General features: G+C 38.9%; 10 protein-coding genes, 2 long non-coding RNA genes, 3 other non-coding genes and 1 pseudogene across 26 annotated transcripts; 9 read left to right on the top strand and 7 right to left on the bottom strand.

The window, feature by feature from the left end:
• Positions 1-6382: 6382 nt before the first annotated feature.
• RSBN1L (round spermatid basic protein 1 like) lies at positions 6383-93609 on the bottom strand. Its single transcript, XM_027539766.1, has 8 exons — positions 93004-93609; positions 52429-52545; positions 44239-44879; positions 26109-26246; positions 22022-22164; positions 15674-15841; positions 10327-10435; positions 6383-10247 (listed from the first exon to the last, which is right to left on the bottom strand). Exons 1-8 carry the CDS (start codon positions 93566-93568, stop codon positions 9606-9608), a joined length of 2523 nt encoding a protein of 840 aa, XP_027395567.1. The 5' UTR covers positions 93569-93609; the 3' UTR covers positions 6383-9605.
• Positions 93610-93665: 56 nt separating this feature from the next.
• Positions 93666-132159, top strand: LOC113891576. Its single transcript, XR_003510801.1, has 3 exons — positions 93666-94223; positions 129706-129824; positions 131327-132159. It is a non-coding gene; the product is annotated as an uncharacterized LOC113891576 (long non-coding RNA).
• Positions 115169-117231, top strand: LOC113891575. The gene is made up of 2 exons (XR_003510800.1): positions 115169-116636; positions 116813-117231. It is a non-coding gene; the product is annotated as an uncharacterized LOC113891575 (long non-coding RNA).
• Positions 130844-130988, top strand: LOC113891931. The gene has a single exon (XR_003510910.1). It is a non-coding gene; the product is annotated as a small nucleolar RNA SNORA57 (small nucleolar RNA).
• A 12472-nt stretch (positions 132160-144631) lies between the features above and the next one.
• PTPN12 (protein tyrosine phosphatase, non-receptor type 12) lies at positions 144632-236198 on the bottom strand. Its single transcript, XM_027539765.1, has 18 exons — positions 235783-236198; positions 195443-195551; positions 185064-185140; positions 183417-183512; positions 182636-182674; positions 177272-177343; positions 173889-173948; positions 171428-171570; positions 169449-169515; positions 167276-167353; positions 167081-167179; positions 159312-159397; positions 154389-155365; positions 150371-150448; positions 149470-149537; positions 148525-148555; positions 146042-146149; positions 144632-145510 (listed from the first exon to the last, which is right to left on the bottom strand). Exons 1-18 carry the CDS (start codon positions 235879-235881, stop codon positions 145449-145451), a joined length of 2349 nt encoding a protein of 782 aa, XP_027395566.1. The 5' UTR covers positions 235882-236198; the 3' UTR covers positions 144632-145448.
• A 63458-nt stretch (positions 236199-299656) lies between these two features.
• Positions 299657-299820, bottom strand: LOC113891947. Its single transcript, XR_003510925.1, has one exon. It is a non-coding gene; the product is annotated as a U1 spliceosomal RNA (small nuclear RNA).
• A 6065-nt stretch (positions 299821-305885) lies between these two features.
• Positions 305886-306501, bottom strand: LOC113891890 (annotated as a pseudogene).
• A 56082-nt stretch (positions 306502-362583) lies between these two features.
• GSAP (gamma-secretase activating protein) lies at positions 362584-463691 on the top strand. Of its 4 annotated transcripts, XM_027539759.1 has the most exons (31): positions 362585-362778; positions 373258-373334; positions 375089-375145; positions 377052-377121; positions 377417-377470; positions 381582-381670; positions 386338-386407; positions 387871-387920; positions 391083-391187; positions 391409-391468; positions 392761-392804; positions 393929-394014; positions 404056-404133; positions 405547-405624; positions 410251-410343; positions 410464-410681; positions 422881-422950; positions 423472-423554; positions 427749-427802; positions 436856-436984; positions 438664-438722; positions 439407-439438; positions 441158-441219; positions 444963-445058; positions 447864-447934; positions 448409-448503; positions 457272-457391; positions 458217-458278; positions 459807-459908; positions 460080-460179; positions 460602-463691. In XM_027539759.1, exons 1-31 carry the CDS (start codon positions 362670-362672, stop codon positions 460691-460693), a joined length of 2565 nt encoding a protein of 854 aa, XP_027395560.1. In that variant the 5' UTR covers positions 362585-362669; the 3' UTR covers positions 460694-463691. The 4 variants fall into 4 exon arrangements, with proteins under 4 accessions (XP_027395561.1, XP_027395560.1, XP_027395562.1 ...); XM_027539760.1 differs by lacking the exon at positions 427749-427802 and having other exon boundaries at positions 362584-362778; positions 460602-461122; XM_027539761.1 differs by lacking the exon at positions 375089-375145.
• On the bottom strand, positions 462504-604742 carry CCDC146 (coiled-coil domain containing 146). The gene is made up of 19 exons (XM_027539758.1): positions 604553-604742; positions 581321-581490; positions 510056-510138; positions 506737-506946; positions 501450-501507; positions 499429-499605; positions 497327-497400; positions 496217-496444; positions 495390-495576; positions 481737-481832; positions 480670-480840; positions 477424-477512; positions 477073-477237; positions 475570-475794; positions 473783-474011; positions 470369-470497; positions 469691-469828; positions 465471-465719; positions 462504-464160 (listed from the first exon to the last, which is right to left on the bottom strand). The coding sequence occupies exons 2-19, from the start codon at positions 581477-581479 to the stop codon at positions 463957-463959; spliced, it is 2871 nt and encodes a 956-aa protein (XP_027395559.1). The 5' UTR covers positions 581480-581490; positions 604553-604742; the 3' UTR covers positions 462504-463956.
• On the top strand, positions 547592-554012 carry FGL2 (fibrinogen like 2). The gene is made up of 2 exons (XM_027539763.1): positions 547592-548406; positions 550869-554012. Exons 1-2 carry the CDS (start codon positions 547791-547793, stop codon positions 551576-551578), a joined length of 1326 nt encoding a protein of 441 aa, XP_027395564.1. The 5' UTR covers positions 547592-547790; the 3' UTR covers positions 551579-554012.
• Positions 604743-604946: 204 nt separating the features above from the next.
• FAM185A (family with sequence similarity 185 member A) lies at positions 604947-695687 on the top strand. Of its 4 annotated transcripts, none has more exons than XM_027539753.1 (8): positions 604948-605655; positions 610639-610748; positions 615390-615482; positions 620972-621110; positions 642977-643018; positions 654135-654230; positions 658140-658274; positions 695058-695687. In XM_027539753.1, exons 1-8 carry the CDS (start codon positions 605226-605228, stop codon positions 695087-695089), a joined length of 1077 nt encoding a protein of 358 aa, XP_027395554.1. In that variant the 5' UTR covers positions 604948-605225; the 3' UTR covers positions 695090-695687. The 4 variants fall into 4 exon arrangements, with proteins under 4 accessions (XP_027395557.1, XP_027395554.1, XP_027395555.1 ...); XM_027539754.1 differs by lacking the exon at positions 695058-695687 and adding an exon at positions 668469-669386; XM_027539752.1 differs by lacking the exon at positions 695058-695687 and adding an exon at positions 679676-681150 and having other exon boundaries at positions 604949-605655.
• Positions 693174-910446, bottom strand: FBXL13 (F-box and leucine rich repeat protein 13). The gene is made up of 21 exons (XM_027539757.1): positions 910320-910446; positions 893606-893709; positions 893055-893145; positions 881811-881878; positions 880845-880999; positions 879429-879538; positions 877285-877449; positions 838690-838785; positions 835849-835981; positions 806997-807049; positions 803473-803573; positions 790729-790858; positions 770172-770270; positions 769506-769623; positions 769249-769411; positions 762284-762403; positions 761427-761553; positions 729065-729148; positions 708211-708345; positions 702851-703014; positions 693174-693507 (listed from the first exon to the last, which is right to left on the bottom strand). Exons 1-21 carry the CDS (start codon positions 910392-910394, stop codon positions 693324-693326), a joined length of 2475 nt encoding a protein of 824 aa, XP_027395558.1. The 5' UTR covers positions 910395-910446; the 3' UTR covers positions 693174-693323.
• LRRC17 (leucine rich repeat containing 17) lies at positions 787343-826200 on the top strand. Of its 2 annotated transcripts, none has more exons than XM_027539751.1 (4): positions 787343-787472; positions 809549-810454; positions 819936-820091; positions 825454-826200. In XM_027539751.1, the coding sequence occupies exons 2-4, from the start codon at positions 809683-809685 to the stop codon at positions 825849-825851; spliced, it is 1326 nt and encodes a 441-aa protein (XP_027395552.1). In that variant the 5' UTR covers positions 787343-787472; positions 809549-809682; the 3' UTR covers positions 825852-826200. The 2 variants fall into 2 exon arrangements, with proteins under 2 accessions (XP_027395552.1, XP_027395551.1); XM_027539750.1 differs by lacking the exon at positions 787343-787472 and adding an exon at positions 790416-790788.
• Positions 910447-910500: 54 nt separating the features above from the next.
• On the top strand, positions 910501-1034147 carry ARMC10 (armadillo repeat containing 10). 4 transcript variants are annotated; one of them, XM_027539744.1, is made up of 9 exons: positions 910551-911006; positions 941217-941365; positions 943893-944027; positions 947002-947178; positions 969627-969698; positions 970552-970779; positions 1019210-1019297; positions 1031295-1031425; positions 1034050-1034147. In XM_027539744.1, the coding sequence occupies exons 1-9, from the start codon at positions 910868-910870 to the stop codon at positions 1034113-1034115; spliced, it is 1185 nt and encodes a 394-aa protein (XP_027395545.1). In that variant the 5' UTR covers positions 910551-910867; the 3' UTR covers positions 1034116-1034147. The 4 variants fall into 4 exon arrangements, with proteins under 4 accessions (XP_027395549.1, XP_027395545.1, XP_027395546.1 ...); XM_027539745.1 differs by lacking the exon at positions 1034050-1034147 and adding an exon at positions 1031795-1031851; XM_027539747.1 differs by lacking the exons at positions 1019210-1019297; positions 1031295-1031425; positions 1034050-1034147 and adding an exon at positions 970886-975639 and having other exon boundaries at positions 910556-911006.
• NAPEPLD (N-acyl phosphatidylethanolamine phospholipase D) lies at positions 971779-1029615 on the bottom strand. 2 transcript variants are annotated; one of them, XM_027539742.1, is made up of 5 exons: positions 1029541-1029615; positions 997361-997667; positions 983523-984166; positions 980567-980681; positions 971779-974909 (listed from the first exon to the last, which is right to left on the bottom strand). In XM_027539742.1, the coding sequence occupies exons 2-5, from the start codon at positions 997649-997651 to the stop codon at positions 974781-974783; spliced, it is 1179 nt and encodes a 392-aa protein (XP_027395543.1). In that variant the 5' UTR covers positions 997652-997667; positions 1029541-1029615; the 3' UTR covers positions 971779-974780. The 2 variants fall into 2 exon arrangements, with proteins under 2 accessions (XP_027395543.1, XP_027395544.1); XM_027539743.1 differs by having other exon boundaries at positions 1029332-1029548.
• Positions 1004721-1004827, top strand: LOC113891959. Its single transcript, XR_003510933.1, has one exon. It is a non-coding gene; the product is annotated as a U6 spliceosomal RNA (small nuclear RNA).
• Positions 1034148-1040614: the final 6467 nt, after the last annotated feature.

Genomic DNA, 1040614 nt, shown 5'->3' with positions numbered 1-1040614 from the left:
GGGCTTCCCCAGTGGCTCAGAATCTGCCTGCAGTGCAAGAGCTGCAAGAGATGCAGGGTTGGATCCCTGGGTCAGGGAATATCCCCTGGAGAAGGAAATGGCAATTCACTCCAGTATTCTTGCCTGGAGAATCCCATGGAAGCAACTTAGCAGGCACATAGGTGGCAGTACTTAAAAGAATTCCGGAGTCCACAACCCTAAAGCAGGGTCAGGGTGATTATTTTTGCCTTATACAGCCCTCTTAGCTTTGGGAGTCTTTAAAGTAGTATTATGTTCATTTTAAAAATATCTAACAAGAAAATGATTTCTGGCTGCTAGTACTTGAGGGTGTTACTAGCTCAGTCGTGCCCAACTCTTTGTGACCCCATGGACAGTAGCCTGCAAGTCTACTCTGTCCATGGAATTGTCCATGCAAGAATACTGGATTGGGCTGCCATTCCCTTCTCCAGGGGATCTTCCTGACCCAGGGATCAAGCCCAGGTCTCCGCATTGCAGGCAGATTGTGTACCATCTGAGCCACCAAGGAAGCTTGAGAAGATTGCTTAGAGAATTTTGATCTAGTTCTCCCTGGTGGTTTAGAGGGTAAAGCGTCAGCCTGCAATGCAGAAGACCCAGGTTCGATCTCTGAGTCACGAAGATTCCCTGGAGAAGGCAATGGCAACCCACTCCAGTACTCTTGCCTGGAAAATCCCCTGGACGGAATAGCCTGGGAGGCTGCAGTCCATGGGGGTCGCAAAGAGTCAGACACGACTGAGGGAGTTCACTTTCCTTTCCTTTCTTCTTTGTGGACCGATAACGTGACAAAGTTTCAGACACAACACTACAAATTAATACTGCTTAACTCTTCATTTGAAACTACAGAGCTAGGTTAAATAAAAAAAAAACTGATTACAAATGTTTTCCTATCTTATAATTGGTATATATTAGTATTTTGGATATGTAAAAATAGGATTAAGAAGGATAGTTAATATGGGGAACATAATGTTCCAAGACTTAACTAGGTATTCCTAATTCAGTTGAGAGATCTAAACTATTTGTCCCTGGAATCTATTAATTGGGTACATTCGAAGTAGAAGAAAGCTTTTGTGTATGAGAAACCAGATAAGATTTTGTAGTTTAGGAAAACCTGTATTTGTGAAAGCATCACAAAGTATAATCTCTCATAGAGAAAAGGAGAAGAAACAGCATCACATGCAAAGAATCAGCTAGGCCAGGAGTCAGTAAGGTTATTTTGTAAAGGGCTGTATAGTAAATACTTAAACCTTTTGTAGGCCATATAGGTTTGTCACACCTATTCAGCTTAGTTCATGTGGTAAGAAAGCAGCCAGACCCTAGCTCTGTTCCAATAAAACAGTTTATGGACAATGAAATTTAACATTCTATGATTGCCACATATCAAAATATTCTTTTGATTTTTGTTTCAACTATTTAAAACTGCAAAAACCATTCTTACCTTACAGGCTATACAAAAAGCAGGTAGTGCTCTAGATGTGACCCATGGGCAAAGTAGTTTGCTAACCTCTGAGCTATAGGCCATAAAATAAGCAAAAGTAGAAATTTTTATGACACTACTAAGAGGAGAGGTGGGGCTGGTCTCCAAGGAAAGGAAAAGAGGTTTAGGTAAGATTTGTATGTAAAAGGCAGCACAATAAGCAACTTGTTTACACTTAAGTATCAACCAATCTTAAAGTGTCTGAAAGAATCCCAGAAAGTAGAACTCCTCTTTCTTAATTTGCTCAGTCATGTCTAACTCTTTGCAACTCCATGGAGTGGAGGCTGCCAGGCTCCTCTGTCCATGGAATTCTCCAGGCAAGAATATTGGAGTGGGTTGCCATTTCCTTCTCCATAATTTGGTGTACTGCCACACTAAATAAGCAACTTGACATAGCAGTATTATTGATGTGTGCCTCCCTGATCTGGACACCAGATATTTTTGTTTTTTCCCCATACCACCAAGGAATTAACTCAGTTCTGACACTATGTGGAGACAGAAGATAGAATCATATCCCATAAGCTAAGGTTCAGTCTCAGAAGACTGCACATTTTCCTTCCCCTCCCAACTTCAGATGCCAATCACATTCAGGTTGTCACCTTGCTTCTGACCTACTTGCTCTAAATTGCAGGTTCCCATGACCCTCTCAAGTTTAATTAATTTACCAGAACAGCTCATGTAACTCAGAAAAACATTTTACTTACTAGAACACCAGTTTATTATAGGATATTAACTCAGGAACAGCCAGATGGAAGAGATTCACCGGGCAAGGTATGGAGAAGGGGTGCAGAGTTTCCATGCTCTCTGTGCAGACTACTCTTCCCCCATCTCTTCATGTTCACCAACCTAGAAGCATTCTGAACCCTGTACTTTTTGGGATGTTATGGAAGCTTGATTACATAGGCATGATTAATTAAATCATTAGCCACTGGTGATTGAAATCATCTCCAGCCCTGGGGGAGAGAAGGGGACTGAAAGTTTCAACTCTAATCACTAGGTTGGTTCCCCTGGCAACTGGCCTCAAACCTAGGACCTTTCCAAAAGTCTTCTCATTAACATCAATTCAAAAGACACATTATTTACAGTTATCACTTAGGAAATTACAAGGGTGTCCAATTCCTGTGCAAGGAACAGGGATGAAAACTAGATATATATTACTTCTTAAAAGTCATATCACCACAGTCTCAGTAATTGGGATATACTTTAAAACATTAATGAAAGACACAGACATGAAATTATACTTAAAGGAAAAGCAAAACTAATGTAGTAATACAGTAAGTATTGCAGAAAGCTATCTTCTAGATTTTAGCTACAGGATACTTTATAGTAGAGATGTTTACTGATGGTATTTATAAAAAGAACACACTTTGCTTTGAGAAAGAAGCTTGAAATAGTGAAGCCATTAATTACCAGGTGGTGACATAACAGGTTTGGAGAAGGCAATGGCACACCACTCCAGTACTGTTGCCTGGAGAATCCCATGGATGGAGGAGCCTGGTGGGCTACAGTCCATGGGGTTGTGAAGAGTCGGACACGACTGAGCGACTTCGCTTTCACTTTTCACTTTAATGCATTGGAGAAGAAAATGGCAACCCACTCCAGTGTTCTTGCCTGGAGAATCCCAGGGATGGAGGAGCCTGGTGGGCTGCCATCTATGGGACTGCTAAGTCACGACTGAAGTGACTTAGCAGCAACCTAACAGGTTGGAATAGGGGTAGAGGCAGAGGACTGCAGGCAGCCTAGAACAGTTTATGCTATTTTAAGAATCTAGATGAGATGAAGATCTGTGACTGTGAACATCTACTATAACAAAGAGCAGACAAATTATAAACAGTTCTGGGGTCAACACAAGAAAATATTTAAGGATACATTGTAGAGCTGATCCTTGAACAATGTGGGGTTTGGAGCACTGACCTCCATGCTGGCAAATCCACCTATAATTTACAGTTGGCTCTCTGGCCCTCCACATCCAAGATTCCACATTCTTGGATACAATAACAGGTTGTGTAGGAATATGGTACAGGTTGAAAAATGTGTATTAGTGGACCCTCACAGTTCAAACCTGTATTGTCCAAGAATCAACTGTACACAGAGAAAAAAATATAGAAATCAGATTACCATGAGATGACTGTGTAGAGTGATACAACAGCAAAACTAGGAGGGAATGAAACAGCTAATTCTTGGGGACAAGGGTAAAGAGAATTTAGATTTGATAGCATGGATCATTAGGTAGCTCAGATGGTAAAGCGTCTGCCTGCAATTCGGGAGACCCAGGTTCAATCCCTGAGTCGGGAAGATCCTCTGGAGAAGGAAATGGCAAATCACTCCAGTATTATTGCCTGGAAAAATCTCATGGTTGGAGCCTGGTAGGCTACAGCCTACGGGGTTGCAAAGAGTCGAACACGACTGAGCGACTTCACTTCAAGAAACCAAGGCTGACTGAAGTCACGGTGTCATGAAGATAGTTCAAGGACATAACCTAAAGACCTAAAGGGAAGAATCACAGAGACCCCCTTAAATGGTGGTGGTGGTTTAGTTGCTCAGTCATGTCTGACTCTTGCAAACCCATGGACTGTAGCCCACCAGGCTCCTCTGTCCATGGGGTTCTCCAGGCAAGAATACTGGGGAGGGTTGCCATTTCCTTCTCTAGGGGCTTTAAATAGTAGTGGATAGGTAAAAGACGCCATCCAAAAAAACCAATGAAAAACCCCACAACGGGTCATGAAGAGTTTTACTGAGTAAATGATCAATAACAAGTGTTACAGGGGTTAAATGGAAGTATTAAGACATGGAGCCACTGGATTTGATAGTCAACAGTTGGGAGAATCACTTCGGTTGAACAATTAAGAGAATTAAAATGAAATTGTAGTGAGATGAGGAAGTGAAGCAGAAGATTTCCAAAAACGTTGTTAGGAAGACAGAGGGAACAAGAGCATAAAGTCAGACTCAAAGTTTTTTTTGTTTAAGACAGACTTGAGATTTTTCACATAAGAATCTAATACAGTTAAAAACCAAAATTTCGGGATTTCCCTGTCATTCCAGTGGTTGAGAATCTGCCTTGCAATGCAGAGGACGCAGGTTCGGTCCCTGATCAGGTAACTAAGATCCCACATGCCTTGAGGCAACTAAGCCTGTGCACCACAACTACTGAACCCAAGCACCACAACAAAGACCAATGTAGTCAAATAAATAAATGTTTTTTTAAAAAAAATTCAACCAAAGAAGAAACTGGGCAGAGTGGAGTGGGGATCGAACTGTCTAAAAATTTTAAAACACTGTTAACATAAAATATTAGCAAGTATATTGACTTGCCTCTGAGTCTGCACACTTAGTAGTATTCAGCAGTACAGTAGCAATGAACTTTATAGGGAAGTGTAAAGATTTAACATTTTAGGGACTCCCATGGTGGTCCAGTGACTAAGACCCCACATTCCCAATGCAGGGGCCCCAGCTTTGATCCCTGGTCAGGGAACTAGATCCAACATGCTACAACTAAGGTTCACAGTCTGCAACTAAAAAGAAAACAAACAAAAAAAAAATCGTACATGCCACAGCTTAAAGATCCTGCATGCCCTGCAATGAAGACTGATGGCAACTAAAAGCTGGGGGAGCCAAATAAACATAAAAATATTTTTTAATTAACATTTAAAAACACAAATGCGTAAAATCTAAATCTCAAAATGTGTTGAAGATCCAGTTTCATATTTTAACAGTACAGTTCTTAGAAGGTAGAAAATAGTAATAGAGCATACAAGGTGTACAATTTCTACTTTTAATTTCTAGTTAACATAATTCAGTTTCCTACATTTTGTTCTCAGGTCATTCACATTCCCTGTTTGGGTCTGAAGTCCTGAAGGGAAGATATATGTAAAATTTTTAGCAAGATGTATTCCCCTTTCTTTCCCTGTTCTCCCAGTAGAGATGATACACATCTGTAAACTTAAAGGAGACATCACTGCTTTTAGGTTCCTTGTGCTTAACATTCTAAAAAACTCATTCCCATCTGCAGTATGCAGTGGGTTACAGGAAGAGCTGAACAGAAAAGCCAGGACAGAGATAGGATTTTATAGCTCTCCTGAGTTGTCCTCCTCGGAGAGGGCAATGGCACTCCACTCCAGTACTCTCGCCTGGAAAATCCCATGGACAGAGGAGCCTGGTAGGCTGCAGTCCATGGGTTACCTAAGAGTCGGACACGACTGAGTGACTTCACTTTCACTTTTCACTTTCATGCATTGGAGAAGGAAATGGCAACCCACTCCAGTGTTCTTGCCTGGAGAATCCCAGGGACGGGGGAGCCTGGTGGGCTGCCATCTATGGGGTCGCACAGAGTCGGACATGACTGAAGGGACTTAGCAGCAGCAGAGTTGTCCTCCTTTCTTATTTGAGGTATACTGTCAGAGCCAAATCTTACCAAACATAACTCTTTCTTATGCACATTCTAATATAACTCTTTCATAGGACATTCTAAAACCAGTAAAATTTTGTTTACATACCAACAGAAGTTAAACAAGAGGAAAGAAGATTAAGAATGAGCTACATATAAAACCCATCAAGTAACACTTTACCAGGCTAAAAGTATTTTGAAAACAATGGCACTTTTGTCCTTTCTGCCTGAAGATAAAAACAATCATGTCTACAGGAAAGAGAGGCAATTTACCATTACACCCCAGCACCCATACCTTCCTAGTTTAGCAACCTTTTTTAAAGTGAGCTTTACTATTCTTTTCTCTGTTGACAGAAGTCAGCTTTTCATAGTTTTTAAGAGAAAAAACAGTTTTCAGATTTGAATCACTTTCAAGATCTTACGGTTTCTGTTGAAGATAAACAAGAACTTTCAAATATGGTAAGATGAAAATGAAATGTCAAATATAAGAATAATTACAAAACAAATTTAAAATATTACAATTATCAATTTTAGTATTTATTAAAAGATGGAAGACAAGGAAAATTCCTCTCCAACTTCAAAAATAAATCCTGCACCTTTGCTAAATGCAAAATAAACTGATATTTGCTTTACATGACAATGAAATTACCCCAAAAAATAACCCAAGTATACCAGAAGAGTGCTAATCTATTATTTACAAAGACGATCTTACCTGCTCTAAGTATTCAAGAAAAACCTGTTTACATTCAGGAACACTAATGAAATAACCTTGAATACTTAACCCAAGAAATAAAATATTTCCTACCTTCCATGACCAACCCTCCCCACAGTTACAGAATGGATAAAAAAATGAATATATGTGGAAGCATAACAGTATTTCCAATAACTTTATAACACATGCACGCACACACACAACCACACACACACAGTGCTGTGCTAGATCAACCTAATCTTTAAGGTCAATAGCTGTAGCGACAAAGAAGATAATAAATATGGCTTTAGTAAAAGTTTTCAACCAAAGATCACAAATGCTTAATTCTTTTGATAGCTAACCTGAGTATGGAATATATATTACTTACCAAAAAGGATATGACCAAAAATAATTAAAAAGAAAAAAAAAAATCTCTGTAGCAGACACCATTGAGGTACCTTAGTTTTGCTTTTTTTTTTTGTAAAGGTCTGTATAGCAATTTAATAATTTACATAATAACATTTATTCCATATAGTGTAGTTCATATAGAAACTATCTTATGTGCTTTATTGTTCTGGTCCAAGAAACTGGAAATAATAGCAGAAAAGTTTTGTTCCGATAAAGAACTGGAGTGGACTAGCTAGGAACACTTTAATACAATATTGAAATAAGAATTATTTGTGTGTAGCAAATGGAGCCAGTAAACTCTCAGGTTGCGTCTGGAGAGAATTTTAAAATTATAATCTGTAAGACAGGAAGATAAGCATGACTCAACGTAACAAGGCTGAATCTTGAAAATCTGGGTTCACTGACTTGTATTTCACCTCTAAGGGGATGTATGCATTTTACAGAACAATTAAATTTTCAAAATATGGAGAAGTTTGACAATAGGTTAAATAGGAAACTACACTTAAAAAGTAACCACTCTGGTTGTTTTACATATGTCTTTAAAAGTTTAAGGCTCATATATTTTGGAGGGATATCCTAAAGACATTTTCTTACAGTATGGTCTCATGCATCTATGCATGTGACACTGGAAAAGTGGAGCTAAAACAAACCTTGTTAAATATGCCACCCTTCACTTAAAAAAAGAAAAACCTAAACATTTTAATCACATTCTCTCTCAATTTTCAATACTGGTTTATTATAAATTTCTGTCTCTCCCCAAAGTAGATGTAAATACATAAATTTAGCTTAAAACTGAAGATAAAGGTAGCGAGAAGCAAGATAAGAAAGTTATAAAACAAAAACCCTATTTACATTTTGATGATTTACATTTGATGATTACATTTGATGATTCCTTCCTCCATGAAAATTCATATGCTGCAAATAGATTGATTTCTTACAAACCACTGATACTTCTGTATAATATTTGCCTGCCCTTTTAAATTGGAGGTCAGAAATGACACCATTGCTACAGTTTATGATTTCTAGCGAAATGCCTTTAAGTGGCTTCTCCCTAATCAGAGAGATAAGCAGCTTTATGGGCCAGAGTAGAAGCCACTGAATGGGAATAGCTACACAAGCTCAAAAGGCAGCAGCACAAAGAACTCCAGCTGAAAGTAATCAACCAAAGCATGTGCCCAGAAAAATACCAAATTCAAATAGAAGAAAATAAATTGCAAATGCAGAGTTCTTAACATCAAAGCAAACAATAGAGACATTTGCTTGACTTTTATTACAATAATGAAAGCAATTTGAAACAGTGCTAAAGTCCATCATTGAAGAGATTTGTTTTAATCATCTTTGGCGAGGCACTGGCAATCTTGTTTCCTATGCCAGTTTTACTTTCCAGAGCTTCTTTTCAAAGAAAAAAAATCTAAGTTGTTTACTTTAGTAAGGTAGGGAGAGGGATGCTTAGAAAGATCAGGTAACAAATTTTATTTTGTTAATTATACTTCTGTATATGGTAGTTAAGTCACTGCTCTTATTTTAATATGCTATATTTGCCATCTTTTTCTCCTGTTCCTCAAGAAATATGTAATAAAATATTTTAACTGCACACAATTAAACTTTCTGTAACTGAACATTTTTTCCCAGCTACTATTAGATACAGTATAGGTGCTGATTAATAAGAAAATTTTCTCAACTTCTTATTCCACACACTACAAAGAAAATTCACGTTAATAGGGCTATATAATCTGGCCACATAACTTCATTAGTTAGAAGGGTTAGATACCACTAAAATACCTTTTTTCTCCCAACTTATAACATTTTTCTATTACCTAAACTGCTTTCTTAACATTGAAATATTTTAAAATATATTCCAGAGAGTATAGGAAGTTTCACATACTCATTCAGCAATTTAAGAAGTTATGCAAAATATGGTAACATATATATATATTCCCATACATACACACACACACATAAATATACTTTCATAACTGAATCTTGGTTTTAAAAATGCTTGCACAGTGTGGGAAACTTAAATATTAACTAGATTTGAATACATACACTTGCATTCCATTAGCACTTGATATACCAGCAAAAACGTAACAGGTGAAATAAATGATTTAAATGAATGGGTTTTTTTTTTTTGGCAGACTCAACAGAAAACATATTTATTGTTATGAACCTTTATTAAGTGGCTCACATTTCAGTATAAATCACACTAAAAAGATTTTTTAAAAGCTATTTACACTACAGTGCTGACACATTTAAAGTGAAAAAAAAAAAAAAAACTGGTATAAATAAACTCTATGGAAAAGGCTTAATTGTCAAAAAAGAATTCTGGCTCATATTACAAAATATATATATATATATATATGGTAATGTCAGCTCTATTCTAAAACCTACAACTCCACTCAAATGATTTTTCAAAGACTGCTTTTGTTTAAACCTGCAGTGTTTTCAGTGCATCTGGCCCTAAGTGCTTTGCTACTTCACAGTTATGGACAGGCACTGAGGAATGTTACAAAGCTACTTAAACTATATTTTGTAACAGACTTGGGAGCAAGTCCTTGGCTTGCTTTCAGAATTCATGAATCTTTATTACACCATTCAGTTTAAGAAAAAAATTTTAAATGGTATGTACAAATTTAACACAAAATGTCATCGTCTTTTCTCTCTTGATTTGAACGTGTTGAACTATGTTGCCTTGTATCAACCAGACTTATGAGACTTCCAGGACACAATTCTTCCTTTAAATCTTTGTTGCTATTTTCAAATTTAGAGTCCACTTCAACCTTAAATTCTGTAAATTGAACATGATCCAATTTTGCTTTAACGTTCTTGCTATCCATATTATTCGGTGCTCCAGTCTTTTCAGGAATATAAACATTCACAGGTTCTTCCTTGATTCTTACAGATGCAACAGGTTCATGTTTAATCTGCTGTAATTCATATTTAGAATGAAGTTTGTCTGAAAAAATAGAATCCAAGGAGGTTTTGCTTACAGCACAAATCGTGCTGTCAGTGTGAGGTCCAAGAACTGATGATGTAGAATCTGGTGATGTGCCTGTTTCATGAGTAACTGTATTCTGAGCAGGGTCCTCCTCTGAATGATACAACTTGAGCCGAACATGCCATGCTAAACTGCATACGGCTGAAACTGTCTTGAACTGATGAACAACATTTCTTGGAATAAAATAAATGTCATTATCATACAGCTGAATCCTGGCATAGCGAATGCCTTCCCTCCTCAGTTGATTAAGTTTTGCATCATCAACCCATTGGACACACTAAAACAAAACACAAAATACCAATAAGTCTTTTCCACAATAAAAATTAAATTGAGGATAATAATAGTTTTAAATATACCTGGGACAGTGGAGGTTCATGTAAATCTAACTGCATTCGTTGAACTACTTCTAAGAAATCTTCAGCATGAAAACAGATTACATCTTTGGTTATTCGGGGTTGATCAGGCCTAAAAAAGAACAAGAGATAATGAAGAGTCTGCCATTAATGTTTCACTCGGCTAAGTCCTTATTAAATTCAAAGCAAAAGGGACTTCCGTGGTGGTCCACTGCTTAAGAAGAATCCACCTGGCAATGCAGGAGACGTGAGTTCCATTCATAGTCAGGATCCCACATGCCATGGAGCAACTAAGCCCGCATACCACAACTACTGAGCCCACACACTCCGGAGCCTATGTGCCACAACTCCTGAGCCCGTGCACCACAACTAGAGAGTCTATGTGCGGAGATGAAGGATCCTGCATGATCCAAAAGATCCTGCTTGCTGCAACTCAATGCAGCCATATATATATATACACATACATGTGTATATATATGTGTGTGTGTGTGTGTGTCCATATATATAGAGACACACACATTTATATATTAATTCAAAGCAAAACTAGTTTAGGTCAAAAATCAAAGTATTATCTTAGAAATAAATTGTAATTAGAAGACCACTTTACATATTTAAACAAAGGATAACACTATGAGATTTAACCTAAATATGGATAAAAACAACTCATTTTATTATTTCTATAATATACAGGCATAACAGAGCAGAAACTTTATTCATTGATCAAGGAAAGGAGAAGAACAAAGGAAATTTTAAGGGGTAGAAGGAAGACATGTCATCAGGACTCTTGGAAAGAGGTGGGGATTTCCAGGAGCAGCCTCATCTCATTTTATTATGGCTATATGTAACGATGTTTTGAAAAATTAAATTGACTTGACTTGGTTAAATTATGCAAATCAAAAACCTAAGTGTTTATAGTTAAGGTCAGTACTTCAACAAATTAAGTATGAAATTAAAAACACAACACAGAAGTCAGAGGTAAATATGGAGAGGAAGGGAATACATTCTTTCAATCTAGACGTATAACTGCAATGATACAGTAAATCCCTAAACTCTTTTTAGTGCTTATAAAATAAACTGTTACCATTCTACTTGCGGAGGTTAATAGTATCTTTAATTATACTTCTAAAAACCCCCAAACTCTTCAATTAATTAAGAATATACACATACATGTTTATAAAAGATGCTCAAAATGGATTCTGGAATAAAATTCCAAGCAAAATAAATACCACCCCCCCAATCATACTGAGGCAAATCATAACCAATTTATTTTAATAAACTAGTGATAAAGAGAATATCTAAAACTTATGTGTCATATTAATATACAGGGAAAGAGCGTAAGAATGATTGCAGGCTACGTCAGAGACAATGCAAACCAGAAGAAAGCTGACTATCTTTAAAGTATTTGAAATAAAAGGTAAATCTAGAATTCTATACCCCAAAAAATATCCTTAAGAAAGTCTGAGATAAAATCATTTTCAGATAAGGACAAAGAATCTGTCACCAGAAGACTGCACAACAAAGAATGTTAAAGAACTTCTTCAGGCTGAAGGAAAATGATATTTCAATGAAAATGTAGATCTATTCAAAGGAATGTAGAATGCAAGTAACAGTAAATATAAAGTTATTTTATTCTTTTTTAAAAATATTTTCAGAAATATATCCTTAATGCCAAAGTAAGCAACATATGGGGGGGGTGGTGATGTTATAGAATATAGAAAGCAAAATGTATAATAATAATTAGCACAGAGACCATAATTGGGGGCATGGAAAGATGGCAGTACACTGTTGAAAATTCTTACACATTACATAGAAAGGTATAATATTATTTAAAGATACACTATGATAACTTTAGGGCAACCACTACTAAACAAATAGTGGAAGTATAACAGTGCATGCTCAGTTGTGTCCAACTGTTTGCAGCTCCATGGACTGAAGCCCACAAGGTTCCTCTGTCCATGGAATTTTCCAGGCAAGAATACTGGAGCAGGTTGCCATTTCCTACTCCATGGGATCTTCTCAACCCAGAGATGGAACCCACGGCTCTTGTGTCTCCTGCCTTGGCAGGTGGATTCTTTACCACTGTACCACCTGCAAAGTCAGTGGAGGTATAATGAAAACACTAAAAAAGGTAAGAAAGAAAAGTGGGGAAAAAGAATGAACTGACATATAATATGGAGTCTTTCAATCCATAAACAAGGTATATCTTTAACATTTCTATAAATCTTATTTTTCTCATTGGTTCTTTGTAGTTTTTAGTGTAAGTCACTTATTTAAAAAAATTAATCTAAGTATTTTATAATTTTTATTTTACTATACGCTGGCATTTTTTCTTTTCATTTTCAAAATGTTTCCAAGTATTTACTGCTAAAATATAGTTATATACAACTAACTTTTCAATATTGTCTTATTTTATGACTTAGATAAATTCTAGTACTTCTTTTGTAGACTTAGTATTATCTCTACACACAATTATTTTACCTTATTCTAAGACCCTGTAATTCCATGTCTATGTATTTACTGAAATGAAGTTATATGTGCACACAAAGTCTTGTAAGGAAATGTTCATAAGAACTTTATTCATAAAAACCCCAAACTGGAAACAATTCAAATGTGTATCATCAGGTGACTGGATAAATCAATTGTGATATATCCATACAATGATATACCACTCAGCAATAAGAAGGAATGAACTACTAAGACACCTAACACTAAATTTTAGATTTTAGATAAATCTAAAAACCATCATGATGAGTGAAAGAAGTCAGACAATATATGATTCTATTTACATGAGATTCTAGACTAGGCAATGCTAACCTACAAAGACAAAAAATAGGTTAATAAATGTCTCAAGTTCGAGTAAGAATGGGGAGAGATTAACTGTCAAGGGATACAAGAAAAACAAAATGGTCTATATTTCAGTTCTGAAAGTGGTTAACATGGCTGTATATATTAGTGAAAACACATCTAACTGTATATTTATAACAAGTTTTGTATTATTGAATATAAATTATATTCCAGTAGTTAATTTTTCAAAAAACTGAATTCAAAGAGGCAACCTTAAATTTATAAATCTATGTGAATTCTGTCTTCCTAATACTAAAAAGTGATATAAAATTGACCAACACTTCACAAGTCTATCTAGTTTAAGATCTCTTTATGCAAGTGAAAGTGAAGTCGCTAAGTCGTGTCAGACTCTTTGCGACCCCATGGACTGTAGCCTACCAGGCTTCTCCATCCATGGGATTTTCCAAGCAAGAATACTGGAGTGGGTTACCATTTCCTTCTCCAAAGATCTCTTTATAGTCTAAATCAATTGAAGTCTTTTATCTCAAATTCGTGTTAAGCCAGGCTCTAAGATAAAATCAAGAATCTAATACCTAATGTCTCCTTGAGAAAAAAAGAACTCAGAATGCTAAGTTAAGAACACTAAGACAGTGCTCCAATTTCCTTAGTATAGCTTAAGTTAACAGCAAGAATCAATAATAAAGCGATCATAAACCGTGTTTGCATCAGAGCCATGAAACCATCTTAAAAGTATCAACCAAATTATTTTCTTACCATCTTTAGTATAATACTAAGAGATCAAAGCAGCACTGGTAGATAAAGTAAACTGTATTTTACAAAAGTGAGAAAATTCATAACTAGCAACATCTCATTCCAAAATCTATCTCAAGAATATTCTTAAATCTGGTCCCTAATATATTTATAATTTGACAATAGGCTTTTTCACTGTGAAATTGCTAGATTCAAGTACTTTTTAGTTCAGTCACTATAGTGAACTATGATGGACCTATGAAGGACAGGAAACAATCTCCAACATCAAATCACATATAAAGTGGAGAAAAAGCAAACACGAACAATAATTAAACTTGAAAGAGATTTAAATAAAGTTAAGGCCAAGAAGCAAGAACATTTATCTCTGAGGAAAAATATAAATATGTGGCTAACTTTATTGAGTACTATCTATAAATCAGATTTCACTCTAATAAATTTTGATGCCACTCTTAAATCTTTTTACCAAACATTCAAGAAAAATCCCGTTAATTTGAAATGGGTTTGTTGTAATGATTTCCACAAACAAATTTGCCTTTACTCTTTGACAAAATTAGCATTTTAAACCAGATTATAGTAAGAGCTTTGAAACTGTATGGGAATCACCATAGATATTACCATTTAACTTAAACACAATTATAAATTATTATTATTATTGAATCATAAACTAATAAATTATTAACATCATTTTCCTAAAGAACTCATAGTGTTAGCTTGGTACTAGCTACTTTGCATATCTGAAATTGATAAAGCTTCCTTCATTTATGTTAAGGAAAAAAGTCAGTTTACACTGGCTTCCCCATTCAGTATTAATTTATAACACATTACTTTAAATTTTCTCTTTTGAACATAGGGTCAATTTTGTATTCACAACTCCTGAAAATACAATTTCCTCATGTAGAAAATACAGGCCATATTATTCAAAACATCTTAGAAATCTATGCAACAATATTGACACTTTATATTTTCAGAATTAGTTTCTTTTTACTTAGAAAACGTTCTTACATTCTAATTATTTAATTCAACTGCTTTAATAAGCAAAATAGCATATTTCAACTTAAGTTTCATACCCAAACAATACCCAATTTGAAAATAAAACCTAATTGACCAAAGTTACCTTACAGTATAAATATAGCTTTGCTCTACAGGTTTGATCAATTTAGTAAATGGAAATTCTCTTAATGTATGAGACAACCACCTTAAGTATATTACCCATTTTCCTTAAGAAAATTATCCATTTTTTCTAATCTATCAAAAGATTTAGTGACATTTGCAAGCAAAGCTGGAAAAATATTAATATACTAAGGTAAACAAACACTTAATAGATACCAAACCTGAAAAAGACAGCAAGTTAAAACAGTATAAAGAAAAAACACAAGAAGCTGGAGTCAGTTCTGAAATCAGACTGAGCTCTACCACTTATGAGCTATATGACTATGATACTACTTGATAGTCCTGAGTCCTTAGTCTCTTTGTGTAAAAACTATGAGCCAAAAAGCAGAGAAAATTAACTGAACATTTGTAAATGGACATATAGTAAGCACCAAGTGAACCTTGGGTTTTCCATTACTGTAAGACAACTGTTTTCAACTCCAGTCAGGTAGAAAATCAAACTATTTCAGTCAAATCCAAAAGACAGAATCTAGATTCTATCAGCTGAAAATCTTTAGTGCAATTACACAAAAACAATATCCAAATACAGGAAAATTAAATCTTTTTCCCCACATTAGGAAGAATTACTGAAAAACTTCTCAAGAAAAAGTTTCGAAGCCATTAAATAGCAGTAGTTAACATATACCACTCTCCGCAGTGCACAGCCTTCAACACTCCAACAGCAGCTGTAGTCTGTCGTTCAAAACCTTGTCCTATATGATCTGCATGAGCTCTTGTTCTGTCTTCAAAGAGCATTTCACGGGGCTCACTAGTTCGAGGTAGGTACTGCAGGTTTTTTATTTCATTGGTAGTTCTGTTTAAAAAAAAATTACATATATATATGTAGATAAAGAGACAGAGGTAGGCTTAAATATTAAGGCTTAACTGCCTTCAAACGTTTGTATTAAGGCATTCACAGGTTTAACTTTTTAAAATGCATTAATATTTACCTACTGTAAGTCAGGTACTACCTGGGCACTAGACCTAGTCAACAAAACAGCAGTGAATAAGACAAATTCCTTACTCTTGAGGGAGTTTATATTCTTATGGGAGAAATACCAAAATATAAACAGCAAGAAAACACTTGGCAATAAGTGCTTCCATAAAACACACACAGTTTACCAGAAGTAGGAGGGAACAGAAAACACTTTAGCTCCACTGTGGAGAACAGACATCTTCCACTGGCCCTCTCCTCCACCACGCACCTTCTAGAATCCATACGTATACAAAAACTGTTTACCACCTAGCCTCACGCACTGCAGAAACCCTCTCAAATTTTGCTGCAGAAGGGGAACAGGGTGAGAAGAATTTACTTTGGGAGTCATCATCTTATTTATCAGCCTGTATGATTTTTCTTTTGCTTACACAGACAAATCAGGATTGCCCCCATTATTTTCTTATCTCATCCTAGTCTATCCCCTAGAGTCACTCTTCCTTTTGTTTCTCTTTATTTCCCACCCTCAATCTCTACTACTTCACTGCTCTTTGCGCACTCTTGTCTTAAAAGTTTTATACAAACATTCACAGAGACACACAGACACATACGCAATGCTTTAATATCCTTTTTTCCTGTTTGTGATTAATGTTTTACAGATATCAGAAAGCTAGACGATGATGTTGCTTTCTGTGAAAAGCTAACAGGTTTTCAAACAAGCAAGTCTGCTCTCATTATACCACATTCTAATGAATTGAGACTTATTAAAAGCATTTGCAAAAAACAAAAGCATTTGGCACAGTGCCTAAGGCAATGTTCTCATTAGTTGGTAAGACTATAATGTGATGGGAAATGACCATATATACCATGGATTTTAATCCTTGAGTTCCTCAAGGGGCTGGTGAACTCCCTTAAATTACATGTAACAGTCTATGTACATCTGCATTGTTCTGGGGAGAGGCCTTTGGATTCTCTAAATGATTGATAAATTTAAATTAACCATTGAAATACATACCAAGTTTACCATTTACTCCCAACTTAAAAATGAACTTGTAAAAATTTGATTCAACAAAAATTTATTTATTAACCACCAGGCATTTTGTTTTGGTGCTAGAGACATTAGTAACAAGCACAACATTGTCCATGCTCTCACGTAACCTACATTTCACTCTATCACCATTTTTCCCTATTTTTTTTTAAATAATAAAGAGAGATCATCTTTACATATGTAAAAAAAAAAAAAGATATTACTTCCCCCAGGATCACCTACTCCATTCCCAACAATGTTAACCTAATGTACATTTTTCTACACTTTTCTCTGTGCTTACATATATATACTCTTATACACGTTTTTTATTTCTTTTCATAACAATAGACTCATACTTAACATATACTCTACATTTAGCTCTTTTCATCAGATATTCTTTCAGCGCAAAAGACAAAATTCATACTATGAAATTAACTATTTCATTGCGTTCTTCTATAAGTGAAAGTGAAAGTTACTCAGTTGTGTCCGACTCTTTGCAACCCCATGACTATATACAGTCCATGGAATTCTCCAGGCCAGAATACCAGAGTGGGTAGCTGTTCCCTTCTCCACGGGAATCTTCCCAACCCAGCAATCAAACCCAGGTCTCCCGCATTGCAGGCAGATTCTTTACCAGCTGAACCACCAGGGAAGCCCCATTCTTTCATAGGAATATACCAAAATGAATTCAACCATTCTAATAATGGACAATGAGATCATTTTATACTCAATCTCACTATAATAAATGGTGCAACTAACATTCTTATATATTTACCTTTAGTGCATTTATTTTTGGGGACAGAGTCCCAAAAGTACGGATCGTAGTTCAAAGAGAAAGAGAGAGAGAGTGTGTGTGTGTATGTGTTAAGCTTTATGAGCTATTTTACTTTTAAAAAATGATTTAAAAAAATTATTACAGAAGCTCACCCATTGACCAATAATATATATGACCCTGTTTCCTCACATACCTACCACCCTGTAATATAATCTCTATTAATAGTTTCTGCCAATGTAATGGGTAAAAACAATATCCCATAATTCTCTTAACATACACTTAATATACAATTGAAGAAGTAACTCCACACTTGATCTTAGCCAAAAGGCCGAGAAGCGATGAGAAATAACTCCAGAAAGAATGAAGGGATGGAGCCAAAGCAAAAACAATAGCCAGCTGTGGATGTGACTGGTGATAGAAGCAAGGTCCAATGCTCTAAAGAGCAATATTGCATAGGAACCTGGAATGTCAGGTCCATGAATCAAGGCAAATTGGAAGTGGTCAAACAGGAGATGCCAAGAGTGAACGTTGACATTCTAGGATCAGCACACTAAAATGGACTGGAATCGGTCATTTTAACTCAGATGACTATTATATCTACTACTGTGGGCAGGAATCCCTTAGAAGAAATGGAGTAGCCATCATGGTCAACAAAAGAGTCTGAAATGCAGTACTTTAATGCAATCTCAAAAATGACTGAATCATCTGTTCATTTCCAAGGCAAACCATTCAATATCACAGTAATCCAAGCCTATGCCCCAACTAGTACACTGAAGAAGCTGAAGTTGAAAACCTACCTACAAGACCTTTTAGAACGAACGCCCAAAAAACTGTCCTTTTCATTATAGGGGACTGGAATGCAAAAGTAGGAAGTCAAGAAACACCTGGAATAAAAGGCAATTTTGGCCTTGGAGTACGGAATGAAGCAGGGCAAAGGCTAATAGAGTTTTGCCAAGAGAATGCACTGGTCATAGCAAACACACTCTTTCAACAACACAAGAGAAGACTCTACACATGGACATCACCAGATGGTCAACACCAAAATCAGCTTGATTATATTCTTTGCAGCCAAAGATGGAAAAGCTCTATACCGTCAGCAAACACAAGACCGGGAGTTGACTGTGGCTCAGATCATGAACTCCTTATTGCCAAATCAGACTTAAAAAAGTGGGGAAAACCACTAGACCATTCAGGTATGACCTAAATCAAATCCCTTATGATCATACAGTGGAAGTGAGAAATAGATTTAAGGGACTGGATCTGATAGATAGAGTGCCAGATGAACCATAGACAGAGGTTTGTGACATTGTACAGGAGACAGGGATCAAGACCATCCCCATGGAAAAGAAATGCAAAAAAGAAAAATGGCTGTCTGGGAAGGCCTTACAAATAGCTGTGAAAATAAGGGAAGCGAAAAGCAAAGGAGAAAAGGAAAGACATACCCATTTGAATGCAGAGTTCCAAAGAATAGCAAGGAGAGATAAGAAAGCCTTCCTCAGCGATCAATGCAAAGAAATAGAGGAAAACAACAGAATGGGAAAGACTAAAGGTCTCTTCAAGAAAATTAGAGATACCAAGGGAACATTTCATGCAAAGATGGGCTTGATAAGGACAGAAATGGTATGGCCTAACAGAAGCAGAAGATATTAAGAAGAGGTAGCAAGAATACACAAAAGAACTGTACAAAAAAGAGCTTCATGACCCAGATAATCACAATGGTATGATCACTCACCTAGAGCCAGACATCCTGGAATGTGAAGTCAAGTGGGCCTTAGAAAGCATCACTACGAACAAAGCTAGTGGAGGTGATGGAATTCCAGTTGAGCTATTTCAAATCCTGAAAGATGATGCTGTGAAAATAAGGGAAGCGAAAAGCAAAGCAATATGCCAGCAAATCTGGAAAACTCAGCAGTGGCCACAGGACTGGAAAAGGTCAGTTTTCATTCCAATCCCAAAGAAAGGCAATGCTAAAGAATGCTTAAACTACTGCACAATTGCATTCATCTCACACTCTAGTAAAGTAATGCTCAAAATTCTCCAAGCCAGGCTTCAGCAATACGTGAACCATGAACTTCCAGATGTTCAAGCTGGTTTTAGAAAAGGCAGAGGAACCAGAGATCAAATTGCCAACATCTGCTGGATCATCGAAAAAGCAAGACAGTTCCAGAAAAACATCTATTTCTGCTTTATTGACTATGCCAAAGCCTTTGACTGTGTGGATGGATCACAATAAACTGTGGAAAATTCTGAAAGAGATGGGAATACCAGACCACCTGATCTGCCTCTTGAGAAACCTATATGTAGGTCAGGAAGCAACAGTTAGAACTTGACATGGAACAACACACTGGTTCCAAATAGGAAAAGGAGTATATCAAGGCTGTATATTGTCACCCTGCTTATTTAACTTATATGTGGAGTACATCATGAGAAACACTGGACTGGAAGAAGCACAAGCTGGAATCAAGATTGCTGGGAGAAATATCAATAAGCTCAGATATGCAGATGACACCACCCTTATGGCAGAGAGTCAAGAGGAACTAAAAAGCCTCTTGATGAAAGTGAAAGAGGAGAGTGATAAAGCTCAACATTCAGAAAACTAAGATCATAGCATCTGGTCCCATGACTTCATGGGAAATAGATGGGGAAACAGTGGAAACAGTGTCAGACTTTATCTTTGGGGGCTCCAAAATCACTGCAGACGGTGACTGCAGCCATGAAATTAAAAGACGCTTACTGCTTGGAAGGAAACTTATGACCAACCTAGATAGCATATTCAAAAGCAGAGACATTACTTTGCCAACAAAGGTCCATCTAGTCAAGGCTATGGTTTTTCCTGTGGTCATGTATGGATGTGAGAGTTGGACTGCGAAGAAAGCTGAGCGCTGAAGAATTGATGGTTTTGAACTGTGGTGTTGGAGAAGACTCTTAAAAGTCCCCTGGACTGCAAGGAGATCCAAACAGTCCATCCTAAAGGAGACTAGTCCTGGGTGTTCAATGGAAAGACTGATGCTAAAGCTGAAACTCCAATATTTTGGCCACCTCATGCAAAAAGCTGACTCATTGGAAAAGACCCTGATGCTCTGAGGGATTGGGGGCAGGAGGAGAAGGGGACGACAGAGGATGAGATGGCTGGATGGCATCACTGACTCGATGGACGTGAGTCTGAGTGAACTCCGGGAGCTGGTGATGGACAGGGAGGCCTGGCATGCTGCGATTCATGGGGTCGCAAGGAGTCTGACACGACTGAGCGACTGAACTGAAGTGAATATACGATTGACTACCTAGGGCCTATTTATCTATTGGGTTTTTTTTTTTCCCCCACATTTTTCTTCTCATTTAGAAATGCTCTTTGTATATTATCTTTAGTCTGTCACGTTACAAATATCCAGTTTTGAGCTTTGTTGTGTTGATGTCTTTTTTCTCACAATAGTATCACCATTACATTCTTGCATCTTTGTTTAGGAAGGTCTCTCTTAAGCTTTTTATTCTGATATTTTTATTCTTTTTTACTTATTATGTTCAAGTCCCTTACTTGCTATATAACACTGGGGTTATGGCTTGGTTTCCCTTCAAATGGACTTCCAATTATGCCAGCATTATTCATTAAATAAACCTTTTTTTCCCATTTATCTTTTTTTAAGTTCCCATTATACTTTGATCTATTTGTGTACTCTATCCTATTCCAGTGATCTTTTTGACCTTTATGGTAATTTTTAATGTTGAGTAAGATAAGGTCCCCCCTCACATGTATCTTCTCTTTCACAGCTTTCTAGACTATTTGCTGACTTTGTTATTCCATATGAATTTTAAAATTATTTTATCCAGTGCTGGAAGTGTGAGTCCAAATGAATCCTAAAATTCTAAAGGACTACCATTTGTATTCAATTCAGAGTACAGATCTAAACATCTGCTTAGATCTTTTTTTATATTCTCCATAGATGTTTTATTTTCTTAAAATATTATTTAAATTTGTTTCTGAATATTTATTCAATTTATTCCAATACAGGTTATAATGTCCCTGTTGTGAATGACATTTTTTCCCATCTCTGGTTACAATTTGTCATTTACCTGTATTTTTCATGTTTTATTTATATTTGATATTTATAAGAAATTATATCAGCATGGATAACCATTTTTGAATTTACATTTCAATTATGCTCTAAACTTTCCCTATCTTCTTCCTCCAACTTTAAACAAATGCATACATAACAATGTATAACCACTCATTCCCAGCAATAAACATTTGTATCCAACATACCTTTTCCTTTTGAAAGGTGACTTTGGCATGTCAGCCACAGGGATCATCTGTTCTCCCGGGCGCACCCACATGATGGGACCATCATCACTATCTTTCCGACTCTCTAATTTTAAACTAGATAGTGTCCCCCAGGGCAGTGTACACTAGAGGCAAATAATGACATAGAAATCGATTATTTTTTAAAACAAATCTTCAAATATACATTAAAGACTACTGTGTCCTTCACAAAATTTCATATATACATTTGAATTAGGTACCTGTTTTAAATATATTTCTATATATTCATAAGTTTGCCTTCAAAATATTCTATTTCAGATACATCAAGAGAGTAATTATTCTTGGATGGTTTCCCCCACTTCTCCAATTCTGCAAGAGGTATGATTCACTGTATTCATCATTTGTTACTCTTTTTACCAAATATATGGGTCATATTGTTAAGCAGGAAGTTAAGCATGAGCACAAGGGGTGGCCTGGCTGAAAGGGATACAAGCTGATCTCTAAAACCCATACTCTTGCCTGGAAAATCCCACGGATGGAGGAGCCTGGTAGGCAGCAGTCCATGGGGTCGCTAAGAGTCGGACATGACTGAGCGACTTCGCTTTCACTTTTCACTTTCACGCACTGGAGAAGGAAATGGCAACCCACTCCAGTGTTCTTGCCTGGAGAATCCCAGGGACGGGGGAGCCTGGTGGCTGCCGTCTATGGGGTCGCACAGAGTCGGACACAACTGAAGTGACTTAGCATAGCATAGCATAGCATAGACACACATAGGCGAGTGTACAGATATGCTACAAAATTAACAAGAGACTTTTCCAACTCCTGCACATGGGCACTAGGCCCACAGTGGATACAAAATAACCACAGGGTCTTCCCCAAGTAATCTTAGGCAGTTAGGAGCTCATTAAGGGTTCATAAAAATACTATATCTGATTTTAAGGGACTGAATTTTGGAAAGATATCAACAACACAGCCCACTGTTATATGACTTGCAATTGTCAATCGGCCTTGCGTTGTGTTGTATGCCCATTTGCATTCCCTTTCATTGATTGGTGGTGAGTACAAGCCCTATTTTGCAGAGGGCATAACCCAAAGGAAGAAACTGGAAGTATAAAAAGGGGGAACCCAGATGGAAAAGGAAGACTCCTTTGGGGTGGGCCTGCTCTCATGTTTTGGGGGTGTCTGTCTAATAAAAGATCTGCCTGCTTGAGCTGAACTGAGCTGTAACTTGTCAGTTGTCTTAAACCCTTTACTCAGTCGTTACAAATTTTTGTTGCAACGAGGCAAGAACCAAGGAAGAAAAATAAACCAACCTGACAATATAATGTTAACAAATTGGCAAAATAAGCAAGTTATCTTCCATGACAATCTATAAAAATGACCAACTGAGTTTTAAAAAATGGATACCTCAGATAAAAGAGGGCTACCTCTTTGAGTAGTTAAAACCTAACAGAACAAAGAGGAAAACTAAACCAAAATTAAAATTTATTTCTATGTAGTAGTTTCTTGAAGAGGTTGCTGGTCTAAAACCAGGGATTAAAATCTTTGAAAACAGGAGCAACCGAGAAATGACCAAGAGTCACTGTCCATTGAATGGTGAAAAAATGGGTATTTATAAACTTTACCCCCCTTTTCAAAAAGGGGAGGTTGTCAAATTACATCTCTCCAGAAAGAATGCATTTATTTAGCTCATTTACTTTTAAAATTAAAATCTGAAATATAAATATTTAAATGATTTTTTTCTTCTTTATTTCTTAAATTATGAAAGTATGATAACATTTACAGGAGACTTGGAAAATACAGAACAAAGTTACATATAGTTCTAGTATATATTATAGTTTTTTAAGTAAACAAAGATTTTTAGTTGTAGTTTCAATATCAAACTCTCAAAAATTAATAAAATTAATAGAAAAGTAGAAGAATACAGGAGACCTGAAAAGCACCATGAACCAATTCAAAATAATTAAGATTTATTGAATTTTCACACAACGAGATACAAATCCTATTCAAGTTCCCATAGACTATATAAACCAGGAGAAACTGGAACATATCCCAAGACATAAAACAGTGCAAAAATTTCATCATCTGAAAGTATTGAAATCATACATAATCTGTTCTCTTATCACTGTGGAATTATGTTAGAAATCAATATCAAAAGATATCTGAAAATAACTCACATATTTTCAAGTACAATGTGATATTTACCAAGAGAAATCTTTGACTTACCATTGGAAAAGCCTCAATAAAGTTAAAAGATGGTGATTATAGGAAAAAAAGCATTTAAGTGAGAAATTAACATCAAACATACTTTTAAAAACCCATCTATTTGGAAATTAAGCATCCACTTTTAAATGACAGGTGTATCTAAGAAGCCATAACAAGGAAAATTAGAAAACATCTGTAACAAAATAAAAATGAAAAAAAGAATTTATCAGAATTTGCTGCATGCAGCGGTAGCTGCTCAATGCAATTAAATATGATGTGGACTCTTAAAAATAACGCATGAAAACAAATAATGGACACTAGCTTAAAATGTTCTGAAATTAGAACAAAATCTGTACTTTAGTTAAAAAAAACTGTATCGCATGTTAATTTCCTGTTTTCCAGATGCACAACTGAATTATCTTGTAATTTTTTTGTCAAATATAAATGCCCAGGCATTTTTTTCCCCCTTCTCCAAAGTTCCAAATGTGATTCTAATGAAGCAGCCATATTTAAAAACAATAGTATGATGATCTTTAATTTTTATTTAGCTTGTTTCACTTTTTCTATTTCACATTTGGTGCTCCCATTTCAGTTTATGTTTCTAAACTATGTATATATATATTTTAGAAAACTTATGAATTTTTGCTTAACTAAAAGTTTCATGGCATTTTGGTTCCACTTGTTTGACTAAGTATGAATAGAATGCTAGGTCTAATTTATAGTCACTCAAAACTCTGATATAGTTCCATTTATTCTAGCATCTTGCATTGCAGCTACAAGTCTAGAAAGCTTATTATCTTAAGAAATTTGATAAATTTGAACGAGGCTTGAAACTTCTAATTCAATTCTGAGAATATAAAGGAAATGCTATGTTGTAAAAGAAATGATGGTATTTTTAAAATACCACTCAAATGCAACCAAATTCCATGTCCCTAGCTGGGAGAAACAGACAAGGAACCAATGGTTTAAAAGGAACAAAAAAGGAAATAAAAGGAAAATGGAGTAGGATGAAAAAGGAAAAGATATATATACACACATAGGCTAGAAAATTGAGTGAGAAGTTAAAAAGACAGAGAGAGAGAGAGAAATGTTCTACAGAATATGTAGCAAGTATTAGAGATAAACTAATCTTGTCACACTTTGACCTCTGAATTACTGATTAAATAACTGACCTAACTACATAGTTCAGAGATTTTTCTCTCAATAGGACAGTGCTAGCAGCCCATAAGAAGAAATATTTTCTGGAATGTAGGAACTGCTGGGAAAAGAAAGAAAAAGGAAGAAAGGGAGGAAAAAATAAAGGAGGAAGGGAAAAAAGGAAGGGAGGAAAGGAAGAAAGAAAACAGAATCCAGCTCAAAATCATTTAAAGAATTTAAAGCGGTCTTAAAGCTGCATTGTTTAAATACCTTATTTTATTGATGAGGACACTGAAGCCCAGAAAGTTTAACTGGTTTGCCCAACCCAGCTAGGATCTCCAAAGCTGAAATACAGTTATACAACTTGCCAGGCCAGTTTTCCACACACCCAAACTGTCACTCCCCAGTTGCAAACACTGTGGGAAGCATCTATCCTGTACTTTTAAATCCTCTGGCACTCAAGTTTATAAAAAGGTGATAAACCAATGGAACTTATTTTCCTAAAGTGGCAGCTACAGGCAAGTATTATTTTCTGATCTACCACTCAGCTTTGCTATTAGAATTAGTACCTGAGAGTTACACACACACACACACAAGAATTACTTTTAGTTTCTCACCTCTTCTTCCCTTCCTGCCAAATCAACTGAAATCAAAAATTTTATAATTCTGAAGAAGCCATGATTTGAATCACTTGTAGCATGAAAGTTAACACCCATGACTTAGACTGCTTCACACTGTTTTCTCTTACTTTTAAAAATGGTGAATCTTCCAACATGTCAAGGAACTCAGGGAAGTAATCTCCCACTTCTTCATCAACTGCTCCCACCAAGCTGATTTGTCTCATTGGGCCAGCTCTATAAGTACCGTGAGAATATGTTCTTTTTACCTGAAGGATATGGATTTAATTACATTAAACATAAGACAATTCCTGTTACCACTGCATAATCCTAAATTATGTATGCTATCTCAGATTTTTAAAACAAAATGTGAGGCAAGCAAAATAAAACAAAAAAGCCTGTTACAAACAGTAAAACAAACAACAAAAAAAAATCTGCACAAAATTGAGGCATTTTACCTTCTCTAGTTATTACTACACACTGCTTATGAAAACAGAGTTGAGATAAACAGCATACTTCCCGACAATATAGTTCCTCCTTTCAACAGTTTATTATTTGATCTATAATGCTACTGAAATTATATTCAAAAGTTCCTATACCTATATTTTCCTAAATGGTTCATACCTTTTTGTTAGAATTTTCAAAAACAGACCCTCTGAAAACAGTGCATCATCAGTACTTTGAATGTCAAAAAGGAATTATGTTCCTTTCTAGATCTCAGCATATTAATCTAAGATTCAGTTTATACTTCTCTGATGAAAACCTACTAGAGCTGGAGAACCAAAAGTCCTAGGCTCCAAATCTACATTTGCTATCTACCAGTTATGCTGGTAGAAATCAGTTAAATTCCTTCAGTTTTAGTTTCTTTAACTGGAAAGACTGATCTCAGATTTCCAAAGAAAACAGTAATTATGTAAAGCCACCTGTACAGTGTAAGCAAATGGTTATCATTCAAATTTAAACCAAAATAAAAGAGGCTATACCTCAAGAATCATTGGTCCTAAATTTCAAAAGTACATCCAGACCTTACAGAGAACCCTCACATGCTAACGCTAGTAAACACAAGTATCTTTAAAGCAAAACAAATTCCTTTCATAAATAAACATCTTTTTCTCTGGATTAGCCTTTATGGCCACTAACTTTAGGGAAATAACACTGTCTCAGTTTACCTGGGTCTATTCCAGTTTTAAAATGTGAAGTCCCATACACCAGGTAAATCTAGATGAGTAAATTTTCATCACATCAGGGACACAGACTCTAAAATATGTTCAGATCACAAGATGAATCCCTACACCCGCAGTTGGTAAACACATTATGTATCAAAATATCTAAGCCCCCACCTACATCAAAAACGGGACAATTAAAGTTCTATCTTAACAAAATATTTGACTAAAACACTAGATAATTTTATTTTTTAGAATAATAAGCAAACCGGTGTTATCAATGATACATTATTTCCTTAATAAGTTCATTTACCAGAATTTCAAAGTTAAGTTTTCATGAAGTGCCATAAATTCACTTCTCAGAAATATAAAACGTTAGCCAAATTCTTCAAGTTACAAAAAAAAAAAAAAAAAAAAAGCTGGGGTCTGTGTGCCCATTTTGTACTCATGGTCTGATCTTTCTCCTGCCTCCCAAAAGTTCCTAGCATCTCCAATACTGACAGAACTGAAAGTGAGTATCTGACGTTACAACAATATTTAGGCTCTAGATGTTTAGATATACTAACATACCACAAAAGTAAAATTAATCACTGTTATGCATTTCTGTAATGCAGTCTAACAAAGCTAAAAATATCAACTTAAAATTTAGCAAAATTATCAGGATTGGTATCAATTTTGTTAGCTGATTCTGAGATCGTGGCTTCAGTACTGGATCTGCAAATGAGCATGATTTTCTGAGAGACTGATTAAAATTAAAAGACTTGTATTAAAATTCATAAATACCTCACTGAAATCAAACACCTTCTGTTGTTAAACACAAGTTTTCAAGTGCTTTGAAATGTATCATTTGATTTACAAGACATATTTGAGAGGCAGGATTTACACTTCACACAATTAAGTTAATTTTCTGTGATTCAAACATCTTCGTCTTGTGTAAATTTCGATTACTGTCTAAACTGTTAACCAGTTCTAGAAAACCCAGAATCCAGTCTTTGCCATCCATCTGGGTCATTCTACTGTATCACAGTATCAACAATGATCAACTTAATGATTTGCGCAGTGACTCAATTATCAACGAATTAACTTGAAGAAGGAGGAATTTCCAGTGAGAGAATCCTTCTGCAACACAACTGAATATAAGACCTCTTACAAGGAAATGGGTACTTTTAACATACTCTTAAAACAAAAGTCAAATGAATGGATGGCCTGCTGGACTCTTTTCTTTCCAAGAGAGTATATGTAAGAATACACACATTCAGACCTGGAATACACACACTAGACCATTCAGGTATGACCTAAATAAAATCCCTTCTGTTTCTACGGTGAAAGTGAGAAATAGATTTAAGGGACTAGATCTGACAGACAGAGTGCCTGATGAATTATGGACAGATGTTCATGACATTGTACAGGAGACAGGGATCAAGACCATTCCCATGGAAAAGAAATGCAAAAGAGCAAAATAGCTGTCTGAGAAGGCCTTGCAAATAGCTGTGAAGAGAAGAGAAGCAAAAGGCAAAGGAGAAAACTAAAGATATACCCATTTGAACGCAGAGTTCCAAAGAATAGCAAGGAGAGATAAGAAAGCCTTCCTCAGTGATCAGTGCATAGAAACAGAGGAAAACAATAGAATGGGAAAGATTAAAGATCTCTTCAAGAAAATTAGAGATACCAAGGGAACATTTCATGCAAAGATGGGCTCGATAAAGGACAGAAATGGTATGGACCTAACAGAAGCAGAAGATATTAAGAAGAGGTGGCAAGAATACACAGAAGAACTGTACAAAAGGGATCTTCATGACCCAGATGATCACGATGGTGTTATCACTCACCTAGAGCCAGAAATCCTGGAATGTGAAGTCAAGTGGACCTTAGGAAGCATCACTACGAACAAAGATAGTGGAGGAGATAGAATTCCAGTTGAGCTATTTCAAATCCTAAAAGACGATGCTGTCAAAGTGCTGCACTCCATATGCCAGCAAATTTGGAAAACTCAGCAGTGGCCACAGGACTGGAAAAGGTCCGTTTTCATTCCAATCCCTAAGAAAGGCAATGCCAAAGAATGCTCAAACTACTGCACAATTGCACTCATCTCACATGCTGGTAAAGTAATGCTCAAAATTCTCCAAGCCAGGCCTCAACAATACATGAGCCAAGAACTTCTAGATGTTCAAGATGGTTTTAGAAAAGGCAGAGGAACCAGAGATCAAACTGCCAACATTCGGTGAATCATCAAAAAAGCAAGAGAGTTCTAGGAAAACTTCTATTTCTGCTTTATTGACTATGCCAAAGCCTTCACTGTGACAATCACAATAAACTGTGGAAAATTCTGAAAGAGATGGGAATACCAGACCACCTGACCTTCCTCTTGAGAAATCTGTATGGAGGTCAGGAAGCAACAGTTAGAAGTGGACATGGAACAACAGACTGGTTCCAAATAGGAAAAGGAGTACGTCAAGGCTGGATATTGTCACCCTGCTTATTTAACTTATATGCAGAATACATCATGAGAAACGCTGGGCTGGAAGAAGCACAAGCTGGAATCAAGATTGCCAGGAGAAATATCAATAAGCTCAGATATGCAGATAACACCACCCTTATGGCAGAAAGTGAAGAACTAAAGAGCCTCTTGATGAAAGAGTGAAAAAGTTGGCTTAAAACTCAACATTCAGAAAACGAAGATCATGGCATCCGGTCCCATCACTTCATAGTAAATGATGGGGAAACAGTGGAACAGTGACAGACTTTATTTTTGGGCTCCAAAATCACTGCAGATGGTGGAAGAAAAGTTACAACCGGTTTAACCTAGACAGCACATTAAAAAGCAGAGATATTACTTTGCCAACAAAGGTCCGTCTACTCAAGGCGATGGTTTTTCCAGTAGTCATGTATGGATGTGAGAGTTGGACTATAAAGAAAGCTGAGTGCCAAAGAATTGATGTTTTTGAACTGTGGTGTTGGAGAAGATTCTTGAGAGTCCCTTGGACTGCAAGGAGATCCAACCAGTCCATCCTAAAGAGATCAGTCCTGACTGTTCATTGGAAGGACTGATGTTGAAGCTGCAACTCCAATACTTTGGCCACCTGATGAGAAGAACTGACTCATTTGAAAAGACCCTGATGCTGGGAAAGACTGAAGGCAGGAGGAGAAGGGGACGACAGAGGAAGAGATAGTTGGATGGCATCACCAACTCAATGGACATGAGTTTGAGTAAACTCCTGAAGCTGGTGATGGACAGGGAGGCCTGGGATGGTCATAGAGAGTCGGACACGACTCAGCGACTGAACTGAACTGACACACATTCAAAAGACAGACTAATAAGGAAAGGATGCTCTTTAGTGCTTGGAGAGATTTAGGAGTCAGAGACAATCTTCTCTGAGGAAATATTAATCTGAAATATTACAGTTTATTTAATAGGTAAAAACAGGCCAAACTATACATGAAATAATTTATTTCTCTAACTGAAATAGACTTTGGAGTCTACCAAGTGGTTTCCATGCAATTCAAATTACTTCCATTCTAAAACATTAAAAAAAGAACCTACTATAACATTACTTAACTGTAGAGGAGGATAAATACTGTTAATAATTAGAAAAACAGAGCTACTATTAACAAGTTTAACATTCAGCCCTCTTTGAATAAAATTTCTGTGTTTAAATGTTAAGTAAAAACATGCAACATTTAGTAACAGCAAGAATGGGTAAAGCTTCTTTGGTGGTAATATTAAAGATATATTTTATAACTTAAGTACTTTACTTTGATTTATCCAGATGTTGCTATTTTAGATTGGAATGATTATTTCACTGACTGAAGAGAACATTACTGACCTAGCCATCTCATTTCATTCAAATTTCCACTTTTACATTAATTTCCAAGTTCACATACGTTGTTCTTTGTTTGAAAGTAAAATAAAAGGAAACACATGTCTAAATTAGTACAGATCTAAATGTTAAAAACTTTAACACAATAGATTAAAACAAATTTGATTTTTCCTCCTCTCCTATGTTTGACACCCCTAAAACAACACTATATTTGTTGATGATTTTTTGAAGTCTGTCCTATTAAAATTCATAAATATTTCAAAGGATATATGGAAAAAACTAAATTTTAAAGAATAAAATAAATACAGACTCTACATGTTGGATTATAATGTTAAATATGGTACTTGAATCTTCATATTTCTTGTCATCTCATGGAAAAATACATATATATGTAAAATTCATTTACACATATAATTTGCTATAATAAAAGCACAAGTCCCTTCCCTTTTCACCAAAATGTGCTAAAACTGTAAAGTACTTTTGTTTGTCCACTACTAAAACCACAGATAAGTAATTCTCTGGTGGTCCAGTGGTTAGACTCCATGATCTCTCACTGCCAAGGGTCCAGGTTCAGTCCCTGATAGGGGAACCAAGACCCCTCACGTGAAACAGTTCACAGCAAAACCAAACAAACAAAAAGCAATCCACACATACATTCCACTAGAAAGTATGGTCTCTATATAAATTGCACATACTTAGCTATCGGGTTTAAAACAAAAAAGAATTTTCTTCTAAACATTGATTCTCCAAATATTAAAGACAATAATCTGATGCCTCAATAGAATGGATATAAATATATTTAAATTTAAAACTAAATTTTAAAAATTAAATTCATCACAATCTTAGCTTGAGAAAGTAATCCGCATTTTAAAATACAGTGTAACTCAATTAAAAAATGCCCAGACCTGAACTTACAAAAAAGATATATAGATGGCCAACAGGCACAAGAAAAGATGTTCAACATCACTAATCATCAGGAAAAAGCAAATCAAAACTCCAGTGAAACATCACTTCACACCTGTCAAAAGGGCTATCATCAAAAAGATCAAAAATAACAAATGTTGGAGAGGATGTGAAGAAAAAGGAACCTTTGTACACTATTAATGTGAATGTAAATTGGTGTAGCCACTGTGGAAAACAGCAGAGGTTCCTCAAAAAACTAGCAATTTCATTCATGGGTATATATTAAAAAAAAATGAAAACGCTAATTCAAAAAAATAAATGCATCCCAAGGTTGAAAGCAGCTTTATTTACAACAGCCAAGATATGAATGCAACCCAAGTGTCCAACAACAGATGAATGGGTAACAAAGACATGGTGTGTGTGTGTATATATATACACATTCAAAGACACACACACTGAACGCTATTCAGCTATAAAAAGAATACATTTTTTTCTATTTGCAACAACATGGATAGACTTGAGTGATATTACTAAGTAAAATAAGTCAGAGAAAGATAAATACTATGTATGTTATTAGTTATATAAGGAATCTAAAAAATTAATGAATATAACAAAAAAGAAAGACTCATAGATACAGAAAACTAGTGGTTACCTATGGAAAGAGGGGTGGGGGGGGAGGGGGACGAGCAAGACTGAGGCAGGGAGTTAAGTACAAACTACTATGTATAAAATAAATAAGCTACAAGGAAATAATGTACACCATGTGCAATACAGACAATACTTTATAAGAGCTTTAAAATGGAGTATAATCTAAAGAAACTGAAGCACTATTTTGTCACTTGAAACTAATAATAATATAAATCAACTATACCCCAATTAGGGGCTTCCTAGGTGGCACTAGTGGTAAAGAAACCACCTGCCAATGCAGGAGACATTAAAAGATGCGAGTTCAATCCCTGGGTCAAGAAGATCCCTTGGAGGAGGGCATGGCAACTCACTCCAGTATTCTTGCCTGGAGAATCCCATGTCAGAGAAGCCTGACAGGCTACAGTCCACAGGGTCAAAAACAGTCAGACACGACTGAAGTGACTTAGCATTCATGCATGCACACCGCCAATTAAAATAAAACACAGTGTGATGTAACTTTTAATAACATACCATTTAATACACACCATTTAATTCCTTCCTGGAGAAGGAAATGGCAACCCACTCCAATACTCTTGCCTAGAAAATGCTATGGACAGAGGAGCCTGATAGGCTCAGTCCATGGGTTCAGAACACAAAGAGTTGCACAAGACTGAGCAACTTCATATTAATACAACTTTTAATACTAATTGGGTAAAGAATCTACCTACAGAGCAGGAAATACAGGTTCAATCCCTGGGTTGGGAAGATCCCCTGGAAGGGGAAATAGCAACTCACTCTAATATTCTTGTGGCTTCCCTGGTGGCTCAGAATAATAAAGAACCATTATATCTATTACTGCGGGCAGGAATCCCTCAGAATGGAGTAGCCATCATGGTCAACAAAAGAGTCCGAAATGCAGTACTTGGATGCAATCTCAAAAACGACAGAATGATCTCTGTTCATTTCCAAGGCAAACCATTCAATATGACAGTAATCCAAGTCTGTGTCCCAACCAGTAACGCTGAAGAAGCTGAACGGTTCTATGAAGACCTACAAGACCTTTTAGAACTAACACCCAAAAAAGATGTCCTTTTCATTATAAGGGACTGGAATGCAAAAGTAGGAAGTCAAGAAACACCTGGAGTAACAGGCAAATTTGACCTTGGAATACGTAATGAAGCAGGGCAAACTCTAATAGAGTTTTGCCAAGAAAATGCACTGGTCATAACAAACACCCTCTTCCAAAAACACAAGAGAAGACGCTATACATGGACATCACCAGATGGTCAACACCGAAATCAGACTGATTATATTCTTTGCAGCCAAAGATGGAGAAGCTCTATACAGTCAGCAAAAACAAGACCAGGAGCTGACTGTGGCTCAGACCATGAACTCCTTATTGCCAAATTCAGACTTAAATTGAAGAAAGTAGGGAAAACCACTAGACCATTCAGGTATGACCTAAACCAAATCCCTTATGATTATACAGTGGAAGTAAGAAATAGATTTAAGGGCCTAGATCTGATAGATAGAGTGCCTGATGAACTATGGACTGAGGTTCGTGACATTGTACAGGAGACAGGGATCAAGACCATCCCCATGGAAAAGAAATGCAAAAAAGAAAAATGACAGTCTGGGGAGGCCTTACAAATAGCTGTGAAAAGAAGAGAAGCGAAAAGCAAAGGAGAAAAGGAAAGATAAAACATCTGAATGCAGAGTTCCAAAGAATAGCAAGGAGAGATAAGAAAGCCTTCTTCAGTGATCAATGCAAAGAAATAGAGGAAAACAACAGAATGGGAAAGACTAGAGATCTCTTCAAGAAAATTAGAGATACCAAAGGCACATTTCATTCAAAGATGGGCTCGATAAAGGACAGAAATGATATGGACCTAACAGAAGCAGAAGATATTAAGAAGAGGTGGCAAGAATACACAGAAGAACTGTACAAAAAAGAGCTTCATGACCCAGATAATCACTTTGGTGTGATCACTGACCTAGAGCCAGACATCCTGGAATGTGAAGTCAAGTGGGCCTTAGAAAGCATCATTACAAACAAAGCTAGTGGAGGTGATGGAATTCCAGTTGAGCTATTCCAAATCCTGAAAGATGATGCTGTGAAAGTGTTGCACTCCAAATGCCAGCAAATGTGGAAAACGCAGCAGTGGCCACAGGACTGGAAAAAGTCAGTTTTCATTCCAATCCCAAAGAAAGGCAATGCCAAAGAATGCTCAAACTACCGCACAATTGCACTCATCTCACACGCTAGTAAAGTAATGCTCAAAATTCTCCAAGAGCAATATGTGAACCGTGAACTTCCTGATGCTCAAGCTGGTTTTAGAAAAGGCAGAGGAACCAGAGATCAAATTGCCAACATCTGCTGGATCATCGAAAAAGCAAGAGAGTTCCAGAAAAACATCTATTTCTGCTTGACTGACTATGCCAAAGCCTTTGACTGTGTGGATCACAATAAACTGTGGAAAATTCTGAAAGAGATGGGAATACCAGACCACCTGACCTGCCTCTTGAAAAATTTGTATGGAGGTCAGGAAGCAACAGATAGAACTGGACGTGGAACAACAGACTGGTTCCAAATAGGAAAAGGACTACGTCAAGGCTGTATATTGTCACCCTCTTTATTTAACTTATATGCAGAGTACATCATGAGAAACGCTGGACTGGAAGAAACACAAGCTGGAATCAATATTGCCGGGAGAAATATCAATAAACTCAGATATGCAGATGATACCACCCTTATGGCAGAAAGTGAAGAGGAACTAAAACGCCTCTTGATGAAAGTGAAAGTGGAGAGTGAAAAAGTTGGCTTAAAGCTCAACATTCAGAAAACGAAGATCATGGCATCCGGTCCCATCACTTCATGGGAAATAGATGGGGAAACAGTGGAAACGGTGTCAGACTTTATTTTTTGGGGCTCCAAAATCACTGCAGATGGTGACTGCAGCCATGAAATTAAAAGATGCTTACTCCTTGGAAGGAAAGTTATGACCAACCTAGATAGCGTACTGAAAAGCAGAGACATTACTTTGCCAACAAAGGTCCGTTTAGTCAAGGCTATGGTTTTTCCTGTGGTCATGTACGGATGTGAGAGTTGGACCATAAAGAAGGCTGAATGCCAAAGAATGGACGCTTTTGGACTGTGGTGCTGGAGAGGACTCTTGAGAGTCCCTTGGACTGCAAGGAGATCCAACCAGTCCATTCTAAAGGAGATCAGCCCTGGGATTTCTTTGGAAGGAATGATGCTAAAGCTGAAACTCCAGTACTTCGGCCACCTCATGCGAAGAGTTGACTCATTGGAAAAGACTCTGATGCTGGGAGGGATTGGGGGCAGAATGAGAAGGGGACGACAGAGGATGAGATGGCTGGTTGGCATCACTGACTCGATGGACGTCAGTCTGAGTGAACTCCAGGAGTTGGTGATGGACAGGGAGGCCTGGCGTGCTGCGATTCATGGGGTCGCAAAGAGTCGGACACGACTGAGCAACTGATCTGATCTGATATGATTACTGGTAAAGAATTTATAATTTGCAATTGGTAAATAATTACCAATTATTAATCGTAAAAAACTTGCACTGCAGGAGACCCGGGGTTTGATTCCTGGGTGGGGAAGATCCCCTGGAGAAGGGCATGGCAACTCACTCCAGTATTCTTGCCTGGAGAATTCCATAGACAGAGGGGCCTGGCGGGCTACAGTCAATAGGGTCAAGGAGTGGGACATGACTGAGCAACTAACACTTACACTTTCTAGATTAATAACCCAATAATTCAAACATACACTAAATTTATTTGAACAATTAATTTTCAAACATGGAAATCTACACATATTCAAACTCAAACATATATACTTCTTGATGAAACTTGAGATATAAGAATATAATCACACACTTCTCACAAAAAAAATAGTATGCTTTGATTTACATGACATCTGTAATAATGAAATATTATACAGCAAATAATTAAGTTTCCTCTGTAGCATGGAACAAAAAGAAATCTACAATAATCATTAGGAAAAAAGTCTCAATTATCCAAAAATAATTTATCCAACAGTTACAATTCAAGAGCAGTGGGATGGGAAAAGGAAAAAGGTAAGAGCTGAAAGAATATCTAAATAGTTAAAATAAATGTCACAAAGGCCATGATTCATATGAGGATACTCTTCTTACATATATGTTTCTACACTTGGCATAATTCCAGTTAATATCAAAAATCATAAAGGATAAGAAACCACAATTACAAGGGAAAGGAGTGGCAAGAGGTATACACAACTGCAGCTGCCCTAGCTCATCGAAATTACAATACCATAAGGACAAATCTAAATGGAAACAAAAACATAAATTATGTTGAATATGCTCAGTCATGAAATTAAAAGACACTTGCTCCTTGGAAGAAAATGACAAGCCTAGACAGCGTATTAAAAAGCAGTGACATCACTTTGCTGACAAAGGTCCCCACAGTCAAAGGTATGGTTTTTCCAGTAGTCATGTATGGATGTGGGAGTTGGACCATAAAGAAGGCTGAATGCCAAAGAATGGACGCTTTTGGACTGTGGTGCTGGAGAAGAGTCCCTTGGACTGCAAGGAGATCAAACCAGTCAATCCTAAAGGAAATCAACCCTGAATATTCACTGGAAGGACTGATGCTGATGCTGAAGCTGAAGCTCCAATACTTTGGCCACCTAATGTGTAGAGCTGACTCATTGGAAAAGACCCTGATGCTGGAAAAGACTGAAGGCAGGAGGAGAAGAGGGCGACAGAGGATGAGATGGTTGGATGACATCACTGACTCAGAGAGTCTGAGCAAGCTCCGGCAGACAGTGAAGCACAGAGAAGCCTAGCATGCTGCAGTCCTTAGGGTCTCAAAGAGTCAGACTCAACTTAGTAACTGAACAACAATCCTCAGTCAAAAGGGTATCTTCAATAAAATCTTGGTCCTTAAAACTGTATGCTTCCATTATTCAAAAAATCCACTTATCTGGAAATACTCACATCCTGATGACACTTTGCATAAGATCACTGTATTTGCTTCAGTAAACATTAATCAAATTATTAGTTTTCTGATGCAGTTAAAAAATTGAAAATATGAACATACACCACTGCATTAAAACATATCCTATATGCTTCCTTAAAAGGTATACCTTAAAAGGTATATATATATTCCTTAAAAGGTATACCTCTCAGAAGACAACATAATAAAAGGCAGAAAGGATACTTATTTTTATATTTGTAAAAGCTATCAACAGATGTAACATTTTTAACCTAAACCTCCCCTAGAGTCCTCCACTCCACAAAAAACCTACCACCATCATGACTACACTTTCATACTTCCCTTTATTTACTCCATTTATTCTCTATAAATGTTATGAAGGGAAGTAAAGGGAATGGGAGAGGAGGAAATAGTAGACTTTTCTTACCCACTGTCAGTAACTGTCAATAACATAATCTCAGTTTTGGTTAATGGGAAAGGGACTGTTCAATTAGATTATGTTTAAAAGCCTATTCATTATTCCTCACATAATCTTTAAAAACAAAAACAAAAAACACATTTCGCTTGCTACAAAAGAAAAAAGTAGCCTTTATGACAGGAAATACATTGCCAAAAATATACTGCTTTCTCTTATTTTAGTTATAAAAATTGCTGCAACAAGGGAAGCAAATTGGACGTATGTAATTAAAAAAACCACTAGGAATGACTCACTTGAAATAATGCTGTTTCCCAAAATGTGCTCCCTGATATGCCAGTTCCTGAAGAGAAGGCTCTATAGTCCAGTAAGTTTGGAAAGCTCTTCTGGTTGGGAGGTTCACCACACACTATTAAATGCTATAAAGGCTGTGAGAAGACTCAAAATAAACAAACTTATTTCGCCCAGCATTAGACAAACTGTTTTAATTTCAAAATCTGTTTCTCTTATTTACCTGTTTTCTTTTAGTGTGCCTATCAACATCCCAAGATATTAAAAATTCCACAGAATACTTTACAGTATGTGCTTAGTCGCTCAATTGTGTATGACTCTTTGCAACCTTTTGGACTGGAGCCCGCGAGGTTACCTGTCCATGGAATTCTCCAGGCAAGCACACTGGAGTGCACTGTCATTTCCTTCTCCAGGGTACAGTATATATTATAGTTAACTCATGCTAAATAGAGAAGATATAATAGATGCTTCTAGCAAGTATCATCATCAATCCAAAACAAACAAACAAACAAACGAGGATAGTTACTATAGTAAAAAAAAAAAATGTGGGAGTGAGAGCAGAAGAAGCTACTGGTTCAATTCTGGTGAATTTTTATTAAAAAAAAAAACAAAAAGTCGAGCTCACCATGGCAATCTAAGCATCTAACAAAAATAAATGTGCCACAAGAGGGAGCTATTCCCCATCACATCTAGTATATATCCTTCCAAAGTAAAACATGTAACAGGTAATAACATTTAATCAATATTTTATTTCAAAAATATCCTTATAACTAAAATAAGAATAAAAGTGTTATTATTTATTATTTAAATTAGTACAATAAAGGAAAAAGTCTCCGTTCTCAATTAGAGCATCTGATACCTGCCACCTGCCATAACAGATCAGGTCAAACATTTAAGTTGTATATGTCAAGCACAATTGGTCAAAATGAAAATTCAGTACAAAGGAAGGCAATGGTCAAAGATGCCATGATGAATCATTTTCATCGGCCTAGCACGATAAATGAATGACCCCAGATGAATTCAATAATTGTTAGTTTTCTCCCCTCATTTTGAAGAGCCAAGGCTAAGATTCAAATTAGATTTAATAACTTGACTTTCAGATGTTGAAGCTGGTTTTAGAAAAGGAAGAGGAACCAGAGATCAAATTGCCAGTATCTGCTGGATCATCGAAAAAGCAAGAGAGTTCCAGAAAAACATCTATTTCTGCTTTATTGACTATGCCAAAGCCTTTGACTGTGTGGATCACAATAAACTGTGGAAAATTCTGAAAGAGATGGGAATACCAGACCACCTGACCTGCCTCTTGAGAAACCTGTATGCAGGTGAGGAACCAACAGTCAGTCAGAACTGGACATGGTTCCAAATAGGAAAAGGAGTACATCAAGGCTGGATATTGTCACCCTGCTTATTTAACTTACATGCAGAGTACATCATGAGAAACGCTGGGCTGGAAGAAGCACAAGCTGGAATCAAGATTGCCGGGAGAAATATCAATAACCTCAGATATGCAGATGATACCACCCTTATGGCAGAAAGTGAAGAAGAACTAAAGAGCCACTTGATGAAAGTGAAAGAGGAGAGTGAAAAAGTTGGCTTAACACTCAACATTCTGAAAACTAAGATCATGTTATCCGGTCCCATCACTTCATGGCAAATAGATGGGGAAACACTGGAAACAGTGACTGACTGACTTTATTTTGGGGACTCCAAAATCACTGCAGATGGTGACTGCAGACATGAAATTAAAAGATGCTTGCTCCTTGGAAGGCAAGTTATGACCAACCTAGACAGCATATTAAAAAGCAGAGACATTACTTTGCCAACAAAGGTCCATCTACTCAAGGCTATGGTTTTTCCAATAGTCATGTATGGATGTGAGAGTTGGACTATAAAGAAAGCTGAGCGCCAAAGAATTGATGCTTTTGACTGTGGTGTTGGAGAGGACTCTTGAGAGTCCCTTGGACTGCAAAGAGATCCAACCAGCCCATCCTAAAGGAAATCGGTCATGAGTGTTCACTGGAAGGACTGATGCTGAAGCTGAAACTCCAATATGTTGGCCACCTGATGAGAAGAGCTGACTCATTTGAAAAGACCCTGATGCTGGGAAAGACTGAAGGTGGGAGAAGGGGATGACATGAGATGGTTGGATGGCATCACTGACTCAATGGACATGAGTCTGAGTAAACTCTGGGAGCTGGTGATGGACAGGGAGGCCTGGCGTGCTACAGTCCATGGGGTTGCAAAGAGTTGGACACAACTGACCAACTGAACTGAACTCGCTATTAAAATATTGGTAGATTTAATCATGAGTTAACAGCTGATGTAAGTTATTTGCCTTCAGTAACTCAGAACCAGGTTTGAGGGAGGGAAAAAGGTGACTGGAAGATAACTGCCCCAGTTTTCATATTCTTACAGTAGTAAGTTCTTACTACAGGGTTTGGAGTGCACACTGATTAAATACTGTGTGTCAAGACAGAAATCTCAATTATTCCTTGACAGATAAAAATCCTGTCTTACTTGCCTTTCTGTTCCCCTACCATGAAAAACAGGAGAATGATAAATGTCCAAATGACTATTTGAACAAAATAGAGATGGTAGACTAAGACAGATGTGAAAAAGTGAAAGTGTTAGCCACTCAGTCGTGTCTTACTCTTTGTGACCCCACAGACTGTAGCCCTCCAGGGTCCTCACCGTTCAATCCTCCAGTCAAGAACCCTGGAGTAGGTAGCCATTCCCTTCTTTAGGGGATCTTTTTGACCCAGGCATCAAACCCGGGTCCTCCTGCCTTGCAGGCAGATTCTTTACTGTCTGAGACACAAGGGAAGCCCGAGAGAGATGTGGGTGATTGCACATGGCCAAAATCCCTTCCCAAGCATGTAACTCACTTCTGAGCAACATGACTCTGCCACTCCCACTATCAAGAAGTGAATCTGGGTGTGGCTTCATGACTTCCTTTGGCCAATGGGACATTAGCAAACACAAAACAAGCAGAGGCTCACTCTTTCTGCTCTATAAATCCTACAACTACCACCATGGATACAAGCCCAAGTTAACTTGCAAAAACGTGATCATCACCCCAACTGACACTGCCTCACAACACCAGACATATAAGCAAGGTCTCCTAAGAACAACTGATCTGAAAACCGCAAGACATGAATGAAGCTATCCAGTCACCAATAGAGCTGACAAAGACTTTCCAGAGAGGCCAATGAATTGTGAGAAATACCTTTAAGCCACTTACTTCTGAGGCTTTTTGATCTGATCTGTGGCAAAATATCTGATATAGATAGGTTACAAGCTTTCCATAAAAATCCATTTTTATTCTCAAACAGAATTCTATCATACAGTTTGACTGATATTATATCACTAACCTCAGAGTCACATCAGAAAAATGACATAACCTATAAGACAATACGTAATTCCACCATATTTTCAAATTTTTCAGGCAATCTGCAGGGATATAGATGAAGATGAGAAACAGAATTATACAAGTAAAAAGAATTCCAAAACCAATGAGCAAAGAACAGGATGTCTTGTGCCTTGATCCGTTTTGGCAGTGCCATGTGTCTGTGTGTGTCTGTGTGTGTACACAGATATACACCGATACATACACCAAAAAATCTTTAAATTAACATGATTCAAGAATAAAGGCTAAACAGATATAAAAATGAAGTTTTGTGAAAACTACAGAGTAATATTACAAAGATAAACCTTATCACTATAAAGATCATAGAAATAGCTACATCTTACTTACATTGTCATCGTTTAGTGTCTACAGATATAGGGCAAATGATTTTGGCTGCTCTGATTTTAATTAAATATTCAGAAAACTAGTCTGCAGAAAACAACTTCCTCAGTCTTCTAAGCTCTTAAAAAAACAAAGAATCTGGTTTGGCGAAACATCAAATGAGCAGCTCAGGGAAGCTTTTTGCTAAATATTCTTTCTCACACCACGGGAATGGCTGGATCTGGAGGACCATGGGGTAAAGGCACATGGACCTTGCACAGGCAATTTCCTGCCACCCATCTAAAATTAAAGAGGTAAAAGCAGTCCCTGTAGCTGGCGAATCACACAGATACAGGGCCAGAGGCACAACTGGTAACAAAGGCTGCAACTGTATGTGGTATCCAAGAGCTCTAACAGGTAATGGCAATCAGGGTAGGTGGCTCTACAAGGACTTGAGACTCACTACATAGTCACACACCGGCCTGATTAACAAGTCCCAGCAAAATATTGCATTAGCAACAGAAGTATGGTTTCGTGTTGTATGTATTACACAAGTTAGGATGAAAATGCTTATCATTTAATAAATAACAAGGAATAAAAAATTAATACTTCCTAACCTTAAAAGCTATCTGAAAAGCAAATATATGTATTGTGACATTTAAAAGATGATTGAAATAACTTGCATTGTATGGCAAAAGAAAGTTTATGATACAGTGGAAATAAATTACATTGGAAGCTAAGAGGTCTATCATAAAACCTAGCACTTAGCAGACATAAAATAAATGAAAAACAAATCAATGATCTAATACCAAAGGTTTCTGGGTAGTTATTTCTTCTCTGTCCTCATTGCTAAAATTAAATGGTAATGGAGATTAAATGGGTTATTACATATAAAGTACTTAAAACAGTTCCTGGTAGTCAATAGGCAGTACTCAATAAATAGTAGACACTATTACTAGATGCCAGTCTACTAACCATTATGAAATTTATAAAATGACAGAGCAAGTGACAAATGCTCTACAGCTCCCTTTCAGCTCTAAAAAATATTTAAATTCTAATTCTCCAACAGTAAGTAGCCCCCCCCCCCAACACACACATATTAAAATGTTAAATACAAGCACATTATCCAGACTTCAGTATATTATAGAATACACATCAAACATACTGTGGGGTGGGGAGGTTGGTATGTGAGGGTGTGACTGAATGTCCAGACTATCATTTAAAGTGGAAACTATAACTTGAACAGATATTAAACAAACACACAAAAAAGATACACACTCAAAATAAGGAAAAGGGTCTTGGGTGAAGATAAAGGAGACTGTTCTACTTCTGGCACTGCTGCCAACCTTAAAATCTTAAATGGCTCCTATCTGTGTTTGTTTAAGTTGAGAAAGATTAGGACAGATGATCACTAAGATCTCTCTGAAACTTTCTTCACTTTTTTTCCTTTTTTCAAACCAGAATATCAATTATTACTTAGAATACTGGAAACTTTAGCACAGATAAACATGAAAATTGCTGATCTTCGGCCTAAGCAGTCTCTGATCTGAGAATGAATAATGATGCACCAGCCTTTAGATGGGCCTACATTCACTTCTAAAAGCCAGTGGACTGGATTCTGCCTCTGCTTTCTAAAATAATGTATATTCAGGAATTCTCTGGCGGTCCAATGGTTAGCATTCCAGTCTTTCACTGTTCAATCCTAGTCAGGGAACTAAGACCCCACAAGTTGCATGATGCAGCCAAAATTAATTAATTAATTAATTTAAAATAATGTATATTCTACAATGAGAAGGGTAGGAAATAGAAATTAGCTCAATATATGCACTGATATGCTAATATTCTCACATAATCACATATTTAACTAATGATTCCTTTGGACCACAATATATTGAATACCCAACATTTATTCAGCACCTTCCATATGATGAATCCAATGCTATGCACTTTTAAAGCACTATTTCATAAAGCAAGAAGACAATTTTAAGTGATGTTCAGGCAGGAGAACTAGTATATGGACTGGAATAATAAATAGGCAAATTCATTTCACTCGCAAAATAAATCCAAGGAAAAAAGGACAACAGAATCTTAATTATTTCACTATCTTTAAGAAAATACAGACAAATAGAAGCTGAAATTTAAACTCTAGTGTTCACATCCAGAGAGTAATTTATTCTTAATATCTCCAAGAGGTTTCATTATATCCTTACCTTTTTTTATTGCAAACCTGTAAGAAAATGAGGATCAAAGAACATAATAAACTTGTCTAAAACATATAATTAAAAGTTAAATTAAACTTTAACAACTAAAACCTCTTACCTGAGCATGAAAATTGGACATAGTCGTTGTCTCTATATCCTTCTTTCCCAATATCTCCATTTTCACTGGTGAATTGGGAAAATTAAATGAAAAGTAGTCTAAAAAATCAGGTAAATAAGTAGCTGCCCCATGAACAATACCCATTACATAGAAAGCTGCAGAGTTCTCATTTTCACTGAACACCAGATCCACAAACTCTTCTGCAAACCTCTCCATCTCCACAGGAGACAGATGGGAGAGTTCATTGCTGTAGGCATGGATAACTGATGCACCTCCGTTAGGCTGGTGCTCAATATGAATGAGCTGTTTGAACCGCAAAGTGTCCAGCCTTCTGAGGTTGTTCTGAACCCGTGGCTCCTTTAATGAGACAAATGGAAACTCACTGTTTTCTGGAATTTTGGAATCATAATTCTTGGTATCCAAACTCTTTCCACTGTAATCCTTTATGGTATCATTTAGGATACCTCTGGCTTCTTGATCTTCAACATCAGACAGCAATCCTGAGCAGATAGTTTGAATAGATTTGCTATACATTTTTGGACGCTTCCGTTTTTCATTCTCTTTGTGTTTCTTTTTCTTTTTCTTCTTTACCTTCTTAATTTGTAAGTCTTCTACACTTGTTTTTGGTTTCTCCTTCCCACCTGTTGGGAAAAATTTTTTTTGAAACTACGCATTTTAGTTTCTTTTAATATCATGCTTCAGGAACTGTTTTATAACAAATAAGCAAAGTTTACACAAAATGAAGTTTATATTTGGGACTTGTTTTACACAGTATTGATAATCATAATTTAGTCAGGCTCTTTCCCTCTCTCCACACACATAGGCACACATACACACAGAGGAAGACTTAAGACAGTTATGCTTACAGTGAGTAGTACCATTCTAACATGAAGTAGATGCTCAATCAGTATTTAATGAAGTAATGAAATTAGTGTTTTAGAAATCATAGTCTTCAAATTTTAAATACAGAAAATCAGAAATGGAAAGCTGAACAAAAGTCAATGTGAACAATGAATGCCCTGCAGATATTTCCCATTGATATGTATCTTTTTTACTTTAAGTTCTTACACATTATATACAGGTGTCAAGATTTACAAATCAGCAAAGGAGAAAAACACTTGCATAGTATATAAGCAACAAACACAGAAATTCTCCTTAGCTCTTTACATACTTCCTTTTCCATAAACTACTCTTTAATCTAAAATGGGCTATTCTAGATCTACTAGAGTCTACAAAATTCCCAGTGAAAACTCAGCAACGTATCATAAGAGATGACAAAATCAGAATAATTTCTCATGTCCTAAGTACAAATGATATCCATGTACTGGTAAAGAGAGAAATTAAAGAAAAGAAAAAGAAATGGGTCAATAATAAGTTTATATATTAATGAACCTCTGTAACCAAAGGTAAGTAGACACTAGGCTCAGAAATTTAGAAATTCAAAGAATTAAAGATTAATCTACAGTGGCTATACAGCTATAGAATTTAAGTGTACATATTAAATACAATATTATCACAGTATATTTATTTCTAGACAATAAAAAAACACAGAAAAGAACAAACATCCTCACAAGAAAATACTGTGGTTCCTAAGACAAAATAAAAAAAGTTATTAAAATGACAATTGAGAAAAACAAGCATTCACTGTTTCCGTCTGTTATTTCACCTTTACAGATAACCAGTCATGAATTAAATCTTCGCAACCTGCTTCTTTATCTAAATTTTCCCATCTTCACATATCTCTAGTATTCTTTTCTGTCTCTGGTGAATGAGATGCCCTGCCTACTTTCCAAAAACAAGTCACTCCCACCAACTCCAAAACCCTTGCTTAAAGTTCTCTCCTCTTCTTTTGACCATCAAACTTCTCATAAAGAACCACTATACCCACCAGTGTCTTATCTTTATTACATGACTATTTCTATCCTTTAAATTCTGGGTCTGTTTCCAGTCTACTCTATCCCAGATTGTTCAAATATCAAATCCAATGATATTCTCTCAAATCATTTTTCCTGATCTCTTCAAGGTTCTATGTAATCACCCACATCATCCTTGATTATTTTTAACTTCCATGATACTACTACTGCCTTAGCTTCTGATCTAAGCTTCTGTTCATCCCTTGATTCAACTGTTTTCAAGGGTTCTCAATGACTACCAAGTAAAATACAGTCTCTTCAGTCTGGAATCCAAACTCAGTGTCCTCAAGTACCCCCATGCTCTGGTCAACTACACTACTTACAATTTCTTATGAAACATACCTAATCCTACTTTATTTTTCTACTACTAGTAAAGTTATTTCCTTTCCCCAAAACATCTTTGCCTTGCCCCAGTACTCACTACTGGACTTTCTTACCCATCCTATAAAGACAACTCTTAGGTTATTTTCATTTTTCTTTGGAACTGAAATATCTTCACTCTAAATTAATAAACTGTTATTATATATTCTATATATATGAATACATATGATATAGTCATACAAAGTTATTATTTTTTTCATTCACAGGATGTCTGTATAACATATATCCTTCAGGATAATGTATGAGTGAAACAAATAACTTTAATGAATTCATAGTGAAACCCTTTTTTCCACCAATTATTGAATCCCTCCTGGCATTTCTGGCATCTAGTACATTGCTATATATGAACATTTAACAAATACAAAGATTTCTCTCACCAACAGACTACCTGACGTTTACAGGCTTATCCCCTGTTTGCAGTTCAGTCAGTTTTTCACCACATCCTAACCTTGAAACAAAAAGCATAAAAATTCTCTCAAGTTCACAGCAATTCTTAAAAATGGAAAGTTTAATGTTAATAATTAACCATCTCTTCTGAAAATTCATAAGTATGAAATGAAGGCCAAACTGGTGTCACTGTGAAAAGCAAAACTAAAAATCTGCTAACATTATTGATTGCACAAGTTTGCAAATTCATAAAATGCAAAGTGTTAATTTTCTCAAGAGTCTATATGTAAGTTAAAAATATATTAACAAATTCATACTTGCTACCCAAGTATAAATGATCAAAACATCAGATTCAGTTAATAGCAACAAAATTAGTAATAAAAAAGTTAAAACAGGGAGTTAATCAAAATGAAAGATAAAAATAAGTTTATATATGTAAGCGAAATCCAAATGAGTCAAGGAAAAAAGACAGTAGTGAATTAGAAGAGAACTTAAAAAAAATAAAATCAATAATGAAAAAAAAAACCTAGAACTTAAAACAGTTTAATTGTTCTAGGTATAATTAATAACTAAACTAGAAACAAATGTAAAATTGCACAAATTAAATAGCTTGCCAATACAAGCAAAATTTCATTTGAATGAAAATATAACCTTAATACCCTATTACATTTACAGCTAATACATTTTTTAAAAGTTAAAATAGAAAATATTCAAATACATGTTACATTAAAATAAAACAGGTACAATAGTTCATTTCTTAGTCATAAAGATGGATGAAAATAGTTGTAGTATAATAGTCAGAAACTGAGAAAGGCTAGCTAATAACAAATTAGTCAAAAGATTATTATATTGAAAATCAAATAATTAAACTTATATGAAAAATTATAATTAAATACTAAAGTGAGCACCATGAGCAGAAGAGAATTAACATAAAATGCCCAAGAGTGCTATCCTTAGAAAGGCCTGCTTGCAAGGTTGGCCCTTGGTTGGCACCTGAGAACTTGTATTTTGGGAAGGTTATTACTATTCTCTGATAAAAGTGGCTCATTGTGCCTAAACTGTTTCTGCAAATAATATGGTTTACATTGAGCACCTGTTTTCCTTCTGGGAGCCTTGGATTTTGCTACAACTAGACAGGGGGTGGGAGAAGGCAATGGCACCCCACTCCAGTACTTTTGCCTGGAAAATCCTATAGACGGAGGAGCCTAGTAGGCTGCAGCCCATGGGATCGCCAAGAGTCGATTACGACTGAGCGACTTCACTTTCACTTTTCACTTTCATGCATTGGAGAAAGAACTGGCAACCCACTCCAGTGTTCTTGCCTGGAGAATCCCAGGGATGGTGGAGCCTGGTGGGCTGCCGTCTATGGGGTCACACAGAGTCGGACACGACTGAAGTGACTTAGCAGACAGGGGGTGCCTACGTGACCAGTTCCCAACAGAAACCTTAATTATTGAGTTTCTAATGAGCTTCCCTGGTAGACAACATTTCATATATGTTGTCACAATTCACTGCTGGAAGAACTAAGTGCATCCTGTGTGACTCCACTACGAGAGAACTCTTAGAAGCTTGTGCCTAGCTTCCTCCAGAAATTGCCACATGTGCCTTTTGTCCTTACTGATTGTACTTTGTATCCTCTACCATAATAAGTCATAGCCATGAGTACAAATTTATGCCGAGTTCTATGAGTCCTCCTAGCAAATCATCAAATCTGGGGGCAGTCTTTGGGACCCCTCCCCTCCAATGGATACAGATAAAATGCATTCTTTACATTTAAAACAAATCAAACACTAGCCTTCACTAGATAGATTTTTAAGTTTTATATAATCATGCATTTCCTGTCTTGGAATGATGCATGAAATGCAATAGATACATATGTAGGAAATTTTTAAATACTTAAGGTGGTAAGACTATTTTGAATATCAATGTTCTTCTCTTATACTAAAAGGTATTTAAAGTACATATTTACTCTAAATTCATAATTCTTCGAACAGAGCCTAATACATCAGAACTGTAGTGTTTTACTAGAGGATCCTGGTAAATACCCGCAACAGAAAGAATTGCTAAGTAATTTGGACCCTCAAAAAGTATAGAAATGTAGTTGATGGGAGACCCTCCCCTTGAAGATCCATAGACATATGAACAGTAGATCTCAAACACACATTCCCCGCCCCCTCCCCACATGCACAGATAGCCAAAGGGAGAATCGGACACAAAGAGAAATGGAGATACACACACAGCCAGAAGAGACACTCTGATAGAGACAGGAAAAAAATCACAAACACAGATAAAAAAGAAAAACCAGTATGTGTTACTAATGGCAAGTTATTTTTTAAAAATCTTTAAAAATTACAAAATCACTAGAATTCCCATTCCTAACCTTAGTATATTTTTAGTGTTAATAAAGGTTGCCAGAAACATTGGATCTGATTTCATATTTAATATGTGAAGTAATAGGGGCTTCCCTGGTGGCTCAGAGGTTAAAGCGTCTGCCTCCAATGCAGGAGACCCGGGTTCAATCCCTGGGTTGGGAAGATCCCCTGGAGAAGGAAATGGTAACCCACTCCAGTATTCTTGCCTGGAAAATCCCATGGATGGAGAAGCCTGGTAGGCTACAGTCCACAGGGTTGCAAAGAGTCAGACGCGACTATGGGAAGTAATACACATAATTTCATTATCATACACAGAAACAAAGTAGTAATTAGCTTAGCTATTTTCAGCCTGTGGTCTCTGGGAATGACTTTCCTTTTATGCACAGCAATATTTTCACTCTTCCTTTCAAGAATTACCTACCCGTGACCTTTAGTACACTAACAATAACCTTGAACACTGGCTTCTTTTAATGCCCTTTTCACCTGCTCACCATCAAGCTCCTTGATATGCTATAATGACAAAATTTACTCTCAAAAATACTATACTGGTAACATCCATGTTCTTATACCTTTATCAATAAAGAACATAAAAATGACTAGAACATATAAGTATATTCAGAAAAAGTAATTGGTAGACATTAGAAATTTTAAAAAATGAGCTAAATAAGCTTATGTTTCACATTTATTTGTTCCTTTAAACTGTTTCTAATAAAGCAAACTCCTATTTTATCAGTGAAAAACACTTATAAGATTTCTCCATTAATAATACCTTTCTGCTATGTATATAATCATGTATGTAACTCTAGTCATACTCGATGCAGTTTTAATGAAAATCTGGAGGAAATAAGATTGGTGTGGAGAAACAGTTAGCATCTATTTCAGATATTCAAGGGTCATTACCCACTCCATGCCTGCGTCTGCCATAAGTTGCAATGTTAGCATCATCAGAAGGAGAAACTTATAAAGAGAAGAAAAGTTAAAAACCATAAAACGGGGCACAAGGCAGTAAAGAACAGCATACTTACTCCCCAACCTAACTGATTTTCCTGTTGCTTCAGGTCACCAATGACAAAGGATGCCTTTCCCTGGTCATAACGCTCACTTGGCAAATGGCTGGCCACACATGCAGGACAAACTGTGCTGATAATAACAACAGCTAATACTCACTCACTGCTTACCATGGGAAAGGCACAATCTCACAAGTTAATCATGTTTTTATTCCAGCTGGTAAAGAATCCGCCTGCAGTGCAGGAAACCTGGGTTCGATCCCTGGGTTGGGAAGATCCCCTGGAGAAGGGAACGGCTACCCACTCCAGCATTCTGGCCTGGAGAATTCCATGGATTGTATAGACCGTGGGGTCCCAGAGTCAGACACAACTGAGCGACTTTCACTTTCACTTTTTTTTACCCTCCGAGGAGAGATAAGTTTTCTCATTGTTTTTAAGCACAAGAGTTCATCTTTCGTACAAGTTAACAAGAAAGATTCCTATCTGTTTACTGAATATCTGTGGACTAGACACTGTACTTGGTACTTCCCCTATACTTAACGTCATTTAATCTCCACAACCCTGAAAGGCAGTAATTATTATTTACCTCCATTTCACAGGAAGTATATTTTCCTACGTCATCCCAGAGATCAATTTATTTCCAAATGTCTTTTATTCCCCTCTATCATCACTAGGTTTCAGTTTAGCTTAATTATCTCTTAAGCTTTTCATTTATTTCAAAATCAAGGTTACCATTGTATATTACTAGAAAAATCTCCACTTCTTAGGTTATTTAAAATTCTGCTTGCATATGTAATTTCCAGGTTCACATATTTCACATTAATGGTATGAAAGCAATTTAACATTCAACCCAGTCATAGGAATTTACAACACTGTACACTCAAACGAATAATAAAATGACTATGTGACTAAAGCAATTTAAAAAATGAGAAAACCAACATGGTAAAGAAAAGAAAACTTTTCAAGTGTTAATCATAAGCTGCTGTACAGCACTAGTGTGATTATATTCAATTCCTGCCTCAGAGGCTTACAATCTATTTGGACAACACACATCAAACACACTGGCAAAGAAACAAGACGAAGGCCCGTGAGCGTTAACCAAGTAGTCACCAATCTTAGCTCTGTCGTGTTTCTTCAGGGTCTAAAGAAATTTTTAAAAAATAAAGTTCTGACAAGTAGAAAATAAGAGCTTAGCCAAAGTGCACCAAAGAACATGTGGAAACAGGACAAAGAGTTAAATGAAATCACAGAATCTAAAAGTCTATGTACCTTAAATTATGTAATTAATTTCATTGCACCTACAGTGCTACGGACTTCTCTCCCATATGTAGACAGAAAGGCTTATGCACATGTAAACTCAATATGAAATTAATAAAAGTCAACGTGTTATGATCAACAAATTGTTGACTTGATGAGGCAGTTAATGAATTTGCTAGCTATCAAGCAAGCAAATGCCATTAATTCTTCTTACCTCCTATCTGAGTGAATTTAAAACTATCTATCACAAATTCTCCCTCGAAGAGTTCATATTTATTGATAGGATCTATATTATTACCTAACCATCCACCCCCACATAATAACTAACTAAAACAGTTATTTTAGTTATTTAGTTATTTTTCTCATTTTTTTATGAGAAAAAAATAGGAAACAAAAAGAGGATATTCTTCAGCTTGCAAAAACATACAGTAAAACAGAACATCTTGTTATTTAGCTCAGAGTAAAATACTCCCTGTAAACTATGCATAGCGATTATCATCAAACACTGGTAAGATCACTGCCTCTGCCATACCTCTCTATCATGGTTAAAATTGCTTTAGTCTCTTCTTTTAGATTATCCAAATACCCATAAACTAGTAATGTAAACACAGAATTACATAACCTATTTTTAAATGATTCAAGGAACCTAATAATTACCTTTACTACTTCCAATAACTCACTAAATAAATATACTAAAGACATATTACTAAACAGATTAGAAAAGTCCACTATTAACTTTTCATATCTTGACCACAAATGTTTATTCTCAGTAAAATTCAGCACCAAGTAACATTTCTTATTTTAATCACTAAGCCAATAAGTACACTGAACAATATAATATCGTACAACTGAAATCACTGAATATATACTTACTTTTCAGTAAAATCTTTACTTCTCCATTTTCTTTCTTGATCTCATTCATTACTTTATGCTTCTTTTTTTCTCTCTCCTTTTCTTTATCTCTCTCTTTAATTTTGTCTTTGATTTTATCTAAAAGACAAAATAAATACTTCAAAACATTATACAATTTTCTTTCATGAACTACAGTCCAATTTCTCAAATTACAATACACCAAGGAAATCAGAAAGAAAAAAAGATGTAATTGTTCTTTCTCTAAGTTTTTAGGAAGTATTTTTAAATTTCCTTTCATACATTAAACACTGGAATATATACATCATAAGCTGTCAAAATGTAGCATTACAAATTTTATTCTACAGATTATTCTTCACCTACTTCATTTCCAACACAACATCAGCCTAACTTCAAATCACTTAAAATAACTGGCTAACTTTAATCAGGAGAGTAAACTACAGTGGAAAAAGGGCTAGTTTTGAAGTTGGGCATATTTGTTACAACACTGGAAAAAATACTCATTCTCAATGGCCTAATGTATAAAATAATGAAATTGATGATAAATTTTCATAGGTTACACCAGGGCTAAATGAAGGAAGATATAAAAAGACTACCCAGAGTTTGATATATCTATATAATATATACATATATATGTATCTATATACATATATATGTGTGTACATATACATGTACACATATATATATGTGTGTATATATATATATATAAAAGACTAGATATTAAGTTGCCTTACCCTTGTATCTTTTAAAAAAGACATGACTGACTTGGCTAACTAGTGATACTATGATATTAAAATAAAGCATATAGGAACGCAAAGAATCATTGGTTCACATTCTAAAATTCAAACTTTGTATCTGCAAAATTATTTGATGTCCTTTTAATTCTTGTTTGTTCAACCAAGCTCCTATGCACTCAGCAACAACAATGTAGAGGAGAATTTTAAAATAGTGATGAAGTCCTTGTCCTCAAAAAGCTCACTACAATTACAAAGTTATGACACAAAACTTCACACAAAACTGCAAAATATCCTGTAACAGCCAAGATTATACACCACATATGCCAATAGCATAATTCCTTCAAATCCCTTCATACTTCTCTTTCTATAAGTACTACTCTAAATTCAGGTATTAATCATCTAATGTCTATTTAGATTACTGTCTAGATCAGTTTTGTCAAATAGAAATATAAGGGTTACCACATAAGTAAATTTACATTTTTAGCAGTCACACTAGAAACAAAAGGAAACTAGTGAAATTAATTTTAATAATATATTTTTCAACAGGGAACCAATACTAAAAAACTGTTATTGAGATATTTCACATTCTTTTATTCATAATAAGATTAAAAATTCAGTCTACAGTTTAAACTTATGGCACATCTCAATACAAAGTAGCTCAACTTTAACTGTTCAATAGCTATGTGAGACTAGGAGCTACCATACCGAACCACTCTCTGGACTACTAAAACAGATAATTCCTAAAAAACATCAAATCTATGTACTTAACAAATATTTTGAAACGTATTAATTTTAAAAATACCAATTTGAGGACTTCCCTGGTAGCTCATTGGTAAAGAATCCACTTGTAAATCCAGGAGATACAAGTTTGATCCCTCATCTGGGAAGATCCCACACGCCACGGAGCAACTAAGCTCAAGTGCCACAACTATCGAGCCTCTGCTCTAGAGTCTGGGAGTGCAGCTACTGAACCCTGTGCACCCTGGAGCCCGTGCTCTGCAGCAAGAGAAGCCATGGCAATTAGAAGCCTGTGTGCTGCAACTACAGAAAGCCCGTGCACAGCAACAAAGACCCAACACGGCCAAAAATAAATAAATAAAACTACTTTTTAAAAAGAATCAATGTCTTTTCCAAGGAGTCGGCTCTTTGAATCAGGTGGCCGAAGTATTGGAGCTTCACCTTCAGCATGAGTCCTTCCAGTGAATATTCTGGGTTGACTTCCTTTAGGATTGATTGGTCTGATCTCCTTGCAGTCCAAGGGACTCTGATGAGTCTTCTCCAGCATCACAGTTTGCAAGCATCAATTCTTTAGCACTTAGCCTTCTTTATGGACCAACTCTCACATCCATTAAATGACTACTGGGAAGACCACAGCTTTGACTATACAGACATGTGTGGGCAAAGTGATGTCTTTACTTTTTAATACACTAAGTCTGTCATAGTTTTTTTTTTTCCTAAGGAGCAAGCGTCTTTTAATTTCATGGCTGCAGTCACCATCGGCTTTATTTTGCAGCCCAAGAAAATAAAGTCTGTCACTGTTTCCATTATTTCCCCATTTACTTGCCATGAAGTGACAGGACCAGATGCCGTGATCTTCGTTTTTTGAATGCTGAATTTTAAGCCAACTTTTTCAGTCTCCTCTTTCACCTTCATCAAGAGGCTCCTTAGTTTCTCTTTGCTTTCTGCCATTAGGGTGGTTTCATTTGTGTATCTGAGGTTGTTGACATTTCTCCCTAAAATCTTCATTCCAGCTTGTGATTTACCCAGCCCGGTATATCACATGATACATTCTGCACATAAGTTAAATAAACAGGTTGACAATGTACAGCCTTAACATACTCCTTTCCCAATTTTCAACCAGTCCATTGTTGCACGTCCGGTCCTAACAGTTTTCTCAGGAGACAGGTAAGTTGGTCTGGTATTCCTATCTCTTGAAGAATTTTCCAGTTTGTTGTGATCTACAGTCAAAGGCTCTAGCATACCCAATGAAACGCATGTTTTTTCTGGAATTCCCTTGCTTTTTCCATTTGATCAATGGCTATTGGAATTTGATCTCTGATTCCCGTGCCTTGTCTAAATCCAGCTTGAAGGATCTTGAGTATTGCCTTGCTAGCATGTGAAATGAGGACAATTATGCGGTAGTTCGAATATTCTATGTCATTGCCCTTCCTTAGGTTTGGAATGAAAACTAACCTTTTCTAGTTCTGATATATGCTCATATACAACTTATTCTAAAGTTCTAGAATTGATTAAACTGTTCTCATACTTCAGATTAGCTCACTACTCTTACTTTTTGATGTTTTAAAATCCTTGAAATCATATCACAGGCTGTCATTCAGCCATAAAATGTCAGCACAAATAGCTGGAGCCTAGAAACATATATAAGTTAATATTGCGTAAGTAATCACACTTTTTTTAAATGAACTAGTTACATATCACTTAAAATCACAACTGAAGAAAACACTTATCTGTAATGTCTCCACATTTCTTTTCCCAATTACCCCTAAATATTTATTAACCTAAAAGTATTTTTCAATAACTATTAAACTTTTAAAAGCTTATTAAAGTATAATATACATACAGGAAAAAAAGCATGTAAGTACCATAAACTGCTCAATTTTCACAAAAATAAACAGCACCCAGTACCCCTGTGTTCCCTTCAGTCTTTATGCAGTACTGCAAAGGGTAACCATGATCCTGACTTCTAACACCAAAGATTAAAACAACTATAGAATTTTAATGGCAAAAAAAGAATATGAAAAAAAAAAAAAAAAAGAATATGAGCTATAAACCTACAACAGAATATATTTTTGCAAAGTAAAATTAAACTAGTTTGCAGGAAATAAAACTGTAATATAGCATGATCCAATTTTTATAGACTTTATAAATATATTTTCTTACTGATTTTTTAAGTAGTTTTCTGTTCAAAGAAAAATGGAACAGAAGGCAAAGAGATTTCTCTATGTACCTCCTGCCTCTAAACATCACAATTTTTAAGAATTTATAATTAATATACATACATTCAAAAAACAGACTGAAAGATAATAATGCAAATCATTAAAAGCCATTACTTTAAAGTGGCAAAAAGTTTCTAAGCTTCTGCAGTAGGAGTATATCAGTTGTGTAATACAGGAAATGGCAAGAGTGAACATTGACATTTTAGGAATCAGTGAACTAAAATGGACTGGAATGGGCAAATTTAATTCAAATGACCATTATCTCTACTACTGTGGGCAAGAATACCTTATCAGAAATGGAGTAGCCCTCACTGTCAACAAAAGAGTCCAAAATGCAGTACTTGGGTGCAATTTCAAAAATGACAGAATGATCTCTGTTCGTTTCCAAGGCAAACCATTCAATATCACAGTAATCCAAGTCTATGCGCCAACCAGTAATGCTGAAGAAGCTGAAGTTGAAAGGTTCTATGAAGACCTACAAGACCTTCTAGGACTAACACCCAAAAAAGATGTCCTTTTCATTATAGGGGACTGGAATGCAGAAGTAGGAAGTCAAGTGATACCTGGAGTAACAGGCAAATTTGGCCTTGGAGTACAAAATGAAGCAGGGCAAAGGCAAACAGTGTTTGCCAAGAGAACTCACTGGTCATAGCAAACACCCTCTTCCAACAACACAAGAGAAGACTCACATGTGGACATCACCAGATGGTCAACACCGAAATCAGACTGATTATATTCTTTGCAGCTAAAGATGGAGAAGCTCTATACAGTCAGCAAAAACAAGACCAGGAGCTGACTGTGGCTCAAATCATGAACTCCTTATTGTCAAATTCAGACTTAAATTGAAGAAAGTAGGCAAAACCACTAGACCATTCAGGTATGACCTAAATCAAAATCCTTATGATTATATAGTGGAAGTGACAAATAGATTCAAGGTATTAGATCTGACAGACACAGTGCCTGAAGAACTATGGATGGAAGTTCATGACACTGTACAGGAGACAGTGATCAAGACCATCCCCAAGAAAAAGAAATGCAAAAAGATAATATGGTTGTCTGAAGAGGCCTTACAAATAGCTGAGAAAAGAAGAGAAGCAAAAGGCAAAGGAGAAAAGGAAAGACATACCCATTTGAATGCAGAGTTCCAAAGAATAGCAAGGAAAGATAAGAAAGCCTTCCTCAGTGATCAATGCAAAGAATAGAGGAAAACAATAGAATGGGAAGGACTAGAGATCTCTTCAAGAAAATTAGAGATACCAAGGGAATATTTCATGCAAAGATGGGCACAATAAAGGACAGAAATGGTATGGATCTAACAGAAGTAGAAGATATTAAGAAGAGGTGGCATGAATACACAGAAGAACTATACAAAAAATATCTGCATGACCCAGATAACCATGATGATGTGATCACTAACCTGGAGCCAGACATCCTGGAGTGCAAAGTCAAGTGGGCCTTAGGAAGCATCACTACGAACAAAGCTAGGGGAGGTGACAGAATTCCAGTTGAGCTATTTCAAATCCTAAAAGATGCTGCTGTGCTGCACTCAATATGCCAGCAAATTTGGAAAACTCAGCAGTGGCCACAGGTCTGGAAGAGGTCAGTTTTCATTCCAAACCTAAAGAAGAGCAATGCCAAAGAATGTTCAAACTACCGGACAATTGCACTCATCTCACATGCTAGCAAAGTAATGCTCAAAATTCTCTAAGCCAGGCTTCAACAGTACGTGAAACATGAACTTCCGGATGTTCAAGCTGGATTTAGAAAAGACAGAGGAACCAGAGACCAAATTGTTAACATCTGCTGGATCATTGAAAAAGCAAGAGAGTTCCAGAAAAAGCCTTTGATTGTGCAGATCACAATAAAATGTGGAAAATTCTGAAAGAGATGGGAATACCAGACCACCTGACCTGCCTCTTGAGAAATCTGTATACAGGTTAAGAAGCAACAGTTAGAACCAGACATGGAACAACAGCCTGTTCTCAAATTAAGGAAGGAGAACGTCAAGGCTGCATATTGTCACCCTGCTTATTTAACTTACATGCACAAGCTGGAATCAAGACTGCTGGAGAAATATCAGTAACTTCAGATACGCAGATGACACCACCCTTATGGCAGAAAGTGAAGAGGAACTAAAGAGTTTCTTGATGAAAGTGAAAGAGAGTGAAAAAACTTGCTTAAAACTCAACATTGAAAAAACTAAGATCATGGCATCTGGTCCCATCACTTCATGGCAAATAGATGGGGAAACAATGGAAACAGTGAGAGACTATTTTTGGGGGCTCCAATATCACTGCAGATGGGGACTGCAGCCATGAAATTAGAAGATGTTTGCTTCCTGGAAGAAAAGCTATGACCACCCTAGACAGCATGTTTAAAAGCAGACATTACTTTGCTAACCACGGTCCATCCAGTCAAAGCTATGATTTTTCCAGTAGTCATGTATGGATGCGAGAGTTGGACTATAAAGAAAGCTGAGCGCCAAAGAACTGATGAACTGTGGGGTTGGAGAAGATTCTTGAGAGTCCCTTGGACTGCAAGGAGGTCCAACCAGTCAATGCTCAAGGAAATCAGTCCTGAATATTCAGTGGAAGGACTGATGCTGAAGCTGAAGTTCTAATACTTTGGCTACCTGATGCAAAGAACTGACTCATCAGAAAAGACCCTGATTCTGGGAAAGACTGAAGGCAGGAGAAGGGGGCAAGAGGATGAGATGGCTGGATGGTACCACCGACTTGATGGACACAAGTTTGAGCAAGCTCCAGGAGTTGGTGATGTACAGGGAAGCCTGGCATGCTGCAGTCCATGGGGTTGCAAAAAGTTGTACATGACTGAGCGACTGAACTGAACTGAATACACAAAAAGGGGTCTTGAAATATGCCCTCAAGTACAGTATTAAATAGTTCAAGTAAAAGTAAGGTAAGTGTGAAGTCATTATATGAAAGACACCTATGGAAACAAAACAATGACATAGCCAAGAGAGCAAGAGTGACTGACAACCTAACTGCATTTACCGCCTATCCTATACCCTCAAAACAAAGGAAACAAAAAAACAAATAAGCCTATATATACACAGTAGAAAAGCATTTTTGTGGCATAACTGTTGTCCCAACATACACATCTATCTCAGTCTCGACCTCACTCACTCTTCCAGGAATTTTTTGCTTCCTGTCAGAGCACATCCTTTTTTCAAAATCCAACTTAAAGTACATTCATTAAATTTTCTGTAGTCATATTACAGATAGTATAAAGATGCTATGTTAGGTATTTACTTGTTACAGGCAAACATGTAACAGCTATGAGAAAGTGGGAAACCCACAAGCTAAGAAGACCCAGGTTCAAATTTAAGCTCTATGCTGCTGCTGCTGCTAAGTCGCTTCAGTCGTGTCCGACTCTGTGCGACCCCATAGACGGCAGCCCACCAGGCTCCCCCGTCCCTGGGATTCTCCAGGCAAGAATACTGGAGTGGGTTGCCATTTCCTTCTCCAATGCATGAAAGTGAAAAGTGAAAGTGAAGTCGCTCAGTCATGTCTGACTCTCAGCGACCCCATGGACTGCAGAGCACCAGGCTCCTCCATCCATGGGATTTTCCAGGCAAGAGTACTGGAGTGGGTTGCCATTGCCTTCTCCGTAAGCTCTGTAACCCTGATAACTAACATACTTTCAGATCTCCAGTTTCAGCTGTAAAATGGAGTTTAGGTAAGATTAAATAGAAGTATATACAAAAACATTTTATAAAATAAATATGCCTTATAAATATAGACTACTATTATCTATCTACCCATACTACTGAGGTATAATAAACATTTCGGACCATAACAATTGAGAACTCCACTGTCTATACAACCTCAAGTCTGCTGCTACTACACAGTAATGCATTTTTATTTATAAAGGCCACTTCTAGGTCTTTTCACACACACACAAAAAAGACTCCCTGGCATCTAGTTTACTGAATAGGTTGTTCTTTAACGATCATCATTCTTAAGTTTTTATTTCTTTCCATGACCAAGAATTTGTACAGTTTTAACCTTCAGGGTTTAATCTAAGGCTTGGAAAGAATTTCTAGCTCACCTTCCCATCACAATTCTTAGAATAAAAGTAAGAATTATTCCATCATAAGAACAACAAAAGTATTTGTTTAGCAAAGTCCAATTTAACATAAGGACAAGTTTTATTTTAAAATAAAAAGGGGGAATACAGGACAGATGGAACACAGATGCTAAGAGACCCACAAAAACAATTTAAACCTAAAGAGGCCAAAGGAATAGAAGAATGAAGGAAAAAAGAAGGAATAAGTAAGTCATTATCAACTCACAACATACTATAAATTATGTATGTGGGAAAACACACATGGGCTAAAGACATTTCTCATATGGAAAAGTTAAGACATAAAAAGGAAAGCTAATGAAAATAGTTTCAAACAAAATATAAATGGGATTCGTTAAACATATGGTCAACTTATGGTTTATTCACATAAACCATATATGCGCAATGTATAATAACATACATTTCATTCACCCAATACATTTCTATTGAGCACTTATGTTTAAGAGGCAAAAACGAATTCTAGTGCTTGACTAAAGAACCTTAAAACTGATAAGGTATCAGTTGATTCTTACGTTAAGCACCAGTTTGGAAATGCGTCTTTTTTTTTTAAAGCTTTTACTGAATTTGCCACAATACTGTTTCTGTTCTACATTTTTTGGCCACAAGACATATGGGAAGCCAGCTCCCCAAACAGGAATCGAACCCACACCCCCTGCATTGGAAGGTGAAGTCTCAACCACTGGACCTCTAGGGAAGTCCCCTGGAAACCAGCTCTTAAATAATAAAATGACTGTTTTCGCCTGGTTATAATCAAATTCAGTAGTCTCCACAAGTATTGATGTTATTATAATAATGTAAGGATGAAAACACACACACACACACACACACAAATATTACATGAACTGCTCCAGTAAGAAAGCAAAACTTAGAAAAAGCACTGTGAATACCTTTAAGAAACTGATCAAATATATCAATAAGCTATTCACCTGGAATCTTCAAATTAATTCACAGATTTCCAGATAACACACAATTGCCACCTATGTTTTAACAGTTCTAATTACATTTCTACATACATCACTGCTTTCAAAAATACAATTCATTTTAACTTTCACTGTCATATTCATACTGACTTCAAAAACAGAAGAAAAAACAGCAATCGAGAATCATTTTTATTGTTTCACCTGTCATTTATCACCCAGGGAAAAGAGGTGGCAGCTCTAACTTCGGGCAGTCACTGATGGGCTCATTCTCATTTGTTCTGTGCTAAGAAACTAGACCAGGTCCACTAACACTATACTGAATAATACCGCAAGCAGGTTCTCGATCTCATGCTGTATTCTAGTTAGCTACAAGCATATCTTTCTTCTCAGCATCATTCCTGCTCCCACCAGTGTACATTCCTTGAGGCAGAGATGGTTCTCCCTCAATAAATGCTTGTTTGATGCTGAAAGAAGTCCTGTAATAAAGTGAGATATTACTGTTATTTTCTATGGTTTACCACGACTTTCTCTCCAGTAAGGTACTCTAGGTTGATCTTTGTTAACTCTTCCTTCTCTTCTACGGCAAGAAAGGGAATTCTTAGTCCTGAAAACCTTTCAGGATTAGTTCTTCAAATGTATATATATCCCTTTTCTAAGTGACCTGGTCATTTTTGACAAACAGTTTTAAGATTTAATGAAGCTATTCTTCAACAACAGCAGGAATCCAAAACTTTTCTGGATTAGCCTCAATAAAGACAAATAATTTTTCCCAAAAGACAATGGGGTTATTTCTTTTTTACAAAAAGCTGCTTTTACACAAAGAACTCTTACACTTTAACACCAAGAAAAGAAAATATTATAAACAGAAAAATAAAAATCTTAAAAAGAAAATAGTAAACAGAAAAAGGTACAAAGCACATAAAACAAGCACATTTCAAACAATGTTAATGTCCCATAAACATGAAGAAAAACTCAATTAAAATAATGTAAAATCATTTTTTTCACCTATCAAACTGACCGGTTTTATTGGGATATTCATATATCACTGAATAGTAAGTTTAAGGTGTATACAGCATAATGATTTGATTTACATGTATCACAAACTGTCCATCATCTTATATAAACACAAAATTTTTTCTTAACTAGTGCTGCTTGGCAAAGGTGAAGTAAATAGGTACTTCTGCACAATGATAATGAGCATAAACTGACAGCCTTCAGTTCAGTTCAGTCACTCAGTCGTGTCCGACTCTTTGCGACCCCATGAATCGCAGCACGCCAGGCCTCCCTGTCCATCACCAACTCCCGGAGTTCACTGAGACTCACGTCCATCGAGTCGGTGATGCCATCCAGCCATCTCATCCTCTGTCGTCCCCTTCTCCTCCTGCCCGCAATCCCTCCCAGCATCAGAGTCTTTTCAATGAGTCAACTGGAGGGCAATTTAACAACACACTGAACAAATATTAAAACCCATCATTCCTTTTATCCCACAATTCCACAACTAGGATTTATTAAAAAGAAAGCCAAGTTTGCACAAAAATGCTCATGCAAGGGCCTTCACCCCATATTATTCTTTTCCTATATTATTTTTAATAGTAAAAACCTATAAATAACATGTTTAATAATGAAAATTAGTTAAATTTGGGTATATTAAGAAATGGAAGATTATGAAGTCATTAAAAATTATGTTTGTGTGCATACATGCTAAGTCACTTTAGTCATGTGCGACTCTGCAACTCCACGGACTGTAGCCCACCAGGCTCCTCTGTCCATGGGATTCTCCAGGTAAAAACAATGGAGTGGGTTGCCATGCCCTCCTCCAGAGAGTCTTGCCAAGCCAAGGACTGAACTCATGTCTCTTATATCTGCTGCATTGGCAAGTGGGTTCTTTACGACCAGCGCCACCTGGGAAGCCCCCCCAAAATCATATTTAAATAATAGTTAACTTCACAGGCAAAATTTTCAAGATACGTTAGAGGAAAACTGCAAGTTGATATATATGTGTAAACCTATAAAAGAATCCCAAGTTTGACATATAATATACTGTGTGTATATATATATGTAAACACACACATTTATGTGTATATATCTGTATATGTATGTATGTATTCACACAAATACAAACATAAAGGATCTTAAAACAAGAGAAATTGTTTATAAGTTTATATAAGAAAGAGTTTGATTTCCCAGTTCTCTTACCCTCACCCCAAACATTCAAGTGATCATTTCAATCTCACCCCTTAAGGCAAACACAGAACATTCATTTTCTGAAGAAAGTGAACAGGCCTAAGACTCGGAGATCCTGCTGCTGCTGCTGCTGCTGCTGCTGCTAAGTCGCTCAGTCGTGTCCGACTTTTTGTGACCCCATGGACTGCAGCCTACCAGGCTCCTCTGCCCATGAGATTTTCTAGGCAAGAGTACTGGAGTGGGGTGCCATTGCCTTCTCCCAGGTACCCTAGGCAAGGTAAATATAAGCTGATTGTACTTACCTAAAATACTTTCTGAACTGCATCAGAAATTTTTTAAAAAGAGAACTTTTGAAAATTAAAAATACAACAGCAAAACTGATAGGCTTAATTAAAAGGCTAAAAGAGATCAAGTTTAGATATTCTTCCAGAAAGCAGAGCAACAGCAAAAGAAGTAAAAAATAGCAAAAAATAAAGCAACCCAAAGGATCTATTCAGGAGCTCCAATATCAAACGAACTGAAATTGCACAAAAAAGAAACAACTGTATAAGGAAGAAAAATATCAATCAATCAATAAATCCTCCCCCCCCAAAAATCAGTCTCCAAAATGCAGATTCTTTAACGGATGAGTACAAAGAATGGCATTCAGCACTGTAGCCCCCTTACCCTCACACCCTACCCCCCTTGCAGCAGCACACCCTCATGAAATTTCAGTACACTGGGGATAAAGAAAGATTCTAAAAGCCTCCAGAGTAGGAGAAAAGAAAAAAAAAAAAAATATATATATATATATATATATCAGGTAACAATGTGTAACTGGACTCCAACGTAACACTAGACGCTAGAAAGCAGTACTGCAGCAGTGCCTTCACAATTCAGAATGAAAATGTTTTCTAACCTAGAACTTTTGAATCTGCAAAACTATGAATCAAGTATGTAGGAAGACATTTTCAGACAAGCAAAAGTTCAAAATTTTTATCATGTGTGCATCCTTTCTTAGGAAGTTACTTGAGGGTATACTGAAGTAAACGAGTACACAAAGAAGGAAGAAGACTTGAGACATAGGAAACAGGACCCAGAGCACAGAAGAGCAACACGAGAAAGTATCAGTATGAAAGCTGTGCAGTAAGCTCCAAGGGTAACAGGATGGGTCAGAAATAAGAATGGAGAACTGTAGAAAAACTATTCCCAGGAATAAAGGAGAATCACCAGATTACCTCATCACAGAACAGAGAAGACAGAAAATGAAGTAATAAGTATGTGTGTAAATGAAAAAGAGGCAATTTTTAGCTTTCTGAAAACCAAGAAAGAACTTCTGATCTGCACTGAACAGTATTTGCAAAGTCAATAAGGCCTGATTATTGCTTAATAATCTTAATAACCTTAGATAGGTTTATGAAATTATTAGAGATAAGAAGGAAGCTAAATTATAGAAGTGATCAATTCGTATTTATCCTAACAAGAATAACCTCAGATATGCAGATGACACCACACTTGATGAAAGTGAAAGAGGAGAGTGAAAAAGTTGGCTTAAAGGTCAACATTCAGAAAAGGAAGATCATGACATCCGGTCCCATCAATGCATGGCAAATAGATGGGGAAAGAGTGGAAACAGTGGCTGACTTTGTTTTCCTGGGCTCCAAAATCACTGTGGATGGTGACTGCAGCCATGAAATTAAAAGACGCTTACTCCTTGGAAGCAAAGTTATGACCAACCTAGATAGCATATTGAAAAGCAGAGACATTACTTTGTCAACAAAGGTCCGTCTACTCAAGGCTATGGTTTTTCCAGTAGTCATGTATGGATGTGAGAGTTGGACTATAAAGAAAGCTGAGCACCGAAGAATTCATGCTTTTGAACTGTGGTGTTGGAGAGGACTCCTGAGAGCCCCTTGGACTGCAAGGAGATCCAACCAGTCCCTCCTAAAGGAGATCAGTCCCGGGTGTTCATTGGAGGGACTGATGCTGAAGCTGAAACTCCAATACTTTGGCCACTTCATGCAAAGAGCTGACTCATTTGAAAAGACCCTGATGCTGGGAAAGATTGAGGGCAGGAGGAGAAGGGGACGACAGAGGATGAGAAGGTTGGATGGCATCACCGACACAATGGACATGGGTTTGGGTGAACTCCGGGAGATGGTAATGGACAGGGAGGCCTGGCATACTGAAGTTCATGGGGTCACAAAGAGTTGGACACGACTGAGCAACTGAACTGAACTGAATGCAATGTATGTCTAAAACTGATCAATTAAAAAATAAAAGGTAATGAACATTTTATTCAGAAGTTTGAAATTAAAAGGAGATGAGAATTAAGAATTACACCTGTGGGAGAGATGAATCAGGAGTTTGGATTAGTACATGCAGATTATTATGGATAGAATGGATAAACAACAAAGTCCCACCATATAACACAGGGAACTATATTCAACATCTTATAATAAGCATTAATGGACAGAATATGAAAAAATATATATATCTATATCTGAATCACACATCTGTATAGCAGAAATTAACACAACATTGTAAATGAGCTATATGGCAATAAAAAAAATTTTTTAAAGAGTTACAGCTGGACAGGGACAATGGAGAGAGCCTTGGCCATTTTTTATTATAAACTTTTCAGTACTGTGTTTTTTTAAACTGGAGGATGGTTCTTTTATAAAATACTGTGCTGGTTTCTTCCATATATCAACATTATTTGATTTTTTTAATTAAACTTCATTTTTAAAACTTACAAAGTCATGATCTTCCTCCCATACCCATTGTTGTTGTTGTTCATTCGCTAAGTTGCGTCCAACTCTTTGTGACCCCGTGGACTGCAGAGCGCCAGGCTTCCCTGTCCTTCACTATCTCTTAAGAGTTTGCGCACACTCATGTCCATTGAGTCAGTGATGCTATTCAATCTCATCCTCTGTCGTCCCCTTCTCCTCCTGCCCTCAATCTTTCCAGCATCAGGGTCTTTTCCAATGAGTCAGGTAATTACCTTAGTCTAACTATGAGGAAGACATCAGACAAATCCCACATGAGGGACATTTTACAAAATACCTAACCAATATTCCTCGAACTGTCAAGGTCATCAAAAGCAATAAAAGCCTAAGAAACTATCATAGCCAAGAGCAACCTAAATAGACATGACAACTAAATATAATGTGGTATCTTCAAGCACTCCAACGTTCACTGCAGTGCTGTTTACCATAGCCAAGACATGGAAGCAACCTAAATATCAACAGAAGAATGGATAAAGATGTGGTACAGATTTACAATGGAATATTAGCCATAAAAAGAGGTAAAACTGTGCCATTTGCAGAAATTTGGATGGACCTAGAGAATTTCACACAGAGTGAAATCAGAAAGAGAAAAACAAATACCATATATTAACTTATATATGTGGAATCTAGAGAAAACCAGAAATAGACACAGCTGTATGAATACCAAAGCGGAAGAGGGGGGTTGGATGAATTAGGACAGTGGGGTTCACATAAATACACTATTGATATTATGTATGAAATAAATAACTAAGGAGAACCTACTATACAGCACAGGAACTCTACTCAACGCTCTACGATGACCTACCTGGGAAGGAAATCTAAAAAAGAGGAGATATACGTAAAAATAGAGAATACTGGCAAAAAAAGAATGAAGTAATGCCATCTGCAGCAACATGGATGAATCTGGAGATTATTAAATGAAGTAAGTCAGACAAAGACAAACATCATGATACTGCTTATATGAGGAATCTAAAAGACAAAATGATACAAAAAAAAAAAACTTATTTACAAACTGAAACAGACACAGGCTTAGAGAAGGAATTTATGGTTATGGTGGGGGGCAGAGAGGGAGCGAGGATTAGATTGGGAGTTTAGGATTGACATAAACACACTGCTATATTTAAAATAAATAATCAAAAAGGACCTGCTGTATAGCACAGAGAACCTGCTCAATAAATTATATGGGAAAAGAATTTGGGAAAAAAAGATATATGTATAACTAGAAAAAAAAACAGAGTAAAATTTTAAAAATAAACATCTCTAGATAGCAAATATTAATTTTTAAAATGTAATATCCTAAATAGGATCCTTGAACAGAAAAAGGAAATCAGGTAAAAAATAAGGATCTGGGACTTCCCTGGTAGTCAAGTGGTTAAGATTCTGCACTTCAAATGCAGGCGGCCCAGGTGTGATTCCTGGTCAAGGAACTAGATTCCACACATTGCAGCGAAGATTCTTTGTGCCACAACTAACACCAGATGCAGCCAAGTAAACAAATATTTAAAAAAAAAAACTAAGGAAATCCGAATAAAATATGGACTTTAGTTAATGTATCGATAATGGTTCATTAATTATGACAAATATACTATACAAGTTTAAGATTTTAATAATACAAGAAAGTGATACAGTGTATATGGGAACTCGTCCCCAACATGCCTGTGCATTTAAAACTGCTCTAAAATTAAAAGCTTATTGAAATTTAGACTTCATATAAGTATATAACAACAAAACCTAGTTAATTAAAAGAAAAACACACAGTCACACACAAGTTGTGTACATGTGTACATAAACTGAACACTATGTAATGGACAGAGCTCCAAGACACACTATTAAGTTAAAAAGTACAAGTTACAGAAAAATGTAGATAGAATGTATGTTTAGGCTTTTAAAAATAAACTACATATTCTTTTCTGTAAGTGTGTATGTATGTAAAAATGCATATATGTAAATGCATAGAAAAAGGTCTGGAAGGACAGACACAAACACCCAAGGAACAAAGGGAGCTCCTGGTTTTTATTTCATGCATTTTGAAATTATTTAACATTCCTGCAACAGGAACAGATTCATATTTATGCATTACATGTGTAAGTTGTTAAGCCTAAACCATGTCTCCCTGAAAGAACAACTGATAATTATTTTCAAACAAATTATTTCTTAAGAAAAACTTAGAATCATTCCGGCATATTAGAAGGAAAGAGAAAAGAACACTTCAAAGTAAAACAATGAATTAATATGTGATGAAGTAATAAACATACATACAAATAATCTTACTTTTTTCAAAGTCCTCCCTTCATTATAACTATTCAAATGCATTTCTGTCTTACTTTACACACATTACCTCAAGATAACGTTATACTTCAAAAAGAGAATAAAAGGTGAAAACACAATACAATTATATTTATATATATATATTCTGAATATGTAAACATATATACACAATTTGTTAAATTTAAGGTTTTAACCAAAAAGAAATGCCATTCATTATGACTCATTAAAAGACACGGTTTGTGGTATAAAGAAGGATCTTCATACAGGCTCATTAGTTTTGTTTTTTTCTTTTAGTAGAAAAGTCATAAAAATACACCAAAGTAGTTCTTATGAAATGCTGGGAGAAATTCATACTAAAGCTATCAGCCACAATACATTCTTGTAGCACAAACCTCAAACAAGCTTCATGTAATGTTTTATTTGCTTTTAATATGTGCCATAATTCACAGCGCAATAATGCAGTCCACGAGATTGACTGGTCTGAGCAGTAACTGTCATCTCCTCCCCTATGACCATTCCCCACCCAGGGATAAGTATAGCTGGAAATAAGATCTGAGAAGCAGGAAGCAGAAGAGAAATGATACAGAATTGAAGGGGGGAAGCAGAAGGGAAAGTAAATTACAAAAATTATAAGAACATAAATGGAAAGAAAAAGGATACAATAAAGAGAAAATACTGTACATACAGTGGGATGGGAAAGAAGACATTTATCACACCCTCTCCCCAACAAAGTCAATCAAGACCACAGAATCCAGTGTCTTCTCAGCCCTTTTTCCTTAGCCCTTACTGCAACAGACATTATTAACCTCTTCCTCAAAAATTCTACTGAAGTTTCAGTGAAACTGAACTATCCTAATTCACTAACTCACGAATTCACAATTCACCATCCCAAATCAAATCTGCACATTCCCCTAGGGTCTATCCTAGGCATGCTTCCTCTCTTGGTTCTCTGTGTTTCCTCTAAAATGTAATCCTATAATTTAAACTATAACTTTAGGTAAAGAAACTCCAAATTAATGTCAATCCAACTCTTCTACCAAGCCCCTGGCGCCTTCATCTCTATAAAAAGTACTTAACAACAAAATTATCATCTTTCTCATATAAGTAAAGCTTAACCTCTTTTAATTCTCTCTTTATACTAATGGCACAACATCCTCCAACACTCAAATTCAAAAAATTCTCAGAAACCTTTGTAACGTGTCCTTCTTCCATTTCCCCTTAACATTATGTCGCCTGCTCAGTTCAGTCTATTTTTCTATTAAAATATGTCTATCTTTCTTCCCTTTCCATAGCTACCACAAACCCTGATTCATTACCTTCTGAAAACAGTGATCTTCCTACCTAGAGTTTCTTTTCACTCCACCAATCCACTTAGCACAGAGTGGCCAAATATTCTTTGAAATTAGTTTTTCACTAATTTCACTTGTCACTCTCTTCTGCTTTAAACAAACAAATCCTACCAAAAAAAGAAAATTTCCAATCTATGGCATTCCAGAACCTTAGTCAAAGCTCATTTTATCTTTTAATAACTTATTCTACTACTCAACCACATGCAAGATTCCAGAATGTCTGATTCATTATTATTCAAATGTCTTACTCTAATATTTTTGCTAATACCATTTAGCTGGAATGTCTTCGCCCATTCCATCTCTGCCTAAAAATCCTATATGTCCTGTAAGATCTAGGTGAAATTCAGCTTCTTTGATTAAGCCCTCCTAGATCCCCACAACTATTAATAAAAATTATCACTGCCTCTCTGTCTTATGATTCAAATTCTGACTATGTAGCTACTCCATCTGCCCTGCTGGATTATAAACTTTTTTGTAGTTATCACATGTTACTCATCTTTGTTATCTTCTACAGAACCTAGAAATGTTTTGCATACAAACAATGTTCAATATGAATGAAGTTTCCAGTGGGCAAAAGAAGAAAACGGTTCAATAGAAACAAGTTACTAGTGATAAGCATCTAAACGATCAGCAGTCACAGAAGACCAAAAAAAAAAGGTCAATATGCAGAAAAAGAAATAAACAAGATGAATAACAAATGCAGAGTGTCATTTACATTACAGCTAATTATCTCTCCAATTAAATTATAAATATTCTAATAAAAACAAGTAATATATACAGTTTTCCTCTTTGCATCCCCCCCCACTGGACCAAGGGTACAGCAAGCAGTAAATGCTTGTTGAATCCACGTAAGAAAGCAGTAGAGGATAAATTAGAGAAACAATGATGTAATATAAGAATGTACATACACTATTTTATAAAAAGCAATAAATATAAACAGAATTATTTACCACAAATGTTTTTTTGGTACTTAAACCTGCACATATAAAAGCACTGGTTCTAGCTCTTCTGCATCGTCTTCCCCAGTAGATAGAGTTGTATGATAAGGCAAGAAATGTATAAATAGGCTTCAGAAACTTGGAAGGAAAAGAAGAAAACTTTTCCTTCCTGATTAAGGGATGACTGAGATCTGACAGACATGAGGCAGATGGTATTTAAACACCTGACTCCTCTAGAGTTGTTGACCCATCCACACTGAGGGAAATTCCTGAAATCAGGGTGAACTGTCCTTATGGGTGTAACTGTAAACACTGATATGTTAAAAATCCTGAGATTTGAAAGAAACACGAAGATCCAGTCAACTAAGAACACAGGGACTTGTGAACTGCTGAACTGAGGGAGAGCTGTGGAGCTTCTGCTGCTTCTTACATAATCAGGGGCAATAAAAACTGATCTCTGAAGACTCCTCCTTTTCTGGTATTCCTTAATTCTATGTTTCTTTTTTTTTTCCATAAAGGGAAAATATTTAGTACAATGACTTATACAGTAACAACATCCTATGTTTTGTACAATAATGCAAAAAATGTTTCTACATGAAGATACTAAGAGGAAGTTCAAACTACAATTCTTACGTCTCCTTCAGGAGGGGATTAAGAAACTTCAAAGAGATTATCATACGGTAGTCTCCCCATATCCTGGGGGCTGTGGTACAAAACCAGTTGGATACCTGAAATCACAGATAGTACTGAACTCTATATATACGATGTTTTTCCTATATGTACATACATATCTACAATGAAGTTTAATTTATAAATTAGCGAGAGAGCATGTGAATTGCCAGCTCACTACTCTTATACTTTGGGGCCATTGTTAAGTAAAATAAGGGCTACTTGAACACAAGTACCGTGATACCACGAGAGTAGATCTGATAAATGAGATGGCTGCTAAGTGACTAACAGGTGGGTAGTGAGTGTGGTGTGTGGATATGCTGGACAAAAGCATGATTCACCATCTAGGAGGGATGCAGCAGGATGCTGCAAGATTTCATCACACTACTCAGAACAGCACACAATTAAAACTTATCAATTGTTTATTTCTGGAATTTTCCATTTAACATTTTCAGACGGTGGTTGACCACAAGTAACTGAAACTGCAGAAACTGAAACCTCAAACAGAGTGGTCTGCTATACAGTCAAAACGGCTCAGGCTTTGCCGTTAGACATATTAAGTTCAAATGCCAGCTCTACCACCAACTGACCAAGGCATATAAAACAAACTACTGAATTGTGTTGTCACAGCATTCTCATCTGTCAAAGGTAACAGCACTTATCTTTTAGACTGCTTTTGGAAGAATTAAAGGCAACATGTGCTTATTTCCAACACTATGCCCAGTATATTAAAGGCACTTGATAAATTTAGCCATTATTATTAAAGGCAAATAGTGGAATTTTATTAGGGAAGCATCTAGTAACATGCGTGTGTGTGTGTGTTAAGTCACTTCAGTTGTGTCTGACTCTTTGCGACCCTAGGATTATAGCCCGCCAAGCTCCTCTGTCCATGGGATTCCCCAGGCACCGGAGAATTCTGGTATTCTTTAGAATACCAGAGTGGTTGCCATGCCTTCCTCTAGGGGATCTTCCCAACCCAGGGATCAAACCCGTCCCTCTTCTGTCTCTGCACTGGCAGACGGGTTCTTTACCACAGAATGTATGCTACATTCTGTGTAGCATACACAGAATGACAAATTAGTATAGCAACAGCAGTCCCAAGAACACCAAAAGAAAAATAACAGGAAAGAAAAATAAATACTTATATACCTACATGAAAGCCAAGCCAGGCATACCATGGAAAAGAAATTTGGGCCTCCTTTTCTTCCATTAAAAGAAAAAAAATTCAGGTCAAGGTTTCTTCAATGACCTAGCAGGAAAAATTTGCTTCTAAAGCAGTATAGTCACTTCTTTTTTCCAATATATTGTAAAACAAAGATATGAAGTAGTGAGATATTATAATTGGTACCTAGGTGACAGAATTAAATCACTCTAGTCACTGAATCTTATACTACAGCTGTCATATAAAATGTGACACACAGAACCTGGGACATTCTAGACCTCTTAAGTCAACATTATACAATCATTTAATAAAAATTATACTCCATAATGCAAATAGTAAATTCTATAGTTCTTTCTGGTTAATGTAATAACATGTGGGAACAACTGCTCTAATTATATTTTTTCATACAATCAACCAATTAAGGTTCTAAATTTTTTAAGTTATACAGTTAGCTAATACCACTAAATACTGTCCTATAGGTATTTTATGTATTTCAGTTCAATGTAGGATATCCTCTAAATAAAATTTTACAAAACAAATTTATCTATTAAGGTCCTTATAAGTACACAGGGTGGAACTGTTTCAGACTTTCAAAGCTATGTTAGAAAAGCTTGCTGTTTCTACCCAGGTGTCTTGGTCTCTTTCTGCCATGTAAAAATCCTACTATCCTGATGCAGAGAAGATCATGTAAAATGGCTCTGAGAGGACAAGAGAGGGGGCCCAGCTCAGCATCTCATTATCCCTCACAAAGCAACAGGTACATTACTAAATCATCTTGGATTCACCAGATGAATAACTACCAAATAAACACAACTAAACAACCCCAGTCAGCCCTGAAGGTAATAAAAGTAGGCAATCCTGCTGAATTCCTAACCCACAACATCATTAGACTCACTAAAACAACTGTTCTTTTAAGTCTGCAAGTTTTAGGTTTGTTACACAGCAATAGCTACTGCAGCCTTCACAAAATCTTATGGTCAAGAGAGTTCAGTAAATTACGAATATACAAGACATGCACTGGCTTCACAGAAATGCTGAGGCAGAATATCATACAAACACACTGATATTTTAAAATCCAAGATGAAGGGCTAGGATATAAAGACGCTTAGCAGTATACAATGTCAAAGCTATGAAGAGAACCAAACATCTAGAAATTATCTCCTGCTTCAGTATCTGTGACACTGCATAGTTCAGTTTGCCTACAGAGCTCCATAAACATTATACTTCATATAATGCTCTACCTAGAGCTTCTTTTTCTCTTTATTGAAATCCTACCACTTTGTCTTTCGAAGTTTCTCTCAAACATCCCTCCCTCCCTCCTGCATCTTCTCTCCCTTTCTTAATATCTGCCTGCCCCCACTCCCACTAGGTACCACCATTACTTTTCATATGTCTTGTGGTATTTAACTTATTGTACTAAATTCTATAATTACTTTTTCTAGTACCCTGATAGAGAGTTTAAGCTACTTGAAGGCAGAGATTATGTGTTACTGATTTAGTCATTTTTCTTAACACCTGCCATAGCATATAAATACTAAAAATGTTTAAGCTGAAGAGTTATAATCTATTACTAGAGATCTCAGATTTAAAGACAAACACAATGCTTGATGTACCACAATGAAATCATTCTGAACATTACAAAGCAATCCTATTGTAATTCAATCTGTTCCTAATTATAAATAGTTGATAACCTTTCACTGCTACAAAACTATATACCCAGTTATCAAGTACATGTAGGAAAATCAAGTTTTCTATATATACCAGTAATAATCTGGAAAAAACTCCCCAAAATAAAGCAAAATACAAGAAAACTCATAGACTGTATTAACTATCAAAAAATTTTACAGAGACAGAAAAGAATATAATAGGTAAAAATACACATATATCTTTAAAAAAAAATTACTTGGCTGCTCTGGGTCTTAGTTGCAACAGCATGTGGGATCTACCTAGTTCCCTAAGCAGGGATTGAACCCGAGACCTCTGCATTGGCAGTGCAGACTCAGCCACTGGACACCAGGGAAGTTCCCACATGTAGCTTTTAAGTATAAAGGTAGTTCTGTAATAATTACAATTTGCCCTTATTTGATTAAAATCTCTATGAGATTAGGGTGGGAGGGAGAAGGATTCTTAACAAAATAATTCTCTAGTTATTCAAAAAGGAAAGATAAGAGTAAACGAACCGTGATCCGATCCAAACCTCACATACAAAAATTTTTCAATTGCATCACAGACCCAAATGTAAAACCTAAAATTATAAAGTATCTAAAAGAAAACACAGGAGAAAACCTGGATGACCTTGGGTTAGGCAAAGCTCCCTTAGTTAAGACACAAAAAGCACAAAATATAAAAGAAATAAATTATAAAGTGAACCTCATCAAAACTATCATGTTTTGCTGTGAAAAAGTGTAAAGGACAGTGTTAAGAGAATGAAAAGCCACAGAACTGGAGAACACATTTGCAAAAATACATATCTCATAAAGAACTTGTTCACAGAATACATAGAGAACTTTCACAATTCAGTAAGAAGAGAACACCCAATAACAGACAATTTGAACAGACAGTGCACCAAAAAGAGATAGGGATGGAAAATAAGCACATGAAAAGATGTTCAACATCACGAGTCATCAGGAATTGCAAATTAAAACCACAATGAAACACTACCACATGTCCACCAGGATGACTAAAATTTAGTAAACTGACAATAGCAACGGGCTGTGGGAATGAAAAATGAATGGTACAACCACTTTACAAAAGTCTGACAGTTCCTTATGAAGTCAAACATACACCGAGCCATGTGTGTGTATGCTCAGTCGTGTCTGACTCTTTGAGATCCCATGGACTGTCACCCACCAGGCTCTTCTGTCCATGGGATTTCCCAGGCAAGAATACTGGAGTGGGTTTCCCTTTCCTTTTCCAGGGGATTTTCTTGACCTGAGGATCCAACTTGTGTCTCTTGTGTTTCCTGCACTGACAGGTGGATTCTTCAGCACTGTACCACCTGGGACACCTGCACTTAGCCACACAACCAGAAAGTCTACTTCTAGGTATTTACTGAAGAGAAAGGAAACATATGCCCATTCCAAGATTTGTATGTGAATGTTTACAGTAGGCTTATTCATAATTATCAAAAACCAGGAATAATCCAAATGTCCATCAACTGGCAAATGGAAAAACAAAGTGCAGTGTATCCATTCAATGGACTGCTAGAAACAGAAAAAGATTGAATAGATTAATGGAACACCTCAAAAGGAATATACTAAGTGAAAAAAGCCAAATATGAAAAAATTAGATAGTTCAATTTAAATGACATTCTGGAAAAGGCAAAATCATTGGAACATAAAACAGATCAGTCCCAGACTGGAAGAAGTGGGAGAGTACTGAGTGGCAACAAGGAACTTTTTTTCTTAACTGAAGTGGAGTTGCTCTACAGTGTTGTGTTAATTTCACAACTGTTGTTGCTGTACTTTGTGTACAGCAAAGAGACTCAATTTTATATATATGTATATATATTTTCATATTCTTTCCCATTATGGTCTAATCACAGAATACTGAATATAGTTACTTTCCTGTGCTATACAGCAGGACCTTGTTTATCCATCTCGCACAGAACAGTCTGTTTCTGCTAATCCCAAACTCATCCCTTCCCCCTGGCAACCACAAGTCTGTTCTCCGTCTATTAAGTCTGTTTCTCTTTGAGAGATATTCATTTGTGTCATATGTTAGATTCCACATATAAATGACATCATATGCTATTTGTCTTTCAGATTAACTTCACTTAGTATAATCCTTACATCCACCCATGTTGCTGCAAATGGCATTATTTCGTTCTTTCTAATGGCTGAGTAATATTCCATTGTAGTTACATACCATATCTTCTTTATCTAATCATCTGCTGATGGACATTTAGGTTGTTTCCAATCCTTAGCTATTGTAAATAGTGCTTCTATGAACATAAGGGTGCATTTATCTTTTCTAATTACAATTTTGTTATAATATGGTAATTGTGATCATTCAAGGTTAGTCCAACATTAAATCAGTATCACCCACACAGTTCATCTTTTCTGTTTCTCACGCCACCAATACCTGTCTCTTGTGCTCATCTGACAACCTACCCATTGTTGGCGAGCTGCTCGTCAACTTCTCATCTCATTATCACTTTTCTGCTGTTTTCACATTTGAAATAACCTGCCAAAACTTTCCTAAACTACAATCAGACATCTCTTCTGAGCAGGCAAAAACCGCTGAAATGTAGTGCAACTCATTCATTTCCCAAATTACAGAGTACCCAGAGGTTGAAGGCCTGACCTGAAACAAGATAATCACAGCCCCAGATTCCAGAGAGCTTACAGTCCAGTGAAGAAGACAATTAAACAAGAAACTGAAAACACAACCCTCAGATTGGGAAAAAAAAATATTTGCAAATGAAGTAACTGACAAGGGGATTAATCTCCAAATCACACAAACATCCCAGGCAGCTCAGTATCACGAAAAGAAACAATCCAATCAAAAAAAAAAATGGACGAAAGGTCCAAACAGACATTTCTCCAGAGAAGACATACAGATGATTAAAAAGCATATGAAAAGATGCTCAACGTCACTATTACAGAAATGCAAATCAAAACTGCAATGAAGTATTAATATTACCTCACATTGGTCAGAATGTCCATCACTAAAAAATCTAAAAACAATAAACACTGGAGAGGGTCTGGAGAAAAGGGAACCCTCCTACACTGTTGGTGGGAATGTAGAGCGATACAAGCAGTACGGAGGATAGTATGGAGGTTCCTCAAAAAGCGAAAAATAGGGCTACCACAGGATCCAGCAATCCGACTCCTGGGCATATATTGGGAGAAAACCGTAATTTGCAAATCTGAAAAGATGCAAGCACCACAGTGTTCACAGTAGCCAGGACATGGAAGCAACATTTAAATGTGCATCAAAAGAGGAATGGATAAAGAAGACATGGTACATATATACAATGGAGTATTATTCATCCATTAAAAAAAATGAAAGAATGCCATTTGCAGCATCATGGATAGATCTAGAGATTATGACAGTAAGTGAAGTCAGACAGAGAAAAACAAATACATGATATTGCTTAATGTAGAATCTAAAGGCTACAAATGAACTTACCTACAAAACAGAAACAGAAATACAATTACAGAAAACAAACTTATGGTTATTAGGAGGTAAGTGGGGTAGGGGGAGGAATACATTGGAAAATGGACTGACAGGCACACACTGCTATATGTAAAACAGAAAACTAATGAGGACCGACTGTAGAGCACAGGGCACTCTATTCAATACCTCTCTTAATGGTCTATATGGGAAAAAAAATCTAAAAAAGTGGATATACGTAAAACAGATTCACATATACCTGAAATTAACACCAAACTGTAAACCAACTATACTCCAATAAAAATTAAAAAAAAAAAAATAAAGTGAAGAAACTCAGGACAGGATGCAAAGAGACATGAGAAGCGACAGCAAGGAAACCTAATGTGGTTTAGAGTAGCAAAGGCATCTCTTTCAAGTTGAGTCTGAAAAGATGAGTATGTGGAGTAGAAGTGTGGAACTAGGGATGGAAGGATAATGGATGGAGAAAGTTCTAGGCAGCAAGGAGCACAGAGCAGAAGCTAAAGATTAAATGAGAATATAAATTATCCAGAACCTTAGAAGACATTTTAAAGAATTTTAACATTATCTTATAAACAAGAAAGTGACATGATCAAACACGCATTTAGATCCCTAGTTATAACTTAGGCTGTAGAATGAAGAATGAATTCAAATATCATAGATGTGAGGTACAGAACCCAATGAGGAAGGAGTTATACAATAATTTAGGTTAGAGCTAATTAGGTTTGAGATTAATTAGCCTTCAACTAATTCTAATAGAAAGGAAGGAGTAAAAGTAGATAGATGTGAAAGAGTGGCTAGAAGTGAAAAGACTTATCTTCAAGTCTGATAAAGGAGAAGTGCAGAATCAAGTTTTCAAACTTGAGCATTAAGATAAGGTGCATACACAGAAAGACAAATGTGGGTAAGGAAAAAAACTGAGGTGTGAACATATTACTCTTACAGTTAGTTCTATGGAACATCTAATAGTGGTGATGTGAAGGAGACAACTGAATACACATATCTAAAACTCTGGACTAAGCTAAAATTTGAGGAGTGCCAACAAGAGACACTAGAAAACTAACAGGGTCATGAACAAAGCCAGAGAGATTACTGTAAAACGGTTTTACATTAAGTAAAAAAGATAACTGTAAAAACTAAAGCAAATGTTAAAACGGCTACAGCAGAGATAAGGAAAATGGCAGGGGAGGCTAAAACGGGAAGGACAAATGGAACGTAAATGGTTAAACTGAGGACCAGAGTAAAGGTAAAGGGACCATGTCTAATCTTGGGGTCTTCAGAAGCCTTTTCAAAACTGGACAGCTGGTTACCTGAGATCTAATGATCTTAGATTATTTACTCCTCACAGAAAAAGCCCTCCACGTACATATACAAAAGCACACACATGCTAACTGGACAAACTCTCCAATCTGCATAACAACATTTTTAAACCTTATTCATGGACTCACTACTAATTTGAGATGCATCTGATAACAGAACTCTAACAGGGTACTTGCCTGCATCTTAAACTCACATCCATCTTTGTGGACCAGTTCTGTTACAGGGGTACCCAACATTTTTCAATAAATGCTCATTCTCTTCATCTGAAACCATATAACAACATGTAAATCCTCCTTTCTTGCTATATATTTGAAAACCATGATGTCCTATCACACATTCCCTCTTAAACTTTTTTTTGCTTTTTCATGTCCAGGAGTACCAATCATTTTACCACTAAAGTCACTTCAATTCTCTACTACAATTGTCTCAAATATTCCTGACTCTAATTTTCCCAGCTGACCCATCCTATACAATGCTACCAAATTAATGTCCCTAAAATACCAATTTGAATATATTATCCTCCTACTTAAACAATTTTTCATCAAAACCCAGTTCATTTACTTGGCAAACTATCTCAACAATGCAAAGTACAATTCTGGATCAAGGAGATATTGAAAACATAAACACAGTTTACACAGTAGTTTAGAGCTACATCTTTGAAGTCAAACTATCTAAAGACCTATTTTATATTCCTCAGCAAGTTACTTACTCTGAGCTTCCATAAAGCACTTTCAAAAGGTTACTATCTAACTAAACTCTAAAAATGTAAAATTTAAATCTATGTAAAGTATAGTATGGAGAAGGCAATGGCATCCCACTCCAGTGCTCTTGCCTGGAGAGTACAGTATAGTTCTAAGTTGCTAAGTATAGTTCTATAAATGGTAACTCTTGTCCTTATTACTGTTGTTTCTGTACTCAAGAAGTTTATATTCTAGCTCAAATTGCACCTAAGTACTCATTGCATCAGCTTGCAGCCTGTCTCAAAAAAGGCAGACAGAATTTATTAATTCTGATATTTTCATTATCCTCAAAAGAGAAAACTGAAAAATGCTATTTATTCCCTTAAGATATAAAGTTCATCAGCAAATTATGCCAGAAAATAAATCAAGGACATGCACTTTCCAGAATATTACTTCACATGTCAAAGCAGACAAAGTGGCTCTGAATTAAATAATATGTAAAGAAAATATATATATCTGTTCTTTAAAAAAGCTGACAAGAGCAGCTACTGAAATTTACACTGCGAAGAGGACAGATAAAATCAATTTCTTAATGAAAAAGTACTATTTACTTTCTTTAATCAGATACAAGGCAAAGATCATAAAATGGCTAAAACAATAGCTGTTGTGAAGGAACTAACATAATCCAATTAATAAACAGGAACTCATATAGGCATATACTCAATTCATATTAACCCAAAGAGGACATAATGGAATAGAGATTATAATTTTGAAATATATGTATTTAACCCTATTAATGTTACAGTTATTATGTTTAAAAAAACAGGGCTTTTCTACTATACTTGATAAAGGCTTGAAAAGAACAAAAAAGACAGAGAAATTGGAAAACATAAACTAAATGAAATGCAAGCACTAAATATAAAAAGGAAAAAGGCAAACAAACTACACTCATCATAGTCTAATTGCCTTTAAGTAGGGTTGTTCATTAGAAATCACATCTGGAGCTTTAGAGAAAAAAACACCACCACCACCGGGGCATTTGTTATTTTTCAGAAAATTCCAAGATAACTCGAATGTGCATCTGGAAAATAGGAAACTAAGATGTATATAGTATTACTGACTAAACTCCAGATTTTGTTCAAATTTCACAACTTTTTATGCTACTGTCCATTATTTTGTTCTCATAACTTGACCAAGTTTCCACATTTTATTTAGTTGCATTGAGCAGCTTCAGCTGCATGCAACAAATGCTGATAAAACTCGTTTTATTTTTATCCTGTTAACAAACATTTTCTGATTTTCTTTGTTATGGCTTCTTAGATACAGACATCATTTAAAGGTGGACATTTAATTTCCAAACACATGGGTTTTTTAAGCATCTTTGGTGTTAATTTCACATTTAAATGCTTTCATTTTTATAATCACCCTCTGTGGTTTTTGGTCTTTTAACTTTACTGAGGTTTTTTTCAATAGCTAAGTCAAAGATCTCTCTGGGTAAATGTCACATTGCTGGAAAAATGTGGGTTTATTTCAAATATCTTTTGATACTGATTTCTAACATAATTCCACAGTGATATGAGAAGCAGGCTCTGTATGATATCAATACCTTTAGACCATGAAATATTTGCACCTTGCTTTATGTCCCTGGATATGTTTCAGTGTCTCCTGGTTTACAGTCAATGGGAACTTGAATAGAATTTGTATCCTGCTGTTGTGTGAAAATTCTATACATCTTAATTATGTTGAATTGGGTCCTAGTGCTTTTACTATATCCTTCTACTTTTCTATTCATATCTATTACCTTTGGAGAGTCTGATATTGAAACTCCGACTAAAAATCTTTATTTGTCTACTTAAAAATATTGTAATATATACTGGAACTATATGTAACTTTGTTCTGTATGTTCCAAGTTTCCTGTAAATGTGTTATCAAACTTTCATAATTTAAAAAATAATTTTTATAAAGTCAATAGGGGCTGTTTATTTTTGGTTCATTTACCAATACTGTAACAGATTATCAATTACAGTAACCAGATGATAACAATCAATATTTAAATAAAAGCATTCTGAAAGCAGTTTTCCAAAATTTAAACTATTATGAATTAAGAATTCAAGAAAGGTATTTACCATAAGATTCTATTCATATCGACGGATTTACAGTATTTACCTTGGCACACAAAGCACCCAAAGTATATAAAAATAGACAGCCAAATTTTAACCTAAATATAAGAGTAGCAATTTACTCTGAATTTACCACCCCCAAAACTAATTTATTTTTTATTTAGAAATAGTTTGGCATCATTTTAACCCCCAATGAAATGGCTAAAAAATAGAGGAAAACAATAGAATGGGAAAGACTACAGATCTCTTCAAGAAAATAAGACATACCAAGGGAACTTTTCATGCAAAGATGGGCTCAATAAAGGACAGAAATGGTATGGACCGCACAGAAGCAGAAGATATTAAGAAGAGGTGACAAGAATACACAGAAGAACTGTACAAAAAAGATCTCACAACCCAGATATTCACAATGGTGTGATCACTCACCTAGAGCCAGACATCCTGGAATGTGAAATCAAGTGGGCCTTAGAAAGCATCACTACGAACAAAGCTAGTGGAGGTGATGGAATTCCAGTTGAGCTATTTCAAATCCTAAAAGATGATGCTGTCAAAGTGCTGTACTCAATATGCCAGCAAATTTGGAAAACTCAACAGTGGCCACAGGACTGGAAAAAGTCAGTTTTCATTCCAATCCCAAAGAAAGGCAATGCCAAAGAATGCTCAAACTACCGCACAATTCCACTCATCTCACATGCTAGTAAAGTAATGCTCAAAATTCTCCAAGCCAGGCTTCAGCAATACGTGAACCATGAACTTCCAGATGTTCAAGATGGTTTTAGAAAAGGCAGAGGAACCAGAGATCAAATTGCCAACATCCACTGGATCACTGAAAAAGCAAAAGAGTTCCAGAAAAACATCTATTTCTGCTTTATTGACTATGCCAAAGCCTTTGACTGTGTGGATCACCACAAACTGTGGAAAATTCTGAAAGAGATGGGAATACCAGACCACCTGGCCTGCCTCTTGAGAAACCTGTATGCAGGTCAGGAAGCAACAGTTAGAACTGGACATGGAACAACAGACTGGTTCCAAATAGGAAAAGGGGTATGTCAAGGCTGTATATTGTCACCCTGCTTATTTAACTTATATGCAGAGTACATCATGAGAAACACTGGGCTGGATGAAGCACAAGCTGGAATCAAATTGCCAGGAGAAATATCAATAACCTCAGATATGCAGATGACACCACCCTTATGGCAGAAAGTGAAGAGGAACTAAAGAGCCTCTTGATGAAAGTGAAAGAGGAGAGTGAAAAAGTTGGCTTAAAGCTCAACATTCAGAAAACTAGGAAAATGGCATCCAGTCCCATCACTTCATGGCAAATAGATGGGGAAACAGTGGAAACAGTGGCTGACTTTATTTTTTAGGGCTCCAAAATCACTGCAGATGGTGACTTGAGCCATGAAATTAAAAGACGCTTGCTCCTTGGAAGGAAAGTTATGACCAACCTAGATAGCATATTGAAAAGCAGAGACATTACTTTGTCAACAAAGGTCCATCTAGTCAAGGCTATGGTTTTTCCAATAGTCGTGTATGGATGTGAGAGTTGGACTATAAAGAAAGCTGAGTGCCAAAGAATTGATGCTTTTCAACTGTGGTATTGGAGAAGACTCTTGAGAGTCCCCTGGACTGCAAGGAGATCTGACCAGTCCATCTAAAGGAGATCAGTCCTGGGTGTTCATTGGAAGCTGAGGTTGAAGCTGAAAACTCCAATATTTTAGCCACCTGATGTGAAGAGCTGACTCCTTTGAAAAGACCCTGATGCTGGGAAAGACTGAGGGCAGGAGGAGAAGGGGACAACAGAGGATGAGATGGTTGGATGGCATCACCGACTCAATGGACATCAGTTTGGGTAAACTCCGGGAGATGGTGATGGACAGGGAGGCCTGGCGTGTTGCAGTTCATGGGATCACAAAGAATTGGACACGACTGAGAGACTGAACTGAACTGAAATGGCTAATTCAAGCAGGGATCATGAAGTAATACTAAAGTCATTAGGTAAAAGACAATTGGCAAAGTAAGTATTTGCAAAGTTTCACCCCACAGATTATAAACTAAATACAAGGTGAAAAATAAACGATTAAAATGGTGACACTGGTCATCTCAACCAAGTGATTAAATGTAACATGATTACTTACAGCAAAATCTGAATATTGCAGGCCTCCTGATGGGCTACAATACGAAGCACATCTGTGAAATATGCTTACCAAATCTATTTAATCTGAAATCAATCATGCCTTTAAACCTCACTTTCAGTTTATAAGAAATACAAAGGAACAAATTCAATACTACCACAATAAAGCAACTCTTTAAAAATCATAAAAATAGAAAAATCTATAACAAATATCTTAAACTAGTATTTTCAAAAAGTCAACTTATCATATAAAAAAGTAACCAGAATAATTTTAGATTAAAAAAAGAAAACAGAAAATGTTTCAGTACAATGAGGGGTTTGAGGGAAATTGGAAGAATTTATAAATGGACTGGCTATATTAAGTTTCTTAACTGTTCTATTATTATGGTTATGTAGTTAATTGTAGGACATGAGGGCTGGAATATTTAAGAATGTAGTGTCATGATGTCTACAATTCAGTTTCAAATGATTCAGTGAAAATATATGATAAAATATTAACAGAAGGAACGCAGTAAGGAAAATCTATACAATATCATCATGTTGTTCTTTCAACTTCTCTGAATTCTAAATTTTTTCATAATAAAAAGTTAGGGGAAAAATAATTTGTAAAAATAAAGTTCATCTTTACTCTCTTCCTGTTATCACAGTCTAAAAGGAAAAAAAATCAAGTTAACTGTGTAAAAAAGTAGGCTCAGATCTTAGCAGAGACAGGGTTGATTCAAATTCTTCACACATTAGCTATGCAATTCTGAAAAAGATAAACAAATCTCCAAGTATTAATGGAAAAATATTAAGCTAACACCATGGTACCCGATATGCACTCAGTAAAAGCCTTTTCTTTCTCCCACCAAACCCCTCATTTTTTTTCCCCCTATACTGATGTGGTTGAATGCACACTGACTTTGCAGGTATCTACATCAATTAGCTGTTATTGGAGTTTGTTTTCTTACTTATTTAGTTTTCAGATACTACAGAGTTAACCTTAAAAATAACAACAATAAAACAACAAACCTAACCTAACATCTGGGGACTGCTGATGAAAATGTAAAATGGTGCGACTGATATAAAAAATACTTATGGGCAAATATAAATGTAACAATAATAATAATAAAATTATTATAGCATTCAACAATTCTACTTCTGAGGTATACACCCAAAAGAATTGAAAGCAGAGATTCAATTGGGTATCTGTACACCCTGCTCATAGCAGCATTATTCATTATAGCCAAAAAAACAGAAGAACTCAGGCATCTATCAAAGAATGAATGCATAAACCAAATGTGGTATATACATATAATGGAATATTACTCAGCCTTCAGAAAGGAAATTCTGACACATGCTGCAACATGGATGAACTCTGAAGACATTATGCTAAATGAAGTAAGTCTGTCACAAAAGGACAAATACTTCGATTCCACTCATACGAGGTACTTAAGAGTTATCACATTCAGACAGACACAAAGTAGAATGGTGGTGGGCTGGGGCTGGGGTGAGCAGTGGGGAAGAGAAAGAGGAGTAATTCTTTAAAGGGTATGGAGTTTCAATTTGGCAAGAAGAAAAAAGTTCTGAAAATGGCTGGTGCAGTGGTGGTAGTTGTATAACAATTTGAGTGTACTTAATGCAGTAAACTATACACTTAAGTATGACTAAAACTCTTGTATGCAAGACAGCAAATGAGACACAGATGTATAGAACAGTCTTCTGGACTCCGTGGGAGAGGGCGAGGGCGGGATGGTTTGGGAGAACAGCACTGAAACATGTAGAATATCATATGTGAAACAAATCGCCAGTCCAGGTTCGATGCAGGATACAGGATGCTCGGGGCTGGTGCACTGGGATGACTCAGAGGGATGGTATGGGGAGGGACGTGGGAGGGGGATTCAGGATGGGGAACACGTGTACACCCGTGGCAGATTCATGTCAACGTATGGCAAAACCAATACAATATTGTAAAGTAATTAGCCTCCAAAAATTAAATTATTAATTTAGAAAAAAGAATGTTAATTTCATGTTCTGTGTATTTTACTAGAATTTTTAAAAATAATTTTTGAAAAAGAATCTAAAAAATACATAAGCTTATTTATTTCAGGAGATACTGAAATACTGTTTCTGATAGTTTAGGAGTGGAAGAAAACTGCAGTCTTTAAAGTATTTGTTAAGTCACTCAGTCATGTCCAACTCTTTGCAGCCCCAGGGACTGTAATCCGCCAGGCTCCTGTGCCTATGGAATTTTCCAGGCAAGAATACTGGAGTGGCTTGCCATTTCCTACTCCAGAGTATCTTCCTGACCCAGAGATCCAATCCACATCTCTTAGGACTCCTGCATTGGCAGGCAGATTCTTTACCACTAGCACCACCTAGGAAGCCCCTCTTTAAAGTACCAATATATATACTGAATTGTTGAAATTTTACAAGCATTATTCTATAATGAAAAGAAAATTCAATGCTAATTATCTGGGGGTCAATGATATATATTCAGCATATGCTTTAAAATACTTGAGCAAAAAACAAACAGAAGTAGAGGAGAAGTAACAAAGCATGAATTGTAAATTGTTGGTAATTGTTGAAAACAGGACGATGGATAGACCCAGAAGACATATGGCTCTGGTTTCCTTAGTATTAAATTTTTTCATGATAAAAAGTTAAATATTTTCAACCTACAATTCAAAAAAATAATATGTATAAAGTTTAAAGTATTTAAAATAATGTTTAAAGAAATAAAAAATTACTTTTGTTGGTAAGAATGTACTTTTATTATTAATTCTCCTTAATGACACACACACAAAAATTTTACAGAAGCCACAATTATTTCATCAGAATTCTTTTTACTGTAGCTCAGTCGCTCATTCATGTCTGACTCTTTGCAACTCCATGGACTGCAGCAAGCCAGGCCTCCCTGTCTATCACCAACTCCCAGAGCTTACTCAAACTCATGTCCATTGAGTCGGTGACACCATCCAACCATCTCATCCTCTGTCATCCCCTTCTCTTCCTGCCTTCAATCTTTCCCAGCATCAGGGTCTTTTCCAACAAATCCGTTCTTCACATCAAGGGGCCAAAGTATTGGAGTTTCAGCTTCAGCATCAGTCCTTCCAATGAATATTCAGGACTGATCTCCTTTAGGATGGACTGGTTGGATCTCCTTGCAGTCCAAGGGACTCTCAAGAGTCTTCTCCAACACCACAGTTCAAAAGGATCAATTCTTCGGTGCTCAGCTTTCTTTATAGTCCAACTCTCACATCCATACATGACTACTGGAAAAACCATAGCTTTGACTAGACAGACCTTTGTTGGCAAAGTAATGTCTCTGCTTTTTAATATACCAAGTTGGTCATAGCTTTTCTTCCAAGGAGTAAACGTCTTTAATTTCATGGCTGCAGTCACCATCTGCAATGATTTTGGAGCCCCCAAAAATAGTCTCTCATTGTTTCCATTGTTTCCCCATCTATTTGCCATGAAGTGATGGGACCAGATGCCATGATCTTAGTTCTCTGAATGTTGAGTTTTAAACCAACTTTTTCACTCCCCTCTTTCACTTTTATCAAGAGGCTCTTTAGTTCTTCTTTGCTTTCTGCCATAAGGGTGGTGTCATCTGCATATCTGAGATTATTGATATTTCTCCTGGCAATCTTGATTTACTCTAAAACCAAGTACTATTTTTTCAATATCCTATTTATATAGTTTATCTGTAATTTGAATTTTTTTTTTGATAGAAATGTGTTTATTTGAAATTTAAATTACACTGGTGAACCTGTATTTAATCTAGCTATCTTGCTGCTGTTGCTGCTAAGTCGCTTCAGTCATGTCCGACTCTGTGCAGCCCCATAGATCGCAGCCCACCAGGCTCCCCCATCCCTGGGATTCTCCAGGCAAAAACACTGGAGTGGGTTACCATTTCCTTCTCTAATGCATGAAAGTGAAAAGTGAAAGTGAAGTCGCTCAGTCGTGTCTGACTCTTAGCGACCCCATGGACTGTAGCCCACCAGGCCCCTCCATCCATGGGATTTTCCAGGTAAGAGTACTGGAGTGGAGTGCCATTGCCTTCTCCATAATTTGAAATTTTTAATTCATTTGAGGATGGTGAAAAATGAATGAGTTACTGTTAACTGTAATATAAACTTCTGAAATATAAACTTCTTTGAACAAGTTAGTACGGCTCATACTAATACCAAAAATTCTCAGAAACCTGGATACCAATGGGAAAACTATATAGGTTATACCTACCCATGAATTAAGTGAAACTAAATGTCTCCAATGTCTTCTATAGGAAAGAAGAGTTAGGGACTAACATCCCTATAAATGCCTACAATATGCCAGGTTCATGTAATTTCACACTGAAAAGGAATATCTATAGTAACAGAAGAGTATGAGCTCAAAAAGATTAAGTCATTTCACTAGTGTCCCACAAATAGGCACAAATCAAAATTAAGGCTAAAATTTAAGATCTTTTCTTGAAAAACAGACCCTAACGATAAAGGGAAGAAAAAAAAATTCGAAAATATAAATTCCATTTTTAATATAACTATGTGAAATTATAATTGTAACCTGAAATACAACTTACAAAGATAGAAAGCCGATGGTGGAATAAATGACCTGGCATAATGAAAGAAGGTTAATACAAATCCCTATAGAAAGAAATAATAAGAAACAACTCTGTTTACACCACAGTACCTCAGAAAGGCTTAGAAATTTGAGGTGCTGGGAGAGGCAAGATGACAGAACCATACTGCCTCACCCTCCCACCTCTCCACACGCCCCCCTCCCCCTCACACACACACTCCTAAGGGAATGAGAGGCATTCCGCAAAACTGAATCAAGAGTGTGGCTCCAGTCTCAGGGATGCCACACACAGAAAAAGGGAAAAATGACATGCTGGTATGAAAACAAGCAGATAAACTGAAAATTTATAAATCAGTGAGATTTGTAGCTTTCTTCTCATATCCAGCATTAGAACCCTAACATCAAAACTCATTACTTCTGCCAATCCTCTCCTCTCTCCATTATCCCATTTATATAGATGAACAGAAAAATGAAGGAAGAAACTGAAAAAGCCTTCTTACCCACCACCTAGAGGAAAACAGACAAAGAAAAGATAAAAAACAAGGGAGTTCATTAGTCACTAAGCTATGAGAGGGCTTCCCAGGTGGCTCAACAGTAAAAAAAATTCTGCCTGCGAATGCTAGAGACACAGATTCAATCCCTGGATCGGGAAGAACCCCTGTAGGAGCAAATGGCAACTCACTCCAGTATTCTTGCCTGGAAAATCCCATGGACAGAGAAGCCTGGGGGGCTACACAGTCTATGGGTTGCAAAGAGTCAGACAGGACTTAGTGACTGGGCACTCACACATGCTCATGCGTGCCCAGTGAGCTTTCAATCATTCTCCTGATTATAAAGGAACTGCTAAGGATCATACAGATCTGAAGAAAGCTCTGAGCAAAAAGAAAGAGACCAAAACAAACAGAAAAAAAAGTTAGAGGAAGCAGATACAATGCAAGGCATGGAAGAACATGCCAAAGAAACTGTAATTAATATCCTTCAAGAGGTAACAGAAGATGCTGTACCTGTGAAAAAGAAATAAAATGCTATAATACGGACAGAGAAGAGTTCATAAAACATTTTTTTAAAAAAAGACATCTGAAATTTTAAAACTTGGTTAAAGGATTGAAATCTCCCAAATAGAACAGATGACAGCTGTTTGGAGATCAAAGTTCTCAACGTCAATACTGGAAGCCAGGCAATAAGGTAACACTTCCAAACTTTTAAGGGAAAATAATTTCCAATACAGAAATCTCTCAACAGTCCAACAGTCAAGTGTGAGGGTAGAAATAAACCTTCCCAAGCCAAAATGAAGGAACAAACCAAAAGGAAGGCATGGGATCCAGGAAAAAAGGACTCAACAAAAGTGAAACAAACTCCCAGAATGTCCCAAGATGACAGCTTTGAGGCAGGCTTAAACACAGAACAAACCAGAAAAAAGCGGGAAGAAAGACAGCTATAAGAAGGGATGACTACAGGAATAAATGGAACTGCTAAGTTTATCTGACAGATTTGACCATGTGGAAAATTGTACTGAGAAGCATTTTATAGAGTTGCTAGAGGGCAGAGAGAGACAAAACTTAGCAAATGAAAAAACAAAGTATGGAAAACAAAAGGTTACACGATAAAATAAAAATCACAGTAAACTACTATCTCACCCGTGACAAATATTTGGTCAGAATAATTCAGGTTAAGAGTATATAAGAATACTCTTAACCTGAATTTAATCTAAAATTGCAGAATAAGAGTATTAGAAAGATAAAGAAAAAGCCTAGTTTGAAAAATCTTTGAACATCTATCCCTTTAAAATCACTGATATTTACATGTATCAAATTATTCAATTCTAAGGAAAGCCTCTATTTTCATTAAATTCTGTAACTACACTTTCAAGGCAAAAAATTAGTGAAATGCCCTGATTTTGTCTTGGGATCCTTTGCAAGGTCATTCTTAAGGAAGTAAGTTAATAAAGGCAAAGCAAAAATGCTAACAAAAATCAGAAAATTAATACAAGTTTTATTGGTTACCAGATTCAGTTAAAGCAGCTTACTATCTAGTAATATGCCTGTTCTATTTTTTGCTATAAGTTAAATGGCGGACACCAGCAAATATTCACTTTTATCTTCTACGCTTATCAGTTAATAATTTATTCAGTCTTACAGGAAAATGGGCTGTGACCTCTTTAGTAGATTACATCTTTATACAGCAAAACTTGGTTATTCATAGTTTTAAAAATCTAAGATGTTTTCCACTTTTTCTTTTTATAAGAAAGAAATTTAACTTTTACTTGATGACTCAGGCTATCATGCAAGTCAGCTCCAGCACTATGACAAGATGGCCTCAGAGTTTTTAGGTGTGTGAGGCATCAGTCCTTATACTTAATGGACCTAGACTGGTAAATTTTTATAATCCCCCTGTCCATCACTTTTAACTTTCAGATATGCTGTCAACGGATATGTCCTCAATCTGGACTGACCCATCTTTTATAAAGGGTTTAAAAAAAAATCATGCTTCTGACTCAAGTAACATTAAAATGCCCTACTTTTCACACACACACATACACACCCTTTCATTTAATCCAAATAACTTCTGCTGGAATGGTAGCCAATGTGAAAATGCAGCAGTTCTGACTGAAAACTTATAAAAAAAAAAATTCTACTAATAAATACAGGAGCTTAATTGTTTAATGGAGTTTGGGGGCTCGATCAGATTTTCATCATGAAATTTACCATCAAGACACTAAAAGCAATCCTCCTCACTGACTTAGTTTTTTCTCTATAAAAACAGCATTTCCATCCAAGAAAGAGAAGAAAATTTTACCATAGTGTTACTATCTAGTCACTACTCAAAAAACCTATAAATCATGAAAAAACATCTTAATGTAAAAGCTATCATTGCTTATATTCAGGCTTAACAATGTAAGCTATAGCCTTCAACAGAGGATTCTAAATGCAATTTAAGATTAGAAAACATTTTCTTTAACAGCCATTTCACTTTAAAAGTGATTTATGTGCTCCATTTTTTGAATCAGAATTATTAAAGAATGCTTATTTATTTTCAGCCATTCCATGTTATATCCATATTCACTTCCTCAAAAAACTTAGAAGTGCAATTACACTGTTGACACATTACAAGTAAGACTAATATTGAGCTGTAAACGCGGACTTCCAGGCACTTTCAACTTTTAAACATAATTATTCAAACAAAATTGCTTTAAAACAAAAATCACCTAAAATCTCAGACTAAAAGTAGTATAAATCCCATCCTCAAAACCACTTTTCTAGAAACAAAACTCTCCAAAGCTGTGAGATCCTTTATCTTGTGCCAGAGTACCTGATGGCTATGCTGAGATATCAAAAATTTACTACAGGCAGACCATCGACGTAACACTGTTGTTACATACTCATGTGCAGCATTTTGTAAAACTGTGAAAAAATACAGAGAACTTTTCATGATCTAAGGTACCATTAGATTAGTAATGTTAAAAGTGCTTGACATTTCATTTTTTTCCTAAAACATACTTTGACAATACCGTGTATCAATGTACATTTATAATAAAGATCATTACATGCTTTCAGCTTTTGATCACATAAAAACCTAATTTTCAACCAGTCTCCACGTGTACCACTCTCAAAACATTGTGCATGAAATGGCTAAACGGGACTATCTATTTTACAAAAATACTTTCTGAAAATTATATATGTTTAGCCTACATTTTAAAAGAAGACAGTGTAGTCCTGTCTGCAAAGACTGCTTAAGAATGTGCCTTTCTCACAAGAGCGTAAAGCAATTATCCTCCATTTAAAAATAAATTAAAAAAAAAAATAAAGAGTAAAGAATCTGCCATTCTCTGATGCTAAAACATTCTGCAGCCAAGAATATGGTCTGGCCAAAAAAAAGTCAATGTTCCTGATTTTATCACTTGCTGCAAGAAAGGGGAAAAAAAAAGAATATGGCTGAAAATTCTTTTTGAAGGGTGGTATTTCAAACAGGACCACTCAAAATACTCAAGGGAGAGGAGTGTGGAGGGAGGGTACCTTATGAAACAGCACACTCCAGGCCCTGCACACTACCTCATTTCCCTAATAGGGATGAAAAGCTCAGGCCTCTGGTAGCTTCCAGCTGACGCCAATGCTCTCCACACCCCTTTTCTTGATAGGATTTTCTGGCGTTGGGAGCCAGTGTCACAAATATAAATTCGTGACCATGTCTAAACGGTCTAATAATCAAGCACATCTTTTACAAAACTAAACCTTTCCCGATCCCGTTCCCTCAAATCTCCCTCCATAGCCAAACACACCCAGGCGGGTCCTCTAAATCGAGTTCTACAAACCCTGCCGCGCATTAACTAGGAGGCAAAAACGATACAGAAAATGAGTTTCGGCCATTCCCCACTCTGCGACCGAAATTACAGGCTCCATTTCCTGTCCCCACGGGGACCGCAAAACAGCCTGCAGTGAACGGGAAGCCCCCCGCCCGCTCCCGGCTGGCGCACGCGACCCCCGCACGCCCCCAGCCCGCGCCCCGCGGGCGCGAGCTCGTGCCTGGGACCCCGGGCGCCCTCCCCTCCCCCCTGCCGGCTTCGGCACCCACCTCGCGGCAGCGCCTTCATCTCCCCGTTCTCCTCGCGGGAGGCCCCGCCAGCTTCGCCCGCCCCGCCGAGACCGTGCCTCCTTCTTTCCTTCTCTCGCTTCTCCTTGGGTCTGCGCGGCTTGGCGCTGGCCGAGGCGGCGGCGGCGGGCACCAGGAGATGGTGAGGCTGAGCGTGTAGCAGCGTAGGAGGCACCAGCAGTTTGCGCGGCACCGGCTGAGAGGAGGAAGCAGAGACAGAGGAGGGGACGGCCGTGCCAGCGGAGAAGGAGAAATTGCTCCGAGCAGACGACGGGGAGGGGGCAGCGGACAGAGCGGCAAAGCTCCAAGACCCAGGGCTGCCATAGCTCTGAGGCGAAGGTGCGGCAGGAGACTGCAGCTGCCTGCTGTTACCGCTGCTCGCTCCTTCTCCGTTCAGTCTACGCGGCGCCTTCTTCTCCTCAGTCCGGATCTTCTTGGCGGACAGAGGACCCGGCGGGTCCCGGGATGGGGCTTGCAGTTTGCCAAACGATTCTTTCTCCGAGACGGCGGCGGGGGTGCCTTGCATTAGGCTCGGCGGTTCCGCCATTTTGCGCTCCTGTTGTATTTACTCTCCTCCGCTCCCGGGCGCGGGGCAGGGGCGGGCTCTCCTTGGGGGGCGGGGAAGGGGCGGAGCGGTCTGGCCCTCCATTGGGCGAGCCACGCTGAGGGATATCTCCACGAACCAATCAAAAGCTCGAATTTCTAGCCGAAGTTGTGTGGGGAATCGCCTAGCATACCCGTTTTGGAGGTCACAGGTCCTTCGGGCGTAGTTAGTGGCGGAGCAAGCTGTGAGGGGAGGGTCTTCGAGTTGTCGCCCGCGTGAACTCGGGGGCCCAGTGAATGTCTGAGAGGAACCTTCACTCCAGACACCGAGTCAGTCCGAACCCAGGTCTCGCTCGTCTCTGCCTCGACGACTCTGTCTTGTACCGCTTTCCCCTCCTTTTCCCCTGGGGTCCTTTTGGTCCCTCCCCTCTTTTTTCCCCCTCTAAAAGCCGAATTTCGCAGATTCTCAGCTGTGAGGAGAAAATTTTGCCGGAAATTAAAACCCTTCCTTCTATTAGGCAGTAGTCGGTTGATGGGAGGGGCTAAAGATCGCTTGGTGTCCTGACAAGATGCGTTACTGTTTTGCTATGATCATCTTTAATGCTTTGAGGGAAATAACTTGCAAGCCTAGAAGTTTCGGATTACTATCCAGCTTGAAGGTAAGACTCTCCTAGAGAAATTTATTTTTTAACTATTATAATTCAGATACCCTTAAAACTTCAATAGCGATGTTTGAAAAGAAAGAGGATTTTGTGTGTATTTTAGCGTTTAGTTAGCATTCTGAGTGTTTGATGTTTTGTAAGTGTGTGCTTTGATTTGTAGCTTAGAAGATAAAGAATTTGAGGAGATGAGTTACAGTAATTGCAACCAAAGTGAATAGCACGATTATGAGACCCAAAAGTCAAAGAAATATATATATATATATATATATATAAAAGTAGTCAAATGAGTAGATGACCAGAGAATATATTGAATCCCAAAAGGTGCCCTAAGTTGCCTGTAACTTTGTAGAAAACAAAAGTAACTTTCCAGAATTCCCACTTCTTGTGAGTTCATGAAGTTGGAATTCTTAATTTTGTGTTCACTTTTGAGGGATAAAGGGGGTTGGTTTTAAGAATATTTTGGAGTCAAAACTTAATAGTGCTTTATAGACTTTTTTGAGGTACCTCGAATTTTTAAAGTAATGAAAAGTATTTACTGTACTTTTTAAAAATGCAAAACAATAAAAGCAAGTGTAAACTTTTGGAGTTGACTGGCAGTAGATATCTACCTGAAAACTGACATTGGTGCAAGAGTGGACAAAGAGTATGGGACTGGAAATGATGTGGTATTGACTAGCTTTGTGATTTCTGTCAGGGTGCTCGTTTTCTGTCAGAACTTCTGGTTTATTTATTAAGTGAGAAAATTTTATTGGACCACCAAGATCGCTTCTGCACTCTAAACTTCTGCGATATTTAAGAAGCTTTTCAAAATCACATTGAAATCACTACAATTAAAATAACTGTTGGCCCTCCAGAAATAGGAAAGGGTCTCTTATATACATTAATATAGCACCTAGAAATTTATACCCATGCAAAAGTCTGGAAAGTCTTATCTCTTAAAGGGTCCAGCTAAAGTGAACTGTCATCTGAATATGTTACTGCTTGCACTATACTCTTTTATACTGTTAAACTCTCTTATCAGTTCTACCCTAAATTTGTAGAGCCTGAGTATGGTTACAGAGGCCCAAAGACCGTGTGTCTAAATATTTAAGTTATGAATCATCAAACTATTGTTAAAAATATATTCTATTCTACTACCTTCACAAATCTCCATAAATAATAATCTGGAAGGCCAAGTTTACATTTAGAATTCTCAGACTTCTAGAGTCCTCAGACTGACACTATTCTTTTCCCATTCCAAGCTTCTTCACCCACCTCACTCAACATGTTCAAGCCATGTCCACATCCCTAAGTGAAGTCACTCAGTCGTGTCCAACTCTTTGCGACCCTGTGGACTGTAGCCCACCAGGCTCCTCCGTCCATGGGATTCTCCAGGCAAGAATACTGGAGTGGGTTGCCATTTCCTTCTCCAGGGGATCTTCCCGACCCAGGGATCGAACCTAGGTCTCCATCATTGCAGGCAGATGCTTTAACCTCTGAGCCACCAGGGAAGCCTGCCCCTCCCTAAACCCCCTGCAAATAGTGATGGGTAATCAGCTATTCCATCTGCCCTCAAATCTAGCCACTCTGAAAGAGGTGTGCAGACATGGCCCCTTGACCTCATGGACTCCCTGCCCTTTGTAGCAGGAGGAGGGTCCTTACCCAAGTCTAAGGGCAGTACTGTTACAAAACATGCTCAGTTATCTCTTCTCTCCCCTGGAATCAGTCATTCCCTCACAACTAGATAATTCCTAACAACATTGAACTAGGAGAGAATTCCTACTTAATTAACACCAAATCCTACTGGCTTAATCTCTACTGCTGCTGCTGCTGCTAAGTCACTTCAGTCATGTCTGACTCTGTGCAACCCCAGAGACAGCAGCCCACCAGGCTCCCCGGTCCCTGGGATTCTCCAGGCAAGAACACTGGAGTGGGTTGCCATTTCCTTCTCCAATGCATGAAAGTGAAAAGTGAAAGTGAAGTCACTCAGTCCTGTCTGACTCTTAGCAACACCATGTACTGCAGCCCACCAGGCTCCTCCATCCATGGGATTTTCCAGGCAAGAGTACTGGAGTGGGGTGCCATCACCTTCTCCTTAATCTCTACTAGCACTAAGTATTAAGTGTTAGTTGCTCAGTTGTGTCCAACTCTTTGTGACCCCATGGACCATAGCCTGCCAGACTCCCCTGTCCATGGAATCCTCTAGGCAAGAATACTGAAGTAGGTAGCCATTCCCTTCTCCAGGGTATCTTCCCGACCCAGGGATTGAACCCAGGTCTCCTGCATTGCAGCTGAATTCTTTATTGTCTGAGCCACCAGGTCTCAGCAACTAGCACTAGTTGCTAGCAACTAGCACTGAAACCATCCACTTCTCTCCATGTCCAGTGTTGGTACCCTGTTTCAAGTACCACCCCTCTCACCTGGATAATTGCACTAGCCTTTTATCTGGTCGTCTTCTTTTCTAAGTTTCTCAAATCTGCTGGCCATTCTACCCAGAATACACTTTTCAAAACATAAATCTGAACATGTCACTTTCCTGCTTCAGACCTGTGTATGGCTTCCATTGATCTTAAACAACAAAATCCTTAATTGACCTACAAAACCCATCATAATCTAGCCCCTTCCTCTTCTATTTCAAAGTAAATGGTCTTTAATTTCCAGAATGCACCATACTATCTTTCAATTTAGGAATATTGCATATGTTGTTTCCTCTACATAGAATGCTTTTCTCTTTGCCTGATGCTTATGTGATGATTTGGATAATGGATGTAATGGAGGCAGATATCACCAATACCTCCTATATTTCTAACCTGCATGACTTGACAGACAGTGGAACCATTCATTGAGCTAGGAAACACTGAAAATATGACAAGTGTGGGATGCTCTTTGATCTTGCAGCTGATGAAGATGAGATACCTGTAAGACATCACATCCTTTGGATCTCAGCTCAAGCTATGCTTCATTTATTTGGAAAAGCCTTCCCTCCCTGTCAGGACTAGATTAGTAACTTGTTTGTTCCTTTGCTTCTCATCCCCATTTCTTTCTGCCTGTTGTTTTTAACTCATATCTCTCCCATCTCTTTTACTCCTCTACAACAGCAGTTCTATGAAAACATACTCCCTTTATCCAATTTCTCCATCTTCTTGTCTGACACTTGGCTGTCATGTGTCAGACAAGAATACAGACTATATATATATTTTTTTAATCTCTCCCATATTCTACTTTATTTTTTAATTATTAAAGACTTTGCTACATATTCATCCCCTTTATCCTCCAGCCATCATTTTAACTGAAGTCAGTGTCCATACTAATGAACCATGTACTGTTTCTCCTTGGACTTACAGTTCCATTCTGTTTCAGCCACAAATTCCAATGGACCCCTTCTTGATCCTTTTCATCACTCTTCCATCTCTGAAATTCTGAACTGCAGTGTTTTAATATTCTGCTTTCTCAGTCCTCTACAATATGCCCTTGCCTTGTAACCTCAGAGAACTCCCATCTCTACATGTTTCCTTTTCAATTAATTATGATTGCCAGATAAAATACAGGACACTCAGTTAAATTTTCAGATATCCAGCAAGCAGTTAATCCCCTGCCCCCAGTTAATTTTGAATTCAATTAAACAGTGAATAAATTTTTAGTATAAGTATGTATTATACAATATTTGGGATATGTATACTTGAAAAAGTATTCTTTGTTTATCTGAAATTCAAATCTAGCTGAATGTCTCTTTTTTAGTTTCCAGTAAATCTGGCAACCCTACACAAATTCATCCTTTCTATATTTTCTTCTCTATCCAGCCTAAAATCTAGGTATATAATCTGCACCACACCTTTGCCATCACCTCAATTCCTGGTACTCTGATTCTCTTCATCTTTATACTGCTACCCCTGCCCCACATCTACCTGCTTCTCTGCTAAGCATTGCTCCCTCTCTTCCATGTAAGTGTTGGGGATTCTTAGGAATATGTAGTTGCTCTTTATCTAACTCTACACACCCCTCTATGATAGTATGCATCTTGGTGTCTTCTGATTTATCATAAATGCTGACAGTTTCCTAGTCTTTGTCTCCTGCCTTGGCGTTCCACATGATTCCTGACTCTTATCCAGATGCCAAATGGGTATCGCCACATTTGTAGCCACTTACACCTCAGATTTTATACCACCCATTTTCATCCTCCCATGCATTAATTCTCCTGCATTTTTTTTTATACACCTCATCATTCAAGTACAAGCTTGCGAGTAGTCTTTATTGACATTTTCCCCCCTTCATCTTCCTCATTAGTCAGCCACTGTCTCTAGCCAGTTTCTCTTTTCCATTCCTATTGCTGCCTCTTGCCTTCAGGCCTCAAACCAGTTTGGATTTTGTCATTGATACCTTCCTAACTGGAAGTCTTCCATTAGAAACTGTCCTCCATGCTGCTTCCAAAATTATATTTCTGAAACATAAACCTGATTATGCCACAGTCTCTTCACTAATTCCTTTTGGCATATGGGATAAAAGTCACTCTTCCTAGTGTAAATACAAGCCATCCTTGATATAACCTTAGCACTCCTATCGCTCTCAACCCTCCTGCATCTTTCCACTGACTGATCTATTCTGAACTATGCGTAATTGCCAAAAGAGTAGCATTCCTTGTTGCTCTGTCTATCTGCCTGGAATACCCCTCCAAGGTTGGGTCCAAGCATCTCCCTAGTACTGTGCTTCCTGACCTGCCGGAGTAGAGTTGATTGTTCCTTTGTGCTGTCATCATTCTGCCTAGGATCATTTAACGCATTGGTCTCAGCTTCTAGCCTGAGAGCTCCTCAAGGGCAGGGATGATGTGTTATTTGTATTTGTATGCATAGTATCTGGGACATGGTTAGAAAATAAATGTTGAAAAGAATTATATAAAGAACAGATTTATGATCTTTATGAAAAGATGAGGACCAGAGATTACAGACAAATGTTCTTGATAGGTTAAAAAAATAATAAGGCAGGCTGAATGTAATATAATAGGAAGTAGTGAAGACTGGAAACTGAGAATTATATGCCTTATCTATATCTACAAGGTACATTGCTGATTGTAGCAATATAGAAATGAAGCAAGCCTACTTGCTAAATATCTAGATTTTTTTCAAAATGTTTTAATGAATGGGAGTGTGCATTTATTTTTATTCATTTATATATATTTTTGGCCACACCATGCAGCATGTAGGATCTTAGTTCCTCAACCAGGGATCAAACCTGCACTCCCTGTGTTGGGAGCACAGAATCTACCACTGGACCACCAGGAAAGTCCCTTAATTTTTTTTTTTTATTATGAGGTATCCTAAGAAACTACCCAAGACAAGGTAAACATATCTGTGGGTCAGATAACTTCGTCTGACTTCTGACCTAAAAAAAAGTGAGTTGCTTTGGTTAAGGTAGCTTGGTTCCAAATAGGAAAAGGAGTATGTCAAGGCTGTATATTGTCACACTGCTTATTTAACTTCTATGCAGAGTACATCATGAGAAACACTGGGCTGGAAGAAGCACAAGCTGGAATCAAGATTGCCGGGAGAAATATCAATAACCTCAGATATGCAGATGACACCACCCTTATGCCAGAAAGTGAAGAGGAACTAAAAAGCCTCTTGATGAAAGTGAAAGAGGAGAGTGAAAAAGTTGGCTTAAAGCTCAACATTCAGAAAACGAAGATCATGGCCTCTGGTCCCAAAACTTCATGGGAAATAGATGGGGAAACAGTGGAAACAGTGTCAGACTTTATCTTTTTGGGCTCCAAAATCACTGCAGATGGTGATTGCAGCCATGAAATTAAAAGACACTTATTCCTTGGAAGGAAAGTTATGACCAACCTAGATAGCATATTAAAAAGCCGAGACATTACTTTGTCAACAAAGGTCCGTTTAGTCAAGGCTGTGGTTTTTCCAGTGGTCATGTATGGATGTGAGAGTTGGACTGTGAAGAAAGCTGAGCGCCGAAGAATTGATGCTTTTGAACTGTGGTGTTGGAGAAGACTCTTGAGAGTGCCTTGGACTGCAAGGAGATCCAACCAGTCCATTCTAAAGCATATCAGCCCTTGGATTTCTTTGGATGGAATGAAGCTAAAGCTGAAACTCCAGTACTTTGGCCACCTCATGCGAAGAGTTGACTCATTGGAAAAGACTCTGATGCTGGGAGGGATTGGGGGCAGGAGGAAAAGGGGACAACAGAGGATCAGATGGCTGGATGGCATCACTGACTTGATGGACGTGAGTTTGAGTGAACTCCGGGAGTTGGTGATGAACAGGGAGGCCTGGCGTGCTGCTGTTCATGGGGTCACAAAGAGTCGGACATGACTGATCGACTGAACTGAAGAGTTTTATTCATTTTTTAACTCACAGCCCTACCTTTGTCAGTTGCTAAAAATGATAGATGCTAAGCAAATAAATGGGCTTCTCAGGTGGCTCGGTGGGTAAAGAATCTGCCTGTAATGAAGGAGATGCTGGAGCTGTGGGTTCGAGCCCGGGTCGGGACAATCCCATGGAGAAGAGCATGGCAGGCAACCTACTCCAGTATACTTGCCTGGAGAATCCCATGGACAGAGGAGCCTGGCGGGCTGTAGTTCAGGGAATCACAAAGAGGATACAACTGAAGTGACTGAGCACATATGCATGCAAAGAAATACATGCAAACTTCTAGCTGTAATAAATATATGTTAGCAGTGCTTAGTGTGTTTTCCTAGAATCTGATTTTTTCTTTATATAATGTCCTCCAGTACTCCTGAGCCTAACTGCATTTTTACTTTGCAGGTATACTATCCTCAGGCCTTGTCCAGGTTCTTGACCCGCTTGGATAAAAGGTCCTTGTGCTTTATGAAACCCTGTATTAATCTTAAAGACATCTCTTCTACCCTTCTGGAATGGAAATCTTAAAGCCCTACCTCTATAACATTAACCTGCTCATCTTTATGTGTTTTTCTTATGTGAATCAGCATATAAAGAGTGGTTCTATGCTTTAGGAAAGCCTGACTTTTTCAACTTTCATATTGTCAGTTGTAATTTACTCCACACTTAGTACAGGAGGCAGTAGACTTGTTCCATAAAGTGCCAGAGAGTAAATATTTCAGGCTTTGCATACTGCATGTCTCTGTAGCAACTACTGCTTGTTGCACAAAAGCACCATAGGCAATATATAAATGAATGGGCAGGGCAGTGTTCCAGTAAAACTATAAAAACAGGCAGGATAGATTTGACCTGCAATATATAGTTTGCTGACTCTTGGCTTTAGGATGTTGATTTGTACCTTTATACCATGTGAAAGGGTAAACGTCTCTTCCACACTCACCTTTGCTCCTGCTACATCAGTCACACGACTTTCTCTCTGATCCCTAATCATTCCCAGTCCTGCTTCAGTCCCTTGGCCCAGGCTGTTTCCTTGCCTGGAATGCTTCCTCCCTCCCACCCCTACTCTCTTCTTTCAGATGTCATGACAGGCCTTCCTCTGTTCATTATTTTCTGACATTGCATTCTCTTTCTTTCTATCACAGATTATAACTATTTTACAGTTGTTACCTTTTTATCATCCGTCTCCTTCAGTAAACAGTAAGCTCTCTGGGGGCAAGGACCATGTCTTTCTTATTTACTTTTATTCACCAGTGTATCTCTGCCATTTAGCAATATCATGATCATATAGTGATTAGTACTCTGTGTTGTGGCTCTAGCAAAATGCCTTGTATGCATTAGACACTCACCAAATGTTTATTGAATGGATAAATCAATTAATGACTCAGCCTGAATTTTGATTAACCAACTTAGTTGTTCACCAGGAACTGATAGAATAGTTCTGTGATGATGCAATGGTATGTACACAAAGAAGTAAAAAATTTAGCTTTCTGATGAATCTGATTATACCTACATGTACATTTCAGTCATAGTGACTTTCTTAGTAAATGTTTCACTCTTTCTCAATGTGTTAGCACACTGATGCATTGCAAGTTTATACAACTCAGAATACCTTTCTATAACTCATTTCCAAAAGTGCAGAATAGCTCTAGCTGCAGATCTGAATAGGTCAAACAATGCCAAGTTTATACCGTGAGATTTTATGGATGTTTACCTCATATAAGGAAGGTCAGGACTCTAAGAAAAATACTGACATAGTTTTGTCTTTTAGGAGAAAAGGTCTATTTGGATAGTAGAGTAGTAAATAGGACTAAGAGGGTCAATTTTGATCCTTCCGTAACTATCTTCAGAATCTTGGCAGTTAAGCAACTCTGAATAAATTTCAAAAAGTTTTTTGTTTTTTTTGTTTTGTTTTTTTTTAGAAGTAAATCCCAATTTATAAGCATCAACAAATAATATAATAGATGAAATTATCTAGTTAAAAGATAAAGATTGTCAAATTCAAAAAGTTTTTTGAACTGGAACAAAACATAATATCTAAGACCAGTTTCTTTGTATTCATCTGAAAGCCTTCTGTTATACTACTGAAGTAAAAAAAAAAAAACTATTGACAAGCATTGCATCCATCCACACCTAACCTGTTAAAAGGACTATTGGAATTAATTACAGAACAGGAAACTTGTTAAGTTGTATAACATTACATTATTGCCTTTTCTGTTGACAAATAAGATTGTTATCAAGTTTGCATCCATATAAATATATGACAAGAGAACACATTGAACCACAGATTCACTATTAATTTCTCAGGCATGCATCAGCACTAGGCTTTGTGATGATTATGTAAATCCTTTCCCTTACCCTGATTATAATCTTTCTTAAATTTAAGAAGTAGAAAAGAACCTATTCGAGGTCCCAGGGTTGAGATATACCATATATTATAAGTAGAGTTGTTGCATATATAAATAATTAAAATAACTTTAAAAAATAAAAGACAATTATTATGAGATTGGATTACATGAAAAAGTTAAAATACCCTAACAGCATTTGTTTAGCTGTATAGTTTATAACACCCTTGTGGCTTAGATGGTAAAGAATTTTCCTGCACTGCAGGAGACCTGGGTTCAATCACTGGGTTGGGAAGATCCCCTTGAAAAGGGAATGGCTACCTACTCCAGTATTCTTGCCTAGAGAATTCCATGGACAGAGGAGCCTGGAGGGCTGTAGTCTTGTGGGGTCTCAGATATGATTGAGTGACTAACACTTTCACTACTTTTACTTTCATAGTATCCAAAATAAAATTTTTTAATAAATAGAAGATGGATATAGGCACATCAGGAGAGAATTATCATTCAAATTCAGTTCAGTAACTCAATCATGTCCAACTCTTTGCGACCCCAAGGACTGCAGCACACCAGGCCTCCCTATGACCAACTCCCAGAGTTTACTCAGACTCATGTCCATTGAGTCGGTGATGCCATCCAACCATCTCATCCTCTGTTTTCCCCTTGTCATCCCGCCTTCAGTCTTTCCCAGCATCAGGGTCTTTTTAAATGAATCAGTTCTTCGCATCAGGTGGCCAAAGTATTGGAGTTTCAGCTTCAACATCAGTCCTTCAGTGAACATTCAGGATTGATTTCCTTTAGGATGGACTGGTTGGATTTCCTTGCACTCTCAAGAGTCTTCTCCAACACCACAGTTCAAAAATATCAATTCTTCTGCACTCAACTTTCTTAATAGTCCAACTCTTACATCTATACATGACCACTGGAAAAACCGTAGCTTTGACTAGACGGACCTTTGTTAGCAAAGTAATGTCTCTGCTTTTTAATATGGTATCTAGGTTGGTCATATCTTTTCTTCCAAGGAGTAAGCGTCTTTTAATTTCATGGCTGCAGTCACCATCTGCAGTGATTTTGGAGCCCCCAAAAATAAAGTCTGTCACTGTTTCCACTGTTTCCCCATCTGTTTCCCATGAAGTGATGGGACCGGATGCCATGATCTTAGTTTCATTCGAATTGAACTGCCTCTATTCACTTGTGTATCTCAAGAACAGTTCAGGCTCATTATATCAGCTCCTTCTCATGATAGTTTATAGGTGCCTCCTCTAGAGACTCTCAAGTTTCAATTTAAGGGTCTTTTTTTCCCTCACATTATTCCTCTTCCTTATTGTTGTTTAGTCACTCAGTTGTGTCTGACTCTTTGAGACCCCATGAACTGGAGCATGCCAGGCTTCCCTGTCCTTCGCCATCTCCTGGAGCTTGCTCAAACTCAGGTCCATTGAGTCAGTGATGCTATCAAACCATCTCGTCCTCTGTCATCCCCTTCTCCTCCTGCCTTCAGTGTTTCCCAGCATCCTGGTCTTTTCTAATAAGTGAGCTCTTTGCATCAGGTGGCCAAAGTATTGGAGCTTCAGCTTCAGTATCAGTCCTTCCAATGACTCTTCAGGGTTGATTTCCTTTAGGATTGACTGGTCTGATCTCCTTGCAGTCCAAGGGACAAAAATGGCCATAATGTCAATAAATTATTTTTATAGTAACAGCTCCCCAGTGTATATCTGTAAACCTCCTGGTCCTCTTGTGTTTGTGACCTAACCACTTTAGCATCTTCCACAGGTATGTCAAAAGCACCTCAAATTCAGTATGTCTGTAGTAGAGATGGCTAATATTTGTTCCCCTTTTTTCCTTACTACCCTAACTTTATTTCATTCAGGTGCAATGTGCCTAGTTTGAAAACAAAAAAAGCTTAGACTGCCCAACCTTCCTTATTCCTAGGGATACAGTGAGTATCCTGGGAAGTCTGGGCAAGGCTTTCAGGATAGCTATTTAAGAGGAGGAGAGGGCATTTAGCCTCTTTGCCCTTCCCCCTTTCTCTCCTGCCTGAAACTTGGATGTGAGGAAAAAGAAAGACCCTCAACTATCAAAATGTAAAACTTTCAGCCCATATTTTACTTACTCTACATTGTAGGCGAGTTGAACTCTTAACCATTAATATCACTTTACAACAAATGTGGCTTAACTGCTTGCCCAATCATGGTCTTTCCAGTTTGAGTATGTTCTTAAGTTTGGGGGAAGCTGATAATTGTAGATGAGAGAGTGCCCTCTGTTTAAAGGCTTCGTTGGGAGAGCCAGCAGCAACCACCAAGCAGGGAGAATGTAGAATAAAATGTAGAATAAAAGGGGCCAAATAGAGTAACTGAAAACCATCCATAACGTCTCTTGGGAGATTAATTTTGCTGCCAGAATTCTTGTTGGAAAGACATCAGATCATTTTGATGCTTATTTTTAGGAAAAGGATGGGAAGCCTGTAAAATGTATGACAGGAGCCTTACTCAGTGTTGTAAATCTCTGAAAAGAAAAGCATAAGTTTTGTAGTACTAGTCAGTTTTCTGAAAAGAGGGAACTTTTTAGCTAAGAATTGGTGGGTAGAGCATAAGGTATATATTATAACCTTGAAACCTAAGTGTGGCAAAGAGGTGTAAAGGTGATAAACTCATAGAATTTCTAGATTGGAAATCCAACCCTGTATCCAATTCATGAGTCCTTTGCCACTTATCCTTTGCTTTGTTCTTGAACAGGGAAACTTTACCTCCAAAGTAAGTATGCTCTGCTTCATAAGTTTCAGCCACACTTTGAGACCATCACTGTAGGTAGGGGGATGATGTTTACTTAGTGTCTTGTGTAAGCCTCATGTTTGTACACGTTTCATGTCAGCCTGTGTTTTGAAAATCCTTACAAGGTGTTTTTCAAAACTGAACTGGATTCTATATTTATTCTGACACTGAACTAATTTTCTAATGTGTGCTATCTTGTAAGAGGAAACAGAAGTCTTAAAACATCTTTTAAAAAAGTCTTTTAAACCTAAACATTGATCATACCATTTTAGAAATTTCGGTTACTTATGTTTAGGAAATAACACATTCAGAAAAGATGCAGTGTTTCTTTGGTTGCTGGTAGACACAAGTGCTTTTATCTCATACGAGGCCAAGAATATTTTTAGGAGAAGGAGTGAGAGTGGGAGAGGGTGTGGACAAACAGATCTATAAAAACAGTGGCTTGAACTCTCAAGACACTTTATGATTCAGTAGCAAAGTCCGGGTAACCTGAACATCCTGAAGCAGGTCTAACAGATTCCCAGAAGAGATGACCCACGGAAGAGCAGTTTTGTGCGTATGTCAGTAGAGCTAGAAAATTGCAAAACTTTGACTGCCATAAAGTGATCTTACTTTTTAGTTTCACAGATTCTAATTTGAAAAGCTTTTCTGAATATTTAATGAACAGAGCCATGAAGCAACATGTATCTTGCCTCAGATGCCACCACTGCTGGCTTTTCTTGATTCCCGTCAGATGAACTCTTGCTTCTGTATACCATTAGATTGAAAAATAGATGCATAACTGAAACAGCTAAACTAAAAATTAAAAAAAACCATAAAATGCCCACTTTAAAGTTAACTTTTAAATCCAACACAAGCTCTAATTAAGTCTATTATAATTGCTATTTTTGATCCTAGTCTTTCTCGTGTTTAATCCCTATATTTGATTCCAATGAGTAGAAAACACTAAGTTGTAAAATAATGTCACTGGGTGTTAGTGAAGGAGGACAGAAAAAGAAGGTACAAATCAGGTACCTGGAAACCTTGAATACCAAGGCATGAAACCTTGCCAGCATAGATGGACAAGTCCAAGTGCCAAGCAAAGAGGGTAAGCTCTCCTTGTATAATTCTTGTAACCTTGGGTTGAGTTCGTCCTGTAGTCTTTATCTTGCCATCTGAGTTTACAAACTACCAGCGTAGCTTGCCCATTACCTTGATATATGAAAAGTGTGAGTGATACAGACATTCAGTGATTTCTGTTTCTTCACAGTGGACTGTCAGTACATGGGGATCAATATTAGAGGTACACAGATCCTCTTAAATATTGTTTGATGATGATACTAAGTTAAGTGCTTCAGTATATCATAGGAAAGCAAGCCTAAAATAATGCAGCAGCAGTATAAAGTACAGGTATGCTGTCATGGGCTTCCCTGGTGGTTCAGATAGTAAAGAATCAGCCTGCAATGTGGGAAACCTGGATTCGATCCCTGGGTTGGGAAGATCCCCTGGAGAAGGGAATGGCTACCCATTTCAGTATTCATGCCTAGAGAATTCCATGGACAGAGGAGCCTGGCAGGCTGCAGTCCCTGGGATCGCAAAGGGTTGGACACGAGTGGTATGGTATGCTTGTAAATGAACAACTAACTCCATTTGGAGATTAAGTGCCATTTTGATGCCCAAAATAGAGGCATTAAGCAGGAAAACATAAATACATTAGTGGCAAAAGATACAGAATTTTTTGCAGATGTAAAGAACTGTTATTTATGTGGGCATGCTAATGTCTTTGACCACTCTAATTGAAAACATAAATCATATTTACATGAACTTATATTGACTCTTCCCCCAGTTCCTGTGTATATTTAGTAACTTTTTTGTGAAAATTTTGCTAATCAATGATCTATCTTATTATTTTTTACAGCTTTTTTTTTTTTTACAGCTTCTTTATTCCTTGATATAACTACCTCTTAAACTAGAGATACTTCTCTTACTACTTGTTTATAGATGCCCTTCTTCAGTTTATCTTCCATTATTAGATAGTCTGCTCTTTCTTATTTTCCATGTGTTTTAAGTATTTAGTTAGTGAATACTTACAGGCTCTGAAGGCAATCTGGCTGCAACATCTGTCACTCCTTTAATTGCCGAGGTTGTTTCAGCTGATCTGACTAGCTCGGCAAGTGTCCACTTCCTACTTCACCTCTCCGTGTGTGTCCCTCCCAAAGCTGCACACTCAGTCAAAGAGGACCACCTTCCCTAGTCAGGAAGACCATTCTTTGGTCAGGGGTATATGAGTAGTTACACTCCCCTGCTAGAACCTCCAAAGCACCCACATGGTACCAAGCAGTAGACTTAAATGCTAGGAATATAGCAATAGACAAGGTGGACTTCACTCTGTAGTCACAATTTCTGTTTCCAAATAAGCTTTTCATCAGTGCCTTGTTATTCCAGACTCTCACTTCATTTCTTACTAATTTATTTGTGTAACAAATGGCAGTAAGTATCTAGTGTACCCAGAACTGTGTGATAATATAATTGAGAAGATAAATGTCAACATTTAAATTATCACACTGTGGTTAAAATAATGCAATGATGGCATGCACTGGATACAGTGAAAATGCAGAAGACAGATCATCAACTCTAGCTGGAGGAGTGAGGGAGAAAATCCCAGAGATGATGATATTTGAGCTGAATTTTTAAAAATTAGAAGGCAAAAAGATGGAAAAAGACTTGAGGCTGAGCAAAGAGCACTTAGAAGAAGACATGAAATAATGACATGTTTAATGTGGTTTTATTTGCAACAAGTGTTTTGTAATTTGAGTATAAGAAACATGAAGTGCCATAAAAGGAGAAGAGTCTCTACAGTGGATGAGAGCCAGACTCTCTGAACTGTGTTGCCCTTGACTGCCTTGGCATGCTGAAGACTCACTGCATGCATTTTGTTAACTTAAGTGCTTAATGAGGAAGCATGGAAAATGTTTATCTCTGTCTCACTTCCTGCTAATTTCTCCCAGGCTTCACCACGTCTTGCTTCCTAACTCTAGCTGAACACTTCTCCGTACCTTGCCTTTTAACTCTCCATGTAATACTTAAATGCTATTTCAGTTATCACAGCTTTTCTACAAACCAAATAATATGAAAATTTTGATATTCTGAAATTAGATTTATATTAGCTCTTACTAAAATATTGTTGGAATTTAAAATACCACACTTTATATAACTAATATCTTTATTTAGCTCTCCTGTTTATATTCCTTTTTTATGATTATGTTTTTTTCAAAAGCATAAAAGTATTTTGAAAGTAAAACAGTAAAGTTGTGAAATGTTTTTATATTGGCTTCAAACAAAACTTATATAGCTGCTTCTTTTTTTAAAAAAAAAGTGTTTCTCTTGAAGAGATTTCTGCATATACAGAGATACAAAAGCAAGGGAAAGTAACTTAAAATACTATTAACTAAATAAAGCCAATGAAACTCATATAGGATCAAGTCAATATCTACCCATTCTTGAATAGAAAAATCTGAAAATGGAAGGGGTGTGTAAGCCTTTCCTTAATTTCGAGAAGCATGTACTAAGGATATATATGCTTTTGTCAAACTCCATTATAGTCACTGGAAATATAAAAATGAAAAATACAGTCCATACTCTCAGTGGATTTGTTGTCAAGTATTAAGTTGAACCACATGAAATTGCATCTTTTTTAGGTCAAAATGTTCAAATATCAGTTCAATCTAAATATATGTGTGTGTTACATGTATATTAAATAGAAATTTACAATAATAGAGATATGAACAATGTGCCCTGAAAAAGTGCTTTGTGCTGTCCAGAACAGTCTGGGAAAGCTTTCCAGAGATGACATTTGAGCTGAATTTCAGAAAATGACTGGGAGTTCACTGTGTGTTCATGTGAAGTGAAGAGAATGAGCACATTTAACAATAGGAAAGCCTGTGCAGAGTTGTTGAACCTCTAGAGAAAGGGTCTAGCTCATGCAAATACTTCAGATTGGTTGGAATGCCAGGTATGTGGTAGGTGACAGAAGAGGCAGGCTAAGTAAGCAGAGGGAAGATGTTAGAAGGTAGGAGGTACCAAGCCAAAGAGATGATGCTGTCCTTGAAATTGGTGAACTGTGTATAATCCACAGAATGTGCAACACCACATGTTAGGGTTCATAAAGGAAATACTATTTATATCTATATTTTACCTGTCTTGTCTTTTCAAATTTTCTAATTGTATAAGGACTACAGTGTATATAATTCTTACTGCAGTACTGAATGTAAATAATTTCTAAATAAATAAATATATATGTATTACGGTGTGTTAGAGGCTGAATTGTGTCCCCCTCCCCACACACATACAGAATTTATGTTGAAATCCTAACCTCTAGTATTTCAGAATGTGACCTCAATTGAAAATAGAGTCATTACTGATGTAACTGGTCAAGATGAGGTCATATTAGTGTCAGTCACTCAGTCGTGCGACTTTGCGACCCCATGGACTGTAGCCAGTCACACCTCTCTGTCCATGGAATTCTCCAGGCAAGAATACTAATGTGGATAGCTGTTGCCTTCTCCAGGGAATCTTCCCTACCCAGGGACTGAACCCGAGTCTCCTGCTTTGCCGGCAGATTCTTTACCACATGAGCTACCAAGGGAAGCCTCCATATTACAGTAGAGTGGGCCCCTAATTCACTTCGTTACAGCAACCCTAGAAAATGAGTACACGCTATGTGATCAGAAAGTTTAGAGGCTCTATACACTACTGCGTATAAAACAGGTAACTAATGATAACTTATTATATAGAGCTTTCTCAGTATTCTCCGTGGTACCCTAAATGGGAAGGAAATCCCAATAAGGGCAGATATACATGTAGCTGATTCACTTTCCTGTACAGCAGAAACTAACACTTTGTGAAACAACTATACTCCAATAAAAATTTATTTAAAAAAGGTTTAGAGGCCTTGATTAGATTATGAAAAGCAATAGAAGAGTTGGTTTATATTTTAAGATTTCAAATTATTTATGTCCTATAATTATTCAGTCTCAGGATTCAATAATTTACTTATGTTGAATTGATTTATTGACTTCCAGTACTTTACTTCTTTAAAACATTAAACTTTGCAAATAACTTTTTTTCATTTGTGTTTGGTATGCTGCTGCTGCTGCTGCTAAGTCGCTTCAGTCGTGTCCGACTCTGGGCAACCCCAGAGACGGCAGCCCACCAGGCTCCCCTGTCCCTGGGATTGGTATAGTTTATGTTAAAGGCAGAAGGAATTAGGAAATACTTAACCTGTAGCTCAAAATAGATACGGTGATAATTTTGCAGCAGTTTTAGGGGAAAAAAATATATTTAAGGAAAGTATTTAATCCCATTAGGCAGAAGTGGAACTAAAATCAGAAACAGGATCCTACCAAAAGAAGTCATAGCTGTGAAGAGTTTAACACTATATCATAATTGCAAGGAGTAATGCAGGTAAAACATGCCTTATTATAGCTACATAATCTTCAAGTATTAAGGACAACCAGTCCTTTTTATATATGACATATGTTAGTCACTTGCCTGAGGTTCCAAAACAGTTTTTAAGGTCAGGAATGATACCCTAAATTCAAATTACGCATTTGAAGCCTGTTTATACGTCAGCAAGATCCAAAAGTCAGCAATACATTGATTAATGAATATGTCAGTACAAAGTAGATATGTATATTTTATTTTGGGCATTTTAGATCTTTATGGGACATGGAATATTTGATAATTTTTGGCCTTATTTATGCAAATCAATAGTAGCACTTTGAAATGCTACTTTTTAAAAAAAATCTGTATCATTGTAATAGTTTTTCTGTCCTTTAGACAAGTAGTTTTCAGACTTTCTAAAAGAATTCTTTCTTCAAATGAATTATTATGTGGAAGCCCATTATACAATAATTATGCAGTTCACTCCATCAAAGAATACTTTATAGACCTTTTTTTGGTTTTGTTTTAAGATTGGAGGGGTGTGGTGGATCTTTGTTGCTGCATAGTTTTATCGAGTTTTCTCTAGTCACTAGGAGCAGGGTCTACTCTTTTTGTGGTGTGCGAACTTACTGTGGTGACTTCTGTAGGGAAGCACGGGCTCTAAGCCACAGGCTTCAGTAGTTGCGGCTCAGGCTCTAGAACGCTGCTGGCTCAGTAGTTGTAACGCAGGGACTTAATTGCTTCCTGGCATGTGGGATCTTCCTGGGCCAGGGATTGAACCAATGTTCCTTGCATTGCAAAGTGAATTCTTAACCGCTGGACCACCAGGGTAGCGTGACTTTTGATGTTTTAAATCTTTGATTCTTATATCTAGCCTGGAAGTTCTGTATTTTGTGAATGTATGTTTTATATTCACTGTGTAATGTTAGAAGAATGAAAAGGAATTTACGTGATAGGAATAAAAAAATACGCTACTGACCTATCTATGATCATAGGGCCTATACCTGAAGTTGCTTTCCCACAGGGTAATTGGAATATAAGAATATATCTATTGTCTCTAATGTGGTCCCCTGGTTTGTGACCAGCACAGCAGTCTGCAACCTGTATCTACTTGGTCAAGGATATAATGTCCTCTGTTCTCATTAAGAGACTTCCCTTTCTCTGCATTTACCCCAGTTCTTTTAACAGTTTTTGGTTTTGCTCTCTATTCATTTGACTACACCTTTGCTACCTTTGGACTCAAAAACCTGTTTGTCCAGTTGAGTATCTGGTTATTTTTTCCCTCACCCATGACTTATAATCATATTGCTGTAAGCTGGTAAATATTTGAAACTATGTATACTTTTTATATGCTTACCTTGTTATAAAAATTAGCACCGTATAGAAAGGGGATAGCATTGGAGACTCAGAATTACAGTTTTTACATTCATAGCATTAGACGACTAATGTTTTTAAGATCAAGATGTCAGGTGGTCAATCTGATAACACATAAATCACAATTTATTCTTTTAGCTAGTGCTTATTGAACCCCTATGATATGCTAACAGTCATTATGAAAAGTTTTAAGTGTATTTGTTATTTAGTCGCTAAGTCATGTCCGACTCTTTTGCTATCCCACGGACTGTACCCGCCAGGCTCTTCTGCCTGGTGAACTAAGTGAACATGATCCAGCTTTACAAAACAGATGTATTACACACAAAGAAACCTCTGTATGCACACACACACACACACACACTCCCTGGTATAAGCTATGAAAGAAACAAATGGAGTTCCACTGCACAAGTAGAGAAACTACTTTAAATAGAACAGTCAGAAAAGGAACAGGAAGTGAAAAGAAAAGCATTCTAGGCAGGGAAGAGCTTGGGCAAAGGCCCTTGAGATGGGCTCAGGAGGGAGCTGGGCTTGTTCAAGCAACAAAAGACATTAAGTTCTATGAGGAAAAGATCTTTCTCTTTTGTCTAAAACTGTGTTTTAGGACTTCTCTGGTGTCGCAGTGGGTTAAGAATCTGCCTGCCAGTGCAGGGGACATGAATTCAGTCCCGGGTCTGAGAAGATTCCACATAGCATGAAGCAGCTAACCCCGAGCACCACAGCTACTGAGCCTGTGTGCCTCAGCTACGGAAGCCCACACACCCTAGAGCCCACACAGCACAGCTGCGGAGCCCACATGCCTACAGCCTGTGCTCTGCCACAAGAAGAGCCCCTGCAGTGAGAAGGCTGCACACTGCAACAGAGGAGCCTCCACTCACCACTAGAGAAAGCCCAAGTGCAGCAACAAAGACAATAAATTTTTAAAAAAATAATATAGAATAATGTGTTTAAAATTAAATAATAGGCACTGCAGAAATACTTGTGTGTGAATGAATAAATATCTGTATACCTATAAATAAATATCTGTATATAGGATGTAATGAGGACAGCTGAAGTTCAAAAAGTAGGTAAAGGACTAGACCTCACAAACCCTGTTTAAAAAAAAAAATGGGGGATCTGATTTCATAAAGCCTCACTCACAGCCATGTGAGGAATTGTTTGCTGGGGATTAAAAATGGAAGAAGGGAAACCCAGATTCATGAGTGCAGCAGAGGTGGAGAAAGTAGACCACAGAAATCACTAACTGTATGTTAGGGCCAGGCCAGTGGGCCAATCTTGTTTCTTCAGCATCTTAGCAAAGGAAATGTATCTGATTTCTCTTTTTATCCCTAGAACTACCATAGCCCCTCAACCCCCAGACCAAGCCTGGAAAGAAATTAACCTTTTGAGAATTTAATCAAGCCCTTGAGGAAAGTAATTTCAGAGTTTCTCCTAGGTCTTTGTATTATTGAGGAAGTGACTATCTTAAATGAAGTCACAAAGAAAATGAAAAATACAGATTATTCTACAAGATAGTAGACTTGGTCATATAAAAAAAGTCAATACCATGGAGAAAAAAGGCAGAGAAACATGCTGGTTATGTACTACAGTATAGCAACTGACTCCCAGTGAATATCCCTTTTGAAGACATTTTACCACATGTACAGAAGCACAAATGAGGGGAAAAATTTTTTTTAAATATGCTCAATAAAACCATTCAACTTAAACTAAAAAAAAAAAACTTTTTTTTAAAGAAGGCTTGCCTCTCTCATACCTCCTCTGGCGTGATTGTGAGGGGATAGCTTCTATTGTGAGGACTCTACCTCCAGTTCTAGGGGGTGAGTTGAGTAGGTACTCACAGGGAAGTCTTTGGGAAGCTAAAGAGTGATTGCTTGGTAGAGAACTCAGAAGGACATTAAGACAAAACTCTCTCTTCCCCAGCGTATACTGAAAAGAACCTTGAGTGTAGCTATGAGTCTTAATGGTTGTTTTATATAACATTGATCAGCACATAGGTTCTCAATGAATGGAGATTTGTTACCTCCCAGAGGAGTCTGTTCTACTTTTGAATTCCCCCTAATTGTTAGGAAGTTATTTCTCTTAACCGAACCAAACATTTTCCCCATGTTATTCCCACCCTTGTATGTAGTTTTACCCTCTAGAATCTTGGCAAATAAAGCTGATTTCTTTTGTTGATTTTAATTTAATTTGGCATGGCTGCCTGGACCTCTTAATCTGTAAGAGAAAATGAAGCTGTAGCAAGAGTTAAATTTATTTGATGCAGCAGACCAAATTTTCCATGTGGAGGCAAATTTTGTCTTGGGATGTGCCAGTCACTAAAGCTTTTTTAATGAGGCAACTCAGTCTGTTCCTATAAACTGTCAATTTATTCTCCTGGATCTTAAAGGAACACTAGCTCCAGGTGGGCAGGCCTCTTCTGGAATAATAATAATAACCAAAATAATTAAAAACCAGATTACTGCCCTAGTCCCTTCCCGCTCCCCCATTCCTAAGCCATCTACATAGCTAGTAGAGGAGTATCGAGATCATCCTTCTGAGTTTTAGGGTACTCATCCTTTCACTGGGCTTCCCTGCTGGTTCAGTTGATAAAGAATCTGCCTGCAATGCAGGAGACAGAGGTTCAATCCCTGGGTTGGGAAGATCCCCCGGAGAAGGAAATGGCAACCCACTCCAGCATTCTTGCCTGAGAAATCCCGTGGACAGAGGAGCTTGGCAGGCTACAGTCCATGGGGTCACAGGAGCAGGACATGACTTAGTGACTAAACTACCACATACTGAGATACTTCCAGGTTCTGCAGAAAGTGTGGCTGTCCCCTCGACCACACTCTGCTTTTCTCTACTGTACTGTTCCCTGCCCTGTTGTTTCAGTAGCTAACGTCTCCACAAGTTTTCCTTCTCCTAGAAATGTACTTTCTCAGACATGTATGACCTCTAGCATTCTCTTCATACTGTGGTTTTACGAATTTTTATTATCATTGTGCTATGGCCTCTTGAGGGGAAAGAGATAAATATGCATTATCAGCTAATTTGAATCAGAATTGTGGTTGACGTATTTTAATATAAATCATACTCTATAGAGATTTTTGGCATATTAACAATTCAGTGATTTTTAGCATATTCACAAAGTTGTGTAACCATCCCAACAATCTAATTGCAGAACATTTTCATCACACCAGAGAAGTCACATACCATTAGCAGTCACCTCCTATTTCCTCTACTCTCCTGCCAGCCCTAATCAATCACTAATCTACTTTCTGTCCATAGATTTGTCATTATTGCTGTTTGTAGAGGGGACGATACCAACAGGGAGAAAGGTGAGCTCTGGTCTGAGGGGAGCTTCTACTTCTGATCTCTGCTTATCAGCCATCAGAAAATTTGAAGTTAAAAATCCGATTCTTTGAAGATTAATTTCTCCAAAGGTATTCACATACATTACCCATAAACATAGGTAGGTAGGTATGTAGGTAGATACCTAATCGTATTTCATAACTTTAATCTTATTTTGGGGGAATGAGTGACCCTAGTGTGCACACACATGCACACACACCCATCTTATCCTGAGTTGTGTTTCAAAGCCTTCCTGTTTGGACTGACAATGATGGACACCATGGCTCAAACACTTTCCTCCAATTCCCTAATTCCTAGGTTTTTCAGATCAGGCTGCCCTACCTGTATCTTGCTGGTTTTAGGTAAGATATCCAAATACTAGGTGATGATAAAGGGTGGGAGTCAGTAGAATGAACCATAGGGAATGACTTAGAGAAAACATCCCTCTCTGCCTTGTGTACAACCAGAACATGGAGAGAGAAAGAGGGGTAGCAGGTCAGTGAGGAATGGCTCTTTACTGGGTACTTTTTCTAGCCAGGGCATGTGGGCCTCCCAGCACCTCTACCCCTCAGGAGTGGTCCTTTATGATGTATCAGCTCCCCAGAGCCGCCATTGGCTGTCGGGAGTGTCCTGATGACCAAATAAAGCAGAACAGGTGTGACTCCTCATTGTCCTGGGGAGAGGTATATATACAGAGGGCAGGCCTGGCAGACAGGCAGACAACTGAGTGGCTTCAACATGGCAAAAGTGACTGATCAATCTTGGGAGCCAAAAACCACAAGCACCAAGCGGTGGAAGAAAAGGAAGACCCTCTCTCAGCCTGGATCAAGAGGCAAGGTGAGATGACCCTACCCAAGCTCCTCCTCTTCTTTCCCATTTACACCCTCTGCCCCCTTCCCTCACCTCGAGATAATCCTGCCCCAGCCTGGCACAAACTTCCTCCTTAGTCCCTCACCCTTTCCCCCCACCCTTCTCCCAACCAGTGACCTCTGGGCTCACCGTTGCCTTAACAGGTGGTGAAGATATATAAGAAGGTAAAAAGACCACTCCATGTGTGTTCAAGAAAAAAATACTCCCCAAAAGTTATAACTACAAGAAGACAAAGGAGAACAAGAAGGGCCAAGCTTCAGCCAGTTCCATAGACTGAGCCAAAAGCAGCCAGGCCAGGCCTAACAGCCCCTGTAGAACGACACCACTCTGAGATAAGACCTAAGCAAATAGCGCCTGCAGAGCAAGCTTCAGAGACCTGAGAACAATCTGCTATATCGAGAGTCCTGGCTGCGGAGAAATGGCCAACCGCGTAGACACTGGCTCAGACACTGATGTGAAACATGGGACACAAATGCTGGTTATTAAAATCAGCAAAGTGTGAGAAGCCCCTCAAAAACAAAAACAAAAAACAATAAAATTAGGCGCTCTGCACAGAAATGAATCGTGTCACTTTGGTGTTGTCTGAGATTATTTCTTAAAGTGAGAGAGTGATGATAGAGAAGCTTAGCATCTTTGGTTCCCCCGTATCTACCTGAGGAGAAAATGTACATGCAGCTCTCCAAGAGTGGAAAATACCCTTTCTGCCAGGTTCTCCAGCTCTGGCAGACCAGTTTTTTTTTACCATTTCTGTACTTGGTGGTCAACACTCATTTTCAAGTGTGAGTGAAGTCAGCAGAACACAGCAGTGCCAAATTCACTCTAGTAGGTTAAAGGCAATGGAAAGGGAACGGGGGAGAAACAACAAGGAGAAGGCTCTGACTTTCTCAGTCATAACACAGAACTGAACTGCGCTGGTTGCCTGGGATAATTCGGTTGTGAGTTGAAGGCCCCTGATCCTCACAGCTCCCTCATCCTTTGCTGGCCTCGTGGTGAGTTTTGTAACAAAGGACAGGATGGCAGCAGTTCCAGCCACTAGGATGGGTAGTCACAAGGCCACACTGAGCAGGGCCTTCAGCAGATACTCGTTGCTGGCCTAGTTCTGCCTACCTTCCTTCGTCTCACCGTCCCACCAGTCTCTCCCACCCCCACCTCCCGCTTTAAGCCCAGAATGGAGTGCTCAAAGTCGCCCACAGAGGTGGAGATGATTGAGAGTCCAGTATTTATTGATTAGAAAGTGATTCTCAGGCATGTGTGTGTCTCTAAAAGAATTTGAAAAACTATTCACCTCCTTAGGGCTTCCCTGGTGGCTCAGAGGATAAAGCGTCTGCCTGCAATGCAGGAGACCCGGCTTCGATCCCTGGGTTGGGAAGATCCCCTGGAGAAGGAAATGGCAACCCACTCCAGTATTCTTGCCTGGAGAATCCCATGGACAGAGGAGCCTGGCGGGCTACAGTCCATGGGGTCTCAAAGAGTCGGACACGACTGAGCGACTTCACTTATTCACCTCCTTACATAACTTTTAAGTTGAAATTCAAAATTTCTATTTCATAAGTTTAAATATTTATTAAGGATATAATTTGTAATTTGTTGTAAACATTGCTATTGAAAATAAAACTGTTACATCAGTCTTTTTTAAATTTTTGTCTTCATAAATTCCACCCCAGAATTTATGCTATAGAATTAGACTAGAGAAGTGTCACTAGACAGGGTTATTATTTGGCCTGTATTTTTGCTCTCAAAAGCTTTGAATCTGAACCAGCACATGGTTGAGACTCAGTTCTTTGCCATGCCATATGAATGAGATGATTTTTCTTCTGTACATTTTTAAAATACCATGTGATATTGGCCTGAACTGTAAGGACAAGTGCCTATCTGACCCCTCTTTACTCTGTAGCTGTGGAACACATTAGCTACAGGCTATACTCCAGCAGTGGAGAAGGTGATGGCACCCCACTCCAGTACCCTTGCCTGGAAAATCCCATGGACGGAGGAGCCTAGTAGGCTGCAGTCCATGGGGTTGCAAAGAGTCGGACATGACTGAGCGACTTCACTTTCACTTTTCACTTTCATGCACTGGAGAAGGAAATGGTAATCCACTCCAGTGTTCTTGCCTGGAGAATCCCAGGGATGGGGGGAGCCTAGTGGGCTGCCGTCTATGGGGTCACACAGAGTCAGACATGACTGAAGTGACTTAGCAGCAGCAGCAGCATACTCCAGCAGTGGAGCCAGTGAACTGATTGTAGGCGGTTGTTCAGGGGTGTTCACTTAAAAACCAGATGTCCAGCATTGCACAGCTTCTTTTGTAAACAGGAATGTCCTGACCACATTTTGGTAGTGAAAAATACAATGAAGGTGTATCTCTCTGGATCTGCTGAAATTTGACATGTTTACAGCATAACACTGAAAACAGTCCTAAATTATCTTTTGGCTCTTCCTATATCTTTTTATTAAATTTAAACAAGTACTTTTGTCCCCGGGAAGATGATCCAAAGAAAATGATAGCATTAACTGTCTCTGGGAGGAGGAACTGAATAGCCAGGACCAGCATGAAAGGGAAACTTCTATTGTATGTCCTCTTGTATCTGTGGAATGTTAAGCCATGTGAATGTACTGCATGTTCATATTTAAAGTCTTAATTTAAAAAATGAGTTAACTATTTGCTTGCCTGAATTGTTAAAAAGATGTATTTATTTTGATTTTCAGTCATTAAAACATTTCTCTGGTTCCTAAAGATTTATTTATCCAATAAGCATACATAGTAATAACATAATAGCAACAAGAAAATTACTGTCAGGAAGATATCAAAACAGTATAATGAAGCCAGATTAGGGAGGAAAGGGGGCCCAATAGGAAATTAAGATTCAATACCCCAACTTTTTCTTTTGAACAAAGGGAATTCCCTGGCTGTCCAGTGGTTAGGACTCCACACTTTGACTGACGGCTGCCCAGGTTCAATTCACGGTCGGGTAAGATCCTGCAAGCCATGCTGCTGCTGCTGCTGCTGCTAAGTCGCTTCAGTCGTGTCTGACTCTGTGCGACCCCACAGACGGCAGCTCACCAGGCTCCTCCGTCCCTGGGATTATCCAGGCAAGAACACTGGAGTGGGTTGCCATTTCCTTCTCCAATGCATGAAAGGGAAAAGGGAAAGTGACACGACTCTTAGCGACCCCATGGACTTCAGCCTACTAGACTCCTCCGTCCATGGGATTTTCCAGGCAAGAGTACTGGAGTGGGGTGCCAGTGCCTTCTCCATGGTCAAATAAAATAAAAAACTAAAAGATTAATACAATGAAATTTGTATGAACACTCTTAACTTCGATGTCATGAGTTAAATATGTTACAGATACCAGGTTTTCTTTTCACCACTGATCACACGCTCCAGTGCTGGTCTTCCACACTCCAGTGCTATCTGGAACCTTTTTGATCTTGTTAACAGCTTCATCAGACTGTCCTGTCAGGACTTTGCCCTGTGATACTGGATAGCATATTCTATCACAGAGTTGCTGGTCTTGTTTTTTCAAAGATACTGCAGACCTGAGGGTACTACCTAATTTTACAACTTGAATCTAGGCTCATTTATGTCTAAGAGAATCGTGGGAACGTGCACTAATTAATCATTAACTTTTGTCAGGTGTGTTGTAAGGGGGTGCTGTGGAACTGGCATAAGGCAAGGAAAGAATTGGCACTCTTTGAAAGAGTTAAATCCTTTCATGATAGACCAGAGACCTCATAGTAAAATGTTTCCGTGGGTACTAGGAACAAATTAATCAAACCCTGGGAAGGGGTTGTGGGAACCTTTTTTTTATAGCCAGTTAGTTAAAAGCACAGATAACCACTGGGATCTCTGATTTCTGTCTGCGGTAGAGGGTGTCCTGATGGGACTGAACCTTAACCAGTGGGATCGGATGCTATCTCCTGGTAGATAGTGTCAGAACTGAATTAAGTAGTAGGACACCCAGTTGGTAACTGAGAATTGATTGATGGGGGGGGGGGGGGAAGAAAACCTACACACTGTAATTGGTATCAAAGTTGTAGTAAACAAACAAATAGGTGCAGGATTCAGGTGCCAAACCTAAAGAGGAAACAAGAACACTTCAATGAGATTACTGTTAGAATGTCTGCATCTAAGTTAAAAACTAAATTATGAGGCTGGTAAAACAACTTTAAAGTAAAAGAAAGTGGTTCAAATTTCCTGGTTTCATCTCCTTCTGTATTTAAGAAGTAAAGAGTACAATGGGGTTTATATGTGTCCTTTTGAATTATGATTTTCTCAGAGAATATGCCCAGTAGTGGGATTGCTATGTCATACAATAATTCTGTTTTTAGTTTTTTAAGGAACCTCCATGCTGTTCTCCACAGTCAGTTCAGTTCAGTCACTCAGTCGTGTCCGACTCTTTGCGGCCCCATGAACTGCAGCACACCAAGCTTCCCTGTCCATCACCAACTCTGGTAGCTGTATCAATTTACATTCCCAACAGTACAACACTGTTCCTTTTTCTCCATACCCTCTCCAGTATTTTTTATTTATAGATTTTTTTTGATGATGGCCATTCTGACCAGTGTAAAGTGATACCTCATTGTAGTTTTGATTTACATTTCTCTAATGATTAGTGATGTTGAGCATCTTTTCATGTGGCTCTTGGCCATTTATGTGTCTTCTTTGGACAGATGTCTATTTAGGTCTTCCATCCATTTTTTGATTGGTTTGTTTTCTTTGATTTTGAGCTCCATCAGTTCATTTCAGTCACTCAGTTGTGTCCAACACTCTGCGACCCCATGAACTGCAGCACACCAGGCCTCACTGTCCATCTCCAACTCCCAGAGTCTACCCAAACCCATGTCCATTGAGTCAGTGATGCCATCCAACCATCTCATCCTCTGTCATCCCCTTCTCCTCCTGCCTTCAATCTTTCCCACCATCAGGGTCTTTTCAAATGAGTCAGCTCTAAGCATCAGGTGGCCAAAGTATTGGAGTTTCAGCTTCAACATCAGTCCTACCAGTGAACACCCAGTACTGATCTTTAGGATGGACTAGTTGGATCTCCTTGCAGTCCAAGGGACTCTCAAGAGTCTTCTCCAACACCACAGTTCAAAAGCATCAATTCTTCTGTGCTCAGCTTTCTTTATAGTCCAACACTCACATCCATACATGACCACTGGAAAAACCATAGCCTTGACTAGATGGACCTTGTGGACAAAATAATGTCTCTGCTTTTCAATATGCTGTCTAGGTTGGTCATAACTTTCCTTCCAAGGAGTAAGTGTCATCTAATTTCATGGCTGCAGTCACGGTCTGCAGTGATTTTGGAGCCCAGAAAAATAAAGTCAGCCACTGTTTCCACTGTTTCCCCATCTATTTGCCATGAAGTGATGGGACTGCATGCCATGATCTTAGTTTTCTGAATGTTGAGCTTTAAGCCAACTTTTTCACTCTCCTCTTTCACTTTCATCAAGAGGCTCTTTAGTTCTTCACTTTCTGCCGTAAGGGTGGTGTCATCTGAGGTTATTGATATTTCTCCTGGCAATCTTGATTCCAGCTTGTACTTCCTCCAGCCCAGTGTTTCTCATGATGTACTCTGCGTATAAGTTAAATAAGCAAGGTGACAATATACAGCCTTGATTTACTCCTTTTCCTGGACTACGTACTCTGGTTCCTTTGGGAACCGGTGTGTTGTTCCATGTCCAGTTCTAACTATTGCTTCCTGTCCTGCATACAGGTTTCTCAAGAGGCAGGTCAGCTCAGTTGTTTGTATATTCTGGAGAATCCTTTGTCCATTGCTTCATTTGCAAATATTTTCTCCCATTCTGAAGGTTGTCTTTTTGGAGGGAAGTCCAAGAGGGAGGCAACATATGTAGACATATCACTGATCCACTTCATTGTACTGTAGAAACGAACACAATATTGTAAAGCAATTATATTCTAATTTTTTTTAAGAAGTAGAGGGTATAAACTGGAGAACAAATAGTTTTCTACTTGCTTTGCCCAACAAGACCTCCAAATAGCAGAAGTTACTTCAGAGAAGGAACTGTTTCTATTTGACAAAGAGAAAGGATAATTAACAGGGACCATCTGGAGAGAATCATGTATCTTGGTGGGCGTTTCTGGGAGTCTCTTTTTTTATCTTGTTCTTTTTTTTTAAGTACTTATTTACCTGTGTCGGGTCTTAGTTACAGCATGCAGGATGTGGTTCCCTGGCCAGGGACCAAACCCAGGCCTCCTGCATTGGGTGTGTGGAGTGGGAGAGCAGAATCTCGGCCACTGTACCCTCAGGGAAGTCCATGGGGAATCTTTAATGAGGGTTCCTCTAGACGCCAGACAAGCTGCTCACTACACTGCACCTGTTCCCAAAACCACACACATGAGGGAATTATCCTCATTCAGGAGCTGATACACTTAGTATCAGGGCTTCTCTCTCTTATGATAAACCTGGATCCCAAAGAAGGCTCCCAGGTAGACCATTTTTTTCTTAAAAAACGTTCTTCATATTTGATCTGAAAATTTTCCCTTTTTAAATGCAACCCATCAAAATATGTTTTCTCTCCATTTTCTAGATTATTTCTATTTAAGCCTAAAATTGAATTTGTTTTAATAGTGGTATGTGAAGAATTCTGACAAATACATCCATTCATCACTTTCTTTAAAGCTTTTTCGTTTGTTTTCACAATATTTACTCCACATTTAACATTGCTCTGTTTTATGTTCTTAATCCCATGATTTTCAACTGTCTGTTTAACCTAAACCTCAGACTTGGGAACCATCTTTTCATATACTTGTACTTAATTGTTCATCCTGCCTAAATGTTTTGCATTTGACTGAACATGCCCAGTTCTTTTGACAATTTCTCATAGGTCTAATTTAGCCAAACTTTAATCAGTTCTGTTCTCTGAACACTCTCCAAGTTGTTTTGTTTTGTTTTGTTCCTACAGCCTGGCATGTAAAATTGAATATAGCTTGATCCAGCTGAAGCCTGGCCAGTGCCAAATCAAACAAAAATAATTGCTTTTATCTTTTTTTCTCATATATGTCTTAATATAGTCCTATTAAGTATTTCTCTCTCATTTCAGTACAGAGTCTCATTCACTTGACACCCATCTTAATCATCAGATCTCACTTGACTTTGTTTCATCTGTAGCTGTCTTAGCTGGTATTTCTATGTTTGTTGCAACTTAGTAAAAGTTAGCATTAAAAGTTAAATGTTAAATCCACAGAAGGATTCCTTGTATTTTTATTTCCAAGATTGTTCCATGAACATTTGGTATAAATGTGAATTACTTATCATTCACTACACTAAGGCTTGTATAATTCTGAATCTTTCTGTTACACAAACTGGAAAGGATTCAGATGGCTAGGTACCAGGAAAGGTTACTGAAAACTGCAGAAAGAACAAGCTGCTTTTGCTTTCTCCTGTCAGAGTTCATCTGTAAGCATTATAAACCAGTTTCAGCCAACTTAAGCAAAGGGGAAAGATACCAGTATTTTGAGTAGGCTGGAGAATCATGCTTAGAAACTAGCAAACATCATGAGTGCTCCAAAAAGCAAGACTCTCAGCCACGCTCTGAAGAAGAGCATTAGCATCCCCTTGAGATTGCTGTTTGGTTCTTCCCTAGTCCTTCAGCATTCTAAACCCTGTAGTTGCAGGAAAAATGGGGTGCGAGAGGGTAGTCACACCCCAGGTCTCAGGTGAATTGCTGGGATGGGCCACCAAGTGAGGATCCTTGGCTTTACTCAAGGAAGAATTCAAAAGACAGCCACAGTAAAGTGAAAGCAGTTTTATTTAGAGAGTACATATGCCATAGACAAAGTGCAGTCCATCTCAGAAGACAGAGTTACCCCAAAATATGGGGTGGTTGGTTAATCTCATAGGCTAAGACGTAAGAGTATATTCCACCTATTTGGGGGAAGAGATGGGGATTTCCAGGAACTGGCTCACCACCCACTTTTTTGACAGTCAGCCTCAGAACAGTCCTATGGCCAGTGAGTGTGTCTTTAGCCTGCTAAATGTATTATAGTGAGTCTCAAGGTCTACTGAAGTCAGCTTTTCTACCATCTTGGGCCTAATTGGTTCTAACTACCTTATGTCTTATCCTTAATGGATATATAGTTTAAAGATTATGTCCTACTTCCCTGTTTTATTGGGCCCTGATCTTAGACACTGTGAGGATCCTAAAAGCAACAAGACTCAACCAGTGCCCTTTAGGACATTACAGACTAGAGAGGAGAGAAAGATACACAAATAGTGAAGTATAAAACCAAGTGTTTAACTTGATTTATGGAAAGTATAATGTGCTAAAATTGAAGTCTTGGAAGGTCCTGGACACAGCTTTCACACCCTCTACCCGCAGAATCAAGGCACGTCATCCTTCCAGAATATCAGTATGTTCACCACAGGAAACTCCACTGAGCCTTAGTTTCCAGAGTTTTTACTACATTTTCATTATTTAGGAACTAACATTGGTCATATGATTGAACTCTATCTCCAGCCTTCCTTCCTTTTCTGAAGGTCTAGGTGACTCAAAGCTCAACCCTCTTAACACTTGGTTGGTCTTTCTGGTAACTAAGCCCCATCCTGAGCCATGTCATTAGATAAAATCAGTGTGATCCAAGACGCTTATGAATAACACAGATACTCTTATCATTCAGAAAATTCCCCTAGAGGCCAAGTGACAGGAACTCAGAACAAAGACCAGAGAAATTCTTTATTATTACAACAGAGTAGAATGAGAAAACAGATATTTTTTTGTAATAGTGAGTTAGCCAGTGGCAAGTTAAATAGCATGATTGCAGGGTTTTACTTAACCCCTAAGAAGTTGTATAATGGTCAAGTTACTTTCCCCTTAACTTCATATGATCTCTGTAGCCCTTATGCTAGTAATTACATCCCTCACTTCTGTCTACAGAGATGAGAGAACTGAATGTGCCTTCATTTAGCTGATCATCACTTTTCACAGTGAAGTAGAGATGTGTGATATTCCTCATGCTAGTACTATTATTTTTAACATATTAGGACACCACTTCATTCATCCTTTAACTCTTGCCATTCTTCAAAAAAAAATTTTTTTTTAATCTTTGGGTGATGATATACATTTGTTATTTGTTGAAGACATAATCTAAGACTCACTTTCTTCACATTTTTTCATCCTTCCTTTTTTCTTTTTCCCCTTTCCATGGACCTGTTTATCCAACTTTAGTACCAGCAATCAGTCTAGTGTTATAATTCTCTTTGGAAGTTAAGATTGATCTGTGCCAGTTATGATGCTTTCAGCTACAAGTGATCTGGTTAAACGCCAATTGGTCTAAACCATAAGAAATTTTATTGGCTAACATGAGTTTCCTGGAGCTGGGAGTTTGGCTAGCATCTATAAATCTCATGGGCTGTAAGGACAAGAGGTAGGTATTTGAACAAAGGAGCAGTTAGGAAGGAGAAGGAACAAAATGGACATTGGGTGGGCAGCTAATATTATTCGTTATACCTGAAATATTGAACTGACAAACTGATAGATAATAACAAAAACAGCATTTATATTGTATAGTATTTAAATTTATGTAGTACTTAAAAGGTGGATACTTTTATTGTTCTTCCTGGCAGGTTAAGACTCAGTGTTTTCACTGTGATAGCTGGGATTCAATCCCTGTTTGGGGAATTAAGAGCCTGCAAGCTGCAAGGCATGGCCAAAAACAAAACAACATAATTCACCATTTTTTTCACTTCCCACCCCCTACCTCTGGCAACCGCCAGTCTGTTCTCTGTGTCTATACACTTGGCTTCGTATACAATTCCACATTTAAGAGAGATCATACAGTATTTGTCTTTCTCTGACTTTTTCACTTAGCATGATACCCTTGAGCTTGTAAATGGTAAGATTTCATTCTTTTATGGCTGAATAATATTCCATTGTGTATGTGTGTATATGTATATATCACAGTTCTTAATCCATTCATCCATCAGTGGACACTTGGGTTGTTTCCACATCTCGGTTGCTGTAACAAAAGGCTGTCTTGATTGGGGTGCGTTCATCTTTTTCAATTAATGGATAAATAAATGGCAACCCACTCCAGTGTTCTTGCCTGGAGAATCCCAGGGACAGGGGCACCTGGTGGGCTGCCGTCTCTGGGGTCGCACAGAGTCGGACATGACTGAAGCGACTTAGCAGCAGCAGCAGCAGCAGCAGCAGCAGCAGCAGAATTGTTAGAGGAAACACAATGATTAAAACTGCCCACCCTGTCCAGGCACCATAGTAACAATTTGTGTGAGTTATTTTACAACAGGAGGGCCTGGTAAGGAACACGGCACTAACAAGCCACCACCGACTGGAAGAAATTTGAGAAAGGTCAAAAGGAAATGCCATGTGGCCGTGTGTCCTGAGTCCTACCACCTCCACAAATCCTTCTTGTTGGCACCCATCTTGGCTGAGCAGTGCATGCCCACCCCTTCACCACAGAACCCGAGATTGCAAGCCACCTGACAGAGCAGTCTCCCTGGGTTCCCTTACCCTCCTGCCCTCTGCCCAGGCGCCCCTTCCCAATAAAGCATCATGCTTTGTCAGCATGTGTGTCTCCTCAGACAGTTCATTTCTGAGTGTTAGACAAGTGCCCACTCGGGCCCTGGAAAGGGTCCCCCTGATTGCAACAGAATTTCTGGATCATATGGTAGTTTTATTCTCAATTTTTTAAGGAATCTAAGTACTGTTTCCCATAGTGATTGCACCAATTGACATTTCCACCAACAATGCAGAAGGGTTCCCTTGCTCTGCATCCTTTTCAACACTTCTAGTCTTTTTGATAACAGCCACTCTAACAGATATGAGGCGATATCTCACTGTGATTTTGATTTGCATTTTCCTGAAGATTAATGACATAGAGCGTCTTTTCATGTACCTGCTAACCAGTTATCTGTATGTCTTTGGGGAAAAGCTTGTGCTATCTTCTGTGCTGTGCTGTGCTTAGTCACTCAGTCATGTCCAACTCTTGTGACCCCATGAACTGTAGCCCACCAGGCTCCTCTGTCCATGGGGGAATTCTCCAGACAAGAATACTGGAGTGAGTTGTCATGCCCTCCTCCAGGGGATCTTCCCAACCCAGGGATCGAACACAGGTCTCTGCATTGCAGGCAGACCCTTTACCATCTGAGCCACCAGGGAAGCCCAGGAATATTGGAGTGGGTAGCCTATCCCTTCTCCATGGGATCTTCCTGACCCAGGAATTGAACTGGGGTCTCCGGCATTGCAGACGAATTCTTTACCAGCTGAGCTTCCAGGGAAGCCTATTCAGGGAAAACTGTTCTATGCAGTTTTTAATCTGATTATTTGTTTTCTGATATTGAATTATATGAGTTCATTATATTTTTAGATATTAACCACTTATCAGGTATATGATTCACAAATATTTTCTCCCGTTTGAGTAGATTGCCTTTTCATTTTATTGATGGTTTCCTTTGCTGTGCAGAAGTTTTTTAATTTGATATAGCCCCACTTGTTTATTTTTGCTTTTGTTGCTTTTGATGTCTATTATTCTTATTCTACAGATGATGAAATTAAGAGAGCTTAAGTGACTTGCAATGATATTGCAGAAAGATGAATTACCTACTACATGTGTGTGCTTAGTCACGCAATCATGTCCAGGTCTCCCACATTGCAGGCAGGTTCTTTACCACCTGAGCCACCAGAGAAGCCCATCACAGTAATTTTATCAACACAGTCCAATTATTTGGTGGTGATGAGATATGAAACTCAGAGTAAATTGTTGTTTGATTTTGTGTCTTGCATATTAGATCCTCTCAAAAGTAGTAAGTTTTATTTTAAGGAATAATTCAAGTAATTTATTAAGGATATATAATATGACAATAGCCAAAAGGTGGAAACAACCTAAGTTTTTATTGATAAATGAACAAAATGTGGTATATCCATAGAGGTGAATATTTTAACCTTAAAAAGTTCTGATACATACTACAACATGAGTAAAGCTTGGAAACTTTATGCTAACTGAAGTAAGGCAGACACAGAAGGCAAATATTGTATGACTGCACTTATTTAAGGTGCCTGGATTAGTCAGATTCATAGAGATGAAAAGTAGAATGGTGTTTACCAAGCGGCTGGGGGATGGGGTTGTTGTTGTTTACTTGGTAAGTCGTGTCCAACTCTTTGCCATCTATGGACTGTAGCCCTCCAGGCTCTTCTATCCATGGGATTTTCCCAGCAAGAATACTGGAATGGATTGCCATTTCCTTAACCAGGGGATCTTTCTGACTCAGGGGTCGAGCCTGTGAACCCACATCTCCTGCATTGGCGGGTGGATTCTTTATCATTGAGCCATTAGGGAAGCCCAGGGAATGAGGTAATGGGTGCTGCTAAGCTGCTAAGTCGCTTCAGTCGTGTCCGACTCTGCACGACCCCGTAGACAGCAGCCCACAAGGCTCCCCCGTCCCTGGGATTCTCCAGGCAAGGACACTGGAGTGGGTTGCCCTTGCCTTCTCCAATGCAGGAAAGTGAAAAGTGAAAGTGAAGTCGCTGAGTCTTGTCCGACTCTTGGTGACCCCATGGACTGCGGCCCACCAGGCTCCTGCATCCATGGGATTTTCCAGGCAAGAGTACTGGAGTGGGGTGCCATTACCTTCTCCAGAGGTAATGGGTAGTTATTGTTTAATCGGTACAGAGTTTCAGTTTATGATGATAAAAAAGTGATGATGAAATCTTTTTTAAGTTCCCTGATTTAATATTCACAACAGCCCTGTGATGTAGACACTATTATTATCTTCATTCTATGCATAAAGAAATTAAGGCACAAACTGGGTTAAGTAGTTTGACCAAGATAATGCAATTGGTAAATGTCAGAGCTTAGGCAGTTGACTTCAGAAGCTATGTTGTATTAGTTAATTTTATTACATTCCTTGAGGGAATTTCAGATGCTTTACGGGGCTGAAAATGGAGGAACTCCTGCCCTAACAACCAATAGTTTTCTATTTATTCAGTTTCATGTCCAGTACCTGAATAGGGAAGATGAATTCATAGAGTTGTTGAGTATTTGATTTTTGCATTACAGAATCTTAATTTGGAAGAGACTTTTTGACTTTTCCAGACATTGGACTTTTCATGTACAATTAAATTTTCAAGATAATTTTGGAGACTAACACGGAGTTTTTTACTTTCATTTTTACTCAGGTAAGTACAATGAAAACATGAAGCTATCATTCATTACCACTATTAACAAAAAGGATATCTTAACACCAAAATAAATAGGAAGGTCGTAAAGACACCGTAGGACTTCCTCAGTGGTTCAGATGGTAAAGCGTTTGTCTACAATGCGGGAGACCTGGGTTTGATCCCTGGGTCAGGAAGATTCCCTGGAGAAGGAAATGGCAACCCACTCCAGTACTCTTGCCTAGAAAATCCCATGGATGGAGGAGCCTGGTGCAGGCTACTGCCCATGAGGTCGCAAAGAATTGGACACGACTGAGCGACTTTACTAAAGACAGAAAAGGAATCCAATTCAGTTGGATGAATTTACCTTTATGAAAATGACGCTTGCTACTTGTTTCTTATTTCACTGAATGTACCTGTGGTTAGTGTAAACCTTGACATAGAGAAGCAACATTCTGAGAAAGAACAAATGAATATTTGGTCTCAGTCAACCACCTCCCACCAATATCCAATTGCTTGGATTCTATCACATTATACCAAGTGGCAGGGAGCCTCTGATGGCTCACTTGGAAGAATGTGGTTTTTCTAAAGTATGTTTTAATGACCGTCTTCATTGGGCTATTTGAAAATCTATAGGGGCCTGCAGATCTTACCTACCTTTAGTGCGAGGGTAGCACTTGCTGTAGCAGATTACTTTGGACATTTAACCTTTTATAGCTTATGCCATGAAATTTCTCTAAATACCTATTTTGAGTATAAAATACAAGGTGATTTTATGGATTTTAAATCTTGTTTGTCCTTGATTCCCATCTAGGTAGGCCACCAACTGTGATCTCTAACAGGAAAACGGATAGATCTGAAATTATTATTTATTTATGTTGCCCTCTATATAGACACATTAAGAAACAATTTGTCTCTCATTCTCTTAAAGAGACAAAAATATATGTTTGTTTGTTTGTTTTTAAAAACTGAGTGAGTGTGGCCAAGTAAACGTGGGGGTTGGGCTGGGGATCTCAGGGAGGGAGACGGTGCCTGTGGACCCTCCTTTTCTTGGCGGGGGCCGGGCGCGCAGTCCTGATCTGCATAAGGTACAGATGAGGGATGGGCTCTGGCCCCCTCGGAGTCATGTCTTCAGTAACAGAGGCCACAAGTCTACTGGTTCTATCCTCAAGCGCTGGGACACAGAGGGAAAAAAAGATGGGGGTGGGGGCGGAGAAAAAAAAAAGAAAAAGAGAAAGGAAAAAAGAAAAAGGAAGAAAAAAAGAAAAAAAAATCACAGTAGCTGTTGAGATGTGTGCTAGCTTGATGAACTTGTGCTGAATATGGAAATACTCTTCCAGGCCAAGGAAATCTCAAAGAAAATGATCACCTTAACAAGGTAATTTTAAAGTTGCAGCACATTTGAATTTCCTCAGGTATCACCAGTCTAAAAGCCCAAAAGGAGAATAACATCAATAGCAATAATTCAGATTCCACTGACTCGTCCCCACTGGTTCACAAACAGACTTCATATTTGTTTCTAGGAAGTCCCAGGGTGTGTTTGAGAAGTGCCCTAACAATTCTGTGAAGCTTTCCTGTGGTCTCCATCAAAAGGCAGTGCGGCTTCTGCCCAGCCAGGGGCTTCGGCAAAACCTGCTCACCAGTCAGGTGAGCCTCAGTGGTGGATACACTATAGGCTTGCGCCGAAGTTCCCACTGCATATGGAAAACGTGTCATTTCTGTATAATTGCAGCTCTAGCTCTAGATAATCAACCTATGTGCTTATTTTTAATTTGAGGCTTATTTTTATTTTAGAAAAACCTCTTTGATTAGTAATGACAGGAAATATATGAATATTTTATTTTGAATTAAGCATTTGAATTCACCCACTCCTTCAGTGTATATTTATTGAGCACTAGTATGTGTTCTACATGCTAGGGATAAATGATAAACTAAGCTCCTGCCCTCATGGAAAGTTAGCATTGAGTTCATGATGCCAGCTCATTTCTGCAAATATAACATCTTGATTTCCATCAAGTTTTCTGAGATTCTGATTTAAAGAGTTTCTACCTTCAGTAGCACAAATCATTTGAGTGGGAGAGGGGCCAGTTATGTGTTTTCTCTTTTATAACTGAAGGAGCTGTAAAAAGAGGAGGAGAGGTATGAGGGTAAAAATAAAAAATGTTGCAGTTTTGCTGGATTTCAGATTGGGTCTCTCTGTTTGATTGATGCCCTTTACACTCCATGCAGCTTCTTGCCTAGACCTTCCCCAGGACGGGACAACTTAAACACTATAGACTAATTTGGACTTCCCTGATAGCTCAGTTGGTAAAGAGTCCGCCAGCAATGCAGGAGGACCCAGTTTGATTCTTGGGTCAAGAAGATACCCTGGAGAAGGGAAAGGTTACCCACTCCTGTATTCTGGCCAAGAGAATTCCAGGGACTGTATAGTCCATGGGGTTGCAGAATTGCACGACTGAGCGACTTTCACTTCCATAATTTACTTTCTAATGCATTTTATGGCATTTGGAAGCCCTCCAGTGGCCATATACTATACTTGAAAAAAAATTTTTTTGCTATTCTGAAGTATTTAGGTGTGAAGTGTACTCATGTTTCCAGCTTCCCAGGTGACACAGTTGGTAAAGAATCTGCCTGCCATGCAGGAGACTCAAGAGATGTAGGCTTGATCCCTGGGTTGGGAAGATCCCCTGGAGTAGGAAATGGCAACCCACTTTAGTATTCTTGCCTGGGAAATTCCATGGATAGAGGAGCCTGGCGGGCTATAGTCCATGGGGTCACAAAGAGTCAGACAGGGCATGACTGAGCATGCATGCACTGTACTCATGCTTACAACTTACTTTGAAATGTATCGAAAAATAAGATGGATTAATGTATGATAGAGAGATGTATAGATGGTTAGATGTGTGGTAAAACAAATACAACTGTTAATTTTAGAGTTCCAGTGACAGGTATAATTTGGTCACTGGATAGGTCATGGTATAGTTTCTTTCAACTTCTGTTTTACATTTATGTAATAAAATATTGAATAAAAATCTCTTTGCCAGACTCTGAAGATTTATACCTATTGCTTCATATTATAGAATTAAAATTTTGTAAAGATAATATTTAAATTCCTTTTCAATAAAATTGTCATTAATGTATGTGGATTAATTTTTCTTAACATGGATTAATTTTTAAATGTTTAAAAAACACTGGGAGGAGGGTAATTGGAGGAAGCTGGTCAAATGGTACAAGTTTTCAGTTATAAATATGTACAAGGATGTAATGTATAATATGGTGACTGTAGCTAACACTGCTGTGTGACATGGAAAAGTTATTGGGAGAGTAAATCCTAAGCTCTCGTCACAAGGGAAAAAACTTTTTTTTTCTTTTCTTTTTATCGCATCTACAAGATAATAGATGTTAACTGAACCTATCGTGGTAATCATTTCACAATATATGTAAATCAAGCCATCATACTGTATGCCTGAGCCTTGTACAGCAATTTGGTTATTTCTCAGTAAAACTGGCAGGGAAGGCACTTCTGTGTTTTTTTTAGAAAGTTTATACAATGTTAATGTGAAATTGCTATATGATTTTTTTCTTTTAAAAAGGCTTATCTTCCTAGGATATCTATTTTACATACTCAGGCAATTGTTAACAAGCTTAACTAAATTCACTCTTTTAAAAAAGTGAGCGGCAACTGCTTGACAATTGCTGAAAATATTTTTTCTTAGTGGAGCTATATTAGTCAGGATTCAAAGCAGAAAACAAAATCCACTCTGGTAATTTAAGCCAAAAGGGATGTATTACATGGTCTTATCACAGATGGTTGGCAGGGTTGAAGAAACAGCCAGTGGATTGAGCTTCAGGAGTAACTCACAAATCCACGCTAAAGAATTGAGGTGTCAAAGGACTGTTGATCAGGCCATACTCAGGAGGTTACCTACTGAATGGAGAAGACACCCCTACAACCACTGTTTCAACAGCCACGTGTCTTTCACTATAACACACCCTGTCATGAAGGTGCCTCACAACCTGACCCTCCACAACTCAGTTCACTATACACAACTGCCTATAGTTGATGGAATTCAAATCACATCAGTAACTCTAGCTGCAAGGCAGTTTGAGAAATACATTTTTAGCTTTCTAGATACTAAAGCCCAGGAAGGCATATTAATAGGAGGAAGGCATATTCAGAGGAGGATGGTATTATATGAAACATTGAACATTTTTGATGAATAAATCAGCCTGACAGCACTCATTGATCAGTATTACCACTGAGACTACTAGACACTATGACTGGGTATAATGAGTAGATGACAGCGTGTACGAGGCATTCTTGCCCCAAACATCAAACCTGAATCTGAGAAGCTCACTAGATCCAGCTATCAAGTTCACAAGAATTAGAAGCATAGAGGCACATGTTCTGAAACACCACAGGGATGCAGTTAGCAAAATCGTGCGGGAAACTATATAGGAAAAGTGACACAATTCAACAAATAAATGGCAAGGGGAAAAAAAGGGAGGGGAACCTAAAATTAAGAAATTTAAAAGATGGATCAAATAAATGCAGTGTGTGAATATTGTATGTATCTTCATTCAAACAAAACAATTGTCAAAAACATTTTATGAGACTCTCAGGGAAATTTGAACATGTAAACTTGGAAAACTAATCATATTAATAATTATTTTTAATTTTTTAGATTTGATAATATTGTGGTTATGTCAACAGCCATTTTATTCACTTACACAGTAAGATCTTTGCTTTTTCATTTGATTATATGTTGTTTCTTTCATAATTTATGGCTTTGTGTTTTATACTAAGAAGAAACTATATTATGCTAGGCGTTTATGTATATTAAATAATTTAATCCTTGTAGCAGTCCTTTGGTAAAAGGAAATTATAGTGTTCATTAAGGGAAACACACCTATTATAGCCTTTCTGGATGTGGATGAAAACAAATGTCTATTTTAAAGTACACTTGTCAATAGTATGTTTAGGAAGGAACAAGGAGGCAGAGTCAGGGAAGGAACACTATTAGCATTTTAGCTAATTAATGGGTAAGGCACATTATCAGATGTCTCCATTCAAGAGAATGGATTTGTTAGATTCCATAAAATAAATATTAGATTCAGTGGTCAAAGTATTTTCAGATTGTTCCCTTGGCCCTGAAACTATAAGAGGGCATGAAACTACTGTCTCATTTTAAAGATGGAGACAAACCTGAAACATCATCCCAGCAGGGTGATAGAAGGGTGAGTAGCACATTGAGAGTCTTAATGTTATCAGCCAAGGAGATTGACACCTGGACCACCAGTGACTCTAAAACTAGTTGGCTGCAATATTGAGTTTGCAGTTTTCTGTTAATGGGCTTATACCATGCATTCTGAAACTTTCTTAAAGGCAAAAAAACTCTTGGATCCCTTCAAACCTCAACTCTACCCAACAAAATCATATTCTTATCACTCTCACTAGGGAGAATTTAAATTTAATTTAAATATTCTCCTGTAGGGGTAGAACAATAATGGAAAAAAGTTTCAGAAACACTGGCTTAGACCAAAAGGCTTTATTTAGAATACAGTAATTTTTTTAAAGTATAGTTGATTTAAAAAGTTTCATGTACATAACACAGTGATTCAGTTGTATATATATATATACACACACACATATATATAATGGAAAATAATATATATAGGAAAATACATATATAATGGGAAATAATCCAAAAAGTATACATCTATGTACAGGTACATGTATATTCTTTTTCAGATTATTTTCCATTATTGGTTATTACAAGACACTGAATATAGTTCTTTCTGCTGTATAGTAGATCCTTGTTGTTTATCTATTTATATATCATACTGTGTTTCAGTTCAGTTCAGTTCAGTCGCTCAGTTGTGTCTGACTCTTTGCGACCCCATGAATCATAGCACGCCAGGCCTCCCTGTCCATCACCAACTCCCGGAGATCACTCAAACTCATGTCCATCGAGTCGGTGATGCCATCCAGCCATCTCATCCTCTGTCGTCCCCTTCTCCTCCTGCCCCCAATCCCTCCCAGCATCAGAGTCTTTTCCAATGAGTCAACTCTTCGCATGAGGTGGCCAAAGTATTGGAGTTTCAGCTTTAGAATCAGTCCTTCCAAAGAACACCTAGGGCTGATCTCCTTTAGAATGGACTGGTTGGATCTCCTTGCAGACCAAGGGACTCTCAGGAGTCTTCCCCAACACCACAGTTCAACAGCATCAATTCTTCAGTGCTCAGCTTTCTTCACAGTCCAACTCTCACATCCATACATGACCACTGGAAAAACCATAGCCTTGACTAGACAGACCTTTGTTGGCAAAGTAATGTCTCTGCTTTTGAATATGCTATCTAGGTTGGTCAATAACTTTTCTTCCAAGGAGTAAGCATCTTTTAATTTCATGGCTGCAGTCACTATCTGCAGTGATTTTGGAACCCAAAAAAATAAAGTCAGACACTGTTTCCACATCTATTTGCCATGAAGTGATGGGACCAGATGCCATGATCTTTGTTTTCTGAATATTGAGCTTTAAGCCAACTTTTTCACTCTCCTCTTTCACTTTCATTTAATCCCAAATTCCTAATTATCCATCCACCACTTTCCCTTTTGATAATTGTAAGTTTGTTTTCTATGTCTGAGTCCATTTCTGTTTTATAAATAACTTCATTTGCATCATTTTTTAGATTCTGCATGTAAGTGATGTCATATACATGTCTTTGTCTGACTGCATTTAGGAGGGTAATCTCTACATCTATCCATGTTGCTGCAAATGACATTATTTCATTCTTTTTTGTAGCTGAGTAATATTCCATCGCAGAATACAGTGATTTTTAAATCATGGTTTCATGTTCTTAGAAATGGATATCATTACATTTAATTAATTTTAAAAGCAAATACTCAAGCACATATAGGTGTTTTTTCCCTAGATTCCAAGTGACTTAGGAAATCAAAGTACTACCTTGTCTTCCTAAAAATGATTCACCAAAATTGTGGCTTCTCTGCCTAATGGAAAATTAGTATTAATTGATTAAAAGAATGACCAGATAGCTCCTTGAAGGAACTGCAGCCCCATTTGACTTGGGTTGTCTGTCAGTGAGCTTATCTATCAGTGAAACTAGTAGTAAATGCTAGTTTCCACTAAACTTTGTGCTTCATAAACAGTCTAAAATTTGTTGGTGGGTTGACTGTTTAGTGTCCTCTGCTTCTAGATTTTGTCCCCTGAAAGTGAAACTCACCCAGTCACGTCCAATTCTTTGTAACCCCATGGACTATTCAGTCCATGGAATTCTCCAGGCCAGAATACTGAGTGGTAACCTTTCCCTTCTCCAAGGGATCTTCCCAACCCAGGGATCGAACCCAGATCTCCTGCACAGTAGGCAGATTCTTTACCAGCTGAGCTACCAGGGAATCCCCGATTTTGACCGCTACTCTTGCTTATTTATATGAAATTGCTGTGGAATAGTCTAACTTGAACTGAAAATAAGAGATTGCTATTCTTTACCCTGAAACTGACAGTGCCTTGAGGCAATATCAGAAATGTCACCTCTACTTGTCTCTAAAGTTTATATTACAGTAACTGAGTCTGGAAAAGATGCCCTCTTCACCCTGACTGAATGCCACCTCTATTCAGATAATATCATTACAATGAATGTTTTCAGATATACACTGTAATCAGAAAAGTGGGTTAGGCACTCAAGAAAATTGCAAGTTACTATGGAAGATATATTTTATGAACAACTAAAGTGATGTAGGAGGAACTTCCCTGGTGGTGTGGTATTTAGGATTTGGTGCTTCTACTGCAGGGGGCATAGGTTTGATCCCTGGGCAGGAAACTAAGATCCCACATCCTGCAGAGTGTGGCCATAGAATTTAAAAAAAGAAAATTTTTTTAAAGTGATGTTAAAAAATTGCTTAGAATTCTGGAACTAAAGAAACATGATGGGAGGAGCAATTGATTCTGCTGGAAGTCTAGAGAGTAATATTAACATATTGAGAATTTGGAAGGCTTTGTGGGAAAAGTACTTACTGGTGGACTTTGAAAGGTACGTGATTCCACTTATACATTTGAAGAAGGTTCTGTGTAGTGTGTTGCTGTTGGATGGAGCCAAATGAGCAAAACAGAGAAAAATTCCAAGGTATATTTAGGCACTGTTTTCTATAGCTATAGGGTGGAGGGGGCCATGGTGGTGGACAAAAGCTGGAAATACTGGAGACACATCATGGACCTCAAATGACATGCAACAGCCTCCTTGCTCTCATGGTTACTTCCCTGGGAAGAATTACTTACACGGAGCTGTTACTTGAATACATAATACCATCTAACTCCATTTCTGCTTTCTACCCTTCCCCCTTCATCCCTCAGAGAGCAAAATTTCCCTGCATTGTAACCTTGGACAACTTACATAACTTCTCTCTGTACCCTGATTTCCTCATTTATAAATGGATATAAAGATAGTGCCTTCTTATTGAGTGACAGCAATATATGGACATAGTAACACAGTGTTTGTTACATAAATAATGTATATAGTTTTACTTAGTAGAAAGTCTCAATTGTTCTGAAGCATATAAGGAAAGGGTTTCAGCTCTGTCTGGATCTCTGCTAACTTGCAACCTTGAACTTAAGACCTTTCACATTACAGATTATTTATGTGTATCATTATAGCCTTAAAGAATGTAATTGCTAAAAGAACTACTGGTGTGCCCTTTTATTTTAGAGCTCAGAGAAATGCTTTTCCAGCCCTTGGAGCTGCTTACAGTTTCATTATGGGTACATTTCTAATTATGTAAGGCATAATTTAAGATTTTGGAAAGTCCTTGGCTTTTAGCTGCAGCCTTTTGACATTTTCAGTTCATTACCAACTCTATATTATAAAAAGGAAAAGAACACATAGGGATATTTTATACCTTTATGAAAAGTGGAAAAGTGATAGTAATTAGGAAAAAAAGTAGAATCTACATTAAATATTTTGAGATTTAACTTATGCATTTTTTGTTCCCCATTTTTGTTTTGGTTACATACTACATAATAAACTTTATGGTAAAATATAATGTCTTTAAAACATCACTTTGTTTCTCACGGTCCTGGTGATTAGGAAGTCCTTCTAGATGCTCCTCCATATGGTGTCAGCTGTATTAGCTCTCCATATAGTTTCTCATCATTCTCTTATTGTTCAGTGTTTTAGCCTGAGTGTCTATACATGCCATCAGGACCCCAAGAGATTGAAGTAGCCTGCCCTCTCAAGGTCTAGATAAGGAGTCAGCCGAGAAAACACATCTGCTGCATTTTATAGGTCAAAGCAAAGCACAAGTCCAGCCCAGATACTCGGGGTGGGAAAACAAACTTCACCTTGATGGGAGGAGCTGGAAATATCGTGGCCGTGGTTTCCAACCTGCCACAGTATCTGACCAAGTTAACTATAAAGTTAAAATTGACCAAGTTGGTAAAACTCCAGATTCTGAATTCTATCCCATACTTTTGCCCTAGAATTACTCTACTGCAGGAAACGATATAAACAGAGACACCAAGAAAAAGCAGGCAAATGGACTTCTGGTTTTAATTTTTTTTCCCCCCTTTTTGGGATCTTAGCTCTGGGATGCCCCCTGCCATGGGAGCTCAAGTCTTAACCACTGGACCACGATCAGTTTTCAAGCCATGTATTTTAAAGTCTATTAGTGACGTTTGACTTAAGAAACTAATCCCTTTTCTAGTCAACTAACATATCCACGTTTCTTGCCTGCTAGAGCCTACACTCCTAGCTTCTCTGAAAACTAGGGCATATAGTAGTGTCAGTAGTTAAACGCAAGGGCTTTGTAATAGGAGCTAGGCTTAAATCCTGGCTTTGCTACTTTTTGTGACTTTGAGTCTGTGTTCCCCAGATTAACAGGAATGTCCATTCAGCAAGGTTTTTGTGAAGATTAAGAAAGGTAATGTATTCAGAGACTAGCAGGTCTGGCACTTGGTAAGCATTCTGCAAGGTTAATAATTTTTATTAATAGGCCTGAGTCTGCATGAACGTGTATTGATGCCTGAAGATTTGCTTATGGGGGGGTGGGCACTTGGCTTTAGGGACTTGACACTCTGAAACAGTGAAGCCACCCCAAGAAGCTTTGGGGTGTACCTTTCTGAATTTTGAGTGCCTTTCCTAAGTCTTTTTTTTTTCAGCGGGGGTGGGGCGGGGAAGTTTTCCTATAAATTTCCTTTGCTTGCTTTGCTTGCCCCCTTCTGGCAGAATGGGGAAGAGTTCAATGATGAACACCCCTGCAACCACTAAAACTGCTAAAAGCTATTAAGGTTAAAGAATCCAACTTTCAAAAACCTTTAGCCCTAAATTCAAGTGAATTCACATGAAAGCAAAGTCTAAATGTACAATCTCTACATATAGATTTTTGTTTTTATCTGTTACATGGATATTGATATTGATAGATGAAATAATATGAAAATGGACAACTCATTTTAAGTTGAAAAAATGTTGAGACTATTTTGTTCTTCTAAATAGTAATAGTAAATTTCCTATAAACTTCATTTTACATTTTTGACAACAAAATGTTTATCATATATAATTTTAATTAAAAAAAGTTTTCCTAGGGAATTCCCTGGCAGTCCACTAGTTATGCCTCAGTACTTTCACTGTGTGACCAGGGTTCAATGCCTGGTCAGGGAACTGACATCTTGGAAGCCAAATGGTGCAGTGCCAGTAAAAAAATTAAAAATAACAAAAAAAGATTTTCTAATGTTAACCTCAGCTAATCACTATATCCTTCAAACTACACAATATATGTAGTATCCTCAGGTTGGTGTTTAAAAGTGTTTGTATAGAAGCTGCATGAAAATGTTTTTGTGTACTTATTTCAAATACAAAGAGAAAAGTAAATACTTTGATTTTTATATTTAATACAGTAAATTCTTTCTCACATTTTATTTTAGAAATATTGAAAATGACAAGTTTACATACAAGTAGATAAAGACAAAATTTTAAAACCACAATATTTTAAAACATCACAGATATATTGCATGTTTGTATACTTAAATGTTTTGGCTGAAATGCTGGCAAGAGATTTAAGTCACAACTGCTATTACATTAAATCATGATTTTAGTACATAAGGCATTTTATCTCTAAAAAATGAAAAGTGGCTGGAATCTTTGGAATTCTCTTCCCCCACTAACTCAACAAAGCCCAGATTTGTTGTAGTTTAGAACACTGAGACACATCTTGAGCTACTCAAGCATAGCTGCTGTTTCACTGGTTAAATTGTTCATGATCTAATTGGTCATTTGCCTATCATATAAGACTTGTGCACCTTAAAGACAGATAGCAGGGAAAACAGACTGCAGCAAATCTGTTAAGAAAATAGTTTGTATTAAAAACTAGAGCTACTTTTAGCTATTGTTGAATGGATATATACAAAAACCTTTTTTCAATATCTAAAATAACATTACTGAAAGCAGGAAGGCTTCCCTGGTGGCTCAGTGGGTAAAGAAACCACCTGCAATGCATGAGATCCAGGTATGGTCCCTGGGTTGGGAAGATCCCCTGGAGAAGGGAATGGCAACCCGCTCCAGTATTCTTGCCTGGAGAATCCCATGGACAGAGGAGGGTGGTAGACTACAGTAGCCCATGGGCTCGCAGAGAGTTGAACACGAATAAGTGACTAACACATTTACTTTCACTTTCAAAACTGCAGGCAATTAGAGGAGGTATCTGTGTAAGAAAACAAAAACAGCAAAAATTTTTCCAAATCTAGCACAAGTGATTTAATTAAAATTGATTCTATATTTAAGATTAAACTAAAAGAGTGACTTCATGGATTGCAATCAAGACTACCAAATATGTACTTAAACAAAAATATCATAATCAGAACACATTTTAAGACTAAATATAGTCATTCTTCACTTGAATTTCTCTCAAACCTTCAGATTGCATTATTTTTATTGCTCCCCATCACGTTTAGCACAAAATTGTCTCTTTTTAGTTAACTAATTATGTGCCCATCAATAGACAAATGGATAAACATGTGGTGTATATATACAATGAAATATATGTTACCCAGCCCTGAAAAAGAATGAAATTTTGCCATTTGCAACCAAAAGAATGGAACTAGAGTGTATTATGCTAAATCAGACAAAGGAAGAGAGATACTGTACAATTTCACTTATATGTGGAACTTAAAAAACAGAACAAGTGAATCTAAAAAAAAAAAAACAGAAACAGATTCATAGATGATAAAACTGGTTGTTGCGAGGGAAAAGGTGGGGAAATGAGTGAAATAGGTGATAAAGATTAAGAGGTACAAACTTCGAGTAGGTATGTAATGTACAACATAGGAAATAGAGTCACTACTGTAATAACTCTGTCTAGTTACAGATAGTGACTACAGTTACTATGGCGATAATTTTGTAATGTATAAAAATACTGGATCACTATGTGGTACACCTGAAGCTAACACTATAAGTCAATTATACTTCAATTTTAAAAAATGACACAGGCCATAGCATTAAGAAATGTTTTAAACAACTAAAAAATAAAGAATTTCATAGATTCAGCTATTTTAAGTGACCACAGGGGTTTAGGATATACAGTTATATAAATTTGCTCAGGCAAAAACATAACCACATGTCCTACGAGGCTGTTACCTGTGAGGAAGTCACTTAACTATTGTCTGAGCCTAGCTCACCACTCACATACAACTATGGCTTTATTGCTCTGTTTATTAATATAAGGAAAAAATATCCATACAGTGAAAAATACTACAGTAAAAAATACTATTTGTGAAAAATTGCTTCCAAAAGAAAGGTAACTGATAGTGTTACAATGCAAAAGGGAAGATTAAAAGTCTTTGTAGTATGAGCTACAAGGTAGAGGTTTCAGATAAAGCGGCAGGATGAATTTGGCAATAATTTATCTCAGATACAAATAAAATTATTATATGCTTTATATAAGAAATAAAAATGAATAAGAATTTTATGGACTGTCTAGGCACTATAAAAATCACTGGGAGAAAGCTAAAGATGGAAAAAGGCAGAATTTAAAACATAAAGATAGGCAATGGAATAGAAAGAAAAAAATCCAGTAATTGACTAAGATCAATGAATATATAACTTATGCTGATAAGAGTATATATATTTAATGGAGAAAGGACATTAAATAGTGATTCATCAAGGAAAAAGAAATCTACCTCATACTCTATACAAAAATTAATTCTGCAGTTTTAGATAAAAACATAACATAAAATAAAAATATAAATAAAAAATTAAGCTTCTAGAAAACTGAAGAACATCTTCGTGATCTTGGGGTGGGCAAACATTTCTAAAAGAGAACAAAAAAGAATAATTATAAAATAAAACATTCATAAATTGGATTTAATTAAATTTAGGAACTCCTTTTATTAAAAATAAAAAAACACCATTAATAGAGTGAAAAGGCAAAGCCCAAGCAAACCCACAAGGACTAAAATGTGGAATATATAAATAATTCCAACAAATGAATATGAAAGACAAATAACTATGAGAAAAACAGGTACAGAGTTGTCAGATGATAGAATATGTGTGTACTCAGCTTTAGTAGATATGCCAAACAGTATCTTTTTGAGACTTGAACAGGTCCTTCACAAAAGTGAACAGCCATATGGTCCTAAGCACCTAAGAATGTACTCAACCTCATTAGTCAGGAGAGAAATACGTAACAATCAGAACAACCAATTTTGAAAACTGGCCGTATCTACAGAGCTGAATATATATGCATACTCTATAAAAACTGCATTCCTGAATTATATACCCAATAGATGCATATATAGAAGTACACCAAAACACATTAAAAGTATTTGTAACAACAAAATTTTTATAATTTTCCGAAGCTGAAAACAACACAAATGTCTGTTAGTAGCAGAACAGACAAACTGTGCTATATTCACACAATACAAAACTCTAGCAAAGAAAAATGAATAAAGGAACTGCTGCACATAATGAACAAATCTTACACGGCCAGAGGGAAGCTTCTCAGTGACTAGTCTATTCTACTGCTTGAGGGTGGTCACACTCATAGGAGTGTGTACTTTGTGATGGTTAGCATACTTTCTGCACCCTCTGAATACATGTATACTTCAATGAAGGTGTTCCAAAGCAACTCCTTCCCAAAAGAAGTCCTTACAAACGATTTCAGTGCCATATTATACAAGTCATAAAGTGGAGACTTAAGTATTTTTTTCAGTTAAACTTTATTTCAGTTTAAATTTTATTAAGAAAATGACATGCTATAGAGGTGTGTGTTTCTTGTGAATATCAAAGGTCCACTGGATTCACAATTTTTTTTACCAAATATATGAGCAAAATGTGAAATTCTAAGACTATTGAACTTTGAAAAATTTTTGACATGAAATTATAGTAGTATTTTCTCTTCCACAATGATCCTTCTTCTATTCATACATGATTACTTTATCTCACCTTAGTCTTGTAATTTCTTCCCTCTTTTGTATGCAGAGGGAAAGTACAGATGTTTATCAACTTCAATCCACGATGTCAAAATTCAAACTTGGTACTTATGGACAGGACCTCTGCTGCAGTGCAGGATGGGAAGAAACCAGTTCCCTTTATCCAACCGCACCTTTGTTTGGAGCTTTCCTGGATCCCAGTAGGCAATAATGATAAGGCTGAGATAAATATTTAGAACTGCACAGCCATGTTGCTGCAGAAGGTGTTCCCTATTTTTTAATCAAGAGATTAAACCCCATTCACAACATGACTTAAAGATAAGATTGAGCTGGCAGGAAGGTGGATATAAAGTCTAATTTTCTAAAAATAAGGAATGAAAAACCAGAACAAATAGGCACTGTAAAATTGTTTTTGTTTTTTTAATGGCAGGTCAAATATCCTGAAACATACATATAGTTTGATAGTCTTCTAATCCCAGTTGAGTTCAAATATTAAAGTAACACACACAAGCTAAGAGAATTCAATATTGTTCCAAGGCACTTACTGAATCTCCATGACTAGATGAAAACAAAGACAATTAGGATGGACAATTAGACAGTATATAATATAAAAATAACTTTTTGCTTACAATTTACAAAATGTATTATTATTACAATCTTTGATCTCTGATAACCTGTAAAGCTGGCTGCATGAATCCAGCAATTTTAAAAATCAGAAACTATTTTCTAAAACTTCAGGGCAAATAATTTACAAATAAGGTACACAAAGATTTAGACCATGCAGAAATTTCTTACATCTTCTGTTAATAATATTTTATAACTGCAACTTTATCAAATTATATACCTACTTGCCCTGTACATATACAAAATAATGCATACATGATAAAACATTAGCAAAAAAGAGTAGTCCTTAAACTCAATTTATCATAAAAAGTATTACTATATTAACATGTCTACAAGCAGCGTGTAACAGGGTTAAGAGACATTAAGGCAATAATACTTGAAGTTACAAAATAAACCAAACGTAATACTTTTCCTAAGTGTTATATAAGGCAGGTAGATGGTCCCAGAAAAAAAAAAAAGAAAAAAATCACTAAGGTAACAATCTACACTGCTGCTAGTCCCACATTTTTAAGATGGAATACTATAAATCTGGCTTTCAGTGGCACTTGAATTTTCCAGTATAATTTAAAGTGTCTTTTAGTTCCCTGAATCATGTCCATTCTGAAGGTGGATCTCTTGGTCCTTTGGGTTTTCCACAGCGATTACCAAAACCTATAATCAAAATACCACAATAGTTGGCTAGAGTTCAGAAATACTTTTACACTACTAAACTGTATCTGTAGACATTCTTCTTTTCTGGAACAAATAAATTTCCATATGGGAATTTAGCATTTAAACAAATATCTACAAACATAAACCAACTCTTAATTTCTTCTGTATAGTTGAGAAAATAACTGCTTCTTTTATAAAAATAAAATCAATTCTATAAAAATGTAAGAGAAACATTTAGGATAGTCTTTTCAACACAAAAGTAAAATTTGTTTACATGCTGCATTTTATATTTTAGTTTTTAATCTCAGTATGAAACAGGATAAATTTATTTTACAATTAATTCCAAGCAACTTTGATGGTATATGTTTTATCCTTACCAAGTATCGTTTAAAAACCTGAAGAAATCATAGCACAAAGTTTGATAAACTTTGCCTTAAGGAAATTCTGGAGATATGGCAAATAATTGTTTTTCATTCTTGCCAGCATTAACTACACAATTATAGTTTAAAAATTATTTTGTAAACAAATTACCAATCTCTGTGGCTTCTGTTGGACCTTCTGATAGTTGATCTTTCTTGTTACTAACAGTAGGTGGACATTCTGTACAGGTCTCTGTATGAATACCTTGTGCTGGATGATCTAAAATGCAAACCAAAGCCATGCAAACCAAAGCCATTATTAATCACAGTCATTTGTAGTATAATATGTAAAAAATTCCTCTAATTGCTTTTAATGTGGGCAAATCGTTAAAAGAGCAGTTTTCTCTTGAGCATCATAATTTTAGAGGCTCAGGCAAATGCAAGGGTAATGAACACAGGAAACCATGTTAGGTGTGCTTACAGGCACCTAGAAATCTGCAGCGAGTACTTCTGCTATGTGAGACTTCTTATACTCTTACTTTAACTTCAACTGAAATGCCTTACTGTGGAAATCAATAGCAAATAAGTTCATAGTTTATTAATGGAGTTAATATTTGCACCTAAAAAAGTAGTAATTCTTTTAAGGTTTAGCATTGTTTAAATTATGGTTTACTTATTTAACTGCCAGTGCATAAGACTAGTAACAAAAGAAATCAACCACTATGATTCATTCTTTCACCACTCACCACCTTCATCACATTCTCTGTACCCCTGTAAGGAGCTTTTCTAGAAACTTGGAATACAAGTCAAATGACAGACTATCCTTGTCATCAGGTACTCATAGTCTAGAAAGAGGCTGACAGACTTTTTCTATATATGGCTAGACTATAAATATTTTAGGCTTTGTAAGCCACATATGGTCTCTGTCCCATATTCTTCATTGATTTTTATTTTCTAAAGTTAATTTTGGTTTAAAAAATAATAAAATTTATTTTATTTTTTAATTTTACTGGAGTATAGGTGATTTACAATGTTGTGTTTCTTTGTTTTTATGTTTAAACAACTCTTTAAAATGTAAAAACCATTTATTCAGCTCAAGGGCAGAATAAGAAAACAAGCCAAGAGCAGAATTAGGCCTATGGGATACAGTTTGCCAACCCTTGGTGTAGTAGGAGAAAACAGACAAGAACATTAATTATTATAGCAGTGTGGTAAGTACAGGCACAGAGAAGAGAAGCATGTAGATGACACTAGTGGTGGTCATGTATTCATGGTTGCCGTCCCATGGGAAATGATGATTTAGATTAAAAGCCTCAATTTTCTGAATGAAGTAAAAGGTTAGATGAAGTAAGAGTTAGTGGGATTCATGATTTTAGAAAAAAATAAATGCTGAGGGCTCAATTGTGGATCAATTCCAGAATGGTATGCTCAATCTATAAAACTGAACAATGTCCCCCAGCAGTATTGAGTAATCTTGAGGGATAAAATAAAATGGCAAGGGAGTCAGGGACAAGAAAGTTAAGGATAACTATGTGTGTGATTAAAGTGATGGATGATAGTATCTAGACTGAGTAGAGGAGAAAGAGAAACCAGAAAGGAGTTAACAGATACAAAGAAAATAAAAGACCCAGGGATCTAGCAGTAGTAATATAATACAGATAATAATAACAGCACCGCTACCACTTCAATGCCCACCATGTGCTGGGCACTGTGTATATATGATTTAATTTAATTAAACCTTCATGACAATCATAACCTCCTCTAGAGTAGGTTACTATTATTATCTGCATTTCACAGAGAAGAAAATTGAGGCCTAGAAAGATTAGGTCACTTCCCAAAACCCCATCATAAGTAAAATGGCAAAAATAAGATTCCAGTCTCGGTAGGCTTGACCCTAAAACTTCTGCTCTTTTTCCTTATATGTTGCCTCAGAAAAGTAAATAGAGATTAATAAAGAGTTTATGTGATGGAATGAGCCCCATTAGGCACAGATTCAGGGTAACAGCAGCTGAGGCAGAAGAGAGGTTAGGGCAGAGATGATAGATAAATTGAGGGAATTGTACAGGCTAGGATGTTTGGTGAGCCGCTCACATGGTTACTCCTTTAAAGGAATGAACAATAACTTGACCTATTTTATTATGATAGTAAAAGTAATGCAATGCAAACATTTTCTAACTTGGCATTATAACACTGGGTTGAGCTAACATAATCTTACAGGCCTTCACAAATGTGAAAGTCCTAAAAAGAAAATTTCCAAAAAACAACCCAATTCAATCATCTAGGCTAATTTTGGGCATTTATTCAAATCACTGTCACATCTAGATTCTAGGTATTTTTATAAATAACAGAAATAAAATATAAGAAAATATTCTAAAAATGATTTCCTTCCTATCAGCCATTAATGACTGATAATAAATGCTGTTATGCTCCTGACCCATAATAATACCTGATACAATAATAAATTTAAAAGAATTACACTACATAATTCAGGTTTCAGAAAAGTCATCCTACATATTTTTTCACATGGAGAAATAACCAAATAATAACAACAAAAACACCAAAAACAAATAACTAAATGTGTATACCATGAGACATGCTATTTTATGTAACTTAATCTATATAATTTATAGCAGAAAAGAACACAATCCAACTTACCACATGTTTCACTTCCAGAGGTTATCAAGCCCTATAAGGAAGACATTCAAAAACTATTATAGTATATCCCTTTCATGCACAAAGTATAGAAAATGTGGTGTTATGAGTATATATACCAATAAATCAAGATCTATCAAGACTCTCAGTATCAAAGGAAAAGAAAACAATGGTGTTTTCAATTAAGAGTTAAAAAATTTTAACGTGGTGTTTTTATATTGGGAATAAAAAGACAAGGATATTCATTTTTCGTTCTGGATGAAAAGTGAACTTGCAGCATTTACTGATGAGATAATATCCATACAAGTGCATTTTGCCAAGCCTCTACTATATTCATCAAATTATATTACTGACTGTAAGACATATCTTTATTATTATGTTACCAATACTTTATGCACCAGTTGAAGTATATTACAATTTTTTTAACCAATTTTAAGATAAGCTCCAATTTTGGAGATATTCAAATATGAGGAAAATATGCAAAATATTAATGTTGACAAAAATAGCATTCCCGTTGCTAAAATATTGAGCTACCAAAACATTTCCTGAATGTGAAAGGAAAACTCCCATAACCAGAAGAAACAAAGGGAGAGACTATATACCTGATTTTATAATAGAAAGAACAAAATCTAGGATGTACTATGACCCTGAAAATAGTAACTCCTGTTCTGTTCATACCTCCAAAATGGTTTTAAACAAGGCATAATTTACAAATTTCAAAAGCAGCTTGGAAAATAATACTCTGAAATGATTATCATGTTCTTTAAAAAAATTTCTGATCTGGCATTTTATACAGGCTTTTTATCTGAAATCATAGCATAACATACAGTTATCAAAAATTATATTTAATAGTCTTAAGGTAACAGTTATTATAATAAACTGTTAAGATCAATTAATAAAAGAACAAAAATACTGAGCTATAGCTGTTCTAATCCCCAAAAGACTCACTTCAGGGTTTTTTTGTTCAGATTGTTCCTGATTTTGAAGTTCACTCCACTCAGCTCTTACAGATGTATCTGAGAAAAACAAAATCTTACAATTAAAATTAACATCTTTAATTCTTGAAATTTCTTGCATTCAGGTAATATTTAAAAATAGATACTACAGATATTTAGCAATGATCACTTCCACTAAATTTTTTCCCAGTTTTTATTAACTGAAGAATATTCCTTCAATTTTTTCTTCCTTAAAATTTAAAAATTCCATTATCAGAGCTTATATAAGCACATTGTAATCTACAGGTTACAGGTATGACAGATTTATTTATTTAGTATTAGTGAAGTTTACAGCTTCACTATTTTTTAAAAATTCCTAAAATCAGTTAAAATTAAAAAATACTGGTAAAATGCAACAGATAAGATTGGTAGTGAGCACCTCCACTGAGCACAAGACACTGCAAATATAGTAAAGTTGTTTCTGTACTCTTTTTCAGGATGAGGAGGAGAAATATGTATGTGATCACTTCCTCCCACTTTTCATTGATATTCTTGTGGACTTAAGTGTCACTCAACATCACCTGAGTGACGCTGCCAACAACAGAATTTAAATGTATGTCTTTTAATATGTAAGTGCTATTTTTATTGAATGAAAGACAAATTATAGTTATAATTACATTTAACTGAATTATAGTATTTGACATAAATGCAACCATTTTATTAGCAGTCTTAGTAAATAAAAACACCATTTTAAGGTATTTTTCATATAAAGTATTAAAAACACTTATCAGTATAAATTCAAACCTGTTTTTGAATTTAATTATGCAGCTCAAGAGCAACAGATTATAATTAGCCATGTTTTTCAGGGCTTATTATTAGAGTATAAAATATGTAAAATCAGAAGATACACTCACTGTGTTCATTTGCTAGTACAAATGATTCAGGAGTTCTTTCAGGTAGGGGAGGAGGAGAATCTTCACTAACATCAACATCTATATTAAATACATAAAATTTAGACAAATTATGAACTTGTTAGAAATGTTAACTCATTTAAAAATGAACTTGTTATCTAAACAAAATGAGAACTTTTTTGACATTCTTAAAGATCACTGTCACTCGTATCTAAGAGAACCAGTCTTTAAAAGTGCAAAAAATAAACAAGATATCCTTATCACTAGACTCATTATCAAAAAGAATTAGGAGGCTTACTGAGCAAAAAAGCTCCATCATTGTTGCACAGAGGAAATGTCAATGATTCTCCTGACACCCTCTAGGCATCAACCACACTGTCCTCTGAGTTTGAAGGCATCTCCAACAGAGAAGCCAGCAAGCACGTGCCTTTTCTACTGGGCTTGCTGATGATCCTTTGAGTCCACAAAGGGAAGCTTTGTCATTTGAAGTCAGTGTTTCCCAAACTATAATCAACTGCTTAACTCCTTTTATGAGTTTTGCCATACGGTGTGGACCATGTAAATATGTATTTAAATCCCACTCATTTTCAACTTAATGATGTACTTCAGTCATGTTTTAAATAAATATTCATGACTAAAATAGATTGATAGTGCTAGTTATTTTTCTAATACACAAAATATAACCATTATAAATTTTAGAAAAAATAAATAAATTTTAGGGCAAGAGAGGGGACTTATGTATACCTATGGCTGATCCATGTTGATGTAGAAACTAACATAATATTGATAAGCAATTATCCTCCAATTAAAAATAATTTTTAAAAAGGGTCCAGTAAAATGATTCACATGAAAAAAAAAATTTGAATGTTCATTTATTCAGTGCCTAAAATCTTGTCAACAGTGCATATGACCATACTTTGAAGATACATTTCTGTGTATCCCTAACCCTTAAAATATTAACAACTGTTCTATGATACTTTGCTGTTTTACATTTGACAGGACATGCATTAAAAAGACAGTGAAAATCAAGAAAAGCCTTTTCAATTCTCAACATGCATGAGGCCAGGTATGATTACTCTGGTCCTTCCTACCTTTATTTAACTGAAGCCAAAGAAAATACAGCCCCCTGGATTCTCCTGAGAAAAGTTCCAGTCCAGTATTTTATATATATATATAAAACATCAGTATTGTAAGTCTTTCTTGCATGTAAAGTTAAAGCAAGTAAAAGAATTATCCACCTTGCCTGGCAGTAATAGTCTGGAGTATTAATCCTATTTCCCCTTGCCCCTTTGTTACTAACAGCTCACAGTGAAGAGATAGGTACTGGAAGGAAGGAATGCACAATCTTGGCATTGTGGTGTCATTTCTTAATTAAGTGAACAAATGAGGAAGTAGTCTGGTTGTTTACATCAAGTATCAAGTATCTTTTGGAAACTCTATACCTCTTCTGTTGTAACAGTCCTCATTTTTAAGACTTTATTTTCTAACTGTATACTTGGCTTCTCAATTGCATGTTTCTCCCTGGATCTTTGAACTGCTTTTTCTGTGTAATAAAATTCTGTTTCAAATGTTAGCTAACCAGAGATGCACATTTTCATAGGCTTTTGTAAATAATACACTTTATGGGAGCCTAGTGTAGCCATGTTTGAGAAATCTTTCAGGAGGCCTGAGTCAATATTAAAATCAGAATTCATAGCCAGGAATTTGTCTTCAGGCAATAACTTAGGCAAAAGGTTGTTTCAGGCATCAAAATTATTCCATAACAAATTTTAAAACAAACAAGCTAACAATAATCTAATCCTGGTGCCAATGGTTCATCTACAAGGTAAAGAATGAGTAACATTAAGATTTAGGACTGCTTGAGGGACTTCCCCGGCAATCCAGTGGTTAAGAATCCACACTTCCACTGCAGGGTATATAAGTTCGAGCCCTGATTAGGGAACTACAATCCCAGTACAGTGTGGTCAAAACAAACAAAAAAAGAACTGCCTGTAGTTATGTTGCAACACAGAATGTTCTACAGGAAACTCTTTAATGCCAAAGTCATTTAAGCATAGTTTTGGTCACACTGTACTGCCTGATAACTCTAAAACAAACAAAATGACAATTTCTTGTCTATGTATTTTCTTGTGTAGCTATAACCTAGCAGTTATTTTTCAAATCCTGAAGTTGAGGGAAAAAATATTGACAATTTTAAATTATGCCAAACTTTTATTTATTATGGCAACCAGTATCTTCTAAAGATCCCTCAAATAAAATGCAGGAGAATCAAGAACTAGCTTAGTTCTTTGTAAATTTAAGAAACTAGCTTAGACTCTCATCTACTCTATCATATACATCCCCCAAATAAAGAAAATGATAAAGAATGTTTGAGATGAGGAAAACAGGAACCACAGTATGGGTGAACTTATCAGGTCAGAATTAGAAAAAGTCATCTTTCATGTTCACAGTACTAATTTTGCCTGGACATAATAAACAGCAGTCTGTATGTGTCACTACCAAAGTTCATGGACAAGTAAAAGACCATTGATAATCTATCAGTAAATAGCTTTTGTGTTTATATATTTGCTCTCAACTTTATGGTCTGTTTAAGATAGCAATCATGGTAATTTTTATCAGATTAAAGAGGAGTTTCAAGACCCAATAATACATCGTGGAACTTAGGGCATATGTTATCTTGAGATGCTTAGATTGCTTAAAGAGTCATTAATTCAACAGTAGTAGCACTGATGACTAGATATGGAAGTATCCCATTTTTTACTGACTGAATTAAACTTCCCATATTCTGTTAAGCAGTTGCAATATTGCTCCTTGGTTAAACTCATTGTTGAAAGGAGTCTTTACTAAGAACAATTTTAAAAAGGTATGTTGTAGTTAAAAGTGGAGAAGGCAATGGCACCCCACTCCAGTACTCTTGCCTGGAAAATCCCATGGGTGGAGGAGCCTGGTAGGCTGCAGTCCATGGGGTCGCTAAGAGTCGGACATGACTGAGCGACTTCCCTTTCACTTTTCACTTTCATGCATTGGAGAAGGAAATGGCACCCCACTCCAGTGTTCTTGCCTGGAGAATCCCAGGGACGGGGGAGCCTGGTGGGCTGCCGTCTATGGGGTTGCACAGAGTCGGACACGACTGAAGTGACTTAGCAGTAGCAGTAGTTAAAAGATCATAAAAGATAATGAAATAGATATGTTATGTTTTTGTTGTTTAGTTACTAAGTCATGTCCAACTCTGCAGACTGTAGCCCACTCCTCTGTCGATGGAATTTTCCATGCAAGAATACTGGAGTGGGTTGCCACTTCTTTCTCCTGAGGATCTTCTCAACCCAGGGATAGAACCCTCATTTCCTGCACTGGTAGGCTGATTCTTTACCCCTGAGCCAACTGGGAACCCCTTACTCTCTGTACATACATGGGTGAAATTAAATAGCCAATATGTCAGTGTCACTTTAAGTAATTCTACCTTCTCTGAATTATTTCCCCAACTATTCAATCATAGAAACTTTGACCCATTTATACTAAGAATTGTAAGATGTAAGAAGAGAAAGTTTACAGTTACAACAATTTTGAAATATTTTGGAAACACAAAGTCTGGTAATGCAATGTGATCAAACTAAGGTAACAATAAAAACTGTTGTTTACTGTTCAGTTGCTAAGTCATGTTTGACTCTTTTGTGACCCCATGGACTGTAGCCCACCAGGTTCCTCTGTCCATGGGATTTCCCAGGCAAGAATACTAGAGTGGGATGCTATTTCCTTCTCCAAGAGATCTTCCTGACCCAAGGATTGAGCCCATGTCTCCTGAACTGACAGGCCGATTCTTTACCACTGAGCCACCAGGAAAGCCAACAGTAAAGGCTTACTTAAAAAAAAAAAATTAGCATCAAAAAATAATTGAATTTTGCTGTATGTTCCGGAGTAATATGTGGAATAAAACATAATGAATTAATATAACAAAACTGCTTAGAACAGTGACTGACTGGCACAGAGTAAAATTTTTAAGTGTAGATACTATTATTATTACCTTTTTCAGCACCTGAATGTATTGTTCCCGCTATATCATGTCTAGCAATGGACATTGGTAATACTTTCCTTGTAGAAATGCTACTAGTGGCAGCAGAAACAGTGGCACTTGCTGTTGAAATACTGGTTTTATTCTTGGTCACAGAACCATCAGAGTTCCTTTCATCTGAGTCAGAGTCATCAGAGTGAAGAGGATTAGTAAAACTGAGGGGTGCTCTGAATAGAGGGGAACTGTCATGATGATCTGCAAGATCATGGGTTTCAACTTGTATTGTGGGGCTTGGTGTTGAACTCACAGTTTTCATTGTTTGACAGTGGATATCTGAGGATTTGCCTTCAGATGAATCAGGCATGGGTAGAGTGTTCTCAGGTCCATGAAATGACCACGTTAAATGTCCTTTTCCATCAAGAGGTAAGTGGTCTGGCCTTGGAGGTGTGTCTGAATTCTTCTGTGATGCTTCTGGTAGAATAATCGGATCTTTATTTGACTGTGTTGCATTGCAGTCCACACAAGAATTCTGGGAAATATCATCAACTTTTAGATCTCTTGAACTCAATTCCTGTGACTTCGAGATTTTATCAACTGTACACGGCGAAGCCGAAGCAGATTTAATTTTAATTGCATGTCCCCTATTTAAGAGTGTGTTCCCATCAAAACTTCTTGGTCCTTCTTGAAGAGGAACCTTCTTAATCTCAAAACTTAAATTTCGCTCCAATTTTTTATCTATCTGGTCAATAGTCGATTCATTTTTCCCTGTAGGTTCCATTGATTTACTATAGTTTCTGTTGAGGTCTGTTGAAGGTTGCTCTGATGAAACCATGTGCAACACTGGCTTTGGATGGTATCTGTCATTGTCCTGCCACACTGTAGTGACTGTTGGAAAAGCTGAAGGGGGAGAAGGTGTCAAGATGGGGGGCACTGGGTGAGGTTCTGGAGGCTGCAGTATTTCTTCCTTAGCATCCCCTTCTACAAGGCAACTGGAAGACATGAAAAAAAAGGTATTATAAGAATGTTCATCCTTTTAAAAAATAAGTTGATAGGTAAGTTATGTAGCTTAGCCTCTTATGTTAAAAGTCAGCAAATAAAGTCTGTGGTTATGAATAAAAAATTAAAATTTGCCCAATTAAGAAAATCAAATATTTAACAAGATAGTAATATATGAACATTGTTTCAAGAAGTCAAATAATATTAAGAATTTTAATAAAAAACCAGCGGTCCCCTCCCGGCCCTCCAGTTACCCTGAAACATCAAGTTTCAACTTTCTTTTTTTTTCAACTTAAAAAAAAAAAATTTAATTGAAGGATAACCACTTTACAATATTGTGTTAGTTTCTGCCATACATCAACATGAATCACCCATAGGTATACATATGTCCCCTCCCTCTTGAATTTCCCTCCCACCTCTCACTCCATGCCACCCCTCTAGGTTGTCACAGAGCCCCAGTTTAAGTTCCCTGAGTCATACAGCAAATCCCCACTGGTATCCAGTTTACATACGGTAGTGTATTACATGCTATTCTCTCCATTTCTCCCTCCCTAAAGTTTCAACTTTTTTAAAACTGCTCTTTATAAGATTTACATCCATATTTCAAAATATTTATAAAATGCACAAACTTATTCTGGATCTTTCTATTTCACACATACTTTACTGTCTTCCAGCTATGTAAATGTCTTCTCCATCTTCCTAAGACTACTAATGTTTGACTAGTTCAGTCTTATGACTAAAGCTATCATTCATAGCAATGACAGCATCATTTCCTATTTTTTCTTATATAACTCTTGTTTTCCCCTAATAATTGCCTTGGGTTTCCTATATATTATCAGTAATTCAGTCCTTCAAAATTTCCTGCAGATTTGAACACCTCCTCTCAACTGGTCAATAACCACCAAGAGAGGCCAGTAACTGGCCATATAACCATCAATACCACAGACATCCCTCTTAGAAACCTTGAGCTTCCCACTTCAGTTTGGACCACTGGCCCCTGAGGCCACCGCAGAGCAGACGATCCTGTTTCCCAGATCCCATCTTCCTTTTTCTAGGTACACACACTTGATTTAGTGGGTTATACCCTCCAATTGCTTCTTAAAAACTATAAACAGGAAACAAATTTCCCGAGGCCTACATAATTATTATATTTTCAAGGTTACTGACTTTTGGAAAAGGAATATAATTCTAGACTAGATATAACTTTCCTTTAGAATTTTATATCAGAATTATGATTCCTGTTCCTTTGAATGTGAGCTGTGTTTTCTCCCTCTTGGAGCTTTCAGGTTCTCTCTTTTTTTAAAAAAAACCTTTGATGTTCTATAATCTCATGCATGCTAAATTGCTCAGTTGTGTCTGACTCTGCAATCCAATGGACTGCAGGCCCCCAGGCTCCTCTGTCCATGCAGATTCCCCAGGCCTCCAGGGGATCTTCCCAACTCAGGGATCAAACCCAGGTCTCCTGTATTGCAGGTGGATTCTTTACCATCTGAGCCACCAGGGAAGCCCACAATCTCATGTGTTAACTTTTTAAAATCCAATATATTACAGTTTTTAATCCATTATATTGAGAACTTTCTGTATAAATATTTATGTTAATACTAGGGACTTACTTTGCTAATTTATTCTCTTCCAGTCTCCTTCCAGACTATGGCTAGGTTTAGTTATTGTTACTACTATTACTATGTGACATAACTTCCTAGTTTGATTCTCTAATATCTTTTCTCCACATTTTCTCTTTTTGTTCATTTTCTTGGGAAATTTCCTTATCTTCGAGCCTTCCTTAATTAAAATTAAATTTTAAAAACTTATGCTATTATTTTTAATTTCCAAGAGTATCTTCTTTATTATGATCTGGCTCTCTGGTTCTGATTTCATGCTTGTAGTATTAAGCACTGAGAAAATAGACAGGCCCCTCCCCCCATTGTGTGTTATCTCTATTTCATCCATGTCCCCTTTTTCCCTGCTTATTGGATATGTCTTTCATGTTAGAATCTTTTATCAAATGTCTGATAATTCCTGGCTCTGTTCATTTTAAATCTACAATTTAAATATTTATAAACCAGAATCATATGACTGACTAAATCTAATACAACAAACAGGCCTTCTTCTCCAATAACTCCAATATAATCTACACAATAGATTAACTTGCTTACTGCAGCCATACTAAAAAACAAAATATACTGTTTTTTTTTAATCAGTCTTATGCTATTTGGATTTTATTTTCAGTTAACAAAGTATTCTTTGTGGAACACAATGGAATTCTGCCAATTTACTCTACTGCATGAATAAGAAAGAAGATGACCTAAGTGTGTTATACAAAATCACACACACACACATAAAAATTTGAGTATATATCCCCAAATAAAACCCTGACATAAGCTGAATGAACATTTTTCTGTTAACATTCATTTAGTACTTTTAAAAATTACCTTTTCATTTGTTGAAAAAAAAACAGGAGTCAAAGTTTTAAAAAAGGTATGTAAGAAGGGTTTAAAATTCAGAACACTCTACTCATTTTTTTCTCCTTCAAAATTAGGAAGAGGCTACCATTATTTGTTGTTGGAGGTAGATGACCATATAAATCACAAATATCAGTGCACACTTTGAGGACCTCTACCTTGGCTCAATCTCAAAATCCAAATGAAAAGATTTTACTGTAGCAAAACAATGTTTATTAATTTCCTTTAAGGTCATTATAGTGTCTTTAGGACTCTAAAGAACTGATATGGGAGACAAAAAAGTTAGAGAACTCACAATCTATATAGGTTTAAACTGGCTACTTTCCACAGCAAATACGAAAATGAAAATCAAACAAGAACTGCTGAGAAGTGCTAGTGGGCAGTTGACAGCCTGAGCATTTAAACACTGATGCCTAAAACCATCTGTATAGGCTTCCTGATCTTCCTTATAGAAGCATGCAAAGGAATTCTAGAGACTATAATATATAACTATTACATCTTTTCTTATTGTAAGCTTTTACTTTTGTAAAGAAGGATCTCATAAAGTACAGTAACTCAATGCCAAGACACAATCATAGTTGCCTCACCCAACTTTAGTCAACTACTATCAAAGTTTTAAGGGGAAAAAAATTGGTGAATCCTATACAAAGAAGTTCTACTTTGAGGAAGGTCTAGCTGTTTAGGCAGATCTATGCTTGGGATAAGACACAGTAAAGTCATCCCAACATTATTACAAATCTTCCACTGTGCCTCCTTTTAATTCAGTAACTCAATCTTAACTCCACACTGTAAAGAGAAAACCAACATTTGGTGAAAACCAAGTATGTTCCATGTCCTATACGTAGCATTTTCATATATTTCATTTCATTTACTCCTCAGGAAAATACGTAAAAAGAAACCAACGAACCAACCAAACAAACAGAAAACAAAAAATCAAATAAATTAAGTGACTTACAACTTCAAAGCTTGTAAGCATCTGAAAAGGATTTGTAACAAAATCATTTTGACTACCTATATTCTTTCCAAACTACCATCTACCTGACCTAGCACTAACCTGAAAGAAACAGGAGAGAAAAGGGGTAACAGGAATATATATTTTTATCTATTATAAATGAGCACTTGGTATGAAAGTAAGATCACATGCAAATAATTTGACAGTTTTATTGTTATTAGAAAACTGAAATAAATCTTTAGAATAGCTAAAATTTTAGTTGTACTGTATCAAAAGATGAAGTATAATCAATTCATGATTATGCTCACTGTTCTGGTATACTACTGAAAATTTATCTAAATTGAAAATAATTTTTTATATTATACCATTAGAAGATCAACTGCCATACATATGCTACATTCTAAACAAAAGAATGATAAGAGAAGTTATTAAAAAAAAAAACTTAGTAATATTCAGATTTTTGTTGTTTTAGTAACAGTAAGTAAAAGGTAAGTATCCTTTCAAACAAAACATGACATACAATACCTGCGGGTCCTTGGTGGTTTTGGAGGGGGAGAATCTTGTTTGTCATGATCTGTGGAGCTGATCATATTTTCAGTGTTAACTTCATTCTGCCAAGAGGAAAAAAAGCTTCATTAACTTTAAGGGAAAAATAATTTTCCTTCCTCATGTTTCAGATAAACTTTTTTATTGGGCTTTTGAATTTTTAAAACAATGCTAATTTTGCTAAATAATAAAATAGGTATTATATCTTCTATATTTAAGAAGGAAAAGCCACATTCAATGAGAAAATTATATATAAAAAAGTCCATCTCCAGTTACTAAAAAAGTCAGTCGTATACAGCAGCATTTCAACATAGTTCAAATGCTGCTGCAAAGAAACAGATGTTTCAAGAAAATGAAGATCAAATAAGATGTTTTTTTTTAAGGCATCACTACCACTAGATTTGTAATATGCAGATTTTGGGGGAGGGGAAACCACAAAGTAAGTCTTATGTCCTAAACTTCTTGGAGACATATATTGCTACCTACTATTTTTAAACAGGTCCTGAAACGAACTTTAATCATTCATTGCTCCACCATCCTCTGTCAACACAGAATGCCTACTCCATTAGGGTACACAACCCCTATATCACTGCCTAACCAAATGGACCCAAAAAAGGGCAGGCAGAGCCTCCAGGGATATACTCGGTTCTTGCTGGTGACATGGACCAGTGAAGTCATTAAAAGGGATGATCCAGAGTTAGCACAGCTTTAGGTTGTATTTGGGGGCTTCCCTTGTGGCTCAGAGGTTAAAGCGTCTGCCTGCATTGTGGGAGACCTGGGTTTGATCCCTGGGTCAGGAAGATCCCCTGGAGAAGGAAATGGCAACCCACTCCAGTATTCTTGCCTGGAGAATCCCATGGATGGAGGAGCCTAGTGGTCCATGGGATCGCAGAGTCGGACACGACTGAGCAACTTAACTAACTAACTAGGTTGTATTTAGTTATGATTGTGAATAGAGATGTGCAATTATTATATAAAACATTGTCTTGAATTAGTTTATAGCTTCAGAAAGTACCTCATTTTTATATAGCTAGGCTGTGTTAATTCTGGGCCAGAAGACAAGAATGATTTTCACCCTTGCCTACATCTTAGATAATTTTAGAAAACAAATAACAAACAAACATCTTTCTAGATACTATAATCAACTAAAAAGTTAGTCACTCAGTTGTGTCTGTCTCTTTGTGACCCGATGAACTGTGTCAACTAAAAACTCTGAAACTGTAGTTTGCTTTTTTTTAAAATCAAATGAACCTCTTCCATGTCCATCATGGCATCTTCTTTATATAACAGTTTCTTGCCAATGTCCTTTTTTACTAAGTATTCCCAACAAAAGGAATCAGAGACTTTAACTCTACAGCAAATTTTAGTGTACCCGTCTCCTAATATCAGATGCATTTGAAGTGTCTTACACATCTTACTATGTATCTTGTTCTAATCAAAACAAGAGTTACATTATGAGATGAAAGTTTTCATCCTTCATGAGCCACCTCTCAAATTGGAGGCTTCTGTTTTAGGAATATCTGCTATAGATAGGGTGACCATACAATTTATTGTCCAAATTAGGACTTGTACACCTATACAACGAGTATAAACTGGTTTTGCTTCAAGTAAATCATGACTTTTCATTACCACACTTTTAGATCCTCGACTATCACCAGAATTTAGATTCTGCATCATAAAGATTCCTCTAATATGGTAGTGATTCATTTGCTTATTATTTCTATTAAACAGTCATACACCCACAATAATACTCTAATATTTTTGTACCAAAATCTATATAAATATTCTCACTAAGTAGGTTAAATAACTGTTTCTAACCTACAAAAACACGGCAATTTGTAATAATTAAAACATAAATAGCCTCATGTCGTGTCAAGTCAGGTTTTGCTGCCAAATACCAAACACACACACACACAAACACACCAACCGTACGTTCTCAGCGCATTTTCAATTTTAGAACAGCAAGCACTGGAAAGGATACAAGAATGCAAAGGACATGGCCCCTAACTTCAAGAATTGTATAACCATCCAAGAAAAAAGTGAAAGGGCAGTAAATCATGAAGTGGTAAAATCTGTACACTGAAGCTAGGAAATCAGAGAAAGGAAATGTTATAGATGAGAATATTAAGGATATAGTTGGGAAAATAATAAGAAGTTGAAAATATGAATGTACCACGCAGAATGGCATTAAGAGGTGGATAAGACATTGACAAGGAGAACAGAGGCACGAGGTATAGAACATGTGGGACTGGAACAGGAAGAGAAAGTAAGGGTATTTGCAGGCAAATGACTATATGTGACAAAGGAAAGAAGGTGTCATTAAAGACTCCTTATTCTGGGTGAAAAAGTGCCATTGAGAAAAACGCACAAAAGAGGAAAAGACCTTCTAGGGGAGGTCAGATTTTGAGCATGTTGAATTTCCAATAATTAAAGGAATCCATATGGCAATGCAGAAATGCAACTCAAGAGAGCCACTGCCCACACTGCAAGAACAAAACCTCCTACTCACTGGACTTAAGAATGGAACAATGTTCTTGGACTCCTAGTTTTTACCTACAATAATGTTTGCTGTACTTTTATATCTCCTGATCCTCTTATATATACACCTTTTGTCGCCACATTTGTCCTAATGTATACTGCTCTCTTTGGCTGCTTTTATTACCAGTTAAAACAATCACCAACTTTTGAAGTTGAAAGGTATTTTAGAAATTAAAGAATCTACCAGAGATTAGGTTCTAGTGTATTGTTTGTTTCAAACAGAGATTACTAAAATTACTTTTTAAAAAACTTCTGACCACCTTCACCCATTTCACTAGAGTTATTTTATGTATTAATATTTCCACATAGCAGAACTGTATCAAGGGCCACAAAAAAAAAAAAAAATTCAAACCTAATAAATACTTAAGGATGACACCACTCTTATGGCAGAAATAGAAAAACTAAAGAGCCTCTTGATGAAACTGAAAGAGGAGAGTGAAAAAGTTGGCTTAAAATTCAACATTCAGAAAACCAAGATCATGGCATTCAGTCCCATTGTTTCATGGCAAATAGATGGGGAGACAGTGGAAACAGTGAGACTTTATTTTTTTGGGCTCCAAAATCACTGCAGCCATGAAATTAAAAGACGCTTGCTCCTTGGAACAAAAGCTATGACCAACATAGACAGTGTATTAAAAAGCAAAGATATTACTTTGCCAACAAAGGTCTGTCTAGTCAAGGCTATGGTTTTTCCAGTAAGTCATGTATGGATGTGAGAGTTGGGTTATAAAGAAAGCTGAGTGCTAAACAATTGATGCTTTTGAACTGTAGTGTTGGAGAAGACTCTTGAGAGTCCCTTTGACTGAAGGAGATCCAACCAGTCCATCCTAAAGGAAATCAGTCTTGAATTAGAAGGACTGATGCTGAAGCTGAAACTCCAATACTTTGGCCACCTGATGAGAAGAACCGACTCACTGGAAAGACTCTGATGCTGGGAAAGATTGAAGGCAGGAGAAGGGGACAACATAGGATGAGATGGTTGGATGGCATCACCAACTTGATAGACATGAGTTTGAGCAAACTCCGGGAGCTGGTGATGGACAGGGAGGCCTGGCATGCTGCAGTCCATGGGGTCGCAAAGAGTTGGACATGACTGAGCGACTGAACTGAACTGAACTAAGGATGTATTGGAGAAGGAAATGGCAAACCACTTCAGTGTTCTTGCCTGGAGAATCCCAGGAAGGGGAAGCCTAATGGGCTGCCGTCTCTGGGGTCCCACAGAGTCGGACACGACTGAAGTGACTTAGCAGCAGCAGCAAGGATGTATTATCAGGTGCAGGACAAAATAAATACTAAAACAAGGTGCTTAAAAAAAATGTGAGGAAAAAATTCAGAATTCAATAATATCTCTCCTAAAATGTACAACATAAACATAACAAGGATCCTAACACAAATTAACAATAATTGTTAACAACACTGTTGTTACTCAATAATCCTAAAACCGAAAATTCTGGCATCAACTGATGGTAGTAGCTTTTACATACAAGAAAAAAGGCATGTGTGCACACCTTAGAGATACTTGCTTACTGAGGTATTTCTATATCCCAAGTCCATGCTACTGAATCTGAAAATAAACTTTCTCTTTAGATCTCCTACTCTTGGAAGTGATCTTAGTTGTAGTTTTAAGTATCTCTAACAAATACTATTTATTAAAGAGTCATATTGTTGACTAGCATTTCAAACTAAAATCTCTACAAAAATAATTCCAGAACATAGAGCTTTAAGTTTTTTTTTTAATTCCTCAACTTCCATATTAAGTAGTTAGAGAAATAATAAATGGAGATTTATGATTATTTCTCAGAGCATAGGTTCAAAAACATAAGTAATATATTTCAAATCATTTTACTCATCATACAATTCTAAGATAATTTCCCCCAATTTTTTAGATCCCACATTTCTCCGACTGGGATTTGTGGCTTCCAACCATATATAAACATGTTTAAAAAACAGGTCATTTATATTTTAAAGTACCTAGAAAACAAGATTTCTTAAGAGGAAAACATTAAAAAATTATCTAAAATGATAAGCTATCTTATCTTCTACCCACTTGTCTTTCCAGTTTTTTATCCATTCATCCACTGAAAAATATAGTTCCAGACATTATGGTATACAACCTTTGGCAAAGCTTTCTTAGAATGGATTCTATAGAAAATTATTTTTCCCTCTTGAAAAATAGGAAAACCCACCTGTTCAATGGCAAATTCAGCAGTCACCCTGTCAGCTTTAACAGACGTTAAAGTTGCAAGCATGTAGTATGTGTCTCCTATATAACCAGGCAATGAGATGAGAGACTAGGACTGAAATAACTACTATTTCTATTGTATGGTATTTCACCTAATCTCATATTATGTATGATTTTTCTTGTATTCCTTGGGGATTTGTAAACCTTTGAGCTACTAGGCAGAAACTATAACAAAATTATACTTGTAATGTGGAGTTCAGGATAGTAAAAAGGAAGTTTAATTTCAGGAATAAAATCTAAAGAAAAATCAGGTAATGAGAAAAACAAAGATGAAAATAAAGCAATATTTATCACATATTTTCTGGAGATAACTTAAATACAGTTAAAAGCTTGAAAAAATACAACACTGAACACTGTATTTTTTTTTCCTAGCAAAGGCAACAAAAGCAAAGTTAAGCAAGTGGGATTATATCAAACTAAAAAGCTTCTGGATAGCAAAGCAAACAATCAGGAAAATGAAAAGGCGACCTACCAAATGGGAAACAATATTTGCAAACCATGTATCTGATAAGGGGTTAATACCTTAAAAAATTTAAGGAACTCACATAACACTGTAGCAAAAAAAAAAAAAAAAAACCCCACAAACAAGTCAATTAAAAAATGGGGGAAGATTTGAAAAGATATTTTTTCCAAAGAAGACACGAGGATGGCCAACAGGTATGTGAAAAGGTGCTCAACATCACTAATCTTAAGGAAGATGAAAATCAAAACCATACTAAGACCTCATACCTGTCAAAATGGCAATTATCAAAAAGACAAGGAAAAAACAAAAGGGAACCTTTGTGTACTGTTGGTGGGAATGCAAACTGATGCAGCCATTATATAAAACAGCACAGAGGTTCCTCAAAAAATTAAGAATAGAACTACCATATGATCCAGCAATTGCACTTCCTTCCATATATTTATCTGAAGAAAACAAAACACTAAGTTGAAGATACACACATACACACACACACAAATGGAATATCATTTGGTCTTAAAAAAGAATGAAATCTTGCCATTTGCAACAACATGAATGGAACTTGAGGGCATTATACCAAGTGAATTAAGTCAGAGAAAAGACAAATAGCGTATGATCTCATATGTGGAAAAAGAAAACAAAAAACCAAACCCAAAGATACAGAAAACAGAGGTGGTGTCAGTGGTAGACCCAAAGTGAGTGAAACAGGGTCAAAGTTTGCAAATTTCCTCTTGTAAGTCAGTCACGGGATATAATATACAGTTTGGTGACTATAATTAATAATACTGTATTTTATATTTGAAGGTTCCTAAGAGTAAATGGGCTTCCCAGGTGGTGCCAGTAGTAACGTATCTGCCTGCCAGTGCAGGAGACATAAGAGACATGGGTTCACCCTGGGACAGAAAGATCCTCTGGAGAAGGGCATGGCAAGCCACTCCAGTATTCTTGCCTGGAGAATCCCATGGATAGAGGAGCCTAGCAGGCTACAATCCAAAGGGTCACACAGAGTCAGACACCACTAAAATGACTTAGCACATAAGAGAATACATATTAACAGTTCTAACCACAAGAAAAAAATTCTGTTAACTATGTATGATGATGGATATTAACTAGACTTATTATAGTGATAATTTCACAATATATGCAAATGTTGAATCACAGTGGTGTACACCTGAAAGTAATGCTACATGTTAATTATATCTCAACAAAAATTAATGTAAATAATTTCTATACATTAAAAATATTTTTGTTTCTAGGAATAAGGAACTCTGAAATTCAAAAACTTTAACCTTGAAATTAATATTGCATTTACGGAAAAAAACAAAAATATTTTTCAAATAAAGTTTAAAGAAGAATGTAGCCTACTTAGTTTTTGTAAATTTAAAGGAGTCTCAAGTTAGGTAAAATTATACGCAGTAATATACAGACATTCTACTCTATATTATAAAATATTTGGCTATGTTGAGCACAGGCTATAACAGGCTTTAATTAAACTAAAGATAAAACAGATGTGATAATATATGAGGCATAGTTGCACAATGATTCCTTTGTTGATGAAGGAAATAATAATAAGGTCACATATATCAATCTTAAAAATCTGAAACTATCACATGTCTAATAAAGGAAATACACTATCCCCGAAATCCATGGGTCAATATTACTTCACACATTGAGGTAATATGCATTTGGTTAACTAATCTCTCATAACACCAAGATATTTCAAACAAATAGTCTCGGAAATTGCCAAAACCACATAAAAGGGGAAAAAAATTAAAACAAAGGTTATAAATGTTGCCAGTAATATCTTCATTTTATTTAAGTTATTGGAGCTAAATTAGTTTATCAAGTGACAGTTAACTTAGGTTCAATAATAAAGATGTAAAGAAATTTATCCAAAAACACTCCAAAAAATAGCCCAATACCTTCAAGGATAGAATAATTACAGAGAGGAAGTAAGAGGAGTACTTTTTTAAAAGGCAGAAAGAGAGCACTGTGAGAAAACAGTACTTTTGTCAATAAAATCTTTTAACACTAAAATGACAACTAAAGCCCCAAAGGGACATAATCGTGGTCTTATAATTCTACTTAATTAAAAAGCACATACAAAATAATGACAAAACTGTATATCATGATGACCAAAACCAAAATAAAATTCATGAAGAATCAACTTAGACTTACTTTGGTTGGATGGAAGGGGAGACAAAAATGCAGTTAATTTGTTAAAAGTAATCTATACTTGAAATGATATTGAATTATATAATTTTAAAGATCTAAATTCATAAATATATTTTATTTAGAATATTATTTAACTTTTATTAGAGTCATTAAATTATTCATCACAGGAGAGATTGAACTAGGGAGAAGAAAAGGAATTTAAAAATAACAAATAAAACTAATAACTAACAGATATTTATTATTAGATAAAACACAGGATGAAAATTAAAAAGCTAAATGTCACATCTTGGTAAAAAGTAAATTTTCTAAAATTAATATGCAAAGAACACCTACCACTCCATCAGTAATTTTCTGGGTGCCATGAATTTCATACAGTTGTAGCTGTTTTTCAAACAGTTGGGCGATAGCTCTATGAACAAGCTCATATTGCTCCTATTAAGGAGATGAAGTGATAAACAAGGGAAAAGACATTAAAAAGTGAAAGCAATTATAAAAATACACTTCATAAAGTGAAACAGAAAAACATACCTTAGTTTGTACTGCAGAATGCCTCTGTGTTCTCATTTCTTGTATTAAGTTAAAAACATTAAATTCTTCTGGTATTTTCTAAAACAAAGAATTTAATACATGAACTCTGGACAACCATTCAGAAAAACAGTGTAACAGTGCTCAACTTTTCATACAGACGTTATATATAGCTGGATAACTAAAAACATTTATTAAGCACTACCTATCATGTATCAGTGACTGTCTAGAGCCAAGAACTAATCTTGACTCTCAGCAGTCAAGTTAGTGAGCCAGATACGGAGACAGATAAATGTCCAGCCAACGTATGGTTGCAGTACAGTTGGAGTAAATATGCTGTGACCAACACTGATTGGTATGTGAGTGAAAAATTAAAGAAATATACACAAACATGGCAGATAGAATGTATAATCTATTTGGGGAATAGAGAAGTTTGATGTAGATAAAACCGACTAAAAGACTGAAAGAAGGAGAGCTGTTCAAAAGAGAAAAGATAAGGCTACTTGTCAGAATACAAACATGATAGAGTTTGAATTCATTCTATAGGCTAGTGTTTTCTTGGCTGTCTCTATAAGGACCAGTTAAGACAGCTACATCTCTGGAGACTGATTGTGAATCCTACACAATTAGTTTCTACACCTGGTATTTTAACTACTACAATAGGCAATTGTAGACATGAGCAGAAATATAGACATGAGCAGATCTAATATCTGGGTAACTTTTGTAGCAGGGAAAATAAAAGAGTGAAAAGGGGAGAAACTGGTGGAGGTTTACTGAAGCATTCCAAAAAGAAAAACCAATGGATTTGAGACATATTGCTGAGGCAGAATTATTAGAACTTGGTCATCAGCAAGAATATTTTGGAGAGATAAAAGAGATAGAAAAGTTAAAATGTGATTTCTAGGTTCACTGCTTAGGAGTCTTGACATATATCAAAATATTTTTATATCAATTCCTAACCTAAGCCTTAAGAGTATAGTTGTTATGTTAAACTCAATCAAATGGGGACTATATTCAAGATACACAACCCTTCTGAAATGACAAGATGTTTGCCTGCTTGTATTCATCCAAATGCTTCCCGCCCGGATTTTAATCCCTGATTTTTATGTTAAAATGTGTTACAAAGCCACTTAAATTTTATTCATTTCATATGAGTATCAGGAAATGATTAGAATGGGGGAATACAAAAATAAAATTTAACAGCAGGCTTTTTGAAAAACTATTGAAAATTTAAATATTCCTTATGCAAAAGTACAAAATAGAAAGGCAGAGAAAAAAAAGGAAAATGAATAAAAGGAAGAAGGAAAAGAAAATAAATATTTTATTGTTCATATTTTATATAACAGATTGACATATTCATAGAAACTATAAAGCTATGAAGAATAAAACTTCCTAATTCATAGAAAATGAATGTACTATAGAACCAGCAAATAAACCAAATCTACATATAATAAGGAGACTTATGCTTTTTAAATCTGTAATGAAGGCTATTTCTTTATATCCTCCATGGTATCAAAACCAATTTTTTGGAAACAGAAGTAGTAGCAACAATAACAACAAGGATTATAATAAAAACTAACAGTAAATGGAACACTTGCTACCTGCCACATAGTAGTGATGAACTTTACAAGTTTCTTAAGAACTTACTTAATTCTTCAATTATTAATGTTATGATTCCCACTTCCAAATAAAGAAATTATGGTACAATGAGATCAAGTAATTCGACCAAGATCCCACAACTAGTAAATGACAGAGCCAAGAATTTTAACCTTGGAGGTCTAGCTCCAGTCAGCATTCTTAACCCTATACTATATAATGTTTCCAGTTAGACATAAATATTCACTGAATTGATTATATTTATACATAGATAAATATAAAAGGCAACAGAGGTGCAGTATTTGGAAAAGTCAATGCAGAGCGTACATGTCTAATGTAGGTATAAATTCATTCAGAACAAATGAGTGACAATATGTTTATTTTGCTGCCCAGTGTATTACCCTCAAGCTAATATGCATCATTTATACCTTTCACTGCCTTTATCTCTTACATAGCAAAGCTACTTCTAAAAAAGTAGTAACATGTATAACAAAACATATGGTATAATTTACTGCAATTAGTCATAAGTTTAAAAATCATAACAGATGAATTAGATATAACACTATATAAAAATTCTTACCCCAGCTTTTAGTAAATTCCACGTATAATCTATGGCACAAATGGCACCCGTTCTTCCACAGCCTGCACTATGGATATAAAATTTGAAAAAACAATTTGATTTTTGTAATAAAAGAACTATAAGATAAATGTGGATAAATATGTTAATACTCAGAAGCAAAAAATCATTTAAGAAAGCTGATAAAATTCTACTTACTTAGTAAGTAAACTACAACTTAAGATGTGTGCAGGGCAAAGATCCTTAACATTATGATTTATATATTGTTTTCCTTTAATTTAAGGAACTTGCAAGAGTAATACCTAGAAGCCTTCACTCTGAAAGTCTGTCTACCTTGTGAAACCTTGTCTAGCTAACAAAACACCTTGCAGAGATAAATTTATACTATGTTCTAGATAGCTCTGGTAGAGGAAGAAATCTATATCATTTCAATCTGCAAAAGGTACAGGAAAGGTGAAGATTAACAAGCCCCAGAAACTGGTTTGAACATGAGCAGTTACACTAAAGAAAGGCCACTAATGCTTTCTAATCTTCTGAAGAACAGAACCTAAAGAATGTAAAATAAAATATCAAAGTTAGTTATTTTAAAACATGACAAAAATACTTTGAAGTAACTAGTTTTCAGCTAGAGGGAGGCAAATGCACCCAAAGGCTGGAAATCACTATGAGTAAAAAGATGTTACTGACATCTTTAATAATTTTAGGCGGAAAAAAATTTGGGCAGCACTTTCATATGTATTTTGAAACTTTTAGAAATATCATGTAATCTAAGAATCCATGATACAGTACCTTATAAGCAATTTAGTATGGTTTTCTAAAAAGCTCTTAACAATAGACATCAATAATATTAATTTTAAATCACTGATTTATTTGTCAATTCCACACATCAAAACACTTATAAAATTTTAGTGTTAAGGGTTTACTAGAGCTAAATGATATATATGTAAAACTTGGTGGTTAAAAGTGTGATATTACAAAGACAGAGACTATATCAATGAAACATTACAGTTAACATAATATTTTGGTTGTTCAAAAACATTAAATGATCAACTTTATTTTATTAAAAGAAAATCTTCACATCAAATTGGGTTTATGACCTATATACATTGGCTGGACAATATGAATACAACAGGAAATAATTTCAGTTAACGTGTAAAGAAGTCAAGCCAAAGCAATTTATCTTATAATTCTACAATTAAACAGACCCTTCTCTTTTAAACCAGTTAACTACTTAGACTCAGCTAATCACAGACGAACTAAAGAAAAATCATTTTAATTAAGCAGGTTGCTAACTGATTCCCACGTCTACATCAGCAGGTCACCTTTCTGGTTCATAAAGAAAAAGTAGCCCTTTCACTTCACTAATACAGGCATTACAATCCAACCAACTGGCTAAGTAAACTATCTTTGGTGCTCCATCACCACTAATGTTTTTTTTTAACTTTTTATTTTTATATTCGAGTCAATTAACAATGAGGTGACAGTTTCAGGTGGAAAGCAAAGAGACTCAGCCATCTGTTCTTCCCCAAACTCCCCTCCCATCCATGCTGCCACATAACATGGAGCAGAGTTCCCTGTGCTATAGAGTAGGCCCCTGTTGGCTATCCATTTTAAATATAACTCCACTAATATCTTTTAACTATTGAATTAACCTGAGTTAATTAACCTCTGAGTCCAAAAAATTTCATTTACTTTTTATAACAAATGTGAATACAGGTATAAGTCACTTAAAAAATAAATTGCTATTTTATGAAATAAGTACTATGATTTTAAGTCTTTTGGAAGGATCTAATGTAAAATAAAAAATTAAGAGAAGGAAAACTGCCTCAGGATTCAAGTCACTTTTACTATTTAGAAACCCATATAATGACCAATCTAATGAAATTCCAAACTTATGTTTCAAAATGCTATACATTACCCACATTATAATGCCATCTATACTGAAAAATATTTAATTAAATATTTAGAAAATTCTTTTGTACCTGCAATGAATACAAATAGGCACATCTTCATGTTCCTGGTATTTCCTCATTAAGCTTATCATGTCCAGAATAGAATCAAATGATGAAGGAACATCATGGTCTGGCCAGTTCACATAATGAAACTGATATAGCCTACGAGATTCCTTGAAGAATAACAGAAATTCAATCATATGAAAATACAGTTACAAATTTTAAACCACACAGAAAAGCTGCACATTTCACTTTGCTGCCATTTCTAAGATATGTATGTCATATTCAGCACTTTGTTAAAAAAAAAAAGATAGCCTACATTTATCACATACCTTTTCTTAATCCTGCATGTAATACGATGGGGAAGGTACTGTTAGTACTATCCTAATTTTATAGGTAAGGAAATTGAGACAGAAAGAATAACCTGCGTAATGTTTCATAGCAAATGACAGTATGGGGTCTGAAAGCAGGCAGTCTTACTTCCAAAACCTGCACTTTAACCAGAATACTATATAGTTAATCTACAGTAGTAAATGGATAAGCAATATACCATAAGCATTGTTTTAGAATCCATTACAGTTAGAAGGCTAGTAGACTATTTAAATGAAAAAGAAAATTAGAAATGAAAATTTCCGAACCCAAACCTACTCAAATTATGGTGCAGGCTGCCATCCATCTCCCTACCCTTTCAAGGGGTTTGTGAAATAGCTTTCACGTTATTTCACGCTATAATAATACTAAGGTGTTATTTGCCATTTCCACTCTCATTCTCTCATCAGTGTACAGCAGTCTTCTCAAGGCTACAAGACTTAAGATGATGTCATCACTTTGAGAGCTTGTGCAATGTCTGCTTGTGTATTAAAAAAAAAAAACTCAGTTTTCATTTCAAATATAGTAAATAATAAAAGATATAACCCACATAAACAAGAGCTCTTTGGAAACTTCTGTAATTTTTAAGAACCTGAAGAATGGCTATTCTAGGTGTTAAGCAGAAAAAGCACTGCTTGGCATTCAGGCAAAACTGTATTCAAATTCTACTTCTGTCATTTACTGAATAACTTTAGGTAAGTTACCTAATTTCTCAAAGACTCTATCTTCATCAGTGGGCAATGGAGAAAACAGTATCTACCACTATACAAGTTAGGAGGACTGAAATGCCTGATATACTACTGAAATTCCATAAAGTACCTATTATTAGTAGTACAGATTAAAAAATAGCAACCAAAGTGATAATAATTGAGTCAACTAAAGGGAAATGATTAGTCGGGAGAAGGGTTGCTACAACTACTGGAACCATGTCTACTTATCATCAGGAAGGAATTAAGTATGTTTATAAATGCACTGGTTGAAGAAGAAATGGTAAGCTTTATGGCCAAGCTTATTTACTTTATTTTTTACTTATTTATTTTGGTTATTTACTTTAAAGTGATTTAAATTTAAGACTGAGGAAGAACTGATAGGCCTTCTCTCATATCCATCAGATTTTTTATTCATTCCTGAAGAAACTTCATTTTATATAGTTCTGTTGAAGTCACAGGCCTCAAGTGAAAACGAGATACATCTAAATGAAGACTTAGCTTTTTTTTTTTTTTTTTTTAAATTTTTGAATGCACTGTGTCTTCATTGCTGCACACAGGCTTTCTCTGCTGCTGCTAAGTCGCTTTAGTCGTGTCCGACTCTGTGCGATCCCATAGACGGCAGCCCACCAGGCTCCCCCGTCCCTGGGATTCTCCAGGCAAGAACACTGGAGTGGGGTGCCATTTCCTTCTCCAATGCATGAAAGTGAAAAGTGAAAGTGAAGTCGCTCAGTCGTGTCCGACTCTTAGCAACCCCATGGACTGCAGCCTACCAGGCTCCTCCGTCCATGGGATTTTCCAGGCAAGAGTACTGGAGTTGGGTGCCATAGTTGTGGTGAATGGGGGCTACTCTTCGTTGTTGTTCAACAGCTTCTCATTGTGGTAGCTTCTCTTGTTGCAGAGCACAGGCTCTAGACAAGTAGGCTCAGTAGTCGTGGCACATGGGCTTAGTTTCCTCAAGGCACATGGGATCTTCTGGGACCAGGGATCCCTTGCACTGGCAGACAAATTCTTAACCACTGGACCACCACAGAAGTCCGAAGACTAGCTTTAATGGTGGTTTGTCGCTGTCTAAAACATTGTAAACTAGTAAAAGTGGGTAATAATTATGTAAATAATAACCTAATCTGTTTATTGCAATAGAGGAAAAATATCTACAGCAAAGAAACCAGTTATTCCATAGTGTAAATTTAACTTAGGGAAAGATTCTAAGTGAGTTAAAGTTTATATTACTTTAAATATAAGGCTTAAGATAATAAAATATTACATCTGATTTTCTTCTTTGTTACACTACATAACAACAACAAAAAATACATCTCCTTAACTAATGTAAGATAAGATAGTATACTGTTTACACATATCGTCTCTTTAGGGTACATATTCTTAGAAACTATCTCTAAATGGAAAATACTTACATTTTGAAATTCAAGTAAGAGTGTCCTAATGAAGTAGTCTGTTCTTGCTTGTTCAGCTTCCTAAATAAAGAGAAACACTTGTGAGTCAGTGAGAACATTAAAACAAAAATATTTACATGCCAAAACAATAATTTCTTACAATATGAAATTACCTTTAAAATTCTAGGTATGTCTAATCATTATAAAAACAACCATTCCAAAAGTCATCAATTTGGTTATTTAAGTTTTATTTAGAAGTTTTTTAAACAGAAGTGTCTGTCAACCAATTACTAAGCTAGGAGTGGATCATCCAACAAAATACTTGCAAGGTGACAACCATCACCAGAATCATGTAACAGAAATAACACCTACAAACAAAACGTCACTCCTAAATACTACAAACTCCTTCAATCATTTTATCTATTAAGCTTGATTTTTCTCTACCTAACACTTAAACTCTGAGTTAAATGGATGCCAAATGGGTAAGGAAAAAGATGCATTCAGAAAATCCCAAATTATTATTTTGGTTGATGACAAAATAGTCACTTTAAAAGTCTCTTACTGTTATTTGTCAGTGTATTAGAATGAAGCCTCTTCATCAATTTGTCACTAAGTAAACTTATTTTTGCCTTTTTTAACTAAAACTACAGATAGGTGAGGACATCAATTGTCAAGAGCAACAGATATGCTGCTTTACTAATTAAAAAAAAATCAACATTATTCCGGCTTTAATGTTATAAACCATAATAATTTATTTTGAACTTTTTAAATAACATTAGGGGGAAAGTTATGTTTTTAAAACACAGAATAAATGAAAACACTGGTCCAAGATAATGTTTGCTCACCTATAAAAGGTGAGATAAATATTTTTGACTTTGTAGGCCGTGAAGTCTCTGTTGTGCTGTGATAGGCAAATATGTAAATTAGTGGGCAAGGCTGTACATCAATAAAACTTCACTCACAAAACAGGCAGTGGGCTAGACTGACCCATGGACAGTGCTGATCGAAGTGGCTGTAAGCAGCAACATGCTTCTGAGCTCCGGCTAGCCAGGCCCTCACTCCTCACCAACACTCTACCCTCTTTCCCATCCCCAAATCGAGAGAGCTTCTAATACTCTCAGTCTTAAACACTGTGATTGCCAAGTCGAGTCAAATCACTTACTATGGTTATTTTCACTACCTTGCTTTCTATTCATACATTTGATTTGTGTTTTACAACAGTGATAACAAATCCTGAGTTCTCTGAAACAATCACATGACATACAAATTACTTCCATTTTGAAATTTTGAAAAGAAAAATTCTGCTGCTTCAGCAATCCCATCACTGACAAATCAAACCAGCTCTTATTGATCAAATCAAACTTTTTATTAACAGGACTTTTAAAAATTACTCATTAGTGCAATTGAAAAACCAATCCTCAAATCAATTCATCTTTTCCCAAATTTCAAACTATTTCCTACTTTTCTCTATTGATTATGATAAATTGTTTACTATTCCTGATCCCTGCCTGTTAAAATTTTGTTTTGTTGTTGACCATTAATCACTATATGCTGTCACCTAAACTGTGACATTCATTACAGTTAGTACATTTAAATTTACAAATTTTCAACATAACCACATTGCATAGAACTAGATTTCCTGAACTGTCCAGGTATTTAATACTGTAGAATACTCTCTAAACTGGTGGTGGGGGTGGGGGTGGTAGGTAGGGGTGGGGTTAGGAAGTGTTCCATCACAGAAGTACAATATGGTTATATACTGTTTTTTACTCATTGCAAATAATATGAAATGCAATAGGATTTTAATTTTTTAAATATTTAATCCACAGTTAATTCTAACCAGGACTTTAGAGAATTGACTATACATTAAATGCAGGCTGTTATAATTATGAGTTAAAGTTAAGATTCTAACAATCACACTGCATTATAAAGGAAGACTGTGGAACACAGTTTGAGTCCTTATCTTAATCAACCTAGAAAGCACTAAATTCCTGGTAGCATCAGAGGAATTCAGAAGTCCTAAATACAAATAAGTCATAAAATTAAGGACTTCTTGAATACAGCAATGACGAGTAAGATCACAGAAATTATATTTCATTTAACCATGGAAAACAAAATAAAAAACAGTTTTGAGATGGGTAATGCAATGGTCAATTTTATTTGTCAATTTGGCTTGGCCACGGTGTGCTCTGATTCTCAGTCATACGTTATTCTTCGTGTTCCTGTGAGGGAGTTTTGGGGTGAAATGAACATTTAAATCAGTAGATTTTGAGTAGAGTGGTTGGCCCTCATCCAATCAGTTAATCCATGAATAGAACGAAAGGATCAGACTCCTCCAAGTAAGAGAGAATTCTCCAGGAGACTGCTTTCAGCACTGGCTCTTCGTGGTTCTACAGCTGACTGTCTTTGGACTGGAGCTGAAATGTTAGTTTGTCTGGGTCTCAGCCTTCCCACCTTCAGACTAGAATTGCAGTATTGGCTCTCGGTCTCCAGGCTGTGGGTCTTCAGCCTGAAACCGAAGCATCAGCTCCTCCTGGATCTCCAGCTTGCCCACCCTGACTGCAGATTTTGGACTTGCCAGCTTCCATAGTCACGTGAGTCAATTCTGACAAATCTCTTTTCTGTATATACACATTCTACTGCTTCTGTTCTCTGGAAAACCCTGATTAATATGGGGAAATTATTTTAAGTGATTATAAAAAGACACCATCATATGTAATCCAAAGCAAAGTGTTGGTTCTATTCTAAAGCTCACTATTTCTTTTTCCCCTCACTGTTTTTATTTTTTAATTAATCTTCTCAGATTTATGCTTTGTTAGTTTTAGGACTTGAATTTAATTCGTTTCCAAAGCTCATCAAATAGGTATCTATTTTAAGTTTCATGTCAAGTTTTCTGCCATAAAGGGTCAATCTCTGCTATTAGGATGGAGGTTCTCAAACCTATCTTTGTATATAATTATAAGGGGAGAATAACATGGTTATGAAAGATTAACATCATAAACTATGCTTCAGCATCAAGGATCTTTCCCATTAGTTGAATAAGAGCATAGTTATTTGTTTATTCTTAGATATGTAACACTTACAATCAACTTACATGCAAAGACTAAGACAGAATTAACATAATAAGGAAATTATACATTTAAGAAAAGTCATTCTTAAAGTTCCTTAATTTATATACACTATGCAACACAATACTGTAAAACAATTATAGTCAAATTTTAAAAAGCATTGTAAAACAAGCATTATTAATATTTGTTTATTATAATTAAGTATAGATTCACATGAAAACACTGAGTGCTTGGCTTATATAACCCATAAGATTCAACACAATTATAAGTTAACTATTCATCAGTCTGACATACCCACTGCCTGATTAAATAATGTTTATGAATATAGGTACTTACACAAGAAATTTTAAATGGTGCAAATGTTATAGGGTCTTCTCCAAACAAAGGCCAATACCGTTCACATTTTTTCTGTTGTCCAAAAAGAGGTTAGTAAATAACTGATAATTTGTTTTATTTGAACTTTTACAAATATTTTGTGTTCCGCTTGTTCTTCATTCCCAGAAAACAAACTGCCATCAGTAGGCAGGGACTAAGAGCTTAGATTTATCCAACTCTTTAAAGGTGGGCTACTAATTGCTCTTCAAGATTAGTAATAGGAACTTTATTAACCTAAGTGTATAAGCTGTTCATTTCTACCTGCTTGTTATACAGACTCCAAAGATCCTCCTCTAGAAAAGAAAAATTGCTTTTTTTTTTTAAATGCCTAGCACAAGGAGGTAAATTTAGTGTAAGAAGTTGTTCAATTTAGTGTAAGAAATTTAGCATATGAGTTTTAATGGTTCTAAAATGACAATATCTATAATACCTAGTTGAATTCTCATTAAGTATAAAATCTGTGGCACAGTGGAAACAGCACTCCACTCAGTATAAGAAAATGGCACAGGTAGCAATTTTACCATTTGTTTACATTTAGTTCCTTTACCTATAAAAACAGGGATGGTAATACTTATCTTACATGATTGTTTCAAGGAATTTGAGTATATTTCAAATGTTCTACTGTTGGTAAAAAACACTATTCAAGAACTGGAGAAGGAAATGGCAACCCACTCCAGTATTCCTGCGTGGAGCATCCCATGGATGGAGGAGCCTGGTGGGCTACAGTCCACGGGGTGGCAAAGAGTCAGACACGACTGAGCGACTTCACTCACTCACTCACTATACAAGAATAATGTATTAAACTATTCACTTTTATTTGAGATTAGAGAAGGTATAATCAAACAGTATCCTTATTTTCCCATAATACATAGGTATAGAAATAGTGTAGAATATTCATTTACATTGGTTTCTAGTATCAAGCCTCATTATTTTAAAAATTTAGGTAAGTGAATAAAAGCCTAACTTCATAAAAGACCCAGTGATTCTGATACAAGAAATAATGTAATTTTGCCAGTAAGACCCAATAAAATTGAAGTCTTTATAACTGACAATCTAGCTTAAAATACACATTTTAGCAGTGGGAAATATATCAGTTCTTACTAAATCCTCATAGTTCTACATACAGTAAGTGGAACTGTTACCTATAGGCTGGAATTAACTGTAAGTTGACAATACTGCTCTCAGGGCAAAAAGTAGAACTGCCTAGTATGTCACTTTAACTTAGAGTAAATACTACTAAAATTTTAGAAGGCTTAAAGTCACAAACTTAATTTCCTAGTAGAAGTTTATAGAAAATGATAAATTATTTTGAAGGTTATTTGTTTTTCTTCTTGGTCTTTCACTTAGTAAAGCTTTAATATCTTGAAACAGAAAACAAGTTTATAGGAGATTAGCAAGAACTGAAAGTTTGTGACTTAACATGCCTCTCTTCAGAGCAATGTTGAGTAAAGTTTATATTGGTATTTATATTTCAGGTATGAACTAATTACTGATACAATTGATACCAAAATGTATGTGTTAAACATAATACGTGAATTTTATTGTTGTTCAGTTGCTAAGTTGTGTCCAACTCTTTTGTGACCCTTTGGACCACAACAGACAGGCTTCCCTGCCCTTTGCTATCTCCTAAAGTTTGCTCAAACTCATATTCATTGAGTTGATGATGCCATCCGACCATCTCATCCTCTGTCACCCCCTTCTCCTCCTGCCCTCAATCTTTCCCAGCATCAGGGTCTTTAATCTATAGTAATTTGTCATTGGTTTCAGAGATGAGGAAGCTGAAGCTCAGAGGGGGCAGTTCACTGCACCATGTCCAAATGCCAGTAAGTGTAGGTTTGTTTGATTTCATTACCTGTGCTCTTTCCATTAGGTCACACTCTAAGTCAAAGTGGAGATTATCAAAAGAATTCATAGCCTTGACCGATAAAACAACAAAACCAACTAACAAAACACTATGAATCCAAAAAATCATTAGGTTCAAAAAGTTTTAGCATTCAATACAACTTTATCTTTTAAGCATTATTACTGATACACAATGTGAGCTTATTAACAGAAAGAAGAGAAACAAATCCCAAATCTTAAAAGTAACTTAAAAAAAGTTAGGAAGGTGAAATTTAAATTTCGTCATGGAATTCCAGGTGAGCTATTTCAAATCCTGAAAGATGATGCTGTGAAAATGCTGCACTCCATGTGCCAGCAAATTTGGAAAACTCAGCAGTGGCCACAGGACTGGAAAAGGTCAGTTTTCATTCCAATCCCAAAGAAAGGCAATGCCAAAGAATGTTCAAACTACCGCACAATTGCACTCATCTCAGCTAGTAAAGTAATACTCAAAATTCTCCAAGCCAGGACTCTGTGGGAGGGGGAGAGGGTGGGATGATTTGGGAGAATGGCATTGAAATATGTATAATATCATACATGAAATGAGTCGCCAGTCCAGATTCGATGCACAATACTGGATGCTTGGGGCTGGTGCACTGGGACGACCCAGAGGGATGGTATGGGGAGGGAGGAGGGAGGAGGGATCAGGATGGGAACATATGTATGCCTGTGGCGGATTCATTTCGATATATGGCAGAACCAATACAATATTGTAAAGTTTAAAAATAAAATAAAATTTAAAAAAAAAAAAATTCTCCAAGCCAGGCTTCAGTAATACGTGAACCGTGAACTACCAGATGTTCAAGCTGGTTTTAGAAAAGGCAGAGGAACTAGAGATCAAATTGCCAACATCCACTGCTGCTGCTGCTGCTGCTAAGTCGCTTCAGTCGTGTCCAACTCTGTGCGACCCCATGGACTGCAGCCTACCAGGCTTCTCCGTCCATGGGATTCTCCAGGCAAGAACACTGGAGTGGGTTGCCATTTCCTTCTCCAATGCATGAAAGTGGAAAGTGAAAGTGAAGTCGCTGAGTCGTGTCTGACTCTTAGTGACCACATGGACTGCAGCCCACCAGGCTCCTCCATCCATGGGATTTTCCAGGCAACAGTACTGGAGTGGGGTGCCATTGCCTTCTCCCCAACATCCACTGGATCATTGAAAAAGCAAGAGAGTTCCAGAAAAAGATCTATTTTTGCTTTATTGACTATGCCAAAGCCTTTGACTGTGTGGATCACCACAAACTGTGGAAAATTCTGAAAGAGATGGGAATACCAGACTACCTGACCAGCCTCTTGAGAAACCTATATGCAGGTCAGGAAGCAACAGTTAGAACTGGACATGGAACAACAGACTGGTTCCAAATAGGAAAAGGAGTACGTCAAGGCTGTATACTGTCACCCTGCTTATTTAACTTACATGCAGAGTACATCATGAGAAACGCTGGGCTGAAAGAAGCACAAGCTGGAATCAAGACTGCCGGGAGAAATATCAATAACCTCAGATATGCAGATGATACCACCCTTATGGCAGAAAGTGAAGAGGAAGTAAAAAGCCTATTGATGAAAGTGAAAGTGGAGAGTGAAGAAGTTGGCTTAAAGCTCAACATTCAGAAAACAAAGATCATGGCATCTGGTCCCATCACTTCATGGCAAATAGATGGGGAAACGGTGTCAGACTTTATTTTTGGGGGCTCCAAAATCATTGCAGATGGTGACTGCAGCCATGAAATTAAAAGACTCCTTGGAAGGAAACTTATGACCAACCTAGATAGCATATTCAAAAGCAGAGACATTACTTTGCCAACAAAGGTCCGTCTAGTCAAGGCTATGGTTTTTCCTGTGGTCACGTATGGATGTGAGAGTTGGACTGTGAAGAAAGCTGAGCGAGGAAGAATTGATGCTTTTGAACTGTGGTGTTGGAGAAGACTCCTGAGAGTCCCTCGGACTGCAAGGAGATCCAACCAGTCCATTCTGAAGGAGATCAGCCCTGGGATTTCTTTGGAAGGAATGATGCTAAAGTTGAAACTCCAGGACTTTGGCCACCTCATGCGATGAGTTGACTCATTGGAAAAGACTCTGATGCTGGGAGGGATTGGGGGCAGGAGGAGAAGGGGACGACAGAGGATGAGATGGCTGGATGGCATCACCGACTCAATGCATGTGGGTCTGAGTGAACTCCAGGAGTTGGTGATGGACAGGGAGGCCTGGCGTGCTGCAATTCATGGGGTTGCAAAGAGTCGGACACGACTGGGCGACTGAACTGAACACAACTAATAATAATAATGGTACCGAAGTACATACTGACAATATTTAAACAGGTAATTACTTAACAGTATCTCAGTCTGTATATTAATCTTACACTGTTCATTTTCTGTCCAATATTGCTAATGTTTCCACTACTGGTAACTGATGTAGTTGGGAGGAATGACAAAATTACTAGTAAAAATAAGGCTTTCTAATGATTTATATATAATAATATTTCACATAACTGAAAGATGAGTATCTTGTTTTATGCAATGTATCCTTGACTGAAAATTTTAATAAGAAGTTTTACAACTTTTAAATCATTTCTTAGTTTAACTATAATGCAATTAATGAACTATACTTGCATGCTGCTGCTAAGTAGCTTCAGTCGTGTCCAACTCTGTGCGACCCCATGGACGGCAGCCCATCAGGCTCCCCTGTCCCCGGGATTCTCCAGGCAAGAACACTGGAGTGGGTTGGCATTTCCTTCTCCAATGCATGAAAGTGAAAAGTGAAAGTGAAGTCGCCCAGTCGTGTCTGACTCTTCGCGACCCCATGGACTGCAGCTTACCAGGCTCCTCCGTCCATGGGATTTTCCAGGCAAGAGTACTTGCATAAGGATACTTCAAATTATCAGATAATTTATTTGTCACATTTATAGATGCTCACGCTTAAACTGAAGATTTAGGAATCAGTTCTACAGGAGATCAGAATGGTTTTGATACTAATTTCATTTGTACATGTTTTTTACCTATGTTAAAAAATTTCAGATTAAGGAATTTTCTTCTCTTCATTTTGGAGATACCATTACAAAAATGTAGTGTAATTGGCAGACAGAAATTAGAAATTTCAAGCTGTAAATTAATCAGAATTATTTTAAATCATTTTTATTGTCCATAAGCAGTGTTCTACTTACAACACCATTAAATATTGGAAGACTACTAAGTAACAATACAGACTCTATTGCTTTAAACATATCATAAAATGTACCTATAAAATATAAAAGTATTTTATGTGTTTAGGGATGATTTGGCTCCTTTTGTTAAAATGAAAGCAATAGCAGAACACACAAAAAAGAGAAGAATTAACTATTTTAACAACTAAGGCTAAGAATATAATAAAAGACCAAGAATATATATCCCTAGAAATGAAGTAATAAAAAAAAATTCTACAATTACTTTAAATGTTAACAGTTATACGTACCCTTCCCATCTCGAATTCACGACAGGCCATTACAATGATCTAAAAATAAGGGGGAAGGGGTGGGATAAGATTGATAATATATCAGTTAAATACAATTTTACTTTTCTAACAAAATGTACATTTCAAGAATTATTTTTATTCTGAGAAGAAGTATACCTGGCCTGTCAAAAAAAGTACGTTTAATATTAAAAGTATGAGTTAAACTGGCTTCAAATAACAAGATGTATTTGATTTTAACTGAATTTTTTGAATCTTACAGATATATCTTTTGTAATTAAAATAATGCATTCAGGATATTTACTGAATAGAATAGCACTATTAAATACTTTGCTTACTAAAGGTTGAATGTAACTGTCTTTAAACATGAAGGTTATTACATGTGCTTTCCCATCCCAACAGTTTTATAATGTAATGTTTCAAACATACAGCAAAGTTGAAATAATTTTACACTAAACACTGTATAGCTACCATCTATGTTCTACCATTAACATTTGACAATATTTGTTTTTAATCACATAGATGTCCTTCCACCCATCTATCAGTGTTTGGTAGTTGTCTTATACTACCAACTTAAACCAAGATTTAAAGTACTGCCATACTCTATTCTTGAAATATTTCAACAAATTTCTCAAAATTTAACAAGACAACCTAGCCATCAGTTTCTGTCTTTTTAATAAACTAACTATAGTTAACATAACATTATGGCTCAAAAGTCATATTGTAGGATATAGTTAACACATCATTATGGCTAGAAAATCATGCCATTTCATACAATACTTACTACAACATTGTACTCCCATATCATCCTCCAAAAATCTATTACCGTATTTGCTAAAGGTCCTTGGGTTGCCACATATGCTTTTGGCCCATAAACACCCTAAAAAAGTTAAAAGCATACAAATTATGATTACCAAAAATATTTTCTACCTAAATTTTAAGTTTTCAAATGTTATTAGCATTAATGCTGTTTTCAGCTAAACAATTTCCAAATAATTTTTCTTTAATAACGTATAAAAGCATGACAAAATATATTTCACTTCAGCTTCTGGTGAAACATGGTTCATAGAATTCAAAAGTAAACCTCCTTATGCTATTTTAAAAATTATTAGTTACCTAGGAATTGAAAGCCCTAGTCAACAAAACTAACTAGCAGAAACTTAAAAGCATGCATCAATTCTAAAAAATAAGACTAGAACTAGCTAATAGTTCTTTCTTAGCTAGATTCTTCCATAGCTGTCTTTGGTTTAAGCACCTACTAAATATACTTTTAATAGTAAACCCAAGAATATATCAAACAAACTAGCAGACTAAAATGTTAAACCAGTACATTCAGTGAGCCAGTGTTATTAGGTGCAATTAAAAACTAGAACTTTTAACAAATGTCCTTATAAAAGAACATAAGCCTCAATTATATCTGAAAGAATGAACTATGTATTAGTTTTTTTTTTCCATATTTATTTGTTTATGTGGTTATGCCAGGTCTTAGTTGCAACACTCAAGATCTTTGTTACTGCATGTGGGAGCTTTCTGTTTGTTTTTTAGTTGCAGTATGTAGGATCTAGTTCCCTGACCAGGGAATGAACCCCTGCATTAGGAGTGGGAAGTCTTAGCCACTGGACCACCAGGGAAGTCCCTATGTATTAGTTTTTGTTTAACTATTAGTTTTGGGCTCTGCCATATTTGTAATAAAATTGACTTTTCAGGAAAAGCTTTTATTTAGAACCATAATTCTTCAATGTTGACATTAATTCTACCATATAACTCTTACCACCTTAATATTTTTCTCAACAAAATACTGTAAAATAGATTCAAAAGCACAGAGTAACAGAACAAAATAGTCTTATTTACTCAAGTAGCAGTCTGAATCTCTCTACTGATAAATACCCTATATGGTTCATTAACAGAAATGACTAAGTACATTTGTGTACATAACAAACGAGACAATTTAGCAATCAGTAAAGGCTTCCCAGGTGGCTTGGTGGTAAAGAACCTGCCTGCCAATGCAGGAGATGTGGATTCGATCCCTGGGTCTGGAAGATCCCCTGGAGAAGGAAACGGCAACCCACTCCAATATTCTTGCCTGGGGAAATCTCACGAACAGAAGAACCTGGCAGGCTACACAGTCCATGGGGGTCAACAAAAGTTGGACATGACTTAGCAACTAATCAGCAACAAAGGTGTTTATAATAAGCCTTCAATACAAAAGAAGAAACACACAAACAAAAAAACTTTATCTCCACTATCATAAAATTAAGCAAAAATCTTTAATAAGGATGCTAGACAGAAAACATAAAAATACGTCATGGCTGTGACTTTACTTCTTTCACCGTTGGCATCACATTAGGCAATTTAAAATTTTTTAATAAAACTAGTATTGTAGGAAGTCATTAAATATGGCAGAGAAACACCATTTAAAATTAATACATACCTTAATAAAATTTGCATTGATATAGTCTGAATCTTGAGAAGGAGTCTTTAAAGTCAACTTAACTCGGCTATGATCAACTACAGGGAAAAAAAGGGATTTTTAAAATAACGTCCTATAAGCAGACAAGTTTTTTTCCCTAATGAACCATAAATAAGATTAAATAACTAAAATTATTTACTTAAAATGAATGAAAACTGACTTTTAAGTATAAGCAGGGTAATTTCTAACATCATATTGATAGGAAGTGGGTCTCATTGTAAAGCTGTGTTTCAAAGTAGGAATCAGAATATTCAGGACCTCTTTTAAAAATATAAAGTCCTGAGCATCATCTTAGATTTACTATACAAGAGTTTAGGATTTACATGTCTACAGTTTTTAATAAGCACTAAAACTTAATACATTAGTTTGTCAAAATTCTTTTAAGGAACTCTAACTTTCATATTTTATAAGAAATTATGAAAATTAAGTTTAAAAAATTAGGTAAAAGTGACAAATAAATTAGATGACGTATGAAAAGTGCTGAATACTTCACTTGACAAATAATATTTATTATTGGGTAGTGTTCACTCAGCTAATTTGGTGTCAGCTGGTACCTCCACCATTAAATTACTATCTTTTCTTTTGTACTTAGTAAGTATCTGGGGCTAGACTTTGAGCCTATGAAATCCTACTAAAGTAGTAGGATCACCTAATTTCATGGTCCTAATTAATAGATGCTTACTCCTTGGAAGGAAAGTTATGACCAACCTAGATAGCATATTGAAAGCAGAGACATTACTTTGCCAACAAAGGTCCGTCTAGTCAAGGCTATGGTTTTTCCTGTGGTCACGTATGGATGTGAGAGTTGGACTGTGAAGAAAGCTGAGCGCCGAAGAATTGATGCTTTTGAACTGTGGTGCTGGAAAAGACTCTTGAGAGTTCCTTGGACTGCAAGGAGATCCAACCAGTCCATTCCAAAGGAGACCAGTCCTAGGTGTTCTTTGGAAGGACTGATGCTGAAGCTGAAACTCCAGTACTTTGGCCACCTCATGTGAAGAGTTGACTCATTGGAAAAGACTCTGATGCTGGGAGGGATTGGGGGCGGAAGGAGAAGGGGACGACAGAGGATGAGATGGCTGGATGGCATCACCGACTCAATGGACTTGAGTTTGAGTGAACTCCGGAAGTTGGTGATGGACAGGGAGGCCTGGCGGGCTGCAATTCATGGGGTTGCAAAGAGTCAGACACGACTGAGCGACTGAACTGAACTGAACTAAACTGAATAACATGTAACATGCCACAATCATTTCAGTTGTTTCTAATCCAGGGACAATTATTAAAGGCAATTAAAATACAAAAAGACATACAGAAATGGTAACAAATACAAATAAACTTAAACTTTTTGTTTTTTGGCCTCGCTGCATGGCATGCAGGATCTTAATTCCTCAACTAGGAATTGAACCTGTGACCCTGCAGTGAAAGTGTGGAGTCCTAACCACTGGAATGTCAAAAAAGTCCCCTAGCAAACATTTTAAGAAGAATAATTAATTTATTAGTCAACAAACTGAATTTATACATTAATATAAAGGTCCAGTTCTGCTAATTTTATTTATTTATTTTTGGTGAAATCTTCTTTGGAAATATGTAGGAAGAGATATATAAGAAAGACATACTAGTTTCCAATTAAAATTATTTATCCCCTTCCCATGTTTCCAGGAAAGAGAATACATACATGTGTATCAATGCTTTGTTTCTTGTTTCATTACATCCTACATGTCTTTTTTAAAAAGCCATTTTAGATCAGAAATGTACATATAAAAAATGCTATGCTTTGGGTAAATGATAATAGAACAATTCTGAAGTTAGTACAATGGCAGTTAAATAACCATATGATGCTTCTTCTTACCATGTTGATACCATGTTGAACCAATAATGATAGGTTCCAATTAATACAAAGTATCTCAAAGACAAAGACTTTGTACAATAGTTGGCTGACCATTGAATCCTTAGTAAATGTTTCTGGGGACTGTGAATCCAGATGAGAACAGTGGCTCCCAAATGATAGCCAATACTGGTGCCAAGCTGCTTGCTACATACAAGTTGGGAAATTTTTTTAAAAAATTCTCTGGAAAATTTTATGTGTATATAAAAATAAAACAGTATAATGAACTTCATCTATCTACTACCCATCTTCAACATTTTGCCACTCTCATTTCATCTATTGCTGATCATACAGCAATGAGGGGCTGGGGAAAATAACTTAGAAAGCAAGATTTCTGAGTCCCATATTCTGCAGTAAGTCTGATTCAGTCAGTTCAAGATGGGGCACAGAAATGTGATTTTTTTTTTTTTTTAATGAAATAACGCCATTAGAAACAACATGATGGACCTAGAGACTATCATACCAAGTGAAGTCAGAAAGAGAAAAATACTGTAGGACATCACTTATATTTGGAATATAAAACAGGACACAAATGAACATATCTATGATACAGAAACAGATTGACAGACATAGAAAACAGACTTCTGGTTGCCAAGGGGGAGAGTGGAAGGGGAAAGAAGGATTGGGAATTTGAGATCAGCAGATGCAGACTATTATATATAGGATGGATAAACAATAAGGACCTACTATATAGCACAGGAAACTATTCAATATCCTGTGATAAGCCATAATGAAAAGGATTATGAAAATGTATATGTATTACTAAATTACTCTATTGTACAGCAAAAACTAACACAACATTGTAAATCAACTATACTTGAATAAGAATTTTTTAATGGCTTTTTTTTTAAACACTCTAAGGCACAGGCAAATTTTCTAGTCACTACTAGATTGAGAATATAAAAATCAATATTATGCTGTGTATAACATAGTATGTGTATTTTAATACTCTTTATCAGTGGTTCTATTAAGCATAAACATGAAGAGAAATAACTTAAAGAATATGAAAGAAATTATTGTTTTCATTTCATGGTTTTGCTGCCTGCTTCTGCAGTCTCCCAGGAGCCATTTCCAAATAGATAAAACCAGTATTCGCTACACAGGAGGCTCTTTAAAGTAGTAGCTTTTTTCTTCTTCAACAAACATCTATTCCAACGACAAATAAACACACACACATCAAACAATATATAAATATATTGTTGCCTCCAAGAAAACACACACCTATTGATAAATCCTAGGTGTGAAAAATAAAAGAATCTTCATAATAACATTGGAATAGGCAGAATACCCTGATCCATCACTTCTAAAGGCTAGCCAGCTCAGTTTTAGCCCTTTCAACAAACAAAAGCAACAGGTCATCCTTGACACAGGAGTATCCAGAAATTTCTTAATTATAGGCCTGGTCTCAGTGGTCTAGCATAAAATAAACCAAATCTCCCAGATAGCCTGAGAAAAACCTAAGTGATCTTTGAATAGTGATGAAATTACTTTTAATGGATCAAACGCAATAATGTCTGCTCTTGCCACTTCAAGTCAACATTATACTAGAGGTTTTAGCCAGTGAAATAAGTCAAAACAGACACTCAGATTGGAAAGAAAGGAGTAAAACTATCATTATTTGTAAATGACATGATTCTGATATGTAAAAAATCCTAACATTTCCACAGAAAAATTACTAAGATAAATGAGTCCAGGAAGGTCGTGGTCGTTTAGTCACTAAGTCATGTCTGACTCTTGTGACCCCAGGGACTGTGGCCTGGAAGGCTTCTCTCTCCGAAGGTCAGTGGATTAAAAAAAATATATATATATATCGATGTGCAAATATGAACTATATTTCTATATACTAGTAACAAAAATCTTGAAAATAAAATTAAAATAATTCCATTCACAACAGCATAAAAACTTTTTACAAGAAGAAATACAAGATTTGTACACTGAAAACCATAAAACACTGCTGAGAGAAATTAAAGATTTAAATAAACAGAGTTGTCTTATATATATGGTTCCCTGGTGGCTTAGATGGTCAAGAATCCACCTACAGTGCAGGAGACCTGGGTTCGATCCCTGGGTTGGGAAGATCCCTTGGAGAAGGGCATGGCAACCCACTCTAGTATTCTTGCCTGGAGAATCCCCATGGACAGAGGAGCCTGATGGGGTTGCAAAGAGTCGGATACGACTGAGCGACTAAGCACAGCACATACACAGACATAAACACTTTCTTTATCCATTCATCTGTTGATGAACACTTAGATTCAAAGAGTCAATATGGTTTAAAATTGCAATTATCCTTAAACTGATCCATAGATTCAACACAATCCTTATTAAAATTCCAGTAGGAATTTTTGCAGAAATTGACAAGCTTATCTCAGAATTTATATGGAAATGCAAAGGACTGAGAATAACCAAACCAATTTTTTAGGAGAACACTTCTTGCCTTTAAAACTTACTATAAAGCTACAACGATCAAGATACTGTGATCTGGTGTCAATGAAATAGAATTAAGGGTTCAGAAATAAACTCTTACATTTACAGTCAAATTATTTCCAACAGAAGAGCTAAGGCAATTCAGAGGAGAAAGGATAATTTTCAACAAATGGTGCTGGAACAATGCCACGTGCTGAAAGATTATTTTAGATCCTTACCTGACACCATATTAAAAATTAACTCAAAATAGACTATACACTTAAATGCAACAGCTAAGACTATAATATTTACAGGAATGAAATGAAAAATCACAGAAGAAAATCTTTGTCATTCTGGATTAGGCAAAGAGTTCTTGGACTGAACATGAAAAGCATGACCCATAAAACGGATAAACTGGACTTCATGAAAATTAAAAGTGTGCATTAAGACACCACTAAGAAAATGAAAAGACAAACCATAAACTGGAGAGGGGGCGGGGGCCGGGTGGGGGGGAGAGGTGCAAATCATAATATCTGAAAAAAGACTTGTATCTGGGGTATATAGAAAACTTTTATAACTAAATAGGATAAAAAATCAATTAAAAAAATACTGCGAACGCTTTGAAGAGACTGTTCACACCTTCTTTATCCATTAATCTGCTGATGGACACTTAGGTTGCTTGGCAACTGTGAATAATGCTGATATGAATACTGGGATGCATGTATCTCTTTAAATTAGTGTTTTTGTTTTTTTGTGTATATACAGCCAGGAGCAAAACTGTTGGATCATATGATAGTTCTATTTTTTTTTGTTTCTTGAGAAAACTCCATACTGTTTTCCACAGTGGCTGAATGAATTGACATTCCCATCAACAGTATAAAGAGTCCCCATCTTAAAAACGGGTCAACTTTATGATACGTAAATTATACCACAATAAGGCTGTTTAAAAAAACAAAAAAATAAACTGCAAGCACTGGTCATGCTAAATACTCGAAATTGTCCATTTGCACTATTCTTATGACAGAAGGAAAATATGTATCTCTAAAAACTATTACTATTAATTTAACTTTCCAAATTAAAATGATTAGAAATTTATTGGAAACTGACCTATCAAACCTTAAATAATTTAAAGTAAAAAGGTACTGCTACTCTGCCTATAGCACAATGTTTAAGAGCTCAGACGCTAGGGCAAGGTTCCTCAACCTCAGCGCTAATTTTTATTTGACCTTGGCTAATTCTCTGTTGTGAGGAGGCTGTGGCCTCCAGATTGTAGGATGCTGTAGCTTCCCTGTCCTCTACCCACTAGATGCCAGTAGCAGCCTGCTCACTCCACATCCTAGTTGTAATAACCAAACAACCAAACCACGTCTAGCATTGCTAAATGTCTGTCCCTTTAGGAGCAAAATCACTGTGGCTGAAAACCAATGCTTTGGATACAAACTGCCCGGGTTTAAATTCTCACCACACTATTAGCTGTGTGGCAAGCTATTTAAGTTGGTGATGGACAGGGAGGCCTGACGTGCTGCAGTCCACGTGGTCTCAGAGTCGGACACAACTAAGCGACTGAACTGAACTGAACTGAACTGAAGCTGTTTAACCTTTGTCTCAATTTTTTATCTGCAAAATGGCATACAATAGTACCTCCCTCAGTTTTGTTTTGATGATTATGGTAAATAATTCATTTCCTAAAGAAACTGGCAAACAATACAAAGCAAGGCTTTTATTTTTCAGAGGACCAGTGGAACAGCACTGAACTTCCCCATCTATCTCTAGTTAAAATTAATAAAGCTTCCTCCTATTCTCAGTTTTCTCTCTGTAACTCCTGCTACATTATTATCAATAGCACTAACCACTCTGAGAGACCACACATGTTATTTGACTTGTTCATTGCCTTGCCTACACTATAAGCTCTACAAGGGCAGGGTATTTGGTCAGGTTGTTTTCTGCAGCACATAGTATATGTTCAAAGCTTCTTGTAAAACGAATGAATGAAACAACATATGAAAACAGAAACCTGAAGCTGTTTGAGATTCATTTCCTCAGATGGTAAAAAAACAAGGTGGAAACACTGTTTCTTTAAGAGTGTGCACATTAATTCCCTCTCTTCATTCCAAAGCAAAAACCACAACCCAGTTGTGGATGTGACTAGTGACAGAAGCAAGGTCCGATGCTGTAAAGAGCAATATTGCATAGGAACCTGGAATGTTACGTCCACAAATCAATGCAAATTGGACATGGTCACAGTAGATGGCAGGAATGAATGTCACCATTTTAGGAATCAGAAAACTAAAATGAACTGCAATGGGTGAATATAACTCAGATGACCATTACATCTACTACTGTGGGCAGGAATCCCTTAGAAGAAATGGAGTAGCCTTCATAGTCAACAAGAGTCGGAAATGCAGTACTCGGATGCAATCTCAAAAACGACAGAATGATCTCTGTTCATTTCCAAGGCAAACCATTCAATATCATGGTAATTCAAGTCTATGCCCTGACCAGTAATGCTGAAGAAGCTGAAGTTGAATGGTTCTATGAAGACCTACAAGACCTTCTAGAACTTACATCCAAAAAAGATGTCCTTTTCATTATAGGGGACTGGAATGCAAAAGTAGGAACTCAAGAAACACCTGGAGTAACAGGCAAATTTGGCACTGGAGTACAGAATGAAGCGGGGCAAAGGCTAATAGAGTTTTGCCAAGAGAATGCATTGCTTATAGCAAACTCCCTCTTCCAACAACACAAGAGAAGACTCTACACATGGACATCATCAGATGGCCAACACTGAAATCAGACTGATTACATTTTTTGCAGCCAAAGATGGAGAAGCTCTACACAGTCAGCAAAAACAAGACCAGGAGCTGACTGGCTCAGATCAGGAACTCCTCATTGCCAAATTTAGACTTAAATTGAAGAAAGTAGGGAAAACCACTAGACCATTCAGGTATGACCTAAATCAAATCCCTTACGATTATACAGTGGAAGTGAAAAATAGATTTAAGGGACTAGATCTGATAGACAGAGTGCCTGATGAACTATGGATGGAGGTTCATGACATTGTACAGGAGACAGGGATCAAGACCATCCCTAAGAAAAAGAAATGCAAAAAAGGAAAACGTGTGTCTGAGGAGGCCTTACAAATAGCTGTGAAAAGAAGAGAAGCCAAAAGCAAAGAAGAAAAGGAAAGCTACCCATTTGAATGCAGAGTTCCAAAGAACAGCAAGGAGAGATAAGAAAGCCTTCCTCAGTGATCGACGCAAAGAAACCGAGGAAAACAACAGAATGGGAAAGACTAGAGATCTCTTCAAGAAAATTAGAGATACCAAGGGAATATTTCAGGCAAAGATGGGCTCAATAAAGGACAGAAATGGTATGGACCCAACAGAAGCAGAAGATATTAAGAAGACGTGGGAAGAATACACAGAGGAACTATACAAAAAAGATCTTCACAACACAAAATCACGATGGTGTGATCACTCACCTAGAGCCAGACATCCTAGAATGTGAAGTCAAGTGGGCCTTAGGAAGCATCACTACGAACAAAGTTAGTGGAGGTGATGGAATTCCATTTGAGCTATTTCAGCTATATATGCAGAGTACATCATGAGAAATGCTGGGCTGGATGAAGCACAAGCTGGAATCATGATTGCTGGGAGAAATATCAATAACCTCAGATATGCACATGGAGAAGGAAATGGCAACCCATTCCAGTATTCTTGCCTGGAGAATCCCAGGGACAGAGGAGCCTGGTGGGCTGCCATCTATGGGATCACACAGAGTCAGACATGACTGAAGCGACTGAGCAGCAGCAGCAGCAGCAGCAGATATGCAGATGACACCACCCTTATCACAGAAAGTGAAGAAGAACTAAAGAGCCTATTGATGAAAGTGAAAGAGGTGAGTGAAAACATCAGCTTTAAACTCAACATTCAGAAAACTAAGATTATGGCATCCGGTCCCATCACTTCATGGCAAACAAATGGGGAAACAGTGGAAACAGTGTCAGACTTTATTTTTCTGGGCTCCAAAATCACTGCCAATGGTGACTGCAGCCATGAAATTAAAAGATGCATGCTCCTTAGAAGGAATGTTATGACCAACCTAGACAGCATATTAAAAGGCAGAGACATTACTTTGCCAACAGAGGTCTGTCTAGTCAAGGCTATGGTTTTCCAATAGTCATGTATGGATGTGAGAGTTGGACTATAAAGAAAGTTGAGGACTGAAGAACTGATGCTTTTGAACTGTGGTGTTGGAGAAGACTCTTGAGAGTCCCTTGGACTGCAAGGAGATCCAACCAGTCCATCCTAAAGGAGATCAGTCCTGAGTGTTCATTGGAAGAACTAATATTGAAGCTGAAACTCCAATACTTTGGCCACCTGATGTGAAGAGCTGACTGATTTGAAAAGACCCTGATAGTGGGAAAGATTGAAGGAAGGAGGAGGAGACAGACACAGAGGATGAGACGGTTGGATGGCATCACTGACTCGATGGACATGAGCTTGGGTCAACTCCAAGAACTGGTGTTGGACAGGGAGGCCTGGCGTGCTGTGGTCCATGGGGTTGCAAAGAGTTGGACACGACTGAACTGAACTGAACATTAATTCCAGAGCATAATAAGAGTACCTCAAAATTATATTGCTTAATTTAAAAGAACTGTTCAGAAACCCATACTATTCACTACTCTGAAGTGGTTTGGTAAGAAAAGTGAATTTATTTTCCAAAACCTTAATGAGTGGTTACTATGTGCTAGGGACAACTGTAAGCATTGTACATGCACAAAATAATCTTTTAAGGTAATTATTATTTTAATCTCCATTTTGAAGATGAAGAAACCAAAGCACAGAAAGGATACATCCAAAATTACATAGATAACAGTTGACAGAGGCAGGATTTGAACTTCCAGTCAGAGCTCTTTATTATGCTCTGTTGCCACTTTATAACTGTGCTGCTACCAGCCACCCACAGATCCCATATCTGAAAGTAAAGCTGAATAACAACAGAAAGATGAAGGATTAAATTTATGCAAAGAGGACAGTAAGAAAGAAGGAAGAAGACAAGTGCGGGATGAGGCAATTTGAAAAAGGGTTATTATAGAAGAAGGAAATTTAAAAAATAGTGACTGGTCAACAACATCAAAACAGTTAACAGAAAAGAATAAGCACTAATTAACAACAACAACAATAGTAATAAAAGACTACCGAATATGATAATTAAAGTCACTGGAAAATTTATCAAGGACATTTTAGAGAGAATAAACTTTAGGAATGAATGAAATTTTGTCAATTATACTTCAATAAAGCTAGAAAAAAAAGGATGAAAGGAGAGTTGAGAGAATCGTATCCTGGAATGTACAGATTTCTAGATAAGAAGGAAAAGAGAAAGACTATTGGCAGCTTTAAAAGACAGCAGGTATGATATAAATTTTTAACTTTTACAGTTAAAGGCATTCTGATAGAAAACTATACTGTTTAAGAATATAATTATATTATCATTATTAGAATATAATGCTATCAGTCTTAGGCATGCCCTCAGAGATACATACCATGCTCTTAGACTAGTAAGAACAGCAGACACACAAGCATGAATCATGGTTCATTTTTTTTTTCATGGTTCATTTTTAATGCTCAATTAATCAATTATAGTTCTTATGAATAGAAAATAGATGAGTTAATATTTTTAGCATTTTATAAAATGTATTATACTTATTGAATTATGTCTGTATTATTTTATTTTTTATAAAAAATTTCTCTGAACAGGGAGTCCACAAAAGATATTTTTACTTGGATTTTTCAGATTTGAAAGTGGGGCAGTATCAGAGTAATTATGACACTTAAAGGGAAAAAAATGAACAGTAAAATAACAACAACAAAATCTACTATCATAAGGAAAGGCAAGCACAACCACAAATTATTATCTTGTAGTGTAACTTGAAAGAAAAGCTCATCATTATTTTCTTAACAAATGAACTCATTAGGAAGAAGAAAGCTAGTTTAAGGTATAAAACTATTAATTAGCATATCCATTTGTTCCTTTAATGGCATTTTAAACTTACATGGCAGTATGTCCTTATATCTGTTCTTTTTAACATTTTCTTCTTTTTCTCCAGTGGCTGTGGGATAAATCTTTTCTGTTCTATATTTGGTTGACAATCTTCTTAGTCGCTTAAAATCAAAAGAAAAGAAGATTCAAATTCAGAAAAAATCAGTATTTCAAAATGTTAATGAAAATTTGAATGATAATAAGCTCTTCATTGAATTTTGCTAACCCCAATTTCTCACAACTCATTTTCTTATTTTTCTAAATTCACAGTATCTCCCTAACCCTTTGTAATTAAACCCTTAATAATTAACCCTAATTTTTTTTTCTTAGCATAAGAGCAAACATACGATTAATATTCCAAGTAGCAATTTTAAAAGGAGGGCAGTAGAATAAAAGTGGTAAAGAATCCCCCTGACAATGCAGGACTCAAGAGACTGGGTTTGATCTCTGGGTGAGGAAGATCCCCTGGAGTAGGAAATGGAAACCCGGTCCAGTATTCCTGCCTGGAAAGTTCCATGGACAGAGAAGCCTGGCGGGTTACAGTCCATGGAGTCACAAACAGTTGCACATGACTGAGCAACTGAGCACAACACGGCACCAGATATAAATAATTTTATTTAAAGAAACCATTAATAAGCTGAGTCAGAATATTTAACTCAGCATCCGAAAAACAAACTTTACAATCACACCTAAAAGATTATATAGAAGTTGTTATTTCTTCTCTCAATAAACCTTGAGCACCCATGATGTGCCAGGCTCCTTCCAAGGCATAAGCTAATAATTACTTATAAGACACTGCAAAACAAAGTTCTTTGATACTCAATTGGAAATGTTCAACAAAGACCAATTCTGCTTATTCAGTGTATTACAGAAGTGGCTTGTGAGTTGGTGAGAAATTCTTACCACATACGGCAGTAGGGATGTTCTTGGGCTGGAATATTTCTGCATGTCAGGAATACACTTCCTGCTTTCAGAAGCACTGAAAGTCAGCATTGTGAATTGTTTAAATTCACTACTCAACCACATTGCTGAAATCTAATTTCAAAGGAACCTACTTTCTTCCAGGCTTAAAAACATATCGAAGGCATTCTGGTTTTACTATTGAACAAAAGTATTAAATACAAATGAAAAAGATGCCTGGTAACATTTAATTTTTTCACCATTTTATTTTTGTTCCTTGTGATACTGATAATTAAGCAACTAAGAATAGTATGTCTATATTTTTACAGACAGAACTTTAATTGAAGATCTTTAACTTATTCTTGTATTGACATACTTAACATTTAACATTTGAAATAATCTTAAAGTAGACCCTCACATACAGAATGGTAAGCTTTTTTGTTCTTCTCTGAAAAACTCCTAAATTTTATCATCCCAATCTTAAAGACCTAAAGCAGGAATATATGTTTTTTAAAATGAAAAATCTTAACTAGAATTCTGTTTTGCACAGGCACAATGCCAAAGCAAAACTGTTCACTTTTATGATGTTATTTCCTGTAGTAATAAAGTTTTCAAAGTATGTAAGTGCATGGGGGGGGGGGGGGGGCAGGGAATTGTAGTTATTTAGAAAGTAATGACCAACCTAGATAGCATATTGAAAGCAGAGACATTACTTTGCCAACAAAGGTCCGTCTAGTCAAGGCTATGGTTTTTCCTGTGGTCATGTATGGATGTGAGAGTTGGACTGTAAAGAAGGCTGAGCACCGAAGAATTGATGCTTTTGAACTGGTGTTGGAGAAGACTCTTGAGAGTCCCTTGGACTGCAAGGAGATCCAACAAGTCCATTCTAAAGGAGATCAGCCCTGGGATTTCTTCGGAAGGAATGATGCTAAAGCTGAAACTCCAGTACTTTGGCCACCTCATGCGAAGAGTTGACTCATTGGAAAAGACTCTGATGCTGGGAGAGATTGGGGGCAGGAGGAGAAGGGGACGACAGAGGATGAGATGGCTGGATGGCATCACTGACTCGATGGACTTGAGCTTGGGTGAACTCCGGGAGCTGGTGATGGACAGGGAGGCCTGGCGTGCTGCAATTCATGGGGTCGCAAAGAGTCGGATACGACTGAGCGACTGGAATGAACTGAACTGAGAAAGTAAATGGGCGGGTTGGTGAGGGTGTGGGAAAACCAGAACTTTGACACAACACTGTTAGAAAACAATATTAGCACAACCCCTAAGGAGGGTAATTTGGCAATTACAAATACACATAACCTCTTTACCTAGGAACTGCACTTCTACAAAGTTGTTCTCTAGATTAATGGCACACGCTCATGAAATGAAGTACACATAAAGTTATTTATGGCAGAATTATTTATAATAGGAAAAGAACACAAAATTGGAAAAGACAGTAGAGGCCTGGCTAAAAAGATTTGTTTCATTTACAGAAGCAGATATGATAGGGTTGAAAACAAATGACGAAGCTCTTAATATACAGTGATATGGAAAGATCTCAAAAATATATATGAAGTGTAAAAAAGCAGAACACAGTAGTGTATATATTAGTGTCAAAAATATTTATTTGTATATGCTTGTACATGTATAAAACATCTCTGAAACTATTTACAAAGGTTGTTGTCTATGGGGAAGAGAATGATATGGATGAGAAGGAAACATTACTACACATTCTTTCTTACATTCTGGATTATATGAATGCATTACCTATTCAAAAATAAAATTGTTTAAAAAAATAAAAGCAAAAAAGATTATTCACGATTTCTTTATTCTACATTAACAAAGATCTCCTAGTTACTTACATATTTATCTTGCATATTTAGTCAGAGTTTTCGTATTTTCTCTGCTCGAAGATTCTCAAATATAGTATCAATGTATTACAAAATAGAATGTGACTAACAGAAAGACAGCAATCCAAACATTAGCAGAAACACAGGGGTAAGAGAATATAACTTAGGTAACTATCATTGAAAAAAAAATAAGCACACACTAAAAAAACAAAACAAACAAACAAAAAAACTACAAGGAAAAGGAAAGAGGGGATGAATTTAATTGTAAAATGTAAATGTACTTCTGGAATACCTGCTCCAGTCACTCCAAGCATTTCTTTTTTTTATAAGATAAATTATGTTATTTAAATGTGCAAATTAAAATTTTTATAGGAAATTACTTTTCATTTCTCATATAATGAAACTTTAAGAACACTTTTGTGTACAAGTAAATATCTAATTTGAGTCTGAATTTTTATAGATCCAGTTTTCTTAAAGACTAACACAACATGGGATGTTTTTCTACAGTCATGCTTCCAACAAATCTATGTAAGTAGCATACTTAGAAATTTTCTTACCTCTTAGAGATACTAACCTATGTTCTAACCTCTTAGAGATACTAATCTATGATATAGTATAAATAAAACCATGGTGCTTCGTTAAACATAAAAAATTGACATAAAAAATTCTACCCAACTACATTAAAAAATATATCTTCAAATAGGAACTTATTTCCTAACAAAAAGTCAGCTTTATAGTTAGTTGGTTGAATTAAAATTCTTGATCTGAAACTCTAGCTATAAGACACTGAATATATTTAACCTGTGTCTCCTCCTCTGCCATCTGAGGACAATAACTACTCGCAGCAAAGAGCCTGGCACGAACAAAAGGGGCTCATTAATTGTTAACAAGTACTTGTTAACAAGTAGTTAACAACTACTTACATATTTCTGAAATTCTTTAAATGTTATTTGCTACTACAATTTTCTTTCTTTCTTTAAATAAAGCCTTTTCTAGATCAGAGATCAAAAGGCATCATCATATATTCTAGGCAATTTGTTTTCCTGGGAGTGTTGCATATTATAAAGCATGCTTCATTCATACTGTCAATTTCGAGCATGCTTCACAATCACCTGGAGGGCTTGTTAGACGAGAGACTGCAGGGACCCATCCTCTGAATTTGTATTTAATGAGTTCCCCAGTGATGCTGCTGCTGCTGTCTGGAGTCTGTGCTTAAGAACCCCTGGTGTAAAGTATGTTCATGAAGGAGTATAGTGACTGAACTACATGATACATACATAAAGAGAATGCATGCTATTTACTAAACTTTAAACTCTATGAGTACAAGATTACTGTCAGATTAAAAAATATAATGCCCTGTATTACTAGAGCATACTTAATGCTTATATGTTAAATAGGTTAATTTTAGAATAAGATCTGAATGCTGGGCTAAACAAAAGAAAATGGTTTCATTCTTTTAATACCACATAAAATGTAATGTCTCAGTAGTGCTTGGAGGAAACATAGCACCACCAAGGTTTATTTAACTATATGAAATGGAAAGTACTTACACATATAATGTAATTTTAACTTCCTGACCACCATTTCCATTATCTGTAGTGATGTTGTCACTATGAAATTGAGAAACAGGCCATAACGTACAAAGGAACGTTATTTTTAAGTACAGTGCTATGTGACAGTTGTATGAGAACAGCACTGAACCAAACATGAATAAAAATTATTTATTTATGAAGTTACACATAATTATACTAAAGCAAGAAAATCATTGTCCTAACTGAGCAAAAATATAGCTAAATGGTATATTTACATAAACTGTACTATTCACACCCTTTACAATGTGTGGCTTTTTAACTAAGCAAAGGAAAAAACCTTTAAGAAAGACATTTTCAGCTACCCTTAAGAGTCTTGAGAAAAATCACATAATAAACTCATATGATTCCACTCTCGAGTTTCTATTCTATGAAGCAAGTCTGGTCATTTTAAATCCCACACCTGAAAATTCTCCAATGCGTCTATCATGCCCTAGATAAATTACCAAATCCTTTAATTTTAACATATTTTGAAAGCTGCCTGTCTAATTTCCCATCTTCTTTTTATAACACTCTCTCACACAGAGTATGACACTTCAGACATATAGATTTACCACCACCGCCGCCGCCACCAGCAAACCGTCCACCCCTCATCACAGTTCTACAGGTTTTACTCTTTCTGGTGAGTTAACAGGAGGACTCTGGCTAGAGTGTTATTTCCTTTCTGAACCCTCTCTTAAACCTTCCCTTCCTCATTGCTCCCAATTCCCAGAACTAAGTAGTCAAGAATTCATTGCTGTATTACCACTTGTGAAAAGTATTTATAGTTTAATGTCTCACCCATTAGACTATAATACTGAAGACAGAGACGGGGTATTTTATTGTACTTTATAAACTAGTGCAGTGCAAATCACATTAAAACGAGTGATTTCAAGAACTGTTTAATTAGACTTCTCAGGCAAGTCACAGAGATGTCTTTGATATGTTAGAATTTGTGATGCAAACAAAAATAGGGTTTAACAATCACTGTGTTTTAACGTTTCAAACAAATCACTTTCTCTTTACTTTTTAAAAACACAAAAGGTTTACTCCCCAATCCTAAATCAGTAACTGATTCTCAGAGGCCTCTAAAGCCATATACAATATGACTAACCTCTTTAAGGTATCCAGTTGTGTGTCAAGACTTGGTTCTTTAAAAGGGTACTTTCCTTGTTTATCTAAGGACCAAAGCTAATGAGAATGTGTTTGTGACGCTTGTTGACTCCAGAACTGTCTACTCGATTGTCCACTGGGTGTCCTACAGGCATCACAAAATGTCCAAAGCACATGTCCAAACAGCACCACCATTCAACAGTTGCTCAAGCCTAAAACCTGGGAATCATCCTGACTCCTACATTTACCTCCTCTCACCTCAACATCCAATCAATCCATTGGCAAGCTGTGTTAGCTCCACCCCTCAAATTTATCTAATTCTCTTCATATTAACCAAACAGACTTAGAATTCAGAGTACATGTAGACAAGAACAAGTATTAAATTTGATTCTTACCTGGATTTTCAATCAGGACAATTAAGAAAACAAATTGACAGAAAAACAGTAGAGCTTAAATAAAATTAAGGTAATTCAAATTCTTACTGGTGTAAGATGGAAAATAGATAAATTAGGTATTGGAGATCAAGCTTTCTCATACTCTGTTATTGGGCCATACGCTACTGACTCCAATTCCTGCTGCTATGTTGCTTCAGTCGTGTCCGACTCTGTGCGACCCCATAGACAGCAGCCCACCAGGCTCCCCTGTCCCTGGGATTCTTCAGGCAAGAATACTGGAGTGGGTTGTCATTTCCTCCTCCAGTGCATGAAGGTGAAGTGAAAGTGAAGTCGCTCAGTTGTGTCTGACTCTTAGCAACCCCATGGACTGCAGCCTACCAGGCTCCTCCATCCGTGGGATTTTCCAGGCAAGAGTACTGGAGTGGGGTTGCCATTGCCTTCTCCCCAATTCCTAAATGTCCCCAACAATTGAAAAAAAACAGTATCAACTTCATAAGACATTAATTTTAGTAAATATGCACACAAGAATATGCAAATCATAATAATGTACCTTAAAGTTAAATAAAATGAAATTACTTACTTTAAGCTTTAGTTATACTGTAGCAAAATATAAGAATAACTAAACAGTACTGCTTTTGCCATTGCTCTGAAATATTTCTGAACCAATTATCAGGAAAATTCATCTGAAGTTTTAAAAATCAGAAAAGTTTTAAAATTCATCTATGTGTACTGTGGCACATAGTTGGCACACAGTAACAACAGTCAGATGAAAAATTCATCTGGTTTTATGCCTAAAATATTAATGTTTTCAGTCACAAAAAGCCACTGAATCATAATACTACTGAGTTAACCCAACAACAATAAGAGGAAGATTATTAAGAGAAAATTCAAAAATTTAAAACCTCAAATACAAAGTAACAGCAGCAAGTAGGAAAATAAGAGTATAATTTCCATAAAACATATATGATCTCTAACTGGCTATTCTTTATATATTTACAAATATGTTTATGTGAAAATATGTATGCTACTAATAATAACTGTTATAAGCAATTAAAATAACAGGTCTTTCAACTACACAACTGCAATGTTTACCTTTAGTTGCAAATTATGCAGCTCTGCCTTTCAAAATTCATATTCCTATCTTTGCTGACCCTTTTACCTACTGCTGCATGACAGACTAACTTATCTGTCATTCTTCTTCAGAACAGCATAGCTATGCCTTCTCATTAAAGCTAAGTCAGGCCCATACAGCTGATTCATTTTGCTGTACAGTAGAAACTAACATAACATTGTGAGGCCACTATACTCCAATGAAAATTTTTAAAAAAGAAAAAGTCTAAGTCAGGGCTGGTACTTAAAAGACATACTTTGAAGTAAATAGGGGCCAATCGTGGGCTTCCCAGGTAACACAGCAATATAAAAAAATTCACCTGCCCATGCAGGAGATGTAGGTTTGATCTGTAGGTCAGGAAGATCCCCTGGAGGAGGAAATAGCAACCCACTCCAGTATTCTTGCCTGGAGAATCCCATAGACAGATGAGCCTGGTGGGCTACAGTTCACAGGGTCACAAAGAATCAGACACAAATGAACACGCATGCATAAAAGGGGCCAATCTTACCAGTCTTTAGGTAATAAAACAATTTTACTCTTTGTTCACGTAAATTTCAATGCTTCAGTTATCTTCAATTGGCCAAGCAAACTCCTTGCTTCTTTACAGTTAAGTACAGAAATCATCTTGTTGAAACATTTCCTGAGAACAGTACTGGCACCCAACCCCATCTTCCACTTCCTCCCATATTGCTTCCTCATTTCTACTCACAGCACTTGATATTTATCTCTCATCTAGGACATATCCCAATTTGTAATAATTATTTATATGTGTACATATACCATCCCTGATAGAATACGAGTTCCCTGAAGATAGAGACCATGTCTTATTCTATTAATAACAGCTACTACCAGTGTAACCTGTGACAAACTCCATCAAGTCAGTAACGCTGTTTAGGTCTTCTCAGGTGGTAATATTCTGGGGGAAAGGATGCAAATCAGAATTGGCCAGCAAACTTAGGAAGTGATTTTCCTTCCCTCCTTAAACTTCATTATCACTTCATAATGAGACAGCTTTGAGTCGAAGAAGCTAGGGTTCAATTCCTAGTTCCATTAAACACTAGCAAAGGAGATCTCTTCAACATAGTAGTTGTATAATCCTCCATGAATGGATGAAGCAATAGATCTTCATTATGAGAATTAGTTTTTAAATAAAACTTTGTACTGCAGGCTTTATTTTAAAACAATAAATATGGCAAAGCACAAAAGCTAACAGAAAAAAAAGTAGTAAAAAACTTCACAAGCCTATAATCATTTTTTGCATACCCTAGACAACAAGCAAATGGCTTCCTTTTCTTAAAGGAAAGACTCCAGTTCTCTAGTTGGAAAAGAAAATATAGTACTTTCTCAAGATCAAAATATTAGAAGAATATAATTCAAGTTTATCCTTTGCCTACCTCTAGGCTATTTTTTTTTAATGGAATAAACTAGAATCCTATTTGAACTAAGAGGACAATACAATTGTTTTGTTAATACAGCAAATGGAGGGAGGTCCGTTGAGGTTCAGTGGTTAAGATTCTGCGGCTACTGCAAAGGTCATGGGTTCAATCCCTGGTGAGGGAACTAACATCCCACATGCCACGTGGTTTAGTCTAAAAATAAATGTAAAAAACAATTAATAATTTAAATACAGCAAATGGGAAAAAAATGGGTTCTCAAGTTTATTTTTGTTTCTGCTCACAAAGTCCTCACCTTCTCTTTCATCTGTTTTTCATCATCCTTTATCTCATGCCCCTCTAACCATTTAACTCATGCAATTATTGATTCCATATTTTCTATGTCAATCCCAACTTCAAATATTTTCTTCCACTGCCCCCACAGCAAACTGCTCAAAACTTTCCAAAATCTACGTATTAATACTCCAGCTTCTGACTATGCCTCCTTTCATCTGGTTATGTCTTGATTTAAGAAAACACAATCACTATAGTCCTCTTTACTCTGTAGTTTAAACTGAGAAATACTCTAAGCCCAGACTCTCAAAGTATTCCAAAGCAATTCGTTACTAATCTCATTATTCCAAAATATATAATATAAATATACAGTAAACTTGAAGATTTTTAGTCCCAGGGTCAACACATTAAGTTACAATAATTGTCCAGCTAAAAAATAAAGACCCTTCAAATTAATAGTGTGGATGCAAAATTCCTATTTTCATCTTTGCAGAAACAAATGTAGCACAGGAAGAGTCACCTGCTGTTTAAGAAAGCTCAATTCATATTTACCACTATATGGAAATGAAACGTATACTTCTGGTAAACCATTAACTCTTGAACTCCCTGAAAATTTCATTCTTCTCTTTACCACTTGTACTGAAAACTACTTCTATGAAGTCACCAATAATCTCCAAAAGGCATCAAAATTAATAGCCTCAATTCCTATAAAGTGTTTACCAAATGATCTACCTCTTTTTAAAACTCTTTTCTTTGATTCCATGAAACAACTGTCTCTTGACTTTCCTCTTACCCTTTCGGGTCCTTTAAGTATATTTTCTCTATTCAACTATTGTCTCCTCAAATTTTGTCTTTTAGCAAGTCTATCCCCTGCTCCTTACTACTCCTTTAACTATTACATTGGGCTTCATTGGTGGCTCAGTGGTAAAGAATCTGCCTGACAATGTACGATACCCAGGGTATCTTCCCTGGGTTGGGAAGATACCCTGAGGAAGGAAATGGCAACCCACTGCAGTATTCTTGCCTAGAATCCCAAGGACAAGAGGAGCCTGGCAGGCTATAGTCCATGGTGTCAAAAAACAGCAGGATACAACTTAATGACTAAACAACAAACAACTATTATATGACACAATCCCCAAATCTGTGTTTTCTGGAACATTCACAACAGCCTCTCAAATCTAACTAGATACAAAGAAATTGACTGATTTTTTCAAATGTTTCTATGTCCCTTTTGATTTTCATGGCACCTCTGCCCTCCTTAGCCATTAAATCTCCCAGTAGTTTTGGACTTTCCCCACTTATCTGTCCACTTGCTTCCTCTCACATCCAACCAGTTTCAAGTTCTAGTGTGAATACCTCAGTAAACAGCTACCAAACCTGGCCCTTAACTTTCTAGTCCCACTACCAATGAAGAAAGACAGTTGTTTTACGGACAGAATGATGGGTAACTTAATTTTCTTTCCTTTAATTATATTAAAGGAATTGTATTGTCTTTTCAATTAAAAATATTTAAGAAACCCTTTGAATGACTAATAAAAAATGGGAAATTTGGTGGCATAACAAAATAATAAATAACTGATAATTAATATATGCAAAGGAGTAGAGACAGAAAAATGCATTTGTGTTCATCATCATGCATGCAAAGCACCCTACCCAACATTTACCATAGAGCTTGCCTTTAAATATGTAAAGTCTGAGAAAAGCATATAAGATCAACAGATGAGGAATTTAAGGAACATTTTTAATTACCTGCCTCAGATTAGCGGACTTCTTAGGGTGGTGGTTTAGTCGCTAAGCCGTGTCTGATTCTTGCAACCCGATAGACTGTAGCTCGTCAGGCTCCTCTGTCCATGAGATTTTCCAGGCAAGAATACTGGAGTGGGTTGCCATTTCCTTCTCCAGGGGATCTTCCCAACCCAGGAATTGAACCTGGGTCTCCTGCACTGCAGGCAGATTCTTTCCCAACTGAGCTATAAGGGAAGCACCTGACTTCTTATAGAAACTAGTAAATACCAAAATATCTTTATTTGTATATTCAAATAGTGTCTTTTTTTTTCTTAAAGACACTAAGAGATTTTAATCTCTTTTTGTGTGTACCCTAAGATTTGATGCCATACCAGAATAGAATACGTGAGACCACATTGCTCAGTACCAGCTACAATTTCTATTTCAAATTCAGAAAGCAATTTCCAACTGTACATTATAAGTCTATTTAGGCAGCATCAGACAAAATAAATTACAGACAAAATTCCAGAATGGCTCAATGATATTCTCCCTAATCCTTCCATTATGGATCTATGCAGACACCACATATATCCTTTAATTTACCTAAAAGCTTGAAAATTACCTAGCAAACCAGGCTTAAGTTTACAAGTCATATTTTTGTGTCTTCTCACTCCATTCCCCAAGTCTAGTTACATATAAGGAACTAGACTATCCTCCTATTAAAGGCTATGCTCTGCCAATTTTCCCTATCAATACATAAAAATGCTTTGATTAATATGAAGTATTTATGTTTTTAAGATATTAAAAAATAAGTATAATAAAGGATCTACTTGCACACAATCATTTCATTTTTCAAAAAGGAGACCAAGTAGAGATAAAGTCAAGTTAGGTTGCCAAACTTCTGTTTGTAAATTTAAATTTTAAATTCTTATTAGAGACAGTTTGGTAATTCCTTGAAAGGTTAAATATAGAATTACCATGTAATCCAGTGATTCCACCCCTAGGTATATACTCATGAGAACTGAAAACATATGCCCACACAAAAAACTAAACACAAATGATCATAGTAGTATTACTCATAAGAGTCAAAAAGTGGCAACAACCCAAATGTCCATTGACTGATAAATATAAACAAAATGTAATCTAGTCAAACAATGGAATATTATTTGGCCATAGAAAAGGAATTAAGTATTGATACATCCTTAACTAATGAAAGTTGAAAACATTATGCTAAGTAAAAGAAGGCAGACAAAAAAGCCACATGTCATTCCATTTATATGAAATGTCCAGACTAGGCAAATTTATAATCAGAAAATAGATTAGTAATTTCTACGATGCTAGGATGAGGAGGAATGAGGTGTGACAGGTAATGGGCGTGAGGTTTCTTTTTGTAGTGATTTCTGATGTTAGATACCGATGATTTCTTGCAAAAAGTATTTCATTCCGGCATTATTTTAGACTTGGTCCAGAAAAGGCCACATTATACTACTGTGAAGGTACGTCCACCCAGAGTTACCAAGGGCATGATTTTGTCTTCACATATCTCTTTGTAATAAAGATAAATATTACTCCTCTTCAGACAAAAAGCCAGACTTCAATCATGAAAAACTAGGACCCACTTACATACAATTATCAAGATTTCTGCAATATTTTAAATAAAAACAAACTTGCAGTTACAGAGTAAATACACAACAAAAATAATTTACAAATAAAATCTAGAATGTGTTTCTTAGTTTTAGAATCCTTGAATCAAAATAACCCAAGATTTTAAATAAAAGATGTGACATTTGATGACTTTCAAAACCATGGTCAAAGTCACTGAACAGAATTTACTAATATTTCCTCTAGTAAAACCTTTACTAATACAGGCAGAAGATAATGTCAATCTGTATAGCAATCTTGGTAGAAAAAATTATAACTGAAACTTCAGCTGACTTTAAGAATTGTTAATTAAACTGAATTATGAGTCCATATTAACTGTTCTGAGAGAATTTTACTTTGAAAACGAATCACAAGTTTTATTTTATTATGACTGTTAAATTTTCATAAACTGTCCTTTTTGTGCAAAAGATGAATATATAGAAACACTATAAAAGGACTCCTACAACTCAAAAAAAAAAAACCACACAATTTAAAAAGAGGCAAAGGACTTAAATACTTCTCAAAAATATATATAAAAAGCATATGAAAAGATGCTCAACATCACTAATCAGCACAGAAATACAAATCAAAATTACAATGAGATGCCACCTTACCAGTGCAATGGCTACTATCAAACAAACACCCCCCACAAACACACACAAAAACGAGTGTTGGTGAGGATGTGTAGAAACTGTATCCTCTGTGTACTGTTGGTGGGATTGTAAAATGGTGTAGCCACTGTGGAAAAGAGCACAGTAATTCAAAAAATTAAAATTTGAATCCAACAAGTCCACTTATGGATATGTACCCCAAGTAACTGAAAGCTGACTCTGAGACAGGTATACTCAGGTTCATAACAACAGGAGTCACAATAGCCAAAAGGTGAAAACAATCCAACTGTCCATGGATGGGCCAATGGATAAATAGAACATGGTATACAGACCAGTGAAATACTAATTGACCTTAAATAGGAAGGAAATTCTGACACATGTTGCAGCATGGATGAAACGTAAAAATATGTTAAGTGAAATAAACCAGCCACAAAAGAACAAATTCTTTTTGGGTATGAAGACTAGTTAAACTCATACAGATAGAAAGTAGAACGGTAGTTGCTAAGGGCAGACTGGGAGAAGGGCAATAGGAGTTAGTTGTTTAATGGGTGTAGAATTCTGGTTTTGCAAGATGAAGAGTTCCAGAGATTGGCCGCACAACAATGTGAATATACTTAGAACTACTAAACTGTACACTTACCACAATTAAAACTTCTTTTAAAAAAAGTAACAAAGACACTGAAAAAAAAAACTTTTAGTAACAAAGAAACCCTCTGTAGTTGTTTGAATAGAAATTAAATGCCCTAACCAAGGTAATGGCACCCCACTCCAGTACTCTTGCCTGGAAAATCCCTCGGACGGAGGAGCCTGGTGGGCTGCAGTCCATGGGGTCACTAAGAGTCAGACACGACTGAGAGACTTCACTTTCACTTTTCACTTTCATGCATTGGAGAAGGAAATGGCAACCCACTCCAGTGTTCTTGCCTGGAGGATCCCAGGGATGGGGGAGCCTGGTGGGCTGCCGTCTATGGGGTCGCACAGAGTCGGACACGACTGAAGCGACTTAGCAGCAGCAACCAATATAGGAAAGGGACCAGCTAGCTGTTGGGAAGTGACTTTAAAGTGTCTCACATTACCAAGTCATACAATATTCATGTAAGATTAGATAGCTCTGCTCTACTAATGACTTTTTGTCTTTTCATACTGCTCATGGAGTTCTCAAGGGAAGAATACTGAAGTGGTTTGCCATTCCCTTCTCCAGTGAACCACATTTTGTCAGAACTCTCCACCATGACCCGTCCCTCTTAGGTGGCCCTACACGGCATGGCTCAGTTTCATTGAGTTAGACAAGGCTGTGGTCCATGTGATTAGATTGGTTAGTTTTCTGTGACTGTGGTTTTCTGTCTGTCTGCCCTCTGATGGAGAAGGATAAGAGGCTTATGGAAGCTTCCTGATGGGAGAGACTGACTGAGGGGGAAATTGGGTCTTGAACCCACTCCAGTACTCTTGCCTGGAAAATCCCATGGATGGAGGAGCCTGGCAGACTACAGTCCATGTGGTCGCAAAAGTTGGACACGACTGAGCGACTTCACTTTCACTTTTCTGATGGGCGGGGCCATGCTCAATAAATCTTTAATCCAATTTTCTGTTGATAGGCAGGGCTGTGTTCCTTCCCTGCTATTTACCTGGGGCCAAACTATGGTGGAGGTAATGAAGATAATGGGGACCTCCTTCAACAGATCCCATGAGTGTACTGCTACACTCAGTGCCCCCAACCCTGCACCGACCCATGCCTCTGCTGGAGACTCCTGGACACTCACAGGCAAGTCTGGGTCAGTCTCCTGTGGGGTCACTGCTCCTTATTCCTGGGTGCTGGTGCACACAAGGTTCTGTTTGTGCCCTCCAAGAGCCTATTTTCCAGTCCTGTGTAAGTTCTGGCAGCTCTATGGTGGGGTTAGTGGTGACCTCCTCCAAGAAGGCTTATGCCATACCCAAGTCTGCTGCTCCCAGAGCCCGTGTCCCTGTGGCAGTCCACTGCTGACCCGTACCTCCACAGGAGGTACACAAACACAGTTCTGTCTCAAGTTCTGTCTATGGGGTCCCTGGGTCCCGGGGCACACAAGGTTTGTTTGAGCCCTCTTAGCATCCCTGGCAGGCGGTTTGATTCTAACCGTGAATTCGCCCCTCCTACTATAAAGGGCAATATCGCATAGGAACCTGGAATGTTAGGTCCATGATTCAATACAAATTGGAAGTGGTCAAACAGGAGATGCCAAGAGTGAACGTCAACATTTTAGGAATCAGCTAACTAAAATGGATGGAAATGGGTGAATTTAACTCAGATGACCATTATATCTACTATTGCGGGCAGGAATCCCTTAGAAGAAATAGAGTAGCCATCACAGTCAAGAGTCCAAAATGCAGTACTTGGATGCAATCTCAACAATGCCAGCATGATCTCTGTTCATTTCCAAGGCTAACCATTCAATAGCACGATAATCCAAGTCTATGCCCTGACCAGTAATGCTGAAGAAGCTGAAGTTGAATGGTTCTATGAAGATCTACAGGACCTTCTAGAACTAACAACCAAAAAAGAAGTCCTTTTCATTATAGGGGACTGGAATGCAAAAGTAGGAAGTCAAGAACAGGAGTAACAGGAGTTACTTTGCCAGGAGTAACAGGCAAATTTGGCCTTTGAATACGGAATGAAGCAGGTTTGCCAAGAGAACGCACTGGTCATAGCAAACACCCTCTTCCAGCAACACAAGAGAAGACTCTACCATGCACATCACCAGATAGATAGGCAACACTGAAATCAGACTGATTATATTCTTTGCAGCCAAAGATGGAGAAGCTCTATACAGTCAGCAAAAACTGACCAGGAGCTGATTGTGGCTCAGATCATGAACCCTCATTGCCAAATTCAGACTTAAATTGAACAAAGTAGGGAAAACCACTAGACCATTCAGGTATGACCTAAATCAAATCCCTTACGATTGTACAATGGAAGTGAGAAATAGATTTAAGGGACTAGATTTCATAGACAAGAGTGCCTGCTGAACTATGGATGGAGGTTCGTGACATTGTAAAGGAGACAGGGATCCACCATCCCCAAGAAAAAGAAATGCAAAAAAGGAAAATGGCTGTCTGAGGAGGCCTTACAAATAGCTGTGAAAAGAAGAGAAGTGAAAAAGCAAGCAGAAAAGAAAAGCTACCCATTTGAATGCAGAGTTACAAAGAATAGCAAGGAGAGAAAAGAAAGCCTTTCTCAGTAATCAGTGCAAAGAAATCAAGGAAAACAATAGAATGGGAAAGACTATAGATCTCTTCAAGAAAATTAGAGAAACCAAGGGAACATTTCAGGCAAAGATGGGCTCAATAAAGGACAGAAACGGTATGGACCTAACAGAAGCAGAAGATATTAAGAAGAGGTGACGAGAATACAAAGAACTGTACAAAAAAGATCTTCAGGACCCAGATAATCACAATGGTGCGATCAGTCACCTAGAGCTGGACATCCTGGAATGTGAAGTCAAGTGGGCCTTAAGAAGCATCACTACACACAAAGCTAACGGAGGTGATGGAATTCCAGTTGAGCTATTTCAAGTCCTAAAAGACGATGCTGTGAAAGTGCTGCACTCAATATGCCAGCAAATTTGGAAAACTCAGCAGTGGCCACAGCACTGGTAAAGGTCAGTTTTCATTCCAATCCCAAAGAAAGGCGATGCCAAAGAATGCTCAAACTACTGCACAATTGCTCATCTCACACGCAAGTAAAGTAATACTCAAAATTGTTCAAGCCAGGCTTCAGCAATCTGTGAACCAGGAACTTCCAGATGTTCAAGCTGGATTTAGAAAAGGCAGAGGAACCAGAGTTCAAATTGCCAACATCCATTGGATCATGGAAAAAGCAAGAGAGTTCCAGAAAAAACATCTATTTCTAATTTATTGACCATGCCAAAGCCTTTGAGTGTGTGGATGACAATAAACTGTAGGAAATTCTGAAAGAGATGAGAATACCAGACCTCCTGACCTGCCTCTTGAGAAATCTTGTATGTAGGTCAGGAAGCAACAGTTAGAACTGGTCAGGGAACAACAGACTGGTTCCAAATAGGAAAAGGAGGACGTCAAGGCTGTATATTATCACCCTGCTTATTTAACTTATATGCAGAGTACATCAAGAGAAACGCTGGGCTGGAGGAAGCACAAGCTGGAATCAAGATTGCCGGGAGAAATATCAATAACCTCAGATGTGCAGGTGACACCACCTTTATGGCAGAAAGTGAAGAACTAAAGAACCTCTTGATGACAGTGAACAAAGAGAGTGAAAAAGTTGGCTTAAAGCTCAACATTCAGAAAAGATCATGGCATCCAGTCCCATCATTTCATGGCAAATAGATGGGGAAACAGTGGAAACCGTGGCAGACTTATTTTGGGGGGGGGGGTCCAAAATCACTGCAAATGGTGATTGCAGCCATGAAATTAAAAGACGCTTACTCCTTGGAAGAAAAGTTATGACCAAGCTAGACAGCATATTAAAAAGCAGCGACATTGCCAACAAAGGTCCGTCTAGTCAAGGCTATGGTTTTTCCAGTAGTCATGTATGGATGTGAGAGTTGGACTATAAAGAAAGCTGAGTGCTGAAGAACTGAACTGCTGTGTTGGAGAAGACTCCTGAGAGTCCCTTGGACTGCAAGGAGATCCAACCAGTCTATCCTAAAGGAAATCAGTCCAGAATATTCATTGGAAGGACTGATGTTGAAGCTGCAACTCCAATACTTTGGCCACCTGATGCAAAGAACTGACTCATTTGAAAAGACCCTGATGCTGGGAAAGATTGAAGTGGGGGAGGAGAAGGGGACGACAGAGGATGAGATGGTCGGATGGCATCACAGACTCCATGGATATGAGTCTGAGTAAACTCCGGGTGCTGATGATGGACAAGGAGCGCTGGCGTGCTGCAGTCCATGGGGTCACAAAGAGTAGGACATGACTGAGCAACTGAACTGACTAGTGAATTAACTTCTATACTTGGGAAAAAAAAAGAAAACCACTTTCTCAGTTTGTTGACATACTGTATCTGGACACTTATTATCAAAGGAAAAAGTAAGAATCAATTATCACCTCATGAGGATATGTCGTATATCATTTTTTTCCTAACCTACTCTCTGCGTCAGGTATTCTTTTAGGTGGTACAGATAAACCTGCCCTTATGTAGCATATATTCCAAAAGTAGATCCTAGTCATGTATTTCATTCCTTCTTCTATCCATCATTTGTTTATAAGTTTTATCTCATCACTACTACTACTGCTGCCACCCAAGATTTTAATTTTCTATCTGCCAAAGATAATCTGCTCTATTTATTTTAATTCCTCCACAATACGTAGGGTCTTCCATGTATCACATATACAATGAAATATGACAAGTCTTTTAAACAAAACTGGCACTGATAATCACATTCAGAGCATCACATAGTCAATGAATTGGCACCCTATTATCACACTTATAACTTACTCAGTTCAGTAAGTTGAGATAATATAGTCTGTATAACTGGAGAGTATACATTTAAAATGCTACTTGAGGGACTTCCCTGGTGGCTCAGTGGTAAAGAATTCCACCCTTGCACCACAACTACTGCACGTGTGCTCGAGAGCCCACGAGCCACAACTACTGAAGCCCGCACGCCTAGAGCCTGGGCTCAGCAACAAGAGAAGCCACTGTAATGAGATGCCACACACGACAACTAGAGAGGAGCCCCCGCTGGCCACAGCCGGAGAAAAGCCCATGTAGCAGTGAAGACCCAGCACAGTCATAAACAAAATGATACTTGAAATTTCATCTGTGTTGTTTACCATTATACTGATATATGAAACGGATAGAAAATGAAGTGTAATTTAAAGTAATTATTTAAATGGAATAAGATAGAAAGTCCAGAGATAAATCCACACACCTATGAGTAACTTATCTTTGACAAAGGCAGCAAAAATACACAATGGAGAAAAGACAGTCTCTTCAGTAAGTGGTGCTGGGGAAACTGAACAACTATGTGTAAAAGAATGAAATTAGAACACTTCCTAACGGCATACACAAAGATCAAGTCAAAATGGAGTAAAGATCTAAATGTAAGGCCAGAAGCTATAAAACTCTTAGAGGAAAACACAGGCAGAACATTCTATGACATAAATCAGAGCAAGATCCTCTATGACCCACCTCCTAGAGTAATGGAAGTAGAAACAAAACTAAGCAAGTAGGACCTAATTGAGTTTAAAGCTTTTTTGCACAGTAAAGGAAACTATAAAAAAGATGAAAAGACAGCCCTTAAAATCGGAGAAAAGACCAGCAAATGAAACAACTGATAAAAGTGTACGTGCGTGCGCGCTCAGTCGTGTCCGACTCTGCAACCCCGTGGGCTGTAGCCCGCCAGGCTCCTCTGTCCATGGGATTGCCCAGGCAAGAATGCTGGAGCGGGTTGCCATTTCCTTCTCCAGGGGATCTTCCCAACCCAGAGATTGAACCTGTGTCTCGAGTCTCCTGAACTGGCAGGCAGGTTGTTTACCACTAGTGCCACCTGAGCAGCCCAACTGACAAAGGATTAATTTCCAAAATATACAAGGAGCTCATGCAACTCGATATCAGAAAACAAAAAACCCAATCGAAAAAAGCAGGCACAAGTTCATTTAACAGACATTTCACCAAAGAAGACAGATGGCTAATAAACACATGAAAAGATGCTAATCATCACTCATTATTAGAGGAATGCAAATCAAAACTACAATGACAGATCACCTCACACGTGTCAGGATGGCCATCATCAAAACATCTGTAACAAGAAAGGCTGGAGAAGGTGTGGAAAAAAGGGAACCCTCTGGCACCGTTGGTGGGAATATAAATTGATACACCCACTATGGAGGACAGTATAGAGATACCTTAAAAAACTAGCAATAAAACTATCGTATGACCCAACGATCCCACTATTGGTCATCTATCCTGAGAAAATCAGGATGAAATGAAAATGACATATGTACCTCAATGTTCACTGCAGCTCTATTTACAATAGCCAGGACATGGAAGCAAACCTAGGTGTCCACTGACAGATGAATGGATAAAAAAGCTGTGGTACATACATATAATGGAGTATTATTTGGCCATAAAAAGGAATGCATTCAAGTCAGTGCTAACGAGGTGGATGAATATAGAGCCTTAATTACACAGAGTAAAGTCAGAAAGAAAACAACAAATGTCGTATATTAACACACATATATGGGATCTAGAAAGATGGTGCTGATGAACCTATTTGAAGGACAGCAACGGAGACACAGAAATAGAGAGCAGATATGTGGACACAGTGGGAGAAGGGTCATGGAAACATTCGCATTACCATATGTAAAGCAAATAGCTGTAGGAATTTGCTGTATGCCTCAGGGAGCTAAAACCAGGTGCTCTGTGACAACATAGAGGCGTAGGATGGGGTGAGAGATGTGGGGGAGCTTCAAGAGGAAGGGAACACATATATACCTATGGCTAATTCATTGATGTATGGCAGAAACCAACACAATATTGTAAAGCAATCATCATCCAGTTTAAAATAAATGTAAAAATAAATCAAATAAAGTAATAAGTCCCTTGTCCTAAATAACATACCTGAAAACACTTTGTTTGTGATTTGTTTCTATATTTTATTACCTACAATGTCACCAAAGAAAGTTTTCAATCTTTCATCGCCAAGGGGGAAAATGTGTAAATGGGTGTTAATACATACATATAAAAACCTATCCACAGAGTCTTAGAAATGAATATATATGTGTGCCTGCGTATACACACAGTTTCCCAGATGACACAGTGGTAAAGAACTCGCTTGCTAATGCAGGGGATGTAAGAGGCTTGGGTTCAATCCCTGGGTAGCGAAGATCCTCTGGAGTAGAAAATGGCCACCTACTCCAGTATTCTTGCCTGGCAAATCCCATGGAGAGAGGACCTGGTGGGCTACAGTTTATGGGGTCGCAAAAGAGTCTGACACGACTTAGTGCTAAACAACAACAACATATTTGTACAGTAAGAGCAAAGGGAGCCATTCTCGTGGAATGATAGAAGCCTCTCAAAAGTCCAAGTTCCCAGATACCTACCAAGGGCAAATCTTGCAAACTGGCTTTTCTGAGGATAGCAGTCCCAAACTTGTTAACTTTTTCTGCACATAATTATAAATGAAAAAGGAATCACCTCTCCTCCATCTCTCTCCCCTTTGAAGTAATCAACCAAGTTAAGCTTCTTGCCTTCCAAAAAGAGTCTTACCTATCAACAGATCTAGAAAGCTAGTTTTTCTCTATCCTGGCTGACATTTGCTATTATCAATTTCTGAATTGCCATAATTACCAATTTTTGAATTTTACCAAGTTTGGTGGGATCTGATGGACCTGTCTCCAAAGTAACTGCTAAAATAATTTGTAATTCTCTGATTATTGAATAGGTTGGTGACTTTTTCCCCATGTTTAGTAATTATTTACATTTTCCTTCTGTTAATTTTCTTAGCATTTTTAAATTTTCCTACTGGAGTATTCTTTTTATTTATATAGAGAAGCTACTTATATTTTAGATAATAATCCTCCAACTATCAAATGTGTTAAAAGTGTTTTATCTTAATCCACTGCTTATCTCTGCATTACCTTTCATATTGCAGTTTTTTTGGTGAGGTCAAATTTGAGCTTTATTATTGTAATGTCTGTGCTTTAAATACAAGTCAGGAGAAAAAGCACTCTAATCAGATTGGCTTTGTCCCTAAATGTTTCACCAGTCTCTTTACATGGCATACTCACTCCTTTAGTGAACTATTTAAAAAGTTTGCCCAAATATGATGGATCTTTTTGAACTTACTTATTTGAAAATAAAATGAAAAACTCTTGTAATTCAGCTACTATTTTAGACTACAAAGGGAAATCTCATGAAAAGCAGTCTTCTCTTGCCTCACTTTGTAAAGTAACTATTCTTAGGTACTAGCTAATTTCTAATAGGATGAGGCCATCAGCATCTGGTCCCATCACTTCATGGCAAATAGATGGGGAAACAATGGAAAACAGTGACAGACCTGATTTTCTTGGGCTCTAAAATCACTGCAGAAAGTGTCTGTCACCATGAAATTAAAAGACATTTGCTCCTTGGAAGAAAAGTTATGACCAATCTAGACAGCATATTAAAAAGCAGAGATATTACTTCGCCAACAAATGTCCATGTAGTCAAAGCTTTGGTTTTTTCCAGTAGTAATGTATGGATTGAGAGTTGGACTATAAAGAAAGGTGAGTGCCGAAGAACTGAACTGCTGTGTCAGAGAAGACTCTTGAGTCCCTTGGACAGCAAGGAGATCCAACCAGTCCATCCTAGAAGAAATCAGTACTGAATATTCACTGGAAGGACTGATGCTGAAACTCCAATACTCTGGCCACCTGATGCGAAGAACTGACTCATTTGAAAAGACCCTGATGCTGGGAATGATTGAAGGAAGGAGGAGAAAGGGACAACAGAGGATGAGATGGTTGGATGGCATCACCGACTCCACAGACATGAGTTTGGGTAAACTCCAGGAATTGGTGATAGACAGAGGAGCCTGGCATACTGCAATCCATGGGATCGCAAAGAGTTGGACACGACTGAGCAACTGAACTGAACTGAAGGGAGGCCATTAGGGTGATTTGGCACTTTACTGTCAGCTTCATTTCTCTGAGTCATACAAAACCTCCTGTCATAATACTTAATGTGTAGTGTAGTTACACTGACAATCTCTGGGAGTACATTATTTTAGAGCATATCCCCTATAATCAAACACTTATTGTTTAAATTATAAATATTCTGCTACCTAGAACACTTCCTCTAAATCTACTTTTACTACTTCTACTGTGGAAAACTGATTTAGTATTCATTCTAAAAATTCATAGTATTTTTAAGCAATTCCTTGATTATTATGTCTTAATACTTATGAATCACTAACAGCTCTACTATATTAGTTATTTCTATAAATGTTCTTTTTGACTGTGCTTGTTTAGTTAATAATTCTACAAATTGGTGTTCTCTGTGCTTGCTTAGTCACTCAGTGGTGTCCAACGCTTTGTGACCCCATCGACTGTAGCCCGCCAGGCTCCTCTGTCCATGGGACTTTCAGGTAAGAATACTGGAGTGGATAGCCATTTCCTTCTCCAGGGGAATCTTCCTGACTCAGGGATCAAACCTGTGTCTCCTGCATTGCACGCAGATTCTTTACCACTGACCTACAGTGGTAAAGCCCATCATACCCAAAAGTAAACTCATGTCATTTCGAGTAAAAACCCAAGTTCTAACAATGACCTACAAGAACCTGGATGGTTTGCCGTAACTCCCAACACTATCCCAAATCTACTAAATCTACTACTACTCTCTTCCTCGTTCTGCTCAAGCACACTAGATTCCCTGATATCCCAACACACTCTTAACTCAGATACTTGGGCACTTAATGCTCTTTCTGTCTGGAATACTCTTCTCCCAGGTAAATGCATGGCTTACTCCTTATTTCAAGTCCCAGTTCTATGTCTTAACTACTTTATGTAATAATAATATCTCCTACACTTGTCATATGGTGAAGGTGAAAGTGAAAGTGAAGTCACTCAGTCATGTCCGACTCTTTGCGACCCTGTGAACTGTAGCCCACCAGGCTCCTCCGTCCATGGGATTCTCCAGGTAAGAATACTGGAGTGGGTTGCCATTTCCGTCTCCAGGGGATCTTCCTGACCGAGGGATCGAACCTAGGTCTCCTGCATTGCAGGAAGATGCTTTAACCTCTGAGCCACCAGGGAAGCTGTAGATTTATCATATTAAAAACCTGTTTTTCGGAGAAGGAAATGGCAATCCACTCCAGTATTCTTGCCTGGAGAATCCCACGGACAGAGAAGCCTGGTGGGCTACAGTCCATGGGGTCACAAAAGTCAGATACGACTTAGTGACTAAAGCACCACCACCACCAGTAACAGTTTGCAGACAAGCACGTCCAATAATACTGACTGACCTAAGGTCCTTCTGAATTTCAACGCTCCACACAGTCCTTCCTTTGAGAAGGAAAAAAAACTTACTCTTCTTAGTCCTCTCACTACATTATTACTATTATCAGCATATTTAAATGCTTTATTGAAATATGACTGAAATAAACTACACATATTTAAAGTGGACAGTCTGAGCAGTTTTGACATACACGTACCCAGGAAAGCTTCTGGAGTAGGAAATGGCAACCCACTCCAGTATTCTTGCCTGGGAAATACGACAGGTAGAGGAACCTGGTGGGCTACAGTCCACAGGGCTGCAAAGAGTCGGAGACGACAGATCACGTGAGCACAGGAAAGCATCATATCACTCAAGATGGTGAGCAACCAGTCATTCCTGAAAGTGTCATCCTATTTTGTTGTAATCCTTGCTTCTTGCCCACTTTGTTCCTAGACAACCACTAATCTACTTCCTGCCACTATAGATTAGTTCACATTTTCCAGAATTTAAATAGAATCATAGAGCATGTTCTTTTTTGTGTGTAATCTGGCTTCTTCCATTATGATTTTGAGTTCATCCATATTGCAACATTTATCAGTAGTTGATTTCCATTTTATTTTTGAGAACTATTCTGTTGTAGAATTCCACCATCATTTGTTTATCTGTTCACCTGTTAATGGATATTTTCGTTGTTTACAATCTTTGGCTATTAAAATACACAGAATGCTGTAAAAAAAAAAAAAAAAAAAAAAAACCCTGTTTTTCAGCTCTTCCTATATTAAAGTTGCACAAGACTTTGTAGTCCTTCCAACTTAAAGGGTATAATCTATTTCCTGAACCTTTGAGGTTGAGGTGGCATTATAACTTGCCTTGGCCAATAGAATGTAAGAGCACTTAGAACATATTTTAAAATATTAGATATGGCATAAACAATAAATATATGCACACAAAACATGGCTTATAAACAATATAAAAACTGGTATATAATAAAGCAACAATGGGAAAATTAAATGTGCTGGTTAAATATTCATCTATACTTCTGGTCTAGATTAAATTGCATTTTCCAGAAATACTTAAAAAAGAATCCACCGGCCATCGTAAGAAGGTAGAGTATGAAAAAATACCAATGTTTTATTATTGTCTGAGACTCTTAATATGCAGCATTAGAACTGATGACACTGGAGAAGGAAATGGCAACCCACTCCAGTGTTCTTGCCTGGAGAATCCCAGGGACAGGAGAGCCCGGTGGGCTGCCGTCTATGGGGTAGCACAGAGTCAGACACGACTGAAGCGACTTAGCAGCAGCAGTAGCAGCAAGGCCGTGATAAAAAATAGATTCCATTTGTGTTCTTTTGTTATTTAGCATCATCATCATATTTAAAAAATACTTTACGTATTAAAGTCGTAAAAATTCCAAATATAGTATTAAAAATAATACATGGAAGGCTGATTTATTCCCCCTTCCCTTAAAGCAGCAGAGAAGCAGTTTTCTAGGCGTTGAAGAAATGGCTGGCGATTTACCAAGTGTATAATTTGAAATAATTTTAATATAAGTTCTAGTGGAAATGGAAACTTGGTCAAAGTGCTACCACTCCATCCTCTAGCTAGAGTAATAATGCCATTTTTCAAAATGAAATAGAACAGCAAAAACTGTGTCTTGCTGTGTCTCTTAGAAAGCTAGCTTTGAGACTAGCATTGTATTATGAGAATAACTTTTAATATTGATGACCATGCAGTATCAATTTGTTAAATGCTTTGAACAAAATTCATACTTTATTTTTACATGTAAGAAAAAAATAAAAAGAAATTTTATATATAAAAAAATAACTGATGTCACTGTAATATTTTATAAGATTTGTAAGATTATTTTCTATTTTTTAAATATTCAAGTATTCAATTATACTTCCCTTAAGACCTAAGAGCACAAAAAACAGGAAATATGCTGCATCTGAGCCAATAATAGAGGAGAGAGACTAAAGAGGTAGGTGAAAAACTAGGTATAATAATATTTCATCGTCTAGGAAAGAAGAGGCCAAGAAAGTAAAGTCAGCCAGTGCCTACTTAATTACCCATTCAAGAAAACTTAGTTTAAGCATATATCTTATAATTAATAATAACTTCTTTGAATGCTCTTTTTCACACAAAGTATTTCTGTTTCTAGCTTTTGAACTATTAAAATACCCATCCTCTTTACTTTTCCATAAAATGAAAAGATCAAAACATCTGGCATGTTAAACATTAAAACTGTATTTCTTACCTTAATGATTAATTTTCTACTACCTAAATTATACAGTTATGAAAAAATAAAATTTATTATTTTGTGCAACATCGACTAATGCCAGTGAATAGGTTTAGAGATAAACATTTAAACATATTCAATTTCTTCAAATAGTTGCAAAATCCTAATATTAGTATCTATCTGCACTATGTTCTTCCTTGGCATTTATAACCTATTTGCAGCACTAAAAGTAAAGAATTATTAACAACTAGGCATAAATTACAGGAAATTTCTAAATTATACAGTACATCCAAATCTACCTCTAATACCCATTAATGAATCTTTGGCACAGATAAGCCAATGGACAGAGTAGATAAAGATAAGAGGTACACAGTTAGGCAGACAGACTGCACAGAGACAGACACACTGACAACCAGGCAACACACAGTATTAAAGTACTTAAATTTTAGATGAATCTAACTATATTTAGATTTATTCATGCAAAATCTACTGGGGAGAAAATATATTAGTCTTTCAGACAGTGATAAATTTCAGATGTATATTTAGAGAGAGAATAAAAAATGACTAGATATAATACTCTGGTAAATCTGATCTTTAGAATTATACTTTCATCTAGAAGGTAATGTTCTGGTTTCATATTTTAACACTGAAAAATTATAGCTTAAATCTTAAGTACCATAAATAAGCAGCTTATAGATTATCTTACTTTTATAGTTTCTACACAGTTTAAGGTTTAGTATGTACTGTATATGTGAAATTATGCTCTGCCAGAGCCAAGAGAGTTCTCTCAAGTCACAAGGACTCCATGCTTCTTTGTCCCTTCTCTGAAAGAAGGTGGGTGGAGTTTACTTGGGACTGAAACCTTAAAATAGAAGCTCATTTTTCCCCTCCAGTTTTGCTTCAAAGGTTTTTGTATTAGATACATCTTGGGCTGCCAGTCTAGTTAAGCTAAGGAACTATAACTTTCTTTCCCTAAGAAAAGTCCCTACCAATCACATCTGAACAAACTTCCCATCCTGGTCAACTTCACACATTTATACTACACAGTACCTATCTCACTGGAAGCAGGTTGACTGATGGGATGTGAATTTCAGGAATGTGAACGTGAGACAGCAATTCTAACTATTCTGAGCTATTCATCTAAACAGAGATAAAGTGAGGAACATAAGTTAGCTCACTTAAGAGATGCCTTTATTCAACAGCACGTGTAGTGAAAGTCAAATGTGGAGAGCTAAGAGTAAAGCAGGTGCACAGAGAAGCAAAGACAAGTGTCCAAGCCGCTCTAGATGGAGAAACTGATAAATATGCAGAACCACAAAGAGCTGAAATAGTCACCCAGGTTATGGATGGCTGCCATTTCTTGGTTCCTGTCCTTAAAGCAGTAGAATACTCAAGGGCAGTATTCTACTGTGAGATATATATGCTGCTGCTGCTAAGTCGCTTCAGTCATGTCCGACTCTGTGCGACCCCATAGACGGCAGCCCACCAGGCTTCCCTGTCTCTGGGATTCTCCAGGCAAGAACACTGGAGTGAGTTGCCATTTCCTTCTCCAATGCATGAAAGTAAAAAGTGAAAGTGAAGTCACTCAGTCATGTCCAACTCTTAGCGACCCCATGGACTGCAGCCTACCAGGCTCCTCCATCCATGGATTTTCCAGGCAAGAGTACTGGAGTGGGGTGCCATTGCCTTCTCCAGTGAGATATATATATACACATATATTCCCCCTGCCCAACTTAAACTGGTTTCTTGGAGAAGGAAATGGCAATCCACTCCAGTATTCTTGCCTGGAGAATCCTATGGACAGAGGAGTCTGCAGGCTACAATCCATGGGGTCGCAAATGGTCAGACACGACTAAAGCGACTTAGCACGCAAACTGGTTTGCAAGTAGGCTACAACCAAAAATCTATACCAACAAAGAATTTTTCTATAATTTGAAGGATATTTATGCCCCACTTTTTTCCTTTTATTAACTTTTCCCCTAAATAATAATAAGACAACCGTTGGTCTCAGCAACATCATGCTACAGAAAAAACATCTGCCATGATCTTGGGACAAACTTAGCTCTGGCAACTTCTAACTGTAAAACCTGTAACAAGCTCCTTAGTTTCTAAATACCGTTCATGTTTCCTTTAACATCAAAGGGTCTATGACTTATAACTCCAGTGTACAATGAGGGGAGAAGGTGTCCAAAAAAAGCCACTCTCTACATTTTCACAGAATGGGAGCTGACTTTTTTCCATTCTCACTATAGTTGTGGTCCCAAATGTATTGTCTCAAAATATCAGTCATCACCTGCCACTGCTGCTGCTAAGTCGCTTCAGTCGTGTCAGACTATGCGACCCCATAGACGGCAGCCCACCAGGCTCCCCCATCCCTGGGATTCTCCAGGCAAGAACACTGGAGTGGGCTGCCATTTCCTTCTCCAATGCATGAAAGTGAAAAGTGAAAGTGAAGTTTCTCAGTCATGTCCGATTCTTAGCGACCCCATGGACTGCAGCCCACCAGGCTCCGCTGTCCATGGGATTTTCCAGGCAAGAGTACTAGAGTGGGGCGCCATTGCCTTCTCCCAGTCATCACCTAGAAAACTCAAATATACTGAGGAATCTAAACTAAACAGAGGCTTACCACTATAAATAACTTGCTGAGGTTCTATAGATTCTTTTTTACTGTAATTTTTTTACAGGGCATTTTTAACAGAAGCTAATGAAAACCACTTATCTGGCCAATTAAGAACTTTATAAACTGAGAGTACTACTTTATATATCTGGGATAAGGTAAAATTACCAGAGTAAAAAACACTGGCTTTGTGGAACTCCATTTTAAAAAGATCCTTCATAACAACCAAACCATATATTGTAACGAAGAGTAGTAAACAACTATGCCACAATTATGAGACATCAACACTCCTCACCAAAACATTCAGGAATGCTGAGTGAGGCCAATACTATATGCATCTCATACTCAGCATTTAGGCTGTTCTCCCTTTGGGAATCTCTTCCTGTTTATGTGGTTGTATCAGCTTTGCTCATTTTTTACACTGCCAGCCACCCTGTTCCTCTCATCTACAACCCACAGTTCTTATCTCTGTGTCTTTGCAAACGCTGTTTGTTTTCTCTCTCTGAAATGCCTTTTATCCTAGTCCACCTGACAAACTCTCCCTTCAAGAGCCAAGTCAAATGTGGCCTCTGTGCTAAAACCGTCCATGTTCTCTTCAGGCAGGTTTAGGCTCTCCCTCTATGGTTTTAATCTTGAATATACTTCCCTTAGAGTAATAACACATCTTAAACTACTATTGAGTACCTTCTATGTACTACACTAGAAGCTTTATTTTGGTCCTTAGGTAAGTATTATAGCCCCAATTTCCCTACTGCTACTGCTGCTGCTAAGTCACTTCAGTCGTGTCCAACTCTGTGCAACCCCATAGATGGCAGCCCACTAGGCTCCTCTGTCCCTGGGATTCTCCAGGCAAGAATACTGGAGTGGGTTGCCATTTCCTTCTCCAATGCATGAAAGTAAAAAGTGAAAGTGAAGTTGCTCAGTCGTGCCCTTAGCGACCCCATGGACTGCAGCCTACCAGGCTCCTCCGTCCATGGGATTTGCCAGGCAAGAGTACTGGAGTGGGTTGCCATTGCCTTCTCCGAATTTCCCTACATAACCTGCCTATATGCATAACAGGGCCAGGACAGAAATTACTGTATGATTCCAAAGCTGATTATCTTTCTACTAGTCTAGAGTTTCTAAGATTTTTTGGAACCCTTGAGAATCTAAGAACCTTCACCCCTCTCTCAACAGGTTTACACACAAAACATTAAGTATAATTTGAAAGGGTTTACAGACCCCCTGAAGCCCATCCACTGCTCCCAGGACAACTTCTTGCTGCTTCTCACAAGTCTATTCACAGCCAGTAAATTTCTTAAGCGAAACAACTGTCATATTTTCAGTTGCCAGTTCTAAACACAGTGCCTAGGGTGTAGTGAGTAGATGGGAGGAATCATGACAGACCTGCATTTTTGCATTTCTTCAGAGCCTACCAGCAGAACTACTCAAATGTTGTTAAAAAGCTTTTCAAATGTAGATTACAACTAAAAACACTTATTACAGGAACTGTAGGTATTAGCATGCATCCCAAAGCCTCTGAGATTAACATGATCCACATTCCACATTCTCTAGGAAAAGCTTTTAGGGAACAACTACTTATATCTCCCATAAGCCAGTTCACTGACACTCTAATCTTATACAAATGGAAACGATATCTGTGTTATTTCACAGGGAAGGAGGTAACTGTCAAGGTTTGAATGCATGAATCCAAAAAAATTAAATACTACAGGAAATATGAAATGCTGGGAGAGGGGTTCAATTCTTGTTTGGAAGACTAGTGATTTAGAACAAGTGCGTTTATCACCGAACTTGCCTTAACAAGTCTTCAACTCAAATCTAATGAAAGGCTTTTTCTCCACAGTATTAAAATTCAAATTTGCAAAGGAGAGCAAGTGCTTTAAGATAAACTGGACTAATGGATTTATCTCAGAAAGTGAGAGTTAATTACGATTCTCGCTTCTGAGTTCTGGGTGAATGTGGTTAAGTTATTCTAAATTTTTAGTGTCCTGATCTTCAAAGTACTGGACTATAAAATAGAAGGAAAGTTTTCTAAGAAAGCGGAAAAAATATGTTCAGCAGTACAAACACAGATAAGCATTTTTCAAGGATGAGAAACAGCTCATTCCAGAGGAAAGAAAGGACACACACTGCAGAGTACACGAGTTTAACACTGGAAAGGTATGAGAGACTCTGTTAAAGGCTCTGGAAGGCCAGGTTAAGGAGCATAAACTTTATCCTATTGGCCTGTGATTCTAAACCAGGACAAAAACTACATAAAGGGGTAGGGAGAAGGAGGAAGGGAAATTTGTAAGAGGGACATATAATTACAATTTGAAGAAAAGCAGAGCTTGGGTTTAATGCTTTGAGTTGCCTTGCTGCTGCTGCTGAGTCGCTTCAGTAGTGTCCAACTCTGTGCAACCCCATAGATGGCAGCCCACCAGGCTCCCCCATCCCTAGGATTCTCCAGGCAAGCCTTAGGCATTTAAAATTCCAATACTTTTAATGATCATCAAAAGAAGCCTTGAGGGTTCCTGTGAAGTCACATTTTTCTGTGATAAAAATAAAACCAATAAAAAATAAAACCAACTTATGTTTCCAATACGGTTCTATATAAATATTAAATTAAACAAAAGTAGGCAGCAAACAGTGGGACTCAAACCCACATCTGATTTTTTTTTTTTTTTTTCACATCTGATTTTAAAACCAGTATGCCTTCCATTATCCTACAGATGCCAGCACTTGAAAGCGGTATTTTAGGAAAGTGAGCATGATATATGGAAGGAATTACTTAAGGCAAGAAACTACAGGCAAGGAGAGAACAACAGCTATTGCTGGAATCACTCCTAAGACACCCACAACTTACAAGATACCGCTACTGTTGAAGAGATGCCAGTGAACTGATATCTGGATTTTCTTAATGAAATCTAAAACCAAAAGTTAAAAATGGACATTTTATTAAAATTAACAGTCTATGATAATATACCCAGAGTATGATTCACAGAGTACAGGATACACAGGTAGTTACTTTAAGTGCTTCCCTCAGTCCTTATGACAACAACCAGTGTCCAGAGGAAAATATGTACCACACTATTTTCCACATTTATGTAGAAGATATTACAATCAATAAATACATACTTATTTAGGGCTTCTCTGGTGGCTCGGAGGTTAAAGCGTCTGCCTGCAATGTGGGAGACCTGAGTTCGTTCCCTGGGTTGGGAAGATCCCCTGGAGAAGGAAATGGCAACCCACTCCAGTATTCTTCCCTGGAGAATCCCATGGACAGAGGAGCCTGGTCAGCTACAGTCCACAGGGTCGCAAAGAGTTGGACACGACTGAGCGACTTCACTTACTTATTTAAAAGTTTTACTAAATTCACTCCAGTACTTAATCTTTTATTTTTTTCTTTTTTCTTGGGTACTGAAAATAAAAACATCTGTGCAAGCATGCCTGTAGGCAGATGGAGGAAAAAGCAACTCTCATGCTGGTCTAAGAGACAAGCCTCTTGGACCACTTGAAGAATCCACCTGAAGAATAAATCTGTCTTACAGCATTAAGCTCGCTACAATTTCTGCTCACGCGACAGCCATTAATGCCTAAATGCCAGGCACTACATTAAGCAGTGGGGATACAGAGATAATTAAGTCCCAGTCTCTAGCCTCAGAGGCTTTCAGTACAGGGCAGTCAGAAATGTAAATGTTTATGAATCTAATGAACTGAGTATTATAGAAACTCAGAAGTGTTTAACATATGAACAAAAAACTTTAATCTATTTAAATGTTAATATCTTACTTTCAGTTTCAATCTTTCAAAACCCTTTTCCAAATTAAATGTCAAATATTGACAGAAAAAAAGCTAACAATATTCTAAAAGTAAATATAGTAAAACAACCTTGAGAATTAACACTTCAGGTAAATTTTTAGTGTTCTAGCTCAGTGAGACATGTATGGAAAGTTACTTAAAAGTTCACTTCCAATTGTGAAGTTAGTTAAAAGATAAATACATTTGGCTGGACACTCATCAGAGTAAGAAAATCTTAACTAAACCAGTGGCAATGGAAAAGGACTAAGATTAGCTCAAATGCTAGGACTGCAAAATATTGCTAATCATTCTAGTTTTAAAGACATTTTAGACATACCACACCATGTTTATAAGCTTACTGAGATATACCTGCAAGCCAACCACAAAATAGAACTTTACACCCTCTTAGGTGTTATAACCACCTAAGACAGACAGACAGACAATAACAAGTATTGGTAAGGATGTAAAGAAAGTAATGGGAGTGGAAAACGTGCATTTTCCTGGTAGAACCATAAAATGTACAGCAGCTTTGGATAACAATCTGTCAGTTCCCTCAAAATGTTAAAGGTATTTACAGGTATATATCCAAGATGATCGAAAACAGATATCCTAACAAAAACTTATGTATAGATTCACAGTAGCAGCATTCATAAAATAATACAAAATGTGTTATATTTCATGTATTATTATTATACAATACAAAATATTCCAAAAAGTGGAAACAACTCAAATGTCTATCAAGAATTGAATGAGTGAACAAAATGTGATATATCCATACAACAGAAAATTATTCAGTCATAAAACAGGATGAAGTCTCTCTGACCACGCAACAGCACAGAGGAATCTTGAAAACATGTTAAGTCAATGGGGTCAGTCACAAAACACCACCTATTATGATTCCATTCATATGAAATGTCTAGATGAGGCAAATCTATGGAGACAGAAGGTAGATTAGTGGTTGCCGAGGTCTGGGAGGAGGAGAGAGGGTGGGAGGAATGACTACTAAGGGGTATGGGGTTTCTTTTTGGGCTAAGAAAAATTGACTGTGGTAACAACTACACATTTTTGTGAACATATTAAAAACTATTAAACTGCACAGCTTAAAATGAATGAATTTTATGCTAAATAAATTATATCTCAATAAAGCTGTTATTAATTTTTAAAACACTACAAGCCACAATATTGAACAGTTTAACAAACAATGAAATTTTTAATACTTTCTAGTGTGTGCAGCATAAGCTCTTGCCAGGCTTTCAATCTTTCCTCTCCCATTTTTTAGCAAATCAAATTCAAACCTTAAATTAAAACTTCAGAAGTCTTATTTGACAAGTTCTTGTTATCTGTATTTTTATGTGTGTGCTCATTCGCACCCAACTGTTTTGTTACTCTATGGGCTGTAGCCCACCAGGATCCTCTGTCCATGGGATTTCCCTGGTAAGAATACTGGAGTTGGTGGCCATTTCCTATTTCCGGGAATCCTGCCAACCCAGGGATCGAACCCACGTCTCCTGCACTACTGGCAAGCAGAATCTTTATCACAGAGCCACCATTTGTCTTTTAAAATTATACTGAAATAGCAATCATTTTACCAAAAGATATACATACAGATAAGAAATACATGTATGAAAAATGCTGTCCCTATCTTATTTTTTTTTTTTTTTTAAGCAGAAGGCAGGAGGGGATCTGTGTCTTCCTCTGGCTTCAGCCATCTACATTCAGAATGCTAAAGTAAATGGAAGGAATTTATACTACTTCAACTATTTCCTCTTCAGCCTATGACAATCTGGCTTTTTCCCATACCCCAACTCCAAACAGCTTTTTCTAGTCACCAAATCACTCCTACTTAGCAAACTCCTACTTTCTTAAGCTCACCTTACCGGTCCTCCAAGAATTATCTGACTTTGGTAATGTCTTCCCTGAAACTCTCCCAGGCCTTTCTGACATCCTCTAGGTTCCTTTCCATCCTCTTTGACCACACCTACCCAGGAGCAATCACCAATATTTTCATTTAGAGGCTGCTCTTTAAATGTTGTTGCTTTTCAACCTTAGGTTGGCCACACCATACACTTGTCTGAATGTGTTCATGACTCTCATGCTTTCAAATACCTCTTACATGCTTTAATTCTGTCCCAGTAGCTCTCTTGAGCTCTACATTTCTACAAGATGTCTCACAGGCACCTCAGCTGTAACATGTCCAAAACTAAACTCATTCTCTTTAATTCTGAAGTTTCCTCCAACCATCGTCTCCCTGGTCTCCTCTGCTTTTGTCCTTCCTTCCTCCTTACCTTACCAAATGGAACGTTCCAACTTGGGTGACAGTATACCAAGCTAGAAACTCTAGAGTCATACTACAATATTCCTCTCTCCTTCACTACTCACATGTAGTGAGTCATGAAGACTTCTTTCTTAATCCTTATCAGATCCTTTGTATATTCTCTGTCCCACTGTCTTAAGTTTGGCTCAGGCCATCATATCTCACTTCCTATTGTTCAACAACTTCAAAAATGCTCTCCTTCATCTGGTCATCCATTCATCCATCAGAATCAACTTTCTGCAACACCAATCTGTCAAATGACTGCTTACTTTCCCTGTAACGCTGAGACCTATAGTGTATAAACTGCTCAAAATTACTATTACTGATCTATAGAATAAAATATCGGAGAAGGCGATGGCACCCCACTCCAGTGTTCTTGCCTGGAGAATCCCAGGGATGGGTGAGCCTGGTGGGCTGCTGTCTGTGGGGTCACACAGAGTCAGACACAACTGAAGTGACTTAGCAGCAGAATAAAATACAGCACAGATTCAAGAACCTTCACAACCTGATCCCTAACTGGCTTTCTCAGCATCCCATTAACCTTTACCATGCTAATACCATTGTTTCACTGGTTCTCAAAATATGGTCCAGAGATGGCCCACACCTAGACCATTTTAAAGAATTCACGAGGTTAAAACTCTTTTCTAAGTTATGCTTCCTCACCTGCAAATATACAAATGCACAGACTTTAGTACAATATTTTTATCATATTCATTCTCTTTAGGAGTGTACACTGGGTTTTTCTAGAGGATACATGACACTTGATACTGTGAAATATGACACTGCATCAGTATGAATGCAACAGATATGAGAATCCAGATCTCTTCTATTAAGCTGCTGCTGCTGCTGCTAAGTCGCTTTAGTCGTGTCCAACTGTGTGTGACCCCAGAGACGGCAGCCCACCAGGCTCCCCTGTCCCTGGGATTCTCCAGGCAAGAACACTGGAGTGGGTTGCCATTTCCTTCTCCAATGCATGAAAGTGAAAAGTGAAAGTGAAGTCACTCAGTCGTGTCCGACTCCTAGCAACTCCATGGACTGCAGCCTTCCAGGCTCCTCCGTCCATGGGATTTGCCAGGCAAGAGTATTGGAGTGGGTTGCCATTGCTAGATGGTAAAAAAAATTTGCAAAAGTATAAAAATAATGCTTCTTTCCACCAGTAGTTTCTTTGAAAAATCACTTGTTATAAAATACAGTATATGAATGGAATGGTTTTATCACCATTATTTTAAAGTAAATTATTTTTTAAAATATTTTTTAATTTCTAATACAGTACAAACAAACAAACCTCTTTGGAGTCCTCAGTAATTTTGAGAATGTAAAAGACTCCTGAGATCAAAATGTGTGAGAACCGCTACATTAGTTATAGCAGATTATCTACTACTCTCTAAACATGCTCAGCTCTAAAACCCCTATCCTTCTGCATGGAAATGCACCCTCCGCTACCTGCCAAGTTCCAGCTAGGTCCAAAGAGACCTCGGATGCATTCTGGAGGATAGAAAGATAAGGTTTTGAAGTCAAGCAGGATACTTTACTTCTCAGAGTGCGTTTCCTTATCTCTAAAATTTAGGTTATAGCCACCTCATAAACGGCAGATATGTTAAATAAGACAGTGTAAAATGTATGGCACAGTGTTTAACAAATAGAAGGGATAAAAAATGTTAATCTTTTTTCTACTTAATTTATAACATCACAAACACTACTGTAGTAAGATAAAAACAGCATAACAATTATTTAATCATAACAAAGCAAGCAAATTGGTTGCTTTGCGCAGTTCTGTCAAAATTACTATTTGTAGAGCAGATGGTTTTATATAATAAACTCCTTGAATGCATAACTACTAAGGTACTTCTGCAGTTACCTGTGATTGATAAATTTAGATTAATTTAAAATATCAGTTAGTTTAAATGGCATTTTAACACAGGAATGCTTGCTATAATGCCTGTTTAGCCTTAAAAAAAAAATCCATAAATCTTCTCCTTCATGTTTCACAAAAGTACTGTAATTCACACCTCTGCTGCATCCTGTTTTTGAAATACTCCATTGACTCTACTTACTAAGGTATTGTTTTTATCGTAACGAGAATGGGTTTTTAAACTGAAACTGCCATATTTATATGCAGCTTTACTGTCATCTTTTACAATCTTTAAATATACAAATGTCTAGTGTATATCACATAAACTTTAGCCTAATTAGAATAAATTTACTTCTTGTTTCAATACTTTAATTATACATGACAAAGCTTTAAACAGCAAAAGAAAATTACTGGAACACCAAAGCCCAGACATCTCTTTTTCCTTCTATCTCATCTTTTTTTCCTTCTACCTCTAGTTATATGAGTCAGCCATTTGAGAATATTGAAGACAGCACGATCGTTTGTTAGATGAAGATCCTAAATATCAGTCCCATACTTCAGTCTTGTGAAGTAGGTAGCATTTATCTTCTTTTGAAGTTGAAAGAACTCGGTCAATTCATTTTCTTGCAAGTGGCCAAGGTCAGAAAACTAACCAGTGGCAGATATGTAGTAAAACCTACACATGTCAAACATAAATGGGCATCACCCTATGTACACATTTACTTCTCATGATCACTATCTGCAATTTCATAAAGATGACACGCTGAGATAGTTGTGATCAAGTTCTGGATCTGACACAGATTATCAGTTTAGCTATCAACTTGAAATCATTTTGGTGCTGTCGTTTACACCATCTCAATACCTTAGTATTCTCCTCTTTCACAGATGGGGCACACAAAAGGCCAATGCCAGGAATAGACAACTCACAGAATGACGACAGGCAGAAAAGTCTCTACCCTTACTAGTCATCGTGATATTAAAATTAAAACAACATACTATTCTTCAACCTCGAATTATCAAAGATCCAAGATTATTATATGAACACTCATACATTACTGTTAGTTGTAAAAAGTGATACAACTTCAAAAAGTTATGCATTTACATATATCAGACGTTTACATCCTTTTATCTAGTACTTCCAACACCACTGGAAGATATCTTATACAATAATTCAAAATAAAGAAATTTTATGCTTAAGTGTTCTCCACAGAATTATGACACATAATAGCAGAAAATCAGCAGCCTAAACTTTCAACTATAAGAAAATGGTTAAGCTATGACAGTGGCTAGGTGAAATATTATATAGCCACCTAAAATTATTTTTACAAAGGAAAAACACCTAAATATGAAGTTGGAAAAAACCCTAAGAATATTAAATGGTACATGCAGTATGGTCACAGAGAAGCATTAAAGACATTAACAACGACAGCCTTTGGGTGATGGGACTATAGGAAGACCGAACAGAATAATGGAAAAACCACAGTATGAATGCCTATTCCACGTTCCTAAAGGTAAGGCATTCTTAATTACTGTTCTATAATTTCCAAATTTGAAACAATGAACATTATCACTTCATAACTGAATAGGGTTATAATAGCTAGATTATCCCTAAGGCTCAGTTCTCAAATGCTAAAAATGCATTTTTAACCCATGTGAGAATTTAAGAATAACAGAAGAGTTTATTACTAGAAGAATCTATTAGCCAATATATTTTCTTTTAGTGGCAGAAGGGACAAAGTTTTCCTCCAGCTTTCTAGTCAAGAGAAAAAGAGGCATAACTGGCAGACTTAATTATACCTATTACTTATCAAGTCACAGAATAAAAAAAGCAAGCACTGTAAAAGAACAGCCTTAGTCATCAAATCTTAAATGCAGAATCACCTAGCTATCCCTAGGTATTAGGAAGAAAAAGAAAATTCATTTAGTCCTGGAGAAATGAAATCTCCAATAGGAATCCCTGACTCATCCCCAAAGCATGAACCCGAAGGCTACTTCCCCTGTACAGGAGTTCAGAGACTGGGCACTTGTCCTGATGGCCTGCATCAGCAAACAATGCCCTTTCCTGACAGGATATGCCCATAGAGAACAAGAGGACCAACATGCCAAGTGGACAGGGGTCACACACCTCTCCTTCCACAACCAAAGTAAGACTGTATAAGACTAGTTTTAAACATTTTAAATCTAAGTAAATATTTTCTTTTATGTCTGCTAGAGAGTAATAAAATGGGGACTCTGTCCAATTACTGTGATATCATTTCAAAGATACCTAACACATTCAAAATTCCCAATAGGAAGAAGGATATATCTTCTTTAACTTTTTCAGATAAAAGGGTAATGGGGTGGGGGTGGGGGAATACATGGGCTAAGTATCAAGAGGAAATGTTTAAAATAAACTATAAATGATTTAATCAACATTTTTTACACTTTCAAAAGATACTAAGAAAACCAAACTCCTCTCTTCTATTACTGGTTTAGGGAGGCGGGAATCACAAAGCTCAACTATACTGTTATGACACTGAGTAAAGTCAAGGGTTAAGAATTTTAACGCTAAAGTTTTACTAGACCGAAGTCTCTTTAAAATGTGAAAAGTATTTCTTATTTCAGTGCGAAAAGCCATTTCACCTGCACTTTGTAAACAATTAAACTGTACTTTGAAACAAAAACTAGCCAATGTTTGCGACTCATTTTTATACACATTAACTGTGTATCCTTTTCACAATCCAGAATTTCAGAGTTAGGTGACTACTCTTGGAGGTGAATCTTGCCCAGAAGCAAAATTTTCCCTAGCTTATTTCCCATTTCCAAACCCCGCCAAGACTAAGGAACAACCACTTCCCAAAGTCCCACTTCCTTTTCCATTCCCCAGACCTCCAGGGTTTCCAACGCCCCAGTCTTGCGCAATATCCGTAGGAGCAGCGCCGCAACCACCGCCTCCTAAGCCGAGAAACAACCCTAAAGGGAACATTGTCCAGCAGAAAAATAAAGGAGGGGGGGTGGCAATGGAGGAAGTCGACTTCTGGTCCCACGCCTTCGGATCTGACCCCCTTGTAGTGATGGCTCGAGAGCAATTCCACGACCAAGACTTTTAACCTCCTCTCCAGCCCGCCAGTACCAGCAAAGGGCGGAAGGGGGAGGGGGGATGTCGGAAGGGGGGTGGGGAGACTACGAAGGTTATCTCCCAGTTCAGGGCTTCAGCCCGTACAGTCGCCTCCGCCCCACCAGGACTATTGTTCCCAAGTTCCCCACCCCCACCCCGGATAGGAAGTGATAGTCACATCCCCTCCGCCTTCGGCAGTATCCCCTAGGGAGTCTGAAGTAGGCTTCCTTCGGGATAACCACGCACCCTCCACCCCCGCGTCCTGCCTCTACACACACTTTTCCCTCAACCTCAAATCACGTTGACCCCTACACCATCTAAAACCTGGGTCTCAAGAGACAAGAGACAGGACGGCAGTAAATGGAAATCGAACATTCCACGAGATTTTCTATGGACTATCCTTTCTCTTGCATTGGAGATAATACTGCGAACCCAGATTAAAGAGCAAAAAGTCCTACCGTGCCCTCTTTTGAGACCAGCTTGAGCAAAGGGACCCCACGAGTTAAATGCATCCGTAATAGCCCCGTTCCTCAGTCGGCGCTATCCGCTCTCCTTCCTGCCTCGACCCTCCCAGGAGGAGCAGACTGGATGGGGAGATGAGAAGAGCCCACCGGACTGCACCTCATTCGCCTCCCGCTCCCAGCCCGAGAAACAATAGGTGGTCGCGGGCGGCGGCGCTAAGTGCGGGCTTGGCCAGCGGCCTCTCTCTTTGCGTCCCGGACGCGGGCGGAAAGGGGCCGCGATCGCAGGACGAGAGGAAAGGAGGATGAGGGGCGATCTCACCTCCCAGCCTCCGAGTCCACCCCGGCCCTTGGGGTTGGCGCGCGCCCCCTCCGCCCCTCTCCTTACAGCCACACACAAAGCGCTGGCGGCCGGGCCGGGCGGGCGAAGCGGCAGTGGGCTTGGATGCCGGTGAGAGGAGGCAACAGCGAGGGGAGGGACTCACCATGAAGTCCCGGGCGAAGTTGTCCTCCCCATTATGGTCCGGACTCTTCATGGCCTGGACCCTCTGGATGAATTTCCTCAGGATCTCCACTTGCTCCATCCTCCCGCGTCCCCCCGGCTGCGGTCGCTGGCCCCCCCGCCGCCCGCCCGCCCGGCGCAGAGCCCGCTCAGTCTTCCCCAGCTCGCCCCCCCTACCCGTCCCGTCTTTCCCGACCCCTGACGCTCCCTGCTCCTCCCCACCGTCCAAGGCAGCGGCGGTACCGGCGGCACCAGCCCGGCTCCCGATCCTACAACTTCCAGGAGCAGCCACTCTCCCACAGTAGTAGCCGAGCTGCAGCGGCTAGCGCCAACCCCAACCCCCAGCTTGCTCCATCCTCCTTCCCCGCCCTGCTCCTGCTCCGTCGGAGACGCAGCCACCGCCTTAGGAACACGGCTCTCCGATCGCCCTGCCCCCCCACCCCCACCCCTTCCCGGTTCCTCCTTCCCTCCCTCCAGACTAGCAACCGCAGCCGCCACTCTCCACGGGCGCGCCCCCGCCGCCACTCAGACGCGCGGCCCCGCGCAGCGGCTAGATCCCCGGGGCTACGCCGAGCTGAGCCGCGCCCGCTTGCCACGCCCTCAAGCCCGCCCCGCCGGTCCTAGCCCGGCTAGGACTGGCTGGAAGGCGCTTCAGCCGTCAGCTGGGAGACTTGACCTCATTTCCGGGGCGTGGTTCCGCCCCAGCAGTTTGCCGGTCTGAAGAGAGCTGGTTGGAGGGAATTTGACTCCGCCGGGCAGACCCTAGTCAGTGGAAGTAGGACTTGAGTTGGAAACTGCGGTCTCACCGCCTTTTTATGGGAAAAGCACATTTCTAGACTGCTTTCGCGCTGCCGCCAGCTGTGGGCTGGGACTGCCTAGTCCCGGCCGGCAAGAGTCCAGGAGTAGGGGCGGGAGAGGGCGGCGGTGGGAAGAGAGGCATGCTGGGAACTGTAGTGTCTTCACGTTCACAGCAGGTACGTCTTCATCTTAATGTTGACGGCAATTAGATCTTGGCGCTTTGGGCAATGGCTACGGCCAAGAGAAACGAAACGCTTCTTCAGTGAGAGGACTTTTTTGCAAATCAGTCTAAAACCTGGCGAATGAGCGCCTGAGATTCGCAGTGTGTCCTAATACATACCACACATGTTTGCTGAATTGGAGAGAATTTGTCTTCTTGCCTTTAGATTCGAAGCAACTCAGAACTGAATAATAGATTTTTCACCGTAGAATGCATCTTTGTAAGTCTTCTAGTAATCAAAGAAATCTTAGTTTAATTCACCATTTTACAGTCAAAGTGTTTGCTCATGGTCCCCCAGTATATTCTTATATATTCTTAGCAGAGCCCAAACTAGAACTCAGATCCTTTTTCTCTCACCGGCACCATGATACCTCTCACTAAGGAGCGTAAACGTGATAATGTGACTCAAGTGAAAGACCTGATCCATGAACTTCTCTAGGTCACTTTCTTTTGTTCACTATACCCACAAACAATGCTTTTTCCGGATAAGATTGGCTAGGCAATTTGGTTAAAATAAATATCAGTAGCAGGCCCCGTTTCCCAGATGAATGTGTAGAAGAACCGTGGAATTTAATAATAAACTTGAAGAAAACAGGTGTGAGTAGCAAGGTCCAATTTCCTATTTGTTTTAAAGAAAAATATTTCTTTTTAAAATAATACAACTGATACATACCAATCTACTCTTCTCAGAAAGAACCACTTCCAGATGTGTCCTTCCAGTTGTCTTCCTGTGCATTTGTGTACAGGTATGTGCATATAAAAAGATACAATTTTGTCCAATATTTAAAAAAAGAGTCCCCTTAGAGGAATAGTTTAATTTCTGAGGTGAGCTTTTAAAACAAGGATCTGGAGTATTTTACTTTAATCAGATTATTGAGACTCACTGGATATGAGAAAAGATTAAGATCTGGATTCGCTCACCCACCAGTATCACTGTAGGGTACCCTTTTTCCCTAGAACTAGGTGAAAAACAGTATACCTGCCTATCAAAAGGGCACTGGTTAAAAAAAAAAAATCGCATATTTAAGTTCTGTGAAGCCATTAAAAAATGAAAAAAATAGTCTATATGTGTTGAGGTCAAATAGGTTTCAGAATCTGCTTATTAAGTGAGAAAAGCTTGGCACACACTGTGTTCATGTTATTCTCCCATTTATGTAAAATGGAATGTGGATAAAATATGAATAAAATGCTTGAACATGCATAGAATTTTTCTGAAGTATACTTCAAAAACTGTTAGTTGTGATAGCCTCTAGGAGGACCTTGAGAATCTTGGTAGAAAGGATACAACTTCCAACGAGCATACTCTGTTATATTCTGAGTATTTTAGGATGTGTGTGCATTACTTTTCAAACAAAGTTAAATCTATTTCATTAAAAAATGTTTAGACTTTCAGTCTAGGCAGTAGGAAGAATGGGAATATCTTTAATAGAAACACACAAAAAAAGGAGAAAGCAAATCTTGTCTGGGTGATGTTTTAAAATGGCACAGGCTCTTTCAGAATTTCCACCTACTTATACCACAGTTCCCAAGGAATGTGACTGCTCTACCCATCCACAGCCAAGGATTTGGGTGCTTGACCCAGATTAACCAACCCCTGTTGACTGGCCAGCAGCCTTGACCTGATGTAGGAATGTGATCTGGGAGTGTCAGTTCTCACTGTTAAGAACTGGAATTTAAAACCTAGAGAGAGTAAGTCATTAAGCTCAAGGCCAGAAGCTGAATGCCCTGGGGTAGAATTAGGGATTTGACAAGGGAAGCCCTGTGAGAAGAGTAGGAAGTATGGAGAATCCGGTTAGTCAAGAAAGGAGCATCAAGTAAGCATACAGAAATAGGTAAAGATGTCACCTTATATGCGTGTGGCCATGGGAGAGATGGGGAGAATCTCTGGGGCAACTTAATTTCCTTGTAACTTTCTAAGATAGGTTCTGTTAACATTTATTCCAGGGGTCAATTCTGCTTTTCCTGAAATACATTAGGGCAGTAATAAAGATCATAGGCTCTGAAATGAGAGAGGTGAAGATTCAAAAACCCATTCCATTTCTTAAGTCAGGGCAAATCACTTATCCTTGACTTTAAGCCTTAGTTTCATCTTCTAGAAATGCTAGCTGGTGCTGTCTTAACACGATGTGTTTCAGAATTAATGTACTACACCTTATACTTACTTATAGAAAACACAAAATAAGAACTGGTTAAACAAGGGAACAACAGGGTGAGGTGGTTGGGTGGCATCATCGACTGGATGGACATGAGTTTGAGTAAGCTCTGGGAGTTGGGGATGAACAGGGAAGCCTGGCATGCTGCAGTCCATGGGTCACAAAGAGTTTGGACAGAACTGAACAACTGAACTAAACTGAAAGACAGAATTAATGATTTCCATATCTTTTACTTTTTTGCCCCAACCTCTCTTCTTTGGCTCTTTCCCTTCACTGTTGGTAAATATGTGAGGGGTGAGAAGAAAGCCAAATAATGTTTTAAAAGATCTCCCTTATTACTTCCTTACTACTTTTGTGAAGATTTTAGTGGGAGTTTAAAACTAATAATCTGAAAGAGAGTTCAGGATTATATATCTATTTCATATTCATAGTATTCCTTCCAAGCTCAGGTAGAAGTAATAATGCTTTATATCTATATAGAAATTTAAACTTTTGTAGTATTGTCACATCTATTCTCATAAAAACTGCCCTTATAGCTTTCATAGTTATAGCTCTATGTGAGTTCTGTTTTTTTTCTATTACCTGGAAAGTTATTTGGCATCTTTGATTCATTAATAGATGAAAAACTAAGTAAAACATGGGAGTGAACCTGAGTAGCTCATGTGAAAGACAAATGTCAGGTCCATGACCAGAAGCCACAGGTCCTGAGTTTCCAGCTTGTTGCATAAACCACTGAGTCACAGTGCTTTTATACCTGGTATAAGTGAAACTACAGATAAAGAATCAAACCCATTCCTAAGAGTCTCCTAAAGTAGCACTTCTAATATTAACCTTTCATTTCATGCTCCAGTCCTCAGTCTTCTCCCTACTCTCAAACTTAAGGACTGATAGCTGATAGCTTTCGGGAGCATGGATAAGAAAGGAGAGAGGGAAATTCTTCTCTACTTTATTTCTGGTATTCTTTACTCCCCTATTCCTAGACCTAGTTATAGCAACAAAGCTCTTTACCTCTTTTTTTTTGCTTTTTTGATTGAACTGGGTCTTCATTGCTACATGCAGTCTTTCTCTAGTTGTGGCAAGCAAGAGCCACTCTCTAGCTGAGGTGTGCGAATTTCTCACTGTGGTGGCTTCTCTTGTTGCAGCGCATGGGCTCTAGGTGCACTTCAGTCGTCGCGGCACACGGCTTAGTTGCTCTGCAGCGTGTAGGGTATTCCCAGACCAGGGGTCAAACCCGTGTTCCCTGCATCGGTGAGCAGATTCTCAGCCACTGGACCACCAGGGAAGTCCTGTGTGCACCATTTTTTAACATGTGAATTTATTACTGAAATAAGAAATCCAGTTTATAGGGAACTGGATGCAAAAGCAGCATATCTTCTTTAGTCTATAGTAGAATAAGACTTTTAGAAAAAAGAGATATAAAAATGGAAAGAAGTTTGGAAAGGATGAAATTTTTAAATAAAATACATTTCTAAAGTTATAAGTCAAAAGGTTTTGTTTGTTTTTTTTAATACTGTACTCCTTGTTTATTCTCATAACTCTGCCCTAAAGTAAGCAAGCTGGATAATATCATCTCCATCCCTATTTATACATTAGAATACTAGTAACAATATTAATGCCTAAGCTTAAAGAAATGAAATGATTTGCCCAAAATCATATAGATGGCAGAAATGAAATCAAAACCCAGATGATTCTCAACTCTCTTGAAGCTTCAGAGTTAGGCAACAAAGGTTGATTAGGATAACAATAAATGCTAACTACAGTAGAATACTGTAATTAAATCCACTCTCTTCTCTAAATTTTCTATCTCATATTTCTCATGCTATTTCATTTAACATTCAAAGAAAAATTAAAATTTTATAAATAACTTCAAAGTCAAGTACTACCTGAGCATCTAGTTAGTGATCCTTTAATGTGGTGACTTTTAGTTCCTGTATTCAGGAATGGCTTGTTAACAAGGACTGTAACACATGACTGCACCATATATAAAATCCATCCAGTATATTGGTTGGACTCAGGTTCAACTGTCAGCAAAAAACAAGCAAAAACATCCCTTTTATTCAGTGACTGCTATTATTTTAAATTAAAGGTAAATTGTGGACAGAAACACAGAAATACTGTATTATTTCACTTATATATGGAATCTAAAACAAACTCATAGAAAAAGAGATCATACTTGTGGTTACCAGAGGCAGAGGTGTGGGGAGGGGAGACTAGAGGAAAGTATTCAAACTGTACAAACTTCCAGTTACAACATAAATAAGTACTAGAAATATGATATGCAATATGATGACTATAGTTAACACTTTGATGATATACAGGAAAATTGTAGAAAGAAGAGTAGATCCTAAGAGTTCTCATCACAGGGAGAAAAGCTGTTTTCTTCTTTCTTTTTATTGTATTTATGAGATGATGGATGTTAGCTAAACCTTGTGGTGCTCATTTCACAATACATATACATCAGACTATCATGCTATACACCTTAAACCTACACAGTGATGCATGTCACTATTTCTCAATAAAACTAGAAAGAATAAATAGTGATTCCACTTATATGAGGTATCTAAAATTGTCAGATTCGTAGAAACATAAACTATAATGGTGCTTACTTGGGTCTAGGAGTAGGGGGAAGGGTAGTTGTTTATTGGGTTTAAGTTTTGATTTGCAAGATTTTTTTTTAACAACAATGTAAATATACCTAATATCACTTAACTGTACACTTTAAAGTGTTTTACTGTCTCCTGGAGGGAAGAGACACTTAATATATACTTAGTACCCTGATTTTTATGTTTGTTGCCCCAGTTGGGTGGCTGCTGTTTGGGATGTCTCTTCATTGCCTGGCTTTGATAGCCAGGAAGCTTCCATTTCTGGGTCCCATGGCACTGTGGCAATTCTTTGGCAAGTTATACCCCAAGGCACTGTACAGACAGTAGACTGAGGCACACCCCCCAGCATTTCTGTGAAGGAGGCCTCTCGTTTATTTTGGATTTTCAGTCTGAGGAGCAGTCTTCAGGTTTGGCCACACTTGGTGGCATGTAGATCTGCTCTCAAGGAACACAGGCCTTGCCTTGCCATGCCATCTGTACTTGTTTCCCTTTGCCTTGCTTCAGTTAATCAGTATCATCCAGGAAAGACTTCATACACTTATCTGGAGCCCTGATATTTGCAAGTGCCACCTAGGGACCCCTCCAGATCATCTGGTTATGGTGGCCAGTGGGGCTTACACTTACAGTCCTACAGGACTGTATACATTTGCATACATTTAAAAACTGATACTTGAATGTCTGACTTCCAAACAGCCTGAATCTAGGTGCTGAGATCTTCCACTTTGGGACACTGGCAGATCTTGTCACATACTTAACAACTGGGAGCTATTAGAAATATAACAAGTCTGCTTGGTCAAGCACAAAGATTTGAGAGATAGGCAAGAGGAAATGAAACAGCAAATTTCATGTCCTACTTGAGGCCACACCTTCAAGACTGGGAGAGATGGTTTCATCTGCTATTAGAAACCAACACACAGAGTGACACAAAATGAAGAAACAGGAATATGTTCCAAATGAAAGAAAAAGATGAACCCTCAGGAAAACAAAACATTAATGAAGTGGAGATAAGTAGTTTTTATGATAAAAAGTTGAAATTAATGGTCATAAAGGTGCTCACTGATCTGGGGAGAACACAGTGAAAATGTCAACAAAGAGATGGCAAGTACCAAAAAAGGCCACAGAGCAAAGAATCCAATGACTGAGCTGAAAAATACACTATCTGGGTTTAAGAGCAGACTAGATGAAGCAGGGAAAAAGATCAGTCAACTCAAAGATAGAGCAGCGAAACTCACCCAATCAGAGAAGCACAGTGAATATAGCTTAAGGGACTAATGGTACATCAAACAGACTAACATTTGTATCATTGAGCTCCCAGAGGAGAAGAGAGAAAGGGGCAGAAATCTTACTTGAAGAAATAATGGCTAAATACTTCTCTAACCTGAGGCAGGAAACAGACATTTAGATCCAGAAATCCCAGAGTTCCAAATGAGGGGAAATCAAGAGACCCACAAACCAAGACATGCTATACTTTAAATGTCAAAAATAAAGGTAAGAGTATCTTAAATGTAGCAAGAGAAAACTAACTTGCTACACACAAGGAAACCCCCCTAAGACTTACCAGAGTTTTCAACAAAAACTTAGCAGGCCATAAAGGAATAGCACAATATATTCAAAGTGCTGAAAGAAAAATACTTCTAACCAAGAATACTATACATGGCAGCAGAGCTCACTCAGAAGTGAAGGAGAGAGAAGGCGTTTTCCAGATGTGCAAAAGCTAGAGTTCATCACCATTAAACTGGTCTTAAAATAAATGCCAGTGGAAATTCTTTGAGCTAAAAAGAAAAGGTGCTAATTAATAACAAGAACACATGAAAATAAATCTCACTGGAAATTCAAATATATAGTAAAGATAGTGAATTAATCACTTATAAAACTAGTGTGAAGGTTAAAAGACAAAAGTAGTAAAAAAAATTAGTTATAAGGGATACATAAGAGAAAAAGATGTAAAATGGGACGTCAAAAACATTAAAATGTGGTGGGAGAAATAATAGCAACAAGCTTTACAGTTGGATCAAACGAGTTGTTTTTACTTAGAATGTTATAGATACAAGTTGTTATGTATAAGCTTCATGGTAACCACAAAGCAAAAATCTTTAGTAAATACACAAAAGATAAACAGAAATGAATATAAACATACCATTAAAGAAATTTAACCACAGTCTAAGAGAGCAGGAGAAGAATAAAGGCACAGAAAGGAACTACAAAAACAGCCAGAAAATAATTTACAAAATGGCACTAAGCACATACCTTTCAATAATTACTTTGAAAATGGACTAAATGCTCCAATCAAAAGACCGAATGGCTGAATGGATTTCTTTTTTTAAGATCCATCTATATACTCTACAAAAGACTCACTTTAAATGTTGAGAATCACACAGACTGAAAGTGAAGGTATATTTTCCATGCAAATGAAAACCAAAAGTAAGGTGAAATATCTATCCTTATATCAGACAAAATAGAGTTTAAAACAAAGAATGTGATAAGAGACAAAGAAAGACATTGCATAATGATAAGGGTCAATCCAACAGAAAGATAAAACATTTTATAAATATTTATGCACCAAGCATAGGTCACCTAAATTTTGGAAGCAAATATTAGCATAGCTAAAGGTACAACAGTGCAATAATAGTAGGGGACTTTAGTATCCCACTTACATCAATGGATAAATCTTTTAGACAAAACATCAATAAATAAACACATTGGCCTTGAACAGCATATTAGACCAGATAGACTTAACAGGTGTTTACATATGATCTGTAGTCCATCCAAAAGCAACAGAATACATTCTTAAGTGCACATGGAATACTTTCTAATATAGATCTTATGTTAGGGTGCAAAACAAGTCTTGATGCATTTAAGAGAATTGAAATCATATCGAGCATTTTCTCCAGCCACAGTTGTACAAAAGTGAAAGTGTTAGTTGCTCAGTCATATCCAACTGTTTGTAACCTCGTGGACTGTAGCCCACCAGGCTCCTCTGTCCGTGGGATTTCCTAAGCGAGTATACTGGAGTGGGTTCCCATTCCCTTCTCCAGGGGATCTCAAACCCAGGTCTTCTGCATTATATGCAATTCTTTACTATTTGAGCAACCAGGGAAGCCCTCGAAACTAGAATAAATAACATGAAGAAAACTGTAAGATTTGCAAAAATGTAGAGGTTAAACAACATGCTACTGAACAACCAATGGGGCAAAGAAGAAATAAAAAAATACATAAACATATACCTTGAGACAAATGAAAATGGAAAAGGAATACACCAAAATGTATAGGATGCAGCAAGAGTAGTTCTAAGACAAGCAGTTCAAAGCAATAAATGCCTTTCTCAAGAATTAAGAAAAGTCTGAAACAACTAACTTTTTTTCTTTTTCATTATGGTTTATTATAGCATATTCAATATAGTTCCCATGCTATATAGTAGGACCTTATTATTCATCCATTCTATATGTAATAGTTTGCATCTGCTAATCCCAAACTCCCAGTCCATCCCTACACCACCCCCGCATCCCATTGGCAACCACAAATTTGTTCTTTATATCTTTGAGCCTCTTTCTGTTTCATAGTGAAAGGGAAAGTCGCTCAGTCGTGTCTGACTCTTTGCAACCCCATGGCGATACAGTCTTGGAATTCTGCAGGCCAGTAGCCTTTTCCTCCTCTAGAGGATCTTCCCAACCCAGGGATTGAACCCAGGTCTCCCGCATTGCAGGCAGATTCTCTACCAGTTGAGCCACAAGAGAAACCCAAGACTACTGGAGTGGGTAGCCCATTCCTTCTCCAGGAAATCTTACCCAGGAACTGAATCAGGGACTCCTGCATTGCAGGTAGATTCTTTACCAACTGAGCTTTGAGGGAAGCCCTGCCCTTCTGAAATCTAAAATATTACACAGATGAACTTGTGTCATATTTTAAATTCCAGATATGAGTAATATGGTAGTTGTCAAACAATGTAATCTACCCTTCAAACTAGAAAAAGAAGAATGAACAAACCTCAAAGTTAGTAGAAGGAAGGAAATACAATTAGAACAGGAGTAAATTAAAATGAGACTAAAAAGACAATAGAGGGAGATGGCAGGGAGGTTCAAAAGGAAAGGGATATATGTATACCTATGGCTGATACTGATTCATCTTGAGGTTTGATAGAAAACAACAAAATTATGTAGTGCGATTCTCCTTTAATAAAGAAATAAATTTAAAAAAACAATAGAAAAGATCAATGAAATGAAGCACTGGTTATTTGAAAAGATAAACAAAACTGAGAAGTCCTTAGAGACTTACCAAGGAAAAAAGGACTCAAAATCAGATATGAAAGAGGAGTTAATATGATCAATACAACAGAAACAGAGTGGATCATCAGTTCAGTTCAGTTCAGTCGTGTCCAATTCTTTGCAACCTCATGGACTGCAGCACGACAGGCCTCCCTGTCCATCACCAACTTCCAGAGTTTACCCAAACTCATATTCATCGAGTCGGTGATGCCATCCAACCATCTCATCCTCTGTCGTCCTCCTCTCCTCCTACCTCAATCTTTCCCAGCATCAGGGCCTTTTCAAATGAGTCAGCTCTTCACAACAGGCGGCCAAAGTATTGGAGTTTCAGCTTCAACATCAGTCCTTCCAATGAACACTCAGGACTGGTCCCTTTAGGCTGGACTGGTTGGATCTCCTTGCAGACCGAGGGACTCTCAAGAGTCTTCTCCAACACCATAGTTGAAATGCATCAGTTCTTCAGCACTCAGCTTTCTTTATAGTCCAACTCTCACATCCATACTTGACTACTGGAAAAACCATAGCTTTGACTAGACGAACCTTTGTTGGCAAAGTAATGTCTTTGCTTTTTAATATCCTGTCTAGGTTGGTCATAGCTTTCCTTCCAAGGAGCAAGCATCTTTTAATTTCATGGCTGCAGTCACCATCTGCAGTGATTTTGGAGCCCCCTAGAATGAAGTCTCTCACTGTTTCCATTGTTTCCCCATCTATTTGCCATGAAGTGATTGGACCAGATGCCATGATCTTCGTTTTCTGAATGTTGAGTTTTAAGCCAACTTTTTCACTCTCCTTTTTCACTTTCATCAATAGGCTCTTTAGTTCTTCTTCACCTTCTGCCATAGGGTGGTGTCATCTGCATATCTGAAGTTATTGATATTTCTCCCAGCAATCTTGATTCCAGCTTGTGCTTCATCCAGCCCAGCATTACCAATGATGTACTCTGCATAAAAGTTAAATAAGCAGGTGACAATATGCAGCCTTGACATACTCCTTTCCTGATTTGGAACCAGTCTGTTGTTCCATGTCCAGTTGTAACTGTTGCTTCATGACCTGCATACAGATTTCTCAAGAGGCAGGTCGGGTGGTCTGGTATTCCCATCTCTTTCAGAATTTTCCACAGTCTGTTGTGATCCACATAATCAGGGCTTTGGCATAGTCAATAAAGCACAAATAGATGTTTTTCTGGAATTCTCTTGCTTTTTCGATGATCCAGCAGATGTTAGCAATTTGATCTCTGGTTCCTCTGCCTTTTCTAAATCCAGCTTGAACATCTGGAAGTTCATGGTTCACATATTGCTGAAGCCTGGCTTGGAGAATTTTGAGCATTACTTTACTAGTGTGTGAGATGAGTACAATTGTGCAGTAGTTTGAGCATTCTTTGGCATTGCCTTTCTTTGGGATTGGAATGAAAACTGACCTTTTCCAGTCCTGTGGCCACTGCTGAGTTTTCCAAATTTGCTGGCATATTGAGTGCAGCACTTTCACAGCATCATCTTTTAGAACTTGAAATAGCTCAACTGGAATTCCAGCACCTTCATTAGCTTTGTGTATAGTGATGCTTCCTAAGGCCCACTTGACTTTGCACTCCAGGTTGTCTGGCTCTAGGTGAGTGATCACACCATTGTGATTATCTGGGTCCTGAAGATCTTTTTTGCATAGTTCCTCTGTGTATTCTTGCTACCTCTTCTTAATATCTTCTGCTTCTGTTAGGTCCATACCATTTCTGTCCTTTATTGAGCCCATCTTTGCATGAAATCTTCCCTTGGTATCTCTAATTTTCTTGAAGAGATCTCTGGTCTTTCCCATTCTATTATTTTCCTGTTTCTTTGCCTATATCATAAAAGACTGAAAAAGTGAAAGTGTTAGTTGCTCAGTTGTGTCTGGCTCTTTGCAAGCCTGCCAAGCTCCTCTGTCCATGGGATTCTTCAGTCAAGAATACTGGAGTGGGTTGCCATTCCCTTCTCCAGAAGCCTACAGACACACACACACACACACACACACACACACACACACACACACAAGTGGAATCACATAATATTTGTCTTTGTGACTGATTCATTATAATACAGCACATTTTCTTTATTCATTCATCTGAGGACTGGCTGTTTCTACCTTTGGCCATTGTGAGTGGTGCTGCTGTGAACATGTGTGTATGTGTATGTAGAGCAATATTGCTAGGTCATATGGTACTTCTGTGTTAAACTTTCAGAGGAACCACTAACCTATTTTCTACAATGGCTGTACCATTTTATATTCTCACCAGAAATGTACAAGTGTTTCAATTTCTCCATATCCTTGCCAGCACTTGCTATTTTCCTTAAAACATTTTTTTCTTTTGCTAATTTCTAGCCATCTTAGTGGGTTTGAAGTGGTACCTTGTGGTTTTGATTTGCATTTTCCAAAGATCATCCATGTTGAGCATCTTTTCTTACGCTTTTTGACTATTCATATATCTTCTTTGAAAACATGTCTATTCATGTCTTTTGCTCACTTTTTAGTTATATTCTTTGTCTTTTTACTGGTGAGTGATAGCAGTTCTTTCTGTCTTATAGTTACTAGACCCCTATCAGATATATATGAGTTGTAGATACTTTTTCCCATCCTGTGGGTTGTCTTTTCCCTTGGGTTTTAAAACACTGCTCTCTGCTATTTTCATCCTATCTCTTTTTCAAACAATGAATTTATTCAGTAGGATAATTTTGAATACCTAATATATTGTTAGTCACTGTTTTAGGTACTAGCAGTAAAAATACAACAATCGCTTACTCTCCTCACACACTTTTTTATTTTTTTCACTGTCTGTTGTTTTTCTCTTAATGCCTTAATGTGAGCATTTTCTTGAGTTATGTTGCCTTCTTTGTGGAGACTTCTTTCCCCTTTTTTTGTCCCAGATAAAGCATATTTAACCTTCAGGGCCCAATCTAAACATCAGTTCTCTGGGAAGATTCTGTGATTTCACCAGGAACAATCAATCACTCCTTCTTTGCTCCTATAGCACTTTATACATTTAAAACAATATTCTAGTCTTTACATTGTTTCATAACTGTTTGTTTATATCTCTGGGATGTGAGCTCTTTAACATAGAGATCTTATCCTCATAATTAATAAATTTCTCCCAAGCTCCAGTAGAAGTCAGACACATAGAGATTATTCAACAAATATTGACTAAATTATCAGACCCTGATTTTTTTAAACTTTTCATTATGAAAAATTTTAAATTTATTCAAAAATAAAGACAACAGTGAGCTGAATCACTGTTACTTATCTGTCAGCTTTGACAGTTATCAGCCTATGGCCAGTCTCATCTCATCTACTTCCTTTCCATTCTCTCTCTCCAATGAATTATTTTGAAGCAAATCTCAGAAATCGTTTCAGTCAAAAATGCTTTTCTGATATTTTAAAAGGAAATGTTTAAATATTAAATATAAAACTTTAGTGTACATGGAGTCAGCTAACTAGAACCCTCAATTAACTGTCCCCCAATTTTAACAGAACAAGACAAATAAGAAATTATCTGTGATCTCAAAGATATAATTTGGTTTAGTAGGTTCTAATCTTATAACCAACAAAGGTCCGTCTATTCAAGGCTATGGTTTTTCCAGTGGTCATGTATGGACGTGAGAGTTGGACTGTGAAGAAAGCTGAGCACCGAAGAATTGATGCTTTTGAACTGTGGTATTGGAGAAGACTCTTGAGAGTCCCTTGGACTGCAAGGAGATCCAACCAGTCCATTCTGAAGGAGATCAGCCCTGGGATTTCTTTGGAAGGAATGATGCTAAAGCTGAAACTCCAGTACTTTGGCCACTTCATGCGAAAAGTTGACTCATTGGAAAAGACTCTGATGCTGGGAGGGATTGGGGGCAGGAGGAGAAGGGGACGACAGAGGATGAGATGGCTGGATGGCATCACTGACTCGATGCATGTGGGTCTGAGTGAACTCCGGGAGTTGGTGATGGACGATGAGGCCTGGCGTGCTGCGATTCATGGGGTCACAAAGAGTCGGACACGACTGAGCGACTGAACTGAGCTGAACTGAATCTTATAACAAATCCAGCATAACCTTCTAAATTTCTATACTTAGAAAAACTCTCAGATTTCACCAAGCTTAATAGTATTGCAAGACCTAAATTAGCATAGAAATAGCCAAGTTAAAGTATTTCACTTAGGCAGGAAATACACTTTTTTATGGTAAAGTTAAAAAAATTTTTTTTATTAAATCTCATTTCATCAGAAACATGTTTCATTACATTTAGATATAAAATGATAAAGCTGGAGGCACAATTTTTTTTTAATTGCATTGCATAATGAAGTGTGGAGTGTTATATGAGTATGGTTAAGAAATACTACCCTTAAAAAAAAAAAAAAAAAAAAAAGAAATACTACCCTTTACTTCTTTTAATCTACGGAACATTTTTTGAGCTCTTTCTATTTCCTGCATTACCTTTGGGGGTCTGTTGGAAACTTGTGAAGGTTTTTTCTAATGTATCTAATGATTTACCACTTTGCTAAGCTACTATCCTCTCTTGCCTGCCTTTTATGATAGTTTCTAATTGGTCTTTCTGCATCGGCCCTTGCCTGTCTGCCTCAAAGGTCAGAACAATCCTTTATAAAATATGTCAGACTGCATCACTGCTCAGCTCAAAACCTCCTTGTTACTTCCCATCCCACTAAGATAGCATGCTGTATTCTCAGTGTATGTGGTATTGCTCACTAGGGTGTGTTTTGGAAATTTGTGCAAACCTTTTGGGTTGTACCTTGATTGAGTGAGATTTAGTGTGTTTCGGCCTGCTAGTCCATCCTACAGCTTCCCTTAAACAATCATTTCTCATACTGTATGATTTTTAAATCAATTTTAGAGGTAAAATTTATATAAAATAAGATGGGCCATTTTAACTGTGCAGTTTGATCAGTTTTGACACATGTATACACCCTTGTAACCACCACAACAATCAAAGTATAAAGCATTCTCCCCCAAAAGTCCCCTTGTGTGTCTTCTGCATGACTTTTGGATGTCCTTTGGACATTCTTGAAGGTGAAAAACCTGTTTATAATGATTTGAACCTAGACCTAACTCCATTTATATAAACATACAAAATGTTTTTGCATGGTTTTAAAGTACATTTGATTTTCCAGAAATGCAACCATCATATGATTTGAGGGAAGATGACACTATAGAGTGTTCAGAATTTTACCAGAGGTTTGTCATTTAGAATGGCATTTTAAAGCTTGAATCAGCATCACCATCGGTGACTTTTGAGGCTTAAAGAAAACACACCTTTATCATTCTGCATTTGTACCTGTCATGTTTACAGTGGTTAGAAAGGTGACATTTTTATCTTTTACAGTAAAGTGTCTAAACATTTACCTATTGAAATAGATTAATTTTGTTATAACTTCCATTTATTTCTCATTTGTATTACAGGTTCAGTATTGTATTAGTTCTTTTGAAGTTAGGTGTGTAGATAAGTTGTATCACCAGTGAGGTTAATTTCAGGATATAAGGGAAGAATATAAAACATTTGTTATAAAAAGAGAGCACTGGACCTTCAGATTAGAGGACTGTCCTATATATTCCAATCCTGCCTCTTTCTTCCCTTAGATTACCTCTCTCTTTGAATCTGCCATTCTCCTCCCTGCCCCTTTGCTCTAGCTACACTGGCCACTGACTTCCTTGCTGTTCCATGAAATTTCCAGGCATGTCTGGACCAGTGTCCTCATTTGCTGTTGCTTCCTCTGCTGGAATGCCTTGCTACCACATATCCATATGGCCCTCTCCCTCCCTTTCTTCAGCTCTTTACTTAAATGCCACTTTCTCAGTGAGGCTTTCCCTGGCCGCCGTATTTTAAATTGTGTTTCTACCACTCAGCACTCCTCATGACTCTTCCCTGATTTATTTCTCTTACAGACTTATTACTCTCTAGACAGACTTTGTATTTTGCTTTTTTATTTTTTTTTGTTAACTGTTGACCTGCCCTATGCCCTCCCCCTCCCCCTCGCCCCCCAAAACACACTCTAAAATCTAAATTTGATGAAGCTAGCTGCAAAATGTGGATTGGTGCAAAGTGGAAAAAAAAAATCATCCAGTTCCCCAGCCAATTGAAATTTGTTTTTGATATGCTACAAAGTCAGTCCTGGGCTCCCTTTATCTTCCAACCTGGTGTATTGTACTGGCTTCCCCAACCTTTAGTCTTATTTATAAAGGCATCAGTATCCCTAAAGTTTAGAACAGTGCCCAGTTCACAGTAGGTACTCAATAAATATTATTGAATGAATAACTGTCTTTATAATTCCAAGAGAGGTGTTTTTGTGTGATTTTATCTAAAAATTTAGAGCCTTAAATACCTTTAGTTTTATATTAATATGGCTTTCTAGAGAGTAATACAAAGTATATTACCTGGAGATGTGCCATTTGCATTCTCTTTATATTGTAAAAGTTAGTTGATTCATAATTCGTTCTCTAAAGGTCGTATTGTATTTTTTTCCTCATTAAGAAGATTGATAGCTATAACCTAGTGTTATTTATAAACTATACCCATAAGGCACATTGATGTGTGTCCTACATATGGTATAATTAATCTGAATCATAAATTACTTACCAATCATTTGCCTCCAGGTGTCAGAGGCAATATATGGTATCTTTCTTAAGAATAATACTGGGGAAACGTTGTTAATACAAATCTACCTCATTGATGTGAGCTCCTACTATTTTAGAAATTGAATTAATTTTCTTGAACTAAGCTAAAAATTTTAACCCTTGAATAATCTCCAGATAAAAGCAAATCAGTGGTTTAAAGAGAATTATAGGTGGATGATAAACCTGTTTAAGAGAACAGCCTACCTATAGATAATCATTTGATGTAATCATTTGTTTATTCATTCAGGCCAATATTTATTAAGCAGCTGTATGCAGGAAGCATGGGTCTGGAAATATAAGGGCAAATGAGGCAGACTCCCAGTCTAATACAAGCAAGTATTGACACAAGAATAGACAAGAATAAAATGTCGTGGTCATCAATATAGCAGTCTTACGGGGGACAGAAAGGAATAGATGTGGGCCTGCAATGGTCATATCTGCCTGCAGAGTTGAGAATTAGATTGAAAAGTCTTCAAAAAGAAGTTAATGGTTGAACGGAATCTCTGGAGTTACGAATGTGGTTGTGTGGGTTGAATGATGAGATGAAAATATTGTAGACATAAAGAGCATCAGGATCTAGAGGACGGAAACAATCCACCTGGTTAGCAGAACTGTTTGAAAGTATTGGAGTATTGACTACTGTGGGAGCAAAATGAGTTAAGACTGGAGTGGTGGGTAGAGATCAGGAATGAATGGCCTGGTACCATGTACTAGAGGAATTTGAACTTTATCATTGCATCACTTTACTTCACTGGAGTTTGGGAATTCATTAGACAGATGGAACAGGAGGTATTTCAACTGTTAACAGCAGTCCAGATGAGCATTGTTTGAGATCCCCCAGTGAGAATGTAGCAATTGAGATGAAGAAGAGGGAAACGGATTGGAGAAATGCTAGAATCTGTAGGACTGGCTGATGGTTTTGGTGGAGGTATAGAGGGGAGAAAGAATTTAGCACAAGTCATAATATCAGATGCCTCAAGCCAAACAGTTGACAAAAATGAATCAAAGAAACCTCAGCACCCATTGTGGCTGTTATGAATACTAGCTGAAATGAGAGCTTACCTGAGTCTAAAAGGGACATCTACTCTTCAGTTTTAGCCCATTGTTCTGTGTAAGTGGAGCCTGATATTGCATCTTCTGATTTTTAAAGAGAATCCTAAATCTTTTATTTTTCTGTGACATATCCCAAATCTTAAATGTTGATTCAAAGTTGTTTGTTTTTTTTTTAAGTTCTGTCTGAACCAAAATAAACAACTTCAGTAAATAAGCAGCTAGGTTGCAGCCTCTGTCCTAAGATGATGCCTATTTTTTTTTTTAATGATTAGACGTACGATGCTAGTCACTAAATAGGAAGTAGAGGGAGAGAAGCAGATTAGGGAGATGATATGGAGAAGACTAATGAGATTTTGAACATGTTGAGTTTGAGGTACATCAATTAACAGCAAGCTACAAATGCAGGTCTGGAACACAAGTGAAAAGTCTGAACTGGAAAATAAAGACCTGGGAGTTATTAGTAAATGAATGGGAGGTGAAATTATTAGCCAGTTTGCTTTAAACAACATTTCAAGAAACCTTTGTTTTCCTATTCTTGCTCACTGGCAACAATTGTTAGGGACACCTCTCTCCTGGCCCATTTAGGAACCCTCCATAGTACCTGACACAGTCAAGGGCTTCAGAAGAATTCACTTTCTGACAAAAACAAGGATTTTTCTTGAGGATAGTTTCTGTAACACTACCCTTATTCCTATGTCTGTTTGCCTTTTGTTTCTAAGCAAGATTCTTCTGTCATTGATGGAACCAGAAGAACTGACTTGTGGTAGTCTCTCTGAAGGCAAAAATCAAATATCTCCAAATGCCACTGTTTGTTTGTTTTTTTTAATATTACAGATTGTAAGTACATCATGAGATGTACATGAGAAACGCTGGACTGGAAGAAACACAGGCTGGAATCAAGATTGCCAGGAGAAATATCAATAACCTCAGATCTGCAGAGGACACCACCCTTATGGCAGAAAGTGAAGAGGAACTCAAAAGCCTCTTGATGAAAGTGAAAGTGGAGAGTGAAAAAGTTGGCTTAAAGCTCAACATTCAGAAAACGAAGATCATGGCATCCGGTCCCATGACTTCATGGGAAATAGATGGGGAAACAGTGGAAACAGTGTCAGACTTTATTTTTGGGGGCTCCAAAATCACTGCAGATGGTGACTGCAGCCATGAAATTAAAAGACGCTTACTCCTTGGAAGGAAAGTTATGACCAACCTAGATAGCATATTCAAAAGCAGAGACATCACTTTGCCAACAAAGGTTCGTCTAGTCAAGGCTATGGTTTTTCCTGTGGTCATGTATGGATGTGAGAGTTGGGCTGTGAAGAAGGCTGAGCACCGAAGAATTGATGCTTCTGAACAGTGAAGTTGGAGAAGACTCTTGAGAGTCCCTTGGACTGCAAGGAGATCCAGCCAGTCTATCCTAAAGGAGATCAGTCCTGGGTGTTCTTTGGAAGGAATGATGCTAAAGGTGAAACTCCAGTACTTTGGCCACCTCATGCAAAGAGTTGACTCATTGGAAAAGACTCTGATGCTGGGAGGGATTGGGGGCAGGAGGAGAAGGGGACGACAGAGGATGAGATGGCTGGATGGCATCACCGACTCGATGGAGGTGAGTCTGAGTGAACTCCGGGAGTTGGTGATGGACAGGGAGGCCTGGCGTGCTGTGATTCATGGGGTAGCAAAGAGTCGGAGACGACTGAGCAACTGAACTGAACTGAAGACCTTAGAAAATAGAGATTCTTCTTTCTTTCACAGTTCCTCATTAGCAGCTAATTTTCTTCCGTGAATACTTAGAAATAAGAATTGAGTGACATTATTCAGAGTTTGAATGCCATGTGAAGATAAACTCATTTCCCAAGGTGGTAATCTTAGTAGCTTGCTCATATTACACGCAGGATGTGAGTTACTTGCAGCTCTATCAGCCTTCAAGTAGGTGTAAGGTGTGTGCTCATTTCAGGACCTAGGCTGAAGGAGCATTGCTTTTGGGGATAGCAGGTAAAGATGGCTGGTGGAAACTTACTGTCTTTTAAAGCTTCTGCTCAGATATTATGTATATCATATCTGTTCACATTCCATTGGCTAAACCTGACATCTGTGGGGGGGAAATACATAATCCTCTTGGGGATAATCACCACAGTCTGCAGTAGTAGGCAAGTGTATTTTCTGTGCTGGGGTGTGATGAGATGATGAAAAGAAAGGAAGTACCATAACTGAGATCTTACTCTTCTGATAGGTTAGGAAAAGTGCTTATAAATAATTCGATATCTGTGTGGGAGAGTAAAGGATTTATTTTTATTAACATCGTGAAAGAAAGAGCCAGATTCTAGGTACTATTAAAAAAAAAAATAAAAGGGCCAGATTCCAGTGAAGTGAGTCTACAGTCAGATGACATGCTGGGTGCTGATGACAGCCACCAAAGTGGAATTAAGTAAAAGCAATACTGACACTACAGTTGCAGTAGCGATGCATTCCTGGCGTTCAGTTCTCTGCTGGCCTCTCTGATTTTAGACTCTGTGTTTTTATGGACTGTGACCACCTGGAGAGCCTCTGTCCCAGCTATAGGGAGCAGCTGCCATTTCTCAATCCCAACAGATATTGCCACGTGGGGACACTAACGACACTGTTGCCACCTTCTATATTTGAAATCTCACTATTTTTCAGTGTTGGATCAAATTTTAAAAAAACACACCGTGGGCCAAACAAAATATTCCTGTGGGTTAAATCAATCTTAGTTTGTGACTGCTTATCTAGAGGAGTGGATTGATTTCATATCCTTCAGATAATCTCCCATGAACACGCTTCTCTCAACATATGTATTTGTTCTAGTTGTCTTACAGGTTGGAGGTATGATTGACTTCCTTTTGCAAGAATAGAGTTGCTTAAATGACATGTGTTCCTGAATAAAAGGCCAAAAAGGAAGAGAAGGTAATTTCATCACTTCTTGATTTTTATGCCATGATCAAATTATCAGCATAATATTAATTTTAGAGCTGGCTTTTTTCCATGGTTTACTTGGAACCATCCCAGGAGAGGCCTGATTTATCGCACCGAGGCTGAAAATGATCTGATAGCAGCACCTGGAGGGTGCTTCCTTCTCAGTTCTATTCTTGTATTTGTTCTTTCCACCACTGGCATTAGTGCTTGATGTTCTCCTCACACATAGGCAATTCAGAGTTCATAGATGATGGTGACTAGAAGAAGGTTTTACCCCAAATTTTGTTAGAACCAAAGAGTAATATTGAAATGGCTGTATTGGGGTGTGTGGGTGTCCCAGTTGTTTCATAGTGGCTTCCACAGCTAAGCCCTTCTGTTGCATGCTGCTGCTGCTGCTAAGTCACTTCAGTCGTGTCCAACTCTGTGCGACCCCATAGAGGGCAGCCTACCAGGCTTCCCCATCCCTGGGATTCTCCAGGCAAGAACACTGGAGTGGGTTGCCATTTCCTTCTCCAATTCATGAAAGTGAAAAGTGAAAGTGAAGTCGCTCAGTCACGTCCAACTCTTTGCGACCCCGTGGACTGCAACCTATCAGGCTCCTCCACCCATGGGATTTTCCAGGCAAGAGTACTGGAGTGGGGTGCCATTGCCTTCTCCATTCTCTTGCATGAATAAGGCTAATTCACAGAGAATAAATACTCTGCCACAGTGATCTTCATTGGGGTCTTCTCAAGAACAAGTACAAGATTTCCATAACCCCTGACTGACAAGATTCATATTTCAAGATGACCTCAAATATTCATCTAATCAAAGGGGATAAAAACTTTAGAAACCACACCCAGAAATATGTCAGACTTGTTTCTTTTCTGACTATAAATTCAGAGAACAATTGAGATTCTTTAAATTTAAGTATAAAGCCCTATGGTTTATAGAATTAAAGGAATTTTTCAGAGTATTAGGAGTGCATAGCATTGTACCAATAGCGTTTCCTGCATCTCCTGCATTGTAGGTGGATTCTTTACCTCTGAGCCACTTAGGAAGCCCGTACTAATAGTGTACATATTTCTATTTGGAGCAGTTTGACGTAGTTAGAGGTAACAACCACATATATTTGCCACTACAGTATGTTAATAGATTATGTCTAAATAAACACATATTCATAGCATTTGCCTCTTGTGACCGAGTACTGTTTAGAAAGAGATAAATTTAAGCTTTCGTGTTATATACTCAAATGCATTAGCTTTAATTACACTAATGGTTTAAATTAAGAAAAAAAGTTATATTAAGTTTGACAATGTAAAGTTATTTATCTGTACTCTTTAAAAAATATTTGAATTTGAATTACCATATAATAAAGTACAGAGGCACTTAAAAATGAGAAAAAACAAAAGCTAGTTTATGAATGAGTTTGTGGGAGTGAAAACAATGGGTAGAGATGGTGAATAATTTACCTGAAACCTTAAAAATGACTAGATGTTAAAACTGAGTAGAAAACTTAACTCAGGATTTCTTGGTAAAAGGGGAAATGTAAGTTGCATAGTCTTACTAACCACTAAACTGAAATATATCAGTTGCTCAGAAGAAACAACTATTGCTTAACATTGAACTCAAAGGAAATTTACCTCACAGATCTTATTATGAAGGATACTGTACAAACAAAAATGTCACCAAATTGCAATTTAATGGAAGATGCCACAATATTCTTTTCATGGTCATTTCAACATAGGCTTTTGGCAGAAGTCCAGAGATAGAGTGTTCAATAGATTTCTATGAAAGCTGAAAAAATGTACATTAATTTTGTAATTTGGGGGTGATGAATGAGGATAGATTAAATAATTGCTTTGCCCTTTAAAGTGTCCACTTAGCAAAAAATGAAAGAAATATTGAGGATGACATATTGTAAAACAGACCTCCTGAGATCTTTTTGTTTTCATTAATTCTAAAAGTATTTATTGATGTCACAATGTATATACTTGTTCTGCATGTGGCCTAAAAATGTTCACAAAGATCATATCTTTAGATGATCCTTAAGTATTTATATACAATTATATAACCACTTGTTTTAAGGATTTTCACCTGTGCTGAGGTGAGGGTATATAATTAAAAAGAAAAAAATCAATAAAATAGTTCATGGGTCTAATTTGGACAAAATATTTTGAATTGTTAATAAGACAAATAGTTCAAATAATGAGCAAAGGATTTTTAAAAATCCAGAAAAATTTGAGATTCTGATAAATTTTATCTGTCTCTTTGACCTAGTCATTTGTATTTCTGTTAAATAAGTGTTTCAGGTCATGTTCATATGCATTTATTTTGAGCCTTGACTTTGAGAACACAGATAGCTAATGTATGTGCCAGGTGATTTTGATCATAATGAGTGATAAAAGATGAAAGAGAAAATGTGGTAATACAAACCCTATATCAAACTCCAAAGCATAAAATCTAATAGTTTTTTCACCCTCTGCCCTTTTTTCCCAAGGGAAATTGTGTGTGACATTAGTTTGAAATGGGTGAGGAAACTCTCCAAAGGTAGCAGAAAGGATGGGATTAACTTTATTAAGTCTCTCCTATGAGAGACATTGTGAGGTTTTATGTTGTGTTTTTTTTACAGGTATTATATGTCTTCAGCTCCTGTCCATAGCATCTTGTACACAGGTTAAGTAATTTGACCAAGAAAGTGTACCGAGTGAGGATTGTAATGGCAGTAACCCAAGGAAGCTGGTTCCACAGGGGGTTAGGTAACCTGCCCAAAGTCCCACACTGAGGAGAGGGCAGAGCTGGGGTCTGACTCCATAGTACATAAGCAGCAGTATCAGCCTAGAGAGACCATAGGAACAGATACTTTTAAAATGGAAAGAGACTTCATAGATCATCTAGTTATTTCATTGTCCTTTAGCATACCCATTTTACACACAAGGAAAGAGGGATACAATAACATTTATAGTCTTTCAGATGGAAATAAAGTGTGAAATTATTGAAAGTGACAGTGAAAGTTGCTGAGTCGTGTCCGACTCTTGGTGAACCACAGTCCATGAAATTCCCCAGGCCAGAATACTGGAGTGGATAGCCTATCCCTTCTCCAGCAGGTCTTCCTGACCCAGGAATCGAACCAGGGTCTCCTGCATTGGAGGTGGATTCTTTACCAACTGAGCTATCAGGGAAGCGTGAAATTATTGGATCAATTTAATTCTTTGCCTAGTACATAATTTATTGTTGTTGTTTTAGTTATTAAGTCATGTCCAGCTCTTTTTCAAGCTCCTGGACTGTAGCCCAGCTGGTTCCTCTGTCCATGGGATTTTCCAGGCCAGACTACTGGAGTGGGTTGCCGTTTCCCTCTCTAGGGGATCTTCCTGACCTGGGGTTTGAACCTGCATCTCCTGCATTGGCAAGAGGATTCTTTACCACTGAGCCACCAGGGAAGCCACTCATATTTTAATAAGTAAATAAGAGGACAATGTGGTAATAATTATTAACTTTTTTGTGACGAGAAAGACATTGCTAGCAGTAAGACAAGCAGACTGAACTGAATAAATTAAACCTAGGTGCCTGAACTTTCCTGAGATCCCCACCCAGACCTTCCCCCACGTCCCCCACTATTTTCCTGCCAAATGCTTATAAGCTGGTTTAGGACAACATAGGAGTTTAGAAAAATCATAAGAGCATATTTTCATGTTTGAAGTTCACCCAAATCAATTAGCCTGCCCTTTACCAATTCCTGAATTTGGCAATAAGGAGTTCCTGATCTGAGCCACAGTCAGCTCCCAGTCTTGTTTTTGCTGACTGTATAGAGCTTTTCCATCTTTGGCTGCAAAGAATATAATCAGTCTGATTTAGGTGTTGACATCTGGTGATGACCATGTGTAGAGTCTTCTCTTGTGTTGTTGGAAGAGGGTGTTTGCTATGACCAGTGCGTTCTCTTGGCAAAACTCAGTTAGTCTTTGCCCTGCTTCATTTCGTATTCCAAGGCCAAATTTGCCTGTTACCCCAGGTTTCTTGACTTCCCACTTTCGCATTCCAGTCCCCTATAATGAAAAGGACATCCTTTTGGGTGTTAGCTCTAAAAGGTCTTGTAGGTCTTCATAGAACCATTCAACCCCAGCTTCTTCAGCATTACTGGTTGGGGCATAGACTTGGATTACTGTGATATTGAATAGTTTGCCTTGGAAATGAACAGAGATCATTCTGTCATTTTTGAGATTGCATCCAAGTACTGCATTTCGGACTCTTTTGTTGACCATGATGGCTACTCCATTGTTTCCAAGGAATTCCTGCCCACAGTAGTAGATGTGATGATCATCTGAGTTAAATTCACCCATTCCAGTCCATTTTAGTTCACTGATTCCTAGAATGTCGATGTTCACTCTTGCCATCTCCTGTTTGACCACTTCCAATTTGCCTTGATTCATGGATCTGACATTCCAGGTTCCTATGCAATATTGCTCTTTACAGCATCAGACCTTGCTTCTATCACCAGTCACATCCACAACTGGGTATTCTTTTTGCTTTGGCTCCATCCCTTCATTCTTTCTGGAGTTATTTCTCCACTGGTCTCCAGTAGCATATTGGGCACCTACCGACCTAGGGAGTTTCTCTTTCAGTATCCTATCATTTTGCCTTTTAATTCTGGTCATGGGGTTCTCAAGGCAAGAATACTGAAGTGGTTTGCCATTTCCTTCTCCAGTGAACCACATTCTATCAGACCTCTCCACCATGACCCACCCATCTTGGGTGGCCCCACATGGCATGGCTTAGTTTCATTGCGTTAGACAAGGCTGTGGTCCGTGTGATTAGATTGACTAGTTTTCTGTGATTATGATTTCAGTGTGTCTGCTCTCTGATGCCCTCTTGCAACACCTACCATATTTTGGGGGGCTCCAGAATCACTGCAGATGGTGACTGCAGCCATGAAATTAAAAGACGCTTACTCCTTGAAAGGAAAGTTATGACCAACTTAGATAGCATATTCAAAAGCAGAGACATCACTTTGCCAACAAACATCTGTCTAGTCAAGGCTATGGTTTTTCCAGTGGTCATGTATGGATGTGAGAGTTGGACTGTGAAGAAAGCTGAGCGCCGAAGAATTGATGCTTTTGAACTGTGGTGTTGGAGAAGACTCCTGAGAGTCCCTTGGACTGCAAGGAGATCCAACCAGGCCATTCTAAAGGAGATCAGTCCTGGGTGTTCTTTGGAAGGAATGATGCTAAAGCTGAAACTCCAGTACTTTGGCCACCTCATGCGAAGAGTTGACTCATTGGAAAAGACTCTGATGCTGGGAGGGATCAGGGGCAGGAGGAGAAGGGGATGACAGAGGATGAGATGGCTGGATGACATCACCAACTCGACGGACGTGAGTTTGGGTGAACTCCGGGAGTTGGTGATGGACAGGGAGGCCTGACATGCTGCAATTCATGGGGTCTCAAAGAGTCGGACACGACTAAACGACTGAACTGAACTGAACTGAAGTTACCAATTCCTGGCTTCCCTGGTGGCTCAGTGGTAAAAGAATCTGCCTGTCAATGCAGAAGATACAGGAGACACAGGTTTGATTCCTGGGTTAGGAAGATCCCCTGGAGGAGGAAATAGCAACCCATTCCAGTATTCTTGCCTGGGAAATCCTATGGACAGAGGAGCCTGGTGGGTTACAGTCCATGGAGTCACAAAGAATTAGACACAACTGAGGACATGCACAGCATAGTCACCGATTTCTAATTGGAAGTATTTCTGAAAATTAGGAGAGGTGACCTATTTAAAAAAAGTAGTGGTTCTGAAAACCTGAATTCTGTGGTTCTCCAGATAAAATGTTTTTGTAATGTGGTAACTGTCTGTTTTTGCTTTGGATAGAAATAACTACTTTACTCATCACATGTAATTTTTTTTTTTTCTTACCAGACTGCAGCAGGTTTAATAGGGGCCCCAAGGGTATGCCCAAGTTATAACCCACAGAACCTACAAAGAGGACATTATTTGCAAAAACAATCTTTGTACATGTGATTGTGCATTTTGAGATGCGATCAGTCTGGATTAAGGTGGGCCCTTGTTTGTGCTTAGCTGCTCAGTTGTGTTAACTCTTTGCAACCCCATGGGCTGTAGCCTGCCAAGCTCCTCTGTCCATAGACTTTTCCAGACAACAATACTGGAGTGGGTTGCCATTTCCTACTGCAACATTTAATTTTTTTTTTAAAACAACTACTCCTTTGCCTCTTATTCAGAGCCATGCTTGTCCTCCCTCAGTGTGTCTCAGTTCAGTTCAGTCGCTCAGTCGTGTCTGACTCTTTGCGGTCCCATGAATTGCAGCGTGCCAGGCAATGAACTCCTTATTGCCAAATTCAGACTTAAATTGAAGAAAGTAGGAAAAACCACTAGACCATTCAGGTATGACCTAAATCAAATCCCTTCTGATTGTACAGTGGAAGTGAGAAATAGATTTAAGGGCCTAGATCCGATAGATAGAGTGCCTGATGAACTATGGAATGAGGTTCATGACATTGTACAGGAGACAGGGATCAAGACCATCCCCATGGAAAAGAAATGCAAAAAAGCAAAATGGCTGTCTGGGGAGGCCTTACAAATAGCTGTGAAAAGAAGAGAAGCGAAAAGCAAAGGAGAAAAGGAAAGATATAAGCATCTGAATGCAGAGTTCCAAAGAATAGCAAGAAGAGATAAGAAAGCCTTCTTCAGCGGTCGATGCAAAGAAATAGAGGAAAACAACAGAATAGAAAAGACTAGAGATCTCTTCAAGAAAATTAGAGATACCAAGGGAACATTTCATGCAAAGATGGGCTCGATAAAGGACAGAAATGGCATGGACCTAACAGAAGCAGAAGATATTAAGAAGATGTGGCAAGAATACACAGAAGAACTGTACAAAAAAGATCTTCATGACCCAGATAATCACGATGGTGTGATCACTGACCTAGAGCCAGACATCCTGGAATGTGAAGTCAAGTGGGCCTTAGAAAGCATCACTATGAACAAAGCTAGTGGAGGTGATGGAATTCCAGTTGAGCTCTTTCAAATCCTGAAAGATGATGCTGTGAAGGTGCTGCACTCAATATGCCAGCAAATTTGGAAAACTCAGCAGTGGCCACAGGACTGGAAAAGGTCAATGTTCATTCCAATCCCAAAGAAAGGCAATGCCAAAGAATGCTCAAACTACTGCACAATTGCACTCATCTCACACACTAGTAAAGTAATGCTCAAAATTCTCAAGCCAGGCTTCAGCAATATGTGAACTGTGAACTTCCTGATGTTCAAGCAGGTTTTAGAAAAGGCAGAGGAACCAGAGTTCAAATTGCCAACATCCGCTGGATCATGGAAAAAGCAAGAGAGTCCCAGAAAAACATCTATTTGTGCTTTATTGACTATGCCAAACCCCTGAATATGTGGATCACAACAGACTGTGGAAAATTCTGAAAGAGATGAGAATACCAGACCACCTGGCCTGCCTCTTGAGAAATCTGTATGCAGGTCAGGAAGCAACAGTTAGAACTGGACATGGAACAACAGACTGGTTCCAAATAGGAAAAGAAGTACATCAAGGCTGTATATTGTCACCCTGCTTATTTAACTTATATGCAGAGTACATCATGAGAAACGCTAGACTGGAAGAAACACAAGCTGGAATCAAGATTGCTGGGAAAAATATCAATAACCTCAGATCTGCAGATGACACCACCCTTATGGCAGAAAGTGAAGAGGACTCAAAAGCCTCTTGATGAAAGTGAAAGTGGAGAGTGAAAAAGTTGGCTTAAAGGTCAACATTCAGAAAACGAAGATCATGGCATCCGGTCCCATGACTTCATGGGAAATAGATGGGGAAACAGTGGAAACAGTGTCAGACTTTATTTTTGGGGGCTCCAAAATCACTGCAGATGGTGACTGCAGCCATGAAATTAAAAGACGCTTACTCCTTGGAAGGAAAGTTATGACCAACCTAGATAGCATATTCAAAAGCAGAGACATCACTTTGCCAACAAAGGTTTGTCTAGTCAAGGCTATGGTTTTTCCAGTGGTCATGTATGGATGAGAGAGTTGGACTGTGAAGAAAGCTGAGCGCTGAAGAATTGATGCTTTTAAACTGTGGTGTTGGAGAAGACTCTTGAGAATCCCTTGGACTGCAAGGAGATCCAACCAGTCCATTCTGAAGGAGATCAGCCCTGGGATTCCTTTGGAAGGAATGATGCTAAAGGTGAAACTCCAGTACTTTGGCCACCTCATGCAAAGAGTTGACTCATTGGAAAAGACTCTGATGCTGGGAGGGATTAGGGGCAGGAGGAGAAGGGGACGACAGAGGATGAGATGGCTGGATGGCATCACTGACTCGATGGACGTGAGTCTGGGTGAACTCCAGGAGTCGGTGATGGACAGGGAGGCCTGGCGTACTGCGATTCATGGGATCGCAAAGAGTGGGACACGACTGAGCGACTGAACTGAACTGAGGCCTCCCTGTCCATCACTAACTCCCGGAGTTCACCCAGACTCACGTCCATCGAGTCAGTGATGCCATCCAGCCATCTCATCCTCTGTCGTCTCCTTCTCCTCCTGCCCACAGGGATATGTGGTCCACAGAGGTTTTACCCGTAAGAGAACTTGGAGACTGCAACCTCTCTTTCTCTGAGTAGCTGGTTCCAGTGTTTATTCAGCCTTATAATTAGGGTATTCATTTTCCATCTACTATGCATGACTCCTGCATTTTCTCTGGCTCTGCTTGCTATGCTGATTGGGACAACCTGGACAGTAATTCTCTTCTCAGGGAACCTTCCCAAATGCAGGCAGATGATGCTCAGTGCAGTGGTTGTTGCCATGTGAGATGCAAAACAAATTGTAATGTGCCCATCATATCCTTTAAATCACAATAATCCTACTCTAATGCTCAGCTCAAACAAGTCACCCTGGTAAATCTCAGTATCCCGAAATTATTGTATCTTCTCCTCCCTTTCCTCCATCAAAACAGCTACTTTTTAGATATTGAGTGCAACAAAATAATTATCTGATGAAATGTTTTTCATTCGGTAAGACTGAAGGAAAAGACTGTTTTTTTCAACAGCCATTTGCTTTTTAAAGTAAGCACCTATTGATTAAGGAATAAAATGCTTATTACTAGTAATTATTAGAACTTGAAGCTAATGTTACTTCCTTTCAGACTTGTGCAAAGTTTAGAAATAATGAAGTGTTTAGCAAGTTGTATTCATCCCCCAAAGTAATACCGATTATTATTAGATCCTGTAGTCCAAACAGTTCTTTGATTCTATAAATAATACTTCCATGCCCTTAATCTGAAAAGTTTTCTGCTTTAATACAGTCCATATTAATAGTTCTGAAATAGACAGTAGGTTAATAAACTCATTTTCTTAAATTTGTCCTTATAGGTCTCATTATATGTCCTTCAAAGCTTTAGGTTGCTTTTCCCTGGAATCTAAGTAATTTGTAATGTATCTATAAGCATTTATTTTTCCCATATTCCTATAATATGCACACTTTAAAAAATGTAAACAGCCAAAATAGAAACACTACTGTAACTTAGAATTAACCCATCCTGGGAACAAAGGAAAAGTAGCTTCCTGGTTAGTATATTTTGTAGTATTGCTCATACATAACAATGTTAGACACAGTTTCAAATGCGTTACTTTCTTGACTCACATTTACAATGAAAATCACCCTAATCCTCTATTCTCTTCTATTCTCTCCTGGTATACTTGTATAAACCCCATCCTGTGCCCCCAGGGATATGTGGTCCACAGAGGTTTTACCCATAAGAGAACTTGGAGACTGCAACCTCTCTCTCTCTGAGTAGCTGGTTCCAGTGTTTATTCATCCTTATAATTAGGGCATTCATCTTTACATCTACTATGCATGTAGTAGATGTAAAGATCGTTTTTAGAAAAAAACGAGTTTTTTTTTCCTTAGGAAACAAAAAACAGATCATTTTCTTTCCTAAAGTAATTACACTACTGTGTTGTTCAGTCACTAAGTTGTGCCCGATTCTTTGCGACTGCATGGACTGCAGCACGCCAGACTTCCCTGTCCTTCACTATCTGCCAGAGTTTGCTCAAACTCATGTCCATTGATTTGGTAATGCCGTCCAACTATTTCACCCTCTGCGGCTCTCTTCTTCTCCTGCCCTCCTGCCCTTTCCCAGCATCAGGGTCTTTTCCAGTGAGTTGGCTGCTTGCCTCAGGTGGCCAAAGTATTGGAGCTTCAGCATCAGTCCATCCAATGAATATTAAGGGTTGATTTCCTTAAGATTAACTGGTTTAATCTCCTTGCAGTCCAAGGGCCTCTCAAGAGGCCTCCAGGACCACAATTCAGAAGCACTCAGTGCTCAGCCTTCTTTATGGACCAACTCACATCTGTACCTGACTCTTGGAAAAAATGGTAGCTTTGACTATATGGACCTTTGTCAGCAAAGTAATGTCTATGCTTTTTAATATGCTGTCTAGATTTGTCATAGCTTTGCTTCCAAGGAGCAAGTGTCTTAATTTTGTGGCTTCAGTCACCATCTGCAGTGATTCTGGAGCCCAAGAAAATGAAATCTGTCCCTGTTTCTACTTTTTCCCCATCTATTTGCCAGTAAGTGATGGGAACAGATGCCATGCTGTTAGTTTTTTAAACATTGAGTTTTAAGCCAGCTTTTTCACTCTCCTCTTTCACCCTCATCAGGAGGCTCTTTAATTCTTCTTCACTTTCTGCCATAAAGGTGGTATCATCTGCATATCTGAGCTTATTGACATTTCTCCTGGGAATTTTGATTCCAGCCTGGCATTTCACAAGATGTACTCTTCAAATAAGTAAAATAAGCAGGGTGACAATGTACAGCCCTGACATACTTTTTTCCAATTTTGAATCAGCCCATTGTTCCTCGTCTGGTTCTAACTGCTGCTTCTTGATCTGCATGCCCATTTCTCAGGAGACTGGTAAGGTGATCTGGTATTCCCATCTCTTTGAAGAATTTTCCAAAGTCTGTTGTGACACACACAATCAAAGGCTTTAGTGTTGTCAGTGAACCAGAAGTAGATGTTTTTCTGGAATTCTCTTCCTTTTTCTATGATCCAACAGATGTTAGCAATCTGTCCTCTGGTACCCCTGCCTTTTTAAAAGGATGTTTAAAAAGGCACATCTGTACATTAAAAAGGCACAAATTGTACATCTGGATGTTCTCGGTTCACATACTGCTGAAGCCTAGCTTGAAAGATTTTGAGCATCACCTTGCTAGCATGTGAAATGAGCTCACTTGTATGGTAGTTTGAACATTCTTTGGCATTGCCTTTCTTTCGGGTTGGGATGACAACTGACCTTTTCTAGTCCTGTGGCGATTGCTGAATTTTCCAGATTTGCTGGCATATTGAGTGCAGCACTTTAATAGCACCATCTTTTAGGATTTGAAATAGCTCAGCTGGAATTCCATCACCTCCACTAGCTTTGTCCTTTAGTAATGCTTCCTGAGGCCCACTTGACTACACACTCCAGAATGTCTGGTTCTAGGTGAGTGACCACACCATTGTGGTTATCCAGGTCATTAAGGCATTTTTGGTATAGTTCTTTTGTGTATTCTTGCCACCTCTTCTTAATCTCTTCTGCTTCTTTTAGGTCCTGGCTGTTTCTGTGCTTTATAGTGCTCACCTTTGCATGAAATGTTCCTTTGGTATCTCCAGTTTTCTTGAGGAGATCTCTAGTCTTTCCCATCCTTTATTTTCCTCTCTTTCTTTGCATTGTTCACTAAGAAAGCTTTCTTATCTCTCCTTGCTATTCTTTGGACCTCTGCATTCACTTGGGTATGTCTTTCCCTTTCTCTTTTGCTTTTCTCTTCTTTTCTCAGCTATTTGTAAGGCTTCCTCCGACAGGCACTTTGCCTTCTTGCATTTCTTTTTCTTTGGGATGGTTTTGGTCATTGTGTCCTGTACAGTGTTATGAACCTCCATCCATAATTCTTCAGGCAGTCTGCCTACTAGATCCAAATGCTTGAATCTATTTGTCACCTCCACTGTATAATCATTAAGGGATTTGATTTAGGTCATACCTGAATGGTCTAGTGGTCTTCCCTACTTTCTTCAGTTTAAGCCAGAATTTTGCAATAAGCAGTTCATGATCTGAGCCACCGTCAGCTCCTGTGTTGAGCTTCTGACTGTGTTGAGCTTCTCCATCTTTGGCTGCAAAGAACATAATCAGTCTGATTTTGGTATTGACCAGCTGGTGATGTCCATGTGTAGAATTGTCATCTCTTGTATTGTTGGAAGAGTGTTTACTGTAACCAGTGTGTTCTCTTGGCAAAACTCTGTTAGCTTTTGCTGTACTTCATTTCGTACTCTAAGGCCAAACTTGCCTGTTATTCCAGGTATCTCTTGACTTCCTACTTTTGCATTCCAATCCCCTATGATGAAAAGAATATATTTTTTTGGTGTTAGTTCTAGAAGGTCTTATAGGTCTTCATAGAATCATTCAACTATAGATTCTTTGGCATTAATGGTTGGGGCATAGATTTGGATTACTGTGATGTTGAATGGGTTTGTCTTGGAAACAAACTGAGATCATTTTGTCATTTTTTGAGATTAGACCCAACTACTGCATTTTGGACTCTTTTGTTGACTGTGAGGGCTACTCCATTTCTTATAAGGTATTCTTGCCCACAGTAGTAGGTATAATGATCATCTGAATTTAATTCACCCATTCCTGTCTATTTTAGTTCACTGATTCCTAATATATTGATATTGACTCTTGCCATCTCCTGCTTGACCATATCCAATTTCTCTTAGATTCATGGACCTAACATTCCATGTTCCTATGCAGCGTTGTTCTTTATAGCATCACACTTTACTTTCATCACCACACACATCCACAACTGAGCATCATTTCTGCTTTGGCCTAGCCTCTTCATTCTTTGTGGAGCTATGTCTCCATTCTTCCCCAGCAGCATATTGGACACCTACTGACCTAGGAGGCACTTCTTTCAGTGTCATGTCTTTTTTGCTTTTTCATACTGTTCATGGGGTTCTCAGAGCAAGAATACGGGAGTGGTTTGCCATTCCTTTCTCCAGTAGACCACGTTTTGTCAGAATTTTCCACCATGACCTGTCCATCTTGGGTGGCCCTGCACAACATAGCTCATAGCTTCATTGAGTTACACAAGGCAGTTATCCATGTGATCATTTTGGTTAGCTTCCTGCAAGTGTGGTTTTTGTTCTGGATGCTGTGGGATTATACTTCTTGCTTCTGTCTGCCCTCTGATGGATGAGGATAAGAGGCTTGTGCACGCTTCCTAATGGGAAGGACTGGCTGTGGGGAAAACTGGGTCTTGCTCTGGTGGACAGAGCCATGCTCAGTAAATCTTTAATCCAGTTGTCTGCTGATGGGTGGAGCTGTGCTCTCTGTTAGTCGTTTCGCCTGAGACAACCCAGTCCTAGAGTCTGCAGGCCCTGTGGTAGATAATGGTGACCTCCGAGAAGACTTATGCCAATACGCACCTCCCGGGACTGCTGCTGCCTGTCCCCCTGTCTATGCGGCAGACCACTGCTGACCCACGCCTCCTTGGGAGACCCTCAAACAGACAGGCAGGTCTGGCTCAGTCTCTTGTGAGATCACATTAGTGGTATCCCACTAAGCATCTCCTGTTCTTATTCATCCATTTTTCTGTCTTGTCAGAAATTTTAGTTTTAATGCAAATTTCCTTGATGGCAGCCACCTCTTTCAGTTTGAAATTACTGTTAGCCATCATCATTAAAATTGCTAATGAGAATGCTTATGGCATAGGGTTTAAGATGGATCCCTTGAGATGATCTTCAGTGCCCACATCCCTGTTAGCTGTGATAATACAATGGAAATAAGGAAACACTGAAAAGATGAAGATAAAAAAATTTTTTGAAAGGGGAAAGAGGCCATAATGTCAGAGAAGTCTAGAGAGTCAAATATATAGAAAGAAAGATACAGATGAATAATATGACTAAATGGGAAGATGTGGGAACAGGGGGAAAGTATGTGATCAAGAGAGAAACATATGGCAAATAAAGTTCAGTAAGTAGATAAAAGTTCAATATATACAGCAAGACTTACTTAAAACTGGCACAACAGATTTCCATTATTCTCAATGCTTGTTTTAAGATATACTTCTAAGGTAATTTTTAAAATTTACCATTGGCTAGAGGAGAACATAGGCAAAACACTCTCTGACATACATCACAGCAGGATCCTCTATGACCCACCTCCCAGAATATTGAAAATAAAAGCAAAAATAAACAAATGGGACCTAATTAACCTTAAAAGCTTCTGCACATCAAAGGAAACTATTAGCAAGGTGAAAAGACAGCCTTCAGAATGGGAGAAAATAATAGCAAATGAAGCAACTGACAATTAATCTCAAAAATATATAAGCAACTCCTACAGCTCAACTCCAGAAAAATAAATGACCCAATCAAAAATGGGCCAAAGAACTAAATAGAGATTTCTCCAAAGAAGACATACAGATGGCTAACAAACACATGAAAAGATGCTCAACATCACTCATTATCAGAGAAATGCAAATCAAAACCACTATGAGGTACCATTTCACACCAGTCAGAATGGCTGCAATCCAAAAGTCTACAAATAATAAATGCTGGAGAGGGTGTGGAGAAAAGGGAACCCTCTTACACTGTTGGTGGGAATGCAAACTAGTACAGCCACTATGGAGAACAGTGTGGAGATTCCTTAAAAAGCTGGAAATAGAACTGCCTTATGATCCAGCAATCCCACTGCTGGGCATACACACTGAGGAAACCAGAAGGGAAAGAGACGCGTGTACCCCAATGTTCATCGCAGCACTGTTTATAATAGCCAGGACATGGAAGCAACCTAGATGTCCATCAGCAGATGAATGGATAAGAAAGCAGTGGTACATATACACAATGGAGTATTACTCAGCCATTAAAAAGAATACATTTGAATCAGTTCTAATGAGGTGGATGAAACTGGAGCCTATTATACAGAGTGAAGTAAGCCAGAAGGAAAAACACCAATACAGTATAGTAACTCATATATATGGAATTTAGAAAGATAGTAACAATAACCCTGTGTACAAGACAGCAAAAGAGACACTGATGTATAGAACAGTCTTATGGACTCTGAGGGAGAGGGAGAGGGTGGGAAGATTTGGGAGAATAGCATTGAAACATGTAAAATATCATGTATGAAACGAGATGCCAGTCCAGGTTTGATGCACGATACTGGATGCTTGGGGCTAGTGCACTGGGACGACCCAGAGGGATGGTATGGGGAGGGAGGAGGGAGGAGGGTTCAGGATGGGGAACACATGTATACCTGTGGCAGATTCATTTTGATATTTGGCAAAACTAATACAATTATATAAAGTTTAAAAATAAAATAAAATTTTTAAAAAAATAAAAAAATAAAATTTACCATTGGCATTTAAAATTCTCTTCAAAGGTTAATCTACTTTTTTATATGGAGAAAAATCAATAACATTTATATTTGATTTTGGCTAACATAGAAACTTAGATTTTGCATTTAGTAGAACTGCAGTATGAAATGCAAGAGTAAGCAGAGCTTTGAGATCCAGGTAGATTTGAGTTCAAATCTTGTTTTTTCCATTTACTACTTGTTAATTCCAAAAGAACCACTGAATTTTCTTGCCTCGTAGGCAGAATGGAGCCAAAATTAAAAATGTTCAAGTCTATAATAAAGTTTGGAAATTATAACTGCTAAAGTGTATTTCAGGTAGTGTACATAAAATATATCAAAGCTATTTTTATTAAGTCATGTAGTCCCATTAGTCATTGATATAATAAGTAATATTTCTTGTTTGGATTCCTCGCATTTCATTTAACAAGTCTTGTATATTTTCTTATTTTTGTGTGCTTGGTATTGTGTCATTAAATGTGAAATTTTAATATTCAAAACCAATCCATACAAAATAACTCTAAAATTTAATATAATTATTTCCTATTTGCAACCAGAATTCATATTGTTTTGCTAATGGGTATCACCTTAACCAAGTAATCAAGTTAAAATCACTAATGAGAAAATCTTCTCAGTGTGTGTCCCTAATGCAATGCACCAAAGACACAGCATCACTTATTGCGCATTCTTGCCAATGATACATACTTTGATCTCATAATGAGGAAACTTCAAAGAAATGCAAATTGGAGGATATTCTGTAAAAACAAATAGACTGTATTTTTAAAAAACATTTAAGAGGAAGGCTGGGCAACTTTCCAGATTAATGGAGATTGAAACCATTAATTGAAACCATTAACACACTGAAACCATGCTCACAGAAAACTAGTCAATCTAATCACACTAGGACCACAGCCTTGTCTAACTCAATGAAACTAAGCCATGCCCATGGGACAACCCAAGACCGGCGGGTCATTGTGGAGAGATCTGACAGAATGTGGTCCACTGGAGAAGGGAATGGCAAACCACTTCAGTATTCTTGCCTTGAGAACCCCATGAACAATATGAAAAGGCAAAATGATAGGATACTGAAAGAGAAACTCCCCAGGTCAGTAGGTGCTCAATATGCTACTGGAGATCAGTGGAGAAATAACTCCAGAAAGAATGAAGGGATGGAGCCAAAGCAAAAAGAATACCCAGCTGTGAATGTGACTGGTGATAGAAGCAAGGTCCGATGCTGTAAAGAGCAATATTGCATAGGAACCTGGAATGTCAGGTCCATGAATCAAGGCAAATTGGAAGTGGTCAAACGAGATGGCAAGAGTGAATGTCGACATTCTAGGAATCAGCGAACTGAAATGGACTGGAATGGGTGAATTTAACTCAGATGACCATTATATCTACTACTGCGGGCAGGAATCCCTCAGAAGAAATGGAGTGGCCATCATGGTCAACAAAAGAGTCCAAAATGCAGTACTTGGATGCAATCTCAAAAACGACAGAATGATCTCTGATCGTTTCCAGGGCAAACCATTCAATATCACAGTAATCCAAGTCTATGCCCCAACCAGTAACACTGAAGAAGCTGAAGTTGAACGGTTCTATGAAGACCTACAAGACTTTTTAGAACTAACACCCAAAAAGGATGTCCTTTTGATTATAGGAGACTGGAATGCAAAAGTAGGAAGTCAAGAAACACCTGGAGTAACAGGCAAATTTGGCCTTGGAATATGGAATGAAGCAGGGCAAACCCTAATAGAGTTTTGCCAAGAAAATGCACTGGTCATAACAAACACCCTCTTCCAACAACACAAGAGAAGACTCTATACATGGACAACACCGAAATCAGATTGATTATATTCTTTGTAGCCAAAGATGGAGAAGCGTTATACAGTCAGCAAAAACAAGACCAGGAGCTGACTGTGGCTCAGACCATGAACTCCTCATTGCCAAATTCAGACTTAAATTGAAGAAAGTAGGGAAAACTACTAGACCATTCAGGTATGACCTAAATCAAATCCCTTCTGATTATAAAGTGGAAGTGAGAAATAGATTTAAGGGCCTAGATCCGATAGATAGAGTGCCTGATGAGCTATGGAATGAGGTTCGTGACATTGTACAGGAGACAGGGATCAAGACCATCCCCATGGAAAAGAAATGCAAAAAAGCAAAATGGCTGTCTGGGGAGGCCTTACAAATAGCTGTGAAAAGAAGAGAAGCGAAAAGCAAAGGAGAAAAGGAAAGATATAAACATCTGAATGCAGAGTTCCAAAGAATAGCAAGAAGAGATAAGAAAGCCTTCTTCAGCGGTCAATGCAAAGAAACAGAGGAAAACAACAGAATGGGAAAAACTAGGGATCTCTTCAAGAAAATCAGAGATACCAAAGGAACGTTTCATGCAAAGATGGGCACGATAAAGGACAGAAATGGTATGGACCTAACAGAAGCAGAAGATATTAAGAAGAGATGGCAAAAATACACAGAAGAACTGTACAAAAAAGATCTTCACGACCCAGATAATCACAATGGTGTGATCACTCACCTAGAGCCAGACATCCTGGAATGTGAAGTCAAGTGGGCCTTAGAAAGCATCACTTCGAACAAAGCTAGTGGAGGTGATGGAATTCCAGTTGAGCTCTTTCAAATCCTGACAGATGATGCTGTGAAGGTGCTGCACTCAATATGCCAGCAAATTTGGAAAACTCAGCAGTGGCCACAGGACTGGAAAGGTCAGTTTTCATTCCAATCCCAAAGAAAGGCAATGCCAAAGAATGCTCAAACTACCGCACAATTGCACTCATCTCACACGCTAGTAAAGTAATGCTCAAAATTCTCCAAGCCAGGCTTCAGCAATATGTGAACTGTGAACTTCCTGATGTTCAAGCAGGTTTTAGAAAAGGCAGAGGAACCAGAGTTCAAATTGCCAACATCCTCTGGATCATGGAAAAAGCAAGAGAGTTCCAGAAAAGCATCTATTTCTGCTTTATTGACTATGCCAAAGCCTTTGACTGTGTGGATCACAATAAACTGTGGGAAATTCTTCAAGAGATGGGGATACCAGACCACCCGATCTGCCTCTTGAGAAATCTGTATACAGGTCAGGAAGCAACAGTTAGAACTGGACATGGAACAACAGACTGGTTCTAAATAGGAAAAGGAGTTCATCAAGGCTGTATATTGTCACCCCGTTTATTTAACTTCTATGCAGAGTAAGTCATGAGAAACGCTGGGCTGGAAGAAACACAAGCTGGAATCAAGATTGCCGGGAGAAATATCAATAACCTCAGATCTGCAGATGACACCACCCTTATGGCAGAAAGTGAAGAGGACTCAAAAGCCTCTTGATGAAAGTGAAAGTGGAGAGTGAAAAAGTTGACTTAAAGGTCAACATTCAGAAAACGAAGATCATGGCATCCGGTCCCATCACTTCGTGGGAAATAGATGGGGAAACAGTGAAAACAGTGTCAGACTATATTTTTCTGGGCTCCAAAATCACTGCAGATGGTGACTGCAGCCATGAAATTAAAAGACGCTTACTCTTTGGAAGGAAAGTTATGACCAACCTAGATAGCATATTCAAAAGCAGAGACATTACTTTGCCAACAAAGGTTCATCTAGTCAAAGCTATGGTTTTTCCTGTGGTCGTGTATGGATGTGAGAGTTGAACTGTGAAGAAGGCTGAGTGCCGAAGAATTGATGCTTTTGAACTGTGATGTTGGAGAAGACTGTTGAGAGTCCCTTGGACTGCAAGGAGATCCAACCAGTCCATTCTAAAGGAGATCAGCCCTGGGATTTCTTTGAAAGGAATCATGCTAAAGCTGAAACTCCAGTACTTTGGCCACCTCATGCGAAAAGTTGACTCATTGGAAAAGACTCTGATGCTGGGAGGGATTGGGGGCAGGAGGAGAAGGGGATGACAGAGGATGAGATGGCTGGATGGCATCACTGACTCGATGGAACGTGAGTCTGGGTGAACTCCGGGAGTTGGTGATGGACAGGGAGGCCTGGCGTGCTGCGATTCATGGGGTCTCAAAGAGTCGGACACGACTGAGCGACTGATCTGATCTGGAGATTGAAAGCTGTAACAACTAAATGCAGTGAGTAATCCTTGATTGGGTTCTCAATTTAGGAGAAAGGTTGCTATAAAGATCATTACTGGTGAAGTTGACTATGGGCAGTATATTAGATAATAATATAATATTGTATTAGTCTTGAAATCCCTGAACATGTAAAATAATAACTATAAATACATACATAGATAGATAGGCAGAGAAAGAGAGAAAGCAAATGCTAAAGCAAGTGTGACAGACTGATAAAGCTGGTGAAACTGAATGAAAAATATCAGGAATTGTATGTCCTATTTTTGCAGTTCTTATGTAAGTTTTGTAAATTACTTAATACAAAAAAGTTCAAAAATTACGTATCTTGTTTTATAGAAAGTAATTGATTTCTTGATGCAACTAGTTAACTTTTTAAATAGAATTTATTTAGAAAAGGCTTACAAGTCCAAATCACAGGTATAGGTCTGCCCTTAGCAATCTACTTGTCATAATTGATGCATTATTCTCATGAATGTACTTAAAAGAAGTAATGAGAGTGATGAATTCTCTCTCATCCTTTTTAATGTGTGGTTCCTCCAGGCTAGCATAATGACATAGATAGATCTGCAAGTAGAAGTTTGCATTATTAATGTGAACCAAATCGATGATTAAGTAGGAAGCAGCAGTTACAATGAACAGTTTTAAAGTTTATTTTTTTTAATATTTTTACCTTTTTATATATGAATATGTAAAAGTTGGACCTAGCAAAAAAAATAAACTTCTTTTGGGAAAAATAATCTCAACCTAGCCACTGATTTTCAGGGAAGATCATTAATATATATGTTTTAAAGAATCATTTTAAATATTTTAGATTTGTTTTCTTTGAGAATCAAAAAAGATGTGTCTCATATAACTTTCTCTGAAATCTGGAAACAAATTACATCTTACTTTTTAGTATTTGGTATTTCAAAATGTAAAAGAGAATCTTGAATGTTTGATTGTTTCCTCTATTAGGAATGAGAAATTCTTTGTATGTGACAGTCAAAATATGCAGTTTTCAAACAAAAAAAATGGTACTATTATTTGGATTAGCATCATTTCTGTATTCTCAAGTTTGTGTGCATGCATTCATTTTAGGTTATAATTTTTGATTCTATTTTTCTTTAAAAAATAGATTTTCTTTATAAAACTAGCAAAAAGCAAGTGCCAATTTATTTCATATGTTCTCCAGTTCAGAGTGGCCACAGGATCCAAGAGGCCATGTGTCATGATGTCAGTGTTGTGGGGGCTGAGGGGCTTTTGTAAGCCCCTGGTTGGTCTGGCTAGATTTCCAGGGTGAGCTAGAACAGTCTTTTATATCATGGGATACCTTTCCCAGGTTGTGCAATGTAACCTTTAAAACCAAGCAAACCTGTTGCTCAACTACTTCAGTCCTGTTTCTTCTGTATCCAAATCAGGTTATTTCCATACAAACGTGGTTCATTCAGTAGGATATTTATACCACCTGACAAGAACGACTGGAAAATTTCTGTGGACTTCTTGAAATTTTTTTAAATTAATTTGAAAATATGCTGTAAGCCAACTGGGGTTTGGAACACAGTCTGAAAAGCAGGCTTTATTGTCTGGATAAAATTCAGGTTCAACCAATAAGAGGTGATATCAGATGTAATTATTGTTTATGGGTGGCTCTCCCCCTTCTCCTTTCTAACCAGCTGGGCTACCACTGGGCTATCCTTTATTTCTCATCCTAGGACTATGCCACAGGTGTGGCAGGTGTGGCACTGCCAAGAGTCACTTCCCACCAAGACCTAAGACCAGGTCACTGGAGTAGGAACGGACATGCATGTTCTTGTTCTGGGACAGAAGGTGGGAGAGAAAGTGAGAAGGGTATATGAATCGTCCTGACAAGAGAGCATACTTAGTAGTTTTAATCATTACAGATTTCTTTAGTTTTCACAGTGACTTTAAGAGTCCGTCATCTATTCCCTTTGAAGTAGATGATTCATTTCTTACACTTTGTGTTCTGCCTTCCAAATTTATTTTGAGAAAAATGTGCATCAACCAAGTTTGAACTCAGTTTAATTGGTACTTAATTTGTTCATTCCACAAGTATCAATCCCTCAAAGAAAAAGAAAACAACGTGATCCCAAGAAATGAATTTGGAAATTTTATTTTTAAAAAGAGGAAAAGAGATTGCTAACATTTCTTTGGGTGGTTCTATGCTGTAACTTTCCACTGTCAACATCTGAAACTTCCAGAGTTTTCTGTTACAAAAGCTGCTCTTGCATAAGGCTCTCTTCTTCACTTTATTCTATAATATTTCAAGCCCACAACTACTTTGTTGCATTAGGAGGATATTTCAATGTCTACCCCATGTAAAAATGCACATATCATTAATTTTATCCAGGTATTCAACAAATGATTACTGAAGGCCTTGTTGTTGTTGTTCGGTTGCTCAATTGTGTCCAACTCTTTGCGATCCCATGGACTGCAATACACCAGGCTTCCCTGTCCTTCACCAGCTCCCAAAGCTTGCTCAAACTCATGTCCATTGAGTCGGCGATTCCATCCAACCATCACTGTCTGTGAGCCAAAGATACAAAATGAAGCCCCCAGCCTAATAGGAGAAATGTATACAGAATAATTATAGTCACAAAAATGTTAGAAAAAATACCTACAAAATGCAACTGGGACCAGACAATGGAACAGCTAATTGTGCCAGAGAGAGTCAAGGAATGTGGTAATATTTTATCAAGGTCTTAAAGGATGACTAGAGATTCACCCAGTGGGTCCACCCAGTGGGAGTAGGCATTCCAATCACAGGAAACATTGTTTGCAAAAGCACGGAGGCCTGAAATGCAAAATAAATCCTGAAAGTGGCCTGGAATCACTGGAATTTAGGGTACAAAAATTAAGAATAACTTCCTTTCACCAGTTGGCTGGCTCTCTCTCAGCTGCCTCTCACATTATCCTCTTGATTTCACTCTGGCTTCTGCTCCCAATACAACAGAGCTCTTATTAGCACTCAGCATCTCTGGTCGTTGAGGGTAATTTCTGAGCTAGTTTATGAGCATCAGACTCCTTTCATGAAAGGGACACACCTTGTGCCTCTGCATATATTACTCTCTTTAACAAAACCAGTCCTGCCCAGTCTAATTATTCCCCCTATTTGTTGGGGTTTATTCCCAAAGACTTTTGACCATTTTCAAGTCAAGTCTACCCTTGAAGAGTAAAGATTTGTCATCATTTGGGATAATTAACTAAGGAATACAATGCAAATCCTGGAAATAATCCTGAGAAGTATTCCAAAGTGCTTCTAAAAAGTATTTAGAAATGCTAGCATCTTTATAGCCCTTTAAGATGGTTCTTTGGAGACAGATACATCCAGAAATAATAAGGTAAAACTGTGGTGGGGAGCAGAGAAGGCAATGGCACCCAACTCCAGTACTCTTGCCTGGAAAATCCCATGGACGGAGGAGCCTGGTAGGCTGCAGTCCATGCTAAAGGTCGGACATGACTGAGCGACTTCGCTTTCACTTTTCACTTTCATGCATTGGAGAAGGAAATGGCAACCCACTCCAGTGTTCTTGCCTGGAGAATCCCAGGGACAGGAGAGCCTCGTGGGCTGCCATCTATGGAGTCGCAGAGAGTCGGACACGACTGAAGTGACTTAGCAGCAGCAGTGGTGGGGAGGGGAGGGCAGTGTGGAGAGTTCAGATGAAATAATATTAGTGAATAGACATTTGAGGTTCATTGTAATAATCCATTTTACATATGTTTGAAACTTTTAATAATAAAAAGTTTAGAAAGTCACCTTACATTATAGTCATACTTTCTCTGTTTTATAGGTTGGGAAGGAATAATCATTTTCATAAACATCAAGATACATGGTACACTTTAATGTCATCAGTTCATTACTTCCCCCACCCAAGTTGAGAGAATCTTAAGTTCTCTGTAAGGACCTCTGGTACCTTTCGCTATAAATTTTTTAAATATCTATTCATATATAGATAAATAATCTTTTATCAATTTCAAAGATAATTAAGTAGGAAACTAAGTATGTACTGTAAATCCAGTAGATTGTTCAGTCGTGAAATCATGCCCAACTCTGTAACCATGTACACTAAAAATTCTACCTTTTACCTCAAGAGTGCATTACTTCTTATTTTAGCTTGTCATTTTTTTTTAAATTTTATAGTACAACTGCACTATGAACGCTAATGAAAAATATTATCAAATGTAAAAGTAGAGTTATTTTCCCCTCTGTTATTTCAAGTTATATTGATTTATTTGCCCCCTTTATAATGCCCTCCTCACATATTAAAAAAAAAAACAAACCTTTTTTTGAGAATTGGAGGCATTCTTAGAGAATTCAAATCATGTTCAAATCAGACTCTATTTCAAATTGCCTAGTCGGAGAAGGCAATGGCACCCCACTCCAGTACTCTTGCCTGGAAAATCCCATGGACGGAGGAGCCTGGTAGGCTGCAGTCCATGGGGTCGCTAGAGTCAGACATGACTGAGCAACTTCACTCTTACTTTTCACTTTCATGCATTGGAGAAGGAAATGGCAACCCACTCCAGTGTTCTTGCCTGGAGAATCCCAGGGACAGGAGAGCCTCGTGGGCTGCCGTCTCTGGGGTCACACAGAGTTGGACACGACTGAAGGAACTTAGCAGCCTGTAAAGTAGCTTATAGATGTCTTCAGCCTATTTCCAGAATATAAAATGTTTTGTTACAGGAATGGTAAAGTGACTCAGTGGGTCCTGTTGTACCCTGGGAGAACCCACAGACTCCAGAGCACAGGGCGAGCTTGCCAGTCCAGCTCACCTTTCGACCCAGAGAGCCTGTGGAGATGAATGATGACCGCAAGCAAGGTTGTGCTCTTCCTGTTCAAGTCAATCCTGAACTCACAGTATGTGTGTTTTGTCATGGTTCTCTTTGCTCCAAATCCAGCTATATTAACACACCCCTGGTTCTTAACTTTTTCATTTTATAAATCACCTCTACAAATTTAAATTTATGTATTTTCTAGAACACTCCCTTTAGGTGATGGTTGCCCAAAGTGTCTCACACTAAAAGCGCTCAGAGCGCTGCCCCCTCCACAGACATTCTGGATGAGAAACTCTGGAGGTGGGGCCTGGGAATGGGACTCCAGTACACGTTAATGACTGACAGCTAAGTCTTTGGAGGAAGTTTTCATTTGGCTATGGAATGGCAGGACCGAGAACAATAAACCACCTCTCTGTTCCTGCGCACCCCTCATCTTGAGAAGTGTATTTCCTCAAGTTGTAAAATGCACTGTTGATTTAACAACACCTTTTCATGCAAAAAAAAAAAAAAAAAAGCCTTCTGGGTAAAATCTTAGAAATAATTGCAAAAATATCCATCAGTTCTAGAAATGGTGACATTACACCTGTATTTATCAGTTGTCAAGTCACTTAATAGTGAGCTCTTTTAAAATACATGTTTAAGTGATTAAGAATCACTTAAACTTGAAATTTTTATTTTCAAATTGTGCGTATTTTTGGTAGTTCAGATGGTAAAGCATCTGCCTACAATGTGGGAGACCCGGGTTCGATACCTGGGTTGGGAAGATCCTCTAGAGAAGGAAATGGCAACCCACTCTAGTATTCTTGCCTGGAAAATCCCATGAACTGAGGAGCCTGTAGGCTACAGTCCATGGGGTTGCAAAGAGTCGGACACGACTGAGCGAATTCACTTATGCCAATGAGAAGATACTACTGAGGCAAGTTGTGCTGTTTTGCAGTAGCAGTCTTCAAACTGTACCTATGCCTAAACTATGATATAAATACTTTGCAAGAAATATGAAGGCCAGAAAAAAAGAGTTTTAGGAGAATTAGGATTATGTATATTTAGTTTCTCTTTGCACTCCTTAATAGTGATTGGAAAAAGAAATTTCTGGAGAGAGGACCAAGATGACAACCTAAGAGGCTCCCGAGCTACCCTCCTCCCATGGATGCACTAAAAGTTGCACATGGAGCAGATACCTCTGAAAGATCCAGAAACTAGCCAGGCAACTCCTACACGCTGGATAAGTAAGAAAATACCCACATAAAAACAGGCAGGAGAGAATGAGACATTCTCTCACCATAAATCTTACTCCTGGCACGACCATACAGTAAGGACTAAACCCCCAACTCCCGCTTTTCCCTTCAGTGAAAGGCTTGCACCCTACATGAAGCACCCTGAGTTTTAGGACTCCCATTTAACTAGTTCCCCAAACACCTAGCTCTGAAAGCTGATAGGACTTACATTGACAAGGCCATAGCAAACAAAAATAATATTGTTAATAAACTGTGTTGGCAAATTGGATGCTTATTTAACATCCCACACATAAGTCAAAGTGAATTAAAGACCTGAATACAATGATTCCATAAAATTCCTCGAAGAAATCATAAGGGGGAGAAGGCAATGGCACCCCACTCCAGTGCTCTTGCCTGGAAAATCCTATGGATGGAGGAGCCTGGTGGGCTGCTGTCCATGAGGTCCCGAAGAGTCGGACACAACTGAGCAACTTCGATTTCACTTTTCACTTTCATGCATTGGAGAAGGAAATGGCAAGCCACTCCAGTGTTCTTGCCTGGAGAATCCCAGGGATGGGGGAGCCTAGTGGGCTGCCATCTATGGGGTCACACAGAGTCGAACACTACTGAAGTGACTTAGCAGCAGCAGGCTTTTGAACACCTGGGCTTCCCCAGTGACTCAGCAGGTAAAGAACCCGCCTACAAGGCAGCAGACACAGGAGACACGGGTTCAATCCTTGGGTTGTGAAGATCCTTGGCGGAGGAAATGGCAACCCACTCCAGTATTCTCTCCTGAAAAAAACCCCATGGATAGAGGAGACTGGTGGACTACAGTTCACAGGGTAACAGAGTCAGACACAACTGAGTGACTAAGCATGCATGCAAGCTCTTTGACGTTGGTCTTGACAGTGATTTTTTTGGATTTGATACCAAAAGTAAAGTTAACAAAAGCAAAAATAAAGAAATGAGGTAACATCAAACTAAAAATAAAAAGCTGCACAGCACAGGAAATCATCAATAAGATGAAAAGGAAATCTGTGGAATGGAAGAAAATATTTGCACACCACATATTCATAAGGGGTTACGATGCAGAATATACAAGGAACTCATAGAGCCCAGTAGCAAAAAAGGAAATAACCCAATTAAAAAACAGGCAAAGTATCTGAATAGACATTTTTCCAAGGAAGACATACAAATGGCCAGCAGGTACATGAAAAGGTGCTCAGTAGGTAAATGCAAATCCAAATCATGATAAGGTATCACCTCACACCTTCTAGAATGGCCATCCTCTGAAAGACAAGAGATAGCAAGTATTGGCAAGGCTGTGGAGAAAAGGGAACCCTTGTGTCTTGCAGGTAGAAATGTAAATTGGTTCAGCCAGTATGGAAAACAGTATGGAGAGTCCTCAAAAAATGAAAAATAGAACCGCAGGATGATCCAGCAATCCCACTTCTGGGTATATATCTGAAGGAAGCTAAATCACTATCTCGAGGAGACAGCTGTACTCTCCTCTTCATAGCAGCAATATTCAGAGTAGCCAAGATGTAAAAAAACCTAAGTGCCTGTCTTCATGTGAACAGATAAAGAAAATGTGGTTTTATATATACACATATAATGGAATTTTATCCTGCCTTAAAAAGGAAGGGTATCTTGTCATATGCATTGATAAGGGTAAAGCTGGAGAGCATTATACTAAGTGAAATAACCCAGACAAAGACAAATACTGCATGGTATTACTTATATGTGGAATCTGAAGGGAAAAAAAAGTTCATACACATAAAAACATCGAGTAGAAAAGTAGCTTCCTGTGTGGCAAGGGTGGGGAGCTGGGTACAGTGAAGGAAATAGGGAGAGGTTGGTAAAGTGTTGTACAAAAAAAGATGAATAACATCTGAGGATCTAAGTATAATGTGACTATGGTTGTTAACAGTGTATTTATTGTATGGCTGAATTTGGTAAAAGAGTAGAAGCTGTTCTCACCCAAAAAAAAGTAAATATGTGAGGTGCTTGTTATGTTAATTAACTCAATAGGACCAATTATTTTACAGTGTATGCTATGCTATGCTATGCTACGTCACTTCAGTCCTGTCCAACTCTGTGTGACCCCGTAGACGGCAGCCCACGAGGCTCCCCCATCCCTGGGATTCTCCAGGCAAGAACACTGGAGTGGGTTGCCATTTCCTTCTCCATTTACAATGTATACATATATCAAATCATCACATAGTACACTTTAGATGCTTTATAGTTTTGTCAATTATACATCAAAAAAAACTGAAAAAACTTTTTTTTAGCTAATCTGCCTGAGGATACAACATTTCCACCTCTTCTTTCACACAGTCCTTCCCCATTATTTTATTTTAAAGAAGCAAGGCCTTTTCTTACTCTAATCTTTCCATAGTGTATTACCCTACAGTAGAAAAACCTCTGTAACACACTGGGGTAATATAGAATAGATATTGGTATTGTTGTTGAGAAAGGGAGTCACACTAAAGAATTAATAATACATCCTTTTCCTAATTTTACTATGTTTTACATATATTTTCCTAGTTTGCTTTTAGTAAAATCAGAGGAAGATGTCAACTATTTGGTGCTAGGTTTCCCCTGATTTTTGGCATATGTTTCTAACAGAGTGCAAAGAAATGAGGACATTGCTATAACAAAACTCCCTTTATTCCCACCTTTTTATTTATATGAACAAATTTTTCTCAATGTCTATGTTAATAATAAAATGCAAAATGGTGGGGAGATAATACTGAGGTTGAAGCCTATCTCAATTTAGTCATAAGACATTACTTTGCCAACAAAGGTCCATCTAGTCAAGGCTATGGTTTTTCCAGTACTCATGTATGGATGTGAGAGTTGGACTGTGAAGAAAGCTGAGCACCGAAGAACTGATGCTTTTGAACTGTGGTGTTGGAGAAGATTCTTGAGAGTCCCTTGGACTGCAAGGAGATCCAACCAGTCCATTCTAAAGGAAATCAGCCCTGGGTGTTCTTTGGAAGGAATGATGCTAAAGTTGAAACTCCAGTACTTTGGCTACCTCATGCGAAGAGTTGACTCATTGGAAAAGACTCTGATGCTGGGAGGGATTGGGGGCAGGAGGAGAAGGGGACAACAGAGGATGAGATGGCTGGATGGCATCACCAACTCGATGGACGTGAGTTTGAGTGAACTCCAGGAGTTGGTAATGGACAAGGAGGCCTGGCGTGCTGCAATTCATGGGGTCACAAAGAGTCGGACACGACTGAGCGACTGAACTGAACTGAACTGAATGCATAATTATCTCTAAGTTGATACCTGACCTAATTTTAGCAAAAGTTAAATGCTTGACCTAACTTTAACAAAACTATTCAGTCCTCATCTGGCTCATTAAGAGACATGTTTAAAATAAAATTTTGTTTTTTCTGTTTAATAATCAATATTTATATTATCTTTATGAATAGTATACTAGTAGTAATAGAAATGATAACTCAATCCAGAATAATTTTTAAACACAGCTGCATGGTCACTGATATAAAAGATGAAGTTTCAACATTTATGCCTTTTGTTGTGATAATTAAGATAATTGACAAAAGACAATAATCAGAATATGTCATATTAGGACCAAAATTTTTAATAGAAGCAGAGTGAAAGTACAAGTTTAAGGAGAAAAAGGAAACATGTAAAATCTCATTATTAAAGAACAGCTTGTTCATATATTTTTTAAAAAATAGATGTTGTGGTACTTAGATTCTATTGGTTATATTTTTCACAGTGCTGTATTACTTTTTTAGAGACAATATTTACAGTAGACTGGAAGTTACATCCTTTGCAACTATTTTAACTTCGGATGAAAAATTTTAGATGTCAGCTTAATAATATTCAAGAGAATACAAAGTTCTACAAGATTCTTTTGGAAACGTTTGCAAGTAAAAAATTTGAAGACTGCTATTTTAGGAAACTCTGTCAGTGATCAATGTGTAGAATGGAATAGAATAGGGAGAAATTGGGCAGGATCCCAGTTAGGGAACAATTGATTTTTTCCAGACATAAGGAATTTGAACTGTATTAAGTTTATAGTCATGGAAATAAAGATAAACAGACTGAAAGCAAAAGCTACTATGAAATAAGAATTGTTAGTGTCAGTCCCTGCTTCATTTCACCTTAAGTTTTAAATATTGTCAAAACTGAATTCCCCAGTGTTTTCCACCTATGGCTTCTGCACAACTTGGTCTTGAGCTCTTTCCTATCTTCTCTTCCCCCCTCTCCTCCTTCCTCCCTTCCTTTTCTCCTCTCTTCTTTTCTTCCTTCACCCATTGTTCATTAGATACTCTGCAAAGTGCTGGGACTTCTGAAACAGTTAAAATTCCAAGTCCCTCGCCTATAGTAGGGAAACTTACAGCTGAGTGTGGTGGTGAGAGAGATGCCTTATGTGGCTCACATAACTCCACCTCTCTCCCGTTTGTAACACACTGAAGGATAGGGAACATAAGGGTCCATTTCCCAGATTTCCTGTGTGCCCAGCCTCTACCCTAGCAGACATATGAATGTCATATTTGGAAAACAAAAGTGAGACAGAGGTGGCACATCTGCTCTGTGCAATAGCAAGCAGGGATGTGGAGAATTTGGTTTTCTATGGCAATTGTAGTGGAGGCCCCAGGGTCTGGTACCTACTTCTGTGGGTGCCAGGGACATCCATTTTGATGACGTGGACCTGGACTGATGCCATGTGCCTGGTACCAGCAACTGGGGCTCCCATTTCCTTATTCCCCAGCTTTCTGATCATTGCCTAGTTTTCTGATCATGGCACAGGCAATAGCTACCTTGATTGACAATCATTCCTGGAAGCTCAGACTGGAGCCTGTTTCCCCAGACTTTCTAACAATTTTATTAACATCCAATTCATTATATTAAATCTCTTTAGTTTCAGTGAGCTAGAGTGGCTTCTTTTATTAGCACCCAAATTCTGAATGACACAAATGAAGCCCATCATTTCTCCCAGCCTTCTACCAGCCTCTTGTATTGTTTCCTAGGTCTCTTTTTGTTGTCAGAGCTGTTACCCTACAAGCCAGGGATAACCCTGGAATGGATACATTGTTGCCTGAGTTGCTACTGTTCCTCTCCTGTGTATTTTAATTCTGAGAACTAGTCTCTGACATGACTTGTTGATCCTCTTTTTGGTGAACTAGAGTCTCTCCTGCCCTATCCTCGTGACAGCTATTCGTGAATAGGTGTCATGTTTAATACTTCCAAAAGGTGACTTTGGAAGTATTAAACACTCACAGGCTGTTTCTCTGTCTCTGTGTTCCACCCACCTGCTTGGGACTCCTTTACTTCCTCTTGTGCCCTTTGGACAGTATGCCTTGCTCACATGGCTGCGTCTTCATGGTGTATCTTCCTGTAACTGGGTAATTAAATTTATTTTAGAGCACTGACTCTGTTTAGCTCAGATGATAAAGGATCCACCTGCAGTGCAAGAGACCAGGGTTCTATTCCTGAGTCAGGAAGATCCCCTGGAGAAGGGAATGGCTACTCACTCCAGTATTCTGGCCTGGAAAATTCCATGGACAGAGAAGCCAGGTGGTTTAGGGGCTTCCTTGGTAGCTCAACTGGTAAAGAATCTGCCATCAATACGGGAGACCAGAGTTCAATCCCTGGGTCGGGAAGATCCCCTGGAGAAGAGAACGGCTACCCACTCCAGTAATCTGGCCTGGAGAATTCCATGGACAGAGAAGTCTGGCAGGCTACACAAAGTCCATGGGGTCACAAAGAGTAGGACAGGACGGATCAACTTTCTGTTTAGTTGACCTAAGAAGTTCCCTGGAGAGCTCATTTAAAATGCAGATTGCCCAACCCAACTCTGATTCTGTAGGTTTGAGGTGTGTCTGGTAGTCTGCATTTTAAACAAATGTAGCAGGGCTCTCTGACCCACCCTGACCTTGCATTGCACCCTGACAACCCTCTGATGTCAGTGGCTACCCCACTTTGACATCAGAGAGTTATCAGGGTGCAATGCAAGGTCAGGGTGGGTCACAGAGCCCTGTTGAGAAATCTGTACGCAGGTCAAGAAGCAACAGTTGGAACTGGACATGGAACAACAGACTGGTTCCAAATAGGAAAAGGAGTACGTCAAGGCTGTATTTAGTCACCCTGCTTATTTAACTTATATACAGAATACATCATGAGAAATGCTGGACTGGAAGAAGCACAAGCTGGAATTAAGATTGCTGGGAAAAATATCAGTAACCTCTGATATGCAGATGACACCACCCTTGTGACAGAAAGCAAAGAACTAAAGAGCCTCTTGATGCAAGTGGAAGAGGAAAGTGAAAAAGTTGGCTTAAAAGTCAACATTCAGAAAACTAAGATCATGGCATCCGGTCCCATCACTTCATGGCAAATAGATGGGGAAACAATGGAAACAGTGACAGACTATTTTTTGGGGTTCCAAAGTCACTGCAGATGGTGACTGCAGCCATGAAATTAAAAGACACTTGCTCCTTGGAAGAAAAGTTATGACCAACCTAGATAGCATATTAAAAAGCAGAGACATTACTTTTCCAACAAAGGCCCATTTAGTCAAAGCTATGGTTTTTTTAGTAGTTATGTATGGATGTGAGAGTTGGACTATAAAGAAAGCTGAGTGCAGAAGAATTGATGCTTTTCAACTGTGGTGTTGGAGAAGACCCTTGAGAGTCCCTTGGACTGCAAGGAGATCCAACCAGTCCATCCTAAAGGAGACCAGTCCTGGGTGTTCAATGGAAGGACTGATGCTGAAGCTGAAATTCCAATACTTTGGCCTCCTGATGTGAAGAACTGACTTGTTGGAAAAGACCCTGATGCTGGGAAAGATTGAAGGTGGAAGGAGAAGGGGGACGACAAGGATGAGATGGTTGGATGGTATCACCAAGTCAATGGACATGAGTTTGAGTAAACTCCGGGAGTTGGTGATGGACAGGGAGGCCAGGTGTGCTGCAGTCCATGGGATCGCAAAGAGTTGGACATGACAGCAACTCACTTTCACTCACCCCACTTTAGTGGGTTAGAGCAGAGACTGGGTCCTAGCTCCTTCTCTCTTCCATGTACCATGAGGAATGAGGGAAGAGAGAGGTTAAAGGTAGCCCATAGGTTGTAAATTTGAATGAGTAGGATTATGATGGAGCACTGATTCAAACAGGGAAATGAAGAAGGAAAGCTGGTTTGTAGAGGAAATAATGAATTCCATGTGAGACATGTTGGTTTTGACATCCAATTGAAGATCGTGATTATATTGTTGGCAGCTTGTAATTGATTGATGACTCAAGTCTTGAGGTTGAGTAGTGACATAAATTCTCTGTTGGGTGAACTTCAGAGAATTGCTGCTGTAGCTATATTATTTCTTTAATGTGATGCAACCATGATTGTCCTGAAGATGACATACATCTATTGGTGTCATTCCAATATGACATGGCGTCAAATACAATGTATTTTGTGTTTTCTGTTGGGTTGTAGAATATGAAAAGTTAGAGGATTCATGGTGGGATACTCAGTATTATATGTTGCTTAGGAGATGCCTAGGGCCTAGCTCTTTCCCTTAGAGCTCTCCTCCTCTCCCTCAATCCTTCCTTTGCTTTGCCCCAGCTAACTGACAGACATATCTCTGTTTTATAAATTGGGGGAGGCAAAATTATGTAGGATAATTGTAAGAGAAGAGAATAAAACCCAAAACTGCAGTTATTATTGTAAATTTTTCAACTGGGCACAAAACTAGGTAATATGAAATAATACTTTTCCTATAGATGTCTCACAGGTCTGTATCTAGGCTCCATCCAACCTATTGTAGAAGTTCTTTTTCATCACTCGGACTTAAAGCCATTATTGAAAAGTGGCTTTCAAGCTCTCTTTTCAAGTGAAATCTTTTGTAGAAATAGTATATCAGAAATGTAACTGTATTGATTGAGTTCAAATATATACCATTTATTCATTCTAAAGTTGTTGCCAAAGTTTCATGAGAACAGTGAGGTTATTTTGATGAAGATAAAAATTTTAAACTAGGATGTATGGATGATGGTTGTATATGAGCAAACAGATTTCTTTCCATATATAGATATATAGTTTAAAATCCTGATTCAGTAAGAAAAGTGGATTCAAATTGAACGCTTAAAAAAATGTTTTGGAATTACAGGACACTATAGATAAACAGATATGGTGCCATAACCCTAACTGTGAAATCTACCCTAAAATGATTTGACCTTGGCAGTGGGTCAGTCATAAATAGTCATTGAACACTTAATATGTACTAGATACTGAGACTGCATTAGAGAAAACAGACACATGGAATTTATAGCCTAACAAGGAGGATAGTCACTAAACAAATAATTCTAAGTGATTATAAGTACTTAAACTGCAAGGTGAAAGGAATTCTAAGTATGCTGGGGAGGTATGACAGGAGACCTAACCTTGTACAAAAGTGATCAGAGATGTTCTTCTTAAGGGACATGATGTTTAAGTTGAAACATGAAAAGTGAATAGGCAAAGGGAAGAGCAAAAAAGTATTCCAAGTAGATAAGCTACTATGTGTGATGGCCTAAAGGTGGGAGAATCATGGTTTATATGAGAAACTAAAACTTGTCATGGCTTTTCTCCAACAAAGCTGGAGAGACTAGTGAGCTGTTCATTAGAGGCTGGAGAGTATAAGACTTTCTAGCCAATGCAGTGGAGTAATTTATAAACTATTAATTGATGTGTTTTTAGTGCCTGTACTGTATTAACCATCAACCCTCCACCACTTTGGCTATAGGCAAAAAAGTATTTCTTCAAGATGTAAAAAGAATACCACAAAGAAAACAAAAAACAGAAGCTTCAAATTTTGACTTTTAAATCTAAACAACAAAAAAATAATAGTAAGAGGCCAGAAACTAGAAGACATTGGGCACTGTAGTTGCTGAGTAAGGTTATAGTACAGGACCGTCATAGGGTGCCTAAAAGGACTGGCAGAGACTTACAGATAAAGATGACCTCCCGCAGGCTGTGGGGAACAGTCAGATACTATCCTACGTGGCCAGAAAGTGACACATAAGCGTAGGCTGACCTTGAGGGTACTGGGGATGCAATGCAAACACTGACTAAGCAGGTGACTAGAGGAGGAAGGACCAGGGATCATTACATTGGGGTGGTGTTGAAGTCCATCAGTTAATATTTCCTATATCGTCCTGACATATCTATGTTAAATATTTGGGCATTATTTGAAAGATAATGGAAAGCTGCTGAAGGATTTTAAATAAAAACCTGATTTGATATTGTCTCTGTAGCTGGGTATAGAAAATGATTTGAAGCAGGTAAGGCACATCTAGAAGGATGTTACAGTCATTTAGGTAAGAGATGATAGTGGTCTGTGCAAGAATGGTAGCAATTGGAATAAGAAGAAATGAACAGCTCACAGACATTTGTTTTAGTTGGCTCAGGCTACTGTAATAAAATATATAATAAATACTGGGTGTCTTAAACAATAGAAACTTACCTTCTCACAGTTATGGAGGCTGAAAGTCTCAGATTAAGGTCCCACCAGGGCTGGTTTCTGGTGAAAGTGCTCTTCCTGACTTTCAGATGGCCACCTTCTTACCATGTCCTCAAAAGGAAGAGAGATCTCTATTCTCTTTCCCTCTCTTCCTCCTCTTATAAAATCACAGTCCTAGCTAGAAGAGGGTAGGAGGAATCAAAGATGACACTTAGTTTTCTTGAGTAGAAATGATAGTAATGTTTATGGAGATTAGAATCACTGGAGGTAGAGAATATTTGGGGAAGAAATGTCTGAACCTAATTTTAAATGTGTTTATTTTGAGGTGCTATGAGATATGAGAAAGGAAATGCCAAGAGAGTAAGTTGATTGTATGGCTTTGGAATTCAGAAAAGACATCTGGGGTACAGATGTTGATTTAGGACTTATCTCTCTACAGATGGTCAGTAGCCATGGGAGTGGGTGAGAGCCCATAGGGCAGTGGTTCTTCATATTATACATGTATCAGAATCACTTGGTTAGCTTAAGACACAGATCACTTGGCCACACCCCCCAAGTTTCTGATACCACTGTACTTTCAGAGGCATATAAACAGTTTAAGACTTTTGAAATTTTGACTTTCAAGAGAGCTCACAGCAATTTATATTTCTAATCAGTTGAGTATGAGAAAGCCTACCCCACTGTACCCTTTATTTCATTCAATATTGTGATTTTTTGATGTTAGGGGCAAAAAATGTGAACTAATTGCAGGGTTTTTTTTGTTGTTGTTGCTGTTGTTTTCTTGGCCACTCCACACATCATGAGGGAATCTTAGTTTCCTGATGAGGGACTGAACCCATGCCTTCTGCAGTGGTAGCTTGAAGTCAACCAGTGGACCACCAGGGAAGTCTCTAATTGCAACTTTATTTCACACATCTTGGGTATTTTTTTTAATTGTCTTTGTTTTATTTATTTATTTTTTATTTCTGTCAGTGAGCAGCATTTCCCAGTTTTGCCTCCCCCAAAAAATTCTTGGTAACTTCATCACATGGGATTATAGGATGCCTCTGTGATGGTGAACATTTTTTTCCCCATATTTTAAAATGCTGTTTGCGTGTCCTTCAGTTTTTGGTAAAAACCTTTCTGTTTTTACATATTTATCTTTTAGCACATCTATCTATTCTTTGGCCCCTTCAATACACCATCACATTTTGTGACTGGCATATTTAGGAGATAACTCACGCTGATGAAATGTACCCTAATGTGTGTGGATCATCACAATTAGGCAGGTCTTTAATACTCATCTCTATGAATATGATGAAAATACTCTGCTACTGATACTTTTCCAAGTTGAATAATACAAAAATGTGACCTAGATGGTGCTGGAGACAGTTTCCATGTAGGGTAAGTAAAACCAAGACAGTCATTCTGACTGACCCTAGGTTGTCCTATAGCCAATTAAGGAGGTAGGGCCCAGAAAGTCTTCCTCTTCGTCTAAATGTAGATCACACTTGACTGGCTCTGGTAAACTGGCCATGACTTAATGTTTCATTTTACACAATCCCACTGCATGTGAAAGCCAGCCCACATGCTTAGCAATGAAGCTACTGATGACAAAACCAGATCCTGCTAGGAGCTCAGCTATCTTGTCTCTGTGGCTCTTCCAGTCAAAACTGGGTTTACTTTTCTGACAACCTCTTTTAGGCGCCATGTTAGATGACTTGAAATTGTTCTTCAGTGTATTCTTCAAACAGTTTATGACTTTCCTGACCGGCAGCCTCCCTTGTTAATTTGTCATAATATCTGCCCAGGCTCCCTGTTATCACTTCCTTTGGCACTTGACAATCTCAGTGCAGTGAAGCTGGGATTAGGTCTGGTTTCATGGCTGTGAAGCAAACGTTCCTGCAGTCATCATCAAGTTGCATTTCTTAAATCCCTACCCTAGTGTTAGTTAATCATAGAGATACTTTCTGGCTCTTTGAAGTGAAGGATAGTCTGCAGATTTTGCAGAAAGTGAACAGAGACATAATATGGCCTCAAAGCAAGGCAATTCTCTCCAAATCCAAGGGACATTGGATTTTACAATATATTTTTACTCCAAATGGAGATTTGGAGATCCTCTACCTTCTTAGATGGGGAAAGAACAGAACATAGTGGAATGGACTTGAATTTTGAGTTTAGCAGGTCAGTCCTCTGGCTGTATGATCTTGAGCAACTTTGCTTATTTCTTAGAACTTGTTCCTTCATTTGTGAAGTGGGGTAATACATTTCTTACAGGGCTGTTGTGAGAATGTGGAAACATGTAAAACACATTGCAGGTGCTCAGATGTTAGTTCCCTTCCCTTATTGACTAGGAATAGCTATGAATCTGTGAAACAGGTTTTCAGTACATACTAGGACTCAGAAAGTAAGTTCTTTAATAATAGCCTGAATCTTGGTCAATACTGGCTCAGCCACAAGGGCTTGGGTAATTGTTTTATTGCCTTGAACTTCCTTTGGCACAGGGCCCCACCCACCCCACATGAAAATGAATACTGCTGAGCAGCCAAGTGTTCCTCAGTTGTAAGCACTCTCAACACAAAGGTGTACAAAGGAATTTAATGACCAGAAAGCAAAGGACTGCAATTGAGTATTTCATGTGAAGAGCAAGATTCCCAGTAAATCCAAGGACTCTCATATGCCATGTGCTTAGCATGACTATCTTCCCTTCTCTTTTTATAGTCCGCAATGATAGGAGGAGACAAGGAGGTAGATACAGAATGTTCCTGTTTGGGGCTCATTGAAAGCCTCTGATGCAGCTTCCTGCCAGACCGTTACTTTCTTTTTGCTGGAGATTTTTCACAACTACAATAACACCGTAACTTGAACTTCTGAAAATCACAAATTAGATAGAAGCTGGCTGGGCTTTAGATCCCACCTATGCAGAGGGAGATGAACCATCCAACTTAGACTTGAGATATGCTGATCACTATCATCCATATCAGTTACTAAAACAGAATCTTTAATCTTTATGAGCAAGACATGGTGGACTCATAGTCTCATGGCTGTGTTTACTCCAAAGAACATATTCTTATAAATTTTTTAAAATTTCAATCTTTTGATTAATTTGGGCTGTTGTCCACACAACCTCCCTTCTAATCCAAATTCGACAGGTATAACCATTTGAATATATTTTACTTTAAGCATACTGAATAGAGATATGAAAATCAGAATTTGTGTAAAATATAATGTAATTTAGAGGCTGGTTATTAACTTTATAGAAAAGAGTTCCTTCTCTAGTTGAAACTTCCTTAGCTCAATGGAAAAGATAGGCAGGGCTACATGGGAAGAGCTCTAATCTAGAGCGATCCTAGGGCCATCACCAACTATTTTTATCTTGTTAGTTATATCAGATAATTCTTTGGCCCTCAAAGAATTTCTTAATATTGGAAAGTTTAGCAAGATATTCTCCATTGTTTCTCCTGTAAATTCAAGTTATAGGAACTCATTTCTTGTGTCAATCAAGGCCCAGATTTCTTTCTTGGACATTGAGTTATGTCCAATAACTCATGGAATTCTTAGTGGAGTCAGGAATTTCCCAAGCTCTATTTCCCATAATTCCTGAGTTCTACCATTAAGCTTCACTGGTAATCGAGTTCTAAATATTTTAACAACAGCAATATAACATTAAATTTAATGGCATATGGAGAAAAAACAGTTCAAATTAAAAACATGCTAATATGTTTCATATGATAATAAGCTTATTCAGTAAACTTGCAGTTTCTAACAATGTTATATGTTACAACTAATATTTGTATCTATTTGTTTCCAACTAATGCAGTATTATGTTTTACATTTGTATCTATAAAATCCATTGAGCAGTGCCCTTCCCATTTGATTCAAATGTGTGTAAGTTGACACTAGTGAGATCACTTTCCTTTAAATCACACCTACCATAATACATGATTTGAGACCTCAATTTAAATTCATACTGCATTACAATTCCCTTGCCTTTTTCTGATTGATTTAAGAAGGTTGATAGTATTACTCAAATTTTTTAACATTTTGGATAACTCATTATTTAAAACAAATTTGAGAACCGAAACTCCACTAATCATTAGAATGACTTTAAAAGTGACTCACCGAGTTTGGTGGTCAGCCTGTTTTTTAAAAACTTGGTTCGAATGGAAAATTGAAAAAGCAAAGGGCTATTAATAATGACAGGAGGTGGGTGTATGAACAGGTGTAGTAGATTGTGGTGAGAAAGATGTGAAATTGCTGCATTTCTAAAGAACCACATCCCCATCCCCATTTTTTTTGTCACCTTCTTCGCAAATAGTGGTTTTATGATTCAGAAAAATATGTACTGAATATTGAGACTACACCATCAAAATATTTTTCATTCAAGAGGCTGAAAAGCTTTCAGTATAAAGTTTTAGTACTCAAAAGTAAGAAATAGTATTATTTGTTTTAACCTGAACTTAATACCAATAAAGGAGATCAAACATTTTCATAAGTATTTACAATGACCATGACCAGAAGGTCCTTCATTTCCTACATCCATGCAGTTATTAGATCTTACTGGCTCTATGTCCTAAACATCTTCAGTTTCATCCTCTTTTCTCTGTCTTTACTGTCACCACCTATTCTCATGCCATTATCATTTCTCATAATTCCATCAGCTCCCAACTATTTTATTTCCAATATTGAGTCTTCATTCTATGAAAAATTACTGACCTTCTAAAATACAAGTCTGATTATGGCTGTCTTCTGTTAAAAAGGTTTCAGTGAATTCCCATTGCCTTAAAAATAAAATTCAAACCTTCAGCGTGACATGGAAGATTCTTTATGATCTGACATTTGTGCTTCTGTTCAGCCTTATCCTCTCTGTTCCACTCTCCAACTTAACTTCTTGGTCATGCTAAACCAAAATTAACTTCCTAACTGCACCCTGTTTTCTCACCATACTTCTCTGCACGTACTGCTCCTCTTGCTTGCAATGGCGTCCTCACTTTTTCATCTGGGAAACTCTTACTCATACTTTAAGACTCAGCCACCATCTCCTTTCTTCACCTCTAATCAGTCTTGCAGTCTGGTGTTCCTCCAGTGCGTTCCCGCAGGTGCCCCACTGCCTTCTTCGTTCTGCTCTGAATTGTGCCTCGTCACAGCACTGTAGTGCAGTTGTCCACGTTGTCTATATTGAGATCTCTTAGAGGGAGAAGATTGTATCTTGTTTATCCTTTTCTCTCAGCACTTAGCATAATGCCTGGCACAGAGTAGGCCTTCTGTAAATGTATGTTAAGATAACCAATGTATAAATACCCTGGGAAAGAAAAATTCAACACGGAGCAGCTTTAAAATGGGATAATTATGACAGTTGTTCAGGTTGTTTTCAGTGCTATTGAAACTGCTGTGTTTTACAATAGAAAGGCTAAAAAAGTATAAAAACTCTGAGTAAACATTATTTTTACTTGACTAGAAAGAACCACATTAAAACCTTTCTTGATACACTTTTATTTTACTTAGAAAAAGAAGCTTTTTCTCCCCCTCCATAATTTTGTAAATTCATAATTCCCTTTCTCAAACTGCAGTTGTCACTGGCATCTTAAATCTGTGAAACCTTACCAATCCCAGTTAAAATAGTAGAGGTAACTATTGTTTGCACTTCAACAACCACTCTCTAGAGTAACTAGAAATTCTTCTAGTTGTATTTTCACAATATAATTCTGTGAAAAACCCAAGTCCCAAAACAATATACTTTCATAGGGAGAAACAGTAGGCACAGCAAGGATGAATCTTCATAAACTTGGGCATCCAGGAAGTATTATCTTATTTTTTTTTAATATGATGGTCATTCTAAGAACTTAATTTCTACATAAGCAACCCACTCCAGTATTCTTGCCTGGGAAATTCCATGGACAGAGGAACCTGGCGGGCTACAGTCCAGTGGGTCACAAGAGTTGGACACAACTTAGTGACTAAACCACCACCACCAAGATACTGAAAACGAAAGTTGAAGCATATAGCTTTCTACCAGAACCAAGTGATGGAAATTATTGTCTAAGCTCCAAAGCACATAATATGCCTTCTGGGGAGTTCAAACCAATTTCAAGTGAGTTAAGAATGTTATACAAGGTTAATGCATGTAATGAATTCTGTGTAAATTAAAATACTGTATAAGGTTCAAAGTGTGTAATATTGTGTTGAACAATAAAAATTTTCAATGTCAAAAATAAATTATTTTAAAATTGTCAACACTGTATCTGCCAAACCAAGGATGTCTGCAGGACAGATTCAGCTTCCTGGTAATACGTTTGGACCTGTTGATCCGTACTTTGATTAATCAGTTTCCAGTGTTTCCTAACATATTTGATACCAGTATACAAGTAAAAGTATGAAAATATTTGTACAGCATATTCAAAGCTTCTTGTTGCCTAGAGGTATCTCAGATGTGGCCTCCTAATGCTTAGTTCTCAGCCCTCCCCCCTGGAATTATTGAGGGGTTGAAGAGCTATGTTGGGTACCCCTTCATTGCATCTCTTTGCAGTGCCCACTAGGTGTGGCCCAACCTACAGTAGAAAGTATTGAGTAGTGTTTGGAGAAAATGAGATGACAGTAACTTTTGGTGATGGTGTAATAGGGAAGAGGGGATGGTGGGAGGAGAAATCCGAAAATGTGGAGAAGTATTTGGTAGGAAGTAGGGAGGGTGGCTGGCTAGAGCACCTCAGTGAACAACCTGAGTCCTGAGTGGTGGTGTAATTCCCTCAAAGGTCGTTGTACCTCTGAGGCCTGGCACAGAAGCTGACATAGTGAAAGTCACTCAGTTGCGCCTGACTCTTTGTGACCCCATGGACTATATGGTCCATGTAATTCTGTAGGCCAGAGTACTGGAGTGGGTAGCCTTTCCCTTCTCCAGGAGATATTCCCAACCCAGGGATCAAACCCAGGTCTCACACATTGCAGGTGGATTCTTCACCAGCTGAGCCACAAGCGAAACCCAAGAATACTGGAGTGGGTTGCTTATCTCACCAGAGGATCTTCCCAACCCAGGAATCAAACTGGAGTCCCCTGCATTGCGGCAGACTCTTTACCACTGAGCTGTCAGGGAAGCTGACATAAAAGTGCCTAAAAAATGTTTGTTCAATAAATGAAATACAATACCAAATTGTTGATTCCAGGAATGGCCTCAACTCTACCTTGGGGGGAATAGGGTAAAAGTAGTTCCTTATCCCACCCATGAATACTTAACCTCTTCCTCCTTCTCCTCACCACACCCTCTTCCCTGGAGAATTCTTTATCCTTAGGGATCAGACTCTTTTTCTATAACCCTCAAAAAATAATTCCCAGATTTATGTTTTCTTTCCTCTCTCTCCACCACTGCCCCCCCCCCCCCCCCCATGATAGGGTTAAATGAAAGAAAGGAAATACTAGTTGGTTAAACCAAGTAAGGGTACGCAAAAGGATAAGGGTATTCTAAAGGATAAGAAAGCCAAAAGACAGAATTACTGGATGGACCCAGCTTCTGGATTTCAACTTCCTTCATTCTGCTTAAAACTGATCTGCTCCAGGACACCCCCTCACTGCACTCTTTTCTCCTTTCTCATCTCCGCTTGCATAATCTCCACCCCTCCACCTCCCACATTAAGAAAAAAAAGACTTCCCTCCCTCTGAGATGTTACAGCTCTTTGCCTTGGGGTAGAGGAACTTCTGAAGTGCCAGGCAATTCAAATTATTGCTGTGGACAGTAAGCAAGAGGAATAATTATAATAATCCTTTTGAAACTCGGAAGTTTTCACTACTTTCTACAAAATTAAAGGAGAAATTAATTGAGTGGTCAGTTGGTGACTCATTAAAGATAATTTTTAATTATCTATTACTATGTGATTGTAATTATATAACTCTTAGAGGTTCAAATAATTGTAGGTTATTCCTATAATAAAACTCCTTTCAGTCCCATCTTCTGATTTATGTGAATAAGTTTTTTCACAGTTTCGCTAGTGGTCCAGTGGCTGGGACTCTACACTCCCTGTGCACGGCTCCTGGGTTCCATCCTTGGTTGGAAAACTGGATCCCACATGCTGCAACTAACTCCTGACACAGTTAAATAAATTAAGTAGTTTAAAAAATAGAAAAGAACAAAATATATATCTAAATTCTGGCAATATGTAGTATTAGTCCATAGATGCATGTTGTTGTACAGTCTCTTAAGTTGTATCTGACTCTGCAACCCCATGGACTGTGGCACACTGGGCTTCCCTGTCCTTCACTGCCTTGCAGAGTTTGCTCGAATTCTTTTTTTTTTTTACAGGGGAAAGCGCGAACGCAGTCCCCCACTACCACAAATTATGCAGTTGAGTTTCCCACATTTGGGGAAATCGCAGGGATCAGCACATCCGGAGTGCAATGGATAAGCCTCGCCCTGGGAAAACCACCTTCGTGATCATGGTATCTCCCCTGCCAGGTAAGTATTCGAATTCTTGTCCATTGAGTCGGTGATGCTATCTAACCATCTCATCCTCTGCTGCCACAAACTCATACACTAATTGAAGAAAGGCCCCTTCATGGTAGGTGGTGGTAGTGGTGGTGGTGGTTTGGTCACTAAATCTTTTCTGACTCTGACCCCATGTACGGTAGCCCACCAGGGTCCTCTGTCCATGGGATCTCCCAGGCAAGAATACTGGAGTGGATTGCCATTTTCTTCTCCAGAGGATCTTCCCGACCCAGGGATTTAACCTGGGTCTCCTGCATTGCAGGCAGATTCTTTACCACTGAGCCACAGGGAAGCTCCTCAGGGTGTATAGAGGGTGGCAAAATAGGTGAAGGAGATTAAGAGGTACAAATCTCCAGTTATAAAATCAATAAGCCACAGGGATGCAATATTCAGAATTAGGTATATAGTCACTAATACTGTAATAATTTTATGTGGAGAAAGATGATTCCTAGATTTATCATGGTAATCATTTTATAATGTATGCAAATGTCAAATCACTATGCAGTATACCTGAAATCAACATGATATTGTACACTAACTGTATTTCAGCTTTAAAAAGTGAAACCTCATCTGCTTCCAGGGAGTATCAATAAATAATGACTAAAACTTTTTTAATCAACAAGTAGCAATATAAGTATGTTATTTGGACATATGGAGGTAAAAATAGAAGTAGTTGCCTGTTGAAAATGGGAAGTGGGGGGAAGGCATGTAATACTTTGTTATATGTCTTCTAGGGCAATTTGATGCTGTTGAAACCATAAAGAAGGCTTCCCTGGTGGCTCAGATGGTGAAAAACCCACCTGTTCACCTGCAAAGCAGGAGACTTGGGTTCGATCCCTGGATTGGGAAGATTTGCTGGAGGAGGGCATGGCAACCGACTCCAGTATTCTTGCCTGGAGAATCCCCATGGACAGAGGAGCCTTGTGGGCTACAGTCCATGGGGTTGCAAAGAGTCAGACATGACTGAGCAACTAACCATGCAAACCATAAGATGTGTAACTTTAATATTAGAAAAGCTAATTAAATAACATGCTTATCATACCTTTATTGGAGTAGTAAATAAATAACAGAATCTTGAATTCATACACACAAAAAAAGACCCATTATCTCATTAAAGCATATATTTATAATAAAATTTTAACTTTGCACATTTAACAGTTATTTGTGTTGTTTATGTTCTTTGATCATTTTAATCTGTTTATTAACTGTAATGGTAATTAAATACAAAAGAAGAAGTAACACAGCTTTATAGAACCAGAGAATATATCAATTTGCATTCAGATTGTTATTGAAAAAAAATTGATAGTGATCAATCAAAGATTTTCAAACATCAAAACATGGCATAAGGGCTTCCCTGATGGCTCATTGGTAAAGAATCCACCTGCCAATGCAGGAGACACGGGTTCAGTCCTTGATCCAGGAAGATCCCACATGCTGAGAAGCAACAAACCTGTGTGCTATAGCTGTTGGGTCTGTGCTCTAGACCCGGGGAACCGCAACTACTGAGCCCACATGCTGCAACTCCTGAAGCCTGTGTGTCCTAGAGCCTGTGATCTGCAACAAGAGAAGCTTGTGCACCGGAAGTAGAGAACAAAGTCTGAGCAGCAACAAAGACCTAGCACAGCCAAAACAAAAAGAAATGAATAAATAAATAATTTTAAATGGTCAATTAAAAGAAACATATCAATAGTTATGATACTCTGAATCATATCTTTTGCCATTATTTAAATTTGATGAAAAAATATATGCAAATTTTAAAAGATATTAGAGAATATAAAGTTTTTCAAAGTTATTTTAGGGATGTTGCAAGCAGAGTCTTAAACACTGCTGTTCTAGGAGCCAGGCACCAAATCTTGGGACCAAATAAAACCCTATGTCCTTTTTTCAGTGGTTGGAGAGAATCCATCTTTAGTATTGTAATAAATGGTCTTATTTTTCACTTTGGCAGTGAAGCAAATACTGAAGAATGCTGCAAGAAAATCTCAGTAATTAACTGTCATTCAAATAGGAGAAAATGTCTAGGGTATTTAGCTTTAAATAACTTGTAAATGCAGATGATTCACGAACTTATAATTCTACCCCAGACCTCTTTTCTGAGTTCTAGATTTACGTTTCTAGCTACCTGTGACATATCCACATGGTATCTTCTCACAGGCAATTTGCCAATGTCATGTCCACAGTTACAATTCTGGTACCATGATTACCCTCCCTGGAGCCCCACACTGGTTTCTCTTCTCAATAAACATCCTTTCCATCAGAGTTTCAGGCACTGTTATCCCTTCTTCTGTCACAGTGACAGCTGCCACCACTGATACTCCTAGATTACTTGGAGTCTAAAATGGGAAAAAAAGAAATGGAAAAAAAAAATTAAAACACTAGGTGATTTCTTCTGTCTTCTTTGAGCATTAGAGATCCTCTTTCTTTTTCTTGGGCCAGAACTAGAGGCTTCTGGAGTCTCTCTGTCCAGGACCAGGTCCCAGTTCTGGTTTCAGTCTTCCCCAAGTCCAGACTAGGAGATACTGGGAGGGAAAAAAAGAAAACAAAACACAGGAAACTCCCTGCTGATTTAGCAGGATTTCACATTCTCATCTTCTTTTCCAACCTGACTACTATATTTCATTTTAGAGCAGTCGTTTATTCTGTCCACGTTATATCTCCATTCAGTGGGAAAGACAGGAGGGAGTCACTTACCCTCAGCTAGAACCTCTGTATTCTGCATCTTCACTTCTTTTTCATAAGCATTTTCCATTTTATAAAATAGTTAATAGGCACCTACCACACTCTTGATCAGACATTTAAGCTGCTTTCAGTTTCTCCATATTATAAACTATAGTGAATGTATACTTAGAACTCAGGAGAATCTTTTTTATGGGGCTTAGGTCTCCCAAGCAGATTTGTGCTATAATGAGACTTCTTCTATTCACCATCAGGATCTCTATTCTATTAAATGAATCCGCTGCTAAGTCACTTCTGTCATGTCTGACTCTGTGCAACCCCATAGACGGCAGCCCACCAGGCACCACCGTCCTTGGGATTCTCCAGGCAAGAACACACTGGAGTGGGTTGCCATTTCCTTCTCCAATGCATGAAAGTGAAAAGTGAAAGTGAAGTCACTCAGTCATGTCCAACTCTTCGCAATCCCATGGACGGAAGAGCCTGTTGGGCTGAAGTCCACCAGGCTTTTCCGTCCATGGGATTTTCCAGGCAAGAGTACTGGAGTGGGGTGCCATTGTCTTCTCCATTAAATGAATCTAGCAGGTATTAATTTATAAACAAGATCAAGGAACTCTGTTATGGTACAATAGTTCGCATTTAGGGACAAATGTTGTATGTGACCTTTAAGACCACAACTGTCTTTTTGCAATGTAATTTGAAGGTGTAGTAGTGGCCAACTGCAAGTCTGACCATTGTTGATAAGACCCTCGGGTGCTGGATAGTGCCATAAAAAGATCAGTCTCCCCCTGACTCTCTCTGTCTCTCCAGGGCAGCCTGGCGCAATAGGCTGCAGGTCAGCGTGATGTGTTACACCTTCTAAAACCTAGAGAAAGCGCTGCTTTCCTCTCCTATGTGTCTGAGGCAGCCCCTGTGATCTTGAGAGACATCCAGATGCTCCCAGTTCTCTCCACTGTCAGGATGCTCTGCCTCTGTTGCTGGAGTGGTGACAGTTACAGACCTTTCTCTCTCTCGGGGTAGAGGTTCTCATCTTTCCATCCCACTGAGTCAGCCAAGGGCTAGAGGTGGCATAAAGCTTGCTTTTTGTTTTATCATATATCATGATTCTGTATTGTCCATGTAAGGACTCACTTGATTAGAGGAAAAAGAACCAGATTTTAGTTCCAACTTGAGTAGTAGGAAATTTCTCTGATTTTCTTCTGTCAGATTAATCTCTCTATATGGTTAGATTTCTCTCCAGAAAGATGGTACCAACTTTTCATTTGTACTAATCATATATGAAAATGCCTGTCTCACCATACCCTTGCACATAATTATAATTTTTAATATTCATTAACTTGACAGAAGAAAGGTGGCAGTTTCTTACTTTAAGTGTGTATTTCTTTAATTGCCTGTGGAATGGAATATTTTCTGATATTCATTGCCAGTTGAATTCCTTTTGTGAATTTTCTATTCTTGTTTATTGCCTGTCTATTTGTACACATTTTTTTGTTATATTTTTAATGATTTAACACTTTATATTGATCATTCAGAAAAATCAGAGTGAAAATATAGAGAAACATAGGTGGTAGAATTTGACTGCCAATGCAGGAGACATAAAAGCCGTGGATTCATTCCCTGGATCAGCAAGATCCCCTGGAGGAAGGCATAGCAACCCACTCCAGCATTCTTGCCTGGAGAATCCCATGGACAAAGGAGCCTGGTGAGCTACAGTCCATGGGGTTGCAAAGAGTCAGACATGACTGAAGCGACTGCACGCAATGCAATCCTGGTCTCCAGTTCTGATCATTTTGCTGCATTGTTTATTCTGTGGTGGCAAAGTTTCCATTCATAACTGAAATCTAGAAAGACTCCAAAACTCTAAGTTGAGGTAGTGGTCTTAAGTTTTCTTCTTCCAACTCTTTGATCAAGCAGGTTACCAATGCTCTTCTTCCTGCTCTGCCTGCCCTCTGGTGGAGGTGCCAAAGAGCAGACTAGGAGAGCAAGCCAACTATAAAAGGGGGTGGGTGTGGGGAGAAGACCGTGTTATGCCTAAATGGCATCCAGCCCCTGAATCTTTAAAGAACCAGTGTTTGACTTAATAAACCTCTGTTCCTTGGCTTCTCTAACCTCAAATCGTGTCCCCACAATAAAATCTATCATAAGGCAATTATTCCCAAACTGGTACTTCTCCATAGATACTGCTCTGCACCTTTGGTTTTGTTGACCTGATAATTCTTGCACAGGGAAAACATTCTCTTTCCCAATTTTATATCAGGAGAAAACACAAGTTGGTGAATTAGAAAGAGCTAGGAAGTGAGGGTTCCGTTCCCAGCTCTGTTGTTGTTCAGTCACCCAGTCATGTCCAACTCTTTGCGACCCCATGGACTGCAGCATGCCAGGTGTCACTGTCCTTCACTATCTCCCAGAATTTGCCCAAGTTCACGTTCATTGCATTTGTGATACCATCCAGCCATTTCATCCTCTGATGCCCTCGATCTTTTCCAGCATCAGGGCCTTTTCCAATGACTCTTCTGTGTGCATCAGAGACCAAAATAATGGAGCTTCAGCTTCAGGATCAGTCCTTCCAGTGAATATTCAGGGTTGATCTCCATTAAGATTGACTGGTTTTATCTCCTTGCTGTCCATAGGACTTTCAGAAGCCTTCTCCAGCACAACAGTACGAAGACATCAATTCTTTGGCATTCTGACTTCTTTACAGTCTGTCTCTCACAGCTGTATGTGACCACTTGGAAGACCATAGCCTTGATTTTATGAACCTTTGCTGGCAGAGTAATGTCTCTGCTCTTCAACATACTGTCTAGGTTTGTCATCACTTTCCTGCCAAGAAGCATTTGTCTTCTGATTTCATGGCTGCAGTCACCATCCACAGTGATTTTGGAGCCCAAGAAGAAATCTGTCACTGCTTCCACCTTTTCCCCTTCTATTTGCCATGCAGTAATGGGGGCGGATGCCGTGATCTTATTTTTTTTAGTATTTAGTCTTAAGCTGGCTCTTTCACTCTCCTCCTTCACCCTCATCAAGAGGCTCTTTAGTTCCTCTTCACTTTCTGCCATTTAAAGTGATATCACCTGGATATCTGAGGTTGTTGATGATTCTCTCTCCTATCTTGATTCCAGCTCATAACTCATCCAGCCCAGCATTTCTCATGATGTGCTCAGCATATACGTTAAACAAACAGAATGACAGCAGATAGCCCTGTCATACTCCTTTCTCCATCTTGAACCAATCAGTTGTTCCATACAGGGTTCTAACTGTTGCTTCTTCTTTTTTTTTTTTAATTGTTTAGTTTTTATTTCATAATCATAAATTTAACTTTGCAATCCAGCTAAACTTGGAGGGAGATAAGGAAAATATAGAACCCAAAGAACTATAGCAAAAGCACAAAGATTATAGGATATTTGGAGCAGATGGGGGTGAAGGGGTGCTCTCCTGGGCTACAGAAGGAATGGTCTGGTGGTTAAGTAAAACACAAGTAAAATTTATTAGATTTGTCCACAGTCAGTAATGGTGATTTTCCTGCTGGTCTTGCCATTCCTGGACCCAAAGCGCTCCATGGTTTCCATAATATCCATGCCCTCTTTCATCTTGCCCAAGACCACATGCTTGCCATCCAACCACTCAGTCTTGGCAGTGCAGATGAAAAACTGGGAACCGTTTGTGTTGGGGCCAGCATTTGCCGTGGACAAGATGCCAGGACCTGTATGCTTCAGAATGAAATTCTCATCATCAAATTTCTCGCCATAGATGGGCTTGCCACCAGTACCATTATGGCATGCGGAGTCACCACCCTGGCACATAAATCCCGGAATTATTCTGTGAAAGCAGAAACCTTTATAACCAAATCCTTTCTTCCCAGTGCTCAGAGCATGGAAGTCTTCTGCTGTCTTTGGAACTTTGCAAACAGCTTGAAAGAGACGCAGCCCAAGGGCTCACCATCAACAGCGATGTCGAAGAACACTGTGGGGTTGACCATGGCTAGACAGCACGGGAGGCTCTGGGGTGGCAGCATCTGCAAGGCCTAACTGTTGCTTCTTGACCCACATTCAGGTTTCTCAGGAGACAAGTAAGATGGTCTGCTATTCCCATCTCTCTAAGAACTTTCCACAGTTTGTCATGATCCAAGCAGTCAAAGGCCTTAGTGTAGTCGATGAAACAGAGGTAGATGTTTTTGAAATTCCCTTGCTTTCTCTAATCCAGAAAATGTTGGCAATTTGATCTCTAGTTCTTCTTTCTTTTCTAAACACAGCTTGAACATCTGGAAGTTTGGTTCATATAATGCTGAAGCCTAGCATACAAAATTTTAAGCATGATCTTACTAGCATGGGAGATCAGTGCAATTGTCTGATGGTTAGCACATTCTTTCGCACTGCCCTTCTTGGGAATTGGAATGAGGATTGACCTTTTCCAGCCCTGTGGCCACTGCTGGGTCTTCCAGATTTGCTGATATAATGAATGCAAAACCTTGATGGCATCATCCTTTAGGGATTTGAATAGTTCTGCTGGAATTTCATTGCATCCACTAGTTTTATTAACAGCAGTGCTTCTTAAGGCCCACTTGACTTCACACTTCAGAATGTCTGGCTCTTGGAGACTAACCACACCATTGTAATAATCCTATTCATGAAGATCTTTTTTTCTACAGTTCTTCCATGTATTCTTTCCATCTCTTCTTGATCTCTTCAGTGTCTACTAGGTCTCTACCATTTTTGTCCTTTATTGTGTCCATCTTTGGGTGAAATGCTCACTTGATGTTTCCAGTTTTCCTGAAGAGATCTCTAGTCTTTCACTTTTTTATTGTTTTCTTCTATTATTAACCATTATTCACTGAAGAAGACCTTCTTGTCTCTTCTAGCTATTTTTTGGAACTTTGCATTTTAATTGATGTACCTTTCTCTCTCTTGCTTTTCGCTTCTCTTCATTATTATGCTATTTGTAAAGACTCCTCAGATAACCACTTTGCCTTCTTGCGTTTCTTTTTCTTGATTCAGATGGTAAAGAATCCCAGCTCTAGTACTGCCAATTAGTTGCATACTCTTGGACCAGTCCCCTGAACTCTCCTAGTCTGGGTTTCTTTATTTGTAAATTAAGAACAATGTTACTAATGGGTCTATTGTGAGGATCAAATGAGGTAATGGTAGTGAGAGTGCTTTGTAAACAATAACCACTCCACACATCTAGGATAATACTAAGTGTCCACAGCTCTTCTCCTTCTGAGTCAATGTTTGACTTGACTTAGTTGCCTTTTTATTTTAAAGCAAGAAAAAAAAATCACTTTATCCTTTTAATCTTTAGCAAATAAATGAAGCCTTTGGGCTTAGATCTGTAGAAGAGGCAAATTGTGTGTCCTGAGGTGACCCAGGTCTTTGTGTGTACTCTCTAGATCTCATGTTCATTTCGCTTTTAATTACAGCATTACAGAGTGGAAACTTTAAAATGACATCTTTTAGAACTAGTCATTATTTAATGACTCTACATTTCAAAAATATTTCTCATGTCTTTAAAATAACTTGTCAAGTTCTTTTATTATTCACTTCAGTTTAGTTGCTCAGTTGTGTCCAACTCTTTGCGACCCTATGAACACCAGGGTTCCCTGTCCATCACCAATTCCCAAACTATGCTCAATCTCATGTCCATTGAGTCAGTGATACCATCCAACCATCTCATCCTCTGTCATCTGCTTCTCCTTCTGCCTTCAATCTTTCCCAGCATCGGGGTCTTTTCAAATGAGTCAGTTCTTCACATCAAGTGGCTAAAGTATTGGAACTTCAGCTTCAGCATCGGTCCTTCCAGTGAATATTCAGAACTGATCTCCTTTATGATGGACTGATTGGATCTCCTTGCAGTCCATGGGACACTCAAGAGTCTTCTCCAACACCACAGTTCGAAAGAATCAATTCTTCAGCACTCAGCTTTCTTTATGGTCCAACTCTCACATCCATACATGACTAGTGGAAAAACCATAGCTTTGACTGGACAGACCTTTGTTGGCAAAGTAATGTCTTTGCTTTTTAATATGCTGTCTAGGTTGGTCATAGCTTTTCTTCCAATGAGCAAGCATTTCTTTTAATTTCATGGCTACTGTCACCATCTGCAGTGATTTTGAAGCCCAAGAAAATCAAGTCTGTCACTGTTTCCGTTGTTTTCCCATCTATTTGCCATGAAGTGATGGGACTGGATACCATGATTTAGTTTTTTGAATGTTGAGTTTTAAGCCAGCTTTTTCACTTTCTTTGTTCACTTTCATCAAGAGGCTTTTTAATTCCTTTTCACTTTGGGTAGTATCATCTGCAAATCTGAGGTTATTGATATTTCCTCTGGCAATCTTGATTCCAGCTTGTGCTTCATCCAGCCCAGCATTTTGCATTGTTAATCCCCGGCATAATGCCCAGCGTTATTACTACCTTGGCCTAAATATAAATTTATTGACAGGGTGATGATAATGGTTTTTGGTTTAGTTTTATTTTTTAAAACATTTCCTTGAAATTGTAATAATTTAAAAGATTTACTTATTTAAACATATTACATGTTTAAGTTAAATTTAAATGTTTAAATTGTATATACATTTTGTTCTGTGTGGCTGAAGATAAATGTGAAATTATATAATTTTAAAATTTTTATTTATTTATTTAATATTGGGAAAGTGTGTAGTTTCCTTGGTTCTGTCTTGCTGCAACAAAGATTTGAAACTGCAGACCAGTGTATATAGCTCGGTTATGGCTCAGAGTTTTTTTCAGTAAGCAAAGAACAGTACACCCTGGAGGCGTGAGGGCTGGCCGACCAGGTGAGGGCCGACCCCAGAGGAGAGGACTCAAACCGCCTTGGCTCCTTCTTTTTATAGGTTTTGTTTCCTCCCCTCGAGCCTGTCCAATGCAAATTAGGCCCAGCCAGGAAGGGGGCGTGTTTGTTTCACCTTAGGTTCCTACTCAGGTCTGTGGATTTTCTTTTGCTCTGTTTTTCGCGGATTTTTCCCTTTCTTTGTCTTTTAGCCACCACCATGTTGGACTCCTTTTTCCTATTCTAACTACCTAACATTTAATCATTTGTTTCTGGCTGTGCTGGGTCTTCACTGGTGTTCCGGTTTTTCTCTCGCTGCAGCGAGCAGGGGCACGCTCTAGTTGCCGCACATGTACAGCTTCCCATCATGGTGGCTCCCGTGTTGTGACGCGCAGACTCCAGGGCGTGCAGGTCTCAGTGGCTGTGGCACACGGGCTCCATCGTTGGCGCCCAGGCTCTGGAGCACAGGCTCAACAGTTGTTGCACTCGGGCTTAGTTGCTCTGTGGCATGTGGAATCTTCCCAGACCAGGGACGAACCCATGTCTCCTGCATCGGCAGGTGGATTCTTTACCACTGAGCCACCAGGGAAGCCCTGGTGGAATTATATAACTATATGTTTTATATATATATATATATATAACTATTATATAACTATAATTATGTAACTATATTCCATATACTATAACTATATAATATATGGAATTATATAACTAGAATAATTGGGAGTTCTGTACTCCTTTCCCTTCTATGCACACAATCTCTCCACCCTCTTGCATCATACTAGAAGAAAAACAGAAAAGGTAGTTATTTGAAAAGAGAAAACTGTCAAAGGTACCTGGTCTGAGTCACCATTATTCTTGCCTCGGTATTCACAATAGCCACCTATCTGGTTTTCCAGCTTCAATCTGTTCATAAAATAGCAGTTAAACGATTCTGTTAACATCCAAGTCAAATAATGCCACTTATATGTTCAGAAACATCCGATGGCCTTTACTCCTCAGTCTTCTTTTCCTGCCTCAGTCCTTCTTGACCCCCAGATCCACTTCAGCCTTGACCTGAAAGATGCTTCCCTCAGGTATCTACAGGAGTGGTTTCCTCACCTCCTTCAGGTCTGTTCACCTTAGTGGCAACTTCCTTGTCATCTCTTAAAATTCCAATTCTCACCCCACTCCTATGTTCCTTACTTTTCTAACAGTTATTACTGAATAACATAACAATATGTTTACTTATTTCTTTTGTTTATTATCTATCTTCCCCTCCTTGTAAGTCCCAGGAGTGCAAAGGTTTTTTTTGCCTATTTTGTTAACTACTGTATCCTCGAAACCCAGAAGAGTGCCTGGCTCTTAGTAAGTGCTCAATAAATGTTTGCTCAATGAATGGATGAATAAAACAAAGATGAGTCATGGTCTTACTTGATTTGCAGCACTTACTTGAAAAATTACAAAGTTTTCATTAAAAACTTTTTTAAAATGACACAGAAGCTTTGAATATCTCCTGATGATATGACCTATGACTATAACATCCAAAGCATCAGTGTTCTTTTCCAAGTATTTTGGACATTCTATGTCTCAAGAATTAAGATCTCCTTTAATCTATCACTGTCAAGTCTAATGTAAGTATAACTATGTAAACCACTCCTAATTTGTCATAAAAGGAGAGAAGAATTGAATTATAATGAAACATCTGCCCTTTGTTTTCTTTTTTTTTTTACCTGTTCATTTTTTTCTTTTTTAAAAAAAATATTTATTTATTTTAATTGAAGGATAGTTACTTTATAGTATTGTGATGGTTTTTGCCATACATCAGTATGAATCAGCCATAGGTGTACATGTGTCCCCTCCATCCTGATGTCCTTTGTTTTCTTTGGCTCTGTAATTTCCCAATGATCTTAATTTTGGCCATCCATTTTCTGACTTCTGTTTCTCTCCTATTTCCAAGATACAGATATTAACAAAGACTCTTGCTTGGATTTCTTCTCTTGCTTGGCATGCTCTTATCTATTTTTATGGCTTCTGTTACCTCCTTTTTTAGACTGCTCTCAAATATGAAAGTCCAATCTTGACATTTCTTTTCTTTTTTTAAAAATTTGTTTGTGTATTTATTTGGCTGTGCTGGGTCCCAGTTGTGGCACACGGGATCTTTAGTCACAGCATGTGGGATCTAGTTCCCTGACCAGGGATAGAACCTGGGCCCCCTGCATTGGAAGTTCAGAGTCCTAGCCATTGGACCACAGGGAAGTCCCCAATCTTGACATTTCTTATTGGCTCCCAGTTCTACATTGTCCAGGATGGTTACATCCATCTGGCCATCTTTCAAGTTCTCAAACCTCTCATATCTAAAATCACATTTACCTTTTTCCTTTGAAACTCTTTCCTATTCCAGTAATCCGTTTCTGTTAATGACTCTACATTCTTCCAAGTTTGTAACTGTTTCCAAGTATTGTAATCATTTGTGACTCTTTTTTTTTTCACATTGTCAGGTGTCAAGTCTTGCTACTTATACTTTTAGAATATCATTTTAACCATCCTCTTCTTTGCTTTCAGTAGATCAGGGTGGGGACCTGAGATTCTGCATTTCTAATATGCTTCTGAATCAAGCTGATGGTGCTGCTGTATTGACTGCACTTTGATAAACAAGGCCCTCCTCTAGGCCGACAGTGGCCACCTGACCTAGTTCCCACTTCCCAGCCCATGGCCAGATCTGAGGCTCAATTCTCTTTCAAAAATAGAGATCAAATATTGCCTAGTCTTGCTTGAAAAGAAAAAAGATCTTTTCTGTGTCATAGAAGATTTGGAAAGTTACAGAGTCAGAAAATAAAAAATTCAAATCAGCTACATGGTCATTAATACTTTGAGATATATTAATATATATGTATTTCCTTTTAGTTGTTTCTATATTGTAAATGTATGTTCAGTTTATATCTGTGTTTTTCAAACCCTAAAAGGATTGTTTACAGCTTTCTTTTGTTTCCCAGTGTAAAAATTTGCTAAGTGTATTGAATCCCCTGACTTACAAAGTAGAATCTGCCTTTTCTATATGACAAAATGCTCCTTTGCTCAATCTCCCTTACAGCTGGGAACTGAGGACTTGGTGCAGCCAAGCAGATGCATCCTCTAGGCTTTGATTCAGGACCTGGTGACTCAAAGCAGCAGGGATGACGCAGAATCCGTTCTGGCCAGGGCACAGCAGTGATGGCAGCTGCATCCGGTTTCCAGTGGCAGCAGAGACAGCTGTTCTGGGGCAGTGTGCAGTGTCCGGCATCTGAAGACTTGGCAGTGCAAGCCATGGGGTCAGTGCTTGGCAGCTGCCGTGATGACTTCACAGGAACAGCTCTGCAGGGTGTGTTGGGTGTGATTCTTGCCCCATGGTTTGTCTTCCCACCTTTACTTCTTAAATTAGTTTAAAAGTTGAATTAATTTCCTGGCAATGAGCACTAATGATGTTAATAATAACTAACTCTTAGATACTAACAATAACTGACTCTTAGATATTAGCAATAACTAGCTTCGGATAGTACTTACTGTGTGCCAGGCAGATTTCAAAGTGCTTTATGTATATTATGTACTGGTATAATTTCGAGTTTACAGATGATGAAACTGAGCTGCAGAGAGGACAGGTTACATGTTCAAGGTCATATGGCTAAATAGCAGCTCTGAAACTAATTTAGTCTTAACCTAGCTCTTAAGAGGTCTGATACATATAACATTTTATATCCTAATTTTTTCATATAATAGAAATTTTGTGAGCATTTCCATGTTCCTCTGAATATTTAAAGTAGTTGTATACTGTTCACTTATAAGGCTGATTCATGATTCATTTAACCAACTTGCTGTTGTTGGACATTAAGTATATCCTGGTGGCAAAACGTTTTTTCTTGTTTCAGTTAATACCCTTGACTGTTTCTCTAAGATAAAGTTCTACGAGTGAAATGCTTGGTCAAAGGGTATTCCGATTGCCTTCCAGAAATATTATTCCAGTTTACACATACAGCAGTGTGTGGGAGCATCCTGTTTTCCTTGAGACCTTATTAGCACTGAATATTATTAACTTTTTTAAATTTGTGGTACTGAAAATGATACATAGTTTTCTTTTAAATCCAAAATTCTTTAAATATTTAAAAATAAATTTATTGACCATTTGTTTAGAGTTCTTTTTGTGAATTGACTGCCTCCATCACATGTGGGACAAAGTTGAAACTTAGAAGGCAATTCAAGGCCTTTCTACTCTGACCCCAACTACTTTCGTAACTAGTTCTCCTAAACATTCACCCAACACACCAGTGGGGATTATTTTGTGTTAGTTGAAACCATATGAGGATACTATGTCTGTAGACCAGAAAGTGATTGACTATTGGCAGTTGTATGTGGGTACACCTTATAAATCTCCAGACATTTGCTCTCCCACTAGTATTTTCACGAACGTCCTCTGCCTGTCTCTGCTTGGTGACATCCTTCGTGTTATTGATGAGGCTGAGTTCACTGGCATGTCCCCTGCTCCTTTGCCATCCGTATCCTGTTCGCCTCTCACTGTAGCTGAGGTTACTGTAAATCATCCTTCTTCAGAATTTCCACTCTGTGTCTTTCCTGTCAGAGCTGTAGGATGGTCCCAGGGTACTGCAGCTGAATAATGTGTTTGCATCTGTGTGGCAGAGGCCAAGCCCTCTGCTGCTTTTTGCCAGCGGAGACTCTGTCTTATTTATTTTGGCAAAGCTAGCAGAGTTTCAGGCTCATAGCAGATACACAACAAATTTCTGTTGACTTGAAGAACCAGTAACACTAGGGCCCAGAAGGTGCCTTCTTAGCCACATATTCATTGTGATTTCCTTCCACATTAAGTAAGGAAGAACATGTGTAACACTCTCTTCTAATAATAATATCTTCTTATTTGACCAGTTAGTATTGTATTTGGAATCAGTCCTCCTTATTTTGAATCCTCCATCCTTATAATTTTTTTCCTGTATTTTCAGATGTGACCATTATATTGGAAATTGTTGGTCATTATATTGGAAGCAAGATTCTCAGGGATGAAAGAACACAGTTCTCTTGCTAGCTAAATAAGTAATCTATGTGCTTCTTAGTTTTTCCCTTTTAACCATATTCACCTTTTTCTCTTGGGTTAACTTTCAGGAACTTTTAGTGACTTCCAGGAAATACTAATGCTAAAGTTACTATAACAAGATTCAGGATCATCAAAGGTAAAAATGTTTTTAAATAAACATGAAAAGCATTTCAACTGAGCCTTAAGATTAAGGCTTCTGTTTATAAAAGAGATACATAGTGCATTCAGTTTAAATTGTACTTCAGGAAAAAAATCATGGAATCATATAACTTTAAAGGTAGAGAAGAACTCCCAAATATGTACTCAATGTGTACTGTCTGGTGGAAGAATCCAAGTGAGAGTGGAGGAGAGAAGATAACTTTGGCTCCATGTTCCCCCACCCAGTTAATTTTCAAATGATGTTTCAACCTTTGTTCTTATCTTACCTACATATCCTGCCCTTGCCATGCCTTGAATAAGTTCAGTTAGAAGCAGTGTCAATGCCAGGCCTTGTGGTTTTTTTTTTTTTGGCTGTGCTCAGTCCTCATTGCTGTGATGGGTCCTCATTGCTGTGCATGGGCTTTCTCTAGTTGGGGTGAGCAGGGGCTACTCTCTAGTTGCAGTGCACGGGCTTCTCATTGCAGTGGCTTCTCTTGTCGCCAGCTCTGGCAGGCTCTAGAGTGTGGGCTCAGTAGTTGTGGCAGAGAGGCCTAGTTGCTCCGAGGCATGTGGAATCTTCCTGGACCAGGGATGGAACCTGTGACCCCTGCATAGGCAGGCATATTTTTAACCATTGGACCACCAGGGAAGTCCTCCTTTGTGTTTATACTCAGAAGGGACTGGGTGCCCTGACATTGGCCTTTTCTTTCCTGCTTGCTCATTGGCATATGTGTGTTCAGCCTTTTACCTTTTGTAAGTGGGCTCCTCTAACCAGGGAGCTGGTTCAGTTACCAGACCCAAAGATCCAAAAGGTCTGTTTAAGATTTAATATAGGGGATAGAATGTTACAATGAAGAAGACAGATATTAATAAAAGCAGCTACTGACAAGAGTATAGAGAAACTGGAACCCTTCTGTACTGCCGTGGGAATGAAAAATGGTACAGCTGCTTTGGAAAACAGTCTGGCAGTTTGTCAAATAGTTAAACATAGAGTTACCATGTGATTAAACAATTCCACTTCTAGGTATACAGAAGAGAAATGAAAATATATGTCCACACTGGAGCTTATGCTGGTACATGAATGTTCTTTGCAGTATTATTCAGAATAGCCAAAAAGTAGAAAAAAAACTAAATAATCATTAACTAATGAATAGATAAATAAAATGTGGAATGTTATTCAGCAATTAATAGGAATAAAGTAGTGATACATGCTACAGAATGGATAACCTTGAAAAGAGGCTGAGTGAAAGAAGCCAGGCATAAAGGACCACACATTGTGCGATTCTGTGTGGAATTTCCACGTAGGCAATTCTCTACAGATAGGAAGTCGATTAGTGGTTGCCCAGGGGTGGGGTTTCTTTTTGGTATAATGAAACGTTCTAAAATTGATTGTGGTAATAGATATACAAGTTTGTTAATATACTAGAAGCCATTAAATTATATACTTTAAATAGGTGAATTGTACAGTATGTGAATTATATGTTAATAAAGTTGTAAAAAGGAAACAATGTGTGTTCTTTTCTTTTAATTTTGTCTCCTATTACTTCTCTGACTAGCTGGACATTCCCAGTGTAATTTCACATTTGCTTTGCCCTTTAATTCCGCTTGAAGTCCAGCCAATAGCTAATGTAACAGGGTAGAAGTTTAACTCACACTACAGTTCAGACGCAAAGAGAAAATGGAAGTTCTTTATTTAGTCTATAATTAGTCTGGCTTTCCTCCTGAAGCCCAACTAATGCATAGTGGGAAAAATGAGTGGCATGTTTTGTTACCAGTCTCTGGGAGGCTGCTGGTATGGAAGGGAAGGCTGGAACTCATCTACCTGCTGTTAACACATACTATTCTTGCTGCAACTAGATCCACTCAAATGACCAGTGGACAGTGTGGTGCTCCATATGTATGATTCTGAATTCTTGTCTTGATTCTTGATTCCGTGCCTTACTTTGGCCTCTGTTTTTTATGTGATTCAAGACTTGCTTTGAACTCTGGTTGTGTGTGCTCCATAACTCATGATGGCTCTTCTGATTACTGGCTCTGTTTTGAGCACAGGCTACCAGTCAGTGCCTGTGATCTGGGTTTGCTGTAGCTGGTCACAGAGATTCATTGTTTTATTCTCCTAGTCATGGCTTCTTATGCCACCTCTATGATCAGTAGGAGCTCAAGTGATGAAATGAGCATTTTGTGGTTCTCTGAAGCATTAGAGCTTAATAGAATAGAATGTGCGAGTGCGTGCCAAATCACTTCAGTCGTGTCTGACTCTGTGACCCCATGGATGTAGCCCTCCAGGCTCCTCTGTCCATGGGATTCTCCAGGCAAGAATATTGGAGTGGGTTGCCATGCCCTCCTCCAGGGGATCTTCCCTATCTAGGGATCGAATCTGTGTCTCTTAGGTCTTCTGCATTGACAGGCGGGTTCTTACCATTAGCGCTGCCTGGGAAGCCCCAGTAGAATAGAATACATACACGTATTCCCTTCTTTTGAAACTGTATTTAAAAGCACTCTAAAGTGTTTTAAATAAAATTTGCCATGTGTTTGTAATTTTGTATTAATGATGGTGTGAGTACTTTTTTTAGTAATCTTTCTCTCTTTATCTACATCTATATCCATATTTTTTTGGCAAGAGGGCTATTGCAATTTGAATGGAGGGAAGTATAGAATAGTAACATATTTGTTGGTCTGGAGGGAGATAGCCTATGATGTACATGTGTTTTTTTGTGGTTGTTGTCCTTGCAGTATTATTATTTTAAAATTTATTTTTCATTGGATGTTAATTGCTTTACAATGTTGTGTTGGTTTCTGCCATAGAACAATGTGAATCAGCCATAAGTATACATATATCCCCTCCCTCTTGAATCTTCCTCCCAGCACTACCCATGCCACCCCTCTAGGTTATATGTACTTTAAAAATTGTTTTAGCTTGGCCAACCCAAGTCAGTGATGTGACGGTTTGGAAAGCAGTTTGAAGTAATATATTAATTGAAAAAAGTATGTGTATAAGTGGACTCAAGCAGTTGAAACCTATATTGTTCAAGGGTTAACTATTTACTGGCTATTTTGAGAACTTTTTTTCTGAATATTATTTTGTTATATAAACAACCAAAAACAAAAAGGAAATAAAGAGCTTCTTGATGAAAGTGAATGAAGAGAGTGAAAAAGCTGGCTTAAAACTCAACATTCAAAAAATGAAAATCATGGTATCTGGTCCCATTACTTTATGGTAAATAGATGGGGAAACAATGGAAACAGTGACTTTATTTTCTTGGGCTCCAAAATCACTGCAGATGGTGACTGCAGCCATGAAATTAAAAGATGTTTACTCCTTGGAAGAAAAGCTGTGACCAACCTAGACAGCATATTAAAAAACAGAGACATTACTTTGCCAACAAAGATCCATCTAGTCAAAGCTATGGTTTTTCCAGTAGTCATGTATGGATGTGAGAGTTAGACCAGAAAGAAAGCTTAGCACTGAAGAATTGATGCTTTTGAACTGTGGTGTTGGAGAAGACTCTTGAGAGTCCCTTCAACTGCAAGAAGATCCAACCAGTCAACTCTAAAGGAAATCAGTGCTAAATATTCATTGGAAGGACTGATGCTGAAGCTGAAACTCCAATACTTTGGCCACCTGATGGGAAGAACTGACTCCTTAGAAAAGACCCTGATGCTGGGAAAGATTGAAGGCAGGAGGAGAAGGGGACAACAGAGGAGAAGATGCTTGGATGGTATCAGTGACTCGATGGACATGAGTTTGAGAAAGCCCCAGAAATTGGTGATGGACAGGGAGGCCTGGTGTGCTGCAGTCCACGGGGTCACAAAGAGTTGAGTCGATTGAACTGAACTGATAAACAACCAAAAATATTTCAAAAATGATATTTATTTAGGACTGAATAGTGTCCTACAGTCTGAGAGCCAAAGAGAGGACAGTCATTTTTTTTTTTTTTTCTTACCAAATAATATTTTGTTTTGGGAAGGAAAATTCAAATTTAAAAATATTTAAGAGACTTTCCTGGAAGTTCAGTGGTTAAGACTCCATGCTTCCTCTGTAGGGGGCATGGGCTGATCTCTGGTCAGAAAACTAAGATTCCACATGCCACATGGTGTATGGCCCCCCCAAAAGCTAAACATTTAAAAATATATAACATGTAAATGCAAATTTTTTTGGCTTTGCCCTGCGGCACACAGGATTTTAATCTCCCAACCAGGGATTGAACCTGCACCCCTTGCAGTGAAAGCACAGCTTTCACTTAACCACTTAACCACTGGACCACTAGGGAAGTCCTGCATACTGAGTTTACAAAAAGACAAACTTGATTAAAATACTTGATTACTAAATGAATAGGGATTTGAGAATGTATTTTTTTTAAGTAGTTATTTATTTATTTGGCTGTGCCATGACACATGGGATCTTAGATCTTCTTTGAAGCATGCTGGATCTTTAGTTGCAGCATGTGGGATCTAGTTCCCTGACCAGGGATCAAACCCAGGCCCTCTCCATTGGGATCATGAAGTCTTAGCCACTGAAACACCAGGGAAGTTTTGAGAATGTATTTTTTTTTGAGAATGTACTTTATAAGATCTTTTATTCAATAGAAGCTATCTATGTGTCTAATATGTACATATATGTAAATTTAAAATTCATGGATATGTATGTAAAGATATAAAATAAATATGCATATATAAATAAATAATAAATGCATGTATATATTCTTAGGTATATTGCCTAAGATTCAACTGGACATAATTTTCACATTATCACTTAATCAAAATCATACCTGTTAATTCATAAATTATACCTGTTAATTCACACAAAAAATGAAAGGTTGATAATGACAATGTAAAACAGGTGTACTCTTTTGAGTATTTATTGCTTATTCAGATATTCAAAAGTATTCCTGCTGCTAAGTCGCTTCAATTGTGTCCGACTCTGTGCGACCCCAGAGACGGTAGCCCCCCAGGCTCCCCCGTCCCTGGGATTCTCCAGGCAAGAACACTAGAGTGGGTTGCCATTTCCTTCTCCAATTCAAAAGTATTAAGGAGGTATAAAAAAAATGCCCAAGTCATTTCTAACAACACTAAAGCAGTTAGAAGTAACACTAATAAAACATGTGAAATTACATAGGTCACTAGACCTAAAAAACTGTTATAATGGAAGACAAAGAACAGCCAAGCAAGAAAAGGAAAATGAGAAGAGGGAAAAGAGGGACTGAGCTAACCAAAGCCCTGGAAGGATCACTGGCAATCAGCATGGAAGAGTATAACATAGGAAAAATGTGCTTGTACAAGTTAACCGCTGATTGCAAGGACTTTCTTTATGTACTGTTCTTACACAGCTCATACCTCTCATTCCATTTGTACTGATTGGGATACAGATTAGACTGCTGTATCCAAAGGGCCCAACATATAATGACAGCAGGTAAAATCCAGGGTCTGTAAGGTGGCTTGACTTAGTCCTCAGTGTCCGGGACTGAGGCTCCCTCTATTTTGTGGCTTTGCCATTCTTAAAGATGTTGCCTTTATCATTCACACCACTGAAAATGGCTCATTATCATACCAACTGAGTCCACATTCCAGCCAGTAGGAAAAGGAAAAGAGGGCAGAGAAGGCCTTATGAAACCTGGCATGGTTATTAGAAAGGGAAATGAAAGAGAAAGACTCCTGACAGTGTGTCCAATGCAATTTAAGAATAGTTCGATTTGGAAATTTAAACAGTCCCGGTAGGCAACACTGTATCTTTCTAGGAAAAAATTATCAATCTCTGAGGTACCCCCATCCATCCTGTTTCTCTCCTGGAGGTTCCTGGTGTAAATGGAAGAGGGATGTGGTTTCTGTGTCCCCATTGATGTGGGACGGATTGGCTCACCAGTTTCAGCAGGGTACAGTCATCAAGAGGATCTCTTTCCAGGTCACTGTAACAATCACGGACAAACTCCTCTGCCCTTGGTTTTACTTTCACTTGTTCAATACAGTGATTCCTGGACCAGCAGCCTCAGTACCACCTGGGAACTTGTGAGAAATGCAAATTATTGAGCCCTAATCTAGACCTACTGAATCAGGAACTCTAGGGGTGGAGCCCAGCAACTGTGTTTTAACAAATACTCTAGGTGATTTGAGGCTTATTACATTTTGAGAGACATGATTTAATGCAATTCACTGAAAGGACAAATCAGAATACATACTTAACTGACTGACTCTGTTTTTGTCTTGGTCTCTCTGGTTTTTACAATTCCCTGGATCTAAGTGAAGTAAGTGTTTTGTTTACTTCCCCTAATGTAATAGGCTACTACTGTAAAACACCAACTTTCAGATCAACATCCCACAACAAAACAAACTGTCACGCGAGTGTATGTTCCTCGGTTCTTTGTCTCGTCACAACAAAGATTTGGAGCAACGGACATTAAAGCCCTCGGCGCATCACAGCTCTCTCAGGTCTTGGACAAACCATGTTACAGCTCTTAGGCAAATCAGTGTTACAGCTCCATTTTATTTAGAAGATAGCAGGAGAATCCAAGACTCGAAGAGAAGGGAGTGGAGGAGTGCATGGGGAGGGAGAAAAAGAGAGAGAGAAAGAGAGAGAGAGAGCGCGCGCATGCACGCGGGAGAGAGAGTCCGAGAAAAAGCGCTTTGGCTCCTCCTTTTACATGTTTTTTCCTCCACCTGGGCCTGCCCTATGCAAATTGGGCTTAGCCAGGAGTGCTGTTTGTTCTGTTTGTTCTGCCTGAAGTCTTCACTCTGGTCCTCGGACCTTCATTGTCTTTTAGCCACCGCCATTTTGGACTCCTTTTCCCTATTCTACCTACCTAACAAAACCAACAAACAAAACTCTTTGAGTTTGGTTGGAATAAGTTACGTGGAAAATAACCTGGATTGCTGCATGATTCTATTTTGAGTACCAGAAGCTATTACATTTGCCTTTGCATTCCTTCTTTAAGATACACTAATTTCCAGCTCCCTCCCCTGCTGGATACCATGAACTGACCTTGTCAAGTTGTCCTGTTCTCAGAGCAGTAAGAGAAAAGCATATTATTTTTCCAAGTATTGCATTAACCAGTTGCACATACTCACTTTTGCCAAGAGTCTACACCTAAATTTGATGAGAATGATGAAGAGGACTGGCTGCCTGCTCCTACATACTCCACAGGAAGAAATAGTACAAGGCAACAAAAACAGAGAAATAGCCAACATAGAGAATGTCTAATTCTGGCTCTGTTTCCATCCCAGCATTCTCAGTGAAGTGCAGAGTTTCCCCAGATTATAAAATAGAGATAATGTTCTGAATGCAACATTACATAAAAAGGCATTTGTTTTGATTCATTCTGTGGATAGGAATAATCATTTGTCTTCCTTCTCAGTGTGAGTTAGAATTTATACTGCCTGAATAGAAAACAGTTCAGTTTTCATTCATTTAACAGTAGTATGTTTCCTTCAGAAAGAATTCTAGTAATGCCTAGTAAATAAACAAACAAAAATGTGGAATATTAAACTTTTATAAGTATTTAAAAACAATAACTCTATGCTACATTAATATTGTTGTAAATTGGAAAGTTGTCATTTTTGTGAATAGGGGATTTAGAGAAAAAGATGATTCTTCTCTCTACCTAAGCTCTTCTCCATATCTAACCTTTTGAATAATTGTTTCAAAAATGTAAATTGCACACTCCCCTATTTTGGGGCTTCCCATTGCATTTAGAGTCCCCTTCAGTTTTCAGTGCTCCACGGGTTCTGCCCTTGTGCTCTTTTGTGTTCCTCCCCAGTGTCACATCAGGGATTTTCTCCTTAGCCCCCAGCCCCCCACTCCTGCCTTTTGCTCATTTTGGCTTTCTTGCCATTTCTTGAAGGAACCACATTCTTTCCCACCCCAGAGCTTTGGGATACGCCCTTTGCCAGGAATGTCCTTTCTCTAATCCTTCACAAGGTTAACTCTCACTTACTCTTAATTTCTCAGAGAATTGTCTCTTAACGAGAAATGTCTCTTCCTATGTAATTTTAGGAGTCTCTCTTACTAACCCTCTGCCTTCATATTGATTGTCACAATTTGTAGTTATGTGGTAATTTGCTGCTTTTTACTGTCTCAATTAGATTATAAATCCTGTACCATCAGAGATCTTTTCTATTTTGCTTCCAGCATAGTGCCTTGCACACAGGAGGTGTTCAATAATTTTTTTTCGCAAACCTTTCACTTTTATGTATTTACTTTTGGCTGTACCTCGAGGCATGTGAGATTAGTTTCCTGATCAGGGATCCCACCTGTGCCCTCTGCATTGGAAGGTGACGTCTTAACCACTGGACCACCAGGAAAGTCCCTAGGAGGTATTCAATAAATATTTGATGATTAAATTACCAAGTATGATACAGCAAAATTGACACTGTAGTTTGAAATGTAGATGATAAATTATCCATAAATTTTAACATTATAATGAGTTGAATTTGATTGTTCACAAATGGGTTGAATTTCAGAATTTGCAGACTGGTTATTTAACACTCAGATTACATTTCTCTAATGGAAAAGCTGTCATTGTCAATTCAGGTCTGCATCCACTGAAAACAACAGTTACAGATCTTCTGCAAGATCAGGACCTTGGTTTCCAATCAGGATTCCTGGTTTTCAGCCCGTACATAATTTTTAAGGCCTTTGATTTTGTGAAATTAAGATAAGAATGTCAGATTCAAAAGGTGATTTTTAGTTTTTTTTTCTCCCTCAGTGTCTCTTTCATGATCTGATTGTTGGCACAAGGAGAAATATTGCTGTCAAGCTGTGCTCAGGATAAGGGATAGCCTTAAGAAGCTAGACAAAAGGATCACTTCCAGAAGTAGTTTGGAAGGAGATCTGTCAGCACACCACTGTAGCTCCAGGAGTAGAAATATGTTTGTGTGTGAGTGAACAAGGGGTAGGGAGTGGGGGAGGAAGAGGACGACTGCTCCAAGGAGGGGGGTGACCCTGGAATCAGTCCCTGGTACCGTAGGGCTGGAGTATCACACTGTTTAGTCACAGTGGCAGCTGCACAGCCCTAACTACTGTCGGAATGCTGGCTATCAAAGACCTCGCCAGTGGCACGAAACGGCCACCCACAAGTGCAGTTGTATTACTAAAAGGGTCTAATATTGCAGCTCTCTTCCCTTGAGGTCAGTTCACATCAAACTCAGTTTTGTTTTTCAATCTGTCCCACACCTATAGATGCATAACAAGCTTGCAAAGACCCAGCTAAAAATTTCCTGATCAGAACAGGAATTTCCACTAAAAACACGCCTGACAGGTGTTCCTCTGGCCTTGTTTGAATCAGTTAGTCAGTTCAGCCACTCAGTCGTGTCCAACTCTGCAACCCCATTGACTGTAGCACGCCAGGCTTTCCTGTCCATCACCAACTCCTGGAGCATACTCAAAATCATGGCCATTGAGTCGGTGATGCTATCCAACCATCTCATTCTCTGTCCCCTTCTCCTACCACCTTCAATCTTTCCCAGCATCAGGGCCTTTTCCAATGAGTCAGTTCTTCATGTCAGGTAGCCAAAGTATTGGAGTTTCAGCTTCAGCATCAGTCCTTCCAATAAATATTCAGGACTGATTTCCTTTAGAATGGACTGGTTGAATCTCCTTGCTGTCTGGGGACTCTCAAGAGTCTTCTCCAACACCACAGTTTAAAAGAATCAGTTCTTCGGCACTCAGTTTTCTTTATAGTCCAACTCTTACAGCCATATATGACTACTGGAAAAACCATAGCCTTGACTAGAGGGACCTTTGTTGGCAAAGTAATGTCTCTGCTTTTTAATACGCTGTATAGGTTGTTCATAGCTTTTCTTCCAAGGAGTGTCTTTTAATTTCATTGGGTCACCATCTGCAGTGATTTTGGAGCCCAAGAAAATCAAGTCTGTCACTGTTTCCATTGTTTCCCCATCTATTTGCATGAAGTGATGGGACCGGATACCATGATTTAGTTTTTTGAAAGTTTTAAGCCAAGTTTTTCACTCTGCTCTTTCACTTTCATCAAGAGTCTCTTTAGTTCTTCATTTCTGCCAGAAAGGTGATGTTATCTGCATATCTGAGGTTATTGATATTTCTCCTGACAGCTTTGATTCCAACTTATGCTTCATCCAGCCTGGCATTTCTCATGATGTACTCTGCATAAAAGTTAAATGAGCAGGGTGACAATATGCAGCCTTGACGTACTCCTCTCCCGATTTGGAACCAGTTTATTGTTTCACATCCAGTTCTAACTGTTGCTTCTTGACCTGCATACAGATTTCTAAGGAGGCAGGTCGGGCGGTCTGGTATTCTCATCTTTTTCAGAATTTTCCAGTTGGTTGTGATCCACACAGTTAAAGGCTTTGGCATAGTCAATAAAGCAGAAATAGATGTTTTTCTGGAACTCTCTTGCTTTTTTGATGATCCAGAGGATGTTGGCAATTTGATCTCTGGTTCCTCTGCCTTTTCTAAATCCAGCTCGAACATCTGGAAGTTCATAGGTCATGTACTGTTGAAGCCTGGCTTGGAGAATTTTGAGCATTACTTTACTAGCGTGTGAGGTGGGTGCAATTGTGTGGTATTTTGAGCATTCTTTGGCATTGCCTTTCTTTGGAATTAGAATGAAAACTGACCTTTTCCAGTCCTGTGGCCACTGCTGAGTTTTCCAAATTTGCTGACATACTGAGTGCAGCACTTTCACAGCATCATCTTTTAGGACTTGAAATAGCTCAACTGGAATTCCATTACCTCCACTAGCTTTGTTCATAGTGATGCTTCCTAAGCCCACTTGACTTTGCGCTCCAGGATGTCTAGCTCTAGGTGAGTGATCACACCATCGTGATTATCTGGGTCCTAAAGATCTTTTTTGTATAGTTCTGTGTCTTCTTGCCACCTCTTCTTAATATCTTCTGCTTCTGTTAGGTCCATACCATTTTTGTCCTTTATTGTGCCCATCTTTGCATGAAAGTTCCCTTGGTATCTCTAATTTTCTTGAAGAGATCTCTAGTCTTTCCCATTTTATTGTTTTCCTTGATCTTTGCATTAATCACTGAGGAAGGCTTTCTTATCTCTCCTTTCTCTTCTTTGGAACTCTGCATTCAAATGAATATGTCTTTCCTTTTCTCCTTTGCCTTTTGCATCTTTTCTTTTCTCAGCTATTAGTAAGTCCTCCTCAGGCAACCATTTTGTCTTTTTGCATTTCTTTTTCTTGGGGATGGTCTTGATCCCTGTCTCCTGTACAATGTCACAAACCTCGGTTTATAGTTCTTCAGGCACTCTGTCAGATCTAATCCCTTGAATCTATTTGTTTGAATACTCACCTCCTTTACAGTCAGTCCACTTCATATTTGGACAGGTCTCATTGTTACATCTTTCACTTCCTTATACTGTAATGAAATCTGCCTCCCTGGACTTTCACCTCATTTGTCTTTGTTCCGCCCTTGGGAACTATGCGGAATATGTCTAATCTGTCTTCAACATGATCGTTCTTTAGAGGTTTGAAGACAGCTGTCAGATCCTCTTCCCTAAATTCTCTTTTTACCCAGGTAAAATAGCTTTCAGATCTTTCAGGTATACCTTTTATAAATAGTGTATTAATGTGGAAAATATTTGAGCAGTTGCCTTAGGCAGAGCTGAGTTCTGTCAATTTGTTTATTCAATTATTTATTCTCTTTGCACTTATTTGCATTAATAAGTAGAATAAACATGATAAATCCAGTAAAGAAGAGGTACACTAGGGAGGACTCTAACCACAGCAGGGGAGTTCAGCTAAGGTTGTTTTTGGAAGTCATGACTGACTTCATGACAGATAGTCGTTAACAAGGTGAAGAAGAGAGAAAGTGCATTTCTGACAGAAGAAGCAATATGGACAAAGGCCCTGTGTGGGGTAGGGCATGTGATGGAGGCATCACTTATCCTCTTGATTTAAGTTCTGTATATGTGCATATAGATTAAAATAATGTCTTCCCTTATTGTCCCTATGAAATCATTCATAATAAGTTAATCCGTTAACCCAGTCAGGCTTGTTCCTTCACTGTTCCACCAACAGTCATTCCCACTTCTGGCTTTTTCCTTCTGTTCTCTTTCTAGAAAGGTCACTCCTTTTCTGTATATCCAGTTCCTACAATCTTTACAGTCCATCTCCGGTTCTGTTTCCTCTGGGAAGTTTCCCTGGGTTCAGCCTCAGGTCTGTTTTGTGGTATTATGGTTAAATGCAGGATTTTTAGTCCTGGGGCTGTGAGTCTAGGTTTGATTACTGACTACTTGGTGGCCTTAGGCAAATTACTTAGCTTCTCTGATATTTGATTTTCATATCTGTGCAAAAGAGGTAATGACAGTAATTGCTTCATTAAAGTACTGGTGAGGATTAAGTGAGATTATATGTATATATATCTGGAAGCCCTTCCTAGTGGTTTTTACTTCCTTGTTCTGTATGGTCTCTGTTCTTGTTCAGTCGCTAAGTCCTGTCTGACTCTGTGACTCCATGGACTGCAGCACACCAGACTTCCTTGTGCTTCACTGTCTCCCAGGGTTTGCTCAAGTGATGCTATCTAACCATCTTATCCTCTGCCTCCACCTTCTCCTTTTGTTAATAAGACTGACTCTAAGGGTATAGGATAGGGAGGAAGCCATGTGCCTTGCTCCTGGGTATTTGAAGTCTCTGGTTCCCCAGCTGTCCTTGCTGCCCACCCAGTGGAAGTGCTCTCACAGTTAGCCCAGAGCATGAGTATGCACACAGAGCCTCTGAGCTATTCATTGGCTGATCTACTGAGCTGACAGCTCCCCAGGTGCAATGCCATCATGCACAACCAAAAGAGCCCAGGAAATTACAGAAGGAAGTTATAGTCATGCTTTAAATGGCAAGCAAAAGTATTTAGCAGACTGTCATATCTAAGACTTTTTTGACTTAATAATTCTTTTGCAGAATCTTATAAGTATAGCCTGATGATTTTTAATAACAGAAAAACAAATTATTTAATTAATGAACCAACAAGTTTTTAAAGAACTTAAATTCAAATGAGGTTAACTAGGTGAAATTCTAGTATTATCTTTAAAAAGATAGCAACCTGTTTGTCAAGACTGCAGTCAAAGTTGTAGTGGAAGAATATTGAATTTCTGTCTCAAAAAAAGGAATGGAAGTATGCCAAATTGATTAAGTCCATTGATTTAAGATTTTTGTCTGTTTACAGACTACAGACAATTGTGATTCAGTATTGCAAGTAATTTTCTTTGTAGAGTTAAAAGAATCTGCAAAATAGAAACTAAATCAGTGCTGCATTTGCAGTTTAAAATGCAACCCCTTACCAGTATCACTCTGCATTTATTTCATACTTCAGATATTTCTCATACCTTGCTAGGTCAGGGACTATAAAAGACATTTTCATGCATATCTAGTCCTGCAATCAATCAAGCTAGTTTAAACTATCCTCTAACAGGTGAGGTAACAGATTAGTATTAAGGTCTGGGATTAACAAGTGGAAATAACTCATTCTGGGAGATCCTCAGGGACATAGCACAGTTCAGGGTTTAAGGCTCAAAGAAAATCTATTTTGAGAAAGGCATGAGTCAAAAACTCTGTTGTGGACAGCTTTGTGTCCTATTAAAGATTTTATCTTTAGCTTTTGTTTCCAAAACATCATCTCTTTATTGTGATATAACACATATTTACCCCACGGCCCTCAATTCTATCAACTGAAATTTTCGGCCCTTCCCTTTGTGAAACAGAGCCTCTAGTCACATTTACTTTGATTATTGTTTTAACAGATACTAAAACCAAGATCAGTGTGCCTGTTTTTCTGTTGCAACTATTTTGAATGTAAGTATTCAAACAGTATGTAAAATCTTACTAAAGCACGTAATTCAGAATTTAAAGCCCCAATTTTTGTTGTTCCACATTCTTGTCAACATTTATTGTTGTCAGTCGTTTGAATATTAGTCATTTTGGTGGGTATATAATGATGTCTCATATAGGTACTCATTGGCATTTCCTAGTAACTAATAGTGTTCAGTACTTTTCATATGCTTCTTGGTCATTCATAGGCTTTTATTTGTGAAATTTCTCTTTAAATCTTTGTCTACTTTTTTATTAGATGGCTTATATTTTTGTCATTGGGTTGTAGTTCTTTATATGTCCTGGATACCAATCCTTTGTCAGGCATCTGTCTGTGAACCCATTTCTTCTCTGATTTCATCCATCTTGGTCTCCTTTCTGTAGCATAACTGAACCAGTGTCAAGTATTGTCTACGTATCTTGTCCAAAGACCCTTATAGGTCTGTAAAATAAATACCTGCCAGGTGGTATCCTTCTTTAATGCCACAGGAAGGCAAAAGTGGAGTTTCAGAAAACGATCGAATGTCAGGGGCTGTTTATTCTATTTGTCATTCTATAGTATCAATGGTTATTTTCAGAATGGAAATTAGCATTTTTAGTTTACTTTCAAAAAATAATTTCATCTAGTTTTTTTCTTTTTTGGTTATTGTACATATTTTTTTATTAATTTATTTATTTTTAATTGGAGGATAATTGCTCTAGAATATTGTTTTGGTTTCCGACATACATCAACATGAATCAGCCGTAGTATACTTATATCCCCTCCTTCTTGAGCTCCCTTCCCACTAGGTTGTTTTTTTTTTTTTCTGTTCATAAAGTAACACAAAGTAAAATAAATATAAGGGTAATTGTAAAATAAATAAATAAATAAAACTAATGTTTTAATGTTACTTTATTGATAGTTATCTAGGGGAAAAAGTAGCTAGTGCTATCTGTGATTTCATGGTAATAAAGTTGATGATGATATTGCAAGTTTGTGAAGACATCTTTTCCCCCCTCAAAGTACTTTCACACCTTTTTTCAAATCTTTAAAATCAAGAAATAAACTTTAGAATTAATCTTTAAGAGAGGAATTAGTACTGCAACTAGTGTAACTGTTATGGCAAATTATTGTATTCAGTATTTGTTCTTAAAACCAAGATGCAAGTGAAAATCTTGGCATGTTAAAGTACTTTTGCACCATGCATCACCACACTGATAATGATGCAAAAGAGTAAAAACACTTCAAGCATCCCCCTATAGGAGACCAATTCAGATAAACTGTTCATGCAGATGGTGGGATACTTCCCCTTCTATGTCTCCGCCTAATGGGTATATCACTTATGTTGTTTTATTTTTCCTTCATTATTTCATAACCATAGAATTTTACAGATAGAAAGCACTTTGAAGTCTTCTGACTCTATTCCCTCATTTAATAGAGGAAGAAAAAACAGATACTTTAAAAAAAAAAAGTCCAAAACAATAGAACTCACAATTTTGGAAGCTGGGACTAGACATAAGTCTTTTTTTGATTTCATAATCAAATCTTTTCATTATTTGAATAATCTTTTGATTTCATCTTTCTCCTCTGTTATCAAACCCTATGGATTTGTGCTTTAAGATGACATATTTACCCCTTTCTTTCTACTGTGTTTGCCAATATGGTGTCTATATCTAAACTGGATTGTCACTCAGACTGATCTTTTTTTCCTCAGGTGCATCTTGCTCTCTTTTGTCTCACTGATTTTCCTAATGTAGACCTTTCATCAGTTATCCTTGAATACTCCAGAAACTTCGGTAATCGCCACTGAATCATGTCCTAAATTCTCAAGGATCTCCATACTCTAATCCCATCCTGCCTCTGCATCCTTATTTCCCACTCCCCCCAACCTGCACCTGCCCATCAAAATGGTCTCACTGTGCCCTGGCTGTATGTGAACTCCTCCTGTGGTTCCTGTGTTGGTTCCTTACACTGGTAAACTGCTTACTCTTCTCTCCATTTAGCTACTTACATATAGTTCATAGTTCAACATCTAGCTCAAGCTGTACCTTCTCCAGTTTTCTAAATTTTCTCAATTGTGGTGATTTCTAACCCCTACATATACACTACAACATCTCACTTAGCAACTGATACCTGTACCGGCTTTATAACTGATAAAACGCAAAATCTCAGTGGCTTAATATCATAGATCTATTTGTTGTTCAGTGAAGATAGTGTAAGTGTTCGTGTATTGCTCATGGTGGTGGTAGGGGTGCTGTGCTTTTCACAGCCTTTTAGGGGTCCCGGGTGATGCAGGCTCTGTCATATTGAATGCAAAGTTCCCAGAGTTGCCCAGGCATTGGAGAAGAGTGGAGAAGGTACATCTGCTTCTTGGGCACCTCAGTCAAGCTGGGACAAGTCAACACTTTTGGTTATGAGGACTAATCACCTTTGCTGGGAAATGTACCCCCTGACTGGGCAACTGCATCCTTGAAACTACTCTACTCTTACCCTGTTGTATGATGGGAAGCACAAATCTCAGAGAGGGGACTAACCATCTGGCTTTGTTACAGTGGTATCCTGCACTGATTTTAATTGCTTGGTGTCTTTGTATTCCCAGCTGGATTTTACACTGTAACTAAAATTCCACAAATGTATATAACAAAATGAGAGTCTGGCACATAGTGTATGCTTAGGGAATGATTGTTAAATAACAGAATAATTCATGCAGTCTTCTTTTTCTTTGAGTTTCTAATTCCTAAATTAAACCAGAAAGAAAAACAAAATAACAAATCTCTAGAGGTTCTGTCTTTGTCTTTTTAAAGAACACATTTGCATTGGATTCTTCACAGGCAGAAAGTGAAATTTAGCGAGTTGTATGTGTTAATCGCTCAGTCGTGTCAGACTCTTCGCGACCCCATGGACTGTAGCCCGCCAGGCTCCTCTGTCCATGAAATTCTCCAGGCAAGAATACCAAGTGGGTTGCCATTCCCTTCTCCAGAGGGTCTTCCCAACCCAGGGATTGAACCTGGATCTCCTGCATTGCAGGTGGATTCTTTACTGTCTGAGTCACCAGGGAAGCCTTAGCTGAGCTATCTTCACTTTAAGAATAATAAGATTCTGTGCAGCTTCAAAAACTGTTTTCAGTTGGTGTATTGTGTTTCTCTTTCTTTTCCTAAACCTGTTCTGTTATTGAAAAATTGACACATATACAAAATAGAGTGAATGTTATAACTAAACCCTATGTACACACCGCCTGCCTTCAGTGATGACTGAGGATCCAAACCCTATTTTAGACATCCCTTTAAAATATAGGTTTTTAATTACAGTTCTTCTCTCTCCCTCACTTTTTTCTTGGAATTTGTTTATTGAAGAAACCAACTCATTTGTCTTATAATGGTTCTCACATTCTGAATTTGGCTGAATCCATCCTTATGGTTCCTTTCACAGTTTAGTGTACCTCTGTCCCCAGAATTTCCTGTAAACTGAAGTTAGATCTAGAATCTTAATCAGATTCTGGTTTGATTTTTATCATAGATGAGGTTATGTATATCCACCAGAAAAGACATAATGTCTCGTTATCTCTCTTTTTTGCTGCTAACATTTGTCAATGGGTTTAAGCGTTGTCACCCTCATCCATCCATTATAAAGTCCTCCCTTAGCTTTCACCTTTGGTCTCGGCTGCCACTGATGATCCATTATTTCATTATGCACATCCTGTGTTTGTTTACAATAAGATCTTCCAGAATTTTGAAATGTTTTATTATTTTTTTCATCTTTTATTATTAAATATATTTTAGAGATGTAAACCCCACCACCCCATCATAAATATGGTAATTAAGATCTGTTTGACACAAAGTACTTTCACATACACTGTTTCACAGATACCATCTAATTATCTCAAAACACCTTGGTGTTAAACTGGCTCTGTGACCTTGGGCAAAGGTCCTCATCTTAGAGATGAAGAAAACAATAATAGCCACCTCTAGAATTATTATGAAAATTAAACAAGTTAAATACAGTCAAGTTGTTTAGAATAGTGCTCACCATATTATAGTAAGAGTGAAATAAAAATTTGCAGTTGTTATTATGTTGCTATTGTCAAAATTTCTTTCAATTTTAATCTATTATGTTACAGTTTTAACTAATGTTTCTTTGACATTTTTATTTTAGTTTTTATGAAGATTAATAGAAACAATTTAATTACTCTGTTTCCATGTAGTTTCATAGTCTCTGATCCTCCGAGTCATAACCTTGATTACCTTACTTGTGATAACAACTTAGCTTTTACTGTTGCTTACTGTTAAATATTATTTAAATGCTCTGTTTTCTTTATTTATAGAAGACCAATGAACAATCATTTTCTAGCCCTGATCACTCCCTCACCACCCCCCAAAAAAACAATTAAAAAAAAGATAATATTTAACTTGTACTATTTAGGCTATCTATACCATATACCCGGAGAAGGCAATGGCATCCCACTCCAGTACTCTTGCCTGGAGAATCCCATGGACGGAGGAGCCTGGTAGGCTGTAGTTCATGGGGTCACTAAGAGTCAGACACGACTGAGCAACTTCACTTTCACTTTTCACTTTCCTGCATTGGAGAAGGAAATGGCAACCCACTCCAATGTTCTTGCCTGGAGAATCCCAGGGACGGGGGAGCCTGGTGGGCTGCTGTCTATGGGATCACACAGAGTCGGACACGACTGAAGTGATTTAGTAGTAGTAGTAGTATACCATATACCTATATCTGTATCATTATGAGATTAAAAAAGCAGCATGCTTTCACTATTTTGTATGATAAGATTTTAACACATTTTAGAATAAACCTTAATGAAATCATAGCATCAGAGCTTAGAGGATTTTGGAGAGCATTTCATTTGCAGGTGAAGAAGCTGAGGACTAACTAGGTTAATGACTCATCCCAGTTGTCCAGCTGCAACACAACCAACCAATGGCAGAGCCAGGACTAATATCCAGATCTTAAGTCAAAGCCAGCCCAGGTCTCCAAACTCTCCATTATACTGCATGATGCCCAACTATTTTTACTGTTCCTCCATTAATGCTCACAATACCTTTCTACAGGCAACAATATTAATATTTAGAGTTAAAACTGCACGCTTGAAGACACACATGTCTGTGGAAGTTAGCAATGTAGAACCCAGAAACCCCTCTCTGTTTCATGACACCTGAGTGATAACAGATGGTAAATGTAAGTAAGACTGAGTATAATGTGTATGTACATTAATGCTTAGACGTAAAGAGAAAGGACAGCTCCTTTCCACCGACTTTGTGGAAAGGTGACACACTCGTGACACATAGTCATATATGAGGCTAGAATTGCAAGGCAGATTTTAGGTAATTTTTAATTTTTTTTTTTTTTTTGGTTTTACCTTTAATTGTGGAGAATTTTAAATATACACAAAAGTAGACATTATAGTCTGATGAATTCTTATCTTCCCGTCACTCAGCCCCAGTCTACATTAACCTATTAAGGTCAATCTTATCCCATTCCTTCCCTCATCCACTCCCTGTTTTGTGTTATTTTTTTAGCATATTTTTCTAGAAGACAGAAACAGTTTTCTTTTTTTTAATAGTTTAATTTATTTATTTGGCTGCGCTGGGTCTTAGTTGCGACGTGCAGGATCTTCATTGCAGCGTGCTCGAACCTTTTTTAGTTTCGGCCTGTGGGATCTAGTTCCTTGACTAGGAATTGAACCCGGGCCCCCTGCATTGAGAGCTCAGAGTCAACTGCTGGACCACCAGGGAAGTCCCCAAAAACAGTTTTAAAATAATTACCACATGACCAATTATCATGCCTAAAATTTCTTACTATAATTAAACAGGCAATTGGTATTCAGGTTTCTCATTGTTTTATTGATACAAACATCAGCTTTCTTAGTTTGTTTTTTGAATCAGAATCTAATCCCTCACACTGTGATTATTTCTTTATATGTTACCTCTCTGTTTCTTTACTCTTTGCAATTTACTTGTTGAAGAAAACAGATTTTGTTTTTAACCTGTCACTTTCCTCATAGACTGGACTTCGCTGCTTACATGCCTGCAGTGTAGTTACAAGACAGCTTAAAACATTAAAGAAAGGTTTGCATGTAATTATTATCAGGTTTCACCAGTTTGGTGGTAATATCTTGGGCACCGATGACGACAACCAGAGGTCTGGGCTTTGATGCTGCTGGCTGTGAGTGCCTGGTGACAGTGTGAGGTGGGCTTCTTCAAATGAGCAGCTGCGGCCAGGCTGAGAAAGCTTGGCTAGTGCCCCAGTCCCTTCCTCCTCTCTAATCTGAATCGGGCATTTTTTATAGTTTCAGAGCATCCCTTTTCCTTCACAGTAGTTGTCACAATGTGTAATTGTAGTGGTCTTTGAAGATTTATAGTCAGAAAAGTCAGGGGTGCATGAATGTGACAGTGTATATAACTTTACTTCTTTATAACACACAAAGCATGGTTTCCAGCTCAGCATGGGAAAATATACATTTGACAATTCATGCTAATAATTTCCACATTGGAATTTTTTTCTCTTGTGATTAAGCACCAAGTCAGATTCCATTCTTCCTTCCTCTTCTTTTCTTCCCAGGGTTGACTGTGTTCTTAGGCCAGGTCATCCAGTGTATATGCTGTTCTTAACTTGGTCCTCACCTTTAACTGAGTTTAACTGAGTTGGGGGCTATTTCTTCAGCTTTCATTTTTCCTAATTTCCTAGGCTTGTTGTAAAAACTCTATGGTGAGTCAGTCTTCCAGACAAGAAGAGGAGATTCAGAGGATGTAGGAGTAGACTATAGATGCTAAGGGGCCCTGAGAAGGGTGCTAGCATCCTGTCCTCTGCTGGAGCAAAACTGAGGAGGTAGTTTCAATACCCAGATTTACTTAGTTTAATCTCAGGTTTGGCCACACCCAGCTAATAGGACCTGGCCAGCAAGGACTGAATGAGTCTTGGCAGATGGGCTGCGGCCCCTTTATAGAACCTTGTACATGCCAGGGTGCTGTGAGGAAACTGTTTTAAGCCTCTGAAGGGTTTGAGGGCAGTGGCAAACTGCCAAGAGGCCCAGCAAATCAAGAGAGACTGAGTACGTGGACCTTGAGGCCAGAAGCATGGCAGGGACCAAGGCCACCAGAGTGGATGCCAAACACCACTTGTGACAAACCGTACCTGCTGGTGCGTGTTCGTGACCACCAAGGACTGCAGGTGTCCCGTGCTGGACGGTAGTTAAAATTTCTTGGGGAAGTTGGCTCATTCTCAAGAAAAAAGGAAGCAGAAGGAGGAGGAAAACTTTGAATCATAATGAATATTTGTGCTGTGCTCTGTTGCTCAGTCATGTCCGACTCTTTTCGACCCCATGGACTATAGCCTGCCAGGCTCCTCTGTCCATGGGGATTCTCCAGGCAAGAATACTGGAGTGGGTTGCCTCTCTCAATGAATATTTAGTAGTTTTAAACAAAAAGGAACCGAGTTATCTTCAAGTGGCAAGGTTGAGTCAATTTTTTTTTCTTCGTCAGCAGAAAGGGGACTAAAAAGCTAAGTTTGAGAAAGATAGATAAAGGTAAATTCCAGCACGTCTGGATGATTATAAATTTTATTTCTTTTTTTAAAAAATATAAATTTATTTATTTTAATTGGAAGCTAATTACTTTACAATATTGTAGTGGTTTTGCCATACATTGACATGAATCCGCCACGGGTGTACACGTGTTCCCCATCCTGAACCCCCCTCCCACCTCTCTCCCCATCACATCCCTCAGGGTCATCCCAGTGCACCAGTCCCGAGCACCCTGTCTCATGCATTGAACCTGGACTGGCGATCCGTTTCACATATGATATTATACATGTTTCAATGCCATTCTCCCAAATCATCCCACCCTCGCCCTCTCCCACGGAGTCCAAAAGACTGTTCTATACATCTGTGTCTCTTTTGCTGTCTTGCATGTGGGGTTATCGTTACCATCTTTCTAAAATTCCATATATATGTGTTAGTGTACTGTATTAGGGTGACTATAAATTTTAAACTCACTACACAACTTGGATTTATGTGTTAATTTTTAAATGTCTGTCTTCACTATAATGTAAGTTTCATGAGGGCACAAACCATCCCTTTTATTATTCTTCTGCGTTCTTAGAACCTAACCCAGTGCTCAGCACTTGACAGGTACTGAAGAGGAATTTACTCTATGAATATTAGGCCCACACATCTGAGCTCCTTCCAAAGTACTTAATACAGAGCAAGCACATAATAAATGATCTTTTCTCTTCCTTCCTGGAAGAATATATATTTCTTTGGGCACAGTCCATCTTGCTGTTGAAAGCCAATTCTGCCTTGGGTGGCTCTGAAGGTAAACTGGCTTTGGTATTGTATACGGGAGTTACTTAAGAAACGGAAGACACAGTGTTTGTGTTTTCTAACCTTTTTCTATAGCCAAAGGGCGCACTGGATATAGCAGCAGCTGTAGCTACAACTATAAAGGGTCTATCCTGTGGAAGATGCTGAATACTCCATAGTCATTTCCCCACCACAACACAGTCCTGGCCTCTTAATTCCAAAATTTCCTCTCCTTTCCCTCTCAGCCTGAGATCGGATCTGTTCTGATTTTCCTCTCCTTTTTCTGTGCTTTTCTCCTCTCCTTTCTCTTGTGTGCTTTTCCTCATTTACACACCTAAGCTTCACTCCTTTTCAGGGTAGAACTCCCAGCCAGACAGGATATCCTAGATGCTTCACATTTCAGGCAGAGTCATCTTGTTCTTTGGGAAAACCAACAACACATTTTATAAAATATTTCAGTACACAACTTAGTATCTAAATTTTCAGTTGCTCAGGCGTGTCTGACTCTTTGCAACCCCATGGACTGCAGTACACCAGTCTTCCTGGTCTATCAACTCCCGGAGCTTACTCAAACTCATGTCCATCGAGTCAGTGATACCATCCAACCATCTCATTCTCTGTCGTCCCCTTCTCCTCCCGCCTTCAGTCTTTCCCAGCATCTTCCTTGCAGAAGGTAGCCAAAATACTGGAGTTTCAGCTTCAGCATCAGTCCTTCCAATGAATATTCAGGACTAATTTCCTTTAGGAAGGACTAGTTGGATCTCCTTGTAGTCCAAGGGATTCTCAAGAGTCTTCTCCAACACCACGGTTCAAAAGCATCAATTCTACGGCACTCAGCTTTCTTTCTAGTCCAACTCTTACATCCATACACGACAAGTGGAAAAACCATAGCTTTGACTAGAGGGACTTTTATGGCAAAGTAATGTCTCTGCTTTTTAATATGCTGTCTAGGTTGAGCATAGCTTTTCTTCCAAAGAGTAAGTGTCTTTTAATTTCATGGCTGCAGTCACCATCTGCAGTGATTTTGGAGCCCAAGAAAATCAAGTCTGTCACTGTTTCCATCGTTTCCCCATCTATTTGCCATGAAGTGATTGGACCGGATGCCATGCTCTTAGTTTTCTGAATGTTGAGTTTTAAGCCAATTTTTTCACTCTCCTCTTTTACTTTCAAGAGGCTCTTTAGTCCTTCTTCGCTTTCTTCCATAAGGGTGGTGTCATTTGCATATCTGAAGTTATTAATATTTCTCCCGGCAATCTTGATTCCAACTTGTGCTTCATCCAGCCCAGCATTTCGCATGATGTACTCTGCATATAAGTTAAATAAGCAGGGTGACAATATGCAGCCTTGACGTACTCCTTTCCCGATTTGGAACCAGTCTCTTGTTCCACATCCAGTTGCTTCTTGACCTACATACAGATTTCTCAGGAGGCAGGTCAGGTGGTCTGGTATTCCCATCTCTTTCAGAATTTTCCACAGTTGGTTGTGATCCACACAGTCAAAGGCTTTGGCATAGTTAATAAAGCAGAAGTATATGTTTTTCTGGAACTCTCTTGCTTTCTTGATGATCCAATGGATGTTGGCAATTTGATCTCTGGTTCCTCTGCCTTTTCTAAATCCAGCTCGAACATCTGGAAGTTCATGTTTCACGTACTGTTGAAGCCTGGCTTGGAGAATTTTGAGCATTACTTTGCTAGCGTGTGAGATCAGTGCAATTGTGTGGTAGTTTGAACATTCTTTGGCATTGCCTTTCTTTGGAATTAGAATGAAAACTGACCTTTTCCAGTCCTGTGGCCACTGCTGAGTTTTCCAAATTTGCTGGCATATTGAGTGCAGCACTTTCACAGCATCATCTTTTAGGACTTGAAATAGCTCAACTGGAATTCCATCACCTCCACTAGCTTTGTTCATAGTCATGCTTCCTAAGCCCACTTGACTTCACATTCCAGGATGTCTAGCTCTAGGTGAGAGATCACACCATCTTGGTTATCTTAGTCATGAAGATCTTTTTTGTATAGTTCTGTGTATTCTTGCCATCTCTTCTTAATATCTTCTGCTTCTGTTGGGCCCATATCATTTCTGTCCTTTATTATTGTGCCCATATTTGCATGAAATGTTCCCTTGGTATCTCTGATTTTCTTGAAGAGATCTCTAGTCTTTCCCATTCTATTGTTTTCCTTGATTTCTTTGCATTGTTCACTGAGGAAGGCTTTTGAGCCATTGTGTTGGAGAAGACTCTTGAGAGTCCCTTGGACTGCAAGGAGATCCAACTAGTCCATCCTAATGGAAATAAATCAGTCTTGAATATTCATTGGAAGGACTGATGCTGAAGCTGAAACTCCAATACCTGATGCAAAGAACTGACTCTTCCCTGATGCTGGGAAAGATTGACGGTGGGAGGAAAAGGGGATGATAGAGGATGAGATGGTTGGATGGCATCACCAACTTGATGGACATGATTTTGAGTAAGCTCCAGGAGTTGGTGGTGGACAGGGAAGCCTGGAGTGCTGCTGTCCATGGGGTCACAAAGAGTGGGACAAGACTGAGCAACTGATCTGACTGAACCAGTAAGAAAAAAATCTATGAGCTCAGTTTTAGACTTGGAAAATATGGACCCCACTGTATAGTATTCCTGTACTTGCCTGCAGCTTGTTAAATATGCCGATTCCCTCAGCGATTTACCTAGAGACAAGTGGGTTGGCCTGAAACCTTTTAATTTTCTTTCATTCTTTGCATCTGTTAAGTTTAAGAAAAATTTCCAATGTACATAGCAAGGACTAGAAGGGTGAAGACATATGACAAGTAGGGACATAAGTGGCAGAGAGCAGAGACAAGGAAACTTTTGAGTGAAAAGGAATTTGACCCAACATCTTTGTTCTTTCCCCAGTACTAATATATCTGCATGAATGCTGATATGAAAAAAAAAGAAAACTGGAACTTCCCTGGCAGTCCAGTGGTTGACTCCACACTGCCAGTGCAGCGGGGGGAGGTGTTCGATTATCCTTGGTCAGAGAGCTAAGATCCAACATGCTGTGCAGCCTAGGGGTTTTGGGGGAACCTCATGGAATTATGGAAAACTGATAATAGTGTTGGTAGCTTAAGATGTTGAACTATCCAAAAAATACTGAAAATGTTGGTCAAGCTTGCCAAACAATATTAATCACAGTCATTTCAATGACCTTGTTTCTGTTGTGTCTTACTACTATGCAGCACAAACAGTGACATATAGCATCAAATGTGTGTCTAAGCTGTAAGCTTTATTTGATTAGAACAGTAACCTACCTCCCTCTGAATACCTGTTTGTATCTTTATATAGTCAGTGTTCATAGGTAGTTGTATATGAGCATGTTATCTTCTCAACTGTAAAGTGCTAGAAAGAACACTGCATAGATAAAGCACTCTTTATTCTCATTTTTTGGAAATTCAAGGCAAACTCCTGTTAGAATAGTAGTTTACCCTTGTTATGATCTCTGCCTCTTTTGAGAATTTTATTTCTGCCCCATTCTACCTTGAATAGGAGAATTTCACACTTCAAACTTACTCCACTTGGTAAAGAACAGCACTTACAGAAAGGAGACCCTGGAGCTTCGTACTCTGAGACCTCCACCCACCCACCTTCACCACTGAAGGCATTCTCAGTCATCTCTCATTCCCTGCAGTCTCAGGATCAGGGGAGGAGAGCTACCTCCTTTCTTTGGGTGTGTGCCGGCGGCGGGTATGGAGAAGAGTAGAGAGTGGGAGTGGGATGGTGATGCCTGGAGACCTCAGCACTGGGGGTTTGAATGGCCTTGAGAAGCTGGAGCTGGCTAGGCCTTCTGGTTCGTGATCATGTCACTGTGTCCATTCCTTAAAAAGTGAGAATATTAGGCTAATAATTCTTAAAGGAAACAGTTTTGTAGTATGAATCTCTTCTTAACAAAGCACATGAAAGAGGATTCATTGCGTGGGCTTTCAGGCTGTTGTAGTCTCCTCTCCCCAGAATCTGTGGCTCTGCTGTTTCGTGTCAGCAATCTGGCTTGTGGCCAGAGACAGCATAATTTCCAAGCCTGTTGCTCTGAAAACTATTGTCATTCAGAAAAATTCCCCCTTGCTTCATAAACTAGTACTTCCCAAATGTTGGATACTTTGAGAGGTTTGTAGATTAGCAATCATGTCATTTAGTTTTGTATTAGCCTCTCTTCCTGTGATATTATGCAACTAAAACCATTGTGCTAGCTGATCAGGTACTGATGGAATTCAGCATTGAAGGACCTTGACTCTATTACTCAGGAAAATTAAACCTTGGTTCCCCGAGACTTGCACTCCTGTTCCTCACTTCCTGTCTTTAGATGTCCCTACAGAGTTGAGGACATCACTGAAGAATGAAAAAACAGTGCCTTCTGAGTTTCCCACAACCCATTGTCATGAATCAAAGGAAAATGGCACTGAAAAGGAGAGGCAGGTTGTATTAGAATTATTTGAGTCCTTAGCTGGATTTCCTTACTGTCTGATTCAGTCCCTTCCTTTGTGTCTGCCTATCCATCTGTGAAGAGGGGATAATTACACCTGTTTCTTAGAGGGATGTTACAGAGATTCGTTTTAGAAGCCTGTAAAGCTTTGTGAGCATAGAAAAGTATAATTACGAGAAAATGTATTGTCATTGCAGTGGTCCTGGCAAGTCTTAATTCCAGTCATTAATATATCGATGAATATGCATTATTCATTTTCATTATATAGAAGCTGGCTTTTCATGCTCCATGTTTCCTGATGCATGTATGTCTAAGAGGAGGACATTGGGAGAATGGAGAATCAGCCACAAATGTGGGTTTTAAAAGATACATTTTCTTTTCACTCACTCATGTTCAGGCTTTAAGCTAAAGGAGATGAGTTAAAGAAATGGCATGAAGAAAGTGGCGATCCTGAATGCCACTGTGCAGATTCTAATATTTTTCTAGCTTATGATCAAAAGGGATCACTTGAGTCAGAAAAGATTTCTTCAGGTCAGAAATGTTTATTCTGGAAAAAAGCATCCTGTGTAAATCTTGGCAAATCACCTGAACCATTTTAATTAAGTTTCCCTAAAGATTTGAAAGAAAAAGTCAATGAACAGAATCCCTGTAATGGCAGTTGTCGATTATACCAGAGACAAGGCTATCACAGATATATAGGAAATGCTAGTTCCTTCCCAAACACCATTTAACCTATTATTAAATTTCCATTGTCTTTTAAGGAGGAAAGCAACAGCTGTTTCCTGAAAATTGTTCAAATTGCAGTAACAATGCTAAAATTGCATCAACAGTGTGGTCAACTGAGGAAAAGTGCAAACAAATCCATGCTAACTCAGAAACCCAGAATGGAACAATTGCTCTTTTTCTTCTATCCCACAGCACTCATCCCTCACCTCTCATTATGCAGATCCACAACAAATGTTGGTTAACTGCCTGCTATGTGGTGGAATGGCAGTTCTCAAGTGTGGTTCCTCAGACCAGCAACCACAGCATCATCTGAGATCTCTCATTAGAAATGCAAACCAGAAACTGGCTGTGGAGCCCAGGGATCCTTATTTTAACAGTTGCTGCAGGAGATGCCCATTCATATTAGAGGCGCCTCTTAGAGCTGGAATTTCACAGGGTAACAGTGAGGTAGACTGGGCTGTGCATCATATGGGCAGTGTGTCCGATGGGCGGTGCAGGTAGTGGCTGATCACCAGGGCAGAGCCCATCCCTCGCACTCCTTACAGGGTACTCCTCTGTCTGAGCCAGCTCAGAACTTGTATTTTGGGAGGGAAATTATTCTCTGGGATTCCAGTCTCATTCCAAGTAAAAAGCTCACACGGGAGCTATTCCAACTTGTGGTTAATACTGCATACGATGAAAAACAAAGCTTTTCTCTACTGCTCTCATAACATCGCTTACAGAGATGGAGGAGGGGCCCATAATGGAGGAAAAAACGGACGCAAAGGCCTGAAAAGGACTTAATCCTTACCATTACTATCTCTTGTCTCTATTATTCCCTACCACAACTCTTCTCCCCTTCTCCTCTTAACTTCCCCATGTCTAGCATGCTCTCCAGTGAGTATTGGGAGAGGAGAAAAAGTGACGAGGAGAAATGTTAGAGAAAGCTCAGAGAGAGAGGATGCCCAGGCCAGTCCCCTGCCTACCCATTCAGCTGGGATTCTCATTCCAAGGGGCTGGTTGCACGTTGCTAACTGAAGCAATCCAGTACCCAACGCTACTTCCTTCTCCCTCTCCTCAGACAAAAAGCAGTTTCTGGAAATAGAACTTGTCTTTCACTTAAACAGGATGTGACTATGATGTATGTTCCAGTTTCAGCTTTTGGTGACCCGACTCTCAGTAGAAGCGCCATCCCCACCCCAGGCTTTGGTGGAGAGTGGTGGGCAGTGTGGCCAAATTCCTGAGGCCGACAGAGCACTTCAGTCCTCACACTGACTTAGCAGTCAGATTCAGGGGACCAATCATACTTGGAATCAATATTCCCTGCAAGAAACCTTCCCTTAGGAAGCCTTTGATCTTTGCAACATCAAAGAGAGACTGGGAGAGAGCAGACTTGACTTTACACCTATGGTTTAAAATTAATATGTAAATATATGAAAGAGAAAGAGGAACAGTAGATCCAGCTGTCTGAGGCATCTGGGTCTTTATTTACTCCAATCTATGTTTTTTTAATGAGATGATTATTTACAGAATACACTGCAGACTTCTGAAGGACAGGACAGCAGGGTTGGATTCAATATCATCAGTACACAGGGAGTTAAGATTTTCTTAACAACGAAACAAACTTCAAAGAAGGCATTTTTTAATTTTCTTTTTTCTTTCAATCTTTTTTTTTTAGTTGAAGAAATTTTAAAGAAAAAATTAGCAACATTGCTTGAATTTTAGAAGGGATTAACTACCCCTAAAGGATTCTCAGGCATTTATCCACTTCAGTTCAGTTCCGACTCAGTCGTGTCCGACTCTCTGTGACCCCATGAACTGCAGCATGCCAGGCCTCTCTGTCCATCACCAATTCCCGGAGTTCACCCAAACTCATGTCCATCGAGTTGGTAATGCCATCCAGCCATCTCATCCTCTGTCGTCCCCTTCTCCTGCCTCCAATCCTTCCCAGAATCAGGGTCTTTTCCAATGAGTCAGCTCTTTGCATCAGGTGGCCAAAGTATTGGACTTTCAGCTTCAACATCAGTCCTTCCAATGAACACCCAGGACTGATCTCCTTTAGGATGGACTGGTTGGATCTCCCTGGAGTCCAAGGGACTCTCAAGAGTCTTCTCCAACACCACAGTTCAAAAGCATCAATTCTTCGGTGCTCAGCTTTCTTCACAGTCCAACTCTCACATCCATACATGACCACTGGAAAAACCATGGCCTTGACTAGACAGACCTTTGCTGGCAAAGTAATGTCTTTGCTTTTGAATATGCTATCTAGGTTGGTCATAACTTTCCTTCCAAGGAGTAAGCGTCATTTATCCAGTGGTATGTGGTAAACCTACAGTTTGCTTTTTGAGTGGGAATTAGGGAGTGTAAGTAAACTGTTTTTTAAAACTCCCTAATATTCCTTAATCTTCTATTCCATTTTCCTGATTGGCTTTGCAGGATGTGTCTTACCTGGCTATACAGGGTATCTTTCACTGTTAAAATTTTTGTGTTTCCTTGGTTACTCAGTTCAGTTCAGTTCAGTCACTCAGTCATGTCCGGCTCTTCACAACCCCATGGACTGCAGCATGCCAGGCCTTCCTGTCCATCACCAACTCCCGGAGTTCACTCAAACTCATCTCCATTGAGTCAGTGATGCTATCCAACCATCTCATCCTCTGTTGTCCCCTTCTCCTCCTGCCTTCAATCTTTCCCAGCATCAGGGTCTTTTCAGATGAGTCACTTCTTCGCATCAGGTGGCCAAAGTATTGGTTACTAGAGTTGCACTATTTCTCATAAGCCTCTCTCCACATATATACTTAGTGACAGAGGTTGGTGTGTGAATATCCTTTTTAGATTATCTTATTGCCACTACAGTTAATAATCATAGAACTGTTTATAAAAAGAGACTTTGGGGATCATGGTCCAACTTCTTTTATTTTACAAACAAGAGAACCAAGTCCAGGAAGTTTGAGAGACTTGCCCAAAGTCACGGAGCCACCTGACGCCAGGGCTGTAGCAAGAATTCAGGCTTCTTAACTCAGTTGAGTACTGTGTAGGTCACCCTTTTGCATTTTTTTAAAGTTAATTTTTACTGGAGTATAGTTGCTTTACAGTGTTGTGTTGGTTTTTGCTGTACAGCAAAGTGAATCACTTATACGTATGTGTGGTGGTGGTGGTTTATTCACTAAGTCCATGTCCAACTCTTTGCAACCCATCAGGCTCCTCTGTCAATGAGATTTCCCAGGCAAGAATACTGGAGTGGGTTGCCATTTCCTTCTCCAGGGGATCTTCCCCACCCAGGGACCCAACCCAGGTCTCCTACATTGTAGGCAGTCTCTTGCATTGCAGGCAGAAAGTGTTAGTAGCTTAGTCATGTCCGACTCTCTGCGACCCCATGGACTGTAGCCTGCCAAACTCCTCTGCCCATGGAATTCTCCAGGCAAGAATACTGGAGTGAGTTGCCATCTTCCTGACCTAGGGATTGAACCTGGGTCTCCTGAATTGCAGGCAGATTCTTTGCCATCTGAGCGGCCAGGGAAGCCCCTATTGCAGGCAGATTCTTTACCAGTTGATCTACTAAGGAAGCCCGTACATATGCATATATTCCCTCTTTTTGGATTTCCTTCCCATTTAGGTCACCACTGAGCATCGAGTAGGATTGCCTGTGCTATACCTAGAGACTATCAGACAGAGTGAAGTAAGTCAGAAAGAGAAAAACAAATACCATTTGTATGTGGAATCTAGAAAAATGATACTTATGAACTTATTTGCAGAGCAGAAATAGAGACACAGATGTAGAAAATAAACGTATGCTTTTTTTTTTTTTTAATATCTGAAATTCTTCACCCTCTTGAGACTCAGCTGAGCTTTTGGCCAACCTGGAGTAGATATCAGGCTTTTTTTTTTAAGCAGTGAGTTTTGATACTATCAGAGAACACCCTGACTGGGAACTGTACTGTCTGCTCCCAAGGGTGGACCCAGATTAGATGGGCGTTTGGAAAGGTGGAGTCTGTGAAGGAAAAGGTGGAGCATTACAGGCTTCAGGCTGCCATTAGTACCAGGCATTCCATGGTGTTCAATTCCACGCAGGACAAAAAGATACCTCTTTTACATTGGCTTGTATTTTTCTCTCTAGTCTCTCTTCCAGTGAAGGCCCAGAGACCAGCCTTCACTATAATGACACAGATACAGATCATCTTTTTAAAGAAAAATTCTGCAGTGTGAGGAGGTATAATCTCAAAATTTGGAAAAGGTTTGGATTTTTGAGAATGAAGAGGGTTTAAATTACATATTTCAAAAACCTAAATGGACATATGTGGGAACATTCATGGACTCTTCAATAAACATTTTTTTTTAACTACCTGCAGATCTCACTGCTTCCACCTATTAAATTATTTTCAGTAAATAACAAGGATTTTAAAGAGGACTAATGCCTTGTCATTTTAGTGATTAACTGCTTGGATTCTCTTTTGAATGTGCTGGGCTTGTTTCTGTTTCTCTGAATTAATCTGTATTATTAGCATGCACACAAAGAAAGGATCAGAGGCTTCCTTTTTTTTCTTTTTTTTTTGGCACAGTAAAATCTTTTTCAAAAAGATTTTCTATGATATGGATTTTTTCTGTCAAGTCATGTTCCCTTTGTATATTGTGATTCATGGTAAGGAAAAAAAAAAAAAGCCATCACCAAAATTTAAAAAGAAGCTACTTAATGAAGAAGATCTTCAAGCAGTTAATGAGTCAGTGTGTATTCATAGAACTTTGATCAATGCTTTCAGGGACTATTTTGTACTGAGAACAAAGACACTAAAGAGATAGGCCACTGGGAGGAAACTGGAGGGAGGGAAAAGGCTACCACGGAGGGCTGGAATCAGGAAATTCCCAGCCGTAATTACCAAAGCCCAGTAGAGGGGACAGTAGCAAGAATAAAAACAAAAACAAAACCAGAACCACAAACAGGTAAAAAATCTTTCATTTTAGATCACTTACAGCGTATTTTCACTGTGGAATCTTGTCCAGGAAAAGAGGTTCGTCTGATTCGACAGCTGAAAGACAGCCTGTCATGTCCCTTCCCCCTACAGCTGACACTTACTTGAATCCACTGAATTGGAGCTTCACATCGTACGGCAAGAATATTTCATTTTCATTAAATTTATTTTCCCAGGAACATTCAAAAGAGCACACTAAACCACCGCTTTTCGAGATGGTAATTTATTTATGTAGTTTTTATTTATTCAAGACCCTGGACTGGCTGAAGCAGTCCCTGCAGGAGTTGCCCCTCCAAAGGCAGTGACAATAGGCTTCTGTGGAGGGAACTGCAGCTCCAGTAAAGGCAGCTTTCAGGGAAACAGGAGCTGCAGGCTCTGCTGCCAAGATTTTAATGAATCGCTTCAGATATTCTCTCTTGTGGCTTCCACTGTGCTTAGAAATCTGAAGGAAAAAAAAATCTACGTACAGAACACATGGCAGTTGGACATTAAAAATCTGCTACACACACAAATATCTGTTATACATTTCTTTTTAAATGGGTAAGTGTTGTTAATGAAATTCAATGTGTGCATTCTTAGTGAAAATGTATTTGTAATATATATTTATTCTTTTTATGTATTTATTATATTTATGCCACCAGTTTCCCTATGAAATAAAGTCATCTGATTGCTCTGAAAAAAATGTTTAATTTTAGGAATTTTTTTTCCCCTGAGAATAGTTAATGGAAGATTCCTATTAAGGAAAAAAAGATAGTCATGTAAGAGGTGAAAATTTTTTCATCATACTTCTCCTTTTATTTGACTATGGTTTCTTTTCAGCTAGTTTTGGAGAATTCACTTCATAGAGCACAAGAGCTACTAAGTTTAGTAATTTTCTTTGCATTTCTGTCAATGCAATCTAACTAGAAATCTTCGCATCTTCTGATAATTCAATGTTTTAAATCAAATCCATTCATGTCACTATTTAAAGTTTGTTCTTAAGACAATAGATGGTATTTCCTTCTATAGAAAATAATGAGACTTTTGAAACACCAATCATTCTGATAGCATTTATGCTTTTTAAAATATTTTTCATCTTCAAAACAATCACAAACTTACAGAAAAGTTGCAAGTATCACCAAAATAATTTTTTTTTTCCTGAACCATTTGGGAGTAATTGCTGATCTGATGGGCTTCTCAGGTGGCAAAGTGGTAAAGAATCCGCCTGCAATGGAGACATAGGAGACATGGTTTCCATCCCTGTGTCGGGAAGATCCCTTGGAAGAGGAAATGGCAACCCACTCCAGTACTCTTGTCTGAAAAATCCCATGAACAGAGGAGCCTGATGGGCTACAGTCCAAAAGGTTGCAAAGAGTTGAACACTACTGATCGACTAAGCATGCACAAACGCTGATCTGATGTCTCATTATTCCCAAATACTTTGGTATGTATCTTCTACAAATAAGAATATCCTCCTACATAACTACAGTACAATAATCAAAATGAGAAAATTAATTTTGAAACATCACTACTGCTTAATTCTCAGACCTGTTCAAGTTTATTCAGTTGACCCAATAATGAACTTTATTTTTTTTTATTGAAGTACAGTTGATTTACAGTGTTGTATTAGTTTCAGGTGTACAGCAGAGTGATTCTGTTATAATTTCATATATATGTAATTTTTCAGATTCTTTTCCATCATAACTTCTTATATTGATTATAGTTCCCTGTGCTATTCAGTTGGTCCTTGCTATTTATATATTGTACACATAGTACTGTGTATCTGTTAATGCCAAACTCCTAATTTACCCCTCCCCTCTTCCCCTTTGGTAACCATAAGTTTGTTTTCTGTGAGTCTATTTCTGTTTCATAGATAAGTTCATTTGTATCACTTTTTTTAGATTCTACATATAAGTGAAATCATATGATATTTGTCTTCCTATGCCTGACTTCACTTATTATGATAATCTCTAAGTCCATGCATGTTGCTGCAAATGGCATTATTTGATTCTTTTTTTTTTTTATATTTGTACCACATCTTCTTTATCCATTCATATGTCCATGCACAGTTAGGTTGCTTCCATGTCTTGGCTATTATAAATAGTGCTGCTATAAACGTTGGGGTGCATGTATCTTTTCAGATTTTCTGAATATATGCCCAGGAATGGGATTGCTGCATCATATGCTCTCTGTTTTTAGTTTTTGTTTTTTTTTTTAAGGAAGCTTCAGACTGCTTGCACCAATTTACATTCCCACCAACAGTGTAGGGGTGTTCCCTTTCCTTCACATCCTCTCTAGCATTTAGACCCAATAATGAATTTTATAGCGAAGTATCCAGGTTACAGTCTTGTGCAGCATTTAGCTGTCATGTTTCTTCAGCCACCTGCCGTCTGGAACAGTTCCTCAGTTTTCCAGTGTTCTTCATGACTTTGACACTTTCAAAGATAACAGTCCAGTTATTTCTTTTTTGTTGTTGTTGTTGCCAAATTTATTTGACGTGAACTTACAAAAACCAAACAAAGCCTTTCTTAGGATTTCTAAACTGTGACTAACGGGTTTTGGATGGACCTGATTAAGTAACCAATTATTGACCAATTACTGTGTATCAGCTTTAAGATAGTGCCATTTGCACTAACCTTTGTCAGCATCTGTCAAAGTAGACATCATTATCCATTATCCATAATTTATAAATCAGGAAACAAGACAAGCACAGGTTAGTGATCAGCCAGAGGCACCATGGACAGTATGTGGCAGAAGTGGTTTGAACCCAGCTTCTTCTGGCCCCAAAGACAAGAAACAGTGCTGTTTCCTTACTGTTTGGTCAAGACGTTTGTTTAGTATGACTGTCTGTCCCTGTTGCTTAATAGTTCAAAAATAATAATATTACTGCCTTGAAAACATGGGATTTCCCTCCTTTTTTTTTTTTTTGACTAAAACAACTAACATTTATTTTCTTACAGCTGTGGAGGCCAGCCCAAGATAGAGGTGTCAGCAGGTTGGTTTCTTCTGAGGCTTCTTTCCTTGGCTTTAGATGGCCATCTTTCCCCTGTGTCTTCACATGATCATCCCTTTGTAAATATCTTTCTTCTAACCTCCTCTTTTTTTTTTTTTCCCCAAATCTTCCCACCCTCTCCCTCTCCCACAGAGTCCATAAGACTGTTCTATACATCAGTGTCTCTTTTGCTGTCTCGTATACAGGGTTATTGTTACCATCTTTCTAAATTCCATATATATCATTAGTATACTGTATTGGTGTTTTTCCTTCTGGCTTACTTCACTCTGTATAATAGACTCCAGTTTCATCCACCTCATTAGAACTGATTCAAATGTATTCTTTTTAATGGCTGAGTAATACTCCATTGTGTATATGTACCACTGCTTTCTTATCCATTCATCTGCTGATGGACATCTAGGTTGCTTCCATGTCCTGGCTATTATAAACAGTGCTGCGATGAACACTGGGGTACACGTGTCTCTTTCCCTTCTGGTTTCCTCAGTGTGTATGCCCAGCAGTGGGATTGCTGGATCATAAGGCAGTTCTATTTCCAGCTTTTTAAGGAATCTCCACACTGTTCTCCATAGTGGCTGTACTAGTTTGCATTCCCACCAACAGTGTAAGAGGGTTCCCTTTTCTCCACACCCTCTCCAGCATTTATTATTTGTAGACTTTTGGATCGCGGCCATTCTGACTGGTGTGAAATGGTACCTCATAGTGGTTTTGATTTGCATTTCTCTGATAATGAGTGATGTTGAGCATCTTTTCATGTGTTTGTTAGCCATCTGTATGTCTTCTTTGGAGAAATGTCTATTTAGATCTTTGGCCCATTTTTTGATTGGGTCATTTATTTTTCTGGAGTTGAGCTGTAGGAGTTGTGAAGTGAAGTTGTGAAGTGAAGTTGTGAAGTTGTGAGCTGTAGGAGTTGTGAAGTGAAGTTGTGAAGTTGTAAAGTGAAGAAGAAAGTGAAGGGCTGGAAAAAGATTTTCCACGCAAATAGGGACCAAAAGAAAGCAGGAGTAGCAATACTCATATCAGATAAAATAGACTTTAAAACAAAGGCTGTGAAAAGAGACAAAGAAGGTCACTGCATAATGATCAAAGGATCAATCCAAGAAGAAGATATAACAATTATAAATATATATGCACCCAACACGGGAGCACCGCAGTATGTAAGACAAATGCTAACAAGCATGAAAGGAGAAATTAACAATAACACAATAATAGTGGGAGACTTTAATACCCCACTCACACCTATGGATAGATCAACTAAACAGAAAATTAACAAGGAAACACAAACTTTAAACGATACAATAGACCAGTTAGACCTAATTGATATCTATAGGACATTTCATCCCAAAACAATGAATTTCACCTTTTTCTCAAGCGCACATGGAACCTTCTCCAGGATAGATCACATCCTGGGCCATAAAGCTAGCCTTGGTAAATTCAAAAAAATAGAAATCATTCCAAGCATCTTTTCTGACCACAATGCAGTAAGATTAGATCTCAATTACAGGAGAAAAACTATTAAAAATTCCAACATATGGAGGCTGAACAACACGCTGCTGAATAACCAACAAATCACAGAAGAAATCAAAAAAGAAATCAAAATTTGCATAGAAACGAATGAAAATGAAAACACAACAATCCAAAACCTGTGGGACACAGTAAAAGCAGTCCTAAGGGGAAAGTTCATAGCAATACAGGCACACCTCAAGAAACAAGAAAAAGTCAAATAAATAACCTAACTCTACACCTAAAGCAACTAGAAAAGGAAGAAATGAAGAACCCCAGGGTTAATAGAAGGAAAGAAATCTTAAAAATTAGAGCAGAAATAAATGCAAAAGAAACAAAAGAGACCATAGCAAAAATCAACAAAGCCAAAAGCTGGTTCTTTGAAAGGATAAATAAAATTGACAAAGCATTAGCCATACTCATCAAGAAACAAAGGGAGAAAAATCAAATCAATAAAATTAGAAACGAAAATGGAGAGATCACAACAGACAACACAGAAATACAAAGGATCATAAGAGACTACTATCAACAATTATATGCCAATAAAATGGACAACGAGGAAGAAATGGACAAATTCTTAGAAAAGTACAACTTTCCAGTTATTTCATAGAACATTCTTCTATTGGGTTTGTCTGATGTTTTCTCATGATTAAAGTTACAATTTTTGGAAATGATTTTATCCTATAATTTCTGTTTGTATTATTACCGATATTGTTTTACTTTGATCCCTTGATTTTGGTGATATATTTGAGGCTTAACCAGTATTTTGTGGAGTGATACTCAGAAACTACCTAGATATCTTGTTCTACATTAAACTTTATTTATGTGTATTAAGGTGTGTGTGTATATTCCTGCTTTATTTGATTTGTTACATTAATTAAACAGAGAGATCATTGGACTGCAGTGAATCTAATGCTGTGGCAGCCTATGTAAGCAAACCAGAATCTAAGCCCATATATCCGTCAAGATTATGAAATCAAAAGTTAAGGGTTACCAGTCACAAAGAGCCAACCAAGTTGAAGCTAGAGCCAATCAATAATTTCTTTATGTTGTTCCCTAGTGGAGTGCTCTTAACCAGTTTCAATTTGGTGTTGCCCAATTCAAATGGAATTTTGTTCAAATAAACTCTTTAATTTTTAATATGTCTTTTATCTTTTAACAGTTCACAATCCTTTATTATCAATATTATTTCGACGCTCAAATTGTCCCAGGTGTGGCCAGTGGGAACCTCCTTCACATGTCCTGACACGTTGCCATCATTCTCGGAGCACATTGTTGCTTTCTGGCACTAAGAGGTGTTTCCAGCTCATCGTCTTCTTTCTCGTACCAGACAGGTAAACTGGCATTGGAGGTATTGCTGCTCCCAGGCTTTCAATGGATGGAACTAGTGTATGTGTATATGTATATCTAACACATACACGCATTTATATCACATCTACATTTCTATCTATCATCACCATCATCTCTCTAAAGAAAATTGTAAGTTTATACTAATATTTCCAAGTCCTGTCCAATACTACAGTTTACTTAAGCCTTTTTCTCTTTTCTGGTTACACCTCTGCATGCCAATGAGAAACATGACTTATATCATTCTTAATATACTTACTTATCTGATACAATCCCCATGGTAAGTAGCCAGTCTCCTAACTTGGCTGCCATAGCCACCCCTGTGCAGATGCCCTCCCCAAACCACGTGAAAGCTGATATCCCCTACTGAGCAACCACCCCCACCTGCCTGCCCAGGTCACCTTGATTGGATTCTGACACCACATGCTAGGTGACACCTTCCACCCCCCCATGAACACCCTCTTCATCCTGCTTGGGCCCCGAAATATAAATCTTGGCCAACATCCTGCCCTCAACTCTAGCTATGTGAATGCTTTGCCCCACCTGATGGTTAGAGGATGGAATTGTTTGGGATCAAAAAGGGAAAGGGCTTTGAAGGAGGAAGGGAAAAGAATGAGAGAAAAGGAAGAAGAAGAAGGGAGGGGGAAAGCACATCTTTGTTTAAATAAATCACAAATAAGCAGATTAAGTTTCTGTTAAAATGATACAGTTGAAATAAGAGAACTCTAAGAAGCCCCTTAGAAATGGAGTGCTTTCTGACTGAGGTAGAATATAACAACTTTTTTTCCCCCTGGTCGTTACAAGTAATACAAAGTCCAGATATTAGAGATGGCAACCTAACTTTCACATGATTGTATACTTCTTAGATGATCTTTTTATGTGTTGTACATACCACTGTTCTTCCTATTTGAGAAATAGTAATTCCACACAGATGATACTTACTCATCAGCTAAACTTCAAAAGGGAATTGGGGAAGCATTCTTGCTGTCAGAAGTATTTGCTGCTGCTGCTGCTGCTAAGTCGCTTCAGTCGTGTCCAAATCTGTGCAACCAAGTATTTAGCACTGTTCTGATAATTTCAGCCCAATTCTTCCCCATGACCTGATTAAATCAGGTATAATTCCTTTAGAATGGGTTCCAACTGTTGTCTAGTCCATCTTGTTAAATGTCAGAGGGCTATTATTGTCCAGAGCATTTCCTTACAAGATTTATGTCAGTCTTTTCAACAAACTGCAGGGAAATTACTCTCACACTAACATTGTAAATGATAAGCAAGCAGATTTAAACAGTTATTGTATGAATCACTGCTGCGAAACAGTGTCAGCTCTCTAAGAAAACCTGTAAAAACATATACGATGTCCCTAAACATACAGCCATCTCCACAACACACAGGACAAAGATTTGCACATAATATCAGGAAGAAGTTCCTTAAAGCTTGAACAATAATTTTATTACCAAAGTCAGAGTGAAGGTGATCTTTTAAAAATTTAAACTAGCTTTTAAAATTTAAAAAATCCATGTGTGGCTAAGGTTTTAAAAAAACTTTACCTAATTATATTTCCCAGAGTTGACTATTGTTAACAGTTGAGACAATCTTTAGAATTCCATTTGGTAAATGGTAAAGAAATAGGACTATGTCTTTTGTCTCTTTTTAAATACAGAGAAATAGGATAACTTTTTTTAGATGAAGAAGTGTGTTGGATGTCAATGTGCCTCACTTTCACGTTTATGACAGAATTTTAACATGACTGCAAAAACATTCTATCAAAACAGAATTTGGAATTGATTTAGGTACATACAAATTATCCACCTTGAACATCTTGTATATTTTTAAAGATTCCCTAGAAAAGCCACATCTTTGTTCATTTCCTGTTGTGTAGATCTCTAATATTGCTGAAGCCACATTCAGTAAAACAGTGTAAAGTATGAACACAAAGAAGGAAATCCCTTTATTTCTTTCAGGGTCACTGTGTTGTGATATGCACAGAGTAGGTGTACCTTGCAAGGAGTCTTGTAATTCTGAACCACTTGTCTCCTGTTTCTTGGAGTGAGATCTCTACTTCTGTACCAAATCCACACACACTTGGAACTCAATAACTCAGTCACAAAGAGAGAGAGAAAACAACTCTTATTTAAAGCATATAGTAGCTAGAACACTGCTTCTCAAACTTTAACAGGCACATGAATCATTTGGGGTCTTGTTAAAAGGCACAGTCTGATCCACTCTTTACCTCTTTTCTTGCCCGTGTTTGCATCTCTCCTGTGAAGTGTTAGCACTTTACTCTTTCTCCACGCTCTACTTTCTAAAAGTCCTGGGCTAAGATCCTTTTCTGTTTCCTAAAATTTCCTCCCTTCAGTTTCTGATTTCTGCAATTTGCTGCTAGAACTTGTGGCCCATGGTCTGGTTCTAATTTATGGAATCAGTTCAGTTCAGTTCAGTTCAGTTGCTCAGTCATGTCCGACTCTTTGTGACCCCATGAATCGCAGCACACCAGGCCTCCCTGTCCATCACCAACTCCCAGAGTTCACTCAGACTCACGTCCCTTGAGTCAGTGATGCCATCCAGCCATCTCATCCTCTGTCGTCCCCTTCTCCTCCTGCCCCCAATCCCTCCCAGCATCAGAGTCTTTTCCAATGAGTCAACCCTTTGCATGAGGTGTCCAAAGTACTGGAGTTTCAGCTTTAGCATCATTCCCTCCAAAGAAATCCCAGGGCTGATCTCCTTCAGAATGGGCTGGTTGGATCTCCTTGCAGTCCAAGGGACTCTCAAGAGTCTTCTCCAACACCACAGTTCAAAAGCATCAATTCTTTGGCGCTCAGCCTTCTTCACAGTCCAACTCTCACATCCATACATGACTACTGGAAAAACCATAGCCTTGATTAGACGAACCTTTGTTGGCAAAGTGTCTCTGCTTTTGAATATGCTATCTAGGTTGGTCATAAGTTTCCTTCCAAGGAGTAAGTGTCGTTTAATTTCATGGCTGCAGTCACCATCTGTAGTGATTTTGGAGCCCAGAAAAATAAGGTCAGCCACTGTTTCCACTGTTTCCCCATCTATTTCCCATGAAGTGATGGGACCGGATTTTTAGTTCTGCAGTGTCACCACAGCTAACCCATCCAAGCCTTTTCCTACCTGGCCCCCTCTGTGGTGAAAGTAAGGTAGCAGTGCACAAATGGAAAGATCCTTGCGTGAGGTAGTAGGACTTTGCTATTCAAAGTGTCAGCTGTGGACCACCAGCATCGGCATCACCTCTGAACTTGTTAAACTGGAGACTCCAGCCTGCTGAATCAGAATCTACAGTTTTCCAAGATCCTCAGGTGATTTGTATGCTCATTAAATTTAGAGAATCTCCACTTGGGGTGCTTTTAGCAGAAATAACTGAGAATTCAGTCCAAACTGGCTTACATAATAAAGGAGATGTATTGGCTCTTATAATTAAAAAGTCTGTTGAGTGAGTTTTAAGTGTGATCTGATCCAGAGGTTCTTAAGTTATCATACATCTGAAACTAAGGTTTTGCTTATCTGGGTTTTTTCCTCCAAGCCTACTCCCTTAATATTATTTCATTTTATTTGAATAAGAACAATACAAAAATATAGGACAATTTGTCCTAATGTGTTCAAAACCTGTTATGACTGTAAGATTCTTTGATGGAAGTTACGAAAATTGCAAAATGACAGGCCTTTAAAATTGAGAGCCTTGGCCTCAAGTAATATAAAAGTCTGATTCAACTTTGTTTAAACAATAGGGAAATTTGTTATCTCTAATATCAAGAAGGCCAGAGATAGGGCTGGCATCAAGAATGAGAGGCCATGGCCCTCTTTCTCTGCAGTTCTCTGGGCTCTACCCAGTTCTATCTGTTGACTCCCTCTTCAGACTCGTAGCAGGACTGATGAAGTTCCAGGAATCATATCCAGGCCTTAAAATAGATAAAGGCTTTTATAGATTTCTCATGTCTTTTTTTTTCTTGTTTTTTTTCTTGGTTTTCTTTTTTTTTTAGGAATAGAGAAATCTTTCCCTGAAATACCATATTAGAGGTTTCCTTACAACCCATTGTCCAGAATCGGATTTCATGCCATGACAGAGACCTCTAGTTGCTTCTAAGTATCTGTTCTCCCCATTTTCTTTAATATTATCCTGATTTTTATCAGAGCTTATGACTAGTCATTTAAATTTAAATATAATTCCTTGTAAATTATTTCCATGTAAATGTAAATAAAAATGTTATGTAGAACTTGTGGGAAGTATTTTTTAAAAGGAAGGCAGCATCCTCTTTTATCTTTCATTCTGATTTCTTTAATGCAGACATGATGGCTGAAGCTTTCACATTCACCTTGGACCATGATGACAAAGACATACTCAAAAAACTGGAAGAAGCCTGGGTCCCTGATGATTTCAGAGACCTGCCCTTAACGAGCATTGGACTACCTACCTCCAGATAGGTGAGAAAGTAAGATCTGTATCTTTAATTCATTTTTAATTTGGGTTTGCATTGACTTCTGGTGAATCTAATCCTGACTAGTATGCATGCCCATTGCCGATCAGTCACTGGCAAGAGGAACTGTCACCACCTGACTGGGGGCAAGTGAATGGGGTTGGGGTCGTAATGATTACCACAGTAAATACTACTTAAAAATATATTAAGTACTTCTGCTAGAAACAGATTACTATAGGAAAGCAGCATTCTCAATATCTACATAAGAAGCCACCTTATTGTAAGTACTTCATCATCTGAGTTACAAAACTTAGATGATTATTTCCTAGAAAGTTCAGAAGAATCTTCAGTTCAGTCCAGTCTCTTAAGTTGTGTCTGACTCTTTGCGACCCCTGGATTATAGCACTCCAAGCTTCCCAGAGCTTGTTCAAACTCATGTCCGTTGACTGGGTGATGCCATCCAACCCTCTCATTCTCTGTAATCCCCTTCTCCTCCTGCCTTTAATCTTTTCCAGCATCAGGGTCTTTTCCAATGAGTTGGCTTGTCTCGTCAGGTGGCCAAAGTATCGAATGGAGCTTCAGCATCAGTCCTTCCAATGAATATTCTGGGTTGATTTCTTTAGGATTGACTGGTTTGATCTCCTTGAAGTCCAATGAACTCTCAAGAGTTTTCTCCAGCACCACAGTTCGAAAGCATCAATTCTTCGGTACTCAGTCTTCTTTATGGTCCAACTCTCACATCTATACATAACTACTGGAAAAACCATAGCTTTGTCTATATGGACCTTTGTTGGCAAAGTAATGTCTCTGCTTTTTAATAGGCTGTCTAGGTTTGTCATAGCTTTTCTTCCAAGGAGTTCAGTTCAGTTCAGTTCAGTTCAGTTGCTCAGTCGTGTCCTACTCTTTGCGACCCCATGAACCACAGCACGCCAGTCCTCCCTGTCCAGCACCAACTTCCGGAGTCCACCCAAGCCCATGTCCATTGAGTCGGTGATGCCATCCAACCATCTCATCCTCTCTCATCCCGTTCTCTTCTTGCCCTCAATCTTTCCCACATCAGGGTCTTTGCCAATGAGTCAGCTCTTCACATCAGGTGGCCAAAGTATTGGACTTTCAGTTTCAACATCAGTCCTTCCAATGAACACCTAGCACTGATCTCCTTTAGGATGGACTGGTTGGATCTCCTTGCAGTCCAAGGGACTCTCAAGAGTCTTCTCCAACACCACAGTTCAAAAGCATCAGTTCTTCAGCACTCAGCTTTATAGTCCAACTCTCACATCCATACATGACCACTGGAAGAACCATAGCCTTGACTAGACGGACCTTTGTTGACAAAGTAATTAGGCATCTTTGGCTCAGACGGTACCTGCAATACGGGAGACCCGGGTTCGATTCCTGGGTGGGGAAGATCTCCTGGAGAAGGAAATGGCAATCCACTCCAGCACTCTTGCCTGGAAAATCCCATGGACGGAAGATCCTGATAGGCTACAGTCCATGGGGTCGAAAAGAGTTGGACACGACTGAGCGACTTCACGATTTTCACAAATAATTTCATGACTGCAGTCACCATCTGCAGTGATTTTGGAGCCCAAGAAAATTAAGTCTGTCACTGTTTCCATTGTTTCCCCGTCTATTTGCCATGAAGTGATGGGACTGGATGTCATGATCTTAGTTTTTGAATGTTGACTTGTAAGCCAGCTTTTTCATTCTCCTTTTTCATCCTCATCAAGAGAATCTTTTGTTCTTTGCTTGCTGCCATTGGGGTGGTATTATCTGCATATCAGAGATTGTTGACATTTCTCCCAGCAGTCTTGATTCCAGCTTGTGATTCATCCAGCCTGGCATTTTGCATGATGTACTTTGCATAGAAGTTCAATAAGCAAGGTGACAATATACAGCCTTGATGTACTCATTTCCCAGTTTGGAATGAGTCTGTTGTTCCGTGTCTGGTTCTAACTGTTGAGGAAGAGGAAACTTACTTATGCATTACTTAGATTCTAATGGGTTTTCTGATAACCTCTATTAATTTTCATGAAAAAATTATCAGCTGTGCTTTCAAAGGATTAGCCTCCAAACTATGAAGTTTGGATTTTAGTTGATTCACTTCTACTTAATTTCAACCACTTGAGCTTACAAATAAAAATGTTCTTTTAGCACATTTATTGCTCCAATGAATGCCAGTTTCAAACCTAGTATCTATAGTCCTTTCCTTAAAATCCTTTCAATTTTAAAATTTTTGGTTAGATTTGTTAAATAGGCCATTTTCTAACTTCTTCAAAATCAACATGTGTAGTTTTCCACTTTCAGAAGTTCTTTCTGGGTTAGGAGAATGGTGTGAAACTTTTAATTTTAACATCTCTATTAGATAAACTATTTTTATTTACAAATGAATCACTCATCCCACATCTTAAATTCCTTTAGTTTTCTTCAACTCTAAAACTCAAGATGAAACTACAGAGAACCTAGGCTATTTTGAGGAAGTTATGTGGTTCAAATTCTGTGATTTCTCAGTGTGGTCCCAGAATTCCACTCCAGTTAGGGTGTGGTATTTGTATAACTAGGAATCCTCAGGCTGAATGGTAATTGAGTCTTCTAAGTCACTGGACATAATCAACACAAACACCAGTTGCCGTAGCCCTGTGTTCTGATCCCAACCTTGTGCTTAACTACTAGCTTTGCTTCTTGAGACCAGACACTAATTTCACCTTCTTAAGCCTGTGTTCTCATCTATAAAATAAAGGTCTTGATTATAAGATCTTTAAATCTCCAACTCTATCCTATGCTCTGATATTTAGAAAGATGATGGTTAGTTCTTAAACTCCCCCAAAAGCAGAATATCCCTACTCTATCCAAAAGACAGTTCCAGTACCTAATGATTCTAAGGCAGCTTTCTTTTCTTTTTTTTTTGGAGGTAATATTTAAAGTGTGCAATGTGAGGTTTAATGTAAATATAAATTATGAAATGATTACCACAGTCAAGTTAACACATCCATCAAAGAAGCAGCTTTTTAACTAAAGAAGATAGGACATTATCCAGTTCTGCCTTCTCTAGAGCTGAAGGATAATCCATCAGCATTCTTTTCCTATTTACCTTCCACAGATTGTAAACCAGTAAGTCACCTTTCAGGGCTTCCCTAGTGGCTCAGTGGTAGAGAATCCCCCTGTCAATGCAGGGTTCCATCCCTGTGTCTGGAAGATTCCCTGGAGGAGAGCATGGCAACCCACTCCAATATTCTTGCTTGGAGAATCCCATGGACTGCGGAGCCTGGTAGGCTAGAGTCCAAGAGTCGGACCCGACTTAGTGACTAAGCAATTACAAAAACCTCACCATTCACTAGTCTTTTCCTTAGTGAATTACCTCTAAAGCTCAGCTATTTGTATACTGTTTTTATGACATTGGCTGTATCTTTCTGGTATCTTTGTTATTATTTCTCAGCTTCTCTATGTTCTTTTTTTATTTTATTTTATTTTTTGGTGGTTTTTGCCATACATTCACATGAATCAGCCATGGGTGTACATGTGTTCCCCATCCTGAACTCTGTTCTTTTTTACTTAAATTTATTTTGAGGGGAATTTTTATATAATCACTGCTTGATGAGGACTGTAAAATCAATCTTGCTTCACAAAAATAGAGGTTAACAGAAAAAAAAATCAGGAACCTACTGAGTTTTTAAAATAGGAAAGTGAAGATGTTTCTGTATGACAAAGGCAACCTGCTCCATTTACTATGAAGGTTCAGCGTAGTATCTCCCCATGATTTCAGTGATCTCACTTTTATGCACTCCCAATATTATCAGCCTGAGTAAGCATTTCTGTTGAGTTTCATGCACTTTACAGGTAGGATGATTTTCTTATGAATATGGTGTTGAGAGTGGAGAACTACCTGAAATCAACCACTAGTTCAACTGGAGAAACAGGTCTGTATGAGAAAATCAAGAGTTTCTTTTATCTTTATTTACAGAGGAAGTTTTCAAATCTTAGCAAGCCTAAAAAAAATCACCTTAAAAAAAAAAGTGAAGCTGTTAGTCGCTCAGTCGTGTCCAGCTCTTTGCAACCTAAGACTCTGGTTAAAATGCACATTTTCTGTGCCTTGCCCAGGTCTAGACTAGAGCCCAGGAGTCCACATTGTAAAACAGCTTCCCAGATGACTGCAATGCAGGTATTTTCAGACCTTCACTTTGAGAAATGTGACACAGAGCTCCTTGGTCTGTTACTGCATTTACTCATCCTTCAGTAAAGGACAAGCAACTTCTGGGTGCTGCTGCAGAGAAGTGTGCCAAGAGGCAAGATTCAGTTCATGTCTCCATGTGGTATTTGATTGTCAAATGAGGTGTACTAGCAACACTTCTCTAGAGGTTCAGGGTTAGGAAGGTCACTAGGGGCTGAAGCTGTGAGAGGACTTTGTGGATCCAGCTTGGAAGGCTCTGGTGATCTTTCTTTCTTTCTTTCTGTCTTTTTTTTTTTTTTTTGAGAGGGAAGATGGTGGAATCAGAGGGTTTCTGGAGTCAGGCCAACGTGGAACTGAAGGTCTAGGTGAAAAGGCTGGAAGGGTCAGGTAAAGCATAGGCACTTGTTCCTGGGGTCGGCTTTCCTCCAGGTCTTTACATAGGGACATGAAGACAGCTTTGAGGGAGAGTAATAACTTGGCATTCATGTTCAGGATGGGTTGGATCTGCAGTGCCAAAGGTACAGCAAGCAGTAGTGACAGAACACTCTCAGTTGGAAAGAAAGCTGAGTGGCACGATTAAAAACAAAACAAACAAACAAAAAACCATACTGGACTTGTTTGTACTTGTATGGGGGTGAGATGGTGTCCCGAGTGACGGTGACCTTGGAGGAAGGAGAGCACTTGTAAAAGACAAAGTGCAAAGGGAGCCTTAATTCAGCTTCCTTCAAGCCAATGTAGGGAACGATCTGGTAAACAGGCAGAGGACCTGTTTGTGTTGAGCCAACTGACCCTTTCCAGCGTCTCCACGTCTCTCTTAAAATAGAATCATCTTCTTCACACACTCCTCGCTGCTACTGACTACCTAAATAATACTAATAAAACACCGTCACCCTGAAATTGGGTCGAATAGGCCCGAATCGCCAGCCGCTTTGGCCCTGGCGATGGACCTGAAACTTCTCAGGTGAACCAGCTATTACCTCTCTCTAGCCAACTGGTTTCTGAACTTTGTTGCACAATGGACTCACCTGGGCATTAAAAGAGACAAAAACAACAAAACCCCAAACACCTAGTGCCCACATGTAACGTGCAGCATAATTTGGGAACCATCGGTCCAGCCACATCTCCACAGCTTTTTTTTTTTTTTTAATTGGAGGCTAATTACTTTACAATATTGTAGTGGTTTTTGCCATACATTGACATCCACAGCTCTTAAAAGACCAAATCCTCCTTCTCTGCCTTCAGCCTGGAGGGTGCCAGCGGCGGGTTTGGGGTCGGGTGGGGTCTGATCCCCGCGCCGCAGTCTCCCTTCCCCCCAGCCGGGTGTGCACAGCTCGAGGCTCGCGTGCGCGGCGCGGGCCGGGAGGAGGCGGTGCTGGGGCTTCTCGGGCCCCGGAGGCGGCGGAACCGAAAGTGGCGGCGAGGGGGGGCGGGGGGGTTGGCGGGGGGGACTGGGGAGGGGAGAGAAGGAGGGGCGGGAGTCCGGCGCGGTGGTGCGCGGAGGGCCGGGAATGCCCGCGGTGCGGGCCGCTCCGTGGCCGTGTCCAGGCTATGGCTCTCCGTCTGATCGCCGACTTCGATCTCGAGAAGGACGTGCTCCCGTGGCTGCGGGTGCAGCTGGCGGCGTCAGCGGCCGCCGGGGCCCGAGGCGGCGGCCCAGGTGCTGTAGGCGCGCGTCCGGCCGGGGGGCGGGGCGGGGGGCGCGTCCGGCCGGGGGGCCGTGGGGGGAGTGGAGGCGGGACAGTCATTCATATCTAGGGATTCCCGGGCTGCGCTCAAGTGGTGAGCACCGACCCAAAGCGGCAGCCTGTGCCCCCTGCCAGCCTGTGAAGTTTGGTCCTGAAAGGGGAACGTTGCCCTCTTTAGAGTCTGGGCTTTGTCATCCTCACCCCGGGCCGCTGGGTGAAGGTTGGAGGGGCAGCTCCCGGGCAAAGTCTCGGCCGAGCTATACCGCTTCTTCTGGCGAGTCCTCCATCTTCTGGCTTACTGATTGCCCACAGTAAGTCACCTTAAGCAGAAAGGCAGGGGACACTCGTGGTACCCTAAGCATCATCTCATCAGGCGGAGGAACAGCTGCCCAGGCTCTGTTCCCCTGGCGCAAGGCTGTGGGGAGTGGGAGAGGGTGGTTCTCTATGCTTCATTCACATCTCACCTGTTTTAAAAAGATTTGTCACCCGGGTAGGGGATCTAGCAAGACTAGGGGCTGGAAGGTCTTACTTTATGAGAAAGAAAAGATGCTCAGGTGTCCTGCCCTACTTTCTCAGGGTGGATTGGAATACATTCCCTGCACTTGAGGCTTTGGTTTTCATATGTCTCAGAAATCCTTTGATTTTGAGGGAGTGAAAAGTGACTTTTGAGCCTTCCCAGCATTGATCAATTGAAACTTTAAAGAAGGGGAACTCCGTGATTTCTCAGGTTATTTTGTAAGAAGAGAAGTTTGCTTCACATAATGTTGCATCTTCAGGGCTTGGGTTCAGGTTCTAAGCAATGTACCCTGGAATCCCAGTTGTGCACAGGGAGCTAGCCACTTCAGTGTATTCCCCCCACTTCTGGTTTTCCTTAAGCACTGTAGACTGCTGGAAGGCATTTTTTGGGACACAGCTATCAAATTACCGGTATCTACAACTCCTTTCCCCTCATCACTGGAGAAAGTTTTCTGTCCTGTGGTTTTAGCTGAATATTTGTAGGGTTCCTTGTTTTGGCATGTTGGCTGTCTTGGTTCCAAATACATAGTCATCTTTGTCTAGCTCAAGACTCCAGTTTGACTAGTGAGTTTGACTAACGACTAGTGTCATTATTAGTAAAGGCTAACTTTGGCGGGGTAGGGGGTGGGAAGGTGCTGCATTTAAAAAAGTCTCCTGGATGTCTAAAGAGTTTCTGAAGGTTTGTGCTTTTCAACACAAAAGTCCTTTCTCTGGCATGTGTTCTCAATCATGTACGACTCTTTGTGACTCGGTGAACTATAGCCTACCAGGCTCCTCTGTCCATGTAATTTTCCAGGCAAGAATATGGAGCTGGTTGCCATTTCCAAGGGATCTGCCCAATCCAGGGGTCAAACCTGTGTCTCTTGAGTCTCCTGTATTGGCAGGCAGATTCTTTACCACTGCGCCACCTGGGAAGCCCCTTTTCTCTGGACCATCTCCTTATATAGCTAAGTGGCAGGTGCTCGAGAATGAGAAGTTAGATGAAGTGTGAAATGCCACAGCCTTATGTTTCAGTAATGTGATTGAAAAGCAGTGTGTGAGCCAGTTAGATTTTGGCTTCCTTGTGTCTTTAATCCATCTGTGAAGACACATAGACTTGTACATTGACATTCCACCAAACAGCAGATACCCTTGGGTCCTCAGAAAGTAAACTTACTAGGAATACCAGCTTTTTCTCATATTGGTAGTATTTTGCTCCTACAGAGCAGCTTGGCAAAAATATTAGCCCTGTTATCCTAAAAGACATTGTTACTTCTGATAATCACTAGTGGCAGCTTAAAAAACCCCACAAGTTAATTCTTCTGCTGCTGTAATTTGTAGCACTGGCAGAGGAATCTGGAATTCTATTTTATCTCTAGCACAGCTCTGACTCCACACATTTGTGTAAATTATTTTCCTTTCAAAGTCGCAGCTGTTCAAATGTAAATTATGAATAATTATACCATTGTAAGTCTCCTCTCTGCACACTTACTCTCTAAATTTGAAGCCTTAATGTTCTTACATAAATAAATACAGTTGAAGATTTCTTAGTGGTGCTAAGTAGTACACCTGATGTATGACATATTTCTGGCAAAATAGCCAGAGAGCTAGGCTAAGTTAGCCAGGCAGAAATTCAGTGGGATAGCATTTTAGTCAATAAGGGTTAAGAAATAAGGAGACCAGATTTGGTTACTGCCTCTGTTCCTGGTTCTGAGTTGAACTTTGGGGAAATTATTTCTCCTGAAATAAATGAAGAAAATATTTTTTCTTTAAAAAAAAATTAAAACAGTTATACAAAAGAATATTTTAACACATGTAAGCTATAAATAATATAAAAGCAAAACCATATACCTGTCTTAAAAATAGAACAAGAGCAAGACTTTTGACGGTTCTTGGTTCTCCCTATTTGATCCTATTTCTCTTCATATGTCTCATCTATATGTTGTTGCCTACAACCATGTAAACTTTTATATTTTCACATTCCTTCAATCTTATTGGTAGTTTTAACCTGTATCTATCTCCCTAAGCAAAATATCATTTCATTTTCTTGTTTGTGAACTTTAAGTAAGTGAAAGAATATCATATGTATTCTTTCTGCTTTTTTTTCCTGATCAGTATTGTAAGATTTATCCATGTTGACTGGTATGTGATGTGTGATGAATTGCTTCAGTGATGTCTGACTCTTTGCGATACCATGGACTGTAGCCTGCCAGGCTCCTCTGTCCGTGGGATTCTCCAGGCAAGAATACTGGAGTGGGTTACCATGCCCTCCTCCAGGGGATCTTCCAAACCCAGGGATCAAACCTGGATCTCTTATATCTCGTGCATTGGCAAGCAGGTTCTTTACCACTAGTGCCATGTTGACTGCTACAGGGCATTACTTTTCACTGCTGTATAGTATTCCTTTTGTGTGCCTATACAATATCGTAAACATGGAGATGCACTGCTTAGATCTTTGTTTCAAGGAAGGGCTTGTCCCAGGTGCTGTGAACGTGGCAGCAGAGCCCTCAGCTTTCAGCATCTTCAGGGATGGCCTCGGCAGAGGGCTGTATCACCCAAGTTTATGCCCCTTTAGGTGTGCCCTCCTCTAATAAGGGGTTCAGGTAGGATATAAAAGCCTGGGCATTTTGACTCACGTGGGACAACGGTGGCAATTCATTTCAATTCTGGAGCGTTCTTGATGGAAGACCTCAACGTCATCTGAGGCCACTGGACCTTTATTACAGCTTGACTTCTTCCCCCCACCCCGATCCTGCTTCTCCTTCCTGTTACAGACATTAATCCCACTTTAATAAGCACAATCTAGTAAATATACTGTGTACTAAAGTGTCTCAGGGTGTTTCCTACGGAACCCATCTTACTTATCCTTTTCCTGATGGTGACATTTGGGAGGTTTCTGGGGTTTGCTGTTATATTCAAGGCTTTTACTAACCTTGTGCACATCACCTGGTTCAAGTTTCTCTAGGATAGATGTCTGACAGTGAGGTTGCTGAGTCACAGGCTATGCACACCTTCACTTTTCCTATGTGCTCAATTGCTGCAGTTGTGTCTGACTCTTTGTGACCCTATGGACTGAAGCCTGTCGGGCTTCTCTGTCCATGGGATTCTCCAGGCAAGAATGCTGAAGTGGTTGCCATGCCCTTTTCTATGGGATCTTCCTGACCCAGAGATAGAACCTGTGTCTCCTGCATCTAAGACATTGAAGACAGATTCTTTATCCACTGGGTTACCTCCTGGGTAGTACCAAATTGCTATCCACAATACTTGTATCATTTGTGTTATCAAAATATTTTTGGTACTCAATATCTTTACAAGCTCTTGATTTTTCCAAGTGTTTAATTTCTTGTCAGACTGGTGGGTCTAAATAATACATCTTTATGGTCTGAGGTTGAGCATCTCTCTATATATACTTAACTGGCTATTTGTGTTTCTTCTGTAGGGTGTTCATCCTTTTGTCTATTTTTCTGTTATGGGTTTTTTTTTTTTTTTCATATAGACTTTAAGGCATTCTTCACTCTGGATTCTAGTCCTTTGTTTATCATATATGTTCCAAGTATCTGTTTTTTTTTTTTTTTTTCAGTTTGTAATTACCTTGAATAAATAAGAGTTCTTGATTATAATGTAGTCTAATTTGTGAGTGTTTTTCCTTTATGGTTTGTGCTTTTGGAATATTTTAAAGAAACTTAGAAGCCATTAAGACATTTTTATATTAACTTCTAAAAGCTTTAAAGCTTTTCTTTTTGAATTTTGTTATTTTTTAAATTTACCTGGAATGTATTTCTGTATGTAATGTGATATAGGAATCAGGGGAACACTGGAGCCTTTAGAAGTAGTCTTGATATCTGTTACTTTTAAGCTGGGTGGTCGTTACATGGTTTTATTTTGTTATTATCTATAGCTTACATGTGTTAAAATATTCTTTTGTCTACTGCATTGTTTTTCTCTGTTAATAGCTAGTAGTTCTACGGTCATTAACCAGATAGCCCTACCTTTTCTCATTGACAGCAAAACCACTTCCTTTAAACATCATGTTTCCGTATGCATGTGAGTCTTCTTTTCTGGGTTTTAAATTTTGTTCCATTGGTCAATATAAGGTGAAGACACCTTAGTAACTATCTTTCTGTTAAGTCTTGGTAATTGGTACGTCTCCTCACCTCAGTCTCTGTTGGGGTCCTCTTGGCTATTTTATGCTCCTTGTTCTTACATTTAGATTTTGGAATCACCCTGTCAGATTTCACCAAAAAGTCTGTTGGATTTTTTAATTTGAGTTACATTGAATCTATAGATCAGCTAGGGGAGAAGTTGCATCTTTACGATATTAAATCTTCCCAATTGTGAACAAAGTATATAGCCTGTTATTTATTTAGAGCCTTTTTATGACTCTTAACAAGTTTTAGAATTTTCTCCATGAAAATTTACTAGATTTACTCCTGGGCTATTATTAGTTTTTGTTGCTCTCATAAATGGCACATTTAAAAACATTATATGTACTATTACTGGTATGTAGCAATATAATAGATTTTATATATTAATTTTTGTGTCTAATGCTTAATCTCTTGGAATACATCAGATCCTCAGGAAACTTAAGAAAAAGTCTGTGGTATGTGAATTTTCTGAGGTTTCAATGTCACATATACTTAAGACCAGGAAGAATGTGGGTTTCCATTTCTGTGTCTCCTTGTCTGCTTCAATTAGCACTAGATTTGTGAATTTGTTAGAATTTAGTAATATTCCAGACTGATTATTCTTTCTAATATTGTAATTATTCATCTTTTCCAGGGAAGTGATATATTGTACCAGGTGACTGCCTCAAGGGTAGTGCTTTTGTTGTTGCCTCCTAGATACCCCCAAACAGATTCGGGGGCTAGAGGATTGGCTTTGCCACGTTATTTTTCTTTATTGTTTCAGTCTTCTCTTGCCACTGTCCTTCCTGTTCACTGTTCCTCCCCCTACTTTCCTAGTCTCCTTTTCTGAGTCTCTTCTCTTTCTGGCTTCATCACCCCACCCTTGATTTTCCTCATTTTATCCAGAATATGAAATATAAATCACATAATGATGTTTACTTCATAAGTTTAGGAATTATAGCACCTAGTCATGTTGAGCAGGAGGATTTATGTGAATTATTTACAGAATAGAAATGTCATAGGTATAATCATATTTTAACACTCCTTGATCTGTGTTTTAGAAACTAGTTCAAATTTTTGTATAAGGCTGTGAGACTCCCCATGCTCCAATAGTCATTAGAAAGAAAAGAAATACTTTTATATGAGATTTATCTTATTTCATAGCAGTTGGAGACCAAATCTGCATACTTGGTAAACATCTTCTTTTAAAGTGAAATCACTGGTGTTTAGCACAGAATACACTGAGCTGGATGAGACTATGTGGCAAACCAGCTTAAATTTCACATGAGCTGTAACTTTGCCAACACCCTTAGTATCTACTTATTTTTTTTTATAATAGATTTACTTTTATGCAAGTAACTATCAAAATGCTACATTTTTTCTTCATGAACTCTGATTTAACTAACTGTAAAACTAAACCACATTTCCTCATTTGAAATTGCTAAACTTCCTCCTGGACTTTCCAATGATGAACTGTGGGAGAATAGTCAGAATGAATAAGCAAAGAGGTTATTGAATAAGTCTTTTAAAAGGGTGTGTCTAAACCATGAGCAGCTAATCTGAAGAGGAAGGGCTAGCAGGTTTATAGTGTGTGGTGAGATGCCAGTGTCTGGATTTCCAGTATTACCAAATTTATCTAATGCAAATGTCATAGAGATGAGAACCATGTGCTTAACTGCAGAATTATTTAAGACTGCAATCATTGCTCCCTAATAGACCCATGAAGGCATAATTTTTATTATTTCCTTCAAATCTGTATGTAATGATTACATTGTAAGCTGGTTATAATTGTGCTGTCTAATAAATATTGTTTAATGTATATTGTAAATATGTACTTCAGTGGTTCTCAGTTCTGGCTGCCCATTGGAGTAACAAAGCGAACTTAAAAACACACACAGGAGAGAGCAGGACCTTTACCAGCTCAAAAAAATCAGAATATTTGGGGGCAGGATTTGGGAATCCATGTTCTTTCAAAATTTCCCCTGATGATTCTGACACAACCAGCCTTGAGAACCCCTGAGTTAATGGAATAAGCATATATCATTTGTAATCTGCACTTGTTGAAGACTTTTTTTTTCTCTTAATATTATAGTGATTTGAAAATAGGTGTGCTTTTGCAAGGAAATTGGATTTTCTTAGCAAGATTCTTATAAAGGAGTTTCTTATCTTAGTTAAAACCTTTTAAGTGTACTTTTGAGAAAGTCCCAGCATCCTTATAATCTGGAAAGAAAAAAAAAATACTTTGCAAAATATTGACACATTACATTCCAGGAGTTTTGAGTCATATGCAGGATGAAAAATAACTCACAGAAATTCTCTTTAGATGTCTGCAAAATCTACCTTAAAGGATTTTTCAGTAATTACCCATTTTCCTATTATAAGTATGATAGAGGAAACAGTTCATTCTGTTTACCTTTTCTTTGCTATTCAGCAGTAAGCCAACTGAATCATACTATTATCCTAAGAGACCAAGGGATTATTTTTTTTTAATCCTTGAGAAGTGTTTCTGATACCTCACTAGACATTGAAAGTTGTATATACACATATATAAGCAACACTTGCCCCTCCCTTTGCCTTGTCTGCAGACAATCCACGTAGTTTCTTTCTGTAAAGAGTTTGGAAGAGAGATTGCAGGATGATTCCTGGGTTCTCAGTGAACCTGCTCTTTGCCTTTCTAAATGTTTCCCACTGCCAGCTCCAGTGCAGGGATTGAGCTCACCAATTATCCTGATTTTGTATCTTGATTTTTCCTTTTTAATCAGGAATACAGGCTGAAGTTTGCTCTGATTTATAGGGTATTTTGCATATTTTTTTTCTGAATATTGGTATTTGTCATAATCAACATGATATTTTAACATCAAAAACACTATTCTTGTGTGGGGAAGATGAGTCAAGTTTAAGCAATTTATTTTGAGGAAATTGGGGAAATATGCATTTCTCTCTGATTAATGATGATAATTATTGATGCTGTTTCTAACCAGTGTTTAAATCCTTTAACTGTAGAATTCAGAGGAATATCCTAAAATTTTAGAAGAAAGGTGATGATCAGTTAACTTACAAGTTAAATGTTTTGTGTAAACAATCTTTATATCTGTCATTGAAGATGGCCTTCATACAGAAAAGTATACAGATCACAGAGCACAGGTCAGTTAATTGTCACAAAGTAAGGCACCTCCGTGGAACCAGCACTCAGAGCAGGAAGGAGAACATTAATAGAACCCCAAAGATCCCCTTCATATTCCTTTTCAGCTGTCATTCATCTAGCACCATAGATTCTTTTTGCCAGTTTTTGAAACTTGTGTATAAATTAAATCATACAGTTTGTGCCTTTTGGGGAGGAATGAAAATATGAGTTTCCTTTACTCAATTATTTATGTATGTATGTATTTTATAGCAAGTTAATTAATTCTTATTGTTACATAACATTCCATTGTTTGAATATATCATGATTTATTAGTTCTTTGCTTGATGAATATTTTGGGTTTCCAGTTTTGGCTATTATGAATCATAGTGCTGTATATTTCATATGTGTCATTTGCCAAATTATGTATATACTTCTGATGAGATATAAGTACACAGACAATTGTTGAGCCATATATATTCAGCCTTAGTAGATTCTGCTAGTTTTGTCCAATGTACACTTCCATTAGCAAGATTTCCTTGAGATACTTGATAATCACTACTTTCCTCTTCCTTAAAGGTCATTACTAATCTGATCTCCAGTAAAATAGATTAGCTTTGCCTGTTTTTAAGCTCTATATGAGGGAATTATCAGTGTTCTTTTGTATTTGGCTTTTAAAATCTAATGCAAATATATTTTTGTTAGATATGTTTTTTTTTAATTTTTTAATTTTATTATTTTTTTTCTTATATGATATTATATATGTTTTAATGCCATTGTCCCAAATCATCCCCCACCTCCCTCTCCCACAGAGTCCAAAAGACTGTTCTATACATCTGTGTCTCTTTTGCTGTCTCACATACAAGGTTGTCGTTACCATCTTTCTAAATTCCTTATGTATGCGTTAGTATACTATATTGGTGTTTTTCCTTCTGGCTTACTTCACTCTGTATAATAGGCTCCAGTTTCATCCACCTCATTAAAACTGATTCAAATGTATTCTTTTTAATGGCTGAGTAATATTCCATTGTGTATATGTACCACAGCTTTCTTATCCATTCATCTGCTGATGGACATCTAGGTTGCTTCCATGGCCTGGCTATTATAAACAGTGCTGCGATGAACATTGGGGTACACGTGTCTCTTTCAATTCTGGTTTCCTCGATGTGTATGCCCAGCAGTGGGATTGCTGGGTTGTATGGCAGTTCTATTTCCAGTATTTTAAGGAATCTCCACACTGTTCTCCATAGTGGCTGTACTAGTTTGCATTCCCACCAACAGTGTAAGAGGGTTCCCTTTTCTCCACACCCTCTCCAGCATTTATTGCTTGTAGACTTTTGGATCGCAGCCATTCTGACTGGTGTGAAATGGTACCTCATAGTGGTTTTGATTTGCATTTCTCTGATAATAAGTGATGTTGAGCATCTTTTCATGTGTTTGTTAGCCATCTGTATGTCTTCTTTGGAGAAATGTCTATTTAGATCTTTGGCCCATTTTTTGATTGGGTCATTTATTTTTCTGGAATTGAGCTGCAGGAGTTGCTTATATATTTTTGAGATTAGTTGTCAGTTGCTTCATTTGCTATTATTTTCTCCCATTCTGAAGGCTGTCTTTTCACCTTGCTTATAGTTTCTTTTGTTGTGCGGAAGCTTTTAATTTTAATTAGGTCCCATTTCTTTATTTTTGCTTTTATTTCCAGTATTCTGGGAGGTGGATCATAGAGGATCCTGCTGTGATGTATGTCGGAGAGTGTTTTGCCTATGTTCTCCTCTAAGATTTTTATAGTTTCTGGTCTTACGTTTAGATCTTTAATCCATTTTGAATTTATTTTTGTGTAAGGTGTTAGAAAGTGTTCTAGTTTCATTCTTTTACAAGTGGTTGACCAGTTTTCCCAGCACCACTTGTTAAAGAGATTGTCTTTTCTCCACTGTATATTTTTGCCTCCTTTGTCAAAGATAAGGTGTCCATAGGTGTGTGGGTTTATCTCTGGGCTTTCTATTTTGTTCCACTGATCTATATTTCTGTCTTTGTGCCAGTACCATACTGTCTTGATGACTGTGGCTTTGTAGTAGAGGCTGAAGTCAGGCAGGTTGATTCCTCCAGTTCCATTCTTCTTTCTCAAGATCGCTTTGGCTATTCGAGCTTTTTTGTATTTCCATACAAATTGTGAAATTATTTGTTCTAGCTCTGTGAAAAATACCATTGGTAGCTTGATAGGGATTGCATTGAATCTATAGATTGTTTTGGGTAGTATACTCATTTTCACTATATTGATTCTTCCGATCCATGAACATGGTATATTTCTCCATCTATTAGTGTCCTCTTTGATTTCTTTCATCAGTGTTTTATAGTTTTCTATATATAGGTCTTTAGTTTCTTTAGGTAGATATATTCTTAAGTATTTTATTCTTTTCGTTGCAATGGTGAATGGAATCCAAATTGGAAAAGAAGTCAAACTCTCACTGTTTGCAGATGACATGATCCTCTACATAGAAAACCCTAAAGACTCCACCATAAAATTACTAGAGCTAATCAATGAATATAGTAAAGTTGCAGGATATAAAATCAACACACAGAAATCCCTTGCATTCCTATACACTAATAATGAGAAAATAGAAAGAGAAATTAAGGAAACAGTTCCATTCACCATTGTTAGATATGTTTTTAAACATCTCCTTCTAGATATTAATTTATGATTATTTCTGTTTTAGGTGTTTTAGAAAACAATTATGAGTGCTTACGTGTACTAAATGTTGAACGAAACAGAAATATTATTTATACCTATAAGGTAAGTCTATATTCTTTTTTAAATTGAGGTAGAATATACATAACACGAGGAGGGTATGACAACCCACTCCAGTATTCTTGCCTGGAGAATCTCCATGGATAAAGGAGCAAAGCAGTCATGGGATCACAAAGCATTGAACACAAAGAGCAGCTAAGCACACACACATATACTTAACATAAAATTTACTCTTTAACCATTTATATATATATGTATTTTTTTTCAACAGACTTTTATGCTTTATCTTTAGAAGGTATAGTGAATAAGACTTGTTGGCATTTAATCTTTAACATATGACTTTTTTTTTATTTTGTGAGATTGAATAGGGTAATTGAAATTCAGTCTTATGTAATATTTTTTCTTTTTTAAATAAAATAAAACTATACCCAATGTCTGATACAGTGCTCAAAGGTTTTGAATAAATGAACAGTTTCATCCTCTAGAGGAAAAATGCCAAGTAAGAGATATTTAAACTTAATCAATATGTTAAGTTTTTATCTTTGAGAAAACATTAAATATTATTACTGTACATCATCTGTTCAGATTTCTGTATACTCAGGGTTTTGAGGCATTATTATTTAACAGTGTGTTTTCAATGTTAACTGTTCTAAGGAAAGAAAATTTAACTTCGTGGATAATTTTACCGTAATAGTGAAACATGAAAGAATAATTGGTGGCCAGTTTGCTTTGCAAGTTGTATTACTGTACTTTTTTTGCTTAAAGAAGTTATTTTAAGTTGTATCCATGAGGATGCTACATTCAAGGAATTCTATGATTCATGAAGTTTTTGGTTGTTGTTCAGTCGCTTAGTCATGTCTGACTCTTTGCCAAGCTTCCCTGTCTTTTGCCATCTCCCAGAGTTTGCTCAAACTCATGTCCATTGAGTTGGTAATGCCATCCAACCATCTCATCCTCTGCCATCCCCTTCTCTTCCTGCCTTCAGTCTTTCCCGGCATCAGGGTCTTTTCTAATAAGTCAGTTCTTCTCATCAGGTGGCCAGAGTATTGGAGCTTCAGCTTCAACATCAGTCTTCCCAATGAATATTCAGGGTTGATTTCTTTTAGGATTGACTGGTTTTGATCTCCTTTCAGTCCAAGGGGCTCTCAAGAGTCTTCTCCAACACCACAGTTTGAAGGCATCAATTCTTCGGTGCTCAGCCTTTATTATTGTCCAGCTCTCACATCTGTACATGACAACTGGAAAAACCATAGCTTTGACTGTACAGACCTTTGTCAGCAAAGTAATGTCTCTGCTTTTTAATACACTGTCTTGACTTGTTATAGCTTTTCTTCCAAGGAGCAAGCATCTTTTTATTTCATGGCTGCAGTCACCATTCACAGTGATTTTGGAGCCCAAGAAAATAAAATCTGTCCCTGTTTTCCATTGTTTTGCCATCTATTTGCAAAGAAGTTTTACTTCTAAGACTATCATGGACTTATTCTACCTACTTTCAGTATCCATCATTCATATTCTTTTACAGAAATAAATGAAAGTAGAAAAAGATTTGCTCCTTCACTATGCTGTGTCCTGTAGACAGGCTCCCTCAAACTCACTGAGCTGTGTGTTCATGGTTCCCTTTCACCGCTTGACCTGTGTTGCCATCGGAAACGTGTTCAGTCCTTCTCTGACATGCACAGCAGGCTACCTTTAGAGTGCTTATTGCTAATACTGGTTGAATTATTGCAGATTTCTTTTAAAACTAGTAAATTCCTAAACAATGACCTTTAATAAACATCTAGTTAATTTTTTCTTTTCAGGACAATAAGGGAAATGTCTTCTTTGGATTGTATGATTACCAAACCAAACAAAATGAGGTAAAAATCACCATAAATTATACATTAGTTTTCAGTTACTTTACTGCCTTTGGTTTTCCTTTTTTTAAGATACAAATTTATTTTATATTTCTTTGTCTTCCTTCTCTTGTCCTTTTATACTATCTTTAAAAAAAAAAAACAACATGTGAGGACTCCTGGACCAAATGTCAACTGTAGTCTTTTAGTCCTTTGAGATTTAAGCTGAACAGGTTCAAACCAATTATCCAGTATTCTGTAGGAATGTAGGAAGTCCAGTGGCCTCCCTAGGATGTGTGTTTCCCAGAAGCTTAGAATGTCAGAATGACCTCTGAGTTCTGCTTCTGCAGAACTTCACTGATTTTCTTCTCATTACTTCTCAAAGATCCAGTTGTAGAACCAGCTTCTTTTTCTTAATCTTTCCTCAGACAGCTCACATAAGACATTGGTTAATGTGACAGGCTTGTCTAATTCTTGAGGCAAGTGGGAGGAGGTCCCTTTGTGTCTATGTAAAAATAATTTGTAAATATCAAGAGACTGAGAAGTCTATAAATGTACACTGTCACAGTCATTCCAAAACACATTATTACATGAAAAAGCAAGTTGCCAGGATAATGCATTCCATTTATGTTTTATAAAAAACTTGCAAGAAAATAACATAATATATATGTGTGTGAATATATTAAAAACTCATTTTGAATGATCTGAAAGACTACAGAGTAAATTACAAAATGTTTCTTTTTCAAAAGGGTTTGGGATAGGGTGAATATAATGGAGAACTTAGACTTTTTGTTTGGTAGTGTTTGCATGTTTTAAACACTTATTAGACTATGTGTGTTACTACATAATTAAAAGGATGAAGCAGTTACAATTAAGTATATACATTCATGCCTCTTCTTACTTATAAATAAGAATCCCTCAGAGCAAGAATAAAGGAAACCATAATTTGTCACATGAATTCAGAGCTATCTTATTAACTCAAGTTTACTTTTCCTGACTTCTTTTTATCAACTTTTGGCCATTGCATTCTAGTATGTTTTCAGTGCTTTGTTAGTCTGCAAGTACTATTTACCTTCGTAATAGTTCTGCTAGTCACTGTTTCTCTTAACTTATTCTCTCCTGAAGTCTAAGATTCTATCTTTCCTTATACCCTGAATATGTTTTAAGAGAGTTTGCTTAATATAACTGTGATTGTCTCCATTTCCTCAGTCTGCATCTCACATCCTCCTTCTGCATGACCGTTTTAATTTTCTTTGATATTCCAGGAAATAGAATCTTGCAACATTTAAACAGTAAGAAAATAAAATACAGGTTAAATAAAAATAGCAGATTACTTTGCCAGTGTTCTAAATATGGGCATCCTTTAGGAGATGCACTTGTGACAGTCACTTAGGCATAGTTAATGATGTCATAGTTATGTAATTTGATTAAAATGCTAACTTGCCTTCATAATCCTAATTGCTCACCCTTGAGTGCTTATTATGTGTGGCAGACATTGTAGTAAGTATTCTCACATGGATTATTTAACTTAGCACTTCTAAGAATCTCCCAAGATAGGTAGTAACATGATTCCTATTTTGCTGATGGGAGGATAAAATGGTTGAGTAATTCATCCAAAGTCACACAGCTAGCAAGTGACAGAATTAGGATTTGAGCCTGGGTCTAGCTTGACTTCAAGGTCTGTGCTTTTAACCACTACACTGTGTTGTCTCCTGGTTAAATTTCAGTGCCAAACATGGCCTACAATAGCAAACTTTTTTCTTAAAAAATAATCTGAAACTTCTCAGTATAGATAAACTGGTTCATTGGTGGTCCTTTAATAAAATGCTTGCCACAGTGATACTTGCTAAAGAGCTGAGTGGGGATTTGCATTCATAAAATTGTTATTTAACATGAAACTCCAAATTAAAAAATACTTCTGTTTTAATAGCATCTCTATACATTTGAGAAAGATTTGCAAGTTGTCAGTTGCTCAGTCAACAAGGAGAAAACTTTGCTGGGTAAGTTGAACTCTTTTATTGCTACAAGTCGAGAACTAAGCTATATTTTTTGAGTTTCAAAGTATTGAATTTTTACCATAGTTGATTATTCTGGGAAAAGATGTACTTTAGAGATAAGATTTGAAATAAAGAATCTGTAGAGTCTACCTACAATAAAGGGTGCTTTGTATTTTACTTTGATCATCCACTGACAGATCCTTTGAGCCCTCACTGATTCTGGGTATTATCTGGTAAACTTTAACAAGCCATTGCATAGATTGTTTGCTAATGGATTTTTTTTTTCTTTTTCCATTAGCTACAAGTTTAGTTCAAGCTGCTAAAGAAGGAAGGAGTAATGAGCTTCAACCAGGTAATGAAATTATACTTTTTAGTACTTGATAGATGAAGATTTATTGAACTACTAAGTCAAACTGCAAGCATATTTACAAATAGCTTTATCTCAGAATACAAAGGCAAAGGTCATGTCAGGCATGTTCTTTGCATTTTTTCCAAGTAAACAAGAAAGTACAGAAAATAATATAACAGTGAATAACAAAAATATTAAAAAAAGGCAGTTAGCACCTGCAGACTAAACAGGTGCTACAGGCAGAAAGAAGCTGGTACCAAAGGTCGGGAAGAGGTTAGTATTTGAGCCCAGATAGTTTGAGGGATGATCCTAGGAGTTTTTAAACAGAGACCTGAAAGGAGGGGGGCAGCAAGCATGCATCTATGCAATGCAAGAGACCCAGGTTTGATCCCTGGGTCAGGAAGATCCCCTGGAGGAGGGTATGGCAACCTACTCTTGCCTAGAGAATCCCATGGACAGAGGAGCCTGGCAGGCTGCAGTCCATAGGGTCGCAGAGTCAGACACCACTGAAGCAACTAAGCAGCGGCAGCATGGGGAAGCGCATTTCTGGCAGAAGGAACAGCCAGCATGAAGGCCCTGAGGCCAGAGTGCTTGGTAGACTCCCTGGCTGTTCCAGGATAGTGAGGTCAGTGAGGCTGGACTGGAGTGAACAAGGGCAGAGTGGTGGGAAATAAGGCCAGCAGGAAATGAACGTGAGTTGCAGACAGATCATGGAAGCCCTTAGGAGGTCTTTTGTTCAGCTACAATTTCAGAAATTGTGTGACCAGAAAGTACTATAGGATCTGTTTTAATGATTAGTCCTTTGAACAAATATTATGTAAATATTTTCCTTTTGCTGAAGGCTGATTTTTTGTTTGTGAATAACTTGATAAGCCAGTTGATTATAAAATGTAGTTTGCCTCAAGGTGTTAACACTGTTGCTTATCATGAGATTTTTCCATTGCAAATGAGACAGACTATAATGTATCTCATATAAGCAAGATAGAGTTCCTTGGTCTACAAACTTTATGACAAAATTTTTGTCAGCAGTGCTTCTCTTCTTGACCAAGGCCATGCAAACTTGTTTCATTTGGGAAATGGTTTTACGCAGGAAGCCAGGCCCAGCTGCCCCTCTCACCCTTCCTGGGGTATGACATTTTCCCTAAGGCATAGCAGGTCCCTGTGGGCAGTGTCGTGGGCCCCACTGCTGCTCCAGGACCCCAGGAGCCTTTGTGGTCAGTTAAGTGCTGCAGATGCTCCATGGGGCTGCTTTAATTGCAAAGTTCTAATAACCAGAGCTTCTAAACAACCAGACTTGACTGAATTCTTCCAAGCTTTTCACTATTTTGCAATATGTACCTTTACCTGCATCAGACCAGGTTCTTTCTTTTTCTCATTCTTCACCCTCCCTGTGCCATGCCTATCCTTGTGCTTTTTTTCTTTTTTTAATTTAAATTCAGTTTAAACAAAGCAAAAATATTCACTCATTTCTCCCCTTACCTCCTACCCTCTGCCTCCTGCAACCACCGATCTGTTCTCTGTATCTATAAACCTGGTTTTGGTTTTGGTTTGATTTGGTTTTTAGATTCCACATATAAAAGAGATCATATGGTATTTGTCTTTTATTTTAGTTGATTTACTATATTGTGTTAGTTTCTGGTGTACAGAAAAGTGATTCAGTTACACACATATGTATTTTTCTTTTCAGATTCTTTTCTATTATGGTTTATTACAAGGTATTGAATATAGTTCCCTGTGCTCAACACTAAGAACTTGTTATCTATTTTATATATAGTAGTGCATATCTGTTAATCCCAACTCCTAATTTATCCTTCCCTAACCCTTTCCCCTTTTAGTAAAGTTTGTTTTCTATGTCTGTGAGTCTGTGTCTGTTATATAAATAAGTTCATTGGTATATATTTTTTTAGATTCCATGTATAAATGATATCTTGATATTTGTCTTTCTCTGACTTAACTTCATTAGGTCCATCCATATTGCTGCAAATGGCATTATTTCACTCTTAGTATGACTTACTTCACTTAGCATAACACCTTGAGGTCCATCCAGCTGTCCCTTTTGGGCCTGCTGCTCTACTCCCTACAGCTTTGGTGTCCTGCCGGGTCTGTCTTGCCTTTCAGTGATGTACTTCCAGGCTCCATTGATACCTGGATTCTCTGAATTGTTAAGACAACTTTAAGCACGTAATGGAATCACTGTGGATTTTAGGGCTAAAAGTGATTGTAGAAATAATCTGATTCTGTAGTTCTTCACTTTATTTTTTAAATAACAAAACACTGGCAATTCCCTGGCAGTCCAGTGGTTAGGACTTGGCTCTTTCACTGCTGGGGCCCGGGTTCATTCCCTGGTTGGGAAACTAAGATCCTGCAAGCTGCACTCAGTATGGCCAAAAAAAAAAAGCAAAAATAAACTAAAAACAAAGCACCAAGGCCTAGGAAAGCTTCGTGATTTATTGAAGTATAAATATCAGGTTAGCGACAGATTTTAAACTAGAATTGATATCTCTAGTATCCTATTCCAGAGTGCTTCCCGTTACACTATGAAAGCACATGGTATGTTATCGAGAGACATTTCTGTTTGTCCAATTACTCTTTTCATTAAGCTACTTATATTAAGCATCTGAGCTGCCCTAAAGAAATGAAAAATTAGTGTAGGAAGATGAATTTTGCCCTGCCCTCGATAAGCCTCGCATTTTAAAGGTAAGTGAAATTAGCTGATAATCTCATCTGGGAACAGATTCATTGACAAAAAAGCTGAATATAGGTGATTTGTTATTTTTCCAATGAGAATATTCCCCCGCCTGCCCCCTAAAAAGATTTTTCCCCTAGTTGGAATCTATAAACTTTTTGGGCAAGAGATGAAATAGTCAAACATCAACTTGTACTATTTACTGTATTAAATTAGTTATATATACTTAAGACAATAAGGAAAATTGCTTTTTTTTTTTTTGTCATTCCCACATTTCACAGTCTATTTTTCTTCACAAGTATCTTTGACATCAATATTTCTTATTCTTAGAGCCATTTTTTTGAGCCATCAAGCAGACTCCCTAGGCATCTCACTTTACCTTGTCTCAGTTATTAGAAGTATATAGCCCTTTTGAATCGTGAATGACCTGTCACTGGAATTTTAATTCTAAGTACCCATCGACCAAACAACATTTGCTTTTGATTTTATTTTGTTGTTGTGTATTTGTGACCCCATATAATAACTCACTCACTGTTTTGCTTTCAGTAAACTCTAAAAGGTATTTTTATAGAAATATCCAGTTCTTGAAAATGTGAGGCAATATCCCAGAAAATATTTTATATTCTTTACATTTTTTTTTTCTTGACATAAAGCAATACTGTTAGGTTGTTTTCTTAAATAGTGAAAACTGGCATTGATTCAATTCCAGGCTGCTGTACCATCCCCAAATTGTAAATGATTACTCAAAGTCAAGTCATTGAGGAACCACATGAGAATATTAGAGCTGTTATAAGAACTCAAATATAAGGCAACTCCTTTTCTGAGAAGGGAAACTCTTGGTCTAACTTTGAATATCTGTGGTAACCCCATTCTAGCCTGTGTCCAAAACTTCCTCCTAATTACTATCTTTAACGACATTTGCTCAGATGTGACACTAAGGAAATAAGTGAGTCTTTATCCATGCAGCTCCAGCCTTCCTGAGGGAAGCCCAGTCCCTGTGCTAGTTGCTGTCAACCCTAACACATTCATTCATCAGAAATCTTTATATTTTCCTACACAAACAGTATTTGCCATTGTGCTACAGAATTGTAGTGACACTGAACTGAGATGTATTTATTTAGACTTAAAAGCTGAGAGGGCCTGTGAAGTGATGGTAAAAATAGCTGAGAAATGGGTGGGAACGTGTTTCTCACTCCATGTACATTGACTCCTCCTTTATGATGTTTTCTGTATCTATTTGCGTTTTTTGGGGGTTTTTTTTTTTTTGCGGTTTTAAGAAGTCTCAATTTTAACATAACTGCTTTTGTTTGTGGAGTAACTAATACAGTAAGTAATGCATTTTACATTTTCAAAGTTCAGGCCTATGTGGAAGAGTAATGTGTAATATTCTGGGCTTTGCTACTATTAAAAGCATCCTTTACTTTATAGGATCAAAGTGTTTAACTTTGTTGGTCGAGATCCACCCCATTAACAATGTGAAGGTTCTAAAAGCAGTGGATAGCTATATTTGGGTACAGGTAAGTGATCTCTTTAATCAAAAGGCATGAAACCTAGAGACAGTGGTGTTAAAAGTGTTTTCATACACATTATCACATATAATCCTCAGAATAATCCAGTGAATGGGTATGGCTGGAATGAACACCTCTTCCCTCACAAACATGGAAATCAAAATTCAAACCTAGCTCTCTGTCTCTATTACATCATGGTTGTTTGATATAATAGATGTTTTTACATGATAAAATATTGAATATCAAAACACATTGAAAGGAACTTTGAAAATGGCTTATCTAATGTTTCATAGAGTTGACAGGTTAAATGCCTGTGTTTAAATGACATAATTAATCCCTGAATTTCTCAACTCCATGCACTGATGCAGAAGCACTGTGTGTATAACACAAATAGACTTAGATATAGTCAATCCTCATTGCTTGCACATAGAATTTGCAAATTCTGCTACCCACTAAAATTCATTTGCAACCCCCAAATCGGTCATTGGTAGACACGTGAAAATTTGTCACCCAATGTACATGTTCCCAGCTGAGGTAGAACAAGGTGACCCTGCCTTTCAGAGTCAGTTCTCAGACTATAAACAAACATTGTTTTCATAGTCAACTTAATGCCATGTTTTTCACTCTTTGGCAGTTGATTTCATGTTTAAAATGTCCTCCAAGTGTATTGCTGAAGTAGTGTTTCATGTTTCTAAGTGCAAAAAGGCTGCTATATACTTTACAGAGAAAATATGTGTGTTCATTAGATAAACTTCATTTAGGCATTATAGTGCAGCTGACTGAGTTCACTGCTAACGAATCAACAGTATCTTTAGTTGTGGCACGCCAAATCTTTTGATCATTGATGCAGCATACGGAATCTTTTTAGCGTGCACACTCTTAGTTGCGACATGTGGGACCTGGTTCCCTGACCAGGGATCAAACCTGGTCCCCCTACAGTGGGAGTGCGGAGTCATAGCCACTGGACCACCAGGGAAGTCCCACAATGTCTTTAAATAGGGACACACATTAGACCAAGTTTTGTTTTATTTTGTTGACAAAAATATTGTAGCTAGAGGCTCATAGGAGCGTGTATCACTATTTCCCTTGGGAACAGTGGTTCAGAGTTCAGTGTTTGTGGTGACCTTATGGAACACAGGGCTTCCACGGTAGCTTAGAAAGTAGAGAATCTGCCTGCAATGCAGGAGAGTCGGGCTTGATCCCTGGGTTGGGAAGATCCCCTGGAGAAGGGCATGGCTACCCACTCCAGTATTCTTGCCTGGAGAATCCCATGGACAGAGGAGCCTAGCGAACTACAGTCCATGGAGTCAAAAAAGAATTGAAAACGATTAAGCACTGATGCCGGCACAGATGGAAGGTAACTATCACTGAGAACAAGAATCGATTACCCTTGTTCCTGCTGGGTTGCATGAACAATTACCTCGTGTAGCCTCCCCCTACCCTACCTATCCTCAGCCTCTGACCTTGGGTCTCCCTCTGGCAGTATGTGTTGGGAGAACGGCCTGTCTCTCATGTGCCTGGTTGGCCACTGTCAGCCAGTCCTTCCGGCTGTGCATTTCACCACCACTCCTGGCTTCTCTCCGGGCCGCTGCTTGCTGCCAGACAGGGCCTGGCCTGGAACTTCTAAGCTACATTCCCTCCCCCAGGAATCCACTCTGTTTATTTACACTGTCCTCAGTGCAGGGGTGACTGTGGGACACTTCCCTTTTCTGGCATGTTCTTTTGGTTTCTTTACCATTTTTATCCAGGGCTGTGTAGGCAATGATGATGTTATTGAAGGATGGGTAATCAGAGTGTAGGAAGGAAAAAGGTTTTACAAATATACAGTTGCATAACACTCTGAATATATTTTAAAGATATTAAATTGTATTATTAATAGTGAAAACTGTGAATAGTGAATGTTGTTATGTGCATTTTATCTTAATTAAAAAAATTAAAAATGCAAGGTGCATGATTGCACCCCCATCCATGTGAAGTAGACCCACACTCATCTTGGTCCATCCAGTTCCAAGCCCTGCTCCGTGCTCTCATGCTCAGGCCTCTGAAGAAATAAACTCCTCCAAGCCTCCACCCATGGCAAATCCCCACCTTCACCCTCTCTTCATTCTGCTCTCCTTTAGAGAAACACCATTCATTGTCCACAAAATTTGGTCTTACCCTGTGATCTATTTCCTTTTTCTTTCCAAAACACCCATGATGATTTCCAGTAGTACATTTTCCCTCTACCTGTGCAGCCTTCGTGAAGAAACTTCTTCAGGACAGTAGTGAGCGGAGTCCGGATCTCAGTCTGGGACCCTTGTAGAGTTCCCCACCAGCATGATTGTACCTTCCAGATAGTTCGTTGGATAATTACACACTGTCCACGTCCACATGCCTATAGTATGACCTTCCATCAGTGAATATTAATGATCACAATCCAGCTCAATATTTACAAAAATAATTATTTTCCTAACATAGTCTATATCGGAGAAGGCAATGGCACCCCACTCCAGTACTTTTGCCTGGAGAATCCCATGGACAGAGGAGCCTGGTAGGCTGCAGTCCATAGGGTCGCTAGAGTCAGACATGACTGAGCGACTTCACTTTCATTTTTCACTTTCATGCATTGGAGAAGGAAATGGCAACCTAGTGCCATTGCCTGGAGAATGCCTCCAGTGCTCTTGCCTGGAGAATCCCAAGGACGGGGAAGCCTGGTGGGCTGCCGTCTGTGGGGTCGCACAGAGTAGGACACGACTGAAGCGACTTAGCAGCAGCAGCAGCAGCAGCAGCAACATAGTCTATATAGATTCCTACTCACAAAACAAACAAAACAAAATCTCTAAAATCGTTGCATGCTTTTGTAGATCTGTGTCTGAAGCCTGCCTTATGTATATTCTCACTTGTAGGCCTTGCTCCAGGGTTGCCTCAAATTCGAAAGAAAAACAACCACCTGAATGAAACTTTTAAAATCGTGATTGCCTCACAGAGACCAGGCAAAGGTTTAGAACTGATCATCAGTTTAGGTCACAGCCCTAAGCCAGCGGGCCCTGGTCACCTCCGGAGACCCAGGGAACACCAAATCTGTAGTTTCTCCTTATTTTGAGGCATTGGGTATTTGCTCTTCCATTATCTGTGTGAAAACTCATCATTGCTTCTCCGCAACTCCAGTACACAAAGTATCCTTTTTGGTGTACACAGTTTCACAAATCAGCAGAAATAAGTTCTATATTCTTCTCATAGCTGAATTTTGCATTTCTTTCTATTTTACAGTTTTGAGTTAATTGCAGTGAAGAATGCGGGTATGTGTGTGTGCTTATTTGCTCGGTCGTGTTCGACTCTTTGCTATCCCGTGGCCTGTAGCCCGCAAGGCTCCTCTGCCCATGGGCTTTTTCCCAGGCAAGAATACTGGAGTGAGTTGCCATTTCCTCCTCCAGAAGATCTTCCCTACCCAGGGATCAAACCTGGGTCTCCTGCCTCTGAGCCATTGGGGAAGCCCTGCTGTGAAGAATGGTATAGAGTTAATGCTTTGCTTTTCTCAAAGGGAAATGACTACAAGCAGTTTTAAAAGTTAACCGATTCTAGGGACTTCACTGGTGATCCAGTGGTTAAAATGCCAAGCTTCCACTGCAAGGGGCACAACTACAATTCCTGGTTGGATAACTAAGATCCTGTATGCCAACAGTGTGGACAAAAAAAAAAAAGATAAATCTTTTTAAAAGTTGACGAGATCTATTCTAATTTGGCATTATGAAAAGTTAGGATACCGTGTAATATATTTTGTCAGAAATTTCCCTAGTCTTTAGAAAGGCTGTAGGCTGTAAAACAGGGACTTGAAAAGTTCTGTTCTTTTATTATGCTTTCAAGTTTGGAGAGAAAACCCAAAATTAGCCAGTGGACCTAGTGAGCTGTCTTTCATATTACAAAGTGAAACTTCAGATTTATAGTTACTCTTATAATGATGAAGGACTTAAGTCACTGGAGTCATCCCATGGCCAGGTTCCCCTCAGTATCACAGCTGATGGTGTCAGGCCTGTGTTTCTGGCTGCCCGCTTTGTCCTGTGGGCTGACAAATAAGGGCAGGCACAGAGGAGGAGGAAGGGCTGGATCAGGCCTTTTCTTCCAGTGGCAGTCGTTGAATACTTTGAGGTAAACCCTCCACCACATGCCACACTGTGACTCACTGTCCTTTCCTGGAAAGTCCCTGGTTCTGTTGTGCTTTGTCTCTCGGATGTGGGACTTTGGAAGTCGTCGTGGAGAGTTTGTTTACTTGGGTCTCAAATTAAACACTAGGTTTAGCTGCATAAGAAACTGTTATCGATCACTCTTTTTTTGGTGCTTGTGAAATGGAACTTTCTGTTCAAATGTTGTTTATTGATATTGTTTTTGATTGACTTCAGAATCACATATTCCAAATAAAAAGCACCATCCCTAGGAATGGCTTACAATTTAGCCTTACTGTTTAAAGGAATTGTGTTGGACCTGCCATCAATCCCCTCCTGCAAAACCGAGCTCCTGAAAGTGTTCCTTTTCCTCCCTTGCTTCCATCTATAGTGTATGTGTATGAATGTGATTTTCCTAAACTATTTTGCGGTTCTCATTCCCTTCTATGGTATGTAGTAGTACAGTAATTGAACATAGCTTTTGAAATAATCGTGTAAGCAAGGTAGTTGCTTATGACTTTAATTTCTTTTTTATAGTTCCTCTACCCACATGTTGAAAGTTGCCCTCAACCAAAGAATCATCTGTTACTGCTTTCAGAAGAGAAATGTAAGTATATCTTTAGGTTTTCTATAGGGACTTCATGAACAGCATGTCTCCTAGTGAAGCATAGAATGTGAGGAAGCTTCTAACTGTCCACTCGTCAATCCAAAAGTCCACTGACTTTGATGTCCATTGGAGACCTAGGACTCCTGTGGAAGGACTTTCTCTCTGCCTCACTTGTTGTTCTCTTGGGCTCTGTCTCCATATGTGATGGGCTTCTGCAAATATGGATTTCCAGTTTGGCACATGGTAGAATGCTTGTAGAACAGTCATTTTTGTCTTCTGTAGCCCATCCTTCTTTAGGATGTCTGTCACAGTTGAAACTATAAAGTAAGGAGAGAGGATCGGATGGACAGAGGGAACGGTATTAGAAGCTAGAAGAAATCCATGGCAGAACTCGAGGATACATAGTGACTTGGTCAAATTCAGGTAGAGGGAGATAAGATTGGGACATCCTTTAATGATGATTTCAAGTAGAAGGAGGGATAGAGAAAGGACAAAATTCACTGGTGCATCTTATATAGGAAGCTGTCTTTCTTGTTATGAGGTGAAGCAGCTGGTTTGTAATTGGAGGGACAAGACTGAAGATTTGGTTTGTGTTCACTTCCTATGCTGCTACTGCTGCTAAGTCGCATCAGTCGTTTCCAACTCTGTGTGACCCCATAGACGGCAGCCCACAAGGCTCCCCCGTCCCTGGGATTCTCCAGGCAAGAACACTGGAGTGGGTTGCCATTTCCTTCTCCAGTGCATGAAAGTGAAAAGTGAAAGTGAAGTCGCTGAGTTGTATCTGACTCTTCGCAACCCCATGGACTTCAGCCTACCAGGCTCCTCTGTCTATGGGATTTTCCAGGCAAGAGTACTGGAGTGAGTTGCCATTGCCCTCTCCAATACTCTTGCCCAATTACGTATCTCACATCTTTGTAACTAGAACCAACAGAAGATACATATGGCTCAATGTAAACTTCTTACTGAGAAAAATGGTCCATCTATACATCAATAAGGTGTTTATAGTGTTCTGTTAATGACCCCTATAAAAATAACCCCCCCCTAATATCTGGCATAATGAGTTTTCTATATGATGTTTTCATATAAAGAGGTATTTGGTATTTGGAAATTGAAGATAAACCCTGCCAAATGAGCCCTATATAAGACTGATGGTATTGGGGAGGGAAACATTTGTTCAGCTAACCCAGGGGAGTAGCAGAGTTAAATGCTTCATGTGTTGTTGGTATTGAGAAGCAGAGTAAATGCTGGACTTGACACAGACTGTAAAGGGAGGGTGGAGAAAGGTGGGTTGTTGTTTTGAACCTTTCTTGTGAGATTGCCATCTGTGATAGTACTATTTTTCAGCCAATTGTTTAATCTGCTTTGCTTTTATATATTAAAAAAAAGTTCACAACTGTTGGGTGAAAAAAAGTACTCATATTTTTCATGAAGGTTAAGCTGTCTTTGTTTTCTTTTTTTTAAAGATATTGAACAGTTTCATATCCAAGTTGTCCAAGAAGATGGAAATCGAGTGGTAAATATTTGAAATTCCTTTTGCTTCAGAGTTTTTTCCCATAAAGAGTAGCATTTCTAGACTATTAAGGATGTATTAATGTTATGGAAACATTCTACTTTATTTGGTGTCAAGTTATAGATTGGTTGTTATAACATGTGAAATAATATAAGATATATAAAGGAGTTGATTATCTCCTTCATATCTATCTCACCGCCCACCCCCACCCCCCACCCCACCACGATCAGTCTCCTGAGATAACTGATGACAGCCTTGAGTGATGCTTCCATGCTTTGTACCTCGCCCAGGGTTCGATGCACAGATACTGGGATTCAGTTGCTTTTACTAAAATAGATTCATAGTATAGATATTAATTTGCTGCCTTTGCTTTTGCTTAACATATCAGGGGTATCCCTGTAGGTTTCTAAACAGAGATACGATTTCTCTTAATTTGTATACGTGTATACATAAGCATGCATATAATAAATGAGATCATAGCATATATACTGAGGTTCTATATAGTTCAGTTTTCTTTTCTTTTTTGCTTGTTTTCCACAACCCCCTTGACTCTTCACCTCTAACTTTTGTTCACAACCATGTGTATTGTGTATCTTTTCATACTTTTCTCCATACCTCTGTGTCTCACATCCCCACCCTGATACACCCAGAGGTTTGTTTATTATTCACTCTTTCCTTATTGAACTTTGTGGAGTTACTGCCGAGCAACCTAGAGTAGCTTAGTGCATTGTCCTCAGAAATGCAGATGGTCCCTGGCATAGATGTACACAATTTTGTCACCATTCTTCCGTGGATGTATATTCACTTGATTGCCTTTTCCCCCCTTTTATTTGTTTACATTACAAATCGTTTCAAATGTTTTTAACTTTACATGTTTGGTACACATGTTTCTTTGAGTTAAACCCTCAGGGATGGATAAGTGGGTTGATGGTTATATGCATTTAATAAACTTCAACACATTTTGCCAGATTACTTTCCAGAAGACTTGTAACAATTTAGTTTTGCAAGCAAAATATAAAAGTACCCTTTCCCTGTATCCATACCAATAATAGATGTGTTTCCCTTTTTAAAAAATCCAGTTTGATAGGTTTGTTACTGAGCGACTGAACTGAACTGAACTGAACATTATTATTTGAGTTTGTATTTCCTTTAGTATTGTTGAGTTTGAACATTTTCTACACTTATTGGGTATGTGAATTTGTTTTTCTGAAAATTGTTTAGTTATATTCTTGTGTATATTTTTGCTAGGTTGTCTTTTTTCTTGACAGTTTTTGTGATGTTACTGATATTAAAATGATTTCCTTCAATATTTAAATGGTCTACATCAGAATACTCTTTCTCTGATTTTAATTTTAAATTCTGTGAACAAAATTGAAATGAGAAATGGCATTTGTTAATTGTGTATCTATGATCGAAAGCCTCAAATCAAGACGCCTGGCTGGGAAATGACGAGAAAGTGTGTGACTAAAGCTCTGAGCCCCAGATGGATGGGAGGGCAAAGATAAGGCCAGTGGTTGGAAATGGTCAGGCCAGAGAGGAACGACCAAGGTGCGAAATCCCAAAACCATCAGTGAGGATTTGGAGATAGTTAAATAAACAGATTGGAGTCAGGAACTGGGAATGGACAGAGGACTGCTGGTGAGAAGAGGGGTTGGGAGTCGTGAGAGACATTGCTGGGAGAGTGAGGCCAGGAGGCACTTGTCAGAAGCCCAGGAAAGATTCTCCTGGCCAAGATGATACAGCCCCAGCAAACCTTCATCCACGTGTGCCCTTCTGTGAGGCACTGCTAACATCCCTATAACAACCTATAACAACCTATAACCCCTATAACAACCCTAACATCCCTATATAAAAGTGATGGTATTATATTTATCCCAGCATTTTCAGGAAACACAACAATGTGGACTCACACAGGTGAGGTAACTCTGGAGAGGAAAGAACTGCTATATGAACCTTGGTTGCCATCAGATGGAAACAAGATGGGTTTCCCAAAGTTAAGAGTCAGATAAGTACCCTTAGATCTTTTTCCAGCAAATGTGATGGAACCAGGCAAACAGAAATAGAGGTGTATGATTCTGCTTGCCCTGTGCCTCCCTTGAGTTCCAACTTAGCCTCAGGGGAGAAATCCTGTTTGAGATTAGAGAGGGTTTAGGTACAAATATGGACCATTCTGATGGTCCATCAGACCATCAAAAAAAGGTCCATCCCTTTTTTTCCTTATTCTCCTACATCAACTTGTCTTCATTCTTTACTTACCTGTTCCAGTATAGCTTTTGCTTGTTGAGCATTTTGAGGAAAATGAACTCTGAATTCCTTGTGTTACATTTAGCATTTCTTTCAATTTACCCTTGCATACCTTATTTCCTTTCCCTTTAGTTGACAAGTATTTCTTGAGTACTACTACGTACTAGAAACAGTCAAGTCACTGAAAATATAAAGGTGCTGTAGAAGAGTGCATAATCATTGGAGTAGACTTATAGCATTAATTAAAGTATAAATGTGATAGAAGCATGCCAAAGTGACAGAAATACAGAGATGGGGAGCTTTGCCTTCATATTAGGAGGTGAAATTGGGCTTTGTACAGGAGGCAGTGCTTCAGCTGGATCTTAAAGGATGAATAAGTATTGCTGAGAAATGGGCAGTATCATCATACTCATTGTAGAAGGTGGACAGGTAAGAACTATGACCAAAGCCACATGAAGTGTTTATGGCAGATCTAGGATTGTTGCCCAGTACTCCCCTCTCCTAGGCTTGAGTATTCCCTTGTCCTCACAGTCGACCTTTGGTAGTAAAGCCCTCTAGACTGCAGATACTTGAGTGTGTTATGTCCAAAACAGGAAACTTTGAATCTTCTATTTGCCTACCTGTTGATTTGTGATAGGTGTGGCCTTGGCTTCAACAGCCCCAGCCTATCTGTCTAACTAAGAACAAGAATAAAATAGTTTATTGCAGAGTGTTGTGAAGAGCAAGTAATGAAATGATACCTTAAATCTTTTTTTGGAAAGAGTTTCCATGTGTATGTGTTGGAGGTAGGTGGCAACTAAAAATTAACTGTGGAAATATTTACATGTACTATAAAGATAGAATATTCAAAATAACTATGAAACCCAGATATGTTCTCCTTTAAAATAGTTATTTATTTCTAAAATCTCTTTGCCTCCTTAGGTAATTAAAAATTCTGGCCATCTCCCAAGAGAGAGAATAGCCGAAGATTTTGTTTGGGCTCAGTGGGATATGTCAGAGCAGAGATTATACTATATTGATCTGAAGGTAAAAACTAGTCCACTGGCTCTCTTTTTTATGGGAGTGTTTTAATTTTGAAATTATCATTATTGTAATTTATTAGTTATTTCATTTTCATTGATGAGAGCAGTCAAAGTTTATTACAAATAATGAAGATTTTCATTACTGTTTGCTTTTTTGTTGCTTCCTTTTCTCTCTCTCTAGTGTTTTTTTTCCCCCTTTGTTACTTACTTTGTTTTCTCTTTTAGAAATCAAGGAGTGTCTTAAAATGCATCCAGTTTTATGCTGAAGAGCACTTTAACTTAATGGTACGTCCGGAAAATGACTGGGCTATATGGTGAAATTTTATACCCATTTTGTGATTTGTGTGAAAGTCGCTCAGTCACACCCGACTCTATGACCCTGTGGACTACACAGTCCATGGCATTCTCCAGGCCAGAATATTGGAGTGGGTAGCCTTTCCCTGGAAGATCTCCAGGGGATCTTCCCAACCCAGGGATCGAACCCAGGTCTCCCGCATTGCAGGTGGATTCTTTATCAGCTGAGTCACAAGGGAAACCCTTATACTAACCATTACTCCTTTTTAATGAAAGTTATCATAAAGAGCATTTTAGCATTCTCGATCATGTATTAATAGCTTGTATGAGCAAGTAATATAGTTTCTGTCAGCTCAAAGCTTCAGCCTTATAGTAGATGCAGTTAATATAGGTGATTAGAAGAGCACACACAGGGAATTTCTGCTAACTGAATGCTTCACAATAAAGAAACGAGTGAGGGTTTGTAGGAGGTAGTATTTATTAGAAGGTAGTATATGGCAACCCACTCCAGTATTCTTGCCTGGAGAATCCCAGGGACGGGGGAGCCTGGTGGGCTGCTGTCTATGGGGTCGTCGGACACGACTGAAGTGACTTAGCAGCAGCAGCAGCAGTATGTGGTAGGTGTGGTCAGTAGTACGTGATTACACGTCATTTGACCCAAAAGGATGTGTGAGGATGGTGGATTGAGTCTAAAGTCGATGGGAGGATATAGTTTAATTAGTAAAAATCTAGAATCACTCCTGGAAAAGTATTTGGAGTATAGTGAGAAGTATCATTGTAGTGAGGAGTCATAAGTATCTTTATCTGTGATGGACAGAACATTATTCTTCCTGGCTAGGATTAATATTGCTATCTAATGCAGATTGACATCATACCATTATAAGAATTTCATTTACTCCTCCTGCCCGCCCCCTTTTTTGGACTCACACTCATTCTTTTTCTAAAGATACCATTTCCTACACAGTCATCTGTGTCCTATAAAAGCCTACTCCTTCCAATTGACTTATTACACAACCCATCTACAGTAGTCAAATCTGAAGCAAAATCTTGATGTATATTTATGATTGGTAAATATACATCAAGTTTGTGATTTATGTAGACTCCAGAATATTCCCAGTGGACTTTCTCTATGTAGATTTGTGAAATAACCTCTAAAGATAATGCTCGTTAAAGGACCTCTTCATCATTATGTAAGCACAGTGTCGTCAGGTTTGCTCTGGTTTCCAGAACTATCACTTAACTAATGTCATCTTTTGCTTTGTTATCACCTGATTTTTTGACAGTTTGAAGCACCCTTGGATATATCATTAAGTGACTCAGGATTCAAGTAGGTTACTCCTAAATTATTATTATTTTTTATAGACACTTCTGGACAGAATGATTATATTTAAACATAATCTGTGATATACTGCTAAAAGGATAATTTGATGTTCTGTTTATGTGAGGGAGTGTTTGTTATCTTTTCTGTTTCTGTTTCTATAGGGAATATAAGCAATGTTATCAAGTATGAACACAGGGTTTTTCCATGTAAAGGCAATCATATTGATTTTCTTAGCCATTTATTTCTACAGGGCATCTTCATTTTTTTTTGATATGTGGAAGTGCTCTGTAATTCAATAAAAAGATTCAGAGTCAGAGTCAGAGAGCTCTATGTTTAGAATGAAGCATCAGAACCCTTTTCTTGTTGCCATGAAAGAGGATGTCTCAGGTCAATCCACTTATAGCTCAGCTGAGTCTATTGCTTTTTTTTTCCCCCCAGACTATTTTACATTTAGTAAAAACAGGAGATACTTTTGAAAAAATAGACTTAAAGCCATAAGTGCACAGAAGAAATGAAAGTCTTCCTGAATTAATGATAATTGCAAAATGCTACATTTCACTAGCTTTATCATATATGAATATTCAGTTCTGTTTATTTTGAAATGTAGCATCAACATTATTTTAAAATTAGAAAAAAGTTGAAATATTGTGTATCCTTTTCCCTATTGCCATTTATGTACCATGTATTTTAAAAAATTACTGTTTTTTAAAAAATAATTCTATTTATTTATTTTTTGGCTGTGTTGGGTCTTCATTGCTGTGTGGGCTTTCCTCTAGTTGTGGCAAGCGGGGACTACCCTCTAGTAGCTTCTCATTATGGTGGCTTCTCTTGTGGAGCATGGACTCTGGGGCATGAAGGCTTCAGTGGTTGTGGCACGAGGGCTCAGGAGTCGGGGTTCCTGGGCTGTAGACCAGAAGCTCAGTATTTGTGGCACATGGGCTTAGTTGCTGTCTGCAGTGTATGGGATCTTCCTGGACTAAGGATTGAAAAATTATTATTTTAATTATTTATTTTAACAAAAAGACATGTTGTCTACTTAAATTTCTCAAGACATGTGGATAAATTATAGTGGTTACTCACATCTTTTATGAGGGAACTTATTTGTAAATTCCTATCCTTTATGTTCTTAGACTTGTCAACTTTGGATATAGTGATCTTCAAGACAAAGAGGAATTATCCGAACACCTGACCTTATGTGTTTTTACCAACCATACAGGTAGAACTGGGTTGTATTTGTCAGTTTACTTAATTTTACTTGAGTTCCATATATTTAGGTGTTGTTCAGCTATATGGATCCTGAACATAAGTGATTATGTGGATATTTACATACCAAATTAACTTCTCCACTGTAATTTTATATATTTGCTGTCTGTATAAAAGAAGCCACAGTCCAGCTATTGTTCTAAAAGTTTTTCTTTGTATTATTTCTCTAGTAGAGGGGATGGGTTCATATTTAATCAAGCTACATTTTCTCACCTGCTTCATTGTAAAGAAATAACATACTTTTTGTGTCTGGCTTACTGATGTTGAAGTTCTAAACCAATGTGATTCGCTACTTTCAGAGCCATGCTATAACCTACTGAGCTGACAATCAAATCTTCACATACAAGTTATGAGGGTACAGTATTCCATCTCTTAAGACCTGTTTATTATAGATAGAAAAAATATGGAAGGGGAAAAATAATGCCTGAAAATGAGAGGAGAGGAGTATGATTACAGTCAATGAATCTCATAAAAAACTGCTCATTAACTTTAATAATCATCTAAGTAATCAACTCTAATAACTAAATCTAATAGCCATATTTAATACTCCAACTTGAGTGGACAGTTACTATTAGAGTTAAGTAGTGCTTGGACTAAAATTACATTCATTTAAAGCCATATTATGTGGTATTCATTGATCTATCACTTATGAGCATTAATAGAAAGTTACTACTTAGTACAGATGTTGGACATTAAGTGCACACAAAATATTTGAATAGAATCATGGTACATTTTATGAATGAGAATTATAGGGAGCCATGAGAGCATATAGTGGAGGTTTAATAGAAGATACTGTTATAGTATGTTCAAATATGTACAAGTATGTTCTGCCTCAGCCAATGCATTCTTAGTCCTGAAAATTGCTTCCTTTTCCACCTCACTTTTTCAAAATGCAGCCCATAGTTTTCTCTCCATTTCGGGTCTCCTTCAAGCCCACAAGTCCCTCTATAAACCAGTCTTGGGGAATTTAGGGCAGGAAATAATATTTCCCTTGATACTTGAAGGATGTATGTGAGCTAAGAACAGGGTGACTAGTTGCAGTAGAGTGAGCAATAGGAAAAGTATTGGTAGAGAGATCTGAAGAGGTAGGCAGGGCCCAGGTCATGGAGGGCCTCGCAGACCATGGGAGGATTTTAGCAAGAGATGAGGGTGGCTTCTCTTATGTTGTTGGAAGAGGGTGCTTGCTATGACCAGTGTGTTCTCTTGGCAAAGCTCCATTAGCCTTTGCCCTGCTTCATTCTGCAAGGCCAAATTTGCCTGTTATTCCAGGTGTATCTTCACTTCCTACTTTTGCATTCCAGTCCCCTATAATGAAAAGGACATTTTTCTTGGGTGTTAGTTCTAGAAGGTCTTGTAGGTCTTCATAGAACCATTTAGCTTCAGCTGCTTCAGCATTACTGGTCAGTGCATAGACTTGGATTACTGTGATATTGAATGGTTTGCCTTGGAAATGGCAGAGATCATTCTGTCGTTTTTGAGATTGCATCCAAGTACTGCATTTCAGACTCTTTTGTTGACTGTGAAGGCAACTCAATTTCTTCTGAGGGATTCTTGCCCACAGTGGTAGATACAATGGTCATCTGAGTTAAATTCACACATTCCAGTCCATTTTAGTTCACTGATTCCTAAAATGTCGATGTTCACTCTTGCCATCTCCTGTTTGACCACTTCCAATTTGCCTTGATTCATGGACCTAACATTCCAGGTTCCTATGCAATATGGCTCTTTATAGCTTCGGACTTTACTTACATCACCAGTCACATCCACAACTGTGTGTTGTTTTTGCTTTGGCTCTGTCTCTTCTTTCTGGACTTATTTCTCCACTGATCTCCAGTGGCATATTGGGCACCTACCGACCTGAGGAGTTCATCTTTCAGTCTCCTATCTTTCTGCCTTTTCATACTGTTCATGGGGTTCTCAAGGCAAGAATATTAAAGTGGTTTACCATTCCCTTCTCCAGTGGACCACGTTTTGTCAGAACTCTCCACCATGACCCCTCCGTCTTGGGTAGCACTTGGGTAGCTCATAGTTTTTTTGACTTAGACAAGGCTGTGGTCCATGTGATCAGATTGGTTAGTTTTCTGTGATTGTGGTTTTCAGTCTGTCTGCCCTCTGATGAAGAAGGATAAGAGGCTTATGTAAGCTTCCTGATGGGAGAGACTGACTGAGGTGGAAACTGGGTCTTGTTTTGATGGGCAGAGCCATACTCAGCAAATCTTTAATCCAATTTTCTGTCAGTGGGTGGGGCTGTGTTCCCTCCCTGTTATTTGGCCTGAGGCCAAACTATGGTGGAGGTAACAAAGATAATGGCGACCTCCTTCAAAAGGTCCCATGCACACACTGCTGCACTCAGTGCCCCCAACCCTGCAGCAGGCCACAGCTGACCCACACCTCTGCCAGAGACTCCTGGATACTCACGGGCAAGTCTGGGTCAGTCTCTTGTGAGTCCATGGAATTCTCCAGGCCAGAATACTGGAGTGGATAGCCTTTCCCTTCTCCAGGGTATCTTCCCAACCCAGGGATCGAACCCAGGTCTCCCGCATTGCAGGCGGATTCTTTACCAACTGAGCCATCAGGAAATCCCAAGAGAAAACACAAGAGAAGACTCTACACATGGACATCACCAGATGGTCAATACCGAAATCAGATTGATTATATTCTTTGCAGCCGAAGTTGGAGAAGCTCTATACAGTCAGCAGAAACAGGACTGGGAGCTGAGTATGACTCAGATCATGAACTCCTTATTGCAAAATTCAGACTTATATTGAAGAAAGTAGCAAAAACCACTAGACCATTCAGGTATGACCTAAATCAAATCCCTATGATTATACAGTGGAAGTGACAAATAGATTCAAGGGATTAGATCTGATAGAGTGCCTGAAGAACTGTGGATGGAGGTTCATGACATTGTACAGGAGGCAGGGATCAAGACCATCCTCAAGAAAAAGAAATGCAAAAAGGCAAAATGGTTCTCTGAGGAGACCTTACAAATAGCTGTGAAAAGAAGAGAAGCAAAAGGCAAAGGAGAAAAGGAAAGATATACCCATTTGAATGCAGAGTTCCAAAGAATAGCAAGGAGAGATAAGAAAGCCTTCCTCAGCGATCAATGCAAAGAAATAGAGGAAAACAACAGAATGGGAAAGACGAGAGATCTCTTCAAGAAAATTAGAGATACCAAGGGAACATTTCATGCAAAGGTGGACACAATAAAGGACAGAAATGGTATGGACCTAACAGAAACAAAAGATATTAAGAAGAAGTGGCAAGAATACACAGAAGAACTGTACAAAAAAGATCTTCACGACCCTGATAATCATGGTGTGATCACTCACCTAGAACCAGACATCCTGGAATGTGAAGTCATGCAGGCCTTAGGAAGCATCACTACAAACAAAGCTAGAGGAGGTGATGAAATTCCAGTTGAGCTATTTCAAATCCTAAAAGATGATGCTGTGAAAGTGCTGCACTCAATATGCCAGCAAATTTGGAAAACTCAGCGGTGGCCACAGGACTAGAAAAGGTCAGTTTTCATTCTAATTCCAAAGAAAGACAATGCCAAAGAGTGCTCGAACTATTGTACAGTTGCACTCATCTCACACGAGTAAAGGGTCAAAAAAGGGAGGAGGTTTAGCAATTAGATCTGGATATAAATATACAAAGCTTATGTGGAACATCCAAAGACAAAGGAAAGAGTATGGGGAGAGAAGAGGGAAACCAAGTGAGATGTTTTAGCAGCCAAGAGCCGAGGGGGTTTCATAAACAAGAGTGACTTAGTAGGTGGTGAGAAATGGAGCCCATTGGGTATGGCTGCGTGGAAGTTACTGTGTGTGGTTTGTGCTGGGTGATTGAGGTAAAATCTTGATTGTGCTGGGTGAAATCTCATGTGAGAATTGAAAAATTATAGCAACATGTACATGCATAAGAGAGGCAGCAGCTGGATGGGGAAGTGGAATTGTGGGGGTATTATTTTTTGAGACGGTAGAGACTGCAGTATGTTTGAATGCTTATAGGATATTTAATGGAAAAGAAAAGATGACAATATACAGCAGAGAGAAATAAGTAATAGAGTGAATTTGCTTAGAAGGTGAGATGTAATGAGATCCAGAGCTCATGTGGTGCCCCCAGAGTTGGTTCTTCCCTGCTACTTACTTTAAATTTGTTAGATATAAATAATCATTTTAGGCTTTTATTCTGTAAAGATTTTATTCTGTTTTATTTTATTCCCATAGGAATTTCTCACAAATAGTAGTAGTTTATAAATAGGCTATCTATGACATATCTTAAGAAATGTTAGGTCAATTTTGCAAAAGATGTGAAAGAGCCTGTTTTTCCTTTCTCAGTAATGTCTAGGAGCCTTGCTTTTCACAGTCAGCTTTGAAATAAAAAAAAATAAGCCTGTTTCAAATGAGGTGCTTTCAGATTTAAGATGAAATAAACCAAGAGAAGCACCCTTTTTATTTTCAACTCATAAGTTGTCAGTTCATGTATTTCCCAAATTACTTTTCAAAAACAGCTTTTGGAACTTTGTGATTAAAACAAATACCTAGTTCAGCAAATGGAGAAAGGCGCAAATAGTCTAATCCCTATATGGCTCCCTCTATAATAAGGAGCTTAGTTTTCCACTAGTGTGGAGAACAGAAAACATGGTTCATGAAAGAAATGCCAATAGACTCAGGACCTTTTACAAACTCTACTTATTTCAACTATTACATTCATGCTGATGCTGTAATAACATTTGTTTTTTAGTTGTTCCATATTGGTCATTGAGAGTACTTTGTCCTTTCACTATCACTTCTTACGTTCTTGAAAGCATCTTGGCCCTGAATTTTCCTGCCCTCAGAAATGAAATCTGCTACCTTTCAGAGATTTAAAAGTTAAAATCTTGATGATGAGGCTGATCATAAGAGTTAGTGGTGGGCAAAAGTGCTCTGTTAATGTCAGACCACTGATATATTAGGACTATGAGTTCCTATAGTTTTTTCTAATACATTTTTAACAATAGGAAGGTGAATCAGGGATTTTCTAAAGCATTGAACGAAAGACTGCACACCCTATCTGAGTTGCTCAGTTGTGTCCGATGCTTTGCGAGCCCATGGACTATACCGTCCATGGAATTTTCCAGGCCAGAATACTGGAGTGGGTCAGTCAGTTCAGTCGCTCAGTCGTGTCAGACTCTTTGTGACCCCATGAACCACAGCATGCCAGGCGTCCCTATCCATCACCTGGATAGGGACGCCTGGAGTCCCTATCCAAATGTGCTAGAGTCTACCCAAACCCATGTCCATTGAGTGGGTGATGCCATCCAACCATCTCATCCTCTGTTGTCCCCTTCTCCTCCTGCTCTCAATCTTTCCCAACATCAGGGTCTTTTCAAATGAGTCAGCTCTTCACATCAGGTGGCCAAAGTATTGGAGTTTCAGCTTCAACATCAGTCCTTCCATTGAACACCCAGGACTGATCTCCTTTAGGATGGACTGGTTGGATCTCCTTGCAGTCCAAGGGACTCTCAAGAGTCTTCTCCAACACCACAGTTCAAAAGCATCAATTCTTCGGCACTCAGCTTTCTATATAGTCCAACTCTCACATCCATACATGACTACTGGAAAAACCATAGCCTTGATTAGATGGACCTTTGTTGACAAAGTAATGTCTCTGCTTTTTAATATGCCATCTAGGTTGGTCATAACTTTCCTTCCAAGGAGTAAGCATCTTTTATTTTCATGGCTGCAATCACCATCTGCAGTGATTTTGGAGCCCCCAAAAATAAAGTCAGCTACTGTTTCCCCATCTATTTGCCATGAAGTGATGGGACTGGATGCCATGATCTTAGTTTTCTGAATGTTGAGCTTTAAGCCAACTTTTTCACTCTCCTCTTTCACTTTCATCAAGAGACTCTTTAGTTCTTCACTTTCTGCCATAAGGGTGGTATCATCTGAATATCTGAGGTTATTGATATTTCTCCCAGCAATCTTGATTCCAGCTTGTGGTTCATCCAGCCCAGCATTTCTCATGATGTACTCTGCATATAAGTTAAATAAGCAGGGTGACAATATACAGACTTGATGTACTCCTTTTCCTATTTGGAACCAGTCTGTTGTTCCATGTCCAGTTCTAACTGTTGCTCCTGACCTGCACACAGGTTTCTCAAGAGGCAGGTCAGGTGGTCTGGTATTCCCATCTCTTTCAGAATTGTCCACAGTTTATTGTGATCCACACAGTCAAAGGCTTTGGCATAGTCAATAAAGCAGAAATAGATGTTTTTCTGGAACTCTCTTGCTTTTTTTGTGATCCAGCTGGCAATTTGATCTCTGGTTCCTCTGCCCTTTCTAAAACCAGCTTGAACATCAGGAAGTTCACGGTTCACGTATTGCTGAAGCCTGGCTTGGAGAATTTTGAGCATTACTTTACTAGCATGTGAGATGAGTGCAATTGTGTGGTAGTTTGAGCATTCTTTGGCATTGCCTTTCTTTGGGATTGGAATGAAAACTGACATTTTCCAGTCCTGTGGCCACTGCTGAGTTTTCCAAATTTGCTGGCATATTGAGTGCAGCACTTTCACAGCATCATCTTTTAAGACTTGAAATAGCTCCACTGGAATTCCATCACCTCCACTACCTTTGTTCATAGTGATGCTTTCTAAGGCCCACTTGACTTCACATTCCAGGATGTCTGGCTTTAGGTGAGTGTGAGTGATCACACCATCGTGATTATCTTTGTCATGAAGATCTTTTTTGTACAGTTCTTCTGTGTATTCTTGCCACTTCTTCTTAATATCTTCTGCTTCTGTTAGGTCCATACCATTTCTGTCCTTTATCGAGCCCATCTTTGCATGAAATGTTCCCTTGGTATCTCTAATTTTCTTGAAGAGATCTCTAGTCTTTCCCATTCTGTTGTTTTCCTCTATTTCTTTGCATTGATCGCTGACAGGGATCAAACCCAGGTCTCCTGCATTTTGGACGGATTCTTTACCAGTTGAGACAGCAGGGAAGCCCAGGAATACTGGAGTGGGTAGCCTACCCCTTCTCCAGGGGTCTTCCCAACCCAGGAATCGAACCAGGATCTCCTGCACTGCAGGCTTATTCTTTACCAGCTGAGCTACCAGGGAAGCCCGAATCAGGGACTTTCTAAAGCACTGAAGGAAAGACTGCACTCCCTATCTTGAGAGTCAACCCTGAAGTGGTACTTAGAATGCTCTGTGTGTTCTGAGTCTGTAGTGGCTGTAATTCTTTCTTGTGCACCACCTACTGGGAGGTGGTGAGGGGTGAAAAGTGTAACTTCTCCGTCCTGCACATTTAATGGTAAGAGTTGCCCTTCACAAGTTCCCAGAATTAGGCCTCTGTTTAGCATTTTATAGAGCTTTTTACAATGAGATAATTTCCCTTGGAAAACTTTGTCCATAATAGCTTTCATTGTCCAAATGGTTTCCCCCAGGCTAGCCAACTTTGAGATATTATCTTCATCATTGATGAATATTCATTAAACATCGCTGGATATGCCATTAAGAGCATGCTTTTTTTTTTTCCCCCCAAACTCGGACTTCCCTCAACTCATAAATAGCAGCAAAATTATTCTGGAATAATAATAATAGCAGCTAACCTTTATGACTACATATAACTTTTTTGCCAGAGCTTTATACATATTATCTCATTTAACACTCATATTAGAACCATATGAAGGAGGTGCTATGTTTTCTTTATTTACAGATGAGGAAACTGAGGCTTAGAGATTTCAATTAATATGATTCACACAAATTTAAAAAATACTAATGCCTGAGTATCAGCCCCAGAGATTCTGATTTAGTGGTCTCAAATGGAGCCTAGGTATCTGTGAACTCAGGAAGCTTTAATGTGCTTTCAGAGGTGAGAACCAGTGCTCCAGTGCTCCAGAGTTGTGTTGTCCAGTATGGTAGCCACTAGCCATGTGCAGCTATTTAAGTTGTTAAAATCAAATAAAATTTAAAAGGAGTTTGTCAGTCACAGTAGCTGTCTTTTAAATGCTCAGTAGTCACATGTGGCTCATGGCTACCAGATTTAGAACCAGATTTAGAACATTGACGCTATCAGAGAAAATTCTAGGAGCGGGACAGGTTTGCAGAGCCTGTGCGCAGTCCATTTCCCCTTGCTGTGTCTTTTTTCCCCCTTTGGGATTGAGAAGGGTGACTAAGCTACAACCTGTTTGGAGATACTTGCTATGAAATCTAATATGGCTTTCAGTGTATGTTTTTACGTAAGTTTATTCTACATCTCATGTTAACTTTCTTCAAAACAAGGAAAACAATAACTTCGATTCTCTAAAGAATGGTTTGTAGAGATTTTTTTTCTAGAATGAAGATTATAATCTTCCTTATATTGTTTACATTTCATGCTCGTTCCTCAGGACAGATTCCTGAAAGAACAATTGCTGGGTCAACAGGTGTGAATATATTTCATTCTGTGCAAAACTGTTTTTCAGAGAGGTTGTACTAGTTCACCTTTTCATTACTGTTATTTGAGATTGTTCTTCCATTGGCAGAATTGATTATAATTTTTAAAACTTTGTTAATTTTAAAGGGAAAATGTGGTACCTTATTTTAATTCTTATTTCTTTATTATCAGACAGAGGCTGAAGTTTTAACTGTCTGCTAAAAATGTCTTTGTCCTTGTGATCATAGAACATAAAAGAACAGGATAAACCAATAGGTTTACATTCTATAGTAAACATATAGAATGTTTACTATATGAAAGTATTCAAAGTGGTACATGGGACTTCGGTAACTCTTTTAATTACTATTTTTGTTTATGCTTTAGTATAGCATTATTTTACTCTTAGTGAGTCTGCTGTAGTTTTAAATAAAGGTATTATTGTGTGGTCATTAAGCATAATGGTAATTTAAAATATAACAGAATTGTTACCTTTTTTAATCTGATAAAGTTATTCTTTTTTGTCATTTCATGTTGAAAATATTGCAATAAAATGAATTTCTAACAATATATTGCAATCTTAAAAATCATTAAAAGAGTCAAAACTGATAAATATTATAACAGAATGCTTAAATATGTCCTGAAATAGCCTTCTTAGGGAAAATGGACCTTTTTTCCCTACCATGATTTTTAACAAAGGAACTCTAGTGGAGTATGGTAGAGGAAATGATTCACTGAAGTAGAATAATAATAGAGTTCACATAGCTAGTTAATAGTCGCTCTGGGACTAGAACCAGGTTTGTCAAGTTCCTTTCCACCCTAGAAATCTCCTATTTCAGATGATCACATAAATGCTAGCATTAGAATAGAAGTATCCATCTTAGCATAATGCCGTCATTTGTAAGTCATTGATGAATTTACCCAGATGTACAGGTGGCAGCAGCTGCTGGACGTAATGGACAGTTTTACACATTGAAGCGGGTGGGCAGGCTGAGGTTGTTCTGAAGTGGTGGGCTAAGTGAGGGTGGTCAGGGCTCATCTGGAAAAACCAGTCCATCCCAGGAGCTCTCCTTTGACCTTGGGCCATGGACCTCAGGGACCTAAATACAGGTGAGAACAGGCTCACACACCACTCGCTCTCATTGCCTCAGTTTGCCTTCCATTGTAAATAAATAATAAGACTGGAAACTTTCTGTAAGAAGGAGACATATTTTTGATTAACTGGGGTCCATAGCTATTAGTAATGGCTGGGGAACAAACTTAAAAAGAGCACAGGGGAGGAACTGTATATAAGGAGAATCTCATGAAACTTTGTAAACTTCTCTAGACTCCCATAATTTCGTATATGGAAGTCTCTCTTCATTTTCCTAGCCTTCAATAGTCTACACAATACATTGCATATAGTGTGTGGTGAGTAATTGTTGAATTGAAATTTCTTAGCAACATGTTAATAGTTAATTTCTAGAATTTGGGAATAATCTATGAGGTAAATTGAGGCAGAACGTCTAAAGGAATGGCAGTAAGGATAAGTAGCTTAGGAAACTTTATTTGTCTGTGATTCTTTTAAGCTTTACTAAATACTTTCTTCCTTCTAGGAAGTTTGTGTGTATGTTACTGCCCGAACTTTGACTCTTGGGAACAAATCACATATTCAGTGTTTTACTTTCATAAAGGTATTTTTCATTTATTCTTTTTTTTAACATAATCCTTTTTTCCAAATAGCAAAGTATATAGATTTTAAAGTTTTATTACCTTATAACAAATTTGATCAGTACATCATATATCTGTGTACCTATATAATACATATTTCCTAAAGAAATTTATGAATGATGAGTGTTGTTAGCTAGTTATTTTTATATTATTTTTAAAATAATATTGTGTAATATATATTTTTTCCTGACCTATATCTTTTTACCAGGCCTATAGACCAATGCAAAGGGATGTATTTGCTGATGGTGTGTTTTTTATTTTTATATTATTACTAATTGAAAGGTACCTATAGATTTAGCTTACAAAGGTACACAAGGTTTTAGTTAAATAAGTTTCTACCATCTTAGACTTTAACAGCTCTTAGACCTAAGATAGATTTATTTCATAACATCTGTGGCCCAAGAAATTGATATATCAATAGTCAGCCTGGAGGACAGGAGTAAAGTGTCCAATCTTTTCTAGTTCTGTAGTTGACATCAGAGTGCCCTTTAATAGTTTTAAAATTGACTTTTAATAGTTTTAGCCTGAACCATGCTAAAGAGTATTTATTCTGCTTGTTTAGTTGCTTAAAATTAGTAGTTATATAATAATACCGTGGGTAGACTTAAAATTATTTAAAATTAGGATTTTCGAAAAAAACTGTGCCAGGTCACACGAGATTTTATTCTGCCTAATGTTACATTCAGAAGTTAGAGATCAAAGTAAAAAATGTTTAATAACTTAATAATGAAGAAAACAGAAGAAAATTCAGAAGACCTGTATGCATGCTTTAATAATACAAGTTTGATATTTGTGGAACATTTTAATACCCTTTTCAAATGGTTAATAATTAAAGTCAGTAAATAGAACTTTTCTGAAAGTCGTACTAAGAGCTAATAACCATGATTAAGAGTTAGAAGAATGAAAAGTGAAGCCCAGTACTACCCTGAGTGTACTAGATAAACACCCACTCTGACTCACAGTGGGCTTCCTCAGTGATTCAGAGAAGCCTTCAAGGGCCTTAATGACCACAAGAGTGTGGCAGTGAGCCTTGAGGCATGAGGGCCAAAGAGCCACCTGGTCTGCTCCATCTCTTGGATTCTTAAGTAAAGTTCCTCAGATCCTTCTGTCCCAGCACAACCCACCTTTTAAGCTCTAAGATTATGTGTAAGCCCAGAACAACTATTGGCTTGTGACTCCACTTAGGTGATCTGTCTTCAGTGCTGGCTTCTGGAGAATGAGGGGGGAACCATGAGCTCTAGGACTCTGAAGATACTTGCTTTGTCAGTTTCACAGTTACTCAGTGTGGAGAGTATGATGTGTAGTCACTGCCTTGGGTGGAATTGCAGCTCTTTGTTTCTTAACATCCTTTCTCTGGCTTGGTGTTCTTTCCACAGGGCACAGCAAAACCTTCACTACTACTCTTGGGAGTGTTGACTCACATGTGACAAAGGGCATAACTTTTCTCAACCTTGGTGAGTGAGCAGCATATGTGTCTCTCTGCTCTGACCTTTCCTTGTGGTACATGTTAGGCCTTGTTTTTCCTTTGCACCCCATTTTCTAATGCCTCTTTGGGACTCAGGTTGTGATGACTATGACTGACCTTTTTGAAGCCAGATAGGGGAAGGTTTTCTCTGGATACACCCCCACCACCACCAAAATGAGCTTTTTGAAAGGCGGGATGGTGCAGGGGGAATGTATCTCCCTTCTTAGAACCTAGGATGTCAGTGTTCCTGTGTTTTTAGTAGCAATCCTAAAAGATCATTTGTTAGTATAAAAATGATGATAGTGAATGAGATGTTTCTTAAAAGCCTATGAGAAATAATACATCATGTTGTCCCTTGATTTTAGAGACAAAAACCCGTGAGAAATCATCTGTTCCCTGTTACTAATTGCTAAAAGCTTCTGAGTCCCATAAATCATTTATAGATAGATTAGCTTGAGTGAGTTGTTTTTCACTGAGTAAATATGGTAAAGGGAACTTGAGTATTAAACTTAAATACATTAAGTGAAAAAAAAAAAAAAAAACATATTAAGTGAGTCTATAACGAAGCCAATAAAGAAGGGATTTATTGTGGCTACCAGTGGAAAGCTGCTTTTCCATGACAGGTGGGATGAGTGGGCACAAACCGGTTGGTTAGTACAAGACTAAACAGAACTATTGCTTGCCTGCATATGGGACATGGCACAGTATTTTTAAAAGAAAAACTTCAGGTTTAGAGCAGATGAGTTCTTTAATATTTTCTTTATCCCTGTTTCCCAGTTTGCCTACTATCATGGCAAAAGCTTGTAAAGGAACTGGGCAAAGAAAGAACCAAAATGATAAGAAAGTTTATATTTTTTTGTCTTTTAAATTGAAGTGTAATTAACTCACAATATTATATTAATTTCAGGTGAACAACAGTGATTCATTATTTTATAGATTATACTCCACTTAAAGTTATTACAAAATAATGGCTATGTTTCCTTGTCTGTAAAATATATCTTTGTAGCTTATTTACTTTGTACCTCTTAATCTCCTACCCTTATTTTGCCCTTATTCTCTCTCCTCACTGGTAACCACTAATCTGTTCTCTGTATCTGTAAGTCTGCTTTTGTTTTGTTATAGATAATTGTTTTATTTTTTTAGATTCTTCATATAAGTGACACAGAATATTTCTTACTTCTCTATCTGACTTATTTCACTAAGCATAATACTCTGTAGGTCCATCCACACTGTTGCAAAAAAAATATTTTTATTTTGAATGATACTGTTGGTGAGGGGAGATATCCTATGCTAAGTGGGCCAATATGTGGCAGTTTTTAATATGAGCTCTGAACCTGTGGGAAATTGTTTTTGAGAGGCCTGATTCTACTGCATCCTGTGGTAAGAGAGAGAAATATAAGATTTCCTGGGTCTGAGACTTGATTCTTATCAGCAAAGCTATAGCAGTATCCCATCTCTAGAGTGATGTGGGAAACTTTCTGTTAAAAAAAACTTCCCATTTTGCAAGGTCAAATGTATGCTTCCTTTTTTTTTTTTTTTTTTAACCCCTAGGAATGACTCTTGATAGGGGCAGCCATGATTTAATCTATGATCTTTAGAGTGTGGAGAGTGCAAAAATAGTAAAGCTTATTGTAAAAATAGGCTATCTAACATAACTTGTCTTTCTTTCTTGAAACAGATTTTGTTACATAGGCACAAGTTTGTACCCAAGATTAAAACTATTCTAGAGGTGACTTTTATGACAACAGTATTGCTTTTTGAGTGAGGTCTTTTGCAATTTATTGCATGTAATTTCCCTGAAGTGTCACCCTGTTAGAAGGAGCTTATATTTATTTAAATATTAAAGAATAGAGTTTTGAGGGAAGTTTTTCATGAACCCCAAACCACCTCTATATAAGAGAGATATATTTATACATTAAAAAACTGTCTTTTCTCAATTAACACTATATTCTAAGTGTTTTGCTTAAGTTCTCTTCATCTTTACAGCAGTTTTTCTTGGTGATGTTATCCCTACTTTCAGTTCAGTTCAGTTCAGTTCAGTCGCTCAGTCATGTCCAACTCTTTGCAACCCCATGGACTGCAACACGCCAGGCCTCCCTGTCCATCACCAACTCCCGAAGTTTACTCAAACTCATGTCCATTGAGTCAGTGATGCCATCCAGCCATCTCATCCTCTGTCGTCTCCTTCTCCTCCTGCCCCAAATTCCTCCCAGCATCAGGGTCTTTTCCAATGAGTCAACTCTTCGCATGAGGTGGCCAAAGTATTGGAGTTTCAGCTTCAACATCAGTCCTTCCAAAGAACACCGAGGACTGATCTCCTTTAGAACGGACTGATTGGATCTCCTTGCAGTCCAAGGGACTCTCAAGAGCCTTCTCCAACACCACAGTTCAAAAGCATCAATTCTTTGGTGCTCAGCTTTCTTTATAATCCAACTCTCACATCCATACATGACCACTGGAAAAACCATAGCCTTGACTAGATGGATCTTTGTTGGCAAAGTAATGTCTCTGCTTTTAATATGCTGTCTAGGTTGGTCATAACTTTCCTTCCAAGGAGCAAGTGTCTTTTAATTTCACGGCTGCAGTCACCATCTGCAGTGATTTTGGAGCCCCCCAAAATAAAGTCATCCACTGTTTCCACTTTTTCTTCATCTATTAGCCATGAAGTAATGGGACTGGATGCCATGATCTTAGTTTTCTGAATGTTGATAGCTCAGTTGGTAAAGAATCCCTACTTTACAGATAATGAAACTGAAACTCAGAAAGTCTGTGTTGTGTACTCAAAACTTCTTTTAGTGTCTCTTATCGGGGGCACTGCTTCCCTTGTGGCTCAGCTGGTAAAGAATCCACCTGCAATGTGGGAGACCTGGGTTCAGCCCCTGTGTTGGGAAGATCCCCTGAAGATCTTATATTAGTTTATTGCTACAATAAGAAATCACCACAATTTTAGCTCTTAAATAAACAACACATTGTCTTGTGGTTCTGGAGGTCAAAATTCTAAAATGAGCAAGTCTTAGGGCATCAAGGTAGGGGCAGAAATGGTTCCTTCTGGAGATTTCAGGGAAGAGTTGACTCTTTGCCTCCTCCAGCATCTAAAGGCTAGCATCTCTTGGCTTGTGATCACATCACTCCAGTCTCTTTCATAATCTTATAGTCTTCTCTTCTGTAGTCAAATCTTCCTCTTCTTCCTTATAAAACCATTTGTGATTACATTAGGTCCAACTGGGTAATGTAGGATACTCCTATCTCAAGATCCTTAATCACATCTTCAAGGTCTCCTTTATCACTTGAGGTGACATATTCATAGGCTCTGGGGATTACCACATCTTTGGGATGGTCAGCCTACCACAGGTACTACTGACACCTTTGGTGAGACAGTAACTTTGTGTGCACACTGAGGGATTTGACATTCTTGGAGCCCACTCATTCATCAAATGGCAGTGTAAATCTCCCCTCTGCCTCAATAATTGTGACAGCTTAGAACACCCTCAATGTATTTCCAAATGCCCCCTTTCCCAGGGACATAGTACTACCTTAGTTAACTGGTTAAGTAAGTGGTAGGATGAGGGGTTAATTTAGGTCACGATGTCTTTCCATTGTGCCCTACCGTATCATGATTTGTGTTTTTCTACTTAAGTGCTGCCATAATGATAACATCACAACCACTTATGCTAAGTACTTTAACATCACTTAATCCACAGTGACTTGAAAGGACAGTCATAAGTCAACTATTTAGAGTTTTACATCCTCAGAATGCCTTTTATGCAAATAATTATCAGCATGTATTTCTTTACTTCTTAGGGAGAAAAACGAGTCTAGCTGGTTCGCTTATATTAATAATCTAAATGCTTCATCTGCATGAAATTCACTCCTACTATATGAATTTTTCTGTTTTTCTAAGATCATAGAAAAATTACTGGCAAGGACTACTTCTATCCTGCCCCCTTCTCCAGAAACCTATTTTGTATACCTTGCCTCAATCCGTATACAAAAATTCTGTTCTTTGTACAAAAATATCTTATGAAGGGACTGTGAAGGTGTGAATTCTAGGCAGCTTGTTATGCAAGGAATCAAATTAGTACATCATGAAGCGTCAGAATGCCTACAGAGATTGTTTTGATGAATATCAGTTTGAAGGTTCTTTAGAGAAAATGCTGCTGCTGACGATAATGGTGACAATGAGCAGTGGGCAAACATAGGAAACTAAATTTTAGAACTTCCCTCACATGTCAGAAATTATGAAGGAAATTCCCATGATAAACTATTTCCAGCCTGTCATATTAAGGAATAATTCATGTTGCTGGATATTTTTTTAATTCTGATTTGTTCTCAGAGTTCATTCAGATTTATATAAAGCCACAATTCATAAACAAAATTACAGATATAAATTAAGATAACCATAGCTAAATATCTGAAGAAAGCTGTAGGTAGAAATAAATGATATCTTGCTAGTAGGATGAAATGTACTGACATCAGACAGCTTTTTGTTACATTGGTCAAAATTTCTGTGTTTTAAGAGGTTCAGAGAAAAATAGGGATACTGTAAAGTTGTTGACTTTAATCTGTACTGTGCAGCACTTGCCACTTGGAGCTGACTTAAATCTCTCTTCCATAGACTATTATGTGGCCGTTTACTTACCTGGTCATTTCTTTCATCTCCTTAACATTCAACATCCAGACCTGATCTGCCACAGTCTGTTTCTGACAGGTATGCCTGTAGTTTTTCCCTTGTGAACGTGGTCTGTTTGGGTTCATTTAAATGTTAATATTTATATTTGGGGGAGTGGGGTTCTTTTATTTACTGATCTACTTTTTTTTTTTTGGCCAGAAAACAGTGAAGTGATTGACATGCTACCTCATAGTCCTTTACAGTCACTGTCAGGGTCTCTGGTCCTGGATTCACGTTCTGGAAAGCTCTACAGGGTGCTCCTCAACCAGTCGTATTTAGTGGAGTTCCTGCGGAGCGCCCGGCTGGACTGTGAGAGGATGGCCTTGCTTCACTGTGCACTCTCGCATGGCCGAGACCCACGGCGACTGGAAGCCAAGGTGGGAATATATAGCTTAAGTTTAGAAATTTGCAGATGGACAACCCCAGATGTATACGTTTCATGGTTGAAATGAACAGAAGTTAGGTTTATTCGGTGACAACTGAAGTTTATCGTTTTTTGATCCTGACTTGAAGGTATTCTTCCCTTGCACTCTGCTTTTTTATGCACACAGACCTCATACTGGGAGGCATGTCTGTTCTTTTCACTATTCTCTTTTCCATACTGTGAGTGAATGTTAGCTCTATCAGTAACATTCCAAGGAAGTGCTCAGGAAAATAGAGTTTCTCAAATATCTACTTTTTCTCCTGGTCTGTATTTTGTGTATATCATCAAAAGGACTAAATCTATTTATTACACTTTAATTACAGATAGCTCACATTTATATTTCACATTATAGTTTATGAAGCACTTTCATACATCTTACCGCTTAATTTTACAACTATTTGATGAAGTTGGAGAAACCCTTCATTAGACTTGATTGGGACCAATGGGTGGTTGATCAGTTGAAAAGAAGATATCTTAAATATTTTATTATCTTAACCTAAAACATGTAGATGTACATTTATTTCCCTATCTTTTGATGTAGATTGGTGGGCTGCCGTCTATGGGGTCACGCAGAGTCGGACACGACTGAAGAGACTTAGCAGCAGCAGCAGCAGCAGCAAGGCCCATTCTTTGGCAACTAATTGGAGTTAAAAATTATTTTTCTTACATAAAACCACTACTAATGTCCTAGCTTTATCTGTACCTATAAGGCTCTTCCAGTTACTTTCTTTTTCTTTTCATTTTATTCTCTAAGGAGGTCAATAGTTTAAAGATCCTTTCTAAGTAGTTTGTATATTATCAGGCAGTTTTTCCTATTATAGTTGTCTCACACCTCAGTTCAGTTCAGTTCAGTCGCTCAGTCGTGTCCGACTCTTTGCGACCCCATGAATCACAGCAAGCCAGGCTTCCCTGTCCATCACCAACTCCCGGAGTTCACCCAGACTCACGTCCCTCAAGTCAGTGATGCCATCCAGCCATCTCATCCTCTGTCATCCCCTTCTCCTCCTGCCCCCAATCCCTCCCAGCATCAGAGTCTTTTCCAATGAGTCAACTCTTCGCATGAGGTGGCCAAAGTACTGGAGTTTCAGCTTTAGCATCATTCCTTCCAAAGAAATCCTAGGGCTGATCTCCTTCAGAATGGACTGGTTGGATCTCCTTGCAGTCCAAGGGACTCTCAAGAGTCTTCTCCAACACCACAGTTCAAAAGCATCAATTCTTTGGCGCTCAGCTTTCTTCACAGTCCAACTCTCACATCCATACATGACCACTGGAAAAACCATAGCCTTGACTAGACGAACCTTTGTTGGCAAAGTAATGTCTCTGCTTTTGAATATGCTATCTAGGTTGGTCATAACTTTCCTTCCAAGGAGTAAGCATCTTTTAATTTTGTGGCTGCAGTCACCATCTGCAGTGATTTTGGAGCCCCCCAAAATAAAGTGTGACACTGTTTCCACTGTTTCCCCATCTATTTCCCATGAAGTGATGGGACCGGATGCCATGATCTTCGTTTTCTGAATGTTGAGCTTTAAGCCAACTTTTTCACTCTCCACCTAGTTTTTTAATAAGTGTTTTTAGAGACATGTCTTAGAGTCTTTCCCAAACATTCAATTTTATTTGTGTGTGTGTGCCTGAAAATATCTTTATTTGACCTTTACTTATAGCAGGAAGTGAGATTTATATTGAGAGTTTTGAGGGGAATAACAAGAGAAGAAATGATGATAAGGACCATTACCAGCAGCCGTGCCAGCATCCCAGGCTCATAACTGCTGGGGAAAGCTGCGCTCCTTCTTTAATGATCATTTAACTGAGTATAGATATGAAGTTGATAGTTACTTTCTCTTATTTAGAAAACAGTAGAAAAGGACCCAAAGCAAGGGAGCCCTCTAAGTGCATGAATGGGCAGAGCTATGGAGAAGGACTGGCCAAAGAGACCTTCTGATCACCAGCTATAAGAAGCTCAACAAAAGATTCTTTTAGGGCCATAACTCCTGCAGTAGAGGCAATCCGTGTCCCTGCACACTTGGCGCCGACAGGGTCCCTGCAAGCCAAGCAGCTGCACCTCCTTCACGTTCAACCCTCATTGGGGCAGAGCTGCCACAGGCAAAAGAAACAGTCTTACGTTTGTGTGCACAGGGTTGCTTCAGTCATGTCCGACTCTTTGCAATCCTGCAGACTGTGGCCTGCCAGGCTTCTCTGTCAGAGAGGGTGTTCTCCAGGTAAGAATACTGGAGCGTATTGGCCAAGATTGGTTGCCAAACCCTTCTGCTGCTGCTGCTGCTGCTGCTGCTAAGTCACTTCAGTCGTGTCCGACTCTGTGTGACCCCATAGACGGCAGCCCACCAGGCTCCCCCGTCCCTGGGATTCTCCAGGCAAGAACACTGGAGTGGGTTGTCATTTCCTTCTCCAATGCATGAAAGTGAAAAGTGAAAGGGAAGTCGCTCAGTCGTGTCTGACTCTTAGCGACCCCATGGACTGCAGCCTACTAGGCTCCTCTGTCCATGGGATTTTCCAGGCAAGAGTACTGGAGTGGGGTGCCATTGCCTTCTTCCCAAACCCTTCTAGAGCACCGTATTTCCTACTACCCTAGTCGCTAACCGCCCCCTGAGCTCCTGGTGCTGCCAGAACTCCTGTGACCCAAGCAGCTGCACCACCTCCAAACCTGGCCCTCACAGGGGCAAACTCAAGCCCTTCAGGGCAGCCTCAAGAGCTAAACCCCAGTGGAAGACACACATGTAGAGGCAGAAATAAAACCACAATTGAAATCCAGGGGCAGTGTGTCTAAGGAAGAAGACCCAAAACCTTCCCACTAGCTGTACAAGCTGCAGATTAAATCCACACAATCAACTAAGCAGACTCTATGTCTATGGAATATATAAAAGGCCATTGAGAGTGCCCACAAAAGATGACACACTAGCTCTGATAGCTATGGACATTGGAGGCAAGAACACACAGGAGTAGGACCAGATTAGAATTTGAGCAGCCCCCACAGCAGGTCCAGAGATCAGCACAGTTTTGGAGGGGATCCTAGGGAGGGGACTCTGACAGCAGTGACTCAAGAAAAACATTTATTATTATTTTTTGACCTGTTCTATAGATTCTTTTGGATTGTTTTTTCTTTTTCCCCCCCTCTGTTGTAATTCTTGATTCTATTGGCACTAAGAAACTCAATTAAGCTTTTGAGCTTTTTTTTTCCCCCTCAGTCATATTTTTTATTGTTGTTATAAACCTCTGCCTCTACACTGAGCTTTTGCAGTTCTGTGGAGTTTTCCTCTTTTTTTTCTCTTTTTTTAATTTTAATTTTTTAAATCTATTATTATTTTCTCTACATTTATTTCTTTGTTTGCTTTTCCTACTATTCTTTTCCCCTTGCAGTTAATCATTAACGTATATAAACACTTATATGTTATATTTAACATATCTACATTTAACATTATCTACCTCTATTTAACTCTGAATATCTATTCTTTCTTTCTTTTCTTTCTCTCTTTTCTTCTAAACATATTTGTTACTTTTATTTTCATTGCTTTATTCCCCAGTTGTCACTTTGCTTTAGTTTTGTTTCCCAGTTTGTGCTTTAATTAGTGTTGTTCTGGTAGATAAAATTTTTGGTTTCCTTTGTTCACTGGGTCAATCTATTGTATTTTATTTTTGTTGAACTGTTTTGATTTTGCTTATGGGTATATATGTATATGTGTATATTCAGTCACATTTTCTATTCTTGTTAAAAACCTCTGCCTCTACAGTGGGCTTTTGCAGTTTGTGGAGTTTTCCTTTTTGTTCCCTTTTTTCTTTCTTCTTCTGTTTTTTTTTCTCTTTTCTATTTTTAATTTTTTTAAACCTATTTTTTCTACATTTATTCCTTTGCTTGCCTTTTCTTCCATTCTTTTCCCCTTGCAGTTAATCTTTAATTTATATAAATCTTCTTCATCTACCTCTGTTTAACTTTGCGTATCTATTCTTTCTTTCTTTCCTTTCCTCTCAACATATTTGTTAGTTTTGTTTTCATTGCTTTATTCCCCACTTGGCACCTTGCTTTAGTCTTGTTTTCCAGTTTGTGCTTAAGTTAGTTTATATTTTAACTGGTAAATATAATTTTTGATTTCCTTTGTTCACCAGATCAATCTACTGTACTTTATTTTTGTTGGACTGTTTCCACTTTGCTTATGGGTGTGTGTATATATATATGTGTGTGTGTGTGTGTGTATTCCATTATTTTAATTATTATTTGCCTGATTTTGTAACTGCCATTTGTCTGGGGTTCATCTTTGGTTTCTTGTTTTTGGATATTTGTTTTAATCTCACTTAATGCCATAACAAACCACTTGTGGAATCTTCGTTCCTGACCAGAGATTAAACCCTGAGCCTTTGGAGTGGGAGCACTGACTCCAAGACCCTACACTACCAAGGAACTAACCCTAGGGAGTATCAAATAGTGAGAACTCACACAAAGGAAACTACTTGAATACAAGACCCAGCATCGCCCAACCACCAGTAGCACCCTGTGCAGGATGCCTCATCTAAACAACAAACGAAACAAAAGTACAAACTCAATCATCAGACAATAGGATTACCACCTCACTCAGCCTTGCCCATCAGAGGCAAAACAAACAAACAAAAACTGAGCACAAATCTCACCCTACATGAAGCTCACACAAACCACTGGACCAACCTTCAGTTCAGTTCAGTTCAGTTCAGTCGCTCAGTCGTGTCCGACTCTTTGCGACCTCATGAATTGCAGCACGCCGGGCCTCCCTGTCCATCACCAACTCCCAGAGTTCACCCAAACTCCTGTCCATCAAGTTGGTGATGCCAACCTTAGGAGGGCAGAAACTAAAAGGAAGAAAGAATTCAACCTTCTTCAAGGAAAGAATTCAATTTTCCTTGAAGCCTGGGAAAAGGAGACATCAAACACAATAACTTTAAAAAAAATGAAAAGGCAGAGAAATACTGCACTAATGAAGGAACAAACTAGAAACACAGAAGTCCAAATAAATGAAGAGGAAATAGGAAAATTACCTGAAAAATAATTTAGAATAATGATAGTAAAGATAATCAAAAACCTTGAAAACAAAATGGAGAAAATGCAAGAATCAATTAACAAAGACCTAGAAGAGTTAAAGAATAAACACACAGAGAGAAACAACTCAATTACTGAAATTAAAAATACTCTAGAAGGAATCAAGAGCAGAGTATCTGAAGCAGAAGAACGAATCAGTGAGCTGGAAGATAGTGGAAATAATTTCTGAAGAGCAGAATAAAGTAAAAAGAACGAAAAGAGCTGAGGACAGTCTCAGAAACGTCTGAGACCATATCAAATGCACCAACATTCAAATTATAGGGGTTCCAGAAGAAAAAGAGAAAAATAAAGGGTATGAGAAAATTTTGGAAGAGATTATAGTTGAAAATTTCCCCAACATGGAAAAGGAAATAGTCAATCAAGTCCAAGAGGCACAAAGAGTCCCATATAGGATAAACCCAAGGAGAAACACACCAAGATGCATACTAATCAAACTAACAAAGACTAAACACAAAAAAAGAATATTAAAAGCAGCAAAGGAGAAGCAACAAGTAACATACAAGGGAACCCCATATGCGTAACAGCTGATCTTTCAGCAGAAACTCTGCAGGCCAGAAGGGAATGGCAGGATATATTTAAAGTACTGAAAGGGAAAAATCTACAACCAAGATTACTGTATCTGGCAAAGATCTCATTCAAAATTGATGGAGAAAAAAAGCTTTTCAGACAAGCAAAAGTTAAGAGAATGCAGTGCCACCAAACCAGCTGTACAACAAATGTTAAAAGGACTTATACAGTCAAGAAATACAAGAGAAGAAAAAAAGATCTACAAAATCAACCCCAAACAATTAGAAAATGGCAATAGGAACATATATATCAATAATTACTTTAAATGTAAGTCATTAAATGCTCCAATCAAAAGACACAGACTGGCTGAATGGATACAAAAACAAGACCCATATATATGCTGTCTACAAGAAACCCACTTCAGACCTAAAGACACATATAGACTAAAAGTGAGAGGATGGAAAAATATATTCTATGCAAATAGGAAGCAAAAGAATGCTGGAGTAGCAATCCTCATATCAGACAAAATAGACCTTAAAATAAAGAAGATTACAAGAGATAAGGAAGGACACTACATAATGATCGGGGATCAATCCAAGAAGAAGACATAACAATTGTAAATATCTATGCACCCAACATAGGGGCACCTCAATACATAAGACAAACACTAACAGACATAAAAGGAGAAATTGACAGTAACACAATAATAGTAGGAGACTTTAACACCCCATTCACACCAATGGACAGACCATCAAAACAGAAAATTAACAAGGAAACACAAGCCTTAAATGATACATTAGATGAGATGGATCTCATTGATATCTTCAGGACATTCCATCCAAATGCAGAAGAATACACCTTTCTCTCAACTGCACATGGAACATTCTCCAGGATAGACCACATCTTGGATGACAAATCAAACCTCAGTAAATTTAAGAAAGTTGAAATCTTATCAAGCATCTTCTCCAACCACAATGCTATGAGACTGGATACCAATTACATGAAAAAGACTGTAAGAAACACAAACACATGGAGATTAAACAACACGTTTCTAAATAACCAACAGGTTACTGAAGAAATCAAGACGTAAATCAAAAAATGTCTAGAAACAAATGACAATGAAAACACAACTCAAAACATATTGGGTGAAGCAAAAACAGTCCTAAAAGGGACGTTTATAACAATACAGTCCTACCTTAAGAAACAAGAAAAACATCAAATAGATAGCCTAATGTTACACCTAAAACAACTGGAAAAGAAGAACAAAAAAACCCCCCAAAATTAGTAGAAGGAGAGAAATCATAAAGATCCAAGCAGACATAAATGAAAAAGAAATGAAAGAAGCAATAGTAAAGATTAATAAAACTAAAAGCTGGTTCTTTGAGAAGATAAACAAAATTGATAAACCCTTATTAAGAAGAGATGGCAAGAATACACAGAAGAACTGTACAAAAAAGATCTTCAAGACCCAGATAATCACGATGGTGTGATCACTGACCTAGAGCCAGACATCCTGGAATGTGAAGTCAAGTGGGCCTTAGAAAGCATCACTACGAACAAAGCTAGTGGAGGTGATGGAATTCCAGTTGAGCTATTACAAATCCTGAAAGATGATGCTGTGAAAGTGCTGCACTCAATATGCCAGCAAATTTAGAAAACTCAGCAGTGGCCACAGGACTGAAATAGGTCAGTTTTCATTCCAATCCCAAAGAAAGGCAATGCCAAAGAATGCTCAAACTACCGCACAATTGCACTCATCTCACACACTAGTAAAGTAATGCTCAAAATTCTCCAAGCCAGGCTTCAGCAATATGTGAACCGTGAACTTCCTGCTGTTCAAGCTGGTTTTAGAAAAGGCAGAGGAACCAGAGATCAAATTGCCAACATCTGCTGGATCATAGAAAAAGCAAGAGAGTTCCAGAAAAACATCTATTTCTGCTTTATTGACTATGCCAAAGCCTTTGACTGTGTGGATCACAATAAACTGTGGAAAATTCTTCAAGAGATGGGAATACCAGACCACCTGATCTGCCTCTTGAGAAATTTGTATGCAGGTCAGGAAGCAACAGTTAGAACTGGACATGGAACAACAGACTGGTTCCAAATAGGAAAAGGAGTCCGTCAAGGCTGTATACTGTTTATTTAACTTCTATGCAGAGTACATCATGAGAAATGCTGGATTGGAAGAAGCACAAGCTGGAATCAAGTTTGCCAGGAGAAATATCAATAACCTCAGATCTGCAGATGATACCACCCTTATGGCAGAAAGTGAAGAGGAACTCAAAAGCCTCTTGATGAAAGTGAAAGTGGAGAGTGAAAAAGTTGGCTTAAAGGTCAACATTCAGAAAACGAAGATCATGGCATCCGGTCCCACCACTTCATGGGAAATAGATGGGGAAACAGTGGAAACAGTGTCAGACTTTATTTTTCTGGGCTCCAAAATCACTGCAGATGGTGACTGCAGCCATGAAATTAAAAGACGCTTACTCCTTGGAAGGAAAGTTATGACCAACCTAGATAGCATATTCAAAAGCAGAGACATTACTTTGCCAACAAAGGTTCGTCTAGTCAAGGCTATGGTTTTTCCAGTGGTCATGTATGGATGTGAGAGTTGGACTGTGAAGAAGGCTGAGTACCAAAGAATTGATGCTTTTGAACTGTGGTGTTGGAGAAGACTCTTGAGAGTCCCTTGGACTGCAAGGAGATCCAACCAGTCCATTCTGAAGGAGATCAGCCCTAGGATTTCTTTGGAAGGAATGATGCTAAAGCTGAAACTCCAGTACTTTGGCCACCTCATGCAAAGAGTTGACTCATTGGAAAAGACTCTGATGCTGGGAGGGATTGGGGGCAGGAGGAGAAGGGGATGACAGAGGATGAGATGGCTGGATGGCATCACCAACTCGATGGACATGAGTCTCAGTGAACTCCAGGAGTTGGTGATGGACAGGGAGGCCTGGCGTGCTGCGATTCATGGGGTCGCAAAGAGTCGGACACGACTGAGCAACTGATCTGATCTGATCTAGCCAGACTCATCAAAAAAAAAGAGAGAAGAATCAAATCAACAGAATTAGAAATTAAAAAGGAGAGGTTACAACAGGGCAGAAATACAGAAGATTATAAGAGACTATTATGAACAACTATATGGCAATAAAATAGATAACCTGGAAGAAATGGACAGATTCTTAGAAAAGTTCATTCTTCCAGGGCTGAAGCAGGAAGAAATAGAAATTATGAACAACCCAGTTAGAAGTACTGAAATTGAAGCTGTGATCAGAAATCTCCCAAAAAAAACAAAAGTCCAGGACCAGATGGCTTCACAGGAGAATTCTATCAAACATTTAGAGAAGAGCTAATGCCTATCCTTCTAAAACTCTTTCAAAAAATTGCAGGGGAAGGGACCCTTCCAAATTCATTCTACAAGGCCACCATTACCCTGATACCAAAACCAGACAGACAACACACAAAAAGAAAACTACAGACCAGTATCACTGATGAACATAGATACAAAACTCCTCAACAAAATTTTAGCAAACAGAATTCACCAACACATCAAAAAACTCATACACCATGATCAAGTTGGGTTTATTCCAGGGATGCAAGGATTCTTCAATATACAGAAATCAATATGATAGACCATATGAACAAATTGAAAGATAAAAACCATATGATCATCTAAATAGATGGAGAAAAAGCCTTTGACAAAATTCATCAACAATTTATGATTAAAACTCTTCAAAAAAGTTTGAAAAGTACATAGAAGGAAACTAACTCAACAATAGTAAAGGCCATCTATGATAAGCCTACAGCAAACATTATTCTCAATTGTGAGAAGCTGAAAGCATTCCCCCTAAGATCAGGAACAGGACAAGGGTGTCCACTTTCACCACTATTATTCAACATAGTTCTGGAAGTCCTAGCTACAGCAATCAGAGAAGAAAAAGAAATAAAAGGAATCCAGATCAGAAAAGAAGAAGTAAAGCTCTCACTGTTTGCAGATGACTTGATACTGTACATAGAAAACCCTAAAGATAGTATCAGAAAATTATTAGAGCTAATTAGTGGATTTAGCAAAGTTACAGGATACAAAATCAATACACAGAAATTACTTGTGTTTCTATATACTAACAATGAAAAATCAGAAAGAGAAATTAAGGAATCAATCCCATTCACCACTGCAACAAAAAGAATTAAATATGTAGGAATTAACTTACCTAAGGAGACAAAAGAACTGTACACAGAAAATTTTAAGACACTGATGAAAGAAGTCAAAGATGACATAAACGGAGAGACATTCTGTTCCTGGGTAGGAAGAATCAATATTGTGAAAATGACTGTTCTACCAAATGTAATCTACAGATTTAATGCAATCCCTATCAAATTACTAATGGCATTTTCCACAGAACTAGAACAAAAAATTTCACAATTCATATGGAAACACAAAAGACCCTGAACAGCCAAAGCAGTCTTGATGAAAGAAGACTGGAGCTGGAGGAATCAACCTTCCTGACTTCAGATTATACTACAAAGCTACAGTCATCAAGACAGTATGGTACTGACACAAAAACAGAAATACAGACCAATGGAACAAGATAGAAAACCCAGAGATAAACCCATGTACCTATGGGAACCTTATTTTTGACAAAGGAGGCAAGAATATACAATGGGGCAAAGACAGTCTGTTCAACAAATGGTGCTGGGAAAACTGGACAGCTACCTGTAAAAGAATGAAATTAGAACACTTCCTAACACCATACACAAAGATAAACTCAAAATGGATGAAAGACCTAAATGTAAGACCAGAAACTATAAAACTCTTAGAGGATAACATAGGCAGAACATTCAATGATATAAATCAAAGCAAGATCCTCTGTGACCCACCTTCTAGAATAACAGAAATAAAAACAAAAGTAAGCAAGTGGGACCTGATTAAACTTAAAAGCTTTTGCACAGCAAAGGAAAGCACATAAGCAAGGTGAAAAGACAGCCCTCAGAATGGGAGAAAATAATAGCAAATGAAATAACTGACAAAGGATTAATTTCCAAAATATACAAGCAGCTCATACAACTCAATGCTAGAAAAACAAACAACCCAATCAAAAAGTGGGAAAAAAACTTAGACAGACATTTCTCCAAAGAAGACATACAGATGGTTAACAAATACATGAAAAGATACTCAACATCGCTCATTAGTAGAGAAATGCAAATCAAAACTACAATGAGATATCACCTAACCCCAGTCAGAATGGCCCTCATCAAGAAGTCTACAAACAGTAAATGCTGGAGAGTGTGTGGAGAAAAGGGAATGCTCTTGCACTGTTGGTGGGAATGTAAATTGATACAGCCACTATGGAAGACGGTATGGAGATTCCTTAAAAAACTAGGAATAAAACCACCATATGACCCAGCAATCCCACTCCTAGGCATATACCCTGAGGAAACCAAAATTGAAAGAGACACATGTATCCCATTGTTCACATGCCTTGCTTTGTGTTCCTTGTCATGATTTGTCTTTCATCTTTATACCAACTCTTTGTCTCTTGGAGCTGTATTTTGAGCATTTTATTCTTTCAGCTTTATCTTTTTTTCAAATTGGAGTATAATTGCTTTACAGTGTTGTGTTAGTTCCTGCTGACAACAAAGTGAATCAGCTATACATATGCTCACATCTTCTCCCTCAGGAACCTTCCTCCCACTTCCTACCCTAGACCTCTAGGTCATCACAGAGCACTGAGCTGAGCTCCCTGTGCTGTACAGCAGCTTCCTACTAGCCAAGCACTCAACTAACCAACCCACCAGTATTCTTTTTGTATACATATTTCACTTGTCTGGGGTAATATTTTATTAATATTTAAATATTATTTAAATAGTTGTTTCAATATTTAAATAATATTTAAATTTAATAATATTTAAACAATCAAATATTTAAATACTATCAATTAATAATAGTGTTAATAAGATAACTAGCATGAGTATGTTTGGAAATAAGAACAACTTATTGGCAGGAACAGAAATGTGAGAGGCTCCATGGCTAGTCAGACCTCATAGCATCAGTTCTAAGGTTCAGGAGCAAAGAGTTTTGTTTCTGCAGCAGGATGTTATAGAGGTTGATTGAGAGAATCGTAGATATAACAGGAATTATACTGTCCTTGGGAAGACAGCATAGCCATGCTGACAACAATGAAATGGTGTGACTGTGCTGAAATTCAAACCCAGGTCTGCTGCCTCCAAGCTCAGTGGTTGAGTTCGGTTTTCTCCTGTATCCATAGCTCTTCACGCCATTATTTCGCTGTTATATATCCTACTCTAGCAAAAACAAACACTGGATTCAAGAAGACTTATTTGGATCCCAGCCAAGGGCGTTTATTAAAATGATGTATGAAGAGGACCTCATTTATAGTGCTGTTTTACCCACGCAGCTTTGTGTTATGTAGAAGTGAGTGTGTTTCTAGGCAATTCTAAAATAGATATCACACTTTAAAAGATTCGTACATATCTTGTACTTCTTTGGTGATGGGAGGGCATGGTTTAGATTTAAATACCAACGGAATTGTCTTCTTACTTTTTAAAGATTATTCAGTGGATTTCTGAGAACATCTCTGCCTGCCATTCATTTGACCTCATTCAGGAATTTATAATTGGTAGGTGTTTCTGATGGTGCATGTTAAATTGAATCCATGATTCTTTTGCTTAAGGGAAAGCGGTAAATTGATAAGGCCTCAATATGTCAAAATGTTGGATAGGAGCATTTTATTTTTAAACTCTATTGTAGTCAGCAGCTAATTCTCTTGTGGTTTTGCAAGAAGCTGTGACTCTTTGGAGACTGATGGAATATAAGACATGATCTTGATTCTATAACCTTGTTAGTGATTTTTTTTTCCAGTAAAAAGTAATGCTCAGCATTGTGTTGGCTGGTTCTGTGTGAAGTGATATAATGTCATTTGGACAGATGTAAATGTCAAATAATTTTTGAAATTGTTCTCAATGTAAAAAGTAGAACCTGAACATTTTAATCAGTAGACAGAACCATGATGATTAGCCTTTTGAGAATGAAGAATAAGGCAATGAAAACTTTTGTTGGTTTGCTTGTTTTGGTGAATTACAAAGTCTACTGCCTGTTCTTCATATTAAAACATGTCTCCCCCTCCCCAAACTTACTCAGCTTCTTCATATTGGAGCATTTATCCAGAGACAAGTAACATGGATAAACTTTTGCCGTATTCCTCACTGCTCACTTGGGATACAGTAAGTTAACACTTTATATATTCCTTGTGTAATTAAAATTGATTCACAGTGGGTCAGTTGTAGGACATCCTTGTCTCAGTAACCAAGGCCGTGATTTCATTTCTATTTTGACTCATAAGAATCTGAAAGTGAAAGTGAAAGTCACTCAGATCAGATCAGATCAGATCAGTTGCTCAGTTGTGTCCGACTCTTTGCGACCCCATGAATCGCAGCACGCCAGGCCTCCCTGTCCATCACCAACTCCCGGAGTTCACTGAGACTCACGTCCATCGAGTCAGTGATGCCATCCAGCCATCTCATCCTCTGTCGTCCCCTTCTCCTCCTGCCCCCAATCCCTCCCAGCATCAGGGTCTTTTCCAGTGAATCAACCCTTTGCATGAGGTGGCCAGTCGTGTCCAACTCTTTGCGACCCCGTGAACTATACAGTTCATGGAATTCTCCAGGCCAGAATACTGGAGTGGGTAGCCATTCCCTTCTGCAGGGGCTCTTCCCAACCCAGGGATCGAACCTCATTGCAGGTGGATTCTTTACCAGCTGAGCCACAAGGGAAGCCCAGGAATACTGGAGTGGGTAGCCTACCCCTTCTCCAGCGGATCTTCCCAACCCAAGAATCAAACTGGGGTCTCCTGCATTGCAGGCAGATTTTTACCAACTGAGCTATCAGGGAAGCCCCCATAAGGATCTGAATTGGGGATTTCTGGCAGAAGAAAGACAATGAATCGTTACTGTTGGCCAAATGTATTTAACATAAAACTCTAGAATTGAAGGAGAAGATACAGTGTATGTGTTACCCTTCCTACTACCAAGCAGAATGAAGCTTCTATCATCTTCAAATTGTTTTAGTTTTTAAAGATTTTTTTAGCAGTGGAAGTATATGAAAATAATCTTAGGATTTTATAAATGAGCAGCGGCTGGACCACTGCTGTTACTCAGAGCCATTCTATTTACTTAGTAGATTAGCACCTTCATAAGCTTTTCCCCCAGCCTTAGGAAGAAAAGCTGTGATAACTCTAGAGTGTCAAGATCAGTTAAAGTCAGTAATCTTAAGCAAATTCACCCCATTCATCGTTTTCTTCCTGTTGGTCCAGACTCCCTTCCTTTTAGTTGGGAAGAAGTGTTACAGGAGAAAACATTGTTCATTTTCTCTTGAATGTGGTTCAATAAACTGAACTTTGTTGGATCAGAAGTGAAAACCACGTACAGGCTGCCCCTGAAAAAGGTTCTGCCTCTCCTCCTTACATGTTTAGATGTTAAAACTACTGTGTGCTTACTCTTGAGGCAGAGGTTTGTATCAACAAGGCATTTAGAAAAATAAATTTATTTCAGGAGACACCGGAAAATAAGTACTAGGATAAACTGTAACACTTCCCATTTTGTTTTAAAACTATCTAAATTTAATCCTTTAAAAAGGCCTTTCAGATGTGTTTGATTTTTAATTTTTTTGGTGGTGGCCCTGTCCTGCAGCATGTAGGACCCTCGTTCCCCTCACCAGGGATCGAAGCTGTGCCCTGTGCCGTGGAAGCATAGAGTCTTAACCGCTAGGGAAGACTTAATCACGTCTTCCAGCCAGGGAGGTCCCATGTTTGATTAATTGCTAAATTTTTGACATTCACAATGGAAGAGTTTTCCCAAAGGCCCTTTCTTCTTGTCTCTCACTTAGAGTTGTTAAACTTTCATGCCTCGCTGTGAAGTTATAAGGGAAGATCTGAGCTTGTTTCTTCTCCAGGTCCTCACTGTTTGAAGAACAAGGGTTCTTCAAACGTGCAGACTGTGTGGTAAGGTGGCAGGAAGTTTGCAGGTTAACCCCCACCTCCACCCTAGCCAGAAGCAGGAAATGTACATTTCAGCTTCCTCCCCTCACCACCAATGCTGGCTGTCACTCTCTGTGTTCAGTGTCTGGGAGACTAAACAGGCCCTCTAGTTCCCAGGGTTGAGAATATGTTAGTTGGTTGTTGTGTGACTGTCACCCTGACAGACAGTTCTTCACATTTGTGTTTCTCCTTTTTTGTGGGACAGAGGAACTTTGTGGACATACAGAGTGACATCAGGAAGTCCTATGAGAAATACAATATGAAAAATATGAAAAAGCCCAGTTAAACCACTGCACAGAGCTTATTTTAGGGTTTACCACGTTGCTTTAAAGTTCTTGTGGTTAGAGTATGTTACCTTAAAGGTCTCTCCTAGTTCTGAAATTCTATGATCCTATGATTTGATTTTAGCATTGATATAAATCATTTACTGTTCTCTAATCTGCCTATGCTCTTAATGCTATACCCTTAATAAATACCTGCCACAATAGAAAATTTTAATTCATACTTCTATTACTACATCTTTTTTTTTTCAAGAAGCACATTATTTTATTTACAGTCCCATTGTTTTATATGTACATTTATGGGCTGTCCAAAAGCACTTCTTTTTTTAAGCAATCCTGGAAATTTTAAATACTCTAAGCGGCTCCTGAAGATCAAGTTGTCAAATTCCTCATCAAGGACAGCCTTAGGTCATCTTCACGTTTCCAGATAGTTAAGTATTCAGTTGGCAGCAGTCTATGCTTCCAGTGTCCATCTTTCACCTGCGAGGATGGTGATACTCATTTCTGCCAAATTCTGCACCATGACATAGTTATCAAGATCTACACCTGAAATGGCACTCTCTCGTTGACCTGATTTCACACCACGACATGGTCGGCATTACATGCTGTTGCACGGTGAAGCCTTTCCCTTTCACACGCACAAAATCCCCTCATTAGAAATTCCCTGACACACAGTCAATGAACTCAAAAGCCCCAACCCCCATCGCCCCGTCTCCTGGCATGGAAAAGCAGACTCAGGGCCGCTTGGAGCCTCCAGAGGTCTCAACAACGTGCCGGAGGCCAAAGCAGGCCGCTGCCCTCCACACGTTCAGGTGCCGGGAGCATCTTGCCTGGCTCGGTTGCGGCAGCAGCCTTCCAAGACTCAGGGAGGCCATAGGGTCCTGCCTGGCGCCCGGGCCCTCAGAGGGCTGGCTGCTGGACGACCCGAGCCATCCGAACCTCTAGCAAAGGAACATCCCCACCGAAAGCCGAGGCCAGGAAGCTACTACATACTTGTATTACTATATGGAAATAGATTATTTCTATAAATAGCTGAATTGGATTTTTTAAGATACTAGAAAATATTGTGCTCTTACTCATAGATAATCCTGAATTATGCTTTGCAGACAATGAGGCCTGTTGTGCCTATTTTAAGATGCTATTTATAGCCTAAAACTGTAGTGAAATTTCTGTTCCTGAGTAGTGATAAGTGAAGCACATATAGATTCTTAAAACAGGCTTTCTCCTGTCAAGTGAAGATCTCAGTTGCTTGAATGTTCTGGAGGTTTATTTCTCCATCCCTGTGATGCTATTTTTCTCAGGAATATTGTATGTCAATGAAACTCAGGACATTTGAGTTCTAAACAAATACCAGATTTTATTTCTATTTTCCCATATATCATCTACTTTTTTTTTAGGAAGTGAAAGAGGAATTGACTAGTTGAGAGACTAATAACAACAAGGAACCACTCTTTTCAAAATAAGTGGCAATTTTGGCAGTTTATCTTTTTGTTTAAATTTCTGTTGTAATGCTCATGAGTTAGAAGAATGTTATTATTTGGATTTCCTGATATGAATTGCCTCTTGCACATTTGCCATGGTGATTGTGCTGTATAAATCTTTATGGAGATCTCTTATTTCTGAAATTATGTTGGAGGATGAAGTGCAGAACAGTTTTCCACTGAAGTCAAAAAAGAATCTCATTAGTGAGATGGGGATCAACTATAATATATTTAAATGAAGGGGAAGAGGGAGAAAGGAGTAAAAAAAAAAAAAGTGTCCACCTTATCATCATACTTGATGGTGCAAATGTAATTTGCCTCCTTTGTTCTTAAATGGAAATGTATAAATAATACATTATTCTGTTTCTTTATAGTAGTCTTATTCTTTCCTTTAGTGATACTGTCAACTATCATAATTGTAACTTTACAGAATATTTCCTTCCTGAGGTAAGAGATAGGTTGTGTTCACTAGTATTTATAAACCCCAAGGTTTATTTAAAGTAGAGGTTAGCAAACTGGGAGCTGCCCTCAGCTTCTGTGTGCACAGAAAACACTTCCTGCAGGCTCAGGCTGGTGGTAGTTGATAGTTCAGCAGTTGTGTGTGTGTTTCCCCCTCCACAGGAAATTCCTGGAATAACCCTTGTGACAGAAGAGATTCCGTTGCCTCTTATGAAGGTAAGTGCTTACAGAGAGACAAAAGCCCAGGCCTGCATGGCTTCCTTGCTGGCCTCCACAGTCACCTGCCCCAAACGTCATGGCGGTTCCAGAGGGATTGTAAACTATTGGGGGAGGGTGGGGTGACGGGTAAGGCTGGTTGTCTAGGCAGTCCTTTGTATGTGGTAGTCTCTAAGGATGGTATCAGGGCAATTCTTAGGAGTGCTCTTTAAAGAGGGAGGTTTTCTGAAGACAGAGAATATGAAGCATGTAGAAGTCATACTTTCCACTGTGCTTGAAGCCGATCCACGCTGGAGGAAGTCCTGTAAATTTTCTCTAGAGGACCCGAGAGCTGTGGTTTTTTTTTTTTTTTCACTTCACTTACTTTGTCACCCCCTCAACACACACACACACACACACACACCCCACAGAATCTTAAAACCATTAAGTAACCTGGGCTGGGATTATCTAGTTTCCTTCTGGTTCTGAGAACGGGCTTTCTGCTTCTTAAGAGTGGCCTGTTTGGGCTGTCTCTGTGGTCTCAGAGCACCTTCTTCCTGCCCGCCAAGTGACAGCGTTAGTGTCTCTCTACAGGCTGGTGGTTTCACAGGAGTTTCTAAGACAATGGGGAGGGTGGGGTAAGGTGGGTGAGTAGAAAAGAATGTGTATGTAGTTAAAAACTGGGGAGTATTTTAGCACAGTTTCCTTGAAGCTCCTTTGTTGTTTTTGGCACTGCCTCCTGTTAATTATAGCTTGCTGTGTGCTGGGAAATCTCAACTTTTGGCAGCAGGCAGCCCAGTGTGCCTCTTGGTATTTACATTTGATTCTTTTGATTCCATGAAGAGCAGGCCAGGCCCAGGAAGCTGGGGGGAAGCTGTGGGTGTTTGAGGTCATGCTGATGCCCTGGGGGTGAGAGAGGGCCGACTGGGGCAAGTTTAGCGGTTCTTGGTTTTGGCCTTCAAGCATCCTTTAAGTGGAGATGGATGAGAGAGGTTTCTAGGCAGCAATGTGGGACAACTTTGAAGTTCTACCAAAGCAGGAAAATGAGGCAAAAGAAAGGTTTGATTAACAGCGTAAAAGATTCTTATTAAGAACCTCCATCTTCTCATTTTCTTGTTTTTGCTTTTATCACAAGTTCAACAAATCCAGAATGTGTTTAATGGACACACAATAAACCAGTGAAGGAATTTTTAGAAGAGAGCAACGTCACCCACAGTTCTTTAATTTCTAGCATAACTGTCTGTTTGCCCCATTTCCTCCTGGTCTTTGTCATAGGTGAGCATATTTTGCCTAGTAGTACTGGCCATCTAGTGATATTTAATAAAGATTATGAATTACAGTATATCATGCACATCTTCATGTTGGTACATAAACTTCATAATTTTCATAATTATGATTTCTAATGACTCCATAGGTTTCCACTGTGTTGCTGTGTCTGAGTTTACTTAATCATTCTTCCATTTTGAGACATTTAGTTTGTCTCTAGCCCCCACTGAAAAAATTATTTTTGCTATTAAAAATAATTTGGCAATGAATACTTTTATGTAGGTTTTTTTGGGGGTGTGTGTGTGTGTGCGTGTGTTATTTATTTATTCCTCTAAGGTTAAATGCCCAGGAGTATTACTGAGTGAAAGGCCATGATAATTTTTAGAGCCTTTGATTTTTATTGCCAAACTCATATTCAAAAAATGTTGTGATAATTTACAGTATTATAAGGGATTTATGAGTTTATCAGTTTTACTATAACCTTACCAACATTGTGTATTTTCACTTAAAAAATTAAGTATAAAACACTGATGGGAAGGCTCTCAAGATTTTTACGCATCGATTTGTTCTAAGAATACAATTTGTCTTTGCTTGGGAACAAGCTAGCTTATTTTTGCACTCTCTAACTTTGTGTGTGTGTGTGTGTGTGTGTGTGTGCACATGTATAAAATTATTTTTTTATGTAGTTCATTTATTTCCTTCTGTTATTCACTTTGCCTTTTCCTCCCTTTTTTCTACTCTCCCCTAATTGTCTTTAGCATTTGGCTCTGCAGAGAGTTATTTCCCATTAACTGTTGCCAAACATGCTTGGGAGTTCTTCTGAGATGCTACATGTTTTCATATACGAGTCAGAAGTATTACATAGGACAAGTTTGAGCTGTAGATCTCTTCACTGTCCTTTCCATGCAAACAGGATTCATCAGGGAAGCCATAGGAATGTCAAGGGATTTTCCCTTGGACTCAGGAGAAGATGGTACTGGGTTTGGTTTGGCCAGCTCCTGCCCCTCTCCCCCACCCCCATAACTTATCAAATCTTTCAGTTCACAAGACTCTTGGCCCTCACAACTCTCATTTGTTTCTCCATCTCTGCTTGCATAATACCTCTCACTATAAGCAGCTGCCTTTGACCTACTTCTACCGCAGGTCCCAGCCCAATTATATTGCAATGGATCTTGTAGTAGCATATCCCCACTACTTTTCTTCCCTCCCTGGCCCGTTATGTGACTATTCTTGCAGCTTCCCTGATGGGAGTTAGCTCTGAGCACCCTTAACCTGAATCACAAGTTACCTTTCGGAGGTGTGCTTGCTGCTGGATTTTCCATGAGGCCCAAGGGACCCCTGTCTGCTCTGAGCACGCTTGCTTCCATTCTGCTTGTAAGATGACTGCCCTGATAAGGAGTCTGGAGAAGGAAGGACAAAACGAAACTAGACGAGCACTTTCCGTCTGGTCTTCATGCAAGTAATTTTAGTGTGAAGTGGAGTACTTTATAAATGTTTAATATATGGCCATCGAATTTAATTGGTTTATACCAGTTTATCATCTGAAAGACAAAAGGTTTCCTTTATAGAATGGTTTCCAAAAGAATTTTTTTAAATGAAACAGAAAGTATATTAAAACAAGATCTGCACCTTAAAATCTTAAAAGGAATGTCATCGAGAATGGCCTGCCTAAGAATGATTTAATCCCTTCCACAGGAAGTCATGTAAGAATTAAAAAAAAAAAAAGTAGAAACAATAGCTTACTTGAATATCAAGAATGGAGAAATGGAGTATTTTTATTAAAGTATTTTTAAGCCAGACATCTTTAGTTTCATTTTATACAGTAAGGAAGGCTTTAATTTAACCATTTGTGTTGTGACTATTAACTATCTGACCCAGAGACTGGGAAGGAGAAGGACTTCAAGCCCTTTCCCAGTTATGGCCACTCCAAGTGAGGAGGCTGCTGCAATGTCCATCAGGGGTCTGGATGCCCCTGAGCAATTGGAGAAAGAGTGGTTTTCACTTGATTATGCTTCTTCTCTTAAACACTTAAAAAGTGTTTAAAAAATACTGTTGTAATTGGGCAAAGCATGAACATAATTAAGCTTTTAGTGAGGCACAAAAGACACCTTTTTCCTTGCCCCTTCCAGTGCAGATGGCCACCATCACTTGAAGAAAAGGTTTCTTAGCAATTCACAGTGTTGAATCGTAACAACTTACAGTTTTTAAAAATGAGAATTGTTGCTTTGACAACTGTGTAGCATTACCAAAAATGTCAATTGGTTATGAGTGAGATATTGACTTTCCAAAGTTTAGTTTGTACATATGCGATCTTGTGATATAACTAGAAATATATATTTCATCTTCTTCCATGATTCCTGGCACAGAGCTCCTAAAATCTTTGTGATTTCCTAAGTGATAAGAACTATAGGGAGATCTTTTGTTCCTGAAATAGCTCCAGAGCACAAAGGTGAAAAGAAGGTCTTATTATTTCTAACAAGCCCCTTTCAGCCACACCTGAGTTTGTCAATGAAGTTACTTTTGGAAAGCACCTAAGGGCGGAGCTGGTTGCCAGTAGAACCGACCATGTGATTAGAGGGTTGGCCCTTTCAGCCCTCTATCAACACCACCTTCCAAGGCTAGAGTGGCTAGAGATAGAGTTCAGCACTGATGGCCAATGGTTTAATCAATTGTGCCTGTGTGATGGAGCCTTCATAAAGAACCCTGGTTGAAAGGTTTCAGAGATTTAATGGGTTGGATGAATATATGGAGGTGCAGGGGTTGGGGTGGTGCACCTGAAGAGGACATGAAGCTCAGAGCCCATTCCTGCCCTATGCATCGCTTCAGTCTGGTTATTACTGAGTTGTATCCATTTATAATCAACTGGCATATAGGCAGTAAACTGTATTCCTGAGTTCAGAACCACTGTAACATATTATAGAACCCATGAAGGGGGCGCTGGGAACGTCAGATTGATACACAGTTGGTCAGAATCACAGGTAGCAACCTAGACTTGAGATTAGCATTTGAAAAGGGGGCAGCCTTGTGGGACTGAGTCTTCAACCTGTGGGGTCTGAGATTGTCTCCAGATACTTGTAGGACACCTTGCTGGCACTGGAGAATTGATGAATGTGGAGGAAAAAACCCACACATTTGGTGACCAGAAATGAAAAATTTTGTGAATAGACTGTTGGAGAGAAAAAACACAAGTTATTCCTATATAGTGTATTTTTAGAGGCAGAGAATTATGGCAAGTTCAGTTAAGATTGTAGAAACATAATTTTATAATGGTCCAAAGAAACACTACTTGTTAGAGACAGCGCACCAGGCTGGAAAATTTATTCTTGTCATTATCTGTAGAGATGGGAGTACCTTCAGTTTACTTCCCAGATATTGAAATTGAAGAACAGACCTGATCAAGGATTCCTATTTTTCTTCCTCTTCTGCCAGTCATTCGACTGTGCTGTTTTTGTTCATAGTTGGGTTGAGAAGATAATGTTTAATTCTTAAGGTTGACAGTAGAAAACTATCTTAGCATGGGCTTTCTTAAGATACATGTTGATCGTGAGATGTAATAGTTTAGAGCCATATTTAGGAAATTACATTAAAAATTACATTCTATTAAAAATGAGTACTACCCAGCTGGGAAGAGAAGAGAGATATTTTTACTAAATGTTGGGAAGAAGGAGAAAGTCCACTTGTAAATTGGAGAATTTGCACATACAGCATGTGGTCTTCCTAGCAGGAAGCCTCAGGAGTTAAAGTCACTGTCCTCTGTATGGATGGCCCTGCTTAGAGCATCTTGGCCTAGTAACGTACCTTGCTAGCTTTATGGACACATAGATGTTTCTAGTTTATTCTGTTTGTACTGGAAGTAGTGGGCCACTGTGTTTCTCTGGGCTGCAAGTAAAAGCTGATACTGAGATAGTATCCACTGAAGAGACAAGTTTGATGCTTTACCTCCACTAGTTGAGCCCTGGCATGAAGGATGAGGTTGGCTTCCTCTTCTGTTAAAGAAGATGCTGGTTAATCAGCAGATGTAGGATCAAAGCCAGAGGGCCTTTAAGAAACGAGAGGCAGATATTTTTTTCCTGGCAGTAATTTGCAGATGAGCCAATAAGTACCACAGTGTTTTGTTTGTTTTTTTTTTCCTTTCTTGGTACTTCTTTTTTAAAGAGAAAAAAATCAAATTTATTTCCCACATAAATGGGAAACAGTCTGTTAATATAACCCTTTAATCCTTTTTTTCAATTAATATTAGTTTTGGTGGGCTACATTTGGTTAATTATTTCATGTCATCCTAAAAGTCAAATCAAGATTATTTCTCAAGAAGAGACTTGAAATAATTCTCCTTCCTTTAAAATCAAAATGTAAAACTGTCCCTTGTATAGGGAAATGCTCCTGGGTTATTCCTTAAGGATCTGACGGCTTCTAACACCAGAGTCTCCCAGAAGTAGCTAAACTCATGGGTATGATAAAACATTTTTGTGTATTTGAAAGCATTATAAGCTCTTTTCAAGAAGCTGGCAATGTGCTTCTTAGATTGTTGTGGCTTTTCCTTTCCTGTTGTCCCTGATGAATATGGTGCTTAGTACTCAGCTAGTGCCGTAAATGCTGGCTGACAGAGAGGAGTGTCCTTCTGTGCTCCCAGGCTAGCTGGTAGGGTGTGATTGTGTAGCTCCCACGCCCTCTTCCCCCCATACTGTGTAACAACAGCTAGCATTTTACCTTGGTGCTTCTTTTACTCTCTGGGTCAAGGAATGTGCTGGTGTTACGTTGGCATTTGAAGATTCTTTGAAGGTTAGATTGAACCTCCTCTCTAACCCTATCTCCTGTTATGTCACAACATAATTGCAAGTCTTCAGGCAGGTGGTTCTTCATCAGCCTTTAAGCCAGAGATGTAGATGAAAACCTTCGAGAGTGGGTAAGAGACTGACATGACCTGGATGTGCTCAAGCATGTTCTCAGCCCAGGCTGAATAGTAGACATGCCTGGGAAATGTCTAAAACTCACAAGGCCCAGGTCACAGCCCACACCAGTAGGAGTCTAGGGAGTGGGACCCAGGTGGTTACTGAGGTTGGCAGTCATACCCTAGGGGCAGATATCTTCACTGCAGAGATTGAAGTGCCGTGGGGTTTTCTCTACTTTTTCTAAAGCTCTGTCTATGGTCTGAATCTTGGCTCATTTCCTAGGAGCTGCACCTGGAACATTCTCTCTTCACCCTTCACTTATGTATCCATTTTCATCTTTTGGGTCTTATCTATTTCCAAGACTTCCAAATGGGCTTCCCTCGTAGCTCAGCTGGTAAAGAATTCACCTGCAGTTCAGGAGACCCCAGTTCGATTCCTGGGTCGGGAAGATCCCCTGGAGAAGGGATAGGTTACCCACTCCAGTATTCTTGGGCTTCCCTGGTGGCTCAGACGGTAAAGAATCCACCTAGAATGTGGGAGACCTGGGTTTGATACTGGGTTGGGAAGATCCCCTGGAGGAGGGAATAGCAACCCACTCCAGTATTCTTGCCTGGAGAATCCCCATGGACAGAGGAGCCTAGCAGGCTACAGTCCATGGGATTGCAAAGAGTTGGATATGACTGAGTGACTAAGCACAGACTTCCAAATAGCCCTCCCAATTTATAATGATCTTCGTGAATTTTCATAGCTTAAAAAATTGCATCCTTATCTAGTAGATACCAAGTAGTGACATATGCCATTAACTGTTTGCACTCTTTCAATATCTATATCATAACATCCAGCCCAGTGACCTCTTCCAATGACCTACACATATCAAATAGACCTACAAATATTAAAATATTTCTGGGGCTTTGGGCTACCCTTATTTAAATGTAAGTTATTATTTTAAAACTTAATGTTTCCTTCTACCTCAGTAGTTTTAAACTATTTTAAGCTATGGATTCCTTTGAAACGGATATAAACTGTAGACCTTCGTCCCAGCAAAGTGCTCATAAGAACACATACTCTGTTTTACATACAATCATTAGACTCTGGAGCGCCTCTGAAGCATGTCCTTGGACTTGTTTTATCTGCTTATTCTCAACTAAGACAAGGCTACATGGAAAGGGACTTTTTTAATGGGGCGAGGGTGAGAGGAAGGTAGTTTGGGAGAGATCTTTTCTTGGGAGCCACAGTGTGAGTATGAAAATAGGGTCTTCTGACAGAAGGATGCCTTTGGCCTGAGGGGAAGAGGGACTCGCACAGGTAGGACATCATCATTCCTTCCTCCCCTGTCTCATCCTGGGCAAGGTTGAGTGCACCGAGCCGTGGGACTCCAATGCAAAGCAGACAGAACCAAATGCATAACTGACCACTAGATGTCACCACAACACCAGCTAATTTGATGGCTTTGGGCACTAGTTGCCAGAACCGAGATGTAGAATAGCTTCAGCAAGAAAAGCTGCAGCGACTTCCTGTCAGGGTCCTAATTCTGTCAATTGTCTACGGGGTTTGCTTTCATTATTGTTCTTTCAGTATAAGGGAGACAAAAAGGTGGACAAAGATGTATTCACTGTCAGTGTATGGACAAGGAAACAAAAGATAAAACAGACAGGTCAGATGGAGAGTGGGACCTGACTCCAGGTTTCCGATTTCCTCTGGAAATAACATTTTCTTGGACATAGCTCTTCCTGTCTCTGTGAAAATGGGTGTTGGCTGGATAAGCCTTTCAAGCTTCTAAAATAGCAAGTTCGTTTTGTTATGTAACTCACTTTCCTGATACCGGTATCCATTTTAAGCCACTTGTGACTGTGCTTTCAATAAGAATTTGGGTGATGTGACTGAGAGACTTCCCTTTCACTTTTCACTTTCATGCATTGGAGAAGGAAATGGCAACCCACTCCAGTGTTCTTGCCTGGAGAGTCCCAGGGACGGGGGAGCCTGGTGGGCTGCCGTCTATGGGGTCACACAGAGTCGGACACGACTGAAGTGGCTTAGCAGCAGCAGCAGCAGCTATTACTTAACAAAGGGCATTTTCCTTGATGGGGCATTTTTTTTAAGTTCTCTTTTTTTTTTACCCCTTGTAATACAGCCAAGTCTGTTCCCTCTGTAAACATTAAGCTCACTTTGTTTCCTGGCCACACATTGCACCCTTGATCCCAGTCAAATCTTTTATAAATGCATATATTTCATGAATCTGTCTTCATTAATTTGCCAAATCAATTTTTTGTCAGGATATCCTTTAACATTAAAAATGTATTACTATAGCATTTTATTTTAAAATGAACATAATGAATATTTTTTGCTTCGGGCTAGTACAGTGATATCAATATGTCAAAAACCTAGAGGGAGATGGTTGCCCGCTAATTCCATTTTGAAATAGTTGACAACTGAGTGTGAAAGGAGTGCGCTTCACCTATCTGATTCTTGAGTTTTGAAAAAGACCCTTTGGAAGTAAATAAACTTAACTGGAAAGTAAACCTATGCTTCCGTGTGCTCCAAATCTTGTGACCATTCTGTCAATGAACATGACATTGTTGATATAACCTGAGTCAGAATGGGTCTCTGGGGAGGAAATGACTTGATGTGTTCAAAGCAGGCTTCCCTGCTTAGCCTTCACCCAGGGGGAGTCACACTGGCTTAGGGAACTGAGCAGCTCTCTCTGTGTAAAAGGGGCTCGAAAAGAAAGGGAGGGAGGCAAGCCTCTTTGAGTCTGTTTTAGAATTCCTGTTGGGACAAGACTGCCATCCCTTGTGGGAAGTATCTGCTCAGAAATGCTGCCTCCTGAGAGCTTTTTAGCAAGGCCTGCAGGGGCCGTGCTGTGTAGTTCAGGCCACAGGACCTGCTTCTCGAGCCCACTGATGTTTTTGTCTCTTACAGGTGCATAGCTTTAAGGGCTACTGGGAAAAACTGAACTCCAACCTGGAATATGTTAAGTACTCCAAGCCACACTTACACTATAACAACAGCGTGGTCAGGAGAGAGTGGCACAACCTGATCTCAGAAGAGGTATGTGTGGGTTCCTGAAAGGAGAGCAAGAAGCCCAGCAGAGTAGGTTAGGTGAGGCCCTTAGGTCATAAAGCTGGCTTAGGTCCAGCACTCACCGCTGTTGCCAGGCACTGTTCATAAGTGCTGCTGATCCCCAGTAGGCAGACCAAGCTGCTTCTGTGATCTCTTTCTCTTCAAGAGGAAATTAAAGTGCAAAGAGGTTAAGGGACACACACAACACATTCATAGTAGAAGTGGTGGGATTCACATTCGAGTCTCAGATGTGTTCTTGCATTACTTACATACACACTGAGGAAACCAGAAGGGAAAGAGACACGTGTACCCCAATGTTCATCGCAGCACTGTTTATAATAGCCAGGACATGGAAGCAACCTAGATGTCCATCAGCAGATGAATGGATAAGAAAGCTGTGGTACATATATACAATGGAGTATTACTCAGCCATTAAAAAGAATTCATTTGAATCAGTTCTAATGAAGTGGATGAAACTGGAGCTTATTATACAGAGTGAAGTAAGCCAGAAGGAAAAACACCAATACAGTATACTAACACATATATATGGAATTTAGAAAGATGATAACAATAACCCTGTGTACGAGACAGCAAAAGAAACACTGATGTATGGAACAGTCTTATGGACTCTGTGGGAGAGGGAGAGGGTGGGAAGATTTGGGAGAATGGCATTGAAACATGTAAAATATCATGTATGAAACGAGATGCCAGTCCAGGTTCAATGCACGATAGTGGATGCTTGGGGCTAGTGCACTGGGACGACCTAGAAGGATGGTATGGGGAGGGAGGAGGGAGGAGGGTTCAGGATGGGGAGCACATGTATACCTGTGATGGATTCATTTTGATATTTGGCAAAACTAATACAATTATGTAAAGTTTAAAAATAAAATAAAATTAAAAAAAAAAATCTATAAGTTCCCAAATTTGTGGTTGCTAGGAGTTAAGGAGGGCTCCCCTGATGGCTTAGTGGTAAAGAATCCACCTGCCAGTGCAGGAGACGTGGGTTTGATCCCTTGATGGGAAAGATCCCCTGGAGGAGGAAATGGCAACCCACTCCAGTATTCTTGCCTGGGAAATCCCATAGACAGAGGAGCCTGGCTGGCTACAGTCCATAGAGTGACAAAGAGTCGGACACGACTGATCAACTGAGCACAGACAGATGGGTTAGGAATGGTTGAAAGCAAAAGAATGAATATGACCCCTATAAAGGGGTAACACAAGGGAGATCTTGGGGGTGATGGAGCAGTTCTGTCTTGGGATTATGGTTGTACATTGTCATATGTGAATCTATACATGTGAAAAAATGACAGAACTGTGTGCTCACTGATTTGGGTATTGTACTATTGTTGTTTATATAAGATATGAACACTGGGAGAGACTGGGTGAAGAGTATGTGAGCTCTCTCTGCAGCATTGTTGGATATAGTTATAGTGTTATTGTATTGATATATAAAATATAGTTGGACTTGCAGCTCCCTGAAAACTTGTAATAGTTTCAGAATAAAAGTTTTTTAAGCCAATTTTTTAAGAATCTAGGTGTTATGATTACCTTGAAAGAAAGTCTCCTTTTTTCTGAACTCTTAACTGTATTGTATTATGACCTTAATGTGAAAAATGTCACCCACAAAACCTTCACCTTCCATACCTCTGATGTATTTTCACTCCTAGAAAACAGGAAAAAGAAGGTCTACGGTGTATGTGAGAAATATTCTTGATAATGCAATAAAGTAAGTAAAATGAAGGATTATTATAGCTATAAATGGCTATCTTTTGTAATTACTTTGCTGGCTGCCTTTCAGGGAAGTAGCTTATTACTTTTGTTGTATTCTCAATGAGATGATGCTGTCAGCACCGCCCGAGCCCTGTTTTGGAGATTGGAGCTAGAGTTTCTTGTAGGAAAAGTTTATATGTTAAACCTTTTAGATTTGCATCCTGGGGATGGATGACTCAGAAGGAATAAGTGGTAATGAAAGCTCTTACTAATAGAGCACTTTAAAGGGGTACAAGTAGTGGGTTGATTTTAAATAAGAGTTAGTCGGCTGGTGAACCTGCTCTTATTTTGAAAACATGTTTTCTGAGTAGATGAGTCATCTCGGAGTGCTACAAGCATAGGCCCCATTCCAACCCCTGTTCTATTTTCTGTTCCTATTATTTCCAATAACTGAGAGCTGCAATTGTTCTAAATTACCGTCATTGTTTGCACTAAAGAGTTTTGAGATTTTATAATTGCTTAATGTGGCTTTTGCCAAGTTGATTAAAGTTTTTGAGGTTTTCAGCAGCCTGAGAACAGTCTCTGCAGTGGTTTTATGGGTTTTTAAACGACAGTATCTTTGTATGGTATTGTGGGTTTTTAAAAACTTTTTTTTATTAATGTTTCCTGTGTGAATAACGTTGGCTAATTTTTCTTATAGGGTGATTTCTAACGTAGAAGCAAAGAATTTGGGTAAGAAAAGACCTATAACAAAGTCTTCTGATTTCAGTCAGTTGTTTGTTTGTAACACCATTCTCCCACTGTGGGTTGGCAGGGAAGTCACTTCCACTAGCTCAGTGAAGGCAGCACCCTTTACTATCTTCCTGTCAGAGCGACTCCCAGTTTCTTCCATGTCTCTCTTGGCACCAGGTCCTTTGGGAACAGCTGCTGAATGTGCTTTTGCTGTAGGACTCCCTGACTGTAGGTTTTCCTCCTATTTCCCTGTAGAACTGATCTAATTAACATGCTCGCTGGGTGTACTTCCCTTGGCCTAGAGCTGTTCTCTCTCCAGCTATCTATCTGTGGGACTCTTTCACACCTCTTAAAGGTCAGCCTCACTTTTTTTTTTTTTAAGCTGTTATTTTTATGTTGTTTTATAGGCTTGGATGTTTAGTTATATGCTGGGTGACCCTAATGGAAATTATTTTATACAGTGCTTTGCTGCACATCCTGCAGCTGTGCACACAGCCCACGTGAGCAGTGAAGTCACTTAGCAGCCCTGGGGGAACAGGTCGTCCCGGCCTGAAGCCAGGGTTCTGCCACCAACCCCAGGCAGGAGCCAGGGGTTGTGAGCATGCTTGCAGGCTCCCCTTCTTGCATCACTCGGGGATTTGTAGTATGGGAAGTGTGACTGGTCTGGCTGAGGTTTCTGTGTCCTCTGTTCCCACGTCTGGTTAGAGCTCCTTCCGCTCCTGAGCTTCAGGGCTGTTTGCATCTGTTACTAGTCATTCTCTCTTGATGCACTTTAGGGAACTCGCTGCTTCCTCTCACATTCTTTGTTTGTGCTAGTTTCCTAGGAAGAAAGTCACTGTCAGAAGCGAACATTCTTTGTGAAATGCGGAACAACCATGAAAACTGCTGGGCTCTAGTTTTGAAGTTTTCATCATGAAGGTTGTGTAGGATCCAGTTAGGATTTATCCCAAGTGGTCAAGAAGCATCTGTGCCCTCCTGAAAGGAGTCCTCAGCTCCCTGACCAGGGCAATTCTACCTCTTGACCAGCACTGTGACTCAGGTTCTGGCAGAGGAAGATGGGGCATGAAGGTGCTCTAGGAGATCTTCCTAGAGACAGCGTTTGCCTGCCCCTCCAGTCCTGCTGGCACAGTGCAAATCATGGTGGATAAAGTGCCATTTGGTTTAACCTTACACGCCACTTTTCCATCTCAGTCTAACTACATTTTCAGTCCTATAATGTGCCAGTTATTATTTGCCTCAGTAATTGACTGCGGTGACTGGTCCCCTCACCTCAGTAATTCTATAAACTACAAGTTGGAGTCAGAAAGAAGGGAGTCACGTGATCCTTCCACTCAGTCCCTGTTCCTGGGTTTGCCACTCCTTAGGTTAAGAGAGGACCTGAGTTGTTTAGTCTCCTGTGAAGCAGAGGATCTCAGTGACAAGTCTCCACATTGAAGAGAAATTGAAGCCAGAGGGTATTGGTGTTGGCAATGTGTTCCTTGTGTTCTCTCTCTCTTTCAGTCTGCGCCTCTCTCTGCTTCACAGTGCTCCCTGCGTATTACCTGAGTGATAAGTTGCAGCGTGTAGGGCAAGGTCACACTGAAAGAGAAGTTTTCATCCCGTCAGGAAAGTGTTATAATTTCTCCAATGACTCAGAGAAGGGAAGCCCAGACTGAGGCCTCTTCCTTCTGGTCATTTCCTAAAAACACCCTGCTTGACTATCGCTCTGTTTAATTTCAGAGCCAAGATTAACACCCCTCTTCCAGGAGGAAGACACCCACCAGCAGCTGCTTATCGGGCTGGTAAGTAGGACGTTTGGTGCTGGCAAACAGTGAGCTCCAAGGAAAGGGGAGAGGACTAGATTGTATTACTCATTCTGATCTTGTTTTTCATCCATTCTGTCCACATATGGTTGTTGCCATCCACCCACTGTAGGCCCTGTGTGTTCAGTAGTAAGGAACACATACATAATTTCTGCCCTCTTGGTATTTGTAGTCTTGTGAGAGAAACACAAATTAATCAGTCACCCCAATAAATGTATAATTATAATGCATCATAGAGAAATGGATAGCACTGAGAGTATTTAAAACAGGAAAGACCAGCATCTCTGTGGCCTTTGTATTTGGGTTTAAAATACAAAGGAATAAAGTATTCTTTCTCAAGAGGTCTTACCGGTAGGAAGACCAAAGATGTAAATCAAAATAAATTAATTGAAGAGCAGAATTGGCAAATAAATCCAAAATCTTAAAAACAACAACAACAACAAACAACTAGTTAAACATCTAAATCTGAAAAACATCTTTAACTGAAAAACTAGTTTTAAAAAAAATTTAATAAAATATTTTTAATGCTGTGCAGGCTTAGGAATGGGATAATCTATTACCTTAGATAAGGCTAGTTTAAAAATATGAGAAAAATATGTGTAAATACATAGCCATACACTTAAAAATTCTAGTTAAACAATGTTTCCTTGGCAAATAGAAATTACAAACTGGAGCCAAGGAGAAATAGAAAACTTGAACGTATAATAACCATAAAATAATTTGGAAAAAATGTCAAAGATTATCTCTAAAAAAGGCCCCAAGTTATCTAACAAGTTAGTTCTTTCAAAGTTTTAAAGACCAGATTATTCTCATATTATGTAAAGTATTTCTGAAGAAAGATGGGAAGCTTTTTACTCACTTTAAAAAGCATGATCTTTAAACCAGAATCTGACAGTGACCACTTTTACTTGTGAATATAGATCCCACAGGCTTAATTAAAATACTTTCCAATACTTTGTTTGAAAATACAACTTGGCCACATGGGCTTATTTCCAGGAAGGCTTAATATTAGAAAATATATTAATGTAGTTCATCATATCACTGAGTCCAAGAGGCAAAAATGATTCTATGGGTGCTAAAATTTGATGAAAGTATAATTCCACTCTTGGAATTTTAAACAAAGTTTAGTCTAATCCTAGTAGCGAACGTCCTTCTTAATCTCACTTTGGAGGCATTCCTATGAAAATCAGAAAGAAGCTAGGTATACTTGCTATTGTCACTAAAATTTTACATTATTCTAAAAATTCTAGCCAATGAAAGAAGAAACAAGAGTAAAAGAAGATGGTATAATTGTCTAATGAAACAACAAAATAATCAACTGGGAAAATGGAAAGTAATAAAATTAAAAAATAAAGAATAAAAATAATGTGAGTTAGTAAGCTGACAATGCTATATTTATTTTCATTTTATTAGAATTAACCAGTTAGAACAGATAATGAAAAACAGTGTATAATTTCCAAATCTTTAGCATCTAGCTTTAATGAAATTACAAACAAAAAGCCAATGAAATTTCTCTGACAATTGACTGAGTGACTCACTTAACAAAATAAGAAAGAGTGGGACCGACATTATGAGATATCTAAATGTGCTTTTGATCTGCAATAATTGGAAAAAGATGGCACTAACACAAAGATATGAAATTCTGATTTAATTTTGAATATTTGGTGAATGATAAATGAAATATTTAAAAATCAATGTGAAAAGAAATTATTTTTAGTCAGATCAATCAGTGGTTGACTATTTTGAAAAGTCAATTAAATTCAATTTTTCCCACCCCAAATACCACTTTATACCATAGAAATATCAGATTAAGGAATCTAATATAAAAATTAGTATAATGTATATATTATTTAAATAAAATTAATATATAAATATAAAAAATTAAACTGTGAAATAATTTGAATAAAATAAGTAGACAAATAATACTGAGAAAGCTTTTCAAGTGTATTATTGAATATAAACATATTGTAGAAGATTGATTGAAATCTTGAAACAGAACAACAATAAGGCAAGCAATAATATTTAGAAAAAAATATTTGCCACATAATGTGATAAAAGGATAACATTTGGCATATAAATAAAGCTTATAAATCAGTAAGAAAACAACATACCAGAAGGGAAATGGACAAAAACTGTTACCAATGAATTTTCAAAAGTTAGTTTAGGCTGAAAATATCTCGAGTTGGGGCAGAGAAAGAAAAACAATACTTAACATTGCTATAACCAAATGACAAACAGAATAAGTATTTGTTTGTTGTTTTTGCCTATCAAATTGACAAAAATTAAAAATTATATTAGGAAGGGTCATAGTATGGGGGATTTGACAGTCTCATCCAATGGAATTTGAAATTAGTATTAATATAATCTCAGTAGAAGGCATTTCAGTAATGTCTCTGTTAAGTCTAAGTACAGGACCCAAGAAATTCCATTTCTAGGAATTTAGCCTGACAAAATAATCAAGGATATGACAAACAACCCTTGTATACAAAGTTTTTGGTGGTATTATTAATAGTAATAAATATTCCATATGTATAAGAAGGGAATAAACAGTTCAATTATAGTATTTTTTCATAAAATTGGTTACTGTACAACTATTACAACTAGTGTGATAAAGAATATTTAATGACAAACTATTAAATAAAAAAGCAGATTGTAAAATATTAGAATGACTATACACCCTGGAAAAAAGGAAAGTAAAAAACCAAAATGTTAATATAAATGGTAGGATTATGAGCAATGTAAGTTTTCATCTATATGATTATTATAGAAAAATTAAAATGGGAAGAATATGCATCATATTTCATGCAGAAAAAAATAATGTTTTTTTTTTAAAAGCTTTATCATTTAATACATGCAGGAGACTGAAATAATATACCACTCTGTCTTGGCCCAGGATGCCATGGGCTTAGTTTTGCCCAGGGTGTCTATTATAAATCTGCTTAGATATTAATAGAAGATACATATATACATGTGTGTGTGTTGTTAGTTGTACAATTCCCATGGTGTTTATTGGTACAAAGGTTTCTCTAGCCAAGAGGGTCTGTTGCTGAGCAAGGCATTTAGACAAAAGAGACAAGAAAAGGAAGAAGGGAAGAGAAAAGCTAGGAATGCTACACTAATTGGGGAGCCCCAGGGATGGTCCTAACAGTGCGACTATAGAAACAAGCCCATTTGGAGGCACTAGAATAAATTTTTCCATACCTTTGCATGTCAGGGAACTGCGTGGAATGTATAAGCCATTGCACAGAGGGAGGTACCTAGGGCATTTCCTTTTTATTCCAGCCTCTGTCCTTCCAAACATCCAAACCCTGTTCCTTCCCGTTAGCATAGACTTTCCATGTTTAGAGTTGCTCCTGTTAGTTCTCCAGAGCCAGGAGCAGGAGACTTCAATCCTTTGGTAGATCCCAAAGCTTTTGACTGCTGAGCCTAGTGATTTCCACTGGCTAACTTCCACTGGCTGCTTTGGAGAATTCTAACAGTCAGGCAGCCTGACTCTCAGCTGCTCACTGGGCTTTGGGTGTATCATAAGTCATTCCTCTTGAGGAAAATGGTAGTGCCGCCTGATTTATGCCCATCAAAGGAACATCATGGGTTATACATTTCTGCTAGTGGGATCTTCAGGTCCAATATTTTTCATATTAATAGGGAATGTTAATAAATGAATTCAAACCACTTGCAGGTGTGAGTGGGTAGGTTGTGACTTATCTACATTCTGTTTTCAGATGGTGTCTGAACTAAGAGAGCATCTTTTGAGACATCTACAGGGTGTAGAAAAGAGAAAAATTGAACAGATGGTTCTGGACTACGTTTCAAAACTGGTTGGTTTTGCTTTATCTTCTCTACCCGTGCACCCTTCCCCCAAACCACCTCCTTGGTCCCCTGGTGTATAGTTTCCAGTATGTGGTTCAGTATGTTTTTCATATTAGGATTTTGGATCTCTCCTGTCCTCAAACCTGTATATATGATGCTGTAGATTGAAGAAAGGGGGAAAAGAACCAAAAAACAAGGAGAACAGGCCTTGGAAATGGTTTATTTTTCCCTTCCAGTAGTGGTTATATATGTTTATGGACCAGTGCATATATATGTTTACATATGTATGGAACAGTGATGAATTCAGCATGGGTGCCAAATGTTCATGTCATCTTGGCATTTTCCAGCTCCTTATTAAACTGTAGGTAGTAATGTCTATACATGGAGGTTTATGCAAACGTGAGAGAACTTGAATTTCAATTCTTAATTAGCTCCAACAGCCTAATTAGGCGAGATTCCAGCTCAGTTGTATAAATACTACCACGTTAGAATCTGCAGGTGAGATTGGCAGCTCATTCACTGGGTAGCCACTCATTGAAATTGTGTGATCGAACTTAATAACACTGATCCTTGTGTAAACAGAAGTGATGAGGCTGGATTGAAATTTGAGCCTGTCTTGGTATCATTCAAAATGCGTATGGAACTGAGGCCTGACCCTACTTAGAATCTAGAAATAATATGATAGATAAAAATTTTTTTAAGTATTTAAATATAAAGAAAGAGAAAAAAAAAAACCTCCAATACTCCATTTCTCTAGTTTGGATAGGACTAGTGTGTAAATATGAACAAATATTTTTGCATTGAACTCCAGAAGATTCAATTTATTGGATATGGCCCTGATTTAATTTCATGTTCAATTTTTATAGTTTTCCCCTTTTATTGCAGTCACTGATATCTGTTTTTAAATGATATATTTGAATTTCTACAGCAAAGTTTGAGTTTTATAGTTTTTAATATATTAGGAGAGGTTGGTATTTGCATATACTAATGTGTACAAGCAGGGCATTGGAACTTTCTTAGGTAATAATTCTTTGTGGTAGAAAAGGAGCTCACTTTACAAATGTGTTACTGATCTTTCTTATGTTGATACTGACTTGATTTCACTGTCCTTTAAAAAAAAATTTTTTTTTGTTTATTTATTTTTGATTGTGCTGGGTCTTCATTGCTGTGCAAGCTTTTCTCTAATTGCAGCAAGTCGGGGCTACCCTCTGTTGCAGTGTGTAAGCTTCTCATTGCGGTAGCTTCTTGTTGCCAAACGCAGGCTCAAGGGTGCATGGGCTTAAGTAGTAACAGTGCATAGGTTCAACAGTTGCTATCACCAAGCTCAAGAGCACAGGCTCAATAGTTGTGGCGCACGGGTTTAGTTGCTGTGCAGCATGTGGGATCCTCCTGGACCAGCGATCAAACCTGTGTCTTCTGCACTGGCGGTAGATTCTTTACCATTGAGCCACCAGGGAAGCCCCCGTCTTTGTCCTTTCATGCTGCTGCTACTGCTGCTAAGTCACTTCGGTCGTGTCCAACTCTGTGTGACCCCATAGACAGCAGCCCATCAGGCTCCACCGTCCCTGGGATTCTCCAGGCAAGAACCCTAGAGTGGGTTGCCATTTCCTTCTCCAATGCATGAAAGTGAAAAGTGAAAGGGAAGTCTCTCAGTCGTGTCCGACTCTTCATGACCCCATGGACTGCAGCCCACCAGGTTCCTCCATCCATGGGATTTTCCAGGCAAGAGTACTCGAGTGGGGTGCCATTGCCTTCTCCGTGTCCTTTCATAATGCACAGTTATTTATCATATCATGTATCATCTTTCTTTCTGTTGACTTTAAACGTCCTCTTCCAGAGTGTTAGGGTTTTTCTTCAAGCATCAGTCTTCCCTTTAGTTAATCATATTAAAAAAAAAAACATCCATGTGACACTAGTTTGTGCTAATATCTCCTAGAACCAATAGGACCAGAAATGGTAGCAATGTAGTCTCAGAAAACTGAGACTTGGTGCCCCCTGCCTTTCCAACCCAGCAGTCACTGACTGATGCCAAAGCTGCTTGCCCTGCCCAGAAGCAGACATCTGCATCTCCCAGTCCCCTCCTAGGAGGGTGACTGGACAGCCTTTAAAAATAAATCCTGGGAAGTTGCTGCAGAACCTGATTATATTGCTTGTGTGTTATCTTACATGATTTCAGCCAGGGAGAAACTGAGAATCTGTATCACTGAGAATAAATAGTGTCTGTCTGTGCTCATATGGAAACTCTTCCTAATTTTGCTCCCTGTCCTTTGCCTACATGTGCAGTGCATGGATTTGTGGTCCTGATAACAATTCCTTGAACACTGTCCTATTGCTGACAAGCTAGTAAAATATAGAACTTGACTTGAAACTAGTTTTACTTCACAATCCATGCTCGGGACCTCCATTCTGTTCAAAATCGCCTTTCCTCTGTCAGCTGTCTACCGTGTCACCCTTGCCACATAACAGGCCTAAGGCAAAACCCTGTTGCACTTGACCTTCACTGGTGGACAAAGGCCTGTGATTGAGGGCCTGTGTTGTGAGCGGTGGGGCCAGTTAGCGGTGGGGAAGCCCCGCTGGGGCACTACCCACAGTGACAGTGGATGCTCTGTTAGATGTGGCTGCACATTTTCAGTCTTTCCATTTTGAATTCCAGTGCTTCAGAATTGACCTCTGAAAGGCTGGTTCTATGTCCAGGCACAGCCTGAATGCCAGCTGCCCTGAATGTGCCTGTTAGAGCTATGGAAGCAGAGCAGTAGGGGCTCCTGAGGGGAAAGGGTGTGAACGGAGGTTAACAGACTTTCTTTACCCTCTAGCTGGATCTCATTTGCCAAATACTGGAAGCCAGTTGGAGGAAACATAATCTTCATCCCTGGGCTCTCCACTTGTACGCAAGTATTTCTTGCTCTGTTTTATTCTGGTGTGCAAAATGCTAAACAACTCTGCTGCTAGTATTAGCAAAGCCTTGATTAAACTTAGTAGATGAAAGTAACTTTCACAAGTTCTTACACCATCCGTCCTAGTTCTGAACTCAGCATTTAAAGTTATGCCCCTGCTTCTTCACCCGTCCTCTTTCTTTGGTATATGCTTGGTGAGAAGGGAGGGGCACATAAGCTCAGTACTGCCAAAAAGGGGAATTTGAGTTAACGCAATTTGTCATTTATGTGCCTACTGTCTCGTTAGATTCTAGGCATTACAACGATGGTCATCATCATATCTATGAAGCTTTCCATAGGGTATTGCCTTTCACTGATAGCATGAATTTCATCTGGACGTGGCACTCAGAGCCACTGCTTATGTGCAAATGGGGTTTGGAAATGAGCTGCTTGGCTGAATTGCTGCTTTGTTCTTTGACCTGCAGCAATAGACAGGCGAGTGCTGCTGAATTTGCGGTCTTTCACATCATGACCAGGATTTTGGAAGCTACTAACACTTTGTTTTTACCCCTGCCTCCTGGTAAGTCTTGGCTTTTTGTTGTTGTTGTAATAAATTTGTTCTTTCTTCTGCACTTTGGCACATTATGAGTTTAAGAAGGAGACCTCCTGAGTCGGAGAAATTTTTGGTCTCATGTCAGTGTAAGAGATGGGTCTGAGGTTGGTCTCTGCTGATCACATCTCCTCTGATTCTTTTTTTTTTGATATTTATTTATTTGGCTGTACCAAGTCTTAGTTATAACACCTGCAATCTTTAGTTGCAGCATTTGGGATCTAGTTCCCTGACTGGGGATAGAACTCAGGCCCCCTGTATTGGGAGCACACAGAGTCCTAGCCACTGGACCACCAGGGAAGTCTGCCTTGTATATTTTAAAGAGCAGATTGAAGGCCAAGAGAATAGCCAAGTCTAACTTCTATGGAAACTTGCTGGCGCGTGCTTTCTCAGTAGATGAGGGGAGCTTGGAGTCAGCTACTGTTCCTTTCTGGAAAGATGAAGTACTGGGCAGGGGAAATGGGAGAAGTCTTTTAGGAGGGTATAGACTGCAGTGATGTAATCCATCTCCTCTTTCCTGGGGGAGGATTTATGGCCTCCTGCTCCGTCTTCTTAAGTGCCCGTAACTATTACCTGGATTCAAGGCCCTATGGACGAGGGAGCTGTGGTTAACCAGAAACTCTCTTCTGATTATTAAACTGTACTGTAGCTTGTCACCAACTTTAGGGGGCCAAATCTGGTCCCCTTGCAACTGTCTAGGATATTTTGAACCAGTGAAAAACTTACGTTGATGTGTCCAGGCTTAGTTTATCTGATCAAGAAAGTTAACACTCAGAAGGAAGTGAACCTGGCTGTGTTTCAAAAATTGAGTTGATTTTTATGTGTTCCTTGGAAACAGAAAACTTCCCTTGGGATTTTGAAACAGGACCAAATCAGGTCTCAAAACACTCTTGGCACATGTGTCTGCAATCATTCATTTAATTGGTCATTTTTAAATTCAATCAACAAACATTTGTTGAGCAATTACATTCCAGGTACTGGGCTGGTAGTTAGAGCAGTTCCAAAAATTAACAAAAGTCTACTAGGGAAAATATGCATATAAATCAATATTCATTTTAAGAAACAAATAAGCTCCTGTTTACTCTAAACTGCTTAACTTATGCTGAATATGTTTAAGTTCTGATGAATTTTAAGCTTATGGTAGCTACTGCTGCTGCTGCTAAGTCGCTTCAGTCATGTCCGACTCTGTGCGACCCCATAGACAACAGCCCACCAGGCTCCCTGGTCCCTGGGGTTCTCCAGACAATAACACTGGAGTGGGTTACCATTTCCTTCTCCAATGCATGAAAGTGAAAAGTGAAAGTGAAGTCACTCAGTAGTGTCCGACTCTTTGCGACCCCATGAACTGCAGCACGCCAGGCCTCCCTGTCCATCACCAACTCCCGGAGTTCACTCATACTCACATCCGTCGAGTCGGTGATGCCATCCAGCCATCTCATCCTCTGTCGTCCCCTTCTCTTCCTGCCCCCAATCCCTCCCAGCATCAGACTCTTTTCCACTGAGTCAACTCTTTGCGTGAGGTGGCCAAAGTACTGGAATTTCAGCTATTTAGCATCATTCCTTCCAAAGAAATCCCAGGGCTGATCTCCTTTAGAATGGACTGGTTGGATCTCCTTGCAGTCCAAGGGACTCTCAAGAGTCTTCTCCAACACCACAGTTCAAAAGCATCAATTCTTTGGCGCTCAGCTTTCTTCACAGTCCAACTCTCACATCCGTACATGACCACAGGAAAAACCATAGCCTTGACTAGACGGACCTTTGTTGGCAAAGTAATGTCTCTGCTTTTGAATATGCTATCTAGGTTGGTCGTAACTTTCCTTCCAAGGAGTAAGCATCTTTTAATTCCATGGCTGCAGTCACCATCTGCAGTGATTTTGGAGCCCCCCAAAATAAAGTCTGACACTGTTTCCACTGTTTCCCCATCTATTTCCCATGAAGTGATGGGACCGGATGCCATGATCTTCGTTTTCTGAATGTTGAGCTTTAAGCCAACTTTTTCACTCTCCTCCTTCACTTTCATCAAGAGGCTTTTGAGTTCCTCTTCACTTTCTGCCATAAGGGTGGTGTCATCTGCAGATCTGAGGTTATTGATATTTCTCTTGGAAATCTTGATTCCAGCTTGTGCTTCTTCCATCCCAGCATTTCTCATGATGTATTCTGCATATAAGTTAAATAAGCAGGGTGACAATATACAGCCTTGACGTACTCCTTTTCCTATTTGGAACCAGTCTGTTGTTCCATGTCCAGTTCTAATTGTTGCCTCCTGACCTGCATATAGGTTCCTCAAGAGGCAGGTCAGGTGGTCTGGTATTCCCATCTCTTAAAGAATTTTCCACAGTTTATTGTGATCCACACAGTCAAAGGCTTTGGCATAGTCAATAAAGCAGAAATAGATGTTTTTCTGGAACTCTCTTGCTTTTTCAATGATCCAGCGGATGTTTGCAATTTGATCTCTGGTTCCTCTGCCTTTTCTAAAACCTGCTTGAACATCAGGAAGTTCACGGTTCACATCTTGCTGAAGCCTGGCTTGGAGAATTTTGAAAATTACTTTACTAACGTGTGAGATGAGTGCAATTGTGTGGTAGTTTGAGCATTCTTTGGCATTGCCTTTCTTTGGGATTGGAATGAAAACTGACCTTCTCCAGTCCTGTGGCCACCGCTGAGTTTCCCAAATTTGCTGGCATATTGAGTGCAGCACTTTCACAGCATCATCTTTCAGGATTTGAAATAGCTCAACTGGAATTCCATCACCTCCACTAGCTTTGTTCATAGTGATGCTTTCTAAGGCCCACTTGACTTCACATTCCAGGATGTCTGGCTCTAGGTCAGTGATCACACCATCGTGATTATCTGGGTTATGAAGATCTTTTTTGTACAGTTCTTCTGTGTGTTCTTGCCACCACTTCTTAATATCTTCTGCTTCTGTTAGGTCCATACCATTGCTGTCCTTTATCGAGCCCATCTTTGCATGAAATGTTCCCTTGGTATCTCTAATTTTCTTGAAGAGATCTCTAGTCTTTCCCATTCTGTTGTTTTCCTCTATTTCTTTGCATTGATCGCTGAGGAAGGCTTTATTTATCTCTTCTTGCTATTCTTTGGAACTCTGCATTCAAATGCTTATATCTTTCCTTTTCTCCTTTGCTTTTCGCTTCTGTTCTTTTCATAGCTATTCGTAAGGCCTCCCCAGACAGCCATTTTGCTTTTTTGCATTTCTTTTCCATGGGGATGGTCTTGATCCCTGTCTCCTGTACAATGTCATGAACCTCAGTCCATAGTTCATCAGGCACTCTATCTATCAGATCTAGTCTCTTAAATCTATTTCTCACTTTCACTGTATAATCAGAAGGGATTTGATTTAGGTCATACCTGAATGGTCTAGTGGTTTTCCCTACTTTCTTCAATTTAAGTCTGAATTTGGCAATAAGGAGTTCATGATCTGAGGCACAGTCAGCTCCCGGTCTTGTTTTTGCTGACTCTATAGAGCTTCTCCATCTTTGGCTGCAAGGAATATAATCAATCTGATTTCGGTGTTGACCATCTGGTGATGTCCATGTGTAGAGTCTTCTCTTGTGTTGTTGGAAGAGGGTGTTTGCTATGACCAGTGTGTTCTCCTGGCAAAACTCTATTGGCCTTTGTCCTGCTTCATTCCATATTCCAAGACCAAATTTGCCTGTTACCCCAGGTGTTTCTTGACTTCCTACTTTTGCATTCCAGTCCCCTATAATGAAAAGGACATCTTTTTTGGGTGTTAGTTCTAAAAGGTCTTATAGGTCTTCATAGAACCGTTCAACTTCAGCTTCTTCAGTGTTACTGGTTGGGGCATAGATTTGGATTACAGTGATATTGAATGGTTTGCCTTGGAAACGAACAGAGATCATTCTGTCATTTCTGAGACTGCATCCAAGTACTGCATTTCGGACTCTTTTGTTGACCATGATGGCTACTCCATTTCTTCTAAGGGATTCCTGCCCATAGTAGTAGATATAATGGTCATCTGAGTTAAATTCACCCATTCCAGTCCATTTTAGTTTGCTGATTCCTAGAATGTCAACATTCACTCTTGTCATCTCCTGTTTGACCACTTCCAATTTGCCTTGATTCATGGACCTGACATTCCAGGTTCCTATGCAATATTGCTCTTTACAGCATGGGACCTTGCTTCTATCACCAGTCACATCCACAACTGGGTATTGTTTTTGCTTTGGCTCCATCCCTTCATTCTTTCTGGAGTTATTTCTCCACTGATCTCCAGTAGCATATTGGGCACCTACCGACCTGGGGAGTTCCTCTTTCAGTATCCTATCATTTTGCCTTTTCATACTGTTCATGGGGTTCTCAAGGTCAGAATACTGAAGTGGTTTGCCATTCCCTTCTCCAGTGGACCACATTCTGTCAGACCTCTCCACCATGACCCGCCGGTCTTGGGTGGCCCCACAGGGCAAGGCTTAGTTTCATTGAGTTAGACAAGGCTGTGGTCCGTGTGATTAGATTGACTAGTTTTCTGTGATTATGGTTTCAGTGTGTCTGCCCTCTGATGCCCTCTTGCAATACCTACTGTCTTACTTGGGTTTCTGTTACCTTGGACTTGGGGTATCTCTTCATGGCTGTTCCAGCAAAGCACAGAGGCTGCTCCTTACCTTGGATGAGGGGTATCTCCTCACCACCGCCCCTCCTAACCTTGAACATGGAGTAGCTTCTCTAGGCCCTCCTGCGCCCGCGCAGCCACCACTCCTTGGGTGTGGGGTATTAGCCAATTTTATTTAATTTGTTCTTTCCTATACATCTACCCATCCATTCCTCATTAATTTGCTCCTTTGTGCATTCATTTTCCACTGACTGTATATGGTATCCATTTTTGTGCCAGGTATTGTTTTAAGTACTTTACATAAATTAGCGTATTTAATTTTCATAATGATGCTAAGTGATAAGAGCTTAAATTGAACCACATTAAATTATTTCTATGTAATCAGCTTTTGACCAACAAAGATGGCACTTTCATACAGTTCCATTTAATAGTATTCCTATCTTATAGATGGTGAAATTGAGGCACAGAAAGGAATTAACTTGCCTAAAGTCACATAGCTATTGAGCAACAGAGCAGCACTCAAATCCAGAGAGTTTGGCTCTAAAATCTATGCTTCTAACTACTATTCTGTGCTGCCTCTTGAATTCAACTAAATCCAGTTGAATTAGTTGATATTGAAACATTGGCTATTTATGGGTGCAGAAAATCCCCACAGCACATCTCAGCTTCTTGGCATTTGTGAAGTATCTGATACAGTCTGGAATCCATTATACTTTCTCTATCCATACACCTTATCTTACAAGATCTGCTTGTAGTGGAGGCACAAAAGGAGTTTCTTGTGACTTTGTAGGGATCTGAAAGTGACGGTTCATGAGAAGAATGGCAGGTTTTAAATGGAATATGAATTGTGAAGTACCCTCTAGAAAGAATGAAAGGATTTCATGAAAGTTATGTATGGTTTTCTGGCTTAAATTCTTAAATGCTTGTCTTTAATACAATAGACCTGGTAGAGGAATGTTCACCATGGATATCTAAACTCCTTTTATATATAAATAAAACTGACTCACTGGGGATAATATTCTATCTGGGAGATCATAAAAATGCACTTTCTACGGAACGTTGCATTTCTTCACAGAGATGGATAACAACAGAAAACAGAAAAACGTTACCCATAGTGACTGAGAATTATCATGAGTAAGACTTAAATGGCTGGTGTCCATGGATCAAGTAAGGAAGAGCAGTTTCTCTTTCTCTTTTTTTCTGAAATGCTTCTCTAATATGAAGTGGCACTGGATTGTGTGTGTGTGTAAATGCAGGTTACTTTTTGTGCGTTCATATGTAAATGAACTTGCTTTCCAGGCCCCCTGGACTAATGAGAACTGTTTGAGTTCCAAGTACAGGAACATGTAACTGGAATTAAAGATCAAAAAGTGAATGGGGCCCACAGAAGGGAAGTCATAGTTTAGAGCTGGAGCATTTACAATATAAAAGGGACCTGTGTTCCCCTTACTGCCTGGAGAAGGCCCAGAGTCCTAGAGGATGAGTACTAGGGTTGGCTGGCGGAAGAACTCTCTCTTTTGGAACTGATGCCTTCTTCTGCCCAGTTTGCTCTGTTGCTTAAAGCTGACATGCTGAGCGGAAGCCAAGAACGGGCTGTTGAATTTGGGACTGTGCCCTTGGGAAAGAGGATGAAAGGGCATCAGGGATCTTTAGGACATGGATGTGGGGCTAGAGAGGGATTTTGAATCCAGAGAACTATAAGATCAGTAGCCTATTATAAACTCTGTTTCAGAAATAATCTCATAACTTTTTTAATCTTGGGAAGACTGTCCAAATCCATTTGAAAAATCTCATGTTTCTAATTATCTAGTAGAATCTTTTTTTTTTTTGAATCAGGGCTTTTGGAAGATTCATCCCATTGTCAGCCCATTAACATTTGCTTGCGGGCAGAGTCTGAACTTTATCTGACCTCAGTGTTGCCAGTGATGGGACTCAAGTCTCCCTCTGCTCGTGATTCATGTGCTTGAAGAAAGAAGCTCTATGACCTCTCTGAATCCAAGTCCCAGCTGTCTTTGGCCATCATGTCTTCGTCATGTGTGCCTTTCAGACTAGTCAGTGAATCTTCGTCATTCCCCACCCACATCTAATCAGTTTCCAAGCCAGTTCATATCACATTGCCCCTCCAGTCCCTTCCCTCCCTGTCACTATCAGTGTCCGCGATCCCTCCTGCACAGGTTCATGCCCTGGCCTCCCAGCAGGCCTTCATTCCTCTGGTGGTAGCAAACTGTCACTCCTGTCCATTCTTTGCCTGCAGAGAGTGTCTGACTCTTTGTGACCCCATGGACTGTAGTCCACCAGGCTCCTCTGTCCATGGAATTTCCCAAGTAAGAATACCGGAGTGGGTTGCCATTTCCTTCTCCAGGGGATCTTCATGACCCAGAGATAGAACCCCCATCTTCTGTGTCTCCTGCACTGCAGGCAGATTCTTTACCTGCTGAGCCATCAGGGAAGCCCATTCTTTGCCTATTGCTATGTTAATATTCCGAAAGTAAAATTCAGAACCTCCAACCATCCTGCTCAAAAGCTTCCAGTGCCTCTCCAGAGTTTACTAGATGACAGATTCCTTGCTGTCATTCAGCATTCAATCCCTGACACCTACATTCAGAGCACCCTTTACTTTTCCGTCGTAGAACTGGTCATTAAAAAAGTGTATATTTATTTTGTGATTATTTGATTGTCAGTCTTCCCTTTAGACTGGAAAGTGGATGGGAGCAGCAGTCATGCCTGTTCTCATCACTGCGCACCCAGCCCCTTTGCCTGTTGATTGAATAAATTAACCTTTCCAGCCTTACCTCCCACTATTCCCCTTACACATGTGTTCTAACCCAACCGATTGTTTACTCTTTCCTGAATGTGCCACATACTTTCTTACCTTTGAGCCTCTGCTCATATTATTCCATTAATGCCAGTTATTGAGGCAAGATAACATGGTTAAAAGCCTAGACTAAAATGCTGCAGCCTGGGTTCAAATGTCCTCTCTGCCACTTCCTATTTGTATGATCCTGGGAAGTTTTCTTAGCTCCTGTGAATCTTGGTTTCCCAATTTATAAAATAAGGATCGCGCAGTACCCACCCCGTGGTGTTATATGAGAACCAAGTGAGCCTGTACGTAGATGAAAGACCTCAGAACGTGTCTGGTACTAGTCACGGTTGTTGGACCGTGTGCCAGGCTCTTCACAGACCTGGCTCGAGTTCTCACAGCAGCCCTGCGGGAAAGGTGCTGGTGAGTCTATTTGAGGGATGAAGAGACAGAGACCAGAAAGGCTTACTTACCTGTATCTAGTAAGCAGCACAGCATAATTCTGGCCTCTGTTTGCTCAGACCCACAGGGCTTTTGCTGCTTCTCCAGTCTGTACGTTCTCTCACAGCATTTCCGCTGTCAGGAATGGCATCAGCCCTTCAAAGCACCTCTCACCTGACATGCAAGAGGGCTTTTCTGGTTCTCTTCCAGTCTGATATCTTCTTCTCCCATGGATGTTGTGTGTCTGGGTTAGTGTTAATAGTGGACTTAGAGCTCTAGCTTTGTGAGAACTAGGGTAGCCCTGCCCATGAGACTTAAGAGTGCCTTTTTACTGAATTCCTATAGGTTTAGCTATCTAACCATATCATTTTAGTTTTTCTTTTCTATGACTTAGTTCAAGGAGACCCCAAAAGCCTTTCTCCAGGGCATACCCAGAGATTAGTCCTAAAAAGCATTCCCTTCTGGTCCAAATATTTTCCCCTTCAATAAAATGGTCCCTGGCCATCAGCCTTAGCCTGGGCATGTGGAGTTTGAAGCTCTTCTGTTAATTTTTCTATTTTGCAATTTTACCATTGAATTATAGACCTATTAAAAGTATTTAAAAAAAAACTATATAAAAGAACTGTATAAAAAAAGTCCATTTTTATGCACTCTTCTTCACTTTGGCCTAGGAAGATGTACAAGGTGGAGGGAATACATGTTCACTGGGAACTTACTATATACCATACTTAGTTGTGATAATACAAAGAAGGAACCTTGGACCTTATCTTCAAGGGTCTTCAAGAAGCATTTATTTGACTCTAGGCACCAAGCGGGGAGCTGAGTGCTTTACTGCCATCACCAGACTCATTTCCTCTGGGAGGCTGGAGATGCTGACTGACCATGTTTATCATCCTGGATCTCTCTTCCCAGGTTTTCACACTCTGCACATGATCCTTGGCGTCCGCTGTCTGCCTTTGCATAACCTGTTGCATTACATTGATCATGGAGTATTACTTCTCACAGAAGCAGCTGTCACAAGGCTCATGAAAGGTAAGGCCTCTGAGTTTGCCTTATCCCAGCCCCCAGCACCCCCAGGGCTGCCTTTGTGGGTGTGCGACTGTGTGGTCACTCCAGGCCCTGCCACACTCAGAAGGGCCCACACACAGTTTAATGTTCTGGCTTCAGTCTATAGCTGAAGACGGGCTCCATGATTCCACAGCTGGGCCTGCTGAGTGCAGTTCGTTTCCCGTAACCATCCTTGGGCCAATGTGCCTTAGCCCTTCAAGGGCTTCTCAATCCACACACAACTATTAGACTCCTTTTCTGTACATGAGAGTACTTGAGGATAGGAGACTGAAGGCTTGTTTCTCAAGAAAAATCTCATAAAATGGCTTGCTTTCAGCTGATTAACTCTGTCCTCTCAAAGTAAGACTTGGAATGCAAGGAAAAATGAGAGATACAGTACCTATGGGAATTTGAACTTGAAAAAAGGTCTATAATATAATAACTATCAAATTATTTGACTGTGGTATTTTATAGATGAGTTTTGTTAATATATATTGAAGTACTTGCCATTCCTCAAGGTGCCTTGTGTTTTAAGTTAGCAAAATTGCTTTTGTGACTAGCAGCCTGTTTCAGAACCCTGTTCCATGATATATAGCAGCAGCTTCATTAAGAAATCCCTTTTTTATTCATAGAGACACAAACTAATATTTTCATAGCGTTGTTAGACTTATCTTGGAAAACAAGGTTGAGACGTGTTATCAGGATGAAGCACTGAAATATTAACTTGCTCAGGTATTAAAATGGAGATTTCTGTTTTGTTTTGTTTTCTTTTTGTTTTGTTTTGTTTGCCAATTTCTAACTTTCTCGTAGATCTGGACAATACAGAGAAAAATGAAAAACTAAAATTCAGCATCATTATGCGGCTTCCTCCGGTAAACCTGAAGTATACTTTATTTTCTAAGCCTTGGCATGTACTTTCTTCAATTTTTTCTCACAAGAAGAGCATTTACTTGCTTTTGGGTTGAAGTCAATTGAATTTTTCACGCTGTAGCCTTTTCCAAGAAATCCCATCCATCCCCACCCCTCTGTCTGCTGCCCCTGCTGGGCCTACCGAGTACTTGCCCCTCTGGCTGTGTGTGTGCTTCTTGGCACAGACCACATAGAATGCTTAACCATTTTCTCCTCTTAGGAAACCACAGTAATATTTACATCTGTGAGTCTGAGGGGAGGCAGAAGGGAAACACATGCTTTTGGCATTTAAACTGATAAATTTAAATACAGGTGAGGTCAGAAGGTTCTGGAACTGTATTTCCTCCCACTGTTGTTCCTGCCATGGCAGGAAAACATTCCCGGGTTGAAGGAAAGATGAGAAACATGAGCGAAAGGGTTAAACAGGCACTGCTTGTTTTTGTGGAGGATATTAGCTCTCTGAGTCAGAAATGCTGTGAAATTAAGAAATCCCACTGCAAGGTCTTCAGAGCCTCTAACTCTGTGGACTTCCTGGCCCCGAGAGCCTTGGCCAGCTCTGTGCTGTTTACATACAGTAAACACTCATATCTCTAGCATGATCCTCCCACCAAGGGGTGTCTGATGCCTTTCGGGACCTCATCATCTTGCTTTGTAACGTCTTCTCACCTTCACAGGCTTACCGAAGCAAAGGCAAGAATAGAAAACAAAGCATATTTTCCATGGCTAGATCTCTCTGGGGAATATCTCTGAACATTTAGTTTGGTTTCTGAACATGTTTTTTTTTCCCCCTTATACTCTTAGGGAATTGAAATTTTTGGGCAAGACATTTTCAGAGTACATGCCTATAACCTTTAGCTTCATATTAAAATATCACTTAGGGTTGGCATGCACATACTCAGTTTTGAAGAGTAACAGATGAACTCCATTTAAAAAAAAAAAGAGTTCGGCAACATCAGTGCACAAATTGCTTTCCACAGAGTTGCGTTTAAGGGAGTATTTATTCAAAATTCAGAAGCATACCTCATAGGAAATGGCCTTTCTCCAAGATCATTAACTATAAAGATGACATCTTTTAGACTAACTAGCTGGAATACAGCTTGTAAAATTATGAATAGATATAAGATAAATTTATTTATTGCTGAGAGCTATAGGTTCCTCTCTCTCTTTTTCCATATTTTTAATTACTGACTTAAATTTTTTTAGTGTGGAAGGTACAGAGATTCCTATATACCCCCTGTCCCCACACATGCACGACCTCTCTCATTATCAACAGCCCCCACCAGAATGGTCCATCTTCTACAATGGATGAACCCACACTAACACATCATAATCATTGAAGTCCATAGATAACATCAGGGTTCATGCTTGGTGTTGGTCATTCTGTGAGTTTGGACAAATGTATAAGGAGATATCTCTCATTGTAGTATATACAGAGTATTTTCACTGCCCTAAAAATCCTCCTCTACATATTTTTTTAATTTGCAAAAATAGCTTACAGGTCAGAAGATCTGTCGACTTTGGGATCATCCTGTTAGTTCTAATATAATTTCCCGGAACCATGTAAAGCGACTGCTTCAGAACTACAACAAACAGGTGAGTCTGTGTGGAGCGGAGCCCTGCTATATGTTTTTTTGGAGCTTCTTTGTCCATTTTATGAATGGCCTTTCTTGGTGCTGAAGTATGGACAGCAATTTATAGTTCTTACCACTTTAAGTTCATGCTTTTTTGGAGAATCAACTGACTTTACAGCTGTTTCCCTTTTAGCCCTGGAGTTCTGTAATGGACAAGTCGTCATTCAGTGTAGAATTTCTGCCTCTGAACTACTTCATTCACATCCTGACAGACATCGAGTCCTCCAATCCAGGTAAGTCACTCCTCTGTTTCTCAGAATTTGCCTGTTTTCCCTTGATACATCCATCAGTCTCTATTTACTTCTGTGTACCCTTTTCTTGCCAAAATGTCCCTTACTGGTAAGTAGGATCTTACTGCATTTGGTTTTAATTAGCAATATACAGTTTACTACCTGTAAATTAGCAAGAAATTACTACAGAAATTACCAAGGGAATAACCACCTTTCAGGTTTTAAAAAAATTAAGAGTTGTAACCCATTTGGTTTGTGTGAATGGCCTTTCTTGGTGCTGAAGATTAATAAATTTTAACAACACATTCTCAGAATAATACGTTTTACTAGGATATAAAATAACTATGATTTCAGTGAGTTGTAGGCACCATATTATAAATGTTCTATGACCTCATAGTAACTCTTTTCTCTGTTTTTTCTTTCAGCTCTGTATGCTTTTGAAGGACATGACAATGTGGATGCAAAATTTGTAGAGGAAGCAGCTCTGAAACACACCGCAATGCTTTTAGGATTATAAAGAGAAAATACAGTTATATCTGCTTCCAATATTTTAATCTTGCTTATTAGCTCCATTCTCATTGAGAATTCTTTAGCGATATTTTATATTGGTAACCAAAGTCAGAGTACCTTGTTGAGCCCTCTGAAGGTCAGTTTAATAATACTTTGTTCAGCTAGAACTAAACCATTGTGCTTTATCCCATTTTGAACAGCAGATGAACAGTCAAGTGTAGAGAAATGACAACCTGTCCAAGGAGGTATGCAATGGTGTAAATTCTTCCAAGTGACTGATCTTCCTAGTACTCTCATAGGCCAAAAGTTAGCTTCTGTTATACTCTGAAATAAAATATGCTTCAAAAATGCAGGAACAGTGCTTAGAAAAACAAAAATTAGATGTGTCATTGAGTATGTGACAAGCAGAAAAATTAAAAGTTGCAGAAAAACTCTATTGGAAAGAGGATACTTTTTTAAAAAACTAAATTTAAACAAAGTGAGATATATTAATTCCAGTACAGAATAATTTGTAGAATACAACAATTTGAACATACATAGAGTAGGATTTGTCTTTGTGAAGGTTCAGATGAAACTGTATTTAATATTGTAAAGAGTTTTTTTTTTATATTTATAGATGTTTGATTTAGCCATACCTCATCATTTAAAAAGGAGAAGGCGATGGCACCCCACTCCAGTACTCTTGCCTGGAAAATCCCATGGATGGAGGAGCCTGGGGTTGCTAAGAGTCTGGCACGACTGAGCGACTTCACTTTCACTTTTCACTTTCATGCATTGGAGAAGGAAATGGCAACCCACTCCAGTATTCTTGCCTGGAGAATCCCAGGGACAGAGGAGCCTAGTGCGCTGCTGTCTATGGGGTTGCACAGAGTCGGACACAACTGAAGTGACTTAGCAGCAGCAGCAGCAGCAGCATTTAAAAAAAACACTGAAAGTTTTAGCCTGCCTCCTTTGTTCTTTGAACTTTGCCTTTTCATTCCTGTCAAGAATCATGAGTCCATGAACATGTTCCCCAAACCCCATGAAGCCTAATGAGTTCTCCCACTTTTCTTTTTTTCCCCTTTCTCTTCTACAGTGACATTCTGACCATAATATAGCTGCTTCCTGTAAAAAAGCCCATGACCCTTTTTTTGTTCCCTCAGTGAACTTGTAAAATTTTAATGATTACAAACATCACTAGCTGGTATAATAATTAAGCTTTTCTAAAATCATCATTGTATTCTAAAAATTATCCTTTCCTACAGAATTTCCCGTTTTGGTTAAATCTTTCACAGTCACTGAGGCTCAAAATCTTGGAGCCATATCAGCAAGGCGGTGCTGATTTTTCCTCCTGATAAGGTCACTATTTTTCATTCCCTACACTTTCCCTTTCTCACCAGGTTTGTTTCTGTTGCTTTCTGGTCTAATTCATCTGACGCATATTTGAGATAAACACTGCTGCTGCTAAGTCGCTTCAGTCGTGTCCGACTCTGTACGACCCCATAGACGGCAGCCCACCAGGCTCCCCTGTCCCTGGGATTCTCCAGGCAAGAACACTGGAGTGGGTTGCCATTTCCTTCTCCAATGCATGAAAGTGAAGAGTGAAAGTGAAGTCGCCCAGTCGTGCCCGACTCTTAGTGACCCCATGAACTGGAGCCTACCAGGCTCCTCCGTCCATGGGATTTTCCAGGCAAGAGTACTGGAGTGGGGTGCCATTGCCTTCTCCGGAGATAAACACTAGTTTGATCCTATCACCACTTTCCTCATAATCCTTCCAGCACTTGGCATTTACTACAGGGTAAATTCCAAACTCCTTGACATGTAAGACCTCCAACATCCTGGCCTCATACACTTCCCTAGTACTAGTGTCCCTTCATACCACGCTGGCTTACTGGGCCTGGAGCACGGCTTTTGTCTTCTTACTTCCAAGTCTTGCTCAGGTTATTTCCCCACCTGGAATTCCCCTCCACTTATTAAAATCTTATTTATGCTTAAGGGCCAGATAAAAAGTTGCGTCTGAGTGATCGATCCCTGGCCACTCCAGTGCACAGTGGTATCTCACTCTCCAGACCTGTAGCATTGTTGTAATATTTAAGCATTCAAACCTTTCTGATTTTTACAAATTATTTTTCCTTTTGATATTGTTAAACCTCTTATGTGTTTGTTTTTTGAATCCCTAATTACTGATCCTACAGCACAGCAGCTGTGTGTAAGTATGCAGTATTTTCTGGCATTAACCACAGCTTATACAGCATCACTTATAGGCACTCCCAAGGAATTGCTTTTTAATGATTTCACAAAGCAGTCAGGTAGGTTCAGGACTCCTAGACTGAGGAGGAGATTCAGTCTCAATGTAGATCCAGTCTATCAGGTGGGGGCTTGGCACAGATTTTGTTTGATTTAGCAAAACAAACGAATGTGATATTTCTCACTCCCAGAGTAGAGAAATTAAATTCGGAACTGATATCAATATGAAATGACAGTAGTTTGAGCATATTAACGAGTGGAAAAACCACAGGCTTCAAATCTACTTGTGTATTTTTATATGAGAAAGTAAACAGAATCATGAAAGTACATTTGGGTGCAATACAATATAGAGTAATGAAATAAGTGAAACTGGCCTCAGTTTCAACTCTTTCACATGCAGAGTTATAAATGTTTTCATTGAAATTTTGAAAGATCTGGCATCAAAAGAAAGTAATCACAAGTATATTTGCCTATAATATTGGGGAGAATCTAGTTTTAAGAAAGGTAAAATAGGGCATGAATGTTTTGCACAAAAGGATTCTTTGTTTGTAAACAGAATCACTTATAATGTCACTTTAAAAAAGTCAAGGTCCCTTACTGCTTTTCAGTTTAGATTTATCAACATCAACTTCCAGTATAGCTATTTACTTAACAAAGTGAGTTATGCCCCTGTGATACTTGGGATATTTTTCTTTTAAACCATTTTTTCTTTCTCTTTAAAATGAATATATTGAGCAGGATCTCCTTTTCTTTCTGTAATAAAGACCACTGCCAATTTCTGTACTTTGTTGAAAAGGTATTTATTTTTATTGCATTTGTATAACACTCAGACTACTATATATTTCTGAAATGTAATCAAGAGATGGAGTGAAAAAGAAAAATCGATGAGTATGAATGGAAGGAAGTATATGTTGTCGTCTGTTGGGTAATTGTGGATACTGTGTTTGTTTGTAATTTAGGGCTGTTTGCTGACATTTTCCAGCTGTGGATGTGAAGAAGCCTGGTTGAAGTATCTCCTTCAGAAGCCTGGGTTGGTTCACATGTTCAGATTTCAATTGGCTTTATAACAGGTTTCCTTATGTGTCTTATGTTAGCCCCAGGTTCACTGGGTTTGAAAGGAGCCAGAGCGCCATACGGTTTTGGCAGAGGAAGAGTGGCCTCTGCCTCTGGGATGTAGGCATTTGGACGCTGCTCCGCAGTTGTGTAAACACCATTGGGCAGCTGGCGAGTTTCAGCTTCCAAGAACTCCTGCAAAGAATGATTTATCCTTTTCAGTTTTTGAAAACAGTGGTTAAGTCACTTCATCCCCAGGGCCCATCAGACACAGCTGGGTCTGAGCACCCGTTGGCTATGCTGGCCAATATTCCAAGGGACAAAAGGGTGTGAGGGTAGAGTCACCAAACACACACACCCCCACACACATTTCCTCTCACTAGAATGAGCCATGTTGCTCAAGCATCACTCTGTTCCTGGGGTATAGGGTCTACCATAAACTGGTTGATAGGGCCTAAAGTCACCATGTTCCAAACTTAGTATCTTACATTAAGCACTAGTTATTTCCATGTCTGTGACAAAGGCAGGATAATCTATTTCCTTTGGTAGGTCATTGGTGAGCAAATGGTACAAAGGAAGAGTAAAATAGAATTAGAGGAAAGTGGTCAGCAGCTTGCTTTGAGCCTCAAGATTCTGCCTGTGTTTCTGGAAAACAGGAATCTCTTATAGCATTAAAAAGAACTTGGGTGGGGGGTGGGTTGGGAAATGGAGACAGGTAAATGACAGCTGGGACACCACAGGTAAAAATCTGAATGTCTTCAAAAATACAATCCTAGGCAGTGAGTGTGAGAATGATAAGTCAGACCCTATTTTCAAGAATTCTTAGTATGTGTTTGGAATACACTTTTTTCTTGGCTTAGAGAGTGAATAGTGATCTTCTGGGGATGTCTGCCCCATAGTCAAGAGTAAGTTGTAGGTCTCTTTTGAAAGAGATGCCTAATTCCACTCTAAGATTATTGAAAAATCATGGGAGTAGGAAAAAGAACTGGACACACAGCTCCTAAGTGGGGTCAGTGATAGAGTTAGGTCACTGGTGGGAGAAGAAGGGTGGCGCTGGAGTCATCGCTTTTGCACCAAATGTAGAGTCTTCAGAAACCTGTGATGAGCTTATGCTTGAGGCCTTACAATATGCTGTGGTGGCCACAGCAGATGGACATCGAAGAGTAAGGTATGGTCTGAGCAGGGCTGCAAAGACAGAGACCAGAGATCTAAGATAAAACCAATGCCAGCATGGACATTGCCATGCTAGTGGGAGGCCCTGGCGTGGGACTTGGTGCTTGCCAAATGTTCTCCAGGGAATATTCTGACGCTTTGCACTGTTGTACTTTTGACTACCTACGTAATAGCTTAAAAAGAGCAAAACTTCTCTCTAATGAGTTGTTGGGACTCTGTGTGCTGTGGAGTAGAAAAATTTCATGTATTTTGGGAGATTGACAATCCCTGAAACAGCCCTTCCTGGCACACTTTACAAATGCAATGTAGAAAATAAAGAAGCCATAGCTTACCCGAGACTTTTCAGCGATGGCCATGGCATACATTTCTTCATCTCGAAGTACTTTCAACCATTCTCTCTCAATCTCTTTATTGAGGGGAAGACCCTTTTCCATCCTGGAATTGCAAGTGAAGATGAACTCTTCCTTCTCCTTGACTTCCTTTTGGAGTTCAATGGCCATAGCTTGTTTCATGGACAGCTCAGCAACAAGAGCCATCATTTTTTCAGTAGCATCTTTGATCTTTTTCTGGTAGCCATTCATCTAGGATTAAAAAGCCCAAGGCTTAGCCTATGTACACACTCCATGAAGACAGGCTACTGGCTGTCTGTGATAGTGGGTGGCATTCTTGCCTGAAGAAGGGAGAGGTTAAGTGGGAATTCACAGAGACTAAGCACTGGAGAAGACCTCAGAGATTCAGCCCAACACTCTGGCTGTGAAATAAGGACAAGGAGGAGGGAAAAGAAAGAGATCTGTTCATCTAGTCAATGGATTTCCAGGTGGGTAGAATTGAGGGGAATAGTTTAGTGTCTCCATATTTAAGAGGTGGTAAGAACAAGGGAAAGGATATTCTTGATGTCTAAGTTTTGACCTGATTTTGCCTTCTTACTAGTTTGCTACTTATCCGGGGGGAGAATCTGATAAAATGGAACAGTATTAGTTACAGTGTATTAACACTGGCTTAAAAAAGATAATCAGCATCTGTGATGATTTTTAATAGAAGCTATTACCCTTCAACATGTGTGTTTTATTGATGCATCATTATGAGGTCATCATTATGAGGTCATAAGCAAGCATGAGCTGAACTGGACCATCTGGACAGTAATTTGAAGTGTAATATCCCTAGTTATATGTGTTTACATACATGTCCTTACCTTTTCATATAAGCTATTTATCATTGAATTAAAGAATCAAAGAATTAAAAGATAAGAATAAGTGGAAATTTTGATTTTAAAGGACAGAAAAGAAGTAAAAGTTGGAATTGGCGGTTCCTATAAGCTTTCTGGCCCACTGCATGGCCTTTCAGTGTGGCCTTAGCCCTGGTGGGGCAGTAAGAGATGACTCCCTCCACCCGCAAGCACTCACTGTTGTATTACTTTGCCTTAGTATTTCTTCATATCCTTTCACTACTGACATCATAGTATAAATGTATTTGGGTATAGCCTGTCATCCCACAGGAACGTATTCTTCATGGGGACAAGGTCTATTTGTTTTACTCATAATGTCCCCAGTGCTTAGAATATAGGAGGCAAAATTAAAACTGAATGTTTGTTGAATGAAGGAATGAATACGTTCTCAGTCTAACTGCTCAGTCCTTTGAACCAAGGTTCAAACCAAGGTTCAAAGCTAAGTCGCTTCAGTCGTGTCCAACTCTGTGTGACCCCATAGATGGCAGCCCGCCAGGCTCCGCCGTCCCTGGGATTCTCCAGGCAAGAACACTGGAGTGGGTTGCCATTTCCTCCTCCAATGCATGAAAGAGAAAAGTGAAAGTGAAGTCGCTCAGTCGTGTCCGACTCTTAGCGACCCAATGGACTGCAGCCCACCAGGCTCCTCTGTCCATGGGATTTTCCAGGCAAGAGTACTGGAGTGGGGTGCCATTGCCTTCTCCGAAAGTTCAAAACTGAGACACAAATATGAGCTTCCAAAAACTACACCCTACCTCAAAACACTTTCTTCCCTAGAGTATATACTGGTCTATCTGTACATTTGCTTACAGAAACATTGCTGCTGGTGATTTAACTTTCCTCTGAAAATATAATGACCAATTATTATGTGCAAACTTTGTCTCTTTAATGGAATAGGGCATATAATTTTTTTTTGGTTGCACTGGGTCTTCGTTGCTGCATGCAGGCCTTCTCTAGTTGCAGCAAGCGGGGCTACTCTCCAGTTGTGCTGCACAGGCTTCTCACTGTGGTGGTTTCTCTGTGTGGAACAAGGGCAAGCAGGCTTCAGTAGTTGTGGCACACAGGCTTAGTTGCCCCCTGGAATGTAGAGTCTTCCCAGACCAGAGACTGAACCCATGTCCCCTATAGTGGCAGGCGGATTCTTAACCACCGGACCATCAGGGAAGTCTGGGAATATAAATTTTTATAACTCTTCTATGCTGCACTAATTTTCAGGAAGCAGAATTTGAATAATAAAAATGATAGGCATTCAAAGCTTCAATGAGGAGTCGTTATCTCTTTTAAATGTCATTAATCAGCCATTGCACACTTGAGTGTGTGTATAAGTAACCAACCTCCCTTCTCCTCCATTAAAAAAAAAAAAAAGGATGGTGTTATTCTGGGTTCTCTAAGTCTTTGCTGAAATTTCCCATTTTCTGTTCATTTGGGAAACTTGTAAGAGGAGCCATAAGCTCTCCAAGAGAGATGAGAGATGAGCTATGCAACCTTGCTGAGCACCTGCAAGGGGCCAGCCATTTCTGCTTGACTATGTGATACTTGCCACCACGTTAGCTGATGTCACACCCATTTCACAGATCAGTAAACTGAGTTTTAAGATTATGTATAGTTCTCAAGATCACTTGCTAGTGTTGGTAAATCACAGATCTGGGATCTGAATGTCTTATCTTCCAACTCTGCCTACTATGAAGAGGTTATTTTAAATGGAGGATGATGAAAGCCAGGTAGAGAGCATGGAAGGTGGGAAAGGAAAGGGGAAATAAATCATGAGGACAGGACTCAGTTATGTTGGAACCTTCCTGGCCAAGTGTATGGTCTCAATGGCTCCTATTTGTGTTACTCTGGCTTTCCAGTTGACTACCGGAGAGACTGCCATCAGCTTTGACAAGCCAGCCCTCAGCGAAACCAACTTCCCCCACAGAAAGGGAAATTCATTTTCCAAAAGAAAGGAAGGCAACATTTAAAGAAACTCCAGATATGCTAATTTAGGCTAAGTTTATGAGCTTAAAAAAGTTTCTTAAGGTTTCTTATTTTATGAGGCAAAGCTGAGATTTGCACAAGTGCTGCAGTCCATTAGAGGAAAGGATTAGAGCGGAAGAGGAACAACCAAATAAAAGTGGCCAAGAAGGCTTCAGATTTACCATAATGTAGTGTGCCAGAACTGTTTCTCAAACAAAACTGTCAACTTATTCAATAAATGTTTTTCTAGAGGTTAGTACATGCGAGGCGTCTGGAAAACTAAGAATAAGAAAGAACCACTGCCCTCAGGAGCCCACAGTGGGAGGCATGGTGTCACTGTTATCTGTGGTATCTTCTTAACTGCTCCCTCCCTTTTGCAATGTGTGGACATTGGGTCCTTTCCCCTTCTGCACACAGCAGCTCAAGTAACTGTTGCAGACTGAGTAAAACCCTGAGCTGTCACAGAAGGATTCTCCAAGGGGCTGGGGACACCAGGCAGGCAGCAGACCCTCTGACTCCAGACGGTGCAAAGTCCTGCTGCATCCTAATCACGAGCCTCGCTCCTCTTGGTATAGCTTCCAGAGTCTCTGCCTGACCCCTAAGCTTTGGATCAGAAGCCCTGGTAAGTTAGGCTTAGGGAATTAGGAAGCTCAGTGTTACTGGCCTTTCCTCACTAGTGGGGCCTGGTGGCAGCTCCACCCTGTGGTGTTGTGTGATTGCTTCTCTTTAATGGTTCCCTTCCATTCTAGGGGGCTTCCCTGGTGGCTAAGTGGTAAAGAATCTGCCTGCCAATATAGGAGACGTGGGTTCAATCCCTGGGTCAGGAAAATTCCCCTGGAGAAGGAAATGGCAAGCTACTCCAGTATTCTTGCCTGGGAAATCCCACGGACAGAGGAACTTAGCAGGTACAATCCATGGGCTTGCAAAAGAGTCAGATATGACTTAGACTCTAAACCACAACACTATTGCTGGGATCTGGCTGCTTCTGGATTTAGGCAATTCCCATGCAAACCACTGGATAAGTGAGGCCCTCCCTTCACAAGGAAGTAGAAAGGATTTAACATGGCACATGAAATATGAAGATAATGATGGTCATTTTTGAGTACGTACTCTGTTAAGTGAAATTTGTGTACTGTCATTGAAAGGCTTAGAATTTCCCATTATAATGAGAATTCATTCAGGGAAACAAGACTGAAACTTACCTTGGGCAATTCTCTAAGAGTCATCTTTACAGTATAAATTTTAATTCTTTGTATTTCTCTAGTCATAAAGCCTAACCTCTCCAGGGCTTTTCTCAGTAAATGAAGCCATCTATGGAAAATGGAGGGTGATAGAGGAGGAAGGGCAGAAGAGAGAGGCAGGGACTTGGCAGACCTTCTTGGCTAAGAGTAGTGTGTCCTGTTTGCAGGCCTGCGTCTTGCTGTAGAGCCTGTCTGTGAGCCGGGAGACCTGTTCATAGATGAAATCCTTCTCTAGCAACTTCTCCTCCTTCTTGGCCAGCTGTAGTTCCAGCTACAGTTAAAAAGAATTTCAAAGGGAGAAAAAAAGTCATGCAAGTCAAAATCTTTCCTAATTAGAGTACTATTCCCCCCTTTCCCCAGTGGAAACCCCTTGCCTTCATAACTCCAGAAAATCTTTAGAACTGGACGAAGTCCAGACTTACCCTCTCCAACCTCCTCCATCCCCTCCCCTCACATGCGCTATGGAGTTCTTTCTCCCCATGGCAAACAATGGACCTCTCGGCTCCATCTAGCTCCCATATTGTCATTCCTCTGATATGCTTCCATCAGGAAGACTAAGTCATTTAAGATGCCAAAATTGCTCCTATGGGCTGTGAGACGGAGATGGGTATCTTGAAAGCACTCAAATTTTGCTTCTTTTGGCAACATCTAAAGTCAAGCTTAGATTTTGTTACTAAATAACAATGAAAGGACTATATTAGTGACTAGAATCATGAGGGATTAATCTGCATAACATGAAACAGTACCACAGATATCTGTGACACTGATCAACAAGGGGATAACAGATGCTATTTTAAGAAAAGACATTTACCTCATCCATTTTTTTGATCATTTCTTCCTCAGTCATATCTTTCCCTGGAAGTAAGCGTGTTCTGTTCTCACCCTCAGGGTTTATAAACTTTTTCTCCAGGTCTTTTATTTTGTCTGTACACTGTGAAAACTATTAAACAAGAAAGAAACATTAACTTTGCTCAGTAAATCTTAAAGTCACTTAGCCCAGGGTCTTTAGGGTCCTTCCAGGCAAAGTTGGAAGGGAATTCTTAACAAACCGTTCAGCTGGGACTCGGGGTGAGACAGTATTTCTTCTCACTCATGGTACCATGAGGAAGATGCCTGTTAATTGACTCTATTAATACAAAGCAAGGTGGTGATTTCTGGGGCACCAAAAAAGAAAGACTTTATAACCAGTCCTTTTATTACTTCCCATTTGTGTTATATTCATGAGATACTGTAGCTGCAGAGCTCTGACTATACACACTTGATCTCTTTATTGCATACTGGTACAGGGTACACAACACACTGGCCTCCAGTGTAAATCCCTTTGCTGGCAATAGGCTTAATGGCCTACCAGAGAAGAGTGAAGTTCTTATTACTAGGTGAATACAGTGTACAGTCTGTGAGGAATAGCCTGAACTACTTGTATTTTTTTTGGTAAACACCCAATATGTTGTTTCATGTATCAACTATATTTGTTGACCTTGAGACTGTGGAGGTAGATGAAGAAATACAGAAACTCCCAAGTAGGAGTGGCAGCTAAACCTAGCCGTTTTATAGGGAGAGATGTTGAACACAGCGAAAACCAAGAGTCATCACTTTTAGCTTTTCTACTGAAAATCTGTATAATCTCAGGCAAATCATTTATCTTCTCTAAACCTTAGTTTCCTCAACTGTCAAATGGGAAAATAAGTCCCAAACTCATGGGACTGATCCATTAAAAGAGATAATACGTTTCGAGTACTTGACAACATGTCCAAGAGTGACATAGGTAGAATTTAACATTTTTAATTTATTCTTGTCCTCCCAACAAAAAAGAATTTCAAATGGTGACATGAATATTTTTTTCTTTCTCTCCACACTTCCTAATTGCCCTTAATATGGAGTTAAATTATCCTTATATGTGTAATTAAGCATTTGTTGTATTTGTTATTAATAATATTTACTGTCTCCATGGTTAATTAGGGAATTAAATAGGAAAAAATATATGGTACTTGCTTATCAAAGTGGTACCCTTGACTGATCTTATTTTCCCATGGGCTTGAAGAAAAACTGTTTCCTTTTTCTATATAAAATGGTGTTCTTATGTCCTAAAATAGTTCACATGACTTCTGAGAACCCTAAAAAGAGGCTATCATTATAAGTAAAATATTGCAGGAAAATATGACTCATGACAATCCTTGGATTAGACTGTTGGACAATTAAAAACTGTTTCAAGAAACCAAAAAAGTCAAACCTTAAGAGAATTCTGAAAATGATACAAAAAAGAGGAAGATTGGGGGAAGAAAAAAAAAAAAAGACCACAAAACACTGTCACTATAACAAACAACAGGACATGACAGGGATCTGGCACTGCATGGCAGGGGCTTGCCTGAAGTTCAGAATTTCACATCATATCCTTCAAAGCACCAAGCGATTAGTGCTGAGTATACGATTAAATAATTAGATGCAGTCTGAAGACTAATGGGAAGCTTTCTATTCAACTGTTCTTTGGCTTAGAACTAAGATTGCCCCTGGGGGGCAATCCGGAATGGTGAGGTTGTGGAAGGGAGATGGTGGCAGGTGAAGGATGGAAAGACAAGGCTGTGAAATGAGCTAGGCTGGGTGCTGCATGGGCCAATACACCTGGGGGACTGTTCCCAGTGGTGGGGTGGTCCTAAGAACTCTACTTGTCTGATACTTAATTTGAATTCCTTTGCATTAACGTATCCTCTCACACTGGTGTCCCAGTTCTTCAGTAAAGTCAGTTTACAGACACAGACCTCACAGGAACGGCCTTGTGTCAGCGCAGGTGGAAAGAGGAGTGTGACACAGAAGTGGACCAGACACCATGTTTGCGATCTGAGGAGGGGATCCCCCAAATGAACCACTGATTGGAAGCAGGAGTCAGTTTGTGGGAGACCTGGGGGAGGCCTGGGGACTCTGAGTCAGGGCTGCACTTATTGAAGAAGTGAACAGGAGAACACGCAGCTAAAGAAACACTGGAATCCAAACCTTAGCGTATTTATGCAAAGTGAAAGACCCTTTTGTCTATATAGCATATTACACATTCAAATGCCATGAAATAGATGCATCATCCAATTTCATAAAGTCCTATAAATTGCCTGACATGATTAAAAAAAAAAAAAAAAGACCCAGAACTGTGTCTATAGCATGAGCTAATGAAATCATTTGCCTGTATACCTAGAAAAAGACTAGAAGGATCTCATCTAAATTTTTCATAAGTTTAGTAGTAATTATATCTTAGGGATGTAATTTTTCTTTGACTTTTTAACATGTTTTACAAAACTTCGTAAGCGGAACTTGTCTTAGTTTTATAATAAAAAAAATCTGAAAGCAAATGTGACTTTTTAGAAAACGTAGGTTAAAATGCGTTCGTGCTACATTGAATCAATGGGAAAAATTTAGCCTCAAATGTTTTAGTGTTTTTTTTTTCTATTTTCACTAAGAAAAAAAGTATAATTATTATATAAGAAGAAAATAGCTTTATATTAATGGTTTTATTTATTGGCTATTTTGTGTTTAAATGCTATGACTTTATTCCACTTAAAAAACACATCAAAGGCCAAGTTATTAAATTACAGGGAAATTACAGGTGTGAACAAGAAGTCTATATATGATTATCAATGTATAAGAAAAAAAAATTGGCTCTAGAGAACAAGAGTATCAAAAAATAAGAGAGCTAGATGGTCTGCAAGATCTTCCAGCAGGCATCAAAAACATAATTATGTGGGTGGTGGTGGAAGCCTGTCATCTTTCCAGGTGGTGCAGTGGTAAAATATCCACCTGCCAGTGCAGAAGATGTGGGGTTCAATCCCTGGGTCAGGAAGATGCCCTGGAGAAGGAAATGGCAACCCACCCCAGTATTCTTGCCTGGGAAATCCCGTGGACAGAGGAGCCTGGTGGGCTACTGTCCATGGTGTCAGCTACAGTCTAACATGACTGAACACACATAGCGAAAGCCAGCTCTGAAGAAGCTGAGCTAGAGTTGAGATTTGTGAGGGTCTAAGTTCCAAGAAAGGCAGAAAGTGATTCACCAGGGATTGAAAGACAGTCTATGGTTCAGATGTCTGAAGCACAGATTGCACCCTGACATTTAAGTCATGAGTTCTCCTAGGCACCAGGAGTAGCATGGCTTGATTTACAAGAAAGAACTTACATGACATACAAACAAAGGAGGAAAAAAAAAGGCAAATGGTCCCAGGAATTTTGTCATGAATACATTTCCCACCTGAATCTGGAGCACTGCTAAGTCAGCATCCAAAGCACTCTTAACTGGCAGTAATTTCCGGGTCACGTGAATCTGTCTTTGCTTCTCAGCAATCTTGAGTTTCAGGAATCGGATCTTTTCCTCCAGGACATGTAGTTCAATTTCTCCATTTAGCTTCATCTTCTCTTGGATATTTATTTTTTCATAAAAAATGCACACTTCCTCTTCCCGCTCTATCAGCTGAACACCACTACGGACAAATAGAAAGGCAGAGGCTGAGAGGATTTTGAGGCCACTGTTTTACTAGTCATTGTGGTTCCCTCTGGATTTGGGTGCAAAATAACACATCAACATTGCAGAATTCCAGAAGACAATAGACACTCACTGTAGGCTTTCTAGTTAAACTCTTACATTTTGAATTTTTCTGGGCATGAGACAGAGAGGGTTGTTTAGCATCTGAACTCTGAGCTAACTATGTTGTTGGCAAGTCCCAAAGGTTCTCCCGGGATGGGAAAGAATGTCACTCCCCACACATGAACAACGTGATCCCAGAGTCTGATTTTCTGCAGACCCTTTTCATGGGCCAGACTCGCCAGCCAAGATCTGGCCAGAGGTACCCAGGCGGGCAGCCAGGGAATGTGTCTCTTGCAGCTATTCTGCTCTCTCTAACTTGCCAGACACATTAGGCTCTTTCACAGTTAAATATTTCTGATGCACATTTCCCCATAAGCAAAATCCTGTCTTTTGAAATCATGCCAGGGGAAAGACCGCTCCTGAGGAGACTATGGGGAAAAATCAAAGTAAGAATTTTCTAATTCCTGCCTCACAGAACTGACCAAGGTCTGGAACACACTGCCTACATGCTTTGATTTGTGCCAGGAGCCACATAAGAGGACTTTCTTTTCCCAGAGAGAACACCTGCCAGGCCTTTGAAAAAGTTGTGTTCGTCAGGACCCTGAAGTTCTCCCCTGATACTGTCTGCATCTATTATCCCAGAGTTATCCCATCTATTATCCCAAAGCAATCTTTCATTGCTTTTTCTTTCTTTCTCTCACCTCCCTCAAGACATGTGTGCACAGGGTTACATTTGGTTACTCTCAGCTCTTGCTCACTTGCTGTTCACCAGGTCATCTCCTGAGCATCTTTGATCTCTTGACATCAGAAGCCAGGTGCGGTGCTTTATCACCTATTTTACTTTCAGGGCCCAGCACTTACACAGAACACAGCCTTACACAGAACAGCACACAAGCAAGGTTTGATGAAAAAAAAATACATAATGCCTGATATAATCACTACAAGGTTCTATAGTCTCAAATGCCAGATTTCTTAGAGCACAAGAAACTTGGGAAAACTGTTAAGTAGTAATCGATTAATATTATTATAGCTGGGAGAAATAATGCTTCAAGGGTAACACCTCTTGAAGGTGATACTTACTTGCTGAGAAAATGTACTGGGTGAATCATTTAATAAATCTGTCCCCAAAGTGAGTACAAGATCCAAAGACTTCTTATTTATATCAATTATTCTGAAATAATTTGATAGTATCCTAAATGGTAGCCTGAGAAAGGACTGTGATCTTAAAGCGAGCAGCTTCCCAAACCCTACTCTTGCCTGTCTCTCATATGAGGACGAAGTGTCTTATTTTCAAGGAAAGCATACAGCCCCGCTCCCTGCCCTGCAGAGGCTAATGACATCTAAGTGTCAAATGTCCCTCACTGTTCACTGTCAAGTCTAGATAGAAAAATGGGCAACATTTCTAAATCAGGTCTCTGGGTTCTTTACTCTCACATTAGGTTCCTGGTTTTCACCTTTCATTTCGACGCTGAACAGCTCTTTCATATTTCTTCCGAAGTTGTACCATCTCCTCTTCAATCATTGTGATCATATTGGCAAGTCTGTCGATGTTATTTAACTGGGCTTCTTTCTTCTCTTTCATTTCTTGAAGTTTTGCTACAATTTTGCACACATCGTTTTGCATGCTTTCTCTGATGGTAATGTTGTTGGCATGCTTCAGCATTGAATTTTGTAGCTTTCTTTAAAAATAATGGGAAAATGGGTATGATTATAACTTCCTTTAGTTTCTTTAAAAACAATGAAGACTTCAGAAACATAAACTATCAAAGTAGCTCTTGCCTTACTATGTTCCTTGAAATGACAGTAGTATTAGTAATGATGATGTTCATCATGTCATACTCTTTAGGAATTTCTGTAATTTTCCAAGTCTCCAACTTCCTCTAATCTGGATTAGGACATCTTTCCTTTGTGCCCCAAGAATCTGCTGCTCCCCTTTATCAAAGCAAGAGACTACAGTGATTCATTTACTGCTCTCTTGTCCCCAGGGGACTCTGCTGTCTTGAGGGTGAAGGTGGTTATATATGACAATGTCCACTGGACCTAACGTAGTGCTTGACTTAATATGGCATCAGAATCAATGCCGAATGAATGCATGGCCTCCGTAGATGACATTTGCTTTCATGAAGGATGAGAACCTGATTAGGATGTTAGCTTTGCCTTTTCATAGCAGTCCCCTCTCAGCTCTACCCCCATCTCCCTTCCACTACCCCCCACACAAGAGCCTAGTTTGTAATATCTTTAGAAAAAAAACTGGGGAATAGTGGCCACCAGAAAAAGTTCATGTTGTATAGATTCTATGGATCAGGGACTAAATACAGGTGGGAGAGTCCACCAGATCTTGTCACATGGTAAATAATAAAGTTTAAAAAACAACCCTTGGATTAATTCATTTAATAACAAAAAGTCCTATATAAAGGACTATTTCTATGGATTAAAAAAAGTGGGCCCAGAGAGCTAGGATTTCTTGCCCAAGGTCACACAACCAGTAAGTGGCAGGACTGGGATTTGAGTCTAGAAAAGTCACCTCTCTTAACAGCTCTGCTATACTGCCTCCCACAAGCACATTAGATGCTTCAGGACTACAGTCATAGGATGCTGGTTAATTAACATTTGATTGTCTTCTAACTTTAAACTTCTAACTTTAAATTTAAACTTCTAACTTTAAACTTTAGATTGTCAAATTTGTGCTTTTATTTCTAGATGAATAAATGAAAATAAAATGAGAATAGTTACAGATTTAGTTTTCCCCTCACTTAAAAAAATACAGCTCCCAAGTAGAAGCATAAGGAATCACATGTAAATGCTTAGCTTGTCAGCTCTAAAGCAAGGTATGTGAGTAAGGGCTTTTCTAGCTTTGTAGAAGACTTGTTTTCTACTTCATCATCCCCAGGGTATTTTATCATTCAGTGACTCAGAAGAGAAACTTTTGAAAGGACAGTAGTTACTGTAAGACTTACCTTTCTTGAGTAACTGCACTATTTCTTAAAATCTCCAGTTCATTTAATGACATTTTATGCCTTTCTTTTATTTCATTGACTTTCTGGTGAGCTTTGTGAAGTAAGTTAATAAATTTGTTTCTTTCATTTCGAATAGTGTCATACAGTTTAGCAAACTCTTTGAGTCTGTGAAAACACAAGAATTTTTGAAACTTGTGAAATAAATATCTGTTTCCCTCTATAAACTAACTAGATATATTTGGCAAAACTAATACAATATTGTAAAGTTTAAAAATAAAATAAAATTTAAAAAAAAAAGAAAGAGAAAAAAAAAAAAAACTAACTAGGTAAGTCCTCAAGTAATTCTTTTACCTCCGATGAATTTCACGTTTTTTCTTCCTGTGTATCCGGATTTCAAGATCCTTTGCTTTGATCTCCCTAACAATGCTGGTATATTTTTGCTGAAATATAAAAGTTAATTGTGAAATTTTTAAAAAGTCCGTCACCAACAGCATGTGGATATTCCCAGCCTCACCCCATCTCATACTACTACTACTACTACTAAGTCGCTTCAGTCGTGTCCGACCCTGTGCGACCCCACAGACGGCAGCTCACCAGGACCCCCCATCCCTGGGATTCTCCAGGCAAGAACACTGGAGTGGGTTGCCATTTCCTCCTCCAATGCATGAAAGTGAAAAGTGGAAGTGAAGTCGCTCAGTCGTGTCAGACTCTTAGCGACTCCATGGACTGCAGCCCACCAGGCTCCTCTGCCCATGGGATTTTCCAGGTGAGAGTACTGGAGTGGGGTGCCATTGCCTTCTCCAACCCCATCTCATAAGTATCCAATAAAGACCATTCTATCTTCATCAGCTGGGTTGTGCAGATCACAGGGAAGAGGTGAGGGCGGGGGCTGAAAATTACCTGGTCAGCTGAACTGAATTGCATTGACTAGGACAAAGGGTTCATTAAAGGACAGAAAGATCCAGAGAGGAGGGGAAAAAAGGAGCCTGCCCACGTTGGTTTGAGGAAAACTTCAGGGAACTTTTCACGAGCCAAAGAATGATTACGGAAAGCATGACTGGGTTGGGTGAGTGAGGAATTTATGAAGGAGAGTTGAGGGAGAGGGTTTGGAATCAGTTTTTGTTTTTTTTTTTCGTTTTTAGAGGATAATTGCTTTACAATATTGTGTTAGTTTCTGCCATACATCAACATGAATCAGCCATAGATATACATATGTCCCCTCTCTCTTGAGCATCCCTCCCACCTCACCTCCCACCCATCCCAACCCTCTAGGTTGTCATAGAACTGTTGTGAGTTGAAGCCTCAATGATTTTTGGTGAGAGACTGAAGTTGTAATTTTATTTTTGTTTGTTTATTTATGTTTGGCTGCGGTGGGTCTTAGCTGCAGCGCGGAGCTTTCTCTCTAGTTGCCCGGCAGGGGCTCCGGAATGCAGGCTCAGTACTTGGGGCGCAAGTGCTCTCGGTGCAGGCTCGAGGTGCAGTGGCTTAGTTCCTTCCCACCCCCGCCCCCGAATGTGGAATCTTCCTGAACCAGAGCTCAAGCCTGCGTTCCCTGCATTGGAAGGTGGATTCTTAACCACTGGACCACCAGGGAAGTCCCTGAAACCCTGATTTTAAAGCACCTTTCCATTATTTTGTACTGTGGGTGTTTTTTCCTACAGAATGAAGTGCTATGGTGAGACCAGCCCCATAAGGAGGTAAGAAACAAGATTCCACACAAATATTTTAAAAGACAGCAGTTATTGTTTCCAAAGTCCTCAAGATATACCAAGTGTTAAATGAACTAGTTACATCTTCAAATCTAAAGATGTTGTGTGTCTCATCTAGGGTGAGAAATGTATTCAAAGAAGTACAGAATTTTGCTAGTAGAAACCAGTTTCTGCTGGCCTTAAGGACTGTGAGAGCAATTCCCATAAAAGAAACTAGACATCTAAGTAACTGTGTCTATGAACAATTAAAGAGATGTAAAGTGTAGTCATCCACTCCCACTTGGAGGTGATAGCAACGTTGACTTTCTTTGTTCCTTCACCTTTTATCTTAGGGATATAGATGAGAGGTGAAAATAAATGATAAGATTGACTGTTCCTTATGGAAGGTATAGTGTATTACCACTGTTAAACAGATTAATCAATCCCCAATGCTCAGAATAGTTCAGGGAAACAATATTTTTCCTTTATTGATTTCCATATTTCAAGAGAAAGAATTGATCTCCTTTGAGAGCAATTAGAGAGCTAAATTAGCTAAATTAGCCAATTTAGTCATGAGATTTGGCAGACATAGATTAGTCACATAGGTAACACATGTATCAGGTTTTGAGGTTAATTTAAAAATTGTCTAGTTCATGAAACAGATCCATGTTCCAAGTATCCTGCTCTCTCTCAAGTATTCTGGGGTGGTGGGGGATGTGGCAATAGACAGTTAAAGGGCCTTTTGAATAGCTGGCCATGGGTTGTGTGATGCAGATCTTTACCTCAGTTTTCTCTCATCTGTATTTACCCTCATGGCTCACTAATGCTTCGTTGTGCATTCTTTCCGAAAAATAAGAAAGAAACGCTGCCCTGTGTGAATGCTTGCTCAGAATTAAACAAAGCTGCACTCAGAAACAGCCAGCATCTGGGTCACATGGTAAATTTAGGTATTCTACTTTAGTAGCATCATATCATTTTTAAGAAGATTGTATACTTATTTTAGTTTTCGGGGTGGTGGGTCTTCGTTGCTGTGTGTGGGCTTTCTCTAGCTGCAGCGAGTGGGAGCCACTCCTCCCTGTGGTGCTCAGGCTTCTTATTGTGGTGGCTGCTCTTGTTGTGGAGCACCGGCTCTAAGTGTGTAGTCCTCAGTGGTTGCAGCACTCGGGGTTAGTTGCTCCGAGGCATGTGGGATCTTCCTGGACCAGGAATGGAACCCATGTCTCCTGCATTGGCAGGTGGATTCTTTACCACTAGACCACCAGGGAAACGCCATAATAATTTTTAAAAGAGGGTCTCTGGACACAATCCTTACGTGGAATAAATGATTGTAATGTTAGGATTTTACCTATCATAGAAAGATTGTTTTGCTATTGTTTCATTGTTGATTTTGTTTGGGGATGTTGCACTGGGTCAGCTCTGGCCCTTGGTCAGGAGCCCAGGAAAGGCATAGGGAGAAACAGTTACTAAAGGTAACTGTCCTCACAGTGGTTTAAATGATGCCGACTCGATGAACTTGGGAAGGAGAGTGGTCTGATTCTGCGGCTCCTGAGTTGTTCTGGGTAGATCATGATGGACTGTGGGATGGTGGTGAATCACAGACACCTGTGCCTTTGAGCCTGTCAGCCATTTCCCCTGGAGGTACTCACCTTATTCTTACTGAAATTGTCATCTGTTCAAATCTCTGCTCATTGTCATTAATCTAATTCTTTTTTCCTCTAGATTGTTGACTATTGCCAGCTGAATCCTGGGACTGTTTTTCATTACATGGTTGAGTTTTGTTTAGGGAAGCTGTGTAGTCACTGAACTTGCAGGGGGCTTAAAGTCATAGTTTTCTAATGCACATTGTATTAACATGAGGCTACCCTGGACTGTTGTGGTAATTAATGAATGGTTACAAAAATGCAGTTACCTGAGCTTTCAGGAAATCCTTGGATTTTTGCTCCTTCTCATCAATTTTGATTTGAGTCATACGGACAAGGTTGAAAAGCAGTTCTTGAATGTTTTCTTGCTCCTTTAAAAGCTTGTTTTCCTCAGCAAGTTGCTGTTCTACTAACTTAGACTCAGCTTCTGATAGGATTTTCTTTTGGAAAAACACAAATATTATAAAGTATTTATTTGAAGGAACACACTAAGGCCCTTGGACTGCAAGGAGATCCAACCAGTCCATCCTAAAGGAGATCAGTCCTGGGTGTTCATTGGAAGGACCAATGTTGAAGCTGAAACTCCAATACTTTGGCCACATAGTGGGAAGAACTGACTTATTTGAAAAGACCCTGATGCTGGGAAAGATCAAGGGCAGGAGGAGAAGGGGACAACAGAGGATGAGATGGCTGGATGGTATCACTGACTCAATGGACGTGGGTTTGGGTGGACTCTGGGAGTTGGTGATGGACAGGGAGGCCTGGCATGCTGAGGCTCACGGGGTTGCAAAGAGTCAGACACTGAGTGACTGAACTGAATTAAGGCCAGTATCTCAGACTACTTTTAAAGTCTTCTATGTAGAGTTTATTTTATTAAAACACAAAAAGTAACTCTGCTGCCTTAGCACCAGGTATTTATCTTATAAAAAGAATGTGCAAACATGATAGCATAGAACTTTTTCTTATTCAGACTGTATTTTCAAGTAAAGCTTCGCAGAGAAATAAAAGCATGTTTTACTTTGACAGTGGTTTTGGATAAACAAAATTTGAAATTGGATATTGGTGAAATAATGCATTTATTATGTATTTTGAATCAGGCTTTTTACTTTAAACTCATGAATTTGTATAATTTTTTTGACAGCTCAAACATATTTTTTTTTCCTCTTTCAAAATTTTAATGTGGGTTTGAGTACACTTTGAGATAAAGAAACAGACTCATATTAGGTAGGATCATACTTTCTTTGACTCTTCTACTAACGAGGTTTCATGGAACACAGTTAAAAACACAGCTTTGCATTAGTCATTCTTAGAAACTTAAGTGAAACTTGATATTAACCTGCTGGGTTAAATTCCTCTTAGCTACTTCAACTTCCTTATGGAGTTCTCGCCTTCTCTCAGATAATGTAGAATCATCTTTAGGAATAGCTTCAATCTGGAAATCAGAATTTAAAACAGGTATTATACAAGAAAGAAATTTTCAGTGTCCTGTAGTCAACCCCATCATGAACCTTTTGAAAACGGTGGGCAAATTATGATGCTCACTCTTACAGGAAACTGCTTATTATGTTGACTATTCTTTGTAAAGTCATGGTAAATTGAAATATGAAGATTTGCAAGAGATTTGTAATTCACCAGCTGCTAATATTCTACTTCTAATTCATTTGGAAATAAAAACCTTACTACTAATAGTTGCTAACATTTATAGAGCATGAGTATGTGTTAAGCAAAGTTCTAAGTGCTTATATGTATGCTGCTGCTGCTAAGTCGCTTTAGTCATGTCCAACTCTGTGTGACTCCATAGATGGCAGCCCACCAGCCTCCGCCATCCCTGGGATTCTCCAGGCAAGAACACTGGAGTGGGTTGCCATTTCCTTCTCCAATGCATGAAAGTGAAAAGTGAAAATGAAGTCGCTCAGTCATCCAACTCTTTGCGACCCCATGGACTGCAGCCCACCAGGCTCCTCCATCCATGGGATTTTCCAGGCAAGAGTACTGGAGTGGGGTGCCATTCCCTACTCCGGCTCATGTGTATAGTCTTATTTAATTCTCATAATAACCCCATTAGGTAGGTAATATTATCTCCAATTGTACAGATGAGAATGAGGAACAAAGACATTTAAGCACCTTGCATGCTGGTATACGTGTAAACCCAGGCAGTTAGACTCAGAGCCCATGGTCTTAACACTGTATTTTACTACCTCTTTAATGACTCAGCACTTTGGAAACATGTATTCAAATGATATTTTTTTATATCAATACTTACCTGAATTCATTTATGAAATACTATAAAGAAAAATAGGAATTATTAAGAACAGAATAGTTGTCTACTCTGTAGTAGTTTGAGTACCTGGAAAGTTGTTATACGAAAGAAAACTCAATCTTAACTTTTTTGTTGATACTTGAGATTCCACCATTACATTTCTATTGTATTAGCTTGTGCTTTTGTCCTCTGTCAAAATACTTTGAAGAGAGAACATCTTATTATAAGATGTTGTTCCCTTATTAGCAGTGAACTTATCGGATTCTTTATGATGGAGAAGAGAGCAGAGAAAAAGAGGACACGTGGCAGCTGATGGGGAAGGAGTACCATCCAAGGATACGAGAAGGGTTACCTTGGGGGTGCTGACTGCATACTTGACTCAGAGAAGATTTAGAGTTGGATCTTCACATCAAAAGCTCATGACTCCAATCTGATGTGGTTTATTTCCTACTGTGACAGCACACGCTTCTAGGCACCAAAGTTGAATATTACTGAAATGTGTCCCAAGAAGAGAAGATCATACTCTTTTAGTGATTTAAAGGTCACTAAACAGGATCCTTCTGAAGTTGACACTGATCTTTTAAAGTAGCTGAAATGTGTCTTTGGATGCTCCACACGCATGAACCTGTGCATCTTCAGTAGCATTTTTTTCGCCCACAGAGGCCCAATGATATCTTGCTTTCCATGGCCTCTCCTACTGCAGAGAGCTAGCTGCTGAGAAGCACGTACTGGACTTAGGAAAATGAGACATGGTATTGTGAAATCCATGTAACAATATATAGACTTTGTGATTTGGATGAGCAGATAATTCTTACAGCAGGTCAGAAGATGGAGAGCTCCACATAGACTTGAATAATCAAGGAAGGTTTCAAGGAAGAGTTGAGAAGCCAGTGAGGAAGACTTTGATTTTTCTTCTGGAAAGTAGAGTTAATTCTTCCTGGACAGATTGGAGTCCAGCAAGTATCTTGGTCCCTGACTATTTCTCTGCCACTGATGCCCAGGAGCAGGCTGCTCTAAATGTTGCTCCCAAGTGTAGGCAAATCTGTACATGTCACTGACAGGGACTAGAGAAGCTTATACAGTTTCTACAGAGATATGATGAGAGCAAACTCAACTCCTCTAAACTAAAGGCTCCTGACAAATTTTCCTGGATTCAGGTCTCAGGCATTTTAAGTTTTTTCCAATGTTTTAAATTACAAACAATACTACAGTGAATGATACTCATTTTTGAACTCTGCATAACTGTTTTTTGACATTTTCTCAATTCTCCACAAACCCAGCCCTCCAGTTTCAGGAGGGAATTACGTGTGCTTTGTGAAAGAGGTAATAAGGTGAGGCATTGGTAGCAGAGCTTCCTGGCTGCCTGCTGCTGCTGCTAAGTCGCTTCAGTCGTGTCCGACTCTGTGTGATCCCATAGAAGGCAGCCCACTAGACTCCTTTGTCCCTGGGATTCTCCAGGCAAGAATAATGGAGTGTGTTGCCATTTCCTTCTGCCTTTTCCTTCCTGGCTGCCTAGCCAATATCTGTCCTCCACTTTGACATTACTAACAGAACTCCAGTTTTGTTCAGAGCTGCGGTGCATCCAAAAATCTTCAAACTCCTTCAAAGTTGGGGGTGATGATAAGAGCCAGGGTGGGCCAATAAAATGTAACTGGAGGGGCTCCTGGAAAGGTGACTGTTTTAGAAAGACAGTGTCAGCCAGGTCAGCTGCCATATGCATTTTGCTCTCTGCCCTTCCTCACTTCTGTATGATCTTATGCCCAGAGGCTTAATGGCCATTTTGTAACCTTGGAGAAAAAACATGCATATTATAGATGACAGACGAGAAAGCTCAGAGGCTCTGGACTTTCCATTATGTGAAACTGCTTGGTGTGTGCCTATCTTTGAATTTTTTTATTATTTGAATGAAGCAACCCGTATTTACTTAAGCCACTGTAACTGAGTGTCTATTACTTCTTGAAGCCAAATTAAAAACCTGATTGATACATCTCTTCCAAAGGAAATCTTCCTAAGGTAATCTGGGGAATAGGCTAGAGTTAAGCTGAAGTTTCCAGTAATGGAGAAGAGAAAAACTGATCAAGTATCAAAGTTCTAATACCGAGGTAAAGTAATAGACCATTATTTTCGAGCTGGCAAGCTGTATATATAGTATGTTTTGTAAGCTTATTCATTTTAGTTATTTATTTGATTTTTATAGAGTAGCATTTGATATATTTTTAAAAACTGTATGTTTATTGTAACAAAAAAATGAAAAAAGTAGGTAAAGTAAGAAATTAAACATCTTCACTCCCCACTTCCACATTCAGATGCTACTCATCAGGAGGCAGCATTAATAGTTTGGTGTCTGTTTTTCCTAACATTTTTAATACATGAACAAACATTTACTTTCATGAAATTAAGAAATTAGGCATATTCTGTTGTTGTAAACATCCCAGTTACTTTGTATCAGTGAACTTCAGTTTCTTTAAGGCTCTGTTGTTTTTCTAAAATATTTCAAATTTTCATGAGGTCTGTGGAATTCTGGGAGAGTCTCTACAGTCAAAGGCCTAAGAGAATCAAACAGTTGTCCCTAGGGGGAAACAAATTTTGAAGAATAGCCTGACCCCTTCTTGCTTATCTTTTATCTTTTCTGTTTTTAGAATGCTTGCAAGTCTGAAATGTTCAGGCTGGGAGTGACTGGCCTGACCCACTCCTATTTTCAAGTACTGCCAGTCAGTGTAGGACCACGGCTGGGCTAATTATAAGTCATAAGTTCAAAGAGGAAGTTAGTCTCTCCCTGAAACTGAACTAGAACAAAAGCATAGGCTTTTCTTGAAATCAGGGAAGGAAAAGGACTTTTATTTTCATTTCTAATGCTATATGAGTGTTATTTTATGGACTTAATAAATAGCTAGAAGTAGTCCAATATAAATAGCATTTCTTTACTAAAATACTAACAACTTGTGAGCATTCTACCACAATTTCTTCTTTGGTCAGGAGAAGTCCCTTATATATTTGTGTCAAGTGAGATAAGTCTATAGTGGCAAACCTCATCATCAGAAACAGCATGCAGTTAGCTTTATAGTACTCTCACTCTCAGATGTAACTTGATAGCTAAGGATTACCAGATAGATGAGAAAAATTTCTAGTAAGAAAGAGAAAAAATAAACAAGAACACAAAACACACACACACACACAAACAGAATAATGTAACTTGCAGAGAAAAGAAAAAAAAGCTATTATTAATATCTTTGGTGAGATTAAAAAATGATATGTAGTATGCATAAGGGTACAATAAAAAATAAGTGTTAGGAGAAAAATAGCTCATGGAAATTTAAAATATAACAGAATGGAAGAAAAAGTGGAGGAAATTTCCCTTGTAGCAAGCCAGAAAAACACAACAATGGAAAATATGAGAAAAAAAAAAGACAAGAAAATTAAAAAGATTCTTTGAGAAGGTCTAACATCTGGATAATAGAAGTCCCAGAAAGAGAATAGTAAAATAAAAGTGGACAAACTTGGAGAAATTATTTAAGATGGTGTTTCAGAGATGAAAAACGTTAAGTCTCTCTATGCAAAGAACCCACTCTATGTCCAGTATGATGGCTAAAAATAGGAGCCTCACAAGTGGGAACTACATTGTGAAATTTTAAATTTTGGGAGGCAATAAAAAATCCTACAAGTTTTCAGCATGGAAAAAAGGAAAAACTGGTTTCAAACAAAGAATCAAGCATGAGAATGGTACCAAGTGTCTTAGTAGTGCGATAAAAAAAAAATTGATCTGTATCTTCATTATGAGGAAAAATAATTTCCAATCAAAATGTCATATCCAGTAAAATTATTAATTATCTGTTAAGCTAAAGTGAGGATAAAATATTTCCTGATATGCAAGGTGTTCTGACAACGCATTTTCTGACACAGCAGTCTTAAAAGATTACTTTCCATTCACTTTTTCTCAAGGAAAGGTGGACAATATCCCCTTCCCACAAAAAGAGAGTAAATCAAAAGAGAAAGAGAAGAGACTCGTGGAATACGGGATCCAACATAGGAGAGAGAGAGAGAGAGGGAGTCACCAAGATGGTGGAGTAAGGCTCCTAAGCTGGGGAGTGTACATGTAGAGAAGTGAGACCCAATTTGCAACAGATAGGAAAGCTTAGAAGAGAAAAGCAGCTTCTGATATCTGGCAGTTGACCTGGCACTCACAGCTGGGCCTGGTGTTCTGTTGAACACAATTTCACAGAAAATCACCATCAGACAAGACCATTCTATGCTGCTGCTGCTGCTGCTAAGTCACTTCAGTCATGTCCGACTCTGTGCGACCCCAGAGATGGCAGCCCATCAGGCTCCCCTGTCCCTGGGATTCTCCAGGCAAGAACACTGGAGTGGATTGCCATTTCCTTCTCCAGTGCATGAAAGTGAAAAGTGAAAGTGAAGTCGCTGAGTCGTGTCGGACTCTTAGCGACCCCATGGACTGCGGCCCACCAGGCTCCTCCGTCCATGGGATTTTCCAGGCAAGAGTACTGGAGTATGATCATAGACAAAAACAAGACCACTTTGTATTTGTCTTTGGTCACAGATACAAACAAGAACATTGTCCAAGCCACAAAATATCATGTATTCCCATCTTCCTTGCCTATTATAGCTCTAGCCTCAATCTAGTCTTTTCTCTTTCTGCCATAAAATTTATTAAGGTACTCAATCATAGGATTACCCTCACTTTCTGACAATATTCAAATCTAAGGCAAAGTCCTGTTTTCTTAAACTATCCCCCAAAACACACAGCACCAGCCCCAAACCTACGTGTCCTTTCTAATAGGCTACACTGAGGTACCCTACGATTCCGCCTGGTGTGTACTTTCCCTTGCTGCAATGAGTAGTAAACTCAACTCATTCAACCATACATGTGTTCCTACTGGTTTTTGGCTAGAGATTACTGAAAAGTCTCAGAAGTTATTTCCATAAGAAGATTAAATGAATAGACTACCAAATGTGTTTTAACATGCTGAGAGGAAATTTACACACTAACAGGACAGTTTGGGGTTGAACTAACGATAAGTACACAGAAAACTACAAATAAAAACACAAGGTGTATAAATATTGGGGAATACAATTTTGTAAGTAATTATCTAATGTGACTCACGTGTGAATAACATTTACTCATAATAATGCAAATATGAAACTTCAAAATTGTTAAAATTATAGCATAAAGCTATTTAGTATATGGAGGGGCAAGAAATAGGTATGTTCAATGGACAGGGTGTAAAATAAGCTTAATCCTCATTGTTTATAATGAGAAGAAAAATAATCAGGTCTAAAACTGAAAAATAAAGGAGTAGCATTATTCACATATTACTTAAATGATGAAGATGGATCATAAGAATTAGCTAAAGGAAGAGGACTTAATTAAGAATAGGAAATAAATGGTGTATGTGCTGTCATCTACCTTTCTATACCTGAGGCAGACATCACTAATCAACTCCAGAGCTGAGAAGTCAGTGCTGAGTCTCAGAATCCTTTGCAAAATGTTCACTACAGGGGGCTACCACCAGCTGAAGAGAATTGGCACTTGCCTTCCTTGGACCATATGATCTTTACAATTCCTCTCAGTTCTTTCATCCCATGATTATATAAAATAAAGAACATTGAATGTCTTGAGCAGGTGACACATGAAAGTATCATTTAAGATTTTTTTCAATTTTATTTTTTTCATTTAAGAATATTAGTAGCAAAATGGAGAGTAGATTGAACCTGGAAAAAATAGAACAAAGGGAGAATAGCTGGTGGCAGTGGCAGTCATTCAGATGATGCAGAGTGGATACTGAAAGGCTTTCCTGAGGGTTATCAGTAGGGCCTGAACGTGCCATCCTCACCATTGGAATGAAACAGCCATATTCAAAGTCTTATTCTGATTATAAAATTTTCTTTAGCCTTTGAAAAAGTTTATATATATACAGGAAGAAAAGCAACAGTTGTTTCTTGGTACCGTCTTCTTGGAACCACATACTTTCACATCTGCAATCACTTTATTCCTTGCAATAATCCCAGTTCAAAGGTTGAAAATGCCAAACAGCAGCAGCTGTTCAATGAATCTAGGATTTAAACCTGACTCTGCCTGACTCAAAACTGATGCTCTCCTCCATATAGTTAAGTTGTCACAATTGCCTTGAACACTGGAAGGGAGTCACTAAGAGAAATGCAGAATCACTTCTAAGAGCAGAGAGAGATGAATCTTCTATAAAACTACAAATAAAGGAAAAGAGCTGTTAGAAAAAGCAGTCTCCTGCCTGCAGCCTTTTCACCCCCACTTAGCTACAAAAGAATGGGCTTTGGCCCTAGAACTCTTCCTTATGAAGAGATAGGGAATCCACACAGCCTGTACTGGGTTTATCACTTTGTGTGGGAATATCTTTCCCTGTTTCAGGCACAATGAGAACTCCTTGGTTCTGCTTAAGCCTGTGTGTCAGTGGCCCTCAGGCACACCGCCAGCTTTCAGCGTTTCAGATTCCACAAGAAGGATCAAGGTTCCTTTCACCATAGTTTAAGACAATCGTGAGCGTAGGCCAGTCACCCTGAGTTGGCCATCAGGAGAGACAGCTGGCCACTGGGGACCAAAGGTCACTACTGAAGCTGATCTTCCTCTGCCTCTTCTTTGTGTAGGTAGCACTGTTCCATCCAGTGCTTGACTGGTGTGTTCTCCTCGGTGACTCCAACACCAAGGTGCAATGGGCCCCCTCTTCAAGGTAGGTGAGTGGTGCATGGCATTCTGCTTCCTTGGGACTGATGACCTGTGTGGTACACGACTTGATGTGTACATACAGAAAATGACATAGTTACTTGGTTAGAGGATTTTGTTGTTGTCACAATCTTGAGTATGTTTTTATTTTGAAAGAAAATAACCCTACAGACATAATATTCCAACCCTTAAAACATGACAGTGAATGTCAAAGCAAAATCCCCAGAGTCACTGAGGGGACTGTGTTAGAATGTAGATATGGGGTTTTATTCCTCTTCCATACCTCAATGGAAGTCAATAGAGCTAAAAATGGGCCAAAGAACTAAATAGAGATTTCTCCAAAGAAGACATACAGATGGCTAACAAACACATGAAAAGATGCTCAACATCACTCATTATCAGAGATGGGCAAATCAAAACCACTATGAGGTACCATTTCACACCAGTCAGAATGGCTGCGATCCAAAAGTCTACAAGCAATAAATGCTGGAGAGGGTGTGGAGAAAAGGGAACCCTCTTACACTGTTGGTGGGAATGCAAACGAGTACAGCCACTATGGAGAACAGTGTGGAGATTCCTTAAAAAACTGGAAATAGAACTGCCTTATGATCCAGCAATCCCACTGCTGGGCATACACACTGAGGAAACCAGAAGGGAAAGAGACACGTGTACCCCAATGTTCATCGCAGCACTGTTTATAATAGCCAGGGCATGGAAGCAACCTAGATGTCCACCAGCAGATGAATGGATAAGAAAGCAGTGGTACATATACACAATGGAATATTACTCAGCCATTAAAAAGAATACATTTGAATCAGTTCTAATGAAGTGGATGAAACTGGAGCCTATTATACAGAGTGAAATAAGCCAGAAAGAAAAACACCAATACAGTATACTAACGCATATATATGGAATTTAGAAAGATGCTAACAATAACCCTGTGTACGAGACAGCAAAAGAGACCCTGATGTATAGAACAATCTTATGGACTCTGTTGCAGAGGGAGAGGGTGGGAAGATTTGGGAGAATGGCATTGAAACGTATAATATCATGTATGAAACGAGTTGCCAGTCCAGGTTCGATGCACGATACTGGATGCTTGGGGCTGGTGCCCTGGGACAACCCAGAGGGAGGGTATGGGGAGGGAGGAGGGAGGAGGGTTCAGGATGGGGAACACATGTATACCTGTGGTGGATTCATTTTGATATTTGGCAAAACTAACACAATTTGTAAAGTTTAAAAATAAAATAAAATTTAAAAAATATCAGAAGTGTACTTTAATGTGTAGTTTTATTTCCTGAAAGTGTGATACCTTTAAGAAATTTTCTACATTTCAATTTGTCATGGTTTTCCCTAACCCTAGCAAAGTCTCTCTCCTTATGGCAGGCTGGTCTTTTTCTTTTTTTCAGATCAGATCAGTCACTCAGTCGTGTCTGACTCTTTGCGACCCCATGAATCACAGCACGCCAGGCCTCCCTGTCCATCACCAACTCCTGGAGTTCACTGAGACTCATGTCCATCGAGTCAGCGATGCCATCCAGCCATCTCATCCTCTGTCGTCCCCTTCTCCTCCTGCCCCCAATCCCTCCCAGCATCAGAGTCTTTTCCAATGAGTCAGCTCTTCGCATGAGGTGGCCAAAGTACTGGAGTTTCAGCTTTAGTATCATTCCTTCCAAGGAAATCCCAGGGCTGATCTCCTTCAGAATGGACTGGTTGGATCTCCTTGCAGTCCAAGGGACTCTGAAGAGTCTTCTCCAACACCACAGTTCAAAAGCATCAATTCTTCGGCACTCAGCCTTCTTCACAGTCCAACTCTCACATCCATACATGACCATAGGAAAAACCATAGCCTTGACTAGACGAACCTTTGTTGGCAAAGTAATGTCTCTGCTTTTGAATATGCTGTCTAGGTTGGTCAAAACTTGCCTTCCAAGGAGTAAGCATCTTTTAATTTCATGGCTGCAGTCAACATCTGTAGTGATTTTGGAGCCCAGAAAAATAAAGTCTGACACTGTTTCCCAATAAAAATCATACATATTTCATGAAACTGCATGATCAACTGTATTTCAACATACAGAAACAGAGCCCATTGTACTTTAGTAATATAGGTAATATGGCACTTAAGGCTTTTCTTAATTAAAAGCCAAGAATCTTATTTGCATTTCTTTGAAGGAAAAGACTGTAATAAGGACAAAGTATTGGCAAAGTGATGAACCAAACAGAGAGGAAATTCTAATTATAGACTTCAGAATTCAGTTTAAGATGTATATGTATGTCGCTTTATTTTTTTTTTTTACAGTTTTCACATAACTCATTATTTATTTTGGATATATTTCATTTTAAAGTATAGTTAATTTACAGTGTTATGTTAATTTCTCTATACAGCAAAGGAGTTCAGATATATAGAGAGACATTCTTTTTGAATATTCTTTTCCATTATGGTTATCACAGAATACCGAATATGGTTCCCTGTGCTATACAGTAGGACTTTATTGTTTATCTATTCTATATATAATAGTTTGCATCTGCTAACCCCACATTCCCACTGCATTCCTCCTCCACCTCCTCTCCCTTTTGGCAACCACAGATCTGTTCTCAATGTCTGTGATCCTATTTCATAGATAAATTCATTTGTGTCATTTTTTTGGATTCCACATAGAAGTGATATTTGCCTGTATTTTCTCCCAGTCCATTGGTTGTCTTTTCATTTTGTTTATGGTTTCCTTTGCTGTGCAAAAGCTTATATGTTTGATTGGTTTAGTCGCTAAGTCGTGTCCAACTCTTGCAACCCCATGGACTATAGCCTGCGAGGCTTCTCTGTCCATGGCATTCTCCAGGCAAGAATATTGGAGTGGGTCGCCATTTCCTTCTCCAATATGTTTGATTAGGTATCCTGTTTCTACTTTTGCTTTTATTTCTATTGCCTTGGTTAACTGACATAAGAAAATATTGGTATAGTTTATGTCAGAGAATGTTTTGCCTTTGTTTTCTTCTGGCAGTTTTATGGTTTTGCATCTTATATGTAAGTCTTTAAGTCACTTTAGTTTATTTTTGTGTGTGGTGTCAGGCAGTGTTCTCTTATAACTCCATGAATTTTTATGAGGTTGTGTTCACCTTCCCCAACACAGCTTACTGAAGAGACTGTCTTTTCTCCATTGTATATTCTTGCCTCCTTTGCCCAAGATGAACTGACCATAGATGTGTGGGTTTATTTCTGGGGTCTCTATTCTGTTGCATTGATCTATATGTTTTTGTACCAGTACTCTGTTATTTTGATTACTGTATCTTTATAATATTGTCTAAAGTCTGGGAGGATTATGCCTCCAGCTTTGCTCCTTCTTGGCAGGCCCACCTTCTTCCTGCTCATGCCTAGACTTGGCAAATGCTTCAGGGAGGAAAAAGGCTACCTGTATCTGTTCATCTAGGAAGTGTTTATACCGTTACAGAATTTACTTCTACAACTCTCATACATCTTTTAAAAATATGTGGTTTTTAGTTTATTAATTTTTTTCTGGTTCTTATGACAGGAACCATGGTCCACTCCAATGCTTTATGTCTTAACTGGAAGTAGAAATGGCAGAGTTACATTTTATATTCTGTTTATGTGCCCTTCTATTTTAAATTTTCTGGTAAAGACAAACTTAATTCTGTTTAGTATTTGTCATGTTTTAGAACCAATATTGTGACTGTTATCAGCTTATAACTGCTTTTGAGATCACCAGTAGATATTTCTCTACGTGACAAGCTATCTTACTGCTCCCATTCAACTTATCTTTCTTTCCACTTTTAAGGAGAATGTTTTGTTGAGTCAGCATTAGCAACACATTTAATAGACTAACTTCACTTACTACTGGAATCACCATAGTAGATTACTAAAAGCAATGATAATTTTTGTCCTATTATTGTTTAAAGAAATCTTACTATGGTTATTTGCTTAATAAACAAGGATTGTTTTATTAATAAAAGCAACATTTACTGGTCTTAAGAGCCTTCTATTCACCACATCTAGGTTTCTACCAATTCTTGGAATAAATATTTTAACTGCTGATCACTGTAGATCTCATTGTGAGTGAAGTGGAGTACCAGAAATTCTGTGTTTATCCAAAGTTCCAACTTAACTTTCTAATGTGCAAGGCTTTGGGCTAAGATGGAATGGCTTGCAGTAAGCCAGTACTTTGAGTAAAAATAACTTGAAAAGTTGGATTAAAAAATACACTTGAAGGTATAAGAGTTGCAAAGATCTAGAGTTTTCAAAGGTTCTAACATTATCTAGGATAAAAGAATTTATATTGGACTCTAATAAGGATGAATGATGTAATCTTAAGGGTAGCCACTGAAAGACTGAAAAGAGAGTGCAAAACTAATGCATATAAAAAATGGGGAAAATAGAAAAATTCATCTTTTTGATTAATTTGAAAGAAGAAAAGACAGAAAAAATGGTATAAAAAATAGATAAGACAGAGAAAAAGCAATAGTAATACAGCGGCCATAAGCCCAAATGTATCTGAGCATGCTAGGTCGTATCTGACTTTTTGCAACCCCAGGGACTGCATATTCAAAAGCAGAGACATTACTTTGCTAACAAAGGTTCGTCTAGTCAAGGCTATGGTTTTTCCTGTGGTCATGGATGGATGTGAGAGTTGGACTGTGAAGAAGGCTGAGCGCCAAAGAATTGATGTTTTTGAACTGTGGTGTTGGAGAAGACTCTTGAGAGTCCCTTGGACTGCAAGGATATCTAACAAGTCCATTCTAAAGGAGACCAGTCCTGGGTGTTCATTGGAAGGACTGATGCTGAGGCTGAAACTCCAATACTTTGGCCACCTCATGTGAAGAGTTGACTCATTGGAAAAGACTCTGATGCTGGGAGGGATTGGGGGCAGGAGGAGAAGGGGACGACAGAGGATGAGATGGCTGGATGGCATCACCGACTCGATGCACATGAGTTTGGGTGAACTCCGGGAGTTGGTGATGGACAGGGAGGCCTGGCGTGCTGCGATTCATGGGGTCACAAAGAGTCAGACACGACTGAGCGACTGAACTGAACTGAACCATAGTTGGAAACTCCTGTTTAAGTTTCTGAGGTCATGAACCTCTATAAGGTCATGGACCATGACAATCCTGAAGAGAACAGGTATGATTTTTGTACCCCCAGCTGCTTCATCTCAGAGACTGATCTCTTTTTCACCAAAGGAGGCACTGGCCGAGGCCTAGGCGTAGGGACGCAGTCCTTTTTATGATTCACTGCCTTTCAGCAGTGCTTGGTCCGTGTGAAAGAGGAGGGAATCAGAGACAGTGGGACCAAAATCCCTCTATATGGGAGCATAGAGGTAGTAAGAAGGTAAGAGCTATAATGAACATTCTCTAGCTGTAGTATACCTCTGATACACACAAAATTATTCAGGAAGCTGACACTGGGTTCTGATGGGCGTTGGCTAACTGGAGGTGCAGGCTGGCTGTCTATCTGTATTCACATGATCTGGTCTTGTTTCTGACTTTTGTAGTCTCAGTAACAGCATTCTGGATCTGACTCTTTGAACTCTTTCAAACATAGTGGTTCACTTAGTTCTACCCTGAAGTGAACCCATTAGCTCTTCCAGAACTGGATGTCCTAACTGCCTCCCATGGCCAGGCTGATGCGTGATCCCAATAAGACATTTCTCTAATCTTGGGATAACAAAAAGATTGAAACATACTGTACGACTGGGCCTCTATAACAGATTTTATGCATTTTAAAGCTATCTTTTATCTGTTCTTTTCCTTTCCCTCTTTCCCTATTGACAGCAAAAACAAGTTCTTAAAATATTTTTGCTTCAAAAAGATGGTACTGAGGGAATTTCCTGGCTGTCTATGGTTAGAACTTTGTGCTCTCACTGCTGAGGGCCTGGATTCAATCCCTGGTCAGGGAACTAAGATCCCACAAGCTGCACCAGTACTTCCCAAAGGAAAAAAAGAATAAACCAAAAAAACAAAAAGATGGCACTGAGCTTGCAAACCAGACAGCAGTGTTCAGCACCCACCTCTAACAGAAGCCTCTGATGCAGTGCTTGAGTTTGATTGAGTGCATCCCAGGACACTTTCAAGAGTAGCTCCATTTTTTTTAAATTTCGAAAATCTCGTTCTTTCTCTCTCTGCTTACGAGAAAGTTCATCGTGGTAGTTATGCTTGTCAATAAGACAGTTTCGTAAATTGAGATCCAAGATCCCTCTGTTCCAGGTAAAAAGAGAATATGAAAGTGATTTGTCATCAACTGCCCTTTTTCAAGGAAGCATGGTCAGCAGATATGTACAGAACTATTTTCATGTTAGAATCAAATTTTAAGTAATGCCAAAAGCAATGTGGTTTGCAAGTTCTTGTCAGTGTCACAGTCATAAAAACCCAAATGGAAGAGCGAATTGGCAGAGACAGAAGTTCCTAGTTTCTCTGAAATTTTACTTAAAAATGGGAATTAACACTCTGCTAGAGACTCACATCATGATATTGCTCCTTTTAGGAAAAATATCATGATTACTTCAGAAATGCTGTAATCTACAGGGAAAAAAAAAATCCTTCAATTATAGCACACTCCAGTGATACAATTTTCCAGAGGTACATTAGATAAACTTAAAAAAAAATACAATAAATTGTGTCCTTAAGATTTGGTCACAAGAAATTGAGGACAATGAAGAATAAAGGATAGAAAAATACTTTGAAATGATTTAACAATATATTTTTATTAATGGTAAAATGATCTAAAATTCTATAAAAATGTTTACTAAGTGAATATAAATCTGTTTGAGATTATTTTGAATCTTAAAATAGAAATCAAAGAAATATTTAGATGACAAAACACATTAATATAACAAACCTTTCAGTTAGTGAACTTGCTTCATTCTCTCTAGTTAATTCTAATAGCTTGACCAATTGGTTATATTCTCGCTCTTTAATTTCAAGTAAGGCCCGTTTGCCTTCAACTTCCTTTATTACATCCTCCTTCTCTTCCATTACAGCATTAATTTTGGTTTCGACTTTCTTTAGGGAATCATTTAGCTCTTTGAGTTCATATTCCAAGACAAGTTTTTTCTTTTCCATTTCTCTGTGGGGATACATACGCACATATATATGTATGTACACAACACATTCACACATACACATTTGCCTTATTTTGAGCCCTGGATGTCTTCACCTGTTTGTACTTTCTAACCAGGCAACAGAAGGTCTAGTCATAAATTCAGAAGTGAGATGAAGACCACAGATGAGTGGGACTGAGGGGGTATCTCCACTGAGTGTCACTGAGGGTAAGCATTTGTCCAGCTTCCCTACTTTCTCCCCAGGTCCCCGGCGCTACCATCTCTTGGGATTCAACCCTCATCCTCTGAACTGACCTAAACTTCTCAGCATTGGTACTGGTGGGCCTTGGGTTTTAGAACCACTACTACTGTCTGTCTCTTCTTTCCCCTCTTCTCCAGACTTTTGTATCTCCACTTATATATCTTTTTTGGTTCCTCTAAACTTTGAGAATTTTCTCTGTGATTTCTGCCTCCAATCTACTTTAAATGTGTAGGGGCTTATGCACACAGATAGCTGACAAGTGAAGAATTACTGTTTTTTGGGTTTCAGGCATCTGGCTGGCTGACATATCTAGGCCATGAAATTCTACACAGTTCAAACAACTGATTCCATATGCAGTTCTATTAAAGTCAGTTACTCTCCATAGAGACAAGATTTATATATTAGAAAGAGAATATTGTCCTAAAATTAAGACATAAATAAGTGTTAGGAATGACAGTAATGGGCTGCACTACATTCTTTTAAAGAACTTAATGTGTACAACCTAGAGAGAGCCAAATGCAGATATTTCTAAAATTATCGCAGTAATTTGATATATTCAGTGGCTAATATTCTTGTTTTAGCATGCACACATAACTTGGGGAAGTGTGGGCCGGAGGGATAGAAAATAAAAAACATTAAACCATACACTTTTTTGCGTGTTGTTTTTTCTATCTCTTTTCCAATTTGTACAGGGATGGATTGATGGTGGACCACTTCATCCTAGTAAAGAAATGGAGCCGTGTTAAATTATGTACTCTTAGATGAGAAGCAGTTAAGCAAATTAAATAGAGAGAGAAAGGAGCTACAAGGTGTAGAATTTTTATTATCTGTCCTGTACCCTACAGTGTGCTTTAATTATTCCATTTAATTCTCATAATGACCTTTCAGATGGTCGTGGTTACCATTTGAAAGAGGAGCTAACTGACAGTATCGAATGGTGTGGGTGCTCTGCCCAGGTTCTCTTTATGGAGATACACCCATCCCTCAGAGGTTTTGAAGGCTGGAGAAGGCAATGGCAAGCCACTCCAGTACTCTTGCCTAGAAAATCCCACGGATGGAGGAGCCTGGTGGGCTACAGTCCATGGGGTCACCACCAGTCGGTCGCAACTGGGTGACTTCACTTTCACTTTTCACTTTCACGCAATGGAGAAGGAAATGGCAACCCACTCCAGTGTTCTTGCCTGGAGAATCCCAGGGACGGCAGAGCCTGGTGGGCTGCTGTCTATGGGGTCGCACAGAGTCGGACACGACTGAAGCGACTTAGCAGCAGCAGCAGCAACAGCTTATGCTTGTTCTCTCCACAGAGTGCCATGGCTGTGCAGAGTTGCCTTGGCGGCGGGTGGGTGGGTAGGGGGATGGAAGGAAGAGGGGCACAGGCTGTGACTGATGTGGAGGTACAGCAGCCCACCCCCGACTCAGGGTGGAACAACTTCTGTGGTGCGATTCATGATCTGAGTTTCCCATGGGATCAGATTGAAACTAGGGGTCTCCTGAAGTCATATTTTGGCCTGACTTCTTCCGCAGCTCTGTCCTGTTTCCCTCACTCACCTATGGGATTCTCCTTAGAGCTTTACCTCCCTGAATATGCATCTTAATCTCTAAGGCTGAGGCTAAGAGAAGGTAAATGATTTTCCCAAAGTCACATAACTTCTAAGCAGCCAGGCCAAGATCAGAAGTTAACTTTGTCTAACACCGCTTTGCACTATGCTCTGTGGATTCACAGAAGATTCACTTTTAGCCTCAAGAATGGTATGTACATACATGGCAGGGGTTGTGAAAGAGCCCCTTCCCACCTGAGGATCATGCTGGACTTTGGGTCCTGGGGTAGCACAGGGGCTTGAAGACATCCCTGCAGTGTGGTATATTTCTGGGGTCTTGCTCAGTCTTGAGCAGATCTAAATTTTGTGAGGCTAAAACTTGTATAGTTTGGGACTGTACAGTTCTTTTTAAGAGAAAGAATCACAAGTTACAAATGCTAAATTAGGTTCAGGGCCTTGGAGGCGCTTAATGCATGTGAGGGGCTGAAGCTTTAGCTTCACTGGGTTCCTTGTAAATCCATCTCGGCTCAGTGTCCATGTTCTAGGTGGCAGCTGGATATGTCTCGGCTGACTGCTTCATCTCTTAAGGAGGTCAGAGTGAATCCTAATTCTAAGCCAAGGCATCTCAGATGTGTTGCTTTAAAAAATAACTCTGGTTACTTAAATTGTTTCAAGACCTGTTGCAAAATATTTCAAAATGAAATGAATTTTAATTATTTCTTAAAACACAAATATGTTTTAGGAAAGAGTCAGGCACGACTGAGAGACTGAACTGAACTGAAAACATAAATGTGGGTCTTGTATAATGTTCACAGTGAGAGGGAAGTGAAGTGGAATCAAACAGGCAGACAAGGATAAAGTAGTAACAATATGTAAAGAGGTTAGGACATTTGGTTGCTCTTGAAAGAAGTGATTGTGTTTGTGACACTGCTTTCTAATATTGGAAAATGCTTGACGAGGTCTAGAGAGACCTTTTCTCCCAGTCAGAGCTCCAACTTAGAGTGATGCTACTGAATATTCAAAAATCTTTTGTGAATCCCCAGAGCCCAGGTTTAGTCTGATAGGATCAATCACAACTGCATAACATTTCAGTTTGTGTGTCTGGGTTTTTGTCAAACCTATGTAGTCAATGCAAAAAGTGTAATGACACCCATGCGTTTTTATGTCCTTGCAGATCAGTGTTTACATATGTGCGAGTGAAGCAGCACACCTTTAAGGTGACCTGATACTCAAGCAGTTCTTCTAGCTCCTTCTGCTCCTTTAGTAATTGCTTTTGCTTAGATGTCAAATCTTCCCGTAAATTTTTAATTTCTAATTTCTTCTGCATTACTTCCTTACGTAATTCTTCAGTGCTTTCTCTCAATAGTCTCATCTTCTTCTCCATTTCCTTTAAAAGGCATGAAAATCATCAGGTTATACAGAGTCTGAGCAAGGATCTGTTTGGCTAAAAATCAAATTAAAAATTTTACTTACCATTTTAATTATATTTGCTCTGAGCTTCATAAATGATTTCTTACAGAGTTAAATGCAACTTTTGATTTCTGACCTCTTCAATAAATGCATAGCAATTATATGTGTTAAACGTTTTACATTAGATTTGAACTCTTTTTTTTTTTTAATTAATGCTCTTTTCGGTCTTCCTACATTTTAAATGTTTCCTTTTTTTGAGTTAATGTTTATTTGATACCAAAAAGCATTAGTAAAAATTTCCAGCCTTTTTTTTAGTAGCTTTGTGATTTGACAAATCAGATACAAATAATGTTTGAATATCTAGGTTATGGTTAGTCTGAGTCACACATGAGAATTAAAGATTAGGGAGTTCATATTTGGAATGTCTCTAGTCCTTGACATTCCTTAATCCTCCACTCTCATTAATACTACTTCTCTAACTCATGCACAGTCTCCTCAAATGCCCTCTGCCTCAGACTCCTAACAGGGCTTTGACTGTTTCCCGTGACTGTTTATCTGAGAAGTGTTTAACTTATGAGAGAGAAGCCTTCTTGTACTCAGGAGGGCCACACGTTACTAATGACTAAGGGGAAGGATCCACTTAGCCTTCTCTGGCCTTTCTGCATATGGCTCTCTTCCACTGCTGTTCTGGAGGGTAAAATTGGTGAGTGATCCTATGATCTGAAACTAAAATTCAAAATACTTTTCCCCATAGAATCTCTGTGGTGGTTAGGAATACTTATATGATAGTATATAATATATACATATATGCATATGTATACATTCTTACATTCATATATAATATGATGTATATTTATACTCATATGTGTAATAGTATCTTACTCTATGTTTAACAAGTTTTTGTGCCTTGGAATTAAACCACCAACAACATACTTTTTTAATAAAACCATTCAGAAGGTGTAGTGCAGTCCCATTTACTGTGATGTGTGCTGATTCTTCCATTTACTTTCTATGATAGATTGCAAAAGAAAGGGACATAATTCCTCCTAATCTTGTTTGCACACCTCTTTGCAGTATGGCTGTGTCATATTTAGATGTAGGAGGACCTCTGCCCCTTGATTCCAGATGTGGCACTATGACTTGCTTGGACCAATGTGATGTTACCAACAGTGATTTAAGCAAAGGCTCAAAACCTGCTTGTGTTGAGGTTTGCCCTTTCTTGAGACTATTTGTCTCTTTCTTGAGACCGGAAACCCTTCCATCATCATGAGACTAACCAGTGACGTGTGACCTTAGACCAACTACACCGAAATGACTGACATACAAATGAAGCCATCCTACCCCAACTGAGCCAGCTCAGGCTAGAAGAATTCACAACTGTTGAAAATGAGAAATGGCTGTTGTTTTAAACTAGTACGTTTTAGGGAAGTTTGTTAGGCATGAATTACTAAGTGATACATCTGTATAAAAATTTCTTATAGTCAGCTTGAGACATTCAGGAAGCTAAAAGAGTAATAACTATAGCAAAAATAATGTTTTTAAGTGCCAACCATAGAATCCTTTTTTCTTCTGAAAACAAAGCAGATATTGTCCAACCAAACACAACCTAAATTAGATGCCAAGTAGCTAAATCCTGTAATAGGCACACTTATGCTTACTGCAGAAGTTATACAGGTATTGCTTTCATCATCATCCATAGTTAAGACTTCTGGGTCTTTCAAATGTTTCAGGATATGGTTTCTGTGATAAACATTAATATTTATCAAAAAGGTTGTTTCAATCCAGCTGTATTTAACAAAGTCTAGATCATCTAAGACTTACTCCTGGCTTAGGTATCTTCTCAAATTCCTTTAGTATGAGGTTTTTTTCTTCCACTAAGCTGCAAAAAAAAAAAAAAAAAATCAACTTTGACAAAGTACAAAAAAGTAAAGTATTTGCACCGTAATAATTTTCTACTTTCTCTTCTCAGGATGCACTCTCAGGTGTGTTTGTCAGCCTGGTGTCCATCCTTGGTGATGGCTTTACTGACTCCCACAGGTTCATGTAGGGGCTTCCTCTCCAGTCCTCCCTAACACTGTACACACACCCATCAAAGGAGTTCTCTCACCACATTGTAACTGCTTGGGATCACGACCTCCCCTCCAGACTCAGGTTCCTTCCAGGCAGGCTCTGGGCTTTTTATTTATATTATTTACAAGAAACTAGTACCTGTCTGGAGAAGGCAATGGCACCCCACTCCAATACTCTTGCCTGGAAAATCCCATGGACGGAGGAGCCTGGTGGGCTACAGTCCATGGGGTCGCTAAGAGTCGGACACAACTGAGCGACTTCACTTTCGCTTTTCACTTTCATGCACTGGAGAAGGAAATGGCAACCCACTCCAGTGTTCTTGCCTGGAGAATCCCGGGGACGGGGGAGCTGGGTGGGCTGCCCTCAATGGGGTCGCACAGAGTCAGACACGACTGAAGTGACTTAGCAGCAGCAGCAGCAGTACCTGTCTGGATTACTGATACAGCCTTTACTGGTTCCATCTAATTAGAAGATCCCACTAGCAAGAAGGTCTAAAGAGACATGCATACCAGGTTTGTTTTTATGAAACTATATTTGCAATAAGTAAATTGAAGGTTTTTGCAATAACTGTGCGCCACACAGAATTTTATAGGTTAGTTGTGTGGACTGTAGGCTGAAGCTGAATTTCTTCAGAGTTTTGAATACTTATACCTTTCCTTTTAGAAAGAAAGAAAGAAAGTGTGCGACCTCATGGACTGTCACCTGCCAGGCTCCTCTGTCCATTGAATTCTCCAGGCAAGAATACTGGAGTGGATAGCCATTCCCTTCTCCAGGGGATCTTCCCAACCCAGTGATCAAACCTACGTCTCCCGCATTGCAGGCCAATTCTTTACCATCCGAGCCACCAGGGAAGCCCTTTCCTTATAGAGCTTGTGTGTTCAGTTCAGTTCAGTCACTCAGTCGCGTCTGACTCTTTGCGACCACATGGACTGCAGCACGCCAGGCCTCTCTGTCCATCCCCAACTCCCAGACTTTACTCAAACTCATGTCCATTGAGTTGGTGATGACATCCAACCATCTCATGCTCTCAACGTGTGTATATACTGCTATTTTACTTCCAAGCTGTTGATCCTGCACCTCAGCTGTGTTGCCACCAGGGGGTGATAGTGTGCTGCCATCGCTGGGTTGCAAAGCCCACCTGAGTGTCCCTGAATTTCAAAATGGTGACATGAGACTCTCCCACAAGATAAGACTTAGTCTCTTCTTTAAATGCAAAATGTTTTTTTATCTTGAGAAAATGTAAAATGGCTAATTCTTTTAAAGATTTTAAATTAATTAAATTTCAATCATACATTTTCCCCTTTTTCATTAAGAAACATTGAAACTGAGAAGTGAGGCACCTCTTCCAAAGTCACCAGTCAAGGCTAAACTGACTTTCAAACTCAGCTCTATCCACCTCCAAGGCACTGTTCAGTATCAAGCTATACCTGGAATACACTATTATTGAAATATTCCACTGTTTTTTAGAATTTAGATTGCTTTAGATTTTTGCTTTTATAAATAATAATAGGCATCTTCATGCATTGTCTTTTTTCTTGTTTTGGATTCTCATTTTTGTGGGGCATTACTGGGATAAGAAAAAGTTATTGTGTGTGTGCCTTTTGATATACATAGACTTCTAACCTTTCAAACTGACGTTAAAATCTAAAACTGACACTTTCAGCTTTCCTGACTTAGGGGTGTATCAGCATCAAAGCTCCTCAGGATTCGTTTCTTTTCTGCAGCAAGAGTCATAACTGAACCATGTCATCAAAGGATTTTGGTTTTAAGGACTTGTAGGCGAAGAAGCAATGCTGGAAGCTGTGTGTGCTGCCAAGTGCGTGAGGCATCATCCACCATCAGGAGTAGAACCAGCTTGACTGGGTGGAAGTTGTAGAAGGTCAGTTTCTTATCCAGTATAAGCAACAGCCATCTGCGAGTCCTGCTGTCCAAGGCTGGGCTGCACTGCTACGGAGGCTGTGAGCCCCCATCACTGGAAGTGTTTGAGCACACAATGAGTGGTTACTGAGAGAAGGTTTGGGTGATTCTGAGAGTATTCAGGGCTGAAAGCTCTTTGGAGACCAACAGTTCTCAAACTCTGACAAGAATAAGAATCACATAGGAAGTATGTGAGCAACTCATGTTATCTTGGGTGGGAAGGCCTGGACAGAAAGTGGAATTGTTAGTTTTAGAGTTGGATCTGCCTTTTAAACATGGATCTAAGGTGCTTCTCTTTCAGTTATGAGGACTATATGCAGCAAAACCTGTTCTAAGCTCTTTCTGTTCTTGGTTGCCACAAGAACTTTTTTTTTTTTTTTTTTTAATGTTTAGAAGGTAAAATCTGTTCCAGCTGTGAGTTTTTTCCTTACTACTAATCCTGATGATCTGCACGTCCCTCTGTCAGTCTAACTTTCTGGAATTCCAGAGGCATCACTAAAGTAATCTCTCTGTTCCTTTCTTATCAGATGTTTGGTTTTTGGTTCCAACTTTGCTATCGCTATTGGACTAAGAATGGAAAATGACTGCTATACCCCTGGGTGAGCGCCCACAGGGAACGAGCCACGGCAGAGGAAGTAGTCCCGAAGGCCGTGATCACACCGCACAGTCCTGCACACGTGCAGCACGCATGTCCCCCACTCCACGTCCACATGCACAGCACAGCACTGGCCGTGGCTCTGTTTCCCCAGCCGACTAAGACTTGTCAGGGTATTTCAGATTTAGCATGAGAGACTCAGCTGATTTGCTGTCCAGATCTTTAGGATTTCTAGGAAGAAGAGAAGCCCCCAAAAGGTAACAAAGTAAAAGCTAGAAAAACCTTGAAAAGAATACTGAATAGTCTTTTCAGGGAAAGTTTCTGGAAAAATAATGACTTCTACTTTGTTTCAAGTATGAGTTCTCAACAGTATTTATTTAATCACTTCATTATTTATTTGTATGTGTTTATTTATTGAAGTAAGTTCCATATTCATTCCTGAACTGCATAGTTACCAAGGGATCATCAGTATTAATCCAAAGCCAAGAACTATTGCAACAGATTTAATTATTAACCAACCATGTTATTATACTTCCCTTAGCACTTATTAAGGAGTTGATATTATTTGAAACATAAGAAAATCAACTAAATTATAAAGCAAAAATCTTTTCTCTAGAATATTTAAACAATATATTGTTCTTAGTTGCTAATGATTCAGAAGTTCCTGAAGATGTTGGGGTAGAGGAGTGCTAGTTATTTGGAGTTCTGTTATTCAGGCCCAGAGTAAAATGAGGTTTTGTTGTGCTGATCTGAAAAATATCATCTGTATATTTGGATGAATAGTTTTTTGTTTTTTTTTTTTCCTCTCTCACTGGCTTGGTTTCTTTATTTTTATGTGGGGATGGAAATATCTACTTTCTTCCCAGGGAGGAAGTGTTGAATGAATTTGTTTCCGTACCATGTAATACTAAGTATGTTAAGCCAGTGAAATACACAGCCTGTAAGTCTTTCCTAGTATTTATTTTGATATCGCCATTATTTTTATGGAAATAAGTTTGTTAATTCTTGAGCTGCTAATAGTTGAGGATGCAGGGAAGTCTCTTTAAGCTAAAGTATTACATGTTAACAAATCCAAAAATAATACACACAAAACATTTCCGCAGATGTTCACTTTAAATGTTCTTGTTTACTGTAGATCACTATGTACAGTCCTCACCCCCACCCCCATCCCAAGCGACTCAGTGAACAATTTGCCTGTCTATACCTAAAAGGCAAGAGTTCTGGTCATTTTTTTCCTTTCCTCTTGGCAGGAATACTTGGAAATTTTAAACAATTTAAATATCAACTGACTTATGTTCCTCTTACCCTTTCATGGAAATGTCAAGCATTCATATTTTCAATACTAATGAACAACTACCAATTGTTTTAATTTCATTATTTTCTCAACTGAAAGAGTGCTTACAGAGCACAGAAATAGCTAAGCTTTCTTTTTATAGATGTCACTGGTGAGCCTGAAACAAGTTTAGATTGAAAGACAAAGAAGAACTCAGATTACCCTCCCCCCTGAATATAATTCTCCTGATTAAGCTAATCTTCATCCCCCAGTTGAAATAATAGGCCCCAAAGAGAGGATTCAAAACCAGGGCAAGCAAAGTCCTCCAAAGGTCACTCAAATCATTCCTTTATTTCTTAGCAGGACTGAGTTCCATCACTCTGCAGGGAATCTACCTACTCTTAAAAATAGCCAGAGAAAGTTCTGCCACTTTAAACGGTAACACATTCTAGGCGAGATGGTTTGGCTTTCTCTCCAGGCACAGCACATATCACAAAACCTGGACTACAGTTGTTGTGAAATTCTATCTAACTAGCGTGATTTGCTGAACAAACTCTTTCACTGACTGGCTATTCACAGGAGGAATGTTAGAGGAGATTTTACGAATAGCATTTATCCCTTCCAGCAATACATTTCTGCTTTAGTTCACTGAATGACATCCCTCAGATTTGGATAAGTGAATGTGTCTTCCAAAAGGATATCACTTTTTCCCTTGACCTTAAGGAATAGTCTAGTAATAGGAGAAGAGGGTTGACTATGTGGTCCCCGTCCCTGTATTAGAAGAATCAAGGGAACCAGGTATGACCCTCAGCTCACATAGGCTTGTTCGAAAAGTCCTCATGGGGCACTCGCCATGCAGACACGGGATCCGGTACCACAAATGGAAAGGGGCCACCACCCGGGCTGAAGAGGCCAAGAGTGTATGCCAAGTCCTTGCCCTATGGAGTGTGTTCTTTGGTCGCAGCTCCCGATGCTTATAGTTTTCCTGACACACGGAAACCACTACAGGGATCTCCTCTTCCTAAGAGCATCTTCCTGAAACCCGAGCTTATTTTTCAGGGACTTGTTCAGGGACCACATGTTCTAGGGACTCAAGGAAAGAACTAGGCTTGTAGTTCTCTTATCATTGCTACCTCATAATCCCTGTACCTAAAATGCCTTCTTCAGTTAGTCCACGTTTTTTCTCCTAGTTTATGTGGAAGCAGCTTTGCTTGCATCTGTCTTCAGCAAACTTGAGAGAATCGCGTACTTACCTATTCAGTCTGTACTGATTGTGGAACTCTCTTTCCTTCACTGCATTGTATTCATTTTGATACTTGAGAAGTTGTTCTCTCATTTTGGAAACTTCGGTGGTGAACGCCTGTGGAAAGTTATCAGCTTGCTGCAGGTGAAACTGCTGCTCTTGTATTTGCTCAGTGAAACGTTTGGCATCCTGTAGCAGCTGGACCTCTGATTCTTGTGTGCTGGATCCCAGAAAAACAGATTTGCATAATGAGCAGTGTATACCTTCAATGCCCTTGGTAGCTCCTGTGGGGGGTCTGGTGAGGTGTGGAGGGAGTATGTCCATGCTGGGTTCAGGTCAATTCAGTGGCATTTCTGTGCCAAGTATTGCACTAGATCTTAAAGGCAAATGGAACTCACACCTAGCCGAGGGGAGCAGACATGAGTAGGAAGCTGGAGTACCAGCTGACAAGTGCTGCCACCCGTGTCTAGATCAAGATGGTGGGAGATGACAGAGAAAGGATTACTTGGATGGGAATGTGATATTTGCACTTGACCTTCCAGCAGATATTTGATCATGACCTTCCAGCGGGTGAGAATAATAATACCAAGAAGAGTGGGTTCTCCCTCCAAATGCCCTAGCAACCCTGGCTTTCTTGAATTCGTGGATTCTCATGACCTGATTAAAGGAAAATCTTTTCTTCCTTAGTAATAAGAAAAAACAGTTAAATTTTCTAATGACACTTTACCAGGAAACTAGGAAGAAAAATTCTTCTATAAAATTATGTACTTAATTTACATATTTTTGATCATAACTTCAATGCCTGGCTACAGATGTCAATGTCACAGAAAAGAGCAGTTCCTACAATTCCAAGTATATTCTGTGGCTTTGGCCTTATCTTGGGAAAGGGTTAAGCATGGGGCTTGAGGCAGAATTGAATGAGCATAGAAACTGGACTTATTGGACTCTCCAGTGTCTTCAAGGAATCACTGACCTATGGTGCGAGCTAGTGTCAGATCCAGCTTTATCAGCAGATCTGACTCTTCTTTCTCAGAAATCCTCCCTCCTTGCATTTGCTGTCTCTCCAGTTCAGAAGCAAGACCCTGCCAGTTCCTGTTTTAAAGGCAGCACTGTGTGCATGCTCCCCACCAACTTTTCTCACTAGGAGAACTCTTCAGGGTTCTGTTCATTTGCAGAGATGCCCAACAACTTAATCAAGCCTGTCTCGACTGAAGTTACCAGCCCCACCCATTTTCTCAGTCTTTACTACATCATTTACTCAACAGCAAAACATTTATTGGGCTATCAGATGTTTCAGGCACTGTGTTAGGTGCTAAATAGCAACAAGAGCTATAAAGATACACATGTAATTTCCATTCATGAATGCTAGAGTTATTTCTTACAATTCATTTCCTTGTATATACTGTATATATATGAAGTTACCTGATATCCTTAACATGAGTCTTCAACTAGGAATTGTAAGGTATCGTCTCGGGCCATTGAGCCCATTTGCCCTCAGAAAGTAGGCAAACACAGTGGTTGCGGCTCCAGCCAGAACACAAATGGTAATTTACACATGTGAACTTGAAATAGAGCATCAGCAGAAGAGAATTTAACAGCTCCTGTAACATGATTTCTATGGACACCTCATTCAATTTCGGTTCAGCATTTCCAGCCTTTATCTGCCCTGCTGCAGCCCCAGCACCAAGAATGAGGAGTCTGCATCTTCATGTCTTTCCTACCCACCAGGCAGTGGTGGGGAGAGAGTGGTGAGTGTTCGTTGTAATCACAAAAGAGGGAACTCTTTTGTGTTGGGGTCAGAAGGGGGTAAAATGTAGCAGAAGGGAAGTAATGGTTTTGTGACACAGCCTGGAAGAAGGAAGAAAGAGTGCCATGGCCTTGGTCCTGCGTGACTCTCACTGGAGTCCAGGGAGCTGAGCTGTGAGCCAGGCAAGGAGGCAGCCACATCAGCACCACACAGGGCTCTGTGGGGCTCTAGGTTAGAGCTATCCAGAGGGTGACAAGTGTTTCAATCTGCAAGGAGGCTCAGATAACTGTGTGGAATTTCTCGCAGTAAAGTGGTGTGAAATATGTTGAAAAGATCACCCCAGACTTTCCATCTAAATCCTCTAAGTTCCTGATTCCTGAGAGCTGCGTGTACACGCTGGCATTTGGGATCAGTTGTGGGAAATGGAGTCCCTGTTATAGGGGTGAGGGTGAGAATTTGGTTTGGGGCTGGGGAAGAGAAGGAGACAAGCTGGAGGGTGGTTAGGAGCCAGGATGCAGCTGAGTGTGTATGAAGTGGAGCCCAGGGGAGGGTCTATAGGGATGCAGCTCTGCTCTCCTTCACTCCTTCCCCAGGCTCTCATCCTCAAAGTAGCCAAATACCTGGGCAAGCAAAGCAGTAGGAGTAATGGGTGGATATGAGCGAGGCAGAGGGGGAGGACGGAGTGTCTATCACTGTCTCTCCTTGGGTTTTAATGAAGACGTCATGCAAAGCTATGAGGCAGGAGGTGGGGAAAAGGAAGAGGGGACTTGGGAGTAGCAGCACTACAGATTTCCACTTCTTTCTTCGCTCTCCTTCCCCCTTGATTCCCGATGGCTGACCGCACATGCTTAGAAAACCTTGTTGAATTATTCCATTGTCGCCTAGTCTTCTGACCTCTGCTGATTAGAACTGGGCTAAGGTGAGTGGCTGGAGATAGGAGGAACAGGTGAGAAGTAAAGACAGAAATCTTAGCAGACATAGACTGGAGTTGTTATAGAACCTACACCTCCTGAATGGTAAAGGTGGGGAGGAGAGGATCTTTCAGGAGTGTCCTGTAGCAGAGAATGTCAGTGCCTCACCAGAGTCACCTAGGCCCACTCTAGCGGCCACCAGTAGCATTGGTGGACAGTTGTCATATATAACAACAGCATCTGTGTGTCTCTGCCCGAGAGCTTTCTCTGGACATTGGAACTTATGGCTTCTCAGAGGGTAAGGTAGAGGTGTCAGGGGCTCACCCACCTAGAAGCAACCCTAGATCAAGGGGAGATGGAAATTAGTGAACAGATATACCAGTGTTCTTGTGCTTTCAGTGGGAGAGTTCTGAGGCGTGTTCTGTGGTCACTCGGTGAGACTGAGCCCCGTTTGTCTGCAGTGTTAACCTGAAGATTATCACATCCCCAGGTGAATAACTTTCTTCCCCGTGTCACTTCCCCACTCCCTCATGATAATGTTCTTAAACCGCTTGAACTCAAATCTTGGTCTCAGAGTCTGCTTTGGGGAAAATGAAAAATAAGATGGGTCCCATTTCAAGTAAGAAGTAGAAGCATGAGTAAGTATGTCTCCACGTTGGTAAATAGCATACCTCATCACGGTATCATGCAGCAAGGTGTACTTGGCTTTTAACTCTGCCATCCTGGTTCCAGGAAGTTTCCCCAGAGCATGTAACTAGCAAAGAGAACACAAGGAACACAAGACCACTATTAGCCATAATCCTCTTTATGCTTTACGCAAAGATAAAATGGATATATCATAAAATCTTTCAGCTAAACATTAGGAAACACGCAACAACGAGGCACATTAGAAAGGTGGCAGGTGTTCAGAGAAGATGGTTCTAGTTCTATTGGGCTGAGTTCCCTCTCAAGATGAATACTGTGATTTCTCCATCTGTAAACTGAGGGAAGGAATTGATTTAAATTCTTCCAGCTCTAAAAAAATCTCATGTATCTAGCTTTAGCAAACGAGGTACAGAGTATACATTACTAGGGTGGCTATTTGTAAGTTGAAAGAACTAGTAATTATTGAGCGTCTATTATGAGCAGCTGTTCTACATCAGCTGTTTAATTCTTGAAAATGTTTTGTGAATAGGGTGTTTTTTCCTTTCAAACTGAAGTTTAGAAAGCTTAAGTAATGTGTTTAAAGTTACAGAAGTAGTTAACACCAGTCGTCGTTGAGTCACTAAGTCATGTCCGACTCTTTTGTGACCCTGTGGACTGTAGCCCACCAGGCTCCTCTGTTCATGGAATTTCCCAGGCAGGAATACTGGAGTGGGTTGCCATTTCCTTCACCAAGGGATCTTCCTGACCCAGGGATTGAACTCGTGTCTCTCGAACTGACAGGCAGATTCTTTACTGCTGAGCCACTACAAATGTCCCCAAATGTATTTATATGCCGCCTTAAATATAATTCATATGTAACTTTTTAAGTGTTGTTTTTGATAGGTTGACCTAATATTTGATTTTATAAACATTTAATTAAACACATTTATTTTGGTTCTGCAGTTTTCTTTCTGTGTTTCTGAGCCAATATATAACTTATTTTGAATCACAAACATTTTCATTGGCTTCAAAAAAGGGTGCAGGCCATAGGCATTGTGCCTTTAAAGTCTAATTGGTTAAAAAAACTCACATATGGGCACTCTTAAAGGAGACAAGTAACTGGGAAAATGTTAGGAAAAGGTTAAGTGTGTGAGTGTGGGCTTATATGAGTATGTGTGTACTAGGAAGCCCACTTGGGAGCCAGCCTTGTAACTAGCAACAAACTAGCCTAGTGAGATAGTCACTGAAGTTAAGCCATTGCTGCTGCTGCTAAGTCGCTTCAGTCGTGTCCGACTCTGTGCGACCCCATAGATGGCAGCCCACCAGGCTCCCCCGTCCCTGGGATTCTCCAGGCAAGAACACTGGAGTGGGTCGCCATTTCCTTCTCCAATGCATGAAAGGGAAAAGGGAAAGTGAAGTCGCTCAGTCGTGTCCAACTCTGAGCGACCCCATGGACTGCCACCTACCAGGCTCCTCCGAAGTTAAGCCATTAGGAAAGGTAATCATAGAATCATGTGTTTAAAAACACATATAGTATTTTGTTTTAAGGCTGTAAAGACCATTACCTCCCATCCATTGCCCTGCACCATGGAAACAAGTGAACTGACATAGGGCCTGCCCTACAGTAGCTCCTGGTTTGAGGCGATAGGGACAAAAGAAATTATTAAATGCTTAGAACTACAGTCAGTAGTTTTATTGTTCATTAAAAAAGTGTATCTGATATTTTGTAATTATTTTCTTTATGTTGTAAGTTAAAGCAAATAAGTAAAATTATAAATTAGAGACCCCTTCCATGGGGTGGAACTTCTAAACTGGTGGTGTGAAGTGGTAGATGAAACCCGTCTCTGAAAGAAACATTGATCAAGCTGGTCAAAATTATCTAAGACACCCATTTATGGTCTCTGGAAATTGACCTAAGGGCATGAAAGAAATTTAGAGGTATTTATTTAATAAAATCTACTGAAACTCAGAAGAGTAAGAAGACTACAGCATTTGCCCCATGAGCTGCATCCATCACTCTTAGCTCCCTCTTGTATAAGAAGCATTCTGGGCAGGGTTGACAGTCAGTGAAAATCCCATTGCCCCACCTTTCTATTGCTGAAGATGTATTCCAGGGGGTGGGGCAGCCCCAGAAAGCTGCTGCACTTTACCTCCCTTCGTCCCAAGCTCTGTATGTGAAAGAGCTTTACTGGGTAGGTGACTGAGGCTCTCAAGTAGTGCCCATCCCCACTCCCCGATCTCCTGCTGTACAGGGAGAGTCTCGGTAGGCTTGGCAGCCTAAGAAGATCAGACCCCTTAGCAGATGCTGATCACCTCCTGCCTGAGGATGCTCACTCGATTTGAAACAGTGTAGACAATCCATGCCCCAAAGAATTGTCAAAAAGAATAGTTATCACAAGAATTAACAGTAAAAGGAGGCTAATAGCTTAGTGATACCAGTGGAGGCAGACCAGCAGAAGTTTTAACAAAGAAATTGGGGCCAGAAAGAGTCAAAGAGGGCCCTGCTAATATCACACTTGATACCGGTGGTCCAGAAGGCTGCGGAAAAGCTTAAGGCTGTGACCTGTGAGGAAGAACCAGAGAGGATACTTCCAAGGTCCCTGAGCTAAAGGTGGGGCAAATATGTAAACTCCCTGAACTTTGAAAGCAGTCCTCAAGCCACATACAGATTGAATGGAAAAGAATGAAACCTTGAAATGTTTACTGGCTCAGGAGGCTTAAATACAATCTCTGACCAACCAGTGGTTGACCAAGCTATGGAGCACCCCCCACCCAAGAAGCCAAGCTTAACAACAAAAACAAGGAAAGATTATCTACACGGAGACATCAGAGGCTGCACAATAACAAAGACTAAACGGCAACAAGAAGAAGCCTGGAGGGGATCAGAATCTGGACTTGCCCCAGTGTTATCCAAAATGTCCAGTTTTTCAACAAAAAATCCTGAGATATGCAAAGAAAAAAAGTCAGAAACTGCTTTGGGGTGTGTAAATGTTGGACTTAAAGACTTCAAAGCAGCTATTATAATATGTTCAAAAAATGAAACAAATCACATTTAAAGAATTAGAAGAGATTATGGTGACAGTTCATCAGATAGAGACCATCAGTAAGGTATAGATCTAGGTTAAGAACTAAGATTTTTTTAAAAATGATGTTCTTTGGGTAATAAGAATGTATAGTTTTTATATTTTTATTTTTGTTTATCTATATTTCATAATTTTCTCCAAATGGATACATACTATTTTTAATAGCAAAAAGTTAAAATAGGCTTGAGAACAATTGCTATAAGCAATAGGAATTCAGAACAGAATTTCAAACTGGAGAATACTGTGATCAGATCGTAGTGGCAGAAACAGCCAAATTCTAGCTCAGACTTATTGAAAACTCAGCTGAGTTTTCCCTAACTTGAGTCTCATCTGAAACAGCAGTAGTTTGAAGCCTGATGGCAGGTCAGCCATGGATGCCTGTTGGCAGGTTTTATGACCACAGAAAAAGCAAGAAGGTGGACAGGTTTCTTTTTCTATTTGCTATTTACATCACTCCACCAGCCAGATTACCTTTGGTATCCAGAATCTGGAAGAAAGCTGACAGGGCAACACTTGTGATATGTGTTTGTAGTTTCTGCATAACTTGGAAAAGGTTAAATCATAGATGTTTGGAAAAAGCACTGATAAGCTATCTTACTATGGTCTACTATCTTACTATGGTCTATTTTACTAAACACAAATCTCTCTTAAAAAGAGTCGGGTTTCCCTCGTGGCTCAGTGGTAAAGAATCCGCCTGCCAATGCAGGAGACAAAGGTTCTATCCCTGGTCCAGGAAGATCCTACTTAGTGTAGAGCAGCTTTGTCCGTGCACCACAACTGCTGAACCTGTGATCTAGAGCCTGGGAGCTGCAACTGCTGAACCAAAGGCCCTGGAGACTGTGCTCCACAAGAGAAGCCTCCACAATGAGAAGCCTGCACGCCACAACTAGAGAAAAGCCCCCACAGCGTAAAGACCTGGCACAGCCAAAGAGAAATTGAATAAATAAATATAAATACAATTTTAAAAAGAAAAAGATTCAGTTCTAGTAGATGAAATTATTTGTCTGTAAACATAAACCTGGAAAAGACAGTTGCATTTTCACCCTGCATGACACAACTTGGTACAGAAACCAAGTTTGTCATGTTTTAAAAATGCATGCTCTAAGAAATAGAGCATAAAGCCCAATCTTAAGTTGTCAAAGAGTATATACAACAAAAGGTTAGATATAATGTCAGAAGTTCATAAATATGGTTTCACAATAGATTCTTGTGTTTTTGAATCGCTTTGTTGGTAATTGAGATTGGAAGGAAACATTTACTATAGAGCTAAAAGTAACAAGAATTCATGATTCATAGATGACATGTAATAATATGGAAAAAATTTCAAAAATTGAAATTCTAGGACTTTCCAAGGAAACTAATAGCTCAGTAAGAGCTTTTACCAAGTGGACTTATCTAGAAGGGTTCAGCATGAGGAAACAATTAGGTGTCTGTGTGGGTGTCTGTAGGGCAACCAAGGTGACCATGGTTATTAACCTGCTCCATTCTTGTTGATTCTTTGACATTACCTACTGGTGGTCTCATCCTGAGAAATAGCTGCCATGTTTCGGGAGGTAGGATAAATATTTACCATCCTTATCTCTCTCTCACCCTCTCCCTTTCACTGCTAGAAAAAAAGAACATAGCTATTAGATGTAGCTCAAATGCAATCAAACTCTCAACAATTCATCACTCATTTTGTTTGACTTCTCCCCTTGGTTGTCATATCAAGTTTTAGCTTTTCTGTACACCTAACCTAACACATTCACCAAGCAAACTTTGGCCACCTAAAGTCATCAACAAATCTATTTACCTACACTTACACACAGCCTTAATTTCTTTCCCCAGATCTCAAATATGAAGTCTTCCTTTCCTCTTGGTCATGTCTCATCCATCCACATGTGCTCTCAAATATGTATCTACTACACCTTCCTAGGCATCAGTTATACTTTCTCGCCTTTATAATAACCTCTGCTTCCCCTCTTTGCTGGGTCAACACATACGAGTCAAGTACATTACAAGTGCACTTTGGTTTGAATTCCAGCTCTGCTACTTTTTAACCCTGTAATTTGGAGTAATATTTAATCCATCTGTACCTCATTTATGAAAGAGAAACAAAAATAGCCCCATTTCATAAAGCTGTGAAAGTGAAAGTTGCTCTGCTGTTGCTGCTGCTGCTAAGTCGCTTCAGTCGTGTCCGACTCTGTGAGACCCCATAGATGGCAGCCTACCAGGCTCCTCCATCCCTGGGATTCTCCAGGCAAGAATTCTGGAGTGGGTTGCCATTTCCTCCTCCAATGCATGAAAGTGAAAAGTGAAAGTGAAGTCGCTCAGTTGTGTCCGACTTGTAGCAACCCCATGGACTGCAGCCCACCAGGCTCCTCCGTCCATGGGATTTTCCAGGCAAGAGTACTGGAGTGGGGTGCCATTGCCTTCTCCGAAAGTTGCTCAGTCATGTCCAATTCTTTGCGACCCCATGGACTATATAGTCCATGGAATTCTCCAGGCCAGAATACTGGAGTGGGTAGCCTTTCTCTTTTCCAGGGGATCTTCCCAACCCAGGGATCAAACCCAGGTCTCCTGCATTGCAGGTGGATTCTTTACCAGCTGAGCCACAAGGGAAGCCCTCATAAAGCTGTAGTGAAGACCAAAGGAATCAATATACATAAGGTATTGAGTATAGTATCTTGCCTGGAAAATCCCATGGACAGAGGAGCCTGGTAGACTGCAGTCTATGGGGTTGCGATGAGTCGGAGACGACTGAGCGACTTCACTTTCACTTTTCACTTTCACGCATTGGAGAAGGAAATGGCAAGCCACTCCAGTGTTCTTGCCTGGAGAATCCCAGGGACAAGGGAGCCTGGTGGGCTGCCGTCTATAAGGTCGCACAGAGTCAGACACGACTGAAGCGACTTAACAGCAGCAGTAGCATAGTATCTAGAAGGGCTTTATCAATGTTAGTTATTTTATTATTATTATCATTAACATTATCCTCAACCTATAAATTTTCTCCTCTATCTTATAAAAACAAAACATACCTTGAATGCTATGCTCCCATTTAGTTACCCCTTTCTTTCTCTCCTTCTCTTTGATTTCAGTTTTTTCTCAGAAGAGTTGGCTCTGCCCTTTATCTCCACTCTCTTACCTTCCAGTCACTCACCAATCCATAGTGATCAGGCTGCCACTGTATCACCAGATTGGTAAACTGACTGATGATTTCCTTATTTCTCTGGCTGATTTTGATATTCTTCTCATTATCACTGGTTTTCAATAATTTGTTTAGGATATGTCTTGGTGTGGTTTTCTTTGGCTTGAGATTTGTTCAGTGTTTTCAATCTGTGGGTTTACAGTTTTCATCAAATTTGGAAAAAAATTCAAGTGTTATTTCTTCAGATATTTTTTTTCTGTCCCCTTTTCATCTCCTTCTGGGATTCTAATTAAGCATGTTGGGCCACTTGATGTCCACAGATCACTGATGTTCTGTTCATTTTTGTCTTCTAGTCTTTTATGTTTCATTTTGGATAGTTTCTATTGTTATATCTAAAATCTTACTCATCTCTTTTTCTTTAGTATCTAATCTGCTATTAGTCCCATCCAGTGAACTTTTCACCTCAAATGTTGTGTTTTCATCTTTAGAAGTTTGCTTTGCGTCTTTTATAACTGCTGCTCTCTCATTATGTTCATGCTCTCCTCTCCCTTCCCCCTACATTCAAAGCATGTGCAGTAGCTGTTTTATTGTCCTTGTCTACTCATTCTGTTTTTGTGTCTACTCCATTATTGGTTTTTCTCATTATAGGTCACATTTTCCTGCTTCTCTGCATGCCTACTAATTTGGACATTTGGACTAATTTGGACTAATTTGTTTGATTGGACAACAGACATTGTGATTTTTACACTTATCCAATATTTAAATGGATTCCTTAAATATTTTGGGACTTTATGAGTCACAGTTAAGGTACTTGGAAATAGTGTGATCCTTTCAAGGCTTGCTTTGAAACTTCGTTGAGGAAGTCTAGAATGATCTTTCTTTCTGGGCTAATTTGGCCCCACTCCTGAATCAATACACTTCTCCTGTGTCAAGAGGTCTTCTAATCTAATGAACTATTCTTGGCTCTGTGTGAGTTCCAGGTATTGTTCTATGCCAGTCTCTCTGGGGGTTCTTTCCCAGCCTCAGCACAGTCCTCACATGCATGCACTGATCAGCATTCCTCAGCAGATTTCTGGAGTGCTCTTTCTCTCTCTCTCTCTCTCCCTGTGCAACTCTCCCTTCACCTCACCTGTCTAACTTAGCCAACGTGGCCTCCCTGAACCCCAAACTCTATCTGTCAAATCAGCAAGGCCAGCTGGCTCTGTTTGGAATCCCCTCCCTCTATTATCACTTGGAGAAACACTCTCGTAAGCAGTAAAATGGGGGCAATTATAGAGATCAAATTGCCAACATCCACTGGATCATGTAAAAAGCAAGAGAGTTCCAGAAAAACATCTATTTCTGCTTTATTGACTATGCCAAAGCCTTTGACTGTGTGGATCACAATAAACTGTGGAAAATTCTGAAAGAGATGGGAATACCAGACCACCTGACCTGCCTTTTGAGAAATCTGTATGCAGGTCAGGAAGCAACAGTTAGAACTGGACATGGAACAACAGACTGGTTCCAAATAGGAAAAGGAGTACATCAAGGCTGTATATTATCACCCTGCTTATTTAACTTCTATGCAGAGTACATCATGAGAAACCCTGGACTGGAAGAAGCACAAGCTGGAATCAAGATTGCCGAGAGAAATATCAATAACCTCAGATATGCAGATGACACCACCCTTATGGCAGAAAGTGAAGAGGAACTCAAAAGCCTCTTGATGAAAGTGAAAGTGGAGAGTGAAAAAGTTGGCTTAAAGCTCAACATTCAGAAAACGAAGATCATGGCATCCGGTCCCATCACTTCAGGGGAAATAGATGGGGAAACAGTGGAAATAGTGTCAGACTTTATTTTTTGGGGCTCCAAAATCACCGCAGATGGTGATTGCAGCCATGAAATTAAAAGACGCTTACTCCTTGGAAGGAAAGTAATGACCAACCTAGATAGCATATTCAAAAGCAGAGACATTACTTTGCCAACGAAGGTTCTTCTAGTCAAGGCTATGGTTTTTCCTGTGGTCATGTATGGATGTGAGAGTTGGACTGTGAAGAAGGCTGAGCACCGAAGAATTGATGCTTTTGAACTGTGGTGTTGGAGAAGACTCTTGAGAGTCCCTTGGACTACAAGGAGATCCAACCAGTCCATTCTGAAGGAGATCAGCCCTGGGATTTCTTTGGAGGGAATGATGTTGAAGCTGAAACTCCAGTACTCTGGCCACCTCATGAGAAGAGTTGACTCATTGGAAAAGACTCTGATGCTGGGAGGGATTGGGGGCAGGAGGAGAAGGGGATGACAGAGGATGAGATGGCTGGATGTCATCACAGACTTGTAGATGGACGTGAGTCTGAGTGAACTCTGGGAGTTGGTGATGGACAGGGAGGCCTGGCATGCTGCGATTCATGGGGTCGTGAAGAGTCGGACACGACTGAGCAACTGAACTGAACTGAACTGATAGTTCTCAACTCATTTATTTACCTATTCCAAAGGATCACTGCCCTATGCTATTGTCCAAAGTCTGGAAACCATTGTTTCACCTGATTTGGTCCATTTTTTAGTTGTTTAAGGTAAAGAGGGTAAATCTAGTTTCTGTTAGTCCATCTTGGTTAGAAGTGGAGCCTTAGTGACCTTAATTATTAAGTTCAAACATCCCTCTGTCCTTATTATACATGATAATCTTATGACATTTATTACTATTGACTTCTGACAGTTCATTGTTCTTGAACTCTCTCCTCTGGTTCCTGTGGCATATGGTCTCATGGTTCTTTCCTAATTCTTCTGTTTTTTTCTCACCAACTTTTTGAAAGTTGGTGTTGCCCGTGCTTTTGACATGACCTTTTTTCTTTTAAAAGTTATCCACTGTACCTAGTCTGAACTAACTGTATAGTCTGAACCTGCCTGTATGCCAATGACTCTCAAACAGAGGAGCCTGCAGGCTACTGTTATTGGACAAACTAGGACTTTGTTTGGGCAAGAGCCATTCAGGACTATGGGAATTAAGAGTTAGAGAGCAATAAACATTTTCCTCTAACATTTAGAATACATGACTTACTTAAATGATATAATATCAACATTCATATACTGTGACCATTTTTTAAGAGAGAAATTTGATATTATGGGGCATTTCATCCATAGATTCTGTTAAACTAGATATGTCAGACAATTTCATAGAATAGACAGAATCTATTTAGTGCTATACACCAGTCTTCATCACTTCTTTTTGAGAATGTGGCAGTAGATAACTAAGCACTTTCCTGACTTCAAGTTATGTCCCCTTGAATCTCCTTCTAGCTGCCAGCAGAGTACTCTATCTAAAACACAATTTTCGTACCTTTCCCCAGGGAGAGGTCAATCCTATTGAGGCATAGCCAGTTGGGGAAGAATGCCTGTGCCTTAAAATACAATTTTCACCTTGCTTAAAACCCTTCAGAGGATCCTATCGCTTTCAGGGTGAAGTCTAAATTACTCTACTTGTTATACAAGGGCCTTGGTTATCTGGAGATTGCCACCCTCTCCAAACTTGGCTCTTCTCCTTCTAAACCTACTGTGACCATTTCATTTCTAGAACATGTCCTGTGGTTGGCAGAATGATGCCCCTACCCCAATCCCAAGATGTCCACATCATAATCCCTATTATGTGTACATATGTTACTTTTTATGGTAAACGGGACTTGGCAGATACAGACTTTAAGATGAGGACATTATTGTGGATTATCTGACTGAGTCCGGTCTAATCACATGAGTCCTTCAGAGCAGAGAATGTTTCTTGGCTGAGTTAGGTACATGAGATGGAAGAAGAAGGAAAGATTGAAAGTGTGAGAAGGATTTGACCTGCCAGAGGAAGTGGTCCTCAAGACAAGAAATAAGGGCTGCTTCTAGAAGCTGGAACAGGAAGAGAACCAGATACTCCCCTAGAGCTTCCAGAAAAGAATGCAGTCCTATCAACACCTTGATTTTAGCCCATCAAGACCCGTATTGGACATCTCGCCTACAGAATATAATAAATTTGTGTTGTTTAAGCCACCAAGTTTATGGTAATTGGTTATGAAAGCAGTAGAAAATGAATACCGTCTCATACTATGTCTTTGTATATTGTATTGCCCTAGCTTCAATTTCTCTCTCTTGTCCACTTTGAGAATTCTTATTCTTCTTTTGAAACATCTCAGTCAGCCTCTGTGGCTGACTTTCATTTCCAGGCAGATTACTTCTTTCTCTCTACTGCTTCTTTAAATCTAGATGCGTATCTTGTTGTGCACATGGTAAACTATTATCAGCCTGTGTTTAAATGTGTCACCCCTGTTAGGCTGTGTACTCCCTGATGATAGAAATCCTAGGGTGTTCATCTCTAAGCCCCAGCACATAGCTTGGTATCTTATAAGTACTGGGTAATATTCTTCACACTGTTTGACTTAAGCTTATCTTAAAACCAATGATGTGGCTGTCAGAACGCTTGTTCATTCATTCACTTCCACTCCAACTTTCCCATCAGAGAGGGCAGGTGTAAAAGGAGGACAAGAGCAGGTAACTTGGCCTCAACACAAGACTTCAAAGAGCAGAGAGTGCCATACAACACAGGCTGCCTCACCCACAGCTCCCCGGCTCCCTTCTGTGTGGTTGGCAAGGCTCACAGGATGAGCAGAGAGCTCTGGTACTGCCTCCCACAGCTGTCTTGTTCCTCCTTTGGTGGCCGACCGCAGGAATGCGGGGGAGGCCACAAGTGGCAAACAGGGCCTCCCAGAGTTAAGGTATCAAATGCAGTGGACATTGTGGGTGAGTAATGCAGGTGGCTTAGCTCTGTGTAAGACTTTAAAGTTAAGTTACAGTAATTTTAAGATAACATGCACAGCCAAATAAATAAAAAGCATGTCTAAGCACATATATGCTAATGAGTGACATTCCTTTAAAATACATTTGTCCCAGTGAAACTGCAGTTGCTTGGAATTTTAACAATCATTTATCCTTTGTTTAAATGATTTTACCCCTACTTCCAAAGATCGTGGGAAAAGAGGATAGCAGGTTGGAGTGGCTGTGAGCCCAGGAGGCAGGAAATGAACCAGATTAAAACCCAGATTCCTCTTTCCAAACTTCAAAGGACAAACTAATGGTTAAGAGTAAAGAAGCTAACTGGGCCAGAGTCCTGAGGGGTATTTACACGATAGTCAGAACATAATGGAGTTAGGAAACAGAGTTAAAACACGAATGACTAAAATCACAAAAACAGGAACTAGAAGAGTAGGGGTGGGGTCAGGAATGGCCGTGTGGGGGCGGGGCAGGAAGAGCTGTGCTGCCTGCCGACTCTGACCAATCAGTTTTCATTCATTTACATGCAGGGGTCCCACCTCTAGGGCACCTTTACAGATCTGGAGTGCCTTTAAGCAGGGAGAGATCGAAAGTGGAGCTGGGACCCATCTCTCACACAAGGGTTACAAATGTATAAAAGATGGTCAATTTATTCATCTCACTATGCAGATCACAGAGTGCAGCCCAAGGAGCCATCACTGTAAAGTGGGGAACCTGGAGCACGTTGGCTGGGTCCCCGGACCTGGCTACTCTCTGCTGCTGCTCCCACCTTTCAGGGTCCTCTTTGTGCTAAGGATACCTCCCCCTCACCTGGCTGGCAGCCAATTCCTCCAGCTCTGGGCTATGAGGTTACAGATAAAGGATATAGCCACTTCCCACAACAAAGAAACTTGGGACCTTTGGTGCCCACCTTCCTGTTTTGAAGATGCATTTGCCCACACTGCTCTTCCCGGTGTTCATAAATAACAGTGCATTTACCAGAGAGGCATCTGGGAAGCCCCGGTGCCAGATGAGCGTCTCTGTGGCAGCGTCCTCCACTTCCCCTTCTAGCAGGCAGATTGGGATGGACAGTGAAGCTTTTCATTGCTAACTGAAGAAGTGTTGTTTGGAAAAGAACAAAAACCCGAAGTGACAGCTCGCAACTTCCTCATTAATACCATGAAATGGAAACTCAGGAGCAGAATATGAGGATGTTTGAGTTGCATTCTTGCTAATCTCCTGGTAGGGGAGCTTTAAATCTTGGCAACATATTTGGGCAAGCCATTTAAATTTTGTTTATTTTATCCCAAAGTTTTTTAATCTTTTTGATTCTATTGTAAGTGGAGTTGTTTTTGCAATTTCATCTTTGGATTGTTTATTTCTAGTGTGCAGAAGCCATTTGATTTTGATGAGTAAAATTATTAACCATGAAAATATAGGCCAATCCTTAAAACCTGCTGTAAGCTTTCCTATGAGTTCTACGGATGTTTCTGTTAAGCAGAATATCTCTCACTCTTTTATTCATTTGATATAGCCCAGATATCTAGAACCTGCTGAACAGTAGAAATATTTCATCGTGATGTTACTATAGCTCACGCATTCCTCAATTAGAGTGCTTATCTTTAACGTTGAAATCATGCTCAGATGTCTATCCACCAGATGGGAAGCTCTCTGAAGGTGGAAATCATTCTGATGTCTCAAGAACCTAGCACACAGCAGGTGCTAAGCACATGCCTCAAGAATCCATCAGCATCTGGCAGATAGGGGTGTGGCATGAGAGGCTGCACATATCAGTAAAATAATTAACCATGAAAATAGAGGGCAGTCATTAAAACTTGCTGTTTTACCTCAATATATGACCTGTCCTCTCCATATACACATGTGAATTGGGCCAAAAGGATAAAGGACATCACCGAAATAATATAAAAAAGTCAATCTAGAAGGAACACCAACAGCCTGAAGGGTGTGCGTGCATGTGTGGTGTGTGTATGTGTATGTGCATGTGGGCAAGTGTGTATAAAAGTTAAGAGGATATAAGCTGGTATTATGTGTAGAAGATTTATGGATTGGTTGATTGTATGTGGAATGCACACTCCCCATACAGGTTGGAATGGAATATTAGCCTTTGAATAGAAAAACTGTCAAACATTTTCTCCTGACAGCTTGTCACTGGGGGAAAGTCCTCAACTCAACCTGATCTACTTCCAAGGATGCATAGCTCAGCCCATAATTACTCAGACTTCTGTAGACTGTTAGGTCAAATTTAAGTACCAGAAATATTAAAATCCATGAATAAAGCATACAATCCAATACCTGAATGTTTGAATCCTAACAAAAACTCTTTAAAGGGAAAGATAAGAGAATTTTTATAATTAAATGGGTATTATAATGTGTTATACTTAAACTGAAAGTTAGATCCTCAGAATCTTTTGTTATGTACTTATATGAACCAATTAGTCACTTTATAGATTTCTTGAAATACTATAACTTCAATGGTAACCAATGGATAGCAATTGCTCATGGTAATTATAAAACAGCCTATTCTGGGATTTCCTCAGAAAAGGGTGGAATATTCAGAAATTAACACAGTTTGCCAAGAAGTCTGTTTTTTTATGATATTTGAAGACATAGTTTTTAGTTTTGAAAAAAGAAGAGAAAACCATATAATGTCACCAAGTATAATTTTAAAACTTTTTCACTTGATACCAACTTTGATACCCAAGCAAAGTAAAATAAAAATACATGAAAAAAAGTTTAAAAAGTAGATTTTAACAAACACTTCACCAAACACAGCTGTTTCTAGTTCACTAAGTCAGTGATTACAAAATATTTTAATGTGCTTGCTGGCAAACATGAAGAGCCTCATTTCATGGAAATGCCACATTTCCAGTTATCCTTGATAGGTTGTAAAATTTAGGGACTGGTAACTATTTCTACATATTTCTTAATCAGGAAAAGTAGGTAAGATACTGCCCATATCTCTTAAAATATGTGAGATGCACCTGAATCCATGTCACAGCAGTGTATTTTACTCCAAATATTGCAAACTAGCAGTCCCAGATGGTGCTAGGGGTAAAAATTCCACCTGCTAATTCAGGAAACCTAAGAGACTCAGGTTCCGTCCCTGGGTTGGGAAGATCCCCTGGAGAAGGAAATGGCAATCCACTCCAGTATTCTTGTCGGAGAATCCCATGGACAGAGGAGCCAGGTGGGCTACAGTTCATAGGGTTGCATAGAGTCAGACATGCCTGAAGCAACTTAGCACACAGCAGTCAAAAGTACAAATCTGCAGATATTTTTAGTAAGTACAGTTTTTAAAATTAGAAAATTAGCTGGTACCATCTAAAAACTTGTAGATTTTTCCATAAAGACTGAATTTCCAGCTTCTCTTGAAAAAACTTTAGATTTGATGACACTGGATTCATATTCTAACATTATAATAATCAATTGGCATTTAGCAGAGACTGACTTTCAGAAGTAATAAAAGAGGTTTCCCCCCTTTTAAAAGGAGCCCAGTCTACCCTACCCTTTCAATGTATGTACAATGTACTAACACCTAGGCTGTTTCACTTGTTACCTTTACAGACCTGTAGTAGTAGGCATTTAACATTGGAATGCTGCTTTGTTTCATGCTTTATTAATACACATACACAAACACACATAACTATATCGGAAGTTTAAAACTTAATGCTTTAAAATTTCTGAGATTTTCTTACTATTTTTCCATTTTAGTTTCTGATAATTTTATGAAAAGATTAAATAAATTAAAAAAAGCCCAGGTCCAGATGGCTTCACAGCTGAATTCTACCAAAAATTTAGAGAACAGCTAACACCTATCCTGCTCAAACTCTTCCAAAAAATTGCAGAGGAAGGTAAACTTCCAAACTCATTCTATGAGGCCACCATCACCCTAATACCAAAACCTGACAAAGATCCCACAAAAAAAGAAAACTACAGGCCAATATCACTGATGAACATAGATGCAAAAATCCTTAACAAAATTCTAGCAATCAGAATCCAACAACACATTAAAAAGATCATACACCATGACCAAGTGGGCTTTATCCCAAGGATGCAAGGATTCTTCAATATCCGCAAATCAATCAATGTAATACACCACATTAACAAAATGAAAAATAAAAACCATATGATTATCTCAATAGATGCAGAGAAAGCCTTTGACAAAATTCAACATCCATTTATGATAAAAACTCTCCAGAAAGCAGGAATAGAAGGAACATACCTCAACATAATAAAAGCTATATATGACAAACCCACAGCAAACATTATCCTCAATGGTGAAAAATTGAAAGCATTTCCTCTAAAGTCAGGAACAAGACAAGGGTGCCGACTTTCACCATTACTATTCAACATAGTTTTGGAAGTTTTGGCCACAGCAATCAGAGCAGAAAAAGAAATAAAAGGAATCCAAATTGGAAAAGAAGAAAAAAAAAAAAAAACAGATGCAAAGCTACTGCAAAAAACTTACTCCAATTCTTTCTATAGTTTCTTCATGGAAGTCCATTATTAGTAATTGATCTCTTCATCTTATATACTTCTGAACTCTGTTTTATAAAATGTAGATACTTTGGGGAATTGCAATGTGCTAAACTATATCACAACATGATGTCATTAATAACACAGTGTTAAAAATGTGTATTGGAAGTAGACTTTAGTGGTTAAGAGTTGAGGCTTCATAGTAAACAGAGAGATTTAAATCTTCTCTGTAAATTCAATATTTTTTTGGTTTCTTTAAGCCAAATGAAAATGACAGTTTTGAAGCCACCTACTTCATGGGGTCATTAATGTATTAATGAAACATGTAAGTACTTAGAATATTACTTTGCATGTATTAAGCTTTTGGTAGATATGAAACAAGTATAAACTATTATTATTAGAAATGAAACAATCAAAAGAAATTCCTTGAACACTCCCTCTTTGAGTGAGTGCAGAATACACACACATGTGCACACACACACACACACACACACACACATGTATTATTTGTTCTCAAGGAGCTTATGATAAACCTATGGAGTGATAGCATATCTGTTTTTCTCTTAATTGTAAACTCAGAATGTACAAAGACATGCTAAATATTGCCATAGAAAAATAAATAAATATGATTCTGATATTTTTGACTAACATTTTAAAAATATTCAAATTGAGATATTTTATTATTTGGATATTGAAATATATTTTATTCAGTTTATTAAAACTTTATACACCATGGAAAAAAATTAAGCTAAAAAGGTTCTGAGAAGAATGTGAAAAAAATGTGTCAATTGGCTCAATTTTGGAGGAGGGGGCTGAAAAACAGGAAACGTTCAGTTAAAATAAAGAGCTTTTCCTTATCTACAAACATTATCCTAGCAGCTATTTTTTGGCTTTGTACATTATAAGCTTTGACAAAATAGCAAATTATAATTTGTAAGAAAGTTGCACATAAATTCTGAACAACTTACCCTAGCAGTTATCATTTTAGTTGAGGTTTGAGCCAAATAAGTAAACACTGAGTAATGTAGTCAAATGAGAAAATAATATCCAGGCAAGTCAAGCAGTGGAACCCTAGGGATTCTAAGAGGGGGGTCTTTGGGACAAAAATATAGATTCAGAAAAAGCATGCTGCTGCTGCTGCTGCTAAGTCGCTTCAGTTGTGTCCGACTCTGTGCGATCCCATAGACGGCAGCCCACCAGGCTCCCGTCCCTGGGATTTGAAAGAGCATAATTTATGACTTACAAAAGACTGAAAATTCCATTAAGCTAGGGACCATGCTCATCTTTCCCATCACTATGATTTCAAGGTCTAGTTCATATGGAGCTCACAAATACATGCTGAGTAAGTGAAAGGAAACATACATGCGAGTGCTTAGCAAATAGCAGTCATTCAATAAGTATTTATTAAATGGGTAAATCATCAAATGAGTTTATTAAATAAATATCAATATTTATGAAATGGAACCCTACCATAGTGACAGTCGCTCAGTTGTGTCCGACTCTCTGTGACCCATGGACTATACAGTTCATGGAATTCTCCAGGCCAGAATACTGGACTGGATAGCCTTTCCCTTCTCCAGGGGATCTTCCCAACCCAGGGATAGAAGCCAGGTCTCCTGCATTGCAGGCAGATTCTTTACCAGCTGAGCCACAAGGGAAGCCCAAGAATACTGATGAAAATATACAAAAAGTACAAATTAATAATTCTTCTTTTTGACATTTTTTATTGAGAGATTGTTATGTTAGGTGCTTTATGTATGTTATTTCGTCATCACAATAATCCTATGAAATAAATATTCCTATCTAAAATTTAAAAATAAAACTGAAGATGCTTGAGAAACTTGAACAAGGTCACAAAGCTCTTAGGAGGCTTTGTAGGAATTTGATCACAATCCTATTCTGTTACTCATTTTTAAATGAGTTAGGGAAGCTCAGGAATAAGCAGCATAATCTTGCTGATAGCTTGGAGATAGTGTGCAACACATCTAGAGAACTAAAGGTAGTACAGGTTGGCAGGTATAAAAGACCATGTAGGGGTGGGCGATACTTATAGAAGGACACTGTGCCAAGTTGATGCTGTGAGGCCGGTAAGAGGAAGAAGAGGATATTGGCTAATTTGAAATCACTTATAGTGTGAAACCAAACAACAGTAGTCAAAAATAATTATAAAAAGGGAGAAATGCTATTACATAATGGTATGAATATAAAAGTAACTATTATAACAAAAGCACAAGTCTTCCTAAAATCCAGATACTCTACTATGTATAAAGAGACACGTTAATAAATATAAAGGACAAATAAACTTTAAAATAGAATTATACTGTAAGAAGAGAAAACAGGCAAGGAGCTAGTGATAGAAGCAATACTTGTTTGAATACTTTGTTTTATAGACATGATTTAGAGCAGTATAGTACCTTAATTATAAAATTAAAATCATTTCCTAAAAGCTGAAAACAGAATAAATCAATCAAACATAACTATGTATCCAGTTGTTTCATAACTGCATGATAACTTTAAAAATTATGTAAAACAGGGAAGTATGAACTGACTGGATAGCTAATATATCAAGTAATTTTTCTTAGTTGAGGAAATATGATTATGGCATCATGGTTACATTTTAAGGGAATTTTTATCTTTTAGAGATACATAATGAAATATTTATGAACAAAATTGCTTTGATATTAGGAATTTGCCTTACAGTAATTAGCAGTTCAGTGATACGGGAAATAAGTGAGGGATGAATTGATGATTGCTGAAGCTACGTTTTGGGTTCTTGGGGGCTCCTATATTATTTTCTTTACTTTAATGTAGTTTTGGAAATTTTCTTTAAAGGGTTATATATATTTCTTGATAATCAGAAGTATCAGAATTTAGATATCGAAGAGTGTTGACCTAAAATACTTTAAAGGCCATTAATTTATTTCAGTAATATTATAGTTTCTATATATATATAGAATAATTATATATTATGTGCTTCCCTGATATCCTATATAATTATATCTTATAATAATCAAAATTATAATATATATTTAATCATCCTTATAGTCAACATTGGGCTTCCCTGGTGGCTCAGATGTTTAAATAATCTGCCTGCGGTGCTGGAGACCTATACCACAGAATTAGAATATACTATATTGACTAGTTTAAAAAGAAAGCATAAAGGAACAAAATTTCCTAGAACATATTACAAAGATACTTTGAATATGTTCTGATATTCTTATCAAACTTAGAGACTACATTCTATTCTACAGAGGAAAAGAGATACAACATTGATTGGTATTTCATCAAAGTAGTTATTTTTTATAGAGAATACCCTTATTTTGAGCATTTTGAGAAGTGCTGTGTATTTTGAGAACAATAGATGAATGTAATTAATATATAGATGAATAAAATATTAGTTATAATTGCAAAGAAATCTGTGGGAAAATCTAAACGACAGTGTTTAGGTTGTGCATAATAACAATATATGCCAGAACAGTACACTAGGAGCCTGGAATATGTTATCTCAATTAATCTTCTGATAATCCCATGAAATAGGTATGCGTCAGAGAGTCTGTGTTCTAAGGAGAGAAGCAAGGGTTCCAATTCACGGTGACTTCAGGGTTCATCCTCTTTTCACTATTCTACTCTGTCTCCTGCCATGTTGGCTAGAATCAGACAACAGTTACAGACTTGGTACCAACTACTGAGAATTTATTATCCCTTAAGCACTAATTTCAAACAAATAGCTGGCACCATATTTTAATTATAGAACTCTAGAAGAATTCCCGTTAAAATCAGAAATAAGGTGGGGAAGAGTGATATGTATGAATCTAAAATATAAATTAGAAAATATATACCGATGCATTTAGACAGAAAATGATGTGCAAAGACAGAGAAATAGTCATTACTTGCAGCTGATATAAATGCCTACATGAAAAATAATTTTATAATGCAGTAAAGAAACCATTTATAAAATAAATTTATAAAAATATAGGTTTCCAAATTAATCAGACTAGGAAGTTTTAAAACATATTGAAGAAGAGATCTAATTCATAACAACAATGGGAAAGATAAAAATATGGAAATACATTTAACAAGAAATGTGAAAGCGCTATACAGAAAACTATACAAAAGTGTATAGGGAAATGTAAAAGAAGATTTGAACAAATGTCCCAGGCTGATATCTTTTTTATCAGCCAGTTATCCCCAAATTAGTCACTAGAATTTTTGGAACTTAAATGATTGTCCAGTGGACGTTGGCAATTTGATCTCTGGTTCCTCTGCCTTTTCTAAATCCATCTTGAACATCTGGAAGTTCACTGTTCACGTATTGCTGAAGCCTGGCTTGGAGAATTTTGAGCATTACTTTACTAGCGTGTGAGATGAGTGCAATTGTGTGGTAGTTTGAGCATTCTTTGGCATTGCCTTTCTTTGGGATTGGAATGAACACTGACCTTTTCCAGTCCTGTGGCCACTGCTGAGTTTTCCAAATTTGCTGATATATTGAGTGCAGCACTTTCACAGCATCATCTTTTAGGATTTGGAATAGCTAAACTGGAATTCCATCACCTCCACTAGCTTTGTTCGTAGTGATGCTTTCTAAGGCCCACTTGACTTCACATTCCAGGATGTCTGGCTCTAGGTGAGTGTGAGTGATCACACCATTGTGATTATCTGGGTCATGAAGATCTTTTTTGTATAGTTCTTTTGTGTATTCTTGCCACCTCTTCTTAATATCTTCTGCTTCTGTTAGGTCCATACCATTTCTGTCCTTTATTAGAATTCTTGGGTTTTGTTGTTGAGTACAGTGTAATGCTACTTTTATGAACATTTTCAGGTATTTAAAATAATCTTTCCAAATATACATATATATGTGTGTGTGTGTTTATTGAACCCATCTTTGCATGAAATGTTCCCTTGGTATCTCTAATTTTCTTGAAGAGATCTCTAGTCTTTCCCATTCTGTTGTTTTCCTCTATTTCTTTGCATTGATCACTGAGGAAGGCTTTCTTCTCTCCTTGCTATTCTTTGGAACTCTGCATTCAAATGGGATTATCTTTCCTTTTCTCCTTTGCTTTTCACTTATCTTCTTTTCATTAGGGACTTCCCTGGTAGCTCAGATGGTAAAGCATCTGCCTACAATGTGGGAAACTTGGGTTTAATCCCTGGGTTGGGAAGATCTCCTGGAGAAGGAAATGGCAACCCACTTCAGTATTCTTGCCTGGAAAATGCCATGGATGGAAGAGCCTGGTAGGCTACAGTCCACGGGGTCGCAAAGAGTCCAGACACGACTGAGTGACTTCACATTCACCTGTCTTCTTTCACAGCTATTTGTAAGGCCTCCCCAGACAGCCATTTTGTTGTTTTGCATTTCTTTTCCATGGGGATGGTCTTGATTCCTGTCTCCTGTACAATGTCACAAACCTCTGTCCATAGTTCATCAGGCACTCTTGTCTATCAGATCTAATCCCTTGAATCTATTTCTCACTTCCACTGTATAATCATAAGGGATTTGATTTAGATCATACCTGAATGGTCTAGTGGTGTTCCCCACTTTCTTCAATTTATCAGATCAGATCAGATCTGTCGCTCAGTCGTATCCAACTCTTTGTATCCCCATGAATCGCAGCACTCCAGGCCTCCCTGTCCATCACCAACTCCTGGAGTTCACTCAGACTCACGTCCATCGAGTCAGTGATGCCATCCAGCCAAAAAGGAACTATATTATGATACATGCTATACCATGAACAGACCTTAGAGACATTATACTGAGATAAGCCATATGTAAATGGACAAATATTGTATGACTCCCCTCATATGAGGCACCTAGAATATTCATATCCATAGAAACAGAAAGTAGAACAGTGGTTACCAGTAATAGGGCAGCAGAGAAGGGGGGTTTATTTTTTGATGAGTACTGAGTTTCAGTGTGAGATGATGAAAAGGTCTGGATATAGATGGTGGTAATGGTTGAATAGTAATGTGACTGTGTTTAATGCCACTGAACTGTACACTTAAAAATGATTAAAATAGTGAATTCCATGTTATGAATATTTTACCACAATAAAAAGTGATAGAAAAAAAAGGTTTAAAAAAAGAAAAAAAATGGTGGGAATGTCGATGTTATATACATTTCTATATTTTCTTTTATTGAGGTATAGTAACAGTTGATTTACAGTATCATGTTAGTTTCAAGTGTTCGACATAATGATTCAAATTTTTATAGATTATGCTCCATTTAAGATGATAGGATATTGGCTATGTTCCCTGTGCTTTATGATATATCCTTGTAGCTTATTTATTTTATACATAGCAGTTGGCCCCTCTTAGACCCCTACCCCTACCTTGCCCCTCCCCATTTCCTTCTCCCCACTGATAACCAGTACTTTGTTTTCTGTTTGTGAGTTTGTTTCTGTTTTGTTATATTTGTTCATTTCATTCTTTTTGTTAGATTCCATGTGGAGGAAATACTTTCAGCTCTTCACCCATGAATATGATGTTAGCTGTGGGATTATCATATGTGACCCTTATTATGTTAAGGTATGTTTTATCTATATTCATTTTCTGGAGAGTTTTATCATAAATGGATGTTGAATTTTGTCATATACTTTTTCTACATCTATTGAGATGGTCATATGATTTTTATTCTTCTATTTGTTAATATGGCATAGCACATTGATTTGTAGATGTTGAATCATTCTTGTATCCCTGAGCTAAATCTCTCTTGATCATGGTATATGATCTTTTTAATACATTGTTGAAGTTGGTTTGCTAATATTTTGTTGAGAACTTTTGCATCTATATTTGCTATTGATGTGTGTATGTGTTGTTATCGATACTGGCCTCTAAAATTCTTTTTGCGTGATTTTTGTGTAATTTTCTTATCTTTGTGGGAATTTTGCTTCAGGATGATGCTGGCATTGTAGAATGAGTTGGAAGTGTTCCTTCCTCTGTAATAATTAGGGACAGTTTGAGAAGGATAGGTGTTCATCATCTCTAAATATTTGGTATAATTCACCTGTGAAGCCAAGTGGTCCTGGACTTTTGTTTCTCGGGAGGTTTTTTAAAAAACTTATTTATTTATTTATGGTTGCACTGAGTCTTTGTTGCTGTCCTCAGGCTTTCTCTAGTTGCAGCAAGCGGGGGGCTACTCTGTTGCAGCGGGTGAGCTTCTCATTGTGGTGGCTTCTCTTGCTGCAGAGCACAGGCTCCAGGGCGTGGGCTTTTGTAGTTGCGGCACATGGGCTCAGTAGTCGTGGCTTGTGGGTCTTAGAGTGCAGGCTCAGTACTTGTGGTGCACTGGCTTAGTTGCTCTGGGGCACGTGGAATCTTCCTGGACCAGGGATCAAACCCACGTTCCCTGAATTGCCAGGCAGACTTATCCACTCTACCACCAGGGAAGTCCTGTTGGGAGTTTTTAAATTATTAATTCAATCGCATTACTTCTAACTGGTCTGGTCATATTTTCTATTTCTTCCTATTTCAGTCTTGGTAGATTGTACATTTATAGGAATTCATCTATTTCTTCTCGGCTGTCCACTTTATTGGTATATAATTGTTCTTAGTAATCGCTGATGCTTCTCTGTATGTCCATGGTGTTGGTTGTAACTTCTTTTTCATTATTGATTTTATTGTTTTGGGCCCCCTTTTTTCTTGATGAGTCTGGCTAAAGGTTTATCAATTTTGTTTATCTTTTCAAAGAACTATTAGTTTCCTTGACCTTTTCTATTTTTAAAGTCTCTATTTAACTTATTTATGCTCATCTTTATGAGTTCTTTTCTCTTACTAACTTTGGGTTTTGTTCCTTTAGGTGTAAGGTTCTAGTTCTTTTATGTATAAGGTTAGGTTGTTTGAGATTTTTATTGCTTCCTGAGAATTTCTGTATTTTCTAATTTTTTTAAATAATGAACAAGCATTACATTTATAATCAGAAATTTTTTCTATGAAAAGAGAAAAAAAATTTTTTTCACATGTCTTCTAGAATGTAGCTCTGGGCAGGGTGAGGCATAAGATGTTTTAAAAAAATTATTATTCTAAGAACTTATATTCTAACCCAAACAACACAAACAAGCATAAAAAACAGGTGGAAAATTGTAGCAATGGATTATGTTTTATATAATTGAAAATTGTAGTGATGGATTATGGATTATATACATATGTATATGTAATATATACATGAAAGTATAAGAGAAATTGAATCATATAGCAAGACATGTGAATAGCTCATTTGGTAACTCCCAGTTATTTTGAAATATAAGGAAGTTATTGCTTTCTAAAACCCCAGAAGCATTTAACTAGGAAAATTTTAATATGGGTGGACTTTATTTTTATAGCATGTTTCTATAGTCTAGCTACAAATTAAGGGTACTGTAGAGATCAGTTTAGAGTAGATGGTGTGGAATTGGGAGACTTCAGCAGCCTTGGTGAGGTGTGGGCAGGACATTTAGTTGTTTTTTTTTTTTTTTCATTTAGTTGTTTTGAGACCTCCTTGCTCATCTGTAAAATGAAGTGGCTGGTCTTGATAACATGCAATGTCATTTCCTGAAGTTTTACAGCACTAGAAAAGTGTGAAATAGTTGTTTAACATTAAAGTTCATTTAATAAACTAAATGCAGTTTGTTATAGATATTTTATATTAATTACTGGAATAGTATATTCAACTTCCACCTGATAATGTTATTATTCTGTTTGCTATAGTACTGGTATTTTAAAATATGAAAAATTCAAGAAATCACAGTGAATTAAATTGTTATGAAAGCAAATAGCTCCACAGTAAAACTCCTTTAAACATTGGAAATTGGGTATGTTGGCTAAAAATTTACATTGTTTGTAAAGTAAAGCTGTTTAGAACTTCTGTGTCCTAAAAGTTTATTTAACTTCATTTATATCAATGTAGTAATACAATCTGAAGCAAATATTAACACAACTGACCACTGGCAAAATGATGGATAAAGCATTTATCTTTGATGCCCTACTGCTTGGATGCAGTCATGTCCTCTAACTTTGTTCTCTCAATACCCATTCCAGAAAAGAAATCCTATAAAATTAGCTTTACATATGGACTTAATATCTTCTTTAAACAAAATACTCTGGTACAGACCCCACCATAATTCAATTTCTCTCCCTCTTTCCCCCTTGAGTCTCTTTTCTTTGTTTCTTTGTCATCTTTATCCTACCACCTTCATCTCTCTGGGCTCCGCTACATTCCTCTGCACTGTATTTCTGTTTTCTGTGTTTGGATGGGAATTAGCAGGAAAATTAGAGAATATGGGCCACATATTAAGCAGCAGATGTTAGCTAGATGTGGAGCAGGGAGGAAGAGCAACTTAAACTCAGCCTAGATTCTCCAAGTCAGGCTAAACCCCTCTTCTGGGTCTTGCCTTAGAAAAGAGAAAAATAAAACCCCCCAGTCCACATGCTTATAGCTGCTAAAGAACAACTTCTTCCTCCTCCATGCCCCTACTGTTTCATAATGCAGAATCAAAGATAAAACATGAGGGAAAAAATAGGGAAAACAGCATATATAAAAGCAAAAAGTTTTAATATGTTTACCTTCTATGTGCTTATATTTTCAGTGCTACAACTGTATCTTTATTCTGTGCATTCTGCAGAATCCATACTTTATTGAATTAATAAACCCTATGCTTATTAGGGCTTCTGAGGTGGCCGTAGTGGTAAAGAACCACCTGCCGATGCTGGATACCTAAGAGACGCAGGTTCAGTCCCTAGGTTGGGAAGATCCCCTGGAGGAGGGCATGAAACACAACCCACTCCAGTATTTGTGCCTGGAGAACCCCATAGACAGAGGAGCCTGGAGGGCTACAGCCCATAGGGTCCCAAAGGGTTGGACGTTACTGAAGCAACTTAGCATGCACATGCTTATTAAAGTAAAATTTAGACCTAGGGAAGCTATGCATGCCATTTGTATAAAATATGGTTTTCTTTTTAAAATCCCTTTCATTCCAAACACTTGTTTTTCTCTGCTTTGTAAATGGATCATTTTGGAGTGGTAGCAGTTATGGAAATGGGTTAAGACATAGAGAAATAACCCTAATAAAGAAAAGAGAAAGTTCTCTTCTCTGCCAAGCAGTGTATATCCAACATAACCATCATTATATACAGACACTGTGCAATCTTTGTGGTCAAATTTGAAAAGAATGACTCTAAAAGTGGCTATTTTCAGAGTTAGCGAAGGGAGAGGCCAATGCCATGGCATTAAGGGAGGGAGTTGAGGGGTGCAAAAGACCTTAGTGTGCTTACTGACCCCCTCTCCAAGGCCAAACATACTGTCTTGGCCCAAGGCTGGCTCTGGTTTGAACTACTTTGCAGCTTGAAGCTCCACGAAGTGAGAAATGGGCCTGTTTTTTCACTTTTGTCATCCCCAGGGTTAGTACAGAGCACGACTCAATAAATGGAAAATAAGGACTCATTGAATGGAGGAATAACTAAAATGAAGTAGATCTTTATAATTTTCCATTGGAATTAATGATTTAATCAAAGGACCATCTGCACTTATAACTTTCTTTGCTATTACATGGCTTCTAATTAATAACATTTAGTCATAAACTATTACACCTGAAAAGGACCTTGAGCTCTCTAATCTGACCTCATATTACAGATGAGGACAAGCGACAAGAAAGTGGGAGTTTGCTCACTAAGATCATGGGTTTCTGGACCACCACCCTAAGGCTCTTTACACTGTGTCATGTCATGATGTTTTTAAGATGATAATGGTAGTAAAAATGGGAACTTACTTTAAGCCTATGTTTATTACCATAACTGACCACAACTTATGCATCTATTTTGTCATCTTCTTGTGCAACAATTGTTAAAGCTGAACTTTAATATATATAAAGTATCAAAACACATGCCATATCATTTGTACATGATTGAAATAAATACACAAGCAGAGGAAGCTGTGGTAAATAATGGTGGACACTTTCAAATAAGCAAAATAAGGGCCAAGCAATTTTACATTTGTTGATGATGATCAACAAATGGTTTCTTATACTCTGAAATTTTTCACTTCAAACAACAGGATATGACTGAAATCATAGATAACATCAAGCCAGCAGCAGAGAAAGAAACTCAGTAAGATAGACTATATCTCAGAATGCTATAGTTTGAATCATGTTTAAAAAGATTTACTTAGAAGAACTTGGGTGATAAGTTATCAGTGTGTTCAAATGTTTACTATTAAATTACTACATTTACTCTATTTTATAAATTTTCTTTAGCTACTAGCACAGTGGAAATCAGCTTAAAATGAACATTTATTGAGAATTCATATACTGAGATGTATTTCATAAGATAAACTTGAGTCTTTTAAAAACAAGTTTTGAAGAAAATGAACAAGCATTCAAAAGATACATTCAACATGAAATTATTCAAGTGGCATGGAATTAGTTTAATAGTTTTGCTTTTCCATAATAATTTAATTGTTTAAGATGTACACTATATTTATGAATGAACTGAAACAAATTCCTAAGCTAAATTTTATTATTCAGTTTAAATTTATATAACTATATAATATAAATGATATTGCATGATATTATATACAATTATGTAAAATATAATGAGACATATATAAGGATTGATGCTGAAGCTGAAACTCCAATACTTTGGCCACCTCATGCAAAGAGTTGACTTATTGGAAAAGACCCTGATGCTGGGAGGGATTGGGGGCAGGAGAAGAAGGGGATGACAGAGGATGAGATGGCTGGATGGCATCACTGACTCGATGGACATGAGTTTGAGTAAACTCCGGAGTTGGTGATGGACAGGGAGGCCTGGCGTGCTGCGATTCATGGGGTTGCAAAGAGTTGGACATGACTGAGCGACTGAACTGAACTGAATATGTTATATATTATATAAATTCATATTTATATATTATTTTTAAATACCTAGTGAAGACAAAACAAATAATACCCTAAGGAACACAAGTGATAAAACAGATAAAACCAAATTAACCCTTAAGTTGAAATGGCTATATAGACATTTCAAGAATTTAAAGCCTTGGATTTTGTAACAATATACAGTGAATCTTAATTATTCATGTACTGTGTGTTTGCAAATTTGCTTACTTATTAGAATTTATTTGCAACCCCAAGATAATACCTGTGGGCCTTGGGGACCATTTGCAGACACGTGCAGGGCCGTGAAAAGTTTGAGTTGCCCAGCATGTACATCCCCAGCTAAGCTCAGAGATCAACACTGTTGTCTTGTTTCAGCTCTCATACTGTAAACAAGTGTTCTTTTTGTGGTCTAAGTGCCATGTTTTTCAACATGTGTGTGTGTGTGTGTGTGTTTATTGATGTTATCACCATTTAAAATGGCCCCTGAGCATAGTTCTGAGGTGCTATCAAGTGTTCCTCAGTGCAAGAAAGTTGTGATATACCTTAAGGAGAAAATACATGGGTTAGAAAAGCTTCCTTCAGTCATGAATTATTGTTCTCTTGGTCATGAATTCTGTGTTAATGAATTAATAGTATATGTTAAATAAGATGTCTTTAAACAGAAACATTTAAAATAAGGTTATATATTGATCAGTTGACAAAAATATTATGACCAAAGAGGCTCACAGAGACCTAACCCTATATTTCCCCTAGGAGCAATGGTTTGGTATTTGCTAATTCAGTGTTTGTGGTGACTTTAGAAAATATAACTATCATAAATCATGAGAAACAATGGGAAGACACACAAAAAAACACAATTTCATTTTTTTTATGATTTCTTTCTTCAGTTCAGTTCAGTTCAGTCACTCAGTCGTGTCCGACACTTTGTGACCCCATGAACCTCAGATTGCCAGGCCTCCCTGTTCATCACCAACTCCCGGAGTCCACCCAAATTCATGTCCATCAAGTCGGTGATGCCATCCAGCCATCTCATCCTCTGTTGTCCCCTTCTCCTCCTGCCCTCAATCTTTCCCAGCATCAGGGTCTTTTCAAATGAGTCAGCTCTTCACATCAGGTGGCCAAAGTATTGGAGTTTCAGCCTTAGCATCAGTCCTTCCAATGAACACCCAGGACTGATCTCCTTTAGGATGGACTGGTTGGATCTCCTTGCAGTCCAAGGGACTCTCAAGAGTCTTCTCCAACACCACAGTTCAAAAGCATCAATTCTTCGGCACTCAGCTTTCTTCATAGTCCAACTCTCACATCCATACATGACCACTGGAAAAACCATAGCCTTGACTAAATGGGCCTTTGTTGACAAAGTAATGTCTCTGCTTTTTAATATGCTGTCTAGGTTGATCATAACTTTCCTTCCAAGGAGTAAGCATCTTTTATTTTCATGGCTGCAATCACCATCTGCAGTGATTTGAGGAATTAAAAGGAAACTCAAGATCAATCTCTCATACAAGATACAAAAATATATTTTGTTTCCTCATTGGTTATATGAAGATTTTTAAGTCTCTGGAAATTTAGAAAAATGACAGCAAAATTAGGTGCCACACCCCATGGATCTCTTGGATCCTCCATGATCCCCTTTTGGTGTGGGATACATAGTAAAGAGATTTTTGTTGATAAGGTATTGACAGATGGACATCCCAAGACTCCCATGGAATATTCCAGTTTCATAAAATTCTAATCTGAGAATCCCTGGATACCCCATTGAAGACAGGCTATTAGTACATCAAGTGATTATATGTTCTGTAGTCTTATAAAGAGTGGACCTTTGGATATTTCTGTTGATCCAGAACCCCTGTAAGGACCCACATAGTGGATCTTTCATGGTAGGTCCATGCTGGAGGGATTCCTAGTCTAAATCGCTTCATCTATGCTAGGGTGAAGTACTTGCAAGATGTAACAAAGAACCTACCAACTGTTATTCTAGCTTTAACCAAAATCAGGCAATTCTTGATCTCTCTGTGGATTGCTGAAATCAGGCTTTTGTTTAAAGTTCTTTCCATGAGATACACAATGAACCTTTAAGGAGTATTAAGATAAACAGTATTTATTGTTGACATTTCAAGTAGCTTAAAAAGTGAAAGTTTAATTTTTATCACGAAATCATACACTCCCTAAAGAACCATTTAATAAGTCAGAAACTACAAATATGTTAAATTAATAGGTGTAATATCAACAAAGGGATCTCAACATTACAAATAATAATTATTAAATTTACTTAACTCCTTTTGATAAAAATAGAAACATAAAGGGTTTCTTTATTTAATAATAAACTCTATTAAGGGAAAGGAAAATGTGCTTTTGGAATCTGATCCAGATACAGTAAATGCAGATCCCTTTTGAATATACTTTGCATAAAAAAAAGAAAATAAGTTTGAATATGTTGTGAGCATTGACTGATGAAAGCACTTTTCACATAGGGCTTATAAAAACATATCTTACTACTTTAAAATTCCAACATATATTGGTGTTCATTTGTTCAGATCTGAAAAACAAGTGGGCATAATGTGTCAGTTTTATGTTGAGAGTGGATATGGGATAGAAGGTTCTGACTGCCATCATCAGTAGATGATCCTAGGAGTCAGGACAGGCTTAGCATGAGAAAGTCCACAATGGTTTCCTAGCAAGAGGGAGAATCAAGGTCAGAGGGTGGGAATTTTGTGCAAGTTGAGGACAGGAAGTCAGCTCTTCAAGTTTTTGGTCATTTGATGGCTGACTCCTTGAAACCCTCTCCCCTGGTCTTTGTGACACTGTACTCTTCTGATTCTGGTATTTTACAATCCTTTTGGTTCCTGTGGTTTCAAATTGACATCCATTTCCATTCTGTGTTGTTTGTAATACTTAGATATTCAACTGTATATTAGGTATTTCTACTTTGCATCTTGTCACTCTATTCAAAACAGAAATATTACTGCTACACTCTCCCCAATTTACTGCTGCCTCTCGACTCTCATTGTCATAAGATTACTTAACTTCAATTGAAGTTGTATTTCATGTGCTTTCTCAACTCTTCCTCTCCTTCCATTTTTCATCCCTTATCAGATTCTGTAGCTTCTATTACTCTTTGCTAAAAATAGCTGCTTCCCAGGTGGCTCAGTGGTAAAGAATCTGCCTGCCAATGTAGGAGACTCAGAGACACAGGTTCTGTCCCTGAGTTGGGAAGATCCCCTGGAGAAGGAAATAGCAACCCACTCCAGTATTCTTGCCTGAGAAATCCCATGGACAGGAGGACAGAAGCAAGCTACAGTCCATGAGGTCATAAAGAGCTGGACACAACTTAGCAACTACACACACACACACATATACAAGCTACAGTCCATGAGGTCACAAAGAGCTGGACACAACTTAGCGACTAAACACACACACACAAAACAATAGCTGCTACCCCTTCACCACCTCTTCTGCCACCATGCCACCTTTCATATGCAATAGCATTTCCTACTGGTTTCTAGCAGAAGATTCATTCTTAAAAATTGTGCTAAATCAAAAAAAAAGTTTCCCATTATCAATCATAATTTTAAAAATTCAGCATATATTATTTAGCTTTTGGCCAGCTATAATGCACCCTAGCAAATGACTGATAATATTCAGATCCACCTGTCCTGGAACTCTATTTTGACACAACATCTATCAACATCTAGTCACTCACATTCCAGAAAACACACTTTGGGAAACAATGACTTGGACTATTTAAATGGCCTCTAAACTGCATGGCATCCGGTCCCATCGCTTCATGGGAAATAGATGGGGAAACAGTGGAAACAGTGTCAGACTTTATTTTTGGGGGCTCCAAAATCACTGCAGATGGTGACTGCAGCCATGAAATTGAAAGACGCTTACTCCTTGGAAGGAAAGTTATGACCAACCTAGATAGCATATTCAAAAGCAGAGACATTACTTTGCCAACAAAGATCCGTCTACTCCAGGCTATGGTTTTTCCTGTGGTCATGTATGGATGTGAGAGTTGGACTGTGAAGAAGGCTGAGCGCCGAAGAATTGATGCTTTTGAACTGTGGTGCTGGAGAAGACTCTTGAGAGTCCCTTGGACTACAAGGAGATCCAACCAGTCCATTCTGAAAGAGATCAGCCCTGGGATTTCTTTGGAGGGAATGATGCTGAAGCTGAAACTCCAGTACTTTGGCCACCTCATGCGAAAAGTTGACTCATTGGAAAAGACTCTGATGCTGGGAGGGATTGGGGGCAGGAGGAGAAGGGGACGACAGAGGATGAGATGGCTGGATGGCATCACTGACTCGATGGACGTGAGTCTCAGTGAACTCCAGGAGTTGGTGATAGACAGGGAGGCCTGGCGTGCTGAGATTCATGGGGTCGCGAAGAGTCGGACACGACTGAGCGACTGAACTGAACTGAACTGAAACTGCTCTCCTTACCTAATCTTTCCCTTTCCAATGCACCTACAGTTTTAACTTCTCTCAATTTCTTAACTAATTAAATTATTCCTTTGCTCAAAACTTTAAGTGAGTCCCCACTTATCTAAGCAGTGATTTAAGTGCCAGGCTCTCCACAACATGGTACCAGTGTTCCTTTCCACTATTATCTCCCTGCCCCCCACATGACAGGATGGCACAGGAGAAAAGACATCAACTCTGGAGTCAGACCAGGTTCAAATTCCAGCTCTGTTGCTTGTTGTTGTTGTTCAGTAGTGTCTGATTCTTTGCGACCCCGTGGACTGAAGCACACCAGGCTTCCCTGTCCTTCGCCATCCCCTGGACCTTGCTCAAACTCATGTCCATTGAGTTGGTGATGCCATCTAACCATCTCATCCTCTGTCATCCCCTTCTCCTCCTGCCTTCAATCCCTCCCAGCATCAGGCTCTTTTCTAATGAGTGGGCTCTTTGCACCAGGTGGCCAAAGTATTGCAGCTTCAGCTTCAGCTTCAGCATCAGTCCTTCCAATGAACATTTAGGATTGATTTCCTGGTTTGATCTCTTTGCTGTCCAAGGGACTCTCAAAAGTCTTCTCCAACACCACAGTTCAAAAGCATCAATTCTTTGGCACTCAGACGTCTTTATGGTCCAACTCTCACATCCATACATGACTACTGGAAAAAACCATAGCTTTGATTATACGGACCTTTGTTGGCAAAGTAATGTCTCTGCTTTTTAATACACTGTCCCTAAAAAGTGTGAAACTATAGGCAAATCATTTATTTCTTTGAACTCTTTCTCTGCTCATCTGCACATGCAGAAAGTAATTGTGTGGATGGGAGGATGTAGTGAGACAGTATTTGTGAAAGCTTCTTGAACAACTGTACCAAACTCTCCGCCCCCATGGGCTATAAATTTACTAGTCAGATTGAGCCTCTTTCATGTGGTAGTCAGTGTCTGCCCGGGGTAAGTGAACAATAATCTTTTAAAATTAAGAACTCAGAATCCCACCTATTAATGTCAAAAAATGATTAATAAAGCAATTTTCTGCCTTTATTTTGGGTATTTTCTATGGTCCTGAAGGGACAGGAGCCAGTTCCCATAGCACATCCAGAAATTTTAGGTAGAACTATAACACTGGCCTTTGGCTAAGTGGGGTTTGCAGGGCCCAAGAATCAACAGCAGTGCCTGGAAAGCAAATCCCTGGTTCACAGGGATGAAACAAAAGCCCAATGCAAGAGCCAGAAAGCTGTACTTTTGTTAGATTTAGAAAAGCTTAAAAGTGCTTAAGATTTAACTTGAAAGTTCAACATGAACAAAATGCAAAGTCCTCAATACTCCTTCCTAAGAAGGAAAAGGGGATTTATGTTTGATGTCTGCAGCCTAAGTGCCTTGAATAGTGTCCTGCATATACGGGATGCTCAGTTAATATACGATGGGTGGATCCATCTTATCTATGCTCTAGTATACATATCTTTATGCTCGGAATATACAGGTCTGAATATCAGATCAGATCAGTCGCTGAGTCGTGTCCGACTCTTTGCGACCCCATGAATCGCAGCACGCCAGGCCTCCCTGTCTATCACCAACTCCCGGAGTTCACTGAGACTCACGTCCATCGAGTCAGTGATGCCATCCAGCCATCTCATCCTCTATCGTCCCCTTCTCCTCCTGCCCCCAATCCCTCCCAGCATCAGAGTCTTTTCCAATGAGTCAACTCTTCACATGAGGTGGCCAAAGTACTGGAGTTTCAGCTTTAGCATCATTACTTCCAAGGAAATCCCAGGGCTGATCTCCTTCAGAATGGACTGGTTGGATCTCCTTGCAGTCCAAGGGACTCTCAAGAGTCTTCTCCAACATCACAGTTCAAAAGCATCAATTCTTCGGCGCTCAGCCTTCTTCACAGTCCAACTCTCACATCCATACATGACCACAGGAAAAACCATAGCCTTGACTAGATGAACTTTTGTTGGCAAAGTAATGTCTCTGCTTTTGAATATGCTATCTAGGTTGGTCATAACTTTCCTTCCAAGGAGTAAGCATCTTTTAATTTCATGGCTGCAGTCACCATCTGCAGTGATTTTGGAGCCCCCAAAAATAAAGTCTGACACTGTTTCCACTGTTTCCCCATCTATTTCCCATGAAGTGATGGGACCGGATGCCATGATCTTCATTTTCTGAATGTTGAGCTTTAAGCCAACTTTTTCACTCTCCACTTTCACTTTCATCAAGAGGCTTTTTCGTTCCTCTTTACTTTCTGCCGTAAGGGTGGTGTCATCTGCATATCTGAGGTTATTGATATTTCTCTCGGCAATCTTGATTCCAGCTTGTGTTTCTTCCAGTCCGGCGTTTCTCATGATTTACTCTGCATAGAAGTTAAATAAACAGGGTGACAATATACAGCCTTGACGAACTCCTTTTCCTATTTGGAACCAGTCTGTTGTTCCATGTCCAGTTCTAACTGTTGCTTCCTGACCTGCATACACATTTCTCAAGAGGCAGATCAGGTGGTCTGGTATTCCCATCTCTTTCAGAATTTTCCACAGTTTATTGTGATCCACACAGTCAAAGGCTTTGGCATAGTCAATAAAGCAGAAATAGATGTTTTTCTGGAACTCTCTTGCTTTTTCTATGGTCCAGCGGATGTTGGCAATTTGATCTCTGGTTCCTCTGCCTTTTCTAAAACCAGCTTGAACATCAGGAAGTTCACGGTTTACATATTGATGAAGCTTGGCTTGGAGAATTTTGAGCATTACTTTACTAGCGTGTGAGATGAGTGCAATTGTGCGGTAGTTTGAGCATTCTTTGGCATTGCCTTTATTTGGGATTGGAATGAAAACTGACCTTTTCCAGTCCTGTGGCCACTGCTGAGTTTTCCAAATTTGCTGGCATATTGAGTGCAGCACTTTCCCAGCATCATCTTTCAGGATTTGGAATAGCTCAACTGGAATTCCATCACCTCCACTAGCTTTGTTCGTAGTGATGCTTTCTAAGGCCCACTTGACTTCACATTCCAGGATGTCTGGCTCTAGGTCAGTGATCACACCATCGTGATTATCTGGGTCGTTAAGATCTTTTTTGTACAGTTCTTCTGTGTATTCTTGCCATCTCTTCTTAATATCTTCTGCTTCTGTTAGGTCCATACCATTTCTGTTCTTTATCAAGCTCATCTTTGCATGAAATGTTCCTTTGGTATCTCTGATTTTCTTGAAGAGATCCCTAGTCTTTCCCATTCTGTTGTTTTCCTCTATTTCTTTGCATTGATCGCTGAAGAAGGCTTTCTTATCTCTTCTTGCTATTCTTTGGAACTGTGCGTTCAGATGTTTATATCTTTCCTTTTCTCCTTTTCTTTTCGCTTCTCTTCTTTTCACAGCTATTTGTAAGGCCTCCCCAGACAGCCATTTTGCTTTTTTGCATTTCTTTTCTATGGGAATGGTCTTGATCCCTGTCTCCTGTACAATGTCACGAACCTCATTCCATAGTTCATCAGGCACTCTATCTATCAGATCTAAGCCCTTAAATCTATTTCTCACTTCCACTGTATAATCATAAGGGATTTGATTTAGGTCATACCTGAATGGTCTAGTGGTTTTCCCTACTTTCTTCAATTTAAGTCTGAATTTGGCAATAAGAAGTTCATGGTCTGAGCCACAGTCAGTTCCTGGTCTTGTTTTTGCTGACTGTATAGAGCTTCTCCATCTTTGGCTGCAAAGAATATAATCAATCTGAGTATACAGATCTTTAATAAATACTTGACTGGACTTGACTAAATGTGTGGATTAAAAAATATATATTTATTAAGCCCAGCTGCACCAGGTGTTAGCTGCAGCACACAGGATCTTAGTTCCCTGACTAGGGATTGAACCTAGGTTCCCTGCATTGGGAGTGTGGAGTCTTAGCCACTGTACCACCAGGGAAGTCCCTAAACATGTGGATTTATAGTCAATTCAGTCAAAGGCATTTAATAATGTACCTTAAACATTGTTCCTATGTATTTCTACTTTATAAGATATTTGAATCTATTATTTATATTATCATCATTTTTTAAAATTCCCTAATCATTCATTTATTTCTCCCCTCACAGTAAGGGAGTGTCACAGCTTGAAAGTGGGTGAGGAGAGAGAAATGAAATTAGGAGATTAAATATATATATATTTTAGTCAAAAAGTTAACAGTGCATCTAAAATGTATTTGAATATGTTAAATGGAATAAAGAGGAAAACAAGCTTAATTTTTTAAAAAGCTGCAAGAAGATGGAGGAAAATGAGACCTAAGTGTGTGTAACATGTTTGTCAAATTTGTTTGGAAAGCATGTTACATTTTATACACTGCATTTTTCCTTCAGCACTCCAGCACTCAAGGTGTTTATAACTATCATTCCTGTATGAGGGAAGAATAGCCAAACCCCTCCTTCACAGTTACAGGAACCAAGATTCAGCAAAGCTAATGATAGATCCAATAAAAAGTAGATCCAGAGGTAGAAGCTAGGTCTCCTGAGTATTCAGGAATAAATACAGTTTGTGAGTGTAAAGTGAACCTGACACATTTAGAGAACATGAGTAGTTAGGTTGAATGGGAGAGTTTGGCTGGGATGAAGGCATATATAGAAAAAGAATAGGAAATCAGGTTAAAGAAATAAATAAGAGACAGATTACAGAGTACTGCAAATGATAATAGTAAGAATTTAGATTTTTAGCCATAACTTTGAAATGATTTTTAAAGCCATAAAATCCTTTTTAAATAAATCTTGTTTTAGTCGCTAATTCATACCTGACTCCTTGTGACCCCCAAGGACTGTAGCCTGCCAGACTCCTCTGTCCATGCGAATAGCAACCCACTCCAGCATTCTTGCTTGGAAATCCCATGGACAGAGGAGCCTGGCAGTACATGGGGTTGCAAAAGAGTCAGACACAATTTAGCAACTAAGCCACCACTACCACCAATTAGAAATCTTGTATGAGATGCCAATATGTAAAACAAATTAAAAGGAAGTGGTTTCTCCAATAAAAGCTGTTCCCTCTTCTTGCCCTCAACCTCCCAGGAGGAAAGTTTGAAAACTGTGGGAAAAAAGTTTGAAAAGTCAGGAATGCAGACATGTTTGGGGCAAAGTAGTGTAAGTGGCATGGAGACCAAGTGGAAGGCCCACTGTGGAGGCAGAAAGCACAGAGCTGGGACTGGCAGGGCTGCCAGGAGGAAGGGCAGGCAGAGATGCTTGAGACAAAGAAGGAGCGGAGCACAGGCGGGACTAGTTCAGATTCACTTGGGTGGTTGTGGAAGGACAGCACAGTCACAAAACTGCTGAAGGCCAAAGGAGGAGGCTGCTGGTTTTGATGAAAGACAATGATATACCTTATAAAGTGTTTTCATCATTTAGACATTTCTCCTACACTGTGTGATGGTCAAAGAAAGAGAAAGCAGAACTTTTTTTCTTGACTGGTTTTCTTCCCTTTTCAAATAGATTAAACAAAAGTCCACCGCAAGAGTCAGAAAGTTTAGCTTTATTATATTTAAAATTGTGTTTAAGGGCTTGAGATTTCACCTGAAAGCCCAATGTGAAGAAACTACAGGATTCTCTATGGCTTATTCCAAAAAGGAAAAAGAACCATATCCATTTTAGTAACATTTCTGTCCTTCACACAATCTGGATAGCTAGCACATTCAGTTTTATCTTTAAAAACTATTTTCCCCACTGGGGAGTTAATTGTCATGAAATGATTTACTCCAAGTACAATTATTTTCTTGTGCTTCATAAAATAAGCAATGAAAGTGAAACTTGTTGAATATGTGCATCTGACTAGCTGCAGGAATTCCAAAGAGGATGATTTTGATTGAAAATAACAGTTTTTGGCAAACTGAGTTTGATGAAGACAGTCTCTTCCTCCGCGTTTCTGAGACTTGTGATGCAAAGAGCTCCCGCCCTTTCCTGAGAACACAGAAAGCCTGACTCAGGCCGGCAGCTGGCAGCGGCCACTCTTAAAACAGCTCCAGCCCGGCACCCTTCCCTGCTGGGGTGAGTGAGCGCCACCGCAAAGATGAAGCTGGCGAACTGGTGCTGGCTGAGCTCAACTGTCCTTGCTACATATGGTTTTTTGGTTGTGGCAAACAATGAAACAGAAGAAATTAAAGACGAAGCAGCCCAGAATGCCTGCCGGGTGAGACTAGAGAGCAGAGGGAGATGTGAGGAGGAAGGCGAATGTCCCTACCAGGTGAACCTGCCCCCGCTGACTATTCAGCTCCCCAAGCAGTTCAGCAGGATCGAGGAGGTGTTCAAAGAAGTTCAGAATCTCAAGGAAATTGTAAATAGCCTGAAGAAGACTTGCCAAGACTGCAAACTGCAGGCTGATGACAGTCGAGACCCAGGAAGAAATGGATTGCTGTTACCAGGCACAGGAGCCCCAGGAGAAACTGGGGACAACAGAGTGAGAGAATTAGAGGGCGAGGTTAACAAACTGTCCTCTGACCTTAAGAATGCCAAGGAGGAGATCGATGTGCTTCAGGGTCGCCTGGAGAAGCTGAATCTTGTAAATATGAACAACATAGAACAGTATGTTGATAGCAAAGTGGCAAACCTCACATTTGTTGTCAATAGTTTGGATGGCAAATGTTCATCTAAGTGTCCCAGGCAAGAACAAATACAATCACTCCCAGGTATGTATAATAATGTTTTCTTATCATTTGTTGATGAATGTTATATAACTCAATAGGATGTATAAACGTTAACCTGAGAAATTATGTTAAATAAAGGACAAATTAAAAGTTAAGCCTTTTATTCATCAAGGTAGTACAAGGGAAACTATTATCTTTCTAAATGTGACCACAGAAAAGAGATAGGACCTAATTACAAAAAAAGTCATAATGAGTTCTGAATCCATTTTAAAGTACTTTTAAAGATCTTATTTGCTGACACCAGAGCTACACACAAACAGAAGTGGAGAGAATGTCTTAATGTTTCAGTGACTTTAACTTACTTATCTGTTCACTGAAGTATCTGAAAACAGTAGAGTTAAGGCAGTGTTTGTGGTTGTACTCTGTTCGCAAATCAATTTTTTTGTGGTTGGGTGATTGCTCCTTATACAGCAACAAGAGACCTTTGAAAGATTTTAGCAAGTAATCTGCAGTTAATAATCCCAAACATCTAGTGGAAATAGGAGATTTTATGGATCGGATAAAAATACTTATATGGTTTCATGTGTGTGCAAAACTTTTTACTTTGAGACCTAGTGGCACAAAAACTATTTTATGCAGAGTTTTGGCATGCTACTGAGGAAAGGAATACATTCTTATTTCTTCCTTTCTATTACTAGAATTCAAGCATATAGCAGTAGAATCCATCCTCCCCATCCAGATTATTTGAATTAACTTTAATAAATATATGTTAAAGACCACAAACCTAACTACCCACTCTGTCCAAGAACTGCTGGCTGTGGCACTGGTTCCCCCAAACCCTGGTATTCCACGTGAGTTCCTGGGACCCTTGCTGATGGTCTTCTGAAAGCCGTCTCTGCATGAGTGTGACTTGAAGGGGTGTGGTGCCTGCAGCAGAGATCGCGTTCCTTTGAAAGAAGCACCTCATGCATGTTCCACTCCCAGGGAATCAACCAGTGAAGGTGTTTGGGAGTTTCAAAGACCACTGTTGCTAATACTCCCAGCAGCCTGTATCTAAATGGACCCTGCACGTTGCAAGGCAACGTTCATGTCGTAGGTGGCATACCTGGGTGTGCATTAGATTGGTACTGCATGGCAATGTGCAACGACAAGAATAAGATTCTGCTATTTTTATACTAAAGTTTTGGGGAACTGTCTGAATATTCTGAGTTCTAAATACACATGAATATATTATTTGTGGCTCATAGTGGCTTGTATTAATGTATTAAACTTGCCTGATCTGGCAGGGATTTTTGTAAAAATTATTTTGGAGTAAATATCTCTAGTGGTTCCTACAAAGCCACATTATTTGATGATTATACTTATACTGAATGTAATCACCTATGGTTTCCTTCTAAAAACCAAACATGTGAAATGCTGAATATTTTCCTGGATAATAAATCAGAATAAGAATATTCATATATTAGTGAAGTTCTTTTTTAACCTGAGCTTCTTTGTCAAGCAAGTAAGATAAATGGAAATGTTGATCAATGCTGTATTTTAGAATTTTAATAAATCATTTGGAATAATCTTATAAAATGACCTGAAAGTGGAGTATATCAGCCTCTTTGCTGCTGCTGCTGCTAAGTCGCTTCAGTCATATCTGACTCTGTGCGACCCCATAGATGGAAGCCCACCAGGCTCTGCCGTCCCTGGGATTCTCCAGGCAAGAACACTGGGGTGGGTTGCCATTTCCTTCTCCAATACATGAAAGTGAAAAGTCAAAGCGAAGTCACTCAGTCGTGTCCAACTCTTCGCGACCTCATGGACTATAGCCTACCAGGCTCCTCCGTCCATGGGATTTTCCAGGCAAGAGTATTGGAGTGGGGTGCCATTGCCTTCTCCATATCAGCCTCTTTAGGTGAAAGGAAATAGAAGCCTGTGCGTCCTCTGCATGCATGGAATGCAATTCTAGGAGAGTTGGAATCATCTGAGTTTCAGGACTAAGGAATGAAGTGGTTACAGGGACAAGCTTTGCTCTCTCTTGGCTCTGCCATTTAAAGATCCTATGAAGTTGAGCAAGCCACTGATCCTTTTTGAGCCTAAATATCCTTTTTCACCAGCAGATTAGTAATACTACCTATGTCATAAAGTTCACGTGCAGATCAACTGTAAAAATGTCACCAAGTCTTTGGCAGAATCTCTAAGACACAAGCAGAGCCCTCACTAAATATCATTAAATTACTAAAACTATCACTTTTATTTCTTGTTGTTATTAGTTGTTGATATTGTCAATATTATTAAACCAAGAGGATGTTAGAGAACTTTGCCTGCTTTATAACATCAAGGTCTTGTTCTGAGCCTTTAATAAGCATTTGCTAAATAGGTTCAAGTAATTTAGCCGAGAAAGGTTTCATTGTCACCATTGATCAAATTATCAAACTGCTTTTGTGCATATCAAGAATTCTTTAGATGCTTAGTTTTTATTAACAAAATCCAATGCCTTTCTGTTTTCACTCCTTCAGTTCAACAACATCTTATATATAAAGATTGCTCTGAATACTACACAATAGGCAAAAGAAGCAGTGAGCTCTATAGAGTTACACCGGATCCCAGAAACAGTAGCTTCGAAGTTTTCTGTGACATGGAGACCATGGCGGGAGGCTGGACGGTGCTGCAAGCACGTGTTGATGGAAGCACCAACTTCACCAGAACATGGCAAGACTACAAAGTAGGCTTTGGAAACCTCAGAAGAGAATTTTGGCTGGGGAATGATAAAATCCACCTTCTGACTAAGAGTAAGGACATGATTCTAAGAATAGACCTTGAAGACTTTAATGGTATCAAACTCTATGCCTTGTATGATCACTTTTATGTGGCCAACGAGTTTCTCAAATACCGTCTACACATTGGTAACTATAATGGCACAGCTGGAGATGCCTTACGTTTCAGTAAACATTACAACCATGACCTGAAGTTTTTCACCACCCCGGATAGAGACAATGATCGATACCCCTCTGGGAACTGTGGGCTCTACTACAGTTCAGGCTGGTGGTTTGATGCCTGTCTTTCTGCAAACTTAAATGGCAAATATTATCACCAAAAATACAGAGGTGTCCGAAATGGGATTTTCTGGGGTACCTGGCCTGGCATAAGTGAGGCACAACCTGGTGGTTACAAGTCCTCCTTCAAAGAAGTCAAAATGATGATCAGACCCAAGCACTTTAAGCCGTAAATCACTAATGCTAACAATTCTGGGTATTCATTACCCAATAGGGCAATTAATTCCTTCAGCACTTTGGAATATGTTTCAAACTCCTTTTCCACGGCTTAAAATTTATCTCTGAGCAATGGGTTCTTATGCCACATAGCATTTGAAATAAAGCTGAAAAATATGCCTTTTAAAGAAGTCCTTTATCGCTATTCTGCTGTTATTGAAATAAACACTTGCAAGCAATTGGAAATATTAAGAATCACACATTAGACTTATAATGCTTTTAATTTCTCTTATTTAAAAAGTTTTATATTACTTACATTACTCACTCTAATTAAAAAATAATTGTTTTTTTTCAGCAGGCTAGATTTTACACAAGTGACCTCTGTTTTGACAGTAATTTAAACACATTTTTTTCAGGCTATAGTTACTGGGTATTTATTTGTATCTAAATACCCTGTTCCTCATTATGAGATAAATTTACTCAGTTTATAGCATTTATGGCATTTTAGTTTCCAAGAAAGAAGAAATATAATTAAACCTGCTCAGGTACTATTTGTGAAATGTAAAATTTTATCATTGAAAATATTTTAAAATGTGATAGTATAATGTCCCTCCAAAAAGCATTCAGAAAATTAATTTAACCTTAAAGACCATGATTTAAAGGTAGTTCTTTTATAGTTTATAACTCTTTAGATGTTTGATGGTAAAAACTGCTTTAGTATAAACAATATCTTCCTTTGCTGTAATGCATAATAGTTTTTAATTTAAGACTGCTCACTGCTGTGCGAGACTACTGGTAAACTTTCCTTTGGAGAAGTAGGTGTGGCCGAGGAATGAAGTGCTTATTTAGAGGCTATAACATTCTGAAAGCCAAGTTTAGATCCAAAGCATTGATATTATTAGGTGATTCACTTTATACAAAGCTAAGTTTATATGACAAATAGGTAAATCTTCATATTTATAAAAAGCTTGAATTTGAAATATATAGAAGAGTAGTTCAAATATGTATTTCAACCCTAACTGGTGTATTGCTTACTTTGCTATCAAAAGATTCCAACACAGGTGTGTGTGTTTTTTTTTTTTTAACAAAAGTAGCTAGAACGCTTATAATTCATTCATTCTAAAATGCAAGAATCATATTTAAAGGATAATAAAAATTATTTGTTAAATTCCTCTATTATAAAAAGGAATCATTTCAGAGAGAACAGCAGTATTCTACAGCATGTTTTAAAAATGCTCTAGAATAACATTTGGAAGAATACACAATACTGTATGTGAGTCATAGACATACAGTCAATCTTTAATTTCTAGTATCTTTTTCTACTAAGGTAGCCAAGTTTTCAAAATAAATTCACAAAAATGCAGCTTTACCCATTATTTGAAAATAATTGAGAATAGTATCGTTAGGTAAGAAGTTAATTTTTCAAGTATTGCCTTTTTATAGATAATTTGAATCAAAAAGCAAGACATTCTTTTAAAAATATATAATGTACAAAGTTCAGGTAAGCATAATGAAAAATTATGTTATTATTAATAATTATTAAAATGCCAAAACAAGGGAAATGCAAATAGAATTAAGTGACTACCAAAATGTAAGATATCATTGTAGATTTCAATGGCTTCATATCTCTCAATTGGATACTAAGTGTAAATGTTGTAAACTAATTTATTCTTTACTTCTCTCTCTTTTCTGATTTTTACAAAAAGGCTAAGAAGATTTTGATATTATACAATATAATATTTCAGATAAAGGTATTTTTACTTACTATATGTAACTACTAACATGTGTATAAAGTTAGGCAAATTTCTGAGATGAAAAATAGATTCCTTAAAAAATACAGTTCTAAAAAAATAGCTCACATAGCAACTATCCACTGATTTTAATAGGATGCAGGTATCATTTCAGGAGAATTTGGCAAATAATTCATTAATCTACGTAAATACTCAAAAGCCTGTCTATCTTTCCACCTTCATCAAAGAATCAAAATTTTATTTTCTATTATACATTTATGGCACCTTTCTAATAACAAATTCTATAACATAGAAATTCCTTTTTGAAGTCAGTTCATGTCACTTATAAAATATATTTTAGATTTTTATAATCTTAAGCATATTGATGGGAATAGATTCTATTTGAGAGAGTTTTTTTTCCTGGCAAAACTATTCACTAATATCATGAGCTAATGTTCACAAATGTGGATTGACTACTAACAAGTATTTTAGAGTCTTGTCTTGGTTCCATTTTAATGACTTGTTTGTTATCTGAGGTAACAAATTATTTCTGAGCTTTATCATACTTTGAAAATATTGACTAAGATTAGGCTTTAGAAATTCCAAATGGAACTGGTTCACTAATCACTGAGAAAAAAAATCAAATTTTTCTGATAAGTAGTAATGCTCCAAATGAAGTGCTGACACATTTATCTGATAAATAAAGAGCCTAAATATACAAGACAAAAGAAATCTGAGTAACAAATTTGCTGTTCCTTATTTTTGAATGTCTACCCAAGGAAAGGGTAGAAGGTTTAAAGGTAAAAAGTGAGGAGTAGTAGTGTCATGATAAGTCTTTGTTTAGAATTCTTATTTTCCTTTATGTATAAAAGGAAATGTTTTTATGTTTATATAAAACATAAAAATAGGTTTATGTTTTATGTCTTTTAAAAATGTTATAAAATAAAAGATTTAATCATCACATCTATTTATTTCTTCAATTTGGAAACATTAAGTACTATTGTTTGTAAAATAATTTCTATATATTTACTCTTAGTTGAAAAGTTGCATAATGTTTACCTAATTAGACAATACCTTTGACTCACTGACGACTTTAATGAGAACTATTTCATTAACGGGAAGACAGGGGCAAATACAGGAATACCATTATCTTATTTTCCTCCCGAGTACTATTGACACATTTGAAATATGGAAGTTTTGGTTTCATTTTTGTGGCATTTAACCCCATCTCCTCTTTTTTCCATCATTCATGTTGCTGCTCTGGTTTAGCTCTCAACATCCTCTTAGGATAATGCAAGCCCTTCCTGAGTGTGACTTGTGCCCTCAGTTTGAATCTATTACAACCTGTCCTCCACATCACTGCCAGAGGAATGATTCAAAAAGTACAATCCCTGGTGGTCCAGTGGTTAAGATGCATGTTCCCAATGCAGGGGGCACAGGTTTGACCTCTGATTGGGGAACTAAGATCCAGCATGCTGACTGGTGCAGCAAAAAAAAAAAAAAAAAAAAAAAAATATATATATATATATATATATATATATATAATTCTGATCATGATATTTTCCCGCTTAAAACCTTTTAACAACTCCTTCTTTTTTTAAACAATAAAATTCAGCAAATAAGCTCCTTCATTAACTGATTTCTGCCTATCCTTTCTGCCACTATTCACACTCCTACCATACTAAAAGCCTTGTTCTAGAATAAACCATGTTCTCTCATATTTTCATTACTTTCTGTTGTTGTTCTCTTGGTCTAGGTAGAATGCCATCCTTAACTCCTGCTGAGTTTTGTTTTAATATCCATGATTAAGAGCAGGGACTCATAAGCCAGAATTAAGTTTGAATTTCAACTCCATTATTTGCAAGCTCTGTGAGCACAAGCAAAATCACCTAATCTCATTTTTTTGGTTCCTTCAAAATGAGTTACAGTAGAATCTGACAGAGTTATTGAGAGGATTAAATGAGATAGTGTATATAAAGCACCTAGAATATACATATGTATTATCATCATTATCATCTTTCTAAGTAATTATCTTTTCTGGGCAGTCTTCTCTGATGACATCAAGGCGGGGTTGGTGCCTCTTCCCATTGGTTTTATACCATCCTGTATATTCCTTATTATCCATTACATTATTCAATAATTGTCTACGTTCTACTCTGAAATCAATCTGTTTGACTAGGATGTAAAGGAAATTTGAGACAGGAGTGTTATTACTCAAAGTGGTTCATGAATATGTTACCACACATGCAGAGCTATAGTCAAAAGAAGCCAGAGTTATAAATGGGGAAGGAGTAGGTATCATCAAATCTGAGAATTTAGGAGATTGTGAATACAAGTTAGCAGTGATTGACTTCAGGGGAGGGTATGGCAAGACAGGATCAGATATACTATAGGGTTGGGTACTTAAAACAATGGCAAACTTTTAGAAGGGGTTCTGGGCACATGCTTCTGGGTATCATGCAGAGAACGATAGTTTTACCAGGCCAGTGATTGTTCTACCTGGCTGAGTTCCTAAAGAAAAAAGCATTTTACATACTTGTATTGCAATTTTGAAATTAATTTTAATCATAAAAAATGCACGAATGCTTTAATTTCTTAAACAATCATCACTTAGACTAAAGACCCCTTTGCAAACCACCTTCAGTTCCAATCCCCTCCCTCTCCCCAGAGGTAACAAGCAGAGTTGGCTAAATCCAGACTTGAATTTCATTCTGCACATTGCCAAATGGTAATGTTTATTGAATGGTAGCTTTGCCAGGTTTCTTTTGTTTATTGATTGGGACGAGTGGAAAGTAAGACTAGAAGTGAGGGAGGGAAATGGGGTGTGCTTGGGGAACTCAGAGTCGCCTGAATTCCTAAATGTGACTGAGCAGCCATTGCTCCTTGAAGCAGTTCCGCCCCCACATTTAATAAGGTCTTTCTTGCTAAAGGCACTGTTGCTTTCTTTCCTAAGGGAATAATCTTTCAAAAAATTCTTATATAACTGTTAAATGTTACTTTCCCTTTACAGTCATTACAAAATATTGGCCATTCCCTGTGTTGTACAATACGTCCTTCAGCCTATCTTATTCCCAATAGTTCTTGCCTTTCAGTCTTCCACCCCTATATTGCCCCTTTTCCTTCCCCAGTGGTAATGACTGGTGTGTTCTCTATGTCTGTGAGTCTGCTTTTTGCTGTATTTTCTAAATCCCACATATAAGTGATATCATGAAGTATTTGTCTTTCTCTGTCTGAGTTTTTTCACTTAGCATAATACCTTCCAAGTCCATGTTTCTGAAAATGGCAAATTTTCATTTTAATGGCCGAACACTATTCTATTGTATTTCTATACCACACATTTCTTTATCCATTCATCTATTGATGGATACTTAGGTTTCTTCCATATCTTGACAATTGTAAATAATGTTGCTATGAACACTGGGGTTCATTTATCTTGACAGCTACATGTAAAAGAATGAAATTAGAACATTCTCTAATACCATATACAAAATTAAACTCAAAATGTATTAAAGACCTAAATGTAAGACTATACAACTTGTAGAGGAAAACACAGGCAGGATACTCTTTGACAAAAGTTGCAGCAATATTTTTTGAATGTGTCTCCTAAAGTAACGAAAATAAAAGCAAAAATAAACAAATGGGACCTAATTAAACTTAACTTTTACACAGCAAAGGAAACCATCAGCAAAATGAAAAGACAACCTACTGAATGAAAGAAAATATTTGCAAATGATATGACCAAATAGGGCTTAATATCCAACATATATAAACAGTTCATACAACTCAATATATATAAAAAAAAAAAACAACAACCCACAAACAGCCCAATTGAAAAATGGGCAGAAAATGAATAGACACTTTTCCAAAGAGGAAATACAGATGGCCAACAGGCACATGGAAAGATGCTCAATTTTGCTAATCATCAGGAAAATCCAAATCAAAACCACAATGAGATATCACCTCATACCTGTCAGAATGACAACCATTAAAAAAACACACACAAATAACAAATGTTGGCAAGGATGTGGAGAAAAGGGAAATCTTATATACTATTGGTGGGAATATAAATTGATGCAGCCACTGTGGAAAACAGAACAGAGTAAAAATAGACCTACCATATGACCTAGCAATTCTACTCCTGGGTATATAGCTGAAAAAAACAAAAACACAAATTCTGAAGGAGTGATGTTAATCCTCCTTTAGGCTCTTCCATCTCACTCCTCAGCATCTCTAGATCTATAACTAAGGTAAGACATGCCTTCCTGAGAATTATAAAGTCAAATTGCCAGAGAAGCTTTTATACAACTTGGCTAATTTATATTAGCAGAAATTTGGGGAACACACATAAAGATAGATTTTGAGGTTGTTTGACCAAGAAAGAAAAAAGTACCAGAATTTCATATGTGACTGAATTCATTGACAGAGGTATATTTACCAGAATCTGCCTGCAATTCAAGAGACCTGGGTTTGATCCCTGATTTCGGAAGATCCCCTGGAAAAGGGAATGGCAACCCCACTCCAGTATTCTTGCCTGGAGAATTCCATGGACAGAGGAGCCCAGTGGGCTCCAGCCTATGGGGTCACAAAGAATCGGACACAGCTGAGTGACTAACAGTATACTTGGGGAGTTTATATTTAATCAGAGGAGATGAATAAACAATATATGATAAGTGCCATGAAAAATTAAGCAGACCAAGAGAGATAAGGAGTTTCAGAGGACCGTGTTATTTTATATAGGGAGGTCTGAGGAGACCTCCTTGAGGAAGTGACATTTTATCAGAGACATAAAAGATAAGGGAGAACCAGCCAGACAGACAACTGGGAGAAGTATGTTCCAAGCAAAAAGAGCATCAGGTACAAAAGCATTTGGTGTATTTTAGAGTCAGCAAGGAGCCTGGAAAAGCAGGCAGTCTGGGGAGGAGGGAGCTTAGGAGATGAAATCAGAGAGAGCTTGGGGAATTGGGTTTAAATAAGAAATGGGGGTGGGGGCTGCCAACTCATGTGAGTCATGATAAGGATTTTGCCTTTTGAGTAGATAAGAGCCATAAAGGTTTTGATTCTAGGAGGCAGATGATCTCATCCAGTTTTAAAAGGATCACTCTTGTAGCTGGGCTTCCCTGGTGGCTCAGCTGGTAAAGAATCCACCTGCAAAGCTGGAGACCCCGGTTCAATTCCTGGGTCAGGAAGATCCGCTGGAGAAGGGATAGGATACCCACTCCAGTATCCCTGGCCTTCCCGGGTGGCTCAGCTGGTGAAGAATCTGCTTCCAATGTGGGAGACCTGGGTTCGATCCCTCCATTGGGAAGATCCCCTAGAGAAGGGAACAGCTACCACTCCAGTATCCTGGCCTGGAGAATTCCACAGGCTGTGTAGTCCTTGGGGTTGCAAAGAGTCGGACACAACTAGAGTTGGACACAACTGAGTGACTTTCACTTCCTTTCTTGTAGCTGAGGGAAGAGTACAGTTGGGAGAGAAGAGTGGAGCATGAACACCAGCTTGATGGTGTTTGCGATAAACTTGGAGAGTGATGGGGTAAAGGTATGGACAGTGGAAAGATTTAGAGGTATCATAGAAAACTACAGTATTTTAGTCTGAGCAACTTGAAGTAGAGAGCTGCTGTTAACTGAGATGGGGAAGACTGCAGGGGGAGCCTGTCTGGAAAGTGTATGTGGGGGTGGTGGGGGAGGGGATGGGGATCAGCAGTTTTGAATATCTTAAGTTCAGATCTATAACACATTCACGTGGATGGCATTTGGATGTTAGTGTGATGTTCAGGGAAGATAAGTAGGTTGCTAAAATATAGCTGGTAACAAATCCTTGGGACTAGATGAAATAACATAATAAACAGATGTACGTGAAGCGAAGACTTTAAGAGAAGAAGCTGGAGATAAGGAGGAACCAACACAGTTGCATCCCATCCGATCACCCTGTAAATGTGTCATTTGAGAAGTCCCAGGGTAGCTTCCTTATGAAGAGGGCAGAGATTTATTCCTAGTGGAACAGATACTTTCTCTGGATTATTGGAGATTTGGATGTGCTTTTTCTTGCTTCTGTCAGCCACACTGCTGTTGGCTTACTGGATGTCTTAGAAGCCATTATTTTACTGTGGATTTCTACAAGTCGTTGCTTTTGACTTAAGCAGTCATTTCACAGTGAAGAGAGGAGGAATACCATACTGAGATCTTACACAGTGCATCATCCGGGAGATGCCACCTTCTGAGGGGGGAGGGTTGTCATTCATGCAGGATATGGTGTATATGTGTGTGTGTACACATGTGTATATAGCAAAAGAAATATGACCTAGGCTACAGACTAAAAAACATTCTTTGTTGACAGTGTAATGTCCAAGTTTGAGGAATCATGTATGGACATTTTAAATCATTAGAGCACTAGTTTGCTACGATTATAAACCTTTAGTTAAAAGGAGACTTAGTTTTACTTCTTTTTATTTTTGAGACATTAGTGATCTTAAAACTTGTTTTTTTTTCCTACAAATATTTTCTGATAGTTTTCCAAGTCAGATGTAACCTAAATCTTGTATTTCTAATAGCTTTCAAAGTGCTTACAATGGAATGGTTATCAGTGAATGTGACTGGATGTTTCCACTTAGGTTGGGTCCAGCAGCAGATAGAGGGTCAGGAAGACCCCCTGGAGAAGGAAATGGCAGCCCACTCCAGTATTCTTGCCTGGAGAATCCCCATGGGCAGAGGAGCCTGGTGGACTATAGTCCGTGGGGCCACAGAGAGTCGGACATGACTGAGCAACCAAGCAGCAGCAGCAGCAGCTGCGGACAGCAATGAGTGTAGGTCTCTGCGTGTGGGGAGGTGCCCCTTGTGGTGCGTAGATGCATGCACACGTGCACATACATGCACACCCCACATGCACATATATGATATACAAGAAGGCTTACATATGGAATTTGTGAGATGCATGCTGTAACACACGAGGAAGCCTGTCCACTGAAATAAAATAGATATGCAGCTCTTACATGTAATTCAAAGTCAATACAACAAAAATCACAGTGGGCCAATAGCTAGCTTATATAACATAGTTCATTTTATATAAACACATACAAATAGATTGCCATAAAATTGAGCTTTAGGCAGTTTCTTTAAATCCTTGAAACAAATTCTATGCTCTTGGTGCTGCTGGTATTCCTTGAGCTGCTCCTCTGCACTGCCTCTCTTCTCATCCACAATCCCGTAGCATGGCTCCTTCTACTCTGCTCTTTTTACTCCTTTGTTCTGTTTACTTCTCTGTCAGGTAAGCAACCTACTGTCCTCATCATTATATTCAATTCTCCACGTGCATCTTTGCTCACCTAAAGTCCCAGGAGGGAATCAAAATTAAAATCTAGCTAACTTGTGATCAGTGTCCTCCTGGACTTCATATAGTAACTCAAAAAGATCTTTATTATTAGCTATTTTCAGAAGGAAATATACACTATAATGCTGAGAATCTATACTCTTCTTTTGAGAGTGAAAAAAATCACATTTTAAAATAAACAGCTTTTTTTTTTTGTTTTAGCCCCTTATAACAACTATTACATTTATAGTTATTATTTTAATCCAATAAATAGTTATCATTTGCCTACTGTGTGTATAGCATGATGCTATGTGCTATTAAAGTATTCTGAATAAGGTTTTTTCCAAATAATAACTTTCTGAACTCTCAAAATCTGAGTTTAATTTCTAGCATTCAGGATTTTCTCTGAGTAATTAAGGATGACACTATTAAGATGAATTGCTTCTCCATTACAAAAGGCCTCATACAAAAGTTCAGCAAATTTGAAATCATGTAGAACCTTAAAACTTTCTCACTTGATATCTCTGGAAATTGAGTTTCTCATCTTCTACAAGAGGCAAGTACTTTGTGCTTACATAGCTGTGAAATTTTATCAAAGAAGGGACTCAAAACTATTTGCTTACATTTATTTCTCATTCAGTAATGAGTATAATAATTTTTCAGTCAATCTAATTAATCTGTTTTACTTTTTGTTTAGAAATTTTGCTTCTAAATGCTCATAATAATAAGCAACTCTCACTTGCCGAGAGCCAGCCATGTGCTGGATACTTTCCTAGGACCATTTCCAGTGTTTTTTCTGTTTGCTGTGATTCATGCCACAATAAGGAGGTAATGTTTTACACTTACTAAAGTCTTCCCTGAAGGAGGGAAAAAAAAACAATCTTTGTTATCTACAAGCTGTGTATCATGTGTGGGCCATTATCTGTTTTCAGCTCTCCTGGACTTCTTGGTGTTTTTCTCATGAAATGGACTAATTTTCTGTGATAAATTACCTGTGATAATTCCATGGTAAAGTATTGGATTGACCAAAAAGTTCTTTTGGGTCTTTCTTGTAAGATGGTATACGAAAACTTGAACGAACTTTTTGGCCAACCCAATACGTGCATTGTAAGCCTCAGTATCACCCCTGTCTGACTTTTTGTGTGAATCTACAAAACGGAAAATGATTCCAAATAAATCTCAACTTAAGGTGAAATAACTCTCTTTGTATCTTCTCAAAAAACAATTACATAACATTCTGTTGGTAGGAGATATTTTTAAAAATATATATATTTTCAATGGTGTTAATGTCCTTACTTAACCTAGTGGTTAAAAATTATTTACTTTCTGTAGCTAAGTCAGAATTTATAACAATTCTGACAGAAAAGACAAGCAAGTTTCTGTACTCTCCAAACACTGTTTTACTTCCATGGTTACGTGGCAGGATTCACTAAGGAAAACATTCCATTTAAGTACAAAGCACTTTGTAAGTTCTTTGGGAGCCAAAAGATTTCTCTTGTAAACACCAAAGTTTTTATTTTCATTTGTTATATAATTCTTTTCAAATGTGCATATCATTTAGATGAATGGTACTGGTGATGGTGACTTTGAAAATTTCTATCCTATAACAAGTCAGTGATTAAAAGTCTAGAGAGACTCATGGGTATATCATGGGTAGTTATGTCAGTTGGATGGTTACGGGAGTTACTGTATTTACATACGGCATTTATGGGGTTGGTATTTAACAGGCTGAACCACTAGAGGAAAGGTTCTCGAACTGTGTCCCCGGTCAACCTAAAAGGTTCTGCAGACATATTTCATGAGTGCTAAAGGAAGCGGGGAAGGAGAGGCTGCCAGGAGAATATATGATGCATGAAACACTGTTCACCTTGAATAGTTCTGGTTTTACTTTTATCTTGAATCTTGGGGCTTCACCTTCAATTTCACTTAAAAGATTTTGTTCTGTTTTCTTTCCAAAAAATATTGTAAAATTATTGCCTCCACATTGCATATCCCTTTTGGGGCTCAGTCAGAAAAATAAAACTAAAATAGATGCACAACAGTTCTAACTTGGTATGATATTTCCAACTTTAAACATTTAAATACCTGAGAATGTTGGTGGGCTTGATGTGGAAAATGCAATCAGAAATTCCGAAGAAATTTCTCCTCTTTAGTGTGCCTTGTAAAGTAGCCATTCAGTAGTGTGATTATTTTGGTAGAGGGCTTTCCTAATTACTGTATACATCTATTCCTTTGAAAGTCTATGGCCATACCACCCTGAACAAGTCTGATCTCGGAAGCTAAGCAGGGTCGGACCTGGTTAGTATGTGGATGGGAAAATAACATGGCTACACGTGTGTCAGTGTGCCAAGAGTTAGCAAGGAATATCAAGAAGAGTAACAGGCTTCCTGCTTTCAAAGTTCCTAAAGCTACTATAGATTAGCTTTTGTTTAAAAAAAAAAAGGAAAAAAAAAGTGGCATGTGGTAAAAGCATATGCAGAGAAGTTACAGCAACAGAAGTGTCCCCACTTTGTCAGGAAGTGCCATGCTTTAAGAAGGTGGAATCTGAACTGTCCTGGGGGGAAAATGGGTAGAATTCTAAAGCACTGAAATGTGGAGGAGAGCAGTCCCAGGCTGGGTAGAAGATGAACAAAAGCAGGCTGGAAAACCAGGAGCTAGTTAGGAAAACAATGATACATCTAATTTGACTGGAGCTTAAGGTATGTAGCAGAGAACAGTTAAAAAAACAAAATAAAAAAGGAAGGAATGGTGGATGAGACTGTAGAGGGATGTGACTATAAGTTCACAGAAGTAATATTTGATCTTTATGTTAAAGCAGGAAAAAACTCACAATCTAAGTATCTACAGAATCCCCCTGCCACCTATTGACTGGTTTTGTGTCTGAATCTGGGGTGATGTTGGGACACTGGGTGGGGAGGAAAGCTGGAAGGAACTCTGAAGACTAAAATAATGAAGTGGCCAAAGATATCAAGGGAAAGATGGGTGTAGATACGAAGAGGAAAACCCAGCTGGGGATGGGAAAAAAAAAAAAAGTTCCTGGAGGAGATCTTAAAGAGGGAATAATAGGGGTATATGTGGTGGGGAGAGGCTTCTGCTATGATGAGGAATTTTAGCAAGTTTTGCCATATGACACGCGGTGGAGCTCCCTCCTATCTCCCTGAAGGAACCTTCAGTGTACTCACGTCGCTTTCTGTGGCTTTCTGGGACAGATCTGTGTTTCCTTTGGCTGTGCTGATGGGTTTTAGGGTGGGGGAGAGGCGGCTCGATTGAATACAGTTCACAGACTGTCTGCACAGAGCATGGGGGCTTTCCCCAGTGCCTTGAGGGACTGGGGCCCAGTGCTGGCGGGGACAGGAGAGGCGAGTGGAAAGAACTGCGGACCTTCACCTCTGCATCCTTCGCCTCTACACCCACCATATCCAACTCTGTCTTACATATTGTGCTTCTGTGTAAGATTTTTTTTAACTGGGAAGCAAGTAATAAAAGCAGTTTAAAAGGAGGGTGAAAATCACAATGGTAGGCAGTTTGAGGTGCCTCTGAAGATGAGAAATGTACTGTTGGTGTAAAGTGAGGCTCAGGAATTGAAAGTGTATGACTAGTACATGCAGAGCAGGAAATCTGACCCATTTTTCCACTCCCTGCCTCCCCCAGCCACCGTGCCCCACCAATCAGAGATTTTCTTTCCAAACCATTCAAATTTAAGATAGTTTGAGCCTGTCCATTCTTCGATGTAGACAGCAAAATTCCCGTCTTCTTAATCTGTGGTTCAATATTTGGTAATTCTTGTACCCACTTCACTCATGTCTCTGATGCCACCCAGGTATACCTATTTTCCCACACCTAGGTGTACATGGGCTGGGAATATGTAAAGAGCATTTGCCTCGGAAGGTAAGTCCAGAGGTTCTGGGCTTGGCATGCGGTTGTAAGCTTGCTGTCATCTCCTTTCTGTTTCCTCTTATATCAGCATACATGCTAGGTAGAATAAAGGTTAAAATATGATGACTCAAACTATCAATATACTAAGAGAAAACACAGGAAATAATTTATAACAGAGTACCAAAGGTCTTCTTAAGTATGGCATAAAATCTTGAAGTTGTAAAAGAAAAAGTCAATAAATTTAAGCACACATAAAATAAATTTTCACGTGGAGAAAAATCATCTTAAGCAAACTCAAAAGAAATCCAAAATCAGAGAATAAGATTTGTGCAATGCGTTTTATGCACAAAGGCCTATTTTCTTTATGTATAAAGAGTTTCTATGAGTCTCTAAGAAAAAAACTACACTCAAAAAAATCGAAAAAAACAAAAAGCTGTGAACAAAATTTACCAAAGAAAGAAACAAACAAAAAAACCAAAGTACAAATAGGTCTTTGTATTAACCAGCTTCTGTATATTTGATGCTTTAACATCTGCCCTACATGCCTATGCCAGATACGCCTTGTTCTGATAATATGCCCGAGTCACCTTGCCTCCCTCATCATCCTCCTCCCCGGCATTGACAGGAGTCTTCCTCCTTGGAGGAAGACGACTTGTCAAATGGAAACCAACTAATCCAGAGTCCACACCCTCACCAATCTCCTTTACTGGGCTCATGTGCTCAGGTCACTGTACAACTGTCCTAATCATCCCAATGTCAGGTGCCAGACAACACAGGCCATCGCCTATGCCCCAGAGTCTGCTGAAATTATTCACACCAGCCAGTCCTAAGCTGCTTATTCCAAATCACCCGTTCCTTCCTAGGGAAACCACAATAAAAGCTCTTATGTACTGCTCCTCCCTCTCCTCTGCCTCCTGATCAACCTGGTGCTTCCCCATGTGGCCCCCCCATGTTATGGCATACCCCCCATTTTTTTTAGAAACTGTGAGTAGTAAACTATTGTTTCAATGACAATTGTCTCCTGACCTTTTGGCCTTCCTATACCTCACATTTTTTATTAATACATCTAATTTATTTATGTATTGGCCATGCCCCAAAATTGTAGGTTCTCAGTTTCCCAACCAGGGGCTGAACACAGGTCACAGCAGTGAATGCACTGAATACTAAACACTAGATCACTAGGGAACTTACAATACACTATATTTTAAAACAGTCTTAAATCTATGAAAAGAAACTCAGTTCATTTAAAGATAAATGTAAATGAAGACTATGATGATATAACCTTGTCTCTCATCAGAGTGACAAAGGCTGAAAAGTCACACAGTCACACTGCTGAGTAAAGATACATTTATTGTTGAGGGGAACATAAATTATTACAGCCTTTATGGAGAGCATCTTGGCAGTAAAAAAAAAATTTTTTTTAATACATGAACTCATGATCTGGCAATTCTACTTCAAAAGAATTGAAAGTAGGATCTCAAGGAAATAGTTGGACACCATGTTCATTGCATTATATTCATAATATCCAAGAAGTGGAAGGAACCCAAATGTCCACTGACAGATAAATGTATAAATAAAATATGGCATTTTGGGTTGGCCAAACAAGTCTTTTGTGTTTTTCATAAGATGTTATTAAAAACCTGAATGAACTTTTTGGCCAATCCAGTATAAATGGAACATTATTCAGTCTTAAAAAGGAGGGAAATTCAGTCACATGTTACGACATGGATGCACCTTGAAGACAGTATGCTTAGTAAAATAAGCCAGTCACAAAAGACAAATTCTGTAAAATATAAGGTATCTAGCGTAGGTAGCACAGGGGTAAAAGAATCTGTCTGCCAATGCACGAGACACAAGAGCCGCGGGTTTGATCCCTGGGTTGGGAAGATGCCCTGGAGAAGGAATTGACAACCCACTCCAGTTTTCTTGCCTGGAAAATCCATGGACAGAGGAGCCTGGCAGGCTATAGTCCATGGAGTCGCAAAGAGTCGGACACAACTGAGCAACTGAGCACACACGCATGGACGAGTAGTTAAATTCATGGAAACAGAAAGCAGAATGTGGTTGCCAGGATCTGGGAGGAGGGGCAAATGAGAAAGTGTCGCTTGATACAGAGTTTCAGCTTTGCAAAATGAAAAATTCTGGAAATTGGTTGTACAACACTGTGAATATATATAGCACTACTGAACTGTACATATAAAAATGGTCAATATGGTAGGTCTACTTTTCCACAGTTAAAATTTTTTTTAAACGAACAAACCCATTGATCCAGCAATCCCACTATTAGAAATTTGTCCTGTGATTATTTCAATGTGAAATGATGTACACATGAGGTTATTGACTCTATCATTATAACACCAGAGGATAGAAATAATCCAAATTAATCCAAATTTTATAATGGAAATTGGTTATATTATGCTCCATCCATGCACTGAAATACTATGCAAACATTAAAAAGAATATAACAATTGTATATATGTGTATAAAAAAGGAAGTATGAATATTATGCTACCACTTACTTGTTTGTGCAGATTTCTGCAAGGCTCTCTAGGAGGTGAATGATGGTTGCCTCTGGGGAAGGGGACAGCAGACTGGAATGGGTGGCAGACTGGCTTAATTTTCACTGTGTACTATTCTGCATCTTTGAATTTTGTACTACATCATATTTTTTGTATTAAAAATGGTTTAAAAGAGAAAGATACTAATCTCATGGTTAAAATCTTTAATACCTGGCTCTCTAGTACTCTATTCTTTAATTTCCTGGCTTCTGACTCACTGGCTTCTATCTCACTACTTAACTGCTGAGACCTGGCTTCTATCTCACTGCTTAATTGCTGAGATCCTGATCTTGTTTGCCTAATGAAAACTGTAATAATTACCTCGTTTTAGTGGGCTTTTCTGGTGTTCACTACTGCTGTGTGTGTGTCTGTGTTAGTCACTCAGTCATGTCTGACTCTTTGCAACTCCATGGGCTGTAGCCTCCCAGGCTCCTCTGTCCATGGAATTCTCCAGGCATGAATACTGGAATGGGAAGCCATTCCCTTCTCCAGGAGATCTTCCCAACCCAGGGATCAAACCCAGGTCTCTTGCATTGCAGGCAGAGTCACTAGGGAAGCCCTCACTACCGCTGACTAATATACTAATGTTTTCTGTAAGTCCAGTTGCTGAATAGCCAAATTCCCAATCATACACCTCTCAGCTTTATTCCCCAAAAAGTCTACCCGACGGACAAAAGTATCTCTCCACCTACCTATATAAAATAGATTTTAATCAAAAAGGGCATTATTTGTTTTAATCCTTAAGCTTTCATCTTTAACGCCTAATATATTCAAATAGTTTGTGGATTTTTAAAGGTCCTTTTATCACAAGATGCACATACTCTATTGAGAACTACAAACTTGATGATCGAAAGCCAACTTCCTCTCTCAAGAGCTGTCTTTCTCTGAGGAGAAAACAATACACTAAGTATTTCTCCTAATCATTATTTTAAAAAGCAACATCTGTTCACAGTGACAAAAAAAGAGCATCTGAATTTACATTATTTTTTTAAATATTTAAATCAACTTGCTACAAAATAGCTAAAGAATCAATGAAAAATAGATAATCAAAACTTTGTTAAATATATAATTAAAATAAACACACAGGCAAGCATGCACACACAGACTAGGGTCTTGTGTCAGTAAGGGAATCAAAAAAGGAAATCAAAGAACGTAAGCCAAACAGATGAAGGAACAGATGAACTGCAGAGGGTACAGCGCTCACTACCATGTTTTCCTCTGGCTCTGAGGCCTGAGTCCGCCATGTGGTGGATGCTCAGGAAAGATTTTCAGAACGATTAAAGGGAGATAATCTTTCATGTGGGCTTCCCTGGTGGCTCAGATGGTAAAGAATCTGCCCACAGTGTGGGAGACCTAGGTTCAATCCCTGGATCAGGAAGATTTCCTGAAGAAGGGAATGGCTACCCACTCCCATATTCTTGCCTGGAGAATTCCAAGGACAGAGAAGCCTGGCAGGCTACAGCCCATGGGGTCACAAAGAGTTGGACATGACTGAGCAATTAACACACACACAACCTCACTTACAGGAGGCAGAGGAACTGCCAATTCCTTTCGGTTCCCAACTTTTAACATTCTCTAACTCCTACTTGCCACTGATCACATGTTCAGTCAGTTCAGTCACTCAGTCGTGTCCGACTCTTTGCGACCCTGTGAATCGCAGCACGCCAGGCCTCCCTGTCTATCACCAACTCCTGGAGCTTACTCAAACTCATGTCCATCAAGTCAGTGATGCCATCCAGCCATCTCATCCTCTGTCCTCCCCTTCTCCTCCTGCCCCCAATCCCCCCCAGCATCAGGGTCTTTTACAATGAGTCAACTCTTCGCATGAGGTGGCCAAAGTATTGGAGTTTCAGCTTTAGCATCAGTCCTTCCAGTGAACACCCAGGACTGATCTCCACCCAGGTTGGATCTCCTTGCAGTCCAAGGGACTCTCAAGAGTCTTCTCCAACACCACACTTCAAAAGCATCAATTATTCGGCACTCAGCTTTCTTCACAGTCCAACTCTCACATCCATACATGACTACTGAAAAAACCATAGCCTTGACTAGATGGACCTTTGTTGGCAAAGTAATGTCTCTGCTTTTGAATATGCTGTCTAGGTTGGTCATAACTTTCCTTCCAAGGAGTAAATGTCTTTTAATTTCATGGCTGTAGTCACCATCTGCAGTGATTTTGGAGCCCAGAAAAGTAAAGTCTGACACTGCTTCCACTGTTTCCCCATCTATATGCCATGAAGTGATGGGACCAGATGCCACGATCTTCGTTTTCTGAATGTTGAGCTTTAAGCCAACTTTTTCACTCACCTCTTTCACATCATCGAAAAAGTAAGAGACTTCCAGAAAAACATCTATATTCTGCTTTATTGACTATGCCAAAGCCTTTGACTGTGTGGATCACAATAAACTGTGGAAAATTCTGAAAGAGATGGGAATACCAGACCACCTGACCTGCCTCTTGAGAAACCTGTATGCAGGTCGGGAAGCAACAGTTAGAACTGGACATGGAACAACAGACTGGTTCCAAACAGGAAAAGGAGTATGTCAGGCTGTATATTGTCACCCTGCTTATTTAACTTATATGCAGAATACATCATGAGAAATGCTGGGCTGGAAGATGCACAAGCTGGAATCAAGATTGCCAGGAGAAATATCAATAACCTCAGATCACATGTTCAGATAGCAGGAAAAAAAATACCATTTTTTTAAACCACACCCCAGATTCATGTCCAGAATCATTTTTGAAGGTGCCAAGGGTGAGGATACCCTAACATGGGACCTTCTTTTATCTTTCCCTGATACAGTTTTTACTGATTGAATTGGGGGTGTTAATCACTTTGCAAAGTGGAATATGGCTTCTATTCCCATAATCCTAATGTAAATTTCCAATCTTTATAGATAGACACAAGCCATGTTAATACCCCAAATGTTTAGTGTATTCCAAGCATGATCCATGATCTTCTTCCATACTATAAAGATTTTAAAATTTCCATCTTGCTCTTAAAGTAAAAAACAAAACACTTTATGGGGAAAATGGAACCTATCTGTATTGTTTAATGAATTATTAGTCTGTTTAAAGTTTCTTGACAGTCAAACAAAATCCTGAAGAGTTATTCTTGCAAGCCTACCTAGATGTCTGAAGGAAAAGTAAAAAGATTCCAAAAACCATAAGACTTATAGAAACACTTTTAAAAGAAATTTATAGTGCTTTTTTTTTTTAGTGCATATCCTCTAAGTACAACTTTTAGTGAGGTGTGATAACTAAGAAAGGATAGGGAAACCAAAGAGAAATATTTAAATGGAGAGTTAAAATATTTATCTTTATTTTTTCTTTTAATATACCGTTTACTTTAAAAGTAAATTTGTAAAATCCTAAAATAGCAGTGTTTAAAAAATGTGTGACTGTCAAGTGAAGCACGGCAGGTGAAATGTGCATCGGGGTTGGAGACAGGAGACTAGGTTGCATGCCTGGCTCTGTATCTACCTCGCAGTGCAAAGCAGGGCAAGCCGCAGTCTTTCAGAACCTTTTAAGTGGAAATAATGATATCTGAAACTTCTTTATGGAATTATTATGAAAATTAAATCACATACTTGAAACTGCCTTGTCTGTAAGCTTTACATTTTCTTCTTTGTAACTCGTTACTTAATTAGCTCATGTATGAAAGAAGTAGAAAACATTATCTTAAGAAACTCATCAGTAACTCAGAGATCCAACGTTGAAAGTGAAGGAAGCTTTAGTAGCATCAGAAAAATCACCAGTATTTTCAGAAGTTTATAAAGTTCTTATTTAAAATTCCAAAATTTATTTAATCTGTTACCAGCCTTATGAGATCAAAGTGAATACAAAATAAGAAAGTGCCTTTTGAACATGTGAAAGAGGTCATTTTAAAGGTAGGAAATTAGGTAAATGATAATAACATCTGTTTTATAAATATGCAGTGGTAGACTATGCTGTTAAATATACATAAGAAGCAATTTGCATTCTTTTCAGAAAAGCCATCTGACTACCAAGAACCTGCTATGTCTGTATCTTCAGTCAAGGGCCTTCCCTGGTACGCTCAAGACTTACATATTGGACACTTCCTTCTGACCGTTGCTTATTCTGAATTTTCTGTCACTTACAATACCATGATCCAGCCGCTTTCCTAAATCACAAATCTAAACGTCAATTTAGACTCCTTTCCCTTATTCAATCCATATCCATTCAGTTAATTTAGCATTTTGTACTTCCTTACTACCTCTCCTATAAGTATTCTCTCCTTTCCATGGCCACTGCTTGGTTCGGTATCCACATCTTATCTTGATCACTGAAATGGCATTCTGGTTGGTGAGATGGTAGGAATGTAAAACAGAAAAATTTAATGGATATTTAAGAGAGAAAACCAACTGACAGAATACAGGAGGAAAATTAGGTTTGGGAGGAAAATAACAAATTTAATTCAGAACATGTTTAGTTGGAGGTAACTTGGGATCATCCAGATGAAGATATTCCAAGTATGTGCATATATCAGTATGCGCAAAGCTTAAGATAGAAGAATGGGTTCATAGTGGACACCATGGATTTGGATGAAATACTCTCTCTCATGTCCTCCTGCTTCTGAAAAGCCTTTTCCAGATCATCTCAACCAACAGTGTTTGTTTCTTCCATTTAGTTGTAATCACACGGTTTGGACCTTTAGGTTCTCAGCCATGCCTTTTGCTGATGTTTACCACCACAAGTTTCCCAAATTAAGCTTCTAAAGAATTGCATATTGTGTGTGCGCTCAGTGTGTCCGATTCTTTGCAACCCTATGGCCTGTAGCCCGCCAGGCTCCTATGTCCATGGGATTTTCCTGGCAAGAATACTGGAGTGGGTTGCCATTTCTTCCTCCAGGGGATTAGTACCCTTTAAAATACTTTATGCCTATGAATGTCCATGACATCTAGCATTGTGCAGCACATGGGAGTTTCTCAAAAGAGAGGAGGAGCTAAAGGGATAAATTTGAGTAAATTTTAGTAGCTTTAATAACAATGGTAATAAATATTTCCTAACACAGAGCCTGGCACATAGTGGGCACTGAATTAATATCTGTTAAAAAGATTAAGATTTAACATCTCTCACTGCAATTCAAAAACTTGGTATCTCAATTCTTTTCCAATTGGACATGCAACTAAAACTTGATCACAGATATATTTATTATACATTTTTAAGGAGTCCAACAGTTGATAGTTTTATATAGAATCTGTTTCAGTGAAAAGGTCACTTATCAACAAGCCTAATCCATCGTAATCTACACATCCACAATACTTGCATACCCTACACTCTAACAGAATTTTGTATTATATACAGATTCACACTTTTACTTCCCTAGTGTTTTCCTCCAGTGTTCACACTCCCCCTTGTGTCTCCCAAATGCTCTGTGCTACTTTTTCTCTATCCCTTGGTTAAATCAGGTCAAAGACTTAACAATGTTTGGCATAAAAATTATTTTTAGGAAATGAAAGGAGTTGCTGACTAGTTCTGATGAAAAGCAAAACAGCCAAAAGGCTCAGGCAAGATACACTCATGTTTTGGTTTTGGCTCTTGGCATTCAGACAAGAATGATTTTATGATTTCCAACGCTTGGAAAAGTTCAGTATCTGACACACTGACATTTGACAACCAAGTTGACCCTTAGAAATCAGTGCTACTTTACATAACCACGTACAGATTAAAAGTAGAAATTTTGACTTGGGGAATACCATGAAAGCTATCACTTAAATTAAGCCTGAATGTGCAACAGACATGATGCTTTGAATAAAGAGATACACACTATTTGTTAACAATATTTTGCAATACTATGGAGAAGGCAATGGCACCCCACTCCAGTACTCTTGCCTGGAAAATCCCACGGACTGAGGAGCCTGGTGGGCTGCAGTCCATGGAGTCGCTAAGAGTCAGACACGACTGAGCGACTTCACTTTCACTTTTCACTTTCATGCATTGGAGAAGGAAATGGCAACCTACTCCAGTGTTCTTGCCTGGAGAATCCCAGGGACGGGGGAGCCTGCTGGGCTGCCATCTATGGGGTTGCACAGAGTCGGACACGACTGAAGTGACTTAGCATACAATACTAAATATTTACTACTTATCTCTGTGCAAGATCTAGAGCCAGGTGCTGTTTAACACATGGTCCTCACCATAGTGTCAGAGGAGGACAATTGCTTATAGCTCATCAGGGTGTGTATCTTGGTACAGTCTTTTCAGAAAGTCATTTGAAAGTATTTCCCAGCATCAGTGAGTCAGTGCTTCCCAACAGGTGGCCAAAGTATTGGAGCTTCAGCTTCAGCATCAGTCCTTCCAGTAAATATTCAGGGTTGATTTCCTTTAGGATTTATTGGTTTGATCTCCTTGCTGTCCAAGGGACTCTCAAGAGTCTTCTCCAACACCAATTGGAAAGCATCAATTCTTCGGTGCTCTCCCTTCTTTATGGTCCAACTCTCACATCTGTACATGATTACTAGAAGAACCATAGCTTTGACTGTACAGACCTTTGTCAGCCAAGTGATGTCTCTGTTTTTTAATATGCTGCCTAGGTTTATCATAGCTTTTCTTCCAAGGAACAAGCATCTTTTAATTTCATGGCTACAGTCACCGTTTGCAGTGATTCTGGAGCCCAAGAAAATATAATCTTCCACTGTTTCAACTTTTTCCCCCATCTATTTGCCTTGAAATGATGGGACTGAATGGCATGATCTTAGTTTTTTGAATGTTGAGTTTTAAGCCAGCTTTTTCACTCTCTGCTTTCACTCTCAACAAGAGGCCCTTTAGTTCCTCTTCGCTTCCTGTTATTAGAGTGCTATTTCTCCCGGCAATCTTAATTCCAGTCTGTGATTCATCCAGCCTGGCATTTTGCATGATGTACTATGTATGTAAGTTAAATAAGCAGGGTGACAATATACAGCTTTGATGTAATCCTTTCCCAATTTTAAGCCAGTCTGTTGTTCCACATTAAGTTCTAACTGTTGCTTCTTGGCCTGCATACAGGTTTCTTAGGTCAGGAAAGTTGGTCTGGTATCCCCATCCCTTTCAGAATTTCCCCCACTTTGTTGTGATCTACACAGTCAAAGGCTTTAGCATAATCAATGAAGCAGAAGTAGATGTTTTTCGGGAATTCCCTTGCTTTCTCTGTGATCCAACAGATGTTCACAATTTGATCTCTGGTTTTTCTACCTTTTCTAAATCAGCTTGTACATCTGGAACTTCTTGGTTTACATACTGCTGAAGTCTTGCTTGAATGATTTTGAGCATTACCTTGCTGGCATGTGAAATGAGCACGACTGTACAGTAGTTTGAGCATTATTTGGCATTGCCCTTCTTTGGGATTGGAATGAAAACTGATCTTTTCCAGTCATGTGGCCACTGCTGAGTTTTCCAAATTTGCTGACAAATTGAGTGCAGCACTTTAACAGCATCATCTTTTAGGATTTGAAATAGTTCAGCTGGAATGTCATCACCTCTAGTATCTTTGATGCTTCCTAAAGCCCACTTGACTTTACATGCTAGGATGTCTGGCTCTAGGTGAGTGACTACATCATCATGGTTATCTGGGTCATTAAGACCTTTTTTATACAGTTCTGTGTATTCTTGTCAACTCTTCTTAATCTCTTCTGCTTCTGTTAGGTCCTTGCCATTTCTGTCCTTCATTGTGCCCATCTTTGCATGAAATGTTCCCTTGGAATCTATAATTTTCTTGAAGAGATCTCTAGTCTTTCCCATTCTATTGTTTTCCTCTATTCCTTTGCATTGTTCGTTTAGGAAAGCTTTACCTCTCCTTGCTATTCTTTGGAACTCTGCATTGAGTTGGGTATATCATTCCCTTTCTCCTTTGTCTTTCACTTCTTTTCTCAGCTATTTGTAAGGCTTCCTCAGACAACCACTTTGCCTTCTTGCATTTCTTTTTCTTGGGGATGGTTTTGATCACTGCCTCCTGTACAGTGTTACAAACCTCCATCCATAGTTCTTCAGGCACTCTCTACCAGATCTAATCCCTTGAATCTATTCATCACCTTCACTGTATAATCATAAGGGATTTGATTTAGTTCATGCCTGAATGGCTGGGTGGTTTTCCATACTTCCTTCAACTGAGGCCTGAATTTTGCAATAAGGAGTTCATGATCTGAGACACAGTCAGCCCCAGGTCTTGTTTTTGCTGACTGTATAGAGCTTCTCCATCTTCAGCTGCCAAGAACATAATCAATCTGATTTCAGTACTGCCTTTTTGGTGATGTCCATGTGTATAGTTGTCTCTTGGGTTGTTGGAAAAGGGTGTTTGCTATAACCTGCATGTTCTCTTGACAAAAATCTGTTAGCCTTTGCCCTGCTTCATTTTGTACTCCCAAGGCCAAACTTGCCTGTTACTCCAGGTAACTCTTGACTTCCTACTTTTGCATTCCAATCTCCTATGATGAAAAAGACATGTTTTTTTGGTGTCCTTGTATGTCTCATAGTACTGGTCAACTTCAGCTTCTTCTGTTTAGTGGTTGGGGCATAGATTTTGATTACTGTGATGCTGAATGGTTTGCCTTGGAAATGAACCAAGATAATTCTGTTGTTTTTGAGATTGCACCCAAGTACTGCATTCTGGACTCTTGTTGGCTTTGAGGGCTGCTCCATTTCTTCTAAGGGATTCTTGCCACAGTAGTAGATATTTGAAGATATCAATTAAAGTTGAATATAAGCCTAAATTATGACACAGGAACCCCAGTCCTAGGTATACACCCAAGATAAATGACTTCATAAGTATAAAGCATGCACAAGAATGATCATGGTACTATGATTCCATTCATATGATTTTTTAAAAGAGGCAAAACTAATATGTAGTGATAAGTCAGAATAGTGGCTAACTTTGGTGGGAGCAATGACTTGGAAGAGTTTCAAGGGACACTACTGAGTTGCAGGAAATATATTTTCATGTCAGTGTAAATATGGCATGAATGAAGAAGAGATAAATTCAAGAAATAGTTAATGGAGATATTTAACCCTCAAGCTAATAAAGAGAACACAGGAGGAGAATTAGGATCGGGAGAATAATGAATTTAGTGCTGAACATGTTGGTTAATGGCATATGTAAAAAAGTGCTATACCCTGAGTATTTGTGTTTACCGAATATATGTTACACCTTAACAAAAATTTTTTTAAATAAAAGTTTTCAACAGGACAAGAGAAGTCTGTAGAGTGTCAGTCCTCATCATTAGGCAGCCATGGCAGGGTTGAGGAGCAGGTGTCTAGAATTAACCCACACAATCCATTGATGTGACTTCATTCCCAAGCACCACTTTGAACATTAATCCCAAAGAGTGGATTTAACACAATGTAGTCCCTGCCCTGTTAAGTCTTACTGTTTAATGTGATCATAATATCAGTGAGGAATTAAATCTGCTATGCAAAATACTGCATGATGAGAAGATATTCAGTAAATATCTGTTAATGATCCTGTACCAAGTGAAAGGTACAGCCTACAAATGCCATAAGAATTGACAGGTTGGAGAAAATACTGTGCGCTGGCTGCTCAGATACAGTTTCTTGAAAGATGTGGGAACTAAGCCAGATTCTAAAAGGTTGGGAACCGATGCAGGTTTGCAAGGGGTGGCCTCTGCAAGTGTTTGATCTGATTTCTTTTTAGTGGGAGTACCATAGTCTTTCAAGAGGCAACATAAGTAGGAGGATTATGGACAGCCATGACCTTGCATCATGCTTTGTGAATATGTTGCTAGTTTACTAGCCATCTAAATATGGGAGACTCCATACTAAGAGGAGTAACATAAACAGAAGATCATGAGGGCTATGTGAACTATTAGATTGCAAAAGTAGTTTGGGCCCAAATCGCAGAGTGCCATGACTGCGGAACACATTCTGTGTGCAATGTTAGATGAGAGCATGATATCCATGCTTTACAATTAAGTAGCACTGGGCCAATTGTATGGCTAGCATTAGCAACAATAAATGCGTCAGCAGCTTCTGGTTCTTTCTGTGAGATGCCAAGCATCTGGATCTTTAGAATTGGATTTCTGACTGCTTTCTTTCAGAACTTTTGTTATTCTGCAGATTCAACTTCTGTTTGGACAACTGAAGGAGGAAGGCTTATATATAATAGGTTAAAAAATTATAAGACTTGGGAATCTTAGACTTGTGAATCTTAGAAAATAAAGCTAGATGCCAATAGGAATAACCTCAAGGGTGTTTATTATGGAAGTAAAGTTGTTTTAAGCCAATAATTCACTATGCAAGACTTTTGCTGGCTGAAAAAAAAAAAAAAAAGAGTTCTCAGGCAGTAAAATCATTGGTGTAAATACTACCCAAAACAGCTGGACAGTTCTTTGACCTTATAATCAAAGGTATCCACTATATCAGGGCGGGGGGGGGGGGGGACCATACCCAATGATTAATAGCTATAATTTGTGCATACATGAGTATTAACAGATTCTTGAAATATTTAATGAATCGTTACCTTGAAGAGCAATATTCAGGAGAAGTTGTCCTAAGTTCTCCTTTGATGTTACAAAGCAAACATTTCCTGTTTATTTATCTGTGGCTTACAAAATTTGACTATAATTTTTATTGTTAGCATAACCTTTGGTAGAATTCCATGGTGGCTCAGATGGTTAAGCGTCTGTCTACAATGTGGGAGATCTGGGTTTGATCCCTGGGTCGGGAAGATCCCCTGGAGAAGGAAATGGCAATCCACTCCAGTACTATTGCCTGGAAAATCCCATGGACAGAGGAGCCTGGTAGGCTTCAGTCCATGAGGTCACAAAGAGTCGGACACAACTGAGCAACTTCACTTTCACTTTCACTTTGGTAGAAATAAACTGTTCCCTTATTTGATAGAATTATTAGGAATAGTGGTATGAAAGTAGAAATACTATTTCAAAGTTAGACATATGATGGATTTTAGAAGAAATAGAGAACCCTGATCATTTGAAAACATGAATAATAGAGGTATAAACTCATCATTATAAATATATAAAGATATAGATAGAAATATATATAAATTTGCATAGAATAAATATATTTATGTGCCTATTTCCTATCTCTAAGAGTACTTAGAAGCAATGATAGTCCAGTAGCAGTGAACACATCCAGCACTGAGATCTTAGTTTTCAAATATCATTCTCCTCTGAAAAGGGAACTAAAAATCCTTTGAGAAATGGCTGATCCTAGAGTTGGAGCAACGGGGAAGCCAATGGCACCCCACTCCAGTACTCTTGCCTGGAAAATCCCATGGATGGAGCCTGGAAGACTGCAGTCCATGGGGTCGCTGAGGATCGGACACGACTGAGCGACTTCACTTTCACTTTTCACTTTCATGCATTGGAGAAGGAAATGGCAACCCATTCCAGTGTTCTTGCCTGAAGAATCCCAGGGACGGAGGAGCCTGGTGGGCTGCCATCTATGGGGTCACACAGAGTCGGACACGATTGAAGTGACTTAGCAGTAGCAGCCGCAGAGTTGGAGCAAAGAAAATGCAAGCTGAACGTGCAATATATTCTTATGACAGAAAGTTAAGAAGTACATAAAGAATCTTAGGAACACGTCAAAAGGGTAAGTGAGCCTTCTTGAAAGAGTTACACTGACCAAATCTGGGACAATTGAAGTATCAAAATGAATAATGGCAATGATGGATTATAACTCACTGAGTAGAATAAGAACTCATAAGTTCACCCTGATGGGTGATGGATGGATTGATAGATACAGGAAAGAAGAGAACATTCTACCTTACAGTAGGATGCCGACTAATAATTGTAGAAGAAATGATGGAATAAGAAACTTGCCATTTTGCAGCCATCATAGTAATAATTAATTTGGGGAAGAATCATCAGAGATGTAAAACTAGTAGGTGAAAATTTTAGCAGAGCAGGATACTTAAATGGAGGCGATGTAATCCCAGCTAAGCTTCTTCAAATCCTAAAAGATGACACTGTTGAAGTGCTGCACTCAGTATGTCAGTAAATTTGGAAAACTCTGCAGTGACCACAGGACTGGAAAAGATCACTTTTCATTCCAATCCCAAAGAGGGGTAATACCAAAGAATGTTCAAACTAGCATACAGTTGTACTCATTTCACATGCTAGCAAAGTAAAGCTCAAAATCCTTCTAACTAGGCTTCAGCAGTATGTTAACTGAAAACTTCCAGATGTACAGACTGGGTTTAGAAAGGGCAGAATAACCAGACATCAAATTGCAAACATCTGCTGGGTCATAGGAAAAGCAAGGAAATTCCAGAAAAAAAATCTGCTTCTTTGACTATGCTAAAGCCTTTGACTGTGAGGATCACAACAAATGGTGGGAAATTCTGAAAGGGATGGGAATACCAGACCTGTCTCCTGAGAAACCTGTATGCAGGTTAAGAAGCAACAATTAGAACCAGACATGGAACAACTAACTGACTGATTCCAAATTGAGAAAGGAGTACAACAAGTCTGTATATTGTCACTCTGCTTATTTAACTTATATGCAGAGTACATTATGTGAAATGTTGGGCTGAAAGAATCACAAGCTGCAATCAAGATTGCCAGGAGAAATATCAACAACCTTAGATAGGTAGATGATATCACTCTAATGGCAGAAAGTGAAAAGGAACTAAGGAGCCTCTTGATGAAAGTGAAAGAAGAGAGTGAAATGGCTGGCTTAAAACTTGACATTTAAAAAATAAAGATTGTAGCATCTGGTCCCATCACTTCATGGCAAATAGATGGGGAAAAATCAAAACAGTGACAGATTTTCTTATCTTGGGCTCCAAAATCACTGCAGACAGTGACTCAGCCATGAAATTAAGTGTGCCTGCTCCTTGGAAGAACAGCAGATTAAAAGGCAGAGATAACACTTTGCTGACAGAGGTTTATACAGTCAAAACTATGGTTTTTCCAGTAGTCATGTATGGATGTGAGAGTTGGACCATAAAGAAAGCTGAGTGCCAAAGAATTGATGCTTTCGAATTATGATGCTAGAGAAGACTCTTGAGAGTCTCTTGGACTACAGAGAGATCAAACCATTCGATCTCAGTCCTGAATATTCATTGGAAGGACTGATGTTGAAGTTCCAATACTTTGGCCACCTGATGGGAAGAGCCAACTCACTGGAAAAGACCCTGATGCTGGGAATGATTGAAGGCAAAAGGAGAAAAGGGCAGCGGAGGATGAGATGGTTGGATAGTATTACCAACTCAATGGACATGAATTTGAACAAACTCCAGGAGATAGTGAAGGGCAGGGAAGCCTGGTGTGCTGCAGTCCATGGGGTTGCAAAGAGTTGGACACGACTTAGTGACTGAATGACAACAAAGAGGATACGTAAATAGCCTCAGATTATCTCCCCATAGGGCCTTATTAATTTCGAGAAGAAAAACGTAACTTTATAGAAAAGAAAGCTAGAAGTCACCACCTTAACCAAGTGATAAAAGCTGAAAACATGAGTAATGGAACAAACTGACATCAGTTGTTCGTGATACGTCGTTTATATGTATATGTAAAACAAAATTTCAACAATATTCAAAACATTTACACCAACAAAATATTTGGGTGGGGATTTACTTTTGCTTCTGGTTTTAAGTAAACTCTGATTTTACCCAAAGATTTTTTTAGCTTAATATTACTATCAAATTTCTTAGATGTTTTATTCAGTTATATTCATGTAAATTTAGGAGTCCAGAATTCATATGCCCTCTAAGCTCTTTTCTCAAGTACAGCTCTCAAAATTGACAAGTTGCTATGTGGTCAGTTACTATTAAAGAAAACAGTCTCCTCATTTTGGGGTATTTCCTAAATGTTCATCTTATTTTTTAAAAAAATCAGAAAAAAATGTAACAAAAATCGTATTTCCTGTTTTGCTTCTCTGCTAATAGAAAACAGTATATTTCAGTGCCCTTCTGAAGTAACTACATTTACTAAATGTATATTCTGTCTATCATTATAAGATAAAACCTTTTATCTTCATTTTATTGAAGTAGTCTATCCAATAATGAAAGAAATCTCTCTTAATTAATTTACCAACAGACAGAATGTACTTAAGTAGTTGCATGTATGTAAAGATTTATTATGCCTTCAAAGTACCCGAGCCTACACTACTGCATTAGTCCAGGATTATGTGATAGGCTTTCAGAAGAGAAGGTGGGGACTACTTTAAAGAGCTTGAAACAGTATGTATCACATACAGATTACATATGATAAATTATTTTGATGATGATATTAACTTCATCTGAATTTTTAAGTAGGTAAGGAGGCAAGTCTCATTGTAGTAATTTATAAAGGGAGTAATAAATAAATATATATGTACCTCATGCAGACAAATGAAAGCTGGAGTTGTAGATAAATCAACAAATCGCTCATCTTGGATGTTAATTGTGGGTGCAGTGGCATAAATGGGGTCCTCTTGCGCCTTTCCACCTTTCTCCTCTTCCTCTTCTTGGTCTGTGTCTGTGGTACTGTCTTCCATTTTTCACAATTCTAAAATAAAATCATTCCATATTTAGCTATTTATGGATATCTTCAGTTATAAAGTAAAATTAATGGAGGATAGGATAATAAAAGCAATTAGAGTAATCTGTTCAATGAAATTCTAGGTCAGGAAACTTAGCTGCAATCACATTACTATAAAAGGCTGCTTTGTTGCAAAGATGCTCTCCATTGATACACTCAAAGCAATACTTCCGATTTTAAAGAGTAGATTATTTCACTAACTGGAAAAAATAATTAGTAACTAGAATTTAGGTTCCATGAAGGCAGAAAATAAACCTAATTTTGTTCACTGAGTATTGTAGTAGGCACTCAATTACTATTCATTGATTGGATTAATAAACAGAACCTTTATCCTTAAAATATAGCACAAAGTTAATTCAAATTACTTTTGGAAACATAAAAAACAACAGCCTGTGGCGCCCCACTCTGCCTTGGGCATGCACGTGTGCACAAGGCCTCCGGGCTAATTGCCCGATACCCACACTGCCTGCTGCTGCCACTGCGCAGGCCTGTGTGCTTGTGCACCCTGATGCAGGCCGGTCTCTGTGCTCGTGTGCATATGCTCAGCTCTTCCATCGGACTCCACTTACAAAACATAAGCTGGTATTTCAAGCTGGTGACACCAGAACGTTAAGCCAAGTACTGGCCCCTCCAAAAGTGGGTCATTTTATCACCGCACAGGTCACACATCCTTGAAACCAGCCCTGATTATTGACCATTGATTTCCTCAAGTAGTCAAGTGGACCTAGAGTCCTTTCTAAAATGACCCCTATGTTGGCTAGCAAGGTTTCTATTGGTTCACTTTGGTGGCATTGGGATGGCCGCTCCTCTGAGAGCTGGTAAGAGGCCTCCATTGCATAGAAGAATGCCAATCTAATCTGCTCTTTTGATCTCCGCATATGTGAATTTTCACTCGACAGATGAGCATACCTGCTTTCTTCTCTTACTAGACAGGATCACTTCAACTGTCATAATTTCTTTTTGCTTTAATTTTTTTTAATTTTTATGCAATTTTTAAAAGTTACTCTCCATTTTCACTTATTACAAAATACTGGTTATATTCCTCATGTTGTATGATACATCTTTGAGCCTATGTTACACCCAACAGTTTGTACCTCCCTGCTGGTAATCACTTGTTTGTCTATATATTTATGAGTCTGTTTCTTTTATATTATATTCACTAGTTTGTTCCAATTTTTAGATTCCACATATAAGCGATATCATACGGTATTTATCTTTTTTGTTTGACTTATTTCACTTAGTGTAATGCCCTCCAAGTCCATCCATGTTGCTGCAAATGGCAAAATTTCATTCTTTTTTATGACTTGAGTAGTATTCCATTGAGTAGTATTCTGCATCTTCTTCATCCATTCATCTGTTGATGGACATTTAGGTTGTTTCCATATCTTGGCTGTTGTAAGTAGTGCTGCAGTGAACACTGAGGTCCATGTATTTTTTTGAATTTGTGTTTTTTCAGATATTTACCAAGGAATGGAATTGCTGGGTCACATGGTAGTTCTATTTTTAGTTTTTTGAGGAAGCCCCATTCTGTTCTCCACAGTGACTGCACCAATTTACATTCCCGTCAACAGTGTAGGAGGGTTCCCCTTTTTTCCACATCAATGGCAGATTATGTTACTTGTGGTCTTTTTGATGTTAGCCATTTGGACAAGTGAGGTGATATCTCATTGTAGTTTTGATTTGCATTTCCCTGATGATTAGCAATGTTGAGCATCTTTTCATGTGCATTTTGGGTGGCCATCTGCATTTCCTCTTTGGTAAAATGTGTTTTCAGGTCTTCTGCCCATTTTTTGATTGATTGTTTTATTTGATGTTGAGTTGTATGAGATATTTATATATGTTGGATATTAATCCCTTATTGGTCATATCACTTGGAAATATTTTCTCCCATACAGTAGGCTGTCTTTTTATTTTGTTGATGGTTTTCTTTGCTGCACAAAAGCTTTAGGTTTAATTAGGTTCCATTTGTTTATATTTGCCTTTATTTCCTTTACTTTAGGAGAGGATCCAAAAATATATTGCTGCTTTATGTCAAAGAGTGTTCTGCCTATGTAATTTTAAGGTTTTGTTGAGCGCATATTGCCTATTATGTCTATGTTATCCCTACTCTGATGATACGGCTCCTCCTTCCTTTAATATGGAAAATATGTTCTAAAATATGAATCTAGATGGCACGGCGGGCTCTGATTCCTGAATTTATTAAAGTGGTCACAGGCATATCACTGATTGATTGTTTTCTCCTCTCTAAAATGGAAGTGATAGTAACTAATTTTTCTGTTTCATAAAGAAAATGCATATTAGATGTGATAATGCCTCTGGACTTGTAGCTTCCACTCTACCATCTCCACTTTTCTGCCACAGCCATAAATTGCACATGCACTTGCCTTCCTCCTCTTGCTACAAAAACCCTTCACAGTTGTAGCATGCACTTCCATCATGAAGCACCGAATGTCTGGTTGTTTTTCCTTATGTGATATTAATAGTAATTGAGATTGTTTGGACTGCCCCTCCTTTAACACACACATTTTTAATGTCATAATACAGTTTAAAAAAAAATAGTACCTGTTATTATTAAGGTATCACAACCTTAATCAGTTTATTGTTTAAGTCTTCAGGGAACTGGAAATGGCTTGATGACAGATCTGCTGCTGCTGCTGCTGCTAAGTCGCTTCAGTTGTGTCCGACTCTGTGCGACCCCAGAGGTGGCAGCCCACCAGGCTCCCCCGTCCCTGGGATTCTCCAGGCAAGAACACTGGAGTGTTTAGATATTTGTGTTAATAAGCTAAAATATGTACGTTCAATCATTTCATGGATGAAAAATGTTTAGGGCTTTCCCAGCAAAACATTTTCTTCAGAACATCAGGTCATAACTGTTATTTTCAGCTTTTTCTTTTAGCCTTTTCTTTAAGAAATATATCAAATATAACCATAGTAACTTCAACAAATAACAATTCGAGTAATTTTGTTTTATCTAAACCCTTTCATTTTCCCTTTCCACTCTCATATTATTTTGAAGCAAAACCTAGACAGCTAGACTTAATAATATATACTGAAGAACTCCCTAAATATCTTTGTATATTTGTAGAGATAGTTCTCATTTCATTTCACAGGTGCAAGGCACCCCTTTGCATAGGTATGCCACAAGCTATTCAAATAATCCCTTATTTATAAATATATGAATGTTTCCAGTTTTCTGCCATTACAGTTTTGCAAAGCAAAGTACACCAATTTATTTAAAAGTATATTTTCAAGGCTCTTGGAATCTTTATAATCCAGATGGCATTAACCTGAAAACAGAAGCTCAGGCTGTCTTCTCAGAGCATGGCACCTTTAAATATGGTACAGCTTACCTGGGCAACGAAAGAAGATGTCACGCTGAATTTGCACAAATTCTTGAGTCTGTTGATGTTTTCAGGCTCTACTGTCTTGAAAACATTCTAAATATTTTACGGCAGGTAAGACATTTTACATAGGAAAGCAACTGCTACTGCTGCTGCTGCTAAGTCGCTCCAGTCGTGTCTGACTCTGTGCGACCCCATAGACGGCAGCCCACCAGGCTCCCCCATCCCTGAGATTCTCCAGGCAAGAACACTGGAGTGGGTTGCCATTTCCTCCTCCAATGCATGAAAGTGAAAAGTGAAATCAAAGTCTCTCAATCGTGTCCGACCCTCAGCGACCCCATGGACTGCAGCCTTCCAGGCTCCTCCGTCCATGGGATTTGCCAGGCAAGAGTGCTTGAGTGGGGTGCCATGGCCTTCTCCTTAGGAAAGCAACTAAAGGACACTAATGGGATTCTGACAGACATTATCAGACAAACTTCAACCGTTAGAAAAGAAAGGGAGAGTAAGAAAGTTAAAAAACACAATAGAGGCAAGTGCAAATGTCTCATGTGAATTAAATATAAAACACTAATAAATCTAGTTAAATATAGAGACTGAAAGGCTTTAAGTAGATACCAAAGTTTAACAGACAAAAAAAATTCAAGGATTAGTTAATATAGCAAAGCCCATTGTACTAATATTATCATGCTGCAGTCAATATGAATTAAGAGCCATAAATAAAAGAACAATATATACTCATAGGCCACAATGATATAAACAAGAGAATATTTATAAAACGTCTAAATGCCTGGTGTAAGAACTACATAGCTATCAAGCATAGTGATTCTAGAGCCATATATCTCCATAATACCTAAATCAATTACGCAAACATTTATTGAGTCATTTTATGAAAATCAAGAGTCTACAAAGATGCAAGCGATTTACAATCTAAAGAGGGAGGAATGCAGGGAAATAATTTCTATGTCATACAAGATAAGGTACAATCAGTCAGTTCAATTGCTCAGTCGTGTCCGATTCTCTGCGACCCCATGGACTGCAACATGCCAGGCTTCCCTGTCCATCACCAAATCCCGGAGCTTGCTTAGACTCATGTCCATCGAGTTGGTGATACATCCAACCATCTCAGCCTCTGTCATCCCCGTCTCCTCCTGCTTTCAATCTTGCCCAGCATCAGGGTATTTTCCAGTGAGTCAGTTCCTCGCATCAGGTGGCCAAAGTATTGGAGCTTCAGCTTCAACATCAGTCCTTACAATGAATATTCAAGACTGATTTCCTTTAGGATTGACTGACTTGATCTCCTTGCCATCCAAGGGACTCTCAAGAGTCTCCTCCAGCACCATAGTTTGAAAGCATCAGTTCTTTGGCACTCAGCTTTCTTTATGGTTCAACTCTCATGTGCATACATGACTACTGGAAAAACCATAGCTTTGACTATATGGACCTTTGTCAGTAAAGTAATGTCTCTGCTTTTTAATATGCTGTCTAGGTTTGTCGTAGCTTTTCTTTCAAGGAACAAGTGTCTTTTAATTTCATGGCTTCAATGACCATCTGCAGTGATTTTGGAGCCCCCCAAAATAAAGTCTGCCACTGTTTGCATTGTTTCCCCATCTATTTGCCATGAAGTGATGGGATCAGATGCCATGATCTTCATTTTTTGAATGTTGAATTTTAAGCCAACTTTTTCAACTCCTGTTTCACTTTCATCAAGAGACTGTTTAGTTCCTCTTTGCTTTCTGCCATAAGTGTGGTGTCAGCTGTATATCTGAGGTTATTGCTATTTCTCCTGGCAACCTTGATTCTAGCTTGTGATTCATCCAGTCCAACATTTCACATGATGTACTCTGCATATAAGTTAAATAAGCAGGGTGACAATATACAGCCTTGACGTACTCCTTTTCCTATTTGGAACCAGTCTGTTATTCCATGTCCAGTTCTAACTGTTCCTTCTTGATCTGCATACAGATTTCTCAGGAGGCAGGTAAGGTGGTCTAGTATTCCCATCTATTTAAGAATTTTCCAGTTTGTTGTAATCCACACAGTCATAGATTTTAGTGTAGTCCATGAAGATAAAATAAACCTAAATAAAAAGCAGTTTTCTTAGAAAGGTAGGTAAGGCTTAAAAAGAAACTTGTATCCTAGAATTTAGATTTTAATCTGTATGTATTGGGAGCCATTACATTTTTTGCAGAGAAGTGTTATCTGAATTTGTAAAGATGTTGCTGGCAGTGAGAAGAATGGTCTGGAAAGGGTGTGAATTTGGAGGCAAGGAGACAATTTAGAGGCTTTGAGCCAGTCCCTGTGCTATGGGTAGCAGATGGATGCCATAGTGAGCAAAACCAGACAAGTCCCTGACCTCAGGGAGGTTCACAGACTGGTGAGCAAGATGGCAATTAATCACAGAATCACAGAGATAAATATAAAAATTATGAGTAACTGAAGGAGATGCTGTGAAAGCATGGATGCAGAAGCAGGGTTATGGGGCAACTACATGTTCCCAGTGAGTGCCATTCGCAGGGAAAGGTCTGCAGGGAAGCAACCCTGACTGGAAGGTGAGGTACTGAGAGCAGTACCAAGGCAGCACCATGCTACATTGTAGGAGTCCAGAGGAGAGAGGCTGTGGCTGTATGAAGGGAAAGGACACGTACTGAGCTTTGACACAGAAAAACAAAAGGCCGCTAAAGGAGGAAAGAAGAAAAGAAAAAGCTTTAGTCCCATTGCAGAAGAACACTCAACTCCTCTATTATTCACACTTCACCTCGGGGCTAAAAGACAGAGCCAAAATAGGAAGCTTCCCAGAGAATAATTAAGCAATACACATTGCAGGGCATGCCTTGTTTTGTAAGATACACCACTACTTCCTCTTCCCTAAAACTAAAGAGGTGATCATTTTGTCTTGATTTTGCACTGTTCAGGAAATTTGTCTTGACATTTACAAGAAACACATGCAAAAAACTGAAAACCCTGCACACCAGAGAATGGGCAGGATACACAAATGATATGACTCTGAAGGTAAAATGGCAATGCTTGTTTCAAAGTAGATGTAGCAGGAAACCACCGTATTGCCTTTTGATATCACTAGTCACTAACGGGCACACATTTTGCTTATCTTAGAATAGTGAGGTGTACTGTAAAGTCAAACTAGTATTTCTTTGCCCCACACAGAACCTGGGCATTATTTTTCATAATTTAGCATTTTTAATTGCCCTGGAAACATAATCACATGCTCCTTTCCCCATCACCCACTGCTATAAAAGGTTAGTTACATAAACATTTCTATAGTAATTCAGAGCTAGACCCCTTGGAGGACGGGAAAAGTCTGGGACACCTAATTTTTTGTTGTTTCAGTTTCCTATATTTATTAAAAAACATAAAAATGTCAAAACGGGGTTAAAAAACTGTGGTATATTGAAAGTTGTAGGGCAAGTGCCTCTCAATCCTGTCAGTGTATCTCTGTGATTACACGTGTATGCTCTTTTGAAGGTAACGTTAAAGTCTACACTGAAGGCTTTTCTTTCTGAGAGGCCTCTGGTCCACAGTGTGACAGGCTCAGAATACTGGGCAGCCAACGCAACACACAGCCTGCAGTCACCTCGGATCCAATTTACTCAACAATAACAACAAGATCATTATCAGATATTAAGACATTGGCAGTCTTAAATGCAACAGATACAATTATTGAACTTATTCATGTCTAGGTACTTTATTCTATGTACAATTATATAATATCCTTTAGTACCATGCAAAGACAAGATTATACTTGAAACTTTTTTTTATTAATAACGTATAGATACAGATTTCATGTCATGTTTTTAAGAAGAGGGAATAGAAAAGCTTTGTCATTCAAAGACCCAACAAATCAAACCACAGCTTCTTTCTGTTCCTAAAAAAAAAAAAAAATGAGACAGAAAAAGAGTCACTCAAAAAAGAATCTTGAAAAAAACCCCACAAAAAGCCATTCTTGTACAGAAAAAAATAAATAAAACCACTGCAGTCAGTAGCAGAGAAGGCAATGGCACCCCACTCCAGTATGCTTGCCTGGAAAATCCCATGGTCAGAGGAACCTGGTAGGCTGCAGTCCATGGGGCTGCTAAGAGTTGGACACGACTGAAGCGACTTCACAGCAGCAGCAGTCAGTAGATAAAATCTGGTTCATAATCAAAGTGTTAAACTAACAATGTTGCTTGGACATCCTTTAATTAAAAACATTTCATACACTTAAAACTCTTGAGAGGAAGCTCCAAGTGCATATCTAAACTTTAAAGTAAATGTTCACAGTATTAGAGAGTTGTCTTAAATGATAATATATGCATGTGTAATCAATGAGGAGGGCTTCCCAGATAGCTCAGTGGTAAAGAATCTGCCGGTCAATGCAGGAAACATGGGTTTGATATCTGGGTCTGGAAGATCCCCTGGAGAAGGAAATGGCAACTTACTCCAGGATTCTTGCCTGGGAAATCCCATGGACAGAGGAACCTGGCGAGCTACAGTCCATGGGGTTGCAAAAGTCGTACATGATTCAGTGTCTAAACAACCACCACAACCAGTGAGGAACTGTTAACTGCCCATGATCATAGAGAACCCAGGACTCTTACAGGATGAGCTCCCTTCTCTGGGATGGAAAGATGCTGAGAGAGCTCTAGCCCCACTCCCAACTCATTTCATAGTTCTATCACTTCCTCCTGAACACCGCCCCCCCAAACACGGATATAAGAAAAGCTATCCTTTCTTTAAAGCTTCCTGCTTTCTTCTTAGAAATCTGCACTGCTAAAAGGAGCTCTATGTTACTCATTTCTGAGTGGGTATAACATATTGGGTTGTGATGGTGAGTACCATCTATGTAGAAAAACTGTCATAGAAACAGTTCTTCTACATAGATGTGAAACTGACATGATTTTTGTCTCTAACATATCCTCCTGATTGCCCCCATTAGCATGCAGCTACTCTTGCCCAGTGGTCACTTACCTGTGCACCTAATTATAAGAACATTTATATAGTCCCTTACTATTTAAACGAAACTTTCCCTTTTACTTAATCCTTACAACAGCCATGTTCCATAAGAATAATTATCTTCATTTCATAGGTGAGGGAATTGAAGGTCAGAGAATATAAATGATGTGACTAAGATCAGACAGCAATAAACGACAGTATTTATTCAAACCCATGTTTACTGCTCTAAATCCCTTACCCTTTTGCATTTTGCTCTGTGGGACACTTGCCATGGTCCTAGCAAAGCTCTTGCCCCTAGGCCTCCAGTAGTGGAAAGCAGGGTCAAGAACACAGGCAGGCTGATGGAATTCAACTTCTGTAGCCACAAAGATGTAAGGCTAGGATGCCTTTGGGAAAGAGCAGGCCAGCAGAGTATAAATCAGAAACAAATTAATGCTTGTAGAACAGTGATTGTCAGTCCGAAAGGCCTTAAGACTGATCTGTGTAAAATCATGGGCTATAGAACCTGTTGTTATAGTTACAGAGCAAAGGAATGCCTTCACATATACGAAGTATGACAAGAAATGCTGGATCTTACATCTGCAATAATTTACAATCAATCTACAAGTCCGGTCAGGCTTCAGAAATTCAGAGTGCCTGAGAGGTCCTATTGATCTCCCTAATAGTTTCCAAATAATTTAGTATTAAGCAGAGACTGAGTATCAAAGCCTGTGGGAGGTATGAAATGCCCAAGTATTTCTGGGCATTTCTGACATCTTCTGCCATCTTCTGCCAGTCTCCCAGAAGGTCTGTTAAACAGAGATTCTTACACATGTGCATACAACCTAAAACTCTTCACATTGTAGGCCATTCCTCACTCTTGCTATGAAAATGTCCATGGTTTTCAAATTCTATTATCTTTGCTTGAATTAAAAAAACATGAGACCAGAAAGCACATTCATAACATTCCAACATTTGTCTGTCCTATCTAATCAGACCATTGCCTTGCATACCTCTTCCTTCATTTACACCTGTTCTCTTCCCCGTGTCACAGTCAGGAGAATCTGTGTGTCTGCATGGGTCTGTTTCCTTAGCAAAGGTGTTCATGAAATATGGGACTGTCACTGCCTCCGATCTGCCACAGCCCAGGTCTCTCCCTTCTTCTTCTCCTCTCTGTCCTCCCCCTTCTTCTGTTATTCCATCTAAGACTGGGATGAGTGTCTTTTACGTAGTCTACCAGGATGACAGCATGGGCTAATGGATCGACTACTTGGAAGTTCCTCAGTGTGGGCTTATCTCATTCCTCCCCTCCTCCTGTATAACCCTGGGCAAGACATTCAGCCTCTAAGTGGCTGTTTCCTTAACTGAAAGATGATTTAAGAGTTATTGCGAAGATAAAATGGGACAGTGTATGTAAAGTCTCTGCCCAGATTCAGCATATAGTCCTCAATAAATGGCAGCCTCCTCCCATCTCTGCCTGGTTCCTCTGCTTTCATATACAGTATACCTTGGATTATTTTTATAGGGAAAAAAATAAACAGAGGTCAGCCTGGGACTGGACCAAATTATTTCAGGAATCTATGGTCTGGAAAAGGCGACCTGGGTCCTCTTTAGCATGATTTTGTCCCAGAGCTCTCCTTAGGATTTGGTGTGAGAGTCCTGGTAAATCTAATCTTCAAATCCCACTGTGAGATGTTTAAATCTAAGATAAGAAAGACTGTGTAGGATATTGGGTACTGGAGAAGCAGAAAGGGAGCAACTAAAAATTTTAAAAGTCCTTAGAAAGAATATGTGTCAACTCTGAGTCATGGAAGAGCCAACTTTTTTTTTCCCTAGATTTTATTGGTATTTATTTTTGGCTGCACTGGGTCTTTGTTGCTGTATGTGGGCTTTCTCTAGTTGCAGAGAGCAGGGTCTGTTCTCTCGTTTGGGTGCACAAGCTTCTCATTGCAGCGGCTTCTTTTGTTGCAGAGCATGGGCTCTAGGTGCATGGGTTTTAGTACGCGTGGTGTATGGTGTATGGGCTCAGTAGTTGTGGCTTGCGGGGCTTAGTTGCTCTGTGGTATGTGGGATCTTCCTGGACCAGGAATCAAACCTGTGTACCTTGCAGTGGCAGGCAGATTCTTAACCACTAGACAACCATGGAAGCCCTGTGGGAAGAGCCAACTTTTCAGATAGTAAGTAAAGCAAGCAAGTTCCTTCTCCCATATTTAGAAATTTCACAGATTTCTATTTTCATTGCATGAGTATTTCCTGTTCACAGGTTTCCTCTGGTCCAAGGCAGATCTCTACTGTTGTCTTCCTCTCCCCAGGCAGCATCCCTTACTCAATTTCTTTCCTTCCTCTAAAAGCAAAGGTTTTTACATTGTTTATTATAGGGTTAGAAAAGCTGCTACTGCTGCTGCTGCTGCTAAGTCACTTCAGTTGTGTCCGACTCTGTGCGACCCCATAGATGGCCTCCCACCAGGCTCCTCTGTCCCTGGGATTCTCCAAGCAAGAACACTGGAGTGGGTTGCCATTTCCTTCTCCAATGCATGAAAGTGAAAAGTGAAAGTGAAGTCACTCAGTTGTGTCCGACTCTTAGCGACCTCATGGACTGCAGCCTACCAGGCTCCTCCGTCCATGGGATTTCCCAGGCAAGAGTACTGGAAAAGCAGAGACATTAATTGCCAACAAAGGTCTGTCTAGTCAAAGCTATGGTTTTTCAAGTTGTCATGTATGGATGTGAGAGTTGGACCATAAAGAAAGCTGAGTGCCAAAGAATTGATGCTTTCGAATTATGATGCTAGAGAAGACTCTTGAGAGTTCTTTGGACTGCAAGATCAAACCAGTCCATCCTAAAAGAAATCAGTTCTGAATATTCATTGGGAGGACTGATGCTGAAGACGAAGCTCCAATACTTTGGCCATCTGATGGGAAGAGCCAACTCATTAGAAAAGACCCTGATGCTGGGAAAGATTGAAGGCAGGAGGACTAGGGGACAACAGAGAATGAGATGGTTGGATGGCAACACCGACTCGATGGACATAAGACTGAGCAAGCTCCAGGAGTTGATGATGGACAGGGAAACCTGGAGCGCTGCAGTCCATGGGGTCGCAAAGAGTTGGACACAACTGAGCGACTGAACTGAACTGAACTGATAGGGTTAGAAGAATATTTAGCAAGATAATCTTCCTATTGTACGTTGGAAGAAGAAATTAAAAATAAAATAAATCAAAACACCTTCTGAGCTGGGGAACAAGGAGAGGTGGTGAGGAATCAAGCTGGCATGGTCCCCTGAGGCACTGTGTCCACTCATGATCAAGCTCAAGAAATGAGACAGTGAAACTTGGACTTTGCAGGACATCAGAGGGATAATGTGCCTCTCTTGCCAAATAGGACTTGGGGAAAGTGGCAAGTTTCCAGAGCCATCATCAGTCCTACCCTTTCATGTGATAAAGCAGAGAGGGTTGAAGAGATTTTAGAGTGGAGTGGGAGAGGTGTTGAGGGTGACCGGGAGTGCTGCACCCCAAGAGCCCTTGCTGTTATGATAAGACGTTACTTCAGAAAGTTCTGTGGATCATACATTTGAGCATCAAATGGGGATGTAGGATTCTCAGAAGATGCCAGCATGGAGGCCCACATAGGGGACCCAGGTGGATACACATCTCAGGAGGAATCAGAATGGTCAGACACCACTAACTAGACAGCCACCCTGAACTATAATGCTACCTAACAACTCTGAACTTGGGTCTCATACTCAGGAGTAGGAGAGGAATGGGGAAACATGAATTCAGTAAATTTAAAAAAATCAGCTTTATTGAGGTATATAATTTATGTTAAACAAAACTCATTGTAAGTATACATTTGATGAGTTTTTACAAATATGGACAGGGTGTGATCACTGCCATGTACATTCCCATTGCTCTAAAAATTTCCTTTGTGCCCCTTTACAGTCAGTGCTCCTTCCCTTTCTGTCCCCTCCATCTCAGGCACCTGGAAACCACTAGTAGTTTTGCCTTTTCTAGAATTTCATGTATGTAGAATCATACATGTTTCTGGCTTCTGCTGCTGCTGCTGCTGAGTCACGTCAGTCATGTCCAACTCTGTGCGACCCCATAGATGGCAGCCCACCAGGCTCCCCCGTCCCTGGGATTCTCCAGGCAAGAACACTGGAGTGGGTTGCCATTTCCTTCTCCAATGCATGAAAGTGAAAAGTGAAAGTGAAGTCACCCAGTTGTGTCCTACTCTTAGTGACCCCATGGACTGCAGCCTACCAGGCTCCTCTGTCCATGGGATTTTCCAGGCAAGAATACTGGAGTGGGTTGCCATTGCCTTCTCTGTTTCTGGCTTCTATCATTTAGCATAAGGTTTTTGAAGCTCATATACATTGTTATGGATATCAATATTTCATTTCTTTTATTGCTTAATGATACTCCATTGTATAAATACACCATGATTTATTTGCCATTCTCCATTTGGTAGATGTTTATTTCTCTTTCCTGGCTATTATGAATACAGTTGCTACGAATATTTAAGTACAAGTCTTCATGTGAATGTATATTTTGGGTAAACACCTAGGAATGGAATTTCTGGGTCAAATGGTAAATTATGTTTGATTCTGTAAGAAACAGTCAAATGGTTTTCCAAGATGGCTGTCCCATTTTATACTCCTACGAGCAATGTATGAGGGTTCCCACTGCTCTACATCCTTGTCAATACCTGGTATTGTCAGTATTTTTAGTTTTAGCCATTTTGGTAGGTTTGAATAGTATCTAATAATTTTGTGGTTCAATTTGCATTTCCATAATGACTAATTATTTTGAGCATTTTTTTGTGGGCTTAGTTGCCATTTATATATCTTCTTAGTTTACACGTATGTTCAATTTTTTGTTTGCTCATTTAAAATAGTTTTTCATATCATTGTAACAATTATTTGCATATTCTGGATACAGTCCTTTTTTAATTTTATTTTTAATTGGAGATTGGATACAAGTTGCTTATTAATGTTTTATAAATATTTTCTCTCAATCTTTCCTAGTCTCTTCATTCTGAAAAGCAAAACTTCTGAGTTTTGAGGAAATCCAATTTATAATTTTTCCTTTTTTAACTCATGCTTTTTGTATCTTAAGAAATCTTTGCCAAACTTGAGGTCACAAGATTTTCCCTATGTTTACTTCTAGAACTTTTATAGTTTAGCTCTTCTATTTGCAATTTTTAACTATTTCAAATTTTTGTGTATGCTGTGATGTAAAGGTTAATGTTCTTTTGGAGGAGGGATGGAGAGGCATATGGGTATTTAAAGTTTCAGCACATTTGTTGGGAAAAGTCTCCTCCTCCCATTGTTGTATTATAATTATAGTAGCACCTTCCTCAAAAATTAACTAACCAGATATTTTTAGGTCTATTTCTATAGTCTCTATTCTGTCCCATTGATTTAAATGTCTCTCCTTACAGTCATACAACATTGTGTTGATTATTGCAGTTTTAAAATAAGTCTTAAAATTAAGTAGGATAAGTCCTCAAACTTAGCTCTTTTTTCAAAATTGTTTTGGCTATACTTGGCATTTTACATTTCCATTTCCATTTCCAGTTAGAAGTAACTTGTCAATTTCTATTTTTTAAATAGAATTTAAAATAGAAGCCAGCTAAAATCTTTGACTGAACAATGAATCAATAATTAGTGTGAGTGATATGCCACCTTGAGTCTTATTTTCCTTGAATATGGTAATTCACTCCACTTAGATCTTCATTTTCTCTCAGCAGTGCTTCATGGTTTTCAGAAGATCGGTCTTGTATATATTTCATTAAATTTATCCCTAAGTATTTCACATTTTGTATTTTATTGTAAATGGCACTGTCTTTAAATTTCAATTTCCAAATGCCATTTTTGGCCCTTAGAATTGATCTTTTTATTGACCTTGTTTCTTGTAAACTTGTAAATTAATTCAGTTAGCTTTGTATAATAGTCCTTAGAATTTTCTACTAAGATGATCATGTCTGCATATAGACAGTTTTACTTCTTTCTGTCCAATGTAGATGGCTTTCATTTCCTTTTATTGCCTTATTATAACATTTAGGGCCTCCAGAACAATCAAGTGGTGAGAGTGCCCAGCTGTGCCTTGTTTGAGATCTTGAAAAATCATCCAGTCTTTTATGGTGAAGTATGGCACTGAGTCGGAGAAGACAATGGCACCCCACTCCAGTGTTCTTGCCTGGAAAATCCCATGGACGGAGGAGCCTGGTGGGCTGCAGTCCATGGGGTCACACAGAGTCGGACACGGTTGAAGCGACTTAGCAGCAGCAGCAGCAGCAGCATGGCACTGAGTGTGTGTTTGTCATGAATGCCTATATTAGGTGGAGGAGATTCCTTCGCTTCCAAGTTTGTGGAGGGTTTTTAATCAGGACTAGGTATTGAATTTTGCTAAATGTTTGGTTTTTTTTTAATCCGTTAAGATGACCATATTTTCCAACATGATGCTGGAACAACTGATCTTTAACATCCTCATGTAAAAAAATGTTCCTCACCTCATACTCTAACTAATTTATAAAAACTAACTTGAAATGAAGCATAGGCCTAATTGTAAATCCTAAAAGTAAAAAAACTTCCAAAAGAAAATGTAGAGGAGAATCTTTGCAACCTTGGATTTGGAGAAAGTTTTGGGGTTTTTGTTGTATATTTTTTTGTTTTTAGATGGGTGAGTTTTACTTTGTGTGAATTATACCTCAAAAAACTTGACTTTTGGAGAAGGCGATGGCACCCCACTCCAGTACTCTTGCCTGGAAAATCCCATGGACAGAGGAGCCTGGTAGGCTGCAGTCCATGGGGTCACTAAGAGTCGGGCACGACTGAGCGACTTCACTTTCACTTTTTACTTTCATGCATTGGAGAAGGAAATGGCAACCCACCACAGTGTTCTTGCCTGGAGAATCCCAGGGACGGGGGAGCCTGGTGGGCTGCTGTCTATGGGGTCTCACAGAGTCGGACACAACTGAAGCGACTTAGCAGCAGCAGCAGCAAACTTGACTTTAAAACAAACCAAAGCAAACAAAAAGATCTAAACATACACAGAATACTGAAATGTAAACTATTACAACAAAGGGAAAAAATTTTAAAATAACCAAAAATAAAAAATAGATTCTCCACAAAGGAAGTAAATTAGACAAATAGAAGACTTCTCATTAGCAAAAACTGTATTTCTTCAGAGATACTGAGAGACAATGCTTGTGTGCATGTCACTGAGTCGTGTCTGGCTCTTTCTGACCCCATGGACTGTAGCCCACCAGCCTCCTCTGTCCATGGAATTTTCCAGGCAAGAATACTGGAGTGGATTGTCATTTCCTACTCCACTCCAGGGAATCTTTCCGACTCAGGGATAGAACCTGTGTCTGCATCTCCTACATTGGCAGGCAGATTCTTTACCACTGAAGCCACCTGGCAAGCCCACTGAGAGACAGTATATGTCAACTAAGTTATTACTTAAGAGTGAGGTTGAAATAAAAACACTTCATAGTCTGAAGAAATTACTCAAAGACTCTCAAACAAAAATAAATCTAGAAGGAAAGAGATGAGCAAATAAATTGGTAAACTTTGCTAAATTTAAGTAAGCTTTAAATATAAACAGCAATAATAATAACTAGTTGCTTGGCTTCAAAAACAAGGTGGAACTAAAAAGCACAAGACAATAAATGACATGAGAGATAGAAGGGAACAGACTTATGTTAGAGAATTCTATTATTTGAGATGAAGATAGAGATATTGATCGATTAGACATTTGTTAAGTCGAGTATGTGAAAAAGTTAAGGATAATGATTAGAAGAAAATAGCCTTTCAAATTACTATAGAGGCAAAGGATGAACAAAGAAAAACATTTAAACTAAAGACATGAATGAAGAACAGCAGGAACAGCAAGAACAACAAAAAAGGCACAAAAAGGCAAGGTTAATAGAAAACACAAAATAAGATGGTATGAATAAGTATAAATGTAAAAGTAATTACAAAAAAGAAGGTAGATTCAATTTACATGTTAATACAGGTTCTTGAATTAGATTTAAAATATCTGTCTATATTCTGTTTATAAGAAACAAGTCCCAAATATAATGTCACAGGTTTGAAATAAAAGGATGAAAATATTATTATTAGATTAAAATATGTATCGAGATAGAAAGCAGCACTAGAGATAATGAGGGATATTATTTAATGACAACAGTTTTATCGAGAAGTAGTATTAATCCTGACCCTGTACACAACTAACAGTATTGCCTCAAAATATGTAAAATGTAAATGAAATTTCTACTCAAAAGTATATGTTAATGGTACTGCAATGTGAATGGTTGCAACAGTATTGCTGCTTTGTAGAAGTGCAGTGAAGAGTTAGCACATACAAGAACTCTAGCCTAAAGTGAGCTTTTAAAGTTTTTCTAAGTTAACTTTCTGTTTGCAGTAAATATTATCTTAGACACACACACACACACACACACACACACACATATTGCTTTAATGTATACCCTGAGAATCTTCTTCAGATATTTGTAAACTAGATGATTTCTCAAAGTGTTTAATGTGAGAGAAATTTGACTACATTAACTAAGAAGCTTTTTCTGGTACATCATCTGCATGAAAACAAATAACATGGGATTTCAAATGGGATTACCTACATATTCATTAACTACTTCTTAGTATTATAGTTATTACTCTAGATAATAATAAACTCTATTATTGAGTTTATTAAGATTTTGTAAGAAGAACAGAAGTTATAAGATATATTTATTTCAAAAGTTTATAATTAAGTTAGCAAATTCCTAGGGCACCCCTCACTTAAAGTGAATTCCAGAATCCTTTCTGTAGGTTACATTTTTTTTTTTTTTCTGAAAAGTCTCCAATGCCCTCTGCTGTTCATTTATTGAATTTTTTGTTGAAGTATCAGATGGTAAAGGGAGAAGGAAATGGCAACCCATTCCAGTATTCTTGACTGGAGAATCCCGTGGACAGGGGAGCCTGGTGGGCTGCTGTCCATAGGGTTGCACAGAGTCGGACATGACTGAAGTGACTTAGCATGCATGCATGCATGCATGCATAGGAGAAGGAAATGGCAACCCACTCCAGTATTCTTGCCTGAAGAATCCCAGGGACAGAGGAGCCTGGTGGCCTGCCATCTATGGGGTCGCACAGAGTTGGACAAGACTGAAGCAACTTAGCAGCAGCAGCAGCAGCAGATGGTAAAGAATCTGCCTGCAATGCAGGAGACTTGGGTTTGATCCCTGGGTCAGGAAGATCCCCTGGAGAAGGGAATGGCTACTCCAGCATTCTTGCCTGGAGATTTCCATAGACAGAGGAGCCTGGAGAGCTACCGTTCACAGGGTTGCAAAGAGTCAGACATGACTGAGCGACTAATGCTTATAGCTGATAATGTGTAAATTACTGCTGTACAGCAAAGTGGTTCAGTTATACATGTATATATATCCATTATTGATATATATATTCTTTTCCATTATGATTTATCATAGGATCCTGAATACAGTTCTCTGTGTTTTACAGTAGGATCTTGTTATTTATCCATTCTTATATAAAAGCTTACATCTGCTAACCCCAAGCTCCCACTCCATCCCTCCTCCTTGGCAACTACCAGTCTGTTCTCTATGTCTGTGATTCTGTTTCTGTTTCATAGTTTCATTTGTGTCATATTTTAGATTCCACATATAAGGGAAATCGTATTTGTCTTTCTGTATTTGACTTACTTCACTTAGTATGATAATTTCTAGCTACATTAATGTTGCTGCAAATGCCATTTTTTCATTCTTTTTTTACGGCTGAGTAGTGTTCCTCTGTTTATATGTGCCACATCTTCTTTATCCATTAAATCTGTTGATAGACATTTAGGGTTGTTTCCATGTTCTGGCTATCATGAATAGTGCTGCTATGAACATAGGGGTGAATGTATCTTTTTGAATTATAGTTTCGTCTGAATATATGTCCAGGAGTGGGATTGCTGGATCATATGGATAATTCTTTTCTGAGGAACTTCCATAATGTTTTCCACAGGGGCTACACCAATGTACAATCCCACTATCAGTATAGGAGGGTTCCTTTTTCTCCACATCCTCTCGAGCATTTGTTATAATGACCATTCTGACTCGTATGAGGTGGTACCTCATTGTAGTTTTGATTTGCATTTCTCTAATTATTAGTGATGAGCATCTTCTCATGTGCCTATTGGCCATCTATCTGTATTTCTTCTTTGGAGAAATTTCTATTTAGGTCTTCTGCCCAGTTTTGGATTGCATTGTTTATTTTTTGTTGTTGAGTTGTACGAGCTGCTTGTATATTTTGGAAACTAAGCCCCTTGTTTGTTGCATTGTTTGCAAATATTTGGGAAACTAAGCCCTTATTGGTCACATTGTTTACAAATATTTTCTCCTAGCCTGTAGGTTTTCTTTTTGCTTTTGTGACAGCCTGCTGTGGCTGTCCACACATGATTTTTGTGACTGATATCACTCAGAGTATCTTATAAGATGGAAGACAGGTGCTGATTTCATGCAAGTATCATCTGTCATTCATAGGGTGTAAGAGTTGTAGAGCTCTGCAACTAATAAAACCTAACTGGCATTTTTAAAATGCTGTAATGAAATTACTTATAATAATACTTATCCTTGTATGTGACCTTACAATTGTGAGTTATTGGATCTTCAAGCACAAATCTTTTAAGTTTCTTATTTCTGTAGTATGACGCAAGTAAATTTCCCTTTTTTAAAACTTGAGAGAGATCCCTTTCTGAATAGATTCAGTCCACAGAACTTAATGTGAGGACCATTTCCTATCATCCACAAAAAGCCTTGAATCTTCACAACTTTGCAGCCTGAGAGCCTTGGGGGCTGATGATGGGTTAACTCCGGGAAGGACTCTGTAAATCACAGCAGCTGGCCCCTGTGAAGGGGATGGAAGACACAGGGAAGGGATCTCCTGAGCGTGATCAGGACCTGGTGTACTTCAGCCAAATGGAAAGTTTAAAGAGCCCTAGGCGGACCAGGACTCCCAGCTGCAGAGGCCCCACCCTCCCTGCCCCCACACTTGAAAAGACTCGGCCACTCAATGAGAGACTGTCATTCACTTTCCAGAATGTATTGTCCAGTATGGAATGAATTTGTTCCATTAGGCTGTCTGGAGTATGTTAAGTCTTCATCACAGGACGAGGTGTCAAAAATTAATCACTAGGCTAGCTTATGAAACAGCTGCTTAAACCATGGCTTTAACTATCAGAATAGTAAAATATAAAATATCTCAGACAAAATTTCATCATGCTATATTAAATTGTACACTTATTGAATATTAATTATTAAGTAAAATATTCATGGGCATTTAGATGGTAAGAAATCCTCTACCTATTATTTGAGTCAGTCTTAGGAAACAATACATGCTAAGAAATGCATCTAAATTTTTTTTATTATAAATATAATATATATTCATTATTGAAGACACACACAAAAAAAGATAAAGTAATTTGTCTTACTTACCATTGTTATCAAGCTGTGTTTCTCTATAATTGTTTAACATATATTTTAAATATATAGTTTTATGTTAAAATTCCTGTTATTTTTATTATAGAGCTGAGATCATACACTGTACATACAATTTGATATTTTACTCATGTCACTTAACATTATTGTGAGATAACAGAACAATATATATCCATTGGTCTCAGCCCTTGGCTCCCAACAAAGGGCTCCTGAACTCTTGTAATTTCCTGGGTGATAGGAGTGTCTTTTGTTTATTTATTTAGTTTTTCATTTTTTTCCCCATTCTTTTCTTTTTTTTTAATTTAATTTTATTTTTTAACTTTACAATATTGTATTGGTTTTGCCATATATTGAAATGAATCCGCCACAGGTATACATGTGTTCCCCATCCTGAACCCTCCTCCCTCCTCCCTCCCCATACCATCCCTCTGGGTCGTCCCAGTGCACCAGCCCCAAGCATCCAGTATCGTGCATCGAACCTGGACTGGCGACTCGTTTCATATATGATATTATACATATTTCAATGCCATTCTCCCAAATCATAGGAGTGTCTTTTATTTTAATGAAAGTGCCTTTGGGTAGACTCCTGGATGAGGTCTGGTCACCAGAAAAAACAAGACATGATTTGAAGCTTGGAATCTACAGCTCTGCCCCCAAGTTTCTTGAGAAGGAAGGACTGAAAATGGAGTTGATAAGCCTACATAATGCAGCTTCCATAAAAATCAGACTGTATGCAGTTTGGAGAGCTTCCAGATTGGTAAACACATCCGCACCAGGAGAGGAACACATCCTGACTCCAGGGTGATAGAGGCTCCTGCAGTCCAGACCCTCCCAGGCCTCATGCTCTGTTTCTTCATCTGACTATTCATCTGTATCCTTTACTAATCCTTTAGTAAAATGGTAAATTCAAGTATTTTCCCAATTTCTGTGAGCCACGCTAGCAAATTAATTGAATCTAAGGAGGGGCTTGTGGGAATCTCCAATTTCTAGCCAAATGGGATAGAAGTTGTGGGTAACCTGAGGACCTCCTACTTGTGATCGGCATCTGAGGTGGGTGGGAGCAGTTTTGTGGAATTGAACCCCTAACCTATGGGATCTAACCTTAGTGTCAGAATTGAGTTGAACTGTAGGACATCCAGCTGGTGTCACAGAAATTGCTTTTTGTTGAGGGGAAAACCTCTAAACATTGGATGACTGGAAGTGTCAAAGGGAAGTTTTATGTGAGTGTGGTAGTTGTGGGTGTAGTTCTTCCATACAAAGAAGGAGAATTATAGGTTTTTCTTTATGTTGTAGAAGATTTCACATATAATTGAACAGTCTTCAAAATATAATTTTTAAGTTATTGCATAATATTTCAGATGTTCACAAATTATGTAACACCCTCCTATTTTTGGACATTTAGGTTGCTTCAGTTCTTTATTATCATAAGTAATCCTGTAAAAAAATTCCTTGAATGTAAGTTTTTGTGAATATCCCTAATTTTATGTTTACATTAAGTTCCAAAAAGTACAATTTCTAGGTTGTGGATACACACATTTTGAAGGTGCTTTATGCATATTGCTAAACTGAACTCTGAAGGTTTTAAGAACATACTCCTACCAGCACTGCATGTTCATGACTGCAGGAATGGCTTTTAAAAAACTGACTGTGCAAAAATATTTTACAAGTAAACTCTAAATATGGAGGGAAGTTATATACGACTTTCTATTCATTTCGTAAATAATTTTTTTTCTCCAAAGGTGTCAGGAAGATAGAAGGACCTTTTAGTAGAGTGGTGAGAGGGTCAGACCTTCTAATTGTTTCTTAATCTTTCAAAACTTGTTTCTTCATCAATAATGTAAGCATAATAATACTTGCCCTGCTAAACACAGAGTATTTTGTGAGGATACCATGACATGATACATGTGAACATGCTCTGAAAACAACAATCTCATAAAGGTGGAAGGTGTACTTTTACTGGTTATTATTGATATGTGGACAAACTTGCTACATGACATCAGACTTATAAAAGTATCACTAACTTTTTAATATCTTATGTTAACCTTAACGTACATAATCTCCATCTTAAAGCTCAGATGATCCAAAAAGTAACGGTTTTGGTCAGTTTTATTTCATTTATTTGAAATAGTAAATATGGATGTGAGAGTTGGACTGTGAAGAAAGCCAAGCACCGAAGAATTGATGCTTTTGGACTGTGGTGTTGGAGAAGACTCTTGAGAGTCCCTTGGACTGCAAGGAGGTCCAACCAGTCCATCCTAAAGGAGATCAGTCCTGGGTATTCATTGGAAGGAGTGATGTTGAAGCTGAAGCTACAATATTTTGGCCACCTAATGCAAAGAACTGACTCATTTGAAAAGACCCTGACGCTGGAAAAGATAGAAGGCAGGAGGGGAAGGGGATGACAGAGGATGAGATGGTTGGATGGCATCACCGACTCAATGGACTTGAGTTTGAGTAAATTCCGGGAGTTGGTGATGGACAGGGAGGCGTGGTGTGCTGCAGTCCATGGGGTCGCAAGGAATCAGAAACGACTGAGCAACTGAACTGAACAACTAAGTTGAATGCATTCTCAAGATGCTTAAACCAATGCCTTTCCCAAAGTTATTCCTGTGGGATTTTATTAAAAAGACAGTTTGAAGATCAGTTTGAATAATTTTGACGAAATGAAACACAAAGCCAAGGGCAGAACTAATATGCAGTGGGAACTTGATGAACCTAAAAGCTTGCACCTATCATGAGTGAGCCTTTATAAGGAGGGAGATGGACTAGGACAGAAAGGAGGAAAGGATAACTTAAGAAAAACACTGAATTTTTAAACAGGTAATGGCTTGCAAAGAACTCTGTGACTTGGGCCCCTGAGGACTTCAGCTCAGTTCATTAGGATATTTAGATATAAAATAAAAATAGTATAAACTGCAGCTTGACAGCCTGAGCACCGGTGTTCACATCCATTATCTCATTTAATCCCTAAAATAAAAAAACCTTTGAGGCACGACAAAGAAGGTATTATTGACCTAATTTTAAGAGCAAGCAGTTAAAACTCAGATACATTCAATGACTGGCCTGAGGTCATTTAGAGTCTGAAAGGAGACAGGACGCTTATGTTATTACTACATTTGCTCTCGAAGAGGGAGTTTCCTTTGAGATCACTAATGAGTCATTAACCTCTTGCAGAGGTATTCTCCATCCCAGGGTAACCCGCACTAATTTAATGCCGCTTGGAGCTAACCACTCACTGAGGGTACTCCTATTTTAAATCACGTTCTCACCTTTAAAAGCGCAGTTTCTTAGCTCTTCTCTTCGTCCTAATTCTTATTTAGGCTCCTAATTTTTCTCAGTGTATCTTCCTCCGTCTCACTCCAAAGCTCCACCCTCTTCGGAGAAGTCGCGTCCTCGGTATCCAAGGAAACCAAGCAGTCTGGCCCCTTTTTTGCTTTCCTCGCTTTCCATTGGCCAGTGGGTTCCTGTGTAGATTCCCACCCCCCCCCCCCCCCCGCCCCGTCCCTCCAATGGCTAATGGGCTTGAGGGAAAAGCGCAGGCCTTCCGAGTTCCGTCCAACACCTGCCCTACTTAGCATCCTGCACATTGCCTTCTGGGAAATGTAGTTTCTTAGTTGCCCGAGCCCTTCAACATCTGGCCACCATTGGAACTACCTATCCCACCGGCCTTTGCGAAAGGGGCGGGAGTAGGCGAGGGGCTCCGGTCAGGATGGATACTTAGAACTGGATGGATACTTAGAACTTTAAAATTCCAATTTGCCGCCCAGACCCGTGTAGCTGACGTTTACACTGCTAAACGAAGTGAGCGGTCTTGCTGTTGCTTCAGCCAGCCCTCTTATCAAGTGTCTCCCTTTTGGCTTGGTCAGCACAGCGGCAAGCCGACTGGACGTGGGGAGACTAACCTGAGGCTGAAGTAATCTTGGGGAGAAAGAGGGGCACGCCATGTTCCCCTTCTCGGGATGGGGGCTGGGCTGCCTCCGGCTCTGTCTGCTCAGAGTGTGGGCCGGCGAGGCCACCGGGCGCTGGGCCTGTGGGACATGTCAGTCCCGGCTGTACGGCTCAGGTGGGTCCCAGCCCGAGGTCTCTAGGTCTGACCCTGTGCGCGGGACTCTGAAGGAGTGGGCGCTGCTGGTGAGCCCTTTCGGCCGGCTGCGGGCGCGGCTCCCATGCCACCTGACCGTGAGGCCCCTGGACCCCCTCACCTACCCAGACGGCGACCGCGTGCTGGTCACAGTGAGCGGAGTGGAGGGCGGGGCGCGGGCCCTGGCCGGCCTGCAGGTGAACTACGACGAGGCGCAGAAGGAGGTGACCATCGTGGCTGATGTCATCGACCACCAGGCGTCCGTGGAAGTGAACGCGCCCCTGAAGTTTGGCAAGTGACTGTAAAACGGGTTTGGGTCCTGGGCACACCGTGTGAACTTCTGAAATTAAGCCGACGTGCATTTTTAATTTGTCCCTTTGGATGAGACCTTTCAGCGTAATTTACTCTTGACCCCTTCAGAAGCTATGTCTTTTTTTTTTTTTTTTTTTTCTGTTCTACTTTGGGTTTCTGAGTAGCAGTTAGGAATTACGTTTTCAGTTATAGCAATTTTATAAATCTAGTAGAAACGTGATTTGGAATAACCTAAGCCACATAACATTTTTTTGTCCTATCCTCCTTTGACACTTTCTTCCTATTTGTGTTACTGCACTTTGTCCATAACAAACTGTTTTATTTTTCAGGGTTAAGGTATCTTGGTAATGCATTCAGTGGCATGGCAGGCCGTCCGCATTTCCACTTGCTCATGGCCTGGGGTCTGTTCCCGAAACAGCCATGCCTACAGTATGTTCCATCTAATCTGGACCAAGTGTTTGGTTTCTAATAGGCACCCGGCTTCTTACTGAAAACATCAGCATTCGTTTTGGCCTAACTAAATTTTCTGTGAGTTGCAGGCTTTGAAGAAAAACACATAGTTAGATTGCCCCAGAAAGGTCAATTGATAATGGCTGCCAGATATGTTTTCTAGGTGTTTTGAGTTCCATGTTATTTCTCACATGGAAGCCACAGTTTCCGTGACACTTCTCTAGGAAAGTCTTCCCAGGTTCTCTGCCTTCCTAGGACTGAAGCAAGATACTTTTAATGATCATAATAGCAGATAACACTTCTAAGATAATCTTTTCTAATTACAATTGCACTATATTATAGACACCGTTTTTGTCACCATTTTCGATAAGAGAATTGAAATACAACAAGTTTGATGACCCCCCCTAGTGGTAAAGAACCCACCTGTCAATGCAGGAAACTACAGACAGTGATTCAGTCCCCTGGGTGGGGAAGATCCCCTGGAGGAGGGCATGGCGACCCACTCCAGTACTCTTGGCTGGAGAATCCCATGGACAGAAGAGCCTGGTGGGCTACCATCCACAGTGTGGCAAAGAATTGGACATGACTGAAGCAACACAGCACAGCACAAGTTTTATATACTGAGTATTTATTATGGGTGAACAAGTAGAGGAGATCCATGCCCTCATGAAACTTAATTTCTAGTGGGATAGATAAAAAAATATGCCTGTTGTCTCTCAGATATAAGGTGGTGGAGCTGAGATTTGAACTGACTGAAGTCTGCTGAAAAACTATGCTTTATTGCTTCTCAACTTTTTTTTTTTTTTAACTAACCTAGATGAGTAAGAGACCCTGATCTCAAAATATAAAAGTCTACGGTGAGGAGGAAGATTTGCTAACACATTAGATAGTACAAAATAAACTGAATATTGAAATAGAGAAAAGCAAAATTTTATGGCAGCTCAGATAAAAATGAACTACCCAAACTTCATTATTTGTTGATTCCTCTTTTTAGAGCCAGAATCCCATTTCCAGTTTTACTGTTTCCATGTGTGTATTCCACAGGCCCCTCAAATCAACATAGTTCAGTTTTCTTCATACTCAACTAGTGTTCCTCCAGTTTGTCTATAACTGTTTCAGTGAAAGAGTGAGAATAGCATTCAATTCAGTCAGTTCAGTCGCTCAGTCGTGTCTGACTCTTTGCGACCGCATGAATAGCAGCATGCGAGGCCTCCCTGTCCATCACCAACTCCCGGAGTTTACTCAAACTCATATCCATCGAGTCGGTGATGCCATCCAGCCATCTCATCCTCTGTCATCCCCTTCTCCTCCTGCCTCCAATCCCTCCTAGCATCAGAGTCTTTTCCAGTGAGTCAACTCTTCACATGAGGTGTCCAAAGTATTGGAGTTTTGGCTTTAGCATCAGTCCTTCCAATGAACACCCAGGACTGATCTCCTTTAGGATGGACTAGTTAGACCTCCTTGCAGTCCAAGGGACTCTCAAGAGTCTTCTCCAACACCACAGTTTAAAAGTTCAATTCTTCGGTGCTCAGCTTTCTTCACAGTCCAACTCTCACATCCATACATGACTACTGGAAAAACCACAGCCTTGACTAGACGGACCTTTGTTGGCAAAGTAATGTCTCTGCTTTTGAATATGCTATCTAGGTTGGTCATAACTTTCTTCCAAGGAGTAAGCGTCTTTTAATTTTATGGCTGCAATCACCATCTGCAGTGATTTTGGAGCCCCCAAAAAATAAAGTCAGCCACTGTTTCCATTGTTTCCCCATCTATTTGCCGTGAAGTAATGGGACCAGATGCCATGATCTTAGTTTTCTGAATGTTGAGCTTTACCCAACTTTTTCACTCTCCTCTTTCACTTTCATCAAGAGGCTCTTTAGTTCTTCTTCACTTTCTGCCCTAAGGGTGGTGTCATCTGCATATCCGAGGTTATTGATATTTCTCCTGGCAATCTTGATTCCAGCTTGTGCTTCTTCCAGCCCAGCGTTTCTCATGACGTACTCTGCATATAAGTTAAATAAGCAGGGTGACAATATACAGCCTTGACATACTCCTTTTCCTATTTGGAACCAGTCTGTTGTTCCATGTCCAGTTCTAACTGTTGCTTCCTGACCTGCATATAGGTTTCTCAAGAGGTAGGTCAGGTGGTCTGGTATTCCTATCTCTTTCAGAATTTTCCACAGTTTATTGTGATCAACACAGTCAAAGGCTTTGGCATAGTCAATAAAGCAGAAATAGATGTTTTTCTGGAACTCTCTTGTTTTTTCGATGATCCAGTGGATGTTGGGCAATTTGATATCTGGTTCTTCTGCCTTTTCTAAAACCAGCTTGAGCATCTGGAAGTTCACGGTTCACGTATTGCTGAAGCCTGGCTTGGGGAATTTTGAGCATTACTTTACTAGCATGTGAGATGAGTGCAATTGTGCAGTAGTTTGAGCATTCTTTGGCATTGCCCTTCTTTGGGGTTGGAATGAAAACTGACTTTTTCCAGTCCTGTGGCCACTGCTGAGTTTTCCAAATTTGCTGGCATATTGAGTGCAACACTTTTACAGCATCATCTTTCAGGATTTGGAATAGCTCAACTGGAATTCCATCACCTCCACTAGCTTTGTTTGTAGTGATGCTTTCTAAGGCCCACTTGACTTCACCTTCCAGGATGTCTGGCTCTAGGTGAGTGATCACACCATTTTGATTATCTGGGTCTTGAAGCTGTTTTTTGTACAGTTCTTCTGTGTATTCTTGCCACCTCTTCTTAATATCTTCTACTTCTGTTAGGTCCATACCATTTCTGTCTTTTATCGAGCCCATCTTTGCATGAAATGTTCCCTTGGTATCTCTGATTTTCTTGAAGAGATCTCTAGTCTTTCCCATTCTGTTGTTTTCTCCTGTCTTTGCATTGATCGCTGAGGAAGGCTTTCTTATCTCTCCTTGCTATTCTTTGGAACTCTGCATTCAGATGGGAATATCTTTCCTTTTCTCCTTTGCTTTTCGCTTCTCTTCTTTTCACAGCTATTTGTAAGGCCTCCTCAGGCAGCCATTTTGCTTTTTTGCATTTCTTTTCCATGGGGATGGTCTTGATCCCTGTCTCCTGTACAATGTCACGAACCTCCGTCCATAGTTCATCAGGCACTCTGTCAGATCTAGTCCCTTAAATCTATTTCTCACTTCCACCACTACTCAATATCTATCCTTAACTCCTCTACCCACCTGTTGAGGGTAGAGTATATTTAGAATCTGTTTTCTTCTCTCCATTCCTATCTAAACTGCCTAAGATCAAGCCTTATGTTATAACACTACTTAATGGCTAAAACTGTGCCAGTTACATTTGCATCCATGTAAATATGGGGTAAAATTGCCTTTTATGTTTTTTATATTAATCCAAATCAAAATATTGCCTTTATAGAGACTGCCATATACACAACTGTAGAAACTGATCTTTATACCATAACTACTAGCATTGTAGTGTTAGGCCCCAGTACTTTGTGTTTGGAGCAACATTACTTCGCTGGTCTGGTTTAAGGGAAATCATCAATATTTGAATTGGGTATTAAGTACTGGTGTTTTAAATTTTTATACAGAGACATCTAAGTTTGCATATTAAGTTGAGTTTAAGGTTAAAGTTGGGCTTCCCAGGTAGTGCAGTGGTAAAGAATCTCCCTGCCAGTGCAGGAGATGTAAGAGACTTGGGTTTAATCCCTGGGTGGAGAAGATCCCCAGGAGTTGGAAATGGCGGCCCACTCCAATATTCCCGTCTGGAGATTTCCATAGACAGAGAACCTGGTGGCCTGCACTACGTGGGGTTGCAAAGAGTCAGAAACGACCCAGTATGTACGCTACAATTTTCTAAACTTTTTTCAGGTATATTACTGTTATCCACAATTTTGAGGTTTTAATATTATTCAGTACTAAATTTTTCAGAGTTGTTCTACTCTTTATTACTTCAGATTACCTTGTGATATAGCTGCATAATAATATGAAAGGTTAGAGGTAGGATTTGAAAACCTTAGTCATGATCATGTACACTGATAAATTTCTCCTACGGTATGCTTTAAATTTGAGGGAGGTTTGAAAACAAATCTTTGCGCTTTAAAAGAGAATAATCTAACTGACTTATCCAGTTCACCATAATGATGTTAAGTTGCTGTATTCTTACTCAGATTTGTGTGTGTATTTTCTCAGTGGGAAAGAGGCTTCTATAATCTTTCCCAGGTGTGCCTATAAGAATCTGGAATCTTTGACCTCCTTTGTTTACCTCCTATGTTACTTCCTTTCTTTAGATGATAGAGGCCAGCAGAAATAACTGCTTTTTAAAAACTGGTAGAAAAAGGCTTTACATCTGGTCCTGCTGTGGTGGAGGTCCCTTAGCTTTAGAGGGAGATTACTAACAACTATGTTCTTTCCAGAATTCTGTAACGTTATGAACATGACTGAGGAACTGAATTTCTGCGGGATACTTAAATGCTTTGGAGCCATTAGCCATAGTAACTTGGTTTTTCTTTTTTTCATTTGTAGATTTGAATATCCAGTCATCAGGGTCTGGCTGTGTAAAGGTCCAAAATATTGAGTGTGATAATTGCAAAATTGAAACTGAGCAGGGGACTAGTATCTTACAGTCTGTTAAGGTATATTTATTTTTCTAATTTTGTTTTAATATTATTTTTTAAAACACTTTAAACTGTGAACCATGGTATCTAATGAAGGCTGTTATTCTGAACATCATTTACTGAAAATATTGAGTATCATTTATTCATCACTCAGAAATTCCTTGTAAAACTCTTGTTTTAAAATCAGTTTTGTTATGACACTGTAGAGGTTGTAGCAACTTTGAAGGTTTTCATAATATTACATTTAGATTTCATTTCAAAGTGTACAGCAAAACTCATAATACATTCTTAGTATTCTTAGATCTTGCCAAGTTTAAGAAATTAAAGAATGATTTTCTTACATTTATTAAGGAGTAAGGAGAAGTCTTTAAACATTATAAATATGCTTAAAATATTAAGTTAATCAAAATTATAATGTACCAGGTAGCCCATTACTTAAGGATTAAGTAGGTATTTCACTAAACAACAAAAGCTTTATTTTGTGCTGTAACACTTTTATATTTAATTTTCTTAAAATCAAATTTGTCTCAGCTCTAAATGATTTCAAATGCATATTGATAAATTTAGCTTATTCTTACTGGTACTTCTTATATTTGCATATTCAAAACTCAATACTTTTGTGAACTTTGTTAGTATTGCTGAAGAGAAGTCAGTCATCTCTGCTTCATAATTGCAAAACATTTTCACTTTTAGTTTTATAAACACTAATTAGAATGATTAATTGGATGCATTAAATTTTTTTTACAGTATTTGTTTTGTTCCAACCACCTTTGTTTACACACCTGCCTTTGTCATCTGTTCACATGTGATCCTTTTCAATACATTTAGTTGCACAAATATCAAAAAAGATTACATACACTTTTGGAAAAATGAGATGGTTCTGGTTCTTGTTGTAAAAGATTGCACAATGCGGTTTTCATGTTGAATGACTAACTGAATGAAAATACCGTGGCTCCTTTTTGTTCTTATAAACGTATTGTTCATTCATCAATGCTTGAATTTCAGAACACTCATCTAGAATATCGTCCCCTGGAGACTCAGAGTCTTAGATTTTCAATTTCACAATCAAACTTAGAAACAACTATACTGCTGTCTTTGTCTTTGCAATCATCTTTTGACTCATCTGAAAATTCTGAAATATCTATTTTGTCAGTTTTTCTTTTTTCTATCTTTATGTGCATAACATGAAAAATGATTTCTCAGCTTTGGCACTATTGACATTTTGGGCTATGATAAATTTTTGTTGTCAGGGGCTGACCTATGCACTCTACGGTGTGTAGCAGTATTCCTAGCTTCTATAAACAAAGTGCTAAGAAACAGTCCTCATTTAGGACAATGAAAAATATCTCCACACATTGTCCTCCTCTGGGGGGCAAAATCACCTTTCGTTAAAAAACACCATTCAAAACTTCCCTCGTAGCTCAGTCTGTAAAGAATCCGCCTGCAATGCAGGAGACCCAGGTTCGATTCTTAGGTTGGGAAGATCCCCTGGAGAAGACAATGGCACCCCATTCCAGTATTCTTTCCTGGGAAATCGCATGGACAGATGGGCGGGCTACAGTACATGGGGTTGCAATAGTCGCACATAACTCAGCAACTAAACCACCACCACCAAACACCATACAAAGCAAGTGTATCATTCTTCTGTTGTCTTATTCTTTTAGTCATTTTCTGTCAGAGTTAGGAATAATTGAAAAATTATATTGAAATAACTACTCAGATAATGAAGTAGCAAAATGTTTTGAGACATATGAAAAATAAGATTACTAAGATCCCATAATGTATTTTAGATTTACAAAGGAGCCCAGTGGACCATTACAGTAATTTTAAGATAGAATAATGCTTATCCGATTTAAAAAATTTGTATATCTTCTATTTATTTTTTTAGGATACCTCTTAAAAAGAATAAAAGTCATGATACATCAGTCCTACAAATAGAATGTGTTAGTTGCTCAGTTGTGTCGTACTCTTTGTGACCCCATGGACTGCAGCCCACCAGGCTCCTCTGTTCATGGAATTCTCCAGGCCAGAATATGGGTTTGGTTGCCATTGCCTTCTCCAGGGGATCTTACCCACCCAGGGTTACAACCCAGGTCCCCCTCATTGCAGGCAGATTCTTTACCAACTGAGCCACCAGAGAAGCCCTCAAATGGAATAGTTCAAAAATATTCAAAAATTAAATTTGGGTCCACTGAATTTTAGTGATAGTTAGGAGAATTGAGTTGAGAGAATCATTCTTGAGATCTCAGAATTTAACTGACTTAAGTTCACAAATGGGAACACTTCATAAAATACCTGGTTTAAAGCTTTGAATACGGTATAATATTATTTCTAGTTAGTGATTGCCTTTAATGTAAGTTTCTCTTCCACTCATTTTAAGGATTTGAGATATATTTGATCTATGTAATAAGATGTTTATAGCAATATTAATAGCTACTGGTGGCTCAGTGGTAAAGAATCTGCCTGTTAATGCAGGAGACATGGAAGATATAGATTCCGATCCCTGGGTTGGGAATATCCCCTGGAGGAGGAAATGGCAACCTCCTATATTCTTGCCTGGGAAATCTCAAGGACAGAGGAGTCTGGTGGGCTACAGTCCATGGGGTCTCCAAAGAGTCATATACAACTTAGTGACTGAACAACAACAAGCAACAAAACTGTCTACTGAGTTCTTATTATATATCCAGAAACTTAGCTAAGCCTTCATTTATTCCATAAATTGTCTCCTTTTTACCAAGGAAGAAACTGTCAGATACAGAGACCGAGGAACTCATTTAGGTTCCCACAGTTAATACATAGAGCTAAGATTTGAACTTGGGTCTTTCTGCATTCCAAGCTTATGCTGTTTTCACCTTTCTTTATTGTCCAAGCAAAATGTCTAGCAGTAGTACATTTTTTCAGCATAATTAGGGAATAAATAAGTAAACTTTTCAAGCAATAGTCTCTTACCTCATTGAATGCCACACATTTGCATTTTCTTAAATGCAGTAATAATAGTTTATATTATACTAAATAGCTTCTGACTTATTTAAACATTTTAACTTTCATATTAGTTTTGAGCTTTAGACTTCTTTGAAAATAGGATGATTATTTACTTGGAAAAAATATACATGTATATGAAATTTTGCTTACAATTTCATAAGTTCTGCAGACTCTAGAATCTCATGTGAGTTTGGTTAAGAACTCTTGTTGTTCAGCCCTGTCTGACTCTGTGACCCCATGGACTGCAGCACGCCAGGCCTCCCTGTCCTTCAGTTATTTTGGAGATGTTCTTTTTTAAAGCTCATGAATTACTTGTCTGCTTAATAAAGACTGTATTATTAAATACAGTTGGACTTCTGACTCATGTTTCTGTGGGCATGAAGTAGTCTACCATGCTGTAATATAAATGAACTTTTTAAGAGGGGTTCATTTTGCCCTTTTTACTGAATTTTTTGAATTTCATCCCTGGGCTGTTTTATCTAAAGTTTTACTGTTGGTTTTTTTTTCCCTCTGAGTAAGCAACCAGAAGGTATATGATTGTTTTGAACTTTTTCCCCTACTTTTTAGATACTTTTCTGTTGTTGCTGGTTGTGATCTTGATGGGTTTGCTTTTGCTGTCTTTCATTCTCTGATATTTACGTGTTCTTTTTCTCTTTATACTTGTAGTAGAACTGAAGACTTACACAGATATTAAGGTGAAGAAAGATACTCTGAAAAATAGATCGAACCATCTAATAGCTCACACACAACTATGAAAAATAGATCGAACCATCTAATAGCTCACACACAACTATAGTTTAGTTTTCATTTGTGTCCAAGTTTATTTTTCATTTGCGTGGGTGACTCATTTCTATTCAGTTACTGTAGGTTCCTTTCATCTTCTGGCTCTGTCATCTATTAAAGCCTTATTGTAATATACACTCACCTGATGGAAGGGGCAGAGCACAGAGAACGCACATCAGTTCTTCTAAAAGCACAAGCCTGGGTATTAAACATAGTATTTCCACGTATATTTTATTGGCAAGAACTTAGAAGCACCTAGGTGGTGCTAGTGGTAAAGGACCTCGCCTTCCAGTGCAGGAGGTGTAAGTTTAATTCTGTTAGTTTATAATTTACTGTTTTCCAGTATATCACCTGATAAAGTTGTTTAACCTTTCTGATTCTTGAATTACTTGCTGTGTAAAATGGGGAAACACATAATATACATCACTCTGAGTTGTGAGAATTAAATGTTAGTTTGTGTAAAGTAGCGAACACTGTTATTGATGCAAAGAGAATGCCAAGTCATAGATGTTACTGTTATTAATAATATGCATATTAATAATGATGAACAGTAACATTGATTATTGTTATCATCTTTATCATTTATGTTTAGTTAGCCAGTCACAGTGATCTTTGACTCCCACCCCTTTCTTCAGTTAAGCTACTGAAACTCCTGAGTATCTTTTTTTCCCTTTAGTCCAAACAGCTTTATTTAATCCCTGTAACAGCAGTTGACATTCTTTTCTCACAGATGTTATTATTCAAAGCAGTACATTTCTATTTCATTCCTAGTTCCTCTGTTACTGCTTTATTATTATTATTTTAAAAGAAATGTATAAAATGTTGAATATTTATTAGTGTAAGTCAAATTTATGCTCTCTTTTTCTATATGTGTATTTTGTATTTGTCTTTCAGAGTCAAAAATTACATGTCCAAACAACAGGAGGCAAAGTGATCTGCCTGGGAACGGTTTATGGAAATATAGATATCCATGCATCAGATAAAAGTGTGAGATTGAAATTTTCATTTTTAATAGTTGTAGTTTTGTCTCAGGTTGGCTCACATAGAGGGTAGATTCTACAAAATTTGTGGTATAACTTCCCCTTTTTAATTCATTTTAGTTTATTAGTAAGTTTAAGTTTGAAATAGAGATGATTAAATATTATACAATTTAATTTTAAATTTGTGTTTTAAAACTTTTGTTATTAGTTCCTTATTTGGAATCAGTAATATCTTTAAATATTTAGTATTTGTTTAATATTTTTTTTAAGTGAAGTAGAGTTCATTTACAGTATTGTGGTAATTTCTGCTATATAGCAAAGTGATTCAGTTATATACACATATGCATTCTTTTTTATATTCTTTCCATTATGGTTTATCCCAGGGTGTTGAATATAGTTCAGTGTGCTGTACAGTAGGATCTTACTGTTTATCCATTCTATGTGTAATAGTTTGTGTCTAACCCCAAACTCCCAGTGCCTTCTTCCCAAATATTTAATATTTAATTCTGATTCTGAAGAGAGTTTTTTTTTTGATCATGGGTTAAAATTATTCATTAAGTAATACTATGAAGAAGTGAAGTGAAGTGAAAGTTGCTCAGTTGTGCCCGACTCTTTGTGATCCCCATGGACTATACAGTCCATGGAATTCTCTAGGCCAGAATACTGGAGTGGGTAACCTTTCCCTTCTCCAGGGGATCTTCCCAACCCAGGGATTGAACCCAGGTCTCCCACATTGCGGGCGGATTCTTTTACCAGCTGAGCCACAAGGGAAGCCCCAAGTAGTACTATAATTGGAATTAAAATTTTCTTAGTGTTAGGTTTATTTGAGTATTTTTTTTTACCCAATACCTGTTTATTTTGCCTTTAGGCAATTGAAGGATGAGTTTCAAAACTCAACTTTCTTCAGTATTTTCCACAAGATGGCGCCATTAGATAGCATTACTGTTTTCCAAACGCTTTTATTAGCCATAGGAATTTTCATTTTTATAAGACAGTTTGCATTTTTCATTCAACTTTTGTTGCTTTCTGTGGTTTAACATAGTATTAAGAATAAAGGTATGATTTTGAAGTATAAATTGTCAACAATTTTTCAGCACAGTCAATAATATATTTAATCTTTTAGAAAGGTGTAAGCCACCTTTTGGGCTTCCCAAGTGACAGTAGTGGTAAAAACCCCGCTGCCAATGCAGGAAACATGAGAGACTCCAGTTTCGTCCCTGGGTCAGGAAGATCCCCTGGAGGAGGGCATGGCAACCCACTTCAGTATTCTTGCGTGGAGAACCCCATGCCCCTGCAGGGCATGGCAACCCTCTCCAGTATTCTTGCCAGGAGAGCCTGGTGGTCTGCAATCAGTGGGGTCGCAGAGAGTCAGACACGACTGAAGTGACTTAGCACACAGGCACAAGCCATCTTTTGGGGCTTCTGTGGTGGCTGAGCAGTAAAGAATCCACTGGCAATACAGGAGACGAAAGAAACGCAGATTCAATTCCTGGGTCAGGAAGATCCCCTGGAATACAAACTGGCAACCCACTCCAGTATTTCACCTGGAAAATTCCATGGACAGAGGAGCATCGCAAGTTACAGTCCATGGGGTTGCAAAGAGTCAGTCATGACTGAGCACACAAGCCATCTTTTATTTTACACTTAGATAATTTGCATGGCTCTTTCGTCATAAATTTGTTCAGTTCCATACTCAACTATATCCTCAGATGATTGGTAGAGAGGAACTGGAATCCTATATGTAGATTATTGTTGGCATAATTAAACAAGGCAGGTTATCACACTAATTATTATACCTTTTTATTTTTCATAACCTTTTCCTTAGAACCTGTGGGAGACTGTTTAAACCGAAACATTTAAATGTATCTTTTTAAAAAGTGTTGAAAGACACTGCCTGGCTTTATGTGGCAGTTGTTTTGAGATGGCATTTAGCTTCACCTCTCTGATTGTGGTCTTGGAGGTACAAAAGGGAAATTGGACAACTGCAGTTGTAGAATAGTACACACTGATGTTCAGATGTAACTATCAAAGATTTAAATCATCATAATTATTTACTATTTTTAATATTTTGGCCACTGTTTCCACTCATCATTTATCTTTTCTGTCAACTTTCATGGTCTATTGAATATTCGTTTATTCCTACTTTCTGTTTTTTTTTGTTTGTTTGTTTCCTGCCTAACTGAGTTTTGTGTTGTGCTAACAAATTTATTTTGATATTTCTTTTAGTTTATATTATGCATAATGTTAATTTTTAATACATATTTCTAAGTTTGTGGGGCTTTATATAAAAAATGCTTATAAAATATATTAACTTTTAATATACAGCTTTCATGGAAATGTTTTGGATATTTGAGAGGTAGCATACTGAATTGGTTAAGAGCACAAAATTGAGCATCAGTGTACTTGGGTTTGAATCCTGGCACAGCCACTAACTAAGCTCTTTACTTTCGGATTAGTTATTTAACCTCTATGTATTTTGGTTTTCTGGAAAATGGAATAATAATAACGGTGTTAACTCATATGGTTGTCATGAGGATTAAATGAGTTAAAACATAATATAGATAAAGTACTTAATACGGTGTCTGGCATAGCTAACTCTGTTGTAGTGTTGATGACAATGATGTTGATAGAGGTAAATGAAACACAGGAAAGATAATTTGACAAGTCCTAAACTTCATGCATTAGAGAAGGAAATGGCAACCCACTCCAGTGTTCTTGCCTGGAGAATCCCAGGGATGGGGGAACCTGGTGGGCTGCCGTCTATGGGGTCACACAGAGTTGGACACGACTGAAGCGACAGTAGCAGCAGCAAACCTCCCAGTTAACTTGACTGAGACTCTTTCATTATTCACAACATAGGGATGGTGATTTTTTTGTTTTTCCTGAAGAAGATTGTGAGAATCAAGTGAGCATAATAAATACTCTGTTGTATTCTATATGTATCATTTTATATGAAATGGCTATTTTTAAATTGTATTGTTAATTTCAGTATCCTAAGTTTGATACAGAGAAGGTAGAAATCCATTTTATCTGATTGTTGAATGAACTGATGATATAGTTATCATTTGACCTTCCTTTCTTAGTTTGGACTACAAGGCCACAATTTTCCCTTAAAACTTCATTTTAATTTGATAATGTTTATTTATAATAACTAGACTTTATGAGAAAAAGTTCTTTTTGTGTAGGAAGGCAGATTAATTTATAGCAATATCTAAGAAAGGTATTTTTGAGTCTGCTTTTTGTTCTTTTTTTAAATAGCTCCTTTTCTCAACAAGCAAGCTGTGCAGTTTAAATGAGTCTATTTTTTACCCTTTGTGCTATTTCCATTAATATAAATCAGACCATCAATATTTAAACTATGGTGCCCTAAGTTTAATTGTTCCAGTTAGTATCTGATACAATGCATTATATATGCCCCTCAGTGAATTTTCTATTTCTTTAAAGTACTTTTATTGATTGATTGGTTAAAATAGTTATATTATTGTGGCGAGAGTTGTATTTTTGCTTGCTTTCATTTGCTTTGAGGATTTTTTTTAGCTTCCTACAGGGTAAAATATTTAGTGTTTAATGAACAAAGTCAATTTTTAGCTTTTTCTAGTAAAAAGCTTTTTCTAGTAAATTTTAGCTTTTTTAGTAAATTTTTCATATTTTTTTTTAATACATAAGGAATGTCTTAAAGGCTTTATTTGATTGTGAGGAGAGTCTAATCAAAAGTTCCTCCTTTGCCAATTCAATTAAGTTTCTAATATTCTTTCAATATTTATCTTTTGGTATTCCCTAAAACAGCCTCACTGTTTATAAAAAGCTAGAGTATTCATACTTGTCTGCTTTATGGAAATACTCGGAGAATTTGAAGCTATGCATAAAGCAACTTTTCATAAAGAAAGTTTTTAGGTAAAGAATAATTTTTTTAGAAATATTAAACTTTTATTGTTACACTGAAGAATGCAAAGCATGTGTATCCTCACAAATATGAATGTATGTAAAATATCTGTCCTTTGACAGATTTATCGAAACTAGATTTAAAGTAAACCTGTGAATCCATAATTAGTGGAAAAGAAACTGTAGTAGATAAGAAGTAATTGGGTGTATTTAATATATCTAATAAAAGTCCATTAAAAAGGAAAATTTTATACTTCATGTCCAGATGGCAAAGTAATTCTAGTGTACTTACCATAACAACCTCTAGGTACTTTTATTTCTCTTTTCATATTTTAGTATTCTTGAAACTCAATTCTTATTAGATAATATTTTGCACTCAACAGTTTTTGAAGGAAGTGTTAAGACTGAATAATACTGATGCCAATGTGTTGAGAAACAAAGATGTTCTGTCTTTAAATACCTCAGTGTAATGCTTGAATCTGACCCTGGGCAAAACTGTGGCATGCCTTCCTGGTGATTTAGTTTTTATGTCAGCAATTTTATATTAGCAATCACTTTATATTTATAAAATATTTGCTTAAAATACTATAAAGATAATCTGGAGTTCTTAATTAGATATCTTCATTAATTAGATATCTTCATTTTACATTGTGCTCAGTATTTGAGACATAAATGCATACTAAATTTTGTTAGGGAAGCTTAGACATAAATATAAAAGTATTTCCATTTTGCTCAATGTAAAACTACTGACATTCGATGTAAAGGGGAAAAATTCTAGAAATAATAGTTTATTTGCTGCATTAACAGATGAGAGGAGAAAAATCATATGATAGTCCAATAAAATCAGATAAGGTATATGCTAAAATTTAAAACCCATTCATGATTTAAACAGCAACAACAACAAAACAGATATGAAATAAAAGGGAACTTCCTTAGTCTTAACAAAAAGGGATCTAGAAGATCTCTATAGCAAACATCATACTTAATGACGCAGTGTTGTAAGCTTTCCCTCTGAGAACAGGAATTAGATAAGGATGCTTACTTGTAACGTCATCACTTCTATTCACTGTTGAATTGAAGGCCTGAGCTGAATAAGCCAAGAAAGAGCAAGAAAAAAAATATGAGGATTGGAAAGGAAGAAATGAAACTATTATTTGTAAACAATATAATTATGCATATAGAAAAATTATTTAAATTCAGGTAAGTTATTAGAATTAAGTGAGTTTAGTGAGGTTTGGATTTAAGGTCAAATACAAAAGCCAATTAAGATGAAATGATGTTTAAAAATGCCAAAAAAAAATAAAAATGCCTTTTATAATGATATTTAGAAAACATAAAATATATGAATAAATTTAACAAAATATGAAGAACTCTACATAGAAGATATAAAACATTATTAGGAAGAAAGTAAAGATCTAAATAAATGAAGGAATATAATGGATCTGTTCCATAGAGAATACACTGTTGCTTATAATCATGTAATTAGAGCTGGGGAGTTGAAGTCAATAAGTTGATTGCATGCTGTACATATTAGTTGCTCACGAATTCTGTTGGTACCATTTTCACTTTTTATTAGCCTTCATTTTATACTGATTTGAATCTTTCTCTTACTAGACTGTGACTGTAGATAAACTACAGGGAAGTTCTGTTAATATATCTACTGAAGATGGTTTGCTGAAAGTCAAGTATCTTTATACAGAATCATCGTTTCTGTCTTCTGCTGCTGGGGATATTACATTAGGAAGTGTTCATGGTAAGATGACAAAGGCCTAATACATCTTAGATATGCCATGTAACAAATTTTAAGAGATGACTCTATTTCTTTGTAGTTGAAGGAGGATCTGCAAATTAGGAAGGTGTCCCTCTAAATAATTACAAACTAATCGTCTTTAAAAACCCACAAAATAAAGTGACTCATAATGTACTGAATTTTATTTTGTCAAGAAATTGAATATCATGTTGTTATACATGAAGCTAAAAATAATTCTGATTTTTAATGCATTTCCTTGTAGAATGGAACAAACAACAAAGAAATGTGTGCAGGACTATTCAGAGGAAAGCATGATGAAGTGAAAGCAGTGTTAAAAAATAAAGATGGGTTCTGAGTGTTTTATGTTATGATAGGAAAGCTAAGGATGAAATAAATTAAACATTTGTTTGAGACATTATAGCAATTCAGTGATACTAATTTTGGCTAAAATACTTTAGTGTGTACTAGCACCAGGTCCTCTCAGTGCCCTGCCATTTTCAGTGTTCTTTAACTAAATACAATCTTACAACTTTCAAAACATGTCTCTGCAGTTAAATAATGTTACTTAGTTAACTTTTGTGTTATTGAAAGAAAAGAAGAGAACATAATGGTGATGTAATATGGCAGCCATGAAATTAAAAGACGCTTACTCCTTGGAAGGAAAGTTATGACCAACCTAGACAGCATATTCAAAAGCAGAGACATTACTTTGCCAACAAAGGTCCATCTAGTTAAGGCTATGGTTTTTCCAGTGGTCATGTATGGATGTGAGAGTTGGACTGTGAAGAAAGCTGAGCGCGGAAGAATTGATGCTTTTGAACTGTGGTGTTGGAGAAGACTCTTGAGAGTCCCTTGGACTGCAAGAAGACCCAACCAGTCCATTCTAAAGGAGATCGGTCCTGGGATTTCTTTGGAAGGAATGATGCTAAAGCTGAAAGTCCAGTACTTTGGCCACCTCATGCGAAGAGTTGACTCATTGGAAAAGACCCTGATGCTGGGAGGGATTGGGGGCAGGAGGAGAGGGAATGACAGAGGATGAGGTGGCTGGATGGCATCACTGACTTGATGGACGTAAGTCTGAGTGGACTCTGAGAGTTGGTGATGGACAGGGAGGCCTGGCGTGCTGCGATTCATGGGGTGGCAAAGAGTCAGACGCAACTGAGCGACTGAACAGAACTGAACTGAATATGGCAGAGGGCATGTTGGTATTTAGTGTCACTCAGCATGCTTTTTAATTTCCACATAGCGGATGATTTAAGTCCAGGCATGTTTTCTGAAATATATATAGATATTAATAGAATTAAGAATCTCTTATCCTGGCAGGTAGTGTATACACATCTGCTGAATGCCTTTTGGACCATTTTCCAGGAGTTATAAACAAACTTTTGCTGTACGTAGTCCATACTCATTTAACTTCTATAGGAAAGCTGAATATTGTTGTCTATATACTTTGGTGAAACTTCCAGATTTTCATAATCAACATGGATTATTAAGTAGTATTAGAAAACCTGACTAGTGCTAACCATGCTGTATAGTAAACTGGCAAGTAGTCTTACAGTTAAAAAGAAAACTAAAAAAATGAGAACTTAAATGCTTGAAATAATTATTGAACCTCAATTTCATAGTTAAACCTTGTCAATAATTCTTGTAGGCTTAAAGCATTATTTGAGACCAGAGTAACTTGTGTCCAGTAGAGCTCTGCACCTAAATAAAGCAAATAGTTTTCTTACTTATTCATCAGGGTTTTTTTTTTTTTTTTTTACTGAGTTATGCCTTCACTAGTTCTGGTACTTTGTAACTCCATATTTGAACAATGACTTATATGTAAGCATTGCATTTCTAACTGTCAATTGTAACTAAAAGTGCTGTACTTAATATATTAAGTAACTTTTAGTGGAAAAGCAGTTCCTTACCATATTACATGTTGATTAACACTCAGGATAGATAAGAACAGCTCTCTTCTCTGCAGTACTTTATATCATGTTTATTCTAAATTCATTAACATTTAATTTTTTTTTTTTTTTTGCTTTAAGTTAGTCAAGAATTGAACTTGGTACAATTTAACATCAGTAGTTTGCATGATAGTAAAACAAATGTACTTTTTGGAAGCAGTCCTCAAATACTCTGCTGCTGCTGCTGCTAAGTCGCTTCAGTCGTGTCCAACTTTGCGACCCCATAGATGGCAGCCCACTAGGGTCCCCCGTCCCTGGGATTCTCCAGGCAAGAACACTGGAGTGGGTTGCTGCCGGGGTCCAGCCCCAGCAGGATCCAGGGGTACCCTCAGGATGACAGCATAGGCGATAAGGAAAGTAATAAGGGAAGAGAAAGAGGCTTGATCTTCCTTGGTTTACACAGAAAGCCAATAAAGCTCTTGTGTTCCAAGGAGTCATCCTGAAAGAAGAGAGAGAGAAAAAGAGAGAAAAGGAAAAAAAGAATGACATGGGGAGACCGAGCTTCGGTGAGCGAGGCCCATAACTTTATTTTCAAAAGGAACTTTTATACCTTGACTTGTACATAGAGGGAAATGAAAGATGCAAAGTCATACAGAGTCAGCCCAAACATTACATCTGTTTTGTCTTTATTGAAACCAGGATTTTTTCTGCATACCTTTTCCATAGACAATGTTGTGAACATTATCTTCTGGCCTTGGAGGCCTGTGGACATTTTATGACTCTTTTTTGATAAAAGCTGCTCAACCAGAAAACTTACTTTCCCTTGAAGTGTTTTTTCTTTATATTTCTAATCTGTGTCAGCCTCAGAAAGTGCTAAACAGAGTTACATTCTCACAGGGCAAAGGTGTAGTGGGTCACAGCAAAGAAAGAACCAATTAGCTCAAAGTTCTGATGTGGTTAATTCCAAGGCGGCTACTTGTTTTTCTTACATTCCAACTACGTTAACCAATGCACTCCCAGGTGCACAATGGATAAGGGATATGAGCATTGGCTTAACAATGAAATCCTACACCAGCACTACTCTAATAGTTTTTAACTCTTCGAAGAGCTCTGTATTTTTAGAATGTTTTAGGCTTTCCGTGTCTCTCATGGTTGGGAGGCTGTGCACAATCATGTGTGTTAATTGTAAGAGTATGGATAAACCTGTCAGGCAAGCTAGAAAGCCATCAGAGGGGTTTGAGTTGAAACACTCCTATCATGCCCAGGAGACTTATTAACTAAAGTCCTAAGTTGACTTTTTCCATAGAAAGGTGGTCGGGGATAGCCCCCTGTTAATGTCAGAAGAGTTGGTGAAAGGCACAAAATAGTAAGACAGACAGATTCTGGTTTTGGGGTAGATGCTCGAGCAGATCCAGGGGGTCCCTTGAGGCCTGATCCGCCTTTGCCTGTCAGGTTCTCTCTGCATGACCTTTGTCATGGGTGGGATCTCCCGTGGTGGCTCCCGGCAGGTTGCCATTTCCTTCTCCAATGCATGAAAGTGAAAAGTGAAAGTGAAATCACTCAGTTGTGTCCAACTCTTAGTGACCCCATGGACTGCAGCCTACCAGGCTCCTCCATCCATGGGATTTTACAGGCAAGAGTTGCGGGAGTGGGGTGCCATTGCCAAAATACTCTAGGTCTCTTGATTAGTTACAGTGGCTGAAATGGAAACAGATGGCTAGAAATAAAAGAGTTCATTCTTTAGCTTTTGTAAAGTGTTTTTTATTTACTGACCTCTACTTTGAAGTCAAATACCTTTTACTGGGTTGTTTAATCAGACTTGCATCCTCTTTCAGACTTTGTCTCTGATTGGATTTTTGAAAGGAGACTATAAGATGGAAATGAAGAGTGTAGCAGATTTACCAGGGAGGCCTCTGGGACCCAATGCCATACTAAGGAAGAAAGCCTAGTTTCCACAGGAGAGATTAAACTTGATGAGTCTCAGCAACCCCAAAGGATGCTGTGAAGCTGAGATGGTCCTCCGAATTGTTTCAGGTTGGGATGAGGGGAGGTGGACCTTTATGTCCCCAGTCCTAAGATGCAGGCTGCCCCAGAAGCAGTATGATCCTGTATCAAAATGGCTCTGTTCAGCTAAACCAGTTCCCTAAGCGGGCAGACCATTGAGGACTGTCTGCCAGCAGTATTCCCAGTAGATCAGAAAATAAGCCCTTCAGTTACAGAGGGGATTCTGGATGACAACGTACAGCATCCTCTACTTTTATTGATTCACGCAGTACCTTTATTGACCACCTACTGTGTGCCAGATTTTCAGGCCCCAGGAGTATGAAGTTGGGCAGGAGATGATCTCTATCTTTAAAGAACTCATAGTCTAGTGGGAGGATTGGGTGTCATCTTTCTTGTTTGTAATATTAGTAGAGCAGAAAGAAGTAGAAGGGAAAATTGATCCAGTTGCCACGGTACAAAAGGTTCCATTTGTACAAAGATTGTACAAATACAAAAGGTTGTTCAGCCCTGCTTTCTCTATCTAATCCTTGGCTCTCACTCTACTTGGTTTTCCAGTGGTAGTCAGTATAAGAGAGAGAGAGATTTGAAAGAAACCATTTTTGTTTTTCAGTCACACCCAGTGCCTACCTACTTTTTAAGTCACCCTTCAGAGAGGCCCCAGTTTCTTGCCTTTCCCTTCTATGCCACACCTAGTTCCATCCTTGTCTCAACGGATTATATGCACATGTTCCTTGAGTCTGGAGTGTGAGGATGGGATGGTACAGAAGAGTAGCCAATGTTCTAGCCCTACATCCTAATAAGTTTAAAGATAGAGTCATGACTGTGGGGAGGAAGTCCCTATGTTCTAGCTATTGGAGTTTAGTAGGGAGAGATACCTCCCAAGTGTCACCCTAAGCTGGAACACTAAATATATATTCCAGTGAATTCTTTGTTGTAAGTGGTGATGGTCATATAATGCAAATTAGATCCATATTTTGGTTGTATTTAAATAAACTAGCTTGGGAATCTTTTATGGGAAAATAGATTGCTACTTCTAAACATCTTACAGAAAATAAACTCATAAGAATATATATATTCTAAGACCTGCCTGTTCAGGATTTGTTTAGTTTGGCTTCTTTTTCATACAGTAGATCTTTGTTTTTTAACTCCAACATACAGATGTGGTAAAAGCCTTTTATACCACAAACATCATAACAATAACTGTCTTCAGATATATGAATTTGGAGCCCTTGTGTCAGTAGGGGTGTATGTGTGCACTAAATTGCTTCCGTTGTGCCTGAATCTTTGTGACCCTAGGGACCATAGCTTACCAGACTCTTCTGTCCATGGAATTTTCCAGGCAAGAATATTAGAGTGGGTTTCCTTGCCCTCCTCCTGAGGATCTTCCTGACCCAGGGATCGAACCCATCTCTCTTATGTCTCCTGCATTGGCAGGCAGGTTCTTTACCACTACCACTGCCTGGGGAGCCCATCAGTAGGTGGGTGGCCGTTTGTGTGAAAGTGTGTTGAAACCAAACATTTATTGTGTGCTTCAGTGAGTCTGCTGCTTTTACTTGCTGGATAATTGGCTGTTTACAAATGAAGAATACAAAACTTAGAAATATCTAATTGTTTGCTCTCAGTTATAAGTTAATTAGTGGAAGAGAAAGTATTCAATCCAGATTTCTTGACTTTTAGGGAGATGTTTTAAAACAGTGTTTGTACATAGCCATAGTAAATTTCTTGATTGCAACCCAAATTCTGTCATCACTTTGAGGGCTTCCTGGGTTGCTCTACAGATGCTTCCTCTAGGCAAACAACACTATAACACAGATGCACTGCTTCAGCTAGGTTCTGAATTGTAAACTCCAGTTTCAGAATCATTTATTATTCCTTAAATGAGTTTTTGGTATTCCATAGAGTGTCTGGCTGGAGAAGGCAATGGCGACCCACTCCGGTACTCTTGCCTGGAAAATCCCATGGACAGAGGAGCCTGGTAAGCTGCAGTCTGTGGGGTCGCGAAGAGTCGGACACAACTGAGCAACTTCACTTTCACCTTTCACCTTCATGCACTGAAGAAGGAAATGGCAACCCACTCCAGTGTTCTTGCCTGGAGGATTCCAGGGAGAGGGGAGCCTGGTGGGCTGCCATCTATGGGGTTGCACAGAGTCGGACACGACTGAATCGACTTAGCAGCAGCAGCAGCAGAGTGTCTGGGTTCAGCTTAGCTCCATGGAGCCATTCAGGTCTTCAGTTCATTCTATAAAAGTCTTGCTGCTATCTTCAGTGTGTGGCTTCGAAGGGTTCCTTCCATAAAGGAACAGGGAGCTTGAAATTTATTTTTTGTCTATGTATTCTTTTTGTTCAGATCAGATCAGATCAGATCAGTCGCTCAGTCGTGTCCGACTCTTTGCGACCCCATGAATCGCAGCACGCCAGGCCTCCCTGTCCATCATCAACTCCCGGAGTTCACCCAGACTAATGTCCATCGAGTCAGTGATGCCCTCCAGTCATCTCATCCTCTGTCGTCCCCTTCTCCTCCTGCCCCCAATCCCTCCCAGCATCAGAGTCTTTTAAAATGAGTCAACTCTTCACATGAGGTGGCCAAAGTACTGGAGTTTCAGCTTTAGCATCATTCCTTCCAAAGAAATCCCAGGGCTGATCTCCTTCAGAATGGACTGGTTAGATCTCCTTGCAGTCCAAGGGACTCTCAAGAGTCTTCTCCAACACCACAGTTCAAAGCATCAATTCTTCAGCGCTCAGCCTTCTTCACAGTCCAACTCTAACATCCATACATGACCACAGGAAAAACCATAGCCTTGACTAGACAGACCTTTGTTGGCAAAGTAATGTCTCTGCTTTTTAATATGCTATCTAGGTTGGTCATAACTGCAAACCAGTACTGCTGAATACTTAAAAGAGGATGCTCAGTAATGAAGAAAGGGAAAATGAAAGGAGTAATAAGTCTTTCCTGGCCTTGCAGATTGACTCCTATATGTAGAGAAAAAAAAAAAAAAAATCTATCTTAAATGTTTTTTGAAGTGAAAATTTTAAGCATAGCTAGCTGTATTTTCTCGATAAGAAAATGAGTTATCTAATGAACTAGTAATATTTACTATTTGTAATGTTGCTGCTGCTGCTATGTCGCTTCAGTCATGTCCAACTCTGTGCAACCCCATGGACGGCAGCCCACCAGGCTCCCCCGTCCCTGGGACTATACAGGCAAGAACACTGGAGTGGGTTGCCAGTTCCTTCTCCAATGCATGAAAGTGAAAAGTGAAAGTGAAGTCGCTCAGTCGTGTCCGACTCTTAGTGACCCCATGGACTGCAGCCTACCAGGCTCCTACATCCATGGGAGTTTCCAAGGAAGAGTACTGGAGTGGGTTGCCATTGCCTTCTCCATTTGTAATGTTGAATACTGCACAATTGCACTCATCTCACACGGCAGCAAAGTAATGCTCAAAATTCTCCAAGCCAGGCTTCAGCAATATGTGAACTGTGAACTTCCAGAGTTCAAGCTGGATTTAGAAAAGGCAGAGGAACCAGAGATCAAATTGCCAACATCTGTTGGATCATCGAAAAAGCAGGAGAGTTCCAGAAAAACATCTATTTCTGCTTTATCAACTATGCCACGCCTTTGACTGTGTGGATCACAACAAACTGTGGAAAATTCTGAAAGAGATGGGAATACCAGACCACCTGGCCTTTCTCCTGAAAAATCTGTATGCAGGTCAAGAAGCACCAGTTAGAACTAGGCATGGAACAACAGACTGGTTCCAAATTGGGAAAGGAGTACATCAAGGCTGTATACCGTCACCAGCTCATTGAACTTATATGCAGAGTACATCATGAGAAATGCCAGGCTGGATGAAGCACAAGCTGGAATAAAGATTGCTGGTAGAAATACCAATAACCTCAGATATGCAGATGATACCACCTTTATGTCAGAAAATGAAGAAGAACTAAAGAGCCTCTAGATGAAAGTGAAAGAGGAGAGTGAAAAAGTTGACTTAAAAGTCAACATTCAGGAAACTAAGATCATGGCATCTGGTCTCATCACTTCATGGCAAATAGATGGGGAAACAATAGAAACAGTGACAGACTTTATTTTGGGGGACTCCAAAATCACTGCAGGTAGTGACTGCAGCCATGAAATTAAAAGACGCTTGCTCCTTGGAAGAAAAGTTATAACCAACCTAGACATCATATTAAAAAGCAGAGACATTGCTTTGCCAACAAAAGTCCATCTAGTAAAAGCTATGGTTTTTCCAGTAGTCATGTATGGATGTGATAGTTGGACTATAAAGAAAGCTGAGCACTGAAGAATCGATGCTTTTGAACTGTGGTGTTGGAGAAGACCCTTGAGAGTCTCTTGGACTGCAAGGAGATCCAACCAGTCCATCCTAAAGGAAATCAGTCCTAAATAGTCACTGGAAGGACTGATGCTGAAGCTGAAACTCCAATACTTTGGCTACCTGGTGCGTAGAATTGACTCACTGGAAAAGACCCTGATGCTGGGAAAGATTGAAGGCAGGAGAAGGAGGAGATGACACAGGATGAGATGGTTGGATGGCATCACCAACTCAATGGACATGAGTTTGAGTAAACTCTGGGAGTTGGTGATAGACAGGGAGGCCTGGCATGCTGCCGTCCATGGGGTTGCAGAGCTGGACCCGATTGAGCGACTGAACTGAACTGAATGTTGAATCACATATATTAAGTATGTATGCCTTCTAATACAGAAGAAACTAGTGTATTCACTGATTCAACAAAAATTCCCTAATGTTCTGTCACTGAGAATTTAGTGGGAGAATAAGTACTTGAGTAGTTTGTGTTCAGATGTAAAATTTTATGACAGTTTACTATCTTTTGATTTTCTTCTAAGTTATCAAAACTTAGATTCTTTGTAAAGTGTAGTTTGTTGTATTCTGCTATTTGAATATTTGTGATTTTTAAAGAATTCTGTATTTATGTGTATTCTCAGTTCAGTTCAGTTCAGTCACTCAGTCGTGTCCAACTCTTTGCGACCCCATGAATCTCAGCACGCCAGGATTCCCTGTCCATCACCAACTCCCGGAGTTCACTCAGACTCATGTCCATCGAGTCAGTGATGTCATTCAGTCATCTCATTCTCTGTCATTCCCTTCTCCTCCTGCCCCGAATCCCTCCCAGCATCAGAGTCTTTTAAAATGAGTCAACTCTTCCCATGAGGTGGCCAAAGTATTGGAGTTTCAGCTTTAGCATCATTCCTTCCAAAGAAATCCCAGGGCCGATCTCCTTCAGAATGGACTAGTTGGGTCTCCTTGCAGTCCAAGGGACTCTCAAGAGTCTTCTCCAACACCACAGTTCAAAAGCATCAATTCTTCGGCACTCAGTTTTCTTCACAGTCCAACTCTCACATCCATACATGACCACTGGAAAAACCATAGCCTTGACTAGACGGACGTTTGTTGGCAAAGTAATGTCTCTGCTTTTGAATATGCTATCTAGGTTGGTCATAAGTTTCCTTCCAAGGAGTAAGCGTCTTTTAATTTCATGGCTGCTGTCACCATCTGCCATGATTTTGGAGCCCCCCCCAAAATAAAGTCTGTCACTGTTTCCACTGTTTCCCCATCTATTTCCCATGAAGTGATGGGACCGGATGCTATGATCTTTGTTTTCTGAATGTTGAGTTTTAAGCCAACTTTTTCACTCTCCTCTTTCACCTTCAACAAGAGGCTTTTTAGTTCCTCTTCACTTTCTGCCATAAGGTTGGTGTCATCTGCATATCTGAGGTTATTGATATTTCTCCCAGCAATCTTGATTCCAGCTTGTGCTTCTTCCAGCCCAGCGTTTCTCATGAAGCACTCTGCATATAAGTTAAATAAGCAGGGTGACAATATACAGCCTTGACATACTCCTTTTCCTGTTTGGAACCAGTTTGTTGTTCCATGTCCAGTTCTAACTGTTGCTTCCTGACCTGCATATAGGTTTCTCAAGAGGCAGGTCAGGTGGTCTGGTATTCCCATCTCTTTCAGAATTTTCCACAGTTTATTGTGATCCACACAGTCAAAGGCTTTGGCATAGTCAATAAAGCAGAAATAGATGTTTTTCTGGAACTCTCTTGCTTTTTCCATGATCCAGCTGGTGTTGACAATTTGGTCTCTGGTTCCTCTGCCTTTTCTAAAACCAGCTTGAACAACTGGAAGTTCACGGTTCACATATTGCTGAAGCCTGGCTTGGAGAATTTTGAGCATTACTTTACTAGCATGTGAGATGAGTGCAATTGTGTGGTAGTTTGAGCATTCTTTGGTATTGCCTTTCTTTGGGATTGGAATGAAAACAGACCTTTTCCAGTCCTATGGCCACTGCTGAGTTTTCCAAATTTGCTGGCATATTGAGTGCAGCACTTTCACAGCATCATCTCTCAGGATTTGAAATAGCTAAACTGGAATTCCATCACCTCCACTAGCTTTGTTCGTAGTGATGCTTTCTAAGGCCCACTTAACTTCACTTTACAGGATATCTGGCTCTAGGTGAGTGATCACACCGTGATTATCTTGGTCGTGAAGCTCTTTTTTGTACAGTTCTTCTGTGTATTCCTGCCACCTCTTCTTAGTATCTTCTGCTTCTGTTAGGTCCATACCATTTCTGTCCTTTATTGAGCCCATCTTTGCATGAAATGTTCCCTTGGTATCTCTAATTTTCTTGAAGAGATCTCTAGTCTTTCCCATTCTGTTGTTTTCCTCTATTTCTTTGCATTGATCGCTGAAGCAGGCTTTCTTATCTCTTCTTGCTATTCTTTGGAACTCTGCATTCAGATGCTTATATCTTTCCTTTTCTCCTTTGCTTTTCACTTCTCTTCTTTTCACAGCTATTTGTAAGGCCTCCCCAGACAGCCATTTTGCTTTTTTGCATTTCTTTTCCATGGGGATGGTCTTGATCCCTGTCTCCTGTACAATGTCACGAACCTCAGTCCATAGTTCATCAGGCACTCTGTCTATCAGATCCAGTCCCTTAAGTCTATTTCTCACTTCCACTGTATAATCGTAAGGGATTTGCTTTAGGTCATACCTGAATGGTCTAGTGGTTTTCCCTACATTCTTCAATTTCAGTCTGAATTTGGCAATAAGGAGTTCATGATCTGAGCCACAGTCAGTTTCTGGTCTTGTTTTTGTTGACTGTATAGAGCTTCTCCATCTTTGGCTGCAAAGAATATAATCAATCTCATTTCAGTTTTGACCATCTGGTGATGTCCATGTGTAGAGTCTTGTCTTGTGTTGTTGGAAGAGGGTGTTTGCTATGACCAGTGCATTTTCTTGGCAAAACTCTATTAGTCTTTGCCCTGCTTAATTCTGTATTTCAAGGCCAAATTTACCTGTTACTCCATTTGTTTCTTGACTTCCTACTTTTGCATTCCAGTCCCCTATAATGAAAAGGACATCTTTTGGGGGTGTTACTTCTAAAAGGTCTTGTAGGTCTTCATAGAACCGTTCAGCTTCAGCTACTTCAGCATTATTGGTTGGGGCATAGACTTGGATTACTATGATATTGAATGGTTTGCCTTGGAAACGAACAGAGATCATTCTGTCATTTTTGAGATTGCATCCAAGTACTGCATTTCGAACTCTTTTGTTGACCATGATGGCTACTCCATTTCTTCTGAGGGATTCCTGCCCGCAGTAGTAGATATAATGGTCATCTGAGTTAAATTCACCCATTCCAGTCCATTTTAGTTCACTGATTTCCTAGAATGTTGATGTTTACTCTTGCCATCTCTTGTTTGACCACTTCCAATTTGCCTTGATTCATGGACCCGACGTTCCAGGTTCCTATGCAGTATTGCTCTTCACAGCATCAGACTTTGCGTCTATCACCAGTCACATCCACAACTGGGTATTGTTTTTGCTTTTGCTCCATCCCTTCATTCTTTCTGGAGTTATTTCTCCACTGATCTCCAGTAGCATACTGGGCACCTACTGACCCGGGGAGTTCCTCTTTCAGTATCCTATCATTTTGCCTTTTCATACTGTTCATGGGGATCTCAAGGCAAGAATACTGAAGTGGTTTGCCATTCCCTTCTCCAGTGTACCACATTCTGTCAGACCTCTCCACCATGACCCGCCCATCTTGGGTGGCCCCACGGGCATGGCTTAGTTTCATTGAGTTAGACAAGGCTGTTGTCCTATTTTTAGAATATTTATAAATGTATAGTATCCTGACTCAGGAAGAAAAGTGTCCTTGAAATGGTTTGCTGGGATTGATTTTACTTAGAATTTAAATTAAAAAATTGGGTTTAATAGGAGTACTCATGACAGTCATTTTAGTGTTTTATATTTAACTTATGTTATTTTTTGGAATAAATGATTAATGAATAAAACTATTTAAAATATTTAAATTCTCTAACAGGATCTTATTTTAGGCTCTTTGGGAACATACATTAATAAATTGATGACTGTTAGTTCCCATTTTTCTGTACTTCAGAAGTCCTTTGTTGCCAAAAGATTTAGCAATATATACAGGCTAAATGCTTTCTTAAATAACTTTGGATTTTAGAAACTTTCACAAAAGTAAAAGTTACATAAACTATGCAAATACAATTGATAATTTTGATAGCACTCAAAACTTCATAAAGAAGTGTTTCAGTTTTCTCTAAGAAGAACATATAAGCTCTGGTAAATTTATAAATCTGCCTTATGAATTTAGAAACTCAGAAATACAAAATTCTAAAGGAAAGAAACTCTTATTGGATTTAATGGGATTCTTCATAAGCTTATGAAAATGCTTTGTTCTAATTTTAGTGTTTATTCTTAAGTTCATTAAGTTTGATTGTCATTTGACACATAATTTATGTTAATATTGAGTCTGGACACTTAAAACATTTTTATAAGAAGTTATAGCTTCCTTTGTGGTACAGATAGCATAGATTTTTTCTTTTCACGATTTAGACATAAATATGCTGCTATTCCATGCAGTGTTTGGACTCCACTCATTTCCTTGGAGGGACTGGACTCCTTCCTTAAAGGTGATAATGCCATTTTCAGTGTATGGATGGCCTCCAAGCTTCCACTAAAGGGAGAGAGATCATAGAGGATCATGTGAGAAATTTGTTAGCCAGAATGTTTTAAAATGACTTTAACTATAGAAGTCTGAGATAAAGAGCTTAGTGTGTTCTAAGGAAGGAGAAAGGCACACAAGTATTAGTGGGTACTGGCATCTGTGTCACATCTTATATTTATAATTTTTGTTCAGTTGCTAAGTCACATCCGACTCCTTGTGAACTGCAACATGCAAGGCTCCCCTGTCCTTCACTATCACCCAGGTTCATATCCGTTGAGTCGTTGGTGCTGTCTAACCATCTCGTCCTCTGGTGTCCTCTTCTGTTGCCTTCAGTCTTTACGAGCATCAGGGTCTTTTCTAAAGAATCGTCTCTTCATGTCAGATGGCCAGAGCATTGAAGCTTCAGCTTCAGCATGCGTCCCTCCAGTGACTGTTCAGGGTTGATTTCCTTAAGGACTGACTGGCTTGATCTCCTGGCAGTCCAAGGGACTCTCAAGAGTCTTCTCCAGCACCAAATTTGAAAGCATCAGTATTTAAAATTGCTCTTTCTCAAATGTCTGTGAGTTCTTCCTTTTTTACACACCCACTTGGTATTCTTCAGCATTTCATCCTGTTTCATTGTTCTTTCAGTTCTTTCTTTTCCTTGGACATCTTATACACTTTTGATTCTCAACTACCAATGTATTCCAATAATTCAAATTTGTATCTCTAGCCCTGACTTCCAACTTACATATCCATCTGCTTAGTAGACATAGCCATTTGGATCTTTATAGTCTTCTCTGATGACTTCATGTTTCTAACTTCTTTTCTCCTATTTTCCCAGCCCCCATCCCCAACCTCATCCATAATGTATTCCTCCTCTTTTATTTCCATTTGCAGATTCTAATATTACCATGTACATTATTTCCCAAGCTAGAAATCCAGAAGTAATCCTGAATTTCTGTCACCTTCCACATTTAGTCAACACCAAGTTTAGATAGGTTTTAGGTGGCTCAATGGTAAAGAATCCGCCTACCATTGCAGGAGATGCAGGAGACACAGGTTTGGTCCCTGGGTTGGGAAGTTCTTTTAGAGGAGGAAATGGCAGCCCACTCAGTATTCTTGCCTGGAGAATCCCATGGAAAGAGGAACCTGGCAGGTATAGTCCATGGGTTTGCAAAGAGTCAAACATGACTGAGCTGCACGAGCACAATCACCTAAATATTTCTTTCAATCTTTTGTTCAAAATTTCTACTCTTCTAATTAAGATTCTTGTCAGCTCTTGCTTCACCTCTATAAGCAATAAATTTGCTTCCAGTCTTGCCTTCTTCAAATTCATCGTCCTAACTATTGTGTGAAAGTGCAAGTGCTAGTCGCTCAGTCACGTCCAACTCTTTGCCACCCCATGGACTTTACAGTCCATGGAATTCTCCAGGCCAGAATACTGGAGTGCATAGCCTTTCCCTTCTCCAGGGGATTTTCCCAACCCAGGGCTCGAACCCAGGTCTCCCACATTGCAGGTGGATTCTTTATCAGCTGAGCCACCAGGGAAGCCCAGCAATACTGGAGTGGGTAGCCTATCCCTTCTCCAGCGGATCTTCTGACCCAGGAATCAACCAGGGTCTCCTGCATTGCAGGTGGATTCTTTACCAACTGAGCCATTAGGGAACTATTATATGGTTGTTTATTAGAAAAGCACATTGAACATGGCATTGTCTTACCCAAACCCCTTCCTACTCAGTGACTTAGCTAACTTACTATCTTTTTTTGACCTTGTGCTTTGTGTTCTAGAATTACACAATCTCTTACTTCTTCCTGTATACATTCATACCTGTTTTATACTTCTGAGTTTTTGATCAGAGCCCTTGATCATACTGATCGGTTACAGTGTTTCTAAAATGTTTTTCCCGGCTTTCTTTATCTCATTTACTTTTAGTAATCTTTTCATACTCAGCTAAAGGAGACTTTCTCCATTTCTGGCCTTCCATTGACCCATAAATTCTTGCCTGATTATAAACTCCTCAATAGCAGGGATCATGTTTTATTTACCTCTATATGCTTTGCATTTAGCCATGTCCTTGCGAAGTAGAAAATTCTTTCTGCTCCCCCAATCTTCCCCTTAAAAAAGAAGCACAAAAAGGATTTAACCTTTATGGATATTTTATTTCTTTGTTTGGATAATGAGAGTATGTGTGCTGTTTTTACTAAAATCACATTTATTTTAGTGAAGAAAAATAAACTATTTGCCTTTAAATTGATAGCTAATTCTTCCTCTGATCCTTTTAGAATGAAGAGTGGCTAGTTAAGGAGAACTGTTTATTTTCTCAAACATTGGGTTTTGTGGAAAAATTAAATAACTTGAAAGAAGAGTAAGCATAATAATTATTACAGATCATGTGGCATCTGCTTTATTGATAGGAGATCTTTTACAAAGCTCTACTCGTCTCAGATAGTTGATTTGTTTATTGTTTTCACCGTCTGGTGATGGAAAAAGGTAAAACCAAATTACAGAAAACTATGCTAGTAATGTCCATTCAGTTGATCTGTGTATTTTAAAATACTCTGTCTTCTTCCACAAAGTATTTGAGATAAGAATTCCATGTTGTGTATTTTAATGACCTTGGAATATTTCTGTTTAGGGTGGAGATTTTCTAAACAGTTTGATGAGTTGAGAATATTTTTTTTGTTTATTGTTTTAAAAGTCCTTTAGCACTAACAAAAATATTTTTATATATTCCTTATATTTACAGATAGTCTTTTTTTCCATAGTTTTATTATTCCTTTATGCTTTTCCTGTACAGAACTCTAACATTCAAGAGAGATGTAGTTTGAGACTGTATAGATTCTGCTATAATTTAACTGACTTCCCTGGTGGCTCAGATGGTAGAGCGTCTGCCTACAATGCGGGAGACCCGAATTCAATCCCTGAGTCAGGAAGATCTCCTGGAGAAGGAAATGGCAACCCACTCCAGTATTCTTGCCTGGAAAATCCCATGGACAGAGGAGCCTGGTAGGCTACAGGCCATGAGGTCGCAAAGAGTCAGACAAGACTGAGTGACTTCACTTTGTAATTTAACTAGTCCTTTTTTTTTTTTAAGGAAACAAACTTTTTTTTTGGCTCTAAAACCATTGTTTTCTTGATCACTTTTATCACGCTCACTACTGACTGACTTTTTGAAAAAGACCACATTTTCTGTTTTTGTTTTAAAAAGTAAATTTTTGCTGCATTCATTGGAGACTAGTTTAATAAAGCTCCTTTTGTCTTGCTGAATGGCTGAACTCACTAACTAAATGACTGACTATAGAACTATGTCAGTTTTTTTATTGTTGTTGTTTTACTAATAGTTAAAATCACAAATATCAGAAGTCTGCTTTATCTTATTTTTAAGGTGTTCATAAGGTGAAAACAGTAAAGAGAATTCTGAATGTCTGACACTAGCTTAATCTTCCTAAAGATTAGGAAGGAATGAATACTAGATGGTTTTCTTGTGTTCTTCGCGTCTTGAAATTCTTTGACTCCTTTGGTATAGGACAAAGTCAATAGACTAAACACTGTATGATTCTTCTGCAAATTTGTTTTTACCTGTTTTTCCAAACTAAATTTGAACATAGGTTCAAAAAATAATAGTATTTACTATGTACAGGGCAATATGCTAAGCTCTCAAAATATAATGCTAAGTAAGAAACACTCAATCCCTGTCCTCGTAGACTGGCCTAATTGCTCTAACTTAACTGATGAGCATGATTTAAATATAGCATGAGTAGTTACACCTTTTTACCTTTGCTTGCATACTTTTTCAACAAAATCATTATCCCTCAGCATCAAATTTTACTCATATTTCAAACATAGACTCTGATGAAATCTCCAATATGATTCTCTCCCTGTTCATGCCACATCATTTTAGTCTGCTTCCTCGGAATGGTTATGGAACCTAATACATACTATTCAGTTACAACATTAACTTAAAATTATTAATAAACACTCATTTTTAACTTTTCATGTATGTATATCCCTAGATAGCCTATAAGGTTTTGAATGGCCAGTCTATCCTCTGCAGCCCCTGCAAGTGATTTGTGTCCTTCCCACATACAAAATACACTCCCTTCCTTTCAAGGTTCCCAGAGTCTCATCGTATTGCATATCTGCTCAGAGTCCAGAATGTCTACACCAAAATCAGATCCAGATGTAGGTGAGCCTCCTCGGGTACAGTTGCTTAGGTCTAATTCCTCACGTATAGTTCTCAGTCTTAAGACCTGTTCTCTAACCTCCTCAACCCACACACACCACCTGCACACTAAGCATACAGTGATGGGATACACATAGGATAATTGCTATAGACTTTCCTGTTCAAAGGGGAGAAAAATAAGGGGTACAAAGGAGTCATTGGTCCATAATGATTTTGAAATTTAGGTAGGAAAACATTAGAGGTTCTTTGATTAGATCTCATGGCCTTGTGATAATTCTTTAGGTTTCCAGGCTTTGCCCTCTGAGCTCTTGGTTTCTCCCTCTGAGTCATCCTTCCTTTTTCATGAAATGTAGCATGTGTTTGCAGCTGAGGAAGTTTCTTAGTCTGCTTCCTGCCAGCAGAATTTTGGGACTCCAGTGGTCTCATTTCACTTTGTACTGTTACTGTCCCTTTTGGTCGAAGTTAGCAATGTGTTTGCTGATGTAATTCTCACAAATTTTGTCAGCCTTCTATGAATCACATTGGTGTTTATTCCATTAGATGAAGGCCACATCCAAGAATGTTTTCAAAATGTGGACTTCTGCAGAGAAATTAAGATATGGTTCTCGCAAGCTTTCTAGGAGACCTATTGCTTGATTGAGACGATCTGTGAGATACCCTCAGCTGGTTTAATGGACTTTTTGTACAGCTAAATTAATACTGTGAGGTATCACTCTTAATCTTTCTGGAATCTTGACAAAAGATTTTACAGTCAACCCATCAGTTTCATTTTTAGGCCATGTTCTGGCAGTACACTGAATTCAGACTTTGTGTCGAAGCTATTGTTAACTTTCTCATCTTTTGCCATCTTGAGAAGCTGAGAATTTTCAAAATGATTCTCATCCTGATTGTTTTTTTAAACAATCGTTTCTTTAGTTTATCTTACTTTGTTTGCTTTTTACTGACGCTACAAGAAAAAATAGGCAGCGCCTACAACACTTTGACTCTGCTTGGCCATCTTCTTAGCTAGATGATTCAGTTCATTAGGCACATTTCCTACTTTCCACATTACTGAATGTGATAGTGTTGCGAAGTTTCTAATACTGCTTAACAAAGATCTGCCTTCCTCCAGTTTCCAAAACACTTTTTTCATTTCCATTTAAGCCCTTATATGAGAAGCGCTCTAAGTCCAGCTTTCTACTAACACACTGTTCAGGCAATTGAGGCTTTCTCTACCATGCCCCTAAAAATCCTTCCAACCTATGCCTACTGCCAATTTCCAGAGCTATTCCCATATTTTTAGTTATTTATTGTGGCATCACCCACGTCCAGCTTTCAACATCTTTTCTAGTTACCTCTTCCTTTGTAACATATTTAGCAGCTGAAAACAGCAAACACTTATTTTCTTATACTTTGGGTAGTCCAGAATCTGGGTATCACTTAACTGGGTCTTCTGCCTCAAGATCTCTTTTGAGGTTGTAATAAAGGTATCAGGTGGGACCATGGGTTTATTTGAAGGTTCAGCCAAAAGTGAATCCGCTTCCTAGTTCATTCATGTTGTTGTTAGCAAGATTCAGTTCAGATTCTATTGGCTAGGGGCCTCTTTAGGTCCTTGGTCTTGGGCCTCTTTCATAAGGCAGTTAGACAATATGGCTAGCTGGTTTCCATCGCAGCAAAAGAGAGCTAGCAAGACAGATGCAAGAATCGTTTGTAACCTAGTCTTGAAAGTAACATCTCATTTGCCCTTATTCTCTTTGTTAAAAGCATCAGTAAGTCCAGCCTCCATATGAGTGAAGGAGCTCATACATAGGCATGAATACCAGGAGGCAGGGATCATTGAAAGCTATCTTAGCAGCTTTGTGATCCTTGGCCACTATTTGCATGTGAATCTGCATTTACTGGGTTTGAAAATTGGAAGAATATCTAGAACACGCCAGTGAAATAATATTTACTTAACTGTGTAACAGGAGTATCTGCACAGCCTTGTAAATTACTGAAACTTGAAAATAATTTTATAAGCTTAACTTCACACAAACCAAGTTTTACTCCTACACAAGTGTACCTCTTGTTCATATGCTCACGTGAAGTATGATGAAATATGAACCTTTTAGAGAAATTTTTACAGTCAAAGCACGTTTAACTGTTGGACAAATGAATCAAGTGCCTCCTTTCTTTGTTTTCCTTTTTCCCAGGTACTGATACATGTCAGTATTTATAAGATACATGAAATGAAATAAATTATTTTATTCATCCTGATTAATTCTGAGACAAAATTTATTCTTTTACTCTTCTTTTGTTGTTTTTGTTGAGTTGTGTCTGACTCTTTGTAACTCCATGGACTGCAGGTTCCCAGGCTTCCTGTCCTTCACTATCTCTCAGAGCACGCTCAAACTCATGTCCACTGAGTTGGTGATGCCATCCAACCATCTCATCCTCTGTCACCCCCTTCTCCTCCTGCCCTCAGTCTTTCCCAGTTTCAGGATCTTTTACAGTGAGTCAGCTCTTCGCATCAGGTGGCCAGAATATTGGAGCTTCAGCTTCAGCATCAGTCCTTCCAATGAGCATTCAGGGTTGATTTACCTTAGGATTGACTGGTTTGATCCCCTTGCAGTCCAAGGGACTCTCAAGAGTCTTCTCCAGCACTACAGTTTGAAAGCATCAATTCTTCAGCATCGGCTTTCTTTATGGTCCAACTCACATCCATACATAGCTACTGGAAAAACCATAGCTTTGACTAGACGGGCCTTTGTCAGCAAAGAGATGTCTCTGCTTTTGAATACATTTTCTAGGTTTGTTATAGCTTTTCTTCCAAGGAGCAGGCGTCTTTTAATTTCATGGCTGCAGTCAGTATCCACAGTGATTTTGGAGCCCAAGGAAAGAAAATCTGTCACTGTTTCCACTTTTTCCCCATTTGTCTGCCATGAAATGATGGGACTGGATGCCATGTTCTTAGTTTTTTGAATGTTGAGTTTTAAGCCAGCTTTTTTCACTCTCTTCTTTCATCCTCATCAAGAGGCCCTTTAGTTCCTCTTTGCTTTCTGCCATTAGAGTGGTATCAGCTATATATCTGCTGCTGCTGCTAAGTCGCTTCAGTCGTGTTCGACTCTGCGTGACCCCGTAGGTGGCAGCCCACCAGGCTCCCCCATCCCTGGGATTCTCCAGGCAGGAACACTGGAGTGGGTTGCCATTTCCTTCTCCAATGCATGAAAGTGCAAAGTGAAAGTGAAGTCACTCAGTCCTATCTGACTCTTAGTGACCCCATGGACTGCAGCCTACCAGGCTCCTCCATCCATGGGATTTTCCAGGCAAGAGTACTGGAGTGGGGTGCCACTGTGTATCTGAGGTTGTTGATATTTCTCCTGGCAGTCTTGATTCCAGGTTATGATTCATCCAGCTCAGTATACCACATGATGTACTCTGCATATAAGGTAAATAAGCAGGGTGAGAATATACAGCCTTGACATACTCCTTTCCCAGTTTGGAACCAGTCTATTGTTCCATGTCCAGCTCTAACTGTTGCTTCTTGACCTGCTTCACAGGTTTCCCAGGAGGCAGGTGAGATGGTCTGATATTTCATTTCTTTAAGAATTTTCCACAGTTTGTTGTGATCCATACAGTCAAAGACTTTAGTATAGTCAATGAAGCAGGAGTAGATGTTTTTCTGAAATTTTCTTGCTTTTTCTATGACAATTTGATCTCTGGTTCCTCTGCCCATTCTAAACCCAGCTTGTATATCTGGAAGTTCTAGTTTCATGTACTGCTAAAGCCTGGCTTGGAGGATTTTGAGGATTACCTTGCTAGCATGAGAAGTGAGTGCAGTTGTATGGTAGTTTGAACATTCTTTGGCATTGCCCTTCTTCAAGACTGGAATGAAAACTGACCTTTTCCAGTCCTGTGGCCATTGCTGAGTTTTCCAAATTTGCTGACATATTGAGTGCAATACTTTAACAGCATCATCTTTTGGGATTTTAAATAGCATAGCTTCTTTTACTCTACTTGTTTCTTACCATTTTCTTTTTTTACTCCTTTTTTACTCTTCACTATAGTTTTAGAATTATGATAGTGCAGTAAATATAGGTGGTATAACTCTATGAGTATCCCTTAAACACACGTGAAGAAAAATACTGCTATTTTTGATGCTGGAGGAAGGCACTGGGAAGAATGGTTTCAGAGTCCTGTGTTTATCCTGGAAAATAGATTTTCATTGGAAGAAGGGAATATTTGAAGTTTTTTTTTCTTTGTTAGTCATATTTCAATTATTTATTATTCCTGTCCCAAGCCTTTTAAACTCTTGGCAGAAAAACCACTGAAATCTCACAGATAGGTTTGCCAAACTGGCCTGAAAAATAACAGTAATTACTTTTTTCCATGGATTATTTTAGTGTTATTTGGTTCAAAACTTGGCTTTGTGTGGTCTGATAAATATTGTGATGTTTAGGTTGAAAATGCGTAGTCAGTACATTTAAGTCATTTTTTTTTTTTTTTTTTTTTACATTTTTTAACTTTTAGAAGAATCATTATTTTTCTTCCATGTTTCCCAGGAAGTACAGGGGTTTGTTTTTTTAGTTGTGCTGTAGTAGATTAAGTTAGAGTGGAAGAAGAGAGTTTGTATAGATGCCTAAAGCTATTTATTTTGTAGTTGCGCATAAATCTCTGACTGGGAGTGTGATACTGAGAAAAATTGTGCACGACAATAATAATATTATTAAATAACCTTGTGGATATCTAACCATGTTTTAGAACATTATTAATACATTTCCTTTCTGGATTACCCCTAATGTGTAAAGCTTTCTTTTTCTCTCTTTTGCAGGTAATATAACATTACGAAGCAAGATGGGTAACATCACAGTAGGTATGTGCTAAGTGGTTGTTAGTAAATTTTGTATTCTTTTTAAAATAGCTATATTTGTGGTATTTTATTAGAGTACATAAAATCTACAATTTAGCCGATGAACCTAATAGTATCCTGATATACCAGTCAGATATAGGCAGACCCACTATATGAACTGAGGATGAGATGGTTGGATGGCATCACTGACTCAATGGGCATGAGCTTGAACAAACTCCAGGAGGTAGTGAAGGACAGGGAAGCCTGTGTGCTGCAGTCCATGGGGTCACAAAGAGTCAGACATGACTTAGTGACTAAACAATAATAAATACATGAATGTGTGAAATTATTTCTAAAAGTTCATTGATTCATCATCCTATAAATTCTGTATAATTATAGGTTTGCTATCAGTCAGAATACTGTTAGAATTCTAATTTCACCACTTTCTATTCGTGGAAAATTACCTAACTGCTCTATACCTAAGCTTCCACCTCTGAAAAAAATAGAAATAACAGTTCAGTTCAATTCAGTTCGGTTCAGTCGCTCAGTCGTGTCCAACTCTTTGCGACCCCATGAATCGCAGCACGCCAGGCCTCCCTGTCCATCACCAACTCCTGGAGTTCACTCAGACTCACATCCATCGAGTCAGTGATGCCATCTCATCCTCTGTCGTCCCTTCTCCTCTTGCCCCCAATCCCTCCCAGCATCAGAGTCTTTTCCAGTGAGTCAACTGTTCGCATGAGGTGGCCAAAGTACTGGAGTTTCAGCTTTAGCATCATTCCTTCCAAAGAAATCCCAGGGCTGATCTCCTTCAGAATGGACTGGTTGGATGTCCTTGCAAGAACACCATTTGATAGGTACTAACTGAGAAATAACAGTTAGTACCTATCAAATGGTGTTCTTGTAAGGATTAAATGAGATATTTAAGTACTTTAGCGTAGCATCTGACATATGATCTGCTGCTAAGTCACTTCAGTCGTGTCCAACTCTGTGCAACCCCATAGACTGCAGCTCACCAGGCTCCCCCGTCCCTGGGATTGCCCTGGCAAGAACACTGGAGTGGGCTGCCATTTCCTTCTCCATTGCACAAAAGTGAAAAGTGAAAGTGAAGTCACTCATTCGTGTCCGACCCTCAGCGACCCCATGGATTGCAGCCTACCAGGCTCCTCCATCCATGGGATTTTCCCATGGCACTCCACTGGAAAGAGTACTGGAGTGGAGTGCCATTGACTTCTCCCTGACATATGGTAAGTACTCAGTAAATAATAGCCATTTTAATTATTGTTATTGTTCTAATCCTAAGCCAGAACTAACAGTGGCTAATGGTCCTTTAGACCTAATCACCATATGTGATGCTATGCCTATGGGAATAAAAGTTCAGATCCTGGAAAGCTTAGATAGAGCTCTTCTCTATCCCTAGTTACACCTGCTTGCCTGTTAGGTGAAGGCAGTCTGAGCAATCTGAGCTCTGAGTGGTGGTTGATTTTTAGACCTTAGAGCATAGGGGTCAGTGGTGGGAAACCAGGATCTTTGTTGAGGAGCTATGGCTTATTGCCAGTATGAATGCTCTGGCTTCCTGGTTTTGTCCTTTTGACATTTTACGCTTTCTTTTGTGTGTGTGCTAATTGAAATGGTAAATATACTCAATAATCCTTTTCGCTATCACTTCTTGTGGATTCTCAGAATTAAGGTGCACATCTCTTTTTAAGTTTTCTAGACATTGTAACCTTTATGTTCAGTGAGGGATAAATAGAAAATAAAGGCTTCCTAAGTGATAGTTGTAAATCATTTTAACTGAAAACATGACAGGATTTACCTTTGTCCCAGAGAGAAATCAAAATTTACTGCTGACTTTTCAGGCTGTTCCATCAGAGGGTGCGTCTGGGGTTAGTAAGGAAAGTTTCTAGGGTGAAAAAAAGATACACTAGTAAAAAGCTGATCTATCTGGGGGTGGAGAGAGTCCTAGACATGGGTAGAGTTTGTAGCAGTAAGGGAAGGGAAGGAAAGAAAGGGAATATTTCCAATTGGGAGGCACAGTGAGTTTCACTGCCCACTAGCAGGCCCTTTAGGCAGATGAGAATTTGAGAAATACTTATTTGATAATGCTAGTATTATTGTTGGATGGAATTGTGGGAACATAAAGGGAAAACCCTTCTTTCTAAAATTGGAAATAAATGCATTATTACCCGTACTGAAAAAGAACAGCAACAGCCAGGATGAAATGAACAGTAATTTACATCTTTGAAGATGGTTTCACACTGTATAAATGATTAACCGTTTTAAGTTTTAAGGGCTTCCCTGTTAGTTCAGCTGGTAAAGAATCCTCCTGCAATGTAGGAGACCTGGGTTTGATCACTGGGTTGGGAAGATCCCCTGGAGAAGGAAAAGGCTACCCACTCCAGTATTCTGGCCTGGAGAATTCCATGGACTGTAAAGTCCAGTGGGTTGCAAACAGTTGGATACAACTGAGTGACTTACACACACACACAAACTAATCTGGATGGGGGTAGGAAGAGTGGGTAGTGTCTTTCTCTTTCTTCTTTCATTTTATTATCTATAAGACAGTAAGCCACAATGTTTTAACCTTAACAAGAGTGTTCATTTCTTAAATTCCTTTAATTCTTTGCATATCTCTATTAAGACTTTGGAAGAAAGTATAAATTATGTCACTGTTTATATTGGTCTTAAAATTCTGTTAGCATTTGAAGACAGCCCTGGATATGGCAAAAACTAGTCCACATATATTTACCAAGTTCCTGCTCCATACCAGGAGCTCTTGTAGATACTGGGGAATATGTTGGTCAAAAGATATTGTCTTCATATCTTTGGGCTGAGAAGAAAGATAGTAAGTATGTGAATAACAAAAGATAATTTCACATAGTGTAATGAGTAAATAAGAGAGGGTAATGTAATAGAGCAGAAAGAAAGCTGCTTTGTTTAGCAATCAAGGAGAGTCTGGAGAAGAGATATTTGAATTAAGGTCAGAATAATGGGGAAAAGGCATGTAAAATTCTGGATGCACAGCTCCGTGGATATAGAGGACAGCCAGTGCAAGCCCTTACGTGAAATGAGTTTATCAGTTTGCAGAGAAGATACATTCACAAAAATCAAGTCTTTCATAAGCAAAGTGTCATTTTTCATTTATATATATCTTTAATTTCTCTTACCTTGTTTTTTAGTTTCCAGTGTAGTGGTCTGAGATATCTTTGGTTAAATTTGCTTTTTTGACCCCATTATGAATGGAATTTTAGAAAATTTCATTTTCTAATGGTCTGCTGCTGGTATATAAAAAAAATACAAATGACCTTTATTCATGGACTATGTTTCTTGTGACCTTGCTAAATTTATTTATTTATTCTAAATAGTGTATTTTTTAGCATCCAGAATTCTTTTCTAGGTAGGCAGTCATTCCATTTGCAATTAATACAGTTTTATCTCTTTCTTTCCAATCTGTTTTCCTTTTTTTTCTCTTTTGCCTTATTAGGCTAGGAAGGTTCTGCAGCACAGTATTGAATATTAGTGGCAGATTGTTCCCAGTCCTAGCATCCAGTATTAGAGGGAATACATTCAGTGTTTTCCCTTTTAAGTGTGATGTTAGCTATGCAGGCTTTTCATAGATACTCTCTATCAGACTGAGGAAATTCTTTTTATTCCTAGTTTCCTGAAAGATTTTTTTTTTCTTTCCTTTGATCATGAATGGATGTTGAATTTTGTCAAATGTATTTTCTGTATTTATTGAAATGATTGCTTTTTAAATTCTTTTTTTACTCTATTAATGATGAATTGCATTGATTTTTGATGTTAACTAACCTTGTATGGTTGGATGGCATCATTGACTCAATGGACATGGGTTTGGGTGGACTCCGGGAGTTGGTGATGGACAGGGAGGCCTGGTGTGCTGCGGTTCATGGGGTCACAAAGAGTCGGACACGACCCAGGGACTGAACTGAACTGAATGAACTGAACTGAACTTTGTATTCCTTGGATCAAACATACCTAATCATGATGTAGTATCCTATTTATGGCAGAAAGTGAAAAGGAACTAAAGAGTCTCTTGATAAAAGTGAAAGAGGAGAGTGAAAAGCTGGCTTAAAACTCAACATTCAAAAAACTGAGATCATGGCATCCAGTCCCCATCACTTCATGGCAAATAGATGGGGAAACAATGGAAACAGTGGCAGACTTTATTTTCCTTGGCTCCAAAATCATTGAAGATGGTGACTGCAGCCATGAAATGAAAAGAGGCTTGTTCCTTGGAAGAAAAGCTCTGACAAACCTAGACAGCATATTAAAAAGCAGAGACATTACTTGACTGACAAAGGTCTGTCTAGTCAAAGCTATGGTTTTTCCAGTAGTCATGTATGGATGTGAGAGTTGGACCATAAAGAAAGCTGAGCACTGGAGAATTGATGCTTTTAAACTGTGGTGCTCGAGAAGACTCTCGAGAGTCCCTTGGACTGCAAGATCAAGCCAGTCAATCCTAAAGGAAATCAGTCCTGAATGTTCATTGGAAGGACTGATGCTGAAGCTGAAGCTCCGATACTCTGGCCACCTGATGCGAAGAGCTGACTCATTGTAAAAGACCCTGAAACTTGGAAAACTGAGGGCAGGAGGAGAAGGGGGCGACAGAGGATGAGATGGTTGGATGGCATCACCAACTTGGTGGACATGAGTTTGAGCAAGCTCCGGGAATTGGTGATGGACAAGGAAGCCTGGTGTGCTGCAGTCCATGGGGTCGCAAAGGGTTGTACATGACTGAGCGAATGAGCTGAATTGATCCTATTTATACATGTTGGGTTGAGGTTGCTCTTTTTTTTTTTTTAAGATTTATTTATTTATTTTATTTATGGCTGTGCTGGGTCTTCGTTGCTGCATGTGGGCTTTCTCTAGTTATAGCAAGTGGAGGCTACTCTCTAGTTGCTGTGTGCGGGCTTCTCATTGCAGTAATCTCTCTTATTGTGGAGCACAGGCTCCAGGATGCATGGGCTCAGTCGTTGTGATGAATGGACTTATTTGCTCCATGGCATGTGGTGTCTTTCCAGACCAGGGATTGAACCCATGTCCCCTGCATTGTCAGGCAGAGTCTTTACTACTTAACCACGAGGGAAGCCCAGCTGCTAATATTTTGTCAAGGACTTTATATTCATGTTTATGATGAATGCTGATCTGTGATTTTTTATTTTGTAAAATCTCTGTAGGTTTTGTTATTAGGATTACACTATGCTTATAAAATGAAATTGAATATATATATTCATATATAATCTCTGTCCATATGTGTGTACAATACACACATGATGATGAGAGGAAAAGGAACACTTAGTGGGATGGGAACATGGATAAACATGAACAAGCAGTTCCCAGAATATACATGTACATTGTTGTTTCACCTTACTGCTAATCAAAAGCATCTAAGTATAAACTGTCATGAGTTAAAACATTGATAATATCCATTGTTGGGAAAGTTAGGGTGAAACAGGGATTCCCATCAATTGTTAGTTCAGATATAAATTGATCATTATGTAAGTCAGTTTGTAAATGTATATTAAAATTGGTAGCGTCTACATTTGCTTTGTTCTAGCACTTCCTCTTTTAGAACTTTATCTCAAGGAGAGAGTCTGGTAAGGATATAAGGATATATACATAAGGATATAAAGATATATACGTGATGTATGTATATATCATCTCTGTTTTTAATAGCAAAAGAAAGTATACATTTTAGGTTGTTCTCAGTAAGAGAATAACTAAATACAGTATGCTACAGTCATAAAGTGAATGTTCTTCAGCCTTTAACAATATACTTAGGTCTGTAGTATACATTATAGAAGGATATTCCTGACATTTAATTAAATGAAAAAAAATAGTAAAACGTACTATTATTTCAAAATATGCTTTCATATTGAGTATTAAATCAGAAAAAAGAAGGGAGGGAAGGAGAATGAGAGTGGAAGTAAGAGGAGAGCACAGCAAAATTCATCCAGAATTTATATAGAAATCAAAGTTGTTTGGATCCTGTTACAGGTTTCTTCCTTTGAATATATCTGGACCTAAGTCACTGATTGGTGGGAATAGGTCCCATTTTTACTGACAACCAGAGCAGGAGATGCCATACAATTCATCAGGAGCCCACTTGAGCTCTTTAGTAAGTAAAAAATCAGCTTTTGTTTAATAAGAGCACACTGTGTAAAAGATTAAATATATAAACAAATAAGCTGACATAATCTTTATGCAAGTCATGATAGTCCTTGTTACTTATTTTGTGATATGCTGTTTCTCACTTTAATAAATTGGATGGAAACAACCCTGGTAGTGCTGGAAAACAGTAAGCAATCAGGGTCAATGAAGAGTCAGAACTGCCCTGAGACAACAATCTTTTTCCTTTCTGTAAGCAAGAGTTGTGTACCTATCTGTACATTACTGAAGTCTTAGAAAAAAGAATTGATTTTACTAGACTGGTAAATCTTTGTCTTAAATAGAAACAAATGTAACATTGTGGGTTTTTTGTGGGGATAGAAGCTCATTTTCTTAGAATGTTTTGCTCTAGGAGCAGCAGCCTTTATCTGTAAAGAGCCGTATAGTAAAATTTTTGGACTCTGTGAGCCACGTAGTCTATGAATACTCCGCAGCATTCTCATTTTAATATGCTAGCAGCCATTGACAGTATACAAACAAATGGATGTGTCTGTGTCCCAGTAATACTTTATTAATAATAAGAGGTGGACTGTAATTTGACGACCCTGCTATAGAATCTAAAGACCATTGTTGTTATGATTCTGGAGAAATGTTGGGTCTGGTACCTTAATCCCAAAGGTGACAAGTGGGTGATATTTATTTGAAATTTCTTGATTGGTTGATTTTTGTTTTCCTTAAATCAGAAGATTTGTTGGACAAAGTTGAGGCAGCTCAGCAAATCAAGACAACCTAATTAAAGTCACTTCATAACTTGAGTTTTGAGAAATTGAGATCAGTAGAAGCAAAACAATTACAAAAAAACAAAAAGTGATGTAGGTACCTAAGAAGGAAATTTGTTAGTCTACCAGAGGTTTCAAAATATTGGAATGGATGTAGAGAAAAAGCTATACAATATTATCAAATTGGAATATTAAGAGACTAAAGATGATACAGGTATTATATTGTCTAATTTCAGGAAAATAGATTGTGTTATCTCATGGTTCCTTTTAAGAGGAATACATGTAATTATGATCCTTTAAATCTAGTTTAGATAATATAATTGATCTGCTTCTTAGGTAATCTCCACAATCACTTGGATTTTATATATACATTCTAACCTACATACAAACGGAGAAGGCAATGGCAACCCTCTCCAATACTCTTGCCTGGAAAATCCCATGGACGGAGGAGCCTGGTAGGCTGCAGACCATGGGGTCAGTAAGAGTCAGACATGATTGAGTCAGACACGATTGAGCGACTTTGCTTTCACTTTTCACTTTCATGCATTGGAGAACGAAATGGCAACCCACTCCAGTGTTCTTGCCTGGAGAATCCCAGGGATGAGGGAGCCTGGTGGGCTGCCGTCTATGGGTCGCAGAGGGTCAGACATGACTAAAGCGACTTAGCAGCACCAGCAGCAGCTACGTAGAAAAACCCTGTTCTTCCCAATTTCCCTAATACGTTTAGAGCTCTCTTAGAAGCTGAAGTTATATTAAAAAAAAAAAAAAATTGGTTCAGTTCAGTCTCTCAGTTGTGCCCAACTCTTTGCAACCCCATGAATTGCAGCACGCCAGGCCTCCCTATCCATCACCAACTCCCGGAGTTTACTCAATCTCATGTCCATCGAGTCGGTGATGCCATCCAAGCCATCTCATCCTCATCCTAATTTTCCCTAGACTTATATTTTTAAAAACAGTATCTTTCCTCTGGAATACCTGGTCATCTTCCTTTTTTAAAAAGTCAGTAGGAGAAAGCAGGGCTTGATGGTAGATAATGGTGAAATAGAAGTTGCTCATCCAGCCTTACTTTGCCTGTTCTATGTTCCCTCTTTTGGAAGGCACTGCCAGAAGCTGTGTACTGGAAATTATATGTTTTAAGAAGGGATATTTTCATAGTTTTTTTTGAGGGGGGGCTGGTAGTAGCAGTTGCCTTATGTGTTTCTTATAAGCCCAGCCTGCTATAAGCTACCTTCCTAACATAGAATACCTAGGGGCAGGACATTAATTTAGAAAATTTTCCTCAAAGTGACCTTAAAATTCTGCCTTTACAAATCCTTTACATCCTATATATAAACTTTGTTCCTTGTTCTTGAAATTAGTGTAGCTTTGGAAGTATAGGACTCAAATTGCAAAATCATTATCTTTTGTGTTGCTGTTCCTTAGTTATCTGCATGTTGAAATGAGGTAAAATTATAAAAATTCAGAAGAACTCTCTGAATGTGTTTGAACAATTTCAAGAGAATTCTCCCTTTATCTGAAAGAAAATAGAAAAGTTTGGAATTTTAGCCTTTTGAGCTTAGTTGTTATTCTTTGCTTAATAGCAGAGTATATATTACAAATATCTATTTATTTGGTTATATGTAGTGTTAGCTGGTAGCTGACATCAGTTTTTCCCTTTTGTGTGTGTAATTTTCCAGGAAGACTCAGTGGTCTCTGTCAAATGAACACAATCTTTTTCCAAAGTTGTGGTGATAGAAAACTCTCTGTGGGATTTTATTTATTCTAGTCACTGTCTGTACTAGTAATTTTTGTTCACTTAAGCTCTAACACTTTTTTCCTTAAGGCTTCTTCCAAGATCTATAATAGAATTTCTCTGTTTTGTGAATCTCCAAAAAATGAAATTCTATGAATGAAGCCTTAATTTGACTCTTGGTAATTAATTTTTAGTTCCATTCATTTGTATTAAAGTGAAGTTGCTCAGTCACATCCGACTCTGCAACCTGGTAGACTGTAGTCCACCAGGCTCCTCTGTCCATGGGATTCTCTAGGCAAGAATACTGGAGTGGGTTGCCATTACATAGCTTTTAAAATACTACCTTTGCTTTCTCTTTTGAAAACACATCTTGAATTTTAATTTTTTTGACAGCCTTCAGTGGGTGGGCCAGTATTAGAGCTCAGAACTGATAACATGAGTGTATAATTTATTAATGGGTTAGGATATAATTACTTAGCTGTTGTTTATGTCCCATGTGAAGAGAAACAGAAGTGAAAAGCATTGTTTATGAGCTATATAAAAATTTTGTGGGTTTCCCCTAGTAAAAGCAAGAAATTAAATATTGTTTCAAATATTTTACTTTGTTCAGCTTGGGGTAATACACATTTTGTAGATTTTTTTTTTTTTGTCCATAACATATTTTTACTTGGCTTCTTTAGGATGCAGTAAGAAGTTTTTCTTTAGGATTCAGTAAGGCAGGAGAAGGGGATGACAGAGGATGAGATGGTTGGATGGCATCACTGACTTCATGGACATGAGTTTGAGCAAGCTCCGAGAGTTGGTGATGGACAGGGAAGCCTGGCATGCTGCAGTCCATGGGGTCACAAAGAGTCGAACACTGCTGAGCGACTGCATTGAATTGAATTGATTGAAGAAGTTTTTATAGGAGTTTCTCTTGGTACCTGAGGAGAGAAATACTCATCTTTGTCCAGCTGCTGCTGCTGCTAAGTTGCTTCAGTCGTGTCCGACTCTGTGCGACCCCATAGATGGCAGCCCACCAGGCTCCGCCATCCCTGGGATTCTCCAGGCAAGAACACTGGAGTGGGTTGCCATTTCCTTCTCCAGTGCATGAAAGTGAAAAGTGAAAGTGAAGTCGCTCAGTTGTGTCCAACTCTTTGTGACCCCATGGACTGCAGCTTACCAGGCTCCTCCATCCATGGGATTTTCCAGGCAAGAATACTGGAATGGGTTGCCATTGCTTTCTCTGCCTTTGTCTAGCTACTCCATATCATTTATCTCCAGTGGCTTAACTTCCCAACTTCGGTGTTCACTTGGAACACTTAAAAATTAAATACATTGGATCTGATAAATGGCATTTTGAATATAGGTTAGAGATAAATTATTATAAATTATCCTGAAGTCACATTTTAAACTATTTATTCCCAAGTTTTTGTCTCTGTTTAAAGTCTTAAACATTTATTTTAAAGAAGAATGATGGTTCCTTTGTGAGTATACAAATTTTTTTCCTTCACATTTTGTAAAAGGTGTATAATTTGGGGCATTATTTTCACCATACTCCCTAATTTGTTTCTACCTTGAAGTAATAAAAGCGCCTAATAAAATACGCTTTTTATGAGATCTCTGTAAAAAATATGCTTTGATCTTCAAATAGGACAATCAAATAGACAAATTAATAGAAAGGACAATCTAATAGAAAAACTCAAAAGTTCTGTTGCTATGGGAAAGGACGAAAAAGGAGAAGCTACACAGTACCGACTCTTCACCACAGTCATCTTACTTCTTTACCTGTCAGCATTCCCTGAAACTTGAAACACTGGATGATTGAAAACTGGGTTCAGTGATGACAAAGGGAAATCTGAGTGGCAAACCAGGACCACCTTAACTATGATTTTCTTCCCTTGACTTAAAGATAATCTGTTCAGTTCCCAAAACTTGAAATATTTAGATATAAATAAACTTCACCCACTTTTCATGTCATTCCTTCCCCTCCACATCTCTCTAACAAATGCAACAAAACCTTATGTAATGTAGTCTTTCACTGTTAGCTGCACTTTTTAGTACTAGCTCATTTGCTAAAAGGAGAAAATATAAGAGTTTTTATTTTTATTAACTTTGCTACTACTTCTATGTGACTGTATGTGAGATAGAATTCTTTAGTAAATATTGAAAGTTGATAGTAAACTAAATGTGTCAATGATGCTTAATGGTTTGGGTTGTCATTACTTCCATAATATCCTTCCTACGAGTTGGGTTTTAGATTAAACATGTTTAGAGTTAAGTTTTGGAGGTTACTGCAGACATAGGGATTTTCTTATTAGTTACCTAAGTGTAGATTTGTAGACCTCTGATTCTGTTTTCATTTTTAAAGCAAAACATGGTATGGTGACAAGGAAAATAGGAAACCTTCAGGACTCTTAGCTCCTTATCCTAATGCTGAAGTAGAGCCTTTTATTTCAGGTTTATAATTCCAGTTACTCAGTTAAGAATGATTATGCTTATGGTTCTTTCTTCCTCCTAGATTCGTCTTCTGGATGTCTGAATGCCTTGGCTCAGCAGGGTGCCATAGATGTTTATGTCAGCCAACTGGGAAAAGTGGAATTGAAAGTCCCTAAAGGTTAGCCAAGTGGAATGTTTTATTTTGACATATGATATTAGGAAGATTTTATGTAACATTCAGGAAACAGATGGTCAAATTATCTTATCTACACTGACAGAGATTTCAAATAAAATTTTTCTCTGTTAGAACCTGATTTAAAGACTGAAATAAATACTGGCCCTCTAGACCAATGATCTTTGAAACTTTTGGAATTGATGGCCATGAAGACTATCTTTTTTTTTTTTTGTATTACAAACAAAAATGTTGTAATTTATTGACTGTTATTTTGGAATTTTTCAGTTTAATGTCTGAAATAAATACTCTTTGGAGGGAAAGAGTTTTCATACATTCTTTTGGTAGCTTTCCTGCTCCCTTGTAAGAGGGCTTCTCAGGCCATTATACTAGAATAATACTTTTAAAGGTATGATCCTAAAATAAATGTGTCACCAAGAAGGTCCTCTAAAGTGATTAACTAAGTCTCTGGTAGCAGGGGTCCCCAACCCCTGGGCCATGGACCAGTAGTGGTCCCAGGTCTGTTAGGAACTGAGCGGCACAGCAGGAGGTAAGCAAAAGACCAGTGAGCAAAACTTTATCCCTATTTACAGTCACTCCCCATCCCTTGTGTTTTGGCCTCATCTCAGGAAAACAAGCTCAGGGCTCCCACTGATTATGCATTATGATGAGCTGTATAATTATTTCATTATATATCACAATGTCATAATAATAGAAATTAAGTACACAATAAATGTAATGTACTCGAATCATCCTGAAACACCACCCTCTGACCCCGGTCTGTGGAAAATTTGTCTTCCACAAAATCTGTCCTGGTGCCGAAAAGACTGAGGACTGTTGTAGTTTCAGACTTATGATGTGTCTCTTTCTGTAATCTTATTTCTAATACAAATAGTCTATTCTAAGAGTTCAAGTCTTTCATGAAAAATTATATACTTTTTAATCACCTGAAGGCTGAATATACAAGTCTTTGTATGCATGCATGCACATAGATGTACACATGCATGGTGATAAGTGACTTGGGGACTTGAAGTAGCTTGGCTATAGGGGCTTAAGTGATCTGGGTTCGGAAAGTTAAGAACCATACCTGTATATAAAAATTTTTTTAGAGAAAATCTGGAAGCTCTTGCATGTAGGCGAGAACATGGCTATGTTTATAACAAGGAAAAACCTCCATAGAGACCATTTGTTCCTGTTAGTAATTTCTTTATCATGTTGGTTTAGTACTTATTTTGTTCAATGAGGCTCTCAGTATCAAAATGAAACTACAAGCATAAATATGTGAAACTGAAGTTATTGCTGATACACAGGTATTATTTGATTTCTCAAGATCACATTTTTTTCCTTTTAAATAAGATAATATTATGTTCTCACTACATTTCTAAGAGCTTCAGTAATACTATTTAGGATATTTTGTAAATGTCAAAAAATTCATATAATTGCATTCTTAAATTGTGAAGACCCAAGGAGAAAAACTGTTACTACATTTACTGTAACTAGTAACAGAGTAAAAACATAGTTTTGGATAGCTCTTACATGGAAATCATTTACTATTTTGTATGAATGGGCAAAAAAGTAAAAGCAAACAAAAAGCATTGTTAATCTTCATCCACTTGAAGTATTTTTAACTATTATTTGGATTGTTTTTCCAGTAACTTACTGAAATAGCACATGATATTGCAAGATTTGATTGGAATTACAATTTTATGTTTTCTCCTGTTGGGACCATGATACTGGCAGGAGCGTAAAGATAACTGGAAACAAAGTTTTCTATCTTAATTCAGGTCTCTTAATTCTCACTAGACTTGGGAGCACTAACTTTCTGAAGTGATGGAAAGTTTTCAAAATTCTGTTGCTTACTAGTGAGTAAAGACATCTGGAATCCTTTCCAGCTCTGCCACTGTCTTGCTGAAGGGTTTAAAAGCCAGCCACTTGAGTCTCCTTCGCTGTCCTTTCAGCCCCTGTAGTCATTTTGCCAGGTGAAAAAAACTGTCACAATGCTTATTTCCTCTCTTCCTATGAAAGTTAACATGGTGACCTGATGAATTCATTTGAAAAGGCTATGTTTAGGCTTGAGAGTCAGAGTTGCATCTGAGTACTGACTTTTCCACTTAAAATTTTTCCTTGATAAAGCCTTTAATCTTAACCATATAATATCCCTTCAATAAATGATGCTATTGTTAGTATTCACTTTTTAATTTTCAAAATATAGTATTGATGTCAGTAGCCATGAAGCAGTTTTTGAAGTGAAAAGAGGTTGAAGATATAATAGGTGCTGCCCTTTCTAAAGAAGATAGTGTTAGAGATGGCACTTAGGGTAGAGCTTTCAAAAATTGTGAAACTTCATTCACAGGTAGGAATGGAGTTTTGATAGTGATAGTTTTTGCTCTTTAAGGCTGTGGAGAGATAAGGATAGAACTCTTTGCATCATTTAACATTTTTAAGACTCCCATAGATTTACAATCCCTTTATTTAAGAACAGAAAAAAATGTTTTTAAAATTATCACATTTGATGTATTTAGAGATAAAGTTTTAAAACCTTTAGAAAAGGTTTTTAAAATCCATTATTTTCTACATTTTAAAGTATATTTGGTAGAAGAACATGTATCTTCTATTTATCCTGACATTTTCCTAGTTTGCTTTTGAGTTTTCCTAAAGCCCTCATAATTTGTTTTTGTGGGCAGCTTCTATTTAAGTAGCTGACATTGAAACTCTGAAAAGCAATTTGTTTTTTAAATAAGATAAACCAATTGTAGTAATGTGCTTTGTTCCCCCCTTTTTGAGGACTAAATACTAAAGTTCATCAGTTTTAACCCCAGATTTCCAGCTCCCATTAGAAAGGTTGAGAAGATACAGAATTACTTAGGGAAACGTAAGCTGATGTTAACCAAACTGGAAAGCACACAATGACCCATAAACAAAAGCCTTCTAGAAGAAATCTTTACAACATTCACAATAATTGTCATCCTGACCTTCTTTGTGGACAGAGATGAGGTTACTGTTTTATGGGAAGGGCCTCTTATTTATTTGATATGTAAGAAATGGAGAAAGAAAACTCTTGAAATGAGAATGTACTGGTGAATTTTCACTGCAACCCATGTAATTGTTTTGAAAAATGACTCCTCCTTAACAGGTGTTTTGTTGTTGTTTTGGTAAGATTGTAGTAGAAATAAAGTTGAGTGTCTTGCTTCAGGTACCCCCAAAGAAGTCTGTAATCCATTAAAAGAAACATTAGTGAGTTGAAATCTAAATATTCCTTTTTAAATTTTTGTTACTGACCCTCCCCTCCACCACAAACAAGGTACTATTGAAAGCATAAGAGCTCAGGGTTCTAGTTATGTTACAGTGATCAGTGAGATCACAAGTCTGGTAATACAGTGAGGTAGCAGTGTATGAAATACTGCAGTGATTAAGAGTGCTGGTTTGTTGTCATTGCAATGGATCTTGATTCTAGCAATAGCTGTCATGGAAACTTGAGCAAGTTCTTACCTGTAAAATTAGGATTACAGTAATACCTCATAAAGTTGAGAGGGAAGTTAAAAGATGATGTAATGAAGGTGTCTGGCTTTTGGTAAATGCTCAATTAATGGTAAATTCTGTCTATAAGCTGCATGTCTATTAAACTCACTTTTCTGGTATTGGACAAGTGGACTAAGACTATTGGCAAAAGAAGAAATAGTAGTTCATGATGGCCTAGTGGCTCATATTCTTGACAAAAGATACTGTGATTGCCTTGGGAATAAGAGATGTTGACCACCTGAGACTGAGGAAAAGGTATTGCTATTTAAATCAAATATACTGATGAGTAAAGACAGACTATTGGGAGCAATATTACTCTTTAAATAATTTTTATAATAGTCTACAGTACTTTTTATTTCTTTGCATTAAATAAGCTCTCCATTAAATTCATCACAGGCTCTATTCTTGTCAAGGTTCCATCTTCTCTTCAAGCTTATTTACAGTTATCAGGGAAAGAGATTGATGTGAACTCAGATGTCCATGTTGAAGAAATGAATGAAGCTCATAGAGATGATGGTGTGATAATTACTGGTAAGGAGACTGCATTTTGATATGTAAGATGAATAGTCATTGTCCATCTATAAGTAGAAATATGCTACTTAACTGAAGCTTTAGTCTTTTATTCTTTTCTGTTGTCACATAGTGATGTTTGACACATTTTCTTCCAGCTGCTTATCACTAATACAATTGCAGGCATTTAGTCCTGTCATTGGATAAAGTAGATTTTAGAAACTTTCCTATCAAAGAGATTTCATTTATACATTCATCCATCAATATAAATTTGAGTTGCTTCTACCTCTTGGCTACTGTGAATAATGTTGTCATGAACATGAGTGTGCGAACTTAGCCTTTAAAAGGAAGGCAATCTTGTTATATGCTTACAACATCAGTGCACCTTGAGGACACTACAGTAAGTGAAATAAGCCAGTCACAGAAAGACAAATAATGTCTGACTACATTTACATGGGATATGTAAAGAATCAAAATAGAGAGAGAGGAAAATGGGGAGTTGTTCAGCAGGTATAAAGTTTCAGTTTTGAAAGATGAAAAAGTTCTGGAGATCTGTTGCACAACAATGTGAATATACTTAACACTACTAAACTGTAGATTTTAAAATAGTTAAAATGATTATAATTTGACAAAATGACTAATTTTTGATTATAATAAAAAACAAAATGGTAAATTTTATTTTCTGTGTTTTTTACTATAACCAAAAATCTCTCTTTTTTTATTTTCTGGCATAGTTGCTTTCTAATTCTTGGTCTTAAAAATCAATTACAGTTGACCCTTGAATGACAGAGAAATTGTGGTCATTGGTCCCCCACCTGAGTGCAAAGTCAAAATTCCAGCTGTAGCTTTTCAGTGAGTCCTCCATATTAGTGGTTCCACATCTGTAGATTCAACAAACTGCAGATCATGTAGTAATGTCATATGTATTATTTTTAAAAAATCTGTGTGTGAGTGGATTCACATAGTTCAAACTTGTGTTCTTCAGTTTGAACTGTAAACACATATATTATATTGTAAGATATGAAGTTAACTTTGTATAATTGTAATAAAGAAATAGGAGTTTGGTATGGTATTGTATGCATTGTAAACTTGATCTTTTAGTTTGACAAATTCTTAATTCCAAAAATATGTAAAGTTTTTCCACGTTTTTTCTAATTACCTTTGGCTATACTGATAACTGATACTACCTCAGAAAATATTTATGGTATGGATAATACATTTATATAGTAAAAAAAAAAAGTAATAAGTAATGCCGGTGAACTTCTCCTTTACATCAATTACACCAGAGTGTAATTGAGAAAGACACTGAAATCACCATGAGGTTTTGATATAATTTTATATATATATATATGCAAGATTGTTTTAAATTGCTGGTCTCTTACTTTCAAATGCGTTTCCAATATCCTGCATTTGCACTATCCTCACGGTTACTGGTTTTGATATCATATTTGTGTGTGAATGATTCTCTATCTTTATTTTATGTTTGTCTTTATTGGTGAGCTTTCCTATTTGTAATTTGTTTCTAATTTTGGCCTTTTCTTTTCCACATAGAGAAGTTCCTTCACCATTTGTTTTAAAGCTGACCTGGTGGTGCTAAATTCTCTTAACTTTTGCTTGTCTATAAAGCTTTTGATTTCTTCATCAAATCTGAATGAGAACCCTGCTGGGTAGAGTATTCTTTGTTGTGGGTTTTTCCACTTTCATCACTTTAAATGTATCGTGCCACTTCCTTCTGGCCTGCCAAGTTTCTGCTGAAAAAATCAGCTGATAACCATATGAGGATTCTATGTTGTTTGTTGCTTTTCTCTTGTTGCTTTTAATATTTTCTCTAATTTTTGTCAGTTTGATTAATATGTGTCTCAGTATGTTCTTCCTGGGATTAATCCTATAATGGGCTCTTTTTACTTCTTGAACTTGAGTGTTTCCTTTCCTGTGTTACAGAAATTCTAAACTATTATCTCTTCAAATATTTTTCCTCCCTTTTTCTTTCTCTTCTTCTTCTCGGACCCTTATAATGCGAATGTTGGTGCATTTAACATAGAGATCTCTGAGTTTGTCTTTATTTCTTTTCATTCTTTTTTCTCTATTCTGTTCCACAGCAGTGATTTCCATCAATTGGACTTCCAACTCACTTACTCATTCTTCTGCCTCATTTGTTCTGCTTTGATTCCTTCTAGTGTATTTTTCATTTCAGTTATTATATTGTTCATCTCCATTCTTTAAGGCTTCTAGTTCTTTATTAACCATGTCTTGTATCCTCTCAGTCCAGTCCGTGTACCACGCATTTTCTGAGATCTTGGACCATCTTTACTATCATTTCTGTCAATTCTTTTTCAGGTAGTTTGCCAATCTCCACTTCACTTAGTTGTTTTTCTGTGCTTATATCTTGTTCCTTTGCCTGGGACATATTTTGTTGCTATCTCATTTTGTCTAACTTTCCATGTTCGTGGTTTGTTTTTCTCATGATTGTAGTTCTTCTTGGTTCTAGTATCTGCCTCCTGGGAGGTGAAGTTGGCCTAAGGTCTTGGGCAGGCTTCCTGGTGGGTGGAACTGGTGCCTGCCCACTGGTGGGTGGAGTTGGGACTTGTCACTCTGGTGGGCAGGGCCATGTCAAGGAATGTATTTGTAGTCAGCTCTTGGCTCAGGACCAAGAAACGGAGTAGCCCTCATGGTCAACAAGAGTCCACAATGCAGTACTTGGATGCAGTCTCAAAAACGACAGAATGATCTCTGTTTGTTTCTGAGGCAAACCGTTATAATATCACAGTAATCCAAGTCTGTGCCCCAACCAGTAATGCTGAAGAAGCTGAAGTTGAACAGTTCTATGAAGACCTACAAGACCTAATAGAACTAACACCCAAAACAGATGTCATTTACATTATAGGGGACTGGAATGCAAAAGTAGGAAGTCAAGAGCTACCTGGAGTAACAGGCAAATTTGGCCTTGGAGTACAAAATAAAGCAGGGCAAAGGCTAATAGAGTTTTGCCAAGAAAACGCCCTGGTCATAGCAAACACCCTCTTCCAACAACACAGGAGAAGACTCTACACATGGACATCATGAGGTGGTCAACACTGAAATCAGATTGATTATATTCTTTGCAGCCAAAGGTGGAGAAGCAAAAACAAGACCCAGAGCTGACTGTGACTCAGATCATGAACTCCTTATTGCTAAATTCAGACTTAAATTGAAGAAAGTAGGGAAAACCACTAGACCATTCAGGTATGACCTAAATCAAATCCTTTATGATTATACAGTGAAAGTGAGAAATAGATTTAAGGGACTAGGATCTGATAGAGTGCCTGATGAACTATGGATGGAGGTTCGTGACATTGTACAGGAGATAGGGATCAAGACCATCCCCAAGAAGAAAAAATGCAAAAAAGCAAAATGGCTGTCTGAGGAGGCCTTACAAATAGCTGTGAAAAGAAGAGAAGCGAAAGGCAAAGCAGAAAAGGAAAGATATACTCATTTGAATGCAGAGTTGCAAAGAATAGCAAGGAAAGATAAGAAAGCCTTCCTCCTGGATCAACGCAAACAAATAGAAGAAAATAATAGAATGGGGAGGACTAGAGATCTCTTCAAGAAAATTATGGATACCAAGGGAACATTTCATGCAGATGAGCACAATAAAGGACAGAAATGGCATGGACCTAACAGAAGCAGAAGATACTAAGAAGAGGTGGCAAGAATACACAGAAGAACTATGCAAAAAAGATCTTCATGACCCAGATAACCACAATGGTGTGATCACTCACCTAGAGCCAGACATCCTGGAATGCAAAGTCAAGTGGGTCTTATAAAGCATCACTATGGACAAAGCTAGTAGAGGTGATGGAATTCCAATTGAGCTAATTAAAATCCTAAAAGATGATGCTGTGAAAGTGCTGCTGCACTCAATATGCCAGCAAATCTGGAAAACTCAGCAGTGGCCACAGGACTGGAAAAGGTCAGTTTTCATTCCAATCCCAAAGAAAGGCAGTGCCAAAGAATGTTTAAACTACTGCACAATTGCACTCATCTCATATGATGGCAAAGTATTGCTGAAAATCCTCCAAGCCAGACTTCAACAGTACATGAACCATGAACTTCCAGAGGTTCAACCTAGATTTAGCAAGTAAGACAGAGGAACCAGAGATCAAATTGCCAACCTCTGCTAGATCATCGAGAAAGCAAGAGAGCTCCAAAAAAACATCTACTTCTGCTTTATCAACTATGCCAAAGCCTTTGACTGTGTAGATCACAACAAACTGTGGAAATTCTTAAAGAGGTGATAATACCAGACCACCTGACCTACCTCCTGAGAAATCTGTATACCAGTCAAGAAGCAACAGTTACAACTGGACATGGAAAAATAGACTGGTTCCAGTTTTGGAAAGGAGTACATTGTATATTGTCACCCTGTATATTGTATGTTGTCACCCTGCTTATTGAACTTCTATGCAGAATACATCATGCAAAATGCTGGGCTGGATGAAGCACAAACTGGAATCAGGATTACTAGAAATATCAATAACCTCAGATATGCAGATGACACCACCCTTATGGCAGAAAGCAAAGAACTAAAGAGCCTCTTGTTGAAAGTGAAAGAGGAGAGTGAAAAAGTTGGCTTAAAACTCAACATTCAGAAAAGAAAGATCATGGCATCCAGTCCCATCACTTCGTGGCAAATAGATGGGGAAACAGTGGAAACAGTGTCAGACTTTATTTTGGGGGGCTCCAAAATCACTGCAGATGGTGACTGCAGCCATGAAATTAAAAGACCCTTGCTCCTTGGAAGAAAAGCTATGACCAACCTAGACAGCATAATAAAAAGCAGAGACAAAGCTTTGCCAACAAAGGTCTGTCTAGTCAAAGCTATGGTTTTTCCAGTGGTCATGTTGGACTATAAAGAAAGCTGAGCACTGAAGAATTGATGCTTTTGAACTGTGGTGTTGGAGAAGAGTCTTGAAAGTCCCTTGGAGTGCAAGGAGATCAAACCAGTCAATTGTAAAGGAAATCAATCCTGAATATTCATTGGAAAGAGTGATTCTAAATCTAAAACTCCAATACTTTGGCCATGTGATGCAAAGAACTGACTCATTGGGTAGATTCAGTGCAATCCCTATCAAGCTACCAATGGTATTCTTCACAGAGCTAGAACAAATAATTTCACAATTTGTATGGAAATACAAAAAACCTCGAATAGCCAAAGCTATCTTGAGAAAGAAGAATGGAACTGGAGGAATCAACCTGCCTGACCTCAGGTTCTACTACAAAGCCACAGTCATCAAGACAGTATGGTACTGGCACAAAGACAGAAATATAGATCAATGGAACAAAATAGAAAGCCCAGAGATAAATCCACACACATATGGACACCTTATCTTTGACAAAGGAGGCAAGAATATACAGTGGATTAAAGGCAATCTCTTTAACAAGTGGTGCTGGGAAAACTGGTCAACCACTTGTAAAAGAATGAAACTAGAGCACTTTCTAACACCATACACAAAAATAAACTCAAAATGGATTAAAGATCTAAACATAAGACCAGAAACTATAAAACTCCTAGAGGAGAACATAGGCAAAACACTCTCTGACATACATCACAGCAGGATCCTCTATGACCCACCTCCCAGAATATTGGAAATAAAAGCAAAAATAAACAAATGGGACCTAATTAAACTTAAAAGCTTCTGCACAACAAAGGAAACTATAAGCAAGGTGAAAAGACAGCCTTCAAAATGGGAGAAAATAATAGCAAATGAAGCAACTGACAAACAACTAATCTCAAAAATATACAAGCAACTCCTGTAGCTCAATTCCAGAAAAATAAATGACCCAATCAAAAAATGGGCCAAAGAACTAAATAGACATTTCTCCAAAGAAGACATACAGATGGCTAACAAACACATGAAAAGATGCTCAACATCACTCATTATCAGAGAAATGCAAATCAAAACCACAACGAGGTACCATTTGACGCCAGTCAGAATGGCTGCGATCCAAAAGTCTACAAGCAATAAATGCTGGAGAGGGTGTGGAGAAAAGGGAACCCTCTTACACTGTTGGTGGGAATGCAAACTAGTACAGCCACTATGGAGAACAGTGTGGAGAGTCCTTAAAAAACTGGAAATAGAACTGCCTTATGATCCAGCAATCCCACTGCTGGGCATACACACTGAGGAAACCAAAAGGGAAAGAGACACGTGTACCCCAATGTTCATCGCAGCACTGTTTATAATAGCCAGGACATGGAAGCAACCTAGATGTCCATCAGCAGATGAATGGATAAGAAAGCAGTGGTACATATACACAATGGAGTATTACTCAGCCATTAAAAAGAATACATTTGAATCAGTTCTAATGAGGTGGATGAAACTGGAACCTATTATACAGAGTGAAGTAAGCCAGAAAGAAAAACACCAATATAGTATACTAACACATGTATATGGAATTTAGAAAGATGGTAATAATAACCCTGTATACGAGACAGCAAAAGAGACACTGATGTATAGAACAGTCTTTTGGACTCTGTGGGAGAGGGAGAGGGAGAGGGTGGGATGATTTGGGAGAATGGCATTGAAATATGTATAATATCATGTATGAAACAAGTCGCCAGTCCAGGTTCGATGCATGATACTGGATGCTTGGGGTTGGTGCCCTGGGACGACCCAGAGGGATGGTATGGGGAGGGAGGAGGGAGGAGGGTTCAGGATGGGGAATACATGTATACCTGTGGCAGATTCATTTTGATATATGGCAAAACCAATACAATATTGTAAAGTTAAATAAAATAAAATTAAAAAAAAAAAAAAAAAGGAAAAGACCCTGATGCTGGGCAACATTGAAAACAGGAGGAATAGGGGACGACAGAGGATGAGATGGTTGGATGGCATCACCAACTTGATGGACATGAGTTTAAGTAAGCTCCAGGAGTTGGTGATGGACAGGCAAGCCTGGCTTCCTGCAGTCCATGGGGTCACAAAGAGTCTGACACAACTGAGGCACTGAACTGAACTGAGCTGGCTCAGGACAACTTTATGCAACCTGTCTTCTGATGGGTATGGCTGTTTCCTTAGCCTCCACCCAACCCCAGCCCCACTACCCACCACCCAACCCCGCCATTAGTTGTTTGTCCTGAGGCATCCCAGCACTGGAGCCTGCAGGCTTTTAGTGGGGTTGGGTCTCAGTGTCAAAATGTTGACCTCTGGCAGAGTTCACGTGGATGGTAATTGTTCACTGGGGTGTCTGCCACTAGTGTCCTTGCCTCCACAGTGAGCCACAGCTGATCCCTGCCTCCACCAGAACCCCTTAAAAATCCACCAGTAGGTCTGGCCTAGGCTTCTATGGAGTCACTGGTTTTTCCTGGGTGCGCACATGAAACCTGTGTGCACTCTCTGAGAGTGGTTTCTGTGTTTTCCCAAATCCTGTGGAGCTCCTGTACTGCAGCCCTGCTGGCATTCAAAGCCAAATGCTCTGGGGGCTCCTCCTCTTGATGGCAGACCTCCAGACTGGGGAGCCTGATGTGGGGCTCAGAACTCTCACTCCTATGGGAGGACCTCTGTAATGTAATTATTTTCCAGTCTGTGGGTCACCGATTCAGCGGGTATGGAATTTGATTATGTTGTGAAAACTTCTCTTATACCATCTTGTTGTAGCTTCTCCATCTTTGGATATAGAATACTATTTTTGGTAAGTTTGAATCTTTTGTTGATGATCGCTTAGCAGTTAGTTGTGGTTTTGGTGTTTTCATGAGAAGAGATGAACTCAAGTCCTTCTGCTGCACAATCTTGTCTCTAGCGCAGAGGACACTGAAATGAAAGTGTGTATGTGAATGTATGCTGCAGGCTTACCCATGAGATTTCTTGAGAAAAAGGAAGTATTTGTGGTGGTGATGATGGCAGTGGGGTGTCTTCTTGAGATCAAGTTTCACAATAATTAACAGCCACTATATTAAATCTTGGCAGAGAGTAGAGATTTGGGGGAAGGGAGAATTTTTTTCCTCAAAAGTAAAGGAATTTATTTAATGACCAAAAAAAAAAATCAAGTTTTTGACTTAGATATTCATTTTATATATCATAAAAGTTAAAAAGGCAGTCTTAAAATCATAAAATATTAGCAAAAAGTGTAGCAGTAGTAAAAAATAACACCTGTACAATTTCAGATTAACTCAGACTCTTGGTTACACAGAGAAAATCTGATGAAAATTTTAAGGTTAAATGTGGTAAGAATCAATTTCTTGTGATATGATATCTTGAATTTGATAAAGAACCAATAGAGTTACCTTTTTTGGCCCCTTAATATAAAGTAATAATACAAATTTATTTAATAATGCTCTGAATGATAGCATAATCAAATTATTTTTCATGTTAGAATTTTGAATTATAAATATTTTTTTCACTTTTCATTCTGTAACTCATAAAATCATGCATTTCTGAAATTTAGACTTGGTTTAAGTTCCTTTTCAAAACCTTGTTCTCATCATTTCAGCCTTTAAAAAAAGATCTCATTATATCCTCTAAGAATACCTGGTAGTCCTGTCATTAGATAAAATCATTATTTGCAGACCTGATATCTTTTATTAAGTTCTTGCCCATTTCCATTCCACTAACCAGGTACCACTTTAAACTTAATATATGTAAAAACAGATATTATCTTTTACTAGGCTAGTTCTTCCTCCTCCTGTCGTCTCTATTTTCCTTTTTTTGGTCAGTCACTCAAAAAACATTTATTGAGTCAGGTACTGCTAGAAACTAGGAGTGCAAAGATAAGGTAATAAAGCATGGTCTCTCTGACATATGAGAAGCTTATGTCCTAGTGAAGCAAGATAGACAAACCAATGAATATAATAAAGTGGAATAAATGTTGTAATAAAGGTATGTGCATGGTACCATGAGAGCATGAAAGTGGCACGTCTAAATTATACTAGCATTGTGAATTTGAGGAAGTAAGACAAGTTCAATAGAGTATAGCGAGTGAGGGGCAGAGTGGTATAAAAGGAGGCTGGAGAGTTCAAGAGGGGTCAGATCATAGAGGGCTAATTTAGCTTTTATAGCAAATGCACTTCAAAGGCACTGCAAGGTTTCAATCTGGAGTTCATATAATCTGATCTGTGTATTAGAAAGATCACTGAACTTCCTAGTGGTCCTGTGGTTAAAATCCACCTGGCAATGCAGGGGACATGGATTCAAACCATCGTCTGGGAAGAGTGCACATGCTGCGGGGCAGCTAAGTCCATGCAGTCACAACTAGTGAGTCTGCATGCTGTAGAACCCGTGCTCTGCAACAAGAGATGCCACCATAATGATAAGCCCATGCACCACAACTAAAGAGTAACCCCTCTTGCGGCAACTAGAAAAGGCCCCTGCACAGCAATGGAGACCCAACACAACAACAACAAAAGAAAGATTACTGAATGTTGAGTGGGGAAATATTGGAAAGGACAATGGTGGGTGAAAGAAAAGTTAATGATAATTAACAGATTATCACAGTAATTCAGGGGAAAGAGTTTAGTGGCCTGGACTCCACAATCATCTATTTTAAACCGAACAAGTGAATGCTGCTGCTACTGCTAAGTCACTTCAGTCGTGTCTGACTCTGTGTGACCCCATAGACGGCAGCCCACCAGGCTCCCCCGTCCCTGGGATTCTCCAGGCAAGAACATTGGAGTGGGTTGCCATTTCCTTCAATGCATGATAGCGAAAAGTGAAAGTGAAGTCACTCGGTCATATCCGAATCTTCACGACCCGATGGACTGTAGCCTACCAGGCTCCTCTGTCAATGGGATTGTCCAGGCAAGAGTACTGGAGTGGGGTGCCATTGCCTTCTCCAAAACAAGTGAATAAAAAGCCTTAAATAAGTTTTGGTTGAAAAACATAGATACAGGTATACCTCATTTTATTGTACTTTATTATACCTCACAGGTACAGTGTTTTTCACAAATTGAAGTTTTGTGACAATTCTGTGTGGAGCTTGTATATTGGTGCCATTTTTTCCAGAACATTTGCTTCTTTTGTGTCTCTGTATCTCACTTTGTTAATTCTCGCAGTATTTTAATTTTTAAAATTGTTATTATATGTGTTTTGGTGATCTGTGATCTTTGATGCTACTGTTAAAATTGTTCTGGGACACCATGATGATCCCTATGAGACATTGAACTTAATTGATAAAGGTTCTGTGTCATCTGATTGCTCCACCAATTGGCTGTTCACCTGTCTCTCTCCCTCTCCTCAGATCTCCCTGTTTCCTGAGAGACATTATTGAAATAGGGTAATGAAATAACCCTGCAATGGCATCTAATAAGTGTTCAAGTGAAAGGAAGGGTTCAAGTGAAAGGAAGGAACTTCCAAGTGAAAGGAAGAGTCCTAAGCGTTCAAGTGACAGGAGAAGTTGCATATCTCTCACTTTAAATCAAAAGCTAGAAATGATTAAGCTTAACAAGGAGCACATGTTGAAGCCAAAATAGGATGTGAACTTGGCCTCTTGCACTAAACAGGTAAACAAGTTATGAATGCAAAGGAAAAGTTCTTGAAGGAAACTAAAAGTGGTACTTCAGTGAACACATGAATGATTAGAAAGTGAAACAGCCTTATTGTTGATATGGTGAAAGTTTTAGTGGTTTGGATAGAAGAACAAGCCACCCACAACATTCCCTTAAGCCAAAACCTAATCCAGAGCAAATCCCTAATTCTCTCCAATTCTACAAAGGCTGAGAAGGATGAGGAAACTACGAAAGAAAACTTTGAAGTTAACAAAGTATGGTTTAAGGAAAGAAGCCATCGTAAAAGTGCAAGGTGAAATAGCAAATGCTAATGTACAAACTGTAGCAAGTTATCCAGAAGATCTAGCTAAGGTAATTAATGAATGTGACTACACTAAACAATAGATTTTCAATGTAGAAGAAACAGCCTTACATTGGAAGAAAATTCCATCTAGGACTTTCATAGCTAGAGAAGTCAATGTCTGGCTTCAAAGCTTCAGAAGACTTTATTAGGGGCCAATGCAGCTGGTGACTTAAAGTGTCCATTTTCCATACCAAAAATCCTACACAGCTTCAGAATTATGCTCAACCTACTCTGCAGAAAAGACTAGAGATCTCTTCAAGAAAATTAGAGATACCAAGGAAACATTTCATGCAAAGATGGGCACAATACAGGGTGGAAACAATATGGTCTTAACAGAAGCAGAAGGTATTAAGAAGAGGTGGCAAGAATACAAAGAAGAACTATACAAAAAAGATCTTAATGACCCAGATAACCATGATGGTGTGATTAGTCACCTAGAGCCAGACATCCTGGAATGCGAAGTTAAGTGGGCCTAAAGAAAATAGAAAAAGCAACAGAATTCCAGAAAAGCACTATTTCTGCTTCATCGAATATGCTAAAACCTTTGACTCTGTGGATCACAACAAACTGGAAAATTCTTCAAGAGATATGAGTACCAGACCACCTTACCTGCCTCCTGAGAAATCTGTATGCAAGTCAAGAAGCAATAGGTAGAACTGGACTTTGAATAATGGACTGGTTCCAAATTGGGAAAGGAGCACATCAAGGGTGTATTTTGTCACCCTGCTTATTTAACTTCTATGCAGAGTACATCATATGAAATGCCAGGCTGGATGAAGCACAAGCTGGAATCAAGATTGCCAGAGAAGTATCAATAACTTCAGATATGCAGATGACACCACCCTTATTGCAGAAAGCAAAGAAAAACTAAAGAGCCTCTTGATGTGAAAGAGGAGAGTGAAAAAGTTGGCTTAAAACTCAACATTCAGAAAACTAAGATCATAGCATCCTGTCCTACCTCTTCATGGCAGATAGATGGGGAAATAATGGAAACAGTGACAGACTTTATTTTGGGGGTCTCCAAAATCAATGCAGATGGTGACTACAGCCATGAAATTAAAAGACACTTGCTCCTTGGAAGAAAGCTATGACCAGCCTAGACAGCATAATAAAAAGCAGAGACATTACTTGACCAACAAAGGTCCATTTAGTCAAAGCTATGGTTTTTCCAGTTGTCATGTACAGATGTGAGAGTTGGACCATAAAGAAAGCTGAGTGCTGAAGAATTGATGCTTTTGAACTGTGGTGTTGGAGAAGACTCTTGAGAGTCCCTTGGACTGCAAGGAGATCCAACCAGTCCATCCTAAAGGAAATCCGTCCAGAATATTCATTGGAAGTAAATTACTAAATTACAGATGCTGAAGCTGAAACTCTAATACTTTGACCCCTCATGTGAGGAACTGACTCATGGAAAAGATGGTGGGAAAGATTGAAGGCAGTAGGAGAAGGGGACGATAGAGGATGAGATGGTTGGATGGAATTACCAACCTGATGGACATGAGTTTGTACAAGCTCTGGGAGTTGGTGATAGATAGGGAAACCTATCCCATCACCTAACCTATCCAGGGAAACCTGGCGTGCTTCAGTCCATGGTGTCAGATTCGGACAGGACTGAGCGACTGAACCTAACTGACTCTGCCTGTACTCTAGAAATGGAACAGCAAATCCTGGGTTTGTTTTGCACATCTGTTTACAACACGGTTTACTGAATATTTTAAGCCGACTGTTGCTACCTACTGCTCAGGAAAAAAAAAAGAAATTCAAAATATTGCTTCTGAGACAATGTACCTGGCCACCTAAGAGCTGTGATGGAGACAATACAATGGTGTTAATATTGTTTCCCTGCCTGCTGATACAACATCCAAGTTGATGTGGAGTAAATTCAACTTTCAAGTCTTACTGTTTAAGAAATAAATTTCATAAGGCTCTAGCTGCCAAAGATAGTGATTCCTCTGATGGATCTGAGCAAAACGAACTGAAAACCTTCTGGAACGGATTCACCAGTCTAGATGTCATTAAGAATATTTGATTTTATAGGAAGAGGTCAAAATATCAACAGTGAAAAGAGTTTGGAAAAAGTTGAGTCCAACCCTCATGGATGACTCTGAGGGGGTCAGGACTTCAGTAGAGGAAGTAACTACAGATACAGTAGAAATGCAAGAAAGCTTGAATTATAAGCAGAGCACAGAAAGATATGACTAAATTACTGCAGTTTCATGATGAAACTATAATATTGAGGAATTGCTTCTGTGAATGAGCAAAGAGAGTGATATTTTTGAGGTGGAATCTAGTCCTGGTGAAGATGCTAGCAGACTTGAAATTATAACAAAGGATTTAGAATATCACACAAATTTAATTGATAAAGCAGGAGCAAGATTTGAGAGGGTTAGCTCCAATTTTGAAAGTTCTACCGTGGGTAAAATGGTATCAAACAGTATTGCATGCCATGGAGAAATTGTGAAAGGAGGAGTCAGTCAGTAGAGCAAACTTCATTGTTATTTTATTTTAGGAAATTGCCATATCCATTCCATCCTTCAGCAACCACCACCCTAATCAGTCAGCAGCCATCATCATCAAGGCAAGACTCTCTACCAGCAAGAAGATTATTAATTGCTAAAGGGTCAAATAATGAGCAATTTTTAGCAATATTTTTTACTTTACAATTTACAGATTTTTATTATACTTAAAAATGTATCAAATTTTAAATTATGATTGTAAATGGATGCTATGAGGAAGATGTATGCTTACCTCATTTGTTATTATGAAGCTCCTTAGCCCATTTAATTATTTTTTGTGTTATTATGTCTTATACTCTAGCCCCTGTTTCCTAAACCAGGAAGGACCAAATTGCAGAACAAAGTTTATTTCCTGCTCACAGCCCAAGAATCAGATTTCTTTTGGCGAGTGGCACATGATACACTGTGAGATTGGGCCCCAAATGGATCTGTAGGTTGTCTCTGATATTAAATTAAACCCATGAGAGTGGTAATACAGAGAGATTTCAGATAAAGATTTCAGCAGTCTTTTGTAGAGAGAGCTGTATGAACAAGTTATTGGGTTTAGAGAAACCTTCATGCTTCATTTTGATTTCAAAACTGGTGCTCAAAAGTCCACAGATCTCTTTTATGAACTGGATGTAATAATTTAAGAGGTCTTGAAAATCAAAACAGATTGTTTTTTCTGTAGAGATTTCCAATCTGAAACCCAGTTTTGGAAGTAATGAGCAGCTTTATATGTGAGTTGTTATTATAGGCAGCTGAGCTCAGCTCTTCTGGGCCTTCGTTACAGAGTCTGTGAGGCATAGAAACAGAAATACCCTCACTGCTAAGAGGTCTGGATTATATCTGTAGCATGATTTCTATAAGAAACCACACCAGTAAACTTTAGTTCCTAGGGCTCAGGCTTCCCACAGGGTTAGCATGTGTCAGCCTATAATTTTATTTGATTTCCTGCTCCATGGTTTCCCTTGTTGTTGCCATCACTGATAAATAAATGTATGTTGTATAATTCTTAAAGTGATTTATAAATACCTGCTATTCTAAGGTAAGCTAAATACCTACTAAAGAGTTATGCACAGTGTATTCTTTAGGATATATTCTCTAATCCTTTTGAGATCCTTGATTCTAAAGTTTTGTGCTCTACCCATATATGGTAGGGCTTCCCTGGTATCTCAAATGGTAAAGAATCTGCCTGCAATGTGGGAGACCTGAGTTCGATCCCTGGGTTGGGAAGATTCCCCTGGCATGACAAGGGCATGGCAACCCACTCCAGTATACTTGCCTGGAGAATCCCCATGGATAGAGGAGCCTGGTGGGCTGCAGTCCATGGGATCGCTAAGAGTCGGACACGATTGAGCTACTAAGCACAGCACAGCACATATATATGGTAAATTGGATAGGTGATGAATAGCTTAGGTTAGATATTTCTAGAAATAAATTGATTTCTCTGTTAAGTTTTAAACTGGATTCACCAACTTAAATTTGAAACCTCTCCATTGTATATCAAGCCATTCTCTAAGACCAGAAGTGCATGTGGTACAAAGTTCTTTTGTCTTAAAAGAGCCCCAATTTAAATGATTAGAGAGTATTAGAAATAAAGTATGTTGTCAGCCAAACCATTGTTTGTTTGACATTGTCTGCATGGTAGGGAGAGTGGTATTAATTATTACTGGGTTCACTTTATTTTAGTCAAATTGTAAATGTAAAGCATGATAAAAGTAAGTTCATTTGGGATCAAAATAAACTACTAAGTCAGAAGAGAGTTCTCCGCTTGTTTGTATGCCAGAAACTTATATATTTAATGGTATTGTGATTTCTATTGGAAAACTAATTCATTGGTTGGAAAAGAGGTTGAAATGAGACTAAGCCCACAGGATGCCACTTTTAAGAGCTAGAGGCAATATTTTCTTTCCAAACAAGAAAAAAAAGTCTAGTCTTTTGATATGACTCATAGGAATAACTTTTTTAGAACACACAAGTTTTGGTTTTCTTCCAGTTTATAGCATTTGGAGAAATGCTGATTTGTCAGTCATGTAGATGTGCTTCAGGATGATGAGGAAGAAATTTGGTAACATTGAAGAATGCTATAGGTTTATGGCTGGCTGCTTAAAAATACTTTGACAGAGAGTTAATGTAGAAACTGCCTTCAGATTATTTGTGCTTTTATGGTATTTTTGTTTCTCCATTTTGTTAAAGTTTAAGATCCTGGGAGTGTAATAGATAGACATCAGCTTTGTTTGTTAAGGTTTACCAAAAAAGAAAGATCAGGTTTTGTTTCTATTCATCCGCAAACTTTACATGTTAAGGACAGATTGTAAATGTTAGATTTTTCAGGCTACATATGGTTTCTGTTGTGTATTCTCTTTTGTTTTTTATAACCCTTTAAAAATGTAGAAGTCATACTTAGCTCTTAGGCTATAAAAACAGGCCTCAGGCCAGATTTGGCCTGTGGGCCATAATTTGCTGACTCCCTAGACTAGAGATCAAAGTGCAGACCCCAGTCTTAGAGCATGTAAATTCTGTGTGTGATGCCTAGGTTTGTTTCTTTTTAAATTGTTTTGTTTTCATGTTTATTTTGGTCATTCAAGAAAGACTGAACTGTAGCCAAATCTTACCCTGAGGAACTCTTCCCAATAATGAAGAAAAAAAGATTTGTGCACATAGAAGTATAATAATGTAAAATTTAAGAAACAGTACAGCCATAGAAAATTTAAGATAGCACGTGAAAACACAAAAATATGTTCGATATCGCTAGTCAATCGTGAGATATGAATTAAACCAGAATGAGATGCTACTGCATACCTATTAGCATGGCTAAAATAAGAAATACTGATAATATCAAATACTGGCAAGGATGTGGAGAGATTGGGTTTCTCCTGCATTGCTGTTGGGTGTGTAAAATAATATAGCCACTCCTGAATTCAGTCTGGCATTTTGTTAAAAAAAAAAATACTAAATGTGAAACTACCATATGATCCATATGACATTCCTGGGCATTTACTTTAGAGAAATGAAGCTTAGTGTTTCACATAAAAACCTGTACACAAATATTCATAGCTTTATTTGCAATAGCCCCAAACTGGAAGGGACTAAAATATACTTCTACCAGTAAATTGTCACACCATACAACGGAGTACTGTTCAATAATGAAAAAGAACAATCTATTAATACAACTTTGCTAGAACCTAAAGGCATTATGCTGAGTGAAAATAGCCAGACTAAAATTGAATTTCTAGAAATGAAAGCTACATTATCTGAGATGAGAAATACAGTTGGTGGAATTAGACACAGAATAATATTTCTTGGGCAAAACTGATTAATTTTATATTTGCTCAAAGCCTAGTCTACTGTTGACTTTGTCATTATCCCTGATAATTGAGAGAAAATACAATGATGGGCAGCATTAAAACTAGCTCAAAAATACTTCTGGTAGAAATTTGTTAAGATGTCCTGGGTTGCACTTTGGTCAAGGGAAGACTGTATGTAAACAGTTTAAGAATGTTGACAACATTAAAATATTCACTATGTGCTTGTGTTTTGTATTAGAGCTTTTGTTTGTGAAATACATAAAATAATAAGATTTCAAAGTAATTATTTTCATGCTTTTTCTTAAGTGTATAATTTATTTTCTTAGCCAGCTGGTAAGCTTTTTGAGGATATTAGCATGTCTATACATTGTTTACGGAGAAGGCAATGGCACCCCACTCTAGTACTCTTGCCTGGAAAAATCCCATGATGGAGGAGCTTGGTAGGCTGAGTCCATGCTAAAGGTCGGACACGACTGAGTGACTGCGCTTTCACTTTTCACTTTCATGCATTGGAGAAGAAAATGGCAACCCACTCCAGTGTTCTTGCCTGGAGAATCCCAGGGACGGGGGAGCCTGGTGGGCTGCCGTCTATGGGGTCACACAGAGTCGCACACGACTGAAGTGACTTAGCAGCAGCAGCATACATTGTTTAAACCTCCCTAAGATACTTAGCATTGTGCTTCCCACTTTGTGTGGTCATTAGTGTTTTATAATGTAAAAGAGGGAATCCTCCAACTGTGATGCAATGAAATTTAATTGGTTCCTAATAAGACAGCATCAGAATTATCCCTCTGAACCCAAGGTAAATAAAGTCAGTTACAGGGCGTGGAGTGGGGAGTGCTGGGGTGGGTGGCAGGAAGAAGCTCACCTTAGCCAAGATGCTTAAGCCTGTTTTTAAACAAGAGACAGAAATTTTGCCAGTTACTCCTTACAGCCCTATCTTTGTCCATGGCTAATGCTGATTAGATCAGGTTCATTTTGGGTTAAATAATGTGTTCAGTTCAGTTCAGTTGCTCAGTCGTGTCTGACTGTGACCCCGTGAATTGCAGCACGCCAGGTCTCCCTGTCCATCACCAACTCCCGGAGTTCACCCAGACTCAGGTCCATCGAGTCGGTGATGCCATCCAGCCATCTCATCCTCTGTCATCCCCTTTTCCTGCTGCCCCCAATCCCTCCCAGCATCAGAGTCTTTTCCAATGAGTCAACTCTTCACATGAAGTGGCCAAAGTACTAGAGTTTTCAGCTTTAGCATCAGTCCTTCCAAAGAACACCCAGGACTGATCTCCTTTAGAATGGACTGGTTGGATTTCCTTGCAGACCAAGGGACTCTCAAGAGTCATCTCCAACACCACAGTTCAAAAGCATCAATTCTTTGGTGCTCAGCTTTCTTCACAGTCCAACTCTCACATCCATACATGAGCACTGGAAAAACCATAGCCTTGACTAGATGGACCTTTGTTGGCAAAGTAATGTCTCTGCTTTTCAATATGCTATCTAGGTTGGTCATAACTTTCCTTCCAAGGAGTAAGCTTCTTTTAATTTCATGTCTGCAATCACCATGTATAACACCTCTCAATTAGGTATTTGGAAATCAATCAATCATATAAATGTCCAACTTGAGTATTTATATACTTGGGTAAATTTGAACATGGCAGATTTTGAGAGCAAATGCATAAGTTTAAAAACATCCTGAGAATAAACTTTTTTCCCAATTAATGGAAGCCAAGCCACATGGGGATAGAATAGTCATTTCTCATTAATTGGTCAAAAAATATTACCTGATTTTCATTGGCAAAGGGAATTAAAAAAGGAACAAGGTTTCTGCAACTCCAAGTTCCAATCCATGTTACAAGATTTTTGTAGGAAGGAATTTATAAACTTTACAAATTAGAATTAGAGTCTCCACAGATTCAACCCAAAGTTCAGAGCTTTTAGTAAATTGCTTATTGGCAAGAGAAAGCTCTTTTCCAGCAAGCTAAATGGAACTTTATAAACTGTCTTGCTTGTGAGTATTTTTCATAAGCTATAATCACTTGTGTGTTCAGTTTGTTAGTAGTAATAGCACTGTGCATGGTCTCTATTGCTGCAGAAGGAAATAGGTAGATTTGGCTTCTCTTTCCATAAGCAAGCAACTCATGATTGGGGAGGTAAAAGGTCTTACTTTTTAAAAGATTTTACCTCCCCAGTCATGAGTTGCTTGCTTATGGAAGGGAGAAGGGGATGACAGACAATGAGACGGTTTGATGGCATCACTGACTCAATGGCCATGAGTTTGAGCAAACTCTGGGAGATGGTGAAGAACAGGGAAAACGGGCTTGCTGCAGTCCATGGGGTCACAAAGAGTCAGACATGACTGAGCGACTGAACAACAAAAGATCTTAAGTATTTGGGAAACCCTTACTATTTTTGACACTTTACTATTGTTGCTAAAATATGTAAAAAAATAATAGTTCTAGTTATTCCTGGTTGTTTTAACAATTGGTATTCAGAATTACCAAAGAATTGATGCTTTTGTACTGTGGTGTTGGAGAAGACTCTTGAAAGTCCCTTGGACTGCAAGGAGATAAATCAGTCAATCCTAAAGGAAATCAGTCCTGAATATTCATTGGAAGGACTGATGTTGAAGCTGAAGCTTCAATACTTTGGCCACCTGATGTGAAGAACTGACTCACTGGGAAATACCCTGATGCTGGGCAAGATTGAAGGCAGGAGGAGAAGGGGATGACAGAGGTTGAGATGGTTGGATAGCATCACCAACTCAAGGACATGAGTTTGAGCAACCTCCGGGAGATGGTGATGGATAGGGAAGCCTGGCATGCTGCAGTCCATGGGGTTACAAAGAGTCGGACATGACTGAGCAACTGAACTGAACTGATTCAGAATTACCAGTTCTTTCCTCAATGTTTGTTTTGATTACTAGAAAAAGAAATTTATACTATAGAAAAACTGTTGGTTATAGATACCTTGAAATCATGATCTATTAAATGTAGTACAGGCACAAAAAGATGAAGAGATTAAAGTTGACAAAATTGTGAATCCCTTAATAATGAAGATTAGAGGAAAAAGAGAAGCCTCTAACACAAAGATTCACCAGTTCAATGAGAAAGATTTTAAGCAGTTTGATGAGAAATTGGGATATGATGATACTGGAAATACAGCAAAAGAAATGGAAGGAAAAATCTCCAGAGGAAGTCATTGAATAAGCAACTGTCTTTTGTGAAAGATGCAGTAAAGAAATAGACAAGATTATGGCTCAGATCAAAGGGAAGAGGCAAGAATTCAGAGGGTTTGTATCAAAGAAAGATACAAAGTCTTGACACAAAGACTGGATGGTACAAAGTACCTTTTCAGCAGGTGGGAACATCATATATACTAAGGAAGGAGAAAACTGTAGTAGAGAAGAGAGTTTGTTTCCTTGATTTGTGTGCTTGGATTCAACACGGAAAATGTATATGATGAATTCAGACAGTGTATTCACAATATTCCTCAGTTCAGATTTGACTGGTTTCTTAAGTCCAGAATTGCCGTGGAACACCAGAGGTATAACACCTTAACTACCTTGATTGAAAGAAAAAAGACAACTAGAAGACTAGAGACGAAGACAGTGGCACCCCACTCCAGTACTCTTGCCTAGAAAATCCCATGGACGGAGGAGCCTGGTGGGCTGCAGTCCATGGGGTCACTAAAGAGTCAGACACAACTGAGCAACTTCACTTTCACTTTTCACTGTCATGCATTGGAGAAGGAGATGGCAACCCACTCCAGTGTTCTTGCCTGGAGAAGCCCAGGGACGGGGGAACCTGGTGGGCTGCCGTCTATGGAGTCGCACAGAGTCAGACACGAGTGAAGCGACTTAGCAGCAGCAGCAGCAGCAGCAGACTAGAGATGGCAAAAAAAAAAAAAAAACAGGTGAGCACAATGATTGCCATAGCCCATTAGCTTGAGAGTTTCCAGGCTGTAGGGCAGGGAGAGGGGTAACACAGGCAGAGCCCAACAGATTCACCACATGGAAGAGATATGGGTTGCTAAAGTTAACAAGAGAAAGTTCCAGAGTGAGCCGGGTTATACAGGGTGCCCATGACTATTTAGCAAAGTATGGATCAGCGTATGTGTAAGGAAACCACCTGAAACATGCTACAATGTGAACAAACCTCAAAATAATTATGCTGAAAGAACCTAGATATTTTTTAAAAGACTACATAGGGTACATATTGCATGATTCTATTTATTACAATCTTAGAAAATGCAACTAATTCATAGTGACACAAAGTAGATTAGTAATTGTTGAGAGATTAGAAGAGGTGCAGATAGGACAGGCATGGCAGGGCAGGAGAGAAATATTACAAAGGGACACAAGGAAACTTTTGGGAGTGATGGATATGTTCATTTTTTTTTTAATCGAAGGATAATTGCTTTACAGAATTTTGTTGTTTTCTGTCAAACCTCTTGAGGATGGTTCTTCAGACTTTTCATATGTAAAAGCTTGTTACGTACTTTAAATACATGCATTATTTAGTCAGTTATACTTAAATAAAGCTCTTTTTAAAACCTGCATACAAAAATGAATAAAAAACAGAGTAGTTTCTCTTTCCATGTTGTTTTGAGGGAAAAAAAGGAGAGAGCAAGCCCAGGTAACTAACCTCTTTGCAACTCTTCCAGTTCAGGCTATCTTTACCAAGATTTTTGCTGTTTGAAATGTTTTTTAGATTTAGAGATATATTGTTAGGATATATGTAGTCAGTATTGCTCTTGTCAATCAGGATATAACTTTATGCAATTTTGTGTTTCAGGATTCCTGAATCAAACAAGCAAACATGAAAAATGGATTAAGGCTGATGCCCCAAAAGGAACTGTACGTTTTAGAAGCCAAAGCTGGTTTCAGTCCCTGAAGCTGCAAGACTGAATGGCTTGAATTATATTCCTAATTTTTAACAACGACTAGTAGATCTATGACTACAAAAAAGAAAATACCAGTGTTCATACAAATGTTGAAAACAACAAACTGGAATGTCTTGGAGAAATCTTTTCAAAATTTGTACTTTGCTGTTAGTTTTCTTTCGTAACAAATTACCACAAACTTACTGACTTTAAAAAATACCTGTTTGTCCTGGGATCTCCTGGATGCTGACACTACCTAGCACTAGCCCCAAGGCCTCTACAGTCAACCACCTCATTACCTGGTTCCATCAACCAATGGCCAGCAGCCTCTGCACAAGGAAGCACCTGGCAACCAAACAGATCAGGGGCCAACCAAGCCTACCAGACCACCTACACAGTCAGTCTGCCAAAACAGACCCATGCCCTCATAGGGGGAACTCCTAAGGCATATAGCTTTTGATGAGAGTGCACTGCTGGAACACAGAAGATCACTTCTTCATGATTGGAAAACATAACCAACATGTCAGATACATAAAAAACAAAAACAGCTAGTTAGGCAAAATGAGGCAACAGAGGACCATGTTCCAAACAAAGGATTGAGATAAAAACCCCAGAAGAAGAACTAAGTGAAGTAGGAGATATGAAATCTAACCAAGAAAGAGTTTAAGGTGTCATCATAAAAATGGCCAAAGAACTTAGGAAAAGAATGGCTGCACAGACTGATAAGTTAGAAGTTTTTAACAAAGAAAAAAAGAACAAGCATAGATGAAAAATATAATAACTGAAATGAAAAATACACTAAAATCAATCAGTAGTAGACTAAATAATACAGAGGAATGGATCTGAAGCTGGAAAACAGTAGTGGAAATCAGTTATGCTGAAGAGAAAACAATGAATAGAAATGAGGACATTTTAAGAGACTTCTGAGACGTCAAGCTCATTTTTATTTGCATTTTAGGATCCCCACAGAATAGAGAGAAAGAGGCTAAGAGCATAATTGAAGACATAATAGCTGAAAACTTTCCTGTCTTGGAAAAAACAAACAAAACCCAAAATTAGTCAAAGGGAAGAAATCATAAAAATGAGAGCAGAAATGAATGAAATAGACTCTTAAAAAATACAATAGAAAAGATCAGTGAAGCTAAGAGCTTGTTCTTTGAAAAGATAATCTGAATTGATAAACCATTAGCCAGATTCATTGAGAAAAAAAAGATCCAAATCAATAAAGTCAGAAATGAAAAAGGAGAATTTACAACTGATGCTCCTGGAATACAAAGGACCATAAGAGACTACTGCAAACAACTATATGTCAACAAAGTGGACAACATTGAAGAAATAGGCAAATCCTAAAAATGTATGCTAAAAGGAATCAATAGTAGACTCCCAAGACTGACTCAAAATATGAACATATCAATTATAAGTAATGAAATTGAATTAGTGACAAAAAATTCCCAGCAAACAAAAAGTCGATGACCAGATGGCTTCACAGATGAATCCTACCAAACATTTAGAGACTAGTTAGCATTTACACTTCTTAAACTATTCCAAAAAATTGCAGAGGAAAGAACACTGCAGAACTCATTCTACATGGCCAGAAATCACCATAAGATCAAAACTAACAAAGATAATTATACACATATACAAATTATAGGCCATTATAACTGATGAATATTGATGTGAAAATACTCAACAAAATATTGTCAAATCAAATCCAACTGCCGGGAGCCGGTGAGAGACATTCCACTCGTGACAAAGGTCATGAGGAAGGAGGCTCGGCATACGCAAAGGCGGGATCAAGCCTCGGGAGTCCCCCTGGATATTCTCGAGCATCTTCCCCCAAAAACCAGAGTCTGCCTACTTTATTGCTTTGTGCTCTCACCTCTGACTTTACTGGGGGCTGTCCCCCACCACCACCATCTCGCTCTGTCAAAGAGTTAACTTACAGCTCCAATTAATAAAGTTCCTGGGCAATTAGGAGTGTTTAAATCCAAACCCCTCAGATGGCTCTCTAACTCGCCTGACAAGTTTACCCAGACTCCTACAGCTATGCATACGATTGTTTACAGTCTCCCAGCCTCAAGAGGCATGGGAAGCTTAAGATATTCAAATAGCTTAGAGCCTCTCAGAGAGTTAGAAACTGTCAGAATAAAACTAGTAAAAGATTTCATTGATGAGCCAATGCTTGTTGTCAAGTTTTCACATCCCCTGAATTGTATCCTTGAATGTGTATTAATTAATATAGTTGGTATGTAGAAAAAATAAGTAGTGGCCTTGGTGTTAGTAACTTTAGACCCTTAAGGTAATAAATTCTTTCCTTTGTTGTAAACCCATTACACATCCACCCTATAGGAATGCAATTTTATCTTCAGAAGATGGCGCCAAACCTTAAAATAATTACTCTTAGAGAAAATAAGTCTTTGTTGATAAGTCCTTGTCAAGAGCCATAAAATGTTAATAGGCCTTCTGGCCAGAAGATGATGTAAATCACCTAAACCATTTGTATACGATAAATTTGTAGGAACGAAACCCTGGTTTTTGATAAGGATCAAAAACTGCTGACTTTGCATCCCCTATTATCCTCTATGTGTAACTTGGGTATAAAAGCCCCTGTTGAAAATAAAGCTACGGGCCTTGCTCACCAGAGTTTGGTCTCCCCATGTCATTCTTCCCTTTAACTTCCAGCTGAGTCTCCATCTGGAGCGTGGAACCCACCATGCTTACTAATGATGCCTGGGCTTCTAAGATCCGACCGGGGAGGCCTCAGTGTCTCCTCTCCTTCGGGAGAACGGAAGGACGCCTGCGGCCTACGTAAGTGGTGCAAACTTCTTGTGTTGAAGTTTTATTTGTCTCTCGCGTAAACCAAGTTACTCAGCCTCTTTTCTCCACTGAATTTTCCTACTGAGCTATCCTCATTCTATTACTCTTTATATCTTTGATAAATATGTAAATAGTCGCCGACTCCGTCTCCCCTTCGAATACCCTGGATCAGCCGGGGCTGGTCCTCGGCATCCAACAATATATCAAAAGGATCATACATGGTGATCAAGTGGGATTTATCTCAGGGATGCAAGAATTTCTCAGTATACACAAATCAATGTGATACACCATATTAACACACTGAATAATAAAAACCACATGATCATCTCCATAGATGGAGGAAAAGGTTTTGACAAAGTTCAGCATGCATTTATGTTCAAAAATGCTCTAGAAAATGGGCCTAGAGGGAACATACCTCAGCATAATAAAGACCATATATGACAAATCAGTGCAAACATCATACTTAGTGGTTAAAAGCTGAAAGCATTTACTCTAAGATCAGGAACAAGACAAGGATGCCCACTCTTGCCAGTTTTATTCAACATAGTTTTGGAATTTCTTGCCACAGTAGTCAGACAAAAAAAAAAGGAATAAATGGAATCCAGATTGGAAAGGAAGAAGTGAAACAGTCACTGTTTGCAGATGATATACTGTACACAGAAAATCCTAAAGATGACACTGTCAAAACTACTAGAGCTTATCACTAAATTTGTAAAGTTACAGGATACAAAATTAATACAGAGAAATCTGGTATTTGCACACTAACAATGAACTATCAGAGAAATTAAGGAAATAATCCCATTTACCATCTCATCAAATATAATAAAATACTTAAGAATAAACTTACCTAAAGAGGTAAAAGGTTTGCATTTGGAAAACTATAAGACACTGATGAAAGAAATTGAAGGTGATTCAAACAGGTGGAAAGATAGGCCATGTTCATTGACTGGAAAAATTAATTTTATAAAATGACCATATGAACCAGGGCAGGCTACAGATTGAATGCAATCTCTATCAAAATACCAAGGGCATTTTTTCACATAATTAAGTATTTCTAAAATGTGTATGAAAACACAGAAGACCCTAAATAACTAAATGATCTTCAGAAAGAAGGAAGCTGGAAGAATCACATGCTCTGACTTCAGACTGTACTAAAAAGCTAGAGTAATCAAAACAGCTTGGAATTGGCACAAAAACAAGGGTGTAGATCAGTGGAACAGAACAGAGCCAAGAAATAAACCCATGCACTTATGGTCAATTAATCTGTGACCAAGTAGGCAAGAATATATAATAGGAAAAAAAAACACAATCTTTTCAATAAGTGGTCCTGGGAAAACTGGTCAGGTACATGTAAAAGAATAAAATTAGAATATTCTCAACACCATCAGTTCAGTTCAGTTTAGTCGCTCGGTTGTGTCCGACTCTTTGCGACCCCATGAATCACAGCATGCCAGGCCTCCCTGTCCATCACCAACTCCCGGAGTTCACCCAGACTCACATCCATCGAGTCAGTGATGCCATCCAGCCATCTCATCCTCTGTCGTCCCCTTCTCCTCCTGCCCCCAATCCCTCCCAGCACCAGAGTCTTTTCCAATGAGTCAACTCTTTGCATGAGGTGGCCAAAGTATTGGAGTTTCAGCTTTAGCATCATTCCTTCCAAAGAAATCCCAGGGCTGATCTCCTTCAGAATGGACTGGTTGGATCTCCTTGCAGTCCAAGGGACTCTCAAGAGTCTTCTCCAACACCACAGTTCAAAAGCATCAATTCTTCGGCGCTCAGCCTTCTTCACAGTCCAACTCTCACATCCATACATGACCACAGGAAAAACCATAGCCTTGACTAGATGAACCTTTGTTGGCAAGGTAATGTCTCTGCTTTTGAATATGCTGTCTAGGTTGGTCATAACTTTCCTTCCAAGGAGTAAGCGTCATTTAATTTCATGGCTGCAGTCACCATCTGTAGTGATTTTGGAGCCCCCAAAAATAAAGTCTGACACTGTTTCCACTGTTTCCCCATCTATTTCCCATGAAGTGATGGGACCGGATGCCATGATCTTCATTTTCTGAATGTTGATTTTAAGCCAACTTTTTCACTCTCCACTTTAACTTTCATCAAGAGGCTTTTGAGTTCCTCTTCACTTTCTGCCATAAGGGTGGTGTCATCTGCAGATCTGAGGTTATTGATATTTCTCCCGGCAGTCTTGATTCCAGCTTGTGTTTCTTCCAGTCCAGCGTATCTCATGATGTACTCTGCATATAAGTTAAATAAGCAGGGTGACAATATACAGCCTTGACGTACTCCTTTTCCTATTTGGAACCAGTCTGTTGTTCCATGTCCAGTTGCTTCCTGACCTGCATACAAATTTCTCAAGAGGCAGATCATGTGGTCTGGTATTCCCATCTCTTTCAGAATTTTCCACAGTTTATTGTGATCCACACAGTCAAAGGCTTTGGCATAGTCAATAAAGCAGAAATAGATGTTTTTCTGGAACTCTCTTGCTTTTTCGATGATCCAGCAGATGTTGGCAATTTGATCTCTGGTTCCTCTGCCTTTTCTAAAACCAGCTTGAACATCAGGAAGTTCACGGTTCGCATATTGCTGAAGCCTGGCTTGGAGAATTTTGAGCATTACTTTACTAGTGTGTGAGATGAGTGCAATTGTGCGGTAGTTTGAGCATTCTTTGGCATTGCCTTTCTTTGGGATTGGAATGAAAACACCATATGCAAACACAAATTAAGGATGAGTTAAAGAATTAAATGTAATACCAGAAACAAAATGTCAAGAAGAAAGCATAGGTGGAACACTCTGACATAAATTGTAGCAATATTTTGGATGAGCTCTCCTAAAGCAAAGAAAGTGGAAACAAAAATAAATGGGACCTGATTAAACTTAAAAACTTTTGCACAGCATAGGAAATCATCAACAACAAAAAAAGACAACCTACTGAATGGGAGAAAATATTTGCAAATGATACAGCCAATAGAGGCTTATATCCAAAATATATGAACAGCTCTTACAACTCAATGTAAAAAAAAAAAAAAAAAAGATTAAAAAATGGGCAGAAGATCCAAATAGACGTTTTTTTCCTAAACAAGTCATACCAATGGCCATCATCACTTGAAAAGATGCTCAACATCATCATAATCAGAGAAATTCAAATTAAAAGCATAATGAGATATCTCATTTGTCAAAATAGCTATCATCATAAAATACCACAAATAAAAAATATTGGCAAGGATGTGGAGGAAGGGGAACCTTCTTATACTTAGTGGGAATGTAAACTGGTGCAGCCACTATGGAGAACAGTATAGAGGTTTTGCAAAAAAAAAAAAAAAACCCAAAACCTAGGACTAACATAAGACCCAGCAATTCTACTCCTGGCTATTTATCTGAAAAAAACAAAAAACAGTAATTTGAAAAGATACTTGCACCCCAATATTAATAGCATTTACAATTGCTAAGATATGGAAGCAACCTAAGTGTCCACTAACTGGTAAATGAATAAAAAAGATGTGGTATATACAAACACAATAAGGGACTTACCTATTGATCTAGTGGCTAAGACTCCACACTCCCAATGCACGGGCACCAGGTTGAATCCCTGGTCAGGGAGCCAGATCCCATATGCTACAACTAAGAGTTTGCATGCTGCAATGAAGATTGAAGATCCCAGATGCCACAACTAAGAGCCAGCACAGTCAGATAAATAAACAAATATTTAGATGCAATGGAATACTACTCAGCCATGAAAAGAATGAAAATTTCAGCAACATGGATGGACCTGGAGGGTACTATGCTAAGTGAAAGTAGTCAGAGAAATATGCATACTATATAATATCACTTATATGTGGAATCTGAAAAATACAGTTACTGAATATAATTTTTAAAAAAGAAACATACTCACAGATACAGAGAACATGCCAGTGGTTACCAGTAGGGAGAGGAAAGTGGGGAGGAACAGGATATGGGTAGGGGATTAAGAGGTACAAACTGCTATATATAAAATAAGCTCCAAGGACATATAGTACAACATGGGATATATCCAATATTTTGTAATAACTAAAATGGAATATAACCTTTAAAAATTGTCAGTCACTATGTTGAATACTTTAAACTTACATAATATTGTATATCAACTATACCTGATTAATTTTTTTTAATATGAGTTATTAAGCTAAAAAAAAAAACCCTGTTCATCAGCTCACTGTTCTGTAGATCAGGAGCTCAGAGTGGTTAGATTCTCTGCTCACAGTATTGCAAGGCTGGACTTAAGGTGTTGGCCAGACTGAATTCTCATCTGGATGATCTGAGAAATAGTCTACTTGCAAGCTCATTCATTTTATTGGCAAACTCCAATTCATCATGACTGTGTGACTGAGATCTATGTTTCCATTATGTCAGTTGGCAATCACTTTAAGCTTCTAGAGACCACCTGCCTCCCTTCTCATGTGGCCCTCTCCATTTGCAAGCCAGCAATAATGCAATTAGTCCTTCTCATACTTTGAATATCTAGTTCTTTTTCTGCAACCAGCTTGAGATAACTGCTTTTAAAGAGCTCAGAGGATTAGGTAAGGCCTACTCAGGATAATCTTTGTTTTGTCATCTAATCTAATGTAATCATAAAATGATATTTCATCATATTCATAGTTTCCACTTAATAAATTATACAAAAATAATAGGTAATAGGGGGCAGTTATTTTAAAATTCTTTTTACCAGGGCTCTTGTATAAAATGTTTTTACTTAGCACTTATTATGACAACAATAAAAATTTAAGCTGTGGCTACATCACAAATACATATACAAATAAAATACATCACAAATATGATGCAGTTGCTACTGATTCTTTTTTTTAATGTAATTTAAGGCATAATGCATTCTGGTGGTGGGGTAGCATTCAACTACTTTATAGCCAGTTGTATGAAAATAGATTTTCACTTTTACAGTAACGTACTATCTAAGTTATTTTATGAATTTTCTTTCTATCAAACCTTGTTTACCCCTGGAAGATTTAAATTATACAATACTGAATAAATGTTATCTATTGGATTGTATTTCTTTGCTCCTAAATTCTGATTTTCTAATAAACATTTCCAAATACGACCTGTAATAGTCTCTTTTTGTTAATATTTAATTTGTTTGGAGTTCTGTTTTTAACTTTTTATTTATGAAGCAAAAGGTCAGCTTTGTCAGGTATCTCACAGTCTCTTTTTAGTTCGTACTTCATAAAATTATAATTTGTATGGGTTTGGACAACACTCACATGTTAGTATGTTTGATGTGGTTGTGGTGTGTGTGTATTAAATTATTAAGTAGAGGGCACTAGGAGGCAATAAGGCAATTTTTATCATCTTTTCCACCTTCTGCAATTATATAAACATTTTCATGACTAAAAATAAAGTTTATGAACTTGGTCAACAATAGCCAGAAAGGTGAGCATAAACAGCAGTCAACTGTATTTACAATTATTAAAGGAATGGTACATATTTGGATGACAGATTCAAGTCCAGACTGAAAGGTAAAGTCACATATTTTACTGTCTTGAATACAGACCTATATATTTCAAATGCTTAAGATCTGAAGACCTAAGTATGAATAATATGGATACCTTGAGTAATCTGCACCCAGAACTTAACAGTTTCACCACTTGTTCACTCCACTTCTTAGTCCCCTTTCATAGCCAACCTTTTCTTTCATTTCTGCTACTATAAAATTTGTCTCCCCGTAAAGAACAAATGTGTCTCTTGTTTTTGTTTAAGACAGGACCTTACTCAAAGAATTTTGGAGCAAGCTTTGACAGTTAAATACCCTGCCTGGTTTCTAGAGAAACATAGTGGGTATGTTTCTCCTTACTGTGGTTTTACCCAGGCAGGCATTATTCCTTTAGAAAGCAGTTGCATCTTGCGTAACTTTCCAGTTATACACTTGAAATACTTAGGGGTCAGAAGCCAATTTCTATGCAGCTGCCAGAATCTCCAAATTTAATTAAAAATCACCCTCTGGTACAGTCATCTTATGTCTCGGGTTAGGTGTTAAAATTTCCTACTCAGTTGATTGCACAGCAATCCACTTCCAGGAACCATTTCACAGCTAAGTGATACTGCTTATTTCAAAACCTTTCAAAACCAACCTAAGAAAGGGGAGAATTACTAAAAGCATTTATCTAATTTTAGTTCAGTTCAGTTCAGGTCAGTCACTCAGTCATGTCCGACTCTTTGTGACCCCATGGACTGCAGCACACCAGGCTTCCCTGTCCATCACCAACTCCCTGAGCCTACTCAAACTCATGTCCATCACGTTGGTAATGCCATCCAACCATCTCATCCTCAGTTGTCCCCTTCTCCTCCCACCTTCAGTCTTTCCCAGCATCAGGGTCTTTTCCAATGAGTCTTTTCTTCACATCACCTGGCCCAAGTATTGATGTTTCAGCTTCAGCTTCAGTCCTTCTGATGAATATTCAGGACTGATTTCCTTTACGATTGACTTGTTGGATCTCCTTGCTATCTAAGGGACTCTCAAGAGTCTTCTCCAACACCACAGTTGGTGCTCAGCTTTCTTTATAGTCCAATCTCAAATCCATACATGACTATTGGAAAAACCGTATCTTTGATTAGATGGCCTTTGTTGGTAAAGTAAAGTCTCTGCTTTTTAATATGCTGTCTAGGTTGGTCATAGCTTTTCTTCCAAGGATCAGGCATCTTTTAATTTCATGGCTATAGTCACCATCTGCAGTGATTTTGGAGCCCCCCAAAATAAAGTCACTGTTTCCACTGTTGGCACATCTATTTGCCATGAAGTGATGATGCGACCAGATGCCATGATCTTAGCTTTCTGAATGTTGAGCTTTAAGTCTCTTTCACTTTCATCTAGAGGCTCTTCAGTTCTTCTTCACTTTCTGCCATAAGGGTGGTGTCATCTGCATATCTGAGGTTATTGATATTTCTCCCAGCACCTTGATTCCAGCTTGTGCTTCATCCAGCCCAGCATTTCGCATGATGTACTCTGCATAGAAGTTCAATAAGCCGGGTGACAGTATACAGCCTTGATGTACTCCTTTCCCAATTTGGAACCAGTCTGTTGTTCCATGTCCAGTTCTAACTGTTGCTTCTTGACCTGCATACAGATTTCTCAGAAGGGAGGTCAGGTGGTCTGGTATTCCCATATCTTTAAGCACTTTCCAATGTGTTGTGATCTACACAATCAAAGGCTTTGGCATAGTCAATAAAGCAAAAGTAGATGTTTTTCTGGAACTCTCTTGCTTTCTCGATGATCCAACAGATGTTGGCAATTTGATCTCTGTTTCCTCTGCCTTTGCTAAATCCAGCTTGAACATCTGGAATTTCACAGTTCATATGCTGTTGAAGTCTGGCTTGGGGAATTTTGATCATTACTTTGCTAGCTTGTGAGATGAGTGCAATTGTGCAGTAGTTTGAACATACTTTGACATTGCCTTTCTTTGGGATTGGAATGAAAACTGACGTTTCCAGTCCTGTGGCCACTGCTGAGTTTTCCAAATTTGCTGGCATATTGAGTGCAGCACTTTCAGGGCATCATCTTTTAGGATTTAAAATAGCTCAACTGGAATTCCATCACCTCCACTAGCTTTGTTTGTAGTGATGCTTCCTAAGGCCCACTTGACTTCTCTTTCCAGGATGTCTGGCCCTAGGTGAATGATCACACTATAGTGGTTATTTGGGTCATGAAGATCTTTTTTGTATAGTTCTTCTTTGTATTCTTGCCACCTCTTAATATTTTCTGCTTCTGTTAGGTCCATGCCATTTCTGTCCTTTATTGAGCCCATCTTTGCATGAAATGTTCCCTTAGTATCTCGAATTTTCTTGAAGAGATCTCTAGTGTTTGCCATTCTGTTGTTTTCCTCTATTTCTTTGCATTGATCCCAGAGGAAGGCTTTCTTATCTCTCCTTGCTAGTCTTTGGAACTCTGCATTCAAATGGGTATATCTTTCCTTTTCTCCTTTGTCTTTAGTTTCTCTTCTTTTCTCAGCTATTTGTAAGGCCTCCTCAGACAACCATTTTGCCTTTCTTTTTCTTGGGGACTGTCTTGATCACTTCCTCCTGTACAATGTCACGAAACCTCCATCTGTAGTTCTTCAGGCACTCTATCAGATCTAATCCCTTGAATCTGTCACTTCCACTGTATAATCATAAGGGATTTGATTAGGTCATACCTGCAGATGGTGACTGCAGCCATGAAATTAAAAGACGCTTACTCCTTGGAAGGAAAGTTAGGACAAACCTAGATAGCATGTTCAAAAGCAGAGACATTACTTTGCCAACAAAGGTTTGTCTAGTCAAGGCTATGGTTTTTCCTGTGGTCATGTATGGATGTGAGAGTTGGACTGTGAAGAAGGCTGAGCGCCAAAGAATTGATGCTTTTGAACTGTGGTGTTGGAGACGACTCTTGAGAGTCCCTTGGACTGCAAGGAGATCCAACCAGTCCATTCTGAAGGAGATCAGCCCTGGGATTTCTTTGGAAGGACTGATGCTAAAGCTGAAACTCCAGTACTTTGGCCACCTCATGCGAAGAGTTGACTCATTGGAAAAGACTCTGATGCTGGGAGAGATTGGGGGCAGGAGGAGAAGGGGACGACAGAGGATGAGATGGCTGGATGGCATCACTGACTTGATGGACGTGAGTCTCAGTGAACTCCGGGAGTTGGTGATGGACAGGGAGGCCTGGCGTGCTGCGATTCATGAGGTCGCAAAGAGTCTGACACGACTGAGCGACTGATCTGATCTGATCTGAATGGTCTAGTGGTTTTCCCTACTTCCTTCAATTTAAGTCTGAATTTGGCAATAAGGAGTTCATGATCTGAGTCACAGTCAGCTCCCAGTCTTGTTTTGCTGACTGTATAGAGCTTCTCCATATTTGGCTGCAAAGAATATAATCAATCTGATTTCGGTATTGACCATTCTGGTGATGTCCATGTATAGAGTCGTCTCTTGTGTTGTTGGAAGAGGGTGTTTGCTAAGACCAGTGTATCTCTTGGCAAAACTATTAGCCTTTGCCCTGCTTCATTCCGTACTCCAAGGCTAAATTTGCCTGTTACTCCAGGTAGAGCTTGACTTCCTACTTTTGCATTCCAGTCTGCTATAATGAAGAGGACATCTTTTTGGGGTGTTAGTTCTATAAGGTCTTGTAGGTCTTCATAGGACCATTCAACTTCAGCTTCTTCAGCATTACTGGTCAGGGCATAGACTTGGATTCCTGTGATATTGAATGGTTTGCCTTGGAAACAAACAGAGATCATTCTGTCGTTTTTGAGATTGCATCTAAGTACTGCATTTTGGAGTCTTTTGTTGACTATGATGGCTACTCCATTTCTTCTTGCCCACAGTAGTAGATATAATGGTCATCTGAGTTAAATTCACCCATTCCAGTCCATTTGAATTCACCAATTCCCAAAATGTCAATGTTCACACTTGCCATCTCCTGTTTGACCACTTCCAATTTGCCCTGATTCATGGACCTAACATTCCAAGTTCCTGCGCAATATTGCTCTTCAATTTCTTTCATATGATCTAGCACTCCCACTCAAAAACTATAATTTGAAAAGATACTTGCACCCCAGTGTTTACTGCAGCACTATTTACAATAGTCAGGACACATGAAAGCAACTTAAGTGTCCATCAACAGATGAATGGATAAAGAAAATGTGAAATATATATAGATACGTATATATACACACACACACCAGAATATTACTCAGTCATAAAAAGAATGAAATAATTTGGAGCAACAAGGATGGACCTAGAAATTATTACAGTAAGTGAAGTAAGCCAAAAACAAATATCATATTATACCACTTATATAGGGAATCTAAGAAAAAGATATAAACAAACCTATTTACAAAATAAAAATAGCCCCACAGATAGAAGGCAAACTTATGGTTACCAAAAGGAAGGTGGTGGGAGGAAGGATAAATTAGAAGTTTGGGATTAACATGTACTCACTGCTATATATAAAATGGATAACAAACAAGGATCTTCTGAAAAGCACAGGGAACTCAAGGGTTTGTAATAATTTATGTGCGTACGTGTGTATAACTGAATCACTGTACTATACACCCGAACTAACACAGCACTGTAAATCAGCTATACTTCAATAAAAAAAGGTCTTTCTGAGACATTGCAGGGACAGTGCAAATTTGACTAAAAGGGGCTGTTTCTTTTTAATTTGCCTCTGACTGTTAAGTCAAATGTTGAAATGAGTCCTGGGTTAATTGGCATTTAGATCTCTCTTGTTAAGTGTCTAGAAATTATTAGAAAGCTTTGTTTCTTTTTAAAATGTATATCTGTATCATTTATAATAAAGCCTTACAGATCCTTAATGTCGTTGCTCTCACTCAAAATGCTTACTATTTTATATAGCCTTCTGCTTTCTTTTCTAAGGAGAAGCTTCTAAATTTCTTGTCAAAAACATCACATCTGCCAGGATTGTTTTGTATACAACTGTAACCTAAATTTGATAATCTCATCAAAACAATTGGTTTGATTAAGGTAAATGAAAGTAGAAAAGTTACATAGTAGCAGTACTTGATTTGGCTTTTTTTAATCGTGATTGTTAGAAAAACTCATAGATGTATTTACAAACACATAGCTGGAATAAAAATCTGGAAATGATTTCCAGCTTGTTTACACTGTTCAGATCCAGCTAGTAAAAAATACTTACATTAAATGAAGTTGCCAGATTCTACATTTCTGGTTCTTGCTTGAGGTTGAAGGTCATACTGCTTCCTCTTCATTATTGTATGTTGACTCTTTTGCAGTCAGTTCTGAATTTTTAAGTGATGTGTTTTGTTTCTCTCTAAGAGACTTGCCTTCAGAATCATAGCCAAACCAAAGTGGAGGGTTAGAAGCGCTATATTCCTGGTGCTGAACTATAGATGACATTCTTATAGCTGCCTCCCTGTAATAACAGTGATGAGCATTAGCTAGTTGAAAAAGTAATTGCTAGTGCAGAATTTTCAAATTCGACCACATTTGGAGTTAAAGAACTCACTGTCACAACTCGAGTTCACATCTCTTTTGCTTTCCTGAGCGGGAGGGTGTGGGTAAATTGTGCTAATAATCAGGATCCCAAAGCTTCAGTAGCTCAGTAGTTCTCTGATTCAGTCAGTTCAAAGATTAACAGATACTGAAATATGTAAGGAAATAGCATGGCCTAGGCCTGGAAACACTGAGGGCATTCTACAGCTAGCACTCCTAAGTGAGCTTGTTATTCAGGTTTCTTTGATGGAAGTATCCTAACTAGGGAACCCGTGAAAGTTAGCTGTGCACCAGAGCAGGTGCTCCTAACCTAGAGTCCACAGATCCCTGTTGGATATGCGGATGAATTTCAGGGAGGGCCCAGGGATTCCTTGAAAATTCATGCAGTTTTGTATCTACTATGCTTTTTTTTTTTGAGGAGAGTGTTTGTGACTTTCATTGACTTCTCAAAGGTGTCCATGACCAAAATGATTAAAAATATGTGTTCCTGAGAAAGAAGAAAGCAAAGAAATCATCAGAAAGCCATTTGGGACCCCAGTTCCAACATGGGGTGGTGGTGTTTCCCACACCACTTAACAGTTCTAAGATACCAGCTGGCCATCCTATAATTCAGCCCATTTCTAACACTATATATCCAGGTATAGCATTAGATTCTACAAGTTAAGAGTTCAGACCCACGGAAAACCTTCCAGATGTCAATCTCAAGTCCAGGTTGTTACCTGGGCTTCTGATCTACTACCTAGAGCTGCTCACAGAAAACAGAGACATTTACTCACTGAATCACTGGTTCATTAAAGGATATTACTCAAGAACAACCAGGTATCAGAGCTGCATGGGGCAAGATATGGGGAAAGGATGCCAATCGTTGCTTTCTACAGGCATACCACTCGCCCCAAATCTATGCATTCAGCAACCTGAAGATCTTCAGCCTGTTCCTTTTGGGTTTTTATGGAGGCTTCATTATGTAGGCATGATTGATTAAATCACTGGCCGTTGGTGACTGAGTCAACCTCCAGTCCCTCACTTCTCCCCAGAAATCAGAGGGTGATTTTTGAAATCATCCTGAAAATGTTTCACTCCTCTATTCATGGTTGATTCCCTTGGCAACCAGCCCTCATTCTTAGGTGCTTTCCAGAAGTCACCTCCTTAACATAAACTCAGTTGTAGTAGAAAGGGACTTGTTATGAATAACAAGACACCCATCATTTCGCCTTGTGGCTCTGAATCAGTTTCAGAAACTGAAGGTAAGAGACCAAATACTATGATAAAAGATTCTTCCATTGCTCTTATCACTCAGGAAATTCCAAAGATTTTGGGAGCTGTGAGCCAGAAACCATGGAGGAAGACCAAATACATATATATAAGATAAATTTTGATCCTCTGAATGACCAAATATATATGTCCTATAAAGCACAATATTTCAACATCAGAAAAAAAGTATATCTAACTTGAAAATAATGTCATTTCCAGGACAGAAGGATTTTCCTGGGAAGCTGGTTTGAATGGTGAGATCAGCACTAGAAAGGAAATAAGTAACTGGCAGCTTCTGCAGGAACAGAGATAAGTAACAACATTTGCCCATGTAGGGGATTCTTTGCTTGCTATTACTGTATATTACATTCAGTTATTAATTGCATAAGTTTGGAAACTGAGTCATTAATATGGAGGCTGATGTCATATACTTAAGTTTGTGTTCAGTGGCCATATGAGTTCTGGTATGGCTATGAAATTTACAAAAAAGCTAAGATACATCAGTTGTTTAAAAGACCATTTCACTTCAGTCAAATCTTAGGTAGTTTAAAATAATTGTAAGCAAACTCAGCAGAGAGACAGCCAAAGCATTGCCAGTTCTGTTTCTTACCACATTGCTTTTTGGCTACTCTACTTGCACTCATAAAACTTACAAAAGTTTAAAGAACAATTTAAGGAAAAGCAGTTGTTATACTAATTTCTAGTTCTGAGCCACAAATCCCTGTGCATTAAAACTTAGCAAAGAGATGTCTTCTCTTCAGAGAAATATTTATTCTCAAATTTGAAGATAAGTCTATAGTCCAATATCAATATAAAGTTTGAAAATTTATAAATTTATAAAGTCCAAAATCAATATAAAGATTGAAAATTTTTGAATATAAATTTTCAATATAAAGATTGAAAAAAAAAGCATTCTGCTAATTTTTCAATCTTTTTGAAGAAGTGTGATTCTATGTTTTAAATTACTTATATAATCTTTATGTCTTCTACGTAGAATAGTATCATGCAAAAATAATAGATATCTTTAGCTTTCTCTATTTTCTTCTGAAGATTTTTCTCCCTTTTCAATTCTATGTAGTTGACAAGATTGCCATGTTTTTTAAAGTGTTTCCTGTGAGATTTTTTTTTTTTAACCTCAAAAACCTGCCACAATATAATACCAAATGCTGGGGGACTCAGAAGCATGGTTAAAAGGTTAAAGCACTATCCTGGGCAACAGAGATCTGTTGTTACTTACCCTTCAGCCTGTCTCTGCCTGTCTAAACTTTGCCTGTCTTTTAAGACTCCAACCCAATGTTACCTCCTCTAAACTTTCCTAGGAAGTTGACCATAGAATTAGTTTCTTTCCAGTACATAGTTTCATGGTATCAACTGTTTATAATTTTAGACTTTGTTATTTTTCTTTCCTTTAAGAAGGTATTTAAGGGCATATCACATTTCTTGGTATCTCCTGAAATACAGCAGTAATAGCAAAATCAAAGAGACTTTAGTAGTTTACTGAGGAGCTCTTTAGCTGTCTTATCTTCTGCTGGTTTTTGGTCTAGTTTGGTTTGGTTTAGGTTGCTGTTTCCAACATCCTAACAGCAGAGCGCTGGACACACATACTATATTTCACAGTTATTGATAATGATTTAATGCCACTGATGATAACAATACTACTGAGTTTATGCAACAAGGTCTTGACCTACAGGAAAAGGACATGTTTGGGAGTAAAAGATTTGTAAATAGTTGAGCAAATTATGTACAACCTTTGGCCTCAGAAGAGCAAGAGTTTTTGAGAACTCTAGTTAACTGGTAAGAGGATAAGTACTCTTAATGCTAAGTTTGTTCAGTCGCTAAGTCATGTGGACTAGAGCCTGCCAGGCTCCTCTGTCTGTGGAATTTTCCAGGAAAGAATACTGGAGTGGCTTGCCATTCCCTTCTCCAGTATTAAGTTTGAGGATACATAAATACTGGGTAATAGAGTTTCTCAAATGACTTATAAGACCCAGGAAGATAGATGGTAGGTAATGTGATATAAAAAGTTAGCAAGTAATGGGAGTTTGAAAAAGTAACAAGAAAAAGAAAGTTGGGGATTTTGACTCAATATAGACAAGAAAAATAGGGAATGAATAGGAAAACTACTCATTAAGTGCAATATCATGTGACAGAATAAAAATGAACTGCATATTAAAAAAGAAAAAGCTGCAGATTGATCCCTGGCCATGGATGAAGTACACAGTACTTCTGCAATTCCATACTACCTCTACTTTAGCTGTTAGTGATAAGCACTGCTCTGCCTTTTACCCACAGTCAGCTTCACTGAAACTAAACATCAGAGGGCCTCCTGGCCATTGAAGGTGATCCAGACAAGAGAGGAACAAAGGATCAGATCTGAGACCCTCTTCCCCCAATCACAAATGCCAGGAGGTTAAGGCTTCCTCAAGTCTAGAATGTCTCTAGGGATAACTTAGTCCTACATATTTTACCAGCAAGCATGGTCCTGGGGAAAACTGAAAAATCTGAATCTGTTTAGGGCAAATTTGGCATTAGTTTTAGAGTTGGAATACTAGTGTAGACTAGTTCCTAGTCTGCTTCCTCTCCCCCCTTTAGAAAATCTTTAGGCCATAAACTAGCTGCCCTCACCACCTTACTAGGACTTTGGTCATCCTTGCATTGACTGACTCCTAAGACACAGGACCTAACCAAGAGAACGGACCAGCATGGTCCATTTCAAACTCACTGCCAGTGAGTTTCAGAGTTACTTTTCACAACATTCTGTGTAGCTGTGTATTTGCACATAAGAACTTTTGAAAAGTATCAGAAAACTTGAAAATGTAGAAACTGAATGCTCCTGCTAGAAACATGTTTGTCTGCCTGATTGTCTCAAACACCCCCTCTTTCTTTTTAATAGCTTGATGCTCTAATCTATATGGGAGCTGGGAAATATTGAAAAGAAAATGTCTACTTAGGAATCACTGTGTGTTCTAAGTTCTTTCATGTGCATATGGAATCCTTTGAGTACCTTCTACTCAGGCTTGGCCTGAGCAATACCAAGACCTGGTAAGAAATGATTTGAAAACTGAAGCAGTCTACTACAATGGTTAGTCATTACACATTTAACCTGGTGAGAGAGGTTTCTTTGGATCAGAATAGAACAAAGATTTTCAAACATGAAATGCCACAAACAGTTGTATTACATTAGAGGGTTTAGGTTGTAAATGACTTTTGTTTTTCATAAATTAAAAGGGATTAAAAGTTCAGTTCAGTTCGGTCGCAATAGTGTCTGGCTCTTTGCGACCCCATGAACCACAGCACGCCAGGCCTCCCTGTCCATCACCAACTCCCGGAGTTTACCCAAACTCATGTTCATTGAGTTGGTGATGCCATCTAACCATCTCATCCTCTGTCATCCCCTTTTCCTCCTGCCTTCAATCTTTCCCAGCATCAGGGTCTTTTCGAATAAGTCAGCTCTTCGCATCAGGTGGCCAAAATATTGGAGTTTCAGCCTCAACATCAGTCCTTCCAATGAACACCCAGGACTGATTTCCTTTAGGATGGACTGATTGGATCTCCTTGCAGTCCAAGGGACTCTCAAGAGTCTTCTCCAACATCACAGTTCAAAAGCATCAATTCTTTGGCACTCAGCTTTCTTTATAGTCCAACTCTCACATCCATACATGACTACTGGAAAAACCATAGCCTTAACTAGATGGACATTTGTTGACAAAGTAGTCTCTGATTAAAGGTTATCCCTATATAAACATTGAATGAAGTGAAAGTCGCTCAGTCATGTCCGACTCTTTGCGACCCCATAGACTATACAGTCCATGGAATTCTCCAGGCCAGAATACTGAGTGGGTAGCCTTTCCCTTCTCCAGGGGATCTTCCTAACCCAGGGATTGAACCCAGGTCTCCTACATTGCAGGCGGATTCTTTACCAGCTGAGCTATCAGGGAACTGCCCTCAAATTTCCTTCTAGTTAATTGAGTAAGCTAAAAGAAAGAATTTGGAGCCTACATCAAAGACTGCTTATAATCAGCCTTGTATTTATGCATCAGCCAGTAAAGTAGGCAGAGAGTACTTATCTTCCCTTACTGATCAAATCTCTTGAATCTTAGGGCTTTAGGAAAGCTTGAAAATCACTAATCTAAAGACAAAAGAATAGCATAGCAATGATAAGACCTAGGTACAAAGTATGGCTCTTTTATTTGTATGACTTTAGGCATGTTATTTAACCTGTTTAAGATAGTTTCCTTATTCATTTTTATGGTAATAGAGTATTTGTGAGTATTAGATAATAAAATAGGATTTAGCACAGTACATGACAAATAATAATAGTTAAGTAATATTATTTGTTCATATTAGTAATAAAATTCAGTAGGTCCAGATTACAAAGGCCTTTCCACAAAGACATTCCCATGAGCTGGAGAGGAGAACTCTGAGTTTTATTAAGATTTTCTAACAATGCAGATCTCTTAGAGTGTTTAGGTAGTAATTTATGCTGCCAACAACTGCTAAATAAGGTCTTCAAAGAATCTCTGTACTGCTGTTCAAAGCTCTGACAACCATCTAGATTTTCTCTGCTCATCTCTCTAATGTTTAAAATTTTGGATTCCAGACCCCAATAATGTCAGAAGGATCCTTTTGCTCTTTGCCAGTTACAGACTTAACGGCTCTTCTGCTTCTTTGTGGCTCAGACCCTCCTGGATTGTTGGAGACCATCATTTGGGTCTTTCTCTGGCTTTCCCATTATGCTTTTCATTTTTTCCTTTGCCTATCTTGTTTTCCTCACAGAGGTCTATAAGTTGAAAGACTTGGTGGATACAACTGCTTCAAATGTAGACAGCTAGATTCTCTTGTCATATTTATCTCAGTTATTAAGAATTTCTCCTTGAATTAAAGGAGAATTATGTCTCTAATGGGCTTCCTTGGTGGCTCAGACAGTAATGAATCTGCCTGTAATTCAGGAGACCTGGGTTCGATCCCTGGATCAGGAAATCCCCTAGAGAATGGAATGGCAACCCACTCCTTGTGGGCTACAGTCCACAAGGTTGCAAAGAGTCAGACACGACTGAGCGACTTTCATTCACTTATTATGTCTCCACATGAGACCTCTGGAATCATTTCCTGGGATCCCTTCAGGCTCTGAGGTTGTAGAATGACAGAATATCTCATGCTGGAAGCTCTCCTGCAAAAGAGCTTTAGATAATTTGCTCATTGACCAAAAGTTTACTACTTCCCTGGTTCAGAAAGGGTAGGCTGAATAGACAGACCTCTTTGATTTGTAAAGCTGGTGAAATATTTTCAGATTCCATTGAGTATGGAGGAATTTGTATATAGGACAATTTCTTCTGAGGGCTATAACTAGATTTTATATGATTTCATACATTTTTATGTTCAAATGGAGTCAGATGTGTGAGAATATTTTGCTTTGTGATTCAAAGTCATGAAACCTCTTCCCAAGAAAAATCTCCTCCATCCTAATTTCCAGATGTTTCATTTCACCCAGACGAAACAAAGCTCTCACTGTTGAGGGAGCAAGAGCAAACAACTGCTTTTTTTAGATACCATCATGAACTTGTGTCTTCAAGGGTTCACATACTCTGCAGCATTTCCAACTCCACCCAAGGATCCCATGGGTCTAAGTGAAGAAGAAAATGCTCTACTCTTTAGATCTGAGCCCAAACAGCAAAATGAGGCCAGACCTTACCACTGCTCTAATCAGAATTTTGAAACCCAAGTATCTTGGGACCTCCTTGACTGACAAGTAGCATCCTCTCATGGAAGCTGGATGTCAAGACAGATGCTCCTGGAGCCTTACTAGCCTAGCCACCATGCTGTGGGACAGCCCTCTCCATTGCTAGACAAGGATAGAATCAGAAAATTCTAGACCGCTTTCTTACTGGATCTTAGCAGGAGTGGAGCTACAAGGGAAACTGAAATGGTTTGGCCTCTTTAGACAATAAGATGGGCAGACAAGCCGGCTCCCCTTTAAGCATGAGGGCCAAGTCTCTGTCTGCTCCTGGCTGATAGGGACAGCCAGGCCTGGTGGTAGAAAACAAAGCAGGCCTTTAACGGTCCTGGATTGGGTAAAGGAATTTTCCATGGATTCAGCTAGTTAACTAGAGTTTTGCATTGGTTGGGGGGGGTGGGGGCGGGGGGGGCGGGAGGGGCAACCCCAGCTAGTAGTAAAATCTTACTTGTTTATTTTCCTTGCATTTTTTATTTTTTTTCAATCTATGGACCTTGCACGAGGAGTGGGTAACCATGTTTAGTTTCACAGGGACCCTAGCTAAGTCTTCCATTCATTCTACTTCACATCCTACATTTCAGAAGTTTAATAATATTACCTCCCCAAAATAATGATTGGCAAAATATAATCAAAAGACTAAAAACTAAACTCCTTTGTGTAATACATTATCCATTGACTATCATCTTACCCACAGGTGATATCTTGGCTGTTTTATGATATCACAAGGTTAACAGAAATTCCTAGGACCTTATTTCATGGTGTAATACTCTGAGTTAATAATATTGATGTCAGTCATCGCCAGACCTATCAAGAAAGGTTGAGTCTCTATTCTTCTTCAACAATTTTCAACAACCTGTCCTCTTTTTTCTGATCCATTTTCAGTTGGCTGCCTTCTCCCCTGGCAAGTCTAGGCCCAGTGGAAGTGCTTATTCTATAAGTAATAGCTTTGTTTTTGTTTTTTCATTTCATTTTAGCACACATATCATTAGATCAAAAGTCATTTTCTTCCTCAGTTATCAAGTGACCAGATCTCATGGGTTCAGCTCTTGCCAGGGCTGTTTAACTAAGAAAGTTCCTCTGTGAAATCTACATACTTAGAACACATTATGTACTTTGTACCTTGATAATATTAATTCTTAGTATTCATTTTTCCAACTTTCAGAAAAGAACCTGACCTTCAGGAACTGGTCAAGAATTCTCATGTGAACACTCCACGGGTTACTTCATCAGGTCATTAAAATACTTACACGTTTTTATTTCCAGTCAATAGAAAAAAAAAATTAACAACAAAGCAAAAAATGGCTTTCTATCTAAAATCATAGGATAACACCTGATAGATTTATACCTTTATAGATTTCTTGTTTACCCAGCTGTTATTTCATTGGAAATATTTTGTAAATTGAGGAAATAGGCATTTGGCCTGTAGCAGTTATCAGAATACCTGACTCTGAGCTCTGCTGCTAAGTCACTTCAGTCGTGTCCGACTCTGTGCGACCCCATAGACAGCAGCCCACCAGGCTCCCCCGTCCCTGGGATTCTCCAGGCAAGAACACTGGAGTGGGTTGCCATTTCCTTCTCCCATGCATGAAAGTGAAAAGTGAAAATGAAGTCTCTCAGTCGTGTCTGACTCTTAGCGCTAAATCTTAGTAAAATAACAAATATATAACAAATAGCTTTGGGGGAGATGGGACTCATAACTGTTAGTCATTTGTACCTAATTGTGAGCTACCTCAAACGGTAAAGAATCTGGCTGCAATGCAGGAGACCCGGCTTCAATTTGGGAAGATCCTCTAGAGAAGGGAATGGCAACCCACTCCAGTAGTATTCTTTCCTGGAGAATTCCCATGGACAGAGGAGCCTGGCGGGCTACAGTCTGTGGGATCACAAAGAGTCAGACACAACTCAGTGACTAACACCGCTATTACTATGTCTGATGATTTTCTTAACCCACAGGAGAGATTAACTGAATGGTATTATTTTGAGAAGGAAGTAGAGGAAGAGCTAGTGATTATTCCTTGAGGAGCAGAGTTAGGGCTTTGGGCATCTGCACAGTCAAGGAAAGGGAAGCACTAAGAGTAGAAGGACTACTGGAAAAGGAGTATAAAACCACAAAGACCATTTTAGAGGTGAGCTCAATATATTGGCTTCAGTTAGGTGAAAAATAAAAACTTCCTAACTCTGAAAGCCACTATGGATTGTATTGTGAATGCTGTGGTGACATAATCTGTTTTCTCAAGAAGTAGTTCACAAACCTTTTCATATTCAGGTACATACTTACTTGGAAATAAGTCTGCAGTACTGCATCTTTAGGATCCGGAGTTGTCGGCAGCCCATTTCAAGGTTCTCAAGCATTTGGTCAGTAAGCAGGATACAACCAGAAACATCCAAAATGTGCAGGTAATGGCATTTTGCTGATAACATCTCCATTGCTGAGTCAGTAATCTGGACATAGAGCCAAAGTAACTACTGATTATTTCGACCAGCTGCATCCCAAGGAAGAATAGTATTTTGGTCAGTTTGGGCTGTTTTAACAAAATACTACAGACTAGTTGGTTTAACTAGCATATATTTATTTCTCAGAGTTCTAGAAGCTAAGTCCAAGATCAAGTTGCCCACAGGTTCAGTGTCTGGTAAGGGTCCTCCTCCTGATTTGTAGATGGCTACCTTCTTGCTGTAACTGTACATGGTGGAATACTGGAGTGGGTTGCCATTTCCTTTTCCAGGGGATTTTCCCAACCCAGGGGTTAAACCTGGGTCTCCTACATTGCAGACAGATTCTTTATCATCTGAACCACCAGGTAAGCCCGAAGGGAGCTCTAGTTTCTTTCTATTCTTCAAGGACACTAATTCCATCATGGGGGTGCTACCCTCGTGACTTCAATCTAAACCTAATTACCTCCCCAGCGCCTTACCTCCTAATACTTTCGCGCCAGGGATGAGGGTTTCAACATGTGAATTTTGGAATGACATAAATACTCAGTCTATAACAAATATAGTCAGAACCCTTGCATATTCTCTTACCATGTGATGAGCCTATAACTCAGGTCAGTGACTTAGTCTGTTTCCAGAACAGTAAAAGGTCTCTTTCAAGTGGCACTATAAGAATTTGTGATCCTGCTGTTATTTTTATTTTAGAGTTACCTATTTAGGATGGGAAACGTCATCAAAATTTTCTAGTAATATTTGTCACACCAGTATGAGCAACTTACGAAATTCTGCTGTAACAGCATTTGGCTTTAAATTTGAAATCCACTCTAAGGCATCATCAATTTGAGAAGCATAAGTTTAATAACACCACATGTTACAAAACTGTAATATATGTATTACATGAATATATATATAATATATATTAACCTACAAACAGAATCAACTTGCTATAAGAAGGGATCTGGACATCTCTGATGGTTTGTATATGGAATAATTGATTCTGGAAAGGGACTAGTAGGTGAGAGAGATGTTTGTAGGCAGCAGAGGAAAGAAGAGCAGAAGCCACAGAGACTACATGAATCTCACACTGAGAATTTCTGCTAACGGTTCCAACATCTTGAGGGTTTGCACAGATGTTCTGTAGAAGTAATTCAACTCCACTTCTTAGATTACTTCACTTACTCAAGGTCTAGTGTTTGAATTTATAGCTGAACTGAGACTTGTTGCAGAATCAACTAGATTACTCTCCCCAAAGGAATTTTTTTCCAACTGGATTTAATTTACTTTAAGTGTTTGAACATTCTAAAAAAACATGCCATGAGGCTAAGCTCTTGTTTTTTACATAAAATTGAGAGAATTATGCAGAAAACCCCTTTAATTTGAAATGTATACTTTTTATGTTTGGAAAGATAGATGTCATTGTCTAAGTATGCCCTGTTTCCAGAACATGCTCAGGACCAAGGTTTAACATTGCAACTGATTCTCACATAAATGCCTTCAGACATTCCTGCCACACTCTATGGGTCTCTGAGGATCTGATATCATTGGGAGCAGGAGGTAGCCTGCCCCTAATGAACTGTAGGAAAAGGAAAGACAATGAGATGATAGAAAAATACCAGAGAGGTAGAGCTCAGAGTACTAGGTTTTTTTGTTACTGGAGGAACTGAAAAGGAGCCCAACATTTCCTGTAGATCAGAATCCCAAGTGTTCAGTGACTGAGGTGATGTTTTTGGAACTTATGGGAGCTGGAAACTGGAGGTCGAGGTGACTGGCCACATTCTTAACTCCCAGATACAAGGTCTTGATCTCAGTCCTACTGAGCAGAGATTATGTTATTCCCATATTAGTGCTGGGTAGGATGAGGTCATAGTATTACTCACTAACCTTGGAGGTGAGCTGGTTATAGGGACCTTCCAGGAGGCGTATAAGATGCCCATTCAAGATTAACTCATGGACTTTTGGGAAATGTAGCCTAGAATGATAAGCCAGACACTGAAGTGTATTATGGCTCATTAGAAACAATGGAACTGAAATATATTAGACAGGACCACAGCCTTATGATTTCTGAGGCTGTGGGGAGTGTTCATATTATGGTCATTACATCTTCTGAATCAGAATATTCATTTCACCTGCAGAGATGGTAAAGCTCAATGCTTTTCCTTTACATTGAGATTCTGAAATAATCTACTCTCCTTCCTTTTTCTCAGTCTAGATCTTCAGTGTAGAGTGATGCATTTTATAAAATGTTATTTGTGTTATCCTCCTTAGTTTCTAGGCTGTAAGACAACGTCCACTGCACATTTTGTTGAAGGAACTCTGTCGGTTTTTCCTTACAAAAACAAAACAAACAAACACAAATCCTCTGCCGCAGTTCTTGTTCTCTTTAGAGTCTTTCCTTTTCTCATTCTCCTATTTCCCTCCCTTATTAGTGGAGCCTCTTAAAAACCCAGTCAACATCTGTGCTTTCTTTAGAGCCAGGGCAGTTCCCAGTGAGCCATGTGTTACCCATGTGTCTGTGTGTCCATGTGCAGTGAAAGCAAGGACCCCACGAGCTGTGACTGCCCAAGCTGCAGAGGGTTCATGGTCACTGCTGTCCTGATACCTTGCCCCAGCTTACTTCTAGAACCAGATGATGCTGACCAGAAAGACATCTGGTTTCCCTAGTTCTAAAGGCTGTTGAACAAAGAAGAATTTTATTGTAAACTTTCTAGATCAATTTTGTCATGATTGACCATAGCTTTCCCACCACTGCCTCCTCCTTATTGTGGGATGGTTAATGATAGAGAAATCAGGAGGTTCTAGCATCACTCTCTTAACCTACTCACTACCCAGACTGAACAACTGAGAAGCTGAATTTTTAGACCAGTTAGAATGCAAGGAGTCTTGAAAGTTCAGGTGATACTTTAATGTGTGCAACAGAAGAGGACAAAATTGTTAGTAACTTCACAATTTCTGAGGATTTTTTAAGAGATATTTTAGTTTTCTTCCCTTTGGGTAGTTTACTTCCTCTGAGGTTTTTCTGTTAATTTGGTTTGGTCTTTATCTTCTCCTTTAGAGGCTTTTCTCCTAAGTGTGGCCTCATGTCCTTGACTGTCTGCTGGTGATTAATAGTGAAAAGCTAAAAACTGATTGGACTTCCCTAGAGGCTCAGCAGTAAAGAATCCACCTGCAATGCAGAAGATGCAGGTTTGATCGCTGGGTCAGGAAGATCCCCTGGAAAAGGAAATGGCAACCCACTCCAGTGTTTTTGCCTGGGAAATACCATGAATAGAGGAGCCTGGTGGGCTACAAATAATGGTGTCATAAAAGAGTTGGACATGACTTAGCGACTAAACAAAAACAACAACAAAAGCTGAATGGAAGGTCTGAGTGCATAATATGGGCCTTCTCTTCTTTCAGCTTCAGTGGGCTAAATGAGTTATTTGTTGGAAAATCCACAAATGTCAGTATTTTTCAGTTTTCATCTTGGACTAGTCAGAGTCCCCAGAAAAAAGAATTCCAGCCTCCTGCCTGGAGGGAAAGATCTGGCAGCCAAATTCTGGATGCTGTGTTGGAAAAGTGCTGAGTATCTCTGCATTAAGCATTTAGTCACTTAATTCCCATTTTTACTTTTGTATCCAAGCTCTCAGTTTTACATGATGTCTTCCAGCCTGGCCACCTTCTGTTTTATTATCTGTAGAGTGGATAGTAGAGAGATTTTACTCCCCTCCTCCATCAGAGAACATTCAACAATATCTGGAGACATTTATTATTGTCATGACTGGAGGTATGGGGGGCAGGGGCTAGGTGCTACTGACACGTACTGGATAGAGAGCAAGGATGTAGTTAAACATCCCACAGTGCACAAAACAATCCCCCACTGTAAAGAATGATCTTGTCCAAATGTCAGTAATGCCACGGTTGAGAAATCTGGCTCTAGGAAATATATCTCAAATCTGGTGAGGATGACGAGGGGTAGTTGCCTGAAAGCATAGAATAGGGAAGGAGATCTATTGATGTACCTACTTCTCAAGAACTTTTAACCCAGTCTTCCTTACTTTAGCCATCCTCTTAACCCAGTTACAGAAGTATACAGTATTGCCAAGTTGAAGGTTATGGTGTAAATCCATTCTTTCCCCAGCTTTCTCTACTATTGGTTTAGGATTCAAAGTTGTCTCTGGTATGCTAAATTAATTCATCTATTTTCAGGTTTCCAAAATTTTGTTGCTTTTGTCTCCTACTGTTTTCCCTATCATTGTGGGCCCTTATCCTTCTTCTGCAGTTTTGGTAGCGTTTCAAGAGGGAACAAAATTATCAGGGTATATTTAATATGCCAAATTAACCCAGAACCAGAGACCTCTATTTCTTGACCTGGTGATATTATCTGTAGTATATTAAGAGAAAAGAAAGTAGGTTACAGTGCATTTTAGAAAGTATGATTCTATTCTTTAAAAAGCAAGACAAACCTTCTTTAACTATAATCTCTGTACATAGAAAAGAATTCTACGTCCTGGATGGTGGTATGACTTTGAATTTTTACTTTCATACTTTTAATATATGCAGTACAAAGATTTTGTAATGAGTATATATTCCTTTCAAAAACAGACGTCAAGAAAAATTGTCAAACACTTGAAAAATAAGACAAAAGACGGTTGCCTACCCTTTCACGTTTACTGGAACATTATTTTAACAGGTCCAACTGAGAAATTATACAAGGAATTATGCCGCTTTTTGGACATACTATTTATTATCGATTAGGGCTCAAATTCTCCCTGTTGTATTTTTGTCTAAGAGAGATGCAGATTATTTCTGGTAGAAACTATAGCTCCAAGGTTATTGATTTGTTACCTTGTAGGACTTTAACCGATTTGGGATTTAACCTAACAATCATGTTCCAACATTCTTTCTTCAGTTCCTGTAAATGCTCAGTTTGATCAAATGCTGAGTGAACTGACCTTATCATTTTGCTGGTTCTCTCATTAGTGAATTAAATAAATATTTGACACATTTTTATATTTGTATGAGAATTGTCTTTAACTTTTTCCAGGTACTACTTTTACACAAATGAAATCATAAAGCTACTTACAGTTTGGGGAAGGAGAACTCTTGATGAATACCTCAGATATGGCAAAGAAAAGTTCTATTATGAGTCCAACACCTAATTGCTACCCTGCCTGTGTTCTTTGGCAGTACTTCAATCTGACATGTCTGAGCTCTAACTCCTGCACATACCTTTGGACAGCCAGCAACACTGAGAGATGTGAGATTAATACAATAAATGGCCAATGCTTTAATAATTATATCTGATAGTTGGGGGCAATAAGAGACATCCAGATGTTCCAAGGTCAGTGAGCCTTTGCAGAATACCTGCAAGAAATTCCAAAGTTAGTGGTTTTCTTTTTTTTCCTTTTTCTTAGTCTTTATTCAAATTTTATGCCGTCTTACCCCGTGGAAGTTTATTTAGTATGCATTTCAGCTCTTGAGATGTAGATGTGTTACATTTTGTTGCAAACAAAGAAGCCATTAAGTCCAAAATCTCCTTATAACAAAAGATACTCAGACACCACTTAACAGTTCAGTAATATTCAAATTCCTGCTAACATAATTTGGTTTTCTATCACTAATGGAATTTTACCCATATGGTTAGTACTTAGAGTTATATTCAGCTCAGTGGGTAGAAGAAAAGAAATCTGGAGATAAGAATTAGATGGCGAACACTCTGGGGTTGACGCTAAAATATAATGGAAAAAGCAGTTTTTGGAATCAGATAGACTTGAGTTTTAATTTCATTCTACCACTTTATTAGCCTTGAAACCTTAGCAAGTCACTCAATTTTTCTGAGCCTCAGTTTCTTCAAGTTAGGGAAAATAATATCTACCCTCCAGCATTGTTCTGGAATGCCAAAATGTTCATCTAAAATTTCTAGGGCTAGAAAAGGTCTGGAAATCATTAAAAGTTCTTCCCTTTATCTTGGTTGTTCTTAATTTTCATTCCTACTTTCAGTAAAAAGAAAAAAAGCCTATATTAAAATTTATATACAGTGTCATTTGAGGGGCAGTTTAACATATTGATTAGTTCTTAGGAAAGATTGAGGGGAGGAGGAGACAGAGGATGAGATGTTGAATGGCATCACTGACTCAATGGACATGAGTTTAAGCAAATTCTGGGAGACAGGGAAGGACAGGGAAGCCTGGCCTGCTGCAGTCCATGGTGTCGCAAAGATTCAGACACGACTTAGCAACTGAACAACAAGCACTCAATAAATATTAATTATTACTGGAATTTGCATATGATACCAGTAATAATAAAGATGCACATTTGTGTTGTACTTTGGAGAAAACCGAAAGATACTGGTTATTTTGCCCTAAATCATCATCTTTTTCTGACCACAGTAACCATCAGTGATTCCTCTCGTCTGACCTCATACAAAACTTGTCTTTTTCAGCTGATTCAGCACTTACAGTACTTGACTCATTCCTGTTTTGTAGCTCAGTTTATATGGAGGTTTGTTTTCTCTAGCAACTAAGTGATGTCAGATATTGGAAGGGGCAGTTTGTAAGGAGATATTGAGGTCCCTGTTATTGGAGCTAATCAAGCATAGAGGGCACAACTAGGGAAATCTAGCTTTAAAGGATTGGAATTGGTCTTAAAACTCAGCTCACATTCAATAAGTTTTTCATTTAGAGTGCAATAAGTCTCTCAGAGGTACTGTCTGGAACTCTGCTTGCTTCTTATACCCCTTTCATAAGCATCATATTTAGACTACAGTAAGTTCTCAATAAATACTAGCTGCTTGCTCAATCTGTGAGTATCTTCAAGGATATAAAGACTTGTGTTTTAATAATACAGGAATTCTTATGTTGCAAGGGGTAGGATAACATTGTTTTCTATTTAGAGAATGGATAGAGTTCAAGGAACCAGAGAAAATATAAAGCAAGAAGGAATAGTTGAACTGTAAGAAAAACTTATTAAAAGATGAAACAAGCTTCAAAGGGAAATTCAAGTCTCTGCATGTCTGCAGACTCTTCAGAAGCATCTGTCAGTGTCTTGGACTGCTTGAATCAGTTCTGCTTTAAGCCTTTTTAAAAGCTTTGATATTCTTTGAAGTTAAACTTTCTCAGAATTTTTAAATTACAGAAGAACTTATAAAAATGATTAATAAGGCCTATGATGCATTCATGGTAGCATTCTCATTCAGGGAAAATCTGAGGCGCAAAGATGAGTCCAGGGCTTTATGTTTGGCATAAATCAGTGCAGATCTAAGAAATAAGTCAGAACTTTTCCTCTCTTACAATCCATATTTTCCTTTAGAGATTGTAAGTTGTATTAAGTACTTAAGCCTACAGGCATGTTTTTCAACATAATCACTCATGAAATTCCATACCCCCCTTACCCATAAGATTATTTATGCTCTTCTGGCTACAATGCTTCAGGATCACACATATATTAATACTGTTGATTTTCTTATCTTGGAAAATGCTACTCTGAGCTTATTCAAAGTAAAAATCTTTTATAATGAAAATGGAGAGAAAGTACAAAAATTATCAAGTCATGGGATTGACTTTCATCCCATGTATCAACCAGTTTTGCCATGGGTTAGCAGTCTTGAGAAGGAAATGGCTACCCATTTCAGTATTCTTGCCTGGAGAATTCCATGGAGAGAGGAGCCTCGTGGGCTATAGTCCATGGGGTCGCAGAGTCAGACACAACTGAGTGACTAACACTTTGACTTTCTCAGCAGTCTTTAAGACAACTTCCAAATCTCTTAGTTAAACAATTTCTTCTCTGTATTTCATGAATTGAATCACTGTGTGGGGGCTTAATGACTGCATTCCTAAACTGGATATGTGGAAGAGACTGAATCTCACTAATATTTACCGAATGTGACAATAATGTGCTTCTGTCAAAATCCTAATTAAAACTACCTCAAAAGGTGTCAGCTCGCAGTCTTAAAAAAGCTCACCTCATGGTGCATACTCATAAAACCATCTCTTGACTATTTATTTGCCTTATTAAGTTCTGATTAATCCTGCTACAGAGTTCTGTGTGGGAGTAGGATACAGTTTTCTACTGATAATTATGGAGAATTCTTTTGCTATCATGAACCATTTTCTATAATGAAGGCTATTTGGGGCTAGTTGAAATACAACTTCCTCAATTCTAAGTTATAAACTGAATTCAAAACTATAGTCTCTTATAATGCTTTGTACCCATTAGGCCTCAGAACAGGTAGGAGTGGTGGTTGCCTGAGCACACTGAGCTGTGAAATCTGGGCCCTGGCACCAAAACCAAACTATCAGTGCCTAAGTGTCCGCCACCATCCCTATCACCCCACTGATAAGATGCCTCCCCTGCATTCACGTGCTCCCTGCCAGGGAAACTAGGCTTAGCTTGGGCTCAGCGTTACAGGATTATACCACTTTTAGAGGAGCCTACTGTTTTTAAATATGGAGAGGACTGTGAAAGGGAGAAAGGGCAAGGCCAAGACCCAAAACAAATATTTCCAAAGATACTTTCACTGTGAAATTTCTTATCAGTTATATAGTGATTTGAGGGAATAAGCCACAGCTCAAATGTACTTTATTCCATGAAGTTTTTCCCAATTCCTCACTCTGGAAGTAATGACTCTCCAAAATTTCTGTAGCTTTAATTTTTTGTCCTTCTCACTTTCCACTTATATTATAGCTATTTATACAACTGTCTTATCTTCTGCATTGACTGTAGCTTCTTGAGGGCAGAGACCATGTCTAAATTATCTTGTGGCCAACATCTGGTATACAGATGAAGTTCAAGATGAGAGTTTCCAAAGAGAATGGAAAATGTCTCTCATCAAAGGAGTGAGGAGAATGAGCTCCCGTAGATTCCACTAAGCCCAGTCCTACCTGGCACTCTGTTCAGTAATTGCTAGTGAACAAGAGTAGTTAAGAGGACAGAGTTTGGAGTCCACTAGCCTAATTTAAAATCCTGCCACTTAGAAGCTCTGTCTCTCTAGATAAATTATCCAACTTTTCAATGTCTGAATGATCTCACTTGCAGCATGGGAATAAAATGGTATAGTTATTATGGCACCTACTTCATAGAGTTGTTAGGGGGATTAAGTGAATTAAGATGAATAAAGGAATTGAACAATGCCTGGAACATAGCAGTTAGTAAGTAATAGCTAGTAATATTTGTACCTACTGATTCTCTATGGGTATGATTTCAAAATTTTTAAAATCATCACACCATAATAAAAATATTTTGAGCATATACTTTCAAAAAATGTAAATTAAATGTACTTGTAAATTATATAGATATTCAAATATATATTATAAAATAGGTAAAAATAAAATATATGAGATAAAACTAAATCATAATAGAAGTTCTAATATTTTCTTGTCACACCAAAATAGATCATCTTGTTCACTTGCCAGAGTAAATGCTTTCTCTAGAGAAACCTACTCAATGGTATGCCTTTGGTTGTCAGTAAGCTTTAATGACATACTGGCTCTACAGACTCTAGGTATGGGTAAAAACAAGGGAATTACTTTTAAAGTATCAAATGTGACAAGTACATAAAAAGATGTCAAATATAAGAAAATTATAAACAGGTTGAGTGAGTGGAAGAAAATGCATATTGGAAGGAAGATCAGGAAGGTCAAAACAAAGTATCTCTGAATTATAATTTGAAATTAGGACTGTTGAAAGAAAATCCTAGATTTTCATCTTCAAAAAAAATGAGCTAAGTTTGGACTACCCAAAGGTCAGTTAGGTATTTTTTTGTGGCTTGAAATATAACCAATATTTTTTTCCATTTTTAAAAAATAAGAAAAGGATATCAAGTGGCCAAGTTACCTGACACTCCAGCAACCCCGTGAGAGCAAAAGGGTGAGGAAATTGCCTTTTTTTTTGCTTTAAATGATTATTAATAATATTTTTAAAATTGAAGTGTGGTTGGTTGAAGTGTTGTATTGTGCTAATTTCTGCAGTAACTCAGTTATACCATATATGCAATATTTTTTGTATTCTTTTTCATTATGGTTTATCCCAGGAGATCAGCTATAGTTTCCTGTGCTGCACAGTAGGACCTTGTTGTTTTTCCATCCTATGTATATTAGTTACATCTGCTAATCCCAAACTCCCAGTCCTTCCTTCTCCCAGCTCCCTCCGCTTTGGCAACCACAAGTTTGTTCTGTATATCTGTGATTCTGTTTCTGTTTCATAGATAATTTCATTTGTGTCATATTTTAGATTCCACATATAAGTGATATCATATGGTATTTGTCTTTCTCTTTCTGACTTCACTTAGTATGAAAATCTCTCCATGTTTCTACAAATGGCATTATTTCGTTCTTTTTATGGCTGAACAGTATTCCATTGTATATGTGTGCCACATCTTTATTCATCTGTCAGTGGACATTTACTTTGTTTCCATGTCTTGGCTATTGTGAATAGTGCTGCTATGAACATAGGGTACATGTATCTTAAAAAAGATACATTAATTAAAAATTTAATAATTTTATCTGTGTATATGCCCAGTAGTGGGATTGCTAGACATTATGGTAGTTCTTTTTTTTTAGTTTTCTAAGTGACCTCCATAATGGTCTCCATAGTAGTTGTACCAATTTACATTCCCACCAGCAGTGTAGGAGGGTTCCTCTTTCTCCATACCCTCCCCAGCATTTGTTATTTGTAGACTTTTTTTAGTGATGACCATTCTGACAGCTGTGAGATTGTACCTCATTGCAGGGTTGATTTGCATTTCTCTAATTATTAGTGATGTTGAGCATCTTTTCATGTGTCATCTGTATTCTTTGGATAAATGTCTATTAAGATCTTTGGGCAGAGAAATTACTTAAGCTATAATAATCAGCTTTAAAGAATTGATGGGTTTCTATTTGCACAGTCAGCCCTCGACTTCTTATTTTTTCTCCTTCTTTCCCAAGAAAACGGCAACTCAGAACTTTAAGGACAAAGTCACAGTGTCATCCTGTGACCTCTTCCATTTAAGAATCTCTATTGAATAATGAGTTCATCAACTGTTATTGATGCTTTGATCTCCAATTTTGGTGCATAATGGAATAAGAGATGATGTAATCAAGGGAGGTTCCTGGTCTAGAAGAAAAACAAAGGGCCAGGAATTTGAAGTTGTGTCTGTGACCTTGGGCAAGTTACTTAACTTCAAATTTCCTCATCTTTAAGAGGAGAATGAAAACAACTGTCTATCTCTCAGGTTTATTGGAAGGTAGAGAGAAAATGTGTACTCCAGGATCCCTTTGCAGACGTAATACCCTGTGTAAATGCTGACTTTTTGTCTGTCAGCAGTGGAACCAGAGAGGCTGTAGAACAATCCTGCCTGCCAATTAAGACATGAGAATACCACCTTACCACCTTCAACGTGCTGGAGGGTTTGAGATGAAGTAATATCATGCACACAATTTAACTGGAAGTTAACAAAGAGGATTATTAGAAGTCATGACATAGAAAAACCACAGCTTCTATCAGACATGCTTCAGGTGCTCAGTTCATGTCAGGTGAGGTGCAATGAGCCTAGGCATGTTGCATAAAAGAGAGATCAAAAACACATTAGCCACTTAGGCTTAAGAAGCATAAACTCATACTATTGTAGGAAAGTGAGATTCTGACATTTATTTTTCCTGCCCTTTTATTTTTGCCTTCAGATAATCTGACTTTGGGCAAGTTTTAGATTACATAGGATAAACTAATGTTCCAGGGACAGCTTAAATTGAGAGAGGCCTCCAAAGGATTATCTTCCTATAACATATTCTCTCATAGCTCTTTTCTGTGGATGTTCAACATGAAAATAACAGATGTGTGCATTCATTTAATGAATCTATCAGCATTTCAGTTGTTGGAGAATGGTTCTCTCCAGTGGGAGTAGGCAAGAAGCCAGTACTTGTGTGGGGTGTTCTCAGTTTCCGCTGTTTATCAGACATGAAAACATGGTACCCAAGACTCCATTATGCCTTGAACAGTAGAGACTGTGGGAAAATGACAGGCTTTCAAATCCCACATCCTCTGAAGTGCTGGCAAATTTCTAATTCTATTGAATTGCCTCAACAATTGGAAACACACTAGCATAAGGAGCAGTGGAGAATTCTGAGCTTATTTCTTTTGCTCATAGCCTTTGAAAAGAGAATAAAGCTTAGGTATCTTGGTAGGAGTTTGTGACTCAGTTGATTTCAGGTCCTTAGTTCTCTAAAGAGTATTTTGTTCTATTATAAATAGACTGTTCTTGGCATGGGTAGCCATGAAGCATCAATTTCTGTAACAAAGCTCATACTTATTCCAGGTTCTGTGGGAGGTGCTTTTTCCATAAGGTTTCAGATACCCAGTTCTTAATTCTACCAGAGGGATTCCTTAGTTCCTTCTTCTGAGACCATGTGAAATAATTCTGAACCTGAGATCTTCTGATATCTTCATCATAGACTGTTTAGTCAGTTACTTCCTAATAATAACCTATATTAGTGAATAAGATAAAGAATTTTCCTGAGTGGTATAGCCAAGAGATAAAGTGTCCAGACGTCTGGATGCCCCATCTTCCCACATGCAGGAGATTTCATAGCTTCTACTGCACCAGAGGCCAAGAATTGTGGCCGTTTTGGAAATGGATCTTCTGTTTGTTGCTTCCCTTACAATCAATAAACATAACTGTATCCCTGGGGAAGAGGTGGAGTTATTGAAATCCCATGCTTTGATAATTCTTAAATGGTTTAATCTTGGAAACCAAATAGAAATCAATGTTTTTTTTTAAACATTGTTGCCATGTGGAGCCAACACATCTAATCCATCTTTGGCACTGTAAGTTATTCTGTGTCAAAGCCCACTAAAACTGATTTTGGTTTAGTACTAGAGGGTGAGGTCTATGAACTGATGAGAGTGAGTGATGAGAGTCTGGTATAAACAACATTTTATAACTATTCAGAAAGTTTAGTAATTCAAAGTAGGAGTTTAAGATCAGAAAAGAGTCACTGGAGAGTCATTCAGTTCTTGTTTTTAGGTCAAGAATGAATCCAGGATGAGTGCTAGGGCAAAACAAGAATCCAGTTTTTCTTACACTTGCAGAACAGGCTGGCCGTAGGCGATTATTAAGGAGGAAGACGCAGATAGGACTGTTGGGGAACGAGGCCTTTCCAACCTGAGTAGCCATGTAGATGCTCCATGCTAGTTGTAAGGGTTTCAGTTCTCTAGCGCAGGGAGTCCAGGGTACAGGACTGAAAACCCTGAATCCTCAGTCTTCAGTTGGACTCAGCCTGGAGCAGACCCATATCTATAGAACCATTCAACTTACTAAACATTCCTGGGTCAAGCTGAAAGCCAGATGAACAGCCATGGATCTTGCTTTGCTGTTCTCCCAGCTATGAAATAGCTTATAATTTGCCCCATATGGCCACACTTCCCCTGTCCCTTATTCCTTGATCTTTCCTCTCTTCTCCCCTTTCTGTTTGCAAGTCAAGGTAAATCTGTTACTAAAGGTCAAATAAAAAGTAAAATCAAAAGTTTGTAAGTCAGGATAAAAGAGGTCAAAACACACTGAAGATTAAAGGGGAAAAGGAACTTATTATCTCAAGTGTCCAAGCAGTTAGGGCAAAATTAAGGATCTCAAAAAAGAAGAGTCCCTAAGAGAACAATGAGGGATGTGGAGGTTCTAGCACCTCCACTGCTGCTTTTACCCAAAACCAAAAGTTATCAGATACCTTTGTGATCATCAGAGAATATGACAGTAACCTAGACTTTATCTGGGCTCTTAAAATTCATCAGCAGTGCCATTTGCAAGATACCAGTAAACCAGCTTGTGAAGAATATAAACAACAAGCTAGACAGAAAAGACAACAGAGAGTAGATGAAGCTGAATCACTACCACATGCCTCTTATCTCTCTTATATGGTTATAAGTCCTACCCACTGCATTCTGATTAGAGGGTTTTAAAAGGTAGATAGCCTTCTCTGTTGGAGAAGGCAATGGCATCCCACTCCAGTACTTTTGCCTGGAAAATCCCATGGACGGAGGAGCCTGTTGGGCTGCAGTCCATGGGGTTGCTAGAGTCGGACACGACTGAGTGACTTCACTTTCACTTTTCACTTTCATGCATTGGAGAAGGAAATGGCAACCCACTCCAGTGTTCTTGCCTGGAGAATCCCAGGGATGGGGAAGCCTGGTGGGCTGCCATCTCTGGGGTCGCACGGAGTCGGACATGACTGAAGCAACTTAGCAGCAGCAGCAGCAGCCTTCTCTGTTAGAGATAATAAATTTTTTTTTAATTTTTTTCATTAAAAAATAATAATAAATAAAGAGGAGGCCATGACTGGATTTGAAGAACAATGACAGTTACCTACATCTGAATCTTCCCCTGTTCCCAAAGCCATAAAATCTATTGAGAGGACAAATAAAACTCCATAGGACCCATACATTCATCATTACTAGGACACAGAGAACACCTCACATTACCTATACATAGAGTAAAAACAGAAACAAACTCCAGCAGAGCTCCCTTAGCCACCATGAGTCTGTGGGTAAAGAGTGGGAGAGCGGATGCTTAAGACTGTCTTCAGAGTAAAGGGATGACGAGAGCTGAGAGGATGCACAGACAAAATCACTCCCAAGAAAATAAAGTGCAGCAGTAAATGCTAAAAATGCTGAATCAGACTTGGTAGTTCATAGCCCTGGACACCTGACTTGGCTATGGAAAACAGCTTGAAAATGAGGGTACCACAAACTTCCCAGGCAGCCAAATCAGAATCGTGGTTGTTGTTGTTACTGTTCAGTTGCTCAGTCGTGTCTGACTTTTTGTGAACTCATGGACTGCAGCGCGCCAGGCTTCCCTGTCCTTCACTGTCTCTGGGAGTTTGCTTAAATTCCTGTCTGTTGAGTCGATGATGCCATCCAACCATCTCATCCTCTGTCTCCCCCTTCTCTTGCCCCCCAGTCTTCAATCCAGAAGCATGGCCATCATCCTTAACCATAGCTTGACCCTGTCCCATCCAAACCATGACCATTCTGTGGATTTGCTATCCAGATAGTCTCCCATTCATTCTCTTCTGTTGCTGTTCAGGCTGCCATCTTCTCTCCCCTGGACTATAACAAAAACCTCTCAACATATTTCTACCTTTAATAGTCATAGCAGTTCTTTCTCCCCTCTGATCTTCAATCCATCTTCTATATTGCTTATTAAAGTGATTTTCCAACAGATAGGCTCTCATTGTCATTCCCATGCTGGATTAAGTATCTCATCTGAATCCTTCTGTGGCTTCGTTAATCACAGCATAATGGCAAGAATTGTCACTCTGGAATAAGACATGTTATACCCCAGCTCACATGCTTGCTTGTTTCATTATTTGGGGTAAGATTCATAACCTCTCTGAACTTCAGTCTCCTTATCTGTAAAGTGGAATCAAAAGTATTACCTACCTCATAAAGTAGCTAATTACTGAATGGGAAATACTTAGAACAGTGTCTAGCATGTAGCAGATGCTAAATTAATGTTACAATGACTAAGTGGTATTGGATTTTTCTAAGTCTCTTTATTCTACTAGACCCAGACTCAATATTCTTTAAAGATTTTAGAATGATTTCTATTTTCAAAAACAGATTATCTCAGTGTCCACTACATAGAAAGTCCAGTCCAAATGTTTTCAGTTCAGTCACTGAGCAAACTGTCCCATTTTCATAAAATCAGTTAATCTGATTTAGACAGATTATTGTCTTTACATGAGGGCGTGGAATTCTTCATTCAAGTTGAACTTAATCATCTAAAGTTTTCTCCAATTTTGTAATTGCAAATAAAATTCTAGTGTTGTACTAAGGAAACTGAAGATCTTTCTGGAAGAACATGACCAAAGAAAATACTTGAACCTTGGGGCAGCCACAGGCCCCATCTATATAAGCACAGCCAGACACACTGCAGAGAGCTCACAACAGCCACAGGTGCCATGCTTGACAGTGACCACCTACCTGCCCAACTTACCTATGGGTCTCTGCTCTTGGCTCCAGCGACTTTCAGTTCCTTACTTCATTGCTGGGCCTCAAGATCTGATTCAGAGCCCACTGTACATTGGTCATCCCTTTTTGGATGCCACTGATTCAGCCAACATCCAGGGATCCAAAACTCATGTTCCAGACTTCCAGTTTCCAGTCTGTCATGGAAGTCTGGAACTTATCAGTCCCATCCTCAAAACAAGAAAAAAGCTGAGCAAACTGAAAATCAGCAGCTCTCCTTAGATCTGTCAGATAATTGAGGTCATAAAACAAACCACCACTGTCAAAATTGGAGAGTCAGGCAAATACAGAGAATTAGGGCTTACTAGTCACAAAGAGTTGGACACAACTGAGTGATTTCACCCTCACTTTTCACTTTCATGGACTGGAGAAGGAAATGGCAACCCACTCCAGTGTTCTTGCCTGGAGAATCCCAGGGACAGAGGAGCCTGGTGGGCTGCCATCTATGGGGTTGCATGGAGTCAGGCACGACTGAAGTGACTTAGCAGCGGCAGCAGGAGTGGGGAAACTTGCGGCTGGAGCCAGTACAAGTAGGCACACTGAAAGGGTAATTGACTAATTGCTGGAAACCGAGAATGGAGTAGCCTGAGAGAAAAATTCCTGGCGGGCCAACCTTAAGTGGGCCTACAGACTTTCGTGAGCTTTACCTCTAGGAGGGCCTCTAAGAGGGCCTCTAAGTTCTGACAGCAGAGACTTAAGGGGAGGAATAAAGTATTTAGTAACCATTTTGAAATAATGCTCTGGACATATGCAAGCCTGGTTCAAAATTCAAAAGTCAACTAATGTAATTCATCACATCAATAGTCTAAAGAAGAAAAACTATATGATCATATCAAAGATTGTATTTGACAAAATCCAACACACATTACTGAAAAACACTCTCAGCAAGACTAGGAATAGAGGGAAAGTTCTTTCAACATGGTAAAGAACATGTACAAAAAATCTATAGCTAACATCATACTCAGTGAAAAGAAACCTGTGGTTTCCCTGTAAGATCAGGAATGAAACAAGGATGTTTTCCCTTTTCACTCTTATTCCACATCATACTGGAAGTCCTAACTAATTCAGTAAGAAAAAGAAATAGAAGGTATATAGATAGAGAAGAAAAAAAATGCCTGTGTTTGCAGATGGTATGACTGTTAGGTAGAAAATCGCAAAGAATTAACAAAAAGCCAAAACAAAAAAACATACCAACTACTAGAACTAATAAGCAATTATAACAAAGTTGCATGATATAAAATTAGTATACAAAAAGGAATGTTCTGTATGTTCATTTTGTCCCTGTAGACCTTCTTCCTCCAAGATTTGACAAGCCTTGCTCATACATAGGTGGGCAGTAAGAGGGCTTAAACAGAGAGGCCTGCCTTTGTAGTATGTGAACATGATGCACAGTGTTATGAGATTGTAACAGAAGTAGATATGGAGTCAGGCTGAGTAAAGATGGAAAAAAAAAACACCAAACATCTGGGGGCTTAGGGCACATACACGTTGCCAAAAGCAAAAGGGTTAATTTAGTGCCTAAGTGTGTACATCAATATCCTGCATGTTATACTAATTTAACTGGGATGTTGGGAAATATGTCTAAAATCATAATCCTAATTAAAAACAATGATCCATTTTCTTTTTACTTTGTATATTCTCTTATAGCATTCTCAAGAATAGTAGTAATTAATTATGTAGTGTCATAGAATTGCTTAATACTCTTATACATACATATGTTTAATCAATTATAATTTAGGTGCCACTAAAAAATGCACCCAGGGATCAAACCCACGTTCTTGCTCATCACAGGCAGATTCTTTACTACTGAGCCACCTGGCAAGCCCCCCAAAATGCACTGGTTCATTCATAGGAATAAAACTTTTTAAATTGTTTCTTCTAAAAGCATATTCGAAACATTTCCTTACCATAGGAAAAGGAGTCTTGCCATTTACATAGATTCTTAATTTTTTAAAGTATAAACACAAAGATAATTCTTTTTTTTAAAAAAAATAGACTTTATTTTTTAGAAGAGTTTTAGGTTTGCAGCAGAATTAAGCAAAAGTTACAGAAATTCCCCATATTATCTCCTACCCCCACAACATGCATAGCCTCCCCTATTATCAACATGCCCCACCAGAGCGGTATGTTTGTTACAATTGATAAACCTGTATCAACACATCATAATCACCCAAAGTCCATAGTTTACATTAGGGTTCCCTCTTGGAATTGTACATTCTATTAGTTTTGACAAATGTATAATGACATGTACTCACCATGATAATATCATACAGAGCAGTTTCACTGCCCTTAAAATCCTCTGTGCTCCACCTTTCAATCTCTTCCTCCCCTATAGGTTTTGATCTTTTTACTGTCTTCATAGTTTTGCCTTTCCAGAATGTCATATAGTTGGAATCATACAGTACTTAGCCTTTTCAGATTGGCTTCTTTCATGGTAATAGCATTTATACTTCCTCCATGTCTTTTCTCAACTTGGTGTCTCTTTTCTTTTATTGCTGAATAATGTTCCATTGTCTGGATGTTTATTTATCTATTTACCTATAGAAGAACATGCTGGATGCTTATTTTGGCAATTATAAAGAAAACTCCTATAAACATCTGCATGAAGGTTTTTTTTGTGTACGTATACTTTTAGCTGAGCTTTGATGCTTTGCAGGATTTATCTCCCATTCTTTGAAACAAATATGTCTAGTTAAGGCTTCCAATATACCTCCCACATTTGTTCGTTGATGTAGTGAACCCTTGAGATATTCTGCAGTATATCCAGATGTTTCACATCCTTTCAGTTTGAACTGGAAGGATGGACTCTTCCAAGTTGACTTAAATTGAAGCAAGAGGGCTGGGCCTCTGCCTCATAGTATCAACCAGCAACTGGATTAGCTCTGATCCAGGGAAGAGGCCTACCCTGGGATACAGCAGCTCCTGAGGAAGGACTCAGCTGGGGGAGTGAGTGCCTTATCACTGTCCCCTGCAACTCACCAGCTGAAACCATGGAACTCAGGTTGGGACTTGAACCCATGGTCTTTAAACCGAGATCACACACCTGATCTCAGGAATTAATGAAACTCAGGTTCTTGATGTCTCATTGCAGAAAGAATTCAGTGAGAGACAAAGTGATAGGTAATTATTTAGAGAGAAACACACTCCACAGGCAGAATGTGGGTCATCTCAGAAGGTGAGAGCAACCAAAAAGATAATTCCTTAAAAAACTAATTTTTATTTGCCTTGAATAGTGACCACAATTTATTTGGTATTAGTTAGTTTGTTAGTTCAATCATTCAGTCGTGTCTGACTCTTTGAGACCCCCTGGACTGAAGTACGCCAGGCCTCCCTGTCTATCACCAGCTCCCGGAGTATACTCACTCATGTCCATTGAGTTGGTGATGCCATCCAACCATCTTATCCTCTGTTGTCTCTTTCTCTTCCCATCTTCAATGTTTCTCAGCCTCAGGGTCTTTTCAAATGAGTCAGTTCTTTGCATCAGGTGGCCGAAGTATTGGAGTTTCAGCGTTAGCATCAGTCCTTCCAATGAGTATTTAGGATTGATTTCCTTTAGGATTGACTGGGTGGATCTCCTTACAATCCAAGGGACTCTCGAGAATCTTCTCCAACACAACAGTTCAAAAGCATCAATTCTTCGGCACTCAGCTTTCTTTATAGTCCAACTCTCACATCCATACATAACTACTGGAAAAACCATAGCTTTGACTAGATGGACCTTTGTTGGCAAAGTAATGCTCTGCTTTTTAATATGCTGTCTAGATTGCTCATAACTTTTCTTCCAAGGAGCAAGGGTCTTTTAATTTCATGGCTGCAGTCACCATCTACAGTGATTTTGGAGCCCCCAGAAATAAAGTCTGCCACTGTTTCCACTGTTTTCCCATCTATTTGCCATGAAGTGATGGGACCAGATGCCATGTTCTTAGTTTTCTGAATGTTGAGTTTTAAGTCCATTTTTTTCACTCTCCTCTTTCACTTTCATCAAGAAGCTCTTTAGTTCTTCTTCGCTTTTATTGATATTTCTCCTGGCAATCTTGTTTGGTATTCAGTTCAGTTCAGTTGATCAGTCGTGTCCGACTCTTTGCAACCCCATGAATCGCAGCACACCAGGCCTCCCTGTCCATCACCAACTCCCAGAGTTCACTCAAACTCACGTCCATTGAGTCGGTGATGCCATCCAGCCATCTCATCCTCTGTCATCCCCTTCTCCTCCTGCCCCCAATCCCTCCCAGCACCAGAGTCTTTTCCAATGAGTCAACTCTTCTCATGAAGTGGCCAAAGTACTGGAGTTTCAGCTTTAGCATCATTCCTTCCAAGGAAATCCCAGGGCTGATCTCCTTCAGAATGGACTGGTTGGATCTCCTTGCAGTCCAAGGGACTCTCAAGAGTCTTCTCCAACACCACAGTTCAAAAGCATCAATTCTTCAGCACTCAGCCTTCTTCACAGTCCAACTCTCACATCCATACATGACCACTGGAAAAACCATAGCCTTGACTAGACGGACATTTGTTGGCAAAGTAATATCTCTGTTTTTCAATATGCTATCTAGGTTCATCATAATTTTTCTTCCAAGGAGTAAGCATCTTTTAATTTCATGGCTGCAGTCACTGTCTGCAGTGATTTTGGAGTCCAAAAATATAAAGTCTGACATTGTTTCTACTGTTTCCCCATCTATTTCCCATGAAGTGATGGGACTGGATGCCATGATCTTCATTTTCTGAATGTTGAGCTTTAAGCTAACTTTTTCACTCTCCACTTTCACTTTCATCAAGAGGCTTTTTACTTCCTCTTCACTTTCTGCCATAAGGGTGGTGTCTAAGATGTATACATATATTTAATCTACACACATATACTCAACAATTGGGTTTCCCTGGTGGCTAAGCTGGTAAAGAATCCACCTGCAGTGCAAAAGACCTGAGTTTGATCCCTGGGCTGGGGAAATCCCCTGTAGAAGGGAAAGGCTACCCACTCCAGTATTTTAGCCTGGAGAATTCCACAGACTGTGTATAGTCCATGGGGCTGTAAAGAGTCAGACACTACTGAGTGACTTTCACTTTCTCCTGCATTGCAGGCAGGTTCTTCACTATCTGAGTCACCAGGTTAAGGGAATATAAAAAGCAGTTAGACTAAATAATTTTATTTATTCCATTGGTTCTATTCAAACAACTTAATAACACAAAACTTCTAATATATTTGTACCATAGCATCTCAGTTAAAGGGGCTTCCCAGGTGGTGCTATTGGTAAAGAATCTGCTGCCAAATGCAGGTGACACAGGAGACACGGGTTTGATCCCTGGGTTTGGAAGAAGAAATGGCAACCCATTCCAGTATTCTTACCAGTAAAATTCCATGGACAGAGGAGCCTGGCGGGCTATAGTCTGTGGGGTTGCAAAGAGTCGGACATGACTGAGCAACTGAGCACACACACACATCGCAGTTAAACCAATTCTTTTGCCAAACTTGACGGTCTGTTATTTAAATTCACCAAATGCTCAAGGAAAAAAGTTTCTTGAGAAATGCCCAGCTATGACTATATCAGACATTGCTTCCAAAATGAGTGTCTTTCAAGAGTACCAAATAATTTCAGTTTAACATGATCATTGAATGTCTAATGTTCTCAGGAAAAAAACCAAAGTTGGGAAAAGTAATTAAAACCAGATCCTAAAAACTTAATACATCTGAGGCTCCAGATATTCAAACTTCATATGCTGTGGTTTCCAGTAAAACTAAAATGAGGTAATTTTTTATTCTTATTATGTTCATGACTCTTGCAAAACCAAGCCAGGGTAAAAATGCTTATCGTCTCCTTTTTCTCATTAAATCATTATGTAGTTTTCAATGTCGTATGCCAAAAAGCGAGTTCCCTACCTTCTAAATAACAAGAAATTTCCTGATAAATTTAGGATAATCTAAACATCTCAATTTAATCACGTTTGTTTCAAATCCAGATAAAGAATCGTGAAATTGGCTTATGTATCACTTTCTCCTCCTCCCTCTTTATTTCATTTTTTTTGGAACTTAATAATTAAGCTGGAGGAGGAAAGGAGGAGAAAGATTACCACATGCCCATTAGTGTTAACCTTGAAACCTTGGAAGAGGTAAAAAGAGATCAAAAGTCACAGCATTTCAGTGTGAGCATACAGTCACACATACACATACACACACACCACATACACTCCAAAAGCAGGGAGGAGAGGAGAAAAAAAGGGATGATGAGAAAGAGAAAAAAAAATTTTTTTCACGAACTTGAATAGAACAGCCAATCTTGTGCAACTGATAATTAAATAATTCTGTATTTCCATGCTCCTGTATCCCCATCTTTTGTTTTCTTTTAGATCACTGAAATCAATATATCAATAAAAGACTACATTTTTAAAAGCTATACCAAACTCAGCTGTATGATCATACAGTTAGCATATAGGTAAACTTTTTCATCTAAAATCTCAGAGCACCTAAAAATAGTATGATTTTCAGGCTTCCAAGAGGGAAAATAAAAAGGCCATGGCAGGAAGCACTGGCTTCCTGATACTTAGCTTCAAACTTTGGTGAGCACTCTCTTTCATTCCAAGAAGCACTTTTAAATGAATCAGTCAGTTCAGTTCAGTCGCTCAGTCATGTCCAACTCTGCGACCCCATGAATCACAGTGCACCAGGCCTCCCTGTCCATCACTAGCTCCCGGAGTTCACCCAGACTCATGTCCATCGAGTCGGTGATGCCATCCAGCCATCTCATCCTCTGTCCTCCCCTTCTCCTCCTGCCCCCTATCCCTCCCAGCATTAGGGTCTTTCCCAATGAGTCAACTCTTCACATCAGGTGGCCAAAGTATTAGAGTTTCAGCTTCAGCATCAGTCCTTCCAATGAACACCCAGGACTGATCTCCTTTAGGATGGACTGGTTGGATCTCCTTGCAATCCAAGGGACTCTCAGGAGTCTCCTCCAACACCACAGCTCAAAAGCATCAATTCTTCAGTGCTCAGCTTTCTTCACAGTCCAGCTCTCACATCGATACATGATATGTCATCACAATAGGGGGTTTTGATACTTCTGAATGATTTGTAGTTATTGATCAAATGTAATTGATCACCATAAAGGAAATATAATCCAATATTAGAAATGTTAGTACCTGTTTAATTTCAATAACCTTTACTCTGTTGCCTTGTTAAATACCTTTTGAATGCTTGACTAGATCATATACATGGATAAAGTTTTATGTAAATTCATGTTTAATCCTTAAATGAACTGCAGTACGTAAATCATGGTTTAACCTTAGAGGAACCTCTTGGCTTTTTCTTCTCATAGGTTACACACATTATAACCCCTTTCCTTATTGTAGAGTTACAATCTTGCCCTATGCAAGTTGTTGCTCCTCTCTGGGATCTTTGCTTTGAAAAATAGTGTTTGTTCTTTTTACCTTTTTATACAGTTGAATGTACTACTAGGTAGATTTCTTAGAAATTGCTAGAAATTTGGCAACCAGGATCTGAAACTGGGAGAAATTCACATTGTTTGACATTATTGCCTCCTAAAGGAGACTTCTTATTTTTTTTTTCTTTCCCTTCCCTTCTTTTTAAAGGAGACTTCTTATCAATGTTACATTTTCCTGTTCAGTACCATTACACTGTCCCGATACAATGAAGTACAGTGAAAATCATTTGAAAACAATTTTTCCCACTAGGTTATGTTGACCATCAACCATTTAGAATAGTGGTTCTCTGTTTCTACTCTTCATTTCTGTAAAATTATATTAGTTTGCTGAGAAGGCATAGGACTTTGGACTGTTTAAGCCCTCTGGGCCTTAGTTTCCTCACTTGTAAAATTGCAGAGATGGTTTAGATGATTCTAAGATCCCTTCAGCTTCAGAATGGTGAAATTCTATGCTAAAGTCTAGAACACCATTTGACCTGGCACTCTCTGTAGCCCAACAGTTCATATAATGTTTGAACACTCTCCTATTAGCTATGTTAGAACTTCCTGAAATTTTCATTTCAAATTTATGGAAGACAGCTTAACTTCAGGTCTGCCATGCTCTGGTGGACTTTTCAGCTAATATTTGCATTATCTTTCTACATGTGAGATGACTTCTTTTATGTCAATAAGAGTTTGTATTTAAATTATTTTTCTGAGTTTAATCCCAGATTTTCATATTTTCTGGGGTTTCTGAACTCTCAGGATACTTTAAATGGGGTTTCCAATGCATTTAACAGTTTCCACATTCCTAGATTATTAGTTCCATTTAAAAATGCTATCTTCCACTATTTTACTAATCAGTAACCAGATTTTTTGAATGCTTTATTGACTATGCCAAAGCCTTTGACTGTGTGGATCACAATAAACTGTGGAAAATTCTGAAAGAGATGGGAATACCAGACCACCTGATCTGCCTCTTGAGAAATTTGTATGCAGGTCAGGAAGCAACAGTTAGAACTGGACATGGAACAACAAACTGGTTCCAAATAGGAAAAGGAGTACGTCAAGGCTGTATATTGTCACCCTGCTTATTTAACTTCTATGCAGAGTACATCATGAGAAACGCTGGACTGGAAGAAACACAAGCTGGAATCAAGATTGCCGGGAGAAATATCAATAACCTCAGATATGCAGATGACACCACCCTTATGGCAGAAAGTGAAGAGGAACTAAAGGGCCTCTTGATGAAAGTTAAAGTGGAGAGTGAAAAAGTTGGCTTAAAGCTCAACATTCAGAAAATGAAGATCATGGCATCTGGTCCCATCACTTCATGGCAAATAGATGGGGAAACAGTGGAAACAGTGTCAGACTTTATTTTTCTGGGCTCCAAATTCACTGCAGACAGTGACTGCAGGCATGAAATTAAAAGACGCTTACTCCTTGGAAGGAAGGTTATGACCAACCTAGATAGCATATTCAAAAGCAGAGACATTACTTTGCCAACAAAGGTTCATCTAGTCAAGGCTATGGTTTTTCCTGTGGTCATGCATGGATGTGAGAGTTGGACTGTGAAGAAGGCTGAGCGCTGAAGAATTGATGCTTTTGAACTGTGGTGTTGGAGAAGACTCTTGAGAGTCCCTTGGATGGCAAGGAGATCCAACCAGTCTATTCTGAAGGAGATCAGCCCTGGGATTTCTTTGGAAGGAATGATGCTGAAGCTGAAACTCCAGTACTTTGGCCACTTCATGCGAAGAGTTGACTCATTGGAAAAGACTCTGGTGCTGGTAGGGATTGGGGGCAGGAGGAGAAGGGGACGACAGAGGATGAGATGGCTGGATGGCATCACCAACTCAATGGACATGAGTCTCAGTGAACTCCAGGAGTTGGTGATGGACAGGGAGGCCTGGCATGCTGCGATTCATGGGGTCACAAAGATTCGGACAAGACTGAGCGACTGATCTGATCTGATCTGATCTGAACCAGATTTTGCCCTAGTTCAATACAAGTATGATATATAATTTCAGTTGTCTTCTTTTAACAGCAAACTGAGATGCTTAATGTTGTGATAAACACCATGTATGGCTTGCTCACAATAACTACTTTATGACTTCCTATCTATCACTCAACACCAAGTCTAGGAAATTTACTTCTCATGAGTTCTTAAATTACCATTTGAGCATACAATCATTTATCTTATCCAATTACTTATCTCATGCTTTCCATCCTGGCAAAGTATACTACCAATTATGTTTGAATAACTTAGTCCCTAATGGTTAAGTACCTGGTATAATTTTTCAGACTCCCCCAATTTTCATGGTTAGATGATATAACATTTCTTTCTACAGAACATTTCTGTTATATTGATATGAGAAGACTTTTACCACATTGCAGTTCATTATTCTCCAAATAAAATGTCAGCCTATCCCTGTCTATCCTATGAGTCTGACATCTGGAAGGGAGAGACCAGACAGGAAAACAAGGGAAAGCAAATCCTCTCAATCACCTCAGGCTGTGGAGACCTGACTAAAGGTTGATCCTGGCTCAACCAAGATCACATACGTATTATTAGTTTCATTCCGCTTCTTTTTTTTCCTATTGTTACCCACAAAGGTTATTCAATTTGCACTTAATTTTCAATCTTAATTCTTTAACAGCAACAACAAAAAACATAATTGTCTTACCTGGATTCCAAAATCGGTGATTTTATCACACTCAGACACAGAAAGTTCCTTTAATTTTCTATGTCTGGAAAGTGTCATCAAACCCTAAAAATGTTTAATATAAAGATTATTTGATAATACATTAGTATAGAAGGTGTATTTCCAATAAGATAACAACAGTTTATGCAACTAAAAATATTTAGCTTCTGTTTTATATTTCTTTAGACTTAATCATACAATCACTTTGGTTAGGCAACATTATTCAATAAAATTTTCAGGTTATCTCTAATGTTTTACAAAAAGTATTACAAATCCTAGAACCAGAAAACTTCTTATCTTGCCTCCTGTTTTCAGGTAAATGTTACATGAATCAATGTAAAGAAATCTTCAGTTGCCTAAGTTTACAGCTTTATTTTATTTGAAGACACTTCATGTGGCTAATGAATCTATTTATCAATAAATTCTTATTTATGCTTAGCCTAAAATCTGAAAATCTTTAGTTCATTTTATTATATTTAATTGCTTGGAGGGAGAAGAAACACATCTTTAGGTAAAGGCCCATAGACAGATAATTATTCACTAGTAGTTCATTTCTTTTTTCAGGCTAAAAGTTTTGTTTCTTTTTATTTAAAAAAAATGGATTTCACTTTCAGCTCTTCACTTTTTTAATGTGTGGTTTTGTTGGTGCTCAAATGATAAAGAATCTGCCTGCAATTCAGGAGACCCAGGTTCAATCCCTGGGTCAGGGAGATCCCTTGGAAAATACTGGCAACCCACTCCAGTTTTCTTGCCTGGAGAATTCCATGGACAGAGAGGCATGATGGGCTGTAGTCCATGGGGTGGCAAAGAGTCAGACACAACTGAGCAACTCACTTTCGCTTTCACTTTCGTCGGTTGGCCCATTTCTCAGTACCTATTCTCCTAAGCTGGTACAACATTCAGTTAAGGAACTGACTGTTGTGCCTTATAAATGCCATCCTTCTGTTTTGCATTCAGGATCATGTTACTTTTCTATTTCCTGTATATGCTTCCTAGACTATATAGACTAGAGCAGTTTCTCCTCCTTTTATGGTCCCAGAGCTGGCTGGCAGGGGAAAATGCTGGAAATGGTATATGATTTGTCCTTTTCACATTTTATTTTCAGGACTGATTTACCTTTTAATCATAAAAACCACATTTGGACTATAATTGAAAATGGGTCATGCAAGTATTATATGCTGTTTTTTTTTACCGATTTACATATTGGACCTTTCATTTTTCAAAAAGAAAATGCATATCAAAGAGAAGAGTACTTGAAATTCTGCTTGATTGAAGTCACTGTTAAATTAGAATTTCTCATTTCATTTAACAGTTCTGTACGCCACACAAAAATAAAATGACCCAATTTATTCATTTCATTGCAAATGTGGATTCCTTTCCTAGGAACACATTATATTTTCTGTCTCATTGTTTCAAAACAAAGAATGGGCACTCTGTGAAGCCATCACATGTGGTCTGGGTTCCAGATGTGGATGCTGTTTTATTCATGTTAAAAGAATTGGAATTTAGATACTCTCCCAACAGAAACTAAATTGTTTGAACAAAAATATCAAGTAAGTGATTCAGTTTTTCTGTTTGCCCTATGCTTGATAATAGCTAAACATGTTTTATTATTCTATGTGGAATTTGTTTTATGAAACTATCTCTAAATAGTTTCTTTGAAGTTTTCACTTTTTATTGCTTCTATGTAGGCCATGTTAGAAATTTTTTAAATGAACTATAATGAAGTATACTTGCTAAGTATGACATTTAACAGACTATGGACAGATAATAAGAGGCCTTGGCACTGAAATTTATAAATGCTCCAAATTAGAAGGTGTTCTCTGAAGCAAATGATGGTTCCAGCATTTTACAGTCTTTCTTTATACCTTAGAAGTCTTGAATCTCAGGTCTAGAGAAAATTCATTCATTCTTAATTTATTATTCATTAGATAAATATTTAATTAGCATGTATTATAAAGCAAAGGAGAAAAGGAAAGATATAAGCATCTGAATGCAGAGTTCCAAAGAATAGCAAAAAGAGATAAGAAAGCCTTCTTCAGCGATCAATGCAAAGAAACAGAGGAAAACAACAGAATGGGAAATACTAGGGATCTCTTCAAGAAAATCAGAGATACCAAAGGAACATTTCATGCAAAGATGGGCTCGATAAAGGACAGAAATGGTATGGACCTAACAGAAGCAGAAGATATTAAGAAGAGGTGGCAAGAATACACAGAAGAACTGTACAAAAAAGATCTTCATGACCCAGATAATCACGATGGTGTGATCACTCACCTAGAGCCAGACATCCTGGAATGTGAAGTCAAGTGGGCCTTAGAAAGCATCACTATGAACAAAGCTAGTGGAGGTGATGGAATTCCAGTTGAGCTATTCCAAATCCTGAAAGATGATGCTGTGAAAGTGCTGCACTCAGTATGCCAGCAAATTTGGAAAACTCAGCAGTGGCCACAGGACTGGAAGAGGTCAGTTTTCATTCTAATCCCAAAGAAAGGCAATGCCAAAGAATGCTCAAACTACCGCACAATTGCACTCATCTCACACGCTAGTAAAGTAATGCTCAAAATTCTCCAAGCCAGGCTTCAGCAATATGTGAACCATGAACTTCCTGATGTTCAAGCAGGTTTTAGAAAAGGCAGAGAAACCAGAGATCAAATTGCCAACATCTGCTGGATCATGGAAAAAGCAAGAGAGTTCCAGAAAAACATCTTTCTGCTTTATTGACTATGCCAAAGCCTTTGACTGTGTGGATCACAATAAACTGTGGAAAATTCTGAAAGAGATGGGAATACCAGACCACCTGATCTGCCTTTTGAGAAATTTATATGCAGGTCAGGAAGCAACAGTTAGAACTGGACATGGAACAACAGACTGGTTCGATATAGGAAAAGGAGTTCATCAAGGCTGTATATTGTCACCCTGTTTATTTAACTTCTATGCAGAGTACATCATAAGAAATGCTGGACTGGAAGAAACACAAGCTGGAATCAAGATTGCCGGGAGAAATATCAATAACCTCAGATATGCAGATGACACCACCCTTATGGCAGAAAGTGAAGAGGAACTCAAAAGCCTCTTGATGAAAGTGAAAGTGGAGAGTGAAAAAGTTGGCTTAAAGCTCAACATTCAGAAAACGAAGATCATGGCATCCGGTCCCATCACTTCATGGCAAATAGATGGGGAAACAGTGGAAACAGTGTCAGACTTTTTTGGGGAGGGGCTCCAAAATCACTGCAGATGGTGACTGCAGCCATGAAATTAAAAGATGCTTACTCCTTGGAAGGAAAGTTATGACCAACCTAGATAGCATATTCAAAAGCAGAGACATTACTTTGCCAACAAAGGTCCGTCTAGTCAAGGCTATGGTTTTTCCAGTGGTCATGTATGGATGTGAGAGTTGGACTGTGAAGAAGGCTGAGCGCTGAAGAATTGATGCTTTTGAACTGTGGTGTTGGAGAAGACTCTTGAGAGTCCCTTGGACTGCAAGGAGATCCAACCAGTCCATTCTGAAGGAGATCAGCCCTGGGATTTCTTTAGAAGGAATGATGCTAAAGCTAAAACTCCAGTACTTTGGCCACCTCATGCGAAGAGTTGACTCATTGGAAAAGACTCTGATGCTGGGAGGGATTGTGGGCAGGAGGAGAAGGGGACAACAGAGGATGAGATGGCTGGATGGCATCACTGACTCGATGGACATGAGTCTCAGTGAACTTCGGGAGTTGGTGATGGACAGGGAGGCCTGGTGTGCTGCGATTCATGGGGTTGCAAAGAGTCGGACACAACTGAGTGACTGATCTGATCTGATCTGATATTGATCAGGCTCTGGGATAGAAGCTGGGAGTATAAAAGTCAGTGAGATGCAGTGTCTACCCTCAAGGAGTCCATAGTCTAGCATTGAAGACATACTTAAAATAGATTGCTACAATCCTGTGAAGGTAAATATTGTGCACAGTGATTAAACCAAAGAGGAAAGATGAAGCCACTATTTTGGATTAGAGAAGATTGGGGGAGAGACATGGGGGAGAGTCATGAGTGGGGAAGTGTAATTTGCCAAGTAAACTACAGAGGGAAGGACATTCCAGGCTGAAGGAGCAGAATGCGCAAAAGCATTAAAGTATGAAATAATATGGTGTATGCATGAAGCTGTATAGTATGGCATGATTAGATTTACATGGATTTTTAAAAAATTATGTGAAAAGCTGGTCAAACAATTTATCTTAAGAAGAAACTGCAAGGTTTTGTTTTTGTTTTGTTTAATCCTTTGTTAATTGTTTGAGGGAGGAGTCCTGGGAGTTGGCTGTGCCAAACTTTTACTTCTGGGAGGGATGGAAAGAGGAAAGTGGGAAGACAAGACAAAAATAAGAAGGAAAGTGGATACTTAAATTTCCAGGGAATTTGTAGTATAATGAAAATGTAAATCCTCCTTCATCTCCTTCAAAAGTAAGCCAAACTCAAGAATGCTTTGCAGGAAAGGTTATGTTTATTTTGCCAAAACTTAGAAGGGACTGAATTTTGTAATCAGTTAAAATGCAGAGGAAAGCAAATATGTGGTAGCCTGGGGAAGTCACTAGCATTGCAGGTTATATGAGAACACAAGGCCTTAGGAATTCATAGGAATCCTGGGGAGCACTTTTCTCCTCGACAGGCCATGGAATTAAGGGAACAGGAGTCCTTGGTGGAAAATTGGCTTATACTATAGCTCTGATGGCTTCTCAGGTGGCTCAGTGGTAAAGAATCTACCTGCCAATGCAGGAGATGAGGGTTTGACCCCTGGGTCAGGAAGATCCCCTGGAGTAGGAAATGGCAACCCACTGCTGTATTATTTTTAATTTTAATTTTAATTGGAGGATAATTATTCTATAAAATTTTGATGGTTTCTGCCATACATCAACAGAATCAGCCATAGGTCTTCATATGCCCCCTCCTCCCCCAAACTACCTTCCCACCTCTCTCCCCACCCCCCAACTCCAGTATTCTTGCCTGGGAAATCCCATGGACAGAGAAGCCTGGAGGGCTACAGTCCATGGGGTTTCAAAAAGTCAGACATGACTGCACGACTAAACATGCATAGCTCTGGTATCATGTCTATAGAATGGAGTGTCAAGACTTAAGATTTGAAAGGAAGCAGGCACCACATAATGAGGGCCTTGAGCGTTATTCTGGAATGTAGACGTTATCCTACGCAACACTATTAAACAAAACTTTGCCTCTTCAGGGAATAAATGACAATAATTCAAAAAGGAATGAGGATGTGTTTCAAAAGAGGTATAGGGACCACAGAGCAGGGAGTGATTTTAGTTGGAAGGAGGAGGTGTCAGTCTAGAAGAAACTTTCATGGAGGAAGAAGAATTTGAATTAAGCCTTAAAGACTGGGTAAGATTTTGACAAGTAAAGTAATAGGAACAGTGTTTCAGACTGAGAAAGCAGCACGAACAAAGGCTTCATTTGGAAAGTGTGAGTTGTTTGGGAAGTAGTTCAGTCTGGGGTCACTGGGAGTAGTGGGAGGGAATACTGCTCACTGCCAGGAAGCCTTGCGTGTACACCAGACAAAGCCTTTGAAAACTAATCTTTTTTCCCCCGGTTTTGCATCTGGATTGTTTATCTGATACAGATACACATCAGCAATGAACTAGTTACCAAAGGTTGAAATAGTATGTGTGTTTGTGTGCACTTACTATATGACTGAGTCATACTACTCCAGGCTTAGAATATCACTGACGTAAACAGAAAACATACCTCCCCCAACTCTTTATTTTGAAAATATTCAAATTTATAGACAAGTTCAAAAAATGGTATAATGAGTACTTACATATCCTTTATATTTATGTAAGAATATAGTTTTATATGTGTATATGTTGTTGTTGTTGTTGTTCAGTCATTAGGTCCTGTTTGACTCTTTGCGACCCCATGGACTGTAGCCTGCCGGGCTCCTCTGTCCATGGGGGTTTCCAGGCAAGAATACTGGAGTGGGTTGCTGTTTCCTTCTCCAGGAGATCTTTCTGACCCAGGGATCAAACTCGTGTATCTTGCACCTCCTGCGTTAACAAGCAGATTCTTTACCACTGAGTTACCAGGGAATATATATATATATATATATATATGAATATATATATATATATGAATATATATTATATATTATATAATATAAATTCTTGTGTGTAGCATGAACCATTTGAAAATAAGTCTCTGGTATCATGATGTATCTGGTATCTGGTATCATATATAATATATATATTATATATTCATATAATATATATATAAAATCATATGTGTAGCATGAACCATTTGAAAATAAGTTTCTGATATCATGATGCTTTGCCTCTGAATATTCTATATGCATCTTCCTAGGACATTTCCCTATGTAGCTATATAGTCTTATGTATATATAATATGATACCTAAGATTAACAGGAGTACCATACTATATAATATAGAGTCAGTATTCAGATTATCTTTTTATCCAATCCCCAGAGTTCATGCATTCCATTTGGTTGTCATGTCTCTTTAGCCTTTCTTTTTTTTTCTTTAAATTTTACCTTTCAAAATCCCAGGCCAGCCATTATATAAAATATCCTGCATTCTGGATTTTTCTGATTGTTCCTTATGATTGGATTCTAGGTAAACATTTTCTGCAAAACTACTACCTAGGTGCTGTTTCATTAGAACTATATTTTTCCTATTTATTTAATAAATAATCCATGATGTGATCCTTTGAGACCACATGAGTTCCCTGTTTCTCAACATCCTTTCAGTCAATGATTAGAGCATTAATTGATGATCCTTGTCTAAATCAGTTATTTTGTTGGGAGTTGCAGAAATATTGAGTTTTCTGATTCTGTCTTTCCTTCTGAATGTAGAATCCAGTATTCATTTAAACCTTTTTTTCCTCATTATTCTTTTCTTACTCCCTGCTGAATAATTTGGGAAGTACTTTGAATAAAAGATTATTTTAGACAAAACAATTAACTGTCCCACTTAATTTTTTGTGTCACTTATCAACAACCTTTTTTATTGAGATATAATTAAGATATAACATTATATTACTTTCAGGTATACAAGAGAGTGATTCAATATTTGTATATATTGTGAAATGATAATCACAATAAGTCTCTTTAAAATCTGTCACCATATATATTCCAGTTTTTTTCTTGTCATGAGCACTTCTAAGATCTACTCTCTTAGCAATTTTCAGATATACACTGCATTATTATTAACTGTCATAGCAAACACCCTCTTCCAACAACACAAGAGAAGACTTACACATGGACATCACCAGATGGTCAACACCAAAATCAGACTGATTGTATTCTTTGCAGCCAAAGATGGAGAAGCTCTATACAGTCAGCAAAAACAAGACCAGGAGCTGACTGTGGCTCAGATCATGAACTCCTTATTGCCAAATTCAGACTGAAACTGAAGAAAGTAGGGAAAACCACTAGACCATTCAGGTATGACCTAAATCAAATCCCTTATGATTATACAGTGGAAGTGAGAAATAGATTTAAGGGACTAGATCTGATAAAGTGCCTGATGAACTATGGAATGAGGTTCGTGACACTGTACAGGAGACAGGGATCAAGACCATCCCCAAGAAAAAGAAAGGCAAAAAAGCAAAATGGCTGTCTGGGGAGGCCTTACAAATAGCTGTGAAAAGAAGAGAAGCGAAAAGCAAAGGAGAAAAGGAAAGATATAAGCATCTGAATGCAGAGTTCCAAAGAATAGCAAGAAGAGATAAGAAAGCCTTCCTCAGCGATCAGTTCAAAGAAATAGAGGAGAACAACAGAATGGGAAAGACTAGAGATCTCTTAAAGAAAATTAGAGATACCAAGGGAACATTTCATGAAAAGATGGGCTCGATAAAGGACAGAAATGGTATGGACCTAACAGAAGCAGAAGATATTAAGAAGAGGTGGCAAGAAAGAACTGTACAAAAAAGATCTTCACAACCAAGATAAACACGATGGTGTGATCACTGACCTAGAGCCAGACATCCTGGAACGTGAAGTCAAGTGGGCCTTAGAAAGCATCACTACGAACAAAGCTAGTGGAGGTGATGGAATTCCAGTTGCACTCTTTCAAATCCTGAAAGATGATGCTGTGAACTTGTTGCACTCAATATGCCAGCAAATTTGGAAAACTCAGCAGTGGCCACAGGACTGGAAAAGGTCCGTTTTCATTCCAATCCCAAAGAAAGGCAATGTCAAAGAATGCTCAAACTACCACACAGTTGCACTCATCTCATACACTAGTAAAGTAAAGCTTAAAATTCTCCAAGCCAGGCTTCAGCAATATGTGAACCGTGAACTTCCTGATGTTCAAGCTGGTTTTAGAAAAGGCAGAGGAACCAGAGATCAAATTGCCAACATCCGCTGGATCATCAAAAAAGCAAGAGAATTCCAGAAAAACATCTATTTCTGCTTTATTGACTATGCCAAAGCCTTTGACTGTGTGGATCACAATAAACTGGGGAAAATTCTGAAAGAGACGGGAATACCAGACCATGATCTGCCTCTTGAGAACTCTGTATGCAGATCAGGAAGTAACAGTTAGAACTGGACATGGAACAACAGACTGGTTCCAAAGAGGAAAAGGAGTACGTTAAGGCTGTATATTGTAACCCTGCTTATTTAACTTATATGCAGAGTACATCATGAGAAATGCTGGGCTGGAAGAAACACAAGCTGGAATTAAGATTGCTGGGAGAAATATCAATAACCTCAGATCTGCAGATGACACCACCCTTATGGCAGAAAGTGAAGAAGAACTCAAAAGCCTCTTGATGAAAGTGAAAGTGGAGAGTGAAAAAGTTGGCTTAAAGCTCAGCATTCAGAAAATGAAGATCATGGCATCTGGTCCCATCACTTCATGGCAAATAGATGGGGAAACAGTGGAAACAGTGTCAGACTTTTTTGGGGAGGGGCTCCAAAATCACTGCAGATGGTGATTGCAGCCATGAAATTAAAAGATGCTTACTCCTTGGAAGGAAAGTTATGACCAACCTAGATAGCATATTCAAAAGCAGAGACATTACTTTGCCAACAATGGTCTGTCTAGTCAAGGCTATGGTTTTTCCAGTGGTCATGTATGGATGTGAGAGTTGGACTGTGAAGAGAGCTGAGTGCCAAAGAATTGATGCTTTTGAACTGTGGTGTTGGAGAAGACTCTTGAGAGTCCCTTGGACTGCAAGGGGATACAACCAGTCCATTCTAAAGGAGATCAGCCCTGGGATGTCTTTGGAAGGAATGATGCTAAAGCTGAAACTCTAATACTTTGGCCCCCTCATGCAAAGAGTTGACTCATTGGAAAAGACTCTGATGCTGGGAGGGATTGGGGGCAGGAGGAGAAGGGACGACAGAGGATGAGATGGCTGGATGGCATCACCGACTCGATGGACATGAGTTTGAGTGAACTCTGTGAGTTGGTGATGGACAGGGAGGCCTGGCATGCTACAATTCATGGGGTCACAAAGAGTCAGATACGACTGAGCTACTGAACTGAATTAACTGTAATCACCATGCTGTATATTATACCCCATGACTTATTTATTTTATAACTAAAAGCTTATACCTTTTGTCCCCCTTCACCCATTTTGCCCTCAACCTTAACCCCACCTCTGCCAATTACCAGTCTGTTTTCTGCATCTATGATGTTTTTTAAGATTCCACATATAATTGAGATCATGTGATATTCATCTTTCTCTGTCTGACATTTCACTTGGCATCATACCCTAAAGATCCATCCATATTGTCACAAACGGCAAGATTTCCTTCTTTTTTATGGCTAAATATACATACACACACATACACACACACACACACACACACACACATATATAGACCACATTTTCTCTTTTTTTTTTTAATTTTATTTTTAAACTTTACAATATTGTATTAGTTTTGCCAAATATCGAAATGAATCCACCATAGGTATACCTGTGTTCCCCATCCTGAACCCTCCTCCCTCCTCCCTCCCCATACCCTCCCTCTGGGTCGTCCCAGTGCATCAGCCCCAAGCATCCAGTATCGTGCATCGAACCTGGACTGGCGACTCGTTTCATGCATGATATTATACATGTTTCAATGCCATTCTCCCAAATCTCCCCACCCTCTCCCTCTCCCACAGAGTCCATAAGACTGTTTTATACATTAGTGTCTCTTTTGCTGTCTCGTACACAGGGTTATTGTTACCATCTTTCTAAATTCCATATATATGCGTTAGTGTACTGTATTGGTGTTTTTCCTTCTGGCTTACTTCACTCTGTATAATAGGTTCCAGTTTCATCCATCTCATTAGGACTGATTCAAATGTATTCTTTTTAATGGCTGAGTAATACTCCATTGTGTATATGTACCACTGCTTTCTTATCCATTCATCTGCTGATGGGCATCTAGGTTGCTTCCATGTCCTGGCTATTATAAACAGTGCTGCGATGAACATTGGGGTACACGTGTCTCTTTCCCTTCTGGTTTCCTCAGTGTGTATGCCCAGCAGTGGGATTGCTGGATCATAAGGCAGTTCTATTTCCAGTTTTTTAAGGAATCTCCACACTGTTCTCCATAGTGGCTGTACTCGTTTGCATTCCCACCAACAGTGTAAGAGGGTTCCCTTTTCTCCACACCCTCTCCAGCATTTATTGCTTGTAGACTTTTGGATCGCAGCCATTCTGACTGGTGTGAAATGGTACCTCATAGTGGTTTTGATTTGCATTTCTCTGATAATGAGTGATGTTGAGCATCTTTTCATGTGTTTGTTAGCCATCTATATGTCTTCTTTGGAGAAATGTCTATTTAGTTCTTTGGCCCATTTTTTGATTGGGTCATTTATTTTTCTGGAGTTGAGCTACAGGAGTTGCTTGTATATTTTTGAGATTAGTTGTTTGTCAGTTGCTTCATTTGCTATTATTTTCTCCCATTCTGAAGGCTGCCTTTTCATCTTGCTAATAGTTTCCTTTGATGTGCAGAAGCTTTTAAGTTTAATTAGGTCCCATTTGTTTATTTTTGCTTTTATTTCCAATATTCTGGGAGGTGGGTCATAGAGGATCCTGCTGTGATGTATGTCGGAGAATGTTTTGCCTATGTTCTCCTCTAAGAGTTTTATAGTTTCTGGTCTTACGTTGAGATCTTTAATCCATTTTGAGTTTATTTTTGTGTATGGTGTTAGAAAGTGTTCTAGTTTCATTCTTTTACAAGTGGTTGACCAGTTTTCCCAGCACCACTTGTTAAAGAGATTGTCTTTAATCCATTGTATATTCTTGCCTCCTTTGTCAAAGATAAGGTGTCCATATGTGCGTGGATTTATCTCTGGGCTTTCTATTTTGTTCCATTGATCAATATCTCTCTTTGTACCAGTACCATACTGTCTTGATAACTGTGGCTTTGTAATAGAGCCTGAAGTCAGGTAGGTTGATTCCTCCAGTTCCATTCTTCTTTCTCAAGATAGCTTTGGCTATTCGAGGTTTTTTGTATTTCCATACAAATTGTGAAATTATTTGTTCTAGCTCTGTGAAGAATACTGTTGGTAGCTTGATAGGGATTGCATTGAATCTATAAATTGCTTTGGGTAGTATACTCATTTTCACTATATTGATTCTTCCAATCCATGAACATGGTATATTTCTCCATCTATTAGTGTTCTCTTTGATTTCTTTTTTTTTTTAATTTTATTTTATTTTTAAACTTTACATAATTGTATTAGTTTTGCCAAATATCAAAATGAATCCGCCACAGGTATACATGTGTTCCGCATCCTGAACCCTTCTCCCTCCTCCCTCCCCATACCTTCCCTCTGGGTCGTCCCAGTGCACTAGCCTCAAGCATCCAGTATCGTGCATCGAACCTGGACTGGCATCTCGTTTCATACATGATATTATACATGTTTCAATGCCATTCTCCCAAATCTCCCCACCCTCTTCCTCTCCCACAGAGTCCATAAGACTGTTTTATACATCAGTGTCTCAGTGTCAACAGAATACTGTTGGTAGCTTGATAGGGATTGCATTGAATCTATAAATTGCTTTGGGTAGTATACTCATTTTCACTATAATTGATTCTTCCAATCCATGAACATGGTATATTTCTCCATCTATTAGTGTCCTCTTTGATTTCTTTCACCAGTGTTTTATAGTTTTCTATATATAGATCTTTAGTTTCTTTAGGTAGATATATTCCTAAGTATTTTATTCTTTCCATTGCAATGGTGAATGGAATTGTTTCCTTAATTTCTCTTTCTGTTTTCTCATTATTAGTGTATAGGAATGCAAGGGATTTCTGTGTGTTGATTTTATATCCTGCAACTTTACTATAATCATTGATTAGTTCTAGTAATTTTCTGGTGGAGTCTTTAGGGTTTTCTATGTAGAGGATCATGTCATCTGCAAATAGTGAGAGTTTTACTTCTTCTTTTCCAATTTGGATTCCTTTTATTTCTTTTTCTGCTCTGACTGCTGTGGCCAAAACTTCCAAAACTATGTTGAATAGTAATGGTGAAAGTGGGCACCCTTGTCTTGTTCCTGACTTTAGAGGAAATGCTTTCAATTTTTCACCATTGAGGATAATGTTTGCTGTGGTTTTGTCATATATAGCTTTTATTATGTTGAGGTATGTTCCTTCTGTTCCTGCTTTCTGGAGAGTTCTTATCATAAATGGATGTTGAATTTTGTCAAAGGCTTTCTCTGCATCTATTGAGATAATCATATGGTTTTTATTTTTCAATTTGTTAATGTGGTGTATTACATTGATTGATTTGCGGATATTGAAGAATCCTTGCATCCCTGGGATAAAGCCCACTTGGTCATGGTGTATGATCTTTTTAATGTGTTGTTGGATTCTGATTGCTAGAATTTTGTTAAGGACTTTTGCATCTATGTTCATCAGTGATATTGGCCTGTAGTTTTCTTTTTTTGTGGGATCTTTGTCAGGTTTTGGTATTAGGGTGATGGTGGCCTCATAGAATGAGTTTGGAAGTTTACCTTCCTCTGCAATTTTCTGGAAGAGTTTGAGCAGGATAGGTGTTAGCTCTTCTCTAAATTTTTGGTAGAATTCAGCTGTGAAGCCGTCTGGACCTGGGCTTTTGTTTGCTGGAAGATTTTTGATTACAGTTTCAATTTCCGTGCTTGTGATGGGTCTGTTAAGATTTTCTATTTCTTCCTGGTCCAGTTTTGGAAAGTTTTACTTTTCTACGAATTTGTCCATTTCTTCCATGTTGTCCATTTTATTGGCATATAATTGTTGATAGTAGTCTCTTATGATCCTTTGTATTTCTGTGTTGTCTGTTGTGATCTCTCCATTTTCATTTCTAATTTTATTGATTTGATTTTTCTCCCTTGTTTCTTGATGAGTCTGGCTAATGGTTTGTCAATTTTATTTATCCTTTCAAAGAACCAGCTTTTGGCTTTGTTGATTTTTGCTATGGTCTCTTTTGTTTCTTTTGCATTTATTTCTGCCCTAATTTTTAAGATTTCTTTCCTTCTACTAACCCTGGGGTTCTTCATTTCTTCCTTTTCTAGTTGCTTTAGGTGTAGGGTTAGGTTATTTATTTGACTTTTTTCTTGTTTCTTGAGGTATGCCTGTATTGCTATGAACTTTCCCCTTAGGACTGCTTTTAAAGTGTCCCACAGGTTTTGGGTTGTTGTGTTTTCATTTTCATTAGTTTCTATGCAAATTTTGATTTCTTTTTTGATTTCTTCTGTGATTTGTTGGTTATTCAGCAGCGTGTTGTTCAGCCTCCATATGTTGGAATTTTTAATCGTTTTTCTCCTGTAATTGAGATCTAATCTTACTGCATTGTGGTCAGAAAAGATGCTTGGAATGATTTCTATTTTTTTGAATTTTCCAAGGCTAGATTTATGGCCCAGGATGTGATCTATCCTGGAGAAGGTTCCATGTGCGCTTGAGAAAAAGGTGAAATTCATTGATTTGGGATGAAATGACCTATAGATATCAATTAGGTCTAACTGGTCTATTGTATCGTTTAACGTTTGTGTTTCCTTGTTAATTTTCTGTTTAGTTGATCTATCCATAGGTGTGAGTGGGGTGTTAAAGTCTCCCACTATTATTGTTATTGTTAATTTCTCCTTTCATACTTGTTAGCATTTGTCTTACATATTGCGGTGCTCCCGTGTTGGGTGCATATATATTTATAATTGTTATATCTTCTTCTTGGATTGATCCTTTGATCATTATGTAGTGACCATCTTTGTCTCTTTTCACAGCCTTTGTTTTAAAGTCTATTTTATCTGATATAAGTATTGCTACTCCTGCTTTCTTTTGGTCCCTATTTGCATGGAAAATCTTTTTCCAGCCCTTCACTTTCAGTCTGTATGTGTCCCCTGTTTTGAGGTGGGTCTCTTGTAGACAACATATGTAGGGGTCTTGTTTTTGTATCCATTCAGCCAGTCTTTGTCTTTTGGTTGGGGCATTCAACCCATTTACGTTTAAGGTAATTACTGATAAATATGATCCTGTTGCCATTTACTTTATTGTTTTGGGTTCGAATGTATACACCGTTTTTGTGTTTCCTGTCTAGAGAATATCCTTTAGTATTTGTTGGAGAGCTGGTTTGGTGGTGCTGAATTCTCTCAGCTTTTGCTTGTCTGAGAAGCTTTTGATTTCTCCTTCATATTTGAATGAGATCCTTGCTGGGTACAATAATCTGGGCTGTAGGTTGTTTTCTTTCATCACTTTAAGTATGTCTTGCCATTCCCTCCTGGCTTGAAGAGTTTCTATTTAAAGATCAGCTGTTATCCTTATGGGAATTCCCTTGTGTGTTATTTGTTGTTTTTCCCTTGCTGCTTTTAATATTTGTTCTTTGTGTTTGATCTTTGTTAATTTGATTAATATGTGTCTTGGGGTGTTTCGCCTTGGGTTTATCCTGTTTGGGACTCTCTGGATTTCTTGGACTTGGGTGATTATTTCCTTCCCCATTTTAGGGAAGTTTTCAACTATTATCTCTTCAAGTATTTTCTCATGGTCTTTCTTTTTGTCTTCTTCTTCTGGGACCCCTATGATTCGAATGTTGTAGCATTTAATATTGTCTTAGAGGTCTCTGAGATTGTCCTCATTTCTTTTAATTTGTTTTTCTTTTATCCTCTCTGATTCATTTATTTCTACCATTCTATCTTCTAATTCACTAATCCTATCTTCTGCCTCTGTTATTCTACTATTTGTTGCCTCCAGAGTGTTTTTAATTTCATTTATTGCATTATTCATTATATATTGACTCTCTTTTATTTCTTCTAGGTCCTTGTTAAACCTTTCTTGCATCTTCTCAATCTTTGTCTCCAAGCTATTTATCTGTGATTCCATTTTGATTTCAAGATTTTGGATCAATTTCACTATCATTATTTGGAATTCTTTATCAGGTAGATTCCCTATCTCTTCCTCTTTTGTTTGGTTTGGTGGGTATTTATCCTGTTCCTTTATCTGCTGGGTATTCCTCTGTCTCTTCATCTTGTTTAAATTGCTGAGTTTGGGGTGTCCTTTTTGTATTCTGGCAGTTTGTGGAATTCTCTTTATTGTGGCGTTTCCTCGCTCTGTGTGGTTTTGTACAGGAGGCTTGTCAAGGTTTCTTGGTTAGGGAAGCTTGTGTTGGTGTTCTGGTGGGTGGAGCTGTATTTCTTCTCTCTCCTTTCGAAGACTTGGGTTGCTTTTCTGGGTGCCTGATGTCCTCTGCCGGCATTCAGAAGTTGTTTTGTGGAATTTACACGGCGTTTAAATGTTCTTTTGATGAATTTGTGGGGGAGAAAGTGTTCTCCCAGTCCTACTCCTCCGCCATCTTAGCTCCTCCTCGACCACATTTTCTTTATCCATTCATCCATCAGTGGACACTTAGGTTGCTCCCACATTTTGGCTATTGTAAATAAATAGCCAAATATTGTAAATAATGCTGCAGTGAACAGGGGGGTACATATATCTTTCTAAATTACTGTTTTCATTTCCTTTGGATCAATACCCAGAAATAGAATGCTAGATCATATGATAGTTCTTTTTTTAATTTTTTAAGGATCCTCCATACTGTTTTCCATAGTGGCTACTCCAATTTACATTCCCATCAACAGTGCACAAACGGCCCATTTTCTCCGCATTTTCACCAACACTTGTTTTTTCTTATCTTTTTGATAATATCTATTTTAACAGGCAAACAATGTTTTAATTTTCCCACATTCCTGTTAAGTGAAGTTAAACTTATGAAGTTACAAAAAGTTCACAAACTTATGAAGTTGCAAAACGAAGTTACACTTTTAGTGTAATTATGTTATTTGTTGGCAAAAGATGACACATTGAAGAAAACAAAAAACATCAGTATTTTGCCCCATTATAAGACTATAAACATTTGGTCATAATTTTAAAAGAACCAAGTTTTATATATGAAATTGAACTGTATGAAACCTTGTTAATCAGTTTCACAATCTGAAAGATTTAGTCTTTACAACTTGGATGTGGCTTTTTTTTCTGAGAGACGGGGCTTTCAGAAAAAATCTAGGCATTATAGAATACTAACATTAGAATAAAACATAATGTAATTTATCTGATAGCCACATTGCCACAAACCACCCTTGTTTATAGTATGTTTCAGTTAGGAAAGTGTCAGCAGTTTAATAAGGCACACCAGAACAGTAAATGCTGCTGTTGCTGCTAAGTCGCTTCAGTTGTGTCTGACTCTATGCGACCCCATAGATGGCAGAATTTTATAATCTATTCTGCTTTGATTAAAGAAAATCTCTAGAAAAAATTTATATAAAATTACATAAGATTGCATAGTTTGTCCAACTTTTAATTCATTTTTTCTTGAATATTCTTTATAAGTATAGTTTGTAGACTTTCAAGATTAAAACACTAATACAAGCCTCTCTTCCATAGTTATGAGATAAGCCTTTATAAAGGTATGATGAAAATATGACAAATGATAAATAACTACATTATTACAAGGAGTTCATACAAGTTGGCAGAAATATTGAAACCCCCAATATATAAATGACTAAAGAATATAAACATAAAATTCACATAAGAAAAAATACAATCACAATGATAAATATAGGCGGAAATTATATTGCTAGAATTTTTTAAATGCAAAATCAAATAGCAATAAAGTTATAATGTATATCTATTTTTTGTTGAAATTAAAACAGCCAATATTGGTGAATGAGTATAAGGCCAGCCTACTTATTTTTTTAGTTGATGGCAATAAAAATTATTACAATGTGTTGGGAAAGCAAGTGACCAAAACAACAATAAAATATCCTGTTCAAAGAAGGGAAGATTTGAGGGGGAGAAAGGTTAGTAAAAACTTTGGGGCAGGTTTCTGGTCTTGTTCCTGTTTCTATACTGAAACCTAGAATTACTGCCTTAAATATAGTAGGGACTAGATAATTAAGTACCAAAAGAAGGAAGAAAAAAGAATGAGTGAATAAGTAAATAAAATGCCTCAATATGAAAAGTAATTCAGAATAACTGGGGGAAAAAAAACAATACATGGGTGCATTATTAAATTCTTATATATATCAACAAAGAATTATATAAAGTATTAACACCATGCATATTTCCTTTACAAGACCCACAACAGTTCTAGAGAGTTTACTGTCTGTTCCAAATAAACTGTAACAGCACAAAAACACCAATATTCAAGCAAAATATTAAGCTTTGTATGTTAACATATACAAGAATGTATGTATATGAACAATTTTGTTTAACAGAAATTAATATATCCTTCTCTGTCTTCATGTTACTTGGTCCATCTGTGAAGTTCAATCTTGCTTTCTGAAACATCACTTCCCTTAGTTCCCATGACATCACTCCAAACTCTTTCCTTATCTACTGCTCTGGATGTTCATTTTCAGCTTTCTTTGTGGCTTTATCTTCCAAATCCACCCAGTAAGTATCCGAGTTCCCTGGAGCTTTGAAGTTGACCTCTCTTCTTCATATGTCTCTCATCCATAACTTCAGGCACCTCAGCCTTCTCTACAGCTGGCCCAGGATCTCTCTTCTGAGCTCTAGAGTTTTTAAATTAAACACCTGAATGTGCCATAAGCATCTGAAATTTAGCACTGTTACTTTCAAAGGACTAGTATTCAAACTGGAAACCACAGTGTTTAATGAGTTCTTCCTACTGTTTCTTCTGGTTTAAGCAAGAAGTTTGGTTAAAGTTGAATAACTCGTGGTAGACTTTTCTTCAACTTAATTAAGTACATTGTTCCTTTCTCTGCATTTTACAACTTTTATGACTTTCTCTTTGTTTTGATCTTTTTGTCTTAATTGAATATAGTTAATTTATAATGTTGTGTTCATTTCAAATGTACAGCAATGTGAATATATAGTCTTTTTCAGATTCATTCCATTATAGGTTTTTAAGATATTGAGTATAGTTCCCTGTGTTATACAGTACGTCCTGTTGTTTACCTATTTTATATATCAGTTCAGTTCAGTTCAGTCACTCAGTCGTGTCCGACTCTTTGCGACCCCATGAACTGTAGCACGCCAGGCCTCCCTGTCCATCATCTACTCCCGGAGTTCACTCAAACTCACGTCCATCGAGTCGGTGTATATAGTACTGTGTATATGTTAATCCCAAACTCCTAGTTTATCACCCTCTACCCTGCTATCCCTTTTGGTAATGGTAGTTTGTTTTCCATGTATGACTCTCTCTATAGCACCTAGATTTCTCTACCTGGGAAATCTATAAATATAATCCATACAATTTAGGATATTTAATATCTGATTACAGGATGTTGGAAAACACATCCTAAGAAATAAGGTGGAATTTGGTACACAAGAGTCTAGGATGACTGACAATTTTGATGTAATTATTGGAGGTGTGAAAAGTGAAGTCGCTCAATCATGTCCAACTCTTTGTGACCCCATGGACTGTAGCCTAGCCTCTAAATATCTCTTACTCATCCTCTTAAATAGATCTTCCTTACTGTTATGTCTCTGTACACAAATCGTTTTGAGTCCTACTCTGAGTTTTGCATTGGCTCCCTTTGTATATAGCACATAGTCTGATTTGCTTTGCAAGGCACCCGAGGCCATATTCATTCTATCCTCCACCTCTTTCTCCAGCCTCATCTCCTGCCACATCCTCTATCTCAGGCCATGCTCTGACAATACAAAGGCACCTGTGGATCCCCAACTCATAACCCTCTCTCATATCTCCATGCCTTCCTCCCTGCTTCTTCCTTCACTAGAATGCTCTTCTTTTCTTCAACTTACAAACACCTACTAAAGCTCTTAGCTGCACCTCAAAAACTGAAGCCCATCTCCTGACTCCACCACAGAGACAACAGAGACAGAAGTACTCACCTTCCAAGTCATTCTTGCTGCCAAGATGCAGTGCAGTGCACATAAGTCCATAACAGCAAATATACCTCATTATGTCATAGGTCTGATAAATTATTGCTAGTTTACCATGTGCCATATACTTACGTTGGAGAAGGCGATGGCACCCCACTCCAGTGCTCTTGCCTGGAAAATCCCATGGACAGAGGAGCCTGGTAGACTGCAGTCCATGGGTCACTAAGAGTCAGACATGACTGAGCGATTTCACTTTCACTTTTCACTCTCATGTGTTGGAGAAGGAAATGGCAACCCGCCTCAGTGTTCTTGCCTGGAGAATCCCAGGGATGGGGGAGACTGGTGGGCTGCCATCTATGGTGTCTCACAGAGTCGAACACGACTGAAGCGACTTAGCAGCAGCAGCAGCAGCAGCAGTCCTTTCTTGGACTGGATAGTCCTGGGTCTTCCCAGATGGCTCAGACAGTAAGAGTCTACCTGCAATGCAGGAGACCTGGGTTCGATCCCTGGGTCGAGAAGATCCCCTGGAGAAGGAAATGGCAACCCACTCCAGTGTTCTTGCCTGGAGAATCCCAGGGATTGGGGGAGCCTGGTGGGCTGCCATCTATGGGGTCGCACAGAATCAGACACGACGGAAGTGACTTAGCAGCAGCAGCAGCATATACTTAGGTTAAGCAGTTTACAAGTCTTCACAACACTATGAGGGAAGTAATATTATAACTACTGCATTAAAGAGAAGGTAATGGAGGCACAGAGAGGTTAAGTAACTTGCTTGAGCTCTCATAGTGTAGTGACAACTGTGAGGATGTAAAGCCACACTCTGAATTCCTGCTTTTAGTAATTTTTAGCCATGTAGTACTGTTACTCTTGGTGGTATTCTTTTCCCACTAGGCTATACCTTGAGACCAGGAGTGTGTCTATAAGTTTAGTACTCCTAGACGCTTTCATAGCCTTTGACACACAGCTGACAATGAGTAAGTATTTGTGAATGAATGAGTAGTCTATTTATAAAATTATCTATTTTTATGAACCCAATTTTCTCTTATCTTGCTAGTATACTGTCGTAATTCTTGAGTGGAATCTATTTCCCTCTGTAATTGTGCAGCTTCTCTGGTGGCTCAGATGGTAAAGAATATGCCTGCAATGGGGAGACCTGAGTTCAATCTCTGGGTTGGAAAGATCCCCTGGAGAAGGGAATGGCAACCCACTCCAATATTCTTGCCTGGAAAATCCCATCAACAGAGGAGCCTGGCAGGCTACAGTCCATGGGGTTGCAAAGAGTTGGACACAACTGAGCGACTAACAGTTTTATAATTGTGTGAATCGTTTACATTTCATATGTTTCTTTCTGAAGCAGTCACTGTATTCAGTACTGCTTCAGTTCAGTTCAGTTCAGTCACTCAGTTGTGTCCGACTCTTTGCAACCCCATGAATCGCAGCATGCCAGGCCTCCCTGTCTATCACCAACTCCCGGAGTTCACTGAGACTCACGTCCATCGAGTCAGTGATGCCATCCAGCCATCTCATCCTCTGTTGTCCCCTTCTCCTCCACATTCTTTTAGGAATAAAGAACAAAACTCTTATCTGAAAATATGTTTTATCTCGATTAACACATCCTCTTTCTAAAATCACTGATAACACTATCTTGTACAATGTCCATGAAAATATATCTTTAACCTCAAAAGTGATCTTTTACACTCTGGTTAGCAATTACAATTTTGTAAAAATAATTTGCCTTTTCTTTTTAATCATTTTTATTTCTATGTACTTGATTATTAGTATGGATTTTGTAATGATACTTTTTAAAATGTGCAAACCTTTCCAATCTAATTTACCAACCTACAAGTCTAAAGGAAAGCAGGCTTTGGTCAATACACAGAAATAGGTCCTCTATATGTTTGTGGAGGGAAAGAAAATAAGCATCTCCGTTTCTGGAAATAGAGTAAGTCACCTTGGGTCTACTTGCCTCCTACCTGGTAGAGGTTGAGAGGAAAGTTATATCAACCAAAGATTCTCCTGGAGGGAAGTGACAAGCTCACGTTGGTCACTTCTTTTTTGCCATGATTTTAATAGGCATTTTTCTGGAAACAGGAGAAAATTGACTGGAAGCTCTATGAGGAAAACCACTGTTGCTAGTGATGGGACCAGCAGATTTATATAAGGCCGCTGGCTGTGAAAAGCAGCCTAGAATGGACTAAAGAAAAGTCCAGCTCCATAGGAAAAAGTTCAATAGGGCAAACTTCTTATGTGTGTGTTTTTTTTGCTTTTTGTTTTTTTTAATCCAAGGCAAATCCATTTATCTCTGAGTTATTCTGCTTTCTGCTTTCTTTTAACTCCCCTTCTTTCTGTTGCTTAAATCTCAAGTAATTTCCTGTGCTTCCCGCTTTAGGAGTTGTGGTGCACTAAACCTCAGCCTTTATTTGTGCTTGTGTTCCATGCAGATGGGTGGTCTCTTGAAAGCATATCATCAGGTTAAGACGTGCAGCTGTAAGCATTCCCATTCTAGCTCAGATCATAGCTAAGAAGATGTGGCAGTTTGAAAATCTTGTGTTTGGTTTAGAGAAAGAAAATGGTACCAGATCCATTCATTCCCTTACTCACTACTCACTGATCAAATATTTTACACACCTTTTATGTATTAGGTGTTATGCTGGGCATCCCAAAGATGGGACAATCCATCTTCTACCCTGAAGAGTCTTACAATGTTGTAAGGAGGCAGGCATGGAAAAAAAATATTAAAATACATTGAGTGACTCAAAAATATATTGAGCTGATTGCTTTATTGGAGACATTAGCAAGGACAGTGGAAATACAAGGTGGGGAGATCCTAAGCTTTGCCTGGGAATTGCCCAGGAATTCCAGGGGAGCTTCACACAGCTGAAACTTGAGGGATGAGCAAGAAGTTAGCAGATAGACAAGAAGAAAGGGTGTTTCAGACAGAATTACTCACAGAAGTGAGAAGAAAAGAAGAGCAAGACATGTCTGAGGAGCTGTAGGAGAATCAGTTCTGTGTCTCTGGAGCTAAAAATGAAGGTGGAAGTTATCTGGAAGTGAGGCTGCACAGATGGGCAGGAACCACCTTAGGAAGTCTTGGTCCCCCAAACTAGATTGTTTAGATTTTATACTGAAAGCAGTGGAGATCTCCTGACAATATATGAGCAAAGAAGTGAAAGACTCAGATTTGCATGCTGGAAGATCACACTGCAGCAGAGTGAAGAATGGATTGAGGACAGTGATGCTTAAGGCAAAGAGGTTAGTAAGAAGAATGATGCTTGAACTGTGGCAGTGGCAGCAGGGATGGAGAGGAGGCAGGGGGACAGAATTGAGAGAATTTTAGACTACACTAATTATTGTTAAAGACCTCACGCTGGCTTCTTTCTATTCTTATATATTACTTAGTCTTAGAGATTTTTTTTTTCTAGATCTGAAATGATCTTATTTACAGTTAAACTTAATATGGAAAACATGCCAATATTCAATACAGTTCAGTTCAGTTCAGTCATATAGTCGTGTCTGACTCTCTGCTTCCCCATGGACTGCAGCACGGCAAGCTTCTCTATCACCAATTCCCAGAGCTTGCTCAAACTCATGTCCAGCGAGTCGGTGATGCCATCCATCCATCTCATCTTCTGTTGTCCCCTTCTCGTCCTGCCTTCAGTCTTTTCCAGCATCAGGGTCTTTTCCAAAGAGTCAGCTCTTTGCATCAGGCAGCCGAAGTATGGAGCTTCGGCTTTAGCATCAGCCCTTCCAATGAATATTCAGGACTGGTTTCCTTTAGGATTGATTGGTTCTATCTCCTTGCAGTCCAAGGGACTCTCAAGAGTCTTCTCCAACACCACAGTTCAAAGCATCAATTCTTCAGAACTCAGCTTTCTTTATAGTCCAACTCTCACATCCATACATGACCACTGGAAAAACCATAGCTTTGACTAGATGGACCTTTGTCAGCAAAGAAATGTCTCTGCTTTTTAATATGCTGTCTAGGTTGGTCATAGCTTTTCTTCTAAGGAGCATCTTTTAATTTCATGGCTGCAGTCACCATCTGCAGTCATTTTGGAGCCAAAATAAATAAAGCCTGTCACTGTTTCCATTGTTTCCCCATCTATTTGCCATGAAGTGATGGGACCAGATGCCATGATCTTCGTTTTTTGAATGGTGAGTTTTAAGCCGGTTTTTTCACTCTCCTCTTTCACTTTCATCAAGAGGCTCTTTATTTCCTTTTCACTTTCTGCAGAGTGGTGACATCTGCATATTTGAGGTTGTTGATATTTCTCCCGGCAATCCTAATTCCAGCTTTGTGCTAATCCAGCCTGGCATTTTGCCTGATGTACTCTGCATACAAGTTAAATAAGCAAGGTGACAATATACAGCCTGACAAATTCCTTTCCAATTTGGAACCGGTCCATTGTTCCATGTCCAGTTCTAACTGTTGCTTCTTGACCTCTTTATGGATTTCTCAGGAGGTAGTCTGGTATTCCCATCTCTTGAAGAATTTTCCACACTTTGTTGTGATCCACACAGTCAAAGGCTTTAGCATAGTCAATGAAGAAGTAGATGTTTTTCTGGAATTCTCTTGCCTTTTTTTATGATTCAACGGATGTTGGCAATTTTATCTTTGATTCCTCTGTCTTTTCTAAATCCAGCTTTAACCTCTGGAAGTTCATGGTTACTTACTATTGAAGCCTAGCTTGGGGACTTTTGAGCATTACTTTGCTAGCATGTGAGATGAGTGCAATTGTGTGGTCATTTGAACATTCTTTGGCACTGCCTTTCTTTGGGATTGGAATTAAAACTGACCTTTTCCAGTTCTGTGGTCACTGCTGAGTTTTCTGAATTTGCTGGCATATTGAGTGCAGCACTTTCACACCATCATCTTTTAGGGTTTGAAATAGTTCAGATGGAATTCCATCACCTCCACTAGCTTTGTTCGTAGTGATGCTTCCTGAGACCCACTTGACTTTGCACTCCAGGATGTCTGGCTCTAGGTGAGTGATCACAGCATCAAGATTATCTGGGTTTTTAAGATCTTTTTTGTACAGTTCTTCTGTGTATTATTGTCACCTATTCTTAATATCTTCTTCTTCTGTTAGGTCCATACCTATCCTTTATTGTGCCTTTATTGTTTCTATCCTTTATTGTGCTCATCTTTGCATGAAATGTTTTCTTGGTATCTCTAATTTTCTTGAAGAGATCTCTAGTCTTTCCCATTCTGTTGCTTTCCTCTACTTCATTGCATTGTTCACTTAGGAAGGCTTTCTTCTCCTTGCTATTCTTTGGAACTCTGCATTCAGATACTTATATCTTTCCTTTTCTCCTTTGCCTTTTGCTTCTCTTCTTTTCATAGCTGTTTGTAAGGCCTCCTTAGACAACCATTTTGCCTTTTTGCATTTCTTTTTCTTGGGGATAGTTTTGATCACCGTCTCTGTACAATGTTACGAACCTTCATCCATAGTTCATCAGGCACTCTGTCTATCAGATCTAATCCCTTGAATCTATTTGTCACTTCCACTGTATAATCGTAAGGGATTTGATTTAGGTCATACCTGAATGGTGTAGCGGTTTTCCCTACTTTCTTCAATTTAAGTCTGAATTTGGCAATGAGGAGTTCTTGATCTGAGCCACAGTCAGCTCCTGGTCTTGTTTTTGCTGACTGTATAGAGCTTCTCCTTCTTTGGCTGCAAAGAATATAATCAATCTGATTTTGGTATTGACCATCGATAATGTCTATGTGTAGAGTTGTCTCTTGTGTAGGGTGTTTGCTATGACCAGTGTGTTCTCTTGGCAAAACTCTGTTAGCCTTTGCCTTGCTTCATTTTGTTCACCAAGGTCAAACTTGCCTGCTACCCCAGGTATCTCGACTTCCTACTTTTGCATTCCAGTCCCCTATGATAAAAAGGACATGTTTCTTTTGGTTTTAGTTCTAGACGGTCTTGTAGATCATCATAGAACTGTTCAACTTCAGCTTCTTCAGCAATAGTGGTTGGGGCATAGACTTGGATTACTGTGATGTTGTATGGTTTGCCTTGGAAACAAACAGAAATCATTCTGTTGTTTTTGAGATTGCACCCAAGTACTGCATTTCAGACTCTTGTTGACTATGAGGGCTATTCCATTTCTTCTAAGGGTTTCTTTCCCATTGTAGTAGATATAATGGTCATCTGAATTAAATTCCCCCATTCCAGTCCATTTTAGTTCACTGATTCCTAAAATGTCAATGTTCACTCTTGCCATCTCCTGTTTGACCACTTCTAATTTATCTTGATACATGGACCTAACATTCCAGGTTTGTATGCAATATTGTTCTTTACAGCATCAGGCTTTACTTCCATCACTAGTCACATCCACAACTGGGCGTTGTTTTCTCTCTGGTTCAGCCTCTTCATTCTTTCTGGAGCTATTTCTCTTTATTTCTGAGCCTTTCCCTCAACACCTGTTACTTTTCCTGCATTACTTAACTTTCTTTGAGGTAGGGCCTCCATCCACCCAAATTCAGATCTGGAATCATTCTTATCCTCTTGACCTCTAGGCCCTTATCTTCCCCATCTAGTCAGTCACCAAATTCTTTCAGTTTTACCTCCTAAGTAGTCTTGACGGTGTTCTTTCCACACTACTACTCTGACCTAGTTAAAAAATGCATCTCTTTCTTTAACTACTGAAATAACTCCCACTACTTTCCCCTCCAATCTATCCCCCAGAGAATTTGTTGTTGTTCAGTTGCTAAGTTGTATCTGACTCTTTGTGACCCCATGGACTGCAGTATGCCAGGCTTCCCTGTCCTTCACTCTCTCCCAGAGTTTGCTCAAACTCATGTCCATTGAATCAGTAATGCCATCCAACCATCCTATCCTCTGTTCTATGATGACCTACAAAACCTTCTAGAACTAACACCAAAAGAAACATGTCTTTCTTTGTGGCCAAAGTATTGGAGCTTCAGCTTTAGCATCAGTCCTTCCAATGAATATTCAGGGTTGATTTCCTTTAGTATTTATTGGTTTGATCTCCTTGCAGTTCAAGGGACTGTCAAGAGTCTTCTCTAGCACCACAGTTCAAAAGCATTCATTCTTCAGCATTAATTCTTCTTTATGGTACAGCTCTCACATCCATACATGACTACTGGAAAAACTATACAACTGACTGGACCTTTGCCAACAAAGTGATGTCTCTGCTTTTTAATATGCTGTGTATGGGATTCCCTGGTGGCTCAGAGAGTAAAGCGTCTGCCTGCAATGTGGGATACCCGGGTTCGATCCCTGGGCGGGAAGATCCCCTGGAGAAGGAAATGGCAACCAACTTCAGTATTCTTGCCTGGAGAATCCCACGGACAGAGGAGCCTGGCGGGCTACAGTCCACGGAGTTGCAAAGAGTCGGACATGACTGAGCAACTTCACTTTCACTATGTTTGTCAAAGCTTTTCTTCCAAGGAGCAAGTGTCTTTTAATTTCATGGCTGCAGTCACCATCTGCAATGGTTTTGGAGCCCAAGCAAATAGAATAACCCAGATAATCTAAAATGGGAGGCTGACCATGACTGTGACTCCCCTTCTAGGTGCTACTTCATCATTGATTCAAGTCTAGACTCCTTGGCATAGCGTGACATTCTATTGGTAACATCTCCTTTTCACAGCATGTTCTAGCAGTACTAAGCTGCATAAAGTTCCCTGAGTAAGCAAGCATAGGCATGCTTTTGTGTTAGACTGGCTGAGTTAATAGATCCCTTTCTCTGCATCCTCTATCACTCCATCTTCTATACCATATTTAAATGAGTCACACTTACTCTTCCAAATCAGGCTGCAGGGAACAAATCTTACTCATATTTGGTATTGTAGAGCTCAGCATTTGTTCCTTAATTCAGTGAATATTTATCAAGCATCTACTACCCTCAGGATTCTGGGAAAACAGCAGTGAACAAAATTAAGTCTCAGCCTTATGGGTGTTACATTCTCGTGAGGGGACGCCTGGTGATGGCCTACACAATGGACACTTAGAGTGAACATTTTTCTAGTGCTGATGGTGAAAAATTTTGAAAATCAGGCAAATGAAAGAGTCTTCTTAAACCACTGTCTAAGCATATGTCTGGAACATAGCTCTGACTCATTTTTCCTTTAAACAAGTATGGGTGGTGACTAAGACAACCTAAGCAACAGATTTAACTGTCCTAACTGGGGATCCTGTGGTCTTCAGTAAATGATAATTCTCCTAACTAGCAGAAAACATGTTCCCATGTATGTGGAAATATAACCTTATATTCAAACAACCCTCTGGGGTAATAAGGAATGAATAACATCCTGCTGAATTAGACATTAAGAAAAGGCTATAGAAAATTAAAGATTTTTAAAGATACCATAAAATATCATCATATTAGTAAGCTATTTCCTTCACTTACAAACCCTATTCTCTTTATATTGGAAGATGAAAATTGATATCCTTCCTCTTTCTGTAAAATAGGCTTATTAGACAACTTCCTAAACAATTTTTATTCTTGGATGATGTAATAGATTAGTCACTATTTTTCTAAAAAGGAATGGCTAAAGACAATAAAATTATTAAAAGGAATGTATAAAGTTTGAAGTAACTGTTCTCTTCCTTGCTGTCCCCATTTAAATTAGTTTTCTCAGTTAAATATATTGCTTGATTTCTAAATATCTATAGTTTTTTCTTTGCTGATTAACTTCCTCATGAGCATCCATGATTTTCCAAACATAAAAGCCCATTACCCATGCAACCTTAAGGAGCTCTTCTACCTTCGAGTAGTAAATTTCACGGATTTCCCTGCTTATTTCTAGAGCTCTTCTACATCTCTGTATAGCTGTCTTACAGGTGACTCAAACTAAACATGCCTATTTCCCCAACCTGTAGCAATCCTTCTCCTCCCACTGTGGAAAGGACACAGCTCAGTAAGGGATACCACCAGTTATACAGCCACTCAAGCCAAAAATCTGGCATCGTCCTTGATTTTCTCCTTCTCTTCCTTACCTCCATATTCATTCTGTCTCTAGTTCCCATTGATTCTTTCTCCAAATGTCTCTCAAATCTGCTGTGTCAGCCTTACTACCATCTCCCTGGTTCTAGCCCTGATACTGACCCTCATAATTTTTCACCTGGATTACTGCTTTATAATCAGTCACTGACCATTTATGCTTAGTCACTCAGGCATGTCAGACTCTTTGTGACCCCCTGGACTGTACCCTGCCAAGCTTCTCTGTTCATGGGATTCTCCAAGCAAGAATACTGGAGTGGGTTGCCATTTCCTTCTCCACTGGATCTTCCTGACCCAGGGATCGAACCCAGATCTCTGGCTTTACAAGTGGATTCTTTACTGCCTGGGCCACTAGAGAAGCCCTAGTGCATTATTCCCATGTCTATCCAGCAGATAGAGTGATCTTTTCAAAATTTCAGTTTTAATACGTTATGGCCTAATTGACAATACTGAATGTCCTTTTATTGCCAACAAGGCAGAGAACAAATTCCTCACTGTGGCTTCTGGGCCCCTCATGACCTGGCCCCTGCCTACCTGTCCAACATCATCTCTCACCACTCTCCTCACAATCAAGCTATATCCAAATGTGCAGATGTCTTTAATGCCACCGTACTTTCAACCTCTTTATCTTTGTGCAAGCTGTTTCTGTGACTTACCACATACCCCTTCTCCTTCTCTTGTAAAAGAAGGTCTTCTCTGACTTTGATTTAGGTTAAGTTTCCCTTCTGTTTGTTTCCTGCACCCATCTCGTTTAATGACCATTGTTCCACACCTGTCTTCCACTAGCATATAAGGGCTAGGAGGAGGGGCCGGGTCTGTTTTCCTGATTCCAGTACCCTTAGCACTAAGCACAATGTAGTCAGAATAAATATTTGTTAACTAAATATGTAGTATGATTCAAACTGAAAACACTATTGAAAAGAATCGTGAGTGAACATAATTATTAGAAAACGTATTTTTTCCCAAAGGTATAAATGGTCACATTTGACCTCTGGTAATATCTGCAACATTCCAGAGTTTAAATCCTAAGTGTTAAATCTGTAGTCATATTTGCACTTCATCAGACCTACAGTCCAGGCTGGTATTAGCTGCCCAGTTTGACATCTGGGCTGACTCATTTTAATTTGGCTGTTTGAGGTTAGCTGCTGTTGTGCCTTGTGTTGTCAGTCATTTGCCTCTTAGGTCAGAATTTCACTGATTGGAAGGAAGAAAACAATAGCCTTCAGAAGACTAATTTTTCCATCTTTTAGCAGAAAACAACTAACTTTCTTCTCCACAAGTATTCTTTCAGATTGTTTAATTTTTTTTTTACAAGAAAATAAAACAGTGAATGGGACTTGAGGCTATATCCCTAAACTTTATACTTATCCTCAGTTGATAAAAATGTTAATATATGATCTTTGAAAATAAAAACTGAGTTTTTCACAAATGCTGAAAGCTAAGATCGAGCATCTAAACCTCCTTTTGTGAATTCAACAATTGTTCACCAGATACTTCAGGTTGTGAGGAGTGCTGTGGTGGAATTATATTTTGATGTAATTATAATGTGCTTTGATCCTTCTCATTACCCTGTGATCCTTCAGACAACAGCTGGGCCTTCTGCTTGTATGTGTCAGGGAAGGGTTTTTACAGAACAGCACAGTAGAAAAACATCCTGGACTTAAAATTCTAAACCCTGAAAGACTTGGAGCATGACGTTTTTAAAAACCATATAATCAGTTGGAACATGTCTTCCACCCCCAGATTAGATAAAGAAACTATGCCAAGAGAAAAGACAGGGAGCAAAGAAGAGAAGAGGGGAGAGGAGAAGAGAAGGGAAAGGGGAGGGGAAGGGAGAGCAGAGCAGGAAGGAGGGGAGCTTGGAAGAAGAAGAGGGGAAGGGAGAGCCAGAGGGAAGCAAAAGGATGAGATGCTGGGGTACAGGGCCCACTTCCAGACCTCCCTGGGCTCTATCTCCTGATAGGTTGGGAATATAAGAGTACATGAGAACTCATTCTATCTTTCCCTCGTATGCTTGTGAAAAACAACAAGGGATCAGAGTTTCCCTATGCTCATCATTGTACCAGCTAAAATCTAATGAGGAAAATAAAAACAACTCTTGTTTGAAACTGAGGAAATATAATCGTGAGAGAAAACTGACTAATAGGTATTAGACACCTTAGGAGCCTAATGGAATAAGGACAAAATCTAGATATTAGCAGTAGCAGGAAGCCAGTACCATGCCTATGCTGGAAGGACAATGGAAAGAGATAGTGTTTCTGACAGCCCAAAGTCCAAGGTCATGTGGGAAACTGGAACCGCAACAATCCTGACCAAAGGGAGTAGATCACAAAAGAAATGCAGCTGATATTAATAATGCAGGGAAAGGTGGACAAAAACCCTGGCCTCTCTCTGCTTCCGACCCTCCTGTTGTTCATAGATACTTTACAAGCACCAAACCCAGCTGGAATCTAACTGACATGTCAGCCACTCTGTAGGAGAGTAAGAAGGGTGAGGCATGGGTCTGAGAACAAATACACCCAGATGTAAAAGTGGGAAATGTCTGCAGGGGATGTCTGGGACTGTGGACCTAAGAAGGCCTCACAGAGTCCCACACCTCAGGATGACCCAAAGGGGCCCAGAGCAAGGCACATACGACAAAGGAGCCCCAAAACTTGAGGGGATCTTGGAGCTGGGACAGGTAATATAGATCTGGGATTTCCCTGGAAGGAAACCAAAGACCAGATGGGCTGTCAAAAGACAGCATTGAGAAGACCAGGCTTGATTTCACCGTAATGAGTTGACTACATGTAACTATCCCAACTTCCCCATCTCATTCTACATTTAGACAAGACTCCAACACTCCTTAGTTGGTAAAGAAGCTGCCTGCAATGCCAGAGACGTAGGTTTGGTTCCTGGGTTGGGAAGATCCCCTGGAGAAGGAAATGACAAACCACTCCAGTATTCTTGCCTGGAGAATCCCATGGACAGAGGAGCCTGGCAGGCTACAGTCCATGGGGTCGCAAGATTCAGACACAATTTAGCAACTAAACCACCACCAACAACAACATTCCAAGAAAGAGGAGAGGAGACCAGCTAGCAGAATGGAGGCCAAATCTAAATTCACTCTTAGGTAAAGAAGAGAAAGAACTGTACCAATAAACACACAGTTCTTTATTTAAAAGAGGCTACTGAATGTGGGGGAAAGATGGACATATAACACAGGTATCAGTAATGTGGTGAGAAAGAGGTCATGGTAAAGGAAACACTGAGGTACAGATGTACACAGAGAAGTTGCTGTATTTGCCTGTACGGTAGGACTTCTCAGAGAAGGCCTCAGAGACAGTGGTATCTGATGAGACTGAGGGATGACTAGGGATTTAGCAAGCAGATGGGGGAGAGATCCTCACCTCTGTTGTCTTCTTCTGTCCCTCCTAATGCTCTGATTTCAAGAGAAGCCAGCATATTTATTGTCTAACTGCAGTCCATTAAAGTCTTTCAGAAACATGACAAATCTCTGGATTTATCTTCATTTTGAATGGAGCAGTGCTGGAAAGGTAGGATGGGTGTGACCTGTGTTTCAGCTCTAATGAGTAGCTACAGCAGCTTGCAGGAAATTAGTTTCTTAAAATATATCCTTTTATAGATTTGAAGAGGCCATTTTTATTCCCCCTCTTGTTTTCATTTTTTAAAAACTTATTTTTTATTGAGGAGGCCATTTTTAGATTTCAGTTTTGAACTAGAGACTTGGATCTAAAAGCACAAAGTAGTCTTTTGGAATGTGTAATCCACAAGGGAAATATATTTAAGCGATCTAAAATATATCTTCACAATGAGCAAATGTCCATAGTTGAAACAAATTTCAGATCTAACAGTCTGATCTGTCAGGACTTTCCTGCAAATATTGTATTTTGCCATTTTTTGAAGTAGAAACAAAACCATTGATTTACAAATAACCTCAACCATCACTATTCCAGAAAAAAATTTCCCAAACTTACCCTTTATAATCCAATAATTTAAGAAACAAATAATTGTTGTTCTCTCCATTGTTTACAAAATAGAAATGATTGTGTTACAGAAAACAATAGAAGTCTTTTTTTTTCTTACCTCATTAGAGATGTCTGTTCCAGAGAGATCAACCGATACCAACGAAAAGATGTTTGCAATAAATTCAACTCCTAGGTCAGTCAGATGTTCACAATTTCGTAAATTCAAGTAGTTTAAATTATAGCACCTGAAAGAAAGTAGCATGAAAAATTACCTTAAACTTTTCATCACCCTGTCAAATAGCAATTTCTTTGCATAAAAACCATCTGGGGAAAGCAAATGCTATTTAAACAAGGATTTTATTTTTCTCATCATAATGTTAATGTTAATAGTAAGCTTAAAAGTGGACAATACACAGCTGAGTGAAATATTTTTTCTGTGATTTCATTTCATATTGCAATTTCTGATAAGAAAAAAATATTGCATGCATGCAAAAAAACTCATATATATAAATACCAAGATGAATAACCACTAAAAGGACAAATTTAAATCTCTCCTTTTCCTTACACATTTACTACAAGAATTGAACTTCACCCTGTAGTGTACACAAGACCTTTGACAAGTAAAGAGGATCAAGAATAAATTCACCCTCTAGAATATCCCTTGGGATACACTGGAGTAAAGGTTTCCATAGAGACAATGTCCTTGAAAAAGACACGTAAGTCACCCAGGTATAGCTATTTATAACTTCTTGAGTGATTCCATCTCAAACTTTCTCCAAGGTGATATTAGTAATAAACAGAGATAGAAAATATTAATCTATGACTCCAATATCTTACTTGGTTTAACCGAATATTGGACCAGCTTCTAGGCATCCCTGATATTTTCCAAATGGCTTCAAAAGTCCATCTCTGATCTCTCATATCAACAGATATACAGCTACTAATAATATATGTAATATTATTGTTTTATCGTACCGTTCTGATAGTTTTGCCATGGAGGCATCACCCAGGTGGATACAGTTACTTAAGTTTAATTCTCTTATCTTTGTGCTTGCAGGACCATCAAGAAATTGCTTTAGTCCCGTATCACCAATTCTGTAGGAAAGAAAAAGGAAAGCTCTACATGTGATTTTATGTATAAATATGTACAGTACTATTAAAATAAGAGCTACTACATCCAGTACATTTCAGAATGGCAAGGTAATATCTATATCTGGTATTTTGTCCACATTTGTAAACCAAATTTGGTTATATAGCTTTTACTTTAATATAAAATATACAAATGATAGTAATAGATGTATTAATAAAAATGCTATTCCTGTTCATTTGTTCATTTAATTATGTGGCATGACTATTAATAAAACAGATGGCCTGCAAAGTTTCTTCCCTGAAGTTAAAATCTGATCATGTTAAATAGTGCCTGTTGCAATCTCCTGCAAAAGAAAAAGACCAAAACTTAGGATACGGAGAACCAATACTTACAATCAAACTACTATCAAAATCTTGGAGGAATTTCCACTAAGCACAAGTCAGTTTAGCTGGACTAGAAAAAAACCCAGTAAGTTACGTATAGATCCTTTCTGAAGCAGACAAAACCTGATGCTGTAGGAAGACCTTGATCTCAGCCTTCCCACACTGTCCTTAATCAGAGACACCTGTGTGTCAGTGCCACCCCCTCCCATAAGTCCTGCTTTATAACCACTCTCTAAATTATAGTCAACAAGAAACACACTTTTAATAAAATGACAACAAGAAGAAAATTGTGAAGTAGCATTGCTGCAGCTGCGGCTGCTAAGTCGCTTCAGTCGTGTCCGACTCTGTGCGACCCCATAGACGGCAGCCCACCAGGCTCCCCCGTCCCTGGGATTCTCCAGGCAAGAACACTGGAGTGGTTGCCATTTCCTTCTCCAATGCAGGAAAGTGAAAAGTGAAAGTGAAGTCATTCAGTCGTGCCCAAGTCTTAGTGACCCCATGGACTGCAGCCTACTAGGCTCTCCATCCATGGGATTTTCCAGGCAAGAATATTGGAGTGGGTTACCATCGCCTTCAAAGCAAATTAAATAAAATTAACACAGGGAAGGCAATTCAGTTAAAATTCTATGCTAGTAAAAATATTAAGTAAGACTAACAGGGTAGTTTTATATTGATTAGGATTAACCCTCAATGAAGAGAATATGGATGGATGTGGAATTTGGAGATCATATTCTTTCCTGCCATGAAATTATGTACAATGAAATGGTGTAATAATGTGGCAATTTAAAATATGTGTGTGATCTAGCAACTTATGAACATGTTATGTGTTAAAAAAATCTTACTATCCATTGAAATTAACACAACATTGTAAATCAACTATACTTCAATAAAATAAATTTTTTAAAAAATCAGATTGGTCTTGGATTTCTTCTCTGCAAGAGAAATACCAAACATATAAATATAACAGTATAAACAGTGTTAATAAAATATCAATTATAAATATATTTTCTGTTACAGAGGAAAAATCCAAGGCCAATCTGACTTTTTTTTCTGGTAATTTTTTTTTTTTAGCATTTTAAATCAATTTATTTGCTTCAGAACATTTATAGTCAATTCCGGGCTTCCTGGGTAGCTCAGCTGGTAAAGAATCCTCCTGCAATGCAGGAGACCCTGGTTTGATTCCTGGGTCAGGAAGATCCCCTGGAGGAGGGCTTGGCAATCCACTCCAGTATTCTTGCCTGAAGAATCCCCATGGACAGAGGAGCCAGGCGGGCTACAGTCCATAGGGTCGCAAAGAGTCGGACACGACTGAGCAACTAAACACACACACACAGGCAAAATCATGTTTATGGTCATTTGGTAAATGGTCATATGGTAAATTGGTAAATGGTCATATGGTAAATCAAATCTTAACTCTAAATTTTGGTTGCCTTTGAATATGGATTACAAATTTCTGAATATTAAGTATATTCATAAGCCTAATCATAAAAAACTAAGTCATCCTACAATCTTTTAAAAAATTACCTTTTAACCAAATAATTCTTATAAATACTACTATGAAGACAAAAATCCAAGTCATGACTTTTTATGCAACATATAGTGTTAGTCGCTCGGTCATGTCTGACTTTGCAAAACATGGGCTGAAGCCTGCCAGGCTCCTCTGTCCATGGAATTCTCTAGGCAAGAATACTGGAGTGGGTAGCCATTCCCTTCTTTAGGGGATCTTCTGGACCCACGGATCAAACCCGGGTCTCCTGCATTACAGGCAGATTCTTAACCATCTAAACTAGCAGGGAAGCCCCTTCATGCAAACATAATATAGCATAAATACAAACTGAAGGAAAAATAATTAGGAATTCAAAAAGAACATAATTAAGGTACAATTTTGTATTAGACTTGGCTTTTGACAAACAAAAATGGGTCATGAAAATTAATATAATTAATGTAATTTAAATTCCATGGACTATTAAAGTATATTCAACATGATAAACAACTTAACCATCAACTTTCCCATCAGCCTTACCCCTAAATAAAGACTCCAAAAGATAGAGGTCACATTTTTGTACCATGATGTTATAAAACTAAACGTTAGTTACAAAATTATAATTAAACTACTTAGATATCTGAATACATTTTTAGTAAAAAAGTCTTGGACAAAGAAAGAGAAACTCAAGTAAGTATTATAAAACTATATATCTTTCCAAAATTTATGTATTTAACATAATTTCAATTACTATCTCAATAGGATTTTTTTCTGAAATGTGACAAAAGTATTCCAACATTCATTTGGAAGAATAAACTGGCAAAAATATCTAATAATTTAAAAGAAGACAACTCATGAAGAGAATTTCAGTCTGTTAGATATTAGAATATATTTTGTTGTTGTTCAGTCGCCCAGTCCTGTCTGACGCTTTGCAATCCCATGGACTGCAGCATGCCAGACTTCCCCGTCCCTCACCATCTCTCAGAGTGCCCAAGTTCATGTTCATTGGATCGGTGATGCCATCCAGCTGTCTCATCCTCTGATGCCCTCTTCTCTTTCTGCCCTCAATCTTTCCCAGCATCAGGGACTTTTCCAATGAGTCATCTGTTCACATCAGATGACCACAATACTGGAGCTTCAGCTTTGGCATCAGTCCTTCCAGTGAATATTCAGGGTTGTTCTCCCTTAAGATTGACTGGTTTGCTCTCCTTGCTGTTCGAGGGACTTTCAGGAGTCTTCCCAGCATCACAGTTCAAAGGCATCAATTCTTTGGCATTCTGCCTTCTTTATGGTCCAGCTCTCTCAAACATATGTGACCACTGGGAAGACCATAGCCTTGATTATGTGAACCTTTGTCAGCAGAGTAATGTCTCTGCTTTTCAATACACTGTCTAGGTTTGTCATCGCTTTCCTGGCAAGAAGCAATCATCTTCTGATTTCATGGACTTCCCTGGTAGTTCAGATGGTAAAGAATTTATTAAAGTATAATGATAATAGATAACACTTACTGAGTGTTTATTAAGTGTCAGACACTATTCTAAACATATTATATGAATTGATTTATTTTATCCTCACAACAATCCTGAGTATATACTCTTTATTTCCCCCATTTTTACAGATAAAATACTGTGCAAGATTAGATAGAAGATAGATGAATGATTGAAAGAGAAAAAATTGCCTGAAAACACACGTTTATACACACACACACACATACACATACTGACATGAGTCTGTGTTTATATGTATGTATATATAAATGTATATGATAGTCCAGGAAGCATAAATGTCAATAGAAAGGATTATTTCACATAATGGCCAAGCTGATGAGTTAATGTAGTTAGTTGTAAACCTGGCTGTGCATCAAAAGCACCCATGTTGCTTTTTTCAAAAATATGGAAGTTGGTGTTCCATCGGTAGATATTCAGATTCAGTAGCTCTGGGATAGAGCTTGGGCATGTGTAGTTTTATTCAGCTCTCCAGGTGATTCTGATGCTCTGGAATTTTCATTTTAAATCATGAATATTTTTAAAATGTAGCTTTCAAAAATAAATAAATAAATAAATAAAATGTAGCTTTCTATTACTGATTCCTAATATAATTGCTCTGTAGTAAGAGAATATAGTTTCTTGATACCAGTACTATAAAAGTTGTGAGGACTTGCTTTAAAACTTTATACACAGTCCATTTTTTGAAGGATTGATATGTGGTTGAGAAAAATATATGCTTTGATTTCTCAAATTTCCCATTTTAAGTGTATCTTCTATAGATGAATTTTTAAAAATCTAATCTAAAACTCTAATATTAAACCTCCCCTATCTTGTTATACTCTATTATATTTTTCTTTTTATTTTTTCACTCTGCTACCATATCTTCAGTTATCATCCAATTTTGTATTTCTCTCTTCACTGAGTTCTAGTCTGCTGATTAGCAATCCATTTTATTTCAATAACTATATCATATTTATTTATTTCTAAAAGTTAGTTTTTCAAGTTGTTGTTGTACAGTCATTAAGCCATGTCTGACTCTTTGTGACCCCATGGACTGCAGCACACTGATCTTCCCTGTCCTTTACTATTTCCTGGAGTTTGCTCAAACTCTTATCCATTGAATCAGTGATGCCATCCAACCATCTCATCTTCTGTCGTCACCTTCTCCTCCTGTCTTCAATCTTTGCCAGCATCAGGGTCTTTTCCAAAGAGTTGGCTCTTTGTATCAAGTAGCCAAAGTATTAGAGCTTCAGCTTCAGCATTAGTCCTTCCAGTGAATATTCAGGGTTTATTTCCTTTAAGATTGACTGGTTTTATCTCCTTGCTGTCCAAGGAACTCTTGAGAGTCTTCTATAGTACCACAGTTTGAAAGTATCAGTTCTTTGGCACTCAGCCTTCTTTATGGTCAAACTCTCACATCCATACCTAACTACTGGAAAAACCATAGCTTTGATTATATGGACCTTTGTAGTCAAAGTGATGTCTCTGCTTTTCAGTATGTTCTGTAGGTTTGTCATAGGTTTGTCACATTTTCTTCCAAGGAGCCAATGTCTACTTCCATGGCTAGTCTAGTTATTTTTATCATATTTTGTTGCCTGCTCATATTTCTGGTTCCATTATCTATTTATTCAAACATTTTACACATAGTTACTTAATATTCTATGATTAATTCTTCTAATATCTGAGTTACTTAGCTCAAATGTATACTGCATATCTTTGTACACTTGATGACTCATACCTTCATACATTTGATGGTCTTTAATTGTGAGCATCTATTTATTTGATCTTAACCTATGGGAACCCTGGATGCTTAAAGAGAAGATGCTTTCCTTCAAAAAAGCTTGCAGATAACTTCTTCCAGGGGCTTGGGTACTATCTACTTGAGACTGTTTTGTCCCTTTTGAAGGGTCCAAACACTGCAGAAGTCTCATCCTGCTTCCCTATCTTGAGTCTTACTAAAATTGATTATCTCAATGTCAGTGTTGAACATTTATGCTAATAGCAGCTCCACCTTTTATGTTTGCTTGCCCTCCACTTTCCATCTCAGAGAGTCTGCTCATTGAGAGGATGGTGATGAATCATGAACTGCATATTTCTCTTACTCTTTGTAGGCTCAGCAATGTATTGGAAGTATGTTTCATCAAGAATCTAAATTGTTTGTATTAATAGCAAGGAGTCCTTTGAAGTGTTTTGTCAACTATACTGCTAGAAGCATAAAAACCTCCATTTATTTTTAAAATTAATTAACCTACAGAAGCCTGAGTGAAATATATGACTGCAATTCAATTTTATTTCATGTTAATACAAATAGGATTAACTGTTATGTTCTTAGTTGCTCAATTGTGTCCGACTCTTTGCGACCCCATGGACTGCAGCCCACCAGCTTCCTCTGTCCATGGGGATTCTCCAGGCAAGAATATTGGAATGGGTTGCCATGCCCTCCTCCAGGGGAATCTTCCCAACCCAAGGATAGAACCCAGGTCTCCCGTACTGCAGGTGGATTCTTTACCAGCTGAGCCACCAGGGAAGTCTATTAGCTGTTGTATAATAGCTTCCATATTGTGCTTCCATCATGATGCCAGCTTGTTCATGAGCTTGCAACTACAAGATATCAGCTGGGGCTTTAGTCATCTGCAGGATTTACTGAGTGTGGAGGATCTGCTTCTAAATTCACTTACATGTCTGTTGGTAGGAGGCCTCAATTCCTTATTGGCTATTAACTAGAGGCTTCCTTTCCTAATCCAGGTTTCCCCGTTTCAAATCCTGTCTTTGCCTTCCCTCCCAACCCTCGGTGCCTCCCTATTTTAATAATAGGAACTATGGGTTAAGACTTTGTTTGGCTTAGCTTATTACTCTAACTTGTCTTATGTTATACAAACTATTAACCAATTTCTTTGTAATCACATGCTGTTTTGTTATCTTCTGGCCCCATAATATTTTAAGAAATTTACATAGGAAAGAGGCTGAGATATCAATTGGGGAAGACATTTTATCAAGAATTTGATCCTTGCCCCCCTGAGAATGCCAGGTCAGAAGCCTATTTGTAACTCAGGTGAAAAAAACGGTTTCAGTAAGAACTTGCCATCTGTGAGCAGATCCACACAGAGGAAAAATCTAACTAGTACCCAAGAGTAAACACTTCAGTAAGATTGGTTCTTCATAGGCAAGTCAGAAAGTCCATTTGGGAAAAAGACCTATTAACTGAACTAGCTGTGAGAACCTTCACTAGGATAAGTAGCCCACAAATGTTCTAGTGAATTCATTTAATCTTACAAGAGCCTGTGACTCCACATATCCTGAGCATTCCCTGATCATCTCCCCGTGCCCACATATAACTAGTCTGGGTTGGGTGCCCCTCCTTTGTTTTACCACAGAATTCTGCACTTACCTCTACTTAGATCCCTGACTTTCATGTTTACTATACTGACCAATGAACATCTTGAGGAAGCTTGGAACATTCTAGATAATCAGTGTTTCTTGACTGAATGACTGTTTACCTTACACAGTTTGCCAGATTCAACACAGTGAGATGCTTCAAAGGTGAGAGTGATTTGAGGCTACCATCTGTTATTCCCTTGCAGTCTACCATGTAAATGTGACTGATGTTTGGATAACTCTTGTCTATAAGTTTGAAGCATGCATCAGTAATCCTTTTATTTCCTGTTTAAAAAAAAGAAAAAGTTAAGGATTGTATTTGAATCACCACAAGATTAAAAGTAAAAATTAATGCTAAACTACTTTTTATATCTCACACCTTCAAATCGGATCTTTTTGATGTCACAACCAGAAAGAGCTTTGAAAGCACTATCGGAAATATGTGGTGCGCCAATGAGGACTACTGATGAAATACGATGGCATTTATCAACTAAAGCCTTTAGAAGGGAAAAAATAAAAGGTTAATCAGATTATATAGAACACATTTGTCAAAGTCATGAGATTATTTTTTTCTCTCAGTCTTTTCAAAAACGGACACATTAACTATTAAGTTGTCCTGTTGTCAAAGAAAATGGGAACTTTTACTTTTTCCAATATACTTTACTACACTTACATTTGAGTAATGTGTAGGAATCAACTAAATGATATCACAAAAGATAGGAATGCATGAGACAATGGAATGCTGAAAGAAATCAGAACCTTTAGAAGCTTAACATGTAGAACCAGATTTAAGGTTTATGCTTAAGCTTACATATGATTTTATAAGATTTGATTGCAATATCATTGAAATAAAAATATCCTAAATGTGAAATGAAGTTTCTTAGGGTATTTAAAGATTCAAATGTTCAAATGTGTGTGTAAATTTCATAATTATATAACATCAACTGCAATGAAAAGCCCATTCATATTTTTCAATAATTCAAGCCACTAGAAAATATGCCTACCAAATGGGACTGAGAAGAAAATGTAGTTTCCAAATACCTACTTTTACACAGTTGTCCGTCAGAGTTGGCATGTCATTGATAGTCAGATGCATTATCCCACTGCAGCTGTTTGCAATGTTCCTGAAGCCTTGAACTGAAATCTGAATTGTACAAAGTTGGTGAAAATGATGGGAGAACCCATTAGCATCACCTCTAATAAAATCCAAAGATAGTAATAACCAAAGATGTGTTATGATTGGTTTACTGTGTTTTAAAATTGAAATCATAACATGCTGTAGACATAAAAAGGAAACACATATTCTAATCTTGATTTCTTTATTTTATTTTTTATATGTATGTTTTGTGAAATGATCACCAGGGTAAGCCTATTTAACTTGTTATTCTATTTTGTATTGAAGTAAAATTCATATAACATAAAATTAGTCACTTAAAGTCTCTTAACTAAGGAGAAATATCAATAACCTCAGATACACAGATGACACCACCCTTATGGCAGGAAGTGAAGAAGAACTAAAGAGCCTCTTGATGAAAGTGAAAGAGGAGAGTGAAAAAGTTGGCTTACAGCTCAACGTTCAGAAAACTAAGATCATGGCATCCAGTCCCATCACTTCATGGCAAATAGATGGGGAAACAGTGGAAACAGTGTCAGACTTTATTTTTCTGGGCTCCAAAATCACTGCAGATGGTGATTTCAGCCATGAAATTAAAAGACACTTACTCCTTGGAAGGAAAGTTATGACCAACCTAGACAGCATATTAAAAAGCAGAGACATCACTTTGTCAACAAAGGTCAGTCTAATCAAGGCTATGGTTTTTCCATTGGTCATGTATAGATGTGAGAGTTGGACTATAAAGAAAGCTGAGCACTGAAGAATTGATGCTTTTGAACTGTGGTGTTGGAGAAGACTCTTGAGAGTCCTTTGGACTGCAGGGAGATCCAACCAGTCCATCCTAAAGGAGATCAGTCCTGGATATTCATTGAAGGGACTGATGTTGAAGCTGAAACTCCAATACTTTGACCACCTGATGCAAAGAGCTGACTCATTGGAAAAGACCCTGATGCTGGGAAAGATTGAGGGTGGGAGGAGAAGGGGACGACAGAGGATGAGATGGTTGGACGGCATCACTGACTCAATGGACATGGGTTTGGGTGGACTCCGGGAGTTGGTGATGGACAGGGATGCCTGGCATGCTGTGGTTCATGGGGTCGCAAAGAGTCGGAGACAACTGAGCAACTGAACTGAACTGAAGTAATCATAGTTTTGAATAGTCACAACTTCTATGTAGTTTCAAAACATATTTATCACCCTAAAAAAAATCCTTTTACGTATTAAGAAGTTGCTCCCCATACACACCTTCCCTAGCCCCTGGCAATCACTAATCTGTTTTCTGTCTCTATGGATTTACCTACTGTAAATATTTCTTACAAGTGGAATTATGCAGTATGCGGTCATTTTGTGTCCAGTTTCTTTCACTTGCCCTGATGTTTTTGAAGTTCAAAATATATGTGTCAGTACCTTATTCCTTTTTATGGCTGAATAATATTCTATTTTATGGAGATACCACATTTTGTTTATCCACTTATCTGTTTTAGATCTTTTGGATATTTTGAATAGTGCTGCTGTGAACATACATGTACATCTATTTGTTTGAATACCAGTTTTAAATTCCTTTGGGTATACACCTAGGAGTGAGATTGCCAGATCATATGGTAATTCTACTTTTAACTTTTTAAAGAACCATCAAAATACTTTCTACAGTGGCTGTACTATTTTACATTCTCACCAGCAATCTACAAGGGTCCTAATTTCTCCACATCTTTGCCAAAACTTATTTTTTATTTTTTCATATTTTCCTTTTTCAAAAAATTTCCTGAGTTTGAAGTAGTACCTCATTGTAATTTTGATGTGCATCCCCCTAATGACATATGCATTGCAGGCAGATTTTTTACCAGGTGGATACTGGAGTGAGTAGCTTATCCCTTTTCCAGCAGATCTTCCTGACCCAGGAATTGAACTGGGGTCTCCTACATTGCAGGCAGATTCTTTACCAGCTGAGCTACCACGGAAGCCCAATGACTAATGAAATTGAAATTTTTTCATGTGCTTATTAGTCATTTGAATGTCTTCTTTAGGAAAATGTCTATTCAAGTCCTTTGACTATTTTTTAATTGGTCATTTGTCATTTGTTGAGTTATAAGAGTTCCTGTATATTCTGCTTTCTAGACCCCTGGATATATGACTTGGAAATATTTTGTTCATTCTTTAGGTTGTCTTTTCACTTTTTAATAATGTCCTTTGATACACAAGTTTTTTACTTTGATGAAGTCCATTTTCTCAGCTTTTTCTTTTGTTGCTTATGCTTTTGATGTCATATCTAATAATCCATTGCTAAATCTAAGGTCATGTGGATTTATTCTCAGTGTTTTCTTCTAAGTGTTGTCATTTTAGTTCATATTTAGGTCATTGGTCCATTTTCAGTTAATTTTTGTATATAGTATGAGGTAGGGAACCTACTTCATATTTTCATGGATAATCCAGTTGTCCAGCACCAGCTGTTGAAGAGAATACTCTTTCCCCAACTGCATGGGCTTGGCATCTGTGTTGGAAATCAGTTGGCCATAACAGTATAGATTAATGGACCCTCAATTCTACATGTCTGTCCTGTGGCAGTACCACACCATTTTGATCACTATAGCTTTGTATGTTGATTTCTTTCAGCTATCATTATCTACATTAATAGAAGCAACAGTGGTAGAGAGTGTTCAAAAATAGTTACTGGTCAAAAGACCAAATATATTTCCCTATGAATTATCTTAAAATAACATTGTTATTTAGACTTCATTTCCTAACAAATGGTCATGGATGGGCCATAAGATGATGCTCTGATTCAGTAATGGGAGAGTAAGACTCTTTCCAAAAACAAATATCAAGGGGAACTCTCGTACCAAGTCATCTTCACAATATGACAGGGAGATAGAGGAATAGCAGCCATATATATTATGATCTCAATGTTGTTTTAAAAAATATATATGTCACAGACAAATAGACAAAAAACTAGAAACATTTCAAAATATTGTTTATCTTTGGATACTGAGCTCATGAATGACTTTTATTTTCTTTTGTGTTTTAAAAATCTCATTTAATGAGCATATAATTCTTCTGTAATCAGAAAAATTGAATAAAAGGAAAGAAGAAGGAAATTCAATCCTCTTCCTCACAGAGTCGGCTTGCAGTCACATACTTAAAGAAATCTAATGTATGCTGAAAGTGAGTATCTACTGAAGACTTCTGCTTCAGGACATGGTCCTTTTAACTTGTTAAAAAGCCAAGCCTCTAGGTGATATTTGGCCTAAAAGTGTCCTGTTAGATGATTTCAAAGACTTCCTGCTAAAGCTCAGGAAAACATTTGTTGAATTCCTCTTACTCCTACTCCTCACTCATGGACTGGAAGAAAAGTTTCTGATCATAGGATCCAAAATGTTCCATGAGAGGCTGTGGTGAGCTCTAGGAGCCTAGTAGGGCTCATAATAGCTATCATTTAAGTAACACTTATTGTTTACCAGGCACTTTTTAAGGCAGTTTTCATATTGTTATTCAGTTACTCAAACATGTCCAACTCTGCAATTCCATGCACTTCAGCATGCCAGGCTTCCCAGTCCTTCACTGTCTCCCAGAATTTCCTCAGATTCATGTCCATTGAGTCGGTGATGCTATCCAACATCTTATCCTCTGCTGCCCTTTTCTCCTTTTATGATCAATCTTTCCCAGCATCAGGGTCTTTTCCAATGAGTTGGATCTTCACATAAGGTGGCCAAAATATTAGAGCTTCAGCTCCAATATATTTTCACATAACTGGTCTGTGTCATCCTCACAAGCACCCATTATGATGTGGGTCCTAATGCTACTGTATTAGTCTGGGTTCCCCAGAAAAACAAATCCAATAGGAGACAAGTAGATAGATAGATAGACAGACAGACAAACAGATGGAAAGGGAGGAAGGAAGAAAAAAAAATGCATACATAGATACATAGATAAAGTTCTTATAAGGAACTGGCTCAAACAAAAATAGGGGCTAAAAAGTCCCAAGATCTGCAGTTGGTAAGCTGAAGAACCAGGAGAGCTGAAGGTATTGTCTGAAGACAGGCAAAGACTGATGTCCTAGCTTGAAGACAGGCATAGAGAGTGTATTTTCCTTCTCAGCCTTTTTGTTCTATTCAGACACTCAACAGATTAGATGAGACCCACCTACGTTGAGGAAGGCAATCTGCTGTAGTCAGTCTACTATTTAAATATTGATCTCATACAGAAACAGCCTCATGGACAAACCTAGAATAATATTTATCCAAAAAACTGAGCACCCACGGCCCATTCAAGTAGACACACTAAAATTAACATCACAGCTTCCTTGAATATTTTGAACATTGACTTTTCCTAGACTCATGGTTAATGCTCTTTTTGCTCTTGGCTGCTTTCCTGGCTGTTCATCTAAGCTTGCCTGGCCACACTTTTATCCAGATCAGCTTTGAGACCATCCACCCCATCTGGAACCACTAACTGTTTGACTCATACATAACTAAAAAGAAAGCCCTAAGACCTTATTTTTGCCCCATATTTTCAAGTTAAAACACAAAGTCTCAAGTCTTAAAATTTTAATTCTAAATATTTAATTAAGGAACTTAGGCAATCATAAAGGAAATCAGTCCTGAATATTCATTGGAAGGACTGATGCTGAAGCTCCAATACTTTGGCCACCTGATGCGAAGAACTGACTCACTGGAAAAGACCCTGATGCTGGGAAAGATTGAAGGCAGGAGGAGAAGGGGATGACAGAGGATGCGATGGTTGGATGGCATCACTGACTCGATGGACAGGAGTTTGAGCAAGCTCCAGGAGTTGGTGATGGACAGGGAATCCTGGTGCGCTGCAGTCCATGGGGTCACAAAGAGTCGAACACGACTGAGCGACTGAACTGGACTGAGTGTCCTAAAGTTAAAGCTTGAAATTGGTAGAGGAAACATTCCATTTTTTAAAATATTTTAGTGAAGTATAGAGTTGATTTACAATGTTGGGTCAATTTCTGCTGTACAGCAAAGTGAGTCAGATATATATATTCTTTTCTGTTCTTTTCCATTATGATTTATTACAGTATATTGAATAGAGTTCCTTGTGCTCTACAGCAGGACCATGTTGTTTATCCAGCCTATGGATACTAGTTTGCATCTCCTAATCCCAAACTCCCAGTCAAAAATTCCATTTTTAATGCTTGTATATGAGTATTATTTAACTTGTATAGCCTAAATTTTATTCTTTAGACTGTATAACTTAATTTTTATTATTTAACTTGTGGTAGCTTTGTGACCAATCATGTTTTTCAGCACTGTGAAAGTTCTCACAGAGGATGTGTGATTATACTATGTTGTGAAAGGTCTCATAACTGACTGCTCACACTTAAAAGACACGCTACAAAATGTCTGGAGGCAGGAACAGTAAAAGAAGAGAGGCTGTTCTAAGGAGCTGAGACTTCTATAGACTGAGGTAGCCCTAAGAGATGAGGAAATGGAGACTCAGATCTCTTGATCGATTTTCTCCAGATTACAGATTGGTAAGTAGAGCAAGAATACAGATGTACAAATTCTTAATCCAGTACTCCTTCTGATTAACATTCTTCAACAATAACATCCAGTTCAACTGTTCCATCCCAGCTTCCAGAGCTCTTCAAACTTCGTCATTCCGGCCAGAAAGGCATCCAACTTCTCCAGTACTCAGTGGACCTGTCTGCTCTTTGTCTGACCTTGTAACCTTTCTCCACCCCTTTCTCTTTTCATCTAGTCAAGCCTTAGCTATTCCTCAAGTCCCAGTGACTCCAGCCCTATCCTGCTACCTTTCATCTCTCGCCCTTATAGGTTTATAACTATTTTAGCATATAACATTCCTATAATCTGTGCATGTTTTATTTCCCCCAAGGAGATGATTTTATACTCTTTTTCTTTTAAACTTCTTACTGTGTTGAATAACTATTAGGGGATAGATGAATTAAATTTAGGAGTAAGACCAAGTCTGGGAAAGAGTACAGATTTTGGCTACAGACAAGATTGAAAATGATTCAAAGTTGAAGGTAAAGCACAAGCAGAGGCAAAGCAGTGGGAGTACTTGGCTTAGATGAAGTGGCAAGACCACCCTTGGGATGAATAAGAAAAGCTTAGTAGGTAAAGAGGGAGGAAAAACTAATGGAAGACCCATAAGACAAAAATTAGGTATTTCATATTGTACTGCCATGGATTCTTGAATAAGTTTTCCATAAATACTCGCAGGGAAAAGTCCAGGGGAGATAAATTAACATTATAAATCTGGAGAACAGAGGACAGGGAAAGAATGCTGGGCTTGGAGCCAGCAGAGAGCTGGGTTTGAGTCTCTCTCTTTCTCACTTGTAACAAAAGGCGGTTCAACCTGTCTGATGCTTAGTTGTCTCATCTATAAAATGGGTATAATAATACTTATTTTAGGAGATTCTTGAGAAAACAGAGTCATGTATATGAAAGTGGTTCATTAGCATGATACCTGGTATGTGTTTCGAGTACCAGTTTTCCTGTTACTGTTCTTCTGGGCATATTGTGAGCTCACTGAAAAATAGATTCAAGAACTAGAGGTAAAGACCTTGAGACATCATTCTAGTGTATCCCTCACACCATAAGTATGACGAAACGGTATTTAGAGAAGTTGGGTGATTTGAGAATAGATTCCTTATCTGTTCCTCATGGTGTGTCCCCAGCGCTGGACACGGTGCCACACACAGAGTGGGTGCTCTGTAAGTGCTGGATGAATGAACGGATGTTCTTGAGTCACACAGTCAACAGCAGAGCCAAGGCTAGAGACCATTTCTCCCCATAGTGACTAACTCCAGATCCAGGGATGGGAGCAGTTGTTTTTCACAACACTTCTAAATTTCTCCCCTTATCTCAGCCCTAGCGTATTGCCCTGCTTCCCCAGTGGCTAAGCAACCAAGTGGCTAAGAACTAAAAGATAACAACAAGTCTATTACCCTCACACTCGTATCTCCAATAATGGCTTCCCCAAAACAAGTAAAAAACTTTTTCTCTCTTGCTGTCTTGGAAACATGTTCATAACAAGATTTCCTGAACAAGGGGGAAAAAGTGATAGCAGAAATCAGCCAGAGCTGAGTGGTTCCTTGTAATGCAGCCAAAAGCTGGGTGCTATCAACCAATAAGATTGTATCCAGGAAAGGAAGGGGGAGGGGCAGGGAGACCTCTGAGAAAAGCTTTTCAGTTTTGTCCTGGCATGAAACGCTTAGTTCTGTACATAGTTTATTTTAGAATATCCAAAAAGATGCTTGGCTAATATTTTATGACTCAAATATTCCTGCCAGAATCTTTTAGGCCAACCAACGATTAGTTGTCCTTTCTCTTCACTGAAGTGATGAGGATACAAGCCTAAAATTAAAGATTCCTCTCTAAGAGAAAAAGCAAATTATTTCACTGTGGTAAAATACTGGGTTTTGCCACATCTGATATCTGTGCATTTTCTGTATAGGATTCTTATAAAATTTGGGGTTGGATCTCTTTTTGTTTACTTTTGAGGTAATTTTGGCTTCAGTTTGGACAACAACTGGAGCCCTGCCACGTGGCTGTTTTCTGGTTAAGCTCCCATTGGTTGGGAACTTGGGGAAGTTGGCCACACCAGTGGTGTTCCAGTCTCAAGTCCCAGCAGACAGCTACTGCTGCTAATGGGGGCAGAGAAGCCTTGGTGCTCAGAGGGAAATTCTCTCCATCTGCCTCTGGCTGGGCCTGAGCACAACAGGACAGAGTGGTCTGTGAAGGAAATGAGCTCTCAGTGAGCCACATGAAAAGAAGACCAAAGTGCTGAGCAGCACAACCTAGCTCAGATCCCTCCTCAGGGAGGATCACATCTTATCCAGCTCCCATTTTCCAGCCCTTCTTTGCAACATTGTCTCTGAATCAGTTAGCTCAACAACACAGAAAAAGAGATATATGTAGCGTGAGACCCTCATGACAGAGATACCCATCTTAGGTAGACATAGCCCATGTTGTGTTCCTGTACCATTTTCAGCTGTTCCTCTCATTCTAACCAGCACTATAACCAATGGCTAATGAGTAATGTGATGACTTCAGTCATATCCATATATCCTTTATAACCTCTTGATAACCTCAAAGAAGCCTGGCTTAGCAAGCGGAATGAACTGTTGAAAAGAAGGATTTCTCCCAAAACATTATGGAACATTCTGTTTTATTGCATTCAAATGTGCCACAGGCTTCAGTAGCAACACTTCTCAGGATCTGTGTTAAGAGGGCTTGATAGGCTTTCAAATATTATGTCCTCTGTGGTGATAGAAGAGGCCTAATTATTATACCTACCACTCTCTCTCTTTGCATGTGCCTGTACTTTCGAATCTATATGTTCTTCATGGCCACTCGCGCCTCTATGTTCACTAATGCACTTCTCCCAGATAGCTCTGGAAGAGGCTTCAGATAGAGCTGTCTCTTTCTCTTACATCTCAGAGCACCAACAACCAGAGCCCTCACTTTGCAGTGTGCACCTTCTGCCTTGTATAATAATTCCAGGTGCACATGTGTAATATCCCTGCCCGTCTTACCCAGGCCCTTTACAACACCATGCTGGGAGCAAAGTATGATGCAACAACAGCTTGTTAATAGGCCAAGTAGTTGTTAAGTAAATTGTGTGTAGAATGTAAATTAGAATTAGTAGTTCTAATGTGGAGGGGGGTGGAGCATGGTCAATATCGTCCTTTGTTAAAGATTGCCATATTTATCTAAAAACACTGAACAGCCAAACATGAAATAAAAAGAAAACAAAACAAAACAAAAAAACCTTTCATTTTTCAGTGTGAATAAGGAAAATAAAACTAAAGCACAAGATTAGTGAAGCCTACAGATACCAGGAAGGCAAGCATGGGTGCCAACTCTGCATGTAAGTGCTCACTGCACAATGACTGAGAGCTGTGATCTGCAGAAGCAGGCTGCTGCTGCTGCTGCTAAGTCACTTCAGTTGTGTCCGACTCTGTTCGACCCCATAGACGGCAGCCCACTAGGCTCCTCTGTCCCTGGGATTCTCCAGGCAAAAATACTGGAGTGGGTTGCCATTTAAACTCTACCATCCTTGTCTGGAGTATACCATGTCGTTCTCTTCCTCACCCGCTGGCCAATTACTTAGAGCTTCCGCTGTGCTATAATGGAGGCTTATCTCTTTTTAAATCAAGAGAATCACAGCTACAATACTTTCTTCTTAAAACACAATGATCACAGAGCTCCTTTGTCTAGATTTATTGAGTTAGATGGAGGCTTTACAGCTACAGTCCTAACCACCGGCTTCACCCAGATCCAAAGAACTAAAGTAGAGTTTTATGAGCAGTTCATGAAATTCTGTGTATAAGCCATTTGCTATGATAGGGAAGAGAGAAGAAACTGAAATAAGTTTAGTTTTTCAGAAAGCATTACAATTTTTTCAAACCTATTTTCAGGAGGGGGAAATATGATCTGAGGCCCCTGAGACTCATCATTTTGTCATCCAATTCTTCAAGATCTAAAAATTGTTGCCAGATGTTTTATTTTTTACTACTTAATGTAATAAACATCTTTAAATATTTTGGCTACAGAGATTACATTAATCTATGGATTCTAAACAATAGGCTTTTGTTTTATTTATTTTTTATTTCAATGCGGCTTGTATTAAGTTGCATTCAAACTAGTAATTATGCCAACCATTTAAATTTATATGAGTCTTACCTATAAGATTCATAAAATTTTTCATAAATCCTTCAATATTTTTCCCAATATGGGTTGAAGTGTGATTCAGAAAGGACACAAAACACTCCTTTAACAGGAAAACTGAGGCCTAAGAGCTGACCCAGAGACACAGAAATTGCACTGTGACTTTTCTGGTTCATGCCTGTTTTTCCACTACAACCCCTCCTGAGTGATGACACTTAAGACCATATAACACTTTTCTCAAATACAAAATTTAAATGCAGCAATAATTTCTTTATCATATACAGTAAATAGCACTTTATAGTTTTACAAATGATAGTCTAATGGCTCAATAAAGGACAGAAATGGTAGGGACCTAACAGAAGCAGAAGATATTAAGAAGAAGTGGCAAGAATACACAGAAGAACTGTACAAAAAAGATCTTCACGACCCAGATAATTACAATGGTGTGATCACTCACCTAGAGCCAGACATACTGGAAGGTGAAGTCAAGTGGGCCTTAGGAAGCATCACTACAAACAAAGCTAGTGGAGGTGATGGAGTTCCAGTTGAGCTATTTCAAATCCTAAAAGATGATGCTTTGAAAGTGCTGCACTCAATATGCTACCAAATTTGGAAAACTCAGCAGTGGCCACAGGACTGGAAAAGGTCAGTTTTCATTCCAATCTCAAAGAAAGGCAATGCCAAAGAATGCTCAAACTACCACACAGTTGCACTCTTCTCACATGCTAGTAAAGTGATGCTCAAAATTCTCCAAGCCAGGCTTCAGCAATACGTGAACTGTGAACTTCCAGATGCTCAAGCTCGTTTTAGAAAAGACAGAGGAACCAGAGATCAAATTGCCAACATCCTCTGGATCATGGAAAAAGCAAGAGAGTTCCAGAAAACCATCTATTTCTGCTTTATTGACTATGCCAAAGCCTTTGACTGTGTGGATCACAATAAACTGGAAAATTCTGAAAGAGATGGGAATACCAGACCACCTGACCTGCCTCTTGAGAAACCTGTATGCAGGTCAGGAAGCAACAGTTAGAAGTGGACATGGAACAACAGACTGGTTCCAAATCAGGAGAGGAGTACGTCAAGGCTGTATATTGTCACCCTGCTTATTTAACTTCTATGCAGAGTACATCATGAGAAACTCTGGGCTGGAAGAAGCACAAGCTGGAATCAAGATTGCTGGGAGAAATATCAATAACCTCAGATATGCAGATGATACCAGCCTTATGGCAGAAAGTGAAGAACTAAAGGGCCTCTTGATGAAAGTGAAAGAGGAGAGTGAAAAAGTTGGCTTAAAGCTCAACATTCAGAAAACAAAGATTATGGCATCCGGTCCCATCACTTCATGGCAAATAGATGGGGAAACAATGGAAACAGTGTCAGACTTTATTTTTCTGGGCCCCAAAATCACTGCAGATGGTGATTACAGCCATGAAATTAAAAGATGCTTACTCCTTGGAAGGAAAGTTATGACCAACCTAGATAGCATATTAAAAAGCAGAGACGTTACTTTGTCAACAAAGGTCTGTCTAGTCAAGGCTATGGTTTTTCCAGTAGTCATGTATGGATGTGAGAGTTGGACTATAAAGAAAGCTGAGTGCTGAAGAATTGATGCTTTTGAACTGTGGTGTTGGAGAAGACTCTTGAGAGTACCTTGGACTGCAGAGAGATCCAACCAGTCCATCCTAAAGGAGATCGGTCCTGGGTGTTCATTGGAAGGACTGATGTTGAAGCTGAAACTCCAATACTTTGACCACCTGATGCGAAGAGCTGACTTATTTGAAAAGACCCTGATGCTGGGAAAGATTGAGGGTGGGAGGAGAAGGGGATGACAGAGGATAAGATGGTTGGATGGCATCACCAATTCAATGGACATGAGTTTGGGTAAACTCCAGGAGTTGCTGATGGACAGGAAGGCCTGGCTTGCTGTGGTTCATGGGGTTGCAAAGGGTTGGACACGACTGAGTGACTGAACTGAACTGAACTGAATTGAATGGTTAAGAACCCAGTCTTCAGAATTCGATGGATCAAGGTTCTAATCTTTGTCCAGACATTTTCAGTGTGACCATATGCAAATTACTTACCCTATCGTGGCATCATTATAAGTGGAGATAGCTTATATTAGCTTGCAAGAGCAGGTTGTTAAAATTTTAGGAATTATGCAAGCCAGTTGTTAAACACAGCCAGCTAAAAAATTAAAACATATAAACTTAAAATTAAATAAGCTGTATTAACAAATGTAGTGAACACCCAAAATCATGACTTCATAATTATTTTACTATTATGCTTTACTGTTATCTGTGCTCTTGAAGATATATATGTTTATTATATCTGTATGATAACAGTATTACATAGTGCACATTTCTTCCTGTCTCACTGTTTTAGTGACCTCTGTTAGCTTGAAATAGGCCATGGTGAGAGTATTTACACCATGGAAGTTAGCAACCATTATAATTCAGGGATTTGCCTTTTCCTTCTCAGGTGTTAGATGTTTACCAACACACTACTGCTCAGTTTCCACACCTCAAAAATGGGAATAATGATACACACCTCATATAGTTATTTATAAATATTAAATGAGATAATAAACGCAGAGCACATACCTCAACATCTAGTTCATAGTCAATACCCAACAAATGGTACCAATTTTTATTGTTGTTGTTTAGTCGCTAAGTCATGTCCAACTGTTTTGCAACCCCATGGACTGTAGCCCTCCAGGTTCTTCTGTCCTCTGTCCATGAGATTTCCCAGGCAAGAATACTGGAATGGGTTGCCATTTCCTTCTCCAGGGAATCTTCCCAACCCAGGGATTAAACCCTGCATTAGCAGGCAGAATTTTTTTACCAGTGAGTCACCAGGGATTAAATAAAGTCACCATTCATTAAAATATAGAATAAGGTAAAATATAAGTAAATTATAATTTTTAATTTTCTGCTGCTGCTGCTAAGTCACTTTAGTCATGTCCGACTCTGTGTGATCCCACAGACGGCAGCCACCAGGCTCCCCCATCCCTGGGATTCTCAAGGCGAAAACACTGGAGTGAGTTGCCATTTCATGCATGAAAATGAAAAGTGAAAGTGAGGTCTTAGCGACTCCATGGACTGCAGCCTACCAGGCTCCTCCATCCATGGGATTTTCCAGGCAGGAGTACTGGAGTGGGGTGCCATTGCCTTCTCCAAATTTTTAATTTAGCTGTTACCAATTCATTTTGGTACATTATCTCTTTATTCACAGCTGGCTTAGCTGGTCACATAACTCTTACTGTTCCAATTACCCTCTATTGATAAACTACCAAATCTGTACCTCCATTCCCAGCTCTGCTGCAAGGACTGGACTTCCACTTTCAAGCAGTTCTTGTCATTGACAACTAGATGTATCACAGAAAGCTAAAATTCAGCTTTTCCAAAATAAAATTCATTATTCTTTTTCCCCACTCATACTCCTTCTTTAGTTATCTTAGTTAATCATCTTATAGAAACACAAAATCCTAAAGCTGAAAAAGATCTCGGAGATCTAGCCTAACCTAGCCATTCTACAAAAGAGAGAACTGAAGCAGAAAAACTACGTAACTGCCCAGGGTTGCACAGGTGCTTATGTGGCATAGCAAAGGCTCTAGGGGGGTCTCTTAACTTTAGTTTGGGGCTCCATTCACCATCCCAGTGCCTTCTGCTTATGAGGGAGAGAGAATGAGATTGCTCTGCTAATGCAATCTCTTTGTTCCATTTGGCTAATACAGTCATCTCTGGAAGTGCCTCCGAAGCTTTCTCCCACTTCTACCACAAACCCCAGGGGTGAATAAGTAAGACCTTCCATGATCTTTGCCTTTCTGAAAGGGGAGGTTGGAATTTATGTAGTGTAGAGAGAACCTAAATGACCTTAGAATCTTCCAGTTTGCAGTTTACACAGTCCACCTTTAAGATTCATGAGTCTCAGAGAGATTTAATAGTATAAGAACTACTGATAAACTTCTGTTGCTGTATTGAGTATTCTAATCATTTGAACATTTCTGGGATGCTATCCCTTTTCATTTTTATTGACTTGTATAATAACTGAAAAACAGTTGATGAAACCATAACTTTCACTGTAATATTTTGTAGTTGCCTAGGCTCTTTTCTCCCAGTAAATCTGAAGAAATATCAGGCTCAGTTCTTACCAAGAAAAGATAATCAGACTTTGCTCTAGCAAGTTACCAACTTCTTAGACACCTAACGAGTGTCCTGAGCTTCTAGCTGAAGAACTTGCTAACCATGCTCTGAAATCGGCTGCAGTTTCATTCATTCATTCATGAAACATTGATCAAAGTCTTACTATGTGTCAGGTATTTATGATATACTTAGGATACAGATACAGATAATCAGGCTCAATCCTTGCCATAAGGAGCTCACAATGGGGCAGAGAGCAGACAAGCAGACCATCAAATACATAGAGAACACTTACTGGAAGTGGAATGAAGAGATCTTAACCCAGATGGGTTAGGGGAAAGGAGGGGTCAGTGAAGGGTTCCTGGAGAAGGTTGTCATTGAACAGAGCCTCAAAGGATATGTGAAAGTTAACCTGATGAATGGGGAAATGAGACAGTATGAGGGTATTTAGGCAGAAGGCAAAAAGTGAGCCTAGTGGAAGTATTTAGGCTGGATGGAAATGAAGAACAAAGGAGCAGAGAGGCAAAAACTATTATAAGCCCTCTTGCTCCCTGCTGCTACTGCTGCTTCTAAGTCACTTCAGTCGTGTCTGACTCTGTGCAACCCCATAGACAGCAGGCCACCAGGCTCCCCTGTCCCTGGGATTCTCCAGGCAAGAACACTGGACTGTGTTGCCATTTCCTTCTCCAATGCATGAATGTGAAAAGTGAAAGTGAAGTCATTCAGTCGTGCCTGACCCTCAGCGACCCCATGGACTGCAGACTACCAGGCTCCTCCGTCCATGGGATTTTCCAGGCAAGAGTACGGAGTGGGGTGCCATTGCCTTCTCCCTGGTTTACCTTAAATCTGAAAATCTTAAATCTGTACCTTGGCCCAAACTACCCCCATCTTCATCTGGATCCTTTTCCCACTCCATGTTCAGGGTTACTAGTTTCTGGACATTTGGGTTTCAACCTGAGATTGGCTACAACCCAGCCTTCGTTACCAGCACAACTGTGATCATTCTATGCCTGCTGCTGCTGCTGCTGCTAAGTCGCTTCAGTTGTGTCCGACTCTGTGTGACCCCATAGACGGCAGCCCACCAGGCTCCTCTGTCTCTGGGATTCTCCAGGCAAGAACACTGGAGTGGGTTGCCATTTCCTTCTCCAATGCATGAAAGTGAAAAGTGAAAGTGAAGTCCCTCAGTCATGTCCAACTCGTAGCGACTCCATGGACTGCAGCCTACCAGGCTCCTCCGTCCATGGGATTTTCCAGGCAAGAGTACTGGAGTGGGGTGCCATTGCCTTCTCCAAGTAAATCCCTGTTGCTTCTCTATTTTATGTATTGTAGTTTCTATCTGTTAATCCCATACTCCTAATTTGCCCCTCCTGCCCTCCCCTCCCCTTTTGTAACCATAAATTTGTTTTCTGTGTCTGTGAGTCTGTTTCTGTCTTGAATATACACTTATTTTTGTATTTTTTTAGATTACACATATAAGCCATAACATACAGATTTCTCTTTTCTCTGACTTATTTTACTATATATATATATATATATATATATATATATAATATACATATAACATACATATGTGTGTGTGTGTGTGTGTGTGTATTTGTATACATAAAATTGTTACAGTACCTAAAGAGTTCTGAATGGGTTCTGCTAAAGTCATGTTCTTCCTGGAAAAATTCTAGCAATTGCATATGGAACTTAAGAATGTCTAGGCCTGGGCCAAATGCTAGTGGCCATTGGAAAACACTGTTAATAATCTAAAAAGAATATCTAATAGTGGCTAAGCATTTACTATGCAGCCATCATTGTAAGCCTCTTATATGTGTCAAATCATTTAATTCATACAAAACACAGGTAGTTACCATTAATAGCATTTTCCCCATTTCATAGATAAGGAAGGTAAGGTACACAGAAAGATTAGGACCTGCCCCAGCCCCATACCTATCAAATAGCAAACTCAGGATTAAAATGCAGGTGCCCAGAACCCATTTCCCAATTACTGTGGTATGTTACTTTCATGGTGTCATGACTGACAGCTCCTCAGAACCACAAGGGAAGGGAGAGGAGTGATTCCTTGAAGCAGAGAATGAGACGCAAAGGAAAACTACCAACATCTCATATAGTGGTTCATTAGTTTCACTTATTTAACTAAACATTAATCCAAATATTCAACAAGCATCTGATAAACATCTACCATGAGTTAGGTCACACATCATTCCTTAAGATGTAGAAAAAGATGAATCCATTCACTGTCACCAAATGTCTCCCAGATCATAAATTACAAAGGAGCACAGGAAAGAGTACCTTCTTTACATGATAAAACCATTTTGTCTCCAAAGAGTCTTACTACATTGTATTTAAATATGGTTTTTAAAAATCATTTTATGGTATAAGCTTAGATTTTATAACTTTGAGTAAATAGTAAATATAAAAGCAAACAAATTAAATTTGTTCAACTGATTCAGCCAGAATCATTTTGTTAAATGAATGTAGTTTTTTTTTTTTTTCTTCTGAAAATACTATAAGGAAAATGTTGCACTCAGGTTCTGAAGAAAAATATTTTAGAGAAATATACTAATAGGCTTTATTTTTTAACACCAACTGTGTCAGGAACTTAAGTTACATTATCTCCAATATTCCCCAGTTTGAAAGAAGAATTTTAATTACTTTGAAAAATATTTTAATAATGGCAGCTTACTGAGACAAAAATGCTATCATTCAACAAATATTTATTAAGTGCCTGTGTATGGTTTAACTTTGCCTGGAAATCAAAGAAATACAAATTGAAAATATAAAATAGCATATTCAATGTTGAATTGACAAAGTTTTTAATATAGAATATATTTATGAAGATAAACTATTTTATATTCATCATAAATGTAAATTGAGAGTCTTTGTAGAGCATGGACAACCTTAAAAATAACCTCTGATCATTTCATTTCTAAAAATTTGTACCCAAAATTGCATACACATATGCTAAGATATGGCTACAATAATTTTCCTCGGAGATTATTTATGATAGCCGAAAAAAAGGTAGACCAGGAAAAAGAATTGTAGGCCAATAATGAATGGTTAAATATAAATTGGTGTTTTGATACAATGGAATACTATTATACCTCTTAAAAGTAAGTTACAGGAAAATATTTAATGGAATAAAGACATGGAATAATGAAAGATATGTGTACTATATAATCTTTTTCAATTCAAAAGAAGTCTAGACACGCATAGTGTACAGACCCTGAAATTCTAGTAGTGTTGATTATTTCTGGATGGTGAGTTTTCAGGTAATTTAATTTTTTTCTTTGCAGAGGATAGTGAGAGAGCTCACTGCAGCAGCCCTATCACAATTCAGGCCAAGGGGGAGCAGAGGTTTTTCCAAAGAGAAGAAACTGGGCAGAGGCATTACTTCAGCCACATCAAAGATGATAACATGAGGTGAACATGTAAGTGCTAATATTCACTCGGAAATCAGTCATATAATTTAATGCACCCTACAGCGTTTATCCAATCCCATAAGAATGTAGAATATTTCTAAGGCATATGTAATTGATTTTCACTTTTCTTTGTAGTTCTCCATCATCCACTTATTTATTTTTTCTAACACGTATGGTTCAAATACTTTCACAATATTATACAAATACATCTTTCCTTTTTTGGGCAGCCATGACTACATTAGCATTTAGCTCTTGACATATTTTGTTTATGTTAATCCAGAGTTTCCAAGACAGAAATGCTGTTTTACTCATCACAGTGCCCAGTATGCAGCAGGCACTCAGTAAACACCAGCGAAAAACATTGAGTCATAAGCTTCTATTCTCAACTCTTTTTGTTTTATTAGGACATTTTTCCTTGGTCAGATATATTAACACATGTCTTCATAGCGCAAAATTCCAAACATATAAAAAGAAACTACATTTTAGTTTCCAAGAGACGAACCTATAAAACCCGTGAATAGTCAGCTTTCCTTCTTTGAAACCATTTTGTATTGTCATACCAATGCAATTAGACCAGGTAGGGTGAAACTATCCTCACAGGTAGGTAGATGGAGCCAGGAAAGTAGATGAAACCGCCTCAGAAGACTTCATAAGTCCCTTGGGTGCAATAACTTCCAAAGTACACTGATTCGTCCTGAAGTTACAGCAGCAGCCATTATTAAAATATCTATGGTTCATAATGAGGCCATTTCTTACAAAATTTCAAATGGTAAAATTTCCAGTGCCTTGGGTTAAATCTCTGTTTGCTGTTAAATTATTAAGTGAACAAAGGGAAATTGAATGTAGATAAATAAAAAATGAACACCCTAACATTATTTTGCATGATGTGAAACACTAACATCACTGCGGCTTGAGAATTACAAATTAAGGATCATTTAGGAAACAAAATCTATTCCTGGTACGTTCAGACCAAACTCAAGCACCTACTAAGACAGCAGGCAATGCAGTGAAGTGGTAACTGTCCCGGAGTAAGTGCATGTTTGCACATTACTGAGTGGAGGAGAAGGCGGTAAACTGCAGAGAGGGCTCCGTTTCAAGGGGGTGAGGCTGACTCTGTCCTCACAGAGGACATGTGGGGATGCAGGCCCAAGTTCGCTAGTTCTTATGTATTTTTTTTTTAAGAGAAGCTTAAAGTCTAGATTTTTATTTGAAAACTCCAAAATTCCAAATGTTGGCTCAAAATTTAAAGACAGACTATATATGTTTTCCCTAAATATCTGGCCAGAGAGTCATCAGTTTGAAACCTCTGACTTTGAGCTGTGTTTGAAAATATTTAACCTTAGGACATGTTTATGTGTGTTTGTGTGTCTATGCATGTGTTTGTGTTGTTGTTGCAATAATTACTTGGTGGAAACTGAGAAGAAAAAGGAGTTAAGTCACACTATGAGGAGGGTTCTGAAGCACTGAGGTGAGTTAGACAGTACTATATATAAAATAGATAACTAATAAGAACCTACTGTATAGCACGGGAAGCTCTACTCAATACTCTATAATGACCTATGTGGGAAAAGACTCTAAAAAAGAGTAGATACATGTATATGTATAACTGATTCACTTTGCTGTACAACATTGTAAATCAACTATAGTCCAGTAAAATTTAATTTTAAAAGAAGGACTAAAGGCTGTATCTTTCAGGGAGAGGTTGATCAGTGGGATGTGTCAAAAGCATATTGAGTTATTTCTGAAGTTGCAAATATTCTTCCTTTGTGATCAGGCCATCTGTGTTTTCTGACATTCATATCCAAGTTAGGCCCCCATCAATCCATGGAGACTGAGAGATACAGACACTCTCTGTCTTGATGATTACATATCAAAGCCTGGCTCCCAGGTCCTTGAGGAAGACATTCATGGGTTGTAAACAGGTGAGAAACTTTTTAAGAAGTTGACATCTCAAAGGGAGCAAAAACAGAATGTACAACTGCAAGTTTTCTAAAGTAAGAAAAAGGAGGTCAGGGATTCAGAGTCAGAAAAAAGCCTATCTGAAGTTTTGTCAATCTGGAGGGAACATTAAGGCCATCTTGATCATAGAGTGGCAGATGTCGGTGCTTAGCAAACTATTGATATATCAGTAGATTGGATTTAAACAAATGCAAACTCTAGCCTTGCAGCCCTAGCTTAGCATCCTTTCCCCTACATCATCCCCAATGCTTAGTGTACCAGGAAACCATGACATGCCAGTGGTGGTGGCTAAGTAAAATTTCTGTCCATTCAAGAACTTGGAGGAGAAATCCATTCTGTCCCTGTATTCCTTCCAGGAATACCTGCTTATAGCATTATCAGTATGCTTTTACCAGCTGTGCAACCCTGAGAACCCTGGTCTTTTCATCTAAATAAGCTATAGGGCACAGCATTTGTATGAGCAGTAAATGTGATATGTATGAAACACTCAACATGGTGCCTGGTGTATAGTAACAGTTCTCATTTGTGTCATTATATTATTTTCATAGAATGATGACCATACTATGACACTAATAGCAATACACAGAGAGCTGGAAGAAAAGTTAAATGAATGGTGACTTAAATCTAACAAAACAGAGCAGAAGAAACTATCAAAGAGGCAGGAACTGCTTCCACAGTGCCATGTCATACCCTCCACAATTCCACACTATTTTCTGCCCAGGTTTCTTAGTCTTGTTCCTTCAGACTTAAATATTTCCCCATGTAGACCTCAAATCTTCATGTTATTTAGCCCAAGGATATAATGCAATTTTAAACAATCATTATCTTTGTTGTATTTCCTTTCTTACGTTTAGCACTTGCAGCATTTTACCTAATACTATTTACTCTCAGAGTCCACGTGGAAGCAAACTAACTTTTCAGGAAGTTCTTTGCAAATACTCCCCACCCTCTCCCCCAAATAGTTTTCTTTGTTTGTATCTTGGTAGCAATTCTAAAAAGTTTTCAAGATTTGGACTCTGCTAGTGTAATTGTGCACAGAATATCTACACAGAAGTGGTCTGCTTCATCATCCAATGAGCTCTGCCTCTTCGTGGATGTGACACTCCAATGGAGGGAAGCCAAGAGCCTATAGTAGCAATCCTGGGGAAAATTTAAGCAGCTTTGTTCACGTAATTGAAAACCTTCTGAAAAGTGTGCTGCAGTCCGTGCACAGCGTTAGTATAACATGAGGGCTGGGGCTGGATGCAGCCGGTTCTCTGGAGGACTTCTTTGCCTGCTGCAGGAAAGAGAAGGCTGAAAGACAAACCTGGGTGCAGCCGGAAAGGTCCAGATAGATGAGCTTGTGGCATCCGTTCCCCAAATTCAGGTACTGTAAACCTTTGTCTGTGAACTTTCTGCAGTAAGCCAAACTAAGATTCTGTAAATTGTAGAAGTACCTGAGAAGACAGGGAGAGAGAAGAGAGGAAGGAAAGTGATTATACTTAAGCTGTTTCCTCACATCTTTGTTAAGCCACTATGACAAAGAGAAGTAAAGCTGTAAATTAATCTTTTCTCCTTGCAGCTATTCAAGAGTTGAACTTTATTGTTAATTCTCTTCCTGTTAAGGAGATTGCAGTAGCATATCAGATAATGCATAATCACGTTTCAAATGAAAATAAAGATTTGGCTAAATTTTTAAGAAAACCAATTGGGATAAAGCTTTGGGGGCGGGGGAGGTCTGTGCATTCATGTTGTTTGCAAGTTAGTTTGTGTTTGAAAGCAGTTTCAGTTTGTGTTATTGTTGCATTTAGCTTTTATATTGGAGCATCGAAATAACAATGCAAATGTCTAGGAGGACAAACTCTTTGTAAACATTTAAATGGTGATTAACTGTTACATGAGAGTTAGGATTTGGGGCGGAAAGGAGGCAAAGTTAAATATAATAGGCTCTTAAAATGGACAAAGCAAGCAAATGGCTTGAAAAAATAAATTTGCATGTGCATGATTTTCTAAGTAACAGTTTCATTATTATAACTAAAGAAAGACTGACTGATACACAGAGCTTAAAAGTGGATTAAGAGCAGTCTGCAAATATGTGGGCAACATATGAAAGGAATAAAACCATATCAGAGGCTATAAATCTCACTGAAGTTGCAACAGATTAACTATGGCATTACCACCATAGCCAAAATGAGAGCTTTCAGGAAAAAGGAGGGTCTTTAGGACAACTCTCTGCAAGACTCACAGTTTGAGGACACTCTATGGGCAACTTTCAAAGCCCTCCTAAGCCTGGCATTTTTTAAAAGTGCAAGAACTCTCACTTCTGCTTTTGTAATAGAGTTAAACTACATGCTCTTGGCTTGTGATCTGCAGCAGTTTAACAGTGAACTAGAAAGCAAAAAGAACAAAAAGTAGGAGGAAAATGCCTTTCTGTCCCTCAAAAGCCCACAAATGACTAATAAAGTTTACTTTCACATAAATGGGAAATTAGATATGCAAGCTTTGATCATTAATCAGATTTATTTCCCAAATCTGAAAATATCATATGATATAATTCATATTCCGTAGCGGATTATTTGACTCACACCCATTTCCCTCTGGTAATGGCTATTTCCATGAGACTCAGTAGAACAGAGAGGGAAGCCTTCTGGACTCCCCAGTGGCTGGGTGGGCAGGGCTCTGAAGGAGAAAGCAGCACTAACATCCCAAAGACATAACCCTTCTGGGGCCCTTGAGAGCATTGCCAAAGTTTTAGAAATGCTTTATCTTCCTCTCCCTGAATTATACCCTTGTGATTCAACTAAGTAAAGCACAATTTTCTTGGGGGGTTGTCATTCCTAAGAACTTTTTAGCTCTCCAATTTGGCAAAAGGAATAGTGAGGCAGGCAGCATGACACAATGGAAAATACACAGGGTTCTGGAATCTGACCAAACTGGATTCGAATCCCAGCCCTGACACTTACTGCAACTGCCCCTTAGCTGCCCAGAGACTGTTTCCACATTTACTAAGTGGAGATTATAGCATTATCTTTTTTTTCAACCCTGACCAGCTGTGGGGCCTCCAGCTTTCCTGAACCTTAGTTTTCTGTAACATGAACATCTGTAACATGAATGTAACGTATCTGCTTTTTCCTCTTAGTAAAGATGTGACAATTACATAAGAATGTATATATAATAGTATTATATTGAGGGTGAGTTTTGATGATTAAAATCAGCAGGGATATGGTAGAACCTTTAAAAATACACATATTGTTATTATTGCTACTACTGTCTCAAATAATACATATGAATTATTCTTACAAAGTTTGATCTATCTTTTTTCCATTTAATGGAATAGGTACTTACCTGACAATAGTGGTGCATACTAACTTGAAGAGTTTGAGGGGCCTCATATTCCATCTGTACCCTATTTCAGTCGTGGTGGTAAAACCAGGTGTAATCTGTTAACCCCGGTGAGATTGATAGTCTGCTGTAGTTTCTGTTCCTCCATCTGTTGCCCTTGCATTTGCTGACTGTTCTTCCTAACCTACTTTTAAGCTCTGTACGTCATTCTTTCTTTCTTCAGGTATAATAATGAAACCATTACTTACACAGTCGTGCATATTCAAATATATTCAAGTCTGATCCAAGTCTGTTTTTCAGTTTCTTTAAGTGCATGTGATCCATTTAACAAATACCAAAAATGAGAATTGAACAAGAAGCTTTGAACTTTTTTGTGTGTCACAGATACTTTTGGATCTATGGCCCCTTTGTCAGCATGATGTTTTTAATGTATAAAATAAAATACAATTTCAAAGGCAGCCAATTTTATCCACAGATATTATTAAAATATTTTTAAGAGCCAAATGACTGAAAAAATGTATATGCTTCTTTATTAACATGTTCAACAACAACATCTAGCGACAGGTCTATTAACGACAATGCTTTTGAAGCAGTACTGAGTACCAATGATAATTTTAAATATTTGTAACAACTATAAGAAAATACATGTGATGAGAAAATAATTGTGATTTGTATGAGTGAAAGAGTCCCAGGGACTGCTAATACTACCCTGATTTTTTAAATCTATATTTCAGTTAAAGCTTAGTGAAAATAGAGATTTTTTTTTTTTCTCCTATCAAAATTTATGGAACCTCTGATTTCCATTCATGATCTTCTTGGAGGATCCACTGACCGCAGGTTTGGCAAAAGAGTCATTTAATTAAACTAAATGACTCTGAGATTAAGTCTAGATCTAGCTCTTCAAAGTGGAACCTCATGGGAATCATCAGTTTGAAAGTAAAACACAAATCTTGAGTGGCTCTGTTAGCCTTTCAAGGCTTTTATAGTGCCGCAGACTTAGAGCTTTGGGGGATGAGAAAAATATTGGTTTACAGTGAAATCACACTTGGCAAATTTTATGCAATATTGCCACTTTTTATCCTGAATTTTGGCAAAGAAATATGTCCCTTATATGAGTAAGATCTAGTTCATCATTTTTCCAATCCAGAGATGACTTTATAATTCTAATTACACTTGAGGAAGTGTTTTCAGACAATGTTTTCTAATTATTTGATAACTTTTTCTTATGTGTGTGGGGAGGGTTCTCTGTGTGATTTATTTTTCTACTGTTACTATAATCTTTAAGACATCACAATTCTTACAGAAACTACAGAGATCACTGTTTCTTTTTTCTTTGGGTTTTTTATCCATTAAAGAATTGAGGCCCTCTGTGTTAGATCTTCAACACCTGAGGGTAGCTATTACTAGAAGGAATGTAGAATTCTGTGTTTAAATTAACATTTCTCTGAAAAATCTTAACACAAGGTCCAGTCTGTAAAGCAGAGTATTTGCATATGGATTCGTTTGAGTTGAGTACTGGACTTAGTCTTACAGAGGCAGTATTTTAATAGAATTCCTGCAGAAAATCCAAATGCAGTGACTTGACCTCCTATTTACAGGGCGGACCCTAAGGATTTCCAGTCACGGCCACAGCTTATTCTGTCTACCCCATTCTGATGAACTGTGGCGAGACTATATTAACATGAGAGTACTTGTCAATAAGAAGTTGCCAGTCAATTTAAGGGTTGATTCATCTATAGGAAAAATAGACATCATGCTTCTATAGCATATAAAGCTCCATTAAGAAGCAAAGATCATAATATTAATATCTTTATTCACCACTCTGTGCCCAGAATATTTGATCAATACATAGTGAATAAGTGAATGAATGTTGCTGCTAGAACTCAGGGAGTAATCACTGTGGAGTTCCGATAGATGGTATGACTTGAGATGTAAAGTCTACAGATTAGCAAAGAGAGGAGAAAGGCATTCTAGCTTGTAGAAAAAGAGAAGCATGTAGCAGTCAACTGACCAGAGTTGAGAGTTTCCTTTGGAAAACCTAGGCGGATAAGTTTGATCAGATAATGATAAAGAATAGTAAAGGAAGAGTCTAGACCTTAAGCACATCAAAGACATGATAAGACTAAGTTCAGGACAATACTTCTCACAACATAAGGGAAGAGAGACCAAGCATGAACCATCTGGATGCTGCACCAAATGAGGTATTGAGAATGCCACCTTGACTGTGGCAATGGAATAAATGGACAGGGTTTAATTCAGGAAATGTTTAAAAGCAAAAAATACTTTGAAATGGGCATGAGCTATGGACAGCCCTTGTTTTCAACTTTAGAAAACTGAGCAAGTCCCCAAAGAAGTGAGGAAAAATATTCAGATAAAAAACTGGCAAATCACTGTTGCCAAGAAAGGCAAACAAATTACATTTTTCTTTGGAAAGAAACACTAAAGGCACCAGAGAGAGAATGAAAACAGCAACAAACAACACTTCTCTAGTTATTTATAGCTGAAAAAATGTTATTACATACCCAAGCATGATTAAAACAATAGAAAGCAGAGCAGAAATAAAGAATCATTATGAAATGTATTTTTATTATAGATAAAGTCAGTGTACATTTTTCTCATATGATGAAAAACATCAGTATCACGTAGCATTTATCCTGAATGTTGTCTCAAAAGCAAGAACTAGAAGTTAAAATCAAAACAAAATTCTAATTTTAGGTCCTATTTTCCTATATGTTGCCCACTAAAGATACAGCTTCATTTGTAAAATAAACATCCTTAAAAAACTATGCAGAGCTGTACTATTATTTTAAATTTCCTAGAAGAAAACATTATCTCAAAGTATGGTTGGAAAAAATGTTTTGACTTTTTAAAAAAAGTGATAACGCTACTCCCAAATCGTCTACTTAAAAGAGTTCAGATTTTCATATATGGATTTATAGATTTTTAAATATGTATGTCTCTCTCCCCTCTCCAGCCACCCCCCAACTCACTTTCTATCTATAGATAGATAAAATACATACACACAAATATACACATGTACCATATATATATAAACACATTCATCCACGCACATATATTCATTCACACACACACATATATATCTTAATGTGGAATTTCTAAAGAAAACTACTGAGTGATGTCCTATATTACAGGGCAGAGAATCCTACAGAATTCCTGAAAGGGTCAGAGGCCCTCCACAGTGGTGCTGCTGGAGCTGGCTTGCTCTAGCCCATGAGAACCAATTGTTAGCATCTCTTCTCAACTCTACATTCAGTGGCATGTTGGTAGCTTAAAACTGGCCATGATGGAATTATTTATGTCACAGAAATCAGTAAATCCTACAAATCAAAACATACCTTGACCCCCTACCTCAGCCAGTAATTAAACATTTACTGGAACACAGCTGTCCTCAGAACACACTTTGAGAACTACTGATACAGAGAATGCAGTATTGCTGAGAAAACAATGATGAGAGATAAGATGATAGCTTGAAGGACTGGAATAAATATCTGACCTGAAAATGAAAGGGGATTCTTAAAACATGAACAAATAGAGTTGAAACATTAAAAAAAAAAAGTCCATCAGTTAACCCAAATTGAGAGATTGTTTACAAAATAAATAAACAGTATTCTTCAAGTGTCATAAATAAACAGTATTCTTCAAGTGTCAAGGTCATGAGATACAAGGAACAACTGTGGACTGGTACAAACTGGAGAGCACTAAGAAGAAATGACAGCTGAATGTAGTATGGACGCTTACACCAGATCCTGGAGCAAAAATAAAAGAACATGAGTGGGAAACTTGATGAAATCTGAATAAAGACTTTCATTAATAGAAAAGTAAAAAGAAAACTATCTCTTTTTTAGCTGAGAAAATTAGTTTTAATGTCCAAAAAGTTTAGCTGAGAAAATTAGTTTTAATGTCCGAAAGGTTTACTATGTCCCAGGAAAAATTAAAAGAACACAAGTTTGGGAAATGTTTTTAATTTCTCAGAGAAAAGGAATTTCCTGCCAGCATCTTGGCAGAAAAAAAAAAAAAAAATAGATTACCAACAAACGAAGAGAAAAATCAGGCTGGCTTTAGACTTCTCTTTAACTTGAAATAATGAAGATTATGGGGCAGCATTTGTAGGGTTTTAAGTAGAGTAAGGGACATGATTCAAGAAGTATACCCTGAGAGAATTTGTTGTTCATCCTCTGACACAACAAAAAGTCATCTTCAGAAAGCAATGACTGAAAATCTAATATTTGCACATATTTCCAGATAAATATAATAATTTATATTTGCACATGTTTCCAGTCATCATACGTGCATCTCTGTCACTTCAGTCATGTCCGACTCTACTCTTTGCAACTCCATGGATTATAGCCCACCAGGCTCCTCTGTCCATGGAATTATCCAGGCAAATATACTATATATATATAGTATATTTGCCTGGATATATATAGTGGGTTGCCATTTCCTCCTCCAGATTCCAGTCATCATAGGATGAATCAAAATCAAAATTAAAGAATAAGGAAATTGTGATACAAATAGACCATCAATGAATGACAAAACTACAGTTGGTGGTGATGGTGGTTTAGTCGCTAAGTCGTGTCTGACTCTTACGACCCCATGGACTGTAGCCTACCAGGCTCCTCTGTCCATGGGATTCTCCAGGCAAGAATACTGGAGTGGGTTGTCATTTTCTTCTCCAAAACTCGAGTTAGGACTACCTAATCATAAATATGATTATGATATTGAGTATACCAAAAATCAATATTAAAAAGAAAGATGATAAAAAATCACAATTAGTATATATTTACATATAGGTGAGTCAAAGTAGAGGAACATCGAGTTCAAGGAAGAATTAGAATGTATTAGATCTCTTGTCGAACACAGGGGGAGCCAAAGTTAGTGTTTCATTATGACTTTGATAATTACAGAAATGCATGATAAAGCGTGTTTTTAAAAAACATAGAAATAGCCACTAGTTAGAATACACAACAGAATATGCATTTATCTAAATGTATTCAGATTATAGATATAACACATTTTGTAACAAAAAGCAGAAAAGATAAGTACAGTGCAGTAACATAAAAATAAATAAAAAATATAAAGCAAGATGATAAAAATAAGGCCATATACTCAGTTTTGACAAGAAATATTAGTCTTTTAAACCACTTTCTTAAAAAGGCAAAGAGATTGAAATTTTTTAAAATAGAAGTTAGCTATGTGCCACATGTGAAAGATAAACCTAAAATATAGCAACACAAAGGTTAAAAATTATGGGTATACATAAAGTAATTTCACAAAGCCACAAGCAAAAGAAAACAAAGGTGACTGTGTAAATAGCATTTTAAAAGAATTTAAGACAAAGAAACATCAACCAGGATAGAAAAATATAATTTTATGTAAACAAGTGCTACAATTTATAGATAGATTGTATGTGCAAACATGCTGCTTATTAATCCTTATGTGTTGAATAACATAAAAATAAATTAATAAAAACTTCATTATAATAGGCAACTACTGTATCACTATGACATTAAGAATTTACACATGCATGTGCATATATACATAGAAATTTTGTTCTCTGAAAGAAACTCTCTTGTTTTAAACATTCATGGATGATTTATTGAAATTGATTATATTAAGTAGTCCACCAAGAAATCTCCATAAATTTCAAAAAGTAGAAATAATTCTGTCCACATTTCTTGACCACAGTGTACGAAACTAGAATTAAAAACAAAATTCTCTTCTAAATAATTATTGGGTCAAAGAGGTAAGCAAATATACAGCAGTTTGTTCAGAAAAGGAGAACAATATTTATCAAATCATACAAGCTTTGCCTAAGTTCTTTAAAAGTAATTTCATACCTCTGTTTTCTTATTTTAGAAGAAAAGAAGTCAATTAAATCATACAAATGAAAAGTTTAAAACAATACGTGTACATCATATCCAAATCCAAAAGTATTCATTTAGAAAATATAATGAGGAATCATAATCAGAAAGGATACCATGCACAATGGCAATTAAAAAGACACCACAAAGACTATCTGTATGAATAAAACAAAATTTTGAGACATCTAAGAGTGTTTGCAAAAAAGATATTTTTTTGAAGTATACTATGCTCCTGATGGGCTTCCCTGGTGGCTCCTTGGTAAAGAATCTGCCTGCCACTGCAGGAGATGCAGGTTCAAGTCCGGGGTCAGGAAGATTCCCCTGGAGGAGGAAGTGGCAACCTACTTCAGTATTCTTGCTGGGAAATCCAAGGGACAGTGGGACCTAGTGGACTACAGCCCTTGGGGTTGCAAAGAGTTGGACGCGACTAAGCAACTGAACAACAAATTGTTCCTGATAGGGAGACTAAATATTGTAAAAATATGGCTTAGTTTCTAATTTATTTTATCTTTCATTATTGGCATACTGGTAAATATCTAACAACTGGCTCTTCAAAAACATATATGCATATGTATATATGTTTGCTATAAAATTATACATCTTACTATTTTACATCAACTATTTTACAGATGTAAAAGATGAATAGCCCACAAATTACAAATCATAACATACACAATACTGTTTATTACTGATTTCGTATAACCAGTTGATTCTTACACAATGCTTTCATTCATTGACTTTTGCCAAACTCATAAATATAGGTGGTACTTTTGTCTTCTCCCTTGTATACTCAAAGGAAAAATAAAATTGGTCAGTCTGCTATATTTATTTTTACCAAAAAATAGAAGTAAAATTTTTAAAATTGAGGAATGAGTGTAATTCCAATATGAGTATATTTTTTTATTTTAATGGGTAAGACAAAAGTGAAGAAAAATGTGTGTGTCCGGATTTCACTCAGTCATCAATGATGTGCCTTTTTTGCTCAATCAGATAACAGTTTTCAAGTACTGAAAAGATACTTGCTAAACTTTTTTGTGCTATTCACAGTGTTGCAGCTACAAACATGACATGCCTTTTTTCAGTATTTTCTGTGGAAGTATAGTTGCCTGGAGAATCCCAGGGACGGTGGAGCCTGGTGGGCTGCCGTCTATGGGGTCACACAGAGTCGGACACGACTGAAGTGATTTAGTAGCAGCATAGTTGACTTAGAATGCTGTGTTAATTTCTGCTGTACAGTAAAGTGATTCAGTTATACATATATTTCCATATATTCTTTTAAATATTCTTTTCCATTATGATTTGTCATTGGATATTGAATACAGTTCTCTGTGCTACACAGTAGGACCTACTGTTTATCCATTGTACATCTAAACACTTACTTCTGCTAACCCCAACCTCTCATTCCATCCCTTCCCCTAACTCCGTCCTTCTTGGCAACCACCAGTCTGTTCTGTGTCCATGATTCTGTTTCTGTTTTATAAGTAAGTTCATTGGTGTCATATTTTAGATTCCACACATAAATGATATCATATGGTAGTTGTCTTTCTGACTTACTTAATTTAGTATGACAATTTCTAGCTCATCCATGTTGCTGCAAATGGCATTATTTCATTCTTTTTTATGATTTTCTATCATGTATGTATATACCACATCTTCATCCCTTGTTCTGTCTACCTTCAGGTTGTTTCCATTGTCTTGGCTATTGTGAATAGTGCTGCTATGAATATAGGGGTACATACTTCATTTTGAATTATAGTTTTGTCTGAATATATGCCCAGGAATGGATCATATGGTAATTCTATTTTTAGTTTTCTGAAGAACCTCCATATTTTTTCCCACAGTGGCTACACCAACTTGTATTCTCACCAAGAGTGTAAGAGAGTACCTTTTTCTCCACACCCTATCCAGCACTGGTTATTTGTAGACTTTTTAATCATGGCCATTCTGACACGTGTGAGTGAGGTGGTACTTCATTGTCGTTTTGATTTGCATTTCTCTAATAATTAGCAATGTTGAGCAGCTTTTCATGTGCCTATTTGCCATTTGTATCTCTTCCTTAGAGAAATGTCTATTTAGGTCTTCTGCCAATTTTTCAGTTGGGTTCTTTGATTTTTTGTTGTTGAGTTGAGCTGTCTGTATATTTTGGGAACTAGGCCCTGTCAGCAGCATCATTTGCAAATCTTTTCTCCCATTCTATAGTTCGTAGACATGACACACTTTTAATCTACTATATTGTTTTCTCCAGTCTAAACAATCAACAGAAAAATAAGCCAGGCCCTAATTTTGTATTATTTGCCATTTTCCATGCCATTTTGGCTGATTTCAAGCTATCAATGAGAGATCACTGAACATGGAGTTGGGAAGAGATGCACAGAGCACATTATTTTATAGAATTTTCACCATACAGATACAATAGACATAAATCACCTCAAGAACACAGATAATAGTAATGTGTACAAAAACATTAGAAGGTGCTGAGTTTTTAGTACTACCTATATAAAAATTTTAGATATATAAGGAAATATCACACATCATTTGAGAAAAGTTTTATTCAGTAAAGGATGCTGTAATAATTGGTTAGTTATTTAACAACTCTTTTTTTTAATCACTTAAGTATAGTTAATTTATAATGTGTTAGATCCCAGTGTACAACAAAGTGATTCAGTGATACATACATGTATACATATATATACACACACACATACACATATGTATATAATATATTCTTTTTAAGATTTTTTCCATTATAGGTTATTATAAGATATTGAATATAGTTCCCTGTGCTATACAGTAGGTCTTTGTTGTTTATCTATTTTATATACAGTATCAATAACCTCAGATATGCAGATGACACCACCCTTATGGCAGAAAGTGAAGAGGAACTCAAAAGCCTCTTGATGAAAGTGAAAGAGGAGACTGAAAAAGTTGGCTTAAAGCTCAGCATTCAGAAAACGAAGATCATGGCATCTGGGCCCATCACTTCATGGCAGATAGATGGGGAATCAGTGGAAATAGTGGCTGACTTTATTTTTGGGGGCTCCAAAATCACTGCAGATGGTGATTGCAGCCATGAAATTAAAAGATGCTTACTCCTTGCGAGGAAAGTTATGACCAACCTAGACAGCATATTCAAAAGCAGAGACATTACTTTGCCAACAAAGGTCCATCTAGTTAAGGCTATGGTTTTTCCAGTAGTCATGTATGGATGTGAGAGTTGGACTGTGAAGAAAGCTGAGTGCCGAAGAATTGATGCTTTTGAACTGTGGTGTTGGAGAAGACTCTTGAGAGTCCCTTGGACTGCAAGGAGATCCAACCAGTCCATTCTAAAGGAGATCAATCCTGGGTGTTCTTTGGAAGGAATGATGCTAAAACTGAAAGTCCAGTATTTTGGCCACCTCATGCGAAGAGTTGACTCATTGGAAAAGACTCTGATGCTGGGAGGGATTGGGGGCAGGAGGAGAAGGGGATGACAGAGGATGAGATGGCTGGATGGCATCACCGACTCAATGGACGTGAGTTTGAGTGAACTCCGGGAGTTGGTGATGGACAGGGAGGCCTGGCGTGCTGCAATTCATGGGGTCGCAAAGAGTCTGACACGACTGAGCGACTGAGCGACTGAACTGAACTGAACTGATGTATATGCTAATGCCAGACTCTTAATTTATCTCTCCCCTTCCCCTGCTCCGCCCTGCTATCCCTAGGAGTTTGACAACTCTTGATGTGAGAAACAAATATTCTGAGCTCATGGACTGCACACAAACAGGCTTTGGGCCACATGGGTCAAACGTGTTAGATCGTTGTTTCATTTATCTACCAAAATAAATTCTAGCTTGATTATAAATTTAAAAACAAATCATAAAAGAAAAAATGGATATCAAATGCCTGGAAGGAGGAAAACTCTCTATTTTTAAAAGATTCACAAGAAATTTCAAAGGAAAAATTTGGTAGATTTGACTGAATACAATGTGGCAAGTCAATAATGAGATAAACAAATATGTCACCACCCTTTTCCTAGGCTTGCACATTTCCAGAAAATGGTTAGAGAGCAAAGATAAGGAAGAGTACCACCTAGAATTTTCTCTGTTTAAGCATCTCTAAATGCCTCATTGGCATTTTTAAAAAGATCTAAAAATAGTTACATTCTCAAAAATGATTCACTCCTTCTTTGAAAAATGTTTTGAATCTCTCCCAATATGAGTATATATGCTTTCCTAATTAGTTTTTCCTTGGTGAAAATAAGGGATAATTGAATGATGTAAATTTTGGATAAAGTTGAATATCCTGTCAGCTCTTAGTAATGTATTCTTCCGTGCCTTCTCCTCCAAAGAAGTGCTAGCTTGTCAACAGTCCATAGGTCAAAAAAAACAGCAAATACTAGGTTTCCTGGAGGTGATGAGGGGGCCCTAGCAGGTAACCAGAGCATGGCAGTAGGGAACCTGGCGCTGCAGAGTTCAGTCTGAGGAAGCAGGATATTGGCTTTCTGTTGTAGAGAAGTCCGAACACTGGACTAGAATTGAGGGGCCAGGCTTCAAAGTCCAAGAACGAGGACCACCAGAAAGAGACAGGCAGAGCTTAACTCAAGCTACTGGGCAAATTGCTACAAGAGTGACACCAAAACACCAGCCAAGGCAACGGATCAGTTAATTATTCAGTGGATACCCACCAAGAAGGGAGAGCATCAGCACTGGAAAGCAGTGGGACTTGAAAGCAGTCTCCTGTTATCAGGATAGGGGTGCCACAGTCGGGGGGTGTTAGTAAAAGGAGATGCCTTTGGGTGATACTACAGCAAATCAGGGCCTAGAGGAGCATAACTATTTTCAGGGTAATACAGATAACACAAGCATTACCTTGGCAGGAGTCTCATTGTCCTGTTGGTGATAATTGTGTTAGACAGATTGAGATACAGGACTCCAGGGCAGCTCTCAGAGATGTATCTCATTGATTCATCCTGCGTAACAGTAGAGGGAAGAATCTTATTAAAGTCTAACAGGCTTTGCTATTTCCCCATTATCTATCATCTCTCTCCCTGCCCCCCAAAAATATATGCAAGACTTGATCTCTTCATACTTTTTATTAGTTATAAATCAAATTAAGTAGAAGATTGCTTTGCTTGCAACTTCATTACTCCCTCCCCTTCCTTTTCTTTGGGCTTTCCTGGTGGCTCAGACAGTAAAGCATCTGCCTGTAATGCGGGAGACCTGGGTTCTATCCCTGGGTCGGGAAGATCCCCTGGAGAAGGAACTGGCAACCCATTCCAGTACTCTTGCCTGAAAAATCCCATGGATGGAGGAACCTGGTAGGCTACAGTCCATGGGGTCATAAAAAGTCAGACACGACTGAGCAGTTTCACTTCACTGTTCCCTTTCTTTGGAAATAAAGTCCCATTCCATCACAATGACACTTTATTAAAATTTGAACCCTTGCCATTTCAACATCATGACAAGAAATTTGAGCTCGTGTCAAAGTGCCAAACAGTCTTGACTCTTTAGATATATGAAAATGATTGAAAAGGGATCCATTTTTAAACTTACTATAATCATTCTGAAAGACGGGAGTAGTAAACTCTTTCAGCTGGACTTCATTAAAAAGTGAGTCCATATTCATACATGGATATGTATATATATATATATAGAGAGAGAGAGAGAGATGTTTGTGTGTGGTGAAGTTTCTGTGGTTCCATTACTGAATATTTAAAACAGCTGAACAGATTTTCACCAAACTTATGATGAGTTTGAGATGGCCTGAATTAGAGGCTGCATACATGTCGGACATGAAATTTAGTGTCGAGGAAACTGTGCAGGAGAATCTTAAAGATTCAGTCAGCCCTCCTCCAGAGAGCTGAAAACCAGAACAAGAGAATAGTGTGACTGCGACATGAGAAAGGCAGAAAAACAAAGAATGATTTCAATCATGAGCCCTAAACTCACGTTTACAAGACAGATGAATTTCAAGCTTGGATTGCAACGCTGCTTCTTGTGTGGGTAACTAATTGTAAAATGTTCTAGAACGAGTAGCAGCAGGTTTGTGTTTATTTAATGATGGTGGAGGAGTCTCCCCAGGAATACTGAAGAGGTCTGCTAGTTTTAAATATCTGTGGTACATTGTCCTAGAAATAGGCCATTACAGGGTCAGGTAAACTGTCACTAGGCTAGCTGATGTGGTTCGGGGAGGGATTCTGCATGGATAGTATGGCTGCCCCCAACAGCACAAAGGATGGCAGATGTTTAGTTTCAGCAGGACCATCGGTGCTTAATGTTCTATTCTTAGCTACTTCTTGGAATCATGAATATTAAAATAACAAGATTCTACAGGTCAAAGCATCTTGCACATGGGATAAGAATTGGTTGATTTAAGGTGCAAACCACACCTTAAAGAGAACACAAGGGTTTTTTTAAGGTGTAAAACTGTAGTTCTGCTGTAGAAAAGATTCTGTGTGTCAGTAACACCTGAGAACAAGTACAGGGCTTTGAATAAACACTGTACTCTTGCCACTGCATTCAAGATGCCAGCAAGGTTTCTAGACATTCCATCATAGAAATGTAGGATTTGGATATCCATGTATAGATTTTAAAAAGTAAACAGTACACTTTTCCCCAACAGGAATGGAGAGAACAGCATAATGTGTGGCATTATAGTTTAATACAAAGAATCTATCTTCAAAAATATTCATGGTGTCAACTATCGAAGTGACTATGCACCTGTTGGAAGATTCCGGCAAAAATGCAGATGAAATGGGACACGGAGGAGGAGGAAAAGCTGGTTTACACCCTTAGAGAAGTAGCCACACAGATGTAACTGTGGGAACCAGCAAGAGGAAGATGTAGTAGGCTTTCTGTAACATGGAATAATCCGATGTTCCTTTGAGACGAGGAAGCAAACCATTCTCTTCATTTTCCTGTCTGAAGGAAATTCAAACTAATTTTGTTTTCAATATTTAAAAGAACAAAAGAACTCAAGTTGCAATCCCCAAATACTTGAGCACATAAATGCAAAAACTGTTTCTGTGTTTAACACTGCAAGATGGTCTGTGGAATTTGTCCACAATGCACTCGAATCTTTCTGGATGTAATATATTCATAAGGCAAGCTTCTTAAACCTTTTTGAATAAATGTTACTCAACTCCTTAAATGTAAGCCAGTCTCTTAGTCTTTGTCTCAAAAGGAAAGACAATAGTAAAATGTAGCTGGATAAAATTATCAGTCCTGTATATTATTAAACTAAAACTGGAAAAAAGACTTTGATGTTCACAAATTCAACACAGATGGCATTGTTTTGACTTTCCTATTAGAAAGCCAAATTTACAGAATATGATCTTTTTTCCAAGCAAGAACTAAAGCTCCCTGAGGGCAAGAATTGGAACCTAATTCATCTTAAATTCCCTATAACACCTCTATTTTGTAACATATAAGTTCCCTATATATCATATATCTTTAACATAGTAGGTACTAAAAATATGCACATAAAGAATGAAATAGAGTAGAAATTTGAAAGAAGAAACTGTAATGATGAGGCTGGGTAGATAGCAAGAAGGAGCCGATTCATGAAGTCTTTTCACCTGTGCCACGGTGCATGGACTTCAACCTAGAACTGGTGACTTAAGAGGAGCATGAAGCAATCAGGCTCTTCATTCTGTTCCTCCTATCTCCAAGTGAAGAGCACAGCCTGTGCAAAGGCAGAACAGCAAGAGGAGCTTGGTGCACACAGCAAAGAAAACATAGCAGGTTGTGGCTGCTGCAACTTAATGTGCAGCAGGACTTAGAAGAAGGTGAGACTGGAGAGTGAGGCAGAGGCAAGATCACCGAGGGTCTCCAGTAATTTTAAAGAACTGACTTTATCCAATAGTGTGGATGACAGGCATTTGTATAAATGGTGGAAGATAGTAGTGAAATGGTCAGATCTGCCTTTTAGAAGGAATATCTGTGGTCACGCGGTAGAAGACAGATTGAAAGCAGAGGAAGCCTGGAGACAGGGACCAGGAAGGAGCTGACTAGGGTTATGTGTTCATTTCCATCCTCTTGGGCACCACAGTTGACAGCCAGGAAGACTGATAAATTGACCCTGTTGTCTCTGCTGGAGCCCATTTTTTTCTGTCTCATACACACACATGACCTTAAACATAAATATAGCTCATTTTTGTGTCACTGTTGAATAGTTTTTACTTTCCAGAGATTCCAACCTTGGGCATGTCTATAGGATAAATAATAGCATTATATAAATTGGATAAAATTTCTTGGCAGTGTTTGCTTTCTCCATATTTAATATAAATGAGCACACAGGCATGTATTTTGGCAGAACCTCTGTGTTATTAGTACTCTAGTGGAGCAAGTCTGAATCCATATAAACAACAGTAAAATAAGCTTCTTATACTCACTGTGAGCGTTGGACAGTCAGAGACATTCAGCTCTTGCAGGTTTTTACAGAAACCTAAATCAAACAAGTTACATATTACTAAAAAACATATTACAAATATTTAAACTTAAAGTTTTTCCACCTTGCATTCAATGCTGTGTATTCATTAGAAAGCAAACCAAAACCCCTGGTAAGTAACTTGTTCTAAGTATATGGTTTCCTTTCCTAGAAAAATGATTTCTTTGGGCTTTAAAATTAAAATATGCTTATTATTGTTTGAGGATTACAAAAGGAAAGGGGATAAGAGAAAAATACTACTTTGGGGAAAAAACTGTATATACTTAGAGCTTTTCAGCTTCGAAGCATTTGAAAAAAACCAATTTGGTTTTTTTGTGGTGTGATATTTTTGTTAATTTAGGAGGTTGTGTTTCCTTTTAACATTATGAAATTTTTCAAACATACAAAGAAAGTTGAGAGAATTGTGGATTGTACAATGAATATATCCATCACCCATATTCTACAATTCATATTTTACTATATTTGCTTGATCACATACCCACCTGTACGTCTTTCTCTCTATCCCTCCATTCATCTTAATTTCTTATGCATTTTAAAGTAAGTTGCAGACATTGGGACACTCCCCCCAACAAATACTTCAGCATGAATGTCATGAATAATTCAGCATGCACAGTAATTGACAGAATGTTTATATTTTAGGTTAGATAGCCATAAAGTTTACAAAGAATTTTAGATTGATATGTGGAGAGTCAGAAAGTCCAAGTACCTAATGAGTTCTGGGACCAGAGACACCTGCCCAGCTTGTGATCTAGAAGGGAAATCAAGACATTTGTGCAAAGAGCTAGACAGCAAATTGTTACACAACCAGCTCTCTGGGTCTAGACTGCCATGAGTAAGACTCCAAATCTGAGACAGAAGAGAAACAGTGAAGGAACAGAGAACAGTGAATGGAAGGAATGCTTGGGGCAAAGAGGGGAGAAGGCATTCTAAATGGAGGAGACCCCTACAATCAGGAAAACTCCAGGCAAGGGGGTAATCCCGGCATTCACACTGAGACAATGAATAGAAAACACATCTGTTGCTCGTAACCTCAGAGCCCCACGATAATAACAATAGAAATGTTATTAATTATAAATCCATTTTGAACATTTCTTCCTCCTTACAAGTATGTCCTAATAAGTGCAAACCAGAACCAATTTCAGAATTTTAAAAATGAAAAATATTCTTTAAAATGTGCAGATTTTGGAAGTCATCAGTAATACTGAAGGGAAAAATAGATTCCAAAAAGATAACTAAATTTATGAGATTATTTATATTTTAAATAGCAGTTACTTGAATTCATGCAATTCAACAAACATTTAACAAGAACCTGCTATGTACTAGAAACTCTGCAGGTGCTGGAAATAACAGCAGTGAACAAAATAGAGAAAAATCCCTGTCCTTAGGAAGTTTATATCCTAGTTGGGGAAGAAGGACAATAAACAAAAGAGGCAAAATACTTATTGTGACAGATGGTGATACATGTTCTAGAGAGAAATAAAACAAGAAATGGATTAGAGAATCACCAGTGAGTGGGAAGGGGTGCTACTTTAAATAGAGCAGCCAGAAAAGGTTTTGCTGAGAAGGTGACATTTGAACCAAGATGTGCAGAAGATGGCAAGAACAGCTGGCAATTTACCCTGAGCATTTCTAGAGCCCACATTCAACATGATTGGTGATTGTGAGACAGCAAAGGAAACAGAAAAATAAGTTCAGCCGAACATCCGTTGGAGTCCTACTCGTTTGCACATCTCAAAGCTGTGAGAAGAATCCCTTTAACTTCTTGAATCCAGTTTCAGTTTTCATAATGCTAAATCCTAACAGTTTAACTGAGTTCTTCCCCTGGACCAGGAACTGTGAAGTATTCATTGCGGTGAGCCTGTTTCATCTTCCCCCCAAATACTAGAGGTATCATCAGTCCCCCTTCACAGATACTGAAGATGACGTTAAGTAACTAGCCTGAGATCACACAGTCCAGCAAGTAGAAGAGCCGTGATTCACATCAGAGCCCAAACATTTAGCCATGAAACCAGGCAAGCAGGAGGGTGTCGAGCTTTGTACACCACTTTCTACATGTACCTTTATTATAATAATTGGAATGCTTTTGCCTTAAAATAAAAAATAACTTGAGTTCCATGTCTCCTGGTTTAGAGTTTATGGGAACTTGAATAGAATTTGTATCCTGCTGTTGGGTGAAAATTGTATAAATCTTGATTATGTTGAATTGGTTCATAGTGTCTTTCAGGTCTACTCTTTCCTTCTACTTTTCTGTCTATTCTATTAAGTTTTGAGAGTTTGATATTGAAACCCCAACTAAAAAAATCTTAATTTGCGTACTTTAAAATATTGTAATATATAGTAGAACTATATGTAACTTTGCTCTGTATTTTCCAAGTCTCCTGTAAATGTGTTATCATACTTTCATAGTTTAGAAAAAAAAAAAACTTGAAAATTTGATTTTATTAGTCAGTTGCAATGTTCACAAATGTCTCTATTTTTTTTCCTTTTGCAATCTAGGGACTGCCATACCTCAGCTGGGTCTCATTCTTCCTGAACTGCTTTAGTTAAGATTACCCAAACTTGGATTTCAAAGGAGTACTTTCATTGTTCCATCTGTCACACCAAGTAATTGGGACCAGCTGGATGTCAGGATGCGGGTGGCAATCATCGTAATCCTACTTTTCTTTTGTAAAGCCGCTGAGCTCCGCAAGGCAAGCCCTGGGGGTGCAAGAAACCGAGTGAACCATGGCCGGGCTGGTGGAAGCCGGAAAAGCTCCAACCCGGTCAAACGCTATGCACCAGGCCTCGCCTGTGAGGTGTACACATACCTTCACGAAAAATACTTAGATTGTCAAGAAAGAAAACTCGTTTATGTGCTGCCCGACTGGCCTCAGGATTTGCTGCACATGCTGTTAGCAAGAAACAAAATCCGTATACTGAAGAACAGCATGTTTTCCAAGTTTAAAAAGCTGAAAAGCTTGGATCTACAACAGAATGAGATCTCCAAAATTGAGAGTGAGGCTTTCTTCGGTTTAAATAAACTCACCACTCTCTTACTGCAGCACAACCAGATCAAAGTCTTGACAGAGGAAGTGTTCATTTATACACCTCTCCTGAGCTATCTGCGTCTTTATGACAACCCTTGGCATTGTACTTGTGAGATGGAAACGCTTATTTCAATGCTGCAGATTCCAAGGAATCGGAATTTGGGGAACTATGCCAAGTGTGAAAGCCCACAAGAACTGAAAAATAAAAAACTGAGGCAGATAAAATCTGAACAGTTATGTAATGAAGAAGAAAGTGAACAATTGGAGCCAAGACCCCAATTGTCAGGAAAACCCCCAGTCATCAAGACTGAGGTGGACTCTACTCTTTGTCACAACTATGTATTTCCCATACAGACACTGGACTGCAGAAGAAAAGGTTTGTAAGTTGCTTACTTTTTCATTTTTGTGGACGATTAAAAATGCTTTTTGAATGTTATGAATCCGTGCACCACCACCACCTATCCATGACTTAGAATTTCTGGTGTCATTTCCGCCATGGGAGATTTTAGTGAGGCTCTTGACATATTAGTGAAGACACTGTGTGGTCTGAGCACTGTTAATCTACCCTGGGACAACAAACAATTTAGTTGTCTCTTTCATTTCTGACATAGGTTAATAACTTATTTGTAATATTAAATTAAAGCCAGATGTCATTGAATTAGGGTTGTATAGAAAATGGTATTATTCCTTCCAATTACTGTAAGGTTTTTTTTTTTTTTTAAGAACAGAAAGGAAATGTTAAGATGAACCGAGAGACTCCAGCACGTCTCAAAGAAATTATAGACAGGAATCTGTTAATGTTGAAGAAACAGAAGTCAATTTGTTGATTTATCAGCGAAGTCATGCTCAAGGCTTGCCCCCCTCACTCTGAGTGTGGAAGGTGGCACCTGGTTAAATAGCACCATGACCATATGACACCAAAAGATTTGCTTACTATGACACTCTGTGAATTTTGATGCTAAAGTAGAGCGATTACAGCATTGTAAGCTGGGAGATGCCATCATGGGATCCTTTAAGTTCAAGAGAAAGTGCTCATTAATTGAGAACCTACTATGCTCCAGGTATTTCACATACATGCTGTCCACAGCTGCCAGCAAGGTAGTAGTAATATCCCCATCTGTAGAGGGGAGGAGGAGGAGAAAGAGGCTAAGGGACATTCAGACACTTGCTTGTGGTCTCACAGGTAAGCAGCAAAGCTAAGTCCACCTGAGCCTGCTGGCGTCCAGAATTAGTCTGCTGCTGCTGTTGCTGCTGCTAAGTCACGTCAGTCATGTCCGACTCTGTGCGACCCCATAAACGGCAGCCCACCAGGCTCCCCCATCCCTGGGATTCTCCAAGCAAGATCACTGGAGTGGGTTGCCATTTCCTTCTCCAATGCATGAAAGTGAAAAGTGAAAGGGAAGTCACTCAGTCATGTGTGACTCTTAGTGACCCCATGGACTGCAGCCTACCACGCTCCTCCATCCATGGCATTTTCCAGGCAAGAGTACTGGAGTGGGGTGCCATCGCCTTCTCCAAGAATTAACCTAATCATGTTCAAACAAGCTCCTGAACACGGGAAGCATTAAAGAATTTGAGGAAAGTTGGTACACATCGTTTCTCTGTAACTCACTGCTACAGTGAGTACTTGGTGCTTCAGGCCAAAGAACATGTTTTACTAGGATTTTCTTTGTAATGCTTAAAAACTTGAATTATACATTTAAAAAAATGATTACGAAGCTACTATTCCTAGACTTGAGTTAGAAAATTACTCGATATTGCTGAGGTTCTATCCTTAAGCTAAAGTTCATTTGCACTTGCTATACCAGAGAAAATAGAGTTAAACTCATTAATTATCTGAGAAAAAATGCCATGAAAACAAAACTGAAGATTTCTACAATGCTGCTGCTGCTGCTAAGTCGCTTCAGTCGTGGACCACACTGTAATTTAAGAAAAGATAACATAGTAGGAAAGAACTTTCTTATTTACTGTTTTCCTACCCTTGGGCCATTCCTTCTCTAGTAAGTCTATTTCTGCCTTTGTCTTTGTTTCCATAATATTTTTGACTCTTGGCAAAAATCAACTTAGAAAAATACAAATTTATTTTTATTGCTTTCCTTCCTCAAGTTATTGTTGTCTAAGCACAACCTTTCAGATATGCCCCATAAATTCATTGCCCTTGCTTTAGAAACACATATTATTTACTGGAAAGCAAAGTTTCATGACATGCACAGCTAGTACATATCATTCAGGTTCATACACTAAAGACAACTTGAGTTCCTCCACGTATTAATAATGGTGTAAATCAGAGCCTATACTTTTTAGATTATAAAATGAAGGGTAGTTTTTTCTTTTAATATCATCAATATAAATCTCCCTCACTATGGTTGATATCATTCTATTGATTCAGTTGGTCATTTACTTTTCATTTTTTGTTATATTGTTGATTCTCATAAGTTTAAAGTCAAGGATCTTGTCTTTTAAATTCCCTTTGGTACTGCCTGGCACAGGGCCATGTTCTTTAGATTGATGGCAATAGTTGAGCTGCTTTCTTTGCTCTTACAAAGCAGTAATTTAAGCAACTTTTAAAAATAAAAATACATAGTAATTAAAAATCATGACTAGAATTCAAGTATGACAATCTGAATTTTATCCATTGTAGTTTTCCTTATTCCATTTTATAAATAGATAATAAATGTCAGCTACTAAGAATGACTGTTCAGCAGTATTTATCTCTTAACTCTCTGCCAGAATATAGCAATATTTTTGATTGTGCTTCACATGTTGGACACCATGTAGGATCTCTCTCTTTTTTTTTTAAGTTGCTTAGTTCTGTCCAACTCTTTGCAGCCCCATGGACTGTAACCTGCCAGGCTGCTTTGTCCATGGAATTCTCCAGGCAAGAATACTGGAGTGGGAAGCTCTTCCCTTCTCCAGGGGATCTTCCCAACCCAGGGATCAAACCCAGGTCTCCCATGTTGCAGGCAGAATTTTTACCATCTGAGCCACCAGGGAAGCCCTAAAGAAGTCAAGAATGGAACTAGCAGTGGTATTAATTAGAAGTGTTAGTTGCTCAGTCATGTCTGGCTCTTTACAACCCCATGAACTATAGCCCACCAGGCTCTTCTGTCCATGGAATTCTCCAGGCAAGAATACTGGAGTGGGTAGCCATTTCCTTCTCCAGGGGTCAAACCCAGGTCTTCTGCATTGCCAGCAGATTCTTTACCATCTGAGCCACCAGGGAAGCCCATATTAATGAGAACTGCCATCTAAATGCTCTGTGTGCCTAAGATATAGCAGTTTTATGCATTGTCATTTAATCCTTGGAGCTTCCCCAGTGGTTCAGTAGTAAAGAATCCACCTGCAATGCAGGAGACCTGGTTTCTGTCCCTGGGTCGGGAAGTTCCTCAGGAGGAGGGCATGGCAACCCATTCCAGTATTCTTGCCTGGAAAATCCCATGGACAGAGTAGCCTGGTAGGCTATGGTCCACGGAGTCGCAAAGAATCAGACATGACTGAAGCGACTGAGCACACACACACATTTACTCCTCACAACCTTAAAGACATACTAGCATTATCATTTTATGAAGAAAGAAGCTGAGGAGTAGAGAAGTTAAGTTGCCCTTTAAGGTCATGTAGGTAGTCCCTAAGCAATTCCCAAGCCATTGGTCACCATGTTGCTGCTGCTACTGCTGCTAAGTTGCTTCAGTCGTGTCTGACTCTGTGCAATCCCATAGATGGCAGCCCACCAGGCTCCCCTGTCCCTGGGATTCTCCAGGCAAGAACACTGAAGTGGGTTGCCATTTCCTTCTCCAATGCATGAAAGTGAAAGGTGAAAGTGAAGTCCCTCAGTCGTGTCCGACTCTTAGCAACCCCATGGACTGCAGCCCACCAGGCTCCTCCGTCCATGGGATTTTCCAGGAAAGAGTGCTGGAGTGGGGTGCCGTCGCCTTCTCCAATTGGTCACCATACAATTCACCATATACCATCACCTTCAAGATTTGGGGTATGCCTGTTAACCAAGAAGACTTTATAAAAGCCTTCTGGGTGCTTCCTCCCAGTATTGACTGTCCTCTTAGGCTCTGTACAACACATCAACATGCAGTCACACACAAGGAACCTGAATACAGATTCCCCTGCCTTGGGAGTTAGACCTTACCCAACTGACGGATGATGAGTCAGATGGTGTGCATAGGGTACCTAATACATACCAGTTTGACCACATAGACCTCAAAGATCACTATTTTTGCCTTAAACATCTGACAACAAGAAAAAGAAAATAATAGCTCTATTCACTGGGAGGCACTTTACCAATAAAACTTAGTCTTTCAAAGGGAATAAATGTGAGATTAGTTAAAAGGCATATTTATACCTTATTGAGATGGATGGATTTGGCAAAAACACGTGAAAGTAGGTTTTAAAAACTGCTTTTTAGCTTCACACTTACCAGAATAATTTGCTATTTTTAAGGATTCATTTTCCTCCTAAGATTAGGGCTGGGGAGAATTATGACCAAAAATTGCTCCCAGCTGCCTCCAAAGTTAATTTCACTATTAGTTTGAAGAGTAATTAGGAATCTTTAATTCACAATAGACTAAGGTCATTTATGTCTCTTTACCTACCACTACCAAACCTTCAGAGTAGTTCTGACATTGCTGACAATCAAGATAGCCTACTAAATGGGAAATTACCTGGAAAAAATCCCAGTTTCCTCCTCAAAATCAGCAAAGTTTGGTGAGGGGAGAGGCAATGCTTGTCAGGGGTGATAATCAAGTAAATTTGGCATTTATTGAAGGTTTACCAAAATTATTGGATAGCAGCAAATAACCAAGTGGTGCCTGGTCTAGAAATGGGGGCATTGACCAAATTTGACTTCTGGTCTCAGGACGTTTATATTTATATAATCTTTATCAAAGGCAACCATGTTTCACATCAATATTTGCAATTGTCATTTAAGTTTAAGGTTAAAAACAAAAGACTGTTTTTACTCATCAGTACAACAAATAAGATTTTTCCATGTGTTCTAAGCCTACTGGTAGAGGCTTTGGTTTGCCTTTACTGGTATTACTTGTGGATCCTATTTTTACCCAGGGCTGCTGGTAACAATGCCAAAGTTGGTTCTGCAATTCATATTCCTCTTCCACAGGTCTGCCACAATGGTTAAGCTGGGTTTCAGGGTGTTCTCATAAACATTTTTTCTACCCATTTATTTGTGGTAAACCCACTTTAGCTTCGGAGAAGGCAATGGCAACCCACTCCAGTACTCTTGCCTGGAAAATCCCATGGACGGAGGAGCCTGGCAGGCTGCAGCCCATGGGGTCGCTAAAAGTTGGACACAACTGAGTGACTTCACTTTCACTTTTCACTTTCATGCATTGGAGAAGGAAATGGCAACTCACTCCAGTGTTCTTGCCTTGAGAATCCCAGGGATGGGGGAGCGTGGTGGACTGTTGTCTACAGGGTCGCACAGGGTTGGACACGACTGAAGCGACTTAGCAGCAGCAGTAGCACTTTAACTTGTTCTACAGTGGTTGCTTGAAAGGTCTCTTATCATTCACTCTCATGCCCAACCCAGCAGATGTTGGTTCAGCAAGCAAATCCTGATAAATAAGCTGCTTTCCAGAGCCTGCTGCTGCTGCTGCTAAGTCGCTTCAGTCATGTCTGACTGTGCAACCCCATAGACGGCAGCCCACTAGGCTCCTCTGTCCCTGGGATTCTCCAGGCAAGAATACTGGAGTGGGTTGCCATTTCCTTCTCCAATGCATGAAAGTGAAAAGTGAAAATGAAGTTGCTCAGTCATGCCCGACTCTTAGCGACCCCATGGACTGCAGCCTACCAGGCTCCTCCGTCCATGGGATTTTCCAGGCAAGAGCACTGGATTGGGGTGCCATTGCCTTCTTCCAGAGCCTAGAAGATACTAACTCTGCTGGCAAGGAAGACCTCAGCCCTTAATGGCTTTGTAGGGTTTTGGTGAGGACTTGGGCTTTTATTCATAGTGAGATGAGAAACAAAGGATTCTGCCACCTGGTAAAGTGACAGATCTGACTTATGTTTTAAAGTCATGTGGACTTAGGACAATATTGGGATGATCCAGACAAGAGGTGATGGTGGCTTAGACCAATGTGGTCACAGTGAGGGAAGAGAGGGGAGGTGGGATCCTGGATATTTTGAAATAAAACTTTATTTTCTTTTAAAAATCTGAGAAAATGCCACAACCATTCATTGCCAATAATTATTCTAAATGCTAAATGTCAAGAAATTATTTCTTCTGCCTACCCTCAAGTGTTCTCTGTGGTTTTCAGTTCTTTCTAGCATCTCCATCTCCTTGTTTACATGGAGTATGTAAGAGAGAATGTAGCTCTCCAGTCAGGGTCTTGCTGGTCCTAAAGGAGGATATTACCTCAGTATTTCAACATTATAAGTTCAAATCTTAAAATCTTTCGCATTTCTATGTGTTGGCAAACACAGTTCTAGGTCAAATGAGACAGTATCTTATCAGAGGATGGAAATAAAGTCAATCCAAATTTTCAAAGCACTTTTACTATAAGAGGGCTCAATATTCTTATGGCTTCCCTGGTAGCTCAGATGGTAAGGAATCTGTCTGCAATGCAGGAGACCTAGGTTCAATTTCTGGGTTGGGAAGATTCCCCTGGAGAAGACAATGGCAACTCACTCCAGTATTCTTGCCTGGAGAATTCCATGGACAAAAAGCCTGGCAGGTTACAGCCCCTGGGGTCGCAAAGAGTAGGACATGATTGAGCGACTAACACTTTCACTTTCATACTTTAAATATTGCTGAATCATTTTGGGCTTCAAAATCACTGCAGATGGTATCTGCAGCATGAAATTAAAAGACACTTGCTCCTTGGAAGAAAAGCTATGACCAACCTAGACAGCATATTAAAAAGCAGAGACATTACTTTGCCAACAAAGGTCCATCTAGTCAAAGCTATGGTTTTTCCAGTAGTCATGTATGGATGTGAAATTTGGACTATAAAGAAAGCTGAGCGCCAAAGAATTGATCCTTTTGAACTGTGGTGTTGGAGAAGACTCTTGAGAGTCCCTTGGACTGCAAGGAGATCAAACCAGTCCATCCGCAAGGAAATCAGTCCTGAATATTCATTGGAAGGCCTGATGCTGAAGCTGAAGTTCCAATACTTTGGCCACCTGATGTGAAGAACTGACTTAATTTGAAAAGACCCTCATGCTGGGAGGGACTGGGGGCAGGAGAAGAAGGAGACGACAGAGGCTGAGATGGTTGGATGGCATCACCGACTCAGTGGACATGAGTTTGAGCAAGCTTCAGGAGATGGTGATGAACAGAGAAGCCTGGCATGCTGCAGTCTATGGGGTCACAAAGAGTCGGACACTACTGAGCAACTGAACTGAAACTCAACATATTTAACGAGCTCATTGTTTCCCATGTGTTATTAGATAACTAACTTTGTTGCTGCCTAAAAACTACCCCAAACCCTAGCAGCTTAAAGCAACACACTTTATTATCTCACAGTTTCTGTAGGTCAGGAAACCAGACATGGGTTAGCTAAGTCCACTGCTTCAGGATCTCTCACGAGGCTGCAATAAGGTATTGACCAGGGCTTGGTTCTGTGGTCTCATCTGAAGACTCAACTGGAAAAACATCTTCTTCCAAGCTCATATGGCTTGGCAGGATTCAGTTCCTTAAGGACTGAGGGCCTGAGTTCCTTGCTGGCTGTCAGCCAGAGGCCCCCCTTAATTACTTGCCACGTAAGCCTCTCCAACATGGCACCTTGCTTCATCAAAGCCACCAAAAGAGAGTCTGCTAGCATGACAGAAGTCACAATTACTGATAACCTAATTATGAAAGTGACATCGTATCATATTTGCTACATTCTATTGTTAGAAGCAAGTCACTAGGTTCAGCCCATACTTAGGGAGAAGAGTTTACACAAGAACATGAATATCAGTAGAGGGATTGTTGGGTGCCATTTTAGAGGCTGGCTTATTTATTTGTAATATATTAGACATTGTTCTAAACCTCCTTCATGAAGCTTTCATGGCTAGGAGGGTATGAAAATGAAAAAAAAATCAGTAAGATGTACACTGTGTCTGATGTTGCTATCTACTGTTGAAAAAAAAAGAAACAGAAATGGTATTATTACTGTTGTCTGCTTGAAAGCAGAGAGATGTCATTTTAAATACAGAGCCAGAAAGGTCTTATAGCCATCCCAATATATTGTTTCCACCCCTGTTGCTGCCCCATCCTCATTTTACCCTACATATGCCAGGTTTGAGGATTGTAGGCAGATGGGCAGCATAAATGAGACTGAAAGGTACCATGACTAGCCAACAGAGCATAGCAGTTAGAAGCACAGGTTTGGGGGCTAGCATGTCTTGTTTAAATCCTAGGTGTGTGACTATGAACACGTTGTGCCTCTACTTTATCTGTAAAATGAGGATAAATGTACTTTCTAGCTTATAGGATTCTTGCACTTAATACTTGTTAGGACACCTAGAAAAATTCTTATGCAGAGATACTAAGATACCAAGATCCCATCAAGAAGAAAAAAGCTAATTTAACAGTAATAAGGATACTAGAGAAGGAAACCATTGACCATGGATTCTAAGCTGTTAAAAGAAGGGAGGAAATAAGACTGGATCTTTATGAAGATAAACATACCATTAGTTAAGAAATCATATATACCAGAGGGTTTTTAAAAAATATTTGGAAGAAATTATCAGCAACTCAGTTATTCTGTAGCAAAAAGGGAATCATGGATAGATGTATACCACCTTTCATAAACTTTACTGTAACTAGTTCAAAGAATTTCTACATATTCAAGAAGTCTTTGGTCATGCTACTTCTCAGGTATGAACTAATCTGCATATTTTATTTGTTGCTTCTAGTTTCTTAGGTCCGAACAGGTTTGTTTCTCTTCATAGGTTCCACTTGCTCTGCTTAGAATTGAGCAAAACCTCTTCAGCATATTTTGCTAAAGATTAAAATAAAGGGCAAGTATTATGCTAAAATATAAAATAAACATGCTTTATAGTTCTATAAAGCATAATTTAAAGATATATAAATATGAAAGATAGGAGAACCTTAATTGCCTATTAACCTATGAAAACTGGACTCTTCTTCCAGAGGCTTCTCTTGTAGCAGTAGTAGTGGTAGCAGCATTATTATTATTGTTGTTGTTGTGGTTCCTGAGGAGTCCAGTTACTGCAGTACCTCGGGAAGAGTTAGGGATGAGTGAGTACAACTGAGTCACAAGGATTCAGGGAGTAAATGGTGATCACGAGGCAAATGAGGACTATACTTTCTCGAATTTTAGCATCCAAGGAAAGGAGAAATAAGATAACAGCTTGAGGGTCATCAAGGTCAAGGGCTTTTGCTTCTTTTTTAGGATGGTGAAATCTGAGCTTATCTGTTGAGAGGTGAGGGATGAAATGAAGATGCTGCAGAGAGGCAGTAATTAGTAGTCAAAGCTCTTAGAGGAGTAGGAAGGGAATCAGAGGGGACGCGCATGGAATGGTTTGATTTGTAGGTTTTATTTTGTTTCAGCTTTCTATTTTTGAAAAGCTTTCCGGGTGATTCTAACAAACGGATAGCCTTGAGCCCTACTAGCCCACACTGCCTGTTGTCCTCCTTGCCGTCTCTAAGAAGTTTCTCAGAACATTTCAGCAATGAGTGATATCTGCTCCTCTAAGTGAGATGCACTTAGGTTGCTGGGCTTTGGAGGAATTCAGTATATTCTCAGGCTTGTTCATAGCAAAGTTCTTTGGCTTTAGATGGGTTATCCTTTTTCCTTTCAAGAGCTGACTCTTTATCACATGAGTGATAGAGTCAGTGGGGTCCAGAGGAGAGCTTGGTAACCTGAACATGATTTTTTTTCTAGAGTTGAAGAAAGTTCCAAACAACATTCCTCCAGATATTGTTAAACTTGACTTGTCACACAATAAAATCAACCAACTTCGACCCAAGGAGTTTGAAGATGTTCATGAGTTAAAGAAATTAAACCTCAGCAGCAATGGCATTCAATTCATAGATCCTGGTAAGTTCCACAAATAGCCTTTTTAACAGACCACAGGTATTCTCTGGCAACATTTATAGTAAATACAATTTAGTTTTTGAAAAACTAAAAAGAACTTTGAATTTAATTAGAACTTGCTTGGCACTCAGAGAAATATTTGCCAAATTGTTGCTTTATGAAGTATGTAATAGTATGTAATATTACTAAGCTACAGTTATTCAATTGGTCAATTATTCAATTGGCCCAAAGAAGTGTTTTGTAGAATATATTTAAAAAATAAGAGTATGTGGCTAATAATATGCTACACATGTTGTGATTTTTTTTAAAAGGAAATTCAGATTTGGCATTCTCTTTGCTATTCGTTAAGTCCCAACTTGTTTAAAGTAAGACTTTAACAGTAAATTTGAAACATTCTGCTAAGCAGAATAAATTACGTTCATAAAATTAAGTATGCTCATAAATTAAGATAAAATGTGCTCAACTTAGAGCCAGGTAGATTTTTACTACTACTACATTGCTTCAGTTGTGTCCGACTCTGTGCGACCCCATGGACGGCAGCCCACCAGGCTTCTCCGTCCATGGGATTCTCCAGGCAAGAACACTGGGGTGGGTTGCCTTTTTCTTCTCCAGTGCATGAAAGTGGAAAGTGAAAAGTGAAGTCATTCAGTCGTGTCCTACTCTTAGCGACCCCATGGACTGCAGCCTACCAGGTTCCTCCATCCATGGGATTTTCCAGGCAACAGTACTGGAGTGGGGTGCCATTGCCTTCTCTGAGATAGATTTTTACCTAATCCAAAATCAAGATCAATTCTTTTTCATCCTTCAAACCTCTTCTCCATTTGCTAAGCAAAGCCCCTGACAAGAATGAATATGGTAAGTTAACACACTGAATTTAGAAAGAACTGAGAATGATTGCAATGGTGATCAGATTTGTAATGTACATAATATTTGTGTCTTCCTAATTGAGAAGCCCAGTGTTTAAAAATATGTATTAATGCATATATGCTATCCTAAGTCACTTCAGTCATGTCCAACTCTTTGTTGACCCTATGCACTGTAGCCTGCCAGGCTCCTCTGTCCATGGAATTCTCCAGGCAAGAATACTGGAGTGGATTTCCATGTCCTCCTCCAGGGGATCTTCCTGACCCAGGGATAGAACCCAGGTCTCTTATGTCTCCTGCATTGGCAGGCAGGTTCTTTACCACTTGTGCCACCTTGGAATACTATTTTTTTGTTGTTGTTGTTTTTCTTTTTTTGTTATTTTTGTTGTTATTGTTATTTTTCTTTTTTTAAAAAAAATTATTTATTTTATTAATTGAAGGATAATTGCTTTACAGAATTTTATTGTTTTATGTCAAACATCAACATGAATCAGCCATAGGTATACATATGTCCCCTCCCTCTCATCTCCCTCCCCATTCCACCCCTCTAGGTTGATACAGAGCCCCTGTTTGAGTTCCCTGAGTTATACAGCAAATTCCCATTGGCTATTTAACATGTGGTAGTGTAGGTTTCCATGTACTCTCTGCTTACATTTCACCCTCTCCTCCCCTCCCACCCACCTGTATCCTTAAGTCTGCTCTCTATGTCTATTCCTCCATTACTGCCCTGCAAATAAATTAATTGGTACCATCTTTCTAGATACCACATATATGCATTAGTATATGATATTTATCTGTCTCTTTCTGACATATTTCACTCTGTATAATAGGCTCTAGGTTCATCCACCTCATTAGAACTGACACAAATGTGTGCCTTTTATGGCTAAGTAATATTCCATTGTATATATGTACCATAGCTTCTTTATCCATTCATCTGTTGATGAGCATCTAGGTTGCTTCCATGTCCTAGCTATTGTAAATAGTGCTGCGGTGAACTTTGGGGTACATGTATCTTTTTCCGTTTTGGTTTCCTCAGGGTATATGCCTAGTGTGGGATTGCTGGGTCATATGGTGGTTTTATTCCTAGTTTTTTAAGGACTCTCCATACTGTCTTTCATAGTGGCTGTATCAATTTGCATTCCCAACAGTGCAAGAGGGTTCCCTTTTCTCCAGACTCTCTCCAGCACTTGTTGTTTGTAGACTTTTTGATGATGACCATTCTGACTGGTGTGAGGTGATATCTCATTGTGGTTTTGATATGCATTTCTCTGATAGTGAGCAATGTCAAGCATAGTTTCATGTGTCTGTCAGCCATCTGTTTGTCTTTGGTGAAATGTCAGTTTAGGTCTTTTTAAATTGAAGTAAAATAGTTGATTTACAATATTGTGTTAGTTTCATTTGTACAGAAAAGTGATTCAAGAATACATATGTATTTTTTCAGGTTCTTTTTCATTATAAGTTATCACGAGATATTAAATATAGTGACCTGTGCTACATAGGGAATCCTTGTTGTTTATTTTATATATAGTAGTATATAATTTCACTGACTTACTCATTATTTTAATCTCTAAGCCCATCCATATGGCTGCAAATGGCAATATTTCATTCTGGCTGAGTAATATTGTGTGTGTATCTGTATATATACATAAACATTCATCTATCAATAGACACTTAGGTTGCTTCCATGTCTTGGGTATTGCAAATAGTACCTGCAGTATTATCCTTTCCCCCTTTGTTCAACTCAGTTTCAGGAAAGTATGATATTTTCTACATTAACAAATATGTACTGAGCATCTGGAAAATGTCAACCACTTTTCCTTGGTAAATCTTCTGGAACAAAAAAGCATCTCAGAACTTTTAAGTGGTCATTTCAGGCTGGTCATTTAAGTCAAAATGACCTTTAAAACTTTTAAAATAAATACCTTCTATATTTCAGGGTTTTTGAGTTGAAACACTGCCAAAGCAAACTTACTTTAATGATGTATGCTGATAGGTATACAAATGCAGTGAAATATATCAATCTTTAAAAGGCAATGTGAATAACAGTCTCATAAAATGCCAGATATTATTGCAGAAAAAGGAAAGAAGGCACTCCCATTTTAGAATCTACCTCCTTTAAGGAACAAATGAAAAGTAGCTTTCCCAAGTGCCCAAATATGTATGGTTTAAGTAACAACTTTAGCATTTTCGAAATAAAATATAGGAATGTTTACAGATGCTTTCAATCTGAAGGGCTAATTTCTGTTAAGAAAAGTAAACAGTGAGATGATTGACTCACAAATGTTAGTTTTTTTTGAATGCAGTGTTTTCAGAACTATCATTGCAAGGGCTGACCTTTTGCTCCTTCGCAGCAGCCTGTTCCTCACTCCCTCCTCCTCCCCACACCCAAGTCATTGCTTTGCATCAAAATATAATTCTTTGGGGGGCTTCCCTGGTAGTTCAGCTGGTAAAGAATCCTCCTGCAATGCAGGAGATCCCAGGTTAAATTTCCTGGGTCGAGAAGATTCCCTGGAGAAGTGAAATTTCCTGGGTCGAGAAGATCCCCTGGAGAAGTGATAGGCTACCCACTCCAGTATTCATGGTGTTCTCGGTGGCTCAGAAGATAAAGAATCCATCTGCAATGTGGGAGACCCAGGTTCAATCCCTGGGTTGGGAAGATCCCCTGGAGGAGGGCATGGCAACCCACTCCAGTATTCTTGCCTGGAGAATCCCCATGGACAGAGGAGCCTGGCAGGCTACACTCCATGGGGTTGCAAAGAGTTGGATGCAACTAAGCACCCATGGGTTTTGTCTGAGAACAAATGATATGAAAATGGTTAATGGTATTGGCTTGAGAGTGTATTTTTGAAATTCCACATAAGGGCACTGTATACCCTAGCCAAAAGTATTTTAAAACAGCAATGAGAAAATGTTTAAAATAGAAACAAAATATTTAAAATCAGGATTGACCTGTTACAGCGTACCTGTTCTATTCACATTAACTGAAATAGGGATAATTTATGTTTAGATTTCTTTACTCTCAGAAAAGAAAAATAGCTTTTTGTTGTATTATTTTGTTATGTGTTCAATATTTGTTTTAATTATCTACCCTCTGGTGAAATTAAATACATATGAATTCAAGGCTGATAGCTATCATAGCTTGCCAAAATACAACCAGATGTTTTCAAAATATTGATAATTTTTTTTTGTTTTGGACAATACAAGAATATAATTTCTTCCCCATAAACTTGGAAATGGCTGTTTTCTAGGCATTTTCAGAGTTTATTCATTTCCCAAAGAGCTGTCCGATTTCTGAACACATTTCTCATTTTTTGTGCACTTATGTCTTACATTGAAATATTTTCCTAATCCATGTCTTTCTGTGGCATTTTTCCAGCGGGTATTAAAAAATGCACATGAGCACGAAATACATTTTTTAGAGATCTAACTTAAAACTGATTTTTCTAATAAAAAATTGTACTCTAATTAATCTAATCAAGGGGGGAGCTTTGAGTAAAAACGTGTTTCAGAATTTTTCATTTAGACATGTATACTGTTGCTGCTGCTGCTAAGTCGCTTCAGTCATGTCTGACTCTGTGCGATCCCATAGACAGCAGCCCACCAGGCTCCCCTGTCCCTGGGATTCTATACTGTTAGGGAAATATAATTAAAACCAGAGTCCTCACCCAGCATAGAAATCCTCTCCACAAAGTAGTAGAGAAAGAAAACTCTTTTATTATTGAATAAGCATTAAATTGGAATGTGATGTATACAACAGGCAATCTGCAAAGAGATTGCAGAGGCAGAAAGAAATCTCACCCTTTATATAGCCAAGCATATACAACCTAGCATATGTGTGTTTTCAGAATACATGTTTGATCCCTGGGTAGGGAAGAGCCAACCCAGAGAAGGGAAAAGCTACCCACTCCAGTATTCTGGCCTGGAGAATTCCAGGGACTATACAGTCCATGGGGTCTCAAAGAGTTGGACATGACTGAGTGACTTTCACTTTCACTTTCACTTTCAGTCCTTAAGTAAGAAGACTTGACAACACCATTTGCCAAACATAGTTCATTCTAAAAGCTTACCGAGCAATTGGAGTGGCCATCTGTGTTAGCTAACTGGCTTTATCAAGAAGAAAACAAACTTCTGTCTTTATGACAAGAGATAATTTTGCGCCTTAAAGGCTTCTACCCTCCCACAGTAACTGGGAGGCAGGAGTGTTTCTTCCCTTGATGTTTCCATTTCAAAGAGATTGTTCCCAGGTTTTTAAGCAGGATGTTCCTCAGAGAGCTGAGAAAGACCTCTTTAGTCTTCTAAAGGATGTGTATACATTTCAAAAAAGAAGAGAAAGTACTTGGAAGTTTTCTAAAGTAAGAACTCTGAGAAAAAGGAGGTTAAGGAAAATCTTTTCCTTTATTTTCAACAGCGAGAATTGTCTCTTACTTTTAAATTTGTCCTTATAATATACAGTGCACTTAACCTAATTACTCACTGGTTTAATAAATATTTTCCGTTTCTAGCTGCTTTTTTAGGACTCACACATTTAGAAGAGTTAGATTTATCAAACAACAGTCTGCAAAACTTTGACTATGGTGTATTAGAAGACTTGTATTTTTTGAAACTCTTGTGGCTCAGAGAGAACCCTTGGAGATGTGATTACAACATCCACTACCTCTACTACTGGTTAAAGCATCACTACAACGTGCATTATAATGGCCTGGAATGCAAAATGCCTGAAGAATACAAAGGGTGGTTTGTAGGAAAGTATGTTCGGAGTTACTATGAAGAATGCCCCAAAGACAAATTACCAGCATACCCTGAAACATTTGACCAGGATATGGAAGATGATGAATGGGAAAAAATACATAAGGATCATACAGCAAAGAAGCAAAGTGTAAGAATCACTATTGTGGGATAACAGAATTGTTCTTGTTCCAACTAGTTTTGCCTTTGCTATACTGGTGTTGGAAAACCGCATGTTTACATTTTGATTAACTGTATTACTTATTTATGCAGGATTATCCAACTAAAGGAAGGTTCCCTTGATTACTATTGTTGTGACAATATAGTAATCAGAGGAATACTCTTATCCTGCTTGCCTGCCTGTTTGCCGAACAGCTTTCGATGATGATCCCACACTGGTAACCTGCAGGAGTTGGGTCCTAATGATGGCATTAGATTTTCATAATGTCCTGTATAAATCTTTTTACTGCTTTTTGAAAATAAAAATTAAAAAAAAGCTTGGTTCATTTTCACATGCTTTTCAAGAGCTGTGTGCACATACCTAAAGATGATCAAATGAAGAGATACAAATGATTAGTAATAATAAAATCTTATTCTCTCCCCTCTACCCCCCCCGCCTTTTTTTCCAGTAAGTCAGCTTATGCACTGAATAAATTTCCATGTTTGATTCCTGTGCACTCCAAAATGAGGTCCTGGTAAACTCAAATTCTCCACTACTTTTCACTGATCCTTGCAAAAAAAAAAAAAAAATGTCCAGCTAAACCAGAAGAATTGTCACATGCAATAAGCCAAGAATCTGAGAATTATGTTAGAAATTGTTAGAAGACCGGACTCTGAGAAGCAGTTGTATGTGGTGTGAATCATGAGCCCTGAACAGGTATAAACACTAGTAAGTGTGGAAACAGCACTGGTGTTTTAACAGAATTTAGGCAATGGAGCCGCCTGTCAGTGGGAAGGATCTGAGCCCTTCATATGTGAAGGAGCATAAAACAGGATGAAATTAGGATTCAGGGTCAGGATTTGAGATGAAAAAGAAACAAAAAAGAAATTGATATCAGAAGCAACTGAGGGAGCAGGTGGTATGGAAGAGAAGCCCATGGGATTGCAGGTTAAAATTAGCTCACCTAGAAAAACAGATCACCGGAAAGAGAGGAAGTATTTGGAGACTAACCCCATCAGTTTGTATTTTGATAGTACTATTCTATTAGAAAAATAAAATGAAATATGTGCATATCATTAGAAATACAATTTTTTATGCAGATTTCCTTTTTCATACTGAGTTGAATATATTTTCATTTCTTATATCAAGGTATTCATACAAAGTTTAGCAACTGATCTTTGATACTTGCACAGATTTCCAAAGTATAGAAATGATAAATAACAGATAGTATTGAACATGTTTTTTTGGCTGTGCCATGTGGCTTATGGGATCTTAGTTCCCTGACCAGAGATTGAACCCCGGCCATGGCAACAAAAGTGCCCAGTCCGAACCCCTGGATCACCTGGGAATTCTGTTGAGCATTTCTGAAGCACCTACTAGAGCTCAGACACTGTGCTAAGAGCTTCACATGTTCTTTTTCTAATTCTTACAAGATCCTCCTGAGGTACATAATATTATCTGCCTTTTCTAGATGAGGAATCCGAGGCATCGAGTATGCCTCCTGAAACACCTTTCTCCTTTTTCTCCTGAAATACCTGTGAGGGCTGGAGACAATCTTTGGGTCAAGTCAGTTAAATCTGTACTAATATGTATAGGAAACCAAGAGAGTGGGGAACAGGAAGAATTGCTGGAGCTTGTGGCTTAGGAAATGACACAGCATTGTAAGGTTCTAACCTCTATGCCCTTTTTCCTATGGTTTGGGTCAGGGTGGAGACTTAAGAGACACTGGTTCTCAAAGCAAGTTCTCACATTCAACATGATAGGTTGAAGGCAGCTGTTAAATTTGAAGTGTTACCAGAGAGATATAATAAATTTACTTATTGTTGATGAGCACTTAGAGTGGAATATTAAAGAAAACATCCAAGATTTGATGGTGGAGAAAGCCCAGGTGGGACCATAGTAGGAGACAAAGGCACTCAATGGAGAGGTGAATGTTCTGGAAAGGAATAAGGATATTAAGTCTGATTCAAACAAAGGACCCAAATTACTCTCTGGTTTAGTTTTTGGAGGCTAGTTGGAAATTTTATTGGTTGAGTTTTATAGTCAGGATTATCCCCAGGGATCTATTTGGAAATAAAGCTCTGGAACACACTGTGATACAAACTGATCTGGATCATCCAAAAGTAAGTTGTTTAGAATCGCTACTATCCTCCATGGCCAAAATTTAAATATGTTTTTGAAAGTTTAAGATTGCTATTTTTATGTATCAGAGTTCATAGTTTCTCAGGGAAGCATTGCTGATCAATGATGGAATGAACAATTAGATACTTCCTTTCCTGCCAATTTCTTATCATTTCTTATCATTTAATAACTTGTCTTTGCAACTTCCTTCTCTTCAATAGGCGATGAAATTCAGGAGTTTTTTAAAAGTATATTTTATAGTAGTCAAAAATAATACAATCCTGAGATCTCCATATTTGAACACATATGTTTAAATATCACCTGAATTTTTATTCAAATACCCAAGTGTTTGTTTTTTTAACTAGTTCTAAGATTCTTTGATTTTTTTCTTTTTGAAGTAAATAAGATTTACTACAAGCTAAGGTCTCCTGAGTCCTAAGTCTGAGTCAGTTCTGACCTAAATCTTGACTCTTTGAGAAAGATATTTAATATTAAACAGTGTGGATTAGTCATTTATTAAACTTTCCCTCTCCTGGAGTTTTCACCGTGGATCAATTAATACCCATTTCTGAGAAATCTGAATAAGGCTCCTGCTCTGACAAATAGAAGCAATTCAGTAATAAGAATCTACTTGGCTAAATTCTGTGAGATTTGGGGGCTTCTTTCTGCAGGAAGCAGAGTATTTGGTGAGTGGATGGGGAGATGTAATATGTATCAGTCAACAGTGTGACTAATCGGTATAAATGAGAGAATCAGTAATAATAACATGAATATGGTAGGCAAACTGGAAAATTACTTCATAAATTCTATTCCCCCCAAAATTAAGTATTTTATTCTATGAATTCTAGAAACATAAACATGCAACTTTGGGAGTATTTACAAGTCAAGTGTTTTCTGAACTGATCTCATCTTGCCAGTCATCGAGTCGGTGTAGAAAAACTGCAGTCAAGTGGAGCCTCTCATCCCTTATGAATCTGTTTTGCTCAGGTTCAAAAATGTAACTGCTGGACTTAAAAATCACTATGTGTATCCTTCCCAAATGTATGCTCAAGTGTTTCATCATATACTCTGCATCAGTTCAGTTCAGTGCTACATCACATACTCTGCATCAGTTTATTTCAGTCGCTCAGTCATGTCAGACTCTGCGACCCTACAGACTGTAGCATGCCAGGCCTCCCTACCATCACCAACTCCCGAAGTTTACTCAGACTCATGTCCATTGAGTCAGTGATGCCATCCAACCATCTCCTCCTCTGTTGTCCCCTTCTCCTCCCGCCTTCAATCTTTCCCAGCATCAGGGTCTTTTCAGATGAGTGAGCTCTTCGCATCAGGTGGCCAAAGTATTGGAGTTTCAGCTTCAGCATCAGGCCTTCCAGTGAATATTCAGGACTGATTTCCTTGAGGATGGACTGGTTCAATCTCCTTGCTATTGAAGGGACTCTCAAGAGTCTTCTCCAACACCACAATTCATAAGGATCAATTCTTTGGCACTCAGCTTTCTTTATAGTCCAACTCTCACATCCATACAGGACCACTGGAAAGACCATAGCTTTGACTAAATGGATCTTTGTTGGCAAAGTAATGTCTCTGCTTTTTAATAAGCTGTCTAGGTTGATCCTAGCTTTTCTTCCAAGGGAGCAAGCATCTTTTAATTTCATGGCTACAGTCACCATCTGCAGTGATTTTGAAGCCCCCAAAATAAAGTCTCTCACTGTTTCCACTGTTTCCCCATCTATTTCCCATGAAGTGATGGAACCGGATGCCATGATCTTCGTTTTCTGAATGTTGAATTTCAAGCCAACTTTTCATTCTCATCTTTCACTTTCATCAACAGACTCTTTAGTTCTCCTTTGCTTTCTGCCATAAGGGTGGTGTCATCTGCATATCTGAGGTTATTGATATTTCTCCCGACAATCTTGATTCCAGCTTGTGCTTCATCCAGCCCAGCATTTCTCATGATGTACTCTGCATGTAAATTAAATAAGCAGGGTGACAATATACAGCCTTGACATACTCCTTTCCCGATGTGGAACCAGTCTGTTGTTCCATGTCCAGTTCGAACTGTTGCTTCCTGACCTGCATATAGGTTTCTCAAGAGGCAGGTCAGGTGGTCTGGTATTCCCATCTCTTTCAGAATTTTCCACAGTTTATTGTGATCCACACAGTCAAAGGCTTTGGCATAGTTAATAAAGCAGAAGTAGATTTTTTTCTGGAACTCTTGTACTTTCTCAGTGATCCAGCAGATGTTGGCAATTTGATCTCTGGTTCCTCTGCCTTTTATAAATCCAGCTGAACATCTGGAAGTTCATGGTTCATGTACTGTTGAAGCCTGGCTTGGAGAATTTTGATCATCATTTTGCTAGTGTGTGAGATGAGTGCAATTGTGCGACAGTTTGAATATTCTTTGGCATTGTCTTCCTTTGGGATTGGAATGAAAACTGACCTTTTCCAGTCCTGTAGCCACTGCTGAGTTTACCAAATTTGCTGGCATATGGAGTGCAGCACTTTCACAGCATCATCTTTTAGGATTTGAAGTAGCTCAACTGGAATTCCATCACCTCCACTAGCTTTGTTCATAGTGATGCTTCCTAAGGCCCACTTGACTTCACATTCCAGGCTCTAGAGTCTGGCTCTAGGTGAGTGATCACGCCATCATGATTATCTGGGTTGTGAAGATCTTTTTTGTATAGTTCTTCTGTGTATTCTTGCCACCTCTTCTTAACATCTGTTTCTGTTAGGTCCATACCATTTCTGTCCTTTATTGTGCCCATCTTTTCATGAAATGTTCCCTTGGTATCTCTAATTTTCTTGAAGAGATCTTTAGTCTTTCCCATTCTATTGTTTTCCTCTATTTCTTTGCATTGATCACTGAGGAAGGCTTTCTTATCTCTCCGTGCTAGTCTTTGGAACTCTGCATTCAAATGGGTGTATCTTTCCTTTTCTCCTTTGCCTTTAGCTTCTCTCCTTTTCACAGCTGTTTGTAAGGCCTCCTCAGACAACCATTTTGCCTTTTGCATTTCTTTTTCTTGGGGATGATCTTGATCACTGCCTCCTATACAGTGTCACAAACCTCCATCCATAGTTCTTCAGGCACTCTGTCTATCAGATCTAATCCCTTGAATCTATTTGTCACTTCTACTGTATAATCTTAAGGGATTTGATTTAGGTCATACCTGAATGGTCTAGTGGTTTTCCCTACTTTCTTCAATTTAAGTCTGAATTTGGCAATAAGGAGTTCATGATCTGAGCCACAGTCAGCTCCCAGTCTTGTTTTTGCTGACTGTATAGAGCTTCTCCATCTTTGGCTACAAAGAATATAATCAATCTGATTTCAATATTGACCATCTGGTGATGTCCATGTGTAGAGTCATCTCTTGTGTTGTTGGAAGAGGGTGTTTGCTGTTTACAAGTCAAGCATTTCCTGAACTGATCTCATCTTGCCAGTCATCGAGTCTGTGTAGAAAAACTGCAGTCAAGTGGAGCCTTTCATCCCTTATGAATCTGTTTTGCTCAGGTTCAAAAATGCAACTGTTGGACTTAAAAATCACTATGTGTATACTTCCCAAATGTATGCTCAAGTGTTTCATCATATACTCTGGCTGCTGCTGCTGCTGCTGCTAAGTCACTTCAGTCGTGTCCAACTCTGCGACCCCATAGACGGCAGCCCACCAGGCTCCACTTGTCCCTGGGATTCTCCAGGTAAGAACACTGGAGTGGGTTGCCATTTCCTTCTCCAGTATACTCTGGCTACCTATCATAATATTTTAACAGGCATTTCCCAGCCTTGCTCTCATCTGTCTTTTAAACATTTAAAATAATATGTTAAAGTTAATTTTCTTCTAAAGTTTTTTGTAGATAAGGATTACAAATACAAGTCGTGTGGCTACTCAGCCAAACAGCCTAAAATATCAGCCAGTATTTATCTTCAATCTAACAAAAAGTGAGAAAGTCAAACTTCTTACCAGAAATGTGTATAACTTTAGGCACATCAATAAATCAACTGACCTTAGCTGGGGGGAAAAAAAAAAACTGGAAAAGCTGAAACATCTCTGAGATTAATTTTTTAATCTTTGATAGACTCAAGGTTGTTTAAATGAACAGTGGTTTTATTAAATAAGCTATGGCAACCAGACACCCCCGTAAGGCCTGCTGCCAGCAGCCCTGGGAACTGGCCCCATCCTTCAGCTGGTGACCAGCCCCAAGACCTGCCAGGCCTCACAGCCAACTCAGTGGTCCAATAACCACTGAAAAAGGCAGGGTCTTTCCACCAAACACACCAGGGGCCAGCCATGTCTACCAGACTGCCCACTGTTGTTGGCCCTGCCACAACAGAAGGACCCTTGCAGCCTGCATTGAGGACAGCCCTAGAGCATTTAACTCTGATAACCAATGGGGAGTGTGCTGCTCAGCTCCATAGGACATATCCTATATAAGACTACTCTTCCATGGTTGGTAAGTTTTTTACATTTCCTAAACACATAGAAATAAGAACAGAGAATTAGGCTTAATGAGATAACAGAGAAATATGTTCCAAATGAAGTAACAAGGCAAAACTCCAGAAGAACTAAGAAAAATAGAAATAAACAATCTATGCAATAAAGAATTTGAGGTAGTGATCATAGAAGTGCTCAATTAATTGGGAGAAGAATGAATGAATGCAGTGAGAAGTTTAACAAAGAGTTAGAAAAAATCTGAGGAATATCATAACTGAAATAAAAATATACTAGGAGAAATCAACAGTAGATGAGATGATACAGAGGAACAGAACTGGAAGAACAGTGGAATCACCCAATCTGAAGAGAAAAAATTTCTTTAAAATAAGGATACTTTAAGAGACTCCTGGAAAAATATCAAGTGTACTAACATTGGGCTTCCCAGGTGGTACTAGTGGTAAAGAACCCACTTGCCAACGCAGGTAGATGTAAGAGATATGGGTTCAGTCCCTGGGTTGGGTAGATCCCCTGGAGGAGGCGCAGCAACCCACTCCAGTATTCTCCAGTATTCTTGCCTGGAGAATCCATGGACAGAGGAGCCGGTCAGGCTGCTGTCCATAGCGTTGCACAGTCAGTCATGACTGAAGCAACTTAGCACACCTGCGTGTACTAGCATTTGCATTATAAGAAGAAGAGAGGAAAGGGCAAAAAACTGGAAGACATGATAGCTGAAAACTTCCCTAACCCGGGAAAAGAAACAAATATTCAGGTCCAGAAAGGACCAAGAGTCCCAAACAAGATGAACTCAGAGGTCCATACCAAGACACACTATAATTAAAATAGCAAAAATTTCAAAAGAAAATCTTAAAAGCAGCTAGGGAAAAGCAACAAGGGAACTGATATCAGCTGACTTTTCAGCAGAAACTCTGCATGCCAGAAGGGAGTAGCATGATATTATTTAAGTGATAAAGGGAAAAACAATACTCCACAAGGCTACCACTCTGATTCAAAGAAAAGACCAAGAGTTTTAAAGAGGAGCAAGAGCTGAAAGTAACCGGATTTACAAGAAATGTTAAAGGGACTTCACTAAGTCGAAAAGAAAAGGCCACAACTAGAAATATGAAAATTACAAAAGGAAAAAACATCATTGGTAAAGGCAGGTATCAAAGGCAGTAAAGGTAGAATATCAACCGCTTATAAAACTAGTAGGAAGGTTAAAAGACAAAAGTAGTAAAATCATCTATATCAACAATAAGCAGTTAAGAGATACACAAAACAAAAAGGTATGAACTGTGAGGTCAAAAACAGTAAACTTGAAGGGGAGTAAAAATGCATTCAAACTTAAAAGAATAGCAACTTAAAATAATCAAATATGTATAAAGACTTCTCTACATAAACTTCATAATAACCACAAAACAAAAATGTAAAACAGGTGTACACACACACAAAAAGCGGAAATAAATCCAAGCAAACACCAAATCACAAAGAAAAGAGAACAAAAGAAGAAAAAGTAATAAACTGGTTTAAGATGGCAGACTAAGTACCTGTTTCAATTTTCCTTTCCTACCCAAATTACCAGAAACAAATTTTTCTAATCTATCATGTCCTTGGAAAACAACAAGGATGGTCTTGGTGGGTCAGAAATTAATAGTTCCTAAAAATCCAAATGCAAACATTACCAGATTGAATGAAGAACATTCAGAAGATGGCTGCTGTAAAAGATGGAACAGCATTATGTCTTTGTAAAGGATGTGTCCCAGAAATTAGAATATATAGTAATATTAACACCATTCTCATTAAAAATATGAGAAAAGGATTAAAGAACAAGACAAGATAGCTGCATATCCTTGCTACCAGAAAAAGAAGTAGAAGATATAAGAATAGGAATGAATGGAAATATTTCCAGGTGATATGATAGTCTACCTAGAATACCAAAAGAATCAACTGACAAACTATTAAAACTAGGAAGGCAGTTTAATATATGATCAGATAAAATGACATTATATATAAAACCATCACTTTCTGCAGCACCAGCAATAACCAATCAGAATAACTCCATTTTGTATTTTTCTTTTTTCAATTAAAAAAATTCAGATAACTGTTGAAAGCCCTTGTGAACCTCTTCCCCATTTCATTCAACTCTCTCCATCTCAGAGGTAACCACTATTTTGCATTTGGAGTTTTTCATTCACATGCATGCTGTTTATATTTTGCTGTCTGTGTGTGTGTGTGTGTGTGTACACAAGTGACCTTAAATATTTAATATTGAAATCATTTCAAAATATGAAGTATATAGAATTATTTTACACATTGAAAACTTGTATACAAATGGTATTAGATTATATATATATATTATTCTACAACTTGCTTTCACCCATTAATATCTATATCATTCATATTGATATTTTGAAATCTATTTTTTCTCTCATTTCCAGAACTATATATATGGAAACTTAGAAATGTACCTCAAAGGATATATGTTTTAATGCAATGGGCTGAATGTTTGTCCCCCAGAATTCATATGTTGGAATCCTCACCCCCAATGTAATTCTATTAGGAGGTTGGGCCTTTGGGACATAATTAAGATGGAATTCTCATAAATAGGATTAATGCCCTTATACAGGGGATTCCAGAGAGCTCTCTCCTGCTCTCTACCATATGTGGATACAGGAAGAATACACAAGTCAACAACCAGAAAAAGGCCCTCACTAGACCCCAATCAAGACTAGGCACCCTGGTCTTAGACTTCCAGGCTTTAGAACTATGAGAAATAAGTTTCTGTTTATAAGCCACCCAGCCAAAACAGAACTTTATTATAGCAGCCTGAACTAAGACAGTTAAACACAAAGTTTACAAAGCAAGTTAGAAAACTTGGAAATAATCTTAGTGTCCATCAGTACGAAGAAAGTTAAATAACTATGGTATAGCCATAGTATGGTATTCCCTAAAACCAGGGAAATGATTTTAAGTACTTAAAAATAATTTAGTAGTTCTATATGTACTGACATGAAAAGATTTTCAGGATATAAAAGAAAATATAAAACAATATTATCCCTTTAATGTTAAAAATTAAAAGTGTGTATTTTTAATCATAAATACTTAAATGTATTTTAGAAAAACAGAAAAAGTGATAGTGTTGAGTACCACTGGGTAAGTGAATGGGTTTGAGAGAGATGAAAGTAGATTTTTTCCTCTACTGTCTATTATTATTTCTTTAGTGAGAATATGTCCTTATATTGTGGATAAATTGATGATATATAGATACACAAATGCTAAACAAAAAAATCAATAAGAATGACCAGAGGACCAGGTCTCAGGGCATACAATCTGGAAAGAGCTGACTGTATTATGGGACTTTTAAATAGTTTTAATAGGCATTCTCATGGCCTAAGACTGTAACTGAAGTTTCCATTTTAAAATACATGGAAGCAAGACAAACAGTTAACAAACATACTTACTGACAGATCTCAAAGTTTTCAATCGGAGAGCACAACCACGAAAATTCAAGCGCAGCACATTTAGACGCCACCTTTGCAAAATAGACACTATATATTTATCTGTGATTATATTTTTTACTGCAGAAAAATCAATCTAAAAAGGATAAACAAAAATGTTAAGAAATGAGAAAGATCTTTGGCATGTGAAATTTTAAAATATTTTTAAAGCATCAAAGAACTAAAATTTCTTTATCTCATCACTCTTTTCTGTTTGTTAGGGGTTTTGTGATCATTCCCAGGTTTAATTACAGATTCCATATGTCCAGTCCAGGTTGACAGCTGAGAAGGCAGGCATCTCACATCCACCTCCCAACAAGAGTCAATTGTTGTGGAGTGCCTGGATGCTCACCCCCATCATTCCAGGTGAGCCCCAAGGCTTCCCCCTACTTCAAGGTTAACGGACCCTTCTTCATTCATCACTAATGTGTGCCTGCTTCTTTGTTCATGAGAACAAACTATACATTGAGTGCTTGACTATGGAAAGACAATATACTCTGTGGATTATAATGGCTTTTCCATAACTCTTAAGTTTGTGGGGGTAGTTCTAGAGATAAGGAAAGATGATCTGAGTGCAGTGTATAAAACTGAAAGGCACAGAATTTTATGTAACCTCTGGATGGCCAGGGCTGGTGGATGAACAACAACATCGTATTTTTTTATTGAAGTATATTTGATAACAATAACATAGTGCTAATACTACCTTTCAGCTAAAAGGTTAAGTGTACTGAACATCCTATTTCTTATTGCTTTCTGAACAAAGTTATTCTTCATGCTAAAATGTTTATTACAGTTGTGTCACACTTGAGCACCCACAAATAAAGACAGAAATAATTGCAAATGAAGGGCAACAGATAATTGTGGAAAGAGAAATTTGCTGAGCATAAACTAGCTTCCTACTCTGGCTTTGCTCTTCGCTTCCATGTGCTCATATTTTCTCCATCTTTACCCAGTGAGGTCTCTGGGCAGGAGTGCTAGCTTTTTCTGCCAGTCTTCTGTAAGATTTGTCCTGATTTAATATGGTACATATTCCTTCTTTCCAAGACCATTTGGATTCAGTTTATTTCTTCTTTACGGGTTTTCCAAAGGAAAAAGTGACACCCCCTAATCTGTCACATAAGTAAGAGATTTATTATTTTAAATCAGTGGTTCTTACTGTGGTCCAGGGACAAGCAGCATCAGCATCACCCAAGAACTCATTGGAAATGCAAATTCTCAAGCCCTTCCTCAGAAGTACTGAGTCAGAAACCCTGGGGGTGGCAACCAGCAATCTAACAATCCCTTCCAATGATTCTGATGCATTCTAAAGTTTAAGAATCCCTGCCTTCAACTAAAAATTACATCTAAGACAAGAATACTAAATTTGGTAGCTAAGAGGTTTTAATTAAGACAAGCACATTTTTTAAATTACCATTGCTGCATAAGGTAAGAGTAGAACACTATGGTCAAGAATGGAATGGTGCTCTGATGGGAGGTAAAGATGCTGTGTGGATTATGGAGCTAGATTCCTTGTACCTTGCCAACTCCTCTTGGGTTCTTTGTCAAAGTTTCTGCAGAATGATCCCAATCACCTATTCATAGGTCAGTCTGAGCACAAGATACCATTAGCCCTCCAATCAGTAACAATTAAGGAGGGGTGGTAAAGTCAGCTATTGACTGGACATAGGCAACAAGGAAAATGTTGCCACTCCAACATTTGTTGATGGCATAAATGATCACAGTTATTAAGATTAAAGCAGTCATCCAAGAAAAAGAAAAGAAAGGTCATCAAGGATAATACATGCTTATTTTTATCATTGGCTAAGACGTACCACCCAATGTTTCTTTGGAATGAAAAATAAAGCATGTTCTACTTTATGGGAATAGTACAAATATAGTGCAATGACAAGAATAATACAAGAGGCATGAGCCTAGGAGTCCACATTAGAAAATGCCTGAGTATATATATGTCTGCTGCTGCTGCTGCTAAGTCGCTTCAGTCGTGTCCGACTCTGTGTGATCCCATAGACAGCAGCCCACCAGGCTCCGCCGTCCCTGGGATCCTCCGGGCAAGAACACTGGAGTGGGTTGCCATTTCCTTCTCCAATGCATGAAAGTGAAAAGTGAAAGTGAAGTCGCTCAGTCGTGTCCGACTCTTAGCGACCCCATGGACTGAAGCCCACCAGGCTCCTCCGTCCATGGGATTTTCCAGGAAAGAGTACTGGAGTGGGGTGCCATCGCCTTCTCCAATATATATATATGTCTACATGCATGCAAACACACCAAGAAATATCAAACAAGCTTTGTTTACATGTTGTCTATTTTAGCCGGATTTCAGGCTCAGTAGTTTTTTTTTCTTCCCTTTTACTCCATATTTTGTGCTGCTTTGTTGTGTGTGTGTGTGTGTGTGTTTTTTAAACTAAGAACAATAGCTAATATTTATTGAGTGCTGCCCACATGCCAGACTCTACAATAAGCACCTTTCTTGCATTTTGCTTAGTCTATCTCTGGAGCTCCTTGAGTAAGGCAATGTTAAACCTAACTCAGATATAATAGAGCTTTATTTCAATCCAAAAAATAATATTCGATTTATTTCTACTATTTAAATTAGAAAATACTTCTATCAAATCTCTTCAAATACCATTTTTCCTCTTTTCCTTCAGGCTGTGCCTGGATGAAAGTGAAACAAGTGTACCTCCTTTTTGTGATCCCATGTTGTGGAGCAGGGAAGAAGGGGGTCCCCATTACTGCTATAAGGTGGCCTATAGCAGTCTGTTCTCCTTTAAGAACTAGAATAAAGACATACTTCAGGTAGTGTCTACTTACACCATTCCACAATGAGCCCATTTGTGTCATCAACAACCAGGAGCGATTCACTTGACCACATATTACCAAATCTCTTAAACTGAGGTAGGAGAAAATCTAAACACAGAGAAAAATAATACACAATTTTGAAAAACATATGAATTTTGATCTAACTCTTGCATTTTCCATTTGTGTGTGTGTTAACAAGGATAATGCAATCCATATATTGTGGTAGCAGGGGTTTATGTGCTTGCATTTTATCTAAAGATAGAAATTTCATCTAGAGTTCTAGAACTTATCTGATGATGCCTTTGATATAGTGTGATCAAACTGATAGTTGCAGAAGGATGGTGAAGAAGATAGGTAGCTTTATTTTATTTTCTGAATGAAAGTAGCATCCTGCTAGAAAGTGAATGATTTCCCTAAATGAAGGCATTCAATAATCACTTGCTGAAATGAACTGGGTTCTTTTTAAAGTTACAGGATTCCTGGGAATATACTTAAAATGTATGTTGTAGTGAGTTGATATATGTATACATTGTGAAAGGATTCCTCCATCTAGTTAAACACATCCAGCACTCACATATTTATCTTTATTTTAATTAATTCATTTTTATGAGAACATTTAAGTTCTATTCTGTTAGCAAATTTCAATTTTACAACACAGTGTTATCAGCCATAGTCACCATGTATCACTTTAGGTTCTCAGACCTTATTCATATTATAGCTAAATGTTTACACCCTTTCTCCAAACTATGAGTTACATAGCAGAAGAAACCCAGCTGATGCAAGAAATAGCAAACTGTAAGATTATGTAAGATAAAATTACACAGGTAAGGCACAGAGGTAGAAAGAGATGAAAAATATGAAGGAAGTTAAGAGTACATTATATAACATAAAAAGGTTATAGATAACATTATACAATATTCTATACAGACCCTTATAGAATTTCCAGAAGAAAGGAAGAGAGCAAATGGAAATCAAGGCAAAACTCAAAAATATTATAAATAAAAATGCTTTAGAATGATGAAAAGCAACAATTCTCAGATTTAAGAAGCACAAGAAATCCCAAACAGGATACTTATTCCATGGCTTTGTAGTGAAATTACAAAAGGCCATAAGCAAAGGAAAACCTTAAGTGCAACCAGAGACAGATTATCTGCAAAAGACTGTCACTTAGTCTCAGAAAGCCAAAGTCAGCAGAAAATACTTATCAATCTCAGATACCACATGTAAGTAAATCACAACGCAAGGATGAGTAGTAAGTAGACACCCTACGACAAAGATTGAGAGAGTTTGCCTCCAGTGGGCCCATCACAAAAGAACTTGTAAATGATGTTTATGTAAGAAGAGAGGAGTGAGATGAAACAGTAATGAGGGGCAAACAAACTAATAAGGATAGGAGTAAACCCAATAACCTTATAAAAGCATATCATGATGATGACTAATGTGGGGGGTACAAAAAGCAAGGGACAAAACCACTAGAAAATACTAATATTCTAAGACTGGAGAGAGTAATCAGAGTTAAAATGTTCTAAATTTTGGTAATTATTCAGGAAGAAAGTTTAGATATTCATTTACTTTAAGCTTTATTAAGGTAAATGTGCACGTTAAAAATATTTAAGTGAAACCATTGAAATAGAAGAAATAGAATGGATATCTTCTAAAATATAAAAATGGGGGATGGGAATAGCTTTTTAAATTCAACAAATTAAGTCAGGAAAGGACAAAACAAGGAAGCACATAAAAAAAACAAATAGTATAAAATGAAATGAAAAACTGAATCTAAGTAAATCTAGTAATAATAAATTTAACAAAATTCACTGGTGGGAATGGAGAAGAAAATGGCAACCAACTCCAGTATTCTTGCCTAGAGAATTCCATGGACAGAGGAACCTGGTAGGCTGCTGCCCATGGGATCGTACAGAGTCGGATGTGACTGAAGTGACTTAGCATGCATGCATGCCTTGGAGAAGGAAATGGCAACCCACTCCAGTATTCTTGCCTGGAGAATCCCAGGGACAGAGGAGCCTGGTGGGCTCCTGTCCATGGGGTCGCACAGAGTCGGACACGGCTGGAGTGGTTTAGCAGCAGCAGCAGCAGCAGCAGCAGGACCGGTGGGAAGACAAAGATTATCCCTAATAATGTTTTTGCTTTTAAGTTTTTCCTTCTTATATTAACACAGCTATCAAAAATCTCCTTTCAGTTTTGTTCATCTTGTTCAGCATTGTACTTTAGGTGGATTTTTAAAGTTTATCTGATAAAGAAGGTCACTACATTATAATTAAAGTAATTCTAACAATCTACTAAAGATATATAACAATTCTAAATGTGTAAGCATCTGAAAAGCCACAAGGATACAAGGAGAAATTGACAAATCCACAATCATGATGAAAGGTTATATCAGAACTCTCAATTGTTGATAAATCATTCTGAGGAAATAATCTTTCCTGGATTCCTCAGTGCTCCTGCAAAAAACTCTAGTCTCCAGAGACACAGAAATCTGTATGAAATAAAGGTAATATTTTATCTTTACTTCCTCTATAAACACTTTACTTTTATGTGAACTACAGAGATTAGATCTGTAGCTATCTGTTTAGTTAATTCTCTGATCCAAAAGGATGATAAAAATTTTATTTTCTCCCCGAGAACGTCAAATGGGTATAATCCAGCCTACTTTCCTAGGTCAAGCTCCCAAAATGTCAGGAAGATCCTTACTAATTTACATTCAAGGAGATATGGGTCCCAGGACCTTGGGAACATCTCTATGTCATAAAAATCAAGAGATACTGATTTTTATCTGGCCCTTGGAGAGATGTATTTAAGCCTGCCTCCCTGATAGGTCAGTTGGTAAAGAATCTGCCTGCAATGCAAGAGATCCCAGTTCAATACCTGGGTTGGGAATATCTGCTGGAGAAGGGATAGGCTACCCACTCTAGTATTCCTGGGCTTCCCTTGTGGCTCAACTGGTAAAGAATCCACCTGCAATGCAGGAGACCTGGGTTGGGAAGATCCCCTGCAGAAGGGAAAGGCTACCATTCCAATATTCTGTCCTGGAGAATTCCATGGACTATATAGTCCATGGGGTCACAAAGAGTCTGACACGACTGAACAACTTTCATTAACTAACTCCCTCTTTCATTTATAAGGACGTTGTTACTACATTGGATCCACCCAGATAAGCAAGGATAATCTCACCATCTCAAATTCTTTAACTTACTCACATCTGCTAAGACTCTTGCCTTGTATTCATAGGTTCTGAGGATTTGGTGGGGTACAGGGGTGGGGTGGGGGAGCAATTATTATTCTGCCTATCATACTATGTAAGGAAATGAAGGTGAAAGTGAATTTCCCCTAAAGTCAGGAACACGACAAGGGTGCCCACTCTCACCACTACTATTCAACATAGTTTTGGAAGTTTTAGTCACAGCAATCAGAAAAGAAAAAGAAATAAAAGGAATCCAGATTGGAAAAGATGTAAAACTCTCACTGTTTGCAGATGACATGATCCTCTACATAGAAAACCCTAAAGACACCACCAGGAAATTACTAGAGCTAATTAATAAATATAGTAAAGTGTCAGGATATAAAATTAATATACAGAAAAACCTTGCATTCCTATACACTAACAATGAGAAAACAGAGAAATTAAGGAAACAATCCCATTCACCATTGTGACGAAAAGAATAAAATACTTAGGAATAATTTACCTAAAAAAACAAAAGACGTATATATAGAAAACTATAAAACACTGATGAAAGAAATCAAAGATGACACAAATAGATGGAGAAATATACCGTGTTCATGGGTCAGAAGAATCAATATAGTGAAAGTGAGTATACTACCCAATGCAATCTATAGATACAATGCAATCCCTATCAAGCTACCAATGGTATTTTTCCCAGACGCAGGCAGCTGCGATGACCAGAGCACTAAGCATGGCCGAGAAGAGCTACCCCACGTTGGAGGTCAGGGGCAGAAGCTGGGAGGACCCGATTCCCAAAGGGCGGCGGCCAGGAGGAGTTACCCCACATCCGAGGTCAGAGGCAGCAGCCAAGAGTGCCAGGCTGCGACGGTGCAGGAACGGTCGAGAGGAGCTACCTCGTGTCCGAGGTCAGGGGCAGCAGCCGGGAGGAGCTACCCCACGCCCCTACGCCCAAGGCCAGGTGCCACGGCTGGGAGGAGCAACCCCACACCTGAGGCCAGGGGCGGCGGCCGGGAGGACCAACCCCACGTCCAAGGAGCCTTGGCTGCGCGGGCACAGGAGGGCCTAGAGGAGCTATCCCATGTTGAAGGTCAGGAAGGGAGGTGGTGAGGAGACACCCCTCGTCCAAGGTAAGGAGCAGCTGCTGTGCTTTGCTGGAGTAGCCGTGAAGAGATACCCAACGCCCAAGGTAAGAGAAACCCAAATAAGATGGTAGGCGTTGCAAGAGGGCATCAGAGGGCAGACATACTGAAACCATACTCACAGAAAACTAGTCAATCTAATCACACTAGGACCACAGCCTTGTCTAACTCAATGAAACTAAGCCATGCCTGTGGGGCAACCCAAGATGGGCAGGTCATGGTGGAGAGATCTGACAGAATGTGGTCCACTGGAGAAGGAAATGGCAAACCACTTCAGTATTCTTGCCTTGAGAACCCCATTGAACAGTATGAAAAGGCAAAATGATAGGATACTGAAAGAGGAACTCCCCAGGTCAGTAGGTGCCCAATATGCTACTGGAGATCAGTGGAGAAATAACTCCAGAAAGAATGAAGGGATGGAGCCAAAGCAAAAACAATACCCAGCTGTAGATGTGACTGGTGTAGAAGCAAGGTCTGATGCTGTAAGAGCAATACTGCATAGGAACCTGGAATGTCAGGTCCATGAATCAAGGCACATTGGAAGTGGTCAAACAAGAGATGGCAAGAGTGAATGTCGACATTCTAGGAATCAGAGAACTAAAATGGACTGGAATGGGTGAATTTAACTCAGATGACCATTATATCTACTACTGCGGGCAGGAATCCCTCAGAAGAAATGGAGTAGCCATCATGAACAACAAAAAGTCCGAAACGCAGTACTTGGATGCAATCTCAAAAACGACAGAATGATCTCTGTTCGTTTTCAAGGCAAACTATTCAATATCACAGTAATCCAAGTCTATGCCCCAACCATAACGTTGAAGAAGCTGAAGTTGAACGGTTCTATGAAGACCTACAAGACCTTTTAGAACTAACACCCAAAAAAGATGCCCTTTTCATTATAGGGGACTGGAATGCAAACGTAGGAAGTCAAGAAACACCTGAAGTAACAGGCAAATTTGGCCTTGGAATATGGAATGAAGCAGGACAAAGGCTAATAGAGTTTTGCCAAGAAAATGCACTGGTCATAGCAAACACCCTCTTCCAACAACACAAGAGAAGACTCTACACATGGACATCACCAGATGGTCAAAACTGAAATCAGATTGATTATATTCTTTGCAGCTAAAGATGGAGAAGCTCTATACAGTCAGCAAAAACAAGACCAGGAGCTGACTGTGGCTCAGATCATGAACTCCTTATTGCCAAATTCAGACTGAAATTGAAGAAAGTAGGGAAAACCACTAGACCATACAGGTATGACCTAAATAAAATCCCTTATGATTATACATACAGTGGAAGTGAGAAATAGATTTAAGGGCCTAGATCTGATAGATACAGTGCCTGACCAACTATGGACTGAGGTACGTGACATTGTACAGGAGACAGGAATCAAGACCATCCCCATGGAAAAGAAATGCAAAAAAGCAAAATGGCTGTCTGGGGAGGCCTTACAAATAGCTGTGAAAAGAAGAGAAGCAAAAAGCAAAGGGGAAAAGGAAAGATATAAGCATCTGAATGCAGAGTTCCAAAGAATAGCCAGAAGAGATAAGAAAGCCTTCCTCAGCGATCAATGCAAAGAAATAGAGGAAAACAACAGAATGGGAAAGACTAGAGATCTCTTTAAGAAAATTAGAGATACCAAGGGAACATTTCATGCAAAGATGGGCTCGATAAAGGACAGAAATGGTATGGACCTAACAGAAGCAGAAGATATTAAGAAGAGGTGGCAAGAATACACAGAAGAACTGTACAAAAAAGATCTTCATGACCAAGATAATCACGACAGTGTGATCACTGACCTAGAGCCAGACATCCTGGAACGTGAAGCCAAGTGGGCCTTAGAAAGCAACACTACAAACAAAGCTAGTGGAGGTGATGGAATTCCAGTTGAGCTATTTCAAATCCTGAAAGATGATGCTGTGAAAGTGCTGCACTCAATATGCCAGCAAATTTGGAAAACTCAGCAGTGGCCACAGGACTGGAAAGGTCAGTTTTCATTCCAATCCCAAAGAAAGGTAATGCCAAAGAATGCTCAAACTACCGCACAATTGCATTCATCTCACACGCTAGTAAAGTAATGCTCAAAATTCTCCAAGCCAGGCTTCAGCAATATGTGAACTGTGAACATCCAGATGTTCAAGCTGGCTTTAGAAAAGGCAGAGGAACCAGAGATCAAATTGAAAACATCCACTGGATCATGGAAAAAGCAAGAGAGTTCCAGAAAAACATCTATTTTTGCTTTATTGACTATGCCAAAGCCTTTGACTGTGTGGGTCACAATAAACTATGGAAAATTCTGAAAGTGATGGGAATACCAGACCACTTGACTTGCCTCTTGAGAAACCTATATGCAAGTCAGGAAGCAACAGTTAGAATTGGACATGGAACAACAGACTGGTTCCAAATAGGAAAAGGAGTACGTCAAGGCTGTATATTGTCACCCTGCTTATTTAACTTATATGCAGAGTACATCATGAGAAAAGCTGGGCTGGAAGAAACACAAGCTGGAATCAAGATTGCCGGGAGAAATATCAGTAACCTCAGATATGCAGATGACACCACCCTTATGGCAGAAAGTGAAGAGGAACTCAAAAGCCTCTTGATGAAAGTGAAAGTGGAGAGTGAAAAAGTTGGCTTAAAGCTCAACATTCAGAAAACGAAGATCATGGCATCTGGTCCCATCACTTCATGGGAAATAGATGGGGAAACAGGGGAAACAGTGTCAGACTTTATTTTGGGGGGCTCCAAAATCAGTGCAGATGGTGACTGCAGCCATGAAATTAAAAGACACTTACTCCTTGGAAGGAAAGTTATGACCAACCTAGATAGCATATTCAAAAGCAGAGACATTACTTTGCCAACAAAGGTTCGTCTAGTCAAGGCTATGGTTTTTCCTGTGGTCATGTATGGATGTGAGAGTTGGACTGTGAAGAAGGCTGAGCGCCGAAGAATTGATGCTTTTGAACTGTGGTGTTGGAGAAGACTCTTGAGTCCCTTGGACTGCAAGGAGATCCAACCAGTCCATTCTGAAGGAGATCAGCCCTGGGATTTCTTTGGAAGGAATGATGCTAAAGCTGAAGCTCCAGTACTTTGGCCACCTCATGCGAAGCGTTGACTCATTGAAAAAGTCTCTGATGCTGGGAGGGATTGGGGGCAGGAGAAGAAGGGGATGACAGAGGATGAGATGGCTGGATTGCATCACTGACTCGATGGACTTGAGTCTGGGTGAACTCCAGGAGTTGGCGATGGATAGGGAGGCCTGGCGTGCTGCAATTCATGGGGTCGCAAAGAGTCGGACATGACTGAGAGACTGAATTGAGAACAAATAAGTTCACAATTTGTATAGAAATGCAAAAAACCTTGAATAGCCAAAGCAATCTTGAGAAAGAAGAATGTAACTGGAGGAATCAACCTGCCTGACTTCAGACTATACTACAAAGCTACAGTCATCAAGACAATATGGTACTGGCACAAAGACAGATATCTAGATCAATGGAACAAAATAGAAAGCCCAGAGATAAATCCACATACCTATAAACACCTTATCTTTGACAAAGGAGGCAAAAATATACAATGGAGAAAAGATGATCTTTTTAACAAGTGGTGCTGGGAAAACTGGTCAACCACTTGCAAAAGAATGCAACTAGAATACTTTCTAACACCATACACAAAAATAAACTCAAAATGGATTAAAGATCTAAATGTAATACCAGAAACTATAAAACTCCTAGAGGAACACATAGGCAGAACTCCCTCTGATGTAAATCACAGCAAGATCCTCTATGACACACCTCCCAGAGTAATGGAAATTAAATAAAAAATAAACAAATGGGACCTAATTAAACTTAAATGCTTTTGCACAACTAAAGAAACTATAAGCAAGGTGAAAAGACAGCCTTAAAAATGGGAGAAAATAATAGCAAATGAAGCAACTGACAAAGAATTAATCTCAAAAATACACAAGCAGCTCATGCAGCTCAATTCCAGAAAAATAAGTGACCCAATCAAAAAATGGGCCAAAGAACTAAACAGACATTTCTCCAAAGAAGACATACAGATAGCTAACAAACATATGAAAAGATGCTCAACATCACTTATTATCAGAGAAATGCAAATCAAAACCACAATGAGGTACCATCTCACACCAGTCAGAATGGCTGCTATCAAAATGTCTACAAACAATAAATGCTGGAGAGGGTGCAGAGAAAAGGGAACCCTCTTACACTATTGGTGGGAATGCAATCTAGTACAGCCACTTTGGAGAACAGTGTGGAGATTCCTTAAAAAACTGGAAATAGAACTGCCATACAACCTAGCAATCCCACTACTGGGCATATACACCGAGGAAACCAGAATTGAAAGAGACACGTGTACCCCAATGTTCATTGCAGCACTGTTTACAATAGCTAGCACATGGAAGCAACCTAGATGTCCATTAGCAGATGAATGGATAAGAAAGCTGTGGTACATATACACAATGGAGTATTACTCAGCCATTAAAAAGAATGCATTTTAATCAGTTCTAATGAAGTGGATGAAACTGGAGCCTGTTATACAGAGAGAAGTAAGTCAGAAAGAAAAACCCCAATACAGTATATCAGTGCCTGTATATTAAATTTACAACGCATGTATATGAAAGATGGTAACGATGGCCCTATACATGAGACAGCAAAAGAGACACAGATCTAAAGAACAGACTTTTGGACTCTGTGAGAGATGGCAAGTGTGAGATGATTTGAGAGAATAGCATTGAAATATGTATATTACCAGATGTGAAATAGATGACCAATCCAAGTTTGATGCATGAAGCAGGGCACTCAAAGCTGGTGCCCTGGACCATCCAGAGGGATGGAATGAGGAGGGAGGGAGGAGGATGGAGGGGGGGTTCCAGACTGGGGGATACGTGTACACCCATGGCTGATTCATGTCAATATATGGCAAAAACCACAACAATATTGTGAAGTAATTAGCCTCCAATTAAAATAAATAAATAAATTTTTTTTAAAAGAAGTGGAAAAAAAGAAAAGAAAGTGAAAGTCGCTCAGTCATATCTGACTCTTTACAACCCCATGGACTATACAGCCCTAGAATTCTCCAGGCCAGAATAGTGGAGTGGGTAGCCTTTCCCTTCTGCAGGGTTTCTTCCCAACTCAGGGATCGAACTCAGGTCTCCCGCATTGCAGCCGGATTCTTTACCAGCTGAGCCACAAGGGAAGCCCGAGAATATTGGAGTGTATAGCCCATCCCTCCTCCAGTGGATCTTCCTGACCCAGGAATTGAACCAGGGTCTCCTGCACTGCAGACAGATTCTTTACCAACTGAGCTATCAGGGAAGGATATGTAAGGAAATGATCAACATTAAATTTAAGAAACCAGTTACATCTGAGGGAGGGAAAAAAAAAATACAGTCAGAGAGGCTTTAATTGTATTTGTTAAATCTTATTTCTTAAGCTGATTGGTGATTACATTCATTATATTTTTTTTGTGCATGCCTAAAATACTTTATTTTATAAACCTCATTTTTGACAAAAATAGCTAGGAACAAATGTAACTAAGGTGAAAGACTAGTACACTGCAAGCAATAAAGCATTATTGAAAGACATTTAAGACCTAAATAACAATAACAATAAAAGAAATTTAACCAGAATTTGAAATCTGCCTATGAAGAAACACACACAGAAACACACACACACACACACACACACACACACCCTGCAGATTCAAAGAGTATTTTATCAAATATCCAAGGAATTGATAATACTAACAAGAAAAGTACTTAAGATGTTAGTACCACCCAAAGTGCTCTACAAATTCAATACAATCTCAGTCAAAATGCCAATGGTCCTAGCAAGAATATAAAATGGGGCAAAGACAGCCTCTTCAATAAATGGTGCTGGGAAAACTGGACAGCTACATGTAAAAGAATGAAATTAGAACACTTTCTAACACCACACACAAAGATAAACTCAAAATGGATGAAAGACCTAAACTTAAGACCAGAAACTATAAAACTCTTAGCGGAAAACACAGGCAGAACACTCGATGACATAAATCAAAGCAAGATCCTCTATGACCCACCTCCTAGAGTAATGGAAATAAAAACTAAAGTAAACAAGTGGGACCTGATTAAACTTAAAAGCTTTTCATAGCAAAGAAAACTATAAGCAAGGTGAAAAGACAACACTCAGAATGGGAGAAAATAATAGCAAATGAAACAACTGACCAAGGATTAGTTTCCAAAATGTACAAGCAGCTCATACAACTCAATACCAGAAAAACAAATAACCCAAACAAAAAGTGGGGAGAAAACCTAAACAGACATTTCTCCAAAGACATACAGATGGTTAACAAACACATGAAAAGATGCTTAACGTCGCTCATTATTATGCAAATCAAAACTACAATGAGCTATCACCTCACACTGGTCAGAATGGCCCTCATCAAGAAGTCTACAAACAATAAATGCTGGAGAGAGTGTGGAGAAAAGGAAATGCTCTTGCACTGTTGGTGGGAATGTAAATTGATACAGCCACCATGGAAGACAGTATGGAGATTCCTTAAAAAACTAGGAATAAAATCACCATATGACCCAGCAATCCCACTCCTAGGCATATACCCTGAGGAAACCAAAATTGAAAGAGACACATGTACCCCATTGTTCACTGCAGCACTATTTACAATAGCTAGAACATGGAGGCAACCTAGATGTCCATTGGCAGATAAATGGATAAAGAAGTTGTGGTACATATACACAATGGAATATTATTCAGCCATAAAAAAGAATGCATTTGAGTCAGTTCTAATGAGGTGGATGAACCTGGAACCTATTATACAGAGTGAAGTGAGTCAGAAACAGAAAGATAAATACTGTATTCTAATGCATATATACGGAATCAAAATGCTGTTATGTATACACTGGCCAAGTCATTCTGCAAGGACTACATGTTCAAGTTGCTTGGTAAAACTGAAGAAGGATGACTATCAGGTTGAGATATATGTATTTCTCGAGGTTTATACAAAAAAAAAATAATAATAAAAAGCAGGAATGAGAAAAACGTGCCTGTGAAAGGCATTGGAGCATTGGAAATTTGGTGAGAGAGGTGGGCACCCCAGATGAGACAGGGCTGAGAGGTAGGGACTGGAAGAGGAGGGCATGGTGTGGGAGGTGAGGCACCAGCAGCATGAGGCTGGCCTAGCACAGGGCTTAGAGCCCAAGTGCATAGGAAAGGGGTCTAGTCAAGGAGTGGGATCCTAGGGGAAGAAAGTTCAGGTGGTCATACTGAAGGGTAGGGTGGAGATGGAACTCAGTGATGTGAGAATCACATCCATTCATGAGATGAGGGACTGGCCTGTGTGGAGTATCAGAACCAGAGGAGTGTAAGGAGGGTGGTACTTGCACAGGAAACATGGCTATGACAATTAGAGATTGGTACATACGGGGAAGAGGTGGATAGACCGAGTAAGTTAAAAGCCTAGAAAATTGGGATCCGGGTTTCTCCCTCTAGGAGAAGGTATAGTTGTGAGTGTGGAAAGGAAGAAAACTAGAATGAACTCTGTGCTGTTAGATTAGAATTGAGTATTAATGGGAAATCATGGTTTTCAGTACACAAGTAGATAAAGAGATGAGGCTAGGAGTGGGAAAATCCTCCCCTGAAGCTCAAGGAGAGTGGACTCTTGAACCAAATCAGGCTTCTGTCATCAAGGAAGAGCAGAGGGATTGACTGTTGAGCAGCAGCATCTTGCCAGTCCACTGTGCGATAGATCATCAAAGTAGGGAGTAAATGCCTTTAGCTCCAGGATGCTTTTACCACTTATTTGATTTCCTGGGTCTTATTCACTAAACTGTAGTATTTCTAAGTTATTGCTAGATCATGCATCAACAAACATTTTCTAAAAAGGGGCAAAAAAGTATATATTTTGACTTTGTGAAAAGAAGAGATGTCTTCAACTCACCAAGAGATACATTGTCTTTTTTTTTTACATTTGAAAATGTGAAAACTATTCTTAGTTAGAAGTTCATACAAGAAAAGATGGTGGGGGGCAGTTTTGTCCCTTAGGCCACAGTTGGCCACCCTTGCTGTAGATCATCCCCATCCCCATCTCTCCCATGATGGGCCCAGCCAAATTCTTAACCCTGTTTATTTTTTTTTTTGTCACCCCTGTCCTAAGGGCAACCTGTATCCTGAAATACTCATGTCATCAGAACAAATAGAGCCAAATTTAGGGACAAGAAATGAAAATTCCCCAAAGATATTTTTTGGCAACACTGCTTTGCCTCAAAAGGGCCAGTTTTCACAATTCCCAGAGATTAAAAATAAAATTGTTAGAATGTGAATGTATTTAAAGATTGACTAGTAACTCAGGTCATCGTTGGACATAAGTGTTTTTAAATGTCAGAGTAAATGTCTTGGGTCCATTCCACCATTGATTGTGTACCAGTGGGATTGTTTAGTATTGGTTTAGTCACATTTAGTATTGGTAGGCATGTTCACTTATAGATCACATCAACTTTACTCCCATTATACAAATCAGGAAACTGAAGATGGGAGAGACCAGATTACATGCTGTAGGTTATACAGTACCTCAGTCAGCTCAGGGTACTGTAACAAAATACCATAGACTGAGTCACATTTCTGGAGATTGGGAAGTCCAAGATCAAAGCACTGGCAGGTTTGGTCCTTGGTAAGGGCTCTTTTCCTGGCTTGTAGGCAGCTGCCTTCTTGCTGTGTCCTACATGGCAGAGAGGAAGCTCTGGTTTTTCTTCCTCTTTTTCTCAGGACAATAATGCTATTATGGGGACTCTACCCACATGACCTCATCTACACTTAATTATCTCCCCAAGATACATATCATCTCACTGGGAGTTCATTCTTTAGCACATGAATTTGGTGGAGGCACATTCAATCTATAACACACAATTATCCAGATCTGAGATTCATAACTCTGATTTTCTACACTTAAGACTCATTTCCTTACACAATTTCCACAGAAACTTTTCCCCAGTCTAGAATGATAGATTGTTCTCACCTGACTGCCACCCTGCCAAGAATAGAATGAGTCACAAAACACTTCTCAGCATAAAATTTAATCCTCACCATATAAACTCTATTTTGAACATTTTTCCAAAGGCTCATAGTTACTGGACATTTCCTAATCATAAGTTTCTTGACAGTATGTAATGTCTTTCATAATTTTGCTCATAAATTTTCCTAAGAGACATTTGTATCAAAACTCGGCAAACACCCATTTACTTGAATAAAAAAAAAAATTGTTTGAAAGTAAACTGCAGATGTTTAATAAAGCCATTCTCCTCATCCAAAATCAAAATGAAAATTTTACCAGCATAAGGTCAAGAGTTTTCTGTTCATTGTTTAAACTAACCTTTCCTTTTAGCACAACACTGAATGTCAAAAAATATAACAACACTGTCACCTCCAAACACATAGTGGAAAATTTATATCCTGTTAGAAATAGAACTCCCAAGAATAAAACAGTTAATCTGCTTCCATGTTCTACTGATACTTAATCTTAAAAAAAAATCAAATATTATTTCAACACCTGGACTGTTCTTAGGAACTATCTTGTTCTGCTTACCCAAAGTAGAACATTCTAGAGAAGTTATTTTGTGTTTTTTCTAATTGAAGGATAATTGCTTTACGATATTGTATTGGTTTCTACCATACATCAACATGTATCAGCCATAGGTATACATATGTCCCCTCCCTCTTGACTCTCCCTCCTACTTCCCTCCTACCCCATCCCACCCCTCTATGTTGTCACAGAGCGCTGGTTTGAGTTCCCTGAGTCATACTGCAAATTCCCACTGGCTATCTGTTTCCATATGGAATCTATATGGATGGTTTCATCAGTACCATCCATATAGATTCCATATGCTTTAACACACAATATTTATTTTTCTCTTTCTGACTTCACTCTGTATAATAGGTTCTAGGTTCATCCACCTCAATAGCACTGACTCAAATGTGTTCCTTTATATGGCAGAGTAATATTCCATTGTATATATGTACTTCTTTATAGCTTCTTTATCCATTCATCTGTTGATGGACATCTAGGTTGCTTATATGTCCCAGCTATTGTAAATAGCACTGCAATGAACACTGGGGTACATGTATCTTTTTCAATTATGGTTTTCTCAGGGTGTATGCCCAGTAGTGGGATAGTTGAGTCTTATGGTAGTTTTATTCCTAGTTTTTTAAGGAATCTCCATATGGTCTTCCATAGTGGCTGTATCAATTTACGTTCCCACCAACAGTACAAGAGGTTTCTGTTTTCTCCATACTCTCTCCAGCATTTATTGCTCGCAGATTTTTTGGTGATGGCCATTCTGACCAGTGTGAGATGATGCTTCTTTATATTTTTGATTTGCATTTCTCTAATAATGAGCAAACAGTAGAAACAGTGGCAGACTTTATTTTGGGGGGTTCCAAAATCACTGCAGATTGTGACTGCAGCCATGAAATTAAAAGATGCTTTCTCCTTGGTAGGAAAGTTGTGACCAACATAGACAGCTTATTAAAAAGCAGGGATATTACTTTGCAACAAAGGTCCATCTTGTCAAAGCTATGGTTTTTCCAGTAGTCATGTATGAATGTGAGAGTTGGATTATAAAGAAAGCTGAGCACCAAAGAATTGATCCTTTTGAACTGTGATGTTGGAGAAGACTCTTGAGAGTCCCTTGGACTGCAAGGAGATCCAACCATTCCATCCTAAAGGAGATCAGTCTTGAGTGTTCATTGGAAGAACTGATGTTGAACCTGAAATTCCAATACTTTGGCCACCTGATGCAAAGAGCTGACTCGTTTGAAAAGACCCTGATGCTGGGAAAGATTGAAGGCATGAGGAGAAGGGGGTGACAGAGAATCAGATGGTTGGATGGCATCACTGACTCAATGGACATGAGTTTGGGTAAACTCCGGGAGCTGGTGATGGACAGGGAGGCCTGGCGTGCCTCAGTCCATGGGGTTGCAAAAAGTTGGACATGACTGGGTGACTGAACTGAACTGAACTGAATAATAAGCAATGTTGAGCATATTTTCATGTGTTTATTGGTCATCTGTATGTCTTCTTGGGAGAAATGTCAGTTTAGCTCTTTCTTCCCACTTTTTTATTGTGTTGTTTGTTTTTCTGGTGTAGAATTACATAAGCTGCTTGTATATTTTGGAGATTAATCCTTTGTCAGCTGTTCCACTTGCTATTATTTTCTCCTGTTCTGAGGATTGTCTTTTCACCTTGTTTATAGTTTCCTTTGCTGTGCAAAAACTTTTAAACTTAATTAGCTCCCAACTGTTTATTTTTATTTTTGTTTTTATTTCCATTACTCTAGAGGTGTATCATAGAGGATCTTGCTATGATTTATATCAGAGTGTTCTGCCTATGTTTTCCTGTAAGAGTTTCATAGTTTATGGTCTTATATTTAGGGCTTTAATCCATTTTGAGTTTATCTTTGTGTATGGTATTAGGAAGTGTTCTAATTTCATTCTTTTACAGATAGCTGTCCAGTTTTCCCAGTACCACTTATTGAAGAGACTATCTTTTTCCCATTTTATATTCTTCCCTCCTTTGTCAAAGATAGGGTGCACACAGTGCCTTGGTTTACCTCTGGGCTTTCTATCTTGTTCCATTGGTCTGTATTTCTGTTTTTGTGCCTGTATGATATTGTTTGTAGTATAGTCTAAAGTCAGGAAGGTTGATTCCTCCATCTCCATTCTTCTTCCTCCAGACTGCTTTGGCTTGTTTTTGTTTTTAATACAGTATTTCTGATGTATAAAATGGTAGATATTCTGAAAACTTTATGAGTGTCTTCTCATGTATATAGAATCTTAAGAAAAATAAGAATTTAATGTTTAAGTTTTTCACTTTGTATCTTTCTTCTTCTTCTACTTCTATGCGTTTCTATTTCTATGTATCTTCTTCTGTTTCTCCCTAATTTAAATTTATTCTCAAAGGAGACATATGCTCTCTAGAAGACAGTATCCTAAAAAACATTCTACTACAATTTCCAAATGCCATTATAAATCAAAAAGCTGTTTTGGATATAATAAGTTTCATATGGGTCTGAACTATGATGGTTAGAGTCTAACATTCAAGAATTGGGTCCCAGGGAAATATAGGCCAATATTTTTATGTGTCACTTAAAATATTTAAAATATATATCTCATAGGAAAAATAATTATGTGGCCAAATAAGTTTGGGAAATTCAGATCAAAACAAAGTAAAATATTATGAAACAGTTAAGCACAGAGAGAAAGAAAGTCATAAACACTAGGCTTTTGAATGGAAATTCTCTATTCTCATGCTTCCAAGATGCCACATTATCCTGGTTTTTCCCTGACTCTCCACCCCTGGTTCTCTGCTCTCTCCATTTTTCTATTAGTCTAAAGAAACAGTAGGATACACAAACATATACACACACACTAAGGAATTTGCTCCCACAATTACGGAGGCTGAGAAGTCCAAGATCTGCAGCTAATAAGCTGGAGATCCAAGAGAGCCAGTGAGGGTAGTTCCGGCGTGAGTCCAGGGTCTGAGAACCAGGAAAGGCAGTGGTGTAAGTTCCAGTGCCAATCCGAGTCAGAAGGCAGGAGACAGATGTCTTAGTTCAAAGGCAGTGAAGTACAGAGAGAATTCTTCCTTGCTTACCCTTTTATTCTACCCAGGCCTTCAGTGGCTTGGATGATATCCACCCATGCTGGAGAGGGCCTTCTGCTTTACTCAGTGCACTAATTCAAAAGTTAATCTCATCCAGAAACATCCTCACAGAACACACCCAGAACTAATGATTAGCCAAATATCTGGGGATTCATGGGCCATTCAAGTTGACACATAAAATTAACCATAACAGTCCCCAGTTGGCTTCCTTGCCTTTTCTTAAATTATGAGTATTTCCCAGTACTCACCCGTTGGCACCAGCAGATTTTTAAAATTTCTCTCCCTCAAAGAGTTTGTTCATTCTTAGGGTTTATATGATATTTATGATAAGAACCGAATCGAATTTTTTAATGCTATACTTTCAGTAAGAAAGGAAAGGTTGTGTGGAAGTGGAAAGGGCAAATTTATTGTGGACTTCCTCTGTGCTGGGCATTTCATGTCAGTTCTTAGCAGACTCCTGTTACGTGTCCATTGTTATCCTATTTTAAAGTTGGAGGGACCTAACTCCACATTACTTTCCAGTTCTATCTGGATTAGGCTTGACAAATAAGATACAGGATGCCCAATTAAATTTGAATTTTACATCAACAGCTAATAGACTTTTAGTACAAGTATGTGCCACATATTGCATAGGACAAAGTTATACTAAAAAGGAAAAGCAAACTTTTCTTGAATTTTAAATTTAGTTGGGCATTCTATATTTTTACTTGCTAACTCTGGCAACCCTCAACCGGATTGGGGTCTCCCATTGCTTGTGCTTGTCCTTTAGCTCTGTATATAGACCCTCAGTGTCAGCCTGGCCATCTGTCCCTGATCACTTGCCTGTCACCATGATCGTCACATGTTGACAGCTCCCAAACCCTGATCCATGTGCTGTACACACCTACAGGACTCTCATCAGGAAGGAATTCTTCCATGCTCAACACCCGGCCTAGTTGTGGCTGTTTGGGCAAATCCTCTGAAGACTATTCTCTACCACAAGCAACTATGGGACAGTCTTCCCCTCAGTCCACCTAGAGCCAGCACCACCCTGGCAGTCATGCTTCTGGTTGAGTGCCCTACTGGCATATAATTCACCTCCAGGAGAAAATATGGATAGAGAACTGATTTTAAAAAACAAAGCCAGAACACTTAGCTGGCAGGGGACATAACCATGATCACAAACACACACAAACAAAGGCAGAGAGGCATGTCACAGCTCAGGGCAGCATATGTGCCCCAGAAGGGAGAGTAGACAGGATTTGTGTTCAACATTTTTTCACCATGGATAAGACTGTAAGTATCATGTTTATCAAAGCAGTGAATTCCACAGGCTGTACGACATAGCTAACTCACTGAATATTGGAACCAGTACCAAAATCAACAAGATGAAATTGAACAGAAATAACAGGAACCACTGTGTTGAGATTGAGAATAGCAGTGACATAAAGTAAAACTGCTGGCCAGCAGTTCAGATAAAGAAGACCTCAGCATTTTTGTTCAACACAAGTTCAAGGATAGGCATTCTGATGTAGTAGGGGGAAATACAAGACTTAGATTCAGACATACCCTATCTCAATTCCTGATTTCACCACTTAGGGAAAGAATGGGAGCTTATGGCAGACATCTGTGCTACATTCCCATGCAGACAAGGTGACAGGCCCCCTGGTGGGAGCCCTCTGAAGGCCACAGCAACTGACCACTGAATAGCCTGCCTTGAGAACGATGGTAAAAGCCCCTGTGCCCAAGCTTGTTTCGGAAACTGTGGCGCCTCCTGCCTTCAAAGGACTGAGTCAACTTAGGAAGCATGGGTGTGGTGGCCAGTGTGGGCTCAAGTGCAGTGTTCTTCTTGGGTACTCTGGCTCTAAAATTTGTACAACCAAGGAGCAGGACCCAGGGGGAATTAGGATTACAATTCATGATTGAGATTGACTTTACTGGCTGCAAATGGTGGCATAGAGCAAACTGACCTGAAGCCCTCAGGGAACACATATGAAGGGTAACTAACCAAGACTAAAGGAGAGAAGAGAATCCTTTCTGGAAATGTAGCCTTTCTGGAAAAGATGACATCTGAGCTGTGCATAACAGGAGTGAGCCAAAGAAAAGAAGGGGCCCTATACAGAGAAGGCATAGTGGCTGCAGAGAGCGTCCTGTACTTGGGTAATAGACTAAGTAATGCAGTATGGCTAGAGCCGAAGATTCCTACAGAGAAATGGTGGAGGATGAAGCTGAAAGATGGTGACGGGCTAGATCAGGAAGGGCTTTGTGGGCAATGTTAGAGCCAGTGGGAAGTCAAGGAGAGATTTTTAAGCAGGAAAGTGACGTGAATAAATGTGACTTTAGAAAGACAGCTCTGATGGACAAATGAAAAATGAGTTGGAAGGTTAAGGTCAAGAATAAGTGCTGGGGAAAAAAAAAAAAAGAATAGATGCTGGAAGACCCAACTAAAATGCTTTGATATTAATAATGTCACTGAAAGTAATGAGTGCCAAAGAGAATGGAGAGGAGAAAGTATAAGAGATTACATGTTAAAATGGAAAGGTAGGGACTTTGCTGGTGGTCCAGTGGTTAAGAATTCACCTGCCAATGCAGGAGACATGGGTTCGATCCCTGGTCCAGGAAGATCCCACGTGCCCTGGGGCAACTAAGCCTTTGTGCCACAACTACTGAAGCCCAAGCCCTCTAGAGCCCATGCTCTACCAAGAGAGAAGCCACTGCAATGAGAAGCCCACATATCACAACTAGAGTAGCCCGCACTCACTGCAATTAGAGAAAGCCCTTACGTCACAGTGAAGACACAGCACAGCCAAAACTAAATAAATTTTAAAAAAAAGAAAATGTATTAATAAAAGAAAAGAAGGACAGCATATGTAGTGGGGAATAAAGGAGGGAAGTATATCATAATTCGCAGATCCTAGCTAGATTACTGGAGTCAGTGATGCTGCTGTTCATTTAGAAACAGGATACATGAGAAATAGAGGGTTGGGGGAGGGAAATGATGAGTTCTACTTTGGAAATGATGAATTGGCTTGTCCCTTTGGAACACCCAAGTACAGACCATTTTAAAAGCAGTTTTTGAGTGTCTCTGTAGGTAGGTGGGAGGTAAAATCAAGATATTTGACAACTCTTACAAGGAGAAAAATATATTAGCTCAAGAAAGGAGGGTTGAGAAATGTTTTATAGAATAGGAATGAGTTGCATACATTTATAGACACAAGGAAATAAATTAATAGAAAGAAACTAACTAAAGGGGCCAGGGAAGGAGCAGGGGTAGCAGTTCTATCCTATTTAATTTTACCTTATAGTGCAGTAGGAGAGCTGTCTTCTGAATATAGCACACAGCTTCTCGAGTTAACTGGTAAATTGCCTAGTGCGATCATAAGCCATCTAAAACAGATGGTAAACTGCTAAAATGAATTAGGTTCCACCACCCATCTCAATGGAACATTGTATAGTATGGAAAGAAAAACACTTGGCAAGGCAGAAGCATGAGTCAGGAGTAAGTGGTGAGTGGTGTGAGTCATGCATGCATTTAAGATCAGTAAAACCCTGGCTCTGCTCCTGACTTCATTACTGCTGAGCTTCTCATCCCTCAGTTGCCCAGGCTCAGTGATACCCTATCAGCCTCCTCACTCACTTCTTCACTCTACATACTACCTATTTCAGAATTCTGTGGATACTTTGGTTCTCACATGGGCCCTTTCCTTTTCATTCCCACTAAATGTCTTTTTAAGTCTGCCATCAGGTCACTGCCCACAAGTTTAAGCCCAGCTCCTGAGTGGACACTCAAGGCCTCAACAATATGGCTCTGTCTCATTTTTCCAACTTTATATCTTGCTACTCCCAACACATTATTTTCCATTCCCGTAAAACTGACCTTATTCACCGATACCTGAACTGTTTCTACCATTTTCCTGTCATTATTTTTCTTTTAATTCTTTCACCAAATACCCCTGTTCTTGTTCTGTTAGAAAAGTGTTTCCTGACAGTACTATCTACAGCAGCACACCCCAGTCACTTTTTTTTTCAATTGAGATATGTTGTTCACTTAATTGTGTTCGACTCTATGCATCCTCAAGGACTGCAGCAAGCCAGGCTTCCTGTCCTTCACTATCTCCTGGAGTTTGCTCAAACTCATGTCCCTAGAGTCAGTGATGCCAACCAATCATCTAACCCTCTGTTGCCCTCTTCTCCTCCTGCCCTCAATCTTTCCCACCATCAGGGTCTTTTTTAATGAATTGGCTCTTCGCATCAGGTGGCCAAAGTATTGGAGCTTCACCTTCAGCATGAGTCCTTCCAATGAATATTCAGGGCTGATTTCCTTTAGGATTGACTGGTTTGATCTCCCTGTAGTCCAAGGGACTCATGGGAGTCTTCTCAGCACCACAGTTCGAAAGCATCTGTTCTTCAGTGCTCAGCCATCTTTATGGTCCAACTTTCACACCCATATATGACTACTGGAAAAGCATTGCTTTAATTGTATGGACTTTTGTTGGCAAAGTGATGTCTCTGCTTTTAATATGCTGTCTAAGTCATAGCTTTCCTTCCAAGGAGCAAGCATTAATTTCATTTAATTTCATGAAATTAATTTTATTAATTAATTGTAATTCGTTCATAAATTCATTTTAATTTCATTTAATTTCATGGCTTCAGTCACCATTCACAGTGATTTTGGAGCCCAAGAAAGTAAAATTAGCCACTGTTTCCATTTTTTCCCCCGTCTGTTTACCATGAAGTGATAAGACTAGATGCCATGATCTTAGTTTTCTGAATGTTGAGTTTTAAGCCAGCTTTTATCACTCCACTTTTTCACCTTTATCAAGAGGCTCTTTAGTTCCTCTTAGCTTTCTGCCATTACGGTGGTACCATCTGCATATCTGAGATTGTTGATATTTCTCCAAGCAAACTTGATTCAGCTTGTGATTCATCTAGCCCAGCATTTCGCATGATGTACTCTGCATATAAGTTATATAAGCAAGGTGACAATATACAGCCTTAAGGTACTCCTTTCACAATTTTGAACCAGTCCATTATTCTATGTCTGGTTCTGTTGCTTCTTGACCTGCATACAGATTTCTCAGGAGGCAGGTAAGTTGGTCTGGTATTCCCATCTCTTTAAAAATTTTCCACAGTTTTTGTGATCCACAGAGTCAAAGGCTTTAGTGTAGTCAGTGAAGTAGAAGTAGATGTTTTTCTCTGGCATTCTCTTGCTTTTTCTATGATCCAATGGATGTTGGTAATTTGATCTCTGGTTCCTCTGCCTTTCCTAAATCTGGCTTGTACATCTAGAAGTTCTCCGTTCACATATGGTTGAAGCCTAGCTTGAGGAATTTTGAGCATTACTTTGCTAGTGTGTAAAATTAGCACAGTTGTACAGCAGTTTGAACATTCTTTGGGATTGCCTTTCTTTCTTTCTTTTTTTTTTTTTTTTTTGTGGGATTGCCTTTCTTTGGGATTGGAATGAAAGCTGACCTTTTCCAGTGCTGTGGCTATTGCTGAGTTTTCTAAATTTGCTGGTGTTTGAATGCAGCACTTTAACAGCACCATCTTTTAGGATTTGAAATAGCTCAGCTAAAATTCCATCACCTCTACTAGCTCTGTCCCTAGTAAGCTTCCTAAGGCCCACTTTACTTCACACTCCAGGATGTCTGGTTCTAGGTGAATGATCACTCCATCGTGGTTATCCCGATCATTAAGACCCTTTTTTGTACAGTTCTGTGTATTCTTGCCACCTCTTCTTAATCTCTTCTGCTTCTGTTAGATCCTTACCTTTTCTGTCCTTTATTGTGCCCATCTTTGCATGAAATGTTCCCTTGGTATGTCTAATTTTCTTGAACTGATCTCTAGTCTTTCCCATTGTATTGTTTTCTTCTATTGCTTTTCATTGTTCACTTAGGAAGGCTTTCTTGTCTCCCTTGCTATTCTGAACTCTGCATTCAGATGGGTATATCTTTCCCTTTCTCCTTGCCTTCCACTTCTCTTCTTTTCTCAGTTATTTGTAAGGTCTGCTCAGACAACCATTTTACCTTTTTGCATTTCTTTTTCTTGAGGATGGCTTTGGTTATCACCTCCTATACAATGTTACAATCCTCCTTCCATAGTTCTTTAGGCACTGTCTATCAGATCTAATACCTTGAATCTATTTGTCACTTCCACTGTATAATCATAAGGAATTTGATTTATGTTATACCTGAATGGCCTAGTGCTTTTCCCTACTTTCTTCCATTCACATCTGAATTTTGCAATGAGGAGCTGATGATCTGAGCCACAGTCATCTCCCAGTCTTGTTTTTGCTGACTGTATAGTGCTTCTCCATCTTTGGCTACAAAGACCATATTCAATCTGATTTTGGTGTTGACCACCTGGTGATGTCCATGTGGAGTCCTCTCTTGTGTTGTTGGAAGAGGGTGTTTGCTATGACCAGTGCATTCTCTTGGCAAAGCTTTGTTAGCCTTTGCCCTGTTTCATTTTGTACTCCAAGGCCAAACTTGCCTGTTATACCAGGTATCTCTTGACTTCCTACTTTTGCATTCCAGTCCCCTATGATGAAAAGGACATGTTTTTTTGGTGTTAGTTCTAGAAGGTCTTGTAGATATTCATAGAATGATTCAACTTCAGCTTCTTGTCTTTGGTGAACATAACTGACATTAATATGTTAGTTTTAAGTATACAACATAGTGATTCAATCTTTGTATATATCACAAAATGATCACAGTAAGTCTAGTTAACATATATCACCACACAGCTGCAGTTTTTTTTCATGCAATGAGAATTTTTAAGATCTACTCTTAGTTAGTTAGTTCAGTCGCTCAGTCATGTCCGACTCTTTGCAACCCCATGAATCACAGCACGCCAGGCCTCCCTGTCCATCACCAGCTCCCGGAGTTTACCCAAACTCATGTCCATCGTGTCGGTGTTGCCATCCAGCCATCTCATCCTCTGTCGTCCCCTTCTCTTCCTGCCTGCAATCCCTCCCAACATCAGAGTCTTTTCCAATGAGTCAACTCATCGCATGAGGTGGCCAAAGTACTGGAATTTCAGCTTCAGCATCATTCCTTCCAATGAACACCCAGGACTGATCTCCTTTAGGATGGACTGGTTGGATCTCCTTGCAGTCCAAGGGACTCTCAAGAGTTTTCTCTAACATCACAGTTCAAAAGCATCAATTCTTCGGCGCTCAGCTTTCTTCACAGTCCAACCCTCACATCCATACACAACTACTGGAAAAACCATAGCCTTGACTAGATGGACCTTTGTTGGCAAAGTAATGTCTCTGCTTTTCAATATGCTGTCCAGTTTTAGCAATTTTCAAATATACAATACAGTATTATTAACTATAGTCACATTACTGTATATTACAGAACTTATTTTAGAACTGAAAGCTTATACATTTTGACCACCTTTACTCATTTTGCCTGCCTCCACCAATCTGTTTTCTGTATCTATGAGTTCATTTTTTCCTCTTGTTGTCTGTTTTTTTTTTTAGATTCTACATATAAATAAGATCATACAGTATTTGTTTTTCTCTTTATGACTTATTTCACTTAACATAATGCCTCCAAGTTCCAACCATATTGTCAAAAATGCCAAGATTTCCTTCTTTTTATGACAGAATAATATTCTAACATATATTATATATAATAATTTCACATTTTTATCCATTCATCTGCTGATGGATACTTAGGTTGTTTCCATGTCTTGGCTAATTGTAAATAATGCAGCAGTGAACACAGGGTATCTTTTTGAGTTAGTGTTTTTGTTTTCTTCAGATAAATACCCAGAAGTAGAACTGCTGAATCATATGGTATTTCTATTTTTAATTTTTTTTGAGGAACTTCCATAATGTTTTCCATAGTGGCTGCACCAATTTACATCCCCACCTTTGCTTTTGGCATTCCTTTTAGTAAAGGTGTTCTTCTTTTACCCTGATATATTTTCTTCATAGCGTTTAATCCTGTGTAACATATCCTTTTGTGTTTCCTTTTTTACTATCTGATTCTTCACACTTCTCACACTTGCCCTGTGAGAGCAAGATATTTGTCTAATCCGTCACTGTGCCCCCAATACCTAAAATGGAGCCTGTGTATTACAGTATTATAGGCATCCAACATAGTTATTAAATAAATAAAATGACATCCTTGAGTACTCGCTTGTGCCAGTCTCCTAGATGCTGAGGATAAAGAAATGTAAAAAATCAATAGACAGAAACTTCAATTAAATAGAGTTGGGAGACCATAAAGAGGATTTCTCATACCTGTAGGGATAACAGAGCCCAAGAAGAAGGACTCCTCTTCCTCCCATGGCAGAGACTCAGCCAGTGAGAAGCCATGGGCTCTTTGTTTACTTAGCCCTCACAACTTCCTTCTCCTTCCCTATAAAAGTGCTCACCTTCCTCTGCAATGGGGGGACTTGTGCGTGACTCACAATGGTTACAGATCTCTGACTGCAATTCTCTGCTGATTCTGAATAAACAAACCTTTGCCAGAGAACTGTCTGACAGTGCATTTGTTTTAGTTCAACAGAAGTAATCAAAACAGATGTAATCCCAATACCCCAAAGCATGTAATTTAGTGGGAGAGACAGACAAAAAATAAGAACACAGTTAAAAATTAATATTAAAACTAATTACAGTGAGAAGTGCTATGAAGGAAAAGAACAGGGATTGATTTTAGATTAAGTAGTCATTTGTAAACTTCTTAACTTAGCATTACTGATTAGGGCTAAAGCAATAAAAGTCAGGTCTATGGACAGAGCAATCTTGTACCAAAAATAAACTGATCCTAAAACAATTTTTAGATGTTTGGATTCATTTGTTTTTTTATCCACACCACAAATTGAGCCAACATACACATAGCTCTTTGATGGAGCAGTGTAGTTTTGGAAGCTTCCCTTATGTGAAGTTCACACAATACTTTCCTAAGAAACCAGGAACCACTCTACTTTGGTGAATTGAGGTCAGACTGACCCCTGAGGTTATCAAAATATGGACTCAAAAGTCATTGAGAATACTCTTTTGTTTTAGAATCCCAAGTAATTTAATCTAACAGGCTTGAATCATCTGGTTTTCCTCCTGCAACACGGTACAAGTTTTAACAGTTATCCAGATTTTTTTTTTTTATCCCCCAAGTGAGATGAGTCATCAAACTATAAAATCTGAAGGTGATTTAGTACATTTTTGCAAGTCCACATACTATTATCTTTTACAAACAGAAAGTTATAGGTGTTTAAGATGAAAGACAGCCCTATGATACTACTTATATTATTAAGCTAATCAAGCGCTCTTTCATTTTAAGACAACTGCATTACTTAACTAGGTTATTTAGACTTTCCAAATTCATCAACATAAGAAGTTTTTTTCTGCATTGCTTGCCAAACTACACACATACAAAAAACCTTGCATTTTCATGGAAAATAATCTTTGCCAACCCTCTCAACAAGCTCTGAGTTTGACTGATAGCGTATGAGCTCTACCATCTGCTAACAAAGCAGCCTTTCATAATGGATAAATGATACTAAGGGAAATGATAGTGAAACAGAACCTGACTTGTTTTCATAAGTTGATGCAACTGAACATAAAAAGCAAGCCTACACTTTTCCAAGTGAAGTTCAAATTGTATCCCAATAATTGAAACTGGGTGCTGTTTGAAATTATTCCTTCAAAACATTAGGCAGTCTAAATAGATAAATCTCCTTTAAAAACTAACACTTCCAAAAACTTTAAATAAAGTTTAGATCCAACTCATATTACATTGTTTAAGTCCCCGAGAATTAGTTGACCAGAGAAGTCACCAAATTAAATGTCATTTTAAAACTATGATTAAAAAAATTAACTCTGAAAATCTATTGTATTAATAGGCTTAATAAACCCAACTCTTCAAGACATGAGTGTTAGAATCATTAATTTACAGTTTTACACTATAAGTTTACTCTTTTATTACTTGTACATTTTACTGGATATCCTTGACAACTTATTTGACTGGGGAAAATTTGAGAATGTCTCCAAAAATAATGCTGTGTTTTAGTGTCTTGTCAAGATTTAGTAAATTTTAAAAGTTTCTCTTTATTTTTTTAAAGGTAGTACAACTAAACAGATACATAATGGCTCTTAATTATTGTTTTTTGTTTCATGTTTATTTTACTCATATGTATATATATTATGGGGCTTCCCAGGTGGCACTAGAGGTAAAGAACCCACCTGCCTGCACAGGAGATGTAAGAGACGCAGGTTCCATCCCTGGGTTGGGAAGACCCCCGGAGGAGGGCATGGCAACACACTCCAGTATTCTTGCCTGAAGAATCCCATGGACAGAGGAGCCTAGCAGGCTACAGTCCATGGGGTTGCAGAGTCGGACACGACTAAGGCAACTTAGCATGCATACATACTATAAATTATTATTTTACATATATAAGAATAACACATTCATATATATGTGTGTGTGTATATATATATATATATATATATATATATATATTCTTTTTACTTAGAATTCTCTAAGAGGAAAAACCAGAGTGATATAGAGGCTATAATTTTAGCCAAGTAGTCAGGAAAAACAAAAGCTGGTCTTAGTTTCATAGCTGTCTGGCTTTGGAAATGTCATTTAATTTCTTAGATCCTCAGCTGTCCCTCCTGAAAAAGGTAAAATCTCAGTATAAAAATCTGTTCTTTTCTGGATCATGCTATGGTTTGACTATTCTGGCAGACTCTATAAATCTATCCCCGAAGGACTCAATATCATTCCAGACAGAGGCGGGGTGGGCATTGGAATAGAAGGAGGGACAGGAAGCCTGATCATTACCCATGACATGATGTCACAAAGCAATATTTAAAATGCAGAAACTGGCAATGATTTTCATTGTCCTCAGCAACATCCCCAATGATTTTGCATGTTTCCCATATCCTGATAGAAGTGAATCCAAATGTCAATTAATTCAACATAAGTTCTTCTCTGTAAGTTTAGTTTTGTTGGGGTGATGAACAAGGGCCAGGAGGGTTGAAACTACCAACGGTCATATCACTAGTGAGTAGCTGGACTTTTAATCACTATATTATCAAACTAAAAGACTTCTTATGAGAAAACATGCAAGCTCATATCTCCATCATAACTGCCGAAGTTTCCATGTACAAGTTTCTGTTAAGGCCTGCATCACATTAAAAAATGGTTTATTGGCTCCTGGGTTCTGTGGTTCTTTATTAGTTGGCATTTTTAGCTTCTCTGAACTGGAAGGAAAGCTATAACAAAGAGACATCGCTTTGCCAACAAAGGTCCATATCGTCAAAGCTATGGTTTCTCCAGTAGTCATGTACAGATATGAGAGTTGAACCATAAAGAAGGCTGAGCACCAAAGAATTGATGCTTTTGAATTGTGGTGCTGGAGAAGACTCTTGATAGAGCCTTGGGCTTCAAAGAGATCAAACCAGTCAATCCTAAAGGAAATCTATCTTGAGTATTCTTTGGAATGACTGATGCCAAAGCTGAAGCTCCATTACTTTGGCCACCTAAAACAAAGAGCTGACTCACTGGAAAAAATCCTGATGCTGGGAAAGATTGAAAGCAACAGGAAAAGAGGATGGCAGAGGAAGAGATGGTTAGATAGCATTATGGTCTCAATGGATATGAATCTGAGCAAACTATTAGAGATAGTGAAGGAGAGAGAAGACTGAAGGGCTGCAGTCCATGAGGTCACGAAGAGTCGGACATGAATTAATGACTGAATAACAACAACAGAACTGGAAGGTGGAAGTGGCTCCTTTGCAGCCTCTACATCTTCTTGTTTCTTATTTGTTGTAATTGTTGTTTTGCTTTTCACTAAAACCAACACATTTTTTTTCTGACAAAGAGGAATGCCCTTTTAAATACTGACTGATGAATGGCAGTTTAGATCCACCTTCAATGAGACTGACTACCTGTTATCTCACCCAAGCCCCCACTCACAGTTCCGCAGCAGTCTTGCAGTTAGATGTGGCTTAGTGGCAAAGTTCTAATCTAAGGCACATCACTGGAAGTCTTGACTGTGAAGTCTTAGGGAAACTTTGGTTTTCCTAATAATTGAAGATAGACAACCTATTGCCTTCCACCACTGTGAGTTTCCCCCTTCTTCTGGGCTGGTAAGTGAATAGGAGATTGAAAGAGGAGAAGCCATATTGCAGCCATGAGACAATAACCAAGAGGATACTAAGGGTTGTGAAGTGAAAAAATAGAAGAATTCCATTTTTATTGGCATTGTGGAGAAGCAGCCCTAAATGGCCTTCTTCTGTTATAGGGAAAAAACAAGTCCTTGTTTCTTTAAGCCCCACCAACAGTCATGTTTTCCTGTATTGGTAGGTGAAGACAGTATGACCTGATACCTTAGAGAATTACTAGACCCAGAGTATTGTGCCTAAAATAGCTACTTTGAAGCACAATGAACTGTTTGCATCCAGTCAGCTTCTGAAACTAAGGACATAAATGTTCTTATGCTCTCTGTAAGTCACCTATTTGGAGGCCCATAAAAAGAAAGGTACTGTGTTCTTGAGGCCTAAAGATAGTTCAGAACCTTATCCTTTTTCTCTTCTGTTTCCATCAGCACTAGATTTTTGTTAATTATTGAAAACTTACTTTTTATGTCTAACTATCAATAATTGTTGACTGTCACAAGCACAAGAAATAGCCTGAGGAAAACTGTGATCCTTTTATTCTAGATCTGTACTACCTTTTTAACCTTGAATTGGAGCAGCATAGTCTAATTCCTTAAATGACATATTCATTTACTTTATTAAATATTTTCAAATATTCTGTATGCTTGTAAATCAGAGAATATAATATGAATAAGACATACTCCTAGACATCCAGGAATAACTTCATCTGTGTATACTAATGAGTGCCTTGACTAACAGGCAACAAAACTATGTTGAGAAAGTGCCTTGTGTTTGCAGTTAATTATGCCACTTTCTGTCAACTACTCCTCATGGACTCAAAACTGACATTAGTAATGGCCTGAAAATAGCTTGCATCACTACCTATGGCAGAATTTAAAGAAAGGTATCTGATATAAATATTCTATATTATATGCACAAAATGCCATTAGAACAGAAAAGGAAGCAAAGATGGGTATGGATGGTACATTTGAAAAGAGAGTACAAAGATTAGGAAAACAGAATTGAGGAAAGGGGTCAGGAAGTAAGCTAAAGGAGTTCCTATCTAGTGGCATATAGTTATTGAGTGAAGAAGGATGGAAAGTGAAGGTGAAGGACAGTGAAGTAGGGTATTTAGCATGAAAAAGTGAACAGTGGTAACAGTCTGTTCAGGGTGCCATAACAAAATACAATAAATTAGGTGGCTTAAACAACAAAAGTGTATTTCTCATAGTTCTGGAGGGTGGGAAGTCCAAGATCAAGTGTCTGTCCAATTTGGCTCCTGGTGGGAGCTCTCTCTTCTCTGCCTTCTTGCTATATACGCACATGGCAGACAGAGCTCTGGTGTCTCTGCCCCTTTTCATACAGGCAACCACCCTATTGGGTTAGGATCCCAACTATATGACCTCATTTAAGCCTAATCATCTCTTCACAGGCCCTGTCTCCAAATACAGTCACATTGGAAGTGAGGGCTTCATCATAGGAATAGGGAGGAGGTGGGGGATACAAACATTTAGTCCATAAATAAGAGCTTAAAAAGTTTCTGTAAGAAATGGAAGGAAGAGACCCATGGAAGGATACATGGGCACTGTTTGGAGCAACTGAAGTTAAATACCACCTAGGTTCAGAAAGCCATGATAGCCCAGGCTTTCTGCATGGAAGCATTTATTGGTGGCTTGTGAGAGAAAGAGTGCCAGGCAGGCTCACTAAGTCAAGGAAATAGATGATGGGGTTCAAAGATGTTGAGGTTGCTGGAATTTATTGGCAAAGTGCTGGAAAAGTGGAAGTTACACAGAAAAGAGGGCTCCAAATGTCTGCATAGGGATCCTTGCCTCTTTGCATTTTAAACAGTGTGTCTGTGCAGGGGACAGGCCTTGAAGCTGAACAAGAAAACCACTCCTGGAGACAAAGCATCTACCGGGAATCTGTAAACAGTACAAATCTAGTTCATATGGACTGGGAAATTTACAAATTGAGACAAATCAGAGTAGAGACATGTCACAGAACACTTAGGGCATTCAATGAAGATCCAGGAAGATCACTTGATAAGCATAAGGATAAACTAGCACAGAAATATGTTATTCTAGTCTTTCCTTAACAAAGCTTAAGTATAAGCTGAGAAAAGATGAAGCCTGTCTTCAAGTAAATTAACTAACTGCAAAACCCAAGTTAATGCTTCTTAAAGAAAACAGGCACTCAACAATGTAACTTACTAAACACCCAGCATATAATAATTAAAAAATTACAATATCTGTAAAGAAGAAGGAAAATCTGACACAATGCATAACCAAGAGAAAAATTTAGAATGTAAACACATAGAGAAATTACAGGGATAATAGAACTGGTAATCAAATTCTTCAAAACAGCTATTCTGAAAATGCTCAAGGATTTCAAAGAAAAATGAAAGAGAAAGTGGAAAAATGTTTTAATGAACCAAATAAGTTCTAGAAATGAGTGTAACATCTATAGTGAAAAAAAGCACTGGAATGGCTTAATAGCAGATTAGACACTGCTTTTTTTTTTTAAAACCCTAAACAAGCACTGTTTAATTATTTTGAAGTTAGGCAGTCAACAATAAAAACAAAATTAAAAATCCCTACTATAAATGTCACTGCTGCTACTGCTGCTAAGTCACTTCAGTCGTGTCCGACCTGTGTGACCCCATAGATGGCAGCCCACCAGGCTCCTCTGTTCCTGGGATTCCCCAGGCAAGAATACTGGAGTGGGTTGCCATTTCCTTCTCCAATGCATGCATGCCATCTATAGAGTCGCACAGAGTCGGATGAGACTGAAGCAACTTAGCCAAATATCACTAATGATCAACTAATGGTCTTTCTGTAGTCCCAGAAAGATAAAGAAGAATGAAAAATATTTGAAGAAATAATGGCTGAAAACTTTCAAAATTTTCTGAAAAATATAAACATTTATATCTATGAGTTCAGTGAATTCCAAGAAGGACAAACACAAAGAAAACTACAAGGTATATAAAAATCAACTTGCTGAATATTCAATCATAAAAAGAAAAGTCTTCAAAGCAACAAGAAAGGAAAAAGACATATGCATATAAAGAAAAATATTCCATTGACTTCTCATTTTAAATAAGGTACAGAAGATAATGGAATGACATCTTTTAAATGGCATGAATGAAATGTTTAAAGGTTGAGAAAATACAAGCTGAGAAAATTAAGCACCAACAGAAATGTGCTTCAAGAAATGTTAAAGGAGGTTCTTCATGCTGAAGAAAAATGGTTTCAGATGAAAACTCATATCTAAACTAAAAGAAAAAACACCACAATCAACCAATCTGTGGAAAAATAGAAAATACTTTTTTCTGTAGCTTTAATTTCTTTAAAAGATCCCTTCCACTACCCTTTCACTTTCTTCTTTCAACGCAGTTCAGTCCTTAAGCCATTAGATTGGTCCAAGTGAAGGAAGCATCTGTGCCAAGGTGAGGGGCCCCGGGGGCCTCTGTTGGCCCAAAGCAAGGCATCAGAACTTGGGGAGTATCCACCCAGTGGAGAAGCCTTCCTTGCACAAGGTTTTGGAGACCAAGACAGGTAAGGAGGGTGTCCCCAAGGAGGAATGATCCACAGCCATCAGAGCCTCAGTGGAAAAAGGAAGAGAAATGAGGAAGCATGGCTCACTGTGGGATGCTGGAGCCCAAGAAGAGGACATCTGCTCAGCACAGACTGGGATAAGCAGAACGAGAAGGGCACTAGTCCCTGTGGAAGAACAGTGTAGGATATTGGAGTCTGCAAGGAATGAGGAGGAAGTCCCTAGGGAGGGACAGCCATTGTGGGATATAAGAACCTGAACAAGACAAGGAGGGTGAATTAAGGAAGTAAAAGTCTGTGTAAGATCCCTGGAGCAAGGGGCATGTGGAGAGCAGCTATGCTGGGGGAGAAGGTTGACATGTGGTGACAGGGCCTATTTAGTATAAGGCAGGCATCCCCAAAGAGGGGCAGCCTGTGCACAGAGATTCAGAACCTGAGTAGGGTAAGGGGCCATCTACATAGGAAGGTACTCAGTGCAGAGCGTGTTAGCCCAAACAAAATTAGGAAGGCAACTGACAGGGGAAAGGGCAACTGGCATAGAATATCATAGTCCAAGCATATGAGAAGGGCCTCTGAGTGGCAAGGGGTGTCAGAGCCTGAGCAGGATGAGGTATCCACAAAGAGGGGACAGTGGCAGCCACATGTGTGACTGCTTACACACAGGGGAGTGATCGGATAAGTAAATACATGAGGAATAATGAGAGTTGGGATTCTCACTGTTGGAGAAGGACATTGCAGATATAGAAAAGGAGAAGACTAGAATGAGTCCTGTGGTGATAAACTGAACTGGAAGTATTCACACGCAGTGTAGGTTTTAAGTACATAGAGATATGTATATATGGAGGAAATGTGTATGTGTGTGTACCTACTTACGCAATCTCTAGTTCTACCAAGAGTGCATGGGAGAAGCAACACTCCAATGGCAATGAACACAGGTAGTGTTCAAATCTTCATTTCTATGTACAATTCTCCATTCAAAAGGATTCAAAGAGTTCTAGATAAATGACCTATCCAGGATGGAGCAGGTAACATACAAGTGGAGACTGGAATATCATGTTGTGCTATAAAGTAGGGAAGTGCTCAAAGGATGATAGTTACATGCCAACAGGACACAGAAGGCAAACTGTTGTCGTTGTTCAGTCACTAAGTCGTGTCTGAGTCTTTGCAGCACATGGACTGCAGCACACCAAGCTACTCTGTCCTTCACTATCTCCTTGAGTTTGCTCAAGCTCATGTCCATGATGAGTCGGTGGTGCGATCCAAACCACTTCATCCTCTGTCGTCCCCTTCTCTTCCTGCCTTCAATCTTTCTAAGCATCAGGGTTTTTTTTTCAATGAATCAGCTCTTCGCATCACATGGTCAGAGTATTGGAGCTTCACCTTCAGCATCAGTCCTTTCAATGAATTTTCAGGGTTGATTTCCTTTAGGATTAACTGGTTCGATCTCCTTGCTGTCCAAGGGACTCTCAAGAGTCTTTTCTAGTGCCACAGTTTGAAAGCATCAATTCTTCAGCGCTCAGTCTTCTTTATGGTCCAACTCTCACAACCATACATGACTATTGGAAAAACCATAGCTTTGGACCTTTGTTGACAAAAAGATGTCTCTGCTTTTTTAATACGCTGTCTATGTGTGTTATAGCTTTTCTTCCAAGGAGCAAGCATCTTTTAATTTCATGACTGCAGTCACCATTCACAGTGATTTTGGAGCCCAAGAAAATAAAATTTACCACTGTTTCCATTTTATCCCCATCTATTTGCCATTAAAGGATGGGATTGGATGCCATGATCTTAGTTTTTTGAATGTTGAGTTTTAAGCCATCTTTTTCACTTTTCTCTTTGACCATCATCAAGAGACTATTTGTTCCTCTTCTGCCATTAGGGTAGTGTCATCTGCATATCTGAGGTTGTTGGTTTTTCTCCACGCAATCTTGATTCCAGCTTGTGAGTTATCCACCCTGGCATTTTCCATGACGTACTCTGCATATAAGTTAAATAAGCAGGGTGACAATATACAGCCTTGACATACTCCTTTCCCAATTTTGAACCAGTCTGTTGTTCCATGTCCAGTTCTAACTGTTGCTTCTTGACCTACGTACAGGTTTCTCAGGAAACAAGTAACATGGTCTGGTATTCCCATCTCTTTAAGAATTTTCCACAGTTTGTTGTGATCCACCCGGTCAAAGCCTTTAGCATAGTCAATGAAGCAGAAGTAGATGTTTTTCGAAATTCCCTTGCTTCTTCTGTGATCCAGCAGATGTTGGCAATTTGATCTCTGGTTCCTCTGCCTTTTCTAAATCCAGCTTGTACCCCCTGGAAGTTCTGTTTATGTACTGTTGAAGCCTAGCTTGAAGGATTTTGAGCATTACCTTGCTAGCATGTGAAATGAGCACAGTTGAATGAGAGTTTGAACATTCTTGGGCTTCCCTTGTGGCTCAGCTGTAAAGAATCTGCCTGCAATGCAGGCGACCTGGGTTCAATCCTTGGGTTGCGAAGATCCCCTGGAGAAGGTAAAGGCTACTCAATCCAGTATTCTGGCATGGAGAATTCCATGGACTGTATAGTCCATGGGGTCACAAAGAGTTGGACACAGCTGAGCAACTTTCACTTTCACTTTGAACATTCTTTGGCATTGCCTGTCTTTGGGATTGCAATGAAAACTGATCTTCAGCTGAGCAACTTTCACTTTCACTTTGAACATTCTTTGGCATTGCCTGTCTTTGGGATTGCAATGAAAACTGATCTTTTCCAGACCATTGCTACGTTTTCCAAATTTGCTGGCATACTGAGTGCAGCACTTTAACAGATTCATCTATTAGGGTTTGAAATAGCTCAGCTGGAATCGCATCACCTCCACTAGCTTTGTGCCTAGTAGTGCTTCCTAACGCCCACTTGACTTCACACTCCAGGATAACCACCATCGTGGTTAGCCAGGTCATTAAGATTTTTTTTTGTACAGATCTGTGTATTTTTGCCACCTCTTCTTAATCTCTTCTGCTTCTGTTAGATTATTGCTGTTTCTGTCCTATATTGTGCACATATTTGCATGAAAAGCTACCTTGGCATCTCTAATTTTCTTGAAGAGATCTTTAGCCTTTCCATTCTATTGTTTTCCTCTATTTTTTTGCACTGTTCACTTCAGAAGGCTTTCTTATCTCTCCTTGCTATTTCTTTGGAACTCTGCATTTAGTTGGGTATATCTTTGCCTTTAGCTTCTTTTCTTTTCTCAGCTATTTGCAAGGCCTTCTCAGACAACCATTTTGCCTTCTTGCATTTCTTTTTCTCTGGGATCGTTTTGGTCACCACCTCCTGTTCAATGTTATGAACCTCCGTCCACAGTTCTTCAGGCACTCTATCAGATCTAATCTCTTGAATTTATTTGTTACTTCTACTATATAAGCATAAAGGATTTGATTTAGGTCATACCTGAATGGCCTAGTGATTTTCCCTAGTGATTCTTTGCAGTAAGGAGCTTAGGATCTGAGCCAAAGTCAGCTCCTGGTCTTATTTTTGCTGACTATATAGGGCTTCTCCATCTTTGGCTGCATATAATCAATCTGATTTTGGTACCAACTATCTGGTGATATCATGCTGTGCTATAAAGTAGGGAAGTGCTCAGAGGATGATAGTTACATGTCAAAGGGACATAGAAGGCAACTTGAAAGGAGTCCTACTTCTGAATCTGGAAGAATTTGAGCACCAAAATAAATAGTGATAGTAACAGATTATATCTCATTGAATAAAAGAGAAAACCATGAGTCATACAGATATAAATAAACTGAAAGTTTGATAAAGAACAGGAATGTTTATATAATTGTAAAGTACCTCCCCACAAAATTCATATCCATTTCAAAGAGGGCAGTTGAATAGTAGAGAAGCAGACACCACCTTAAACAAGCAATCACCTGCGAAATCACCAATCCTAGGCAAATCCAAATTCTGTACCATGTAGTGAGAAGAGCACAGCCTAATGTCTGTGGTATTTCTAATAAAAATTCAGAACCTGAATCTATTCTGGAGAAAACAGAACAAGTTAAAATAAGAGATCTTCTACAATAAAACTGGCCTCATCTTCATGTCAAGGGAATGAAAATTAAAGAAAGGCAGACTCAAGGAGACGAACGGCCATGGTAGTCAGCTGTTCTTGTTTGATTCTGGATTGCATTCTTTTGCATTATTGGGACAACTGGGGATACTCAAATTAGATCCAAGGATTTTGATGGCTGACTTTAAGAGGATGCCCTTGTTTATAGTGAAAACTCCAGGAATATTTAGGGGTGATAGGTTATCATGACCTTACTCTCAAATTGTTCAGAAAAAAAAGTATATTGTATTGCACTTGCAACCTTCCTGTTTGAGATTGTTAAACATTAAAAATACACATTGGATAAAATATAATTGACTGTTTAAAGGAAAAATAAACTCTAGGGTTTATAAATACATAAAAATAAAGTACATGGAAATAATAGCATGAAGCACAGGAAGGGGAAGATGAAAGCATACTCTTGCTAGGTTCTTATATGTAAAGTGATAAAAAATATTTTAAGGCATAATCTGAAATGAATTGAAAATTCAGGTGCTTACTGTGTAAATAAACATTAGCAGTCAACATATAGGAGTTCAAAGAAAAACCAGCTACATAATTGTAGGAAGGAGTTTGATATGGCTTAGAAAAATAGCTAAGAATGACGTATTAATATGACACAAAAAGAAATAATCAGGGCAATAGTAACAGATTTTGTTACATAAAGCTTTAAATTTTCTCTGGTCAGACTCCATGGGCAAAACCGAAAGCAAGCATTAAGTGTAGGCATTGAGGGCTTCCCTGGTGGCTCAGATGGTAAAGCATCTGTCTGCAGTACGGGAGACCTGGGTTCGACCCCTGGATTGGGAAGATCCCTTGGAGGAGGGCATGGCACTCCACTATTCTTGCTTGGAGAATCCCCATGGACAGAGGTGCCTGGCAGGCTGCAGTCCACAGGGGCCACAAACAGTCTGATCCGACTGAGTGACCAAGCACAGCACATTAAGTGTAGGGGAAAAAATTTCAAATATGTTCCAGACAAAAGGTGAAAACTACCAGTATATAAAGGGTTTTCTTATAAACTGTAAGAAAATTATAGGAATTCCAATTTGAACACAAAGAAGATGTGAACAGGCAATTTATAAAGAAGAAACAGTGGACAAAAATGTCCTCATTCTGACTCTGTGCTGTACATAAAGTGCGAGATGAAATATAAATACAGGTATACATCTTGTTACCCAAAATAACTTGAGCTCAGCTCTACATTTAGAAAGATGGGTTTAGTACATGGGATTTTATAATGTAAATCTGCCATCAACCAGAATAAGGTGATATTTTACAACTCTTCCATTTATCAAGTAGTCCCACAAAATAGGGATTACATATTTATCAAAACAGGACAGAATATAACCAGTAGTTGGAATTATGGTTTATATTTCAGAGATCAATTCAATGACTTATATAGATACGTGATTCTTGTTTTTATGAACTCACAATCTAAGGAAGAAAGACAAGAAGCATAAATATGTTTAACTAACTGAAAGTTGCATTATGACAAGCCCCATTTACATTCCAGAGTATAGGTGTAACATTTAAAGTTAAAGGATTAGGGATTAGAGATTAAAAGGTATGCAGTGAAGTATCTAAAATCTGTTGTACCTTAAATGACAACATGTTCTTGAATGAGGAAGGAAAGAAAGACATTTTTTTCATTCTTATTTACTATTTCTTTAATTTCTCCATTTTTGATTATTATAACACTTTACAACCATCCAAATGGATGACTTCCAAAAACTGAGATAGCCCAAAGGCAGTTGTAAAAAATGTTTTTTCTTCAAAATATGGTTTCCATCATTCATACAAGGTTCATAAAACCACTCTCTAAGAAAACATTATCAAAACAACTAGTTAGGACATGAATTCATACGAACCTGTAATATTGCTCTTTTGGGTAACTGTGAAATGTCAAATTCAGGAATCCCACCTACAGGAAAGCCTTCAGACACAAATTGTTCAGGAAAAAAGTATTCTTCTTTAGAACTTGTTTTGAATTTTAACTTGGAGAATTTTTGTAATTGAAGTTCATGCTTTAGCATCTGCCATGAAAATAATTTACAGATTCCATGGAATTGTTGTAAGGACTAAATGAGATGATACATATAAAGCACAATGCTTGATACAATGATAGCACCAATTAAACATTATTATCATCATTGTCATTATATAAATTATCATTGTCCAGAGCATATGTAATAGTCTCTGAACCACCAAAGCATTATAGATCATTTCCACTAGCTGTCATACAATACTGGCATAGGCAGTCACCTTGAAGATGTGGTCCAGCCTTCTCTTGTAGAAATGAGAAAGCTGAAACCCACAGAGTCAAGGTTCTGGTAATGACAGGATTGATACTTGGCACACGGAAGGGTAAGGGTTACCCTGGAGCTATAAGAGGTGAGTCAGGGGACTTCTTTGGTCCAATGGTTAGGACTCCACCCTGTCACTATCAAGAGCCCAGGTTTAAGGTCCCTGGTTGAGGAACCTAAGATGCTAGAAACCATGTGGCATGGCCAAAAATGAAAAAAAAAAAAAAATATATATATATATATATAAATGTTTTTCTTTAAAAAATGTCAGAAGGAAAGAATTTGGAGAATTGCCTAATGTATCATTAGAGTAAATCCCCATTTTTACTTTCAATACATTCATTAAAAGCATATAATCAAGGAAAAAACCCTAAAGGGTAAATAAATGTTGTACCCATACACACACACAATTTTGCTGTAATGTGTGTACATATTAGAGCCTAAGGAAGAGCGCACAACGGGGACTAGCACGTAGCTCTCTCCTCCCAGCAGACACCTGCCATCCTCACTCCACCCTAGTGAATGCAGTAGTACTGTTAGGCCAAGAAATCACATAGCTAAAGTAAAACGTTTTCTTTAAATACTCAATTAACTATTTAATACATATCTACTCTAGTATTCTTGCCTGGGAAATCCCATGGATGGAGGAGCCTAGACTACAGTCCATAGACAGGGTCACAGAGAGTCGGACACGACTGAGCGACTTCACTTTCACCACTTTCACTTATATGAAGGATAATATTTCTATGTCATATATAATATACACTGTCATACATATTTATATATATATATATCAATTACTACAAAACATCATGTTTAGTATATGGGGATGGTTAGAGAACAGTGCTGCCTTCTCTCAGGGACATTCAGTTTAAGGGGACATAAAACAGCAGCCTGGTCACGCTGGTCACCTTTTCACCAGGAACCGTAAAACGGGGTTTAATTTCTTCCTATTTTTCTCTTTCCTATTTATCCCAACTTTATATTTCAGACTATTAGTAAAACATTACATACTAAATAATGTAACTACAAAAAATTCCAGCATGTTTCTGTATCTGTTCCTAGCAGTTACTGTGAATATTCTAAAAAAACATTAAATGATAATTTACTATACTGATAGCTAAAGCAAACTAGAGATGTTTTTATTATATAAGTTTGGAGGAGTTTGCTTGGATCCTCTGTTTTGACTGCTTTAATTTCTCATAGGTGTCCCAGTTAAGAATGGTTCAAGTGTAGAAATTCAGTAGTTTTAAAGATAATTTAGTATTAAGATTTTAATTTACTAAATTGGATGTTCAAAAGAGTAGACAGAAATGTAATCTTATCTAGAAAAGAATAAATTTAGTCTTTATCATTTATTTCTATTATAATCATATCAAACCATTTCTCTTCCACTTTAAACATTTATTTCCACTTAAACACTTGCTGAAACAAAATTCTTAGTGTCTTTATCAATAAATTTAAGTGAAATGTTAAAAAGATTTTTCCTTGATGTTGAACTTCAAATGAAAGAGCAAAATTCATTAGGAAATATTTTGGGTAAGTGAGGAGGCATTTAGATGATTAAATTAAAAGAACAAGGACCCCATTAAAAGTATGTAATATTCAAATCTTTAGTGTTTTCCACACACAGTATTATTATCTGAGACAACATCAATGTAACAGCAAAGTTCAGTTTCTAAAAAAAGTAAGTTTACAGTATGCCATACCAGCTCATCTTCTCTCTTTTTAAACTTATGTCTTGCTCTATCCCTCCATTTATTTAGGGTAACTATCATCTTGTAGCAGTGGAACATCTTTTGTATCCGCAGTAGTGCATCTGAAGAAAATGCATTAGATTACTGTATATAATTACAAGGTATTATAATTAATATTCTATCAGGTTTATAATATGAAACAATGCTGCATCTCATAGTTTTTATTTTAATTGCATCTGAAATTGATTACTATTGACAGCAATATATAGTACTGCTGAGACTTCATTAACTTGTAAACATCACCTTTGCCCTTATAAATTAAGATATTGTAGATGTAACAAAATGTCAAGTTATATAGCATTTCCTTTTTAACAAATCTGTTCTTTATAAAACCAGAACTTCCAGATTTATCCATAGAAGTAGAGTCATGAGATAGTACTTTTAAATACCCTGTGATTAAATAGATTGCTATATATATATATATATTTATATGTTTAAGCAGGGGTCCAAAGCTCAAACACAGGGGCCAGGCCAGGGAGGAGGATGATTAAGGCAGGCCTCGGGGACACCATTCTTAACTATCGCTAATTGCTTCCTCTCAGAAATAGAGACCCACTACCTAGCTTAATCGGTAAAGAATCTGCCTGCAATGTAGGAGACCTGGGTTTGATTCCTGGGTTGGGAAGATGCCCTGGAGAAGGAAATGGCAATCCACTCCAATATTCTTGCCTGGAAAATCCCATGGACAGAGGAGCCTGGCGGGCTACAGTCCATGGGGTCTCACAAGTCGGACACGACTTAGCGACTAAACCACCACCACCACCCTAATGTTAAAATCACCAGAGTCCACTCTGAGGTACCAACAGGAGCCAATCAAGAGCAAAGGATTTACTGATTTGCAGCAGCCATAAACAGATCAATATGTAGTTAGCTGGATGAAATCTCTACTCCTGCTCTGAAGAGCACATACATGCACTGTCCACTCATTACAACTATCGAGGGTTTAAGTAAAAGAAAATTATTTTTCTCTAAGTTTTCTCAGAAATTCATTAAATAAAATATAAAGAATAAAGAGCTGTTTATAAAAAAACAGTCAATTTTGATATCTATCTGTCCATCTACCTACCTATCCCAACTCTCTATTTTGTAAAAAAAGTTAATAGTAGCTCCCTATTTATATTGAAACTTGTATATATATCACACAAATAGATATAGAATTTTATTTAAAATATGCCTGCTTTCTTTTACACTAAAACTCTTTGAGACAAATCTCATTAAATACTTTAAATTCGTGACTTTACATTTCATGACAGTTTTCTAGACATAAAAATAATAAATTCTCTAGTACAAGTTATGTTTAACTGTTAAGTTTGTTGAAACTTTGGATCCATGAAAAGAAAAACCAATTGTTACTATATAAGGATTTACCTCTAAGTTGTTCTTTTCTATTTTTCACATAAGAGTGCCAGTGATGTAATACATGTTTTTTAAGTCTGAAATTGGCATATACTATTGCTGCTTCCATTTTTTCAGCCAGAAGTTCATCTTCATTTGTAGGAGGTATTGCTATCTCTCTCCATGTGCTATAAGCAGAAAATGCAGGAATATAATATTTTGAAGTTACAGTAATACATTAGTAAATACACAGAAAGAGAAGAAGTAATATACTGGGCCTCCTTTACCTCCTCAAAAATCACAGCTTCAAAGAAGCTATTAAATTATTTGCATTGTTTTATTTACAATCAGTCCTTGCATTTTCTTTAAGCTTGCATTTCCCTTGTCTACATTTGTAAAGCCCCCAAAGCTCTGAAATTGAAACTTTTTTTTTTTTCTCCCATAACCTATTTAGAGGCAAAGCTAGACCTGACCTAAACTAATTTTGCATCAAAACTTCTCAGAATCTGACACATAACGGTTCATAGTATTTCTTCATTCCACTTAGCAAGAATGTACAAGTACATTTTATTGTAGAAATACTAATGTGTTCAGATATGTTTGGTTCCAATGTGCCATCCCAGACACAACTGAAGATGTTATATAATACACAGTGTGTGCAGAGATTTTCTTTCTAAAAAAATTTGAAGAAAGGGAATCTAGATTTCCGAATATGTCTGTCTACAGGGATTTCAGATAAGGGGATTATAGACCCGTACCTTCAGTTTTGAAGTTCTATTTAAAAAAAGACAAAGTGGTACCTTGAAGAAACAAAGACTATCTTGTAACTAAGTCAAAGCTGAATAAATATAAAAGAAATATATAATATAAAATGGTGAAAACAAAATTAAATAGATAAAATCAGTACAACTGGCCAAAAGTGAGTTGTTCTTCATATGGAGAATCTCTAGAATAAGAACACAAAGAGGAGGGAATAATATATAAAACTCATGTTCTTACTGAAAGTGGGTCTTCAGTAAACGCCCCGTATAAAAAGTACATGCTCTTATCATTAATTCTGGAGTCATCTAAAATGAAGGAAGACATGAAATAACAAGCATTAGAAATAAATGAAATGCAAAGGCTACCTCTGGAAGATATAGAAGAGAATGAGAGCAGTGATTGCATCTGGGAAGTAGAGTTAGGCCTAGGGAGATAGGAACAGATTTCTGGAAGAAGTATAGACCATTTATATATTTTGGAATTTTATTGTGCATGCCTAACTATTTTTTTAAGTTGAAATCACAGCTTAAAATTTCATTGTATTGCACTTACTTTAAAGCATTTTAAGGTAAACACTCTGGCATTATTATATTGACAGGAGTATAGAGTTGCTGGACCAGGGTTGGCTAGTCACTATTAAGTTGAATGGTTTTGCCTTCTCAAGAGTAGAAAATGAGGGAGGGATAAATTGGGGGACTGAGATCGACATATACACACTACTATATGTAAAATAGGTGACTGATAAGGACGGGCTGTACAGCACGGAACTCTACTTAATACTCTGTAATGGCCTGTATGGGGAAGAGTTTAAAAAGGAGTGGATATGGGTATATGTGTAACTGATGCACTTTGCTGTACACCTGAAACTACCACAACACTGTAAATCAATTATACTCCAATCAAATCTTTAAAATATAAATAAAATGGGGGATGAAACCAAAGTCAAAAAAAAAAGTAGAAAGTGAGATTCTCTGTTTTAAAATATATATAGGAATGCCTCATTTAACAAGCAGGAATAGGAAAACTACGTAAGTTGAAAGTCTAAACTGTGGAATACACTGAGAGAGATGCAGGCATCACTTCCAGTTACTCACAATGACACACATTAATGTGGGAATAGCTCACCAAGGATTGCTGACATTGTTTGTGCCTTCTCTGTGTTCTTAACTATTTATTATAGGTACATGGCTACTGTTAAGTGTGAATGATGGTTTTCTCTTGTTCTTGCCACCTGTTTACCATTTGTTGTTGTCTACTCGCTAAGTCATGGCCAAATCTTTGCAACCGCATGGACAGCAGCATGCCAGGCTTCCCTATCCTTCCCTATCTCCTGGAATTTGCTGAGATTCATGTCCGCTGAGTCAGTGATGCTATCTAACCATCTCATCTTCTGCTGCCCCCTTCTCCTGTTGCCTTCAATCTTTCCCAGTATCAGGGTCTTTTCCAGTGAGTTGGCTCTTTGCATCAGGTGACCAAAGTTTTGGAGCTTCAGCATCAGTCCTTCCAATAAATATTCAGGGTTGATTTCCTTTAGGATTGACTAGTTTGATCTCTTTGCAGTCCAAGGGACTATTATGGTCATATCTATTGAGTGTAGAGATAAGTTTCGTTCAAATATATACCAACTTCCCAGAATTCAGACAGAATTCAGTAGGTGATGGCACCCCACTCTAGTACTCTTGCCTGGAAAAATCCCATGGATGGAGGAGCCTGGTAGGCTGCAGTCCATGGAGTTGCGAAGAGTTGGACTCGACTGAGCGACTTCAATTTCACTTTTCACTTTCATGCTTTGGAGAAGGAAATGGCAACCCACTCCAGTGTTCTTGCCTGGAGAATCCCAGGGATGGGGGGGGGGGGGGGGGCTGGTGGGCTGCTGTCTATGGGGTCGCACAGAGTCGGATACAACTGAAGTGACTTAGCAGTAGCGGCAGAATTCAGAATTCTACTTTTCCAAGTCAAGGATTTTTCTCCTTTGCTCATTGCTGTAAATGCTTTGATAAGTTAACAGATACAGCATGCACATGTTGATCACGAAGTCAATTTTAGGCATATAAGAAAGGCCTGTGTGCCCCCTGATATTCTGCCTCATGTTCAACGACATTTGAAAATTCTTGCTTTTAATGGGGATTACAAGTAAACTGTCTGTGGTGAGGGGAGAATATAAGTTATTGAAGTCTTTCTTTACTAAAATTCTGATCTTTGTGGGGGAAAGGAATCCAGGGGAGTAAAATCAGAGTATTGGGGTTGGCGGAGGGGGAGCTGCATGACATCTGTCTCAGCCCCATGGATTGTGGGTCTGAGCATTATGGAGGAAGAGACTACAGCAAAATCCAAAAGTTGCTCTTATGAAGTGTACAACACAAAATAAGGAAAGGCATTTCCCCCACTTCTGTACAGCACACACGGCACAGTGCCATCAAATTTCACGTGACTTTAAATTTTGTAAGTTGGGAATCATGTGATATAAAAGTATTACCTACCAAAATCTTACATTATGCCAGGTTTTGAAATAATGCAGACTTTCAAAATAAAGTTTTATCAAGAAGCACTTTATTTCAAAACTGGTGGGAAAATGAATGGAAGGTTTTAAGTTCTTGCTACACCATGGTACTATTTGGGCATGTAATAAATGTGGCCTTAGTCTTGAAGCACAGGTTTGACTTACTAGACATCTTCAGAAAAGTTATAAAAGTTATCTCTTTTGAACAGTGTGACCATCAGTTATGGTTTGACTAGAGCAAGGAATCCAGTGAAAGGAGTGCTATTTTGGCATCAGAAGGATTCGTGGTTAAAGGAGCCTGAAGCTCCACCTCAGGTTAGACATCAGAGCTCTTAGGAAGTCAAGAATAGCAGCGCTATGACTCCACCTTTAGATGGTTTCACAGGTTTGGGACAGAAACAATCTTGGAATTCTTGAATTTACACAGAACAGCTTTGGGATTCCCAGGAGCAACTGATTGGAATTTTAAGGAAAAACCAACCTCTGTGTTACCCAGATAGGGCCTGGAAGCAGTGAAATTTGGGATATCAATACTGTTAGCAATGAGATGTTGAGCTTCCCTGGTGGCTCAGTAATGCAGACATGGGTTTTATGCCTGGGTCGGGAAGATCCCCTGGAGAAGGAAATAGCAACCCACTTCAGTATTCTTGCCTGGTAAATCCCATAGACAGAGGAGCCTGGTGGGCTACAGTCCATGCAGCTGCATAAAGAGTCAGACGTGACTTAATGACTAAACAACAACATCAAGTCAGCACTTTTACTGGTATCCCAGGTTGCTGACAGCTGGGGAAATTTTTAATTAATTAATTAATTTTATGGGGAAATTTTGAAATAAATGAAAGGATAATGAAATGCCATTACAAATCATTAATCCTAGTTTACAAACATACCAAATTCATGGCTATTTATGTCAGTAGTGATTGGTCCCATTAATTGTAAACTTTGTAAGACACTTACTTTATTTGTGTGTGTGCTCAGTAGCTTCAGTCGTATCTAACTCTTTGTGACCCCATGCACTGTAGCCTGCCAGGCTCCTCTGTCCATGGGACTCTCCAGGCAAGAATACTGAAGTGGGTTGCCTGCCCTCCTCCAGGAGATCTTCCCAAACCAGGGATCGAACCCCTGTCTCTTATGTCTCCTGCACTGACAGGCAGGTTCTTTACCACTAGCAGCACACTAGGCTTCCCTATCCTTCACTATCTCGCAGAGTTTGCTCAAATTCATGTCCATTGAATCAGTGATGCTATCCCATCATCTTCCCCTCTTTTCATTTTTCTTTCAATCTTTCCCAGCATCAGGGTCTTTTCCAGTGAGTCAGTTCATCACCCCAGATGGCCAAAGTATTGGAGCTTCAGCGTCAGCATCAATCCTTCCAATGAATACTCAGAGTTGATTTCCTTTAGGAATGACTGGTTTGATCTCCTTGCAGTCCAGGACTCTTAAAGAGTCTTCTCCAGCACCACAGTTTGAAAGCATCAGTTCTTCATTGCTCAGCTTTCTTTATGGTCCAACTCTCACATCGGTATGACTACTGGAAAAACTACAGCTTTGACTATATGGACTCTTCTCTTTCAGCCTTATCAAGAGGTTCTTTAGTTCTCTTCACTTTCTGTCATTAGAGTGGTATCATCTGCATATCTGGGTTGTTGATATTTCTCCCTGCAATCTTGATTCCAGGTTGGGATTCATCCAGCCTGGCATTTCACATGATTGAATGTTTATGTTCTCCAGAATTCATATGCTGAAACCTAATCCCCAATGTAATGAATCGTATTTAGAGGTGGGGCTTTTTGGAGATGATTAGGTCATAAGGGTGGAGCTCTCATGAATAAGAAGTGTGTCTTTAGAGAAGAGACCCCAGAGAGTTCAGTCTCCCCTTCTGCCATGTAAGATTATAACAAGAAGATGGCAGTATATCAACCAGGAAGCTGGCTTTCAAGACAACGAATCTACCAGCACCTTGATCTTGGACTTCCCAGCCTCCAGAACTATTAGAAATAAATTTCTCTTGTTTATAACCACCCTATCTATGATATTTTCATTATAGCATCCTGAACAGACTAAGACAGGGTGGAGTGAATTAATTTAAATCCCTCCCAGTTCTAAAATATTTATTTTTCATAGGCTATAAAAGTTATTAGTCAAAACAATAATAGTAAAAAAGAAACCATGCCTTTAATGAAGAAGTGAGCAGGGTCTAACATAGGTATCATGGCATGACATAAAATGTTAGACTTCTCACGATGAGTAGTTTTATTTTTTGACCTCAATATTATTGAAAAACTGTTTAATGCTCAAGGGGCTTTTGTACATGGAGGGAAACAGTGACTACTCTTTGTATTTTATTATTTTTTTTTCTAATTTTATTTTATTTTTAAACTTTACATAATTGTATTAGTTTTGCCAAATATCAAAATGAATCCGCCACAGGTATACATGTGTTCCCCATCCTGAACCCTCCTCCCTCCTCCCTCCCCATACCATCCCTCTGGGTCGTCCCAGTGCACTAGCCCCAAGCATCCAGTATCGTGCATCGAACCTTTGTATTTTAGAGCTATGTTTAATAAACATATTTAATTCAGTACCACTTGGAAAAGTCCATTTTTGTTAAACATGTAAATATCTATTGCAAATTTTATTAGGTAAACTCCTTGAATGGCATCACCGACTCGATGGGCATAGGTTTGGGTAGACTCCGGGAGTTGGTGATGGACAGGGAGGCCTGGCGTACTGCGGTTCATGGGATCGCAAAGAGTGGGGACATGACTGAGCAACTGAACTGAACTGAACTGAAACTCCTTGAAACAACTTAAATGAAATTAAAACCTTATTAAGATGTTCTTTAGAACTCTCAAATGCCATACATAGCAGAAAAGCATACATTATGCCATACCATTAGCTACTATTACTAAACTTCACACTTAAACTTATCCTAAAGTAAACAGTATGAATCTAGTTGCATATCTTCATTTGTTGTTGTTCAGTTGCTAAGTCATGTCCGACTCTTTGCAACCCCACGGACTGCAGCATGCCTGGCTTCCCTGTCCTTCACCATCTCTCTGAGTTTGCTCAAAGTCATGTCCATTGAGTTGGTGATGCCATCCAACCATCTCATCCTCTGTCGCCCCCTTCTCTTGCCCTCAATCTTTCCCAGCATCAAGGTCTTTACAGTGAGGCGGTTGTTCGCATCAGGTGCCCAAAGTATTGGACCTTCAGCACCAGTACTTCCAATGAATATTCAGGTTGATTTCTTTTAGGATTGACTGGTTTGATCTCCCTGTAGTCCAAAGGACTCTCAAGAGTCTTCTCCAGCACCACAGTTTGAAAGAATCAATTCTTTGGCACTCAGCCTTCTTTATGATCCAACTCTCACATCCATACATGACTACTGAAAAAACCATAGCTTTGAGTATGAGGACCTTTGTTGGCAAAGTGATGTCTCTGCTTTTTAATACGCTGTCTAGGTTTGTCATAGCTATTCTTCCAAGGAGCAAGCATCTTTTAATTTTGTGGCTGCAGTCACTGTCTGCATTGATTTTGGAGCCCAAGAAAATGAAATCTGACACAGTTTCCATATTTTCTTTATCTATTTACCATGAAGTGATAGGACCGGATGCCATAATCTTTGTTTTTTGAATGTTGAGTTTTAAGCCAGCTTTTTCACTCTCCTCTTTCACCTTTATCAACAGGCTCTTTAGTTCCTCTTCACTTTCTGCCATTAAACGGATATCATCTCCATATCTTCATATGCATATCGGGATATCTTCATTATTTCTATACTTTTTAAATTTTTGTTCCTTCCAGATTACAGTGACACTTGTGTTCATGCCTGCTCAGGAAATAGTAATCCACCCACTCTCACAAGAGAACAAATGCTTTTGTAAACCAGCAAGATTATAGGATATGGTTATCTTGTTTGGGGAACAAGGTCTATCTGCTTCTCCCAAAGTATTAAAACCCCAAATTTCCTTTTCATAGTTAAGCTTTGTTTGTTGTATCAGTAAGATTTTTTTAAGTCCATATCTTTCATTTAAAGTTTGGTAACAAAGTGCTCTCCCTGCCAGCAAGAATAGAAGGCGACATGCGGTCTGATACTTCGGTGTAAGTAAAAGGGAAGGGGGACACAGTGTATTTGCTCACATTCTTTTCAAAAATAACAATGGGGAGACACACTAAAAGCTACTAAAATTGGTTACCCAGAGAAAGGGATGGAATAGAGTAGATACAGAGGCTGGAAAGGAAACAGTACTTCCTTGAATACTCATTTTATTGCTTTGATTTTGCCATCATGTGATGTTAGAAATAATTGAAAAAGCATAATTATAGCAAAGAAAGAAAAGATGACCATCAACACAAACAATTATTATTTTAAATAACAAAAAAGTATTATTTTAATGAAAATACCAGGTAGGATATACACATCTTCAAAGCAAAAAGAACTGAGTAATTTTCTTAAACTGCTTTCCATAGTTCTATGGTTAGTGGTCTTCTTGTATAGTTATTTCAAAACCATTATATAGGTATTGTAGGATGACACTAATAACCAATTAGTTAATGTCTGTAAGAATCAAGATTCATTAAAAGTGGGTCAAGCAGACCATGGGCGCCTCCGGATACAATGCGCTGGACAGAACCCAACGTCCACTCTGCAGTATTCTTGTTACCAGAGAACAAAAGGAAAAACAAACCTGAATATCACGTTTGTAGATCTACCTTCAGACTTGCAGGAAATACAAGAAACAAAACAAATGAAAGGAATTAGAGGAAACAAGAATGTGGGACCTTTTACATGACAGATGATCTGTTTTCTTCAATAAATTAGTGGCATGGGGAAAAAAGAAGAAAGAACTATTGCTGATTACTAGAGATATTAGATATTAGTATGGAACAACCAAGTATAATATGTGAACCCTGTATGGATATCAACTTAACAGAGCCATATGTAAAAAGGCATTTTTGAGGCAATTTGGAAAACCCACATATGGAGTAAATATGGAGTCTATATATATATCTGAATGTAGTCAGTCCTAGACGATATTCAGGAGTTATTGCTCATTTCATTACGTTTCATAGGCATTTGCACTGTGCTGTGTTCTCTGTCAGGGCTTTCCAGGTGGCGCAGTGGTAAAGAATCTGCTTCCAATGCAGGAGATGTGGATTCTGTCCCCGGGTACAGAAGATCCCCTTGAGCTGTTGTTGTTGCTGTTCAGTTGCTCAGTGGTGTCCCATCCCCTGGAGTAGGAAATGGCAACCCACTCTGGTATTCTTGCCTGTGAAATCCCAAGGACAGAAGAGCGTGGTGGGCTCCAGTCCACTGGGCTGGACACGACTGAGTGACTGAGTACAATATTCTCTAAAAATGCCGTTTCTTGTTAAAGATGCACAGTGAAGTATTTACCAGTAAAAGTAATGCAACTCCCGAGATTTACTTTCTAATACTCCCAACCAAAGGTGGAGAGGAGAATAATTAAGAAAATTGGCAAAATATTCATTATTGTTTAAGCTGAATAAGGGGAATTATTATATACTCTCACTTTTGAGTTATGTGTAAGTTTTTTCTATAATAAAAATGTTTTAATGCTATAAATGCCTTTTCTTCTTGTAATTAGTAGGCCCATCTAGAGATTTCATTTCCTAAGAAATGAGAATCAAGTCTGTGAAGTTATTTTTCCTTCTTAACAATAGACAATTCTTTCATCTTGGAACACACAGTTAGACTGTCTATCTACTGTTATGAGAACAATTTCTCTGTCTTTTTATAATTGTTTGGCTTATGGTTTCTTGTATTCATTCTTCTCTTGGCAAAGAATAACAAACAAATGCTTATTATTAAAATGGGCATGTAAACAGGCTGTCCTTGCTGGGCAGGACTGCGTAGTATGAAGCCATGATGACTGCACCATAAAAAAATGCTGAAACCATGCAAAGCCCTCTTAACTATCAATGAGGAAAATTGCGATTGTTTGTGATCTATAAAACATTTTTATCAAAACATTAAAATCTCTCTGACTAGCAGTTATAACTATAGGAAAGAAAAATAAAGGGGGAACACAACTAATCTTTATTTGGTGTACTATAATTTAAAATGCCTTGGGATTGTTTGGTTGTTAAGTTGTGGCTGACTCTTTTGTGACCTCATGGACTGTAGCCTGCCAGGCTTCTCTGGCCATGGAATTTTCAGGCAAGAATACTGGAGTGGGTTGCCATTTCCTTCTCCAGGGGATCTTCCCAACCCAGGGATCCTGTATGTATCTTTTGCATTACAGGCAGATTCTTTACCACTGAGCCACCAGGGAAGCAATCATTGCATATGGTGACTACAGCCATGAAATTAAAAGATGCTTGCTCCTTGGAAAGAAACCTACAACAAACCTAGACAATGTGTTAAAAAGCAGAGACATCATTTTACCAACAAAGGTCTGTGTAGTCAAAGCTCTTTTTTTTTCCAGTAGTCACATATGGATGTGCAAGTTGGACCATAAAGAAGGCTGAGTGCCAAAGAATTGATGTTTGTGAATTGTGGAACTGGAGAAGACTCTTGAGAGTCCCTTGGGCTGCAAGGAGATCAAACCAGTCATTCCTAAAGGAAATCAATATTTCCTTTATTTCCTGAATCTTCATTGGAAGGACTGATGCTAAAACTGAAGCTCCAATACTTTGGCCACCTGGTGTGAAGAGTCAATTCATTGGAAAAGACCCTGATGCTGGGAAAGATTGAAGGCAAAAGGAGAAGAGGGTGTGGAGGATGAGATAGTTAGATAGTATCACCAACTCAAGGGACATAAATCTGAGCAAACTCCAGGAGATAGTGAAGTACAAGGGAGCCTGGTATGCTACAGTCCATGGGGCTGCAATGAGTCAGACACGACTTAGCGACTGAACAACAACACAGATTTACAGTTTGCAAAGTTATATCTAGTTTCTGTTTTTTTCTGACTTATGAAGTGGGCATTATTTCTATGCCTTGCTGAATTTTCATATCCCATTCTAAATCTGGATCCGCACCAGTATTTTGTACTTTTAATGTCATGAAATATCTCTGAAAATTTATTTTCAAGTGAAACTTAAGATTTGAAGTAGCTACAGTGTCTCTTAGAATTCTGTGCAAACTTTTAAAGATTCTCTATAGGGTTATAGCTAGACATGGGACACAATCTGATTGTGTTTTATGAGGTCAGTTTCAAAATATTGCCAATGTTTACCCTTCTAGATCAGTGGTTTATAATAATTTTAGTATCTTACAGCAGTGGTTTTTCAAGCTTTTTTTCATGCAACATTATTCTCAATTCAGGACTATTCTAGAGGATAAGGGGTGAAGAGGAGAGGGCCAAGAATGCCATCCCCTGGATCTTCCCTTTCCAGCTCCTGAGGTTGCCCCAAAACACCTCCAAGAACACACTTTGCAGATGTCTGTACTCTATAGTGGATCAAAATTCTGTGCTTGATAAAGTCATTGAGACTCACATATGATGCAGATCATCTATGATCAAACAAATGGGTTCTTCCCAGTGTACTGGTGCCTCAGAATCATCCCAGGCTTGACAGAAATTCTCATCTATTTCTATCTCTCTGTTGCAGACACTGGTTAGGATCCAATGTTACTCTCTACCCATCCTTCTTCTTGTTTTTTAAACAAGTTTTTAAATTTATTTGTTTTCCCTGGTGGCTCAGTGGTAAAGAATACACCCACAGTGTAGGAGATGCAAGAGACACAGGTTCGATCCCTGGGTGGGGAAGATCCTCTAGAAAAGGGAATGGCAACCCACTCCAGCATTCTTGCCTGGAGAATTCTATGGACAGAGGAGCCTGGCAGGCTACAGTCCATGATGCAAAGAGTCGGACATGACTGAGCGACTAACACTTTATTTCTGGCTGTGCTGGGTCTTTGTTGCTGCTTGGGCTTTTCTCTAGTTGCAGCGAGCAGGGGCTACTCTGCATTGCACAGGCTTCTTACTGCAGTGGCTTCTTTTGTTGCGGAGCACAGGCTCGAGGGCACTGAGCTTCAACAGTTGCAGCATTCGGGCTCGATAGTTGTGGTTCCCCAGCTCTAGTGCACAGGCTCAGTAGTTGTGGCCGATGGGCTGAGTCGCTGAGGCATGCGGGATCTTCCTGGATCAGGGATTAAACTTGAGTCTCTTGCGTTGGTGGGTGGATTCTTTACCACAGAGCCAACAGGGAAGCCCCTCCACCCATCCTTCTAAATGACTCTTCGGTTCATTCCTGGCTCTCAGCACTCACTGTGACCATGACTTTGATTGCACTTTTCAATGCCTGGCTTCACCAGCAACTAGCCCTGCCTACCCTAACCGAGACACTGGTGAGGGATCTAGAGATATCACACGTCTAATTCATGTTGCTGTTTCTCTCCCCACATGCCTTTTGTTATTTTACCTTCTCTCAGTTACACAATCTTTGTTCTAAAAGTCTCCATATCCTGCAGTACTTCCTTGCCCTCTTTACAGGATCAAAACCAACTGTTGGAGCTGGTTGTTCCTCTCATTAAGTTGGTCTGGCTTTTAAGTTAGGTTCTTATTAATGTTTCAGCCATATCTTTGTAGCATAATTCCTGGACAGACAGCAAAGAAAATGGAGGAGGATGGAATACAGAGGAAGTAGATTAGAATGGAAAGAAACTATCCTCCTTTAAAGCTTTCCATAATGCTATTTTTTCTTTTTTTACCATTGTAAAGATGCAAGAGAGGGGCAGAAGGAAAAAGGGGGAAATTTAATGGAAAGATTTTATCAGAAAGATGAATAATAACTGCCTCTCCAAATGCTTCTTGGAAGTTTGGGGAGGTTACTATAAGTGTTGCTTTGTGTGTGTGTTTGTATATATGTATGAAATGTTGCTTCACTTTCCTGAGTTCCTCAATTTCAAAAACAATTTGACCTCATACCTCTCATGAAATCTAAAATCTATTTGAGAGCTTCCATCCAAACTTAAGATGTATAGTGTAGAATGTTTGGTTAATAATACTTACCAGCTGATCATCCAGTCCAAAAAGTTGTTCCAGGTAAGTTTCAGACAGTCTCCGAATTTTTGGTTTCATTAATGGATCAATGCACATATCCCTTTAAAAAATCATAAGATGTAGTCAAAAAATCATTTCATTTCATAGCTGTTAGTTCCATTATTAAATCTGTGATTTTAAACGGTGGAGGGGAAGGGAAGGAAAAACACTTCCCCTTGGGATAAACATGTCAGAATCTCCTGGAGAACTTTTTCAAATTACTCCCCCTCACAATTCTGCTGAGGTCCCCAAATAGGCATGCCTCCATCCTCATCCTCAAGTTGAAATAAACTGCCCTATGAGCACATGTTCTTGATAACAGTGTGTTATGTTTCTGAGTTAGGAACAAGTGGAGAAATTGTTACTATTGAAGTTTAGGGGATTTAAAAGCCCATGCAAAGATTCTTTAATAATCTTAAGATTGGAAACATTCATTAGCAAGACCTCTTTGGATACTATACAATGAGTGTTTTATCTTCAAAATAAAATATCTCCCTACCATTAATCAAAAGACTACTCACCAGAGTAGAGTTTCAAGACCATTTTCCATTATTCCAATGATCATTTCCTCTAAATACCTCAGAGGATCCTCAGGACATGTAACCAGTAGACCACATAACAGAGCCTGGGGAAAGGAAGTAGAATCAGTGTGTCTGGATCTGCATGTTCCTCCTAAGCAACAGATAGACTTTCTGTTCAGTCAATTACAAAGTCAAATAACATGACAGTTTTTTAAGTAAATGTGCCTTATAGATACCCCCTCTATATTTATTCAGTGCTACCAAATGACCAAAACAAAATGCAGTTTACCTTTACTCTTTAAAAAAATCCATTATAAATGGCAACAGAGTCATTGCACAGAATTTTGCATTACTTGAGAAGTACTTTACAGTCCAAATGAAGACATAGTTGTGATTACCATAGATCAATGGTTTCTACCAATTTTAAATATGAAGAACCCTTTTTTATTGATGTATAGTTGATTTACAATGTTATGTTAGTTTATGGTGTACAGCAAAATGCTATATATGTGTATACATATATACATACATACATATGCTGTGCTGTGCTTAGTTGCTCAGTCATGTCTGACTCTTTGCGACCTCGTGGACTGTAGCCCACCAGGCTCCTCTGTCCATGGGGATTCTCCAGGTAAGAATACTGGAGTGGGTTGCCATGCCCTCCTCCAGGGGATCTTCCCAACCCAGAGATTGAACCCAGGTCTCCCACATTGCAGGCAGATACACACACACACACACACACACACACACATACATGCATACATATATATGGGCTTCCCCAGTGGCTCAGTGGTAAAGAAACCACCTGCAATACAGTAGATGCAGGAGACATCATGAGTTCAGTCCCTGGGTGGGGAAGATCTCCTGGAGGAGGACATGGTAACCGACTCCAGTGTTTTTGTTTGGAGAATCCCATGGACAGAAGAGCCTGACAGTCTACAGTCTATAGGGTCGCACAGAGTTAGACATGACTGAAGTGACTTAGCAATCACACATGCATATAACCATGTATATATATAATTTTTCATTATGGTTTATTATAAGATATTGAATATAATTCCTTGTGCTATACATTAGGACCTTGTTGTTTATCTGATAATCCCAAACTCCTAATTTGTCTCTCTCCACTTTTCCTTTTTCCTCTGGTAACTGTTTTCTATGACTGTGAGTCTGTTTCTATTTTGTAAATAAATTCATTTGTATCATATTTTATATTTCACATATAAGTGATATCACATGGCATTTGTATTTCTCTTTCTGGTTTACTTCACTTAATATGATAATATCCAGATCCATCCATGTTGCTGCAAATGGCATTATTTCATTCCTTTTTATGAGCAAGTAGCTTTCTATTCAGAGAAGGCAATGGCAACCCACCCCAGCGTTCTTGCCTAGAGAATCCCAGGGACAGGGGAGCCTGGTGGGCTGCCGTCTATGGGGTTGCACAGAGTTGGACACGACTGAAGCGACTTAGCAGCAGCAGCAGCTTTGGTTGTATATACTGCATCTTCCTTATCCATTTATCTGTTGGTGGACATTTGGGCTCCTTCCATGTCTTGGCTATGAGGAACTTCTTTTTAAAGTCAAAAATTCCTCAGACTTAACCATGAAAATGACTGAGAAAATCCAATATCAAAATCAAAATTTACTGTGAATCCAAAAATTCTTTTAAAAATGCTTTCAAATTTTATCATTCACAACATTTTCAGGGTTATATTTGAAAAACTGTAGCACAGTTCATATACTTGATAAACAAATGACTTATTGGATTATATCTAAGATAATCCTTAAGGCACATATATGGAACATCAGAAAGCTGCTGCCATCTTATTTTCTTCTATGAGTTCCTCCCAAAAGAAGGAACTTCTTATTAAAGTATTGGTGAGACATACATTGAATATCTCTCCATCTGAGACAGAGGAAAAGGATTTGCAGCACACATCTCACAGAAACCACCTGGAATCCTTAGACATTTCTCTTTGCCTCTTGGTTCACTGGTGGGTCTTCTGGGTGTGTGTGTGTGTGTCTGTGTGTGTGTATAGTGACAGAGGCACTCTCTTTGGCCCTTATTCCACATAAGATCTACTTTTGCTGGATTTTTTCCTGCTCTTCTAACTCTTATGAACAAAATAATTCCACCTTCCAGTCATGCAGAGTTCTTCCCACCTCCATGGGCCAAGTCAACAGATGCAGGCCTGGGGTCCTGTATTAGATCCTCAGCTGTTCTCACAGTATTCCTTCAAATGAGAAGAGGATCATCTCTCTTGATTGAATCTGCACAACACATTTTCCTCCTTTCAGTAACTCCATGTCCCCCTCTTGGTGTGCAGCCTGCAAGTCGGGAACCTAGCCTTTAGGACTGTGGTAAGACCTCCATGTCTCTACCTCCCCACCTCTGCCTCCTGACCTAGCTGCACCCCAGGTGCTAACAGTGAGCACTCAGCCATCTGCGGACTAATTTCCTTCTCCCTCAAACCTAAAGAATATTGTGACAGAGGAGATCAGTGTTTTCACAAGTTGGCAAGCTGGATTTGAATAGCCTTCTACTGAAGTTGTTACCTGGAGGCTAGACTTCAGAGCCTGGCAGGCTACAGTCCATGAGGTTGCAAAAGAATCAGACACGACTTAGCAACTAAACCATAACAATAACAAGAATTCAGCCAACTCCCTAAACAGCCCTGATGAAAAGCCCATCTGCATTCTAGCACTTCTGTGCCTTGATCACCAGAGTACTGAGCTCCTCCACTCCCTGCTCCACACCCTCCTTTTCATCCTGGTCTGGTATCCAGAGGACATCTGCATCAGCATAACCTGGGAAATGACCTGGTCTCAGAGGATGAGACATAGGAACCTGCATTTTGATTAGCTTCCCAGGTGATTCTTATCACACTAGTGCCTTACTGGAGATCACCTTTAAAATAAATTATTAAGGAAACTGGCATCTGATTAATAAATATGAGAAGTTGCTTATTTCTTTACATTTCCAAGTTCCACAGACCAGAAAACTACTTTTCCTGGAAAGTTATCCTGCAGAAATCAAATCAAGTTGAAAGAGTAAGTCTCTGGATTGCTAATAAAGTCATGTAGAACTAGCATACTTCAAGTGTTCACTTTTTACATAAGAAATCTCATTGTTCATAGTTTCCCATTGGGCAAAAGAAAAATCTGAGGTTCCACATATTAATGTGAGAATAGTGCATAGCTCCATATAAATAAGAAAGCATATTTCTTATGCTTATCTGTTAGTGAATCAACAGATTTTTTTTCTGCTCAGTGAAAATAAAAACTGTAAAACCATTAACTTGTTTTTTATAAGCAGAGACAAAATATGCAAACATGCCTGCAAGATGAATGTTTGATTCTGAAAAACAATGAGTAGGGCTTTGTTATTGCTAGTTTTCTTAGTAAAAACTTACATGGTCAAGGACAAAAAAACACCACAACTTAGTTGTATTCTTCAGGTTTATAAATTCACAAAGCAATTGTGCAAGACTCCACTTTCTTTTGGCTCTGCTTCCCTAATCTCAGTCCAGAATATTTCTCAGATATTCTGAAAAATGTCTGGGTACTGAGGACAAATGGGAGTTTATCCAGGACAATTGTTTCTACTCCTTTACACTACTACCCATCTTTCAAGAAGCAAGATAATGCAATGAATGGAGTCCACTGGGTTTAACTCTTGTTCTTCTGTTTCCTTAACTACACATGGGATAACAAAAGTATATATGTTATAGGGCTATCCTGATAATTAAATGAATTCATGTATGTAAAGAACTTTAACTTGTTTCATAGCAGAAAATAAGTACTCAATAGATAATAATGATAGTAAGCCATCATCATTTTTAAACCATTTCATTGCTAATTATCATTTCCATTAGAGAAAAAAGATTGGACAAAGAGAAAAGAAATTTAAAAACATTCCCTCATACCATTCAAAGGCCAGTATAATGACAGAGGAAGAGAGACTGGCTTTATATCAAGTCTACTAGAAGAAATTAAGACCCATGCGTTTGGTGGGAAATGGTCAGGAGGGAGAAATTTATAGAACAATAATTTAAGCAGCAAGATAGTAACTGTCTATTAGAACTATGGGTAGATGTAAGACACTTGAGAGAACAAATCTTGTTTATCTTTTTAGATACCCAAATAAACATAGTGGAAAAAAATGCTAAGGGCCTAAATAGCAATACAGAAGATAATTTCTTCTTGAGGGCAGAGAAGAAATGACTGCCAAGTGCTTGTGGGATACTCAGAAGTTGGAGAAACTTTCAAGTGGTAAGGAAAGGGTAAAGGTCTTCTCTTGGCAAGAGCAGAGCCTCAGGAGCACAGACCAGTTTGGCTGGAATGGAGGATAAATGTGAGAGATGAAATGAGAGTCACTCTGTGAAGACACCAGAATTCCATACTGGGACCCAGGACTGGTTCCCCCTCTATACCCATTAGGTTATTCATGATCAAACCCATGCAAGATCATTCATGTGGCCAAAGTCACAGATGGCCATATGTCAGAGAGTCACAGTTCAGTGTGTTTCTAAAATCCCTCTAGGGATGACCTTGACTTTTAGCAGGTATATTCTTCTGGATTTCACAGATGAGGCAAAGACGGGCCAAGTGATTCACAGAGCCAGCATATTTTTAAACTACAAACCCAGGACTCCTCCCCTGCCCATACCATGCACTGAAACAAAATTGTGTTGCGTGTGTATCTTCCTCCAGAACTTGAGGATTTTTTTTCACATTATCTATCCCCCAAAATTTTATTCATATGTAAATGCAAAAACACATTCTTATTTCAAATAGATCATAATTAACATATAGTTTACACCTTGTTGCTGTTTTTTTTTTCTTTCTTTTTTTCAGATGAGATTGCTTTTAAAATTGCAATGTCAACATCACATACAGAAACGCCTTTATTTAGGAAGTGGCCTAAGTTCCTCGGAGAAGGCAATGGCATCCCACTCCAGTACTCTTGCCTGGAAAATCCCATGGGTGGAGGAGCCTGGTGGGCTGCGGTCCATGGGGTTGCTACGAGTTGGGCATGACTGAGCGACTTCACTTTCACTTTTCACTTTCCTGCGTTGGAGAAGGAAATGGCAACCCACTCCAGTGTTCTTGCCTGGAGAATCCCAGGGATGGGGGAGCCTGGTGGGCTGCTGTCTATGGGGTCACACAGAGTCGGACACGACTGAAGCGACTTAGCAGCAGCAGCAGCAGGCCTAAGTTCCTAAACCCTGTTCAAAGTCCCTTCTACCTCCCTCCCCTCCAACCTCCAAAACAAGTCCAAAGTGACATCTCAGAAATGCTCACCATCCCCATGTGTGGTAGAGATGGTGTTGGCATGTGTTTCTATGGATGTTACTAAGTTAAAAATGTGAAAGTAAAGGGAGTTCTGTGTCTTGTGGACGTTTAAGTAGAGGGTGTCAAATTTTTATTTTAGATACGCTATAACTAAAAACATATTGAAGATTATGGAAAGGGACCAACTGGCCTTAACCACTAAGGAGGGACCCCAGGGACAGGAAGATGCCCCTCAAGGTCAGAACTTGAGGAGTTTTAAGGAAGACTGGACAGGTGAGGAGACACAGCCTGTATAAAGTGAGAGCGAGACACTGGATCCCAGGCCCAGCAGGATCGTGCGTGGCCCAGTGGGGAGGTGGTTACCAGCTAGGTAATCCCTAGTTGAGTAGGTGAATTGTTACTAGAGAACTAGCAAGTCATATGCTTTTTGGTTAAGTGTCCCATGGGTTTGTCTCTGAACTGCATCTGGGAATTGGTGGGCTGGGCTCAGCAAGCACAACTGCCCCCAGGAGAAGCCACCACCTTCTAGCTCCAAGGTCTAGCAAGATGAGTTAGTGTGACCAGGTCCTTCTCTTCTGCATAAGCCTGTAGTTTCTTGCTCACATATTCAGTAATCCTGATTCTTAAAACTGTGGCAAGTATTTGCAGCAATTAGTCTAAAAAAAATTCTGATAGTAGAATCTATGTGATTTAGAAATAAATACAGTATTTTTAAAATACGGTTGGAAACTTAATCATGAAAGACACACAAACTTAAAAACTACATAAAAAATTTTTTTAAGTATTTATTTCTAAAAATGGAAAATTTTGCATAAAAACCATGATTTGTAACTTAAACATGCCCTCTGCTGGGCAGATCTAGTTTTGCAAATTCCTTTAATCTTTCTTACATGTTAAACCGAAATCTGAGCTAACACTTTTCCACCCTCAGCTATAGTGTCTGTATGTAGCTGTTTAATAGTTTTGTAGACACTATGCCCTTAATATCTTGCCCGTCTTTGGTCCTTATGGGGCAGGCCTTGTTTGTAGACACTGTGCTGACTTCTGCCCAGCTGTAGGAAACTGAGGGAGAAACAGATTTCTAAATACTTTTGATGACCTACTTGTGATAGTCTACCAACAGGGCTTCATTGTATGGACTCCTAGCTTGGTGATAGCTTTTTAAAATACAAATATCTTTTGAAAGGAATATCTCCAAGGAAGGAGATTTCAACAGTGGTAGGATGTGTATTTCAGAGTTCTCAGAGAGAAAGAAATGATGACTATAGTGGAGTGAAGAATTAGAAGGCAGTATTCCATTTCCCTACAGTTATATTCAGGTGCAGGCTCTCAGTGTTGACAAGGACGCAGTTTTTTTTAACCTTTGAATTTCTAAAGTATACTTTTGCCAAATCTTAAAATAATATATAGAAAGTAAATATTTTATTGTCCAAATCCCCAAATCTTTGATCATTTAGTTCATTTATTTCAAATCTAAAATTAAAGTTAAAACATATTTGGCTCCAAGGTCTGAAAAAGGTCTCTCTGTTTATTTCTGTTGTATAAACAAATACATCTAGGTTGCATGAAAGCTGTGCTAGATGCATAAGGGAAAACACTAGCTTGCTGCAACACAGAAGATATGAACCATGAAGGAAGAGATTATTTCCTGTGATTGATCACAGTGGTTTCAAATTTATTTTTTAAATCAGAAACAAAAAAATCTTTTAAAAAAGCTAAACTCATGAGAATACCCAAATGTAATCCAGATGAAAGCAGAGTTGCTCTTGGATGTTTCTGGATGGGTATAAATGGAAAAAGCAAAGCTCTTTTTTAACCTCTATAGCACACCCTACAGGAATTCTTAGAACTAGGATTCTGCTAAAAAACAACAACAACAAAAAAAACCTTTGGAAATCGATCAGCGTGCGATCAGCCACACACAGGCCTGCCTGAAGCCTGAGTGAGAGGGTTTTATGAAAGTGCCATTGTAAACTGGAACAGAGGCTAGCCCATCTAGGGAAGAGGGTATCCAGGAGACCCCAGCTAGCCAGAGGAAAAGGATTCTCATCCCAAGGAGACCAGACAAAGGCCTGCGACCTGCCCAGCCTTCCTGACTTCCTGACTTCCTTGGATGAAAAGCCAGCACTTCCTATCAATTAGTGTTTTTATGCTTCCTATGCTTTCTCTGTATGTTTTTCTGATTCTCCACCAATAAAATTCATTTGATAATAGTACGGGAAGCAAAAAAAAGGAAGCACATTTTCCTACACATAAGCCTGTTTTCATTATTATGTTTTAATATAGGAACCCTTTCTGATTATAAAAATAGTATATATTAGATGTAATTTGGAAAATTAAAAAATACAGAAAATAAAAATCAACCATCATCCTGACAACCAGAAATAACCTCTAATAAAAATTTTAATTTTAGTCTTTCCTTAATACATACATTTTTTACAAAATTAAAATTAGGATCATAATATATATAATTTATTTATCTTTTTTAAAAATTCATGGCTAGTTAGTATATTGTGAACATTTTCCATGCCACCAAAAATTCTTCAAGACATCATATATTGAGATTGGTTGATAATCTATTGCACAGAAAGGTACCATAAATGTTACAAAATTTCAAAATGAGTGGACATTTGTTTCTTTTTCCCATTATTAAAAATTATATGATATACATATTAATTTTCACAGCAAATGATAATGTACATATCTTCACTCTATTTCCCTAGAAATAGAATATAGAATCAAAATGTGTATTTTGAAGCTCTAAATACATTTCTCAAAATTGCTTTTCTAAGATTATCAGTTTGTACTTTCATTAGTAGCCAGTGGAAGTGTCCATTTCACCTTGCCAACTCTGAGAATCAGAACATTTTTAGTTTTGATTTGAGGAAAAGACTTCGTTTTATCTATATTTCATTTTTGTCCATGAGGTAGTTTTCTTACATTTCCCAACTGCTATAGACTGAATCATGTCACCGAAAAATTCATATATTGAAACTCTAATCCTCAATGTAATGGTATTTGGAGACTGGGCCTTTGGGAGATAATAAGGTTTAGATGAGGTCATGAGGATAGGATCCTCACAATGGGATTAGCACCCTCATATAAAGAGACACCAGAGAAATCTGCTCTTTCTCTGCCCAGCGAGGACATGGTGAGAAGGCAGCCATCTGCAAGCTAGGAGGGGAACCATCACCAGAACTCAGCCATGTTGGCACCATGATCATAGACTTTCAGTCTTCAGAACTGAGAAAACAATTTTTTGTTATTTAAGCCGCCCAGTGTATGCCATTTTATTTTAGCAGACCAAGACAACTAAGAGACTAGCCAGCCATGATTTTCTATACATTTGATATGTCCTTCATTTAGATAGGGATGCAAGATACAATAGTAACCAAAGAATCTCAAAGGGACGGTAAAATTCAGAAAGGTAGCAGGACCACTTTTTGAATCCTTACTCATACCCCCAGAAGTCTCGCCTGGAGTCTTTCTCAGCTAAGTGTTTGAAGGCTTTTGTGGTTTAAGACAAGCCATGGCAACATTTAGTCCATGACTTATTCTCTGTTTTAGTCCATTTGGAATCTTAGAGCACTAGAGACTGGATGACTAATAAGCAACAGAAACATATTTCTCTCAGTTCTAGAGACTGGGAAATCCAGGATCAAAGTGCAGGAAGATTCTGTGTCTGGTGAGCAGCACTTCATAGATGGCCATCTTCTGACAGTGTCCTCATGTGATGGAAGGATCAATAGAACTCTCTGGAGTCTTCATTATAAGGACTCATACTCCATCCATAAGGGCTCCACCCTCATGATCTAATCACCTCCCAAAGGCCACACATCCTAATACCATCACATTGGAGACTGGGTTTTAACATATGAATTTTGGGGAGAAACATTCAGTCTACAGAATGTTCATATCACTTTGTTCATTTCCACAATAAACACTAATCATTATGATTCCTGAAGATTTGAAAATAGTTATATATTTGCTTTGGTGCATGTGAGAACAACTGTCCCATCTGTGACACATTGCAGGTGACCAACCTGACTAGACAGCCACTTCACCCTCCCTGTGCAGACTCTTGCTAAAGTTCCAGAAACTAGGTGCCGGTGAAAACAACAACCTTCTCAGAGACACAATGATCATTTCTGGGTCAAAGGTAATTTTCTCTGACTTATTAAATATGTTAATACATTTTCAACTCGCACTGTCTAATGTGACAGCTATTAATTTCATGTTGCTATTGAGTCAGACACAACTGAGCGACTGAACAATTGAGCACTTCATATGTGGCTTGTCCAAACTGACATGTGCTGCAAGTGTAAAGTACACACTCAGTTTTGAAGACAATATGATTTTATAGTGAGTCAATATGAGTCCATATTGAAATGATTATGTTCTGGATAGATTGGTTTGTAGAGAATCTAATGTCACCTATTTCTTTCTACTTCTTTAATGTGTCTGTAGGACACCAAAATGGATAAATGCACAGAGGACTAAGGAGAAACTTTGAGCTAGAGACAGCTTCAGAGTCATAGCTGCAAGTGGTTGAAGCTGTTGAGGTGTTTTCTACCAGCACCGGAATAGATGCCCAGCAAATGTTTGCTGATGAAAAATGGTCTAATGTACCCTTCTTAGCTGACCACTCTTGCCATTTCATCCAAGAAAAAAAAAAAAAGATCCTAATCTGTTGTTTAAAAAAAAAAAAAAAGGAACCTGACTAACTTGAATTGAACATAAAATCCAGCAGTCTTTAAGCTGGTGTGCAAATCTCTGCTGCTGCTGCTAAGTCGCTTCAGTCGTGTCCGACTCTGGGCAACCCCATAGATGGCAGCCCACCAGGCTCTCCCGTCCCTGGGATTCTCCAGGCAAGAACACTGGAGTGGGTTGCCATTTCCTTCTCCAAAGCCCACAAAGGCTTTCCGAAGGGTGTGTGAGAGTGAATAGTATAAAAGACTCCCCAATCTCCAGAGCCTCGCCTTCTCCATATATTCTTTCCTGAACTTAATTTGCCTCAGGACACATTTTGTGGTTTTCTTTTCCCATTCTTCCCTTTCACAATAGCTTTCTCCTAGTCTAGAAAGTTAGGGCCTGTCTCTCATTCATCTGGAATCTTACTACAAAGAAAACCGAGTCAGAGAAATTTAGAAACTTGCTCAGACTTACACAATTAGTAATTGGCAAAACCAAGAGTCAAACCTAGGCAATCTCATAATAAAATATTAATGAAATTCCCTTGCACTGCTTCAGCTATAAATGTCAACTAAACATGGAGTTTATCGGGTCCTACACTAGAAATTCTAAAGGTAGATACTGCTTTTCATTCAGTCGTTCAGTCGTGTCCGACTCTTTGCGACCCTATGAACCGCAGCACACCAGGCCTCCCTGTCCATCACCAGCTTCCGGAGTCCACCCAAACCCATGTTCATTGAGTCAGTGATGCCATCCAACCATCTCATCCTCTTTTGTCCCCTTCTCTTCCTGCCCTTAATCTTTCCCAGCATCAGGGTCTTTTCAAATGAGTCAGCTCTCCACATTAGGTGGCCAAAGTATTTAATCCAGTGATTTACTGATGTCACGAGAGACCTGATTTCTTTCCATTTTCCCACTCTACTTTCCTTTACCCTAAAACCATCTTCCCATGTGGACGCAAGAGAATTGGCAATGGCTCCCAGGGCTACATGCTTCCCCACAAACATCCAGAGATGCTATATCTCTGTCCCAGCATTCCAACCAGCAACCTGATCTAAACTGGTTTAGATCACATCTTGCCCTCCCCCATGATCCTTGCTGCTGCTGCTAAGTCGCTTCAGTTGTGTCTGACTCTGTGCAACCCCATAGACAGAAGCCCACCAGGCTCCCCCATCCCTGGGATTCTCCAGGCAAGAACACTGGAGTGGGTTGCTATTTCCTTCTCCAACGCAGGAAAGTGAAAAGTAAAAGTGAAGTCGCTCAGTCATGCCCAACTCGTAGCAACCCCATGGACCGCAGCCCACCAGGCTCCTCCGTCCACGGGATTTTCCAGGCAAGAGTACTGGAGTGGGGTGCCATTGCCTTCTCCGATCCTTGCTACCATCCGCCATAGACATAAACATTATGACCAGGGGAGCTTGAATGTGCTGGTTGCCATAAGTCAATCAGGGTCCAACCCCAGACATAAGGATAAGCAGCTTCCCTGAAGCACCCAGGCTATGTGGGGAAGAGGTAGTTATGGAATAAGAATGTAAGAAATATTAGCAAGAGGGAAGTAGATGTTGTGTAGGCAACTTGTTAATGTCCAGTATACATCTGCACCTGAGGAACATAGAAAAGAAAGGAGAAGGAATATTTACAGAAGGGTTGAGACCCACTTGCTGGATGATAGTAAACTACATCTTTGTTCAGATAATGCTTTGAGATCCAACTTGATCCCAGATTATTCTTGTATGAATAAGCTGGGTGTATCTGATTGTATTTCCCAACATGGCCATTACAATATCTCCCATCCCATGAGCTCTTTTTGGATTGTGACTTTGATATACTTCCCATTAAGAAGTGGGGTCTATGTTCCCTCCTCTTGAATCAAGGTAAAAATAATGCTATGTTGACTTCCAAGCCTAGGCCATAAATGATGATATAACGTCTACTTAGTTCTCTCTGGGGACACTTGCTCTTAGAACTGAGTCTCCATACTGTGAGGAAGTCCAAGCAGCCCATGGAGAGGCACATGGAGGAACCAAGCCTCCCGGTTCACAGACCTAACCTAACTTCCAGCCAACCTCTGGCACCAAGTTGCCAGGTATGTGAATGAACCATCTTAAAAGTGGATCTTTAACACTCTGCTGATCCACCCTAGATGGTATCGCATGGAGCAGGGACAAGCTTTCCCTAAAAATCCTTGCAAGAATTTCAGATTTTTAAGCAAACTAAATGCTTCATGTTCTTTTATGCCATGAAGTTTTGTGGTTGTGTTACATAGCAATGAATAACTGATACAGAAAACAAACAATACATGACTGTATAGCCAGATCAAGCTTGTCATTCCATCCATCCCTAGCTACATACATTAAGATAGAAAACACGCAGCCATGACTATCTTTTAACATTTTATTATGGAAAATTTCAAACACATATAAACAATGAACCCCTATGTGCCTATCACCCAGTTTCAACAGTTGTCACCATTCTGTGGTTTGTGTGATTCTTAGGGTTAAATCAACATAACATTATTTTCATCTAGATTATGTTTCCCCATTTTCCACCTGTTCTCTACTATAATATTTTAGGTAAAATCTACATGAATTCAAATGCACAAATCCTAATTGTATAATTCTGACAATGGATATACTTAAATCTCAGTCATTTTCGAACTCCCCAGAAAGTTCCTTTGTGTAGCCTGCCAGTTAAGCCTTTTGTATCAGTCAGGATCCAATTAGGAGACAGAAATCACACCAGTAATTTGAATAAAGAACATTTATCCTATTTTAATAACTAAATTTAATAAATAATTTAATTCAAGGTTGTTCATGATTTTAAATTAATAATAATTAACATGTTGAAGAAAACAGGAAATGATAGACAAAAAGGATGAAAAGAGGCAGGATTTTAATTGGAATGTATAAAAGAAATCAAATAGACATTCTAGAACTGAAAAATACACTATCTGAAATTAAGAACTCATTTGATGTACTTAATAGTAGATTAGACTCAGCATAAAACAGAATCTGTAAACTTGAAGACAATCAATGAAAACTATCCACACTTAAGCACAGAGGGAAAAGAGAATGGGGAAAAAACAGAAAAGAACAAAAGAGGCATAGGACCAAGCTAAAAAAAAGAAAAAGCTAACATATTTATGATGGGAGTCCCAGAAGGAGAAAAGAGAATTAGGTAGAAGCAAAATTTGAAAATGATCAAGAATTCTCTAAAACAGATGAAAAGTATAAATCAACTGATTAAGTAAGGCCAGTGAATCAAGCAGGATTAAAAGAAAAAAGATCAGCCTCTATTCAAAAGTTGGCAGGGAAATGATATCCTAAGGAGACAGCCAGGTTTTATTCAGAACAGGTAGGTGGAGTGCAGTTCAGTTCTGTTCAGTTGCTTAGTCGTGTCCGACTCTTTGCGACCCCATGAATCACAGCACGCCAGGCCTCCCTGTCCATCACCAACTCCCAGAGTTCACTCAGACTCACGTCCATCGAGTCAGTGATGCCATCCAGCCATCTCATCCTCTGTCGTCCCCTTCTCCTCCTGCCCCCAATCCCTCCCAGCATCAGAGTCTTTTCCAATGAGTCAACTCTTCACATGAGGTGGCCAAAGTATTGGAGTTTCAGCTTCAGCATCAGCCCTTCCAATGAACACTCAGGACTGATCTCCTCTAGGATGGACTGGTTGGACCTCCTTGCAGTCCAAGGGACTCTCAAGAGTCTTCTCCAACACTACAGTTCAAAAGCATCAATTCTTTGGTGCTCAGCTTTCTTCACAGTCCAACTCTCACATCCATACATGACCACAGGAAAAACCATAGCCTTGACTAGACAGACCTTTGTTGGCAAAGTAATATCTCTGCTTTTCAATATGCTATCTAGGTTGGTCATAACTTTCCTTCCAAGGAGTAAGCATCTTTTAATTTCATGGCTGCAATCACCATCTGCAGGTGGAGTTCAGAAGAGGTTAAATATACATGGAAATTTGTGATGAAAAATGATGTATTCCAAAACTTGCAGAAGATGGGTTTTAGAAGAGTGCTAGGCATGGAAAACTGGATCAGTTGAATAGATACAAAGAAAGCAGGTAACCAGGTTAAGGTGGGTATGTGTCGCTCTCTTGCACGTGCTAGTAATATGGTAGCAGAGGTAAAGGACTCCTCAGAATAATACTGTCTTAGGCAGTAGGGAGCACTTCTAAGGGCTTCATTTCTCTGGGGGCAAAGCAAGGTGGTAGACTGATATGGAAGAGGTGCTTTCATCCAGAGGAGGAACCAGGGGTGCCTCCAGCAGCTGGTCAGTTTTATGGCAAGTGGAGAGGAAGGCGAGGAGAGGTTACAACTTCCCTGATCCTCAACTCAAGTCCACTTGTGCTACCTGTTCCATGGCCAACTTGGACATAGCTATGACTCGGAATGGCTTCATACTGAATCATAAATGCAGTCAGCTCTCTGTATCTGCAGGTTCTTCATTCATGGAATCAATCAAATGTGGGTCCAAAATGACTGGGGAAAAATTCCATTGTTTCAAAAAGCAAAACTTTAATTTTCTATGTGCAGGCAATTATTTACATGGCATTTATATTGGATTAGGTACTATAAGTGATCTAGAGATGATTTATTTAGAGGTGATTTATACAGTAAGATGGATGTAGGTTGTATATAAATACTGTGCACAGATTTTAGTGTCCATAGGGGTCCTAGAACCAAAGCTGAGGCTACTGAGGGATGACTGTATTACGTCCTTTGAAGAGGCTCCGTCTTCCTCCCCACCTCTGGGTGTGAGGATAGTTTCACCCCTCCAGGCCTACTTGCATTGCTGATAGTACAAAAATGGTTTCAAAAAGGAAAAATCGATGATCCTCAGATTTTTCAGGTTCTCCCCATGGAAACTAAAATTCATTTTCTTTATAAAAGTTTGAAATTGTACACTATGAAGTCATGTGTTAATATATCTAACCAAGAAAAAGTTTTAATAGGAAAAAAAAGATGCTTCTGAGAGATAATTGTGCACATTCCACTTTCTGGCCCCCACCTCCTACTTTTCCAGCTCCGTCACTCAAATACTCCCTCTACCCTTTTTCATTCACCTCTTACAAACTTCCACTTTCTACCCACATATCAGTATTATGTCTTGTTCTCATATCCAACCCAGTCCTTAGAGTCCTAGGCCCATCACTTTACGCACTCTCAAAAGCTTAGCTCCCTCCCCACTGCCCTTCCATTATGTATGTGTGGCAAACTCCTATCTTGGATGAAATCAACTCTTACTTTTATACTTAGGTCTGATTTACTGAGTGCTGCTTGAGAAAATCATGCAACTGGGAAGATAAGTAGCAAGCTTTCTACACATTTTCAAATATAATTGTATAGAGGTAAAACATGAATGAAACTCATGAGAAAAAAAATTAAAACCATATAGATGTATATATGGAGTAAAAGATTAGGGTTCTCCCCTAAAGCTATCCCCCAAAATATTTGCTGTTAATAGTTTGCCATATATTCTATGCATGTATTATTGTCTTATTTATATATATATATACACACACATATAAAAACACACTTATATACATATACACATATGCATACAAATATGAAGTCAGGTAGCTAGATTTTAGTAGACACTTTGTTAGGCAATTTGCATTTTTGTCTTAAGGTATCCCATTCCCTTATTTATACTTATTTACTATGTTCACTATGTGACAATGTTACAATGAATATACGCGGACATCCTTCTGGTTACATGTGCAAGTATGTCTCTAAAGTGGATCCTCAGAAGTGGAAATGCTTGGTTAACGGATATTCATATTTAACATTTTAATAAATATTTGAAAATTACCATCCCACAGGGAGTGGGCTGTACTGAATTGCCCTCCCACTTGCGTAGGAGAGTTACTCCCCCAGCTGGGCTCTCAACACTGCCTCACCCTCCTTCTCTTTCCTTCCCTGGACTTCTAACTCTCCCTCCTTGTCTGAATAACTACTCAAAACCCCTTCTACAACTGCCATCCCCTCCCAAACATCCTCATTCTTGACAAACATTTCACCTCATATTTGTAGAGAAAATGGAAGTCACCAGAAGATAATTTTATTGGCTTCCTAACCCGGAGCCTACAAAGCCTATCCACCCCTTGTCCCCCTTCCTTCCTGTGGGTGGGGAAGGACAGTCTTTCCTCCCATTTAAGTCTTGGTTGTGGGGATCTTCCTTTCACACAAAGGGCTGACTACCTTCTATCTAAAGATCTCAGTTTCCACTCCTCAGCTAACCTCAATCTATTTTCTGCCTTCATCACTCCATTGAAAACCCACACTTACCTTGGGCCAAATGCACTACAACTTTTCAAGTCTTTATCTTAGGTGACACTATTGCCCACTTTCTCCTGTTTTTCCTCTTCTATCTCCAAGGCATTTCATTCTCACTCCTCTAGTCCTTAGTTCCTCTTGTCCAAACCTGAAAAGTTGGCGTTTGGGGTTTCTGTCCGGAGGCCTTTCCCCCTTTCTCCCTGGGAGATGTCATTCATTCCCCTCCTTTCAGCCACCATCACCCCTCTGTCTTCAACTCTCTGATCTGTATGTTCAGCCCAGACCGCCGTCCTGTCCAAAACTGACTTCTCTTCCCTTTTCGCTCCTCTTAACCTCCACTTCCTCTCTTCCCCAAACTCCAGTCCCTCCTCTGGGAATTCTCTGCCAATTCTTCCCTCTTCTAACTCCGCCGCCGCGTGGCTCCAGTACCTCGCAGACCTGAGGAATGTAGTTCTCCCTGAAGTATTTCCTCAGCCTGGGGCTGGCCCGGCGCAGCGAGGCCATGACCTGAGGCCCTACTGAAATCCAGCGCAGCTAGAGCCACTCCTAAGCTAGGGGCTAGCGCGTCCCGGCGTTGCCACGGCAACCGCGCGGCGTGGAAGGAGGGGCTAGGCATTGCGTTGCCTCGCGCCCGCAGTGGCCTGCCCGGAAGAGAGGCGGGCCTCGGGCCGGGGCCGGGACCCGCCTCCGGGCGTCCGGGGCGGCCCCGGCTGTGCTCTTGGGGCGTGCAGGGGTTGCCGCGCTTCACCCAGTCTAGCTCGCCGCCAGCCGTGTCCCGCCCATTCTCCAGGAAGCCGCCAGGAAGCGTACGGGCTGAGTGGACTCTTTCACTTTTCAGCAGGGCGGTTTCTGAGAGGCGGAGTTCAGTCCCCCATTTCCTTTCTCCCGCGGCGTAATCCCGGGCGGCGGCGCCTGGACCCGCTTGCTTCGGACACTCCCGCGCCGGGCCCAGCGCTGTGCGCGGCCCCAGAGGTAGCATGGGCGGCGCCCGGGACGTGGGCTGGGTGGCGGCGGGCCTGGTCCTCGCGGCCGGCGCCTGCTACTGCTTCTACAAGCTGACGCGGGGCCGGAGACGAGGCGGCCGCCAGCTTCGACTGCGTCCCTCGCGGTCCGCAGGTAAGGCCACGGGGTCCCTGGCAGGTGGCGGGGACTGGGACTGGGCCTTTCCCTGGATGAGGGGTTGAAAAAGCTCGCCGTCATTGTGTATGATCCTTTAATGCGTTTGCTTGGAAGCTCTTGGCTTCCTTGCTGCTGCTGTTGCTAACTCGCTTCAGTCGTCTCCGACTGTGCGACCCCACAGACGGCAGCCCATCAGGCTCCGCTGTCCCTGGGATTCTCCAGGCAAGAATACTGGAGTGGGTTGCCATTTCCTTCTCCAATGCATGCATGCACATTAAGGCGCTTCAGTCGTGCCCGACTCTGTGCGACCCCATGGACAGTAGCCCACCAGGCTCCTCTGTCCACGGAGTTCTCCAGGCAAGAGTACTGGAGTGGGTTGCCATTTCCTTCTCTATGGCTTCCCTGTGCTTGGAGTAAATAAGAAGCCCAGCCAGGGAGGGAGGCTGGTGAGGAGAGAGAGGTCGGGAAGCCCAGGTGTAAAGGGCGGATCTTCCTCTTAATTGGATGAGTGTAGGGTTCGATTCCCTACCTTCATTTCTATTTTTCAAAATACCAGGATGAAAAATTGCTGTATCTTTCTTGCCGAAGTCTGGTGGCACAGCGGAGGATTAAGTTTCCCAGAAGTGTATTGATTGCTTTTCGCGTTAAATATTGCTCCTGACCTTTTTGTTACCAGAGGGTTTCTCCTGAGCGTGCGTCGGGTGTTGCCCGGCCTTCTGCATGCGGTTAGCCTGGAAGAAGGGACACCTGAGGGGCAGCTCTGAGAGGAGGTACTTTGAAGTCACCGTGGTCTATGTATAAGCAAAGTTTGCGAGACAAGAGATACAGATATAGCTGTGTATATCAAATTAGAACGCTTGTCTGCATTCAGGACAACCCTCCTGGCGGACAAGAGCATGATCAAGTTTGGGTCCAAAAGTTGATTGGTCAAGATTCTAACAATTTGCTGATGAGCTGAGGGGATATTTCAGGTCATGGGAATTGTTACAAAAATTATTAAAAAATAAAATCTGCCAACCAAGAAATTCCTCTCTACAAATGTGGGAAAGAACTAAATAGCTTTATTATCAAATAAGCATTTAACCAGATTGCTACACGCATCACGAGCAGTCTGCTAGTGGGATTGCAAAGACTGAATTCTCACCCCTTTAAGTATCTACGCAGGTGCAGCCTATTTTATATTATGTACATACCCTCATGATTAACAGTAATTTGTCCTTAAGAGGACTTACCTGAACCATTTGCTACACATGGTTCATTCTGAATTCACTGGTGGTTGAGATAGTGTTTGTGTTAGCTAATTACTTTTATATAGAGGAAAAAATAAGACTTCTCAGTGTCTTTCTAACCATGTAGTCACAACATAGAACTAAGTACCAAGCTCAGACTCAAACAGAAAAGGAGATGGGGACTTCCTTGATTTTTACACTTCAAACAGATAACATCAAAGCCACTGAGAAAGACTTTTTTAGGTTGTAAACCAGCAAGAGGGTTGGCTTTTTAAAAGATGTACATTCATATCAAAGGGACAAAGAATTTACAGTTAGAAGTTTGCTCAAGGAAATCTTTGCAAAAAAGAGAGTAAGAAAAAGGTTCCTTTCCCTTCTGGCACACGGGGAAAAGAATCAGTTTTTAAAAAGATTTGTACTTATTCTTGCTGCCAAAGCTTAATTTGTTGTTTTTGTGTCAGAGATATTTCTGTATAAGTATTTAGTCAGGTGACCTGAACCCAGATACCTACTCACTTATACTTACTGAGAAAGATGAAACTGACAAAGTCTTACTACCCCAAATCACCATTACCATGGTCAGACAGCTTACAAAATAAGTTGTTCACAGTCCCTTCCTGAAGCTATACTTTTTTTTTCTTTGAAGAAGATTTAAGAAATACCCATTTTGTCAGCATCATCCTTATGTTTCGGATGGTGATCTTTTTTTTTTAATTGAAATAAACATTGTATTAGTGTTAGATAAATACCAAAATGACTTGAAATTTGTATGAATTGCAAAATGATCTCCATAAGTTTAGTTGACATCCATCATCACAAATTTTCTTCTAATGAGAGCTTTTAAGATTTATTCTCTTAGCAACTTTCAAGTATACAACACAGTATTATTAACTGTAGTCACCAAGCTGTTTATTACTGAAAGTACTTATTGCCCTTATAACTGGAAGTCTGTACCCTTTGACCAAAATCTTCCCATTTCCCTCAGCCCTCAGCCCCTGGCAACCACCATGACACTCTCTGTTTCTATGAATTAAGAAGATTTTTTTTATATTCCACATCAAAGTGAGATCATTCTGTTCTTGTCTTTCATTTGTTTGACTTATTTCACTGGACATCATGCCCTCAGGGTCCATCCATGTTGTCACAATGGCAGGCTTTCCATCTTTCTTTGGGCTGAATCACATGCCATTCTATGTATGTGCGAGTGTGTGTGTGTGTGTGACTGTGTTACCATGTTTTATATATGTATTCATCCATCAGTTGACACATAGGTTGTCTCCCTGTCTTGACTGTTGTAAATAAAGCTATAGTGAACATTGGGGTGCAGATACCTTTTCAAGGTAGAGGTTTTGTGGAATCATGAAGTGGAATTGCTAGATCATGTGATAGTTCTAGTTTTAATTTTTTGAGGAACCTCCATATTTTCCATAGGGGTTGTGCTTTCCCACCAGCAGTGCACAAGCACTCTCTTGCCTTTCCATCCTCATCAGCATGTGTTTTGTCCTTTGAGGAAAGCCTTTCCGACAGGTATGAGGCGATAGGTAACTGTGGTTTTGGTTTGCATTTCCCTGAAGATTAGTGATGTTGAACCCCTTTAAATGTACTTCTTGGTCATTTGAATTCTTTCAAAAAAGATCCATTCAGAGCCTCTGCCCATTTTGTAATCAGATTGCTTCCTTTTGTTTTTTCTTACTGAGTTGCATGAGGGTTTTAAGTCTATTTTAGGTATTAACCAAATATCAGATACATGATTTGCATATATTTTCTCTGACTTCATAGATTGCCTTTTCATTTTGTTAATGGCTTCCTTTGCTGTACAGAAGATTTTTTAATGTAATTCTACTTGTTTATTTTCCTTTTGTTCCTTCTGTTGTTGTTGTTTAGTTGCTAAGTCATGTCTGACTCTTTTGTGACCCCATGGACTATAGGCCACCAGGCTCCTCTGTCCATGAGATTTCCCAGACAAGAATGGAGTAGGTTGTTACTTCCTTCAGGGGATCTTCCCAACCCAGGGATCAAAACTGCTTTTCCTGCATCAACAGGCAGATTCTTTACCAATGAGCCACCAGGGAAGCCCTTTGTTGCTTCTATTTTTGGTCAAATCCAAAAAATCGTGTTAAGACCAATGTTAAGAAGCTTACCATCTATGTTTTTTTTAGGAGTTTTAAGTTTTCATGTCTTGTATTCAGGGCTTTGATCCATTATGAGTTAATTTTGTGTATTGTGTAAGATAATGGTCCAGTTTGATTATTTTGCACATAACTGTCTAGTTTGCCAAGCACCATTTATTGAAGAGACTGTTCTTGCTCCAGGTATATTCCTGGCTCCTTTATCATAAATTAATTGATCATATACATGAGGGTTTATTTCTGGGCTCTCTGTTCTAGTCTATTGATCTTTGTGTCTCTCTCCCCCGCCCCAGTACCATACTGTTTTGAGTACTACAACTTCCTGGTATATTTTGAATTCAGGAAGCATGGTGTTTCCAGTTTTCATCTTAACATTACTTTGACTATTTGCGATCTTTTTTTAGTTCCATAAAGATTTGGAATTGTTGTTTCTGGAAAATGGCATTGGAATTTTGATAGCTATTGCTTCCTTGGTGCTCAGATGGTAAAGTATCATTCTGCAGTGCAGGAGACCTGGATTAGATTCCTGGGTCAGGAAGATCCCCTGGAGAAGGAAATGGCAACCCACTCTAGTATTCTTGCTTGGAGAATTCTATGGACAGAGGAGCCTGGTGGGCTACAGTCCATGGGGTTGCAAAGAGTGGGACGTGACTGAGCAACTAACACACTTTGGGTACTATGGACGTTTTAGCAATACTAAATCTTCCTACCCCTGAGCATAAGTATCTTTGCATTTATTTGTATCATCTTCCATTTTTTCCATCAGTGTCTTATAGTTTTCAGTGTGCAAGTGTGTCACCTCCTTGATTAAATTTATTCCTGGATATTTTATTCTTTTTGATGCAATTACAAATGGGATTGTTTTCTTAATTTCTCTTTTTTATCATTTGTTTTTGTGCAGCTGATTTATTTTTCAATTTTTATTCATCTGTTAGTTTATTTGTGGCTGTGCTTGGTCTTCCTTGCTCTGTGCAGGCTTTCTCTAGTGTGAGCAGGGGCTGCTCTCTAGTCGCAGTGCACAGGCTTCTCCTTGCGGCTGCTTCTCTTGTTGCAGAGCACAGGCTCTAGGAGTCTGTGGGCTTCAGTAGTTGCGGTGCACGGGCTTAGTTGCTCTGTGGTGTGTGGAACCCTCCAGGACCAAGGATCAAGCCCATGTCCCCTGCATTGGCAGGCAGACTCTCAACCACTGGACCACCAGGAAAGTCCACAACTGATTTTTTTTTTTTAATATTGAACTTGTATCTTGCAACTTTGCTGAATCCATTTATTGGTTCTAACAGTTTTTTTAGTGGAGTCTTCAGAGTTTTCTCTGTATGTCATCTGTAAATAGAGTTTTACTTCTTGCTTTCTGATTTGGATGCCTTTTATTTATTTTTCTTGTTGAGTTGCTCTGACTAGGACTTCCAGTACTATGCTGAATAGAAGTGATGAGAGTGGGCATACTTGTCTCATTTCTCAGAAAGCTTTCAGTTTTTCACTGCTGAGTATGATGTTAGCTGTGGGCTTTTCATATATGACCTTATGTTGAGGTACATTCCCTCTATGGGGCTTCCTTGGTGGCTCAGTGGCAAAGAATCTGCTTGCCAATGCGGGAGAAGTGGGTTTGATCCCTTAGTAGGGAAGATCCCCAGGAGAAGGAAATGACAACCCACTCTGGTATTCTTGCCTGCAAAATCCCATGGATAGAGGAGCTTTGCAGGCTCCGGTCCATGGGGTTGCAAAAGAGTCAGATATGACTTAGTGACTAAACTCCACCAACAACATTATCTCTGTACCCACTGTCGAGAGTTTGTATCATAAGTGAATGTTAAATATTGTCAAATGCTTTTTCTCCATCTACTGAGATAATTATATGATTTTTATTCTTCATTTTATTATTGTGATATAACACAGTATTGATTTGCAGATATTGAACCACTCTTGCATATCAGGAATAAATCCCACTTGATCATTGTGTAGATCCTTTAATGTGTTTGCTGATATTTTGTTAAGAATTTGTGCATCTATATTCTGGGTATCAGTCAGTCAGTCAGTTCAGTCTCTCAGTCGTGTCCGACTCTTTGCGACCCCATGAATTGCAGCATGCCAGGCCTCCCTGTCCATCACCAACTCCCGAGTTCACTCAAACTCAAGTTCATCAAGTTGGTGATACCATCCAGCCATCTCATCCTCTGTCACCCCCTTCTCCTCCTGCCCCCAATCCCTCCCAGCATCAGAGTCTTTTCCAAGGAGTCAACTCTTTGCATGAGGTGGCCAAAGTACTGGAGTTTCAGCTTTAGCATCATTCCTTCCAAAGAACACCCAGGACTGATTTCCTTTAGGATGGACTGGTTTGATCTCTTTGTGGTCCAAGGGACTCTCAAGAGTCTTCTCCAACACCACAGTTCAAAAGCATCAATTCTTTGGCGCTCAGCCTTCTTCACAGTCCAACTCTCACATCCATACACGACCACTGGAAAAACCATAGCCTTGACTAGACGGACCTTTGTTGACAAAGTAATGTCTCTGCTTTTGAATGGGTATATTGACCTGTAATTTTCTTTCCTTCTGGTGTCTTTGTCTGATTTTAGTATCAGGGTAATACTGGCCTTACAAAATTAAGTTTGAAAGTGTTCTCTTCTATTTTTTTTGGAAGAGTTTGAGAAGGTATTCATTCTTTAAATTTTTGGTAGAACTCACCAGTGAATCCATCTGGTCCTGAATTTCCATTTTTAAGGCAAGTTTTTGATTACTGATTCAGTTTCCTTACTGGTAATTGGTCTGTTCAGATTTCCCATTTCTTCATGATTCAGTTTTGGTGAGTTTTATGTTTCCAGAACTGTGTCTATTTCTTCTAAGTTGTCCAGTTTGCTGGTGTGTAATAGTTCTTAGTAGTCTCTTACGATCCTGTGCATTCTGTGGTATCAGTTGTAATGTCTCTTGTTTCTGATTTTGTTTGAGTCCTCTTTTTTTTCTTGGTAAGCCTAGCTAAAATTTGTTTATTTTGTTTATCTTAAAAAAACAAAAACAGCTCTTTATTTCATTGATCTTTTCTGTTGTCTTTCTTGTCTCTGTTTCATTCATTTCTGCTCAGAAATTTGTTATTTTTTCCTTCGTCTAACATTGGGCTTTGTTGTTTGTTTTTCTGGTTCCTTGAGGAGTAGTAAAGTTAAGTTGTTTGACATCTTTCTTATTTCTTATGTAGGTATTTATTGCTATGAAATTCCCTCTGAGAAGTGGCTTTGGTACATCCCATATGTTTTGGTATGTTGTATTTCCATTTTATTGTTTTATTTATTTTAATTTATTTTTAATTGGAGGATAATCAGTTTACAATGTTGTATAGTTTTATGCCAGACAAGTTTGTGAATCAGCCATGTTGTAGATGTTGTTCAGTTGCTCAGTAGTGTCTTGAGTCTTTGGACCCCATGGACTGTAGCACGCCAGGCTTCCCTGTCCTTCACTGTCTCCCAAAGGTTGCTGAAACAGAGGTCCATTGAGTTGATGATGCCATCCAACCACTTTATCCTCTGTCACCCCCTTCTTGTCCAGCCCTCAAATCTTTCCCAGGGTCTTTTCCAATGAGTTGGCTCCTCACATCAGGTGGCCAAAGTATTGGAGCTTCAGCTTCAGCCCTTCCAATGAATACTCAGGTCTGATTTCCTTTAGGATTGACTGGTTTGATCTCCTTGCTGTCCAAGGGACTCTCAAGAGTCTTCTCCAGCACCACAATTCCAAAGCATCAGTTCTTCAGCCGTCACCTTTCTTTGGGCTTCCCTGGTGGCTCAGCTGGTAAAGAATCTGCCTGCAATGGGGGAGACCTGGGTTTGATCCTTGGGTTGGGAAGATCCCCTGGAGAAGAGAAAGGCTACCCACTCCAGTATTCTATCCTGGAGAATTCCCTGGACTGTGTAGTCCATGGGGTGGCAAAGAGTCAGACACGACTAAGCAACTTTCACTTTCAGCTTTCTTTATGGTCCAAATCTCATTCGTACATGACTACTGAAAAACAATAGCTTTGACTATACGGACCTTTGTTGGCAAAGTAATGTCTCTGCTTTTTAATGCACTGTCCAGATTTATCATAGCTTTTCTTTAAAGGAGCAAGCGTCTTTTAATTTTGTGGCTGCAGTCACCATCTTCAGCAATTTTGGAGAGCCTAAGTAAATAAAATCTGTCACTATTTCCACTTTTTCCTCTCTATTTGCCATGAAGAGATGGGATTGGATACCATGTTCTTAGATTTTTGAAAGTTGATTTAAGCCAGCCTTTTCGCTCTGCTCTTTCACCTTCATCAAGAGGCTCTTTAGTTCCTCTTTGCTTTCTGCCATTAGAGTGATATCATCTGCATATCTGATGTTGTTTCTCCTGGCAGTTTTGATTGCAGCTCGTGATTCATCCAGTCCAGCCTTTCTCATGCTGTACTCTGCATACAAGTTAAATAAGCAGGGTGACAATATACAGCTTTGATGTACTCCTTTCCCAATTTTGAACCAGTCTGTTGTTCCATGTCTGGTTCTAACTGTTGCTTCTTGACCTGCATACAAGTTTCTCAGGAGGCCAGTAAGGTGGTCTGGTATTCCCATGTCTTTAAGAATTTCCCACAATTTGTGGTGATTCACACAGTCAAACGGAGAAGGCAATGGCACCCCACTTCAGTACTCTTGCCTGGAAAATCCCATGGACAGAGGAGCCTGGTGGGCTGCAGTCCATGGGGTCGTGAAGAGTCAGACACAACTGAGCGACTTCCCTTTCACTTTTCACTTTCATGCATTGGAGAAGGAAATGGCAACCCACTCCAGTGTTCTTGCCTGGAGAATCCCAGGGTTGGGGGAGCCTGGTGGGCTGCTGTCTATGGGGTCACACAGAGTTGGACGCAACTGAAGTGACTTAGCAGCAGCAGCAGCAGCACACAGTCAAAGGCTTTAGTGTAGTCATTGAAGCAGAAGTAGATGTTTTTCTGGCATTCTCTTGTTTTTTTCTATGATCCATTGGAGTTGACAGTTTGATCTCTGGTTCTTCTGCCTTTTCTAAATCCAGCTTGTACATCTGGGAGTTCTCGGTTCTCGGTACTGTTGAAGAATAGCTTGGAGAATTTTGAGTATTACCTTGGTAGCATATGAAATGAGTGCAGTTGTCTGGTAGTTTGAACATTCTTTGGCATTGCCCTTCTTTGGGCTTGGAATGAAAACTGACCTTTTCCAGTCCTGTGGCCACTGCTGAGTATTTTAAATTTGCTGACATATTGAATGCAGCACTTTCACAGCATCATCTTTTAGGATTTGAAATAGCTCAGCTGGAATTCCATCACCTCCACTAGCTTTGTTCATAGTAATGCTTCCTAAGACCCACTTGACTTCACACTCCAGGATGTCTGGCTCTAGCTTTGTGACCACATCATTGTGGTTATCTGGGTCATTAAGACCTGCTTTTGTACAGTTCTGTGTATTCTTGCCACTTCTTCTTAGTCTCCTCCTCTTCTGTTAGGTCCTTGTTGTTTCTGTCCTTTATTGTGCCCATCTTTGTGTGAAATGTTGCCTTGATATCTCCAGTTTTCTTGAGGAGACCTCTAGTCTTTCTCATTCTATTGTTTTCCTCTCTTTCTTTGTATTATTCTCTTAAGAAGGCTTTTGTAACTCTCCTTGGCTATTCTCTGGAACTCTATTCAGTTGGATATATCTTTTCCTTTCTCCTCTGCCTTTCTCTTGTTTTCTCAGCTATTTGTAAGGTTTTCTCAGACACCCACTTTGCCTTCTTGCATTTCTTTTTCTTGGGAATGGTTTGGTCACCACCTCCTGTAGTGTTACTAACCTCTGTCCATAGTTCTTCAGGCACTCTGTCTACCAGATATAATCCCTTGCATCTATTCATCACCTCCACTATATAATCATGAGGAATATGATGTAGGTCATACTTGAATGGTCTAATGGTTTTCTCTACTTTCTTTAATTTAAGCTAGAATTTTACAATAAGAAGCTGATTTTCTGAGCGTCTCCAATTCGGCTGCAAAGAATATAATCAGTCTGATTTCGGTATTGACCATCTGGTTATGTCCACGTGTAGAGTCATCTCTTGTGTTGTTGGAAGAGGGTGTATGTTATGACCAGTGTGTCCTCTTGGCAAAGCTCTGTTAGCCTTTGCCCTGCTTCATTTTGTTTTCCCAAGGTCAAACTTGCCTGTTACCCCAGGCATCTTTTGACTTCCTACTTTTGCATTCCAATCCCCTATGATGAAAGGACATCTTTTTTTGGTGTTAGTTCTAGAAAGTCTTGTAGGTCTTCATAGAACCTTGACATCAACTTCTTCAGCATCAGTGATTGGGGCATAGATTTGGGTAGTGTGCTGTTGAATGGTTTGCCTTTGAAACAAACAGGGGTCATTCTGTCTTTTTTGGCATTGCACCCAAGTACTGCATTTTGAACTCTTGTTGACCATGAGGGAAGGGATTCTTGCCCACAGTAGTAGATATAATAGTCATCTGAATTAAATTTGCCCATCCCTGTGCATTTTAGTTCATTGATTCCTAACATGTTGATGTTTACTCTTGCCACCTTCTGCTTGACAACATCCAATTTACCTTGATTTATAGACCTAACATTCCAGGTTCCTATGCAATATTGTTCTTTACAGCTCAGACTTTACTTTCACCACCAGACACATCCACAGCTGAGCATTGTTTCTGCTTTGGCCCAGCCTCTGCATTCTTTCTGGAGCTATTTCTGCTTTCTTTCCCAGTAGCATATTGGACACCCACAGATGTGGGGGGCTCGGTCTTCCACTGTGGGATTTTTTTGACTTTTCATGCTGTTCATGGGATTCTTGAGGCAAGAATACTGAAGTGGTTTGCCATTCCCTTCTCCAGTGAACCACATTTTGTGAGAACTCTCCACTGTGACCCGTCTGTCTTGGGTGGCCCTGCATGGCATGGCTCTTAGCGTCATTGAGTTACACAAGCCTATGATCAGTGTAATCATTTTGGTTAGCTTTCTGTGATTGTAGTTTTCATTCTGAAGACTGTGTTCGATTATAGTTCTTGCTTCTTCTGTCTGCCCTCTGATGGCTAAGGATAAGAGGCTTATGCAGGCTTCCTGAGGCAGGGACCAGCCGTGGGGAGAACTGGCTCTTGCTCTCTTGGGTAGGTCCATGCCCAGTAAATCTTTATTTCAATTTTCTGCTGATGGATATGGCTGTGCTTCCTCCCAGTTAGTTGTTTGTCCTGAGGCAACCCAGGCCTGGAGTCTACAGTCTCTACAGTAGGGCTGACTAGCAACCTTCCAAAAGGACTTATGCCGACACGCACCTCCGTGGACTGCTGCCACCAGTGACCCTATCCCTGGCGGAGGCTACTTCCACCTGAGGCCACTTCTGAGGCACGCCTCTGCAGGAGACCCTCAGACACTCACAGGCACAGTCTGACACAGTCTCTTGTGGGGTCACCACTTCTTTCTGGCATGCACAAGATTTTGTCTGTGCCCTGCAAGAGTCTCTCTGCCCCAGTCCTGTGGAAGTTCTATAATCAAATCCTGCTCTCCTTCAAAGTCAGTTTCCCTGGGGATTCCCTTTGCTGGATCCCAGTTAGCAAGCCTGATGTGAGACCTAGAACCTTCACAGCAGTGCGAAAACTTCTTTGGTATTATTCTCCAGTTTGGGGGTCGCCTACCTGCAGTATTGGAGAAGGCAATGGCACCCTACTCCAGTGTTCTTGCCTGGAGAAGCCCAGGGACGGGGGAGCCTGGTGGGCTGCCATCTATGGGGTCGCACAGGGTCGGACACGACTGAAGCGACTTAGCAGTAGCAGCAGCAACCTGCAGTATGGGATTTGATTTTGACATGATTACATCCCTCCTACCATCTCATTGAAGCTTCACCTTTGTCCTAGGACACGGGATATTTGTGTTTTTTTTGGTGAATTCCAGTATCCTGTCAGTGGTTGTTCAACAGCTAGTTGTTCTTTTGGTGTTCTCACAGGAGAAGATGGGCACACGTCCTTTTACTCCGCCATCTTTTCTCTGGTTGTGGTCATAAAAAAAATTGTTAGTACTGTTTCAGTCTTCTTAAATTTATTAAGACTTGTTTTGTAGCCTAACATGTAAACTGTCCTGGAGAATGTTCCACATGTGATTGAGAAGAGTTTGTATTCTGCTGCTTTTGAATGGAATGTTCTGTAAATATTAAGTTCATTTGGTATAATGTGTCCAGTGTTTCCTCATTGATTTTCTGTCTTGATGGCCTGTCCATTGACAAAAGTAGGGTTTTGATTCCACTACTGTTATTGTATTGCCACCTATTTCTCACTTCAGATTTGTTAATTTATTGCTCCTGTGTTTGGTATATAAACATTTACATATGTTATATGCTCTCATTGGTTCAAATCCTTTATCATAATATGATGACCTTCTTTATGTCTTATTATAGAATTTGTCTTAAATCTGTTTTGTCTGATAAGTATGTCTGCCCCTGCTATTTTATTATTTCTGTTTGCATGGAATATCTTTTTCATACCTTCACTTCAGTCTAGTCTTTGAATATTTAAAACTGAAGTGAATCTCTTGTACACAACATATAGTTTCTGTAATATTGTGATTTATAATTAGAAATGTGTGTTTGGTCTTTGGGCTTCCCAGGTGGCTCTGCGGTAAGGAATCTGCCTGTCAAGCAGAAGATGCAGGTTCAACCTCTTGATCAGTAAGATTCCCTGGAGAGGGAAGTGGCAGCCCACTCCAGTATTCTTGCCTGGGAAATCCCGTGGAGAGAGCTGGTGGACTACAGTCCATGGGATTGCAAAGGAGTCAGACACAACTTAGCGACTAAATGACAACAAAATATTTGGTCTTTATATCTGTCTCTGGCACAGAGTTCCTAATAAAACCCTTGGAATTTCCTAAGTGATGTGAGAGGAAAACGTGATTTTTTAATGTTGACGAGGTGACTTTTGGAAAGCATTGAAGGTTGGGGGCTGATTGCTAGTGGAGCCAACTTGATGATTAGAAGCTTGGAACGTTCAGTCCCACTTTCCCCTGACCTCTGGGCTGGTGAGAGGGGCTGGAGGTTGAATCTGTCACCGGTATCCAACAGTTTAATCAATTGTGCTAATGTAAAGGAGTTTCTATAAAAACCCAAAAGGAGGTAATTCCTTTGTTCCTTTCTTCTTCTGTTATTTTCCTTTCAGTTCAGTCGCTCAACGTGTCCGACTCTGCGACCCCATGAATCGCAGCATGCCAGGCCTCCCTGTCCCTCACCAACTACCAGAGTTCATCCAAACTCGTGTGCATCGAGTCGGTGATGCCATCCAGCCATCTCATCCTCTGTTGTCCCTTTCTCCTCCTGCCCCCAATCCCTCCCAGCATCAGGGTCTTTTCCAATGAGTCAACTCTTTGCATGAGGTAGCCAAAGTATTAGAGTTTCAGCCTCAGCATCAGTCCTTCCAATGAACACCCAGGACTGGTCTCCTTTAGGATGGACTGGTTGGATCTCCTTGCAGTCCAAGGGACTCTCAAGAGTCTTCTCCAACACCACAGTTCAAAAGCATCAATTCTTTGGCACTCAGCTTTCTACACAGTCCAACTCTCACATCCATACATGACCACTGGAAAAACCATAGCCTTGACTAGACGAACCTTTGTTGGCAAAGTAATATCTCTGCTTTTGAATATACTATCTAGGTTGGTTATAACTTTCCTTCCAAGGAGTAAGCGTCTTTTAATTTCATGGCTGCAGTCACCATCTGCAGTGATTTTGGAGCCCAAAAAATAAAGTCTGACACTATTTCCACTGTTTCCCATCTATTTCCCATGAAGTGATGGGATCAGATGCCATGATCTTCGTTTTCTGAATGTTGAGCTTTAAGCCAACTTTTTCACTCTCCTCTTTCACTTTCATCAAGAGGCTTTTGAGTTCCTCTTCACTTTCTGCCATAAGGGTGGTGTCATCTGCATATCTGAGGTTATTGATATTTCTCCCAGCAATCTTGATTCCAGCTTGTGCTTCCTCCAGCCCAGCGTTTCTCATGATGTACTCTGCATAGAAGTTAAATAAACAGGGTGATAATATACAGCCTTGACGTACTCCTTTTCCTATTTGGAACCAGTCTGTTGTTCCATGTCCAGTTCTAACTGTTGCTTCCTGACCTGCATATAGGTTTCTCAAGAGGCAGATCACGTGGTCTGGTACTCCCATCTCTTTCAGAATTTTCCACAGTTTATTGTGATCCACACAGTCAAAGGCTTTGGCATAGTCAATAAAGCAGAAATAGATGTTTTTCTGGAACTCTCTTGCTTTTTCCATGATCCAGCGGATGTTGGCAATTTGATCTCTGGTTCCTCTGCTTTTTCTAAAAACAGCTTGAACATCTGGAAGTTCACGGCCTGGCTTGGAGAATTTTGCGCATTACTTTACTAGCGTGTGAGATGAGTGCAATGTGTGGTAGTTTGAGCATTCTTTGGCATTGCCTTTCTTTGGGATCGGAATGAAAACTGACCTTTTCCAGTCCTGTGGCCACTGCTGAGTTTTCCAAATTTGCTGGCATATTGAATGCAGCACTTTCACAGCATCATCTTTTAGGATTTGGAATAGCTCAACTGGAATTCTATCACCTCCACTAGCTTTGTTCGTAGTGATGCTTTCTAAGGCCCACTTGACTTCACATTCCAGGATGTCTGACTCTAGGTCAGTGATCACACCATGGTGATTATCTGGGTCGTGAAGATCTTTTTTGTACAGTTCTTCTGTATATTCTTGCCACCTCTTCTTCTGTTAGGTCCATACCATTTCTGTCCTTTATCGAGCCCATCTTTGCATGAAATGTTCCCTTGGTATCTCTAATTTTCTTGAAGAGATCTCTAGTCTTTCCCATTCTGTTATTTTCCTCTGTTTCTTTGCATTGATCGCTGAGAAAGGCTTTCTCATCTCTCCTTGCTATTCTTTGGAACTCTGCCTTCAAATGGGAATATCTTTCCTTTTCTCCTTTGCTTTTCGCTTCTCTTCTTTTCACAGCTATTTGTAAGGCCTCCCCAGGCAGCCGTTTTCCTTTATGATTTGATAGTTTCCTGTGGTAGTTTTGGGGCTTCCCTGATGCTCAGTTGGTAAAGAATCCACCTGCAATGCAGGAAACCCCGATTTGATTCCTGGGTCAGGAAGATCCACTGGAGAAGGGAAAAGCTACCCACTCCAGTATTCTTGGGCTTCCCTTGTGACTTAGCTGGTAAAGAATCCATCTGCAACGCTGGAAACCTGGATTCAATTTCTGAGTTGGAAAGATCCCCTGGAGAAGAGAGAGGCTCCTACTCCCGTATTCTTGCCTGGAGAAGTCCATGGACTGTATAGTCCATGAGGTTGCAAAGAGTCAACCTCATGACTCACTGAGCGACTTTCACATGTAGTGGTTATAGCAGTCTTTTGTAAATTGATAACAACTCAGTTTGATGTATGCATTCTAAAGCTCTGCATTGTTACTCTCCCCACCTGCAACACACATGCTTTTGTGTTTTTGATGCCACAGTTTGCATCTCTTTATTTTGTGTATCCCTTAACAAAGACTTCCCTGGTGGCTCAGAAGGTAAAGAATTTGCCTGCAATACAGAGACCTTGGTTTGAAATTCCTGGGTTGGGAAGATCCCCTGGAGAAGGGAATGGCTGTCCACTCTAATATTCTTGCCTGGAGAATCCCGTGGACAGAAGAGCCTGGCAGGCTGCCCCAAAGAGTTGGACAGGGCTTAGTGACTAAGCACACAGGAAAGGCCAGTGTAGTGGTGCTGAATTCCTTCAGTGTTTGCTTGTCTGGAAAATCCTTTAACTCTCCTTTATGCAGGGCAGCTTTACTGGATACAGTATTCTTAGTTGACAGTTCTTTAAGCATTTTGAATATGTGACGCTCCTCCCTTCTGGCCTGCAAGGTTTCTGCTGAAAAGTCTGCTGATATTCTAGTGGGGGTTTTCCTTGGATGTAACAAGTTGTTTTTCTCTTACTGCTTTTAAAATTATCCCCCACCTCTTAATTTTTGTGTTTTAATTATAATGTGTCTTGTGGTTCTCTCATGTTCTTCCTGTTTGTAACTCTCTGCTTTATGGATCTGGTTTTCCTTCCCCGGGTTAGGGAAGTTTTTACCCATTATTTCTTCAAATAAATATTCTGCCTCTTTCTCCCCTTTGGGATCCCTGTAAAGTAAATGTTGATCCACTTGATGTTATCTTCAGATCAGATCAGATCAGATCAGTCGCTCAGTCGTGTCCAACTCTTCGCGACCCCATGAATCGCAGCACGCCAGGCCTTCCTGTCCCTCACCAACTCCCGGAGTTCACTCAGACTCACGTCCATCGAGTCAGTGATGCCATCCAGCCATCTCATCCTCTGTCGTCCCCTTCTCCTCCTGCCCCCGATCCCTCCCAGCATCAGAGTCTCTTCCAATGAGTCAACTCTTCGCATGAGGTGGCCAAAGTACTGGAGTTTCAGCTTTAGCATCATTCCTTCCAAAGAAATCCCAGGGCTGATCTCCTTCAGAATGGACTGGTTGGATCTCCTTGCAGTCCAAGGGACTCTCAAGAGTCTTCTCCAACACCACAGTTCAAAAGCATCAATTCTTCGGTGCTCAGCCTTCTTCACAGTCCAACTCTCACATCCATACATGACCACAGGAAAAACCATAGCCTTGACTAGACGAACCTTTGTTGGCAAAGTAATGTCTCTGCTTTGAATATGCTATCTAGGTTGGTCATAACTTTCCTTTCAAGGAGTAAGCATCTTTTAATTTCATGGCTGCAGTCACCATCTACAGTGATTTTGCAGCCCAGAAAAATAAAGTCTGACACTGTTTCCCCATCTATTTCCCATGAAGTGATGGGACCAGATGCCATGATCTTCGTTTTCTGAATGTTGAGCTTTAAGCCAACTTTTTCACTCTCCACTTTCACTTTCATCAAGAGGCTTTTGAGTTCCTCTTCACTTTCTGCCATAAGGGTGGTGTCATCTGCATATCTGAGGTTATTGATATTTCTCCCAACAATCTTGATTCCAGCTTGTGTTTCTTCCAGTCCAGCGTTTCTCATGATGTACTCTGCATATAAGTTAAATAAACAGGGTGATAATATACAGCCTTGACATATTCCTTTTCCTATTTGGAACCAGTCTGTTGTTCCATGTCCAGTTCTAACTGTTGCTTCCTGACTTGCATACAAATTTCTCAAGAGGCAGATCAGGTGGTCTGGTATTCCCATCTCTTGCAGAATTTTCTACAGTTTATTGTGATCCACACAGTCAAAGGCTTTGGCATAGTCAATAAAGCAGAAATAGATGTTTTTCTGGAACTCTCTTGCTTTTTCCATGATCCAGCGGATGTTGGCAATTTGATCTCTGGTTCCTCTGCTTTTTCTAAAAACAGCTTGAACATCAGGAAGTTCACAGTTCACATATTGCTGAAGCCTGGCTTGGAGAATTTTGAGCATTACTTTACTAGCGTGTGAGATGAGTGCAATGTGTGGTAGTTTGAGCATTCTTTGGCATTGCCTTTCTTTGGGATTGGAATGAAAACGGACCTTTTCCAGTCCTGTGGCCACTGCTGAGTTTTCCAAATTTGCTGGTATATTGAGTGCAGCACTTTCACAGCATCATCTTTCAGGATTTGGAATAGCTCAACTGGAATTCCATCACCTCCACTAGCTTTGTTCATAGTGATGCTTTCTAAGGCCCACTTGACTTCACATTCCAGGATGTCTGGCTGTAGGTCAGTGATCACACCATGGTGATTATCTGGGTCGTGAAGATCTTTTTTGTACAGTTCTTCTGTGTATTCTTGCCATCTCTTCCTAATGTCTTCTGCTTCTGTTAGGTCCATACCATTTCTGTCCTTTATCGAGCCCATCTTTGCATGAAATATTCCCTTGGTATCTCTGATTTTCTTGAAGAGATCCCTATCTTTCCCATTCTGTTATTTTCCTCTATTTCTTTGCATTGATCGCTGAAGAAGGCTTTCTTATCTCTTCTTGCTGTTCTTTGGAACTCTGCATTCAGATGTTTATATCTTTCCTTTTCTGCTTTGCTTTTCTTTTTTTTTTGTTGTTGAATGCTTTTTTTTTTTTTTAATTTTATTTTATTTTTAAACTTTACATAATTGTATTAGTTTTGCCAAACATCAAAATGAATCCACCACAGGTATACATGTGTTCCCCATTCTGCTTTGCTTTTCGCTTCTCTTCTTTTCACAGCTATTTGTAAGGCCTCCCCAGACAGCCATTTTGCTTTTTTGCATTTCTTTTCCATGGGGATGGTCTTGATCCCTGTCTCCTGTACAATGTCACGAACCTTATTCCATAGTTCATTGGGCACTGTATCTATCAGATCTAGGCCCTTAAATCTATTTCTCACTTCCACTGTATAATCATAAGGGATTTGATTTAGGTCATACCTGAATGGTCTAGTGGTTTTCCCTACTTTCTTCAATTTAAGTCTGAATTTGGCAATAAGGAGTTCATGGTCTGAGCCACAGTCAGCTCCTGGTCTTGTTTTTGCTGACTGTATAGAGCTTCTCCATCTTTGGCTGCAAATCTTCACTTCTTCTTTATTCTTTTTTCATTTTTCCGTTCAGATTGGATGAGTTTCACTGCATTTAGAGTTCCAGGATCCTTTTTTTACTTCATCTAGTGTGCTGTTGAACCCCTCTAGCTTCTTTTTCACTTCATTTATTGTATTCTTCAGCTCTGCGGCTTCTTTAAAACTTTATTTTAAATTGGAGGATAATTATTTTTCAATGTTGTGTTGGTTTCTGCCATACAACATTGTGAATCAGCCATAAGTAAACTCTTTTATTTAGTCCTTTTTTATATTTCCTTTCCCTCTGTGGAAGTTCTTGTTGTGTTCATTCATTCTCCCAAGTTTGGTATGTATCTTTATGACCATTACTTTGAACTCTCGATCAGGTCAATTACTTACCTGCATTTTGTTAAGATTTTTTCTGATGTTTTAGTTTGTTCTTTCCTCTGGAAGATATTCATCTGTTTCTTCATTTGGCTTGATTCTCTGTTGGTTTCTATGTATTAGATTGAAACAACCACCTTTCCCATTTTGAAGGTCTTGTGTAGGTGAACCTTATTGTTCAATCTTGCCCCAGCTCTTAGCTGTTTCTCAGAACTTGTGATTGTCCAAACAACCTGCTTTATTTTTATTAGCTCCTAGTATTTGATGATGTGCCAAGAGCTGTCAGTGTCCCAAGAAGAGATTCTCAGTAAACCCCCAAATGAAGATTGATTGGAAGCCAGACCCTAAGGTAGCAACTTTTAAAGTATGCAAATGTGCTTCTTTTGGGGGGAGTCTGGGAGATGGGTGTTTCTGTCTGTATCTTCTTTACTAAGCTGTGGAATGGCAGCCAGCTAAGTACCGTTTCCTTGTTTGCTACTGTCTTATTGAATCTGTGAACATAAGCCCCACTGACCACCAGAGCCAGGTGATCAAGGGGTGTCCCTTGGGTGGCAGCTCCAAACCAGAGGCATACACAAACTCCTTTCTGGGAAATACCAATGACCTACAGCAAGACAGGGAGAGAATGCAAAGATGGCACCTGTCTGTTCTCCCCGTCTCCAGAGAGCCTTGCTCTTGGTTTCTTTCATTGAAAATGTTGGTTTCAGTCTTTTGCCTGTACTGTGTCCTTGGGGGTCAGCCATGATGATTCTGTGGAAACCCTTTAGGTTACTCTCTCTGAATTCACTACAGCCTTGTGAGTGTTGTGAGTGCAGGCCCTGTTAACTTTCAAAGCTAGATGTTTTGGGGGACCCATCTCTCAGGCGGAAGTCTTAAAAGTTGGAACACAAGATGGGGACCCTAAACCCCTTGCTCTTCAGGGGGAAGCTGGGAGTTGTCAGTTCCTTCCCAGTTGTGTGTCCCTGAACCAGGCGTGGGGTTGATGGTGGCCTTTCCTACCCATTTCCCAGTGTATGGGAATCGCTTAGTTTCAAGATTTTCACAGGCAGTTGTTTCGTATGTAGCTAAAGATTTGGTGTGTCCACATAGGAGGTGAGTTCAAGCTCTTCTATGTGACTATCTTGAACAAGAACCAAGTGGTCTTTTGTTTTGTCTTAAACTTTAAGAAAAATGTAATTCCTTTTCTAACACTGAGAGCTTGAAAGAGATGGAAATAGTCCCAATTCATTCAACAACCTGATCCCCAACCTGACAAGAATAGCATGAAAAGACTGTAAATCTGTTTCAATTGTGAATAAAGATATACAGATACTAAATAAAATACTAACAAATTAAACCTATTACATGATTAAGGTAATAATATTCCTTCGGAGACCAAATTGACGTAAAGGGAGGATCCAAATTGGGAAATAGATTGATGTAATTTTTTGCATAAATAGATTAAAAGCAAGAGCACATAATGACCTCATAATTAGAAAGCCATTTGATACAACCTTGTAAATCAGCTATACTTCAATTTTTTTTTAAGTTGCGTTAGAAAGATATTTGAAAGGGAATTCCCTGGTGGTCCATTGGTTACAGCTCTGTACTCTCACTGCCTAGGGCCTGGATTTGATCCCTGGTCAGGGAACTAAGATCCTACAAGCTATGTGGCATAGCCAAGAAGAAATAAAAAGAGAGAGAGACATTTGAATATCATTATTTCTAATAAAAACAGCAAGTTAGGAATAAATAGAAGGAAATATTCTTAAGTTGTTGAGGAACATCCATCAAAAACCAAAAGCAAACATTCTATTTCATGGTGAAACACTGCTAGCATCCTTATTAAATTCAAGAACAAGAGAAGTATGGGACTTTACTGGTGGTCCAGTGGTTAAGGCTCCACACTTCCACTGTAGGGGGCACAGGTTTGATCCCTGGTCAGGGAGCTTTGAGATCCCACATGCTACATGGCCAAAAATAAACAAACAAACAGAACAGGAGAAGGATACCTGATATCACAGCTGTTATTCAGCATTGTCCTGGAGTCTTTGGCAGCTTGGTAAGAAAGGAAAAACTGAATGAATATTAGAAAGGAGGCAAAAGTATAATTAGTAAATGACATAATGATTTATTTGGAAAAACCTAAGAGAATAAGCTGAATAACTTTAGAAACAAGAAGAGTTGAATAAAGTAATGTGAATGCAAGATAAATATACCCTATAGCTTTTTGTATATAAGCAGTAACTAATTCAAAATATAATTGAAAAGATTTTATGATATATAAAATCTTTAAAAACTAGGAACACATCTAGCAAGAAGCCTATACGAAGATAATTTTTATGAAGGACATAGAGTCTATAAAGGGAAAAAACATATTATGTTCCTGATTGGAATGATTCTGTATGGTGACAATTATCTTGAAATTTGTCTTACTATAATGTTATTATTTGGTAGTCACTTTTCTTTGAGAATTGTAATGTCTCCTCAGTTTACTTGAAGAGATGGTGAACTACTGAACCTAAAATTCTTTCACTGTCTTATTAGTATAAAGCTAAGTGGAGAACTGGGACATACATACCTGACTGCCTCACCAATATAATAGCAATTCAAAAAATAATCAGTTGAAATGCTGGATATTTGATCATCACCATCCTATAAACTTTTTAGACTTTTAAGGCTTATATTTCTTTACTGAAAAAGTAAAATGTGATTTTTATTATAAATTCAAGCAGACACCCACCAGTGGGCTGACACCAACTTTGGGAACCCCAAGACCCTGCATTCACTCATAAGTGAGCCAGCGGTAGCTTGGGGCCTGAACTCCACCCACCAGCTGCCAGATACTTTGGACTTCTTAGGCAGCCACTCCAGAAATAACTCCACCCACCAGAAGACCAGCATTAGATCTGGGAACCCCAGCCCTGTGGTCACTTATCCCAGAACCAAGCTCTTCCCACCAGTGAGCCAGCACTAGGCCTGGGACTCCCAGAGTTTTGCAGCCAGCTATCTTACGGCCCTGGCAACCAACTGGACGAAGGGTCCGCCGCACCTGCCAGACCACCAGAGTAGTCAGCCCTCCACAACGGAAGAACCCATGCCCCGCCATGGAGGGAGCACCCCTAGGGATTATAACTGGTGACCAGAAGGAGTATGCTGTTGGAACCCATAGGGTGTCTCCTACATAAGACGGTTTCTCCAAGGTCAAAAACGTAACCAGCATACCAGATAAATAGAAATAAAGACAATGAATCAGGCAAAAATGTGACAAAGGAACATATTCCAAAGAAGAAACAAGATAAAATCCCAGAAGGACTAAATGAAGTGGAAATAGGCAGTCTGCCCAATAAAGTGTCTGAAATAATGATAAAGATGATTAAAGAACTCGGGAGAAGAATGGATGAGTACAGTGAGAAGTTTAGCAAATTAGAAGATGTAAAGAAGACCCAAACAGAGCTGAAAAAGACAATAACTGATTTTAAAAATATACTACAAAAAAACAGTAGAATAGTGAGCTGGAAGACAATATAGTGGCAATTATTGAAGCTGAACAGGGGAAAAAAAAAGTAGTTTGAGAGACCTCTGGGACAACATTAAGCATACTAATATTCACATTATGGCAACAGTCCCCAAACTTTTTGGCACCAGGGACCAGTTTCATAGAAGACAGTTTTTCATGAATATGGGCAGTTGGTGGTTTTGGGATAATCCAGGCACATTACACTTATTGTGCACTTTATTTCTGTTATTGCATCAGCTTCACCTGAGATCATCAGGCATTAGATCCCCAAGGTTGGGCACCCCTCAATCATGGTGTCCTGGAAGGAGAAAAAGAGAAAGGGGCAAAGAACATATTTGAAGACATAATAGTTGAAATCCCTCCTAACCTGGGAAAGGAAACAGACGTCCAAGTCCGGGAAGCAGAGAGACTTCTTAACAGGATCACCCAAAGGAGATCAGTCCTGGGTGTCCATTGGAAGGACTGATGTTGAAGCTGAAACTCCAGTACTTTAGCCACCTGATGCGAAGAACTGACTTATTTGTAAAGACCCTGATGCTGGAAAAGATTGGGGGGCAGGAGGAGAAGGGGACAACAGAGGATGAGATGCTTGGATGGCATCACCGACTCAATGGACATGAGTTTGGGTAAACTCTGGGAGTTGGTGATGGACAGGGAGGCCTGGTGTGCTGCAGTCCATGGGGCTGCAGAGTTGGACACAACTGAGTGATGAACTGAACTGAAAGAGGATCACACCAAGACACACTGTAATTAAAATAGCAAAAAGTAAGATAAAGAGAGAATATTAAAAGCCCCAAGGGAAAAGCATCAAGTTCCATGCAAGCAAATTCGAGTATGTTTATCAGCTAACTTTTCAGCACAAACTCTGCGTACCAGAGGGAAGTGGGACAATATATATAAAGTCATGAAAAGGAAAAACCTACTTGGCAAGGCTGTTGCTCAGATTTGATGGAAAGAACGAAAATTTTAGAAACAAGCAAAAGCTGAGTTCAGCACCACCAAATCAGCTTTATAAGATGTTTTTTAATTTATTTTTTTTATGTTGGAGTATAGTTGATTCACAGTATGTGTTAGTTTCAGGTGTACAGCAAAGTGATGCCGTTATACATATATCCCTTCTTTTTCAGATTCTTTTCCTATCTAGGTTATTACAAAATATTGAGTTCCCTATGCTACACAGTAGATCATTGTTGAGCACCTATTTTATATATAGTAGTGTGTTAATTCCAGTCTCCTAGTTTATCCCTTCTCCCTGCCTTTCCCCTTTGGTAACCATAAGTTTGATTTTTTTTTTTTTTTTTTTTAATTTTCCTGGCTCTGCCAAGAACACAGTCTAGGGTGTGTGTTCTTGTGGTCAGCAGTCTCCATCTGCTTTCTGTAAAAACAGTGGGAATGTGTGTCAGGCCTTTATCTGTATCTTTCAAGGAACTGGGAGTTTGGTGATTCTGTTATGTGGCAGGATTATAGTCTTAATTGTTAGCAGTTCCTTAGCCCAACAGCTGTTCTTTGTTTCTTCTTCCCATTTCCCAATCATTAACTGTTGAGTAAGCATTTTACTTCAAAAGACGAGGACACGGGCTTGTACACGGTTTCAGAATGATCATCTCTAGGTCATCCAAAGAAATGTTAGTGCAAATGGCATTATTTCATTCTCTTTGATAGCTAAGTAATATTCCATTGTATGTATGTACCACATCTTTTTCTATTCCTTTGTGGATGGGCATTTTGGTTACTTCCATGTCTTGGCTATTGTAAATAGTGCTGCAGTGAACAGTGGGGTACACATACCTTTTTGAATTACTTTCTGCAGATATATACCCAGGAGTGGGCATGCTAGATCATATGGTAGCAGTATTTTTAGTCTTTTAAGGAGCCTCCATTCTGTTCTCCACAGTGGTTGTACCGATTTGCATTCCCACCAACAGTGTATAGGACGAGGCCCTTTTCTCCAAACCCTCTGCAGCATTTTTGTTTGTAGATTTTTTGATGATGGCCATTCTGACAAGAGTGAGGTGACACTTCCACGTAGTTTTGATTTGTATTTCTCTAATAATTAGTGATGTTGAGTATCTTTTTATGTGCTTTTCGGCCATCTGTATATCTTTGGAGAAATGTCTATTTAGATCCTCCACCCATTTTTTTGGTTAGGTTTTTTCTTTTTTTAAATACTGAGCTGCATGAGCTGTTTGTATATTTTGGAGACTAACCCCTTGTCAGTTGCTTAGTTTTCAAGTATTTTCTCCTATTCTGTGGGTTGTCTTTTTGTTTTCTTGATGGTTTTATTTTTGTTTTTACTTTCATTACTCTAGGAGGTGATTCAAAAATAATATTGCTGCAATAGGTATCAGAGAGAATTCTACCTAGATTTTCCTCTTAGGTTTTATAGTATCTGGACTTACATTTAGATTTTGAGTTTATTTTTGTGCATGGTGTTAGGGAGTGTTCTGATTTCATCCTTTAACATGTTGCTGTCCAGTGTGCCCAGCACCCCATGTCAAAGAGACACTGTTTTCTCTCTATTGTACATTGTTGCCCCCCTTTTGTAGTTGACCATTGGTGCATGGGGCTTCCCTGGTGGCTCAGACGGTAAAGAATCTGCCGGCAATGTGGGAGACCTGGGTTCGATCCCTGGGTTGGAACGATCCCCTGGAGGAGGGCATGGCATCCCACTCCAGTATTCTTGCCTGGAGAATCCCCATGGACTGAGGAGTCTGCTGGGCTACAGTCCATGGAGTTGCAAAGAGTCAGACATGACTGAGCAACTAAGCAAAACACAGCACATCAGTGCATGGGTTTATCACTGGAGTTTTATCCTGTTCCATTGATCTGTATTTCTGCTTTTGTGCCAATAACATTGTTTTGATGACTCTAGCATTGTAGTATAGTCTGAAGTCAAGAAACTTGATGCTTCCAGCTCCATTTTTTTCTTTCTCAAGATTAGTTTGACTATTTAGGGTCTTCTGTGTTTCCATACAAATTGTAAAAAAAATTTTGTTCTAATTCTGTGAAAAATGCCATTGGTAGTTTGATAGGTGTTGGATTTAATTGGTAGATTGCTTGGCTTAGTATAGTCATTTTAATGATACTGATTCGTCCAACCCAGGAACCTGGTTTATCTTTCCATCTGTTTGTGTTATCTTCAGTATCTTTTATCAGTCTTATACTTTTCAAAGTACAGGTCTTTTATCTCCTCAGGTAGGTTTGTTTCTTGGTATTTTATTCTTTGTGATATGAAGGCAAATGGCATTTTTTCCTTAATTTGTTGTTCTGATCTTTCTTTGCTAGTGTATAGAAGTGTGACACATTTCCGTTTTTTAATTTTGTATCCTGAAACTTAACCAAATTCATTGATGAGCTTTAGTAGTTTTCTGGTAACGTCTTTAGGAATTCCAAAGTATAGTATCATGTCATCGGCAAACAGTGAATTTTACTTCTTCTCTTCCTCTTTGGATTCCTTTTCTTTCTTTTTCTTCTCTGATTGCCCATGGATATGCCTTTATAAGTCATTTGAATAATAGTGATGAGAGTGGATATCTTTGTGTGGTTCCTGACCTTAAAGGAAGTGCCTTTGCTTTTCACCATTGAGAATGATGTTTACTGTGAATTTGTCACATGTGGCCTTTATTATGCTGGGCTTCCCAGGTGGTACAGTGGTAAGGAACCCACCTGCCAATGCCAGAGACAGAAGAGACTCAGGTTCGATCCCTAGGTCGGGAAGATCCCCTGGAGTAGGAAATGGCAACCCACTCCAGTATTCTTGCCTGGAAAATTCCATGGACAGAGGAGCTGGGTGGGCTGTAGTCCATGGGGTTGCAGAGTCAGACATAAGTGAGCCCATCCTAAATATATATGTGTGGGGGAGTTTCTCTCTCTGCCCCCTTTCTAGAGAGTTGTTTTTTTTTTTTTTTAATCACAAACAGGTATTGAATTTTGTCAAAAGCTTCTTCTGCATCTATTGAGATGGTCATAATGTTCTTTATTAGTTTGTTGAAGTGGTGTATCACATTGATTGATTTGTGTATGTTGGGAATGTTGCATCCCTAGGATAAATCCCACTTGGTAGAATTTGCTTATGAAGCCATTTGGTCCTGGACTTTTGTTTCTTGGGAGCTTTTTAATCACAGTTGCAATTTCAGTACTTGTGATTGGTCTGTTCATATTTTCTGAGTCTCGGGACAGGGTACCTTTCCAAGAGGTTGTCCGTTTTATTGGCATGTAGTAACTTGTAGTAGTTTCTTATGATCCTTTGTATTTCTGTGATATCAGTTTTAACTTCTTTTTCATTTATAATTTTCTTGATTTGAGCCCATCTCCCACTTAATTGAGCAGCAAGCATATGAAAAGATACTCTACATTGCTAATTATTAGATGCCAATTAAAACCACAATGATATATCATCTCACACCTGTCAGAATGGCTGTCATCAAAAAGGCCATAAATAACATGCTGGTGAAGATGTGAGAAAAGGGAATCATCATACGCCGTTAGTGAGAGTGTAGATTGGTGCAGCCACTGTCAAAAACAGCATGGAACTTCCTCATAAAACTAAAAATGAGACCACCGTATGATCCAGCAGTTCCACTCTTGGATATGTATCAAGAGACATAAAAATGCTCTGAATAACTGTTGTTATTCAGTCACTAAGTCACGTCTGACTCTTTGCAACTGCATGGCCTGCAGGACTCTGTGGTTCACCATCTCACAGAGTTTGCTCAGATTCATGTCCATTTTGTCGGTGTTGCTGTTTAACCATCTCATCCTCTGCCACCCTCTTCTTTTGCTTTCAATCTTTCCCAGCATCAGGGTCTTTTCTAATGAGTCGACTCTCTGCATCAGATGGCCTAAGTACTGGAGCTTCAGCATCAATACTTCCAATGAATATTCAGGGTTGATTTCCTTTAGGATTAACTGGTTTGATCTTCTTGCAGTCCAAGAGACTCTCAGGAGTCTCCTGCAGCACCACAATTTAAAAGCACCATTTCTTTGGCACTCAGCCTTCTTTATGGTCCAACACTCATATCTGTACATGACTACTGGAAAAACCATAGCTTTGACTAGACAGACCTTTGTAGACAAAGTGATTTCTTTGTTTTTTAATATGCTATCTAAGTTTATTATAGCTTTCCTTCCAAGAAGCAAGCATCTTTTTAATTTCATGGCTGCAGTCACCATCTGCAGTGATTTTGGAGCCCCAAAAATAAAATCTGTCACTGCTTCTACTTTTTCTTTTCTATTTGCCATGAAGTGATGGGACTGGATGCCATGATCTTAGTTTTTTGAATGTTGAGTTTTAAGCCAGCTTTTTCACTCTCCTCTTTCACCCTCATCAAGAGACTCTCTAGTTCCTCGTTGCTTTCTGCTGTTAGTGTGGTATCATCTGTGTATTTGAGGTTGTTGATATTTCTCCAGACAATTATAATTCCAGTTTGTGATTCATCCAGCCTGGCATTTCACATGATGTACTCTGCATAGAAGTTAAATAAACAGGGTGACAGTATACAGCCTTTTTGTACTCCTTTCTCAATTTGGAACCAGCCCATTGTTCCATATAAGGTTCTAACTGTTGCTTCTTGACCTGAATACAGGTTTCTCAGGAGACAGTTAGGTGGTCTGGTATTCCCATCTCTTTAAGAATTTTTCACAGTTGTGATCCTACACAGCCAAAGGCTTTATCGTAGTCAATGAAGCAAAAGTTAGATTTTTTTTTTTTTGAATTCTCATGTTTTCTTTATGATCCAGTGAATGTTTGCAATTTGATCTCTTGTTCTTCTGCCTTTTCTAAACCCAGCTTTAGAAATGAGTACATCTGGAAGTTCTCGGTTCATGTACTGCTGAAGCCTGGCTTGAAGGATTTTGAGCATAAGCTTACTAGCATGCAAAATAAGTATAGTTGTCTGGTAGTCTGAACATTCTTTGCTACTGCCCTTCTTTGGAATTGGAATGAAAACTAACCTTTTCCAGTCCTGTGGCCACTGCTGAGTTTTCCAAATTTGCTGGCATATTGAGTGCAGCATTTTAACAGCATCATCTTATAGGATTTGAAATAGCTCAGCTGGAATTTCATCACCTCCACTAGCTTGATTTGTAATAATGCTTCCTAAGTTCCACTTCCCTTCACACTCCAGGATGTCTGGCTCTAGGTAAGTGACCACACCATCGTGGTTATCCAGGTCATTAAGAGCTTTTTTGTACAGTTCTTCTGTGTATTCTTGCCACCTCTTCTTAATCTCTTCTGCTTCTGTTAGGTCCTTACTGTTTCCCTTCTTTATCGTGCCCATCCTTCTATGAAATGTTCCCTTGATAACTCCAATTTTTTTGGAAGAGATCTCCAGTCTTTCCCATTCTGTTGTCTTCCTCTTCTTTGCACTCTTAACTCCCTTGGAATAGATGAAGAAACTGAGGCTTGGAGAGGTTATGTCTCTCGGCTGGTAAATAGCTTAGCTGGAATTTGAACTAGACTTAACCTTGGCTTACTTTTAACTACCACATTACACCTCCTTCTTTCAAGAGAAAATTACCCTTTTCTCTATAAAATTTTATTTGGCTATTCATTAATAATTTATATACCTATAAAACTTTTTAATGGTTTGTGGGAAAATGTATGAGGAAGTTGTAGACTTTGAAATAGTTTGGAGGTATGAATGAGTTAAATGTATCCTTTCTATGCCTTGTGTATATGTATAAAATCACACAACTTCAGGGCTGCATGGGGACTTTTGGAATCATTGTAGTGTTTGACCAGCCTTATTTTACATATGAGGAAACTGAGACCCAAAAGAGGTTAGGGTTGCCTGCAGCTTTGTGTTTTCGTCTCTCTGGTCTCTGCTACTAACTCCTGTGTGATGTTAGGCAAATCCTTAAATGATCCTGATCTCAGTTTTCTTGTGTGTAAAAACACTTTTGGATGAACCCCCAAAAGTCTTTCCATATGACAGTCTTTGTTTTTATCATTCTTTCACTTACATTTTCAAATCTTGTTTGGGTGAAATAATTGTATAAGGTGTAGATGAGGTGGGTAGTGGGTTCAGGAGTAAAAGCATGGTCCAGAGGTTCTGATTATAAGATATGGGAGTGAGAATCTGCTCCCTCTTTGGCTTTTAGATTTTCCTAATAGTTGATTTCTTATTTGGCTTCTTCAGGACATCAGATCACCTTTTGGTTCTCATAATCTAAGCTTGTACATTTACTTCATATTTGTCTGTGATTCCTCTTTAAGCAATATATTCTATTTTAATATAATAATATGTGTTTATTGTAAAAAAAAAAATTAAAAAGAAAAAACAAGAAAGAATTCATGAGCACGGGGTAGAAAATAAGTCATTTGTAATTCCAGTATCCAAAGATGATAAATTTAATAATTTGAGACACATTTTATTTTTTAGGATTTGATGAATTATCATGGGTGGTGAGAGAGAAGTATAAAGCGAAGATGCCCTTGGTTTGGGAAACCGGGTAGATAGTGGTCTCATTCAGTGAGGTAGAGATTTTGAAGCCTAGTAGATTTGTGTGGGAGGGCAATGTATTCAGGATAGAGTACAGTTAGTTTGAGGTGTCTTTAAGGTACCTAAATTGAAGTGCCAGTTAGTAAGTTGATTTATATAATTTAAGCTCTGGAAATAGAGTTCTAACTTGGGGGTTAGGATTGAGGAGTCATCAGCATATAGATGAGCACAGCTATGGTATCATACAGCAGCACCTATTGTAAATTGCTACACCCCGCCCCAACTCCACGGAGGGCAGTATATTGTGGACACTTGTGCTGTCTGGCCTGTATTCGTAGCTTGATTTGGAAAGAATCATGTTCTATGTTTATAACACAGTGACTGCATTATACAAATGGTTTCTGTTTTCCTGTGGAGATTTCTGTAAAGAGAATTTTTTAAAAGGTCCAAGCTTTAAACTTCAAAACTTCCTGAGCAGATCCAGCATTTAACTGCCCGCCCTTTTCCTTAGAACAACAGCTTCTGTCATCACCCCCAGTTGGACTGTTCTTCTAGCATCACAGTCGTCACCCTTGCTCACAGAAACTGAACAAAATCACCTCACGGGCAGCATGATCGGGTCCCTCGCATAGCTTTTCCTCTGGCCTCTGATCGGAGCAGGTCTCCCAAATGCAAATTCTGTTTCTTAATGAAGCTATGCCTGTGGAAAGTGCTCCACTGGATGGGTGTACCTGATTTTTAGAAAGAAGAAACAGAAAATGCTATTGGCATGCAGTGCCTTACTAAAAGAAAAGAGAAGTACCAAGACCATGGGCTAATTTCTTAATACCTATAAGGCTTAGTATTCCATCTGTAAATTGAGAATCATAATAGTATCTTCTTCTGAGAGATCACTTGACGATTAAATGAGTTAAGGTATATAAAGTGCTCAAAACGGTGCTTGGCATCAGAATATGATTCAGGATTTGTCTTTTAAGTCTTATATTGATTTTAAATGAACTTTAAATAACTTTATTCTTATGTAGAAGACTTAACCAGTGGATCATATGATGACACCCTAAATGCTGAACAAGTTCAGAAACTCCTTTACCTGCTTGAATCGACTGAGGATCCTGTCATTATCGAACGAGCTTTGGTCACTCTGGGTAACAATGCAGCCTTTTCGGCCAACCAAGTGAGTACCCTAGTCTCTAAACACGCTCCTCCCATTCTCACACACCGGCAGTAATTGTGACTCTCATAAGTTACGTAACCTCCCAGAGCCTCAAGTTTTTCATCTATAAATAGTGTGGTTATGGATATCTACAGAATAATGTTTGTTTACTTCTGAAAAGCATAGCCTAGTATATCTGTGAGGTTGGTCACCAGCATCATGTTTGTAATAAGTGTATCTAATCAGCACTTAGTAGTATTGCATGGCCTTTTTAATTATTCACAACTCAGCAGGGTTGCAGTAGAGCAACAGAAGCATCTGGCATTTAAGTACGTGCTTTACATTGTACAAGGGCTGACAAGGATGGTTCTGAAGCAGGTGCTCCCTGGACCACACTCTGACAGCCACGGACCAGTGTAAATGTAAATGGCTTCTACTTCCCCCCAACCTCCCGTGGAGAAAGAGTAAAACAGTTTTTGTCATTATTTTCAGCTAATGCCCTGTGTTAACCTTGGCATGAATGCAAAATTTTGAATTTATACTTCATTTCAGTCCATCTTTATCCATCATGTCAAGGTTAGCTCTAGAGATTTATAGGGAGATATAAGGAATATGTGTGTATTATGTACATCTCTGTTATAAGTGACAGACCTCAACTTAGGTTATTTTAAAATGAAAAGGGAAAATACTGAGCTCGGTTAACTTGGATGTCCAAGGATAGCTTTGGTTTGAGATACAAGTGTGACTAGAGATCAAGGTTACAGAAAGCATTATCAGACCTCTCTCTCTCTCTCACTGTCTTTTGACTGCTTGCCCCGACTTCTTTTTGTGTAATGATTTTTGTCTCTCTGGCCACAAAGAGGTTTTCTTCACAGGGATGGAATGAAAGCCACTGGCCTCTCAAGCTTTCTTGTTTGAGCCTCATGATCTAAAAGGTGGAGTTACTCTGCCAGTATCAAGTACCAACCCTTTGGCTCGATTGTTGGGCTGGCCTGGGCCATGATTAGCGGGTCCTGGCTCACATGCAGGCAGAAACAGCAGGGAGGGTGTGAACACAGGTGACCAGCAGTCCCGCAGGAACTGTATGGGACAGAGGAGGTGCTGTGTCTCTCCCTGTAGAAAGAGGGCTGCCAGGCAGACAAAAATAACAGACGGTGACTAGCTTATTAGCATGCCTATATCGAGGGTATTTCTGATGCCATAGTTTTATATTCCTTTGAAACAAACTGTAGTCAGAGTGGGTGAGAAGCCACTGGTGAACACGTACTTTGTTGGGTAATAGGAGTTGCTGTCCCTTGTCATCAGATACGGTGCTTTCATCTGCTTTTATGGTACAGTTTTGTGTTTTTTTTTAAGACTGTCTCCTAGTAACCACAGGTCCTTAGGAAGAACCTGAAATTGCAGAGGGAAAGCTTCTTTATCTCTTTTCTTGATAGAACAGCATGTTTTGACCTGACAGGAGTCATTTTCAGCTTATTTTTCTTGTAGGAAATGAAGCATTATGCCTCTTTCAATGTTGAGATGAAGGCACATAATATTTAGTGTTGCAGTTGGCTGTGAGAAATCCCCAGCTTATTTTTCCTTTGAAAATTTGGGCATCGTTTCCAAACTTTGTGGAACTTCAGTTCTTCAGGATGTTAATAAGTTCCTCAACTCCCACAATTGAAAAACGATCTTCTTTTTGGATAAACTTTATAGAAGTACAACATACAATACTCCGCTCTTGGAGATTCCAGTCACATGACCATAGGATTGCATCACAGTGAAGAGACATGTTTACTCTTGTTATAACCAGAGTTTCTCAAACTTACTTATCTATGAAACCTACTTTTTTAAATGAGACTTTTGGTTGCACTTGGTCTTCGTTGCTGCACGCGGGTTTTCTCTATTTGCTGTGAACACGGGCTTTTCATTGCAGTGGCCCCTCTTGTTGAGGAGCACAGGCTCTAGGCGCGCGGACGTCAGGAGTTGCAGCATGTGGGCCCAGGAGTTGTGGCATGCGGCTGTAGTTGCTCCATGGCATGTGAATCTTCCCGACCAGGGACTGAGCCTGTGTCCCCCGCATTGGCAGGTGGTCTCTTAACCACTGTACCACCAGCGAAGTCCCAAATCTCCTTTGTAAAAACGGAACATCTGTTTACATCTTGAGGGATTAGTATTCCAAAGTATTCATTTCAGCAAAACACTGGTTTTGTTCTAAATCTTAATGCATTTCCAAACTGCTCTGTAAGAGAGAGATAACTTATTTCAAAGTAAAATTATTTTGTTTGTAAATTACTTTGAGATCACTGTAGTAGCTCTACAAATCTTCATTGTATATCTCCATGCTATAGTTTAAATATTACATATATTAATAATTTATTTTCAGTTACTTTCTTAAGCTGTAGAGTTATGGGTAGTAAACTTTTTAAAAAAATAGGAATTAGAGGTTGTATATGGGAACATTATTTCTAAAGAGTCATTAATTTTTATTTGTATTTGTAGATGCAAAGAATGTAATAAAGGGGAGGTTGCATATTGAAGTCATGGTTCTGTTTTTTCCTCCTAGATCGTTATTCGTGAATTGGGTGGTATTCCAATCGTTGGAAGCAAAATTAACAATCCCAATCAGAGTATTAAAGAAAAAGCTTTAAATGCACTGAATAACCTGAGTGTGAATGTTGAAAATCAAATCAAGATAAAGGTAAGTTACCTTAAACTACAAAAGGTAAGGTTTTCTAATAAATGAGAGAGGACAAAAAGGTAAGTAATGAAATTTTAGTAGACCATACTTTATAGCTTTTAGCCAAGAATTTATTATTGTATTTATTATTATAAAGCCAGATTTATTATTTCTGGCTTTATTGAGATATAATCAACATAAATATTGTATAAGTTTAAGGTATAAAACATGATTTGATACATGTATATATTGCAAAATGATTACCACTACTGCATAGCGTTGGGCTTGCAGGTCGTGCTGGCGGTGAACAGCCTGCCTGCCAGTGCAGCTAGACATAACAAATGCGGGTTCAGTCCCTAGGTTGGAAAGATTCCCTGGAGGATGGCACGGCAACCCGCTTCAGTATTCTTTCCTGGAGAAGCCCATTGACAGAGGAACCTGGTGGTCTGTGGTCCATAGAGTCACAAGAGCTGGACATGACCGAAGCAACTTAGCATGCATGCACTATAGCAGTAGCTCATAATTACCTGTGTGTGCGCGTGTGGTGAGAACATTGGAGATCTACTCTTAGCATGCAAGTATCCAATATAGTATTGTGAAGTATAGTTATCTTGCTATACGTTGGACCCCAGAACCTATTCATTTTATAACTTTTAAGTTTATATACTTAGATCAGAATCTCCCCATTTCCTTCACCTGAACATGCTACTCTCTGTTTCTAGGAGTTTGACTTTTTCATATTCCACATATAAGATTTTTGTCTTTTCTGACTTATTTCACTTAGCATAATGCCCTCAGTCCATCCGTTTTTCACAAATAGCAGAATTTCCTTCTTTTTTTTATAGTGAACAGTATTCCATTGTATATATAGATTACATTTCCTTATCCATTTGTCCGTAAGTTGACATTTAGGTTATTTCTGTGTCTTGGCTATTGTGACTCGTGCTGCAGTGAACATGGTGGCACAGATACTGCTTTGAGAGAGTGATTTTGTTTCCTCTGGATCCATGCCCAAAAGTGGGATGCTGGACCATATGACAGTTCTATTCTTAATTTTTTGAAGATTATCCATACTGGTTTCCATAGTGGCCGCACTAACCACCAGCAGTACGCAAGGATTCCTTTTTCTCTTCTTGCCAATACTTGTTACTTCTTGACTTTTTGATAATAACCATTCTAATAAGTGTGAGGTGGTATTTCACTGTGGTTTTGATTTGCATTTCCCTAATGATTAATGATGTTGACCATCTTTTCGTAAACCTATGACCATTTGTATGTCTTTGGGAAAATGTCTCTTCAGGTCTTCTGCTCATTTTTTATGCAGAATAAGAGGAGGAAGGCACCGGAACCAGCCAGTAAGAAGTGCAGTGGACTTTTGAATTTGACGTTCAGTTTAATCCAAGTGTGAAAAAGGAACCGGGCCAAAGTCAGATAATATCAGCAGAAAGACACAATAAGTTAGGAAATAACGTTAATTCAACTTTTATTGAGCTCGTGCTCTGTGTTGCAGAGTTTAGAAATGAACATGATTAACTCTTGTAAGAAAGCTAGAAAGAGAGATAGAGCATGTCCAAAAAGATTTGTAATTCAAGGCAGAACATGATGAAATACTTTAAGGAAAAATACAAGTAAAATATTGTTGAATACACAGAAAGGAGAGTTTTCATTCAGAAGTTTCTGTAAAAGGTAGGGCCCGAGCTGGCTCATAAAACCGTCCAAGATTTCTACAGCCAGAGTTGAGGAAGAGAAAGGAGCAAGGTGAGGTAAGCAAACTCCAGGAATAACTGAGGTGGCCTGTTTGGTAATCTTGTTGCCAGAACTGAAGTGAAGAAAAGATTCAGAGCCAATAAGGATGTAAACCCTCAGCACATTTTAGGAATTGCTTGGAAAGACAGGAGCATCCTATGAAAATATATGATTTATAATAAGCTAAGGAAGTGCCATATTTTTAAAAGGATGGATGCATAATGAAATTGTAACCCAGGACAGATTGATTTGTAAATATCATTTGGATTTTGAAACCAGATTAAAAATCTAATCTGTTTTACTTACGCAATTTGCTTCACTGCCATCATTTTCGTTTCTGTGGTAACATGAATACATTTGGAAATTTTTAAAGTTAGTACTGGACAGTTGGTAATTCCTTACCATTTTATATTAGGGAATTTTTCTTACCAATTAGAACTTTGATGAAGTTCAGACTTAGGTGTTTACCTATTACTTGTGAGACATAATTTTTTCAAGCTGGAAGGCTCATGGCCAGACATAGAAAATAGAGTTTCAGGAAATTCTCTGTCCCCCTAGGTTTAGCCTAGATCTATCATGTGTGACATGGGCATACGACCGGCATTGCATTACTTTCAGCCAGTGGTGGTTTACAATATTATAAAGGAGTAATTCATCTACATATACATCATAAACAACAACCTTGGACCAAATAGAGTTTGCCTCTGCTTACTCATAAAAGAAAGAGCTCTGAAGGAAAGCTCTATTTAGTGTCCCTCTCTAGTTCTTTACTTCTAACATGATGTGCCCCTAGATCCTACAGTTCAGATACGGACTGTGGTACAAAATGTCCCCACAGATCTTCCCCCTTATCCTGCCATGCCCAGACACAGAAAGGTAGACAGAATTGGGAGGCCCCCCACTGGTGTTGAGAGCGTGGTCTCTGCATCTGGACATTGCTCCACCATCTGGGCAGAGAATCCAAGCTACTTCAAGGGTTTACAGTCCCCATCTATAAAATGACCATAATACCACTGTCTCATTAGTTGTCTTAGGGCTGAAGTGAGTATATCTGTAAAATGCTCAGTGCCTGCTATTAATTAAGGAACTTAAAAAAAAGTTACCCAAGTTTGAGATCTTGATAGAAATGCCATCTTTCTTAAAGAGTCATTCTCATCCTAAACAATCACCTGATTCCACTGTGCAAGAGTTACGGTTTAATAGGAAAGTTTTGGAGATTCTAAGAAGACCCCCTTTTTCCCACCGCCAGGTATACGTCAGTCAAGTCTGTGAGGATGTCATCGCTGGCCCCCTGAACTCCGCTGTGCAACTGGCTGGACTGAGGTTGTTAACAAACATGACAGTGACCAATGACCACCAGGACATGCTTAGCAGTTATATTACAGACCTGTTCCATGTGTTGGTCACAGGAAACGGAAGCACCAAGGTATGAAGGAAATGGTGATTGTTTGCAGTTCAAACAGCTATTGCATCCATGTTATTAAGATCAAAATTCATTTTACAAGTCACATTTTTGATGTTCCTTAAAAAAAGAGAAAATTTAAAATTTATTATTCAAAACCTTTCATGGGCCCAAGAAAGTATATTATTTTTATATCCTAACACTGAATTTCAAAATTAACTTATGAAAATGGTCTATTTTTTCTCTTATCAAAAGAATGATATTCATTTGGTTTTATGAAAATCAGTTTCCTCTTTACAGAAGGAGCTAGTGTTGACTGCACCAGATTCAAGACTGTTGTGATCAAAGGAGACTTTGAGCGACAGTGCTGGCAATCCCAACCTCCTGATTATCCCTCCCACTTACCATTCCCCTTTGGGCACCAGAAGTTTGTTTTCTAAGTCTGTGGGTCTGTTTCTATTTGGAACATGTAGTGTATTTGTATAAATGCTAGTTGCCATCTCTCAGTGATGGACACTGTGTTTCTCTATCTGATGTACTTCTCTTAGTATGATCATCTCCAGGTCCGTCCCTGTTGCTGCAATTGACATTCATTCTTTTTTTATGGCTGAGTAATAGTTCATTGTGTATATTTACCACATCTTTTTTATCCACCCGTCAGTGGACATTTTGGTTGCTTGCACATCCTGACTATTGTAAATACAGCTGCAGCGAAGGTTAGGGTACATGTCTGTCTTCAAGTTATGGTTTTCTCTGGATATATGCCCATGAGTGGGGTTGTGTGATCATTTGGTAGCTTTTTTTTTAGTTAGTTAAGGAACCTGCATACTGTTCTCCATAGTGGCTGTTACCAATTTAAATTCCAGTAACAGCCTGAGAGGGTTCCCTTTGCTTAATGTGCTACCCAGCATGTATTCACTGTAGACTTGTTGATAATGGTCATTCTGGCTGGTGCAAGGTAATACCTAGTAGTTTAGATTTGCATTTCAATACTAATAAGTGATGTTGAGCATCTTTTCATGTGCTTTTCTCTTTAAAACAGTGTGTAAAATTTACCTCTTTGCATTGGCTTCTTGAAAGTCTGCTCTTTTATGATTTCTCCTTCAATTACCACACCAACATTTGTTCAGGGCAGATATCATTTATAGCCCTAAAGGCCTTGGGAATATAATGTGCCTGTAAGCATCAGTTTTCAAGCTATAGGTATGGGAAATGACCACAACATGTCAGAAATTCTTCATGCTCAACTCCATATACTGGGGCAGCAAAGCTTTCCTGAAAAACATCTTCCACAGTTATAAACAAGAGAGGCATGTGCCAGGAAAACGACCAAGCCCTTGTGTCTCTTTAATTTTCTCTGTTACCCTTCATCACCCAGATAAAGCCCAGCCTCCACAAGAGCTCTGTGGAGGGCACTGTCTTCCGCTAAATGGGCGGATCCTAAGGAGGAATGCTGGAGGTGGAAACCCGACCACCAGGAGTCTCAGAGAACAGATCATCAAAAGCCCTACCAGCCCAGAGGGTTCACCGTGCTTTGGGTGCAGTATGTTTGGTTTAGCTGTGGGAGGTCTGACCCAGCTCTGGACACTGTGGTTCCACCCAGAGGGGACCAGGCACTACAGGTCCAAGGGGAGCTCATTTGCTGGCACCTCGTTTCCAGCTCCATCAGTCCCTTAACAGTCCACATTTGGGGACCAAGGCTGCTGAGGCTTCAGGAATGTCAGCCAGCCTAGGAACCTGAAGCCAGAGAGGAATGTAGTAGGCATTCTTTTTTTTTCCTTTAATTTTTAGATTCTGTTGGATTGTCGTTGATCGGCACTGCTGTGTCTAAGTGTTCAGTAGCTTGACCCAGTTATGTGTAGACATACCTGTGCGTTTTGGGGTTACTTTCCCACGTAGGCTATTAGTGTGTCAAGTCGAAGTGCCTGTGCTATCGGGTAGGTCCTTGTTGATTGCCTGTTTCACTTCTGCTAGTGGGTATGTGTTAATTCTAGCGTCATAATGGATCCCTGCCTTCTGCCTTTCTCCTTTGGTTAGAATAAGTTTGTTTTCTAAATCTGTAATTGTGTTTCTGTTTGGAAAATGTACTTCATTGCTTTCAGTTTTTAGATTCCACCAATTAGTCACATCATAGTCTATTTGTCTTTCTGTCTATGACTTACTTCATATGATCATTTCCAAGTCCATTTACGTTCCTCCAGATGCCGTTTCTTCCTTCTGTTTTCTGGCTGAGTAATATTCCCTTCCATAAAATATACCACATCTTCTTGATCCATCTGTCTATGGATATTTTAATTACTTACATATCCAAGCTACTGGTCAGAGTGTGTGTTTCTATTCCAAGTATGGATTTCTCTGGATGTAGGGGAAGGAGTGGGATTTCTAGTTGATATAATAGCTTTATTTGACTTTCTGAAGGAACCGCCATCATCTCCATAGTGGCGGTTACCACTTTAAAGTCCAGGCAACAGCTTAGCAGGATTCCATTTTCTCTAATTTTTTTCCACTAGTTTATGTTTTTAGATTTTTAATGATGGCCATTCTTTGTGCAGCCAAGTGAAACCTCATTGTGCTGTGATAAATTTCACTACTTTAACCAACATTTAGCATCTTTCCTTGTGCTGCTTTTCTTAAATCACTGTGAATGAAGTTTACTTCTACAAGGTGGCTTTCTGAAATGCTGACTTTTAGTGAATTCTCTTTCAGTTACATACCCTAGGACGTTTGTCCAGGGCAAGTGTCTTTCAAAATGTGAGAGGCATTTTGAAAGTGAAGTGCCCTTAGGCAGTGGTTTTCCCATTGTAGTTTCAATAAGCAACCACAAGGAGGCAGGATTTCCTGAGGCTCCACAGGGCTTGCTAGGATAAACAGAGCCTTGATGAAAGTGCTGCTTCTGACTTATAAATGAGAGCCCCATGTGCCAGAACAGCCAAGGCCTGGTGCCCCATTACATCCTCCACCTCCATCCTCACCCCATTGGAGACATCCCAAGCATGCAAAAGCTTGCTGGTATGCTGTGGTCCAAAGTTGGGGTAACCCTAAGGAAGGAGGGTGGAGGTGGGAACCCCAGCAGCAGGAGACCTGCAGACCAGGTGCCTCCTTCACAGGTTTGTGTCTCGAGGGTCCACCATCCCACCATCCTTGAGTGCACTTGCCTAGGTTTAGCTGTGAGTGGTCCTGCCTTGCTCCTGACCTTGTCATCCTGTTCACCGGGGACTGGGCACTACAAGCCTAAGGGTCCTGTAAATGTCATTTGCTGGCACATGCTTCAGCAGCTCCCTCAGCCCTGTGATAGTCCAAACTTGGGAACCAAGGCAGCTCAGGCTCCAGAAATGTGAAACAGCCTGGGCTCTTGAAGCTTGAGGGGAATGGAGTAGGCATTTCATTTTCTTTTTAAATTACTTTTTAGGTCATATTGGAGTATAGTTGATATACATGTGGTGTTTGTGCGAAGTGTAGAACTGGATGATTGAGTTTAATGTAGATAGGCATGTACTCATTTTCAGATACTTTTTTCATGTAAGTTATTACTGTGTTGACTCTAGCTCCCTGTGCTTTACAGTAGGTCCTTGTTGATTATCTGTTTTATTTGTATGAGTGGGTATGTGTTTATTTGAGACTCCAATACATCCTTGCTTCAGTCTGTCTTTTTCATTTAGGATTAGTTTGTTTTCTAAATCTGTGTGTTTCTGTTTATACTGGAATGTAGTTGATTTCGGAGAAGGCAATGGCACCCCACTCCAGTACTTTTGCCTGGAGAATCCCATGGATAGAGGAACCTGGTAGGCTGCAGTCCATGGGGTCGCTAAGAGTCAGACACGACTGAGCGACTTCACTCTCACTTTTCACTTTCATGCATTGGAGAAGGAAATGGCACCCCACTCCAGTGTAGTTGATTTACGTTGTGATGTTTGTTTGAAGTGTACAGCTGGATGGTTGAAGTTATTCTTTTAACATATATATTTTATTGAAGTGTAGTTGACTTACAGCTATATAGTTTCAGGGGTACCACAAGGTGATTCAGTTATACATGTGCATATATTATTTTTCAGATTATTTTCCAATCTAGTTTATTATAAGATACTGACTATAGTTCTAAGTGTTATATCTTTGTAAACCTTTGTTGCGTATCTTTTTAACTAGAAATCTAGCATTTTATTCTTCCTAAATGAAATAAATGGAATCAAAATGTCATACATTTTTTAGTTTGGCAAAATTCCACAAGTTTTCTAAAATATATATGTTATACATACTATTTATATATATATAAAATACAAAAGCTTTTCTGCCACACTTGATAAAGGCTTGAGAAAGAACATCCCAAAAAAAGGGATGGAAAAATTGGAAAATATAGACTAAATGAAATAGCACTGAATATGAAATAGTAAAAGTAAGATAAACTAGATAAAAGTAAAAGATCATCATATAGTCGAGTTGATTTTAGGCGTGGCTGCTCATTAGAAACATATTTGGAGCTTTGGAGGAAAAAAACAATACCTGGACGTTTATATTTTTCAAAAAATTTCAAGGTAATTCTGATACACATCTCGATTTAAAAAGTGATGAGAGGTTTTTCATTAATTGGCAATTTTGATGATACAGGGATGGGGGCACTGGCAGCAGCAGTCCTGCAAGGTCTCCCTTGGTGTAAGCCTTCTCGGATGTCATCATTAACCCTACCATAGACCTGTAGACCCAGGGCTGGGTCATTTCAGGCTAAACAACCCCACCTATCATCAGATAACTGGATTAAAGCTTTAATGAGCAAGGCCCTGCCCACCAGACCAAGACCTATTTTTTTCCAACCATCAGTGCCTCCCCATTTGATGCAAGGAGATCAAATCAGTCAATCCTAAAGGGAATCAGTCCTGAATATTCAGTGGAGGGACTGACGCTGAAGCGCCAATCCTGTGGCCACCTAATGCGAAGAACTGACTCATTAGAAAAGACCCTGTTGCTGGGGAAGAGTGAAGGCAGGAGGACAAGGGAATGACAGAGGATGAGATGGTTGGATGGCAGCACTGACTCAATGAACATGAGTTTGAGCAAATTCCAGGAGTTGGTGATGCGCAGGGAAGCCTGGCGTGCTGCAGTCCATGAGGTCACAAAGAGTTAGACATGACTGAGTGACTTAACTGAACTGTCCCTCCCATCGAGAAGCTTACATAAACCTCTTAGCCTCCTCCTTAGAGGGCAGAAGAAAGAAGAACCATAATCCCATAGCTAGAACTAAAGCCACATTATAGAAAGCTAATCAGGATGAAAAACCAGAGTTATGTCCCAGATGAAGGGACAAGGTAAAACCCCAGAAAAACAAGTAAATTAAGTGGAGATAGGCAACCTTCCAGCAAAATAATTCAGAATAATGATACTGATGGTGATCCAGGATCTCAGGAAAACTGGAGAATTTACAAGAAATATTTATCAACGACCCAGAAGAACTAAAGTACAAGCAAAAAGAGATGGATATAAACTAGAAGGCATCAACAGCAGAATAACTAAGGTAGACGAACAGATCAATGACCTGAAGTACAGAATGGTGGAAATCACTGCCACAGAACAGAATATAGAAAATAGAATAAAAAAAGAAATGAAGACAGCCTAAGGGAACTATGGGACAACATTCACATTATACAGGTCCCAGAAGGAGAAGAGAGAGAGAAAGGACCTGAAAAAATATTTGAAGAGATGATAGTTGAACAGAGATCATTCTGTCATTTTTGAGATTGCATCCAAGTACTGCATTTCCGACTCTTTTGTTGACTATAATGGCTACTCCATTTCTTCTAAGGGATCCTTGCCCACAGTAGTAGATATAATGGTCATCTAAGTTAAATTCACCCATTCCCACAAAATTTGGAAAACTCAGCAGTGGCCACAGGACTGGAAAAGGTCAGTTTTCATTCCAATCCCAAAGAAAGGCAATGCCAAAGAATGCTCAAACTACTGCACAATTGCACTCATCTCACACTCTAGCAAAGTAATGCTTAAAATTCTCCAAGCCAGGCTTCAGCAATACGTGAACTGTGAACTTCCAGATGTTCAAGCTGGATTTAGAAAAGGCAGAGGAACCAGAGATCAAATTGCCAACATCTGTCGGATCATCAAAAAAGTGAGAGAGTTCCAAAAAAAATCTGCTTCTTCTTTATTCACTATGCCAAAGCCTTTGACTGTGTGGATCACGATAAACTGTGGAAAATTCTTCAAGAGATGGGAATACCAGACCACCTGACCTGCCTCCTGAGAAATCTGTATGCAGGTCAAGAAGCAACAGTTAGAACTGGACATAGAAAAACAGACTGGTTCCAAATTGGGAAAGGAGTACGTCAAGGCTGTATATTGTAACCCTGTTATTTAACTTATATGCAGAGTACATCATGAGAAATGCTGGGCTGGATGAAACACAAACTGAGTCAAGATTGCCAGGAGAAATCAATAACCTCAGATATGCAGATAACACCATACTTATGGCAGAAAGCAAAGAAGAACTAAAGAGCCTCTTGATGAAAGTGAAAGAGGAGAGTGAAAAAGTTGGCTTGAAACTCAGCATCCAGAAAACTAAGATCGTGGCACTGGTCCCATCACTTCATGGCAAATAGATGGGGAAACAATGGAAACAGTGACTGACTTTATTTTTTTGAGCTCCAAAATCAATGCAGATGGTTACTGCAGCCATGAAATTAAGACACTTGCTCCTTGGCAGAAAAGTTATGACCAACCTAGTTCGGTTCATTTCAGTCACTCAGTCATGTCTAACTCTTTGCAACCCCATGAACCGCAGCACTGCAGGCCTCCCTATCCATCACCAACTGCTGGAGTTTACCCAAACTCATGTCCATTGAGCGGGTGATGCCATCCAACCATCTCATCCTTTGTTGTCCCCTTCTCCTCCCGCCGTCAATCTTTCCCAGCATCAGGGTCTTTTCAAAAGACCAACCTAGACAGCATATTAGAAAGCAGAGACATTACTTTGCCGACTAAGGTCCATGTAGTCAAAGCTATGGTTTTTCCAGTAGTCATGTATGGATGTGAGAGTTGGAGTATAAGGAAAGCTGAGCGCTGAATAATTGATGCTTTTGAACTGTGGTACTGGAGAAGGATATCAGCCCTGGGATTTCTTTGGAAGGAATGATGCTAAAGCTGAAACTCCAGTACTTTGGCCACCTCATTCGAAGAGTTGACTCATTGGAAAAGACTGATGCTGGGAGGGATTGGGGGCAGGAGGAGAAGGGGACGGACGACAGAGGGTGAGATGGCTGGATGGCATCACTGACTCGATGGACGTGAGTCTGGGTGAACTCCGGGAGTTGGTGATGGACAGGGAGGCCTGGCGTGCTGCGATTCATGGGGTTGCAAAGAGTTGGACACAACTGAGCGACTGAACTGAACTGAACTGAACTGGAGAAGACTCTTGAGAGTACCTTGGACTGCAAGGGGATCCAACCAGTCAATCCTAAAAGAAACCAGTCCTGAATATTCATTGGAAGAACTGATGCTGAAGCTGAAACTCTAATACTTTGGCCACCTGATGCGAAGAACTGACTCATTGGAAAAGACCCTGATGCTGGGAAAGATTGAAGGCAGGAGGAAAAGGGGATGACAGAGGATGAGATAGTTGGATGGCATCACCAAGTCAATGGGAATGAGTTTGAGTAAACTCTGGAAGTTGGTGATGCTCAGGGAAGCCTGGTGTGCTGCAGTGCATGGGGTCACAAAGAGTCGGACACGACTGAGCGACTAAACTGACTGCCCAAACTCAGAGAATGGACTTGGAGACCGGAGGTGCGCCAGAAAGCCAGGCTTTAATGACAGTCTTGCAAGATTGGGTGTCTGGTAGGCAGGCACACCCCTGGCAGTTACAGGAAGCATTTTTACATTCTAGCATGCAAGTCCCTTCCCCAGTTCCTCATTGGCTGAGTACTGCAGGGTGAACAATCTTCCCAAATGTCTCCTAGGTTCATCCACTTCCTTTTTATGGGCTGGCCCTCCTTTAACATCTTGTTTTCCCCTTTCCTGTGCACTTGTTCTTATATTTTGAATTCACCAATAGAATGAGCCTGCTTGAAAACCCTAAGCATTCTGCTCTCTCTTTGTTTACCTAGATTTTCCCGCTTTGTAAGCCTTGGGACTGTTAAATCAGCAAGCTATCACTCAGAGCTAGCTATCCTTGAAAATGGACCACTTTAAGTTGTTATTTCTTATATTCACTCTGCTTACTGGAGTCAGCAGAGCCCTGGTGAAAGTCCTCCTGGCTTATAAATGAGAGCCCAGTGTGCGGGAACAAAGAACCAAGGACACGCATCCCATTACTTCTTACCCCTATCATTCACCCCACTGGAGAAATTCCAAACCCTGCGAAAGCTCTGCTACGGGTGCTGTGGTCCTTCTGACTTTGGGGCGACTCTAAGGAAGGAGGCCAGAGGTTGGAACCCTGACACCAGGAGACCTGAGTACCAGGTGATTCCCTCTCAGGTCTTCGGGACTCCAGGGTCCCCCATCCCACCATCCTTGAAGTGCACTTGCCTTGGTTTAGCTGTCCTACCTGGTTCCAGACATTACACCCAGTCCGCAGTGGAGCAGGCACTGCACGTCCCAGAGGGACCATTTACTGGCACATTGTTCACAGCTCCCGCAGCCCCGTGATAGTCTAGACTTGGGAACCAGGGCTGCTCAGGCTCCAGGAATGTGATCCAGCCCAGGACCCCAAAGCTTGAGAGGGGAGTGTCCTAGGCATTCCACTTTTGTAAAATGGATTTTTAGGCAGTATCGTGCATGTATACTGTTGTGTTTAACTGTACGTTGAATTGTATGTAGACATACCTGTATTCATTGTCAAGTACTTTTTTCATGTAGGTTATTACTGTGTTGTGTCTAGGTTCCTGTGCTATACAATAGATCCTTGTTGATTATCTGTTTCATTTCTGTTCGTGTGTATGTTTCAGCTCCATCCTCCAATGCATCCCTGGCTTCTACCTTTCCTTTTTGGTTAGAATAAGTTTGTTTCCTATATCTGTGTGTTTCATTTGTGAAACATACTTCATTTCTTTCCATTTTTAGTTTCTACCTATCGATCACATCATAGAGCGTTTGTCCTTCTATGAGTTACATCACTTCATATGATTATCTCCATTTCTGTTGCTACGAATGACATTACTGCATCCTGTTTTCTGGCTTAGTAGAATTCTCTTCCATATATGTACCACATCTCTATCCATCTGTCCATGGACATTTTAATTACTTGCATCTCCAGACGACTGTAAATAGTACTGCAATGAACGTCAGCGTGTATGTGTCTATCCCGAGGATGATGTTCTCTGGACATCGATCCAGGAGTGAGATTTCCAGATTGTGCGATAACTGTGTTTTTAGCTTCTTTTGGAACTTCCATCCTGTTCTCCATGGTGGTTCTTACCAATTGGCAATCCCAGGAACAACAAGGGATTTGGTAGTTCAAATCCCATTTTCACATTTGGTCAACAGTTTCTTTTTCTAGACTTTTTCATGATGGCCATTCTGTTTCCTAGTAATAGCTCGTTGTCACTGTGAATTGAATTTCTCTACTTATAATCAACAATCTGGGTGTCGGGGTTCATAGGACAGGGGCCTGGGATCAAAGGGGATATGTTCACAGTAAGCTCTCATGTACACAGGGGAGCCAGCTGGAGAAGCCAGATTCTGGAAGGGTCAGGTATTGAGAAAAAGATAAATGTTTTTGTTTTTTTCTTTTCCCTCATACAGGTTATTACAATTTGTTCAGTAGAGTTCCCTATTCTATGCAGTAGGTACTTTTTCCTTATCCACTTGATATATATTACTGTGTATATTAACATTTTCCTCCTAAACTCTTAATTTATCCCTCCCTTCTAACTTTGTTTTGGTAAGCATAGTTTGGTTTTCTCCGTTGATGAGTCTGCTGCTGTTGTGTAAATTAGTTCACTGGTGTCAATGTATCAATGCATTTGTACATGACATCCCACGATATTTGTCATTTTCTCTCTGACTTACTCACTTCATAGGATGATTTCTCGGTCCATCCATGCTGCCGCCAGTATCGTTATTTCACTCTGTGTCATGACTGAGTAGTATTCTGATGTGTAGATGTACCACTTGGTCTTCATTTTTCTGTCAGTGGACATTTTTGTGGGTCCTATTATAAATAGTGCTTCCCTGAAAATTGGGGCACATATGTCATTTTGAATGATGATTTTCTTTATGTTTAGTGTTTCAAGGAATCTCTATACTGTTTTCCATAGTGGCTTCACCATTTACATCCCCACCAAGATTGAAGGAGGATTCTCTCTTCCGTACATTCTTTGCAGTATTTATTCTTTGTAGCCTTTTTTGATGATGGCCATTGTGACCAGTGTGAGGTGATACCTCATTGTAGGTTTGATTGGCATTGATTCAGTAATTATTGATGTGGAGTATCTTTCCATGTGCTTTTATTTTTGTACACCTTGTGAGTAGAATTTACCTCTTAAAACTGGATTCTTGAAAGTTGACCTTCCTTTTGAATTATTTTTCGATGATTTGTTGTTATTTATTGTTCAGTCGCTAAGTCGTGTCCGACTCTTTGTGACCCCATGAACTGCAGCACGCCAGGCTTCCCTGTCCTTCACTGTCTCCTGGAGTTTGGTCAAACTCATGTCCCTAGAGTCAGTGATGCCATCCAACCATCTCATCCTCTGTCTCCCCCTCTCCTTTTGCCCTCTGTCTTTCCCAGCATCAGGGTCTTTTCCAGTGAGTCAGTTCTTCACATCAGGTAACCACAGTATTGGAACTTCAGCTTCAGCACCAGTCCTTCCAACGAATATTCAAGGTTGATTTCCTTTAGGATTGACTGGTTTGATCTCCTTGCAGTCCAAGGGACTCTCAACCGTCTTCTCCAGCACCACAGTTCAAAAGCATCATTTCTTCAGCGCTCAGCTTTCTTTATGGTCCAACTCTCACATCGATACATGACTACTGGAAAAACCATAGCCTTTACTATATGGACCTTTGTTGGCAAAGTTATATCTCTTCTTTTTTACACTAAGTTTGTTATAGCTATTCTTCCAAAGAGCAGGTGGTGTCTTTTAATTTTGTGGCTGCAGTCACTGTCCGCAAGAAAATAAAGTCTATCACGGTTTCTACATTTTCCTCATCTGTTTGCCATGAAGTGATGAAACAAGATGCCATGATCTTTGTTTTTTGAATGTTGAATTTTAAGCCAGCTTTTTTATGCTCCTCTTTCACCTTCATCAAGAGGCTCTTGAGTTCCTCTTCACTTTCTGCCACTAAAGTGGTATCATCTGCGTATCTGAGGTTGTTGATATTTCTCCCTGCAATCTTGATTGTAGCTTGTGTTTTCAGTGATTATCTCAGGACATTTCTTGAGGGCAGGTGTCATTTACAGCCCTGTCAGATTTGTGACTGTTAAGAGCCCTTGAGTACCTGTTTTAAGGTGTATATATTGATCTGAACCAGCTAATTACTGCCTGACCCCCGACACCTTTCCTTTTTGGTAACCCTAAGTCTCTTTTTAAATCTGTGAGGCTGTTTCTCTTTTGTAAAGAAGTTTATTTGTATCCATGTTTAGATTCCACCAGAAGTGATATCCTGTGATACTTGTCTTTCCCTGTCTCACTTCTTCACTTAGTGTGATCATCTCTAGTTTCTTTCCTGTGACTGGAAATGGCATTGTTTCATTCTTTATGTCTGAGTAACTGCCTTGTGCATATGCACCCCATCTTCTGTATCCATTCATTTGTTCTTCTCCACTTTCATTGCTTCCCTGTCTTGGCTGTTGTGCCTAGTGCTGCCACGTTATTTGGGGTGCAGGTGTCTTAAAGTTTTGGATTTCTCTGGGTCTGCATGTGTGGGATTGCTGGGCCACTTGGTACTTATTCTTTATATTTTCTTACTCATGTGGCTGTGCAGAGTGTCGGTTGTGGCATGTGGGACTGTTAGTTGCAGCATGGGGGAAGAAGGCCCAGGGAAGAAACCCAGGCCTTCTGCACCGGGAGCGCAGAGTCTTACCCACTGGACCACCAGGGAAGTCCCGCTTGGTACTTCTGTGTTTAGTCTTCTAAGAACCTCCGTACTATTCTCTCTAGTGGCTGCACCAATTTATATTCCCACCCACACTGTAGAAGCAGTCCCTTCTCCACACCCTCTGCAGACTTTATTGTTGTAGGTTTTTTGAGATGGCCATTCTGATTGATGTGAGGTGATAACTTCATTGTACATTTGATTTGCCTTTCTCTAGGAACTAGTGATGCTGAGCATCTTTTCATGTGCTTTATGGAGCCATCTCTATAACTTTGGAGAAATGTGCATTTAGATCTTTGGCCGATTTTTTATTGGATAGTTTGTTTTTTTGATATTTTGCTGTGAGTGGCTAGTATGTGTTGGAGATTAATTCCCTGTGGGTATCTTCATTTGCAAGAATTTTTTTTTTTTCCCATTCTGAGGGTTGGCTTATTCTTTCACTGATGGTTTCCTTTGCTGTGCAAATGCTTTTATTTATTTTTTTAATTTAATTTTTATTTTTATTTATTTTTATTATTTTTTTTTTCACTTTACAATATTGTATTGGCAAATGCTTTTAATGTTTACTAGGTCCCATTTGTTTATTTGTGTTTTATTTTTCATGATTCTAAAAGGTGGATCAAAAAAGAACTTGCTGCATTTTATGTCAAAGCATGTTCTGCTTTTTCCCTCAAAAGTTTCATAGTCTCTCTCCTTCGGTCTTTTTGGAGTTTATTTTTGTGTACGGGGTTCTGGAGTATTCTAATTTCATTCTCATTTTCCTTGCTAAGGAGCCTGTACGCTGTCCTCCACAGTGGCCGTTCCCAGCTTCCATTCCCAGTATCAGCCTAGGAGGGTTCCCTTTTCTCCCACCTTCTCCAGTACTTACTGTTTGTAGAGTTTCTGCTTGTGGCTGTTCTGTCCAGTATGAGGTGAATACCTCAAACCTCGTTGAAGTTTTGGTTTGCATTTCTCTCATATTTAGTGATGCTGACATCTTTTCTTGTGATACCTTTAAACAGTGAGTTAAACTTGCTTATTCAAATTGGCTTTTTGAACATCTGCCCTGTTATGAATATTTTCCCAGTTACCTCCCTTCCGACGTTTCTTGAAGGAAGACTTTTTTACTTACAGCCCAGCAGGCATTGTGAATATTAAGTGCCCATCAGCAGTGTTGTTGTTATGGGAAATGGCCACAAGGTGGCAGCATGTCTTTATGCCCAACTCTGGTTACTGGGGAAACCAGAGCCTTAGGGGAAGGTCCTGTTCCTGGGTTGTAAGTTAAGAGGGGAATGTGCCAGAAGACACATTTAAGGCTTGGGTCTCAAACCTTCTTCCCTCCTTACTCCTTAATGTTAGTTGCTTAGTCATGTCCAACTCTTTGTGACCCCATGGACTGTAGCCTGCTAGGTTCCTCTGTCCATAGAATTCTCCAGGCAAGAATACTGGAGTGGGTAGCCATTCCCTTCTGAAGGGGATCTTCCTGACTCAGGCATTGAACCCGAGTCTCCTGCATTGCGGGCAAATTCTCTACCATCTGAGCCACCAGGGAAGCCCTCCTTACCCTTTATCCCTTGGACAAATCCCAATTCCGGCAACGCCACTCTGCAGAGGGGTGCTTTCATCCATAGGTGGGGCAACCCTAAGGAAGGAGGCTGGAGGTGGGAACCCCAGCACCAGGAGACATGGAGCCCAGGCGACTTTTCAAAGCTCTTCCAACCCAGAGGCTCCACCATCCTTTGGGTGCAGCAGCCATAGTTTGGCTGCAGGAGGACCCACCTGGATCTGGAGGTTGTGGGCCTGTGCAGAGGGAAACAAGCACAGCAGGTCCATGGGGCAGGGCTCATTGGCTGGCACATCCTCCCCAGACCATCAGCCCCACGTCAGTCCATCCTTGGGAACCAAGCCTGCCCAGGCTTCGGGGATGTGACAGCAGCCCCGGTCACCAAGGCCCAAGGGGAATAGAGTCGGCATTTTCTTTGTGTAATTTGTATTTTGTATTGGTGTATAGATGACTTACAATGTTGCAAGGTTTGTTTGTTTTCAGTGTACAGCACCATGGTTCACATATACATAGACATGTACATCTCCTTTTTCGGGTTTTCTTCCCATACAGTTGATTATATAGTGTTGACCAGTAGGAGTCCTCATCCTACAGTGGGTGCTTTTTTATTATAAAGAGTATGTCCATCTCCACCTGCTCATTTCTTACTTCCCAGCACCTTTACCTTTTGGTAACTATAGGGTGCTTTGCTATGTCTGTGAGGCCTTTTCTGTTTGGTAAAGAAGTTCATTTGTATCCATTTTTAGAATCAATCTGCAAGCGGTATCATATGATACTTGTCTTTCCTTGACTCACTTATTTCACTTAGTATTAAGTGTAGTTGTCCTTCCTTCTTGCTGGTGTGTATGTGTCCCATCTTATTTACCCATTCATCTGTCCTCATCCACTTAGGTTGCTTCCATGTCTTGACTATTGTACATAGTGCTGCCGTGAACATTAGGGTGCATCTGTCCTTTATTTTAGTTTTTAAATTTATTTATTTTAATTGGAGGCTAATTACTTTACAATATTGTAGTGGTTTTTTCCATACATTGACATGAATCAGCCATGGGTGTACATGTGTTCCCCATCCTGAACCCCCCTCCCACCTCCCTCCCCATCCCATCTCTCAGGGTCATCCCAGTGCACCAGCCCTGAGCACCCTGTCTCATGCATCGGATCTGGCCTGGCGATCTGTTTCACATATAATATACATGTTTCAATGCTATTCGCTCAAATCATCCCACCCTCGCCTTCTCCCACAGAGTCCAAAAGTCTGTTCTTTACACCTGTGTCTCTTTTGCTGTCTCACATACAGGATCATCTTTCTAAATTCCATATATATGCATTAATATACTATATTTGTATTTTTCTTTCTGACTTACTTCACTCTGTATCACAGGCTCCAGTTTCATCCACCTCATTAGAACTGATTCATATGTATTCTTTTTAATGGCTGAGTAATACTCCATTGTGTATATGTACCACAGCTTTCTTATCCATTCGTCTGCTGATGGACATCTAGGTTGCTTCCATGACCTGGCTATTATAAACAGTGCTGCGATGAACACTGGGGTACATGTGTCACTTTCAACTCTGGTTTCCTCAGTGTGTATGCCCAACAGTGGGATTGCTGGGTTGTATGGCAGTTCTTTTTCCATTATTTCCACGTTTTTAAGGAATCTCCACGCTGTTCTCCATAGTGGCTGTACTAGTTTGCATTCCCACCAACAGTGTAAGAGGGTTCCCTTTTCTCCACACCCTCTCCAGCATTTATTGTTTGTAGACTTTTTGATCGCAGCCATTCTGACCGGCATGAGATGGTACCTCATTGTGGTTTTGATTTGCATTTCTCTGATAATGAATGATGTTGAACATCTTTTCATGTGTTTGTTAGCCATCTGTATGTCTTCTCTGGAGAAATGTCTATTTAGTTCTTTGGCCCATTTTTTGATTGGGTCGTTTATTTTTCTGGTATTGAGCTGCAGGAGCTGCTTGTATATTTCTGAGATTAATTCTTTGTCAGTTGCTTCGTTTGCTATTATTTTATTTTTAATTTATTTATTTTAGTTGGAGGCTAATTACTTTACAATATTGTAGTGGTTTTTTCCATACATTGACATGAATCAGCCATGGGTGTACATGTGTTCCCCATCCTGAACCCTCCTCCCACCTCCCTCCCTATCCCATCCCTCTGGGTCATCCCAGTGCACCAGCCCTGAGCACCCTGTCTCATGCATCGGATCTGTACTGGTGATCTGTTTCACATATGATAATATACATGTTTCAGTGCTCTTCTCTCAGATCTTCCCACCCTCGCATTCTCCCACAGCGTCCAAAAGACTGTTCTCTTGTTCATCTGTGTCTCTTTTACTGTCTCGTATACAGGGTCATCGTTATCATATTTCTAAATTCCATATATATGTGTTAGTATACTCTATTGGTGTTTTTCTTTCTGGCTTACTTCACTCTGTATAATAGGCTCCAGTTTCATCCACCTCATTAGAACTGATTCAAATATATTCTTTTTAATGGCTGAGTAATATTCCATTGTGTATATGTACCACAGCTTTCTTATCCATTCATCTGCTGATGGACATCTAGGTTGCTTCCATGTCCTGCCTATTATAAACAGTGCTGCGATGAACACTGGGGTACGTGTGTCTCTTTCAACTCTGGTTTCCTCAGTATGTATGCCCAGCAGTGGGATTGCTGGGTCATATGGCAGTTCTATTTCCATTATTTCCACTTTTTTAAGGAATCTCCACACTGTTCTCCATAGTGGCTGTACTAGTTTGCATTCCCACCAACGGTGTAAGAGGGTTCCCTTTTCTCTGCACCCTCTCCAGCATTTATTGCTTGTAGACTTTTCGATCGCAGCCATTCTGACTGGTGTGAGATGGTACCTCATTGTGGTTTTGATTTGCATTTCTCTGATAATGAGTGATGTTGAGCATCTTTTCATGTGTTTGTTAGCCATCTGTAAGTCTTCTTTGGAGAAATGTCTGTTTAGTTCTTTGGCCCATTTTTTGATTGGGTCGTTTATTTTTCTGGTATTGAGCTGCAGGAGCTGTTGTATATTTTTGAGATTAATTCTTTGTCAGTTGTTTCATTTGCTATTTTTTTTCTCCCATTCTGAAGGCTGTCTTTTCACCTTGCTTATAGTTTCCTTTGTTGTGCAAAAGTTTTTACATTTAATTAGGTCCCATTTGTTTATTTTCACTTTTATTTCCGATATTCTTGGAGGTGGTTCATAGAGGATCCTGCTTTGATTTATGTCGGAGAGTGTTTTGCCTGTTTTCCACTAGGAGTTTTATAGTTTCTGGTCTTGTATTTAGATCTTTAATCCATTTTGAGTTTATTTTTGTGTATGGTATTAGAAAGTGTTCTAGTTTCATTCTTTGGCAAGTGGTTGACCAGTTTTCCCAGCACCACTTGTTAAAGAGATTGTCTTTTCTCCATTGTATATTCTTGCCCCCTTTTTCAAAGATAAGGTGTCCATAGTGTGTGGATTTATCTCTGGGCTTTCTGTTTTGTTCCATTGATCTATATTTCTGTCTTTGTGCCAGTACCGTACTGTCTTGATGACTGTAGCTTTGTAGTATAGTCTGAAGTCAGGCAGGTTGATTCCTCCAGGTCCATTCTTCTTTCTCAAGATACTTTGGCTATTTGAGGTTTTTTGTATTTCCATACAAATTGTGAAATTATTTGTTCTAGTTCTCTGAAAAATACCATTGGTAGCTTGATAGGAATTGCATTAAATCTATAGATTGCTTTGGGTAGTATACTCACTTTCACTATATTGATTCTTCCAATCCATGAACACAGTTTATTTCTCCATCTATTTGTGTAATCTTTGATTTCTTTCATCAGTGGTTTATAGTTTTCTATATATAGGTCTTTTGTTTCTTTAGGTAGATTTATTCCTAAGTATTTTATTCTTTTCATTGTGATGGTGAATGGAATTGTTTCCTTAATTTCTCTGTTTTCTCATTGTTAGTGTATGGGAATGCAAGGGATTTCTGTGTGTTAATTTATATTCTACCACTTTGCTATATTCATTGATTAGCTATAGTAATTTTCTGGTGGTGTCTTTAGGGTTTTCTATGTAGAGGATCATGTCATCTGCAACAGTGAGAGTTTTTATTCTTCTTTTCCAATCTGGATTCCTTTTATTTCTTTTTCTTCTCTAATTGCTGTGGCTAAAACTTCCAAAACTATGTTAAATAGTCGTGGTGAGAGTGGGCATCCATGTCTTGTTCCTGACTTTAGGGGAAATGCTTTCAATTTTTCACCATTGAGGATGTTTGCTGTGGGTTTATCATATATGGCTTTTATTATGTTGAGGTATGTTCCTTCTACGTCTGCTTTCTGGAGGTTTTTATCATAAAAGGATGTTGAATTTTGTCAAAGGCTTTCTCTGCATCTACTGAGATAATCGTATGGTTTTTATCTTTCAGTTTGTTAATGTGGTGTATCACATTATCACATTAACATGATTGATTTGTGAATATTGAAGAATCCTTGCATCCCTGGGATAAAGCCCACTTGGTCATGATGTATGATGCATCTGTCTTTTAAAATTATAGTTTTCTCTGGATCTATGTCCAGGAATGGGATTGCTAGGTCCTATGATACTTCTCCGTTGAGTTTTTAATGAACCTTTGTCCTGTTCTCTGTGGGTTTACTGACTTTCAGTCACACCAGCAGTGTAATAGGGTTCCCTTTTCTCCACACCCTCTCCAGCATTTATTGTTGTAGATTTTTTTGATGATGACCATTCTGAACTGTGTGATTATCACATTGTACTTTTGATTTGCGGTTCTGACTTCCCTGGTGGCTCAGAGGTTAAAGCGTCTGCCTACAATGCGGGAGACCTGGGTTCAGTCCCTGGGTCGGGAAGATCCTCTGGAGAAGGAAATGGCAACCCACTCCAGTACCCTTGCCTGGAAAATCCAATGGACGGAGGAGTGTGGTAGACTATACAGTCCATGGGGTCGCAAAGAGTTGGACACGACTGAGTGACTTCACTTCAATAACTTAGAAATGCTGAGCATCTTTTCATGTGCTTAACGGCCATCTCCATGTCTTTGAAGAAATGTTCATCTAAATCTTGTGCCTTTCTTTGATTGGGTTGTTTCTCTGATACTGAGGTGCATAAACTGTACATTTTGGAGATAAATCCCTCATGGGTGTCTTTGTTGCAAATATCAGTTACATTCTAAGGGTTGTCTGTCTGTTGTATTTATGTTTTCCTCTGCTGTGCCAATGCTTTTGAGTGGAATTAGGTTCCATTATTTTTATTTTTCATGATTCTAAGAGGTGAATCAAAAAAGAACTTTCTGAAATTTATGTCAAAGCACGTTCTGCCTGTATTTTCCTCAAGAGCTCTATAGCATTCATCCTTTTGTTGAGGTCTTTAATATGTTTGGAGTTTATTTTTCTGTATGTTAGTGAATATTCTAATTTCATCCCCCTTTTCATTTATTAAACAACCTGCACGCTGTTCCCCACCGTGGCTGTTACTAATTTACCTTCTCACCACGGGTGCAGGGAGCTTTCCATTTTCCCACACCGTTTCCAGCATTGTCTTTTGGACAATGGCCACTGTGAATGGTGTGAGGAAATCTGTTTCTACTTTTGATTTGCACTTCTCTAATATTTAGCAATATTGATGTCTTTTCTTTTTGTAAACAAGGTGAGTGAAACAGCTCTTGAAATTGGGTTCTTGAGCATCTGCCCTGTTTTGAAATCTTTTCTGATGTCATACCCCAGGATATACCTTGAGGGCAGGTGGTTTTCTTGACTGCCCCTTGTGAATATTAATTGCCCATCAGCACAGGTTTTTACAGTTTCCCTTAGGGCGAAGAGCCACAGGGTGACAGCATTTCTTCGTGGCACCCTCCCCCCACCCCCACCCATTTAATTTTTCTTTTTCACTGGTGTAGAGTTGATTTTCAGTGTTGTGTTTGTTTTAGGTGTACAGGACCTTGATTCAGTTGTACATAGAGCTGAATCTTCTTTTTTGGGTTCTTCCCCATATAGATTATTAGGGTGTTCAGTATTGTTCACTGTGCTATTCAGTAGCTCCTTTTTATCTAGTCAATATACATTAGTGTGTGTATGTTAATAATGAGTGATGTTCTGTATCTCTCGATGTGCTTATGTTTTATGAAGTGTAAATAAAATTTACCTCTTGAAATCGGCTCCTTTAACATCTGCCTTTTTCAATGCTCTATTGTTGATTTACCCCAGGGCATTTCTTGAGAACAGGTGTAGAGCCCTGCAGGCCTTGGGAAGATCAAACACCATTCAGCTCTGTTGTTAACGTTGTTGATCTAAACGGGCGGCCACAAAACGGCAGGCCCTCCTCAGCCCAACTGTGGTTATTTAAAGCAACCAGAGCCTCAGTGAAAGTCCTGATTCAGTGTTGAATTATAAAGTGGAAAGACAACACAGACTGAAAGCTTGTCTCCACCCTTGTTGTTTTTAAATTCACTTGTATTTCTTACTGTACTAACATTGATACACAAGGTAATGAGTGCTGTAGGTATACAGAATGTATTTGCAGTTTTGCATATATACATATCGACTCACAATCGAATTTTTCCCCCATATAGCTTATTACAGTGTTGAACTCCCTTATTATACCTCGGTCTTTGTTGATAGTCTATTTCATATGGAGTGATTATATCTGTCATATCTAAACTGTATAACTTATCCCTTACCCCTTCTCATTTAGTATGTGTTTTAACTCATGTCTGCTTATGTTTTCTCAAGTAAACTATGTGTATTTTTAGACTCCACTTTTAAGTGATATTTGATATTTGTATTTTTCTGAATCTGACTTTCTTCACTTCTTTTATTATCCCCTAGTTTATCTGTGTTCCTGAAAATCACAGTAATCGTTCTTTTTCTTGGCTGAGTCACATTGTGTTGTGTACATGTGTCACTTGTTTACCCATTCCTCTCTTGATAAACCTTTTGTTTGCTTCCATTTGTTGGATGTGAAACATTCTTGTCCAGTGCATACTTGGCTGCATGAGACTTTTCAAAATCTGGTTTTCTCCTCAAATACCCTTTGGGGTGGTTGTGCATGAATTCTGTCTTTAGTTTCTTTCAGACACATATCCAGGAGTGAGGTTCCAGATCAGATGTAGCTCTGCTTGATTTTTTGAGGAACCTCCGTAGTGTCTTCCCTTGTGGCTGTCACCAGGTTACTGTCTAAGCAACAGGCTGGGAGGTTCCTTCTCACCCCGCCCTCCCTGACAGTTGTTGTTGAGAGTTTTTAACCATGGTGCAAGGTGATCCTTCACTGTAGTGACAATTTGCATTTCTCTACTAATGAGTGATGGTGAACAGCCTCTTATGTGGTTCATTTCTTAAAAGAATGTTGTGAGTAAAACTTAACTCCTGAAGTGGCCTGAAATTTGAGCCTATTTGGAATTTTCTTTTGATTGCTTACCACAGCACATTTCTCCAGGGCAGGTTTCATTAATAGCTCTGCAGGCCTTGCAATTATAGAGCTCCCCTCAGCCCTGGTTTTTCCCATTGTAATTATGGGAAGTGTCCACACGGCAGCAGCATATCCTCTTTTCCCAGCAGTGGTTCCATTGGGCAAGGAGATTAGGGAAAGTTCTGCTCCTTAAAGAAACTAGGAGTGCATATGTTCACCTATGACTGATTCATGTTGATGTTTGACAGGAAACAATAAAATTCTGAAAAGCAATTATCCTAAAATTAAAAAAAGAAAACTAGGAATAAAACCACCATATAATCCAACAGTCCCACATTGGGCATATACCCTGTGGAAACCATAACTAAAATGCAGCATTATTTACAGTAGCTCCAACATTGAAGCAACCTAGATGCCTATCAGCAGAAGGCTAACGCAGCTGGGAACATACGTACAGTGGGATAGTAGCCATGAACACATCTGAGTCACTTCTAATGAGGTGGGTGAACCCTGGTATAGAGTGAAGGCAGAAAGAGAAAAGTATCATATGTTCACACATGCGTATGGAATCTAGAAGGATGGTACTGATGAACCTATCTGCAGGGGAGCAATAAAGATGCAGACATAGAGAACAGATGTGTGGACACAGGGTGGAAAAGACAGAGTGGGATGAATAGAGAGTAGCATTGAAAACATATACACTATCATATGTAAACTAGACAGCCAGTGGGCATTGGCTGTATGATGCAGAGAGCTCAAACCTAGTGCTCTGTGACGTGCTAGAGGGGGTGGGGCGGGGCGGGAGGTTCAAGACGGAGAAGCCATGTGTATACCTATGGCTGATTCATACTGATGTATGGCAGAAACCAACGCTAACACTGTAAAGCAATTATCCTCCAATTAAAAATGAAATGCCAAAAAAAGAATGCAAGCAGTTTAGCTAGTCCAGTGTAAGTTGTTAATGTGTTTTTGCTGATTATATCATTGTCTGTTTAAAAGATCATAACATTTTTCATATAACAGTATGCACCAGGAATCACAGAAAGCTAGTAAAAAGTACCTACTGTAAGTCTTCATAACCAAACTTTCACTACATTTTCATACTTTAAGTAGAAATAAACTGAAGTTTGAGAGATGGCTTTTTTATTCCAAAGATCACATTTTACATAACAGTAATCATAATAAAGATTATTTATGTAACATGTTAAAGTTACCCTGGTTAGGTATTTGTGTGGGCCAGTGGTGGGAAGTGAAGACATTCACTGTTTTCTATCAGTATAATTGAAAAACCAAGCTTTTTAAGTAAAATGAATTGAGAAGACTTTGTGCAATGGAGAGAATTTGAATCAGACCTTGAAGAACAGGCAGGACTTTAAAATATGGACATGGTTGGTAGATAGCATGTCAGGTAGAGAAAATCCACGCTTGGTTGTCTGAAATAATTTGATATTTTTCTTGTTTCAGGTTCAAGTTTTGAAGCTTCTTTTGAATTTGTCTGAAAATCCAGCCATGACAGATCGACTTCTTGATGCTCAAGTAAGTACCTGCATATTTGTGCTGTCTGTATATCAGTTTGGATAGACAGATCCAGAAGGAAAGGATTTATCCCAAAGTATTAACAGGAATTCTCCCTGAGGAGCACTATTAGAGGCGGTTTTTCCTTCTGTTTTGGTTCTCTTTGCCTATATGAATTGCCTCAATTTTCTGTAATGACCATATTTTACTTCTGAAAACTGTTTTGGAAAGGTCTCCCTAGTAGTAATAAATGGTAATTTTTATGTCTCTGTTCACTTTGGGGTACTTATCACACATTTTATACTTGATCTATTAATATTAATGCTCAGTGTATCTCAGTATCCAGAGACACTAGTGTTCACAGAGGCACCACCATGCGCATGATGCCAGCTGAGTGCTAGGATATACCAGTGAGAACAGCATGACGTGGTGCTTGTCTGCTTACAGTCTAGGTAGAGGAGACAGAAAATGTAAGAAATGAGCAAGATAATTAAAAGCTGTGGTATTCTGAAGAAAGCACAGTTTGTACTATGATAGAATATCCTATAAAAAAAGGACCGTTTTATTATTTATCTGCTCGGCCTTATACCTGGCACCTAATAAGTTTCCATGATGACCATATATGATGGATCTTAAAGAGGAAAAATGACTACATTGTAGGATTTCAAGAAAATAGTATTTTTCAGCTAAGACACAAAACCTTCTGTTTCCTTTGGTATACAATACAGAGGTGCTGAAGATTTTACACAATTATGTGGTGCTGTCTCAGGGATAGTTTTCTACAACAGGATTTTTAAAATGTGTTCAGTACATGTGAAAAGACCCATGGAAAATGTTTTCGTATATTTTTAATTCTCATTGTTTCCTATTTCAGGTGGACTCATCATTCCTTTCACTTCTTGATGGCCATGTACCGAAGGAGATTCTTCTTCGAGCTCTCACACTGCTTCAGAACATAACTAACTGCCTCAACGAAGAGCACCGTTTAGCTGCGCAGCCAACTTTCCCTGAAGGTTCACTGTTTTCCCTGTTGTATGGAAAAGAATGCGCCCAGAAAATGAAAGCTTTAGTTCATCACCATGATGCAGACGTGAAGGAGAAGGTAACAATGATACCAAAATTCTAATTGGTTGGTCATATTTTTCCAAAGAGTAATGCAGTCCAGAAGTAATGCACAGAAATTTCTCTCTCACCTTCCTCACAAACAGATTCTTTCAGCTGCTGAATTTAAACAGTAAACATCATGTACTGTAAATACACTTCATCTTCAACACAGCTACAGCTTGCCGTGGTCTTTGGTTTGTGTTGGACCATTTTATTGATACCAAATGAATATGAGAGCTTGTTCTGAAACTGTTTTTATTTTGCTTTTTGCTAAGCTACTTCAGCTATTCCCTCCACACGGAGCGACAGTGACCCTTTGTATGTCAGCTCCCCTTCCCTTGTCCAAAGGGATTTGCAGTTGCTCCACCGGGACAGCAACACTGCCCCAGGAAGGACCCTGTTCCTCTAGTAGCGATGAGATCCTGTGCTCCCAAGGCCACCAGCCACTCAGGTCTGTTCTAATCATAGAATCTATTTTTAGACCATGAAAACTTTTAACCGTTAGGAAAAATGTTTCCTAATACCCACTCCTGTTTACTGTGTATAACATACTGGCATCATTTGAAACAGAATGCTTCTGTCGTTCCTGTATAGGCCTTTGGGTACATCTAGAATGAAACCCCGTCTCCTGAGAGTAGGACTGGAGAGGGAGGAAACGACTTTGTACAGGTGCTTAGTCTATCTAGTGTTTAAAATTTATGCTCAGTAAAAATTCATAGGTTCTTTTGGTTTTTTTTAGTAGAAAAAAGTGGCAAGATTATTTTCTCCCTTTAAGTGAAAAGTTTTATTCATTAATTTTCATCTATATTTTACATAACTAAAATTATAAGATAAAAATTCTTAGCAGTTATTTTAAATAGTATCTTTGTCCCATAAGCTACTGTAACAGTTTGCTATATTTGACTTCCTCTTCTCCACCCCACATCCCCATGTTTTATAATATTCAAGTTCATGACCACCACCATGCTTAGTTATTAAGTAAATCAGTTTGCAAGCAGAAGGTTTCCTATTCATATATTTAAGGCAAGAGTACTTTGAATTTCATTTCTAAATACATAGATTTCCATAGGAAGTTACAAATCCTCAAACAGAAAAATGTGCTTTCTCAGGGTTATACTGATACAGAAATGAAACTTGGGGGAAATATTTTTTACAGTAGAAAACATTCTCAACTAGCTGTACATTACGAGAGCTAAGAATCATTTTCAGTGATGCAAACGTATTACTTCCCTGAAAGGCACATTTCTTTATAACAATTTTGTGTAGTCTTCCTCATTTAATGAAAATATATATTCTAAATGTACACACATTAAAAATCAAGATTAGATTTTAATGTGCTGTAGCAGCACTGGATTCTAAAACTCCACCTATTCTCTTCCTCGAACACACAACATTTCCTGGAGATCAGAGCATTGAGTTTGACATGTCTAACTGCTAGAGAAAATCGGCAGGGGGAAGTCATTTTAACTATCTGGAGAGAATTACACAGTGAAAATGCACAGTTAGGTTTTTACCTTTGTAGGGCAGGGCACATCTTACTTTTTTAGTTGGTCCTATTTGACAGCCCCACCCTCTTGGGCAATGAGTATCAAAGTGTTCCTCTGACCACAGGAGAAATGAATTTCAATAAAATCTTACATGCTTAGTTATTTCTCAGGGTTATACTGATACAGAAATGAAACTTGGGAGAAATATTTTATACAGTAGGAAACATTCAGTATATGATGAAAATTATCAACTAGCTGTACATTATGAGAGCTAAGTATGGATGCTGGCTAATCAAAGAGAAAAATGAAATTGACTTAGAGGATGAGACAAATGAAAGGCATCAAACTGAAGGGAACAGAGGGGATTTGTCTAATTTTTCAAAATCTGTCTTTGTTTGCACATAAAACCCTTCAAAATGTAAGATAGGAAAGATGAAGCTCAATGTACTGAAGGAACAAAATGCCAAAGTGGAAAGAGTGCTAATGTTGATAAAAATTAAAGCATGGAGGAAGCCTAGAAAAATGAGGCAGGTCCAATTAAAGTGCTTGGAGACCCTCAGTTAAACACTACACATGAAAACAAAATTAAGGCCATTCAAGGAGAAAAAATAACTCAGCAAGATGTGCACGGCTTGCCTCACAGAGATGAGGCAAGAGATGAATTTTCAGTCTGGCGTGCAAGCGAGGAAGGTGACACAGAGCACAGGCTAGTATTAGGGCAACACGAGCCAGAGCTAATCCACCAATAAGCCTGACATCTTGACTCCTGTCTGCTTGCGAAATATTCCTTTGGAGTGAAAGTGTTGGGTTTGTTTTTTTTTTCTGAAGGTTTATTTTAGGGGGAAATTTTATGTGCTTTAGTGCCCTCAAATCATATACATTCACCTGTATTACATATACATTTCCCCTTAACAGATTTGCTGCATCTTTGTAGCTAGAAATACTGACATTTTTATAAAGATCATTTACATTTATTTTGGCTGTAACTGCAAATTTACACAATGCAGGAGATAAAGTTGTCAGACCTCAATGTTTTACTGCCCCTATATATACTTGAATATATCAAAATATATCAAAAGCAGTAGCCTGTTTTCTGCTTTAAAATCTATTTTACCTATGACTACTATTTGTTCAGTTTTGGAGGTAGGTGGGAGTCGTCCTCTTGTCGCATGTGAGGACACTGAGGCACACAGAGAGCCCACGGTGGAGGCAGGACTGAAGTTCAGACTGAGTGGCCAACGTGCATATATTACAGGGCACTGCCTGGGTAGCATTTGGTGTAGAAAAACCTGTACTTTGATTATTTTGTATGAATAAAATTCATTTTACTGAGACTTGATCAGGAAGACAGAACAGGCTTCTGCTCGGCTCTCCCCCTTAGGAAGGGTCACAGTCACCAAGCGCCTGCAGAGCCCGTCTACGACGAAATCACTGTCTCTTTAACCACTGACATCCCACACTGGCTTAATTATTAACGGGAGAACCGTGCTTAAGGGTCATTTGATACAAAAATATAAGACATCACACTCATGTAAAACATAGAATACTTATAAATCTCGCTGACACTGGAGTTATTTTAAGCAGGCTATGTTGGTTATTTTAGTTGAAATCTTATAATCTTTTTCCATTTTTGTTTCTCTCTGCCCTTTGCCAGCATTATTAAGAAACCAGAAAAAAAAAATGAGTACATATACATAGAGAGGAGATGGAATAGGGAAAAAATTAAAATCCAAAGTATATGGTCTATCAACATATAAGATGTGCATTTGTCTTTTTAAATTATTTCCTTGCAGCTATATTTGTGCTGAGCAGGTCTGACTTTTAAATTAAAAATCAAAAATTTCATAAGTCATGTCTCATAACCACACTTCCCAGCTCAGAGGGCTTCTGCCATAAGGATTGTAGATGTGCCATAGAACATACTGTTCCTCTCTTTAAAAAATTGTCTTTACAAATGGTAACTTAGCCAAAACTCCTATGTTTTTATGTTTAAAAAAATAAATCACTTACCATTTGGCATAATCTTAATAGAGCACAAATTGCTATAAGCATATGGGAATCAATGTCATCATTTACTCTGTGACTATAAAAAATGTTTCTCTGTGCAGGCCTCTAAGAAAATCAAGGTAGGTATATAACCTTGACTTACCTTGCAGAAGGCCCCTAAGAATAAAAAGAGGAGTGAGTTTTTAAAATCAGTTTTTTATAACCTCAAAACTCTACCATGAAAGTAGAATGCTTTAGTTAAAAAAAAAAAATAAACAACCCATTGCAGTGTTTATGTCACTGAGATAGGACCTTAAATAATGAGTTGGCTAATGTGGATTTTAATGACCCACCTCTGAACTATTGTTTATATGGACCAGCAATCATATTAGTATCAGGTGATAACAGAACATAAACCTACAGAAGTTGCTTCCAAATGTAAAAAATCATAATATTCATGCATTTCTTCGTCTTCTCACATATATATCAAATGATGCCTTTTTCATGAAAAACTCTTGTGTTCATATTATTCAACATCTTCATCATCAGTATTAAGGTATCTTGATTCACCGTGCTTCAGGACAAGAAAATCCTCAGTCTTAAGTCTGTATTTTTCTAGAGCTTCACACAGTTTCGCTGGAGGCTCTAAATAATGCTGGCAAAGGGCAGAGAGAAACAAAAATGGAAAAAGATTAAGCACACCTATATTTGAGGGGATAGTTCAAACAAGATTTCAACTAAAATAAACCAACACAGCCTGCTTAAAATAATATCTTTCTGTTTCGTTGAAAGATTAGCATATGAGTCAATCACTTTCTAATATATAATCATTGTTGCTATAAGTGTCACACATTTATCAATTTATCTAATACCATGTATATCAACTTTGGTGCCAGCTTAGATTGAACATTAGACTGCATGAACTCTGATCACTATTTTCCCTGCATGAAATTCTAGCCTAAATGGAACCAGTGCTAAAGAATTAAGTGTTACCAATACTGGGGGAGAATATAGAAACTTAGATTATAAGGAAGAGTATCTGTGTGTAAGCAAACTCTAGAGACGATATTTTTGGCTGCAGAAGGGCTGTCATCCCCAAGCCCCCGCCAGACACCACTTCTGTAGCCTGAGACGTGGAGAGGGAGCTGGAGAAGATTTGACAGTGGAGTTTCACTGTGCTTCCTCACCTTTTCACAGCTAAAAAGGAAGATAGCACACTACTGAAGGATGTTTCAACCTACTCAAATGTTTTCCAAATAAAACCACTTGAATGTTATAATTATTAAAGTAAAAGGTATAAGTCATTTCACCAGTTATTTCTCTTTTGAGTTAAAACTGTACATTGGATAGTGGCTATTTTATATCAAATAAAGGGGGAAAAAACAGCTGTTACAGAAAAGGTTATTTTCTTTTTTTTCAATTTCAATCAGAAAAGCTGTAAAAATGTGAAAGTTAAAAGCAGGAGTAAAAATCACCCGGTCTCTCCTCTGATCGCCGGCGGCGAGTCCGCTGCTGCCCTTCATGCAGTAGTGTCTTGTGAGCACCTGGAGTAGCCAGGTCAGGGCGCCAAATACAAGCGCTGGCCTTCCTGGAGCTTACATCCCAGTACACAGACAGGTAAGACGTGAACAAGGAGGAAAACAGTACTGGGGTGGGTGATGTGTTCTGGGGACAAAATAGTATCAGTTGGAGGTTTAATTTTAAATACAACCACCTGAGAAGATGGCAACACTTGAACAAACACTGATGGAGTGCCGGGGTCCAGCCCCGGCTGATCCAGGGTATTCGAAGGAGAGACGGCATAGGCGACCTATGTATTTAAATATTTATCAAAGATATAAAGAGTAATAGAATGAGGATAGCTCAGTGAGGAGATTCTGTGGAGAAGAGAGGCTGAGTAGCTTGGTTTACGCAGGAGACCAATAAAACTCCAAGACAAGAAGTTTGCACCACTTACGTAGGCTGCAGGCGTCCTTCCGTTCTCCCGAAGGAGAGGAGACACTGAGGCCTCCCCGGTCGGATCTTAGAAGCCCAGGCATAATTAGTAAGCATGGTGGGTTCCGCGCTCCAGATGGAGACTCAGCCAGAGTGAGAGAGAGAGAGCGCGACATGGGGAGACCAAGTTTCGGTGAACAAGGCCCGCACTTTATTTTCCAAAGTAGTTTTTATACCTTAAGTTGTGCATAGAGGATAATGGGGGAAGGGGCAGAGTCATGCAAGGACAGCAGTTCCTGATCCTAATCAAAGCCAGACTTTCAAACTTATCATATGCAAAAGTTCAGGTGATTTACATCATCTTCTGGCCAGGAGGCCTGTTAACATTTTAAGAAACTTATTTTTCTCTAAAGGTGATTATTCCAAAGTCAGGAGCCACCCTCCAAAAGCATTAGATACAGTTGCATTCCTAAAGGGCAAAGGTGTGGTGGGCTCAATCAAGAAAAGAATTAACTCAAGGGTCCAAGGTTACAAACATTAAAGCTACTACTTACACCAATTATATTAATCAATATACTGCCAGGGACACAGCAGGTAAGGGATATGGAGACTTAGCAGCAAACACTGGCCCAATAAGTGAAAAACCCTTCACCAATACAATTTCTAATCAATCTTTTAACTACTCAAAGGAATCTTTGTTTAGACAGTTTAGAATATCCCCCGCCTCTCACAGTTGGGAGGCTCTGAACAATCACATGTGGCCAGAAAACCTATTCAGGCAGGCTAGAGGATTTCCAAAGGAGTTTGTAGGTTGAAACACTGTCACACCCAGGAATTATTAACTGGAGCTGTAAGCTAACTCTTTTTTCAGAGAGAGGTAGTTGGGGACAGCCCCCCATAAAGTCAGAGGTGTAGGTGAAAGCACAAAGCAGAAAGTAGGCAGACTCTGGTTTTGGGGGTAGATGCTCGAGAATTTCCAGGGGGACTCCTGAGGCTCGATCCCGCCTTTGCGTATGCCGAGCCTCCTTCCTCATGACCTTTGTCATGGGCGGAGTTCCTCACGCTGGCTCCCGGCTGTGACAGAATTCCAGTTGAGCTATTCCAGATCCTGAAAGATGATGCTGTGGAAAGTGCTGCACTCAATATGCAATATGCCGGCTCCCGGCAATGGAGCAGACTGCAGGGGGCTTTACAGGCGACCCTTAGAATCACTGTGGCTTTGACCTGGGGCGGCTGGTCTCCTGGAAGAGAAGTGTCCTGATCTGGTTTAGGGGTAAAGGTCGCTGCCCTCTGCAGTGTGGAGAACAGACAGCAAGGGGCAGTGTGGCACTGGTGAACGGGATAAGCAGCAGTCAGAGTCCAAATAGAGTCTGAAAGGTGAGCTGACTGCATTTGGAGAAAGTGGGACAGAGGATATACACGGTAAAGATTTTAGCCTGAGGAGCTGGAAGGAGGATTTTGCCATTTGCTGAGATACAAGAGAAACAAGTCTGAGGAAAGAACAGGAAGTTTGGAATGAAGCTTTTTAACTTTTAGTATGAAGTTTTTGTAACCTGGTGGACATCCAAGTGGAGAAAAGTAGGTAAATGTGGATTGTAGGGAAAATCCTAGGTTAGAGAGCTTACAGTGCATAGACCGTGTTTAAAGGCATGAGACTCGTGAGATTCCCCCAGGGAGTAACCAGCTAAAGAGAAGGGGCCCCTGGACTATGGCGTCCTAACATTCTCACTGCTGGGAGGGAGAGGAGGAATCAGCCACAGACTATGAAGGGCCAGCCAGTGATGCAGTAGGAAAACCAGGCAAGTTTTCTGTGGTTTCAGATGTACAGATCTGCTAACAGCTACTGGCCACACTCAAGTTTTTTCCTCCCTGCTTGCTCACTTCTAGGTTTATGGCTGTGTTCAGAGATGCGTTGCCACTGTTTGCTGAGTAACTGAGGTTAACTAAGCATTCGTTACCCTGTAGTCCTAGAAATAGCCACTTATTAAGGTTAGTTGATAACAGAAATCTACTCTTCATCTTTTCTTTGCACATAGGAGATTGCTGATATATCACCAGTAAAATATAACTTTAATAGCCCAAGAAGCTTTCCTTTGCAAAATTGTTTTTAAGAGATTTCAAAATGACGAAACTCTTCCCCACTTCCCCTGTGTTCTACAACTCTCAGCCAGTAACAAAACACTTACACAGTTATCTCACACTAATAATTTCTTTCCTAAACTGTAACTTTAGTTATAAGCTATAACTTCGTATGGATTTTGATGTTGCACTATCTCTGTGAGTTTCTTCACAGGTCAGTTCTTGGTTGCTTCAACCAACTAGAAGATAACTTGACAAGCAGGCAAGAAAACTATTTTAGTGCAGGCACCTTAGTCCTGCAGGGAAGACAGAAATGCCCCATAGACCTGGGACCAAACAATATGTATTGATCAAGATAGTAGATCAGACATAAATATGAGTAAGTGGTGAAAGTTCCCAGCAGTCTGGACCCACTGAAGGCCAGGCACCAGCCCCAGAAAACTCAAACTGTTCCCTTTCTAAGATATAAGACACTCAAAATAGAGAGCCTGGTCATTTAAGAAGTTAACACGTATTATGTAGTGCCTGCAGTTTGTCTCCACCAACACTAGTGACTTAAATGCTTAAATACATGTAAGAAGCTCACTCAACACTCCTCAGGTTAAATATATCTACAGCGACCTCTGATTTAAGTCTTGCCAAGTCAAGGACATCCTTAAGTTGCTTATACTGTAGTAAGCAGTTACTACAACTATTTACATGCAGATCATTTTAAACTGTCTACAAAGCATAGACTAAATATCCTCCCCACAAATTCTTTATATTTAGGAAACTTGCAGTTGTCAGATTTACGGAACTAATGTCAAAAAGCCTAAATGAGTTTGTGTTTTATGTTTCATTAAGAAGTAAAGGTGAAGGTTAGATTTTTAACAGGAGTAAGACTGAATAATACAATAACTCTTAAAGACTGAGGTTTTTCTCTCCTCTCAAGTTCCCATCTCAGTCAAGAGCATAACCATCTTCCCAATTACTCAAGTTAAAAATCTAGGACTCATTTTTGACTCTTCTGTTTGCAGGGTTTAATAAAATACTACTACTTCATCTAAGTTGCCGAAATATATATGGAACATAAATAAGCGTACTTACATCTAAATTTATATACATACGGAACACGCGCACACATGGAATAAGACACTGCCACTAAATACAGCGGTAGACCTGTGTACTTGTGTTTCTCCAAGCACACAGAAACATACTCTCCTTCACCCTTCCTATGCCCTGTCGTTCAGCTATTGATTCTGTGGTGTCCCCCCAACAGTGTAGTTCAGGATAGTAGCACTGCAGAGGGGGAGTTTTGATGGGAGGGAGTAGACGGGGGCAGGCAGTGTATAATTATGGAATAAGATGCAACCAGGGAGAAGGCAGGCCAGAAAAAGGACAGGGACAGGGAATGCTTAAAAAGCAGAGGACTCCTTGCAGAGGGGCCCTGGAATGTGGAAGGTGCCGCAGAGAGCAAGGAGCAGCAGCTCAGTTCACTTGTCCGTTTCTAAGTTTTGCTTAGGACAGGCCCTGGCTCCAGGAGAGGAGAGAAAGTTTTTTGCTAAGCTTCTGTTTGATCCCACAACTCTGCCTAGTAGCAGAGGTCTAGGGTCCGGGTACCTTATAGGAAAATGAAGTCTTCTCTACTAGTCTAGGAATAAAACCACCATTTATTTACCCCAGTGCCTGGCACACAGCAGACACAGAATCAGTGTTTACTGGACAAATAACACTTCTGAAAAGTTCCAAGCTGTCCAGCCTTACTTCCCTGCTGCTCTTGATAGCATTCGTACTCCGGCTGAACTCACTGCTCACCATCTCCACGCCCACACTTCCCTCCTTGAGATGCCTTCTTCCTTACCTTCTCACAGCCAAGTTGAAATGTCATCTCTTCCATGAAGCTCTCCCTGACCCCTTCAATTAGTAATAGTCCCTGACTCTGAGACCCCTTCATCTGTCCCACTTTTTATAAGTTACTTTTAGAGTAATTCTGTACATATCTTGTATCTTCCATTAAACAAAAGTCTGCCTTAAGAGGAATGACATGATAATTCATTTTTCTATTTCCTAAGACCACACATATTTTTGGTTATATAAATAATTCAAAAGACCCCATGCAATGAAGAGGCTTTTCTCACTGTATATAAATATTGCTTTACTAATTAATAATTTACCACCGTAATTCACGTTGATGACTATGATGACCACACAGGTCCAGATTCTAGTCTGGTTTCTGAACACACTGCCAGGTACACTGATGCCTGAATCCTATCCTATGTCAGACACACAATGAGTTACTGTGACCACAGTTGTACTTACCTCATTTGCTAAGGCAAAAGTTCCCCAGTGAATTGCCACAGACTTCTTTGCCTGAACATCAATGTGAATCTTTACAGCCTCTTCTGGGTCTACATGCTGGTACTTCATAAACCACCTTAGAAAACAGTAATTTATTAAATATGGCCTTTGAAGTATACACTAAATTCTAATTACTGCTTCATCAACCTTTACGATTCTACACAGGAGTAAGTCACAGTAGTCAAAACCATCGCCCTCAGACCACTAAAATATTTTTTGTACAGACTGCTATACAGTAGGTAAGTCTGAAGCAAAACTCCCCTTTGACTACTAAGATTTTGTTCCACATGTATTTTCATTTTACTGAGGATTTATTCTGAAGAAATGTCTTATCTTAAAAAGATATCTTGCAGTCTTGGTGTTAATCAAAGAAGTGGAATAATGGGTAACAAGTTAAAAATCAAAACTTCAGTTGCAAAATAACCTGAATAACTTACAGAAACCGTTTTTAACATGCTAAAGTGAACAGCAAACAAAAATTACTGTATAATTTGTAATATCAGGAGCAAAAAAAAAAAATCCAATTTACTAATCAAGGATTTAATTAAACATCATACAACCAAAGATGAAGTGTGTGGTTTGGTAAGAAAAAAGGGGACTTCGGGGGACTGGACAGAGTGTAGAAATGCTGAGGCTGCCTCACGCCTGGGAAGAGCAGAGCTATGGAGACAGGGGGCCTGGGTGTGAACCCTGGCTCTACGGATTCCTGGGAATGCCTTGGCAGCCACTTCAAATTCTCCAGCTTGCATCTTCCTTGTCTGTGAAATAGTAGCTATTCCCACTTCACAGGAGTGTTGTGAGCATTAAACAAGACAGAGTTTATTCAAAGCATCAAATACAGCACCAACTTAGTTGATAAAACCAGCACTTTCAGGACAAAGAATTATTTCTGATAAGTAAAATGTACTATCTACAAGTAAATCCTCTGCTTTCCCAGCCACCACTTTAGAAAAACAAGTGTCTTCACATTATTTACATCCTGGGTCTGCTACTGTCAGCTGATTTGCAGTTAAAACTCAGCGATCTGGCTCCAGCAGGGAGCTGCTCTGGTTTTTAGAGACATTCTGGAAAAGCCAGTCTAGCAACAGCACAAGGGGTGTTACCGATGGTGAGGAGCTGCAGGGCTCAGGACAGAGCCCCTGTGTTCTGCTCAACAGCAGATGAGAGAGACACTTGCTCTGCTCTATCTCCTGACACTCAGAAGTCAGGGCAGGATGAAAACAGTTTCTACTGGTTCTGCTGTAGAATCAGGTGTTTCTACTGATTTTTTGAAACTTGTACTTCAAATCAAAGAAATACACATACTCCTTTCTACCTTCATGTTTGTCTGAAATAAATTAAAAATGTTCACTCCGGTATAAAAATTAAAAACTTAAAATCCTACCTGACTTGGATAGGAAACTTGATGACAGGGATCCCAGATGTAAGGATGAAAGCATTCTAAGATCATATAAAATCATTTTGGGTGTAATCGTCTTACATTTATAGACTACTTTGAAATGTTGCTGATAACATTATTTCTAAAACTTTAGTACTGACCAGATAACTGGATTGCAGAGTAGAGGCTACCATGATTTAATTATTTAGAGCAAATACTGTCCCCTCCCCGATCCTTCTCCCATCTTAGGAACAAGACAGCTACAATGCAAGCAAGAAGGGGAATTATATGAGTGCATTTGTGTACTTAAGCTGTACACATTGTATCATCACCTATATATATGACACATGTATCTTGCTACATACGAAACCTTATTTTCACAATTACATATAAGAATTAGTCTAATATACTAAGAAGATATATTCAATAAGGATCAATACCATAGAAAACTGATGTGTAAACAGGTTGATATTCTGAGATTTCATAGAGTTCAGAATTAGAAGTATGTGGAAAAGGGAAATTCTGGCAATGTTACTGGTTCATAATAGTTTTTAATAAGGTAAAACTAGTTCCTTAAATGAAGAAACTAGGGGAAAGAAGGGAGAAATAATGGTTTCGATGAACTTAAAAAAAGTTTTAAGTATAACAAAATCAGAACAAATGGTCAGATTTGCTCAGTTCGTCTGTGCCCGTGTTCTTCTTTGTAGGACTGCCTACATACAGTGCCATCCTACATACCACTGTCTGCATACATGACCTACATACACATGCACCTTAGAAAATAAAACATTTTTAAAATTAGCCCTTCCTTATCTCATTATTTTCAGTGTTTATTTTCTCTTCACATGTACATATCAACCACAGTCCATGGAAATCTAACCAAGTTCTTTGAAATCACTTCTTTTTTTCTTTAAATAGTGTTAAGGAAAAGATAGGCAGTGGAGGGGTCTCAAATGCTAGTGTGACCTTTATCTGCTCTGAAGTCAGGTGATGAGCGCAGAGGTTGGAAGGCCAGTGAAACCATGAGTCGTGAAACTGTGTCTTGACCCAACTGACTGCATCGCTCACTGAAGTGAGACCATCGCCAGGACTGATGCTGAAGGCCAAGTCCTTGCTTTTTCTGCCCTCAACACAGGGCAGGAATGGGGGCAGTCCAGTCATGGAGCAAAAGGTGGTTCTTTCTATAAGGAGAGTACCTTCCACGTGAGGCAAAGCTGGGGTCAGATTTGATTATCAGCTGATGGGTTTAACTTTAGTCGGAATAGTACATGAACTTTGTGCTAGGTATAGTAATTCTTTAAACTGTGGTGTTTTTTTTATTTGGCAATATAATTTCTGATTTTGAATAATTTAACTGATAATGACTAATTAAAATGGTTTAAAATTTAAAAAAAAATTTTAACTGAGTCTGACGCACAAGCCCCTACCCAATGTATAACAAAGACCACCCATAAAATCCCAGATTACATGTATCATGACTACTTTGAGCCCAGTTGATTTCCCATTTAGCAGGAATGCTTTCTCTGGACACCTACATACCTTGGTTCATACGCGCCAATGGGAATAGCTGCAAGGTCAAAAGGGCCAAATCTTTTTCCTATCTCTTCAAAAGCAGAGCAATAACCAGTATCTCCTGCGAAAAAAAATCGGTTCCAAGGCCCCAAGACAGACCAGCTGCCCCAGAGAACCTTGTTGTCATCCATCAGGGTCCTCTTACACCAGTGCTGGGAAGGCGTGAACACAAAGGTGACCTTGTCATGTCCGGGGACACAGTTCTCCTCCCACCAGTCCAGCTCGATCACATTCTCACAGCCGCATTTCTGCATCCAGTCCAGGAGCCCCAAGGGCACAAACCATCTCAGCTCGTTACCGAATCGCTCATTGAGAGCGATGACAGAATTGCAGTCCAGGTGGTCGTAGTGGTTGTGGCTGACAAGGACCGCGTCTATCCGGGGCAGCTCCTCGACAGTGCATGGGGCACGACGAAACCGCTTGGGACCCATGCGCTGCGATGGGGAGGCCCGAGCACTGAAGATGGGATCCGTGAGCAAGATGAGCTCGTCCATTTCCACCATCACTGTTGCGTGTCCCAGCCATGTGACTCTTAAGCCAGCTCCCCTCACTCCAGCTTCTTCAGGGTCATCAATAAAATATGGCTTAAGCACCGGGAGTTCTTTATCAAGCTATGTGTACAAAGAAAGAAAGGCAGCAGTTATATTTAAAAACAAACAGAAGGTATATATCATCATGAGCACATTTTGACCTAAATTACAGAGAGAAGGGTTATTTGAGAAGAACTGAAGTCATTTGATAAATCTTTTTTCTTTTGCTTTTCTACTGAAAATGCATACTTCTTTGTGAATCAGACACAGTAATCACTAGATAGTAATGTAAGATCTTACTCGCAAATACAGCTGACAAAGGGAAAATTAAATTTAAAACTTGGAGTACTGCTGACTTTCCTAAATATTTGTAAAGGCTCTCTTCTGTAAGTGCCAGAAGCTCAGCTAATGCAAAACTGCCTCTGGAGGTCAGCCTCTAGAAATAGTAAAGAAAACCTTTGACAACATAACTGCAGATCCTGGATCTCTTATGAACCTAACTTTCTGAGTACACAGAATTCAAAGCAGAGGACTGTGATCACACTGCTGGACAATCACATGCAAAGATGATTCTCCTCATTCCTTTCCTTTGAAGTTTTCTACCACTAGTCAAACCAAAGTGAAATGTGGTCCTGACGTGATAAGATGATCACTTTTGGGGGTAAGCAGGTGTGAACCAATAACTACAACAAATGTGTTAAGTACTATACCTTAGGTTATTCTACATTTAATCCTTGGGTTAAGCAACAAGAAGCTGTGTTTTAGGGTCATACATGTGTGCACGCTGTCACTTCAGTCGTGTCTGACTTTGCGACCCTATGGACAGTAGCCCGCCAGGCTCCTCTGTCCATGGGATTCTCCAGGCATGAATACTGGAGTGGGTTGCCATTTCCTTGGCCAGGGGATCTCCCCAACCCAGGGATTGAACCCACATGTCCAGCAGCTTTTGCACTGCAGGTAAGCTCTTTACCGCTGAGCCGCCAGGGGAGCTCGTTTTAGGGTCATATTCCTGGGTTCTATAAAACTTCCACAAACTGCGCTTTGCTGTTCTGCCACTGAGCTGCACTGAGGTCTCTCCCAGGAAGCCACTCGTGAAACTTGCCAAGTATGTCCCATGAGGCTGTCTTTAGAACTGGGTACCCACTCAACCTCCACCCCATCTTCCCACTCACCTCAGAAACATTACTTTCAATTCCCTGAACCAGGAAAAGCTCTTCTTTTCCAGAGCAATTTGCTTTACTCATTTGATTGTCACTGGGAGAAAATTCATGCTTCAATTTTTGCTTGGACTAGGAATTTCAAAGTAAAAGCTGAAGCTGTGCCATCCATGTGTAGGATGGAACAGGGAAGGACACTTCAGCAGGCAGTGATGGAAAAGGTTTCTGTCCTAACTTAATCTTGAAACTTTATTGTTCTACCCTAATTGTCCACTTCCTCTTCTATGTTTATCTATCTGTCCAACCACTATGAGAACGGTATAGAGAGTCCTTAAAAAAATTAAAATTAAAACTGCCATATGACCCACCAATCGCCCTACAGGGCATATACCCCAAGGAAACCAGAATTGAAAAAGACAGATGTACGCCAGTGTTCATTGCAGCACTATTTGCAATAGCTAGGATGTGGAAGCAACCTAGCTGTCCTTTGAGAGATGCATGGATAAGGAATTTATGGTACATACGCAAAGTGGAACATTACTCAGCTATTAAAAAAACAAAAGACCACACATTTCAGTCAGTTCTAATAAGGTGGGTGAACTTAAAGCCTATTATACAGAGTTAAGTAAGTCAGACAGAGAAAGACAGACCGTACAGTAAAGCATACATGGAATCCTGAGAGACAGAACCAACGATCCCACATACAGGGCAGCAAAGGAAACACAGATGGAAAGCAGACATAAGACTTCTGGACTCTGCAGGAGGCAAGGCTGGGATCACGCATTAGAGCAGCACTGAAACATACATTAGAATCTGTAAAATACATGCCCACTGCAGGGTAATGTGTGGAGCACGGCATGCAAAGCCGGTGCTCCGTGAAAATCTGCAGGGACGGGCTGGAGAGGGAGGCACGAGTGGGGTTCAGGATGGAGGGGACACATGTGCCTACAGCCAATTCACAATGATGTCTGGCAAAAAAGAAAAAATCAGAATATTTTAAACTAATTATCCTCCAAGTAAAATGAATAAACTTTAAAACACACAAACATAAGAGGAACACACCAGCACTCATCAGGATAGAAATGCCACTGGTAACTGCAATGGGGGATCACCTTGGAACAGTCGAGAGTGTCCACTATTAAAAACTCTATGATCAATCCTAGAAAGGAGCTGGTTAAAAGGAAACACACTAGCCATATTCTCCGAAGGGAAACCAGGAAAGCTACCAAAGGAGGATACTATGAAGGTTCTATGAATGGTAAGCAGACCTACATTTGATCTGTATTCACACCCGGGGCTTATATCCGAAAGAAACACTAATTAAATATATATATATATATATGCACGTCACATTCACTGCAACATGCTGTCCACACCTGGAAGCCAGCAACAAACTGGCCATCAGCACAGGATGGTTCAGGAAGATGGGGTACACAGAAGGGAAAATTACTCAGCCATGAAACTCCATGAAATCAGACATTTACAACAAAAATTCTCACATGACCAAAAACGAATGAGAAACTGTACTAGAATACCATATGACCTGCAAGTGCTATCTGACCAAACATACAAACACATCGATTTCTAAAGGGAAACAGACTCACAAACGTAGAAAAGAAAATTAGGGGATCAAAAGGGAAATGCTGGGAGGAAAGAATAAACAATCTATTTGGAATTAACACCTACATACTCACAGATCTAAATCAGTAAGAAACCTGGCCCAACTGGCTGGCACAGAGAAACTTCTTAACACTGGAATAACCTACATGGGAAAAGACTCCAAAAAAGACTAGGTGTTCACATCACGGTATGTGAATCGAGATGCTTGTCCCCTAAAGCATCAGCGTTAATCAACAGTAGTCCCACATGAATGAAAAACGACAATCTACGATGGAAAGAAGCTGACTCAGTTCCCATGCCTGGCTCCTCAGGCCTCGTACTTCCTCCCTGGAGCCTGAGCTGGCTGCATCCTAATGTTGCAGTCATGGGGCTCAGGGAGCTGGGACCCATGTGGTAAGAGAGTATCCCCCTTGGACCTGTCCTGTCTGGAACCTCAGGATGGGACCAGACTGTCCTGATGCAGGAGGGTCACTGGACAAGAAAGGTAAGCAAGGACTGGAAAAACACGACTGACTCTGGGCTGCATAGCTTTGCAACATCACCTGGCTTCCAGACATCCTGGTGCTCCAGGGTCCCCACAGAAGCCTCCTTCCTTGGAGACCCTAGCCCAGAAGATAGAAACCTCAGCACCAATCCTTGGCATAAGCTGACATATGTTCAGAGTGAAGGGTAAGGGGTGGAAGTACTGAGACATTCCAGGGCATTTCTTCTGGCACCGGGCGTTTCCAGGAACAAGCCAGGAGCAGGTTTCCTAACGCCTCCTGGCCCTATTAAATCACTGCTAGGACTGCGAAAATGCTGCCGCCTTGTGGACACTAATATAAGTACCACTGGAAAACCAGTGCTCTTTTGAATTGCACCAGAAAGCCTGCAAAGCTTTTTTTAATTTAATTTTATTTTATTTTTTAATTTTACAATATTGGTTTTGCAAGAAAGTCTGCAAAGCTTTTAATCACCTGGAGAAATTTGCAGGTTCCTTGGAGGAGGAAAAGGCAACCCACTTTGGTATTCCTGTGTGGAAAACCCCATGGACTGAGGAACCTGGAGGGCTACGGTCCAGAGGGTTGCAAAAATTCGGAGGAGTAGCATGCAGGCAGGTAACTGAAAGAAAATTCAAAACAGGGCTAAACTTCAGGAAGCCCATTTAAAGAGGGAGATTTTTCTCGGGCTTTTACTAAAAGACAAATACTAAAGATGCTCAGTATCCATTAGTAGATAAGTTCAAATGTTAACTACAATGAAGGGTCACCTCAAACCAGAGGAGCCATCATTAAAAACTCTACACACAGTAAATGCCGGGGAAGGTGTGGGGAAAAGGAATCCTCCTAGCCTTCTGCTCGAAAGGTAAACTGGTAATAGTCACCACAGAGGACACTATGCAGGTTTCTTAAAACACTAATTACTGCTCCATTTGATCTGTAATCACACACCTGTGCTTGTATCAGAATGAAACTGGAATGAGAAGACATGGTCACCTGAGGTTTCATTGCAACATGCTTTCAAGAGCCAAGAACTGGAAGCCAGGCCCCAGCTGTTCACCATCAAACAGATATAAGAGGAAGACATCAAACGGACATAAGAGGGGGCACTTGGCCGTGACACACACTGAAGTGAGTCCGGTCACAGTGGACGGGAAACACGAGGAGCAAGTCAGAAAGAGCACTAGCACGTGCTGTCACCCCAAGAACAATCTGAAAACTGAAACAAAAACACCAATTTGTAAAATAGAAACAGACTCACAGGCTCAAAGAGAGACATTTAGGGTTACCAAAGGGGAAAGCTGGGAGAGAGAGATAACCTTGCAGTTTGGGATGAACATCTGGACACTGACAGGTATAAAATAGGAAAAAGGACCCCCTGCCAGGCTCCTCCATCCATGGGATTCTCCAGGCAAGAATACTGGAGTGAGTTGCCGAAACTTTTCCAGGGGATCTTCCCAACCCAGGGATCAAACCCGGGTCTTCCACACTGCAGGCAGATGCTATCATCTGAGCCACCAGGGAATCTCAAAAGGGAAAAAAGCTGACTTTATTCCCCACATGCCTGGCTGTTTGGGGCTGGTATTTCATCCCTGGTATCTGAGGCTGGATCCTAAGGCAGGACTCTCATGGGGCCCAGGGAGCTGGGAAGGATGCACCAAGAAAGCAACCCCCTTGGACCTGTGGTGCCGGGAACCTCAGGCTGGGACGAGACTGTCTTAGTGCAGAAGGGCCATCCAACAAGTAAGCTAACAGCTAAGTGCAGGGAAAACAAGTCAGACCCCCTGGGATGCAAGAGCTTTGAAAAGTCAGCTAGGTGCTACATTTCCTGGGGCTCGGGGACCACACCTCCAGTCCCCTTCCTTGGACACCCCACCACAGAGGACAGCAACCTCAGCACCCATCCTTGGCATAAGCCGAGATGTGTCCCAGGGTTAAGGGCAAGGGGTGGAAGAATTGAGACGGCATCTCTTCTGGCACCCGGGGTTCCCAGGAACAACCCAGGAGCAGGTCTCACCGTAGTCGTCTTGTTCCCTGTAGAACCAGTGCCTGGAATGGGCAAATGCTGCTGCCTGTAACAGTACCTGGAAAACTAGTGCTGAGGTGGACTGCCGCATAAGGCCTGTGGCTTTGCAGGGAACCTCCCCTAGAGAAATGCACTGTAGGTAATGACGAGGAAATACAAAACAGGGTGAATTTCAGGATATGCAGTGAGGTAAATTTTAGTCATAACGTTCTATCGGGGGGAAAAAAAAAAAGCCTAGGAGCACCTCCATAGCTCATTAGTCGAGAAATGCAAATTCTAGCTATAATGAGGGATCACCTCCCAACATTCAGAGTGGCCATCATTAAAACCTTTACAAATGACAAATGCTGGGGAGCCCTCCTAGCTCGTTCCTCAGAAGGTGAAGTGGTAAGAGCCACCAGTCAGACACTATGGAATTCCTTAAAAAATAATTAGAGCTAAATTATCTGTAATCTCACTCTTGGGCACATATCTGAAAGAAACTATAAAAATTTGTACACATGAAAATTCACTGCAACACGATTTCAATAGCCCAGACTCGGAAGTCAAGACCAAACCGTCCATCACCAAAGAGATGCATAAGGAAGACAGGGTCCATATATACAAGGGAATATTACTCAGCCATGAAACAGAATGAATCAGACCACTTACAATGATAGTGATGCCTCTGGAAAAGCTCATACTATGAGAAGCAAGTCAGATAAGGACCAGTAGCATATGAAAGCACCTCCACGACCCATCTAAGAACGGATACAAATCCATCAATTTGTAAAACAGACTCACATCTCAGTATTTCTGAATCAAGGTGCTTCACACCTAAAACAAACATAACCATATTAATCAACTCTACTTCAACATGAGAACCCCATGAACAGTATGAAAAGGCAAAAAGATATGACGCTGAAAGATGAGCCGCCCCCGGGTCGGCACGTGTCCTATATGCTACTTGGGAAGAGTGGAGAAATAGCTCCAGAAAGAATGAAGAGCTAAGCCAAAATAGAAATGATGCCCAGCTGTGGATGTGTCTGGTGGTGAAAGTAAAGTCGAATGCTGTTAAGAACAATACTGTACAGGAACTTGGAATGTTAGGTCCATGAATCAAGGTAAATTGGAAGTGGTCGAACAGCAGATGACAAGAGTGAACATCAACATTTTAGGAATCAGTGAACTAAAATGGACTGGAATGGGCGAATGTAATTCAGATGGCCGTTACACCTACTATCGGGGGAAAAATCCCTTAGGAGAAATGAAGTAGCCCTCATAGTCAACAAGAGTCCTGAAAGCAGTACTTGGATGCAGTCTCAAAAATGACAGAATGATCTTGGTTCGTTTCCAAGGCAAACCACTCAACATCACAGTAATCCAAGTCTATACCCCAACCACGGATGCTGAAGAAGCTGAAGTTGAACAGTTCTATGAAGACCTACAAGACCTTCTAGAACTAACACCAAAAAAAGATGTCCTTTTCATCAGAGGAGATTGGAATGCAAAAGCAGGAAGTCAAGATACCTGGACTAACAGGCAAGTTTAGCCTTGGAGTACAAAATGAAGCAGGGCAAAGGCTAACAGTTTTGCCAAGTGAACACACTGGTCATAGCAAATACCCTCTTCCAACAACACACGAGATGACTCAACACATGGATATCACCATATGATCAATACCAAAATCTGATTATATTCTTTGCAGCTAAAGATGAAGAAACTTCACACAGTCAGCAAAAACAAGCCCTGAAATAATTGTGGCTCAGATCATGAGTTCCTTATTGCAAAATTCAGACTTAAACTGAAGAAAGGAGGGAAAACCACTAGGGCTTCAGGTATGACCTAAATCAAATCCCTTATGATTATACAGTGGAAGTGAGAAATAGATTTAAGGGATTAGATCTGGTAGACAGAGTGCCTGAAGAACTATGGGCAGAGGTTCGTAACACTGTACAGGAGGCAGTGACACAAACCATCCCCAAGAAAAAGAATTGCAATAAAGCAAAATGGTTGCCTGAGGAGGGCTTACAAATAGCTGGGCAAAGAAGAGAAGTGACAGGCAAAGGGGAAAGGGAAAGATAATACCCAACTAAATGCAGAGTTCCAAGAACAGCAAGGAGAGATAAGAAAGTGTTCTTAAGAGAACAATGCAAAGAAATAGAGGAAAACAATAGAATGGGAAAGACTAGCGATCTCTCCTGAAGAAGGCAATGGCACCCCACTCCAGTACTCTTGCCTGGAAAATCCCATGGACAGAGGAGCCTGGTAGGCTGCAGTCCATGGGGTCGCTAAGGGACACGACTGAGAGACTTCACTTTCACTTTTCACTTTCATGCATTGGAGAAGGAAATGGCAACCCACTCCAGTGTTCTTGCCTGGAGAATCCCAGGGACAGGGGAGCCTGGTGGGCTGCCGTCTATGGGGTCACACAGAGTCGGACACGACTGAAGCAACTTAGCAGCAGCAGCAGCAGCAGTGATCTCTTCAAGAAAATTAGAGATACCAAGGAACATTTCATGCAAAGATGGGCACAATAAAAGACAGAAATGGTATAGACCTAACAGAAGCAGAAGAGATTAAGAGGAGTTGGGAAGAATACACAGAAGAACCGTACAAAAAAGATCTTAATGACCTGGATAACCACGATAGTGCAGTCACTCATTTAGAGCCAGACATTGTGGAGTGTGAAATCAAATGGGCCTTAGGTAGCATTACTACGAACAAAGCTAATGGAGGTAGTGCGATTCCAGCTGAGCTTTTTCCTAAAAGATGATGCTGTTAAAGTGCTACACTCAATATGCCAGCAAAATTGGAAAACTTAGCAGTAGCCTCAGGACTGGAAAAGGCAAGTTTTCATTCCAATCCCAAAGAAGGGCAATCCCAAAGAATGTTCAAACTACAACACAACTGCGCTCACTTCACACATTAGCAAGGTAATGCTTGAAATCCTTCAAGCTAGGCTTCAGCAGTACATGAAACAAGAACCTGCAGATGTATGAGCTGGATTTAGAAAAGTCAGAGGAATCAGAGATCAAATTGCCAACATCTGCTGGATCATAGAAAAAGCAAGGGAATTCCAGAAAAACGTCTACTTCTGTTTCACTGACCACGCTAAAGCCTTTGACTGTGTAGATCACAACAAACTGTGGAAAATTCTTAAAGAGATGGGAATATCAGACCACATTCCCTGCCTCCTGAGAAACCTGTATGCAGATCAAGAAGCAACAGAACCGGACATGGAACAGACTGGTTCAAAATTAGGAGATGGATACATTAATGCTGTACATTGTCACCCTGCTCATTTCATTTCTATGCAGAGTACATCATGCAAAATGCCAGGCTGTATGAATCACAAGCTGGAATCAAGATTGCTAGGGGAAATATCAACAATCTCAGATATGCAGATGACACCACCCTTTTGGCAGAAAGTGAAGAGGAACTAAAGACCCTCTTGATGAAGGTGAAAGAACAGAGTGAAAAAGCTGGTGTAAAACTCAACATTCAAAAAACTAAGATCATGGCATCCAGTTCCATCACTTTATGGCAAATGATGGGGGGGGGGGGGTGGAAACAGTGATAGACTTTATTTTCTTGGGTTCCAAAATCACTGCAGATGCTGACCACAGCCATGAAATTAAAAGACGCTTGCCTCTTGGAAGGAAAGCTATAACAAACCTAGACAGTGCATTAAAAAACAGAGACATCACTTTGCTGACAAAGGTCCGTCTAGTCAAAGCTATGGTTTTTACAGTAGTCATGTATGGATGTGAGAGCTGGACCGTAAAGAAGGCCAAAGAACTGATGCCTTCGAACTATAGTGCTGAAGACTCTTCAGAGTCCCCTGGACAGCAAGATCAAACCAGTCAATCATAAAGGAAATCAACCCTGAATATTCATCAGAACGAATGATGCTAAAGCTCCAATACTTTGGCCATCTGATGCAAAGAGCAAACTCATGGGAAAAGACCTTATGTTGCAAAAGACTGAGGGCAGGAGGAGAAGGGGGAGACAGAGGATGGTTGGATGGCATCGTCAACTCAATGGACATGAGTCTGAGCAAACTCAGAGATAGTGATGGACAGGGAAGCCCTGTGTGCTGCATTCATGGTGTCACAAACAGTCAGACACGACTGAACAACAACAACTCCAACTTAAACTAAAAATTAAATGACGACCTAAAAAGGAAAGAAGCAGACTCTATTCCCACCTCATGCCTGACTTTTCAGGGCTAGTATTTCATCCCTGGAGCCTGAGAGATTATAGAGCTGGACTGTCATGGGGCTCAGGGAGCTGGGAAGGACATGCCAAGAGAATAACCCCCTTGGACCTTTGGTGCCTTGTACCCTGTAATGAGACCAGAATGCCCTGATCCAGGAGGGCCATCAGAAAACTAAGCTAAGCTAAGTGCAGGGAAAACACGATAGACCTCTGGGTTGCAATAGCTTTGAGAAGTCACCTGGCCTCCATGTCTCCTGGTGCTCCAGGCATTCCCACCTACAGCCTCCTTCCTTGGAGTCCCCACCTACAGAGGACAGCAAGCTCAACACAGCGCTTTGGCAGGGGCTGAGATCTGCCCCAGGCTGAAGGGTAAGGGGTGACAGCATCGAGACGTAGCCCAGGTGGGTGTTTCTTCTGGCACCGTGGGCTCCCACTAACAACCCAGGAGCAAGACTTGCCCTCATCTTCTAGTTGCCCTTAGTGACCAGTGCTGGGAAAGAAGAGATGCTGCTCCTTTGTAGACACTTCCCAAAATAACAACTGGAAAACCAGGAGTGAGGAACTGCATCGCAAGGCCCGCAGAGCTACTGTATTCATGGCTTTCCCTCATGCAATGTGCTGTCCAAGGCAATCAAGAAGCTCTCAAGAAGCTCATTTCAACTGGCAAATATTACTCACAAGGCTCTTTTAAGGAAAAAAGCCCAGGAATAGATGTTCAACATCACTCGCCATTAGAGAAATGCAAATCAAAAGTATAATGAGGTATCATCTTGCACCAATCAGAATCACCAACATCAAAAAGTCTACAGAGAATAAACGTGGGAGGGGGCTTCCCTGGTGGCTCAGTGGGAAAGAATCTGCCTGTGCATGCAGGACACATGGGTTCAATCCCTGGTCCAGGAAGACCCCACATGCCTCAGAGCCACTAAACCTGTGTCCCAGGACTACTGAGTCTGAGCTCTAGGGCCCGGGAGCTGCAAATACTGACCCCACGCGCCGCAACTACTGAAGCCTGCTCACCTAGAGCCCGGGCTCCTCAAGAGAAACATCCGCAATGAGAAGCCCACACACTACAACGAGAGAGCAGCCCCTCTGCTCTCTGCCAACTGAGGAAAGCCTGTGCAGCAATGAAGACCCAGTACAGCCAAAATTGAACAAATTGAACAAATTTCAACAAAATTGAACAAATACATAAAATTTAAAAATAACAAAGCATAAATAGTGGAAAGGCCATGAAGAAAAGGGAACCCTCCTATGTTAACTGGTAACAGCCTTTATGGAGAACAGTATGAAGGCTCTTTAAAAACTAACAGTATCAAGCTATATACCCGGCAATACCATCCAGGGTGTCTGTCAGAGAAATCCGTAATTTGAAACGACAAACGCGTCCCAACAGTCACTGCAGCACTATTCACAGCAGCAGCACACGGATTCAGCCAAAATGTCCATCAACAGATGAAGAAGATGGATGAAGAAGATAGGTAAGGAATATGTGGTGCAGATCCATATAAGGGAATATATACTCAGCCATTAAAAAAATTGAAATTATGCCATCTGCAGCAATGTACATGGCCCTTCCAATGATCATACTGAGAGAAGGAAGTCAGAGAAAGACAAATAAAATCTGGTATCACTTTTAGGTACAGTTAAGGAAAAATGATACAAATGGAGTTATTTGCAGATAGACTCACAGACTTGGAAAGCTCAGTGGTGGCTGCTGTAGGCACAAGAAAACCTGGCAGTGAAGGATAAATTAGGAGTTTGGGGTTAACATGTAGACACCATTAAATATAAAACAGATAATCAGCATGGATCTCTGTAAGGAACAGGGTACTCTTGTCACTATTTCGGTAATACCTACATGGCAAGAAGCTTGTAAATCAACTCTGCTGCTGCTGCTAAGTCGCTTCAGTCATGTCCGACTCTATGCGACCCCAGAGACGGCAGCCCACCAGGCTCCGCCATCCATGGGATTCTCCAGGCAAGAACACTGGAGTGGGTTGCCATTTCCTTCTCCAATGCATGAAAGTGAAAGGTGAAAGTGAAGTCACTCAGTCATGTCCGACTCTTCTCGACCACATGGACTGCAGCCCACCAGGCTCCTCCGTCCACGGGAGTTTCCAAGCAAGAGCGCTGGAGTGGGGTGCCACTGCCTGCTATATTTTTAGAGGCTGTGGCCCAAATACCAGGAAGGAATTTTACCCAACAGGTAGCCCACCCATCTTGGCCTCCTGCCCTAAGCCCCTCTTCTCACAGCTTGACTCCACGTTTCTCTTCATACCGGGTTTTCTAGAAGAAACAAAAATGTTCTTGTTCCTCCCATCCACAAAGTTTAAACATACAATAAGGTTTTATTTATTAATCTCCTGACTCACTCTTAAAAAGTGCTGGGAAAATATTATTCATGCTAATTCTGTTAATTAGGATTAATAGTACGCACATTCCATGGCATTGAAGTGACAATATGGGTTGTGTTTTGTTTTTTAATCCCATATCCTTTAAAGAAAAATGGACACACTGACCTAAAAGATCCAATGTAGCCACCACCCACTTACTCCCACCTCCTGCCTCACTGCGGATCAAGCCTTCAGGGATGTCCCCACTCTTTTCCCACCCACTTCCCACTTCCAATCCCATCCACTTCCTATGTCTACTTCCTTATCTCTCAATTCCCCACAATGTCTGACAGGACAGGCAGTGCTGGAAGAGACAGGACAAGGTGGGTTAGGAGGAATAGAGCGGCAAGAAACTAAGAGAAGAAAGTCCTACTGCAATTAGGAGCCGCCCCTCCCAGCCAAAGCGAAATCTCATTCATCTAATCAACCGTGGGCCAAAGTTTGTTTCATCATAAGTATAACTGCAATATTGAAAGGCCAGGAACCTACTCTCAATTTTTAAAGGAATGGAAGGTTTTTTGATGATTTCTTTTAAAATTTTAGCAGCTTTATCCAAGAATGAAGAACCAAGCACTCTAGGCTTAACCCTCATAATCCATATTCCAAAGCACGGGTTAGTACAATCTGGAACACGTCATGCACTCTCACCTTTTGTGACCTTCTTCATGCCACCATCCACTGGGAAAACCATTGCCAAATACTTTTTATCTTTCTAGGCCTACCTCAAAGATCATCTCTTCTATAAAACCATTTCCAATCCCACCAGTCAGAATCAACAACTTCCTTCCCTGAACTTTTAAGACATTCTGTTCCTACTTCCAGCTGCTACCGGATCAGAGCTAGTTACACACACGTGCACTCTGAGGCTCCACTATGAATGTGAAGGTACCTTATTCATGTCATCTCTCCACAACCTTATCCTATAAAAGGGCTCGATTACCTAATTGGAGTGTCATAATACAATTTACAGCAAAGTTAAGGAATACATATATTAAGAGCAAATATACAGGACTTCCCTGGTGCCTCAGTGGTAAAGAATCTGCCTGCCAACACAGGAGACACGGGTTTGATCCCTGGCCTGGGAAGATCCCACATGCCGCAGAGCAACGAAGTCTGTGCAACACAACTATTGAGCCTGTGTTCTAGAGCCTGGGAGCTGCAACTCCTCAGCCCACATGCTGCAATTACTGAAGCCCAAATGCTCTAGAGCCTATGCTCTGCAACAAGAGAAGCTGCTGCCAACGAGAACCTGGGCACCGCGACTAGCAAGCAGACCCAGCTTGCCACAGCCGGAGAAACACCCACACAGCAAAGAAGACCCAGCCCAGCCAAATAAATCAATAATTTTTTTTTTAAAAAAAAGAGCAAATACACAGCACTTGGAAGACAAACGCTACCTCTTTGGAGCATGGAACGCTGCTGTGATCTCTTTCCGTTATCACCCATCTGAGAAGACTTGGAATAGAGGGATTTTTCCACGTTGGCCAAGGGTTAACAAATCTCCCATCCTTTCCTTTCTTTGATTTAGTTACATCTTCTTCTAGTCTGTAATCCAGTTTGAAACTCTTCCTGGAAAACCTAGAAGAATCACTTCCTCCAGAATTTCGTGAATTTTGGCGCTTTCTTACTGCTTCTTTAGGATACTGGTTACTTGTCATCAGGAGCTGGTTGGTTTCATTTTCATCCATGTTCTTTGGTGAAGACCTAAAAACAAAGAAAGCAGAGGGAAGAAGAATATACTGAGTTTTAACATAAAGAAGTTAAAACATACACATGCTGTTATGCCTCTATTAGGCTGAAACTTTCTTCCTACAAAATATCATTTTAGAATCCACTGTTGCTGCTGCTGCTGCTGCTGCTGCTAAGTCACTTCAGTTGTGTCCGACTCTGTGCGATCCCATAGACAGCAGCCCACCAGGCTCCTCCGTCCATGGGATTTTCCAGGCAAGAGTACTGGAGTGGGGTGCCATTGCCTTCTCCAAGAATCCACTGTTATTGCTTGCTAAATAGAAAAGGTGTTTGTTTTCCTTATTACTGCCAAACATTTTAAAAATTGCTTATGTGTTGTAATTCAAAACAAATCTACTTCACTAGCCAGCACTGAAACATAAGAAAAATTTCCATTTCAATAAGTCTATAGAATAAAGTAACTTCATGAATTTGTAATATTTCATATCTACATTTTTTAAATATCATGGTTAATAACACATAATAAGAAGGATTGTCTTAGTTCTTCCAGGATATTTCATTAATTCCAATGACTTACTACAACCCCACAAGGCCTAGTTATTTTTACTTTGAAGACAAACTGCTGCTGCTGCTGCTATGTCACTTCAGTCGTGTCTGACTGTGTGTGACCCGATAGACGGCAGCCCACCAGGCTCCCCCGTCCCAGGGATTCTCCAGGCAAGAACACTGAAGTGGGTTGCCATTTCCTTCTCCAATGCATGAAAGTGAAAAGTGAAAGTGAAGTCGCTCAGTCGTGTCTGACCCTCAGCGCCTCGACCCCGTGGACTGCAGCCTTCCAGGCTCCTCTGTCCATGGGAGTTTCCAGGCAAGAGTACTGGAGTGGGGTGCCATTGCTTTCTCAGTTGACAAACTAACGCCCTCCAAAAAGTGCACTGAGTCCAAACACCAAAAAAGGAGATACACATTAGTTGAGAGACATTTCATCAATGTAACAGGTTAACAATACAAATTTCAATTAACTCAGATATAGAACCACAAGCATGAATCCTAGCTCTACGAATTTAATCAAGTGTCCTATCCTCTCTGTGCCTTGATTTCATCTAAAAAATGGAGATGATAATAATACCAGCCTCCAAAGTTATTAAGAGGATTGAAAGAGCAAATCCAAGTAAACCACTTAGAAACATGCAGGCAAAATGTATACAGCAAATGTAACACACGTGTATGCACATCCTCACATGCGTTAGTCCCACGCATCAGGCTCACCAGCTCAACAAACCCGAGCCGTGGCTGCCACCCTCTTCGTTACTGCTCCTACGCCCACTTACACCACCTCCCTCAAGGCACTGAAATCCTTGCTTTTGGGCTATACAGGATTCCAGACACATTAAAGTGAGCAACGATGCAGTAAGACTATCCATTCACCTGCCAAGGATTTCATCCCCTTCCTATTCTGTTAAACGAACATTTGCTTTCTGAGAAAAATAAGCACAAATAACAGAGAGCTAAGCATTATGATTTGATTTCACTGGTGTTTAAACAGAAATATTACCAGGAAGAAAGGGAAATAACTCAAACCCCAGGATGAACACGTACACACAACCAAACACTTTTCCCCCAAAACTGTCTGGAGTAAACACTTCATGGTCCAGAGAAAAAGTGTATTAAGAAGCCACAGCTGACGAAAGCTGAAGCACCCACTTCCGCTCAGGCATGGCTGCTAGTGCGAGAGCCCAAAAGCTACCACAGTCTAACCAGCTTGATGTCTTGAGCAGGTGACTTAACCTTTCCAGTCCTCCATCATCTTATCTGTTAAATACCTACTTATCTCAAGTGAGGCTTCAAAGGATTAAATGACATAATATACATAAAGTGCCTGCTACTCACACAACTAATTCTTTATTCCCTAATCCAGTTAACATCTAAAGTTGTTAACTTCTATTAGAAAGCAAAGGATCTGGGAGATTTATCTCAGTTCCTCCTATAGAATAGCTTTACCTGGGTTATAATAAAGTTTGGGTCCAGGCAGAAACAAAAACCATCCATTTAAACCCTACTTCACTGAAGAGATGAAAATACACAGATATAGAGTTTAAGTCACTTCTGGACAAGATAATATGTCTAGCCAATGGCAGAGCTTGACCTCATGCCCACCCCCTGGGATGACTAACAGTTTGTGAGACTGTGTGCACTTGTTACACACAGACATTCATATAGACACACATATGTAATAATTCTACCAAATGTATAATAAAGTATTGGCTCACTGTTTTCAACAATCAAGAGATAGGGGAGAAAAAAGAAAAGGGAACTCTGACTCAAAACCAAACACAAAAAACTCAAAGCAGGGTTTTCAGACAACACCCAGTTGTCAAATGTACCTGGAACATAAGATGCAAGAAAGGCTTTGAGAGTCGGGGTGGTAAAGGTGTGAGGATGGGATGAAAAGGACGGGCCTGGGGCTGTGACATTGAGGAGGTCTAGCTACACTCAGGCATGCGGAAACACTAAAGGCACTTAAATAGGGCATGTTTGGGGACAACAACTCTGGTAGCAGGATAAAAACAAAAATGGAGTGGCTAAAACCTGGAGCCAGGGACAGAAATGAACGAGCAAGAGACAGAAGAAACCCAGAAGAACGTCACTAACAGTGAGGCTCTATGCTGCATGTTTCACACACTGCATTTAAATTAACATCCCCAGCAAAATTTCAAGGCAGCTATCATAATCATTTATTTTTAACTGAAGAACTAAAAGGCAGAATAGCAGATCAGGCAAAAGATGATGAGACGGTGATAGTGAGAAAGGAAAGATCAATTCAGAGAGACAATAAAGAAGCTGCATCACTAAGATTTGAGAGTCTCTGGATGGTGGCCAACTTTGGCCACTTTGTAGGGCAGGTTGGGGCTAGGAGTTAAAAATGGGATGAGTCAGAACTGGAAGCCTACTTAATCCAGTAAAGGATTAGGGGAAATTAAGTACATGTTTCAAGTGTGGAAGAGAAACTGGATCTGTGCCCCAGGGAGTCTGAGGCAGGGTTTGAGATCACAGGGAAGGAAGGATCCAAGGTGAGCACTGATACCCAGTGCAAACGGATCTCTGGGATCCAGGCTGCTCTGGGGGTGATGAAAGAGAGAGCAAAGAGGCTTCCAGGGGCCTGGAGACCGAAACAAGGGTGAAAAATGGGTTTGGGGACTGTTTTCTTCCTGGACAAGAAACTTTTTTAAAGTTGTCTATTCACATGGAAGCCATTTTCCCCCCCGACTCAGGCTTTCATCCAGATTAATCCTTAGAAGCAGGTCTCCACCAAAACCTATCCTCTCTTAACATACCCCACCCCTAACACATACAAAATCCAGACTTCAGAAGAGAGCTTTTTAAAGGCATATCTTTTTTTTTTTTAAAGAGGGGGATGTGGTAAAGGGGAACCTCTAGAGATGTCCTTTGTTCTCAGAATGAGGACAAAGTCAGTAAGACGGCCCGTGAGGGTGCGTGCTTCCAGCTCTGCCCACACTCTCCTCTGTCCCAAATACGGGCCCTTCGTCTGCTTCCTTCATCTGTCTGCTCAGATGCATCACACGCCCCTGCAGGGCCCCCTTGCCGCCACAGTGCTGTGCACGTGACTCTTCATGTATCCCTGGGGTGAGAGGAGGGAGCAGCACATAGACACCGCTGAATCCACAGGATTGTGTACGCCCGTGACGGTGCTCAAACAACACAAAGTGCTGGCGCTATGATGCACCGTTGCACGCTACACACTCTAGGCGTGAGATGATCAGAAGGAACCAGAAGAACAAGACCCCAACTGCGACCACCTGGGCTCGTTCCTTTGGAGGAAAAGTACTACAAGTGCATCTGGTGAATGTGCCCAATGACGAGCTTCGTCAACAGATGATCCGGCGACCACGGCAGCATCAGCCTGCGGAGACACACACAGCTGCTGGATGGCTGGGCCATGCGAAGGCTCTGCATCGAATATCACCCTGGTGGTCACTCTGTAGTGGATACAGAACAATCTCACAAAGACCATCCACTGGATCCTGCTCTGCTGACTAGCTTTCAGCTCTGTAAACTTAGAAAATAAATCTCACTGAACATACCCAGGTTGGAGTTTCCTTTTTCAAATGTAGCAGACTTCCCAATTATTTTTTGTTATATATCTGTCTCCAATTTCAGAATTTTCACTTATGGTGAAATTTCACTTATGGTTAAATAAGTGAAAATTCTGCCTTGATTTCTGGCCAACACGGAGTACAAGGAGAGAGGCGTATTCATAAATGTACACCGTCAACAACCTGTTACAAAAGGGGTCTCAAAAGTTGATGAGGATCTTTATATTATACTGATTTTCATCCAATTTAAGACACCATGGATTCGTAAAGCAATTGTTTTAGGTGCCACTTAGAAAGTTAAAATGTTATCAAAGAACTAAATGTAAGACCACATACTATACAACTCAGAAGAAAACACAGGGAGAACACTCTTTGACATAAATCGCAGCAGTATCTTTCTGGATCAATCACCTAAAGTTAAAGAAAATAAAAATAAAAATAAACCATTGGGACCTAATTAAACTTAAAGGCTTTTGCACAGCAAAGGAAACCATAAGTAAAATGAAAAGACAACCCCCAGAGTGGGAGACAATATTTTCAAATGAAGAGACCAACAAGGGATTAATCCCAAAAATGTAGGAATAGTTTATGCAGTTCAATATCAAAATAAATAAATAATCCATAAAAAAATGGGCAGAATATCTAAATAGACATTTATCCAAAGAAGGCACATGGATGGCCAAAAAGCAGGTCAAAGGATGCCCAGCATCACTTGAGAAATGCAAATCTAAATTACAAAAAATGAGGTATCACCTTACACCAATCAGAATGGCTATTACTAAAAAAAAAAAAAATTTACCAACAATATATGCTGGAGAAGGTGTGGAGAAAAGGGAAGCCTGGTATACTGTTGGTGGGAATGTAAATTGATACAGTTACTATGGAGAACAGTACAGAGGTTTCCTTATAAAACTAGAAATACCTGGAGTAGGAACTGGCAACCTGCTCCAGTATTCTTGCCTAGAAAATGCCATGGACAGAGAAGCCTGTGGACAGTCCACAGGGTCACGAAGAGTTGGACAGAGCTGAGCACACACAAGTACAGAATACAGATTTTTCCAAACAGTGTAAAAGTAGGCCCCAACAAGTTGAATCAACTTTTCACGGAAAGCAAAATAGATTGTATATTCAGTTTTGAGTGATGGTTTTCAATTTTAATAGGAAAAGGGCCCAAATGTAGAATTTGGCCATAGCCAGAAATTTCAAGATAATATGCAGTTCATGTCTTGTTTCAATAAATGATCCCTCAAAATTCTGGCCTTTACCTCAAACTCCAGTGGATCCTCTCTCATGTGGCCAGAATCTAGTTTATGTTCATTGTGGCCAATCTTTGGCCAATGTTTAACTACAGTTTCAGAAATAAAGGCTTGTTCTCTATATTGATCAAAGTTTTATGATCCTTTTCTAAAGCTGTGGCTTCATTTTGCCAGAATATTTCTGCAATTCTTTAAAATATTTGCTTTGAGTTTGTCAAGAACCAACAGGAACTGTGCGGTCTTCAGCTGCACTGTAACACCACTTTAAACTACTGAGTACTTATTATGCACCTCTTAATTCACATATCCATTTTGACACTAAATCCAACACTGCATTGGAAGATTACTGTTTTTTATCTGCACTATAGTTTCAAAATCAGTGTGTTCAGATATAACCGTAAGAAAGTATATTATGATGTGCAATTGGGTTTGATTCATTGAAACTTTCAAGAACTCTTCCTTTAAATCTGATCTTTGAAAGTTGCTCAATATATCTATGGAAGTTTCCACAACCTACAAAAAAAAATAACAACTAAAAACAGAACTAACATATGATCCAGCAAGCCCACCTCTGGGCATATATCCGAAGAAAACCATCATTCAAAAAGATGCAGGCACCCCAGTGTTCCCTGCAGCACAATTCACAACAACCAGGACACGGAAGCAACATAAATGTCCATCAGCAGAGGAGTGGATACAGAAGATGTGGAATTTGATAAGATTCCATATAATAATGGAATATTACTCAACCATTGAAAGATGAAATAATGCCACTTACAGCAACATGGGTAGACCCAGAGATGATCATACTAACTGAAGTCAGACAGAGAAAAGATCATATATCACTTATATAGAATATAAGTAATACTTATATACAATATAAAAGAACAACAGAAATGAACTTATTTACAAAACAGAAACAGACTCACAGATTTTGAAAACAAAGTTATGGTTACCAAAGGGGAAAAGTTGGTGGGAGGAGGGATAAATAAGGAGATTGGGATTAACATATATATACTACTATATATAAAATAGATAATCAACAAGGACCTGGCTTATAGCATACGGAACTCTACTCACTACTCGGTAATAACCTATATGGGAAAAGAATCTGAAAAAGAAGAGATATATGTGCATGTATAACTGAGTCACTTAGCTGTACACCTAAAACTAACATAACATTATAAATCAACTACACTGTAATATAAAATAAAAATTAAATTAAAAAAATAAAAGTGAATTCAGTATTTTTGATATCAGAACATACAGTTCTGAATATTTTCCAGGTAAATGTTAGCATCTTTGATATGTCATGGATAGTCACTCAATTATTATTAAATATTAAATCTAGGAATGATGATTTCCAATGTTACAATTCATGAGTATGTTGAAATCTCAAACACACATTGTACTGTTATTTATTCCTTAATTTTTTAAATGATAAAGCAACACATTCAATTCCAGGCAGCTGGCAATCTTTAAATGTCAAAGAAAGAAAAGATAAAACACTTCCTTTTGAAATAAAGCATTCTTGTTTTTGGAAAGCGTTTTACCCATGTGTGCAGCTTCTGAAGTAAAATATTCGTACTTGGACAGCCTGTCTTCACCAAATGTCGCAGTTCAGACCTCTCTTTGGTTAGACACACAGGAATAAAAGTTTTTCTATTAAGTTGGCATTTAATCTTCTAAGAAACGTAGAGGTGCTCGCTTCGGCAGCACGTATACTAAAATTGGAACGATACAGAGAAGATTAGCATGGCCCCTGCGCAAGGATGGCACGCAAATTCGTGAAGCGTTCCATATTTTTTTGAGTGCATAATGAAGGTGGCCTGAAGGAGGGGAGGGCTGGAGAACGGTGGCTTTCATTCCAAGATCCAGGGATTTGGGGAAAAGGGGAAACTGACCTTTTGCGGGGGGAGCCGGGGAAGGGTGTGCTTTTACACCAAAAAATCAAGAGTATGCAAGCATTTCTAAAAAAAAAAAAAAAAAGAAACGTAGAGAATGCACTTGATAATTACTAGATAGAATTTATGCTGTCCTTTTGGAAACAAATTGGTCTTAAAAATTTTATATTTTATATTTATCAGTTGTCACAGAGGCTTTATTACCTCAAAATCTGTTTCTGGATTCTAGCTTTCTTTTCCAAACTTAGCTATCAATATTATTCACAAATCCATCTGTTGTTCACAAAGGAAAAGAGGGTCAGCAAATTAATACTTAATTACCAAGATCCCCTGGAGGAGGAAATGGCAACCTGCTATAGTATTCTGCCTGGAAAATTCCATGGACAGAGGAGCCTGGCAGCCTTGCAAAAAATCGGACACAACTGAGCATGCACACACTGCAATGTTATTAATATACAACTCAGTGACAATTATTGTATGAACAACGTATTAGTTAGAATGTATATATATATACATGATTATACTTAGATATATGTATATATAATATATAATCTACATTAGTGAGCAATTTATCTTCACAGTAGTGGAAAGTACATTAGTTGGGAATCGGGACAGGACTCAGTTCTCCAATTAACTAGAGGTTAAGCTTAGAGAGAAATTTAACCTCTCTAAACTTGGGTGTGGTAGTGGTTTAGTCTCTAAGTCGTGTCTGATTCTTGCGACCCCATGGACTATAGCCCTCCAGGATCCTGTCCATGGGATTTCCTAGGTACAAACACAGGGACAGGTTGCCATTTCCTTCTCCGGGGGATCTTTCTGTCCCAAGGATCAAGCCCGCATCTCCTGCATTAGCAGGCAAATTCTTTACTGCTAAGTCAACAGGGAAACCCAAATTTGGGCTTCAGTTCAGTTGCTCAGTCGTGTCCGACTCTTTGAGACCCCATGAATCGCAGCACACCAGGCCTCCGTGTCCATCACCAACTCCCGGAGTTCACCCAAACTCATGTGCATCAAGTCAGTGATGCCATGCAGCCATCTCATCCTCTGTCATCCCCTTCTCCTCCTGCCCACAATCCCTACCCAGCATCAGGGTCTTTTCCAATGAGTCAACTCTTCGCATGAGGTGGGCAAAGTACTGGAGTTTCAGCCTCAGCACCAGTCCTTCCAATGAATACCCAGGACTGATGATCTCCTTTAGGATGGACTGGTTGGATCTCCTTGCAGTCCTAGGGACTCTCAAGAGTCTTCTCCAACACCACAGTTCAAAAGCATCAATTCTTCGGTGCTCAGCTTTCTTCACAGTCCAACTCTCACATCCATACATGACTACTGGAAAAACCATAGCCTGACTAGACAGAACTTTGTTGGCAAAGTAATGTCTCTGCTTTTCAATATGCTATCTAGGTTGGTCATAACTTTCCTTCCAAGGAGTAAGCGTCTTTTAATTTCATGCGTGCAGTCACCATCTGCAGTGATTTTGGAGCCCCCCAAAATAAAGTCTGACACTGTTTCCACTCAACTGCTAAATAAAGATAATACCTAACTACATCCTTAAAGGACTGTAATGAAGAGCTACGACATCATAGGTTAGTATTTCTCCTGTGTCAAGTCATTTCAGTCATGTCTAATTCTTTGTGACCCTATGGACTGTAGCCCACCAGGTTCCTCTGTCTGTGGGATTCTCCAGGCAAGAATACTGGAGTGGGTTGCCATTTCTTCCTCCAGGGGGTCTTCCTGATCCAGGGATCGAACCTGTGTCTCTAACATCTCCTGCACTGGTAGGCGAGTTCTTTACCACTAGCACCACCTTTCTCACTGCTACACGAATACAAAGAGTATTACTATTATTTGTGATCAGAGGAGCAAATAGAGTAAATATGACAAATAGAACCTTAAGATCCAACTGAGCTGTTTTTTTTTTTTTTTTTCAGGTAAAGGATAACATCCTAAAATTTCAGATTTTAAAATTCAGATTGCTGAAATTTTTCTTTCATTAAAAATTTTATGTAAGAAAAAGTAATAAAAAGTTTAAGTGTCCTTATTCTTTATATACATCAGTTATCCTCTGTGTTAAAAAAAAAAAGAAACTTTAAATCTGTCTTATAAAGTGCTCATCTGATTATAGTCAGAAAAATTACTTTGACAAATGATAAAGTTAATACACACACATACACATATATATACACATATATGTGTGTATACACACACACACACACACACACACGGCTTCCCAGGTGGCACTAGTGGTAAAGAATCCACCTGCCAATGCAGAGACATAAATGTGGGTTCGATCCCTGGGTGGGGAAGATCCCCTGGAAGAGGGCATGGCCACCCACTCCGGTATTCTTGCTTGGAGCATCTCGTGTACAGAGGAGCCTGGTGGGCTACAGTCCATAGGGTCACAAAGCGTCGGACACGACTGAAGTGACTCAACACACAACACACTGTATCAGGACCACCCCGCCACCCAGTAGCCTGGCCCACATCACAAACCTGAACCCAAGTCAGCCTTCACTTAGGGGAAATACCTGTCAAGGAGTCCAAACATAAACCATGCACAACCCTCCAATTTAGCTTAACTAGCTTATGACATTACCCTAGAAAATGGACCTGCTGGCTTTATAAGGAAATGACCAGTCTCTTGGCCAATTGAATCCTGTTTCCAGGCTGCCTCTTCTAAGGAGTTCTTCCGTAGAACTCCCTTTTGCCCAAAATCCCCAGGGAGGAGCACTCCACTGTTTATGAGGCCCTGTACTCCCCCAATCCATGGGCTGTTTTCCCTTGAAAAAAGGGTTGCAAACTGGTTACTACATTGTTTTGTTTTTGTCATTTGACACAAATAATTCCCAAAGAAACACTAACTTACCAAGAGCACACAGAGCTGAATAAATGGTTAAACCACATAAAATTAAAAAAAAAAATCAGAATAGGCAGTTTTGAGAAGGATGAAAGTAAAATACAATCAGACTCTGCAGGATACAAATTAGAAAACATGTTTTCTTTTTAAAAAGCAATCAAGAACAACTAATGTCCTTGATCATAGAATGCCAAAGGCTTTGAAAAATTCTTTGCTATTGGACAAAATTCAGTATGTTGAGCTAGAAATCATTTCACAGGCTATTTATAGGTTTTAAGTCACCAAGATAAACTCTGTAGATGCTTCCTCTATGATAAAATTTTTCCTATATGTTAAAAAGAGACCAAAGCTTTGATTAGGATTAGAAAACAAAACAAAACAAAAAAAGATAAAGAGCCAACTTAAGACCAAAGCCCATTCAAAAATACAACTTCCAGTATTACAAGAGGAATCCTTGGGATTAGCAAATTAAAATGGCATGTTACAGCAAATTGAGAAGACACGCATAAAATAAGTTTAATGAAATGATATGGTCATCACCTCCTTAATATCTTGAAAATAATACCAAACCAAAAGTGCAGATTCCTTTCTGGTATAATCAATAATACAGAGAATTATTTAATTGAAAAGGTTGGGAAGGATGAGAAGGAAAAAGTCTAAATTGATGCCTGCATGACTTCAAAATGTATCACATTTTGACCTCTAAATATGTAAAGAGGATCTTAAATGTTCATTTACTATTCCTTAATCCTAGGTTTCAACAAAAATACACTTGTCAAAATGTGGTCTCGGGCTTCCCTGGTGGCTCAGTGGTAAAGAATATGCCTGCCAATGCAGGAGACATGGGTTTGATCCCAGGTTCGAGAAGATCCCACGTGCTTTGGAGCAACTAAGCCCCACACACCACAACTACTGACCTGGCTTCAGAGCCTGGGAGCCAGAACTACTGAAGCCCACACGCCCCAGGGCCTGTGCCGACAACAAGAAGCCTGAGCACCACAGCTAGAGTAGCCCGCGCTTGCCCCAACTAGAGAAAAGCCCTCACAGCAACGAAGACCCAACACTACCAAAAACAACCAAGGTTATTAAAAAGAAAAATATGGCCTCTCCTTCTCCTGCTCATAATCAATGCTGGAAAAAGAAAAACTGCCTGTGTGTGTTTTTATAAGAAGATAATTGCTTTACAATATTGTGCTGGTTTCTGCCACACAGCAATATCAATCGGCCAAAGGTATACAGACATATGCCCCTTCCCTCTTGAACCTGCCTCCCATCTCCCACGCCATCCCACCCCTCTAGGTTGTCACAGAGATCTGGGTTAAAAGCTGCCTGTTCTTAAAGCATAACTCATAAGGAAAGGCAGAGAAGGCAATGGCACCCCACTCCAGTACTTTTGCCTAGAAAGTCCCATGGACGGAGGAGCCTGGTAGGCTGCAGTCCATGGGGTCGCTAGAGTCGGACACGACTGAGCGACTTCACTTTCACTTTTCACTTTCATGCATTGGAGAAGGAAATGGCAACCCACTCCAGTGTTCTTGCCTGGAGAATCCCAGGGATGGGAAGCCTGGTTGGCTGCCATCTATGGGGTCGCACAGAGTCAGACACGACTAAAGCGATGCAGCAGCAGCAGCAGCATAAGGAAAGGAACCGAGAAATGTGTCTTCATAGCTCCTGGACAGATACGAAACATAAAGAGGGGGAAAATGCACTCTTTTAAAAAAGTTCTGACCTCAGTTCTGGTTCCAAATTTGTCCTACTGAATTCTGCAACCTTTAAAAAGTTACTTACTATCAAGGCTCACTTTCTTCATCTATAAAATGAGAGGACTGGACCATACCTGCACAAAGCCAACCCTTTTCTAACAGTCTTTGCACCAAACAGCCCATTTATGCCACTCTGGAGCTGCTGAGTCTGAAGTGGCCAAGAGCCCTGGGCTGCCCCTCTCCAGGGCCCCAGCCTCCTAGGAAACTTCCAGCTCAAGTAGCTCAGATCTGGCCACTTTCCCTAGGCCAAGTTAGCAAGAGATTTGGGAATCTCCCTGCAATGCAGCAAACCTGGGTTCGATCCCTGCGTCAGGAAGATCCCCTGGAGAAGGGAAAGGTGACCCATTCCAGTATTCTTGCCTAGAGAATTCCATGAACAGAGGGGCCTGGTGGGCTACAGTACGTGGGGTTGCAAAGAGTCTGACACGACTGAGCGACTAGCACTTTCACTTTCAAGTGAAGTATTTTTCGCCTGAGAACAGCGGAGTCAGCCACAGGGACAAGCTCTAGTTTCACAGGTTGATGGGGCAGACCAGGAGTCATTCAGAGCAGGAAGTACGTCAGAAGGCATTTCATGACAAATCTGATACATCAAACAACCCTTAAGACTTTCAACCTTAAAATAAGATTTGAGATATCATTTGTAAGGGCCTCTAGTTAAAGCGTTTTTAAAGTCATATTTAACAAGCACAGTTTGTCTACTGTATCTAAATTCTAACTCTCTAGGTACAGTGGGTAATACAAGCCCCTAACTTCCAAGCATTCAAAATCCTTCAGGGACAAAAAAAATAACAAAACCCATAAGCAACCATACCATATTTACAGAAAGTGTCAGCTCTGAATAATGAAAAGTCATCTTTAGAATAAGGCACTTCCAAAACAATGGGCCCTACATCTTGAAATGGCAAGAAACACTTTTCCTTACGTGCCAAGTATTAATAGTTCACACTGACTAAGTCCTTTGATTACCAGGGTCAGGAAGACTGAAAAGGCTCTTAAGCTCCTAAATGCAGACAAGTTAAAGGGCCCTCATGTTGACAGAGGGTGACGGGAAGCAGGCAAGTCACTAGAAGGGTTATGTGATTCACTGAACACGGCAGAAGGGCAGACATCATTTTGTCTCTTGCGGATCCTTTGTGAGAAAAAGGTAAATGACAAAAACCAAACCAACAGTGGGGGCTTTTACAAGGAAGCAAGGCCCAGGGCAGTACTGGGGTCAGACCCTGGTCAGCCAACCTCCTGTCAGTACAACAGGCTCAGAGTAAAGGCCTTCAGACAGCCCTAAAAGAACCTTGAGGCTCAAAAGTATTTTGAGATCCCTGAGTTAATTCAATATTTAAGAATACTAGGATGTAGTAAATTATACAAGCATTATAAAAAAAAAGAACATAATGTACATTTTAAATCATTTATCAGGAAAAACCACATTATCAGGAAAAGATGCACAGGAGATGTAAAACATTTTAAAAATAAATACTTCTCAACTTGGCACCCCTGTCATGTTTTCTAAGCCTAGTTTCCCTGTTTGATGCCTATTCATTGGATTATTGGACGAAAGGTACATAATCCTTCAGCCCTGTGTCTGGCACATAGTAAGTCCTCAATAACTAAGCCACTGTTTTACTACATGCTAAACACTATTTTAGTAATAAGGGTTAGTGGAGAAAATTCCACTTTGAATTCCATTTTGACATTTCTGCACTAATAAGATGGGGGCTGAAGGCAGTGGCGTGAACAAACATGAAAGGAATGAAGTCTGGATGTTTCTGTTCTTCTGTTTGAGGAAGATACAAGATTCTGGTCTTCCTAGAATTCACACAACTCAAAAAAAAGGAAACCACGATTCCCCACAGAACTCTTATGTAATCCCACAGCTCCATGCGGCCCCACCTACTCCTCCAGATTCACCAGGAGGCTCTCACAAACCTTGGCAGTGTTTGGTTCTGAAAATAACAATCTCGGCCCCCTTCAACTCCCTTTATTGTCCCTAGAGAACAAAAATAAGCAAGCTCACAATATTAATAGCAGCCACATCCACAACTCGCACTCTCCCCAGAGCTTGAGCCCCAGTTACTGAGGTTCTCCAGCTCAAAAACAATCTTTCACAATAGGAACAGGCAAAACAGGCAAGCAAGGCCAGCTGTAGTTAAGTGTCCCCCAAACATTCACCGTCTCACATGTCCTATCCAGGTACTAAATCTCTGAGCTCTCCCACATTCCCCTTCTGACGGTCAAGACAGGTTATCAAGGAGGGCTCTGCTTGTATGACTGACGACTGATAGAGAGCAAAGTGGGACTCCTCCCTAGAGTATTTCCAAGCCAGCCGGGTACAAATCCTCAAACTTGGGGTTCTCAGTGCTGGATGCACATCAGAATTACCTGTGGAGCTTTTTAAACTACTCTGGAGGCTCCTGAATCAAAATGCCAGGCAGGTGTTCCCCAGGCAATTTTTAAAAGCTCTAGGGGTGATTCTGACATGTAGGCAGGGTTGAGAACCACTATTCAATCAGCAATTTGTGCAAAGCTAGCTCGGGCATTTACATTCTCCAGCTCAAAGAAAACACTTTGGCACCCTTGAATTTATGCTAGCTTACCAGTTGCCAACAACAAAGCCTATTCTTCCTCCAAAGTCTTGCACTCCAAGTTAGCAAGGTGGCCTAACCTCAAGATGGCTACACAGTACTAGGACTGGGAAGACTGCACTGCCAGGGACAGGGGCTGACAGGTCACAGACTCGTGCTCAACCGGCTGAGTCACAAATTCAACTCTGTGAACCCAAGAAGCCAAACAAACAAACAAAATGCAAAACACACTTAGTGATAACGAACATGGTCTATAATAACCCACAGTAGCCTATGCATGATGAATGCTCAATGTATTTATTGAATGAATTAATGAATAGGAGCTTAAATCATAATTACTCTTCAGTGGGATAGACTTAAATTTTTCTCAGAGAATCTGGTGGAAATCAAACTACAGGAGAAGCAAAAGTAACCAAAGAATGATGAAACAAAATTCAACAAGGGGCATTCCCATTAAGACTACTAATTATGGAGATAAAAATTGAAAAATCTTTATCAAGGAATGCTGAAGTAGCTGAATTCTGCGGTGGTAAAGTGGTGACAAGGAGGTAGAGACCAGAAGATGCCACCATAAAATCCAGTCCCCATTTTCTCTTCAGTAACAGAATGCCAGTTATACTTAGGGTAGCTATGCCCCAGCTGAGAAGAAGAACTAAAGAGCCTCTTGATTAAAGTGAAAGAGGAGAGTGAAAAAGTTGGCTTAAAACTCAACATTCAAAAAGTGAAGATCATGGCATCCGGTCCCATCACTTCATGGCAAATAGACAGGGAAACAATGGAAACAGTGACAAACTATTTTTGGGGGCTCCAAAATTACTGCAGATGGTGACTGCAGCCATGAAATTAAAAGACACTTGTTCCTTGAAGAAAAGCTATGACCAACCTAGACAGCATATTAAAAAGCAGAGACATTACTTTGTCAACAAAAGTCCATCTAGTCAAAGCTATGGTTTTTCCAGTAGTCATGTATGGATGTGAGAGTTGGACTATAAAGAAAGCTGAGCACCAAGAACTGATGCTTTTGAACTGTGGTGTTGGAGAAGACTCTTGAGAGTCCCTTGGACAGCAAGGAGATCCAACCAGTCAATCCTAAAGGAAATCAGTCCTGAATATTCATTGGAAGGACTGATGCTGAAGCTCCAATACTCTGGCCACCTGACGTGAAGAACTGACTCACTGGAAAAGACCCTGATGCTGGAAAAGATTGAAGGCAGGAGGAGAAGGGGACGACAAAGGATGAGATGGTTGGATAGCATCACCAAGTCGATGAACATGAGTTTGAGCAAGCTCCAGGAGTTGGTGATGTGTAGTGGGAATTCCTAATAATGTACTTTCACAGCCATGAGAAATTCCACAGAAATTGCACCTAGAAAAACAGTATATATTAAGAAATTATGTTAATGATTACCTTTCATGTTTTTCTTAAGAATAATCTCCTTGTTACAAACCTCAAGGCCAGAACCAGAAGGGAGTATGACTGGGATCATAAAAGCATGGACCTTGGAACATCGGGTCGGTGCCAGGCATGAACTCTACCTACACACTTGCTAGTTGTTCCTGAGACTAGCCCAGAGGGAACGGCCTGAGGTAACACAAGGAGATCTGGACTATGGCAGTGCAGTACAGGACATTTAGGAGTACGTGATTAACACAACGTGTGTCTTGAAAAAGGTAAGATCTGTCAATGTATGGCAAAACCACTACAATATTGTAAAGTAATGAGCCTCCAATTAAAATAAATTTATATTAAAAAAATAAAGTTCATATGAAAAGGGAACAAAAAAAGATAATATCTGAGAAAATCTTGTAGTCTGCAATTAGGAATAAATGTTGTACTCAGAGTAGACTCTGCACCTCAGTCCAGTGGAGACTGCAGGTCCCCTGACCCATTGCACCAGATTCCGTGTTCTGTCTTCATTCTCCTCGTTTGCTCCTGGCCCATCAGGGCAACGGTGATGGACAGGGAAGCCTGGCGTGCTGCAGCCCATGGGGTCGCAGAGTCGGACACAACTGAGCTGACTGATGCCCCAATTAATGACTACCTTTCCACACCTTCCAGCCACACTGATGACACTGTAGCGGATGTGACAGAAGCAGAAGTCTCACAGGGTGCCTCCGGGAGTCTCCTTAAGGGAAAGGGAGGCATTCTCGAGTCTCCCTGCATCCTGCTGCCTCAAGCCATCTTGAGCCATGAGTATGATGCCAACTCACTGGGAATGGCACAGAGAGCCAGGACTTCAGACAGAGGCCAGGTACCAGCCTGGGCCTTGCAACTCTGGACCTCCCAAAACTAAGCCTGACTGACACAATGATCTTAACTTGGAAGTTTAGGGAAGCTATAAAAACATGTAAGGTCATGTATCCAAAAACAGAGCCTTCCTAATCCAAACATGGGTCCACAGAGAGGCACAATGACTGCTCTAAGTATGTCATTTATTGAGCACTGTGTGTCAATTTATACACGTCCATTATCTAGTTTTATCCTCACATTCTCACCAAACAGATATTCTCTTCATATCACAGGTGACACACCAGCGGTTCACAGAATTTAATAGTTTGCATAAAGTCAAAAAGCTGGTAACAGTTGGACCTGGAAATCTAACCCAAGTTGATAAGACTCCATAATCCATGCTCTTTCCACAAATCATGTTGAATATGAAAGAAAAACCCAAAAACTTTGTCTTGAACAGACATCTAGGTTCTAAAGTTAGTAGCACACAGCCAACAGGATGGTCTCACAAACAAGGCTAGCCTTTCTTGCTTTCAACAATGTTTCTCAGACCCCAAAGTAAAAAGCACTTAGTACACAATAAATACCAATTCTCTTATAACTGCCCTTTTAATTTTACATGGAGATTTTAAATGATGTAACTATTTCATTTAACTGCTAAATTATTTTTGTTTAAAGTTACATGGAAAAGAATAAATTAATCCTATATTTCAGTCATATAAACAGAAAATATATATGAGGCCCTGAAGATATTTGCCTTGCCTTGAAAATATGTCTTTGAGTTCATCTAGTATGTAACTCGGAGAAGGCAATGGCACCCCACTCCAGTACTCTTGCCTGAGAAATCCCATGGACGGAGGAGCCTGGTAGTGTGCAGTCCATGGGGTCGCTAGAGTCGGACACGACTGAGCGACTTCACTTTCACTTTTCACTTTCATGCATTGGAGAAGGAAATGGCAACCCACTGCAGTGGTCTTGCCTGGAGAATCCCAGGGACGGGGGAGCCTGGTGAGCTGCCGTCTATCGGGTCGCACAGAGTTGGACACGATTGAAGCGACTTAGCAGCAGCAGCAGTATACAACTACTTGGCATTTTATCCTTCCAATTTGAAGAATTTTTAATTAAATCCCAAGAAGAGACACTTTCAGGTAAGAGGATCAATACCCCAGGGCTTTCCCAGTTTTAGCACTGGAAGTCCTATATCCTGGGAACTCCATCAGTCCTGGGATAATCTGAAGACTGATCACTCTGTGGCCTCAGGGTACCATATACATGCATAGTTATGTCTTCAATAAAATGTATTAGAACGTAGACAGTTTATATGAAATTGGAGATGAGCATTATTAAAAAGGGTAATTTCCTGGTGGCTCAGCAGTAAAGAGTATGCCTGCAGTGCAGGAGACGTGGGCTCGATCCCTCTGTCAGGAAGATTCTTTGGAGAAGGAAATGGCAACCCACGCCAGTATTTCTTGCCTGGGGAATCCCATGGACAGAGGGGCTTGGAGGGCTACACTCTACGGGGTCATAAAGAGTCAGACACGACTGAGTGACTAAATCACCACCATTATTATAAAGTATGATTGTAAGATATTTGGGCAGCTAAGCAAAAAAGAAATTACAAAGCTCAATATAATCATGCTTAACCAAGAAAACGTTGCTGAGAACATCACAAGTGTATGTCAAATTCTTCACTGTGGTGATATTCAACAAGTTCACCAGGATTACCATTCACCCAGTCCAAAAATGGGCTCTGCCAGCCACACATACATTTATATATAACAGACATTTCATATATATGTATAAAACTGAGACACTATATGAAGAAACAATGAAAAAGGAATCAAAATTCAAACAACAGTTTTAAAGTACAAATGGTTCCCGACTTGTGTGTGTGCCGTGTCCTCAGCCGTGCCTGACTCTTAGTAACCCCATGGACTGCAGCCCACCAGGCTCCTCTGTCCATGGATTTCCCAGGCAAGAATACTGGAGTGGGTTGCCATGCCCTCATCGAGAGGATCTTTCCAACCCAGAGATCAAACCCACATCTCCTGTTTCTCCTACATTACAGGTCGATTCTTTACCCACTGAGCCATCAGGGAAGCCCAACCTACAATGATCCAACTTATGATTTTATGATGCATTTAGTAGAAATCCTACTTCGAATGGTGAATTTTGATCTTTTCCTGGGCTGGTAATACGTGGACCAAAAGATCCTCTTGCCTTGATAGGCAGCAGCAAGCCACAGTTCCCAAAGGAGAATGGGTCGCTGGCTAGCAATTACCATGGTAAATGACCCATATCTTTACAACCATTCTATTTTTCACTTTCACTAGTATTCAATAAATTATAAAAGATATACAACACTTTATTATAGAATAAGCTTTGTGGCAGATGACTTTGTCTAACTGTGGGCTAATGTAAGTACTCGAAAGTCATTCAGTCATGTCCAACTCTGTGACCCAATAGAATGTAGCCCATCAGGCTCCTCTGTCCATGGAATTCTTCACTCAAGGATATTGGAGTGGGTTGACATTCCCTTCTCCAGAGGATCTTCCTGACCCAGGGATCAAACCCACACTGCCTGCATTGCAGGCAAATTCTTTACCATCCGAGTCACCAGGGAAGCCCAATGTTAAGTGTTCAGAGCACACTTAAAGACAGCTAAGCTTAGCTATCATGTTTGACAGGCATAGTAAATGGATTTTCAAATGATGGTATTTTCAACTTATGTTTATGAGAATGTGACCCCATCATGGAGCCTGATGGGCTACAGTCCATGGAGTCACAAGAGTCAGACACAACTTAGTGACTACACCACCACCAACAACCCCATCATAAGTCAGGGAGGGCTGTACCCTCATCTCTGTGAGATGGTGGAAAAGTTTAATTTTGATGTTTCAGTTCCATGGTATCATAAGAGGCTTAAAACTTTCTGGGGTAGAAACAGGAAATCTGTAAGTTAAAAGAGGTTGGGCCCAGCCATATACTTAGGTCCTTTGTAACTTGAACACCCCATGACCCAAGTCATCCCTTTGTGACCTCTTTCTTTTACAGGAGAAACAAACTGGGCCAGAGAGTTACATGGCACTGCAAGGGTCCAGGGTTGTAAAAGTGGTTGGACTCAGCCATATACTTAGGTCCTTTGTAACTTGAGCATTCCATGACCCAAGTCATTCCTTTGTGACCTCTTTATTTTACAGGAGAAACAAGTTAGGCCAGAGAGTTACATAGCACTCCAAGGGTCCAGGGTTGGCTGGTGAAAGAGGCTGGACAGCTGATTAGCCATATTCTCATCAGAATTATGCTCAGAAACACTTAGAACCAACATAGCTTGTGGTCAGCATGGGGAGATAAGTAACACATTTTGCTTCACCTCATGGGAGATATTTCACATAGTTTAACTCATAAACAGATAAACTTGCTTCAAGTTTTAAATAGAACTCTGAGCTCAGAAACTCTTTGTTATTAGTTACTTCAGCCATACAACAGCACAATATACACAGCAGTACTTTTCATGAACTCTCTAAACAACCTAAAGAATGAACAAAGTAATTTGAAAACAAACACCTTTGTAATCTGAAGGATCTTCAAAATACAGAAAACAATTTTCAAAACTAATTACTGCTGTTGTCTAGTATTTCCAGCATCAGCGTCTTTTTTAAGCAAAACAAGCATCTCCCCATTATAAGCGGTGCCGGAAAAATGAGAAATCTTGGTGTGTATTCTGACAATTTCATTCTTATAGCTGAGAGACATTACAAATGAGCACAGGCATATATTGTTCAAACAGTATGCCACTGTCTCTTAATCTGGGAAGGCCCCCAAACTAAATAAATAGGAAAATCTGCTGCCTCAGAGGGGAAAGATGAATTGTTCCAGGTAGCAGGCTTGTACTGAGTTGATTTTCAGTCACTTTTGAATTTATGCTGATCCATCTAGATGCCTGCCCTGTGCCCCAATAGCCAACGGTACTACCATTTTAAGGGTACAACTTATGGCTGTGATGCTGACCAAAGCTTGCTGATCCAAACCACTCTTACCTTGGCTTCAACCGGTACCCCTTTCTAATAAGCAGCAGCAGCGTATACACATACTGAGCCTAAGGCCAGGGCTACTAGGCTAAGGAACCTCGGGTAAATCACTCAAATCTCCCGGGTTCTCGGTTTCCTGTTCCCCTCATCTGTGGAAGGGCATTAATAATCTCATGTAAGTCTCTAAAACCAAACTAAATGTAAACATATTTAAAAAAACTACTTGAAAGAGTTTTTGTAAATTATGAAGTTATAATACTGAAGAGGAAAAGTTAAAATTTTAGGTAACCTCCTGCTCCTTCTGCCTCTATAACACAGCTTGCTCCTTGCAAAGTCTGGATCACGTAGGTCACGCAGTCTCAGAAAGTGGGGACTTAACAATACTAGGAACTGGAGCTTATCTCACTCACCCCTGTCCTGCTCTTTGCAACTGCCCAGCCCCTGCAAACCTGTTTATTCATGCCTGTCCGTGTATAGGTCAGGCATCCCCTCTCCATCTTGACTGCTGGTCCCACGCGAGCACAAAACCCTAGTTTAAACCAGCCTGTTAGCAGCTAGTAACCCCTTTGTTCAGGGCTCAGAGCTTGTAAGTTAACTCCTCTGGGCCCACCAGCGTAATAAACCTGAGTTCTCCAACTCTCTAAGTGTGGTGCTTGGTTTCTTGATTGGTGGTTTCAGCAACATTTCTGGAGGCCCCAGCAAGATTCCAACCATGCCGACCCCTTGAGCCGCCAGACTGGTGGCTTGGCTGGGCTGGAGCGAAGGAACCCCAAGACGAATGAGGAGGCATGCCGCCTGATGGTATTCCGGGTTCTCTTTCAGACTGGTGTCCCGACTCTCCAGATGGCCGAGCCCCAAATGGACTCACTGGAGGGACGCACCAACTCACCAGGAATGGCCACAGAATCAGGTACGGTCCTGGGGCCAGTCCCCGGTCAGTTCCTACCCCAACGGGTAGAAGAAGAGACTGATCACCTCCTTGGAGCTCCCAGGAAGGAAACATCAGATAGGGAGAAATGGAGACTTGGGAGAATGGAGGCATTGTGACTGATAATCTCCTTGGAGCTCCCAGGAAGGAAGCAACAGTTAAGGAAACCTGGGGACTTGGGAGAAGGGAAGTATTGTGATAGCTTCTGAATGATTTTGAGTGCGTGATTGCTGACTGAATGGAGTGAAAGAAATTTTTCTTTTTGGAAACTGCAAAACCAATTCTTTTTGCATTTGAAATTAAAAACAACTAGCTTGTTAAAAGGCTTCCCTAGGGAAAAGCTTAAAGTTAACCCTTTCCATGTCCTTGAAATACACAGCCAACTTTGCCTGAGACCTCAGCCTTTGGCAAATTAGAACTTCAAGCAAGGAAAAAAGGTAGTCAAAGAGGTATTTTAAATCTCAAACAGAAAACTATAAGATCTCTGACTGTCTGGATTTATCTATGTCTCAGTGTATGTCTTTTGTTTTTTTTTTTCTGATATTGTTGAAGTTGTAAATGAGTTCTAATTTAATTGGCCTAAAGAAAAGTAAGCACTTACAAATCAAACAATTCTAAATACAAGAAAAATTACTCCAAATAAATTTCAGAGTCACATAAACTGGGTAATATTCAACATTAAATATCTAGTATTAATGTTTGTTTGCTAATCTAATAAGGAAGAAGTAGGATGTATGTTTTTAATAAAGAAGATATAAAAAAATTACATTTTATAAAGGGAAAAGAAAGTAGGTCTGACTTACAGATGGCTGTTACAGAAAGTGGTTAAAAGGTATGTGAAAGGTGGACCCTGAAAAAATGTTTTGTGCATGGGTAGGATTAAGTTTAAAATAAATTTAATTAAATTTACCTAAATGAGTTTAAAGCAAGCTGGTGCAAAAACTTAAATTCGGCCTTTCTCTCTGTTAAGAGGACATACTCTCTTCAGATGTTGAACTGCTTTTAATTATAGATTTAAGTTTACCTCTTAATTGATCCATTCTATATTTACCTTTGAAATCTTTTGTTAACTTTGGCTAACTACTACTACTACTAAGTCGCTTCAGTCGTGTCCAACTCTGTGTGACAGTAAATAACTATTATTTCACAGTAACTTATATGATCCTACCTGACTGTTATAAATCCTTTTGACATTTATTGACAAAACTTCCTAAATAACTTGACTTTTAGCTAACTTTGGGATGCTTCAGAGGGCCCCTGAGACTTAAGCTACCTTGGTTGATTGGACACGTTAAATCACATGGGAAGTACTGTTAAAGGGATGATAAATCTTTTCAGGTTATACTGTATGGTTGATGTTACTAATACAGATATCCTAAAATTACGTGAAATTCATATAGCTCTGATATGCCCTGATAAAATATGGTCAATTATAATTCTAGTTATCATCTTAAAGTGTTATGACCAGGCTTCTTTTGTCGATTGCAATAGAATCAGATTTTAAACATCCCTTTTATGGTTCTACTCTCATGCCTTTAGAAAAATACTGCTAGTTCTTCAAGATTTAGGGAAAAGACTTTCTAAAATTAAGCAGATAAACCAATTTTGTTATTAACAGTAAGCTGGTACCAGACTGGAATTTGGTCTTCTCTCTGTTTAGAGAACAAAGTTTTCTTAGAATGCAGCTTTTGATAACAGATTATTAATTTCTTTGCCTTTAAGTGATTTATATTTGTTTTTAAAATCTTTCTGTTACTTTGGTAAAGTAAATAAACATTAGTTAAGGTTATGGTACATGGAGACAAAGCTCATTCTGCTTCAACAAAAATATATAAGCCCTCACAGTTAGATTTTTGCTATCCTGATGTCCTTAAAACATGGCAACAGTCTGCTCCTAAATCAGGAAATTAAAAATGGATAAACAACAGCTGAAAATCAAAGAGCCAGGGCTATGGGAAATCTTGGCTTTTCCTGGCTCCCTGACATTTTTATCTGATGGGTTAAAGCCTTCCCCGGCTACAGTGTTAATGTCCTCACAATGAGTTCTCCAAAAAAGAAAAAAATTATGTTTCACTGAATATTCTAGTTTTGTTAATTAAGGTCTGTGCTTACTAAGACTCACTTCTGAGATATTTCCTTGTTATTTGCTAAAAGGTTTAATTACATTATTAAAAAAGACACTCTAAGATTGTTTCTAAAGCTTATCTCAGTAACCAGTCTTTGGATAAAGGTCAGATGCTCCATGATGTACAACCAGGAGATTAACACTTGGCTATAATCATTTAACTGAGTCAGATGACCTGGGGTATACCAGAGTATACCCAGTGAAAGTTCCTGACTTAAATTCTTACTTGTAATCTTATTAATAACTGCTAGCTATATCATTTTCTGCTGGAGCAGCTGGGAAGAGACACCCCACGCCCAAAGTAAGAGAAACCCAAGTAAGACGGTAGGTGTTGCAAGAGGGTATCAGAAGGCAAACACACTGAAACCATACTCATAGAAAACTAGTCAATCTAATCACACTAGGACCACAGCCTTGTCTAACTCAATGAAACTAAGCCATGCCTGTGGGGCAACCCAGGACGGGCAGGTCATGGTAGAGAGATTTGGCAGAATGTGGTCCACTGGAGAAGGGAATGGCAAACCACTTCAGTATTCTTGCCTTGAGAACCTCATGAACAGTATGAAAAGGCAAAATGATAGGATACTGAAAGAGGAACTCCCCAGGTCGGTAGGTGCCCAATATGCTACTGGAGATCAGTGGAGAAATAACTCCAGAAAGAATGAAGGGATGGAGCCAAAGCAAAAACAATACCCAGCTGTGGATGTGACTGGTGTCAGAAGCAAGGTCCGATGCTGTAAAGAGCAATATTGCATAGGAACCTGGAATGTCAGGTCCATGAATCAAGGCAAATTGGAAGTGGTCAAACAAGAGATGGCAAGAGTGAATGTCGACATTCTAGGAATCAGCGAACTGAAATGGACTGGAATGGGTGAATTTAACTCAGATGACCATTATATCTACTACTGCGGGCAGGAATCTCTCAGAAGAAATGGAGTGGCCATCATGGTCAACAAAAGAGTCTGAAATGCAGTACTTAGATGCAATCTCAAAAACGACAGAATGATCTCTGTTCGTTTCCAAAGCAAACCATTCAATATCACAGTAATCCAAGTCTATGCCCCAACCAGTAACGCTGAAGAAGCTGAACGGTTCTATGAAGACCTACAAGACCTTTTAGAACTAACACCCAAAAAAGATGTCCTTTTCATTATAGGGGACTGGAATGCAAAAGGAGGAAGTCAAGAAACACCTGGAGTAACAGGCAAATTTGGCCTTGGAATATGGAATGAAGCAGGGCAAAGACTGCTAAGAGTTTTGCCAAGAAAATGCACTGGTCATAACAAACACCCTCTTCCAACAACACAAGAGAAGACTCTATACATGGACATCACCAGATGGTCAACACCGAAATCAGACTGATTATATTCTTTGCAGCCAAAGATGGAGAAGCTCTATACAGTCAGCAAAAACAAGACCAGGAGCTGACTGTGGCTCAGACCATGAACTCCTTATTGCCAAATTCAGACTTAAATTGAAGAAAGTAGGGAAAACCACTAGACCATACAGGTATGACCTAAATCAAATCCTTTATGATTATACAGTGGAAGTGAGAAGTAGATTTAAGGGCCTAGATCTGATAGATGGAGTGCCTGATGAACTATGGAATGAGGTTCGTGACATTGTAAAGGAGACAGGGATCAAGACCATTCCCATAGAAAAGAAATGCAAAAAAGCAAAATGGCTGTCTGGGGAGGCCTTACAAATAGCTGTGAGAAGAAGAGACTCGAAAAGCAAAGGAGAAAAGGAAAGATATAAGCATCCGAATGCAGAGTTCCAAAGAATACCAAGAAGAGATAAGAAAGCCTTCTTCAGCGATCAATGCAAAGAAATAGAGGAAAACAACAGAATGGGAAAGACTAGGGATCTCTTCAAGAAAATCAGAGATACCAAGGGAACACTTCATGCAAAGATGAGCTCGATAAAGGACAGAAATGGTATGGACCTAACAGAAGCAGAAGACATTAGGAAGAGATGGCAAGAATACACAGAAGAACTGTACAAAAAAGATCTTCACAACCCAGATAATCACGATGGTGTGATCACTGACCTAGAGCCAGACATCCTGGAATGTGAAGTCAAGTGGGCCTTAGAAAGCATCACTATGAACAAAGCTAGTGGAGGTGATGGAATTCCAGTTGAGCTATTCCAAATCCTGAAAGATGATGCTGTGAAAGTGCTGCACTCAATATGCCAGCAAATTTGGAAAACTCAGCAGTGGCCACAGGACTGGAAAAGGTCCGTTTTCATTCCAATCCCAAAGAAAGGCAATGCCAAAGAATGCTCAAACTACTGCACAATTGCACTCATCTCACACGCTAGTAAAGTAATGCTCAAAATTCTCCAAGCCAGGCTTCAGCAATATGTGAACCGTGAACTTCCTGATGTTCAAGCTGGTTTTAGAAAAGGCAGAGGAACTAGAAATCAAATTGCCAACATCCGCTAGATCATGGAAAAAGCAAGAGAGTTCCAGAAAAACATCTTTCTGCTTTATCGACTATGCCAAAGCCTTTGACTGTGTGGATCACAATAAACTGTGGAAAATTCTGAAAGAGATGTGAATACCAGAACACCTGACCTGCCTCTTGAGAAATCTGTATGCAGGTCAGGAAGCAACAGTTAGAACCGGACATGGAACAACAGACTGGTTCCAAATAGGAAAAGGAGTTCGTCAAGGCTGTATATTGTCACCCTGTTTATTTAACTTATATGCAGAGTACATCATGAGAAACGCTGGACTGGAAGAAACACAAGCTGGAATCAAGATTGCCGGGAGAAATATCAATAACCTCAGATATGCAGATGACACCACCCTTATGGCAGCAAGTGAAGAGGAACTCAAAAGCCTCTTGATGAAAGTGAAAGTGGAGAGTGAAAAAGTCGGCTTAAAGCTCAACATTCAGAAAACGAAGATCATGGCATCTGGTCCCATCACTTCCTGGAAATAGATGGGGAAACAGTGGAAACAGTGTCAGACTTTATTTTTCTGGGCTCCAAAATCACTGCAGATGGTGACTGCAGCCATGAAATTAAAAGACGCTTACTCCTTGGAAGCAAAGTTATGACCAACCTAGATAGCATATTCAAAAGCAGAGACATTACTTGGCCAACAAAGGTCCGTCTAGTCAAGGCTATGGTTTTTCCTGTGGTCATGTATGGATGTGAGAGTTGGACTGTGAAGAAGGCTGAGCGCCGAAGACTTGATGCTTTTGAACTATGGTGTTGGAGAAGACTCTTGAGAGTCCCTTGGACTGCAAGGAGATCCAACCAGTCCATTCTGAAGGAGATCAGCCCTGGGATTTCTTTGGAAGGAATGATGCTAAAGCTGAAACTCCAGTACTTTGGCCACCTCATGGGAAGAGTTGACTCATTGGAAAAGACTCTGATGCTGGGAGGGATTGGGGGCAGGAGGAGAAGGGGACGACAGAGGATGAGATGGCTGGATGGCATCACTGACTCAATGGACATGAGTCTCAGTGAACTCCGGGAGTTGGTGATGGACAGGGAGGCCTGGCGTGCTGCAATTCATGGGGTCGCAAAGAGGCGGACACGACTGAGCGACTGATCTGATCTGATATTATTTTCTATGTAGCTTGCTTCAGAAGATTATTTCTTATGTTACCAAATGTGTGACTGAGCCTGTGATAAAATGCTGGTATGCAGTTCCATATGAGATCAATAATTGTAATAATGTAACTAGATATGGGAAGAAGCAACAAGAGGAAATATTTTCCTGGACCAAGAGGCTAGTAGGACAGGTATGGTCCAGAGACTTTTGCTACTTACCAGGCCTGGTCTAGTGACACCACATTGAGTGGCCTGTCAACGGAATCTTTGTTAGATCTGGGAATGAGACTTCCTAGCACCGTAGGACACAATGACCACGAAATGCCCCAAAACATGGTCAAATATGTGGCTATGAAAGGGCGCTGCTGACTGGAAGTTGGCCCTTGCCAACTGCCTCTACAAAGATTAAATCATGACCACTATAAGATGCTGACCTTCAACACCCCCTTGAAAGGAGTTTAGGGTGGAGACAAAAAATAAGGCACTCTGTGCTCCAGGAAAACCCCAGAAAAACAGACTTTCAGATAGTCAGATGTTTTCAGGTACAGATTTTTATGAGTCCAAATTCTTGGATCTTCTCATACCTAGACAAACACTAATATTACAAACCAGTGTCTGGACCTGGTTCTCCTGGCTAGCCCCTCAGCAGCTTTCCTACTTCTATTAATCTTTTGGCCATATATCGTTAACTTTCTTGTTAGGTTTGTTTCCCCAAGTAGTAGTACAACAAGAATACCCCCCGGCCAACACCCAGACAGTGCTGGAACAAGCTGCCTTATCACTCTGTGGACTCTCACCGCCCTCCGTAAAGGCACCCCGAGGCCCTATTCTCCCTGTGAGATCTTATACGGGAGACCACCCCCAGTGATAGAAAAGCTCAAGGATGAGATGGTCTCGAGGGAGACCACCAACAACTAGCTGACCTGGAGATGTCCCAACACCTCCAGGCCCTGGGAAAAGTCTTCCACCAAATTGCCCGAGAAACCTTAGAAAGGACACCCATTCCTTTAGGCAATTGGGTTCATCCCTATCAGCAGGAGATGAGGTATGGGTTAAAGATTGGATCAAGGAACCACTTCAGCCAGTTTGGACAGGCCCTCACACGGTTGTCCTGGCAACCCCTACTGCTGTTAAAGTTATAGGTGTCATTCCTTGGATCCACCACACCAGAATCAAGAAGGCAGTGACTTCCTGTGATGAAGACACCTGGAAAGCAGTTTCAGGACCCCCCAAAACCTCCTCAAGGTCCGGTTCCAAAGACAACAGCCCTTACCCGTGAAGGACGCTGAGCCCTGCTCTAGTCACTCCAAAAGCTGACTAGTCAACACACGGCAGAAGCCCGAGGATCCTTCAGTCTTGCTCCAGTCACACTCCAGCAGCTGGCTGGTCAACACACAGCCGAAGCTTTAGGATCCAGCTATCAAAATATGGATGGATTTTCACTGTCAAACCTGGCCTCTAACCCTAATTGGTATTATTGCTGTTGTCTTCACTACAGGACCAACTAGACTTCCTGGCTCAGGTGGTTTTATAAAGTAGGAGAGAGCTAGGCCTACTGACAGCCAAAAAGGGAGGAATCTGCCTCTTCCTGAATGAAAGACGCTGCTAAAAGCAGCATGTAACCAATCAGAAATAGTCAGAGACATGGCCTAACAGCTAAGGGAGAAACTAGCTAATTCCTGGGATAACTGAAACAATATCTGGAGCTGAGGATCGTGGCATCTCCCTTTAACAGGTCCTCTCTTTATGCTCTTTGCGGTGCTCTTTTTTGGCCCTTGTATCCTCAATACAATTATCAGGATCATAACTTCTCGGATTGAATCCATAAATTTACATATGGTAATAGCTCAATATAGCCCCCTAAACAATGGAGAGCTCTGAATGTCCTACCAAAACATGAGATGATGCTTTCTACAATGAATGATAGAAGCATCAAGAGGGGAGAATGAAGAGGAAAAGTTAAAATTTTACATAATCTCCTGCTCCTTCTGCCTCTGTAACTCAGCTTGCTCCTTGCAAAGTCTGGATCATGTAGGTCACAGAGTCTCAGAAAGTGGGGACTGGAGCTCATCTCACTCACCCTTGTTCTGCTCTTTGCAACTGCACAGCCCCTGGAAACCTACTTAATCACGCCTGTCCATGTAAAGGTCAGGCATCCCCTCCCCATCTTGACTGCTGTTCCTGCGCGCGCAAAACCCCTTAGTTTAAACCAGCCTGTTAGCAGCTAGTGTTGCCCACTATAGTCTGTCTATAAAAACTCTGTAACCCCTTTGTTCAGGGCTCAGACCTTGGAGTGTTAACTCCTCTGGGCCCACCAGCGTAATAAATCTGAGTTCTCCAACTCTCCGAGTATGGTGCTTGGTTTCTCGATTTCTAGTTTCTGCAACAATACATTATTTAAACAACTGAGTTGGCAAAGACTGTATCTCTGATGTAACAATACTGCCCCTGAGATGTATAAGTTCATGCATAATCTATCACAAAGTCTGTTAATTAAAATATTTAAATACACAATTAATGATTATTAAATTCAAAAGACAAGTCAAGGAAAGCACTATAAATATAGCAAGGTAGAAGTCTTCAGTATTCTAGCATCTAAAATAGTACACGATTTGACTTAGACTGGAAATCACATGGGTAATTCTTTAAATACCAGTTTTACGCATGACCTCAGGCCTTCAGCCTAAATTGTGTGCTCATTAATTATGGGCACAGTTCATTTCCCCAGTAATACTTCCATGAAAACATTTCTTACCTGTATGCATTTCAATCTAAAATGCCCAGATCAACACAAACCACTTACAGGCATATTCTAATTTACAAAGAAAAAAAGAATAGAATGGAACGGAAAAACTCACTATAATTACAGCTGTCTACCACTACAAAGAAAAAGCAGAATGAAACAACAAATTAAAGTCAAGCAATACTTTTTCAAACACAGACAAAAATGTTCTTAAAAATCGCCCCAATTTCCCAAGTTCACTAATACTCAAAATTAACATAACACCCTTTTCATACAAGATGACTCTATCATAGAAAGTATAACTAAAACCCTAACCCTACGAAGGAATGCTTGTATTAAAATGTCCTTCATATAGTTATAACTGAATTAATTTCATAATTAAAGTTTGCAATATGAAATGTGAGACGCTGAATGAAAATAAGAGTATGAGAAATACACTAAGTATTATCGTCTCTTTGAGACTACAAAATTCTTGCAGCAGGAAGACCTGCAGAATGTAATTAAATAAAATCGGAAAATTGTGACTATATTTTCACTTAACTTAAAACATTTTGAAGTCAGTAGCACTCTTAAATTTTAAACAAGACCTAAATTTCTTCTCTAACAGACTGAAATTTTCTTCCAACAAAATCAGACTACTGTGGGAAACTGGTAATCCTTTCTTTTTAAACATTACATAACTTCTTCCTAAACAATATGGATGTCTGAGGCTAAATCAAAACCAATGAAACCGAAAATAGAAATGGAACTGCTAGATATTCATTCTTAACAAAGATGGAAATTATTTCTTAATTTTCAGAGAGCTGTATTTCAAGAATCACTTTCTCAATAATTAACCAGAATTATCAACTAGCAAACACTTGATGTTAATTAGCCAAAGTAAACCAGGTGAGTCATATTCTAACATATACAGAACAACTGCAGTAAAGGAAAAACCAAAAATCAAGTGACGTTTTAAAGGTTAACTTTTCTCATACTAGAATTTTCCAGGTACAACAGAGATATGATGCATTAGACTGAGAAACCTGTAGAAACGTATTGATCTCAACTACCAAGATTATAGCGAGTTCTAGTCAAAGGAGGGGGTAAAAACTATCTGAATACCTGTTTTGAAAAGCCTGCAGTAACACTCAACTTGAGAAACAAACCACCGAACAGAAAACAAGAAAGCACGGTCAAAAAAACAAAAACAACAAAAAAAGAAAGCACCGTCTTCTACCACCTCGCCGCACCTTGCTCCAAACTTTAGCTCTTCGTTTCCTTTCCGTGGTTAACTTTCAAAATAAATGGGGAGAAACCTGTCGCAACGAATTTTTAGAAGTAAGTGCTATAGGTGAAGCAGAAATAAACTGTTCTAAGGAAGTTGTCTAACCACTCATTTACATACACCAAAAGACACCCACATATATTCCAGTCGGTGAAGATGCTACCTCGTGAACTGCAGAGAAGCTTGGACCTATATATAACAAATCCCAGAGACGGCTACTCTCCCAAGCGCGGGGAAAAAAAAAAAAACTATGTGGCTCTTAAAACACGCAGCGCAGAGATGTGGGCTCCGCACAAATTCAAACGAAGCCCTACCATTCAAAAGCGCAGCATCTCCGAAATGAGGCAGGGCTCGGGAGCAGGAATCCACCCACAGCCCGCTCTACTCCGCCGAAGAGGCCAAGCAGCCCCAGGCCGGGGCGTGAGGACCGCTCCTCCCAGAGACCTAGAGGAAGCCAGCCGAATCGCGCAGTGGAACTGAGCGAAGCGCGGGGGAGGGAGGCAGGCGCGGGGCGTGGGCTCACCAGGCGCGGGGGGCGGTCGGGCGCGCGCGCCGCCGCTTTTGCTGCTGCAGCTCCTCGGCTACTGGCCACAGCGCCCCAGCGCAGCGGGAGGGGCCACGGAGGCCGGCGCCCGAGTTCCTCCGCCCCCGGCCCCGCCGCGCCGGCTCCGCCAAGGGCGCCAGCAGCTGCAGGCAGCGCCTCAGCGCTCGCCGCCTCACCATCCCAGGCCGAGCAGGCGCCGCAGCCCACCCGGCGGCCCGAGGCCGCGCGGGACCCTGGCCGAGCTAGGTTCCGCTCCACGTCGCCAGATCACTCACTCATTGTGACCTTCGAATCTGGCAGCCCCGCCAGGGAACCTGGCAGCCCCGGGCTGGCCGGTGCTCTGGCCTTTACCAAGATGGCCGGACCCCGCCGGCGAGGCCGTGTTGGTAAAGGAGGTGCCGCGGCCCGCTACGCCCCTCCCGGCCCGGCCCCTGTCCTTGCCCCACTAGCCCTCCGCACAAGCCCTTCTGACACTATGCAGGCTATCTTGTCCTAGACCAGACGCTAACTTGCAGATAGCTTGAACAGCTCCCGGATCAGCCGCCCATTGCTAAAATTAAATGGAAGCGTGGTGGCGGTTCTTAGCCTGCGGTATCCTAGTAGGCCAGTGAAAGTGAAAGTGAAGTCGCTTACCCGTGTCCGACTCTTTGCGACCCCATTGACTGTAGCCTATCAGGCTCCTCCCCATGGGATTTTCCAGGATTTTCCAGGCAAGAGTGCTGGAGTGGATTGCCATTTCCTTCTCCAGGGGATCTTCCCGACCCAGGAATCGAACCCGGGTCTCCCGCATTGCGGGCAGACGCTTTGTCTGAGCCACCAGGGAAGCTTAGGTAGCAAGATACTTACGGTGATGACCAAATACCACCAGATTACTATTCTTAGCTTTTCCCCAAGTTTTCATTTTTGAGTTGCAGGATGCAATTCATTGTTTTTTAAAGTGTTTTAAAGTATAGACAGATGCAAATAGAATTCAACAATGAGTGGTTGGGTGTTCACGGGCCAGAAAGAAATGCCTTCAGCCTGGGCCTCCGAATGCAGATACAACTGCGGGAAAATGCAAAACAAATTACTTTGCAATTTGAAGGTGAACGTGCCAAGTGTAATAGCGTAGGAATGTAAAGCAGATTATATCAGGTGTGGACTTTTACCTCCTCGGGGAGCTTGCAGCTGAATCTTATTGACTTAAGGGTGATTAAGAGCTGCTTGTTCCTGGGTCACAGTGTTCCTCGCTGCAGCAGGGAAAAGAAACAGCGCTACAAAACCAAACTATAAATTGAAGCTACTGATAGCTCAGGAGGTCCTCACAGTGCCCTTAGCAGAGGAACTTTTGAAAAATGTCCTCTGCTCCCCTCACCCCAATTCTTTATGATGATGTTCAAATATACAGAAAATAGAGATACCTTTTTGTTATACTGTCTGAATAAATTGCAGGTATCAAAATCAATCACCCCTAAATACTTCAGCCTGTGTCTTCTAAAAAAATAAGAACATTCGCCTCAGAAATCACAATACCAGTACCACATCTAAGACAACAATTCCCTGATGGTATTTAACATCCAGTCCATTTTCAAGTTATGTGATTGTCCCAAGAAGGTCTTTTAAGCCTTTTTTCCCCCTAAACTAAGATATTGCCTAGGCTCATGCACTGCATTAATGTTTATGCTTTCTAAACTCTGGAATATCACGTAAACTTTATGGATTGTGTTGTCATTTCTACTCAACTTCTGTTGTAGAAAGGGGGGCCCCCTCACCCAGGGCCCCAAGAACGGGCTCTTGTCTAACACTCAGAAAAGAACTGTCGGAGGAGACATGTGCTGACAAAGAAACTTTATTGGAAGAAGGCACCCGAGCAGAGAGCAACAAGGTAAGGGAACCCAGGAGAACTGCTCTGCTTTCGGGTTTTATGGTGATGGGATTAATTTCCAGGTTGTCTTTAGCCAGTCATTCTGACTCAGAGTCCTTCTGGTGGTGCATGCCTTGTTCAGCCAACATGGATGCCAGACAGAAGGATTTTGGGAGGTGGTCAGACACCGAACCCTTCTGGTTGGTGGTGGCTTATTAGTTCCCTGTTCCTTACCAGGACCTCCTGTTGTAAAACAAGTCATGCAAATAGTTACTATGGTGCCTGGCCAGGGTGGGCGGTTTCAGTCAGTGTGCTTCCCCTAACACTTCTAAAGCTTAATTTTTCTTGACAATGAAAAGCTGTTTAGTATACCAATTTTTGTCATTCCAGGCAAAACTACCTTGTCCTGCTTCACAGTACAGAGCAGAATGAATGCTGTGCCTCTTGCATTTCACTCATGGTTTAATTTTAGATCCTGACCTGCTGAATTGGGTTTTCTATGTCCTTCGCTCTTTGGTGACCCCTAGAAAGTCAGGCATTTGGCATATAATGGTTTGTCTTTTAAGTTGTCACTGTTAAAAATAAGACAACAGGCCTAAAATGGAGTCAATTAATGCTTAGCTCCACATCACCAAATGGAGACTTATAATGTCAGCCTCTCCTGGAACTGGAATCTTAAACCAGTCAATCAAGGAATCACCTGGTCAGCACTAGTGAGATAATCAGCCTGATATATCTATGTCATGACACGACACACCCAGACCCACATCATCCCCTAAAGGAAAGTGACCTTGTCACAACCAATTCACTTTCTGCTAGTATGACTTCCAGGTCCCACTCCCTTCTGCCTGTAAAGTTCTTTAATTTTGTACAATGCCTGGGAGCTTCTTTCTATCTATGAGATGGGATGCTGCCAAATTCATGAATCACTGAATAAAGCCTATAAGATCTTTAAAATTTACTGTTGAATTTTTTAAAAACATTACTTCTTTTTTAAATGTTAATTAATGCTGTAAAGAAGAGGAGCAAATTTACACAGATCCCTTAAGTAGTTAGGTGGGCCAAGGTAACATTTCTGGAGACTAGTATTAAATGAGCTTATTTTAAATACTTCACAAAATCTTAGGCTCTACTTAAATAACTTCTGTAAAACCACATATAAGCCAATTTTAGCACAATAGCTCATCTGTAAAGTGAGTTCTGCAATCAGTATTGTCCTTTCTTTTCCCAACTCCAAGCCTAAAGGCACAGAGGACTAGAGCACCACGTGACTACTTACTGCTGCTGCTGCTGCTAAGTCACTTATGCTGCTGCTGCAGCTAAGTCGCTTCAGTCGTGTCCGACTCTGTGCAACCCCATAGACGGCAGCCCACCGGCCTGCCCCGTCCCTGGGATTCTCCAGGCAAGAACACTGGAGTGGGTTGCCATTTCCTTCTCCAATGCATGAAGGTGAAAAGTGAAAGTGAAGTCGCTCAGTCGTGTAACTTACTAGGGGAGTTTAATTTAATGTGTATTTATAGCAGCACCTGTGGAATTAACTACTGCATTCACCTCCAGTTAAATCAGAAGTTGTTTACATGAACATTAAGAATCTATCACTTCAGTTCAGTTCAGTCGCTCAGTCGTGTCTGACTCTTTGCAACCCTATGAATTGCAGCACACCAGGCCTCCAGGTCCATCACCAACTCCCGGAGTTCACTCAAACTCATGTCCTTCGAGTCGGTGATGCCATCCAGCCATCTCATCCTCTGCCATCCCCTTCTCCTCCTGCCCCCAATCCCTCCCAGCATCAGAGTCTTTTCCAATGAGTCAACTCTTCCCATGAGGTGGCCAAAGTACTGGAGTTTCAGCTTTAGCATCATTCCTTCCAAAGAACGTCCAGGACTGATCTCCTTCAGAATGGACTGGTTGGACCTCCTTGCAGTCCAAGGGACTCTCAAGAGTCTTCTCCAACACCATAGTTCAAAAGCATCAATTCTTTGATGCTCAGCTTTCTTCACAGTCCAACTCTCACATCCATACATGATTACTGGAAAAACCATAGCCTTGACTAGATGGACCTTTGTTATAGATAACTCTAAAGAGCAATGAGGCAGCAAACATCTAAATCTGCCATTAACTACCTCTTTGACCTTGGAAAATACACATCACCAGGCCCCCACTCCTACCCTCCAAAATGACCAAGTCTCTATGGCCACTTACAGTTGTAACATTCAATGACTCTAATAAAAAAGATTGTGGGGGGCGGGTTAAATATGTGAAGACTGCATGCTGATTACAGGGTAAGTTGGATTGCATTAAGCCAATGATCAACCAAAGTTGACCTGAGGACCAGATCTAACCTGCCCCCTAGTTTGTTTTGGTTCTGATTCAAACTAGTTCTCAGAATATAAAATCCTCAAATTTTACATTATAGTAATACTTTTTCATTTCTTGTATTGCAGTAAAAAACACATAACTAAAACGGTTAAGGTGGAAATTCTTAAAGGTACAGTTCAGTAGCGTTAAGTATGTTCACATTGATGGCAAACAGATCTCTAGGATGTTTTCATTGTGCAAATCTAAGATTCTATACTCATTAAACAATACTCTCTTTCCCTCCCAACTCCCAGGCCTTGGTAACCACCATTCTATTTTCTGTTTAGGTGGATTTGACTGTTCAAAAACCTCGTCCAAATGGAATCATCCATGCTCCCTTCAGCAACACATAAACAAATAGAATTATCCAATATTTGTCTCTTTATGACTGCTTTCTTTTTTTTTTTTTAAGTCTTTATTGAATTTGTTACAATATTACTTGTTTTATGTTTTGGTTTTTGGCCATGAGGCAAGTGGGTATTGAATCCCCAACCCCTGCACTGGAAGGCTAGTCTCCACACTGGACCTCCAGGGAAGTCCCATGTCTTCTCTTAGTGTGATTTTCTCAAGGTTCAGCCATGTTATAGCATGTGACAAGGTTTTCTTCCTTTTTAAGGCTGAATAGTATTCCATTGTATGTATTTGCCATATTTTATTTATCCATTCATCCATCAATGGACATTTGGGCTGCCCCTACAGATAAGACTGTCAGATATTTCTCCAGAAAAGATGGGTTTATTTGGGGTCAGCAGAGAATTGCAATCCAAGGTCTGCAACCATGGTGAGCCATGTGCAAGTCCCAAGAGAGCAATGGAAGGAGCATCCTTTCATGGAGGAGGAAAGGGAGTTGGGAGGGCTCAGGAAACAAAGAGTTCATGACTTCCCATTGGCTGAATCCTTGCCAGGAAAGAAGAGTCTTTCTCCTTTCCATTGGGCTCTGCTATCATCGTACGGTGTGACAGCTTCCCCTTCTGGTCTCCCAACTCTATTTAATTGAGGTTTATTAACTTTTTTATACTTTCCATAGTGACTACATCATTTTACAGTTCCACCAATAGTACACAAGTGTTTCAATATCTCCATATCTTCATCACTTGTCATTTCTGTTTTATTGATAGTAGCCACGTTTTATTGATAGTAGGGTATGAGGTGATATTTTGTTGTGATTTTGATCTGCATTTCTCTGATGATTAGGGATGTTGAACATCTTTTTGTACATTTGTTGGCCGTTTATTAATATATACCATCTTGGAGAAATTTCCATTTGAACTCCTTTGCCCATTTTTAAATTGAGTGATTTCTGTTGTTGAGTTGTAGAATTCTTTATATACTCTGGATATTAACTGCTTATCAGAAATATTATTTGCAAATGTTTTCTTCTATTCCATAGGTTCTTTTCACTTTATTAATTGTGTCCTTGATGCACAAAAGTTTAAGTTTGGTATAGTCCCATTTGTCTATTCTTACTTTTATTACCTGTGCTTTTAATGTCATATCTAAGAAATCACTGCCAGTCCAATGTCATCCTTTTCTTCAGTTTTCTTCAGTTTTATAGTTTTTATATGGCCTGTGAACTAAGAATGATTTTTTTTTTTACAGTTTTACATGCATGATTGAGAGGAAATTCAAAAAATAATACTTTATGATACCTGAAAATTCTGTAAAAATCAAATTTCAGGGTCCATAAAAGTTTTATTTATATAAAGTCATATTAATTCATTTATATATCATCTGACTACTTTTGCAATACAAGGGCGGAAGTGGGTAGTTGCCACAGAGACATGACCCACAAAGCCTAAAATATCTAACCTTTTACCAAAAAAGGTTGCTGACTTCTGTGTTAGGCTATTTTTCAATCATGAAACTTTATATATATATATATATATATATATATATATATAAAACCATCAACGGTGAAAGAGGAAACTTAAAGTAACCAATACATATGTATTTTGTGATTAAGAAAAATTATTAGACTTCAAGGGTTTTTTTAGACTTTTCTATTTGATTTTAGTTTTCATTTAACTTTTAAAACATAAGTTTTAACTTAAAACACTGCTCATGTTGACTATACACTTCAGTGTTTAATCCTTATGTTATTAGCTTGTCAGGTTGAATCCACTGACAAAATAACCAGAAGAATATGGGAAGACCCACTTTGATTATCTCCAATGAGAGAGGACTCCTCCTACACCTAAGTGGTTGAAAGAATATGATGTGAGGGAAGTCTTCATCTGGGCACACTGCCTGAGAAAAAATCAGCCTTCTTTGTTCTCATGCTTTTCTGCTAACATTATTTTGGGTTTCCATGCAGCTGAATTACACAGTTAAAACCAAAGATTGGAATTTAGAATAAAGAATCAGATACTTTTCAAACTCTAAACAGCAAAAACTGACTGCTAATGTTGAAGACATTAAATCTTATTTATCCTCTTCACTCTAGCTAACTAAACATTTTATCTTATGATGGTTGGACCTTAAAATAGACACTTCCCTATTGACTTGTTGTATTAATATAACTTCTTTTTATATTCAGTTCGCTGCCCAAAGAAACAATACAATGTTAATTCAACTTGGATGACATTTATTATGGCAGAGAGAGAAAAGATTTCTTGCCTTCTTCCCAACAAACACCTCAGGTTACCTGATTTTTCAGAGATTGAGGACTAGTGAGGGTTTCTTGTCCAGTCCTCCTCCCCAAATTCCCAAGTCCCCAGCCAACAACAGCTGTGTGTCAACTGCTTCCAATTCAAGAACAAAGAACATGGCTCCCTGTGTTACACTAAAGAATCCTCTCTTCCCCTGAAAATATTCACGCCGTAAGCCCCAGAGCCTGTGAATATTACCTTATGTAGCAAAAAGATTTACACATGTGATTAAGGATCTTAAGACGGGGAGATCAGCCTGGATTATCCACGTGGACCCTACGTGTAATCACAAGGGACCTTAGAAGGAGGCAGCAAGCAGGTCAAAGAGAAGCAGCCCTGTGGTGCCAGCAGTGGGGACCCGTGTGATGCAGCCATCGCCAAGGAAGGTGGGCAGCCTCTGGAAGAAACCAGCCTTGCTGACACCATGACTTTAGCCCAGTGAAAACGACTATGACTTTTGGCTTCAGAACTGTAAGAAGATACATAAACATGTATAAACCACCAAATTTATGGTACTTTGTTACAGTAGCAATGGGAAACCAATATATTCTCCTCTAAACAGTCTTTGAAGTGTGATAACAATGTATATAAAATATTTGTCAATTAGCATAGTTAATGAATGGGCACATACGTCTAAACTCTATACTTTGACTTCCAAGTTGAGCTCTGAGAGACCCAATTTCCAGGCTTTGTAGGACCAGTATTTCAGGTTGATGCCAGGAGTCATGGTTGCAGGATTCAGAGAAAGGAGCAGACCTTGGGTGGGAGAGATCGGTAAGGAAGCAGAATTGACAAACCTAAAACGTGTTTCTTGACATGAGCAAGAAACGCAAGGCTCGGGAAGTTTTTCTTATCAACTCTCACTTTACCTGCCTAAAAGAATTTAGACAGAAGGCCTATTCCAGAAAAAAGAACTATCACCAGAGTTATCTATAGCAGGCGTCCCCAACCTCTAAGAACCAGTACCTCCTTTCAAATCAGCAGCAGCATTAAATTAAAGTGCACAATAAATATAATGCTCTTGAATCATCCCAAAACCACCCACCCTTTCCCAGTCCGAGGAAAAGTTGTCTTGCACAAAACCAGTCCCCAGTGCCAAAAAGTTTGGGGACCGCTGATCTATAGTATAATATGAACTAGGTGTGGTAGACGGGAAGGAACCTAGAAAAGCCTGTTAAAATTCTCCTCTGTGTCCCATTGTTTGTTTGTCCCAGCAAATATGTATTTACTAAACCTCTGCTCTCTTCATTCTTCCTACGAATTTACTTATTTTTCAAGTCCCAGACTTCTACTCTCATCTCCTTGGTGTAGGATGACCTCATTTTACTCTCTGGAATCTCCTGTATTTATTTGGATTCCCTGTACATCATGGGCTTCTCTGCGGTTCAGATGGTAAAGAATCCATCTGCAATGCAGAAGACCTAGGTTCAATTCCTGGGTTGGGAAGATCCCTGGTGAAGGAAATGGCAACTCACTCCAGTATTCTTGCCTGGAGAATCCCCATGGACAGAGGAGCCTGGCTATAGTCCATGGGGTTGCAAAGAGTCAGACATGACTGAGCAGCTAAGCACAGTACATTCGTAATTAAATTTTTTTCAGCTGTTTGTCTGTCTTATGTCATTTTAATTATTCAACCAGCCAAAAGAATTAAGAGGGGAAGGGGAAAATATTTTCTCCTCCCAGCAGATTGCTTCTGGTCCTACTGTGTCATTAAGTACCATTAAGTCATTAAGTACCCTGAGCCTCTATGAGGTTAATTTACATAATCCCTAAGATTCCTTCTAATTCAAAAATTCAGAGCTGAAGCAAAACATGGTTTAACTTTGAATTTCACATTCACATGTTCCTGTTGTGACAGTCACTCTTCAGCTAACCTTTTCGGCCTCCCCTGTCCACCAAGAGCCTGCATGTCAACCACACACTTATCTGCACTTGTGTACACACTGCTTCTTCTACTTAGAATGATCTTCCCTGGCTTCACCCTTAAGCACTCAGGATCATCTCGCAACACTCAAATCAAGAATCACCATCTTTGAGGAGCTTTCCCACCTTCTCAAAGCAGAATGGCCAACTCTACCTTCATGCCGTCAGTTCAGTTCAGTTCATTTCAGTTGCTCAGTCATATCTGAGTCTTTGCGACCCCATGGACTGCACCAACTCCCGGAGCTTACTCAAACTCATGTCCATCAAGTCAGTGATGCCATCCAACCATTTCATCCTCTGTCATCCCCTTCTCCTCCTGCCTTCAGTCTTTCCCAGCATCAGGGTATTTTCCAATGAGTCAGTTCTTCACACCAGGTGGCCAAAGTATTGGAGTTTCAGGCTCAACATCAGTCCTTCCAATGAATATTCAGGACTGATCTCCTTTAGGATGGACTGGTTGGATCTCCTTGCAGTCCAAGGGACTCTCAAGAGTCTTCTCCAACACCACAGTTCAAAAGCATCAATTCTTCAGTGCTCAGCTTTTCTCTCACATCATGACTACTGGAAAAACCATAGCTTTGACTAGATGGACCTTTGTTGGCAAAGTAATGTTTCTGCTTTTAATATGCTGTCTAGGTTGGTCATAGCTTTTCTTCCAAAGAGCAAGCATCTTTTAATTTCATGGCTGCAATCACTATCTGCAGTCCCCCAAAAATAAAGTCTGTCACTGTTTCTATTGTTTCCCCATTTATTTGTCATGAAGTGATGGGACCAGATGCCATGATCTTTGTTTTTTGAATGCTGAGTTTTAAGCCAGCTTTTTCACTCTCCTCTTTCACTTCCATCAAAAAGCTCTTTAGTTCTTCTTTGCTTTCTGACATAAGGGTGGTGTCATCTGCGTACCTGAGATTATTGATATTTCTTTTGGCAATCTTGATTCCAGTTTGTGCTTCATCTAGCCCAGCATTTCACATGATGTACTGTGCATTTAAGTTAAATATGCAGGGTGACAATATACAGCTTTGACATACACCTTCATGCTGTCAGAGAACTATTAAAGCAGGGAGCAAATTATAGTGTGACAATTTGTTTCCATTTCTGTTTCCCCAAACCAGGATGTGGGCTACTCACATGCAGATACTCTGCTTTGATTCATATTTATACCTCTAGCACCTACTACTGTGCTTGGCACACAACAGACACTTCTATTGTGTCTGTGGACTGAATAAATAGATTATGATTTACTGAATTCTGAAGAATCCACGTGGGGCTGGGCAGGAGTGGGAATTGGAGGGGGGATGGAAGGGAAGTACAAGAGGACAGGAAATTTATGTTTCTGCAAGACTTCCAGACCCCTGGAGAAAAAAATGAGGCTGATGTGTGTGATGATTTAATTCAAGGCCGTCCTCAGATACTCATTGTACATGCAATCTAGCATTTCTCTTGACCTTGCTTCAAAGCCAGTTTTAAGTGGAGTTAACAGCAGCAGCAGCAGCAGCAACAGTATGAGCTGCCTCACACAGCAATCTGCTGATTAGCCTCTTAACTGAGGTGGACGGCAGGCAGCCACACGTGATTTGTCAGCTTTGCATCCTTGTGTGCCGCTAGGCAGAGGCCACAATTCTAGAATTTTATGGTAGCTTAGTTAACAACTCTGTCCTTACAGACCATTCTGAGTAACACTCATAAAACTGTCTACATTCAGGGTTCTTTCTTAGGCATCAGAAATACCCTCCCCCTGCTCCTTGAGTGATCTGGATATGCCTTCCGTTTTCTTGAAACAAAGTAAAAATGACAAATCTACTCAGAAAACCTCCTTAAAGTGGAAATGAGGTTATCATTTCCATACTTTAGAAAACCTGTGTCGTATTTTCACAATATATAGACTGATAGTAATTTACTGTTTGTCTCTGATCATGCATTTCTCTTTATGATGTAGTCATCTCTGTATGTTCCTTTGCTGTATTATTCCATATTCTTGTGTCAGTTTAGAGTTTTAACATTTGAGATTCAGCTTATTATTTTGAGGGCACCACTTACTGTACATTTTCCACATACCAGATACTATGCTAAGGGCTTTACAAATCTTTTAGTCCTCATAACAAACTCAGGCACTAAGCATTATTTTACTCTTTATTTTTTAGAGGAGGGAGCTGAGAGTTTTAGAGGCTAATTAACTTTTCTGAAGGCACAAGGCTAATAAGATGTGGAAGCAAGACCCATAAGAGTTGGAGAGTTGTGTCTTTGGAGAGTTCTTCTCTCCATTTCAATTCTTAGGAAA

Source organism: Bos indicus x Bos taurus, chromosome 4 (genome assembly GCF_003369695.1).
Source record: "Bos indicus x Bos taurus breed Angus x Brahman F1 hybrid chromosome 4, Bos_hybrid_MaternalHap_v2.0, whole genome shotgun sequence".
Lineage (NCBI taxonomy): Eukaryota > Metazoa > Chordata > Mammalia > Artiodactyla > Bovidae > Bos > Bos indicus x Bos taurus.
Note: the sequence above shows the minus strand (reverse complement) of the source record. Positions and strands in the feature narration are given on the sequence as shown.

What these genes read in the sequence shown, in the direction of transcription:
- RSBN1L (XM_027539766.1), bottom strand. Translation starts at nt 93,568, where the DNA reads ATGGCGGAACCGCCGAGCCTAATGCAAGGCACCCCCGCCGCCGTCTCG. An exon ending in TGTCCAATTTTCATGCTCAG is followed by an intron (nt 26,247 to 44,238) that starts GTAAGAGGTTTT and finishes CATATCCTTCAG; the next exon opens with GTAAAAAGAACATATTCTCA. An exon ending in GCTGTGCACTGCGGAGAGTG is followed by an intron (nt 10,436 to 15,673) that starts GTATATGTTAAC and finishes GTTCTTTTTTAG; the next exon opens with GCCTGATCAACCCCGAATAA.
- FAM185A (XM_027539752.1), top strand. Translation starts at nt 605,226, where the DNA reads ATGTTCCCCTTCTCGGGATGGGGGCTGGGCTGCCTCCGGCTCTGTCTG. An exon ending in GAACGCGCCCCTGAAGTTTG is followed by an intron (nt 605,656 to 610,638) that starts GCAAGTGACTGT and finishes TTTCATTTGTAG; the next exon opens with ATTTGAATATCCAGTCATCA. An exon ending in TCCATGCATCAGATAAAAGT is followed by an intron (nt 615,483 to 620,971) that starts GTGAGATTGAAA and finishes TTCTCTTACTAG; the next exon opens with ACTGTGACTGTAGATAAACT.
- ARMC10 (XM_027539744.1), top strand. Translation starts at nt 910,868, where the DNA reads ATGGGCGGCGCCCGGGACGTGGGCTGGGTGGCGGCGGGCCTGGTCCTC. An exon ending in CAGCCTTTTCGGCCAACCAA is followed by an intron (nt 941,366 to 943,892) that starts GTGAGTACCCTA and finishes TTTTCCTCCTAG; the next exon opens with ATCGTTATTCGTGAATTGGG. An exon ending in AAAATCAAATCAAGATAAAG is followed by an intron (nt 944,028 to 947,001) that starts GTAAGTTACCTT and finishes TCCCACCGCCAG; the next exon opens with GTATACGTCAGTCAAGTCTG.
- CCDC146 (XM_027539758.1), bottom strand. Translation starts at nt 581,479, where the DNA reads ATGGAAGACAGTACCACAGACACAGACCAAGAAGAGGAAGAGGAGAAA. An exon ending in CTGCATGATACCGTGATGAG is followed by an intron (nt 506,947 to 510,055) that starts GTATGCTATTTA and finishes TCTGGGATCCAG; the next exon opens with CACACAAGAATCAGAGGTCC. An exon ending in CACTACTCTTAGCCAAGAAG is followed by an intron (nt 465,720 to 469,690) that starts GTCTGCCAAGTC and finishes TTTTAATCCTAG; the next exon opens with ATGAATGGCTACCAGAAAAA.
- PTPN12 (XM_027539765.1), bottom strand. Translation starts at nt 235,881, where the DNA reads ATGGAGCAAGTGGAGATCCTGAGGAAATTCATCCAGAGGGTCCAGGCC. An exon ending in ATATAAGGACATACTGCCAT is followed by an intron (nt 185,141 to 195,442) that starts GTAAGTTTAAAA and finishes TTTTCCCTGTAG; the next exon opens with TTGATCATAGCCGAGTTAAG. An exon ending in TCTTACTTGAATTTCAAAAT is followed by an intron (nt 171,571 to 173,888) that starts GTAAGTATTTTC and finishes TTATTCTTCAAG; the next exon opens with GAATCTCGTAGGCTATATCA.
- FGL2 (XM_027539763.1), top strand. Translation starts at nt 547,791, where the DNA reads ATGAAGCTGGCGAACTGGTGCTGGCTGAGCTCAACTGTCCTTGCTACA. An exon ending in ACAAATACAATCACTCCCAG is followed by an intron (nt 548,407 to 550,868) that starts GTATGTATAATA and finishes TCACTCCTTCAG; the next exon opens with TTCAACAACATCTTATATAT.
- GSAP (XM_027539759.1), top strand. Translation starts at nt 362,670, where the DNA reads ATGGCTCTCCGTCTGATCGCCGACTTCGATCTCGAGAAGGACGTGCTC. An exon ending in AAGAAGATGGAAATCGAGTG is followed by an intron (nt 387,921 to 391,082) that starts GTAAATATTTGA and finishes TTGCCTCCTTAG; the next exon opens with GTAATTAAAAATTCTGGCCA. An exon ending in CCACAGTCTGTTTCTGACAG is followed by an intron (nt 410,344 to 410,463) that starts GTATGCCTGTAG and finishes TTTTTTGGCCAG; the next exon opens with AAAACAGTGAAGTGATTGAC.
- NAPEPLD (XM_027539742.1), bottom strand. Translation starts at nt 997,651, where the DNA reads ATGGATGAAAATGAAACCAACCAGCTCCTGATGACAAGTAACCAGTAT. An exon ending in GCGTTCCATGCTCCAAAGAG is followed by an intron (nt 984,167 to 997,360) that starts GTAGCGTTTGTC and finishes TTGTACACATAG; the next exon opens with CTTGATAAAGAACTCCCGGT. An exon ending in CTTTTGCCTTAGCAAATGAG is followed by an intron (nt 974,910 to 980,566) that starts GTAAGTACAACT and finishes GCCCTTTGCCAG; the next exon opens with CATTATTTAGAGCCTCCAGC.
- LRRC17 (XM_027539751.1), top strand. Translation starts at nt 809,683, where the DNA reads ATGCGGGTGGCAATCATCGTAATCCTACTTTTCTTTTGTAAAGCCGCT. An exon ending in ACTGGACTGCAGAAGAAAAG is followed by an intron (nt 810,455 to 819,935) that starts GTTTGTAAGTTG and finishes TTTTTTTTCTAG; the next exon opens with AGTTGAAGAAAGTTCCAAAC. An exon ending in CATTCAATTCATAGATCCTG is followed by an intron (nt 820,092 to 825,453) that starts GTAAGTTCCACA and finishes TTCCGTTTCTAG; the next exon opens with CTGCTTTTTTAGGACTCACA.
- FBXL13 (XM_027539757.1), bottom strand. Translation starts at nt 910,394, where the DNA reads ATGGCCTCGCTGCGCCGGGCCAGCCCCAGGCTGAGGAAATACTTCAGG. An exon ending in TGGGCTCATTGTGGAATGGT is followed by an intron (nt 835,982 to 838,689) that starts GTAAGTAGACAC and finishes TATCCTTTTTAG; the next exon opens with ATTGATTTTTCTGCAGTAAA. An exon ending in TCACCGATTTTGGAATCCAG is followed by an intron (nt 708,346 to 729,064) that starts GTAAGACAATTA and finishes AATTTCTTGCAG; the next exon opens with GTATTCTGCAAAGGCTCACT.